Source organism: Rhinolophus ferrumequinum, chromosome 17 (assembly GCF_004115265.2).
Source record: "Rhinolophus ferrumequinum isolate MPI-CBG mRhiFer1 chromosome 17, mRhiFer1_v1.p, whole genome shotgun sequence".
Taxonomy (NCBI): domain Eukaryota; kingdom Metazoa; phylum Chordata; class Mammalia; order Chiroptera; family Rhinolophidae; genus Rhinolophus; species Rhinolophus ferrumequinum.
Window position 1 is genome coordinate 32,835,660 of NC_046300.1, and position 1,015,128 is coordinate 33,850,787.

At 39.9% G+C, this 1,015,128-nt stretch overlaps 8 protein-coding genes and 1 pseudogene across 19 annotated transcripts; 6 read left to right on the forward strand and 3 right to left on the reverse strand.

The window, feature by feature from the left end:
• The first annotated feature begins 123,233 nt into the window (after nucleotides 1–123,233).
• On the forward strand, nucleotides 123,234–170,893 carry ACP3 (acid phosphatase 3). The gene is made up of 11 exons (XM_033133079.1): nucleotides 123,234–123,423; nucleotides 135,425–135,520; nucleotides 140,537–140,623; nucleotides 141,081–141,233; nucleotides 145,518–145,616; nucleotides 148,677–148,769; nucleotides 150,416–150,548; nucleotides 155,456–155,538; nucleotides 157,769–157,872; nucleotides 159,508–159,677; nucleotides 167,283–170,893. The coding sequence occupies exons 1-11, from the start codon at nucleotides 123,304–123,306 to the stop codon at nucleotides 167,399–167,401; spliced, it is 1,257 nt and encodes a 418-aa protein (XP_032988970.1). The 5' UTR covers nucleotides 123,234–123,303; the 3' UTR covers nucleotides 167,402–170,893.
• A 26,169-nt stretch (nucleotides 170,894–197,062) lies between these two features.
• Nucleotides 197,063–302,055, forward strand: DNAJC13 (DnaJ heat shock protein family (Hsp40) member C13). 4 transcript variants are annotated; one of them, XR_004425461.1, is made up of 58 exons: nucleotides 197,187–197,331; nucleotides 218,080–218,160; nucleotides 224,398–224,473; nucleotides 225,287–225,436; nucleotides 225,917–225,958; nucleotides 228,708–228,908; nucleotides 231,140–231,346; nucleotides 231,438–231,533; nucleotides 232,430–232,521; nucleotides 236,503–236,669; nucleotides 236,776–236,855; nucleotides 236,939–237,108; nucleotides 237,557–237,656; nucleotides 239,305–239,412; nucleotides 240,631–240,786; nucleotides 241,523–241,579; nucleotides 243,584–243,705; nucleotides 245,934–246,009; nucleotides 246,549–246,644; nucleotides 247,425–247,568; nucleotides 250,228–250,242; nucleotides 250,807–250,889; nucleotides 252,270–252,423; nucleotides 255,096–255,199; nucleotides 255,758–255,917; nucleotides 257,118–257,180; nucleotides 258,326–258,427; nucleotides 259,882–259,986; nucleotides 260,749–260,951; nucleotides 262,001–262,085; nucleotides 264,786–264,940; nucleotides 265,464–265,509; nucleotides 267,373–267,527; nucleotides 268,896–269,097; nucleotides 269,220–269,335; nucleotides 269,885–269,963; nucleotides 271,386–271,521; nucleotides 273,697–273,881; nucleotides 274,320–274,394; nucleotides 275,440–275,559; nucleotides 276,450–276,629; nucleotides 277,340–277,507; nucleotides 279,601–279,714; nucleotides 281,048–281,164; nucleotides 282,540–282,717; nucleotides 284,522–284,613; nucleotides 286,327–286,426; nucleotides 287,633–287,707; nucleotides 287,931–288,043; nucleotides 288,726–288,895; nucleotides 289,054–289,096; nucleotides 289,489–289,662; nucleotides 291,072–291,251; nucleotides 291,578–291,718; nucleotides 292,900–293,043; nucleotides 295,118–295,217; nucleotides 300,167–300,275; nucleotides 301,200–301,327. XR_004425461.1 is itself a non-coding variant. In XM_033132542.1 (57 exons), exons 2-57 carry the CDS (start codon nucleotides 218,093–218,095, stop codon nucleotides 301,304–301,306), a joined length of 6,747 nt encoding a protein of 2,248 aa, XP_032988433.1. In that variant the 5' UTR covers nucleotides 197,063–197,331; nucleotides 218,080–218,092; the 3' UTR covers nucleotides 301,307–302,055. The 4 variants fall into 4 exon arrangements, 3 of the variants coding, with proteins under 3 accessions (XP_032988433.1, XP_032988435.1, XP_032988434.1); XM_033132542.1 differs by lacking the exon at nucleotides 300,167–300,275 and having other exon boundaries at nucleotides 197,063–197,331; nucleotides 301,200–302,055; XM_033132543.1 differs by lacking the exons at nucleotides 197,187–197,331; nucleotides 300,167–300,275 and adding an exon at nucleotides 197,726–197,984 and having other exon boundaries at nucleotides 301,200–301,306.
• Nucleotides 302,056–322,024: 19,969 nt separating this feature from the next.
• ACKR4 (atypical chemokine receptor 4) lies at nucleotides 322,025–351,893 on the forward strand. The gene is made up of 3 exons (XM_033132619.1): nucleotides 322,025–322,537; nucleotides 348,018–348,418; nucleotides 349,684–351,893. Exon 3 carries the CDS (start codon nucleotides 349,693–349,695, stop codon nucleotides 350,743–350,745), a length of 1,053 nt encoding a protein of 350 aa, XP_032988510.1. The 5' UTR covers nucleotides 322,025–322,537; nucleotides 348,018–348,418; nucleotides 349,684–349,692; the 3' UTR covers nucleotides 350,746–351,893.
• ACAD11 (acyl-CoA dehydrogenase family member 11) lies at nucleotides 323,064–386,964 on the reverse strand. Its single transcript, XM_033132609.1, has 20 exons — nucleotides 386,671–386,964; nucleotides 373,525–373,624; nucleotides 372,522–372,647; nucleotides 371,783–371,944; nucleotides 369,826–369,990; nucleotides 368,672–368,813; nucleotides 368,187–368,308; nucleotides 366,343–366,449; nucleotides 365,200–365,326; nucleotides 358,961–359,038; nucleotides 358,153–358,291; nucleotides 353,425–353,532; nucleotides 351,900–351,998; nucleotides 337,899–337,965; nucleotides 337,201–337,286; nucleotides 335,647–335,718; nucleotides 334,625–334,779; nucleotides 325,593–325,709; nucleotides 324,695–324,804; nucleotides 323,064–323,722 (listed from the first exon to the last, which is right to left on the reverse strand). Exons 1-20 carry the CDS (start codon nucleotides 386,817–386,819, stop codon nucleotides 323,608–323,610), a joined length of 2,346 nt encoding a protein of 781 aa, XP_032988500.1. The 5' UTR covers nucleotides 386,820–386,964; the 3' UTR covers nucleotides 323,064–323,607.
• A 271-nt stretch (nucleotides 386,965–387,235) lies between these two features.
• UBA5 (ubiquitin like modifier activating enzyme 5) lies at nucleotides 387,236–404,592 on the forward strand. 3 transcript variants are annotated; one of them, XM_033132616.1, is made up of 12 exons: nucleotides 387,236–387,752; nucleotides 392,285–392,330; nucleotides 392,441–392,530; nucleotides 395,157–395,266; nucleotides 396,113–396,199; nucleotides 396,868–396,952; nucleotides 397,704–397,808; nucleotides 397,979–398,106; nucleotides 400,359–400,494; nucleotides 401,460–401,535; nucleotides 401,683–401,789; nucleotides 402,327–403,100. In XM_033132616.1, the coding sequence occupies exons 1-12, from the start codon at nucleotides 387,592–387,594 to the stop codon at nucleotides 402,408–402,410; spliced, it is 1,215 nt and encodes a 404-aa protein (XP_032988507.1). In that variant the 5' UTR covers nucleotides 387,236–387,591; the 3' UTR covers nucleotides 402,411–403,100. The 3 variants fall into 3 exon arrangements, with proteins under 3 accessions (XP_032988507.1, XP_032988508.1, XP_032988509.1); XM_033132617.1 differs by lacking the exon at nucleotides 392,441–392,530 and having other exon boundaries at nucleotides 402,327–404,592; XM_033132618.1 differs by lacking the exons at nucleotides 387,236–387,752; nucleotides 392,285–392,330 and having other exon boundaries at nucleotides 392,441–392,525; nucleotides 402,327–404,592.
• Nucleotides 404,593–405,049: 457 nt separating this feature from the next.
• On the reverse strand, nucleotides 405,050–437,967 carry NPHP3 (nephrocystin 3). Of its 2 annotated transcripts, XM_033132607.1 has the most exons (27): nucleotides 437,557–437,967; nucleotides 435,730–435,855; nucleotides 435,026–435,176; nucleotides 433,065–433,217; nucleotides 431,876–432,009; nucleotides 430,243–430,403; nucleotides 429,676–429,832; nucleotides 427,871–427,945; nucleotides 426,260–426,433; nucleotides 424,232–424,335; nucleotides 423,162–423,276; nucleotides 422,765–422,908; nucleotides 422,221–422,318; nucleotides 421,000–421,102; nucleotides 420,503–420,585; nucleotides 418,904–419,042; nucleotides 416,159–416,323; nucleotides 415,323–415,417; nucleotides 414,712–414,834; nucleotides 413,272–413,461; nucleotides 412,872–413,113; nucleotides 411,763–411,838; nucleotides 410,446–410,573; nucleotides 409,301–409,541; nucleotides 408,155–408,280; nucleotides 407,460–407,575; nucleotides 405,050–406,854 (listed from the first exon to the last, which is right to left on the reverse strand). In XM_033132607.1, the coding sequence occupies exons 1-27, from the start codon at nucleotides 437,950–437,952 to the stop codon at nucleotides 406,674–406,676; spliced, it is 3,996 nt and encodes a 1,331-aa protein (XP_032988498.1). In that variant the 5' UTR covers nucleotides 437,953–437,967; the 3' UTR covers nucleotides 405,050–406,673. The 2 variants fall into 2 exon arrangements, with proteins under 2 accessions (XP_032988498.1, XP_032988499.1); XM_033132608.1 differs by lacking the exon at nucleotides 408,155–408,280.
• A 402-nt stretch (nucleotides 437,968–438,369) lies between these two features.
• TMEM108 (transmembrane protein 108) lies at nucleotides 438,370–909,517 on the forward strand. 5 transcript variants are annotated; one of them, XM_033132611.1, is made up of 7 exons: nucleotides 438,370–438,449; nucleotides 444,063–444,094; nucleotides 649,645–649,759; nucleotides 774,587–774,672; nucleotides 892,113–893,540; nucleotides 902,576–902,730; nucleotides 907,636–909,517. In XM_033132611.1, the coding sequence occupies exons 4-7, from the start codon at nucleotides 774,633–774,635 to the stop codon at nucleotides 907,756–907,758; spliced, it is 1,746 nt and encodes a 581-aa protein (XP_032988502.1). In that variant the 5' UTR covers nucleotides 438,370–438,449; nucleotides 444,063–444,094; nucleotides 649,645–649,759; nucleotides 774,587–774,632; the 3' UTR covers nucleotides 907,759–909,517. The 5 variants fall into 5 exon arrangements, with proteins under 5 accessions (XP_032988502.1, XP_032988501.1, XP_032988504.1 ...); XM_033132610.1 differs by lacking the exons at nucleotides 438,370–438,449; nucleotides 444,063–444,094 and adding an exon at nucleotides 642,638–642,736; XM_033132613.1 differs by lacking the exons at nucleotides 438,370–438,449; nucleotides 444,063–444,094 and adding an exon at nucleotides 642,638–642,736 and having other exon boundaries at nucleotides 774,591–774,672.
• LOC117036974 (40S ribosomal protein S13-like) lies at nucleotides 664,093–664,547 on the reverse strand (annotated as a pseudogene).
• A 2,220-nt stretch (nucleotides 909,518–911,737) lies between the features above and the next one.
• On the forward strand, nucleotides 911,738–974,248 carry BFSP2 (beaded filament structural protein 2). 2 transcript variants are annotated; one of them, XM_033132620.1, is made up of 7 exons: nucleotides 911,738–912,295; nucleotides 942,535–942,617; nucleotides 947,854–948,010; nucleotides 949,034–949,195; nucleotides 964,306–964,437; nucleotides 971,504–971,724; nucleotides 973,993–974,248. In XM_033132620.1, exons 1-7 carry the CDS (start codon nucleotides 911,807–911,809, stop codon nucleotides 973,994–973,996), a joined length of 1,248 nt encoding a protein of 415 aa, XP_032988511.1. In that variant the 5' UTR covers nucleotides 911,738–911,806; the 3' UTR covers nucleotides 973,997–974,248. The 2 variants fall into 2 exon arrangements, with proteins under 2 accessions (XP_032988511.1, XP_032988512.1); XM_033132621.1 differs by lacking the exon at nucleotides 964,306–964,437 and having other exon boundaries at nucleotides 911,760–912,295; nucleotides 973,993–974,093.
• The last annotated feature ends 40,880 nt before the right edge of the window (nucleotides 974,249–1,015,128 follow it).

Below are 1,015,128 nucleotides of genomic sequence, written 5' to 3' on the forward strand. Positions count from 1 at the left end.
TATAAGTGACTTTTAAAAAAAATTTTGCTCTTCTATTTATTTCTTATCTAGTGAACATTTATTACTTTTCTGATGAAAAGACTTGAATAAATAAACTGATGAAAATTCCACAATCCTCTAGAAAAGATAAAACTTTGTTATCTTGTTCTTTCAAAGGGTCTCTAGGAGTGTCATCCATTATTTATATCCAAGACATGTCAGTTTCAAATCTTCTAGGGGAACCAGTTTTGATAAGGAAGAGACTTAGAGCCCTGAGTATTGAGTACTGAGGTGAAAACAGGAGGTGCGGTGTTGGTAGTTTGGGAGTGAGACTGGAGGCAACCTTATAATACACCACTACCACCCACTCATATTGCCCTTTCTCAGAAACCTGTAAACCTTAAGAAGGTTTGAGAAGACCGCATGCATTCAGGTGCGCAGCGTAGTATAATGAGAAGAACGACAAGTACCAAGATCTTTCAGAATGAAAAAACAGCAACCCCTGACAGCTGTATATGTTAGCTAGCTGGCACTCGCTGGCAGACCTTGATGTTCTCTAGGTAACAATTTTGCAGAATATTAACATCAGACAAAATCACTCTGGTCCAAGACAAACAGGAGACATCTCAAGAAGACTACAAACCACAAACATATTCTCTCTCGTGGCTGAAATGAGTGACTGCAGCTTAACAATTGCAGCTGTATCCCACTCCGTTCCTCAGACCTCCTAAGGAAATGGTATTAAGATACCCAAACGTAGAATTGTCCTGCTTCCTAATGGCACTCAATCCAGAAGAGAGCCATGACTCCTTGAAGCCTTCTGCAGTTTCCAAGTCTGATCTTGTAACAAGCTTCTCCTACAAGCTTGTGTGTCCTCCGTTGTTGAAACAAATACCAATAAGCACAACTTGCTCAACCACAGGTGTGTTTCTAGTGGTCTTCAGCTGGCAAACACGAACATTCTGTTTCATCTCTTTGTTCTGCCACTTACTGGGCATGTTCTTGGGCAGGTCAGCTGTCTTTACTGAGCTTCTTTTCTCTCATTCTTAAAATGGTTATAATAAATCCTATCGCTTTTACCACTCAGGGTTTTTGCATTTTTGTTGCCAATTCCAGCAACTGATAAAAGAAAAATGCCAAGTCTTGGCTGAAAACAAATTTAAAAGCAGGGAACGGTGTGATGTAGTCTTGAAAGAGGTAATTTGGTGTGGAGCTGGCTCCAGCCTTTTGGCTCCCCCACTTGATTACTATGTGATGTCGGGCAAATCAATTAACCTCTCTGAGTGTTATCTATAGGAAAAAGATGATAATAAATTATACCTACCTTATAGAGGTTTTGTGAAGCATAAATGAGAGAATAATATGAGACTTAGTTCAATACCTGGGACGTAGTAAACAAATGTGGATGGATATATACATATATATGTTGGATCTTAAATTCATTCACCTTGGTTTTCCAGTGCCTGACACTTAGTAGACATCCAAAAATACTTTGAAAATGAGTATATGAAAGTGAATTACATTTGGAATTATTTTATTCACTGAACAGAATTTTTGAGCCCTTTCTGCATGGCATGCTATGTGTTGTAACAGTGAGTGCAGGAAGAAACCAGTTACCATCTCTTTCAGTCTAGTGAGAGAGATAGACATTAAACAAACAAATAAATAAATTATATTTACAAGCTGTAATAAATGGTAGAGCAGAGTTTCTCAACATTGGCATGACTGACATTTAGAAGAGGATAATTCTTTTTTAGGGAGCCGTCCACTGTATTGTAGGATGTTTAGCAGCATCTGTGGCCTCTACCCACTAGATGCTAGTAGCACTCCCTCTCTGAAATTGTGACAACGAAAAACATCTCCAGATATCACCACATGTCAGGGGGAGGGAGGAATTCCCCCTCCCCATTCCACTTTAAGAACCACTGTTATAAAGAAAAAAAAAAAAAGAAGTGGATTCTCTGAGACAGCTGAATAAAGGAACCAAATTGAGGATACTAGTTAAGAGGATGTCTGTTTGAGGCAAAAACACTGAAGCTGCGACCCCAAAAGCAGTCAGGATATACCTTGGTAGTAGAGGAGGAGGAGTGTTCAGGCAGGGTCAGAGCCCAGGCAAAGACCCTGAGCTTGCAGTTCTAGAGTAATTAGAAGTCTAGTGTGGCTGGAGCACAGTGTGGGAAAACGAAACAGGAAGAAAGGCCATTCACATGATCTGTAAAATTGGAGGACGTCTAGGTTACCTGATTCTGCTTTGGTTCTACACATTTGGCCAAGCATCCTCTCTCATCTTCATTTGGTCTCTGTGTTTCACCGTCTCCACAATAAAGTGAAACAAAGGGGCAGTGTGAGAAAGACTGCAAGCTCTGCATCAAAATCGAACTTCTCTTTTCCCTGAGCAAAAAGCCGAACTAAATGTATCAGTCTTATAGTTTATTTGGGCTGCTATAACAAAATACCATAAACTGGGCAGCTCATAAACAGCAGAAATTTATTTCTCAAAGTTTTGAAGACTATAAAGTCCAAGATCAAGGCACTGGAAGATTCAGTGTCTGGGTGAGAGCCCTCTTCCTTGTTCACAGATGGAGACCTTTTCCTTGTAATCTCACCTGGTAAACGAGGCTAGGGAGCTCTCTGGGGTCCCTTTCATAAGGGCACTAATCCCATTCATGAGGGCTCTGCCCTCATGACCTAATCACCTCCCAGAGGCCCCACCTCCTAATACAATCACCTTGGGGGGTTAGGGTTTCAATATATAAATTGGGGTGGGGGGGTCACAAACATTCAGACCATAGCCACCAGCCTTCCCTGCGTGAGGTGTGTTCATACAGCTGAGTTCTGGCCAATGGAATGTGAGCAGAAGTGACACGCACAACTTCCAAGCCCCACCTATGAGATATTACCATGCATGGTCTTCCTTGGTCTTAACTCTCCTCTAGCTAGCGGTCAGTGTCAAGAGTAATTATGGAAAAAACATAGTGAAGATGGCAGCTCCTCTATTAGTCTGGGTCCTTCAATGATTGCATGGAGTACATGGAGCAGACTCCCATTCACCCAACAGCCTCCTGATCAGGAATGGCCACATTGGATTGTTACATGAGACAGAGGTAAACTTCTATTGTGTAAACCCTGAATTCTGGAGATTTATTTGTTACTGAAGTTTGCATTATCCTCACAAATATAAGCAACATCTCAGGAAACAGCTCTCCCTGAATGGAGGACACACATTTCCCTTGTCCAGCCACTTAATATAGAAAAGTAAAACATCATCCAGCCTTGTCAGGCAGCTGTGGAACATTCAGGGGACAGCCAACTCCCAGACAACTCAAAAACCATAAAAGGGATAGTTTTAGCCTTAAACTTTGATGTGGAGAAAATATTGAAAATGAGCAGAAAAATTCTTTCTTCTTTTCAAAATAGCCTGTAGAGAATTTCTTGTGCAAACATGTTGGCATTGTACCCAGGCAAAGGAGAAAATTCCAGAAAAATAAAAAGTTCTGAAACCAAATAGGTATAACTAATAAACTCCAAAACCTTCTGGAAAAATACCACTACTATTACCAAATTGAAAATGAATTAATTACAAATTACAGGAAATAAAATATAATTAGAAAAGGTACATAAAAATCACCTGTATTCCTACCCTCAAAGTCTTTTATGTTATGCATCTCTCTGTTATTTTCCCTACTAGACGTTTTCACGTAAGATTTTGAATCTAAATGTCAATAGCTAGAGCTGACTTCCACTTTTCAGCAATCACACACTTAGCAATCAACCAAGCAAAATGAACAATCTTCTGTACATTTATTCAAATGCACAACTCCAAATTGATGCATAACATAAGGAGTGGAATGCAAAGAGGTTGTCCCAGGGAAGAATTGTATAAACTTAAGCCAGAATGACATGCTTTCAGCTGCAAGTAATAGAAAATTCAGCTTTCAATGGGCTGAAGATATCTAAGTGGATGTTTTTATTATTTGATAAGAAATATGGTATTAAGTGATAATAGATGTATTTAACATTGCTACACTATATATATATGTATATGTGTGTGTGTATATGTACACACACGTGCATGTGGTTATGTGTATATATGCTGAAATAAAAGTATAATGAAGCAAAATATACTACATATAATGTACTCTGATAATTTCTATTGTTTTATTTAGTTTTGATTTTTATAACTACCAGTGACAAACAACCCAATTTTTTTTTAAAGATTTTATTGGGGAAGTGGAACAGGACTTTATTGGAGAACAGTGTGTACTTCCAGTACTTTTTTCCAAGTCAAGTTGTTGTCCTTTCAGTCTTAGTTGTGGAGAGCGCAGCTCAGCTCCAGGTCCAGTTGCCGTTGCTAGTTGCAAGGGGCACAGCCCACCATCCCTTGTGGAAGTCGAACCGGCAACCTTGTGGTTGAGAGGACACGCTCCAGCCAACTGAGCCACCTGGGAGCTCAGCGGCAGCTCAGCTCAAGGTGCTGTGTACAATCTTAGTTGCAGGGGGCAGAGCCCATCATTCCTGGCAGGACTCAAGGAATTGAACTGGCAACCTTGTGGTTGAGAGCCCACTGGCCCATGTGGGAATCGAACCAGCAGCCTTCGGAGTTAGGAGCATGGAACTCTAACTTCCTGAGCCACCGGGCTGGCCCAACACAATTTTTAAGTGGGCAAAATATTTGAACAGACACCTCACAACAGAAGATAGGCAAATGACAAACAAGCACACAAAGAGATATTCATAAGACACTTGGCAGAGAATTACAAATAAAATCTACAATGAGTTATCACTAACATACACTAGAATGGCTAAAATTTAAAAGACTGACAATGCTAAGTGTTGCAGAGAAGATGGAGCAATTGGGACTCATCATTACATTGCTAATGAGAATGTAAAATGGTCTACTTTGGAAAACAGTTCTGCAGCTTTCTGTTTAGTTAAATATGCATGGACCATAAGACCTAGCTATTCATTGCATATACCCAAGAGAAATAAAAACACATTTTCTCACAGATACTTGCACATGAATATTCATAGTAGCTTTATTCACAATTCCCCCCAAAAGATGGAAACAGCCATTAGCTGTCCACTAACAAATAAATGGGTAAACAAATTGTGATACAGCCTAATAAAGGAATACTACTCAGCAACAAAAAGCAACTGTTAATACACACGATATGGATAATCCTCACAGATATTATACTGAGTGAGACATAAATCGTATATATTGTATGAATCCATTTATGTAAAATTCTATATAAATATTTTCTTAATGCCAAAAAAAAAGTAAAAAATAACAGTGGTGTCTAGTAATATGAAGGAGATGATTGATTACAAAGGGGCACAAAGCAATTTTGGGTGAAAATATTCTGTATCTTGATTATGATGGTGTTTACATGGGTATCTATATTTGTCAAAACTCATGGAACTGTACACTTAAAATGAGTAAGTTAATTAGATATACTAATTGTTAGTGACTTATCATTTGCAAAACACAACTTTATTACTCAAATTATTTAAACTCAAATAATATCAAAGGGCTTTCTGGAATTCAAATGTTTGGTATAATAATCCAGTAAGCTGTCGGGTTACTCATGATTACATTAAACATAGTGTGACTATTAAACATGAGACCAGGTACCCAAAAATTCCAGTTAGCTCAGGTCTTCAGAAGTCTGTTTTCATTTTTACTTATGTTACAACTAGTAAAGTACTTTAGTAAAAATCACTTTACTGTTTGGAGAGAACTTTCACTTGCATTTTATGTGACCCGAGCAATAGTCTAGTAAGGCATATATTTTTATTCTTCTTTTGCAGTTGAGGAACTGAGATATAGCATCACAGAGCTAGTAAATACAAGATGGACAAAAATCCACTGGAATCTGAGTCTACCAATTTCCCATTGCGTCGCTGATGGCTTTAAGAGCACTGAGTCATGGGCTCTAGAATTTCGGCTTTAATTTCCTTATTATTAGGTCACCCAAGCACCAGAAGAAACATTTATTTGCTTCCAAAAAACCGAGTTTAGTTCTATTACTAACATTCGAACCCACAGATCTATACTTTATGGAGTCAATAAGATCAAATGGAAGTCACCTGAAAATGCGGGTTTAAAAAAAGATGTCCTTTACCTAAACATTTCCATTTTTCTTCCTAAAGAGTGAAATGCTCTTTCCTCAACTGATTTGGCTAGTTAATCAAAGGAGAAGCCATCCACGGAGGGGAATCTATGACCTCTTTGTCAAGGGAAGTCAGGTTACTCAATGCCAAGAAAGGCTATTTTTATTTTCATCTGATGTTCTGCGAGATTTTTTTTTTAAAGATCAGCACCGTGGAAGTAAAAAGGAGAAACTATTTAAGAAGAGCTCCCACAAATCTCTCTCCTCTTAACAGTCTCAAACCTGACCCTATATTATCAGCAGCCAGTTACCTTGGGTAGTTAGTGTGGTTAATGAGGACAAGGCACAGGCTCTGTCCCTGGGGAGGTCACTGATGCAGCTTTGGCATGTTCTGCAGGCACATAAACCACCGTTGACACCAGCAGTCACAGTGTGGGTCCAGAAAGGTGTATCTCCCTTAACTCATGCTGCTACTGGGAACACAAGTCAGTCGCGCTCTTTGGGCAGCTAAAGGAAGGTAGGGTATTTGATTGTTCACTTTATCCTTAGAGCATGACTAGGAGGACCAGGTCTCAGGAGATAAGAAAGATGGGTCATGTTTAGTCAACAAAACACATTCACTCTAAGCTGCAAAAAAGGAAATCTTATAAACACCACTCAATTCTGTGATTCTGAACAAATCATTTTGCTTCTCTGAGCCTCACTGTCTTCATTTAGAAAATGAGGACAGTCATTCCCTACTTCACCAAGTCGTTGTGAAGTTTAAATGAGACAAGTGCGAAAGAGCTGTGGGAATGCTGGAAAGCAGTATAAGCATTCATGGTCATTCTATTCTTTATCAGAATTTACTTTTGGTTAGAGAAAATTATTTTTGTAATCAGAATCTTTGTTGATTCATTTACTAAACATTTGTTGAGTTCCTGCTGTGTGCCAGACAATGGGCTGTGTGTTGGAAATACAGAGGAAATATAATGAGATCATGATCCTCAAAGACTATATAGTCTGTGGAGTGGGGTAGGGAGTGTGAGGGTGGGAGGGCCCCAGGAAAGGGAAGGTCAGTACAGTAGGTAATGTGATGTGGCACTCAGATCCCCCTTTCGTGTCAAAGGACTTATTCCTCCAGCTGCTGGAAATACTGTCGGTCCCTTAGAGGGAATGCCTGGGATGTAGTAAGTCAGCTTGCTCAAGGTCACGCCCCCTTCCTGGGGGGTTCATATCAAATAACAAGCATATAAAGATACAGTTATCTTTCTCCAAACTGGGACATTTCTGAAGGAAAATTCTCTTCAGAATTTTCTATAGGGTTGGCTGACATTGGGACTGCATCACAGCTCACCTTCTTCCTCTGACCAATCCTGTTTGATTCCCTTCCTTTCCGCAAGTATTGATCCCAGAGAGCTCCTCAATAAACTTCCTGCAAACTGACATCCTTCTCAGAGTCTAATTCTGTGATGATTAATTGTGTCAATTTGGCTAGGCTGTGGTGCCCATTTTTTGGTCAAACATCAGTCTAAATGATGCTATGAAATTTTTTTTTTGGATGTGCTTAATACTTAAATCAGTAGACTTTGATCAAAGCAGATTACCTTCCATAATGTGGGTGGGCCTCATCCAAACAGTTGAAGGCATTAAGAGAAAAGACTGAGGTCCCCAAGGAAGAAGGAATTCTGCTTCCAGACCGCCTTAGGACTCGAGCTGCAACATCTATTCTTCCCTCGGCCCCCAGCAGACAGAAAGAAGGAAAGAAGTAGAGAGGGAGGGAAGGAGAGGGAGAGGGAGAGGAAGAGGGAGAGGGAGAGGGTGAGGGAGGAGAGGGGGAGAGGGGGGGAGAGAGAGAGGAAGATGATAGAGATAGATAGATAATAGATAGATGATAGATGGATGGATGGATGGATGGATGGATGGATGGATGGATGGATGGATGGATAGATAGATAGACAGACAGACAGAGATTGTTTCCATTTCTCTGGAGACTACTAATACAAGTTCCCAGAACTTAACTACAGTGTCAGGCACTTATGATATCGTGATCAATGATTTGAGTTAACAGTAGCGCTAGCTTCATGGGCATGTGACCTGTGCAGTCACCCAGGGTACCACACTCAGAAGGACCTGGGTTATATGATCTGCTGTCACCATCTTGAAAGTGCTGACAATTTTATCTTCAGACTTGTGTTTTGTAAGTGAAGTCCATTGGGACAGTGGAGCACATGTGTGAGTAGAAAGAGATACACGTACTATGCATGTTCAGTATTCCTTGCCACACCACTCATCTATAGTATTTGAGATGCCCTGCAACCAGCTAATCCCAGGGGACCCCAATGCATGGGAGTTCAGTGAGACTCAAAATGAGTAGAAGATTTTTCCTTCTACAACTGAGTGAGCAAGGGGAGGGAGACAGCTGAGAACCCTAAGAGGCCACACTTAAAGTTCTAACCAACACTTTTTTCAAACACAGAAAGAAAGCAACGACATTCTGACAAATACATATGACCACGAATACAACACTATTGTGTTCTTTTTTTTATTCATATTACTTCCTTGTATTAGCCACCCACTTACCGTTAAATCGATGACACATTAGGAAGGAAAATATCTCTGACAACCCATAGCTCCTTTTCCTTTCAGTCTTCCCTTCTTCATCAGTAAGCTGAAGATAGAGTGTTGGTAGAATATGTTTTTATATAGAAATGAAATTTAAATTGTTGAGTTGGTTTTGTGCATATTTTCCACTGTCTGGTAAGAACAAAATATATATGCAAATACAAGCTATGAAACATGAATTCTGTAATTTTGATGACTCTATATATGAGGGAAACGCTTTTGTATAAAACTGGCATTGCAAAATATAGAGATGAGTGGTAAAATTCATGCTCATTAACAATGTAAAATGTTATTTTTTTAACTTAAAGGTAAATTAAATAGCAAATAAATAGCAAACAAATAGACGAGTCAAGAGACAGACCATGGAAGAAAAGAAAAAGCTTTATATTGTAGTACCTTTAATGGCACTTTCCCCCCTACTTTTTGAAAAAGGGGCCCCACGTTTTTATTTTCCACTAGGCCCTGTGAATTCTGTAAACAACCCTGATTAGCAACATGTCTTACAAGTACACAGTTGGGGTTTGAGGAAAGCTTCTCAAAAGTTGAGTCCTAAAAGACTGCCAGAAATAGCTGGGAAAGTGAGTTGAGGGAAATGGAGGAAGAGGTTTTAGGCAGACGGAGCAGGATGTAGTCTGGTTTCACAGTCTAGCGACAGCATGGTTCCAACAGGAAATTAGACGTCATTTGGTATATCTGGATCTGGAGTGGGGACAGTAGGATTGGGGGACCGGACAAGAGATTAATCTGAACAACAGAAGACAGGACAAATAATGACAGTGCTGGTATACACTGTGGGTGATGCGAAGCCAATGGAGGATTTAAACCAGAACATTGCAAAAGAAGATACAACGTGGAAAGATTTTTAGTACCAGGTTTGATTTTTAAGGGTCTCCCGCCCAGAGCTCTGTGCTGCTGTTGCCCTTTGAGTCCTTTACAGTCTAATTTCCTGGCCATTTCCTTTCCTTTCAACCAAACGTTACAGTGCTTGTTGTCCAGCAGAGTGCTGTGCACCAGTTATCCATTCCAAGGGAGCAAAAGGCCAATCTTTTTTTTCTTTTTACTAGTTTCAGGTGTACAAAACAACATAATGATTAGACATTTATACCCCTCACAAAGTGATAACCCCAACAAGTCTCCCACCCATCTGACACTGTACGTAGCTACTATAATACCACTGACTACACTCCCTATTCTGTACTTTACAAATCAGACTACGCCAAACTAAAAAGTTGTTTTCACAGCAAAGGAAACCATCAACAGAATGAAAAGACATCCTGCTGAATAGAAGAAGATATTCACCAAGGATCTATCTGATAAGAGGTTAATATCCAAAATTCATAAAAAAGCTCATACAACTCAACACCAAGAAAACCCACAAACAATCCAATTAAAAACTGGACAGAGGACCTGAACAGACATTTCTTCAAAGAGGACATGCTCATATGGCTGTCACATAAACATATAAAAGGATGCTCAACATAATTATAATTTCAATTATATAATTGAAAATAAAATCTCAATTAAATACAACTACTTAGCTATTAGAATGGCTAACCTTTTATAAAAGTGACCACAGCTGTACAAAACAATGTAATAGTTTGAAATTTATCATTTATATCTCTCACACATTGTTTTGTACACCTGAAACTAATAAAAATAATTGCCTGCAAAAAAACCCAAAAAAACCCAAAAACAAAAGCCATTGAAAATTGCCACATTACCAAAAGTTAATTAAGTAAACTTTATAGACTCTGTCGGCCTATTGTATTTGGCAAAAGTAGTAAATATCTTTACTTCTTGCCTCACAGTGACTCTTGATAAGATTCTAGAATGTAATCATATATTTATTTGATTTTAAGATAAAAACATCTCAATCTGATATTACCAAACTTTTTTTCTGTAGTGGGATCTATTTGTACTGGTAACAATTGAAAATACTAGCAATTATTATATTCATTCAACTTTGATCTGATGTTCCACTTAAAGGGTTATGTGTGTGATATATGCTTATCTCCTATTTTAGTTCTTCAAAGTCACTATGAATCAATAAAGTCATGTTTTAAATTAAAAAAAAAAGTGACCATAGCAAATACTAGCAAGGATATGGAGGAACTAGAACCCTCATATACTGCTAGTGGGAATGCAAAATGCTACAACTACTTTTGTAGATAGTTTGGCAGCTTCTTAACCAGTTAAATATATACCTAACATACGATCCAGTCATTCCATACAGGATTTACATTCCCACAAACATTTATATACAAATGTTCATAGCCCCTTTATTTGCAATAGCCAAAACCTGGAAACAATTCAAATGTTCATCAACAGGCAACTAATAAACAAACTTTGTTATGTCCATGCAATGGATTACTGATCCATAAAAAAGGAATGAACCATCACTACATGTAACAACTTGGACGAATCCCAAAATAGTTATGCTGAGTGAAGGAAATCAGACATTTAAAGGAGTATAATGATCATTTATATAGACCTATAGAAAATGTAAGCAAGTTTATAGTGACAGAAAGCCGATGGTGATTGCCTGCAGACAGGGAAAAGAGAGGTGGAGGAGAGGTCGTGGGGAGTTGCCACAGGGAAAGATTACAAAGAGGCATGAGAAAACCTGGAAAGCTGTAAAATATATGTTCAGAATTTTCAGTGTGTTGATGGATTTACAATTGTGTGTGTCTATGTCAAAACTTTCCGATTGTACTACCTTTTAAATATATAAAAGTTATTCTACATCAATTATACCTCAATAAAGTGTTTTGCTTTTTTAAATCTTTGTTGTCTGCGGGTCCATTTCACTATTTTGTCCCCTTTTGTATATTTTTAAAATAGTCTAGAATAAAAAGTGAAAAAGAAACACCTTGTCTTTTTGGTACAACATTATCCGAGTCCTGGAATCAGAAGTGGCCTGGAGGTAACACTATATCCACAGTGCCCTCCTCCCCTGGGAAGGTCAACAAGATCAACCTAAGTTGCATCACTTGAGTTTTCAGGAACATGCTGGGCTTGCACAATTTTAATTTGACCCCTAAACTGACCCTCATTTATTCCTCTCTACATTTACTGTCCCCTGCATCGGGACAGAACTAAACATCTGTCACTGCTAACAGTAAACGTTTCCCTACCGAGTCTGACTCCCATGAGAACAGAGGGCAGAGAAAAGCGATGTGGAATATACATTTGATGGCTCAAGCAGTTGTTGTCTTTCTCCCAGTTAACTCTGGCTGATTTAAAGTCAGGCAAGGGCCGAAATGATCATCTGACATGATTTTTTAACCCAGCTCCAATGTTAACTAATCTACAGACTTGGGCAAGTCACTTCCCCTCCCTGTTTTCAGTTGCCTTCTCTATCATATCAGGGGTTTGGTCTCTAGACAATCTCCAAGGTCTCTTCCAGGACTGATGTTGACAACTTTTATACTTCTCTTGTCTATGCACTCATAGAATATACAGCAGGGTGAGACTCATCAAGGGTTTGACCATATGGGCACCATGCTGTGACCGACGAGATTTGGGAGGAGGAGTACACTGAGATGGATAGGTCTCATCTGGGTTATAGGGTTATAATGGCAAGTACTCGTACATTATGTTGAAGTTGGAATAAGCATCTTGGTCAAGCATGGTTTATTGAAAACGATAGGATCCTATTTGTACTTCTCAAGCAAATGGGAGATTTTCTAGAAACTTCAGGGATTTCTTAGAACTGAAATAGATGGAGCACATATAGACCTTATAAGAGGCTGAAACCAGGGGCTGTAAAATCATGAACAGTGTTATTCACCCCAGCTCCTTCACTCCTGTGCTCTCGTGCTTTCTTTCATCTATGTGATCTCTGTCTCTGTCTGTCTGTCTGTCTGTCTGTCTCTCTCTCTCACACACACACACACCCTCTCTATTCTGTCTGCACAAAGGCCTTACTCCTGCCTTTCTGCAATGCAGCATCCTGTGCTTCAATGGCATAGGGTGAGAAATGGCTCAAAGGCTCAACACGACCTCCCCCTCCAACACCCAGTACCACCTAATTAGTCTCTCATCTGAAATTCCAGATTCCCAGAATGGGACTCCAGTACAGGTTAGCACAGGTTAGGTAATTCCCTGGTACAAACAGTGGTCATGACGGAGGGTGGGGAGATGGGTCATGTGGTACTTAGAACTGCTCTCTCTGTGGCCAGGGCAAGGTGAGGCTCTTTTAGAAGGGGGCATGAAATGACTGGCGTAGAGACCTCTGATGAGGTTTGGGAGTACAACTTAATGCCCAGGGACGGGATGCAAATGTCTTTCCCTAATAACTTAAGAACAGAGTTCCTAACTTCTTGAACCTCTGGAAATTTATAGCTGAGGGGCTGAGGCCCACATAGTTGTGGCAAAGCTGGACCTAGAATTCTGGCTACTTGATTTCCAGCCCAGGGTGCTCTTTTAGGGTGAGTTCCGTCTCCTCACGTCCAGGATGGTGCTGATGTAGTAGGAGCCTAGTGCCAGGAAGGATGCTGGTTTTGGTGACTCTCCCATTAAATCATAAAAAAAGAATGAGCATTTGTGATAGATTGTGTTTTGCAAAGACGACCACAATGTTATTCCTTATCCTACATGCCCCTCTTACACTGTACCTTGATAGTCCTCCATTAAGTGGTAAGGTCTACATCCCCTCCACTTGAAACTTGGTATATCTTTGGGGCTTCCTCAACCAATAGAGCAGGAGTGATGCTGTGTAGCTTCTGAGGCTAGATCATGAAAATACCATTTGCCTCCACCATGTTCTCGTGGAATACTTGCTCTTGGAACCTAACCACCACACTTCAAGGAAGCCCAGACTAGATCACATGGAGAGGCTACAAGTTGGTGTTCCTGGTGGGAGCCCAGCTGAGGTCCCAGCCAACAGCCAGGATCAACTGTCAGACAAGTGGAGAAGCCTCCAGATAATTCCAAGCCACTGAGAACCCCCCAGAACTTGAATCTAAGGCCCCACATATCAAGGAGCCATTTCTGCTGTGCCACTGAGTTTTGGGCTCATAAATCATCTACTAGCAAAATCTTTGGGTCTGGGCCGGCCTGGTGTCTCAGGTGGTTAGAGCTCCATGCTCCTAACTCCAAAGGCTGCCGGTTCGATTCCCACATCGGCCAGTGGGCTCTCAACCACAAGGTTGCCAGTTCGATTCCTCGACTCCCACCAAGGGATGGTGGGCAGCGCCCCCTGCAACTAAAATTGAACATAGCACCTTGAGCTGAGCTGCCGCTGAGCTCCCGGATGGCTCAGTTCATTGGAGCAAGTCCTCTCAACCACAAGGTTGCTGGTTCGACTCCCACAAGGGATAGTGGGCTGCGCCCCCTGCAACTAGTAATGGCAACTGGACCTGGAGCTGAGCTGCGCCCTCCACAACTAAGACTAAAAGGACAACAACCTGACTTGGAAAAAAATCCTGGAAGTACATACTGTTCCCTAATAAAGTCCTGTTCCCCTGTCCCAATAAAATCTTTAAAAAAAAAAAAAAATCTTTGGGTCTTAGAGACAATTTTTTTCTGGTTATCTTTATCGTATTGATCATTTTAAACAGAATGCCTTCTACTGTATCACTCCTGGTTGCTTGATTTAAAACAAACAAACAAACAAACAAAGAAGACACATTCATTAAGCCCAAAGTCCTGTATCTATGGGCATTTGTTCCATCACCTGATGCAGTAACTAATTAGTATCCAGTGTGAGTCATTCTCTGATAAGACAGGATTCCCTCATGACCCATAGAAGCAGTCTAAAAGTTGCCTCAATTCCCTGTACTTCATTCCATGCTTAGAATCTTTTCAGGTATTATTAACGTTTCTCCCCAGCTATGGCAAAGCTAAGAGTTTCCGGGTGTTACCTTTTCTCAGCCCATGGGACAAGCTTCAGTATTTGTGCCAGCAACTCTGGAAGGTTTCAGTGTCCGATTCCATTTGGGTGGAGAAAGCTGAGCTCCAGTAGCTTCCCTCCTCACTCCATGCCTGACCGCCATCCTGGCAGCCATGGAACTCTTGGCTTTGGTATCCATTTGTCTTTTCCTATGCCCCCCGCTATGCCTTACTTTCATGTGCTTATTCCCCATCACTTCAGTCATGCTCTGATAATTATACATCAACAGAGCCCTTGTGTTCTTATTTGCAGAATAATACCTGATTATACCTTTAGCATGAATATTTCTCATGTGCAAGGCACTACGCTGAGCAGTAGGGATACAAAGATGAAGGAGATGGAGGGCAGGTCTTTAAGAAACTCATGATAATTATCACAGAACTGGCAACTCCTTCTCCGACCTTCTCCGATTTTGGGAAAGTTTCTGTGAAAAGGAGAAATGGCGGAGTCATAAAGACTATAAATTTGAAGTTGAGTATGAGCCCTTTTGATAGTACGAGTACCTTAAGGGTCGTCCAGTTCCACCCCCTCATTTGTCATCTCCTTTCCCCTTTCATTTACTTGTATGAGTCCTCCTCATACACACAGTAAATACAGCCTCTGGGTCTCTTTTTTGAGTCCAGTGGAGAATCCCTCTTCTCTGAATTCTCTCCAAATTCTAAGCCCACTTCCAAAGCAGTGTTTCTCACCTGGGATGTATAGGTGCCTGGTGTGTGAAGGCAGGGAGGATGGTGGGGAGCGGAGCAGTTATAAGCATAGGGAAGAAACAAGTATAGTGCAAAAATTTTTGATTTTATAATTAAAGACCATATTTTGAAAAAAAATTTAAGGTGTTTGTTTGGGTTTTTAAAAATCTGTGGGAATTGTCTTTTTGTGCAAAAATGGCCACAGTTCTTCACATTTCCCTATATCTGCATCTTTTGCAACATGACTTTGCAGCTCCTTCCATCAAGAAGTGGAGTATATCTTCTCACAGCTTGGATCTGGCCTGTTTTGATGTTTGTCCAGTTCCAAATCTAGGTCTCAAGAAGCTTTGCATATGTCTTCTCTTTCTCTCGGAACCCTACCACTACCATGTGAACAAGCCTTGGTGGGCCTTCTGGAAGACAAAAGCCCATACGGAACAGAACTCAGTTGTCCCAGATGAAAACATCCAAAACCAGCGATGATCAACTGAATGTTCACCCAACCCACAGCTGAGCATGAATGCATGCGTGAGTCCACCTGAGACCAGAAGAAACACCCAGCCAACCATAGACTTGTGAGCAAAAATATGGGCCTGTTGCTTAAAGTCACTGAGTTCTGGAGTCGCTTGTTTTGCTATAATACCTAACTGATACAAAAACTATAGAAAAATAAAACTGGACAAAATGTTCTTAGTTCGTGGAGGTTCCCAAAGCAATGGGTGAGTTAAGAGTGTCTGCATCTCTGCGAGTTGGGAAGAATGAGGTTTTGATATTCTTCCTTTTCTTTCAAAGGAAACATCAACTAAAACAGGCTGAGAGATACTGCTTTAAATTTACACAGCCTCAAGTGGCCTAAATACTATTCAAATAGAGCCTGATTAAAATGGAGTGTTCATTTACCTTTAAACTGGGTGTCTATTGTGGAAATAATTAGAAAACAAAGCTGGGTCTAGGGAAAAGGGGGGCGGAGCTTCAGGTAGACATTTATTCTCATTGCCTTTCCAACCCCACTCCTGCTTCTGGGATTGCTCCTTTTGATCATGTAGTTTAAATGGGAGTTGCCAGCTTTCTACTTTGCCTCCTTGGCATCAGTGATAGATACAGAAATGGGCACACAACCCCAACGTACCCGACAGAATCCTTCCATGAGATTTCAAAAAATTAGAACCAAAAGGAGAGGACCTCTACCTCTACTGTTGGCAGAAGTGGAGAGAGGTGAAAATGTAACAGGGCAGCTATAGTATCCAGCACACTAGAAGAAGCCTATCACGCTAAGGTAAGTAGAGATAAAAGGTGGTGATCCTCTTAGAAGCATCTGAGTTTCCAGTTTCAGTCATTTCTGGCCTTCACATGGTTTGGTGACATGACCAATAAACTCCCCTTTTCTCTTAAGCAAATTCAAGCTGCTCTCAAACACTTGCAACCAAGAGTCTGGTGATGAAATCAACAGCAGAGAACACTTTTTGCTTTCCAGTTTTAAAGAAAAAAAGTTTTCAAATGGAGAGGTGAGTTACTTGTGGCAGACACAGAGAAGCACCACTTAGATCCTCTCCAGCAGATGCAGTAAAATCCTTACAATAAAGAACTCACTGCCCAGCTAGAATGACAGTGGTTGGCTGACACCTCCAGCTGTAAGCACTCTCGTGGTCTACCTCCACTTTCTAGCCAAGGGCATGCTATTCTGAAGGCATCTCTCAGCCAATGACTGACCTTAGAAATGGTAGTCAAGGTCTTACTAAACCCCAGTTAGTGACTAAGCAAGACACATGCTAGTCGTTCCCACCCAGTAGAGACTCCTTCAGTGGACACCACCCCCAGATTCTCCATTGGGCTAGCAGAGGTTTTGCCAGTTCAGCATTACAATCTAGATTCTCTCTGTCCAATTCAGCTCGCTCTTTGCCTCTCAAAGGTGTTACTCTTCAATAATTTTTTTCTGTTTCTAACTCTGTGTCCCAACATTTTAGAAAACCCTCAATTTGGTGCTTAATAGCCTTCCTCCAGCAAATGTAAAATAATACAACCAAGACCATGAATATTTTCATAGATATATTCTTTAGAATAAGCAGAAAGAAAGGGTCCTTTCTGAAAACCATGAGCAGGTGGAGATGACAAATATCTCCTTCTTCCATCTATAGTCAAAACTCTGGTTCCCTGGCTCTGGTTCCTGTCTTTTCCCACACCGTAATTGTGTAGCTAAACCAAGACCACAAATCAGGAAAGCCCTCTTGATCCATCCTTTATACTTGTGGTATCAGTGGACTTGCCTCCAAGCCCCTGCTCTCCCCTCCTGTCACAACCCCTTCACTTGCCTCACCACCTACCCCATCTCTGGATCAGGAGATTAATTAATGAACTGTCACTCTGAAAGATGCAGACCTTGCACAGGTCTGAGCCATTTATTTTGAATGCTTCCCTTCATATCTAACCTTGAAGCTCCCAAATACATGATAGATAGCTGTAAATGAGCCTGAACCTGGTTCTTCATTTTATTTTCCACTGGTATATTTAGAAAGCGTTAGAGTGGGAAGAAAATACAGCTTGTTCACACCTTGACTTACTTAGTTGCTGGTAGGGTAATTGACCTTCAAGCTAGAATTCCTAGCAGAACTTAATATTTCGCTGACTTAATTAGCACAGAGCTTATGCACTTTGCAATCAAGAATCAAACACTTAAAAAAAAAAGAATCAAACACTTAAAGCTCTACTTATTTATTGGGAGTTTTGCAGATACAATTTCCTCAACTTTTTTCAAACTCAAAGATACAATTACTGTTTACTGATATACAATAACTATGTAAATAGACTCCAAAGATGACCACCAACATTATTCAAATCCTTTTGTTCTCTCCTTGAACTTGAGTTGGCCCTATGAGTGCTTGGAGCAATGTGGGAGAAATGATGTTCTCGAACTTTAGAGCCCAGGCTTTAAGCAAACTGGCAGCTTCTGCTTTCTTTCCAGGAACCCAGCTAAGTTTCTATGAAAACTCAAAGGCACATGGAAAAGACACAATGGCAGCCACAAGAATGAGCCATTTCAGACATTCTAGTACAGTTGAGTCCCCAGATAACTGTAGTCCCTCCCTATATCGCAAGAAGCAGAACTGCTCCATGGAGTCCAGTTAAGCTATAGAGTCATGAGAAATAACAAAATTGGTTGTTATTTCAAGCCACTAAGTTTTGTGGGTGGTTTATCACACAGCAATAGGTGAATTAAACAATGATTTTTAGATATTCTTACTTAAGAAGTAATATGAAACTGTGGGGAATGGCCACTCTCACACATTGCTGGTGGGAGTATAGATTCAGTTCATACTGAATGCAAAAACAACAAAAAGGTGTACAAATACTTTATACAAAAATGGTTAATTTGGAGGGCACTTGTGATGTAGGGAGGGGATATATATGTATGTATGTATGTGTGTGTATATATATATATATATATATATATATATATATATATCAAGAGAATATTTATTGCCAGAATACACAAGGCAATACTATATACTTGTAATTGCTTATATCCCTAAAGCATAGAAAGTCTGAAAGAGTTAACAGCATTCTTAGGCAGGATAGGATAGGCTATTCTGTGATAATAAACAACTCTAAGATTACGACAGCATAACACAGTAAAAGTTTATTTTTATCCTCACAAAAAGTGTGATGTGGGACAGGTGGCCCTCCTATGTGACACTCCTCCCAGTGGTGACTCGGAGACCTGGGTTGTTCCATCATGTAATTCAATAATGTTATGTGTGGCTTTCAGGGTCTCTGCAGCAGGGGTGAGGAGGGATGGGGAGGCATGCTCGCTCTTAATTGCTGCAGCCTAGAAATGACAACACGTCATGGTTGCTCACAGTCCACTGGCTGGAACTAGTCACATGGCCCCAACCTTAGTGAAGTCTCATTTTGGATACATTTATGCTTATTTCCAATACTTTTCACCATAATAGATAACGCTATACTGCCCGGGCATGTGACAAGCTGGAATCTTTTTATATTTATACCTCACTTTATAGTTTCAAATACATTTCACATCCATTATCTCAGTTTAAGCTACATAAAAATCTCATGTGATAAGAAAACTAGGTATCATTCTCCTCATTTTGCAAGTAGGAAAATTGAGGCCTGGAGAATCTTGACCACCAAGGTCTCATGGCTATAAAAAAAGTTGAGACTCAAAATGAACTCTGTGATGCTCTAAATCCAGTTCTCTCTTCATTAGAGACATGCCAATCAGCCTCCTGCCCCACACCGTATCTTTTAACATGGCCTTGGTATGTGTGAATAAAAGAAACTTAGTCAGAGAGTAGATAAAGATTTTAAGGAAATGAAAGAAATAGCTGTTTCAGGAATCTGGGTCAGAGTGATTTTGAAAAATGTTTGTTTCCATGTCAGTCTCCTTGAGGAGAGTATGACCTTCTAAACAGAATTGGGCCACATTCACTTCTACAGCCCAAATGTCTGGCACAGGTCTTGACCTATGTTGATCATTAGATAAATATTGAATGAATGAATGAATGAATGAATGAACGAATGCAAAGTAATGCCCTCTATATTCTCTGCCATAAAATCATAGCACTTTCGACCTTGAAGACATCTAGACTGTTGCTCCTCAATGTCGTCCCTGAAGCAGAAACATCAACACCACTGGGAACTTGTTAGAAATGAATCCCAGACCCCACTCCACACATACTGAATCAGAATCTTCATTTTAACAAGATTTCAAGATGAATCATAAGTGCTTTCAAGTTTGAGTAAATTCAAATGCACTGGTCTTGAGTCAACTCTTCCGTTGTGTAGATGGGAAGTTCTGTAGATGTTCCGAGCCCTGGGTCAAGGCAAGCTGGAAGCACAGGACCCCCTGGAAGCTCTGACCTCGTTGATCTGATGCTTCTTTATGCTATCCCCTCTTCTCAGCATAAAAGAAATGCATGATAAACAGATTTTGTTTCAATTCCATACATTTAGCGTCTGTGCAAGGTTGAGGGAGGTCAGGTGATCTTCAATGATACAATCTGACACCAATTCCAATGTGTGGGTTTTTCCCCCACACCAAACAATTCTCAGACACCAGCTGGGTATCCTACAATTCAACTCGATTCTGACACTATTCACTCAGAGATAACATCAGACATCACAGGTTAACAGCTCAGTCCCACAAAACGGCCCCCACTTTAAATGCCAATCACAAGTCCAAGTTCTTATCTGTGCTTCTGACTGACTGGCTGTCAATCAGCGGTTCCCATGAAACCCTCCTAAGGTTCAATTAATTTGCTAGAGTGGCTCACAGAACTCAGGAAACTAGTTTACTGACTAGATTACTGGTTTATTACAAAAGATATTAAAAGATACGTATCAACAGTGAGAGGAAACAATACATGGGGCAAGGTCCTGAACTAAGAAGCTCTGTTCCTGTGGAGTTTGGGGTCCTGGAGAGCTGCAGGGGAATGCATCTGGTTTACCAATGTGGGAGTTCTCCAAACCACATCCTTTTGGGGGTTTTGTGGAGGCTGCATTACATAGGCATGATTGATTGAATCACTGGCCATCAATGATAGAACCCAATCTCTAGTCCCTTTCTCCTCCCCTGAGGTGAGGAGTGGGACTGAACATTCCAACCCGCTAATCACGTGGTTGGTTCCCCAGGCAACCAGTGCCCATCCTAAAATGCTTTATAAAAATCACCTCATTAACATAACAAAAAACCCCGTTGTAGCTCTCAGCACAGGAAATCCCAAGGGTTTTAAGATCTCTATGCCAGGGAAGGACAAAAAACAAATATATATCCATTATAAATTATAATGTCACAAATGATATAATTAGTACATTATACTTGTAGAAAATTTAGAAAACATAGGAGATTGAGTGGAGTACAGAAAGCAGCACCCCAATGTTACAGGTGAATCTTCCTGTCCTCAGCAGCTTTGGCGTCCCTTTTCATCCTCCAGGATATCCTCCCCAAGGCTGGCCCTAGTTCTCCTGTCTTACTATCATTGCATGAAGTCATCAGAGCAGAGCATGTTAAGGGCAGCCCAGGCGTGTACTCCAGGAGAAGAAACTAATACTGACTCCCCTTGACATTCTCACAAAGGTGATCTCCATTAATCCATGTACTACTCAATAAAGCTGATATGTGCATTTCACAGAGAGGGTAAACTAAGCTCAAAAAAAGGTAAGTAACTTGTTTAAGTCACTCCCTAAAGGCAGAGTCTTTCATCACAAAGTCTAAGATGGCCTAAGATCAACCCTCCTAGACTGGCTCAGGTGGGAAAGTCTGCTCTGAGCTGGAGAATGCACATAGCTCTTTCCTGCATGGAAGTGTGGCTGCTCTTCACAACATCAGCTCAGGTGACTATACAAAGCAAGATCACCATGGTTCAACATTATCAGCACAGGGAGAAAGGTTGCCAGGACGCTAGTTTCTAAAAGTGCTCTGTGATGCCAGCTGCATGTATATCAAACAAGAGTTTCTAAATATTGGCTCCTCAATATTTCTGTACCTTGATACACAAAGCTGGAAAATTATTTCAAGTGAGAACACAAGAAGATCAGGGAGCTTTGTTCCTCCAAGTAGAAGTGACTCATGGTTTGTGAAGAAACATGATATGACAAATAATTACTGCTTAAATCAGAAGCTAAAAGCCATAGATTTTTAAGGCTTTCAACATCAAGAAACTGAGGACCATCCAATGTCACCCCAATAAATTTAATAAAAAAAAGAAAAAGAAAAAAACTGAGGTCCAAAGATGTACAAGGAACAAGGCCATATGGCCAGTAAGAGGCCAAGAAAGAATTAGAATCTGGGTCTAATTCTTACTTTTCCAATTCTGTGAGAATATCTTTGCAATGTTTATACCTATTTGATAGCTCTCTCCTCTTTTCTATCAGTGTTATTTTCCAGGTGATTTCTTCCATTTCTGTAACTACAAAAAACACCTATATGCTACGGACTCTAAAATCCTTATTTTCAATTCTAGTACCATTCAATTTTGATTTCACATAAAAAGTACATAACCAATAACTTATTGGACACCTCCACATGGATATCTAACCAACACTGCAGACTTCATTTTCCTAAAACTAAACTCTTCGACCACATCTCTGTACAAATTTGTTCTACCCTCAGTCTTCTCCAGTTACATAAATACACCACCCTCCATTTGGTTGCTCCATCCAAAAACTAAGTTATCTTGAATCCTCTTTTTCCCTTACACCCCACATCCAATCATTAGCATGCTCCATTCGCCATAACTCCAAAAGATGTTCCAGATAAATCCACTTCTCATCGTCACCTCTGCTTCCGTCCTTTCTTAGATTTTTTTCCTAATCAGTCTCCTTGCTTCCACTCTTGCCCCCTTCAACCCATTTCCTAACACCCAGAGTGATCCCTGGAAGCATATGTCAGGTCATGTTACTACCCTGCTTCAAAACATTCAGAGGCTTCCCAGGATATTTAGAATAAGTCCAATACCTCACGATGGCCTATAAGGCCCCATTGATCTTCCTCTCACTGCTTCTACTCCAAACTGACCTTTTCTCTGGACCTTGAATATGCCAATCTAATTCCAGATTAGGCCTTTGCTCATGTTCTTTCATTGTGCCAGGAGCTCTTCCCCAAGTATGCCGCCTCCCATCACTCTGATATACCTGTTCACGTGTGACTCCCTCAGGAAGGCCTGCCCTGACCATTCAGATGATCTCGAGTAGTTCCTCTGCTCCCTAACCATTCTCTAGCACATCTCTCTGCTTTATTTGCTTTATAGCTCTTAGCAGTACAGTTTTTAAATTGTTCACTTGTTTATTGTCTCTCTGTCCAGTGCCATGTCTCCTCCCAAAAATGTTAACTCATGAAGGTCACAAACCACTGCATTTCCTTTCTGGGAGCAGAAGTCCTTCCATAAAGGGCTTTGCAGATCAGTCTCTGTGGCAACTGCTCAACTCTGCCACCGTAGCACAAAAGCAACCATAAAAAAAATGTAAACAAATGCGCATGGCTGTGTTTCAATAAAACTTTATTTACAAAAATAGGTGGTGGGCCAGATTTCACCCATAGACCATAGTCTGCTGGCCTCTTATCTGGATAAGCACTGTCATGTAGAAGATACTCAGTAAATGTTTATCAAATGTATAAACAAATGAGAAATCTAAACAGAACACTCTCTGGTAGGAAACACTAAAAACTATAGAAGGGAAAATAAATACTCAGCAGGATAACTCTTACATACATCTGGCACTAGCTTATTATTAACAGAACCTTATTTTCTTTTATGTATTTCATATTAAAATTTAATACTTCTGTCCCTCTGAGACTTAACAAAGAGCTGAAAATATACTATATTTCCCCAAAAATAAGACCTAGCCGGACAATCAGCTCTAATGCATCTTTTGGAGCAAAAATTAATATAAGACCCAGTCATATTTTACTATAATGTAAGACCGGGTCTTATATAATAGAAGACTGGGTCTTATTTTCAAGGAAACATGGTATTTTGTATTAAGATCAAACTGATCAGTGGGAACCTAAGGTCTTGAGACACTTTTGAGACCCAACCTAAAAACCAGACTCTGCTTAGACCAGACAGGGCCTGAATATAGAAAAAAGCAGTATGTCCCAGCAGCTGATGATAAAAATGACCCATAGTTTTTAAAAAAAGATTTTTAGTGAATTACTCATCATCGAAGTTTCCCTCTGATTCTACTGCCGCCTGAACTGCATTTTTAGCCCTTCTCTACTTCAGTTTTTTTCCCAGGATATCCCTTATAATGAATAAAAATTGTGATTAAAGCACTGTAATTTGTTGTGAGGCTGCACCTGCCAAAGACAGGATGACTCAGTTAGTGAAAGAAGATACAGACACAATTGCAAACCTGATTTTGAGGGAAAAGCATCATCCGGTTTAAGAAGAGTAGATTCCCAAAGCCCTGGATGGGGAGGAAGCTAAACTTTGCCCTGGGATGGTAACTACACATTTAGGAATAACAGAGTATAAGAGCTTGTGAAAGTCCCCCTCAATAACCCAGAAAAACAAATTGATGAGTTGTGGTGCCAGGAGAACTCTTTCCGCATCTGCAAGTCCTTTGAGAGGAGAGGAATTCAGAATTCACTTTCCATAGAAACAATGACGTACATGGTGCCTACTTTTTATTAAAATAGTGCTGAGACTGAACTTTGGACACATCAAGGGTTAAGAAGGCATTTACAGGCACTTCAGCACCATTTCTAAGAACACCTGTTTCAAGAAGGAGAGGGCTTTGAGTTCTAAAAAAATGACCTCCAAATGAAAACGTGTGGGGCACAATGTGTTCAGAGGAAAGCGGAGGGGGACACACCCAGATCCTTGAAGTGGAAAACAAAGGGGGACGAAAGTTTCTCTGACTGTGGGGATTCCCGCCCCCTCCCCCAAGCCACGGAAGACACTGCAGTTAACAAAAATGTTATAAACTAAAGAAAACAGCTTAATAAACTAAAGACAAGCAACTTTCCCTCTGGCCCTTTGAGTTCTGATTTCTGCAAGAATGGGTGATGAATCAGGAAATGAGCAAAAATGTATCTGTTGCAAAGCTCTAGTCTTCCAAAAGGCTCAACTAAAACCTTTTTGTAGTACTTTAGAAAAAGCTTAAGGTTTGTCTTTTCCAGAAAGTTGCTGATGAGTGCCATCTACTGGGAATTACCCAAACTGTGTTGGGAAATTTCAGTGCACTTAGCGATGAAATTCAGGACTCGTTTTACACAATGGCCTCTTGGCATATAAAGAGAAACTGCTGGGAACCCAGGCAGCCTTTCAGGTCTACCTAGAAATCTTATTGTCTTGGTCTTTTGAATAGGTACTGGAATAAAATTAGGGGTTCCATTTCCAAGAAAAAAGATGTAAAATGAGCCCCTCAGGAAATGAAGACTCCAGATCATCTTTCTAAGGGGCATACAGCTTTGGGGTAGAATCTAATGGGCAGGAAGAACTGTCCAAGCAACTCTTCCCCTTCTTCTCACTGCCTTCAGGTAACTAGGGAGGCGGAAAGTTCAGTCATCTGAATATCATATTGCCTTCAAAATTATTTTCTCCTCTATTGACAATACAAGATCATAGATATTCAGTCTGGATCAGGTCCTCCACTTAGCAATGACTGTCACTGTCTGGCTAGCAATATACTTGTATGAGGTATGTGAAACCACAATGGCTGATCTCCCACATTCTTAGTAAAATACATTCTGGTTGGATCTGCTGATTAAAAATGCCACAGTGTTGTGAGGCAAACAAAGTATTCATCTCTGGATTTCCTCACCTCCAAGCTAGAGCATCTTGTGTCTATGTGGGACCGAAGATTTTGCACCATCACTTCTGTTTTCCTCATGAATCCTTTGTTATGTTTGGTCTCTGGGAAGTTCTTCTGAAGTAAGTAGTGATGCATGCGCGCGTGCGCGCGCGCACACACACACACACACACACACACAGTTTTCATATAAAAGGGTAGCACTAGTGTCATCCTACCAAAACCAGTGAATGGTGGAGGATGGACTTTTGCTACGAATGAGACAGTCATGACGAAAATAACATGGATTTGACTTTCCAGCTCTGCTATTACCAGTGGGATGACTTTGATCAAATCAACCTTTTAATCTTCTTTTCTCACTTGGTAAATGGGGTGCTATTGCCTTGTAAACTTGTTATGAGAATTAAAATGAGATCTTGCTTTCTAAGTTGCCTGACATATTAAGTATACTTTCTTTCTCTTTTTATAGGGCCTTTGTAGATATTAGATGTGAGAACACTTCGCAGGATGTCTCATCAGAATTCAGAGTGATTACCTTTGCTGGAAGATTTGCAGAGTCAGCTCGTAAAGTATGCATGAACTCTCTACAAACCATTTTTTTTAACCAAGAAATAAACTGCTTCACTGTAGGTGCCTATAAATAAAAAGGGAAGGTTTCCAATTGCATTTTGGGCTATGGCAAAGGTAAACATCTGCATTTCTCAAGGGAATTGCTGAAAAGATATTAAGAGAAAAACACCTATACAGTTAAATCAAAAATCCCCAAATGCCACCCTAACAAAATTAATTTGTATAAAATTGTCAAATATTTAAAAGGAAAGTTATTTTTTTTTTTTACCACAGCTTTCCTTTCCTTGATGCATAAATTACAGGCCCAAAGAACATTATCTCAAACCAGTAAAAAGGCAAAAAAAAAAAAAAAAGAAATGTTGTTGTATAGATTGGTAGTTTGGTTAGATAAATATGCGCAAATCATCTTAGCTTTTAATATCAACGTGTTAAAATTTCAATAGCAATGAAATAGTTTCATTGTTCATTCATTTATTAATTCATGAAATATTTAGCGAATACCTAACGTGAGCCAGGCAGTGTTCTAGGTATTGGGGATAAAACAGCAAATCAGACAGACAAACCATTCCTATATTCATGGAGCTTAACATTCCAGTGAGAGGAGACAGATTAAGGACCCTGTGAACAAATAAATGATATATAATTTCAGAGAACAATAAATACTACGAGAAAATGTAATAGGATAATGTAGTTCCCTAGAAATCACTAGTACTCTTAGGCTCTGCGGGAGTATTCCTTGGGCTGAAATCTGAATGACAAAAACAGAGCTATGAAAAAATTGGGGGCCAAAGCAGTCAGTCAAAGGGAATAACAAGTGCAAAGGACCTGAGGTAGGAGCCAGAGAAGCATGTTCAGGGCACAAAGAAGGTTACCAGATGATGCTCATACTGCTGGTCCATGGAACCCACTATGAATAGCCAGACACAGGGATGTAAAGTACAGCATAGGGAATATAGTCAATAATGTTGCAACAACTGTGTCTAGTGTCAGGTGGGTACTAGAATTAGAGGCGGGAGATCACTTCATAAGTTACATAAATGTCTAACCACTATGCTGTACACATGCAACTAATAAAAATATTGAATTTCAACTGTCACTGAAAATAATAAATAGATAATTCAGAAAAATAAAGAACAAAATAAACGAACGAACAAAAGAATATAGGGCCTTGTAAGTCATGGGAAAACGTTTGAATTTCCTACTAATTGAAACGGAAAGCCACATTAGCTGATGCTCTCATAACTGTAGAGCCCTTCTCAGTTACACAAAGGTCTCATAACCCTTTGGTAATTTCCCCCACCCAGTACAAAGCTGAGTACTTGGTAGATGCACTAAAAATACCTGTGTTAAATGACAAGGCTGATTATCTAGATCCTGCCTTGTGGTTTGCCTGGTGCTGGAAAAAGAAACAAAAATAATGTTGGAATGGGGTGAAACAAGTTAATGAATGGAAAGTTTATAGATGGACTTTGAATCATGTATTTACGGGTTCAAATCCTACACTAACACCTGAAAGATCCTAAGCCAAATGCTCAACTCCAAGGCTCAATTTTCTGATTTATAAAATAGGAATAATACCCTCTTCATTAGGAAGACATGAAAAGTACATGTCATAGTAAATTGTAAGTGCCTTGCAATTGTAGGTGCTCAATAAACATTTACAATCTCCTCTATTTCTCCAGCTCCAGTTGACTGTCAGCCCATGGCATTTGTATCAAAAGCATCATAACCTGCAAATTTTATAGAGCAAAGCTGATTTCCAAAGTAAGAATTCAAGGCCCGTATCTCCGTAAAGTAACTGATTATGGCCCCATATCATTTGCTGATTGCTGCCTTAAAGATAGTCAGGTCTAAGATCTAGCCCTCGTTCTATTACTAACTTGCTTGACAATCTTGGTTAAGCCCCTTGTCACCTGTGGGCCTCTGTGAAATGAAAGATTGGAGTAGATGGTCCCACCCAACCCTGGCATCTTCCAACTGATTAACCTGGAGAGAGTTCAGACTTGTCTTCCAGAAAATATGGCAGAAGACTTGTAGCTGAGATATTTGGGTGGTGAGATCCAAATTCACTGAGAAAAACAAGTGAAACCCTTGTCCGTTCATCTTGGCCAAAGAATAACCTCATCCCCTCTCTCCAATCCCATTATTCTAGGAGCTAGACCGCCAGAACTATTATCTCATCCTCACTGGACCTTTAATATTTTTAAAAGCAAGTGACATCACAGAGAAAACTCAAGTACAAGAATTAATGGAATCAAATGGATGCATGCCTCTGTTTTTTGCTGTGTTTTTTTTTCTGTCAAATAATAATGTTATAACCCTTTATTTCCAAAAATATCTTTAAGATGAAAAGAAATCTATAAAAGTGCTAATATTTTAAAGACTTGAAAGAATTTAAGGAGTATGCTTAGGATTTATATCTATTGTAGTCTTCCCCACCTCCACTCCTTCCTCATCATAGCTTGGGATTTTATGGGCTTTTATTTATCTGTCAGCTTGGTCTTGTCGTTGTTGTTGTCACAATTAAACACAATAAAAATTAAAACAACTCCAGCAGCAAATGCCTCTGACACTAGAGAATAACAAGTGTTGTGAGAGGCTTAGGCTGAAAAGGGAACTTATGTGTCTTGTCTCGAGGTGCATATTTCAGGGAAATGATTTTTCAATGAAAACTATGATATGAGCAAAGCCTATTTATTAAAAGGTCCAGTACTTCATCCCAACAGAATGTTTTCCCACGTCTTACAGAGCAGACCAGTTACTTTCAGATATGTCAACAAAGTGTCCCTTCCCTCACACCCCGCCAAAATGAAGAATCTCTGTTTAGCTTTATTATCTCGCTGCCTTAGCTGCTTCTGCTGTTTGCCTTCTTTATCCTGGTGTTTTGCAGACTCAGACTGTTGAATAAAATCGATCAAAGATCTAAGAAGCAGGTAAGGGTGACACACAGTGTGATTTCAGAAAGCTCACTGCAGTCACAGATCACACCATGTCTAAGAGATTAAATTACGTGTACCAAAGGTAGACACTAAATCCTCCAAATTCTATGTTTTTCAGATCTATGGGTCTATGGAGCAGGGAAAGGAGCAGGTGCTACTTACCCAAAACACTGGCTCTTTTAGTATCATCTCTGTTCTTTCCTGGCCAAGGGCATCCATAATTACCTCCCATAAACTGAACCTACAACCCTACCACCCTCCACACACACCCACTGCTGAAAATTGTATTGGCAATTAATTTGTCAGGAAAATGCTAGAGGATGGGAACACTGGTAATTTTATACCATAGATATTCAAATTAAACCTCTAGCCTGAGTGTTTTCAGTGTCAAATTGTAGAATAGCTGCAGAAGAAGAGAGAAACACAAACCTTCCTCCTGCTATCTCCTGACAAAAGGCGAAAAAGAGAGTGTTCCAAGTAGATGTAATAACCTTGGCTCCATCTGCAGGCTTGACTTGGGAACATTAAGAACAAAAACACACTAATTATGGGTGACGCTCCTTGTGTTCCTCTCCGAGTGAAAAGGAATGGGGTGGTTGTTTGTTCTATATTGTTCCTCGAGTGCCGAGAATCTTTTTAATGAAGAACAATAGTGTCAGGTTCGTTATCTATGATCTGTGGACGTCCGCTTTTATTCTGCACCTTATTTTCCCTGGATCACTGTGGTTTATAGACTCTTGGTCAACTGACCATCGCAAAATAAGCACAGGACAAAAAAGAATCAGCATAATACCCACTGGAAAGTCTCCCAAACTATCTTATGAAGAGAAGGAAAGTCTCTGGGACAGTCAAGCTGAATCAAAGGGGAAAGCAGAAAGCTTCAGATTCTCCTGTGGCTATAATCTCAGAGTCACTTCATTAATTCTTTTAACAGAAGAAAGTACACTAACACTGATTGCCTACTCAGGCCAAGATGTGTACATACGTATATTACATCATTTGATCTTTACATTAAATTCATCAGGAATATATTTTACAAATGCGAAAACTAAGGCATATGGGTTAAGTAGCTATGTAACTCAGCCACTGTGTGTCCTTTGTAGAATTCAACCCCAAGGCTTCCTGGGCTTTTCTTTATTCCAAATGATTCAAACTTTTGTGTCAAGAACACTCAGGGCAGGATGGGGCACTCATGGGTTAGCTGATGGAATTCTTTCAAAGCGTTTCCTAATCCTTATAGATAAATTAAATAAACAGTATCTTTTAAACATACATGCACTAATACTTTTGAATGTGCATAGATGCTGTTGGTGAAATATAAATGCACTTAGAAGTGTTACTGAACTCATAGTATCTTCTCATTATTGCATGTTTTCCATCTGCAGATACCAAAAGTACAATCTTATTACATGAATATATTATTTTTGTCATTAGGGGCTTGGATACGCAACAACCACTGCTATTCTCCACACAGCTTCTTGAACCTATTCTTTAAGATATGATGCAAACTGACCACCCCCGAGTTAAACTATGGCATCATGTGAATCACTTACATGAAAAAATGGAAGCCATTAATATCCGGTTTTAAACTCAGGAAAGCATTACTTCTCTATAGCATAAAACTATTTTGTAAATTGTGATCTAAGGACTATCTGGGACTTGATTAAAAATCATATTCCTGAGCACTATCTCAGATCTATTAAGTAAGACTCTCTGTAGAGGGGGCCCAAGAAACAGCATTTTTTGCAAGCTCCCTAGGAGATTCATTCTATCACCTATAGAGTCTAAGAACCACTAGTGAAAACTGATACCATGAAATAAATTCTGACCCAACAATACAATATTGGATCTAAATAAGACTCAAGGGACTAACATAAAAGTACATAGGATGTGAAGCCTTGAACATGGCGGTTCCTGTTTCCGGAGAACGTAGACTGTGGGTTATAGTCCATCAGTTTACATCAAGGCAAAGAAAAGGCCTTCAGTGTTTAAATCAGCAACACAGAATCGTTAATACATTGTAAGCCAAAGAGATTTTCCCCCTATTCTGAGGTGTGAGGATGCTTTGCCGAACTAGATTTGGGACACCATTTGCTCAAAACACTTTACTGACATCTGTTGGAATGTTGTCAAAGTAACAATTCCTATCTAAAGTGATTGCAAGTGAATGTCACCGCCTGGAGGTGTGCCCTGTCACTGCACAACCCAAACAACTAAATTGAGATCAACTTGAGAGGAAATCTAGGCTGGTAGATGGAACAGAAAATCCCAAGACTTTCTAAGCATGGTTGTGTGCTAAAAATTAGTCTACACCAGGAGACCACAAAATGTAAACCCAGGTAAAGCATAATCCAGGACGAAGCACTCCAGAGGGAGGCCTGGCTCAGAAAGCCAGTGTGGCCATTGCCTCTAGTCATACAGCCAGTTGTTGATGGAGGTGGATGGAGTCTGACAAGCCAAAGATAGGCCCCAGCACCAACCAGACTGAGGCAGCAGGGCAGACTCCCGCTCAGGGAATCAGACACAGGTCTTCAGAAGGTGACTCTAAGTCTCAAAGACTGAGCGAGAAGCTAAGGCTGCAGGGAGAACCAGCCAGCCTCAGGTGTGAAGACAGAAAGCTTTCAAAACCTGAGGCTGTGGCAGGATTCAACAGTCATTCAACAACCATTTATTAAATACCTACTATGAGCTAAGCATAGAATAGACTACACAGAGGAATAACTCATGATTCCTACCATCATGATCTCATAAAAGATCCAAAACAATTTTTTGTGATGAATTTAATAATTCATCAAGAAAAAGATCAATATATATTTAATGAGTGCCTACAACATGCCTGACCCTGAACTAATACAACAGAGAAGTAGAAACAGTCCTTGCCTGTAAGAGGCCTATAGAAAAAAGGAAAGAAGGAATTACTTACTATATACAGGATGTATATGCACTACCATAGAAGTTGGCACCGAAGGCTGTAGGAGCTCATAAAAGGAACACTTAACCCAGTCTTGGGGGGCCTGAGAAGGGTTCCAGGAAGAAGCAATAACTAAGGTGAGAAATGCATAAAACATAGTTTCTGCCCTGAAAGGGTTTAAGAGCACAGGGCTGAGATATCCAACACAGTAGCCACATGTGGCTATTGAGTACTTGAATAACGACCAGTACATTTATTTTAATTAATTTAAATTTTAAAACTGAAGTCATGCAATTTTTTTCCCCGTTAAACATACTTTATTGTTTCGGTAGAGTTACAATAACCCTAATCATTGCATTACATAAGATCTTACTGTTATATTGTCATGTGTGTGTACTTTTTTCTTCTAGAAAATTTGAAATTACATATGGGGCTTTCATTATATTTCTATGGATAATACTGGCCTAGACCAAAGAGATAGTTATATAATCAGAGAACTAAAGCAAAGTATTCAGTCCAATTATTGGGATAGAAGTAGATTTGCCAACCACCTGCTGTGGCCTGGAAATGGTAAGATAAAATACAGAGAAGATCCTACTGTGTTTCCCTGAAAATAAGACCTAGCTGGACCATCAGCTTTAATGTGTCTTTTGGAGCAAAAATTAATATATGACCTGGTATTATATTATATTATAAGACCGGGTATAATATAACATAATATAATATAATATAATACCCGGTCTTATATAATGTAAGACTGGGTATAAGTATAGTATAATATAAGTATAAGTATAATATAATATAATACCAGGTAATATCATATCATATCATATAATACTGGGTCTTATATTAATTTTTGCTCCAAAAGATGCATTGGAGCTGATGGTCCGCCTAGGTCTTATTTTTGGGTAAACATGGTAGATTGCAGAGAAAAGAACACAGATTAAATGCAAATTAATGCAAGCTGAGTTTATGGTACAAGCTTAGCCACTGAGGGGGTGAAATATATATTTTATATATACATACATATATATATATATATATATATATATATAGTTACATAAAAGCATCTCATAATCTGGGCAGAGACAGATCCCTGCACTGAGATAGAGTCTCTGACTGCTAAAGATGTGGATATATGAGGCTCTCTGTACTACATCAGTCAGTGTGCTTTAGGCTGCAAGTAATGAAATGTCTAACAGCGGCTTCAACTTTAAAGATTTTTACTGTTGACTCAAAAAGCCCAGAGGTAGGAGCCTATCACTGTTTCAGCAGCTGAAATGTGTCTTCAAGGATTCAGCAATTGCTGTCCTGCCTTCCACTGGATGTGGGTTTTTATCCCTAGGATTGTCATCTCAAGGTCCCAAGGCAAAAAGCAATGGGGATGGGAATAGCCAAATTCCAGAACATTTCTTTTAACTCACTGACACTCAGAGTTCTACCCCTAGCTTACTTCCAGGGAGGCAGAGAAAGGAATTACCTGGCCAAAAAGAGCCAGGAAGCCATAATACATTTACACTAATCACATGTGTTCTGTTGAGGCTGGACATATTGCTGCCAGGAATTAAATTGGGTTCCGTTAGCAAGGACTAAGGGACAGTGATTCACTGTGTCTACCACATATAACAACACTGCGATTCTTGTTTCATAATGAGATGGGTTAGGTAGACAGGAAGGTCCCTAGTGGATTAAGCAAAAGACAGCCAAATCCTGAAACTCCAGGTTCTGGAATGTTTCCTTCACTCCAGGACAAAGATATGAGAATACGCCTTGAGTTTAATAAATTATCTCAAATCCCTTCTGGCCAGACAAAGGAGCAGATCTGATAGATAGGAATGGGTTATTTCTTCAATCCCTTTAGGATGAGCAAACAGGACAAACCTAATTGACGGACTCCATTAGAAGGTGCCGGCCCCCTTCCCCAAGCAGGCAAGAGAAGGTATAAAAAGTAAGAACTTTTGCCTCAGTCACGGGGCACCCCCACCCGGGACCCCTCCTCCTCAAGAGTTCTGACCCTTTGCTTTCAATAAACTCTCCTCTTTTTAAAACTCTTTGCCTCTCCTGGGTCCGTGTTGCCATTCGTCGGTCTCACGAGACACGATCCCGGCACTCACTCACTCCAAAGTCCCCTACATCATTTGGGGACTCACAGAGACATATTCCTACATCAATAATATCTAAATACCCCATACTTTAATTCTTAGCAGGCAATTGTCTGAAAGATACTCCCTTAGCTGAAAACAAGAAGTTTTTATAACCATATATGAAGGAAAGCTCTGAAAGCTCTTGTCGAAACAAAGCAACCTGCCTGTAATTCTTTCATTCTCATTTAGGTAAAGTAGTGTCACCTCAGACCTTTACCTCCACTAAGAAGGACAAGTGTGGGATTCACAGCAACTGAGAAATTGTTTTTACTGAGAAAATTAATTGTTTTGAGAAAACTGCAAAGTGTCCAGCATTCTTGAGCCAAGAACAAGTCATTTTTTTTCCAAATTTCCCCAAATAATAAGGGCACTAAATTGAATCCTGTACACATTAATTGTTAATATAAATTTTATAGACCGATATGCTAATAAGGCGTGATAAACTAAAGACTAACGAGTGGGAAGCAACAAAAAATACCAATAATCTTGGCCACTGAAGAAAAGAAATCTCATTCTGACAGTCCCATGGAAATTAAAAAGGCACCTTCATGATCTATTGGAACACCGGTAAATCACTCACTTGAAACACCGCACCACCGAGAGAGGCCAAACAGCTCATCCTCGGCGAGAATGTGACAATCCACAGAAAGGAATGACACATTCATAAATCAAATGAAATCGAATTATGTTTAACCATTAGAAGTACATGTGGGCCTTTCATTTCAAAATGCATTTATTAGGTTTGTATTCAATTCTGGACACTGAGGTAGGTTCTGGCACCAGAGGAGCCAAGAGCACCAGGCCCTGCCTTCGATCTGTTCACAGCCTAGTCGAGAGACAAATATGAAAATGGATAAATGCCATTCATTAGGACAAAAGGTCTTTTTCTCATAAAGAGGAGGGGTTCTAGGGATGTCTCACAGAGGAGACGATGCTTTACCTGAGTTATAAAGATGGGTAGACACTTTCCAGGGAGGCAAAGAGCTAAAGGAGATTCCTGGATGAGAACACAAAAGCAGCAATTTGAGAGGCAGAATGGTGTTCAAAGAATAGGCAAACAGTTTCACCTGAATGCAACAGAGCAGGTTAGGATGGCTTTGGAAGAGAGCAGCAAGAAAAAAGCCTGGGAAGACATGGAAGGAGTTGGAGCATAACACAGTGGAGTAGCACTATATAGCTTTGAGATTGAAAAGACCTCGTTTTTTGGTACCAGTCCCTTCATTAGCAGCTATGTACGTAGTTTTAGATAAGACATTTTCATTTTCTGAGGATCAATTCTCCTCATCACCTGTAAAGTGGAAATAATCAGTACTTCCAATAGTTTGGTTGTGGATGAAATACGATGATTATAAAGGTATTCAGTAAACTGCAAAGCAGGATACTGACGGATATCTACCATTATTTTTATCGTTATACATGTGCCATTGTTAAACTGCATATACAGGCAGAGCAACCTGCATTTACATTGCCATCCAGAACAAAATGGGGCTACTGTTTCCCAGAGAATGGTGGACACTAAAGGGGCAGCAAACTAGCTTAAGTTGTGAAAACTCATCTGATAGCCGAAACAATGCTAATTAATTTAACTGCACTGTGACAGTAGTGGCAAAGAGGCGCTAAAGACACAGAGTGATTAAAGAGAGCTCTGAGCACTTAGCAGATGGGCCGATGAATGTAATTCAGTGGTGATTTTATACGAACCTTTCATGACATTGTTTCATTTCCATCTGAAACCTGTGAGTGGCTGGGTACAACCCAGTCCTTTCCCAGGGAAGCATAGGGCAGCCTTTTTACTGGAAGCAATGGTGAAATATACTGGCTAGATTTTAGCACAATTACCTCCATCTCAATTGTGTCCAGTTACCATGGAACCTGGTTACCATGGCAACTATTTACAAACTCTCCAAAAGGACCGTCTGACACACTCTGCCAGGATATGAGGTGGTGACCAAAACCAGGCCTGGCTCAGAAAAGTAAATTGGAGCTCTTAAACAGTCAATATTCCTAAATATTGAGAACTGACCTCAGTTTATTAGGCTCTGATTGCTTCCTGCATGGAGAAAGGAAGTTAGTCTATTCCATTCCACCTTTGTGAACTCGCTCATTCTAATGAATACTGATTGAAGGCCTACGGAAAGGCTAGGTACTTACGGAGTGCTATACCAGGAGTCTGCATGGCTCTAAGTTTTAGTCCACCAAGGTTTGTAACAGTTTCCTTTAGGCTCTTGTATATTCTCAGCCATCCAAGTGAGTTTCTCAACCAAAGTTAAGCTTTTTTTGGAAAGATGTAATCACTCTTTTAAAAACTTGTATCTTGAAAAATAAATGGAACTGCCTTTGTAATATTTCTGAAAGAGTGAATTGGGCTGTCAAAGTTGTCTCATAGATGGTCCAAGGAGCTCTGGTGCAGAAACTCATGAAAACAAGTCCCTAGGGGGCTAATGGGCTAATATGCATAAAGATCCGGACATCGCTTATGGGTACACTGAAAGTGGAGAAAAGACGAACCTTGCATAGCAAGGTCTAGATTTAAAGTTCTCATTTTCTCATCCATTATATGTATAACCTTGGATTTGAGTCACGTAATTTCTTGTTTGCTATTATCTAAAAATATTAAGACTCTCTTAAGGTTGTTGTGAAATGCAAATAAGTTACAGCGTATATAAAAAGTCCTTTTTAAGATCCATATGTTGTTATTTTCTCATATGCCAAACCTCCCCCTAATTCTAAAATGGTAGTGCATGACCAACACCTAGCTCAGATGTGAGGAACAGGACTGGTCAGAGAGCCAGAACCAGATGAGGCAAGGTGGAAGAAAATAAGAGGGACCATTCTGAAAAGAAAAAAAAAAAAAAAGAAATGGATTATGATCGGTATTTAGGCCAGGAAGAAGGGGACTACTGTCTTCAAACTCTTGAAGGACTATCATGTGAAAGCAGGAAGAGACTGTGAAGTTCAGAATGTGGAATTAACTGATGCAAAACAGTATAACAACATGGATAATAGTTCAGTCTCTGGAATCAGACTAAATTTGAATCATATCCCAGGTCTGCCATTCTTTCTGGATGACCTTTGGCAGATTATTTAACCTCTCTAAATTTTAGTTCTTTCACCATTATAATGGAATTTACAATACTACCTGCTTCATGGGGTAGTTATGAGAATTAAGTAAAACAAAGGATGTAAAAGGCAACAGAACCAGTGGTTCATGGAATTTTTCCATAAATATTAGCTACTTTCATTAAATAATGAAGAGATGGAGGAGGAAGAAGAGGAAGATAGACTACTGGATAGAAGACAGATTCAGCTCCATAAGAGAGAAGACTTCTCATGGATAAAGACCAGCCAACAATGGAGAAAGTATGCTGCTCCTGTCTCAGAAGCACAAGCCCTGGGATGTGCCTCAAGCCAATGGTCTTTACCCACAAAGCTTGGTCTGACGATGAAGCTGTGCCCTTTCCTTATTTGAGAGCTGGGCTGTGTCAAGCTGAGGGAGCAACTAAGGGGCAGTAGTGCCTTGGGAAAGAACGAATTCAAAACTCCCAGACCATGTTAATATATCATCAGACCAATGGGAGTTGGACAAAGAGGGAGGATCCTGGAAGGAGACCAACAATGGAGCCAACAGGGAAGAGGGAGAGAGAGAGAGCCTGGAGTTACTCCTCACCAACAAAGAGGCAGCTGCTGGTATTTTTTGTGGGTGTGCCCAAAGCTATGTGTGGGGATTGCTTGAGCAAATGAAGGCCCAACTATGGGCAGATGCCCTCTTGAAGCACTAGGTTCCCTGTCACTAAACTTTTTCCTACAGAGGCAAGATGTCATCCATCCATTAGGAAACCTAAAAATCACATTCTATCACTGGCAGAGAACTTAGGCTACATACATGACTTCTACAGCCCCTTCCAACTCTAAGCATTATACAGCTCTAAGCATATATAAGGTCCCACTCGATTATTCCCTATATGGCCGTCACCTTTCTCCCACCCCCTTCCATACATCCAGTCAACACATTTATTAAGTGTCTACTATAAAGCATACACTATAATAATTACTGTGGAAACATGGCTCCTGCCCTCAGGGAGCTTATCATCTAGAAATGCTGTTCATTAGATATATAATGTGAGCCACATTTGTAATTTTACATATTCTAGTAGCCACAGTAATGAAAGCAAAAAATAAAAAAAGGTAAACTTAATCTTAATATTTTTATTTAACCAAGCATATCCAAAATATTATTGTTTCAACATACAATCAATATTTTAAAAATTATTAGTGAGATATTTTACATTATTTTTTTGTATTAAATCCTTGAAAATCTGGTGTATATTTTACACTTACAGCACATCTTAGTTCAGATCAGCCACATTTCAAACATTCAATAGACACATATGCCTAGTACTCCTGTATTGGGCAGTATAGATGTAGTAGGGAAAACAGTTATTTTAGAAAATAAAAACTATATAGACTGACAAAGGGGGGAAGCCATGTCTTGCAGCATTAGCAATGATGTATTGGTAATCGTTAATAACTGGTGGGGGAGGAGTACATAATTTATAATATTGCTGATTTTCATGGAGCCTTAATTGAAATTTTGGGCCAAATAGGAATGACGCCTTCTTCTAGAACCATGAAATTGTTCTTCACATGCTAAAGGAATAAACTTTCCTTTCCTAGAAGGTGACCAACAAAAGGGAGTCAGAGCCATTAGATAGAATGTAGCCCTAACGGTCAGGTGACCTAGATTCTAATCCTAGAAATTTAACTACCTTAAGGAAGTCCTAACACTTGCCCATCTGTGAAATAGGGATTACAGCAATTGCTATTGTGCAATTGCTATTAAATAAGCGATGAGATGCATGAAGGGTCTTGTAAGAATCCCTACAAACATCAAGTTTGATTGACTTTTGTAAATTTCAGTCAATGAACTTTTGTTAATAATTCTATCTTCCCCACTAAGTCAGGTGAGACTGTTACTAAGGGAAGGAAGGCAGGTGGCCCCTTAAATGCCCTAAGAAAGCTCGAGGCTGTCATGTTCCTATTGGAAAGATGAGGAGCAACTGCCACCACTGAGACTGCCCAGTCTCCAAAACATGTCCAGCTATCTGGGAAAAGTAGCTTCCTGAGATCATTAAGAGACCATGGCCATTTCTACCTGTCTCTGTGGCTCTAATTATTAATGAAAAGGGCATGGTGGAACTGTCTGTAATTATCACAAAGTAATGCAACTTCCCAAATAAATATTGTCAACTAATTGCCATCAATCCTACTCCCCAGCTGTGATTAACAGACAGTTCCACAAAGGCGTCTCACACAGCGGAACTGGAACAGATGGTTCCAGGTGATCAGTGGATCTAAGTGATATGAGGACAAATGTTTATAACTACCATGACTTATCAAGTGTTCCCTTGGTCTGGCTTCAGCTACAAAGGCAGGTATATGCGGAGCTGCCTATTTAAGCGCCGAGGATTATTTTGATGCTCAAGACCGGAGCCAGACGGAAGTCCTCCAGTCAACATCTGCTCACTGATTAAACAGAACAGCTTTGTCATAACCCATACTCCAGCGTTTAGTTTTACAACATTTTGCTTTTCCTTGTTGCAATGTCTGAACTCTGCAGTTCAGGGTAATTGTTGCTGATTTTCTGACACAAGATATGGGAGGTAAATGCAACCTCCCATATGTCTGGTAAAATATCTGGAGCAGAAAGCTACATGGTACCACGACCATAAGAGGAGTGGTAGAAGGGTCTGGATGGCCAGATAAAATTCAGGATGTACATGGAACAAACGGGGAACACTTACATTAACAAATGACTTGTTTATCTGAAAAGTACATTTAACTTGGTGTCCTGTATTTTATTTTATTTTTGTTATACCTGGCAATCTTAGAGTACTTCTCAGAGTAAAGGTACAGCAGTCAGCTCATTTGTCCCACCTCAACTAATAACGCCCCCCTCCCATCCCTTGAACTAGGGGGAAAAATATTCTTGTTATGAATATTAATTTCATGCCAAAAGTTTGTACTTTGAGATAGGCTTGAGGTATCTCATTTTATTTTTCCTTTGACTTTACAAAAATAATAAAATTCTCCCTCAGTACTATAGGCCAGGATGGTCTTTGTCTTTTTTTAAGTTATTTCAAGACCCCAAGACTATTGATAACTAAAGACTGGTCTTGGCACTATACTGTTTATTATGGTCCACATTCTCTACACTTTATATACACCAGTTAGTGTTCACAACCAGCTCATAAATAATTTATTTTTTATCCCTACTTTACAGATGAATAAATCAAGTTTCATAGAAGTAGGCACTTGCCCAAGTCACACAGAGATGGGACTCAAACCCAGGTGTGATTCCAGAACCCATGCTAGGATATATCTGGCGTAAAATCAACAGAGAGGGCAGTTTGGGAAACTTCCTGCTAGGAAATAGTAAGGATCTTCTGTAAATAGGAACTACCATGTTTCCCTGAAAATAAGACCAAGCCGGACCATCAGGTCTAATGCGTCTTTTGGAGCAAAAATTGATATAAGACCTGATATAATATAATACCAGGTATTATATAAGACCAGGTATTATATTATATTGTTATGTTATATTATGTTATATGATGTTATATTATATAAGACCCGGTCTTATATTAAAATAAGATCGGGTCTTATATTAATTTTTGTTCCAAAAGACGCATTACAGCTAATGGTCTGACTAGGTCTTATTTTTGGGTAAACACTGAATGTTGCCTTCTTTGTAAGGTGCTTACCTCTTAAGAAAACAGATCTGCTGGATTATTAAAGTTATTTGCCAATTGGGCTTCATTAGTAGTAACAGGAATCTGAGAATGGTCCCAAGCTGTATTCACCTTGGGAGTTGGGCTGCTCGGACGTGTCTAAAGGGTACTAGAACACAGGGGAAAAAGGCTAGGAGGAAGGAGAATGGGGTTCAAGGACAGGAACCCAGACTCTGATGGGTGGAGGTAGCTTTGAGAAAAGCATGGCATTCCCCCTCAGACTGTCCCCTAACTTCTGTAGACTCAAGTCTGAATCATGAGGAAAGAGGGCTGCAATCAACAAGTCAGTAAACACAGGTTTTCTTGTTTATGACCTCCTTGGGCCATTAAGAGAGCATTAGTGGTGGCAGGTTCTGTGGTGACAGGACACACTGGGTTAGAATCAGTAGCTTTTGGATGAGGATGGGTATCGCTGAGACAGCAATAGCTTCATTGGGAGTGGCAGGGCATGGAAGAAATCACTACAGCAGATCAGGGAGTGACAGGAAAAGGCTAAAGGCAGATTCAGAGGAGGTGCTAAGAACACTGTGAGACCTGCACCAGGTACTTCCAGAACGCTTTAGAGGAAAACAAGATCCCACTAGGCAGGCGGGGGCAGAGGGTAGAGAGAAGAAACTGATTTGGGGTTATTTTTGGATAATAGTCTTAGTCCCTGGCTGACTCTCCCTGGAGTAATTAGGGTACGTTAAAAACAATGGGAACCTCACTCTTTTTACATAGCTTTCAAGTTCAAAAGTAGTCTTCTCCCTCAATTCTAACAAGATAATGGGAAAGAAAATGTAAGGAATAATTAGTGTGAATTGTCTCAAAATGTACATCCTAGAATGTCTATTAACATACATCTACGCTTATACAGACATGTTAAGTGTTTCTTATGTCTTTAAAAATTAGTAATTCCACAGCAAGTCTAATGTTAGGTTCCACTGAAGAGGTTATATTGTTTAACCCTGCTGAGCATTTCATGACCTTTTGTAGGACTCAATTAGTCAGAATACTTTTGTACATGTCTACTATTTTTTTCTCACACTTCTTTGAAAATCATGAATGCAGCTACAACCAGGAATTTCCCCCTTGCATTTGTTTTGTGCCTTGCAGATTACCAAGGGCCTACAGCATTATTTTGTCTCCTGATATCATATAAGCTCTGTGTGGTATACAGGGTAGTGTGAGTTGATAATAGTAGTAAGTTTTCATTTATTGAGGCCCCATTAGGGGTCAGGCACCATAAAAGTGATGAACAATAATGGTTAACATTTGCTGAGGGTTTTTTTTTTTTTACATCCCAGACACTGTTATAAGCCCTTCCTATGAATTAATTTATTCCAAGAAGCTTCTGATACAGACCACAAAGCCAGACACAGCCATGAGGTGTCCTGCTTAGTGAGGTCAAGAACCTCATTTACTGGGAAAAGGCGGAACCTAGCCATGTGCTTGCACACCTCTGTGGCACCTCCATTCACCTACGGCTACCAGAAAGATCCTGGCTGGAAGCTGACCCATAACCAGTTGGCACATGTCTGAGAGAGTTTATATGGTTGTCGGTTGACTTAACTTCAACCACAGGCATGATGGAATAGAGTCTAGCCCATGTGTTTTGAGTGGCTAAACCATTTCTTAACCCAGGGAAATAACAAAGAGAGATAGCGTCTCAGCTGGACAGGGTCTGGTCCTCTGAGGCTCAAGCCAAGAGAAAGAAATAGATCTAAGATCTTGCGCTTCATCTCATCAAGATTCTCCAAAGGGGCAGTTTATATATGGGGATTCCAAGGCCAAACAAAGTGGTGAGTTAGCACGCCAGATGTAAGGGATGAGTTGTAAGCTCGGGACTGAAGTTGTGGGGCTGGGAACTGAAGAAGCAGCTTGTATTAATCATGTTTCCTCCTCTTCTAGTTTTAAGAAGAGTTTGTGAAACATTGGTATTAATTCTCCTGTAAATGTTTGACAGAATTGTCCAGTGAAGCCATCTGGACCCAAGATGTTTTGGTGGGCATTTTTGTGAACTACTAATTTAATCTCTTTAGTTATTACAGGCCTATTCAGACATTCTGCTTCGTCTTGGTTTACTTTTGGTAGTTCGTGTCTTTCTAGAAATGTGTCGATTTTATCTAAGTTATCTAATTTATCAGCATACAACTGTACGTAGTATTCCCTTAATATCTTTTTTCTTTTTTTTCTGTAAGGTTTGTGTTAAAGACTAAATGAATGTTTGTTTGTGTCCCTCCAAAATTTGTCTGTTGAAATCCAATCCCCAATGTGATGGTATTTGGAGGTAGGTCCTTTGGTAATTAGGTGATGAGGGTAGAGACCTCATGAATGGAATTAGTAAGAGGCCAGAGAGCTAATTCATTCTTTGTTTTTGTTTGTTTGAAGTACTGTATCTTATTTAATTATTTCCCCAAAGTTAGGCTTTTCATTTATTTATTTATTTAAAATTTTGGGGGGTGACGATGATTAGCAAAATTACATAGGTTTTAAGCACACAATGTTGTAATACCTTGAGTGTTCACATGAGAATGCAAGGAATAGTTAGCTGTCTGCAACTCAGAAAAGGGCTCTCACCAGAACTCAGTTATGCTAGCACCCTGGTCTCAGACCTCCCAGCCTCTAAAACTGAGAAATAAATTTCTGTTATTGATGTCACCCAGTTTATGGTATTTTGTCATAGCATCCTGAGCTAAGACAGTAATAATGTCTCCTCTTCATTTCTGATGTTAGTAATTTGTTTTCCCTTTTTCTCCTGGTCAATCTAAAGATCTGTCAATTTTGTTGATCTTTAAAAAAAAAAACTTTTGTATTGTTGATTTTCTCTATTGTTTTCCATTTCTCAATTTCATTAATTTCTGCCCTAATCTTTATTATTTCCTTTCTTCTGATTGCTTTAGGTTTAGCTTGCTCTTTTTCCCCCAGGGACTTAATATTAAAAGATTAAGTTATTGATAGTAGATCTTTATTCTTTTCTAACACAGACATTTTACAGCTATAAAGTTTTTTCTAAGCACTACTTTAGCTGCATTCCATAATTTTGGGTATGTGTGTCTTCATTTTTATGCATCTCAAAGTACTTTTTAATTTCCCCTGTGATTTTTTTCTTTGACACATTGGTTATTTAGAAGTGTTCTTAAATTTCCACATTTGTAAATTTCCCAAACTTTTTTATGTTATTGATTTCTACTTTAATTCCATTGTGATCAAGAACATACTTTGTACAAAATTAATTTTAAAACAAATACTTTATGAAAGTTGACGGCTTTCCTGTATATCAACAATGAATAAGTGGAATTTGAAATTAAAAGCACAATCTCACATTAGTAACCCAAAAAAATGAAACATTAGGAATAAATCTAACAAAACATGCACAAGATCTGCATAAGCTATAAAACTCTGATGAACGAAATTATGAAACACTAAATAAATGGAGACATATTTCCACGTTCATGGATTGAAAGACCCAATACTGTCAAGATGACAGTTCTTCCCAACTTGATCTATAGACTCAATGCAATACCAATCAAAATTCCAGCTAGTTATTTTATGCACACTGATGAACTGATTCCAAAGTTTATATGCAGAGGCAAAAGACCCAGAATAGCCAACACAATATTGAAGGAGGAGAACAAAGGCGGAGGACCAATGCTACCCAATTTCAAAACTTATTATAAAGCTACAGTAATCAAGACAGTGTGGTAGTAGAAAAAAGAATAGACAAATAGACCAATGAAACAGAATAGAGAGCCCAGATATAGACCGCCATAAATGTAGTAAGCTAATCTTTGACAGAGCAAAGACAACACAATGGAGTAAAGACAGTCTCTTCAACAAATGGTGCTGAAAAAAACTGGACATCCACAAGCACAAAATGAATCTAGACACAGATCTTATGCTTTTTGCAAAAATTAACTTTTGCAAAAATGAATCTTAGACCTGAATGTAAAATTCAATACTATAAAACTCCTAGAAGACAACATAGAAGAAAACCTAGATGACCATGGGTATGCTGATGCCTTTTTAGATATAACACCAAAGACATAATCAACAAAAGAAATAATTGATAAGCTGAAACTTGATGAAAATTAAAAACTTCTGTTCTATAAAAAACAATATCAAGAGAATTGGAAAACAAGCCACATATTGGAAAAAAATATTTGTAAAAGACATGGCCAATAAAGGACTATTATCCAAAATATACAAAGAACTCTCAAAACTCAACAATAGGCAAAGACATTATACGGGAAATGTGGCATGCAGTATTTCCCAATTTTTTATGACCAGAGTGAATATGGAGAACTCATGTGGAAAACCCTGTTCACAAACACATAATGCTTGGCAAAGAATTGCCATTCGGCAAGCACTTATTGACTTGGCAGAGGGAAACGCCTTTAATGATTTAGTACAAAGATGTCTTAGAACTTAAAAAGGTGCAAGGGTCAGAAGCAGACCATGAATCTACTGTGAGTAGAATCAAATGCAAGTATTGTGTGAAGTGACGGAAACACCAACAGGGAACTCAGGGAGCAAGACAGAGAAATGGAAGGCAGCAAATAACGTGTGCATTTTCAAGTCAGCTATCAGAGTAGATGCCTGGAGCTCAGTCTCATTGGAAAACACTGGAGGCCACATGCCCCAAAGTTATCCTACCAGAGGGGTGAGGGAGCTAGAGTGTTTATCCACCAGCTCCCATCAGTAATTAATTTAGGACAACTCTCAGAGGATGTTAGCCCCCTAGCATTTCTAGCTTGCCTAGTGGGCACTAAAGTGGACTCTATGGCCAGAGAAAGCCCTCAGGCAAAGAAATGCAAGTGCTATTAGCTGGATGGTAAACCAGTGGGATGTGGGTGGAGTATTTAGAGCATCTTCTACAAAATAGATCATTGGCAGTTTCTAAAAATTTCAATAAAGTTCTCCTAGACCTCCTCTTCCAGAACCAAGAAAGGAGGAATGCTAATTGATTCATATATTAAATATGCATACACTTTCTGGTTTGGAATTTAAGTATGGGACAATAATCTAGTGGAGACAAAAAGGAGACAAGATTATAAAATGGAAGAACTGGACAGGGAGGGGGGAAAGGGTAGGTATTTACATGGTTAATATGTTGTGAAATAATAAGATATATATTCCCTATATTGGCTCTTATTAATATTTGCCTTTGATCCCCGCTCCTGACACAGAGCTCCTAAAACCATTGTAATTTTCTAAGTGCCAGAAGTGTCTGACTCAAAGCTCCTGAATCCCTTTTAATTTCCTGGGTGATACGAGTGTCTTTTGTTTTAATAAAGCAACTCTTAATGGGCTCCTGGAGGGAGGCTGGTCACCAGAAAGAGCAAGCCATGATTAGAAGCTTAGAACTCTCAGCCCTACCCCCCATTTTCCAGAGAGGAGAGAGGGGCTGGAAATTGAGTTAATAATCAATCATGCCTACATGATGAAACCTCCATAAAAATCCTTAAACTCTGGGGTTTGGAGAGCTTCTGAGTTGGAGAACACATTCACCTACCAGGAGGCTGGTGCACCCAACTCCACAGAAGCTCTTGTGCTCAGGACCTCCTTCCCAGACCTTGCCTTATGTATTTCTCTTTGTCTAGCTGTTCATTTGTATCCTTTGTTACCGTGTTTCCCCGAAAATAAGACCTAACCGGGAAACAAGCCTTAGCATGACTTTTCAGGATGATATCCCCTGAACATAAGCCATAATGCGTCTTTTGAAGCAAAAATTAATATAAGACCCGGTCTTATTTGGGGGGAAAACGGTATGTAATAAACCGATAAACACAAGTGTCTCCCTGAGTTCTGTGAACTGTTCTAGCAAATTATCAAACCCAAGGTGGGGTTTTGGGAATTCTGATTTATAGCTGGTTGGTCAGAAGAACAGGTGACAAGCTGGTACTTTTGATTGGCATGTGAAGTGGTGGCAATCTTGTGGTACTGAGCTCTTAACTTGTGGAATCTGATATCAACTCCAGGTAGACAGTGTCAGAACTGAATTGAGTTATAGGGCATGCAGCTAGTGTCAGAGAATTGGTTAGTGTGGGAAAAACGCACATATCTGGTGTCAGAAGTGTTATGAGTGTGAGTAGAGAAATTATAGAAGAGTTTTTCCTTATGCATATGTCTAATTCCTTTGAAGCATCCTCATATCAATGGAGGCTTACTCCCTACTTTCTAAGCCATTTAAGGGGAAATCTTACAAACAAGGTCCGACCCTACAATAAAATCTCAGCATTCAACCAGTATTACATCCACATTCTTTAGTGGATGAGTTTACCTGTTTACTTTGTGCTGCTATAACTCCACTCCCTCTCTCCACCTGATAACCACCAAATATCACAAAGAGCAGCACTGGGTTGTTTCAAACACAAGAAAATTCTAGGGATGAAATGGTGTACACAAAGGCACACCGAAACAGAACTTACCCACTTGACCCCGCATAATGTTGTAGGAGGAAGTACATGGAATTCTAGAATCATTCTGACCCTGGCCAAAGACCCCAGACATCCTTTAGTAGTATGACTCTAAATCACATAAACACCTTGAAACTCAGGATTCCTAACTGTAAAATGGAGGTAAAAACACCTGTTACAGGCTTGTTGTGAGTATTAAATGAGCTACGGGTATAAACAAGCTTCACTAACCGTATGAATGTCAGTAGTTGCTTTCTTCTGCCACTACCTTGACCTCAGCCAGTGAGGAGAGGACACACTCCCCAAGTCCGATAAGAACTGAATAATAATTTACAAAGAGTGAGAAGAAAGGGGTTTCCAATAAACTCTACGTCTATGGGGGGAAAAAAGTAAATCACACCTGTCCTGACCTTCCAACCTTTTATTATGCTTAAAAAGTGAAAAGCATGCTTCAAAGTCCACCCTCCCATTTCAGAGTGAATCATGTTGCTAATCACCAATAGTAAAAATCAAGCTCAAAGGGTGGCATGCTTGGTTATTTTTTCAGTATTTCAAAGGTGAAGCACTTAATTATGCATTCCGTAATTAGTTTGTAATTCTCACAAAAGGCACATGAAGAATGTTGATGGTGGCTCCATGCCGCGTGGAGACGGAGCAGCATATTTGATATTCAAGGGCCAGCCCATGGACGGGGTTCACTAAGTACAGCTTTGTTCCACTACAAAGAAGTCCTAAAAGCAGCACCCATCTGCACAATGATGGAGGAGGAGGAAAGCCAGGTTCTTTACATGTCAAGGTTGGCCAAGGTCATCACCTAGGGAGTGTATTGCTTAATTATATCAGTGTGGTGGTACTTTGGGTCATCTCCTGAGGTGGAGATCAGGCAGTGTGTTGCGATGAAATTTTTGGGTTAGGTGTTCTCAGAAGTAATGGGGTTTGATTGCCTCTTTGTATTGTTCATTTCTGCTAGCATTAAACAGTCCTCCCAGAACTGGTTGCCTTGGGTAACAAGCCATTACGGTGTTTCCCCGAAAATAAGACCTAGCCAGACCATCAGCTCTAATGTTTCTTTTGGAGCAAAAATTAATATAAGACCAGGTCTTATTTTACTATAAGATCGGGTAAAATATAATAGTAGGTATAATATAATACCAGATATAATACCAGGTATAATATAATATAATACCAGATATAATATAATATAGCATAAAGTAATATAATACCGGGTCTTATATTAATTTTTGCTCCAAAAGACCCATTAGAGCTGATGGTCTGGCTAGGTCTTATTTTCGGGGAAACACGATACCAAAAGCATTTCAAGTTCAAAAGACTATAGAGCATGTTGGAGGTAATCAGGACCAAGAAGCCTGCTCTCCAGGCCTAAGACCAAGAAGTGGGGATGTAATCACTGCTGTCACCAATTCATTCAGTGCATACCTGCACAGACCATGCCCCTCCAAAAGAAGAGTTGATTTTTTGTGCAAACTACCAAGTGTGACTTACATTTCAATATGGTGGGCTCTGCCTGATTACAGAAGCAGAAGGACGATTGGGTAGATTATTTGCAAAAGTTGCCCCAATTATTCCCCTCCCTGAATTCACACCTGTTTCCAGTGTGATTTTTCCTTCCATCAAACATCTATTTCCTCATTTTTTGAGTCTGAATTGTCCTCATGACTTGTCTTGGCCAAGAGAATACAGTGAAAATGACATTGTGCCAGTTTTGAGCATACACCTCAAGAAACATTGCACTCTTTTTCTTGGGACTCCACCTAGCCACCATGTGAGCCAGCCTGCTAGATAATGAGAGAATCATAGCCCGGTCACCTCCCATTGCCTCAGCCAACAGCCAGCCTAACCTCAGAAGCAGAGCCTCCTAGCTGACCAGCAGCTGACCAGAAACACGCATGAGCCCAGCTGTACCCATCCAATCCACAGAATTGTGAACTAAGCAGCTCATGGTTGCTTTAAACCACACAATGTCATGGTGGTTTGTTAAACCCGCAAAAGCTTCCTAGAGAGATGTATCTCCTATATAGTCCATTCTGGTGGCAAATGCTCTGGACAAGTTGATGCCAGAGAAACAGAAAGTAGATAGCTTCTGAAGGACAAGTGCAAATACTAGTCAAAGGTCAGTTCTAGAAAGAGAGATTCCACCTCAGAGCCATGGATATAGCCCCACCCCCTCTGACGAGACTTGGTCTGCCCACCTGAGTGAGTGTAAACACCAGCTGCTGAGTCTTGCTCTGCATCTCTGGAAATAACCCTAACTCCAGCTCTAACCCACCACCCCTTGTGGTCAATATTCCTGTTTCTTTGGCCATGTTTTACATCCAATGAGCTCTGCTTGATTCTCCGGCTCCCCTCTCAACTGCCCTGCTTTCAGGCTTCTGTCCACTCCACTGGGATGGGAACTGCTCACCCCAAGGTCACTAATAGCCTCCTAAGTCCCATGTTTTATAGCCTCATCTCCTTTTTCCTCTTATTCAACATCACTGCAGTCTTTGCCCTTGTTCTCTGTGACCTCCTTTTAAGAGAGATTATTTACTTAGGAAAGTTTCCAAAGAGCTTTATTTTAAAGAATGCTTTCATTCAAGAAAGTCTCAAGGCTTCAACATGATTATACTGAGAATTATTTCCCAGTGATAGCAGTATTTCTGACTCCAAAGAGATAGCTGCAACATAAAAAACGGTATGCTCAGTGGGAGTTTTCATGTTCTTAGCATGTTCCAAGTCAAGTCTAATTTTGTTTTTTAAAAGAGCATCATCGTATCTAAACTGATAGAAAGGAGACTCAGAAGAATAGTAGACTAGGATTCAGCAGCTCAGAACGGAGTCCCAGTTCTTCCCCTTAGCCGCAGTCCATCTTTGTAAGCTGCTCAACGTCTATGAACCATAATCTGTCATCTGTGAAATGGAAGCAATGGCCAGGCTGTGAACTTCTTGAGGGTCGAGATTCTTTTTATATTTATTGGTACCCACAGATTTTAGCACAATGCCTACAACATAGTAGGTGGTCAATAAATGTTTAAATATGTACTGACTGAATTTTGAAAGAATGAATCAAAGATCGGCAGTTTATGTACCTAAAACCATATACCCTAATGGTATCACCACCATATCCATAAATGCCTAACTCACCAGAACACAACTCTCTGTCATTTTATCCCCCCACAAATTTGTCCTTGAAGGTCATGTACACACATTTCCCCCGGATATGGTAGACAGCAATGGAGCGAAAGGTAAGCTAAGTCATTGCTCCTCAAACTTGTGTGCAACAGAATCACTTGGAGATCTTGTTTTTAAAAAGTCCACTCTCCTAGAATAAGATTTGGAAGGATTGAGTTGGGGCCCAGGAGTCTCAGTCAGTCTCTCTCTCTCTCTCTCTCTCTCTCTCTCTCTCTCTCTCTCTCTCTCTCTCTTTCTTTTTTTTTAACCAAGCTCTCCAAGTTATCTTAAGGCAGATGGTCTTTCGTCACGATTTAAGAAACGCTCCCCTCACCCTTCAAAAGCCTACATTTCATCCTGAACCTTCTCTCCGACTTGCCCTGCTGAAGTGCTCATGGATGTCATCTATATTCTGAGTGTCTTGCATTTTTAACTGTCTCAGTCCAGGCCCAAGACTTCAAATGCATCTAACTGCACTGCTGCACAGAGAGAAATGGTTTTCTGGCTTCCGCAGGTGGCTGGGTTCTGCCCCAAAATAGTAATTGAGAACTCATGGAGGCCACTTAGACAGGCTCAGTCCCCTATGAAGCTATGAGTCAGAACACCCTTTTCAGTCTTGAAAGTGATTACCAAAGCAGAACAGAGTCTTTGAAACATTGTTTTCCTCTATAACAAAGAGATGAGCATGCATCTATGTAAGTTAGGACTGTTGTTATAGAAACTACCTATTTTAAGTGAGTGATAGAGAAGCATCACATATTCTATTGAAATGAACAAGCTCTTACTAGAGTTGGGGAGGCTTATTTGTTCTAAATGCGCATCTTGGCTGACTGACTGGACATTCAGATGTGTTTCTCTCTAACCATGATTAGAGAGCCACGGCCCCTCTGGAGCTCTCCCCTTCCCTCTAGCACAGGCCTTAGGGCTCCAGGATATCCCAAACCCTTTATTTCACAGACCCTGTTTAAATGCAAGAGAAATCAAATTTACCACTACTTTTCCTGCAGCAAATGTGTTTAAAAACTATATATATATATAAATATATATATATATATATATATATATATATATATATATATATATATTTCCCCATGATTTGCATCACTTGGGTAAAAATAATCATGGACTCCTTCTTTGACCCCATCACATAAAGGAAAGAGAAAACCCTGAACCTGGCTGCAAATCAGCTCAGTGGGATCTCCAGGAGGGTACCGCCTTGTGCCTAAAATGGCTTGAGGCAAAATTTTTGATGAGGTCTCCTATCTCAGCAGGAATGTTCCCTTCATGCTCAACTTCCCCTCCTTGCACCCTGCCCTCTATTACCCTACTACTTGGAGGAACTTCTTTTGGAGAAGACACTTTGGATTGGGCTGCTTCTATCTTAGGTGTCTGCAGCAAACTTTTTCTTAAAGGGCCAGAGAGTAAATATTTTAGGCACAAGCACTCAACTCTGCCATTGTAGCAGTAGCCCACTCAGAGTGACCAGGTCCAGCTGGGAAGTAAGTAAGTCCAGCAGTGAGGAGCGGGGTTAAAGGCGAATGGGGTCAGAAGGAGAGGGGCAGGGCTTGTCTCAGGTTAGGTTCTATGGGAGGCAGACTCTGAGTTGGAGACTTGAATGCAGAAAGTTTGTTGGGCTGTGTTCTCAAGAGCAGCCCTGTGGGGAGTGAAGGAAACAAGATTGGCAAGAGAGAGAAGTTGAACTACAATGCAGTCACAACAAAAGGCCACAGTCAATCCTGCAGGGGGCGCTGGAGCTGGCAGTTCAGAGCTGTCTGGGATTGGGTCAAGTACTGGGCCTTTATGTTCTCTATCACCAACCGCTGGGTGTGGGCAGCTTCTGAGGAGACAGACTATACCTTGGGTAGGGTGGCTTTCTCCAGCTGAGAGCAGTCCCCATAGAGGGACTCTGCAGAGAGCTTTCAGCCTCCACAATTCCCAGCACCTACAGCTGTTGAGTACTTTAGTCCTGGAGGGAACAGTGTAGGCAGCACACAATAGCATCTACTACAGTGAGGTTTGGCACACCCTGGCCCATGAGCCACATGGAGCCTGCCACATGTTTTAGTAAATAAGCTTTTACTGGAACACAGCCATGCTCAGTCTCTTTCATATTGTCTATAGCTTGAATGTGTCCCACTCCTAATGATGGCTATAGATCTTAATTTAAATGCAGGAAAGGAAAGAGACCCAGATGCTAGATGTACTTTTACCACTAGCAGACGTAGTGCCAAGTCAGTGTCCCATCTCCCTGGTTTCTGTACAAATAAGGTATTGAAGGGGATCATCCCTCAGGTTCCTTTCAGCATGAACAACGGTCATCAAGAAATAAAGAGGAAAGAAGTTGCTGGCAACATTATTGGAGCTCTGCTCAATCCACACCTGATTTCTGCATGGATTTTTCAGTTACATAAGATTTAATAAATTCCTTTCTTGCTTAAGCTACTTTCAGTTCTGTTTTCTGTTACTTGTAAGCAAACACAGCCGAAATATTATTAAATCTTATATAACTGAAAAATCCATGCAGAAATCAGGTGTGGATTGAGCAGAGCTCCAATAATGTTCCCAGAAACCCTTTTTCCTCTCTATTTCTTGACTCTGCCTTCCAGATGTTGAACTCATGCTTACCATTTACATGAGAGCTAGAGACTGCAACAGCACAAAGAGCTACATTGTCTTCTATTCAAATCCAATGAGAAGAACACTTTCCTCTATCCCATATGTCTCAGCAATAGTCTAAATATATCTTATTGGCTTAATAATGAGCCTATGACCCAATTAAAATTCATCTTGAAAGTCAGAGGGCATGCAATAATTTGATTGGCTTAGGTAACAGAGAGCTGGGTCACTCTTGAGTTGAACAATGTCATTTTACCAACAAAAAGAAGAAGGTGGATCCCCCAAAGAGTTGGTAGTAAAAGTGAGATGGACAGACATTTGATGCCAAAACAAAGACAAAGAAAATCTAACTTTGTAACTTCATTAGATGCAATACGTGATATCCATGGATTGTCTTTTAAAACACATAACTTCTAATAGGCTCATTAGGTCACACAAGGTATTACTCTCATAAATACACATAAGAAGAAGCAATGATAGTAAGTTATTTTGTGTTGGTGTTTTGATCATTTCCAAAGCCTTTAACACACTCAACAGACTACATCTTGGCTTTTTGTTTGTTTGATTTTATCAGAAATCCTCCCTGTCTTAGGTACTGAAAGCAAAAACGAATCCAGAGCAGATGTAACCCAGGCTACTGCTTTGGGTTCTTTTAGAATAGAGTTACCACATTCTAATTGGGACCGTTACCTGTGATTTTGCACTCTGGACGTGGCTTTGTAGACCTTGAGAAGACCAGCTGATGAGCATGAGCCCAACTCTGCTCATTAAGGCATCAAAATGAGGAGATACAAAGGCGCGTGAGGTCTGGGGAGAAAATCAGACAGCAAATTGTCTAATTAGATTTCATAGAGTTCAGGAGAGACGATAGGATAGACTTTAAGAGAGAGATTTATAAATTAGCAGCTAGAATTCTCTGCTTGCATCCTCATACTCCCATAGCGTCTGGAGAAACTGCTCACCATGACACTAAGGGACGAAGGTGTCTGAGACCTATTAGCCTTTGCAAGCCTGAAAACAAACCCGTTGGTACACAAAGGCACAAAAGTGCAACCACATGCTGGCAACAGTGAAATCTCTCCCCTTGATTTTGCCTGTTTCTTTAGAAAAGTTTGGTGGTTACCTGATGAGTGATCTAGCAGAGTTGGCAATTAAGTGTATCAGGAACAGCAGGAATGACTTCTTGTGTAACTTATTTCAGCTTGCTTAAACGCACTGCCTGCAGTTCTGTTAGAAGGAGTGGTAGCACAAAACTTAGGAGATTCATAAAAGGGAAGGAATCTGGGCCATGTTTTGAGGTAGCATCATTAAAGTTTCAAACACACAGCAATGCAGGAAGGCTATTGTGCAGATGGCGGGTCTCATTAGTGTGGAGTTGAATTCATAGTTACCTTTACTGACCTACCACAGAGCTAAATATGCTAAGTGCCTTTCTAATGCACAAACAGTACACCAGTGTCTTATTGTCTCGTGCTGGTTATCATGCAAATTTGACTTGCCTGTTTGCAATTTATGAAGTTTTAATATTTAATTTGCTGCAATTTATTTTGCTACTGAATATCCCCCCCAGTATGTCTTTCATTAAAAAATTCAAAAGTAAAATAGGGGCAAAATTATTATGGATGCAGCTTAACTCATAAAAGTATTACAAGTTATTTTTTTGTCCTATCTGTGAAAAAGGAAAAGACAGAGGAAGATGACATACAGCCAGAACCTGCAAATTCAACACTTTGTACCACAAGTTCATGAGCAAGTTATGCAGAGGGGAAATCTCAGAGAAAGGCATTTTCTTTAAATGTGTTTTCCTTGGCTTAAAGCACAGTGGTATGTTAGCTGTAAGAAATCATTGCCCAAAGCAGAGGTCAGAAAACTATGGCCCGTGGGCCAAATTCATCCCACCGCCTATTTTTGTGAGTAAAGTTTTAATGGAACCCAGACACATTCATTCATTCAAATATTATCTATGGCTGCCTTTACATCGCACTGATGGAAATAAGTAGTTGTGGTACAAACTGTATGGCGTGCAAAGACTAAAATATTTATTATCTGGCTCTGGAAAAAACAGCAAATGACTTTCTGACCCCTGTCCAAAAGGCTAAAAGCAAATGACCTTCTTGGTTGCTTTATCTCAGCATCTGGGTTTTACCACTCTGTTGGCAAGAGCAGGCAAGGAGAGAGAGAAACTCAAGAACATGTGCATTCAGGAGAAAAATGGGCATTTCTCCTTGAGACCTTTAGCTGAGCAATCCAAGGTCACCCATCCTAGACTTTCTCAAGGCAGGAGGCTCCTCCCAATGAGTGGAAACTCCAATCAGCCCTCACAAGAGAAAAGGATGCACTAGAAAAACTTAGGAAGGAAACATATCTCAATGAACTAGTGGCTGTGATAATTAGTTAGGGGACCTTATTGTCACACGTATTTCCATTCTTAATTCCTCACAGCTGTGTGTCTTCCCTACCTCAGACAGATCAAATATTTTCCCCATTTCATATTGTCTTTTAAATCCATCTCCCAAAGAATGAATATTTGATATAGATCTATTAACAGCTATGTGCACGAAGATAAGATATGGAGCAATCTCAAAAATTTCACCTTTCCCCTCTCCACACCCAACTATTCTTCCTAACACCACGACCCAATAACCATGTGGCTATAACTTGTCGTATTAGCAATCTTCTTATTGGGGTGACTTGTGTGAGTGTGTGTGTTGCATTAGGGAATAGGGGAGAAGGGGAAAGTTAATTACCATCCCCCTAAGGGTCAGCTCTAGTTATATCTCTACCTGCCTTGGTATCATAAATTGTTCCAAAAAATAAAGGTCCAGTGGGGACTGCCACTCATTCTATGGCCATGTGAAAGATTTGTCCATGCATATAGAAGATTAAGGTCTCTAAGAAACAATGCAATAGAGAAACTGTTTAACTTTGTTTAACCCAGTATATTAGGCAGCTGTTGCCACAAGAGTGCTGTGTAACAAACAACCCCCCAAATTCCATGGCTGAGAGCAAGCCTTTATTCTAACACTCACAAGTCTGCAGGTTGACAGTGATTTGGCTGAGCTAGGCTGGGCTCATTTGGGCACCTCTCCTTCGGGCTGAGAATTGGTTGGACTTGACTTTGGGCTATGGGTTGGACTCAGGTCAGCTTCTGGAGTATTCCTTCTGGGAGCAGAATGAAGGGGCAGTAGCTACCCAGGCGAGGCTCTCGCACAAGCATAATTCAAGCCTCTGCTCATATCGTCAGGGCTTCTAACGTCAGGGCTTTGCTGGGCAAAGCAAGACATATGGCCAAACCCTAGTCAAAAGGCAGGGAAGTACATCCCACCCACTTTGAGGCCATGGCTTGAACATGGATGTATAATTCTACTACCCTCTGACAATCCATTAGCTTTCTGGTATTCCTGTCATTCCATTCTGACCCATCGATATTTCAACTACCATTCCAGCAGTTCCCAACGTTTTTTGACCACAGGGCTCTCTTTCGACTTACATCTACCAAAGTTAGTTCCATGGGATATGCGTTATGCTAATCTATACACAGTTGACTATATGCATAACTATAGAACGAGGCTTGATTTTCAAACACAGTACACACGTGACTTCACTGTAAGAAACAGTAAAAGAGGAAAGAATCTCTAAGACCCCATCATGTATGTTATCTATCCAGTGTTACAAGAAAGAATCTGAAATTGCAAGACTAGTCTCACATAGAATTTGAAAATTTTTCCAAGACTATGCCAAGAAATGACACAAATCCTTTTTGCAAATTTGTGTCCTCCTTTTGGGTTTGCAAGGCCATGTCTTTGCCTCTTGCTGCTGTTGTCAGGCAATCAGTGCCCACTCATTATAGTTGATTTACTTCAGTAATTGTCCAATTCTCCTTGTCAACAGGAGTCTCAGGAACTTGGCCTGGGAGCCTAAGCTGGTTTGTGAGTGGGAGAGATCAGCTTCTTTATCATCTGTTTGGTTTTCAGTTTCAAGGAGATCTAAGAGGTAGCATCTGGGGTGAAAATGAATTGAGAGGCAAGCAGACAATCCATGGTATCAGCTGAATTGGCTGATTAAATAGGCAGAAAACAAGATGAGGTATGAAAACAGACATCTAGGGCAGAGCAGCTGGGTCCAGGACAAAGGGAAGGAGAAGGCATCACCTACGTGGTCCTGTGGATCCTAGGAGCCTTGACCTTGCTGATGAGTGAAAAGGATCTTGGTCAGTTTGGACAAGTAGAGTCTGGGGATAGCACCAGTTAGACTTCACAAGCATTACATAGTTACTATAAGGAGTTTATTTTATATAAGCATATTCTACAACATGTTCCAGAGAACACAAGTCTTGTATTAGGCTAATGGACTTGACATAAAACAAAGTTCCATGGACAAATGAGGTTTAGAAACTCCCATTAGTTTATCATAGAGGGATTCCTTGGCAGGACTTTGCAGCAGGCCTTTATAACGATAATGTTTATTGTGAGTCTCCAAGACGAATATATAGTTTACAGCACTTTGTGAATTAATTTTGAAACCCATCTATTGAGAGCATTTTGACAAAACACACTTTAGGAAGCATGAACATAGGGACACGAATCAATTAAATTTGCTTTCTACTTACAAACTGCACAGTACCAGCGTAAAGTTATAAAAGAAAAATTTAAGTATAAAAAATTATATTGTCACCAACTTAACTGATTTACTAACCTCATCTCTATTTTTTTTCAAAATCTATAAGGGATAATATTATGAGTTAGTAGCTTTCTCTTCTGCATTTCCTCTTACTGAATTTTCCATAGTCTATCAGAAACATTTATTTCCCTTGAGAAGGTTAATCATTATTATAATAAGAGCAGGAAAAAAACAGTTAATATTCAGCTTCAGAATTCCAAAGTGGAATTTTGCAACAACACAATGGTCTATAAAAGCAAGCTTTTTCAAGAGGAAAAAAAAAAATTTCCTAAATCTCTTTAACTTCCACTAACTTACTAAGGGCCAGTCCTAAGTGAGCTAGATCATAGTTTCTTCTACACCTGTGCTTTTCAAACTTAATGTACATATAAGTCACCTGGAGATTTGTTAAAAATGCAGCTTCTGATCCATTAGGTCCAAGTGGCGCCTAAAATTCTGCATTTCTAATAAGCTTCCAGGTGGTAGTGGTGCTACAGGTCCATGGACCACACATTAAGTGAGGACACATCATAGGGAAGCTACTCCTTGCACATGTAATGGCTCACCCTAAGGCTTGCTGCCCTGGGGTGGAAAGAAGCTGTAAAGCCCCAAGTTCTTCCCTTACAACCTGAGGGATGGTGGAAGGAAGAAAGGAGGAAAAGGAAGGTAAAATTGTACCTCAATCTCCCCTACTTGGACTAGAGTCCCAGAGACTAGAGGTGTATTAGAGAGGGGTTTGAGAAAATTTCCCGAAAGGAAAGAACTGTCTGTCCAGCTTGGGTTTCCAATGATGGAATGAAAATACCCAATGTGGGCACCTTGTCTCAAACAAAATTTGATGATGAGACACGATTAAATCGAGGAAAGTTCTGTTAACTCCCAAAGCTGTCTTTGGTCCCATGGATGGCACCCAAAGCTCCCTAAAGCCCCTGAAAGTCAGTCTGGGGAGTTTCACAGAGGCAATCATATTAGGGTGTCCCAGCCAGACTTCAGGGGTACCCACAGCACAGCAAGAACCAGGACGAGAGCTAAGTTAACACAGAAACATGGTGCAATGAGAGCAGCCAGATCACCAGGGTTCAGCAGCAAACATCGACAGAATACCTTTCTGATGGAGCTTGTCGACCTTGGAATGCTCCAAGCCAGGGAGCAGCTGAACTCCGTCCCTCTGCCAGAAATCAGAGCAGTTCCAGAAAACAATATAGTGCAAGAATCCCATCCCCACCTGTCGTGCGGGGCGGCCTGCGGGGTCTCAGCTCCCGCTCCCCACATAAGAATGCAGGATATGGCAAGGCCAAACAGGAACACCACGGAGCCATAGGTAGGGGAGTCATACCATTATATTCTCGATGGTGGCTGGATTCACATGATGTGCGACCTGATGTCCACTTTTCTGCCAACCGACTGACTCCCTCCCCCGTGCAGCCGCGGCAGTTATATTAGTGGCCAATGGCTCAATGGTGACAGCTGACGGCCAACTAGCCACAGCTGATGGCCATCCAATCACAGTTGATGGCCATTTACTACCTGAGCCAGCACCTTTCCACATGAGGGCGATAGCCTGGAAAATGCACTCCTGGCTCTGTCCCCACACCACCCCACCAGCCAAGGTCAAATAAACCGCAACCCCTAATACAACCACCATGACTTTGAAGAGGCACAATGGATGGCGATAGGAAGATAGTTTATGCAAAGAAAATAAATACGTACTTATAGATAGGGTTTAAATGACTGAGTTGGTCTAAATTATTACATTGGACTAAGCATGAGGGTCTACCAGGGTGGATCAGATTAGTTAATTTGCAAATGAACTACATACTCTCTGCATGTAGAGTGTCTTCCCAGCTACAGACGTGAAGTTCCACTACAGTCCCAGGCCTGAACTTAACTGAAGCTGGGTTCAACTGGGATTTCAGACTTGGTAATTACTTCTAACAACCCTCAGCCATTGAAAGGTATTAAGTGCCTCCAACTGGTCAATTTCTTCTCATTTAAATTATCCCTCTTGTTATATGGAATTTCAAACAATTGGCCCTAACTTTAGCTCTTTTCTCTTCCTCAAGTAATTTTTCATGGATGTTCTGACACTGTGAGGAGGTGTCCTAAAAGAATATAGCTTCCCATCCCAGCATCCTTGGAATATTCAATGAGGAAGCTGCTTTCCTTGGATCCCAAATCCCATAGGAAGTGATTTGAACTCCCAAAGGGACTCACCAGAAGGATTTAAACACCCCTCCCAACCAACAGCAGATGGAGAACACTGATTACTGCAATTCTCTCTCTCTCTCTCTCTCTCTCTCTCTCTCTCTCTCTCTCTCTCTCTCTCTCTCTCTCTCTCTCTCTCTCTCTCTCTCTCTCTCTCTCTCTCTCTCTCTCTCTGATCCTGAAGTTGTAGCAAAGAGCACTGCAGGAGAGGAGGAGTTCTCATGATCTCTGTGATGTTTCCTTGGTGATAAGTGATATGTCCTTTTCTACTTTACTCCTAATCCCATCTCCATTCCCATGTGAATCACTGCCACAGGGTGCAACTGTCACTGATGGGAAAGTGTTTTGTCTTTCAAGTTGCTCAAACCAAATACACTTATGTGGGTCTTAACCTGCTGTGTCAACAACAAAATACAGGCTAGTGCTTTATGGAAAGTATTAGAGGGACATGAAACCACCTATAAAAATTAATTAAAAAGAGATGGCATTTTATACAAGAGTATAAGCAAAGACAAAATGACCTATCAGTGATAAGCAATAAAAAGCAAGAAGCTAACATAGCAGGAGAGATGGGATGTACAAAGGACGTCTACCCAACTACATCATAATTACTGTCTGGACCACGATGGGAAGGTATACGTGCCAGCCGTTAGTGGGTGGAAGATGAATCTCTTGTGTTCTTTAGTGTGCACATGCACCGTTAACTGTACCTGGTTCTCAGTACAGAATAGGGTTTCAGGAATTCTCAGTAAAATCTTTTATCATCTTCATAAAATTCTGGGTATAATCTTCCATATCCAAACAGGTACTGAGTAGATCCTACCTATTTACAGAGTCAAGATCCTGGTGCCCCAATTAAAAGAGATCAGGCAGCGTCTCTTCCCTAGCAAACTCTGCCATTGTGAGCTACCCGTGTCACCGGCATGCGGCATCAATGTTTAGTTCCTCTAAGTGAAAGATGCTTCCTGTTGCTTAAAAAAGCTGAACCCTATTCCTTTGGAACATGTTGGAACCCATCAAAGCAAAGGTAGTTTAACAAAGGTTAGATAAGTGTGTGCCTCCGCCTCGCACCAGCTCCAGTCACCCTGACACAAACAGACAGCCTCCTCACAGGCCTGCAAACAGAGCTTTTCTCCCTTGGCTCATTAAGTGTCCTCCTTGCCTGTCTAAATAGTGCTGGTCCATTAAGGCTCAGATCAAATTTCATGTCCTTCAAGAAACCTGCCTTGGCCATTCAAACCTTCATTCATCTCCCCCTTCACTGAAGTTTCTTGAGCAAGTATTGATTGTACCACAGTTGCAGTATTTAATTGTGTCCAGTTTTGTATTCCTTAATGGGTTTTTTTGTTTGATTCGTTTTTGTTTGTTTGTTTGTTTTTTAATACTAGTGCATTTTCCAACAAGAATTTGAAGATCTCACTACCAAAGGGTTTCTCAAATTAGGGATTAGGTTCCAGGTTTTTTTATGATCCTGTTATGAGATATTCTTCTTCAAAAGCCCTATTGTTTCCTGATTTTTGCCAGAGCAGTGGCCCCTAAAATGCTATAAATCAGGATAAATGCCTCAGAAGCTGATGCTCCCTGACAGCCCATCAGCTTCCTGACGGTCCCACCATCTCACTGTGACACAGCCACCCACTGCTTATCCTGCTCTGGACTCACCCCACTTGCATTTCTGACTTCAACGCCTCTCCTTCCCCCACTAGCCTGGGCATCGCCTATTTTCATGAGAGGTAAGTGCCTCTGCTTCAGACCCAGCTCTCCTCATTTGCGGCTAAGCTTCAGCTTCTCCAGGTTTGATGTGTCCCTAGCAGACACTCTTGGAGGTGCCAGCTTTTGGCTGCTGTTTTTTTAACATCCCTAATTGATAACCTTGGTTCACCTGGCCTCTATGGGCCATTCAGCAGCTCTCTGCTGTCCCCTCCTGGCAATTTGTGGCATTGTGTCAGATCTTTCAAGGAACTCAGCCGGTTGCTTTAACCCTTTAAATTCTAGTAAAATCCTGCATGACAAATGATCACTTAACATCTATCACATGAGAGACTTTTGTAAGTTTAACTACTGTTTCTTTAGCACTTAATTTCCTATCTCACATTCAGCCACTCACAATTAGCTCTAAGCCTTTATTAGATACTACTAGATCTAAAAGTCTCACTTAAAAAGCTAGTCATCTGTATCAGACTTTTTTCATATATATATGGAAATGAAAAATTTACCATACATGGGGCACTAAAATTTTAGGCAAGTCATTATACTTCTTTTTCTGATTTCCTCATCCATACAAATAACAGATAGTATATAATGGTAATTCTGAAAGATTCATTTCTGTAAGAATTGCCTGGTAAGTTTGTTAAATATTAAAATTTCTGGATCTCACCCTTAGAGACTTTTCCAAGTGGGGTCTAAAAATCTATATTTTTAACCAGCACCATGCAATTCTAATGCAAATGGTCCATGAGAAACACTAGCCTACTAGCAATCTTTTATTTCTATTTATTCTGTTTCTTGATTCAGCCAAGACCACACACTCTAAGGTTTAGAAATAGAGTACCAGCCTAACAAGGACCTCAGGTAAAAACAAACTTCAGTGAATAAGCATCTTTTATAAGCACAGTCATCATGTTTCTCTACTTGGTGTGTGTGATTGCCGTGCCCAAAATGTGCTTCACACCAGCCCCTGATGTAAGAGAGAATGTTGTAACTTAATAACTCTCTTCCATAATTTATAACACTGGACCCTGCAGCACACAGAGATGATATATACCGAGTCAGCAAATATGTTAGCACCCAGGAGACAAATAACTGCTATTTAGAGTGTGCCCTATGGTATCCTTTCGTAGGCCTGAAGACAGAAACTCGGAGAGTTGTTGTTTTTTAACTTATTTGCTTACTTAAATGAAGACTTATAAGACTAACTGGGCTCCCTAATATTGTTAAAGTAAATGCCAAAGAAAAAGATATCTCCGCCAGCTTCCACAGCTGCTGAAAACGTTACTGCATTTGCATTTTCATGTGCACTTGGATCACTGGGGTTCTTGTTAAAATGCAGGTTCTGAGTGGAGCCTAAGATACTGCATTTTTAACCAGTTTCTGGGCGATTCCAATGCCACTAGGCTGTAGACTGTATAGCAAGGCTTGCTTTAGGGTTCTGCTCTGGAGACAGGCTGCCTGCCTTGTGTTAAAAGAGAAAACCACAGACCTAAAATGGCATCTGTCATGTGGGGTGGCCTGTGGGGTCTCTGGTCCCGCTCCCCACATAAGAACACAGGACATGGTGAGGCCAAAGAGGAACACACACAGAGCCATAGATAGGGGAGTCATACCACTATATTCTTGCTGGCGCCTGGGTTGGAGACACAGGAAGCAGAAGCCACACGATCCTCAACCCGCCATCCGCTTCTCTGCCAACCAACCACACTTCAATCCTCTCTTTCTAGCTCAGCCACCATCTTCTTGCTAGCCCCCATTTTCTGCTAGCGTAGTCACAGCAGTTATATTAGTGGCCAATGGCTCACTGCTTACAGCTGACGGCCAACTAGCCACAGCTGATGGCCATTTGATCACAGTCGACGGCCATTTACTACCTGAGCCAGCACCTTTCCACGTGAGGCCGAGAGCCTGGAAACTGCACTCCTGGCTCTGTCCCCACAGCATCACTCATGCTAAAAGCTCATGATAGCAAATCTAGATTCAATACCTGATCTAACTGCAGTTCAACCTCTCCCAAACCCATACTCTTAATCAACCAGGGTGGAATTTTCTGGTCAACACCAACGAGGTGTTCTGTCACATGGGCCCTCTCCATTCCTCCTCTCCCTAAAGAAAAGGTAATCTGAGCGATAAAAATCCTTGCCATTCCCTTCCACCCAAAAGGAGATGTCCTGGTATAAAAACGATTCTTTCTTTTCTTCTGTTAATAGCTCCCTTGCCTCACCCTTTCTGCCTATGAAAACCTTCCATTTTGCACAGCCCCTCACAGGGCCCTTCTACTAGCTAGAGAGGGGGCCACTCCATTCATGAATCACTTAGCCAATTAGAACTTCACGTTTAGTCAGTTCAATTTTGTTTAACACTTGTAATCCTAGCATTCCCACTTACTAAGTACTATGTGATGCTAGGTAAATTGAACTTGAGCCTTAGATTTTTCCATGTGTAAAACAGTACCTCCCTCGAAAGGCTACTGTTGAGTATTAAAGGAAGACTGCCTGTACAACACCTGGCATGTGGAAACCTTCCACTAAATGTTCATTGTTGCTACATGACCACAGAACCTCATGGAGCATGTGTGGCAGATTGTAATGACGGTTTTCAGACATGGTTTCTATCCTTACTGGATTATCTTCTACCCTGCATCTATATTCTTCACTGCCTCTAACCTATCTTTAATTATTGATTCAATATGAGAAGGAGAAGTTGAGGTGATGGAAGAAAGATTTAAAGATACTACGCTGTTGGCTTTGAAGATGGAGGAAGGGACCATGAGCCAAGGAATGCAGCTCTAGAAGCTGGAGAAGACAAGGAGACAGATTCTTCCCTAGAGTCTCCAGAGAGAATGTGGCCCTGCCAACACCTTACCTTCACCCCAGTGAAACTGACTTTGGGCTTCCAGCCACCAGAACTGTGAGAGAATAATACAAATTATGATTTGACTGACTCTACTCTGTATTTTTCCTATTTTATTAGGGCCCCACCAAGATTGTTCCCTTTTTATTCACTCCAATAGAATGCAGATTCCCTAAGGACATGATCCAGTCGAACTGTATCTCTAGCAGCTGGAACTATGACTGGCACATAGTTGTGTAGCCGAGCCCCTTGTAACTTTAATGCCTCTAGTATTTTTGGCAGCTAGAATTAAATAATTTAATTCTTAATTAGGCCTTTCACATTTAACCACTCTTCTTGCTCAACTCCTTTTGTTCTCACAGTATAATTTTTGTGTTGCTGACGTGCTGTTTCTTTGTCAAGCAGGAGGAGATAACTTCAGGGTCTCCAGGGGAATTTGTGAGTTTGTTCTGCAGAAGGAGGGAATGTCCCCAAGGTAGCTGTGACCAGCAGCTGGTGCCCAGGATCCTGATGTGAAAAAGTGTTATCGGTGACTAAAGAAGCACAGACTTCTCTCTCAGTTCCCTGGACTGCTCCTTCCCCTTCCTCTCCTTTAAGACTCCTCTGCTTGGTCCGAAACTTTGGAGATGATCTTTGGACATAAGCCCACCATCTTTCCAGGCTACTGGCTTCCTGAATAAAACAGCTTTTCCTTTTCACTCAACACTTGTCTCTCAAGTTTTGGCTCTCAAGGGGCGCGCAGCCCAACTTGGGCTTTTATCTGTAACAGAAGGTACTCAAAAGATATTTGCTGAATAAATGAACTATAGCATCATTCTCTCTCTTTAGGAGTTGGAGTACAATCTTCTGAGTTCAACATTTATTCTTGTTTACCCAAAGCTCTACACTAGAGATGCAACTGGATTCTGAGAGGTAAAGACAGGCAAAACCACTTCCAATTAGCCGCTAACAAAACAAGAAGGAAAAGTGAGCTCTTGCTCTTCAAAGTAGCAAGTCATCGTTGGAAAAGAAGGAATGAACATTTGTTGATCACAGATGAGGGCACTGAATCTGAGCGATTCAGTAACCTGCCCAAGGTCACAGAATTAGGAACCAAAAAGTATTTACTATACCAATGATTCTCACTCTGTGCTCCCTGGACCGTCTGCAACTCATCCCCTGGGAACTTGTAGAAAGGCAAACTCTCAGACCCCACCCCAGACCCACTGAATCAAACTCTGGGGGTGGGGCTCAGGAACTGTGTTTTCACAAGCCCTCCAGGGGATTCTGTGCACACTAAAGTTTGAGAACCATGGCCCTCTACCAGGCTGCTCTCAGCATCTTCGAACCTACTCCTAGGAATCTTTAAATGGTAGTTCAGACGACCCAACAATTATACTAAAAAGTATAAACTTGCATGATGCATAAAGTTAGGAGTAAAAAGATTAGTATTTCTCATAGGAAGGAAGTTTGAGAGAAAGCCAAATTATGATAACCCTCACCCCCCACCCTCACCCCCCACCCCCTCACTCCCACATCCACTCTTCTTCCCACCCGTCCACTGACCCCTCTCGGCACAATGCCCAACAAATCCCCTGAGGCTTTCTACCAGGGTTAGAAGAAACTCATGAACTATAAGGGATGCTCTGAGGTAGAAAACTAAGGAATATTATCTTGTGAAGGGAGAGGCTGTTATTTTATAATTACTATTTTATATAAAGGGAGACAGAGGTGAAAAGTGGAATCTTAGCAATATTGAACGGGTTTGGCATGCTTAAGGACAGGAAAGGAAACAAAATTAAAAAAGAAACATAGTATCTAAGGATGACATGAAGTTTTTAAAAATACTCCTGGAGAAATAAAGGAGGTGGAAGAGGAGAGATGAAACAAGATTGGCAAAATGTTCATAACGCTTCAGACAGAGTAATGGAAGTTCATTATAATTTTCCCCACTTTTGTGTATATTTGAAAATTTTTCATAATAAAGTTTTAAAAAAGAAAAAAGAAATAGAGTCGTACTTCTGAGACAGAATATGTGAGTACTTCAACTGCTAAAGGTATCTGTTGAAACAAGGAAGAGTCCAGAAGTTTCAGGAACTTACAGTAAAACTTCTCCAAGGTTTTGATCTCAAGATATGAGATGGAGTCAGTCTCACCTGTAGTTTCCAGAATACTAGCAAGATAACCCATCGACTCTAGAAAAGGAAAATCCCCCTATTCTTACATTTAAAGGTTGTCAAGCAATATTTAAGAGAGTCATACTTATACTGAAAAATTATTCATTATGTACTAAAATTCAAATTCAACTGAGTGTCTTGTATTTTCATTTGCTAAATCTAGCAACCCTGCAAATATTCTATTATCTAACCAAAGCTTGACGTAATCATCAGAGGTTGTTCCAAGTATAGTTTCTACCTCAATTCATGTCACCTTCTTCTCTTTTCTACTCATCCTTTCTCTATCTCGCCTTTTCCTTCCCAATACATTTTCATCCCCCTTTTCTTTCCTGGTGTCTGTATTGTATGGTTAATTTTCTTCATAGCAAATCTACTTTACTCATACAAATCAATGGAACATTTTCTCAAAATGATACCAGTTGGTGATAAACTTAGGTTCAAAACAAAGTCATGTTAACATCTCACTGCTGTTGGAGTTTTCTAATTAACTGCATTTTTATCCAGTACCAGAAACCCCAATGTTGAGAAGTTAGGAAGATCAGGGAAGAAAAGTGAGGGAATAGGAAAGAGAGAGCCAGTTTGGCCCTGAATCTTCCCACCTCCCACCACAGAAAGGGATATTTTTAGTCTAGCTGTTTATACCTTTTAAAGTGAATCTAAATAATTGCTTTATTTTTTAAGACAAATTTTATTTTGCAGAAGTTTTGTGTTTTTTTAAGGCAGAAAAATCAAGGCTAAGAGATATTAATTCACGTGCTCTTTTGCTAACATTTTGTAAAATCAAAGAGTTTCACAAATGTTAGTCCTCTAACCTCATAGGTGGTAGGTAGCCTGACTTATTATCATAGATTAATAAAGAGAGAAACAAGTGCAGCATGGTTCAGAGACTAACTGGAATTCTGATGTTAGGGTTCAGTGTGGAAGAAAAGTGGGCTACGGGTATGAAGAGTACCATGTTTCCCCGAAAATAAGACCTAGCCAGACAATCAGCTCTAATGCGTCTTTTGGAGCAAAAATTCATATAAGGCCTGGTCTTATTTTACTATAAGACCGGGTAATATAATATAATATAATATAATATAATATAATACAATACAATATAATATTATAATATAATACTGGGTCTTATATTAATTTTTGCTCCAAAAGACACATTAGAGCTGATTGTCCGGCTAGGTCTTATTTTCGGGAAAACACCGTAGCACCCAGACCTCACTGGACCTCTGAAGTCACTGAGGCAGTGTGGCATCCAACACATCCAATAGGAATCTTTCATTTGCAGGTGACAGAAAACACGACAAACAAGGAATTTTGGGGATATCATGACTGAAAAGTCCAGGAGTTGTCCAGCTTCTGGCCTGACTTGCTCCACTGAAACCATGTCAGAGGGTCTTGGGGTTTTTTTTTCTCTCTATTTCTCAGCTTTAACTTCCTCTGTACTAGCAACTCTATCCTCAGAATAGATTAAACCTTATGGTTTTTAGCTGGCGAAAGAAGTTCCAGCCTTTTTATAATTTCAGGTTCAAGGCCTCCGGCGAGTAAACAAACAACAAAAAAAAGAAGCCCTTTCCCAAAAGAACCAGAAACAGTCCCTTTGAGAAGTATTGGCCATGCTGAGGTTGTGACTCCATTCCTTAACCAGTGCAATTGACTGATTGACTCAGTGCCCTGAACAAAGAATGGGCCATCCCAAAGCATAAGGCCTGAAATAGGATAAACTTCTCAAGTGATTGTTTTCTGCCTTGCGATCAATCCTTTGGATTCTGAGAGGTAACACAGTCAGTTGGCATTTCTTAGACGATTTGAGTTCTGAGCTCTCTCCTGGCTTATCTTCAGGTGAGTCGACCTATCTCCTCTGTATAAGAAGAATGTTCTATGGGCCCCCATCAGAAGAGTCTGTACCTGCAGATATCAGCTCCTGCTCCTCAGGAACAAACTCAGAAGTGAGGCAGCATGAGAATGAGAAATGAAAAGGCCAGTGACATCAAGGAATGACACATGCAAATTGTACCGTGAGTATTCTTCAATCCCAGATTCAATCCCAGATTCAATCCCAGATTGCATTGTACTGCAAGGAGCCCTGATCTAGAACTAGGTGGAGAACCAAATGGAATGAGATAAAATCCAGAGGCTATGTAAGGGATCGCAGTTATATTGATGCTATTGAGAGGTCAAGCTGAGCTATGTGACTTCAATTCTCTGAGAAAAGAACCTGTAAGTAACTTGAGGGTAACCTGTGAATGCCACAGGATTATGGCTAAAACCCACACTTTTTCTTCATCATCTTCTCAGTTTCCTTTCTACAATTTGACTCTATGATGACTAGTCATACCAAAATGTGAATCCAGTGAGTGGATATAGCAGCTGTGTATTGTTTTTAATCCTTCCAAGATCTATTCCATCTTTTTTTCTGGTAAAAGCTTTCTTTCTTTCTCTTTCTTTCTTTCTTTCTTTCTCTCTCTCTCTCTCTCTCTCTCTCTCTCTCTCTCTCTCTCTCTCTCTCTTTCTTTCTTTCTTTCTTTTTTTAAATTTTTTTAGATAACTACCCACTCCTGATCTTAGTGTGGTTTGAATGGAGCAGACCAACTCCTCAGCTTTAGAAATGGTCATATCAGAGAATTCCATGGCCATTCCCACATGACTGGTTCAGGACCAGGCCGATGAGATTTAATCACAGAAACACTAGAAAACTTCTTTTTGTCCTGGAGTGGCTAAGAGGGAAGGAGATAAACTTGGTCAAAGTGCCACCACTTGGAGAGACTTTCCCTGAGATTGATGTTAAAGGAGAAAATCAGATCCAAGAAAAGGAGAGAAAACCATTCTGGGTAATGTGACTTGGGGTCCTGGATCCAGCCATATTTCAGGCTAAATAGGAAACCCAGATTTTTCATTTAAATTGCTGTTTTTCTAAAAGCAGGTTGAGTTGGATTTCTGTTGTGTGCAACAAAAAGACACCCATCCAGGGTCACTGCTAGCCTATACTCACCTCTGTGAGAATTATCCCTGAGGGTTTAATGCTCAGCAAATCAGTGGCATATTTGTGCTTGTTGGGAAAAGGCTTCCTTTCTTTCAGGCACATGCAGTCCTAGCTAGCTTGGCTCATGGAATACAGGCTATATTTCAGCCACTACTTACCCTCTCAGCTGAGCAGATTTGCAGAATGTCTTAACTGCCTATATTTATATGGCAGCTCTGAGCCTGGTTAACATACAAAATGTTTGAACTTATTAACTCAAGTTAATCTCTTATTGACAAAGGCTTTGGTTGCGTTAGGACATGTCAGACTCACCAGGTTAGAAACAGGCAATTAGAGGATGATCATATGCAACAGCTATCAATTCACACAGTAGGTGCTCAATAAATGACTGAATCTTATCATTATAAAAAGATAAGACCAGTTGGTTATGAATACCAAGCTGGACTGAATACTAGAAATAGATTTTTTTTTTTAAAAAAAGGGGGTTGTTCTCCATCTGCTGGGTGGTACACAATACTTGGCAAAAGACAAAGGTCAGCATTTAGAATCTACCAGAATGGACCAGCAGAGCAGAGCATCTTAAAAATTGGGTGACATGTGGCAGGAAGCTTTCCCCAAAGACTGTAGTGGCTTTAAAATATGCCCACAAATTCTTTGACACTCCTTTCTTTAGAAGGTACAGTCTAATTTCCCCTTCCTTTGAGTGGGGACTGTCCTTAGTGACACCTTCTAACAAATAAAATGTGACAAAAATGATGGTTTATGACTTCAAGGAATAGATCTTTAAAAGCATGCTTTACTCTCTCTCTTGGAGCACTCATTGCAGGGGAAGCTAGCTGCCATGTCATGAGGATACTCAAGCAGTCCTATGGAGAAGTCTAGATGGCAAAGAGCTGAGGCCTCTTGCCAACAGCCAGCATTAGTTTGCCAACCATGTGAGTGAGCCACCTTGAAAGCAGGATGGCCACTGGCAGTCAAGCCTTCGTCCATTCCATCCCTTGACTAAAACGTCATGAGAAACTGAGCCGCAACCCCCTACCAAGGCTGTTCCTGAATTCCTGCCCTTCAGAAACTGTATGAGATAACAAATGTTTATTGTTGTTTTACGTCGATAAGTTTTGGGGTGATTTTTAATGCAGCAATAGATAACTAATATGCTGAAAAGAACATGGCCCCACCTACTAAGACTAGTAGTGAGAGGCAGGTAGGATTCCAGACCCAGAAGAAATGGAGCATTGAGCTAGGAACCAAGACAGGAACTCAGATATGGAAATTAGGGTAGTCAAAGCAAGAGGAACCACACTTTTGCCTGAGTCCTAGAGGCAGAACTATGAATTCAGAGGTTCTTATATTTCTCCTGACTTGAAGCCCCATTGCTGCAGCACCTGGGGCAGGACTTAGCATGAAAGTTGGGCTAGTAATTGGCCAGGCCTCCTGCAGGGGCCAACACCTGCTAGAAATGTTGGCTTCCTAGTCTGGCCCCAGGCAGACTGAGGTCCCAGGGGCTCCATTGCACCAAGATGAATTGTCCGGAGCTGCCAGACACAGGACCCAAAGGAAAAATAGAAATCACATCACATGACAGATAAGTATAATGCAACAGATGAGGGGTCAAAATCAGAGCTGGCCAGGAGTATATAATGGACACAGAAAAAATAGCAACATCTCACGATGAATACTGGAATTGAGGGAACCTGAATCAGGCAGGACCCCCAGGGGCTGGGTAGGCCAGGTTAAAGGCTCAAACTAGATCAATGGTTTTCAAATCTTAATGTGCATCAGTAGCTTTCTAAGACACAGAATACTGGGCCCCACCCCCAAGGAATTCTGATTCTAAAGTCAAAGGAGGAACCTGATAGTCTGCATTTCTAACCAGTTCCTAGGGGTTGCTGATGTTCCTGGCACACTTTAAGAAGCACTGAGCTAGATAGAAGGGCTGGAATTACGCAGGGCTTTGGGACCTAGTCCATCCCAGCAGGAAGAATGTGTAGAGGAGATATCTTTGAACAGAGAACGATTCGTGTTCCCTGAATCTAATTTGGTTAGATTTTGTCCCACCCCATGCCTCACTCATAGTTTTTAAGTTCCACCTTCTGCTCTGTGCTACACCTTTCACCATTGAAAATAAAGTAGCTGTGAAAAAATTGCTTTCACTTATTGAGGATACTCAAACAGTCCTATGGAGAAGTCTAGATAGCAAAGAGCAGAGGCCTTTTGCCAACAGCCAGCATTAGTTTGACACTATATGTCACTTACTGACACTATATTATATAATTCTGACATCACACTTAGTAAAGGGATTACTCTTATTATCCCTAATGTACAAATAAAAAGAACACAGAGAGTACAGAGGTTAGTTAACTGGCCTCAAATCATTCAGGAAGCTAGAATAAAATTTTAGACATTATCCTGTTATAATAGAGAGAGAGAGAGAGAGAAATCCTTTGTAAACAGGAAGCCCAATTTGCCCCACAGAAAGATGAAATCCATCAGGTAGCCAAGTACCATATAATGATTTTTAGCTGTCATTTCTTTTCAAAGATGGTAGAAATGGTACTTTGTTTAATAAAATCATAGATGCCATTTATTTCATTTTAAAGTAGAATATAATCAAGATTCCATTGATTTTTCTCTAAAGAACCCCGCTACATGGCAACCTTCAAAAAACACTAAATAGAAGTCAGGGGAATTCTCTATGTTGATTATTTCTTTACCATCATGTGAAAAATGACCTATTTGTGGTTTATTTACTTGCAAGTCTGACCCCAGAGACAAAGCCTGTTTAGGTCTGTTCAGCTCTGAGTTAATTAAAGTTGGATAGGAACTCTGGCAACATGGAAATGTCCACCATATTATTTATATAATCCATATGATAAATGCCACACAGCATTTAAAACTCATATATTTTAGAAAAGTTTCAGAATATTTAACATCATGTACCAAATATATATTAAATGAAAAAAATCGTTTTATAACAATTTTAAAAAATTGTGTCTTAGGCTGTCTTGGTTTGGGTTCCCATGGAAGCAGACTCTGAGTCAATAATTCAAGTTCAAGTAGCTTATTAGGCGACTACAGAACACAGTGGTAGAGCAGAAAGGAAGTGAGACGAAAGTGAAAGCAGCCAATAAAGTTTACGTTGTCATGAAAGTTGCTACTGAGAACAATCCAACTTAATCCTACTGGGAAGTCTGGAGCCAAGGAAAAATGCATCTGGGCTCAGGGTCATCCCACTGAAGGGGTAAGAAGTCTGGGGTATTTAAACTGCAACTTTTGTCAGTTTGAGGGATGCTCCCAGGCGCCATTAATTCTCGGGTACTTCCAGCTTGCTGTGAACAGACGTAGAATAGGCTGTGGCTTGGAAAAGGGGGAGTGGAGGGGAGGAATCTCAGGGAAAGAAATGCAGATGCTGACAGTTAAAATTAGGCCAGGCTGACTATTGTGACAAAGGCTGAAGGGCAAATTGGCAGAGCATCCAGATGGTCTGCTATACTCGAACACTCCAGAAACTAGAGCTCCAGGGAAAAGCTTATGTGCTATTAGTTTTTCAGATAGCACTATCCCAGGGAGCAGGGGGGAGGCGCAAGGGAGGGAGGCAGAGAAAGAAGCTTTAATCAGCGCAAAGGTGCATTTCCCAGCTGGCCATCATTTGGTGACTAGTGCGACTGATTGCTTGATCTCATAAAGCTGTCTCTTGAGACGATGTAGGAACTGCTGCCTCCCCGGACAATCTAAGGAAGGGAGGAGAAGGCATTAGCCCTCAGCTCTGTATCTCGTAGGTGAAAGGTTTTTTGCCTGGTGCATTAGCTCCTCAGCACTTCCAGATTCTGCCTGTGGGAGCACCAACTGGGTCTCACGGCCCCTTGTACCTCAAAAGCTTGTCGGAAGCCAAGAGTAGGAGATGGCATCCAGCATAGGCAGGAGGGAAGGAACTGCAGGGTGATGCCTGGGTGAGGTTGACTGAGTCCATACCTGCTTGGTTACCCCAGGGAGAAAGCTGACCAAGGGCCTCGGAAACAGTCAAGGCCGAGAAGACCTGAGATGTTGCCTAAGATTTGCTTGATACATTTTTGTTTAATAAATATTTACACATAAAACATGTACTCACATGTACAAACATAATCACATATAAAAAGATGACAGTTTAAAAAATGATAGTAGTTAGAGATCGAACCAAATTTTATCCCCTCCTATATTCTTTCATATATGTTTAAAGTTTGATACAATAAAGGTATTTTAATTTTATAATGGGTAAAGGTCATGTGGACAGTTTTAGAAAGAGAAGAAAAGTAGTAAACATTTATTTTTTAAAGTAGTAAAACAAACTGGTAAAAAAATATTAATCTGTGTTTTACTTGATGGGCATAGACAAAGTTGTCTTCTTCAACAAAGAGTTGATTCTTTGAAGAGATTATTTAGAAAAGCAGAAATAAGTTGTTTTTTAAAAAATATGCCTTATAATAAAATTAGTTTCTAAATAATTTTAAAATATATTTTGTTTATATATCTCGCATCACTCATTTATTCATTCACTCAATTAGCCAATAGTTGTTATTCGCCAAATATTTTCTGAGCCCCCACAATGGGCAAGGTACTTGCCAGTCACTGGTGATAACAAGAAGAATCAGAAAGACTTGCCACTATCTAAGGGCCCATATGGAGTGAATAAGATGGATTATGGCAGAGAAAGTTAGTACTCGCTAAGTATCCAAATGCTTTCTTACTTTTCGAGCTTCAACTGCAATGAAGTTGGGGCCTTGTGAGTAGTTCTGTTCGATGAACTGTGAGCAGAAGTGATGCATGTCACTCCTGGGCTAAGGCAGCTGTGAACTAATGTGACTCCTCCAACTGTCTCTACCCCTGGAGCAATGGCCCTAGAGGCCACATTTTGCCAGGGACATAGCTACAATAGGAACAAGGACCACCAGACCTGCAACAGACCTTGCATTAATAAGATTTAAATCTTTATCGTGGTAAGCTCCTGAGATTTCAGGGTTGTTACCCTGTACAGCCAAGATTAGCCTAATATATACACATATATCCCATTGCAATATACCGTGTAATAACATAAACAAGAGGTAAATTCAATGTGCTATGTAAACAAAGAAAAGGTGAATTAACTAAACTGGAGTTGCCATTTACACTTCCAAAACTAAATCATAATACCCACAGAGGGGCAGCTCTCCCCACAGCCTGAACTGAGTGTAAATCTTTTTCTTGCTCTGAGACCCACAAAAAAATAACAATCTTATGGGTTATTGTTATCTAGTAAAGCACACCCAGACACGTTGCCATCAAAATCCAAAGAGACTGATGTGTGGTGTCTCTCACTTTAGAAGGCATATCTTGAGGAGCTTCAGACACTGAACCCTGAAAAATTTTACAATGTCGCAGACTCTTGAAGTGTTGCTGTGTTTTTCTTCCACCCCATAAAATGCAACAGCACGGGCATAGCATCCTTGTGATATTTTCCCCCAAATTCCATAACCTCAGTCTGTCTAATCATGAGAAAACACCAGACATTGGGGTTAGGTGAAAAGGGGAAGGGATTAAGAAATACACATTAGTTGTTATACAGTAGTCATGGGGCTGTAGAGTATAGCATAAGGAATATAGTCAATAATATTATAATAACTATATATGGTGTCAGATGGGTACTAGATCTGTCGGGATGATAAATGGGAAAGGGGTTGGCGGCAGGCTGTAAAAGATTAAGGGAGTGAGAAATACAAATTGTTCTATTTCTTTAAAAAATGCCATTGGGATTTTGATGGGGATTGCATTAAATCTGTATATTGCTTTGGGTAATATGGCATTTTAACTATGTTGATTCCTCCAATCCATGAGCACGGAATGTCTTTCCATTTTTTTGTGTCTTCTTCAATTTCTTTAAAAATGTCATAGTTTTCAGTGTATAGGTCTTTCACACCCTTGGTTAAGTTTATTCCTAGGTTTATGAGGAACACATACAATTCAACAACAACAACAAAAAAAACAATCCAATTAAAAAATGGGCAGAGGACCTGAAGAGACATTTCTCCACAGAGGACATACAAATGGCCAACAGACATATAAAAAAATGCTCAACATCACTAATCATCAGAGAAATGCAAATAAAAACCACAATGAGATTATCACCTCATCCCAGTTAGAATGGCTATCATCAACAAGACAAATAATAACAAGTGTTGGAGAGGCTGTGGAGAAAAAGGAACCCTCATACACTGTTGAGGAATGCAGACTGGTGCAGCCACTATGGAAGGCAGTGTGGAGGTTCCTCTAAAAATTAGGAACAGAATTACCACATGACCCAGCAATCCCTCTCCTTGGTATCTACCCAAAAAATCTGAAAACATTTATCCATGAAGATATATGTGCTCCACTGTTCACTGAAGCTTTATTTAGGTGGCTAAGACATGGAAACAACCAAAATGTCCTTCTATAGATGAATGGATAAAGAAGTTGTGGTATACATACACAATGGAATACTATTAGGCAGTAAGAAAAGATGAAATAGTACCATTTGTGACAACATGGATGCATCTTGAGATTATTACGCTAAGCGAAATAAGTCAGACAGAAAAAGTCGAGAACCATATGATTTCACATATATGTAGTATATAAAACTGAAAACAACAAAAGAACAAAACAGACAAATGAAGAAACAAAAACTCATAGACACAGACAATAGTTTAGTGGTTACCAGAAGGTAAGGGGGGAGGAGGGTGGTAGATGAGGGTGAAGGGGATCCAATATATAGTGATGGAAAGATAACTGACTCTGGGTAGTGAACACACAATGTGATATATATACATGATGTATTACAGAATTATACACCTGAAACCTATATAACTTTATTAACAATTGTCACCCCAATAAACTTTAATTTAAAAAAAGAAATACAAATTGGTAGTTACAAAATAGTCATAGGGATGCAAAGTATAGGTAATATAATCAATAATATGGTAATAAATATATATAATGCCAGGTGGATACTGGTCAGGGAATCACTTCCTAAATTATACAAATGTCTAATCACTATGCTGTACACCTGAAACTAACATAATATTGAATGTAAACTCTAATTGAAAAATTAAAAAGGGAGGAGAAGATAAAGAAGAATAAGATGTTCAAAGTTCCAACTATCAAACAAATAAGTCTTGGGGATGTAATATACTGCATAGAAATACAGTCAATAATATTGTGATAGCGTGGTACAGTGTTAGATGGTTGCTGGACTTATCATAGTGATCACTTCTTTAGCATAGAGAATGTAAGCAATAATGTGGTAATAACTCTATATAGTGCCAGGTGGGTACTGTTGAATAACTGATGTATACCTGAAACTAATATAATACTGTATGTTAGTTATATTTTAATAAAAATCTTAAAGATGAAAGAAAACAACAAACCCCAAGTGAGGAGCATTCTACAAAATATCTTACCAGGACTTTCAAAAAGTGTTAAGATTACAACACACACACACACACACACACACAGAGAGAGAAAAGACTGAGAAACTCTCAGAGATTGAAGGAGACCAAGGAGACATTATGACTCAATACAACATGGTATCCTGGATTGAATCTTGGAACAGAAAAAAAGACATCAGTGGAAAATTGTGAAATCTGAATGAAGTCTATTGTTTGGTTAGTAGTGTTGCACCAAGGTTTGTTTCATAGTTATCAAAATATGCCATCGTTATGCAAGATATTAACATTAGGAGAAGCCAAGTGAAGGGTATATCTTTACAACTTCCTCTGAAAATTTTAAATTATTAAAAGATAAAACGTTTGAAGAAAGAAAAATAGAAAAGGTCTGGCTAATAAGATTGAATATACAGGAAAGGAGAAATAAAGGTACATATGAGAAAGTATGTGGGTGTGCATGGGTGAATTTTTGTCTGTTGGTGTATGGGTCTGTGTGTGTATGTGTTTGAGGGACATCTGGTGTGTGGAGTGTGGGTGTGTGTATATATGTCTCTGGGTGTGTGGCTGTCTCTGTGTGTGTATAGGAGGAAGGGTGAGTTTATGTGAACACATAGTTCTACTGTGGGGGAATTAATGAGCCAAGGTGCTTGCATAAACCTGGGAGTGACGTCTCCTTAAATTTTGAGCCGTAGGCACCTTGCTGGGGCCTCACCCTAGATCCACATTTTTATGAAGCTGCCAAGAGGAGCAAAGTAACACAGAGGGCACCTGGACTTGAACTGAGGACCTCTTGATTTGCAGTCAAACGCTCTACCATTGAGCTATACTCCTTGTAAAGGTAAAAGCCCTATAAACACTTATTCCACTTTTATGAGTTACATTATACTTTATAAATATTTTTGCTGCTGAGAGTCCTTCTGGATTTAAATTCATCCCAATTCCCTTCTAGCCACACCACCTACTGCTTTTCCCAGAACCTATATGCTCTTTCTCTTCCCAGCACCTAAAACTCGGGGCTGTAATCTAAGTTTAATTCTCCAGCTTTAAAAATACACAAGTGCCCATAAATCTCTGGGTGCAATGATGAATGTTTTAAGCATTATGGAACACCAACAAGTATTGGGCATGGAGGGAATCTTAACTGGGTATCCACAAATGGACTTCAGAGATTCACGTACAACTCTGAAATTATAGGCAAATGTGTGTGTGTATTGTATATTGTACACATTTTCATCAGATTTTCCAAGGGGACTATGTCCATGATGAACTGTCTCATTTTATAGTTTTTTTTAAAAAATGAGTGTTCCAAAGTTCACCTTGGAACACCTCTAATACCTATTCTCTTGAGTTCCAATCTGAGGACTTGTGTGTATATCCACGATTGAGAAGACAGGTCAAGGAAATCTTCGTCATTGCAGCCAATTCTCTCTGACAAGGCCGTGAAGCCGAGGAGTGAACAGCAGTCAGCGCTCCAGCTCACAAGCTCTCTGAGGCCCCCAGACATTAATTCCCAGACTCTCCACTCAGAGACCTTACAGAAACCTCCTATTTCAAACCTAATATACCCAGAAATAAACTTGTCATCTTCCTGCCCAAACCTGCATCTTCTCCTATGTTGCTTCCTTGTAATAATAACAGCTCCTATTTACTGGACACTTGCTATGTGGCAGGCATGGTACTAGAATTTCTACCCATAACTCCCACTGAATCATTACAAAAATCCCATAAAATAGGTATTATTATTATTATTAGCATATTCATTTGCAAGGAAGGAAACTGAGGCACAGAGTGGGCAGACAGCTGGGCGGTGGTGGGGCTAGGATCCCAGTGTAGGCTCAAGGCATAGTGCTGGGCCTAAATAGTTAACCATCTGGACAGCCTCCTCCCCATCTTTGTTGGTGACACCTCTGCGTACTCAATCATTCGGCAAAAACACTTAACACAACTGTGGGCTTCTTCCACCTCCTCTCTCCCAGTGCCGGTTAACCTCTGGGTATTGTTCATTTTTCCTTTGCTGTCACTTAGGTCCACCCTCATTCCTACACAGGCAGGGTCACCACCTCCTAAACAGCCTCTAGGCCTCCACCGCTCACATTCACACCCCCAATGGCTCCCAGAGCAGCCCGTTTTGAAAGGGAGTCTACCTGTCAGTCACCTTTAAATACCTTCAAGAAAAACTCCAAGTATCTTAGCATAACATGCGAAGTTCTTTACATCTGAATTCCTGTTGGCCTCTTGAGCTTCATCTTCTGACAGTCCCCATATCACATTTTGTGATCCAGCTACCTCCAGCTGCATCCATCCGGCTCCAGTCTCTGCTGGTGTCATTTTCTCCGCCTGGAACTCCACCACCACTCCCCACACCCCGAACTCCCCTCCACCCTCCGTCGCATGAGGTATTATTCATCTTTGAAAGCCCGATTTACTATCAGCTCCTCTCAGAAGCCTCCCTAGCCTGCCCTCCTCTAGATAGAAGTAATCGCTGCGTCTTCTGTATTCCTGAGGTGGAAAAATCCTGGTACAGCTCACATCACTCTGATGCCTTATTTTATAGGCCTATTTCCTGGTTGAGAGCACACTGAGGCCAGGGGCTGTCTTATTCACCTCTGGGCTCACATTTTACACAGTTCTGGCACATAGCAGGTGCTCAGCGTTTATGTTGTTCAAGCTGATCTAAAGACATAGCAGTGCTTATACTGTGGGCAGGAGTTAGACCTGGACAAAGGTCTGACCTCTGGCCCTGGCCTGGGTCCTGAATGAAGGCAACCCAGCTAGTAGGTTTCCTGCAAGAAAAACCCAGGGCTGCAGTAAATGGATGGGGGGCAATATAGAAATCCCTCCAACTTTAGAGCAGGAAAAGAATGCTGTTCCCTAAACTTCAGGCCAATTCATATTTACTTCTAGCAGTGTTTTGTGAATAAAGACTCTATCCCCTGACTTTCCCCAGGGCACTGCAAAGTGTGGGCATAGTCACTAAGTTGCTGGTTGGCCTTTTAGCCAAAAGGTTCTAAACTCAATATAACAGTCCTAGCACCTTGGGAGCATTGCTAAGTGGAATTTTGTCACAAAGCTTTCATCATTAGGAGAAAAGTATGAATAGCATACTGAAGTCAGTGAGAGTGTGTGCCCTGAGTTCGAATCCTGATCCTGTTCTTTGTAGCTTTTTGATGTTGAGTCAATTACTGAACATCTCCAAGTCTCAGTCTGCTCATACAAAATGGACATACTGAGACTATCTTGTAAAATTTTGACAATAAACGGAAGAGATAATTAATATAAAGAACATAGATTTGTGCCTGGCATACGAGGTCAGACAAGTAAGTTCACGAACTCATCCTAGAAAAAGTGCTACATACCTCATGGCTGAATATCACTATGGTCACCTTCGAAGTACTCCCCTTGGGAAGCTATGAACCCATGCCAGTGCCTAGTACAACCTTCAAAGCAATTTTGGAACTCTTTTTCTGGAATGGCCATCAGAGCTGTTGTATTACCCTTGATGTCCTAAATATCATCAAAATATCTTCCTTTCAATATTTCCTTTATCTTCGGGTAAAGAAAGAAGTCATATGGGGCCAGATCAGATGAGTAGGGAGGGTGTTCCAATACAGTTTTACTGGCTAAAAACTCCCTCAAGACAGTGCCATGTGAGCTGGTGCATTGTCGTGATGCAAGAGCCACGAATTGTTGGTGAAAAGTTCAGGTCTACTTTTTCATGCAGCTTTTTCAGCACTTCCAAATAGTAAACTTGGTTAACTATTTGTCCAGTTGGTACAAATTCATAATGAATAATCCCTCTGATATCAAAAAAGTTTAGCAACATCATTGCAACGAGTTCACGAACTTAATTGTCAGACCTCATATACACAAGGGACATTATTATTCAACCAGCAATGAGCTACAGAAGATAATGAAGTCAAAGTCAATCCCTTTTCTTTGGAAGCAAAAACAGGAACACACAAGGGGCACCTAGATTTGAATCAGGGACCTCTTGCTCTGCGGTCAAATGCTCTACCCCTGAGCTATAGCCCCAATGAAGCAAACTTGTTTTTATAGTCTATCTCTCTCTAAACATTCTGGTTCTAAGAACCTCCAATGACTCAGGGAGTTATAATTATAGAGAATGCTGCCTGGGAGGAGTCTGAACACTATAAGTCTTAGAAGTTATTATGAAAAAAGACAGGACTCCCGAGAATTAAGTTCTCTAAGCCAAGAAACTCTTCTTAAACTTTCCAATACCCAAAGTCTCTCCTGTCCACCATATCTCACATAAAATGAATCTCAGTTCCAGGTAAAAATCATTAGGTTTTCTGCAAATGGCAAGATTAATATAATGTGGATGATTGGATTCCTGTCATGCTGCCTTTAGCCAAGGCTTCGAGCAACTGAGATTTTCATTCTTCTTCATGACTTCAAAGAACTGACACTCAATAGATATCTGTTGCATTAAATTGATCAAGATGGCTACTAAACGATAATAGGCCGGGAGTGGGCAGGGAGCATATGGACCAAGGGACGATTCATGTCCTACGATCTTGGGCAGGACGAGGCAGGACTGAGATTTCATCACACTAGTCAGAAGAGTGCACAATGTAAACCTCATGAATTGCTTATTTCTGGAATTTTCCATGGAATAGTTTTGGCCCACATTTGACTGTAGGTAACTGAAATCACGGGAAGCAAAATTATGGATAAGGGAACTGTATAAATAGTGACTTGTATGAGATAGCTTTTCCAAGCCATAACTGTAAGATGATTTTAGTCACACAAAAACAGATGGTCAGTGAGTTGCACTCTTATGTAACATAACTTGTCTGAAAGTTGGAATATTGTCAACTCCAAAAGGTCATTTGATAAAAAGTCTCCAAACGAGAGCCTCTTAATCAATTAATTATTTATCCTGATACTACCACCAAAGATTCCTTTTTAACTTCCAATACAACCACAGTTGGATCCACCTATATTTCTTGACTTTATCATAGACATCTCTCACCCTAATAAATTGTTCAGGTGCTTCTTATGGAAATTTACATGTTTAAAAGATGCAGGAAGTCTGTTAAGAAGTCTCTCTTCTGCCGGTTTCCCAGGCCACATACATTTTTCATGTCTTTTCAAAGGATCCTAAGTTTGGGGTGGCCATTTTGTGTCTGGTTATGGTTGTTTGGGAGCCCGGGAGAGGGGAGAGACTACATACCATTCTTTTTCTCCCCTGCCTCAGGCTGGAATTGAGAGCCAAGAAGAGAATCACAGTGTGCTTTGCTCATTGTTCTTTTCTTACCCTGGACACCAGTGGAGTTGAGATTTTAGCAGTAACAGATGTACTATGCGCTTCACATCAAAGAACCGCAGCGTTGGAAGGTATTAGAGATCATTTATTCCAACCGCTTATTTTGCAAACTAAGAGACACACAGATGGAGGAAAGCTGAAGAGCCTTGCTTAAAAGTCATAGACATATCAGTAGTAGGATCAGAACCAAGGTTCCAAACTACTACCAGCTCCTTAGGGGCAAGGATCCTTTGGAAGCTCCCAGTACCCAGATAATGAAGGTGCTTGATAAATGTTTATGGGGTAAATATCAAACTGTAGTTATATATAAGTAGACTAAGCATCCTAATTTTCAGGGGATTCTCCTGGTTTTAGCACTAAATATCCTATGTCCCAGAAAATCCCTCAGAAAACCATGTTGGGGTTGGTTGGTCACCCTAGATATTACCTATTTTTTCTCATCCATCATATTTCCCAAACCTAATCCTTCACTTTTCCCTGTCATAATTTTTACTATTTCCATATAGCTCCTATATTAGTATACTTAATATTTGTCTTGAAATCAGCCTACTACTTTTTATTTAGCCTCATGCTGAGCAAAAATATCATTGAAATTATGCCAATTGTATTTCTTTCTACTGCACATCAAAGTAAATATATAACTATTAAAATATGTTAAAATCATATTTAACACATGTTGTGCTTACGGCTTGCCATGCATGGTTCTAAGCACTTTACAAATATTAATTCATTTAATCCTTAAAATAACCCAATGAGAGACAAACTGTTATCATATTTGGTTTGCAATGAGGAAACGGAGAAACAGTGAAGTTAAATAATTTACTCAAGGTCACACAGCTGGTAAATTTGTCCATGTGTCCCCAAAGTTGTCTTGAAAATACTTAGCAGTAACCACAGTATGATGGTTAATTTTATGTCAAGTTGAATGGGCCACAGAATGCCTGGACATTTGCCCAATTATCCTAAGCGTGTCTCTGAGAGTGTTTCTGGATTAGTTTAACACTTGAATCAGTAGACTGAGTAAAGCAGATGGGTCCTCCCTTTTTGTGTAGGTCTCATCCAATCTACTGAAGGCTGGAATAGAACAAAATCGCTGTGACACAGACCTCTCTTCTTGCCTGATGGCTGTGAACTGGGACATCATCTTGTCCTGCCTTCAGAATCGAATTGAAATATTAGCTCTTCCTGGGTCTCGTGTTTGCCATCTTTCAGATTGGTACTCATACCATTGGTTCTTTTGGTTCTAAGGTCTTTGGACTGAGACTGTAACTACAGATCTGCTCTTCTGGGTCTCCAGCGTGCTGACTGCAGAGCTTAGGACTTTCAGCCTCTATAATAATAAAGCTACATTTGACACTTGAACAACATGGGCTTGAACTGCGTGAGTCCACTTGTACACAAATTTTTTTACAATAAATATATAGTCGGCTCTCTGTGTCCTTGGGTTTCACATCTGTGGATTCAACCAACTGCAGATGGAAAACAGTCTTCTCAATCTGCAATTGGGAATCTGCATATGTGGAGAGCCAACTAAAGTTATATGTGGATTTTTGATTGCACGGGGTCAGTTCCATTAATCCCCATGTTGTTGAAGGGTCAACTGACATATATATACACACACATCCTATTGGTTCTGTTTCTCAGGAGAACTCTAATACACACTGCAAACTCTGGAAAGAATAGTTGGGCCTACACTGGTCTTGAAGATACTGTCCATATTTGTTAAGATTTCATATATGTCATGAGGCCCAGAATATCACCTGCCACAAAGTAGGAGTTCAGTAATGATGCTTGCACTGCTGTCATATTCCTAACTTCTGTTCCCTTCACCATTATGATGTCACACATGTGAATTTGCTCTCATTGTCAAAATATAAGCAAAAGTTAATATGTGTTTCAATTATAAGATGTGTGAGCCAAATAATCTAGCCTGAGTTGCAAAGCCTATCACTTAAAGATTTACACACGAACTATAAAAGAGAGGGGATTACAGTACAAGACATGTTGCAGAGACCTTGGAAAAATTGTAGCAATTATTCAAAATATGCTCAGCCATAGGGTTTTGGAAAGTGACTCTTCCTAATATTTTCAGATTCTATAAGACTATTTCACAATGGGAATGAATTAGAATTTAAGTTTCAGTAATTAGAAGGATTTTCTGCTTTATACTAAAATATTCTTTCTCAGTTGAATTCTTTTTCACTTTGTAACCCTCAGTCTCCTGAACTGTAAAATGGGGGATGTTGTAATTAGACAATTTAAATTCTTTCCAATCCCAACAATCTATGATTCACAAATTCAAAATTCAACTTTTAGTATGGGACTAGGTCAGAAAGTATAAGTATGACCAAAAAATGGCAGAAAAAAAGTGATTGAACTGAATGGGAGATTTCAAATAAGAGTACAACACACACACACAAAAAGGGAATATGTTATGATGGTCACAAGATTTAACATCAACCTTACTACCCTAATTTTTCCTAATTTTATTCTACACAGGACATTTTTTTCTTATAAATATCTATCCTCTATGAAAAGATGCTTAACATCACTAATCACAAGAGAACTGAAAATCAAAACCACAATAAAATATTACCTCACACCCATTAGATTAGCCACTATCAAAAGAACAAGAAATAGTGTTGGAGAGGATGCAGAGAAATGGGTCTCTGTGTACTGTTGGTAGGAATGTAAAATGGTGCAGCCATTATGGAAAACAGTATAGAGAGCTCTCAAAAAATTAAAAATTAAATTACCATGTGATTCAGCAATACCACTTCTGGTATATATTCCAAAAGAATTCATAGCAGGATCTCAAAGAGATATTTGCACACCCATGCTCACTGCAATATCATTCACCATAGCTAAGAGGTAGAAGGAAACAAACGTCCATTAACAAATGAATGAATAAAGAAAATGTGGTATCTATATAAAATGGAATGCTGTTTGCTGTTCAGCCTTTAAAAAGAAGGAAATCCTGCCATTAGCGACAAGGTAGGTGGCCTGGAGGATATTAGGCTATGTGAAACAAGCTAGACACGGTGCATAATCCCTAGAGTTCTATTTTATGAGGACTCTAAAATAGTCAAACCCATGGAACTAGAGAGTAGATGGAATAGTGGTTACCAGGGGCTGGGGGGAGGTGTCAGTCAGAAGGTACAAAATTTCAGTTACGGCAGATGAATAAACTCTGGAGCTCTACTGTCTAACAGAGGGCCCATAGTTGACAATATCGTATTGTACACTTAAAAATTTGCTAAGAGGATAGACCTTATGTTAACTGATCTTACCACAAAAGAAAGAATATGTTACTAATTAATTAACTAATTAATTAAAAATAAAGGGGGTGGGAGGATACTTTTGGAGGTGAGGTGGTAAGTTTATGGGCTTGAATGTGGTGATGGTTTCATGAGTATATACTTACTTCCAAACTCATCCAGTTGTTGTTTACATTACATATGTACACCTTTTTTTATGTCAATCATATCTCAGTAAAATGGTTTTACAAAAAAGAAAGAGAAAAGGGTAATTGTTAAGGGCTGGGGAGAGGAAGGACTTCGTGTTTCATGGATATAGAGTTTCAGTTTTGCAAGATCACGAAAGTTCTAGAGATCTGTTGCACAACAGTGTGAATATGCTTGACACTAATGAACTGTGCACTTGAAAATGATTAGGATGGTAAATTGAACGTTATGTGTTTTTTAAGCAAAATTTTAAAAAAATCTACGCTCTAATATTAGAAAGAACTTGAGTAATGAAGCAAAAACTCAAACATGTGCCTATTGTAGAATGGCAGGCATATGTTAGCGTTTATCTCACTTGATAAGCTACTCTGCAACCTCCAACAGATTTTGCCTGATTCACAGACCAAGACATTTCTTCCTCTAACTCAATAGCAAAGCCAGTGCTCCCAACAGGGCATATCACCACCTGGCATTCATTCCTCAGATGGTCACCCTGTTATTTATTTTAGGCCTTTTCACTACATTTAACAACAAAGCAAAATGAAGCTAATATCACCATCTACTTTTCTGTTCTTGGAGAAGCAGCCTCTAAATTTAGCCCTTAAGTGCTGTATTTTACTCTCAAACTCACTCTCAAACTCTCTTTCTCCCTTTCTCTCTTCCCTGTTTTCTTTTTTTTTCTCTCAAATCAGTCTAGGTTCTCCTAGGGTTCAATTTATTCTCTAAATGAAACAAAAGCCGTTTTACAAGGTACATTCAATCTACCCAGATTACAGAGTTCTAGTTTTCAGAAGTTACAGTTTCAGGTAGACAAACTTTTTTTTATGGGAAATTTTGTGCCTTAAAAATGACTGTATTACAACCATATCAGTGTGTCCCTCCAGGAATGTCTCCCTTAATTTGTTTCATGAAATAGTGTCTTTGCTGGCATACACAGCTCCTCTCTAAACTTTCCTAAAAATCAAAAAATAGCCTACCTGCCAACCCTTTGGCTAGCACGCTGAATGTGAGGTTCTAAGGAGGATAGGAGAATAATTTAATTCATAGATGTGGTGGCTTATATAAAATCCACTTAGCTGAGCTGGACCTGTATCTTTCAGAATTCCCTCCCCCGCACGGTTCGGGGTTAGGGCAGCACCCACAAGAAAGTGTGCAGGTGGAAGGGTGGAAGGGAAGTGTTCACACTAAGATGGAGGACGTTAGGGGCAGGTGCCATTGCAGTCCACTCACATCACTGATCGTGTGGACCACTTGTTGGCTTTAGACAGGCCAGGCCAACAGTTCACTTCACTTCCGGCTGGATCTTCTTCCTAGTGGCTCTGAATCCTGGGCCAGATTCAGGAGCAGCTCTGGGGTGAAATGTGCCGGCAGGTCACCCCCATCATTGAAGCAGAGGTTTGGAGGCACTGGGAGACTGATGTGGGTTCCAGATTGTCTTTACGGGTTCCAGTTTGTTCTTTCTCTCCCACACTTCACGTCCATCTTCCCTTTTGGAATGCAGGCCTCACTGACTTCAGGCCCAGCACCACACACAGTGCATATACTGCTCAACTAGCTTCCATTATTGCAGAAGGTCTCATTCCTGTAACAAATCCTTTATATCACTTATACAGTTCTGCTTCTCTGATGGAATCCTAACTAATCACTGGAGGAAATAAAACAGCAAATGACATGTAGATGCTGAAATTCTTTAATCTGACCAAATTCTACTTGGTCATGGCATTTACCTCATTGGATGACTGAAGAGGAGGGTAGTGGCACCCAGACTTAACCTCTCATTATCTCTGGAGCCTCCCTATGAGGAGAAACCAAGAAAATGGCTTCTGGCCTCCCTTGGGGGTCTCTCTTCATGATTTCACCCTTAACCTTGTCTATTCTGCTTCCTCTGTCGCCGGTACTCACCACAGTCCACCTGCTGGTTCCTGTCTATCTAGAATCACTTTGTATATGGAAGCAGACCTGTGTGTATCAGATCATAATTTCTTACTGAAAATATATAGGATTTTTTTTTTCATTTCTCATTAAGCTTTACTTAGCGGTGACGGAAAACTTCAGACCTCAGAATCTCTTTTTTATGGTATAGGTAGTAGAACACTGGACTAGCAGTCAACCCCAGCTCTGCTCAATCAGTCTGACCTTTGGGCAAGATCCTGAATCGCTTTGGATCCTCCAACCTTCACCTGCAGCAGGAAAAAACTGGAACTAATCTCTCAAGACCTCTGTCACTTCAAACATTTCATTCGAAATAGATCTTCTAAATAACACTCCAAATACCATAAGAGATGCTTCATCTTTACAGGAGCTGGAAATAAATATTTCCAGAAGCAAATATTCAGATTTTCGTACATTTTCAAAGATATGTCAAACCATAGATATAGCTGTATAAAAGTATATTCTGGAATGAAACTCAGGGTAGATTTAATGCTCAATCACTGTTATCAAATTATCTCTAATTTTTAGCGTACTTATTTATAGTTTTTGATCCTTTATTTTGATAATCTTGTTTTTAATGTATACTGCCTCAATCCTATTTGGAAGTACATGAAATATAAACTGTAAAGAAACAGTTACAATATTCTAGTAGCTCTGATGGAAAACTACTCTGGGTTAAGATTCATTTGTTATGTCACCCAGAAACAGGAAGTTAATGAATTATATTAATGTTTCTGGGAAGAATACAGCTCTCAAAGGGCTCTAATTGACTTCTAGGAGGTGGATTCAGCTTGGGGAAAAATCAACATACAGTTTTTGCTGACTTAACCAAGTTCACATGGAATGAAATAGTTTCAGTATTTGCCTTATAGGAAAATACCCTCATCTATGTGGGTCCCACACGCTACCTTAGTTAATGAATACCTAGGCCCAGGCCCCACCTTTGTGTAAGGGATCTCAGACACTAACTTTATCTAGTATCCCCAGAGCTATATGTCTCACTTTATCACTAGTTTCTATGCCCAGGGACGACAAGATCCCTGCTGCAAAACCAAACCCAGAAGCCAGAGCTCTACTCCCTATGGATAGGTGGGCCAGGACTGGCTGCCTCCCTTCCCAGCCCTCCTGGAATTACCTATGAGTTCATTTCTTGTGGATAAGGAAGGGTAATTCAGAAGGCAAAACTAAGAGCCCAAAGGCAGAGTCAAGAGACATGGAGAAGCATGATAGTAGCACTGAGCCCTAACAGGATATTGGTCACATGTGCCTTGTTGGATTTCAGAGTTGTTATGGACCAGTGGCTGCTGTGTGCTGCCTGCTTTCCCTCCTTTTGAATTAATGTGTCCATTGCAGTTATCTTATACCTGTCCCACCACAGGGGTCAGATAATCAGTATCTTCAGTTCACAAATCTTCAGATTGAGGAGGATGGTACACAAGGCGATGGATTTGAGGAACCACAATCAAGCATCCTCATTTGCACCCGGACCTCAAGATTGAGCCTGATTTCATAATGAGATGAAACTTTTGTAAGGACTTAGGAGGAATGTATTTTGCATTTGGGAGGAATGTAAGCAATGGTGGTCAGAGGACAGAATGTGCTTTAACACATGACCCCAAATGTCTTGATCACTTCTCCCATTTAAAAGTGGTCTCCTTCACTTGATCCTGACCAGGCACTCGTGACTTCTACAACCATTACGGTATTGCAGAAGTAATGCTATGACTTTTGAGGCTAGGTCAGAAAGGGACATGCAGCTCCCACCTGCTTCTCTTGGGATTCTTGCTCTTATATTCCAGCCACTAGGCTGTGAGGAAGCCCAAGCTGTCACATGGAAAGTTAATGGGTAGGTATTCAGGCCAACAGCCCCAGCTAAAGTCCAACAACAAGACGTATGACTGAACAAGTCTTTAGATTATTCCAGCCCTAGCTGTGAAGTCATCCCCAGCATTCAAATCTTCCTACCTGAGGTGCCAGACAATGCAAAACAAAGACAAACCATCTCCACTGTGTCCTTTCCAAATTACATTTCATAAGTGTAATAAATGGCAGTTGTTTTATACCATTAACTTTGAGATGGTTTATCATGCAGCAATACATAACTGTAACTACCCGTCTGTATTGCCTGTCATTGTTGTAGCTCTTAGGGTATTCTACCTCTTCAGGCTTCAACCAGGCCTGGAGATTGCAATGCCCTTGTGTCCTGTTCCTTTTGTGTCTTGCCAACCCTCCCCACCACCATCACAATGCATGAGACTAAGATCCAGACCCTGTCCCTCCCCTTACTTGCTCTGATTTTCCATGGAGAACTGCACTGCCTTATGGGTGGAACCCAAGATAGTACAAACATGATGGTGAGTAACATGATTATGACTAGGCAATAAATAAGAAAACGGAAATCATAGTCTAATAGTTGACACTTGGCAATATGGTCTGGTGAGCTGAGTCTGAGACTTCTAAAATGTTTGTTTTATTTTCATTTGTCCTGGCACCTTCATCTAGAAAGTTGTGTTACGTCCCCAGTTTCCTGTTGGTCTAACACAAGGACAAGTGACCAGTGGATGATGAGCTTCTGGCAAATATCCAGTTTCACTTGGCGGAACGCTGAGCCAGATACCATTGCTTTAGATCCCTCTCTAGGCAAACCAGGCTTCCCTGTGAGGGAGAGAGTGCAGCCAGCAGCAATACTTTCTCACACATTCAGACTTCCTAGTCATCTGCTATACATTTATTCTCAGTCTCCTTTGGGTATGAGATCTCAAGACTTCAAGAAAGTGAGAGGTTTTCCCTCCCAAAATGGCATCTGGCACACAGCCTGTCTGCCTCTGTTCCCTGCCTCATTCTGCTAGCCAGTGTCATTAGCACTCTTACTGAAAAGCCATATGTTACGTATATCCAAAATAGTTCTCAAAATAATTATACCAATGCCAATAAGAAACCTGGGGGGGAGGGCTGCAGGATTAGATGAAATACTCACTAGACTCACTAGATTGCCAGCTGATAAGGGATGTGGCAGGAACTCCTTTTCATTAGCCTGAGATCTTGAATGTCACATCCTAGAATCAGGTGACAAAGCATCTGTAGAGGGCAATGCGGCCACCCAGGCAGTGGGTAGTGAGATTAGAAAGAAAAAAAATGGAAATGGACAGATGGTGGCTCCTGCAGCCAAGAAATGATTCTTCAGTTTGACAGGGTTGGCATACAAATTTTAAATGAAACTTGGTAAAGATCAGGTTATTTTACCACAGACCAATCCCTTGGTCTCCATAAAGTCTTGAATTTTTATGTGTTTTCCTTTCACTAACATTTCTTTGCTTTCCAGAACTTCAGAAGAAGGTTAGTTAGGTAGTAGGGAGACAGAGGGAGTGGCAGATCAATGAGAATTTAAGTCCTAGATCTAAACTTTGAAATCCTAAAATATTTTCAGTTATAAAAAGATGTCCTACTTTCAGAATCCAGCTCTGCAAATAGTTTTCAGAAGCCATGAGACTCTAGAGCTTTAACTTGGCTGACAAAATTTTCATTAACCTCCTCCATATTTCATAGTGCCATCCTCTATGCTTTTCAGTCTCTAAAATTCTAAATTATTGTGAACATGTGCTTCTAGCAAATATAGTCAGAGGTCTCCTACCACCTCTAGTTTGCAATCATAAAACCAAAGGAAGAAAAATAAATAAAAAAAAGAACTTGCATAGCCTCCGGGAACCAGGACGTTTCCCAACTCTCCCCACCCTCCTTCAATAGCTCCAGCCTGTCTCCTCCCACCATGTCTCAATCTAAGGTCATAGCTCAGCTGCCAAGTGTACACAATAGGAAACATTAGCCCAATTCTATTTGTCCTATAATCATTCAAAAATCTAGTTTTTGTCAGAATAGAAAAATAAGAACAATGAAAATTTTCTGAACGCATACTATGTTCAAGGATTCTGTACAAGCCAATCATTTCAGCCACAACATGCTTATCATGAGGAGACTCTAACTCCTCCTGGCAGACTGGCACCTGGCTTCTGGCCTGATGGTCATTAGGAAGCCCTAACTCGGCTTCAGCTGGAGGCCAGAATTGTAACGTGAACCACAAATGCAAGCTACAGATATAATATTTAATTTTCTAGTAGCTACATTTAAAAAGTGAAAAGAAACATGCAGTTAACTTTCATAATATATTTTTAATCCAATATATGAAAAATACTGGGGGTGCCAAAAGAATGTATACACATTTTCAGAGATGTTATCTTAATATGTGTATACATTTTTTTGGCACCCTTTATATTATTATTTCAATATATAATCAGTATGTAAAGAATTACTGTTTTTATATTCCCTTTTTCATACTAAGCCTTCAAAACTGGGTGTGTATTTACAGAATTCGGACCAGGCCCATTTCATTCCTCAATAGCAACATACGGCTAGTATCTATCTTACTAGACAGTGCGGTGGGGTGTGGATAAGCCGGTCCTTATTTTTATGACTAAGTTATGTTCCTTTCCAAGAGAAAGTGTCTCTTTTGGGTTAGGCAACTGAAATGGGAATCCCCGTTCCCTGAAAGTAAGCTTGCCAGATAAAATATAAGACATTCAAGTGTCAAGCGGGGTCTCTGGTCCCGCCCCCACATTAGAACGCAGGATATGGCAAGGCCATAAAGGAACACCAATGGAGCCTTGGATTGGGGGTTGATACCACTATAGACTCGCTGGCGGCTGGGTTGGAGACACAGGAAGCAGGCTCCACACGATGCACAATCTGCTGTCTGCTTCTCTGCCAACCAACAAACCAACCCGCCAACGCAGCCACAGCAGTTATAGTAGTGGCTAATGGCTAACCAGTTACTGCTGATGACCACCCAGCCACAGCTGAGGGCCATCTAATAACCAAGTCAGCACCTTTCCATGTGAGGCCAAGAGCCTGGAAACTGCTCTCTGGGACTCTGTTCCCACACTCCATCCCCCATGGTCTGGCCTCACAATCTATGCGACTAGCGTCTTCCATGAGGGGCCCTGTGTCAGGAAACCAGCTCACAATAAAAAGTTTCAGTCCAATTCAAGTAATATCCCAGGGGGTGTCCCTCAATGTCCACCTACTTTCTGGGCTCAGCCAGGGTTTCTCAGGGTACCGCCAGTCCCTCCGGGCACAGCCAGACTTTCTGGGCACAGCCAGGGCTCTCAGGGTACCACCAGTCTTTCTCAGGGCAACGCCAGTCTTTCTGGGCACAGCCAGACTTCCTGGGCACAGCCAGGGTTCTCAGAGTACCGTACTGGAAAAATAGTGGCTCACAGCCAAGGTGCTTACATATTCTTGCTGGTGGCCGGGCGAGACACAGGAAGTAAACATCTGCCTACACCCCAACAAGGGGTCTTCCTGCACCACAGTCTCACTGGCAGCTGGGCAGGACACAGGAAGCAAACATCCTTCAGTTCCACTACATGGTGGTATGCTCCCAAAGAAAGAGTCAAGCAGTCCACCAAATCAGGGATGGAAGGTGTCATGCAGGGTCTCAGCCCCCATTCCACGCATAAGAACGCAGGACATGGTGAGGCCAAAGAGGAAAACCAATGGAGCCATGGGTAGGGGGTTCATACTACTATATTCTCACTGGCGGCTGGGTTGGAGACACAGGAAGCAGGAGCCACACGATCCGCAACGTGTTGTGGGCTTCTCTGCCAATCAACCAAGCCCCCAACCCAGCCATGGCAGTTCTATCACTGGCTAATGGCTAACCAGTAACAGCTGATGACCAACTAGTCACAGCTGATGGCCGTCTAATAACCGAGCCAGCACCTTTCCATGTGAGGCCGAGAGCCTGGAAACTGCTTTCTGGGACTCTGTCCCCACATCTAGTTAAATTTGAATTTCAGATAAACAATGAATAATTTTTTTAGTATAAGTACGTCCCAAGTATTGTTCTTGTTTTGTTTGTTTGTTTGTTTTTTGTTATGTTTTTTGTTTGGTTGTTTGTTTTTGATAAATCTGGCAACCCTATGTGAAAGGCATTGGTATAATTGAGTTTTTACCTAAAGGAAAGTATATAGATGGTGAGTGAACAGAGCTTTCTCTTATCAGGGCCACAATTAAGGTAATGGGAAGGAGACATGTCATCAAATCGCCAGTAGGGGTAGGAAGGACCAATGTGTATTACTCTACTTTGTTCTAGCACAGATAGGAATGTACTGGCAATCCCACCAAAAGAAAGAAGCAGGAAGTGAAGGTGGAAGGAGAAACCATGGCAGGTGAGTGAGGCAGCAGAAGATTTTGGTGCACCAGAAGTCAGAGGTAGGCCTGCTGGGAGAGCCACTGTGTCCAGGGCAAGAACCACCATTATTAAGGGTGAGATATGAAGGCACCTGCCAGAAATGTGCACAGCTGAGCAGCAGGTGGTGCTGACTCTCTGAAGCCTACACCTCTCCACCCTGTTTTCGTCTAAGCTTTGCATGAATTTTATAAAGATATCTGTATATCCTGCAAGAATATACATTTTGCAAGAGTTTGATCTTAATGTAGCATCTGCAGCTTTTCAATTTGCTATGTATCTTTTTTTGCTAATAAAATTGTCTTTCATTTTTATTTTATGTACCAAGAGCTCTGGCAATGGGTGAGGAGAGAGAAACACTAAGTTTGTTCAATTTATTAGATATTTCTTTGTGTGCTCCAAGTGAGAGGGAAGAAACATGCCCTCCCCCCAAATTCATCAAATTCCTAAAGATTCCAAAACAATAACCTGCTTAAGGCTAAGGAGCACACGGACTACTGGACTCTGGGGAAGCTGTGTGTTTCCGATTGGCTAGGTGCGTAGTACTTGTAAGGCTCAGAGTAAAGATCCAGAGTGTCTGACTCAGTAGCTCAAGGGTGGGGCTCGAGAATTTGCATTTCTAACCATTTCCCAGATGCTGCTAATACTGCTGGTCCAGGGACCACACTTTGAGAACCACTGCCTTAGATAATGAGAGAGTTTCCACGGGGATACAAATAGTACCTGTTGAGGCTTTTTGTTCTATCATTAGAGTTTCCTCAAATTGAAAACCCACAAAACATAAACTGCATGAGCAGTGGGCCAGTGGCCTCAGTTGTTGCTGCTGATCATTCAGTTGTGTGATGTGGGTTTTCACATCATGTGTCAGATGGTTTATTTGAAGCTCTGGGGGTTGGAGAAGGAAGTGTCTCAAAGGTGATCCTTTGAGAACAGGTTTCCCCAGCCACTCCCTGGTCATTTCTGCCATCTCCACCCTCTATCATCCATTGTGCTTCCTTTAATCAATCCTGAATTTCCCTAGTCTATCCCTCTGCCTCAGTCTCCAGGCAACCTAGCCTGGGTTACAGCAGTGTTACCTTCCCTAGTCAATCCTCAAGTCCATTGTCACCCAAAATTTCACTTCCAGAACAGGAAGCCTTTCATGCTCTTTTCCTGAGCATGGTGGTGAAGAGACCGACTTGGTTACCAACACTCAGTTCCCCAAGCTAAGTAGTTACTTCCTGTCCACAAAGAGAGAGCACCACCCATGTCAGTCCCTGCTAAATGAGGAATATGGAACTCTACATAAGGGCAATAACAATGAGGCTCAGTGAGATGTTCAGAACTTACAAAAGCATTTCCATTTTCTAACCTCTCCTGAGGTTATACCTTTATCTTCATGAGCCCATCTACTCTCAGTAGGCTCCTGGGAGGCCAGACTATTCTCCATTTCTCTTCAGGAATTTCGTCCCCTTAGAACTTTCTCCAAGACTTTCTGTCTACACACGTCCCTCTTCCCATACTATCCATTCAATAAAGAACACTATTCATGTAAGGAATTAATAACTAAATTAAATGGAATTATAAGGGATGCCCAAGATCAAACATAAAGAAGCCACAGAGGTTCAAAATACCTCCCCACGTTCTCCTCACCTTTGTCCCTGTTCTGTTCCAAAAAGCCCAGGTACCTTCTCTGCTCTATTATTCCCAACAGAATATTAAACCACACCAGCCATGTCATGCCGTTCTCTTACCCAGAGGAGCCACTCTTCCATGAAGATCTCTTGATGCAGAGCCCTTCATTTTGGCTAGAAAGGAAGTTCAGGGCAAATCAATAACAGTGAACCAGGAAGACAATGAGCTGCCTCCTCATCTCTAGTGGGAAACATGCCCTAGTGTAGCTTAAAAGGGGTCTTTGAGAGGCAGCATACTGACTGCAACAAAGACCCGGATTTCCACTCTGTCTCTGCTCAGCATTTTGCCCAGAGCTTTGGCTAGACAAGCCCTATCCTTGTGCCCAATTATAGAACTAAACAAATTCTTGCCAATAAATGTGTGTGGCAAATTAAATAAACCTTAAAGTGTAAGCAATTATTTCCCTCTTAGCCAGTATTCTTAGTGAGGTCCCACTTCCACATGTAATGACTAATTTCTGGAATACATTTGCTTTAGATGCAAATTTCTCCAGATATTAGAAATTGAAACTAATATTCACTTTGCATATTTGTTATCTTCTTTTGAAAAGGAAGTGACGAGGAACTCTTTCTGTGGCCTGAATTTTTTTCTTCCACATTTCATTGTTCTGATAAACTAGTATTTCTTAAACTGTGGTCAATATAATCACTTGCATCAGCAATATGTGGGATGCTCATTTAAAATGCAAATTCCAGGCCTCATCCCAAACCTACTGGTGTGAGGTGGGGACTTGCCCACGGAATCTTTTTTTTTTTCATTAAAGTTTATTGGGGTGACAATTGTTAGTAGTTACATAGATTTAAAGTGAACAATTCTGTATTACATCATCTATAAATCCCATTGTGTGTTCACCACCCAGAGTGAGTTCTCCTTCCATCACCATATTGAATCTTTATTTCTTACTTGATTCAATCTTATTTCTATTGAATCTTTATTCCTTAGGAGATTCTTATGCTCACTAAAATTTAACATCCAACATAATAAGTACAGTTTATACTTATCATACAAGTGCTATATAGGCAGTTAGGGGGTTGACAAAGCTACACCCCCTCTGGGGCCTCAGTTCCCCTGCTAGTGTAAAAACACCAACTTTATTCTAGATAGGACTCAACATGAGGTCAAAGACAACTCCTTTGTTTTTTCCTAATATGCTTTGTCTTTATCGTTTCTTCCCCACTTCCTACCTTAGCATGCATTCATTCAACACCTCTTTACTCTTTCGTGTCTTGATTCAATATTTATGTTACCATTTTCTTGTTACCATACTTATATCTTCTCTAAGCAATGGCTTCCCAACAAATACACAGATTCTGTGACATTAACTCAGCTGACCCTCCTAATCCCGCCAACCTAACTCATCTTCCAATGTAGCACCAGCAATGCTTAAAGTACTTAGAGACATAGCTCACCATTTTTCCCTAAGACCAGAAACAATTTTGTTTATTCTTTTTACAATGGCTTTGGCTGAATCAGCCTTTGTGAGTAAATCATCCTAGATCTTTATTTCTCCAATTAAATGAACATATTGCCGTTCCCCTCACAGACTTCAAATGCTAATGTCCTCCCACCTTCAAGGTAGAGATAGTTTATTAAACCTTCCTTTGTGCTGACAACATACTTTAATCACACTTCAATTATTACACGTTTCATAATGCAATATAATATGTAGTTATCTGTATATTTTCCATGCTCGATGATGAACTTCTCCTAGGCAGGAATCTGATTAATTAATTTGCTACCTGGCACATAATGGGAACTCAGTAATATTTATGTTGAACTGAACTATTCTCAAATTTTTCTGGGCACGGACATATTTCATTTGATGCTGCCCCATAAATTGTTGATTTGTTATACCACTGTTCATTGCAGGAAAAATTATTATACCTATATAATATTATATATAGTATAATACTATGTATATACTATTTATTATATGTATTATATATTATATATGAGTGCAATTAATATATGTTTTCATATGGTCAGACAGCTAATAGAATCTAGAGTAACACTGTCTAATAGAACTTTCTGTAATGATGAAATATTCTATGTCTATGCTGTCCAATATGGTAGCCACTAATTACGTAGAGTTGATGAACTCTTGAAATGTGGCTAGTGAGGCTGAGGAAGTGAATTTTTAATATTATATGATGTTCATTGATTTAAATGTAAATAGCCACATGACACCAGTGGCTACCTTGTTGGACAGCACAGGCCTAATGTATGCTATTTGAATGTTCTCATTCAGAAGACACTAATGCACCAAACTGTGCTTCCTTCACTCTAGAATAAGCCTGGCAATCTGTGTTTGCTGGACAGTGGTGTTTCAAGTGGAGAGTGGGTGAAAGTGGTCAGCTGAGGCAAGATGTATTTCATCACTGACATTCTTTAGAATTGTTGGTGCACGGTGATAATAAAAAGCAGACCAGCCTTTAGTTTTATTATTATTTTTAAACACTTTACAGGAAATGCACCCACTTATTGCCAGTATCCAGAGGAGACTGCTCCATGACTATGCGTGTTAGAGCACTATCTTCAGTCATTGTATTTCTTCTTGCTCTCATATCATATTCCAGTGAACATTTTTGACACATGATGGATAACAAAGGTTTTGCAAGTGATTATGCTGAAAGTGACTCAAAAATGGCAAAGAAGGTCATTACATTGAGTATTGAAATACAAGTTTTACATAGGGAAAACGCTCTTTGACATTGGTTTGGGCGATGAATCTTTGGATATATACCATAATCACAAGCAACAAAAGCAAAGATTACAAGTGGGACTACATCAAATTAAGCATCTGAATATCAAAATAAACTATCAATGAAATGAAAAGTCAACCAATGGAATGGGAAAAAATATTTGTAAACCATATATCAAATAGGGAGTTAATATCCAAAATATATAAAGCACTCATACAACTCAATAACAAAAAAACAAACAATCTGATTTTTTAAATGGGCAAAGGATCTAAAAAGACATTTTTCCAAAGAAAACATACAAATGGCCAACAAGTCCATGAAAAGGTGTTCAACATCATTAAACATCATTAATCATAATTGGAATTCGTCATGCAAAGCAAAACCACAATGAGATATCACCCCATATCTATTAAAATGGCTTTAATCAAAAATACAAGAGATAAAAAGTGTTGGCGAGGATGTGGAGAAAAGGAAACCCTTGTACACTGTTGGTGGTTGGTGTAAATTGATACAGCCATTATGGAAAACAGTATGAAAATTCCTCAAAACATTAATCTTACTTTTGGGTATTTATGACCCAGCAATCTTACCTTTGAGTATTTATCTGTAGGCAATGAAATCACTATCTTGTAGAGATATCTGCACTCTCATGTTCATCGTAGCATTACTCACAACAGCCAAGATAAATGGATAAAGAAAATGTGATATATATACAGAGGGTGCCAAAAAAATGTACACACATTTTAAGAAAGGAAAAAAACTGTATTAAAATTGTAATAATATATACCAATAACAAAAGATGAATACAAATCACATTTGATTTCTGCAATTACAAGAGGTGCTCAAAGTGGTTACCATCAGTGTAACTTTAATACAGTTTTTTCCTTTCTTAAAATTTGTATACATTTTTTTTGGAGATATATATATACACACACACACACACACACACACACACACATACACACACAATGGAATATTATTCAGCCACGAGAAAGAAAGAAATCCTGCCATTTGCAACAACAGGGATGAAACTTGAGGGCCAAGGTGCTTGGGAATGGGCCTTGGAAATAAAGCACCTTTTAATGTACACGTCTATTCATTGCCATAGAAAGAAACTCATTATATGTTAAAGGGGCAAAAAAGACAACTTATAAAATGGCATGTGTAATATAATCCTGAATATACACGGGTATAAATGTGTGTATATGTTATGGTAGCCACTAGCTACATAGTGTGTGTGTGTGTGTGTGTGTGTGTGTACCTGTGGTACACATGGTACATGTGTATAAATATGTGTATGTCTATACACATTTAGAGAACAAGAAATAGAATGGTAGAGAATGCAATTAAAAAGTAGAAGTGATTATGTCTATACAGTAAAATCATCAGTAATTTTATTCCTCAATTCTATAACAAATTTAATCAAATATGAAATTTCTCACAAAAAAGCAAATGAGAAAAATCATTTTTTAAAAATGTCTGCATATTCAAATTCTTCAGTTATTGGGTACAACTTGCAGGTATTACCTTATCTGGTCTCTCTCAAATTCTTCAATTTAGGTACTGGTTTTGTGTTTATTTGGCTTGGTTTGGTTTGATGTGTAGAATTCACTCTGAATATCTACTAGTGGTTTTCCTAGGCTAGTATAGGGATTCATGATCATTTTTCTCCTGAATAGCTTTTGATCATTAAAAATTTGTTTAATGACATAAGTAAAGCCATGGATTAGATGCATTTCATCTTTACATAACTGCTCTTAGATCTTTCATTTCATTTAGGATGATCTGAAACTATGGTTCTCAAACCTTTTTGGATTCAGGCACAAGGGCAGTCTCCATAGATACCTGCCTCTCCTATTTCTCTATCAGTTTTAGAAACTGGACATTTGGCCTTGCTTTCAACTAGATACCAATAAGATGAAAAGATGTTTTTTTAAAAAATTATATATCAAATTGGATTATTATTTCAGTCCCTAAATGAAAACATAGACACTGTCATAATACTAAATGTAATATAGAACTACCTAAGATAGCCAGCTTAACAAGTCTCAGGCATCATCCAGGCACCACAGAAAATGCTGATAACCTGGAGGAATGGACAGTGAAGTCAGATGCATCCTACATTGAAAATTGAGATCTATGCAAATAAAACCAGATATTTGAATTTTAAATTAGATATAAAGTGGTTTCTCCATAGAAGCAATTCTTATGCAATTAGAAGTCGGTCCTGCCTGATCAGATGGTTAGACTTGCTAAACAAAATAACCTAGACGGATCAGTGCTCTGAATGAGGCAATTCTGGACTCTTGGGTTGAGGTGCAAGCAACTCCACTAATATGCTATTACCTTGCATTGGGCAGACTAGTTGACTTCTCTGAAACTTAGCTTCCTTATTGAAAATGCTGATATTACTACTTACCCAGGTTTGCTGTGAAGATTAAATGAATGTATGTAAAAGTAGAAATATAAGGTATTGTTATACTCAACTTTTAGATTTCTTTATTTATTTTAATGGGATTTTGGAAGGGAAGACAGGTAAACAGGCATGCTCAGTCAGCCATCTTGAACGGGAAGTTTCATTCTAACATTATCAATGGCAGGTGAAAAAAATTTTCCTGTACCAAGAAGATAGCAAATGAGATGGGAGCTATCCATCTAAGATGTAAATTACCACTTGGAAGTCAGCAGACTTTTGGATCATCTGCTGATTCACCACTGCTGGTATGTTCAAAGTGAGCCTTCACACTTTAGTAAGGGACTGACAGGTGCTGGGGAGAGCAAATGGAAGGAGACGGAGGTTATCGAACAGCTTATCTTAAGGCTAAAAGTAGAAAAGAAGAAGGCTTAGGGCTCCTGAAGAGCCAGCTAAGAGAGGTTATCCAGACAAGAGACGAGGGAAACCAGGACAATAATTAATTATTCCCCTGTCTTTACCATTTGTGTTAGCCCATGTCTATTTCCCTGGGGAGATGAGCAGTAAAAACCTTCCATTATTACTGAAATAAATACAACTGAATTTAAAAGTTATAGGTTAAAAATAACCTTCATTTAATACTAAAATAAAACAACAAAAGTCTTCGTTATTCTCCAAAACAGCAAAGAGCAGACCAGCTAGTCAAGAAGAAGCCAGAGATAGGAAAAGTGTCTGCCAGCATGAAGAAAGGGATAAATAGGAAACCAGCATACTCTGTGGGAGATAAAAGAGTGTGCAAACAATCTAGATTCAAATCCAAACTGTGCCACTTCCAAGTTATGAGATCTTGGGCAGGAACTGAAATTTTCCAAGTCTTGCCTTCATCACTGACAAAAAATGCAACAACAATAATGATAACTGCTATGGGCTGAATTGTTTCCTCCCCAAAAATGTATATATTGAGTTCCTAACCCCTAGTTCCTCAGAATGTGACTGAATTTGGAGATAGACTCTTTAAAGAGATAATTAAGATTAAACAAGGTCATCGGAGTGATCCCTAAATCAATAGGACTGCTGTCTTTATGAGAAGAGGGAGAGACATCATGATGTACGTGTACAGAGAAAGGGCTGCATGAGGACACAGTAAGAAGGCAGCCAGCTGGAACCCAAGGAGAGAGGACTCAGAAGAAACCAATCCTGCAGACACTCTAGACCCAAATGGTTTTCTTTCCCTTCCTTTCCTGATTAAAAAAAGTGCTTAACCTACAAGTTAGCTATTTTGGTAGAAGAGACTCAAATCAATGAGAGAGCAGCATATCAGAGAAGTCCAACCATGACCCACTAAACTCTAGAAAATTATTGTTACAGATTCTAAATAACCTAGAAATATTAAGAAACATTAGTGCAGAGATGATTTCAGAAAAAAATATTTCTAATGTCAAAAGTTATTTATGCGTATACTAGAACTTACATGACCCTCCAAATGGTTGATTTGCTAAAGTCTGTCCAAAAAATTAAAAAGACAGAAAAGGAAAAAGAGAAAAAAAAAAAAAACATGTAGGCTATTTGTTTCTACGGATGAAAAAATCGTAACTTTTGAACTATACTAACTGGTGTGACTTAATCAACACTTTGGGAACCATGAATTTTGCAGTAAGACTCATTCCTTTTTGCAAAGATTGCTTTGTTGTCCAAGGAACTATACATTTTTTTATTCAGGAGCATTTAGAGAGTATTAACAGCTGACTAGAACTTGTGCTAAGCTCTGTGCTTATGGATTCGACATGGAAAATTTATATTTCATACTATTGCCAATCCTTGTGACTCCAAAACAGGAGCAGGTGCATCAGCTGTCCACTCTTTAGTCCTTCAAAGTAAGTGTATAGTCAAGTGTTTCGCTTCTTAATCACTGCAGCATGTTTTTAGGCTTTCAGGGAATTTTCCTCCCTTAGAGGACAGTTCCCGTGGATGACCCATAGATGGCACTGACTGGCCATAATAAAACAGTTTCTTTAAAAAACTTAAGGAAAATTTTCAAAAACACACACAAAGTAGAGATGATGTTATAATGAACCCCCACGTACCTATCACCTAATGTCAACAATTATCAACAAGTGGCAATCTTGTTTACCTACCCCCTCTCTTAAGGGAGAACAGGTTCTTGGTATCATCACAGGGAAGAATTCAAGGACACAGGGATTAAGTCTCACAAATAAAACCAAAAAAGCAGTGGATTTATTAAAGGAAAGGAAAAGAGTACACTCCCAAAATACTGGGATAGTGGGAGTGGTCAAGCCAGGAGGAGGGCAACTGCACTGAAGAACAAAGAGGCTTAGGATTTTACTAGAATGAGGACATGAAATACTCAATATTTAGAGGTGGTGTTCCCAGGTGAGTCCTTGCTAACCACTCCTTCCTGTCAGGAGGAGGGATTTTTGCTCTTATTTGGCCCTTGTCAGAACAGTCATGGAGACAAAGCGGGTGGGAACTTCTTGGCTGCCATGCTAATAATATTGTAATCTATTACAATCAGCTGTAGCTACACCTTTTCTTAAGAATAATCTCATCTCCTGCTTCCCTTGTTTCCTGCTCTTCCTCCTTCTCTTTCTCCCCTGCCCCCCATTCTTTCTGCCTATGGCACACATCCACTTACACCACCCACTGGATTATTTTGAATGAAATCTCAGACATCATATCATTTCGTTCATTTTTTTTGTAAGTATCAATAAAAGGTAAAGGTAAAATGAATACTTTGACCAGGCTGCAATCTGTCAGAATTTTTATTTTTGTTTTTGTATTTTAAACCTCTAAAGTTAAATTCACAAAGAATTTTTTTTAATTTATTTTTTTATTTAACTATAGTTGGTATACAATCTTATATTCATTATATTAGTTTCAGGTGTACAATATAGTGATTTGACATTTTTATACCTTACAATGTGATCATCCCACTAATTCTAGTAATCATCTGTCACTGTGTAAACTTATCACAATATTATTGACTATATTCCTCTTCCCCTTTCCATCTATCCCCTACCCGCTCCCTTCTGGTAACTATCCCTTTCGTCTCTTCTTTCTGTGAGTCTATTTTTGTTTTTGTTTTGCTTTGGTTTTAGATTCCACATATATGAGGTGTGATCAAAAAGTACGGTGAATGTTTAAATTAAAAAATTATTACAGTAAAAGACACATTGCCATTAATCTCCCTCAAAATAGTTCCCCTCACTTCGAACACACTTATCCCATCATTCTTGCCACTTCCTGAAGCAGTTCTAGAAGTCCTCTTTCATGAGTGTCTTTACTTCATCCTCCATCATGACAACACTCTGTGTCACACATCACTTCTGGTATGGCAATTTCTGTCATATAAAATTTCTGTCACATGACGGTGTGTCCTCATCCACCTTATTCACTGGATCTGGCATTGTGCGACTTCTGGCTCTTCCCCAAAGTCAAAATGAGCATGAAAGGAAAATGTTTTGAATCAATTCAGGACATCAAGGCAGTCACGACAGCGCAACTAAAGATACTCACAAAAAAGGACATCCAGAACTGCTTCAGAAAGTGGCAAGAACGATGGGATAAGTGTGTTCAAAGTGAAGGGGAGTATTGTGAGGGGGATTAATGGCAATGTGTCGTTTACTGTAATAATTTTTTTTATTTAAATATTCACTCTATTTTGCAATAACCATAGGTATTTGTCTTTCTCTGCCTGACTTATTTCACTTAGTAGACTTTTTTTAAGGAGTCAATCCAGACTACTGCTCCATTTCAAAGGATCTCAGTTGTTTGTTTTCTCTTTCTCACTGCACACTGCCCTGCCCCCACCCTCTTCACTCCCCTTGTTTCTCTCACCTTTACATTTGCATCCACTCTTCGGCCTCACAAGTGACCTTAAAGTAAAAACTGATTATGCTTAGGCAACTAGAACTTTGTCAGAGTTCGATTCCATCAAGTTTGTTTGTTCTTCACAATGAGGAACATTAAGAAGCAAGTCAGTTGAAAAATTGTATTTCAAACTGAAACCATGGATTTTGTTCATGGGAAGTATTCAAATGTTGTTTAAACAACAAAAATAATAATTTTCCATCGTAAGGGCTTTACTATGTACTCTCTCCATAATTAATTGGATTTTGACTCAATTTCAGGCTTACCACAAGCCCTGACCACACTTTCAGGCTGGAAAAAAAAGCAGAGGCCAGAAAACAGCAGATTTCTAAGAGCAGCCCAGTGGTGGGCAGAAATTGGATTTGGAGACCATAGGGACCTGAGCCTTCATCCCACCACTTATCACTATGTGAACTTGAACAAGTCACTCAACCTCTCTGTGCCTCAGTTTCCACCTCTGTAACACAGGAGTAATTGTCCTTGCTCAAACTAACACAGTTATAGCAAAGATGGAGGGAGATGAAAGTGAAAGTACATTTCTTTAATATTCACAAAATGCTGCACATATACATGAAGTTAGACAATGTGGCATGGTGGTTGAGAGCAGGGGTTTAGGTGTCAGACCTGAGTGTGAAACCCAGCTATGTGTGACCTTGGGCAGGCGGCTTTATCTTTCTGATCCTCAGTTTCAACATCTGAAAATTAAGATAATTATAGAAACTACATCATAAGGTGATTTAACAAAAGAACAATGCATGTAAAGTACTCAGAGTGCTTAACACATAGTAAGCAATCAATCCCTGACAGCTGTTATTACTACTCTTATTACTTTATTTCAAAGCTGAAGGACCCTAGAATCATAAAAGCCAACATGTCCTAAGAGAATCCATTAGGGCTGTTCATTCCAGTTCACATTTCTGGTTCCTGGATCGAATTCACCCCAGAGTTTCCCTAAACCTCAGCTGTCCCCTTGGATCTTGGCCTTCTCAGGATCCTTTAGACCAGGTTTCCTCTCTTTGGGAGGATGTTTTCATCAGAACTATACTTCTGGAACTAAAACAAAGGGAAACTGAGCTATGGGGCTGAAGGTCAGGGAATTCATGTCCTTTCCTCAGCCTTCTTGTGATTTCATAGATAATCTCAAGTAGTCATGTCCAAGTGTTGTTGCTTAAAGAAAATGACTGTTGCTGGTCTGCCACAGATGGTGATGAGTTATGATGCCAAAATGCAGTGATTCACTTGCTTCCTAATCGCACTCATGTAAATGTTGACCTATCCATCTCCAGGAAGGCTATCTCCTGACTGGGGCTTTCCCCAAGCAATTTGCCTCTTCACTCTTCAGTGGGAGGAATGTGGGAAGGAGCAGATGCTTTAGAATAAGTCTGCTCTTAGTTCTCAAAAAAAAAAAGAAAAAGAAAAAAAATCTGTGGAATTAGCTGGAAAGGAATTAACATCCTTCTGATCTTATTCTCTCACCTGTCATTTGAAAATCAACCTTCCACTCAGGAGTGGTATTTTATACTCCTGATGCTCTGAAAACTGGGATCTTAACAAAGAAAAGCTTGCAACAGATGTATGACTACTGCTTACATCATAGCTGAAGCACTTAGACACACAGAAACGACATTGTGTTTGGCTTGCAGATTTTCTCAGAGCAGTGGAATGAAGAAGGGTTTCTTTACAAATTTCCTGCCAAGCTCCTTATAAACAAACTTATACCAATAAATACAGCTACCTTTTTCTCTTTTGTGACAGCAGCCAAAACTATGAACCTCAGCCAGGTCCTTTGCCATTCATATAAAACCTAAAAGTGACAGGTCTAAATACTGATGAAATGTAAACAGGGAATGGAGGTAATTCGCCTATTATAAAAAGAAGAAAGACAGAAAGGAAGCCACCTCTGTCTCACCCACAGAAGCAACCCCAGGCCAGCATTTTCCAAACCTATCTGATCAAATGATATAGTACACTAATAAATTATTGTACAAAAATGAGGGGGATTCTTTGGTAAAAATAAGTTAAGGGTGATGAATGTCTAAAGTGTTTCCCAAACATATTTACTATGAACTCTATTATTCACAAATCATGTAAGAAATAGGGAAGACTTCCTTAGCTTGATACTTCATTTTTTAAATCCCATGTGTTCAAAGCATTACATTGTCCCACAAAATCAAAAATTAAACATCCAAATACAGAAAGAAGCAAATCTCTTTCAGGTGAAAGAGTCTGTGTTTTGGATATACCACTTGCTTGCTGGGTGCACCTCCTCCTGTTGTTCCTTTAAAACATATTCCCCTATACACACACACACCATCAAGAACTTGCCATACCTCTCAGCCTCAAACTCCAGTGGCCAGTAAAGGAAGTAGCCTATAACCCTGTGTTATGGGTTGAACTGTGTCCCCCAAATTCATGTGTTGGACTCCTAATTCCCAGCACTCAGAATGTGACCTAATTTGGAGATACTGCTTTTACAGAGATAATTAAGTTAAAATGAGGTCATTATGGTGGGGCCTAATCCAATACGACAGATGTCCTTACAGAAACAGGGAAATTGAGGCCCAGAGATCTCCATAGGAAAGACAATGTGAAGACATAAGGAGATGATGGTCGTCTATAAGTCAAGAAAAAAGCCTGGAACAGAGCCTTCTGTCACAATCTTCAGAAGGAACCAGGCCTGCTGACACCTTGATTATGAACTTTTAGCCTCCAGAACTGTGAGACAATGCATTTCTGTTATTTAGGCCATGCAGTTTGTAGTACTTTGTTATGGCAGCCCTAACTAATACACTATGTTTATAATCAGCTTTCACTGTATTTATTTATCTTTTTATTCATCAAATACTTATAGAAAACTTACTAATTTCCAAGACTGTTCTAAATGCCAGAAACAATGCTGAACAACTGCAAACACTTTCCCTGCCATTATAGATATTACAGTCTATTGAGGGACACAGATGTGAAATCAAATAATCATTTTAAAGTATAAAATTAAAAACTATGAAAATAACTAAAAAGAGACAATGAAGATGCTAAATTTTTCACATAGACAGGAGTCTGACCTAGTCTGGGGTGCCAACAAAGCTTCCTTAAGGAAGTGACAAATAAGCTTCGACTTAAAGGATTAGCAAGAATCATAAGGTAAAAGAAGGATGTGGAAACAGTATTCCAAACAGAGGGAGTAACATGTACGAGACAGATTTTTTAGACAAGAATAAAGATGGTCAGTACATATTACAAAGAGTTGAATACTTCAGGGGAAAAAATTACTCTAAATTCTATTCCTCTAATAAAATATTTTTCAAATATATTAACAAAATTGACAGAAAGCAAAAGAGAAATAGAAAAAAATCACCATTGCAATGACAGATTTTAATACAATTCTCTCAGTAATTGATAGATCAAGAAGACAATTCCTCTCTTTTCTGAGTACTTCATGTTAGGTGATTATTAATTTGATTTCATTTGCCTCATTCTGAAATACTTCCCAAAAGTAAATATCTCTGTATTACCAGCATCTACAAATCACCATATTAATAAATATTTGTTAAAGTTCAGATTCCAATAAATATTTGTTAAATCAATGCATGATAGAAAACAAAATTATTTTTGCTAATTTAAATACCAAGATAGTACTTTAAAAAATTGTCATTACTAGAGAGATCCAAGATGGCAGAGTAGATAAACACTGTGCCTGCTTCCCTCCATGAACACATTAAAATTACAAATAAATTGTAGCACAATCAACCTGGAGAACCACCCGAAGTCTGGCTGAACAGAAGTTTTATAACCAAGGATATGAAAAAGCAGCCACATCGAGACTGATAACAGGGTTGGAGATGTGAAACAGTCCGGCCCAAAACCTCCGTCTGGTGGTTGAGAATTAGGAGGGATATCTCAGCCACAGATGTTCCCCTTGGAGAAGTGAGAGATGCCAGCCCCACACCAGACTTCCCAGCCCAGAGTACTGGTTCCAGTAAGGGGAGTGCCCACAACATCTGGCTGTGAAAAACAATGGGGATGCTAAACATCTGGGTGGGACGGAAGGCAGTGGGAAACCCAGACATTCTCTTAAACGGCCCATGCACAGACACTCGCAGGCACTCACCTTGGGCTCCGGCGGACAGACAGTAACTCTGGGGGCATCAGAGGCATACAGGGGGCAGACTGAGGTGTGTAGTTTCCGAACAAGGGCTGGAGGGCAGTCACCATTTTCCCTGCATGGAGACCTTCTCCAGTGCAGCTGGCAAGCAGGCGCCATCTTGTTTATGTTGAGCCCACCCCCACCTGCCAAATCTGAATCTGATTGGCCTGATGAGCTCTGCTGCTCTATTCTGCTGACTCACTGAAATCCTGCCTTATCTAACTTGCCCAAGACCAGAGGCACTTTCTTCAAGAGCAGCCAACTCTGCCCACATTGCACTCTTTCTTGAAAAACAATCAGAGACCACAGGACCCAGGCAGGCAGCAGCTGGCCTTGATGTGCTCTGAGACTTTTGCTGAGTATCTCCAGGCTCAGCACTGGCACCAAATGAGTCTACACAACCTGTTAAGCACAATTCTTCCCACTCTAGTGATTCCCTGAGGCCCTGCCTCACCCTACTCGTGTACCGCATGAAGGTTTATCAGGGGCTGAACCTTAAGGGAGCCAGCAGGCCTCAGGGTGTCCTGGCTTTTTGCAGAGATACCCCAGGCCTAGTACTGGTGGCAGCTATCCTCAGTTCGCAGCATGGCCTCTCCCACATGCCTCCAGGGCATGTGCAGTGAACAACCACGGATCACTTTGTAGCTCTTACCAGATAGTCCCTGGCCAGTCACAGGCAGTGGGTGGCCTGGGCCTGCACCAGAGCCCCTCGCAAGAGGTCCCAGAACCAACATACTTGGAGGTTGGCTTCAGACTGCAGCAGAGCACCACCCAATTAGCCCCACGAGTGGCACACTCAAAAGGTGGTCTCAACAGGCACCAGAGCCCACTGGAGTGAATCCCACTTAGTGGAGTAAGCCCCACACATAGGAACCTGTAAGCTGTGGACGTGGCCAAACCCCACAGCCAATTAGCCTAAGGATCAATCTCACCCACTGATGTGCCAATAGAAACAAAGACTCTAACAGGAGAGCACACAAAAGCCATATAAGGGACACTCCTGGAGCATGTGACTAGGGAGACTGTGCCAGAGCCACACAGGGCACCTACTACATAAGGCCACTCGGCCAAGACTGAGAGACATAGCAGATCTACCTAATACTAGAAACAAACAGACAGGGAGCCAAAATAAGGAAACAAAAAAATATGTCCCAAATGAAAAAAAAAAAAAAAAAAAAACACGAAAAAACTCCAGAAAGAGAACTAAACAAAATGGAGGCAAGCATCCTACCAGAGACAGAGTTCAAAACAATGGTTATATTAGTATGCTCAAGGCACTTATATGTGTCTTGGTGTGGGCCTGTTTGGGTTCATCTTGTTTGGGATTCTGTACTTCCCAAACTTATATGTCTATTTCCTTCACCAGTTAGGAAAGTTTTCAGTCATTATTTCTTCAATTAAGTTCTCAATCCCTTGCTTTCTCATCTCCTTCTTGTACCCCTATGATTTAAATTTTGTTACACTTGATATTGTCCCAGAGGTCTTTTAAACTATCCTCATTTATTTGGATACTTTTTTCTTTTTGCTGTTCTGAGTGGGTGATTTCTGCTACTTTGTATTCCAAATCATTGATTTACTCCTCTGCTTCATCTACTCTGCTACTGATTCTTTCTAATGCATTCTTCATTTCAGTTATTGTATTCTTCATTTCTGACTGGTTTGTTTTTTTGTATGGTTTCTATGTCTTTCTTTATGCTTGGAACCCAGTATCTGTTAAGAGAAAAATGCAACATGATCAAAAGGACTCAACCACAGAAATTTAAAGTTAAAATTTAATATATTAAAGATCAAAGGAATGAAAAATAAATAATTCTTTCCATAAATGTTGAAAGGGAATTTCTAGAATATCCAGTACCTATTCAATGTACTTTTCTTAATTTTTAGAGACTTTTTTTTTATATTCAATATTATTTTATATTAGTTTCAGGTATACAGTGTAGTAGTTAGACATTTATATAATTTCTGAAGTGATCCACCCAATAAATCTAGTACCCACATGGCACTATACATAGTTATTAAAATATTATTGCCTATATTGCCTATACTGTACTTTACATACCTGTGACTATTTTGTAATTTAATAAAGGAGAAATACAGAAATATTTTTAATTCTATAATTGGGGATGGTGGAGAATGTGTGATTGTATCTGTGTGTGTCAAATAAAAAATTCAACTTCCTGCTTAATAGTAAAACATTATAAGTAGTCCTTTTAAAAGTCTGGAATGGGCTAAAAATGCTCCCATTTCACAACTGTGATTTAAAATTATGTTTAAGTATTAATAATTACAATTAGAAAAGAGAAATAAGAGGTAAAAAAGAACTGGAAAGGTACTCTTAACAAACTTATATGAACAAAAGATAAATGAATAAATAATCTAAGTAAAGAAATGTTAAAATATTATAGCCAAGACCTCAAGTGGGCCCTTGGCACTACTTGGTAATTGCACTGTAGTTTCACTGCATGTTCATTTCCCCACTATCTAGGACATGTATTTCCCAATCCCTTGCTCCTGAAACCTCTAAAACATCCTCAACCTACTTGCTTTCATTTCTTCAGAGGATGTTGCTTGTTACTTTTTACTGCAAATATAAAAGCCCTCAGAATAGAACTTGATCCTCTTCCCATTAAAATGCATGAAATGTCCATTTTCTGTCTATCCAACCATTCATTCCACTGTTTTCTGGATCCTATTTCCTCACCATATTCAAGGACTTTCCTCTATACTCTTCACTGCACCATCATACAAACTCAATATTTAAACACACAAACACAGAGGGGGAAATATCCCACATTTTCTTCCTTAACTTCACCATCTAGCTCCTCATTTTCAGGTTCTTTTCATAGAAAAATTGTTCTAAAGAGTCACTGGTGGTTGCTACTTCTACGTCCTCACCTCATACCTTCTCAATAGGTTCTGTACTTCCATTCACCCCCCGCTCCACTGACATTGCTCCTATCAGAGTCAACATGGTCTCATCTTGCCCAATCCAGTGGTCACTGCTTCTGTCCTCATCTTTCTTGTGAAAACACTCAGGACTTTCAAAACAGTTAACCACTTCCTCCTTGAAACACTCTCTTCGCCAAATTCTGACACTGCACTGCTCTGTTCCCTTCCAAGTCCTCATTACACCTTACCAGGCCCCTTCTCTTTGTCCTCTAAATGTTGGCTTGCCACAGTGTTCTGTTCTTGGTTCTTTTATTGTTACTTTTTTAAAAACAACATTATTGAGGTGCAATTTACATATCATAAAATTCATTCATTTTAAGTGTGGAGTTCAATAATTTTTAGTAAATTTACAGTTATGCCGCCATCACCACAATCCAGTTTTAAAACATTTCTCTTGCTCATTTATAGCTAATTCTGGTTTCATACCCAGAGGAAGCAACTACTAATGAACTTTACATATATATATATATATATATATATATATATATATATATATATATATATATATAGTGTGTAATCCCTTCCCCTTTAGTATGTCAGATGAGCACATGTCTTATAAGGGAGACCACTTCATGGACGGTATAAATGCTTGACCACTGCACTGTACACCTGAAACTTAAGCTGAATAATATATGTATGTCAACTATAATTTAATATAGGTAGTCACGGGACATGGAGTATAACATAGGGAATTGTAATAGATATATACGATGACAGAGGAGCAATTGATTGGGGGGGTTATCGCTTTGTGAGGGGTAAATGTCTATTCCATTTTTTGTACACCTGAAACTAATAAAAAAAAAAAAAAACCTTTCTTTCTATATATAGGTCCACTTTTCATTTTCTCTTTTGATATAGGTGATTTCATATAAGCTTGTGGCTTTATATACCGTTTCTATGTTCAGAATAACCACATTTATGCCAATGGGCCCAATCCCTCTCCCAAACTCCTGACTCACATGGCCAACAGCCATTCAACATCTCTAGTTGGATTTTTAATAGGCATTTCAAACACTTCTAAACAAGATTGTTGCTTGTTTACTCCCCACGGTACAGTAGCTAAAAGCATGGTCTGCAGCCAGATATCTAGGGTTTAAATCTTGGCTTATCACTTATTGGCTGTGTGACCTTAGGCAAGTATCTTCATCTTTTTGTGCCTTAATTTGCTCATCTATAAAACAGAGTTTAGTAATATACCTATCTCAAAGTATTATAACTAAATTATAGGCATAGAAGAATTATTCTATACCTAAAGTAATGGCAGCCATCTTGAAACTATAAATAAGGCTAATCTAAAGGAGATAAAAGGTGAAAGAAACAACCTAGGATCTTGGTGACATCCTTGAGCCCCTAAATTAACAAACTCTGGAATATTCTACCTCTGTACTACTTGTTATATGAAAATTGAAATGGTTCTTCAGTAACTCATGGCCAAAAGCATCCTGATACATGACCTCAGTAATAGCACAACCATTTATCCAATTTCTCAAGCCCAAAGTCTGGAAGTGGTACTTGATTCCTTTTTCCTTCCCATCTCATATCCAAACTCTTCAGCTCTTCCTTCCAAATATGTATTTTTCCATCCATCCACTTCTTTCCACCTCCTCTATCTCCACCCTGATCCAAGCCATCTTGCCAATGCCTTAGCCTCCTGTCTATTCTCTTTACTCCCTCTCTTGCTCCTCTGTAATCCAATCTTGACAAGTAGCCACATGATTTTTAACACTGTTGGATTTTTATCACCCCTTTGATTAAAATGTCTCATTCACGTTTCCATTGCATTTAGAATAAATCCAAACTCCACCACAGCAAAAAAGACCCTGTGTGACTTGGCACGTTCTCACCTCTCTGACCTTGTGTCCTCCCACTCTTCCCCCATTTTCACAAATCTTCAGCCACCCTGCCCTTCTTTTCATTCCTCTGATACAACTTCATTCCTGTTTCAGGGCCTTTTCACTTGCCATTCACTCTGCCTAGTCTGCTCTGCTCCAGGTGATCGCATAGCTCACATCTTCATTTCATTTAAGCTTCACCTCAAGTGTGACTTCAGAGATACCCTCCCTGACCACCCACCTAAAGTAGCCCCACCACAGAGTTTCCCATTTTATTGTATTCACAGTAGTTATCACTATGTGAAATTATCCTGTCCATTTATTCATTTACTTGTTTATCTGCCTCTCCCTACTAAAATAAAAGTTTCATAAAAAAAGAAACTTACCTGTTTTGTTCACTACAGCATTCTAAATATCTAGAAGAGTTCCAATACATGTCGGTATTCAATAAATAACTGTTTGAATCAATGTGAGGTGAGGGGCATGCAGCCCAAATCAGACCAACTAAAGTTATCCCCAGGATTTTTGAACAGGAATTGGAGAAGAACCCTTTCTCCTTGGATGAAGTTATAAACAGCCATGGTTCTAGTTTTAGTTGGGAAGGTATATAATAGTTTGAGAAATTGAAGGCACAATGGGAAGAGAAGGAGAAAAGAAGAATGAATTCGATTAACTCTAGTGGCATATTTTTTCCAAGTCCCCATTGATCTTTCCTCTTCCCTTTGTTAAATGAATCAAAAAATTCTCTTCCTTGTCTAAGATGAACTAAATTAGATTTCTGTCACTTGCCACCAAAAGAATCCTGAATACTAAAGCGGATAGCAGTCTTCAGAGAAGGTACCGAGTGCCATCCCAAAGGAAGTTTCAAATCAGATGTTCGGAGGGGAGTTCTGGTCAGGAACAAGGTATCTGCACTTAGACCCTACTCTTTATCCCATCAAGAACAAGCTAATGAGAACTGCCGTTCACTGTCTGGAATAGTAACAGCAGCAAGTTTTCTGAGCACACGTGGAAGTGTGATACTCAGATCTGCCTTCAGGACCAAACTTGCCAGTAAATTCCAAGGAGTGCAGTTAGCTAACAGTCTCCAGTTGTAATGCCTTTGGGATCTACTGCAATGTTTGAGCAGAAGCCACATTCTTCTCAGGCAGCTATCAGACAATATCTATGCATGGCAGGCTACTGAATTTCTACCCAATTCAGGATTCCTCTATTGCACCGAAGTCTCCATTTTGCATACTGAGACTTTCTCAGGGTTGCACCACAGTCGGAAGCTCTTTCTACCTAATCTTCATTGCATCCGCCTCTCTTTTCCCAGGTATTGGACTTGCATCACAGGCTGAAGGCTTTCCCTGCCTACTCCTTCTCCCTTTCCTTTTTAACAGGCATTATCCCCAATATAGAGCTTGTGCTTCTAACTGTCTTGTCATCTGCTTCCTGGAGGACGTAACCAACACTTAACCAAGTCCAGGACAAGACCAATAGCCCTCATGCTATCTGAGAACCAATATAGGGAGGAGAGAATGAGACAAAGGCAGAGCTGAGCACCATCTGCCTGGGATCATTTCCTCTTCCTCCCCTGTTGGAACTTTGTATGCATAGCCATAAATCGAATATTTGTAACTCTGGATTCCTGCATTTTTGCGTGTAACACATTCCTTTACTGCACCAATTTTCATGATGCTGGTTGTAAGTGCACAAAGCTCTTAGCATTTTTTGAAAAAGGAAAGAAGAATAATCTTTCATCAGAAGAGTATGTTCTGTCTTTTGGCGACCGCAGACTTTCCTCTTAGGAAGCTGCCTCAGACTGTTAGACGAGTGCCTTGTCCAACACAAACCCTTTCAGGTCCAGCACATCGTGGTCTGGCTTTCACCCTGATGCCATTCTGGCCTCGGTATTTGTCTCCTTAATTTCTGTTTCCAGATATCCCTATTCTACTACCCTGTAAATTTTCTATTTTCTCTTGAGGCAATGAAAAAAGAGTAAGGATTTTGAAGTTAAACAGATATGAGTTCTTATTCTTACACTGTACTTTCACGTATGTTGTGAGCATTAGAGGAGATAAGATGAGCCATGTGACTGGCAGAGTTCACACATACAGTAGGCACTCCATAATTATTAATGCCCTCACTTTCTCTCCTTCCCCTCTAAGGAACTCCTGTTTCTAACATCTAGTATTTACATTCTGACCTTGACTTCAATTAAGAATAATTACTATTCTTTACCCTTCTGTTTGAACCCTTGCACAGCTCCACCCTGCCCACCCTATCTGTCACCCACACCCTCCCATAACTATACCCATAACTGGAGTTTTTCAATTCCCCACCTGTCTCTCGGTCACAGTGTTCAATATTCATCCCCTTCAAAATAAAGAAATTGTAGAGACACCATAATGAGACAGTGGACCCAGAGGTGTGCAGGAATCAGGTTACACTGGCTTACAAAACCAATTGTTAAATTTTCAATAATTTTGCAAATTGGTTATAAAATATAGCCATTTTTAAAAATTAAACTACATAAATTTAAATAAGTGATATTAAAAACAAAGATAATAAATATTCAAAACTCATCACTTTTAAATTATTTTACTTGGATTATTATCTATGCTCTTGAGGTTGTTTACACTCATGTAAGTATAAGAAGTATGATGGAAATTCTATATAATGGTATATAATGGTATGTTCATCTCTTCCCAATTTCATGTTCAGTGACATCATGTTGGTAGCTTCAAATCAGCCATGGTGGAAGTATTTCCACCATGGAAATTGGTAAATGCTACAAATCGATTTTTTTTTCAGATCCAGTCAAACATTTACAATACATCACCCAGTGAATCCTTTTGAATACAGTCCAATAATTATTACCAAATTTACAAAAGTAGCCAAAGACACAAGATATGTTTTAAAAAGATTATTCACCCTTAAGATATCCCAATCCAACCACTTGCAGATCCCCACAATGCATTATCTTCTCTCATTCCTCCATGTCTTTTCTATTGACCTGAATAGTAGGTTAATGACTGATTAAATGAATATTCCTCCTTTTAGCAACCATAATATTTCTGTGCTTGTTTCACTGGGTTCATCACATTATAATTGTTCGTCTTCCCCCACAAGACAGTATGTTCCTTGAGGGAGGAATTGTGTCTGCTTAAATTTGATGTTCCCAGGGCCTCTTGGTTCCCAGGGCTTCTGATGTTCCCAGAGTAGATACTCAACAAATTTTTAGTCATTAGCTTGCCTATAGCAATGCTTTTCAAACATTTTTGTGAGTTATATCTATTGATATTTACAGTGTTGAAAATTAAAACTGAGAACATTTTAAAACATAAGATGCACAAGCACACATCCAACTTGCCATCAGAGCAATGATGCTTTGGAAAGCATCATTGGCCTTTGGAAAACGCCAATGAATACTCATGAGAGAATAAAAATGAAAAAGAAAATAATATCTTGGTATTGTTATAAAAATAGTTGGACCCTATGGACCCTCTGAATAGATCTCAGGGATGCCCTGCAAGTATCTCGGGACTGCCTGAAGAGTCTCAGAGATCCTAACCTACACTTTGAGAACCACTACTTTATAGCAATTCTTCACCTGAACAAACTGCTCAGAAAAAAATACTTTGACCCATTTTGGGTACAGTGGATTGATAGAGGAATGATGATTTAGGATTGAGCAGAGGAGTTATGACTCAGTGGCATCTCTGGGAAGAAATGCAGTTGGCAATCATTTGATGTGAATCATTGTTTTGTGGAATAAAAGATGGGATTTGTAAAGTCATAACATGGTACCAAGCACATTAATCAAATATATATTTTTTGATAGAACTGCTCTAAGTTAAGGTATTTTTTTATAAGTTATTGGTATTTTTGAGCAACTGATATTTGGGGATATATTTTATGACTCTTTACATTACTTTTCCATAATGCCAGTAGCAACACTAACTTTAAAATCCTTCAGCTATAAAGACTCTAGTCTTCTGTGAAACTTTTTCAGAAGGAAAAGAAATGGTCAATAAATGGAGACTCCTGTGGTTTTCCTTTGAATCATAAGACTTTTATGATTGAAACAGCCACGTGGCCTTGTAATCTGGTCCAGTCCACTTGTGTGTGTCCATTACCACAGTAATTTCCCTGAAGAGTATAGTTTCATACAGACACGTCAATTAAGCGACAACTTTGCTATCCAAACTTGGACTATAAATCGCTTTTTTTCCTTACATCTATATGATATCCCAAATTACGTCATGTTACAAAAGTGTTTGAGTTTTTCTCATGGTAAGAATAACACTGCGGTGTTCAACATTCTTTCTAACGAGCAACGTCAGGTAAAGTGTATGAACTTCAGGTTACTCAATTTCCATTTTTGTTGTCAGACTAATAAATCTACTGAGAAGATAGATTTAACCTTGATTTAGAAGGATAAAACGGGGTGAAATGGATATATTTAAGATGTTTTAGAAAACCTACTCTCAAACTCACTGTGATATAACAGAAGGTGCCCTACGGCCTACCACAAAGATTTCCCCATTAAGTATCACAAAGTGTCCCCACGTTTTCTTACAGTAGCACCCCTTTGAAGGTACTACTCAAAGTAATGCCACACTTCCAGAGGGAGGGTATATTTATCCTGAGGCATGCATTCATGTCTGTGTGTTTTTGTGTGTGTATGTAACATCATCATGGAATGTGTGCCCCATGGTAATTTAAAATATTATTTTTATTAAAATAAACACAGACATTATCACATAAAATGAAGAAGTTACATTATTTTTTCAATCAAATATGGAATTCAAGAACTGCCTCTCCTTCAGTCCACTGATTCCCCCATCTCAGTTGACAGAAACTAGCAAGAAACCTAAGGTCAGCAGCCAACAAATGGAGAAGAGGACTTCGAAAATCACAAAGCTTGGAAAGTCTCGCAATCAAGAGATAAGATTAACATGATTTTACTTATTTATAGCAAGTCATTTAAGCTGTAAAAGTGCCCTTTCTTCTGGTAACGGGATAAGCAGAAAACCAGTTTAGAGATATTAGAAAAAGATTTCAAATTGTGTTGGGAGATATTTCTTTTTTTTTTTTTAGATAAAGGAATTGACTACTAAGAATTCATTCATTCATTCAACAAATATTTATTGAGCCCGTGCTATGTGTCAGGTATTGTTCTATCTAATGGGGACACCACAGGAAACTTCTCTGCTTTCATGGAGTTTATATTCTAATGGAGGAGACAGGCAACCAACAAACAAATATATAACATGGTGTCAGGTGTGAAAACTGCTATAACAGAAATAAAACAAGGTGGTAAGATAGAGACTGCTGGGAATCTCCTAGTTGAACTGTACAGTCAAGGAAGGCCTACCGAAAAAAGTGAGTAAAAGCATTCGCCCCTTTGAGGGAAAAGTGTACCAGAGAGATGGAGCTGTAAAATGCAATGTGCTGGAAGTAGAAGCATTTGTGGTTTGTTTGAGAAACAATGAGGTCAGTCTGGCTAGAATGGAAATGAGCAGGAGAAGCGCGGTAGAAGTTGAAGAGGTAGCAGGAGCCAGATCATGCGGGGTCTCATAGGCCATGGAGGGGTCTGGGATTTTATTTTCAGCATGGTGGGAAGCCAGTGGAAGATTTTTAGTGGCCACTGGCATGATTTGATTCAAGACATTGTCAAGGACAAACTGAGGACTTTCTAAATGTGTTATTGTGTTATTCTGGGATTTTCATGATACTGTAAGAAGTTGTGGAATCTCTTTAACACAAGACAAATCAAAAGAAGGAAGAGGTAGATAGAGGTAGAAATTGGGGCTGGAGAAAAAAAAATTCTCTTCAATAGCTTAGGAATTGGCCATATTATAGGAATAGGCAGGTGAACTAGGCTATAAGTTGAATTACCTTTCAGACTTGTTCCTGGGTGATAGTTTCAGAAAGACCAGACCTTATCTCTGTTCTCCAGAGCTCCTTCTCAGTTATGAGTCATCTCTGTTCTCTCAGGTTAGTGAGTTCTGAATGTGAGAAAAACAGCTTTATTACAAGGGGAGGGTTTATGAGGGAGGCCAGTCCTGTGCAGATAATTATCATCCAAGGAGCAGCTGGAGGTCATCGTTGTTCAGTCTAACAGACAAAACTATTAGGTTCCTTTCAGTTCTCGATGACTCCATATCGTCATCCAAACCTGGCCTCATCTCACCCAAGCCTTCATTTCCTTGTAGACAAAACCAGAGAAAGTTAGATAATTTAATCTCAAAAGAAAAAAGTTGTTCTTTCCCATCTTCCAATTCTTAGGGTCATGTCTTGGAGCTGGGGTGAGGAGAATGAGGCACTCACTCCGGGCACATAATTTAAGGGGGTGACCAAAACTCCCTAATCAAGATAAATAATATTTTATACAATATTCAGGAAATAAAAGTTAATGTAAACTAATCTATCATTTAAAAAAATGTCAAAAATTTTTTCAAAGACAAGAGCAGTATTACTGATGTTTCCTTGTACGTCAAGCTCTAATAAGGCTTGACAGGGCACTGTTACTCATCTTATCTGAACTTCCTAAACTAGAATTTCTGGGAGTGAGGTCCAGGAATCTGTATCTTCTTAAGCTTTCTGGGTAATTCTTACACGTGTTAAAGTTAGAGAAGTACAGGAAAGATGATCTCTGAAGTTGTACCTTATTATGATAATATTCCAATGACATAGTCACTGGTAATATGGGGGGATGTTTATCTAAATACTAAACAATAGTCATTTTGTGCCAAAGGCAAATAGACATACACACACACACACACACACACACACACACCCCAAAACAAACAAAAACAAAAACAAAAACAACAAAGTAAAAAAATAAAATGACTGGTTGAGGGGAAGAGAATTTTTATTCTAAACCTATTTTGTACTAAATTTTGCCTCAAACCAGCTAACATTGTAACAAGGCTCTGATGCAATAATTTGCTTTATATTCATCAATCAATATTATTGACTGCCCACAGCCCACACGGCACTAAGAGTCAAATAACACAATATTGGAGATGGAGCAAGTCAATAGCCCTTCTACCTTGTGAACAACCAATATACCTATTGATGGATCTCAACTTTCAATGCTACCATATCATAGGTTTATTCCAGATGATGCTAAGTCTTTACAAAGGACTTGTGAGTTCAAGTTTCTAGAGACCAAAGAAGATTCTAAAATGGGTTTTATCTGAGTTGAGGATCTTTCAGACCCAATTTCAATGCAGATCTGCATTTCTGATCTTCTCTTCCCCTTATAATTTGATGATCAGGGTGGAAGTTAGGATACTTACTCCAACTGGAATTAAGTTTGAATTGAAGGGTACTAAACTCAAACAGCCTTTTCTGGTTCTCTCTATAAGAAGTTGTTGCTGTTGCTGTTGTTGTTCTTAGTTGGAGACAAAACGGAGCCCAGAGGAGGTAACACAGAGAAAGTCTGGGTCAGAAGTAGAATTTATCCAATAAACTACCTTATATAACCCAGCAATTCCACTTCTGGGTATTTATCCAAAGAAATCCAAAATATTAATTGGAAAAGATAAATGCATCCCTATGCTTACTGCAGTGTTATTTACAATAGCCAAGACATGGAAACAACCCAAGTGCCCATCAGTAGACGATTGGATAAAGAAGAGGTGGTACAATGGAATATTACTCAGCCATAAAAAAGAATGAAATATTACCATTTGCAACAACATGGGTGGACCTGGAAGGTATTATGCTAAGTGAAATAAATCAGACAGAGAAAGACAAATACCATATAATTTCACTTATATGTGGAATCTAAGCAAAATAAGCCAACAAACAAAACAGAAACAGACTCATAGATTCAGGGAACAAGCTGATGTTTGCCAGATGGAAGGGGGTTTGGGTAATGGGTGAAAATTATGAAGTGATTAAGAAGTGCAAATTGGTAGTTACAAAACAGTCACAGGGATGTAAAGTAAAGCATATTGTAATAAGCATGTACGGTGCCAGGTGGCTACAAGACTTATCAGGATTATCACTTCATAAATCATATAAATGTCTAACTACTGCACTGTACACCTGAAACTAATATAAAATAATTTGACTGTCAACTGTAATTGAAAAAAATTTTAATGCATTCATAAATATAAATAAATAAAATACAAAGAACAAAAAGGATGGTTCATCTATCTTAGCACAACATGACCCAGGTAGGTTATAGAACCAGAGTGATTATCAGGAAGCACTAAGGCTATAGCCAGAATAGTACCAGACATCAATCCAAGGGTGAGACGAGGAAGAAGACAGGAGAACAAGGAGCCAGGCTGATCCTCGAGAAAAATAAGACACTGAGCAGAATCAGGTATCTGCCACAATTTAAGGTATGTGGTTCAGAACGAAGCCTGTAAATGGTAAACAGGTGCTGGCACTTCCTTTCCCGGGTTACTTGGAGCACACAGCAGGGATCAGTGTGGGAACTTCATCTCTGCCGTGGGCAACCTCTCAATCTTCATCCCCCTTTCCCTGCACCCATCTCTTCAAAACCTTATCCATTAAAAACAACAGCAGAGACTGACGGGTAGAGAATGTGATGGCAAAGAGAAAGTCACAAGGTTGCTTAAATATCTAACCAGAACCACGCATGCATTCGTTCCTCACATATACTCGTATTTCCCCACACCAGAAGAAGCAAGAGCTCTCCCACACACCACATTCTAGGGCATCCTATGATCACATAACAACAGAACTCTCCTGTCACAGGTAAGCACAGTGTACCAGAGAACAGGCTGTGGGAAAAACCATTGTTCTCCCTCTGCTGGTGGGATAGAAACATCACCACAGGAGCTCTGCACAAAAATCCTGTTTTAGCGTATGACTGAGGCTGACAGGCTGGGGAAAATGGAAAGCTAAGATTCCTCAGTCCGGATTATCCTCTTTTGTAGCCTCCCTGATGAGATCATGCCTGGAGAGGCAAGGATGTGATTCACACAGAATATAAGGCTCGTGGCCAATGTTGGTGACGGACAATATAGAGTTGTAGGTTAGTTTGTTATTGTTTTTAAACTGTTTCAGGTTAGAAAAGGTGCTTTATATCCTAATTTTGAGGTTCCATAGATGAACACCAAATATCTTAAGATCTGACTAAAATTTTCAAAATAAAATTGCTCTTACTTTTCTTCAATTTAAAAGTACCTCTGTAGGCTACATGAGATTTTTAGAAAAGGGAACCATGTTTGGCTTAGGGAATAGACCCAAAATATGCCAGTACCTGCAGTTCCTTCCAAAGTTCTCTCCCTATAATTCTGGATTCCCAAAAGATTAGGAATCACTAGCCTAAGGTTTCCAAAGTCAGGGCAGATCCTCTTCCCAGGTGACAATCACAAAACAAACACTGTATCACAACCCCATCTAAAGAAAAGGTAAAAGTAAAGGTAAACTAAAAAAGAAATGTTTACTAAAGATGCTCTGTGACCTTGAACAACAGATTTGCCCTCTCGGGGCCTCAGTGTTCTAACTTAAACCCAGAAGACCGATCTCTCACATTCTGCCCAAAAATTATCTAACGAGACACAAGCCAAACCCCGCCCCAAGCTACCTGGAGATTTCATTATTTATAGGTCTGGCTCCTCCCAGTTCCTCCTCCTCTTTTAATCCTTGATTAAATAGCTTCCCCTCAATAACTTCTGCATGGGAAGCAGCACCTCCTAAACTCCTGTCTGAAACAGCTTGTCCCAGCATGAGAGCTGTCCCTCTCCCGGTGGCCAGGACAGCAAGCCTTCAGTTTAGCTTCTTGCTCCTGCTTTCCTTCTGGCTGGACCGAGGTGTGGTAGCTAAGGAGCTGAAGTTCGTGACATTGGTGAGTAGATTTTTCTCATTGCTTTTCCCTTAAAATTATTACCAGCAGGGTCTGAAAACCAAGTGCTGGTTTCATTTTACCCTCGTGTTGTCTCTGGGAGACCAAACGCAGAAAGCAAATAATCAAGTTTCGCAAGTTCCTCATAACGTGTCCTGACAAAAAGGTGTTTGGTTTGGTTATTTTTGCCCTTGCCAGTGTTATTTATTTGTCCACTTATTTTACAACTGCCTTCAATGTAGGTTCCTTTTGACAGCCATCCGAGGCCAGCTGGAGCTGTTTAGCACTAGGAACTAAACCAACTTCATTCAGTTTAATGATTATTTGTTTGCAAACCAAAAAAAACCAGTCATTTTCTGAATTAAGTAGACCTTTGGTTTATCAGGAAATTGAAAAACGTGTTTGTAAACAGTGTTTGAAGCATAAAAGTGAAACTAAATTCAAGAACTCTAGGATTACTTCCTGATATATAGATTTTGTTGACCATTAAAATCATGTCTTTCCCCACCCATGATGTGTGACAAACTATGAAAATAAGGGAGGATGCCTAATGTATGATGTTGGAGAAAGAAAATATACTGTTTTAAAAATAGATAGAAACTATGCAAACTAAAAGGGGATTTACCACTTTATATATGAGTTTTAGAATTGATCCCTCTATATCTCTTGGTTTCTGTTTGTGTCTTTGATTTTCTTTGTATCTTTTTTTTCCTTTCCTGTTTCACTCACTGTCTTTCTCTGCCTCTGACCTTCTCCTCGTCTTTCACAAGCTCTCAATCTCTTTCTCTGCCTGACATTTTTTATTTCATTGTGAAAGTATGCTGATAAATAAGTAGATTTTCTTTCTGTAAGTATATTCAAATTTTATTTTTATAACTTGAAGGGAGGTTACCTTTTACTTAAAAATTAAACATGCTCCTATTTTCTCAGCTTACTGTATTCAGAACTCCATTCCCTTCTATAGAAAAATTTCATAACCATGTATTTATGCAATCATGATTCTTAGTCCAAATCTTTACTAGGTCATGAGTCAACAATGAAAGAGAAATATATCATCAATTTATTTATAAATGATTTCACTTTTGCTGAAAAAGCTGTGTAAAATTGTGTACCGTCCATGGGAAGCTAGACTTTTAGTTATACGTCTAGGGAAATCCATGTGAGTTAGACTTTTAGTTCTGTTCATGGGTTCCTTGCAACATGTACGTTAAGCAAGTGTAGGGACTGTGCAGAAATTGCACTGCTAACTCTGTAAACCCGTGACAAGCTGGTGGAGTAGTAATCCTCTTTCAGATATTGCAGTGAACTCTCAGTTAACTGCATTTGGTAATGTCTTTCCTTCATGTTTTACTACAGCCCAGGCTAACTTCCCTTGGCTACCAAACTCTTGGGGGTTTCCTTTCTTCCTCTCCACTCTTTTAACAGCTGATTTGAGAATCCAAGTTAATTCTTCCCTAAGAAAAACCTTACAAAAGTAGCTCTCTTAGAGCTCAAAAAATATTAGCGATTATCACACAAGGCAAGTGTTAACAATTTTTCCTACCATGGCTTCTTTCCACTAATAGTAGATGAAGGGCAATTTAATACACCTTTTTTGGCCCTTACAAAACACTTCTATCCAAGGACTTGAGCCAGAAGATATCACTTTCTTCTCTTTATTGCTTATAGAGAATATCTAACCATAAATGATTCAATTATATACCCATAGAAATGTTTAGAAAATTATTAGGAGAACCAGAATAAAAGAAAGGTGCCTCCAATTGAAGTGATATATTAATGACAATAACCAATAGTTAACTGAGTGCTTACTAGGTGCCAGGCACTTTCTGAGAGTTCTATATGGGTTATGTCACGTAGTCCTCCCAACAACCCTATAAAGTAGGGTTGCCAGGAAAACACAGGATGCCCTGTTAAATTTGAATTTCAGATAAACAGCAAAAAATTTTTTAGTATACATGTGTTCCATGCAATATTTGGGCATCCTGTATTTTTGCTTAGTAAATCTGGCAACCACTCTATAAGGTTTTTGTGAAAATCTTATTATCCCTATTTTATAAAGAAATTGAGGCCCAAAGAGGTTAAGCAACTTACCCACGGTCACACAGCTGAGATTTGAACACAAGCTGTATGATCCCAGAGGCCATGTCCTTAATCGCTTAGACATATTCTGTTTCTGTTGTGTGTATATAACCCAGCACACAGAACTGAGGTCTCCACATGGAGATTTGGTGTGTTGGCTTGACTCATAATCAGCAAGTGGTTTCCTTGCATTTCCTCTGTGATCCAAAATAATAATGATAATAATAATAATAATAGTAATAATAAATCTTCCCAAGTTCTCAAAAGTTGTTCTTGGCAAAAAGAGCAGGAAAATGTCCTTGGTGTTTGTTCTTTCACATCACCTTTTAAAACAGGCTCACCGAAGTGCATCCCGTTGGAATGCTAGTTTGACGAGTTATTAACAGGCGTTGCTTGGTTAAAAAAAAAAAAAAGGGTTTCAATAGCTAGATCAAATTGAGAAATAGAATGTGCGTTAAATTGTGTTTAAAGGTCTAATAAATGCAAGACAACTGAGAGTCTTTAATATTCTAGTATGTGCTGTGGCTTTCAAGTAAACTGTGTTCCCTAAATTTTTGACTACAGAATCCACCTCTTTTTTTACAAAGTGTTCTGTAGGAAACCCTTAGAGAATTGCTGTTTTTAAATTTATAGAGAAAGAATAATAAATATGGTGAATCCCAGTGTAGCCATCAACTAGCTTCAATAATTATCACCCATGGCCAACCTGTTTCATCCATATGCCCACACACTCCTACGGGGCTTTTTAAAAGTAATCCCATATATCATTATTCCATCCATAAGTAGAGAAATGCCATTTGAAAGCATTCTCTCTCCCCTAAGTGAGGGAAAACACTAGGTCATCTCAGGTAGAGAGAAAAATTTCTTCTCATTCCACCCAGGTTTTACAAAGAAAGGGATAATGAGTCGCAAAGTATAGGTTCTCTTCATTCTTCACGGTTAACCTTGCAAAATTCTTACCTAAGTCATAGACTGTCCTTGATGAAAATAGCCTCCAAATCTTAAGCACATCATTTCCACTGGGATGGGTAACTTCCTTGTTGTGGTTAGGCAAATTCCAAATAAAGCTACATAGCTAGCCATCGTTCTTTTCCAGGGACAGCACATCTTCAGGCTTCTGCCTCACTCCCGGAGAGTAGAAAATCGGCAAGTTACTCCTCAGGCAGGCAGTCTAATAGTGTTATCGATTTTCTAATGCCATATGCTAGAAGAAAAGTTGAAAGCCATACCTAGGACACCATTAATTTCATTAATTCAAGTCCAAGCATGATTTACCACGGACAGGTCACTTAACCCAGATGAGTTTCAAGTTCCCCACATTTAAAGGGGGGGATAATGATCGTAACTGTGCTTCCTACTTCACAGAGTTGTCCTTCGGGTCAAATGGCATGATATACATGTGAACCGTGATACAAACGTAAGGTGCTGTTTGAAGGTATCAGTCCGAAGTAGAAGCTTTCCAACTTTTTGGGTAACCTCTAGATGATCCTTATTCTTTTTTAGAAATCGTGGTAAAATACAGAGAACATAAAGTTGTCCATCTTATCCATTTTAAGTGTGCAGGTCAGTGGCATTCCGTATGTTCACACTGGTGTGCTACCATTAAAACCATCCAGCTCCAGAACTCTTTTCATCTTGCAAAACTGAAACTCCACATCCATTAAACAGCAGCTCCCCATTCCTCCCTCCCTTCAGTCCCTGGAAACGAGCATTCTACTTTCTGACTATGCCTGCACTATAGACCTCAAATGCGTACAGTATTTGTCCTTTTGTTACTGATTTTTTGTAGTTAGCATAAGTACATAGAACCTCAAGATGCTAGATAATTGTGTATTATTTTTGAGCTTCTAAATGTAATAAAATATACATTTTATTATTTCCAAGTTTATAATAATACACTGAATAGTTAAGCACATGCATAACTTTAAGGGAGCAAGGAAAACATAAGGTATTAGTTACCTATACTAGAACCTTAGATAACTGTTTAACTGTGTGTACTCAACTCTTCCCCACCTATGAATTCTGACTTATTTTCCCATGGGGGTGATCCCAGTATATCCACACCGGAAGTATGGCTTGAGGAGGGAAAGAGCTGGAAGGGAGAACAGAGAGGGGATATACTACCACAGTTCAGGGAAAGCACAGTGAAGACCTGAGTTAGATCAGAAAGCAGTAGAATTAGAAAATAAAGGATGAGTTTCTTTAAAAATTTGTGAAGGCAGAATCCCGGTGGGTTGAATGTGAGTATGAAGGAAGAAAGAAAAACCAAAGTGATCCTGAGTTCTCTAATTTTCGTTGCTGGAAAGATGATGATACCATGGAGATAGGGTACATAAAAGGCATTAAACTTTTGAAATTCTTAAATAGGAATATGAGCTATAAACTCCAGAGAAATTTATAATATTCTGTACTATACAATAAACTATGTATTGTATATATGCACAGTGGTTAAGAATGCAGACTACCTGGGTTTGGATGCCAGCTCAACCCTTTACTAGCTGTGTGACTTTGGATGAGTAACTAATCCTATCTGTGCCTCAGTTTCATCATCAGTAAAATGGGGATAATAGTGCTTCATAGAGTTGTTGTGAGGCTTAATTGAGTTAATATATAGAAGTACTTATAAGTAAATGCTCCAAACACTGTAATTATTATATATATGAATATATGTATGTATATATATTTTTCTCCCACACAGTTATCCCATGTGTGTTTTTTTGTAATGTTCACATAACCAGCTAATTAAAATACCAGGGCTTTTTCTATTTATTCTTTTCATTCTCAAAAGTTTGATAAGTTTTCTTCCCAGTTTGGGGCCCCTGACCCAATAAAAATTTGAAAAAATATACATTTAAATTATTACTCAAGAGTTAAACAGAATTTATTCATTTGAACCATCGTTTGACTTCCTGATTCATTGACTTATTCGTCCTGTCCTTAATAACTTTTGGCTAGAATAGACTACTGACTGCCCTTGTATTTGCCTTCGTCTGCACTGTTCGTGTTTGAACAATACCTGTGAACACAGGCAGGAGCATCTCAAGGCCTGGAAACCTTTTTTTTTTTTTTTTTCCCACTTCTGTTAAAGTAAGAATTTCAGGGGTGGCTGGTTAGCTCAGTTGGCTAGAGCGTGGTGCTCTTAACAACAAGGTGGCCGGTTCAACCCCCATGTGAGCTACTGTGAGCTGCGCCCTCCACAACAAGATTGAAACAACTACTTGACTTGGAGCTGATGGGTCCTGGAAAAACACTTAAATAAATAAAAGTTAAAAAAAAAAAAAAGAATTTCAGTTACAGCCACTATATTGTGAGCATTCACTAGATGCCAGGCTCTTTACATTTGTATTTTGAATCCCCAAAATGACCCGGTAAGGTGTATAATATTATCTTGGCAATGCGTAAGAGTAATGGAAAAGGAGCTGGAACTTATCTGTGGTGTCCTGGGTACTAGGGACTCAAGCTGCAACTGTCGGGTGGCATACCTACAACTTGTGGGTTGTCTTAGAAAAGATGTGCCAGATAAAACTCTCTATTGGAAAACAACACTGGGTTCCTGCCTCCGCTCACTAGCAACACTCCAATGTTTCTCCTTGGCTCTGTGGCTCCCTAATCACAGGACAAGGAGCAGCAAAACTGTGTGTGAGGACCTGCGTGTTCTCCAAAGGCATTCGCCCGGCAGAGCACCGTGCCCTGAGTGTTGGTGCTGAGCCAAGTCCAGTTTGCTCACACAGGCTTCTTCCTGGTTTTCATGCCAACATGTTTAGCACATTTTCAGGGTGGTGCACTGATCAGGGAAATTATAATTGAATCAATACCTTTCCATCGGGCAGGTTGCCACTACAGGCGCTTGAAGCTTTCAAAGTCTCCTAAACTTAAAGGAATAAATGAAGTAGTCCTCTCCGTCAGTGAAATAAAAGTGGGGGAGAGATCATTGGATGTTAATAGAAATATTTCTTGAAGGAAAGGGCTATGTTTCCCTTTGCTCAACAATAGTGCTCATTTACCCCGTATTCTGCAAGCCATTGCCAGCAGGAAAGGAAGTATAGGGGGGTAGCTAAGTTAAATGCCTGAATAATATAACAACAACAAAAGAAATGGCAACAAATATAACAACAAATCTCATATACTGAGTTCATCTTGCGTGTTCATTTCTATGATGATGACTTGCTATATAGATGGGGCGCCAAAAAAATGTACACACATTTTAAGAAAGGAAAAAAAACTGTTAAAATTGTAATACTCAATATAGACCAATAACTACAGATGAATACAAGTCATGTTTGACTTCTGCATTTACAAAAGGGGCTTAAAGTTGTTACCATCAGTGTAATTTTAATACGCTTTTTTTCCTTTCTTAAATTGTGTATACTTTTGGCACCCTCTGTACACATTTCATTCTCATGATCCTCCTGCATGGGAAACAATGATTTTCTCATTTTACAAAGAAGGAAATCAAGGCGTGTAGAAGTTTAAGTTAAATTACTATCCCAAGGTCACCCAGTTAGGTGTTGACAAAGCAAGGGTTTTGAACCAAACTGTAATCAACTCAAAAACCAGAGCTTTTCTGAGATATTACACAGCTTCCACACAACGTAACACCCACTTTCACTCCTTCCCTCTCCTGCAGGCCTCTGTGCCTCCTGGGCCCTGGATAAGAGTCTCTTTAGAGTGGCCTGCCTTTCTGCTTTCTTCATGGAGTGCAGAATGTATCCCCACCCTGACTCTTTTCACAGCCAGTCTGCCTTCCTTCTTACCTCTGAAGTGGCTTATGTATACATGAGGTGTGACTAAAAAAAAACTCGGTGACTGTTTCTAAAAATGATTACAGTAAAAAACACATTGCCATTAATCCCCCTCAAAATACTCCCCCTTGCTTCAAACACACTTATCCCATGATTCTTGCCACTTTCTGAAGCAGTTCTGGAAGTCCTCTTGCGTGAGTGTCTTTAGTTGCGCTGTCATGGCTGCCTCAATGTCCTGAATCAATTCAACACGTTTACCTTTCATGGTCATTTTGACTTTGGGGAAGAGCCAGGAGTTGCACGGTGCCAGATCTGATGAATAAGATGGATGAGAACACACCATAATATGTTTATTTGACAGAAATTGCCATATTCCAGAAGCGATGTGTGACACGGAGCATTGTCATGATGGAGGGTGATTTACGACACACTTTGAAACACACCTTCTCTCAATTGTAGCTCACACCCGACTGACTGCACTGAACAAGTTGAAACTTGTCACACTGTTACTAATGTTCCACGCACTGCTTTCTGTATTGAAGATCCCTGCCTTTCCATGGGATGGCACTCGGGAGCAGCATTCACTGTATTTGTTGATCACACCTCATACTTGGCTCATTCATTTCTGCCCAAATTCTTTTGCTTTTTAATTCTTTTTACCAATGGACTTATTTCTCAGTTCTTAAGAGAAGAAAATAAAAGGCTTTTATTCATGTCACGGTTTGTCATCGAGATTTTCACAACTTGGAGTGCACCCTAATGAAATAGAGAGTGGGGCTTAATGCCAAGAGCCAAGGTCCCTTTACAGACTTCCAGAATCATCCCAAAGTTTTGTGATGTGTCTTCAATTCCAAACTTGAAAGGACAAGATAATGGTTTATTAGACTCCAATCTAGTCCAGGGCAGACTCACTTTTCTAGAAGCAAAGGCACATATGGAGGGTATCAAGGGGAAAGATAAGAGAATGAAAGAAAGGAAAGGAAAGGTGAAAAAGTGGAGCATACACAGTGTACTTTGCTGATAAGTAACGATGAAAATCAAAGCCCATTTTGAAATGAGAAGATTGGAAAGAAAGTCATCATATACCTGGAAGAACTGGACCCAATACAAGATTCATTCATTTATTAAAACAAGCACTGTGTGTGTGTGTGTGTGTGTGTGTGTGTGTGTGTGTGTATTTACTGTGTGCCAGCACTGTTTTGGGATGTAGCTGTGCTCGTGATAGCAAGGATTCTGCTTTCGAGGTGTTTATGCGGAGAGAAGCCAGATACACACACACAATAAAAAATAAGAAAATACCAGGGATAAAAATAAAACCATGTGATGAGAGAGGCAGACCTGAATTTAGCGACCAAGTGTGTGTGTGCCAGGAAAAGAAGTACAGTATTCCAAACAGAGAGGACATCGAGGCCCTCAGGCTAGAACAAACTGAGTGTATTTTACGGACCAGCAGGAGGGTAAGTACGTTTAACAAGAACGTAAGGTGAGAGCTTAGTGATGGCCAGGGCCAAGGCAGGTAGGATCTTGTGAGCCATTGTAAGGACTGGGATTTTATACAAAACGCAATAGGAAGTGACATAAGGTCTGAGCGTGAGAGAGTATTGGCCACACACGAGTTGATAATTGTTGGAGCCAGTGATGGACGGACTCCTCGAGAGGGGGGCTCATTATAAAAATCTCTACTTTTATGTCTTTACAATTTTCTGCAAAATAAATATTAATAAAATGAGGGGACATGAGGGGGTTCTAAGCAATCAAGTGACATATTCTGATTGACATTTTTTTAAAAAAACACTTGACTGCTGCAGAGAGAGGGGCTGGACTTGGTGTCCTCCAGTGTACTCCTCAGGGTCTCCATATCCTATTCAATTTGCCAAATCTGGTTGCCTGATGGAGGGGGATCCTTCATGGGGGTAGCAGACTGTGGTTCTTGTTTGTTTGTTTTTTTTTTAATGTCTCAACTGTTCTTTTTTTTTTTCACACTTACATTTTTTTCAATTACAGTTGACATTCGACATTATTTTATATTAGTTTCAGGTGTATAGCATAATGGTTAGACATATAATTTACAAAGTGAACACCCCATAAGCCTAGTACCCACCTGACACCATACATAGTTATTACGGTATTATTGACTATATTCCCTACGCTGTACTTAACATCCCTATGGCAAACCATGGTTCTTTTTTAAAAAGTTTTGTTATTTAAAACGGAGAAGTGAATGTGATGGGGGGAAAATGTGGGCTGGTAATCAGAAGAATTAGGAAGTCTGGACAGCTTCGTCAATCTGTTTGAGCCTCAGTTTCCTCATTTGTTCAGTGCAGCAATAGTACAACCTATCCTCACAGGAGGGTTGTAAGAATTAAAATAGATAGCATGGGAAAGGATTGTACAAGACCACGAAGGGCTGCACAAACATAATGTGTTGTTATTATCTTAGATGTCTTCCTATTGGAATTACCACTAGTACTGCAAATAGTCCTACTGCTAACAGTATGTTTTTAAGTTTCTAAAGGATTTTATGAGTATGATTGCTGGACTGAGAACAGAGGTTATAAATTTGGCAGAGCAGCACTTAAGAAGGTTGCCTTTCCACAAGCTTTAAGGAGCACCTAGGCAGAGTCCAAGGGCTCCAGCTGAATTGGTGAAACTAGAAACACAAGAATGCCACCAGCCTGTGTGCAAACACACACACACACACACACACACACACACAGATTTCCAGCACCAGAGGTGGGGGATGGTTTATTAAGTGTTTCTGTAGGACACTTCCTCCAAAGAGTTCACAGCATGTTTGAGTCACTGCCTCAGAAACCCTTAAAACTCACTGAAGTATAGGGGAGTACAATTATTTGTGACCTATAAGAATGGAGTAAGGAAGTTTACTCAAGTCACGTGATTATATTCTCGTACTCTGCTCTTTAAAACACACTCCTCTAAGGATTCCACACTTGTTTTTCTTTCCAGGCCACTCTGTCATTTAGTTGTATAACCTGTTTTATTTTTTAAATAATGTTTGACATTGTTTCTTACCTCACGGTTTTGTTTCTTTCTGATGCAACACGCTTACACACACACACACACACACACACACACACACACACACACACACACAGCTTCCAGTCTTAGAGGAAAATAGTAGAGTTTATAAAGAAGCCTCAGATCCCTGATCATGCACATTTAGCTGATGGGATGCTGAGTGGTGTGTTTGACCGCTGAGAAATGAGCCTCTTACACGAGGTGAAGAATGCTGACATTGGAGACACACATCCTGATTGGGACCTCTGCTCTACCATTTACACGCTGTGTGACCTTGGGCAGGTCACTTAACTTAGGCCAGTTTCCTCATTTGTGAAATGAAGATAATAACAGCTTTGTATAAGTGATGAGGGTTATAATGTATAAAAAGCACTTAGCACTGTTTCTAGGACAAAGCAAGCGTTCAAAACATGTGGAGGAAGTATTGTTGTAGTTATAGGCTGGTAGGAAACATTGCAAATTATTTTACTACAGCGTCTCTCATCTGACTTCTCTTTGACTAAATCAGTGGCTCCCAGTTGGAGGTGATTTTGCCCCCAGGGGACATCTGGCAATGTCTGGAGAACTTTCTAGTTGTCACAACTGAGGAATGCTACTGGCATCCAGTGAGCAAAGGCCAGGGATGCTGCTAAACATCCTGCAATGCACAGGAAAGCCCACCACAAGGAATTATCCAAACCAATGTCAATAGTTCTGAGGTGGAAAAACGCCGGGAACTAAACAATATGGGGTTTTTAATCTATCGAAACCATATAACAACTTTAGTGACTCAGATCTGGGAAAGTATTTTGCACATAACTATTTCAGGATCTAAAAGTCTAAAGTGTGTTTCGATTGTGGTTAGCCTCAATAATCTCTGATCACGACCAAGTCACCCTGAGTGACTAGTAACAGTAGGTGCTCATCAGAGAATAGAGAGCTTTTCTTCCCACCACGAGGGGACCATTCGTGACAGTAATTCCTTACCTAACCAAAAGTATTTAAGACCCACTGCACCGTTAGCCCTCTGTTTGCTCTAGCCTGTTCCACTGAGATTTTAATTTCTCTCCAGTTTAGGGGGCCAAAATATCAGTTTTCCTCAGAAACCAGTGTCACAACCCAAGTCTCAGACGCCTGTCTCACTGTCCTGGGATCCCATCTCAAAGATGACTAAAGTTTGAGACTGTGCCTTATTCAGTGTCTACTGAACTGTTTCTGCAGCATTTGGAAAGAGCTGCTTCCTGGGTTTCTTTTCCATGGAGCATCTTAGCCAGTCGTGTTAAGTGGAAAGTACAGGAAATCTCAGATAATGCAATTAAATATGCATGTTTAATATTCATTTATAATGCAATGAAATATGTTTGCTGACATCAGGGTAGACTTCATCTTGTACTACTTGAGTGTTTTTCTTTCCCTATCTTTTACTTATAAAATAGCTTTGTGCCTCTGATTAAAAGCATATTATAATCAGAAAGCATATTATAATCAAATACCAAGGTTTCCAAAGCCCAGGCTACTCTCCCCAAAGAGTAAAATGGGCAGTCAAAACAGCATGTACACAAATCCAGAAGTATTCCTTAAAGTATTTAGAATTCGCTTTTCTAATCCCCCCACCACAAATCCTTTACCCCTAACCTCCTAAAAACTGACAAATCATTGACTCAGAATGGTCGCAAATTCTATGTTGCATTTTATGGCACTATTTTTACTATACACAAAAATTTTAACACCATAATTACATAACCACAATTAAGGGAGGAACAATTCTCATCAGAGTTTGTCTGTAATAAAGTGATCTTACTAAGTTTTGTGTTCCTTCTTGCCCTGATATACAAACCAGTCTCCATGTGTGGATCGCCTGCCTCCTAATGTCTAATCTTCCTCTTACTTGCAATACCTGAAACACAGGGAAAGTGTTAGTGAGCTTAACCTGAGATGTACCTGGGGAGGTTTTTAAAAATCCCGATTCCCTGGGCTGCGTCCCAAATTAATTAAAACAAAATCACTAGGAGTGGATCCATCTGCAGAATTGTTTTTTAACTCCCCAAGTAATTCTATGAGCAGCCAAAGCTGAGGACCAGTGGTTTAGAAGGATATCTATTATGACGAACAGAGGCCAAAACCTGCGTGAAATGTGTAACATTACTGTCTCAATCTATTTCCAGGTGTTCAGGCATGGAGACCGAAGTCCTATTGAAACCTTTCCTAACGACCCCTTTAAGGAATCCTCGTGGCCACAGGGATTTGGCCAACTCACTCAGGTCAGTTGGATTTCCAGCTAAAGGTTGGTGATGAGTCTCAAAGGAAACTAAAATTGTGGGGTTTGCAATCTATTGAAACCATATAACTAGTTACTCAGATCTGGGAAACTATTTTGCACAATTACCTAGGATCTAAGAAGTGTGAAATGTGTGTTGATTATAGAAAGAGAGGCACTCATGGTTAGCCTAGATAATTTCTGATCATGTCCAAGTGTCAGGCGGGGTCTCAGCTCCCGCTCCCTGCACAAGAACACAGGATATGGTGAGGCCAAAAAGGAATACCAATGGATGGGTCATGGATGGGTGGTTCATACCGCTATATTCTCACTGGTGGCCAGGCGAGACACAGGAAGTAAACATCTGCCTGTACCCCAGAAAAGGGTCTTCCAGTACCACAGTCTCGCTGGCATCCAGGCGAGACACAGGAAGCAAACCTCCACCAGTTCCACTACATGGTAGTATGTTCCCAAGCAAACAGTCAAGCGGTCGATCAAATCAGGGATGGAAGGCAATTCCCTATAGTCCACAGCCATTTGCCAGGGCTGTGCATTGGCCTCTCACAACGTGTGCCCTCGCTGCAGGGTGATGGCTCCAAGTTCTTCCCAGCCTGGGGGTAAGGGATGACCTTGACCTCACCCACATCTTCCACCAAGGATTCAGCAAGCGTTTCCTCCTGGGACTACAATTCACGCACCTGGGCTGCCTCAGCAAGCACTTTCCAGCCCACGCAGCCACAATGACCTTCGCTTTCTCCAGCTATGCTGGTTGGAGAATCGTCCACATCCTCCCACCCCTCCACGGGGGTCCAACTCCTGAGAACAGCGGCTATCGGGTACTACACACAGTGTGGGGGCCACCTGTCCTCCTGCCCAAAGTCAGACACCATTCCTACCTGGCCAGGATCTTGCTCGCCGCACCAGGCATCCGAGTGGGTGGTGGCCCCAGTGTAGGATGTCCACAACTCCAGGAGCACATGGCAGCAGTGGACCACCAAAAAGCAGGCGATGCCTGCTATGGCCAACGGGGCGGTATGCCATCTTGAGGATCGAGAGGACCACCAGTTCACCCAGGGGTCACGTTTCTCCCAGGCAGATCGTGTTCCTGCTCCCTCCCGGCGCTACTACTCACAGGCTTCCCAAAACTGGGTTTTCATATGCACAAACTGCTCCACCGCCCTTCGGAGAGCTTTGGCTGGCACCATACCCTGCTTGCTGCTTCATGTGTAGTGCAGGGTCTCAGCTCCTGCTCCCAGTGGGTGGACACAGAATATGGTGAGGCCAAAAAGGAACACCAACAGAGCCATGGATAGTAGGTTCATACCACTATATTCTCACTGGCAGCTGGGTTGGAGATATGGGAAGCAGGAGCCACACGTTCCGCAATCCGCCGTCCACTTCTCTGCCAACCAACCAACCTACCTTCCAACACAGCCACGGCAGTTATATCAGTGGCCAATGGCTAACCAGCAACAGCCGATGGCCACCCAGCCAGAGCAGATGGCCATCTGATCACAGCCAATGGCCATTCAATAACAAAGCCAGCACCTTTCCACGTGAGGCCGAGAGCCTGGAAACTGCTCTCTGGGGCTCTGTCTCTACACCAAGTCACCCTTAGTGACTAGGAATTAAAGGAAAAGTATACAGAATTGCCTGTTTTGATCTTTTTTACCATGTTGGCTTTATTAAAGCATAAGAGATGTGCATGGACAACAGAAGAATACAGAAGTTTAGAGATGCTGAAGAGAACTAAGAGATACGTACAAGCCACCCCCTGAGTTTCTCAGGCTCCACCTGAGAAAGTAGAAAATCTTGTAATCAATAAACTGCATCTGCAGGGTTGGGAAACTATGAATCCTCTGAAAGTGCTGATACCAGATTTCATTTCTCGTCAACTGGATCGACTGGGATTGAGCCCTCCTTATAAGCAGTCAGCTAAACACAGGGAGCTCTACTTCCTACAGAGCACCTAAGGAGAAAGTGCACTGGGAAACAACAACAAATGTAGTCTCTGCGCCAGTGGCCCACACCCTTCACTTGTAAGAGTGAATGGCTCTTCTGCGTGGAGCCACATAGCCAGGTGCATTGCTTCTGTCCTGACCAAACCACTGTTTAAATATATTAAGAAAATGTCAGAGTGTCTAGAAGTGGCTATCTCCAAAACCAATGCGTCTTTATTTTGGCCAAACATTGGAATTATTTGAAGAGCTTTAGAAAGCGTCGATGTCTGCCTGGGAGGATCTTATGTAAGAGTAAGAGTGTGACCTGGACATTGGGATTTTTAGAAGCTTCTCAGTTGATCTGTTGACTCCAGTGTGCAGCCAAGGCTGAGAATTACTGCACTAACTCAACTACAATGTTTCAGAGAGGAGAAACCTCAGAGAGGCTGCTTGAGGCCAGCACCTTCTAGCTCTGAGGTCAGGGCTCTTCCCACCATAGCCTACCCAGCTTCTGACTTCCTGAATATGAGAAGTGTTAAAAGAATTCAGGGCTGCTTCTTAATAGCTATGGTTCTGTATAGACTCCAGTTCCCCTGCTGTGCTTTTCCATAAGACGAAAAGATTCTTCCAGACTCTGGGATCTGTACTCCTTCTGAGAGTCCCCTGACTAGCCATCAGATTCTCTTGGAGCAGTGTTTCTCAAGCTTTTAATGTGAATGAATCATTTGGGATCTTGTTAAAATGCAGATTCTAATCCAGCAGGTCTGACATGGGACATTTCAAACATACTCCCAGGTGATCCCAAAAGTGCTGGTACATGCCACTCTTGAAGTAGCAAGGTTCTAGAGCCTATGGCCAGGTACTTCCAATCTACATAATGACAAGTGATGGCTTACTAAGTTAGTGGTTCTCAAAGTGTTGTCCCTGGATGAGCAACATCACCATCACCTGGGAACTTGACAGAAATGTAGATTCTTTGGCTCCATCCATTGGGGTGGAAGCCTGGGAATCTTTGTTTTAATGAGTCCTCCAGGTGATTCTGTGCATGGTAAAGTTTGAAACCCATTGCTTTATAGGAGATGACTATTTCCTCAAAAGTCGGCTATAAGTTAGAACAACAGTTAGACCCAAAGTACCTGATTATTCAGCTACCCAGGTTATCCAGGAAACTCACAAACCTCAAAGCACACATTATTCCCTTCCAATCACCTTCCTCTGCTAGAGGTAATGGTGGCCAGGAGTAACAAGGAAATAAGCGAGTGAGATCAAGCAGAAGCCACAGCGACCACATCCCTCTGACTCCCAAAGCTCTGGCGAGGCTCTGGATTAAAGGCACACTTCAATGCATTGTTTCTCAAAGAATGGTGCTCTACCACATGGGTCTGAATCACTCAGGGAACTTGTTAAAATGCAGATTCCAGGGCTACACGCAGGATCTAATGAGTGGGAATCTCTGGGGGAAATGCTAAGGAATCTGCATCTCAAGAAGCACCCCTAAATGAATTTTGCTTTTGATGTACAGTACTTCTTGAGGTACTGCAATGCTTCTTAATGATTACTGGCCATCAGAATCTTAAGGAGCTTGTTAAAAACAGATTCCTGAGCTCACCCCCAGAGATTCTGGATCAGCAGGTGTCATGCAGTGTCTCTAGTCCTGATCCCCGCACAAGAATGCAGGATATGGTGAGGCCAAAAAGGAACACCAACGGAGCCATAGATAGGAGAGTCATACCACTATATCCTCGCTGGCCGCTGGGTTGGAGACACAGGAAGCAGGAGCCACACGATCCACAACCTGCCGTCCGCTTCTCTGCCAACCAACCTCATTTGCTAGCTGCAATCTGTGCCTCTGGAGAAGCACCACTGTGGCCTCTAGGCTCCCCCACTTACCTTTATCTGCGGATGAAGGAATGTAAGTGGACTGCTCATACGTTGTGCAGTGGGACTGTGGCCCAGTCCCCAGGGCTCCGGTTGTGGGTTCATAGTTCTTGCAGGTATAGAATAACAAACTTGGAAGGAAAGGTGAAAATATCTGTCATGTGGGGTCTCTGGTTCCACTATCTGCATAAGGACGCAGGATATGCTGAGGTCAAAAGGGAACACCAACAAAGCCATACATAGGGGGTTCATACCACTATATTCTCACTGGCAGGCTGGGTTGGAGACACAGGAAGCAGGAGCCGCACGATCCGCAACCTTCCATCGTCCGCTGTGCTGCTCTGCTCTGCTCACCAACCAACCTCCACTTACTAACTGCAGTCTGTGCTTGCTAGCTCAGCCGCAGCAGTTACATCAGTGGCCAATGACTAACTGGTTACAGCTGATGGCCAACTAGTTACAGCTGATGGCCACCTACTACCTGAGCCAGCACCTTTCCACGTGAGGCCGAGAGCCTGGAAACTGCTTTCTAGGACTCTGTCCCCACAGCAGGTCAATAGTGGGGCCCACGAACTTGGTTTCTAACATACTCCCAAGTGATGCTAATACTTCTGATCCACAGACCACACTTTGAGTAACAGGCTCTAGTCTAAAATGCATAAATAAACTGTACAAATAATAAATCATTGCTCTCAGAGGTTGGAAGTGATCTTCAGATTCATTCAGTCCAAACCTCTTATCCAGATGGTTGAATTTCTTCCACAACCCTCCCCGCCACCCCCTCTGCCCCCATCCTCCTCCCCGCACGCAAGTAGTCAGCCAACCCTTTGAACGTTCTGCCAACAAAAATGCCCACTGAATGCTCTACCACACAAGAGATGAACCATTTACTTAAACCAAATCGATCATCAACTAGTAACTATGCAAAGCTCTATGTTAAGTGCTAATGAAGATGAAAGAGTTTTCTCAGGGAGTCATGACTAAAGATTACAGCTCTCTTTTCTTGTTTTTATTTTAAAATGTGTTGTTGTGGTGGAATTATTAAAGCACACCATTGTTCGCTCTATTGTGCTCTGAGTGCTATGAGTTCGCTCTGAGTGCTATGACAAACCTATTCATTTAATGACAAGGGATGAGATGCATAGATAAGATTCACAGAACTTCCTTTCACTAATTTTTGCTTTTATTTTTTTCCCCCATAGTTGGGCATGGAGCAGCATTATGAACTTGGACAGTATATAAAGAAAAGATATGAAAAATTCTTGAATGAGTCTTATAAACATCAACAGGCAAGTTGGGGAGCTAAGGGTGGGAGCCTTGTCCCTTGGAAGAATTTAACATAATGTTGCATTTGTGAAAGTGTTTTGACTGCTTCCCAAGCAACTTCTACAAATCAGATATCTTGTCCTCTTTATACAAACATTTTGTTTCTAAAAAAAATGTAAACATGAGTAAGTTTGAAATTTTACGGACACCTATGGTAAATACTTTAGCTTGGCAACTAGTGGCAAGTAGCCACCACTTAATTGGTCACTTTTGGCAATTCAACTATGGGCATACCAGGTGGCTATGTTCCATGGCATGCTTATAATATTGTCTCTTCCGTAAGAGATCTGATGATCATGATGCTACCACATGTCAGCTAATATTTTGGTGTGGGTGTCCTACTCTTTCTCAAATATTAGCTCCACTGGAAAAACCCACAGTTCTTCTCAGTTGGATTCTGCTTTGATTTTCCCACTCTAGGTGTATGTTCGGAGCACAGATGTTGACCGGACTTTGATGAGTGCTATGACAAACCTTGCAGCCCTGTTTCCCCCGGAGGGTACCAGTGTCTGGAACCCCAGCATCCTCTGGCAGCCCATCCCGGTGCACACCGTCCCTCTTTCTGAAGATCGGGTCAGTATTCTGAGAAAAAACAACAGGAGAGTCTATTGGGCCTGGAAGGAGGAAGGCAGGCTGCTCAGCCCTTGTGGATTTGGGAATCTGAACACTGCTTGGGTTGTGAAGACTTCATTCTTCCCTAAGTAAAGCTGCAAAGGACATAGAAAGTCCACGGCCAGAGAGGAGTTGAAACAGAATTTCTCTTTGGATCTTTGTCATCCATTTTGTTTTGCCATTCTTTCAACTGTTGGCATTTTGTCGTTCTCCATCTTTACACACACACACACACACACACACACACACACACACACACACACTGTTCCCAGTGTTCTGCCTTCAATTCCTGATCTTTTAGTGCCTGACACAGGGTTCTCCTCCCTCCAGAATATCCTAAATCATCTTTATCTACAAATTACCCCACCCCCGAGAAAAATCCCCATTTCTAGGTTAGAAACAGAGAAACATTTGAGCACATAATTGATGCCCAACACTTTACATGCATCATATTTACCTCTTATCACAAACTTGAATGGACAATATTATAGTTCTCCTTTCATAGCCAAGGAAAGAAGTGTTTAAAGAAGTTAAACAAAATGGACCCCAAGCCACACAGGTGGTAAGCATCACTGCTGGGACTAGAGCCAGGAAATTCCAGAGCGATTTCCTTCCCTATAAACTAGTGGTTCTCAAACTTAGCTATATATTAGAACCACCTGACAATTTTTAAAAATCCTGATGCCCATAACAAATCCAAATTCCTAAGGGTGGGACCCAGACATCAGTATTTTTTCAATAATCTCCCTGGATGATTCCAGTGGGCAGCCACGGCTGAGGGGACCGGTACTGTAAACCAAGCTGCCTGAATGAGGCTGTTTGAGAGAAACTCTCAGATTTATTTACACTGGGTGGGACTGATCAAGAACTCTTTAACCTTTTCAGAGGGACTGCTATTTTTAAAATAGCAATCAATAAATCTAACTAATCTCCCAGGTGTAGAATTTAAGACTGTATGAAGGAAACATTTTGGGACAAGGAGTCCTTCCTAACTCCCCTGCCAGTCACCTTATACGCTTGACCATCTCATTTCTCTATGGCTGAGGCTTAGCATGACCACGGGACCTGGACTGTTGCCCAGTGACCTCTGCGGTAGGGTCCTATCCTTTTTGCCCTGCCAGTGCTGTTAGAGTTGCTGACTTCATTGCTGCATCTGGTGACTTATGTATTTTTCCCAAAGGTTGTAGAAACAGTCTGACCCTGTCAATCTCACTCTAGATAAATCTGTTCAAACCAGTTTTTCCGGTGTTTCCTGAAAAGACAGGATAATTTATTTATGCCTCTTTCCTTCACAGAATCAGGAGTGAAGTATTATGATTATCAGTGTTTTTAGGAATTTGTGAATATTTTCTTCCAAAAAAAAATTAAAAACAAAACAAAACACTTTTACCACAGCCTTTCCTACTTAGATAAAGACTGGACAGCAGCACCAAATTTAGCCAATGTAGACCAAGGTAGCTGTTTAACTCTTAATCCTGAAAGATAGTAATTAAATTAATTTAAATTTAATTAAATAACAAAGAGAATACAGGTATTATTAAAAGAGGAAGAGGAAAACAGAGAGAATGAGGGAGGGAGAGGAAGAGAGAAGCAAGTAAGACTACCTATGGGGGCCTACTCACTAAGATGAAAGCATTCTCTCTAGCACCAAATAGGACATCTAATAAAATCAATCATCAACACAAAGTTATTCTCAGAGCTGTGCTAAGTGCTGTAGAGAAATATGAGGCCAGCTTTCTTTGTTAATTTATAATCCATTTGATGAAAAAAAATGTGCATGTGTGAAATGTATAGAACACAAGATGGTGAGCAATGATTTCAAGTACAAACTGTTCATGCTGAAGGAATTCAGAGAATGAGACCTACATGGAGCTACCAAAGAGCAGTCATTCAAGTCTTCATGGAGAGCTTAAGAACTTGAACCAGACCTTGGAAGAGCGGTAGGAAAAGAGAGAAAGGCAGCCTGAAAGCATGGCAGTGAGTCAATATACAGAGTGCTTGCCCTTCTGTGTCCAGAGTTCATTTAGAAAGAATGAAAATGAGGCTGAAGACCTATGATGGGCATAGATTACAGAATCCACTTTTAATAGCCAGAAGGGATCTCGAGGTTGAAAGGCAGTGTGATGTAGAAGGAGGGCTAGATTTAAAGTTTGGAAAACCTTGGTCTGAGAGCCAACCACCACTTCAGATACTTGACCTTGAGTAACCTCCCTGCACCTCAGTTTCCTTTTCTGTAAAATGGAAACAACAGTTCCCACTTAACTTCTTTATAAGGATTTGAGAAAACCAAGTTAATTAAGAAATGGAAAGAACTTTGTAAACTGCAAAATGCTGGGCAGATGTTTAAGTATTACTCTATTTATTTTCAGCCTGACTCTTTCAATATGTAAGATGAGAAAACTAAAGTCTAGAAAGGATAAATAATTCATTCAAACCTATACCTTTAAATAAATAGTTCTGTGTTTTCTCCTTTACCAATGTTATTTCTAACTATGGAAAAATTGGAAAGCCATGCAGGGAGATTTATATGTAAAGCAGTAGATATAAAAGTATTCCTTTTTCGGTGATTATACACACCGGAAGTGGTATTTAAGGCATTTGTCTGACAGTGGCGTGGAAGGAAAAGATACTTGAACCTCTGAGAATAACTGTTGAAGCAATTCAGGAATAAGGAAATGAAGGCCTGAAATTAGATGGTAAAGGCGTTAGGGGAAGGAAAGAGAGGTAAGACAAGTGACACAGAGAATCAGAAATGACAAACAGGAAGCAACTTATTAAAAAAAAATAGTTTTCTCAGTAGCTATTAATATGCCAGGCCTTGTTCCAAATATTGACAACACAGCAGTGACAAGTGGACAAGATCATGGCTGGTTATATTTTAGTTTATAGCTTATAGGAAATAGATTATAAAGAAGTAAATGAATAAGATAATTTCAGATGGCGATGAGCTCTTTCAAGGAAATACAACGGCAATATGTTGGTGACTGGGGCAGGTGGCTGGGGCAGGTGGAAGTCAGTGAGAGGACTGTCTCAGGCAGGGAACAGTGTGCAGAGACCTCCAGCCTGTGTGGTCAGCGGACAGCACGAAGGCCCAAGTGTTACTGGAGAGCAGCGAGTAAGAAGAACTTTAGTAGGAAAGCAGGGCAGAACAGTCACTAGGCGCTGACTGTGAGTTTGGGTTTTATTCCAAGTAAGATGGAAAGCCAATGAAGGCTAGAAACCACAGAATGGCATGATCTGACCGATGCTTTAAAAAGACTAATGTTTACGAAAATAAAATAAAAAGGATTAGTGTAGCTGCTGGTAGAGAATGAATTTTGAAGGCACACAGCATGGATGCCGACTGACCATCCAGGAAGCTGTTAACAGTAGGTGAAACACAGCTTATAGTGGCGAGGACTGGCAAGGGACAATGGAGATAAAGAAAAGGCATCTGTTCTGGAAACAATTTGAAATTAGACAAGCAGAAGTGATTAGTTTAGGAAACAAGATGATCAATTTCGCTATTGGCAAAAGTAGAGAGTTTGCAAAGAAGAAACAGTTAAAAATGAAAATGCTGAGTTCAGTTTTTTACATATTAAATTTGAGGAAAAAAGAGAAACATCCAAGTAGTAATATCCACCAAGGGCTGGAAGTATAGAACTAGTCACAGAGGGAAAGTAAAAGCAACAAAATGAACTTGGGAGACACCAACCTGTAGATTATAATTAAAACTATAAAAGACCATTGAATTAAAGCTCTTTTAAGCATGATCACTTTGTCGTCATAATAGGTTTTTAAAGATGTTTTTTCTATGGCTTTAATAGTGCCCTTATTTTAACAGTCTGTGAATTTGCAAGAATTATATCAAGTGGTTAACGGATCTCTTAAGATTCTTTCCAGAATCTTTAACTCATTTCTCTGTACTCCTGATCATCTAGTACTAGAAAGGGGTAGGTAAAGAAGCAAGGTAATGGTTATCATTTCACATAGAAAACCAGGAAGTGTGACTACCAATAGCGTAGTGCGATTTAGGCAAGTTCACGAAACTAAAACACAAAGGTTTTCAGTTCTTAGTAGATATCCTACTATTTAAGACCTGCACACCACTTAATCTCTTTTCCCTCAATTTTAGAATTTCCATTTAGTCCAAAACATGTTTGAATCTTTTATCAAGGTCTCTTTGCACCTAATAAGGCTTAGAATATGGCTGCTGCTTCTTTAGCAAAGTTCTTCTGACTAACAAAGTTTTTCTGTTGTTCTCAGTTGCTATACCTGCCTTTCAAGAATTGTTCCCGTTATGAAGAACTTCTGAGTGAGACTTTGAAATCGGAGGAATTCCAGAAGAGGCTGGAGCCTTATAAGGTTAAAAAAAAATAGTGTCATTTAGTGGTATACAAGAGTGTGGGGGCCAAGACAGAGGATGAAGCTGCAGTTTCTTAAAAGTGCGGGAGGAATGTGTCTGCTGGTAGCTGGTTATGGCAATGGGTTATAATGTTTAATGAGGGTCACTCATTACCACCTGGTCCCCATTGCTGTGCTGGGACCACAGGGCAGTAAAGAAGCCCATCCCTTACAAGTCCTATACTCATGTCCCTGAGAGGAACCAAGTGAAACTGCATGGCTGGATCAGAATAAATGCAAGTCTGAAATGATCTGCCCTTTTGAGGCTGAGGTGCTGGGACTATTGTCTTCATATACAAGGGATAGTCTTTATTTTTCAGTTTATGTTTCCACGTTGTGAAATACCCCTTTTCAAGACTATAGAAAGGTAGATAGGATGCTTTGTGCTTTTAAAAATAATATTTTGAATTTGTAATACATTCACAATGGTTCAAAAATTATGTATATTTATATATATGTATTATTATATACATGTATTATTATATATGTATATATACATATATACAGAGGGTGCCAAAAATGTATACACAAAAATGTATACAATATTAAAATTGTAATATTCAATACATACTGATAACAAAAGATGAATACAAGTCATGTTTGACTTCTGCAATTACAAGAGGTGATCAAAGTGGTTGCCATCAGCATCCAAACACTTCTGATTACGGCAAACTACTGCTTGAGCAAGACCAACCAAAGTGACCACTTGTATACATTTTTTTGGCACCCCCAGTATATAAAGGAATACAGTAGAAAGTCTCTCAATGACCCCACAGCTAACTGCTGGCAGTATCTTCTTAGGTGGCCTTGAAGTTTCTTTATGCTTGTGAAAATAAATATGAATATATTCTAGTAGTTTCCCCTTTTATTACACAAAAATGCCACATTATTACCTACAGTATTCAATACAATAATATTTTGTATAGGTTTGTAGCCTAGGAGCTATAAGGGAACAGAGTTTGTCATCCCAAAATATGTCTATTTGGCATAAAGATTATTTCAGGCTGTTTTTTTTTTTAAGAAACAGCAGACATGGGAGAAGCTCTGAAAACCAAGTAGAAATTACCTTTTCCAAAAGATGTTTATATTTATAAGGGAAATCTCCATTTGTAAGGGTGTCTCCATGCTGTACCAGGAAAAGGGGGATAACCTTATTTCTAGAAATTTGTCAATGCAGACTGGCAGCAACTTAAATCTGCATAAGAACCTCCCCCTTGTTTGCTGTGCTTTCTCTGGTCACCTCCCATAACTGACACTTCCACCCCCAAAGTCTTCCTCTTCAGCTGAAGATGATATTTAAGGAGATGGCAAGTTACTCAGTTTTCCTGTGTCTCCCATGTATACAGGAGGTGTACATGTTATTAAACTTTTGTTTTTCTCCTGTTAATCTGTTTTTTATTACAGGGATGTCTTGGTCAAGAACCCAGAAGGGGAGAGGGAAAATTATTTTTCCTCCCCTACAGAGCGAGATAGGTTATACCATATAGCCTAGGTGTAGTAGGTTAAACCATCTAGGTTTGTGTAAGTACATTCTATGATGTCTGCACAATGCCAAAATCACCTAAAGACTCGTTTCTCAGAATGGATCCCCATTGTTAAGCGGCCCATGACTGTATTTTATAATAGAATTGGTAGTGGGCACCCCTGTCTCAGTCCTGGTTTTAGTCTCTTTTAAGCATGCTAGCTTTTGGATCAATTAGGTATGTTTTTATCAAGTTAATAAATTAGCTGTCTTTCTATGTTCAGGGGTGTTTGTTGTTTTTTTAACAATTCCGTTGTTTAATTTTTTGAAAGGTCTTTCTAACATTTTTAATATAATCAAGTTATTTTTCTTCTGGGATCAATTACTAAGATTAGTTATAGTCATAGATTTACTAATATTCAACCATCTTTACATTTCTAGAATCAAGTCTCTTCCTTTTAATTGCCTTGTTTGCTAATATTTTACTTAGATATTTTGCATGGCTATTCAAAGTGACATTGGACTACAGTTTTCTTTTCTGGGCAGCCTTTGTCAGTGCCAGTGTTGCATTAGTTCATAAAATTTTTTTGGAAGTTTTCTTTCTTTTTCTATGCTGCAGAACAGTTAAAATAGTATTAGAATAATTTACTCTTGGAAAGTTTAGTAGAAGTCTTCCATGAAATCACCTGGCCCTAGAGCTTTCGTATTTTTTTAATGTTTTTTGTGTTTTTTGTTTTTTTGGTGGGGAGAAACGGGATCTTTAATAATTATTTCTATTTACTTTATGGAAATCTGTTTGGGTTAATATTGGGAAATTGTATCTTCCTAGAAAATTTATCCAGCAGACAAACAATACCTTCCAAAAGGCTTCCTAGGAATTGCTGCCAATTTCATCAGGCAGATAGCTGAACAGGGAGTCTCCTTATAATGACAACCCAAGAATAATATAGAACCTAGAGAAATGTTTGTCTCCTATCCAGATTTCACACTTACAGCCAGATATGTAGTCCTGTTTCTATTGTGTTTTCCTGGGGTGCTTTAGCCTGAGACATGTTTTCCCCTCTCACCTTGGCCACTCATTTATTTGTGAATTATACTCAACTTACTTCCAAAAATAATTTTGAGGCAGTGCACTTCAATGTGATTCCAGAACAAAGCAGGAGCATGTGGCAATAAGCCAGCTATATGGTATAACTTATTACACTATTTGATGTAACAATGAGAAATGGTTCATTAGTGTTTGTAAAATTCGTTAGGTTGACATCATTATAGCCAATGTTATTACATACTTTTCCGTAAAGAATAGCAGTTCTCAACGGGGGCAAATCTGCCCCACAGGGTACATTTGGCAATGTCTGGAGACATTTTGGGTTGTCACAACTGAGGGATTAGGGATGATGCTGGCATCTAGTGGGTAGAGGCCAGGGATACAGCTAGACATCCTATAATATACAGGGCAGCCCCCCACAACAAAGAATTACCCAGCCCAAAATATCAATGATGCTGAAGTTGAGAAACCCTGGTTTAGAAAAAAATTTTTTCCTCTCTGTGTGTTTCAGGATTTTATAGAAACGTTACCAAAACTTTCCGGATACCATGGCAAGGAACTTTTCGAAATTTGGAGTAACATCTACGACCCTTTATTTTGTGAGGTAAAAGAAAAAGTATTTTAAATCAACTTGCAGTCTGACTTTATGACATGTCTATTTTGAAATAGATGAATACATTTTCTTTTGCTTTTTTTGCAGATGTATTACTTATACTTCCTTTGACATTGAAACATAATTCAAGACTTCTTAATATTAACTTGAATATTCTGACTTCTTCTCTCCATTATTTATGTTTTCACCCTTTAGAAAATTGCAAGCAAAATTGCTTTTCTTCTATGCCTTACCACTTACTTATTTTTCAGTCACTCAGGAATGCTGAGCTCCTGTCATGGATTTTGATGAAAAACACAATGTTGTATACAGGAAGAGGGGGAAAAAAATACCTGATTTCTAGATATAAAAACAAGCAAACCAACTTTAAGCAAGTCTACTGAAAGTGGTTTACATGGCAAGGATCTCTTCCTTGCTGTACAACGCATACAGAACAACCTTTGTAGTTAGATATATTAGGCCTGAGTTTTTCAAGGCATGTTGTGTGTTTCACTCACCATGCTCCACCTGCTGACCAAAAGGAGTACTCTATAATCCTGGTTTCCCAACCAGCTCACTGAATCCTGCGGCAAAAAAGAATCATGCAGACCACCCACATGACTTACATCCACTTCTGATTTTGAGGTCATCGTGAGTGTCTGGGGGGAGGCAGCAATTACTTTCATAGTCCCATCTCAATAACAGATGACAGTTTTCCCCCTCCACGTCAGAGTCCATTGACCCAAGCACTCACTATTTTCTCAATATTTTTACTTTATCATCAGCATCTGTTTCAAGAAAGAGGCATTAGCCTTTTTATAAAAGACTCTTCAATGGAGACAGGAGCCCACATTTTGATTTCACTCTTAATTTTTTTCTTTCTTCCTTACTGAAGTTTGATCTAAACTATTCCATGATGTGGTCAGGATGTCTAATTCTTTTTCACCTCTCTCTCTCTCTCTTTCTCTCTCTCTCTCTCTCTCTCTCTCTCTCTCTCTCTCTCTCTCTCTCTCTCTCTCTCTCTCTCTCCCCCCTGCCTTAGGGAATCTTAATTAACTCTTCATAGCAGGTAATAAATATTAGCACAAGGTTTCTACCTGCCCTGCGCTACAGTTTAGTCATCAATATAACGAATATTTACTAAGTGCCGACCATGGGCAAGGTGCACTCTTTCCCTAAGAGTCAGTGAACTAGAAGCTAATAGGAGTGAAGCTATATTGTTGAAGGTTTGGGAAATACATTACCTTTCCCGGCTGTCCTCTTAGGTTGCTCATTCAGCTTTTAAGGAAATATCATCCAACTCTGTCAGCTTTACCTTTCCCCCAAGTGAATAAAAAGATGTCTAAATCTTTCATAAAAGAATAAGGTGTATTCCTTGCCCTACCGCACCCTTACTATGCAAAATACGAATTGCCCTTTGACCCAGAGTTAAGCCAAAAGCTATGGACTTGGTAGGAAGGGGCAAATGAGTCTCTGTGAATTTTTGTTCTGAAAACCAATATCACTATTTATCACAAAGTAAAGTCTTCCGAGAAAGAAATGGCAGGACAAGAAAGGCCAGATCTAGTGGTTCTTGTGCAGTGAAAGACGATAAAAAGTCAACAAAGAGGGCAGTCAGAAATACAAGTATACATTTTCTTCCTTTTTCTTTGCTACAGAGTGTTCACAATTTCACTTTACCCTCCTGGGCCACCGAGGACACCATCATTAAGTTGAGAGAATTATCAGAATTGTCCCTCCTGGCCCTCTATGGAATTCACAAGCAGAAAGAGAAAGCTAGACTGCAGGGGGGTAAGTAAATTTTTAAAAATGAGGGGAGCATATTGGATTTGTGGTGGAGCAGCGTAAGTCTATGTGCTGGTCCCACGACTAATCAGCGATGTGTCCTGGACAGGTCACTGAATCACTCCAGCACCAGTTTCCATTCTGTAAAATGGGGATAATAATGATATTCATTTCGTAGGTAGTGAGGACTTAAATGAATGTACATCAAAAGGCTTAGGACAAACACTACCTGGTACATAATATACTGGCAATAAACATTATGTGTTATTATAATCATCAGTAGTACCTACTCTGGGCCTTAGTTTTCTCATCTGGCAAATGAAAGCTTTGGGCTAAAGCTAAATGATACGTCTCATCCTTTCCAGATCAAAGAGTTGAGGATTTTTGTATCTGAGCCCCATGAAAATCAAAGTCTTGTGGCCTATAGGATGAATTTTTCAAGTGGGCGGTATGACAAAGTGGCCTGTTTTCCTGAAACCCTTGGTGGTAGCTATTACGAAAGTGAATAAAAGGTATTTTGCAGGCTAATTATGGCCTGTAGATCAATATCTATTGCAATTGACCAGTTGATGACAGCTTCAATGTTTTCATTGGTGTTGAATGGTATTTATTTCTCAGCTGGATTTGGCCCTTCCTGGCAAAAGGTATAATATCATAATGAAGGTAGACTTAGGCAGGGGGATGCCACGCCCTTATAATCAGGATAGGTGGGTGGAAGAAAGAAGCCAGGACTAGGCAGGAAGGGGATAGACACTGAGGCCTCTGAGGACAGCTGGGTGGGCAGACCAAGACAGCAAAGGATGTTTCAGGTTCCAGTGTTGTTAATTTAGGCATTAAAACTAAGGCTGGAGAGCAAGAGAAGGTCCATTATGTCTGGTCGACATAACAATGAAGCAATTCTAAGCCACAGAAGATGTGCTTTTTTCGTTGTTGTTGTTTTTAATTAAAGTTTATTGGGGTGACTTAGTAAAGTTACATAGGTTTCAGCTGTACAGTTCTGTAATACATCGTCTAGATATCATGTTGTGTGTTCACCACCCAGAGTCAGTTCTCCTTGCATCACAATATATTTGACCCCGTTTACCCTCATCTACCACCCCCCGAGCCCCTTACCCTCTGGTAACCACTGAACTATTGTCTGTGTCTATGAGTTTTGCTTGTTTGTTTGTCTTATTCCTTTGTTGTTTTCAGTTTTATATCCCACACATCAGTGAAATCATATGGTTCTTGACTTTTTCTGTCTGACTTACTTTGCTTAGCATAATAAGGAGATGTCTAAAGTCATATACTCTGGACAGTTTGAGGAAAACAGTCCAGTCACGTCAGGACTCCAACCATGGCCAGACCCTATTTACCATGGGGTCAGGACAAGTTCCGTAGAACCTCAGGGGACTACATAGAGGCAAAGTATCCTGGTAGTTGGACCATACTGGGAGGACGTTTACTCAGGTCTGCATAGCTAGAGAAAGAATTCAAGACACCGGCCAGGAGAGGAGCCAATTGCAGCTACAAAAAAGAATGAGGGATGCTGGAACCAGAAGAACAGCTAAGGAGATGTGAAGTCAAAATGGTCAAGAGCAACTGCATACAAGGTGTACAAAGTAGCTTGTGGCAAATACTTTAAGAAATGGTCATTCATGATGTGATGAAGTTGCAGACCTGCTGTTACAGAAGTCTTGATTGCATGGCCCAGAGGCAGACCTGACAGAAATGTGCAAGTCCTTACTCCATGCCAAGCACATGAGCAATAAGACCCAACCTTTGGAGAAGGAAAAGCATCCAGAGAGAGTCTTAGATGGAACCTGGTATGTTGGGGGAAATTACCAGGCAGGAGACAGACTGTGTGTGAGGACAGAGCCCAGGAAGCAGCTCAATCTTATGAATTAAACAACAAAACGATGCAGAGGGTGGAAGCTGGGCCTCATTGGCTCTATAAGCACCAGACCTCATTCTTGGACAACTAGGTACCAGTAGTATGAGTCAATCCCAAGCCCCATTAAATGGTGGTGAGATTGTGGTGAGAGGACTCTTGATTTATTTCCCCCCGCCTAGTCATAATGGGCTCAGGAATTCAGCCCCTCGCTACTCAAAATGCAGTCCGAGGACCAGCAACATTACCTAGCATCTGGCTAGAAATGCAGAATCTCAGGCCCCACCCCAGACCAGCTGAATCAGAATCTGCATTTTAATAAACTCCCTAAGAACCTCAGAAAGTTTCCAAAGCCCTTCTCCAGAGGCAAGAGGTGGTGAAGAAGAGTAGGAAAAGCCAGGGAAAAGTTGAAAACAGCTTGATAATAGATGCAGAGATCTGTACCTGAACAAAACCCGGGGTTTATCCCAGCAGCTTACTCATGTTTCTTCTTTTTTTTTCACTTGGCTACTAGAGATTGTGTTTCACAGAAGTCACTTCCCCTCTCTGGGTCCCAGTTTCCCCATCTAATAAGTGTATTAAACTAGATTCTGTCTATCAGAGTCTTTCCCTGAGATGTTCTCTCAGTCTTGGACTCTAAAGGCTGGCACTTGTCTTGTTTTGTAAATGCACCTGTCCTATTTTCTGGAGGAAGTCCAGTGCTATTGATAAGCTAGGAAATTGTTTCCTGAGTGATTCCTGCCAAAGCACAAGCTCAGCCTATTGTTCAGATCTGGCTGGGCAAGAGGGACTTGTCAACTACATGCTTACTGAATGATGAAGCGGCTGGACGTGCTCCTGCAGAGAAAACGTGTATTGTCTGGGTGACAAAGAGGCACATGAAAACATCAGGACTTTGACCGGCATCTTCTCACCTTTGCCAAAACTTTTGTTCTATCAGCCAGTTTCAGGGAAGACACCCTCCTTCCCCCTCCTCCTCTCCCCACACACCAAGAAAATCCTTCTAGCTCATTTAGGAATGTATGGCTGGTCATACCCATATTAATGGAAACCTCTTCTTGCTCTAGATCAGGCTTGGCAAACTACACCCTGAAGCCCAAACCCAGCCCACTGCCTATTTTTTTTTTGTAAATAAAATGCTATTGTTACTCAGCCACACTTGTTCCTCTAGGTTGTGTCTGTGGCTGCCTTCGTGCTTCTCTACCTAAGAGTGAACAATTGTGACAGACCACATGGCCCACAAAGCCTAAAACATTTACTATCTGGCCCTTTATAGAAAAAGTTTGCCAATCCCTGCTGTAGCCCTAGAATGAAGGAAGTGAAGTTTGTATCTTCCAATCAATGACATTTTGTCTGGTTTATGCAGATTTAATAAATGATGTAACAAAGAACTCAGAAGTTAGCTTACACTGCTGTGTGGTCTAATGACTCCCAGCAAGGGTTTTGAAGTAAGACCTGCTGGGTTCAGAGAAGCTCAGCCCCTCTGCTCACAGTTGTGTAATCCTAAACAAGTTGTTGAACCTCTCTGAGCCTCAATTTCTACTCCTATAAAACATAGCTACTGGCATGCCGGAGCCTGGGAATAATCATGGTGGTTACCCTAGTTTCCCCTATGACAAGGTGGACAATCACCCCAGAACCAAGAGCTGATATCATTGTATTCCATTATCAACGCTGAAGGCTGCTGCAAAGGTACCTGTTGACGAAGGTCAAGTTGCTGATTGAAGGTGACTGCCTTGACTCCCAGAAACTTGGCCACAGAGTTGAGTACCAATGTGGCAAGAAGATCAAGCTCAAGTCCTGAAAGGGGGCTCCCTGAGAGCAACTTTCCCTGGGGCAGAGAGATGTAGACCTGTTGGAGATGTAGCATCAAGCTTCTTCCATTCCTCGTCAAGGAAGTCCCAGCATCTACAGAAAGCTGGTCACCTCCCTTGTCAATTAATTCTTTACTGTGCTTATTGGTGTACAGGCCAGTAAAGTCTCTTCTTACTATTTTATGAGCTTTTGCAGGACAGGAAACGTATCTGATTCACCTCGCAAAGTATCTGGTCCATTGTAGCTGCTCAGTGTGTTTGCTGAGTGGACCACAGAGGCAGTCTGTTAACATGAATGCCCTTCATGTATGAAAAACAAAACTAAAAACTGGTCATCCTGAAGCCAAGAGAGCATATGTATAATAGAAAGACCACTAATAAGGTATTGGTCTTTCTATTTCTAAAACCGTAAAACTGGTTTCCGGTTTTAACTTGTGCGACTTCAGGTGATGGTGATGGAAGTCCCTGAGGCGACATGTCCCTAGAACAGGACCTGGCACCACCAGGTACCCCTCGCCCTTCAGTGTCTACAAACAGGATGGAGACTCTGAGCTGTGCATCTGCTGTTCACCACCTCAGGAGAGCAAATGTGAAGGGCAGAAGCTCTCGTCTACTGAAGACACACAAAAGCTGAAGATGCTGGATGCCCAGCTCAGAGGGACACCCAGGGGAACCTGCAGAAACTGTCCCCAGAAAATCGTCCATGACGTGTCCAGACATCCAAAGATCTGCTTTCTCCCAGGGTCTCCCAAAGGTCTGACTGCCAGAGAGTGGAAGCAAGAGAGATGTACACAGAGAAGTTACATGCCATGCTGCAGGCCTGCCCCAGAGAAGAGCATTGGTTAACAACTGTCTGAAAAAAAACCATCTGAGATTCCTTCCAAGTTCCCCAGCCTCCTAACTTGAGCTTTAACAAAATCTTGGATAGTAGAGTCCTGGCGTGACAGTCCAGCTCTCCTTCTGCAGCTGTGTGAGTCCCTTAATATCTCTGGGCCTTAGTTTCCTCACTTATACATGGGGACTAGAAGTCAGGATTCAATAAAATAATGTATGTAAATCATACTACTAGCACACAGCAGATGTTCAACCAAAATTAGTTCTTTCCCTCTCTTTTTAAGTCTTGAGAATCACGGCAGAGAGAATCACTAAGTGCGAATTAACTAAAAGCTTATGAACTGAAATATGAGCCCACATTGGTTCAGCTCCATTGCTGATTTATCTTCTTTAAGGTGTCCTGGTCAGTGAAATCCTCAATCACATGGAGAGAGCGACTCAGCCATGGAACCACAGAAAACTTGTCATGTATTCTGCTGTAAGTATTTTTTGTCTCCACTCCACATTCATTTGTCCAAGTGTGTGATCTCCTTGAGGAGGGGGTTTCATCTTCTTCATCATCATTTCCCTGTTGCCCAGTAGATGGCAGACACCTGTTCAACGCTTTTGAAATTCAATACGTAATTCTAGTCCTTGAGGAACTGAAAATCTTGTGCTGACCAGAAGACGAGTAAACACATAAACACTATGCACAGCAGTATAGAAATGTCATACAGGGGTGCTTTGGTGCCTCAGAGAAGGGAAGCATTCACTTGGGGAGGAAAAGCTGAGCGTACAGGACTTGACGATGAGGTACAGGACTTAGCGATGATGTGGAAGGTAAAGCCACAGACACGATGTTTCAGGTCTCAATGACTGGAAGGAAGCTAGAGCCATTAACAGAGGTGGTCCTGGGCCAGGTGAATGTACCGATTTGACAATTGGGTTTGAAATGCCAGGGGTTATCCAAGTGAAAATCTCCAGCCGGCAAAGGGGAGAGAAGAGGGAAAGGGAAAGAGAGCCACAACTTGCAGTTAGAGATACATTTGGGTACCAAAAAAAAGAGAGAGAGATCTTGGAGAAGACTTCCATCTTGGAGCAGGAGCCAGGGAAAGAGACACTGTTGGAGAATTCCAGGGATGTAACATGCCCCAAAATGATTGTCTGTGGAATCTGGGTTGAGCAGGAAAACAGAACATAGTAAGCTGACTCACTCTTTCACCCACTGTCTCCATGACAGAGGATCTCTCAGATGTGCTTTGGCTATTGAAAGTTTTCATTCTGCAAGATGGAAGAGGTGATTAAAGGTACACGGAACTTTGTTGATTGCCAGAGTTTCTGAATGGTATAGACTAGAGAAAGAGCTTATGGAGTAATGCTTCCTGGAGAGAGGAGGGCCTGAAAAGTCAATTCTGCAAGATTTTCTAGTTTCTAATCTGGTTTCCGGTTTTAACTTGTGAGACTTCTGGCAAGTCATATATCTGTAATTCCATTTTTTTCTCTAGTAAATCGGTTCCAACTCCTTTTGAATACGTGTACACTGCAATATAGTTTAGGCAAACAAATGTTATATGTTATATACATTTTGTAGATGTGCAAGTTGAGGATTTCCTAAATTTAGATAATCAGTGACTAAACTGGGATAAAATCCAGTCCCCTACACCTTCCTGCCACTCTGGGATAAACATTTAGTAGTTATTTTTAAGCTATACACTCTAGTGCCTCAAATTGCATACTCCCTAAACATTTATAACCTCATATATTCTTCCCCAATTTAAAAATCACAGATTATTCTAATCTATACAAAAAATATAATCTAGCATTAATGTGTTCCAAAATATTTTAAAATTTAATGAATATCCGTGACACAAGCTAAAACAAAGATATTACCGGGAAAAGGCATCGGACCAAAATCAGAAGACTTGGATTAAATTAACTTTCTTCCATTTTTGGATTGTATGATATTAAGCAAGTTACTTAATTTCCCTGGGTTTGTGTCTTCATTTTTATTTTTAGTTTCAGGTGTACAAAACAACATGGTGATTAGACACTTACATCCCTCACAGAATGATACCCCCACCAAGTTTACTACCCACCTGACACTGTACATAGTTATTACAATACCAGTGGCTATATTCCCTGTGCTGTACTTTACATCCGTGACTACATGTTTTTAAAATTATATTTGTCATTCTAATGACAAACTAATATTTTATATTAGTTTCAGGTGTACAGCATAGTGGCTAGGTATTTATATAATTTATGAAGTGATCCCCCAAAAAAGTCTAGTATCCGTCTGACACTACTGACACTAGACATAGTTTTTACAATTTTATTGACGATATTTCCCACACTGTATTTCACATCCACTTGACTCTTCCATAACTACCAATTGGTACTTTTTAATCCCTTCACCTTTCTCTCCCAGTCCCCCAGACCCCCTCCCATCTAGAAACCATTAGTTTGTTTTCTGTATCTATGAGTCTATTTGTTTCTTCATCTTTTAAATAGAAATGATATGTTTGTAAACTTCACGGCCTAGCACATAGCAGATGCTCAGCGAAAATGCGTTCTTCCTTTCTCTACTTCTTAAGTCATTGGTGGTATAGGAAATTTAATTGAATCAGAAACTATCATGGTGCTATACAAGTGTTTAATACGTACGTATCGAATGTAAATCTGAAACGAGAGGTAAAAGATCAAAAATGATTTGTTTCAAATCTCCGTAGCATGACACTACTGTGAGTGGCCTACAGATGGCGCTAGACGTTTACAATGGAATCCTTCCTCCCTATGCTTCCTGCCACATAATGGAATTGTACCTTGAGAAGGGGTAAGTGTCTAAGAGGTACTTTTCAAAATTACTATCACTGGACCCCAGGTTTTGTTATGTTATTTTTGGCTCAAATATATTCTTAAAATGTTTAATTTTTAGTTAGTTACATAAATTTAAAATCATGTACATCATAAATAATTCTCTCAGTTAAAAATATTACTTTTTTCCCACTTTAACACTTTGTGTAACAATTGTATCCAAACTTGTTGTATGCATCATAACTTGTCTTCACTACTAGAGCCAATTTTGAATCTACTAAAACTGTTTACCACAATAATTTTGGCTGCTGTAGAAATAAAATTCAAATTCTCAGAGGCTCAACCCAATGGAGATTTATTTCTCACTCATCTGACAGTTCAACGCAGATGTTCCTGGCCAATTGGAGGTGACTCACGCATGGTGTTATTCACACATAGTGCTTTAGGGATCCAGGATTCTACCTTTCAATTTGCAAGAGTGCTAAGCTCACCTGCAGTCAGCTTGTAGAAAGGAACAAGAGGATGGAGAAAGCAACCTGCTTAGGAGTATAAACCGCCTCGGCCCGAAGCAGCACATCACTTCTATTTACATTCTACTGGCTAAAATTAGTCACTTGGTCCCATCAGGGTTCAAGGGATTCTGGGAAATGTAGTCAGTTCTCAGCTATAACTCTATTCTTTGGAAAGGGAATCAGATTTTGATGGACTTGATTAGTTATCTTTGCCATACCATCTTGAAATAAAAACGCTGTCACTGGAAAAATTATCCACATAATATTAGGGAAATACTTATTCACATAATATTAGGGAAGTTTTTAAAAACGTCTTATAAGTGAATATTTGTAGTTACTGCTGTTTAGATGGCTTTTTAAAGTTATATTTTAAAAGACTTGTTTATAACATCCAAAAGTGGCAATTGTGAAGTTACTTACCACCTCAAGAAAAATCACTAAATCCTTCTTGAATTTCTCTTCTGCCTCTTTGGCTAATGACTTCCACAAGTTTAGGCCAGTGGACCTTCCCCAAAATGCACTTTTTCTTTTTTTAAATAAAGTATTAAGAGAGACCTTCTTAATATGAGAGAATGTAAGGACTTGAATATACACCCACCCCGTCTTTCTGAGGTATAATTTGGATAAAATCTTTGCTATACATTCAAGCACATATTTATGTATTATTCAGTTCCACGTTTATGGCTTGGTTAAGGAGAGGTGGGATAGAGTCATTCGAGGGAAAGATCTAAAAATACTGAGAAAGGAAAAGAGAGAAAAAGAAGGAGCAAATGAAAAGAATAAAATGGAGAGAATAGAAGAAAGAAACCCCAGCGACCCCCCACTTCCTACTGAAAGGCTCATCAAATCACCTCCAACTCCTTCCACCATCGCCTTTCAGCTTCTTCTCTGATTAGGTATCCTGGTTCCCCTCTCCGATGTCCCTGGCTGTCTAACAAACCAGCTTTCACATTTCCACCCCCTGGATCTCGCCTGCTGGCCCTAATTTCCCCATTCCCACCCCTAAATTGGCTAAAACCAACTCCTTCCCATAAATCTTCCGCTAGTACCTCAGTCAATGTGTGACAGGCCAGGCAGAAGGAAATGTAGTGGCAGTTCAACAATACAGAACTGACAGAGCTCTCTCCCCCACCTTCCACCAGGAAGTACTTCGTAGAGATGTATTATCGGAATGAGACTCAGCACGAGCCATATCCCCTCACACTGCCAGGCTGCACCCCCAGCTGTCCTCTGATGAAGTTTACTGAGCTGGTTGCCTCTGTGATTCCGCAAGACTGGCCCACGGAGTGTATGATCACTAACAGCCACCAAGGTACTAAGGACATTTTGGATTAGGGTGTATGCAGAACCCTGCAGAAAGGGCAGAGCACCCTTTCTTGTGGGGGGTTGGGCGGAGGGTGCTGTGAGAATGACTTGGCCGTTACTCCCAGCTTTGAAAGGAACGGGTTTTGGGTGATAATTGCGTGTTTTGGGTACTCCAATTTCAGGCAACTCCTTTCTCTCCCATGGGCCCTGCCCCTGCTTGCCATAAACCTGGACTTGGTTTTTTCAGTGTTGCTATAAAAAGGCATCAGTGCCAAAATACAATCAGAGATAAAACTTTGATCAAAGCTCCTGGAGCTGCCATGAGCTATGCGATTGAACACATAGGATCTTTGTTCTTGAAAGACTCCCAGATTTCATTTGAGCAGAATTAAATGAGGCTGTTCTTCAAGTGTCTAAAGTGGAAGAAATTTCAAATAAAATCCCCAAACTAGGTGAGAGCAAAGAAGGGAAGAATTTAATCCTCAGCTAATGGGCAAAGGACCAACTTACCCATTAGTGCCAGCCTTCTCACAAGGAGAAGCAAAGAAATGGGATACAGTGGAACAACCTGGAGAAATCATCTGCACTGGGAAACGGGGCCTATCTTTTTACATTTCTGTTAAAATGTATTAGGTGGCAGAGCTGAAAAATAAATACCCTTTGTATCCTTTGGACCTAGAAAATTCATGTTACTTTTTAAGAAACCAAAGGCAAACTTACCAGAAAACATAGCTGTATATAATTCATATGGCAGCTCTTGAAGTGCACACATCATAGCAAATAAGTAACAGGACGAGAGCAAGATATTCAGGCACCACACATCAGAGACGAAAGCCCCGCGTGAGCAGTTTCTCTTGAAGCTCCAATGGTAAGAGATGTTAAAGGTGAAATTGATTTAAGAGAGGCAGTATGATGACACATATGAAACTGGAACAAAATTACAAATGTCCTGAATGCCCCCAAGATCAAAACTTATTGGAATGTTGAACGTGGGGCTGTTCTGAGGACAAAAGCAAGGCCCTTATAAGGCTTTGATTCTGGTATCTTCAGAAAAACTGAAGCACTTACAGGTCCTGCTGAAACTACTCACTATAGAAGAAGAAATCATGCTCAAATGACAACTCTTTAGAGTCCTGTAAATGTACCATGTGGCAGATACAAAACATCTAGAGAACAATATGCTACGTTACCATTACGACCAAAGATGAAATGGTTTCTAGAGATGGTTTCTACTGGATGCCAGAGTCTAGAGCAAGACCATTCCTTTTCTTAGTTGGTCATGGGATGACTGACACAAGACATCGATTGATATGTTTATTTGTATTATTTCTTTCCCAAGTAAATATGTGGCCTGGGGGCCATCGTCTAATTATTCTTTGTCCTCCATGTATGTTAAATTTCCTCCAGAAGTGAGCCAAATGTAAAATAGTGAATAAAGTCATAATTAGGAAGTTCAAAACCATTACTTTTTTTACAATGAATTTTAAAAAGTGTGTGTGTGTTTAATTGTAATAAAATTCATGAAGGACAGATTTTCGGGACTCCATTTTTGTTTTGGGGGTTTTATTTTAATGTAAGGAGGAAAAATATAAAGTAAAAGGATTTGACTGGCTTAAGTTAACATTTTACATTAAAAAATGTATTTAGTTTGGACTTTATTACTTCAGATGGCTCTGCTTTATCTAAGGTAAAACTTGCTAAGGAAACACCCTTGGGAAATTTAAAATTTAGTGGGGAAGTAAAGAGATACATATTACACAGAATAACAAGGGTTTATGTCTTATGACTACAGGGTTGCTGTGGGACAAGAGTTAACAGGACTTGGAGGGAAGGAGGTAGTAAGGCATATCAGGGAAGGCTTCCTGCGGGAGGTGACAACTGAACCATCTGCAATCAGTTTGAAAGGAGGTTTCTAATGGTGTGGTACAAGGTACTAGGAAGACATTTATCAAATATCCTAGCAGCTTGAAGCTGGACAGGATAAGGGAATTACTCGGCAGAAGATTCAAGGTTCGAAGAGATTCCCACAGGTTCCCTTCAAGGGGTCAATTCTAATGTGATAAAATGTCATCTCCACAAGAGCAAGGATTCTTATCTGTTGTGTTCTCTGCTATATCTGTCCTCGGCACCTAGAAGTGTCTGTGCCTGGCATGGTTTGGTGCTCGATGAATATTTGCTCAATGAGTGTATAAATTCGTTACTTTTCCTCCCTGAACCTACTCTTTCTAAACTGATAAGCAGCAATACCCAGTAGCCTGGGAGTTATGTTTGATCCCACCCTCTCCTTCATCCTCCACAGCCAATCCATCACCTCTCATCAAATCTACCTGTAATATGTTTGTATAAATCTTTTCCTCAAAACACCACTACCAACAATTCAAGACCCAAATAGAGTGAAATATAATTAAGTAGCAAAGTATGTTAATAAAAAGAAAACGTAGGGACTGGTGGTGTGCTGTAGCCAGCTCGAGAAGACCTCAAGAGTGGAATGTGTGCGTGGCTTCCCAACTCTGAGTTCAATGACTTCCTTTTGGTAGTTTGAAATTGGTCATGGTGTCATGGCTGGAGGAGTTTCACCACAGAAATCAGCATATGCCACGAATCAGAGTTCTATGGTTTGATTTTTGTTTTATTGGATCTAGTAGTTAGCACACAACTGGTTTTAGCTCACAGAAAGCTTGTTAAGAGTCTATAACATGAGGCGGTCTTCATCAAAGTAAATGCAATATTCGTACTTTAAGGAAAAAGAATGAATATGTGTTCTATACGATCTCAGAGAGTGATGCTAGGGCAGCAGGGGAAGGCAGCTGGTGTTCAGTGTTAGGAAATTTCTGGGGCTGGAAGTGTCCACTGGCCTAGGTGATCACTTGTCTTGGCAGAGATACTTATAAGGGCAGAGTGAAGTGTGGAAAGTTGTAGGGGGTTGAATGACTCCTTAGTAGGGCAACCACATTTAGCAAATAAAAGTACAGATGCCCCGATAAATTTGATTCATAGCTCTAACTGCTGAATTTTTATAATTTATTGAGGAAAAAAGGAATTAAGGACATTGACGGTGTCCTGAGAAAGCCAATACAGGAAGCAGGCTAAAACCATTAAATAAGGACATGTCCTGTAGGTGCAGAATGCCTGTCAGCCCTACTCCTTAGGGCATTTCCACCCATGAGATCCTAACCATATCTATCAGCAGTGTTTTCAGCTAGTGCTACTAGGCCCAATTAATTTCATTTTCATATCAATTAAATTAACCAGAGCCGTTGCTGGGAAATTCATGATCAGTCTAATTTCCATAGTGTGTTACTTGGCAGGAAGGTGGGGAGGCAGGTAAGGAGGAGAGGGCTACAGAGAACAAAACAAGCCTTAACTGTTAAGTATGGTGAGTACTATAATGAAGGACACAGAGGTAACTGCAAGAACAAATAGCGGAGGAGATTAGCCTGAGTCTAAGGGGTCAGAGAAGGCTTTTCAAAGGGGGTGATGCTCAAACCAAAACCGAAAGGAGAGAAGGAATCCATCAGGTGAATGGAGATAGGGAGAGAGGAGAATGTTTATAGCAAAAGGGAGACATTGTATAAAAGCCAAGAGGCTAAAGACAGCATGGGACAGTTTAGGTTTGGAAAAAGTATGTCTGGTGAGAGTGTGAAGAGGCTGGAGAGGCAGGCATTAAGTGTCTCATAGGTCAGGTTGAGAAGCTCTGGCCGTTTAAAGTTTGTAGGCAGAGCACAGATGTGACTGGCTTCTTGTTTTAGAAAGACCACTGGGCTTCAGAGGAGAGAACAGATTGGAGAGGAACGGGATTGCAGGGAGAACAGTTGAGAGGCTGCTGCAATCATCCAAGGACTAGGGTGAGTGAAGGAGAAAAGCAGACTTATTCAAAGGGGGAAAAGAGAGAGTAGACAGGACTTCAGGGTTAATGGCAAGAGGAAGAGGGTTTTGATACATATTGCCAAAATCGTTTTCACAAAAGTAGTACCAATTAATTCACACTGTCTTGAGCAGCTTTTATCTGTTCCTGGGTAATAGGACAGCTTTTCAGTCATTATCTGCACTAGACCTCTTTGCAGGAAGATACAATTGATCACTCTCTTTTCTCAAATTCTAGAACATTACTCTGTCAAACTCACAAAATTCTTTATAGTACAAAGGAGCGTACTATTTAAAAAATAAACATGAGAGAGAGAGAGAGAGAGAGAGAGACTCTCTCCCAAATCTTCTCTTTGCTCTCAGACCCCTTGTTCACTTCCTCTAGGATTGACACCTTCCCTAACCTCCTAAATGATCATATCCCAGGGCCCTGTCCTTGGTTCCCTGATTCCACATTCCCCATGAGCCAACACTACCCAGGCTCCCATGTTCAACATCTAAAGTCCTTATTTTCACATCTACATATAGAATTCTAAACCTGTTTTCTCCAGCTGCCTACTGATGGTCAATATCAGGATAATAACCTGTCTCAATCCTACGTTTGAAACAAAACTTATTATCTCCCCTACTCCAAACTCATCCTTTTAAATGTGCTTCCAGTCTCAAGCACAGCCTAGGCATCTTCTCATTCACCAAAGGTAGAACCCATGGGGTGACCTTCACCTCAACTTCTTTACCATTATATTTAGTTCATCACACAACCTGCCAATTCTACTTCAGGATTATCTCTTGAGTTCCCTCATCTGCACGCGCAGGATCACAGCTCCAGTGCTGAGCACTCAGTATCTTGTCAGGGCATTTTACTAACTTTCAATTAGGCCTCTAATGTTTCCATCATCTTATCTTTTCCCACAGTTTTGGAGTTTTTTTAAAAAAAAAAAAACACAAATTGGGCCATGTCACTCCATGTGTAATGATTGCTGATGATTTCCATTTGCCCCATGGCAACCAGACCCTCTAAAACTTGAATCTAAACTTACTTGTCTGGTCTCACCTTATCATAACCTATACCCCAGGCACATGCAACAGCTTATTATTTCCCAAACAAGTTCGTGTGCTACTCATTCTGGCTCACGGCAAAACCTTAAATACCTCAAAGATCAGCTCAAATCTTATCATTTTCTACGAACTTTCCAAACTTTTCCCCCTCTAAATAGAATACTTTGTGTTGTTGCAACTTTCTCTCTGTTTTAATGGCATATCTTTTACACCTCTATCTTACTATTTATCACATTACCTCATAATTGTCTTTGTGGTTCTCCCACTAGATAATGATCTCCTCATGAGCAGGGATCATGGAGCCCCAGAACCCAACATACAGTTGGCCTGGCATATGGTGTTCTGTGTTCACTACATGCCTAGGAAGAAATGAAGGAAGAAAAAAGAGAGGGAAAGCATATTCCATGGGACCACCATGACAACATAGCCAATAAAAATAATTGAAAATTAATTTCCAAATACAGAAAGACATTAATTTTTAAGAATCATTAATCTCCGACTTCCTCCCTCATTTCCATTTAATCCTTTCCTTCCTTCTTCAATTCTGTTTGGCTCCATCCAACTTAACATTAACTTCGCCCTCGGTACTAATGGCATCCATCCGCCAGTATCTAATTGTATTAAAATTCACCTTCTCATTATGCTAAGAGGCATCCTGACATCAGGAGAAAAGCACTGGACTAAGGGTTGGGAACCTAGGAGTTCTAGATCATTAATTCTTTCCACAAATACTTATTGAGTATGTGCTATGTGGCAGTGGCAGGTATTATTCTAAGAGCTTGGGACACATTCGTGAACACAAAAAAAAAAGACAAAGGTTCCTGCCTTCATGAAGCTTACATCCTGTTAGAGGGAGAGAGGGATGAATAATAAATAATAAACATAAAAAATAAGTACTTTGGAAGGTGAAGATCACAAGCACCAAGCTGGAAATGGATGTGGGGAGAAGGCATGTAGTTTGCACCTTTAAATAGAAAGCCCTAGACAACAAGTTAAAATATGAGCAAAGAAGGTGATGGAGTTGCCTGAGGCAGAGAGGTGTGAGAAGAGTATCCAGGCAATCATAACAATATATCAAAGACACGAAGAGGTGGGGGTGTGCGTGGCATGTCTGAGGAACAAGAAGGCCTGTGTGGCCAAGAGAGGGTAACTGAAGGGAGAAGGGTAGGAGCGGAAATCCAAGAGGTTAATGAGGCTAGGTGATGAAGAGTCTCACAAACTATCATCATCAGGGCTTTGGCTTTCATTCCAAGTGAGATGAGCATTCGTTGCAGACTTTGTTTTAAGTAGAGGAGTGCTATGATTTGATTTGAAGTCATTGGGCTGTTGTGTTAAAAACAGGTTGAAGGGAGAAAGGCTAGAAGCTAGGGAGCAAGTCAGGAGGGCATTAGAGTAATCCCGGCAAAAGACGGTGGTTCAAAACAGAGTGGTGGCAGAGAAGGGGAGAAATCATTGGTTTATGGATATAGTTTTTGATAGAACCAACAGGATTTCCTGACAGATGGGGTGTAGGGTGTGAGAGAAAGAGGAGTCAAGGCAGACTCTAAGAATTTTGGGCTGGGACACTAGATGAGATTTCCATCAAGTGAGATGGGGGAGGCTGTATGAAGCACAGATTTGGTGGTGGTAGATGGCACGGGGATTGGTAGTTCAGGTTCGGAATGCCTATTAGATGTCCGGGGGAATATGTTGAGTGTGCAGTTGGATATATGGGTCTTGAGTTTGGAGAGGATTTGAATTTGGAGGTCATTCGTGAATAGATGGCTTTTAAATCATAAGACCGATAAGATCCCATGTATTCCAACACAAATATAATTATCTGCTTAAGCTTAGCCAAATTACCTATTTTTCTCATCTCTACAATGAGAAGGTTAGGCTAAGTAAGTGGTTTTCAGCTGTGTTCCATGGAGCACTTGGGTTCTGTAGACAGAGCTGCCAGGATCAGAAAGATGTTTGCTCTCCCATTGTTTACTCCAACAAGCAAGCCCATATTTTTACAGTGAAAACCACACATACATTTAGAGATGGTACAAACTGATGTTTATTATGTATATATTATAGTGGACTAGGGTGTGTGTGTGGGGGGGTGTAACTTTTCAAATGAAATAATAAATAGCATCTCATTAAAAGCAACCCCATATATCTGCATCATGACTGGTCAGCTGCCAAAGGGATATATGTAAATAAAGGTACAGATTAGCACTAGTACACAGTTATCCTAAAAATGCTTGCCATGGTCAACATGTCCTCAAGGTTTCGTCTCTAAAAGATACCGAAAATCAAATTCAATGACTAAAAAATAATATCCCATTTCTTTTAGAACCAATTAACGATTGCAGTACAGTATTAAATTCCTTTGACCATGAGACCATGAACAATTAGTAATTTTAATTGTAGAAAAATGTATGAAGTTAGTGCTGGAAGGGGACCTTAGAAATACGTCAGTCAATTACCCTCCCTTTGCAGTGGAGGAGCTGAGGCCCAAAGGTCAAAGTCATGCTGGAACATGAACTAGGTTGTGCCCTGACTCTTAGTCCAGTGCTATTTTCACCACGTTATGCTTATTTCAAGGCTCCGTCAGAAATGCCACTGAAATTTACAATTAAGGCAGAAATCAACATGGATTGGTGAGATTTATATTTTTCTAATCCATTAATGTTACCTTACTGCTCTTCCCATCTTCCCACAGTTCTAAGGATCCTCCTTGCCATTGCCTTTTGCCTGGTGTCTGGTGTCCTAATGGTGCTGCTATTTACTCTCATCCGCCATGGGCCCTGCTGGCGGAACAACTCTTATGGGACCATCTGAACAGACATCTGAAGAAGGGCAGATATGCCAGGCCAACCTCTTGTGATGTAACATCTCTCAATGACACAGAATTCAAAGGACACTTTCACCGTGTGGGCATCACCCTGCCCACACCCTTCCTTCTGAAGCTGTCTAGAGCAGGAACTCACAGTGACCCAGGGACAGCTCCTGGACTGATGGATGAATGAACACCCAGGTTGCTCAGTTAGGTCTCCTTGTCATAGTGTAGGCTTCTCATTAGCCTAGAAAGAAGCTCTCTGCAAAGGACAGTTGTATCGTCTGGCACAGGTGTCCAGAGAGAAAGGAGAAGTCACACTCCAACCAGCCTTTTGCCTGCAAAGAGCAAAAGGTTACAGGTGTGACAAAGACATAGATTAAAGAAGACTGGATAATGGAGGGAAATTAGACTAGAAGTAGTATTATATAGGATGAGTCTTAAGAAATAAGACCCAATCAGAAGGTTTAATAAATCTTTTCTTCAGCTATTAAGTAGGTTAATACATATACACACTCCTGAAAAGAAGCTCCTATCCAATGTTTGATATCTAACAGATTTCTGTGGGTCTTTTTACTAACACACATATGTCTATATTGAAACTATATGTCTATATTGAAAATGCCTTAGAAAGAGGTATTTAATTCTCAGAAACTGTAATATCAACTACTTTAGTTTTAGCTCAGGTCATTTCCCCCACAATTTCTGTAATAGGGAATAACCAGAAAATCCATGTAACTACCCATGGTTCTTTTTTTTTTTAACTTCAACTATCAGAGCTCGATATTTTTAAAGTTCCAATTTTTAGTTTCATTTTAAAATTAAGAGATTTTACTTTGACACGGCCTCTTCATGGTCATGGATGAAATGATAATGTATTTTAATTGCTACAAATAGATCTGAACTTCTCAAGTGGTGAGGTAGATAGACAAGCACACTGAAGGATGATGACCCACTGCCTCAGTTCTGTGCTGGCTTTAGGCCAAGTTGGAACAAATTTTTTTAAATCTTAAACCTTGGTGTCATAATCTAAAAATGAAGAGTCTGGACTAGATGAACATAGAAATCATATTTAGTTCTCGTGGTCTGTGAACAATTTTTTTTTTTCCCAAGCAAGCACTTCCATGACTGGTACCATTGTAGTGAGCCTGGTATTTATTCTAAGGAATTTTATTCTGCGCTGAGCTTCCAACCATCTAGTTGGTATGAAATTCAATCTCATTCATTGGTAGTGTTCTTCACCTCCTCAGGTTCTACTAAAGGTCCCAGAATGTACCTTTGAGAAAGAGTCAGATATGGGTCCACTAGGCCGCTGTCCACACTGGTCTCCAATCAGCTTACTATCCATTCCCACGTGGTATTCTGAAGGTAGGCAGAGGACATCCGTGCCATGGTTCCCAAGGCCACACACTTGAAGTTCACCAACCTACACTTGAAGTCCAGCCCCCTACTTGGGGTGATACCTGTAAGCAGTGCTGGGATCTTTGACCAGCACAGAAAACCCCCCAGAACCTCACTCCATCTCTTAGTTTCAGGAATCTTCCTCTCTCCTTAGATCCCACAGCTTCCACTTGTAAAACTTCAAGCACTTACCTCAAACATCCTCACTTTCCACATAATTCTCATTGAGCCAAGGCTATTGCAAACAAAAGCCTGAAGAGGAGTTGTCGTCTCTTGCCTAGCAATTGCTGCTTTCTGCTGGAACACAAGAGGCATACAGGCAAAGAAATGCAATATCTGACTACATTGCCAGTTGGGGAGAAGGAAAAACATCTATAGCAGCAAGAACAGTAGACAAATTTTGGTTTCCATAAACAGCCAACCATATAAGTTTAAGGAAGCCACAATATCTTATGCTAATAAGTGACGAGACTTCAAAATACAAGTATGAACGGAACCACATGTCATGGATTTTCTCACTCATTCAACAAACATTTATGGAAGACCCACTATTTGCTAACTCCTGGTCTGGATGCTGAATTGCCCATCCCTAATGTGATTATTAAGGTATTTGGCCCCAAAAACAATCTCTCATGGGGTTGATAGAATGTAAAAGTAAAAGCTTTCACAACCTTTTCCTCATATCATCTTTTATTACTGTAAGTGGCTAAAAGGATGTCTACTTCCTGTTGGTTCTGAGAGATTTCTTTAACATCTCCCATTTCTCTTCCTTCTACCACCTTTTGATTATTGTAAAGGCAGTTCTCACTCCCAAATTAGTTGTTTCTTTTACCTTCCACAGAGCTACTCTGTTGATAAATGATGTAATTGTTTTGGCAGTATTCATGGCAGTATTCACATGTGACAAATGAAAATTCTCGAGTGACAAATGATCTATAGTGATAAAGCAGAGAGAACAAATGTACTGTAACATTTCTCAGGAAATAAGTTAATCATCCAACTTCAATAGGAGAGCATGAAAATAAATTCTCCACTAATAAAAGTGACTTTTTCAGATGGGTCAGAAAAGATCTGTCCAGTTGACATGATGAGAAATATTGTTAGAAAGAAAATTGCTAGGGTTAGGATAAGCTTTGCTCTGAAATGCATTCCCCACAACTGAACCATTAGAGAGGACTTTGAACATAATTAGAATAATGCAATAATTACCACATCAATGTAGGGACATTCCCTACCATAGAAAATATCAGCAACGGAAAGTTCAGTAGGAAAGTTCAAAGGAAGAGTTATAACTAGAATGTTCCCAGCTAGAGTGGCATTGCATAAAGAAAGTATTAAGAGAATGTGATGATAAAAAGAATAATTTGTAGCATTAGAAGAGTACAGGCATTAGAGGTAAACATTTTACTGGAAGTCGTTCAACCAAAAAACCGGTTTTTTATGTTAGAACTGGCATTTCTTCTTCCGGTCCTGTTACCTAGCCTCCCACCTTTCTGTTTTCTATCTTGTTCTAATACCGTTGGAATTGATTCTTTCTTGGTAAGTGAAATTCAAAATATTAGTTTTCTGTTTTAAAACCCTCTTTACGGAAACCCCATTTGAGCAATAATGGATGTGTGTGACATTTGGTGCTTTATACCAGAGCTGTCTAATAGAAATATAATACAAGCCACAAATGAGAGCCACATATGGAATTTTAAATTTTCTAATAGCCACATTTTAAAAAGGTAAAAATAAGGGATGAAATTAATTCTAATAATAAAATGTATTTAACTCATTGCATCCAAAACATCACTTCAACATATAATCACTAGTTTTAAAATTAGTAATGAGCTATCTTACAGTTTTTCTCACACTTATTATTTGAAATCTGATGTGTATTTTACCCTCACAGCACATCTCAATTCGGACTCGGCACACGTCTAGTCTTAATAGCCACATGTGGCTAGTGGTTACCATATTGGACAATTCTGCTGTAGACCATTAGATGACACTCTTTTGAAGCAAAGAGAATGTATTCTTTGTTATAACTTGTAAAATCCACTTGCAGGTTACTGTGAAGAAATAAAAGTCATATTTTTTATGTCTACCTCTTACTATTCTTTGCATGTGTGCTGAAATGATAAAAGATTTTTCTGAAATGTTTTATTTGTAAACCCGTCTTAACAGCAGGAGTCCATACTTCTTCCAACACCACCCTAAACTAAATGGACTAGTTTCTCGTATTAAATGTCCTGAGGAGGAATTTGACAACATGTTTAGAAAATAAGTACGGCTAGATTTTTTTGGGGGGGAGAGGGGAAAGCCTTTTCAAAGTTTTATTAATTTTTTGTTGTAAGTAATTATATTCAAAACAACAATAAATGGAGAAATAGAGATGTGTATAAAATACAAAGTAAAAGATCTTCCTACCCGCTTCCAATTATCAGAGGCAATGCTGTCAACAGGTTTTTGTTCTCCTAGTGATTAGCACGAATTTTATGAACTGTACTTACACCTTTATTTCCTGAAACTTTCACCTCTTTCACTGCTCTTATAACTCATGGTGTCCTCTTTCTTGTATTGTTTTCATTTCATCGAAGTAACTTTTTTTAAAGGATACATGAGCACTAAGCTTTCTGATTCTAACATATCCAAATATGTCTACGTTTGCCCTCCTACTTACCTATCAGTTGGCTAGATAGAGTTTTCAAGTTGAAAATCATTTCAAGTTGAAAATCATTTTCCCCCAGAATTTGAATGTAGTATTCAGTTGTCTTTTAGCATACAGGACTGCTGGTGAGAAGTTTGATATCAATCTGGTATTCCTTCCAATGTAAGTAATCGGCTGTTTGTTTATTTTATTTTATTATGTATGTATTGCTGAATCTTTTAAGATATTCTTTTTATCCTTGAAGTTCTGAAATTTTACTAGGATATATTTAGGCATGGGTATTTTTTTGTTTTCTGTCTAATCCCGTATGGTTTACATGTGTCTTCGACTCAAGAGAATTGTGTTCTGGAACTTGAATTTCCTGGGTCTATCCTCCATGCCTCAATTATTTTCCCCTCATATTTTCCAGATTTTTATCTTATTTTTCTACATTCTAAGAAATTTCACTTTCTAGAATACCAAGTTGGTGTTCAGCAAATCCATTTTTTTTTCCTAAAAATTCTTTCCTATTTATTGATTGTTCCTTTTCTATAGTGGCCTCTTCTTATGGATGCACTCTATTCTTCAATATCCTTAAAGACACTTCTTAGAATTTTTTTCAAGTTCTCCTCCACTTCTTAAATTATCTCTGTTTTCTCTGGGCTCATTTGTTTGTTTATTAATCTTGAACCTTCTTTTTCATGCTCTGGATTTTTCTCAAATTCTTGTGAATCCTAATCCACAAATGAACTTTGTGGATTAGTAGAAATGGCTAGTATTGGCTTTCCTTTTAGTCCTGTATAGCTGTTTCCCCAACAAACATCTTCTTGAATAACTGCTTTAAAATTCTCTTTTGCTAATTGCAATATCTTGGTCATCTCATGGGCAGTCGTAATTGTCTTTTCTCCTAAGTATAGCTTATATTTTTCTGTTTATTTGTATATAGAGTAATTTTGGATTGTGTCTTAGGCATTGTAAATGAGATATTGTAGAGACTCTGGGTTATGTTATGTTTCTCTAGAAAGTTTGGGGTTGTTTCTTTTAAACAGTCAGTGAAGTTGGCTAACTCAAACTGCAAACTGTCTCCCCTGCAAAAAAAAAACAGCAGCTCAAATCTCTGTGTCATGCGGGGCGTCCGGCGGGGTCTCTGGTCCCGCTCCCCACACAAGAACACAGGACATGGTGAGGCCAAAAAGGAACACCCACGGAGCCATAGGTAGGACAGTCATACCACTATACTCTCACTGGCGACTGGGTTGGAGACACAGGAACCAGGAGCAACACAATTCTCAACCCTCACGGTGCCGCTTGCAGACTCAGCCACCATCTTCTTGCTAGCTCCCCCCTTTTTTTTCTGCTAGCCTAGCCACGGCAGTTATATTAGTGGCCAATTGCTCACTGGTTACAGCTGACGGCCAACTAGCCACAGCTGATGGCCATTTGATCACAGTCGATGGCCATTTACTACCTGAGCCAGCACCTTTCTATTTGAGGCCGAGAGCCTGGAAACTGCTTTTTGGGGCTCTGTCCCCACACTCCACCCCTACAGGGTCTCACCTCACAATCTACGCGACAAGCGTCTTCCGCGAGAGGCCCTGTGCGAGGAGCCTGGAGGTGAATGCTATTTCCTGGACACAGCCAAGCTTTCTGGTCACAACCAGGGTTTCTCAGGGCACCACCAGTACTTCTGGGCACAGCCAGACTTCCTGGACTTCTTAGGGTACCACTAGTCTCCCCGGGCACAGCCAGGGTTTCTCAGGGCATCACCAGTACTTCTAGGCACAGCCAGACTTCCTGGACTTCTTAGGGTACCACTAGTCTCCCCGGGCACAGCCAGGTTTTCTCAGGGCACCACCAGTACTTCTGGGCACAGCCAGACTTCCTGGACTTCTTAGGGTACCACTAGTCTCCCCGGGCACACGAGGGCCTCTCAGGGCACTGCCACTCTCTCTGGACACAGCCAGACTTCCTGGACACAGCCAGGGCTCCCAGGGCACTGTTTGTACTGCCTCCCCAGCTCCTGCAACTCAGTGGGAGTGTAAGGAGTGTAGGTTGTGAACTCAATCACAGCTGGGTTGCCTGCAGCAACGCCCCCGGGGCCCAAAGGTTGCTCACGTTTTACTCTTTGCTTCAAGATTGGCCGGGCTTGGGGGTTGGGAGCTACATTGTCTCCACTCGCTTCCTCCGCCTCTGCCTCAGAGTCTCCACTGTGGGGCCCCGCTTCCAACAAGCAGCCCGAGCTTCCAGCGCTTCCAACCGGGACACCTGGTCCGGCACCTGGGCCATTTCATTAAGCGCATTTTCCGTGTTGAGACTCAAGGCCGTGAGGAACATCCAGCCCACACGGCCGGCTGTAGCCTTCTCCTCCTCCGGCAACCGCTCAGCCAGAGCCTTCAGGGCCCTCTCCACGCTGGCCGGAGAGCCATCCACGTCCTCCCACCCCTCCTTGGGGGTCCAACTCCTGAGAACAGTGGCCACCGGACACCACACACTGTGTGGGGGCCACACATCCTCCTGCCCAGAGTCAGACTCCATTCCTACCTGGTCGGAATCCTGCTCACCATGACAGGTGTCTGAGTTGGTGGAGGCCTCCTTATAAGATGTCCACAACCATCGGATCCTAAGGCCGCAGCAGATCATCAAAATTAAGGCAACGCCTTCCATGGCCAAGAAGGTGGTGTGCCAGCTGGAGGCTTGAGTCTCCCAGGTGGACCGCGCCTCCCGTTCCCGATGTCGCTCCTCACAGGCCTCTCGAAGCTGGGCTCTCACACGCACAAACCGCTCCACCATGCTTCGGTAGGTTTTGGCCGGCACCACACCCTGCTTACGAAACTGAGCTTTTATACATGTAAACTGCTCCAGTACATTCCGGAGAGTTTCGGCCGACACCATACCCTGCTCGCTGCGCCATTTGTCATGCGGGGTGTCGTGCGGGGTATCCTGCCGACTACGCCAAGTGTCACGCGGGGTGTCCGGCGGGGTCTCTGGTCCAGCTCCCCACATAAGAACGCAGGACATGGTGAGGCCAAAAAGGAACACCCACGGAGCCATAAGTAGGGGAGTCATACCACTATACTCTCACTGGCGGCTGGGTTGGAGACACAGGAACCAGGAGCAACACAATTCTCAACCCTCACTGTGCCGCTTGCAGGCTCAGCCACCATCTTCTTGCTAGCTCCCCCCTTTTTTTTCTGCTAGCCTAGCCACGGCAGTTATATTAGTGGCCAATTGCTCACTGGTTACAGCTGACAGCCAACTAGCCACAGCTGATGGCCATTTGATCACAGTCGATGGCCATTTACTACCTGAGCCAGCACCTTTCTATGTGAGGCCGAGAGCCTGGAAACTGCTTTTTGGGGCTCTGTCCCCACACTCTGTTAGTTCATTTAGCCTAAGTTAGGCTGCTTGGAGTTTTCCCCGTGTGTGGTTAGTTCACAGTGAGGGGCTCAGCCACAGAGTTTGTATACACAGCCTGGGGTTTCCCTCTCTAGCTTTTAATTTGGGGGAATTTACTTCTCCCTTTTACGATGTTCTCAAACTCTGTCCTCTGGCATTTCAAGCCAGTAAGACTATGGATTCCCCCACACACACACTACCTGCATTTTAGCCATCCTGTCCCCACCTTCTCCCTTGAATGGCACAGACTTGAACCTGCCCTGAGGCAAAAAGCCATAAAAAATAAAAACCACCTAGTGCTAACCCTTTCCCCAAATTCTTATTCCCCTCCAGTATCTGCCTGCTTTTGATTTCTCCCAAGTATCTTTAATTAGTTGTATTTTATAGTTTGCCCGGAATTTATAGTTGTTATCTGTGGAAGTTAGTCTGGTAGGAAATGCATAATCATTATTGGAAGCAGATACTCTCATTTGAATGGCAAGGGCTAATACGAGGTTCCGTATAAGGGTGGAAGTTATAGCATCAGGTGCCCAATAGTGCTTGTGAGCAGGGAAGTGGTATGTCAGCTAGGAACATATCAAAAAACAAAGGGACTTTACTTTTGGCTGGAGTGCGTGTTTCTGTGTATATATCTCCTGGGTGGAATGACCTTAACTTTTAAAAATTTTCCCTCCATGTCTGTGATATAAGTCCTGTGTTACCTCAACATCTGCTCTGTTTCTCCTTCAGGGCACAGCAGCCACACTAAGAGTCCTCCCTACAGAGCCTCCTCTTTCCACAGAGAGCACCCCCCCAGAGTGTACTTTGGAGACGGCCACTCTGTATACATGGAGGACGGAGTGGGATGAGCAGCTGGTAGGGAATGCATTCTTTTATTGTTACCCTGACAAGTACTCCACAGTTCCCTGATGCCATATGTGACGAGCTAAGCTCCAACCTTCTTTGTGTCTCCTTTAGAAAGAATCACGTTCTTCTCTGGTGGGTCTGACTGCAATTTCCCTGTTTTGACTTCTTCATCAGTTTTATCACATCTGCTTATCATTAAAGAATTTCTCAAAATATCTGACCTACGGATGTCACTCTCTCTGGCACTGTTATGATTTCATTCTTATGTTTAACATATTTTTATATTAGTTCAGTAAAACATTGGGAGGAAGAGAGGTGCAATAGGTCTTTTTTTTTCCCCCTAAACAGGAAACACTGAGTTTGTTTTTCTGGAAAAGTGGTCTATAATCACTACTGCCAAAGTTAAGAAAGATAATCAAACAATTAAGTGAAGGGGGTGGGGACTGACATAACACTATGTACACAATGTAACTTAATTTCACAAACATTTGCTAGGGCCTGAAGTAGGGTACCTAGTTTCCATCAAATTTCCTAAGGGAATCTTAACTCAGGAAAAAGTTAAGTCCATTATTTGACTTGGGGAGCACAGTACTGAATTACTTATAGACCTTGCCTTTACAGGGCTCACAGCTAAATAATTTCTTTAACTGGGTTTCTAATTTTCATTAGCTTATTTTATTTTTCCTTCAGAGTACCACAAGGATTTTGCCCTTCCTCTCCATAGTCACCACATTTTGTCCGTCAGCACCACATTTCTGGTCTCCCTTCCTCCCAGTTAATTTTGCACAATATTCTTAAGACTCATTTCTGACCCTTGTTTAAGAATATACATTCAGATTAGGTCCTCTATAAATACCTGTTGATTGAACCAATATTACTAACCATACTAGTTTTTGATCAATTTCAAGTTGGAGAAGATTCATAAAGCCCCACCTCAAATTAGTTACAGAGACTGTACCAGAAGTATAACTAAACCAGTAGTTCTCTAATTCCATGTGCATAAGAATCTCCTAGGATGCATGTTAATGATTCAGATTCTCTGGCCTCAGTCCCAGTAATTCTGATTCAGTAAGCCTAGAAATCTGCTTTTTTAACAGTTATCACCTGTGATTCTGCTGTAGGCAGTTCCTGACCTTGTTTTGAGAAACCCTTCTCTAACCTATGCAATAACCCTTAGGGTGAGCAGAATACTCACCTACTACTTCAGATTCATTGACTTCAACCTGAAGTCTGTGAAGTAACTTACAGGTCTAAAACTGCCTTAAGTAGGCATTGAAGATGTGTTTTCAAAAAAAAGAATCGTAGAAGAAGTTGGAAATGAGAAATGTTTTGAAATGTAGTTCTAAAAGTCTCACCTCAAGAATAGAGGAAAATAAAGAATTAAGCCCTGTTAAAATGGTGGCCTTCAGAATAGTGATGTCGCCTCAAAAACATCAGCCATTCCCAATTTGTGGTTTCTAAAATAATTCATTTTATTATTAAATGAATAGAAGTATGCTTACAGTAATCATATTTTCCAGGCCGAAACATAGGAAAAATAAACTTACAATGTAATAAGATATTTGAAACAATAACTTCCCTGAAAAATCTAAGACAAATAGTAACTTTTAGCATAACACAGAAAATTTAAAGCCAAACTTAAATATGTAACTCTTTGTTGTTATATCTTTTAAAACTATTTGTTATCACCGCTTTTTCCTATCGTCCATCCTTCTTACAAATGTTATACAAAGTAAAAGATACTTGAAATAAGTAAAAGGTATAGGGAAAAATCAAACTTGTATCTCCACGTCAATCTTTAAAAAAGTATTTTTGGGTTTTTTTCCCCTCTTTTGGCAGTGCCTTCAGATATATATCTGATCCACCTATAATTAAATTATTTTAAAATTTTATAGAAGAGAGGCCAAGTCTTTGAAACCATTTTCTTGCCAAGTACTTACTTTTGTGTTAGAAGTTACTATTCTTAGTGAAGTGACTCATGGGGAATTTTATTCAATACCATTATCCCTATGTTTGGGTTATTAACCATTAGCAAATATGGAGAACAAAAGAGAATTGAGGAGCGAAACCAAACTGCTTGGGTTCAAATCCCAGCTCTGCCACTCACTAGCCATGTGATCCTGGGCAAGTTATTTAACTCTCTATGCCTCAGTTTCTTCCTCTGTAAAATGTGAATAATAATAGTACCTATGTCAGAGGATAGTTATAGGAGTAAATAAATTAATATTTGTAAAGCACCAGGAACAGTGCCTGGCACATAGCAGACACCATGTAAGTGTTTCTTAAATAAAATATGGGATGAAAAAGGTAGGTATTTATCATTCAAAGGCCAAAATAGTTATTATTTTGAGTTTTATGAAGTTAAAAGATGTCATTTTTCATTAGCTCTTTGTATACCCTTGAAAGTGTTTGGGTTTTTTTTTTCAACTTCTTATGCCACAACTTGTAATGACAATTATTATTAAAATGATGGAAGTTTCATTTGGTGGAACAACAAGAAAACTTGGGATCTTATTACAACTGTTACTTTGATTGAGAATTTCTTTCTGAGAGAACACAATATTCTTAATAGTCTCAAAAAATCAAAACAACTAAATTTTATCACAGGTCAACTGTAATAGAATGCTTAGAAAATAAAAGTCTCTAAATGTAAAGACAAATTCCATAATGAAGCTAGCTTCAGTTCACAAATGTAAAGGTAAATATTGCAGGAAGAATAAAACGAAGCAATGTATTGGTTTTCTAAAGATTTTTCTCCTTTATGATAAAGTAGAATAATATTGAGTGTAGGTGGTAGATATCTTCCCAACTTTCCTTAGTCTCTTGCTATATCTCAATTTCTTTCTTGTAATTGTAGAAGTAAATTGCCTCTCCTATGCCTAGGTTTTATTGACCTCAATGAATTACATATAGTGTTAGGAATTATACAGTTAATTCCAAAGAAGTTTCATTGAAATGTGAAAAAGTATCCACATGGATGGAAATTTGTAAACTTGGAATGTCCTGATTTCATTAAAGCAATTGACAAAAATATGCTTGGGGTCAACAAATAAATTTGGTTATTTCATTCATTTAACAAACACTCATAAGGCACTTACCGTGCTAGTTCTGTAAGACAGATACTAATAGTGACATCATGCCCACTTTACAGATGGGGAGATGGAGGCTAAATAATCTGCCTGTAGCCACAGAGCTGGAAGGTGGCAAAGATGGGATCTGAACCCAAGCTGTCTTCTTCTAGCCATTGCACTTTAAACCACTAAATTGCACTGCCTTCCTTTGAGAAAAAGTACCTTGGTAAGATTTTCAGAAAATCACACCTCATTCTTATTTAACTTTGTTGTTGTTTTTTCTATCCAAAATGTCTCTTACTTGTGTGATGTAAATGCCAGAAGGAAAATGATTGCTGAGTTAATATGTGAGTCCCATCCAAGTGGAATATAATTTTATTTTGATAATTTCAAACTTGATGCGTCTTAATGAAAGTGAGTTTTTTTGTTTGTTTGTTTTTACTCTTTTTTCAGGAAAATAACATTCCTATTTGGCCACTTCAAAGTCATGGAAAGATCTGGGAAGTAGCTATATACTCACCAAACGTCTAATTCTCTTGATTAAATTTGACCTGCCACCATTATATAGACATGACCTAAACTTGTGGTTTTTATGTAGATGCAATAGGATGTAAAGGTGAGATTTGATACTCTTATAATATTATGAATGACATTTTGGGACTAAGATATGCAGATTAACAATCTAATCTATTGATAAAGTCATCAGATATTTGTCAATGACTCATCCCTCCTTAGCCCCACCTAGCCAAAAATTAGTGCTGAAACCTCAAACTGAATTTGCAGACCTCTCCCTGCAAAGTCACTACCAAATCATGTAATCATAACTGAATAGTATTGAAAGTCCTTCAACTTTGACACCAGAAAAAAAATAAGGACATGTTTCCAGAAAGCAGAGCACATGACAATAAAATTATTCAATCTAATAAAAACTTACTTTACCAAATTAACACAATAATTTTGTAGACCAGTGTTTTGTAGACCACAGTTAATGATCCTTTTCAGGGAAACATGCTGAAATGAAAACATTGCAGCTTGCCCCGTTAAAGACATGTTACCCTTTAGGAAGGCAAATATAGTAATGCCCATTTTACAGTGATCAAATGTGAAATAAAATGGATTGAGACAAAGAATTGCCGACATTTGATGCTGGTTCAGTGAATATGAAGAAATGATTCTATTTCTCTATTCCTCTCTCCTTTGCAAACTCCTAGATTTGCAATTCCCACACACCAATTTCAAACATTTTAATTTCATCTTCACCCTTTGGGCCATCACATTACAATTTATGGCTTAATATATCTTTTAATTGACCCTTTTTAAATTGTTATCCTATTCTATGTGTGAACTCAGAAAAATGTGGCTATAAATTTTCTAATATTCCCTAAACTAAGAAAAACTACTGTAATCACTAAAAGCTGACAGATGAACTATCTAAAACTACATGTGGCACATTATGTATTTTAAGAACCACCTAAATAATTCAAGAGTCACTGAAATTCTAAAGAGATCCATTTGCCCCTTAATGGGAGCTATATACACCAAGCAACGTTCCAAATATGCTAACTCATTTACACCTCACTATGTTCCTATGAGGGGGATACTATTCTATGTGCATTTACAGATGTGTAGGCCTGGGCACAGAGAGATTCGGTCACATGCCCTAGTCACATAGCGAACCCTGTGGGTGAACCAGATTTCAGTCATGACATTGACTTCAGAGCCTGTGCTCACCACCGTGATGCCGTAGTGCCCCTGGGTCTGTTTCCAGACCCAATCCAAGTGTTCATATACACAGAGATGGTTTCTGGTACAACTACATCATTTTAACTTGCATTTCCGTTATCCTCTCTTTAATTTTCTTCTACTCTTCCCGGGGGAGAACGTAACCTCTTAGAATCTTTGGGAACCAATTCAGGAATCAGCATTTGGGGAGGATCCTGGGGGCTAATCTGAGCTGTTGGAAAGCAGGCTGGGGGTGCCTTATTGCCATAAGTCATCTGTTAGATGATGTACTTTGGTCCCATGATGTTACTCCCTGTGGCTTTTTACTGACACCAAAATGCTATAGAAGCCTCAATATGTCAACCATTCTGAGCCCCTCTTTTATGCCTGTCAATTTGCTAATCAATGTGAAGGATACAAGCGTCATACTGAACATGGTTATCGCCCTCTGTTCTACCTATTACTGCCTAACTCACGACCCCAAAATCCCAATGTCTTAAAACAGGCATTTAATTTTGCCCGTAGTTTTATGGGTCAGGAATTCTGGAAAAGCTCAGAGAGACAGTTCACATCTGATTCAGGAGGCATCAACTAGGATGGCAAGGACTAAAGGGTCCATTTCCAAGATGGCTTCCTCACTCCAGTGTCTGGTACTTAGTGTTTCTTGGTCATCTTTTCTCTCCATATGATGTTTCATTCTCCAGGGCCTCTTCATATGGCTTAGGTTTTTCACAGCACGGTGGTCTAGGATAATTGTATTTCTTACATGGTGTCTTGTTACTATAAGGAAGGAAGCAGAAGATGGCAATTCAGTTAAGGGCCATGCATAGTATCTCTTCTAACATATTCTGTTGGTTAAGCTGTCACAGGTCCACCCAGATTCAAAGGGATGGAGAAATATTGTACCTCTTGATGGGGAGTGTCAAGGCCATATTGTGAAGAAGCATGTGGTGGTGGAAGATATTGTTGCTGCTATCTTTGGAAGATGCAGTCTGCCATACCTCAAAGAGCCTTTACTCTAAGTCAGGGGTTCATAGAAAAGAGTCCATGAATAAAATTCAGAAAGGCTTTGAACTTAGAAGAAAACAATATGTATTAATTTTCCATAATCTCTAACTAAACTTTAGTCTTTCTGTCCATTTTGAATGTAAGCACAAGCTACAATGATTATAGGAACAGGTGATTTTGCTACCAATAGAAACCACAGACATTTTTACGGCACATTCAGTTGTTATAAATACCTCAAAATATATAGTCATCACTACTTTGAAATTATAGTGGCTATCAAATCTTATACTAGATATTATTATTTACAGTGTTAATAAAGAAGCAATATATTACTCTATTGCAATTTTGTTTTTTAGCATTTTCGTAACTATATGCGTATTTTAATTTAACCAGTTTACCTTATAATCTTACATATTTTCTTTTTAAACATTTAAAAACATTATTCTGGAAAGGGGTTTATAGGTTGAACCAGAAAACCAGAGGTTCTCATGACCCAAAATAAAGTTTAAGAATTTCTACTCTGGGTGAAGACAAAACATTAAACATATAAACACAAAATAATTGGAGAAATCATATATAATGGTATAATCTAATGTTTAATGCTATAGCACAGGCTTTATGTATTACAAGATTTCTTTCTCCTAATGGTACAATTCAATTCAACACAATACATTTTTTTGATGATTTTTAACAGTTGTATACACTTATGTAATCATGACCACAAGAGGAATTAAAAAAAAAAGACCCCAAACACTGGCAGATCCTCAAGAAATTTCATAACACCTAGCATATGGAAAGTATCCTAAAAGATTCCAGAGAGAGAAAACTATGTCCTACAAAAGAACAAGGATGTGATTTCTTATTAGAATCCCTGGTGCAATAGCTTTAACTTTCTGAGAAAAATAATTATGAACTTAACATTCTATACCCAGTAAACATGTCAATCAATTGAGAGAGAAAAATAAAGTCACTTTCAGAAATGTAAAATTTCAGAAGATTTATTATCCATGTACCCTTGCAGATATTTTTCAGCCAAAAGAAGAATAAAATCCAAGAAAGGTGAAGATTTGAGATCAGAACAGTGGCTCCAAACCAGGACTAGGGTGAAATGAAGTCAGGATGACAGATTGGCATCCAGACTAGAGAGTGGCTGGTCCAGATTGGAATAAGAAGTCAGAGGGTTCTGGGAAACATATCTTCAAGAAGTATATTGCATTCCTTCTAAAATAAAATAAAGATACTTTGAAATCATAGAATAATGAACACTACTAACACAATCACAATAATGGCAATATTGATATTTTCAATTTTAGGCTTAACCAACTGACAAACCATGCAAGGATTAAAAGTATGGTTATAGAAGAGATGAAGAAAGCTCATAAAGTTGGGGGTGTGCAGATAGAAAAGTGTCAAAAGAGATAGAGAGGAGTCCTAATTTACTCATTTTATTAATAATAACTAACACTGAGTACTTACCATATACTTATCCTAATAGATAACATAAATTAATTAATCTGATTTCCCAAGATGAGGAAACTGAGGCAGAGTTCCTAACTTTCTATTATATATGGAAAGTCAAAGAGATAAAAAGATATTTTGTGACAGATCAAGACTACAAGAGATTTATGTATATTATTTCTAAACAATCATAGTATATCTACCAAAGTTATAATGTCTACCAAAGGTATAATGTATATAGCCTTAGTGATTTTTTGCAACTCTACAGGAATTAAATCACTTAAAAAAAATTTTTTTTAAATTGGGGAATATTGGGGAAACATTGTGTTTCTCCAGGGCCCATCAGCTCCAAATCATTGTCCTTCAATCTAGTTGTGGAGGGCGCAGCTCACTGACCCATGGGGAAATCGAACTGTTGTTCAGAGCTCGCACTTTAACCAACGGAGACATCTGGCTAGCCGAGGAATTATATCACTTTTAGAGCAGGTTCATGAAGAGAGAGACAAATAAGGGGAAAGGAATATAAATTTCAGAAATATGCACAAATGCGTTGAGAAAATTAATATATGATAAAGATGGCCTTTCAGTGATGAAAAGATGTGGTTAAGCAACTGGCTAGCTATTTAGAAAGAATATAACTGCACCTCTACCAAAAATAACTTTCAGATAAATCACATATGTATATTTTTAAATGAAATCTTACATAGTATACCAAAAAAACATGTAAAATTATACAGATATATGTATGCATGTGGATGGATGGATGTATAATTTTGGAATCGGAAAAGCTTTTCAAAAGCTTTTTAAAACTTAGAAGTGATAAACTATAACATTAATAAATAAAACTACATATGTATGAAAAATTAGAGCATGGAACAAAATAGTGCATTCACAATGTTGGAGACTTTTCTAAGACCATACCAAACAGAACCTCTAGGCTAGGAGTAGATGGGTGATGTCACATAATCATGCCATTTATAAAAATATATTTGTAAGGTTTTACTGCCTTTCCTTACTATACTGCTTGAGTATACTACCTATTGTATGTCAATCTAGAGAGTGCTAAGAACTTCAAAGACCCTCACCCCACGAAACTTCTTTCAAAATTCCTAATTGAAGAAGTGTCAGTATCTATAAGATCCACATGAATTTAGCAGCTTAGATCCTACAGAACTAAATCTGGAATGTTTTAGTTGCTAAAATGTTACTTTTCAGGGCCCAGAGCCTCTTAAATAGCTATTTACTGTGAGGAGGTAATTTAAGTGATATCAAAATACAGAAACTTCCAATGTTCCAACACTGTGTATATCCTTGATATATTACCCTTCGAACAGCGTAATCATTGGGATTCAAGAAGATGGGGCCCGTCCACATCCTTTCCCACATATTTGTGGTTGCCCAAAGGACTCAACCACTAGTCTGGGTATAGTGTGCCACCTAATGTTCATAAATGGTCTTTGCATGCTTGCTTTCATAGCAGTTTAAAACTATAATTCAAAATGCAAATTATGTTTTCATTTTGTGTTTCTTAGGAATAAAAGATATTGCAAATCTGGGTTCTTTTATCCACAGTCCAGTGATCTGCCTCCTTCATTCCAAACATCATATCTAGCTAAAATTCACCGTCCCTGTCCTCCTTGATATTAGCCCAGAACTTGAGCTTTTATTGATCTGCAGGAAGTTATTGAGTGAGGGGGTTATATCAGTCAAACTCTGGGGCAGCTTATTACCTCTGCATAGTCTGAAGTTCAATTAAGGTCTCCAGCTGCAGCAGCAAAAAACAAACAAACAAATAAACTTTTTCTTTATCCAGATTTCAATTCTGTGGTCAGAAATGCAGAAGAGAAGATAGAGAAAGGGTAGGCCAAGCTTTCCAATCTCATTGCTCTTTTTCTGCAACCTTCTGTCCCCCACATCTTCCCCCCATTTCCTTCGTTATCAGCATTCAGATTTCAACTAAAATGTCACTTCCTAGAGAGACTTCACTGACCGCCTGGGTTAAGTAGTCACCCTGTCCTTGCTACCCCCATCACTCTCTAGCCTATTACCCTGCTTTCATTTCTGAATAGCGCTTACCACTAACTGAAACTATTTGATTCATTTTATTTTTCAATGTGTCTATTGTCCTTCACCACCACCCCTGCCCCCTGCCAGAGGTGAGGGCCATTTTCTTGTCCACTGCTACATCCTCAAAACTTAGAATAGGAAAGGGACTGGATCCACAATATTTGTTTAAAGATTAATAGATACAATTATTCTGTCACATCAGCCATTGGCTAGCCAAGAGATTCTGTTTGGTTTCGTCTTAGAAAAGTCCTCATCATGAACGCTCATCTTAAGCACCTCTGAAACTATGGGGACCTTGGTAGTCTACAGCAGTGAGCTGGAAAGAATTTTATGAGCCACCTATCCTGGGAGTCCTCCAGAGTACTGTTTTTAATGGCTGAAGGAAAATATTTATATAAACATGTTGGATTAATAGAAAATTTGATATTCTGTGATCCGATAGGAACTTTAATGTGACCATCAGAAACTTGGAATCTGATGCCCAGATTAAGAGTTATAGGCAAGATGGAGTAAGCACACTTCACACCTTCTCTCCTACTGAATATAATTACAAAACATGGACAGAATTCATAGAAAAACTATTTGAAGACGCTGGAAAGTAAATAGCAACAAGGCTGATTGGGGGAGAACACCAGAATTTGGAATACCATCAGTCTAAATCCAAACATATCCATAACAACATAATGTACATGAACATACCTGTTTAAAATCAGGAATTGTCAGAATGTTAAAAACAAAACAAAATAAAAAAAAAAACATGACCCAACTCTATGCCATCTACAAGAAACTCAGTTCAAACATGGTGTACACAGATGAAAAATAAAAATTTCCATTCTTTTATTTTATATATATATAAACATATATATATATATATATATATATATATATATATATATATATCCTAATAGGAGAGTAAATACATATCCCACATCACATCATTCATTCATCACATATTTGTTGAAAATGTAATAGGCTTAAGACATTATGCTTCACACTTCTAGGTACTCATCATCTTAAGAGCCATATTTAAGAATGAATTATATTAGTCAGGAGACTAATTAGTTAGGTACCTGGATCAGAGACGGATAGGTAGAAAAACAAAACAAACAAAAGAAGAAAACCTACAGTCCAATACCTGAGATATATTTTGATCCAGAAAGGCAAAGTTTCCACCCATTTACTAAGATTTCCAGGCAAAGTAGTTAAGTGGAAATAAAATAGGAAGAGCAAAATCAGTTGAATAAAGGATATAATTATATCTTTTATTGGGTTGTATACCCTCCTTTTAAATAAGCGTGATTAACAAAACTAAAGCAGAATATACACTGATCAGTCCACCATTATCACCCAGAAAATAGTATTACAATTAGTGAGAAAGTTATGACAAGGTTTGGAATTTTCCCTGCTGGGATATTATATGTATTTTCTATTCTGTTTTTGGTTAAACTGATACTCTTTTCTTTAATGTAGGGTTTTTGGTTTTGGTTGGTTGTTTTTTTTTAAATCATTTCTATCCATCCCATGCTGATCCAGGGACCATCACCTGGCCTGCTGACTAGTATAATACACTCTTAAATGAGTCTTTTAAGATAATGAGTTAGTACGTAAAAATGTGCAGAACATAAAGAAACTTAGTAGATTTTTCAATACTGTTTGATGAATGAATGCATAAGTGAGTATGATACTTGTATGATGTGATATACATGCTTGCAACCCTATTGGGATCTGTAGAGTCCAGCAATATTAAGTAGGACATTGCTACAATCCTAGAATAATAATAATAGAAAACACTTTCAGAGTACTTATCACATGCCATACACTGTTCTAAGTGCTTCACAAACCTGGGAAAAAGATATAATTATCCCTACTTTTCAGATGAGGAAACTACGGCACCGAGAGGTTTAACACTTGTATAATTCACTTTCTTGAAGAGCTAGAAAATGATAAAAATGGGATTCACTTCCATGTAGTCTGCTCCAAAGTTCATGCTCTAAACGGCTACCATATTGTGGTCCAGTAGTTCTCAAAGTTGAGAGTACCTCAGAATCGTCTAGAAGGCTTGTTACAACAGATTGTTGGGCCCCATCCACAGGGGCTCTAATTCAATAGGTCTAGGTTAAAATCGTAGAATTTACTTCTCTTACAAGTTCCCATGTGATGTTGATTTGGCCTGAGGGGCATACTTTGAAAAACATTGCTAAATACATTACAGAAGGAAACAAATGGCATCTGTGGACATTTCCTCTCTCGAATCCACTCTGGCCGAACAGTTTCCTGATCCTGACCAGACATTACTCAAACTTCGATGAAAACTGTGAGAGCCTAGTGGATTTGGGTAAACAAAATTATAATTCAGTATTCCTACTCCCCACTATTTGTTCCTAAGTGTTTTCTTCTTCATGGTAATAAAGTCAATCACAGACTCAAGCATTTCCCCCCAAATAAGGTGATACCGTTGGTTGATGACCATTGGGGCTTTCTGTTGATTTCTTCCTCATTACTCACCTCTTCCAATTTTGCCTGAGGTATGCAGCAGCAACTGAAAAAAAATCACAATATTTTGAAAAAATATTTCTTGCTGTTTTACTTTGTTCAAGATTTAAAAATTGAAAATATATAAAACACAATGAAATTAAGAAACATTTCTTGTAATATCACCACCAACTGTTAATTGATTTTGATGTAGTTATTTCTACTCATTTTTCCATTCATACCTTTTAAAAAAAAATCAAAAATTTGCATAGTCTTATTAAACAACCTCAGCAAATAGTGTTTGAAAAAACTCACTGGAAATAAGGGTGAGTTGCCCTGGAGCTGCCCCATGCTGGTCTAAGATCTCTTTACACATTGCACCATTCAGGATATGCCAGAGCAAAGAGGTACAATTTCAGAAGACACTGATCTAACCCCTATGAACAAAGCCCAAGCCGCCTTAATGTGACTTTATGAATGGGGTCCTTGTTAAGAGGGCAAGATTTATGCTGATTGCATCTAGTCATGCTTTCAGCCACAAAGAATTTCTCCCGTTCTCATTCCTTATCTTATGTCACTAAACTCTGATCAAAAAGTGAAAGAAGGAACATTTAATGGACATGTGAGGGTTTCTAATAAGACATGTCTAAGATGGGGGCTATTTTATTACTTTAAACACCCCAACTGTCTTGTAGTGCCTAATTTAGCTACCTTTAGTGATTAACTTAATGGGCAAATTTCCATTTCGTTTCATAGTGACAAGTAGAAAATACAAATTTGTCTGACATGCTTGTCAAGAACCACGCTCTTCAAAGCTTTTTCACTGTTCTTGTTGTAGTTAACAAAAATTACTTTCTAGCTGTCTAACCCTGGGCAATATCTCTCATCCCAGTTTCTTCATCTGTAAAATGGGGATAATAGCATTATTTATTTCATAGCATTTGTCAAAGATTAAATGAGTTGATGCATGCAAAGCAACTAATAACGTACCTGGCACATAGTACTCAATAAATAGTGACTAATTTCTATTATTAACAATAAGAATTATATAATGTAATTCCTAACCTGTTTTCAGACAATATCTGAGAAGTACTATTAAAGTTCATAATTGTGTGATGGGTTCAGTGATGTGTAAAAACAGATGTAATGACTGCGTCAGTGGCGTGTTATAGGATACTTAAATGGAAGTTCTGTAATGAGATGTGTGAAGTGAATTAAATGAGCATGAAGAAATGTGCTTTGTTAAGGACATGGTGATGACATGCAGAATCATAGGTCACTTTCTTTTTTAGAGTATTGTTTCTAAGCCTGGTTCTACACCTTTAAAAGGCCCAGAATAACAGAGAAGGTACAAAAAGGTAATATATAATAACTCATGGGTAGTATTATGTAAGTTATATCTATTATATGTAAATAATATGTAAAAATTATATGCAAATCAAAAGGTTGATTTAAAAAATAACCTTTGATACTTTATCATGCAACTGAGCAATTGCATACCAAGGTATTTACCCAAGGAAAATGGAAAACATCTTTCCTTTCTAAGCAGTCTGGCTTATGAAGAGAATAATTGTATTGAGCAGATAACAATGTAGAACACAATGTAGGAAGAGAAGAGAGTCTGGAGCTGAACAGAGTCAGAAGTGAAGAGTTGGAAGAAAGACAATTATTTATTTTATTTACTGATTTTTATGAATTCTGCTTTTAAACCTTTACTCAGAGAGATGGACCAAGTTCTTTGTCAGGCTATTTAAAACTTCGTGATGCCAGAAAAGGGTGGAAAAGGGAGAAAACACCTCCCTTTTTTTGCAATAGAAATAGAAATGTCAGCAAAAGGTATTGGTTTGTTTTCTTGGTTCTTTTTATCAGCAAAGCCAGTGTGCTGCTATTGTTTTCTGGCCTTACAAAAAAGAAACCAAGGCTTTCACTGAACGGCTTTCTACTGCCAAATGCTGAATCACCAGTCTACCTACCTTCTAATGATCCTAGACAGTTTCTGTTCATGTCTTATATTAGGTCACAAAGAGGAAAAAGGGATAACAGAAAGCAGAATGGGACAGAAACAAAATTAGTGCTGTGAGGGCTATTTGGGCTGGTATCAAATCAGTTCCTCAGGGAAGCAGAACAGGAATTATTTATTAGCTTCCTACTACATATGTTTTGTACTTATTTCATGTGTTATCATAAAATGTAATGTTTTCTAAACTCTCCTCAACAAAATACATTCAACTATTCTCAACAAATCTTTTTTGCAATCTTCATAACTTCTCTGGGAATTTTAACTTATTGATTCTTTAAACTGTGATAATGCTACCTAACAAGTACAGTCAAGGTTTTGATGCAAAGTCGGATAAGCAGCCTTCAATCTAGAGGCTTGTTAGGGTCTTGGGGTGCTACATGGTTCACTCTGTCCACTCAACTGGCAGAACTAAAGTTCAGCTCTCACAGTTCAAGTTGCTAGAGGCTTGAGTGAGCCCTCAGGGCTAGAGATAACAATGATGTCTTGTGTCATGCAGGAGACTCTGCTCGCTGCGCCATGTGTCGTGTGGTGCGGGGTGGCCTGTGAGGTCTCCGCTCCCGCTCCCCACATAAGAACGCAGGACATGGTGAGGCCAAAAAGGAACACCCACCGGAGCCATAGGTAGGGGAGTCACACCACTATACTCTCACTGGCGGCTGGGTTGGAGACACAGGAACCAGGAGCCACACAATTCTCAACCCTCACTGCACCGCTTGCAGGCTCAGCCCCCATCTCCTTGCTAGCCCCCATTTCCTGCTAGCCTAGCCACGGCAGTTATATTAGAGGCCAATAGCTCACTGGTTACAGCTGATGGCCAACTAGCCACAGCTGATGGCCATGCAATCACAGTTGATGGCCATTTATTACCTGAGCCAGCACCTTTCTATGTGACGCCGAGAACCTGGAAACTGCTTTCTGGGGCTCTGTCCCCACATCTCGTGATAATGATTATGGCATTCTGAGCTAGAGGGAATCAAGCTTCCTTTTGGGACATTCAAGCTACTACCCCCTCCTGTCTGGTTTGTGGCACTGGATTTTCAGTCTTCCAGGAAAACAGCAATGGAATAGATGTCCCATTGGAAGATGTTTCAATGGAAGACCACAGTTACAAAGGGACAGCAGTCAGGAATGGTTGGTTGCCTTTTTCAGCCAAAGCCGCTCCAATAATCTGAAATTGTATGATGGAAATGACATTCAAGTCAATGCAGACTCTTACAAATAACATTAATCAGGGTGTTTTGTGATAAATGTTGACTGAGGAATGGACTATGTAGGAGGCCTCTAACTGTTGACAGCTGAATGCCTTTTGATCATTTTTAAATGCAAAAGCCTGCTTCAGTGAGGTGCGGGGAGTGATAAAAAGTGAAGCAAAAGGGAAAAATGTTAGAGAGAGAGAGAGAGAGAGAGAGAGAGAGAGAGAGAGAGAGAGAGAGAGAGAGGAGAGGAGACAGGAAAGAGAAGAGAGGAGAAGAGAGGGCAGAGGGGAGAGGAGAGAGAGGAGAGGGGAGAGGAGAGTGGAGGAAGGAGGGGAGAGAAGAGAAAGAAAGAGGGGGGCAAGGGAGAGAGAGAGAGGGAGAGGTGTCAACTAAACATATCTGGAGATAAACCAGTTATCCTTGTTCAACCTGTGTTTGGGTTGTCACCACCATTACCTACTCACCTGGTAATATATCTATCTGGTCAGTTGAAATATTGGGAGGTTGCTCCTACTGTTAAAATATTGAGCTGGTTTTTTGTCTTTTCCCAAGACATCTTTTACCAAATGGAAGGAGAGGGGAGGGAGTAAAGGAGTGAAACTAAAGGAAACAGCAACAGCTTCTAGGACCCGATTTCTTAATCTCCTGATACCGTGTAGACTTGGACTCTGGGTGCAAGTCAACTGATAATGTAATAAATTAACTCAGACACTAAGACACAGCGATTTTACTTATTAAAAAAAGGAAAAATATGAAAACGCCCTCTTTACTCCACCCTCTTCGACCTTATGCAGTTTAATTTCAGTTGATTTTGTATTATTTTTCAGTTTCACTTCCCCTTTGTCATTTCTTTGATTTCACTAGAAACAGGCTATTTTCTTTCCATTTCTGTTACTCCTAGTTTAGGCCACAAATGGGCTGGAACTGAGGGAGAATGAAGGAGGGCAAGTCATATTTTCTGTTATTTGAAGTTACAGATACATGATATTTTTGAGGAGATAACTTATATATAGGTCAAATTTTAATAACAAGATAATGTGGTATTATACAATTGATGTTGATAAGAATAAAACATAAGTTGTAGGCCTTCCATGTTATTTTGTGGAAATGCACTAAAAACAGTGTGAATTGCACTATTTGTCTTTCCTTCATTTAAAAATCTGTAATATAAACTTTTTAGTAGAATTATAACCATAAGTGACTCCTGAATGATCAAAGAAAGAGGAAATCATGGCTATTAGAGCTTGTAGGTTAAGTGAAGTGTGAGTGGCTTAGAGAGGAGACTCTGAAATCCAAGAGACCCGGTTTGAATACCTCTGTGGCTTTCTAGTAATAAGACATCGGGAAAGCTAAATACCTTCTCTAAAGCCTTGTGTTCCTCACCTATCAAATGGGGATAATAGTGTCTTCCTTTACAGGGTTGTGATGAAAACGAAATGAAATGATGCATTAAAGTCCATACACAGAGTAACAGTACACAAAATAATGAGATAGGATGATATATGACACATGATATGTCTTTGAAAACTGGTTCAAAATTAACCAGAATTTTACATTAACTAGAATATCTTTTCCTAGCCATTTGAGATAGTATAGAAAATCTTAATAACAAATTAGTAACTTTTTTGGGGGAAGGTGCTGAATAATGATTTACCACATTTTTCTTGAGAACTAAGGTACCATGGAGCCACAGTCTATTTGAATTCCTCACTGTATTATTCATCAGGGACATTTTGCAAAATCTGGGCTTATTCATGTTTTAGAACCAATTTGCTGACAGAGATTTAAAGTCAGGAACAAAAACTATTTAGTTTTAATATTTGTAGATATTCTTGAGTTGCCTGTTTAACATCTATAAATATAGAAATAAAAAAATAAAGACACCTTTTGGGCATGAACTATATTATGATTTTTCATGCACGTATTCAGACATGGTTGTCAAGAATAAACACTTAAACTTCCTCCCTTTTGCTACTAACAGGTAATCTACAAGTCTGTTTACCTTGTCATAGCTAGTCCAAGGAAATTCAAGCACAAGGATTATATAGAGACCCTGAGATTAATTATAGCGGCGAAAACAGTTATTGAGTACTTAGTAGGCAGGTGCTCCACATAACTTATTTTAATTCTCACTACTGTCTCTCAAGGTAAGTATCAATAGCCCTCGTTTACAGATGAGGAAACTACAGCTCAAAGGGACTTGACTGTGATCCTTTTCCTACCTTATGTTTCCTTCAAGTGCTGATGGCTAAAAAGGTCTGAATGCAGTAATTTCATTGCAGATTGGCAATCTTGTTCACTTCAAAACCCTTCATGGAAAAAAATATGTAAGGCTCTGAAGTTTTCTCAAGTGTGGTAATACTGGAAGTATCTGGATTAACTAGTAAGAACATTTGAATTGGAAAACCCTCAGCAATGTACGTATTGCAAAAAAAAAAAAAAAAAAAAAAGGCAGATTCACATTTAAGAAAAAATGCCTTCATAGCAACCTGTAGACTGGTGTTTGACCAAGTAATGAGTCACCATAATCTAGCCAAACTGACACACAAAATTAATCAGCACAACCACTAATAATTTCCTCTTCTACCTCTATATACTGCTATCTTTTTCATTGGTTGTTTCCTATTTTTTTCTCTTTAATACTTTATCAATCTGTCCCTATTTCTTCCTCTCTTTTTTACCCTAATTGTTAGCTGTAGAAAAATATTTTTCTCACATGGTTTAAAGTATTACCACGCAGTTATATTTTTTTAAATAAAATCTGTTTCTCAAGATCTATATATATACCTATATATAGATCTGTTTCTCAAGATCTATATATATATATCTATCTATATATCTATATATATAGATAGATATATATATATGGCAGCATAGGATATATATATACATATATATGGCAGTATAGGAGTTAATTTTAATAAGAGAAAAGGACACAGAAAGGCCTTTTCCTTAATCAGTTAATAGTTCAATAGTGGTTTCAAATTGTTAAATCACAGAACAGGTATTTCATTTTCCCTCTTGAACTAACTCTGAAAATATGGTCAGAACTAGGTAATTTCTTGTAATAAATGAAAGCATGTTTTTAATAATATAAAATATTATAAGTCCAAAATCCTTTATATATAAACATTATACTTTTAAAAAGATATTTTCATTACTACTAATAAAATATATTAATAATAAAATTGGAGTTTCTGGGATAGGATTAAGTGGGCAGAAGGAGCCAGGCTATGATTAAAATAAAAAATAAAAAATTGTGGAAACATATATGTGGAAACACATATGTATATATTCAAGGAATCCTTATGTCATTTTTTTTGCCAGATTTTGTCAATAATTTTAACACTGTACAATATATTAGTAAGGTATAGAGGAGCACAAAAGACTAAATATATGTGGTGAGATAAACCTTGAAAAAAACTACTGGAGACAGACATAAAACAACCACATAAGAAATTAAAATGAAGGCCAGTAGATGATTCTGTGGAAGCTTCAAGCTTGACAAATCAACTGAAAAGTATTTTCTGACATTGTATCTACACAAGACTTTCTGTAGCAGCACTGTCCAAAAGAAACATAATGGGAACCACATATAAAATTTTGCATTTTTAAAAAGAAACAAGTGAAATTGACTTTCATAATATATTTTATTTAACCAAATGTGTATCCAAAATATTATTTCAACATGTAATCAATATAAAAATTGTTACTACAATATTTTTCTTTTTTTCATATTAAATCTGGTATGTATTTCTACTTTATTTCAAATATTCAATGGGTTAGTGGCTATTGTATTGGAAACAGTTCAAATCTTGCTGAACTTTGTAGAGTTCTTAGGGATTTATTTAGGATCTGGGCATTGATATAATTATGTAGGCCAATATAACAGCAAGAAGGTGTTTAATAAACAGGTATTTGACTGTCTTGTGGGTTCCCTAAAATCTTAAATCTCCCTTTCCTTGTATATTAACTTACACCACTGATAAAAACTACTGATATCCAAAAGGTTGTGAAATATTGTAAGTATATATCACATGATTTGGAAAGGCATCTTCTGTGTTGTTCCCCTTTCCCAATCATAAATTTGATATGTGTGAACTATGAAAGTGTCAGAAAAGCTAATGTAAACTTGGATTTTGATTAAAAAGATAAGTCCAGAAAGAGAAGTTTCAGGCTCCTGCCTTGTATGTGTCACACTTAAAAAAAAAAAAAAAAAAGCAAAGGAAAAACTGATTTAACAGAAGAATAGGGAAAGAGCAAATTCTGCCCTTCCTGACTCCTGTGTTTAGTTTTAGTATTTTAGGGATATAGCAAACTTGTGCAAATCCAATTAAGGGCAACCAGGGGAATTATGTAAAGGCTTGAAACCACATCCTGTAAGCAAAAGTTGAAAGCACTAGGAATATGGCTTTTGAAGATGAGAAGCTGTGGCTGGGGTAGTTAGAGTGATAAAAGCAGAGGAGAGGGAGTGAAGTAGGATAATCAGTCATACTGACAAATACTTAAAGGGATGTCACATAGAGGAAGAAAAAGCAAAAAACCAACAAACAAAAACCGACTCATGAAAGAGAGGGCAAGTTGGCTGAATACACAAAAAGTGATTTCTAAAACTGCAAAGAAAAAAAATGTCTTGGGAGGCAAGGAATTTTCCACTATAGGGGATCGGTGGGGAGAGGGAATTCTTAAAGCCTAAGGCTCCTCCCAACTCCCAGAATCAATTTTATCTGTCCCAGATATTGAACAGAGAGGCAGCGTGGAGGTTTAATAGTTCACTGGCCTTGATGTTACAAGTCCTGTGACTAAATCTTGGCTTAACCTTTAAAAGATAGGTCACCTTGGGCAAGTCTCTTGGACCCTCTGGGTGTGCTTCTACTATAAATTAGAAATGATACACCCCCCATCTACTTCTGGGGTTATTGGAAGGCTTTGCAACCTATACGATGACACATAAACACAGGTTTCTGTTTCCAGGGCATAAGCCAAGAAAGCCTCTTAACTTAGCCCTCCTGGTTTTTTCCTTCTCCCTTTGTACTCTATTTCGGGTTTTGTCTTCCCACACCCAGCTATTCTTGGCTCCACCCCTTAGATGCACCTTATCTTACTGCTGCAGTACAGGAAAGTCTACTGTAAATGCAGTCTTTTTCTACCCTAAGGTAGGGTAAAGGGTCAGTAAAGTTTAGAAGCAAAGTCTATTAAGAACTATTGTCTACACTTTTCATCTTGCAATCACCATCTCTAAAGAACGAGCCAACCATTGCAAGGGATTCCAAAGAAATCACAATTTCAGAATTGCTCTGCAGAGTATTAAACCCCTTATCAAAAACCTTTAACCCTTATAAAATAATGGATCCATGCAGGTCACCCTATACCATCATCTTTTGAAGTTTGCGGGAAACTCACTTACTTTTGAACTGTGATCTTTAACAAAGTTCAGGTCTGTTAAGTGGAAACTAAACTTCCCTAATTAAACCTTTACCCACAGGTAACACATGATATCCCTTCTTTTTTTCTAACCTGACTCCCTCCCGCAGCTCCCATATATGTTCAGGGAGATGGTATCGAGGGCACAGACTCTGGAGTCAGATTGCATGGGTTCAAACACCAAGTCCACTGCTGTGGGCAGGGGCCTCAATTTATCTGCAAAACGAGGGTAATTCCTACTTCAGAGTTGAAGATTAAGTAAACTCCTTGACACGGGAACAGCAGACAATAAATGGGAGCTATCAGCCTTCTTTCAGGCACTGCCACCAGCAAAAAGCCGCAGGAATCTCCCAAGCTTTGATCTCGGCGACTGCCCAGACCAACCAAAATTTAAATCCTTTTCAACTGTCGTGGGAGACTCAACAGCAAATGAAACTGCTGGCTCGCAATCCAGACAAACCGGATAGAAGGCTGAGGCTTCAGATTACCTAGCGGATACCCAGTGGCACAAGAAGTCAAGGGCTAGGCGGGAGAAATACTTTAAAACAGGACGTCAGGGAATTAAGAGTGCAAAACCCGAAGCCACACCGCAACAGCCCTCAGGACTCAGAGCCACATGTCAAGGGGCGTGGCCCTCGGGGAACCTGCCGGCGGAGCGTGGCCCAGCCGGACCGCGCGCGCGCCCAGGGGCGTGTCCTTTTCAGCACGCGCTGAGGGGCGGGTCCTCCTCACGCCTGCGTGGACTCGGGATCCTACCGCCGGCCTCGCCATTCTGCGCATGTGTAACTGCTGGGGGGCGGGAGGACCGGTGGAACACGGAATTTCTGGGAAGGCCGTGAATGGGGCAGAGAGGGCGGGGAAACACATGCAAGGAGGCGGGGCAGAAGACCGAAGAATTGAAATCAGCTGACCGGGTCTCGTGACAGCCTGGGCGGGGGCGACGCAAGCGTGTTAGAGCGTGGTCGCTCTAAGCCTGAGCGAAGATGGCGGCCCCCAGAGTGAGCCTCTAAGAGGCAGAGGGAGGAGGCGGAGGCAGAGGCGGAGGGGGCGGGGAGGCCGCGCTGCCGCGGCACCAGGAAACCGAGGCAACGAAGCTACAGGGCACCGGCAGGGGAAAGGGGAAGTGGTGAGGGGGAGGAGGACGAAGTCGCCTCATCCCACTCTGGACGCAGAGCCCGTGGCGGGAGGAGCTCGGGCTGGAGCTTCTCCAGCCTCCTGCAAGGTAAACCACTCAGGGCACCAGATTCTGAGGCTCTGCCTTACCTCCTACCCTCGCCGCGGGGACTAGGGGGGCTAAGGGCAGGGAAAAGGAGGAATGGTGTCTTGGCCGCTGCAGCCTCCAGCTGCTAAGGAAAGCAGATTACCCTCCCCCCAGGCTGCTAGTCTTGTTTATCCCGTCGGACCCCTCAGCCCCCGGAACCGACTGACGTTCGTCCTGGGCTCTCCCTTGATCAGCCCCACCCCTCTCTTTGCTTTGTTTTCTGGTTTTCTACCCATCAGGGTCCCTCATTCCTTTCTGCACATCTTTACCCACACACCCCTTATTCCCCTTTGGGCTCCGCCCTCGGGATTCCCTTCCAGCCTCCTAGTCTGAGCACTCTTCCTGCTAGATGCTGGCAACTCCTGTTTCCTTGGGTCAGCAGCCCTCCCCACCCCACCACGTCCTGCAAGACTTTGACTTTCTTTGTTTCGTTTGTTAAGAAATGGGGAGCACCCACGTCGTTTCTTCTCCAGTCTCTCCCTTTCCCCAAATCCAAGTTTTCCTCTAAGGCTTTTCCTTCCTGCAAAGTATCTTATTCACGGTGGCCTTTCCTCTGCTGCTCTGATTTTGCCTCTGCGGCCTTTGGAGTGGTAAAGTAAGATTTAGAAGCTCAGGTAAGTGGTTAAACGCAGATATGATTTAGTACACTTAAGGAGAGTGCCATCCTAAATCGCCTCCTTATTGTAGGATGTTCAGTTAACCACTCTTGTCTTGATAGTTTCCTTTATCAGTGGCTTGGGGCGGGGGGAGTAAAGAAAATCTCCCCCTAAGGTGGCGATGGTCTCCCAAAGTAATGATTTCCCCTCTCTGCTTTTCCCTTTGACCCCGCCCTGATTTCCCTCAAAAAGAAGGGCCATGCTGTTGCCTTTTCTCTCAAGGGCTTTATGTTGTAGCATTATTTTGAGCCTCTTGGAGTGTAGTGTCTTCAGAAAAAAGTGAAGTTTCAGAATATTTCTTCAGGAACTGCCCCTGTGATTGTCTTTCTTACTGTATTTTCTTTATGGCTCTGATATATTTCTAGGTTTCAAAGTACTGTCTGCAGTTTGAGGAAATTGTTTGCAAGGGGTCAGGTTTTGTAGGGTGTTATTGCCAGTATTCTGAGTCTATGGGAATTTGAAACAGGACTTGCCTAAAAAGAAAAAAAAAAAAAGAAAAAGAAATTTAGAAAACTGTCAGAAATTTGGTATCCTAAAAAGACTGGATTTCAATCTTTTGATCTCTAGAAAGTGCTTTGTTTGACTTAATTTAACATAAAACATATGAACTTTGTTAACATTTTAAATGTACTATGAAACAATGTTTAAGCGGCTATGTTTCAAACTTGTGTTTTGCTTGCTATTAATATCACAATGAAATAAGATCTTGTTTAGATAATACTACATTATAGATAATACTACATTATACTACATTGTAATACTACATTATACTTCATTATAGATTGAAAATAGGAAGTGGAACATATAAGGGAGGAAAAGAGGAGTCAGGGAATTATTAAGAGACATAAATGTAAAGAAGTCGGGTTCATGGAAAATACCACTATTTGTATTCCATTGGGAAGCAATGGATATTCCTTTGTCTAAAGTGTCAGTAATAAGTGTATAGTCCAACAAATACGAAGGTTATTGGTGAAGAAGTTAGGGAATCATAGAAAGCATGAGTTATTTGTAAGTTATTCAAAAATAGAAAAAGCTGGTTGCCTAGCTGGACCGAAACAATACTGGCTTTATTAGATTTGTAGAAAGGTTGATAGTGCAGTCTGTCTCTCAGTAGATACTAAATTGTGGTTGAAATAAAAAGCATCTGTTTTAATTAGTTTGGCTCTATTCCTTAACCTGTTCTATTTACACAGATGAATTTGAGGTTTCCGTTGCACATACCTTTCATCTGCTTTTCTGATTGAAGTACTTAAAATTAGTAAGATACAGGCATACCTTGTTTTACTGCACTTTATTGCTCTTCACAGATGTCATGTGTTTTACAAATTGAAGGCAAGATTGTCCACCAGTAAAAAGTTTACTACTCACTTTACTACAATACTTACTTGAAGTGATCTGGGACCGACCGAACCCTCAGTGTCTTGGAGTTACGCCTATAGAAGCAAGACTGTGCAGCTAAACTGTAGCAAAAATTTGGTTGCTACTAATAGTTTTAGGCCTAAATTGTGACTGCAACATTTAAAAGTGGTTAAAGGGGAGTAGTTTTGAAAGAGATCCTTTAAGTCAGTGCTTCTCAACTTTATCAGACCCAATAAAGACAGCCTTTTTATTCCTATAATTTGTAACACCTCTTTTACTATCCTGAAATAGTTTATAAATAATATAACCACTGGTTTTGGCTCTGGGACAAAAGGAAGTTATGCTCCCACTATTACAGCAAAAAAGAACTGGACTGACTTCAAATTCATGACTTTTTTTGAAATCTGTTAAAGAGCTGAGGCCTCAGAGCAAACCACTGGCCCAAAATTTAAGGAGAGAAAGAATAGATAGGATAGGAGTTCACGTTCACCTTCGTTAGACACAACTGGATGCTGGTTAAGAGTTCAGCTGTTAGGCTGGTGCAAAAGAAATTGCAGTTTTTGCAATTGTTTTTAACTTTTTAAACCACAGTTACTTTTGCACCAACCTAATAGAATAGCTGACAAATTGATGAAGGCCTAGTGTACCTTCTTCCGATCTCTTTATCCACAAACCTCACGAGGTATTCCTGGAAAAGATTGGAAAAAGCCCGGGGGAGTGAGTGTCTATTGTGGTGCTGACCTAGAGGAGGGCCATAGCAGCAGAGCTTTCAGGAGGGGCAAAAAACTCTACTGTGATTCTTCCCCTGTCTCTTCTATGGAACCAAAGCCTTAACCTGTTGAGGAATGGACATCTCTGCTGGCACTGTTGGTGAGTATTCATTGAGCTGGGGGAAGACGAGAAGGGGAAAAGAATCTTCTCGTGGTGAGGACGCACTGTCCCAATATTGCAGCCAGGGGAAATAAGCTCACACCCCTGAGATGCAGGAACACAGAGTATGCCTAAGACTGAATGTTGATGAGAACTACAGAGACTGTACCCCTAACCCCCTGCCGCAAGTTAAGAAGGTTTACAAGTAACTGCAGAATACTACTAGGAGTAGAACAAAATTATGCAAAGAGGCACAGCACGAAAAATCAAACAGACATTGCTTGAGTGAGCCACCCCCACCAACGGCACAAGCTTATTGTGCAGATATTTGAAGCCTGTGGTACACTGGGAGATAATCATAGCAATAGCAAATTATAAACCCAGCCCAACTCCTAAACAGATTAACTAACTCTCTGCACTAAAGACCTAGCAAAGAAAAGGAGTGCCCATTTCCAGTCACAGAAATTATTTATCTTCTCTTCTGTCTTATACAGCATGTCTAGCTTTCAACAAAAAATTACATACAGAAGTCAAAAAACCATTCCCAAGGGAAAGAGCAACTATTCAGAACTACAGTCTGATTAACACAGATGCTATTATCTGATAGGGAATTTAAAATAACTATGATATGTTAAAGACATGAACAGAAAAGTGGACAACATGTAAGATTAGATGGGTTGTTTTGGCTGAGAGATGGGAACTAAGAAACGATCAAAAGGAAATGCTGGAAATTTCGTTACACAGTAAAGAGATGCAGAATGCCTTTGGGCTCATCAGTAGATTTGACACAACCAAGAAAGAAACCAGTGCACTTTAGATGTCAGTATGAATTACCCTACTGAAAAAAACAAAACGTTTAAAAAAGAACACAATAAGAGCTTGGGGAGAATATCAAACATTTTAATATACACATAATTGGAATCTCAGAAGAAGAGAACAGAGCAGAAGAAATATTGAAATATTTAAGGAAATAACACAGAATTTTCCAAAATTAATGTCAAACCACAGATCCAAGAAGCTTAGAGATCACTAAGCAGGATAAATACCTGCCCTCCCCAACCCAAACAAAACACACCTAGACATACTATATCCAAATTGATGTAAGCAAAGGACAGAGAGAAAATCTTGAAGGTAGCCCAAGGAAAGAGAAATATTATATACAGAGGAACAAAGATAAGAGTTACAGCAGAGAAACCATACAAGCAAGATGACAATTAAGTGACAACTTTAAAGTACTGAAAGAAAAACAGCAAAAATACCTTTCAAAAATGAAGACAAAATATACTCTCAAAAGCCAAGAGAAAGTATAATCTCTGAATTTACATGATAGGTGCATTCCTGGAAAATTACTTACACATTAAACTGAAAAATGTACTTTGTGATTTATCTGTAACATAGAATTCTGGAATTAGTTAATTATAAGTAGGTTTTTACCTATGTGAATGACCACTTGGATATTTGAAAATTGATTGAGGTCGGTTCTTCGATCAATGGGCGGTCTTGTACATTGAGGGGTATCTAGCTCCAAGGGTTTCTAATAATAGTGTCTCTTAAGGGGTAGCATCCCACCCCAAACATTACTTTAATTCTGAATTTTAATCAGTGGTTTTCAACACATTCTTCTACGTCAGCAGTGTTCACATGCTCAGCACATGGCAATTATGATTCTGAATCGTGATTCTTAATCGTAGGCGCTCCTTTGAGAATCCCTGATTGAGGGGATGTCTTTGTAATCAAGTAACTTATGCCAAACAGGGTTGTGATCATCTTTGCTAACTTAACACAGTTACCTGTGCAAAGATACATTTAAGTGTGGTTCAGTCAATACACATTTAATTTGCTAGTAGTTCTTTAAAGACGCTTTTAACTTTATTCAGTAGCCTACATATTTGAGTTTTACTTGTACTTTTATGGACTACTTATGAGGAAGAGTGATCTGTAAAACAACAAAGTTTAAAATCAGTGGGATTTTGTAGTTTTAGCACCCTAAGCTGCCCTTAGAAGTAGACCACGTTGCCTAAGCAGTGGTCACATGTTTAACACATGCGCATTGGCAATCTCTTTGTAATTGATCAGTAAGAATTTGATCTTTTGATAGGCAGATTGAAAGCAAAACCCCTAAAGCAATCTAAAATAATTATTTTAATGTTCTGATTTTGTCAAGTATAATTACATACTTGACAAAATCAGAACATTAAAATAATTGAACATAATTGGAGCATCGATAAGGTTATGAATGTAGAAGACTTTCTAAAAGTTAATAAATTTTATACTAATTATATTAAAATTAAAATTTTCATACATGCATTTAAGACATATTCCTTAGTCATTCAGTGCTATGGTTTTCTCTCTTCAAACTTCTAGTCAAGATAAGAATATACATATTTTGGATGTTTATCAAAACTTAGGATAAGTCCCCCCCTACCCCCACCTTAGAGCTTCTGGCTTTAATTTTAAAAGTGGGATTTTCCTTTTTTTATTTAACTGATAGATTTGGGAGTGTTCTGTAAACTGTTATGTAAAGGCTGACAGAGGTAGGAATAATAGGGATATTTCGAAAAGAGCCAACCTAGGAACCTAGATGTTATTGCTGTTTTGTATTGGGTGAAAAGGAAATTGTAGCAGTTTAAACTCCTGTCTTCTACCAAGTGTAAGAGAATAGTGTTTGGATATTAAAATGCTTACTGTAAAACTTTAAGTTGTATTATATGCTTAGGAAATTTTGTCCCCCACTATGCATTTACTATAGTGAGAGGAAAAACAGCTACCAGTTAAAACATGGCAATTGAAAATCTCTTTTACCATTAGGGTCTATTTAGCATAATAGAGAAAGATTGTTAAGTGCCTGTTTGTGAGCTGAAGAAGAGTTTATTGAACTAGTACATTTTGTACTTGCATAAACCAAGTTAGCTTCAGAGATAAAATGAAACAAAAATTAGGTCTAAAAAGTTTCAAGAATCTATACAAACTAAAAATATGTACATGATCAATAGCATTGATTTCACTTAACTGAATACATTTTTTGGGTTTTTATCGGGAATAATTCAAGGCATTTTTAAGTTCTGGAAGGGGAACAGTCATAATTGTGCATCTGTCTTGGAAAAACTTAACTTTTGGTACAACTTTTTGATCCGTTGCCTATTTTGTGAGAAATAAAATAAGCATACATATGATTAAAATTGGAAGAGATGGGTATCTTTTTCAATATTTGATTCATATTGAATAGAAAAGGCCAACAAAATTAACTGCTGTGATACGTATCCTTGCCCATCTCCCCATTTAGATATTATGAAGTGTTTCTTCAGATTTAGTGGTTACTTTTGAATTTCTCTTACCCTTTAATTTCATGAATATATATCCAGTTTCTAATAGGAAAGGAACAAATTTTTTTAAAAAGAATGGGGGGAGGGTGGGACCTTAGATAATTTTGCTCTGATATTAAGGTGGTGGAAGTACTTTGATGTGACAGACAATGCAAAAGTTTCAATATTATAACTTCTGGCCAATTATTTGGGGATACGATGTCAGCTGAAATTTGATATTACCACTGGATTTCTCTCTACCAGTATTTATCTCTGGAGTTACCAGATTTTTCAGTAAGAAAGCTAAGATGGGATGTACTAAAACCTTACTTTGTGATCTGTTTTATAGCTGTTTAAAGATCTCTGTATGGGAGGTTATACATATCAATTTGATGTTTATTTAGAAGGAAATGCTTTTGCCTATACTTGAGTTATAAAAACATGAAGCTAAAAGTTAAAAATTAAAAAAAAGTTTAAAGTTTATAACAGTTGTCCTCCATACACAGCACATTTTATCTAAGACAGTCTAGTTGTAGCTTTTTAATCTGGTAAAAATTAATGCTCTGTTAACCATTTATATTTTTTACCTGTTACTTGAAACTGAGCTAACCTAGTTATGTAATTCACTCAGATTTTAATCCAGTCACAGATAAAACTAGGTCTTCAAGGAGCCAGTAATAAGGGATTCTCTCCTTGGTTATTACTTGGGCTTAGCCTTTGTTTTACCAATGGTTCTCCTTCCCCTTGCATTTTCAATAGGATATTCCTGTATGAGGAAGTATTAAGTTCATAAATTCTTATATAAATATCTACTGTATTTTCAGATGTAGTTTCACAGTGTGGCAGACAAACAGTACTTTTATTGTAGGAAAGTTAGATGAGAAAATAAAGGCAGAGGCAATTTTCCCCCAACATAAAAGTTGTCAACTACAGCCATTTGAAAGAATTTTAAGCACCCATATACTCACCTCCAAGATTTCACACTAACATTTTATTATACTTGCTTTATCACATCTGTCCAACTTTCTGTCCATCTTAGTTTTTGATGCAGTTCAAGACAAACTCATGTTTTTAATTCATTGAGAGCAAAGTTAATGATGGAAGAGTTTATTCTTTCATTTTACGGACTTAAAGTAGAAAAATTAGTATCAGATCTGCCTTCAGGAAGTTTTCATGTGTGTAAAAATGAGTTCCAGTTGGTCATGCAAAATGTATGCTTTAAAGCAAATACCCTTTATTAAAGCCAATTCCTTCCTTCATTCACTAGTGTATTTTTCTGTGTATACTCATTCATTCCTGGCTAAATGAGTGCTCTGTTTGAGTACTTAACACAGGCCATTCACATACACTTAATTTTACTCTTTGTGCCAATTCTTTTGCTTTTAGCTGGGTTGTAATCTGCTTGGGTGCTTGTGGTTGGAGTCGCTTCATCCTGCCTTTTGTTCTTAGTGTCAATTTGATGCAGGCTTCTGCTCAGTGGACTCCCAAGTTCAGCAATTTCGTGTCAAAATAATGTCTGCTAAGAGATCATTCACATTTTATCCATAAATGATCTTAAATGGATTGTCAGTTTTATTGCCAGTAATAAATTAGATCACGTGAGAACATTAAATGTTGTTCGAAAGCACGAAGCGAGGGAATTCATTGAAAAAGGTGTATGTAGCCAAAATGCCCATTGCCCTAAATTTTACTTTTTAACCCTTAGTACAGTTCTTACAAAAGAACAAACTGAGAAGTTGCAAAAAAGTTCTGTTGGTGTTGTAATATTGGGATATATAGAATGAAAACAGCTGAAGCTGACTTGCAAAAAGAGGAGATACTTTCATTGTGATTTAGTTACAAGTATGTACACTTGAGTTTTTCTCATAAGAAAGAAGGGTAGGTCTTTGAGAATTTGAAGTGGGACACTATTGCAGGAATGAAGAAGATGAAATTTAAGCCATTAGTTTGAACAGATAACTTCTTGCTAATTTGAATAGCATCTCAACAACTGGCAGGATGGCAAATGCTGACGATACAGCTGCTACCAAGATCTCATCTGACAAGTTTTACATTGTTTTAGTTGGACAGTTTATTGTTAAGTATAAAAATGTGCCAAGACGTCATAAAAATGGAGTGAGGTGTGAACCTCTGGAAAAAGGTGCCTATAAATGATTATTGCTATGCCCTGTTTGATGCCCTGTTTGATGCTTGAGCTGTTTGATAATAAAAAATTCCAAAGATATTGATGGGAATTATGATTGCATAAGAGTTTTTGCCTATGAGCAACAATTTTAGAACCACTTTTAAAGTTTATTAAAGAAATACGTACAGAGAAAATATGGAATGGAGAGTAAATGATTTTTATGGGATGAAGCTCTTTTTTCCAAAAGTTTCTCAAATATAGTTGTAGGCAACAAAAATAATAGTATTTTATAGGCATAAAGTTGAAATAAGGAGAAGCTTAAGCGTTAGGTTATAGTTGACAGGATAATTTTTTTAAAATTCAACTATCATTATCTTGGCCTTTTTTTTACCCATATAATTGCATGGTTTTTGTTTGTTTTAGGTATACAAAACAGCATAGTGATTAGAAATTTATATAACTCACAAACTGATAACCCCAGTAAGTCTATTACTCATCTGACACGCTACATAGTTATTACAACATTATTGACTGTATTCCCTATGATGTACTTTATATCCCTGTGACTATTTTTTTCCTTATAGTTGACCTTCAGTATTACTTTATGTTAGTTTCAGGTGTACCACATAGTGGTTAGTTAGACATTTACATAATTTATGAAGTGATCTGTCCAATAAGTCTGGTATCTATCTGACATTACATATAATTTTTATATTATTGACTATATTCCTCATATTCTACATCTCCGTGACTATTTTAGAACTACCAATTTGTACTTTTTGTTCCCTTCAACTTTCTCACCCAGGCTCCCAACCTCTCTCCCATCTAATAATCATCAGTTTTTTTCTCTGTATCTGTGAGTCTGTTTTTGCTTTGTTCATTTATTTTATTCTTAAGAGTTTACAAATAAGTGAGATCATATGGTATTTGTCTTTCTCTGTCTGACTTATTTCACTTAGCATAATACTCTATAGGTCCATCATGTTGTCACAAATGGTAAGATTTCATTCTTTTTTATGGCAGAGTGATATTCTGTTGTGTATACTCATAGTTACCACAGTTTCTTTATGCAGTCGTCTATTGATGGACATTTCGGTTTCCATATCTTGGCTATTGTGAATAGCGCTGCAGTTCACACAGGGGTGCACATACCTTTTCGAATTAGTGTTTTGGATTTCTTTGGATAAATATCCAGGAATGGAATTGGTGGGTCATAAGGTAGTTCTGCTAATTTTTCCGGAACCTCCATACTGTTTTCCATAGTGGCTGCACCATATGCAGTCAACACCAACAGTGTACAAACGTTCCCTTTTCTCCACATCCTTGCCAACACTTGTTGTTTGTTGATTTTTGATGATAGCCATTCTGACAGGTGTGAGGTGATATCTCACTGTGGTTTTTATTTGCATTTTCTCTGATGATTAGTGATGTTGAGCTTCTTTTCATATGTCTTTTGGCCATCTGTATGTCCTGTGGAGAAATGTCTATTCAGGTCCTCTGCCCATTTTTTAATTGGATTGTTTGTTTTTTTGGTGTTGAGTTTTATGAGTTTTTTTTAATAGTGGATATTAATCCTTTATCACATGTATCATTGGCAAATACCTTCTTCTATTCAGTATTCTCCCATTGGCAAATACCTTCTCCCATTTTTGTTTTGTTGATGGTTTCCTTTGCTGTGAAAAACTTTTTAGTTTGATGTAGTCCCATTTGTTTATTTTTTCTTTTGTTTCTTTTGTTTGAGGAGATGTATCAGTAAAAATATTACTAAGGGTAATGTCTGAGAGTTTACTTACTATGTTTTCTTCTATGAGTGTTATGGTTTTGGGTCTCACATTTAAGTCTTTAATCCGTTTTGAGTTTCTTGTATATAGACTAAGGAGTCCAGTTTCATTTTTTTTTGTATGTATCTGTCCAATTTACCCAGCTCCCTTTATTGAATAGACTGTCTTTACCCCATTGTATATGCTTGCCTCCTTTGTCATAGATTAAATGACCATACAGACATGGATTTATTTCTGGGCTCTCTATTCCATTGATCTATGTGTTTGTTTTTATGCCAATACCATGCTGTTTTGATTACTATGATCTCGTAGTATGGTTTGATATCAGGGAGTATGAATCCTTCAGCTTTGTTCTTCTTTCTCAAGATTGCCATGGCTATTCAGAGTATTTTATGGTTCCATATAAATTTTAGGATTATTTCTTCTAGTTCTGTGAAAAATGCCATTGGTATTTTGATAGGGATTGCATTGAATCTATAGATTGCTTTGGATAGTATGGATATTTTAACTATGTTAATTCTTTCTAGCCACAAACATGGTATATGCTTACATTTATTTGTATTGTCTTTAATTTCTCTCTCCAGTGTCTTATAATTTTCTTAGTTCAGGTCTTTTACTTCCTTGGTTAAATTTATTTCTAGGTTTTTTTTTTGTTTTTTTTTTTTATGAAATTGTAAATGGGATTGTTTTCTTAATTTCTGATAGTTCGTTATTGGTGTATAAAATGCAACTGATTTCTGAATATTAATTTTGTATCCTGTTACTTTACTAAATTTATTTATCAGTTCTAGTAGTTTTTTGGTGGAATCTTTGGGATTCTCTGTATATGAGGTGTGATAAAAAATGCAGTGAATGTTTAAATTTAAAAAGATTATTACAGTAAAAGACATTGTCATTAATCCCTCTCAAAATACTCCCCCATGCTTCAAACACACTTATCCCATCATTCTTGCCACTTTCTGAAGCAGTTCTGGAAGTCCTCTTTTGTGAGTGTCTTTAGTTGTGCGATGGTGGCTGCCTCGATGTCCTGAATCATTTTGACATTGGGGAAGAGCCAGAAGTCTCACAGGGCCAGATCCAGTGAATAAGGTGCATGAGGATACACCGTAATGTTTTTATTTGACAGAAATTACCGTATACCAGAAATGATGTGTGACACGGAACATTGTCTTGATGGTGGATGATTTACGGCATACTTTAAAACACACCTTCTCTCAACTGTAGCTCACACCTGACTGACTGCACTGAACAAGTTGAAACTTGTCAACACTGTTGCTAAGGTTTGATGTATCATTTCTAAAGTTGAAGATCCCTGCTTTTCTGTTGGATGGCACTCAGCAGCAGCATTCACCGTATTTTGTGATCACAACAGAAAGACTCCATGTCACATATCACTTCTCGTACAGCAATTTCTGTCAAATAGAAACATTACCGTATATCCTCATCCACCTTATTCACTGGATCTGGCACCGTGTGACTTCTGGTCTTTCCAAAGTCAAAATGACCATGAACAGTAAATGTTTTACATTGATTTAGGACATTGAGGCAGCCACAACAGCATAACTAAAGACTCATGCAAGAGGACTTCCAGAACTGCTTCAGAGAGTGGCAAGAACCATGGGATAAGTGTGTTCGAAGTGAAGGGGAGTATTTTGAGGGGGATTAATGGCAGTGTGTCTTTTACTGTAATAATTATTTAACCATTCAATGTATTGTTTGATCACACCTCGTATAGTATCATGTCTTCTGCAAGTAATGACAGTTTTACTTCTTCCTTTCTAATTCGGGTGCCTTTTATTTCTTATTCCTGTTTGATTGCTGTGGTTAGGACTTCCATGGCTAGGAGTATGTTCAATAAAAGTGGTGAAAGTGGACATCTTTCTCTGTTCCTGATCTTAAGGGGAATCCTTTTAGATTTTCCCTGTTTAGTATGATGTTATCCGTGGGTTTGTCATATATGATTGTTACTATGTTGAGATGTATTCCCTCTATTCCCATTTTGCTGAGAGCTTTTATCATAAATGAATGCTGGATTTTGTCAAATGCCTTTTCTGCATTTATTGATTTGATAATACGATTTTTGTTTTCATTTTGTTTATATGGCATATCATGTTAATTGATTTGCAGATAGTAAACCAACCTTGCATACCAGGAATAAATCTCACTCGATCGTGGTGTATGATTATTTTAAATTTATTGCTGAATTCAGTTTGCTAATATTTTGTTGAGGATGTTTGCATCTGTGTTCTTGGATATTGGCCTGTAGTTTTCTTTTTTTGTAATTTTTTTGTTTGTTTTGGAGTTAGAGTAATGGTGGCCTCATGGAATGAGCTTGGTAGCCTCCCCTTTTCTTGAATTTTTTGGAATAGTTTGAGAAGAATAGATGTTAATTCTTTTTCAATGTTTGGTAAAATTCACCTGTGAAGCTATTTTGTCCAGGACTTTTGTCTGTTGGGAGCTTGTTGATTACTGAGTTGATTTCTGTAGTAGTAATTGTTCTGTTTAGATTTTCTGTTTTTGGAAGGTTGTATGATTCTAGGAATTTATCCATTTCTTCCAGATTGTCCAATTTGTTAGTGTATAATTGCTCGTAGTATTTTCTTAATTTTTTTTGTATTTCCGTGGTGTTCATTGTCACTTCTTTTTTATTTGTTTGATTCCTTTCTTTCTTGATGAATCTGGTTAAAAGTTTATCAATTTTATTTATCTTTTCAACGAACCATCTCTTGGTGTCATTGATCTTTTGCACTGTTTTTTAGCCTCTGTTTTATTTATTTCCACTGTGATCTTTATTATTTCTTTCCTTCTACTCAATTTGGGTTTTGTTTGCTCTTCTTTTTTCCAATTCCCTTAGATATAAAGTTAGATTGTCTATTTCAGATTTTTCTTGTTTCTTGAAGTATGCCTGCGTTGCTATGAATTTCCCTCGTAGGACTGCTTTCACTGTGTCCCATAAATTTTGGGTCATTGTGTGATCATTTTTGTCTGAAGGTATCTTTTGAATTCTTCCTAGATCTCATTGTATACCCGTTCATTATTCAGTAGCATGTTATTTAGGCTCTGTGTGTTTGTGTTTTCAGTTTTTTTCTTGTAGTTGATTGCTAGTTTCATACTGTTGTGGTTATGGTCAGAGAAGACACTGGTCAGAGAAGATTGATATGATTTCAATCTTCTTAAATTTATTGAGACTTGTTTTGTGGCCTAACATGTGGTCTATCTTGGAAAATGGTCTATGTGCACTTGAAAAGAATGTATATTCTGCTTTGGGGTGAAGTGCTCTAAAAATACCAATTAAGTCCATCTGGTCTAGTGTGTCATTTAAGGCTGCTGTTCCTTGTTTTTTTTTAATCTGGAAGATCTGTCCTTGGGTGTCAGAAGGGTGTTAAAGTCCCCTACTATAATTGTGTTACTGTCGATCTCTCCCTTTATATCAGTCAGTATTTGTTTTATATATTTAGGTGCTCATATATTGGAGTATAGATGTTTATTAGGGTTATGTCCTCTTGTTGGATTGATTCCTTTATCATTATGTAATGTCCTTCTTTGTTTTTTATTTATAGTCTTCATTTTAAAATCTGTTTTGTCTGATAATAAGTTTGCTATCCCAGTTTTTTGTTTGTTTCCATTTGTGTAGATATATCTTATTTTTCATCCCTTTACTTTCAGTCTGTGTGTGTCTTTTGATCTGAGGTGGGTCTCTTGTAGACAACGTATGAGTACCTATGGGTCTTGTTTTCTTATCCATTTAGCTACTTTATGTCTTTTGATTGGAGCATTTAATCCATTTACATTTAAAATGATTATTAATAGCTATATAGTTATTTCCATTTTCTTCATATTTTTAATTTTCTTTTGTTTCTTTTCCCCCTTCTTGTTCTTAAAGAAGTCCTTTTAACGTATCATGGAATATTGGCTTGGTAGTAATGAATTCCTTTGGCTTTTTCTTGTCTGGGGAGCTCTTTATCTCTCCTTTGATTTTAAATGATAGCCTTGCTGGGTAGAGTAGTCTCGGATGTAGGTCTTTGTTTTTCATCACTTTGAATATTTCCTGCCAGTCCTTTCTGGCCTGCAAAGTTTCTGCTGAGAAATCAGCTGATAGTCATATTGGAGCTCCCTTGTAAGTTGCTTACCCTTGTAAGTAACTAGTTGTCTTTCTCTTGCTGCTTTTAGGATTCTCTTTGTCTTTAACCTTTGGCACTTTAGTTATAGTGTGTCTTGGTGTGGGCCTATTTGGGTTCGTCTTGTGTAGGGCTCTCTGTGCTTCTTGGGCTTGAATATCCGTTTCCTATGCCAGGTTAGGGAAGTTTTCCATCATCATTTCTTCAGATAGGTTTTCAATTCCTTGCTCCCTCTCTTCTCCTTCTGGTCCTCCTATGATGTGAATGTTATTATACTTGATGTCCCAGAGGTCCCTTAAATTATGTTCTTTTTTGTTTTCTTGCCTGATGTTATATATATTTTTCTTTTAAATATGTTTTAGGAAAGATAAATTATAAATAATAAAATAATACCCTCATGTACTCCACCCAGAAATATGACATATTGGTATAGTTATTTTTGAATGAACAGGTAAAAACTATGAATACTGATTAAATCAATAGAACACTGTACTTTTGAAGATAGATACATTGACTAAGGTAGATACATTTTGAAGGTGATATATACATTGACTAGTACAAGGATTGAAATTAATAGATAAAAGACTTAAAAAGGATCAAGTAGTTTAATAATAATAACTTTCCCCCCAAAATGCCTTATGATGTACAGGGGGCTGTAAGTAATTTTGAAAATGAAAGAGGTCTTAGAAATACTCAAAACAACTATTGCATGTCTGGGGTAGTGTATTTAAAGTAGTGTAATGATTGTTATGATTGCAGTTAGTAGTTTTGAGTGCTTATTGATAGTACCTTTGAGACAGGTACTATCATTCTTATTTTGTAGATGAACTGTGATTCCAGGAAGAAACTTGTGTTCCAAGTCATAAATAAATGGCAGTTATTACTAGTCTGTCTTTGGCCATAAGTAATGCTTTTAAAATTCACCACCCTTACCTTGGTGATAGATTGAATATTAAAACTACTTCAGTGTATATATTAATGTAGTTTCTCGTGCTAGTTGTTAATTAACTTTAGTGTGTGGAATAGCAGCTCTGGTATCTATACTACAGGGAGGTGTTCCAAGTCAGCCTTGCACATTGAATTATCACTTGACCACTACACTTGGCAGACCCTTCGATTTGCCTTCTTTCATTTTCCAGTGGTTCTCTTGAAGTTGTTCTCTCCCTTTGAATACACAGTATGAATATTCTGTTTGTTTTGAACACTTTGTTTAAAAACGTTTTAAAGCTTGTCTATTGATAGAAATATTTTGACAGTTTATTTTTCAGATGGTAGAGTTTTTCACTATTGGAGCCTTCATTTTTCTTTATTTTCTTTTGCCCTGTGTTGCATTATGATAATTTGTTTCACTGCTTGAAATTGCGTGTTTCAGAGTTGTCTCCAACAAGTGCCTAGTCATATTTCCAGGTGAAGATAAATAATTGGAATTAGTTCTAAATTTATCTAGGAATGTGCTGTCAAATGATAAATCTGTAATTATGTGGTCAGAATGCATTTATCTTAATTTCCTAAATTTGAGGGGTGGTATTATAGTTTAGGTTAAGAATGTGGAGTGTGGAGTTAAGCAGGTTATAAGCCTGGTCCAACCACTTGCAAGCTGTGTGACCTTGGAGAAGTGATTTAATTTAATTTCTCTAACTCATTTTTCTTGTCAGTCAAGTGGAGATAATCATACGTATATCATGGTGTTGTTATGGGGAGAGAATGAGATAAATGTGTGGTAGAGGCCTGGCATAATAATTAATGTGATGAGTATTCAATAAAAACTAGTTGATTTTAGGACATGTCATAAATATTTTGGTTAGGGTCACCTAGCCTTCTCAGTTTTATCGTAACCTTTACTGAGGGTTCAAAATGGAAAAGCATTCTCTTGATTTCCATTTTGAGTCTCCGCAGACACTGATAATAGCATTGAATCATCCATTTATGTCTGGGGTTGACTGCTACTTAGGCAGTATGTCCTCCCTCTCTTAACCTCTCAGATATACCCCTCCCTAAATATAGCATGGCTGAAAGCAAGCTTTTCAGGTAGAGGAGTATTTTTTGCCATAAAGCGCACTTCCATTTACTAGCCTTTTTATAGTGGTTATTATTCAGGATTGGATGCAGAATATTCTGCAGTATCACTTGTTTCCTAAAATCGTAGAGCCAGTTAACAGGTGTGCCGTAGATTTTGGCCGTAGGAATCTCTACTGACTTCCAGAGAAGTGAAGTACTTTTTAAGTCCTACATTGTATTTTTCTGTCAGCATTGTAATCTGCAGCAGGAATACAGTATTTCTTCTAACAGGCCAGGTAGGTTGTCAGTAGTTTGTGTGGTTTTTTTAATTTTGAAAATTTTATTTTATCGTGATGACAGCACTTAACATGAAACCTACCCTCTTAACAGATTTTTAAGTGTACAATACAGTATTGTTAGATACATGCACAGTGCTGTACAGCAGTTGTCTAGAATTTATTCATCTTGCTTATTCCTCATTTCCGCCTCACCCCAGTCTTTGGCAGCCACCATTCTATTCTCTGCTTCTATGAGTTTGACTGGTTTAGATAATTCATATAAAGTGGAATCAGGCAGTGTTTGTCCTTCTATGGTAGCTTATTTCACTTAGCATAATGCTGGCAAGTTTCACCCATGTTGTTGCCTATTGCAGGATTTACTTTTTAAAGGCTGAATAATACATATATATATATAATACATTCATATATATATATATATGTATATATATATAACTTTTTCTTTATCCATTCATCCCTTTGTGGACATTTAGGTTTTTTCCACATCTTGGCTGTTAGGAATAATACTGCAGTGAATATGGGAGTGAGTGCTATCTCTTTGAGATCCTAATTTCAGTTCCTTTGGATACCCAGAAATTTGATTGCTGGATAATATAGTCGTTCTATTTCTAGTTTTTCAAGGAACTTTAATACTGTTTTCCATAGCAGCTGCACCATTTTGCATCCCCACCAACAGTGTACAAGGGTTCCAATTTCTCTACCTCCTCACCAAAACTTGCTGTCTTTTGTTACAGACAAAAGACATCCTAAGAGGTGTGAGGTGGCATCACCCTTTTGAGTTTTATTTCCTTGATAGTGACATTGAACATCTTTTCATATACATTTTGGCCAATTTGTATGTTTTCTAGTTGCTTAATTTTATATCGATTTGTTACATCATCTCTCTCTCCTTTTATGTATTCTAACCTAAGAACTCTGGAATCTGCTGCTTTTATCAGCCCCACGTTGATGGGTCCCCAAAAAGTTGTAGATAAGCTTTCTTGATGTAAAATTTATTTTAACTTTCCTGCTAAAAGATTTGTTTGAATTACATATTCCCTCAAATCAGTGATACCTGTGAGATCATTCTTTAGGGTATTTTTTATTCTTAAATTTGCTTCGTTGTTGTGAGATTATTTGCTTCTCTCCGCCTCCTCCCCCCGCCCCAGCCCCTCTGGATTTATTGGCATCTCTTTATTCCTTCTGAGTCATACCCTAAGTTCTTTGTGGATGTCATTTAAAAATCTGTATTATTTTTCTCTCTCTTTCATTTTAAAGTTCCTTAATGATATAGCCAGTCTTCACTCACATGTTTTTTCCTTGTCCGTTTTCCCAAGATAGGCCTGTGGTACAGTCAGTCATTCCAATATCTTAAATTATGGACTAGAAATCCAGACTCCACTCTTCAATACCAGCCATTCACTATCTCTGTCCTTTTTTCTTTTTGAAGTGTTCCAATCTCCAGTTATAGTATACAAAGGAAAAAATATTTGTAGACCTATATTTTTGACTTTTGGGGCACATTCTCAGAGATCCTAAGTTTCATTTTAGCAATATCATTTACTACAAATAATTTCAAAGGCAGGAATAATATTTGCTGGTTTAATACCTCTTGGTTGATTCTCTGTATCATCACAGATACACAATCCAGAAAAAAAAAACACAAAACAAAACAGCACACCAACTGACAGGACTATATTTAGCTGTCTCCATACATACTCCGAGGAAGATGTCAGTTGACTGTAAAGAGGAATTTCCTTTCTGGTGAACAATAAAGCTTTCTTTAAATGTGCTATTACTTGTGATTCTCTTACAATTCCTCAGAGCTCGAACTGATGCTTTTCTGGAAAGTTTGACAAAACCTTATTTTGGGAGAACCTCTTAGAACGTCAGGTTTGAAGTGGCCATGGGCTTGCTGCATTTTATTTATTCATTCACACACTTACTGAACACCTGTTTTGTGTCAGGTACTCTTGTAGGTTCTGGGGACAGACACACACACTATGTCTGTATATATACATCTATATCATCTATGTATCTACTTATCTATCTATCTATCTAGATAGCTTAACAGACAAAAACACCTTTCTGGGTATTCTGGTAGGATTATAAAAAATTGCACTTTAAACTATAAAAGGTGCCATGGAGGAAAAAAGAGGAGGTGTCATAATAGAGAGTATGGAATGAGGCGGGTGGTTATAATTTGAAACAAGATAGGGTAGACCTTATTTTAAAGGTGATATTTGAACAGAGATTCGAAGGAGGTGAAGGTGTGAGCTATATAGATACGTAGAGGAAGAGTGCTCTTCATAAAGTACAGAGGTCCTTACTAATGTGCTCATACAAAAACAAGTAGGAATGAAGAAAGCAATTTCAAAACAGGTGTCTTTAAAATTGTTTTTGCCACTCAGGTATATATGCAAGAGAAATGAAAACATATTCATGCAAAACGAATATTCAGAGAAGCGTGATTGATAATAGCCAAAAGATAGAAGCAACACACATGTCCATCAACTGATGGATGGATAAACAAAATGTCATATTATATATACAGTAGAAGGAAACTAATCCATGCCACAGCGTGGATAATCTGAAAATGTTATGCTAAGTGCAAGAAGCCAGTCACAAAGACCACATCTTCTATGATTCCTGTTACATGAGATGTCCAAAATAGGTCAGTCGATAGTGACAAAAAGTAGCCTGGTGGTTGCCAGGTGCTGGGAGAGAAGGGGAATGGGGAGTGACTGCTGGCAGGCTTTCTTTTTGGGGTGATAAAAGTGTTCTAAAAATAGCAGTGTTGGTTGTAGAACTCTGAACAACCCCTGAATTGTACACTTTAAAGTGGTGAAATTTATGGTGTGTGAACTGTCTCAAAAAGCTGTTACAAAAATATTTTTTAAATAAAATGATTTTATTCTAATTATGAAAAGAATACTTGCTTATTAAAAAAAATTAGACCAGTGTATAAAGATTTTAAAAAAAAAGAAAGGTTAAGTGAATCACAATTCCAACCATTCAGTTTGCATTATTGACACTTTGGTATGTATCTTAAAATATTTTTTAGAGTACAGTTCTAATTATTGAGGGTAGGAAGAAATAGCCAAGTCACAAAAGAAGAAACAAATGACCATATTCATTTTAAACTTTTATTCAGTATGAAACAAATGTAGTATCTTCAAAATTGATCGTCCATCTTTCCTTAGTAGCCAGTTCAAACAATTTATCCTGTAAACTTAGCTAAATTTAAATTTTTTAATGAAATAAATGGATTCTGGATTTAATACATTTCAGGATTATAGTCAACAAACTAACCTTAAAGTACTACATAGAACATGGCTCCTCTGCATGAGGCCGCTAGGAAGCTCACACCAGGTGTGAGTCATCACACAAGTTGGTCGGTCCTGAACTGGTCTATATCCTATTTAAGCAGAGGAGTTCACTAACCAAACTGCCACAAACGTTTCTAAGCACATACTCTCCATTTCTGCAGTTCTCGTTGTAGGTATACAATGGAATACCATGTAGCCTTAAAAATCATATTCTCAGAATATTTAATTCCATGGGAAAAGGTTCATGTTCTGTGAAAACGGGTTAAGTTGTACAAATGACAATCTCAATTTTTTTTTTTTAAAAAAAAAACAACAAAAACCTTTTTTTCCTAAATAGAAGAATGGAGGCTAGAATGATTATCTTTGAATGTGAGGGTGAAAGATTATTTATGAACATTTTAGATTTTTTACCATGGACATACTGTAATTTTTAAGTTAAGTCTTATTTACAATAGGTTCCCTTTAAAGTGACAGTGACAGCAAAATGGCTGGCACTTAGCAACTCAGCAACAACCTTTGCATGTTGGTTTAACACTTGGTGAACATTTTCGGGTGCCTATTATCTGCCAAGGCATTGTTTGGCAATGTGAGATTTAAAGATTCATTTACTTTAACATTTCTTATTAGATTCTCTTAACTTGGGCTGCTAACAGAGGGCAGTTCTTGCCCTCAGGAACCCCCCCGTTCAGTGGAGGAGAGCAGGCAGTCACAATATGGTGGCTGTGACAGATAGGCAAATGGACATCCCCAGTCTTTGAAAACCTTATGGTCTTGTAGAAGAAATTGTGCCTTAAGATCACTACCATATGGCAGACTCTGAAAGTCTGGGGTGGGAGATTCAGGAAAAACTCTAAGGATGACATTGTACTAAGTTCACCCATATTTTTCTCTTCTAGGTTTCAGCACAAAATGAACATAATTAGGGAAAATAAGGATTTGGCCTGTTTCTACACAACAAAACATTCATGGAGGGGAAAGTAAGTATTTCTGTTGGTTTTATTTTCCTGTGCTTCTATAAAGTGTCATTTTAAACATTACTCCATCAATGTGTTGAGTAGAGCCCCACAACTCAGTAATAACCATTCAGCCCGTCTGCTCTGAAAAGCACATGTGCATATTTTAAATGCAAATGCTGCATTTAGAATAAATTGTTCTTTTTTTCTTTTGACACTTCTGGCTTTCTGTGTCAGTGCTGGGATGGAGTTTGGTAAGAATTAAGAGTAACAATTACAAGTAAACCAGTTATCCACCCTCTTGGATGCTATCCATTAATGATGAGGTTGTGCAGTTGGAGCAGAGTAGAGTGTTAACGCCACAACTGAATCGCCCAGAGACCAGCCCGTGCGTGATCCACGCATTCTCCTCATACCCATTTGACTGTCAGAGGAAACAGGCCAATAGTGCATTTTGTAATCTTTCTTTAGGCTTGTAATGAAGCTTAAAAATTGGGCTTGACCTTTTCTTTTCCTTGGGAGGGGCTAGTGACATTTTTTAGTAGTTTGCCTAATCAGACCATGGTGTAGATGCTTGTTTCTTTTTTATAAAATGGATGGTAATTCCTGACCCTCAAATTGCTGGAAAGATTAAATGACGTGATAATAGAATGTGTGAGGGTTTTTAAACTATGCCTCAATACGTTGAGTATTCAATGAATGGCACCTGTTGAGCACTAAAAAAATGTTTAGTCTCTGGTCCTTTTGAATAGTAATAAGTAGCATGAGTGTGCCACACTTTGACAAATAGGTGACCGCTTCAGATGAGGCCTCAGGTAGATAAAACATGACCTGGGCACAAAGCCAATAACTAGTTTTTATTCTTTTCATTTTTTAGGTAATATTGTGGTAGCTTCTTAGAATGGTGCAGTATCTGAATTCTGTAGTATTTCTAGTTTGCAGTGGCAAACTGACTATATTTTTGAAAGATTTGAGTGTTTAATTTTCTTTCCTTTTAGTTTAGTAGCTCAATTGTATGAGCTCCTAAATTAACATAATTGTTACCCTTGTAGAATACTTGTAATGAAATTTTTTCTTCAGTTAATTTCATTGAGCTAAGTTAGAGAGAAAACTAGCGTATCCAGGGTACTATGAGTCTCTCTAGTTCTTTGAAGCAGCCTTAAAAAACTTGTATATTTAAGTGATTCTTTCTCCTCAAGCGGTTGATTGCTCTGATCATCATAATATAACTTGTTTTTAATATAATTATAGCATTCATTCCAAAGAACAAACTTACTGTAATACTTTTTGCTTTGTGAGCTTGTCAGTAATTGTGATCATCTGGAAAATTTTTTTAATGTTCTTAGAAAGTAGTGACTAAGACAGTCCTTTTTTCTTTTTTGTAATAATTTGGAGAAGAATTATTTCTGTGCTCTCAGCACAATTCCTTGCTTCCATCATTCATACCTTGGAACTTTTTGTTTTTATAATAGCTTTTGTAAGATATAATTTACATAACATAAAATTCATCCTTTTAAAGGGTACAATTTAGTGGTTTTTATTATACTGTAGAGTTGTGAACCATATTGTAAAGTTCTCAGAAGACTTTCATAACCACCTAAAAAAATCTCTAAAATATTAGCAATTACTTCCCTTTCCCCCTCTCCCCAGCATCTGGCAGTTACTAATCTACTTTCTGTCTCTAGATTTCTTTATTTAGGACATCTCATATAAATGGAATCATACATGATATGGCCTTTTGTGACTGACTTCTTTAACTTAGCATGTTTTCAAGATTCATCCTTGTTGTAGCCTGTATCAGTGCTTCATTTCTTTTTATTGCCAGATGATCTATTGTATGGATAAACCACATTTTGTTTATCCATTCACCACTTGATGGACATTTGTATTTTTCCACATCTTTACTATTATGAATAATGCTGCTATAAATATTCATGTACAAGTTTTTGGGTAAAGGTATACTTCAAATCTCTTGGGTATACGTGGGAGTGGAATTGATGTTATATGGAGTTATGTAGTGTTACAAGGTAAATCTGTGTTTCACTTTTTGAGGAAGAGCCAAACTATTTTCCAAAGTGGCTGCATCATTTTACAGTCCTACCATCAGTATATGAGGATTCCCCTTTCTCCACATCCTTACCAATACTTGTTATTGTCTCTCTTAATTTTAACCATCCTACTGGGTATGAAGTGGTACCTTGTAGTTTTGATTTGCATTTCCCTTATGACTAAGATGTTGAGTATTTTTTGATGTGCTTCTTGGCCATTTGTGTATTTTTCATGAAATGTCTATTCAAATCATTTACCCATTGGGTTATTTGTCTTTTTATTGTTGAGATGTAAGAGTTCTTGATATAGTCTAGATACAAGTCCCTTATCAGATAGATGATTTGCATATATATTCTCCTATTCTGTGGGTTGTCTTTAACTTTCTTGATGGTATCCTTTGAAGCACAGTTATAAATTTTGATAAAATCCAATTTATCTATTTTTTTTCTTATCTAAGAAGCCATTACCTAATCTAAGGTCTCAAAGATTTACTCCTATGTGTTCTTCTAAGAGGTTTTTTTATAGGTTTGATTTTGGGTTAATTTTTGTATATAGTATGAATTAGGCATCCTGCTTCATTCTTTTGCATGTGGATATCCAGTTGTCCCAGCACTATTTATTGAAAAGATTATTCTTTCTCCATTGAGTTGTTTTGACATCCTCGTCAAAAAGCAGTTGACTATAAATATAAGTGTAAAAGTTTATTCCTGAATTCTCAATCTATTCCATTGACCTCTATGCCTGGCCTTATGCTAGTACCATACTGTCTTGATTACTATAGCTTTGTACTGTTAGGAAGTTTGAGGTTCCAGCTTTGTTCATTTTCAAGGTTAGTTTGGCTGTCCTTGGTCTCTTGCGTTTTCATATGAATTTTAGAGTCAGCTAGTCAGTTTTACAAAAAAGGCAACTGGGATTTTGATAGCGATTGCATTGACACTGTAGATTAATTAGGGGAATATTATCACCATAACAACATTAATTCTTCTGATCCATGAACATGGGATGTCTTTCCATTTATTTAGATCTTTTAAAATTTCTTTCAACAGTGTTTTTGTTGTTTTCACAAATACACACCTTGAAGCTTTTAACTTCTTAAAGGTCCTACATTTTCCAGATAGTGATTGTTATTTCATTAGGTCATGCCGTTAAGTAGCACAGAAACTTTTATTATACTTAACCTATTTTATGTGGCCAATTCTAATCTAAATTTAAAGTATTTCTTATCAGTCCTAATGTAAAAAATAAATGGCCAGTGTTAAAAATTTTCTGTTGTTTCAGAGTTGCTAATTGAACCCCTCTTTCTAGAAACAGGTCTGTATACGACAAATTTTGCATGGAATTTTGGGAACTTAGGGCTTCAATTTTAAGAGGCTCCATATCCATATATGAGTATATATATTTTATATATATATATATATACACACACACACACACACACACATACGTAAGTATAATATATATATATTCACTATACACATGCACACGCACACACAACCAAACAAAATGTATGCACATTTTAAGAAAGGAAAAAACTTTAGTAAAATTACGCGGATGGTAGCCACTTTGAGCACCTCTTGTAATTGCAGAAGTCAAACATGACTTGTATTCATCTTTTGTTACCAGTATATATTGAATATTATAATTTTAATATAGTTTTTTCCTTTCTTAAAATTTGTATACATTTTTTAGCACCGTGTGTGTGTGTATTCCTAATCCAACCCCAACATTTCAGTAATATTTTATTGGTAGTGTGGAAGTAAAGATGAATAAATATTTTTCTTTCTTTTAATATGCCTAAATTAAGATAACTCCTCTAGATATTTCCCTTGTTAACAAAAGTAATTTCAAGCCTAAAGAAAGGTTTAAAGAGTTCATTTGAGCCAAGGTTTGGGGCCAGTCTTGAAAGCGAAATCTCAAAGGATTGAGAAATGCTCTAGGGAGTGAGTACCTGTTTTGCAGTTTATTTTATACATTAGAATCAAAAGAGAAGATATAAGAAAGGTTCCATGAAATTCATTGATGGTAAATTAGGGAGGTGGGAGAAAGTAAAGCGGGGAAATTTCTAGGACTGGATAAAAAGTAAAATGGAGAGATACATACTTCTTTTGCATTGATGGCTGCAGGATAGTTAATATTTAACATCCATAGTTTACAGAGGTGTGCAGGTAAAAGATAATAAAGAGGAGTGTTGGGGATGTTTTGCTGGGTACCAGGGATGTTTATCTTTGAAGGTCTGGAAAAAAGATCATTTTAACATTTTCACTATGTTATTCTAGATGCACAAAAACAATGGAACGGGCTCGCTTAAGGTAGAGGTTAATCAGTCATATAGGCCTTAGGCTGTGACTTCCTATCATAACCTGCCCAGTTAGGAATTGTTTATGATCAAAACATCGCTTATGGTTACTTTCAGTTGTTGAGCTTCTCAGGCTCGCCAGCATAGCCCCTTTTTTGTTCATACCCTTGAGGATATTCATATCACCCATTTTATTTTACCTTTGTAATAGTTTTCATGGGTCTCACTTTGCAGCCACTACTTGTGCACTTAGTAATTCAGGTCTGTTCACCATCAACATAGACGCTGAGCTGGCAAAGTAGCCTTTGTTTTATGCCTGCCGTTTCCCACTTGTAAAGCACATAATTAAATTGTTTATTATGGAAGGGGGAGTAAATTTCGGGGTACAAAGTACTTTTCTTTCACAAAGGAGCAGTTTCCTTTTTGGCCTAAGCAAGCCATTTCCGATAGGAAGGAAGAGACATGCGTTTCAGTTAAAGCAGCAGTGCAGATTCATTGTGGAAAACTTCAGAGTAATGTTGAAAACACAGGTTCTTAATTTTTTCTGGGTGGAAATTATAAGTAAAATCTGTCTGTGAATCACTTTAATATTTTCATACGTTTATTGTAGCAAGTGCTCTGAATTTAAGAGTAGTGTTTTAGTATTTGAACAGGATTTTAACTTCAGTACGTTGGGATGTGTGGTGATCAATCTATGAGATTCAGTGGCAGATGCCCACATTCATAGACAGTCTGCCTAATGCCTAGTTAGAGGGAATTGAGAGAAGAGTGGAGGGAAAATGAAACTTGTGAATTTTTGAGACCTTTCTTGTAAGTAGGAACAGAATTCTTCCAGAGAAGAGTTAATCTTCTCTTTAGCTGCCTGGCGTTTACACACCTCACCACCTCTGATAACCCTAGGAGTCCTGAGTGACTTTGGTTTTTCCCCCCTCATTGCTTTATTGACCCTAGCTCTTGACCTTGCCAGCTTCTAAACCTTAGATAAGTCTATATTGAATTCTTTTTGTTTTTTCTTTGTGTAACTCTTAGTGATTATTATCAGGGATTTTTATCTGGGATTATTATCTAGTGATTATTATGTGGGATTTGAACATCTTTTACCCAGAAGTGCAAATAGTATCACATCTGCTTTATAGAAATTTTATATTTTATACACAATATTGTATTAAAAGCCAGCTCCAGCAGCAAAGGTAGTCTTTTCAACACATGATGCTGGAACACTTGGATATTACATGCAAATTTTTCTAATGCAATTTCACTTTTATCATTATGAATTCTTCTCTCTTCTAAAGGATTACTGATGCCCAAATGTTTTTTCTCCTTGAGATGTTACTTTAAGTGAAGGAAGCGAAGTGAGAAGTGAAAATTGCTTGTCTGTGGTATAGACTTCCTACTTCCATAAAATTGCAACACTTAAAAATGTAATAGGTAATAGTTGCTTAAGTAGAAATGGTTAAGATTCCAGAATATGGCTCTGACTGACCAGTTGCAGGTCATAGCTGTTCCTTCCTTTGTATCATGGTTTTGTTAAAAGGATATTTTGAAAGAATTAGTAGTGCGCAGTGTCTTTTTCTTTTTAATAGAAACTTTCCTTTTAGAGTCTTGGGATCCTCACGTAGTGCTTTGCTAACTCCGTGCACATTAATAACACAGGATTGCTTGTATAGATCATACTTTTCTACTTAAGGATCTTACTAGTTCACAGTCAAATGAATGGTGGGTGGGTTTTAATGCCAATAACATTTCAGAGCATTAAAAAAAAGTGAGAATATAAAACTAAGCTACATTTAGTCACTATTAATCAACTAACACATTTCTATTTACTGAAATTCCTTTTGTGTTGATATCATATATATTTTCTTACAAAATGTTTCTTTCATTTAAGACTAAATTTAAGTACTTGTTTTCCTTTGTAGGTATAAGCGTGTCTTTTCAGTTGGAACCCATGCGATTACTACATATAATCCCAATACTTTAGAAGTAACAAATCAGGTAATCAAGTTAGATGTTAGGTGTTTGTTTGAACATCATTTGAATTTTAAAAGCCAGGATATGACCCGTAATGCCCTGGCCTGAAATCAGTACTTTAGGTTCGAAATATCAAATCTGAGAGAGATTGATATACTTACATAATTCTCAGTGCTTGGACTAAAAATAAATAAAGGGGGGGGTGGTAAGAAAATGTGCTTACTTCTTGGCTCTAAATGGTATAAGCTTTTGATATATTAGTGTAGATTGTAGCCATCTGTTTTGTGTCAAGTTGGTAAATTAGTTCTTTATAATTTTAAAGGCTGTGTTACTGTAGTGCAGGCATACATAAATAACAAGTGCAATCTCAAGTATAATGGTTGGAACATACTTGTCATTGAAGTAGGATTACTGATTATAAAGTCAAGACTAATCTGAATATGGATAAGTAAACATTTATATACTAGTTTATTTTAATTGTAAATTGAGCATGTTTTACAGATTCGGTTTGTTTTTTTTTTAACAGATTTTCAGGTAATCATAAAATTTTATTTCCCAATTCGTTTCACTTCTGTGTGTTTTAATTGCTTTGGATTAATGTCATTAATCATTAAAATTGGAATACAGATAGGATTTTTTTTTATCATTGTCTCTCATGACTGAAAACCTTTAAAATTGTTATAGAAGTATTGTAAGACATAACTTCTATTAGACCTCAGTATTATTTTGTAAAATTTTTCTCATTTAATCAGTGATTGTGAAATTAAAGTAGTGGAAGTAATTGTTGCATTTCATTATATTATAGCACCAGTTGAAAGAATTCCTTTCTTTTGTTAGTGGCCTTATGGAGACATTTGCAGCATTAGCCCTGTTGGAAAAGGACAAGGAACAGAGTTCAACCTCACGTTTCGTAAAGGCAGTGGAAAAAAATCAGAAACTTTAAAATTTTCTACAGAGCACAGAACAGAACTTCTTACAGAAGCATTGGTAAGAACAGTTCCATGTTAATAAACTAAATTTCCTTCTTCTCTTTTAAATGAAACAGTTTTTTAAAGTATAGGTATTAACGTTCAGAGCCTTTGTTCCCACTATGCTTGTTTTTTCCTTAATGACCTTTAACTTGACACTGTGAAACTTGTACTTACCTCTAACTGAAAGACTGGAAAATCCTGTGTATTTGATAGTTTTTAGTCTTTTTAAGTGTATTTACAGAACAAAGCAGTTACATGTTTAATTTATCTTGTTTTTCAATAAAATTCCAGAATTTTAAAACAGAAAAATAGAATTTTAAAGTAGAAAAATAGAAATACTTTCTATTAAATATCCTTAAACTATAACTTTGATCATATTTTTTAGATATCAAGGTTACCAAGTTGGGATTTTACTTGCTTTGAGTAGAAAGGACAGCTCTCTGATTTTGCCCTGCAAGTCTTATTGCCATTAACTGTAGTTGTTTTTTTCTTTCAGAGATTTAGAACTGATTTTTCAGAAGGAAAAATCACAGGAAGGGCAAGTATTTAACGTTTATTAATATCTATTTTTATTTGTTCAAATGTTGCCTTTTATTGTAAAAAATCATTCCATGATCTGTGTGTTCCTTTTCTGACAAAGCTAAAGGGAATAAAGGAAGCATAACTTTAAGTCTCCTGAGACTGCGTCATAGATGAATGTAGTTTAACAGGAAACGCAGATATGAGGAATTAGATTTATGACTGTTAATGCTGATAGTTGGGAAAAGTCTTCAGAGAACTATGGAGCATTAAAAACAAGGCTGTCACTGTTCAGGTGTCTTTATTCAGTATTCTAAACAGCAGCAGTAAACATTGCACTGCTGATAAGACTTGTTGGAACATGCAGTAGTTGTTTGGTGTAGGAGTGTCCTATTGCAGGAATATTAAAGTTGTAAGATTTGGGTGGATCAAAACTGTCTTACTCTATCTTCCTGCACTGGATCTTGCACTGGATCCTATTGCAGGAATATTAAAGTTGTAAGGTTTGGGTGGATTGAAACTGTCTTACTATATGTTCTTGCACTGGATCTGGCTAGTAATGAAGTTTCGCATAGTGTACTGACAGCTTTGAGGAAGTCATGGTTACTTAGTTAGAATCTTCTTAACTTTCCCAAGGCTTTTTCTACTCATGTTGCAGCAGCATTTAAATGAAATTAGAGATTTCTAGGGTGGGGAACTGGCAATTTACTGAGTGTATGCTTTTTTCATTCCCTTGAAACACTGAGGTTTTTTTTCCATGAAAAGGTATGCTGTTACGATTGGGGGATTGGAGAGGGCAGAATAATGCCTAAACTCATAGCACTGTTCAGAAATCTGGCTTCTGGCAAAAGGCAGGACTGAATTCTGATGTGCTGGCAGTACCATTCCCTTGTCATTTTCAAGCTCTCATCCTTTCTGTGGATGTTCTACTGCTTATTTCAGCATCCCAGAAGCCTTACTGACTTAACTCAGGCAATTGGCTGGGTGTCCAGGAACCATTTAAAATAGTTTAATGGCATTTGGTGAGCTGCTTGTTTCTTGTTGCTGTTAAGCCACAGACAAATTTCTATAAATCATAATTTGGTATGCTTATTTTAATTTATGTTACAAGGTGAGTTTTCTGTATATCTCATCTGTTTGGAAAACAACTGCTTTACAGATTTTGTTTATAAGCTTCCCTTTGTATCAGTTAAACAGTTTAACACTTTTCAAAACTTTTGGTGGAAGCAGTATCTCTAGAAGATTTCTTGAAGGACCGTCTACCTGATTCTATATCTGAAATAAGTGGCATCTCCTTCACCCCCAGATGCCGTGCTGGCTAAACAACACTCTTATATTCATTGAATTTGGCCCACAGACCTTCAAAATTGCCCCTAGATGTCCTCTAAATCAGAGTCTCTGAAGTCTCTTTCTTGGCCTCCACAATCCTGAGAGATAATGATGTGTTGCCATTGGGCATATCTCATTTTGACAGTTGATTATCTGCTGGGAGGAATGGAGAATATCCTGCAGAGTTGGTTGGGGGCATGTAAATAGGCATAGTTTAGAAAAGCCGTGTTTTGTGGCTTCCCTTCTACCCACACTCTTGGAGAGGTGTGGTGCTGCCCCATCCTTTAGTTCCAAATCCAGGCTCTAAATACATCCTTTTGTCTTTCTGCAGAATTCCGTTTATGGAACTATAGGGTGTATGATGCCATCAATCCATAATGCGGTGGGACTTGATGGTGATGTGATTCTGTGAACCTCATAGCTGGGTTTAGTGTTGGGATATTAGTGGAGTTGTTTATGATTTAATGCCTTACTCTCTTTAATGAACACCCACAAGAGAATTTCTCTCTCATTTCAGTATTAGAAATAGTTGTAGTCTTGAGCCACCAATTTATTTTTACCTTAGGAGTCATGTAACTGACCATGTTTTCCTCTTCATATTGATGGGTAGGAAACTTCGTGGACTTTTGGGTGGGCAAAGAGATATTCATTTCATGTCTGACACTTAGTTATCCTTGTGTTCTCTTTGCTTATTTTAAATTATTTTTTTCTGTATCATATAATTTTGTTTAGCTGCCTCAAGTAAACCCTTTTTTGTTTTTATTAAGAATTTAGAACTGAGTAGTAAATGAGTGTTGACAATTCTAATCATTCCTGATATTAGGTACTTTAATTTACAAAAGAATGTTATGGTCTAAATAGAATTTTATTTGCTAATGAGATCTCAAGATAATTTTTCATTGGTATGATTAGAAAAGCCTAATGTCAGACTGAGGCTTCAGCTTTTTTGTGTCTGTAGAAATAAAATCTATATTAATATACTGAACTAGCTAGCTTAGGTTGTTTAAATTGAATACTGTAACTTCCCCGAAATGTGACTTAGCTTTTTCTGGATCTAACTTAATTAAAAGAATCTATCAAGAAAAGTTGAAATCTTTTTTTCCAGTAACTCTTTCAGAATAACGTTTCTATTGAGTATTTCCTTTGTTTTTCTTTTTATAGATTTGCATAAGAGTAACTTAAAATTGTTTTACAAAATATTGTAACCCAAAACTTTGTTAATTTAAAAAGGATATATTATCTTCAGAGTGAACACTCTTAATTAAATAAGCAAAAACCTCCAAATAGCTAAAATTAATGTTTTTAACCATTTGGATAGTAACTCTAAATATTTATAGTATTGTTTAGATTTTTCGTTGTTTCAGCAGAGACTGGTACATTAAATGTAACATTATGGCATGTGTATATATGAACCTAAAATTAATATTTTTTTTCTCTAGAGATATAACTGCTATAAGCATCACTGGAGTGATACCAGAAAACCTGTCATTTTGGAAGTAACTCCTGGAGGCTTTGATCAAATTAACCCTGCAACTAACAGAGTCCTCTGTTCCTATGACTATAGAAATATTGAAGGCTTTGTAGATCTCTCTGATTATCAGGGAGGGTTTTGTATACTTTATGGAGGATTTAGTAGATTGGTAAGTACTGTTTTTAAAAAGTCATTTAAAAAGGAACATGACCATTTGAAGGAAAGCAGGGTTTTTATACTTTATTTTGAAATTTCATGTGAGTCCTTTGGGAGGAAGTATGGTATTAAGAGTTCAGGCTTTGGTATCAAAGAGCTTGAATCCCAATTTGCAGCTCTTTAAAATGAGGAGAGTCATAGGTTGTTTGTTGTTGTGTTTTGAGGATCAGGTGAGATTATATACAAAGTTTGGCACAGTGTATGGCTTAGTGTTCAATAAATAGTAGTTAGAATTGTTCATTATTATTAATGTCTTACCTGACATTTTGTAAGCTTCCTTTGAAAAAGTAATTTAAAATCTCTTATTTTTATAATCATCTTTCCTTTGCCCAGCTATTTATAATCTGAAATCTGAGTATTCATCGAAACTCCAACTTTGGGATTCATTGCATGTTTTAGTCTTGAAATTCTGAATTACATGTAAATTGTAGGTTATAACAGAAGCCATTTAAGATGCTGAGACCCTGGTTGTTAATCTGAGCTGTAGATGATGACGTGTTTTGTTTTATTTTAAATAAGAAACATCCTGCCTTAATGAAACTCCACATCTCAAAGATGAACAGTAAAGAGAGAGTGTGCTCATGGAGGGGCTTAGTTGAGCTTTCTCTTGAGAATTTTAATTCCTGTAGCTACCTTAATGGCCTGGGTATACTACTCCAAGACTCAGTGTTCGGTACACAGTTATCCTTCCTAGGGTAGCAGAGCCAGGGCAAGCCTGGAACTTTTATTAGGTTGGTGCAAAAGTAATTGTGGTTTTTGCAATTATTTTTAACCTTTCAAACCGCAATTACTTTAGCACCAACCTAATAAATACATAACAGGCTAGAGGGTATCAAAGGGGAAGTAGAAAGAATGAAAGGGAAGGCAAACAATCTGATTTGCAAAATGTGTTAGCTCTTCAGAGCTTACAGGCCTCTTTCCATCCTAGATTTCACTCTTTATCCAGGTGATGGGTATCATCCTACTGTCCCTCATCTAGGAACACACATGTAGATGTGTTACGACCTCTGAATCTAGACCTAAAGATGAAGGCCCAAAAAGGAAGTTAGTTCCCTCTCCCATGCTAAAGCAACCTGAAGCCTGCTGTGCTCATGCTGTCCAAAGGCGTGTCTCTTCCCTGGACATGGGAAGTTTGTAATCATTCACCCCTTGGTGGAGAACATACCTAATTATAGGAATATGGCCTTGTACATCTTAACAGGATAACTGTGTCACAGTTATCACTCATAGATACAGATAACTGTGACACACATAACTGTATCACTCAAGCCTTGAATTATGCATATGGTAAATATTAGGGATGAGAATTCTGATACTCCTCAGTTGCCAACATATTTTATTGCTTAATGGCATTAAGCAGTGTTAATCATCTAATTTCTAAGCATATTCTCTGCCTTTTAAGACACTGGCTAAAATGAGTCAACTCACTACAAATGTAATAGCATGACAGATTCATTCAACAAATCTTATCTGCTGCCATCTACATCCATAGCAACTGTGATAAGCTGCTGGAAATAAAATCAGGTTTTAAAACATGATCTGATCCAGTATTTCTCAGTAGGGGAGCTATTGGCATTCTGGGCAGTAGGGGAGCTATTGGTTTCTCAGTAGGGGAGCTATTGTGTGTGTGGGACTCTCATACCCTTTGCAGGACAGTTACTGCTTCTGGTCTCCAGGCACCAGATGCAAGTAGCAATCAATACCTTATTCTTAACCGTTGGAAATACACTCCTGGGGATTGGTTTGTAGTATCCATGGACCAATGACTTGTAAACATTTAAACATTCTTTAGGGTAATCTTTCAAGAAAGCCCATTATATGAAAACAGATTAAATTATAGCTACCTTAGTTGATATTGGAATTCTGCCCGTAGAGTACCCACCACCCCTGCTGGACTTGGCTGGGGTCTCTTGGGACCCCTTAGAAAGCCTCAGAGTGCTGTTTTTCATATGGTGATGAGAACCATGGTATAACTTCCATTCCGTGAGTTATTTGCAAGACTCCATATCTCAAGATTGTGTGATTTTAATTCAGTAATATTGTTTCTATCACAACACATTGCTTATTTACCTCTGGTAAGATCTATTTTTGAATTGCTACTTTAATCTCTTCCCTCTAAGTTGATTCAATATGGTTACATATTAGTTATTTCAACCCTGACTTTAAATTTCAAAATTTCTGCAGCATTTATTTGCATCAGAGCAAAGAGAAGAAATTATCAAAAGTGCAATAGATCATGCTGGCAACTACATAGGTATTTCATTGCGGATCAGAAAAGAACCTTTAGAATTTGAGCAATATTTGAATCTCCGTTTTGGAAAATACAGCACTGATGAATCCATCACATCTTTAGCAGAATTTATAGTCCAAAAAATATCTCCAAGACATTCGGTAAGACCCATGTGTTTAAAAAAAAAAATTTGTTCATCTGATTTTGACATTTTTCTTTAATAACTTTTTAATGTCTCAATTTTGTTTGAAGGAACCTGTAAAAAGAGTTCTAGCTCTTACAGAAACATGTTTGGTAGAACGTGATCCAGCAACCTATAATATTGCAACATTGAAACCTTTAGGAGAAGTAAGTTTCATTAAAATGAGATTTCTTTCCATTGACAAATTTCTATTTTAATATTTTTTTCATGCTTAAAGAATGAGAAATAGGAAGAATATGTATTCTTCACATTATTGTATTTATCTTTAGAACAATGAATATTTCAAAATTTATTTTCCAAGTATACAATGAATGGAACTTTTTATTCAGTAGTTGTGTATGAATAAAAAGGTGTGATCAAAAAATGTGGTGAATGTTTAAATTAAAAAATTTTATTACAATAAAAGACACATTGCCATTAATCCCTCTCAAAATGCTCCCCCTTGCTTCGAACACAGTTATCCCATCATTCTTGCCACTTTCTGAAGCAGTTCTGGAAGTCCTCTTTAGTGAGTCTTTAGTTGCACTGTCGTGGCTGCCTTGCTGTCCTGAATAAACTCAAAATGTTTACCTTTCATGGTCATTTTGACTTTGGGGAGGAGCCAAAAGTCACACAGTGCCAGATCCGGTAAATAAGGCAGATGAGGACACACTGTAATGTTTTTATTTGACAGAAATTGTACCAGAAGTGATGTTTTACATGGAATGTTGTCATGATGGAGGATGAAATCCCATGCCCATTTCATGTTAATGCATTGTTCGTGATCCATGATTTACAGTATACTTTAAAGCACACCTTCTCAACCGTAGCTCACTTCCGACTGACTGCATCGAACAAGCTGAAACTTGTCACACATTGTTACTAAGGTTTGATTCTCCTCTTCCTGTAGTGAAAATCCCTGCCTGTCCGTTGGATAGCACTCGGCAGCAGCATTCACCATATTTTTTGATCATGCTTAATAAAAGTGATAACATGTGGTTTTTCTAACGAGATGCCGTAAAACTAAACATCTTTTGTTGAACTTGTTTTTTGTTTTCATTAGGTATTTGCATTGGTTTGTGACTCGGAAAATCCACAACTTTTTACCATTGAATTTATAAAAGGGCAAATACGGAAATATTCTTCAACAGAAAGGTATTTTTTTTAGTTCATTAAGCTTTCGAGATCTTAGTATGTGAAAGGCAAAGTGCTCCATCAAAGAGGAAAAACAAAGATTTATAATCCAGAACTTTAAATTATGTCATTTAGGAAAAGACAACAATGTCAACTACAATTTTATGTATATATTTATATGTATAATTTTATATATAAAAAATTTATATATAAAATTTATTTATATAAAATTTATTTATATATATACAGTTACAAGAAGCGGAGTACAGCATTAGGAATAGAGATCGTGGAAATGCAATGACTGTGTGCGATGTCAGAGGGATAGTGGATGGGGGGAGGAGGGTTGTCACTGTGTGAGGGATATAAATGATAAATGTCTAACTATTACATTGTTTTGTGCACCTGAAACTAATAAAAACAAAATAGTCAAACATAAATAAATAAAATAAAATGACCATTCAGTTTTCAAATTCCTAAAGAGAATAAAAATGGTGACTTGATCTTAAACAAAATGATGGAAATAAAGTGTATTTTTGAAACTAGCTTTTAAAGAATATTTTACAATAGTACCTACTACTTTTATTGTTAAATTGTTTAGATAACAGCAGCAAGTTACATTAATATAAATACTACACTCAAAGTTAGATTTCTGTAAGTTAGTATTGTTAGGCTAGTTGCTGATTTTCCAGTGAATTATGCATATTTTTATATTGCTGTAACTTGGCTGTTGATTTGAAAACCCGTGAGATGTTATAGCTCATAAACTCCTCCTGTAAAGTATACACACTTATTGTGCTCTCCTACTGTGAATGACTGGATCTCCCTTTATATACTAAGCAGTGTTTACATTCCAGGCAGTTCTTTAAGTAAATAGATGAATACTGAATCTGTTTTTAAAAGTTAGTTGAAATAGTTCTTGTACATTTTGCCATTGTCTGTAATGCAGCCCTATGGAAATATTTTCACTTCCTGTAGTTTGACCAGTAACTGTTTCTTACCTTAGAAAGCTTTTGATCTAAGGTCAACAAAAATAGCATCTTAAGCAAAAGGTTATATTTTTTTCCTGTCCTGAATTCAAGGAAGAGAACTTCTGAAAAAATAGTGCAGGTGTTCTAATCAGAGGAAGAATCTCAGTGCTTACAGTTTGTCATGTTTATTATGTAGATGTATGTACGAACATATTATATTGTTTAATGGTAACACTAGGAAGTAGGTGCCATTACTACCAATAAAACATTCAGAAAGTAAAGCAATTTCTTTGTGACTTTTGATTAGGAAAAGATTTCTTAGACATAATACCAAAAGCATAATTCATAAAAGAAAAAAATTGATTGTTGTTTAGACTTTGTCAAAATTTAAAATTTTGCCCATTATGAAAAGGAAAAGACGAGCCACAGACACAGAGAAAATATTTGGAAAACATAGCTGATAAAGGGCTTGGATAATAAATAAGCCAATAATAAATAAGCAAAAGATTCAAATAGACACCTCATCAGAGAAGATATGAATGGTAAATAAACACATGAAAAAATGAGTCATTAGGGAAAAGACAATTAAAACTACTACATATCCACTAAAATGGGTAACATCAAAAAGACTAATAGTGCAAGATGTTGGTAGGGATGTGGAGAAACTGGAACTCTCATACATTGCTGGTGAGAATGTAAAATAATAAAACTGCTTTGAAAAACAGTTTGGCAATTTTGTAAAAGATTAAACATATGTGACATAGCAGGTTCTCTCCTAAGTATCTACCCAAGAGAAATGAAAAAAACATGCCCAAACAGACTCGTCTGTGAATGTTCATAATCACATTACTCATAATAGCCCAAATTAGGAACAATGCACATATACATCACCTGGTGAATGGATAGACAAAAATGCTCTGCATCCATACAATGGAATACTCCTCAGTGACAAAAAGGACTGGAGTTTAAAAACATGAAATAAGCAGGACACGTAAGGCTGCGTATTAATGATTTTGTTTCAGTAAAGTTTTTCTTAATAGACTTTGTATTTTAGAGCAGTTTTAGGTTCACAGCAATACTGAGCGGAAGGTACAGAGATTTCTCATATACTTTCTACTCCCTACCTCCCACCTCCCACTTACATAGCCTTCCCCATTATCTGCATCCCCACCAGAGTGTACATTTGTTATAATGGGTGAACCTATAGGTTTGGACAAACGTATAATGACATATGTTCATCATTATAGTATCATACAGAATAGTGTCACTGCCTGAAAATCCTTTGTGCTCTGCCAGTTCACCCCTTCCTCTCCCTGTAAACCTTGGCAACCACTGATCTTTTTACTGTCTCTGCAATTTTGCCTTTTTCCAGTGTCATAGTTGGAATTATACAGTTTGTAGCCTTTCCGTACTTGCTTCTTTCACTTAGTTACACGCATTCAAGTTTTCCTCCATGTCTTTTCATAGCCCACTAGCTTCTTTCTTTTCAGCACTGAATAATGTGCCATAGTCTGGATGTACTATGGTTTATTTATCTGTTCAACTACTGAGGGACATCTTGGTTGCTTCCGAGTTTTGACAATTATGAATAATAAAGCTCCTGTAAACATCAGTGTATGGGTTTTGTGTGGCCATAAGTTTTCAGTGCTTTTGGGTGAAAACAAAGGACTATGATCAGTGGATCATACAATAAGAGGATGTTGAGTATTGTAAGAAGCTGCCTAACTGTCTTCCAAACGTGGCTGTGCCTTTTTGCGTTCCCAAAAAAGGGACGCAAAAAGTGAAGGCGAGTTCCTGTTGCTCCACATCCTAGTCAGCATTTGGCGATGTCGTTTTTCCCGACTTTGGCCATTCTAATAGCTGTGTAGTGATATCTCATCTGTTGATTTAATTTGCATTTCCCTGATGTATGATGTAGAGCAAGGGTGTCCAAACTTTTTTCAACGTTTTCACCAAGGGCCATATACGGTAGAATACACAAATAGCCGGGCCACTTACTCGAGGTGAAGTACGTGTTGCCTCACCTGGTTTATTTAAGTAAACTAAATATATTTTTGGAATTTGCTGCGGGCCAATTAAAAATGAATTATGGGCCGTAGTTGGCCCGCGGGCCTCAGTTTGGACACCCCTGATGTAGAGCATCTTTTCATATGTTTACTTGTCACCAATATCATTGGTGAGGTCTCTGTTAAGAACTTCGTTTAGATCCTTTTTTAATTGGGTTTTTCTTACTGTTGAATTTTAAGAGTCCCTTGTATATTTTGGATAATAGACCTTTATCACATATGCCTTTTTCCCCCAGCCTGTGGCTTGTATTTTCATCTCTTTTTACTTTATTTTATTTTATTTTTAAGATTTTATTGGGGAATGTTGGGGGACATTGTGTTTCTCTAGGGCCCATCAGTTCCAAGTCGTTGTCCTTCAATCTAGTTATGGACAGCGCAGCTCACGGACCCATGTGGGGATCGAACCGGCAACCCTGTTGTTCAGAGCTCACGTTTTAACCAACTGAGCCATCAGGCCTCCTTGTCTCTTCATCTCTTGATGAAGTTTCTTGAAAAAGCAAAACTATAGAGAAAGAAAGCAGATAGTGGTTCCCTGGGGCTGGGGAGTTTTTTGCAAGTGGGTACAAGGAAGCTTTTTGGGGTGTACCAAAACTGGATTTTGGTGGTGATTTCATAGCTGTATAAATTTACTAAAAATTATCAAACTACATTTTAGTTAGGTGAATGTTGTGATTTGTTAGTTATACCTCAATAAAGCTGTTAAAAAGTAACCTTAAAGAAATAACAGAAAAACATTAAAGCTGCAATCCTTAAGTAACTTGTACAAAGTATGTGACCGCAAAGTGAAGAGGCTAATGATATTGGAACTCTAGGCTCTCTCCTGAAGTCACTGTTCTTTTGTGCTTCCCCTCTAACCCAAAGTACCCCACTCCCAGCAGGTTACCTGCTAAAGGGCCTATGTTACATTCTGAATCAAAATTCCCCTTAATTGTCAGTGATAAAACCTTTTTATTTTTAACCTTGCTTAGAGATTCCTTATTAGCAAGTTTGCTGGATGGAGTAAGAGCCTCTGGTAATAGAGATGTTTGTGTAAAAATGACGTCAACCCATAAAGGTCAGCGATGGGGGTTACTCAGCATGCCTGTTGATGAGGAAGTAGAGAGCCTTCACCTCAGATTCCTGGCTACACCTCCAAGTAAGTTTTTATTTAAATGTAACTACATTTCAACCATCTACTTAATAATTTAATAACTAGGAATGCAAATCTCTAAATCTTTTTGAATCTTTTCATCTCCTTACAGATGGCAACTTTGCAGATGCTGTATTCAGGTTCAATGCTAATATTTCGTATAGCGGAGTTTTGCATGCAGTAACGCAGGATGTAAGATAAGTTGTATCATAATTTGTTCATTGTCATTAACTGTTGGTATAGAACCTTTTTTGAAATAATCCTTTTTCACCTAGGGTCTCTTCTCAGAAAACAAAGAAAAACTGATCAATAATGCCATAACGGCCTTGTTGTCCCAAGAGGGAGATGTTGTTGCTTCAAATGCAGAACTTGAGAGTCAGTTCCAGGCTGTGAGGAGGCTTGTGGCTTCCAAAGCTGGTTTTCTAGCCTTTACTCAGCTTCCAAAGTAAGTTGTCTTCTGAAACATAACTTCTTTTAGAGAATTTGAGCAATTCAATTTGACAAATAATCAACAATTCACCTCTTTGTAGCTGACTAAACCTGATATCTTTTATATGGTAATACAGTCGTTTTTATACATGAGAAATAAAAAAGGAAGGTGAGTGAAACTGAAGGGGATATTGGTATCATACCCGAAATATTACTGATTCTCTTTTTGGTGAATTTGAATGGGAAATTACATGCCTTTTAGTTTTAATTAATCTTAAGAAAATCTTTCCCCTCAAAGAAAAAAATTATTATGAAAACTGATACATTCCAGGGATGGAATTCAAAATATATAATTACTGTAGTAATTCAATGGAAACTTAAGATGACTTACATTGTATTTTAATAATAAAATAATAGATTAGTGCTCTGATATGCTATTATCTGCTTGTTTTTTGTTCCACAAGGTTTCGGGAGCGTCTAGGAGTGAAGGTAGTAAAAGCACTCAAGAGGAACAACAATGGAGTAATCCACGCAGCTGTTGATATGCTCTGTGCCCTCATGTGTGTAAGTAGTGGTTTTGTAAGGAAACCGGTTTTTCTTAAGTTGACGACTGATTTCTGTTTCCACAAACACAAATTTTCATTTTACCAATGAAATTCAATGGTTCTGTATTTCCTAAATTGCTCTCATAGCCATTTGTTTATTCAAATAAACTTTTGCTTAGCATATCCTGTAAACTAGGCACTCTGTGCTATGTACTAGAAATACAAAGATATTAAACCAAAGTTCTGTCCTCCTTAAAACCTGGTAAGATAGGCATATGTATGCAATATAAAGTCACAGGGACCATGGAATCCCTAGAAAGCAGCACTTAATTTTGGTTTTGCGGTAAGGAGAAGACGTTATACTTGATCTGAATCTTGAAGGACAGGGAAGTATTTTCCAGCTGCAAGGCAGCTCTCCTGGGAGAGGGAATAGCATATACAAAGGCATGTTTGGGAAGCCGCAAATAATTGTGGCTGGATAATCAGGTATATATTTGGGGGTACATGGGATTAAGAGTTACCGCTAGATATCTGTGCAGAGATAGTCATAAGAAGCCTTTTATATCGGACAAAAGAGCTAGATTTTTATCTTTTAGTGAGGAGAAGTGAAAGAATTTTCAACGGAAGCAGTCAGGTCTGAATTTTAGAAAGGTCATGGTTAGTATGTAGAGAGTAGATTACAGGTAAAGTCAGAGGCAGGTAGACCATATTATCATATAAGGATTCCAAGGTGTAGGATAGGGCCTAAAGAAGGCACTTTTAAAAGCTGTGTGAGAGGTAAAAATCTAACTTGGTGATAACTGGTATGGGGGGAGAAGCAATTGCTCAGTATAACTTTGAAATTTCTCATTTACTTAATTTTGTATATAGTATATGATACTTTATTTCTTATATAAAGTGTTTTAGGCAAGCTTAGTAGTATAGAATAAACATAAACAATCACATGTATATAACCTTGCATTTATTCCCCAAAGTGAATTTTATTGTCTTTACTACTCCAAATAAATCCGTTAAAAGAATTAGTGGGGTAACTAGAACATAAAATACCAATATTGTGAAGCAAACACATTGAACTCTCATTACCTATCAGGTTTTGGCTATATGTTTCACATGAATTATCTCATGTAGGCTTCGTAATAGTTCAGTGAGACCAAGTACATACTGTTATTCCCACTTTATAGCAGGCAGAGGAAAATGAGACAGAGAGTTAAAGTAACTTAAACTTGCCCGAAGTCAGCTGCAGTCAGTAGTAGAATTAAGATTGTATCTTTAATTCTGTCATTCTAGGATCCTTTTATACTCTGTTATCCCAATAGTCAAAAGAGAATCACCTTGAGACAAAGAAGTATTTGCTGTGAATTTTAGTACTTGCTTTTTAATGCTAAGTTTTGTTTCAAATTTAAATTATAAAATTGGGGAGTGTGAATGGGTATTACTTACCTTTTAAGAAGATCTGTGACTTTCGAGGGAGTACCATTGTGCAGTACTATCCACAGTAACTTGCTGGACAAGTTATAAAATCTCTTCAGACCCACGGGAAGTCATCACTTCTGCCTTTTTGTCTTACCCATTTTTTTTTCTGTTTAATAAATACTGTTTATAAATGACTTTTCTGCGATGCCAGCACATGGGAATGCTCATAAATTATCACTGTTTTTAACCAATAGCCCATGCATGATGACTATGACTTAAGACAAGAACAGCTAAACAAAGCCTCTCTTCTCTCTTCCAAGAAGTTTCTGGAAAACTTACTGGAGAAATTTAATTCCCATGTGGTAAGTGATAATTAATTTTGTCTAAATGAGAGACAGCATACGTTACTGAAAAGTATTCCAGAACTGCGACTGTTCAGTTTTTCTTTTTTTAAATTGTAGCCCCCAACTTTGGTCAGTATTGGTCACAGTTCATCTTGCTCACTAATAATAAAATATTCTGTTTTAAGATTGTATCCAGTCATCTGGGAAAGGTGGGTTGCAAAGCCTTTACATTTTTATAATGATATTCTAGATGTTTTTTCCCATCTTTCTTTAAAATATCATTATTAAATAAGCTCTTTTAAAGAAAGGCAAGCCTAAAATTTGTTCTTCAGTCACTTGTTAACAATTATGGAAATGGGCACCTATAACATCTTTGAAGGAGCGTGGGCTACTGTATTTTACCATGTATAATATGGTATAATCCCGCGTATAATGTGCACCCACATTTTTGGCCCAAACTTTCAGAGGAAAAAAATCTTTTGTTTTAATTTTTTAATTCAAATTTTTATTTGTTTTACGTCTAGGTAATTGTGTTTTGTATTATAAAGGAATTTTACCATTTATTTTTTAACATATTATGGTACAAGAAATTTTATGTAACAAATAATTACAATACAGAAGAACAGATAGAATGTACAAGAAATTTTATGTACTGGTAACAAATTTCGATATTGACGCATCGTAGAGGACCAAGAACGTTTTGTCATAGCAAGTTCCTTGTAAGTTCAACAAAACCGATGATCTTATTCCAGGGTATTATTTTGCATATGGATATCGTTATTGATTTCTAGAGTTAGGCTTTTAACTCATAAGCACAAATTAAAGAATTGAAAACATTTGTGTAGATACGGAATTAGTGCTATGCATTTATAATGCGCATCCTTATTTTTCCCTGACAAATGTGGGCAACACAGTGCGCATTATACACGGCAAAATAGCAGAGTAATGGCCAGAGTTTGAAGTGTTGTCAGAGATTGCTTTTCATACAGGTAAACATTAACTTTAGTTGTCCGTATTTGAGGAGTCTTTGTTATCCTCTTGAAATTTGATCTTGAATTTTTGAGCTATGGTAAGTAATGGATTTACTACATTTAGTAAAACAAGTACTACTTCAGACTTTGAACCTCTTGTTGAGAAATTAAATGTTCACTCCTAACATATAGAATAACAGCAACACGTTGCTATGTTCGTGAAGCGCTCTGTCCTAAGTCGAGGCGATATGTTGCTTTGTTTCAGGATCATGGGACTGGCGCCCTAGTTATTAGCTCACTCTTGGACTTCCTTACTTTTGCCCTCTGTGCTCCATATAGTGAGACAACAGAAGGGCAGCAGTTTGATATGCTCTTAGAAATGGTAGCATCCAATGGAAGAACACTCTTTAAACTCTTTCAGGTGAGATCTTGTATTTTTCTTGTCGGATAACAGCTAATCTAAAAGAACCACTTTTTGAGTCAGTTTGTTTTTAAAATAATACATGTGTGCTTCTATAGTAATGTTGATAAATAAATACAGCCTAGTATATTATCATATTAGAACCTTTAATGCCACAGGCTTCTTGTTATTTCATATAGTGCTCTGTTGATGGCTTTTGTTTTAACTCCGTTACCCATCTTTTCCATCTTAGAAGTGGTGAAAAACTCATTTTTTTCTGTGGTAGGCACAAAGTTTTCTTCTCTTTGTAGATTCTCAGATAGTAAGATGAGCTTTAGCAGGGCTGTTCATAAACAATTGAAAACATTTGTCATTTCATATGATACTGTGGTATTTTATGTATATGTTTGTATGTATGTGTTATTTTAATTTTGTTTTTATATTATAAATACCAATTTCTATTTTAATATTTAGTATTTACAATTTAAATATGTGTAATTATAATTCAAATAAATACATACTGTTATTGAAATGTCAGCTATTTCCTATTAATGTAAACTCTTTGTTTCAAGTATCTGTAAGGCTGTACATTATAAGAATACCTAAAATTTTTAACCAAACTGATCTGACTTTGAGATGCATCTTTTACTAATATTATGGCTTATACCTTTATAAAAGTACGTATCTTACTTGGAGCAAAAACCGAATATGTTGGAATAAAATTATTCTGTGACACGTTTTTCCCCCTATTTTAAAGCATCCTTCCATGGCAATTGTAAAGGGAGCTGGATTGGTTATGAAGGCAATAATAGAGGTAAGAGAACAATTTTGAAATTTTAAACTTAGTTGAATGTTGATTGGCTATTTTACTTGAAGCTGACAAAATTACCTTTAAATTTTTATGGGAAATATGAAGTTTTTCTGTGTAAGGAAGTAATTTTAAATTTTTATTCAGAAATTAGTTTTAAATGAGTTGCAGAAACAATTCTCAATAATAAACTTAAGAGTTTCAATTCTTAAGTGGGTTTAGAGCAAATAAATCTTTCTCTTCCTACAGTATATGTTTTATTGAAAAAGAATTAAAAATTAGAATTCTCTCACTCTTTTTTTAGAGAGTTGGTGGTGATGGTATTGAAATCTTTAGGTACTCAGGTTACATAGAAATCTGTCAATAGAGTTAGTTTATAGCAAAGTGGTATCAAATAGGAATGGTACCAAAAATTAGTTCCTCATGCTACAGTGCATCTGTAATTAACCTGTAAGAGATCAGGACATGATATTGTCAGATATTGTTTCTCTAAGATAGTTGCTCTAACCTTATATGTTTTTTAGAAGTTGTGATCATGGCTGTGAATGTCAACTTGAGTACTGGATATTTACAATGACATCAGTCAAAATGACTTGTGAATTCTTGTATTCTTTTGTAGTAATTTGGATAAAATGTAAGAGTGCCCCTTTTATCAGAAAACTCAGCAATTGTAGCTTATGAATATAACATGTAGCTAAATAATAAGCATAGAATTAGCATACTCTTAAGTAGCTGTTAAAAAATTACATATAGGTATTAAGCTGGTGGAACATTGAGAGTTTATTTGTTTTTTTATTGTGTATATACAATTAAAGGCTAATTTTCGCTCTCTAGCTAATGGGTTCTATGCTCATGTTAGCTTCCAAAGTAAGTACCACATCTCTCATTTACAGAGCTCGCAGTAGCCAAGGACAGTTAGGATCAAGAGACCAAACAAAAGTATTCCTGACCCTGCTCCACCACTGTATTGCCATTCATTCAGAAATATTTATTGAGTGCCAGGTATAACCAAAATGTCGACTTTTGGCTTCAGTACAAGCCACATGTCAGATTCATAGCCAGTGACAAGAGCTGATGTCTGTGTAAGGAAGACTTTATTTATTTACACTGAAATCCTGGCAAGTATCTTAAAATATGTTTTTCTGATTGTAAAAGCAGTATATGATCTTTGAAGAAACATTGGGGTGTTCAGAAAAAATACAAGGAATAAATAAAAATAAATCACCTGTATTTTTACCATCCAGAGATAACTGCTATTAGCATTTTGGTAAATTTCTTCTCAGACTGTTCTAATGATGATATGTACATATACATACCGTGTATATATTTGTATATATACTACATATTTATTTGTCCAAATGCTATATGTACATATTCATACTGTGTGTATATTTGTATACATACTACATATTCAGTCGTATTACATACTTGTACTTTTTTCAGTAACAAGCATTTTTACTTTTTGACAGATTGTCTTAAATATCACATTGCTTGCTTAATTTATAGTTCTATGATGACCTTTTATAGGACAGATGTGCTGTCTGTCCTATCTGCCAAAGTGAGTCCATATAAGTAAAATCAGAATAAAAAGAACTACCCCTATATCACACCACTCTTTAAAAAAATAAAGAATTGTGTTTACCACGAAAATTAAATTAATATATCATTCATAAAAAAGTAAGGCAGGTTTGCAGATAACTTTGGTAGAAATTCCTGGTTTCCCTGTGTCCCTGCTCCCTTTTGTTGGCTGATATATACTCAGGGTATGAATACAATTTTAATAAGCAAAGCATAAATCATAAGATAAATTTGTCGGTAAACATTTAAACCTCATTCCCAAGGCAAATAAAATTTTTGAAATTGTTCTTTTGGGAAAATTGAAATTGCATTTTTAATTTTTATTGTATGCTGAATAATTATTTTATCTAGAGATGTAAAATTAGTTTTACCAAATTAGGATAGCTGGCTTTAGGTTGCTGCTTTAGGGATCATCTTACCCTTTTTCCAAAGGAAGGTGACAAGGAAATTGCTACCAAAATGCAGGAGCTTGCCCTAAGTGAAGGTGCCTTACCTCGACACTTGCATACTGCGATGTTTACAATAAGCTCAGATCAAAGGATGCTTACAAATAGGTAGGTTTAAATTTAATTTGCTATAAATTAACTTGCTACTTAGAGAATGGATTCAGCTATTATGTAAAACAAACTGAATAAATGTTTGGATTACACCGATGTTTCGTTTTCTTTTGATTTACCTCGTTCTCCTTTTCCTTTCCTTATAGAAAGATTGTGCACAAATGATCATTGTCCCTGCCCCTGGATAACTTGGGAGGAAAAACACATAGCTGTACTTTAATTCTTTTCCCCCACTATTCTGTTATCAGTCTTCACACCCATAGTCATGGGATGAGAACATGGAAAAGAGTGCCTAGAAGCTTATGGAACTAGAACTATATGTCCAGGCTTTTTCTCCTTGTACTTCCATCTGACCATCCTGCATGCAGATGACCCCATGTGAAAAACCTTACATAATCAATTCTTAAATATCTTTGGTCAGTTAATACTCTAAGAATAAAGAAAACCTTAATAACCCAATCATTCTAACCTAGGCATGTCCTAAATTTCTTGTAGTTAAATAACTTTCCCTTTGGAAAATTATTTTTTTATAATAATTATTCAAATATGAGGAAACACATAAGTCTATTCGTTTACTCCAGACTATGTGAATTCCAGCACTTTTAAACTTGCTTCATGATTCCCAATATGTGGCCCTTTCAGATATCCTTAGCATACCTTATGAGTCATGACTTATATTAGTAAAAAATATGTATCATAAATATTTTATGTTCTTTTTGACTTTTTAAATAATAAATTGCTGACTTACGTTTTCTTTGTGATACTATAAATGCCCTTTATTGCCTACGTCCAGTTATCGGATGTCTTAGTATGCTGTCTTGCCAGTAGTTTTCTGCTGTTTATGCTATTACAAGAAACTATCTGCATCTGTCTCTTGTAAATGTTAGCCACAAAAGTAGTCTTTTATGTTACCTGAGAGGACAAAAAGATTTAAAAGGACAGTTACTTTCTTGGTAAACTGCCTTATTAGCAGTGCTAGACGTCATCTTTCATTCCAATAGATTATTTGATGTCTTGTTCCATTAAACCCTCATGTTAGATATTTTCTTGTGTTCCTCTTTATTGTTAATCAGTTACATTTCCTACTGTGATCAATCACAATATTGAAAAGCTGTCAAATTATAATAGAAATACCACTTTTCATTTGCACTGCTCTTTCACAAATTGCTATTATAAAATGTTATCTCTTTTACCCCTTTTTAGGAATCATTGCCTACTAAATTCCAATGAAGGAAATTACAAGTGTAATTACTTGATATATTAGCTTTCAAATAGGCCAGGAATGAACCGTTTTAGTAGAGTGTGTGTGTGTGTGTGTGTGTGTGTGTGTGTGTGTGTGTGTGTGACAGAACATAGTATAATTTGGATTTTCCTATTAAACTTTTTTCTTTGGGGAATGTAACATGTATAAGTTCGCATAACTAGGTGATTATTTGGTTATTTCCCTCTCAGGTTTCATGGCCATTCTTATAGCAAATGGCAAGTGAATCTCTACTAAAGCACAGAATGGTCAGCGGTGAATAAAGTACTATATTCCCTGCTCGTTAGGAGCTTCCAGCCTAGGAGATGAATGTCATCATGAAGATTAAGATTAATAAATTACTAAATCATAGATTCGACATGGATATGGATTTTCACTTTGAACCAAAATACGCTTTTAACTCAAAAGTGGGATCAGTAGAATAATTTGCTCTAAGTGCTTTAAGTCTTTATCCAAACTCCAAAACTGAAAATATTTTCCATCTCTGACCTCACCAAAAATGTTATATTAGAACATAGTTGTTGACTTTTGTTACGTTCAGAATTCCAGAGAATGCCAGAATGCTAGGATCACTATGTCAGGACTTGTTATACAAACTAATTGTATCATCAAGTCTAATTTTCTTGTTTAATCAGTATATCAAGACTTGTACAAACTAATTGCCTAAAGTCTAATTTCCCCCCGCATCTTTAGGGGTAGAAACGAACTTCTTTATGTTCAGATCCATCGAAAATTAGTTCACCAGGAAAGCATTTTAATTTGGAGAAAATTCTAAAATGTTAGCAATATTTGAATTACTATTTCATGCATCTCTCCAAATTAAAATACTAATTTTTAGTATTTCACATCAGGATGACTTTTTTACTATAGTCTTATTTCTTGTGTGATATTTTGTTTTTAAAAATTCCTTTCTGTTCTAGCTGAAATAAAGCAGCAAACCTTTTTCAACGTCTGCTTTTTTCAGACAGCTAAGTAGACATTTAGTGGGACTCTGGACAGCTGATAATGCAACTGCATCCAACTTGTTGAAACGCATTTTGGTAAGTCAGTTGAATAATGGGAAAGATTTATATATTCTTGCCCAATAAAATTTCATTGATACATTATTTATACTGTTAAAAAGTTTTTTTTTTAAGTTTGTCTGTTTTTAGTTTAACTTTTTTTTTTTTAATTTATTGGGGTGACAATTGTTAGTAAAATTACATAGATTTCAGGTGTACAATTCTGTATCACATCATCTATAAATTACATTGTGTGTTCACCACCCAGAGTCAGTTCTCCTTCCATCACCGTATATTTGATCCCCCTTACCCTCCTCATCTCTCACTCCCCACCCCCCTTACCCTCTGGTAACCACTAAACTATTGTCTGTCTTGTCTGTGAGGTTTTTTGTTTGTTTATTTGTTTGTTTTGTTTGTTTTTAGTTTAAAAGATACTTTTCGTAGGAGTTGTCATCTAATAAATGCTAACCTCAGTAACTAAATTGTAGTATTTATTTGGATTTTGAAGGTTAAGTTTTCTTTTGTGCATTTGTTTTGAAAATGGATTTTTATGTCTTGTTTTTGTGTGTTGTTTTCAGCCACCAGGCTTGCTGGCATACTTGGACAGCTCAGATCCAGTTCCTGAGAAGGATGCTGATCGGATGCATGTTAGAGATAACGTGAAAATAGCAATGGTAAATATGATTGTCCTAAGTATCTTTTCAGGATGAAAGAGTACTTTCTTCTGAAACACACTAAAAGTTTTAGAAATGAATCAAGAATGCATTGAATAGTAATATTTAAAAAACATGTATTATTAACAGCTTTATTGAGATAAAATTTACATCCCAAAAAACTCACGTGTTTTAAGTGTACAAGTCAATAATTTTTAGTATGATTAGAGTTGTGCACCTAGCACTACAATCTAATTTTATGAGTAGTAATAATATTGTATGTTTTGTTTCTTTAACTTGACCTATTGGCACATTCTGGAATATTTTTTTTTTTAATTTCAAATATGTGATATTTTGTACATAATATGTAATTGATAAATGTCAATGAAAGGGGCCAACACTGAAAAAAATTAAATTAGGTTGGACTTTTTTCTTACAAAGCTATCTTAATTATTAAAGTTGGGCTGTCTTCGAGAAAATTATATGACATCTTTCAAGATAATACTGTCTTGTATGTATTCCTTTTCTGTCCTCACCCCATTTCTCTTGTCTGCACCCACCTCCCAATTGCATTTTGCCACCCCTCTGAAAGGAATTGTCTTGAAAACTAAGTAGTAAGGTTAATATTTCTTGAACAAAAAGTATAATTTATTGTAGAAATTTTCACCTTTTTTTAAACTGATCCCTAAAAATCCAGTATTAATTTAATCATGTAAAAGAAATAGTGCAACTCAGCTTTACTTAGATTTTTAAAATAAATTTGCAAACAGGACTGTAATGGATTTCAATATTATTTTACAGGATCAGTATGGAAAGTTTAATAAAGTTCCAGAGTGGCAAAGATTAGCTGGAAAAGCTGCTAAAGAAGTTGAAAAATTTGCCAAAGAAAAAGTGGATCTTGTGTTGATGCATTGGAGGGATAGAATGGGTATTTCTCAAAAAGAGGTAAAAATAAAATCTGCTTCCAAACTTCTAGCACTTCTATATATCCTAGGTTTACTTTAGCTATTGCTATTCACAGAGATAGATGATAGTCAGATATTTCTGACTAAATACCTGAAGAAATGTTGCCTAATTCTGATTTATAGTTTTACATAAATTTTTCTTAATTCATAGTTTTATGAATCAACAATTAGGGGTGATGTTATTTCATATGAAATTTAATATAAAATTCTACTCTTAATTTTCTTCCATAACTTCCCATTTCCATGCTTTTCTTAAATTCATACGTATTCATTTCCTTCCTTCTCTGAAATTTGTTTTGTAGCTATAAAAATAAAGGTGATCTTCTTGTTTAGCTTTTTAATTCAGAGCCAGCCAGACAAGGGTTTAGGAAATAAGATTCACATTTTTAAATTAAATTTACTGTGTGTACTTAAAATTTTCAGTATTAGCTGCTCAAATTAGTGTCAGATCTAAAACAGTTTGTCTCATTTTTCAGCATGTAGTGTGTGCTAAAGAATCTAATTCAGTAATGTACGTTCTTCTATTTAAGATGGAATCTGCAGTGGTTAAGGATGGTTTAAGGTGTCCTTTGAAAGTTAACTTGATCTCATGGTTTTTGTTGACCACACTTACTTACATTCTTTCCCTTTAACCATCTCTTTATTTATGGTACCTTTTTCCTTATTCAAGAAAAATAATAAAATATCTTTCTAAAACAAGTTTCTTATGAATTTCCAGAATATCTAAACATAAGGCGTCAGGTGCAATAGGACAAATATTAGAGTCTTGTGTGAGACTAAAATAAAGTTCTTTAGAACTTGAGCATAATGGGTTAATGCTAATTCGTATGAGTGACGTATACAGTATAAAGAATCATTAGACAAGCTTTCAAATGGCTAGGAAAGAAAAGAGAGGAGTACTGAAATTAGAATTGAACCTGGTTTCATCGCTCATTAATCCATATAGCAAATATGGGTTTTCAGAACCTTATTTTTCTCTTTCATGAAATTAGAATAACAAGACCTCCCTTCTCTATCCTATAAGGTTGCTTTGATGTGCAAGCAAGATGATTATAAAAGCACTATCATGTCTGGTCATGATGATGTTGTTATGGCATTTGAACAGTTTTAAATCTACAGATACGATATGAATGATTTTCACAGTTATTGAAAATTATAAGCTCCTGGTGTCAGGTGGTTAAAACCATTTTGAAAATAATAGTTGTTTCAAACTATAGGATATAATTATACTGAAAATAACTTTTTGGCATCAGATCTCATACATCACATCTGTCCAGCGTAAGCTTGAACACAAAGCAATTTTAGCTAGAAATGTAGATAGCATCTGTTATTTAAAGACAACAATTCAGAAGGAAGAGAATGTATTTTGACTTTCAATGTTTTATTGGTCTGTTGGTTTCATTTATGTGGGGTGTTAACTAAAGTGTTGAGCAAATAATGATGCTAAATAGATACATACTGGTCAAAAAATTATTTGGGTAGCAAACTGTTTCTTCTGGGTACTCTTTTTAAGCTTTTTTTTTTTAATGAAACAGTAGATAATCTTTGTGACTATTTTGTTCGTGGAAATATTAACAAAATATGGATCTTTTGCTTTAGCTGAAGTCTGAAAATTAACCGTTGTCAAGATTAACTGGCTAGTCTTTGAAATAAACTGCATTTCTTATATAATCAGAATGTTTATGAGGTCAATTCCATATGTAGCTAATGTTTTCTGTTGGATTAATAACCTTTGGCTAATGTACAAAAATGCTTTTTGCTTATTTGTGTTATTTTCTGTTTAGGCCTTTGTTTGGCCACTTAGGGCTTCTAGACTAAGTCTAAAAATCAGCTCAGTTTACAGAGAGCTGGTTGTCCTTTTTCTGTATAGCATTTACACTTTCATTACTCCCAGCTTTTTGTCCTGAGGGGAGGGAAAATTGAAGAAAGTACTTCTTAATTAGAGATTTCAAGGAAAGGTTTGTCATTAATACTGCATTTTTTATTTGTTTTATAAACTTCATTCACCATTCACTTCACCTTACACTAGTTTTCATACCATAGTACACAGAATTAAAATTTGTAAGAAACATTTCTTTATATAACCAATAAGTTTTATATTTCAAACAGCATTTACATTTAAAATGTGCTACTCACTTTACCTTTATTCTCTTTATATCATCAAGTCTGTTTTCTTGCTTAATTTTATATAATTTGGCACTTCTTTAATGAAATGACACTTTCATGTTTTAATCTATAGTTTTCCACTTTTGTTTCTATCACATTAATGATTAGAATTTTCATGTCTGAAATATCTACAGGTTTTACTTACAGCAGAGATTTTTAACCTCTAGTCTGTGTATAGACTTCAAGAAATCTTTAAAATCTTCACCGCAGTTGTAAGCCTTACTTATATGTGTTTCTCTGGAATAGGGGCCATAGCATTGAATTCTCAAATGGGTTTATAACTGCCTAAAATTTAGGTCATAAACTTAGGGAAGCAAATGGACCTTTTTCTGTTTTAAACATGATTTATAATATATTGGTGACATCCTAGTTGAATCTGTATAATAGGTGTAATTTAGCAGTTATAGACTCACTCTCTTATTTTTATTTTCTTTAAAAATTTTTTATTTTTTCCTTTTTACAATTAAATTCAGGACAGAAACAATATGGTGAGTTTAAGTTCTTGCTACATGTGTGAAATTCATTAAACTGCCTGGCATGTGAAGTCATCTTTGATATTCTTTGTCTAATAAAGTCAAGTCTCACTTCACATGTGTTTGAATGTAGATACTCATTTCTTGTCCATTAGCTATTTCAATTTATACTTGCTCTTTTTGGCTTTGGTAGCAGTTTAATAACCTGTAATCTTTTGATTTATTATTTTCCCATGACTTTTATATTAACTGCATGTAAATGTTTAAAACAAGTCACTGTTTTGACTGTTATAAATTGTGTAAGTCATCCCTATAAACTTTAACAAAGTTTGGTGTTGAAACAATAACTTTAGGCTACGTGGAAAATATTTTAGCAACACTATAGATATATGCTGACAAAGTATTATATTGTGATATAGTTTAACCTATATTCATATTTTATAGATTTTGTTTTATTAGTTTTGTTTCTGCCAAAATTTGATGAAGGAAATGTTTCTCATCACCTATAAAGTGGTGATCTTCTGACTGAGCCTATTTGGTAGCCCCAGATTCAGCACTATGAAGTTTTTTGTTTTCCAGACTATAAATCAAAAGCCAGTAGTTCTTCGAAAGAGAAGACAGAGAATAAAAATAGAAGCAAATTGGGACCTCTTCTATTATAGGTAAACTTTAAGCCTCTTTTCCAACATAGATTAAATTTGGCATTACCATAAGAGGAATTCTAACAGATTTTTGTTGCTGTTTTGTTGTTGGAACTAATGCTTCATGCTATAGGAGGTATTTTATACTATCAAGGTCAAGAATGGTATCTGCTAGGATTGGTATAATTAGTAGTAGTGATGCTTCAATAAAATTAAAGCCTTTTGTATAGAGTGTTGGTTGTCTGAGGAGCCAAAGTTACTTTTAAAATTTTATTAAGGCTTGTAAATGGTTACCTTAAAACACTTTATTATGGCTTAGAAATAACTGTGTTATAACTTCTTTAAGCATTGTTGCCAATAGAGTCTTAAAAGAGATGAATGATGGAAACATAAGGAAACTCGTGGGAAATGGATATCTGTATTAGCTTACCGCATAGACTTTTCCAGCTTTTGTAGTAACGGTAACCCCTTTTTCTCCCTATTTATTACTCCCCAACACACACATAGAAGGACTTTAAAACAAACATTTTGGGGAGTGTGTAAAACTTTTTTGAAATAACTCACAGTGCTCACTCTAGAAGCTGACCTATTGATTATACCTTAGCTAACAAAGGACGATATGTGCTTTGAAAACTTGGCCATAGTACTTTTAAAGTACGTAGTATGCATATAGTATGGCCTTAAGAATATGGCCTTAAGAATAGTCCTCAGGAATACCTCAATTGTGTTGTCCCCCCAAAACTCCCTTGGAACTCTGATGTCAGATTCTAGGAGGATTACAGACTGAAAGTGAATGGCTGTGATGCCCATCCATCCCCAGTTCAGACTTTTGTCCAAATTCATTATAATCGCTAAATTATGCCAGGAATACAAGGAAGATATTTTGAAAATAACATTCAGAGCTTGGCAGCTTAGCAATATTCTTTCTTGGGTAGTTTGTAAGATTCTAATCTAGAATGTTGCTCATGCACCAAACCACACACCCAATAATCTAGAAATTCTTACCTCCCCAACCTGAAATTTCATATCTGATTATAATTATTTTCTGGTTCGAATTTACATTAGCAGTAAATATTGAAATTGAAATGTCAGTTCTTTATTTTGAAATTCACAAAGGTTTGTCTCATACTTTGGGTTAATTTTCCCCCAACATTTTATTATGAAAACTTTCAAACATACAGAAAAGGTGAAAGAATTTTATAGTGAATACCTTTATATATATCACGAAAATTAACATTTTACTATACTTACTTTACAGAGGTTTTAAATTCTTTATTTATACTTGTTCAAGTTTATCGATTCCACTGTTTTCTTGCTTATTACAAGATGTAGTAAAGGATATTTGTAGAATTTTTAATAATGTTTATTCCTTCTTACTATTTTCCAATTATGTATGTTTAGGTTTGGTCAGGACCATGCTAGGTCAAACCTAATTTGGAATTTCAAAACACGAGAAGAACTGAGAGATAGTCTTGAATCTGAAATGAGAGCATTTAATATTGATAGAGAGCTTGGTAGTGCTAATGTGATCTCCTGGAATCACCATGAATTTGAGGTAAAGTTTAATATTTGTATATTAGTTTTTTTAACAGGCATGTATTATTTTTGGAACTTAAAAAAATTATCGTTATATAACATATATCTTTACCTTTCCCTTATAATTTTATGGAGGAAACTGTGGACAACTTTCATCTTTGCATGAGACAAAAATAAAATAGTAATTTTGTTAAGTCACTCGGCTTTGTAGCTAAGAATCATGTAACATTTTTAATAAATTTGATTCTGGGCATTCCAGATCTGTTCTTTGCTTATTATTTTCCCTTTAAATTCTTTCTCCATGGAAACAGCCTGTTTTCCTTGATCCTTGTAGCTTGTTTTTTTTTTTTTTTTTGGTAATTTGGTTCTGAACGTGACCTTATTTTGCTGTTCTATTGAAATATTGATATGAAGAATGACAAAACAAGAACAAGAAACATGGTGGTAATAGACATTAGTAATTTTGTGTGCCTGTGTATAATTCAAACTCTTATTACAGTTGTAGATTTGAACATACTCATGACCCTGCAGCTTTGTTCTTTAACCCAACTACATTTCCAATACATGTAATGATTTACTCATTTCTTCCTCCTTGAAAGACTTTCTTTACTTTGATTTTGGGAGTCTATTTTCTCCTGGGTTTTCTCCTCCTTCACTGGCCTCTCCTCATTTGCCCATTTTTCCTTATTCCCCCAACTGCTAATAAATGTTGGTTAGCCCTAAAGAATCAGTTCTTGGACCTATTTTCATTTATAATTATTGCCTCAGTGATCTCGTCATGGCTTTAAATGTTTTTAATTTACTGGTGGCTTCATTATTTTTATCTCCTTCTTAGACTTTCCTTCCTAGACTTCATACTTTTATCATATAATTGGATATCTGATAAGCATCTAGAACTTAGCTTTAAAAGTATGCTCATTATCCCCCCAAACCTACTTCTCTTGCAGTCTTTCTGATCTTGGATAATGGATCCGCATTATTTTCTGGTCAAAACTCCTAAAATCATTTCTCCTATACTCCAAATCCAGTTTGCCAGCAAAAATATTGAATGCACCTTCATAATTTATCTGAAACCCAACCCTCTTCTCTCTGTGTGATTGTAGTAATCTCTGCTTCCACCTTTACCTCCTTACAGTTCGTTATCAACATAGCAGCAGTATAATCTTGTTAAAATGTAAGTAGATCATGTCACTTCTCTGTTCAGAGCCTTCTGTTGCTCCTGTGGCTTCCCGTCTCATTTAGTAAAAGCCTGGGTCCTTAAAATGTCTTACAAGACAGGATCTGTGTACCCGCTAACCCCAAACATTGTTTCTTTGATCTTCCACTCACCCTCTCACTCTTGCTCCAGCCACACTGGCTTCCCTGAAAACACCAAATTCATGTTCTTAACTCAGCGTCTTTCTATTTGCTAGAGAAACTATTTCCCTCTGCCTAGAACACTTTCCCTGGATAGCCTCATAACTTTTCTCATCTCCTTCAGGTCTTTATCTGAATGTCATCATCTGACTGGGCCTTCCCTGGCCTCCCTATTTAAAAATACACACACGCACACGTGCACACACATTCTGTCCCCTTTCTCTGCTTTATTTCACTCTATAGCACTTACTGTCATACATATTTTACACCCAACTATCATACATATTTTACTTTTTTATCAGCTACTCCTGTAAGGACAGAAATCTTTGTTTATTGTTGTATCCCTAATGACTAGAACACTGCATGGCACACAGAGTATGTATTTAACAAATGGAATTTGAATGAGTTTGAAAGCTCAGAATTTATAGAAAGAAAGTGAAAAGGGTATACATTATATAATTGATTGTATGTAGTTAATATTTTTAGAAGTCAGTTATTTTAGGCTTTGGAAGAAGAATTTTGATAATCTGGTCAAGGAATTCCTTTTTACAATTGCTTGCAAGTCTTGACGTGAGATAAGCAGCCTCACTGAGCAGTACAAGGGTCATGGTGCTGCCTCAGCTTCTGATCACGGGCTACTGTTCGTGTATCACCTCCAGTTTGTTGCCTGGGGGAATTTGACATACACAGATGAATACTATGTAAAAATACACCATAAAATGTAGTTGATGAGTTGGGAGATGAGGGAAGACCTTAAGTAGTTTGTGTGAGTTGGGCAAACTGTGTGGTGCAGGACTCAGTCACGGCAAGCCAAGAAGGGAATGAAGCAGAACATCCCTTAAACATATATCTGTCCCTTAAGCCTTCATGGACACCAAATAGTCCCGTGAGTTTTTATCAACAAGTTTTACATTCATAAAAGTGGTGTGTAATGTCCTGAGACGGCCGGATGGCTGAGTTGGTTAGAGCGTGAGCTCTGAACAACAGGGTTGACAGTTCAATTCCCACATGGCCCAGTGAGCTGCGCCCTCCACAACTAGATTGAAGGACAACAACTTGGAGCTGATGGGCCCTGGAGAAACACACTGTTCCCCAATAAAATTTATGGGGGAAAAAAGCACAAAAAACTGGTATGTAAATATGACTCTTAACAGCTAACTGAAATAGTTGCATTGATAATAATGACTTACCAGATATTTTAAGAAATGATGGATTTTTTTTCTGAATTTAAAGTCTGCCTTATCAAGAAAAGAAAAAAGCTCTGAACAGAAGTGATTATGTGGAAATTGCCAAAAATCTATCATAAATTAAAATAATTTGCTTTCATTAATACAGGTTAAATATGAGTGCCTGGCAGAGGAAATCAAAATAGGAGACTATTACCTGAGATTACTGTTGGAGGAAGATGAGAATGAAGAAAGTGGATCAATTAAGAGATCGTAAGCTACTCTTCATATCTTGTTACAGTAGTCCCCCCTTATGTGCAGTTTCCCTCTCTGTGGTTTCAGTTACTTTGGGTCAACTGCAGTCTGCATATATTAAATGGAAAATTCCAGAAATAATTCATAAGTTTTTAGTTGGGTACCATTTTGAGTAGCATGATGAAATCTTGTGATGTGCTTCCCTCCTTTCCGCGAATCATCCCTGTGTCCTGCACATCCACACTGTAGATGCAGCCTGCCCATTATTCACTTAGTAGCCATCTCTGATCAGATCCGTTATCAGATATTTTGAGAAACCATGTTCATGTAACTTTATTATAGTATAATTGTTCTATTTTATTATTAGCTATTTGTTAATCTTACTGTGCCTAAACTTTATCGTAGATATGTATGTATAGGAAAAAACAGTATATATAGGATTTGTTACTAACTTGTTTTCAGGCATCCACTGGGGGTCTTGGGACATATTCCCCAAGGATGGGGGTTTGGAACTACTGTAAATTTGTTTTCACTGTTAGTTTCATGGCTAACCCTGCTGTGAATTTTTTAACTTAGGTATGAATTTTTCAATGAGCTGTATCATCGTTTCCTGCTCACTCCAAAAGTAAACATGAAGTGTTTATGTTTACAAGCCCTTGCTATTGTTTATGGCAGATGTCATGAAGAAATAGGACCTTTTACAGATACGAGATATATCATTGGAATGTTAGAGAGGGTAAGGATATCATTTAAGGAAACTATTTGCTAGTGTCATTGGGATACATGTTAAATTTTTAAAACTACTACATTTAAATGGTTTGATCACATTGTTACCATAACTTCATGAGTTTTATTTAAGTATAATATAAGTTAAATGAATAGGAAAATGACTAATGGGTTAGTATCTGTCCATGTCAGTTTATGTTTTTCAGTTGCTGCTTTTGAATGACTTTAGTGACCTATTTGCCAATTTTTAAGTGTGGATGAGATGGACAAGTGTATAAAAGAAATAGTGATTTTTAGAGTTGTATGTACTTTTGGTTTTCTATTTTGGAAAAGTTTTAAATAATGCTAGCTTATAAATTTCAAATGAGTGAAGATAAAACTTTTTAGCACTGCAATGATAACCAAAAAAAAGGAACCTTGAATTGGTATAATTTTGGAATTTGTCATTTAACACTTGAGCATGGTAGGTAGAAAGAACAAATTGATCAGTTTATCCATTGTGTAGCTCAAATTTGAGTGTTACCTACTTGTTGCAGTGTATATACTTCATTCCTTTATTTGTGTTTATATTCCTCATTTAACAATTTAAATTTCAGTGAACTGCCTTAGAACCATTTCACTGATTTTGAAAAAAGGCCATCAGTGCTTGTTATAATCATCTCAGCTGTCAATCATGCTTTGTAGATTAGAAAACTGATTCTGAATAAGGTCACACAACATACCTAGAAAATAACATTAACCGGGTAAAAATCTTTATTGTTTGCTGTTGCACATATTGCAATATTGAATTTAATTCACTGTTATCCTAATGAACCTGAGTACTTGTGACATAGCATTTCCTATCTTGTTTTTGTTCATCATTATGTGATTTATGTGAAACAAGATAATCAATTCTTTAGAATATTTACTTAATTCAAAAGTGTTATTTGGATTGATTTATTGTAATTTTTACATATATTCTTAAAGCTGTATATTAAAGTAATGTTTATGACTTAAAATATCTATCTTTCTAAGGAGATTAGACGAGTTATATAAAATTGCAGAGAATAAGACATTGAGGAATTGTAGTAATTGACAGTCTTCTGATTTTCTTAATGTTTAAAAGATGACATTATTTCTTATTGGCAGTTGATTGATTTTGTTCAGTGATGATAATATTTTAATTTGTGTTTCTGTTAACTCCTGACAAACTTCTCATTTATTTCAATAGTGCACAGATAAACTTGAACGAGATAGGTTGATCCTCTTCCTTAACAAGTTAATCCTTAATAAGGTACAGTATTTTTTAATAAATATGTTATTTCTAAGTCAGTCACATGAGTATGTAACAAAAAGATAAATCATTACAGTGTGAGTTAATTATCCAGATATGATTCTTTTCTTCTCTTTTTAGATCAGAAAGCTCTGTCAGCTCTCAACTCCTAGAAATAAAAAGTTTTGCCAGATGTTCCCTATATATTCTGACTTTATATTATTGATACTGATTAAATTAATGATAAAATTCTAAGTGAAGAATAATGAGGGGTGAAGTTGTTAGCTGAGTTTTCTTTAGGGAATCTTTAGGATTAGATTTTAAATATAATAAAATGCTTGACATAAAATGAAAAGTTTTTAATACATCAGTGTATATTCAGATGATGTGTATTTATCACTGTACATTTTAATTTATCAATATACATTTTTAAGTAATTTGAAGACATGAAGGGTCACTGTAGCTCTTCACATTTTCTTTTTTAAGACATTTTAATAGGTTTGTGCTGGTTTCTAATAAGAATAGTTGTAATACGTGTAACAGTAATTCACAATTACATGATTTTGGAATGAAGTTCGCAGGTATTTTATTAAATTTTTGATAATGACACTAATTTGCTTAGTTTTATTCTCTTTCAGTAAATAATGAAAATGTTTTGAAATGAAGTATAATTAACGAGTCCTAAGAAAATTTAATTTAAATTGTAATCTCTTCTAACTTCTAAGAAGTTACCAGTTTTAAGTTTACAAAAACATACTAGAACATAAAAAAGTTTTTTAATGTATCAGATTTTATTTCTGATTATAGAATAATTTGTTTATTAACAAAAAGATCTTGGAAAATGCAGGCTAATTGTAGAACTAGACAGTTTACATGGATATTATTCCTTCCAGGCTTTAATTTGTTTCCCTATTTTTATTTTGTTTTGTTTTGCACTGAATATATGTATGTCAAAAATTCTTTATGTGATCTCTTTGTAATACAGCTGTGCTGTTCTTATCTGAATTCATGTTGTTTGAACACAAAATCATGAAAATGTTAAGACCAGTTGTGTGTTAATTTTTCCAAAGAGATTTCAAATATTCTATTCTTTGTGAGAATTTAAGGTACTAGTATCTATTGGAGAGAAAGATTTTAGATTATGCAGACATGTTTTTGTCTTCTAGAAAAATGTTAAGGATCTCATGGATTCAAATGGGGTTCGAATCCTCGTGGACTTGCTAACCCTTGCACATCTCCATGTGAGCCGAGCTACAGTTCCACTGCAGGTACCCATGCTTATTTAGATTTTACAAGGTTAACATTCTTGGAGTATAATTTTAGGATCAAAGGAATGATAAAAATCTAGAAATATGTCAATATTTGTGGCCATGAATGTATTTCTCTAACAATTATGATAGTACCAGTGCCTGGGACATTGAGTCACAGCAAAAAGGTAGACTAACTGTCAGAACAATCCAAAATGGACAGTGATGATCCCGTTTTCTTTTTCGAATGTCTCTTGCTGTCTTTTAGAGTAACTGCATCTCTTTAGGAATTACACTGTATTTTGTCAGTTATGTAACTAGAACGTTTAGCATTGACAATCAGTGAGAATATATGGGGACTTTAATTGAAACCAGCCATTAAGAGGACAGAGCTGCTAGTCTCTGCTAAAAGACCTCTTTTTTTCCTGAAACCTAACTTACAGAAGAGATCTATGTTTAGCTCATTGGTGATTTCATTGTTTTTTATTTTGGTGTTATGTTTTATTTTTGTTTAATCTGGTATGAGGAGATGTATCATGTTACATTTTGGCTGAAGTGTGAACAAAAGTACTGTTTGAATATTTAGAGTATGGCATTTTCTATTATCAGGTATGAATAATAGTAATTGTAATTTTTGTATAGCATCACGGTGTGTCAGGTACTGTTCCAGTACACATAATATGTTAACTCTTTAAATCCCCCAACAGCCCTCCCATTTTACAGATGAGGAAATTAAGGAACAGAGAGGCTAAGTATATTGCCCAAGGTCACCTAATAAGGAACAGAGACAAAGCTAGAACCCAGAAGTCTATGCTCTTAACTACTGTGCTATCCTTCTCTATATGAGTGACTGAAAGCTTATAGTTATGAGAACATTTAAAAACTATGTTTTAATAACATACACTAATTACATAAAAATTCTATTTTAGATTTTCATAAACATTTATATATGAAATTATAAGAATTATCTTTGTTGAGGGTAATAGATTGAAACCAAGTGTGTAAAAGCACTAGAAACTTGCCTGTTGGCAGTTTAACTCTTAAGATTATTGAAATTTTTAGTTGGGATGAGCTTTTCCCTTAAAAGAAGAATTTTACTATTTTGAGCATTGTGTTTTAAGGTTAATGGTATATGTTTATTTTATAGCTATTTGCAATATTCTTTGCTATTAAAATTTTCCTGCCCTGAGTACTTATTAATGATCGTTAGAAATGTGCAATGTGCCTTTGAATTTAGCTTAGATTGCCAGGTGAATGTAGGTACCCATTTACTTCAAATGCGTATTAATAAGGAAGTCCCTTTTCTGGACTATTACGTTAGGCATCTAATCCTTAACTCTTAAAATAAGGTCTCTTAAAATTTTAGGTTAATTGCTAACGGAAGAAAACGCAAGAAATTAGTACTGTGGAACTTTTTATGACATCTCTCTGCTTAAATTTCTGTCTTGAAAAATAACAGTCTTTTTAAAACTTAGAGCAATGTAATCGAAGCTGCTCCAGATATGAAAAGAGAGAGTGAAAAGGAATGGTACTTTGGCAACGCAGACAAAGAAAGGAGTGGCCCATATGGATTTCATGAGGTATGTGTCTTAAACTTGTCATGAAAGTCTTGGCCTTTCTTATGCCCCCCACTGCTTATGATACATAGACATGTTGGAATATTTTAAAACTGTGATTTGAATTACTGTCACCAGCTCCAAGGGCTCTGCCATTCCATTTCCATGTGACAGATTAGATGGCTTGCATTTCTAGAGAAACACAAACACACAGGCACACGCTCACGTCTTCAAATCGTATCGTTAAAAGCAGTTGTTATATAGGCAACACTCAGGTTTTTAATGAATTTTATATAACAATCGCTACCTTAATAATTATGTCAAACTATAATGCTTTTGTACGGTATGAAGAGGAAAGTTTCAATATGCACCCTGAAATTCATTAAAAATTGCTTGTACAGTTCAAAGGCAATTTCTGTCTTAACATCTGCTGACGTTTGATCCTGCCTTCCCTTCCTCAGCCTCCCAGGCTCAATCGCAATTTAGCCAAACATACTTTTATAGAAGACCAAGCCTTCTGTTTGTATAATTTTGCCATTTTACACTCCACCTACTGTTTTTATTTTTTCCAGTATTTCTTATATTCTGCAGGTGGACCAGCTAAATGGTTGTTTTCTTATATTAGTTGCCAGATTTGGGTTCCTGAAGGCCTGTCAACAGAAGTTTGTTGTTCTGTAATAGTGAACTTCAACATGTTTATTTCATAGTTTGTATTTACTATAAATAGAAAACATTAGCAAACCTTTTCATTTTACTCTGTAATAATGATGCCTTGCTTTCATTTAGATGCAAGAATTGTGGACCAAAGGAACGTTAAATGCAAAAACGAGATGCTGGGCTCAAGGCATGGATGGATGGCGACCACTTCAGGCAATACCCCAGCTTAAGTGGTGTCTGTTAGCCAGTGGACAGTCTGTATTAAATGAAACTGACCTTGCTACCCTTATACTGAACATGTTGATCACAATGTGTGGATATTTTCCAAGCAGGTAAAATGTAATTGAACAGTTCCATGGATAACAGGGAGGGACTCTTAAGCATCTTGTTCTCCCCACTTGTGTGGATGCTTCCTCGGTGATGGCATGGGATCCCTCTGGTGATTTACAGCAGAGGTGTTCCATTTGTGGCCTTGGAGGAATGCTGCTTTGAATTTTGGTACTTTCTGAAATAGAAAGAAAGAATTTTCAAGTTATATTGATAAAGTAGCTAAAAAGCAGCTTTCTCTGAGAGAGTTCAACTAATGTTACAGAATGAAGACTTACTAAGTACATTCTAGCAACAATAACAGTTGCCATTCATGTGAATCAGGTATGAACTTCTGATATAAACGTACTACAGTTTGTAGATGGTGAGTGCCAGCTCCTAGTCTGTCAGATTAGCCACTTCTGGTGTAAGAACATGAGTCTAGGCCTACATCTTGCCCCAAGATATGGTGAGAATTTGTTATTCAGTGATAATAGCAATTATGACCCTTAAATGGAACTTTTCATGTCAAATAGTGTATACATCATTTTGTTTTATTACTATACTAAAGATATTTTGTGATAGAAACTATTCAGAACCTGTTAATTTTGTAACGTGAGGCTTTCATGGTTCCATTTCTCTTGAAAATTCAGATTAGATTTAAAACCATATAATTAGCATTTAGAAGTAATGTATATCTAAAATTAAGGCTATACTTGGAAAATACTGCGAGTAGTTAAGGTTTAAATTTATGTGACAAAATTTCATATACCCTTTGGGGGGAAATACCCACTGACAGTGTTGGGCAGCACCAAGTTTAATCAATTAAATAATAAATAAGAGTCTTGGCTCTTCTAGGATACTGTTTTTCAAGAAAATCTTATGGAAGGAAACGAAGTCATATTAAGCAGCCAAATAGATTTAAACCATAATACCTAATCATGTTCCCAGCTGTGTGAGAATTTAGCCTTCATTAACAAAAAAGGAAGGTAACATGCCTGGTAGAATATCATATGCTCTGAACATACAATTTTAATAAATGTATTAAAAGCTGACCTTAGAAAATGTTTTTTAGGGATCAAGACAATGCCATCATTCGGCCTTTACCCAGAGTGAAAAGATTGCTGTCAGACAGTGCTTGCCTTCCTCATATTATTCAGGTGAGTACTTTTATGTTACCAAATTAGGAACAATATTTTGAGAATCATTTTTCTTAATTTTACTACAAGCCCCAGGCTTTGTTTTATTGTAGTCTATTCCATTTTCAAAAAGCCTGAACCCTAAATACATTTATTTCACTTACTCCTAATTGACTTGATATTCTGAATATGCTGTGGAAGATCGTGTATTTAAGAAGCTAAACATGGGAAGCCTCCAGACTCCAGAATTATTCTCAGAAGGTTTTATTTCTTATCTATTCTTACAATCACACCACTGCAATAACGGAAAGGTACTCTAGTTTATGGTGCAGGCTGATGTGGTTGGGACTTCTGGGAAGCACGCCAGCAGGCCACAGATGTGGCGTGGCGCGTTATGTCTTATGAGATACAGCTGTCTCATCAGCTTGCCTCAGAGTTGGACTCTTCTCAGTTATGTTTTCATGGATAGCGACTGATCCAAAGCACTGAGCTGGAGTTATGTAGGACATACTAAAGTAGCTTTTCTTGTTTTCTCATTATTCTGCTCTTTGGGAATTAAGCTACCTAAATTCCAGATGAGCATTCAACCCAAATAAGTCAGGGCCCAAAGATTTCCAGTCATTGTTTTTGTCCTGTCTATTGGTGATTGTGTTCTCAAATCCATTCTTTAATATTAATCACACATGGTGTGACTTCAAAGTATATGCCAGTAACTTGTGCCATTTGTGTCTCAGTTGTACATTGGTGTGAAAAGGGAGGGGAGAGTTAGTTTGTATATTTTTACATTCACCAATATGTAAGTGCCTGTGTAAATCATTGATAAGAAGACTGAATATAGTGACAGTGCCCTGTCAACTGTTTTCCCTCCCAACTTCTGTTACGTAAGCATACCTGCACCAAAATTGGTACGCTTTTTCTACTGTGGACGTTTCTATTCAGATGCTTAAATGAAAGTGCCCTACAGTTATTGTTTCTTATAACCCATCACCACCCCAGCTTAGAGGACTGGGGGCTGCGTATGGGAGGTGGTGCAAGGAGAGGGATTTATTTGCTATTTTGTACCCTCTCGGCATATAGATAAAGGACTGTGCCTGGAGAATCTACCTCTCCCGAACATTTTTCCAAGACCCATGAAACTGAAGGAAAGAAGTAAATGCAAACGCTGTTGAATTTCAGAACAGGAAGGGATTACTGAAAAACAAATTTTAAGAGCTGTGGTCAACATAACGTGAAGTTTTGGGGAGGGGAAGATCTAGTGTAACCAAAATTTTTAGTAATATCTAAACAATTAAAATGATTCAAGAGAAAAATTTTATAAATCTAGCTGCTTTTAACAATATATGCCTCCTACATATTTTTAATGCTGAGTTCAAAAAATACGTTTGAGAAGCTGTTTTATTTTTCCTTAATCTTAACTTAATTTTCTGTATTTTGGGAGACCTTAATCTTGCTAAGCACAGACAGGCAGTAATAGTTTTCAGGAACATTACTTGTAATGGTTGGTACAGATTTCTGGACTTCATTTGACTTTAAGAGCAATCACGTTTTATTATTTGGCATAGCTTCCGAATTTTTAGAATAGTCTTAAGATGCAAGTGAGATACTAGTGAATGTCCTAGGTCTTCTGGTACAGTCACAATTTCAAATATTTTGGGGCTTTGTCTGCTAACTCCCATATTTTTGTTAAAGTGATGTCAAGTCTTGAATTACAACCACCTTTAACACTAGGGAAAATCCTGTGTTACCATATCTCAATTTTTCCTTTGTAAAATATGTCATAGTACTAACCAATTAATCTAAATACCTGGTTGAACAGATAAGACCCTAAAACAGAGAAATTTAAAATATTTACTTAAGACATAGTAGCTATTCAGTCTCATATCTGAATCTAGAACTTTGACCCCCTAATCTGAGATAGTACTTTCTCTTGTTACTATAATTTTTTTTTTTTGTACGAGTAGCTCTGGACCCCCAATTCGGGATTCTTTGGAAGTAATTGTTTACAGAAAATTGAAATGCCACTTTTTATTAAGATAGAACTTACTAAATTTCTTTATCAAGTGTTTAGTTATAGCAGTAGTGTATGATTTTTTTTTTTTTTTAGCCCAGATTGATTACTGTAGTCCCAGATATTCCCTTCAGTATTGTAGCTCATATTTCTGGAGACTACATCTTTTGGTACTTTTTGGTAATAAAAGTCCTGCTGGTATTCAATTACCCTCTTGCCTTCTACCTACCCTTGTAGAGCTATTATTTAGTGCTGTTTTACTGATAGTGTTCTCTGCTCTGCTCCTTGAGTTCTCAAATACTCTTTGGGGGATGTTTCACATCCACTCAGCTGAATTGAAAATAACCCAAAGCATAGCTGCTTTTCTTTTTTCTTTCGTCATTAAAAAGGAGTCCATTCAGGAAGATTTCTGCACAAGAAACAATTTTACCTCCAATCATGACAGAACATCTTCAGGCATGTCTGGGTGTTCTCTGAATAAATTATTATCAATTCTCAGTATTTTACTATATCTGCATTAAATGTAAAATGAATCGTTTTTCAAATCTTTTTACAGTCTGGTAGATAAGCTTACTAAATTCCATGGAGTTTTATTTTGTAACTTACTACATATAAGAAACTATAACCTCAGCACAGGAAATACATAAACCTAAAATGAATGATGATATTGCAAGTTTTTTACAACCCAATAACAAAAACTTCTCTTTTTTTAGCTACTGCTGACGTTTGACCCCATCCTTGTTGAGAAGGTTGCTATTTTGTTATCCCATATCATGCAAGATAACCCACAGTTACCTCGTCTTTATCTTAGTGGAGTATTTTTCTTCATTATGATGTATACAGGTTCCAATGTGCTTCCTGTTGCTCGGTAAGAACTCTAATGATAATCTGTTTTAAATTATTATTTGAATTATACATGGACAGATTGATTTTTTTTTGTGTGTGAGTACCACACTACTTTTATTAAATTTTTAATTGTAAAAGTAATTTATAAGTCTGAAAATTTGGGAATTAGAAGAATAGGGGGAAAAATGACTCAGTATTACATCACTTTACCACGTCTAACGTAAGAATTGTATCTAGTATTTCAATGTACATATTTAATGTAATCATATATTCATACTGTATGTGCAATTATACATTTTACTTGTTTTCTTGTAATTAGATAATTGTTCACATTATTATATAACCTTAATATGATCATAATTTTAAAATCTTTCTAATTAAGTTTTTGCCTTAATTAGAAATTAAACATTTTGGGGATATGGATTTACAAGTTGCCTTTTATCGCTTTTATTTATATGTAAATACCTCATATGTATAAAACTAAGGTTACTAAATCTCAATCAGCTCTTATATCTAATAAGTAATTTAATTTTTTTTTTTTCTAGATTTTTGAAGTACACACATACCAAACAGGCTTTCAAGTCAGAGGAGGTAAGCCAGGTGAATCCTCTGAATGTATAATTTAACACTGGGTAAGCCGTCGTGGCAACAAAGTTTCCTGCACTGTGTATGTTTACTAGATTATAAGCACTTGAGGGCAGGTGTTGTTTTATTCATTTTTTTACATTTCCTTGCAATACCTTTAGCATAGGAAGTCTAAGCCTATATTTTTTAAATGAAAAGAAATGTTGCCCATTAGACTTAATGTTGAAATTGAAGATGTAAATTATAAACCTGATATCACTGTGAATATAACTTGTTTTCTTTGTGTAAAATTTGGATTTGTAATTTTCATAAATAATTCATTATATACCTGAGTCTCATATAGTCAGCTTACATTCATTAAGACCTCAACTTTGTTTTTGTTCAGATCCCAAGGTGGCAGAAGCTACTTTTTTGAAGCTACTTTTTAGGTGTTCCTAAGTGTTGCTATTTTACTGAGGAGGAAAATTAGGAATCAAGAAAAAGATGAGATTTATCAAGGTAGATTTGACACCTTGAAACTTTATGCCTACAGTTGCAGAGATATTTATTGTCAACACATAACTGAAGGGTGTTTCAAATTTTGTTAGGCTTTTCATGGAGCACTGGTTTTCAGATTTTATTGAGAGCGGAAGAATAAATCAGAACTACACCACTGTTTAGGAGACTAACCAAGGAATATACCACTTTGATAGTAGACGCTAGACCATCTGCATGTTATCTAGAGAAGCCAGTGAAGTCTGAGAAAGTAATCTATCTAATAATGTTAATGCTGTGATGCCCATGGCAGTGTAATTTTCACAGCTTTATACAAATAAAAAAAAGTTTTTAAAAAATTGTCTCTAATGCTACCACTTAATGTAGCTTTAGGCATTTTTGACATTCTTTTTCCCCCTGTTTTTTCTATGTAGCTATGCATGTAATCTTTTTTCAAATTTTATAATATGAGAAACATATATGTCATTTCACCTAACAATATTTTGAATAATTACAGCAAAGCAGTGTTTGTGTATAGCGGAACTCTGGGTGCAGGAGTTACCAAATAATAGTATCCTAAAGAATAGAACAAACAATTCTTCACCCAAAAGTTTAACAGATAGTGAATTTATGACTTTTATTAGCAGAAAGCCTGAAAATACTCATTGTTGTATTTTTCTTTGCACTGGTAAAAGCACGTCTGGGTTTTTTCCATCTTTTTGTCATATCCTAGAGAAATAGAATATCCTTAATTTGCCTAGGAGGAAATAAGAAAAGTATTTATAGTCTTTAGGATTTTATTTCCATCAGGTAAAGAAATGAGTTTAAAAATTTAGTATGATTAAATGTGATCATTACCCTGACTCCCTTTGACTAGCCAGAGAATATGACGTTCTTAATATAGTTGATTTTAATTACCTTGAATAGGAATTCTCCATCTAAATTCTAGCCACACTGCATGAGGACAGACTCTTTAAGATCTTGATTTTCTGGACTTACTTGTTTTTGAAAACAGAAGCAGGTACAGGTGGGAACTGCAGCCAACAGTGTAACACAGAATAATTAATGTAAATCTTTGCCACATCTTTCTTGTGTTGTCCAGTCCTGTTGTACATGGTCCAAGGCCAGTCATCCTAAATAATGTTGGCAGCACCTGACACCTGCGGCGGCTAAGGCTGCTGCAGGGCTAGAGGCTGTTACTTCCACTGTTGAGCTCATGCCAAGACCCTGAGTTTATACCATGCACCTCACATTTTGCTATATTTCTATCTAAATTTCCAAAGCATATAAGCAATTTGTACCAGTTCTCTTTCTTAGTGTTTATTAACCATAATTTTATCAGAAAATTGAAAGATAGCTTTAGTATTTCTGACTACATTTTGTTTTGGTTTAAAGACAAAAGGACAAGATATTTTTCAAAGAAGTATCCTTGGGCACATCCTACCAGAAGCTATGGTTTGTTACTTAGAAAATTATGAGCCTGAAAAGTTTTCCGAGATTTTCCTTGGAGAATTTGACACTCCGGAAGCCATCTGGAGCAGTGAAATGAGGTAAACAGTCAGTTGATACCCAGAATCTGTGCCTCTTGCTATCTGGTTTGACTCTTGTTAAAAGAACTGCTTTCACTAGTTGCGTAATCTCTAAAGCTACAGTAGTTACTGGTGCCAAATCAAGTGACAACAAGTGGCAAGGCCGTAAGCATTTTTCTATTCTAACATGGTTTGACAAAACTGCTGTGATTGAATGAGCTTTATGTAAGGGGAGAGTTTTTATTTTTTTTTGTTTTTTTTTAATTTTACCACTGGTGCTTTTTAAATCAATTTGTAGAACTGGTAAAATTTGGGGCAGTGAATACGTTTGTATGGAATATATAGGGATAAAATCAAGACACACCTCCTGGGTATTTGGAAATAGAACTGTATTCCACTAATTTAAAACTATGCCTACATACAATGGATCAGACGAGAGATACTCAAAATCATTTTAGAAGGAGAGCTGTATAGCCAGCACATTTTGACCTTAATCTGGAGGTTAGCATTCCGAAAGAATGTCCTGATTAGGAGAGGAACGCCATAGGAAAAGCCTGTGGAGACCAAGAAAAAGGAGAAGCCCAGAAATAGATAGATGTCAGTGTCCAGACAGGCTCTTTTCAGGAAAGGCTTGGTACTTCATAGTCCCAGTGTCAAGCCTACCTCCTTGTGGAGAAGCCCTCAATCCTCAGCTGGGTGGCAGGTTATCTTAGTTACTCACTCTCGTTTGGCTGATTTCACACTCACAGTGCCACCTGCTGGTTATCATTTGGCTTCTCTGCTAGGTATAGGCTTGGCATGTGCTGGTCACCAATTTGAATGTATTCTGTATGACAGTCATATTTTTCACTGGGAACAAATATATAGGAATAAATTCACAACACAGTTTTTCTGTGTAATATTTTTCTATTGAGATTGATTAATGAGACCCCATCTAAAAGATGTAGCTCTCTGAGTACTGATCAAATCCAGTTTCTGCTTAACTGAGGGCCAGATTCCAGATTGTGGGAAGTTAACTAAAATAAACACCATGCAGTGAGTTTCTTTGGGGTGGGAGCTAATTTGAGTTCCCGGCTATGCTGTTGTGCAGGCAGATTTCACACCATTTAACTATCTCATGAGTGGTTTTTCAATAGGAAGGACTAGTAATATCAGCCTTTTTCTTGATGGTCTTTGTAGATAGGTATCACGAATAAATTTATATCCATTGAGAGTTTTTATACAATACGTTTAGAATACCCTGTGTAACATTCTTGCGAGCTCTTATTGGAGACCAGTAATTGAGTTACTCTAAAGAAGATCCATGTAATTATCTTGCATGATTACTTGTCTTGACCTTTTCTTTAAAATTAATCTCTTCTAATGCTTGGAGAGCTTTTATAATTGTAGGCGCCTCATGATAGAGAAGATTGCCACCCATCTTGCTGATTTCACACCTCGTCTTCAGAGTAACACGAGAGCACTTTATCAGTATTGTCCTATCCCGGTTATCAACTATCCACAACTAGAAAATGAATTATTTTGTAATATTTATTACCTCAAACAACTTTGTGATACACTCCGGTTCCCAGATTGGCCAATTAAAGACCCGGTAAGTCAGCAGATTAATTTGTGCCTTCTTAAATTATAAAAATAGCACAAGGTTATAACTTAAAAATTATATTGTGAAATAATTTTATTTTAATAGATACAAATTTTAATCCTGTTTTTAAGGTTAAACTTCTAAAAGACACTCTTGATGCTTGGAAGAAGGAAGTAGAAAAGAAGCCACCTACGATGTCAATAGATGATGCTTATGAAGTGCTCAATCTCCCTCAAGGACAAGGGCCGTGAGTGATTTTCAGTATTATCTTCCCCTTGCCTCTTGCAGTTGATGTCATACGTGGGGAAGAGATTTGATAGCAGCATGCTTAGGACACTAAATGATAGATGCTTAGGAAAGACTGCAGATTCACTCTATCAGTAAAGTTTTATAGTAGAATAGGTATGTTAGCGAAAAATAGTTTCAAAGATATTTTCTTAAGTATAGACTGAATTTGTACATTTTCAGCAAGACTGATAGTTAAAATAACTTAGAATTATAAAGTTCAAAGGGGTATTCTAAAAAACTAGTTTTTAAAAAGTTCTTCAAACCTCAAATATGATTTTGTAATTGGAAGTGAATGATAACCTTGCATAGGGAAAATTTAGGTTTTATCTTTTATATGTAAAGATAACGTAGAAAGAATAATCTTACTTAAGTCTAACTGGATTTAATTTGGTACCTATTATATGATCATGTACAATAAAAGAAGGTTCTTAAAACATCATTTTAGATGATTATAAATATTTTTTTTTTTTTTACCTTACTGTGTTCATACAATTTTCCTATTTAACAGGCATGATGAGAGCAAGATTAGAAAAGCTTACTTCAGACTTGCACAAAAGTACCATCCTGATAAGAATCCAGAAGGCAGGGTATGTAATGCCTTTGGAATCAGGGCTTTTGGGTTGACTTCCTTTTGCTCTTTTACTATTTTAGAAAGAGAAAAGATATACTAATCCTCTGTGCCAGTATCTGCCTCATAATATATGCCCAGTGTGTGTTTAATTAACTTATAGCCCATGTGCCCATGTTTTTTGCATGAATGGTCCTCCCTCAGTATATCAAAAGGACTGCCATTGTTACTAGTAACTTAGGGATTTTATTCTCTCTCCTTACCCATGTCTGTTTGAGAGTTAACTCTAATGAGCAATTGTATGAATAATTGAAAGTTAGAAATGTGGTTGAATTTAATTCATTTGTAGGTGATACCATTGCCATCAAGATTGCTTTGGGTAATTTATTTTTTTCTAATTATATCCAACTTCACATTACTCTAACTGAAAAAGTAGAAATTTTGGTTCAGACTTAAAGTCATCTGCTGCCAGCATTCCCAGTCCTGCCTCTTCCAGTTTCCTACTGGAAAATACCAGTGGGAATTCATAAAAGATGAAATGAAATAAGAACCGTTAAAACTAGGATTAATACTCAATTGCTAGAAACTTGGAGTAATTTCCACTGATTTCAAGTTCAGTATTGTTTTTAGAGACAGACAATATTCCTGAATGGGAAGAAAATATTGAAAAGATGCTGCTTTTATATGTTGAAGACATTTTAAATCAGAAGCCTACGATACTTTTGAGAAATATTTAGCAATTCAGTTTCATCTGGGAGAGAAAACAATCAAGATAGAAAGAAATTTTGAAATCACCATATCATAACACTCCATAAAGCTATAACAGTAAAATAATATGATACTGGCACAAAAATCAACATATAGACCAAGGAGCATAATATAGGGTAGTAGTTTATGAGCACGGATTTAGGAATCATATCTGGGTGTCTTAGCTCTATCACCAATTAACTTTGTGACCTTAGGGAAGTAATTTAACATCATCTAAAAAAATGAGAATAATGGTTAACACCTCACATTCTGTTTTGAGGATTAAATGAAATAATGTATGCAAAGCACTTAGTACAGTGCCTGCTACAGTACTCAATAACTGTAAATAAATAAATGTAACTCAATAAACAGTAGGTCATGTAATTATTTTTATAGCAACTTAGAAACTGTCTCTAGTGTGTATGAGTTTAATATAATATTTATGGTATAAACCAGTAAAGAAGAAATTTCCAGTAAATGGTGTTGAGATCATTGTATAGCTATTTGGGGGAAAAAGTTTCACCTTAAAAGTATAGCAGCTAGATGACAGTTGGAATGAATTCTTCAATGTAAAAAAGCAAAACAAAATAATAGCTGAAGAAGTTATTGATAAAATATAAACCATTCGTGTTCTGTTTTAAGTTGTGATTTCAAATCTTCCAAATTAAAAGTTAATTATCTTCGGTTACTACAGGATATGTTTGAAAAAGTAAATAAAGCATATGAATTTTTATGTACCAAATCAGCAAAAATAGTGGATGGACCAGATCCAGAGAATATAATTTTAATTTTGAAAACACAGAGTATCCTCTTCAACCGTCATAAAGAAGGTAAAGCATGTGTTCTCAAATTTTAATTTCTGCCATGTTACTTGTTTCTACCTCATACTTGAATAGATTTATAATTATTATTGCAAACTCTTGGAATCACATTTTAAATACAGCAAAAGAGTAGTTTTCCATAGGAAAGCCCAAAATGTTGTTGGTTTTATTCCTCCCACTTCTTAGCTGTGTTTTCAATGTTTTGCATTTCCACCAAGGTTTCATTATTCCTTCCTGAAGGACATTTCCATTCCTTGGAGCGTCTTGATTAGTTTTTGTGTTTAGCCATTTAGCAGCAAACATATTAAATGAGATCTAAAATGTTTCTGGAATCTAAGGATCATTTAATGTTCTTAAATCACATATGGAAAGACTGGGCCTATCATGACTCCAAAAGTCTGTGAAGGTTGAAAATGCCATGAGTGTTCTGGTCTTTAAAAAGCAATAGAAATTTTTGAAATGATCATATACTTCTCTTCACACCCCCTTTTTCCTAAGGTAGCTCTCAAAATCCTCAGTTTGAAAAATACTGTTATAGATGAAATAGTTGTGATTGCAGTGTGCTGGGTTATTGGGAATTTCTAGCATGTTTGCAGGACCATTTGCAGTAGACCTAACAGTAGCAGCCAAAAAGCTGGGCGTATGTTGAAAACTTTTAAGACTTTGTGGTGGGGAGTTAGGTTCAATACGGCTGGTGTCCATTGGCTTGGGAACTGAACTTGGCTTACCACACGAAGTGGGAGTTCATTTGCTCAGTAGAACGATGTTGGGAGAAAAAGAAGAGAGGACAGTGGGGATCTGAGATAAGCAGGAGGACTGCTGGGTAATTGAAAACAAGTGGAGTTGCAATTTAAGTACGAATTGGAGGGGACAGCAAGGGAATCTAGCAGTTGGGTTATTAGAGAGTAATGATTGATGGATTCACTTTTGCATATGAATCGACCACAACACATTTGGAAGTAGTTAGTTATATGGCATTTATTACTAATCAGAAAGAGTTTAAAGACATCCTTCAAACTATCGGGGTTTTTTTAATGACTGATAACAGTACTAGCCACAAGGTGCAGCTGTGGCTCACCATTGGTTTGATGTCAAGGTCAGAGTGTTTTTTCAAGCTGCTTCTTCCACTTTTCCCAGGGCGGTTTATACCCAGTGAGTCCTGGGGTAGGGACCTGATCTGATAGGACTCAAACTTAATTCACTTTTCTTTCTTACCACCTGTATATGTATGTGTTAGGACTACTGGGACCAATTTCAAGGGGCTTTTTATTTCTTAAGCCATTTTAGAAATGAGTTAATTTAAAGCAGATTATTGGTCGTCCTCAAAAGGCAAAATCTTTATGCTGATTTCAAGTGGGATTATAGAGTTAATTATAAAATCACAGCCAATTAATTTGCATATTCCTGCCTTACATATTAGTGTTAAAAAGGAGAAAAAGAACAGAGCAATTTGGTACCTCTACATTTCAGCTTTCGCTTTTAAATTTACTTATCAAAGCATGGAGCTAGCCAATTACAGTTCATATTTCTGTTTTGTATTTCTAGTAACAAATTATATTCACTGTTTTCAAATGTTTATTTTACGATAACTGGTGAAATAGGAAGAAAATATACTTGTTTATTCAGAAAGTAGGATATAAAATATTCACTCATTTAAATCAAATGTCTCTCATTATCTCTTCTTTACAAAAGGTATGAATATCATGATTGTTAATACACTCTGGTGCCTTGGCTATGGCTTGCTGTCTATGATCAGGTGAAAAGTTACAAAGATCACACAGACATCATAGAAAGTAAATATTCTGCAAAGGATCAAAACCACTACATATTAAGTTCAGTTAATCTACCAGAAAATACTCTTTTATTAGTGGAAACATTTTAGAGAAATCAACCAAGCAAATTTGCTAGAAAAGAAAAGATCCAAGGGATTTATACTTGATTTCTTTTTATAAGCTATTAGGTTGGTGCAAAAGTAATGGAGGTGTTTGCAGTTTTTAACCTTTTAAACCACAATTACTTTTGCACCAACCTAATAGAATTAGGAGGCATTTAAGATGTTGAATATTTTATCATTTTTCAAAGGCAACATAGTTGAACATAGTATCAAAATTAACTTAAAACCTTGGCATGATCAGTTTTTGTTTTGTTTGTTGTTTTCCCAACACTTCCCTTTGGTTATTTCAGATTTACAGCCTTATAAATATGCAGGATACCCCATGCTGATTAGGACTATAACAATGGAAACTTCAGATGACTTCCTTTTCTCAAAAGAATCACCATTGTTGCCTGCTGCCGTAGAGCTGGCTTTCCATACTGTCAACTGCTCAGCCCTCAATGCTGAAGAGCTCAGAAGGGAGAATGGAATTGAGGTAATAGGGAATGACCTTTGTTCTTATCAGGAAGCTAGTTTAGGCACATTGTGTGACTCTTGGCAATGAAGAATTCAACAAGTACAAATTCAGTTGATATAATTTAATTTATTCCAACAGACAACAACGATATATTCCCTATATTCTGGTACCAAAATTAAAGATAGAAGTGGAGCTTTATTTCATAATGTGAATTGATGAGTATTGCATTAAAAATTGGTAAACTTAATATTGTTTACAAAGTAGTCTATTGGGAGTACTTAAAAAAAACTTCCAGGAATCCTTTGTTTACTTGTTTATTTAACAAATGTTAATTAAGCAAACATTCACTTACCACGTATTTGACATTAAAAGTTACTAAATTTTATTCCTACCAGAAAAGGCTTTTCAGACATCAAGTCAGAATGGAGACATAATGGCTGACTTCTTTCCCTGCAGGTATTACAAGAGGCATTTAGTCGCTGTGTGTCTGTCTTGAATCGTTCTAGTAAACCAAGTGACATGTCCGTGCAGGTGAGGCTGAAACATATGGTTGTAAGAAAATTACACTAGACACGTAGCTCAGACTTTAACATCTATGAGAACCACTTGGAGAGCTCATTAAAACATGGTTTGATGAACTCACTTCCCCATACCCGGCCCACAGAGTTTCTGATTCAGTGGGTCTGGGGTGGGGACCCGAGAATATGCTTTTTTTATCAAATTCCCAGGTGATACTGATGGTTTGTGTATCACTTTTAAGAACCACTGCACTAAATCACTTGTGATCTATTGAATTCATTTTTTTTAAAAATAGAGAATAATATAATGAACCCTTATGTCCCTGTTACCCAGTTTTAAATATTTGCCATTTTGCCATTCTTGTTTCACTTATCTTCCATGCCCTTCCCTAATTTCCTTCTCTGCCTCCCTCCACCATCCCTCGTGTTTTAATTGGCTTATTTTCTGCTATGGTTATAGTAGTTAAATTCTTTGATCGAAAATCCATCAGAAATTCATTAAGATCATTGTAGAATGCATCTTTTTATGTAGCCCTTTGTTTATGCCAGCAAAATTTAGAATATAAAACAATTGAGTACAGGTTTTTTGAGTTTCATCGTCTATTTTAAAGTGCAATACAGAAATAGAATTCTGACTCCACACTGTTAATAAGCTGGACAAAAATACTTTAATCCAGAGGTCAGCGAACTTTTTTTTATAAAGGGCCAGAGAGTAAATATTTGAGGTTTTCAGGCTATGTACAGTCTCTACTACATATTTTTGTGTTGTTTTGTTTTTTTTTTTACAACTCTTGAAAAATGTAAAAACCATTCTTAGCTCCCTGGTCATATAAAGACAGGCCACGATCAATTTGGCCCAAGTGCCATGGTGTGCCAACCTTGCGTCCATAGGAAATCTTAACCAGAAATACTAGTGATTTAATAGAAATGCTGTTTCATTTTGGAGCATCATTTATACCGGTAAGCATTATTCACGAATCGCTGCTGATTTGATTCCTGCTGTCTTCAGTAAGCAATGCACAGGTGACTCTTCTTTTGCTCTGTCGTGTTGTCTGCAGGTCTGTGGACACGTAAGCAAATGCTATAGTGTCGCCGCTCAGTTCGAAGAATGCCGAGAGAAGATCACGGAGATGCCTGGTATCATCAAGGACCTCTGTCGGGTGCTGTACTTCGGCAAGGTAGGGTTCATCTTCACAGCTTTCTGGAGGGAGTCTGCGATTGCTTTTCTTATCAAGTATCCCGTCTCCGATTTACAAATAAGTGGTTTTCCCCAGATTATTTTTAAGTAAATTATTTGGGTCTCTAAAAGCATTTTTCATAGATGCCTTGCTATAAATGAAGAATTTTGTTTCTAAGCTGGCCCATAAAGAATGAGACTAGTGACATATCTAAAGGGAAGTGCGTCTCATCTGAACATTGGAAGAAAGGCAGGGAAGGAAGAGAGAAGATGACTAAATAAATCTAAATACATAAAACCTGAAACAGTCAGGCCTCGTGGGGAAGGCTGTAGGATCTGAGAGCTTACTGTTTGAAGAGAGATTTCTCAGATAACTGGGCAGAGTGAGAGTTGTATTGGAATAGAACAGGATTGGGGTGCTAATCCTGGACTAAGGTATCTAGAAGAAATAAGACATGATGAAAATATTCCTCAACTATATTTACTTGTGTCCGTAGAAGTATTTGGTAAGAATGCAAACTCGGATACAAAGAAGTGAATAGGTACACCTGCACTAAAGATACTGATGAACTTAAGTTCACTGGCATGTGAGTTGCTACTAATGCCTTGTCACTGTTTTTAAAAATTAAAAATTCAAGAAGTGAAATGAAGAAAACTATTCCCAAGTCTTTGAACACTAGCCTCAAAGATAGTAATTCTGTATTTTGTCAGAGTCACTTTTAATTTTAAGCTTAAGGATATAGGATTCAGATTTAAATTGGAAATGAAAATATAAGAGGAGGTAAACATTTTGCACGGTAAGGTAACCAGCTCGACATACATTCACGTCCAGTTTCTCTTGGGAGTTTATTTTTAACCCTGTAACTAATGCCATCATTCTTATTCTCTCAGAGTATTCCACGGGTGGCCGCACTTGGCGTAGAATGTGTGAGTTCTTTTGCTGTGGATTTCTGGCTACAGACACACCTGTTTCAGGCTGGAATTTTGTGGCATCTGCTTGGTTATCTGTTTAATTATGACTACACACTAGAAGAGAGTGGCATTCAGAAAAGTGAAGAAACAAACCAGCAGGTAACTTGAACACTGCTTTAATATTAAATTTGAACCCTAACCATAGGTTAATGCGAAGCAAACCTCCAGCTATCCAGAGCCCCCAAAGCATAAACTGTTTTTCAAAATAAGTTTATTTCTCTTTAAGCCCCTAAACAGTTTTTAGGCATTTCTGCTGGAAGAATTCAAGGCAAGGGAGTTTGCAGTAGCATATACTAGGCATAACTTAATCTTTTCTTGATTACTCAGAGTCACCTTTATGATTGAGAAATTACCCTTTTGTAGCCCAGGGAAATACAGTGATGCTGTTGGGGCTAACTGTTGAGTACTCACCTGATTTTTACAGATACTTCTTCTCCTTTCCTATTCACTGTCATTCATTACTTACATTGTTAGTATGTGCCTTTAGCAGTCAAATCCACCTGCCTCTCCCCTGACCTCCCTACACACGCGAGCGCACACACACTCCCAAATGTGCTTCTTCCAGTTATCTACAAGATATTTTATTGGTATAAGTGAGTACGTAGATTCTGATGGTCTTTCGTATGAATAAAAGAATAAGCTCTAGTTCATAAACTCTCTTACTTCAGTGTTGGGGACTCGTGTGCCTTTGTTTGTTTGCGCTCTGCTTCTTAAATATATTCCAGACAGTTTGATTTCATAAAGGTATTGTTATCTGTGTAAGATAACAGATCTAGTTTAATGTCTTGATTTTTTTTTTTTTTAAACAGGAAGTAGCCAACAGCCTTGCAAAACTGAGTGTCCATGCTCTCAGTCGTCTTGGGGGGTATCTGCCTGAAGAACAAGCAACCCCAGAAAATCCTACCATAAGGAAAAGTTTAGCTGGCATGCTGACACCCTATGTTGCTAGAAAACTTTCTGTGGTTAGCGCTACTGAGGTATGTGCTTCAGAGGGAGCCTGGCTTTTGATGAATATTTCAGGATCCTTTATATAATACAGAAACACAGCAATCAATGTTGATTGCTGTAGGAAACCTGAAAATTGAAAATGTTCACATGCTTGTTCTCCACCAAAAAGTTCAGTTTATTGTTCAGATTGTTCAGTAAGTTCAGATTGATGCTCATGGTACCATCTCTGCAAGTCCAGTCTTTCTGTAAGAGTAAATTACCTTCATGTTTCTCAGTTGTGGAGCCTGCCATAATTCTTACCAACCTTGGGTCACGAAGGGGCGGGACAGGACAGTGAAGTTGGGATGGTGTTTCACAATGGCAGAGGACTGGGCGTCAGGAGACCCAGAGTCTATGTTCAGCTGATTCTTATAAACTATAATTGACCTAGACTTAGGGTTGAAATCCTAAAAGTAAATTCATGCACATACACACATACGCATTCATGACAAAAGTAAGTATGACCCTGGCAGATCTCCCAGCCTCTCTCTGTGGCCTCTTTCGTGAAGATCACTGACAAACAATAGAAGAATGTAACATTAGAGAGTTAACCTGTAGAAATCTGTTAACTAGAATACCATGAAGCCTTAAATTGTAAAGGTGTATTTAAAGACATGAAAAGATGTTTAAAATGTTTCAAGTGAAAAGGTTAAATTCCATTTTTGGCATTAAAAAACCGAAAGGGTGACTAGATCTATACCAGTGTGTTAACTGTATTTATTTTTGAATGGCAGAATTTTAGGCTATTTTTATATTATTCTGTGTTCTGTAATGATTTTCTATAATACTTTTGTAAGGAAAAAGGCCTTACGGTTCCAAATGTATTTTTAGAATTTATAAACAGTTTATGTGCTTTTTAATCCAATCTGATTGAGTGTTTTTTAGTGTAGAACATTGCTTTTTAGTGCCCCTGAATAAAGCGGAAGAACTTTGGATGTCACTCTTGATCTTCATTCTTTTTCTGGACTTTTGTATTTACCAATGTGGTGGGTTTTGCTGACTGAAAACATTCTTTCTAGAAATACCTTGTTTCCCTGAAAATAAGATCCGGTTTTATATTAAGATTTGCTCCAAAAGACGCATCAGGGCTTATGTTCAGGGAATGTCATCCTAAAGAATCATGCTGGGGCTTATTTCCCGGTTAGGTCTTATTTTCGGGGAAACACGGTACTAGCAAGTTTTTGATTAACTATTGCAGAAAAAAAAAAGGAAAGAAAGAAAAGGAAAAAAGTAGCATTTCTAAATCTTGGCTTGAACACCATCTGGATTTAATAAAATGGTTATTTTAAACTGCCAGTTCTCAAAGTTTTAGTTTTCCTGATGATATAATTTTTCAGTCATTTTAGTTAACTAGTAAATGTTTTGAAAAGTTGGATATCTTTGTATAAGATGGAGGTAATAACCCTCTGCTTTCCCCCTGTCGCAGAGCTCTGTAAATGTAAAATGTAAAAAATTTTTACTAAAACATGTAGAAGAGAGTCAGATGCCTACGTGTATATACATTGACGATCGAGGAGCGCTAAACAAAGGGAAAGCACACTGGATAGCTCAGCAGTCACAAGCTATGTCTGCAGAACTACTTCATGCAGCTTTGACCCAGGGCTTGGCCAAGAAAACCTGAACTGATTCTCTGCCCCCAAATTTTATTTCCCTTTCTAGGCGTAGGCTTCATAAAGTCTTAGAATTTGGTTTCAAATAATATGTATATAAAGGCAGTATGGTATGATTCTTCTTAAGCTTATATTTACAGAGTACTTATTAAATGCTTTAACACAAAATGTCTTGTATAATTTTCACCAAAGCGGAGCCAATGTTAAGAATGTGAAGTCAGGCTAAAATTTGAATCCTAATTTCACCACTTAGGGGTTGTGAGACTGGGGCAAATAATGTGATAGCTCTTAGCCTTGATTTTTCTCAGCTGCAAAATGGATATTAACAAACTTGTTAGAATTATTGAGATCCTTATTATTGAGATCTATTATACTTAAGGCATCTATTTCTAAGTGTAATAGACAATTTTAATAAATGATAACTTCAGTATTTTTTTTTTGGTAAATGTTACAAAATGTATTCTGTCTCCTAGATTTTGAAGATGCTTAACAGCAACACAGAGAACCCCTATTTGATATGGAACAATTCTACAAGGGCAGAACTACTTGAATTTCTTGAATCCCAACAGGAAAACATGGTTAAAAAAGTATGTTATTGTTTTGCCGATTTCTTGTGTAACTTCCTCAAATTTCTTGGGTAACTTACTCTGTCTGGAAATTAACTTAGTATTGACAAAATAGAAACCCCATTCTTTCTCCATTTGAATAACAAGCCTATAGCTTTTTGTCACCTAACATTTGGCCCACTTAAGAGCAGTGTTCTGACTGTATTTAGTAACACAGAATTTTTTTGTTGTTTTTGTTACCACTTACATGTAGCTCTTTTCTATTATAAACAGTTTTTGTACCCAGGAGCCTTGTTTTAATTGTTTTCTTTAGCCTCTTTTCCCAAGTAAATCAAAATTGCTTTTTGGTATCCAAATGGAATAATTTCTCCTATGCTGCTACCGTTCAATAGAGAAGCTATTAAGCCATTAAAAAAAAAAAAAAGACAGTAGGATGGGAGATAAGGAGAAGGCCTAGATAATATATACACTAGATAGTTGAATCGTGGCGGTTTAGAAGATAATGCTGGCGGGTTTGGAATTTATTAAAGTGTTACCATCACAGTTATGTCCTGAATTATACAAAATTTGTTTTTGAGCTCATTTTGTGGTAGTCATTCAGAACTCCTTGTAGATAAAAGTTTTGAGAATTGCAGAGCTAGGGAGAACAGGTCTCACATTTCTTTACATCTGTTCTTTTACCAGAAGAGACATACAACATCTCTTTCTTTAGCATTTTATAACTTATTATTTACTTTTGCTTATTTCAGTCCAACCTAAATTCTGTGTGATATCAACCTAAATCTTCACTGAGATTATTTTTCTCCCATTCTTATTTTCTGTCTTTTTCCTTTTCCGTAAGTGGAAACTCTTCTTGATTTGTTAACCTATATAATACTACTCTTTTTTAAAAAAAATTCAGAGACCCTGTTTTCCAGCACTTTCATTTAACATTACTCTTTAAAACCAGTCCAAATATGTTCATTTCTTGGCTCTATCATCCCATATCAGACTGGGTCAAATATCTCAGTAGAGTGAAAAGAGCCACATGTCATTTGCTTTATGGAAATAAGCTCTAAGATACTTCATTGGCTGACGTCAGTGATTTTGTTTTGAAATTTTAAAATGAGTTACAATATTAATCTTTGAACTAGAAAATAACTCTGTGCCCATTCTAGAGTCCATCTTACTGGTTATAAACATAGTTGCAGTGAGTGCTGTATGTGTATACCACACATTTTCCTCTCTGGAAAATGAATAAGTCTTTGAAGTTATTTATCTGTTAAGTTATTAAGCTGAATATGGATAGATTTATAAACCAGACACTAATGATTCTGATTCATATCTAACAGTCTGTTTTCTTTTTTTTTTAAAGGGTGATTGTGACAAAACTTATGGATCAGAATTTGTCTATAGTGATCATGCCAAAGAACTTATTGTAGGTGAGATTTTTGTTAGGGTGTATAATGAAGTCCCTACTTTCCAGCTAGAGGTAAGCTCTCTACTTTTAGTTTTATCTGATACTTTTGCTCATTTTGTTATTGAAAGCTACCAGTATATTTGCACTGTATACATTGAAATAATACCTGTTCTCTGCGAAATGCTTTATACTAACCTGGGTATGTGATGAGGTGACCACTGATAACTTATGAGCCTCATTATTTGGAATGTTGAGGAATTTAATTTTGTGGGTTCATGAATAAGAAGTTCTTCCTGGCACAGCTATTCCTTATACAGTGGTACCTCAGTTTTTGAATGTTTCCATTGACGAACATTTTGGTTTACGAACACCGTAAATTTTATGGATCTATGGTATCATTAGATAGTAAAATTCATGCTAAATTTGCAGTTTTAGGGGTTGATTTTAAAGGTCCAGAATGGATTAATCTATTTTGCATTACTTTCAATGGGGAAACCGTGCCTTGGTTTTCGAATGCTTCAGAACTCAAATGGTCTTCTGGAACGGATTACGTTCTAAAACCGAGGTATCACTGTATTGTGCAAAATGGTACCCCACTGTGTCGTGTACATGTGCCTTCAGTTACTAGTTTCTTATGGAAGTGCAAAGTCATTTACACACTCAACTCCATTATGTAGAATATCATATTACCAGACAGAAGTCCTCCTTTGGCCAATTATTAGAAGAATATGAGAAAATACAAGTGGAGAAAAAAGAGATTTTTTTCAAAGATGATTGGGCTCATACCAGCTCATTTCTGTGATGATCCCGAATCACTTCCAGAAGCAAATGAGGAGCTTCTTTTTCTTCTTAGTGCTTGGGGATCATGTAGAAATTTTTGTTGTAGTGTTTTTGGGGAGCAGTTGAAGAGGTGTAGGTTTGTTTTAGAGTTTGCTCTTGGAAAAAAAGGAATTTACTATACCATAAAGTACATTATTTATCACAGAACAATACATATAAATAGCTGTTAAGCAGAATGAGTTCAGTGAATTGTCAAGTCTCTTTCAAAACTGTCCTTTGAGTTTATATTCTAAATATATATAACTTTTAAATATGAAAATATAACCAAATTGTTGCAGTTACGTATCATAGCATCAATTACTTTCACTGGTAAAGGGAAGAGATGCTCTAATCTCAGAATTGTTCTACTGAAGTACTGATGAGAGTATATCAGATCTCTAATGTATTGGGACAGAAAATGTTGAGAAACAGTTTATAAGCAACTGGATTTTGTCTCCACACTGCTTAGTCAATCCATAGGCATATTCATGTGTATGTATAATTTAATCACTTTCATAGCTTGAAGTTTTTTTTGAAGTTTTGTGTTTTGTTTTTTAGCTATGGAGTTTTTGTTACAGGTTATTTCTGAGGGCAAACTTGTATTTAAACATTTCTCCACTCATTTTAGGTTCCAAAAGCGTTTGCTGCAAGTCTCTTGGATTACATAGGCTCCCAGGCCCAGTACCTCCACACATTCATGGCTATCACACATGCTGCAAAAGTGCAGTCGGAGCAACACGGAGACCGCTTGCCACGAGTGGAAATGGCTTTGGAGGCTCTGAGAAATGTCATAAAATATAATCCAGGTGTGTGAATATACCCTTAATTAGTAAGCTCCTTACAATAAAAGGGCTTTAAAAATTCCATTTCTTATTTTTACAAGGATAACTCAGGGAAAATTACTTAGTTATAATGCTGTATCCATATAACATTAAGAGGAATTGACCCCATAATATTTTTCCCTATAAATAGTAGGTTGGAAAGAGAGGTCAAGGTATCATGTTTATAAAAGTCTCAGTGAGTTGAAAAGGCGAATAAATTGATAGTATAAAATTTCAAATTGATGACATAAGTTGATACATCAAATATAAGTGCTTAAATTAGATTTATTTATTAGGTGATCTAATTTTTGCCTCTTCCGGTTCCTGACAATGCCATGTGTATAGGGCTACTCATATTTTTGAAAAATTGCCTGAAATTTTTGGTGTATAAAATTTGAAATAATAAAAAGGTAAGAATTTTCATTCTTAAGCATCTTTAAGAGGTCATTTTCAAAAACATTATCATTCTTGCCTGACTCGAGGGAGATGGATACGTGAAAATCAGAACACTTCTTCCAATTCTAGCTTTGATAACAAATATGGAATATACAACCTAAAACAATACAAATTCAATTTAACTTTTCATGTTATCTTTCAGGTATTTTTTTGCTCTTTTCACTATATATTACAGTATTATTAAAATTCTGACCTTTTTGTTAATGCCAACAAATTATTCAAATAAAACAACAGTAATTAAATGTTGTTAGAAAAATTAGTCATTTCCAAGGTCTACATTAGGATGTTAATTAAAAGCAGTATTATAAAATCCAAAGAAAACTTCATTTTTTATTGTTTGGAGTTGGCGTACTAGAATCTTACTAGTTATGTATTACGTACAAATAAATTGCAGCAAAGCAGGCTGTTGATTTGTAACTTAAAAAAATTGAGGAAGGGCTTACACAGAAATTTCATTTTGATAGCATTTATAAAGTTCATGTATCAGGATCACATACATGCTCACTTGTAATTTAGAAATATGGTTTATATGTCACTGATGTATTTATGATAATTCTTACCTGTTAAGAAATGGTTTGAAAATGAATTTAAAACCAACCTATTTATAGATGTTTTCAGATTCTTTTAAATTGTGGGGTTGTATGAATTACGCTATGGGGCCTCAAAAGATTGCAAATTACACTGTATTACTACCATATAGCAAAAGGAAAAATGCACTGAACAACACCTTAATGTTTAATGTTTTTGTTTTGTTAACAACAGAATAGTAGTAAATATAGGGCTGGGGGTTTGAGGTGCATAGGAATGGATGGAAATACCATTTAGTGTCATGTATTTTCACAAGGAGCCCCTTAATATGCACATCAGTTGTTTGTAATGTAGTCCTCAAGTGGCATAGTTCTAAGTCAGTCTTAGTTAAAAGCCAGATGATGGCACATTCTCCCAAAGTATAATTAGGCTTAGGGGGTTAGCTCTAAGGTCTAGAGATAAAGAGTGTTATAAAATTACTTACCACTTTATACTTTACACCTTTTGTTTTTGAGTTGCATTTGGATTGTGTATTTGATAAATTTCTTGTTTTTATCCTGAGGCTAGGGGTGGGCCTGGAAATGGAAGCAAACATAAGAAACTCGCTAGTAGCTTACTTTTTGCCTCTTAAGACCTACTTCCGCTTAGAGATACTCCACTCACCTCACATCTCTAGTGTTGAGAAAAGGGTATCACAGAGATTTATGATTGATAGTCAATAAAAATGTGTATTGGTTTTCGGAAGACTTGTAATTTAGGACATCTCTTAGAAATAAAAAGGAAACATTTTGTTCTTATTCTCTAGGCTCTGAAAGTGAATGCATTGGGCACTTTAAATTAATATTTTCTCTTCTACGAGTCCATGGAGCTGGTCAAGTGCAGCAGTTGGCTTTGGAGGTAAAAGAATGTTGTAGTAAAGCATGTTACCTTTCCTACTACTTATTGTATGTGGGTTGAGCTCGATTAACATCTGTAGTTGAATGGAAGTTTATATGTGGATTTTTTCATTTTGTTTATTAGACAAGTGAATATTTTCTAACTTTGAATTAATGTACTCATTTTAAGAGCAAATGTTACACAGTGTTGTTCAAGGTCATTTCCTCTGTGATTATTGTCTGTTATGCATTAGAACTTGGGATGCATTGTACATTGCATGTGGTTTGGTTAAGAAACGGGTTTTACTCAGGAAGCTTGGAAGCCACAGATCAACAAGTAAGAGTCAGGGTTTCCCTGATCTCTGTGTCCCCACAAAGAGAGATTTGAGACCAGGGGACTCTTCTGGCTACACATTGTGAATCTGTGTTCCAGAACAAGGACCCTGCCCCTGTTCTCAGTAGCTCTCCCTTCTTATGGGTCTAGTACAAATCAGCCTTTGCAGTGAGGGTTACTGACAGACAGCTGGGGTACTGTGCCGTTTACAGGAGCTGTCTAGGAAAGCCAGTTACCCAAAACCTATAGGCCTTAGAGGTCCAAGAGAAGTTGGAGGCTCCTCCTTCAGGAGAATGAAACCCCTGGTTTCTTGGGAAGCTGTTTTGGGTGAATCCTTTTCCTTTGGGAGAAGCAGGAAGGTCCTGGTCACTGGGGCTTGTTGTCCAGCAACCCAGAGTGAGCTCCCAGAATCATTTCTCAGATGATCCTGCTCATCGTAACACTGAATTTATTATAAAGACCACATCCAACCCTGCACTAGCAGGTGAATGAGTGGTTTTTGAATGATTTGTGTAACATGTTCTTAGATTGCATTTTGGTCTAAAAGAGATTTTTAATAATAAAAGTTAAAATGGTCAAAAAGCTTAACAAGCATGCTCTTTTAATTGAAAAGCATGCTTCTCTACTTAATTTCTTTAAGTACCTTGTAACTTTTAAAATAAACATTAATAAGAGTTAGACTTGAGAGGTCATCCTCTTTGAAAGAAAAACATGCCTATTTCTTTTCTTTTTTTTTTTTTTTTTTTTTTTTTAGTATACAAGCAAGATTTAGTAGTGATACATTTTCAGGGAAGAGAACGGGCCTAGCTAAGGTGGCAGAGAGGCCTGGCGAGGTAGAGGTAGAGGCCTGCCGAGGTGGGGGAGAACGGGGACAGAGAGAGAGAACATACCTATTTCTGTATAGTGGAAATAGAAACCCAGTTTGTTGTGCTGAACCCTGAAGACATTTACTTTCTCCCTCTAAAAACAAAGTCCCAGTAGTGAGGATCACTATCTTCCTAACCACTCCCACCCCAAATCTGTAACTGGAAAACGGTACACCACAGTTCTGCAGTGTGTAGGATTGAAGGCTTAGAAGCCTCAAGGTTGTGAATTGGTGCTAACGTAACTTGTTTGATCATTGTTACATTAATACTTAATTCTTACCTCTAAATTAATAGGAAACTTCTAGGTATAATATATACATGAGCGTACTTTTTTATTATTTCTCAAAAGATCAACTAATAAAACCAATCTTTTAAAATTAAACTCTTCTCTAAAAAGTAAATATTTTGTCCTTCAAACATTTTTGTCTCACTTTTGTGAATTCTTGAATTATTTAGGTCTGACTAATGTGACTTAATTTGATTTAGGTCTGAAATTATTTTCAAAACTCTTAATATCCTGTTGATTAATTTTCAGGTTGTGAACATAGTGACATCGAACCAAGATTGTGTCAACAATATTGCTGAATCAATGGTTTTGTCCAATTTATTGGCTCTTCTACATTCATTGCCATCAAGTACGTATATTCACAAATGGAATTTTAGAAACCATAGAATGGCCAACCAACCCATTGAAGGGGTAGTTGTCTAGATGACACAAACCTCTGACGTAAAGTTATTCATGCTTAGTTTTGGAATGTTTTAAGTGATATTCTTTATATTAGATTTGTCTTCTTAATTATGTTTTACATAAATTGATAGAAGTATTTTGCATTTCCCATATCAAAAATTGAAAGTCAGAGGTGAGAGAGGTCCAAATGCAAAGGAAAGTAACCTAGAATTTTCAGTTTGCTGAGTGTAAATTACACAGGATTAATTGAAGATTGACTAATATTCTATGGTTTATAAAAAAGAATAATTGGTCTTGGATGATAGAAAAAAGACTGAAGATAAAAATTGCCTTGTGTTTAGCTTAAGAGTTCAATTCTGCATTGTCATTTACTGATCTGATGCTGAAAGTCTGTTGCCACCAAGATAAGATCAGTTTCAAACAATATGCCAGCCTGATTACTTACACACAGCCTGCACTAACAGACAGGGCTGTGCTCCTCTCAGGAGGTGCCTTCTGAAGATTTGTTCTCCTGTGTGTTAACCTAGCCCAGTGCGGTTACAGGTCTTTGGTGGTGTTTCAGTCTCAGCCTAATACTTAGCAGCCTCCGTGCTTTTTGCCATCTCTTTACTTCTTTGCTCACCTGTCTGTCATTGCCATTTGACTTTAGAGGAGTCAAGTCCAGTAGCCAGTGTACTTTGATGGCAAGGACCAGGAGGTACACAGACTGTGTCCAGAAGGATGCTGTTAGGTCTTAGATTGGAACAGTGGCTTGGAGCTGCTACTTCCTGCTCATTTCTCTAAGATAGTAGCGCCAGATGCAAATCTTAGGTGCCTGATCAGTGTCCCCACCTGTCAGGAAGATTTTATGCAGTGAGCAATGAGGTAGGAAGAGGGTGTAGTGTAGTACTTAACAAGTGTGGACGTTGGAGTCAGACCTCTATATAAAACCCAGCTCTGCCACTCACTGGGTGTGAACCCTTGGGCTGATTAACTGGTCTCATCTTCCTCACTCCCAACAAGACCCTGATAATGTCTGTCTCCCTGGTCATTGTGAAGATGGAAGTGTGATACCCCGTTTAGAGCACCTAGTTCCCTGCCTCGCACAGAGTTGGTGCCCAGTATATGTAAGCTTGCTGATGATGCATTCCTTGAACTGGTTTTTCCTCTGCAGGTCGTCAGCTTGTTCTGGAAACTCTTTATGCTTTGACATCAAGTACAAAAATAATCAAAGAAGCAATGGCAAAAGGTAATGTATGAAGTGCTTTCTCATCTAGTCATGTTCAATAATGATGAAGCTCATTTTGAGCTGCTTTGTACAGTCTGATAAACTAGAAAATGCTTTGAAAGGCCTCCAGGTTTTTTAAAAATCTTAATTGCCTTGAGTTGAAATAAGGTGAAAATGAATTCTGATTAGAAAAGTTATGTTCTTTATGTATAGTATGAACACTAATTCTCTTTTTCCTTCATAGGAGCTTTGATTTATTTACTGGATATGTTCTGCAATTCAACACATCCCCAGGTTCGAGCCCAAACAGCGGAACTTTTTGCTAAAATGACAGCAGATAAACTAATAGGTCCAAAGGTAAGCATGAACTCGGTTCTTAGAAAGAAATTAATTATTAAAGCTCTGTTACTTTGATGCTGATTTCATGATTCACCAGAATCTGAGGAGGTGAGAATAAGGAAATAACATGATGTGAAAGTTGGAAGATTAACATACCTGAAATTGTTTCTATGTATTACTAGTTTGTAAAAAATGATAGTTGGGGAAGCCTGCGCTGGAATTGAGAAGTCTTAAGAGAGTGCTTGGATTATGGTTATACATTGTTTGTGCCCCTTGAAGAAAGAACAGAAGTATATTTTGGTTCTGGCAGAGGATAGTTAGGTTCGGCTTTCACACTGGGGATTGGCCTGTGGAGGTAGCTGTGGAGGAGACGGTGAGCCACCTCTGTGTGGTGAGGCTGTGCCACCCTAGGGAGGACGAAGGAGGCCATACAGGAGGATTTCTTAAATTTGAAGCAGAGAACGGAGATGAACCTGGATAGGTAATTAGGAGCAGATCATAGCGGGGCTTGTTAAAGTTACCTTTGCATAAACCAAGGTTTATTTGTTCGCCCATTCCGGAACTTCTGGATAATAGTTATGGCCCATATCAGCCGTAACACAAATTACAACAATAGTCTATCTTAGAGAAATGTAAACAAACCAAATATTGACATGTCTACAATAGGTTTTTTTTTTCTTTCTCAAACCTCCTCATATAGGTTCGACTTACGTTAATGAAATTTCTACCAAGTGTTTTCATGGATGCCATGAGAGATAACCCTGAAGCTGCTGTACATATTTTTGAAGGAACTCATGAAAATCCTGAGTTAATTTGGAATGATAGTTCCAGAGATAAAGTGTCCACAACAGTTAGAGAAATGATGCTAGAGTAAGTAAAGACACGTAGTAACTGATGGCCTTCAGGTAAAGTCACCTGGAAGAGCAAACGTTTTTCACTGTCATGTCTGTAAGACTTATCTGAAGGTTAATGAAAGTGTACCTTGTGACTGAAGTTTTAAATCCCCCTCCACTTTTCTCTCCCCCAAGGCACTTTAAAAATCAGCGAGACAACCCTGATGTAAACTGGAAGGTAAATATACTTTTATTCAGAGGAAGAAATTTTACATTTTACCTTATTATTTGTCAATTTTTTTTTGAGGGGTGGGGGTATTTTTTTAAATTCCTGCTAAGTCAGTTTAATGCCAACCTGTTAGATACTTTGTCATTAATACACTAAGATCTTCCCCAGGAAAATAAGGTTTTAAATATAAAAGTTGGAATATTCACTCTTAAAGTAAGTGACTTTTCTTCATTTTATTAAGAGACCATAGAACTTAGAATAATTATGATATGATTATGTTAATGACTGTTTAAGAACTAGTTAATTTCATGAACATGTCTTTACATAACAGAGTACATTTCTTGCTCGATCTACAATTAATGATGATTAAGTGACTTGACTATGTCTTTCTCTATTTAAAGTTGCCTGAAGATTTTACTGTGGTGTTTGGAGAAGCAGAGGGTGAAGTTGCTGTTGGAGGAGTTTTCTTGAGAATTTTTATTGCACAACCAACTTGGGTTCTAAGAAAACCTAGAGAATTTCTTATTGCACTACTAGAAAAATTAACTGAGCTCCTGGAGAAGAACAATCCTCATGTAAGCTTCAGCCATCAGCACGACATTTCAAGTCGTTTCATAAATACACTTGCTAGTGTTTCTGTTAAAACACCATCCTCATTGATTACATGTTAAGAATTGACTACCTCTTTCAGTATAGCACGCACATTTAAATTCAAGTATGCCCATTCATCTTTTCTTTTGGCACGTTCAGAAGTGAAACTCCTTAATAAAATGGTTATTTCTGAAGCACAGTTGAGAAGATGGTATTTCTAACAGTTGTAGAAGCTCGGAAAGAATGGTGCTGCCCCCCCATTTCAGTGATTTTTAAGGAGAAATCTCAGTAGAAGTGTGTTCTGCTAGGGTATGTTCTTCACACAGCTTTCCATACATGGCAGGGATGCCGCTAGGTATAGAAATTGACAGGAGAGTAGGAACTACAAGGGTGAGCTCTGTAGCTGTTCTCCAAGGACTGCCAGGAAAGCAGGATTGAAAAAGTAGCCTTGATCTTGGTTTGGTGAGTAGAAACCCTGATAGTATATAAGACTTTGTTATTTGAACCCTGGGGTTGAAAATAACTGAGGTACATGATTGTGGTTGAATTGTTGAACAACAGGCTGGCTATAGAGACAGGTTAAGAGCCCAGGCTACCTTGTGAGGTGGTCCTGGACCCCAGTCCCGGCTCCACCACTGACCAGCCTTGTGACCTTGAGCGGTACCTTGTGACTCTGCCTCAGTTACCTCATTTTTGTATGATCACAGCACCTGCCTCTAAGGCTGAGATTTTAATGAGCTTTGACATATGTGGAGTACTTTGCATAATGTCTGGCACATGTCAAGTGCTTAGAAATTATTAGTTACTATTATTGGTTTAGCAAAACTTGAGAAAAATATTAATATGGAAATAATTTACATATGTCTCTTTCCCTAGTCACGTTTTCTCTTTACTAGGATTTTTACTACATATAGTGTGTTTAAATAATGAAATCCTCAAAGTAGAAACTTGGAAAGGGAAAAATACATTACATTTTCCTTCTATGTCACTGTTCTTTTGGGGCACATCCCAATTTCCATATTTATTCAAGGTGCATTATGTTATGGATATATATATATATGTCACAGGTCTTTGCAATCCATTGTGCCCGATACAAAGTGCATTATGGTGGCCAGATATGTTAAATAGTAGGATTTTTAATAGAGCTGGGGAAAACATTTCACTAGTTCTGCATTCTCCTGAATTATTGGTATTCTTAAGATACCACATTTTTACAGTCCTCTGAATTCATGCCTTTTATCAAGGTGGGGAAGTTCTCACAGGATTTGTGAATCAGTTTTCAAGTATCAGTGCTTAGAATTTGGGATCCTAGATTTGACCACCAGGTAATTGCCAAAGATACTTAGGCCTTCGTCAGTGTTTTGTAGTTTTTTGTTTGTTTTATACCCTCTAGGGAGAGACTCTGGAAACTTTGACGACAGCAACAGTGTGTCTCTTCAGTGCGCAGCCTCAGCTGGCTGACCAGGTCCCACCATTGGGTCATCTTCCCAAAGTTATCCAGGCGATGAATCATCGGAACAATGCCATTCCTAAGAGTGCCATTCGGGTTATCCATGCCCTGTCTGACAATGAGGTACTGGTGAATCCACTTAGTAGATGATAGCTCTAGAACGTATCGGTGCTCCCTCTTCCTGACTAATGTACATTGTAGTATAAATCCCTTCCCTAATGTGTGTGCGCCTTTCTGTCTGTGAACCACATGGTACCACATGAACCACATGGTACTGGAACATTTCGTAAACCAGTTTCAATGATGTAATTACTGGGAGGCTGAGTTTGACTCAGTTCATTACTACACTTGAACTGAATGTAGGTTTTTCATATATTTTATTATGATATTTACCGTGCTATATAAAATATTGCTACTCTACAAGTAACCTTCTCTTTTTGGGCACTTAGCTGTGTGTTCGAGCTATGGCATCTTTAGAGACCATTGGTCCACTGATGAATGGAATGAAAAAGCGACCAGATATTGTTGGTCTGGCCTGTGAAGCAATTAATCGAATGTTTCAGAAGGAGCAGAGTGACTTAGTAGCACAAGTAAGTGACTTTTCTAGATTCAGCACTATTTTAGGAAAGCAAATACATCAGACAAATAGATTTTCACTTGCTTAGGATAGCTTTGTTTCCCTAACTTAGGTTTGGCAGAGAGGTGATGTTTGAGTTTGTGCTTAAATGATTTTATATTTTATACACACACATACAGGCACAGGTGTGTTTATACACACAGAGAAACGGGGGCCAGCTGTGCTTTTGTGATGTTTCAATTTCCGTTTAAAATTTTGGTTACGTACTGAGCATTTATCCTTAGCTTGCTTTGTACAATTTGCTTCATCATCCTCTTTGGAAAGATTCATTCTGCTTATTCTTTCCTTGTTTCCTAAGTCATGTATAAAAAACATATCAAGATATTTATTACCCTTTTCAGAAACTACCCACCTAATAAAAATAAGACATGGTGGTTACCAATGTAGAATACCAATGTAGACACTGAAGGGACGAAATACATAGTGTAAATTTAAACATTGTGACAGTGATCTTTCTAAAATATAACTCTTAAATATAACGGGGTCACTCTTTATCTTAAAAACCCTGCAGTGATTTCTCATTGCTTGTCAGATGACAAGTGACACGAGACTTCCTTAGCATGAAATGAGGTCCTGCATGTTTATTACCTGGCCCTCCTGTTCTCCCAACCCCTTTTCCTCTCAGGTCTCCTCTCCCACCCATCCCAGCCCTCACTTAGGCAGGTTAGAAGTACTGGGTACATCTCCAGGAGGTCAGTGGATGCTCTGATGTTCAAAGTTACAGTTGGCTCGGGGTTGTTGTATTGGAAAGACCATGAGCTAGTTCTACCACTTGATGGCTCTGTGACCTCAGGCATGCTACTTAACTTTACAATGCTGGTTCCTCGTCTGTAAAATAACGTTATGAGTACCTCACAAGGTTGTTAGGAGAATATCTGTTAAAAGGCACACTCACTAAATGTTCATTACCTCCACCTCCTGTTCTCGTTGAGTTTCAGAGTGGGCGTTGTAAGTTGTGATACCAGAGTATTAAATAAGAATGTCATCATCATTTTGTTAAATCTGCACGTGCCGTTAAAAGAAAGCAGGTTGCCCCCTCCTAGGTATGGCCTGGGGGTAAAATTATATTTTCAGTGGATGGTTCACATTTTTTTTCCATCTATGTATACATGCTTACTTAATATTGTCTTCTAGGCCCTGAAAACAGATTTGGTCCCGTACCTCTTAAAACTACTTGAAGGCATTGGCCTTGAAAATCTGGACAGCCCAGCAGCCACTAAGGCGCAGATTGTTAAAGCGCTCAAGGCAATGACTCGAAGCCTGCAGCATGGAGAACAGGTGAGTCCGCCCGGGTTAACTGTCTGCCGATCATAGCGAGGTGTTCTCAAAGCCAGGGGTCTCGCCGTGGGCGATCCATGCATCTCTGCTCAGCTGCCACGTACAGATGTGGTTTTGCTGGCTGTAACTGCAGCAGATCACAAGACCAAGGATGGACTAGCATAGCTGCCTTATAACCAGTGGAAAAACACAGTTTCTTCTCCTTTCTTCAGTCGCACTTACAGTGTTGGTTTCCATTTTGTTGTGACTTATATATTAATGTGTTTCAGCTACATGCATATGTTGATTTCAAGCCAGTTTGGTAATTGAATTTTCCTCTTTGGTTTCATTCTTTATGTTGCTTTTGAGAAGTTCCTCATGGAGTGTTAATGTATAGCCCTATCTACTAATACTCTCTTTAATTGAGGTGAAATTTACATAACATAAAATTAATCTTTGAGAGTAAAGAATTAATTGGTATGTAGTGCATTAAGAACGTTATATAAGCACCACCATATCTAGTTCTCAAGAGGAAACTACACATTAAGCAGTTACTCCCTTTTTCTCCCTATCCCCAGCCTCTGGCAGCCACCACTCTATTTTCTGTGAATTCTATTTTGGATATTTCATATAAATGGAATCATGCAATATGTGACCTTTTGTATCTGGCTCCTGTCATTTAGCATGTTTTCAAGGTTCCTCCATGTTATAGCCTGTACGGGTATCAGGGCCGAATAATACTCCATTACGTGTATATGCCACAGTTTGTTTATCCATTCATCTATTGATGGGTATTTGGATTGTTTCTACTTACTAATGCTCTTTTACAGGTTTAAATTGACTTAAAGTTTTCCTTTAGTAAATATACTCACTGTGTATGTGTGTTCCAACTAAAGGAACATTTTTATACCATTGTCCATTCTATAAGTACCACCATTTGAACAATTTAAAGTGATACTGAAGAAGAGAGACAGCATGTGTTGCTTCAGTCATTAACTACAGGTTTATGTAGCTTTTTTGTTGTTTTTGCCTATGAGTATTCTGAATGCCACGCACAGCCACTCCTGTGGACCACGTGCAGGCAGTTGTCTTCTCTTTCACCTACCTCAGGGTTCCTGCTGATGAAATTAGCAGTAACCCAACGGGAGGGAGGAAGGGTGGTAGTTCCCAAATAGGACCTCCTCCACCTCCTCACAGCCAATCACTTGCACTGTGGCTTCTTTTCCACGGTTGGGACAAGGAGTCTCTGGGAGTCATGTGGCACCCATGTGTATCTCTACTTGAACGCTTACCACTAAATTATCTGGCACTGTCTCTTCTATTAGACTGTAGGCCCTTCAGAGACAGACTGTCTTTCCCATGTTTGTGTCTACTGTGTGTGTGTGCCACACGTGCGGTTCTCAGTAAATATTTGATATGAACATTGATACACAAAAGATATTCTCTAAGTTAGAATTTCCTAAGCTTTAAAATCTATGTCACACAGAAAGAAATACGTCTTTCATCTTAGTCCAGGACATTTACACACACACATTATTTACAGATGTGTGTATACATATATCACAGAACAATATCCATTTTATATGTGATACTCTGCTGTTTTCTATTAAATTAATCTAACTTATTTTTTCACTCATGTTGATCACAACCCTGTTAATTGATTCCATACACTTCTAACAGGTCCCAACCCATAATTTGAAAGACTGCTGTAAGTTTTTACTCGAGTTTGCAGCATCTTCTCGCCATACGCCTTCCTTAGGAGTACTGCCTGAGCCCACACCACACTGTTAGCCAGTTGTTACTATCACAAGAAAATCTCCCCGCCCAAATTACATACAAGGCAGTAAATTGTAGTTTCAAATAATAAGAGTCCAAGTTTAGAGGGAAGACTGTTGGGGACTGTTTAGGTCTGGTTTAATGAAGTGGACCTGGTATGGGGTGTTTGATGAATGCTAGGTCTCATTCCATCATTGGATTGCTCCTCAGCTGGTCTTCTTCCTTTTGTCTTGGAAGTTTGCCTTTTCTCTTTAGTTCCATCTTCCAACACCTCGTCCTTAATTTATTTATGTTCAGAGAGTTTGCTTTACTTCCCTAGGTGAATGAAATCCTCTCTCGTTCTTCAGTCTGGAGTGCCTTCAAAGATCAGAAACATGATTTGTTTATTTCTGACTCACAAACAGCAGGATACCTCACAGGTAAACCACATTTAACTGCTTGCCCTAAGAAGCCACTTGGGCCTCCCTTTTGTCCTGACTAGACTGAAAATATGAATAGCACTTGAAGGGTTTTGCTAGGGTACTAGCTACCTGTCCTGAGGCGCTGTGGGCATGCTGGAGACCTAGTTTTAGCCCTGGACGCATGTGAACGGCTGTTGTGTTGAATGTGTGCTGACTGAAGCATGGACTCTGCTCAGTTGTGATGCCATGAATCAGGGCTGTCGTAGCTTATATTTGGATCATGGCTGGAGTCAAATGTTTCTCTTGAACATGTAAAAATAGTGGAGCAATGCCTACTCAGAAATAACAGCATCAGAAACTTGATAGTATCATTTAATTTCCATTAAAATAGGAGGTTGAACTTCCAAATATGTATGTAAAATATTTTTCTTTTAAGTTTCCAGTGGGTAATCTGTAGTTTTGCTAAATATTTAGGGATTGTCCTCTCATAGGAGGAAATATGTGGGTACCATAAAGAAAAAGATGTTTTACTGTTTAAGGATCAAAAGATAGTATAATTTTGAAGCTCAGGACATTTGTCCATTTGACACACTAATTGTATAATAATTTTAGAATACTAATTTTCACATTGGTTTCTGTTTAAAAAGAAAGCCCAGGATTCTATTGCTATATGCTAAAGATGAAATAATAGTCTCTGGTGTAAAAGTTTTCAGTTGAACTTAACCTTAAAAATATGAGATGGTTCTTGCCGTCTGCCTGAAATTGATAGTTGACCCTTGAACAACACGGATTTTAACTGTGTGGGTCCACTTACATGTGAATTTTTCCAGTTGATCCGCATAGCTCAAACCCATATTCAAGGGTCAACGCCAAGGTTGGGAACTCAAGTATGAGGAGGGCCGACTGTAGTTACAAGCAGATTTTCGACTGCATGGTTGGTCGGTGCACTTAACTCCCACATTGTTCACGGGCCAACTGTATATTAAAACTGTCAGCTTTACATCCTCCTCTAACCGGAGATGATGTAGGTAAATTGAGAGGAAAACATTAATACCATGTTTCTCATACCCGTGTAATTGTTTTAATAATCCTGATTGCTAGTATAGAGGTTTATAAGTCATGAAGACTAAGTCATGAAAAATTTAAAATTAGGGACTTTGGAGAAAGTTTTGTTTGGTTTTAATTTTAGACTCAGTTGTGACACTAGTTTTTCCTTCACTGTGACCACTTTAATATTAGTCCACTAAAATTTTTAATCAAAGCCCTAAAATGTATAAACCTGGTGCTTGGGCTGGGTCCCGTGTGTTCATTGAGAGCATAGTGCCATGTTTCCCCTCTAATTTTCATCCCTGTCCTATGATTTCTATGGAGAGAAAACCTAGAATATGGACTTAGGCTATTTATTATCTGTTTCAAATTTGCAGCAAAGCTGTAGCTTTTCTAAGTAGAAGTATGTTCTTCTAGGCACACTAAAAACTTGACCTCTTTAAATTTTTCCCAAAACTATCCATAATACCACATTTTTGTGGCATTACATTTGTTACTTTGGAAGGATGTCATGATTGGAAAAATCGGCCTTATTTTTCCCTTTCTATGAGTAAACTTACATAAAAATTGGCCCTGAAGAATAGTAAAAATGTAGATTATAAGCTTCCCTACTGGAAAGCCTCTTCTGATCCTTTTTGTTTTCCACTGTATTGAGCAGTCATTGACTTAACTTGAGGGAATAAAAGACTGTAGGTGGTCCTTGACTTACTGACAGGCTGTGCGCCAACAGATCTGTGGTTAGAATATGGGAGAGACAGGGATTTATCTTCAGAGACCTAGACTTCCTTTAGAAATCATTTTGGTCCTCACCTCCATCCAAATTCCCTATTAACTGTAGAAAAATACAGGGAGTGAAGATTCCTGTCTGGGCCTTTCCTTTTCCTTGGATCCCTGGGGCGGCCTCTTAAATGAGGGTTTTGAGAAGCAGTTGTGATGCCTTGTAAGGGATGGAAGAGAACTAGGAAGAAAAAAGGCTGGAATTTACAAATTTCCTCACATTCTTGGGCCTGGTCAAGGGGTGGCGAGTTTCATACAAAGCCAGTCAAGGGGTGTGGTGGTGGTGGTATGAACCTCAGCCTGGCAAGGGCCTGGCCGTTCTGAAGGCCGTTACTGAAGCCTGCCGCCATGTTAACATGGGACAGCTTGGACTAGCTCCGAGCTGTGTTGGCCCCGAAATTGTCCAATTCTTAACACACCATCAGTCAGGGATGTTCTTTTGTTGGGATGTTAGTTGTTTGAGAAGATTTTTCCATCAGCTCTGTTCTGTCCTGTTTAGGATTAACTCTGAAGAGTTAGTCTTGCCATTTGGGTTGATGTGTACTTACTGTTTGGGTTGCCAGGTGTTTTTGTGTGTATTTAAGCTTTTCCATTGATGTATTGTATGTCATGTGTTTGATAAAAGGGGCATCTACTTCTAATAATGGTAAAATCGCTTTATGTGGAACTACGTGGAATGTATACAATGTTGTGCTGAATTGGAATGTTAGATTTACCCTTACCTCCCCTCAATCTTGAGAAGGTTCATATTGTACCTAGCCCCTCTCTAATCAATTTGCAAATGAAATAAGGTTCTGTGAGAACACACATACTAGCCCTTTCTTCTAACTGATACCTTTGGGTGAGTTTCCCCAAAAATAAGACCTAGCCAGACAATCGGCTCTAATGCAACTTTGGAGCAAAAATTAATATAAGACCCGATCTAAGACGGTCTAAGACCGGGTCTTATATTAATTTTTGCTCCAAAAGACCCAGTAGAGCCGATTGTCCAGCTAGGTCTTATTTTCAGGGAAACACGGTAAGTGGATTTTGTTTAGGATGTGGGGAACAATAAAGGAAAGTTAATTACTATTTCAAAATAAGATGAGAATGACCATAAACACATTCATGATTTTCCTCTCTCTGGCTGCTGAGCAAATGCCATTCAGTCATATGTTCAGGATTTGGGGTAAAATAAAAAATGTCCAAGGATTACTCAGTGCTGATAAATTGAGATGAGACTGTGCGGCTGGCTCTCTAGCCTGGAATATTGTTTCGTTTTATGGTAATGCTTATCTAAAAGTGCCTCTGTGATTTTACCCGGAAGGCAGATAACGATGATTGTTCGTTGTCTAGGGCCCTGGGTTATTTAGTCATTTATTAGGTTCTGGAAGAGCTTGATGCTGACAAGTTCAAGGTCCTGTTAAAATAATTTCAGCAGTGAAAATCTTCAGATTAAGTTATCTAGAAAATCAGTAGAGAAAGAAGGAACAGGGACAGGAAGAGAAGCTGGTGAAAATGACGGTGCTTTTAGGAGCTAGAATGGGAGGTGAAAACTATACATTATTTATTTAATTAGAGGCACGTGGAGTAGTTAACTTGGTTTCCTAAAGTCATTGAAGGGAGAGAGGGTGCAATTCTTGGGCCTGTCCTCAAACCAGTCCCTTAGTTCTTTGCAGAGTTCGTTTTTATTACATTTTGCTTTTCTTTTTACTCCTGTCCCAGACTACACAGTTACGAGCGACGTTAGAAAAGATTCCCTGAGGTCACTGTCAGTTTATTGTAGGACGTTGGCTGCTAAGGCAGGGCTTCCTTTTTCTGTTTTCCCCGCTGAAAATCCCATGTTCATTTTCAGCCCGGGTTCCTTCCTCTACTCCATCATGGCGGCCAATTCCGTTTTGTGGTATTCCTTGTTAATTTTCCATCTTTTCTCATTCCTTTTAAGTCTGACACAGCTTTGCAAGCTGTTGACATATGCCGCGTTTCTGGCAACCCCTATTCCTTCCTCCTACCGTTCTCTGGAGAACATAGCTGTTCTATCCCATCCCGATAACCAGACTGTACCTTCTGGCCTCTAAAACCAGACATGTCCTCAAGGGGAGGCCATCTCAGACTTCATTACAGAAATATCCAGGGATTGATTTGTCTTTTCTAAAGACGCAAGTGATAGGGCTAGAATATTCTGGATAATCCTTCAAGACCCACTATTTCATAATTTAGATTTTAGTCCAGAAGTACCCAAACTTCCTCATTTCACAGTGCCCTTAATATCTTAGTGATTTTGTTTTTCATGTACCTCTAGGCAAAAAGCAATACCTAATAGTTAAGTTTATTAAGTAGTCATGCCCAACTTAAAAGTGGTTTGTATGGTATCCAGTAGATATCTTTGTGTTTCTCAAATTTCAAATGTCCAGCAATGCCCCTGTGAATTTGTGCTGAGGTGCCTCAGCACACAGTTTGAGAACTGCAGCCTTAGTCCATTTCCTGTATGTAACATTCATAATTGGGGCGCATAATCTACTTCTTTGATGTGAACCAAGTTAAGCCCACAATCAGAAGTGCTCAGGAACTATACCAGCGTGGAGTGTTTGGGGGTTTATCCTAAGGGTTACGTCTTTGGTGAGATTTGCTCGATCATTCCCTAGTAATCTTGCTGCTGCCTCAGGTTCAAAGAGTAATAGGTTGGTGGGAAGTGATGTAACAGGCGGGTGCCATGGCTCTGAACCACCATGTCAGAAGGGGTATGTTGACCAGATGGTCTTCCTCCTGAGCCGTCTGTGGAAGACCTGGCGTCCTGATTGGTGGAAGGCAGGAGTTGATAGATGCAGGCTCATGGGGCCTTAAAAAGGAAAAATCTTTTTTTCTAAGTTTTCTGGTTTCATGGTTTCGAGTGCCTGGGCACACTCTGGCATGTGACTGCTCGTGCAGGCTGAGCGGTCTCTGGTCGTGTAACCACACACTAGGTGCACGGAGTCTGCTCAGCGGTACAAGCCATGTCATATCCTCGATACAGAAGCCTATGAGGTGAAAAACAAGATGATCTGAATTGTGCCCCTTTTGTCCTCCATCAGTTCCTGTCGTGCCTCAGCCTTCATCAAACTGCTCTGTGGTTGGCATTGCCTCACAACTTCCCGTGCTGCTTATATTTCTCTTTTTCCCCTCAGGTGTCTCTCCTTCCCTTCTAACTGGCAGCAGTCCCCTTCACCTCAGGAGCGGGCTTTAGATCCGCTCTGCCAGGCAGCTTGCTAACTTCTGTGTAGCTCTCTGAAGCAGGTAGAGAACCATTTTGCTAAATGCATGCCGCTTCCACTGCCTTTCCAGTCCTGACCCTTCAATGTTCCGTAGCTGTTTGCCTTGTTTTCTACAATTTCAGCTAAAAATATTGCTCAGTATGCAGTATGACGCTCTAGTGTCTCTTGCAAGTACTCTGTACAGTTTGTGCAGTGATTCTGAGATGTAATTAAATGTCTCTGCTGTGTTTAAGGTAAACTAGACTAGGGGCTAAAGCCACTATGTGCTCATAGGACACATCTTGCTAAATGCTGGCATTAAGCATTTTCATGCAATAGAAACTTAGACTCAAAGAAGACATAAAATGAAAATATTGATAACCTTGTCCCACAGCATTCTTATTTTGACCTATGACGAGTCCAAAGCCTTCCTTTTCTTTCTGAGATCTTGGTGTAGCAACCCTTGTTCATTTGGTGTTACTTGTTAAAATAGCATTTCTTTGCACCAGATGAAAATAGGTTAACTTGATGAATAGAAGTATTTTTGTTGGCAATTTCATCAAGTATAACTTTTGGAGGGGCTGACAGCATAGAATTTCTTTCCCCTGTTTATCCTCCCCCCCCTTTTTTTTAAATTTTGACATAGCTATCCTCCAGTGCCTAGGATTTTCTGAAAGTTTAAACTTCCCAGATGTGAGAAGGGAAACTGTTTCCGTATTTCCACAGCAGTGTTACTGTCCAGCATAAATTTTGAAATCGTTTTTAACTTTGTCATATAGTAAAGGCAAGCCGTGAAAATGGTGTTAATGTAGGTGTTTGTTAAGATTTAGTTGTACATTTAGATAAGTCCAATAGATGGTCAGTTTCTTGCAGTGGGGTACTTGATGAGGTTCTGACATTTTTATGGTCACTGTTTTCACATGACTCTGCTCTTTAGAAGATGCGTGTTTTCCTCTGTCTCCTGCAGGACCTGGAGTTGCTGGCTACCTTACTGCAGGGACATCCTCGTCAGTCATGTCTAATCTGCCACCTCCTGTAGACCACGAGGCAGGAGACCTTGGCTATCAGACGTGAAACATTTGTGAGAGACAGTGAACGCTGAAAGGCCAGCAGGTGCCCGGTCCACATTCCTCCAGCTGATACGTTGAAACAAACTCTAACTGCCTTTCTCCTGGTTTCATGACAGTGTTATTCCTTTTTCTATAAATATATTTTTATTTAAGAAAAAAGTCAGTGATTCTAATTGTATCACGTTATAAGAAAGCACTCTGTGGATCAACCTAAGTGGGTACACAAGAATTTTTTTTCTTGATGTATGTAAGCACATTTTGTTCCTTTATATCTGTTTACAAGACTGTGAATCAAAAAGACAAAACTCCTTCCTAGTTTTTATAATGTTTTTTTGAATTAGCGTGAACTACATACAGTATACAGAAATTGGGCTACGTCACTTGTCCGTGGAAAAGGGTGTTTCTCTCCTGCATCGAGCCTCCGTGGCTGTCCTCTTCCCACGTCGGACACTATTAGCTTCTGTCCCTGCATCTGTTCACTGGTGTCCTGTCCTCGGCCATTAACCTCCCGAGAGTTCACAGTACACATCGGTACGTATAACTGGCTTTACCAAATTAAATGAAAAGGAGCTTGTGCAAAAAATTTTGAAAACGGATGTCAAGATGTTATGTAAGAGATTAGTGTAATTGTGAAATGTTCTATACATTATCAAATATATAAAGCTTTCTATATTGAATGTACATTATACAGATCATTCATATGTGTACATAAAATTTTAAAAATAAAGGGAATTGACTGCTTTGTTAATGAGATATATTTGTTCTCGTTTAATTTTTTTCCCTTGAAGACTCATATATCTTTATTTCTAAGACAGATGTAGTGGTGGTCAACACAGATTATTACCTCACTTTCACTCCTCACCTCATACAGGCAGCTGCACTGACATAGCTCATCATTCTTAACTCCAGTAATATATCGGCCACATCTAAATTTCCTAAAGCAGATAGCATCTCATTTATTTACCATATGGTAATCAGGAATGAGCCAAGTTGTTAATAAATAATGTGTGTGACATTAATTCCAATATTTTTAAGGGGAGAGAGATTTAAAGAGAGGATATTTCAGATAGCACAGATCTCAGCACATGGTTTTCAAGTGTGATCACAAACTGCAAGGAAATACATGTGAAATAGATACAAAAACTGATTAAAGAGAAAAATACTCAAGCCGTCAAGTTGCTTTTGAAAGCAAGAACGAAGTTTATTCCATAGTTGGTGTGTAGGAAGAGCTAGAATGGAGACATTCCTGTCATAAATTGCTAGTTTAAAAATTTCCATCCGTTTTATCTCTCAAAGATTATCGAGTAACACACCCATGTAAGTATCTTAATAGAGAACTGTGGTTTTAGTTTCTAGACTTTGTCATAAAAGTATGTTCACTAGAAGAGATTATAACAGCCAACTTGAAGTGGGTGTTTAAGAGAGCATAAATCAATACTGGAATATATTTCCTTTAAATACTAAGAGAACGTGGGTATTGTGAATATTTATATTTAAAGGCCTATTTAAGCTAATCTATAGTCATTGATGTTTGAATACCAGTAATAGCTAATCTTTATTGAATATTTACTGTATGCCAAGTATCATATAAAGTGTAATTTAATCCTCAGAGCATATCTATGGGTTTGATAATGATATAATTCCCATCTTCCAGGTAAAGAACATCAGGCTTAGAGAGGCAAAGCAACTTACCAAAAGTCATACAAATAGTAAGTAACAGAGTAAGAAATCAAAACTATTTTTACTTGATACCAAACTCTGTGTTCTGAGCCACTATCCTAAGACGGCAGTGATCTCAAGCCGGCGTATATGCCTGGGGAAACTGCGGGGTTTGTTTTTAAATATTTTTATTGTAAACTCAAACACAGATACAGAACATCTCCCTGAGCAGATTAGTGTAATGCGACATAACAAGGCAAATCACCCTTGAGGCTACCCCCCAGGTTGAGAACTTGGCCAGCTTTCCTGGAAGCCCCTCCAGGGACCCCCGTCAAAAGCACAGCCCTTCCCTCCCTCCAAAAGTGACCACGTGTCCGACACTTCCTCGTGTTCCTTCAGAATTCGTCACCCAAGTGTGCCTCCCTAGACACTAGAGTTTGGTCTTACTCCTTTTCTTTTTTAAATATGCCTTTGAGTTTTTCAGTCTTCTGTCTCCCCTTCCATCCCTTTCCTTTCCCTGCAATTTGTCTGTTGAAGGCTCCAAGGTCATTTGATGGTTTCCCTCGTAGTCTAGAAGTTGCTGCTCACACACCCTCCTGGTGCAGTGCAGCTTGTTCTCTTGGTCTAGAAGCCTGGTCAGACTCAGGTTCCTTCCCTTTGGCAAGACGAGAGGGGATCTGGGTTCTTCTGTTGGGAGGCACATCACGTCTATTGCAGGTGATGTTAACAGCAATGGAAGCTGCGTGTGTCTGGATCCATTCGAAAAGTGGGAGTTACAAATTGCTGCTCTTCTGAGGCTCTTTCACTTATTATAGTAACTGTAATACTTCTAAGTGTGCCCCTGAGTAACAAATAGCAGATAAAGAAACGCTTCCCTTTATCTGCTATTTGTTACCTAGTGGCACATTTCATGTAGGAAAGGCAATATAAAGGCTTAATTCATTCCCTTATCAGCTTACTTCCTGTCATCCTCTGAAAGTGACCAGTTTGCTTTATTGTTTTATTAGCACCACTATCGTAGTGTTTTTTAGTATCATAGATTTAAACATATTTGATGTGTTGCAGTCAGTAGCAATTACAGTTGATCCTTGAACATGAATTTGAACTGTTCCAGTCCATTTTACATGAATTTTTTTCAATAAATGGGGAATTTTTTCGAGATCTGTGACAATTTGAAAAAGCTCGCAAACCACGTAGCCTAGAAATATTGAAAATAATCGAGAAAAACATGTCATGAATGCATAAACTTATGTAGCTATTAGTCTTTTATTTACTACCATAAAATATCCACAAATCTATTTTAAAATGTTAAAATTTATCAAAACTTACACACATAAGCAGAGTGTACATGGAGCCACTTGTAGTCCAGAGAAATGTAAACAAACAAAGATGCAGCATTAAATCATAACTGCATGTTATTAACTATAGTACATACTGTACTGTAATAATTTCATAGCCTCCTCTGTTGCTATTGCTGTGAGTTCGTGTTGCGAGGATCCGCTTAAAATGCTGTAGGGCACTAATCTCCACGTGAGAAGTTCATCTCTCCAGGAAATCGCCTATCACAGTGAAAAGTGATCTTGGATTCTCACGTGATTTTTGTGTTTAGTGCAATACCGTTAACCTTGAGTAACACCAGGGGACCCATAGGAAGTGCCACTAGTGAGCTGGAAGTGCTCCCAAAAAGCAGAGAAAGGTCACAACCTCGTAAGAAAAGTTGAATTGCTTGATACGTACTGGAGATTGAGATGTGCAGCTGTGGTTGCCCATCATTTCAAGATAAATGAATCCACCATAAGGGCAATTGTGAAGAAAGAAAAGGAAATTCGTGAAGCTGTCCCTGCAGCTATTTCAGAAGACACAAAAATTGTGAAATACTTTTTTATCTTGTATTGAAAATGCAGCTTTTATGTGGGTGCAGGATTGCTATAAGGAAAGCATACCTATAGACTCTAATATGATTAGAGAAAAATCGAAGTCATTATATGACAACTTAAAGCAAAAGGAAGGTGAAGGATCTAAAGCTGGAGAATTTAATGCCAGCAAAGGATGGTTTGATAATTTTAGAAAGTGGTTTGACTTAGAAAATGTCCCGATAACAGGGGAAGCAGCTTCCGCCAACAAAGAGACAACATACAAGTTACCAGATGCCATTAAAAAAATCATTGAGGAGGGGCAGCTGGTTAGCTCGGCTGGTTAGAGCTCGGTGCTCCTAACAACAAGGTTGCCGGTTCGGTCCCCATATGGGCCACTGTGAGCTGCACCCTCTACAACTAGATTAAAACAACTACTTGACTTGGAGCTGATGGGTCCCGGAAAAACACAAATAAAAGTTTAAATGAAGACAAAAGTGCCCTCTTCTGGGAGGAAAAAAAATACCACAAAGGACATTTACCAGTAAAGCAGAGGAGCAAGCACCAGGATTTAAGGCCAGAATGTATAGACTATTCTGTTGTTTTGTGCAAATGCAGTCGGGTTTATGATGAACTGCCCTTATCTGTAAAGCTGCTGACCCCCGAATCTTGAAGAGGAAAGGTAAACACCAGCTGCCAGTCTTTTGTACAACAAGGCTTGGACAATGACAACCCTTCTTCTAGATTGGTTCCATTGATGCTTTGTCCCTGCAGTCAGAAGTACCTTGCCAGTAGACTGCCTTTTAAAGTTCTTTTGATTTGGGACAATGCCCCTGGTCACCCAGAACCCCAGGAGTGCAGCACCAAAGGCGTTGAAGTGGTCTCCTTGCCCCCAAACCATGTCTGTAAGTCAGCCTCTAGATCGGGGGTGATAAGGACCCTTAGGCTCATCACACAGGGTACTCTATGGGAACGACTGTCAGTGCTCTGGAAGAGAACCCCAACAGAGAAAACATCATGGGAGCCTAGAAGGCTTACACCATCGAAGATGCCATCATTGTTACAGAAAAGGCCGTGAAAGCCATCAAGCCCCAAACAGTACATCCTGCTGGAGAAACACTGTCCAGATGTGCATGACTTCACAGGACTGACAACAGAGCCAATCAGGGAAATCATGAAAGAGATTGTGAATAGGGCAAAAAAGGTGGGGCGTGAAGGGTTTCAAGATACGGGTATTGGAGACAGTCAGAGTTAATAGACACTGCACCAGAAGCGTTAACAGCAGACCACTTGATCCAGGTGAGTGCTTCTGAACCAGTACCAGAAGATGAAGAAGAAGATGTAGAAGAAATAGTGCCAGAAAACACAGTGTCATTTGACAATGTGGCAGAAGGGTTCCGATTATTCAAGACTTTTTGACTTCTTTTATGGCATGGACCGTTCTATGATATGGGCACTGAAACGAAAACAGATGTAGAAGAAGGGATGATACTGTTTGGAAACATTTTTAGAGAAATGCGAAAGCTAAAAAGTCAGACAAAATTACAATGTATCTTCGTAAAGTTACACCGAGCCTGCCTGTCCCCCCTCCACTTCCACCTCTTCTGCCTCTGCAACCCGAGAGCAAGCCCGACTTCTCAGCCTCTTCAACGTGAAGACGACAAGGATGAAAAGCTTTATGGTGATCCACTTCCACTTAACGGGCAGCAAATAATCATGTCATAAGGTTACTAACGTATCTGTTGTGTATGCATGGGACTTCTTGTGAAAATCTAATAACTGTATGACGTATGAGACATTTTTGTGTCGTCATCATCACCTAAGTATTCATCATGTAGAACATCGTGAGCAAGACTTGTGTGGAAGTGGATAGCCTGCCCTGACATTGGCATAGGTGAGCGATGCTTCATATAAAACTTATAATGGTAGTTTTACTGTTTCATAACTTTGCTTTCAAAGAATTACATTACCATACAGTGTGCTCCTCTCTCTCTAATTGGAGAAACTGCATATCAGCCTATCGTCAGAGGTAAGTGGTTTTAAAAAAAATAAGAGTGTTCCCAATACTGTATTATGAATGCTACTGTGTGTCATAAAAATGTTATAACGATTCATTTTAGTGGATAGGCTAAACTACCATGAAGCAACCCTATCAGTTACACGAGGCTACCATAAAGCAGTCATCGCTGCTGCTTCGTTATCTACACATGAATCATGGAACCTGTCAGTAACTATGAATTTGTTTTTCACATTATCTTTTCATTTTCGATGTCTAGTGTTAAAAACACCTATGACATCTACAGTGTTTTGTGTCATGTAAAACAGTGTTGATGTAGGTACTGACAGATTCATTCTGTAACCAGATGATGTAAACTCACGCTGTTGACACAGTACTGTATTGTACTGCATTTTCTCATGATTGTCTCAATAATCTTTTGCTTACTCTATTTTAAAAATACAGTATATGATACATTTAATATACAAAATATATGTCAATCGACTCTTTATGTTATTGGTGAGACTTCTAGTCAACAGACGGCTATTAGTAAAGCTTTTGAGGAGTCAAAAGTTACACTTGGACCTTTGTGTGTGTGGGTGGGGGGGCAGTGGTGGTTGGCACTCCAAACCTCTGGGTTATTCGTGGGTCAGCTGTATCTTTATAGAAATTAAAAATGTTCCTTCTTTGGTCAATGGAAGCTTCTTCACTCTCGTCTTTGAATCTTTTTTATTTATTTTAAAAAATTATTTAATGTGGTAAAATACACATAAAATTTACTGCCTAAAACATTTTTGAGTATACAGTTCAGTGGTATTAAATACATTCATATTGTACAACCATCGCCATCCATCTCCAGAATGTTTCATTTTTGTAAAACAAGCTATACCCGTTAAACAATTCCCACCCCCACCTCCCTTTCCTCAGCTCCTGGCAACCACCGTTCTACTCTGTCTCTGTGATTTTGATTAAGTATCTCATGCAAGTGGAAATGTACAGTATTTATCATTTTGTGTCTGGTTTATTTCACTTAGCATAATGTCTTCAGCGTTCATGTTGTAGCATGTGTCAGAAATTCCTTTTTCATGCTGAATAGTATTCTCTTGTATGAATATGCCACATTTTTTATCCATTCATTCGTCAATAGACATGTAGGTTCCTGTGTCTTAGCTTCTGTGAATAATGCTACTGTGAACAATCGTCTCATTTAAAAATGGGCAAAGGACTTGAAGAGACATTTCTCCAAGGTGCTCAGTCACTAACCATTGGAGAAATGCAAATCAAAACTACAGTGAGACACCACCTGACACCCCGTAGGATGGCTTCTGTCAAAAAACAGAAAATACATGAGGAGGTTGTGGAGAAATTGGAAGCCTTGTGAACTGTTGGTGGGAATGGAAAGGAAACTAGTGTAACGGCCTGGAAAACACTATCACGGTTCTTCAAAAAAATTAAAAATAGAATTATCATATGATCCAGCAGTTCTACTTCTGGGTATATACTCAAAAGAATTGAAAGTGGTCTCAAAGCAATATTTAAACGCTGAGTTTTAATTTGGGTGGGGGGTGTGTGAAGCCTTGACCTGAGATTTATGTATGTGGCAATTTGCCTCTGTCCTGAAATACAAAAGTGAGGCAACATGAGCAGGGTGACAGGGAAGTAAATACAGGACACCTGGCAGGGTGGGGTTGCCTGGTATGGTTGGTGTGGAGGAGTTCAAGGAGAGAGAACCCAGCCTGAGACCCAGGGAGGGGTCAGTTGGGCAGTGTCCTGAGTGCCAGGTTGAGGCATTGGCGTCCAGGCCTCCTTGTGGTTCAGGAATGAGATCTGTGTTGTAAAATAGACAGCATTGGGGTGTGACCAGTTTGGTGTGTTTTGTTATGAGGGTTGTCACAGGTGGCAAAACTCAAGAGACCGATCATACACAGCCCATCTGAGGAGCAGTGCAGGGAACAAACACTGGGAGCGGGCCAGAGACCCTGCTGGGACCTTCTCTGTACTCTGAGGATTCTCCCTTCTAGTCAGCTCAGGAATCCCTTTCCGCCTAGAAATTGTGTGACCCCTTTCCTGATGCTTAAATGGCCCCATTATATGAGGAAATGCCTTTCTATATTCATATGTACGCTTTAATAGGATTCTGGCAAGAGCAGTTTGAAAAAAAACATTGCAGATAAACTCAGTCTGTGCGTGGAATTCGCCTACTTGAGTTTTAGGGGCGCACAGTGTCCCACGTGATAGAAGCACTTCCCCTTTAGTGCTCAGGGCAGTGTGAGCAGGGGATGCAGAGATCCCTGTGGGCGTGTTGCCTTATCTGTAAAATAAGGCTGAGAATTCTTAACCCTCCTTTCACAGAGCTGCTGTGAGGATTAAATATGACTGTGGAAGGACTTTGGGAACCGTGAGGTGTCGCAGTGGTGGGACGCTGTTGGAGTCAGCAATTACCAACAGCAAGTTTTCTCATCGTCTTTATGTTTGGGATCAGGGACAGGGTGACATAAATTCCAAGGACCTTTCAGATACATAAAAGGGGTTTGTGAATTTTTTTATTGGTTTTCAAAAGTAGTCCTCTTGCTATGGAATCTGTAACTAAAAAGGAATTGCCTCGGCTCCCAACAGAGATGCCATGATCTTCAGACGACAAGGTCCTCTGTTCCCCACACACGGAAACATCTTTTCCCTTGAGTTGCTGCCTGGTTACCAAGAGGCACAACCCAGAGAATGACTCCAATTGGCTTCCTGCTTGAGGGGGATGCCTGACAACTGAGTTGAATGAAGAGTTCCGACCCCAAACTAAAACAGACGGTTTACACAGTCAAACCAGTCTCGTAAAGTGACGTGGAATTTCCAATCGGAAGTCAGACAATTAGAAAAAGCCAGAGAATACAGAATTCCTTGGGAAGCTGATTTCTAAGCGTGCTGAGGATAACTGCAACCAGCGTCCAGCTCCCATTCCCACAGGAAGAGACCAGGGCTCCCACCATGGCCTGCAGAGGTCCGGCAGGTGGATGTGTGGAGGGAAGGCTCGCCCAGGCCTGTCAGAGGGCAGCCTGCGCTCGGCTCCACTGGGACCTGCGGGACGGGTGGTCACAGTGCCACGTGCTGCCATGTCCAAGAGAAGAGGAAATCTGGATTTCCATGTGAAATCAGATTTTAACAATTGGCAACCCATTCAAAGTTTTTAAAACCTAGTGAACCTTACAGAAGGTACCTATGGATCAGATTTACTGCCTCAGGGAAAAGAATCTGAAGTTCAGTCCCCTTGAAATGAGATAGAAATGAGTGGTTACAAGGAATTGGATGAATGTGCTTTCTGTCTAATGAGTTAACTGTTAAATCAGTTGTTTTTAATGACGGAACTCCTTTTGCAGGATGGGTAGTTTCACCATTAGGTTCACTCATGCTGCTTTTATGAGGGAAGGGAGGAGGACGGGGCTTCAGAGAAGCTTGTTATGGACTGAATGTCCGCCCCCCGCCCCAAATTCATTTATTGAAGCCCTAACTCCCAATGTATGTGGAGGTGGGGTCTTTGGCAGGTAAATAGGGTTATGAGGTCATGAGAGTGTGGTCCTCATGATGGGATTAGTGCCCTTAGAAGAAGAGATGGCAGCGAGTTGGCCCTCTCCTTGTGTGCACCCAAGATGGCAGCTGCCTACAAGCCAAGAAGAGATTCCTCAGCATGCACTTGACCTTGCCAAAACCTTCATCTCAAGCTTCCCAGCCTCCAGAACTGAGAAAATGTTCGGTTGAAGCCCCCCAATTCAGTCTGTGGTATTTTGTTACAGCAGCCTGAGCTGGCTGGAGGACCAGTAGCTGAAGCAACTGGATAGTTTGCTCTTAGATTAGCAGGACAAGAGCTGATCGGGCCCCGAGCCACCTGACCATGGAGTGGACTTGGTATAAGCTCCTTCAGAAACACCTGGCAGCCTGTCCTGAAGCTGGGGCAGCAAGCCCCCAAGGCTGGTCTACAGCATACACCAAAACTTGGAATGGGCACTGGATTAGAAGTAGGTAACCGCTGGCTTCTGGCTCCCGTGTGTTTCTGGTTTTGTTAGTCTTTTTAAAGTATGTGTGAAATTCTGGGTATCCAAGTTATATCGGAATCGCTGTTGGATGCTCAAAGACCTAGGTGTTGGTACTAACCACTCCTTCCTCATTCACATCAACCCCAAGTGGTTGTGTGGACTTGGAGTTGAATTCTATGTCTCACTTGTGGTCTTGTGTCACCCAGTCTTGTTTAAACGGAGCAAGAGATAGGCAGCTCGTTGTCCTGGAGCCAGCATGGGCTCTGGACTTGGCCGTCCAGGCTGCAGTCCTGGCCCTCAATGTGTGACCTTTCACCTTTAAATATGGGGGTCATTAACTCCTCCCTCACAGTGGTGTTCTGTGGATCCGAGATAATGGATGCAGACACCTGACAGAGCGCCAGCCTCCTGGACTGTGTGAGGTGGTGTCGGGAGAAAACCCTGGCTTCCTAGGCAGACTCTTTCCTACTTAGGTTTCTGACCTTGGACATTGATTTCTTTTACAAAATGCCTGGGTTGGGCTGGTCAGGAAATAACGTGTTATTTCACTGTTAAGAACGTGGTGAAAGGTAATATGAGCCTTCTATGTAAAAATGTACAAACGCCCATATTTTTAAAAATATGAGATAACTCAGTCCCATTCTAATCCAACGTAAAAACCCCAGAGCCAGGTCATTTCTAAGAATTATGATACTGTTTCCCAAAAATAACTGGGCTTATCATGAAATAGACTGTCTCTCCTCCATGCTAGTGGAAGCATCCCGGAATGTAACCTGTTCATTAACGCTTTCCTGTTGCTACTTTTTACATGTGTTGTTTGATGTGTTATTTAGCATTTGGAGCAAAGAACTTCACATCTGGATTACTGGCCATCTAACTTCCAAGTTCAGCGCTGGCTTTCTGTGAGCTCCAGGGCCCCGTGAATGCAGGGGGTAGGGTGGCCGTTTTTAAAAAGCTTGTTTTTCCATCAAGTTTACAAAAGAAGATTGTGTACATTTCCATCGTTTTTACAAAGCCCCAGTTTAGGGAAATAGCTATGTAAGAAAAGAGAAAAGCCCCTGAACTGTTAATGAAAGTTTTAGTTATATATATAAATAAGAATTAATGCTTATGCTTACATTGTTTAACATTGAAAAGCTATAGGGTTTATATAACAAGGTTATGCAGTTACTGCGTGTAAAGAGCTTTCAGTTACTCTCCGATGACTGTATATATAACATTGTGTGTCTGTAAGTAACATTTGCCTCACATCCTGGCGCCTGCCAAGTATGGCACGCAGTGTCTGTGAGCAGAAAAAGAGGAACCCCATGGCCTTAATATCTTTATTTCCGGGAAAAGTTTATGAAGATGTGGCTTGAATTAGTGAAGGAATGAGTCATTTGTCTTCAAAAAGAAAGGTCACATGAAAGTAATTCTACAAATATTTAATTGTGCTCAGTGAAGTTGCTTCAATTAGAACTTAAGTTCAAAACCTACTCTCACACTATAATATTGTACAGGACTGAAAACAGCCCTCTGTGTACATCTATCTGGTTTCCTAGCATTCTAAGACAGGAAATGGAGCAGATTTCCTGGCTTTACATGTAAGAGTTGGCCAGAGACTATCTTGTCAGCCCTAAAATGATCAAGATGTGAATTCATCTTTTTGAATCTCTTGAGAGCAGAAAACTTGATCAGTTGCTATAGAGATGGATGAGACACCACACCCTCCCTGTGACTGGGACTTTCCTAAAGCAGCTTAGCTTCAAGTCAGACCATAGATTGAAGGCTGATAAGTGTATACCTCGGAGAGTAGAAGCTTGAAAGGGGCCAAAACAGAAAAGGGGATGGATAAAGGCCATTTGGAAAAAAACAGACAATGAAGGAAGAAGAAAACATCGGAAAAGAAGGCTATCACTAATTTCAGCAGAGATAACCACTGCATTCACAAAACAATAGGATGCCATTTAAAAAATATTTTTTCACAGAATTAAAACCAACAGTGACAAATTTAAAAGAATAGCAGAAATGAAAAACAATGGAAGGCATTGAGAAATAAAGCTGAAAAATTTCCGGAAGAAGAATAAAAAGATAGAGATGGAAAAACAGGAAATGAAAGTTAAATGAGAGCCAGGAGGCCCATTATCCAAAAAACCTAGATCCAAAATGAGATACTAGTTTTGAAATGGAGGTATTCTGGACTAAACATTTGTGTGCCCCCATATGTTAACATCCCGACGTCTAAGATGATGCTCTTGGACGCGGGGCCTTCGGAAGTGGTTAAGCCATGAGGGTGAAGCCCTCACGTGTGGGATTGGTGCTCTTGCCAAAGGGACCCCAGAGAGCTCTTTCTGCCACGTAAGGATACCGTGAGAAAGCAGCATATGGAAACCAGAAATGGTCCTGGACAGATACTGAATCTGCCGGTGCCTTGATCTTGGACTTCAGCTTCCAGAACTTTGAAAAATAAATGTTTGTTAATCCACCTAGTTTATGTAATTTATTACAGCAGCCCACGCTGAATAAATGGGTGGAGGACAAAATGGAAATTTCAAAAACTTGCCCCCAAAGGAACAGTATGCCACTGAGTGCCCAACCCAATGGGTGAAAATAAATTCTTACAAATGTATGGCCTTGAGAAATTTTACAATATGGAATCAAGAAGTTCCGACAAACTTCCAGGGTGCGGCAGGAGAAAGGGAGGACACTTCCTAGAAAGGAAGAAGAATCAGAGTAGCACTGGATGTCTCAGTGACACTGACAGAGGACCAGGGGCTGATGCCTTCACAAGCCTAAGGAGCAATGATTCCCCAGCCCAGGACTCTCAATCCAGCCAAACTATCAACTGAGGGAGGGGACAAAATTGACATTTTCAAACACAGGGTCTCAGATTTATCTCCCTCCCATGGGTGTTTTGTAAGAAAATCCCTGAGGCTGTTCTCCTAAAGCAGGGTAGCCGAGAAAGGAAGGTGGGAGGCTCCAAATGGTGGTGAAGGGATCCTACAGTGAGACGACGGCTTGCTGTCGACTTACAGCACAACCAGACCAGACCGAAGCAGGTCAGAGGCTCTGTGAACCAATTCTTCGGGAAGATGAAATTGATAGTCAACCTATGTGTTTGAATATGCTGAGAGGAACATGGACGTGCCTGAGGGAAGCGTTTAGAAGAGTCAGACAGCAACATAATCATAGGACGTGTGAATGCGAAGGTAAGGTTCTGAGTGGTACTTACGTCGTGATCATGCCAATCTGATTATATTGAGAGAATGAAAAAACAGGATGCGTATGAAAGAGTGTAAGTTTGGGAGGAGAAGATGAAAGACAACTGAATCTTCTAAATTAAGAAAAATGAATAATGGCTAAAACAAACAAAATCAACGAGAAGCAATAGACTCTTTATGGATAGTAATATTATCAAGGTCAAATTTCCCAAGTGTGATCGTTGTATTATGGGTAAGTGACATGATGTCTGCAATTAACTCAAATAGTACAGAGAGAGAGAGAGAGAGAGAGAGAGAGAACGAGAGAGAACGAGAGAGGATGAACGAATGTGAATCTAAGGGTATGCAAGTATTCATTGTATTGTTCATGTAACTTTTCTGAAGGTTTGAAATTTTTTCAAACTGACAGCTGGAAGCTGAGTAGCAGTGTGACGGCCTTCCTTAGAAGTAGACAGCCGTGCTTATTCAAAGTGTGTAAGTGATTGCTAAGGGGAATGGGAAATTAGCATGTTGGAGGGGTGGGGAGGAGGAACCACTGATGTTTGTCACAACTGACTTTGAACAGTGATTTGATTGTGAAACTCGGACATGTACACATTTGATTAAAAATGAAAACTAAATTAAAAAAAAATCAATACCTATTAAGGGGAAATCAAAAATCAGTAAAGCCAAAACTTTAAAAAAATCAGTTTTTGTACATGGAAACCATGTATGGGAACTATGATAGAAAAAAAATAGTTTCCACAACAAAAACCCCCGTAAAATATTTAGAAATAACCTGAACATGGAACGTAATATTTCTATGAAGACTGGCCCTCTACTGAGAGGCATAAAGGAGTTCTTGAGAGGAATTACATGTCTTGTTCCTGGGTCGGATGATTCGATATTACAGAGGTGTCAGTGGTCCTTCAAGTAAGTTCAGTGCAATCTCAATCAAAACTGCAACAAAATGATGGCTCATTTGTGAGAATACTATAAAAATATGGGAAAGAATGGATCAGGCATTGCCCAGCCAGGTTTTAAAGTATATTTAAAAAGTGTGGTATAGGCACTGTAAACAAAAGGCCAACAGAACCAAACAGTCTTAAAAAATCAGTCCAAGTATGTGATGTATAGCATGTGATGAAAATGGCCTTCCCACTAAGCACGTGTGTGTATATTCGGGTGAGAGAGAAAAAATGGATTCAGCAAGCAACCGGCTAGCCGTTCTATAGATCCCACCTTCTATAGGAAAGGATCTGCACAGGGGTCCACACCCCATTTTCTTACACTGCATATATCCCAGCTACATCAAAGGTTTAAAATGAAAAATAAATATAAAATCACTAAATCAAACTGAGTGAATCTTCTAATCTAGCCAAGTTGCCATGCCAGAGCCGTGAGCATTTCTTTTACCACTTTTAATTAATTGTCTTTTGTTGCTTCTACATCTTAAGTATCTGTAGAATCTGTCTCTAGTCTCTCTCCTGTTGTGTAGGCTCTATGTGTCTTTCTTGGATCAGTGCAACAGGATCCTACTTCTAACATGATCTGAAGCCCATCCATTTTCCATGGAATAATCTATTATAAAACCCATACAGGACCCTTTCAATCCATGTTTCATCAGCAATGAGGACCTTCTCACTGCTGTCAGGACCCCGAAGTCCAGTGCCTCGTCTTGGACTGCGAGACCCGTCGTGATCTGGCCGCGTCTCTCTCTGGCACTGTCTCTTCTGCTCTCTTAGTATCATTCCAAAAATAGTGAACTTCTCTCGGTTTCTAGAACTTGCCAACATTCTCACCCCCAGACCTTCACACATACTGTTCTATCCAGAACATTTTTCTCTCCTCCTCATAACTCTTTGTTTTCAGGTCTGGGAGCCTTCCGTGACTCCCTGGTGGTGTTTAACTGTCTGTTTCCACCCAGGAAGTAAACTTCGTGAATGCAGAAATGACGTCTGTCTTGACCATCTGTAAGCCCCCCAGAATTTAGCATTACATCTAGAACATAGTAGGCACTATTGAATGAATTAAATTGTGCCTGTGTAAGTCAGTTCTTCATGATTAAAAAGAGCCCAAATTCACATGGCGCAAAACGGATGATAACAGCAAACAGCAACATTTACCAACTGTCATTAATAAAACCGGGGCTGTGTCTGAGTGAGCGCCCTACCAGCCAGTTTCCAAATTACACATTCCTGCCGCAGGCCAGTTTCCTCTGACTTCTAAGTATTTTCAACCAAAGTCCGCTTCTCAAAATCTGACCCACTGAGGTTTGGGGCTGGTACTAGAAGTCCCAAATGAGGAGAAATCCCACCTATTATCTTGCTTCCTGCTTCTAGATTCTTCAGTTGAAGTTGCTTCCGCCTCATCTTGCACACTGTCCTCGAGTTTCTACAGTGGAAATGGGATCTTAAAAGAGAAATTTTGAGAATATTTTCATTTGTTTGCCTATGTAAGTACCAGTTTATGTTTTCAAGGTTGTGTGGTTGACAAATATGCTGCCCTATCTAGTACGACTGGGTGGGGTTTTTAGGTTGAGTGAGTTGTCAGATGGACGAAAGACGCCTGAGTTGAAGGACATGGGTGGGGGCTCTTCACACGTGCAGCCCCCTCGGGCCCTCAGTAGGACCTGTTGGATTGCCCTTGTCTCGGCTATAAAATGAATCTAGTGTCCTTTCAATTCCAGTTGGCCTAATGCTGTGTTGCTGAGACTAGCTTTAAATAAGAAATCCTTGACTTAATACACTTTAAAGAATCATGAGCTAGCAAAGCTAACACTGCATATCAGGCAGGAACTACGTTGTCCCTCAGCATTCATCCCCCAATTCAGGTCAAATGTTACAGCTTCTGTGAGTGGCTGTTTCCGCCTCTCTTTTGGATGTTTATTGTCTCAAACTTTGCCAGCAAGAAAAAAAAAAAAAGGGTTAAAAATAAAAATATCATTAACTTAGTATGTGAGGCTCACAACATACTATGTTTTTGCCTGTGAAATTATTTACTCCTTGGGATTTAGTCCAGTGTCTTGAAGGGTTGGAAGGAGACTTCTTGTAGAAAAGGTTTCAATTGGATTTAGAATTTGAAACTACCTTCAACCAAAGGAGGAGGGTAAACTGCCAGGTTCCATAGGTCTGTGTTGCTCGGGCCTGACAAGCAGCAGCCACGAACACGGTGAGAGCAGGCGATAGAAGGAAGCTCGTTTACTTCTCAGCATTCCCGGGAAGGGAGCTTTCTCTTCTAGACGTGGACCATGTGTAGATGAGAAGGCCACCCCTCCAGCCTGGGGCATGGCTTAGCCCCTTATACTGGCTTCATTTAGCATCTTAGAGGCCGAGGTTGGCGTTCTGATGGACGAAACGGAATGAAATGCAGCAAGTAAGCCATTTGGGGACCATTTCCCCTGAAGCCAAAAACCTCATCACATACAATTTTGGGAGAGAATAATTGATGATCACAGTTTTGAATTGTATAAAAAAATGTTTCCAGTTTCCATGACAAGATTGTTATTAATTCCTACCAAGCTGGAAGGACTGTGGCTCATAAATCAACTGTGTAACCTTAAGAGACCGAGTTTATACTCTTCTATTCCTATGTATTAGAGCCAACCTTTTGTTCCATTCGGAAACCCTAACCATCCTGAACAAATACCAGTTATCTCTCAAATAATCGTTAGGAATTGGTCATACCACAGGATCCTTGGTAAACTAGAAATGCTTAGCAATTCCTTGTTGAGTGTTTATTTTTTTTCTTTTTCTCTTAAATAGAAAATGTGCTGAAATTAACTTTTTCCCTTTACTAGACAAAAACATGAAAGATACAAAATCACTACCTTCCCTTCGTTCCGTAGTGGACGGTTGTTTTTGGCTGCTCAGTATCCATTCTCCATTTCTAATAATGCCCCAAGTCCTTTTCCACAGTGAGTGATTTCGGTGGGAAGGTAGCCTGGTGACCTCTCGAACGGCAGAAGCTAAAGGGACACTGCTGTGCTGTCCAATCCAGTAGTCACTGACCACCTATGACTACTGAGTACATGAAATGTATCTAAGACACTGAGTTTTAATTTAATTTTAGTGAACTTATTTAAATTTAAACACTGATGTTCAGTTCAGTTTTTGAAAACTTCTAAGTATGTTTGGAACAATTTGAGTATGTGAATCTAATTTTTCAACTCAATTTTATGAAATCCACCTACAGTTAACTTTTTATAGTTCACGTATTTCCATTGAAAATTCAGCTTCCAAATTAAGATGTGTTATAAATGTAAAATAGACCCTGGATTTTGGGGGGAAAGCGTAAAATATCTTATTGGTAATTTGTTGTATTGGTTACATGTTGAAATGATAATATTTGGCTAGATGACGTTAAATAAAATACATTGTAACGATTCCATTTCTTTTTACTTTCTTTAACGTGGCACTAGCAATGTAACATCACACACGTGGCTTGCATTACATTTCTCTTCCCCTTCAGGCTGGGGCAGACCTGTAACCTGAGCGTGGCCACCTGAATGCTCCTCAGAGCCCAGCAAGCAAGGCAAGGACAGAACCAGTGGACAAGTCAGAGGGAGGTGAGCCGCTGCAGGGCCACTGCCCACCCCACCCCAGCCCCGCCCCCTCAGGGGGCCTAAGTCTCCCACTTCCACACCCCCCTGAGTCCCTTTTCCTCACATTAGCCATCTCTTCCTGATGTTTGCAGTCAAACAGCCTAACAGACCTGATCAGGATTTGTCAGGAAGTGAGTCTCTACCGGCCCCCCAGTTTACCCGAATCCCTGGTACATCTTGTTGCCGCTGACGTCACAACCCTGGGGCTGGGACAGCGGAGTCTATGTCAGCTCCTTGGGGATTCTGATGCTGAGCCAGGGTTGAGAAGCTCGGCTTAAGGTCTTTTATGCATCGGCAGGGCGAGTTAGTAAACATAGCCTATGCCAGCACACCTCTGATAGAGGTTCAACACACTTCCTGGGATCCCCGCCCTCCAGCTGGAGGATTACCATTCACCCGGTCAACTAATATTTATTCCTATTCTCGGCATTGTCCTAGATGCTAAGGAAATGGCAGTGAACAAAACAGACAAAAACCCCTCTCTGCTAGACATACTTTTTAGTGGGGGAAGGGGTTTAAGAAGCCCCATAAAAAAGAAACAGAGTATGTTACATGGTGAAAGTGCTAAGGAGAAAACCAAACCAGGGAGGGTGTAAGGTCTGAATGTGTGTGTAGATGGGGTGGTCACAGAAGGAGCCCTAGGAGGTCCTGTTTGCAGGGGAGGAGCAAGGCTTCCGAGCATGGGGTCGGGGCAGAGCTTTCCGGGCAAACAGAGAAGCAGGTGCAGAGACCCCGAGGCAGGACTTTGGCCTTGAAGTTGCCGGGAAGTCCCTTCATTCGCCCCACCACCCCTGACTTGTGAGGCCGAAGGCTGCTCAGAACTTCTGGATGCTGCCCGTGGTCACGGAGGGGCAGTGGGCAGGGCCGGGGCTTCTGGGGCCGGGCAAGCTGTGTGCGGGACTCAGGGAAGCTGTTGCTTAACGACATCCCCTACCTTGTGTGATTTGCGGGGCCGTGTCGAAATTGGAATCCACTCTTGTCAGTTGAAGGGATCTCACGAGGATTTGCAGCAGGAGTAAGTAGCTCCTAGACCACATACCACTTGTGGCCAGAGGGCTGCCTGACTTACCCAACATAGTCCTTGCAGAGGGGCAATGTCAGCCTCGCACGGGCGGCACTCGGCATGTTTGCAAGCAGCTGACCAGGAGCTGGGGACTTGAGTCCCCAGGGCACCTCGAATCCTGGCCTGCATGTGAGGATTGGACTTGAGGCCCACGTCTGTCTGTGCCTATGGACAGATAAGCCTGTTAACAGTTGGGTTTTGATTTTTTTAAAATGCATTCAAGTAATCAAAAGTCAAATGAGAGTTTCCTAATTTCCCAGGAGTAGGTGGAGAGCTTTCCCTTCTGCTCAGTGAGGGAAGTTTTTAATCAATAGTCCCAGCATGCTAAGCGAGGAAATCCAGGGAGGCTCTTCTTGCATATTTTTACCCCATAAGAGTGCCCTATTTTAACAGAAAACAGTACTTTTTCTAATTGGAAAAAAAGCATCTGAGGTATTGGCAGAACAACAGAAGGTCTGTGTGGCTGGTGTGGAGTAAAGAAAAAGAACGGTCGAAATTAGTGTCAGACAGGTAAGGGTGGTGGGGAGAGGAGGCATCTGCAGTGTCCACTTTCAACCATTTAGAGTGAAACATGGCTCTTCACGAGGGTGGTGTCAGCCCGCAACCCAGCAGGTGCAGGGGTACAGGACGGGCCCCTGGAGAGCCGTGTGCACACCCTGCTCTCTGTCTGGCTGAGATCTTAACTGGGGCTTATTTTCGGGGCAGATCTTATTTTCGGGGAAACACGGTATATTCAGTGACCAGTGCTATGAAAAAAAGAAGGGCAGATAGCAGTGGAGAAGGACAAAGTGTGTGGTTCTAGTTTAGAACAAGTGGTCAAGAAAGGACCCTTTGAGAAGGAGACTTTTGTGCAGGCTTCTGGAAATCTCAGGGTAGATCTTTCCAGGCAGGGAAAACAGGGACAACCAGATTCAGAGGCCTGGCCGTGGTTGTTGAGCCAGTAGCCAGGAGGCCATGATGAAGGGAGTGAGCAGGGGTGGTGCACTCAGAGGTGTCAGGGGACAAGCTCAGAAGGAACTGTCTGCCAAGGCAAGGCCTGTGGATTCTAGTCTGATGAGGTGAAAAGCCCCTGCAACATGTTGACAGGGTCGTGCTGGCTGCGGGGAGAGACTAGAAGCCCTGATGGGAGACCAGCCCAGTCATCCAGGCAAAAGGAGAAATACACGCCCTAAACCCTGGCTGGAAGGGCTAACAGTAGGCCCACAGATCGCTCTGCACCCCTTTACTCCTTGGGGGTGGGAGCATCAAGTGCCCATGAAAGAGGAAAGCTGTGCTAAGGCTACCCAGCTTCATTGAAACAGGGCATTTGTCCATAGAAGACATATTCTTAAATAAAGGCTATAAAGTGAAATGTATTTAAGGCTGTCACTAATTGAAATGCCTTCAGAAGCCTGGATAAGAAGTACCTCTCTTCTTAACTTCCCAGAAACTGCTGCTGCTGAATTCAAGACTAGGGACTGTGGTGTTTGCAAGCCTTCTGCAGCGCATCTGTCAAAGTGCCTGCATGCAGCTTTTGGACTCGGTGGCTTCTCACCCACTTCAGTTTTCTTGGACGAAATCCGAGCGGGCCTATGACACGTACGTGGACCACAACTGTGTGAAGCGCTGGGGTGATGTGTGCCTTGGGGGGCAGCCTTTGTAAATAGCACAGGTTGCTGAGGAAATCAGCTCCTCCACGAGCAGCTGAACTTCCCCTTGTGTGTTCCCCCAGGTTAAAATGTCAGCTGCCAAAGAGGTTCCCCCTGGAAAAGCACTGCCACGCCGTCCACGATGGCTTTGTGGGCAGCCTCATGGTGACTTCCCTGCCAGACAATGCTCCCTGCTGCTGACCACATGCAAATCTTGGAGACTTCCCACCAGGTAAAGCACTGACTGGTGAGTTCTTGCCTTCTTCCCGCCATGTGGGGTATTACAAAGGGCAACTTCTTCCTTTCAAACCATGTGGTTCCAGATGCACAGCAAACCTGGCTGCCTGTCCCAGGTGGACTGCTGCACCGTGATGCCAGGTGACAACCTGAGGAGACCCCAGAAATGGCTGGGAGGCTCCCATGCTTAGTCCATTCACTCACTGCGATTGAGGCAAGGGTTCCCCGAGCTTACTTTATCCTTTGGAGACTGGACTCTTCCCTTTGAAAACAACCCTTACTATTCTTTACAGCATTTTATCTGAATAAATTAAGGGTAAGGAAGAGAAGTGAATATGGACCACAGGGAGTGACTGTGTATATGACAGACATAGATAAAAATAGATTAATTGAAACAACTTAACCACCAGCTTAGCCCATTTTCCTCAAAGAGAAAACAATGATCACAAAACCGTAAGTACAAGATATAACCTTTAATTCTAATTGTTCAGAAACAATCCTGATTTAAGTCACAACTTTTAAAACTAGTAATAAGGTTAACTAGCTTGGGTTGTAAGATTTTATCCAGTTTAAGGATACCTTATACAGTACATTATTGTGGTTCACGGATATCAAGGTGCTTCTTCAATATGGCTTCAGTGACTGTTATAAGAAACCCTCGGTAAGTAAGAGTCCTTTAGGTTTAAAAGTTAATTCCCACATGTAGAAAGAAAAATGAGGTGTAGAGAGAGGTTAAGGCTCAAAGGAAAAATGTTTAAGAGGCCCACATGATACATAAGGAATCAGAACCCAGGTCTTTGTCAAATGTCTGCTCCCACCCCCATGCTAAGACAACATTTAAACAGTGATTGAAATAATCTCAGGACATCAGTACACTGATGTGATGTGTATGCTTTCTAATAAAACAATTTTGTCATTTTTAGAAATAAAAATGCTTTCATTTGAAGACTGAAAAATTCACCAGTTACTATTCCAATGGCATCCACACTAAAAAGGTAACCAGAAACAGGTAAAATTAATTTTAATATATTTTATTCACGATATCCAAATTTTATTTCAACATGTAATCAATATTTAAGAAGTATTAATAAAAATATTTACTATTTTTCCATACTATCAAAATTTGGTGTATATTTTATACCTTATTTCTTAATTCAGATGCTAACTTTTCATTCAAAATACTTGCTCTGTATTTAGATTTCATAAAATTTACATTTGAAAAAGTCAATTCACATAACCAAGTTAGTTGAAACATACCTAAAAGATTTCCAGTAACTGAGTTGAGAATCAATGTTAATTAAAATTTTTAAAAATTAAAAATTCAGTTCCTCAGTTGCACTAGCCACAATTCAAGTGCTCAAGAGTCACACGTGGCCCATGGCTCTATACTGAACCAGCTGCTTTAAAGAGCCGCAGGAGTCAGCTCTTAACACAGGGTGTTGCTTTAACAGGACAGCAGTTAGAGCAGACGTCTTTAATCTCTTCTCAAAATTAAATAACTTTCTTGTACCTTAAACTGTCTCATCAACATATTATAAATTATTGAAATTTTTCTTAATTATATTTCGTCATAATATGCCATATTTTGTAGTAAAACTGCATTCAAATATTATGTATAAATGCTTCCTGTTGAATTATAAACTTATATGAAGCATCTTTCTCCAAAGTAAACATTACTACAAAATATTAAACCAACTCCTAAGACCAATGTTAAAAAGGAGAGCCCATTATATTTATTTACAAAGTAATGAGGAAATATTCGTTGAATATTTATTTAAATGGAACAATTCATGACAAAGTGAAAATATTTTTATACCTATGCTTTAGCTCTCATTTACTTCATTATCTCTTTACTAATTGAGTATTTAAAAAATACAAAACACTTAGGTATTAGACTGAATGACAACAGTCTAACACCTTGAAATTATAAAACCTACTGATCAAAATAGATGCTCAAATCTTTACTGAAAGTAATTAAGTCCTGTGGTTAAACTGCTGCAAAAATAGAAAGATTCAAATGCTGGAGCCCATGAAGTTTGTCTAAAGCTGAGCCGGTGCCGCCTCCTTACACCTTGGCCCTCAAGCTTCCGGCTTGGTCCCGCAGCTCCAATGCTGCAATTGCCGACAGGTGGACTTCGTCAGGCCCATCTGCTAAGCGCAGGGTTCGCGTCAAGGCGTACCTGGATAAACGGAAGGAACGGGGATGGCAGGAGTCACCAGAGCGGAACAGATACTTTAATGTCAGTCACTCTGATTCTAAGCCCAAACTATTAATTTTTGCAGTCTCACCAAAGCAGTGATAAGAAAAAGAGCAGAGGGAAAATTAAAGAAAGAAGCCCCCAGACTTCTGAAATGTCACTTTAAAGTTCTCACCTTGGGAACTGTACTTTCAAAGGGCACAGTGCAGTGGGCTTAGTCTCAGCCTTGATTAGCTACAGGTTACTAGAAGTTGCTACAACTATAGGGGATCTCTTAGGTAAGCCATAAGCAGTGAAGTATAAATATATAATACTTCTATATTTATAAATATACAGTATAGATATGTAGTTCTTTCTTAAAGTTAGAAATGGACGAGGGGAAAGGGATGTGATAGAGAAAGTGGCCCTGTGACTGTGGGGATGGACAATGGAGAGTATTCCTTCTCGACTCCCAGCAAACAGAATCTGGACATGAGCCGGTCACTGGTGTGCCCTGCTCACACGGGCCGAGGCCCCCTGTGGACGTGGTAAGCAGTCCTCGGTTTACATACTTAAGCCTGGCCCTGGGCTCCCTTTGGCCATCTCTGCCCCCTCCTTTCCTTCCTAGTGCAGGGTGAACATCCCATGCTATTTCTTCTACCCAGTAACCCCAGGGTAAAAGCTTACATAATTGACTGAGACACTAGTTGTAATCGTAAAAGCAACTATTAATTCATACTGAGCTGTATGTTAAAGTACCTGTATTACAGTTGACCTTTGAACAGTGAGGAGGGTAGGTCGCCGATGTTCAGTGTAGCTGAAAATCCCCAAATAACAAGTCCATTATCTAGCATTCAATTATACTTTAAACTAGGTTAGTATCTTTGTTTTCTTCTTAAACAGTGTCACGGCATCTGTAGATGTTTAACTCCAAGCCTATCAAAACTAGATGGTCATTAAATGACATCTACTCACATGTTAGCCAGCGGGTAGTCCTGGGAAACACCTGCACCTCCACACACTTGGATGGCCCGGTCAATAATTTTGCAGGCGGCCCGAGGGGCAGCCACTTTAATCATTGCAATCTACAAAAGCAAGACACAAAAAGAATGTACCTTTCTTCAACAATACGCATTGTGACAGAGTCTGATATAGTCTGTATTTTCTTTGTGAAATGGAATGAGGGAACTTTCCCACATGCATCACCACTTAAACAGGATCTTTGATGAAAGACAATAAGGATCCGCTGTGATGCAGCGAACGGCCATATTTCAGTCAATACAGACCTTTTGGAAAGAGATAGCTCTTCCAAATCACATTTTATTTATTTCTAACTTGCTTTGTTTCCAAAAGAATTTCAGGCAGCCAATAAATTACTTTCATCACCTTAAGGCTCATAAAAAGAGTTCAAGAGTCTTCACTAATCAGTTTTCTCTTAGCAATGTTATTAGCGTTTAGAATTAAATGATCACGTTCTTATTCCACACAAGTCAGAAGCATAAGAAGGCAGGGGACAAGAGGCACCTTTTATGTGTCAACACAGTGCTATGCATTCTATATCATCTTGGTCACTCTTTACTAGAACCCTACGCCATAGGCAGAAAGCTTAGATACTTGGCCTAGTGTCACAAGGCTAGCAGAAAGTGACATACTGAGTACAATTCCAGGTCTGTATGAAGTCTAGGATTTCCCTAATCCCTGTGGCTACATCTCAAGAAAACTAGTAGGTGCCATACATTTATAATCTTTAAACCAAAACCATACAGAAGCTTCCAATATTCCCAGTGCCATCAAGGCACCAGTGGGACCTGAAATGCCCAATGGGTGGAGAAACCAGAACAGGCTTGGCCAATGGTGGTCCTAGGAACCTCACCTCCTTCTTAGCGCCACTGCTGCCCAGAGTGTCAATTTTGTGGGCGGCTCTCAGGGTCAACAAGCGGATCTCTTCAATGGCAATGCGACTTTCAGCAATCCAGTGAGCCACAACTTCCTGTAGGGGAGCAAAGGACAGCAAAACAGGAAATAAGCTGGGGCTGATAGCACGTGTAACACAGCCTTAGGCCAAGGACTGTTCCCAAGCCTTACTCGACATGTTTTTAAGTGGAAGAGTTAATGCGTTCGATACAACTTCTTTAATAGTTGTAACACCTGATTTATTTCACCTTTAGTGAGTTTGGTAGTTTGTGACTTTTGAGGACTCAGTCCATTTCATCTAAGTTGTTAAATTTATGTGCTGTGCACGCATGCCTGAGTGTGAGGGTCCCAAGGCCCAGATCTGCAGTGGAGGAGATTCCATTTCAGCCTTAGCTCCAGGCCCATTCTCCAATCGAGCTTTTCCTGGAGAGCTCTGCATTGTGGTTTACAGGGTATCTGCACGGATTAAGAAAATGGTACTTCCAATGACTTCTACTTCCAGGAAAATGGAGTAAGAGATGTACTTTCCCCTTTCATCTTGCTAAGTACAGTTAAAAACCTGGGCATTATCTGTATAATAAACCTAAGAAGACTCTGAATGTTGGAGAAAAGAAGGCAGACCTGCTAGGGACTTCCGGACTAAAAGAATAACTTGGTGGCGATTTCTCTGGGTTTGCTTTTTGCCTCACATATCCCAGACCTGGAGCTGAACAAGACAGCAACCTGGAAATGCCTATGAGCACAAACAAGAATCAAACAAAAATGTGTCCCACCAAAGCCTCCTCTGTTTAGCTGAAGGATTGGGTAGGGGAAGCCTAGCAAGACAGAAAACCTTAATACAATAACAACTCTACCCAAGCCAAACGCAGAAAAAACTACGGCCCTGCCCCTACTCATGCCTGTAGATTTCCACTCTCATCAGTGTTATAATGAGAAACCTCAGCACCCCTGCCAGGGAGGTATCAGAGAAGCCAAACGAGGAGCTAGACTAGCAACAAGCTCAATGCCACCTGTGGTGTCAGTGGAGACCACATGGGGAGCCTGGACTCCTCTCCTCAGTGTCAGTGGAAGCTGAGAAGGAACCTGGACTTCTACATCTGCCCGGCAGTAATGAGATGGTAGAACCCCATCTTCTAACAGAGTGGTGTCTCAGAAAGCCAGCTAAAATAGAAGGTTTATATAGGCTAATATCCCTAATAACATAGATGCAAAAATCCTCCAGAAAATATTGGCAAACCAAATTCAGCAATATGCTGAAAAGATCATACACCATGTTCAAGTGAGATTTATTCCTGGCATACAAGGTTGATTCAATATCCACAAATCAATTAACCAGATACACCACATAAATAAAATGAAGGATAAAAAAATACATGATTGTATCAATAGATGCAGAAAGAACATTTGACAAAATCTAACATTCACGTTAAAAATTCAGCAAAGTGGGGATACAGGGACCATACCTCAACATAATAAAGGCCATATATGGCAAACCCACATATAACATCATACTCAATCATGAAAAGCTGAAAGCTTTTTCTTTAAGATCAGGAACAAGACAAAGATGTCCACTTTTTACCACAGTTGTTCAATATAGCATTGGACGTCCTAGTCACAGCAATCAGAAAAGAAAGAGAAATAAAAGGTATCCAAATTGGAAAGGAAGAAGTAAAATTGTTATTTGCAGATGACTTGATACTATATAGAGAGAACCCAAAAGATTCCACTAAAAAACTATTAGAACTAATAAATGAATTCAGTAAAGTAGCAGGATACAAATTTAATATTCAGAAATCAGTTGCATTTTTATACAACAATAACAAACTATTAGAAAGAGAAATTAAGAAAACAATCCCATTTACAACTGCATCAAAAAGAATAAAATACCTAGGAATAAATTTAATGAAGGAGGTAAAAGACCTGTACTTGGAAAGCTACTGTGTTTCCCAGAAAATAAGACCTAGCTGGACAATCAGCTCTAATGCGTCCTTTGGAGCAAAAATTAATATAAGACCCAGTCTTATATATAATATATTACAGTAAAATAAGACCCGGTCTTATATTAATTTTTGCTCCAAAAGACTCATTAGAGCTGATTGTCTGGCTAGGTCTTATTTTCGGGGAAACACACAGTATAAGACACTGAAGAAAGACATTGAAGACACAAATAAATGGAATCATACTGTGCTCATGAACAGGAGGTATTAACGTCGTTAAATGTCCAGAATACCCGAAGAAATCTACAGTACAATCCCTATTAAAATACCAATGGCATTTTCCACAGAACTAGAATAATCCTAAAATTTTTATGAACCACAAAAGATTCTGAATACCAAAGCAATCTTGAGAAAGTTGGAGGTATCATGCTACCTGATATCAAACTATACTACAAGATCATAGTAATCAAAACAGCATACTACTGGATAAAAACAGACACATAGATCAATGGAACAGAATAGAGAGCCCAGAAATAAACCCATGCTTATATGGTCATTTAATCTACAACAAAGGAGGCAAGAATATACAGTAGGGTAAAGACAGTCTCTTCAATAAAATGGTGTTAGGGAAACTGGATACATGCAAAAAAAAAATGAATTAGACCACCTTCTAATACCATATACAAAAATAAACTCAAAATGGATTTAAAGACTTAAATGTAAAACCTGAAACCATAAAACTCTTGGAAGAAAATATAGGCAATAAACTCTCTGACATTGGTCTAGCAGTAATTTTTTGGATATGTTCCCTATGGCAAAGACAACAAAAACAAAAATAAACAATGGGACTACATCAAACTAAAAAGCTTTTGCACCAAAAAGGAAACCAATAAAACAAAAAGGCAACCTGCTGAATGGGAGAAGATATTTGCAAATGACTTATCTGATACTGGGTTATTATCCAAAATATATAAAGAACTCATACAGCTTGACATCAAAACAAGAAACCATTTGATTAAAAAATGGGCAAAGGACCAGAATAGACATTTCTCCAAAAAGGGCATACAGATGTCCAACAGACACATGAGAAAGATGTTCAGCACCACTAATCGTCAGGGAAATGCAAATTAAAACCACAATAAGATATCAACCTCACACCTGTCAGAATGTCTATCAATAAATCAACAAACAATGAGTGTTGATGAGGACGTGGAGAAATGAGACCCCTCGTGCACTCTTGGCGGGATTGCAAATTAGTGCAGCCAGTATGGAAAACAGTATAGAGGTTCCTCAAAAAATTAAAAAGAACTATCTTATGACCCAGCAATTCCACTTCTGGGTATTTATCCAAAGGAATTCAAAATACTACTTGGAAAAAATAAATGCATCCATATGTTCATTGCTGCATTGTTTACAATAGTCAAGACACAGATGCAATCTTAATGTCCATCAATGGATGAATGGATAAAGCAGATGTGAGATATATGTGTGTGTGACACACACATACACACACGAATATTACTCGGCCACAAAAAAGAATGAAATTTTACTGTTTGCAACAACATGGTCAAACCTAGAGGCTAGTATTATGCTAAGGGAAATAGGTCAGACAGAAAAAGACAAATACTGTATGATTTCACTTGTATGTGGAATCTAAAAAACAAAATAAAACAAACAGACTCATAGATACAGAGAACAAACTGATGGTTGCCAGATGGGAGGGGGTTTAAGTGAAAAAGGTGAAGGGATTAAGAAGTACAAATTGGTAGTTACAAAATAGTCACTGGGATATAAAGTACAGCTTAGGGAATATAGTCAGTAATATTGTAATAACTAGGTATGGTACCAAGTAGGTACTAGACTAATTAGAGAGATCACTTTGTAAATTATGTAATTGTCTAAGCACTATGCTGCACACCTGAAACTAATGTAATGTTAAATGTGAAGTCAAATTAAAATAAAATAGTAAAAAATAATCATTTTAAAAGACAGTATTACCCTAATACCAAAACCAGATAAAGACGGTACAAAAAAGGAAAAAAAAAAAAAAAAAACTACTGACCAATATCCCTCATGAATACAAATGAAAAAATCCTTAACAAAATATTAGCAAGTAGAATTCGGTAATGCATAAAAGGAATTACACACCATAGAAAAGTAGGGTTTATTCCAAGGATGCAAAACTGATTCAGTATTTGAAAATCAATCACTGTACTCCACTATATTAGCAGGCTAAAGAAGAAATATCACATGGCTATATAAATCAATGCAGAAAAATAATTTGACAAAACTCAACACTCACTCATTCATCACAAAAGGTCTCAAAAAACTAGTAATAGAGGGGAACTCACCTTGACAAAGAACATCTACAAAAACCTACAGCTAACATTATTATACTTGATATTCCCCTAAGATTGGGAACAAGGCGAAGAGGTCCACTCTCACCACTCTTATTCCATATAGTGCAGAAATTCTGGATAGTACAATGAGGCATTAAAAGGAAATAAAATGTATACATATCTAAAAGGAAGAAATAAAACTGTCCCTTATTTGCAGATGACATAATTGTCTACATAAACCCCAATCTAAAAAGAAAACTCCTAAAACTAGTAAGTGAGTTCAGCAAGGTCACAGGATACAAGATAAACACACAAAAATCAATTATATTTCTATATACTAGCAATGAACACATGGACACTGAAATGAAAAGCACAATATAAGTTATAATCACTCAAAAAATGGAAATACTTTTATGTAAATATAACAAAACATGTATAGGACTTGTACATTGAAAGCTACATATCGAATATAAAAACAAATCAAAGAAAAGCCGAATAAATGGAGAGACATACCGTGTTCATGGATTAGAAAATACAACATAGTAAAGATGTCAGTTCTTTCCAAGCTGATACATTGGTTGAATACAATTCCTATAAAAATCCCGGCAGGATTTTTTCCCCCACAGATATCAACAAGATTATTCTAAAATTTATATGAAAAGGCCAAGGAATAGAATAGCTGAAACAATTTTGAAAGAGAAGAATAGAGTGAAATGAATCAGTCATCATGATTTCAAGATTAATTATGTAACTATAGTAATCAAAATTGTGTGGTATTGGCAGAAAGAACAGAGAACCCAGAAATAGACACACACAAATATGCCTGAGTGATTTTTGAGAAAGGCATGAAAATGATTCAACTAAGGAAGGATAGCCTTTCCAATAAATAGCACTGAAGCATTTGGATATCCATAGGCAAAGAAATAAACCTTGACCTAATTCCTTATACAAAAATTAACTCCAAATAGATTACAGACTCAAATGTAAAACTTTCAGAAAATTATTATAGGAGACAATCTTCAGGATCTAGAGCTATGCAAAGCATTCTTAGACTTGACATTAAAAACATGATCCATAAAAGGAAAATTGACAAATTAAAGCTTGTCAAAATGAAATACATTTGCTCTGTGAAAAACCCTGTTAAGAGAATGAAAAGGTAAGCCACAGCATGGGAGAAAATATTTGCAAATCACATATTTGGCAAAGGATATTATCTAGGATATATGAGAAACTCTCAAAACTCAACAGTAAAAACACAATCCAGGTAGAACATGAGCATAAGACATGAACTGAAGAGGACACATGAAAAGATGTTCAACATGTTTAGCCATTAGGAAAATATAAATTACAACCACAATGAGATACCACAATAAACCTAGCAGATGGCGAAAATGAAAAAAAAATAGTAACAACACCATATGCTTGTGGGGATGTGGAGAAATGATCACTCATACACGGCTGGTGCAATGAACAGTATAGCCATTCTGGAAAAGAGTTTGGTGGTTTCTTAAAAAACTAAACATGCAAGTACCATATGAACCCCACAACTGCATTCTTGGGCATTCAACCCAGAGAAATAAGGACTCGTGTTGACATAGAAACCTATACATGAACGTTTATAGCAGCTTTATTTGTAACAACTACAAACTGGAAACAACCCACATATCCCTCGATAGGTGAATAGTTCAACTGTGCTAATCCATAGCAAGGAATACTGCTCAGCAATAAAAAGGAATCAACTATTAAATACACATAACCTGGATGAATCTCCAAAGAATTATGCTGAGAATTAAACCAATCCCCAAAGTTTACATACTGTATGTACCATTCTTGATATGACGAAACCACAAAAATGAACAGATTACATGTCATGAGGGATTAATGAGGAGGTAGGGGTGCGAGTGAGGTAGGTGTGCCTACAGAAGGACAACAGGAGGGATCCTTGTGGTGATGCAAACGTTCTGTATCTTGACAATGACAACATCCTGGTTCTGATATTGTATTACAATTTGGCAAGATGTTACTACTGGGGGAAACTGGGTAAAGGGTACAAGGGATTGTTCTGTATCATTTCTTATATATGCATATGAATCTACAATGATCTCAGATGAAAAAGATTGGTACTTGCTTCTCATTGGCTTAGTGAATATAGTCTCTGAGTTTTCTCCATTGTTCAGAACTTGGAAGGGAACGGGGGGTGTGGGAGATGGGGGTATAAAATGGAAGAATATAGAGACCAAACCCACCATAAATCTTACAAGCAACCAAGCATTTAGAATTCAACATTGATACTCAGGAGACATGGCAAATGCTTCCAGATAGCTGTACCTACATTTTTTTTGGTTCTCAGTTCTAACCACAGGACTGGTGTTTGTAATGGAGAATAATACTTGTTAAGATAAATTTGACCAGTAGACAATTACAGTGTTCTGATTTGAGCGCCATTAACCTTCCAATTTTATTCTTGGTCATGTTTGTTCTAGCACACTTCTTCAACAGGGGCTATTGGATCGGTTTCCCTACCACAGTAATGTTCAGTATGATGGCCGCTAACCACACATGGCTACTGAGCATGTGAAATGTGCCTAGTCTGAATTGAGATGCACTATATATGTATTATAATGTATTAATACGTCCTATAACTGAAATATACACCCAATTTAGAAGAATCAGTATTAAAAAAAGAATGTAAAATACCTTATTAAATTTTTTTATATTGATTTCATGTTGAAATGATAACATCTTGGAAATACTGGGTTAAATAAAGGATTGTTAAAATAAATTTCATCTATTTCTTTTTACTTTTTAAAAATGTAAATTTTAGAAAAATTTAAATTGCATTATGACTCACAATGCCCTAGAGGTTGAAATAAGACTCTGAGTTAACAACTTCAAACAAGCCACCAGTGGTCAGTGAGTATCTTTTTGATGGCTGTAAAACTGGGTGATTATAACTTCATGAATATACCCAAAATGCATTTACTTCTTAGCTTTAGAATAAAGCAGTGTTTTCAGCTGGGTCTCTACAGATCCTAGATTTGCTGAAAAGCATTATAAAGGTAGAAACTGAGTGCTCTAAGGAATTGCCAGATTATTTATTAAGACAGAATTTTGATATAGAACTTTCAGCGTTAGCACCTGAAATATTTGGAAGGCAGCTGGACGGAGTCTCCAAATTCAGGGGAAAGGAATGTTACTTTCACAAGTTGGAAAAACAAAAAACCAAAAAATGCTGGCCCAGGTTTTTGTTTAGGACATGCTCACACACACATCTCTTTTACTTCTGCCAGATCATCTTTGTGACAAATGCAAGAAGTTTCCAGTGAAGGGAGTCATATTTTTGAAAAGCCCAGGCTTATTCTGCTTGATACCTTAACTTTAAAAAGCAGGAGGAATATTTCCTCTGTTACAGTATTAAAACATCGCTCATGAAAGCAGCACTTGAGCAGCGTGCTTTTGTGTGTTCCAGGTACCTGTCTGTCTACCTGTCTGTGTCCTCCCTTCACCCTTTTCCAGGGTTGGGATGCAACCTTGAAAAGAGAAAAGTGTAATGAGACATAGTTGATGCCATGAGTGACTCTGTAGCTCCTACTCCAGCAGCAGCGTAGAGTGTATCATAGCCCCAGAGTTCACACCTTCTTACCGGCTCCCACAGTGCCCATCCGACAGCTGGGCCCTTGCCCTCACCATGTACTAAAGGGCTTTCTACGAATTATTCCTAGGTGTGTGCCAGAAAACAAGCTGTATTTTTCCACAAAGACAATGTTACAACTACATCATAGATATGCTAAATAATATTTCACAAAAAGCAAACATAGCCTATAGAAATCTAAGGTAAAAAATATACTGCAAAATTTTATACTTCACAAGGCGAGCGATGCACTAAAATATACCTGTCCAGCAAACAAATTTTATCACCGTATGACCTCACACTACTAACATGTTAGCAATTGTAAGTATTGAATATTTAAAATTAATTTTTCTTGTCTTCTTAGAAGTTAGAAGGGCTTTGGGGGGGATGATTTGAATATCCTACTTCTCTTAAGAGTTTTCGTAGGAAGTCTGAATGATAGCTTCTTCTCTCTTGATAAATATTCTCTCATTTTGATTATGTTGCCTCTGTGTAATTACATTGTTTATTGTGCTTTGTAAACTACAGACTCAGTAGTACATAATTTATAGATGAGAATTTTCAAGATCACAAACATCCTGCCAAATGCTGGTTCCATCTCTACTTGCATTTCTCCAATGACAGGGAACTTACTTCCTCCTGAAACCGTCCATTCCATTTTCATATCTCTCTCCTTTCACTGAGTTTTAGGCTGTTTTCCTATATCTTTACACTTATCTATCCAAATTCCTTCCATAAAGCCAAAAACCAAAGCAAATCCTTCTTTCTTATGACAGCCCTCTCACATCCACCAAGAGTGCTAATGTACCAGGTTGTCTATGGAATAAGAGTCTGAGAAAGTTAAAGGAATTGTCCACACTCTGTGTGCTGAGGTGTTGGAGCACTTTAGGAGTTATTTCATCTTTCACAAAGATGAATATCTCTCATCAGATTATATTTAAATACAGACAGAAATATACTTTGTGGGAAAGAATCACCTTGTTTATATAGAGGAAATCTGTCTCTGACCAAGTAATGCTGTTTTGGTTCAAGGTCAGTGTCGTGCGTTGGGATACAATAAATGGAAATAAATCATCATCCTTACATGTGAATACAGCTTTTTCTTAAAGGCCACCCTCTGTGCTGCCCGTGTACACATGATCTGCAAAGCGCGTTCCGCCAAACCCACTATTCGCATACAGTGATGGATTCTGCCAGGTCCTAAGCGGCCCTGGGCAATTTCAAATCCCCTTCCTTCACCTGGGAGAAAGAAAAGAGAACATGAAAATGGCCACATCTCCTTTATTTTGTGATGTACACAAATCCTGAGAAAATGATGAGCTACCCTCAATAAAAATGTCATTCTGGTAGGAAAAAAGTTCTATATTTAGGTTCATTATACATTTATGGAACTTGTGCTTTCGGTGTTTTTTAAACCACCATCATTAAACATTTCAGTCAACTTGAAGAACTACCTCTTGCGTACCTACTAGGCATCGGCTATTTATTAGTGCTGCCACAGTTACAAAGGTAGATTAGACGTAGTCCCTACACTAGGAGTTTCCGAGTAGAACCAAGAAGCAGGGATAAGGAAGCCAGAGATAAAGGACATGGAGAAGGACAAAGAGAGGCCAAGGGACAGACTGAAACTGTCCAGCATCGGGACTTGAGTGGATGGGATGAAGAACACAAAACGGAGGTGCCATTTGAGATGTTCTCTGAAGGTTGGGTAGGATTCCAGTAAGTAAGAGGGTGGTTTCATTCCAGGTATCCGGTGTTCAAAGTTACTTATGCTTCTAATGTGTATATAAGACCAGAATTCAGAAAGTACTGAGGTTTTCTTAAAACAGGTAGAGGCTGAGGATCATGTTTTAGGAAACATGTGTTGCTCTGAATTGTATAATTTTTGTAGTTAGCTGTTTTCAATTGATGTGATATAAAACCACAGTCAAACATTTTACATTAGTCCATGTAAGAAAATCCACAAAATGGGAAAATGTTCCCTTGTAAATGGAATAAGAGGGGAAAGTATCTAAATTAAGGTAGACTTCGTATCTTTCCCATATTTAGGCCTGCAAATATTTTAATACAAAATATTAGAGAATCATTTTTGCAAACTTATCTCACCTAGTATTAAATTGGAGGCAGGAACTCGCACTTGATTAAAATGGATCTCAAAATGTCCTCCATGGAAATGATCTATCAAATAGAAAATAAGATTTTAAAGAGCAAAATGAGTTGACCAAAATATAGTCACATAATTAATCTGCTGAGGAAAAAGTAGGATTTAAAAGCCTCACGTCACAGACATGCCTAGGTAGATCTGAACCCTGAACCATAGCCCAGAAAACTCATCCACTGTTTCTTACTGTGGAAGCAATTCTCGACAATGCAAAGAATCTGCTCAAAGGGACAGAGCAGGCTCAGCATTAGAGATAAAGCAGAGACTCGATCTTCAGGTACGTTTGCTCCCTGTCTAGGCTTGTTCACTGTGTGTTAGCCTCTTGAAAATGCCGGCATTTGACTGAAACTGGGAACACATTCACACTTGTCTTTACAGCACCCCTGCTCCCCACCAAGTTCTGGAGACAATCTCAGGCTAACTCCACACCCTTTTCCTGGCAGAATAGACATTAATAATCAACCTTCTCCACACTGTTTCTTTGGCCTTGGGCATAGGGAGTTGGAGAGGTGCTGGTAACTGTGTCATACTGAGAATTCAAACATAGGCTCTGCAGTGGAGGGCATTTGCAGCCATCCTCTGTTAGAAACCCATTAAGGGTCTTGGTCCGCAACCCAGCGTCCCATGCACAATTTGCTCCAGTGAGCTTGTTCACCCCATCTCGCCAATGCTTAACCTGTGAGTACATTCTATAGTTGCATCCTACAGAGGGTGATGATGTCAAATGTTGTATAAAACTGCAAGTCTTACATCTACTACTTGAACTTTTTCATTAGCCATATTCAGCAATAAAGAGAAAGCCATAGTCACCACAGAACCTGAAGTTCAATAAATGTTTTCACCATGCTATCTACTTTACTTCTTTACATGTTTGTAGTTATTGCCTGACTCCTCCCACCAGCACGAAAGCTCAATGAGGACAGAGATTTTAGTCTATTGTTGTTACTAATGTATTCTAAGCACTGAGAACAGTGCTCAGCACTCAATAAATACTTGCTGAGTGAATAACCTGAGCAGCAAGGAAACAGTGGACATGAGCTTGAGGTGGGTGGCAGGAAATGAAAGCATCCTTGCTTTTTAGAAATTCCACCAAAGGACAGAGGAAGGAAAAGTTTTGCATTCAAATCAGTCAGAACTCACTGATTATTAATAGCTCCTACAGGCTGATTAAGAAAGCTAAACTTGAAGACTACAGTGAATTTTACTGTGAATTACCCAGATTTAATTTTTCTATGTATATTTCGTTAATCCATTCTCCTGGATGACAGAGGGCCGACTGGCAGTCAGAGTTGCTGTTCCTCGAATACAATCTGCCCTTTCCCAAAAGTAAACAGAATGAGGTAGAACGCTGTACCACCTTTTTTTATTTGCTGTGTTTATCTCAACTCCACTGGCATTTATACTAAGACGACGTCTCATACACTAGGATGCTATCTATTTCCGCCGGTATGACCGCCCCTTCTAGTCTTCCTGCGTGGTCATGCTGGTTGCGTGCTTACCCATGTAGCCAAACACTGACAGGGGCCTGATGACTTCTACTCCAGGTGTGCTGATAGGAACAAGAATCATACTGTGCTGTTTGTGTCTGGTCAAAAGAAAAACAGCCGTTAGGAGAAGTCTGCTAAGTGGAAAAGTAAAACACATGGTAGGCAGAGGCACAGCTGCCATTTTGTTGTTGCTGAGGTCACGTAATCATGGGAGCACTGATGTCTGGAGCGGGGTATAAAAAACATACATCAAGGAAACAACGGACGTGAGCACAGTGGGAGGCGGACTGTGATCCGGAACAAAAACAAGGATTTGAAAATAAGTAAAAGGTATGTGACTGAGGCTTCTCATTGCTCAACAGTGGGAACTGATATACAATAATAAACATTTTTCAAATGACTGCTTTGATCTAAACATCAACTATTTATAGACAGTTCTGAAAAAATTTTCTATGTCTTATAATCTGATCCAAAAAACTGAGGATTCAGCAACTTTTTTATACAGGAAATTCCACAGTGAAGAATGTACAGCAACACTCTCTAAAATGTTTCCTAAAATATTTTAGCAAAATAACTGTGAAATACAAATATGCGACATTTAATACTATTATGATTTGTGAGTCCAAACAGTATATCTGAAGTAAATTAAGTGGATAGAAAGACTGACTCTTATTCATACATAGATTTCTCAATCATAATTGTTTTATTACCTGCTTGCAGAGGTATTTTCAGTTCTTCCCAAAACAATTGCAATTTTGCACTTTGGATTACCAGCTCCTAAAACCAAGGGGAAAATGAGCAGAATACATCATAAAAGGAAATTTTCAGTTTGACATTGTATCCTAAAAGTTCTAATCCTTCCAAGTTTATCTCTGGCAAAAAACAAATAGGAAAAAGAACAACCTTGATTTATTTTTCAAAAAATGCTTTATGTACAAAACTACATCAATCAAGAAAAATGACTAGGCAAGGCCAAGAATGGACTCCATCAATAAAAACTGCTGCACAAAAGAGAACCAGATGTCGGAGAAGCCATGAAACAGTTAGAACCCTTAAGACAAAATGACAGCTCTCCCATTCATATCATTTCAGATGTCAGCATGCGGGAAAAGTTGTGAACTTCTTCTAGCATATTTCCTCCTGTTTAAACTCATATTTTCTGACACATGGACAAGAAGATATTAAAACTCATGCTATTTATTCCTCAACCAGTGGCTGAGAAAAACCTAATTTTCCCAGCAGTGGAGTTGGGTGAGGGTGAGTCTATTTGAGGACCTCAGTACCTATCCCAGACTGTATCGTTGTCCTAGCTATACTACAAAGCAGCTGACGATGGTTTACTTGGAACTATCCCCATATATAAGGCTCCAATTTCAACTTCATTCAGTAAGCCTAGGTTCGCATTTATTTATTAATTAACGGTTAGAAATTTGAAAAATATAGCTATGCTCATTTTAATGCAAACTTTTATTATAGTCCAGAAGTCTATGGCAATTCCCCAAAGGGGTCTTCTTGAAAAAAAGTACATTTCATTTTCAGCAGTAAGTCTAAGAACCTGGTCCCTCAAGGACATTATACCATTTAACTGGCTTTCTAAGTATAAGGCCATAAACAACTGGGTAAGACTAAGTTCAACACATCTATATAAAGTCTGAAACAAATTCTCAGATTCTTTTTTTCTAACTTCTTATAAAAAGTGGTGTCAAAAACTTTGAAATATGAAGATTCAACGAGAAATGTTAGGAATTATGTCAGATAGTTGAAGAATGCCATAAAATCCCAAGCCTTAAAAGGATAAACTCCATGGAATATATTAAAGGACCAGGCAGGGGACGTAGTCAGTAATGTACAGACTGGGAAATCGATGAGACAAATAATTCAGTTTCTTAAACAATGGATTTGCAACAAAGAGAGAGAGAGAGGGAGCTTGCAGATTTAAAAAGATTTCAAAAACTTATCAATCAACAGCAACTTTGAGACCTTATTTGGATCCTAATGCAATCAAACACGTTAAAATATTAATGATAATAAGAAACAATTAGATATGTGAATACTTACTGGATATGTAATGATATTAAGTAATTTTAGGTGTGCTAATGGTGGTGTAGTTACATTTGAAAACAGTGCTTATTGTGATATATACTAAAATATCTGAAGGAAATGACATGATGTCTGGGATTTTTTCAAAATAATATGAGAAGACGAAGCAATGGGAGTAGGGCCAAAGCAAGAATGATCATGAGTTGAACACTGGTAAGTCTCAAAACTATTCAGAGTATTCCTAGGACATCTAAATGTGTAGCAGAGATATGGAGAAATACGGGTGGTATACTGAAATGTCTGGGTACAGCTCACAAAACAGTGAACGTGAGGAGTAGAGGAGAGCAGGGCCTAGAGGAAAGATACCTTCAACTCTTTAGATTGAGAGGGGATTGGGAAGAGGACGTAGTGAAGAAGCAGTGCTTGAAGAAAAGATGATTAGGCAAGAAACAGAGAGCAAGGCAAGCAGAGGTAAAGAAACAACTGAGAGGATAGAATTGAAGAGTAAAGTCAGAAAGAAGGGTCTACTTTAAACTCTAGCACTTACATTTGAAATTTTGAAACTCCATACAGTTGAATCTCTGCTCTACAGAACAAACAAATGAAAAAGAATGCACAACTATAGTTCTTGAGGTATTTTCAGTCTATCTGAGGAGACACCAAATAAACAGAGAAAACTGTACAACAGAAACAATCTAGAAATTGCTAGAGTTCAGTGGAAACAGACTTGATAGCTTTTCTAAAACCAACTTGGAGACATTCAAGATGGTAGAAATATGTGTTTGTCTCCCATTGCTCCTAAGATCCCATTAATATAAAAATATAAAGGTACAATGAAGGCATAACCATAACAGAAAAGGAAGTAGAAAAGGTGAGGCATAGGACTGAGTGTGTTTGTGGTCACCAACAGATGAGAGAGTTCAAGAAATATCTGGGAAACAGAGGCAAGTTAACCAATGAAATGGACAGAAAAGTCAGATTCTAGAAAATGACATAAGTTGCTGCAAAGGGAGATGGTTCTGGCCCCAGAATCAGAAGGTGTGACTGAGAAGTGAGGCTACAAAAGGGAGATTAACCCAAGATTTGTAAGTGGACAAATGTACCAGCTTCCACTCTCACAGGCAGGTATCTGACAGCCTGAGGAGAAAAATATATATAGTGTGTTATAAAAAACCTGAACAAAGTCATTTTGAGACTTGGAAACAAGCTTCCCATCAGGGGGCTCTAAAGTGAGTCCCAGCTCTGTTCCGCCAACTTTCCCTACAGAATTCCTATTCAGGAGAGAAACATGGCTGGAAAAGAACTGTGTTAATAAGGAAGAAAACGTCAACCAGCTACCCTTCCTTTTCTCTTAAGTCTGAACAGAAAACCAAGAATCTGTAGTATGGGAAGTCAGCTTGCAGCATTAAAGAGAAGGACCGATCAAAATAAACTGTACAATGGACCACAGAGGAACAAAATAAAACAAGAAACAGAGAGAACCTAAAACAAAACAAAACTGAGCTAAAACAAATAACAAAAGCTCTAGTTAATATAATCTGAGAGATCCAAATGTACGGCAACCATAAAACCAGAAAAGGATGCTATGAAACAGGGATAACCGCAGAACAATAAAAACGCAAAAATTAACCTATGATTGCTAAAACCAAGTTTAATAGGAGGGCTAAAAATCAAATCAGGAAAATTTCCATCAGCAGAAGAAAAAGTCAGAGACTGAAAACAGGAGAGCAAAGATAGAGACGCTTAGAGAAAAAACATAAAATCCAACATCAGAATAAAAGGAGTTCAATTGAAAGAAAATGGTCTAATAAAGAGAAAAATAAAGGGAAGAATTGATCAGGAAACTTGTAGAAGAAAATTTTCTAAAACTGATGAAGTTTTTCTAAAACTGTCTTCAGATTAAAAGGGCTATTGACTGGTAAGAAGAATATCTTCAGATATGTGTTTATGACACTTCAAAACATCAACAATAAAGGGAAAATCCTAAGGAATTTTTTTTTTAAAACGTCACCTACAAAGTAATGAGGATTAGACTTGCATCACACTAAAGATTCTGAGAGGTGTCCAGAAAAGAAAGAAATATAATCACAGGTACGATATAGAGGTATGTGTAAGGGAGAGGAGATATAATATGATAAAAGCAAATGTTGCAATAAAAGACAAATGGCAATTAAAACTCCAGAAAAATAATTTTTAAATGTACAAATGAACCATGATTCAAATATAAAACCAACTACAAGATGGCATAAATTTTCTAACAGAGTGTTAGAAAAGCTATTCTAATTGATTGTGATGCTAGAAACACTCAGAATGGCCAAAGGTGATATTACACTACGTATATCAGTTAGAGAAGGACAGGAAACCTAACACACTATTTAGACCAGCATACGGACAATATTAACATCGTCCTAAAGGTGAGTGCTGTCTGTTGGTTTTCAGTTTAGAATCATCCTGTGGTCAACATGGTTGTGACTGCAAGGCAGACCATAAATGTCATCGCCAAAGTAGAAGCTGTGGCTGATATAAGGTATATAAGGTACAACATGGAAGGAAGGGATCAAAGGTGGAGAAAGGAGTAAGAGCACTCATATTCTTACGTTATACAATGAAGAGATTCTGGCCAATGAGGATGCGGAGGAAAGATTAAGAGATCATTTAATGTTTAAAAATTAAAAATTTGAAACAAAATACATGCATTAATTAGGAAAGGGCAGAGTTATAAATGAGTGAAATTGTCATTATTCAAATTGGGAGTCAATGGATAGTGTCTAAAATGAATAAACTGGGAGAGAGAACAAAAGCATTTTACATAAAATTGTAGCAGAAAGCAGAAAACTAAAAACAGAAAACTGTCAGAATTTTCTCTAGGGTATGGTATTGGGGTCTGCAGGGATGAGAAACAGTATGCTCTTAGATATTTCCTGATTTGCTACCATTCCTAATTTAATAATAAAATGTAACATTTTAAATAATAATAACATTTTTAAAAAAACTAGCCTACCACCTACGCTGTATACCTGAAATATAAAGTAATATTGAATGTCAAAAGTAAATAAATAAATTTTAAAAAAACCTAGCCTACCATCTTGTAAACAAATCAGTAGATCTCAATTAGGAGTAGGAGAGAGACTTGCTGAGTAAACTCACTGTTGTTTTTTTCCTCCTTCCTAATCTCCTTTTAACTTGAACATTTAATCTGCCGGTTACAGAGGAGCAATTTCCTGCATAGGGTGGGGCATTTCCCCACTTTGGCGTGATAACACACATAACTCCAGAAATCTTACATGCACACTCTGCCTTATGAAACACCTAAACTGATTTTAAAAATTTCATCTGGGAAAGGGAGGGAAGGGGAAGAAGGTAGTGTGCATAAAATGGGTGACTGTTCATCCTCAGGCTGGTAGGGGAGTAAGGAAACACCTTAAACTGCTTTGATTTAGATCTTGAATCAGACGACTGCTTTCCAAAGCCACCAGACTTGTAAGAACATGCAATTATATATACATACATATGTATGATTTTATCTGTGACTAGGAGGTAAGGGAGAAGCCTTTTAACTAACTTAGGACAAGTTTAACTAACTTAGAACTAAGTTTAACTAGCTGAGAAGCCTTTTAACTAAAAAAGAACATTAAGTTGGCCATTAGATCCACACTGTAATCAGATAAATATCTTAGGCAAAATTGTCTCTCCTATGTTTTCCCCAAATATATGACATAATGTCTATATTATGAATGAGATAAAGAACAAAACCATTTTCCCTACCCTTCTGGGCTTTTGCAACAGACTCTTATTACTAAATCCAATTGTTTCAAATAAAATTAAAGAAGAAAGTTATGATATTAAAAAGATGTGAGTCTGTTTTTCATTAAAAGAAAAAACACAAGCATTTTCATAAATACAAGAGAAATGTATGGTGCTAATAGGTAAAAAATGAATCCTACTAATCTGAGGATCAACCCAAAGAACACTAGGACTATTCAAATGGCAGATAATAATACTTACATTTCATTGTGGATATTATCTGAAATTCCGTACCTGAAAATGCTAGGTTGGTGGGATTTTTTTTTTTTTACCCTTGATGGGCCATGGCTGTGCAATAATATATAATAATGCTTTGATTCTTAGAAATTATAGAGAAATAACTTATTCTAGAGAGGTTCACTTTTAATTTTTCAATTGGTTATTTTTCTACTTGAGGGTTTTGAGATTTCAGTTGTAGGAAACCTGAAGGGTCAGGCCACTTGCTCCATATAACTCATTGTCTCCATGGTGAACCTATTTCTAAACATCAGATTAGGACAGAATGGCATGATTTGGAGTTAATTTTCATTAGACATCTTTTCTTTCTCAATTTCTATCCTGGTAATCAAGAACACTTTGGATAAATCTTTTAAGGTTTCATGGATCTTAATCCTAGATAACTAGAAATAGAATCATTCAGAAGTAAAATCTTTACAATTTCCTTAAGCCCTAGTCAAAAGCCCTATATTTCTAATTCTCAAAATTCTTTTCTCTAATATTTCCCAATAACATTTCTTGCCTTGCTCTTTCTGTCATGAAAATTTGTTGCCACAGCTTATGTAAATGCCCAATAGATTTCTAAAACCTCAAAATTGGCTGTCCTTCTGGGGTCACTAAGTAGAGGAAGTATGGGTGGATACTTAGGTTGTAGATTTTGACATATTTTGATTTAACCTTGATGTTTCAGAAAATGGGAAAAACCCCTCACAAACATATCATCTCAGCTACAAGTAGAATTTGGCAGGTACAGCAGCTGAAATATTCTTTTAAAGAGAGTTTTGCTCTTTTATATTATTTTAGTTAATGGACAGGATACCGAACGTCATAAATGAAATATATTAGAGGAAATCTGAATAGACCAGAAAGCATTTATATACATCTGCTGTGACACAGACCTTCGTGAATGAAAACAGATGGCATAGATAAAATAACTCTGTTTTTAATCCAGACTCTGGTATTTCAAGACTATTCAAGTGCCAGGTTAGTCTGGGTGAAAATGACATTTCCCTGATATTTGCTGATGAATTTTAATTTATTAGACTCTTACAAACCACATGGTTATCTAATAAAATCATCATTCTCTTACACAAAGAAAGATGACAAGTGGAGAAAAAACATGACTGATGGGTATGGATATGGTCTATAACAATAAAGTGAGGTAAGTAACTATATAATACGAGCACAGTTCGCCATCCACAAAGTCTCAAGGCTATTTTTTCTACCAACATTGAATTTCTGAAGTGAAAAATTTCATTTGGTCTTAGCTTTACAACTAATACTTAGGTGTAATTCAAATTTACAAAAACAATTATGAGTTAAGTATGATTTTTCAATGAAATTTCCACTTGATAAAAATGATGTTTATCATACAATCATACAGTTAAAAAAAATACCCCACCAATCTCACCCACTGACATTCAATCCTACTCTACTCCTATGAAGGTTTAAATCTAATAAGTATCCAATAAATGTTACATGCTGCTACTACTGTTGCTGTTGTTGTTACAGAAAATGGCTGGGTCAACGTCAATTCCAAATAGATCAGAATTGAAATTTCTTTTTACTTTAAATAAGCCATAAAAGACTAGAAGAAAAGATAATTTCATATTTAAGAAATCTCTGGATGGGAAAGAAATTTTAAACCTTAAAAATGATAAATGAAATCAAAAGAAAAAGATCAATTGGTTTGTCTACATAAAACTATTATATATTGAAAAACAAAATTAAAAAGCAAAAAAAAGTGGAGAAATATTTCACACATGTCTGGGAAGGACAGGGAGGAGTACTGAATCTGTTACAAGTCATTTAGAAAGCAAAGTAGTAGTCAAATAACACATTCTATTGGCAAGGGACTAGGGAAATAAGACACTTCTATACATTATTGGTGGGAGTACAAAGTAATACCATCCATATGGAGGACAATTTGGCAATATACAGCAAAGTTATAGATTCATTTACTCTTTGATCTATTAACTCAACTTCTGGGATTTAGTCTACAGATAGAGCTATTCCTGAATAAAATGACAGACACACAAGATTGTGCATTGCCGTACTAATGTTTGTACTTGCAAAGAATTGGGCATAATCCAATATCCACCAATAGGAGACTATTTAAATATACTGTGGTATGTCCATATAATGGAACCCTTCCAAAAAAAAAAAAAAAGGAAGCCTTCTATGCACATATCTGAAAGAACTTGAAGATTATTCTACAGTGTGAATAGTAACAATGCTATCTTCTGTGTAAAAAAAAAAAAAGGATATTTATACAGAGATAGTCACATTCTCCAATACTTATCAGTAAGATTAGATTAAGTTTAGTTTCCCACAATATCTACAAATAGGCTCTCTGTAACATTATTTACAATAGCAAAACATTGGAAACATTCTAAAAGTCCTGCAATAGTTGAATAGGGCAAATTATGATAATCCACAAATAATAACTAAGATGTATGAGAGATGATATACATCCAACAAAGTGGAAGTAGTCTAAGACTGAAGATCTGGATCCAAAATTCCAGCTCCACTGCTAAACTTACAAGTCTGTGGAGGATAAGCTCCTTAAACACTGACTGATCAATCAATCAATTGATTCATTTATGTATTTAATTCTTATTGAGTAAGCTGGTACTATGGGTAAGGCACGAAGTTAATGCTGAGGATATAGTAGGATACAAGATTGCTATAAAAGATAGAATGTTTTAATAAGTACTAACAAGAGAGTGAGATAGTGCTATTGGAGTAAAGAGTATATATATCTGATCTAATGTAGAAGGGTTAAGAATTAAGTTATGTTAAGGTCAGACCTGACTCTGAATCCTAAATAGGAGTTAGGGAGCTAAAGTGAAGTGGGAGGAGTCGTCTAGATAAAAGTGATAGCAAGAGCAAAGGCCCACAAATCAGTATTGTGTATACAGGCCATATTGATGGATTGAAGAGACTATGCATTTGCTAATTGTGGAGGCTGCAGTTATAGACTACTCATAAAAGAAGTATGGCATCAACTTCTGGTCAAGATAGTGGACTAGATAAATGCTGTTGCTCACTTCCTCCCACAACCACATCAAAATTACAACTAAATATAGAACCATCATGCTTGAGAACTAACTTAAGACTAGCTGAACAGAACTTGTGTAACCAAGTATATAAAAAAGAAGCCACGTCAAAACTGGTACTAAGGGTGAAGATACGAAATGGGCTGGTCCCACACCCACGTGTGGTGGTTGAGAACCGGGAGGGACATTTCTGCTGTAGAGGTCCCCCCCTGGGGAGTGAGGGATCCCAGTCCCACACCAGGCTCCCCAACCTGGAGCACCAGTGTCAGGAACATGAGTCCCACAACATCTGGCTGTGAAAATCAATGAGGACCCCGTTGGGGTGAGACGGAGGTCTGCTGTAGACCCAGGCATTCTCTTTCTTATTCTCTTGCTGTCTTCCTCTGTATGTCTATGACTTTTTGTAGTTTTGTGTTTGGGTTCCTTTCTCTTTATTTCTTGTATATCTCTTATAGATTTTCAGTTTGCAGATAAAAACAATCAGAAAACAAGAAAATGGCAATAACTACATACCCATCAATAATTAGTTTAAATGTAGATGGATTAATGCTCCAACCAAAAGACAGAGTGGCTGAATGGAGAAGAAACAAGACCCTTACATATGCTGCCTACAAGAGATCCCCTTCAGATCGAAAGACACAGACTGAAAATAAAGGGATGGGAAAAAGATATTTCATGCAAATGGAAATTTTAAAAAGCTGGGCTAGCAATACTTATACCTGACAAAAAAAGACTTCAAATCAAAGGCTATAACAAGAGACAAAGAAGGACATTTCATAATGATAAAAAGGGATCAATCCAACAAGAGGATATAACCTTTGTAAATATTTATGTACCCAAATATATAAAGCAGATATTGATGAATATAAAGAGAGAGATTGACAGTAATACAGTGATAGTAGAGGACTTTCATGACCCATTGACATCAATGGATAGATCAACCAGACGGAAAATCAACAAGGAAAGAACAGCCTTAAATGATACATTGGACCTGATAGATTTAATTGATATTTTTGGACTATTTCATCGCAAAGCAGCAGAATACACATTCTTTTCAAGTGCCTATGGACATTTTCCAGACTAGACCAGATGTTACAGAACAAGTCTCAATAAGTTTAAGAAAACTGAAATCATATCGAGCATCTTCTCTGACCACAATAGTATAAAACTAGAAATCAATTACAAGAAAAACACTGAAAAATATACAAACACATGGAAGCTAAAGAACATGCTACTAAACAATGAGTCAGAGCAATTGCTTGGAGAAAAAAATGGCATGGGTCTGAAATAACTTCTGCGGGTAAAAACTGAGCCTAGCCTTGCATGAATATATAATAAGGAAACTATTATGCAAATTTGAGGAGAGTCTAGTTCAAATAGACCACAAAGGCTAACTCTGCATAAATTTCTTTAATTTTCATTTGTTTGGAAATGTGGGAAACATAAGCAACCTACTCAGACATAGGATAGGATGCTGGTCTTTGAAGAAAAAGGTTACAAGAAGGCAAGAGAGTTTCAAGTCATGGGGAAAGGCATACTCTGGGATCAAGGACAGAGGAGTACAGTGAAGCCAAGTTTAAGTAAAATATTAACGTGGCATAAAACAATTAACTCTGTATATGCCTAATGATTACTTAAAATTTAGTCTTTGATAATTTAGTCTTCAAAAAGATAACTTTCTGGGCTAAAATAATTTGTTTTCTTTTGCAGACAAAATAGCTTTAGAGCATTTCTCCACACACTGGCTATAAGTGCTTGTTAGCTGCCTTGGTGCTCTCGGTGAATTCTTTCGGGTAGCAGTCAGTTCCTCAGCTACAGGTACTTTTTGATTGCCTTTGGTGGAGTGGAAACTAAAAACTCGGCAGTTGTTGAAACAAGATGGAATTCTTTCAGGTTTGTATCCTAGGACACTTAAGAACTTGGGTTTGATTTCACAAAATGGTTATACGTGAAATAAAAGATCAAGTGCTTGCAAGGTTAAATTTCAGGAAAGCCCTCTTGGAAGCAGGACAAAGGCGGGGTATAAAACGAAAACAAAAGTAGCCTGAGTCAGAGAGGTCATTTGATTTTACTCTGCACTCAAGACTGGTCCTCTCTGCCCACTGAAACAGGTTGGTTTTTTTCTTTCTTTTCTCATTCTGACTTGGATATGATTTTTTTAGAAAAAGCCCAGAGACTTTGTGTATTTACTTTAGAGGGAGTCTTGATGCATAAAAGTCTAAATGTTTACACGTGCAAAAAAAGAGCTATTTGAAAACTGCTATATACTTCAACCTTAAAAAATCTGAATATAACAAGAAGAAACTCTATTATTTAAATACCATGACCTGGTTGTAAAATCTTAATGAGAAAATAGGTTTTGTTATAGCATTTTTTTGCTTTATGTGTTTTACAAATACTAATTTTTTTGTTCTTGTAATAATTACAAAGACATCTAAATGTGTTTCTATGTCACTGCCAGAGGATCATTTCTGCAAATTATTTCCATTCCTTCTCTTACTTGTGTACATTTTTAGTAATTCTTATTTTAAAGTATCCTTCCTTAGTATCTTATATTATTCCTTATCCTCAGGTTCAAGATTTCTGTGATCAAAGAAAAGGAAAGAACTAAGTTCATATTGTGTCAATAATTAATGCATAAGAAAATGAAAACTGGAGTAATCTTCCAGATTGGAACTTTTCAAATAATCCTAAGAATAAAAGGAGTCATTTTAAATTATCCGCACCTGGTTTTTATATAATGAAAGTATTGATAGTTCTTTTATGTGGTTATCTTTCCCCAGGGGACCTTCTTCACTTTGCTTTACTCATCCAAAAAGGGTTAGCAAGTATAAAAATATTCTCTTAAAAATGTACCGTAAGTTGGCACACTATTCTGAAAATAATATTTTCATTAATGATTCTATAAAAATATTTGAGATTCTTCCAAGGACAAAAATAACCAAAGGGGGATAGGAAGACTAAGGAAAAAGCAAAACAAACTCAGTACTATAATAAAAACCTTGACAGTCATTATTAAATAAATTTTAAAACTTTTGAATTCTGTGTAAGCTTATCTTACTACTACAGGATATTTTCATATTTTAAAAACTATTTTTACAAAAAAAGTCTACTTTTATTTAGAGTTTAAAGATTAAGAAAATGCCAATTCCTGCACACAGGCTTTAAAAAAAAAAAAAAAGGATGAAAAACTAGTCTTGGGTATATTCTCCAATGTGACTTCCATTAAAGGGTTTCAAAGAGTGGCAGATTCAGGCTTGTGTATGTTGTGACAACAATCTCTTCTCTAGTAAAGGAACAAAACATATGCTAGATAAAAAGTGTTTCTTTTTAAGCAATATTAAAATGAATAACCTGTATTCTTTTTGCCATTTAGATTACAGCCATGGCTTTGGAACACAACCAGTCAACAGATTATTATTATGAGGAAAATGAAATAAACAGCACTCATGACTACAGTCAGTATGAACTGATCTGCATAAAAGAGGAGGTCAGAAATTTTGCAAAAGTTTTCCTGCCTGCCTTCTTCACAATAGCTTTCATTATTGGACTTGCAGGCAACTCCATAGTAGTGGTGATTTATGCCTATTACAAGAAGCAGAGAACCAAAACAGATGTGTACATCCTGAATTTGGCGGTGGCGGATTTACTCCTTCTGTTCACTCTGCCTTTTTGGGCAGTTAATGCAGTTCATGGGTGGGTTTTAGGGGAAATCATGTGCAAGGTCACTTCAGCCTTGTACACAGTCAATTTTGTCTCTGGAATGCAGTTTCTGGCTTGCATCAGCATAGACAGATATTGGGCAGTAACTAAAGCCCCAAGCCATTCAGGAGTGGAAAAGCCATGCCGGATCGTCTGTTTCTGCGTCTGGATGGCTGCCATCTTGCTGAGTATACCTCAGCTGGTGTTTTATACAGTAAGTCACACGGATAGGTGCATTCCCATCTTTCCATACCACCTGGGAACATCAATGAAAGCATCGATTCAGATGCTGGAAATCTGCATTGGATTTGTGATACCCTTTCTTATTATGGGAATCTGCTACTTTATCACGGCAAGGACGCTCATCAAGATGCCAAATGTTAAAAAATCTCGACCCCTCAAAGTTCTGCTCACCGTGGTGATAGTTTTCATTGTCACTCAGCTGCCTTATAACATTGTCAGGTTCTGCCAAGCGATAGACGTCATCTACTCCCTGATCACCGACTGCGACATGAGCAAACGCATGGATGTTGCCATCCAAATCACAGAGAGCATTGCCCTCTTCCACAGCTGCCTAAACCCAGTCCTGTATGTTTTTATGGGATCCTCTTTTAAAAACTACATTATGAAAGTTGCCAAGAAATATGGGTCCTGGAGAAGACAACGACAAAATGTGGAGGAGTTTCCTTTTGATTCTGAAGGTCCTACAGAGCCAACCAGTACATTCAGCATTTAAATGTAAAACTGCCCTGTCTTGCTTCAATATACAAGAAGGATGCTGCTGCTTCAGCTAAAACAGCTGCGTTACTCTGAAACTCAAATCTGAAACACTGAGGTGGCAATTTAGAGAAGAGGTTGGGGTTAAGAGGGGGAGGGAGGTAGAAGCCAAGAAAAAGAGGAAACAAAATAATCAGTGCATAGAACATGAAAATTAAAATGAAAAATATTGGAAAATAGCAGTAACAAGCATAAGTAATAAAAGCTTATAAGTTAAGGCCATCTAAAACATTAATGAAGAGGCTTATATTAAGGGGCATTTGTAATTATTTTAAATTATCTAAATTTTAATATAAGAATGATTTCTCTGCATAAATTTAGTAGTTGAATAGTTGAATTTTATAGTTGAATAACTATATGGCAAAATTTATTCTAGCTTTCTTTACCTGTTTCTTAATTTGTAGTGATTCCATAAAACTCCAGAAAGAATAACAATTAACAACAGAAAATACATAAAGAGCTTTTCTAGCCCTTTTAATACATTCCTGGTAATTTCTAAACACATAATGTGCTTTCATATGTCAACTTTCTTTAGTAATAAACTGGTGTCTTAGATTTATCATGTATACTCTAGAAGCAATCTTTCAGATAATCGTATTTATCTAGGTTCCAATTTTTATAACTTTCTAAAGGGTCCATCCATTTGTGTGAGTCTATTACTGCAGGTTGACTAAACAATGTATTTTTCTATGTATACAGATTTTTATTTTTCACTTAAACATTTGTATTTTTAAGCAATGAAAATATGTACCCAATAATTTTTAATAACATGTATAGCTTCTCACTTTAAAAATAATTATACATAAATTACTAGAGTCCATGTTGTATGTTCCTATTAAAATTTAATTTTGATAGAAATGACAATGGTCAAAAATATTGTGTACTAATATGAATTTGATCTTTCACAAACTATAAAAGAAAAAGTCATTTTCTACTCTTAAAATAAACATCAAGACATGTTATTTTAAATTACTTTTCTTTTTGTCAACTATTTCTAAATCTGAAGATGCCTTCAAAGGCAGAATTTAAAAAACTGTGATCGTGAAACTAATAACTATGTGTCATATTATTCTAGCACAGCATCTAGTACAAAGGCTCAATCTGAATACTCACCACTACTCCACCATTTCTTGCCATTAATTACATAGCTATCTCCATCTCGTTGGATGCTACATTCAATATTTGTGGCATCACTGGACGCTACATCGGGCTCTATAAATAAGCAGAGGCTGAATTTACATGAAGGCAGATATTATCAGTTTATAAGAGACTAAGATAAGGAAATGTGAACTCTTTGAGGACAGAGAGAGCTTCTTTGTCTTTTTCATTTCCTATCTTTCCCCCATTCCACTCTGGTTCTCCCATAGCCTACACATAGTAGGTATTCAAAAACTGTTCATTGGAAGAATGAATGAAGTATTTAGAACATTGGGGATCAGCAATCTGAATTGTATTCTTGGCTTCCCCATTGATACAAGACTTGGGATACAACTCAATCCTTTCTCTAGTCATCAAAAGTAGATTAAAAATATTATTCTTCCCACAATGGAAATCTGTACTAAATATCTGCAAACCAGGGCTCACCATCATATAGTTTACTATCTTAAACAGTTTCTAGCTGTGCCTGGCAAATTCCATCAGGAATGCTTTCACTGATTTATTTTGCATTCTGTAAAGCCTGCTCAATACTTAATGTCTTCAGAAAGTTTTCCATGGGACACTCTTACACGACTGCTTTAGTGTATGGCATTTCAGAATTTATAGGCTAGCTCTCAATCATAGTAATCTGCACTTGTTAATATGCTGCTTTTTAAAATGGGTCCTTCAGCTATTTCATGTGTTCTATTTGTAAAACTATGGACTCAGTTATTTTTGAAAGGAAGCTGTGTACTCTACTTATTTTGTAATCTCAAATTAGTGCTTTGTAGATAATGCATCATATTGCAGGTGTTCAATAAATGCCTCTTATCGATTTAAATGGAGATCAGTTCTATTACTATAAATGTATGCAGTGTTATAGAAGACAATAAAATCTGGCCAAAATTATGGCCAAATGAAATTGAGTTTAATTCTAAACTCAATTATGAAATGATGACTTTGTCCTTTGAAGAGTTTTTAATTACTGTTTCCTATGTACAAATGGTACCAAATCCATTTTTATTAACATGCTCCTACTTTTATTTCCCCACATAAGTATAATTTGAGCTATACTACCGGCATTGGTGCAAGTTCTATTTTTCTGGGTTCATGCAGAGTTAAGTATTTTATAGTTATCAATATAAAATTATCCCAAAGATGAATATTTCATACATAAGAACAAAAAAGATCTTAAATGTCCACAGATGGCAATCCTAGAAATGCAAGTCAAAAGATTGTGAAACTAGGTTTACTCTACTAATGCCCAAAGTAGGCTACCAGCAAATATCATCTGGTGTCCTCTCAAAAGGGAGGACAGTTTTGTTTTGCACTTTAAATAATGCCAAACTTTAAAACTGGGCTCCAAACAAACATAGTCACATTTCTGGCCATGGGCAAATTTACCTGACACACAGAACCACATCCCACATTTCTTCAGCTTATCCACAAGAACTCTGGGATGACTGATTTTGCACAAGGGAAAACAGTGATTTGCTTTTACCTGTCATGCAGAAGCAAGAGGCAATGCTCCCTTGAAGAAGAGGCTCAAGCCACTGCTGCTTCTGCTTTTCATTTCCATACAGGTGCAGCAACTCCATGTTCCCTGTGTCTATACATAATAAAAGCATTTGTTTCAAATTTAAAAATTTACCAACATGAAGTTCAAACTTTATGTAGATAATATAGACATGCATCTTTTTTAAAGCAAATGCTTGCTAACAAAAATATTCTGAAGCATAATGGTAAATATGATTTACAATGATGATGGGCCATAAATAGTTACAAGTACATGGCATTCAGTGCATATTTATTCAACTTGTTCTGAATCACAGACACTTTTCCGTTTCATCTCTGAATCATGGCCCTCATGAAGTCTGACTCAATCAGGACTGAGGAAAACAATTTACTGGCCTAACCTTTGCGTGCTGTCTTACAAATGTGTTCTCCTAGGAGTGATTGCAATGCTACTGGAAAACATTATTCTACTAAGACTCCACTTCTTTAAACACACCTGTGCCTTCTAACTTCCACATGTTTGCTTGGGCCATGCCTTCTCTCAAGTGAAATTCTACCCATCATTCCTAAGTAACTTCCTGTTTCTGAGCCACCTCCATTGTGAAAAATCTCTGATTACCCAATAAATATCTCCTTCCTCTGAACTCACATAGTAATTATTGTATCTTTGCCTCTAACGTTGCTGTTGCTTTTGTGCATCCCGTACCATCTAGAAAAGTACTAAGTCCTATCTCTAGAATGCTAAACACAGAATCTCTGCTTTGGGTAGAAAATGACATTAGATAACTTCAAAGACCCTCTCTAACCCTTAGAGGGCACGTTCAGTACACAATAACACTGTAGTATCACTCTCAGGTAGAAAAGAATGCTTTGTGTCTGCCATAGAGCAAACTGTTCTAGATGCCTTCCTCTGATTTTCAGTCCTATCAAATTTCTAAAAATAATATCTAAAACCTTTCCCATGAATACTGATTACTTATAAGATTTTGAGGAAGAATTTTTCAGTATCACCTCTTTCAATGACTTTAAGGATAGTCACGAAATACCTGTGAAAACTGAGTTAAGTCTAAATCTCTCAAAATATGTTGGTACTCCGGTGGGCCTGGTGGCTCAGGCGGTTGGAGCTCTGTGCTCCTAACACCGAAGGCTGGCGGTTCGATTCCTACATGGGCCAGTGGGCTCTCAACCACAAGGCTGCCATTTCAATTCCTCAAGTCCCGCAAGGGATGGTGGGCTCTGCCCCCTGCAACTAAGATTGAACACAGCACCTTGAGCTGAGCTGCCACTGAGCTCCCGGATAGCTCAGTTGGTTGGAGCACGGGCTCTCAACCACAAGGTTGCCGGTTTGACTCCCAGAGGGATGGTGGGCTGCGCCCCCTGCTCCTAACAACAGCAACTGGAGCTGGAGCTGAATTGCACCCTCCAAAACTAAGATTGAAAAGGACAACAACTTGATTTGGAAAAAGTCCTGGAAGGACACACTGTTTCCCAAAAAATGTCCTGTTAAAAAAAAAATCGAAATATGTTGATACTCTGTTGAGACACTCCTAACAAAGTTATATTAAAATGCACAAAATTCTTAGTAGATTAACACAAGCTTAAAATTCCTTTTGACTGAGGAAGAAAATGAGACCTGAGTTGGAATTAATGAAGGTCATTATTTTCTTTGCTTGTTTTAAATTCAGTGTTTGTTCTAGTTCAAATGAGGTAAATATTGAATACCAACTTTTCAAAAATTACCAGTTTTTTCCAAGAAGCTGGCAAAACAAAGCTATCATTTATGGGTTGGGGAAAAGAACCTAAATTACTTCTACAAAAAAATTCTTCCCCCAAAATCAGCTCAATGGCCCCCAAATTTTCCAGTAATAGCTTTAGAATTAAAATTGCTATTTTCTAGTGGTTCCTGCCTAGCTCAGTCGGTAAAGCTCATGAGATTCTTAAAATTGCTATTTTCAACATTCCACTGTACAATATTGTATGACTTATTGGAGGGCAAAAAAAAAAAAAAAAGACAAATTGGAAGATGATATGTTTCCCAGAAGCTTTTATAACTATTTCGGAAATAACCTGGGTTGCTGGAGTAGAAATTCATCTTTTATACTTAAGAAACCTCTCAAAGTATTTAATTGGCATCAATTCCCCTTTTTCATCTGCTTCGGAAATGCTCCAAAACACAATGCCAACAGAGCCTTCCTGAAGAAATCTCTACTACAAAAAGAACACAAATGCCTAGTGTTTTACTTACGGTTTTACACATCTTGTTTGGTGAGGAGAGTTGTTGATCAGACTTTTATCAAAGAAAATATATTTTCCTGGCCAATTTTTAAATTTCAGCAGTTGGTAATATCATTTAGATAGTACAACTGATAGACTCATGAAATTTTAATACTAAAAAAAGTCTACAACCATCTAGTGAAAAGTGAGTTCACAGGTCAAATGGAGAAATAGTGGCAGAGCTGTATGTGCAAAGCAGGTCTTCTATAGCATTATTTTTCATATTATGACCCATTAGTGCTCATGAAATCAATTTAATAAAATATGCGTATGGCTAGCAATGTCTAATAAAATAAAATAGATCAAAATAGAGTATATTAGATTAGACTCAGTGGAAAATATCTAAATGCACTGCATGTAGAAAGGGAAACTATTGTTGCATGAAGCCTTTTTTCAGTAATATAAACCTCTCACCCCATCCATCCCTCGATGAACATGCACATACAACTACATATGCCACATATTGGGTCACAATATAAAATATATTTCTTACTATGAGTAGCAATAAAAAAGTTATAAACAAAAAACTACCAGTTTTCTCTCCATAAAATTATGTCACCTACGTAGCGTGATGTAATAGCTTTACATGAGTGAGATGAAATCTGTAGAAACTCTGTGAATAGATTTCTTTACTTTTACAATAGCCTCATTATTAGATTAAAATGGAGTATAGCAGTAATGTGATAAATCAGTGCTTTGAAGACGGAAAACCACGTCAGCGACAAGTTCAACCATCATCAGAAGTCTGCGAACTATCTCAATAGTTCCAAAGAAATGAGCGTCAAAGTCCAGTGAGGAAACACTGCTATGCAACCACATTGTGTTTTCTCTCCAACATCTGATACACCTCTTTGTGGCAGCCCCATCCTTAACTCTTTTTGGCAGAGCTTTAGAACCAGGGCCAGACAATAAGCACAAAAGGCAATGCTGAGGCCGAACTTCTGCGGGAACACTATAGGATATCATACCATAATCCTTCTATTACAAGCCAAGTGCTAGTTCTTGGCTGACAGCATCAGAATAATCAGAGTAACTTGGTTAAAAAACAATACAAAAGACATTCCTAGGGTCTACCCTAGACCTACTGAATGTCCAGGATGGAATCTGTGAATCTGGATTTTTTTTTTTTTTTTTTTTTGAAGTTCCTGAGGTGGTTCCTCTGCAACTCCAGGTTTGAAAACACCTTCTACAGACTACATTCCAAGTTTATCCCTTCCATATTACCTTTTTAAAGAAAAGTTGGCCTCCTTCCCTCATCCTTCCAATTTTTTGTGCCCTAGTCCTTAGGGGCATTCTTCACTTCTCCGGTTATAACCCACATCCAATCAGGAAATCCTCTTGGCTCTGCCTTCAAAATATATTTAGAATCTTTCCACTTCTCACCCCTTCCACTGCTAGTACCCTAGAACAAATCACCATCATCTTTCACCAGGATTATTACAATAGACTCCCTGCTTCCCTCCTTCCCTGCTTTTGTTAATTCTCAACACAGCGGCCAAAGTGATCCTTTGCAGTTACATCTTAACACTCCCCTGCTCAAATCCCCAATGGCTTCCCAGTGTACTGTTATAAGCCATTATTTGTATTATAAGGCCCAACAAATAAGGTCCTTTCCTCTCTGATATCTTCTGGTCTTCTCCCAGCCATCTGCCTTCCTTCGCTATTCCTGAAATACACCAGTCACACTAGTGCCTTAGGGCCTGTGCATTTTCTGTTCCCCTTTCTATGAAAACTTTTCCCCAGATATCAGCACAGCTAACTCTCTCACTCTCTTTAATTCTTTATCAAATGTCATCTTCTAAATAAGATCATTCTATTTTAGATTGTAATCCATATTCCTTGTCCCTCAGCATTCCAGAGCTCCTCTCCCCTTTTTTTTCCTCCAACGCACTTTTCTTTTTCAAACTTACTATATAATTTACTTATTTACTATATTATTTATTTTTGTCTCCCTCCATTAAAGTATCAGCACCACGAGGGCAGGAATCTTTGTATATTTTATTCTTTGATATATCCCAAATTATCTAGAACAGTGCTTGGCACATAGTAATCAATAAATAATTGGTGAATAAATGGCGAAATAATGAGGCTAAGCAAAAGATTTGGCATTCTCTATCCATTCCAACTAGCCATAGACATATCCAATACCCAGTCAAAAACCTGCAATCCTTATCCTGCTAATCCCTTTGTGGCAGCTTTTATTCACAAATACTCTTCATGTAATGATGTTTAACAAAAGAGTAATCCATTGAGAACATTATATTCATTTTTTAAAAAATTTAACTCAAAGTAACTGAAAAGTAAAATTATAGACAAATTTATAAATCAAGGACTTTATGTAAAAAAATAACAACAACAAAAAACTTCCTTGTCAAAACAGAGAAATTTTAAACACTGCTCAAAATATATGAGAACATCTATTTTTAAATAATGTAGTAACCTGGTGCTTGGCAGTTGAAGACATCTGGAGCAAAAAAGCATTTCCCTGTTTCCTCAGCAATCAAGGCATAGTCCACCTGGTTGAGACCACTTATAGCTGGCAAAAATAGGTTCCACAGGCCCTCTGCTTTGGCCATTTCCTGTCAAGGTGATTAACACGCCAGAGTGATTATAATTTACCATGACCTAAAATAGTTTATTTTTAAAAGATACTGGTATTTATGCTTTTTGAAATTTAAAAACACTTATGAAGTTATTTATTTCATTGTATCCTAGAGTGCAAAAACAAGTAGTTACTAATTCACCATAAAACAGTTTCTTAACTGTTAAAGAAATGACTTTTCCTCCAAGCTTCGTTAGATTTGACTGAAAAACTAAATTTGCTTACTTTAGTACTTCTTACTGAATCATGGATGGCTATTACAAAACCTCCCATGCTTAAGTATAATTAATGCCAAATATATTATTTTGTGCATTTCAATTTCTAACATGTGTTGCTATTAGAATTTGAAAACATGAAATGTGGATTAAGCCCTGCCTTGACTTCAGTTTCAATTTAGTGACAGATGGTAGCAAGCAGTGTTGATCATATTTTTTTCTTTGAACAGCTATAAGAGGCTGTCTTTATTACAAACCATATACAAAACACTATATAACCTAATTTGTATATTAGATTCTATTTTTAATACTTTTTTAAAAAGTTATTAATAGAATTATCCTCTTCATATATAACAACAGCAGCAACAACTAAGTTCTCTAAAGAAACCTGCATGTACATTTTATGTTAAAGGTTTTCTTATTTTTCTTACCTTGAGCTTATCAATCACTAAAGGTTTTTTCCACTTGTTCTCTGAATTTTCATTTTGAACATAGAACTCAATTACCTCCTTAACGTAATAAAAAGAAAAAAGTTTATTAGCTGAAGTTAATACAAAGTAAATAATACCATAAACTGTTAATATCCAAAGTAAATATATTTAGGTGAAGAAGTTTTTTCAGCTGCTATTAAATCAATAATATTTCTTTCTAAAACCAGAAACAGAAGTATAAAAATTCTAGAGGCTTGTTGCTCACAAAATTATACAGCCTCAATATTAGATATGATCTTAAGATGATTAACCATAGAGCTGGGAGGACTATGGGTGGAGCTGCCCCCCCCCCTTGTTAACTCTAGCCCTGACTTCCTGTTAAACTTTGTGGTAACTTCCAGGGCAGCGATGCTAATAAATAGAGAAGCCATCTTGGAATCGGAGCGTTTTGCACATGGGCAGCTGGTTGGAACACTCGCTGGCAAGTGTGCGTTCACACACTCCTTGGTGGCTTTGTTTCTTTTTCTTTTCTGGAATAAACCGCTCTTTTGGTGGACTACCTGGAGAATTATTTGGCCAGTCGACAGATGATAGACTTCTAAAATCTTATATCAAGATTTGAGACTTTCATTTTCAGCTTTATGGCACACTAGATGGTCATAGAAACCCCTTCCAGGGTAGTACAAATAAAAACGTCAGGTAAAATATTAAAAATAATTTAAAACATGCATTTAGTAATGCATAGGTATGATGGAAGGAAAATAAGGAAATCCCTCTGAGGCCAGGAGTAAAAAACCTGACTCTTCAGGTGTAAAACAAGCACTGGAGCAGAGTTTGTCTGGGGCTGTAGGCTGGTCCAGGTTGGCCTAGGCCTTAGTTTTTAACGAGCCACATGGGGGGGAGGGGGTGTCAGGAGACAGCCAAATGCCCCAAATGGCAGGATCAGAGACTACCTCTTCCCTTCACCAAAGTCAGGATGCTTAATGGGAAAAACCTAAGTGGAAAAACAAAAAAAACAAAAACCAGCCCTCAGAGGTAGACCATGGGGATGTAGCCCATATATAGGATGGAATAGAAGAAAAGAAACATTTCTAACTTGAATCCTGTCTTTACCCAAGTTCAGGATCTGAATTCAGGGACCTGTGGGTCCCTAAAATCTCAAGCCAAAAACTAAATTTGCAGTGTTCCTGGTGACAGTGCCTGAAAGCACCTGGCACAGCAAAAGCAAATCCTCTCTGGAGGAAAGAGTTGTAAACAAAGCCTTTAATAATCCCAGCAGATTAAATTCTACTTCAAAGAACATGAGTTCAAAATGAAAAAGTACTGAACAGTTAAGGAAACAAGCCACCATTAGCAAGAATTAGCAAAAACAATAGTTCAACAAAACAGAATTACACTTCGCAAAAACTACAGATAGAACAATGATCTGATACAGAATATATTTCTCTCTGAAAGGTTTCAATAATAAAAGAAGGAATGAAAAATATGACAAAGGATTTTCAAAATGGGCCAAATTTGAAAAAGAACTGATTGCAACTTGAAGAATGGGGGGAACCCATAGTAATTCAACTTAAAAGCTCAGTGGCAGTGGTTCTTAAACTTTGGTGGGTTTCTGAATCACTTGGGGAAGTTGGTAAAAACAGAGCCCAGATCCTATCCTACTTCAATAAACCTGGGCGCCTGTATTCTTCATTAGCTCTCTAGGCAGTTGTGACATACTCCAAATTTTGAAAACCACTGCTATATGTGGATGGTTGAAAAATAAGATTAGTTACAGATGAAAAAAAAAATTGAAAAAAAGGACCGGAAGAAATTACTTTCTTGAATGAGGCACAGACATTCAAAAGAAGGAAAATAGGAGTGGTTAAGGGTTATGACGAATACAGCGAGAAGTTCTCACATAAGTCTAACTGGAGCCCTAGATGAAAAGAATGGAGAGAGAGGGAATGTTAGAAAAAAACTATAAGAAGTTTCAGAACTGATAAAAGATATCAATCCTCAAATTCAGAAAGCACAATGAAGCCAGAGTATAGTCAAACTGCAGAACATCAAAAAAAAAAAAAAAAAAAAAAGAAAGAAAAAAAAAGAAAAAAGAAAAGCTCTTGAAGGAGGAAGGGGAGGGAGGAAGGCAGATTACTGATAAACAATCAAAATTGAGAGCTGACTTCCCAAAGCAACAAATAATCCAGAAATCAGTGGGATAATATCTTCAATTGCTGAGAGAAAATGACTGTCAACCAAGAAGTATATAACAAATAACACATAGTTTCAAGAATTAGGGCGAAATAAAGGCATTAGAAAGAGACATAGAGACATAGAGATAGAGATGATAAAGATAGACATAGACAGACAGATATACAGACAGATAGGCAAAGATATGAATAGAAATCATTACTTCCCTCTCCTTGGTAAAAAGAGGAAAAGGAAAAAAGATAGAAGTTTACTACCAGATTCTCATTAAAAGAACCCGATCCTAGAAGAAACATCTGAGTTGCAAGAAGGAATACAAAATAAAATGATAAATACATGGGTAATAGCCACATAAAACAGTAACAGTAATCTCTAATTTGTACAAGTAAAAGAATCAAGATGAACTAAAAAATTGGATTATAATAGCATTCTCCAATATTTTGCTATCATAGCATCTCTGTACCTATTTTTTTTTTCTACACGTAGGCTAGTAGAGTTACTGGATTAAAGGCTATTAACATTGCCAAAACTCCATATAATATTATTTTCTATAATTGTTCCACCAACTTACAGTCATATAAGTAATATACTGTTACTTTTATTGAAGCATGGCTAGCTAGTCTAGAGTACTGCTGCATTTAGTGGAAACTTCAAGAAGACAAAGGACAACTCTTTCAAAGGCACCAGGATGAATAGCATTTGCTATTTCTGTCAGCAAGTCAGTTACATAGGAAGATTTCCTGTTTAGGATTGTTTATTATTTCCATCCATCATATTGCCATGAAAATAGTCAATGCTATTGTGTTTGGTAAGAAATATATTATGCAATACCTTTATAAATTCCTCATCTCTGGCTACTTCTCTATGACACTACAGTCTGAGAAATTAAATTACGTCAGTGTTTATATAATTATTTAAAAACTTGTATTACTTAATACTTCCTGTTCTAAACTATTAAGAGATTTAGTAGTTAATCTTTCTTTTGTTCTTAAAGTATGAAAAAGAGTTTACTGGTGAAAGAAGTAAGCAGAAAATATGTTTGATGCCTGATCAATTCTCCCAAAATATCACCTTTAACATTCATTGCTTGAGATACTTCTTTGGAGTATGCTGGTTCAGAATCTTAAATCTGAGCCTACAAGTAATTTTGCTATACAAAGTTTTTTACTTTAAACTTAAGTCCGTTAGAAACAACAGTTGTTCTCTAGTACATTAATAGACTCAGCAGGAAAACATGACTAATTTTACTATTATGTAAAAATTCTATTCTCAGTAATATATCATGTTGCTAGTTCCTATTTTACATGCTATTTTCTGGACTCCTATCCATTTTAAATAAGAATTGCCTTTTAACAATTTCATAGATAATGGGTTTTTATGTTCTAACTTCACAATATTCAAGGAGTTTCAAAAGGTCAATAGAATACTTTAAATGAAACTTATTGTTTCCTGTTATAGAAAACTGGAAAAATATGTAAAAGTATTAAGAAAAAAAATCATCAAGAGTCTTACTAGCTAAACTTATGTACCATGAAAATGTAGGTGTACTATGTGATATGATCTTGTTTGCCAGACATAACTTTTCATTTTTGTAAACTTAGTTATAATAATTGAGAGAATTTATAGGCTGCCCCTCTTTCATTCTGAAAAAGCTAATTACTTTTCTCCCAATATCATTTCAAATGCGTATGTTCACAGACAGTGATTAGTGTTGTTCAGAATCATTCTACAGGATAAAACATTTTTACAGATGTTGGTACAAGTTCTTAAAGGAAGCAAAAACTCATTAGATGTGAATATATTCCAAATTTGAAAGATCTACAAAGACAAAATGATTGTGGCTTTCCTTGCCACAGAAAATAATGACAATTCTCCCTTTAAAACAATAAGACTGCTTTTTTACTTACCATAAAGCATTTTCTTTCACTGCAAATTCTTTGTAAATATTTTAATAGTTGCATGATATTGAGTTCAATAGATGTATCACAATTCAACTTGTGATACTTCTCTTTTGTGCTGTATGTTTTCCTTGATTGCCCATTCACATTTACGAATGAAAGAGCAAGGCTAAATGGTTTCTCTGCTAATTCTCTAATCTCTTTTAAATAATGGGCTGGTTGCAAACACTAACATGTCATTTTAAGGATTCATTTTAAGGTGAGCAGGTAGGAATCAGGTCTGCTGATAGGCCAGCTGGGATCTACACCAAATCCCCACCCCCCACCACCAGAAAAAAAAAGCCAAAACATGGAAGACTCTACTGTAGAGTACTACCCTCATGGTGAAGCCCTGGCCGCTCTGAAACAGATCATTTGCTTCTTTAGAGTACTCTTGCAGCTTTGTGACTAGGGCAAACAGCACTGCTACCCAAGAGTGTTACAGACCAATCCAAGCAGCCCATCTACAAGTTAATTCTTCAATCAAACATCTTGATTGAACATCTACCCCTTCTCACTCTTGCTCTCAATACCAGCCAATTACAGGGGAGTCCATTATTAAAAAAAAAAAAAAAATGAATGGTTAACACCTGCATTACAGACTTCTCTTATTTCAAAATTCTTTTGAGATATGGCTTGCTCTGTTAAGGTTTACTCTTTGGTATGAACCAGTAGCTTTCCAAATCCAGTTTGCATTCTCTTTTCAAAACCTTTAATCCTCTGATGTGTCTCCCTCCTGTTTATGTGCTTTTACCAATTTATTCCATTAAAAAAGTAATTCTTATTGTTAATTCAATAGGATTTTATTTGAGGTTGGACAGGCAAATGCTTCCATCTTTAATCAGAAGTGTTGCATTTTTTTAATACCCCAAATTACAGAATTTTAGAAATCAAAATTATATATATATACTAACTAGAACAGAAAGTCTCCAAAGTGATACTTTAAGCACTGAACACACATAAGAAATGACTATTTTGGAAGGAATTTCCTCATATTTAAGTAGTATTTTCTTTAAAAAAAAAAAAAAAAACACTATACCCTAATCTGTGAGCAAAGTTAGTCTTAGGCCAGATCTTTGCTAAAAAGAGATCATTATTCATATAACACAAGCAATAATACTAATCACCCTATAAACACATATCAACTCTGAACATTTTTGTTGAAAGAATTTTGGTCTTTTTCAGTTTCCTATTTCATTTTGCCAGTCTAGCTCTAGACCTCTCAGAATCTGGAAGATTAAAATGGGAATTTATTGTATATCTAGTCATATCTATAAACATTATAGATGAAGAAACTGAGACTCTGAGAGATAGTTATTTGCCCAAGACCATGTAACTTGTGACACGAATGGGCTAGAATCAAACCCTTACAATTTCTACAACAGTGTTCTACCCAAATGCCTTACATACTTTCATAATAGCTCTTATCTTTTCTTCACAGCATTTAGCATCTTATTTAATGTCTTTGTTTCATGCTAAAGTATAAGCTCTGGGGAGTACAAGCGCTAACATGTTCTTTCTTTTACTTTCAACGGCTCTCCAGGTGCCTAAACCATTATTAGGTACCTGATAATTTGTTAACTGAATTAATGAATGTACCATGTTATATCTCTACCCTCAGGGAATTAATTGAAACTTAATACCTCAAAATAGTAGCTTGTGGGGAGAGAGGTGGTAGTATCTGTGAGCTGCGTGAAATGATATGCAAAAATTTCTGGGTATGCCCCTCTTGTTTTCTCTACAGTTATTTTAATTCTCAAAGGGGTGCATTGGAAAAAAAAAAAAGGCTGAAAGTCACTGTCTTAGGGAAAGGTCCTGAAATTAGTGTTTTACTTTAATACACTTAGGATCACAACTTTACAAACAAAGTTCACTTCCTTTGACTTAATTTTAATTCCACAGATTTATCTGTGGCATTCCCTTGGCATATATTAAAAGCTTGGAATGTTTCAGGATCAAGTTCTGTAGCAGCTCAGTGCTAAGGTGAGGAGGGGCATCTAGTTAAGGATCAACTGGAACGATAAGACATCATGGTCCCCCTCGAAGCGGAGATGACAAGTAATTCACCAATCGTGCTCGAGCACAAATACATTCTGTTCATACGATACTTACCTTTTCAGCTGGAAGGATGTGCTGCTTCATGAAATGCTTCACCTGAGTAAGAACTTCCTGGCCTCTCTTGCTCTGTGCAAACAACTGTCGGGTAGTGTCAACGTGTGGTTGTGCAGTTCGCAAAGTTCTTTGTAAGAAAAAATGTTATGAAGATATCCAAAATCATTATTATATATTTCTGAATACAATGTGAAGTCTTCCCTAGATCCCCAAAAATAGTCCTCAGAAGGAGTTGCCATGTTTTGGAATTTTTAAGTGTTTCCTATTATGGGGTAAATGTGGAATCACTTTATTTTGAACATCAAATTTTAATGCTTAAAGCACTGTTTGGAGAAAATGTAAGCCTGGCATGATTGCAATCAATGAGAGTTTTGAATCTTTATTGAAGTCACCTGTCAGAATTTCTTAAAAAGGAACCAAAGAAATTGAACACAAATTTAATAATTACTCTTAGTACATGCCTCACAAATACAATTGCTGGATATCATTATAAACAAGACTTCTAAAGAGTAACACCATCGGTTGTTATGTGTTGGAGATCACATATACCCATCGATAAAAAGAATTGTAAAACACAGCTGTCCTGATGTTATGATATAGGTATCTGTGGCTTTGGAGAATCTCCAGAGACAGTATCATCCACACATTCAGTAAGTGGTACATATCACACCACTGAGATGGGAGTGTGGTTGGTAAAGCGTATTACATGCCTCAAAAGGTGCTCCACTGATGGAGATGTGGATTTCAAAGATGGGTACGAAATGTCTGAATAAAATATCATGATATAATGGTGGAAAAGAGCAATATTTCTAAATTTAATAAATCACCTTATATAATTTATAACTTTAAGTGGGTATATGTAAGTAACAAATATTAGAAGAAAACATTTGAGAGTTTTATCTATATCCTTAAAAGTTTATACACTCAAGTTATTGAAATACTTTTAATTATAAATATGGGTAATTTTTATATTTGAAGTCAGTTTATTTTCAGGCAGATAAGAGATTTACCAAACTACTGTGATTGGCAGCAGCAATTCTGGTGTAAGAAATAAAAACAATCCCTATCCCCCTAAAGTTTATAACCTTCACATACTTAATAAAGGCTCTAATTTGAGTCAACCAAGGAATCTATTTTGCTTACCTTTTTGAGAGTTGCAGTCCAGTTTCTGCCAGAGGTTGCACAACATTGGCAAACAGAAAGCTATTCTCAGATACATTATTTCCCAGAAGATATCTACTGTATACTCCCTGTAAGTAAATTAACATGGAGCAGTTAAAATTCATTGAAAACTCTTTAGTCTTTCCATTTTCCCAGTTTATGTGAGTCACTAAACTCACAAGGTACCAAGATATAAATCAGATAATCAATTCTATTAATTTACAAGAAGGAAGAATCATACACCCCAGCTAAAGAGTCATACTGGTATCATCTAGTAAACACACTCTCATCCTAACAGAATTGTAACTGGGAATCAAACTGAACTTGAAACTGAGCTCAGCAGTTACCAAAGATACCAAATTGGCAAGTTATATCACCTCTGAAGATCACTGCTCTCCCTTCATAGTGGGGAAAAATCTAAAGAAACCAAAACAAAATAAACTATAAAACCAAAAAGAAAGCAACGAGATGACCTCTAAGAATATTTTATCTCATCTTTGAACCCGTAGTTCAAGTGAACCCGTAGTTTCCTTTGAACAGTGTTAGCTGAATGCTAACCAGTTTTTCCTGTTTACTTCTCCATGTTCTGTGCTTCCAACGTAATACTTTCTCCTCTCCCCTGCCTCCCCACCAAAACACAATCAACTGAATTTCATTAGTTTATTTCTTTATACAATTCTTTATGTAATAAAACACTAATAGTCTTTCAATTATTTCCAATTTCACATTTCTAGTTAGAATAGAATGTTTATGATCATCTCTAAGGTTACTTACTACTATATAAGTTTATAACATATATATTAATTTCAATCATAACCCATGTTAAACTTTGATTTGAAATGAAAATCCAGTGAAATTTAAATTCAAAGCCTATCTGGTATCTGATTTGAGGAAACTGATGGATATAGAAACATACCATAAACACTATTTTGAGAAACCCATCCAATCAAGTTGATTAACTAATATGATTAACATGACTGTAAAATACAGGAGGAGATATAACACAACTATTTCCTAGAAGTCATTTCAGTTGTTCGTGAATACCATGAAGTCTGGGGACAGAGAAAAATAACCACAATTTTCCTTAATCTTTTTTCCATTCTTGTTTGTTTCTGAAATTTCCTATTTACCTGTTCTTTCTCCAAACCCTAGCCCCTTGCCACTGATGAAGTATATGAATTTCTTAAATAAGAATCCAAGATTCAAAGTACATGGAAACTAAATTAGTATAATAAAGAATGCATCCGTTTGAAGTGTAATTTTTTTAAAAACTGAATTTGTTCTCAATTTCCTCTCAAAATTAATCACATAAATGTGACATTATTAGAAAATGAAAAAATTTACTCATCTACATATTCACTCAAAAACATATTAAAAGGCTACTATATGCTAGGTACTACACTAGGGTTTGGGAAGTTCAAAGATAATTCTTTCCTCATCACCAGACCTGGTTAATAAATGGTTTTATAGTCTGAAGCAGACATTATTATAAAATTTTAGCTCTTTCTTAAATTGGAGATTCAGGAAATAGCCAATTCTCACATGCTTTTTTCTTTTTGTCATTATGTCTTTCTCTCTTCTGACCTCCATCTTTTAAGTTTATTATACCAAACAGTGATGATCCATTTTGCTACTCAACCTTTTTCCTTGCCAAATTCCTATTCTGTAAGTTTTGGATTTATATTTTACCGATGTATGGTATTTGTCATTATGAGAAGCCAAATGAGCTAAGGATAAAGAATACAAAACTTCTAAAAGATCAGAAAACATTGTCAACCGTACGTTCATAAATAATGATGAAACACATGTTAAAAACAATTAATTACCTGTAGTATCCCAGCGATTTTAAAATACGAAAGGGCAAGAAAGAAATTCCAGTTCGGAAGAATGGGAGTAATTCCCCTGCAACGGCTATATATTGATATTAGCTCTTCCATTGATGGTATCCCTATAAAAACAGCACATATTATAAACTTTGATAAAAATCTCATGGTGAATATTTAAAAATGTCATAAGATTGTATATGTACAGAAAACTAAATATCATAACCATTAGTCCACGTAAAAAAACATGTTCTAAATGTTGATTTCCAAAAGAACACTATATACAAAGGATTACATTTTGTCATAAATCACTAAAAGTGGAATGCTTTAATTCAGAAAAGTCAATAAAGAATAAAATGATTTAGAAACATTTTAAAAAGCAAATAAAAGCTATCTGAAATTGTAATATAATCATATTTTTAAATTATGAGGAACAATAAAGTTAATATTATATTAATAGCAATTTAGGCAACATTAAGTTTTCATACCTACGTCTTCTTGAAAATGAGAACTTTGATTTATAAATGGAACTGTCCTTGGCCAAAAGTAGAATAGAGAGAGATGTGCTAAGTCTGACAAAGGATGACCAATGGTTGAAAGCTCCCAATCCAGTACAGCTATAACTCGAGACTATAATTAAAAATAAAAAGGTTTGAACATATTAAATTGAAAACAACTAAAATGAGGAAATAAATGAAATAGAATACACCAAAATCACATTTTTCTATCAAAAGCAAAGCTAAGGCCATAGTTTGCGGTCTTTATCCACAGCAGTACATCTCATGTATGAGTATCAACTACTTTATTATGTAGAGCCACGTCCTCTGATTCCATTACTGGCCATCAGTTCTCCAGCATTGTATTTTACACAGCCTTAGTATATCTCTACTAAAGAGCAGACGCAAAACAAGTTGAAATCTCCCAACTGGGCATAACTGTGGTAAAGAAATTCTAATGATTACTGATTATAATTTATGAATCTAGGCTCTGCCGTATATAATTACGAGTTTGCTTTGGTGATGCATCTTATTACATTATTATTATGAGCTTCCTCATTGCCACCAAACTCCTCTAATCCTCGGCCTCATTGTCAGTGCTCAGTGGAGGAGGGTTATAGTTTTGATTTGTTTGTACTCTTTAGAAAGATTACACTGTGTACATTAAATAGAGCAGATTACGTTAATCTCATGCAATTCTTTCCAGGCCTCAAAAGAGGAACTCTGTCCTTTCTGAGCTTGTAATAATCAAATTAAAAATTCTTCATGAGATAGGAAAGAGAATTGAAAGTGAAAATGAACCAGAAGAAAGAACATGAACATGAATAAGCTAAGTATTTTCAGTCAATGAAAAACGTCTTTGAAAACAGCAACATGCTTATAAATCCCCAAATCCTAGTTGAGCAGTAAATCACATATCACTCGGGATTAGACCCACCCTTAAATGTAGGCAGATGCCTGTGCTAGAAAATTTGCAGGATTCATTGCGAAAAGTTTTGTGTGGTGAAGACAGCCCTGAATTTAGGGGAAGAGTGGGGATGGGTTGGGCTCCTTCAGCACTCTCAAGGGAACATTTTGTGTTCCAAATTAGTGCTTGTGTCCCAAAGCAGATCTACTTAACTTATTGTAAACATGGCTTACAGTACCTGTGTAGGGTGGAACACTATGTTATCCAGTTTGAAATCTCCATGAATCAAATTTTCTTCATTGTCATTATCTGGCAAGTTTTTCATTAGCCAATTAGATAGCTGGTTCATGGCAGGGATGTCCTGATGAGCTGCAGCTTGATACTGCTTTGTCCAGGTTGATACCTAGAGATACGTGAGAAAAATAATAGAGCTGAAAATGGAATGTAAGATCCAGTAATTCCAAAATTAAAACAAAATTCTACTATATCAAATTTGGTTTTATTCCTAACTGCTCAAGAGGAATGCCTATAAGTGATACTCACATCACCCTAAAACCCTCTTATCTAAAATGTAAACATTTGAATCTCTCTTCCATCTAGCTCCACTTTATTTACATAGATTTTTATCTGTCTCCCTTTATCACTCAGACACACACACACACACACACACACACACACACACACACACACACAATACTAGTCTAGGAATCAAGAGATGTGTGTTCTAGTCTTTATTTGGTGATTATTTTGTGGAAGAAGAAAAAGAAGGCACACAAATACACACATGTATGTACAAATAAGCATTAAAAAGTTTCTGGAAGGATCACAAGAAACAATCCCTTGAAAAGGGAATGTTGGGGCTAGAAAAAGAGGGACATTTTCACTTTTCATTTGAATACCCATTCTTATTACCCACAGAATCTTCTAAATACCAGGGGTGCCAAAAAAAAATGTATACACATGACTTGTATTTATCTTTTGTTATCGGAATATATTGAGTATTACAATTTTAATACAGTTGTCGCTTTCTTAAAATGTGTATACATTTTTTGGCACCCTCTGTATATTATAGGTATGAGGAGTGCAAAGACTTTTTATTGTTCTTAGAATCGAATGCAAACAAATCACCTTATTCTCAAAGTCCTCCATCATTTGAGACCATATCATTTATCTGCTTATATCTATCTTTCTCCCCACTCCCCAAGGTATCTCTGTTCAATTCAGTTCAGTAAAGAGCTTCTTCTTTGTAATCATACAGACCTGGGTTTAAATGATGTCTAAGCCATTTACTTGTGTATCACTTGATACCTACAAGCCTCAGTTTCCTCAGCTGCAAAACGGGAGTAATAATACCTATGTCTTATGGCTGTTACAAAGATTAAAGAACAGTAGGTCAGCAAGTCATCTAGCATGGGAATTGGTATACAGTGAGTACTCTCTTTAAGTCCTAGTTCCTTTCTGTCTCCCCTCAACCCCCTCAAACAGACATATGCACAAAGGGAAACAGCCTCATACATACCTAGTCTTGCTGTTCCTTTGATTTGAAATGTTCACCATCTCTTCCCTACCACTCTAGAGTTTATCCTTCTTTAAATATACAATGTAAGATACTTCTCTCCCAGAAAGATTTACCCACTTAAACAAGGGCATACTGAATCTACCCTCTGAATGGAACAGCTCTCATGATGAGTACCAAACAATTTACTACTAGATTACATACTCTTTTATATCATTTTCAAATTTCATATTTTCAAGTTTCATATAAATGAGACTCATGTATAGGTCTCTCAAAATTGACCATAATTTCCTTTGGAAGAACTTATTTCTATTTTCTTGATATTTAACACAGTACCTACCACATATTAAACACACAGTCATGCTTAATAAATATCTGTTAACCTATCTTAAAAAGGGAAAATTGTATAGAAAATATGTTGCTAAATTAAATGAAGAGGCTAAAATAGCTTTAAATTTGTATTCATATACATGCCGTCAGTTACAGAAGCTTTTGCTGAACAAAACCTGATCTAAAGATATAAATTATTTTATGCTTAAAAGAAGTCAATGTGAAGGCTGATATTAAAAGTTACAGCCAAGTTTCAGAAAAATACAAAATAATAGGTTTTAATTTTGACTAGTCATATATATTATTTCTAAAAACTTGAGAAAAGAATCCTTTTATGTGGATGCATTACCTGTCTTTTGCAGTACCCAGCACCTATACCATATCCTTCCAACTGCAATGAGTGTATATTCAAGGAATGCAATTGAGCCAAGGTTTCTATCATGGCCACATATATGGCTGAGCGTTCTGCTGGGCTAACTCCAGGAATTGTGAAATCACGAAAGATTCGACCCTATGGAAGCAATTACAACAGATAATTTAAAACAAATCTTATCTTAATTCTTTGCTGTGTCATCATCCCCCACTGCCTACAAAAGATCAGAATAACAGTTTTGCAATCAAAACCAATTCTTTGCAGAACATGCTAGAAAAACATACATGGAACACGTTTAATGTAAGAGTATATATGCCAAAGAGAAATACAATATATAACAAGATGAACTTAAAGGACAAAAATTACTCTCAAGTTATATTTTACAAAAAACGTAAAAGAATTTGAATTTATTGTTCTTAATGGATTTTCTATTTGGAGTAATTTTCGCCTTACCGACAGGACAGTTTGGGTATTGCCATTACATATAGCTCTTTACTGACACCTAGAGGAAAATTTAAGAACAAGTTAATATGCCCTAAGTATTAATTTGTTCCTAGTCTATTTTATCACCACATTGGGCGTGGTCTCAAATTAAAACTAAAGTTTAAACCCTTGCAAAGCAAACTAATTATCTAAAATTTTGACTAATAAATGATCATTTATTAACATTAATTTCAAAATTAAAAATAAAAGCAACAAAGTAAGATTAATTTACCTGCACATGTTCCATCACATAAAATTCTGTTCCAATAACAGAAGCATTGCTGCAGTACAATAAAGGCTTGGGAACAGGGAATCCAATTGAAGACAAAGCTTTCTGGACTTTAAATTCTCTATCAATCTAAATAGGATGATAGATTAGTAACAATCAGAAACAGAAATTTAATAACTACTTATAAGCTAACATTAAGGCTAGAATTCAATTTTAAAACAGTACCAACAAACAACTCAGAGGATAATAATTTCCTTATTATTTTCCTTAAATGTAGTCTTAGTGCAATTATTATAATTTAAATTAGGCCAGCACTAAAAAATAACTAGGCTAAAAGGCAAGGAGCATTCAGGGGGCTTAATCTTGGCTCTGCTAATATGAAGGCAACAGTTCCTTGAACACAGTATTTCACAGATATCATCATAAAACATCTCTTTGTTTCCAACAGTTCCCTGATCACTGGTTCACTCTTTCTCACATAATAATGTGCTTTTAAAAACATAATTAAAGGGGTGGCCCGGTGGCTCAGGTGGTTGAAGTGCTGTGCTCCTAATGCTGAGGTTGCCGGTTAGATTCCCAGTGAGCTGCGCCCTCCACAACTAGACTGAAAACAACGGCTTGAATTGGAGTGAGGGGGCGGGGGAAGGAGGAAAAAAACATAATTTCAATACATAACCAAAGTACAAAACATTTATAAATGAGTAGCACTGAAAGTATTCAGTGGATGACTATATTTCTAGCCAGTTGTACAGGAATGAAATCCACAAAAGGACTGATTGTTGCTCAAGATTAATAATAGCCTAAAGATAGATCTCAGCCTCAAGTCCTGTCTCAAAACAAAAAGGGGGATACAATTCAAGTGAAATTTTTATCTAAGAATTACAATGCATTTTATATTATTTAATAATAATGAGAAGACTTTTAAAAGCAATTTAAATTGTTTTTGTGGGTATAAAATGCATTTCTTTGTCAACAAAGAATGTATCATTACAGGTGCATACCATACCTGATGTGCTTTAGGAAGAAGTGGACCAGGTGGTTTCTTCCTGAGTACATATTCTTGAAAGCCCTTCTGGAGATAAAAGGTTGGGTTGGACTGTCCTGATCTAGATAAGAATAGAGAAATGGTCAATTACAAAGATTATTTACCTTCTTCCCAAAATCCTCCTGAAATGACAGAAGAAACACAAAATGAAAATAAATCCATTTCAATGTTGGAAGGCTGAGAGCAGTGCTACCAGCATCTCAGAACATGAGTTTTTGGATGATATAAAGCAGATGACAATGAATACTGGAACAGCTGGGTTAGTGTCCCCTCATCTAGCATTGGAGAGAGAACCCTCATATGTATCACCAAGGTTACCATCGAGTACAGCTCTGTACAATGGGTATCTGATAAGCAAGGTGCTAGAGTGGACATCTGAGCCAGTGCAACAGTACCCAGGTAATTCACAGACACTGAGGCACTGACTTTCTCCACCAGGTGAACAGAAATTCTCACATAGACTAAGGAAATATACTCCAGCTAAGAAAACTATCCAATCTATACCTTCATTTACAATAGGAGCAGTGTAGAACTACCCAGCTTTAAAACAATCCAACATAGCATGAAAGAGAGGTCTTAAACTAAACAAGCAGAAGAATCAATGCCTGAGGTAACAGGTAATAGGGGAAAGTGAAAAAATTTCTTTTTCGAAGTTTCTCCCCAGGCCTCCAGCCTCCATCAGCTAAGAACAAGAGTTCAGACTGAATGCAGCAGCAGTTGCAGTGTCTACATGTTTCTCCTGCAAGCCAGACCCACCCTCCTCAGAAATCAGATCAAAGAGCACTGATCTTGGTATCATCTAATCCTGTGTGGGTGCCTTTTGGCATAAGAAAGTGGAGATCATTGCCAATGGTCAGGAAATGGGACCATCTCAAGCTCTGTTGTCTATCTTGACATGGTACAATGAACCTTAAAAAAACATTTCTTTATGCTAAACATCTGATTGGATGCTTTCTTGATAATGTAGTCATATATGAAGCACTGGCCTTTCATAATGGTAAATGACCCAGGTGAAATATAAAGGGAAAACTAAAAACTTACCATTGAAGTTACCATAGGACCCAGCAACTCCACTCCTAGGTAAATATCCAAGAGAACTAAAAACATGTTCACACAAAAACTTGTACAAGAATGTTCATAGCAGCACTAGTCACAACTGCCCAAAAATGGAAACAACCAAAATATCCACCAACAAATGAATAAAATGTGGTATAGCCATACAATGGAATATGACTCAGCCAAAAAAGGAATGAAGTTCTGATGCATGCTACCACATGGCTGTGATACGGGAGAGCCCCCTCACTATAAAAACGTTAAGTCCTTTCCCTAGCGTCTCCATAGCCCCTGGTTGTAATCATTTTTCAAATCAGTTTCTTCATCAAAAACAGTAGATTGTTTTCAACCTGAATCGTAGAAATCTCCTACTCCCTGCTTTAGATAATTACCCTAAAGCTTGTGATTTATGCTTATTGATTATCGTCATTGTAGCACAGCATTCTTTCCAGGCCTAGCTCCCGGGTGAACAATAACTGAATGATCGGTTAAACCAGAAGAAAGGCGAGGCTCCATGAAGCTGAACAAGTTTTCATCACGCAGTCACCCTGTGTCAGTGGCTTTGAATCTTGCTTCTTGGACCAACACTTTTAACTCTATTAACTAAAATCTATCTCTCCTCATCTAGGGGCTGTTAGGATACAAGTGATGCCCCACCAAGACTTCCAGTACCTCCCGACCACCGAGGTCAACATGTTCCTCCAGGCGGATCTCAAGACCCCTTCCCCTCATCGAAGATCAGACAGGGCAAGAGTCCCGTGAATCCCCAGTAGGTAGGGACAATGGCCACATTCAGCAGGGAGCAGATACAGAAGAAGAGATCGCCTATTCCTCAGCTTCCCATAGAGACTTATGGGGAATCATGTCTCTCAAGGGGGACATAAGGCAGACAGTTCCCTAAGGAACTGAGGAGAGACAGGAATTGGGTCTCTGAGATGCCTGGATATGTCAGATAACATTCCTGCACGTCCAACATAGCCTACGGGAAATAACCGCCCAAAAGACCTCCCCTCTCCGCCCAAACTTTCCTTTGTTTACCTTAACCATTAGCCATTGTCAATCACAAGTATCAATCAAACAGCCCCACAATTAGAGAAGAATAGCCCATTCTAGAAGAGAAGGAAACAAAACCTCCAAGTCCTCGCCAGTCAGTGCCTTTTGAGCCACTCCTCTGTGCTCAGGCCTGTTCCTATCTGTTTGGAGTGTACTTTCACTTTTAATAAACTGCTCTTTCACCGCTGTATTTCTGGTGTCTCTTTCAATTCTTTGCTTGAGGCACCAAGAACCTGGACACTATGCTGAGAAGGGTCTGTTCTCCGGTAACAGATGGACTTTGAAAACATTATGTTAATTGAGAAAAGCCTCTCACAAAAAGGCACATATTATATGATTCCATTTCTATGAAATACCCAGAAAATATATAAACCCATAGCGACAGAAAGTAGATTAGTCGCTTCTAGTGGATGGGAGGAGGGGGGAATTGAAAGGTAAGGGTTTCTTTTTGGGGTGATAGAAATGTTCTGGAATTAGATATTGATGATGGCTGTACAACTTTGTGAATATACTAAGAAAAAACCCACTAAATTGTGCACTTAATTAAAATTTTGAATTTTATGTATCATGAATTTTATCTTAAAAACAAAAAACAAAAACCCACCAAACTAGAAGCTTCTCCCCTGAGTATGTATCTACCATGGTTCTAACAAAGACAAAAAAAAAAAAAAAAGTCCCCCTTGGGAAGATCACCACCAACACTGTGAACAGAGCCTGGCCAAATGTAATCACTCCAAGCATCAGGCCTTCATATAATGTGGAACCCAGTGATGGTATCAATACAGTAAGAATCATTAATAAGCCACACTGATGGTAATAACTATTGTTTAGGACTTGACAAGACATCTGGTGCTGTGTGAATCTATAACCAAAGAGATGGTACTTTGGATTTGTCCAATCTTAATTAACAAAGACGGAATCTTTGCATTAAGTGTGTGGTTAGGGACACTCACTCGGTTGGAGAAGACTTTGACTAGTCAAGCTCACCAGCCCCCCACAGACCACCCTCAGCACTGGTTCACTTAGAGGTGTACAACGACAGGAAGTGCAGTATGCCAGCAGGGCAGCATCGATTTTTCTCAGCAGAATCCTTACAGTAATCCATGCAGCAGACTATGGTTTACTCTATGACCCCGTGTCCCTTTGGTGACAGCTCAGGTTTGAAGAAATGAGACCACAGTGGGTGAGTATGGGTACCACCCTGGCTTAGCAACCTCTTGCTCCACAGGAGCCATTATCTCTAGTAGCAGCCCTCTGGGCACAGCTTCCAGTGTTCTAGCAAGGGATATACCCAGCTGCAAAACCTCACTGTGCCTGGGGAAACCCAAAGTATCCCACAAGATACAGTTCATTCACAGGACTTCTGGTTCAGATGGAGTTTATCAATTATGTATTATTTTTACCATGAGTAGTATTGCCTGGAAACCCACCTGACATGTTACCTTCACTAAGTTTCCAGAACAGAGTTAGAAAGCTAACTTAACTTGTCCGTAGAAAACGAGAAAAGGTTTTGTAACCCTTTCCTCACATCATCCTACATACGACTCGGATCCATGACATCATACTCATGGGTGGCTCTGCATCTCCAAGCTTCAGAAACTTAGACATTCCTACAGGATTTTTTCAACAGCAAGGAATTGAAAAAAAGTATCAGTCTTGTTAAGGGTGTTACTTCTGTTTGCAGCTATGTAGGTAGCTATCTTGTCCCTTGTCCAGAGATAATTTGAAAATACTCAGGATTTGCTGCTGTTTGATATCACACTTTTTCCTTTCAAAGTCATCACTGGTAGAGTCATGACTATTTTGATCAAGTGTAACACAGCAGTTCATACCAAGCTGACGTAGACCTTCGCCATCTGTTCTGACAATCAGCTTTGTGTGCTCATTAGGGTTTATGAATCCCTCGTGCAGCCTATGGATTTGCACAAATTGAAGTAACTTTTGATGTTGATGCCAATAGCATCTCAAATGTATTTGCTGTAGATAAGAGATCAAGAAAAAAGATTAAAATACTAATGTGATGGTGTTTGAGCATGGAAACATTGAGTATACGGTCCAAGAGGCTTAAAAGTACAAAGCTGGAGATGAGAAGCAGAGGCAAAACATCCCCTAAGAACTTGCTTGGGTCTGATGTATTCAACGATAAGGTCACAGTGTCAGATGAGACACATCAAAGCAGAATCAAAGATGAAGTCAAACAATGCGATGGAATCAGCAAGCGGCTGGTCAAGAATCAGATAACTGAAAAGGAAGAATTTAACAGCAGCAGAAAGAGCTGGAGAAGATCTGAAACTCCACCATTATCCTAGTGTACCAGAGGGCAGGCCCCCTGCTAAGTGCTTTATTGGGGGCTCCCTGGGAATGGTGGCTCACTCCTCCAGAAATGCCTCTTCTGGAACCATGACCCCAGAAATAGACCAAACTGACCAAAACACAACATAGCACAGTCCACAGGTTCATGAAGTTTGACGGACCCTAATTTGTAGGAAGTCAGTTCAGTAACAGTTTCTAAAGATCATATTTGAGCTGCTATTTAATGTTACTGGACATTTTGAATACTTGAATATATATAGGGAAAGAGAATAATAATAATACAAGTTCACTTTATCAATATGATAAGTGGAAAGTGCTATTTATGTCAGAGAATAAAGCTATTTTTTAAATGGCATTATTTGAAAATTTAAAAAGTGAGCCCAGAGCACTTAGTGTAAGATTGCCAGGCCCCCATTCCCAAACTCTACTCCTTTCTATTTCCCATCACTTACAACACTGCTCTCTTGACACCACCTGGATTGGTCTCATTATGCTCTTTATCCCTGTTTATATCATCAACAAAAGAAGTCCCAAATTCCCACGTCACCACCACTTGTCTACTGCGTTTTAATTCCCATAAGGCTCTGCATAGTCCCTATTTTGTCATGTTCTCCCACACTGCCCACTAGCCCCCAACTCCTGACACCTTTCCATTGTGTGCCCTGGAATTCATTTTCTTCCAGTAGCATAATCACACACAACTTTGATCTCTTCTCTGAATGGAACCGTCATCTCCTTGCTCTAACTCAAACCAGAATGTTCCATGAGGACCCTGTTTCCTTTGTAGGCCTCTTAACTGTAGATGTGGTTTCCCCACATCCCTCAGCCAGTGGGCCTGGAGGTGGACTCTGTGTTCTTCCTGGTACTCACTGCCACTTCCAGACTTTTTGCCCTCCCTCTGGTCTAAAGCCCACTCCCACAGCTTTGAATCTGTCATGAGACTAGGGCCCTCTACCCTTTCTCGTTGCACTCACCTACTAACTCTTAGGTCACTTCCTCTCATGGCCAAGGGATTCATTGCCAAAGGATTCACTATTACTCTTATTGACACTGCTCCTGTCCTAATTAACGATTTCAAAATCCGCACAGATGATCATTCCAACACTCAGGCCTGTCAGTTCCTAGAATTCTTCTCCTTCAGTGATATTTCCCTTTCTACTACCTCGTCACTCATTCTAATGGACACACCCTACACCTTATAAATATCAACAATTCAAGCACTACATAATCCTCCTTTTTAAGCATTTATAGCTCTGACCACAATCTATCTTTCCAATCACTCCCACCAGTACCTCAATTCCAACAATCCTTCAATCCTGGGACCTATCAGTTATTGATCATATTACCTTTTCACCACCCATCAGCTCTCCCTTTTCCCCACCGTGTCCTTCTTTACCTAGCTTAAATTTGATGGTCAATTACTTAACCACTCCCTTGAATACATCTTTAATATACTAGACCTTTCTCACTTCATGTTATTTGCTTGGATTCTCCCATCCTGATTAAATGCAACTCTTTGCCTGCACTCATATAACTGAATGTAGCTGGAGAAAGAAACAGCCATGATTATTGTTAGGTCCCGTAGAAACAGATCCTGAGAGAAAGATTCATGTGCAAATGACTTATTAAGGAAACACTTGGGAAACCAGTAAGAAATCGGGAGAAGCAGGTCAACAAAGGGGAGAAAGCCGAGCAAGAGTACGATATGAGACGAAGTCCCTTCGAGGGTAGCTTCAGCCTGACCTCATGGTGGGGAGAGGACTCTGCCGTGTAGGTTACACCTGAGAGTTGTCTTACCTCCACAGCAAGGATGATGAGGATTTCATACTCCTGAACCCAACAGTCATTAGTTAAGGGCCATTTTGAGCAGTACAATATTCAGGACAAAGGAGGCTCCACTAGGCCACAGGCAGTACAAAAAAGAGCCACAGGTGCTGGTTATTAGAAGCAAAAGCCATCAAACAAGAGCATACATGGAAACAGTAAAAAAGAATCCAAAAGAATCTGGGCAAAGTATCAATAATATCTACTAAAATAACTATTCTTGCTTCCAATTTACCGTGAACCTCAAAATGAACCCTGACAATCATAATGTATTTCCTTAGCTTGTTTATTCTCCCATGCTCATGGATGATTATTTCACAATTTCTCCTCTCTCTTCAAACTTTCTCCTCCATCTTTACTCTCCGCTCATTCTAGCTTCCTATTTCACTGAGAAACTAAAGCAATTAGATGAGAACTCCTACAGGGTTACAGTACCATGTCTACTGCACACAAGCATCTGTACCCATATACACTGTCTTCTCTGCAGAGTCTGTAGAAGAATGTTCACATTTCTAAGGACAATCCCTTCTCTTGTGAATTAGATCCCAGCCTACTCTTGTCTGCTCAAGGATTCATCCCAGCCTCCCTCCTGCTCAATTTTTTCTCTCTCTTCTAGATCACTGCCAGCAGCATACAAATATATTTTTTAAAGATTTCTCTTCACCCCACGTCCCCCTCTACTTAAAACATTTATATTCCCCTTTGTAGAAAAACTCGAGAGTTGTTTACATTCCCTGCTCCAATTCTTCCATTTTTTCTTAAACCCATTTCAATCCAGCATTCATTCCTATCTTTCCACTGAAACTACTTCTTCAAGCTCACTAATACTGTTATGGTATTACACCATGATTTTCCCCCTACCTCTCCGAACACTCTTTCTTAGATTCTTTTGTAGGTTCCTCCTTAATTCTTCAGCTCCTTAATATTGGGGTGCCTGAGACTAAGTTTCTAGACCTCTTCTTTCTTTATGTAGACTCATTTTCTAGGTAAGCTGTGATCTCATGGCTTTAAATACCTTCTCTATGTCAATGACTCCCATGTGTACATACCTAGTCCAGACCTCTGCCCGGACCGCCAGACTCATATAATGAACTGTTTACTGTACATGTCCTCTTGGATATCTAAAAAGCACCCTGAAACTTAACATTCCAAAACTGAGTTCTGGTATTCCCCCTCAAATCTGCTTCTCTACAGTCATCTCCATTTTACTTTACGGCAACTCCGTTTTTCCAGTTACCAAGACAAAAACGGGATACTATTAGGTTGGTGTAAAAGTAATTGCGGTTTAAAAGGTTAAAAATAATTGCAAAATCCACAATTATTTTTGAACCAACCTAATATTTGTCTCTGCTTTTTCTTTCATACCCTACATCTATCATTCAGTAAATCCTTCCAAATAAATCCAGAATATGACCACTTGGCACCTATTCCGCACTACCATCCTGGCCTACGCCACTAATATCTCTCTATTGGATCATTGCAATACACTCCAAACTGGTCTCCTTGACTTTGCCCTCTTTAGTAAAACACAACAGACAAACAGATTGTTTAAAAACACAAATCATGTTCTTCCTCTGCCCCCAAACCCTAATTTCCTCCCATCTCCACTCAAAGTAAAGGCCAAAGTCCTTATAATGGCTGACAGGACCACGGCCCTTGCTTCCACTACACTGGGTACACTGGGTTGTACTCCCTCAACACACTGGGCACACTTCCCCACTAAACGCAAGAACAGCCTTTATCTTGCTGTTCTCTCTGCCTAGAACGCTCTTCCCCCAGAGAGCCGTATGGTTCACGTCCTCGTCTTCTTCAAGTCTTTGCTGACTGCCACCTTCTCAGCGACGCCTTCCTGCTTCTACCCCCCAAACATTTCCTGTTCTCCTTTACTTCTCTCCTAATACATATCGCCTTCACTAAAATATTTAGAAAGTGATTTTAGTTGTTTGTTTTGTCTAAATAGAATGAAAGTTCCAAGAAGGCAAGAATTTTTGTTATCTCCCCAGTGGATGGAGCAATCAATGCCAGGTACAGATAAGGCACTTAGCAATTAATACAAATCAGTTTGTATTGTATTAAGCTATACAATGGTTTCATTATTGTTTAACTAAATATTTTATATTTCCAATGATTCAACTTTTGCAAATTCAAAAAATAAATTTTGTATAAAAGGAATATTTACAAAATGTGTAAAGCAGAAAGAATAACACAACAAATACCAGTGTCCTCACTACTCAGTTTAAGAGGGAATTTTCCGTATCTCTGAAGCCCTCTATGTCCCCCTCCCTTCAGAGTAACTACTGTCTTAATTTTTTAATTTATCATTCCCTAAAAGTTTATGTCCCTAAACAATCACTGCTTATTTGTCCACTTTTTGATTCTGTATGTTGTGCATAGCTGCAGTTGAATCATTTCCGCGGCTGTATGGAATTCTACCGTGTGAATATACCATAATTTATTCATCCCTTCTACTACTGATGAACATTGTATCATTCCTGTACTTTTGCTATTACAAACAGTGCAAGTGAACATCTTAATAGGTTTTCTCCTGACACCCTACTCCAAGAATTTCTCAGGAGCATACACCTAGGAATAGACTTTCTGTGTCATGGGGCATGTATATCTTTCCATCTTCATGTTTACATGATCATGCCAAATTGTTTTCCAAAGTAGTTACGTTAATTCACATCCTCACCAACTGTGAGTATGAATCTCTGTTACTCCGGATCCTGACCCACGTTTGAAACTGTCAGACTATATTTTTCCAGGCAGTATGGAGGTATGAAATAGTACCTCATTGTTTTAATTTGCATTTCCCTGATTACTACAGTGCAATGACATTGAGCATCTTTAAGTCTTTTGACCATTTATCTGTTGGGCTATTGTAGTTTTTTAATATATTTGGATAGTAATTAATCTTTTACCCATTTATATACACTGCAAACATTTTCTTTTTTAGGTTTCACTTTCTAAGGAGTCTTTTGCTGAAAATTTATCAATCACTTCCTTTATGGTTTGTGCTTTGGTCTTTTTAAAAGATTTTTCTACTCTACTCCAAAGTCACAAAGATCATCTCTGTTTTCCAAATGTTTACAGTTTTGCCTTAACACTAAAATCTGTAATTCACCAGGGACTTTCAAAGAAAAGGGTCTAATTTTAACTTTTTTATACAGATAATTATTCCCGTATAATTTATTGACGTCTTCCCCTATACACACTGATTCTCAATGCCAACATTGTCGTATGCGGTCTGACAATTAAGTTCGCGAACTTATTGCAATGATGTTGCTAACCTTTTTTGATATCAGAGGGATTATTCATTATGAATTTGTACCAACTGGACAAACAGTTAACCAAGTTTACTATTTGGCAGTGCTGAAAAGGCTGCATGAAAAAGTCAGACGACCTGAACTTTTCACCAATTCATGGCTCTTGCATCACAATGCACCAGCTCACATGGCACTGTCTGTGAGGGAGTTTTTAGCCAGTAAACAAAAAACTCTATCGGAACACCCTCCCTACTCACTTGATCTGGCCCCCCAATGATTTCTTTCTTTACCCAAAGATAAAGGTAATATGAAAAGGAAGACATTTTGATGACATTGAGGACATCAAGGGTAATATGACGACAGCTCTGATGTCCATTCCAGAAAGAGTTCCAAAATTGCTTTGAAGGGTGGACTAGGCGCTGGCGTCAGTGCATAGCTTCCCAAGGGGAGTACTTGGAAGGTGACCATAGTGATATTCAGCAATGAGGTATGTAGCACTTTTTCTAGGATGAGTTCGCAAACTTAACTGTCCGACCTCATACATCAAAATTCTATGTGTGAGTTTTTTTGTGGACTCTATTATTTTATTGGCCTATTTCTGTACTAATACCATGCCTTCTTAATTCAAGCCTCGTATTTTGTTCCTCTTCAGGAGTGTTTTTGCTATCCTTAGCCCTTTGATTTTGAACACAAAAATTTAGGAGTAATTTTTCAAATTACAGAAAAAAGTAGGGCTTTTGATTGCCACTGCACTGAATCAATACATTAGTTGGAAAAAAACAAAGATAAATTTACTATTGAATTTTCCTATTAATGAACATTGGCATCTCTCAATTTCTTTCTTTTTAAGATCTTAATAAAATTTTATAATTTTCTCTACAAAGGTCTCACACATTTTATTAGATTAATATTTAAGCATTTTGATGCTCTTATTGATTATATCTTTTTGAAGATTACATTTTAATTGTTGCTAAAGTACAGAAATGGAATTGATTTTTACATACTGAACTTGGACAAACTTTATTATTTTCTGTAGATCATTTGTTGTTTAATCCATGAATCAGTTAGTTTCTAGACATGTGTTTGACAGCTGTCTTTCTTCAGTTATTTCTAAACTTTTGGCATTTATATTCTGATTTTTTTTTGTAAGATTGACACTTTAGGATTTTTGAAAAACTTCCTTTGAAGCCTAACCTGTCTTCAATTTTCATTAACTTTTTCATGTGTCCTGGAAATAAATGTGTATTTTCTGTGGGATAGCTCCATACATAGACAGAGGCACACTTCAGAGATACTGCGTGTTTGGTTCCAAACCACTATAATAAAGCATGTATAGCAATAAAGTGAGTCGTAATCTTTTTGCTGGTGTAAGGTGATGAGTCAGAAGAGTTGATAAGAATGAATCTGGAGACTAGCAAGAATAGGTTTAAAGATTAACCACTTAAGCTCTAAGTCCCGGGCTAACACTACACCTGTGGACTGACAAACACCAGGACAATTTTCAGAGAAAGCAAACCTCAACAACAGTTCTCAGAAGGCGCCAGGCAAAATTGTAAACAATTGCAAGATGACTAGTCCCCTGCATAATGCATAGACAAACATAAAACCCCAGCTAAACAGCAACCCGCTGCAGCTGTCCCTATCAGATTCTGCCCTGGCTCCTTTTTGCCAGTATTTCTCTTTCAAACAGAAACCCCTGGCAGCTGTCTTCTTCAGACACTGCCATGGACATTCTCTCTCTCTGCCCAACCTCCAATAAAACTTTCTTTGCTTTCCTACTTTTCTGAGTCTTGTGAATTTTTTTACCTTCTGCCAACGACCGAGGGTTAATTCTATGCCAGTGCAGAAGGTCTTACTTTCAATTTGTAATAAACACAACACCTGCAAAGCACTAAGCGCAGTCAAACGAAGTATGTCTATACTATTTATGCCACAACCAATTCCATTTATCAAGCACAATCCTAGTTTATTTAACATTCAAGTTAATTCAGTGTGGGGACAGAGCCCCAAAAAGCAGTTTCCAGGCTCTCGGCCTCACATAGAAAGGTGCTGGCTCAGGTAGTAAATGGCCATCGACTGTGATCAAATGGCCATCAGCTGTGGCTAGTTGGCCGTCAGCTGTAACCAGTGAGCCATTGGCCACTAATATAACTGCCGTGGCTACGCTAGCAGCAAATGGGGGCTAGCAAGAAGATGGTGGCTGAGTCTGCAAGCGGCGCAGTGAGGGTTGAGAATTGTGTTGCTCCTGGTTCCTGTGTCTCCAACCCAGCCGCCAGTGAGAGTATAGTGGTATGACTCCCCTACTTATGGCTCCGTGAGTGTTCCTTTTTGGCCTCACCATGTCCTGCGTTCTTGTGTGGGGAGCGGGACCAGAGACCCCACCTGAGACCCTGCAGGCCGCCCCACATGACATTCAGAATTATCTTTCAGTTAGATAATTCTCCAACAACTCTAGGAGATAAATATTATCTCCGTTTTGCCACAGGAGGACTCAATGCTCAAAAGAGTTAAATAACTTGTCCAGATTCGTACAGCAAGTAGAACAGTTGAAATCTAAACTTTGACCTGTTTTAGTTTGTTTGTAACATAGGACTTCTAAGGCTAGAAACCTGTTATTTTTAAGTCCACCTTCTCCTTTGTCCTCCAATATCTTTGAGACCAGGTGCCTTTTAATTCTACACCTCAAAACTCTCTCTAATCCATCTCCTTTACTACCGAAATCAGGAATATAAATGCCAGTAATAAATGCCACTGGTATGTGGTTCTGTTGCAATGTTTTAAGTCCTTTCAACTATATTATTTCATTTAATTATCAGGATTACTCAGAACGGTCATGTATTCATTACAGATTAGGAAACTAATTACCAAAGAGTTTATGTAATGTATTTAAATTCCCAGTCAGTATGTGGCAGATCTAATTTTCTGGAAGCCAGGATTGTTTCTATAGCTCTGTGTTTATGAAAATACTACTTTTAGAATAAACTTAACTTATAAACTTGTATTTTGTTATAAAACATCAGACTAGAGCCAGATTCAAGGTGGGGAACAGTAAGTTCAGGATCATCGCCCAGTTCCCTCACTTCAAAAAGAACTAAAGCCCAAAGTGGTGCTGTGATTTGCTAAGTGGAAAATCTAGTATGAGAATTCACATCTCCCAGGTGGTGCCCTTAACAGCCTCCGAGGCTATGATCAATTATAAAGGCATTACATTACATATGCCTCTCAGAAAAACAAAACAAAACACACACACAAAACTAACGGTTCTAGAACAAAAGTTGAGAAAAAGCCTCTTTATATCCCACAGATCTTCCAACCTTAATTGCCTCAGTGAATCCTCGAGGTGCATAACAGAATCCTTTACTAAACATTCCTTCTCAGAATTGGTCTCGTTACTGTTAATCGCTTTCATTATTGCCCACCAGTTGGAAATACTCAGAATGCAATGCAGGGGACAGGTGATGACAGCTCCCGCCTGCAGAGGGCGTCATTACAGGAAAGGAAATCGTGGTGGGGTACTTTGGGAACCCACGCAGGGCCAAAGGAGGGAAAGCACTATGCACAGAGATTTGTTTCTACTGGAGAAGGCCGGCGTCGGTACCTGTACTGGGTAACAATCAGCTTGGCCTCGGGTTCGGCCTCAAAGCCGGGCAAGTGCTCCTTTAGGTAGGCCTCCAGGGCCCTGTAGTCGAACTTGTGTTGGGGTAGCACCTCGGCCGCTCCGGGCTCGCTGGAGGCACGGTTCTCCATGATTGCCTCCGCAAGCCCCAGAAACCAGGAATCCACGGACAATTTTTGCGTGGGAAGAGCTATATTATAGCCAGTGGGCGAGGCCGGGAGCGAGGCCCGCAGGCCTATAGAGGCGGGCCCCGTGGCTCCAGCCAATGACACAACGTTAGGCGCCGTTGCTGAACCTGAACCAGTAGAAGCCAGTGATTTAGGCTGCCGCTGGCTAATGCCCGGAGGGCCTCTGTATGTTCGGATTTCACATTTTGGTCAGCTTTCTGAGCTGGCGACCTCAGTTTCAGACAACAAAGTCACGTTACTCGCTACCGGCAAATAAGAAAGAACGCATGGGCCTTTCAACCTCTAAATTGAATGCACCGGCAGGCGGAAGCGTCCTGTTCAGAAAAGGGCCCGTCAGGATCTCGAGCCCAAGAGTAAAAGATCCTGGTGTTTCAGCGGTTGGAAAGGCGACGTCGTAGGGCCGCGGACGGGGGACATTTAGGCCCCGCTGGTTATGGTCTCTTAGGACCCAGAAGAAAAAAGCTGAAAGGGGCGGGTGTTTTGTTAGGGGGAGAGATGACTGCAACCGGAAGCCGTACGGTGGAAGGCCCGCAGGAGTGGCGGCGACGTGTCGGTCTGTGAGGCGCAGGGAGCACTTCCCCAGGGTGCTGGGCTGGGAGGGCCGCCGCTAAGTGCCTCCTTATATACCCCCCCGGGGCCCAGTACACCTAGCAGCGTGGGGCGGCGGCGACGGCGAAGACCCGGGCTGGGAGCTTTGGCGGCCGGGGTCCCAGCCATGGCCGAGTCTGTGGAGCGGCTGCAGCAGCGGGTTCGGGAGCTGGAGCGGGAGTTGGCCCGGGAGAGAAGTCGGCGGGCCCCGGGGGGCAGCGACGGAGGAGTAGGCCGGTCCCGCATCGAGAAGATGAGCCCCGAGGTGGTGGACTCCAACCCGTACAGGTGACTAGCGTCGTGGGTCGGAGGCGTGTGATGGGGGCGAGGTCACGGTCTCCCTGTGGTCAGGAGTGAGTGCTCCCCTCCCGTCCAGTCCACACAGCCCCCCATTTCCTTTTTCTTGTTCTGGGGGTCCTGTTCCCAAACGCGGCAAGGCCAGGTCTTAGTACTGGTCAGAAAATGTTCTTTCTCTTAAAAAATAAAATAAAATAAAACCAAAACAAAACAAGTGAATCAGCCATATGGTGCTACACCTGTGCGTGCTGAGGACACGTACGTATCCAGTTTACTACTTCCCCTAACTCGTAATGTACCCGGCTCTGCATAAAACTGATGGTAACAGCTTTCAGAAGATGACATCAGATGTAATACCCGCTAAGCATAAACTTCGAGTTTCAGAAAGGCTTCTTAATGTTCCTCAAATTGGGGGCTTGGCGGGGAGAGCTGCATTAGCACTAAAGCCATTCGACTTTATCAGTTCTGTCCCCTTCTCTCCTTTCTTGGTTTTATAATAAGGTTTGTTCATTCAGCAGGTCGAACATAGCCCAGTGGTTAAGGTTCTGACTCTAGGATCAAATTGATTGGATTCAAATCTCTTAGTAGCTGAGTAACCTTGGGCGAGTTCTAAACCTATGGGCTTCAGTTTCTCACTTGTAAAATGGGGGTAATAGTACTATCTCCGTCAGAGTTGTGATGATTGAAAATGTCAGTGTATATAAAATTCTTAGACTAGCTATTGTACATACTAAGCTTTGTATAAGACTATTGCTCAGTGCAGATACTAACATTAACTGAGCTTCCACTACCTGCTAAGTACTTTTTAGGCATTGTCACTCGTGCATTTTCCTCCTTACACAACCCTAGGAGATAGCTACTGTTATATTATTTTACCCCCATTTTATAGGTGAGAAAATTGAGGCTTAGAGAGCTTCTGTGACTTAACCTCAGGTAACGGAGCTAGTAATAGGTAATAAGACCTGGACTGGCATTAGGTTTGTTTTATCCAAAGTTCACATGGAACTGTCTCCCCAGTAAAAACAAATAAACCACTAATTAGTGTGGCTAAACAATTGGATAGTTTTAAAGTAGGTGAAACAGGAAATATGTTATTGTTGCTCTTTCCCTTTAAATAGCAGGAGAGTCTGGATTTAAAAAAAGGTTTTATTTATTTATGACATATAAAGCCTCAGAGGGAGTTTTAGAGTGCACGTATACAGTTGTTTACCAGCCTGAAATGCAGACCAGTATTTAGGCAAAACGATGTTAATTATATTTATAATGGAAAAACCTGACAAATTCTGATTGTTTCATAATTACAGAAGAGTTCCTTTTAACCAAAATCAACGGAAGTCATCCCAGATTCTTGCTTTTCCCTCATTCATCAGGGCTAATTCGTTAGCAAGTTGTCTTAATTCTTTCTTTTTTCTTTCAATTTTATTGAGATACAACTGACAAGTGTGCATGTATTTTAACTGTGTTGCCAAATATGAAGGGTTAATGATACAAAATTTTTAGAGTTTAAATAAGCATGATGTAGTGACAGAGTCCCAGAGAGCAGTTTCCAGGCTCTCGGCCTCACCTGGAAAGGTGCTGGCTCCGGTGGTGGTTGGCGATCAGCTGTGGCCAGTTGGCCAATTAACCACTGATATAACTGTTGTGGCTAGGCTGGTTGATTGGCTGGCAGAGAAGCGGCCGGCGGATTGTGGCTCCTGCTTCCTGTGTCTCCAACCCAGCCGCCAGCGAGAATATAGTGGTGTGACTCCCCTATTTATGGCTCCATTGGTGTTCCTTTTTGGCCTCACCATATCCTTCTGCCTTCTTGTGGGGGGAGCGGGAGCTAGCTGAGACGCCCGCATGACACATGAACTGACATCTCTAATCAGAATGAGTTGAAAGTATTCCATTTGGCATCCTTAAAGATTTTGTAATTTTACAAATGAAAATTAAAAAAATTTTCATCCAAGAATGAAAAAGAAAGGGATGTGGATCATATATATTTAGAATCATATTTCAGACATTTTAATGTGAGACAGTCCCTTGACGTTCTAATCACAAACTTTCAGAACTCTAAACATTTAGTATTTTCTATCTGATTTGTACCTTTATTAAAACTGCTACATAGGAGATTGCAGTTGTCTCCCAAAGCTCTTCAGTAGTACATGGAAAATTGATAAAGGTCAGCCTTAATATTTTGAAATATTTTTCCGTCAGCAAAAAGTGAGCACCTTTTCATCTCAGCCCTCCTGGATGATATTATCTACTACTTAATTGAATTTTTATTTTGCGTGGACACTGGGGATACAAAGTAGACATGGTCACTTCCCTGCAGAGATTACTAGATGAGTGTGAGATAGAAAGGTAAACATGGGATTGCAATATGAGTGGTAAGAATTATGATAAAGTACAGAGTTATTGAAAAATATAAGAGGGGTTTGTAGGCGTTCAACATCATTTTAATTGCATGAAGTGATACAAAGAAAAATAAAACCTCTGATCCTCAAAGACCTTTTGCTTTAGTTGGGAGACTCAATGGTTGTGGAATAATGATTAAACAACAGAAGTAACCATAAAATTATGTGTTATAGAATATAATTATAAGCATGTGGAGAAAATGGAGAGGGGAGCAAAGGCTTTAAAATTAGAAAAACTGGTCTTAAATACTAGCTTAAAAACCCAGCTCTGAATTCTTCTTTGTTATGTAGCTGACTGGGGTAAGTTAATTAATCTGAATATTTTTCTTCATTTGTAAAAGGGGTTGTAATACATTCTTCTCAGGGTTATTTATAAAGATTAAAGAGAGCATCAAGCCAAACATAGCAGATCGGTCACAGGCATTTATTATCACTGTCTACTCAATCCCACCAAAATGACCGTAAAGGAATTTTTTTTTCTTGGAGGGGGCTCGGATATTGGGGAACAGTGTGTTTCTCTAGGGCCTATGAGCTCCAGGTAGTTGTCCTTCAATCTAGTTTGTGGAGGGTGCAGCTCACTGGCCCATGTGGGAATCGAACTGGCAACCCTGCCATTCAGAGCTTGTGCTCTAACCAACTGAGCTGTCCAGCTGCCCCAACTGTAAAGGAATTTTTAAAAAGGAATAACCCCCACGGAAAAAATAGAGGGCTTCTATTAATAATGGGGATGGGTGGATCCTATACTTGAACATTATAGTAACACAATTTTAGAAACTAGAAAAGGAATGGATGACAGATCCAAAGAAGTCGACTCTTAAGCCTGCAAACCAGTTTATACCACAGAATTCCCCAGAGGCTCAGGAATAGGCAGAGGCACTTCTAGAAGGGCTTAGGGTAGGGATTAAAAAGATATGGTTGAAAATCTGTTGAAACAGAGCCCAGGTTTTCTACTCCACTTTATGTAGCTGAGCTAATGCCTCTTCCCTACCAGGAGAAAAGACTAGACATTTACACATTGGAGAGAGTAAAATAGAGGGTTTCCATTAATTGAAGTAGTCTTTGTACCTGAAGTAAGGGAATTAACTGCTCACATACTGAATGCTAGGACTCTGAGCCTTGCTCTTCCACTTAACACCCCACAACTGACAGCCATAAATGCCTTTCAGGCTGGAAGTTGAAAGATTCTTCTCTAGGGAATCTGATAGACCAAAGAAGACTGAAAGACAATGGCATTTTGGGTTTCGACATTTTGGTAACCCTCCAGATTATCCTGCATTGAAGCCCAAAATCAAACAAATATCACCCACATCCTTGCCTTTATTAGTGTCTGCCTCTTAAATATGAGCAGAACAAAGGATGAGAGAAGCTCCTAACATGAAATGAAAGAAACAAAAAAATAGTAACTTGAATAGACTATGTAAGGGGGACACATCCCCAACATTATCATTATCCCCAGATAAGAGATGATATTTTGTAAGTGAAACAGAACAAGGTGCTACAAAAAAAATAGTCATTTAGATTATTAAAAACAATTCTTGAAAATGAAGAACAAAAATGAAAATCTCAATAGAAAAGTTGGAAAGTAAAGTTGAAAGAAATCCAGAGAACAGAGCAGAAAATTAAAACGATGGAAAATAGGAGAAAGAAAATAAAGGACCAGTCCAAGTAGTCCACCTTCCAAAATAATAGGAGTTCCAGAAAGATAGCCCAGAAAAAAACAAGAAAATCATCAAATTCTTCAAGAAAATTTTCCAGAACTGAAAAACGTGTTTCCAATTTGTAAGGGTCTGCCAAGTACTCAGCCCAATGGATGAGAATAGATTCACGGTAAGGTACATCATAAAATTTCAGAAGCTAAAAGACACTAGAGCTATATCAGAAATTTTGGGGGAAAATTATTTCCAATTAAAAAATAATCTTGTTGCACGGTTTGCACCTGGGGGGCTTTTCAAGTATCAGTGTCTTAAAAGCTGCCCTGGTAGTTCAGTTTCCTCTGGTAAAGGCCAGCTGAAAGATTTCTCTTTTAAAGGATTAGTAATGATTGATTTTTGGTGTTTATTTTCTGTGATGTAGGTTTACCTATTAAAAGATTGTAAGCTTTAAAACTTTTTTTTTTTCTGTTTTAAGCCGCCTGATGGCATTGAAACGAATGGGAATTGTAAGCGACTATGAGGTATGATAAACTTTTCCAAGTTTTTGAAGATGATTTCAGTAAATGAAAATAATTTCTGATGACATTTTTGACGAGTTATTAACCAAGACATATAATTTTGCATTTCACAGAAAATCCGTACCTTTGCTGTAGCAATAGTAGGTGTTGGTGGAGTTGGTAGTGTGACTGCTGAAATGCTGACAAGATGTGGCATTGGTAAGGTAAAAACATTTCTCTTTGCCTATCATATAGGGAACTACTCACCTCTGGAGTAAACCAGGTAAATCAGGATTTTTATTATTATTAGTGGTTTATTGATTTGTGGTGTATTTATTCATATTGTTCTTTCTACCTGAGAAGGTTAAGACATAACTCCACCAAAATGGAAGCTGATAATATTGCTAATATAAGAAGGACTACCTAATTGTTCAGGAACTTTTTTGTTTGGGTAATATATAAACCATTTGGACTTTAATGCTTGAAACTGAACTGGCGAGTGCTCCAGATTTTTTTAAACCCATACATTTTTCACTTTTTTTCTAAAATTGGTTTAGATTGTGGGAAGGAAGGAGAAATAACCTTATACCAGAAATCAGGCTACCAATCTTAGATTTATAAAGCTGAAATCCATGATATTATATAATGGTTGAATACATAAGCTTTCCACAATTACATACCCTTTGTCATTTTGGTAAAGCATACATTTTCTCATAAAGGTTATCAATGCTTTTTAATATGTTGGTCCACTCTGTGCCCCCAAATTCTTAAAAGAAAGTGGTTTCAAAGTAGGCACTCATTTCCCAATATAGAAAAGACAACACAAAAATACCAAAAATGTTTATTAACATTTTAAAGTCTGTCAAGAAGTTTACAAAAGCCAGCCGACCGTTGCTTATGTAAGTACCCTGGCTGATTGATCAAGGATCGGAAAGATCCTGGAGATCCATGGTTCTCAGATGTGAGTGTGCTTCAGCATCACTTGGGAGACAACCCCAGTGGTATTGATTTGGTAGGTTTCAGGTGGACCTAAGAATTTGAATTTCTTACAAGTTCCCAGGTAATTCTGATGTGGTTCCAGGCATGACACTTGAAGAACCTCTGGATCCTTGCGACTCACAGTCTGGTCCCAGAAGTAGTAGCAGAACTGCCTGGGAGCTTCAGGCAGATTCTGATTCAGTAGGTTCCACGCCAGACCTGTTCAATCAAAATCGTATTTTAACTACATCCCCAGATGATTCATATGCATATTAAACGTGGAGAAGTGCTTCTATATTTGTAATAAGCTCCAGGTGATGCTGATGCTGCTGGCCCAGGCCACATTTTGAGTAGCAGGGATCTAGAACAGTGATTATCAAATACTGCTGTAATTGGAATTTCCTGGGACGTTAAAAAACAATTCTGATGTCTAGACTGCACTTCATAATAGGTTAATCAGAATCTCTGGGGATGGGACCCAGACATGTTATATTTTTTTAAACTCCCCCAAGTGATTCCAATGTGCACTCCAGGTTGTAAGCTAAGGATCTGCATAGGTAAGGTTCAGAACTTGCTTCAATATGTAAAACAGATCAACAAGAAGCTAAGTCATGGGGTTATGTAGGGAAGTGGAGGATTGGAGACCCAGAGCCCACTTCTTATCCCTGAAAGTTTCTGGAATCCACAGCGCACCCTGGATCACCAGATTTAGATCAGCTGCTTTATTTTACAGATGAAGATGCAGGCCTAAAAAATGAAAGTGACTTATCTGTGACGAGAGCTAATTAGTGGCAGAGTTACAAATCACACCTCCTTGTTCCCAAATTTAGGATTTCCTACAACTTACTCATAAACCAGCTTTGAGGCTGAAACTCACCCTTAATACTTGGCCTGATCTAATAAATATTGTTGAATGAGCATAAATAAACCATATTTTGGAGAATCTAGGGTTGGAAAATTATCATAGGGGACATAAGTGTTATTAATACCTTTCTTAGCAAGATACTAAGGGTTACCTAGGTGTTGTTTTTATGGAATGGGTTAATTTTTTAAAGTTTATGTATTGAGAAGAAGAAATTCCAATGTTTGTTTTTATTGTTAAATTTAGTGGCTGAGAATTGTATTACAGAGTCACAGAATCTTAGATTAAGGAAAGGACCTTGGAAATCCTTGGGTCCAACTTTTCTTACTGATAAGAAATGGAATCTTTTGGCCATTTTAAAGTATGTGCGTGTGTAGGTGACAAACACTGTCATGCCTAAATATATATAGCTGGAAACAATAATTAACTGATGAGATAGTAATTCTATTTGGAATAATGTTTTAGCCATGGCATGGGTATATACAGTGTCATATTCACAAATGGAGCCATGCTGTACTATAATTTTAAGTTATGGCACTTATTTTTATCTTATTTAAAAATTCCATTTATCTAATGGGTTCTTGGCTCTTAGCAAAAAATTGGAATGAAGTAGGATTTTGGCAGAATTGAAAAGAAATTGGTATGAAGTACTATAAACGTTAATTTCTCAGCGAATCATTTAGAGAGGCAGTACAGCGTGTGGTTAGGACACAGATGCTGGATTGAGAGTGCCTGGATATGAATCCCATTTCTACTACAAATTAGTTGAGTGGCTTTTGGGCAAATGCCCTAGTTGTCACATTTCTAAAATGAGGATAATAGTATCTATATACTTATTTCATATGCACATTAAATGAGTTAATATATGGCACCCATTGTTTCAAAGTTCACTAATATTACTGTCAGACTGTCAGACTGTTAAACCCATCAAATGTAAAGCCCACTAGTTTATTCTTTGTTAGTTTTTGTTTGGTATGTTTTTCATCAGAATACCACTATTTTCATTTTAGTTGCTACTCTTTGACTATGACAAGGTGGAACTGGCCAATATGAATAGACTTTTCTTCCAACCTCATCAAGCAGGATTAAGTAAAGTTAAAGCAGCAGAACATACTTTGAGGTAAATGGAATAGCAATCATAACTATATTTAGTGAAATCTTACTCTGTGTATTTGGTATGAGTTAATGTGTAAATGGACCTGAATTTTTCTCTATAAAAATGCAGATTTCACTTATACAAAGAATTGCCTTACCTCCTGGATCTGCGTTGGTACCCTTTTTCTGTGTAGGACTAAATAGTAAAAATTTAGGCTTTGAGGGCCATATGGTCTCTGCTGAAATCGCTCAACTAAGAAGTTTTAGTGTAATAGCAGCCATAGGCAATATAAATGATATAAAAATGAATGAACATGGCCGTGCTCCAATAAAACTTTATTTATGGAAGTTGAAATTAAAATTTCATATATTTTTCACGTCATGAAATACTGTTGATCTTTTGATTTTTTTTTTTTTCTTGCAACCATTTAAAAATGTAGAAACTATTCTGAGCTTGTAGACCTTACAAAAACAGGTGGCAGGTCAGTTTTGGCCAAAGGGTCATAGTTGGCCAACCCTTACTCGAGGAAGTTTCCTATGGGCCCAAACGTACTTACACTGAATTGAATAAGGAACCAAGAAGCTCTTTTGTCAGGCTGAGCTGTTGCTAACAGGTGCTAAAGGCTTAATTCCCAGCACCTAGATTGTAGGAACATTTTTATAAGCCTTCTGACAATCTACGTTTTGTACCTAATCATTGAACCTAGTCCTTGAAGTGGGACAAAAGAGGTAGAAGAGGACTTTGGGTTTTCTTTGAATAGCTTGAATTTCATTTCTTTAATCTCTGTTAAATGATCTTTAGTTCTTTTTCCTGCTTTCTCCTACGAGTCCTACTAGTAGTTTTTGTAATCATTTCCTTTTTCTCTCTTAGGAACATTAATCCTGATGTTCTTTTTGAAGTCCACAACTATAATATAACTACAGTAGAAAACTTTCAACATTTCATGGATAGAATAAGGTAAATTTTTATTTATGAATATTTTGCACAATATCCAGCTCAGTTAAACAAGTATTATTAGAAAATGTACTGATGATGAATTCAATGAGTTGATAGAATGATACATATTTTTGTTTTTCAAATACTTAAATTTTTGTGTAATTTTTATGTACTAGGAACTCAATAAAAGTGTATATTGTCCAAAAAAAAAATAGTAACAACAAAATAAAAACAAAAAGTCCCCATTATTATAATAGTATAATAAGGAATCCTCAATTACATGTTCTGTGTTTTAGAATATGTTTCTGTCTGTAAATGGTTTTCTGCAGACTCTTAGAACACCACTGAAATACTGAATTGTATTCAATTAACTTTTTTTGCATTTGTAGTGAAACATGAAAAAAAGTGTGTGAAAGCTTATAGGTAAATGGAAACTTTTGTGAATACACTTTATACTTCTTACATCCTTATATTAATACATGTTGTGTAAGAAGTACTGCAATATCATTGATATTATAATAGTTATGCAATACTCGATATACACTGGATCTTTAATATTAAATATGTACTATGTCATAATTATACTTAAACATTACAGAAAGAATAAATGTGACCTAACAAATAAAGTATAATTAGAATGTATTTTGTGTCTTGATTTTTTTCAAATAAAATTTATTTTCTTTGCCTAGTAATGGTGGATTAGAAGAGGGAAAACCTGTTGACCTAGTTCTTAGCTGTGTGGACAATTTTGAAGCTCGAATGACAATAAATACAGTGAGTATTCCTATTGTATAAAATGTAATACTCATGAATTGATCCACTTTCCTGTATATTCCATCAGTATATGTTCCCATACTAAAATAGTTTAAACCCTTTTATAATGTTTTATTTTAATGTTCTCTTCGCCTACTTTTGAAATGTATTCTAATGGCTATGAGATCTGTCTAGACTTGCTATTGTGGCGTATGTTTAGTATCCTATTTTCTCTTATGACAATAGAGGAAACTAAAATAGATACTTGTGATGTTCAATTTTTAAAATAAATTATTATCTTATAATACTCTTATTCTTGGTCAGCATTGGTTTTAACTTTTGTTACTTTATTTTTAAGTAAATGTATAAATACATATAAATTGCATATAAACATGTTTTTTCAAAAATAAAACTGAATTCTTTTTCTCCTAAATTACTGTTCTCAACTTTTCAAATGACTGTTTGCATTTTTTTGTTGCTAAATTATTTAGAAAAACGAAGTTTTACATTAATAAGAAATCCAGTAAACTGTGGTTCAATTTAATTAAATAGATATTTATTGACTGTTTACCTGTCAGTTTTCTTTTTAAATAGAGAGTGGCAATTGCCAAGGAATTCCATTATTTACAGCTTTCCTGTTTTATTCTAAAAACTAATTTTTAAAAACCCATGGTAATCCATTTAGTTAAACCCGTTTTTCATGAAAAGAAGTTATGGTAAATGACTTCTTGCTCTTTTGTTCTTTCTTGTGTTTTCACCTATTTCTACTAAGGCTTGTAATGAACTTGGACAAACATGGATGGAGTCTGGGGTCAGTGAAAATGCAGTTTCGGGGCACATACAGCTCATAATTCCGGGAGAATCTGCTTGTTTTGCGGTATGCGATTCATTTTGGGTTATATTTCACTGTTAAGTACTAGAGTTCGTAGGGGCATTGAAAATGTATTACAATTCAAAGAAAAAACAAACTTTGTATGTGGGAATGCTATTTGGAACATACACTTTTTTCCCTTTCTTTGAAATTTCCTTTTATGTTTTTTCATGTAGTGTGCTCCACCACTTGTAGTTGCTGCAAATATTGATGAAAAGACTCTGAAACGAGAAGGTGTTTGTGCAGCCAGTCTTCCTACCACTATGGGAGTGGTTGCTGGGATCTTGGTACAAAATGTGTTAAAGTGAGTGAGGGCTAATTTTCTGAATGTCTTGTTTGCTTTTGATGAAAATATATTTCATGAAGTATTTCAAATGTTGGAATTACCAGATAAGAATTTAATTTTTTAAAAATTTAGTTTGAAATATACATATATGTTTTACTTTATGTATTATGTATAATATATGTGTACTTTTTATTTATATGTAAGTATATCTTATAAGATTTAATTTAAATGTACAGACGCTTGAACATTGTAGGGGTTAGGAGTGCCAACCCCCATGCAGTCAAAAATCCACGTACAACTTTTGACTCCCCAGAAACTTAACTAGTTGTCCCTTGGTGTCTGCTGGGGATTGATTCCAGGACCACTCTCCACCCCTCTGCAGATACCAAAATCCATGGATGCTCAAGTCCCTTATATAAAATGATGTAGAACAAAGCATACAGTAAGCCCTCTACATCCACAGATTCCCAGGGATACGGAGGGTCAGCTGTGTATTTATTGAAAAAAATCCACACATATGTGGACCCCGCACAGTTCAAGCCTGTGTTGTTCAAGGATCAACTGTAAATTAATATTACATGTGTTAATACACATACATGTTTGTGTTACTCTCTGCATTTGGAATAGCTCTTGTTAAGTGACACAAATGGTACTGATGTAGTTATATATGACTCATTAACCAAATGATATAAATCTGCAGGTTTGACCAAAGATTGGAGACTTAGGCATAAATGCACTCGTTTCCACTATCTTGATTTCAACTCTTATTTTACTAAAAATAATACGAATGTGATTAAACATTAACCAGGGTAATATCTCTGCTATCCCAAAACAGATACCCAACGACCGTACCATCTAATCTATAGCTAAAAAGGACGAAGATTTTTTTGCAGCTAAGATTAATATCAAAGAGTTTTTGAACCAGCCCTCACTTTATTAAAAGCAGAATCTCTTTAGGTAGGCCAGTTTTTTTCCTCACTTTATAACTTTAATAAGCTTAATTGTTTCCTAAGTCTCCAATATAATAAGAATAAATTGTAACATAGAAAGGCACTCTGATATCAGAAGTGCCCACTACCAGCAAAGAAATTGTAAAACGCATACATAGGAACTCTCAAGGCGACTGTCCAGAGCTATATCATGTAAGAGCAGATAGCCTGTACAGACTTCAGTAGGTCCTGTCTAAACAAAACATAGTATGATACGGAAAGGCAGGGTGGGGGGGGGGGGGTATTATGGCTATAAAATAATTCTTTTATGGATGTAAGAGAATATTTAGCTAGCCCTCTACTGGTGGAAATTTAGGCACCTTAGATTTTTTTGCTACTATTAATGCTGCAAACATCTTGCCGTATATCTTTGTATATTAGATTTTTGTACAGTGTGAATTTTTAAGAATGGAATTTCTGGGTTTATGCAATATTTATTTTGACAGATTTTACTAAATTTCTCTTTCAAAAGGATTGTACATGTCCCTCACTGTGTAGGAGTATCTGGTTCACCCAGACCTTTGATGACATTGGGTATCATTAAATTCTTTCATCTTTGTCAATATAAAGGTGAAAAGTGGGTATCTCATTTAATTTTCAATTATTTGTGGTAATTTGAGCACTTAAATTTTTCTGTGAAATGTTTGCTCATATCTTTTGCTCAGTTTTTTGTCTTGTATATTAAGAACATTCACTTGAAAGTATTTTTCCTTTTATTGTTTATCTTATGTACATTATTTTCCCTCTATAAGCTTCTAAAAGGAATCAGATTTGACTGAGAAAGCACAGGGAACTTGACTGCATGCTGAAAATGCTCTATATTTTGATTTGGTAGTGAATACTTTTGTAAAATTTTATTGAGCTGTCCATTTAAGACTAAATTTTATAGTAAGTTATATATAAAAACTTAAAAAAATTAGCAGTTAGATTGAGTACCATAGCTCAGGGATTTTTAAGATATTCTTCTCCCACATTTTAACCTCTCTAAAATCAGATGCTTCTTAAGGTTGTTGACATACCATAGTTTAATTGGCAGCATTTTATCTTTATTAGAGGTTTAAAAAAATAATAGTTTTATGGTTGATGAAATGGAGTAATCTTTTCATTCCTGCATTCATTCAACAAATATCTACTGTAAGCAAGGCCCTATAAACAAGATAAAAAATTTGTTTTCTGGGTTGCTTGTTACAAAAATGACTGCCTATTTCAAACTCATTTTTTGAAAATCCAATTATTTTCTTGTAATACTTTTCTTTTATTTAAGTCTGATTTGTTTTCCAGGTTTCTGTTAAATTTTGGTACTGTTAGTTTTTACCTTGGATACAATGCAATGCAGGATTTTTTTCCTACTATGTCCATGAAGCCTAATCCTCAGTGTGATGACAAAAATTGCAGAAAGAAGCAGGAAGATTATAAGGTATATGTCAACCTGTCAAAATGTATGAGAGATCATATTGCATAGATAATAACTTAAAAAAGAAGAAACAATTATTTAGATTTGGAATACAAGATAATTGGATTCTGTATTCTTTTTTTGTTTGTTTGTTTTTTATAAATGTCCACTACATGTTTTTTTGTTTTTGTGTTTATTGGGAAAGGGGAACAGGACTTTATTGGGGGAACAGTGTGTACTTCCAGGCCTTTTTTTTCCCCAAGTCAAGTTGTTGTCCTTTCAATCTTACTTGTGGAGGGTGCCGTTCAGCTTCAAGTTGTTGTCCTTTCAGTCTTAGTTGTGGAGGGCGTAGCTCAGTTCCAGGTCCAGTTGCCGTTTTCTAGTTGCAGGGGGCACAGTCCACCATCCTTTGTGGGAGTCGAACCGGCAACCTTGTGGTTGAGAGGATACATTCCATCCAACTGAGCCATCAGGGAGCTCAGCAGCAGCTCAGCTCAAGGTGCCGTGTTCAGTTCAATTTTCTAGTTGCAGGGGTCGCTGCCCACCATCCCTTGCGGGACTCGAGGAATTGAACTGGCAACCTTGTTTGTTGAGAGCCTGCGCTCCAACCAACTGAGCCATTCGGGAGGCAGCTCAGCTCAAGGTGCCGTGTTCAATCTTAGTTGCAGGGGTCGGAGCCCACCATCCCTTGCTGGACTCAAGGAGTTGAACCGGCAACTTTGTGGTTGAGAGCCCACTGGCCCATATGGGAATCGAACCGGCAGCCTTCGGAGTTAGGAGCATGGAGCTCTAACCACCTGAGCCACCGGGCCGGCCCCGGATTCTGTATTCTTAAAACTTTAATTTATTCACCATGCTTCAAAAATGAAAATTCTGTTCAAAGTCTTTTTTTGCTTTTAGTAGCATAAGACGCCTGCCAGAATTTTTGATTAATGCTTCAGAGAACTGAGAATGAGTAAAAACACTTTGATTCTGTTTGATTTTTACAGAAAAAGGTAGCAGCACTGCCCAAACAGGAGGTTGTTCAAGAAGAGGAAGAGATAATACATGAAGACAATGAGTGGGGTAGGAATTCTTTCAAAAATGAAATGGCAGCATGAAGCAAACTCTTTTATGGGAGGGAATCTAATTATAATTAAGATGATAAAAATTTTGAATAAGTATTGCTTAAGTTCTTTAAAAACTGTTATAAGATCAAATTTAACTCTACAGGTATTGAGTTGGTATCTGAGGTTTCAGAAGAGGAACTGAAAAATTCTTCAGGTCCAGTTCCTGACTTACCTGAAGGAATTACAGTGGCATACACAATTCCCAAAAAGGTACATCTAAAATCTGATTTACCAGAAGTAAATATCTTATAAGAGAAAATGTTTATCTTCTTTCATCTTCATCCTGTTTTTTAATGCCAATGCAGTATTTCTTGACACTGTAGGCATTAAGATTTGTGAAAGAGAGAGGTTTTTTGTGCTAATATAGAAATATGCACAGCACATTCAAACTTTTTGAAAACATAGACATAAAATAGTTTTTTGTTACTCATTAATGGATCAAGTAAAATAGATTTTGATTAAATGAAAATAAATCATCTTTGTATATTGGTAGTTTTAGCCACAATACCATTTAAAAGTAGTTCAGTAGATATCTCAACAATATTGAAATTATTGCCTTATAAATCAAAAGATTGGTGGGGAAAGTATAGGACTTTGTCTCTCCTAAAAATTAGAAGGCATAGTTATTAAAGAGAATTCACTTTGTAAACTTATTGAACATGGTTAAAGCTTACTCCTTATATATTCCTAAGCATCAAGAATTTTATATGGTTAATTTTTTGCTGCGTTTTCCTCATTTATTGATAGCAAGAAGATTCTGTGCCTGAGGTAACAGTGGAAGATTCTGGTGAAAGCTTGGAAGACCTCATGGCCAAGATGAAGAATATGTAGATAATGGACTGGCCTATGTTTTATTTTCTGTGTTTAAGCCTATTTCCTTACAATTAAAAAAAATCATTTTAAAACTGACAAAACTTAGGGCCACATCAACCGATGTATAATCTTTGCTGAATTGTTACACTTTTTGAAAATACTGTTACTGTTTCTTGTGCCCTGCCAACCCTCAATTAGATCAATAACTCCTAAAATTCATGTTTTATTCTAGGAAGGAAATTTCAAAGGATTATTTTAGGCACTTATAAATCTTATTGAAAACTTAGTTATTGAAATATCTTGGCTTTTTCGGGAAGGGTGGAAAGAAAGGACCAATTTGATGCCATACATATTCCTTCCTTCCAGTCATCCTGTGCGGTCTGTTGCCTGAGCTTCATTGCCGTGGACAATGAAGCAGTTCATGGTCATGAAATGTAGGGAAAGGAACAAGAGGTCCAAGCTGCTGATGAGAGCCAGCAGGCATCTACTCACTGTTTGGAATTGCTCTCTACGAGGAAACTGCCCACTACTACTATAGTGGCCAACAATGAATTTAAAATAGTTAACCTTATAACATAAAAACATCCACTCAAATGTTTCCTGGTTACAAACTGAAATGTAGTCATTGGAAAAGTTTGTAAACCTGTGAATTACGTATTCGAAATAAGACAAAGGCAATAAAAGGAAGCTTTTTTCATGGATAGACAAGTAGAAGTACTTTCAGGAAGTAGAAATTATATTTCTGCACTGACCAAGAAAAAGAAATCATTGCTTGTGGGAATATGTACCTTGAGTCACTGTACTTTACTTTGGAGACAGGGATAAATTTAGGCTAAGATTATCTAGATTATACCCACATATGGGGTACTTTCTGAATACTTTTTCATTTAAATTTGATTTCCTAGGTGATTATTTATTGGCAAGGGTTTGCCCTGGATAATGGGCATAAAGGAGGCCTGGACTGCTTCTGAAATGATTGACACGTACAGATTCACTGGAAGAGCATCATTTCCCTGATCATGACCATGAAATTGTAAAGTGATAAACTGGTTTTCTCTGGAGTTGCATACAAATAATGAAGGCTTAGAGAGCCTTGGCCGAAAGAAATTCCCAATGGTTTGGAGAACATGCATGTGTAACTATTATATTATCTATAGGCTCTTATGCTAATCTCCTAGTTTGATTTCTTGGCTTTGAAGATATGAATGTCTAAGTTGTATCTCTAGAGGGAAAATGTTAGTAAAAAATTAAAAAGTACATTCCCTACTTGTAAAATAAAGTTCTGAAAACTAATTTCAGAAAGCCCCCAAGTATCTATTATGTTCAATATATATAGTTTTGAGATTCTAGGGTCATGTTGTTGATTCTTATGTTTAGAGTGATGTCAGGAAAGTACAGTATAGTTTTTCTAGCCTTGAAACTTATTTATTTTCCCTTGGTAGGTCCTTTGTTGTATTTTAAAAATTTAGTGTATCCATCTATAAAATACCTTCTCTAGTTACTACATGTTTTTGAATTTCAAAAAAGAAATGCAGTCTTCCTAAATCCCATTCCTTTGGAATCTTTGGTACCCTAATTTAGTAAGGCTTTAATTATAAGGTAAAACTTTTATAGTTTGAGAAAGTATAATAGCTAGAACGCATCTGTTAAAGACCTTTTTTCTGCTCTTAACTTGGCACTGCACACTGCTAGTATTTTAACCTACACCAAACCTTATCTAATTTTTTGGTCTTGTATCTTCCATTAGAAATAGTTATTGGATTATTTTATCTGGAAATAAATCTGGTAACAGGTATCTTTTGCAACCTCTCTTGACAGTCTTATTGCCATGAAAATTTGTATATGTAGGCAGCTGATTATGTGAAATTAATGATCACTGAATTTTACATGACTAAAACACTTAGTGCTTGACCAGATTTATAAACACTTACTGTTTCTAATGTGAAAGATGGAAACACTCTCAAAATTGCCTTAGTACAAAGGCTGTTAAGTTCTAGTAAAACAATATATTCAACTTTAATGCCTTCCCTCATTATTAATGGAAAGTTAATTTGTGGTACTACTTAAATGATTTATGTAGTAAAGGAAATTTGTATTATTGGTTTCTTCACATAAGAATACTCCCTGAATACCTACAAACACACTGATCAACACAGAAAGGTAACAACCATTTAAGAATATTTATTAAGGAAGCTTTGACCGCCCCACTCAATTTCATTTAAAAAAAAAATTTCTCTTTGTAAAGTATTAATGAATAAAAATTAAAACTACCATAATTTGGATACTAGAATTCAGTTTTATAATTGAGTTTCTGAAAGCTACCTTTTTCATTGTGAATGGGTATATTAATGTGAACATAATATTCCTATTTGAGAACCTCAAATACACAAATATCTGTTGCAGCTATTTTATCTTTAAGTAGGCATTCTGCATGAAACATTTGAGTTGTTAGTACAATAAGTAGTAAGATCAAAAGTTTTAAAAATTAATATTTAGACTTAAATCTTTTGAAATATATAGTCATCCCCCAAATGTACTTAGTGAATTTTTACCTTGAATAGTTTTACCTTGAATAGTGAAAGTTCCTTGAATAATATTAATAACTTGAAAAATACTACGTTTCCACTTTTTATATGTTTTCCAGTCTGAATTTTATAGGAACAAAGAATAAATGGACATTATTATTTTGCTAAGTTTTCCTTTTTTCAGGGATCTTCTAGTATGTTAAACTCAGATTATTTCCTAAAGCAATTTTTAATGCATTTCAACTTAATATATTACATATAATGTATTAAATTACTTATACCACTAAATAAGCAAATTTTGAACTCTAATGGCTTAATTCTAAAATCAGTGGTATATTTGTAAATTTAATTACTTTGTGCCTTTCACAGCTGGCAAACCCAGAAAGATGGGTTGTGGTCATATTCTACTTTTTTCCCTCTTGAACATCTCCCAAAAGGGGGAAGAAGGATATTCATTTTCTAAAATCCTACTGAATTACGTCACCCTTGTAGTGCATTAAGGTTACATATTGCTTCTCAAACTTACGTGCATCCGAATCACCTGAGGATCTAGATAAACAGCAGATTCTGATTCAGTGGGTCTGAGGAGAGGCTCAGGAGTCTGGATTTTTAGTAAGCTCCCAGGTGCTGGTTCATGGACCACCCTGTAAGTAGCCGGGCCTTAAGAAACATTACCCAAAATCCTATACAGTCACCGAAGCTCAAGTTGAGCAAACTACTCAGCAAGTAGTGACAACAGTCCTTTTTGTAATGTTCAATGTATTTCTTAATTATGTAAATACAATCTTCTTGTATAAACTGGAGTGGGAAAAAGAGAACTTGAAATTGCACTTTTTGTTTTAAAACTAAGATATGGTTATTATCTTTCATATTTACAATTAATACATGTTGGAATCTTACAAGTATGAAAATTGAAGATTTTTATTATATATAAATACATATGGTACAAAACAATATCCAAACTGTGGCAATATTTATAAAAAATACTTAATTTTCAGTATAAAACGGCAGAGTAATTTGAGTTTGAGATAAATGATGAAGAGATAGATTTAGTCCACTTAAGAAAGAAGAGAGGAGAATGTCATGTCCATATTTTGGGTAAGGTCAAAGAATGCCATCGAGCTTGATGTGTTAATACATTAATGACTTCAGATTATACAGGTACATACTACACAGTAAAATAATGTATTATACAATGTAGAGAGCACGGAAAGCAGAGGGCTTGGCCCATTCTGCTCAAAGAAAAGATAGAATAAAAAGAATGTAGGAGTCAGAGATTCCTGTTACAAGTTCATTTTACAGAAGAGAAGTCATACTTTTCATAAACTTTATCCCTTTATTCCTTGCAACTTTTCTTTGAGGTAGAAAATTGGACCAGACTAATGCTGAAAAGCTAGACAAGGAACGAGGAGGCTAAAGCAGCTTTTGAGAGATGAAAAGAATCATGGAATTTTTGAACTTAACTGCTCTGCCAGCTCTTGTTGAAATAGAAACCAATCTATTCTTCATGTCTAAGATTCTAATGTGTTTATATCCTTGGATCCCATACAATACAGAAATTAATAATGTTAACTAAAACTGACATAATCACAATTCAAACTTCAATGTAGTCTAGTACAATTTCATACACATATCAAGTAAATTACAAAGTAAAAACAAAATTTCTTAAAAACATAAGTTTTAAATTCTAATGTTTCAAATGTTTCTTAATTATTTTATCCTAAGGTGCATTTGCAATGAATTGTAATTGCTGCTACTACCTTTGTCCTTGATGAAGGAAAACATTAGGAGAATGGGTTGTTTTCAAACTAAATGTGTCTCCACTTGATGAGTGTCGAGAAGGAGCTTTTCCACCCAAAAGTGACGTTTCTGCTTCTTTTATTTCCATCGCCCTTTTGTATAGTTCAGCAGCTTTTTCAAAATCCCCTTCTTCATAGCTTTCAGAGAAGAAAAATTCTTAAAATGAGAATGTAACCTCTTAACAATTTTAAATGACCTTATAGGATACAAAAAACACAAGTTGTGAATAATTGCTCATTTTTCCCAGTGCATTCTGACAAACCAGAAAAACAATACCCCAGCTCTTGTCCTTTCTATTTGTACTGCTAAAGAACAGTTCGGTGTCTCGTATGAACACCATTAAAAACATGTAATGGACGCAATGAAATTGCTAAGGGAAGGCAGGTATTCTCTACATCCTGAGTTGAACAAACACAAAGCAAGAGTCAACATGAACTTAATGGTGAATTAGCTCTGAGGACGGTAAATCACCCCTATTGCCCTCCAGTCAGTTGGCTGCAAATGTAAACCATCCTTCACTGTCAGTCATCATACACTCCTCTACAAAATAGATTGTGCAGCCTTCATTTCACGTCTAGAGACTACTACTGTATTTCCTGAAGGAAATCAACCAAAAACAACCCCGCCCCCCAAGAGAAAACATCAGCAATCAGTATGTTTTGCTATCCCATGACGAGTCAAAGTAAAGGTGTTCTAACATAGAGTTTGGCTATATAAGTTGAGGAAAGGGAAAACTTCTTACCTAAGCACAGCTAAATTTTTTAATGTTTCTCCAACTCGAGGATGCATCCGACCCAGGCTGTCTTCATAAATCTTTAATGCTCTTTCATATAATGGCAAGGCTTCAATGTGTCTTTTCTTATTAAAAAAAAGTAATAACACTTGAACATATTGGGTTTCTGAAATTACTATTAATGTATTTTATTTAGACTTAGCTGACCAACTTGGGTAAGCATTTTAAAAATGTCAATATCCTCCCACAAGATGTGCATAAACAGATTAATTCATGAATAATCACAATGGGAAAAGCAGTATAATAGTCAGAAACCTGTTTTACACCTGGCTTGGTAACCATGGACCTCAATCCAACTATACAAGCACAAACCTGGTTAGTGCCCAGTGGGTACCACATCTGTTTCTCACCCATCACAGGCAAATGTCGCAGCTTAAAGACAGTATTAGACGTAGAAATAGATGTAGGGAGTCTCTAGAATTTAAAAAACTAAGCGTATGCAATGAACTAAACAGTGTTTTACACTAAGAGGAAGGGGCTATTACAAATATAACTTCAATAATTTCTCAAGTACTAAAGGAAGCATTAGTAGCTAATCTTAAATTCCCTGTAATTATTTTTATTGTGCTACATCTAATTCATATTTATCTTATTTCATACCTTAAAACCACTCACTTATAAAGAGCTGAAGTGTGGGCACTCACCATTTGGCTATAGAGAACAGCTAAGTTTACCAAGGCAGTGGCTACACTGGGATGCTTTGGGCCAAAGGATTTCTGCCGGATTTCCACAGCCAGCTCATACAAAGGTACAGCTTTGTCAAGTTTCCCCTAAAATACAAAAGTGTAATCTAACAAAAATATTATAGCAATCAATACTATCTCATCAGCACCTTTTCCACAAATAAAATTTTGTATTAAAAAGTAGTTCTGAGGAAAAAAATTCAGAAGCATTTCATCCCAGTTTAATGATTAAGTTTATAGATAACTGAAATCTAACAATATGTAAGTAAAGCTACATTGAATAGAAAAACATTTTCTTTGATAATTTAGGAAGCCCTTCAGGATCACCCATTCATTATTGCACATTGTTTCTGGTGAAGTAAAACCATGCCAGTTAAAGTATGTTGGCTACTATACATAATTCAGAGTTGGCATCAGAATAAAAGCTTGTTTTCCACCAAATCCCTTCCAGACTTTTCCAATTATTTCTTTTTTACTTGCTGGGGAGAAACAGCAACATTGAAGTCTTCTTACTAAAACACACCTTCAGCGCCAGGATGACCAGGAAAGGGTCCCACCAAGTCCAGAGACAGTCTACATAGCTCTGCTAACTGCACTAAGTGAAAGCAAACTTCTCTGGCTTTTTTTTTTTTTTTTAGATCTATTAAAGTTCTAAACAACGCTCTGGCTAGAACCCTATGGTAAAGAAGGTTACATTTAATTGAAGGCAAAGAAAAGAGTGAAATTAAAATGCTCATTTAATCAACTACAAAAACTCCTTCAGCCCTGACAATCGGATGACACTATATTTATGGTAATTTAACAGCAAACAACACTGGTTGAATTTCAGAACTTCTGAAATGTATACAAGAAAAAACTGAATTAGAATGCTGAGGAATGCATGTGTATTTAGAATGTATGTTAACAAAACCAAACCAAAATCCTAATTTAGTTAAGTCTGAAATAATATTTTTATTCTACTTAGCTATTGGTTAAAAAACAGAATCATGATTTAAAAGCTCATAGAAAATAATCTATCCATCAGAAGACAAATGATTGTTGCTCATAGCAATTATGGTTTAACTGGTATACTAGAAAACACATGTAAGCACGCCAAGGATTACTTACCATTTTCTTATATAAGATTGCAAGATGTTTCACTGTATAAGCCAAAGAAGGGTGATCGGGAGCTAAGGCTCGTCTCCGAATGTCTAAAGCTCGTTCATACAGTTCTTCTGCTTTATCATACTGTTTCTTTTCATTGCATAGAGCCGCCAGGTTATTCAAAGACTGGGCACAGTCAGGGTGATCGGGTCCTAGAACTCGCTCCCTCATTTCTAAGGAACGCTTCAGAAACTGGTCAGCTGTTCTATGGACAAAAGCCCAAAATGGTTTAAACAGTTTATTCTCTAAAAGTCAGACTCCCTAGCCCTAGGTAGGTGGAGAACTGAGGCAATTTTATTCTCAAATCCAAGATGGTTAAAATGAAGGATTCAGCTCAGAATTCTTTCTCTCCCTCTTCCCCCACTTCCCTTCCTGCTTTTCTCCAAAAAGTAAATTAAAAATGCTTTCTTGATAGTGGAAGGGCCTAAAGTATCTGCATGATTGCCTCAATTCTCCATTTCACTTCTAAAAAACAAACCCATGAATATTTTCCAAAACAAACTTTTTATACCTTTAAAATTATTAGACCTAACTCATAAGATTTTGGTATTCACTCTCTCTCTTTGGGGTTAGTGCTAAACAATTTTAAATAAAAGGGCCTTTTGTGAAGTAGACTAAACACTTGTTACATTTTTTTGATATCCAAAGTATAAAATTTGTTATATTTTTCTGATATCCAAAGAAGCCCCCAAACACTTCTTTTTTAGAAAGTATAAATATTAATGTCATTTTAAGTCTTTTGTGGCCAATTAAACTGAAGAATAAAACTAGCACCCATCTACCTTCTTTTCTTGATTCTCCCTTCGTCCCGACTTTCTTTTCCTGGGAGGCCTCATGTACAATACCTACACAAACTCACTTTCATAAACATATAAAACATACGAGGAAAGCTGCAGAATAACTTTTTAGTTACTAAAAAAAGGTGAATGGAAACAGTAGGAAAAAAATGCCACGGTCTTTGTTAAGTGTGACTATGTTCATTATGTATCGTACATGAAATGTGGTTTCTACCAATTTCTTCTAGCCTGACTCGACAGAAATGTGAAACAGCCTTGCATCTAAGAGACAAAATGGGTACTTGTTTTCATTATTAACAGCATGGTACTCACTCCAAATTATTCTGAAGATAGTAGAGAACACCCAGTTCATTGAGGGTCCGAGCATTGTCAGGTGTGTCCTTGCCTAAAGTAAGCTCTTCTAACTGTAGGGCCCGTTTCCGCAAAAGGGCAAATCCATACTGGAGCAAACACAAAATTCACAGCCATCACTAAGTAAGTGCCATCTCTGATCCTGAAACAATATACTGGGGTCCTAAAAAATCCTTTCCCCTTTTGTTCCCTTTAAGATAGACTTCAATTATTTTAAGTATCCCACTGAATTAATCTAATGGTTACTGAAAATGACTATATTTCCACATGGCATCACATCCCAAAATTCATTCAAAACTACCCTGAAAATGATTGTGACATATTTTAGCACACTGAACTGAATCCCAACGTGCTTCAAAATGATCAGGAAACAGAATTAACTTGCACGTATTTACCAACCTCATTGGTATCTTAACCTCAGATATTTAAATTGTACATAGCACTTGCAACTTAGTAGACAAATAAGTCTTGAAGATCGAATGCACAGTATTATGAATATAGACTACAATATTGCCTTATAATCATCAAACTTCATAAGAGACTAGATTTTGATGATTCCCACCACAAAAAACAAATGATAATTACGTGACGTGATAGAGGTGCTATCTCACTCCAATGGCAATCATACTAAAATATATAAATATATAAAAGTACAACAGGTCAACATGTTGTACACCTTAAATGTACAGTTATATGTCAAATACATTTCAATAAAAATTGTACATAGCATTTTATGTCAAAACAAACGTGCTATATTTAAATCTTGTCAGCAGCTTAAAAATATGAAAATAATTTTTTTGTGTGCTGAAGGATAAGAATTTCTTTGCATTTGATTCTAACATAAAATGTTAACTAAATTACTTTAATTCCCTTTTCCAACCATTTAAAGAAAAGAACTGAAGCAGCTTTAAAGTCCATCTTCCAAAGTCTAACCTTCAAATGCACTTTATAGTTCTACTTTTCAAAAATTAAAAAAAAAACTTTCCCAGATTTATTGAGATATAATCGACATATAACATTGTGTAAGATTAAGGTGTACACATGATGATTTGATCTACATATATACTGCAAAATGATTACCACAATATATAGTTACACTTTTTAAGCGTCTACTAAGTTGTACCTCTTAGTAATACCAATATTTAAACAATTATAAATACATAAGAATATTTTAATCATTACTTTTCTAAAAGTCACTTTAAAATCTGTATTAAGGTATTCAAAGATGCTTTTTGCCTCTTTGGTTTCAAATACAACACAAAAGAAGTCTCACATTACCAAGTTGCCTTTTCTCCTTGTAGCTTTCTGACGAATTTTAAAAGATTTTTTCCTAAAATGTTCAGCTTGTTCGTATCTTAAAAAAAAAAAAAAGTAAAGTCACACAAAGGAAATGTCCAACGTATCATAGGTCAGGGAGATAAAAGCACTCCTTACCTAGTGTAAAGCCTTTTTTGGCTATTAAAAACAGTATTATTTCTAGAAGTGATAGTGATATGGAATTAAAAGTCTTTCACAAAACCCTTCATAAAACAAAATCTAATAATACAAATCTAGTCCATCAAGGAGTTGACATTTAACAGATTTTTACCTGATTTAACTCACTTTGAATCTCTAAAGGACAACCTAATTAAATGAGTCTAAAATTTTTGTTTACTGTATCACCTTCTAAAAAGGCTAATTTTTTGTGAACTATAAATGTGAGATTCATACAAATGTGTGTGAAACTATACTTCTAGAAGTTAAAAGAAAAAACTCCAATATGTATCACTATGATTCAAAAGAAATGATTTCTGATACAGAAAAAGATGCCATCCGGTGGATGCCTAATAGATGACAGATACTTTTTATTATACCAGGGACCAGCAAACTTTCTCTTTAAAGGGTTAGACAGTAAATATTTCAGGCTTTGTGGGCTATGTAGTCTCTGTCACAACTGCAGAATGAACTCTTCTGCTAAAGCAAGGAAGCAACCATAGACAGTATGCAAATGAAAAAATGCAGCTCTGTTCCAATAAAACCTTGTTTACAAAATAGGGGGCCATCTGGACTTGGCCTGCAGGCGATCGTTTGCAGCCCCATGTTAGTAATGCACTCAATATTACAACGCTAATCAGTGACGGAGCCCGGATTCCAACGTGATTATGTGACTCCAAAGTCTATGCTCTGTCTTCCATGTATTTTCAGATAGAGCTGAAAAATTCAGACAGTTCCAATTTTGTTTACCCCATGAAGACCCAGACCAAGAACGAGTGTTTCAACATGGTGCATTCAAAAGAATATAAGATAAGGAAAGGGTACACAGCCACAAAAAATGCCTACCACATGAGTACAATTAAGAACTGTAACTCCCCATTATAAAATCAGGGGATCAGTGATCTAAATCTTACTTATTTTGTTTCTGGTACAAAGTTGCAAGGGCCTCAAGTTCACGAGCAATATGTGGATGGTCTGCACCATAGGCATTTTCGGAGATTTCCAAAGCCTGTTTATACAGTTGTTCTGCATTGCCAAACTTCTTCCACTGCACGTACACACTTGCCAATTGGTGGAGGGACTGAGCTACTCGTGGGTGATCTGGATCTAAAGCCGTTTCTCGAATTTCTAGAGACCTCTGCAAAGGCACCACCGCCTGGGGAGAAAAAGATTAAAGGCCCATTAAAGTGAGTGAAAGGATGTTAAGATCTATCATCTGATCAGCATAGCAAAAGAAAGCTGCGTGAACTCCTGGGACAGAGAGCAGAGTAAACAAGAAAACCCACACTGGCTCTGACTCCCTGCTGAGGTTACCTGACTGAGCAGGCCTAGGTCTTTGAGAAAGCGTCCCAGAGTTTCATAGAGATCTGCTAAGCAAATCATGCTCTCCTCGCCCTCGCAGTTCTTCTCATACTGCTTCAGTGAATCAAAGTATTCTGCTGCCATCGCACTTTTGTCTTTGCCGACAAACTGCCAGTAGCTCAGCAACTCAGCAAAGTGTCCTCTGTTCGAACAAATAACAGCAGTCAATGAAAAACAAACTTTAAAACCCACGATCGAGTGAAAGTGCCAGATTTCAGACCAGAACTCATAGGGACAATGTATTAGCAGGCGAGTAGAGTGTAGTGAGGTGAGACTGTACAGTTGGACTGTCATCTGAGGCCAGCGCTGCCCAGCTGTGCAACGCCTGGAAACTGGAAGCTGGCCGGCTGACCGCTTACATACCAACATCCTCATCTGCAAAACAGAGGCAACGACACTATTTGCAGCGGGCGTTACTATATGGAGATTGCAGCACACAGCAGCTACTCCATAGTGTTGGCTGTTTCTATTAATACTACAGTTGCTCATCGATGGACATCTCTCAGAATCATTTTTAGACACCTCCTGATATGCAGTCAACTGCTGAGTTCACCCAACACACAATATTAAAGGATGGGAATTAGAAAAGAAGAAACTGATGAAACATAGGCAAACTGTCCTAGGATATCTACTTTGTATTTGCATCGAACAATTGAAAAAGAAAAGTAAGCTTATTCATCTGTAGATGATATTAATTAGGAGGGGAGAGCTGGTAAACTAAAGAATGAATCTGATTTCAAAGGAATCATGAAAAACTGGAATGGGGATCAGACATAAGTTACGAGGTGCAACAAAGAAATTTGAGCGAGTTCACTCAGGAGCAAAAAACAAATTACACAGCTGTTATGAGACTGTCTGAATTTCTACGTGAGACAGAAAAACCCCTTCACGAGGCTTACTAGGTCAGCAGCTTGGCTCTTAAGAAAGTGTGGTTCTGACACTGGCAAATTCAAACATACCAGAAAGGACAAACAATATATTTATGAAAAAGGTTAATCCTTTCTTTAACTCAACGCCAGTCAGGTTCTCTGTAGAGACCAGTCTGGTTTGAAGACTACGCTGAGACATCTGAAGGCCTTGACACTTAGTTATCATCTCTCTGGGTGATACAGATTTAAACCTGCTTAAATGCAGGTTGAAGATATAAAGCTATCTCAAGATCATTCCAGCTCTAATTTTATGAAGCAGTCATACTCTATCTTTTTACTTTTCTTCTAAGATCTCATGGCAATGTGCAAACTGTCTTAAATTTCTCCCTCACTGTTTTCGATTTCAGGTAGCATTGAAACTGTACTAATTTCTAAGTTAAAAATGCTGTTTTTCTTTGTTATGCTGAACAACTGTTTAAATCTGTTTTTCTGGGGTAAAGTGTTCTACAAATATGTTTCTTACCTTTTATAAAGGTTTTGAGACACAAGGAGATTGAGAAGGCAATCATGCAACTTTTGTTTACTTCCCTGCTGCTGAAAAAGCCATGGGAGTTCATCTGCACTTCTCCAAGTCACTGGGTCCTGACTAGTAAAAGAGAAAGGACAACACTTAATAGTAGTACATTCCTGCGATAAGACGGCTTCAGAGGGCTTTAATATCGAAATCAGAAACTTGTAACGATGAAAAAAATAAAGTGATATTCAGGGCCACCAACCAAACTTTAAAGGTGTTTTCCTAAAACCAAACTATTAACAAAAAAACAAAACCCTCAATGCACCCAAATATACACACACAGATACACACACACACACACATTTTTTCAACTACTTAACTGGAATAAAATAAGAGTAATAAAATGATCCTGCACTGATTTTACTTAAGTTTAAATCTTCAGGATAGTAAAAGACTTACACCATCTTTTGTTCTTTTGACATTAACAGAATAGAAGGAGGATTTAATTTTTCTTTGTAAAAATTAAAGTTTTATACATTAAGTTTTAAGCTAAGAAAGAGAAATAAGGACAAAGAGGTAGAGTGTGTAGCAGAAGTTACAAAAGAATATGGTTATAATACCTTAGCTGCATGGTGAAATAGTTGATTAGTTTTTGCCTATGTGAAGAAATAATGGTGGCATCTTCCATGTACTCCAGTCTCACTGTTTCCCAAGCCTAGGGAGAAAAAAAATACTACAGTCTATTTTCTGTAAGTAACTGTACATCTAACAATACATTTGTAAAAAGGAATTTACAATTATTTCAATTTCATAGTTGTATAATAGAAATGGCATTAGAATGTTTTAAAATTCAGGATGTATTTATGTGATAAACTGATATAAGAATAAAAATTCCTGTACTAATATTTTAAGAACTCAAAGCACAATTTAATTCAAACTATTAATTAATACATGAAAAATCTCAGAAATGTAACTGTTGAGTTATGTTGTACAACTGAAACTAATATAATATTGTATGTCAATTATACATCAGTTAAAAAAAATCTCAGAAATGTGGGTTGAAAAAGTACTGAAAAGAGTAAATTATATTTAAGCAATAAACAATAAAGGAGAAAGATAAGCCTGTGAAATTACAAACATTTCACACCCATAAATATATATAACTATACCAGCAATTCAATTAAACACAAAATTGGAAAAAATATTTTTTCTCGTCCAGAAAGAAACCACTTCTTAAAGTCATAGCCATCTGATAAAGGTACTACATAAGACTATTAGCCAAAATGCACATCTAACCTAAAATCATTGCAAAAAATTTTGTAATGTCAAATTTCAGATTTCAATTTTCTCTTGTAATTGAAACATTTAACATAATATGGCATAATGCAGCATAATATAGCATGCAATGATATGCTGACATTTATAAGTTAAAAAAGCTTATTAAAATAACATTTACCTGTAGATGCTGAAACTTGAGCAAGCCGCAACCATAAGTCAACAAACACATTTTGTGTAAACTGTGAATAAGGGAGGTCAGGACAGCCCAGGACATCTCAGGATAGAGTTCCATCAGTTCTGACTCACTCACACCATTGTGACTAACATTGACGAGGCAGAGAATCTAGGTACAAAAACGAATGAACAATGATCATCAAGTGCCTCTATCGGTAACTAACAGCTATTAAAATTTCCATAATACTTTTAAGAGTATTGACTTCTTATTCAAATTTATAATTCAAATGATTTAATAAACCAAGAAACAGACTTTTTAGAATAAAACACACTTCCCAAAAGACACTAAGCAAGAATAATACACAGTGAAAAAAAATAAAGGAAACGTTATTTAAAATGGAGTCGGGAAGCCCTGAAGGGGAGCATCTCATGCACGTACCGCTACTGCCGCCTGCATAACCAGTGGAAGAAGGAAGAATTATTTTGACAAGGGAGGATATTAATCACATGGGATTTGCATCTCCTGCTTTTAAGAAAAAGGAGGAAGATCACTCCTTGCCCCAATAATGCACTAACCACTGCTTGTAACCAATGAGAAACTGCCACAACCTAGAACTCTTGTTCTTTTCCAGTGAACTTTTGTTCAAAACCACTCTCCCCAATTTCCTCCTAAAACCTAATAAAAGAATTCCCTCTCTTTTGTCATCTGGTTTTGTCATAGTTTGCTGGTCCCCAATTGCAATTCCGTTATTCTCGAATAAACCCATTTTGCTAACAAAATGTTTTATTTTTAAGGTTGACAATAGTGTATATGAAATCCAGCATGCCAAAGCTAACATACATACAGACAAAAGTTGAGTGAAAATTAAAATTGCAGGAAATGTACTATTAAAACTAATGACAAAGTTCCAATACTGGGAACATGGTGGAAGAAAACAGCCTTCCTACTACAAATGCCTGTTAATATCAGACAACATATCGTGTTTCCCCGAAAATAAGACCTTACTGGAAAATAAGCACTAGCATGATTTTTCAGGATGCTCGTAATGTAAAATAAGCCCGAATGCGTCTTTTGGAGCAAAAATTAATATAAGACCTGGTCTTATTTTTCGGGAAATACGGTAGGGCTTATTTTATTCCTCGATGGATGAAAAATGTAAAGGGGAACAAGAGGTACAAACTTTCAGCTATAAAATGAATAGCCCTGGGAACGCAGTGTACAGCATATGGAATATAGTCAATGATATTGCGATAACTTGGTGACAAATGGTTACTAGACTTAGTGAGGTAATCACATCATAAGGTATAAAAATGTTGCATCACTGTGTTGTACACCGGCAACGAATATACTACTGTATCCTAACTATACTAAAAAATTAAAACAATAAAATAAAATGTTATTTTAACTATAGAGTTCTGAGAAACAAGTCTTAACGAAAGATATAAAAGACCTTTATAGGCAAGAAGATAAAATGTTAGTGAAAAAATAACTAAAGAAGATGACTAAATAAATGGAGAGCTATTTAGTTTTCCATAAAGAAGAAGATTTATATGATAATCTTCCCCAACTTAATCTCTAGATTCAATTCCAAAAATTCTAAAATGAGTTTTCACGGAACCTGCCAAGCCAATTCTAAAAATACACATGGGAAATTAGCCAACACAATTGTGAAGAATAATATTAAGAGGGGGATTGCCCAACCAAATACTAAAGTTTACTTTAAACTTCTAATAGTTAAGACACTGTGGTATTGGCAAAGAATAGGCAAAATTGGAACAAAAGAGCCTAGAAACAGACTCATGTGTACATATACTATTTTCCCTGAAAATAAGACCTAGCCAGACCATCAGCTATAATGTATCTTTTGGAGCAAAAACTAATATAACACCCAGTATTATATTATATTATATTACATAAGACCCGGTCTTATGTTATATTAAAATAAGACCGGATTTTATATTAATTTTTGCTCCAAAAGACGCATTAGAGCTGATGGTCTGGCTAGATCTTATTTTCAGGGAAACACAGTATATGAGCTTGATACTTGAACAAGATGGCATTCCATATTAGTAGAAAAGATGTACTATTTAGTAAAACATAATACAAGATTAAAAAGTAGATTCATCCCTTACACAATAAACAAAAATAAATCAATATGTAAAAGACTTACACGTGAAGAACAAAACTGTCAAATACTTTGAAGGGGAAACATATATATGAGAACACTTTTATGATAGCAAAGAATTTTAAAAATAAGATACAAGGCATAAACCATAAAAGAAACGATTGATAAATCTGACTTCATCAAAATAAAACTTTGTATAATGAATGACACCATAAAGTTAAAAGATAAGAAACAAACAGGAAAAAGACATTTATTTGCAAACTCTGTAACAAAGGATTTGTACTCAGTTTGCAGGACATTTAAGAATGCCTATGGATCAATAACAAAAAGACAAACAATTCAGTTAAAAAATGTTTAAAGCACTTGAACAAGGAATTCACAGAAGAGGAAACAAGAATAGCCAATAAACATGAAAAGATGAACAGTCTCAGTGATAAGGAGGAAAATGCAAATTTTCTGAGATATCACTTCTGGCCAGAAGCACACTATGGTAGCACACATTCCTATATGCTTGAAATATATTTAAGCACAAATTTACAAAAATTTGCTCTTTACTTCAATTACAACACACAAATACAAATAAGGGAAGATAGGCCTCATTTTATAAATTTATTACACTTTACCTGTTTCATTAGCTCTTTATCCATATCATTTGCCATGGACTCCTGGATAGATTGCAGAACAAGTCTATATAAAGAAACAGTATCTTGACACTGGAAACACTGATGAAGGATTTTATCTAAATTGCCTGCTCTCCCAGCACTGTTAGAATTGAGAACAGATTTAATTTGTAACAGACTGCCAACATCTGTGAAAAATTTAGGGTAGATTAAAAACTATGTGGACTCCACATTTTATACTGCAATTGACAATAACAATTTAATTAAACCATGATACAGGGAAATGGTAGTTTTATGGGGCTGCTAGAGTCATCAAGTTTATTTTAGTGTACCATTTAGTTCAATTCAATAAATAAATGTTGGGACTTACTACATGTCAAACAATTACGACACATTATATTATAGAATATGAAAATGGGTAAGACATAGTTCTTGTCATCTATAAGCATGCCAATTATATACAGGACGCAGGAAAATAATTAGAAACAAATAGTATTAGTTAGCCATGCAAATTAAACTTTTTTAGAGTTTAATTTAGAGTTTTTAGAGACAATTTGGAAAACATCAGTCTAAAAAAAATCAATAAATAGGGGAGTTTGTTTTAAAATATTACACAATATTTACCAGTAGTTTCTTTTTAAAATATAAAGATATGTAAAGAAGAGAAAACGAAACAAAACCAAAAAAAATGGTCCATAGTCCTTCTTAAATAGATAATTTCAATACACATTATGAAATGTACAGAAAGTGACTCACACTCTTGACTCGTACTTATGCAACCTACTGAGGTTCCCAGGGGCCAGATTCGCTGCACAAACCAGGGAACAGTGAGAAAAAATAGTGGGAATATCGCAGGCAATTCAAAGTTTTAGAAGATTTTTTTCCATGTCAAATTTGGTGCTTAAGATGTGACTGGAATTAAGAGACAAGAGTACTAGATTCAGTGTCTAGGATATGAGTTGTGCTAGGATTACTATCTATTGTGATGAATACCAAAAAATATATTAATCTTTTTTACCTCTGGTTTCGAACAAAGTGGGCTGAGGCAGTACTGAAGAAGAGTAGTAAAACTTTCTAATGCTTATCTAAAAGCAAACTACTAATGGATATCTAAAAGAGAAGAATCTATTTTAAGATGAAAGATTTATCAGGATTTGAGATCAGAGACAACTGAAAATTCCTACCTACATACCTACCTACTGATACTCAGGGACACTGGAAATAACATTTTTAGGCATCAGTTGACGCCTCACTTTCCCAAAGCTAGGGGCTTCAGGCAGGTGACACTGAGCACTCACGGGTGGTCCCCAAATGAGGGCAAAGATGGCCTTTTTTTGCAACCCCAGTAGGGTAAAAGTAAATACCCAAATACCCAAAGAAAATTACACAAATATATTGGACAAATTCTGATACTTCACAGGCTATCAATCATCAGTCATAAGTCACGTTCTCATAGGATGTTAGTATGGCTGTTAGAACAAACAGAATCTGAGTGGCCCAAGAGCTTGTCATAATGATCGGTTCTCCATTTCACATGGTGAGGAAGCAGTCTGCAACAAACACAAAACATGCAGACGGTCATGAAAAATAACCACCACTTACCGTGCAATCATTTTGCCGAAAAGAGTGACATAAAGGGCGTTACAGGTTGTAGCAGAACGACAGTGTCGTTCTAGCTTCTTCTCCTGCACCAGTTACCAAAAAACAAAACAAAATTACAAAACCACCCTGGAATTAAGCAGTCTTTACTACCGAGCCATCAAGTATCCCCGCAGAAATGACATGGTTCCTGCCATCTCATCAGCAGCATTACAGCCAGGTGGGGGTGGGCTGCAGGTAAGGTCGACGTGCAAATACCGTTTTGCTTTTAAATACCTGCTTGATGCACTATAGTAAAGTAAACCTTAAGACCAAAATCTTTTTTATTGCTTCTTCTATATTTGTTATTAGTTTAAGACCAAATGCAGTTAAAATTACTAAACTCCAATTTTCCTTATAACCACAGAGATCTCCTATATTGAATTTTAAGTCTCATATAAGGTTTTTTATAGGAAAGCTGATAGAGAGTATAAAATAGCAGCACAACTAAAAATACTTACCTGTTCTTTATTCAATTTAATGTCTACAGAGTGGCATTCTGCAATTATAATAGATTTTGCATCTTTCGGATTTAAAGGATCAAGATGAAGTGTAGGCCATAACCTTTTATTTAAAGAAAAGAAAAATGAAATTCTCTTCTAATAATACCACAAAAGCTGTAATCTACCCACAACACAGGTAAAAATCCATTGTAAGAATTAATTTTTTATACTACTTTTATAAAATAAGCAGAACTAATCTCTGGTAATCCTATTAAGTAACATTATGTCATTCAGTCTAATGTGTATCATTACTTTCAATTAATGATACAGCAATGAGTCATAACAAATGCTGTTATAGAATAAACAGCATATACATTAGATAGTGAAGTGGTAACATATTTCTAGTTCTTTTTTATACTATCAGTAAAACTAAACATAGGTATTAGAGCCTATGAGGAATAATACAAGACAGTCTTTGTCCACAAATTACTTCTAATCCAATTGAAATTTAATCACTGCATTCTCAGTGGTGTGGTGTTTTTTGGGCTGTGTGTGTGAGTGTGTGTGTGTGTGTGTGTGTTGGTGTGTGTTAAAAAAAACACATTCTTTTTATGTATTAAGCACAAATATACACACATATCTACTTATATGCATGAACTGATATATGTGTGGTATTAAATTTCTTGGTGGGGAGGTGATTAGCAAGAAATTATTAAAAAAGCTTTTTGGGGGGCAAAAATAGGTTGAGAAACACAGCCCCACAGAATTCAGCCATTACGTCCCTTTTTTGAGGACTGTTAAGTGAGCTTGCATTTCAGGATAATAAGTGTCTGGTCTATTATTCCTACTATAGCCCTTTCCCTATATTCCTCACCCATAAATTTAACGGCCTAGAGACATCACTACTCGGAGTTATAACTGACAACTCAAACTAACCATCTCTGAAAACAAACCTGCCCATGCTTTGTGCTTCCCATTTAGTTCAGGGATCCACAATTTACTTAATTTCTCAACTCAGATACTTGGGAGTCATCCCAGCCTTTACTTCCCTCACGGCCCAAATTTAACCTCCCACCAAATCTCACAGATTGCACCTTTTTCCTGATTTTGTCCCCCCTCCCCATCCTCACTGCCACTTTTGCAAAAAATATGAAAAACACAAACACATATCAAAAACCTTTCCTTGTCTGTATTTAAAACATTTTATGTAATCTGAAAGAACTAAAGTTAGCATCGTACCTCCATGCTGGAGGGCATGTTTCTACATTCACAGAAACAATTACTCTTACATTCACTGGCAGTGGATCTATCAGCCATTTCATGTGTTTTTCAACTTGCTTAAAAATATAAAAACAAAATTCAATCTATTAATTCAAAATATTTCAAAAACAACCCAATAATATCTCCCCAAGCACAATGAAACTTCTCATTGTTTCTCATTACTATTAAGGGTAAAAGCTCATTTTTGGATAACTTATCTCAGAATATTAAAAGAACAAGTGGCAAAAGACTATTGTTGCTGATCTGAATTCTGGACACTTAAGGAAGTGGCCAGGCTCTAAAAATAAGTCAAAATGAACAATCTTTGCTAATTGGGAAAATTTAGTTGGTCTTTCCCAATAAGATACTAGTGTCTATTGGCATAGTTTATTTTTTTATCCACATGCTTCCTCCCTAGAAATTAAGCAGAAATAAACATATAAATTAAATGCCTGATATAATTCTTACTGATATATTTGTCTCTTTCTGAACGTCTCAGTAGGTAACCAAGGGAAAACAGTACCTGAACTTGATCTATAGAATCAATAATGATGATGACGCTGCCTTGATGACGGGCAGAGAGTTTTTCTAGCCAACGAGGAAATTCCTCTAAGAGCTTAGCAGGATCCAGTGTCAGAGCAGAGACCGACCATGAGTGCTGCATCAACTGCAAGATGAGAACACAGGCAATTTAAAGTAGTTACACTTGACCACAGCTGGTGAGAAATATTTCTATCTCTGTAAGTTAAACCAAAATTGAGTCACCAAGAGGACCCAATTGCACGAATATTTTTTAACCTTATGCAAAAACCAAAACAAATGGGTAATATTGAAAACGGGTTGATCATCAGGTATGTAGCGCTAACAACTTCTGAATCTAAATAAAAATTCTGATAATCCAAAAAGATCGCATACTTTACCTTTAGAGTAAGTCGTTTAATAATCAAGGAAGACTCTGAGCTGGTTGACATGGGCCTCCCCACAAAATGAGAAAGAATTAGTGTGTTAGGGGAATTCTTCTGTTGTAACTGAATCCTGAAAGAAAAAGACCTTTCACAAGACTGATAAAGCTCCTTGACTGTCAACAAAAAAGAATTCACAGTGCATTAAGCCCTAAATGCTACTGTCAACAATCACATGGCCAATTTTGAATAAATATAGGACGTTCCCATTTTTACTCCAGTCTTAGACCCTTTTAAATAAACTTAAAAAAACTATAGATGTATTTTAATTACAAACTGATATTAACTAATGTCAACCAAAATAGTACATTTGAGGTTAAAGAATTACTAAAATGAGCATTAACCTCTAATTACAAATATATTAGAGGAAAAATAACTTTCTTTGTTAAATATAAAAATAGTACTTTCCAACATAACTTTAAATAAAAGGGCAACAAAGAAAGATGTACTAATTCTTCAATGTAAATAATAATTATGAATGAAATAAAATATTCTTCATACTTATTTTTAAATTGATGAACTAAAATGAAACTAAAAGAATTTATTAGCTTATATGAACCTTAGTCCATAATTTGAAGGACTAGTTTGCATTCATAATAAAGGTTATTCTTTATTTTGATACTCTTTACGACTTATTTCACTCTGTCTTTGTCTTGTTTCAAATATATAAAACTCTTAAGATGAAGCTAGTAATTGAAAATGAAGAAGGCACATCCTCTCTAGAATTCACCTGATTCCATGTCCCACTGACCACTCCCTTACAAAGCAGTCCCGCAGCTCTGACCTACATAATTCACATACACAATCACAAACACTCACATTTCCTACTCCTTTCTTATTCTGTATCTTCTCTCTAACATCCCAATTGTATACAGTTCAGGGCATGAATCTATTTTTCATTCCATTTTGCTTTTTTAATTTTTAGTACAGATTATGCAGGAAGGTAGACATGCAATACTACACTTTGTTGAATGGATTTAGCAATTCAAATGTCACAACGATAACAATTTCATTGCACTGCATCATACCATTTTGATAAAAGAAGGGACTTTCCAGAACCTGGTCCTCCAGACACCAGGAGGGGAGGAATCGGTGCCGGTGCTGTCACTAGGTCATTAAGGCGCTGGTAATACTAGAAACAAAAACAACTTTAAACTGAGAGGAAGCACAGGCATCTTAGAATACTAAGCACAGTCAACTTCTGATTATCCTCTGAAATCACTGGAGAAAAGCAGTATGAGGAAATGAAATATGTTTTTAGTCAACAGCACTCTCATAATTGCTTATTTTTATGGCTGGTTAAATATGCCCAAAGTAGTAAACTGCAAATGGGCCCCAATTTCTTCTACACATAGTATAGCTGTAAATGATGAATGAGGGATAACACTTAATATTCCTACAAGGTTTTACAACATTCAGGTGTTTTGCAGAATGCTGCAAGGAGGCCACTAACCCTGTGGCCCCAAACCACAGGAAGTACCACAGAAGGCCTTGAGGGTACCCACAGGCACCTCGATCTCCTAGTCCAAACACCTGTCCTGGAGACCACCTCAGTTTCCTGGGATTCCTGAGAATAGGTCCAAACAATAGCAGCTTTGGTCTAAGGCCTTGGAGTCTCCCAACCTGCTGCAGAGAATCAGGTTAGGACAGGCCACCTGAGATCTTTCTGAAATTGAGGGAGCTCTAGGCAAAGTCCAAGAACCATATTTCCCAGGCCTTCGCCAGACACTAAAAACTGGTTCAGAGCTGAAAAGCACACGTTCAGAAAACCAAAATATCTCAGTACTTACTAAGGAGATTCCAAAGTTATCTTGGGGTTGAGATGTTTATTAAGTGTACCAGTGGTCCAAATGACAGCTGATAAGGAATTCCAAGAATTTGTATTAAGTAGTTTGTGGCTGGCTTTAGGGTAGAAGAAATTTCCAGCAACTACAATAAATGATTATGTGATATAGTTTTTCAATCAATTTTTCTGTTTGTCAAATCTAAATACAGAATATATTCTCCAGGAACTCAAATAATACTGATAGCAATGGTGCTTCTAAAGAAGCAAAGGCTTTTCTGCCTTATGACATTGCAAATCCAAACAATTTAGTTCATGGTCCCACATAAAGCCCATTTATAGACCCACTGTTCCCAAATTAAGACCCTTCTTATATTAGAAAACAGGATTTGGTGCCAGAAGACCTTGATACAAATCCCAGTCTGCAACCTATTTTCCGTGTGCTCTTAGGCAAACCTAATCCGAACCTTAGGTTCTTCAGTTATAAAATAACGGTAAGAATATCTCCCTTATAAAATAATAATGGTTTAACATTTATCATGTGCCAGGTGCTTTACATGCATTATCTGGTTTAATCCACCCAACAACCATGTGAGGTAGGTACTATTAGTTATTCTCATTTTACAGAAAAGAAAGTCAAATCCATAGTCAGGAAATGGTGAAACCACAACATAAATATAATATATAGTCTCAATCATAAAAGTCTTATAAAAATACAGCTGTTAGCAACAGCCACGGTAATATTCTTTAAAATATTATCTTACGTTAATTTTAAAAAGCACTCCAAATTTTTTGAACTTGGACACAGATTCTTTGTACATTTCAAATTCTGTTAGGTTTTTTCTTTTAGATATTCAAGGATGCTGAAGGAGTGATCTGCCTATTGAATTAACTACGTGCTTTGTTTACCAAATGTTTGATATGTTGATTCCTCTAAAAATTGGAAGAATAGATAGCTTTACTATTTTTATTAAATTTCCTAGATATACTAATCTTCGTCTGGTAAATTTCAGATGGTAGCATAACGAACACACGGTGGATAAATCCTAACCTGTAACTAAAAAGGTTTGATGTTCATAAGGATATCTGAATCTCACATATCTTTCATATAATACATACATACCTAAGCACATGTCCCAACATGGATAATCAAGCCACGAGCGCAGACACTAACACAAATATTAACCTTGACTATATTTAGGTGAAAACGCAATCATAATACAGCCTTTCAGTGGCGACTGATCTTTGTTGGAACAATACTCCAAACGCTTACTTTCTCGAATCCCAACTCATGGGCTGAATTTGAAGCCTGTTGAAAAGCTTCCATTTGCTCTTGTTCATCATGTATGTCCCAGAGAACATCACCAAAGTCGTCTTCTTCTGGAATAGAATCTTCGCTGCCCAAATCCTTACTCTCCAGATCTGTGGTTTCAAAGCCTAAAATGTCCTGAACACAAGAGCAAGCACATGAAAATGAATGAAGAACGCAAAGATCTCATAGCAGCGTTAGCACACAGGCCTAAGGTGAGATTCACCTTTGAGGAGGGCAAGTCCAAAACCAGGACCCAGGTACAGCACCCAGAAAAATAAATTTATAACCATAAAAATAAGCTCTAACTTAAAAATAAAGAAAAAAAATAAAGAAATATTAATAAAAACAAAGACCTCTCTCTTTTATTAAAAATAAAGTTAGAGGGGTATTTGACTCTCATGGGCTCTGTTTTCTGAAAAATGTTACACAATATCTTTGGTTATAGCTGGCTGGTGAATAATGTTAACGAATGTGCAAATGTCTAAGAAATATGCTGCTTTACATTTTTTTAAGAATGTAATTACTAAGATGGGGTTCTTGATATCAAATATCTCTGCTGTAATAACTAGTCTTCATATTATATCACTGAAAATACATTATCCTTCAAGTGGTAAAGATGGTAAATATGTCCAGTTTTCACTTGCTGTGATTTATTCTGCTCAATTCATTTCATTTATCTTGGTCTTGAAGTTTATAAGGTTGTTGAGAAAATCAAAATTGATAATGTCAATCTTTATACTGAAGAATAATACAGAATGTGTTGCCAGAAGTCATATTATGCTTTGAGGCTCACTCTTTTTTTCTGATAACAAATCTCCGTCCTTATAACGCAAGTTAAATTTTAAAAAGTAATCTAATCCCTTATTTCTCAAGTAGGGTGTGTAGTACCTGGGGGAGGTGTCAGCAGATATGGCCAACCACAGGCTACACATGATCCATCTTCCTCTTGTGCCCATTTTATTTGAAGATGGAGGTTATTTTTCTTTTTATTATCATTACTGGCATTTTTTTGCTGATACATGATTTTAAATGATTTTCTATATTAAAAATGTACACAGGTATATTATCAAGCAGCTTATGTAACACACATAAATGTTCAAGATAATACTTGAGACATCATGGAAACTCTTAGCTCCAGACACCTCTATGATCTGTGACCACAGACCCCTAAAGGTGTGTTTTCACCCCTCTCTGCTGTTAGGAATAATGTAGTGGAAAATGAGAAGGATTTTTTTTTAATATACAAAAATTCAAGGTGCACCAGAATCTGAGGAGACTCCCTATTGAATACAATGGACATTTTCCCTCAAATTCTTTTTAACTAGCACTTCCGTAATCCAGTTTACTCTTAACAGGTATTAAAGCATCAAATAGCTTTGAGAGACAGATGAGAGATAAAGATACATGGCACTAGTAATGGCACAATGATATCACAGGATGAACTCCCAACAGAACAGTGACACTGGGTATTATTTTCAGAAAACAAACAAGTGATTTTCTCTGGAAAATCCAATTTCACGGAAAACAGTCTTAAATATTTTAGATGAAATCTTACAGGGAATGCATATTTACCTGTTTAATAATCTTTTCCACATAAATATAAGTTTTATATACTCCTTCTGCGGGATCTCCTGAGTGATCAATGATCTGGGAGAAAAAAGAAGTTTAACAACAAGAAAAAAACCAATAATAACAGGAAGAGGTGGTGGTGGTGGCAAACACTTTTATAGTGCTTACGTGTCATGAACTGTTCTAAGTACTTTCCATGTATTAGCTCATTTGTCTTTAGAACAACTCTATGAGGGGAAAACTATGATTATCTGCATTTCACAGAAGAGGAAATTGAGGCAAGTTAAGTAACTTGTCTAGGGTCACACAAGGGATTTAGTGTGAACAATGTTGCAATAAAACAAAAAGCACACTTTTTTTGCTTATGTGTCCAAGTTTTATCTTACGTATTTCCGTCCCTCTCAATACATATAATCCTCAAAAAATAATCAAAATCAATTCTTATGCCAGTAAAGTTATAATTCTACAAAACAAAAATGCAAAATGGTATTTGGCTATGTAAAACAGTAGTCTTTTGAACTTGATGAAAGAACATGTGTATTAATAATAAATGATTACTATTTTAAGATTAGAATAAGGAAATGGTTTAAAAAACATATCAAGTGAACTGACTTGGAAGTTTAGCCTACATTTACACTTATAATCATGGTACAGGAATCTTATTTTAATCCCACTTTTATAAAATAAATTCATTCTTCTAGTGTACTAATGTTTAAAAGCAATATTTTTAGAATAAATAGAATAGAGATAAGAATGATGAATTAATATCTTGTCTCATGGGACCTAGTGAACTAAGCTGATAATAAAAAAGTTAAAAGAAAGAATGAAATGGTTCTGGAGAGTAACTATAATAAAAATGCACTTTTTTGGCTTAAGCTCTTCAGTATGTTATGCTGGTCTCAACCTATCTTTTCAATACTAAATGATGTAAAGAAAAATGCTCATATTCACATGTGATCTTATTTTCTGGCTGGGCACAGAGAAATAAAACTTTCAAAAAAATTCTGGAGTTGTTTTCTATTGTATTCTTAACATTAACTATAAACATTTATCAAGTTATCTCAGTGTGTAGTCATGCAAAGCCTGTATCTCCATTCTAAAATACATTTCACCATGAATCTAGGGATGATCAAATCTCTTTTTTCCACTCATCGTTAGTTTTTTACTTTTCCCAGTACTCTTAGAAAAGGTTACTATAAAAAGGCTCTTTTCTTACACTAATCCTTGGTCAACAATAGATAGAAAAGAAAAAACAAAAAAAGAAAAAAAGCACAGAAAACAATCTTCCTTGTCCACTCACGGGTCATATTTTTTAGTTATATACTGCTACTTATGCCTCTCTTTCTCTCATAGTCTACAACTAATCTGTTAGGAAATCAGTAGGCTCTACTACCAAAATTTATCCAGAATCCTGCCATTCTTATCACTTCCTCTATATCACCTGGTCTAAGCCACCTGTATTTCTCACCTGGACGACTGCAACTCTTTCATACCCCGATACCCTCCAAACCAGTCAATTCTCAACACAGCAACCTAAGAGATCCCTCTCAGAATAACATTTCTTTTTCTACTTCAAGTCCTCCAATGACTTCCCATCTCAATTGAAGTAAAACAAAACAAAACAAAAACTAGGGCCTTAAAATGGTCTCTAAGGTTGTACACAATCAGCTTACCTCCCCTCATTCACTCTGCTCCCACTGGCTTCCTTCTTCTCCCCAAACAGCCAGACTCACTCCCACCTCATGGTCTTTGCTCTAACAAGGATATTCTCTGTCAGGCATGTTCTTAAAGAATGCTATGAATTTTACCTTGGCTTTGTTGGTCTTGTTCAGGTTAGAAATTTGATCAATCAGTTGTTGGACAGAGTCGGAACTGACTTTCCCATCCTCCAAACGATGATAAATTAATCGTGGTTTGCCTTCAGGGTTTTTCAGAAAAGCTTCTTCACAGTCTTCCAACAAAAGCCTAGATTGGAAATCAGTATTTCTTTTACTACATTGCATGGTGGCAGCAGTTAGTCAATCAACTTAAGGGTCAATAATGGGGGCTTACTGCAATGACAAGTGGCCAGAAAAGGCCCAGCTGCAGAACAAGTGAAGCTTTCCAAAAATGGATGTTTGTATAGCTCTGCTCCAGCTTAGTATTAAAATATAATATGTTCACTAGCAGACAATGAGAGTAGGTACAATAAATTGTGCATTAAATTAAAATTTAAAGCATATACAGAACTTAAAATTTTTAAATCTAATATTAAAAAATGCTCAAAAATACTGTTAAATATGACTCAAAATAATGGATCAGACTCATGAGACTGCAAATAAATGGAAAAGTTACAAGCTTAACTCCTATAGTACATTACAGAATTTTCAGCTTACCTTGGTAAAGTTAAATGAATGAATAAGATAACTAATGAGCTCTTCTCAATTTCCCATTTTCTTACAGTGAGGTATTGGTTTTCAGTATCTATTGGAAAATATACAGCATGGAAAAAATATCCCATTGTCTCACACATTCTTTTAAGTTTGGGTGAATAGTCCTGAAAACAAATGAAAACATATAAAAGCACAGTTTATTTAACTAAAGATCTAGTCAGTTTCATACTACTTAAAATAAAAAAGTATGCTTTAGAACAGGCTATGTTGAATATTTTCTGATTTAAAATTTAAAAATATATATAATCACATTTTAAAGATAATGTTTAAGAGAAAAGGCAAGTTTCTCTATAAAACGAAAATAACAGTAGCTTAGCAACTTGGCTGTTTCCTAGCTCAGAAAATGATTTATCACATAATAGAACCTGAAACAATGGGAGAAAAAAATTAGGCTGTTTGCTTTGGTATTTGTTTATTTTTATTATTACAAATGATTTTTGTTTTATTGTTATAAAGAGTGAAAATATAAATCCATTTGTCTGTACAGGAAAAAATGTCCACCATGATATATTAGAACACTAAACAAACAGATATAAAATAAAAATATGTTGGTCTACAACAAATTAAGTTATGATGCCTATTATTATGCAATAAATTAGTAATTCCCTCAATCTGTGTTTGGAATAACTTATATTCAATTAGTGAGGGAAAGCTTTGGTTTTCAAAATATCTTATCCTTGTGATGTGACCAAAATTTAGTCACACCAAAAAGGAAAGCTAACTGAACTTATTAATCAACAATCTAGAGGATGTTAACATAGCAGGTTTAACATGTGACATGCAGATTTATTTAAAATTCAGTTAGAACAGACAGACAGTGGTCAGAAAACGTTTTCTATAAAGGGCCAGATGGCAAATATTTTCACAAATTAATAATAGCTTAACAACTTGGTTGTTTTGGCAGAGGTCTTTGTGGTCCATTTAGTCTCTGTCACAATTTATTCTGCCGTGGTAGTGCAAAGTAGCCACAGACAATACGTCAATGAATGAGCGTGGCTGTGTTCCCATAAAACTTTATTTATAGCACTAATATTGAATTTCATATAATTTTCACATGTCAAACAATATTGTTCTTCATTTCATTTCTTTCAATCATTTAAAAATGTAAACGCCAATCTTAGCTCCGGGTCATACAGAAACAGGCTGCTGGCCAGATTTGGAACATAGGCTGCAGCTTGCCAACCTCTGCCTCAGATGAACCCCAATGGCTGCCTTAAAAAATTAAAAACCATAACAGGGATTAAATTTTATTATAACCTGAAACATTCAAGGATAGAACTGTCAAATGTTAACGAAAGCAGGCACTATCAGTTAAGGTCTTAAACATTGTGGAGAATGTGTACTAAAGCAATCAAAGGCACAAAGCTCCAAGATCTTAATTTAAAAATACGGATAATACTGGCTCTTAAGAAAAGCCCAAAATGCTTCCTGTTCTTTAAGACATATATAATCCAGTAGGTGGTTTATTACTAGGAGGTAATAAATTACTTGGTTTACATGTATTAGAATCAGAACTAGAACACGATGTCAACTTGTATTTTAAATCAGTGAATACTGAATTTATAAATATCCTTACCTTCAGGAAAAGATCCATTTCAGGTTGGGTTTCATCTGTATAAATGAGGTAACATCTGACAGTGTTACTCCACAGAGAATGTGAAAATAAGGGAGTGACTTGTAATAAACTAGCTACAGCAATATCCCAATCATCTGAAAATAAAATTTCTCGTAAGTTCATGAAAAAAATTACCAGAAAACATTTGACAAGATGAATTTAAGAAAATCTGAAAAAAACACAACAAGCATCGTAGACTGGAATCTGATCTCACTTGTTAATATTGACATAGCTTCTAGAATGACATGTTAGAAGGCAATCAGCTCTCTAACGTCAAACTCTATTCTGGGTTTTGGAGCAATCAATGTCACCAGTGGTCTTTGCTGGGGTACCAGTGGTTTCAATCAAATGTCACGGAACTCTGCCACATGGGCTGTTCAGTTAGTTTGCTACTTGAGAAGAGCCTACATTCCCAGGCTGGCCCACGGTTTTACCTACCTATTATTCTTGAAATAATATTGAGTCAAAAAGAAAGTTCAAGAATGGCATAAAACGAAAAGTAACCATATGCTATTTAGAGAGAATGAACATTTCATTAGACATATTTGGCTAATTCAAAAGGCATAATTTAAAAGATGATTTTCATTTTGCTAGTAGATAAATAATTGTATAGTTTTAAGAAAAAACTGTGGAACTACTTATAAAATCTCAGATCTGTGATCTGGTATCGAAATTCCAAACAAATCTTAGAGCTGTTTTGTACACCAAATTATATAAAAATAATGAAAATATCCTTTTGACTAAGAATGCTATATTATATAACTGAGGTTTTGTATTCTACTCTGCAACCTGCTCTAACCTTCAACACCATCAACGATGTTTTAGGGAAAGATTAAAAACTCCTGTTTCTCAGTTAGTCTACACTAAACTTGCACTGCTCAACTAAAACACCTAAGAATTCAGACCAGAAGCTCAGTTATTAGAACCTGATTGGCCATTCTGGCTGGGGAGCACCATGTGATTCTGATGTGAATATGTAACTTCATCAGTCCTGGTCAGTGACAGCACCAGTACATGATGGTTGGATAATGGAAGATACCGGCATACAAATCTCATGCTCTGCTGATGCTAGTTCTCCCAGCACAAGGTCATATAGTACATGAAGAGTCACTACCATTAGCCAAGGTAATTGGCAAATGGCGTGTGTTACCTCTGTTGACATTTGCAAAGGGTCCTTCCACATCTATAGAGCTATGGGCGAACTCAGGGCCCCTGAAGGACTGCTGTAGCTGGATCATACTCCCTAGGGAAGGCTCACTTCCCAAGGCCCCGCCAGTCCAATATTCACACTGGGTTCCAGCAGCTGTTAATGCAAGAGATTTTATCTTGTGAAAACCAAATTACTGAATGTTCAAAAACTTATCATGTATACTGAATAGGATTTCTAACTTAAAAAAATACTACAATATTATAATACAACAAACAGTCAAACTTAAATGATTTTGGAAATACTTTGCCATCAACTTCTGGCCAGTTCTAAGATGCAGGTTAACATAATTCTGTTTGTCATCTCGAAGAGGGAATTGAAAAGAGAAAGATAAAAAGAAATTAAGAATACAATAACCAAAGGAATTAAAATAACAGAGAGAAGTTAAAAACATCCCCACTCAAAAGTTCTAAAAAACATTTCTAACTATATGGTTTAGGTATCAATATAAAATTTTATGGAAAGAATTTCAAAGGAATACTATTGCTAGCACATCAGTAATTAATATTGGTAATTCATTAGGCTGTAAGCTAAGGATGCAAAGAGTACATCCTCTTTAACCTCCCAGAGCAACAAAATTAATGTCTGAATCAGTAAGTACTTAGGAACTTACTGATTTTTTATATAAATTATATTTGCCAGAATATCTACATGCCATACTTGACTAACTAACTATAAGTAAAATGATAGTTGGGCTAAATCTCTGACAAAACTGAGATGATTATTCGAAGGTCTTTGAATCTCAAATGAGTGATATTCTCTCTGGCAGTCCTTCTTCATGTGTAAATCAAAATATGAAGAAAGACCTCACAGAAAATATTAACTTATTTTTATTAACTTGCCAAGACAATTACAATAGTTTTGAAACACATTTTAACATATGTCAATACTGAAATAACCACTAGGATTAATGTTGGGGCATAAAAGCATTTTCGCCATTCTAAGCCAATAAGAATCACTTCATTTTATTTCTCAAAAGTTAGTAATAAAAGTCCTAGGCTGCTGGTCAGATTGCAGTGGTATTAAAATGCAAATTAAGAGGGAACTGTCAGTGGCCATATTTCACTCCAAAATGTATCAGTTTTTAAGAATATAATTCAATTTTTTATAAATGGGAGAGTGACCGCATTTTCCCACCACACTTAAAATACAATCTTTTCCAGTAGCGGTCACACTTTATTCATATTTTCTTGGAACATGGTGGACCCTTTCATGCTATGATTCCATTTATGATTCCATTCCATGCTATGATTTTATTTCTAGAAAAAAAACATTTTATATGTTTAATTATAAAAGCTTTTTGAGTAGTTCACAAAACGGCATTGGAAACTACTCTACGAAATATTATGCAGGCATTCTGATAGTTGCAAAGAATACATTGTTATGTGGAAAAATAATGTGAGACTATTAACTGTCTTCCAATTTCCATTTTACCCTTTTTCCTTTAGTAACAGAATCCCAAACTTTAGGTGGATACATGGCTTTTCTGCTAGTGATTATTACACTGTCCAATCTTTCTAGGTGTCATTCGGCCACTGGGATTTGAGTAGGTGTGATCAGTATATCTTTCAAATTGTGTTTTCAAGAAAAGAAATGTATTCCTTTCCCTCTTCCCTTGGCTAAAATGTAGATGTATGGTGGGACCTGGAGGAGCTGTCTTAGACCAGAGAGAGAAAAGCTATGGGTTACGGTTGGCAGAGCAGCAAGACACAAGGAACCTCCGCCCCTGACAACATCATGGACTTCTTGGAAAAGAGCTGTCATAACTGCTGAGAAAGAGAGAAAGCGCAACTCTATTTGTAATGGCCATTACTTTATAAGGAAAAGAATTCAAAGTGTGCTCTACAATATCATTATACCTATACTGGAAGCTCGAAATATTATAAAAAAGGAAATAAATTTACCAGTAACATCTGTACAGTTGTCGTCTGAATCAGACTCCCCAGGATCAAATACTTGGATCCCCTGAGCCTGTAGCCTTTGAAGTTTGCTCTCCAACTCTCGCTTGGCCCTCAATAAGTCCTGAATTTCATTTTCCTTGGTCTCCCTAAAAATCTTTGAAAGAATTTAAATTTTGAAACTTTTTCTATAATAAAAAAGTTGTATCACCAACTTTAAAGGGAAAAATCTTTCATTCATAAAACCAATATTCATTGAGTCCTTGATCTCCTCTTTTGTAGGATGAATAATCTGAGTAACTCTGTTTCACTGTTATGTATCTGGAACCCTCTGGAATTCCGGCAGAATGAGTGTCTGTGGGGCTGTCTTGTGAACTGCATAAGGTTTAGCAAATCTGTCCCCCTTTCACTAACTGCCAATAATGCCCTCTCATACAAAACATTCCCCAATATTTCCAAATGCCTTCCCCCACATAGAAACACTCCATTTTTAAAAAATCCTTATTAAAATGTTCACTTTTACACCTTTTCTTTGAAATTATCTCAAGTTTACCAGGTTCAACTCAAAAATGTAAAAAGTGCTCTACTCCTTGTAACTTTGATGATTCCTACATCACTTACTTCTATTTATTCATCACAGCATTATATGAACTTTGAAAATATACTGTTTTTAGACTGCATCACTTTGGGGGTGAAAATGTAAGGAGTACCTTGAATTGCCTTTTAACTTTATCTCTGTCATGTTCAAACGTAGCTGCTCTCTCCATTGCTTGGTATTTGGCTTCTAAAGCACTTTCCTTTTCCCGAAGTATCTTCTGGTAAGTTTTTTGAAGTGCCTGGAATAATTTACCTTGTCATTTCTAATAAAAATGGTATGCTTCCCAAATTTTAAAATATCCCACATACATATCACATACCTTAGAATTTTAACAATTTACTTACTATTTTATCAGTTATCAAGAACCGCATGTTGCCATTTTGTTCAAATACAACAGGAAAATGCAAAAATGCTTGAACTATATAAAGGAAGACACTTCAACATTAAGTTCTCAATGGAAATTAGTACTTTTTCTCTACTGCACCAGTTCTTAATCTTCCTTACACTGCACTTCTCTCAGCTTTACGCTTACAATTTGTAAGCTTAATTTGAAAGATCATTAATTCAGGGAGACGGTGCACTCCTTGCTTCCATGTCTTAGTCATCTTGTTATCCACAGGCCTCCTCCAGTTAATGTCTGACTGACTAGATTAAATAAATACTGAAGAATTTTTTGAACGCCTAGATATGTGAGAAAGGAACCAAAAGGATTACATAAGGAATCAGGCTTGGTAACAGGAGGAACCTGAGACCGGCATTTGTCAACCTTTACTGTACTTCTGCCCTGGTTGGTCCAGATTTCTTTTCTACCCCCATCTCAGTCATTTCCAATGTGCAGTGTCCATGGGACAGTGGCTTGGGCACATTAAATCAGACATCTGAAATGCATAAGTCCGTTTTATACAGGCAAGTGCATTAAGACTGCCCAATAGGAAACCATTACGACCACAGATAGAACTGCTGATAAGTATGTCTTCCCAGATGATAGTGCCAATAATACAACTAATGGAGTGGGGGGCTGGGGAGGGTTGACAAGAATGCCTAGTCTAGAAGGAAAAAGGCTTCTTCCTGTAGAGAAATCACGCTGAAGTATTTATTCAGTTCTACTGCGATCAGCCCAGGAACATTTGCGCTGTCTAGCAATCTCTTCCATAGTAAAGAAAAAGAGGAAACAAACCACAACCCTCAGAGGGGTCCAAAACCAACGACACAGAGTCTTACAACATTGCTCACAGAAAAGCAACCTTTTGCTTTATTTTAATGAGTTAAAATAGATCTACTACAGGGAGGGCAAGCAATAATTTTTTTGTTTAGTAAATTAACCAAATGGATTAAGGGAATTTGACTACACCTCAAGCAGTTAAGATGGTGAAAATCAGGGGTTTCTAGAAAAATTGACTTTAGCATCATTAAAACCCAAGAGCTATGAGAGCTATGGAACTTCGCAAAGAAACCAAGACATGTGTCCCACCTTGGAGGTATCTAAAATTTGAGGAAGGTGGGGAGTTGCAAACTCCTAGGAAGAATTTGATCAGTTGCTTCAACAGACGTCACCAAAATCTTTTGTGTGTACGTGCCGTGTGAGCCTACTGCCCTGGAGTCCCTGGAGATTGGCATTTGCTGCTTCAGGGTACTTTCAGGCTAATTGCTTCAAGGTGTCCGAATGAATGAATCAGAAATAGAACAGGGGCGGCCTTAGTTAAGGAATCAGTTTAGATCCCTAGAGAATGTACCCTCAAATTAGAATGAAAAAGAGTTTCTGCTCGACTTTCAAATTTGGTTTGGAGAGGAGACAGTATGGACGAGGGACGGGGTCAGGCATCCAGAGTCCAGCGTGGCAGTGTCGCCAAGCGGCTACGAAACCATAGGCAGGACGCCCGGGGCCTCAGTGTCCCGGGTGCAGCGGCCACCCTCGGTGCGCGCCAGGGCTGGGATTTACCTGCAGCTCGGCCCGCAGCCGCTTGTTCTCCGTGTCCAGCTTGGCCTCGCGGCGGCCCATGGACAGCAACTCCTGGTTCTTGCTGACCCGGAAGATCTCGTACTCTTTCTTCAGCCGCTCGTACTCGGCCACCGCGTACTCCAGCTCCGGCACCGACGAGCCGGTGGACTTGAAGCTGGCCCCCAGCAGCCCGCCGCCGCCGGCCCCGCGGGGCAGCGACCCGGGCCCGGCCCCTGCAGCCGCAGCTCCCGTGCCCCGGCGGAACGAGCTGCGCAGCAGGCGAGCCTTGGGCTTCACCTCCACCGGGATCTCACAGGCCTCTCCGCCGCCTGCCCCGTACGTGTCCTCGATTACCTCCCCGCCCGCGGGGCTCACGAGCGACGATGCGGTCCCCATGGCGCCGACAGCCGCCCGGACCCCGGGTCCAGGACAGGGCGGGATGGAGCGAGGGGGCGGGTCCCGGTGAGCGGTAAGGGGCGGGGCAAGTGAGATGGGGCGGGGCATAGAGACGGGGCGGGGCAGGACGGTAGTGCGAGGAGGGCGGGGCGAGCGGCGCGGGATATATAAGGCAGCCGCGCGGAACCACTGCTGTTCTACCTGCGAGCGCGCGTTCAGCTGTCCCGATCCGCTCGAGGCTCCCTGACTGATGCGTGCCTCACAGTGAGCCCGGGCCTGGGCTCCCAGTTGCTCTGCCACCGCTGCTGCTGTTTCTGTCCAATCTCTCTGAAGGCAGTTGGGAAATCTGAGGAATTTATTGAGCGTCTGCTATGTGCCTCTCACTACGTGTCTGTCAGTATGCAAGTAATTGGAATGACCAGCAGGACATTGTGCCAGCCAAGATAAAGCTTTTAGGCTTTACAGCCTGAGACCACTAGGAACAATCCTTAGACGAGGTGAGGATTTTTATTTTTTTAACTTCTTGGTACAACAGACACTGGAGACTGCATATCAGAGAAACGGGGGCATCTCACAAAATAAAGGGATAGAGTATTACAGTATTTGGGGGAGTGGCAGTGTTTAGGTGATATGAAAAATGAAAAGAGCTGGGGGAACTGTTTTAGACTTTAAAGTTAGGGAAAGTGTAGGATTGGCATCTTCTCTCTTACCCTATCTTGTGTTCTTGCCCCTCTACCTGCTAACTCTGGCTGCTAATCTCTCCAAATCTGGAGCCCTGGGAGAAACAGCTGGAAAGGCTTCTATTTGACACTGCTGTGAGCTGGATGTTGGTGCTCTTTGGACTTGGGAAACGGTTAAAGCTAGCCCCTTTTCTCTTAGTTTTTCTCTTAAATAGTTCTTCAGAGACCCCTCTTCTCATAACTGGGAATCTTTAATCTTTAATTCTCCTGACCTGAGCTAGTACAGCTTTATCCCAGCTGTTAGTCACTCCTTCCTCAGCTGTAAGGAATCCAGTGATAGTATAAGCTTCCTCTCTGCTGATATTTCTTCATTCCTCTAAGGTACCCCTTGAACAGACCCAAGGTAATCCATGCTTGTTTACTTCCCCAGGGGCCTACATCTGATCCACAGGTGTTACAGGTCAGGTTTCCTGGGACGCAGACTCTAAGATGCAAGATGTTTATTAAGGAGTGCCCTTGAGGTCAACACCTATGGAAAGGAAGGGAAAGATGCAAGATGGGGCAGAGAGAGAAGTTGAGCTTTTTTGCAGTCTTAATGGAGGTCTCAGTTAATCGACAGGAGTTCTGAAGCTGAGATGGCCCTGTAGAGTTGTCCTAAACTGGGGTGTGAGGGGATGTGTTTTATATCCCCATACCAGCCAGTTATCAGCTCCCTTCAGCCAAAACAATCCCTGTGGGCACTGACAGTTGAGGGCTATCTGCTGGAATCACTCCAATGGCTGGAGGAACAAGTCTTTCAGTTATCACACCTACCACAATATGAAATACAATCTCCTTCCCAAAGAACTCTGGGGATGCAGGTCAGTTCTAACTCCCTCCATCAAAATAGCTAGTCATCCTATCTCTTACCCTTTAGATTTTCTTCAGGAGGGAATCAGACACCAGGCCATTGTGTTCTTCAAGCTCCAGGAGACGCATATTAGGGTCTTCAGCTGGGATAAAGGGAAACATTCCCATTATCACAATACCGCAAGAATCTCTGCCTTTTAAAGTCCTTTCCAGTCTCCAGCTTCCAATTCTTGTGTCCTCCACGTGGATCTGTGGTGTAAGGATCATTCCACTAGGTTGCTGACCACCTCCTTTGAAAAATTCTGCGTCTTAGTCTTGTACCCCCTTTGGAATGTGGCTCAGCTGAAGACTTCCATTCTTCTGCTTGCATAATAAAAAGCCATCATCCATTCCCTCCAAACCAATAACAAACTACACTAACTTCCCATAGTTTGTGAAGTAATTCAGATTATGCAACCTTAGACTGAGTGCCCTAAAGCACTGAATCTCTTTTTCCCCCAACCTTTCATATATCCAGAAACATCTGTCTACCCACTTCCACCCTAGTCAGGCTGATTTTCATCTCCTCAAACCAATGCGGTGTCTCTTTCCTTTCACTACTCTCTGCTTAACCCTCACTTCTTTCAAAGTCTAGCTTCTTTCTCGAAGGATATGGATAATCATACCTTTCAAGAGTTTATCACACCAACAATTTCATTTCAACAGCCCTCATCTACTATATGCTCAGCACGGTACCTGTTTTCCTGACCTTGTTCTTTATTAATTGTGATTATAGTCTACCAATCTTGCTTTTTTGGTAACTGTTATTGTTGTTGTTATTATGCTATTTGCTGCTTAGGTTCATCACCAGAAACCCTATTGAGCTCCTGCTGAAACTATAATGTTGTGCAAATGACTGATGGCCCAAAGAGAGGCAAGTGTGACCCAAGTTCTCAAAAAGCATATGAGTTGTCACTGTCTTCCTTAATCTTTAAATAATTTTGCAGATGCCCCCAAATACAAATGCAGGTTTGATGAGATCATGGAGACTTCCCCCTGTATAGAAATTACTGACTGCGTTTCTCATCAAGGATGATATGTATAAATTCAAGGATAATATGTATAAATGCATACTGACCTTGGATGACTATTAGTTAATGCCTAAGTGACCTATCAGAGTGGGTGAGCCCAGAGATGAGCAGATATAGGGTACTACCAGATACTCAATATAATAGTGTGTTTGGTTTTCAACATATTTCTTAATCCTGAAACAGCACAGAATTTTATAATTTGCAACCTCATAATTTGTTTCCCTTCTTTATGCTGAATATAACTCACAGACCTCAGTCTGTATTTTGAAAAGAGTAACTTTGAATATAGAAATATGGTGTGGAATAAAGTCTCTGGCAGGCATCTTACAGCTGATTTCAGATGGCTACACATTTCTTAACACTCCTCCCATTGAAAGGCGGGGTTTATGGAGAACAGCTACATAATTTGTGGGACCCAGTGTAAAATGAAAATGTGCCCTTGTTCAAAAACTATAAAGAATTTTAAGATGGCAACAGTAAAGCGTTAAACCAAGCAAGGGGCCCTTTTGAGTTCAGGGACCTGTGTAGCTGCACTTGGGGTTCTTCAAGTTGTTGCACACCCATGACTCCAGTCTGTTTGTGACTTCCCCCTTTGAATTTGTTCGGGCTCTGTGACTGCTTTGACCAGTAAACTATGGCAGAAATGACATTATGCCAGATTCTGAGCCCAGGTCTTGAGAGAATGGCGGCTTTCACTTCTTGTGTCTTATAATACTCTGTGGGAGCCTTGAGCACCGTGTAAGGAGACCTACCACCCCACTGAGTGTACAGACTGGAGAGGTTCTGTGTCGGCATTCCAGGCCACAGTCCCAGTTGCACCCAGCCTTCTAGCCAAGGCACATGAAGTGAAGCCATCTGGGACTCTTCAGACCAGCCTGTCTGCTAGCTTTTTACAGCTAAGTGACTTATACCTAAGTTGACGCCACAGGGAGAACAGAAGAATCCCCCAGCCAACCTCTGCCCAAATTAGTGACCCACAAAATCACGAGATAGAATAAAATTGTTGTTGGCTTCAGCCAGTGAATTGGGGGGTAATGTCTTCTCACAGCTGGAACAAGAGACAAATTTCCTCACATTTGGTCAACGTAGCTTGTAAAATTAACAAACAATGCTGCCATCTTTTTTTTTTTTTTTAAATGTGGTTTGTGGAATAAATATCATTTGTGTAGGTTAGTGTGTGTTTGGTTCTCAGACTATGAATCTCAGAATCACTTGGGACAGTTGTTAAAAATTTCTGAGAAGAAAAATTTCTGAGAAGTTTAATTTCTGAGACAGGAGTTTGCAAAGTTGCATGTTTAGCTAACTCTCAGGTGGTACTTATGTAATTTAAGATCTTAGAACTACCGAGCTTGCAAAAAAAAAAAAAATTGGCTAGAGATTATGTCATTCCTTGCCACTCAAAGTTTGGTTCCCAGGTAGCAGTAGTAGCATCACTTTGAAGCTTGTTAGGAATAGATTCTCAGGTGCCATTACCGACCTACTGGATCATGACGTGCAGATTAAAAAGATCCCCAGGTAATTTGAATATACCTTCAAATTCGAGAAACACTGGTGTAGAACAAAGATTCTTCACCTTGGTTGCACATTATAATTCCTTGGGGGAACTTAAAATACTGCTTGCTGCCTTAGACCAATTAGATCAGAGTTTCCAGGGGTGGAGATCTGGTCATCGTTGTTTTTTAATCGCTCCTCAGAGGATTTTAATCAATAGTCAAGGGGGAAAACCAATGATTTCATCCTCTGCTGTTTCATTTTTGCCAACATGTGTGGAATCCCTCTTGATAACCATCTTAGAATATATTTGTGCGCGTCCAGATTGCTATTTAAGCTTTCTTTCATCACAGTTCATCATAGTGAGCACATATGTGATTTCCACCCCCCCATTTTGATAGCATTGTGCCTCAATTTTAGAGATAGACATGGCATCACAAATGACCAAAATATCACTGAGAAAATTTATCACCTTGAGATAAATGACCTATCTCATTGGAAATGCTACATGGAGTAACACATAGTCTTCGAAGAGAAAGGAGTTTTACAGAAGGAAGGGATTCTAATTCTCATTAAAATTGCCAACCTTATGCCAGGCTGTTTAGTTTTGCTCAGTTCTACCAAGTGAACGCGATTCCTAAAGTCCCCTGCCACAAAGTCTGATTTCAGGAATTAAGTAAATTAACAATGGGAAACATCTAATCTGATTGAGCATCTGTAATTTAAATTTTCAACCATTAGGGGGCAGTATAAGTCCGGAAAAATTAATTTGGCTGGTAATTTGTGTGTATATACAAAGGGTGCCAAAAGCACGTATACACATTTTAAGAAAGGAAAAAACTGCATTAAAATTATAATACGATGAATGACGCTAGCATTCATTTGATTAATGCTACCTTTTGAGCAAACATCATACTACATATTGCTACCGTAATTCAATTCAACTTCGAAAAGTAATACATAGGTAACGTTTCTTAAAATGTATACCTTTTTTTGGCACCCCCGGTATATAAAATAATCATCTTTCTAATTTGAGGATAAAGACTATAAAGAATACAGTTCAGGTGTTGTTGTTTTCAGTGGTGATCACCTACGTTGCCTTGCTTACTAGTTACCATCACAAGTAATAACATGACTCTGGCAGTTAGTCATGAAACAGACAAGAACAGGGGTCTGCAAACTTTTACTCTAAAGGACCAGATAGTAAACATTTTACTCTTGTGGGCCATATGGTCTCAGTGTCAACTACTCAACTCTGCCATTATAGCACAAAAACAGCCATAGAGAACACATAAATGAAGGGGCATGTCTGCATTCTAATTAAACTTTATTTACAAAAACAGGTAGTGGGGCAAATTTGGCCGAGGGCTATAGTTTGCTGACCCCTCAACCAGAGGTATAGTTTTTGAACATGGATAATTTTCAGAAGTACCTGGGAGCTTGTTAAATATTTAGAGTCTTGGGCCCCACATCAAATCTACTGAGTCAAGGTATCTGTGGATGGGGCCCAGGCATCTGAATTTTTGAAAATCCCCACGTGATTCTGCAGCAAATACTAATTTAGTAATCATTATGCCAAAATAAAGCTAACTGCCCCTTTTAGGGAACTACAGGTCCTCTTTGGCCTATTACCATATTTTCAGTGTCTGAATAACTAGTCATGGTATAAAAGATGTAAGGTAAAGCTTGGGCTCAGATTTTCTCTACAGGTACTCTCAAAGCGCATCAGTGAAAGTCTCATTCCTACGTAGTAAATGTTGGTCTTAAGCCACTGGTTTGGGGGTTGTTTTGTACAGCAGCATGTCGTAGCCTTTGCTGACTGGTAGAGGGGCACACTGAGTTAGTTTGAACAGAGAAGGGGAAGAGATTGAAGAAAATGGTAAAAAGAAAAGAAGAATTTTAAGAGATGGTGGAATATTGTGCAATATCTCCCTAAAATATCCCGTATCTTCAATAAATTTACAGTTTCACAAAACATGCTGTGATTGGATTTTTTATTCTTTTTTTTTTTTTTTTGCAGAAATTGGTGAAAGGAAGGAGTTTAATGTGTAGGTGAGTACAAGGGTGAAACAAGTGGGGAAGGAATTGGGGTGAGAATATTTTAAATTTGGAGTGTCCATTCCTCGTGAAGTGTGTTCTCTAAAGACGGGGTTGCCCTGGGCTGTTGCACCTTGCACTAAGCAAATATGTGGATACATAGAAACCATGCTGTATAAGAGCTGCAATGGGTTTTGTTAAGAATACGATAGCATATATATTTCCTTGTGGTCTTAAAACATACTGCATATTTCAGACATTTGCGTAACAAATAAAGCAGTTTTAATTTTCTGCAGCAGAAGTGGCCTCTGGGATGCAAAAAGCCATTGATTTCTGACTTGCTGAGGAACGTCCTTTTGCTTCTCAAGTTCAGAGCTGTTCTCTCTCCTCCTGCCACTCCCACTCACATTTATCTGTGAAGTTGAATATAACCTTAATTTTTCTCTATGGAACCACCCACTTCAAGTCTGGTAGCCAATGCCCACTCAGACTGTCACTACTGACTGTCACTTCTTCCCCACACTCCTGACCCACATGGCAGGGAGCAGGCAAGGAGCCAGATTTCATCAGCTCCCACAGAGGAGAAATGAAGTCTTCTTCCCTACTGTACACATTTGAGAAAGGATGTGCCTCTTTCTGACTTAAGTCAGACACTGAGGAGAAAGTTAGCTGAGAGCGGTAGTTAAGGAAAAAAATTATGTACATATATGTGTCACTTCCCAAGTTATCAATGGATAAAAATAGCAGGTTTTAACTTTCGGAGTTTAAAACATAGGAGAATTTTTTTTAGATAAGATTTATTCATAATTATAAAATTTTACTAATTTTTATCATAACAATAATAGGAGTTTTTATATTGAAGTTATAGCCATAAACTATAAATGAGTTGTGTTCCAATGACGAATTTAATAATCAAGTTATAGCCTTAAACTATAAATGAGTTGTGTTCCAATGACTAATTTAATAATCTGGTATTTAGTGTTTGATGCATATTTTCTCAAGAAACAATGTTAGATAAGGTGGTTATTGTTTCAATTCAGCACACAGAATGCTATTTAATGCCAAGTGCAGAATAGAAACAATTGAAACACCATTGTACTATGTATTCTATGAGCCATGCTTTTAGCATATTAACTCAGATTATTTAGGAACACATCCATCCTTGAGTTGTGAAATCTTAGCTATCATCCCTGCTCATGTTTGTGGCCTACTAGATACCATGAAGAAGATACCTACAGAAGGAAATAATAGAGTAGAAAAGAAAAATGAAATACAGTAGCAAAGATCAACAAAACTAAGGCTTGGTTTTTTGAAAAGATAAAAATCAACAAACCTTTAGCTAGACTAAGAAAAAAATAAGACTCAAGATAATGTATGCAAAAAGTTCTTTAACATTGGGCTTGCCAGTGATTTTTATGGATATTATAGTAAAAGCACAAGCAACAAGAGTAAAACAAGTGGGGTTACATCAAATTAAAAAGCTTCTGTATAGCAAAAAAACACCTAGTTTACTAACCAACAAACGAACAAAAAAAAACCCAACAAACTGAAAAGACAACCTATGGAATGGGATAAAATATTTGAAAATCATATATCTAATAAGGGGTTAGCATCCAAAAAACAGAGGGTGCCAAAAAAAACTATGCACATTTTAAGAAAGGAAAACTATTAAAATTGTAATACTCAATATATACCAATAACAAAAGATGAATACCAGTCACGTTTGACTTCTGCAATTACAAAACATGCTCAGTGTTTATCATCAGCATCCAGACACTTCTGATTACGGCAAACTGCTGCTTGAGCAACGTTGACCAAAGTGTCCACTTGTATACATTTTTTTGGCACCCCAGGTATATAAGGAATTTGTACAACTCAATAGCAAATAGTCAAATAATCCAATTAAAAATGGGCAAAGGACCTGAGTAGACATTTTTCCAAAGAAGACATAAAAATGGCCAGCAGGTGCATGAAAAGGTGTTCAACATCACTGATTACCAGGGAAATGCAAATCAGCACCACAATGAGATAGCACCTCACACCTGTCAGAATGGTTCTTATCAAAAACACAAGGGATAACAGGTGCTAGTGAAGGGGTGGAGGAAAGGGAACTCTTTTGCTCCACTGTTGGTGGGAAGGTAAACTGGTATAGCCATTATGGAAAACAGTATGGAGGTTCCTCAAAAAATTAAAAATAGAACTACCATATCATCCAACAATCTCACTTCTGGGTATAGAAGGAAATCCTGCCATTTGTGATAACATGGATGGACCAAACATTATGCTACGTGAAATAAGCCAGACACAGACAGACAAATGCTTCATGCTTTCATTTACATGTAGATTCTTTACCCATCCGAACAACCAAAACAGAACAAAAAACAGGCAATTCTAAGTGTCGTAAGGACAGAGATTTGGAGCAACTGGAACTCTCCTACATGTCGGAGAATAAATTGACATAAGCATTTTGGAAAATGGTTGGGTAGTATCTCTTAAAGCTGCATATCCCAGCTATTCTAGTCCTAGGCATAAACCTTACAGAAATGCATACATATGTTTTACCAAAAAACATGTACAAGAATGTGAAGAGTAGCATTATTTATAACTATGGACCAGCAGTACAATGGACATGTGGTGGAATAGTCACAATGGAATAATACACAGTAATGAAAATGCACAAATGGCTTCACCAGCCAACACAAGGTTACATTTTGCAAATGTTGAGCTCAAGAAGCCGGCACAAAATTGTGAGTTCATGTTCCATGATGTCCTTTATAGCATGTTCCAAAGCAGGCAAAAGTAATTTATGATAGAGGGCAGAGTAGCAGTTTCCTTCAGCAAGAGAGAGACTGGTAGCTTCTAGGGCACTGGTAGTGTTCTATGATCTGTTCTTTGATCTGGGAGGTCGTAACATGAGTTTTTCACTTTATAAAAATTAACTGATAATCATTTCACAATTATTTGTAAATCAAACCATCATTTTAAAACTTACATAGTGATGTATAGCAATTATTTCTCAGTAAAACTGGAACAAAATGAAACTGATATTTACACTTACGATTTGTGCCCTTTTCTGTATGTCTACTCTATTTTAATAAGAAAAATTTCCTTTAAAAAGAAGAAAAGAGAAAAAGAGGACACCTATAGCCACAGGTCAAATATGGGCACATTTTAGTGGTCTGACACAAATGATCCAGCAGGGAAGGCACCTGGAGGGGAGGCAGGGGACAAGTTATTGTATAGTTTCCATTGCTTGGATTCTAGCAAGATTTTGTGCAAGTTATTTGACTGCTTTTACTTCAGTTTCTTCATTTGAAAATGGAGATACTAGTAATTCTCTTCACAACAATTGTAGATGGCCAAATGAGTAATCTAGAAGTGTTAGAATTCATTATATTTTGTTCCTCAGGGATCCAGAAAACACTTTACTTAAGTTAGCTAAATTTTCTTTTCTAAGTAACTTAGTAGGGTGACCCTAAAGAAAATTTGACAAACCTGACAGATACATGTATTTCATTCTTCAAAGACTGTTTTGATCGCCTGCTGAGACTCAGCCTCCCTGTGACCTAGAAAACATGGGCATATGTTTATCCTTAAGCACACATCACCACTGTCCTAAAATTGGTGTCTTGACTTCTCTTGTGGCTGTTCCATTTCGAACCAAATCAAACCATTCCACAAAGATGGTCTGTTATTAGGTTGATGCAAAATTATTTCAGTTTAAAAGGTTAAAAATAATTGCAAAAATCACAATTACTTTTGCACTAACCTAATAGATTCTGAGGTCATAAAGCAGAAAATTCCAGACTACTTAGCAGCATCTGAGTTGTCTTCCATATGTCAGTTTTTCAGATGACAACAGACTCATAAATCAAATTGAAACAAACCAAAACAAAACACAATTCACAAAAATGCTACTCTGAAAATGGAGGAAAAGGTTATTTTTCACAGTGCAAAAAAACAACTAGAATGGAGTATGATTTTAGTCATGACAAAGCATTAGTTGGTAGCACAAAATTGCAGGGCATAGCAAATAGGGAACAGTTTGCTTAATCACTTTTCATTACCTATGATTAACATTTTCTCCACTCCTGTTGTACTCAAGGAGTCTCTGCAAAACTGTCTTCAGCTTTTCTTCCAGTGTGTTTGGGATTTGAGTGGTCCCATCTTCATCCGTGAGGTCAGCTGCTGTCTTTGTACAAGTGACATTTAAATCCACCCTCCTACCCTTGAACTTCTCCCCTCTGTCCAGTTTTTGCATTGCCTTTTGTCAAGCGTGCTTTTTCCATGGGATGCTCATTTGTAATTCAAATCGTACCTGGTTGAAAGCCTATTTTCAAATCTTTCCACAGAGAAGGTAGCCATAGTCTTTCTCACACCATTTAATCTTCAAATCAGGCAGTTAGAATTGTGACTGACCAATAGGGTCTCATCACTTTCACAAAGCCAGTTTATGCAAATTTAAATGATTCTCAATCACTAGGAAGTTTTCAGATATTCAGGTCCACTGCCCTTGTCTCACCTTACGCCTTTTACATGTTAATTTTGATCCCTGGTGGTTACCTATAATTTCCCTTTATAGCTTAGAAATACTACTAAGAAGCGTCAGATTCACTTAAAAACTGTCTTGCTCTTTCTCTTGTATGTACTATTTATTACTTAAGATTGTTCATTCTTTCTTTAGAGGATTTTACTTATATATTTTTAAATTTTTATTTATTTTTTTCAGTTACAGTTGACAATCGACATTATCTTATATTAGTTTCAAGTGTACAGCACAGTGGTTGGACATTTATATAATTTACAAAGCGAGCCCCCCCGTTAGTCTATACCCACCTGGCACTACACATAGTTATTGCAGTATTATTGACTATATTCCTTATGCTGTACTTTGTATCCCCTTGACTATTTTGTCATCAATTTGTACTTAATCCCTTCACCTTTGTCACCCAACCTCCAAACCCCCCTCCCATGTGGCAACCATCAGTTTATTCTCTGTATCTATGAGTCTGTTTGTTTTGTTTTTTCATTTATTTTGTTCTTTAGATTCCGCATATAAGTGAGATCATATGGTATTTGTCTTTCTCTCTCTGACTCGTATTTCTCTTAGCATAACACCTTCCAGGTCCACCCATGTTGTAGCAAATGGGAAGATTTTATTCGTTTTTTTATGTCCGAGGAATATTCTGGGATTTTAGATTTTCATGCCATCTTTTTCATCTCTGCAGGTTTAGAGCCACAACAATATTGCCTGGAATGTTGTAGCTATGTTTTCACCATATTACATTCTTCAGCAGTGATCCTTTCCAGTTAATTTCTGAGACTTTCCAAAGCTTTGGCGTAGTGGAAGGAAAAAAAGGAGGCAGTGAGACACAACAGGGTTTGAGTCTCAGCTCTGTCATTTTCTGGGAGTATGATTTTTTGGCAAGTTACTTTACCTCTCTGAACCTACCTTTTTTTCTATTAGGCTTTCCGCCCCCCTTAATAGTAAAATAGAGTTGGTAATCTGTGCCTCATAGATTCGCTATAAGAATTAATTTTGGTATTACAGTGGTTACTGAGCTTTACCTGGCATGACCCCTTGCTCAGTCAGTGGTAGCTCCTTTCTCCCTCACCTCCAATACCACCACCCCAACCCCTCGATAAATAGAACCAGTTTTCTGAAGGAGTTACAGGGTTGATTCAGACTGAAGTAGGTTCTGACATGATATGCATTGTTAATAAAAATCAACAAACATATAGCTGCCACTTCCATGCAGTTCACTTATAGGGAAACCTCAGCTATGTGAACTACCACCCAAAAACCTTACATGAGAGAGAAGAACAATGTCTGTAAAAGTCCTTGCACTTTCCATGGCCAACACTCCCCTAACTCACAGGAGAGGATCTAAGGTCTCCATGAAGATCCTATGCACTATTATGTTGGATATTGGCTTTCACATTGACAGCAGATTAGAAAAGATGGACAAGGTAGGAACAGTGTAGTAGTGAAAACAGCATCTGTGGCCTGAAGTCATGAGGGAAGCGGGGAAACTACAAAGATTGGATGGGAGAATTAAACATTCTAGTGGATATGTATAGTGGTATCTCAGTGGCATTTTAGCTTATATTTCCCTAATCCTCAATAATGGGTAACACTTTTTTTTTATGTATTTATTGGCCATTGGTATAGTTTCCTTTGTGAAGTATCTGCTGTGTTTGCCTATTTTCAACCATTTCTCCTCTTTCCTCTCCTCCTCCTCCTCCTCCTCCTCCTTATTTTGTAGTAATTCATTGTATGTTCTGGATATGTCTTTTGTTAGACATGTTTGTGAATAATTTTTGCCTCTGTGGTTTGCCTATTCTTTTTCTTTTATCTTTTTTTTAATTACAGATTATTGGGGTGACAATTGTTAGTAAAGTTACATAGATTTCAGGTGTACAATTCTGTAATACCTCATCTATGTATATCACATTGTGTGTTCACCACCCAGAGTCAGTTCTCCTTCCATCACCATATATTTGATCCCTTTTACCTTCTTCTTCTATCCCTCTTCCCCCCTTACCCCCTGGTAACCACAAACTATTCTTCGATAGATGATTGGATAAAGAAGATGTGGTACATATACACAATAGAATATTATTCTGCCATAAGAAAAGATGAAATAGTGCCACTTGCGACAACATGGATGGATCTTCAGATTATAATGCTAAGTGAAATAAGTCAAAAAGAAAAAGTCAAGAACCATATGATTTCACTGATATGTGGTATATAAAACTGAAAACAACAAAGGACCAAGCCTCTTCTTTTTCTTAATGTTGTTGCTTGATGAGCACAATTTTAAATTTTGACACAATCAAATTTATCAAAATGTTCTTCTATCGTTATCACCTTCTACATCCTGCCTAAAAAAATCTTTGCCCGCTCTCAGGTTATGAAAATAATCTGCTTTGTTTTCTCTGAAAGGCTTTATGCTTTTACTTTTATGTTAAATGTTAACATACTTGAGGTCACACTGTGTATGGAGCTGTGTAATTTACTCCTCCCTCTATTTCATCACGCTTTTCATATTTCATTTAAAATATTTCATGAATAATATTAGGAATGGTATAACTTTCTGTGCTATGGATGTGCCATGATTTATTTAACTATTTCTTTATTTTGGAACATTTAGGTTCTCTCTTTTTTCTCTTACAAATAACATGAGCAATGAAAATGATTTGTTTTCATATATACAGAGGGTGCCAAAAAAGAAGACACATTTTAAGAAAGGAAAAAAAATTGTATTAAAATTGTAATGCTCAATGTGAGGCTGGACAATTAAGTTCACAAACTTGTTGCAATGAAGTTGCTAACCTGTTTTTGATATCAGAGGGATTATTCATTATGAATCTATACCAACTAATAAACAGTTAAACAAGTTTACTATCTGGAAGTGCTGAAAAGGCTGCATGAAAAAGTTAGATGACCTGAACTTTTTGCCAACAATTCATGGCTCTTGCATCACGACAATGCACCAGCTCACAGGGCACTGTCTGTGAGGAAGTTTTTAGCCAGGAAACAAATAACTGTGTTGAAACACCCTCCCTACTCACCTGATCTGGTCCCCAGTGACTTCTTTCTTTACCTGTAGATAAAGGAAATACTGAAAGGAAGACATTTTGATGACATTCAGGACATTAAAGGTAATACGACGACAGCTCTAATGGCCATTCCAGAAAAAGAGTTCCCAAATTGCTTTGAAGGGTGGACTAGGGCTGGCATCGGTGCATAGCTCCCCAACGGGAGTACTTCAAAGTGATATTCAGCAATGAGGTCTGTAGCACTTTTTCTAGGATAAGTTCACAAACTTAATTGTCAGGCCTCATATGTACTGATAATAAAAGATGAATACAAGCCATGTTTATACATTTTTTTGGCACCCCTGGTATGTGCATTTTGGATTATTTCTTAGAAGGGGAATTACTGGGATCATCTTTAGAACGCTTAATAAACATTATATTCCTAAATTGCTTTCCAGAAAAGAATGCAACATCTTAAATTCCCACTAGCAGCATATAAGAATAGCTATCTCATAATATCCTCTCATTGTGTACTAGTCCTCTGTAACTTTTTTCCTTTGACATATTACGATATTTCTGTATCTTGTAGTGTTAGTTTGTATTTCCTTTGTTATTATTGAGTTTGCCCTTTTAAAATAGATTTATTAAACTTATTTTCCTCTTTTTTGAATAGCCAATTGATATGCCCAGTTGATACTCATTTGCCCATGACTTATCTATGGGGGTCCTACCTTTATTTCCTATCAGTTTGTTCCAGAAATTTATATACTGAAGATATTAGTCTTGTTTTATACTCATATTATTGTCAGTGTTTGCTTGTGATCTTTGCTTATGATTTTTGATATTGCTAGTGGTTCTAGTCAAAATTTTTATCAGTGCTATGAAGATATTTAGAAATATACTAATTATGAAATTTCAGAGGTGGGGGGAAATAGTAGCGGTGAGCTAAGCAAAATGGCTTTCACAGGGGTGGTAGAGTGGGGATTTTCATCTTTGACCGGCTCAGAGATACTATGTATTCATGAATAGGTTTCATGTTTATCCTCTGCCTGATTCCCCATGTATAAAATATAGATAACATTATATACCGAGGGATAAATACTGAAAATTTATGGGACTTCTGGATGATAGTATAGGATAATTAAATGCAAAATATTATGCCTATAAGCTATTTTAGCTTACATGTTGTATGCTTGGGACAGACCCATTTTCTTTCTTTTCATATATTTTTTGGAAATAAAAATGTAATACAAATGCATGTATTATTTCATTTTAAAGATAAATGTAAATTTAATATACTTAAGATAAACAATTCCCTGAAAGAAAAGGTAGGTCATTGGAATCAGATTCAATTGCCATTGTATGTGCTACCCTAGGAAACTGAGGAAGAAAGAAGTCTCAATTAATGAGGAGGATGCATTCTAAAGACACCTTTTACTATCAGACAAACACAGCTGTGCTTTCTGAAACCATACTGCAGGCAGCTGCTACCATTGGTGGTTAATACCAGAATTCAGTAATCTTCCTTACGGACCCGGAACACCTTGCTTATATCAAATTGCCTCCTTTAGATTATAATATCATAGACTCATAGTTGTAGACCTGGGAGATTGGAAGACTCTCTTGTCTAGTTTTATTGTTGTGATCACCGAGGCCCAAAGATTTTTCAGTATTTTCTCAGAAATTAGTATGTCCTAAATACAAATGCTAGGGCCCAGACCAAATTTGAAATCTCCTGCCTCCTATGCTGGAATTTTTCTGCAGTGCTACACTGAGTAAAGGAAATTAGTTAGTAAGTAAATTTTAAAAAGCACACCTACCTCAGAATGAAAAACAGGATTCTTCAGAATTTGTACTTTTTAGCATAAAATGCATTAGTCCAAGAGCCAACATGCTTTCTTGTTTGAAAGCAATGACTTTATTGTGTTTCCAGTATAACAGGAAACAACAAATCACCAAACTCTAGCAAGTGGAAAATTATGTGTTTAAAAAAGGGACAAATGATGACACTTACAGTTTGTCATTTGCTTCTAGAGAGTGGATCCTTCTTTACAAGGCTTTCTACCAGATGTCAGAAGGCAAAACTTGCGGCAGTGTTTTCTATTTGCTCCTTAAGAAAAAACATATACATCTGAAAACCTCTTTTAAATTTACTTCAAAGGTAAAATCTGCTGCAACGACTCTTCAGCTTATTTGTGAAAAATGGGTTGTCATTTCATTTTAGAATAAGGTAAACAAAACCATAGAAGGCGCTGCTCAGAACTGCCAGAGATGTATATAGCTTTTAAATCAGAAGGGAAGCTCCCAGCTGCATTTTAAGCCAGTGCTTTGTTACGGCAAACTAAGTAAGTCGCCGGCCGAAATGATGAATTGAAGGGAAAAAAGCCATTCTAATGTTAGAGTGATAAACATATTATCTGTACTCCTGTTAACTAGTGCAGAGCATGACGAATGGGACATATCCACTGACCTTTGTGGAATAAATTCCTTTCTGTAGGCTGTGTGGAAAGCTTGTTATTATCTAGATTTATCTTAAGTTATACAGACTGTTGTTTGGACAAAATATAGTTGTAGTAATTATCAATATAAAAGGACCCAATAAATGCTATTAATTTTGTCACTTTCCCTGAAAACATGTTTGATCCACACATAAGTGTCCATATAGACACACTGGAAAATAAAGGAATCTGGAGCTTTTTGAGAATCTTTCTGAAAATGAGTCAAGGACGAAGATATCAAATACAAGATTTTTAAAGCAAAGTCAACATGTTTAACTCAGTGAGCCTAGCTTTGCTAAGTTACCCATTTATTTTCCATCACACTCTCCTACTGAACATTAAAATATTCTACTTAGACTCTCACAGAATAAGCTTCAGTGCCATACTGTCACTTATTTACATTCTATTGAATTAAGTGTCTATTGTTTGTTTCTTTTGAAAACTTGGACCAATGACTATTTTTGCAGCTGATACAAATGAGGTGGTATAGGCTTTTAGCTATGAGCCCATTTTAAAGGTGACCAGGCTTCGCTGTGAAGGGAGAGTATCTACAAGTTCCTTAGCAGATTGCAAGAGTGAATGGCAGAGTGTGTGACATCTACACAAAAGTTTCTGGCACCTGGTCCTAAGGTCCTTCTACAACCTCATGCTAAGGATGAGTTCCATCTATAGAAGTACTACGTAGGCAAAGGCAAAGTTTGGTGTTTTCATTTGGTCACATTTTTCTTACTAAAAGTGCAAATAGAGATGTTAAATAACTAAACCTACCAATCACTTCTTTTTTGGGGAGTTAAGTCAGCGGGAAACCTATTATAGTTTCCCCCTTTCTAGGTCAAGAGAGAACTATTCCAACAGCACTGAGGGGATTTTGAAGTACATATCACAACTCCCCAAAAAGAATTATAAAACCAGAAATATGATTGCTTAACTAATAATGAGAATGAAGAAATGCAGACTCTATTCTACAATTCTAATGCTTTGTCAGTGTTTTGATATTCACTTGACGTGTCTTAGTTTAACAGAGTGTATACCGCAGAGGTCTTTTTGGCAATATGCTTGCTGTAGGATGCTTAAAGAAGAGAAGAGGTTGGCTGCGTCAAGAGCAGCGTCAGGGTTCTTGCTGGTACAGAGCAGTAGAGTGGAAGGAGGCCACATATGTTCTACAGGGATAAAGACAATCCCAGCAATGCTGAAATAATGTGACCTCTCCTGGTAATTACTTTGCACATTTTGCCCCCTGAACAGGGCTTCTTGTTAAATTTGGAAAGACAAAATTTCCAATCATGAGACTGTTTAACAATTTAACTAAAACTCCAGTGAGAAATAGAAACACAGCCAGGATAACGATGATCATCCAGAGTGATGACTGTCACCCAGTTTCCTGTTGATTATGTCTATTTATGTTGAAATTTAGACTGTATTATACTCCTTGAAATTCAGCCACCAGGAAAGACCACTCCATTGGAACCATCTCTAATTACTTCCAGAACATTAATCAGTGACCAAGTTAACATTTATTCACAGCAAACTATTAATTGATATTTTCTACAGGGTTATGTTTTGAGCTTCTGCATTATAATTATCATGAGTGATATAAATGGAAATCTTTATTTGGGATGGAAAGGAAGATGTATTAATCAGCATCTTGTTTGTTCTGTAGTTATTTCCTTCTTTCAGTCCGTGGTATTTTTGCATATGTGTCTAAAGGAAAGCCAAACCCTCCGCAACTCTTCTAAAATCCATCAACAATTTAGTTTGTCCGTGTATTAATTGTTCCATTTCAGACTAATGTTTTATTTAACCAAGGTTATTACTCTCAATGGATATGACCCTGAGCAATTTGTTTAACCATTTTAACCTTTAGTATTTTGTCAGAATTATAAAAAGTGGGAACAGAAATATAGTCTGCTTTACAAAGTTGTAGTGGGTGGTAGGAGATAATATCCACAAAGTGCTCGCCTAGGGCTGGCACACAGTAAGCACTTAATATTTGAGTTATGTTAGTATTATTAATGCTGCATTAAAACTGTGACGATATGTGTAGGTGATCAGAAATAGGAAGACAAACTCAGATGGCCCCTGAATCTTTCTGGCTTCCATCTCTGTGCCATTCATTTATTTATTTAGTTTTTAACAATGCTTGGCTGGCTTGTCATTTTCTGAGAGCTCACGTCCAGGGGTGAGGAAAAAAAAAAAGACCCTCACCTTGTACTCGTGGAACTTAGGGAGAATACTAATAGTAATAAAAGCAAATTGTGTGAATCAATGTAAAATTGCCACTGTGAGAAGAGTTTGTGGGAGAGATTCCCAGCATAAAGAGAACCCAGAAAGAAGGGAGACTTAACCTGTCAGTCAGGTCAGGAAAGACTCTCCTGGATAGTTTGAGCTAAAGTCTGAAAGGATGAGATGGAATTCTTCAATGCAAAGGCCCTTTGGCAAGACAGAATTTAGTGAGTGCAAAGGACTTGAAAGGAGGATGCAAAGGCCAAAACAGATTGCTGAGGGGCAGCATGGAGCTGGAAGAGGCTGGGAGGTAGGTGGGCAGGAGCCAGAGCCTTCTGGGCTTAGGAGACTGTGTTAAGGAGTTCCCCCTGTATCACAAAAGCAGTGAGAAGTCTTTACAGGGTTTTGACCAGCAGTATCACAGGATCAGATCTGCGTTTTGCAAAGATGCCCAGTCTGGCTGCAGGTAGAGAAATAGGGGACAAACATGGTTCAAGGGATATTCATTAGGAGGCTACTTCTAACTCCACACAAACAGTGAGAGAGGCTTGAACTAGCATGGTGGGGGAGATTGGAGAGAGGGGTGATCAGATTAAAGAAGTACTGGATATGGAGGGTGGGGAGAAGGGGAACAGGGATGAGACCTAGCTTTCTGAGCTAGGAGTCTGGAAGAATGAGCATGTATTTGCTGAAGTAGGGAGCAATAAAAGGTGAAAACCTGGTTTTCAGGAAACGATCATGATGTTTTGTTTCTGATGTGTTGAGTTTGAAGTTTATCTGAGGGCCCTGAGAGGAGATGTCAAGTAAGGTTTAAGTACTGGAGTCGATCCAGAGTTTTCCTCCACTCTGGGCTACCACTGTTTCTGACCTTATGGGAAACATTTTAATTCCCCTAACAAACTTTTAGCAGGAACCTACCTTGGATTTAGATCTTGGAGCTGCGTTCTCTGGCCCTGGCCTGCCCTAAATTTCTTCTTTGCAGTTCCACTGGCCCCTCTGAGTTCTGTTGTAAGAGGACTCTCCACTCCTCCCCACGCAGCACTTCTCTGAGCTTCAGCTGGCTGATGCATTGTTTCCTTTACTCTTCCTTGAGCTATAGGTGGATGTGACTCCTAGGGTCACTTCTTTCCCTCCTTTCACGCCTGTCTGAACCATATTTACCATCAAGCTCTTAGGTCTGCTTCTATTTATCCCTTTACCTGTGGGTGTGAGCCTAATCATTCAAGGGGACTTTGACGGTGACCCCCTATCCTAAGGGCCCTATCACTTCCCTGTTGTTTCTCAGCTGCCTCCCGACTTCTTGTTTCCTTCTATTTCAGCTGGAGCCACTTACCATGTTTCCCCGAAAATAAGACCTAGCTGGACCATCAGCTCTAATGCGTTTTTTGGAACAAAAATTAATATAAGACTCAGTCTTATTATACTATAGGACCGGGTCTTTAATATAATATGATATAATATAATATACCAGGTCTTATATTAATTTTTGCTCCAGAAGACGCAGTAGAGCTGAAGGTCCAGCTAGGTCTTATTTTCGGGGAAACATGATATTAAACCTCGTGGTAAATTCCGGTTTCTTGTCAGGAATTTCTGTAGTTCTCAGCTTATGGGTAAAACGGAAAATATTGACAGGTCTTGCGCTTGCTTATACGAGTATAACCAAATTCTGTTTGATGACTTGTCCCTAAGGTAGCTATGTTGAAGTGAATTTCTAGAACACTGTAACTTCAATTTTAGAACAGAAAAAATATTTGACAAATACGTCATACTGACAGATCATGCTTTCCCAAAAGAGGAGGATCATTTTTAGCACTAAAATGGTGTTTTTTAATGATTGATTGATTCACTCATTTACTGATTCATTTATTTGACAAACATTTTCTGGGCTCCTTCTCATGGGCTGAACTAGATGGAAGAATTCCTTCTACTTCTTTCACTTAGAAATTGACCAGGGAAATTTTTGCTGTCCAGTTAACACAGGGAAAATAAATGGTGCAGATGCTGCTGGCAGCAGCAGAGTTAATTAATTTGGACCCGATCTTTTAAAAACTTAATTTAAAAAGGAAAAAAAACACCCTCAATTTGCTTTCTAGAAACACTTCACTGATTTATTTCTCAACATCCCACTCCTGATACATTAAAAATCCTGACCGAAATATTTAAAAACCCGTAAGCTTCATTCACAATTCTGTGTGGATCTACCTTGTCATAAGATTTTTGTTTTTTTGGGCTGCAGAGATAAGTTGGCTCTCTGTTTCATTGTTTAGTTATCCTAGATATAACTGCCTATGACATATAATTTAATTTACCTGCATTTTATCTCAAATGTATCTGCAATAATACAATGAGATATTTATCAGTGTTTTCCAACTATCATGCTGTGAATTATATAAGATATGGGGAGCATGATTTTCGGTTTGATATATGAGGAAACTGAGACACAGAGCCATGAAATGTCTATCGGAAATCATCCAATGTCTGTAGCTGCAGAAAATAATAAATTCTCTGGTAGGAAATAAAATGGTATAAGTGGAAACAGTACCTCCAATCGACATCTCTCAACTCTTCCCATATAATACATTTTCTTCATTTTGAATTTCCTTCACACACTAAAATCATGTCATTCTCATAGAACTTATTTTTTGTTCAAATTTTTATTATAATCATTTGAATTATTTTTCATCTATCCATGTGTTGTTTTTATCATAGACTGTGGCTGTCCATAGAGAGCAAGGGCCACAACTTTTATTTACTTATTTATTTTATCTCCTTAGTGTGTAGGGTACGGACATAACTGTATAATTAGGGGTCAGTGGATGTTTAGCTAGTTGTAGCTCTATTTTCTACCTTGTATTGTTTTAAGAGAAAAGTTTCTAACATAACTCTGTTGATCTGTGGTCAGTGAAGTAACCCAGGCCCAGAAAGGTTCTTTGGCTGAGTGTGTGGGCAGACACTAGAAAGAGAAGGAAAAAATATTTTAGGCAGAGCATTTGAAAAACTTGCCTGGTTTAGCCAGTGTGTCAGACCTTAATGCTGGTCTTCTGATTTCAGACTCCACACTTTGTCTGTTTATTTACTCCTTAAAAGCATAGACTGGGCATTTTAGATACTGGGTCAAATTCCCTCTAGCTCTGGGAATGTATATTGTATATAGAAAGACAATGTATACACAATGTATATTGTGTATATTTCCTAACATTAAAGTCAGGAAATAATTCTTATCCAGCTAAAATGCTTTTATAGTAGTTCGTATAAGGTCAGACAATTAAGTTCGAGAACTCGTGCTACAAAAACTCGTGCTACTCGTGCTAGAAAAAGTGCTACATACCTCTTTGCTGACTATCACTACGGTCACCTTAAAAGTACTCGCCTTGGGAAACTGTGCACCAATGCCAGTGCCTAGTCCACCCTTCAAAGCAATTTTGGAACTCTTTTTCTGGAATAGCCATCAGAGCTGTCGTTGTATTACGCTTGATGTCCTGAATGTCATCAAAATGTCTTCCTTTCAAAAAAAAAAATGTCTTCCTTTCAATATTTCCTTTATCTTCGGGTAAAGAAAGAAGTCACTGGGGGTCAGATCAGGTGAGTAGGTAAATCATCTTAAATGAATGTTAAGTGACCCTGGGATAGGCAAAAAATTTGTAAAGAGGATACAAATAGCATTTATCATGAAAACTGAGGTTGGTAAATTAGACTTCATTAAAATAAAAAATTTTGTTCATCAAAAAACACTGAAGAAAGTGAAAATGCAAGCCACAGATTAGGAGAAAATTATTTGGCATACATATATCTGACAAGGGATTTATACTTAGAATACATAAAGAACTCCTACAAATCAATAATAAAGACAAATCAACCAATTAAAAATGGACAAAGACCTTGAACAGACACTTCACGAAGAGTATATCCAAATGACCAATAAATGTATGAAAAAGTTCTCAACATAATTTTTCACCAGAGAAATATAAATTAAAACCAGAACGAGATTGCACGGCACATGTAACAGAATGACTAAGATGAAAAGGTTGTCCAATACCAAGTATTGAGAGGCCATGGAGTAATTGAAATTGTCATACATTGGTGGTAGGTATGTAAATTGATACAGAACCACTTTGGACAGCTAAATATAAACCTACCGTATGACCCAAGGACCCCATTCCTGAGTTAAAAAAAGAAAGATTATATGTTCACCAAGGACATGTACAAGAATGTCCATAGTAGCTATATTCATAGGAGAAAGAAAACTGGGGACAGCCCTATATCTATCAACAAGGGAATCAATTAATAAATATATATGCATATAATGTAACACAGCACTGCAATAAAAGAATGAACTCCAACTATGCACAACAGCATGAATGAATCTCATAGACATATATGGAACAAGAGAAGCCAAACACAGAAGGGTGCATTCATACTCTGTATTTCCATTTATGTAATATCCCCAAACACACAAAACTAATAGAGGTAGAAATCAGAATAGTGATGACCTCTGCAGGAGACTGTTGGCTGACGAGGGGCAAGGGGGACCTTCTGTGTATTGAAAATGTTCTAATTCTTAATCTGGGTGGCGTTACACTGGTGCAAATGAATCTAAGAAATTGTCAATCTGTATATTTATAATGTGTGCACTTTGTTGTATGTATGTTACACCTCAATTTAAAAACAGCATATCTTACCAGAGGGGAAGGGGGCAGGGGGAAGGCAAAGTGAGTAAAGGAGGCCAAATATATGGTAATGGAAGGAAACTAGACTTCGGAGAGTGAGCACGCAATAGAGTACACAGATGTTGAAATATAATGTTATACACCTTAAATTTATATAATGTTATTAACCAGGGTTACCCCAAGAAAGTTAATAAAAAATAAAAAGAGCATATCTTCGTGTCTAGGCATTTATCACACAAAGATTTCTGTGTAAGTATTTATAGCAGCTTTAGTCGTCATAACCCCAAACTGGAAATTACCCATAAGTAAATCAACATTTGAATGGCTAAACAAACTATGGTATATCTGGACAACGGACTATTACTTAACAATAAAACGAACTGAACAACTGATACATGCAACAACATGGATGAACCTCAAAATCATTATACTGAGTGAAAGAAGCCACACACAAAATATTCCAATTACATAAAATCCTAGAAAATGCAGGCAAATTTATAGTGACAGAAAGCAGATCAGTGATTGGTCATCTGGGGTCCAGAATAGAGGGAGGCATTGACTGAAAAGGGGCGTGAGAAAACCTTGAGAGGTGAAGGAAATGTTCTGTATCTTGTTTGTGTCAGTGGTTTCCCAGGTGTATACATACGAGTAAGACAAAATACATCAAATTGTATCATTTGAAGGGATGCAGTTTATTGTTCATAAATTACACTTCAATGAAGTTGACAAAAAATAATATATGTCAAATTATGAATATTCAGTGCCTGGGGCGTGACCAAAAAGGTCTAGAGGGCACTGGTTAAATCAACTTCAGTTTGCTTCCTAGGACTCCACACCCCAAATAATATTAAAGCTAACCTAAGCAGGACGTGTGTAAGCGGGAGGGACGTCCCACCCACTTCACGATATGGAGGCAAATGGAGGACACGAGTGGGGAGCGGAAAGCAAAAATGGGTGTAGAAGAGACATCACACCAGTTATTTGAACTGGAGGGAATTTCATGTAAAGAATTGTTAATTACATAACTTAAAAAATGAAAAGAAAACACTGAGGTATCAGGGATGTAGCAATTGCAGGATGCAATTGCAACCCCTAGATTTGGGGGGAAATAGCTGGGAGAGGTCAGAATTTTTAAAATTTGGAAACTCGGAGGATGGTCCTGGTAGCTGGGACCCAGACTTCTGCAGAGGCTCAGGCTGGCTGGTACAGGTGTCTCTGAGGCTAGTTTTACAAATGTCAGAGAAACTACAAACTGTATTCAGCTGCTGCTATAGGAAGAACCTGCTAATTCTGGGGTGAAGAGGCATTCTGGGGTGACGCTTAGAGGAACGGGAAGCAAACAGGAAAAAACACATCCTTTCTCCTTCTGTCAGCCTTGCAGTCTCCCTCTAGTGTCCCTGATTGGCATTGCCGGAAAACACAAAATACGATTTGCAGAGCCCATGATCCAGCACCATAAGGCATAGTAAAGAAGCTGGTGGGGGTGGAGGACAGTTTGCAGTTGAGATTAGGCCTCAAATTATTTTGTGTTTAAATCTTGTCTTTGCCACCTACTTGTTGTGTGACCTTGGACAATTTACTGAACCTCTCTGAGCCTCAGTTCCACATCAGTAAAATGAAGGTAATATTCCCTTATTAGGCTGTGGTAGTAAGTGTTCTATAAATAGACTCTAATATTTAATGTATTTGTGTGTGTAGTACTAGTACCCTGCTCATTCTCTCCTCTAAATCACTTCCAGCATCTGGTGATTTACCTGGTCCTTGGGATACCTCGGCTCAGAGGTGCGTCACCAGGTCTGTACCCACCAGTCCCCTCATGAAAAGTCTCCTAATAGTTAGAGATTCCGGAAACTAAGGTGTGGCAGAGTTGGATTGTGGTCCATCGTGTATTACTTGGATTTCAATTCTGGGGAGGAAGAAGTAGCTGGCCCCTTATCCATTTCTGTCCTGTTTCCAGGAGGACACTCCTGGGAGACAAAGAAAACAAGTGATCCTGTGTAATCTCCTTATAAACATGCTGATAGTTGCCCTCCAGATACATAAGCTAATGGCATTGAGTAGATGGAGAGTTGCCATCTATGGAATACTTTCAGCAGGAATTACCTTGGATTAGGATTGCTTGTGGAAAACGAATTTAGGGTCTATGGATTTATGAAGCATGGCTTCCTGGAGGATTTAAGCCATATAATGATCTGGATATAAAATGAAGATGATTCATAACCTAAAATCTCCCTGCAGTGTGAGGTAACACACAAATCTCTTTGGAAACCCCATCATTGCTCTGGGCCAGAGAGTTCATATCTGATGCAGGAAGAAAGAACCCGGAGAGCCATGCTCCAGGTCCTGGACTTCTCTTTGATTCATCAGGGCATCTTAATTATGTGTATCCTTAAAATTATTAGTGAAGCTTGTTAACTGAGTAACAGTGAAACTCAAATTAACAGAATTGTTGGTGTGGTTCAGTCGTGCTTTATCAGTGAGCAAAGTATTACTGAGCCCTAAATACAAGGAACTCTAGAAGCTTTTAACAATGTGTATCAGAAACATTGGATTTTTCATTCACTTAATAAAATCCGTGCTCTGGAGTCTAACTCATGTGTTTCTCTGGCTATTGTACCTTCCCTTCTCTAAAAGAGTAAAGGTGAAATGAGTACTCAAGTTCCTTTAGAAAATAAGGGTTCTGGTCCTGGTAGCTTCTGCCATAAATGGACTGTGTGACCTTGGTTAGAACCCTTAACCTCTCTGAACCTCTGATTTCTTATCTGCCTAATGGGGGGAGGAGTGACCAACTCCCTCATGGAGTTGCCATGAAAATCAAGCAAAAATATAGGAAAATGCTAAATAAACTGTATAAAAGTACAAATTCAAATTTCTACTAGAGGTATCATCCTTTCTGTGTGTCTACAGCTATACGTTCAAATATAATATCTCTGATTTAAAGCAGCACTTGCCATCTCTTTCAGTGATTTTACTAATACTTGCTTAAATATGTAGGAAAAGAGTTTGAATTCTCTTACTTTTACTAAAACTTACAAATCTCCAATTCATCTGTTTTCTAAAAAAGTATTTTATCAAACTAGATTTTACATAAAGTAAAACACACAGATCTTAAGTATGCAATTCAATCAGTTCTGACAAATGTATACACATGCATAACCTATACTTCTATCAAGATATAGAACATTTCCAACACCCCACAAAGATCCCATGTGCCCCCTTCTAGTCCATCACACCCTTCTGAAACAACCATTGTTCTGATTTCTATTGCTTTATGTTAGTTTTGCCTGTTCTAGAACTCCATACTTTCTTGTGTTTGGCTCCTTTCATTCAGCATAATGTGTTTGAAATTTAGCGATCTTGTTGTGGATATAAGTAGTACATTCTTTTATTTTTTTTTCTGTCTAGGATTCCATTGTATGAATATACCATAATTTATTTATCCATACTCCTGTTGATGGCTATTTGGGTTGTTTCTGTTTTTTTTGCTGTTAAGAATAAGGCTACATTTTGTACACGACTTTGTATAGGCACAAGTTTCAATTTTGGGGTTTAAATACCTAGGAGTGGATTTGCTGGGTTACAATGTAGACGCATGTTTAACCTTGTAAGAACCTGCGCGTTTCCCAAAGTATTATGAGAATTCCAGTTTTTCCATATCCTTGCCAACATTTGGTATTGTCAGGCTTTTATCATTACGATCATGGGTGTGTCATGGAGTCTCCGGTTCTTTTTTCAAGTTTTCATGGATTCTTAAACTTGTATCTATGGAACCCCCTTGGGGTATGTTCATGAACTTATATGCAAAAATGTGTGCCTGCTTACATGTTCTTGAGCACAGAGTCTCTAAATTCCAACTTCTTAAAGCAGCCCCTCATTCCCTCAAATGTTAACAGTTATAGGAAAAGCAGTCTCTAAAGATATGATTTTTTGTTCAGTCTGATGGGGTAGGCTGTAATTAGCTAGCAGCAATAAACTATGTTCTCACATCTTAAAGATTTTGTTTTATTAGAACATGCGGTTAAATATAACACAAATTCTTACTAGCTCTTAATGTCTTAAAATACCATTTGGCCCAGATTTTTAAAATGCTCTCATGTATCTACAGTCCTTTCTATAAATGAAAATCATGTCCTCTGGCCCTGTGCTATTAGGGAAGGAAATTTACATTCCTGATTTGATTAAGGAAAAATTAGTCATGGAGACTCACAATGAATATCTTTTGGTTTGGTCCACCTGAAGCCTGAGCAAACAAAACAGGCAGGGCAAACTGACACAGACATTCAGCGTGTTCTGTAAAGCCCGGTTTATGTTGCAATTAGCCTCCCTCATCATTGTATTCCTTTAGGAATTTGCTGCTTAGTTTGTTGTTTATTTTCATGTGCATAATATCGTAAAGGTTTTCAAAGCACCATTTGTGTGTGTGTGTGTGTGTGTGTGTGTGTGTGTGTGTAAAACTTAAAAAGCCAATGAGCTTCAGAAGAGATAGTTTTCTTTTTGCAAACCCCTCACGTTCACTTTTAGAATTCACACTGAATGAATTCAGGGACTGAAGACAGAATTAAGAAATGTTTGCTCATTCTGTGGATGTCCCGTTTATGCCCAATTCAAAGCATGCCATTAATTTGCAATGGTCATTTCCAGTATAATTAAAACAGAGCCAGCTTCTAGCATTTATCTTTGTGAATGCCTTTTTTTAGGAGTCTGGGTTTGAATAGCAGTGACATAAAATTATGTGTTGGCCAATCTACACTGCATCCAATGCATTGCTTGAATGAGATTCAGTAGGATGACACTTCTTTCCAGACTATTGTAGTCCTAGAGGCATTAGTGTATTATTTCACTAATGGTCATTTGATATGACTAGGGGAGCAATGGAATAGGGAGAAAGTTCTGATAGGCTTTTATTTTTGTTTTGTAACAGATTTATTGAGATACAATTCACATTCTATACAGTTCACCCATTTAAAAGTGTACAATTCAGTGGTTTTCAGTATGTTCACGGAGCTGTGCCAACTATCACCATAATTAATTTCAGAACATTTTAACATCCCAACAGAAACACTTTACCCTATAACAGTCAGTCACTTCCCACCCCATTTCCCCTCAGCTTTCCCCGCCCTTGATGCCATGATTCTACTTTCTGTATCTATGGATTGTTATGGATTTGCTTATTCTGGACATTTCACATTAGTGAAATCATACAATCTGTAGTCTTTTATGACTGTCTTCTTTCTAGTAGTGTAATATTTTTGAGGTTCATCTGTATTGTAACATGTATCTTCACGTCCTTCCTTGTTGGAGAATGTTTTATTGAGTGGGTATGCCACATTTGATTTATCCAGTCATCATTGATGGATGTTTGGACTGTTTCCACTTTTTAGCTATGGGGAATAAGGCTGCTGTGAACATTTATGTACAACTTTTTGCATAGACATATGTTTTCAATTCTTTTACTATATACCTAGGAGTGGAATTGCTGGGTCATATGGGAAATCTATGTTCAACCATTTGAGTAGCTGCTAAAATATTTTCCAAAGCAGCTGCACCATTTTACATTCCCACCAGCAGTGTATCAGGGTTCCAATTTCTCTACATCCTGGCCAACACTTGCTATTGTCACTCATTTTTATTATAGCCATTCTAATGTGTGTGTGAAGTGATATCTCGTTGTGGTTTTGAGTTGCATTTTCCTGAGAGTTAATAATGCCGAGCGTCTTTTCATGTGCTTCTGGGCCATTTGTACATCTTTTTTGGTGAAATGTCTATTCAGGTTGTTTGCTCACTTTTTACTTGGATTGTATTCTTATTATCGTGTTGTTAAAGTTTTGATACGCTTTTGAGTAACAGCATGAAATGGGGGAAAATGGTAATATGGGAATTTCCAAAGTGATAACAATATACATGTTGATTGAGATGCTTAGAAGCACATAACTTGAGAGCTGGAAGGCCCCATAAAGATGCCCAAAGCGAAGCCCTCTTTTTACAGATGAGGAAGCAAATTATTGTAAAGATTAGATGATTTCCTCAGAAGCAACAGACAGGAGGTTAAGGAACAGGGACTCAAACCCAAGTGTTTTTATGCAGAATTTGCCACTGTTGCTGATGTACTCCATTGCTTGGAACTGCGAAAGGATGCTCTGTGCTGCCAAGAATTCTTAGATCTTTGGGTGCCTCTTGTTCTTTAAAGATGAGCACAACATTGATATTTATTGCTGTGGATCATATCAGGTTTCTGTTTAGGGCAGGACTGATGGATAATGAGTTAGAGCAATGCTTCTCAGACTTGAATATGCATCAGAATTCCCTGGAGAGCTTGTGAGAACACAATTGTGTCTAACATACATAATGAGTCATATCATGTAAATATATATTTTAAATCATGATGCATGATGCACAAGTACCATTGACAAAGGTTAAATAATGTATAGCATTTATTACCTGACCCAAAATAAACATTTACTGAGTGGAAATTGAAAAACATCGTTTAGTGTGTAATCTTACAACCATGGGCCCCACCCCCAGGATTTCTGATTTAGTAGATCTGAGGAAGGACCCAATAATTTGCATTTCTAACAAGTTCCCAGGTGTTAATGATGCCTGCTGGTCCAAGAACCACACAATGAGAAGCATGGCACCAGAGGAAAGAAAACATTTCAGTGCTTGGGGCACGGATAATGTGGTGGAGCAGGCCTCAATTATGATACAATGCTATATACGAGTGAAAAAACTTTCCAGATGTCCTCCATTTAAATCTTTTTCAGTGTGTACGTTGGAACACGTGACTTAATTTTCTTATGCTGGCTTGAAAGGGAGATAGTAACAAAATGCCGGTCCTTTTGGTATCCCTGAAAACAAATTGCAGCCCTTTATAGCATCCAAACACTAGATAGATATATATATAAACAAACAAGCGAATTTATATTTATAGATGAAAACATTTGACAAGGACATTTGGCTTTTTACGTAGAATGGTTGCTTGTTCTAAAACAAGGCAGCAAGAAAATATCATTCTGATGCATCTGGAAAGCCAATCAAATTCCTCTGGAAGAGCTAAGACATGGCCAGGGTGCTTAGAGTATATAACACTGATCCTTGTACACCAGATGTGCTCTGTAAATACTTGTTGAATGGATGAATGCCTTACCTGCTGTGGGCTTTACTTTGGCTCAGTCATGAAAACTTTCATGTTGAAGAATGTGGCTGGTGCATTTTAGCTATATTTTCCTTTCTTTCTTCTTCTTCTTTTTTTTTTTTTAGCTATACTTTTCAAACTTCCTTATCAAGATGAGAGCCATATGCATTTCATTACTTCTTTCTGAATCCTTGTACATCTTTTTTTTTCCTGGAAGTTCTGAACCAATATCTGGGCTTAAACATTAAGTCTTAGGAGGTCAAATATGTTTTAAAAAATGAATAGTACACATCTGACACAAATTATGCTACTCAATTATTCCTGAATTCTAAGAGAATTCTAAGAGGAAGCATTTAGAAGTTAATGAATCAGCCTAGATAAAGTATGTTTTAAGTCTTTTGTCTTGCTCTCTTGGTTGAATCTAGTTTAAGAAGTAAGAAAATTTTTGTGCGTAACCTTAGAAAAGGTATTAATAATAATAATAATAATAAAAATAATAATAAAATAGATCCAAGGTTGAATTATCTACATAAAAACTTGGAAAATTCTCATGATGTAAGACACCAAGGCCATATTTCCAGAGCCAGTGTGCAAATTATATTCCTTTTTACCATTTTCTAAAATGATGGACTGTATAGGCAGCCAACCAGTTTACCGTTAATGTCCACCTAGATAGAAACTGCATTTCCCAGCCTTCCTTGCTATTAGATGTGGCCATGCGACTATATTCTGGCTATGGGATATAAGCAACAGTGATGTGTGTGGTTTCTGGATCACACCTTAGAAAAGGAAGATCTTTGCAACCACTATCACTTTCCTCCACTGCTGGCTGGAAGATGACCCATCTACAAATGAAAGCTATATGTTGAAAATGTACCTCTGGAATGCTACGTAGGAAATAAATGTCTGTCTTATTTGAGCCCCTATATTTTAGGTTCTCTGTGTTATAGAAGCTTAGTTTCTACACTGACTAATACATGTATTATCTTATTCAATCCTTATAATTATCATGTAAGGTATTTGTTGGTATCCATCCCCATTTTTAGATGAAGAAACTGATTAAGAGCTTAATTTGCTCAAGCAAGTGGGAAAACTGGAATTGAAGTCCACATCATCTGTAGCCAAGTCTAATTCTTTTCTCCAAATGGATTCTTTTCACAAGAAAATGAAAAATTTTCTAGTCTAAAAAGTAAACAGTCATGGAAAGACATGATTAAAAGTTCATACAATCAAGTAGGGATAGTTTGAACTGGTCTTGTTCATCAAACCTTGTCTATTAGAACTTGGGGGCTTCTTTGAAGATTGAAACTAGAAGAATTAAAGTTAATAAAAGAAGAATTGTTCTATTTTTACGTAGAAAGTCAATTCAGAGGAATCACTACCCCAAGAAGTGAAGTCTTAAAGTATAAATTGGCTGATGTTGGTTTAGGTCATTCATTCACAATAGGCTCAGATTTGGGAAGTTTTGTGGCTGTTCCGGTACATCCTTAACTTGTAATTTTAGTTTTTTTAAGAGGAACTCTGCCTTCCCACAAAGTTCCCCTTTGGGCCTCTTTCTGCCAGAAAGCTCAGATGGACTGGCTGGCACAGCATGACATTCCTTAAATTCTCACGCTGGTGCTAGCACAGCACACCAAGCTGTGAGCAGCTATGCTGCCAACAACTTCAGTGAGAAAGAAGCAGACCATATGCTAAGATGTGACCTCTGTAAATGTCCTTAAATTCACAGTGATGAACAAGCAGGTGCTTAATAACCATATTTTTAAAATTATGTCACAGTTTGGGTTTTGGAAGATCATCAATTTATCCTGTATCCATAGCCAGAAGACTGCAGATTATCTTTGAATTGGTTGCTCTTGGAAGTTTTCTTATGTAAAGACCCTCAGAATGAGAAAGAGTGGCATAAATTTGTTCTGTCTTTGAGAGGAGCTGCACTTCCCTATGTGTGGTCTCAGGTTACCTGCCCCCTTTTTCTTCCAACAATTGTGTTTTGGTACAAGTTACACCACTGCCTCCCCACTCCAGCCCCGCCCTCCCTTTCCCTCTTACCCTGCTTCTTTCTATTTATACTAGAGGAAGGAATGTCCCTCCTTTCCAACATCAAAGCCTAGACTCCTTCCCTACCTTCTTTTTCTGGGGTATTGCTCCATCAGCTGTCCTTCTTGACTGACTCCTCAATCTTTCCATCTGCTGATCTCTGTCCTTTCTTAACACACACACACACCACCACCCTTGTGGCGGTTTTATGTGTTAGCTTGGGTTAGCTGAACTATATTTCCAAGAATTCCCTTTCTTGTATATTTCTAGTTATTTTGGCCACAAAGGAGATTCTTGTGGGAGATTTGGAGGGTGGAAGTGAAACGGCAGCCATTTTGTAGGTCGCAGCAGTGCTACTCATCTGCTCCCTCACCTGGTTGCTATGAGACAGCCCCCTCCCGCCTCCCCATCTGCAACTGCTCTACCCTCCCTGAACCCCCCTCAGTGCTCCCATTCCCAGGCCATGGGTATGTATTCAACTCCAGTTCTGCAAGGTACCCACACCACTAGGGTCAGAGGCAGTGAGAACTGACACAGGTTTCAGTCCATCCTAGTGGAGTCCAGCTCACGTTTATGGATTCCAGACTGCTCTGGATCTCACTTTACATCCATCTTCCCTTCTATTTACTCTCTGGACTTCATGCTCTAGCAAAGACAACAAGCCTCACAGAGACTGCTTCACCAGCTCCCATAATTCCGTAAGGTCAACCCCCCCGCCACTCCCACCCAGAACAAGTAGACATTTCATGAATGTCTGTTGATTCTCTATGTAGTTCTGCCTCTCTTCTATTCCCTAAAAGTTAAGGACCCATCTCCTTTCAGCAAAAAATCTCTATTGCACAAAGCATTCTTTAAGTTGAGAAATTGCCACTCCTCCAAATTCCACTGAGATATGAGCAGTGGGACATGATTTCCAATGAAATGTGCATAGTCCACTCTCTGTTTTTGTTTTTAATATGCCTGGAAAACTAAGCTAATTATCTTTTGGTTGTTGGCAACTTCTCAATAAGAGATCTGTAAAATGTAATACTATCACAAGGCATTTGGCTACATCAAGAAGAGAGAAATTATATAAGAAGAATAAACATTTTTCCTCCACTGGGGCAGGAAAAGGGTGAGGAGAAGAAAACTACATTAGCTTAAAATGCTCTTTTCTCATGAGAGCATTCAGCAACAATGATGTTGGTTTATACCAGTTAACATTGGGTTCCCAGAGACTCTGCAATTCTGTTTCAGTGCAGCCTTTCTCCAACAGCTCAAAGCTTGGCTTCATCCCAGAACCATTTTGTAGCCCAGTGTGACTCCCCAGTTGAGCTCTAAAGAGAAGAGGCTCTCAAAGTAGGTTTTTCATCTTTCATAATGTTTTTAGAATTTTTGTGCAAAGATGTCTAGAGGTCTTCACATACTAGAGTCTTCAAATAATATACTTTCTAGTTAGTTGTTCTAAAAAAATATAACCAGGCATTGGAATATGAATATGAGATCCTATAAAATCGTAAAGTAAAATTACATTTTTCTTTGGTTATTCTAAGTTGGATGCGATCCACAGTGATTTATCTTTCAGAATAAGGCAACATGGTTAGAAGGTACTCAGTTTACAGTAAGGCAGCTAGGGGGGAGAGGTTTAATCCTAGCATCTACTATTATTTAAATAGGATCTATATATTTTGGAGGCATTGAGAATTGGTGCAGAGGTGGCAAATACATGACTGACCAGACTGCACTCACCTGCCTTAGCCCCACTGAGCCCAAATGCATCGTCACAATCCTTTTTTGTTGTTGTTGTAATTGTATTTTTATTAGTTGTTAATCTCTTACTGTGCCTAATTTATAAATTAAACTATCATAGGTATGTATGTATAGGAAAAAACATAGTATATATAGCTTTTGGTACTGTCTGTGATTTCAGGTATCTACTTGGCGTCACAATCCTTTTTAACACATTCGGCTACATGGGGAGAAACCTGGAATCTGGAGTCAGGACAGAACTGGATTGGAATATGCGCTATTGTGCTTACTACAGACATGGCCTTGGTCAGGCTACTAATCTCTAAGCCTTAGTGTTAGTAAAAGAGGGTAACACAGTAGGTCCTCACTTAATATAATTCATAGGTCCTGCTGCTTGAAGTGCAATGATGTGTAATGAAACCAATCTTACCATAGGCTAATTGATATAAATAAGAGTTACATCCTAGGGCATCTCATCCACATTATAACCGAATGACTGAAGAAATAACATTGTTTGAGGAACCATTGTAATAGTACTTATTTCACAGAGCCCTGATGAGCTTAAGTCAGAGAGTGCCTGAGTATTCCTTAGCACAGCGTCTGGCACAAAGATCTCCATAATGCTGACTATTCTTCTTCTTCCTCTTATTATTAATAGCTATTAGGAATGGACAATGGATGAAATGATTCTAGTGCCGCCCTTCCTCTGTAGTGCTTAGATCATGTCTGCACAGAGTCGTTATTTGTTAGGTTTCGAAGGTGCTTATCTAATCTGGCTCTAGCCCTTTGGGCATGACAACACATTTGAGTGACTACACAGTCACCTATCCAGTTAGGTGACAACTTTCTCTCCACAAGCCCAGCTTTCCCTGCAACCTCTAATCTCCTGAAACGGTGGTGTTTCAGACGTAGGAGGATCTGCTGTTAATGTTGGCTGCCACATCCTCTCAACATTTAGAGGGCCAAGCCTAGAATTGAGTCTTACTCAACGTACTGCCTGCTCTCATCTCTCACTAGAGTTTAAAGATATTAGAGGCAAGACTCGTTATGCCATCAGCTTACAAAACATCTCTTCATCCCATCTGTTTCCCTACATCTACACGCTTCCCCACCTCTCATTCAACACACCATCATCTCTGGCCTGGATTTCTGAGATAGCTTTCTACAAGGGTTCTCTCCTCCCACTTTTGCTTCCCTCCCAACCAGTTTTTATCTTGGCCAGTTTGATATTTTAAAAATGCAATCCTGACCCTGATCCTTCCTCAAAATTCTTCCCAGGCTCTTGTAATACAGTGTACAATCAAGAACCAGGCCTCCATGGGGTGGTATGGATTTGCCTCTGTTTCTGTCTCCATCCCCATCTCATGCCCTTCTCTCTACGTCATAGCTATACTGGCATCTTACAGATCCTCCAATGAGCCAACCTCTTTCCTTTCTCGGGGCCTTTTCACATTGTGTTCCTTTTGCCTGGAATGCTACGACCCCAAACTCTTAATCTGCTTGACTCTGATTCCCTCTTAGGTTTCAGTTCAACTGTTCCTTCCTCAGAGAACTCTTCACTCATTCCCACTCCCTGATATATGTTATTCCCCCACTTGTTATGTTCTCTACACTACTAGTATTTTTCCTTCACAGAGCTTGCACAACTTTTAATTCTACACATAACTCTACACTTACTTGTTCCATATTTCTTTCCCCTTTCTATACTGTGTGATGCTTGTGAGTTTAATCACTCTCCTAACTCAGGAAAAATCTTCAGCAAGTTGTGTAGGTTCACAAGTGTAAGAGTATCCTTGCCCTTCCTTACCATCACACCACCATGGTAGGTTATGAGGGTTCCACCTTCCTTCTGGGGGGGTGCTTCCTGTGTCCTAGTATTTTGCCATGGGGTGCCTGTTTTGTATGGGGTAAGTTAAATAAGGAGTGAACTAAGTCCAGGGACAGGAAAGTGTTACTTGAGCTGGTGGGTTGCTCAGAATATTTTTCAGAGTAGGGTGAAATTTCTTTAACAAACTGCAACATTTTAGTGGCTTGACGCAATAAAAATTAACTTCTGTTCACACAGTGCAAATGTTTCTGGTCAGAGTTAGACCAGAAACCCAGTGACTCTTCCAAGCAAGGACTCAGGGACCCAGGCTCCTTCCATATTTTGGCTCTGCCACCCTCTAGGTCCTTAGAGCTCATCATTTATATCTGGCAGAACAGGAAAGAGGGAGCATGGAGGATTGCATTGGAAGTGTTTATGGACAGGATAGGAAGTGGTATATATCACTTCCTCCCACATCCTCCCACATTCCATTGGATAGAACTCAATGGTTCATGATATGGTTTCATTTCTAACTGCACAGGAGGCTGAGAAATAGAGTCTAACTGTGTGCTCAAGAAGAAGAGGCATGCATGGAGTTTGGATGCTTGGGGAAAGGATGGTTGGTATAGGCGCAGGTGTGGGTAAAGGATTGTGTTAGCAGATGCACCCTTGGCTACCATCTGGTTCCTGGGTGCACACAAATTGTCTTCACTAGGGTTCTTGGTAGAGATACAGCTTGTACTTTTTCATGGCCCCTTCCGGTGCGGATTATTCCCTCCTCTCCCCACTCACCTGTAGGGGAGTTCCCTTGCCTTCTGTCTCTTTCCCTCTTTTCAGCTCAAAGGAATCTTTTTTGATCTAGTGGAGTTTCTGTGTGGGGTGAAGACTTGTTCATGTTCGCATTTTGCCTATGTCTAATGTCATTTCTATTTCCTTAAAATATAGGAAGTCTGCTTTTATTCTCTGCTTGCTGCTTCTTACTTCTCTCACCTGAGGCAATGAACACAGCCTAGCTACTTGAGTGGGAGCAGGAAAAGAAAACAGTGAACTGTTGGGAGAAATAACATCATTAATATTTCAAAACCATTGTCCCATAACAAATAGAAGCTCAGTGAGGGTAGAGACCATGTCTCTAGGTTCACTAGAATCTAGAATCTAGCAAATGGACGCATTAATATTTATTCAGTAAATAAGTGCATGAATAAGTCCACGAATGGTATCAGAAGCAGCATTCCTCACAGGTAACCTCTTGCATCCTGATTTTTTACACCTTCCCAGGCTTTGCTTCCCAAGAGGGTATGAGCAGTGCTCTTCTGGCAGGGAGACCAGACAGAGCTGTAGTTATTGTGCTCTGGGCTTTGCAGGTTTGATATATTGTCATATACTTTTACACACACACACACACACACACACACACACACACACACACACAAACACATGGAGAGAAAAATAATTCAAGAAAACAGGACAATAATAAAAGGGAGTGGAATGAAAACACCCCGTGCCTGGCACATAGGAGCCCTATAAATGTTTATTGAATGAGAGAAAAGAAGAAATGCCCAGTTTGCCCCATTCAGGCACTGAAATGGGCAATTCATAAACCTGCATTGAATTCCAACATTTTTTGGGAAAGTTTATTAAAGAGAGATATGTTGTAGCCTCATCATAATGTCACGCTTGTCCTTAAGCAATAGACTAGGTTTGTTTTTCTGGGTGGTCTCTCTGACTCTCAAGGACTGTGTGAGTTCTGTAGAACGCTGGCGGAGAATTAACTGCCGTGACAGAGAGAGGCAGGATCAGGAGGCACTGACATGGTTCCCATCCAGCATTGAGAAGGAAGGCGATGTGGCTTAAGATGGGTTCTTTCTCACTGGTTCTTCCTGCTGATTTTTCGGGAGGTGGTGGGGGACCGAATTTAACGACAAGCTTGGGTTTTGTTTTGTTTTTTGTTTGCTTGTTTGGTTGGTTTAAACCTCTCCTCAACTTTTGTGGCAGACGCCAGAGGTTGGCATTCTCAACTCACATCAGATCTCCTTCTTCGTGGCCTATGTCTATTATATAGGCTGAAAAACAAAAAGACTCCATTCCCAACCTCTCTTGCAGCCATAGGCCATATGACACGATTCTGGGCAAGGAGATGTTACCCCTATCCTTTTTCTCCTTTTTTTTTTTTTTTCCCTACCTTGACTGCACAAGATGGCAGTAGCTGTAGCAGCCATTTTGTGCCATTTTGGGGGAGAGGTAAGAGACCCACAGAGAAGTTGGCTCTCATTGCTAAGCCACGGAAGCCACGCTAACAGACACCGATCTCCAGACTTTCTCTTATGTTGGGAAGAGTAAAACCCTCTTTGTTTAAGGCACTAAAATGAAGGACTCTGTCACTTGCAGCCCAAAGTGTTCCATACTTGTGGCTCTTCTTTCTTTTCCTTTTTCCAAATAAAAATACATGAACCATCTATATTTTAAAAAACATGGAAAATTTTCCACAAAATATTAAAATAATATTTTAAAATATGGAACTGCAGAATTGGCCAAATCATTTCAATAAAAAGAACAAAGACTTATTTCAAAACTAAGTATTTATAAAGTCTTTACAAACTAAGAGTGTGTGACTGGCAAAAAGATAGGCACATAGTTCAGTGGCACACAATACACAGTTCAGAAAAGATGGAATGGCAAAATATTCATCACTGCAGAGTTTTCCACACAGAGGGATTATCCAACAACCCAAATTACCTCTTTTACTTAGAGATTCAAATTAGCACAATCCCAGTGGCTTAGTCTGAGATAAATTGTAATCATAACAAATATGTTTAAAAGTAACTTCTATGTTAGTCTTTCCTTGACTAGCCAGCACTTCTCTAATTTCAGGTTTTCCTGCTAGCTCTCTCTTATCTCCCTGGAATTTTAGGAAAGACCTTTTGCCCCTCAGGTGAGCCAGTCCTGGCACTGTCAATTCACAGCATCACCTATGCCACCTCTAGCCTGGAGCAGGGACAAGGATCGTTCTTTCCAGGACTCCCACTTCTCTGTTCCTGCCTTTACTCATTTTCTCTCCCAGACATGTCGTCCATTCTCTTCCCTCAGTTGTCTTTGGCTCCACAGTTTCCTTCTTTCTCATTCCTTTCCTTAAACTCTGAGTCAGATTGTGTCACTCCCTTGCTTAAAACCTTCACTGATTTCCCTTTCCATGAGGTCTGTTCCTTCAACACAACAGATGTCTTGGGGCCTCTGTTCTTGCTGCTCATCTGCCAGGAGCTCTCTGTCCCCACATCTTGGCCTCCCCCTGTCAGGACATTTTGGTCTCCAGCCAAATATCTTCTCCTCAAGCCGGCCTTCCTGACTATTCTACCTCTCTACCCTGCATCACTTCACCCGGTTTTAAAAATTTCTTCAAAGCTTTATCAGTCTCCAATTATCTTGTTCATTATTTTGTATACTTTGTCTAAACTTCGTGAGAGCAAGGACCTCATCTGCTAAAAGATGACATTTGCCTTTGGTTTATTAGAAAATGAGTTAACTTGAGGAGAAAGGTCCACAAGTCAGGTGGTCCTCTTTCTCCAGAAGAGTCCAGGTTATTTCCGTGTCAATGATAACAGCATTCCTTTCATTCTCAAAAGTATGGCCTTTGGAGCAAGAATACCTTCCTCTGGGTCCTTGCCTTGGGTCCTAAGTGATAAGAATTATCTTTGTGTGGTCTGTGCTCTTTGTAACCATGCCTGCCTGACACGAGGATGGCCTCAACCTCAATACACATTTGATGTAAAGCAGGGAATGGATATGGGGTAAACAATCTGTGAATGAAAGCCACATCAGTTAATATAAAATTACTTCTCTGCTACAAAGATATGTTTAACTCTTTTTAGTAATTGTAGAGTATTCCAGCATATGGATGACTGATATTTTATTTAACTAATCCCTTATTGATGAGCATTTCAATTCTTTCCATTTTCCCCTGCTATCTATGTTGTGACAGTGAACATTCTTATATGTTTATTTTTGTATTTATGTAAAAAATTTCATCAGGATAAATTTCCACAAGTAAAACTGCTGGGTTGAACTGTATGTATATTTGCAATGCTGACGATTATAGTCCAAGACAAATTTAAGCAGGAAATTAATGTAACAATCATCTTCCATTGAAGCAAGCGTTTCAGTTTCAATATCACACTAACACACTTTTATTTTACACATACATACAAATCTGTCCTTTATAAGGAAGAATCTTTAGATATTCAAACTATATAATTATCTTTTGCATTCCAGCTTTCATTTAATGATTTCTAATGAATGCATATGGAGTGAATTCATGGATCGTTAACAGTAATATGCCTTCTGTGTTAATTTTAGGCTATTTAATGGTCACAGATGGATCCCTAATTTACTTTTTTTTTTTTTTTTTTTTTTTTTTAGACAGGAGCCCCACTGTCCACAAACATAAGGATATAGTTATATGCTCAGTGTTTGGGTTTCACTTTGAATCGTACACTAAAATCACAGTATATTAGAGCTGTAAGGGCTCTTATACATCTGTAACCAGAGTGCCCCAATTTATAGTTTGGGATGAGAAGAAGGCACCACTCAGGTGGGGTCCCAAAGTTGAACAGGTGAACCCTGAGATGCTCAGTGAACAGGAAATACAGTCACCTTCCCAAGGAGCCCCTTCCCCTGAGAAGCCCATGGCCATCCTGGTCATTCCATTTCAACTTCTGGAGTCCCAACTCTAATGTGTTCCATCAAGGCCAGGGGACCCCGCCGCCCCACAGAGGCTGGTGGCTTCACAAGAAGCTGCTAGTGTAGACCCTTGCTTGGGCCCCTGCTCTTCTTTAAAGGGCCAGAGAGGAGATCCCCATCCCGCAGGGGGAAAGCTCAGCCAGGGGTGAGCTTGGGCTCCCATCATTATAACTCTTCATATTCATTCCCACAGCCACGTGCTTCTCCAGGACTCGAACCTGCTGCTTGGTTCTTGGTTGGGTCCAGTCCCCGTGTGCAACGACTTATAAGTATAATTCATTTTTGTAAATTGATCTTGTATACTGTGACTTTTCTAATTTATGTATTAGTTCTACTAGTTGTTTAGTACATTCTTGAAAATATTTTATGCATATTGTCTTGTTGACTGTGGATAAAGATAGTTTTCCGTCTTCCTTTCAAACTTTATTCCCTTTAGTCGTGTTTCTTGCTTTAAAGCATGACTAGGATGCTCAGGGCAATGTTTAGTATAAGTGGTGAGAGTAGACATCCCTGCCTTGCTCCCAATCTTAGGGTGAAAGAAAATATTCAGTATTTCACCATTAGGGAAAACATCAGTTGCATGTTTTTTCATTGACGCCTTTTGTCAGAAGGAGGAAACTCCTTTCTATTCCTGCTTTGATGAGAGTTTTCTTAAAACAGCTTTATTGTGGTATAGTGATATACAAAAAACTGCGCCTGTTTGTACAATTTGATGACTTTGAACATACATATAAACCAGTGAAACCATAATTAAGGTAAAAACATATCCGTCACCTCCAAAAGTTATCATATATCATGCATGTACATTGAATTTTGTCAAATGCCTTTTCTGTGCCTATTGAAAAACATCACTAGCAAAGGGCCATGAATTTTATGGACCAATAATAGTCCACCTTCTGAGGTAAGGTGAAAGGCCTTACTGCCTAAGCAAAATTAACATGTTTTATAAACTGACAAAGAAGAGAAAATGGTTGTTGGGGTGGCAATGAACAGTGATGGTCATAATAAACCCTTTCAACTCAATTTTGGAATTTTGTGAAGTTTATATTCCAAGTAAATTAACAGAATAACTTGCTACATTTGACATCTTGTTTTACCTATACATCTTGCTCGTGGCAGTCTTCTTAACATACAGATATGACCATGCTACAACTTTGCTCAGAAAATTTGCTGGCTACCTATTACTGCAAAACAAATCTCATAGCACAGCATCCAGTATCTTTCTAGAGTTGGCTGCATGTTGTCTTTTTGGTAGTAGCCTTCACTGCACCCCTTTCTGCCTTTGTCAAACCATATTTGCCCTTCCTCTGACATGCTATGCATTCCTGGGTCCTCCTTATATACTCCACGATCCACTCATCTTTCAAGACCCAGCTCAAAGGTCACCTCTTCCATGATGCCATCCACAATATTTCCAGTTGCAATTAATCTTTATTATCTCTGTGCTCTATTGTACCTATAATGCTTTCTTGTAGGATATTTAGTGGCAAATGTGTTTGGATTCTGTTTTCCTTAACTATGTGTCCCTACATTGGCTCACACCGGGATGGCAGACATACAGCCCAGATGCCACAAGTCCTCATTTGTGTCCCCATGGAAGAGGTTACTAAATAATTACTGCACGATTTTCCACTAAGCCTAAAGTTACTTCAAGACACCTCCAGACATTAATTAGTTACTAATAACTGCTCCCAGCAGTTATTACCAGTTGATTAAATGAAATCTGCATTCCATCTCTAGCTATATTTATGACTTTGTTCGTAATAAAAGCTTAATGCTTTGGTTAGGTGAAGTGAATTTCAGTGCCCAGACTCCATGGGTGGCTTCCACCAAGAACTAGATTTATTTGGGAGCGGGTAGAAGGCTAGAGGATTGTAGTGGGTTATAATGCTATAGAATTATGGCACGTGGAGGAGCTGACCACACGGAAGAATTCTGTTAGTAAGTGACAAGCTCCTGCAGAAGGGAGGCCATGCTGTCAGACCCGTTGTATCTCCTCCTCAAGAAACCCACCAGGCAGCCTTGTTATTTTCTTGGTTTAGAATCCAAGAGTCAGATAAAGGTCTACAGTTGTGTCTAAGTCCATGCCCTAGGAATCTCATGGGGCAAGGGGAGGTGGAACAGCGTTTCCAAATGTCACACTCCATTTCATTACTGTGGGGCAAACTTTCATTAGTCAAGACAGCACGTTTTCCCCTGGGAACAGTAGGTGTCTACACCAAATAGGACTCTTTAAACCATATAGACATGTCTGACTAATGTTTAAAAGTTAGTTTGGGAAATGACAGCGTCATCAGGGGTTTCTTTGAGGGTAGGGTCAGTTTCAAATGTTTGTTTCTAAGGATGTACTGTTGAATACAATGGCTGTTAGTCACTTTGGGTTATATAAATTTAAATTAATCAAACTTAAGTATAATTAAAATGTCAGTTCCTCATTCACACTAGCCACATTTTAAGTGCTCAACTAGGCACACGTGGCTAGTGGCTACCACACTGAACAGAGCAGGTATAGAACATTTCTATCATCACAAAAAGTTCTAGTGGATGGCATTGTTGTAAGACGTCCTGTAGAAGACTTGAGCTCCTTTGCATGGCAGTATAGGGTTTTTGTAGAACTTTTGGCTTGCATGCACCAAATATTCTTCTTTGGTATTAGTGTTATGTATATCATGTACCTATTTTATTTATGTTTCTTTCATCCACATAAATGCTTTTCTCTTCCAAAGCCTTTCTGTTTAATGTCTCATTTGACAAAAATATCAAGGAAGTAGTCATTCCCCATAGTTAGAGACCTGTGTGGTAAGCAAGATTCTAGTATTTATCTTCCATTGTTTCTTTATGGTTAATATTTTCTCCGATCTCTGCGTTCCTTTTTGCAAACCTCTGCCTGCTACATCGGCTATGTCCAGAATGGTTGTTTGAATTTAAATTACCTACCATTTTGCCTTCCTAAGGAAGATGTAGTGAATTCAATCACTAAAGGAAGGGACTATTGGGAAATAATGTGCTATAAGGCTCCTATCTATTCTGTGACATTTTCATTCTTGCCTCCTTTCCCACATTAAATAAAAGCTATTATAGGGAGATGCATTAAAAATAGACCACACAAATCAATGTGGCTAAAGCTTCCATATTAGTTTTAAATGAGCCTTATTCAAGATGACTTTAATCTTGGTTATGGTGGCTATTCAATATAACGTTCATTCTTTGTTACAACTCAAAGCCATATGTTCACTTCATTTGTTCCTATGAAGATCAGATTAAATTTTTTTTTAAACATTTTAAGTAAGGTGAAATAAAATGGATTGTGGCATAGGAAACAAAATCTAATCCTTATTTCTATCCCTATGGTTCCACAGATTATCATCACTCTTTATAATTTCCTGCTCAGGCACCTCTTTGAATAAGGTCTGAGTTGGCTACTCAGTATTCATATATTCTTTTTATCCACAGGATGCTAAAGCTAAAAACTTGGTACATATTTGGAAAAAATAAGCCAAAACTTCATTGTTGTCACGACGAACCTTCAGATGCAGCGGTAGTGGGGTGGTTAGTTACACTGACTGTTCGAATCCTGGCTCCGTCCCTCCTGGCTGTGTGGACCACAAAAATTACTTAATATTGTACTTCAGCTTCTTCATCTCGAAGATGAGTTTGATTTTCAAACCTGCATCATTGGATTTTCCATGAGGTTTAATAATAGCCCTTAAAGCAGTGTCATTATTTTTCACTTGGGTTTCAAATATAAAAATCATTTTTCTATGACTTCAAACTTTTAAAAAGGAAATGCAGTTCCTGTGGCCTGAATGATTGTGTTCTCCCAATGCCTGATGGGATTGTGTTAGGAGGTATGACCTTCAGAAGGCGATTAGGTTATGAATGAGACCAATGCCCTTATGAAAGAGATCCCAGAGACAGCGCCTTTGTCCCACCCACCACGTGGGGACACGGCCAAAAGTCAGCAGTCTGCACCCCAAAGGAGGGCTTCAATCAGAACCTGACCATGCTGCACCTTGGTCATGGACTTCCAGCCCCCAGAACTTTGAGAAATAAATTTCTGTTGTTCATAAGCTACGCACTCTGTGGTACTTTGTGAGAACAGCCCGCACAGACTAAGACAGCAATTTATGTACAGTGACATGCACAGATCTTACGAAGTATACAGTTTGATGAATTTTAACATTGCCTCTGCCATCTAACGCACTGTCAAGATAATATAGGAGATTTCTAGTCCCTACTAAGTTCCCTTAGCTCCTTCTCAATACATCCCTGCTACCCCTTCCCACCCCACCACATGCGCAGCAATCACTCTCTTGATTTTATCTCTGTAGCTTATGTTTTGTCTGTTCTAGGATTTCATCTGAATGGAATCATAGAGTGTGTATTCTTTTGTATCATGCTTTGCCCATTTGTTATGAATTTTAATGAAATGTTGCACCTTCTTCTATAGTGTCACTTCCATTCACGTTTTATTAGGTTGGTGCAAAAGTAGTTGCGGTCTTTTGTAATTGTTTTTAACCTGTGAAACCGCAATTACTTTTGGGCCACCCCAATATGTGGAACACCTCTCCTTACCACAGGGTGGAGAATCATGGGTAGAGAGGTTTAATTTTAAAAGTCTAAGAGAATGGTGTGGTGTTTTGGAAATGGCTTTGTAATTCCTAGCTGCATGACTTTTGGCAAATTACTTAAACTCTTTGAACCTCACTTATCACTTAAAGATGACTATTGTAAGATTTACCTCCCATGAATTTTTATTAGAATAAGATGGAATAATGTATGTGAAGTACCCACTACTTATGAGCACTAAAAATTGTCAGTCCCTTCCCCTTTGACGCTAGTAAGTGTCACAGCAGTAACCAGCCAGTCATTTTGGCCATTTATGTGACAAGTCACATACCCATCGATGGCACTGAATATGTCACTCTGTGTTAAATTGCTAAGTAGGCTCTAAATGGTTGTTCTCTTATATAATTATAACTTTTTCTATTTGTCTCCACCTTTGTAACTTATAGATCATTGTGTCCATGTGTTATCTCATTTCATCTTTATTGCATCCCTTACGGAAAACAGCTGATATTGCTTTTATTTTACAGACAAGGAAACCAAGACTCAATGTGGTCAAGTAACTTGTCTAGAATTATACAAATAGTTAGGAGACTTTAAAACCAGAGCTCTGGCACTAAAGCTTGCACTTTTCATGGGGTGATGCCGGGTTCCCTTGGCTAGAGATGACTGACCTTACCCTCAAGTCTTGCTGCCATTACTCTGCACCCAGGAGCTGACCAGGCCCAGGTACACATTCTCTAAAGCTCTCCACATGGCTTCTGCCTTCAGCACAGGTGATGCTTGGCTATGAATTGACTATGGTCTTTTATTAGTTCATTCATTCATCAACAGGTATAATTTGTTCTGGCCATTTGTGTGACTACCATGTGCCAGAAATTATTCTGGGCCCTGGAAATTCAGCAACATGCAAAAGAGACTCCAAAAAATCCCTTCTGTAATGAAACTTACATTCTAAATGTGGAAGATGGACAATAAGTGACTGATTGTTTACTTATTTACTCATTTAGTGGTTGGGGGGTGGGTAATAACTTCTTTGAAGAAAATTGAAATAGTGAAGAGGAACCTGGAGGGCCAGGGCGTAGGATTTGTTGTTCTCAACAGAGTGGTGAGGGAAAGCCTTGCTGCTAAGATGAAGGAGGTGGAGAATGAGCTGCACAGATAAGGGACGGGATTGGGGGTGAAAGGTGTTCCTGCCAAAGGGAAGAGCAAGTCCAGAAGCACTAAGGCAGGCGGGTGCTTGGCATCTTCTAGGAACAGCCCAGAAGCCAGCGAGCCTGGAGCAGAGTGATCCAAGGGGAGAGGGATAAGAGAGGAGAAATAAGGGGGCCAACTGTGGCAGACCTTTTTTGTCATTTTATGGATTTGGGCTTTTACTGCAAGTGACATGCAAAGCCATTAGAGGATTCAGGGCAGAGGAAGCACACGATTTGACTTATATTCCTAACGGATCATTCTGGATTCTGGAGAAAGAACAGATCATAGGAAGGCAAAGGTGGAAGCAGGTAGACCAGTTAGGAGGCTGTTGCAATAATCTAGCTGAGAAATGACGTAGTGGTAAAGGTCACGAGAAGTTGTTAGATTCTGGGTGTGATTTGAGGCCAGAGCCAACAGGATTTGCTGATGGAAGGGCTGTGGGTTGTGAAAGTGAGGTCAAGAGGATGTCAAGGTTTCTGTCCTGAGCCAGTAGAAGGAGAGAATTTCTATCACCTGGGATGAAGAAGGCAGGAAGAGGAACAGGTTTGGGAAGGAACATCAGGAGTCCATTTTTGGGATAAGTTGAACTTGAAATGCCTGTTAAACTTCAAATGATATTGGATAGCAAATGGATATACGAGTCTAGAGTTTACGGACAAGGTCTGGGCTATGGACACAAATTTGGAAGTTGTCAGAAAGGAGGGGAGATTAAAAGCTAGAGGCCAGATGAGTACTTTGAGGGTGTGCGAGTGCAGAGAGAAAAGAGAAATGCAGTTAGAGATTTTTTGGAACTGGTGAAAACATGAGTTAAAATGAAAACTGTCTCTCAATTACAGAAAGGTTATCGGAGAGGCTTTTGTCACTTATTACTGTTTAATATTTTCATGACATTTCTCACTTATTCCTTTTCCTTATGAAGGAGCGTCTTACTAATTTTATCTTTAGGATGAAAACCAGCTCTGCAGACCACTTGTTTCGGATCCCTCTCAGATTAATGGGCCCTGACATGACTATTGGTCTCTTTGAAACTGCTCTCCCCTCTTTTCAATTCTTCAGGAATTAAGAGGAAGCCAAGTAGGCACAAAAACAAATATATCTTCTGTGGGCTCAAGGGCCTTGTCAATACGAGGAATGGAGTTTTAGTTCAAAAAGTTCCATTTTCCTCTAAGAAGTAAAGATTAGAAACATTTCAACTGCTTTCATCTTACAGAGAAACAAAATCCTCTTTTGTAGAAATGTGGATCGGCAGAAATAATCTTCCTACTTCCCTAGATGTTATTATGTAACTTCAGATTGTTTGAAGAAATCACTCTGAGAGTAATCTAAAGATGAATGGGAGATGACATATCTGAAAAGAGTTTGTTCCTATGTTACTATGGCCGCATAACGAATTACCCTAAACTTAGTGGGATACAGTGGATATTTATCATACTCTCGAATTCTATGGGAAACACATTCGGACAGGACACAGCAGGGGTTGCCTATCCTGTACCATGAGGTCTGGGGCATCAAATAGAAGCTGGGACTCTGGGAGCAGGAATCATTGGACAGCTCCTGCAATCAACTAGCAGTTGCTACTAGGTGCCACTTGGGGCCACAGTTCCTTTCCACATGGGCTTCTCTATGCAGTCTCTCTGCATGGGCTAGTTGGGGCTGATTTGCAGCATGGTGGCTGGGTTCCAAGGGTGAGTTTCCTAGGAGAGAGAGCCAGGTGGACACTGTCTCTTTTGTCTGACTTAACCTGAGAACTCACACAGCATCACTTATGCTGTACTGTGTCAGTAGGGGCAGTCTTGAACTCACCCAGGTTTAGTGGAAGGAAGGTAGGTCCTACCTCTCAGGGTGAGGAGTGTCAATCACATTGTAAGAGGAGCATATGGGATAAGATACATACATTGGTGCACATCTTTGGGAAAATACAATCTGCCAAAGGTTTAGTGACTACCAGGAGCCTAAGCTATTAGATTCAAAGAGTTTTGGCTTCACAGAAGTAAACACCTCTGTGAAGAGATTGGAGATGGAGGTAAGAACTTTCATCACTGGTTTTAAGAATGTTTTGTTCCTCTTTTCTTCCTGTTTTCCTGAGTATAAAAAATGTTGCTTCAGGAAGAGGTCTGCCTGTATCTGTACCTCAGGTTCACAGTCTCATTAGGGTAGTATTTGTACAGTTTGCTGGATGACAAGCTTCTCAGAAGGGCACAGGGAAGTGACATATGGTGGAATTGCAAACAATTACTGAAGACTCCTGGGAGTTTACAGGCATAACCCATAGGAGATAAGAGAGAAGCTTTCCTCTGAGGCTGTTCCCCTCCCTGACAAGAAACCAATGAATTCCCTAACCCACCCTATGCTTAATTTCCACCAATTTCCCTTCAGACATGTGCGAAGAGAATCAGGCTAAATTATACCCTTTAACTGTGTAGATTGAGGTCTAGGGGGAAAGCTCTTATCTTCCCCACATACAAAGTCAGTGTCGTGGACCTATTTTTAGAAGAGATTGGTGGCTAGGTCCAGGTTACAGGATAGACTAAAAACATTCACAACCTCTAGATAAAGACTGAGAGGGAAATGACTAAAATCCTTGGTGTTATAAAGGCTCAGGGTAAAGTGATTGCAAATATATGGACCACATTTGGGGAGTTATTTGGGATGATTTCAAATTCCCAAACAATGCGTATGCTATGGGAGCTAACATCAGAGTGATATTTTCTGGGTTTGTCCATATCACAGTCCAATCAACAGAAATTCTAGGCTCCTTATTAGCACTCCTGAGCAAGGTGACACAAAACGGGAAGAAAGCTTTTTAAAAAATAAGTGCCTGGGTCATGAAATATTAGAATTGACCTCAAATTTTAATACAGTTTAGATGGATCAGATTTTTGCAATTTTCAAAGTATAAAACAGCTGAGACTGATCTTTATCGATTAGTTCTATTTTAACTGGCCTTTGACTATTGGAATCTTAGGATGTTGGACTATCAAGTTCCTATAGATGTTGGGTTTTGGCTGCATGGGAGCTGCAGGAGCAGAGGCATCCAAGTGATGCTATGAGCATATGGAGGGTCCGGGGTGGCTTGTAAAGGCTGGGAAGTGTTTGGCGGTCAAGGGAAACTGAGGGAATCAAGAATAGAGAAGTTAGTTTCCCTAACTTCCTGGGTACTTTCATGAAGGCACTGTGGAAAGGATTTGGAGAGAAGGTAGGTAGGAGGAGGAGGTTGGGTTTGGGATGAAGAAGCCCAGGTCGGTTCTTAGATAAGTTTGGGAAGGAAAAGATGACCTGGGTGGGGCGTGGGGGACTTACAATTTGGTTTCTGGGAGATAATACAAAATTTGGGTAATTCAAATGTTCAAAAAGAATTATAATAATAATTTATGTAGTAGAGTAAATCTCTTCCTTATGTGGTAGAGACTTAATACTCATCCTATCCCATTTGCCTTTCTCCCTGGCCCGTGGGAGGTTACTCTTGTTCACTCATCTTCCATTTGATTAGGGCCATGGAACTAGTCTGGCCCCTGGGATGTGGAGAGAAGTGACATGTGAACTGAAGTATTTAATTACTGCTGTAAAACCCTCCAGTTTTCTCTTTCCTCTGCCATCAGAACCTCAAATGCTGCAGATGATGGAGACTTCACTAATCTGGGTCCTGGAGTGAGGGCAACGTGGGTTACAGACGAGTAGCCACTCATAGCCCCACCAATGCACAACAGGCATATTGTATAAGCAAGAAATAATTGTGTTAAGCTACTGAGATTTGGGGGTGATTACCTCATCATAACCCCGTGTATCCTGAATGACAACTCAGATGTGCAAATAGGGTAACGTTATTTTCTGTAACTTATTTTGCTGTCGAGTCTGCACCTCACTGGAGGCTGACAATGGGACTTAAATATGCCAATTGATAATAGTCACGTGCTCAAGCTTTCAGGAATTTTTTCCCTGCCAACACGGTATCTAGGCACGGGGCTAGTTCCTGTCCTTGTGGCAGAAGGGAGGACAGGTGTGTTTATGCTCTTCCTAGCCCTGGATACCCTGCTGACTTCAGCTACAGAAGTCAGGCTGGGACTTTATGGCTAGGACTTCTGCTGACTCTGTCCTATCTGGCTGGGTTTTCTAGGCCCTGCACATCCCCTGATCTCAGGTGGTGGCTGAGTCCCATCCAGGAGCCTTGCCCAGGATGCCCGCCCCTGGCCCAGCCTCTACTATAAAGTTACCTTTCCATGGCAGCACCTTGCATGCTTGATAGTCTCTGTACTTTTCGTTCCCCCCATTGACCTATAGCCATGCCCAAATCACTTTTGTATTGCTTCCTTTCTGGTGTAGATTTCTATTCGTTCACTGTCTGTTCCCACTGCCTGATCTAAGAATCAGAGAGACAGGCGTGCTGGGCCTTTATTGGAACCAGACACTCTCCTGCACTCTCCCCTCTCTCTCAGGGGAGGGAATGACCTCCAGGTAGGGAATGACCTGCCCTTTCTGTCTGGTGGGACCTTCCTCTAAGTCATTTCCTCTCTTGTGCATTTGTAGACTTCTTTGTCCTAAGTGGCCCTGCCTCCTCCCCCAAGGCATTCAGACTATGACTTGGCCAAATCATTTTGAACATGATTTGTGGGAGAATAAAACAAAAACTCAGGTTCACGTTTTCAAGGTAATACCTTAGCATTTATAAAGTACTTGCTCCTCAGAAATTCTGCCTACTCGCCTTATATTGTTGTCATTTGCTGACATACTTGGTTGAGAGTCCAGCAGCCTTCAGTGTGTGGTGAGCCCTTGGAGGGATGTGGACAGCCCTGGTGTCGACTGTTGTGGTTCCTTCCCATTGGTGGATTGACCCAGGGAGCTCCTTCCACTGTGTGGAACACTGTATATAAAATATTTATCTGCAGCAAAATAACCTCCAATTCCCATGGAAACCCTATGGGAAACACAATCCTGTCTTTTATTAGGTTGGTGCAAAAGTAATTGTGGTCTAAAAGGAAAATAATTGCAAAAACCACAATTACTTTTGCACCAACCTAATACGTCTGCCAGCTGCCTTGTTTTCCTAAAGACCATATCTTAATTTCCTTTAGGGTCTTACACAGTCGTGGCTTATTTCAAGACTGGCAAGGAACAAATGACTAAAGGCAAATACTTGAATTTTTTTAACTTTCTTCTTGTGACATCTTTTGTCTGCACGTTGAAGACTTAGGTGAATGTTGTCTTACTAAGAGAAATTCTCATTTTTATACAAAGTATCTTGTCTAATTTTGTACCTCTGCTATGGGATGGCCCCACAAATTTGAGATCCGTAGATCACTTTAAGATGAACCCCAGAGAGTCTTGATGATTTTAAACCTTGAGAATGGTTTGACCTGGAGGCTCATAGTTGCTCTTTATGGAAAATAATGATTGCTCAAGAGCTTTTCAATACTTTTTATAGTTTGCTGCTGAATATATTTAGCTATGCATGATATTGTATTTGTTGAGCTCATGATATTCTGTCTTTCATCTCCCCACCAAACAATCGAATCATGCTTTGGGAGTATGCCATCTGTCTTTCTTATGCTCAGCTGCTGAAACTTTGTGCTAGACAGAGCTGCTACATTTCTCTTCTTCAGTGGCAGGGACAATACAGAGGAAATTCTACCCCCTCTTTCGTTAACACGATGATGTTAGGAGCATGTTCATGAATAGATGTATGGCATTTTTGACAAAAGATACACTTCTAAAAGTTGCCTTGAAAGTACATCTCTCTATTCCAAACCCTATGACCTTATTTATTTGATTGGACAGCTTTTGTGCATTACTTAAAAATGTATCAGGCCCACCACTTACTTGAGCTATTTTTGTGGGAACTCGTTCCTACAGATTTTAATCTTCTTCATACAGGAGCAGTTAGACTGCGACTTACTATTGGCTCGTTCCATGTACCTCTAGTTTCTTGCCCTATGGCTTCTCTGATATCACACATGGGATACTGCTTTGTACTTACAGATATGCAACCCAGAAGTTTACATGAGCCACCCTTGACCATTGGGAGAGAGGACTAGCCGGATGAATGCTTCCCTTTTTGTCTCCTGGGTGGACGCTTCTGAGATACAAGGAGCCTTATGTAAGGATCCTTGAAAGGTCCTGGTGCATCAAGTAATGGCTGCTTGTAGGAATGGCCAACTCAATAATACGTTCTTGTGTCAGCTTTGTCTTCTTGTTTTGCTTCCCCTGTCTTGTAGTTTTGCTCCCTAGCAACCATATTTCAAAATAACTTACCTGCATAGAGGTTTTTGCCTCCGTTCTGCTTTGAGGGGAACCGAGGCCAAGACAGTATTCCTCTTTATAAAATAGGAGCTAGTGTTTTCTCTTGTTTCTTATCCTTTTTCATTAAAGCCTACCAACAGAGCCAAACTTACAGAGAAGTGTTTCTGAGTTTGGTAAGTGTGTGAGTGCATGCACGTGTGTATGTTGGAGTATGTAACTCCATTCCAAAAGCAGCTATAGTAATTATTTTGTTATCTACATAAGGAGATAGACAAATGAATTATCCAAAAATTATTTATATTTGATATTAAGATGCACCCACTCCCCTATTTACTGATAGTCAAAACTCATCTTTTTTACTCCAGGTTTTAAGTTCCTCCAATTTGATACTTCTTTTATAACCTAGGATCCTGTGGTATAATGGTTGGAAAGAGGTCTTGGAGGATCTACAAAGCAGATAAACTGACTTAACTGTAAGAGTTAAATTGAAATTATTTGCTGCTTGGGATAATTCACATTTTATTCCCATCTATTAATATGAATAAGTAAGGATTTATTGCATTGATAATGATATAATATGACTTCTTTTTATTTGAAATTGGAAACCTGTCTAATTAGTTGTTCCTAAAGGATATATTGTCAAAATGGCTATCATGAGAGTGGTCCATATAATTTAGGGGGTTAGAAGAACACCTTCTTAGGTAAAGCTGGGCCCCCTCCAAATTCTAGAGCCTCACGATCATGAAGGGGGAATCCTGATGACCATTTCCGTAATCAGTGTCTTGAAAAGGAATTTGTTCCCCTGCTGTGATATTGTGGTTTATAATAAATACATATTTGGCCTTCATCCCAATTCCTAGCACAGAGCTCCTAAAACCCTTAGAATGTCCTAAGTAAAGAAAGAGAAAGCTATCTTATGTTAATGATGTGACATTTGGAAAGCCCCTAAGTAACCTAAGGATGGGGACTGGTTTCCAGGGAAACCAACCTTGTGATCAGTCCCACTACCCCCACCCTCTAGGGAGGGGAGAAGGACTGGAGATTAAATTCAATCACCATGGCCGTCGATTTAATCAATCATGCCTATGAGCGAGGTCTCCATAAAAACCCAAAAGGATGGGGTTCACAGAGCTTCTGGGTTGGTGAACACATGGAAGTCTTGGGAGAGTGGTGCAGAGAAAGCATGGAAGCTCCAAGCCCCTTCCCACATACCTTGCCCTATGTACTTCTTCATCTGGCTGTTCATCTGTACCCTTTATAATATCCTGTATAATACACTGGTAAAAGTAAGCAGTATGTTTCTCTGAGTTCTGTGAGCTGATCTGTCAGATTCCTTGAACTCGAGTTGGGGGTGGTAGGAACCTGATCAGTGGGTCAGAAGCACAAGTGACAGCCTGGATTTGCAATTAGCCTCTGAAGTGGGGGGAGTGGGGTGCAGTTTTATGGGACTGAACCCTTAACCTGTAGGAACTGATGCTATCTCCAGGTATACAGTGTCAGAATTGAATTAAATTATAGCGATATGGAGAATTGCTTGGTGGTGTTGGAAAAAAAATACTCATTGAACCTGCTCAAGAAGATGGAATCCTCTCAAAAATCTCAAAGGAATAGGCATGTAATAAGAGAGTTTTGGAATAGGAGATCCCTCAAATTTTGTCATCTACTAGGAATGCTGAAATTGGGGTTCTATTCACTTGAGAGCATGCCTGAAATGATTTTTATCCTATTATTTCTCCTTTCTCAGTAAGCAGTAGGTACACTGTAGTTCTGGTTTCTCTTTCCTTTTGCCAGGACAAGCAAAAATTAAAGAAAATCTGGAATCACCCCTTTTCTTGCGGTTGCATAGTTGTAGTTAGTCATAATGGGATTCCTTCAATCTCCTGTTCAACTTTGATCATTTTATTTCCTTTGGTGAATCGTAAGCAATCATGTTTGCAAACATGTACCCTTTTGAGATCTTTCAATACTATACCAGTTAGATAAAGAATTGTATAAGCTGATTGTATTAATTAGGACTATTTTGGTTGCAAATAACAGAAAGCCAAGTAACAGTCGTGGAAGTAAGGATGCTGTGACGTGTCACTGATCTCCAGGGCAGGAATGGGGCTTACGTACCAATGTCCGGCAGCCTCTCTCTTCGTCTTTTGCCTCTTCATGTCTTTAGTTTTCCACCTCATTTCTCTCCTCCTCACTTTTTTCACTGGCTTGCTCTGCTTACATGGAAAGAAAACTTGGCTGTTCACTGGACCTTACCTGAGCTTTTCATTTATAGTTTCAGTCACCTGGAAAGAGATGGACTCTCCTCATTTTCAGTTACCAAACCCCTGGCAAAGGACTCTAAGTGGTGCCGTTTGGATCACATGCCCACTCTGGAACCAATCTGCCGGCCAGGACAAGTTCTGGGAGGTGACTGGCCCAGATATTTTCCCCAGGACCAGCTAACTGGCCAGGACACATTTTGTACAAGACAATTGATTCAGAAACCGTGTTGGTAGAGAAGGGAAAAAGACGGGGAAGAGGTTATTTCCAAAAGAAAGTAGGGGAGGGATAAAGGTGGCTCTATGTAGTTAGAGCACTAATTGTTCATTACTCTGATCTGAAGGAATTGGACCCCTTATAGTCAGTAAGGTACATTTCACACAAAAATACCAAATCTCTTTGGAGCTGGGAAAATTAAATGGTTCCTTTAGAGAAAAATAGAGGTGTTTTTAAAATACATAGTTTCTGATTATGACATGGATGAAGATGATATAACAATTCAATATAAACATCTAGTGTTATTAAAACCGTGTAAATATTGCAATGTTGATGGAATACTGGAATGAAGTGAAAATGAAAATATTGGAATGCAATGAAATATTCTTCCAGCTACTGAAATCCTCCTTCAATAAAATATGTATTTAGCTTTATTTGTTGTTAATGTGCAAATAATAAGTGATGAGGTAGGTTAGCTCTAGAGGTATTTTGCTTGGTTTGCTGTTTCTCTTTGCCACTTCCTAGCTGTAAAGCCTAGGAAATATTACTTAACCTCCCTATGTCTCAGATTACTTATTTGTAAAATAAGGATATAACTGTGGCCTTTTCATAGATTGTGATGAGTATAAAATTAGTCACTACGTGCAAAGTGCTTAGAACAGAGCTTGGCATGTAGTCAGCCTTCAACAACTATTAGCTGTCATTATTAATACTCTTTGGTCATGATTACTTTCTTCAAGAGTATAAATGAATGACACAAATGGACTTCCTTGCATACCTTTTTGAATTTCATTGAAATGATCACTTAACATGGGTCTTTGCAAAAAGTGCAGAAAAATATGAACAGAGTAGAGGTCACTGGTCATACTTTGAGGACCTGAGAGACAGTCTGGCCTAGTAGCCATTAAAACTTTTCACAAATGTTCCATTTCATAGATTCCAGCTCCCTCTTCTTCTGGGCACATGGTAGGATTTTATTTTCTACCGACTGGAAGTTAAGTGTAGCCATGTGACTTGCTTTGGCAATGCTTTGTAATCTTTCTGGGGAAAAAAACTTTATAGAGTCATGGTGTTTTGCCACATTTTTTTCCCTTCTCCCATGACAACTGGCAAATTCTAAGATAAGGGCTTCTCCATTAACCTAAATCTCTGATTGACAATTCACAGTGGGTATGCAGTATGAACAACAGAAAATTTTTGTTGGTTTATACAACTGAGGTTTTGCCATTTTTGATTCCAGGGGAACTGACATCCTTTAAAATAAGGGCTCTGAAAATAAGGGTATCTTCAGGCATTAGGTCTGGCTGAGCTGGTTCTTCTTTGGCTATATTTCATTCAGGAATGAACATCTGCATAATTAGGATATCAGTTTCAAAGAGCATCACATTATTAAGAGCAAATGTTTTAATGCAGGACAAAACACATTTTGTGCAACGATGCTGTTATTATTTCAAAACTCTGGCATCAGTGAAAATTTATATTAAAGTAATCAATTTGCAGCCCAGCCTCACAGAAGCAGAGTTCATTTTTAAGGCTGCCGTCTCTGTTTGATAAGGCCCATGCACCCATCATTCCAACACTCCCAAACACCAGTTTCATTGTTCTGTCTACTTTTAACTATCCATCTTATCTTTCTCCTTTTCTACTTTAATTTACAAAAGATCTGATTTTCTCTATCTAGAAATTCTTTCAAGTTAAGGAATTTGGTATTTCTTTAAATTAGCTTCAGGTGTACAAAACAATGTAATAGACATTTACACCCCTCACAAAGTGATAACTCCCACCCCAATCTACTACCTCTCTGACATGGTAGACAGCTGTTACAGTTCCATTGATTCTATTCCCTATGCTGTGCTCCACATCCTGTGAATACACACACACACACACACACACACACACACACACACACACACACACACGTAATTTATTTGGCCCTTTAAAATAGTATTTCTGTTATTCCTGGGCGAGAAATAAGTATACAGTTGTATAAAGGACCTGTTTCAAACTTGTGGAGATTTCATTGTACTGAGGCCAGAGTTTTACTGAAGCATTTCTTCCACATCCAACTGTCCAACAAAATCTTTTTTGTTTTTCTCCAGAAATGTCTCTTAAATTCACTCACATTTTGTGCCCCTTGGGCAGTACCATAGGTCAGGTTTTCCACATCTCTGGCTCATAAATTGCAAGCTTCCCAACTGGTTTTCCTGGCACTGTTCTCTCATCTACCATCAAATTTGCCATTGTAGAAATCAAATCCTGGAAGCTCGTTATCTACCCAAGGATACAATGAATGCTTTAGCATTTAGAGTCCCTCCTCCATTGTGTATTTTCCCTCCACCTCCTATATTCTAGTACTCACAATTCTCCAAGGACAGCTTTGTACCATTTGTTGAAAATGTCATAGCTTTTCATGCCCTGAGGCTCTGACTATATTGATTTCCCCGATCTAAAAATTACATTTTCTTCTATCCTGTATTGGTTTGCTAGAGCTACCATAACCGAGTACCACAGACTGGGGGGCTTCAACAGTAAAGATTTATTTTCTCATAGTTGTGGAGGCTGGAACTCCAAGACCAAGGTATCAGCAGGTTTGACTTCCTCTGAAGTCTCTCTCCTAGCCTAGTAGCCAGCCACCTTCTCCTTGCTTTGTCCTCACATGGTTATTCCTCTGTGTGTCCTTGGTGTCTGTTTGTGTGACCAAGTCTCCTCTTATGAAGAAACTAGTCTGATTGGATTAGGACCCACATAGTGGCCTCTTTTAATTTAATCATCTCTTTAAAGACCCTACCCAAATGTAGTCACATTTTGAGGTATTAGGGGTTAAGGCTTCAACATAGGAATTTTCGAAGGGACACAATTTACACGAAGCATACCATGTTCTTCAACTATTTATCCTTCAAAATCCAGTTTTCTGGGAAATGTTCCCAAGATCCTCTACTTACTACGGTAACTCCTTGATGGAGTAACTCCTTACCTCAATTATCACACTAACTGTATGGTATTATAATAATTGATGTCATAGGTGGGCAAACTTTTTCTCGAAGGGTCAGGTATAAATATTTTAGGCTTTGCAGGCCAGTCTCTGTCACAAATACTCAACTCTGCCATTGTATTCAAGGGAGTTCAGAGGTCTTTATATGCCCAGGTACTAGTCTGTGGGGGCATCTCAAGCCCTCAGTATGAGAATTTGTCTTCGATTTACTTTGAGTTTATGGCTAGTGAACTTTAAGAAACCATCTTATTTTGCTATGTATTCATTCATTTCTCATAAAAATCTAGTGCAGCCTGCAGAGCAACAGCACACATAAGTTTTACCCCCAAGTGCCATTGGCCTCCTATGTCATGGTCTAGGTAACTTCCCTAGCTGTGGGATCCAGAGCACATCATTTAATTTCCTGGGGAACAAATTCCTAATTTTTAAAATAAACAGTTGGATAGAAAGCATTTTCAATGGAGGAGCAATTGGATTTTGCTCAACTCACAGTTACAGGATGATTCTTCCATTTGTGCGACTGTCCTGCATGTTGCAGGATGCTTAAAATCTCTGACCTCTGACCCATAGCACTCCTTGTCTTTCTGACTCCAAATATCCCCAGCTATTTCCAAGCAATCTGAGTTGTTGACACTTTGCATAATCTGTCACGTCTCTTCCAATTCTAGAATTCTATGGCTCTTGTAATTTTTTTTGACGGTTGAATATATGGCAAATACCTCTTTATCTGAAATCTAAGCTAATCAGAAAGCACAGGTAATCCGTTTTTGTTTTGTATATGTTTGGAGAGTGGATATTGTGTATTCTGACTTTATTTTTGTATTTTGAGAAGAAGACAAATGACAGGTAAATAACTTGTGTTAATTCTGAAACATTGCTTATACTGGGTTACTTCAGATTTAACCCAGTCTCTAATTCTCCTGCAACTTCCAAAGTGGTAGTCACAGCTCCATGTGGCTGTTTCAATCTACACTCAAATTAGTTCAAATGAAATAAAATTAAACACTCAGCATCTCAGTTGCAGTCACCACATTTTGCTACACATATGGCTGCAGTGGTGCCGAGTGGCTACCATATTAGACAGCACAGGTATAGGACACCTCCTTCCGCATAGAAAGTTCTGACAGAAAGTTCTAACTGTCCTAGTCTCAGCAGTTATAGCTGATTCAATCTATGTCATGAAACATTTTATTTTATTTAGCTCATTTTTAATACTGAGAATGTCATTATATTCTAATTATTTAGCAACCCAAACATGAAAACCTTTTTCCCACCATTCAGGAAGGCTGAAATTTCACTGCAATTAGTAAAATATGCACGTGGCAATTAAAGTATTTTAAAGATTTGTGTGGATGATTCCACTCTAGAAGAACTGGCAGCCCAGATTTTTATATATGGAGGTCTAGTAAGACCTACTTCTCTGGTTCCAAGAGCCTTGCAAATGTAGGCATTTCCACAGTCATTGCTTCCTTTTTGTGTATGTTTGGAGTCGTTAAAGACGAAAATAGTCTTGGCCCAAGTTTTTTGATTGTATGAGTTCACTTGCTGAAGAAGCCTTGTTTGCTGCCTGAGGTCAGGATTAGAGTTTATGTCTGGAGGGGCCTCTCTCGCTTGTTTTTCCCTCCTAGAACCTCACATGCCTGTATACTGTGCCAGAGGCAGGACTAGCGCTTAAAATCACAGAGGACACGAGGCAAGTGTGAGATCACAGGTAGGTTGATGAGTCCCTCATGACCACATGTGCTATGTTTTAATTAGTAGAGCTTTTCTTATTGCGATGACTGTATTTTAATTGCCCATGGGGCATCCTTGCTTCCTAGATGAAGGCTCACAGAGTCCCTCAGATGCCCAAGAATGATTCATTGCTACTTATCCAAAAGCTCCAGATGGCTTCCTGCTATACAGCTTTAACTCAGTTTACAATTATAGGTAAGAAACCTATAGTGAGAGGCCAATCTGGTTGTCAGGCCCTTTTGCCAATCTCTAACTGTGAGAATCCATTCCTCTTCAGATAGCCCTTTTAAATGGGTAAATAATCTCTCGTACGTGTATAGTGATCATAGCTGGCACTGATGGGATGCTTACATTGTACCAGGCAGTGGGTTAAGATCTCCACGTGTATATTTCACTTATTCCTCCCAACTGGATGAGGAGGGTTCTATTATCAGCCTTAGTCTCAGACATGTTAAGTAACCTACTGAAGGTCACACAGCTAGGAAGGTGTAGGGCTGTGATTTGATTTGAGAGTGTACAGATGTGTACACACACGATTCTATTAAATGCTTGATGTACTTTTCTATTCCATCTTCTTTACAATCCTATGAGGTATAAAAAGACCCTAAATAAGGCCAAAGAAACAGCCAGAGACCCCAACACCAGAGAAATTAAATTTCAAAGCTCCTGACCTTCTTGTCTTCAGATAAGCACATGTCCCTAATATGGTATGACAGCTCAGCATATGGAGTGAACATAAATGTCAGAGGAAAGGACGGAGAAGCATAGTCTCTGATGGGAAGCAAGAATCTGCCCTGATGACAGACTCCTGCCAATTCAGCTCCTCTCTTGGTCAAGAGTAGTAGAGGGAGCATTTTGTCAATCTGTTGAGATTTTGCTTCCCGGCAATTGTCTTCAGTTTGGTTCAAATAAACTCTTCTAAATTAAAAACAAAACAAGACAAAAAAAAAAAGAGGGGTAGAGACTTGGGTAACTCAGAAATGGGATAGTTATTCTAAAGCTATATTTGAGGCAAAGGTGGATGAAGACTTTCAGGGAAACCTACCCAGAGGATTTGGTCTTCTAAAGCCAGGAGGTATAGAGGGGCTGGGATCTGAGGCAGTTCAACATGTTTCAGAATCTGCCCTTTAGACTCCTCCACTAGCAGGATGGCTCCTCTAATGTATCCATTCCTTCAAGGAGGCCCACATCTGCTTCATACCACCAATTGACTTATTCTTCCCCTATTTCCAATTCCAAATAATGAGAGAAGGAACCTGATTGGCTCAGCGAACATCCATCATTTTTGTTTGGGCAGAATCCCCAACCCCCAGGAGGACCTTCCTGAACAGGTGGCCCTTCTGTTTTCAGACAGCTTCCTTTTGCAACCTTCTCCCTCCAGGTATTCAGTGGTTATTCTATATTCAGCTGCCATGATAAGATTTTCCAGTTTTGGAGGGAGAAAAGACCCAACAGTTTTTCACCAAAATTTTTGATGCTAGATATATTTTTACAAAGACACAGAGTATAATGTTCTTGCCACAATGAAAGCAAACACGTATCATAGAGGATCTAAAATTCAGAATGCAATACAGTCATTGTTATTGTATTGGAATTGTCTGTTTATGAGTCTGTCCTCCACTAAATATTGAGCTTCTGAGGAGGGATGGAGTGCATATCTTATTCTTTTCTGCCTCATAGAGTGGCTGATGTGTCGTATACACTGAGCACAGGTTTGTTGAACGAATAAATAATGGCATCATCTAACACTAGCTGGTCATGTCTGGGCATCATATTTATTTTGTCTGCGGGCCATACTATAGAAAACTCATTGTTGACATAATCCGAAGGTAAAAGTCAGACTGGGACATGAGATGCCTAAGGGTATCTACGAGAGAAAAGGGGAATACTGAGTGGGTTTGAATTCACACTCTTATGGAGATGGATTTGATTCCCTTCATTCCTGTGGAAGCTTGGGAAGGCTCAGTGCTTTCCTGTCAGCAAATGGGGAGGAGAGCCTACCTTGGAATGCCAGAGTACAATTATAATAATAATTGAGAAGGAGTCAAAATACACTGGTGGGTTCCCTTGGCAAGAATGAGCTATCTTTTAAAAAATACACTGGTGGTAAGGCATGGTCTTTCTCTATCTGGGGTCTAAGATACCTGGGGGTGGATAGAGTGAGGGAGAGCTGTGGGAATGGTCACCCATTAGGAGCATATTCACCCCAAGTGGCATCTTGACAATAGGTTATTTAAAGTTTTTGTGTTTACGACTATGATGAGAAAGCACTGGAGCAGGTGAATTACAGAGAAAGTTCTTAAAAGGTGGTACCACCTCAGCCCCCCAGTTTAGACCTGGGCTTCACTTTTGACTGGGGTGAGTGTGCAGAATTATCCAACTGTTGGAAGTTCTGGTTCGTAAATGTCAGGAAGGAATTTAAAACTAGCACATTTACTTTTTGACTTTCCTATCTTCAAATATTATTTCTTTTTTTAATTTTATTAAATTTATTGGTGTGACATTGGTTAATAAAATTATGTAGGTTTTAAGTGTACAATTCTATAATACGTTGCCTGTATATTGCATTGTGTGTTCACCACTATAGTCAAATCTCCTTCTGTCACCATATATTTTACCCCCTTTACCTTTTCCTACCCCCATCCCCATACCCTTTCCCCTCTGGTAACTAATGTACTATTGTCTGTGCCTATTAGTAGGCACTATTGTCTGTGCTTTCAGTTTTATATCCCTCATATCAGTGAAATTACACGGTTCTTGACTTTTTCCATCTTATTTCATTTAGCATGATTTTCTCAAGATCCATTCATGTTGTCGCAAATGGCAGTATTTCATCTTATGGCTGAGTAGTATCCAATTGTGAATACCACCTCACATCTGTTAGAATGGTTATCATCAACAAGATGAGTAGTAACAAGTGTTGGAGAGGCTGTGGAGAAAAAGGAACCCTCGTACACTGCTGGTGGGAATGTAAATTTGTACAGCCACTAAGGAAAACAATATGAAGGTTCCTGAAAAAATTAAGAATAGAATTACTATGTGATCCAGCATTTCCTCTTCTGGGTACCTACCCAAAAAAATCTGGAAACATTTATCCGTAAAGCTATATGTACCCCTATGTTCACTACAACATTATTCATGGTGGCCAAGACATGGAAATAACCAAAGATAGATGATTGGATAAAGAAGATGTGGTACATATACTTGTACACAACGGAATACTACAGCCATAACAAATAATACCATTTCTTAATTGAAACTCTGAGAAGATATTTTTGAACACTTCCCCTCACAGGAACTATATTATCCACCATTCTCTCCCCACCCCCCATTAAAAAAATGAGGTACAGTTTTTGTTTCAAAGAAAGCATTTTTGGTTTATTCTTGTCATCCTTACATTTCTCATGTATAGGTAAAGATTTCAATGCAGTTATCTGTAAATATAGAAACTTCTGCCTACCTAGTCTACTTTTTCAGGTTTTTGTCCACTGTCATTTCTATTTTTCCTTTGTATCCCAGAGGGAAAAAGAAAAGAACACTTTCAAAATGATTGCAACTTTGATTCAAAATTTTAATGAGGAATATAACTCTTGGTATTTCTCAAGACATATGATTCTGGCTTCAGTTTTGTTTTTTTCAAGATGCCAGCATAACAACATCATACCAACAAAATATGAGTATTTTGGTACTTAAAGGTTCTAAGATATATGGGATGCCAGAATGCCAAAGACAGCTTTTGCAATCAATTCTCAAATGTCATTTCCTTAAAGAATCCTCTTTCCTCACTCCTCAATGTAGATTACATCTCTGTTATAATCCAGAGGTCTGCAAACTGTGGCCCTTGAGCCAAATCCAGCCAGCTTCCTGTTTTTGTAAATAAAGTTTTATTAGAACGCAGCCACATCTGTTCATATACATATTGTCTCTGGCAGTTTTTGCAATACAATGTCAAGGTTGCAACAGGGATTTCAACAGAGATTTTATGGCCCACAAGCTTAAGATATTTACTCTTTTATCTTTAATTAGAGCCGTTTGCCAATCATTGGCTGTCTATAACTTTCCTTCAAAACCCTAATACAATTTGTAATGATATATGATTATTTATTAATGTTAATCTCACACTGTTTTTCAAGCTCCATAAATGTAAAAACCATGTTTGTTATCCTCAGTATTACATTCCTAGAACTTAGAATAGTGTTGGCACATAGCAGTTACTTAATAAATGCTTGTTAAATAAATAATTAGATGACGATTTGGGAGAAAATACTGTCTCTAGCATAAATTCACATTTCTGTTTAAACTTATGAGATATAATGGTGAAGGGTAAAAGGGATAATGCACAAAGTGCTCAGCATAATGTCTAGAACATGAAATATGCCGAATAAATGATAGCTCTTTAATAAGAGCTTAATAGGTCCTTCAAATCTCCTTTTAAAATCCTATAGAGCCTTTGCCACCAAGGGACAGCCTTATAAAGGCACAAAAATATTAGGAAATGCATTCATTCTAGGGCACTCTTGTTTAAAAAAAAGTATTAAATGGGCACTCCATGCCTGGTAATGCCATTTTCTTTTATTTCATGGCTTCTGAGTTTTACCACTCTGCCAGTTTTCTGTAAGCTCTTTCAATGATGTGTCTTCTCGAAAAGAGGATCAGTGGAGAAGCCAGCAGCCTTACCAAAGATAGTGTCAATTCTTCCTTCGTTTGCTTGTTACCTGGGCTGTACATTGGAATTGTCTGGGGAGCTGCTGAAAATACTGATGTCTGGGCTCCATCCCCACAGGTTCTGGTTCATTGGTCCAGTGTGGTGCTTTTAAAGCTTCCTGGGTGACTCTAATATTCAGCCAGCAGGGAGACTATGTTTTATCAGTTAAGAGGTATTCAATGAGTATTTGTTCTAAGACTGAATATACAAACAGATAATGGCTAGACCACATATAAGAAAAGATCTCTGACCCACAACCTCTGCAGTAACTGACCTAGAAGGATCAGGATTCAGTCAATAACTGCCACCTTGCCTATTTTTTTACCCCCCCTCCCACTCAGGACCAACCAGAGAAAGTCAAACATACTTCCCAAACAAATCAGATAGGATGCACTGTTGCTATTTAGCCCACTCTAACATCGCCATGCTGTCAACCTCCAAACAGGGTATACCTGAAGTCTTCTCTCTCTCTTTTTCTTTTTACTATAAAGCTTTCCTATCCCCCTGCTTGTGTTTGAGTTTCTGCCTAATGCAAGTGATGGTGGCTGACTCCCTTGCTCCGCCAAACTCTGAATAAATAGCCTCTCTTTGTTCTCTTTTGACTGGTCTTCATTTATTTTCACAGTGCTATTGTTCTTGTTATTGTAACTGGTATTGCACATATAAATAACATAGTTTGGCTTGTCTTATAACCAGGAGACTCATATAGCAGAATCCCCCTGGGATTAGCCTAGGTAAAAACAGGAATACATATAAGGATTCAAGGGTGCCTCAGACAACCTAAGGGGCAGGCAGGGGCCAGTTGGATCTCAGAAACCCAGGAATGGAAGGCTGTTGGGAACCAGGAAATTTTCCTGCTCTGTCTCTTGTCCCATTTTTCTCTGTGCATCTGCTTAATTCTTTCTTCTTGGTCCAGACCACCTGTCTCTATTTTCCAGTCCACATGGCGGAATAGCCACTGCCAACAACTCTCTGGTTTGCATCTCCTCAATGAACGACAGAAGAGCTAGACCAATTGGAATCTCTTTCCCCTTCCACATTCCCAAGGAAAGACCTCACTGACCCATGTGGTGGAGATTCTTTTCCTGCAGCCCCACTATAACCATGTTGATTGCTGGGAGTTTAGTTCCCACTTGTAAACAGGGAAGGGCGGCTGAGGGGAACACTTTAGCAATACAGCCTTAATAATAGAAAAGCAGTTTCATTTCAATGCTAGACTTTACTAAACCCTTTGTTCAGCTGTTTTCCAGCTCCCTAGTGATTTCAGTCTCCTTTGGTAAGGCTTACCTTGTACCACTTGCACCAGCAGCTCCACCCTCAGGCATCTTAAGGTCATTTGAATATTTTAAGGAAAATTGTCCTTGAGACCATGGTGCCTCAGGGACCCTTATGGGTGTGTCGCTACTTTGTAAGCTTATATGCCTATAGAAGTGTGCCAGCTATGTCCATGACCCTACCATCTTCCATTAGAAGTACACTTCACCCATTATTTGACAAGGGATATTCATACCCAAACAACTGTTAGACCTGTTTGTCCTTTCAGAGAGCTTTATGTCCTTGGATCTTCTTGCCCAGCCAACCTAGGGTTTGGAGAACTGTTTGGAGCACCCCAACTTCTCACTGTACCTATCTCCACTCATCCAAAATGATGCTATTCTCCTTCACTTGCCCCTCCCTCCATGAATCCACAGGGATGCAGAGTCAGCAGGGAGGGATTAGGGAGTAAAAGAATTTCTGGAAGTAGCCATCTACTTCTAATCAACTCAGGCACTAAATTCTGGGCAACACAAGGAGGCAATTAAGCATAAGTGTATGTCATTTGCTTTGTAGGAAAATATAGATTGCAGAGCCTAGAGTGTTTGCGACACCATTCAAGCCAAAACTAGGGCATACGGTGCTGCTCCCATCAAATCACATACCATAAGTATAGAGGAGCCCTGTAGGATTAAGTCAGAATTGATACTTTCAAAGGGAGCTTGGAGAAAAGTACTGCCTCAAATGTTCCAGCCACTATAACCATAGAGCTCTGCACTGAGTCTTGATATCAAAGATTTATTGAAGACCTGACACATTTGCCATTATGCAAATAACGTATTCTTACTTTTGTCAACTGTGAAGTTCAATTAGCATTTTATTATGTGAAGTCAAACAGGCGCCTACTCCTTAAACTCCTAGCTTTAAACAAGCAGCAACATTGTCAGTCTGTTTTGATGTCTGCTTATCACTAAGCAGAAAGAACAAGAACAAAGACATCCGGGAGTTTTGCATTGGTTATGTAACTGCAGAGTTCATAGTCTCTGTTCTTTTCAAGGTCTTGGGGACTATCTGATCTGACATTTCCAAAGCCAGATATTTGAGGACATCTTGTGAAAGATCATCTCTCCCGTTCATTTCTCCCCCCTGCTCCTGAAATACTTTAGGAGTATTTTAGTGCATCTGAAAAGGATTCATTAGGCTCTGAGAAGCAGAGTGCATTGTGACCCAGCTTAAACGGATGAATTTCCACTCCTCTGCTTACTCATACAGGCTTAGCAAGACACAGATGTTTTTGAGCCTCAATTTTATTGTCAGTCGAATGGCAATGTATGAGGTGTGATCAACAAGACAGTGAACGTTTAAATAAAAAACCATTATTACAGTAAAAGACACATTACCATTAATCCTCATAATACTCCCCCTCGCTTCGAACACACTTATCCTATGATTCTTGCCACTTTCTGAAGCAGTTCCGGAAGTCCTCTTTCGTGAGTATCTTTCGTTGTGCCGTCGTGGCTGCCTCGATGTCCGGAATCAACTCAAAACATTTATCCTTCATGACAACATGGAGCATTGTCATGATGGAGGATGATTTACAACACACTTTAAAACACACCTTCTCTCAATTGTAGCTCACACCCGACTGACTGCACCGAACAAGTTGAAACTTGTCACACACTGTTACTAAATTTCAACACTCCGCTTCCTGTATTGAAGATCCTTGCCTTTCTGTTGGATGGCACTTGGCAGCAGCATTCACCATATTTGATCACAATGGAAAGGCTCCATGTTACACGTTGCTCCTGGTATGGCAATTTCTGTCAAATAAAAACATTACAGTGTGTCTTCATCCACATTATTCACTGGATCTGGCACCATGCGACTTCTGGCTCTTCCTCAAAGTCAAAATGACCATGAAAGGAAAACATTTTGAATCAATTCAGGACATCGAGGCAGCCAAGATGGTGCAACTAAAGGCACTCACAAAAGAGGACTTCCAGAACTGCTTCAGAAAGTGGCAAGAACCATGGGATAAGTGTATTTGAAGTGAGGGGGAGTATTTTGAGGGGGGATTAATGGCAATGTGTCTTTTACTGTCATGAATTTTTTTAATTTAAACATTCACCATATTGTCTGGTCACACCTCATATGTTCTGCCCACCTCATAGGGAATCAAATGCAAATCAAAAGAGATCCTGATACGGAAGTCCTAAAATCATTTATTAAGCACCTACTCTATGCCATGTACTCTACCAGGGCCTAGGCATGTGATGATGGAGCAAAGGTAGACATAGTTTCTTCCCATATGGGTTTACTTGAGTCTAGTGGGAAAATTAGATACCGAGTTTTAAAGTGCTGCTGATTACATTTACAAGCAAATGTAAACTTTAACTGTGACAAATGTCTCAAGACAGAGGTATATGGTGCTATGAGAGGCTATGTTAGGGAGATGTGATCTAGGTTGGAGGTCAGAGAAGCGATCCCTGCTATAGTGATAATGGAGCTATAATCTGAAGGGAAAATAGGAGACAACTAAGGGAAAAGATAGAGGAGAGCATTCCAGACATGTAATGGCAACAGCATGTACAAAGGCACCATAAAGAAGACATGTAGTGTATCCAACGGACTGAAAAGTCATGGGAAAAGACCACTGGCACCTTGCCCTTCCACCATTATAATTAAGGGTGCACATTGCATACACAGAGGGAAAAATAAAAGCAACTTTGCATCATGGGATGATCACAAAAATCAGAAATCCTAATCTTCAAAATAAAGCCTTGAGCCCCTAAAATTAAAAACAACTTTATCACTGACTTTTATAACTTTGATGTCTTTAGATATATAATTATCCTTGCAGATATGATAATCCAGGGAGGAACTTTTCTTTGTTTGATTTTTGAGCAATGAGAATAATAACCAGACTGATTGCAACTTCATAGTATTTTTCTTTAAATACCCACTTGATCCTTTATTCAGGGTGTCCCATTCTTCTGAAGGTTGGATTCTCTTGCAAACATTGCAAGGAACATTTCTTATTGCTTGAATCTCCATTTGGGTTTTCCCTTGACAGTGCTATGTGGCTGGGATTGCCTGAATTGAAGCTAGAGGGAGTTAGTAGGGGCTAGCTCAGCAAGAGTCCTACAGGCCATGTTCAGATGTCTTGTCTTTACCTTGAAACCAAGGGACAAGCCATCAGGGGTGGTGGGAATATTACTCTGCCTATACAATCAAGAGTGCATGAAACATGCACAGAGTCAGTACAAGTGGACAAGCTAGGAGGCCACTGTAGCACCGAGTTGAGAGAAGATAGAGATTTTTCCTAGGGGGTGATGATGGTGGTGGCACAGAGAGAAGAGAATGGAATTGAAAGATATTTAGGCAGTAAAATGAACAGGACTTGATTCTGGCCTGAGAACCCTTGGATGGTGAAGCGATACCCTGAATAGGGAAGCATTGGAAGAGGGACAGGTTTACGGTCTTGTAAAGTCCCATATGCACGTAAAGTATGATTCTCATTTTCCAGGGATTGAGGAATTCCTCAGATGAAGGTGCTGTTACACTCCATTCTAAACCACATGGCACTTCTACCACATCCCCAAATCTCAGTGTGCAATCCATTAAACCCTCTGGTGAAATGCACAGAATTCATTCCTTTGCCAAAGCCACTATTATATCTCCTTGGGGAACTCATTTAAATGTGTATATTCCCCAGGGCCAGGACAGATGAGGCATTAAGCCAGAGTCCTCCTTTATTAAAAACCCCTTATGTTTACATGGCATTTAAAAATTCATAAGGTGATTTGTCACAGTGCTTCTGAAAGCGTGATGTCTAGAAGGCAGTATCAGCATCACCTGGGAGCTAGTTACAAGTGCAGACGCTCAGACTTTCTGAATCAAGCTTGGTGTGTACATGTTTGGGTTCGGTGGGGTCCGCAATCTGTGTTTTGACAATCTCTCCAGGTGACGGTGATACAGACTCCAGGTTGAGACACACCGCTCGTCATACAACAGCTCGTCCTTGCGTAACAACAGTTGTGGAAGATGAAGATCGTTATCCCTGTTTCACTGAGGAAGAACTGAGGCTCTGAGAGGTTACGTGACCTGCTTCAACACGCAGATGGTGGTAGTGAACGTAGAAATCCAGTCCGTGGATCTTCTAAATCTATATTTAATCCCTATCACAGCCTTCCTAATTGAAATGAGTGCAAGGATCTTGAGGGAGCAGATGTGTACTTTTTTATGGGGATTGAGGCTGAGAAGGTGGGTTTAGAAGCGATGGAAGGATGTCCTACTTTACATCAAATAATACATCACCAGATTATATTCTTCTGCCTACGGAGAGCCTCAGAGGTGGGGTCAGTGGTATGCTGGAACTGGCTGGTATCAGGTCGTGAGAGTCAATAACACATGTCTCTCCCAAATTCTGTGCTCTGGCATGACATGCTGGTTGGGTTCAAATAAACCAGGATGGGAGTATTTACACCACAGAAAATGGCAGACACTGCAAATCAAGGCTGTTTACCCTCACGCCCAGTAGTTGTTAACTATTTCCATCACACCCCGGGATGGGTCTGGATGGATCTCAGAGACAAAGTACCATAAAACAGGGAAGGAGTTGATAGAGACACGGGCCAAGATAAAGTGCTGTTGATTATGAACTCGATGTTTCTCCTACAGATTAGTATAACTGGCAACAAATAAACCAATCTTAAAATCACATGCTTCTAACTGAGCTAACCAAGTCAAGATGGGAAAAGCTTACTGAATACCCTTATGTCTGAGACAAAAGAACAGACATTTTTAAACATGGGTCTCTAGTTTTCACTAAATATAAAACGCGACATGGACAGGATTTTCATAATAAAGAGCACTTCTTCAGGCCTTTTCCCTGGCATCAGCTTGAAGTCGCTCTTAAGAACTCTTGAACAAAATGATAGCAGGTGCCATCAGCATGACCTGCAGAATCTGGAAAGAAATGAGCTTTGCTAAGATCAGGTTTAGGTTACATTTCAGTTAGAGTTCAAGTTGAATAAAAAATCTAAGAATTTTTCTAAAAACCCGAGAGAAACTAATTACATTGAAACTGATTCATTCTGAGAGGCTTGTTTAAAATGGAACCTATCTTAGCGAAAATTTGAATATATTCTGCTATGGAAACCAAGAACGAAGACGTATGACCCTGGGGTTTTTAACTCATAGTATCATAGAATTCGGCTACTGCAACCAATTATAGGAATCATCTAGAATCCTTCTAGCCCGCTGAGCCTCAGCCTGGGTTATACATTAGAATAACTTAATAGGGGAGCTATTAAAAACACCGACTCTTAGGTTGCACGCCAGACCGGTTAAATTGGAGTCTCTGGGAGTGGGACTCAGGCCTTATGTTAAAGCCTCGCAGAAGGTTCTAATGCACAGCTAAGGTTAAGAACCTCAGTTCTGGAACAAAGATAGAAACCACACCACCACCACCCCCTTATTTTACAGATAAGAGGCTTAAAGTCCACATTGCTTTACTGACTATCCCAGAACCATTCAGCTAGTTGCTAGCTGGTGTATCACTAATTGGTTAACAATTATAGAACACTGTGCTCGGTAGTGCTGTGGTGAGTGCCATGGAATTTAGAAAAAAGACCAGTGTGGTGGACTATGGATCTTGGTGTTCATAACTCTTACAAGCATTTCATCCGGGTGAAATCATTTCAAATCAGTAGTGACTTCAGGTCGCCATTTTACCACACACCCCCTCCCACCCCAGGCTTTTCCCATCCTCTTGTTAATATTACTCTACTAGCACACTGGAATTTGTTTTCCTAGCATGTATCACAGTTTGTAATTGTATAGTTGTTTATGAGATTATTGTATGAATGTAGAGTCCCCCACCAGTCTGTAAGTTCCGTGAAGGCGAGGATTGTATCTGGGTTTTTTCACTATTCATTCATTCATTCATTTATTCAACAAATATTTACTTAGTGTCTAGTCTGGGTCAGGCTCTGTTCTGAGAACTAGAATATTGCCTGGAACATAATAGTCACTCAGTAAATGTTTCTGTCAGTGATAAAAAGGCAGGAGAGAAATAGTGCATGGAAGCATAAAGAGGCAGCCTTAGAGGTATAGCTCTCTGAGTGGTCCCCAGACGAGCAACGTCAGCACCATCCGGGAGTCTTTTAGAAACACAAATTCTTGGGCCCCACTCCAGACCTATTGAGTTAGAAACTCTAGGGGTGGGCTCAGAAATCTGTTTTTACAAGCACCCCAGGTGATTCTGATGAATGCAAAGGTTTGCACCACTGCAGTAGAGAAGTTGGAGAAATTGGGAGCTGGTGACATACAGTTAACAAATGCCACCTTTGGTCCTCCCACCAGGTGTCTTTTTGCCCATCACTCTTTAAGAAATCGCCAGGACTTGCAGTGATGACTCAGATTTTGATCCCCCAGAATAGCTCTTCCATCAAGCTGTGGCCTGGACCTTTGAAGAAAATGAGAATGTAAGGTAGATGGGGCTGAATATCCTTTTTCAATGAGTTGGCTATGTTATAACCTCATAAATTAGGGACGGGAGTATTGGCCGGTTATCATGTTTGATGCCACTTTGTTCTGCTGCACTCGCCTTGCCAACTCCAGCCGTCAGCAACTCCCATTTGTTTTTGCTTCTCCCTTGCTCAGATGGCCAAAAATTTTTGAAGAAATTCACGTAGCCTTGCTCTTTGATCCAATCCCAGATAACACAGTGCAGCTTTTTGTCCCCTCATCCTCACTCCTGACCATCCACTAGTGGTACAGTTGGTTTTCACTTTTCTCACCGCCAATCCCACTCTGACCTCTCTCACTCTCAGTGGTGACCTTGCCACTCCTCGTAGAAAGTCAAGGAGGCCAACACAGTCTCTCAGCTTTCCTCTCTCTACTTTCTGCATCTTCACTTGCTCCTTCTTTCCTCATATTTAATTTACAAATGATTTACCAGGAACCTTTTATATACCAGGCACTGTGCAGTCCATAATCCTGCTCTCAGGGTGCATTCAGGGAAGTCTAATAATAAACATGCAAGCACTTACTAAACATTTGGAAGCAAATACATATATGATAGATGAGATAGGATAATTATAAATTGTGATAAGAGCCATAAAGAAAATTAACCAGGTCCAAAAAGAGAGACTCACAGAATGAGGAAGGTAACCTGTTTCTTCTCAGGGTTTTCCTCTTTCTGCACATTGTGATTCCAGCCTGGTCTGCTACCTCCGATTTGATTATTGTCATTTCTCTCTCTGTCTCTCTCGCTACAAATACTTTCCTTCTGCCTACAACTAGAATTCTCTCTCCGTTGTAAAATGTGTCTTCAAAATTCTGGGATTGTTTTACAACTGGTTTTTGTTTCCACCTCTGTGTTGAAATTGGACCTTCCGTTGAACTGGTCACTAAAGTCTAAACCCAGTGACCAGGGCTTCCTTGTAGGACCATCCATGTCCCTGCTGATTTGAAACCATTCCTTCCTTGGGCTTTGTGACGTGGAGCCGACCTTGTTCTTGAACCTTTCCAAATGTGCTTTTTCCCTTGTCTTTCTCCCTTCTACACACTTGTTGTGAAATCAATTCTTATTTTCCCAGCCAGAATCGACCAGACCTTCCCCTGATATCTTATAGCTCTCTCCTTAACCAGTGGCAGCATTTACTGCCCATGTAAATCTCATTCTCCTTTCTGGGGTTACAAAACATCGAAGGGCAAGAAATGTGAATTAAACACTCTGATTCTATCACAAGGCTTTGCGATGGAGACACTCAGTAAATATTTGGAATGGATTGCTGTTAACAATGGTGGTTAGTGAATATTCTTAAATAATATCTTAGACTATTTGTTAATTGATTTGTGCATTTCATGGATTTAAAGGCCTGGACACTTGGAATTAGATATTTCAACTGGGGAATAAATGGAGTCTTATTCTATAACTAAAAGCCACGCCCATCTGCAGCCCTGGTACCCAGGAACAGGACCTTAGTAAAGGCTGCCATAGCAACACACAGCATTGCTTTATCTTAGTAGTTATAAACTAACCTTTTAAAACATATGACTGTAAAGAGTTACGTTATTTTTGTTAGGTATATAAATCACATTTTTGCTTTGAACCACCCCCACCCGCCCACCATTGACTTTCTGGAATACATCCCCATGTTCACTCTGATATTTCTTCCTCCCAACAAGCAGAGGTGCCTTGCTGGACCACACCTAACATGTTAATAGATGTATCTTTGCACAGTAAGATGCTACATTATGTGCTATGGACGCATGAGTGTTGTCAGGGTTTGCAGGAGGAGAGAACTTGTTCAGAAGGTGTTATGGCAAAGCAACTAGAGAGCAGCATATTTAGGGAATGTTGGATTCAGCTAGACCAGGACTGAGATGATGGCCTTCCAGGTGACATGAAGGATATGGGCCAGGGTAGTAGGCAGGAATAAGCATCTTAAGCCTGAGCATCCTTTTACATCAGGATATTAACATACACGTTTTCACTTAATCTTATTAATAGCCCAATAAAGTTAATATTATCCTTATTTTGAGGTGAGAAACTGGAGGTTCAAATAGATTTAGTGTTTCAGGGAAGCTTTGATGAAAACTACAGAAGCTTTTGTGAACTCACCACCACTGGCACCAGGTTTGTACATAATTTTTGAACTCTACTGAGTTTCACTTGAGTATATGAAGACCCAACCACAATCAATAAGAACTGGACAGAGACAGCAATTCTATTGTGTGGTTTTTTTTTAAGAAAAAAAATTTCAAAATGTTTATAATTTTCCAAGTCCCATCCACAAATACTATTCCTCTTTCTTTCTAATCAAGTAGTAGCATGGTGGATGCAGATATGGGGCGTAAATGGATAACACAGTCCACCCTCCATATCCATGGGTTCTGCAACCACGGATTCAACCAACTGCAAATCAAAAACAGTCTTGGGTATTCATGAATGCAGGGGACTGACTGTATTCACTGTTCTGTGCCATTTTATAGTATAAGGGACTGGAGGATCACATTTTGGTATCTGGGGGGTCCTGGAACCAATCCCCCATGAGGACTACTGTACATTATGAGTAAAACCAACTTTCAAGCATTGTCCAGCAAAGTTATTTTTATCATATCTTTTAATATTTCAAAATAGACCATGATTGGACCTCAACAATCCCAAATTCTACAGATAGAGGAAAAGAGATATTCTTTACTATCTCCATGATTACCCATGTTTATAAGGGGTCTATTGTTTGAAGGCCTATTTGTTTAACAGAGTCATCCAAACTCAGTGAGCTGAGTGGAACAGGGTTATAGGAAAGCCTTCACATATACAAAGGTCTGACAATTAAGTTCGTAAACTTGTTGCAACGATGTTGCTAACCTTTTTTGATATCAGGGGGATTATTCATTATGAAGTTGTACCAACTGGACAAACAGTTAAACAAGTTTACTATTGGGAAGTGCTGAAAAGGCTGTGTGAAAAACTTAGACGACCTGAACTTTTTGCCAACAATTCATGGCTCTTTCTTGCATCACGACAATGCACCAGCTCACAGGGTATTGTCTGTGAGGGAGTTTTTAGCCAGTAAACAAATAACTGTATTGGAACACCCTCCCTACTCACCTGATCTGGCCCCCAATGACTTCTTTCTTTACCTGAAGATAAAGGAAATATTGAAAGGAAGACATTTTGATGACATTCAGGACTCAAGGGCAGTAGAATGACAGCTCTGATGGCCATTCCAGAAAAAGAGTTCCAAATTATTTTGAAGGGTGGACTAGGCACTGGCATTGGTGCATAGCTTCCCAAAGGTGACTGTAGTGATACTCAGCAATGAGGTATGTAGACTTTTTCTAGGATAAGTTTGAGAACTTAATTGTCTGACCTTCATGTATATATATTAGCTATTCTACTTCCTTGGCCTTTCCACATAAAATTTAAAATCTGTTTGCATATATCTACAAAAATCATCCTGCTGGGATTTAGATTGGTATTAGTCAAATCTTACAGATAGTTTTGGGGAAATTGGCATCTTTACTATTTTATTGTCTCCATTTATTTAGATCCTCTTTAAGTTCATCAGCATTTTTTTAATTTTCAACATACAGATCCTGTGCATGTCTTGTTATATTTCTATTTTCTGAGTTATTGTAAGTGGTATTTTTTAAATTTTAGTTTCTAATTGTACACTGTTAGTATATAGAAATGTAATTGATTTTTTTGCACATGTTGACTCTGTATCCTGCAACCTTGATCATTCATTCACTAGTTCTAAGGACTTTTTATGGATTCCTTCTATAAAGACAATAGTATCTGCTAATATGGAGAATTTTAGTTCTTCCTTTCTAACCTCTGTGACTTTTATTTCATTTATTTATTTACTTGTTTGTTTGTTTATTTATTTATTTTTTCTTATTGTGCTGGCTAAGATTTCCAGCACAATGCCAAATAGAAGTGATGAGAGTGAACACCTTTGCCTTGATCCCAATAAGGAGAAACCATTCCATCTTAATTATAATGTTAGTTGTCGGCTTTGTAGGTGATTTTATCAAGTTCAGGAAATACCCTTCTATTCCCAGTTTCTTGGTATGTTTTTACATGAATGTACGTTATATTTTGTCAAATGTTTTGCTGCCTTTGTTAATATAATCATGTAGTTTTTCTTTTCTTTATTCTTAATACGGTAGAGTACATCAATTCGTTGATTTTCAAATATTAAATCAGCCCTGCATTCTCATGATAAGCCCCATTTGGTCTTAGTGTAGTATTCTTTTATATTTTACTGGATTCAGTTAGCTAATATTAGGTTGGTGTGAAAGTCATTGCGGTTTAAAAGGGTAAAAATAATTGCAAAAACAGCAATTACTTTTGCACCAACCTAATACTTTCCTTAAGATTTTTGTGTCTATGTTCATTGGGGATATTACTTGCTCGCCTTCCCTCCCCCCACTCTCAGAGAGTCTTTTCTCTGGTTTTGGTATCAGGTTAATATAAGCCTTATAAAATGAATTGGGAAGTATATCCTCTTCTGTTTTCTGGATGAGATAATGTAGAATGGCTGTTATGCTTTTGTAAAATATTTGATAGAATTTATTACTGAAACCATCTATGCCTAGAGATTTATTTTTCCAAAGGTTAAATTTTTTAAAATTATTATATTGTAAAGTTGACGTATTTTCCTTTTAATATGCAGTTCTATGAATTTTAAAAACATATACTTGTTCTTTTTAAAGAATGTTTTAAAATACAAATTCAATTTATTTCTTTAATAAATATAAGGTTCTTCAGGTTATTTATTTCATCTTGGATGAGTTTTGGTAGTTTGTGGGTTTTGAGGAATTAATCCATTTGATTTAGGTTGTTGAATTTTTGTGCAAAGAGTTAATAGTATTTTCTTATCCTTTTAATGTGGTGTCTGTAATGATGTCCCCTCCTTCATTCCTGAATTATCTTAGTTTTCCTTCATCTGAGAATCTCTCCATTTTACCTTTATTTCTGAAGGATCTTTTTACTTGATATAGAATTCTATGTTGACTGTTCTTTTCTTTCAGCACTTTAAAACTATTGTGCTTCTTCCTCCCTGCTTCTGTGGTTTCTGATGAAAAATCCACTGTGCCGTGCTTTGAATCATTGTTCCCCTATAAGTAATGTGTCATTTTTCTCTGACTGCATTCAAGTGTTTTATTGGATTTTAGTTTCCAGTATTCTAATTTTTGCTTATCTAGGCATAGATTTCTTTGGGTTTTTCCTATCTGGGGTTATCTGTTATCTTAGCTTGTTGAATCTAGTTTTATGACTTTTGACAAACTTGGAAAATATTCAGCTATCATTTATTTAAATATTTTTTCAGCATCATACTCTTTTCTCCTCCTCTTTTAGGACATGACTGTTAGACATTTCCTTTTTTGTTTCTCCTTCAAGCCCCCAAAGCTCTGTTTGTTTTCTTTTTTCTAACTCTTTTTTTTTATTAGTTTCAAGTATACAAAACAAATAGTGATTAGACATTTACACACTTCACAAAGTGATAAATAACCCCAACAAGTCTACTATATACAAGTCTACTGTATATAGCTATTACAATACCATTGACTATATTCCCCCTGCTGTACTTTACATACCATGACTATATATATAGATAGATAGATATCTAGATATCTATCTATCTATATATATAATTATAGTTGACATTCAATACTATTTTATATTAGTTTCAGGTGTACATAGTGGTTAGGCAATTTATGAAGTGATCCCCCCAATAAGTCTAGTACCCATCTGACACTATACGTGGTTTTTACAACATTATTGACTATATTCCCCATACTGTGTTTCACAAATCCTGTGACTATTTTATAACTATCAAGTTTTAAAATATATTTCTCTCTGTTATATAGATTGAATAATTCCTATTGATTATCTGCAAGGTTACTGACTCTTACCTCTGTCTGGTATTGAGTCGGTCCCATGAGGTTTTTGTTGTTGTTGTTTTTATTGTTATTGTGTTTCTTAATTACAGAATTTCTTCTAATTTGGTTCTTCTATCTCTTTTTTGTTGTTGATACTTTCTTTTTTGTTTTGAGAGTGTTAACAATTTTTTCAAACATTTTTATTACATCTGATTTAAATTTGTAAGACAATTCAACCATCTGTGTCATCTTATCATTGATGTCTGATGCATGTTGAGTTTTTGAGGTTCTTTGTATGTGAAGTAATTTTGAATTATATCCTGGACGCTTTCACTTTCAGTGTTAGAAGACTCTGGGTCTTGTTTAAATCCCATGGACCATATGGAGATTATTGTCTTAGCAGCCCTTTGACCTTGTTAAGTTTTAGGCTGTAAGTTCCATTCCACCTTCTATGGGCTATAGTTGTAATATCACCTTTGTTTCCAAAGACTTTGCAGTGTCGTTTGGATCTATTTTGTGCGTGTGCCACTCAATGCTCAGTTTGGGATCCATGCACAAGCCCCTCTTAACTCAGTTCTCAAAATCTCTGATGTGCTAATAACGACCCGACCTGGAACACACAGGTCAGGGTGAGCCTAGGAGTTCATAAGCAGATTTATGGGGTTGCTTTCTGAGCTCCTTTCTTTTCACTGTTTCCTAGATACTTTCTGGTTCCCTAGGACTCCCCTTTTCAGTCCCCTAGCTAGAACAGCCACTTCTCTGATTATGATGCTGTGTTGAAAGGATGAAAGAGAAGAGAAATATAGGGGTTTGGCCTGCCCTGTTGGAACTGCAGTTCCACTGAACTGAGAGGAAGGTTCCCCTCCCTCAGAATGTTACTTCCTATAGATTTCCTTTATTGCCACACACCTGCCACTGGATTGCTGGGGACTGGGGAAAGAGAAAACAAAAGGGAAAAAAATAACTTAGAGAATTTGCCCTACTCTCTCTGAGGTTTAGGAGATATCTCTTTTGCTCCTTGCCCCAAATTAGAGGGATCCTCATGGATCTCTCTCTGTTTGCATCACACTGCTTACGTTTGTGTTTCAGGCTGCATCGGTTTCAGGCCAGAGGATAGTTGAGGGGGAAAATAGTAAACTCACCACCAATTTAGTATTATCGTGAATTTTGGTATTCTTTCTCAATCCGCCTTACTTTACAAACTCCAAATACCTGTACCATATTGTCTAAGTTTTATTGTTGAACTCAGTGGAAGAGAAAGGTTGGCATATGTTTACTTTATCTTACCTGGAATCAGAACTCTGGGAATGTGTTTTTGTTACCCAGAATCGTTTTCTCCCTGGTAACAGCCCCTTGATTTTCCTTTGGGAAACAATCTCCTTCCACTTTTGACCCAGGTATTTATTTCCAGAAGAGTTGGTCCTACTTTATGACTCAGGGTAGAGCACGTGATTCAGATAAAAAACAATCCACTCAACATAGGTTCCTGGCCAAACTGGTTTTGTATTGGACATAAGACCCACTCAGAGCCTAAGAGATGGGACAACATTTCTGCTGAAATTTAGAGGAACAGTACCAGTTCTTCCCCCTTTAGATTTAAACCTGGAAACCTTTAACCCCAGGAACTTCTGGTAGCTATTTTGGGATCACAGGAAAGAGGGTTCCCAGGAATGTCATCAACACCAAGGATTTAAAGGATGCAGAGTGGAGTGAAGGAGAGAGAGAAACCACTTGCTGGTATCATCACTGGTGCTTTGGATCAAATGTTATCACTTTATCAGGACTACTATTTCCTCACATATTAAAAAAATGCTCATTAGTTATATCCTGTACTCCCCTTTGGATGTTTACCTTGACCTTTTACTGATGGACCTAGGCAATCTTGCTAATTTCTAATTATAAAAACAACACATTTTACTGCAGAAAATTGGAACATGCAGAAGGAATAAAGAAAAAAATAAAAACTAGCCATATTTCTACCACCTGGATATGATCACTCTTAACTTTTTGTATTTTTCCTTCCAACTAAGTAAAATATGAAGATATTTACACAAAATTTGGATAATTTTGTACACATGGCTCTAAGCGTGTAGGCGTGAATCAGGCAGGTCTAAGTTTGTCTTGTCTCTGCTACTTAATAGGTTGATGGTCTTGGCACACCTCCCTGACCTTTTCCAGGTCTCCAGTTCTTCATTTGAAAGTGAGTGAAAATAACATCTGCCTCAATGGATTTTTTTAAATATTGAATGAGAAATGTGTAGCAAGTGCTTATACATATGGCATACGGGCATTTAGCAACTACTGGCCAATAATAGAGAGAAATAGTAATCAAAAAAGCCAATCAGTTGATGAGATGTCCTAGAACTGGGGCCCATATTAAAAGGGGATGAGAGACTCCACACCTAAAAGGGAGAGATAGCAAAGGATATGGAGACATATTTAATCTGCTATGGTCTTAATAAAACTTTATATTCAAAACAGGTGGCAGATTTGATCCATGGACCATACTTTGCCTGCTATTCCAGAAGATTGTATAAGCCAAAAGTATAAACAAATTCAAGGAGAGGTGGAAGGCTCTAAAGTTAGGACACACCGAACTTCTGAGGGCCAAGAAAGTAACTGTCGTTTCCATAGCACCCCCATTCCTATGGATGCGACAATTAGAAAGGGCGGGATGGATTAAACATGGGCTGGTCCTTATGAGAAATCTATTTGACTAGAGCTTGAAGAGATGAGTGGTTTGATGGCTCAATCTTTCCAGCACTCACAGCTAGAAACCCCACACCGGCTTACCCAGTGAAGGTACTCACTGTGATTTTGTTGCGTAGAAGAGGTCTCCAAACTGTGGGACCCATCCTGGCCCCAAGGTAGTTGAAAGAAGCCTTTTTTGTCAGGAGTTTGGGTAGTGATTATAGTTCTTTGATTGTCTAACTCACAGCCATCCCTCTTCTTCCTCACTGACATGGCCCTGAGTTTGTTCAGATACCAAGGCACCATATATCAAACCCAGGGCTTGCATTATGATTGGCCCAGGCAACTGTGGTCATCCCATTCCCTTTTCCAGTGATGGGCTTAGTTGTGGTCATGTGAACCATTTGATAGAAGAAGAATTTAGCTGGGAAGTTTTTGGAAAAGATTTTTCTCTCAGATTAAAAAAAAATGGACATACAAGAAGTTGTTTTATTCTTTCCTACTTTCAGAACTATTATGTGAGGGTGTGATTTGTGGACTACTGCAGCTTCCTTGCAACCATGAGGGAAACTGAAGAGAAGTTCAGCCAGAGTCCTGATATTGGTGAGCGACTAGGCAACCTTAGGACAGCCTACTTCCAGACTCTGTATATGAGAATACTAATTAACCCCTATTGTTTAAGCCACTTTTTGTTGGACATTTTGTTACTTGGAGCCAAAAGCATCATAACTGATGTAATGACCTTGTATGTTTTGTTGACCACAATCAAATAGTGCAGTGCTTGGCATATGGCTAGGAGCTCAATAATTGTTTATTGGATTAGTAAATGACATCACTGTGCAGTCTTACTGCTGAGTCTGCTCCATGTCTTGTTTCTAGTGACAAGGTACCAGGTAGGTCCCAGGAGGCTACCTGAGTCCTTGCCTGGGTAACCTGCCTGGAGTTGCAATCACTTGTCCATTGGGTCTGGTCTTTTCTAGCTCTTGCCAGTTCCTTCAGGGTTGGTCATATGCCCATGGGCAGCAGGGCCTCCAAGCTCTGCCCATATTGTGAAAGGATGGCCTGCTTTCGTATCTTCTGTTATTGAGTCCCTTCTGGAGAGGAACTATGTGTTACTCTCTACTGAACTTCCCAGCCATAGACCACCTATCTAGATTACCAAATGTAGTCTTTTTGTTTGTTTTTTTTTGTATATTCTCGTATCTCTTGAGACTGTATTTCATATGCCTGCCTGGAGCACTGTCTCCCACCTACCACCACCATCTCTTGTATCTTATCCATTATACAAGTGCCTGCAGCTCCTAAAAAGTGTGACATGTTCCCATCACTCAGATACCCCCTGGTCTGCTCAGCTCTGTTCTATCACAGCCTTCCTGAGCCATGGAGGAAGCCATATACTCCTTCTGGTATAATTAGAAGTCATTTCTGTCATCATCTGACAGCGTTTGGTCAGATGTTAATGAGCAATGACAGCAATTGCTTCTTCTGCAGGCTAGGAAGCTTCATCCATGACTGTGAAATGCCAAGCAGAGAAGCTGAGGTGAAAGAAGAACAAGAAAATTCTCCTCTGCTCATTGTTTACTTCTAGTATTAAAGAAAGAGTCCAAGGCTGTTTGATGTCACTGTACAAGGGCATTTCATCCTCATTGTTTATAAAAATCAAAGAAAGTAAACTTATTTTAAATCTTACTAAGATTATTAAGAATTAGAAATGGTGGAAATTTTTAGTAAATTATAGAATTACATGAGCAGCCAAAAATGAAACCTACCAAAATGTCCATCATCAATAGAATGGTAATTCAGCTGTGGTATATTTATACAACAGAATGCCGTGTCAGTGGGAATGAACGATTTACAACCACATAGATGAATTTCAAAACATAATACTAAGTTAAAGTTAGATGCATACATACAGTATGATTCTACTTATTATTTACTCAAAAACAAACAAACTAATATGTGATATTAAGAGTCAGGACAGTGGTTACCCTGGTGGGAGTGGGGGGCTGTGACCAGAATGGAACATGAGCTTTTAGAGATTCTGATCATGTTCTATTTTTTGATCAGGGAGCTGATTACATGAAGGTGTTCAGTTTGAAACAATTCAATGAGCTGTCCACATATGATAGGAGCACTTTTTAAAAATACATGTCATACTTCAATAATAAGTTAAAAAATTATTACATGGCCATGGAAACAAGTCCTGGATCAGAAAGCAAGCAGAGATTGATGGAATTCTAGTGCCAAACATGATGTCCCTTATTTTATAGAAGAGAAGGCTGAGTGCTCAGGAAGTCTAGTGAATCATCTAAAGTCCTATCAATGAGCCGTGCCCAGCTGAACATGGTGCCCCTGTCTAATTGTAGCCCGAGGCTTTTTCATTGAATGGGCATAATTGTGGCCAAAAATCTATGTAGTAATCAGTTCACTTGGGTTATCTTTATTACTTCTTTTTGGATTTCTTTGAGATCAGGTTTGGGGAAATGTTTAGGCATATTTAATACTAACAGATACTTCTGTTGCTTAACAGAGGTATGTATAAATATGAGAGAGAGAGAGAGAGAGAGAGAGAGAGAGAGAGAGAGAGAATGGCACAGATGATGGGGGCCGGCAGTTGCACAGGGACCCACACTCAGAAGAGGCCCAGGCTTGGTTTAATGCTCTGCTGTTGCCATCTTGAAATTCTTACTAATTTTTAAACAACGGGCCCAGCATTTTCATTTCTGTAGTGGTTCTCACAGATTATGTAGCCAGTCCTGGAGATAAATGTTGCTTTGTGTAATACAGGTGATGTTCAGGTCAAGTATTTGTATTCAAAATCTATTTTAAATGAACTAGGGAAATTTGATATTTAAGGGTAAATCCTACATAACAACAAATCAGTTTTTTTTCCCATCTGTACCATAATTTATTTTAAACTTCAGAGAAAAGTTGTAGTACCTCATTTCAGTTGTTTTACAGAAATAAATGAAGTTCAACAAGTCTTTCACTTACAATTCAATTTCATGTTTGCGTTACGAGTCAATACAACACAATTTAATTCTGTTATTTGTAATGAAAAAAAGTACAATCTGATATTTTAGAAAAATATTTCTATCTATACCACAGACATATTGGGAAGGTCTTTACTATTTAAAATCATACAAATAAAAAAGAAAAGCATTTTCTCCCATTCAGAAATAAGCAATAGATAAGAGCAAACAATTCCAAAAGAGTAGTAGTATCTAATAAAATATACAAACATTTCAACTCATTAATAGTCAAATTAATGCAATTTAAATGAGATCATTTTTTTCTCTCAAATTAATTAGATTCACACACACCCCATATCAGTTTATAGCCAGATAGATGATATAAAACTCTTTTACAACAAATCAGTTCTATATAAAGAATAATCCTCTAATTTACTTATTTTACCGCTAAATATCTGTACCACCCGTTAACTTAAAATAGACCAAATGGAAAGTAAAATAATAAATATGAATCTTGGAATATTCTAATTTAAAAGCTGGAAAGAGGTCTTTTAAATAACTTGATTCATCCCTTTTATTTCCAAGTGGAGAAAATGAGGTGTAAAGAAGGGAGTGATTTGCAAAGAAATTGAGTCAACACCGTAAGTGGAAGTCAATGAAAATTGATCACTGCAGTGCAATATTTGAAGACTCAGTGATATTTGGGAATTTCTGTCACGATTTGTGGAGCACTTCTTTTTCCATGCCAGAAAAAGCCTCTTAAGCAGGCCAAAATAATAAAAACTGCTTTCTACAGCATCATTTTATGGAGAGAAAATATACAAGCAAATTAATTACATTTTGTATAAAATAATTATCTTAATGTAGCATCTGCCATATGGAATGTTCGTTGGGAAACAGAAATAGCTGTCAGAATGGCTCTGCCTCAAATAATTGGTTAGCATCAACTTGACCCAACTCGGCGTCTGCCCATGCAGGTCCCAGTGCCCAGCAAAAACCCTGGCATCTGTCTGAGGCCCTGGGCTTGCATGTCTGCTACCTCTGTTTGGCTACACTGAACAGATTTAGGTGGCTGGGTCATGGCTGTGTTCTGCTTTAGATCAATGACATTTCTGGTCCCTGATGATGGCATTAAAGTTTTTAAGTAGCTAGGATGGGGCCAGGAGTTCTGCTACCTCTTCTCAGGGAGTCCGCAGCTTGGCTAGGGAGGCAGGAAGGTGCAACTCTGTGAAGTTACACTGAGTGCAACAGTACAGCTATGCAAAGGGTAGTGGGATGGTGGGGCTACTTGGTGGAGCCTCACAGCAGAGTGGGGAGCAGAGACATGTTTCCTGAGTCCAAAGAATGAGAGGAAGTTAGGCTGATGAAGGGCCCAGAGAGGGATGGCATGGCAGGGGAAGCAAAGAACTCCAGGGAAGAGTGTGAGCAAAGCCATGAATGGTTTTGAACAGGGAAGTGAGTAGTGGTTCAGAAAAATGACTATGGCAGCAGTATGCACAATGGATGTTGAAGGGTAAGATGACGGCAAGTAGTGGTCCAGGTAAGCAAAGATGAGTCTGAGCTATGAGTGTCACTTACTCCTTGTCAGAGAAGGTATCTGAAAACAAGTAGGGAGGTGAACTCATTAGGACCTGATCACCTATGAGGGTGGAGGGTAAGGAAAACGACAGAGAGGCTTCGTTTTGTAGCCAAGGTGATGCAAACCCAGTGGTGTCATCAGCTGACACAGGCACTGCAGGAGGAGGAGTGGATTTAAAGGGAAGGATGATGAATTCTTGGAGACACTGAGTTTGAGGTGCCTATGGAACATCTAGATGGATAACTTTCACCGTTTCAAACAGAAACATTTGACTCTCTTCTTAAAGTCTGAATATGTGTATGTGATCATTGGATAAATGAGTTCAAAGGTCATGTGTGCATATAAGGTGCAGTGTCACCCATCTTCATTTAAAGCGAACGTGCATATCATTAGGTGTTCATTTTTTTGCTGTTCATGAATTCTTGTAAGTATTCATCTTTAAACCATGTCTAACGAGGAAGATAAAATGAATGCAATGTTGAATGTCAAGTATATCTCAATTAAAAAATGAAATAAATAAAGAGGAAGAAATTAAGAAAGTTAAATACTATACTTTTATTGCCAAAAGGAGCCATAATCATCACATTTTATATGAAGCAATTGGTGCTCAGTGATTCTCTCTCGTTCCCCCAGCTATTAAGACTCCAGCCTGGTACTTTGTTTCCCACCCCATGCTGCCTCATTAAGGTATCGAAGAAGGATGCAATTCACCTGTCTAAAGTGTGTCACAGTGTGTTTCCCACCCCAACCTCCCATTTTAAAGGAGAGCTTTGAAAAATCCCTTATGTTGTCAATGTGTACAGTAGAAATCTGTTCAAATAATAGAAACCACAGGCTGTTTCTTTCTAAAATGATTATAAATGTATAAGAAAATATTTGCATGGTGGGACAAATTTCAATGTCCTGGAACCTTTCTTCTTCTATCCTTTCTTCTGGTGGAGAGGGCAACTTGAATCATAATGTAGAATCAAAGCAATGCTGCAAGAAGTCATTAATATCGGCAAGAGAGAGCTTGGTCTGTGTTTTTGCTGCTCCACTCTGAAGAATTTAAAGCCTTGGGCAATGAGATTTGTCAGCGTGGCAACCATGGAGAGGCGTAGGTGCCTTGAGCCAAGAACAGTGGGAAAAGGAGAAGGGAGGGAATTCAAAGGGGGGGGGGGGAGCTTCCAGACCCATGTGAGGAGACCTTAGTACAAAGGGCAATGGTAAAACCATTTGTGACACCCTCTCTGCTCTGAGTGTGTTCCAGATTTGCCTTGAGTAAGGCTGGGCTCTTTCTGGCGAAGGACTGTGCTTGCCCACCTCCCTATGGAATGCAGCGGGGTTCCATTTGCTTTTATGACACATTGGTAAGGGCCGTGATGGATGAGGATCTTGAGCCCTTGGTTAGGAACACATGATAATACAATAAAAATTACACACTGTCACTTATTTGCCATCTACTACATGTGCCGAACACCGTCCTAGGTATATAGCTTGACCAGGAGTCTCATAGTCAGAACGGTGGTGACAAGATCAGAATCCAGGTCACCAGGCTGCCATTTCAGAGCCCTTTCCACTGTATTATGTTGCGCAGCGTATATAATCTAGTATGGAGGGGTGTGTTTACACATTGAGATGGAAAGGCGGTCAACTCCAAAGAATGAATCTTAGCTAAACGGTGGGATTTTAGGCATGTGATAAGAGCGGAATTTTGTCTAGCTTTCTGAAAATAGTGCCAGATTGGAAGGCTGCCCTGCCCAGGTTAAGGATATGCTGTAGAATGTGGTTGTTGGGAAAGTTCAAGATAACAAGTGGTCAAGAGCCTGGTACAGTGCCAGGCACACAATGGTGGTTAATAAATGAACCATACGAGTTCTAGAGGCGCCTGTCCTACTGCATATTTGAAGCCCTCCTCCCCTACTGCCCCACCTCAAGAAAGCCATTAATCATGGCACTTACCACCATTTGATAGCCTTTGGAGAGCTCATTTTCCTTGAGAGTCCTGGGGGTGCTCTGGGTTTGGAGACCCACAAAAGGGATTTGTGGTAGGTTCTGCCAAGACCAGTAGGTTCACCAGGTACGTCCTGGACAACCTTGCTCAATACTAAGCTTCTATTTTTCAGTAGCGATGCTTCCACCCAGGGCTGGAGCCGAGAGTTTGCTTCCAGATGCAACTTTTCAATCCCAGACCATAGATGGGGCAGGTTTTCTGACCCCTGGCATTGTGCAAGGACCGATTCTGGCTGCCTGCTTTTGTCCGTGGACTTATTCTGCTTCCTGTCCTGGCATTAAAAACCTCTGCCCCTAAGGTGTATCTAAGACTCAACATCCTGAGGGCTTCATAGCTTCAACCTCAACTTATTGCATGATCTAAAGTCTCCTTCTGTGCTTTGGGCCTCTGGGAATTTTCTTGTCAGCACAAGTGTTAAAGAGAATCCTTATTAAGCTTTGAGGATTTACGCCATCTACTGAATGGCGCCAGACCCACTGGAAGCTCTGGTAACCAATCCTGGACTTGTTTGAAACCAGACTTCCTTATATCAGAGACAGGAAAAGAAAGAATTTACTACTCTGCCTCATGGACCTACCAGAGACCCAGGCTCAGAATCTGGCCTTCTTGGTACACATCATTTTTGCCATAACCAAGTTCTTTCCATTTCTGCTTGGACAGACATGTTAAATCACACCCTAATGAGGTGATGTGGCTCTCCCTTCCTAGTAAACAATGAATCCAGCTTTGTTTTGGACCATATTCGGTGGTCTTCATTTCCTACTGTCCACCACATATCTATTTTTAATTTAAAAATATATATTAGCAGCCTTTCTGTGTATTTGGAGCAGGGTTGGTTTACACATTTGCTAATTCTGCCCCCTTGTCTAGACATCCAGGTGATCTCTGCAGAATTTACAATGTTGGCTCACATTTTATTAACACCACAAAGGTCCGCAAGGTCAGAGAGCTAGGAACAAAAGTAAACAAGAAAGGAGAGAGTTCCAAAGGTGTCTTTTTCGTGCTGTAGAAAAAACATGAGAAGCTGCCCCAGCCAAGGGCACAGTTTGCTCTTCAACCGAAGTCACGGAGGCAGAAGGGCCACTTTCTGTGTAGTCAGGAGTCTGGGTTCTCACCATCAGCAGCCATATGGGTTTGGGAACTTTCGTCAGGTAGAGAACTCGCTGATCTGGAAAAAGATTTTCAAAGGACAGCCCAAAATATTTCTTTAAACTTATGGAAAACTGGTAGTGACCTTCTTCATGTGCCAGCTGCTGACAAGCATTTCTGTTTAAAGATATAGCAGGTGGAAAACAGTAGAGTGTTTCAAGGAACATTTCTGTGCCTGAGGGTTGCTGTTCCAGGGATCACTTGAAAGAAAAGTCACCCTCAGAGTCACAAACTCAGCACAGAATGTAAGGAATTGCAGCTGAATTCTGATGGAGGCAATCTGGGAAGGTGACTTAGGACATGTGTATTGGGAGTCGGATGGGAGTTGGATCTGTTCCAATCAAGGACTCAACATTTACTCCCTGGGTAATCTTGACCCCTCTGTACCTCAGTTTTCAAATCTATAAAATAGAGATAAAAATTGTACCCACCTATAGAGCAATGTGAGATTAAGGTTATCAAATGCAGAAACGGATTTAGCACAGTGACATATATGGTAGGCATGACATACATTTAGCTATTATTATCATATGAAGGGTCCAACGATTAAGTTTGCGAACTTTCCACCACGTAAGTGCCCAGTGGGAAGTTCGCGAACTTAATTGTCTGATCTTTTCCTACTTAACAGGATGTTAAAATCTCAGTTTGTTTAGCTGAGCCTCTGAACTGAAAGCAGTAGGGGTCAAGTATTCCCACAATCCAGTGTGAGGCACTAAATCAGCTAGACTCTGTTGCAAAGGGGGTGGCCAGAGCCTGGTTCTGCCAGAGTCAGGGAGGTTGAAGATTATGTGGCAGAGAATAGGTATTTTTTCTCGACAGAGTTGTTGGAGAACTGTGGACTTTTCACTTCCCAGAGAATAGAGGTAACTTCTGTATTCCTTTACGTCAAGCAGGGAGAACGTGTGAAGCAGACTACCCAGAGCTTGGCCGGCATCTCCTAGAATTTAGGGATGTGAGGGAAGATCCCCGACACACATCTGGAAGAATCCAGATGAAAGACTGTTGCTAAAGGGACTAGAGCAGAAAAATAGAGTGGCATAGGAAAGGAGGTTACTTTGGGGGGCAGGGGGTCCGCAAAGATCTGGACTCCTTGGAAGGGATCCTGCTATGAGCTGTCTTGAAAAGAACACTTCCCAAGACAGCATCCATCCTGGGGTGAAATGACCTGGGCAGAAAGAGCCGGAAGGGGTACTGCCAGAGACTGGGGGAGAGAGGGGGAGTCACCACACCAGGAAATCGCAACTGAAGGCTGTATGTGTGTGTGTGTGTGTGTGTGTGTGTGTGTGTGTTGGAAGTGGGAAGGGTATATCTCAAAAAATGTCCCAGAGGAAAACAAGAATTAGCATTTGGACATGGATCCCACCAGGGGGCATCCATGCCAGATTACAGTTGTACCTTTTTAAGAAAAGAAACATCTTTTTCCTTTTTCCCCCCAGCTTTATCTCACTCCCTAGGGAACCCTGAAGCTGAACTGTGAGTGGGAGTAGGAAGAGTAGGTAAAGAAAGTGTGGAAATAATGATGAAGACAACCTTACTCCATCTTCCTTCCACACTGCAGGATTTCAAACCTGCGTGAGGCCTCATGGAAGAGGAATTTTTAATTAGATGACAGTTTGAAGTCAGCAAAGTGGGTTTGCAGAGGCAGATGTGAAAGATAGCACTAGTTTTCAGTCCTTGCCCCTTACCAAGTTCAATGGTTTCAGGTCAGTTTTCCTAGAAACAGAGCCTGAGACAGGTATTCAGAATTTATTGAGAAAATGCTCTCAGGAGAAACCTATAGGATGGAGTGAATGTAATACAGAATTGTACACCTGAAATCTATGTAATTTTACTAACAATTGTCATCCCAATAAATTAAAAAATAAATAAATAAAAATTAATCTTTGAAAGAGGTTAAAAAAAAAAAAGGATAGGGCGGAGGAAGAAGTTAAGCAGAAGTGAGGTTTCAGGTACAGTCTAACCTTGGCCTGATCCATAGGGTCTGAGGACCATAACTAATACCACAAGATGTCCCATCTTGAGGGGAGGGGGCTGACCTTAGTCAATTGGGGGAAGCTGGGGAGGTAACCTCCTAGATGACTTGGCTCCTGTCAGCCAAGGGCAATACTTCCAAGAACAGAGCAAGCTTTGAACTATTTACAGCCAATATTCAAACGCGCTGAGAGATGGACGCTCCAGCCCAGGAAAAGGGACCTAGGTGAGCACCCACAGTGACCACTATAACACCTTGTTCCAAAGCCTGTTCCATGTAGTCTTTTCAGGCACGCCGCCAGTCTCCTAAAATGTTCTTATGTGCAGCTGATAGCTACATTAGATTCTTAGCCTTGAAAAATGCTCTGTCTATGAAATACATTGAGGCAGAGCAAGTATCTCTACCCGCTTTGTACCACTACATTGGGCCTGACTTACAGCACCCTTTGTTTTGGAATTCAGTGTTTTGATTGCAATAATAATAATGCAACATAGCATACAAGTATTTTTTATTTCCTCGGAGTAAGAAACTATGTAAACTAAAGTCTCGTGCACCCCTAACATTTGAGGTGTCCAATGCAAGACCACATCTGAATATTCATTTTCCTTGAAGTTCCATGCTGGAATGAGATGGCAGTGGAGAATGGCCCAATAACCTATGGCCCACTTACCCTGTTCTGGGAGGGACCTTGTGCACAAGTGTATTATTCAGCTTGGGCTGCCATAACAAAATAGCACTGGCTGGGTGGCTTAAACATCAGAAAACTATTTTCTCGTAGTTTGGAGGCTTGAAGTCCCAGATCAAGGTGCTGGGTGATTCAGTTTTTGGTGAGTTTCCTTCCTGGCTAGCAGATGGCTGCCTTCTTGCTGCATCTTCACATATCCTTTCCTCTGTGGCCTGTGGAGACAGGAAGCTCACTTGTCTCTTTCTCTTCTGCTAAGGACACCGGTCCTACTGGACCTCACTTAATCTTTACTACCCCTTAAAGGCCCTATCTCCAAATGCAGTCATAATGGGGGTTAAAGCTTCAACATCTGAAGTTGAAGGGAACACAATTCAGTTAATAACACAAATTTATGGACACCCCAGCCTGGACACATAAGCTCTATCTGTATAACCTGCCAACATTCGTTTTTTGCCCCCCCTCAGGCTTTGGGGTGCTTACATTAGCAACAGGGTCTACTCTCAGAAAGATTAACCCAGAGGAAAAGCCTGTAGCCTAGGAAATGGGCTACAGTCATTTGGATAGGGATTTTCAAGGTCCCTGAATTGGTCAGCGCTGTCCAATGCAATGATGAAAATATTCTATACTTGGGCTATTCAACATGGTACTCACTAGCCACTTGTGGCTATTGAGTACTCAAAATGTGGTTAGTGTGACCAAGGAACTGAATTTTAAATTTTATTTAATTTTAATTACTACTAGCATTTGGCTAGTAGCAACCATATTGTTCAGTGCAGATCTAGAAGTTGGGGAGCAGGCTCAAAGCAAGCATGTCCACTGACCCCACAGACTCCTTGTCCTGAGCAGAGGTAGCAGATTGTATTTTCCAAATATGGCCAAACTTACCTATTTATCCCATCCCAAACACTCATCTTACAATGGGATTGACATACCTCTCTATCAAGAGGTAGGGTCCGTGTTCTCCCTAGTCAGGGGACTGTGACTGCCTGAACCAAGGAAGTATGGTGAAAATGATATGTGACTTCTAAAACTAAGTTACAAAAAACGACACAGCTTCTGGTTTTTGCCTAGCCCTTGTGCTACCCTACCGCTACCGCCACCCCCTGCCACACATACTCGTTCTTTCACACACACTTAGAACTTTTGCTTTTGGAACTATGGAAAGAAATGAAGACCCCTCCTGATGAAAACAAGCAAAGACTATTTAATTCAGAGCTTGTGTAGTAAAGGAGTCAGCCAGCACCACTTGTTTTACAGAGATCCAAAGTCAGGCAGAGCATGGGAATGCTATACAGTGGGGCAAAGAGAAGGCTTCTTCGGGTGTGCCCTGATTGGAAGCATGGGGGGGCTGTAAGCAGGCCAACCGCAAGCGGGGCATCCTATGTGATTGGTTAGGTGAGCATATTTGGTTTTCTCTGGTTAGTCCTCAGTTGGAAGTAGGGGCACAAATTAGGGAAGCTCTCAATTATTGATGAAGTCCTGCCCTTTTAAGCTTATTGTGGCAGAGCTTGGGGTTGGCTTCCTGAGCTGCTTGCTGCAGACTGTAAGTCAGAGTTCTATTTTCATATATGGTCTAGCTGTTGTCCATTTGTATATACTCAGTCTCTCAGAACCCAGTCTCCATCTTATGAGGAAGCTTCCCATGTGGAGATGATCTAAGCTCCTCTCATAGCAGCCAAAACCCACTTGTCAGCTCTGTGAGTGACCCCCTCTTGGAAGTATAACATATCCTCCAGTCCAAGTCAAGCCAGCAGATATCTGATGGCGACACCATGAGGGACCCTGAACCAGAACCACCCAGGGAAGCTACGCTCAAATTCACAACCCACAGAAACCATGAATGATGTAAACGATTATTCATTTTAAGCCACTCTGTTTTTGTGGTGATTTTTCATGGCCGCATTAGGTAACTAATAGAGGAGAGGGTGCAGCAGAAAAGGGGCCCTCCCAGAACCCTGAAAGCCGTGGGCCGGGAACAGTCGCCCTTTTGCCTGCATCTGAGGGAAGTGCTGACGAAAGGATATCAATGTTGTTTCTTTCAGTGCCTTGGTATTTCCTAGGGAAGGATGGGCTTATTTATACAAAAGAGGAACTTGGAGGACTGGTCAGGTATTTGAGATTAGGAAATTTTTTTTTTTTATAAAAGCTGTAAAAGAGCCCTTTATCCAATGTACACAAACAACAATATAATGAGACCATTTATTCGCTTGATTGTGTAAACACACAAAAATGTACACCTTTTTGGAATAGTCACAGTGGAAGATCTGCTGAAAGCCAATGATGCTGTCTGTCACTTTGCAAAAAATGCCTAAGAAACTTGTCTTTCAGAATTGCCCACGAAGCTGGATTATGAGCTTCCCGCAAAACGGGACTCATCACTCACACTGAAAACTTGGTTTGTGACCCCAGACAGCATTTCTCAGCATGATAACCCAACCTACTCAGCAGACTTTGCTCTGAGTGGCTTAGAACTGTTTCTAAAACTCACGTCTCCCCTCGGAGACTACATGCTGTCAGAGTTATCTTTCTAAAACACATCTCTGATCATGTGCTTCACTGGCCCTCAGTTGCATAGAGATTTAAGCCCCAACTTCTCAGCCAGATTTTTAAAACTTTCTACAATATGTATGCATCACCCACCTAGCTTTCCAGTTCTATCATCCCATAACACAAGAAGCCCTCTCTACTTACCGATGGTGGTACCATTTACTGAGCTCCTACTGCCTGCCCACTCTGTGCTAAGAGCTTTACATCATCTCTCATTTTATCCTTCTATGATTTTGTTAGGTAAATGCTATCTTTATGGTATAGAAAACAACAAAATAGTGATCACTCACACTTTGTGTATAGCCCTTACAATGTGCTAAGCCACTGTCCAGTAGAAATATAATATGAGCCATATGGGTAATTTTAAATTTTCAAATCGCCACATTAAAAAAGTAAAAAGAAACAGGTGAACTTGATTTTCATAAAATATTTCATCAGTGAGTATGTAATTAATATAAAAACTTAATATATTTCATATTTTTTGTATATGTATTAAGTCTTTGAAATCCACTGTATATTTTACACCTACAGCCTATCTCAATTTGGATACTAAATTTTCATTGGAAATAGTTGAACTATACTTAGATTTCATAAAAAGTACAGTGAAAAAAGGAGATTCGCATACCCAAGTTGTTCCAAACATACTTAAATGATTTCTGATACCTGAATCAAGTACCAAAAAAATCATTCTTTTTCTATTCTTTACCATATTGACAAAACCAATTCAATTTAAAAATGTTAATTTAAATCAATTAAAATGAAAGAAAATTAAAAATTTAGTTTCTCAGTTGCACTAACCACGTTCCAGGTGCTCCATGGCCACATGTGGTTAGTGGATGCCATGTTGGAACTTTACTATTTTAATACAAACATAGGAGGTAGGTGCTGTTATTATCTTCACTTTACTGATAAAGAAATAGAGGCACAGAGAGGTAGTAATGTGCACTAGTACACACAGCTAATAAGCTGAAGCTCAGAATGGCTGGTTTGCCAAACATGACTTAGCTAATAAAGGTTCAAGTCAGGATTCAAATTCAGGATTATTTATATCCAAAACCGAAGTTTTTGTCCACTGTGCTTAGTCTGCTCTACATATTTAGTTCTGTACTCTTCTCCTAAAATCCTTACTTTCTTGTTTCTGGTCCTTTTCGTCAGACCATACCCTCTGTCTGCAATGCCTTACAAGGTCCATTTCCAGTGTCATTCATTCAGTCATGCAGTCATTCAGTCTCACTTTTTCAACACATATTGCCAGCCACTTTTCAAATATCTCCTATGTAGGATAGAGTAATGATCAAGACAGATGTAAGCCCTGCCCTCCCAGAGTGCATAGAATGGCATTTCTGAAACATTGGTCTCAGGACCCTGTCACACTCTAAAACTTATTGAGGACCCCAAAGGGCTTTTGATTTTTGTGGGTTATAACTGTCAATATTTATTGTATTAGAAATTAAAACTAGGGATTTAAAAAAGTATTTGTTCATTTAAAAACAACATAATGAACCTATTGTACGTAAGCATAAATAATATATAACTATGAAAACAGATCTATACTTTTTTTTATATTCATAGTTATGTTTTATTTCAAGGAAAGGATACAGATTAAAATCTGCCAATGGGAGAGGTGCGTAGGGTCTGGAGGGTTCCAAACACATAGCTGCTGTTGTCCCTGCCCAGGATGTCAGGATGTATTACCCTCCCAGCACCAATGTGTGACAGTATGCAGAGTCAGGCTCTGAGACCTGTATTTTTCAAAACAAAAATAGTAAAGAGTGGCCTAGTTTTATAATTTTGCTAATCTCTTTAATCTGTGATTTAGTAAAAGACAACTAGATTCTCATCTCCGCTTCTGTCTTTAATCTGTTGCAATATGTTGTTTTGGTTGAAGTATATAAGGAAAAATCTGGCCTTACCCAGATACGTAATTGAAAAACAGGAGTATCTTAAATGCCTTTTCAGATAATTATGGAAATTCTTCTTTGCTACTATACCAAAAATCAACGAGTGGCGATTTCTTAAAGGGTAGTTACAATGTGGAATCTGAAACCAATATGGTAAATACATGAAATAAACTTTTCATTTATTAAAATGACATTAAAATTTAGACTGTCTTGTATTTTCAATAGATCTTACATGTGATTTTATAACAACATGCATTGTTCATTTGGAAACATTGATTCACTGAGTTACATTACTCTTTCAAATGTTGATACATTTCATTATACAATATATAAAAATCACATTCATTAATACAGCACTCATCACATCAGAAAAGTCTTTCAGTATTTGGGAAGCTGTCAAGCTTGTGGTGACAAATATAATTTTTCCAAAACGCTAATTTTCATTTGAATGCTTGAACTTTGCCACTGGCAACATGTACTGTAAGTTGTTTTAACTGTTCATTTTTGAGAAAATGTCTGCCAAACACTCTGGTCTAAATAACCATGGTTTAACTGTCTTGTTATTCTTTCAAGTAAAAATGGTGCTCCATGAAAAAAGCATCTAGCTCAGTTCATAACCCAAACAATCATGCAAGTGCTTTTCCTTCCGTGTGCAATCGAAGTGCTTTATGCATACTTCATTTGTCATGTGGAATATTAAACAGACGTGGCAAGGGTTGCGATTTAATAAAATTGGTTGTTCTTGCTGCTTAATCAAAGACATTCTTAAGTAAAACTAGCATTTTCCCCCCATGAGTGGATGGTGAACAATACAATGACTAATGGTACAGTTGTTGCCAGCAGCTTGAACTTTGCTCACCACTGCTTTTGTACCATCAGTACAAATGTCAATATCATGAAAAAATTCAGTAACGTTAGTGTTATCATGGAAATCATTTTGACCTTGTGAACCTGGTGAAATGGCCTCAGAATCCCAGGGGTCTGAGGGCCACACTTTGGAGATCTGTGTTCTAGAAGGAAAGATAATTACACAAGTGCCTCAGTAAACTGGCCAATTCCAGCGGGTCAAGGAGGGCTCATGGATATATAAGATTAGACCATAAATACTTGCGTCAGTGACCCAGGTGAATGAAGGGCAAGGTAAGGGAGGGTCAGGCAGAGGCAGTAGTGTGTGCGAAAGCTGGAAGAGAGAGAGAGGCTGGGGCAACTACAGGAAGTTCATTTGGCTAGAACTTGAAAGATCGCAGGGAGAGTAGTAAACGAGAAGGCCTGAGAGTTGGGCAAGGCCAGCCCGTGAACAGCCTTGCATATGCCGGAGGACATCACATCACCTCTGTTTACTCCTCAGAATGTTGAACTGGAATCTAATCTTGAGGAGACAACCAGACAAATCAAATTTAAGGTACATTGTGCCAAACAACCTGCCTGGACTCTTACCAAATGTCACGGTATTGAAAGACAGAAAAAGGCTAGGGAATTGTTCTAAACTAAAGGAGACTAAAGAGACATGACAACTAAAAGCATTACATAATCCTTGATTAGATCTTAGATAAAAAAACAAAAAAACTAACAATACCATAAAGGACATTATTGAGACAATTAGGGAAATCTGAGTACAGACTGTATATTAGATAATATTGTGTCAAGGTTAAATTTTCTGACTGTGATCATTGTATTGTGGTTATGTAGCAAATTTTCTTTGTTCTAAGGGTATTTAGGGGTGAAGTATTACGATGTCTGTGAGTAATTTAATTCTCAAATGACTCATCAGAAACTGTTTGTATGTGTACAGAGAAAGAAAGAGATATGAGCAATGTAGCAGAATGCTGATGATTGAGTCTAGGTGTAGGGTATGTGGGCATTCATTTTACTATTCTTGTAAGTTTTAATAGGTCTGAAAAATTTTCAAACGAAAATGTTGGAATATAAGGAGTTAAAGCTTTATTCTAGAACCAGTGGAATCTGCAGAAAGATGTTAAACAAAGGGAATAACGTAATTAGGACTCTTAGGTTACAAGGGATCAAAACCCAATTTGAATAAGAAACGTACTGACTCGTGATCAAATATGAGGGGTAATGCTAGTTTCCAAATTTCAGAATCCAGATCTCCTCATGCCCTACCACTCCACCTCCAAACCTTTCTGTCCCTCCTGTTTCTCTGTGACACTTGGCCTCATTCTTTCCAACTACAGACAGGCTTCCTCTGCCAGGAAACAGGGCCTTAGGCTAGTGTGAGTTTATTTCCCTATTGGCACAAAATCCCCTCCCCCCACCTGTTTGAGGTCGACTAATCCCCAGGAAAGCATTCTGACTGGTCCTATGGGGACCACAGGATTACCCCTTTAACCAATCACTGACACCACGGATGTGAATGACGATAATTGGTCCCCCCTGGTCCTATACTTGCCCCTGTGAATCAGTTCGTCCTCTTAGAACCAGATGCCCAGACAGGATTAGATTTCCAAGAGATTGATTGGGGGAAATGTCAGTAAAGGATAAACTGGAAGGGAGCAGGCATAGTCAGGGAGAGCGAGCCTTTAGACTGTGGTGCAGGCCTGAGGCCTATGAGGAGAGAAGGAAGGACAGACTATATAGGAAGAGCCTCTGGCCACAGCACAGTTCTAAGAAAGTCTCCACCAAGCTAAGAGAAAGTTCCCAAGAAAAGATTGTCCATTGGAAAAGTAGTACAGTGGCAGGAATATCCCAGCTCTGTATCCCTCGCATGCTTACTCATTGTCTGGGATCACTCAATAGGATCATATCAAGCGTGATCTTGATATGAACACCAACGTGGATCCCAGGGTGCAACAGCTGGCGCCTGTCAGTCACCTATGCCCCGCCCCCACGTCCCCAGTAGGTTCTTTAGAAGGTCGTCTGAACTGTACACCTCATGGTTGCCACGTCCTGTTGGTCAGAAACCAAATGGGAAGAATGGAGGGAGAGGCACTGGGCAGAAAAAGGATAAAAGCAGTAGTTGTTTCATTGTATTTCTCCAAGAGAAAAAGAATCCTGCCTTTTCTTTGATTGTCAGCCCTCAGTGCTTTAAATCTTTATTTCCTTGCACAGTAGTGGATGTGTAATAATTACATTTAGATTCTGGACATGATTGCCAAAAAAGGGGTGTAAACCAGGTTTTATATAATAACAGTGTGATCTGATTCAGTCTAGCTGGAGTACAAAAAACGAGGCATGAAACACATTTTATGCAACAACAGTGATCTGACTCAGTCTAGCTGGAGTGCTTCCTTTGAGGATAAAAACACACATTTGATGTGTAAAATCTAGTGTGTTAAAAAATAATTTGCTTGTCTTATTACTCTAACTTTCTGTGTTTTCTAATTAAACTTCAGGATGCCTGTGAGGGTTCTTGTGTCTTATGTCATAGTTGTGTCAGTTTGTGGCAGAACTAGAAATAGAAACTAAGTTTCCGCCGTGTCCAGACCTTGTTCCTGGCCTCAGTCACATGGCACAGATAATGAGGGCTGGGACACACACAGGCTAGATTGTCACCCCTAGATGGATAAGATGTTGAGATGAAACACCTGAGTTTGGTTCAGAATAGAAGAACTATTAAAATGAAATGGGTGGGACAGCTGCAAAGGAAAGCAGGATGATGAGTCCTCAAAAAATGACTTCATCTTTAGCTCTATATGTATACCTACTGGCCTACTTGCCAGATTTGCCCACCACCACATGTCTTTGTGGTATTCCCATGCTGCCCCTTCTCTGTGCCGGGAGTCCTGGTGCTGGCATAGTTTCTGGGCAGCCAGAGGCAACAGCACAGTTCTCCTAGCTCCACACCTCACCTGCTCCACTGTGACTACTTCCCCAAGGCTCTGGGTCAAGACCAGAGAGGAGAGAAATTACCTGTCTTTCCCATTCCAAGGACTGTCAGATTTTCTCCCTCAAGCTTTTTTGTATCCCAGAACTATTAACAGGAGTAACAATGGTTCTCTTTAGGGAAAAATCCTTAACCCTCTCACCAGGGAGAGATTTTGTTCTCCTGGCCCCAAGAAAGTGAGAGAAAGTCAGTTCAATCTTCGCCTATCTCCCGTAGTGTGATTTCCTTCCTTCTGATCCAGGATTTTCAGAGTGACAGATCTCCATAAATATAAATAGGTCAACTTGATCTGACCTAAAATTAAAAAACAAAAACTTGTTGGGACAAAGAACCACTCTTTGTGCTAGAGTCAGCCTCAGGCTGCTCATTTGGGAACACTGAGGATAGAGGGAGACAAAAATTGTAAAATTGGGTTCTGCACAGTGTCCAAATGACAACCTCCTTGCCAGTCTCTACTCCTTTAAATTCACTAGATTGAAGAATGCCCTCTGACTTGAAAGCCAAGCTTCAGTCAAAATAACTGGCTATGTGTACTGTTATTTTCCCAATAGATATGTTTGCCAAATGATGGAGAGGATTAGCGTTCAGATTCATGGCTATTTATTTTGTTCTGAATTATGCAGACAAGTGCTCGTAATCATGAAGACCCTGGAGGGTGTTGTGTATTCAGTCCCACTATTAGCAAATTATGGGTGGTCTATATGTGGTGAGTCTAGCAGTTAAATGTGTCCCACTCTAAAACTGCATCTTGTCGACGGCACCAATGGAAATGAACAAATACACAGCTACTTCATTAAACTCAAATGTTATTTATGACATCGTTAGTATAAACAAGGTTATTGTTAGAATTGTATCCCCCTGTGGTTGTACTTTCCTGTAAAAGTCCACCCAGCATCTAATACCTTTTGAGCTAATCCTGCCATGACATGTTTGTTTGAAAGTAAGGAAAAGAAACTTTAATTATGGGAATGAACCCTGTTGGGAATGGAGAGAACTCTATGCCCCTTCAGCTACCCACGGTATCTTTTATTTCTTCCCCCAGTGCTCCCCTCCTCTCTGAACTCTCCTGATTCCAAGTATTTATGAGAGCCTGGGATCCATTATTTCCTTGGTACAGACTAGAATTATGTGCTCTGAGAATATTTGCGCAGCAGGGGAAGAAGGAGAGCTGGAGGAGCACACGAGAAATGCTAATAAACAGTCGGATGGAGGTAAAAGTGTTCCACAGAAATGAACGTGGTAATACAAAGGAGAAGCCTGTACAATAGTGTTGACAAGTCACAGAGCCTAATTTAATTTAAAAGATATTAGGTTCATTGCCAAAGTAGCCACAGGTCTACATTGTGCTGGTGTATATACATGTGTAATATACATACACTCAAGTGAAAAAGAATAAGTGGTAAATGGTTAGCTTTTTCTGGGTCAAATATAATTTCTGATTAAACTCTTGCTGAGCTCTCCAACAAGTTATGCTTGGGAAAGAAGCACCGTGATTTGGAGTTTGGTTGAGTTTAAAAATGTGATTTTAAGATTCATTTATATTTAGAAATGTTGTATTGTTATTTCCCTTTTCTGATTTCAAATACAGTAGCAACCATGAACCAGAACTAATGTATAAGTAACAATGAAGTTATAAAAATAAAGTCTTCTTGTTAAGAAGCAGGGAAATTCCCGTATCTTTGAAAAGAACATAAGTAATTTCAGAGTGATAGAGTAAAATCTCTTCTTAATAGCTAAATCAATTGCCAAAATCCTGAGATGAAAGTTTTCTTGAGATAAAGAACGAGCCTTTGAAATACCTGTCCTAGTTTTTTATCTTTTAGAAGTCCAATCACCCATTCCTATGTCTGGGAAATGTCCTCCCCCATAATCTACACAATGGCCGGGCCATGGTTGATTAGATGGGGACACCGGATCCAAACAGGAATTTGGAACTAGACTGAGGGAAAACAACATTAACGATGCTGAAACTGGAAATGTGTCAACGCAGAGGCCATTTAGCAGTGGCTGCTAACCATGTGGAATACAAAACAGAAAAAGCTGGAAAACAGAATGGGAGAGAATATGGGGGTCTTCCCCAGAACATTCTAAAGTAGTCTCAGGTTCCTGAAAGCCAGTTACATGTTTGCCTTTGGGTTCCATGATAGCTCGTACTATCTTTATAATAAACTCTCCTTTCAGTTAAAATCGAATCCAAGGAGCTTCTGTTATTTCCAACTAAGAAAAGCCCTAGATAATACCTATGGAAATGCACTTTCATAATTGTTTACTTAAACCTAAAACCATTCCTGTTTTAAATGTTAAGTTCCAACAAGCCTGAAATGAGCATTACTATTAATTTTGATGTTTTAAGAAGATGGTAGAAATTAAAAAAAAACACATTTTGTTATTTATATTCAGTATGTTCCTCTTCAAACAATAAAATAACAAGTTTGTTGAAAATAAAGAAGAAAACTTTTTACTTTTCCTTAGAGACTGATTGATGATGCAGGACATATACTTTTAGGAAAATTTCATATTTATGAGTCTTTCTTAACATCCCAAGGTAGACCTGGCTAATTCTGTATTTGTGTAGCAAAGCATATTGCTATGTCTCGATCATAAATGTATTGTAATGCATAGCAATCAGTTACCATTCAGTGCAATCCATTGCAGCTTTAGTCTGTGCCAGACATTGGAGATATGTGGTTGGAAAGGATACAAGTCCTCAAAGGAAGGCCAACAGGTACAGCACCATGTCCAGTGGGACTTGCCCTCTTGCCTTGATGTGCCTACACATTGAGGGGGAACCAGGACCACCTCCACGGGAATTGTAAGAGGCAGCAAGGTCAATCGGTGACTCTTAGCCCTTCATGTAAATGCAGCCTATAAAAGCCTATAAAGATAGTTAAGAAAACAAGCATGACTTCTTTGAAGGTAATTCATAGGCATAGAGACCTTTATGGTGATTCCCCCTCACTCCCCGCTACGGAGAAAAGGGAGATATTAATACCTATTGCCTCCCTTTAAGATGAGTTGGAGCTGTGGGCTAGCAGGAGTACAAGCTATGTGTCCCCTGGACTCTAACAGGCATGGAGACTGCTCTAAGTCTCATTTGGAGGCTGCTGGAGGAAATAGCGATGTCCTTATGAAAGAGAGATGGTCGTTCTAGGAATGGCCCACACTGGCAGAGTTTGGGAGAGCAAGGGTGGGCCCAGCAGCCTCTGCAGAAAGGTAGCCACACTGGAGTCATTGTGAAAGGATCTGGTTTGAGAGGGCTGACCCTCAGGGTGAGGGAACCCTGAGGGAGTTCTGATGGGAGGCAGAAGCTGAGGAGTGAAGAGCTTTGCAGGACAGTGAAGGTCTAGGTAGTGGGCTCATCCCCACAAAGATCTCTCAAGAATTGAGCATTGTGCCCCATGAAAGAGCCAGGATTCAGGTGTGAGCATTCAATAGGCAAACAAGAGCTACAAAGAGCACCAGTTACATAACTAGGTCTTTGCCCCTTTTCTTAGCCCTCTCCCTGAGCCCAGTCTCGGAGGCACCACAAACAGAAACTGAGAATTGGATGAAAGATGGAAATGCTGATACTGAATTGGACTGCATTTTTTAACATCTGAAAGCAAGACTGTTCTAGAATACCTGAAGATATTATAAAACAATGAGATATGCCCCAGATGTTACCAGTAAGAAAGGAGATCTGCTGGTGTTTGACAGCATTAGGGGGAGAAAACAAAGCGAAGATTAACTCATTCAGCAGACCAGTCGCACAAGTAAACAGATAATTATAAAAGAATGGCGTCAGCGTCCATACACAGACGAGTACGGGTGCCATGGGGAAAACCACGGGGCACCTGACCGAGTCTCAGGGAAGCAGGGAACGCTTCCCACAATCCGTGAGTTCAAATAGGAAGTAGGAGTTTTCCAGTAAAATGAGTGAAAGATTGGAGGGAAAGGGCGGCTGGGCAAAAGGAGGGACAGGTGCAAATTTCTAGAAACATGAGAAACCGTGGCCTATTGGGGACATTACAATTCAGTATATTCTGAGTGTAAATTCTGATCAGGGAGTAGTACCAAGTCATGAAATATATAGTAATGAGTCTGAATGTAATCTTGGAGTTTACAGGAATCCCTTAAGTAGCACTTTTTAAGCAGGGAAATAGTACTGTGAATGGCGATTCTAGCTGCTGTGTTCTGAGACACCTGGAGTTGGGCAGCCCTGTTAAGGAGCGATAACAATAATCAAGGTGAGGGATGCTGGTCGTTCAAACTAGACCTAAGGTAATGGCAGTTAGAATGGAGAGAAGGCAACAGATACCAGAGCTCTTCAAGAATACCACCTAAAAGTCTTGGTTGTCGACCAAATGAGGAGGTGAGTAGAAGGAAGAACTGAGGCTGTGTGCTTACGTGTTTCCAGCTTGGCCGACCAGATTCATTTCATCATTTAGTCTTTTTCCCCCCCCCCCAGCACTTCCAAAAGGCCAACCACTCTTAAGAGTGTTGGATATAGATTTTGTAGTAACTGGCAAGATAACTGGATTGGATAGGAAACTGAAAAAGTGAATATAGACAGCTCTTTTTAATAATTTGGTGGTTGTGAGAGGCAGGAGAGAGAGGACAGGAAATAGAGAGAGGTGAAAGTTGGAAACAAGCTTTAGTTTTTTTAAGGAAAAAGATGACCACACTAGTGAGGTCTGGCTTGCAGACGGGGTGTCTATTAATGGTAAGGGGAAGTTTATGAAGAATTAATCAAGCAAATATTTTTTAAAAATTTAGGGCCATTGTGTATTTTGAATATCTGGCTATTTAAGGGTCCAGAGTTTTCTGAAATGCTAGGGTTGTCTTTCATTCAGATTCAAACTGGGACTATTACATTTACTTCTGATTGTTGCCTCTGAAATTACTTTCTCTGTGTAACTAGAACAAAATGGCGTAAAGGAAAGACTACATGGACAGTAGAGAGAGAGAGAGAGAGAGACAGAGAGAGAGAGAGAGAGAGAGAGAGAGAGAGGGAGAGAGAGAGAGAGGCTATGTGCCACTTCATGAGTTAGGTGGGGGTAATTTATCACATAAGAAGTTTGTCAGTGGGTGTCCCATTTGCTTCAACCTGGGGAAATTTCTCAAGGTGTTACAGATTGCTTTGTTGTCTTGATTAATTGAAATGCTCACAAGTGCATAAATTGGGTATTTGAAAAGAAGACATCATACCATCTAGCTGAAAAAAAGAGAGAAAGACCATAACTATACCATACAAGGAAAATAAATCAATGTAGGGAACGCATTTGGGGCAATGGCTTCAACACTTGATTGCATGAAATGGCAAAAATGAGCCACAAATTCCCAGACCAATTTTTTTCTATTATTCTACTGTGTAGGCCAACTGAGTGAAGTTCAACTTTTATACAGCTGTACCTGAGGACTCTGGCTGCCTAGGCAGCAAAATTGGAGTGGGTCAAAACATTTCACATCAGTTCCCCACAAATCCCCAGAACTGAATATATCCAAGAAAATATAAGCTTTGTGTCTCTATATGTACACAAACCCATACCCCCAAACTATTATTCAAATAAACATTGTATAGAGTTTTATGGGGGTGTTTATGAGGTAGTATGTGAATGAAAATTAAATATGCACATGTTTTTGTTCTATGAACCCTAAATGTGATTAAATAATCAAGCCTTTGCTTCTTGAGCCATGATGTTATGCTTCTGTTTTTCTGCTCTATGAGGCTTATATTTTGAATTGCCAACCTGTGAGAGGAAATTTTCAATGTAGAGAATGTTTGCTTCTAGATATAGTGGGATTTTCATGAGGAAGATAATTGCAGAACAAAAGAGAAGATGAGGCTTGGGATGTTATTGGCAGGAAAAAACAGTGCATCTAGAGACAGAGTTGAGTGGTGGATAAATGTTCATGGGTGATGGCAGGCTTGGACAATAACAACATCAGAAAGACAAATAATAACATCAGAAATACTTCTTGGACATTACCTTGTAAAAGACTGAATTGAGATAGAATATTTATTATTTGATCTCCAACTTCAAGTGATCTATATTTCTCTTCTAGGGCATACATATATGTGTAGTTTGTAATGTGATTTCTGAAAGTGATTGAGATACAACCTCCCAACCCCGCCCCCTTCCCTTAGTGATCCATGAATAACATGGGCTGTGAATCTTAGAATGACTTCACCAAGTAATGACATGTCAACTTTAACTTGGGTTTTTATGGCAGATTTTATGGAGAAGAAAAGAATAACTGTGTTTATTAATGTGACAGTGACTAGAATTATTGTCTGTGTATCTTGAAACGCAAATACTGCCACCACTTTAACATATGTATATTTTGTCGCTGATTCTTTGTCTTCATATGATAAGGGTTATTCATCTTTATAATTTATTCAGGTTCAGGTAAATCCAGAGGGTGTGCTACAGTATCCAGCCTGAGTATAATCTCAGTCTAGGGCCACTGGATACCAGGTCAAAGCAGGATTTATCACAGGATCCAGTCTATTTTTGAATGTTGTGTTAAACGTGTGTGTGTGTGTGTGGAAAGTGGAAAGGAAATAGAAAAAGAAGGAAGGAAGAAACTGATATTTAATGTTTAGTGAGTGCAACCAAATTGTCCTCAGAGTCAACTGATGGATTGCCACTTGTGAGAGGAAAACAAGAGATTGTCCCTGTGTATCTAGAAGGTTTACAAACACCCAAAATACCACTCACAGTTATCCAGTAGTCATCTCAAGATGATAACTGTGCAAAATGATTGTATATTTTCGAGCAGAAATTACTTCCCTTGTATACCCTCTTTTAGAGACAGATGGGGGTGAACAGAAAGGAGCATTTTACAAAGGAGAGTCAGAGGCCAGCATTGTCAGGGCACGTGGAAGCACCATCCAAGAATAAGAACAGGCAGATCATAAAGGCTTTTTTGAAGAGAGGAGTTCTTGGCTAACTATCCCTGAATTGTGCTGCTTCCAGAGCAAGATTACGCTCCCAATGAGTTTGGTAAACATGCAGATATGCCACCCAGCTCCTTCAGTGTCTGCCTCCAGTGCAGAGAGCTGCCAGTCCAGGGTCTTGATCCTCTCAGGGCAGGCCATACTCAGAGACCAAGTGAGGCAAGAGTGCAAAGGCCTCAATATCTTGACCCAACTTTGGACAACTCTGATGGGTAGGACTTGTTCCAAGCTCCCTGCTAGGTGGGCCAAAGCTTTGCCAGGTCTGTCTCATAGTTTACTTCTTCCTTTGTCCCATCCTGCTTCCTCCCCCTTCCATCCACAGATTTGATCTCTAAGAAATAGAGTCACATCAAATTGCCTCAGTATCGGCTTCCAGAAAACCCATCCTGCAACAATGAATAGTAGTGTGTCAAATTACTTTAGTGAAGAGACACCACTCAGAATGTCTCAACACTCAAGACACATGTTATTTACAACACCTCTAAAATAATACCTTTGGCCTAATTTCATGCTCACAAGTGAATTGTGTCCTATTTGATTCCCAGATGGTTGGCTTAAAAAGAAAGAATACACTGGTCAGGCCATCTTAAGCATCTAGTTCACCTGACAGTTGTAGTTTTCATTAGAAATGAGTAAATTCATCTTTTGCTAGACTCAGTCTCTGCAAACCTTATTAATATGAGTCTGTTCCTGACACATAGGCTCATTCTCAGAATGTCCACGAAATCAATGCCCTGAACCTATAAGATTTGGGACCAAAATCTGACCATGGCAAGATCAATGTTATAGTAGTGCACATCTCTTATGTTGTCTGTCCAGCATCCCATCATCTGAGCAACGACTCTGCCTTCCATTCTTTAGGAGACTTTTGGCTCTTTCAGTCATGACAACCACCACCTCAGGGGTAGACTTGTGGCCTAGGCTGGACTGAGGAAGTTCCCTCTTCTGGGAATTTGAATCTCCCGTGGAGATGTGCGCGGTCAGTGGGAGCTGAGTCATAGGATGTCAGTGCTCGAGAGATTGTCCTTGAATTACTGATGCTGAATTTCTCAAAACTGTCGTAGTTCCTACACTTCCAAACCTTGTTTGTTCAACTCTCTCTTCAATTTGTAAATGACTCTAGCAGTCTTCCAATAAATGCCTTTTATCTTCTCAAGTCAGTCAGTGTATTAGTCAGGTCTAACTGGGAAAACGGAAACTACTTAAGCATTTTGGAACCAGACACAAGGGGACTGTTCAATGGTGATAGAAGACATGTGACGCCAACCCCAAACTGAGAAACAGCTTAGAAATTAGCAGGAAGGTACTCTTACCCTTAGGCTGGAGGCACCAAGAGAGAAGGTGATGTTATCAGAACCCAAAGGCCAGGGTTACCTGAAGAAGGTAGAACCTCAGTAGACCTGTCTAGCATGAGCTGCAGTAATGAAGGAGATCCCGCTGCAGTAGGAGAAGCTCCTGGAGATGGAACAGAAGGGGAGAATTACCCTGGCTTCTCCCTTACTGCTGCCCTCCAAATCCCCACTAGCACCTCTCATTAGCCAAAGCCTACTTACCCAGGAGCCTGGGAAATGAAGCCTACCTCGTCAGCCCAGCTGCAAAGCAGAATCCAGGACCAGCACTGTCAGGACACATTTCAGTCACTTCCCCTGGAAAACCTCAAACTGATATAGTCACTTGGGAGATCTTCAGGGGCAGGCAGCCTGTATTCCTTAGAGATAATTTCTATCATGAATTGTACACCTTATTGGAATGGTAATCATATGAACCAAGCACTGTGTCAGGCACTGTTTACATTCACTCTTACAGAGCAGATCTACGAGGCGTAATCAAACAATATGGTGAATGCTTAAATAAAAAAATATATTACAGTAAAAGACACATTGCCATTAACCCCCCTCACTTCAAAGGCACTTATCCCATCATTCTTGCCACTTTCTGAAGCACTTCTGGAAGTCCTCTTTTGTGTCTTTAGTTGCACTGTCATGAATGCCTCGATGTCCTGAATCATTTTGACTTTGGGGAAGAGCCACAAGTCACATGGTGCCAGATCCGGTGAATAAGGTGGATGAGGACACATCATAATGTTTTCATTTGACAGAAATTGCTGTATACCAGAAGCGATGTGTGACATGGAGCGTTATCAGGATGATTTATGGCACACTTTAAAACACATCTTCTCTCAACCATAGCTCACACCCAAATGACTGCACTGAACAAGTTGAAACTTGTCACACACTGTTATTAAGGTTCGATGCGCTGCTTCCCGTATTGAAGATCCCTGCCTTTCTGTTGGCTGGCACTTGGCAGCAGCATTCACAATATTTGTTGATCACAATGGAAAAGCTCAGTGTCAAACATCACTACTGGTATACGGCAATTTCTGTCAAATAAAAATATTACAGTGTGTCCTTATCTATCTTATTCACTAGATCTGGCACCGTGTGACTTCTGGCTCTTCCCCGAAGTCAAAATGGCCATGAAAGGTAAACATTTTTAATGAATTCAGGACATCAAGGCAGCCATGACAGCGCAACTAAAGACATTCACGAAAGAGGACTTCCGGGAACTGCTTCAGAAAGTAGCAAGAATGATGAAATAAGTGTGTTTGAAGAGAGAGGAAGTATTTTAAGAGGGATTGATGGCAATGTGTCTTTTACTGTAATATATTTTTTTATTTAAACATTCACTATATTTTTTTGATCACGCCTTATATGTGCTATATATGTGAATATATTATCTATCTATCTATATATATGTGAATATATGTGCTTATATGTGAATAAGGTAGAAAACCTAGTTAATTGAGTTCTAGGAAATGGAGAATGAAGAACCAATTGTCAAAACCTCAAGGAGTGTTTTTGCTTATTGTATTTTATAGGGAAAAAACAAATTTGGAAAGTTACTGAATAAAAACTCAGTTTTCTAATAGTGTGTTTTTATTTATTTATTTTTAAATGTCAGTTGCTCTGCACAAATCCATCCAGAAAATGAAAAGAATTGGATTCCTATTTTCATTGTTGTTGTTTTACTTCTAATGCATGTTTCCTTTGTGTTTTCATGAAAAGGGGCTATTTCACTGTAGGGTATGCATTTACTTATTTTTATAAATACTCAGCAGAAAAATTATACCTTTTATGGAAAAAAATATTTTTAGCAGGTGTTCCAAAGGAAGTTGCTTACAATGTTGTCTCCTTGGCATGTTGGCATAATAATTATATGATTTTTAAAATTGCTAAGATTATAGATTTTCAATTTCATTCTTGCTTATGGAAAATTACAAAGGAAAACAGATACTTTAAAAAGAAAAACAAGCCTACCCATCATTTTGGATTTGTGGAGAAAACTATTAGAGTAAATCATTTAATAGTAATAGGGATTTAAAATGTGCTCTAAAGGAAACTATTCAAATATCAACTTTGTTTGATTCAAAGCTGTCTCTAAAGTGTAAATACTTTAAGGGTACTATGGTGTGACACCCAGACTCCATTGAGAACTAAATAAACATGATTTGTTACTGGTAATTTATAAGTAGTGTTAAGATACAGCTTGGACACAATGATAAAAATTACCTAATGGCCAGCCCAGTCAAAATGGTAGTAATTTAGTTTGCACCTAAAACCTTCCAACACTCAGTGACCTCCACACACACCAGATTTACAATTTTACCAAAAGAAAGTCTGAGAAGAATTCATTTCAAGTTTCAGAGGTGTCTGCCCCTTCCAGTTTCCAGACATAGGATTATGGAAAAGGGAGCAAATAAAGATTGACTTGACAATACATAGGATTAGGGCCTTTCTTAAAGGTTGTGGAGATACTTCTGGCTGCAAATAAAAGTTAGGAAAGGTTGCATGTCTGTAAATACTCTTAAGACTAAATTCAGACCCCAAAGAGAAAATATCCCAGTAGTTTATCAAGTCAGTCACAAAGGTCCATTTTCCAAAGTAAAGGACTACAAGAGCTAAGTTTCAGGAAGGTAAAGATGCTAAGATACATCCTAATTCCTCCCTCCTATCTCTTACAATATTGCTATCATTCCTTTTTATCTGTATGTTATAATCAGTCAATACATGGTTACTGTTATTACTTCAAACAGTTATCTATTAGATCAACTAAAAATAAGAAAAATAAAATAGGCTATTTTACCTTCATTTATTCCTTCTCTGATGTTCTTTCTTTATGTAGATCTCAGTTTCTGACTCATATCATTTTTCTTCTCTCTGAAGAATTTTTTAAAAAACATTTTAACATTTCTTGCAGGGTGGGTGATTTGGCAATGAATTCCCAGTTTTTCTTTGTCTGAGTCTTTATTACTTCTTTGCTTTTGAAGGATAATTTCACTGGTTATAGAATCCTAGACTGATGATTTTTTTCTTTTAACACTTTAAATTTTCCATTCCACATTTTCTTTGTATAGTTTCTCACAAGAAGTCCACTATAAATCTTATACTTGTTTATCTATATGTAAGGTGTTTTCCCAACTTGGCTTCTTCAAAGATTTTTTGTTTTCTGCAAATTGAATATAATATGCCTAGGAGTGAATTTTTTTTTTTGGGGGGGGTGGATATTCTGTGTGGTGTTCTCTGAGCTTTCTAGAGTTGAGGTTTAGTGTCTGTCATTAATTTTGGAAACTTTCCAGCCATTTATCATTTCAATATTTCTTCTGTTCCATTTTCTCTTTCTTTCCTTTTAGATATTCCAATTATGCGTATGTTACAGCTTTTGAAATTGTCCCAGAGTTTGTGGTATCATGCTCCATTTTTTCATTCTTTTTTCTCTTTGCATTACAATTTGCAAAGTTTCTATTGCCATGTCTTCAAGCTTAATGACTCTTGCCTTGGCGGTATCCAGTCTGCTGATGAGCCCATCCAAAGGCATTCTTCCTTTCTGTCACAGTGTTTTTGATTTCTAGCATTTCGTTTGGATTCTTTTTTAGAGTTCCCATCTCTCTGTTTACCTTACTCATCCGTTTTTGTGTGTTGTCAGCTTTTCCCATTAGAGCCCTTAACATATTAGTCATAGTTATTTTATATTCCCTACCTGATAATTCCAAAATATGTGTCACATCTGGGTCTGGTTCTGATGCTTGTCTTGTCTCTTCAGGCTCTGTTTTTCTTCCTTCCTTTCTTTTTTTTTTCTTTTTCTTTTTTCTCCTTGCCTTTTAGCACGCCTTGTATTTATTGTTGTTGTTGCTGAAAGCTTGATATAATACATCAAATAATAGGAACTGAGATAAAGAGACCTTTAGTTTAAGATTTTGTTAATCTGGCTAGGTGTTGAGCTATGCTTAGTGCTTGTTGTAGCCGTATGTCCTGGAGGTTTCAAATTCCATTAGTGTCCTTGTTTTTGTCTCCACTGTTGTCTTGGGATTCTCTAAGAACCCCTTCTTAAATAGAGTTTGTACCTTGCAGCTCTGTGAGCTATAATCCACTGTTATTTTCCTGGAACCCTGTTGATGTTCCAGTATGGGAGAGGGGATGTATTTTATAATCTTATGATTAAATCTCAGTCTTTTAGTGGGCCTGTGTCACTGGGCTGTGACCCTCACAAGTGTTTCTTAGCTTTCCCCCCTTTTAGGTGAGACAGGAATGCTATAAGGTGCTTTAAGTGTATAATTGCCCTTCCTCTTGGATGAGATAGGGCTCTGATAAAATCTTTTCCCAAGGAGAGTAGTTCTTTGTTATGGAGAATTATTTGGGTGTACTTCAAAACAGTTACTTTTCCCTTCCCCCTGCTAGAGACACAGGGGATTTTCCTTGGCCCCACCATGAGAACCTGAGGGGGTTCCTGGTGGTAAAACCCACAAAAATGTGGAGACTGCCTAAGACCATACTACACAGGTGTTACTCACTTTCATTCTACTCCACATTCAGCCTCTAGCAATTCATCAAAATGACCAGTTAAGTGTTCCTACCAGTTCATGGCTTTAGGAGCTGGGGCTCCAGGTAAGCTGTTCTCAGCCTGTGATTCTCTGTATCTGCCTATCTCCAAATTTCAGTGTGGCTGGGTGCCTTGCAACTTCAGTTCTCTGATGGGTACAAGAAAAGTCTGTACCCAAAATTGATTTTCAGTTTCCTGAGCTTTTTTCTTATAAGGATGAGACAACTTCCAAGTCTTTATATGTCAGAGCTAAAACTGGAAACTCTATCTATGATTATTTCTTTCTAAGTATATGTTTAAAGTACAATTGAAGCTCACTTCCTTCTTTCCAGTCCCTTCCTTTTTGCAGGGGGATAGTTATCATCCAGAATCATTGTCCAGGGTTAATCATTATCCAAAGTGGGGTTTCTTCTATCTACCCATCCATGCCTTTAGACTTTTACTGCATAGGTATTCTCTATGAACTGTTACATCAGTTATCTTTTGATTTGTATCGGAACGTGGTGGCTTAAAACAACAAATGTTATTCTTCACAATTTTATAGGTCAGCTAGGCAGTTCTTTCTGGGCTAGGGACTGTATCTCTACTTGGCTTCACAGATATGCCTGGCATTTGCCTCAGTGTCAGCTGTGGACAAGAATGATTTGGTCAAGTATCTTTCATCATCCAACAGAATCCCTGGGATCATTCACATTGCTGTGGTCACGATTTCCAAGAGCAACAAGAGAGGGCAAACTGTGATGCCCAAACACTTTTCAAGTCTCTGCTTTTGTCAAGTTAGCTATTATCCTATTAGCCCAAGCAAGTCACACAGCTTAGTCAGTGTGGGAGGCAGATGGATGCAGAAGAGGAATTATTGTATTAATTTTAGCAAACAACTCCCTTCAGTATACTACAGTATTGCTTTCTGTTTTTAAAATGTTACATAAATGGCAGCATAAATCCATTTCTTTTTGCAGTGTGCCTTTGTCACTCAAAACTCTTTTTGTGAACTCATAGACACAGACAACGGTTTAGTGGTTACCAGAGAGTAAGGGGGGAAGGAGGATTGTAGAAGAGGGTAAAGGGAGTCAAATATGTGGTGAGGGAGGGAGAACTGACTCTGGGTGGTGAGCACACAATGTGAGATATAGATGCTGTATTATAGAATTGAACACCTGAAATCTATGTAATTTTACTAACAATTGTCACCCCAATAAACTTAAAAAAAAACCAAAAAACTTTTTGTGCTTTAACCTTATTAGTATGTTGAACCAGAAATTTCTTTTTTTTCTGAGAGGCTGATCTGTGCATTGTAGAATGTTTAACAGCATTCCTAGTTTCTACTCACTTGATGCCTCTAGCAAGCCTCTAGGAGTGACAACCAAAAATGCCTGCAGACATTGCCAAATGTCACTTGAGGGGTGAGAGATGGGGCAAAATTGCACTTGGTGAGAATCACTGCAGTCTAAAGGTATATATCTAGAGGTTGAAACTGCCAGGTCACTGGGCAGGTACATCTTCCAATTTACTAGGTACATTTATGTTCCCTGCACACTCATGTGTTGAAACCTAATCCCCAATGTGATGGTATTTGGAGGTGGGGCTTTTGGAAGGTGATTAGGTCATGAGGGTAGAGTCCGCATGAATGGGATTAGTGCCTTTTGAAAAGAGACTCCAGAGAACTTCCTCACCCCTTTTTGCCATGTGAGAACACAGCAAGAAGACAGCCATTTATAAATCAGGAAAGGGGCTCCCACGAGACCCTGAATCTGCCAGGACCTTCATCATGGACTTCCTGGCCTCCAGAATTGTGAGAAATATATGTTTGTTCTTTAAGCCACCCAATCTGTGGTATTTTTGTTATAGCAGCCCAAGCAGACTAACACACTAGATCCTACCAAACTGCTTTCCAAAGGACTATGATGTTTCACACTCCTAGAATCAGGGTGTGAGAGTTCATGATTATAGCCTTGCCATTACTTTATTTTACCAGATTTTTAAACTTTTATAAATTTGATGGGTATGAAATTGCTTCTTATTCTTCTTATTGTTGTTTATTTTGCATTCCCTGAATTCATAATGAAGTTAAACTTCTTTACTTATTGGCAATTCAAGCTTTGCCCCATGAATAGGCTTTTTTTTTTAATCCTTTTCCGCTTTTCTATTAGATTGCTTTTAATTATTAGTTTACAGTTCTTGATATATTATGCGTGCAAATTGTCTTTTTAATTATGTGCACTGCAAATGTTTCCTCTCTGCCTTTGGCTTAACAAAGTCAAATTGATCAATATATCTACTCTCCTCCTGAGCACTTTATTTCTTTTTATTTATTTATTTTAAGATTTTTATTAAAATATAGCTAACATACAATGTTATATTAGTTTCAGGTGTACACAATAGTTATTCAACACTTATATACCTAAAGAAGTGATCACTGAAAGTCCAGCAACCATCTGACACTGTACCATGCTGTCATAATATTATTGACTATATTCCTCATGCTGTATATTACATCCCCATGACTTATTTGTTTTATACCTGGAAATTTGAACCTCTTCACCTTCCCTGCCTTTTTAAAATTTTCAATTACCATTGAGATTCTATATTATTTTATATTTATTTCAGTTGTACGGCATAGTGGTTAGATATTTATATAATTTAAGAAGCAATCTCTGTGACTAATCTAGTACTCACCTGGCACTGTACATAGTTATTACTATTTCATTGACTATATTCCCTATGCTTTACTCTACATCCCCATGACTATTTTGTAACTACCAATTTGTACTTCTTAACGCCTTCACCTTTTTCACCCTGCTCCCAAACCCCCTTCCCATTTATCACAGCAACAAATCTAGTAGCCATCTGACACCATACATAGTTATTACAATATTATTGACTATATTTCTTATGCTATACCCACATCCTCATGACTACTACTGTGTAACAACCAATTTGTACTTCTTATTCCCTTCCCCTTTTCACCCATCCCTCCAATGTCCCTCCCATCTGGCAACCATCAAAATATTCTCTGTATCTGTGAGTTTGTTTCTGAGTTATTTGTTTGTTTATTTTGTTATTTAGATTTCATATATAAGTGAAATCACATTGCATCTGTCTTTCACTGTCTGACATACTCCTCTCAACACAGTACCTCCCGGTCCATCCAGGCTGCCACAGGTGGAAAGAACACATTCCCTTCCACGGCCAAGCAATATTCTATTGTATATATGTACCTCCTACTCTTTATTCATTCATCCATAGACGGACACTGAAGCTGCCTCCACATTTCGGCCATTGTAAACAATGCTGCAATGAACATATGGATGCATTTATCCCCTCAAAGTAGTGTTTTGGGTTTCTTCTGATAAATACCCAGAAGTGGGATCACTGGATACTTCTTTGTCTCTTATTATAACCTTTGTTTTAAAGTCTATTTTGTCTGATATAAGTATTGCTTTGCAAAAAAAAAAAACACAAAGCAATTTTTTTTATTTGTTTCCGTTTTCATTTACATGACATATTTTTTTCCCATTCCTTTACTTTCAGTCTGTGTGTCTTTCAATCTGAAGTCTCTGTAGGCAGCATATGTAAGTGTCTTGTTTTCTTATCCATTCCCTATATTTTGATTGGAGCATTTAATTCATTTACATTGTTGATAGATATGTAGATAGAGGCCCCTTAAACTATCTTCATTTTTTTTAGATTCTTTTTGCTGTTCTGATTGGGTATTTTCTGCTACCTTACTTTCTAAATCATCGATTTGATCCTCTGCTTCATCTAATCTAGTATTGTTTTCCTCTATGTATTCTTCATTTCAGTTATTATATTCTTTATTTCTGACTGATTCTATTTTATGTTTTCTATCTCCATTTTTATATTTTCTATCTCTTTGTTGAATTTATCACTGAGATCCTTGAGCATCCTTATAACCAGTGTTTGGAACTCTGCATCTGGTGGATTGCTTGTCTCCATTTTATTTAGTTCTTTTTTTGGAGCTTTGTTCTGTTTCTTTTATTCAGGACATGTTTCTTTGTCTCTCCATTTTGGCTGCCTCACTATTTTTGTTCTATATATTAAGTAGGGCTGCTATGCCTCCCAGTCTTAGTAGAGTGGCCTTATGTAGTATGTGTGCTCTGGGGCTCAATGGCACAGTCTTCCTGGTTACCTAAGCCAAGTACTCCCAATTTGTCCCTTGTGTGGGTTGTGTGTGCCCTTCTGTTGGAACTGAGCCTTGGTTGCTTTTTGTGTGTCAATGGCAGGGATCGATTCTCAGGCTGATTGGTTGTGAAGACTGCCCGTGACTACAATGAAGGAGCTGTTGTGCAGGGGCTGACATTCTGGATCAGGATTTGCTTTAGCAGGGCTCTGGTGCCTGCCTTGTATGCCCTTTGGTTGTTGTTGCCCCTGGAGACAGCCGGTGATGCTATGGCTGGGTCTGAAGCTGCTTACCAGGTGTGCCAGCCCCAAGGCCTCATGGGAGGGGCCCCCCACAGTCCAAGTTCAGCCACAGCCTGTGTCCTACCTGGGGCCATCTCGCATAAGCCACAAAGCAATCCACCAGTGGCTGCCACCCATGCTGGGCTTGAAGGTACCTTGAGAGGCCAAGCTGCAATCCAAGGCCAGCTGTCGCTAGTGCCGGGCTTAGGGCTGCTCATCCAGGGGTATGGGACACACTGAAGCCAGATGCTCCATGTTTGGGTTTTGTGAACTTTTGAGAGATTTTAGGAAAGTCTACAGCATGAGCCAAGACAGGCCATTTATACAGAAAAGCAATTAGAAGCAGCTTGGGTGTGCCCAAAAATTGGATGGGGTGGGGTCTCTGGGAATCAGGGTGATGGAAAGGTTGTTAGCGAGGTGGATGGAGACTCAGATATGGCAGTTGCCTGTGTCTGCATGCTGGGAAAGGGTAGGGCTCAACAAAGAAACAATGGATTATGCCAGCTCCTCCCATCTGGGAAAAAGCTGCCCTTCTAGACCTTGCCCTAAAGACAGGTCCTCCCCATATGTCCCTGTCGCCTTTTGAGCTGCTGTCCCAGCACTGGAGCTCAGAGTGACTGAGACTATCAGCAAGTAAGTCCATGTATAGGCCCTTTAAAAGGAGCACCTGGGACTACAATCACCCTAGTCTCACTCAGCCATAATTTCTGCTGGTTTTCACAGCCAGAAGTTATGGGGACTTCTCTCCCTGGAACTGAAACCCTAGGATGGGAAGCCTGGTGTGGGGCTGAGACCCCTCACTCCTCCAGGGGGGGACCTCCACAGTGGAGATATCCCTCTTGATTTTTTTAAAAAAGTAACTTCTTTATTTTTTATGAATTATTATTTATTTGTTTGTTTGTTTGTTTTTATTGGGGAATATTGGGAAACAGTGTGTTTCTCCAAGGCCCATCAGCTCCAAGTCATTGTCCTTCAATCTAGTTGTGGAGGGCACAGCTCAGTGTTCAATCTTAGTTGCAGGGCACAGTCCACCATCCCCTATGGGAATTGAAACGGCAACCTTGTTGTTGAGAGCTCGCACTCTAACCAACTGAGCCATCCGGCTGCCACTCCCCCTTGATTTTTAATGGTCACATGCAGGTGTATGACCAGCCCATTCTCCATCTCTGCCCCTCCTGCCAGTCTCAAGTTGTCTTCTTCTGTATGTCCTTAGTTGTAGGGCTTCAGTTCAGCTAGACTTCCGGCAATCCTCAGTGATGGTTGTTTTGTAGTTTAGCTGTAATTTTGATATGATCATGAGAGGAGCTGAGCTCAGTGTTTATCCACTCTGCTATCTTTTTTTTGTGTGTGTGTAAAACAAATATTTAATCTTTATTATTTGATTAACATATAACTTGATATATCCGGCACAAATTTTTTTTATCTTTTTTCCCAAACTTCTCTAATTGCAATTCCATATATCTCATTTATTGGGAACTCCATTTTTTCTAGCTGCTCAAACTTAACAACTGGGAATTATGATTGAATTTTTTTCCTCACGCACTAACTGTAATGCATGTCTACTGTTGGCTTGACTTCCAATATACCTACTATGCTATCTTGACTGGATCTCCCCTCCTGAATACTTTAGAATCTCTTAATTCTAATCTGCAATGTCATTGAGGTCCTATATTTTAGCTGAATTTTTATTTTAATCTACATTATTTTACCAGTCAATACTTACTTAGATTTACTCAAATGTCTACCAGTATCTTTGCTCTCCATGTCTTTTTGAATTCTACTCCCCCCTCTTTTTTAATATCCTTTAAAAGAACTTTGAGCAAGGACTTTTCACCCTTAGTATTAAGTGCTAGTTAACTTGAATACAGAATCCCAGCTTAACAATTATTTTCTTTCTTCTCTGAGAAATCTGATGTTAGTCTACTTGTTCCTTTGTAGGTAATTTCTTTTCTTCTGATGATTGTTTTTAAGAACTTCGTTGTCTTCAGTATTCTACAGTTTTACTATGATGGGTCTAGGTATCATTTATTTATATTTATATTTTAAACTTACCCTTCTTCAGATATAATAGGCTTCCTTATTCTGAGAACTTGGGTTTTTCTTCTATTATAAAAAGAATTTCTTCAATAATTTTCCTTAAAAATTAGAAGATTGCCAAAAGTACCTATGAAAGGAAATCTGGCAAAGACTACATTATACTGTCACATGAGTTGGGGACTTGAGCATTGAAAATATGACCTCACAGCCAGTGGAAACTCAGGAAAGTGGTATCACCTGGAAGGTAGCATTGACTTATAATGCCAGGTATGAATGGGGCCAAAATGTGGAGAAAAACACCATGGTAAAAGGCATTAATTGAGAGAGAGAGAGAGAATATGCATGTGTGTAAGTGTGTGTGTGTGTTTGGTTTCTGGAAGAGAGAACAGTCAACACTCTCAAAACAGCAGACAGGAGAAATAAGATAAGGCTTATAAATATCTGTTAGCTTTGGCAACTAGATTTATCTACTCTTGCATGAATAGTTGGATGAGATAGATAAGATCTCTTTCTCCTCTGAAATTATTTGATTCTAATGCTTCTGCATATCACTGTCTTTTTGATTCATGTCCTAGAACTGTTCTCTGTTTTATACTGTTCTCTGCCTAAGGGAAAACAAGAATTTCACTGTTTATGTTCTGAAGACAGTGATCAGCTTGATATTCTTGATCCCAATTCAGATACCATATTAGTATATGTGTTCCTATACTTCCTTCCCATCAGCCCTTGCAAAATGACTGAATACATAAGTAAATAGATTATTCCCCAGTTTAACCAATATTTGTGTATTAGTGGTAGTGTTTTTCTGAATAAGGGATCTGAACATGACAGATATTAACTCTTTATCTACAGACCCACTCTATAGCAGTAACTAACACTTATCTAACACTGCATGAGCCAGTCTCTGCTCTAAGTACTTTACAAATATTAGATAATTTAATCCTCACAGCACACCTTGAGAAGGATACTGTTATTATCTGCATTTTGCAAATGAGAATGCAGACTGAAAAGCCATAGATTGATTTACATGGCCAAAGTTCAAGCATTTCGAATGTCAATGTTATTGCAGGTTGGATTCTGCAGAAAGCAGATCCAGAAGTGGAGTTTAGTGTGCAGAAAGTTTAATAAGAAGTACTCTCGGGACAAATAGCTGTAGAAGGGAAGAGAAGAAAGCAGCACTGGTCAGACAGAGAACTTGAACAGAACGCAGTCTTTGCATAGGCTTTGTCAGCACCCTGGGTTGCTCTGAAGCTGAGGTTGCCCTTCAGAGTGATGCCAAGGAGTATGAGGGGGCCAAGACACTCACATTGACCAGTCATCAGAGAAAGGCTGCCCTTGGAAAAGGAGGCATGACCTTTGTGAAGTGGTTCTCTAGCCGAAGACATTTTCCAGAGAAGGATGGCATCCTTAACTCCTGGGAGAATAAGTGTCTCCGTCCTGAAGGAGGAACTGGGTAGCGCGTCCTACATCCATGACATGTGTACCTGGGAATCATTCAAGAATCTTAAAATGCAGATACTGATTCAGTGGGTCTGGGCTGGGCCTGAGAGTCTGCATCTCTAACAGGCTCCCCGGTGATGCCAATGCTGCTGCTTTGTGACAGCAAGGTCCTACTCACATTGCTTCAATGCAGCAAAGTTAAGACTAGAACCTAGGCTGTCTGGTTATGCGTTTGTGGTCTTACCTCCCTGCTGCACTGCCGCTGAAAGAAACTCTCGACTAATTTTAATTCTGAAGAACTAACTCGACATACTATTCCAGACTGACTAGATTTAAAGCATTTTTCGGTCTCCTGTCCTACAGGAGACACAATGGACATGCTAAGCTAAGCATTTGTTTATTGCTTCAGTTTATCACTGCCGGCTTTCATAGTGATTTTTTTCATCCAGGAAATTCTTTTCAGCTAGACTGACAGGTTTCTCCCCACCCCCCACCCTGACCTTTAAGCAAGTGTATCAAACATGAGAATAACCCTAGCTACTTAGTATTCATAATTTGCAGTACACATTGACTATTATTATTTTTATCATAAAATTGCCATTTTTCTATTTAAAGAGTTTTTTTTATATTCTTAGTTTTGAATTTATTGTATATTAGAATGAATTTTATTCCCCCAAAGGAACCTATCTTTAATTTTGTGATGAAAACCAGTAAGAGAATTGGATTTGACATCCAGCTTCATTTATACTGTATTTTTTAGAAGCACCTCTATTCTATAAACCTATATTAAGAATTTTCCAGGTTACAATATCCTGTTAATTACATGATGATACTTTCCTCACCATGTACTCTCCACAAGCACAGAGAGAAGAAGATAAAATGCTATGCAGTTTTATAATGTCCACACAAAGGACAAATATGAGAATCAGTAACATATGTGTGTCTACCCTTATAAATTCTTATAAAATGATGACTTAATTATTTTACTTTTCATCCTTTTTAAAGAAGTATGTGATAAGAATATATGTGTGTGTGTGTGTGTGTGTGTGTGTATCTGTAGAATCCTGTGTAGAGATTTGGTAGCAGAAAAGTGGAAAAGAGAAATGACCTCCTTGAGGATACTTACTGGATTGTAGGAAATAAAATCTTGAACTGGGCAACATTCTGTTTAAAAAACCTCTTCTAGCTCAGTCTGTTCTCCAGGCAACAAAAGTCTGTGTTGAAAAACAAAAACAAAAAAACCCGATAAGTTAAGGTTTCAAAGTTTTCTTCATTCAGGAGATTCACAATGGAAAGTCATTTGTTCGAGTGCTCCAGTTAATAATGGTGACTGAGAATTTGGGTTAGCTGACAGAGTACTTCTGCTTCTAGAATGATGGTTCTCAAAGTGTGGTCCCGGGACCAGCAGCATCAGCATTACCTTCACCTGGAAAACCTGTTAGCAATGTGAATTTCTTTCTCCATGCTAGATCTACTGAATCGGAAACTGGGGCAGGGGGCGGGGAAGGACGAGGCAGCAATCTTTTTCACAAGCCTTCCATGTCATTTTGGAGCCCACAAACGTTTGAGAACCGCTGTGGTTATAAAACTTTAAATCTGTTTAGAACTGCTTCTGTTCCAGAACGTTTTTCAGTACACATATACGAGTATAGACAGACATGTGAGCACTCAAAATATTTAAAACATCAGTCTGAAGGAACTCTTTTTAGCTAGACTGACAGATTTCTGCTCACCCCCCGCCCCGACCTTTAAGCAATTTAGTTGATACCCTTTAAGCAAGGACACTGTTTCCCTGAAAATAAGACCTAGCCGGACCATCAGCTCTAATGCATCTTTTGGAGCAAAAATTAATGTAAGACCCGTTCTTATTTTAATATAAGATCGGGTATAACATAACATAACATAACATAACATAACATAACATAACATAACATAACATAACATAACAACACCAGGTCTTATGTAATACAATATAAGACCCAGTATTACATTAATTTTTGCTCCAAAAGGCACATTAGAGCTGATGGTCCAGCTAGGTCTTATTTTCGGGGAAACACAGTATCAACTAAAACAGTTGTATCAGAAGCAAATTCCTTACGCCAGAGGATTGGGTTAAAACGGTCTCTAAAGTTCTTTGTAATGCCCTTTTCTATGCCTAAACTATAAAAGTTCCAAGTTACATGAGCAGCCTCAGCAGTAAAGATGCTACCATTGAATTTCATTTCAAGCAATACCTGGAAGAACAGTCAGCAGCAGGAGACATCTTTCAGGAGAAAAAAGATGTCTTTATTCTTTAAATAGAGTAGAAAATGACTCCCATCGGTCTGTTGAAAGCAGCTTTCCTTGTGAGGTAGAGCTGTAGTTTGCAGTGCTCACTCCTCTCTTCCTGCTGCTTGGGGAGAAGGTCAAGGAAGGTAAGAGCTGGGAACAGGAGAGGAAATACTGTATTTTGTTCCTGACTTTTCTTCCTTTTGCTAGTTGATATTGGGAAGAAAGCTGTAAGATCAGGAAGCACTGGTTGAGAAGAAAAAAACTAGACCCTCATTTTCAAAACTGTAGAAGAGATAATCTAGTGTAATCATAGCCAATAGCTAAGAGAGAAGTTAGACAGTTCTTAGAGCATACTTATCCAAAATCTTATCCTAAAAATAACTGAGTATATATATGATAGTCAGTTAAAAAAGAAAAAAAAAGTATGTATAGTAAGATCTGGAGACAAATGCAAAGTTGGATTAAGGTTTCATTTACATATTAAGATAATGTAACCAGAGGTATATGGATGTTTTAAAAATGATTTTTCAATTAACATTTATTGACTGTCCTCTATTAAGTACCGAAATATAAAATCTATATTTAAATATCTTATTTAAATATAGGGTTTTTTGAGCAATTTCATTTATTTGTTCTCACAATTATATATTTTTACAACTAAAATGAATGGGGGATTCACTCATTAATGGTTTATAGCTACCAATTATATGTTTCCAAAACATGATCTCATTTAATCCTCTGAGGTTTGCACCTTTTAATCTTCGTTTTGTATGTGAAAAAACTGTTGTCTAGGAATTTACTTAAGTTCACCCATCAAGTAAATATCTGATCCCTGATCTGTCTGACTCCAAACCCTGCTCTTAATCTCTGCACTCACTGGCCTCCATCAATTAATGATAACCATGATTTAAGACTGGTGGGTTGATCATGCAATCAGCATATACTTTGTCCCCTTGAGATCTTGTATTCTAATTGCAAATCTAGTTCTTTGACGGGGTGAATATATCTTTTTAAAGTTGACTCTTTTTCATATTCAGAAATCAAGTCAGTTAGGAAAAAGAAGAATGAAAAAAAACCAAAGTAAGTTTTAAAATTTATTTTTTAAAATTAAGTTAGTTTGTAACTAATTGAGACAAATTTTATTATTCATATAAATCACCCATTTCAAGTGTATATTTCAATGATTTTAAAAATAAATTTCCAAGTTGTGCAACCATCATCATAAATCAGTTTTAAAACATTTCTATTACCCCAATAAGACCCCTCGTGCTTATTTACTTTTAACTGTCCTCACTACCCACCCCACCCAGGCAACCAATAATTTGCTTTCAGTCTTTGTAGATTTGCCCTTTCTGGAAATTTCATATAAATGGAACCATACAACATGTGGTCTCTTATATCTGGCTTCTTTCACTTAACATAATGTTTTTAGGTTTCATTCATATCATGGCATGTATCAGTAGTCCATTTCTTTTCATTATCGAGTATTATTCCATTGTGTGAATATACATATTTTATTTATCCATTCACTGGTTGATGGATATTTAGGTTGCTTTTAGTATTTGGCTATTATTAATAATTTTGCTAAGATTATTCCTGTGCAAGTCTTTGCGTGGATATGCATTTTCAATTTTCTTGGGAAGATACCTAAGAGTAGAATTGTTGGGTCATATGGTAAATTCAGTTAGCTTAAGAAAAGGCCAAATTGTTTTTCAAAGTGGCTGCATTATTTACATTCACACCAGCAATATCTGAGGGCTCTTTTTTTTTAAATCTTCACCAACATTTGTTATTGTGTTTTATATTATCACCATTCCAGAGGATGTGAGTGGTATGTCATTGTGGCTTAAATTCGCATTTCCCTAATAACTAATGATGTTGAGTATCTTTTATGTGCTTACTAGCTATTGGTATATCTTCTTTGGTGTCTATTCAAATCATTTACCCATTTTTAAATTAGATTGTTTGTCTTTTTATTATTGAAGTATAAGAGTTCTTTGTTTATTTCAAACTTACGTAAATTACTTAGTCCTCAACCCATGAATGAGTCCTAAATCTCAATGAATTTTAGAAAGTATATAGTATCCCAACCTCTGTATATCTCAAGAACATTGAAGCCACACTTTATCATTTCTATGGTGATCACTAGATTCAGTAGAATTGAAGTCAAAGATATCTACAAACGCCCTATATTTTCTGTGAGGTATTTTTTTCTCACAGCTAAAATTAGTGAACACAGACTGCCTTTTAAAACAAGCCTATTGTTAGCACATTGTAGTGGTTTTAAAACACGGTGTCCAATGTTTCAACACTCCTCCCATGGAGAGATGGGGTCTGTCTCTCCTCCCCGTGATTCTGCATTGGCTTGTAAGTGCTTTGATGAATAGAGTACAGTGGAAGTGATTTTATGTTACTTCCAAGCCTAGGTCATAAAAGGCCATGCATGTTCTGCCTCGTTTGTTGGAATACTTACTCTTGAAGCCCTGAACTGCCATGTAAAATGTCCATCTGTTCTGAAGCTGCTACTATCCTGTGAGGAAGCCCAACCATATGAAGACATAGTGTGTAGGCATTCCAATTGACAGTCCCAACCAAGCTACCATATATGTGAGTGAAGAAGCATCCAGATGATTCCAAGCCTCCAGCCAGGCAGATATTCCCAGCTGAGGTCCAAGACTTCATGGAGCATGGAGAAGAAAGAGACAAGTCATTCCCATTGAGTCAAGTCTGAATTCCTCACCCACAGAAGCTATGAATATAACAACACAGTGGTTGCTTTACGCCACTACATGGAAGCTTATTGTTCATCCAGTGCTCTTGTAACCACAACAGATCGAAACCCCCTCCAGATTACTCAAAGTAAAGTTAATAATAAGGATCTTCTCATGAACTTGAAGGACAGTAGAAAACAGTGAGAAGCTGCAGTCTCCACGTCTCAGGGAGCTCTCCCTGTTCTCAACTGCACACCTGCTACATTCCCCTGTTATGGCAGATGGAATTCCTTGGTGTACTCATGAGAGAGTCATATGCGACCCAATGGTTTCCCCACCCTCGCCTCTAGCTACATCATCACTTTCTAGCTTTATGTCCCACTATAAACTGATGGTCAATTTCATGACTCTTGATTCAAATTCTCAAGTGAGAGGTCTAGACTAGTCTAGCCAAATCCCATCTGAGTTTCTGATTTAGTAGGTCTGGGGCAGGCCCTGAGAATGTACATTTCTGACAATTTACCAGGTGATGCTGCTCCTGGTCCAGGGACCGCACTTTGAGGTCCATTGCTCACTGCAGATGTCCTTGAGATCCGGTGCTAATCTGGGGCCAGGACTTAGAACCCACAAATTTCTGTCTCATTATGATGTAGACTCACATTTCTAAAGGACTGGAATTTCCCTCTGCTTGTACATTATGTGGATGTCAAGGACCATAGATCGGTAGTTTACCTGATATGGGTGGATGAGTGGCCAGGCTGCGTGAATGTCTCATAGTAACAAGAAATAGTTGCCATAGTGATTCTGTCTTACTCTAGAGGTATATTTGTACAGGACTTGGGACTGGAATTGAAAATGGAATGAATCACTTGTTAACCAAAATGAGTAATCACAATGGTCTCTTCAGATCTGGCTACACTGCTGAGGGCTTATGAGCCAGACACCATGATCAGCACTGAGGATACAGAAATGTCACTTCCTGTTTATCGCCATCACATCAGCGTGTTTGTTCCTTCTTGGTCCTCACTGCATTTTGTAATTATCTGATTTTTTTTCTTATTTATGTGTTTCCTGGCTCCACTACTGGATTATAAATTCCACAAAGACTTGGATTAAGTGTGCTGTGTTTATAATTTTATACTATGATTGAATAAGTGAATGTATGATGAGAAGGATACATCCTTGCCCTCAAAGAACTCATAGTCTGGTAGATATGATTACATTACAATGTAATAAGTGGTTTAATAGCTGAATATTGAAAGAGCTGTAGGATGCAGAAGAAGAAAGTGATTCTGCACCAGTGGAGTCAGAGGAGGTTTCGCTGAGAAGAGGATATTTCAGATGGGGGCTTGCAAGGGATAAATAGGAGTTTAGAAAGTAGACAGGGGTGTTGTGGGCTGACATTCAAGATAGACGAAGCATTGTTTGTCAAAGCATGGCTCTATGATATAACATAGCATGTGGGAGTAATTGATATGATTGGGACATAGGGATGGTTTGACATGAGTCTGGAAAAGTATACTGGGACCAGAGTGTCAGGTTCCTGGGATGTTATGCCATGGATTTGAACTTCACCCCACATTAATGGGGAGGCAGTAGAGGCATGAGAGTGATGTCATTAGAATACAGAAAGAAGTCCCTGATGGTCAGTAGAAAGGGAGAGGGGTGACTGTCTAATTGGTCTAAAAGGTAAGTTAAAAGAGGGTTACAGATGAGGTCCTAGACAAAATCATAACCCTGGAAGTCAGAAGAAGGGGACAGATTTGGGAGGTATTTACAAAGCAAAATCAATGAAACCTGGTAACAGATAGAGTATGATGGGTTTGTGTGAGGGCAGAGTGAGGATTTATTTTGTATAAAACTTACTATGTACCACATAAGTATCTGTTAAATACTATTTGAAGTACTTTACAGGCATTAATTCATTTAATTTTAGCAGCCCTTTGAGGTAGGTACTACTATTGGCACAATTGTACAGGTAGGGAAATCTAGGTGCAAAGATGTTAAGTAACTTGCTCAATGTCACACAGTTAAGAGGTCGAGCCAGGATTTGAACACAGAGAGTCTGGCTCCAGGTTCATGCTCCTAAATGCTAAATGAGCAAATCTCACAAAGACAAGGTATCTAAGAGCCACTGCAAGTGCATAAAAGGGATAAGTTCAGTTCCTGAAAACCTTGAATGATTTTGTTTTTCCTTTGTCTTTCCAAACACTAAGAAAATACCCTCCTCTTTCCAATACTTTTGATTTCAATGACTTTTTGAATGGAATCAAATGGGCAGATGCCAAAGGACAGAGTTGGAGCTTGGTAGCCCCACGGATGGTGGTAGTTGAGTTCCACAGAAAGAACACAACTCAATGAGTCTGAGGAAAGACCCAGTTGTGCTTCGGATGAATGAGGCCTCTAATAATAAACAAAGCCTGTAAACACCATCTTCTTTGCTTGCCAAAAATCTAAACATATTCGGTGAGTTGTTGTTTTCCTGTAGTTCTTAGGAAAATCTTCTTACGTAAAATACAATATAGCTTACGCATGTTCCATGTCCATATTCAAAGGGACATGCTTTCAGATCTACATGCTTATTGGAAGGGAAAAGACAACTTCCTAGGGAATAACCTAAAAATGACTTTTCCATTCTTTCGCCAACATATTCTCCTTCAAACCTTGTCCAAATTCTCTAAACCAGGAGCCCAGGCTGTGGTCATAGCCCAGTGGGTTGGAAGAAAAGTTACCAGGAAGTGCAAGAGTTAGGAGAAATGGTTCTGAGACCCATTTAGATGCTGGCAAGCAAGTAATCATTGAGGAAATGTTTGAGTCCTTGCTGTGTGCCTTTAGTGTCCTGGCCCCCTGATAGAACCTGCATTTTAGTGCATTCTCAGTTTTGTGATGTTGGCAGAATTTTACAAGTCTGTGAATAGAAATTATGTATCAGCACTTCCAAGAACTACTTATAGTGTCACCACTATGTTGGATAATTTAAAGTGGAAATCTCTAATTATCTTATATAAATATACATGCATTAGTTAAAAATTATAGTTTATTAATGAGAGTAAAACAAAATTTCGCAAAGTGTCCATTGATGACACTTTGAGCAGCTGAGCACCAACTGCAATGTTCTCTCTGTAGAGTGGAGTCATTTTAGCCTTGATCATGTTCAAGGGGGATGACTTGACTTTGTAAAACCTGAATTTGCTGATTTAATTGACAAGGGATTATGAAAATATTTCAGCCACCTTTTGCTAATGACTGTTCTTTTTCATGCTCAACGTAATTGAGAAATAACTACTTGTTTTTTCCATTTCAAATTTGTTTTGTATTGTTGTGAGGGAGGGCTATTGCCTTATCATTGGTTATTTTTCTACGTGGATATCAAGGGCAATACAGGAAGTTAAGAAATGGAAAATGGAATGAAAATGAAGGAAAAAAAGGAAAAATGAATATTAATTTTTTTTTAGTGGTGACAAAATACACATCCTATAAAATTTGCCATGCATCCATTGTAAGCTTACAGTTCAGTGGTATTAAGTACACTTACGTTGTTGTACGGCCATCACCATCATCCATCTTCAGAACTTTAATTTTCCAACTTATGAACAACAATAACCATGTCGCATATGCATAGTTATCCATCCATTTATATTAAAAGGATCCTCGGGGGAGACTGTAAATCATTCACCAGCCTCCCTATATTAGAAAGCCCCACCATCCCTATCTGGCATTCTGACACAGAGCAGGCAGGTTGTAAATTTCAATGAACGTAGAACTGAATGAATTCTCATCACTATCTCCATCTGTTCTCTACTGGAAAAGTGTGGATGATGCCAATAGTTCAATAGTATTTGGTCCTAAAGCAGGGCTCCTTAATCTTTAGAATTCGTAATGCTCGGGTATAACCCTCAGTGATAGGTGACAGGGTTTGTCACCTTCAGATGACATTCAACTTTGGGTCTTGTGTTAAGGGTCTTGAGCACTTGTTTACATGCTCCCTTTGATCCGTGACCCATAGAAATAGAAATGTCAGAAACATGAAGAGATTGTGTTTCTTTCTCTCTGCCTGGGGTTTTTGCTATTTTGAGCCACACCTGGCTCAGCTTCATTTGTCAGTAACGCCAGGTTTTAAAAGTGGCCTCTGTATTCCTACGGCAGTAACTCAGCCTTCTCATTTCCAGATAAATGGAGATGTGAGAAATCAATGAGAATAATTATCATCATCCAATGTATTGAGCACACATTTGTGCCAGATTCTGTGATAATGTGTCTTCCATGTGTCATTTCAAATAACCACCCAGATCACCCCAGATAAGAGTGAGGTTTCCATTTACAACAGTTATGTATCTGCCTGTGCTATAGATGCCACCTCACTTAATCCTTCAAGCCACTTTGTTCTATGCCCCATTTCACTAATGAAGAGGCTGAGGTTCAAAGAGGTTAGAAATTTTTGCTGGTTACTTAATTATATGCAACAAAGCTGGAATTCAAATTCAGGCCTGTCTGACTCCTAAGTCTGTGTTGTTTCTCTCAACTCTCTTTAGATTTCCCCTTTGAGTCACCTGAATTTGATTCCTCTTTTACAGCTGGTCTTTTGCAGGCTTCTCTTATGTTTTTATACATCTTGGCTTTCTTGCCATCCATTAGTCATGAAGATGGTGAATCAGATATTCAGAGTTCTAGGGTTTTAGGGAGGAATCAGATAAAGAATTTGCTTCTGAGAGAAACAGTCTTCTCAAAGTTTATGGCTACTTAAAAAAACTGTAATTACACAAGGTCTTACATCAAGACCAGGTACTGGCCAAATGAACTTGAACATATAAATTGACCTTCATTAACCATTAACCATTTGAGAAGAGACAGGGAAGCCTGGCAACAAGAAAGATTAACACCTCAAACTCTCCCTGAAGTACTCATTCATCTTAAATGAATAAACGGAGACCAGGCATGACATAGCTATGGTTGTTTTATCATATTAAAAAATCAATATCAATTTTCAGTAGCTGTTTTTTTTTGCTAGCTCTTATTGTTGAGGTTTTAATAGACTTCACCAAAATAATTCCATAATCTTTTTCTTGCTTCGCCCACCTCCATTACAAAAGTAATGCATTTTCATTGTCGAAAAATTGGAAAACATAGAAGAGCAAAAGAAGAAAATGAAAAATGCCCCTTTGTTGACCTGCGTGCTTGATGTCACAGGAGAAAAAAAACCTTTGACTCCCTGTTCCATTATAAAATGTCCTGCATGTTAGCTTCCTCCTTCTGGTTCGAGTGTCACATATAGATTTCCAAAAATTGAAACCAAAAATGAACTCTTGTTAAATGAAAGACTGAATATACGTGTGAATTTACTTGTCTTAGGAAAGTTAAGACCTCTTGATAGTTTGCAACTAGTTTCTGGTTTGTGATTTTGTTTCTCTATATCTTAAGGATAATTAACCACAGAAAAAAATTAGTAAGTCTCTTGTTGAAATTTATTTGTATTCATGTTTGAAAGTTGATTTTGAAATCACATTGAATTTTATAGACTGGAAAGTGTCTATTATTGGCTCATTTGAAAAATATACATTTTTCTTCCCGGTAGCATGGAGCTACCTCTATAGAATGTTTTCGGTTATTTACAGGCTTGAACATGCTGTGTCTTTGGGACAATGAGATGGCATACATGAAAGCACCCAGAATAGTCTTGCACCTAATAGGTGCTCAGTACATATCAATAATGTGCACATCACATCCAAACATTGCTTATGCTGCTGGCGAATTTCCTCTTGTGTTGTTGTGGCTAAAAAGACTTAAGTAGGAATCACAGCTCTTCCCCTCTCTCTGTCCATTGTGTGTTTCAAAAATTGTGCTGCTTTGCAGGGCTCCTAAGGGCAGACCGCATATGTCTTTTAAACAGTAGATTAAGAGGGAATCCTTTAATAAGGAGAAAACTATTAAGCTGTGAGGATTGTTCAAGACGTAAACTTACAAGAATAATTGTAAGAATAATCAGTGTATTTACTCATGTGTTTTTGTCTGCCTGAAGGCCATTCATGAATTTTCAGGTGGCTCCACCTTTATACTCCATACCACTGTATTCCCAACAGGTGAAAATAAGCAAATAAAAATGATCTCTGTTCATTGCTCTATCCCCAGAGCTTAAAACTGGGCCTAGCATGGTGGTCACACAATTACCACCTCTTCCCATTCTCCTACCCCTCTTTCCAGTCTTTCTTTCACCACCATGGTCACCTTTGATTTGTTCTCCTTCACCCCTGTCCTAGTCTGTCCGTCTGTCCGAACTGCTGTATTAAATACCTAAGACTGGGTGACTTATAAGCAACAGAAATTTATTTCTCACTGTTCTAGAGTCTGCAAAGTCCCGGATTAAGGCATTGTCAGGCTTGGTGTCTGGTGAGAACCCACTTCCTGGTTCCTAGACAACCACCTCTTTGCTGGTGGTGAAAGGGACAAGAGAACCCTCTGGGGTCTCTTATATGAGCACTAAGAGTGTTCCATCTTTTCCCAAAGGTCCCACTTCCAAATACCATCACATTGGGGATTGTGTTTCAACACATGAATTTTGGGGGAACACAAATATTTAGTACGTAGTATCTAGTAAATTGGAAGATGCATCTACCCAGTGACCTGAGAAGGCCTGGAAGGGAAAGAATATGTCCTATTCAAGGCACTAGAAGAAGCTCAGTATGCCAGAGCTTCGATTACATAAATCAGCCTGAACCCAGAAATGGGACTGCACCTAAGGCTAGGTCAGATCGTGGGAGGCCTTGTAAAACGTGTGGTGACATTGAGACTTTGTCCAAAGATCAAGGAGAAGCCGCTGAAAAGTCATACTGAGCAACCCTCAAATAACACAGCTATTGAAGTAGAAAAATCACATTTTGGGGAGAAATGATGGAGGCTGTTGATGTTGCAAAAAAATACGTGACTAGACAGTGAACTACTAAGGACCCTACATTTTATTTCACCAACAATGAAACTTGTTTCATTGATTGTATCGTAATTTTATCATAATATCATTATGTTATCATAATCAATATTTTTATTCTATGTATTAGGGTTCTGCAGAGAAACAGAAGCAATAGGATGTATTTATATGGAGACAGAGATTTATTATGAAGGATTGGCTTGCATGGTTACGGAGGCTGAGAAGTTCCAGAATCTGCGGTCTATAAACTGCAGACCCAGGGGAGCTAGTGGTGTAATTCAGTCTGACTGCAGAGGTCTGAGAACCAGGGAAGAGGATGATGTAGATCCCAGCCCAGGGGCAGGAGATGAGGTGTCCCAGCTCCCTCAGTGAGGCAGGAAAAAGGGAGAAATTCCTCCTTCCTCTACTTTTTGTTCTCTTAAAGCCCTCACCTAAGGGCGGATGCCCAGCCACGTTGGGAAGGGCAATCTGCTTTACCGAGTCCACCGATTCGAATGCTAATCTCATCCTAAAACACCCTCACAGACACATCCAGGAACAAGTGTAACCTGGTGACCTGTGGTCCACGTAAGTTGACATATAAAATAAACCATCATGCTCTACAAGGAATTTATGTAGAAAAGTGACGAGAAAGTATAGTTTATATCATTGCAATAATTATTTTGCATTGTAATAAAATCAATATCTTAAAAAGTCCTATTAAATTACTTCTTGAACAACTTTCGTAGAGTGTAAGTATTCATAGTTGGAATAGATATGTTACTACTCAACAATATTCCACTTATAGTGTTTTTTTAATGTGAGATTTGATGTTCTCCATTTTAAGCATATAAATTAAGAGACTTTAAATATATGTGTATAATTTAAATATAAATTTTAAAACTTTAAAAACACTTCTTGCTTTACAGAAAAAAACATTTCTTCAATCAAAAAATTTCTCATGCTTTCATGATTAATCAATTTTGAAGAGGAGGGTAGCAGAGAACCTTTAGGGGTTAACTGAAGATTAGTGAAAAATTAAGACATTGCTAAGTGATAACAATGAGGGAAAACTAATTTTGTTTCTCATTTTTTTAACTATGCACAACTTTTCAGGAAAACATCTATTCTATAAAAAGGGAAACATGTTCCCTGGGTGTTTATAAATGTTGTTTTTAATAAACTGTCAATAATATCCTCACTGAAGACCTTATAGCAACATGGTTTCCAATGACAGGCAAAGATGTTAAAATGCTTGCACTCATATTCCATCATGTTATAACATGTCCCTTTCTTGGTTTTGCTTGTCCTCTAAGGTGAAATGACCTTATCTTCCTCTCATGCTCTGCCCGAGGTGAATCAGTTCATGAGTCTCCAGAATTTGAGAAGGGCTTTTTGCCCTTTACCATGGTTGTCTTGTAACTTCCCTCTTTGATAGGTTCAAAAATTTTATAGATTATCCAGTGTTTTTTTCTCTCTCATTGTTGAGGCAGGAATGACACTTTTTGGCAGCTTTCTCTGTCCTAAGAGGAGATGGAGTCTCTGTGGCTCATGTTAATATATTTTGGTATCACAACCAGTGATACATTCAATACATGTAACCAAAACAATTTCCCCAAAACAATACTCATTCTGATATTTTCAGTCTATGTATTCTATTCTTGTCCCTTGATTTACTATATGCTGTTCTATGTCAATAAAAAAGGTGGTGGCATCCCCCTTCACTGATCTCACAATCTACTGCTGGGGTCAGGAAGTACAGTTGGACAGACACTCGTCTGCTATGGGAGGCAAATGTATAAATGCATCATTACAATATAATGTGTTAATTTCTACATTACTGTACCTATATGTGATACATACTACATGAATAGGATTCTTATTTGAACGTAACAGAACCCAACACTGACAAACTTAAACAGTAAAATAATTTACTAGGGTATCACTCAACTCACAGATTCAACAGGAAGATGGAAGTACTAGCTTCAGAAATGTGGAGGATCCAGGAGAGGTGGGCTGGCTGAGAACACAGCCAACGTCACAAGGTAACAGCCAACGTCACAGTCACATCCAATGTCACATAGTAACAGTCAACGTTACATAGTAACAGCCAACGTCACATAGTAACAGTCAACGTTACATAGTAACAGCCAACGTCACATAGTAACAGTCAATGTTACATAGTAACAGCCAACGTCACATGGTAACATGCCGATTGGGACACTGTCACTGGCAAAGCTTGCCCATCCAACTGTTGGACTTCTGCCACTCCCATTGTCGCCACTACAAATGAGTTCTCCACAGTCCCTACCTCTTTGTGTCAGGCTATAAAGAGTTAAAGTCCTCACATATCAGGTGGCTAAATCTAGGTCTCATGCCTGTCGCCTTCACCTTCTAGGGCTGGGGAGGGGGAACACCTACCTAAATCCCATGGGTTTCCATGTGGGAATAATTTCCCTCAAAATGAAAAGGTGGCCAAGAAATGTTCACCACCCTATAATCATACTATATACTTCTAAGAAAATTCCTTGATTTCCATTGCTTTAAGCATCATTTATATATGTTTGACTTCTGAATTCATAGCTTTAGCCCAAAGTTTTTCCCTGAGCTCCAGGCCTGGAATATACAACTACTCAGCTGACGTCTCCTTGCTGTCTCAGAAGCTCCTCCATGGATGACTTCAGGACCTTCCACACAAAACTCTCACGTTCAGTATCCCCGCGACTAGCACTTCCATCCACCTATTCACAAGAGCCAGGAACCTTGAAATCATTCTTGGAATTCTTTCTTCTCTCACCACATATCTAATTCATCACCAGATCATATGGATTTTTATCTCTCAAGTGTCCCTGGAATCTACCTACCTCTCTCCATCTTCACCATCACCTTTCTCATCCAACCTACCAGACTCTCACCAGCTATCAGCCTACCCAGCCACCTGCACCTTTCTGCCCCTCTCTTCAATGTTCTCCACATAAGTCTTCTTAAAAAAGAAAAAAAATCTGACCATGTCATTCTCATTGCATAAAATCATTCAATGGCTTATAAGAACTCCTGATTGGAATCAGAGAAACTTTTTCTATATGGAGAATTTATTTCAGATTCCATTATGTATTTCCAACCAGAGGCGTGTCATACCATCTAGGATATGACAGTTTGGCTGGCTGCAGTTTGAGGATGCTTTTTCAGTGGCTTTTGTAAAGGATAGAGTGGGAGATTCTCCCAGAACAGAGAATCAGTGATCGCCAATGTATTTAATACCCCTATGGAATTAAAATGACTTTGCTCATGATAAACCTGTTTCAAAAATTACCCATAAGTATGGATTTAATATTTTTATTCTCAGAGCTGTCTATACTCATTTATAAGCTCCCTGGAGTCAGGCACTGTCTATTTCACTCAGGCAGTCGGTAGGGATGCAGTCAGTTAGCAAAACGCAGGGGAGGGAAGGCATTCTGAGGAGAGAAAGGTGATTTGGCGGTGTAGATGTGTGCTGAATAGAAGTCTCCAGTCACACAAACCCTTCAAAAGTTCCTCGTGGTGCTTTTATACTATGTCAACTTAATGGAGCTGGAATTTCATTTCCCTAAATTCCCTTTCCTGTTATGGCTCTGGGTTAGGGTTGGCCACAAGAGAAATTTGCATCAGATTTGGAAGTGAAGCAGCAAGGTCAGTGTAGGTCGCCCTGTACCACTGCAGCTTGCACACATTGTCACTGATCTGCTGCCTCACCTCGTTGGCGTGGGCTCACAGCCAGCTCTGCAGCCCTTCCAGCTCCACGTTCAGCTTCTATAAGTCCCCAGCCAGGTGCACATGCAGCAACATGGCAAAGAGCACCAGCATTTCCTGCAGATTGCTGCATCCTCAGGGCTGGAGGTGGTGAGAGAGAGATGTGGATTCCAGTCTGTCCTTCTCTCCTGCTTCACATCCAGTTTTCTCCCCTGCTGTTGGCCCCAGTGACCTGCACATACTTCAGGCCCACCATCAGATGCGGATGCAGCAAGCCTTTCGTAGACTTCTCACCAGATCCCACAGTCGTGTAGGTCCACATTCCTACAAGGAATTCCTTATTCCATGTCATTAATAGTGGTTCTGCCTCCCTGGTTGGTTTCCTACATAACATTGTGCTAGGACCCTTTTAGAGGATCCACTTTACTGGATGATCCTACCCAGGAGCAAGCTGCCATTTCATTGCCCTCAGTTCCAAAGGTGAGGCCTTGTGGAAAAAGTAGAGAGCAGTTGTAGTTAAGAGCATGGTCTCAAATATCAAGAAGATCCAGGTTTCAATCCAAGATCAGTTACTTCCTGGCACACTTGGGCCTGTTCCTTAACTTCTCTGAGGCTTAGTTCACTCATTTGTAAAACAGACACAATAAAACCTGTCTCACAAGCTTGTTGTAAAATTTAAATGAACCCAAGATACACTAAGCATTTAGCTTTATGAGGGCCACAGAGTAAATAAATAAATTCTAACTATTAAAGCAGAAACACATCAACATAATCATTTTTCTATCCAGGAGTAAAAAGATATCTTTTGTTGGGTAGTGACTTAAAAAGCTTAGCCAAATCCTCCACAACTATGTCTCTAAAGAAATCCTTATGTCGCTAAAATCACATAAAGGTCAAATAACTTTTTCCCGGCCTTCATTATCATTTAAGAACATCTCTATGAAGAAACCCTGTGGAGAGGGAGACGGGGAGCAGAGGAGGTAAAGAGCTAAAGAAACTGTTTTCAGTTGGCAACAAATGTGGGTGATGAAATGGAACCCAAAGTGCTGGGAGTGTAAGGTTGCCATCCCCGACACAATTTCTTATCCTGTCACATGCCAGATGAGGCTGAGGAATCACTCTTCGTGAAAGATAAATGCCTCTGAGCTATTTGATTTGTTGAGGTCAATGGAGGGAATTTTCTCCAGGCTTGCATGGTTTTGTTCGGTTGGTTGGCTGGTTGTTGTTGTGTTTGTTTGTTGGCTCTTGTCTTGTAGAGTGCTTTATCCAAGCTGCTGTTTGCTTGTTAAAGGTATAAGGAGGAATGGATGTTTCCATGTGGGACACACCAACCTAACCCTCAGAGGTTCTCATTAGTATCCGGAGAAAGCTGCTCCGTGACAATGCATTGCCCTGACATTTGGTTGAAGGACATTTGTGGCTCTGCAGAATGCCCAAGGGTGCTGTTGTGCGACAGAGAGCTGAAGCTCAGTGGTTTTCTTCAGACAGTGGGAGAAAAGGGGATTTCAGGCCAAGTTTAGGCTTAGGTACAAACCAATTAAAAAGTGACCATGAGGAAGAGAGGATGGAATCCTAATCAAGGTGACTCTGAAAGGTTCAACTTTTTTATTGTGTCCCGATGTGGCTAGTTCTCTAGAAGAAAATGACATTTCATAGTTTCAATATCGTGAAATTTTGTCAAATACTCATGCTCATTTTTATGGATGAAGGAAGCCATTTTTAATAGTATATTTTAATGATGGAATTAAATAATCGTTCTGACTCCAAAATTCAATAGCCGTAGGTTATCATAAGAAAGATGATAAAATATTCATTTCTTTGTAATTAGCCTGACTTAGAGGTAAAATGAGAAAAAGGCCTGTAGCTTTGAAGTACTGGTTTGAGAAGGATGCTTTCTATAAAAGTGGGAGAGTAAATGACACTGTATTTAATAAAGACCAGAAGGTCATAAAACGTGGCTACTTTGCAAATCTGCTGTACAAGTTTCAATTTTTCTGCAAGCAAATATTGCCAATTTGTGCCCACACTGTTTAATCACATATTTTATTACTATCTCATGTTTATTTTAGTTTTCACATAGCCTGAAGTTCAAAGGCAGAAATTCTTTGAAACCTAGCCTCTCCTCCCACTTTGTGCAAAAATTATGGGGAATTGAGAATTATGCTCGGTTGTTTACATCCACTATAATGTTTCTGAATATGACTCTGAGTCATGAACCCCTTTGAGAATTTGATGAATGAGATGGGTACCATCTCTAAAAGAAAACCTCCACACATTTGCAGACTTACACTAAATTTGCACATAATACCCAGGGGTTCATGGACCCCCTCAGAGCACATGTTTGGACTCCAGCAAGAGAACAATTGTTTCAAAAAGTGTATGGTTATTTCCAACTTGGAGTAGATACAGGGAGTTGAGTGGAGATTCAAGATGAGGGATAAATCAAATGACTTCTTGGTTTTTCTAGATTTAAATATTCATAGGTTGATTTTAAAATTAATTTCCAGACTACTAAACACAGCCATATCCAAATACAATTTTAAATGAATCATTTCTCAGTACCATAACTCTGAAGGGCAAATTGGTGATATGTATCACCAATGTTTATAGATTTTAACAGTCATTTCAATTTAAAAATATCTATCCTAAGAAAATATTCAGAGGTATAGATGAAGATCTATGTCCAAGGAAGTATATTGAAATGTTATTTATATTATTTATGATAATAAGAATTTGGAAGCAACTTCAATGTTTAAGGGGAGAAAAGTGATGAGCAGTTGAAATGAATTGTGCCCATGTAATAAATTATTTGCACATATCAAAAATTATGTTTTGATAAAATATTTAATAGCGTGGGCCAGCAAGAGTAAATGAATTGCCTCAGCTGTGGTCGGAATGCAATCTGATGCGATCTGTTAAAAATTTAAATGCATATGCATTTTGACCCACAAATGCTTCTTCTGGACATCTGTTCTATGGAAATGAAAGCACAAATACATAGCATCTATACAAGGATGTTTATTGCAGCATTATTTTAGAGGCAAAAAGTAAAAAAAGGAAACAAGTGATTGCCCATCAGTAGGAAAATAGTTGAATAAATTGTAAAACATTGCAGTATAAAATGTTATGCAGCTATTAGAGAGTTATTGTTGAGAAAATGCAAGATTCAGAAGTATGTGTATGTTCCAATTTTTGCAAAATAAGGACAAAACCTCTCTATATGTATATGTGTATATACATACATTATGAATATGTATGTACATTATGTGCAGTTATTTGTTTACGAATACGTGAGCATAAAGAATAATATGAAAGCATATACAGTTAGTTGTTAACATGGGTAACTGTTTCTATAAAGAGATAACATAGATTGAGAGAGGAGGACATGGGAGAGGAAAAGTTAAACCAACACAAAAATTGCATTTAAAAAAAAAGTATGTATGATATGGTGACACATGGAATTTATGTAAAATTATATGTGATTGTTTACATGTATAAATATTTCAAAAGAAAAAAATGATGAACAGAACAAGTGAAGTGAACAGAACTATTTCAGTGCAGCCAACATGTTGTAGTGTGGCCATAAAGAACAGCGTAATATGACACTGGAAATGGAAAATCAGGGTGGACTGTCAGCCCAATATGAGGGGGGATGGAAAAGGATACACTTTCACCATCAGATAAATCAAAATGAGTTAAGTAATCCCAAAGAACCAGCTCCTGCAGCCCATAAAAAAGTGAACAGGGAATTACCAGTAGAAAAAAATGAAAGTGAAAAATAATAAAAACCACCACTGTGAAGCACATTTGTTAGAAGCCTGCTTCACGACTCTTGTTAAACTCAATGGCAGAGAGAAGCCCTGAAGAGAAGCAGAGGACTTGAACTAGATCTTTCACAGGCTGATCTCTAAGTTACATTCAAGCCTTGAAAGTCCATTATTATAGAATGCGATGGGGATGGTCTAATTTTTAGGATTCACACAATTATAGAATTTTGGAACTGGATGAGTCTTGGAGGGTTTCCTAGTAGTGGATCAAACAGGTTTTTAATTTACACCTTTGTATTGTGATAAAATGTATATAACATAAATTTATCATTTAACTATTTTTAAGTGTGCACTTCAGTGGAATGAAATATGTTCACATTATTGTGACAAACATTTTTTTTTAAAGGCCCCCTTGGAGGAAACTGGTGAAGGTAAATAAGACCTCTTTGTATTATCTTTGCAACTTCCTATAAATTTATAACTATTTCAAAGTTTAAAGTTTTGTTGTTGTTGTTGTTTAGTGGGGTCCCTGTGTGTGCTTCAGGAGCTTCCTTGCAGGTACAGAAGAGGCAGCATGAGCAAAATTCCAGGTGTAGCCTCTACTACCTACCTTCACTCAGAGCAGTTCCACTTCATCTCTTTTGCATGTTGTGCTTCTACATGAAATTTCTGAAATTTCATATTAAGAAACAGTTCCATCATAAAAACTAGGTTTGAAAACTACTGATTCTACTCCATTATTTTACTGATGAAGAGAGATTAATTTAGTTTTCCAAGATTGCTAAGCTAATGATTGGCAGTGCCAGGACAGTCTGGTTTCCCTTACACTATACTACACTGCACTATATTCCTCCAATGAAATATGAAGATTTTTATTTCTGTTCCTGGCTCTGCCATCATTTATTACAACTTAAAACGAGCATTTTCACATCCCAACACAGGTAATGTATGCATTTTAGACAGGGAGGAAACGGTAGTTGGGAAAACATCTAGAGACTCATAAACCTAGGATTTCGAATTCCACACCTCCAAGTTTGTAACCTCGATCAGGTAGATGTGTATGCATATGCCTTAGTCTCCTGAAAGGATATGCAGTGAAAGATAAAGTAAGTGACCTGAGGCTCAGAGAAATTTAAGAGAAAAACATATGAATGCCTGCTTCTCAATTTATTGAGCAAACATTTATTGAGTATCTAAGTACCAGGAATCATGACAGACCCTTGAGGATGCGATGGTAAACAAAACAAGACATGGCCTTTGCTCTCATGAGCTCACTACCTGGGGGGTTGAAATATACAGTTGTTAATCTAATAATCAAGCTAATGAATAGATATTTCAGCTGAGTTAGAGGAAAAAAAGAATGAAACCTGGTACAGTGAGGATGTATAACAGAAAATGATCTAAAGACGGTCAGAGCAAGCTTCCCTGAAGAAGTCATGTTTGAGCTGATCCACAGGGTAAGTAAGAGTTAACTGGATGTGTTTGTGGAAAGCTTATTATAAATTGTAAATAAGATTACAATTTAATTGTTCTGTAGGGAGGCTTTATTGAAAAGATCGCTTTTGTAGAGAAGGGAGTATTGTTTAGGGTCAGAAAATATACTCCCTTCCTACTGTCATCACTTAACCATCTCCCTCTCGCTTCACCATAGCAGACATCACCAATCAATTGCAGCAGTCTCGTCTGGTAAGTCCTGATACACCTCAATAGAGGTTCCAGGCAGCCTTTGCCCATCAGTCAGATTTGATACTTGAAATGTATTTGCCATCTTGGGTATGGTAAAAAAAGAAAGCTCTCTGGCCTCAAATTTAGAAATCCTGAGTTGTAGTTGCATGAATTTAATGACATAAAGCAACATTTGGGCAGTTCACTTCAGTCCTTGTGATGGTTAATTTTATGTGTCAACTTGACTGGGCTGAGATGCCCAAATGGCTGGTAAACTATTATTTTGGGGCGTGTCTGTGATGGCGTCTCTCATAGAGATTAGTATTTGAATGTATAGACTCAGTAAGGAGGATAACCTTCACCAACCTGGGCAGGCATCATCCAATCCACCTAAAGCCTGAATGGAACAGGAAGGGCGAATTCACTCTCTATGTGTGAGCTGAGACATCCATCTTGAACATCGCAGTTCCTGGTTCTTGGACTCAGACTGGGACTTATGCCATCACCCTGATTCTCAGGGGGTAGGACTCGAGTTGAATTACATCACCAACTTTCCTGATTCTTCAGCTTGCAGATAGCAGATTGTAGGACTTTTAGGCTTCCATAACCATGTGAGATAATTCCTATAAGTATATATGGATATATCATATTGGTTCTATTTCTTTGGAGAACCCCGACTAGTACAGTCCCCAAAGTAGTCAATAAATCCTGCTGCCCCATCCTATAAAGCACATGGGAGAGTCTATGGGCTGAGGCCTCTTGGTATTCCAACCTTCAATTCATGGATAGGAGAGTCAGCCCAGAAAATATGTCCTTGAGCAGTACCAGAACTTGGGAATTTGCCTGGGATTCCAAAAGTATTTTGCTGAGACCTGCAAAATGAAAACTAAAAAGAATGCAAGTACCACAGGCATTAAATTTCAAGCCAGAAGGGCTGCTATTAAAACTTTACAGAGATATCGAATGCACATAACTTAAGATGTGTGGGCACGCCTGCCTTGTCAGGGCACAGAGCCATGGCAGTGTTCTCTGAACAGTAAAGAACCGATTATTCCATACACTCTGGGTGATTTGAAACATGGCTGCTTTCTAGAAGTTCTGTTTATTTTGGGCTTAGAAATGCATATTAATACCATTTTTATAATTTTCCCCCTAACGCCTCCATTCTATAAGAATGTGTAATTGCCAGCTGAAGTTTTGCCGATCATGATACTCCAGCAACTGGCAAAGGATTACTGAATTTCAGAAGACTTTTTTCTTTGTAAAAATTTTTATCTCAACACATGGTAATATCGTTAACACTGGCTTATGTTAAACAATTGAAAAAGGTATTTTGCACATCCCATGCTCTGTTTAGAGTCCCCACCTGGTGCCCTATCACCTTAATACCTTTGTTACCATCAGCAGAGTCCTGGTCCATGGGTTCTAGAGTCAACCTGTCTTCACTTTGTCTAGTCGAAGAGACAGACACTGGATGCAGGATGTAATTTTCATACTTTTCACTTCTATCATCTTATGATGGGCAGTTGGCATTATGCTAATAATAATGATTATCTTTAGCATTTGATTACATATCTTACCCAGCTACACATTCTTTGACTGCAGTCTTTCGTATCAGTGCCAAGTTGTATAAGAGCTACAGAGGAGATTTCAATTTAATTAGTAGAAAGGATGTAATCTTAATTCTACTCTGTGTGTTGGCAAAGGAGTCAAAATGGCACGAGTAACTCTGGATGTTGGCACAGTCTAATGTACTCCAAAGAAAAGTAAAGGCTGTCTGTTGTTTATTGTATTTTCATCTTCCTCTCCTCCCTCAAGCTCTCAGTTTGGGAGTTTTTAGAGGGGGTGCACAGGCAAAAGTTATATAGTGGTGCTCGTCAGTGATGGGATGTGAATATAATATCCCTTTGGGTGCACATATCAAGAGTGCTGAGGCAGAGAGGTCGAGTTACTCCTGTGGCCTAAATACTTGGGAAGCTATGTGTGCGTGCGTGCGTGTGTGTGTGTGTGTGTGTGTCTGTGTGTCTGGTATGTGGTGTTCCATGATTTGGTGACTCCTGCTCCCTGCTTTATCTGTCATGTCTTTGCCATTTTATTGTCATTCCCCTACAGAGTTTTCTGTTTTGTTTATTGCTATCCCTTCTGCTGACTGCTGATCAAACCTTAGGGAAGTGCAAAACATGCACTCCTGGGGTGTTCTCAACTTCTTGTGATAAAGTATCGAAATGCAAGACTTGTGCGATAGAAACCCCAGACCTGTGAGGGGCAGTCCTCCCAAGCCCACACAAATGTCTTTTATAAAGTCTCCCACTTCCCATACATTTCAAGTTTGGAATATATAAAGATCCCTGGAGAGGAACAGCCACAGCCATAGCTCCCCAGGCTCTACAGGAAACTATTCTGCCCCCTGTTGGGACTACATGGTATCTCCAGGACTTCCTTTGGGTGGTTTTAGAAAGTATAGCTTTAACGAAGAAGCAAAATAGTTTTAATATTTGAGTAATTTAGATAATACGCTACTATGATGCTCTAACAGTCTCTTGCTTCCATACCTATTTATAAAGCCAACTGCATGACTTGGGGATGCATCCCTTCCCTCTCTGGGTCTCAGACTCTACTATTAAATGGACTTGAACCACATCAGTGGTTTTCACTCAAGAGCCATGTTGGAAGTCAAAGGCAGGTTCCATTACTCCACTGTCTGCATGAGCAGCTCAGTTTTTATTTGCTTTATGTTCTAAGATTCTACATAAGATTTAAATTGAGAGAAGGGGACAGAGGAAAGAGAGAGAGAGGAATGAAGAACAAGATAGAGGAGGAGAGGAGGTGAGGGAGAAGTGAGAGGTGGAGGAGGAAACAGAAGAAGAAGAGAAATGGTTCTGTGGCTTATGGTTGTTTGAAAAAACAACTGAACTACATGATTGTAAATATTTTTCCAGCTCCTTTTTTGAGTCAAAGAATCTAGATTTATCCATGAGATGTAAGGAGACCTGTAATATTTGATTACTCAATCACAAATTCACATATATTAGCAGACAGTTATGACAAAAGGAGAGACTGTAGCTCCTAAAGGGTGTCTATCTTATAACTTGACAGAAATTGGTAAGAAGTGTGAATGGTGTTACCATTCAGTGAAATTAATCACCTATCTTCTAGGACTTTCTCTATCTCCTTTGACCTTACTGATTGCTTTCTTCCCTCTTGCTTTCCTGAGCCCCTGACCCTTACCCAAAGATTTCAAAGGAAATATGAAGGAACTCCAGCCACATGGGGTACCATACAAGCAGGTACGGATACAAGGATGCAATGGAGAATAAAACCGTATTTTCCCATGTCCTGGTAACCAGTCTCCAAGAGATGGGTTAGCTGAGAAACCACTTGACAGGGTGGAATCCCCTCAAGAGTTCTTCCTCCAGGCTTCTTTCCTAAAGTCTCCTTGCATTCTGACATGGACCCTCTAAATCTCCGCGGCCCACCCTACAGCACATGCGGAGGTGGGATACTCCAGCCCATACCACTATTTGCAGAATTACTACTGACGCCTCACCTGACCTACACCTCATACCTGTGCCTCATTTCCCAACTCTCCTGCCACCAACATTTCTACCATTTTGGCCTTTCTCTTGCCCTAAAGTGTTATGCATATTTTTGTCTCTCTCACCTTCACCTCTAAGTGCCACCTTGTCTCTCTCTATTATAGGAATGCAAATGTAGACTCTTTCAGATATTGCGTTTTGCAACTTGATCTAACATTCAGGAAACCTCTGCCGAGTCGCTGAGCCCATGACTGCATACTGACCCACCTCTGTCCATGTGGTCCTCACTAATGGGATTTGCCAAATGTCTAAATATTGGTATCAAAGCTACTACTATTGATTTGGGTCCAATTTATGTCATATACTGCATATAACTAGGATAATACATAAATTACGATCCATGTTTTCAATTCACCTTGTAAAGTATTTAACTAGTAGAGTTAGTATGGCTTATATGAAAGAACATGGACTTTGGCGTCAGATAGAACTGAATTCCCATCATAGCTCTACCATGATTTACAGTTGCAACATCTGCACAAAGTTGATGATAAAATAGCATTATCTACATCACAGGAGTTTTGTGAGTGAAGTGAAATTAGGCACATCGTACACTAAGCATAATACCTAGCACACCATGAGTGGCCAATAAATAGTAGCCATTATTATTTATATTGTTGTTGTTGCAAATGTTGTTGGTTGCCTACCCCCAATCCATTGCTCCCTTCATTCTTGCTGGCAGTTCCCTCATTTTATTGCTCTCTTCCTGGACAATGCCAATGATAGGTTTCAGGTGGGTGGCTGATCCAGTTCTGGCCAACAACACATGGAGGGAGGGAGTTCTATGGAGAACAGTAGAAAAGATTTGATCAAGAGATTTGCTTGGTAGGAGCACCCCTGTTTCCTCAGTTGGATGTTGTGGTGTTTGGATGTGACAACTGGGACAAGTCAGGGGAAACAAGTGATAAATTCCCCTCCTTCCCTTTTACTGTTCCACACAACTGAAGGAGTAAGTGGAACTAGGCCTGGCTCTGTGCGACAGGGCAGCTATGATTAGCTAGCTCTCTCCTGTGTTGAAGAGTCATCATCTGTAGATGACTGTATGCAGTGAGCCAGAAAGTAGTAAGATCCCAGGATTTGATTTTAAGTTTGGAGAAAGTAGGAGATCGCTCTTCAGCCTGGCGTCTCAGTCTTGCGCTCCAGTGGCTGTAGCGGGGCTCCACTCGGGATCATGGCCGTGGGCACCAATAAACCAGGTAGAACTTTGATCCTTAATAGTGCTCCCTCAGACGTGTAGCTCTGTGAGCAAAGGTGTTTCGGGACCGTGGCCATAACACCAGCAGGATAACACCGAATCCCCTGTCTCCTTCTAATCAGCCTACGCATCATCTATTTACTCAGCCTTGTGAGGGACATGCCGTGTGCTATACAGCTGTGGAGTTCCATGTAGCTGAAGCTGAACCCTCTGTTCCAGCCTTTAATTTAAACACATTCGTGAGTGTGTGTGTGTGTGTGTGTGTGTGTGTGTGTAAATACTAAAAAATGCAGCTCCTGTTTCTTTGCATTCTCTCAGGGCTAAATGTATTTTAAACTCTTTCCTAATGATTTAGAGTCATCTATGACCCAGCTCTGTTACCCTCATGTGGCTGTCTGCAGCCTCTCGCGTTGCCTTTCATTCGCTGAGCCCTGAGAAGGTAGAGAGCTCGCTGTGTATGCTCGCGAGGGCTCAGAAGGCTCTGCCCGGTGGGGGCTGGAGCTCAGTGCAAGGAGCATTGGACCAGGACTCAGGGCACATCTGCTTGTCTATAAATTTAGAATTTCTTGCTGGGGGACATACGGAGCTTGTCAGAAGGCAGGAGCTGGATGAAATAGGGTGGTGGTGGGTCATTGGAATCTCGTAATGGTAGGGGTTCAGGGAACCAGGAGGAAAACTTCCATGTGTGGAGGCAGCCAAGGAAAGCCCTAGAAGGGCTGAGTAGGACAGGAGTGTGTGATCCTCTGAGACCAGGTTGCTAGGGTTGGAGAGTCAAAAGAGGAGTGGGAGAAGGTGCCAGGCTTCCTAATGTTTCTTCTCCTTATGTTCCCTTTCTTCCCTCCTCCCTGCTGGAACCTTCTGACAGGTGAACTTTGAGACTCTTCCCAGCCCTGGGGCCCAGTTCCTACCCCCATCTTCTGACCTGCACCCACCTTCTTGACACTCACCCCACTCCTCATCTCTGATCTCTTGGGTTCTTCTGCAGAGCTGGGTGGGCACATCTGGGTCCAAGCCTGCCAGATGTAAGGCTGCTGAATACTGCTAGGTTATATACAAGATAAGTACTTTAAGATTTCACACAAGAGAGCTATTACTCTATAAACTTTAAAGAAGAGGAAGCTAAGTCCGTAAAGCAATAAGAAAAAAATCCCCTTACTTGTTGGTAAACTGACATAGAAACCTCTCCATTCTATGAATCAAAAATATTGTTTTTAAAACTGCATGTCACAACACCATTAAGACTTTATGAAGTCAATTATTAAGTTCAACCAGCAATTTTACAATATCATAAAATAAACTCAACTAGAAAATATCAGGTGCACCACACCTAGTAAGAAACAGTATTGTTGAACGAAAAGTTTGATTCAGTGAAATGTATTCAAAGATATGGACATATAAACAAGGAAGCAAGGTTAAATGTTCTTTTTACCGTAGGTAGTGGGCAAAACATTTGAGAACTACTGAATTCTAACAATTGCACCTGGAAGTCAACTTGGGACCATGTACGGGCCTCCCTTTGGTCCTGGGGGGAATGTCTGAAGTGTCTCGGTAAATGTTCCCTCTTGGTAGAACTTATTGCTGCGTGAGGGCCAAGGTCAGTCTCGGGCTCATGAGTGGAGTCCTCCACTTCCTCCAGTAAAATACTGACTATGAATTGGGATATTTTTACAAGTCAGTTTGGGACTGGAAGGAGGCCTCTCCCTCACATGAGTAAATGGAATAACTGGAGAAATAGCCTTCCTTTGGGCGGATCTACCTGTATCATCCTCCACTTCTGTAAATGTGCCTATGGGCTATGAGTGTGGCTTCTGTTGGTCTCAGGAGGGTCATCCGCTCTTCATCTGTCTCTAATCTGGACTGTGTCACAGCTTCATTCAAAGACAATGGCCTCGAGACTTCTCTCATGTATGCTGATGGCTAGTGTCGTTGAATTTGGTGGGGAAAAAAAAACACACCCAAACAGCCAGAAATATCTGTCATATTTTCAGCATGAAAGATGTTCCACCACCTGATGGTTAGTTTGTACCATCTCTTCAGCCACCAGTCCTACATTTTCTTTTGTTCCTTCATTCTTCTCCATCTTCACACCCAGGCTAAACATACATACTTACTGAGAATCATAGATATAACTTCTGGACTTGGGTAGATCTGTGTCTCCTAGGCTGCTGGTTTCCCATCCCAGGTCCAACACACACCACTGCCCAGACCCTAATGGCATTCAGGCTCTAAAGCTGACTTACAGAAGCCATTCGGGAAAGCATGGGGCGTCTTTACTGGCTCCACACAGTGAACATTTAGAATATTTTATATGCTCCAAAATCCAATATAAATTTTACTCTGACTAGTAAGCTTATTGATTTTTACTGTGCAAGTTGCCCTGGTATTAAACCTTTTGGTGCCAAATCATTGAATTCTGAGATGTATGTTAAGAGTGGATTGATGTTTGCCATAAATGAAGGCCTACTTGTAAGCCTTCTTCAGCTTTTGACATGCAAGTCAGAGATTACTTTAGTTTTTGTTAATATGTTTTGATAGGAGACACGGCCAGTGAAAATGCAAGCTGGCAAACTCAGAAGTGGGGGAGACCAAACCACACATTGATCCAGGTTACCAGGGGAAAATTCAGGAAACAACCACCAGTGTGAGTGTCATGGTTAATTGCTGTAGGTGATAAGACCTGGTTTGCAGGATTTTGCAGGCGGCATGTACACAGGCCAGAGTACATTTCAGGTGCTTAGTAGCTGAGAGTTATTGGTATTTTTATTTCCTTTCATTATTCTCATCGCCCTTGACCAGGCATACTTCAGGGGAATGGTTTTTGTTATGAGGGAATTATGAGCATGGGTGGTTCAGACCAAAAATCTCACCCCTTTAAGGACTAAATAGCCCAACCTGTGCTTCCTCCTGTTGGGTCATCAATGCCATTGTGTAAAAGCATTTACAGTGCATGTTACCTCAAGAAGAAGAAATGGTGTTGAAAATGGGACTCAGATATTTAAGACCTCCCCGCTCCACCCCCACCCACAAAGTCCTGAGGGACTCAAATTCTCTGGGGGACTTTCCGCAAATTTACTGTTTCAGAGCTCAGGCTTGTATCTCAGTGAACTGATGGCATTTCGGCAGCTTCCCCTGGAGCCAAGTCTTCTTATAGTCTTTTCAGTAAAACACTCCAGCAGCAATCTTATTTAGTCCTCTCTTTCCGTACTCACACTTCTTAAAAGAATGATTTCTACGTTCACCACTTTTAGCTCCTCACCTCCTGTGTTAGTCAGGGCACAGGCTAAGGAAGCTTCTGTGACACAGCAATCCAAAAGTCTAGTAGCTTCCATAATTTAGAATTTCTTTGTTGTCGTGTAACACTCCAGAGGTAGGTAGTCCGGCCTTGTCGAGCAGCTGTGGTCTATTCAGGAATTCAGGTTCCCTTTCTCCGGTGGCTCCACCGTGCTCAGGAGGGTTGTCTTCACCTGAGTGACAGGACAAGGATTTGACCCGAGCAGCTGGGAGAACGGAGCTGCCATGAGCTGAAACGGAAAGACGCCAGGAGGGGCAGGTTTAGGGGGCAGAGATGAGGCGCTCACTTTTAGTCACGTTAAGTTTGCACGTCCAAGTGGAACTATAAGTAGGTAGTTGGATAAACAGATGGGGAGACCAGAGGAGGGGTCCAGACTGTAGGTTCTAGACATGATTTGAGGAGTCAGCAGTCAGGGACCTTGATGAAATCAACAAGGGACTGAGTGTGTGTAAAAAAACAAAGAAAAGGATTAAGGGCTGAGCCCTGGGTCCCTCAGAAATGTGGAGGTTGGGAACATGACGAAGAATCAGCCAGCAAATGAAATGGAGCAACTAGTAAGATCGTGGTTTCCTTGCAGCCAAGAGAAGAACACATGTCAAGGACGGGTGAGATCAACTCCTCAAATGTTGCTTGTGAGTCAGGTAATATGAGAACTGAGATAGGATGATTGGATTTAGCTTCAAGTGGCGGGCAACGCATCTGCAGAGCAGAAGTAAAACCAAGCAGTAAGAAGGGCTCCTGTTTTATTGATTCATTTATTTTTTTCATTCATTAATTCAGAAAATATTGAAGACATACAATGTGTCTTACATTCAGGACATATGCCTTTAGGAAGATAACCAAAAAAGATTGTTCATAAATTGAGCTGTGTGTCAGATTCAATTCTGTGAATAGCACTGTTTCTCTCCAAAGATCCCCTCTACTCGCCCCTTCACAATCAGTTCCTTGCATTTATTGGACATATCGGCTGCCCTGGTGACCAGCCTGTGGCAAAAATGGTCACCCCATAAGAAGAAGACCCCAGAGATAAATGCTAGGATAAAATAACCAGAAAAGACACAAATTAATAAAGAGATCTGGCTAAGTGTTGAGTAGGGAAGATGCACAAAACTCTGGGAGTAACCGGGCTGCGGTGAAAGTCCTCTCGGGTTTCATTGGTTAGAGACTGCCAAGAGGAGTTCACTGCAATCAGAGTGCACACAAGCATTCCCTCCTGGGAATTCATCTTAATGAAGTGGAACGATGGCGTAAATTAGCCGGCTCAGCTTTGAAATCACTACATGTGCTTGTATTTGTATGAAAACGAACTGTCTTATCTGAACACATCTCAGCATGTGGAAGTTAAGCCTGCAGCCAGTAGGATGGCAGGGGAATGATAACAACCCAGCCATTACAATCGACTGGAGAAAACTCAAGAGATAAAAAAGGAGTAGGTGTAATCACCTAGCTGTAGTAGACGGGCCATTCTGAGGCAAACAGGTTACCACCACTAAGGGGACGGAAGCTGCCGGTGCTGGTAAAAGCTTAGACACTAGCTGTGTGACCTCCGATACAACGGGTTTCCTTTCTGGACCTTGTGCAGTAAAATGAGTGAGTTGGAAAAGATGACTTTTGAGATCTCTTCCACCTCTGTCATTTCAAAATGAAAGTCTCCCAAACGTGCAAAAAGATTCACTTTGTTGATAATTAGGAAGCCCCACGGGTAGTTTTGACCTGGGTGTGTACATTACTAAGGTGTCAATGATTGTATCCTTGTAAGAAGCCACGGGCGTACACAACTTGACAGATTCGGAGTCCTAATAATGTGGGGTGTTTCTTGCCTTTAACCTACATGCTCAGAAGGATGTGTCCCCTGTCTGCCTGGCCAGGGCAACACAGTGGGATGGCTGTTGCTAGGAAGTGAACATCCTGTTCCTCAGCACAAGCAAAGACGACAACAGCTGTGTGGGACCCGCCCTGTCAGGCAGAGACCTGACAACAATGACGTCCCAATGTGTGCCAGCCTACAGCTTCCTTTTCCCGCTGGGATTTCTTGCACAACCTTCCATATTAATTCTTGGCCTGCTTTAGGGGTGAATGTTGTTGGACTTCTGTGCTGGGCTCCGTGTCCGTTGTCTGAACTGCGTACCACACGGTAGACTCATTGTTGTTTAATAAAGGTTATTAGAATTCACACAAAGCCACTCCAGCACATCATTCTACAGTGGAAACTGAGAGATCCTATAGAACATATTATCTTGAAACATAAATTAGTATATATATACATATCTCTTCCTACATGACAGTCACAGCCTGTTAATTTATGTCCTATCTAAGGGGAGGAGGTAAAGAATCTGTCACGTGAGGGTGTAGATCTCAGACCCCCTGGAGGGGATTTCCCCTCCATGATATATTTCATAATGATATATGAGCTTCCCGTTTCTATAAACAAGTATGTATGCCTCTAAAGGAATGATAATTGCACGTAGTGATGGTGAACTATGCGCTGAGAGTTTTGCATATAGTATATTCATTCACCCCATAAAAAGAATGAGGTAGATAGTTTTATTGTCCCCAATATCCAGATGAAGAAACTGAGGCAGAGAGGCATTAAATGTATTTCCTGGGGTCATGTATCTAGTGTGATTCAGAGCCAAGTTTCAAACCCTGGCAGCCAGACACCACTGTCCCCACTGAGAACTGTGTTGCCGTAGACTCCTGTTTGTTTGTGCACACATGTGTATTAACTGTGGTGCACAGACCTAGGCTAATGGGGGCGAAGCTGAAGCTTCTAGCTAGTCAGTCATTTTCTGCAGCGTGGACTCTGATCTCAGGATGCCCAGCCACAGAGCACGCCGAGAACTGCCAGGGAGAAGTCAGTGAGTTGGGACTAAGCTCCCGGACCTTGGATCACAGTGAAAGAGCTCAGGGGCTTTTGGAAAGGGGTGGGTCACAGCATCTGGACAGTAACAGGAAGTCTGAGTGAAGCGAGAGCAGGATTTCTGGATGCAGAATCTAGCCCAAGGAAGGCAAAAAGGATTCACCTGACAGGAGTGTCAGCCAAGCCCTCTGGCCCCCACCCCACCCTCCATGTACACCTAGAACCTAAGCAGTATTTCATTTTATACCTTGTCAGTATTTATCAACCTTTCAAAACTTTGAAAATATGATGTATGAAAACTATTAATATCTGATTTTAATTTGCACGTTTTTGCTAATGAGATTGTTCCTATATTGACAATTGATGTGTCATTAGACATTTTTTGTGTTTTTCTCTTGTGAATTGTCCAGTAATAAATATATCAGGCCACACATATTCTTTGATAGCAAATGACAGAAACCCAACAAACTTGAAGACTTATTGGATCTTATAACTGGGAAGCCTAGGGGTGCACCTAATTTTAGTCTAGATCCAGGAACTCAAACTGTATGATTATGAAACCATCTCAATCTCTCTCTCTCCCTCTTGCTCCCTCTCTCTCTCTCTGTCACTCCCTCTCTCTCTCCCTCCCCCGCCTCCCTCCCTCTTTCTTTCTCTCTCCCAAGCATGGTCTGTAGCAGCAGGCTCTCCCCCATGCAGCAAAGATGACTCTAGGCTTACATTGTCCTCACAGCTAGTGATTCCAGCAAAAAAGGGGGAGGAGAGATACCTTTTATTTTATAGCATATGCACCAACTTATAGCACCTGCAAAATTTGACTCATTGGGAACAGGCCAACCCCTTGAACTAATCAGTGTGTTTAAAGGGTGAGGTAATTTGATTGGTCACAGGCTAATTCTTGAGGTTAGGAAGGTAGAACCATGCTATTGACAGTCCCATCAGGTAGTAAAGGGTGTTTTCCCAAAGGAAAATTATGCAAAAGACAAGGAAAGGATACTAGACTAGCAAAACAAAAGATGACCACTAAAATACTCTTTTCCATTTTAAAAATGTTCAGCTTTTTATTGATTCGGAAGAGCTCCTTATATATTAAGAATATTAATCTTTGATCTGTCATACACAAACTGTGTATGTTATTTCAATTTGTCACTTGTCATTTCCCTTTGTTTATGTGTAATTTTTTTCCCTTACAGTCATTTAAAACTTATACATAAGCCGCCACAGTTCAGTGAGATATGCTAAAGCTTTAGTGCCGTACCTTCCTCAATGAGATTTTTCAGGCATCCATTAATTTCCCCATTTGTAAAGTAGGTAACAATAGTACTACAAGGTTACAGAGTTATGTAGCAGAATGTCCTTATTTTTTTGGAAGTGCATACTTAAGTATCAGGAAGTCTATGGCTTATTTTAAATTGGTTCATCTAAAAAAAAAATTGAAGGATGAGAGCGAGATGGGTAGGGGTAATAGTGTAAAATGCTACTGTTAAATCTAGGTGGTGAGTAAATGGATGATCAGTATATTAATATTTCTACTTTTTCTTATTTGAAAATTTTCCTATTTAACAAGTTATAGAAGAGAATGAGACGAGGGTGCACTGGGTAGTCATGGAGCATAAGAGTTCTTTACTGCACCTGTCCTCCTGTCTATTAGTGCCACTGGTGGTCTGTCCCCATGACCAGGCTGGGGTTTGGGTTCCCAGAGGAAGCTATGGAGAGCACGTTGCAGGTATTGCCTCTGCTCGAGCTGTTGCTGCTGAAAGTGGATTTGCGGGGGTGTGGGTGCCATGGAGAGCTGTCAGTGTCCATGAAGCCCTACTTCCGGCTAATCCCCGGAAGCTGTGCAAGGCGGTGGCCATGCTACCTGGTGACCTGGCCTGGACTTTGATTTCTACAGCTTCTTGTGGGAGCTGGAGTCACATTTTGCACGTCTTATATTTTGTTCATAACATTTAGGTCGAATAAGAGCTAGCTTTTTATTAAAGGGGGGAATAAAACTTTAATAGAGCTTGCTAACATAGATTCAGAAAAATATGTGAACTCCTTGACAGGCTTAGCTTTGTTCAAAAGGAATATGAAAACCTGGAGTCATCTTTGAAGAATAGTAACCTAGGGAAAGAGTCATCAGAAACCCAGAGGCTGAAGGAAACTGAAAAGTTTCTTCATTCAAGTCCGTGAATGAAGAAAGCTCTGAATGCACAGAACAAGAGTAGTTGGTGGCTGAAATTATAAGAACAGCTAACTCACTAGAAGATGAATTAAGAGTATCATATCACAAGCAGCTTTTCCATCAGAATATCGGGCCGACAGCCAATCCCCATGTGTTCCCTCACTATCAGGGGGGGCTTCATGTTGAAAACAGAGCTGTCCTCTCCCCTCCGCTTGGGTCTTACATGTGCTACATTCACTCAGATCTTCGTCCAATCTGAATTCATTATTGCCAGTGGATCCAAGGAGACAATTTCTGCTAGAAGGATCCTTTTCTCCTCTTTCTCCCTCTCTTCCTCTACATTCCCCACCCTGCCACCACCTTCACATCTTGAAATAGAAGTGGATTTATTCCAGACTAATTCAAACTTCGAGCAAAATATTCCAAAACCATACTGACAATTTCCAGTACCGCACTGAAAAACTTGGCGCCTCCTTTTGTCTTTCTGAAAAAAGTAGTTTTGGAATGATTTCTCTTTCATTATTGGTTAAAAGAACTATTACTTAAGAGACTCTACTTTTGCTCAAATTGAACTTGATGGGACAGTGATTCTCAATGTTTTGAAAATAATATTTATATACCAACTTATGAGTAATATTTTCATTTATTTTATCCCTTACTATAAAGACTATATTTTAATTTTAAATACCATTATTATAACTTCAACAGTAATAGGAATAATATATGGGTAGTTCAGATATAGGTGTGGTTTTAAACTGCAAAAGCAGGGTTTTTTTTTGCCCAGAGATATGTTGACTCTAGTTATAAAGCAAATGTCAATGTTAATTTTTATCTAAATAAAAAGTGATTAGTTATTCATCACAAAGATATATCTGCACTCCCATGTTCACTGCAGCATTATTACAAGATCCAAAATATAGAAACAACCTAAATGTCATCAGTGGATGAATGAATAAACAAAATGTGATGCATATAGAATGGGAAACCAAGATGTAGTATATATATACAATGGAATATTATTCAGCTCTTCCAAAAGAAGGAAATCTTGCCATTTGTAACAACATGAATGAACCTGGAAAACATTATACTAAGTAAAATAAGCCAGGCAAAGCAGGACAAATACTGCATGATTCCACTTCTATGAGGTGTCTTAAAATAGTCAGACTCCTAGAAACAGGAAGTAGGAAGGTGGTTGTCTGGGGCTGGAGGGAGGGTGCAATGGGGAGATGATGGTCAACAGGTCGAGTTTCGGTTACGCGAGATGAATACATCCTTGAGATCTGCTCTACAACATTATGACATGTGCAAAGCCAGATGAAAATGGAATTACTGAGTCCTTTTTCACTCTGGTGTTATTTTCATGAAGGCCAAAGGCTTCAACATCTTATGCCTCCTTTCCAAAAAGGTAAAGGATGCTTGGGGGAAAATGTATTCAAGATGGCGAGTTCCCACACCACTCCTAACTCCCGCATATATTTCTTGAGACATTTTTTAATTTTCTCAGATAAGAAGGGAAATGAATTGGGGCCAGTAACAGTTGCTGACCTTCAAGTGGTGTTCTCTGTAGACATTTACATTTAGCATCTGTCAACTAAGGGCCTTAACAGTCCTTCCTGCCAGCAGTCCGCTGGGTTATGGTCCATGAAAGCTTTGACCTGTTTGAGAAGGCTGTTGAGGAGAAATGACACAAAGGCACACGTGGGTCAGCAATCTGGGGGCTTTACAGAGGCGCCCATCATGCATCTGACATTGTGTGTAGGAATTTTAGCCTTTTTGCTATCGTTCCACAGATGATAGCCATCTCTATGTCTGTGCATATTCCTTTGATGTGAATTAAAAGTCTAAAATGAAATCCACTTTCTTTTGTACTTACTGTTCTGATGCTGCCACTGCAGCTGGTGCTGCAAAAAAAAAAAAAAGTATGTTACACAGATTCATTTTTAATAATTTTCTGAGAAGCGAGGTCAAAGCAGCTTTCCTGGGCAGTTCCTTCAGAGCCTATCTGGGGCCTAATTTATCTATCTCGGATGGTGCCAGGAATGCAGAGCCCGCTCCATCCAGTTTCGTAGAGTGAATGATTGTCCCCATTCCATATCTGTAACAGGCATAGATCCCTATCTGTCAAAAGTGGTTTGGATGCCATTCCACAGAAAGACAGTTTATCTCAACGGTCAGACACCCCAGCCTTTTTTTTCTTCTATCCCAACCAACACCTTCCTCTAATCCTGAGACACGTCATGGTGTAGTGGAGATATCATAAACTGTTAAGTCGGCAAATTGGAATTTGAATCTTGAAGTTGCCACCTATTAGCTGTAGGTGCTTAGGAGAATTACTTAATTTTTCTGAACTTCCCTTTTTCATCATAAAATAGAGTTGCTGGGAGAAAGAAGTGACAGACTGTACAGCGTACAGGTGGTAGGGACTTCATAAATTATGTTTTCTCCCTGCTCGCCAGCACGAATTTAAGAGGTGCTGAGTGACAATGTCAGAAGTGGAGGTCGATAGAAGTGGTAGAACAAACAATAAACCTGGCTGGTATAATTTACACATGAATTCATTTCATCATTCATTCACTCAATACACATTGATTGAGTGTTATCTTGGTATCGTCCTGAGAGGTGGGAATTAGACATGAGCAAAACTTGGGCACTGATACCCCAAGTCCAGCCCCCACCCTGGAGAAGGTGAAGGGCATATGCTTCTCAGCCATCCAGCTCAGAGGTGTAATTGCTGAGCAAATTCAAAGCCAAAAATACGACTGAGGTCCCGAAGCTATCTGTGCTGGTCAGCACCCTCAGAGCCAGCCCTGCCCAGGCCCTTCTGTCTCCTGGTGACAACACAGGACCACTGTTTTGCTGACTGACAGACATCGGGTTCCTAAGACGAAAGCAGCATAATACTACCCGGGCTGTTTGAGTGGAGCAGGGCAATGGCTGAGACTTCCTTCTCTTTTGCACTTCTCTTTTCAAAAGCTATTGAGAGCAGATAAGATGACCTCAGTCTAAAGCTAGAAGACCTGCTGGGCCTACATGAAATATGTTTCTCTTTGTTGGCAGGCTGGGACTCGGTAGGGGGAGGTGTATGTGTGGTGCGTGCTTTCGCCTGTGACACAGCAAATGTTTACTTTGAATGAACTCACAGAAAAAATGAATGTGCCCTTTTACTCTGGTAAAAGGGTAATTTATACATTCTTTCAGCTGTCTTTGAGAGTCAGAATATTTGTTTCAAACGAATTGAAATGTAAGTAGAAGTAAATAATATCATGAGTTGGTTTATAAAGGAAAAGCTTTCAGGATAAGGATAGCAGTTTTTGAATGCTTAATTATTTACTCATTGCTTGTTTTTCATCATTAATTTCCGTGATCCTTAATATTACTGTATGAAGTTGGTATGACAATCTTTATTTTGCATATAGGTAAAACTTAGATTTGAGAGGTAAATATACTTCATCCAAGATCACACAGCTAGTAAATGGCAGGCAAACCCAGGTCTGCCTGACTCTGAAGTTCAAAACCTATGCAGTCTTTTCTGCCATGGCACCAGATCGATATAATATGAATAACACGTGTGTGATATATGTGATATGACTTATAATATGGGCATGTACCAAGTGCTGCAGAAACCCCACCATGGGAACAAATCATTCTAAGGAGGTCATAAAATGCTTCACAAGACAATTGTCTCATTTTAGAGTCAAGAAAATGAAGCAGTGAAACTCAAGGAAGTTGTGACTTGCCTAAGGTGGCAAAGTGGCAAAGTTAAAATGGAACCAAATGCTTAAACAGTGCTTTCTCTACAAATAAGAGCATGCTATCTTATTATGCCCAAAGTGTTTGGGCACCCCAGCAGCTATAAACAATTTATAGGGCAAGCAAAAATTAAAAGACCAAAGTTTAGTGGTGCGGGGAGGAAACTGGTCCCCACGTCATTTGGTTTGCCCAAGACTGGTTACTCCCGAGTGGAAGTTCTCCTGCCTTGGATCAGGTGTCGAGTTAGAAGCTGAATATGGCTGTGATATTCAAAAAAGAGTTCATCTGTTTCCAACTCCGAGACCGGGGTGAGAAAGTGTGAGGAGCAGGTGGAATGGCAGCATGGGCGATGCGATGGTGGAGAGGTGATAGACTAGTTGCTATATGCTCAGATAGGTGCTCTCTGCACCATCTGACGCATCTTGTGTTGTAGTTATCTACTAACTCATGACAAAATTACCCCCAAATTTACTTGTATCAAAACCATTCTTTAATGATCATGGATTCTGTGGGTTAAGAATTCACACAAGGCAGGGAGGGCTCATCTCTGTTCCATGATGTCTGAAGCCTTAGCTGAGATAACTCAAAAGGCTCGTGGCTGGCTGGATACCTCTTTCTCCACATGACCTCTCCATGTGCTATCTTGGGCTTCCTCATAGCCTGGCATTCTCAGGGTAAGGAACTTCTTATATGGCAGGTCAGGACTCCAAAAGACCAAGGCAGAAGCTACCAGTCCTTTTAAAATCTAGTCCCAGATCACATTTGCCATAATCTATTTGTCACACTGTCATGGGTCAGCCCAGATTCAAGGCGGAGAGTCAGTAGACCCCAGGCTTCCATGGAAGGAATGTCAAAGAATTTAGAGCTCTCTTTAGTCTAGTCCATTGTGTCGTGAGAAGGGAACATGAAGAAGACTATCTCTGCCTTATTCGCTGTCCTGGAAAAAAACCTAGGCTTGGCCAATCCAGCAAGAGAAAATAATAGGAACACAAGGACCTCCTAAGTCAAGGAATTTCGGAAAGCCCAAAGCGATTACAAGGTGGAAAAGGAAACCAGACCAGTTGTGTCTTTGAGGGAGTATAATATAGCAGAGAGAGGACTGGTTTGAAAGTCAAGATAGCTATGACTTATGATGTGTTTGGGGACAGGTCCACTCAGAGCCACTCAGAGTTTCCATGTTTGTGCAAAGAGGATATGATGATTCTGCCTGCCTTGTGGGGAGTGGTTGTAAAGTTTAGATGAGATGGTGTCTGATATTGAGCCCCTGAAACAACCCTTAAAATTAGAATGCATGTGAAAACTATTTATTAGAGACTGTTATCAGTAAAAGCCAGCAGGGAAGTGGGAAATTGAGACAGGTAAGGGAAGGAGGCCAAATAATGGTGAGATACCAAGTCACAGCTCACGGAGAGTAATTTCGGCTGAATCCCATGGAGTTTTTCTGAAGGAGAGCATAGGAATCAACACACAGGAAGGAGTGAGGGGGCTGGGAAATTTATACCCCTATAGCTTTACACTCCCACACCTGTGTATCCTTAGGTAAAGGCTTCCCTCGGGGGATATAAATTCCCAAACATTTCCAGATCCCCCAGTGCCCCCCCAAAGTGGGCTCTGCAGCCTGAGGACCGCCCTCCAACAAAAGGATACAGTTTTAGGGACTAAAAGCAATGTCAGAAGCCAGTGACCAAGAAAATGGTAAAGGGATTGGAAAGGATATGAGAAAAGCACTGCAGCAAAATTACAGGTGGTGTAGCGATACCACTGAATGTGGTATGTGGGTCATGGTAGCCCCTCAAGAAGAAGTAATAATTTTTGTTTCTTCTGATGTTATATGGGAGGAAAGGACACTGGTCGATAAGGTAAAATACAATCTCCCTCAAACCCAGAGCTCCTTCTAGCTTTGTTAGCGTCCACAGGCCCTATTAGCTCTCTGTGTGTCATGTGCTTCACGTCACTGTCTGACTGAAGGGAAAGCTACCTTTCACAATTCAAAGCCAGGGGTACAAGAATAGCCTTTCCTTGATTCATTTCCTCTACCAACCGCCTCTGCTTGTCAGTGGATTGTGTCAGCCACGCTGGTGCTACTGGAGCCCAAATTGCTTCTGTAGTTCAATCCTCACCCTTAGACAGGGGAGATCATGTGATCTCTCACTGGAATCCCTGGGATTCTCTTCGATGGCACTCACTGCCCACCATTTATTTTTGTCATCAGTGTTTCAATAACTTAAAGCCAGCGTATTCAAACAATTTGAGTCCCCTTTACTTTTTGAAGCGCCTTCAGAGTCTTGGCCCTAACTTACCTGGCAGAGAAACTCCCTAAGCATGGCTGCTACTTCTGCTTCTCAGCCTTAACCAGGATAAATCTCTAAGTCCTCCCTGTCCCATGGGGTTCATAAAGGATGGTTTATGGGGTTGGATTGCATTCCCCCCAAAATACATGTTGAAGGCCTAACTCTCCATAATGTAACCTTATTTGGAAAGACAGCCTTACAGAGGTAATCAAGTTAATATGAGGTCATTAGGGTGGGCCCTAATCCAGTATAATTGGTGTCCTTATAAAAAGGGGAAATTTGGACACAGAGACAGACATGCACAGAGGGAGAAACACAAGGAGGAATCCAGGTGAATGACAAGGGAGAGATTGAAGTGAAGCATCTGCAGGCCAAGGAACTCCAAGTGTTGCTGAGAACCACCAGAAGCTAGAAGGAAACAAGGAAGTATTATCCTCTAGAGCTGTCAGAGAGGGCATGCCCCTGCCAAATCCTTGATTTCAGACTTCTAGCCTCCAGAAGTGTAAGAGAATAAATTTCTGTTGTTTAAAGCTACTCAATTTATGTAACTTAGTTACAGCAGCCCTGGCAACCTAATACAGCTGGGATCGCCGATACCTCTTGAGAACGGACTGAAAGATCTTTGTAAGCTGCCTCCCCATCTCCAGACCTCAGCATCTTCATCTGGAAAATGTGGAGAATGTGTTTAACAGCTGTCCAAATTCTATTTTTCAGAGATGTCTGCAACAATACTTCTCATTAAGATGAGGTCTGTGTGCTCCCTGCTTAAATATTGGTCATTCAATTGTATTGAATAGAATGAGGCAAAAGTGGCATTGCATGACTTCTGAGGCTAGGATGTAAAAGCTCCCATCTTATGGGCTGGGACACTTGCTGTGAGGCCCTGAGCCCCCACGTAAGCAGCCTGACTCTCCTGCGGCTGTCATGCTGGGAGGAAGCCCAGGCCATGTGGGGAGGCCACAAGTAGGTACTCCAGTCGATGGCCCCCGCTGAGGTCCCAGCAGACAGTTGGCGTCCTCACCAGACATGTGAGTGAGGATGGCCCCAGATTACTCTAGCTCTCACCCAGGAGGCCTCCTCCAGCCATAGAGTCTTCCCAACAGACTCCAGACAGCCTCAAGCAAAAGAAAAAAAAAAAAAAAAGCTATCTCCACTGTGTTCTTTCTGAATTCCTGAACCATAGAATCCAGGAATATAATAGAATGGTTATTGTTTTATGCCACTAAGTCTGGGAATAAATAGTTAAGCAGAAATAATAACGGGGCCACCAACTCTATAAAGTCTTTGCCAGACCTTATTGCTCAGACTCTGAGAACTGGTCTGGAATATTCTGAGTAGAGCATGAAGAGACTCTGGGAAGACTGGGCCTGCTCGTAAAGAGTTGTGAGGGCCCTGGGACAGGCCCTGTTCTCCGGCTATTCACCTCTCCTCTTGCCAGAGTTAAGGATCTAATACTAAAATAACTGCAGGTTTTTGGGACACCTCTAATTAAATCTTAAATCTTATATAAACCTAATTAAAAGTTGGTGTGACCCTGCTTTTCACAAGCATTTCCAAGCATCTCGGCCCAAATTCCATTCAATCCACAAGTCAGCAGTGACTTTCTTTATGGTTGGGCTTTCTCTATGCTCACTTCCTGTTTCCTTCTAACCACTGCCATTTCACTCATTTGAGATCAAATTCATTCTTTAGCACAATTATCGTATGTCAATTATGTATAACTATTGTGTAGGATTTGAGAGCCTCGAGAAGGTATACAGAGATCAATCAGCCACGGATCTTGCTCTTAAAGGAATTTATATTGGAATGAGAGAGTTAGGACATATCCAAAGAACTCCCATTCAAGGCAGGAGGTGGTATGTGTCATACAAGGAAGCAGGCAAAGTGCTGAGAATGTGATGCAGAGAGAAGTCACTTCCTAGTGTGCTGGGCCAGTTATTATTACATTGGTGCAAAAGTCATTGCGGTTTTTGCAGTTATTTTTAGTCTTTTAAACCGCAATGACTTTTGCACCAACCTAATACGTTATTGTCTCTCAGCTCCAAACTTGCCCTTCCATACTCTGCTTTTTGATGCTGAGGCTGGGATTCTGCAAAATACATTTCCACTTTTTCAGCTGCCCGGTCAGGCTCTGCCAATAGGGGTCATTAGAGGAAGCCTGCAAGGCTGGAGAAGAAAGGGATTTGCTTCCCCCGTTTGCTTTCTAGTCCCGTGAGCATCGCTCCAGCAATACTTCTTCACCCGGCAGCAGCAGCACTTTGGCAAATGGCCGTTCACTCCTGTATCAGCAGCTGAGTCCAGTTTGCAGTCTCTGAACAGTACCATACAACCGGCCTCATGGTCACCTCTCAGAGGTACCAGTACCAGCCTGCTTGCGCCCACTCCTCAGAGGTCTGGATCCCAGGCCCACAGGACCCTCCTCTAAAGTCTCTTTTTAATAATTTTAACAATTCCCAGCCCTTCCCTTTCCCCCAGTCCTAGGGGTGTTAGCTGCCTCCAGCAATTGCTACTTTCTTGAAACCTTAGTGTTTCCGTTTTTACCCTTTCAGTTACCTGGTTAACAATCTTTATATTAAATTACCTCTGTTCAGAAAAACTGGTGTGATGCTGGTGAGGATGTGAAATTGGAAATCTTGTGTATTGTTGGTGAGAATATAAAATAGTGCAGCCGCTAAGGAAGATAGTATGGCAGTTCCTCAAAAAATTAAAAATAGAATTACCATATGATCCAGCAATTCCACTTCTGGGTGTAAATCTAAAAGAATTGAAAGCAGGGTCTCAAGGAGATATATGTACAGCCATTTTCATAACCGTATTATTCACACTAACCAAGGGGGTGGAAGCAACCCACGTGTCCACCGATTTAAGAATGGATAAACAAAAAGTGGTATATACATACAACGGAGTGTTATTCAGTCTTAAAAAGGAAGGAAATTCTGACATTTGCCTCAACGTGCATAAACCATAAGGACATTATGCTATGAAATAAGTTAGTCACAAAAGACAAATACTGCGTGATTCCGCTTATGCGAGGTATGTAGAATAATCACACTCACAGAAACAGAAAGTAGAATGGTGGTTCCCAGGGGCTGGGGGGGATGGGAAAATAGGAGTTGTTGATTCGTGGGTATAGATTTCAGTTTTGTGAGATGAAAATATTCTGGAGATTGGTTGCACAACGCTGTGAATGTACTTAACACTACTGTACACTTAACAATGTTTAAGATGGTAAGGTTTATGTTATAAGTATTTTACCACAATTTTAAAAAAAACAAAACCAACAACTGGTATTATTTCTGTCTCCTGAGCAGACCTTGAATCATGAGGCGATTAAAGAAACTTTTGTATTAGTCATGGGGCAGGTGTGAGAAGGGAGTGACTAACCAAAGGAACAAACAACTCAGATCCTAGTGGCTTCCCACAGTAAAAGTGAATTAATAAAGGTGACCTTGCTCCCGGGGTCATTCAGGAACTCAGGCTCCTTCCATCATGTGAGCTCACCATCTTCAATACGGGTCTCTAAGGTACGTCGAGAACTGCTCCGAGAGTTAATGGCCAGGGTAGTCAGACAGTTTGCCAGATTTTCCATTGGCTAGTATTTAGCCACACGATTCAAATTTAACTACAAGGGAAGCCAGGAAGTTAGTTTTCCAGACATCACAGGAGGAAGATTAAATGAACTGGATGAATACACAGCATTGTCACTACCACAGCTTTACAGAGGGAATGATATTTGGGCTGAGCCTTGAAAGTAGAGTCTTATCTTCATCTCTGTATTTCTTGCCTTTATCAAACGTTCTAGCACAGAGTAGATTCTCGATAAGTATTTATTGGATAGAGAGATGGATGAATAAATAGAAACGCAGCTTTCTATAACTATCGAACCACATGTGGGCTACAAAGAGAGAATCAGTCTATTCTATTTCTAGAAGAACTATTTATTGCCTGACGTCTCCATTTGGGCTCTGAGAACATAAGACAATGCTGATTGTCATCACTCAGTAGATTTTTCTCTCCTTTCCCCATGAGAAACAGACTCAGAGAAGTTGGTGAGTAGCTTGCTTCCACGGCTCAGTGATGGAGGATGAGCGAAGCATCGTAATGCCAAATTGGAACATAGTCCGGCAGGCGATCTGGAGTCCACACGTGAAGTACCTTGATCCTCAGTCAGCGTGACTCCTTGGTCCCCTTAATTTCTGACACACGTGCTGGGTATGTGGAGAATAAATCATGCCCATCTTGAGATATGCCTAGCTTATATCTGTGAGCCTGTGAAAGCCTGTGCACCTATGAAGGCATTTGTTCTTTTCTCTTTTTGGCTTATTTGAGGAGATATTAATAAATATAAAGCCAGTAAAAGCAAAATGGTTGTAATTAATGCTAATAAAGAGAAGAACCAGATTGCTGAGTACATCTGTTCAATCTGGCTTTTTGAGTCGTTGGCAGGGGTTTTATTATTGGTAAGTGGAAGATAGAGAATGCAGGGCCATTACCCATTTCTAACTCGTTTCCACGTGGATAATAATGACACAGTTTCTGTCCTCAGACCTTGGGTAGCTGCCCAGTAGGCTTTGTGCAACAATGTGATCAAGTGTGATCTGTCTGAGAAAATTGTTCTTTATGTTCTGTACTGCAAGTCCAAGTACTTGGAGCCTGTTTTGGTTATCTACTGCTATGTAACAAGCTTGCTAAACTTGGGGACTTAGGCGTAAACAAGCATTTTGCTGCGCTCAAAGATTCTGTCGGTCAGGAATTCAGCAGGGCTCAGTAGAAATGCTGAGCTCTTCTCCATGATGTTTAATTCTTTGTCTTTGTTCATCAGATCATTTTCCATTGAATTCTAGGGGGAATCTAAGGGGGGCACTCCATGCCCTGGGAATTAGGAGGAGGAATCAGGAAGACAGAGGACGTAAGCCCAGGGATCAGTGTAAATCAGCAAAATAAAATATGCACTGTGCTGAAATGTTTCACGAAGGGAACAATATTGGGCATCAAGTTCTAACATTTGATGGAAGTAGACTATTGATCACCCTTATGGGCCCAGGAGTTAGTAATGGCTGGGAGGGGACACGAGGGAGGCTTCTAGGCTTCTAAAAATGCTACTTGTTGATCTCAGTTGTAGTTCTATGGCTGTGTTCTGTGAAATTCCATCCACCTCTCACTTATGATTTGTACACTTTTCTGTATGTATTTTATACTTTAAAAGTTCACCAAATATTCCAATCCAGAGCATTTAGATAGATAGACAGACAGATAGATAGATAGATAGATAGATAGATAGATAGATAGATAGATAGCCTTTCTTTAAATAATTATTTAGGAGAATTTGGACATTTTACCTGACTAATGACCAAGATAAAAATGAGAAATTTTTTTTTAAAAAAAGATGATTTCAGTGGTAGGGAGAGTTCTCAACTCTATGCCTGGGGGAAAATTGTGACAATGAACCTCAAAGTGGTTGACATTTGATTCAGGGGAGCACTTAAATATGGATTCTTCTCAATTTTCCTAGGTTTTTTTGAACTCTCTGTTCTATGCAGAGGGGTGCACCTGGGATGCTTCTGGAACTCCAAATAAACTATTGGACTCGTTCTTGTTCTAATCAGTCATAGCATCATTTCCAATCTGCTCCTGGAGGTGCTTTCACACAATCCATTTCTGTGGTTCCTTTGATCTGTCAAAAGCCTTCAGGACTCTAAAAAGGCCATTTGAAAAGCAAGGGAGGAAGATGTACAAATAGCTCGGGAGAGAGAGACCACATGCCTTTTTAAAAAAAGTCCAACAAGTTGAAAATTACAGCTAGTCTTTTGAAACGCTTTTCCAGGCAGGATTTGGTGACTAAGAGAGAGGTATTTGAAGAAGATGGTTTGATTTCCCACTGTGAGACACTCTAAGAGAAATAAAGACGTTTTTATACCTCATTCTGACATTCTCTACCTCACCTATTATCCCTAGTTGAACAAAGTCCCTTTTACAAAGTCCCCAAGTACAGAAGCTAATTGCAGTCGTTCCTCCACACTTTCTTTCATTATTGAAACTTAGGGCAGCACAGTATGCTTATTATATTGGTAATCAAACAGCAGTTGGTCTGCTTTACAGACAGAAGATCTACTCTTTCATACTCAAAGTCATTCACATTATTCAGTAAGATGTCTCACCCTAATTCTCGCAGCTCATCTTTCGTGCCTCTGCCTTTAAGATTTATATTGGGTAGATATTATATTAGTTAGGCGTAACAACTACCCCCCACCCCCGCCAATTATTTATTTTGCTCATGAATCTGAAATTTGGGCAGAGCTGGGCAGGGATGGCTCATCAGCTGGAGCAATGACGGGAGGCTGAATGATACACTTCCATGATGCCCCACTCACATGACAGGCAAGTTGATGCCGGCTGTCAGGTTGGAATTCAGCCAGAGTTGTAGGTCAAGGGATTCAGATCCTCTCTACAAGCTGCTTTGGACCTTGCTCTTTAATTTCCAAGAGATAGTGTCCCACGAGAACAAGATAAAAGTGCATGACATTTTTATGATCTAGCCTCGGAAATTGTAATATCAGTTCTGCCATACTCTACTGGTTGAGGTAGTCAAAAGAATAGCTATGTCCGATTGAAGAGGAGGAGACATAGATCCAATCTCATGATGAAGGAATGCCAAGATTCTAAAAGAGCCTTGGGAGGTGGGAGATATTATTGTGGCCATCTTTGGAAAATACCGTGTGCCACATATGTTGAAATGGGGGCTAACCCAGAGAAGTGACAAAGTGCTCATCAAACAAACGTATGTATGTGTGAATAGGTGTGCGATACACAGGTGGAGAAGAGCCTCTCGTGCCCTTTCCTCATATGTTCATGAGAGAATTTCCATGTCAATCTTCAGAAGGAGGAAGTATCAAAGGACTCCTTCTGATTTCTCTATAATCCCTCATCCTTTCCTCCCCAAGGAATAAAGTGTGGCTAATTTCCAGGTCCATTGCATTGATGCTCAGACTGGGCAGAGATTTTCTCCCTTAAAGGAAAGCCTGATGCCAAATATGTACAATAGGTACTTGGAGCTTGTGCTTTTTGTCTTCGAGTGGAAAGGAAACCGAGCAGAGCCTGGGTCACCAGGCTCATTCTCTTCCAAATTCTCTATCTGTATCTGGATGGGTAAGTTGGGATTCTGCAGATCCTTAGATCAGAACAGGCAAGGGAGGGAAGAGGATTTGCCATGTTCTTTATCCAACCTTATGAGTAATAAAGCAGATGTTGTTCAACGCTTCATTAGGCTCCTTGCTGTTACTTATCAATGGACTAACAACCCAGATGACATAGGGTGTGATTAGCCTCCTTCAGCTTCCAAAATATATATAACTAAAGTTCAATCTATGGCTCAAAATTAGTCACTCACTTAAAAGCAATAGAGTTTGGAATAGGCTACAAGACAAAGATTGTATTGTCGAGCTGCTTTTGAAGAGGCAGGAGTTCACCTTAGGTAGAAGATTAAAGGGTTAACCTGGAGCTCTTGAGGAAATTGGTCAGTGTGAGACTTTCTCCTGGCCCCATCCCATCTATTGGCAAGGAGACCCTGGACCCTGCAGGCTGCTGCCACCCTTTCCCCAAACCCTAACATGTTGCCTGAGCTACATGTCTGGTGTGCTAGCCCCACCTGTTATTGGGCTGTATGTTCTCCTGCTCCACACTCTAGGATTAAAGCACCCAGGAATTCAGCCTTGCTCTCTGGCTTCCTTTGACCGGGGACATTTGGGCATCGAAGATTTTTCCAACTTCTCCCACTGAGGCTATGGCTCTTGGAGGAAGCCGACTTTCTACCCAGTTGGCATCCACTCATTCATTCAGTCTGTCATTATTATGTGATGAGTGCCAACTGTGCCAGGAATTGTGCTAGACACTCGATATAGGATTGTGAATAAAACAGACTTAGTCCTTGGCTTCATAAAGCTTAAAAATCTAATAGAGGAAGCAGACAATAAACCATAAACAGATTAAAAAAAACAACCCTGAATACTATATAATTACAAATTGTGGCCAGTGCTTTGAAAGAACTAAACAGGCTGCAGAGAAATAGGGTCAGGGGGAAGCATCAGCTTAAATAGGCCCAGCACCTTGTCTTACTCCAACTAGCTTTTCTTGTGGGGCTACCTTCCTAGTTTGTCTGTGCCCTACACTGAATAGTAACAACAACGGTAGCACTACGGCTACTACTAGCAATCCTTAACACTTATATAGCACGGACTATGTCCCAGGCATTTTTATAAGTTATTTTCGTATGTTAACTCATTTAACACGGGGTTGGCTAATGGCCCAGATTGCACCAGAATTGAAGTTCTGCTATTACCCATTTCTGTCAAACTCCGTGCATTACCATCTTGTTCCTCTCCCCTCATCACACACACACAGAACCCCCTTCCTCCTCGTCAGCTTCTCCCTGCAACCTGAGAGCTTTCTCAGTGAAGCGTGGAGCAGCATATCTGTTCAATCCATAGTTGTAATGGCTCTTCTTGGGGCGCCGCTTCTGCGCTGGTGTGTATCATCCTGTACCATTTCCCCACTCCCTGTTGCTTTCTCCTTGCTCGGTGGTCCCAGAATAGTGCACAGATGCAGCGCTGATCCACCCTCGCAGGGAGCCAATCCCATCAATGTCCAGCTAGAAAGGAAGATAACTACTGCAAAGATATGGGAAATAAAGTTGGGCCTGGACATTTGAAAATCACACAGGAGAGGTAAGCTTGGGCAGACTGGTTTTCTAACATATTTTTAGAAGCTGAACCCTTTTTTAAATGAAATACTATTTGGAGATTCCAGTAGATGAGACAGAAAGTGTGATTGGGAGACCCATGGTCTAGGTCTACCATTCTCATCCTTAGGTGATCCAAGTCAGTGACATAGAACTTTATGGCTCTGTAGAACACAATGTTCAAACACTGCATTTAGCCATAAGCAGCACTTATGAGTACTTGAGTAGAGGATTAACATTGTTGAAGCGTATTTTAGGAAATGAATTTGGCAGTAATATACAGAAGTAATTGAGTAAAAATGGAGTCGAAGAGACTCTAACAGATTGTTGCTGATCTCCTGATTTGAGGTGACAATAATTTCTTATCTCTGTATTGTATGTTCTGATAATCAGAAATGTATTGTGTTTACTGTCTCCTTCCGCCCGACAATACTGCCAGGTGATTTGCAAGAGGACTATCATTATCTTCATTTTATATTTGAGGAAGTCTCATTCATAAGGACCATATGAAAATATGGAAACTGAGAAACATAGTTCTCTGTCTGTAAGACAAGATCCTTCTTTTAACTCTGAGGCAATAGCTTTCAAGTGCGGACCCGAAGGAATGGAACACAGGACAGATATATTTCAACAGGGAAAGGAGAAGAATTGAACAAGAGCAATATTTCCCAAAATGTGTTCTTGAGGTGTTTATAGGTATATTCGTGGGTGTTATTTGGAGACATTGGACCCATCTTCAAATGAGGTTGGGGAACATGGGGTTCAGCTTATGTTTTTAAACTATTGTGCTCTTCAGAGATTTAACAAGTGTGCGTTAGCTCTCTCTAAGTGGGGCATACAACACAGAATCCCCCACATTTTCCTTTACATGGGACTTTGTCTTTAGGGGCATCTCATAGAATTTAATAAGGTTCTAGGAAATGAATTTTGAGAAACAGTGGTCTAGACCAGGGGTTGACAAACGTTTTTATAAAGGTCCCAACAGTAAATCTTTTAGGCTTTGCAGACCACATGGTCTCTGTCCCAACTACTTAGCTCCGCCATTGTAGCAGAAAGGCAGCCATTGGCAACAGGCAAACTAGTGGGAGTGGCTGTGTTCCATGAAGGGTTCTGAAATTTGAATTTCATACAGTTTTCACGCGTCATGAAATATTGTTTTTCTTTTGATTGTTTCCCACTGTTTAAAAGTGTAAAATCTATCCTTAGCTCTCGGGCTACACAAAACAGCCATGAGGCTGGATTCTAGAGCGTAGGGCAAAACATCGGAAGGACTGGCCACAGGATGGGAGGATGTATGAAGAGATACGCATGAAGTCAGAGACAACTATGGTTTGGGAAGGAGCAGGGATGGTGGTGAAGGCCGCTCAGAATTCTGCCTGGGGCTTGGCCCTGTTGTAAAGTATGGGTCTCTGAGAACTCCATTTCATCTCAGCTCCTTGTTTACCCTGAGCCATTTACCTGTGTCATCAACATCTAGGACAAAGTCACCGCGTAACTCTCAGTCAAAATCAATGACCCAAACAATAGTAGCAAGATGACTTATTGACTCTCTTGTCTGAAGAAATTTTGTTAGCCCTTGATTGCCATCTTGCTCCTTGGTGAACCCCAATTTCTCCTGAATTCACTTCTTTTGGCCCTCTCCTAAGGATCTCCGGATAATCACACAGTTAAATGGCACTCATTTGTCTCAAGGCAATGTTTGTTAGCCATACTTTCCATTCCTTTCAACGTAACAATTGCAAAACCCCAGAGATACCTGAATCGACAACTTTTACTCTCTCATTATTTTCTCACCCATGCCTCATTTGCCAAAGTACAGGCTGAACAGGATTGAGGATGGGAAAGGCAGAGAAACATTTTACCACCTTACCTCTCCCAAACTCACTTCAAGCCACAGGCAGTTTAAATATTATTCTCCTCAAAAGTTCAGTAGGCATTGGTCCTTTTAAAAATATATTTTCTTATTGCAAAGCAACAAATGTTCATGGCAAAGACTTTCAAAGAGACGGGGTGGGGAGAAGGGGGGGAGAGAGGGAGAGAGAGAGAGAGAGAGAAAGAGAGAGAGAAGAAAAGCCACCTTAATCCACCACCCACATATAACAGCAGCTGGTGTGTTGTTCTTTATCTTCAGGGTTTTTAATGCACATTTAATATTTTTAAAAAGAGTCTATCGTGTACATTTTGCTTTAAAATATTTTTTTTTTCACGAACGGTAGCAATTTTCCAATGATGTGTTATATGCATTTTGGCCTAAATTGGTACTTCTCAAAGTTTCTTGCACAGATTATATTTTTATGGGCAGGTAAAACACAGCTGGAGAAAATGGGAGGGAGGTTATGGTCAAAATACATTTGGGAAATGGGAAATGCTAGGTTAAATTCAGTGAAACAGGCTTGTTTATCTCAGGGCTTCCAAGCATCTTTAATATGTCGGAGGGTGTTACAAACCCTCAGGATGAGAACTAGAATCATAGTATTCCTCAAATTGTTGAACTATAAAACTCTTTTCTAAGAATCTCATATTTTGTTCCCTCATACTCTGGGTGATACTGGCCAAAATCATTAGGAGTCAAAATTGAATCCTCTCATTTCTCATGGATATTTCAGGCATAGTTTTTCATTCCTAAAGATCTTTATAGAGTTTGTTGCAAATAAATTACTCGGAAAAAAAATGTAACTGTACTTTCCTGTAGTTACTCTTCATATTATTTTGCCTTCTCAATATAATACAATAGATATTATTTAACTTTAAGGAAAACCAGAGGTAATATATTATTGGTTAAGAATAGATAGTCTACTGGGGAAAAATAGCAATGTGAATATTTTTATTAAAGTTCTTTTTTTTTTTTGCTTTATTTGTTTTTTATTAAGACTTTTTTGGTCACAGCAAAGCTGAGAGGAAAAGATTTCCCATAGACTCCCTGCCCCCACCCGTGCACAGCACCCCCCATTATCAACATTCCCCACCACAGTGGTACATTTGTCACAACTGATGGACCTACATTGATACATTATAATCACTGAAGTCAGGTTTTTCAGTTTTTTTCAACAAAGCTTCCTTAACGTTTTAGCTCTTTTCAGCCAAGGCCTGTTCTGTGTAGCCTTAATGTCCACAGAAGTCCACAGTCAGAGTATTCTATCCATATGATGAATTCCAGTCTGAAACTTACCATTGACTCCTTGCTGGTGTATAGCAACCCATGGTGCCACAGAGTTTTGTTTTCCTATTGTCTAGAACTGCCTCAAATCCTAGCTTCACAGGTATATACTTGGAGTTATTTTTATATAGTGTCATGAGATCTTCTTTGGGCAAAATGGCAGACAGGCCAAACTTCAGAAGGCTAGCCTTTCCCAGCCTCCATCTGAAGTACTTCTTCCACGTCAAAAGTAGTCAAAGCTGATTAGCTCAGGGGAGAGAATCTGACCCTCAGAGAGCCCACCAACACGAGATAGCGATCGTCTGAGGCACTCAGATTTGGAGAGCCGGACTGGAACTCAGAGAGCCAGGCACTTGATTATAAGAGTGCTCCCACAGCCAAATGGAGATAGAATGAGTAGCAAAGTCAGCCAACCAGGTGCATACGAAGGCAAAGAAACAGGAACTCATTTTTGGAGTCTCTTTGAGACCTAAATGGCCTGCAGGGCACCAACCCAAGAGTCTCTATTGTTACATCACCATGAGGCTTGGCTGTGCAGTTTTTCCTGAGTGAGTCTGGCCACCAGGTTAAGGTTCTTGTTTTGCTAGTTTCTCCAGGTATTTTCACAGTGAACTCACCTTGAACAATAATGAGTATGACTGTTCCTTACAATAAGAAGAGCCCAGCTCACACAGCTGGAAAACACAACTGGGAAAATAGCCACTGCTTTTCTGTTTAATGCTGTCTTAATAAAACATCTGCCCCGATTGCCCAGGAGAGAAAGGAGATACCGCCTGTTCTCTACATCTTGTCAGCTGGAAGTATCTCAAACTTTATTCTAGAGCTTCAGATCTTTAGCCTAAGGATTGCAGTAGGTAAGACAGCATGCCTGTGAATTCTCTGATAGTGTATGTAAAAATTTTTGCCTATGTACATTTTTCTGGGGTGAGGTGCCATTCACAACTTTCTTTAGATCTTCAAAGGTGTCTATAATTCAAAAATGGTTGCAGATAGAAAGAAAATCTATGGCTGTTTGTTTTTGATCCCTGAGCTTTTTCTATAGATCAAACATCTTGACTCTCTATATTAAGGTATTAGGATTCTTGTAATTTCTCTGACTCTACTCTGCATAACTTTTATTTTCCTGGGATCTCTCCCAGTTTGACATTACTACTTTTATCTTGGGAGGGGGAAAAAAAAACTGGAGAGTGTCTCTGTTTGATGCATAAATAAATAGTACTGAAAAAGTGTACAAAGTCAAAATCTCATTTTACATTGCAAAGTGACATCTTTTCCTGGCCACATAGCGTCTCATGCTGAACGTTTCAAGTTGTAAGTACATCCACCTATAAAACCATCTGTATCTCTGTGCTTGTTCTGCCTCCTCTTTGCTCTCTTTCTCACTCATCAAATCTAATTCCAAATTCCAGGGAATGGAGGAAGAAAAGGGGAGAGCTAGTGAAGTCACTTTGATAATGAATAAAATAATGCAAATCCTTGAAAATGCAGAAAACACACACACACACACACACACACACACACACACACACACAACAAAAAACAAAACCCAGCAGAAACTAAAAAATAAATCTGTCTCATGATAGTGGTGAAATCTACCCATAAGGAGAAAGAAGAGAGCCAGTGAAGTCAGTTTTTCAAATGAATACAAGAATGAAAATCCTTGAAAATGCCCCAAACACAAAAGCTGAATAGTGAAAGAGTGTCATGAATGTGTTAAATCTATCCATAAAAGTAGACCTTTTTAATTGAAATTATTATTTTTTTGGCCTTGAAATAATGATTCCATGTCCTGAGACAGCAAAGCAGACTAAGTAGGTTATGACCTCAATTTAATGAAAAGTGAAACATGGAATCAGTGTTGCCCATGGATACTCAGTAGATGGCAGCCCTGCATGATCAGGGACTGAGTGTGTCTCTCTCAGGCCGATGGTCAGATCAATGACCCATGCACTTTTCATGTTTGGTGTCTATTAGCAGAAGGTCAGATAGTAATGGAGGAAGTGATTTGATATGGATGGTCACCTAAAAGGAAAAGGGCACACACGAGAGCTCGTGGTCTCTCAGCTGGTCCTTGCTGAATAGTCTGAAAATGCATACCCTTGGACAGCTTTCAAGTGATGGCTTCCAACAATTACTTTTATTTCCCTCCTTTTAGATCAAGGACAGTGAGAGTTTTCCGTTTTTAAATGATTTCCATTTTCTAATTCTTGCCTATGAACTTTTGTTTGAAAAACACAATCACTTTGTTTAGAGAACAGGAGTAAATAGACATGTTCAAGGAGAATTTTAAAACTAGGTAATGGTGTGACTTCAAAATGCACACGCATACAACAGTGGATTTGTTGTTAAATTCTCTTGACAATATACAGGGCAAAAATAATCTTGTCAAGGATCCCAAAATATATTATTTCCTTTTTTTCATTCTTAAAAAAATTTTTTTTAATGTAACAAACATACATAAAATATTATTGTTAGGTGATACTCCATTGTGAGGCTATACCACAGTTTGTTTATCCATTTTCCTGTTAATGGACATTGGGTGGTTTCCACAAAGGCTATTACAAAGAATGCTGCGGTGAATATTCTGATACAAGCCTTCTGGTGCACATGAGCATGCAAATCCGGAGGGTATATACCTGGTAATGGAATTGCTGGATCATTAAGGTACGTGTATCTTCAGCCTTATTAAACACTGCCAAACTTTTTCCAAAGAGGTTATACGATGCTTAGGCTTTTCCATTTTTAATTATTATAATGGTGTTCCCAAGTCATGTGGTTAGGACTGCACCTGGTCTTCCTGGCAAGAATAGGTTGGTAAATAGGTTTGGGAACAATTCTGTTTGCCAACTCGTGTTTTCCATGATTAAATTGCCCCCAGTGATATACTACTTCAGACACTATTTTTCTTGCTTTGGCCCTGATACTATAGTTATTTTTTCTAAATCAACCTTTGACCTGTATCAATACAGCTATATGCAAGTTGGGGTTAGGGGACCCAGAAGAAAGCCACTCTCAGGGAAATAATTTGCATAGCACATCATTTCCCTTAGGCTTAAAGCATCTATACTAAAGCTTCTGTGATGTGTAGTACAATCTGGTTTTTTTTTTAATTCTTTTTTTAAGGCTATCTAAGTGATGCCAATGTAACAGAATGACTTACCGTGCTTAAATGCCAAACTGAGATTTTAAATACCAGTGTTTTCTTCTTTGAAGTTGGATCCCTCCAGGATATTATGAGGATACAAGCATCTTCACAGCAGTCTGTCACCTTGTGGCTCCAGAAATTGAAAGCTCATCATGTTCGTGGATCAGCACCATTTCTACTTATTAATATTTTTAGTGTCTGCCTATAAATCAGGCACAAAGTGAAGGGCTTTTAAAAATAGCCTTCTGCATCTCTTTAGGCTCGATATACTCTGCTAAAAGGAATTGTTGAAATCAGCAGCTTCCTCCTTTTCCTTCCCACTTTCTGGCATCTCCTTGGATATAGGATGCACCTGAGTTTGATCCAGGTCCATCAGGGAATCCAAAGATTTATCATTACTGGCCTTTGCTTCTGAAAAACTCTTATGGTAATCATCATCTTATTCTTTCATCCAAGGAGAGGCTACAATAACTCAAAATTAGGAGCCAGATATGTGGCTTGTGACTAAGCTTTGTTTCAGCTTACCTCAGCACTGTGCAACAAAGAGATCCCACATTAAATGAAGTAAATCATTTGTATACTCAAAGTGAAGTCAAAGATGGTCCGGTCAACAACATTTGTGACAGTTGTATATTATCAAGGGTTTGGAGGAATACATAGACACCAATCTATTTTGCAAGTTTGTTGTTTTATATTTATATAAAATAAATGATACTATCCCTGGCTTTAGGGAAATTGAAATACAATTCAGGAGATTATACATACAAGGAAATCACTAGCGAGCAAGTACTGGGATATACAGCCCAGTAAAACACGACTGTAGGTATTCAGAGAAGAATTAAGTCCACAAAATCAGGGACTGGAATGAGGACTGGAATAGGATTTGAAGGAACTTGGACAGGTAGGGAAAGAGCAGGGTTGGGGAAAGCACCCATAAAATGTGACAATGGCATGTGGAATGGCAGAGAGGCTGGACGGATATGGCCTGATTGTATTTGGGAGCTATGAGAAATGATGCTGGCTACCTAGTTCGGAGACCCATCCATGGAGGGTTTTACATGACAGGTGGAGAAGTGGCAAGGTAGGGCCACTGAGTATTCTTAAACATGACAGAATAATGATGGGAGTGACTTCTAGAAAGATGAGCCCATTGGGATTAATATCAGGGGATGGACAGGTGAGGGAAAATATTCTGGCTTCATTGAAAGAAAACTAATTAACGTATACTGCCACATGCAGTTGAGCATATGGTATATCATAATATAAATGGTACCCAATAGAGCTATGCATGTACAACATGAACGATATTTTGTTTGGGGACGGATAACACTGGGAGAATAAAGTCATCTCATCTTCCATGGATATCACAGTATTCAAGTTTTATAAAATGCCCCCCAAGTCAACAAAACTATGTATGTGCATTTGAACTTCAACTATATACACACTACCATTAACATCTCATTTCTTTTTTTATTTCTACACAAGCACTTGTACAAGACTCTTCATAGAAGCAGTACTCATAATAGCCCAAGACAAAACAGAAGCCCATACTCAGGTAAATGGATAACGAACTGGATGGAGTTCATCTATATAATGGAATAGTACTCTGCAATAAAAAGGAGTAAATGACTGATACATGCAACAACCTGCATATATTTTACAGACATTGTGCTGACCAAAAGAAGCCACACAAAAAGGGTACACATTGTATGATTTTGTTCAGATAGAAGGAAAATGCATGCTAATCAATAAAAATGGAAAGCAGATCAGAAGTTACCTAGAGCCCAGGGATAAAAGTGCATAAGAAAACGTTGAGGAGTGATGGAAAAGTTCTTTATTGTGATTGTGATGGTTTCAGGAGTGTATCTGTTAAAAACTCATTGAATTGTGTACTCTAAATATGTGCAGTTTACTGTACATAAGTTATAACACTATAAATTCCATTAGAGAAGCTAAAATTCCAAATATTTTCTTTCAGAAATTATATTATTAAACTTGGGTGATTAATTAGTTGTGACTTCTTAGTTTTAAATACTTCAATGTATTTTTTTTTTTTATTTTTTAGTTTCAGGTGTACAAAGCAATGTGATAGTTTGACATTTACACCCCTCACAAAGCGATAACCCCCCAAGCTGACATGGTATATAGCTGTTACAATACCATTGACTCTATTCCCTATGCTGTACTCCACATCCTGTGACTATATACATTAAATTATAGTCGACATTCATTATTTTCAGTTTCAGGTGTACAGTGCAGTGGTCTGGCATCTACACCGTCTGTGAAGTGATCCCCCTGATAAGTCCAGTGTCCATCTGGCACCCTACATAATCTTTACAAGATTATTGATTATATTCCCCAAACTGTATTTCATATCCTTGTGTCTATATTGCCACTACTGACGTGTACTTTCTAATCCCTTCACCTTCTCCCCGCATCCCCACACCCCTCCCATCTAGCAACCATCAGGTTCCCCCCCCATATCTCTGAGTCTATTTCTGTTTTGTTTGTTTGTTTATTCTGTTCTTTAGATTCCACATATGAGTGAGATCATATGGTATTTGTCCTTCTCCATCTGACTTATTGCACTTAGCATAATATTCTCAAGGTCCATCCATGTTGTTGCAAATGGTAAAATTGCATTCTTTTTTATGGCCGAGTAATACTCCATTGTATAAATGTACCAGTTTCTTTATCCAATCATTTATCAATGGGAATTTTGGTTATTTCTATATCTTGGCTATTGTGAATAGTGCTACAATAAACATAGAGGTGCATATATTTTTTTTTTGAAATTAGTGTTTTGAATTTCTTTGGATAGATATCCAGGAGTGGAATTGCTGGGTCATAATAAGGTAGTTCCATTTTCAATTTTTTGAGGTACCTCCATACTGTTTTCTATAGTGGCTGCACCAATCTGCAATCCCACCAACAGGGCACAAGGGTTCCCTTTTCTCTGCATCCTTGCCAGCACTTGTCGTTTGTTGATTTATTGATGCTAGCTAGCTATTCTGACCAGAGTGAGGTGGTATCTCATTCTGGTTTTTATTTGCCTTTCTCTAATGATTAGTGACGTTGAGCATTTTTTCATGTGTCTGTTGGCCATCTGTACTCATGTCTTCTTTAGAGAAATATCTATTATTAGAGTTGAGTTGTTAATTAGTTGTGACTTCTTAGTTTAAATTTTTCATTGAATTTTTAAAAGATTTCAGTATTCTAATTCTCACCCATAACAACTTTTGCTTGAAAATGCAGTCTAATTTTTTTAGAAAACAAGAGAAAATAGATATTAGTATGAATCAGGGAATCAAAAGCAATTGAATTATAAGAATTAAAAATTGTTTTCCTACTCACATTACCTGATTTTGTATTTTAAAATTAAATATATTCAGAAATCTTTTAAGAAGGTATGTTATTACTTTATCTGATCTTTTCTTGACATCATAGAGAATTCAGATTAAATCAACAAGCTAGATCATTTCCCCAGCTAGTTTTCCTATTAGGTACTTGCTGAGTTGGCAGAAAAATCCATCATGATTTAGCTCCAGCAAATGAAATGACAGCTTGTGACACACTTGTCACAGGAACTAGGGAAGCTGAAGAATGACAGGATAACTTTAAAGGGCCTACTTCACATGGCTTGGTAACAGCTTTCCTTCTTTATGATAATCTTTTCTTTCCTCCACTGGAGGATGAGCCAATTATAGTCATAGCTCAACAGGAAGGGGCTCTTACACCTTCGATCGTAAAGATATTAATCACCATTCTGCCAGTGAGTCTCTGTGGTTTGGTCATATCAGTTATTAATTTGTGGAGTTTGTCATTTCTTACTGGAATACCGGATGTGCAGATCGGTGTACAGTAGAATAAAGGAGGAGGATGGTGGCTGAAAAAGGGGGCTGTCACTTCACCATTACGAATACGTCAGACCCTTGCTTGAAAAAAAAATTGCAGCTTGGATAAGTTTCACTTATACATTTAGCTGGTACCATGCAGGACTTGAGCCTTAAACCTTTCATATATACTATTTGTAGTGTCCATTATAATGCATTTAGAGCAGTACTTCTCAACCTTGGCTGCCTGAGGAGCTTTTTAAAGATGTCAAGGTTGGGCCCTACCCCCAGAGATTCTGACTTAATTGGTCTGGGAGGAGGCCCAGGCAAAGGTATTTTTAAAAAGCACTCCAGGTGTTTTAAATGTGCTTACAGTCAAGATGGAGCACTACTGATTTAGAGGCAGGACGGTACTTTTGAAGTGCTCCACATAAATGCAATATATAGAATTTTTTTATAGTCCACATTAATTCAAAAAGACTTTGAAATGGGTTCCAAAATATATACATCCCCAAAAAATTTTCAACTCTGAAAATTATAACTAAATGGAAATTAAAACAAGAGTGAGGTCCTATTTTCCCCTACCCACAAGAATTTAAAAGATTAATGATATCCAGTGTTGATGAAAGTAGGTGTAAATGGTAATGCTGATACAATAGAAAAAGAGTGAAAATTGGTGCCAGTTTCCTGGAGAGCAATTTAGGAACATCAATATTTTCAAGTCTTGTATCAATTGGTCTAGCAATTTCACTGCTAGGAATTTACGTGCAAAATTTCACCAAGATGTAGGTTTAGGAATATTCATTGCAATTTTTGTTGTTGTTGTTGTTGTCATAGTGAAAAAGTGGAGACAAACAAAGTGTTCATTATTTATGGGACCAGCTTGGTAAATTTTGATACATTAGTAAGATGGAATACTATGGAGATATTTAAAAGAAGTGCTTCTTGTATATATGCTGATACCAAAAGATCTCCAAAATATATTATTAGGGGCAAAATAAAAGGGTTCAGAAAATTATGTAGAGTATGATCTTTTGTGTAAATGTATATCAATGTAATTTTAAATAAATGCTCACAGATGCATATTTTTTTCTTAAAAGGAAATGTGGTTATCTTTGGGAAAATGAACTTTAAGGAAAATGCATAAATTTTTTCTTTCTTTAGAATCTTTCTGCACAGTTTGAGTTTTCTAACCAATTACATATATTGATAATTTCATATATGTGTACACATATTACATATAACTGGAGTTATCTTGGTGATAGATTAATGTTCCATTTTTTCTTTAATATAAACCTTTTAAAGTGAAGGAACGAGGAATAAGGATTTTTTAAAAAGTAGAAAAATTGGAGGCAAGCATGAGTAAGACCTTACAGGTCTTAGGCTCTACATGACTGTGGCTGTTGGGCCACACTTTTGGCCTAATGTCGCTAACAGACAAAATATAAGGGAGACATCACCAAACCAATTACATAATTCATGATGTCTGTAAGAATAAAAATACACCTGTAGGGGAAGCCCAGCAATTCATGAGACTTGAGTGCAATTTTTAGACAGACTTTCAAAAAGAGAATGTGCTGTATGACACAGGGAAAAGCATCCTTAACAGTTAGCTTTGTAAAGGTTGGATATTTTGATCCATTTTGTAGAAGACAAAACAATAAGCGAAGCTCAGTTACTGGCCCTTTCTGCTGAGATAGTGTTCTTAGCTACAACAAATGATTCCTCTTCGGTTTCTCTTGCTACTGATCACACACATCACAGATCCATCGGCAACGCTGAGCTGCGGTGCCAGACTGCCCTTAATGACCCCAGGAGCCAGACACTTTCACTGCCATGCTCCTCCCCCAAAAACAGATTTCCTTTGTTCTCTTACACACCAATCTCCTGCGTGGCGTTTTATTGGTGGATCCAAGATCATGTGACTATGCTGCAGCTGCAAAGAAACTTGGGAAAACAGGACAGGTCACATAATATAGTATGTTTCCTCCAGTGAGAGGGCAGGGTATTCACATGATGCAAGTTGGCCAGAAAAAGGACAAACTTCCACTAACGTTGCAAAGCAGATCTAGGATAAGGGTCCAACGCCACTTAGTACGTTCTTCATGCTTTGCATTATACCTCTAGCTTTGTTATCTGAAAGTTATGCTTACACGTTTTCTTAACTCTAATACCTTTCTCAGCTCCAACACAGACCAGACAAACATGTAAACTCATGAGCTAAATATAACCTTCTTCCTATGATGCTGACAGGCCTTTAAACAAATAAAAACTGAAATGAAAATTCAATGCATAATAAAACCTGGGAACAGCTCAAATACCTTTCACCTGGGGAATGGATAAATGAACAATGGTACAATACGCAGTGGTATTCAAGAATGAGCTATTGATACATGCATCAACATAGAAGAACCTCAAAAATATTATTCTAAGTAAAATAAGCCACACTCCAGAGGCTGCCTCCTGTAGGATTCCATTTATATGACATTCTCCGAGGGGCAAACCTAGAAGCGCAGAAGACAGACCGGTGGTGTGGAGAGCTGAGGATGGGGAGCAGGCTTGACTCCACAGGGGCATAGGAGAACTTGGGGGCTGACAGAACTGTTCCATGTCTTTATTGTTGTCGTGGTTACATGTCAAAACTCTCAGAACTGTGTACCCAAAATGGTACATTTTACTGCATGTAAATTATACCTTAATTTTTTAAGTGTGTGTTTGGGGGAGTCAATGAATAATGCCTGCATTCATGTTGTCAACAAATGTTTACTGATCACCTACTATATGCCAGACACTCTTAACTGACCATGTGTTTAAGCAAACTAATCGCAATGTATATAATGCACTGGAAATCATCTGAATTACTCTACCAATTCCTTAAACTTGATTTACAGCCAAAACAATGCACGGAGGATTTTGGCAGTGATGGGAAATGGTGGCAAGTAGTTTCTTTAATCCATAACTGACAAATTACTGAAGTCTTGTGTGAAGACATATTGCAGCCAATGTATTTGACACCCCCTGAGCACCAATTTAGAAAAGCATTTTTAGGTGATAATTGGCTGTGTGAAACTTACATTTTGGTGCAAGAAAGCCTAGAATTTCTGGTGGAAAGAACTGGGGAAGGAGAAAGGTGAGGGAGGTTAGGGCATCCTGATGTAGTGAGGTGGAGAAAGCAGACCACTGAATCAGGAGGACTAGAGATCTTGCCAGCCCTACTCCTAAGTAGGCCAAGGTCACTTTGGCTTTCTGTACTTAGTTTTCTTATCCATAAAATGAATGAATTGAGAAGGTGGGAAAAGCTCTGATTGCACAATGCAGAATTCTACTACTGACCACCTGTGTTACCTTGGACCAGCCCTCTGGCCTCTCTGGGCTTTAGTTCCTTACTAAATGGGAGTTTTAATGGTGTACAACATGTTAATACCACTGAACTGTACACTTAAAAATAGTTATAGTGGTAACTTTTATGTTATATATATTTTATTACAATAAATATATTTTTAACTTAAAAAAAGATTTAGACAAAATGACCTGTTTGGTAATGTAGTTTCATTTTCCCTCTTACTCTTGGGGTAAAATCCAAATTCTTTAACACAGCCACCCATAGGGTAGACAGGCCCCAGGCAAATATTATTTTGTGGGGTCCCTGTCTATAGAAACACCCCAAATCAGCTTGTCAGCACCATTCTGGCAGTCCAATTTCATGTGATGCCCACAAAAAAATATCGTACCTGCCGGCAGGAGTGATCTGCTTGCCAGACTGCCATTCTGGAACCAGGGCCTGGCCCAGGGGCCTCGAGAGAACCCCATAGTATGAGTCCTAGGGCATCTGGTTGTCCGCACACATGGGACAGAAGATGAAGAACACTCTGAAGAGAGAAACAGAGAGTCTATGCAGGTCCCAGTCTCAGCTCTGTCCCACCCAAATGGCCACCCAAATGGCACTGTCATACCCAACTCATCCCAAACACCAGAGGAGGTCTTAGAAAAATTCGAAGAAGGCCCTCCAAAGCACAGGCCCCCTGAGACATAGTCCCAAGCTGGGGGCAGGGGAATGGGGGTAGGAGTGGGGGTGTTTTAGGAATGTGTCCATGCCTAAGGGTGGTACTTAATTTGGTTTATAAATTGTCTGATCTGTCTCAAATGTGCCAAGGTGTCTCTCATCCTTGGCCTATGACACAAACATATAGTTTCTCTACTCAGAACACAGGTTTCTCCCCCTGCTCCAACGCTCATTATCCCATTTACTTAATTAATCCCTATTCACCTGGTAGGTCTTAGAAAGCAGTTCCTCTGAGAAGTCTATTCTGATCCCTGGATCTGGCTTAGTGACCCTGATGGGCTATGTTTTAAAGGTGCATCTAGGATCTTAGAATCTGTTTTCTCTGTTTCTTTCCCAAATCGATTCACCAGAATACTAAAAATAAAAGATAACAAAGTCCCTCAGGAGAAGAATACAAATTCTAAATATGCTTCCTTCTGTCTAGAGGCTGGAGAGGAATGGAGTCACTCTGCATTGAGTTCTGAGGGGAGAAGCCTGTATCCAGAAGAGGGAAGGTTGATATAGACCCTGCCCAAGCTATTTCACGCTTGTTCCTTGGGTCTTGTATAGCTTTCTCTCACTCACTCCCCCATCCATCCATCCATTCATCCATCTGTCATTCAGTAATTCAACAAACATTTATGGCTCCCTACTATGTTCATGGCACTAACGTAGATCTGGGTGTGGGGGAGACTCAACTGAGATATAGTTCCTTCAAGATGCTCAGAGTATATGGGACATAACCCACTCTGGGATGTCGTTAATGATGTTGTGCCAGGGACCCTTGGAGAATCCTGCAGATGTGTCTGGGGGCTTTCCTGACAGTTTGTAAAGTGAGTATGTCATTTATGAGCACATGCATTCAGAAAACTGTTGTTAGGAGACCATAATGCTTGAAGGGTTAGGCCATGCCATTGTGCTGAGAACGGACGGAAGCATGAAGCATGGGATATTCTGCCTTCTTACGTTAGATCTCAAGACTGTTTCTATATGTGCTACTTTGTGGCATTTCCTATAAGAGAACAGAAACCCAAATGAGAGGCAAAGAATTATACCGTGTTTCACTGAAAGTAAGACCTAGCTGGACAATCAGCTTTAATGTGTCTTTTAGAGCAAAAATTAATATAAGACCTGGTCTTATTTTACTATAATATAAGACCAGGTCTTTAATATAATACAATATAGTATAAGACCGGCTCTTATATTAATTTTTGCTGCAAAAGACACATTAGAGCTGATTGTCCGGCTAGGTCTTATTTTTGGGGAAACAGGGTAATAGGAGGTCTTCACTGTCAAGCACTGTGAATGTACAAGACACTTAAAGAAGTAATGACAAGGTCATATCTCCAGGATTTGACCACAGAAAAACCTCTTAACGTGCCTCTCCAAAGACAGAGGGTTGAGGAGGAAGTGGGGTAGCCTCTAATATCTACTCTACCCTTTGAAACAGCTCCACAGTTAAAGGAGAGAAATCTCACCCACAGAGGTGCTGAAAAATCAGAGTAGATGATTCCTGAAAGGATTTTCTGAAAAACCTTCTGACTAATGCCTAGCTCTATAATTGATTCTGGACTGGTAAAGAAGTTTCTCCTCATATTTGTTCCACATTTCCCTAAAAGAAGAGTTTTAAAGCATTTGTTCCTTGACTGATGTCTCTACCTCTGTCCGCATGTAAAACAACCAAGAAAGATTCACAGGCTGCCCGGGGTTTTCTCAGTGCCTCTGCCTGGGAAGGAACTATTTTGAGTCCATTACCCCTTTTAGAATGGGATGAAAGCTATGGGCCTCCTCGCCAGAAAAATGCACGGAAGCCTATTGACTCAAAATTTTCCACACAATTTCAGTGGATTCAGAGACCTACTTGAAACCTATCCACGTGCCCTAGGAGGTCTGTGCTCCAGGAAATATAAAAAATCGAATGTGTTGAAAAAAGAGCTTCCTCTTTAGCCTCATTGATTGATGAGTCTCCAGAAATATCGGACAGTGGTTCTCAGGCAAGAGGTTTGTGGGGAAGTTCCAAGAGAGGAGTGAACTCAGTTACTATAGAAATGGGCACAATGGCAGCATCTAACTCTGTGACACTGACACTGTTCTTTCTGGGGAGGGTCACCAGACAAAATACAGGATACCTAGTTAAATTTCAATTTCAGATAAACAACAAATAAATGTTTAGGATCAGGATGTCCCATACAATATTTGGGATATCGTCTCAGTCTGTTCAGGCTCTTCTCACAGAATACCATAGACTGGGTGGCGTAAACAACAGATATTTATTTCTCACAGTTCTGGAGGCTGCAAAGTACAAGATTCAGTGTCTGGTGTTATATCTGCCTGTGCCTTAGCCCTGACTGACAGATGTGTCCCAAAACTCACAGTTATTAGGAATGCCTAAATTACGATGCCCAGGAAGGGATTTATCAAAGCTGGAGCATGTGTGAGTAAATGAAGAGGATTATTATTCACTACTGGTCCTGAATTCCATCACAGGCCATATTTCTTTTCTTTTTTTTTAAATTTAATTTTCAATTATAATTGACACACAATATTATATTAGTTTCAGGTATACAACCTAGTGATTAGACATTTATATACCTTATGAAGAGACCACCCTGATAAGTCTAGTTCCCACATGGCACCATACATGGTTATTGTATGGACGTGGTACTTCATATTTCCATGACTATTTTTATAACTGGCAATTTGTACTTAATCCCTTTCACCTTTTCCACAGGCCATATTTCAAGGTGAAGTCGACCACATGAAGTCTAAAGGTCTTAGATTGCTCATCTGATTTTAGGGGTTAGAACTGCTTTACGGGAGTGACGTCATAGGAATGGCGGCAGCAGGGCGCACTATCTGAGTTCTCCTCCAGATCTTGTTGCAAACGGGAACTATAACCCATCGAGGAAATTTTCGCTCACCACACAATATAGTGGAGAGATTCGTGGATTGCTTGAAGCTAAGAAATTCTTGGGGATAAGCTAACTGGACGGAGCAAGGAGAGGAGGAGGAGAAGCGGCGTGGGAGCGCCCGGCCGGCAGCGGCGGGAGAGCCCAGCCCCCAGCGGAGCTTCAGCTGGCGGGGGCGAAAACCGAAAACCACGGAGCCGGGCAGGCGCGGGATCCCAGGCGGAGCGGAGAGCGCAGAGACCGGGGGTAGGCCCTTTCCCTGCTCCCACGGCTGATTTCTCCCGCCGGGAAGGCGGCGCGCCCTGCGGCGGACGGGGGGCGCAGTCTCCATACCTGGGCCCCTCCCCCCGCCCTGCCCTCCCAATCCTACCCCGCCCTTCCAGAGGCTGGGACTGGAAACCGTGGTGCAGCCCCGCTGTGCCGGGCGCGCAGAGCGCAGAGACCGGGAGGCGGGCGCTTTCCCTGCGTCCCGCGGCTGATTTCTCCCGCCGGGAAGGCGGTGCGCCCTGCGGCGGACGGAGGGCGCAGTCTCCATACCTGGGCCCCTCCCCCCGCCCTGCCCTCCCAATCTTACCCCGCCCTTCCAGAGACTTAAACCGGCCCCTGAACTGAGAAGTGGTATCTAACGCTCACGCTTTGGGAAGCCTGACGGGCAGCCCTGACCCAGGCAGACTGGGCAGTGTGCGTGATTTTGGCTGCGCTAGGAGAGAAGAGACGCCTCCACCCCCAGCCACCACCTTTTCTGGCCTGCGGGAAGAGGGCGACGCACGGCTGGGCTGGGAGAGTGAAGACCCCTCCATCTCCAGCCCCCACCCTTCCTGGCTTGCCTAGGGTGGGGTGGGTGCAGCGGCCGAGACACACCCGGAGATCAGCAGTGAGGCAGGCGCAGCTCTGGGCTTTCAGCAGATCAGAAATCTTCTGCCCGCACTCACACACACACACTGAAGAGGTGCCTTAAGACTCAAGAGTTTTGGTCACATATCTGGTGGTGCCACTCTCAGTGTGCATTTGTGCAGGCAAGGGCAGAAACTGCACTGATATTGTAAAAACTATCATCCAGACCCCTCAGGCCCACGCTTTTAAGTCTGCAGTCCCAAAGTCTCTCTGGGCACCAGGTGACCGGCTCTGCCTGCGCAATAAGCAGGGGGCTCCTTGGTACAGCAGAGAACAACCTGGACATTGCTTGGTGGGCTTAGGCCGAGACTGTCGCTGCTTTTTGTATTGCTTTGTTTTGTCTTGTTTTGCTTTGTCTTTATATCTTTGATATCTTTGCCTCTGTCGAGTGGGGTTATCAGGTGGTTTTTGCATGTGAACGTATTTGATATTTTTCTTTGTTGTTGTTGTTGTTGTTGTGCTTGGTGATTTGCTTTGTTCTGAAACTGCCCTGCCAGGGCCCAGCTTGTGAGGCACGGTCAGCAGATCAGAAATCTCCCGCCCGCACCCATACACACACACTGAAGGAGTGCCCTAGGACTCACGAGCTCTGGACAAAGGACTGGTGGTGCTCCTCTCGGTGTGCATACGTGCGGACAAGGGCAGAAGCTGCACTGACTTTGTGGAGACTATCATCCAGACCCCTCAGGCCCACGCTTTTAAGTCTGCAGTCCCAAAGTCTCTCTGAGCACCAGGTGAACGGCTCTGCCTGCGCAATAAGCAGGGGGCTCTTTGGTACAGCAGAGGACAACCTGGTCATTGCTTGATGGGCTCAGGCCGAGACGGTCGCTGCTTTTTGTTTTGCTTTGTTTTGCTTTGCTTGGTTTTGTTTTGCTTTATCTTGTATCTTTGATATCTTTGCCTGTGTTGAGCGGGGGTTATCGGCTGTTTTTTTTTTTTTTTTTTTTTTTTTTTTTTTTTTTTTTTTCTTTTCTTCTTCTTTGCTGTTGTCGTTGCTGCTGTGCTTGGTGATTTGCCTTGTTCTGGGACTTCCCTGCCGGGGCCCAGCTTGGGTGGCACGGGACTCGGCATATCTGGGGGCCAACTCCAGACCAAATCGGAGTGCAGCCGGGGTTGACCTACAGGTCACATACCTAGAGGGGGTTCTCGGCAGGCTCTGGAGCCCATAGAGGCCAAATCACATTGGGGTGGTCAACCCTCACGCAGCAGAGTGCCCTGCGGGGGGCAGAGCCAAGTCTCACGGCAGGTCAGCCCAGGAGTTGACCCCACCTGCTCATTAGCGGGAAGCAATTAAAGATCTTCTTGAACGGGACAGTGTACACAACACAAGACTCACCTTTGGAGCACACGCAGAGGAGGACGACGTGGTGCGAGTCAAATATAAAGGACACATACTACACAAGATAACCTAGCAAGAACTAAGAACTCTAGGGGATCTACCTAATATATCAAAATAAACACAGTCAGCCAGAATGGGGAAACAAAGATACACGTCCCAAATAAAAGAACAGAAGAAGCTTCCACAACTGGAACCAAATGAAGCAGACGTAACCAACCTCTCAGAGACTGAGTTCAGAACACTGGTGATAAGAATGTTTAAGGAGCTTAGAGAAGACATAAAGAAGGATGTAGAAATCATAACAAACGAGCTTAGAGAAAACATAAAGAAGGATGTAGAAATCATAACGAAAAACCAGTTGGAACTAAAGAACACAATTACCGAAATTAAGAACTCACTTGAAGGAATTACCAGCAGGCTAGATGAAGCAGAGGATCGAATCAGCGACTTAGAAGACAAGGTAGCAGAGATCACCCAAACGGAACAACAAAAAGAAAAAAGAATAAAAAACAATGAAGATGGCCTAAGAGACCTCTGGGATAACATCAAGCGCAACAACATGCGCATCATAGGAATACCAGAAGGTGAAGAGAGCAAGCAAGGGATTGAGAACATATTTGAAGTAATAATGTCTGAAAACTTCCCCAACCTGATGAAGGAAACCAACATACAAGTCCAGGAAGTGCAGAGAGTTCCAACCAGGATTAACCCAAACAGGTCCACACCAAGACACATTATAGTTAAAATGGCAAAGCTTAAAGACAAAGAGAGAATCCTAAAAGCAGCAAGAGAAAGACGGAGGGTTACATACAAGGGAACTCCCATAAGACTATCAAATGATTTTTCTACAGAAACATTGAAGGCCAGGAGGGAGTGGCAGGAGATACTTAAAGTGATGGAAAACAAAGGCCTACAACCTAGATTGCTTTATCCAGCAAGGCTATCATTTAAAGTTGATGGAGAGATAAAGAGCTTTCCAGAAAAAAATAAGCTAAAGGAATTTATTACCACCAAGCCAGCATTGCAAGAAATACTAAAAGGTCTTCTGTAAATAGGAGAAAGATCAAAACAACCTAACTACAAATTTAAAAATGGCAATATCTATGTACCTATCAATAATCACTTTAAATGTAAATGGATTAAATGCTCCAATCAAAAGACATAGGGTGGCTGACTGGATAAGACAGCAAGACCCTTGTATATGCTGTATACAAGAGACTCACCTCAGAACAAAAGACACACACAGGCTGAAAGTGAAGGGTTGGAGTAAGATATTTCATGCAAATGGAAACGAGAAAAAAGCTGGAGTTGCAATACTTATTTCTGACAAAATAGACTTTAAAATGAAGAACATACTAAAAGATAAAGATGGGCACTATATAATAATAAAGGGATCGATCCGACAAGAGGACATAACCCTAGTAAACATCTATGCACCCAACATAGGAGCACCTAAATATATAAAACAGGTACTGACTGACATAAAGGCAGAGATCAACAGTAACACTATTATAGTCGGGGACTTCAACACACCTCTGACCACAAGGGACAGGTCTTCCAGACAGAAAATCAATATGGAAACAACAGCCTTAAATGATACATTGGACCACTTGGATTTAATCGATATTTTCAGAACATTTCACCCCAATGCTGCAAAATACACCTTCTTCTCAAGCGCACATGGAACATTTTCCAAGATAGATCATATGTTAGGCCACAAAACAAGTCTTGATAAATTTAAGAAAATTGAAATCATACCAATTGTCTTCTCTGATCACAATGCTATGAAATTAGAAATGAACTACAGGAAAAAAACGGGAAGACACACCAATTCATGGAGGCTGAATAACTTATTACTAAATAATGAATGGGTCAAGCAGGAGATCAAGGAAGAAATCAAAAGATATTTCGAGATAAATGAAAATGAAAACACGACGACCCAAAATCTTTGGGATGCCGCGAAAGCAGTCCTAAGAGGGAAATTCATAGCTTTGCAGGCCTACCTAAAGAAACAAGAAACATCACTAATCAACAGTTTATCTTCACATTTAAGGGATCTGGAAAAAGAACAGCAAAATAAGCCCAAAGGGAACACAAGGAAGGAGATAATAAAGATCAGAGCAGAATTAAATGAAATAGAAACCAGAAAAACAATACAAAAGATCAATGAATCCAAGAGTTGGTTCTTAGAGAAGATAAACAAAATCGACAAACCATTAGCCAGACTCATTAAAAAAAAGAGAGAGAGGACCCAAATTAATAAAATCAGAAACGAAAGAGGAGAAGTGACAACGGACACTGCAGAAATACAAAGAGTTTTAAGAAGTTACTATGAGCAACTATATGCCAACAAATTTGACAATTTGGAAGAAATGGACAATTTTCTAGAGGCGTACAACCTTCCAAGGCTAACTCAAGAAGAAACAGAAAACCTGAATAGACTGATTACCACCACGGAAATTGAATCAGTAATCAACAGTCTCCCAACAAACAAAAGCCCTGGACCAGATGGCTTTACAGGTGAATTTTACAAAGCGTTCAAAAAAGAATTATCACCAATTCTCCTCAAGCTCTTCCAAAAAATCCAGAAGGAGGGAAGACTCCCAAACACTTTTTACGAAGCCACTATCACCCTGATCCCAAAATTAGACAAAGACACCACAAAAAAAGAAAACTACAGGCCGATATCTTTAATGAACATAGATGCAAAAATCCTCAACAAAATATTAGCAAACAGAATTCAGCAATACATTAAAAAGATCATTCACCACGATCAAGTGGGATTCATTCCTGGTATGCAGGGGTGGTTCAACATCCGCAAATCTATTAATGTGATACACCACATTAACAAAATGAAAAATAAAAATCACATGATCATATCAATAGACGCAGAAAAAGCATTTGATAAAATTCAACAGCCATTTATGATAAAAACCCTTAAGAAAGTGGGAATAGAGGGATCTTATCTCAACATAATAAAGGCCATATATGACAAACCCACAGCTAACATCATACTCAATGGGGAAAAGCTAAAACCATTCCCCCTAAGATCAGGAACAAGGCAAGGATGCCCATTATCTCCGCTTCTATTCAACATAGTTCTGGAAGTTCTTGCCACAGCAATCAGACAAGAAAAAGAAATAAAAGGCATCCAGATTGGTAAGGAGGAAGTAAAGTTATCATTGTATGCAGATGATATGATACTATATATAGAGAACCCTAAAGACTCCACCAAGAAGCTATTAGAGCTGATAGATGAATTTAGTAAAGTGGCAGGATACAAAATTAATATTCAGAAATCAGTTGCATTTGTATATACCAATAATAAAACATCAGAAGGAGAAATTAAAAAAACAATCCCATTTACAATCGCTCCAAAGACTATAAAATACCTGGGAATAAATTTAACCAAAGAAGTAAAAGATCTATACTCAGAAAATTATAAGACACTGATGAAAGGAATGAAGGAAGATATAAATAGATGGAAACACATATCATGTTCATGGATAGGAAGAATTAATATAATTAAAATGTCCATACTGCCTAAGGCAATATACATATTCAATGCAATTCCTATCAAACTGCCAACGTCGTTTTTCACAGAAATAGAACATATAATCCTAAAATTTATATGGGACCATAAAAGACCCCGAATAGCAAAGGCAATCTTGAGAAATAAGAACAAAGTGGGAGGTATAACAATACCTGACTTCAAATTATACTACAAGGCTACAGTAATCAAAACAGCATGGTACTGGCATAAAAACAGACACATAGATCAATGGAACAGAATAGAGAGTCCAGAAATAAATCCACGCCTATATGGCCATTTAATCTACGACAATGGAAGCAAGAATGTACGATGGAGTAACGACAGTCTATTCAATAAATGGTGCTGGGAAACCTGGACAGACACATGCAAAAAAATGAAGTTGGACCACCTCCTTACACCATATACAAAAATAAATTCAAAATGGCTTAAAGACTTAAATGTAAGGTCTGAAACCATAAAATACCTAGAAGAAAATATAGGAAGAAACTTCTCAGACATTACCCGGAGTAAGATTTTTACTGATATACACCCTCGCGCGAGGGAACTAAGAGAAAGAATAAACATGTGGGATTATATCAAACTAAAAAGTTTTTTCACAGCAAAGGAAACCATCAATAAAACAAGAAGGGATCCTACTGAATGGGAAAAGATATTTGCCAGTGATATATCTGATAAGGGATTAATATCACAAATCTATGGAAAACTTACTCAACCCAACTCCAAAAAAACAAACGATCCAATTAAAAAATGGGCAGAGGACTTGAAGAGACATTTTTCTGAAAAGGACATTCAGATGGCAAACAGACATATGAAGAAATGCTCAACCTCACTAACCATCAGAGAAATGCAAATAAAAACCACAATGAGATACCACCTCACCCCAGTCAGAATGGCTATCATCAATAAATCAACAAACAACAAGTGCTGGCGCGGATGTGGAGAAAAGGGAACGCTTGTGCACTGTTGGTGGGATTGCAGACTGGTGCAGCCGCTATGGAAAACAGTATGGAGGTATCTCAAAATTCTGAAAATGGAACTACCTTATGATCCAGTAATTCCACTCCTAGGTATCTATCCGGAGAAATCCAGAACTTCAATTCAAAAATCTCTATGCACTCCTATGTTTATTGCAGCACTATACACAATAGCTAAGACATGGAAACAACCAAAATGCCCATCGGTAGATGATTGGATTAAGAAACTGTGGTACATTTATACAATGGAGTATTATGCAGCCATAAGGAAGAAAGAAATCTTACCATTTGCAACAACATGGATGGATCTAGAGAACATTATGTTAAGTGAAATAAGTCAGACAGAGAAAGATAAGTTCCATATGATCTCACTTATTTGCGGATTCTAAAGAAAAGAATAAGTGAATGAACTAATCAGAAACTGGGAGACAATGAGGAAAAACTGAGGGTTGCTAGATGGGCGGGGGGAGTGGGGGGTGGGGGGGAGGGTGAGGGGATTGGAGGGCAGTCGGTGACCACAGGATGGCCACGGGGTTTGAAAATTAATCTGGGGAACGTAATTTGGTGGTTACCAGAGCGTAAGGGGGTTGGGGGGTGGGGGATGAGGGTGAGGGGGATCAAATGTACGGTGATGGAAGGGGAGCTGTCTCTGGGTGGTGAACACACAGTGTGATTTATGGATGATGTGATTCAGAACTGCACAACTGAAATCTATGTAATTCTACTAACAATTGTCACCCCAATAAATTAAAAAAAAAAAAAAAAAATGTTCTTCCAATAAATGTGAACTCGAGTGTCATATTAAATAGGACACTGAATATATGATGGAAAAATATGTTGAATGTTTAAATAAAAACAAACTTATTACAATAAAAAAAAAAAAAAAAAAAAAAAAAAAAAAAAAAAAAAGAACTGCTTTACAAGGCAAAACTCCAGGAGTATTTACCATATTCTTTTACCAAAGGCTGCAGTAGGGGATGTGTGATAGGTAAGCATTCCTACCTTCTGTGAACCACAAAAAGCTAACAATTCCTGGTTTTATCATTCATCTACTTGACAAAATATATTTTGAGTATCTTTATTTTCCTTCCATCATTCTCAGGGATTATGAGTACTACAAATTACACCCACTGAATAAAGTAGTATAATACTTCCTTCATGGATCTCCTTAAGCTCAAGTCTCAAAGGCCTCTCTGCATTCCAGGATTTCAGAATTGGGTGATCAACCTACGTATCTGTACTGCTCCTGATGCTAGAGGCTTCGATTGTCCCATTTCTTAGCTTTAACCATTCTGAAATGAAAAATGCTCTCCCCTTCTTTCATTGGGCCTTATAAGGCAGCTTTCAGTCTGGTGGAACTCTTGCTTTCCATCAACTTTTCCTAGGGCCATTGTAGTTTTCTCTAATTTTAGTAACCAGTAACAAAGTTTTATTGGAAAAAAAAAATGTATATTTCTTTTGCGTGCTAGTCAACAATGGGCTCACAATCAACAATGGGCTGATCATAGTGTCACATTGGATTGACATCCTGAATGATGTTACTCCTTTGGTCCCAAAACTCACAGTTATCACATAACCAATCATAGAGAGCAATTCTTTTGTACATAGATTTGGAAGAATTTATTAATGACTTTTTCTTATATTTTGTTTGAGTTTGTCATATAATGACACAGTGCAGTGATTCTAAAGTGTGGTCCTTAGGCAGTGTCACCTAGGAGCTTGTTAAAAGACCTTCACCCCAGACCTACTGAATGAGTCTCTAGGGGTGAGCCCTAATAATTTTGTTTTTATTTTGTCAGCTCTCCAGGTGGTTCTGATGTACACTCAAGCTCGAGACCCACTGATGTAGTGTTTTGAAAGTAAATGAGATGTGATGATAGAAAAATTCGTGGGAAAGGCAATTTCTAGTTAGAATTAGGAAAATTGCACTGTAAAGGAATGGAATATCATGAGTCTCTTCTATTGCTTTCTTACTTGTTAGGATTTACAACTATTGACACAATCACTGGTAATGTGTACAAGATATCAGTTGCTCATATGTGAAGCAGCACTATCTAGGTTTAATGATCGTGTTAAAATTAGCAAGGGGAAAGGAAGACATATGAGAATGGAAAAAAGAATTGAGAGGAATTTAAATATTTATATATGCACGGATTAGCAGAGAGAACATGGAGCCCAGAAAGGAAAAGAATCAGAAAGGAATATTAGTTTCTTAGTCTATAGAATTTTTAGAATATTTATAGAATTAATACAGAACTATTAGAATATTAGTCTATACCTGACGAACGGGTAAAGGCAATTCACCAGTTCAGAGCAGAATCAGCAGAGATTCTGAAGTAAAGGGAATGTTCCGAGAATGAGAACAAATGATTACTGAATACCTACTCTACAACCAGGCATTGTTCCCGGGGCCATTGTTCTTGTTCCAATGAAGGACCATATAGAAATGGTCCCTGCCCTCACAGAACTTAGTCTAGTGGGGGTCATGAATCACTGAATAGCCGATTGTAACACAGTGTGATAGACGCCATGTTAGGGGACGTGCAAGGTCGCTATGGGAGCTCAGAGGAGCTGTGCTGACCCCAAACTTGGGAGATGGGACTCTTGATAATGGCTATCATGATATTTAGAGCAGAAAGACAATGTAGGAGCAAACTAAAGGGAATTAGTAAAGTATTTCTCTGAAGCTCATTTCTAATGATCTTTCTGAGGTGGGAAACATTGGTCTCAGTTTGAGGTTTTAATAAGAAATGTATATGTTGAGGACATGTGGCAGAGGGGAGACATCTTGGTCTATGGAAATCAAAATCCTTGGCAAAAGCAGAGGACTGGGTCCAGAGCCCTCTGTGAAACCATTTCTAAGGTTTGGAAGCACAGGCAATTATAACATTGGGGAGAGGGTTCAAGCGAAGAGAAAATGAATCTTTTTTTTTTTTTTTTTTTTTTGTCTTTGAACACAGAAAACGACTATTCTCCCCAATGGGAGAATAGGGCGTTAGCTACTCCGAGATCCTCTCAGGATAGATTATTGCCATAAGAGCTCCTCTGCATAAATAGCTATAAGAATATATGAGGGCCATATTCTTGGGTCCCTTGTTAGGAAATTTTGTCAGAGGACTGATGCTGATATAGCAGGAGATGTCCGATGGAATTTCATGGGAAGCCCAGTACAAAAAAGAAAGAAAATAAAGGGGGGATAGAAAGTCTGGAATTATTTTTTTTAATTTTATTAAATATATTGGGGTGATATTGATTAATAAAATTAATTTTATTTCTATGTTTTGGTTGTTTAACTTTTTATTTATTTACTGAACAATCCATTTTAAAGCAGGTAACATTTACTGAAGGCTTACTGTGTGTCAGGCTTTCAGTTTGTCTGAAACCTGTAACTTTAAGTGTAATTGGCCAATAAATTCATAATTGGTTGTTTATGTCAAGAGAGATAAGAAACGAGAAAGAATATGGCCACTTGTAATTCGTGTCAGGTCCAGCTATTTCATTAAGTTATTTTAAGTCAGGCAAAGTCATGAGGCCTATAATTGAGGTTAAAAATTGTTAAAGATTTTAACAAAAACAATCCTTGGGATTACCTTTTTTCAGGTCTCTTCTGAACCCCTTTACATGAATAGGCAGCAGCTGCATATTTGTATATAGACTGTAGAAATCACCCATTTGAGTCAGCAGATTCTGCATCTCTCAGTCCTGATGGTTTGCCCACATTGATTTTGTTCAGTCTTGCAAAGTATCCTGAGTACATGGTCACTGTTACAATCAAGTAGTTCTAACTAGTCCATCTGTGTGGATATCGTAGGAAAGGAAGTCTCCATATTATTCTTTCAGTATCTTAAATTGCAGCAATAATTCTACCTATGAAATATGCCCCTTTCCATTCTTGAGCAAATTCTTTGTCCCACCAAGATCAAAGGATTCCACTTCTTCTTTGAGTGACTTTCTCCTTCGACATGTTAAAATAATCTCTTTTTATTGGTTTTAGGGACCTTTGCAAGGTGCTCTTCAAAGTGTCTTTGTTATAGTTATTATTCTCCTCATTTATAATTGATTGGGTTGCATTATTTTCTTCACGTAAAACTCCCTTACCACTTTTGGGGAATTGCCTTCCCTTTTCTCTGATAATTTATATGGCTTTAACAGTTCTCTTTTTAGCTCCTACCTCTAACACTTGTTACTTTCGTTTCTTGATATGTGTATTTTATGGATAGCCAACAACAACAAAAAGTTATATAGGCTTTTCTTGTGTGTTATTGACTTTTTAAAGTCCTTCCTTTCAGTCGTCTCCTACATGGGGCCTGTAGTTACCACATTTCCCTTTTCAAAAATCTAGAGTGTGCGGGATGGGTTTCTTGGTTTTCCCCTGTCCCACGAGGATGGAGAATTTAATTATGTTATTAATTTTTGCTTAATGGTTCACCCACAGCAATCTCTTGGATCCATTTCTGATCCTGTTTAAGATGGAAGTTCCCTCTATTTCTCTTCCTGTCTATTGAGAAAGCCATCCTCAATTTATTAACACGCAGCCCACTGCCCACCTCCATCCCATCTCCCGTCCTGATTGAGCAGTTAGTTACTTCGTGTTTGGATAATTAAAGCCTTCCCTTGTTATTATCTGGACACATTTTTTTTCAGCTTTCCCACTGTCATTTAACATTTTCTGTCTCATCTTTTCACTGGGGTAATCTACAATACACATTTTTCTGTATGGAGCAGTTTTAACATGGATTGTTTTTACAACTGAAAAGTTTTTATGTCAAAAGTTGTAACACACATCTATCCTGTGAAGTTTATTCAACACGTATTCTTTGAGTGCCTGTTAGGTACCAGTTGTAGACACCAGATAAGCAGGAACCAGGATCTAATTTATATTCTAGTGAGGGGAGGGGTAGGGAGACAACAAAGAAATAATTTGTCAAATGTTAATAAGAGCTAAGAAGAAAAGAACATGAAGGATGATAGTTTAGAGCAGCCTTTCTCGAGCAGGTCTCCCAAAGGATTAAGCTCTCATGCCCTAAGGTACCATTTACAGATGATGAATTAACTTCTCTCCTATACAGCTAGAATGATACCAGTTGTGTACCATCCTTGGGAGATGGGAGAAAATAGTCACTGAAATCATTTTCTGTGGTGCTTCATACTCTCGTGGAACCCTGGTCGAGAGAGTCTGGGTTAGACAGGAACAGAGTAGGAGGGAGCGCTGCTTTGAGTCACTGGACCTGGGAAGTTCTCTTTGTCAAGAAGTCCTCTGAGCAGAAACCTCAGTTAGGTGTGTGAGGGAGGGCCCTGCAGATGCAAGGTGGGCATGAGGCACAGTGTTCCGGCCAGAGACAAGAGCAGGCTTAGTATATTTGAGGAACAGTTAAGAAGGCTAATGTGGCTGGAGCTGAGTTATCGAGAGATGAGAGGTCGGGATAAAATCAGAGAAGTAACTGGTGAGGGTGGAGATGGTGTGATGAGTCATGCCAGAGACATTTCAGCTCAAGTCAATTCAACAGAGATTTACTGAGCTCCCACTGTATGTCATGACCTGGGGGTTTCAAAGATGAATGAATCATGGTCTCTGTCCTCATGCAACTTACAATATAGAGTATATCACTTCATTTGACTTAGACTAAGTAAATATAGTGTGATAAATGCTACACCTTCACAATAAGCACATGGGTGGCCGTAGGTTGAGATCCCCCAGAAGCAGAGCCTGAGCCAAGCACTCAGGTGCTAGCGATCTGTAAAGGAAGTGCTCCTAGGAGGAACTCATGAGAGCCAAGCAAAGGTGGGGCTTCAAACAACAGACTCAGCCTGATCTGTGGGGATGTCTGGAGTGTAAATTACACCACAGAGTTTGTCGCACTTTGAGGCAAAGAGCTGAGGGTTTGTACATTTACACCTGCTAGTCATTGACTAGGGGCTGCCCAACAGGGTGGTGTCACTCTCAGGCACTTTCAGTTCTACATAGGTGAGGTGGCTCCAGTGTCAAACGTAATCCCCTGAAGAATATAGTGGAGAGTGGAGGCTGGGGATGCGTGCACAGAGCCCGAGAAAGGGATCTAAGGGGATCTTGATGGGGCACCAACAGTGTCCACCCCAGGGCCAGCAAAGCTTCTTAGACTAGAGGGTAGGACTTGAAGCAGAGGCAGAGGACAGTAAGCTTCCTCTTGGTGGAAACCATGCCTGATGCTTGACTCTGTGTCCTCAGCACCTGGTCTAGTTCTGACCGACCACAGACAATCCCAGAGGTGTTTCTGAGTGGGAATGAATGCATTCATGAAAGCCATCCCAGGCCCAGGAATTACTTTTAAGAAGTTTGAGGACTCATTTGCTGGAAGACACATGCCCCAGTAGTACCTCTTCATAGAGGATGCTAAGCCCTTCTGCATAGGAACGGCGAGGTGATAGGAACAGTGCTCTGAATTCTGGGAAACATAACATTAAATGGTATATTAACTTGAGTGTGAACAATTGAGAAGTAATGCATCTGAGGGACAAACAGTTCAAAGTACTTAGAGTATGATGTGCTTTATTAAAATTTACAAAAAAAAAACAGTGCAAATAATTTTTTTCGTTAATTTTCAAGAAAATATTTAGTGGGTCAGCAGCTAGTTTTTGTGACTTGGTGTTGAACTGAGAGGGACATTTCATCATAGAGAACTTGCTTAAATGTAGTTACAAATTAGCATGGATGAGTGGCACTGGGAGGTAGAGCTCTAAATCAGAGCTGTGTCAGGCACCAGGACGGGGCAGGAGGCTTCCCCCCTGAGTGCCACTTCTCAGTGGTTAAGGTGGGAAACCAGTAACACTGTGTGGATAAGGAGTCTGGGGCCACATCCAGGTTCAGGAGAGTACTATTAATAATAGATTAATACTAGTTAATCTTTCTTTCTTTTGTGATTGATTGATTGATTGATTGATATTTTTAATTAAAGTTTAGTGGGGTGACAATGGTTAGTAAAGCTAATAGGTTTCAGGTGTATAATTCTGTAATGCATCATCTATGTATCACATTGTGTGTTCACCACCCAGAGTCAGTTCTCCTTCCATTACCATATATTTGATCCCATTTATCCTCATCTCCCACCTCACGCCTTCTCCCCCCTTACCCTCTGGTAACCACTAAATTATTGTCTGTGTCCATGAGTTTTTGTTTCTTTGTTTGTTTGTCTTGCTCCTGTTGCTTTCAGTTTTATATTCCACATATCAGTGAAATCATATGGTTCTTGACTTTTTCTGTCTGACTTATTTCGCTTAGCATGATAATCTCAAGTTCCATCCATGTTGTCACAAATGGCACTATTTCATCTTTTCTTATGGCAGAATCGTATTCCATTGTGTATATATACCACATCATCTTCATCCAATTATCTATTGAAGGACACTTTGGTTGTTTCCACATTTATTTAGCAGTTACTACATGCCAAACATTGCTTAAGCGTTTTATATTATTTAATTAGTTCATCAGCAACTGTAAGAGACAGGTATTTCTATTGTCGTTATTTCCATTTTACAGATGAGAAAACTTTCCAGTCATTTATCCAGTACAATCATTTATTCCAAGGGCCACATTGTCCAGGTTTATGCAACTGGTAAGTGGAGGAGCTGGGATTTGGTCCTAGATTCTATTCATATTAATAATCACTAGAATAGTGTTGAATGCCATTATTGATTAGAGGACAGAGGAATGGCATATCGCATATTTGCCATCCTCAAATTCTGGTCTTTCCCTCACCTTTCAATTATCCTCCTTTTCCTTTCACAGCCAGTAAAACTAAACTACTTTCTCTTCCCTAATGTTCCATGCTCTTGTGCTTTTTGTATGGGCTGTTGCTAGGCCTGGATGGAACACCCTCCCTCTAGGACTTTGTTGGTTGTTAACTCTTACTAGTTTTGGGGAATTCAGTTCAGACATCACTTCTTGCAGAAAGCCTTCCCTGATTTCGTCAATCAGAAATGGTGCTCCTTCTTTGTGCTTTCTTATAGTGGTGTGTGCACCAGTTGTAGTATAACACTTTATTTTGAATTGTGATGGCTTACTTAACTTAAAATGAGCCAAAAGACAGAACCCATGTAGTGTTTTATTGAATGAATGAGACCAGATTCCTCACCTATCTCTGCTCCAAACTACTTGTGTTGTCTTCTATAAGTTACCCTCACAGGAGTTTGACCACATGGAATTTCTAGCTCTGCTATCTTTTTCCTATATCAGTTTAGAACTTCCAAACATATTATTCTGTAAGAATTTTGCCTGTTTATGTTTTCTAGTATATGCATACAATATGGTATTTCCTTCTATAAACTATACTCTCTCCTTTGTGGCTAAGCTTGCTAAGTGTGATATTTCCATCTGAAAAATCAAATTGTTGGAAGGGGTACATGGGGGCTTTGACTGTATTAATGTTTTATATCTTAAGTTAGCGGAGGTATAGAGGGGCATATAACATTGTTATATACACACGTTAAAATCTGAAATATTTTTAAATATAAAACTATTTACATTTTTATAGATAATATAAATATAGATATATCTTTAAAATGTCCAGTGTGTCAGGCTAAATCTGTACATAGTTACACTAAATGGGGGGAAAAGGTACCAGTTATTAAAACACAGATACATGGATATAAGATGTTACCCTGGTTGGGTTTATATGACAGATGGAGACAGGAATCTTGGGTAATCTGTGGGTCTTCATGAATGAAATCAATTAAGTTTAGGGAAACTATTTATTGCTAGAGAGATAAAAACATAATTAGCAATGATAAATCAGCCTATAGGGGTTCTAATTATAATGGAGAAAGATGGGTGGATTTCTGGAGATGTGGAAGTTTATATCTTATCTCTTTCTTTTCTTTTCAATTACACCTAAATCTCTTGCTAAGCAATTTCTGGGGGGGTAATGAGTGGGGGGAATTGCTTAAGCTAACTCATGATTTTTGTCAGATACTAACATATCCATTTCCTGAGATAGAATAACCAGGTTATATGTGAGGCAAGCAGGCTGAGAAACAGAAAGTGAATGCCAGCCTAGATGTTCTTTTTTCAAATGCTGATCCTCAAGCAAGAATCTCTTTGTTTCCTGTTACCTCTTTTTAGAATGATGAAACTCTCAAAGAGAAAAAGATTTTTTTTTTCTAGTTAAAGATTTAAATTACTCATGCTAGTTAAATATCAGTGAAACTGTCCTTATTTTACCCAGCAGATAAAGCTACAAGTTTATAAGGTGAGAAAAATTTCTTCCCCATTTGAATGCTGTGAAATATATTTTTAAAAGTGTCAAAGCAGGAGAGGAGCTAGTTTGCAGGCTCACACTTCAGGCTTCCATATTTCTAATGTGGCAAATAAAGTCATTTTCGAACAAGGTGGCTATCGTTGGCGGAGTGTTCTGAGGGGACCTCACTAATTCATTTAAAAACTAGGTCATACTCCACTACAGCAAATACAACTCCATAGAAAATTCTGAGCAACAATAGCTTTCCAAGATCCAGACACTTGATCACTTCATTTCACAAAATAACAGAATTTGGTAAAACCCCAGTAAAGAAAATTGAGACTTTCTTCAAATTCTTTAAGATCTACTCACCTCTTTTATTTAGTTACCATGGCAAACTAAACTAATAGCACAACTATTTTACATATATACTTATAGTATGTAGAAGTTCTGTATCAGGAACTTAGACTCAAATTTAACCAGTATTGGTTTCCAGATTGTTACAGGAGAGCTACTAGAGGAGGTTTGGGGAAGGGGCAGACTGAGAATCCGCATTTTAGCAAATACTCCAGGTGATTCTGTTGCACACTTTGGGAAAAGCCTCAGAGAATAACTCCGAGTAATGCTCAAATAGAAATTGGCATTTAGTTAAGAAGTGCATAAAACAAGTGAAGATATCACCAGAGATTTGATCCATTTGGTGTGATGAGCAAAAGGTAATAGGTTCTTTTTGAAATATTTACTTAATCAACTGGAATTAAACCTAGTCATGGACTTGGCTTTTCAATTTGTTCCACTGAATAGTCTTTGGAGTATTTATTACTTATGAATTATTTTTGGCCTTTCTTTCTTTTTAAAAATCTATTCTCATAAATTATGTGGCCACTTTCCTCTGTTTTCAGAGTCTTTATGTCATCAGTGATTTGTGTTGCAGAGCTTACTTTTCCTTGTTAAAGAATGAGTCCATCGATCTAGCAGTTTATGCTGGTGTTCTCAAGCATGGCTGCCTACACATCACTTGTAGAAGTTTTTCAGCCTAAAGTTGCCCAGGTTCCACTCCTCACCCAGATCTGAATCTCTAGGCACAGGACCCCAAAATCTCTTTCCTTAAAAGCTTTACTGTGCAGCCAGGTGTGAGAACCACTGGTTTAATGATAGCAAAAGAAACTTTCTTTGAGACTTTCAAACATATTTTTCTTGACTAGATATTTCATTACTCCTGCTCTAGCCAGAACCATTGTTGTGCTAGTGTCCCTGAAACTCTGAATTTTGGGCTATGCCATTTCTGATAGAGATATGACGAACAGTGTCTGAAACTGTTAAGCAGGCTTCACTCTGGGGCCGGTAAGGCAGAGAGGCCCAAGACATATTGATAGAGGTGAATTTTTCTCTAAGTGGCAGTTTGATCACCTTGATAAATAGTGAGAGAAAAGTGCTTGAAGCTGTGTCACATGACCTGATCTGAAGAGCTAGGGAAAGAAAGTTTTGGAGCATTTAGCACTTAGACCTTTGAATCACTTTGGTACACCACTGAGATAACAAGAGCTTGACTATGCTGAACAACAAAGTTTCTAGCTGGCCAGCCTAAAAGTGCTTAGGTTGAGGTCAAGTTTGAGAGATGGCAGAGGCACTGCGCTTCCTGACTTCCAGACTCTGGAATTACTGACAGAAGGATATCTGGACAATTTTTAAAATCTCTATGATAGGTTATTTTACAAACTCTCTAGCTTATACCTGAATTGTCCAAGATACTGAGACCATTAGCGCTCTGCATGTTTTTCCTATATGCTTGCTTCCTCCTGGGTTTGCGTGTGTAGATTGTAAATTTCCAGAAAGCGGAAACCATGTTGTTCTCTGGCCAAGTGTATAGCACAGTGCCCCCCAGACACTCATACCCCATACTTTAGGATGACCATGTGTCTAGGAGGAGCGTGCAGGCCCCACTTCTATTTTCCACACTCAACCATTAAATTGGCACAGGTTTCTGCCCCATAGATTCAAAGTGGGTAACGTGGGAATTAAACACACGTTCCCTCATCTGGTGTCCAAACTATGAGCGTCACCAGGACACCCCATGTTTAGTCATTCACTGGAATGCTTTGCATTAATGGAGGAAGGAAAAGAAAAGGTCTCGAAACTTGTAGATAACAGGGAGCAAGAGTTATAACCATCGTTTTCTGACAGGTGCCCTTAAAATCTTGCTGCTCAGAGCGTGGTTCTCAGACCAGGAGAATCATCATCACCTGGTCTTGTTAGAAAGGCAGAATCTCTGGTCCCCATTCTAAACTTACTGGATCAGATTCAGCCTTTTAACAAGACAGCTAGATAAATCCTATTCATATTTAGAATTTGAGATATCAATTCATCAATCGAGCGCCACTAAGCCCCCGAAAACAGAGACTCAGTCCTTTGTGCCTGCCTCGCACCCGCTCCATTCGGTAGCAACCGAACCTCCAGGGACATCGGAGAGGGTGCTGCCGAGGGCAATTTGATGATTGGTTGGTCCGGCCACGTGACCAGCGCTGGTCCTTCGGCGCTACCGGATTGGCTCTCGCGGACGCTGACGGACAGGGCCGGGGCGGGCTAAAGCCTGGTCGGAGGGGCGCGAGCGGGGGCGTGAAGGCGTGAGAGCGCGAGTGCGCGTGCGGGTGCGGCGAGGCTTTCTCCCGAGCCGTCGGAGGGAGCCGGAGCGCTTCTCCCGAGGTAAGCGCTGCGGGGTGGACCCCCACCTCTCCACGGCCAGGTGCTAGCGGTCGGGCTGGGGCGGGCTGGGCGGGCCAGGGGAGGTCTGGGGTCCGCCTGCTCCGGGAGCCCTGCTTCGGGTAGGATGCAGACCTGGGCTCAGCCATCCCCACTCGGTGCCTCGGTTTCTCTTCTCCTGCCCTCTAATGCTCCTCCCCATCATCCTCACCCCGGAGACGGGTCCGCCCGTGGGGAGTTGCCCACCTGGCAGCCCCTTCTCCGCCTTTGTTTCCCGCCCGGAGGGATGCTGGTACCGGCCCCCTACCCAGGTAAAGGATGAGGGTGGTGGGACTGGGGTGTCACGGGCATCGGTTGGGGGCTGCGGCCAGGGTGAAGGTGGCTTTAATGCAGTGGGACCTGTCACATGTGAGAACGAAGGAAAAAAATGTAGTGTCACTTTGGCCAAGCCGAGGGACTCGAACTAATCCAGTGGCGGCGAGAGAAGCCAAATTCCTAACGCAGCTGTGCTGGCAGGGGTGGGGGACAGGACGGGTGGACAGAGCCCAAGTGCTGCCCCACAAAAGGCTTCTCTGGACCTGCACGCGAGCTCTCTCACTCGAGTTGCACCGAAATCTAAGGCTTTCAGTCTGCCGAAGGAATCCAGAGATTCGTTAAGAGGCGGAAAAAAATTTTTTTTTTTTTTAAGCAGTTGGGTTCTGGTAGAACAGGTCTAAATGAGAGGTTACAACAAGGAATTACAGATACAATGAAACTGATGACTGGTAAATTGCGAAGAGGGAAATGCCTGCAGTGAACTGCAGACCAGACCATCACACGGTTATTCTTCAAGAAGACAGGGTTTTTTAAGGGAAGGGGGTGGTAGTCTCTGTAAACTAAGGTTTTTCTGGGCCTGCCCAAGCGAGTAATTACTTATTTTCAGCATGTTAATGGGCTGTAGGGAGAAAGGAAGGCAGGGTGTAAATTACACCTATTCAGACCTCCTTAATTCTTTGAAAAGTGCGCGTTTATAGAAGACCATTTGGGTACCAAAAGCCATTTGGGTGTGTGTTGGGGCAGAAGGTTTGTCTTTTTTTAAGTCATACTTTAAAACGGGAGGATGTGTGTAAAGCATCCCCTGCCTCTCCCTCCTTCTTTTTTCCCCAGACCGGCAGTAACAAGAACATACTATGCGTTTTATAATGAAATATAAAAAGTCCCTTCGATTTTCTACTGGTTAAGTAATTTATTTGAGACATCTGGTAGTCTACTCAGTAAGAAATGGTTCAGCTGTCAGCTGTAAGAAGATTTTACTGTATTCTGGAGTTTCACTGTAGTCCACTTAGTACTTTTTCTGGTATGAGATGGACAAGACTCTCTTTATCTGATTCCTTGGAGACATCCTGATACTGTTTCAAAGCCCGTTTATTGCTCTTACCTTCCCGTTACAAAGTTTTGTTTCTTTAGGAAACAATGTTCATACATCTAAGACACACCTCATGCCTGTGAAATGTCTAGACTTGTGAAATGTCTACACTTGCTGAGAAATTAATTTACTTGTCAAGTTAAAACAAACGGAAGAGGGGGTATTTAAATTTTTTAGGAGGGGATCAGAACTAACATTTATCAGCTGTAGCAAATCAACTTTTGGTGATTTTTCTGAGGTGGATGAAAGTAAAAGTTGAAGTTGCTACAAATCTTGTTGGGAATATAGCAAATGACCCCAGTAAAGTGAAGTATATAGTGTCAACTGATAGTTTGGAACATAAAGCAAATTAATGGGAATAATTTAAAAATTTGTCAGGGATTTGTTTTTTTAGCTGATATGCGATGGTGGGGAAGGAATTCTGAATGAGAGGTAGGTGGTATAGTTTGAAAGGTCTATACTTTCATATTTTTCTCAAATGTCAGTTTTTAAAATATAAACTACACAAATGGCATGACAATGTTTATGTTTAGCCTGTGGAAGGGAGTCGGGGGTTTTGAAAAGGTTGAGAAACACTTATTTGGTTACACAGGGAAAACAGGAAGATTGACAGGCTTAGTTCATTTTGAAGGAAGCAACATGCCTCAGTGACCTACAGGACAAGGTTTTATTCTCTGATTGAATAAAAGCCCACTAGTGTTGCTTTCAAAGCAACAACAGAATCACTTCCTTTCTGTCCCCTGGGTCAGGGACAGAGAGGATAGAGAGTGAATGAGAGAGATTAGAGTCCGACCTGCATGCCTAAGCAGTAGTGTCCTTTGAGCAGGATCTGTGTCACATTGTGTAAATATAAGAGCCTGCACGTTGAGAAGGGTCTGAGCACCTTCCCTGGGATGCCTGCTGTAAGATAGAGCTGGATAGCATTGCCACAGGTGGGCCACGGGTGAGATCATCTGATACAGAAGCACTGAGGGGAAAGGAGAACCAGGAAATGTTTAATTCAGTGAGGCTCTGCTGCTTGCCTTTAGAGCCTTAAGGAGGCATTTCCAGGCAGAGCTGCCTCATTTATTTGCTAACCTGGCTAAGCGTTCATTATGTGGCTTCCAGAAGACCTGCCCTTCGTGAATGAGTCTCCTGTAGAGGTTCTGTGGCTCAGGTTATAAGCATGAGTTATGCTTGTAATGTGTTCTAGAAAAGAAAGGCTCACAAAGACACAAATCTAGGCTGCTGTTCTTTTAGGTCCTTGTCTTATGTCACCCATGGGCTTCTAGAAAACAAGTTGTGCCCTCCCTACCAGTAGATGGCACTGCTGCCTCTGGGAATTCCTGGAGCAGATGAAATGTGGAGCTGGCAGACCAGCAGTGTGTTGCCTCTAGTCTAGATTTGAAAGGCTGTGTTAGCTCTTAGAGATTCCCCCCAAAAAGAAAAAAACGTTCTGAAAGCCAGAACTGTTTATATGTGTGTTATTGGCGATTGAGGAATGAGTGTGATTACTTTGCTTGTTGTATGTCCTAGGAGAGAAGGCAGAGGGTAAAGGGACAAGCACAGGTTTTAAAAGCACATAGCAGACATGTTGGTGACTTGAATGAGGTTGAAATCATGATTCAATTAAAATTCCCAACAACTTCATCGTTACTAATTCTTTGCATATAAAACTCGTCTACTCACTGCACAGATGGCACTATGGAAATATACACATGACTTTTAAACCTGATCAATATCCAGTAATTACAAGCTCTGAAGATAGTAGTAGGTCAAAGTTATTCTGAATTAGTGTCTTGAAATACTTGTTAGGAATTTTTAAGTTTTAGATTTTCTTAGCTAATGTTCTTTCACGATTGTATTCACAATCCACATCTTGAACTTTGGTTTTATTGACCGTATTTGCCGGGGTTCAGTCATCCGTTCCCCCCCTTCTGAAGTATAGTTATTCTTTGAAATTGGTCTTGGAGATGAATTTTGTAGCCATGATATCGGAGGGGGGTGGATGTTGTTGCCAGTGAGGTTACAGCACACACAAGGGCCTCAGCTTTGACCCCGTCTGAGGTACAAGCACGGTTGCCACATGTCGTCACCCCAGTCACCTTCTTCCCCATGCAGCTCCCATGCTATAGCTTAGCTCATCCGTGGTTTATTTCTGTCTCTCCAACTGATCTGATGAGCTGGTTTTTACTACCAATGCCTAATCCTAAAACCCTGCTGGTGCTAGGTGGCAGTAGTCACAACAGGCTGTTCACATTACCTCATTATGTGACCTCAAGTAAATCTCCTTGTCTTTTTGAACCTCAGTTTTCTCACCTGGTGACTGGGATTGGTGAGGTGGCACGTGTCTTTTAAAATTCCTTCTAAGTCTAAAATTCTATGGTCAAGTGACTCTCATAAGGCATTTCTGAAGCCTCTGAAAAGTTCTCATTTAGAAGGTATTTTCATACTGTGAGCCTAGGACAAAAAGAAATCTCACTAATATTTCTTCTCAGAAATGATCATGCATTGTCTTAGAATCCTAACAATTCAGAGTTGGAAGAGATCCTAGAGATGGCTTAACTCAACCTTCTTATTTTATAGACAGGGACTTTGAACTCAGAGCTGAGGACTTGACCAAGCTAACAGAGCTGGTTAATGGCAGAGGATTAGTTAGAGAACTAGGACCCAAGCTCAGACTCATCTCAGTCTTCCCTTCTCCAATGCTGCCTTTCTTCACCTGCTGTCAGTACACAGAATATGCTGTGTGTACAGCGCTGGAGCCAAGAAAATTGAGTAATTCCTTAATGTAGTATTTTAAAGCCACAGCATGAATAGTGTTAAGTTTGGGCAGAAATCCAAGGCCAGGCTTCTCTTTGTAGCTCATTCTTTTCTTCACTGACTGATTTTGAGCAAGATTCTTTGCTGTGCATGTTTAGGTTGTTAAAACTTTTTTGCATGGAAATTCCTGTAAGGAAAAACGTCCATTGTCCGAGAAGAGTCATTTCCCAATCAGATGTTCTTAAATTGGGCCCATGGACTCTGAGGGCTGTATGGATGGAAGAGTATTTCCACATAATTGACTTGCTTTGTAATCGTATACATACAGAGGGTGCCCCCAAAAATGTATACACATTTTAAGAAAGGAAAAAACTGAATTCATGTTACACTGATGGTAACCACTTTGAGTACCTCTTGTAACTGCAGAAGTCAAACATGACTTGTATTCATCTTTTGTTATTGGTATATATTGAGTATTACAATTTTAATACAGTTTTTTCCTTTCTTAAAACGTCTGTACATTTTTTTTTTTGGCATTCTCTGTCTTTTCTCTATATATTTAATACATTATTCTGAGAAGAAGGTCCTTCAACAGATTGCCAAAGTGGTCCATGGCACAAAAATGAGGTAAAAATTCTGTAGTAGGTAGTGGACAATCACCAGAATAGGAGAATTTTTGAGGACCTAATGAAACTATGGTGGAAGAGGGTTTGCAAGTGGAGTACAGAAGTAAACCTATACAAGTTCTTAGAACATTTTACCTGTATTAAAATGCTTAAAATTGCTCACTGAATAAAGATGCTAATAATAGCGTTTTGCCCATCTTAAATTGGTAATGGCTATGCAAGTTTTGATTTCATGATCATTTCTTGCTCAATAAGTACTTCCTCCTAATTTGACCAAAACACTTGCAAATTCACGTTGCTTTATTAAAGGTGACATGCATACTAAGAGGCTCCCTTCTTCCCCAGTTCGATTTGATTTCCAGATAAGTCAGTGCCCTTCTGACTCATGACGTAGAGTATTTGACTCCTGTCTTTCACTTCTGAGGCCGTAACATTTTACTTTCTTCTGTAAGCTTCTAGGACTCACCGTGATCTCAGGGATGCAAAACAATTTACATGCCAGAGTTAAAAAATCTTGAGGTTCCTTTATTTGTTCCCCAGGGTTTACCACAGAAACCACTGCTGTTCCTTCGCTAATTACTTTTATTTCCTTTTTTTATTCTAACCCCAGGTTCTCTCTTTTTCTAATTGTTCCCAGATAGGGGTGTCTCAGAGTATGTATATATTGAAAATAAAAATTCTTGGTTTTTCCAGAAGGTATATAGAAGTTAATTTGTGTTCAGTTCACATTTTGGACAAGCGAGGCATAACTTTGGAGATCACTACAGTTTGAAAGACATCTGCTTGAAAATCTCTTGATGTCTGTCCTGTGACACCTTGCCAACGTTTGATACCATGGTGACTCACACTGGTGAATGCCACCTTCTGGTACCTTTTTGGGTATGGGCCAGAGTAGTGTTTGTTCTTGATTTAGCAGAAGAATACAAATTACACTTTTTTCTTCAGAAGGTTGTTGTCGATTGAATTTATGTAATAACAGAAAAAAGTCAAATTTATGAATTCTGATCGCAGCACACTGAGTTATTGTGAGATTTGGGAGGCATCATTGATTTCTCTGAGTTTGCTTCCTTGTCTGGAAAATAGGAGGAGAGAGCAGTGACCACTGAAATTTTTTTCCAGTTCCAAAATCCTGTGATTATGAAATTCTACTTGGTACCCAGACTAAACATGTCCTAAACATCCTGGCTAGTTGGGAAATTCTTTTATAATCAAAGTCAATAATAATTCTTTATATCTGCAAATCCCTTTTGTGGTTTACAAAAATATTCTCTAATTCTTTATCTCCTTTCTACTTAAAATGGGTCCAGAGAACAGTATTGGTATCATCTGGGAGTTGTTAGAAATGCAGAACCTCAGGCCTCCCCCAGAAACTTCTGAGTCAGAATCTGTGTTTTATCAAGATGCCCAGGTGCTATGTGTGCACATGACAGTCTGAAAAGTTCTGCTTTGTCTCATTTTTGAGTCTCACATTGACCCCTGGGTCAGTGAGGGAAGCAGGTTATTTTACAGATAAAGAAGCCAGGAAACAAAGACACAGAGTTGTTAAGTAACTAATCAAGGTTACTGTGCTTCTTCTCACCCAGAACTCTGTACTTGAATCCTAATGTTACTTTTTGGGATTGGGCTGGAGTCAGGATTGTATGATAGAGACTAACTATCAGGTAGGTAGATGCCCAGCAGCCCACGGTCTTAGTTGTAGTTGTGTGGCTGAGTTCTAGCCAACAGAATGTGAGTGGATGTGGTAAAGTGTTGGGATGCACTTCTAGGGAAGAAAACAGAAAGAGACAGAATGCCCACTGAGTTCCTCCATGCTTTTTTATATTCCTAGCAGGCTGGAATGGAGAGGACCCCCTAGGGCAAGCTTGGAAATTATATTTTAAAGATGGCAGGACTTTTGTCAGCCTGTGTGCCTGCATCACTGATCAGGGAGGGCCACTCCACTGACTGGCCTGTTCACCTGTCCAGTATGTCTACAGGAGCCAGAAATAAACTGGTAGTAAGCTTGACCATTGTATGTGTTTGGGTCCATGTGTTCAGCACTTACCCTCCTCTTAACAAATTCGCTTGAGCACTGGCTTGGGACTTGAAGTTACAGATCTGTTGGTGTAATGCATTCATTCACTTTTCATCTTTGGCAGCTGGTGATCGATCAGCTGTGGTCCAACATGCAGAAGTGAGTGGTGAAAAGCAGCAGAGCTGATGGGTCATGAGGATGTAAGTGTGTTTGAAGGCTCTCACACCCTCTTCTCCAGGGTAAGTCAAAGGCCTTCTCTGCCATTGTTTCTCTTGTTTTTTACTAAGTCGTAGAGCCTGTTGTCTCGACAGCCTCTTGGAGTCAGTGCAATGGGGGGCGGGGGAAGGTTCTCAAGACTTTTATTGATTTAATTCAGAGGCGCCATGAAAATCAGAAATTACGAAGATACAACCATGATCAGGGTGATGGGATGGAATCTGTGTGTGGAAATATCTCAACACAAGAATGTTTTTTATTAGTTTCAGGTGTACCAAACAACATAGTGATTACACATTTATGTACCTTACAAAACAGCACAGGAATGTTTAATGAGCTAGTGTGGGATGTGATTTACCTCTGTGTGTGGAGGGGAGGGGTTGTTGGGCTTCCCCGAAATATACTGTACAGAAGGGAATTAGGCCTGACTGCTGCTTGTCTGTATATCATATTGTTAGCTCTGCTGGCACGTATTCTGCTCTCCCAGCATCCTCCTCCATGGATCACTTTGCTTGACTTTTCCTTCATTAATCACTTTTTTTCCGGAGGGGAAACAGCCTGCCAAAGACTCGATGGTTCCCAGTTTGGTAGATAATAGCGCTAGCAAAGCACAGGGTCTGCGCATTGCGTTGTATTTCATCCAATGTCACTGGAAGTCACATGTCCTTTTACTCCTTTTCTATTTGCAGTCCCTAGGGCAGTGGGTAGGGGCACTGGGAAAATTATAACCATAGCTGGCTTTGCATTTTCATTTGTGCTGAAGATTTTTGAGGCCAGAAGAAGACCTTCACTGTGTGGTATGCCCTTCTCAGAGTCTATGTGCAGGTCCAGAAAGGTGGGGTGGAAAGGACGTCACATCCTTTCTGAGCTCTCCAGCTTCTGGACCCTCAACTAAAACCCAACTCCCTTAAGGAGAAAACTATAATTAATACAAATCTAAGTAGAGATAAGGATGGTTGAGAAAGAGGCACAGGGTGATAAAAAGTGCTCAGCTGAAAAACTGGATGGAGGGTTTTAAGCAACTTCGTTCAGTACTGTGAAGCCCTTGCCAGATGATATCCCATTGCCCAGACTCAGACAGAGGGCACCCAGCAAGGCCGAGGTCCTTCCGTGCTTCATATGGCTCAGTAATGAGTACAATTTACTGAATAAAATGGACAATTAGGGGCCGTAGCTCTCTGGAGACTCCCATAAGGGTACACCACTACTGCTCTGGTGCGTAGAGGTAAGCAAAGCAGAGAAAAGGCAGCTGCAGGGCACATTAACAAATGAAGAGTCCAGGTGAGCAGCCAGATACAGACTGTCGCTCAGTGCCTGGTGGTTGTAATGAAAGGACCTGGTTTTTGCTAGGTTTTCTCATTTTCCTTTATGGCTCCCACATACAGTCCTCCCTCGGTACCCACAGAAGACTGGTTCTAGGACCCCTCAGATCCCAGAATCCCAGGATGCTCAAGCACCTTATATAAAGTGGGGTAGTATTTGCGTACAGGCTAAACAGGTTATGCCTATGCATCACTTCATTCATTTGGAATCGTGTAGTGCTTGGTGTGTGGAGAATTCAAATTTTGCTTTTTGGAACTTTCTGGTTTTTTCTTTTTTTCAAATATTTTCAATCCACGGTGGGTTGAATCTGAGGATGGGAAACCCACATATTTGAAACCTGTGGCTATGGAGAGCCGACTGTAGCTTCTATTTTAAAAGGGAACTAAAAAGTATAGCATGCCAGAAATTGTACTCAGCTGGCCTGTTCTGCGTAAATACTGTACAAGGATCAAATTATAGAAGGAGCTACTCATTAACTATTGATTAAGGGGCCAAAGAAAGTAACGCCAGTGATGCCAGAGAATCAAGGGCTTCCGTCATCAGCACTATTGACATTCTGAGCCAGGTGGCATTCTTTGTCGTGGGGGCTGCCCTGTGCATTGTAGCATGTTTGGACTCGACCCACTAGCTGCCAGTAATGCTCCCCCCACAATCATGACAATCAAAAATGTCTCCAGACATTGCCAGATGTCCCGTGAGGGGAAACATTGCCCCTGGTTGAGAACCAATACTGGAGGAACACAGTGATTTAATCTTGCTCTGAGTTTCTCTGGGACTGTATTTTAATCATTTATTCTCCTTTTGCTATGGCTTCCCTACCTGTAAAATAGATGCAGCATGAATAACCCAATAGCCTAAAGAAATGATATACACAGTACTGTGTGACTACTTGGGAACTCTTTAAATGCTAAGAAATAGTACCTGTCTCCCCCAATTTCCAGGACCCGAGGATCACTCTTGATCCTTGTGAAGGCACTAACTGAGGAGCAGTGGGGTTTGAAGAGGGCCACAGGCGAGCTGTGGGACATGATGAACAGGAACTGCATTCTGATTTCATCTGAAGGCTCCATGTTCTAACTCACGGTGACAGTATATTCGGGTTGAAGGCTTTCTTTTCCCAAGTGAAGACATGGGAGAGTGGAGGAGAAAGAAAGAAGGCTATTCAGAAGAGCAGTCAAGGAAATTACTTTTGATGGGGTGATCTTTTAATGTGTTGAAGGGGTGGTCTTTTAATGTTACAGTGACTCATGTAGAATTAGACCAAAGGACATAAAGAAGTAACCCCCGAAAGAAAAATATCCTCCCAGATGACTACTGATCCTAGAATAGATTTTGCAAGTAATACAATAAAGACCAGAGAATGTTTGGAGAAATCTGCTTTTATTCTAGAACTTGCACATTTGTTTCTCCTCTTGTTTGAGAATATGAAAGGGGTATCTTCAACATATGCCCTTTGAATGATTAAATAAAATGTTTTAATATGACATGTGTTCTTTTGATACTCTTCTAGTAGTCTGTGTTGGAATGGTGGAAGGGGTCATAACCTTGACCTGGACCTGAAGTATTCCGTTACTTTACTAGAAAGCCACATTCTGACTCTTAAGATAGGGCCAGTGCAGGGATTAGATGTAAACTGTCCTGGCAGGTTTGAGTTTAGCCTGGCTGAGTTTCTGGTCCCTATAATTATTAGACACACTCACAAAATTTACAACACATGCGCTCTATCTAATATGTGGAGAAGCCATCTTAGACAACCTTGTCCATTTACATTCTGTCACATATTTATAGTTGTAGGCTTGAAGCAAAACTTGTAAGCATATTTGAGAAGGATTCTGTGTACCTTGAAGAAAGAGGCACTTCAGTGTAGCAGAGAGGTGCCCAGTGAAAGAAGCTCCACTTTGATGGAGGTAGGCTGGTGTTTGAATGTTGAAGTTTTTATTCTAGTGCTACTCAAAGTGTGGTCCTGGCCCATCAGCATGAGAATCACCCAAATACTTGTCCAAAATGTACAGTCCTACTGAATCAGAATCTCTGGGAGTTGGCCTAATAATCTGTGTTTTAACAAGACCTTCAGGTTATTCTAATGGACAGTGCAAGTTGAGAAGCACTGCTCTTATGGTTTCTGATGTAGTGGCATCTTAATGAGTTGTATTTGAGGAAGGCAGGCTACTGAGAGAGTATTGTATTTTTCCAGGTGGTCAGAAGCTGTGTGAGATTTTTCTGGGATGACCTCTTAGATCATTTTCCCAAACCGTGGTCTAAACCTTTTCCTGCACTGTCTAATATAGTCGCCACTAGCCACATGGATCTATTTTTATTTAAATTAATTAAAATTAAACAGAATTTGAAATTTAGTTCTCCGTGGGCACTAGCCACATTTCAAGTGCTCTGTAGCCACGTGTGGTTAGTGGCTGCCATATTGGATAGCACAGGCCCAGAGCATGTTCATAGTCAGAGGAAGTCCTGTTGAACAGCACTGCTGTAGTCTGTAAGGACCTTGTTTTGTGGAAACCCACATTTGAATGATAATGTGCCCTTGTTATAACAGGACCTCCACTCATTTAAAACGGACTTGCATTTTGGACTTCTCCATCCTGGGGATCCTTTCAGTCTGTGAGTGTATCTTGCTGAACCTTTTACCTTGCTGTGACATATGTCTGTTACACAAAGTGCCATGGGCCTGTCTCTCTGACACAATCGAGTGTACTGCCTCTAAAATATTTGCCCTTTGATCCAAGGCTGCCAAGCTGTCTCTTTCCATTTTGTGTCTCCATGCCCTGATCCTCGGTGTAAAGCCTGTGTCCAGGATGTCTCTCTTGATACTGCCTACAACTTAACAAGGAGTCTGGGAAGGGTGGCCAGAGAATTTTCACCTCCCTTTCTTCCAAGTCCCCGTGTGGCATGAAAAAAAGTGTTTCATAAGAGGATATTAATTCACAGGCTTAAAACCTCTGAGAAATTATCCCCCGAGGAATTAGTCTCTAAAGCAAATTTTCCAACAGACATATTATAGCACAAATGTAGTAATTAAGCCTGTTAGCAACATGGAAGAATTTTCAGTTGATATTATGTATTACGATCACCAATATTAGTTGCTCAGAAACTGTCATAATTAGAACAGATGAAAAGATGTGGGAAAAAAGGCACAGTTTTTAAAAGATGTAATTTAAATCTAACTGAGCCCAAGGTTGTTTTGCGTGGTAGAGAGAATGAGAATAAGGAGGTTCTGTGCCATGAGTCTTACTGTTGGAGGTGAGGGGGCGGGGGTCAACAGGGCCTGCGACTGAGCCTGGGACAGCCTTTACTCAACTCCTTCACTTCTGATGGGGGCATCGCTTGTTCTCTTACTGCCCTCCTCTCTTCAGTGTGCCTTTCTTTCCTGCTTTTGTCTGCCCTGAATGTTGGCAGGGGCTCAGTATTTCTCCAGGGAGGTGCAGTTGGCATTTTGATAGAATGATTTGTCATGTGTGGAACTTTCCTGTCCGTTACAGGATGTTCAGCATCCCTGGTCACTAAATGCCCATATTACTCTAACCAAGTCATGAGGCAACCGATGCGTCGGTCCGTATTTTCAAATACCTGTGATTGAGAATCACTGGTCGCTAGAAAACTGAGTGGTGTCTTTTTTTGGAGGGAGAACTAATTAGAGTTGGGGAAGATGCCGGTGTGTTGAGGGGCTGGCTCGTTACTAGCTGATATGACCTGACCTTTTCCAAGTGCTGGAACTGCTTTGGGAGCCAATTTTATTCTATAGGGACCAGAAGAATCAGGTTTTGCCAATGCAAAACTTGGCTCCTGAGCCTTGAAATCAACCCAGAAGTCACAGGGGAATCTGTCAGTGCCACAGAGGGTAGAAAGACTGTTAAGGCTCCTATAGGGGGCTGGGTTTTCATTTGTGACTCACTATGACTAAACCTTTTATGCCTACTTGAAAGTAAATTGTGGTCTACATGTGGCAGTGATCTGCCAGGAGAAAAAAATACAACAAAGGCAATTTAAAGGCATGCTAAGGGAGACAGACTTTGCCAGCCATTTCCTTTCTTTCTCTGTGATTGCAAATATTGGCAAAGTAGTCCCTAAATTTGTGAGGTTATGTGCAGGCTCTTAGATGGATGATCAAAGATTGTTTTATGGTTAGTAAAGAGAAAAGGAACACTCTCAGACATCTTGCTATGGGGCCCACCTAAATATCTGTGACCATAAGAACAGAAACTCATTCAAGTCACCTTAAGAAATGGAAGGCTTAAGTAAGGATGCATGAGAAAATAGAGAAAACAGAATGTCAGACATGTGGCAAGTTGGGAAGAATCCAGGGGCCTTTCAGGAGCCATAGTCTGGTCAGACGTCATGGAGGCAGGAGTAATTCAGGACCAGGAAGATTGTTCCTGCTCTGTGGCAGCTCCAGGATGTGTCTGCACTAATAGTGGTTGGTCAATTCACATGGCTCAGCTTCTCCACTTTGGCTTCTCTCCTCATGTCCTCCTTCCTCCTTCCCGTTTTGTCCCTACTACCTAACTGATGATCTGTGTGCAGACCAAGAAGGAAAGGAATATGATAGTCCTGTACTGTCTCCCTACTGGTCTTATACCAGCCAGTCTTAGGGATACTGATGCCTTCTCTTTGTCCAAACAACTGTGACCTACGGTTGCTTGCTTTAGTAAGGACGGTAGTCCTGGCAGTTTCTCTAGAAGGATCAATGATGTGGTACACACTGATAGAACATGAGACCTCTCTAGCATGAGGACCTGAATTCTTAACTCCTGGAATTAATACAAGGAGTATTTATGGGTTATGTGTATAATAAAGAATTGGAAGATTATTTGCAAAGCCTACATGTTCAGTAGTAGTTGTGGAAAAGCCTGAACCTATTCTTTTGAGAATACTGGCTACATCCCAGTGCAGAATGGTGGGGAAATTGCTGGGCTAGATGATTGGGAAATGAGGAGTTGTATTTTTTGTATGGAGATCTTATATTTTGCATTTGTCAAATGTGATTCTCTCAGCCACAGGAATAATGGCTAGGTAGCTGTCTAAATGTTGAAAGACATTTTGACATCTCTGACAAGCATTGTTCAATAACTGGGGTTATAAGATTCCAGTTCTGACAAAGGAATGTAACTTGGCTTATTACTCCAAAAATAAATTCCACATAGATGTTCTCAGTTGGCAGGTTACTGCCTTACAGAGTAGACTTAAAAATGTTTTGTGTTGTAGTGTGTTTTGTGCATTTATCCCTGATCTTGGAGAATTAGAGTCATTTGAACCGATGATTGAGGGTGACTTTACGAAGAAATGCATTCTCATATTGCGGAAGGCTGTCCGTATTTATGATTCTGTGTCAGGGTAAGAGCAATGTCCCAGCTCCATGGACCTGCACTGCTGTGAGTGGTGTGACCTGTGGCAGCACAAGCAGCCCCTCCATTCACTGAATTCATTTAAGGCTCTCGTACTTTGCAAGTGGGTGGAGCATGGTGATGCCATACACAGATAATCAGTATGTCCTTAGATGCAGTTTCTGTTGAAAGAGGCCAAAGAGGAGTTCAGCAGGGCTTCTGCAACTGCTGGTTGGGGACAGAATGTAGTCTGTTACTGAAGGGGATCAGCTTTCTCACCCGGCTGCTCACTGCAGGGGTGAAAAGAGAGGAGATGAATCATTTGTTCCAGTTTTGCTTCTGACCCTGTGAAGATCTTATCTCTTCTATTGACTTTTTTTTTTCCATAGGAAGGAGAAAAGAAAAATAGACAATTGTACCCAATTAGTTTTAACATATATTTGTGTTTCTTCTGAACGGGCCGATTTGTACATATATAGATCACCACATATTGCCAGATTAAAATCTTCAATTTTAATTTTAAAGAAGTACTAATCTTACAGCATAAACTAAAGATAAAATAATTCAAATTTGTGCACATGAATTTTTTTTTTTTTTACAAAAATAAAACAAAATTGTGTTTGTTCTCATGGAATCAGGAATTAATTTGCAGCCTCTCCATGAAGATTCTGGAGTAACAATAAAGACATCTGCTCTCCCCAGCGTGGAAAGAGATTCTGAAGGGCGGCTGAGAGCCCAAGATCCTGCGTCCTGGGAGTTTGTCCCTCGGCAGTCCACTCCCTGTGAGGCTCCTGGGGGGTCATGGTGGGCGCAGATACTTCAGGGCAGACCTGAAGCCTCCAGCCTTGGCAAGCTGCCCTGGCCTTCCCCTGAGCCACAGGAAGGGCTGATCAGTCCTTTTCAGCCATTTCCCTCCCAAGCCCATCACTGAATGTTGACCTTCACCTTTCCAAGCAGTGAAGCTGTGGCTAATATAATATCCTCAAAAGTGACCCATTCCTTATCAGCATGAGCCTTTAAAGGAGGCTTTGTGGACAAAGAAGAGGGCAGACAGGCGTGTGCTTCCGTTAGCTCTCACAAGTTCTCTTTTCTATTGGGAAGAACATCTATTGGATCATTTCTGAATTTAAAAATGATTGACATTAGTAAAATATTTGCTAAGCATTAAACAGTAGGACATTAGTTAGAGACTCCCAAACTTAGAAAATAACGTTTTTACTTCAAGAGACCAAAATCCCATGTGAGAATACCATGTTTCCCCGAAACTAAGACCTAACTGGAAAATAAGCCCTCGCATGATTTGTTCAGGATGACATTTCCTGAACATAAACCGTAATGCTTCTTTTGGAGCAAAAATTAATATATGACCTGGTCTTAATTTTTAGGGAAACATGGTAGTACTTGATTTTAACTTTTTGTTCCTTTTGGTGTTTCTCCAAATGCCTTTCCATCTTTTCCTTCCTTCCATTAACCCTGTTACCTTGTTTAGATCCTTTAGTCTCTTTGTTCCCTTTCTTACATCTTATTTCCAAAGTTCTGTGGTTTCTAGCTGACTGTAGGGCAAGGTGTTTCTTAACTAGGTATAAAGTCTGGCCACAGTCTGACTCCAACTTTCTTTCTACTTTTTTTCTACTCTTTCTATGCACAGACTTCTGCTTACTCAAACTACTCTTTGGTCCCATTCTCTCCACATAGAATGCCCTTTTTCTCTTCTCATTTGTAATATGTTTTGGTAACCATTTGATTTGGTAGCATTGACAGACCTTTGGCCTAGTTGTGAGATCTGCATTTTCATCCTGTCTCTATTCATTTTTAGAAATGGAACTTTGGGTAAAATATTTAATTTCTCTTAGCCTCAATTTTCTTATTTGTAGGATGGGATTCATAATACCCACCTCTATAGGATGCTTGTGTGCATGGCACTTGGGGGGCTTTCCCACCGTGTTCTCTGTTTTGCCTGTCCATCATAGAGTTCTGCATGTGGGCTCATGATATGTGCTTGCTGATGACGTTCCTGCACATCAGAGCTGCAGAACTGGTCTGTATCACAGTCCCTGATTAGCCGTCCTCCGCCTGCCACTTCCATATCTTCTCCAACTATATCTTTCTTGGATAAGACCCCAGAAACCCTAACCATATCCGTAAGCACCTAAAGATACATTCTCCTCCCTCCACCTGTGATTATGAAAATTATATTCATGAGTACTCATGGTGTCCTGGTATATCTGCACACGTCCGAAACTGACAGCAATTTCAGGGCCACTCTAGACAACCTTGAGCACCAGTTCATTTTCTTAGCGTTTGTTTCCTCTCACGTATAGTGAGATTTATCATGGAGAGCAAATGCTATGATTCTAACTGTCATTATAAGGTATACGCAGACATACTTGTCTAAAACAGAGTTTTCCAAGACCCAACCAACAAGGCTTTTTATTCTAAACCTCATTTAATAAGATGCATGGGATTTCTTGGACAAACCCTTTTGCGTTCATTTAAGCAGACTCTGTCCGATATTGATTCTCAATTATAACATGTTTAGCATGAATAAACCTGCCAGTGTTCTCAAACAATGGTCATGCTCTCCTGTCAGCTCTACCCCTCTGCACCGGAGTAGCTGCAAGCATATCAGTGCTGCTTTTGTTTACTCTGTTTAAATTGTGGTTTGCTACCTCTTGCTCAGATTATTTAAGCCATAGGTTAGATCTATAAATTTCGGTTTCTTAAAAGTTTCACTCCTTCTGCCCCTTCTCACTCTCTTCCTCCCTTTTCTCCATTTTCCATATTGTCTCATGCACAAAATACTGCTTTTAGTTCTTTTTCTACTCAAGGTAAGAGTAACTTAAATGTTTGTCTTCCTTTTCTGGTTTGATCTATTGTTTTTTTAGTTTTTAACATGGGCTCTGATTTCACATATACATGTCGTTCTCATTGAATTAATTTTGTGTCTTTTCTTGCTCATGAGTTTATTGGTGAGAGACATAAATACAACTGCTTGGATTCTTTATGCATTCTTTGGTTATTTATGTATATTGCTAATTGATCCCTTACTAGTCAGCTAAATTTTGTGGTTTGTCTTTTTTTACCTTAGGCTTTTGAAAGAAATACAGAAGGTGCCAAAAGCAAGTATACACATTTTAAGAAAGAAAAAAAACTGTATGAAATTGTAAGGCAATATATACCGATAACAAAAGATGAATACAAGTCATGTGTATACGTTTTTTTGGCACCCCCAGTATATACAAAGACATGAGAGTATTTGTGGCATAAAAGGATCCATCTCATTATATTGCTCTTCTCAGATCTCTCTTTTGGAGAAGAGTTAAGATAGATTTTTTTTTTTTGCTTATACTCAGATTATCTAGTATAACTTCCTTGATTGGAGAGATGTTATAGGCAGGCAGCAGGAGCCTCCCCGCCTTTTCCCTTTCCCTCCAGGAGCACTGATGGAGGGGTGCCAGTGTCTGAGTGTTTGGGGGTGGAGGAAAAGGAGGGTGCGGCAATACACTGTGAGACTAGGTTGCACTCACGTGCTTGTTAACCCTTCTGAAGGGGAAACACCAGGACTCAGCCATATGTGCTTCCTCACCGAATTATTCATAGTTGGAGGAAGCAAAAAATGCAGCTTCTGATCAAGTTGGATTTTTAAAAGAACTGTTGATTTTGAGGTGTTTTTTTGTTTTGTTGGGGTTTTCTTTTTTTTCAGTTTTTTTTATTATTATGGGAACCAGGATAAGAAACGCAAATGGAAGGAGAGATGTACAGCAGCTCTAATACATGGCTGTTTTGTTAACTGGTGTTAGGTCAGATATTCTACTGCTTCTTCATTTTTAAATAATCCTCTCAATTTCCTGCCTGTGCTGTGGGCTGATGAGAACTTTTCTTTTGCTCCTGGAAGCTCTCCCCTGTTCCCTCAGAATTTAGGAAGAAGAGCTGCTGGGATCGGGTCCTGCCTAGGAAGGACTGGCAGCCCCTCTGCGGGTTTGCTCCAGAGGAAGGAAACAGGGCTCACCTCTTGCTTCTTCAAGCCACACCTTGCTTGACCCTCAGAATCCCTGCCACAGTCAGTTGTGCTCCCTCTGCCACATCGTGTCTGTCTGAAGTTCCCTTTCTGTCTTTTGTTTGGCTGCAGGGCAGGCCGAGGAGTGCTGTGGCTGCTGTCGTGCCTACCAGCCCTCTTCCCCAGGGTGGGAAAGATGGGAGAGGAATGCTCCTGAGGGGTGAGAGGCACAAAATAGGTGTGACGAGCAAGGCCCTAGTTCCAGTTCTGCTCCAAGCCTCCCTGTTTACCTAACGTGGCTTCTTTGGTGTTATAGTTTGAGGCCACATGGAGGTCTGGGAGACTGTTACTTACTGGGTGTTTTTCCTCAATGACATATTATTGCTCTCCACAATCAGACAGTGAGGTCTCCACAGGCGTGGTCCAGGCCATGAGCTTCTCTTGGATTCTTTGCTTTGCCTGCACTGTGGGAAGCACATGGCAGGAGTGCAGAATATGAGGCTTTCAATGCCTTCATTTTTTTTTTTTTTTTTTGGTAACCTATCTTACTAATTCCCTTTACCTTGACTTACTTACCATTCCTGTATTTTTTATTAAATAACCACTTGCTTGGTTCTCCCTAGAGTAGCATATTTTTTTTTTCTGGATAGGTCCAAATTCTGCATGCCTCGGAAGCATTCTGCAGTAGGATTGGTTTGACCATATCTGACTTTATCTGTTGAGCTGAATCTTACCTTTTCCTCTCTTGTAACCTGAGAAGAGCCTGCAGTCTCAGGAACATGATCCCCACTTTTGACATGAAGGGCTTCCTTTCCCCTTACCTACCAGGAGATAGAAGAGGCTTAGGTTCCTTTCCATCAGGTCTCGCATTTACTGCCTGTGTGGCTGCAGAGGAGTCACTACAGCCGTCTTACGTCTGAGTGTACTCGTGCTGCTGAGAGTCGTCCCAACCCCTCTTACTCAGGTCACTCACTCTGTTACTTGGGTTCTGCATCGCACTGGTGGAGTCATTGCTTTCATTAAAGTTGTTCTATTCCTTTGTCCTAGTTGTTTAAGGCAGTTTTATTTTTTTCTAACCAGACCCATTTCTTTGAAGGGCAGGGACAAGACCTAATTCTTGTGTATCCTTGGCCACCCTTTTTCTCCCTGTAGACCAAGCATACGACTTCATTCAAATTAGGTGATCCATAAATGTTTTAACCTAATTCCACCCAAGCATTTATAGAATTCAATGGGAAGAAATGTTTTTAATGCATTAGCATTTAAGCACACCCTAGAGGTCATCTCGTTTACTACCTCATATTTTTTATCAATTTATTGATTCAATTATTTCTTCATTCATCCCTCCCTCCCTCTATTTTGTACCAGGAACTATGTAAGGAGCAGAGGATCTCAGGTAAATATAGACATGGAGCTTATTGTCAAATGGAGAGCATAGACGTTGAACAAATAATTAAAAGTCTGATGAAAGCTGTAAGTACCAGGAGCTACAGAAGAAGCCCACGATGGGGGCTGCTGTAGGATCCAAGGAAGCTTTTGTGAGGACGTGATGTTTAAGCTGAGGATTGTCAACCAGAGAAGGGAAGTGACTTGTCCAAGACCAGTCAGTAGGTCATGTGTAGCAGAGCTTGACCTGTAACCCAGATTTCTACCCTGCCCTGGGTTCAGTCCTCTGAATTTCCTAAGAATGCTGTGAAAACACTTATTGTTAGAGTACTTTGAAATCTACTGAACTTATTGGGTCACACAGCTTCGCTGTTACATGAATAGCTTACATTTTGATAATGTACTTTCTACTTATAGTTCGGTAATAAGGAAGCCTTATATACTTGTTCCTTCTTTGTTACTTAGGAAGCAGTATACTATGTTTTAATACCTTACCTCCTTCTGGGGTAGTTATTGGCTCCCCTTCTATTAGCTTCTCTCAGTCCTGTGATGGTTTAAGTCCTTCATAAGCTTTAAGTTTTGTTCAATTTCCCCTGACTCGTTAGGATTTTATTTTAAACTCTATCCCATAGGGAGATAAAAATTAAAGACCCAGGATTTATAGGACTTCAGAGTGGCCAAAAGATAAGTGATGAGCAAGTAAGAACTTTAATAAAAAATTTAAAATTTCAGAATAAAAATTTTAAAATCTCAGAATAAAATTAAGAGGCTCTCTGAAATGAGCCCTGAGGGTAGCGAATGGAAAAGGATATTTTTGCCATTTCCCTAATTTCTTCAGACCTCTTTACATATGTGAGTTCAGCCAGAGATGCCAGGTGGCAGAAACTAAACACAGCTCCTCTTTACATGTTACTCACCAATTATTCATGTAATATGCATGGGAAGAAGAGCAAGGCAGTGGGGATGGAGTCCTCAAAAAGGGAGATGTTAGAAGGGAGCCTGCTTGACCTGTGGATATAGTAGGTATTTCACACTTTTACAGATGGTCTTATGATAGAGAAATATTTTATCCTATATTAGTTTGCAGAAAAGCATAACAAATACAGGAAATGTGATGTATGCAAAGTCATACATTAGATCAATGAATTCTTGAACTCTGTAAAACTGCCTGCAAAATGTTTACATTTAAGGGCATTTTTCTGGGTGGTTCTGGTTTCATCAGATTCTCAAAGAGGTTTCCAATCACAGAAAGGTTAAGAGTAATGGTTCTAGCAGCAAATACTGACTTCAAAAAGTTTAGAGTGATAGACTCTGTCCGTATGTGACATGGAAATCAGAAACCGTTAAAAAATTGCTGTTTTATAATATAACAAAAGCTTATGCATAATGAAAATCACTATAAACAAGATTCAAAGATGTGACTAACTGAAAAATATTTAGAACGTGTTTATTGTTACTATCCCTAACATGCAAGGAAACATATTGGCGGTAATGATAGAGTTCAACATTATGATGTTGGCAAGAGCAAAGACCTTTGGAGCACTAAGATTGGTTGGATCTGTGTTATAAACTTTCTGGAGGGCAGTTTGGCAACATACATAAACATGTAAAATGTTCTTACACTTTGACCCAGCAATTCGGCTTCTAGAATTTGGAGAAGGCAATTGTATAGCTGTTACGAAATGCCCGTTGCAGGTTTGCGTTTGTTAAGAAAAAATTAGAAAAAAACTATCCATTAGTATGAGACTTGTTACTAAATAATGGTACATGCCTACCATAGAATACTACAGAGCCATATAAAAATGATACAGTTCTTTATATTTTTATATTTAAATAATTTATATTTATATAAATTATATTTATATAAATTGTATTTATATTGTATTTATATAAATTACATTTATATTACATTTATATTACATTTATATACATATTTATATTTATTAAATTATATTTATCAAATTATATTTATATAAATTTTTTATATTTACATAATTTATATTTATATTTAAATAATGGTACATGCCTCCCATAGAATACTACATAGCCATATAAAAATGACACAATTCTTTATATTATTATGGAAAGATTTCCTGACATATTAGTAAGTTCAATTAGTAAGTTAGAACAATTCTGATATACAGAACAATATAAATAAAATGAGCCCATTTATATAAAATTGTTGTAAATGTGTGTATGTATGTGAACGTACAAGGAATGTTCAGGAAAATCTTAGCAGTGTTTTTTTCCCAAGTGTTTTTTGTTTTTGTTTTTTCTAGTTAAACAATGATTTTATTGCTTAAGTACATAGACAGATTTATGCCGCCAGGGCAGAGGCGGTGGATGGCACATATTTCCAATTGAAGCGGGAAGGACTCATTTGGTTTTTGATAACGAGCCAGCCAGTGAATACAGCTCTCGATTAAAATCAAATGGAATTTAGCATCCTTATCCTTTCTGTTCCTCTCAAGATGCTTTCCAACAGCAGCATTCTTAATTAAATGGGAGAAATCCTGAGGAAGATCAGGAGCAAGTCCTTTGGACTTCAGAAGTCTCACGATTGAATAGCTTCTTACAAAATGTACTTGTGCCACACCATGCGAGTCTCTCAGAGTCACAGCTGTTTGTGGGCGAGCCTGCCCCTTCTTAGTCAGTTTGTAGATCTGCCCCATCACGGTGGCAGACCTCAGCTTCAGCCCGTTGCGGGGATGCTCGGAGGTAGGGCAGAGCCGACTGGGACAGGCCCTTCCTGGGAGCACGCATGCAACCCATGATGGTGGTGGACAGGCAGCGAAAGAGTCCAAGTGGCTTTTGTGTTGGTATTTAATCATGTAGTTTGGATGTTTGGGCAGCGAGCACGTCTCATTCTTAAAAATCATAGCATTATTTAAAGCATCTTTGGCCCTACTTGACCAAGTGTTTGCAATATCATCTAAATACGGCAAGACGTTAAATGGGTGGAAAGAACTGGACATTGTTTTTATAGACCACCTATTAAAGTTCATCTGTATATACATTATGAGACTAGTTGATAGGAATACAGAGGAGTGTCTTTGTTTCCTAAGAGCTTAAAGTCTAGAATAATTCCAAGGCGATATTGTATCAAGTAGGTGTGCAATTCTGTGGTGGGGAATGTGTAAGTACTTGCCTAAGGGAGCTTTGATGATGGCATGTGTATTCAAATGTATCATTTTTATCTTGAGAGTTTCCCCAAATATGAAAGGAAAATCAATGAGTGCTTCACATTGAAGAGAGTTATTTTGGCACAATTTCATGGACTTCCAGAGCCATTTAGCTGAGTGTTACTATCAGTTTGGGCATTTATTTTTAAAAGGAACTAGCAATTTCTTGCATTGGCAATTCATTAGGTATCCTAGGTCTCCTAAACCTGCAATTTAAATCTGTTAGCGTGGACACTGCGTCTCCATGGCAGTGCTGGGAAGTCAGAATGCATTTTCTAGGAGAAAAGGTCATTTATTAGCTTTGGAAATAAAATTAGTGCTTAGTCATTCCTTGGTCCAGTTTTTCTTTTTCTGATGTGGATGTTTTCCTCTGGCATCACCGTGTTATTTTTTGACATTGGTAAATCATAACCTGTTGATCCAATGCACAAAAAATAGCCTGAAACCTTTTTAGAGTTTTCGATAATTTTATTAATTTCCCCTAACATCTCATTATTTAAAATGGTCTTAATTTTCCGTAGGCTTAGGGAATAAAACTATCTGCATGCAGCTAATGGATATTCTTTGAGGCCAGAAGACTATAATCTCAGGGTAGGTTTAAAGGAAGTTGGTTAGTGAGCTTAAATCTTTAATATATTCTGCCGTCCATACTCTTTAGTTTTATAAGACTTTGTGCTAAGAGAAATATTTGGAAACATATTCTAACTCAGGGCATATATACAACCTTAGATATTTGAAGTCAATCTTACATGAAATTTACTTTCACAGGATTAAGTTTGATTCCATCTAATATCTGGTGATATTTAATGTCAATTCATTTCTATGAAGATTTATCAAGCCCCTGTGGATGCAGGAGAAAGATTGGAGAGGACACCTTTGAGGACTTATGCCACTGCCCAGTGAGTCCTTAAGGACTCACTGGAGGTCACAGGTTTAGAATGAGAGCATTCAGTGGAGTTGTATTTTCTCTCTCTGAGCCTGTATGTGAATGAGTGGAGTGATGAAGTCACCACATTGTGGTTTTGCCACATGAGAATGGGAGGGGCTTTAGGGATCCTCCCTTCCCACCCAGGAAGGGAGTGGTTATGACCGTTGGATGTGGAATTTAAACTGGTTAAGGTGAGGCCAATCATGAGAAGGCTGAGGAAAAGTGAAAAGGGGTAGGATCTATGGCTCGCACTGGGGTCACTGAAGTTGGTCTCACTCAAGTTGGGGTACCAGAGGCAGGGAACGGACCGAGATGGTGGTGGTTAGACAGTAACATGGAGGAATTTCAGTTAAGAACTGGTGTGTGACCTTGGAGTTAAGGTGGAAAACCAGGACTGAGAAGCCAAAGTGTTGGAAGGATATCTGCGTGGATACTGAATTCACGTAGACTCGAAAGTGATGGAGCCTGGAACCCAGATCTTCCCAGAATGAGAGGGCGTGGATGGTACAGTCTGTTTTTGTGTGATGCAAAGCTCAGAGTTTTGCAAAAGAGGAAAAGAGGGACAATGGACTGGATGTAGTAAAGAGAAACAATAAGGACACCCACCCCACCTGTAAGCCCTGTGGTTCAAGGAATGTGGGAGGAAACAGCTGCCCCTCGAGCGGCCTGGGGTGGGAGTGTAGTGTTTTCAGGGAACAGCCAGGTTATGGCTAGGGAAGGAAGATGGAGCGTCAGACAGGAGGCCGAGGATATGGGGGATCTTGCTAATGGCGGCCTGTGAGTTCACAGAGCACAAGAAAAGGGCTTCCGGTACTGGGGAGGGATGGGAGATGGGGTCAAGAAAAAGAAAGAAAGAGGCCGCGTATCCATAAAAGTTGGAAGAATGAGAAAGACCCAGGCTTCTTGTCATATGTGTTGTTAACAGGGATGAAAGGTGTGATAGAATTAGTCCTGATATTCCCACGGCGGTGATCCTAGGGAGTGGTATGGAGGGTAGGCAGCGTGGATATCAGCACCTCCAGGCTTCTGGCTCTCCCGACAGTCTCATGCTCCAGGGGTAGTCTTACCCTGAGTGCCGAGGCTCCCTTTTAACCCCAGCCAGAGGAGGGGCTTACCTGCACGCACTCAGAGCTCATCCTTTCCCTGCCTAGGGAAGTGTAAAGAGCAGTAGAGGGTCATGGAAGGCTCTTCTGCTTTATTCAACTGTGTGAATCACTTCACGTATTTGATGCATCCATCCCCTTTGTGCCACATTTCTGCTGGTTGCTTTGTGCCTGATGAAACTTTTTGTTTCTTCCCCCTTATCCATCTGGACAGATGGAAGCTGCAATGTAGACAGAGTGGGCAGAGTGTCTGCGGGCAGAGTGTCTGTGATGTGTGATCTAGGACTCTGCTCCTTTACGATACTGTCTGCAGGAAGGCATTTGGTCTAAAATCAGGGAGCACTTCTACTAACCTAAAAGGCTTCTCGGCAATCCAAAAGAGATTTCATAGTGTTAGCCAAAAGAAACTAAACGTGTGAGCTGACCTTTAAGTGATCTATTTTGGGATATTTAACTCTGTGAGCACCAGATTTAAAATTCAAAATGAACTCCTTGATAAGTTCATATTGTTTCCCTGTGGGCAGATGCTAGTGTCTTTATTCTCTATGGCACAGTCTGTTGAGCCCTACACACACTCGTATAAAGAGATCCAAAAAAGATTTGCCGAAAGGACCTAATTCTAACGCCTTTCTGGAATCCTGCTACCTTTACAAGGATGTCACACAGAAATGACATTTCATGGAACATTCGAGTTGTTTTAACATTTCACTTCTAAAGGCCTACTTTGTGTGTGAGGGGACTTCTCAGATATGAATCATAACTTTCAAAACAAAGGGAAAGAACAAATGTGAACATAAAGGTTAGAGAAGGAAACTTTTTTTTTTCTTGTGGAAAATTACAGCATGTGGTGGAGATGGACTGAAGCGGGGGCAGACAGCATTGATGCAATCATGATTTTAAAGGCAGTCCTTCCTTACAAAGAAATCTATCCTACAGATCACTTACACATCATGTAAATAATGGACGGCCCGCGTTGATTTTCCCGGCCTTTTGTTTCCCATCTTTCCCTTGACACTTTCTCACATCCACCTGTAGTCAAATCGTGAGATAGCAAAGCTAAATCGGATCCCTGCCAGGCTGTAAACTTTTAGAAGGCAGGACCGGCCTTTTATGTCTTACACAGTGACATTGGGGAAATGATCTCACCCTTTGGGACGTCCTGGATGCCAAAGCCACAATGCTGTGATCCTTGAATATAAATGTATTCAGTGTATATTTGTTGAATGAATTAACTTGTGGTCATTGTATATCTTTTTCAGTACCATGTACTTTCTAATTCTGTGGGTGCTAGTAACCTGAATGCTTAGGTGTGTATAAGGATAGGTACAAATATACACCTGTACAGGTGTACACACACACCCACACATACACAGTACTTGGATATACTGAGAGACACCCTGACTCCTAGCTAACATACTTTCAATTAGTCAGAATGTCGCATTTCCCAGAATGTTGCTGTGGTTAAGGGCAGTAAGTTTACTGTAAATTTAATTGTATTTTGCCAGTTTTTTAATCTTTTGCTTCATAGAGGAAATCAAAATCAGACAGCTCAGGAAAGGGAATGTGGTATCTTCTTTGATGGCTTAAGTCTAATCTCTCTACCTGTGACCTAGACGTTTTTAAGCTTTAGTTCATACAGAAGAAACCCATTTTTTCCTTTATGTTCCAGAAATAAGTTTTTTTTTTCCTGAAAAAAAAAAGGGGGCCTCAGCATAGGGTGCATATTCCTTAATTAAGAGCTTCTGTTAGGTATTTAATTGATAGCTCCTCAGTCTTATTTCTAACACGTTGTTTTATTCATAACTGACCAATTTTTTAAATAAGAGGTGTTTTTGTGCTTTTGGCGTTCACGTGGTTATGAGTATTTGTACTAGGAGTACAAATAGTACAAAGAGTATAGCATTCTAGGAATAAAAATATAATTTTAAAGTGGAAATTGCAATGCCAGCATGTGCTAATTTCTACATAGTTCAGCTGCTTTCAAAGCTTAAAGTGGGTGGGATCACACATCTGAATTTTCAACATAACTATAGGGTTATTGCTTGACAATTTTGGTTCTGTAAACAAGGAAATAGACTGTTCTGGAGAGTTTTCTGTAGTGGGTAAACATATTCTGTAAGTTAAGTGTAAGGATTCAAAATAACTATAATAGCTATGAAAAGCTACTCATTTTTGCTTCATTAGTGTGGTTTCTGTGAGTTTTTCCTGTGATCATAATTCTTCACAAGTACTTATACTCCAATTACCTTACTGTGTTTGGCAGCCCAAGCATGGCATTCCTCACTGTATTTTCTTTGATTTACTTACCTTTTCTGTTAAGTAAGGACTTTCCTGGAGCTTGAAATTTAATTGTTATTGTACAGTGATAGCCACCAACTTATTTCTTGTTTCCATCTGTAGGAGCCCCGTTAAAGTTATGTGTGGCCGATTACAGGATGATCCCTTCAATCTGTTCTGTATTACCACATTATTTCTAATGTCTGTCTCATTTATTTTACACCACATCTTGTTCTAGAGAGGATTTCGAGTGGTTTACAATGATGCACAAAATACAACAAGTTAAATTTTAAGAGTCAAAGTGAAAGAAAAAAAAAGGTAGGGTAATAAAAATTGAACCTTGAATGAAGCTTAGAACGTTGAAGGTTATGGGGACTGATATTCTTGCTTTTTGAGAGGACACATGCCATGTTTCCCAGAAAATAAGACCGGGTCTTATATTAAGGTTTGCTCCAAAAGACGCATTAGGGTTTATGTTCCGGGGATGTCATCCTGAAACATCATGCTAGGGCTTATTTTCCAGGAAACATGTCATATGGCTTTGGGCTTTATAGCAGCCATTTTGAAGGTATCTTTAAAAAGAACTAATTTATTATACATAGAAGAGTAGTTTCAATGTATATGTAGGCTGTGAAGGATAAAATGTATACCCGCTGCTTGGCTTAAAAAAATACAACATTACAACTTCCCTTGACGCTCCGGAAGTGCTCTTCTCTGGTGGTACTCCCCTCCTGTCTCCTCAGTAGATGTGACTAGTGTCCTAAACTTTGCCGTTCCACCTAACTGTTTAAGTTTTACCATCTATTTACATATTCTTAAGGAAAAGACGAAACCATAATGTCTGTGTTTCTCTGTGACCTTTGCTTCTTGTGCTCAGCCTTGTTTGACATTCCTTCACGTTGAAGTTTGTACCATAGTTCATTCATTTTCACTTCTGTGACGGTGTACTGTTTGTTTATTCCCTTACGAACTCCAGTACCATCAGCGTTCCTTTTTATGTCTCTTGGTTCATGTCTCCCTTTTGTATGTCTTTCATAGGTACACACATGTGAGACTTTTTCTAGGTTATATAATTATCAAATGTTGTGTCATAGGGTCTGTGAATACTCAGCTTTACTAGATAATGCCAAATTGCTTTCCCAAGTGCTTATACCATTTAGCACCAGCACTCGTGTAATGGGAGCTCTTGCATTCCGTATGGACATACTTGGTATTGTCTGACTGTTTAATATTTGCTCATTTGGTAGATGATTGCTGCATTCTTTATAAAAGTAGTATAAATTAACCAGCAGAAAATTTCCTGCTCATCTGCTCTACCAGACCTTCCTCAAGGTCTCCTGGAAGCTGAAACTGGACCTAGGGTTTTGAGTAGCTTATTTGCTTATTTCTGTGACAAGTACTGGAGAGTGGAGTGGGAGTGCCTGGAACAAGCAGTTGACCATAAATAGACAGAAGGACATAAAGAGAAAGGGGGTAAAAGGAACAGAAAAACTGCAGAAACAAAATTAATAAAAAATTAAGCTAGTCTGCCGTTAACGTTTATGTCCTATAACCTTCCACTTTAAATTGTTCCCTTAGGTTTTTTCCTAGAATCTAGAATCAGTATGTCAGAGCTAATTACTTTTTTGATATTCTGCTCTATCTCCATTTAACTGATGACCACAAGACAGTTTTCCAGGTTGAGATATAGGGGGCCTTGGCAGTAGGTGGAGCCTAAATTGCCTAATCCCTACAAAGTGGAGGGCCTTATCCTTTTTCTGCACTGCCTTTCCAGGACTACCTGGAATCTGGCTCAAGTCAGAAACAGAGATCCAGATCTAGGGGGAAGCTGATGGAAGGAATAGAAATCAAGATCCAGGCCAAGAAATCAGAATCAGGTCGCCACACCAAAGCAGGGAATGGCAGCATTCAGAGCTGGGACGGCCAGGAGCATTGCCTTGGTTCTGCATTTACGAAAGTCTTGCCCACCCAGGCACATAGATCCACGGTGGGGAGACCGGGACTTGGGGCTGGACTCCTGTGCTTCCTCATGCTCTGGCTGGCTGGGCTGAATTGCTGAGCTGAGTGAGGGTCTAAGGTTAGATTAATCGAGGGTTGGGGAAGTCCAGGAAAACTTAAAGCCATAGTTCTAAGATTGTCACTCTCTGAGAAGCCACGGAATTACTCATGATCTTTTCGATTTTTAATTATTGATAGTGACTCAATAATGGAAGTGAATAATCAACTGAAACATAAATACAATTTAGCAGGAAGTAATTAGAAATTTGAAATATGGTGAGCTGGAGGAGTTTTAAGATTAGAATTTATTCAGTTGGAATAATTTCACTAAAGAAGACTAAATTTTCATTTACCAAGTGTGAAATGTTTCCCCTCTCTACACACACATACACACATACATTATATTTTATCACACTTGGGTCTTGTAGAAAAAACCAACAAGGAGCTGATAGTTTTCACAGACACGAAAAGGTATTCATTTATCCAACAAATAGATTTTTAAATTTTATTTTGTGTGTAGCTCTCTGCTCAAAGCTGTGTGTATGTATGGGAAGGGTAGGATGCTTTCAGAATCTTTCAGTTAAATTGGGAAGAGAAGATAAACTTGAAAAATGTTATGGAAATATTTTAGTTATGTAATGGTCACAGACACAAGCAGTGCCACAGTGGTATGTATTTAGATCCTAGAAATATGGCACAGAGCTGTGACTTAAGGGAACGAGATCCTTAATAGCTGTATTTTACCAAATCATTTGTTTCCCCCAGATTTGTTCCGTGTGTGTGAAGAAGGAGCCTTTAAGCCTGCTCAGGTGGCATAGAATGCTCAGTGCATACCGCATTTTCTGAGCCTTTGCCCAGACAATGGGCTTTCCAAATGCTGAGTCGTCTAGACCCCCCCAGTGATTCTTTGGAGGTTATTGGAGATGCTCACCATTATCTTTACTTTCCAGGTAAGGAACAGCAGGGTCAGAAGGGCCTAATAGTCGTTCTGTGATGAGAAGGGCCCCAGCAAAGTATCCTTCTGAAGTAGATGGCAGACGGGACAGGCCCACAGCTTGAAAGGAGAGGAGTACTTGTCTGCAGCTGGCATCTTGCTCACCTGCCGGGACCGAGGTGCTGAGTGTACCTTCTCTTCAAGGCCCCACCAGAAGCAGAGAGAAGCCTCTGAGGGCAGGCATAGGTGCTTCTCTGCCAGGCCAGATGTGTTACCCCAGCGCATGGAGTGTGAGACCTGAGTTTTGCACACAGGTGTGTTCTGCTGTATGCCAAGGCTGTGAGTAATGAGAAGTAGACTCTCTCCACATACTCTACCTGTTGTCATCTCATTCAAGAGAGTTGGTTGATAAACTAGTGCTCTGTAGGCTACCGTGAGCTGCCCTGGTTCTCTTTATATCAAGAAAAGGCCCGGAGGAAAGCCCACATTTGAGACTGTTCAACCATGTTCTTGAGAACTGTGGCAACCACCTATAGAAGATGGTCTTATAGTACCCACTGTCAGCTGCCCGCTCCCATCCATAATCATTTCCCGTTGTAGATAGAGTAAGTAGGAATTCGCAGCTGAAGGCAAAGGGATGGCGAATTTCAGAGTCTTGGTTTGTGATTAATTTCTAGGGGCTTCTAAAGAACTAGTTTATGTGAACTGTGGTGCTGAAACTAAGAAATCATTCGCATCTTTGTCTTACCTGCTTCAGGCAAATGCCTCCAAGGGCGTTTGTGGATCACCTTTGATATTTGAAAGTAACTTCAGGGAAAGAAGCCTTTGTTTAATTCTTGCTCCTTCCTCAAGGTCTAGCTCAAATCCTTTTGCCCTATAATCCTTCCCTAAGCACTTTACTCAAAATAAGGGTTTTATATATCTTCCCATAGCTCTTTGTACATATCTCATATGACCACATATGTGGTTATTCACATGTCTGTCTTTTCCTCCATTAAATTTTAAGATTTTTAAGGACAGATTCCATATATTGATTTTTTTTACACTCAGAAGCTAGCAATAGGCACTCAGAGCTGTCTGCTGATGGACAAAAATCTATGCAGAGGAAAGCCAGGATAGTTCAGTATTGTCATTGGGAAGCACTAGCATTCCTGCACATAATGTTCAGGTGTTTTTCTGAGGTTTTGTAAAAATACTAGGACATAATGCTTATTTATGGGAATGTGAGTTTTTTTTCCAGGGAGATTTTAAGTCAAGTTTCATCAGCTACGAAACAGAACTCGCCATGTTCTTTTTAGCTCCTTCAAGTTTCTCCGGGTTCTTTTCTGTGGTAGGCAGAGTCATCTGATGAATGGAGCATGGACTTTAAAGCTGGCCAGTTGGGCGATGGCTCCATCTGTCCCTGCACCCGTTTCCCCAGCTGTAAGGTGGAGAGGATCACAGTTCCCTTGCAATTCCAAGACAAGGGTTGGCACATGTAGTTAGGCTTTGTCACTGCTCATGCCTTCGTCCATACCTTTATTTTTCATCTGATGTTTCACTGGAAGGTGATTATGCCGTTCTGTCCAGCCATTCTCTATACTGGTGTTTGTGGAGTATAGCTCTGTACCACTTTTCCTGTAGCTCAGTACTTCCTTATCACCTCCAGAATAAAAGTCAAATTTCTTAACATAGCACTACAGGCTCGGACTCTTGATTCATGCTTCAGCACTGTTATCTTTCTTCCTGCATGTCATTGGATTCCTCTAGGAAGCAGACACTCATGTGGAATTAGAAACGCAAGCGATTTATTCAGGGGAAATGTCAGTGAAATATATTAGGGACTATCTTCCTTGTGCTATGCTCCACCTCCTGTGACATACATATATGTATAATATGTATATATATTTTTTGTCTTATAGTTGACATACAATATTTTTCTACTTCAGCTTCAGTTGTACAGCGCATTGGTTATGCTTTGTACACCTAAAACTAATACAAAATAAAAATAATGTAAAAAAGACATTAGGAAAAGGGAGGAGGAGTAGTCAGGGAAAGCTTTAGATTGTGATGTTGATCTGACCCCCGTTAAATAGAAAGGGGACAGGAAGGACAATTGGGTAGGAAAAGCCTCAGACTTCAGTGCAGCTCTGAGAAAGTCTTGTGCCGCCACCAGGGAGCTTTGACACACAACTTACTTACCGAAGCGTCCCTACTGGTGAGGACTGGTGAGCCTTGCACTGCCATTAGGGCTGCCTGAGAAGAGCGTGGCCTCAGCTTGAAAGCTGAGGCAGATCCTAAAGATCCCCACAGCTAGGAGCTGTGACACATTCTCTATTGAAAATAAATTTGAGCAGCACACCTCATGACCACTGCAGTCTGCTCTGTATTATCTTTTCTGCCATGCCAAGTTCCTTTAACATTCAACAGATATTTGAGTGCCCACTTTGTGCCAATAACCAAGCAGTCTAATCAAGGTCATAGATGGTGGTCAAATATTCTCATTGGTAGTTGCATAAGTACCAACTGCCCTGAGTGCTCTGAAGGGAAGGAAGATCATTCTATGGGAGTGGGTGACAAAAGAACCTGAATTCCTTGACCTCATCACGCAGTTGCTTGCCTTTCTATTTTTGTATGTGTTGTCCTTCTGCCATAACATCTTTCCCCTGCTTCTTTGCTTGGCCAACATCCTTCAGTAAAAATACCCACAGAAACGTATATAGGGTGGTCAAATGTCCCATTTATCTTGGACAGTTCTAGTTGATTCTTTCTTTTCCAGTGTAATTATTACTATTGCCCTCTCTCAATGCTCAAAATGTCCCAGTTTGGACAGTATTTTATATGGTCACTTATTTGCCAAGAATTTGGACTATTTTAAGCATTTTATACAAGATACTAATTTAATGATCACTGTTTTTTTGGAACAGTAACAGTAGTTGACCCTTGAACAATACGTGCTGACCCCCCTGCACAGTCGAAAATTCACGTATGACTTTTGATTCCCCCAAAATAGCCTAATGTTGACAGGAACTATAACATAGGTAGTTGATTGACACATATTTCTGTGTTATTTGTATTATATACTGTATTCGTACAAGAAGTAAGCTAGAGAAAAGAAAATGTTATTCAGAAAATCATAAGGAAAATAACATTTATAGTATTTATTGAAAAAAATGTGCATGTAAGTGGACCCACACAATTCAAACCCATGTTGTTCAAGGGTCATCTGTACCTTTTACCCATTTTACAGTGTGAAAAGTGAGACACAGAGAGGTTAAATAACTTGATCAAGGTCACAGAGCCAGTGGTGCTGGGATTTGAACCCAGGCAGTCTGCCCCTGAGCCTGTGTCCCCCAATGACCAGGCTGTTTGGCCCCTTACAAGGCTTTGTTTGGGAAGGCCGCCTCCAGTGCCCTGCTCCACCGCTCAGCCCGGCTCGGGGTTTCCTGTTGATGCTCTCATACCCTCTATGTGCCTGTTATTAGGTAGCACATTCCGAGGGCACTGGAGATTCCCTCACTCCTCACTCCCCCTCCGCGCCAGCACCTCGCACGTACTGAGAGCTCAGTAAATCTGTGGAATGAGTGGATGGAGGAGATGAGGGAGTCGTTGGTGTGTCCACATGGACTGTTAAGCTGGAACAGGCCCTCAGGTGAGTACTTTTGCTCCTTTTTAGATGTTTTCCCCCTTAGCCAGACCTTCAGATGTTACTTAGCTTCTCCCCCTGGCTTACTACTGTCCCCAGACCTACCCAATAATGAGAACTGTAGACAAAAAAGGGACATCTCTGAAAGAAGTGTATTCTATAGTTCTTTGTTTTCTTTAATTCTCCTTGTGGTGTCACATTCATTGGGCAATTTATATTTCTTTTCATGTCTCTGAAGTAATGTTTTATTTTTAGATAGTTTTAACCCAGAGGGCGTTCCAAAGATAATATTTCTGGGTTTGTTAAAAGGAATATATAATTAAAACACACACACACACACACATTTTGTAGTTTGCTAAAGGACTTTCAAAGGGATAGGACAGTTGGGTGATTGGGAGATGACGGTGTTTTTCTCACCTTGACTTTATTGCTTTCCCTTCTCTCCTGCCATCGAGCAAGTCCTAAGGTAATGTAAAAAGGTGTCATATGATAATTCTAAAAACTTCATGGTCCCTTTGTGTTCATAGCTAAGACCTTCCTAGATAAAGAAAATGTCTTAAGATATGGAAGATGAAGCTCTTGACATGGCATAGGGAGCAGATAAAAGGCATTGAAGAAGTTACTCTTCAACCAGGAAGCTTTCAGTCATCTGTACAATGCATACCCCAGTATCACGGAGGATAAGATTTTATTTTTGATCATTAAATTTTAAAAATTTTGTAGGATTAAAAAAAAATTATTAGGAATTTTTACCTGATAAATACCAAAGAGAACAGTATCATGAGCCACATGTACCCAGCGTCAGCCTTCATCCGCCGTCTACCAGCCTTCTAACCAGACTTGCCTGCATGAGTCATGAAGGCTAGGCTCTCTGGTCAATTGGTTTCCATTTAGTTAAGCCTCCTTTTACTCTCACCGAACAAACATCAATCTGTTAGACCTATTCCAGCCACTCTTCCTTTCTTTCCCTGCTCCAGAGAAGAAAGGGCCTTACGTCATGTTTTGAAGCAGGTTTTCCTTTTGGTGAAATTATCTCACCCTGAAATGGTATAGATATCTAGAAGCTTTCAAAAGACACAGCATCGTAGAACAAGGGAGGCAGAGGGAGGCAATTCCTGCTGGAACGATGAAGGCATCAGAGCTGGTCTTTGAAGTGTTATTAGTTTTGGGTGGATGGTGAAAGAAGAAATAATTGCATTTTTTTTATTATAATGACAACAACAGTTAACATTGTCAGTATGCTTACTGCATACCAGGCACTGTTCCAAGCACTTTACATATATCACCTTGTGAATTCTCAAAGCAACCGCGTGAGGTGCAGGGACTGTGTTACAGATAAGGAACCTGAGGCAGAAGGGAATTAATTCACCCAAAGACACACAGCAGGGGAGATAGACATTCAGACCATCATGGGTTCAGAGTGGGAGTGAAGGTCATGGAGACCAACTACTTTGAAGGAAGCCATAGCAACAGGGTGAAGGGGCTTTTCCAGGATGCCCCTAGTGAGTGGCAGGGCTGAGGCCTTGATCCAGGAACTCGGACTTGGGCCTGCTGTGTTTCCCTTGTCCCTGGTAGCCGTCTCCACGGCCGGAAGCGCCTCAGGAGGCCTCGTGATATCAGTTCCCTACCGTTCTTTCAGCTTTTGTTAGGACTGACTCCTACTATTTCTTCCTCCCACAAACATTTCTTGCTTAATTTTTTTAAACTTGGCAAACTATTGAACTTTGCAAACATATGGAGAATACAGCCTGTTCAAGACATGTTGCAAAGTCTGTGGAGTCGGGACCAGAATCTCCTGCTTCCTTATATGAAATTGTAAATATAAAATGTTTTCATTTCTTTTTTGCATTTCCTCCACCTTATAGCCACAAAAAGTAATTGATGTCTGAAAGATAATTTCTTTCTCTGCCACCAAAGGCATTGCCCACTGTGGTGCTATTCATTTTCTTATTTTACTTTTCTAATGGAAAAAGGCTCTCTATACAAAGCAAAAATTCAGTGTGAAAGGAACATTGAAACACATCATTGATTCTCAGTTCAGAGGCTGCAAAGAAAGATGGGAATATGATTGAGTTATAAGGGTTTCACTTTTCCCTTTTTATATTTAATGCATGTCCCTGTATATACTCATGGGTTTTTATCTATTCACTATATGTAACAGTCAATTATAGTAATTATTTTTTTACCAAATTTGGCCACTGGAATTTTCTTTAATCTGCTTCCTGTGTCTTTTTGCCACAGCTCCATTAGTCTTTGAGTCTTTTCTTGCTTTCTGTGGCAAGAAATGAGAAGTCAAGTTGTATGTTTTTGATAGATATTTTTTGTAATAATTTTATTTCTTTATGGAAGAATAGGAGTGGTTTAGATGATATGGATTTGAGAACTCTAAAAAAGATTGAAAGCATTAGTGAGATCAACATACTGTTTCTGATTAAAAATAAAAGTATTTCAGCCTTCAAGAGTAATATTTTTAGAGTGGAGCCTTATTTTGGAAATGGAATTTATAAGTTTTCTAAATCAAGTGTTTCTATTTTTTACTAATTTTCTTTTTTCCAACTCTTCCACTCATTTCTCTTTGATCACTGTGTCACATTTTATTTTATTTTTTTTTTCTTTATTATTTATTTTTTAATTTATTGGGGTGACAATTGTTAGTAGAATTACATAGATTTCAGTTGTGCAATTCTGTATCACATCATCCATAAATCACACTGTGTGTTCACCACCCAGAGTCAGCTCCCCTTCCATCACCGTACATTTGATCCCCCTCACCCTCATCCCCCACCCCCCAACCCCCTTACGCTCTGGTAACCACCAAATTACGTTCCCCAGATTAATTTTCAAACCCCGTGGCCATCCTGTGGTCACCAACTGCCCTCCAATCCCCTCACCCTCCCCCCCACCCCCCACTCCCCCCGCCCATCTAGCAACCCTCAGTTTTTCCTCATTGTCTCCCAAACAGTTTCTGATTAGTTCCTTCACTTATTCTTTTCTTTAGAATCCGCAAATAAGTGAGATCATATGGAACTTATCTTTCTCTGTCTGACTTATTTCACTTAACTAATGTTCTCTAGATCCATCCATGTTGTTGCAAATGGTAAGATTTCTTTCTTCCTTATGGCTGCATAATACTCCATTGTATAAATGTACCACAGTTTCTTAATCCAGTCATCTACCGATGGGCATTTTGGTTGTTTCCATGTCTTAGCTATTGTGTATAGTGCTGCAATAAACATAGGAGTGCATAGAGATTTTTGAATTGAAGTTCTGGATTTCTCCGGATAGATACCTAGGAGTGGAATTACTGGATCATAAGGTAGTTCCATTTTCAGAATTTTGAGATACCTCCATACTGTTTTCCATAGCGGCTGCACCAGTCTGCAATCCCACCAACAGTGCACAAGCGTTCCCTTTTCTCCACATCCGCGCCAGCACTTGTTGTTTGTTGATTTATTGATGATAGCCATTCTGACTGGGGTGAGGTGGTATCTCATTGTGGTTTTTATTTGCATTTCTCTGATGGTTAGCGAGGTTGAGCATTTCTTCATATGTCTGTTTGCCATCTGTATGTCCTTTTCAGAAAAATGTCTCTTCAAGTCCTCTGCCCATTTTTTAATTGGATCGTTTGTTTTTTTGGAGTTGGGTTGAGTAAGTTTTCCATAGATTTGTGATATTAATCCCTTATCAGATATATCACTGGCAAATATCTTTTCCCATTCAGTAGGATCCCTTCTTGTTTTATTGATGGTTTCCTTTGCTGTGAAAAAACTTTTTAGTTTGATATAATCCCACATGTTTATTCTTTCTCTTAGTTCCCTCGCGCGAGGGTGTATATCAGTAAAAATCTTACTCCGGGTAATGTCTGAGAAGTTTCTTCCTATATTTTCTTCTAGGTATTTTATGGTTTCAGACCTTACATTTAAGTCTTTAAGCCATTTTGAATTTATTTTTGTGTATGGTGTAAGGAGGTGGTCCAACTTCATTTTTTTGCATGTGTCTGTCCAGGTTTCCCAGCACCATTTATTGAATAGACTGTCATTACTCCATCGTACATTCTTGCTTCCATTGTCGTAGATTAAATGGCCATATAGGTGTGGATTTATTTCTGGACTCTCTATTCTGTTCCATTGATCTATGTGTCTGTTTTTATGCCAGTACCATGCTGTTTTGATTACTGTAGCCTTGTAGTATAATTTGAAGTCAGGTATTGTTATACCTCCCACTTTGTTCTTATTTCTCAAGATTGCCTTTGCTCTTCGGGGTCTTTTATGGTCCCATATAAATTTTAGGATTATATGTTCTATTTCTGTGAAAAACGACGTTGGCAGTTTGATAGGAATTGCATTGAATATGTATATTGCCTTAGGCAGTATGGACATTTTAACTATATTGATTCTTCCTATCCATGAACATGATATGTGTTTCCATCTATTTATATCTTCCTTCATTCCTTTCATCAGTGTCTTATAATTTTCTGAGTATAGATCTTTTACTTCTTTGGTTAAATTTATTCCCAGGTATTTTATAGTCTTTGGAGCGATTGTAAATGGGATTGTTTTTTTAATTTCTCCTTCTGATGTTTTATTATTGGTATATACAAATGCAACTGATTTCTGAATATTAATTTTGTATCCTGCCACTTTACTAAATTCATCTATCAGCTCTAATAGCTTCTTGGTGGAGTCTTTAGGGTTCTCTATATATAGTATCATATCATCTGCATACAATGATAACTTTACTTCCTCCTTACCAATCTGGATGCCTTTTATTTCTTTTTCTTGTCTGATTGCTGTGGCAAGAACTTCCAGAACTATGTTGAATAGAAGCGGAGATAATGGGCATCCTTGCCTTGTTCCTGATCTTAGGGGGAATGGTTTTAGCTTTTCCCCATTGAGTATGATGTTAGCTGTGGGTTTGTCATATATGGCCTTTATTATGTTGAGATAAGATCCCTCTATTCCCACTTTCTTAAGGGTTTTTATCATAAATGGCTGTTGGATTTTATCAAATGATTTTTCTGCATCTATTGATATGATCATGTGATTTTTATTTTTCATTTTGTTAATGTGGTGTATCACATTAATAGATTTGCGGATGTTGAACCACCCCTGCATACCAGGGATGAATCCCACTTGATCGTGGTGAATGATCTTTTTAATGTATTGCTGAATTCTGTTTGCTAATATTTTGTTGAGGATTTTTGCATCTATGTTCATTAAAGATATCGGCCTGTAGTTTTCTTTTTTTGTGGTGTCTTTGTCTAATTTTGGGATCAGGGTGATAGTGGCTTCGTAAAAAGTGTTTGGGAGTCTTCCCTCCTTCTGGATTTTTTGGAAGAGCTTGAGGAGAATTGGTGATAATTCTTTTTTGAACGCTTTGTAAAATTCACCTGTAAAGCCATCTGGTCCAGGGCTTTTGTTTGTTGGGAGACTGTTGATTACTGATTCAATTTCCGTGGTGGTAATCAGTCTATTCAGGTTTTCTGTTTCTTCTTGAGTTAGCCTTGGAAGGTTGTACGCCTCTAGAAAATTGTCCATTTCTTCCAAATTGTCAAATTTGTTGGCATATAGTTGCTCATAGTAACTTCTTAAGACTCTTTGTATTTCTGCAGTGTCCGTTGTCACTTCTCCTCTTTCGTTTCTGATTTTATTAATTTGGGTCCTCTCTCTCTTTTTTTTAATGAGTCTGGCTAATGGTTTGTCGATTTTGTTTATCTTCTCTAAGAACCAACTCTTGGATTCATTGATCTTTTGTATTGTTTTTCTGGTTTCTATTTTATTTATTTCTGCTCTGATCTTTATTATCTCCTTCCTTGTGTTCCCTTTGGGCTTATTTTGCTGTTCTTTTTCCAGATCCCTTAAATGTGAAGATAAACTGTTGATTAGTGATGTTTCTTGTTTCTTTAGGTAGGCCTGCAAAGCTATGAATTTCCCTCTTAGGACTGCTTTCGCGGCATCCCATAGATTTTGGGTCGTCGTGTTTTCATTTTCATTTATCTCGAAATATCTTTTGATTTCTTCCTTGATCTCCTGCTTGACCCATTCATTATTTAGTAATAAGTTATTCAGCCTCCATGAATTGGTGTGTCTTCCCGTTTTTTTCCTGTAGTTCATTTCTAATTTCATAGCATTGTGATCAGAGAAGACAATTGGTATGATTTCAATTTTCTTAAATTTATCAAGACTTGTTTTGTGGCCTAACATATGATCTATCTTGGAAAATGTTCCATGTGCGCTTGAGAAGAAGGTGTATTTTGCAGCATTGGGGTGAAATGTTCTGAAAATACCGATTAAATCCAAGTGGTCCAATGTATCATTTAAGGCTGTTGTTTCCATATTGATTTTCTGTCTGGAAGACCTGTCCCTTGTGGTCAGAGGTGTGTTGAAGTCCCCGACTATAATAGTGTTACTGTTGATCTCTGCCTTTATGTCAGTCAGTACCTGTTTTATATATTTAGGTGCTCCTATGTTGGGTGCATAGATGTTTACTAGGGTTATGTCCTCTTGTCGGATCGATCCCTTTATTATTATATAGTGCCCATCTTTATCTTTTAGTATGTTCTTCATTTTAAAGTCTATTTTGTCAGAAATAAGTATTGCAACTCCAGCTTTTTTCTCGTTTCCATTTGCATGAAATATCTTACTCCAACCCTTCACTTTCAGCCTGTGTGTGTCTTTTGTTCTGAGGTGAGTCTCTTGTATACAGCATATACAAGGGTCTTGCTGTCTTATCCAGTCAGCCACCCTATGTCTTTTGATTGGAGCATTTAATCCGTTTACATTTAAAGTGATTATTGATAGGTACATAGATATTGCCATTTTTAAATTTGTAGTTAGGTTGTTTTGATCTTTCTTCTATTTACAGAAGACCTTTTAGTATTTCTTGCAATGCTGGCTTGGTGGTAATAAATTCCTTTAGCTTATTTTTTTCTGGAAAGGTCTTTATCTCTCCATCAACTTTAAATGATAGCCTTGCTGGATAAAGCAATCTAGGTTGTAGGCCTTTGTTTTCCATCACTTTAAGTATCTCCTGCCACTCCCTCCTGGCCTTCAATGTTTCTGTAGAAAAATCATTTGATAGTCTTATGGGAGTTCCCTTGTATGTAACCCTCCGTCTTTCTCTTGCTGCTTTTAGGATTCTCTCTTTGTCTTTAAGCTTTGCCATTTTAACTATAATGTGTCTTGGTGTGGACCTGTTTGGGTTAATCCTGGTTGGAACTCTCTGCACTTCCTGGACTTGTATGTTGGTTTCCTTCATCAGGTTGGGGAAGTTTTCAGACATTATTACTTCAAATATGTTCTCAATCCCTTGCTTGCTCTCTTCACCTTCTGGTATTCCTATGATGCGCATGTTGTTGCGCTTGATGTTATCCCAGAGGTCTCTTAGGCCATCTTCATTGTTTTTTATTCTTTTTTCTTTTTGTTGTTCCGTTTGGGTGATCTCTGCTACCTTGTCTTCTAAGTCGCTGATTCGATCCTCTGCTTCATCTAGCCTGCTGGTAATTCCTTCAAGTGAGTTCTTAATTTCGGTAATTGTGTTCTTTAGTTCCAACTGGTTTTTCGTTATGATTTCTACATCCTTCTTTATGTTTTCTCTAAGCTCGTTTGTTATGATTTCTACATCCTTCTTTATGTCTTCTCTAAGCTCCTTAAACATTCTTATCACCAGTGTTCTGAACTCTGTCTCTGAGAGGTTGGTTACGTCTGCTTCATTTGGTTCCAGTTGTGGAAACTTCTTCTGTTCTTTTATTTGGGACGTGTATCTTTGTTTCCCCATTCTGGCTGACTGTGTTTATTTTGATATATTAGGTAGATCCCCTAGAGTTCTTAGTTCTTGCTAGGTTATCTTATGTAGTATGTGTCCTTTATATTTGACTCGCACCACGTCGTCCTCCTCTGCGTGTGCTCCAAAGGTGAGTCTTGTGTTGTGTACACTGTCCCGTTCAAGAAGATCTTTAATTGCTTCCCGCTAATGAGCAAGTGGGGTCAACTCCTGGGCTGACCTGCCGTGAGACTTGGCTCTGCCCCCCGCAGGGCACTCTGCTGCGTGAGGGTTGACCACCCCAATGTGATTTGGCCTCTATGGGCTCCAGAGCCTGCCGAGAACCCCCTCTAGGTGTGTGACCTGCAGGTCAAACCCGGCTGCACTCCGATTTGGTCTGGAGTTGGCCCCCAGATATGCCGAGTCCCGTGCCACCCAAGCTGGGCCCCGGCAGGGAAGTCCCAGAACAAGGCAAATCACCAAGCACAGCAGCAACGACAACAGCAAAGAGGAAAAAAAAAAAAAAAAAAAAACAGCCGGTAACCCCCGCTCGACACAGGCAAAGATATCAAAGATACAAGACAAAGCAAAACAAAACCAAGCAAAGCAAAACAAAGCAAAACAAAAAGCAGCGACCGTCTCGGCCTGAGCCCACCAAGCAATGACCAGGTTGTCCTCTGCTGTACCAAAGAGCCCCCTGCTTATTGCGCAGGCAGAGCCGGTCACCTGGTGCTCAGAGAGACTTTGGGACTGCAGACTTAAAAGCGTGGGCCTGAGGGATCTGGATGATAGTCTCCACAAAGTCAGTGCAGCTTCTGCCCTTGTCCGCACGTATGCACACCGAGAGGAGCACCACCAGTCCTTTGTCCAGAGCTCGTGAGTCCTAGGGCACTCCTTCAGTGTGTGTGTATGGGTGCGGGCGGGAGATTTCTGATCTGCTGAAAGCCCAGAGCTGCGCCTGCCTCACTGCTGATCTCCGGGTGTGTCTCGGCAGCTGCACCCACCCCACCCTAGGCAAGCCAGGAAGGGTGGGGGCTGGAGATGGAGGGGTCTTCACTCTCCCAGCCCAGCCGTGCGTCGCCCTCTTCCCGCAGGCCAGAAAAGGTGGTGGCTGGGGGTGGAGGCGTCTCTTCTCTCCTAGCGCAGCCAAAATCACGCACACTGCCCAGACTGCCTGGGTCAGGGCTGCCCGTCAGGCTTCCCAAAGCGTGAGCCTTAGATACCACTTCTCGGTTCAGGGGCCGGTTTAAGTCTCTGGAAGGGCGGGGTAGGATTGGGAGAGCAGGGAGGGGGGGAGGGGCCCAGGTATGGAGACTGCGCCCCCCGACCGCCGCAGGGCGCGCCGCCTTCCCGGCGGGAGAAATCAGCCGCGGGAGCAGGGAAAGAGCCTACCCCGGTCTCTGCGCTCTCCGCTCCGCCCGGGATCCCGTGCTTGCCCGGCTCCGTGGTCCTCGGTCCTCGCCCCCGCCAGCTGAGGCTCCGCTGGGGGCTGGGCTCCCCCGCCGTTGCAGGCCGAGCGCTCCCACGCCGCTTCTCCTCCTCCTCTCCTCGCTCCGTCCAGTTAGCTCACCCCCAAGAATTTCTTAGCTTCAAGCAATCCACGAATCCTCCCACTACACTGTGCGGTGAGCGAAAATTTCCTCGATGGGTCACAGTTCCCGTTTGCAACAAGATCCAGAGGAGAACTCAGAAAGTGCGCCCTGCTGCCGCCATTCCCATGACGTCACTCTATTTTTTTTTTTTTAAAGAGAGAACACACAATTGCTTACCAAGGAAATTTCATGAAAGAAAATATAAAGAATTCTCAGGTACTGGTCCAGAGAGAGGTGAAAAGGATTGCCTCCTCAAATGTTTGCTGTTGTCTGTGGCCTTGTCTGCTCCCTGTGTTTGAGGCTCCTACCTCACCTTTGAGCCCCTCTAGACTGTTTAGTGCTGGCTAGAGGTCAAAGCCTCTTCCTTCAGAGCCAGCTATGCCTGGAGTCACATTTTATCTCTCATTTAATTTCTTGAGCATTCAAGGTTTTTGTTTGTTTGTTTATTTGTTTTCAATCTGTAAAGTAAAGCAAAACCACCCTTGTAAGTTGGAGGTGAGGATTAAATGACAAATTCTACACAGTATAAATACAGAGCCTGAGCATAGCAAAGGTTCAGTAGTAGTTGAACCTCTACTTTCTGTTATACTTATTTATACTTGCAGGGTATGTACCTGCCTCCTTTCTCTAGACTTTCTTGTTGTCAGATATAACACAACTACAAAAATATAAAATAATTACAACTTAGTGAACTATTATAAGAGCATTCTTTCAAACATCATCCATGTGAGACAGGTCTTGTTTCCTTTTGTTGGACGAAGTACACTCTTGCACCGCCAGAAGTCGGACACGGGAATGAGAGATGACTTTTTATTTAGCTAAATTAAGTTGGCCCAAATCCAGCGAAGACCTTGTTAGTAGAAGAGAGAGCTCTTTGACGAGGAAAAGTATTGTTTGGGCATTGCTGTGGATTAGCCATACAATGCCACATCCCTCTTCTGTGGCTATGGAAAGACTGGCCCGCTTGACACTTTTTAAATCACAAAATGACTTGGAAAAATACAGATGTTGAGAAACCCTTGTATTCACCCTAGAAATCTTGAACTCCCACTTGTAAAAGGAAATTCAGAATGCCCGGAATCCCTGAGGAGGGACAGTGAATGTGACGATCTTGATTGGTCACTTGCACTCCGTGTGGGTCACCAGCAGTCAGCCGCGGTCCTACCTGACTCACCCTGTCCTCCCTCTTCCCTGTGACCCCCCCCTCATTACACTCTTTGGCTGTGACTCTGCTTTGTAGCTCCTTGACCTCCCCTCTCTCCCGTTCCCTGGGCTGGAGAGAAGCCTTGCTGAGTTCTGAACACTGCCTCTAGACGTTCCCTCATACCTTACCATCCCACACTGACTCATCTTTCTAGTTCTGCCTGGTTTGGATCTGATAACCCTGCAGGATAAATCTTCTGGAAACTGTCTTCTTATAACCTTCTAACCACGGGAAGTGACAGCTTACTCTGTTGCCCAGCTGTGGTCTGGGAACTCAGACAATGGCTTCCACTGGCTTGGGGTTAACTAAGGGAATGTCTTTTCTTTCTCTTCTTATTTGCTTGGGTTGGTTGGTTTGTTTTTATACTGGCCCTTAAAAAATGTCATGAAGCTGTGGCATAATGACAATTAGCTCTTGACATTGCTTTTTGGAACCAGATGAGGAACGCGTCTGTCATAAAGACTATTTTTGTGCCAGGCCCACACGTCCACCACATTGCACCTGTCTTGGACTCCCTGACGTTGCTGGTTAGCTGGCTCTGGGCTTTGTCTCTCTAACAAGACTAGATATCTTGAGAGTAAGGACCATGGCCACCTTCCTTCTTGACCTGAGCGCTTAGTGTTGTCATCCATTTGCCACGTGTGGTGGCAGTCAGAGGAGAGCCTGGGGTTTGCCGTCTTTTGCCTCCCCGTCGTCTAGCAGATCGAGTCATTGCCTGTTGTGTCATTAGAGTCAAGGCCCAACTATCTGGTGCCTTGGAGAAATACAGTTAAATGCCACTTAACGACGGGAATATGTCCTGAGAAATTCATCATCAGGCAACGTGGTCGTTGTGTGTACATCAGGAGTGTCCTGATAGTATAGCCGACTGCACACCTGGCTCTGTAGTTCAGCCTGTTGCCCCAAGGCTGCAGTCCTGCACAGCATGTAGTACCATACAGAACAACATGAGCTTAAATCAAGCACAAGAGAAAATGATGCAATCAAGAGATGCAGTGAACACAAGATGTGTGCGGCTGCTGCCAGTATGACACAGCATACTGTTTGACAGCAGACTTTTTTTTTTGAGTAGCAAAGCGTAGGCCACTGTGCGTTCCCCTCCGAACTAATTCCAATCCACCTGTATAGATCCATGTTAGCAGAAATTAGAAGAAATTTTGCATGATTCACAGTGCCAAGCAGTACATTCACACTGTATCCAAATGTTTGACTTGGAACAAATATTGACATTAATAACTTTTTAAGGACATTTCCTATCGATAATAGAGATTTCAATAGCTGCTTACTAGATTGATTTCAAGAGCCATGATAGCCCTTGACGTTGCTGTTTGGGACCAGTGAGGAAAGCTTACTCTGCCATTACGATTGGCTGTGCCATGGCCATGGATTGCATGCGCAGCCATCCAAGGGGTGCAGCCCCAGTCAGCATGCACCTCGAGGCATGGGAGGGTCGCCCTCAGGGTGAGGTATTTGCCAGTTTATGTTTTATGTCTTTTCAATAATTTTAACTCACTCCATTTTGAGTTTTTTACTAAAAATAGATTTTAGTGTTTTGTTCTTTTCAAGAAAATGCATATGAATCTTATATTTTTGCTGTGATTAATTCATTTTTGATAGCTTTTGTTTCCCTTGATCTAAATGTGCCTCATATACACCTATGGTGCTCTACGGTCAGGTAAGTTTGGTGACACTAATACAGGTTTTCACTTCATGTGTGTAGTGACTCAGTAGGCAGTGAACTTGTAAGTAAGGAGAGGAGAGGTTTGGGAGCTGCAGGGAGGCTGGCTTAATGACTGTCTACCTTCCTTAATCCCAGATTTGTACCAGACCATGCGGTTCAGAGGAGCAAGCTAGCTCTCATTTCCTGGCTCTTAGGGGAAATGCTAATGTCCTGGTTGGAAATCTTGTTCATTCATAAGCTGACCTGCTGAAGTAGGTCTGACTGTATTGAATAGACTGAAAATGGATTTGTTGGCTGGCTGTGTACCAGCATTTGGTAAAGATCTCAAGTTCAAACACATGTCAGTTTAGCATGTGTTCAACATGTAGAATTAATTTCTGAACCAAACTACACAAAAATGAAAGGCTCAAGTAATGGAATTTAAAGGAAAGTTCATACTCTGCCAGCTTTATAGTTCATACTCTACCAACTGATAAGCAGCAGATTAAAATGAGACCAGCAAAGATGAAGAACATGGTGGTGATGGGAGAAGGTCTTGCAGGCATGTTACTAAAACTCTAGAGAGCTTGTGGCAACTGTCTAATTACAAAATGAAACATTCACTGACAGAGGCAGGAAGAGAGAAGAGGGGAGGGGAGAGGAGGAGAGGAGAAATCACTACTTTTAGAACATGTAAATTCTCACCCTGGGATCTGTAATCCTGCCCATTGAAAAAAAAAACAAAACACGAAACAAAATTTACAAACTTCCCTAAAGTCCTTCGTATAAAACACTGGGAGCCAGGCAAAAGGTTGTCAGTGAGCATTTATGAACTTCCTAGCATCTCAAGACAGTGACATGATTCTTACTGCTTGATAAATATAACAATTCCTCAGGACAGTCTTTTTCCCCGACTTAATTTTAAAAGGCAGTATCACAAAGCTGCTGTTTTGTTGGGGTCCAGTACACAGGGGCTTGAGGTTCATGTGTCACTGACTCTCCTCCCCATCTCAGCTCAGGATGACTTTGGGGCAAAGCCATCAATATGCATCAATAAGTCATTCCCACCATTATGAAAACATTTTATATTCATATATTGTCACATAAAGCTTGGGCAGTCAATGCACTACCTTTCTTTTGTTGATTCTGCAAGAAATTTCAGAGTTTCCTTGTAAGAGAGAGACAAGGCAATCTTCCATGGAGTGAGCATCCAGAGAAATCCATTGGTTAACAGTTTGGAGTTTTTCTTTCCAGTACAATTTACACGCATACAGGGATTTATTTTATAAAATTGGGATCATACTGTACATTTTCATGTGTCGTATAACTTACCATGTCATTAAATATTAGAGATCATGAATTTTTAAGGACTGAATAGTATTCTATTGTATGGATATACCAGAATTTGTTTATTAATGTCCCCCTTTCGTTAAATGAATGTTATCTATTTTTTATTTGTGTAAAACAATGATGGTCATCCTTGCACATTAGATTAATGTTTGTGAATTTTTTAGGATAAATTAACATAAGTAAAGTTATTGGTAAAATATCTACATTTTCAATAAACATCTCCAGAATGTTCCAAAAAGCTGCCTCCAGTTTATATTTCCTCTAGGACTGAGACTGTTTGTTTCAACGTGCTCCGCCAATACTGTGTTACTGTTAAAAAAGTATTTTGCAGATTCATAGATAAAAATATGGTATATTACTTTAATTTGCTTTTCTTTGATTACCCAAGGAATTAAATTTCTCCATGCATTTGTGGACTTGTATTTATTATTGTTTGGGTTTATTCTGCACTCTAGAAAGTGATCCTTTTTGCAGATTGCCTCCCCCAGTGAGCATGAGTGATGGGGCAATCATAGTTTATAACTAACTGCAAACCCAGGTGGAGGACAGCCATTCTTATGTACTTGCTGGTTAGATCAATGGCTTTTATGTCCAGTAATGCACACCTGTCATAACTTTCTTTCTTTTTTTTTTTAATTTATTAGGGTGACAATTGTTAGTAAAATTACATAGATTTCAGGTGTACAATTCTGTATCACATCATCTATAAATCCCATTGTGTGTTCACCACCCACAGTCAGTTCTCCTTCCATCACCACATATTTGATCCCCCTTACCCTCATCTCCCATCCCCCTACCCCCCTTACCCTCTGGTAACCACTAAACTATTGTCTGTCTTGTCTATGAGGTTTTTTTTTTCTTAGACGTTTATCATTTATATCCCTCACACTGTGGACCCCACTCCCCCCATCCACTATCTCTCTGACCTGTCATAACTTTCTGTTCCTTATTCTTTCCCTGACATGTATCGATTATGCTACATAATATGGTTTAGTAAGTCATTGAGAAAACTATATGATGGGTGGAAATTTTTTTTTATCATAGATTCACAAATTCATTAGGATCATACTTTAAAACTTTGCATATTTTGTTAAATACTGTTCTCTACTTATTCACCAGCGACGTGTTCAAATTTGGGGGCCTGAGGAAGACTGTGACAGGTCAAGTTCATTTTTGTGCCCTTCGGCAAAGCCTCATCAAACTAGGCTGGAAGAAGCAGTAGAGAGAGAGGACTAGGTTGTCTGAAGACTTGGTTTTGAATCCTGGCCCTTTGAGTGACCTTAGCCAAACCAAACCTATCTGAGCCCTAGATTCTCCATCTGTAAAATGGGAATAATAATCACAGTTTTACTTACCATAAAAGTGTTAATAAAAAATAAAGGATGCATGTAATACTTATGAAAACACTTTGTAAATTTTTATAAAGTATAGACATGTAAGGTATTACTGTATAATTTATCCCTTTTATTTCCTTAACGAATTCAAATTCATGAACTGAATAGTGATTAATATTGACTACTTAGTACGGGGCCTTCCGGTTTACAAGCCCCAAAGTCTTACAAAGCTTGGCTCATACCCAAAAGAGCACATACTCTTCTACAAAAACACTAATAAAGAGATACTTGTCTCATTTGACAAACATCTACAAACCATCATGGTAGCATAAGAACAAGAATGTATCATACTCCACAACTAAGACTGAAAGGAGAACAACTCTAAGCTAAATGGCACCCTCCACAATTAAGATTGAAAGGACAACAACTTGACTTGGAAAAAAAGTCCTGGAAGTACACGCTGTTCCCCAATAAAGTGCTGTTCCCTTTCCCCTAATTAAAAAAAAAAAAAGAATGTATCATACTTGTATTCTGGGGGACATTCTTTTGCTAAGTTTCACTGGTCAGTCCCTGTCTAATAAAATACTGAGTCTATAATGTACGGTGACTTCAGCAGTCCTTGGAGCTTCACAATTGCAAGGCATGCCTTGGGAGGAAGCTTGCAGCTTTTTCCTCTCATACCAAACTGAGTCTCTTCTCTGATAACTGTTGAAATGGAATGGAGGATAGTCAGGAGGAAACAGTCTATCACTTCAGCCTTGAATTTATAAACAATTAAGTGATGCAAATAAATCGATTTCATTTCAAATCCAGGCTAATAAGGAACCAGCTCTGAAAAAGGCAGCAGATTTCTAGGACATTCTTCCACATTGATTAGTTGGAGTACCCAGAGTGCGGTGAAACATCTCCATTGTTTCCTGAACTCCAGGCTCTAGGAATTGCAGCTGATGGTATCCTTTAGCCTCTTTCCCCCAACCGATAGTTAAGAATTTTCTTTCTATCAAATTTTAAATTTATAATTTTATTGAGTTATACAATTTGAGATATATCAAAATGTTATCATCGTTTTTTAGAATTTTAGAAGTTTTGAAATAGCATTTGCTCATAATTCTACAACTGTAAAACAGTGGCCATTATTATTTTAATTTATTTTTATAAAGGCATGGTTTCACAAAGTGTAATCATAGATTCTGTTCCGTATTGTAACTTAAATTTGTTTTTTTTTCACTTAACATTAAATCTTAAAGTGCTTTCCTAATTCACAGGTTCGTCTTGATAATGGTAATTATCAGGATAATGTTAGCATCCAAAGCATTTTCCATCAAATGATCGTAACTACCTAACCATTCTTTGTCGGAGGACATGTCCATCGCTTCTTTTCTGTAGTATTCATTGAAGCTATATTTATATTATAATACATCCATTCATAGAAGCATCAAATATTTAAAAGTGGAAAGGGGGAATTACGTAGAAGGAAACAGCACAAAGCTGGGAATTACCTAGAAGGAAACCACACAGGTCTAAAAATGTTGACTTAGACATATCTGGAAAGGTTACTCTGTCATATCAGTGGCTTGGGAGGAACAACATAATTTTACTTTTAATGTTTTATGGTTGTAGGTAAGGATTTGAAAGGTTAGAATGAAGTCCCACGGGAGGTGGGGAGCTGGAACCTTGAGCACTTGGTAGAGCGAATATAATCTTCCTCCTGCTCGGCCAGGAGAACAGTAAGAAAGCTTGTCCCTCACACTCTAGGTGGGCAAAGGTTGGAGGCAGAAAACCTTCTGAGCCTGGTTATCTGTCTTTATTATGTGTGAGATCTTGGCCAAGCCACTTTACTTCTCTGGATGAGTTCCATCTTATCTCAAAATAGAGTCAGATCAGATGTCTCAGGGCCTTAACCACATTCTCTAATTCTGTGAGTTATAAACATTGTTTCTGCGCAACACTGCTCTGAGTGGCCTGGCCTGGAATCATGGGAAACAGAGAGGGCTTCCGGGATGGAGGAAACTTAATTCCGATGGAGGCAGGAATTTCCCAGAACAGATGGATAGGTGGCCCAATGCAACTTGCTTTACAAGGTGTTTGTGTTTCCTGGCATTTCATGATGACTGTTAAAACACCGTATCTTTCTAATTGGAGATCTTGTGAGTAGAGATACTTCACTTCACTGAAAACTCAAGTGGTGGATGGCCGTGACTCCTTTTCTGCTGGTTTCATTTTATCCTGCTGAGAAGTCAATCCTTGGCCGTCCATGAACCTGCCATTTGCATTTAGAACAAGAGTTGATGTGTGAAGCAGGCACCTGGGTAGCTAAGAAGGTCTTAGAAGCTTGAGTTGTTACATCATAGACCAGCTATTGTATTGTAGCCCAGTTTTCCAGTTCAGTCCTTGTTTCCAAAGTAAACTTCTCTCATGAAGTGAAAATATACAGATCTGTGTTTCTTAACCCTCTCATAACCCCTTTCCCTCCTGATTAGCCTCAGAGTCAATCATTCTTTCTCCCCTTCCTCCTCACACTCATGTGTACACACACACACACACACACACACACACACACACACACACACACGAGATGCTGGTGGTCAGGTTGATAACCCTTGGTACAAACTGAAAGAATACTAGATTCATTTCAGGGCAACTCAGTTATAGTCTCAGGTCAACCACTTATTAGCTCTGTGACCTTGGATAATTTATCAAACCCCTTTGTAAATATTCTTTCCATTCAACTGCAGTGCTTTTACTTGGCGGTAAGCTGCACTGAAGAAGGTAGACTGTCTGCGGTTATCCCAAAGGATGAAGATCTAGTCTTCTTAACCTCGTCCGCAGTATCTTCCTGGAGCACATGAGGCAGTGCTATTTATATTCCCTCTTGAGGATGCAGTGGGTGGAATTTTTCAGTGCGCCTACTAGGAGATGAGCGAGACTCTCAGCACGTCTTTACTGATGAGCGGCACCATCTTTCTTGTATCTTTAGATCATATATGAATGAGCCTCACCTTATCCCAACTCAAAATTCCGATGGCTTTGCCTCACCCACAAACCATGCTCCATGTCCCATGATGTGTCAAAACAGACAATAGTTGGTAAAGAACAGTGCAAATTCTGAAAGCCTGCTTGTTGTACCACCATTTGTTCTCTCAATTCTGTCACTGTGCAGTTCTCTGTAGATTATATTTCTCAGATTCTAGAAGACCAAATGTTTTCAAATAATTTGGTGTACAGCCGAGTACCATGAGTTAGTTGACACTGGATAAATGACTAGTGATGAGAGAACAGAGGTTTGCAAATATGACAGCCAAGAAACTAGGGCAAAGTTTGACTTACCTTGAGTGATTGGCCCCCGGGAGAAATGTCTAGGAGTCCTGGAGGGGGAGATGCTGTTTGTCTGTGTTTGTACTGCAGGTACCTTCGCCCTTCTTTTCTCCTCGGTCAGCCCCCCTGCATGTTAGAAACATTGTGTTATAGCTGGAGGAGGGAGGGATAAAACTTGGTTAAATTGGCCATTCCAATGTTTTTGATGTTATGTAGAGGCCATACAGTGGGTCATTGTGGGAGCAAGATACAGCCTTTGATCCGTGTCCAGAATGCAATGTGTTTAGAAAAGCAATCACTCTAGGTTAATAGCTCTGTATCTGTAGTGTTTGGTATTTAAAGAATCAATTTAAACATCTTTTATTCAAAGAAAAATCTTGACAATGTACTGTGGTTAATGCATTTCAAGTATACTTCATATTTCAGGAGTAGACAAAAAGTAAAAGAAGTAGATTTCTCATGGTTTACTTCTGATGGTGAAAACATAACCATTTTTTAATGTCCTAATGTTCTTCCCGTGGTGGTTCCAGAATGCACTTATTGTGGCTCTGTGCTGTAAGTATAGGTACAAAGGAGTTGTTGGTAATAGCCCAATCTGGGAGCTTTTACGAAGCCTGTGAGTTGATTTTTAGTTGCAGGCTCTTTATGTATTCATAATCCCTACCCCTCAATCTATCAATTGTGAAAGAATTAGAAAAATAACATTGGTGCCATTTGAAAGGATAAAATTAGAAAACACTGTATAACTTCATTAAATAGAGTCTGTTTTTTTCACAAATAAAATGGCATGATATCTTCATCATAAGAGCTAAATGAACTAATAAATGCATGCGAAGCCACTTTATAAATTATAAACTGCCTTATAAATTTATTGTAAAATGAAAATACCCTTTCATCTCCAGTTTTGGTTGCTTTGCCTTTCTGTCTGTCTAGTAGTCATATATGCTTATAGGTTGGCACTGAAAAGGTTGCTTTAAAATTACTTATTATTTTATTAATATCTACTCTATTTGCAATTACCATCTAATTGAATGTTAGATTTCTTTGTAGAATTCACGTGTGGTTTGGTATCATTTAGTAATTATCCAGAGAGACAGCAATGTGGTTTACTGTTACCTTTCCGGACTGGCTCTGTGAGTAAAGGGAGATATGCCTCATCATATCCATTACTGTACACGGATGCTGCAGTGACCTCCTCCCAGCAGTGGACTGCCAGATGTAGGGATGTGCACTTCAGGTTTCTTACCTCAGCCTTCTGGTTTCGGTTTGATTCAATCTGCGAAAGACGAAGTAAATCAAGGACAGAGAAGGGCTGCTTTGTGAAGATGAATTGAAAAAATTAGAATTCTTCAGCCTGGATAGGTACTCGTCAATAGGATACATGATCAAAATCAATAAAATGGTGAAGAGTTAGGATTTGTTCAGTACCCCCAAAGGAGTACTCTTTAAAGCTTGAAATAAGCATTAGGACTTAGAGTCCACTATCCATTTCGTCAAATCTGAAACCTGGAAACAATTTTTTTCCAGTATTTTTCTGGTTAGAGAAGCACTGTGTTAATTGTAGGAAATGTAGAAAATACAATTGAGCACAGTAAAGAAAATAAAAAACCTGCAACCCCACGTCATAGACATCATTGCTGCTGATCATAACCATAATCACTGAGAATAGCCTTTCAAGTTTTGTTTTGTGTGTGTTTCTATCCAGATCGGTACCTAGTTGGGTGTATAACTTTTGATTTTAAACATTGAAATCGGACTGTTTGTATTACCTAAATTAACATTTCATTGTCACATGCACACATGTGAAATATCCATTATTTAGATGAACCATAACTTGTTTCCAATTTGTAGACATTTTAGGTTGTCTCCAGTGTTTGCTCTTCGATGTAGTAGGGCAATGGAAAGACCCTTGTATGTAAAAAAACAAAAAACAAAAAAACAAACAAACAAAAACCAAACAGAAGTTTTCTAGTTCTTTGATTATGGACAGTGCCTAAAAGTGGAATAGCTGGGTCAAAGGTACCTATAAGTTTTAAGAATTTTTGAGACATACCGCCGTGTTGTCGTCCAGCAGTGTGCATTAAGAGCTCCCATCGTCAAACCACGTCACCATTGTCTTACTGGCTAAATTACGCAGGCCTCACTCTCCCGGCTTTAGTTAACACCTCATCATTTCTTCACTGGTTTACTTCAACAGCCTCTAGCGTTGACTCTCTCCAAAGCATTCTCCACTTTTTTCAACATGATCTTTCTCAAGCAGGAATCTTATCACATCAGTGGCTCCTCTGTAGTCCTTATAGGAACCCACATTTCCTAGCATGTATGCAGCGCTCATGAGCATTTGAGCAGTCCCGACCTCTCCAGCATCATCTGTAGACATTTGCCCCCGTAGGGTCTGGATTTCAGGCTTCTTAAACTTCTGGTCTGAGGCATGCTTTTTTAATGACAAATATTGGTTAAAGTAGGGAGACGTGAAAATGAGCCATCTTAAAATTTTGTTTCAACTTTAGACACATGCCTGTCTTTTGATGTAGGGCAAGGCCTTTCCCTTGAATGTGGCTCCACTCATCAGAGTCCATCATCGTTTTTCTTGTGTAACCACACCCAAATCTCAGCCCTGCCTCTTACTCTGTGCCCTTGGACAAATCAGGTCCTCACTTTTCCCATCTATCTAATGGAGGAAGTCATAACTTTTAAATGATCCATAAAAACCACGAAGAGCTGGTGGGCACACAGTATGCCTTCAATATATGATCCCAGTTGCTGTTGCGATTGTGATAGTAAAGAACTCATAAAAGTGATCCTATAAAGAGTACAATCACCGAAGGATTAATAAAAATGCTTTTATAAATAGTATATCCTTGCTGCACACTCATGGCAAAGAATTCAAAGAGGAAGTGCTAGCTGGGTAGCTATTTGAATCTGCAATCTACCATTTACCAGCTGCAACATTCTGGGCTATTTTCTTAACATCTCTTCATCTTGATTTCTCTACCAGTAAAATGGAGATGATGACAATGCAAGACTCAGGGTTATTATGGATACTAAATTATAGGATGCATATAAAGTATGGCCCTTGGAAGATAACTGCTTAATAAATGTTACCTATCTCTGACAGTTAGAAGCTACAGACTTGGTATGCAAAATAGAGCTTTATTTGTCTATAACTGAATTCTTCTCACCTCTTGAGACTCCATTTCCTTCATTGTCAGAAAATGAAATCTTGCCAATTTGTGGTCAATTCTGGAACTTTCAGACTTTTTCCTTCAATCTCTAGTTTAAGTAAATACTCAGTTGACTTGAGATTCTTTCCTTCTATTTTGCTTCTCCCTTAAGATAGGTTCTGGAGATTATGTGTTACTTTGATAATCTGTGACACTCGCACTCAGATGTAGGGGTCTCAGTGGTCTTTGTCTCTGCTGAGTTTATAGCTGAAAGTTATTCCCCTTCTGCTTCCTGGGCTCTGGACACTGTGGAACCTCTGGTTCCCTGGAGCCTGGTTCATCTGCTTTAGCTCTGATACTTTTGGGGAAATTCTTGGTGTTCTCCGGCACCTCACTGGAGAGCCCAGAGCCTGTAAGGTGGCCCCCTCGACTTCCATGCTCACTCTGTACTGGCAGGTTCTCCCATCTCTCTGGACCCTGCTGGGTGCTGAGCTTCTCTGAGCATCTGAACTTACCTAGGGATCCTGTCGATTTATCCCTACCCACCTGGGCTTGGCTCAGAGTGCAGAGTGGGAGAGAAGGGCTCTCTTTCCTTCTCAGAAACCCACAACCGCATGTAACTCTCATTGTTGCGTTAGTTTTCTAGTGCTGCCACAGCAAATCACTGGACAGTTAGCAGCTCAAACCACCACAAGTTTATTATCTCACAGTTCTGTAGGCTACATGTCCAGGTCGACTTGTCTGGCTTCTGATCACATTTCACAAGGCCGAAATCAAGGTCCACTTCAAGCTTACCAGGGTGTTGACAGTTTCTTGCCTTTGTAGGATTGAGAGCCCCAATTTCTTGCTGGCTGTCAGCTAGAGGTTGTTCTCAGCATCTAGAGGCCACCCACATTTCTTGGCCCTTGGCTCCTTTCTTCCGTCTTCAAAGCCAGGTGTGGTAGATTGAGTCTTCCTCACCTTTTAAATCTCTCTGACCTCCCATTCTGTCCCATCTTTCCTGCCTCCCCTTTTCCATGCACCTCTCTGACTCCTCTCCTTTTCAGGACTTGTGATCACATTGGGTCCACCCAGATAATCTCTGTCTTAAGGTGAGCTAATAAGTAACCTTAATTTCATCTGCAGAGCCCCTCTCAGTAGTGCTAGCTTAGGGGGTGATAGTGGTGAATTGAGTAGCCAGGGAACAGGAAACGGGGGGGGGGGGGTTAACATCTTAAGAATTCTGGCTGTAACATTCTTACCCCAAACCTCCTTTGACTTTCTCTCCTCCACAGTGGAGGGATAAAGTGGCGGGACATGTGTTCCTTAAAAACCGTTGCTTATCCTAGGACCTCAGCTTTTGATACCCAAGAAATACTCAAAAATGCCAAACTATTTTCTCAACCATGGGCCTCAAGATGCTCTGGGCATCGAGAACTATAATCGACGTCTTTCTCCGTTGTATCATGTGTACCAAATGGACAGTGCATACACAAAGCCCTCCATGTCTCTTCGGGTGGTGGTTAAAGGGTAAAAAACCTAAGGCATACCAGTTAGGTTAAACATTTATTGACAATTCTGTAGATAGTGTCATGGGAGATTCTGACCTCAAAAGAATTTATAACCTAGAAGGGGTTTCATTTAAATAAAGACTCAAAATAAATGCAGAATGTGCAAAGACCTTAGGAAAACACATAGTGCTGTCAGAACCCAGAGGAGGAAGCTGGAACCTCCAATTGAGAGGTGAAGCTTTTTAAAACATAATAAAGCAAAAGTCGTGTACAGGCCGTCCTTGAAGACGTAGGTAGTGGTTGAGAAAGAATTTTACAATTTACAATCTACAAAGCATTTTTCTATACTGGATTTTCTCGACTACTACATTTAGTAGTCGGTTCCTTTTTGCAGCAGGGGTTATAGCATGTGTGCTACAGCTATGGGAGCTAAGGCTGAGAGACTTGCTCATATCAGATTCCAGTCTTGGAGACAGAACCCAGTTTCATCAGCTCTAGATCATGTGCTGTTTCGGTCTACCACATTAAGATGAGCAGAAGAGGATGGGGTAAAACAACGCGGAGAGAACTGCATAAGCAACGGCAGTGAGCTTGGCTAGGGGAGTGTGAACGGTAGCTGGTCTCCCGTAGCCTCCTGTGCTCCCCACCGCCTGGTGTGAATACACAGTTGTGTGGTCCCCTCCCAAACTGGAGAGGGCTGGAAAAAATGATGTGTGAGTCCAAGGCTCAGTCAAACAGATGTCGTAGCTTGCAGCTGGCCTTCCTGTCTCTCGCTCGGAGGGGAAGCAGCTGCCATGTCCTAAGAGACAAGCATCCCTTTGGGGAGGTTCACGTGGCAAGGCCATCTTGGCAGCAGATCTTCCTGTCCCAGTCAGGCCTTCAGAATGCAGCCGTGGACAACGTCATGACTGCGGCCCGAAGGATGACCCTGAGCTAGAACCATCCAGTTAAGCTGCTCTCAGATTCCTGACCCACAGAAACTATGTGAGACGTTTATTATTGTTTTAAGCAGCTACGGTTTAGGCTAACTTATTTCACAGTCGTAGATAACTAATACAGCATTGGGTTTTAGAAGAGTGAGTAATCAATCTTAGTTAAACGATGTTGAACAGATTGTAAAAAAAAAAATTGCCCTGGAGTCTAGGAACCTTATTTTTTATTCTGTAAGCATGAAAGAGACACTGAAGGGCTTTGAACAACAGAGTGCTTGGAAAAATAGACTATTGGAGAGAGAGTCTCTTGCATATGGAGTATTTACAGATTAACTGAATTCCATGCCATTTGGGCCTGGAAAGCCATCATTAAGGGATTAAACACCCGCCAAATACATCTGTCTCATCTTTTTTTGAGTCTGAAAATTTTAAAACCTGTGTCTCTCTTTTTGCAACCCCAGGAATCACATTTTCTTTTTATTTTTATATTTCTAATTAGCAGAGCACTTCATAGTTCCAGCATTCCTACAAGGCTACCATGAGCCCCTGGAAGACGAAATGGCTTGTCTGAAGAGTGTGCTAGAGGCAAATCTGTGGGTTACCACCAGGAGGAAGTATGCATGGTGTATAAGCATGTAATAATTAGATTTCAGCCAAACATAAGCATAGGAAAGAGTGTGCAGTGAGAAAACTCTGATCTGAAGCCTCTATTCTCTGACCTTCTGGGTGGAGTCAAATTATGAAAGGGATTTAATTGCCAGCAAAACCTTGACATCAACTCAGTCGTTGGATTAGGAAAGAGTGATTGCTTGTGATTCATTCACCAGGATACCTAGGAAGAATCAGGTGACACCTCCTGCATCTTTGAGACCTTTAGGGCTTCAAAGTCCTCTACCTAAACCTTGTCAGTGAAGAGCTACGGCCTCTAAGCTACAACCTTCTCGGGAGAGTGATACAGATGGAATGAATGCTTTCCTTTTAAGTGAAGTGAAACCCAGGTTTAGAAGAAGTGGCCTAAAGTAACTCCACATCTTAGGATTTTGCTTGAACATTATAAGGGCTGATAGATCTTCTATGGAAATTTTGTCTCTGAAGATGACCTTTCTGTATAATGGGTGCAGTTGGTCTTGCTGGTGATCTCAGAGACATCACCCCTGGTTAGTTCTGCTTGAATCTCAGAGGCCTAATGATACAGTGGAAAGAACAGTAGACTGGAGAGTCTGGAGATGAAAGTGCGAGTTTTCACTGTGCCACTGCCTGGCTGTGTGATCTTGGGCACATATTGAATGCCCCTGGGCCTTAATTTCCTTGCCCACAAAATGATGGATTAGGTGATTCCCAATTCCCAAGGTTCATTCTAACTACAACCTTCCATGGCTTGTGATTCCTTTTATGGAATCTCTCCATCAAAATTGAGGTACCATGTACCTCTGGGGAGAGTTTAGACTGATAAGCCTGACTCTATTTCTAAAGGGACTAGGACAAATATAACCAAAAATGTTCCTTGGAAACGTTATGCACTGTTATTAGACACAGCGCATATTAATTTGCTTAGTTTTCTGTGTAACATGACTATTCCTTTGAAGTTATAAAGTTACTTCATTTCTAAAACTCACAAAGGTTATGATGGGAAGAATGAGAAAGGCTGCCTGCCACTGTATGAGTTAATGATAGATAAGTAAGCAAGTGAGTCTGTGCCATAGATATGGTGCGGTGTGTTTTATATTCTGTTTAATAATTGCAATTTTAATCAAGTATTATGATTTATAGAATGTTCTTAACACCTTGCAGGAGGTACACCCTCCTGCCTACTATTAGACTAATCTTAGTGTTGGTGCAACATTAATATGTGAAAGGATGTTTGGGAATTGCGATGTGTAGCTGCTACAGATTTTCTTTTCAGGATTGGTAACTGGAGGCAGGGACCCTTGCAGAACCTTACAGGATAACTGAAATCCACCATTAATCACAAATCCTGTATTTGAGCTTCCACTGTATTTGCAACTCTTCTTCACCAAGCCTGATTATTTTGCCTTTTTTTTTTTTTTTTTTCCTTTCTCCTTTTCCCACCTATCCATCCCTCAGACGAATGGTGAAAATGCAGTCAACTGAGCAAGGAGAGAATCCTATTTACTCCAATAGGTTATTTTTTTTTTCCTTTTTCTCTGTTCCTTCTGAGAGGATTACATCCTCGATTGCTTTCTGTCCACAAATCCTCCAATGCCGTTTGATCAGCACGTTTGTGACATTTCTGGTCAGATCAAGATTTGGCCTTACCTCTGATGGTCTGAGCACGTGTGAGCAGAGGGGTGCTGGGATTCTTATACTACGTCAGACCTTCTCAAACCTCGCACTTGAAACAGATCCAAACTCCTGAGCCTACTGAAGCAGAACTCCATCTCCTAAGGCTGTGGTTCTTAAACTTGAGTGTGCATCAGAATTTCCTGGAGGGCTCGCCAAAATCCCGTTGTTGTGCCCAAGCCCCAGAGTGTCTGATTCAGGAAATACGACATAAAGCCCAATAATCTGCATGTCTAACCAGTTCCCAGGTGATGTGGATGCTGCTGGCCCAGGCACAACATTTGGAGAACCACTGTCCTAAGGCTTCTCCCAACCTGGAGGGATTTGAAAATCAGGCATCTGTCCCTCTGGGGTTTCTCGATTCTGTCACTCCCCTGAGCCAGCTCGGCTCAGACCCACTGCCCTTTGGGTCTGGGGATCGTACTAAAACCCTGTCCTTCAGATTCACAACGTCCCAGACAACTGAAGCTGTGTCTGAATTCTGGGATGTGCAACCAACTTGAATTTCTGAACACAATATAAAACCAGAGATTTAGGGCAGAATGTGTGACTTCCTGTGACCTAAGGAACATTGTCATTTAATCTTGAAGATAACCCTGTGAGGTAGGGAGTATTTTCACTTTTTTCTATGAGGAATGGAAACTCAAAAAGTTTAACTTAGTTGCTCAGGAAATAAATGACTACGGATATTTGAACGCAGGACTCTGGCTTCAGTCCCTGGGTTTTCTTCACATACGTCTCTTTCTCCTGGGTTCCATTTTAGGGGTTCTCACCACCCTCCTTCCTCAGTTTTGTGTAGCCGAAATCGTAACAACTCTCTTTAATTAAGGTTTGAATTATGACTTACATATACAGAAGTGTGTGTTTGTTTATATATGAATAAACATACACACATGCTCCTTTGCTTCATTTTTATGATTTTTCATGTTCTTATCATAGTATGTAATATGCATTTTTGTAAGTTGCCCTAAAGCAGTTTAGGAACAAGGCAAGGAATACATAATACCTCCAAATATAGTGAACATGTGCACACACATTAGTCACCCGTTCACAAGCTGGCTCTCCCGCCTTTCCTCACATTAAGTCTAAGACAATTGTCTCTGTGTAGCCATAGACTTGTACTCGTTTTCAGCCACGCCCTTGATTGCCATTAGTAAATGCAGTTGACACGACCTCTGTTGCCCTGTCCTCCTCCCATTCTCCCCAGCTCTCCTCCATAAATGAGATGAGGGCATCCTTTAGTTCTGGCAGAAGACAGTTGGCAGTCTGGAATGACACATTCCCTCTGTTGGAAAACAAGATCAAGCCCCAAGGGCTTCAAGAGTGTGTCTGTGGTGAGTTTACATACTTTGTCCGCCTTAATATCAATGTAGTATTTCCCCCCCCCTTTCCTAAAGAAAACAGCTCTTTTTCCACTGGGAGGGGGAAAACAAACAAAAATTCTGTCATCTGCTGTTGAAGGTGCGAGTGAAACGAGCTGGATTGCAGGAGGAATGGCGATAAGAAGGGGGGACAAGGTGGTCATAGGTGCCCCCAGGAACAAAGTGACTCTGGGAAAATATAAAATCACTCTTTTTGTTTTTGAAGTTTGCGTATGGAAGTGGGCGTGGGAAAGGTTGCACCTTGTGCGTTATTATGAAGTGGTGGAAAGAGGGTTATTTGAAATCTGAAAGAAAATTGTAACAGCAGATGTGGATGGGTGGCTCATAATACTTGGTGAACAGGGAGGTGTTAGAGGTATGTGCACATGCGTGCATACACTTTGGTTCAGCTGTGTGTGATTTTCTGCAGTCACCTAGTGTTTCTCAGGGATGAAATTGCTCACAGGCAAACATAAAATATGCACTCTGTTCATATTGTTGCCTAATACATCAATGGCACTGAAACAAATTTGTGTTTTCAAAACAAGCATTATAGCAGAACCTACTTTACAAGTCAATTCTCAGAGGATTCCCCTTTCCCTTGTTTTTAGAACACTTGATTGCCGTCTGTAAGATGAGAGGGCATATGAGGATGGCTCTTTTATATATATTTCCTACCTCTTACAAAATTTTAGGTAATAGTAAAAGAAACATAAAGCAATGAGTCAAGTCCCCCTTCCAACCACACAAAACAAGCGTTAAATTTCTTTTTAGGCCACATAAAAATGTCCTATGTACCCACATGATCTTGTCAAGATGACATGGCCTCACCCCTTATCACCCCAACCCTACCTTTGAGCTGAACTAAGTGGGGCTGTCACTGCTGAATGTATGTTGCTCATTTTCTCCCTGATTATTTTCCTTGACTGATAGTTGAAGTAGCTCTGTGTTGTTTAGTGAAGTATATATGTATACTCATTTGTTGCAGATATACTCGTATATATCAGCGTAGTTCCCAGGGTCTCAGCTGATTTCAGGATACGTTAAATCTTGCAGGCAGAGTATTTGTGATGGTTAATTCTGGGGTTCTCTGGGTGTTTTACCTTTTCAGGTTTACCTTGGGAGAGAAGGGAAAACCCACACGGAGAACGAAGTAGCTCCACGTCGTTGAACCTACATTTGCAGGCAAGCCATGTCTAGGAAAAGCAGTCAAACTGCTGTCCTTGGAAGGAGCACCTGGTTATTTTCAACAGGTTGAATCTCTGTCTTCCAATTAGATACGGAAGCTGGATTCTCCTGTGTGCATTCAAATAACAGAGAGATGAACACTGCATCACTGATACAATTGCTGGGGTAGTACATGCTTATACACATGTAGGAAATTTTTTTTTTAATTTAGATGAATAGGAGTAAACTATAAGGTCATAGAATTTAGGGCTGGAAGGAAATGTGGAGAGAGAGGATATTTTGTCCCATGCTTCATCTTACAACATGGAATCAAGCCTACAAAGCAGTGCAAGCAGCCAGGAGGTCCTGACTGGTTATAAATGAGCCAGGATAAACACTAGGGTTCCTACATAGCTGTTCTCTTGGCACCATACTATTGGTTTTTGTAATTCAGTGAGTTCTGACCACTTACTTAAGAATCTAGGCAACCCTCATTTTGCTTCTCCTGCTCCCTGAGCTCCGGCATTTGTCTCACCTGCTTGATTTGATTCCCAGGCCTGCCACTCCCATTTTATTTTATCTTTAAAGCAGACAAAAATGAGGGTCACTTGTATATAGGCCATAATTACCACTAGTTACTGTATGTCTGTAGTACACATCCTTTCTTACCTCCAGGGATACAAATATGAGTAAGAATAATCCTGGTAAAAGGAAAACAAAAATGCTAGCCTGCTTCGAATGGAGGCCCATTTTTCAGCAGTTTTGTTTTATCTGGTCAGTGAACTCCTCAGATGTATTATTGGAGATGTGAGGACCTGGGGAAAAAAACACCCCACAAGATTTCACGAAAAAAATAAATGTTTAACTCCTCAAGATAGTTTTTTAAAACAAAATTGGAAAAATATGTATTATGAAAAATGTTTACCACGAAATATAATCTTTAAGATACAAAGTATTCATATACCCTTATGTGGCCCTTAACCCTTTAAAATGATTTCTGAAAACCATGTAATTGGAGAGCCTTAAGGTGAACGACGGTTTACAGTGTCAATTTAGTACACTCCCCACACCCCAAGAACAAGGTGAAAAATAATAATATTAACATTCACTGAGCACTTACTTGAGGCCAGTACTAGTCTGCGTGGGAAAATGTCATCTTTACTACTCCATTTGATGGAGGGGGGGAAACTCAGGACGTGGCTTTACTTGCCTAATTCTACACAGTTAATAAGTTGAGGAGTTGGGATCAAATCGAGGCTGTCTGCTTTCAGGCTTACACTCCTAGTGGAAAGGAAGGGAGGAGCTAGATGCGCTGACTTGGTCCTGCCTCCCTCACTTATGAGGCAATTCAGGGCATCCCTGCAAGCAGCTTTGCTATTCATGAAAGGGGAACAAAAAGAATACCTGATTTTCTTTTCTCACAGATGCTTTGTGATAATCTAAGAAAATAGGGGAGGAAAGCATTGTGTTTGATGGTTTCTCTATGACTCAGGGACCATAACAGATGGAGTTCACATAGCATCACTAGTCTTTGCGGTCCCTGCTTATTGTGAGTGTACAATTCTCAAACTCACTGTTGACTCCAGAGTCACTGCCATTTTCAGAAGATGGATTAGCTGCCATCTGTTCCCACTTGTGCATTTTTCTTGTCTCTATTTCCTGTCTTGTTCAACTGATTTCACTGGGGTCAGGAGATTATTTTTAAAGCAGTACATGTTATTTGTAGACAATTTGGGCAAAGGGTTTGAAAAGCTAGTTTACAAGGAGGAAACACAAAGGGCCATCAAGTGTTGGAAAAGATGCTCCAAGTCACTATGGTAATAATGAGAGAAACGCAAATTTAATCAATAATGATATGTATAGCAGTTTAGAGAGCTCATTTATGCCAGGTGTTTCTGGGGCTGTGGGGGCATGCATTGCAAATAGGAGTATAGGACCTACCATTCTGGGGCGCCATTTGCCACACTTACTCAAATTAGGGCCATTCATATGCCCATGACCTAGCAGGTAAACCCTCGGGAATATATGAAAATATCTTTGTTTTACATATATATATACATAGACACACACACACGTATACATGCATGTATATATGTACATATATAAATATAAAACACATCAGAATAAGACATAAATGGATATTCGCGCAGGGTTATTGTGGTGACAAGAGGGAGTTGGAGGTAACCTGGGTATCCTTCATGAGGAGAGTCCTTAGTTCACATTTGATGAATGAGCATAAAGGAGTACTATTACATCTGTTAGAAGCCATTGATCAGATGAACATTTATCAATAAGGATGGAGCCTTTAAATGGAATCATTCTTTCCAAAAAGAGGGGAAAGAGAACATCCAAATTTTTGGAGGTGATTTAATTAAGCATCTACATTAAGTTTTATGTTTGCAGAATACTTTTCAGTTGCCTCTCATTTATTCTTACAAGACTGGCCACTGCTACCCCCAATGTACATCTCAGATTTGCTAAGAAATAAAAATTTGGAACAACAGGTAATTTGCCTTGGACATTGCCCCCCAACCATGTTTTTCACCAGTAGAGGAGCAGATGCAGATAAAACTTACTTGACATCTGAAAAGCAGCTGTCTCAGAACCTAATTACGTCCCTGTGAAATCACAGTGAGGCTGAGAGCCGTGAAACATGGGTGGTTCCCACCCAAGGTTCTGCTTCTCGTGGATATAATAGATCGGGAGCCAGAGGTTGTCAGGGGTGTTTAAAAAAGCCTTGTTGTATACTGCAGCCGTGTGGCATGGAGACATCTCCACAGGCCAAGAGTGGGAGGGTTGGGCTCAATGCTGGCTCTGTCCTTTTCTAACAGCGTGGCCTTGATCACGTCAGTAACCTCTTGTAAAGTGAAGACATCTGCCTGCCTTGTCTCACAGGTGGTTGTATCCAATGGGTAGCACTGATGATTCTTTGCAGTTTCTAGAGTGCTTTGGAAGTATTCTAGCTCCAGTCACCAAGGTCCGATGATCCTACACAGGTTGGAGAAAGTGTGTGCACATCTGCTTTTCCTGAGTCTTGATTGTCAGGTGTATCTTTCTCAGGCTCCTCTGTTTGGACAAGCTATTGGAGTATATTCCAGAATACCAGATAAGAGGGAAAAGGAAAAAATAACATAGAAAAGGAAAGGAAGAAAGGGCAGGCACTCCCCCTCCACCCACTTTCCTGCTCCATTCAGCACACTGATTTCATTCAGCAACTCTTTTCTGCTCTGTATGGAAAGACGGAGCCTCTTACCATAACAATCATGAACACTGGAATATAAACACACATTTCAAAATATATTCTGATGTACTTGGCTACCCCATCTGACAGAGCCCTGGATGTCTCTTTAGCAATGCCATCCATTTGTACTCCATTGATTCATGGTCCTTAATAATTTCTTCCGAGTAAATCTGAAGTTTACTTTGTTTTATCTATGAAGAAAGGAGCCACAGAGCAGATGAATGAATAGTGTAAATAAGTTTGCTAGGAAACATATTAACCTTCTTGAGATGCATCTAACTATGTACTGATTATGAATGATTTTAGTCATTAAGCAGTCCTAAGGGGATTTCTACTTGGTAATATTTTATTAACATTTAATTTTAAGTACTCTAATAAAACTCTGCTTCTTTAAAGCTTGTCCGTAACTCAATATTGCCACACATATTTTCCTTGCATCAGTGTGAATTTGTTGTAAGGTATGATTGTAATTAATTATATGCCCCTACATCCTTTGGATACCATCTGGTATAATTACATCCTTTGAACAAGACTTTCAATTTTCCCTTGGTTTCTTAAGATAAAATGTCTTGACACTTAAAAGGCATCACTAAGGTTTGGATGCCAAGAAGAGTTGCCTATAAGAAGCCAACTAGGGAGGTAGGTAATTACTTATCTCCACTGTGACTAAATTCCAGTCCAAGATATAGTTCACCTTCTTCTCCTAAAAACCTTGTTAGATTTCTATATTGCGTAAAGAAACCTTTATTCATAAAACAACTTCTGCACTTTGCTTGACCTTTAGTGAACATTGAGTAAATACTTAATGAATGAAGGTGTGAGAGTACATACATCTTTGGGGTTTTCCTTTGTGTTTCATATAAACTGTCTTTTAATATCAAGCATTCTGTATTATAACATGAACTCTGCAGGAGGATTGTATTGAAAGCACCACCTGTGTTCATCCCATCCATCCATCTGCCCATCTTTCAAATATTTGGGGGAAGCCTATTATGGAACCAGCCTGGCACAGAGAAGAGACAAAGTCCTTGCCCCGTGCATGTCATATTTAGTGTATAAGCCATTCAACTTTTAGTAGAAAGATTGATACAGCCTTTTGCCTCTAACTACACTCAAAGTTGCTGTGTGCTTTGTCCAAATCCTGTCCCAGGCATCCTCCTGTGGTTATTTGTGCCTGATCGGGCCACTAGTTACAACAAGGCAGGTGCTATATATAGAGCAGATCCCTGCTTTATGTTCATGTCTCATATTTCTCACTTTATGCTACAATTGTGTGACATCTAGGGACTCTCCAGTAGTATGGATCCACAGCTAAGTCAATAAAGTAGCTTTGTACTAAACACAATAGCTAACATTTTTGAGCATTTGCTCTGTCTATGCCAGACTCTTTACTAAGAACATTTTATACATTCTCTCATTTAATCCTCAGAGTATCCACGAAGTGAGTGTTATTTCCATCTTACAGATAAGGAAACTGAGTCACACAGGAATATGTTTGCACAAAATCATTTCACAAAGGCTAACTCTTGCTCTTTATAATAGTGAGGCCATTTTGGCATCCCATTTTTTTTCAAATTGTTTCCATATGTTACCTGACTTGATCTGACACATCCATCTCCACTCGTTCACATGGACGAAGTGAGACAAGAGAGAGTGAGCGTCTGCTTTTGATGGCTCCACAGGTTAAGGACTGTACAGTACTGGAACCCAGGGCTTCTGAATCCCACGACTCTTCCTCCAGAAATATCCTGCCTTCTTTCTCTTCATCCGACCAGTAGATCTCTACTGAAGGCTCAGGCCTCAGTCATAACGGGAGATTTGGGTTCTTGGTGATGTGAAGCAGTTATTGGAAGAGCATTATAAATGTAACACTCCGTTTAGTCTAGGATCCTAGAGTATTCCAAATAAGCTCCAATTCCCAAGTTTTTCCCTGCCCCTTTGTTGGATTAATATCTGGAATCTGTCCTTAGTGGCTCTAGAATAAAACGCCAGTTCTTTGACCAAAGAATCAGTACTAATTGGGAAATAAATCACATAGTTTGCTATAATTAGAAGGGAAAACTCCCACAAATATGCTTGCCATTTTGAGTCATTCTTTCATCCTTTATAGGACATTTTCAGGGTCTCAGAGAAGCTCTGCTGTCTATGAAGGTGCTCCTACAAGCATCTTGTTTTACATATGAGGAAAATGGAGAGAGTACTTCTTTTGACAGGAAACTTCACTTCTTGTTACTGAAAACCGTCACAACAGTCATTATGTCTGGCGTTCAGAGATTTCCTGGAGTAAGGAGAACAATAGACAGTTAAAATGGCAATATCAAGAGAATTCTGGGGTTTTATAATGAATACCAGGGGAAATTTTTCCTCTGGAGTTTGTAAGAAAAAAGTAGGAATATTTGGGAGGCTGGAAATAATGAGGAAATGAACTTTAATGCTTTTAAAAATGGACTGTTCTTTCTACTCTTTGGGAGTTGAAAAAAATAATAATCTTATACCATGGCTCCTATTTTCCTGTTACTGAATTGAAAACAACTAAGGAAATTTCTCTGCAGCTGTCCCTCTCTGCATTTTAAGTAATCCCTCCCGAAAGACACTTTGTAGCTTTCTTTTTTTTTTTATTTGATTAAACATCATTAACAGTTCTTGGACCCAGTTTATTATGTCTTAATTTTCATATATGTGCAGGGCTTCTGAGGCTTTTATGATTTCTAATTTAGCAGCATTAGTTATTTATCTGCTTCCTCCACCTCCCCCAAAAAAGGAGTCAAGAATTACGCAGAGATGTTTATTTTGGCTTATTTTCTGTGTATTACAAAGTGTGTATTCCCAGTTTTTTTATCTTAATTTATATAGTTTTAATATGATTTTTTAATTCCTAATAAATTTTAATATTTTTGCCATGTCTAACCCATTAAAAGTACAAGTTTTGTAAACAATTTACGTGAACTGCTGCTTCCACTTCTGCAGTTTCTCACTTACCACAAGAGCTGTGGATGATGTGAGAGACTCCTGTATTAGTTACATGGTATACCTGAATAGTGAAAATAACATGGTGGCTTAATTTAAAAAAAAAAAAAAAAAAAAACGAATAATATGAGAGCAATTATGAGACATTAACATGTTTTTAAAAATTGAGTAAGACTTTGTTTTAAAATTAATCAACATTTTAAAAAGCTGTAATGTGAAAATAAGTCTTTCTCCCTATATTCTGATTCCTAAATATCTTTCTTTAAAGTAACCATTAAGTTTCTGCAAATCCTTGCAGAAATGATTTAATATTCTATTCATCTACAAATACACACATACAGACATACATATGTGCAGATAACACGCATCTATACTCATATATGTATTTGTAGAAGCATATGGATTCTGTTGGGTAATACACATTTCTTAGCAATATATCTTGAATATATGCCCAAATCAGTACATATAGGTCTACCTCATTTTACTGGTTATGTACTCGTAGTATTCCATTGTGTTTGCATGCCTTAATTTAACTTACCTTCTATTTATCAACATTTGGGTTATTTTCAGATTTATCCTGTTGTAAACAATGCTGCAATAAACATCCTTAAACATACTTTTACATTTTTTGGTAAATATATTTGTAAAATACATGCAAAGCAGGGGAATTACTAGTGAAAGTGTATGTATTTTTAGTGTCACTACATAGTATCAAATTGTCCTCCAAAATTACTGCACCAAATTAGACTTCTACAAACAGTATATAAGAATACTGTGTCAGCATTGAATATATCAGCATTGAATGTGACAAAAATTTTAGTTTGCGTGTATAATAGGTGAAAACAGCATCTTATTTTGATTTACATTTTTAGTTATTCCTGTGTCCATGGTTCTTTTCAGTAAATGCTTACTGAGCACTTACTGTGTGTCATCATTAAAATAGGATCTGGGGACCAAAAATTGTCCTTGTTGAGTCATGGGCGTGAATAATAAGCCTCTTTTTAAAAGAAATCGAAAGGTTGAAAGCATAGAAAAATGGATCTTTGGCTCCCTGCTGGCAGGAGGTCGTCCCATAAAGGATGGAAAGTGTCCACCAACGTGGACTTTAGGTGCCATTCATGGTCTAAATCGGCAGCTCTTCCCTCTGCATCAGTGACTTCGCTTTCCCCGTGGAAGGCAGTAACTTTTGTTTTTCTCCCGGACCTGCCTTGATTATCTTGTCGGTTGTTTTTAGGAGCCAGCTCCTCTGTTGGTCTCCGTTCTGAAAGGCCCAGGAAAACATGGAATCCTATCAGCAGAACAGCCCAGGGGCTGCAGAAACTCAGTTTATTCATTGGTCAAGCTCCTCCACTCTATGGGTTTTCAGACAAAGTGTTTCATTTAGGGCACCCAGATTATATTATAGACACTTCGAGTATTTCTTTAGAATTCATTGAGGAGAGAAAAAATATGGATAGGAGCATTAGTCGTTTGGGACCAGATAGGTTCCCGACACCAAAATTACCTAAATGAGTCAGTACAATCTGTCAGTTAAAATATCTGGTTGCTAGTCCATTAAATAAATCAATGGGAGGGTCCTAAATACCCAACATAATGGATAGATAAACCTGATTTTTCTCAATGGAGGCAAATATAATGATAATTTGACTCTTCTTCTAGGTGAGGGTGAGCTATGATAGCTGAGGTTCTCTAAGAATTGAAATTTTCCTGGAGTTACCCAGAGTTATCCCCTTAGAGCTGTCCACCCTTGGGCCATTGCCTTGAGCCTGTGGACACTTTTTTTTTTTTTTTACCTTGGAGCAAGAGGAGGCTCGAGTTTGCCCTATAGCTTTGCATGTTCCAGGCCAGTGCCCAGGTAGGCTGACTTGGCAGCTGCCCTTTCCACAGCCAGCCAGCCGGCCAACCAGCCCAAGCATGTTTTAAAAAATAAAGAGAAGAAAGCTAAGCCCCTTTAGAGGGCCTGGAACATGTTAGTAGTTGCTAGGCACGTTTAAAGTAATTCACTGTCCTTGCCAAACATCTGCCATGCAAATAAGGAACTGTCAGGGAAAGACAGTGAGATGGTGGTGCATGTTGGTTGCCATAGGAATGTTTCCCTATTAGAACAAGACCACAGAGTGAAGAGAACAAGACAGCCACATCTGTGGTTCTTGCTGCTTGGCAATGGGAACCCAGAGTGGGCGGTGGAGAGGGGGTGAACCATGGGAAGAAGGAGCGAAACCCAAGGTTGTCCAGGTGTAAGGGTGTGAAAGGTTTAAGGACAGTGCAATCTCTGAAGGGAGGATGAGGCTTAGCAGATGAGACCCTAGATGCCCTGGAAACTAACGGTTTATGAAGGTAAAGAGAAAGAATAGATTAACTCAGGAGAAGAAAGAATAGATTAACTCAGGAAAAGGACATGATGAACTCTTACGGTATTCTGAAGACTTGAGATTTGTTGGAGAAATTACAATCCAGAATTAAGTCAGGGAGAACTCCAGTTAGACTCTGGATTAAAACCCAGGTTTAAATTAGATGCAAATTGAAAATTGTGAAATTTAGTGGAAAAATATATCTTGAAGGTAGGTATTTTTTATTGATATAAATATTAAGCTAGAGTATGTCTTTATAATTCATTAAAAAAAGGTAGTGATTAAAGATTTGTTAATGAATTATGCTGCTGTATTTATCGAGTTCTGTTTTTATAGGAAAAAGAACACAGTTGACTGAATTGTGTGCTGCTGGTATCAAACTTTAAAGAGATCCTCTGAGATGGGCTTATTGCCCCATTAATAAGCACCTTACACATCTGGTGGCAGCTTCCAGAATGAAAGCTCAGGGCCCAAGCAGAAATAAGCAGCTTTTAGAAAATGTTAAACCTTGAATGTGCTACTTCTCTATTATTAATCGATTACCCAGCTCTTAAAATGGAGGTGACAGCTAATCCTTGCCTCTCTGGAGTGGTGTAAGCATGGCTGCTGCTCTTACTGAATATAGTTTCTGGAGGTGGTATGAGATCCCAAGGTGCCTGTGATGGTAATGACGGGCTTTGTTTGTCTTTCAGTAGTGATTTAGGTCAAGGATTTTTCTAACTTTCAGGTTACAATCTTCAGAAGAACTTTCTTTGATAAAGTTTTACTTGTACATACAAAGTATATATGATTTTATCATTTGCCATATATTTGATTCATGCTCAGAGGATATTTAAAGTAGTTTCTTCTTTAGAATATATACGTATAAATATTGGGACTATATATAATTGTTTCTTTACTTTTTATGTGGTTTCTTTTCTGGATCATGTAAAAGAAGACTAACAGAATGTGATACTTATTCTCAAATATTTGAAGTTTAGTGATGTGTCAATACAAAGCATGCCACACACCCGGCTAAGGAGTCACTGTGTGCTATCTCAGGACTCACTCCCTTGCTCAGTTTCTTCGGTCTGGAACTTCAGTGTCTTTTTCACTTTAGAAATGATGCTGGTTGATTGTCACAAATTAACTAATCTGAGCCAATTTGTAGACCAAATGCCAAATTTTAATTTATTGGGAGATTATAATTTAAAAAGCCTATGTTTGGACTTTTCAGATGGTGTAACCTTGCCCTGGTTTGATTTTGATAAAGAAGCCAAAGTATATACCGGCTATAATGTTCTTTTAAAAAAAAGGTATTCCTATGTAGACCTCTAGAATCTAGAGTGATCTGTCCAATAAAAATGTAATGTGAACCTCAAATATGAGCCTTAAATGTCATTTTAAATTTTCTAGTAGCCACTTAAAAGATTAGAAGGAAATAGATGAAATTAATTTTAATATATTCAACCCAATATATCCAAAATTACCATTTTAACAGCAGTTAATATAACTGATTATTGAGATTTTACATTCGTTTTCATGTTGACTTGAAATCCAGTATACATATTACACTTACAGCACATCTCAGTTCGGACACTAAGTTTTCACAGAAAACATCTGTATGTAGATTAAAATTTACAGTTGAAAAAGTGGATTTATATACCCAAGTTGTTCCAGACATGCATATCAGTTTTTAAACAACTGAATGTCAATGTCTAAATTTTAATTTAATTAAAGTTAAATAAACTTTGGAGTTTAAAATAAAGTTCAGTTCCTCAGTCACACTAGCCACATTTCAAGCACTTAGTAACCAGATATGGCTGGTAGTGTCTACCATATTGGACAGCACAGAGAGGACCGCTTTTCTCTAGCTTCTTTCCTTCACTTCCATATCTGAGTACCTCAAATTGGGAGACCTGGCTGAGAAATCTAATGGAGAGAGAATCTCGCTCTATAAGCATGGAATTGCAGACAAAGAATTTAAACTCTTAAAAGGAAATTTCCATTCAAGCTATATTAGATCCTGCCTGGCAAAGAGTTATCTATCTGGTTGACCGTACTATCTCCACCCTTGCTCCCAAACCCACCCCTCATTGTCTTCCCAACAGATAAGAACATGCCAACATTGACCGTTTGCCTCCCTTAGTCTCCTCTGGCTCTATACTCAGGCTGGCTCATTTCCATTACATCAGTGCATTTCCTGGTTATAAGGCCCGCTTTTATCTTTCTCATTGTTTCATATTCCACATTTGGTTTAATTTCTGTTTTACTAGTGAAGGATTCAAATGTTCAAATTCCAGTTTAGTTCTTAATTAAGGTCATCTATATCAAGGTCAGTGTGGTTGATTTATGTTCATTTGAATAAGAAAAATTTCCTCCAGATTTCTAGAGTTGGCTGGGACATCGCTTCTCGGCCTTTTGGCTAAGATCAAGTGTAGAGTTGGCTGGGACAAGAAACCTCACTCTCCCCTTTACGTATGGAAGTATTCTTTTTCTTTTTTTGGGGGGGTGAGGGCAAATCGGGTTTCTTCAATATAGTCAGTCACCTGTATTGGTCCGAACTGTTAACTTCAAAGAACTTCTCTTTCCCCTAGACAGGAGGAATTAAAAAATCGATGGGTAGGCAGGTGGGCTCCTACATAATGACTTGGAAGGTAAAGATTCCCCTTAGCCTTGTCAGAATTTTTTGCTCTGAACCTTGCTTGGTTCTGAAACTTATTTAGCATATAGCATAATAGTGACACCATTCCCAAAAGGTTATACAGCACAGAAGTTCATTTGTTCCAGTTGGGTCCTTGCCACTTTTGAGGGACATCATTGATGACAGTGTTGAAATTCACCCTCGATGTTCTGGAATATATGAAGCTAAAAACAGAGGCTTTCCAGGTCTAGAGAATGGTGTATTATCCAAGACAGTAACAAGTTCTCTCTTGGCAAAAAGTCTAACTTGGAAAGTAGGAAATATTCAATCTGTTGAATCATTTTAAATTAATCTGAATAGAAATGCATACCATTCCCCTTCCTTTATTATTACCGTGTTTCCCCGAAAATAAGACCTAACTGGAAAATAAGCCCTAGCATGATTTTTCAGGGTGACATCCCCTGAACATAAGCCCTAATGCGTCTTTTGGAGCAAATCTTAATATAAGATCTGGTCTTATTTTTGGGGAAACACGGTATAAGAATTAAATCATTTTAAATAGGGCTTTGTAGAATCCGTATCAGTGACAGCTGGAAAATCTTGGATGCAAATCTTTAGTCTAATAATCAGCTGTAAGGGGTGTGACATAAGGAAAGCCACTGAATTGCTCTGGGCCTTACGTCTTACCTGTCAAGTGAGAATGTTACGCCAGGTGGTCTTGAGGCGCCTCTCAGTCCTCACGTGTTTTGATCATCTAGTCTAATCCCAGTTTCTGGGATTATGTGTGTGTATATATATATATATATATATACACACACACATTTATATTTAGGCTAATTTAATTCTGTAACCATTCTGCAAGATAGGTAGGTATTATTTCCTTTTTACAGATCAATAAAAGTGCTCAGCAAAGTTATTTAGCTTGCCTATAGTAAGTGAGCAGGGATTTTATTTGGCTTTAAAATCTGATTCCTTTCCACTAACATCCAATAGCAGGTGACAATAGGTAGACCTCAGTGATACCATTTTGGTTCCACTGAATTTGAGGACCCCTGATCTCATGCTGGTGATACCAACATAAATAGCTCCAAAAGAAAGGTAGATACAGTAATGGAGAAAATTTCATTTATAAGCAGAGGTTGTTAACCTGCATCTCAGAGATCTTTTGAAGATAGCCAAAGCAAAAACATAAAGGATTTTTTTTTTTGGCAAATAATTGGCTTATAAATATACCCATTAATCTGCATCATTGATCAGTGGCAAAAGGTGCAATGAATCCTAAATCAAATTTAACTTTCAGAAGTGGTGCTTGCCACTTTTCAAGTGAAATGCAGTGCCATCATCTTGGTTTTTAAGAAACCATGTTGTTCTCAGTCTTTTATTTTTGGGGTACATGAAAAGAAACATTCAACATTTGAATTTCAATGTCCTGCCCATAGATATGGAAATTGTTCCAGTTATCTAATGCTACACAACAAACTTACTGTCTTATATCAATAACCACACTTAATTTTGCTCACAAATATGCAATTTGGGCAGGCTCAGTGGTACCAGTTCATCTCTGCTCCACTCAGCATCAGCTAGGAGGCTGGGGACTATCGTCATCTGAAGCTCACTCACTCACATGCCTGGAGCCTGGGCTGGGAAGATGAACAGCTGGGCTCCTTCGACATCTCTGTTTCTTTGTGGTCTCTTCAGCATGACAACTTCAGGGTCGTCAGACTTCTATGCCAGCTCAGTGCTCTCAAAGCACATGACCCAAGAGAGAGAAAGGCAGGCAGGAACCTTATCTTTTATGACCCACCCTAGGAAATCACACAGCATCCCTACCCTGAATTCTGTTTATTGAAGCAGTTACAAAGGCCATTCAGGTTCAATGGGAGTGGAAATAGATTCCATCTCTTGGGAAAGTTTCTGGAAGAGCATGTGGAACTGAAAATATTGCAGTGGCCATTTTTGGAAAATACAGTTTGCTACACAGATAAGCCAGGCTATGGGTTGTATGCTGGTGCCCAAGATACATCTTTGGGCATTTCTCTTCCACCCACGGGAACATAGTGACATGCAAATGAAATATAATCTATTCCCTTATAATGTAACCCACCATAATTTCCATTCTTCATAAAATTAAGTCATCTGTAAATTTTTGGCACTCTACCATTTCAAACAAATTAGTTGTAAGACACTCGTGGATTAGGCTAATGAGGGAGATAGTTGAGACTCTCCCTAATTTTCCATCGTTGTTGAGCTGATGCCTGTTTAATATTCCTTAATTGTCATCATACTGCTGCTTTTCTACCTTATATGCAGAGGTAAACAGATGAATATTTATGTAAACAGCTAAGCATAGAAACCTTTCCATTTGAAACCAAAAAGTAAAGATAATTGCACTTAAAATTGAATGTTTCCTGGAGGGGTTTGTTCTAACATTTTATAGCAGCTGCAACCTCCTCTTTTGGAAATGAAATTATTATTCAAGACATGTTTCCAAGTTTACAAAATTAGTATCTTCTCTCCAGCTCTACTTTAAAATGTGGGAATCCTGTGACGTGGCATACAACACTTACGTACTTTTTAATAAAAAACTAAAATATCTCATCCATATAAAAGAGAATATAAAATTTATAGATACATTTTAAAGAATTAAAAACATGAATACTCGTGTACACACCATCCAAGTTAAGAAGTAAACCATCCACTTCCCTACCCCCTATAGTTTAGTTTCCATTTTTATTTCTTTGGTTGTGAGTTTTTTGAAATACATTTTTTTAAAACTTCTAAATATATGGGAATTTTATAGTTATTTTTTTAAAATACATTTCTAATATTTAATTGCATTATAGTAAAAGAATCTTTTGAAATTTATTGAGGCCATCATTATAGTTTAGTCAGTTTTCATTAATTGTTTAATGAATCACTAATAATTGCACTCAATATTCCATATATGTTCTATATATTATTAAAAAGCTTATGACTTATGTTATTTAAATCTTCTCTATTCTTACTGATTTTTTATCTGCTCAGGCTGTCAATTACTGGTAGATTTGTATTGCAATTTTTCCCTTTGGTGATGAGTTTGCCCATTTTTTTCTATTTACCATGTCAGTTTTTGCTTTGCATATTTTGAAGTAATATAAGTACATACAGATTTATAATTCTTATATATGTGTGAGTATCTTGTTCCATATTTTAGGCGTGTCTTTTACAAGCAACATATAGATAGATTTTTGTTTATTCAGTCTAAAAATATTTATCTTTAATTGGAAAGTTGGGTCCTTTTGCATTTATCGTGATTCATGATATATTTAAATTTATTTCTATAACTGTTTTATGTACTTTTATCTATTAATGTTGTCTATTTTTCACCCTTCTTATCATCTTTTGAATTGATAATTTCTTTTTTTTTTTCCCTTTCCAATTTTCCCCCTACTTCTTTGGAAGTTACATGCTTTATGTCTATTTCGTTAATAGTCGTTCTTGCTATTTTAACAGGCATACTTCAAAAACTTTTTATTTAATGAGTATGTTACCACTCACGCACCAAGATTCAGACTTACCTCTCCTCAGCTTCCCTATTTTTCCTCCACAAATTACACATTTTTTCTTACAGTTTTAAATGTTTGCTTAGTTTTGCCCATCTATTTACCAGTATTTTCCCTCTTTGACACTTAATTCCATTTTTGGGTTTCCATCCGCAGTCATTTTCCTTCTTTCTGAATTATGTCCTTCAGAATTTCTTTTAATGAGTCTTTTTTTCAATAGCAACCTCCGTACTACATGTCAGTGATACAGAGATGAATAAGATACCCTCCCATAAAATATGCATATAATCGCAGTAGAAACTAAGTACAAAATTAGAGATCAGGACCAAGTGTTGAGAGCACAGAGAGGAGAGGCTCCGTGTAAGGAATGTGGAAAGGCGTCTTAGGAAAGACCATGTGTGAGATATGAAGTCATGGAGGGCTAGGGGTGTGTTCATGGAACATTCATCAGCTCCCTGAGCTGGAGCTTAGGCACTGGTTGGTGCCAGATGGAGCTAGAGAGGTTAGCTGGGTAGTGGTGGGTTGTGAAGAGCCTCAAATGCCAAACTGAAGGCAATAGAGAGTTGGGGGAGGTTTAAAGCAGTGGAGTGATATGATTAGATGCATTATTTAGGAGTGAAATGTGTGACTGGCATGGAGGGCCGTGAACTGCAATAATCACCTGGGAGGAAGCTGTGTAACTAAGTCAAGGAAAAGCAATAGTGCTGGAGGGATGACGTTTAAAAAGATATTGACAAAGTAAATCTTAATAGCAGATTTAAAGCAGAGAGGATTGAAGGGTGTACTCTACGGGCTCTAATTTAGAGGACTGGCAAGAGAGAGCACAGGTGTGGTGAACATGTCTGGGGTAGAGGTGAGGTGCCATTGGGAAAGAGGATGTGTTTAGTTTGTAACCATTTGACGTGTTTTTAGGACAAATAGGCGGTTGTTTTTAGAAGAATCAGTATTTAAGATATTAGGGAAATCTCTGCTGAGAAATCAGCAGTGTTTTCTGATTATATCTAGCTCTTCTGGTCCTTGACTGTTTTTCCTTCTTTTGCTTTCTGAGTTAGAATATAGGTTTTTCCTTCAGGATACAAAGGTTCTATTTTCAGTAAGGCATAAAATATAATTTATTAATAGTTGGATTTCAGTGACACTTCAGGTCAGGAATTTGAAATGTAGAACTGTCTTCACTGCTCTGCGCAAAATTATTGTTACTGAGTAGCAATATTGCCCTTGGCTAGTGGGACCTCTTGTTTTGGGTCTATTTTTATCTTAGCACCGTTCACAAGATGGCAGATGTGACCCAGAGTGTCTTAAGAGCATCTGGTCAGACAGGAGAGAAAGGAGAGAAGGAAGACAGAAGCAGAGCAAGGGAAGAGGGGAGGGGAAGAAATCCTCTGTTTAATTAAAAAAGTATTTGCAGGGCTTATGCTTCCTACCTGCTGTTTTTAGCTAGCAAGATCAGATTCTCGCCTGGAGATCGATGCCTGGCCTGTAAGCCCAGATGAAAGCTTTCTTTTGGATGTGTGAGTCATCATGGTGATTCAATGACTTATTCGTCACTCACATGTAATAATTGCAGTAGTCACTGCTGAGAGGAGCTTCTCCCTCCCAAGGTGTGAAGTAGCGTTGACAGCAGGTGTGATGTGTCAGCCTGAAACCTAAGCAGCAACGCTTCTGCGTGGTGCCATCTTAGAGTGCCCTGGACTCAGGCAGGCAGAGGGTCCCATCACACCCAGGCATTTCTTGACAAAGGAAGGAGCTGGCCGGGAAGTTTTGGGGGAAAAAAATGTAATATAAAATGTTTTCTTTGGGGATCTGTACTCTGTCTGGCAGCATCATGATCTGAAATAACTCCTAGCCTTTTTCTGTTGATGGTGTGGCTGACCCATGAGATCCTGCTCTGTGGATCTGCTGCTGTTAAAATAGCTGATCTTTTAGAAGTGACTCAGTAGGAAAGGTGTCAAGTAAAAGTTAATCATTTCATCCTGGCCAAAAAAAAATATATAGAATTTGAGTCGTTAAATTACCGAATGAGTCCTATAATTTTTGTTGTCAGAATTACAATTATGACAAGAAAATATGTTTCCATGTCTGCATAGAGACAGATTTGTCTCTATTAGCACCTGCCTTTGGATGACATTGTAGGGCAGAAAATGCGGGATGGTCGGTGACATATGTGAGCGCATATGAACAGTGTTGGGGATTTTATACCTAAATTACCTCATTCAATTGATTGTGCAGATACGGAAACTCAGAGAAGCTCAGAGAGTAAGGAAACTTTCCGTGGCTACTAAGCAGGTACATGATGGCCACAGTTCAAACCCAGGTATAATTGGTGGCAAAATTCATCCCACAGTGCCTCCATGCTTGTTTCCATATTTTTTTTTCCTCATTTAAGAGAACTAATGTGGTTCCTGTGATGAATTAGACTCATGCAGGTGTTTTCCCTTGATCAGAGACACCATCCTTCTATGCCTGCCCCAGGTTTCAGCCTGCTATCCCCAGATGCTGTCTTCAAGTATTATGGGGGGCTGGCGCGGGAGAGAGAGAGAGAGAGAGAGAGAGAGAGAGAGAGAGAGAGAGAGAGACCTGAAAAAGGGACTCACTCCAGTGTGCAACAGGCAGCTGTAGCGCATTCTTTGCTTTGTACTCTGTCTTGGCTATTTTGTCAGTGTTGTCTCTAAACTGTTAAAATTTCTGGCTGTGCTTCTCACAAGGACAGATTACGTAAGATTCTGAGCAGTAAAGATGTCAGCTGTATAAATACAGGGATTTGTTCCTTATTTTTCCTAGCGATTTAAAATTGACTAAATGCCAAGGATGAGCCAAATCTCAAGCCATCAGGAAAGACAGGAACATATCAAGGCTGTCCTGGTAGCAAGTTTCCGTGGCACCAACCCGAAGCAGCTTCTGCATTCTCCCAAGCTAGGAGAAAACAACGTTTCATTCACACGGCATGAAATACTCTGTTGTCTCCAAGAGAAGTTATCACTTGCTTGAACAAGCAGTATTTCCTACAAGAGGACAGGCATGGGTATAGCCTTTTATTATGGAACAAAGCTGTGTTATAAAGATGAAAATGTTAATACTTAATAGTTTTGGATGGCAACTGGAACTGGAGCATATATCTATGTCATGGTCATTTTCCCTGGGAATTTTAGGTACCTAATCAAAAGACTGGAGGGTTTTTTTTAGCATAGCTTGTCACTTATAAAGCACATAAAATAAAGAGCTAGAACCAGAAGTCAGTAGTTATGAAAAAGTGAAACAGAAGGTAAGAGGATTACTTAAGCAATGACTAGGTTGTCGTTCATGGGACAGGTGAGATCCGCTCTCCAGTGTAGAGTTTCTCACCTGTTTGAGAACACAAGGAGTGACTTCCTGAAGAACCCCTATTATTCTCTCTTTCTTCAAAAGAAATCTCAGGAGAAAAGAGTAAAATGAAGGGAACAGGGAGGATAAATGTAGGACAAAGATTGAGGACGATCTTTATATGTATCTGGTACAGGTAGTCCAAACTTACCTGATCAGTTTTTGTTCATTAATTTTATGCCACCTTTTTGCAGGTAAATGAATTTTGGCAAAGCCACAGGAGCTATTTGTACTGACTTCTGCTGATTTTCGACTAACTTTTTAGAAGGTTATGCTCTTAAACTGCTCAGAGGCTTTGGTTTTCCCATTTGTGTAACAAAGGAAGCAGTGTAGATGGTCTGTAATGTATGATTACGTCCCCACAGTGGGGGGGTATCAATGAGTTTTGGTTATCATTTGATGTGCTAGACACAAAGTGACTAGAAGAAAATCAGCCAAGGACAAGTAGCAAGTAGCTCATTAGAGCTCTGTCTGGTCTCTGCTGAGCATGCATCACCTTCCAGACCACCAGAAATAAGGGGGATCTTAGCCAGACTCTCTTTGGTCGTTTTCTTCTCTGGATTTCCCTACTAAATTTCTGGTTGGTCTGCATTTTTGTATTTGTCCCAACAAGTATCAACGCTCCGTGATGTTGGCTTTTCCTGATGGTTTGCCACTGAGATCGCTATTGTTTCTGACAGTGCCCAGGCAGGAATGTTGCTATGTTCTGCTCCAAATAAAATCAGCCCCCTGCAACAGGGGTAGCAGAACTGCCAGTTCCCACAGGCTTCTCCATCTGCTGAGGCTGAGGTAGAATTTCCAGGTAATGGCACTGAGGTAGAAGGGGCAAGGGATGGGAACAGTCCTGGCTAAAATGTCACAGACTCCAGCGATGTTTATTGAGATCCAGCAGGTTGTCTTGACTAAATCCTCAATTTGTTGCATGCCTTGGGTCAATTTCTAGAATCTTTAAATGGTTGTTTTGTTTTTATTTTTTTATTGAGCTCTAATTGACATACAGCATTGTATTAGTTTCAAGTATACAATATAATGATTTGATACAAGTATATATTGCAAAATTATCACCACAACAAATTTAATTAACATGTATCACCACACAGTTACAATTTTTTCTTGTGATGAGAACTTTTAATACTGACTCTTTGCTACTTTCAAATATACAATACAGTATTATTAACTATAGTCACCATGCTGTACAGTACATCCCCAGGACTTACTAAACTTGTAACTGGAAATTTGTACCTTTTTTACCTCCTTGACAGATGTCATCCATTTCCCCACCACCACCACCCCACCCCTTCTACCTACTGCCTCTGGTAACCACAGATATGTTTCCTGTATCTATGAGTGGTTTTTCTTAGATTCGACATATGAACGATCGTACAGTATTCGTCTTTCTCTGTCTGACTTATTTCACTTAGTGTAATGCCCTTAAGGTCCGTCCATGTTGTCACAAATGGCAAGATTTCCTTCTTTATGATGGCTGAATAATATTCCTGTGTGTGTATATATACATGTGTGTATGTGTGTGTGTGTGCGTGCCACATTTTCTTCATTCATTCATTGACGGATGCTTCGGTTGATTCTATGTCTTGGCTACTGTAAATAGTCCTGCACTGAACATGGGGGTGCAGGTATCTTTTTGAGATAATAATTTTGTTTTCTTCAGATAAATACCCAGAAGTGGAATTACTGGATTGTATGATAGTTCTATTCTTAATTTTTTGAAGAACCTCCATACTCTTTTCCATAGTGGCTGCATCAGTTTATATCCCCACCAACAGTGCACAAGGGTTCCCTTTCTCCACATCCTTGCCAGCATTTGTTATTTCTTTTGATAATAGCCATTCTGACAGGTCTGAGGTGATATCGCATTGTGGTTTTGATTTGCATTTTCCTGATGATTGGTGAGGTTGAGCACCTTTTTTATATTTTCTTTGTATTTGAGTGTGTATATATATATAGTATTCGTATATATGTGTATTTGTATATTTTCTTTGGAAAAATGTCTATTCAGATCCTCTTGTCCACTTTTTCATTGGATTGTTTGTTATTTTGCTATTGAGTTGTATGTGTTCATTATATATTTTGGATATTATTCCCTTATCAAATACATGATTTGCAAATATTTTCTCCCATTTGGTAGGTTGCCTTTTCATTTTGTTGATGGTTTCTTTTGCCATGCAGAAGCTTTTTAGTTTGATATAGTTCCACTTGTTTATTTTGCTTTTGTTGTCTTTGCCTTTGGTGTCAAATCCAAAAAAAATCATTGCCAAGACTGATGTCTAGGGGCTTACCCCTGTGTTTTGTTCTAGGAGTTTTATGGTGTCAGGTCTCACATTGAACTCTTTAATCCATTTTGAGTTTTTTTTGTATATGGTATAAGACAGTAACCCAGTTTCATTCTCTTGCATGTGGCGCTCCAGTTTTCCCAACATTATTTATTGAAGAGACTTTTCTTTCCCCACTGTTCTTTTCTTGGCTCCTTTGTTATGAATTAATTGATAATATAGGCATGGGTATTTCTGGATTCTCTAGTCTCTTTCTCATTGATATATTTCTTTTTATACCAATACCATACTGTTTTGATTACTGTAGCTTTGTAATATAGTTTGAAATTAGAAAGTGTGATGCCTCCAGCTTTATTATTCTTTTCTCAAGATTGCTTTGACTATTCAGGGTCTTTTGTGGTTTCATACAGATTTTAGATTGTTCAATTTCTGTGCAAAATGCCATTGGAATTTTGATAGGAATTGCATTGCATCTGTAAATTGCTTTGGGTAGTACGGGCATTTGAACAATATTCTTCCAATCCATGGGTATGGACTATCTTTTCATTTATTTGTGTATTCTTCAATGTCACATTTTTCAGTGTACAGGTCTTTCACCTCCTTGGTTAAATTTATTCCTACCATGTTTCCCCGAACATAAGACCTAGCCAGACCATCAGCTCTAATGCATCTTTTGGAGCAAAAATTAATATAAGACCCAGTCTTATTTTAATATAAGATCAGGTATAATATAATAATACAATATTGTATAATATAATACCAGTCTTATTTTAATATAATGTAAGACCGGGTCTTATATACTATACTATACTATACTATAATACAATATAATATATTATAATACCGGGTCTTATATTAATTTTTGCTCCAAGAGACGCATTAGAGCTGATGGTCCAGCTAGGTCTTATTTTCGGGTAAACACGGTAGGTATTTTTTGATGCAATTCTAAATGGGATTACTTTTTATTTCTCTTTATGATTAGTGTACAGAAATGCAAATTAGTGTATAGATTTTTGTGTGTTGATTTTGTATCCTACAACTTTACTGAATTTGTTTATTAGCTCTAACAGGTTTTTGATGGACACGTTAGGGATTTCTATATATAATGTCATCTATAAATAGAAACAGTTTTAGTTCTTTCTTCCTGATTGGAATATCTTTTATTTCTTTTTCTTGGCTAATTGCTCTGGCTAGGACTTCCAATACTATGTTGAATAAAAATGGTGAGAGTGGGCATCCTTGTCTTATTCCTGATCATAGAGGAAAAGTTTTCAGCTTTTCACCAGTGAGTATGATGTTAGCTGTCGGTTTGTTGTATAGGGCCTTTGTGATGTTGATGTATGTTCCCTCTATACCCACTTTGTTGAGAGTTTTGATCATGAATGAATGTTGAATTTGTCAAATGCTTTTCTGCAACTATTGAGATGATCATATGATTTTGATCCTTCATTTTGTTAATGTGGTGTGTCACGCTGATTGATATGTGGATGTTGAACCATCCTTGCATCCCTGGACTTAATCCCACTTGATCATGGTTTATGATCCTTTAAAAGCATTGTTGAATTTGGTTTGCTATTGCTAATATTTTGTTGATGATTTTTGCATCTGTGTTCATCAAAAATATTGAAAAACATATCAAAAGACATTATCCTGCAAATGGTAGAATATTTGTGAATTTTGTAATTCAGTGGCTAGGTTGATTAGAAAAAATATTATTATTCTTTTATTATGGTTAGCTGGGAAATTTTGTACCTTAATAACTGACAAGTTTACAAGTTTTTTTGTTTTTGAGATAGAATGCTGAGCAGGATATGATTAAGGGATGGTAAAGAGTCTTTTAAAAGCATCCTCATAAAATAGAAATTAAGTACAAAATTGATTCCTGTGATGTAAATCTATTCCTTTCATTTATCCCCTTCCATTTTCTATACTACTTAAGAATTCTTTTTAACTCTTTTCACATGTATGCTGGGAAATACATCATTGCAAACATGATTTTTATTACATTATCTATTTTATTACATTATCTATTTATGTGAGCCATAATCACATTTGAGTGATGGAAACACATCACAGTACCAGGAGACAAAAAATTCAAATGAAATCTGAGAATGGGATAGCAACTTGCCAAAATTTATTTATTTCATGTTCTACAACTATATATTGTGCTAGTAAAGGTTTTTAATATTTTCGTAAGTCCCTCCTCATCCCCCCCAAAAAAAAATGTCTGCATGTGCTATCTTGAGCTCCACCTCAGTAGTGAAATGGGCTGTACATGCCACAGTAGATTGGGAGAGAGGCACTGTCTGTAGGGGTTCACTCAAAGGATCCACCTTAACCAATCATAGGGGATGCTGTTTAAATTGTTTGGAATTTAAATTAGTTAAAATAAAGGTTAAAATCATACCATCGAAAGGGGAAAAGTTGATGTCTAGGAGAACCTTGAGGCCAGGTGGTCTGAGCTGATGAGCGAAACAAGTACAGCCCTCTCCAATGGTCAGGATCGTCCCAAAGCTGTGGTAACCGGGAGGACTTTTGTGGTTGAAACAGGCCCCACAGCCAGTGACTAGGATATTGGGAGCAGAGCGCATTCCCTGGAAAGCTGAGTCTGCTGAGTGTCAGAGGTAGAGGATGAAGACCTGAATTATATGGTTGAACTGGAACTCACTTAGGAATCTAGAGCTAAAGCTCATTTGTGAGGACTGGGCAAGTCTGACACGGTTGGTAAGAAAAAATGGCAATGAGGTAGGCACGTGGGTGCCCTGGAGTCCACTCTAGTCACTTTACATACACCTGGGCAAGAGCAGCACACCTCAGACCCTACCTGTCCAGGCGATGGACAGCTAACTAATCTGGACTGAGCCTGTTGGTAAAAGGCCTCAGAGCCTATAGCTGGGCTGAGGGTGGGAGGCAGGTATTACCCTATGTGGTTGTTTTTCAATGCCAAGGGGATACCATTGTCTTCATTCATAGTAAGAATTGAATAATTACTGCTGGTGCTACTAAGGGTGACACTAAAACCACAAGGCCCAAATAATATAAGGACAAAATAGTCCCTCTTGTTTTCATGATTATTATTGCTGGTAATAATAACAATTTTAAGAAAGGAACCCCAAGCTAGTTGGATATGACCCTGGAATGGAAGTCAAGAGTTAGTGCTTGGCTCATTAAGATACAGAAAAAAGAAAATCATGAAATTGAAATGAATCTTAATTTTACACTTAATTTTATTCTGGATACTGCTGGGCAGGGTTTTCCAACTGTGGTACAATGAATATTTTAAACCAGATAATTCTTTGTTATGGGGGAAGGTAAGCTGTCCTGTGCAATATAAGATGTTTAGCAGCATCTCTGATCTCTACCCATTAGATGCCAGTAGCACCCCACTTACTCAGTTGGCCAACCTAAAATGTCTCCAGACGTTGCCAAATGTCGCCTGGAGGCAAAATTGTCCCCAGTTGAGATTCATTGCTGAAGGGTACAAAAGAAGCCTGTGTAAGACATGACTCTGTTCTCAAGGAAGTCACAGTCCAGTTGGGTGGACACATCTACTATACATGGATAATGTAATAAAAATCATGTTTGCAATGGTGTATTTCCCAGCATACATGTGAAAAGAGTTAAAAACAGAGGAAAGGCTGACATGAGGAAAGATGCTGAAGAAGAGCCAGGAATAGAAGTGGTATTTACAGATGGACAGCATTTAACAGGTGAGGGGAGGTGGGGAGGACAGCTCAGCTAGCAGAGCAAGCCAGAGTGTTTTGTCAGGGGACTGTGAGAACAACGCCCTCCTCAGAGTGGGGGCATGTGTTGGGAGGTAGAGATCTGGGCCAGGGAGCTGCCCTGAAGCAGAATCCCATACCCCATATTTCTCTGCTCCCTAAAAATCACATCCTAGGCGTGAAGTTAGTTCTAGGAAATGGGCTTTACATGTTTTAATGAGATTCTATTCTATTCTTCCCCTTTCCTCTTGTGATTAAATATGAAAATAAAATACCTGCAAATACTTTTAACAACCCATGCCCCTTCATTAGGAATTCTACCTCATAAGGTTATTAGTAAAGTATAATTGTAGCTGACATTTATTAAGTTGTCACCACGTTCCAGGCACTGTCCTAAATGCTTTACATATGTCAAATCATTTATTTTCATATGTCAAGTCATTTATTTACATATGTCAAGTCATTTATTTTCTCAACAGCCCTAGTTCATTTTCTTGATTTTACATAAGAGGAAACTGAGGCATGGAGAAGTTATGCAAGGTTATGCAACTACCCTGTTTCCCTGAAAATAAGACTTAGCCGGACAACCAGCTCTAATGCATCTTTTGGAGCAAAAATTAATATAAGACCCGGTATTATATTATATTATATTATATTATATTATATTATATTATATTATATTGAAGACCCTGTCTTATATTATAGTAAAATAAGACCAGGTCTTATATTAATTTTTGCTCCAAAAGATGCACTAGAACTGATTGTCTGGCTAGGTCTTATTTTTGAGGAAACACGATAATAAGTGGCATATACAGGATTTGAATACAGATGATCTGGCTCCAGAGTCTGTGCTTTTAACCCATACTATACCCCTTCTCTGTAGCCATGCTGATAAACTGTCATATGTGACAAAGATAGCAAAAAACTACATAATAAAAAGAAACAAGTGTGTGGCACTGAAAGAGGTACTAGTTCATACCCAGAGCCTCTGGTCTCTTGGAAATCCAAAACTGTTTCTGAGGCAGGGGCTTGTTTTCTGGGAGTTCATATTCAGGGGTGAATTTAAAGAAACTCAGTATTTGGAATTAATATCACAAAATACTGGGATATGTTAAAAGTACTAGAAACTTGCTTTGGTTTGAATCTTTCTCAATAGGATCTTTTGAATTGGTCTCATTTCCAGATTTTGTGAGCTAATATAGTCAATTCATACTTCTCATGATATTAAATTTAAAGTACATTGTATTCATCTAGACCTGTTAAAAATAAGAATGCCTGGTGTTTATAAAGTGCATTTTCAGATGCATTATTTATTTTTGTCCTCAACAGCCCCAGAAGCAAAACTGCTTTTGAAGCAGAAGAGTTTGCATTCATCTTTACATTCCTTTACCTTTTATTATTGTCTGGTATAGTAAAAGAAACGTCATGATCATTTTCCAGATGAAGAAACGGGTAGAGAGAGATGAATCCATGTACCCAAGGATGCAGAAGCAGGATGTAGGCGGGAAATTCCCTTCGGCCCCTGGACAGATCCTAAATATGCTGCACTGTACTGGGGAGGGAGGCACTGTACTGGGAGCAGAGCCTCCGTGTTCTGCCCCCAGTCTGGTGGCCTGCAGTGCTCCCTCTCCTCTCCTCTCCTCTCCCCTCCCCTCCCCTCTCCTGTCTTCTCCTCTCCTGTGATGTACCAAGTTATGAACATCCCATGAGAGCGGGGAAGTCTCACCTCTTACCAGTAAGTTAGATACTGGACAAGTTCCTTGACCTCTCTGGAGCCTCACTTTTCTCACCTGTAAAATGGAGCCAGTATGACCTGTTGAGAAGATTTTATTCAAACAAACTCAATTAATGACCATTTCAATGTTGTCTGCTCTCAGTCTGACCTAAGACTCACCTGTTTTGAGAAATCTTTGATCAAAACCTTTCTCTGATTAGAAGCTACTCTGCTATGAATGCTTGAGTGAATCATTTGGTGCTGGATTAAAGTTGAAGACATCAATATGAATTCATGTTTATTTAATGTGTATGGAAATATAGATATCTATGTAGACATAGCTTAATTTACATGCATATATTTTCTAGCTGGGTCCCCTGAGAGGACCTAGAAACAGTAACACTCCTATACAGCTATGCGCATACTATGTTTCCCCGAAAATAAGACCTAGCCAGACAATCAGCTCTAATGCGTCTTTTGAAGCAAAAATTAATATAAGACCCGGTCTTATTTTGCTATAAGACCGGGTATAATACAATGTAATATAATATAATTAATATATTATAATACTGAGTCTTATATTAATTTTTGCTCCAAAAGACGCATTAGAGCTGATTGTCCGACTTATTTTCGGGGAAACACAGTACCTGGTACCCAGATCTCAGTTTCTAAATACGGGCATACCTCATTTTATTGTGCTGAGCTTAAATCCAGTGGCCAAAGCTGGACAAATTTTAGCAACAAAATAAATCAGTATAGTATTGTTTCATCCAAAGAAGAAAAATATCAATGATACCATACTAATATAAATAAATGGGGACAAGGGATAAATAGTTCTTACCGAAGAATTCCATTTATTAGATATAGAATCTAATAGAAAATCATCATTAGATTACCTCAGTAAATTGCTATAGGTAAGCTCTACCAATGAATACTGAAATTAGGGCAAAACTTTGAGAAATGTGCATAGATTCCAAGTATCTCCCGAACTACTCATTACTGTGATGGTTTTAACATATGTCAACAAATTCTTTGAGACTTCTCCTCCAGTAAGTGAAGCTTAATTTCTCTCCCCTTGAGAGTACGTTGGACTTAGTGACTCACTTCTTTTTTTCTTTTTTTTAAATTTATTGGGGTGACAATTGTTAGTGAAATTACATAGATTTCAGGTGTACAATTCTGTATTACATCATCTATAAATCCCATTGAATTCTATAAATCCTATAAATTCACCACCCAGAGTCAGTTCTCCTTCCATCACCAAATATTTGATCCCCCTTACCCTCATCTCCCACCCCTCACCCCCCTTACCCTCTGGTAACCACTAAACTATTGTCTGTGTGACTCACTTCTAATGAATAAAGAATGGAAAAGAGAACATGAGTAATTTTACAGTGGAGAAACCTGGCAGCCACCACCTTAATAAATGCAGGTGAGCAACACCAATAATAAATCATGCTGATACCATGGACAACCTGAGATGATGTGATGAGAAAAATACTTCACCTCTGTGGTATTCTTCCCCAAAATCCACAACCCCCAAACAAGGGGGAATTCTACAAAAGGCCTGACCAGTACTCTTGGAAAAAGCATCAAGGTCATGAAAGAGTGAAGAGAAGACCAGGACACTGGGATGGATTGAAGGCGATAACTAAATGCAACATGGGGTCTTGGATTTGGAGCCAGGAACAGAAAAGGGGTACAGGAGAGGAATAATTATCCTTTATCATCTTAAGATCTCTGGCTGGGCTTAAGAATCACACTGACATAAGACTATTCACAGGAAAGAAACATGCAAGTTTTGTTAAATTTTTGTATGTGTATGGCCTGAAGAAGTGACCAAACCAGAAAGCTTTTAGACCTTTTAGACAAAGAAATGACAGATTTGTGAAGAAATGACAAGACAAAGGGATTTGGGCTGGGGATAGTAAATTGTGGGAAGTGACTAGGAGAGAGAGGTGTTGATAGGAAAACTAGTAGAAGATAATGGTTATTTTAGTAAGTTGTTTGTACACACCATTTCTGCATCAATTTCCAATCTCTGGTGATACAGATGTTCTTCTCTTCCTGGTATATAGGGAGGGCAGCTTTCTCATGGGAAATTTTGTGGACTGTTTTTAGGTAGAAAAGGGGAGGTTGGAGAGCCCTTCCTTCATCTGCCGTTTCTCAAGTACCCTCAGCTTAAAATTAATCAGCGCCAAAGTGGTGAATTTTGGAGTGGCATGTTCTGAACTCCTTCGAGGACATTAGTGAAAAAAACGTGGAAATTCAAATGAAGTAGTAATTTAGTTAATAACATTGTCTCGATGTTAATTTTTATAGTTATACCATGGTTATGTAAGATGTTAGCACTGGGGGGAGCTGGGTGAACAGTATACAGGAATGCAATACTATATTTGCAACTCTGTAAATCTAAAATGATTTCAAAATAAATTTTAAACCTTTTCCGCATTTTTCTTGCTTTGCATTTTTTTCAGCACTTGCATTTATAGACTCCACAAGGCCACAAGGCATTTTCCCCGAAAATAAGACCTAACTGGAAAATAAGCCCTAGCATGATTTTTCAGGATGACATCCCCTGAACATAAGCCCTAATGCGTCTTTTGGAGCAAAAATTAATATAAGACCCGGTCTTATTTTCAGGGAAATATGGTACTTCCATCTTAATTAGGAATTAATGCTCTTTTAAACATGTATGCTGCAACAGTTATTATATAAATATTACCAAAAAAATTAACTTTTTAGAACCTCCTTGGTTCCAAATATAATTTTCTTAAAATAGATTCTTTTTAAATGAATGGATAAACAAATGAACAGAAATTGAGAAAACTGGAAAATTATTGAAGTATACCTGGTAAGTATCTAGTACATGCAAATTTGTTAGTTTTGTGTTTTTAAGGTATTTCTCAACTATGCCTTCCCCTGAAGGTGAGTTAGGCTCTTTAGTAGATGATTTTTAAGCAAACAGGGCACCATTTTCTCAATTATGTTCATATGGTAAACGATAGAACCTCTCAAGGGCTGGGTCTTGGAATGATATGAACCATAGTTTATATGTATTATGTTACTACAGATAAAAATAGGATCTAACATTTGCCTGTGTGCTCCTAATTTTAATAATATTCAGGGTTTTTAAGCTAGCAAAAGCCATTACACCGCCTGTTTGAATTCCTAGCCAAATGTTTTCTGAGGTTATAAAGCTCAACCTCATATGCTATAATTAAATTGTCCTGGTGGGATGTACATTACCTGAAAGATTATGGCCACTACTTTATTTTTCAGGGAATCCTTAAAAGCAATAATTAAAGTCTGTATAATAGCTGTTTTTCTTAAAGCAGTTTGCAAATGCATAGGATAACTTAGGAAACAGAGAGCCGGGTTTTGTTGAGCTTGTAGTATTGTGTTATTGTTTCTAGAGGCACTAATTTTTAAAAATTATCTTCCATGAGGATACTGCATGTATCATATGATTAAATTTTTAATTAAATGATGTTAACACCAGAAAAAGTCCTGAGGTTTCATTTGTAGGTCTTCTATGCACTCAAAATATAAATCTACAATTATTAACAGGACTCCATCACAGCATTTCTTATATTCCTGATTAAGACAGTTCAAGAGAGTTCTTCAGCTTTCAAATGTACTGGTAAGGTTAACAAATTCATGTCAGCCAGCTTTCATGATAAGAGAAGAAAAATGTCCAAATCGGTCAAATTAGACTTCACTATCTGATACTGCTACGGAGAGGAATGACCAACAGGAAGATGGGTTTTAGGTCTTGCTTTGCCTTCAGCCCCTATAGGCCCTCAGATAAAACAGTTCACCTGTCTTAACCTTGGTTTCTTTACCTGAAAAGTGAGAGGAGTTAGGACACATGATCTTTAAAGTCCCTTTTACATCAAGAACATGACTGACTGATAGTTTTGCTTTTTTGTATTTTAACCAGTGTTCTTTTATACCCCCCCAAAAAAGAGTTATTCAGTAGTTATGAAATGTCTCTAATAGTTTCTAAAGTGGGATGGGGTCAGGGGGCATTATCTAATGGGAAAGGTGGTCTAACGGCACAGATCGTCATCATTCCAGCAGTTACCAAGATGGCGGCGGGAGGCGACAGCCCAAGAACACTCCCACCTTCTGCTCTAAAGCCCTTTAATGCCCCTCCCCCATGCTTTTAAAATAAAGCCAAACACTTTCACTTGGCTGACACAACCTTCCCTAATTTGGCCCCAGTTTACCTCTCTTGACCTCAGTATCCCAACCCAACTGTATCGATAGTGAATTTCTCTCCATTTCTTTCACTTGCCATGTCCTCTCTCTTCCTGGTCTGTCTACCTGATACTCCCAGAATGTTTTCTCCTGCTGCTTCACCTCTTGTATTGCATCAGTATTTCTTCCAGGAAGTCTTTCCTGAATCCACTCTGGATCTGGGTAAGAGTACATACCGTAGGTAAGTGCTTCTTTAGCTTTGATCCTCCTCTATCATTAGCACATGGCATGCTGTATTTTATGTGACTGCTAATTTTTTGTTGTCCTCTTGGGACTGTAAGCCTGAGGTCAGTGAACACTTTTATCTTGTCCGCATGCCTAGCACCTAACAAGATGCTCAATAAACACTTGTTGAATGATTGATGAATGAATGAATGAATGAATGAGCAATATTAAAGCTGAACTATATCAAGGAGACTTTCCAAAATCCACTCCAGAGATGTTCAGTGGGAAAAGCACCATGGAAATCAAATTACAATCCACCTTTGAAGCATAAATGTCCTTTGTAGGGTTGTTGTATGACTTATATTCCAATAAGAGTCTAAGAGAAACTTAGGGGGTTGGAGAATGATCATTGACATTAAACCCAGGATTTTAAGCATTGGAAATAAATAACAGTAACAAAGAGCCTATTGCATTGCAATAAAACTAGTCTTATAGTTTGAACTAATTTAATGAAATATTTGAGTGACAGATACTACTGCCTTTTGTGTTTATGTTTGAATAGCAATGGAGCAATTATGTAGTACTTCCTAAACATTTTTAATTGCAGATTGTCATTAAATTGTCATTTTGTGGTATCTTCTTACTTTACCTGGAAGTTTATTTGTTCAGGCATTCTATGGCATCTCAGTATCTTAGGTGCCTCACATCAGTTGTCTCTTTTAGTGCTGAGTGGCAGAGTAGAACAAGGGGCTTGGTAAGAGAATGGGGAGTTGAATGTCACGGTAGATGCCAAACAGAGCAGACCAGATGCTATCGTATGCATCTCCAGTTGACCTGCACAAATAAAGTAATAACATATTTATTTGGTTTTTGGAGACTTCTATTGACCAAAACGTCTGATTTCTCAACTCCATGGACAAGCTTTGTCAGGTGAGTGAGTAGTTCCAAGATGCCAGTAGAACATTCATTTTAGTCTCAAGTTACATTTCAGATACAAGAGGTAGAAGAAGGTACTTAGTTTACTTCACCATTCACAGTGCCTTTGAAGAACAGCATTGGTTGCTAAGGAACAACAGTGTTATGTTCTCATGCAAACAGTTGGTTTGCTGGGAATTCACATTATTGTTTCAGTCAGGCACTCTCCCCCAGAAGGAAGGAGGCAATATCTCTTTTTTGTTTCCCCATGTAATGGCAACATACGGACTTTGGTTCACTTCATCTATTTTGGTGAAGAGGTACCTCAGGTGAATTTTCATAGGGGCAGAAGAGAAGCTAGGGTGGTACACCTGCTCTCCATTGAATACTGCTTTGATTCTGGAAAGATAGAATAACAAGAGGACATCACCTTTACAGTTGTTTTAGAAATTGCCACCCCCTGGTTGGGTAATGTCTTTGTCACATGGCTCCTCTATATGTCCCCTGGGTTACGAGGGTCATGATTTCTAGGCAAAGAATTTTAATGGCTTACTTTGGAGGAATGGGAATTTAACTTTTAGAAACTGGGAAGGCTGGAAACTTTCAGGAATTTCCAGACTCAGATCACCTGGAAAAACACTTTTAAGCTCTTTCCTGAAATGCCCTTATCTAAGCCTTTTTATAGAGAATCCAAATTATTTCACTATAAAGTACTTGGGAACACTGCAAGCATTTCAGTAGCTCTTAAAATATGTGCAGTATAGCAGTTAAGGGTGACTTAATTAAAAAACAACTGACAATATCATTAAGCTGGTGAGCAAAATAGAACTAATTTCAGACGAGACCTACTTCTAGGCTGCAAAGAGCTTTGATTTAGTATTTGGACTTGCTTCCTTTTGTACTCATGACAGAATTTAATAATGATGGAGGTTGATTGTTTACTGTGTACTTAAATAGTAGATGGAATTTCAGAAGAAATAAAAACTAACCAAAGTAAATCAACTTTGATTCGTGCAGAATCAAGTAGACAGCTTCTCGTGTCAGATACCATTCTAAACAAGATGTCCCAACTAGACATAAAATTACACTCAGAAAATCCAGATTCCATCTGGGCTCCATCATAAACTACGTGATCTAGGCAATTCTCTTGAATTTCTCTGGAGCAGGTGGATTCCAAAGTCCCTTCCAGCCCTAAAATTTCATTGTATGTTAATATCTGAGCTCAACTGGCTCAAGTAGAAGCATCTGGTAAAATCCAAAGGAAAGTAGTGACATTGAGTACCTACCATGTATTAAGCATGTTTTAAGTGCTTTTTGTATTATCTCCTTTAGTTCCCCCAACTCTAGAAAGTAAGTACCGTTATTATCCTACCGTTACAAATAAAGAAATTGAGAAAAGTTAAGTAGCATGTCCTGGGGGTTCAGTCTGTAGTTATATTAAGGCAAATTAGACAAGCTATTGAAGAACTGCTTTCCTCATTATCACCTGTGCTTTTTATTCAGACTCTGGTGCTAGTCAAGCACTTGGTTTTTGAATCTTCCAGTCTTGCCCTGTATGCAGGAGCACTGCATCCATTCCAGTGCTTTCAGAAGGAATTTTTGTCTATGGTGATCTATGGAAGTGTCATTATCATGGCAAAGTAACTTTTAGTGAATTCACAAAGAGAGGAACTTTCAGTGCTGAAACAAAGGCAAATGGAAGTCTGAGCAAATCTCTGGAGGCTGATGTAAGAATGATGCATTGCCAGTGGTATGTGGTGTGATTTAATGTGATGAAAAAGGGAAGCACATGATGTCAAGTCTCATACCTGTGAAGCATTGTACCTGTAAAGGCCGGTGACATCTGGAGAACATCTCCAAATGGAGCAGCCTGAAGTTCTCCCTAATAATAAAGTAGTTGATTTCATTTACCTGGTTGGCATCTTTCTCCTGAGATGCTCAAAGCATAGCCTTAGTGTTCAGAAATTAATGATTCAATAGGTGTTTTACAAGTCAACCAAGGTACAGATATATTGCCATTTTTGGTTCTCAGGTAGCTGAGATGCTGTGGAGAATGCAAAGAACTATATGACAGTATGTTCCCAGGAAACACATAATTTAGTCAGATATGAGACGAGTAATGTCAGGTAACGTGTTTAATGAATAGTACAAATAAATAGCAAATTGGAATGTACTGCAAATTATGAGTGCACAGATTGTACCTCAATAGCTTTTTAATGAAAAGTTTAGGATTTAGAGTTCCAAAAACTATTTGACTTATTGTTTATGTAATTTAAGCCAGTCACTTAATCTTTCTGAGCTTTGGTTATTTCATTTGTAAAATAGGATGCTGATAGAACCCAAACTGTAAGGGCAGAGTAGAAATCAAATGAGAAAATGAGTGTAAAAGAGCTTTGCCAAGTTCTTAGGTAACGTTGTCATTTGAGATAGCAATTAATAATGTTCAACAGAAATGTTCAGCTCGGCGCCTTTTACCAGACATATGGTAGAATTGTATAGCCTTGCCCCCTTTTGAAGTTAGGTGTGGCCCTGTAACTTACTCTGGCCAATGAAATGTGAGCCCAAGTGGACACTGGTCACTTCCAAGGGGAAGCTTTCACAGCTTGCGTGTGATTCACTACTTTCTTCTTTGCTCTGTCACTGGAAGCCTCGTTGGACCTTAATCGACATGCAGTCCCTTGAGTGGCCGTGATGAGTAAAGACCCTGGCCAACCAGTGCTGAGTAGAGAGCATAAGCAAGAAATAAATTTCTGTCATGTTCAAGTAATAAACTTTGAGGTTGTTTGTTACTGCAGCATAATCTCCTAGCACACTGTGATTAGAATGTGTATCGTTCATCCTTAATATTACTTGAGTACCTATATACAGGTTCTAGGTATGTTATGTTGGTACTGTCTGCTGTATATTGGAGTTGTTCATATTTTTACTAACTTCATTTTCTCAAAAAAGATGTCAGTCTCAAACCAGTCATGTCTTTTTTCTTCATCTTTCCTGTCAGGTATTTAGGTACCTACAGAACAAGAACAGAACTGGGCTTTACTGTCTACTTCTATTTTTTTAAAATCAGCTTAAGTGAAGGGAAAAGTCAAGACGAGATCTCTCTTTGATTATAACAGTGTTTGGAAGATGGTTGAAAAATAGCAAGACACAAGTTACCTTTATTGTATGCAATAAATATCATGTATTTATTTCTTTAAAAAAAAATTAGTCTATAGTTACTACAACAAAATAACACCTGACTTATTTTAGGCGAAGTAACCTCTTACTCGGGTTTTAAATTCTCACTCTCCTTGACATACTTTTCCACTTAGTGAAAGAAGATTGGACCCATTTTAGATCATTATGCCCACGAGCCTACACTTCAGAGCCACGCCAGGAATGGCATTTTGAATGAGTAGTTTTAAAAACTTCAGGATGACATATCCTCTTGGATGGTGCCTACGACAAAACTGTTTTTTTGTTGAACATTTTTCTTACTACCTTTTCTCTTACTACCTTGAGGTACCTAGGTAGTAAGCATCCTGGAGAGTAGTCACTGACCCCGAGGATCTGAGCCATCGATTAGCATGAAGATTCAAATGTACCCCATGAATGTAGCTTTCTGTAGGTGTATGTGAGTCAGGTGAATGAGGCCCCGTCTTTGCTCCTGCATGAACGATTAGCCCATCCCTGGGCAGTGCAAGTCTGTTGGAAGGCTGGTTGGTGACAGCCCTGGAGGGAGTGACTTGGGCCTTTTGACTATTTGGTCTCTTTAGACTGAACGGACTAACCCATTTTTTGAGCAAATCCTACATTCCCTATGCCAGGTACTGGGTACTGGTGTAGTCACTTTCAAATGGGTTATCTCCTTTAATCCTTTTCACAATACTATTAGTCTTGTCAACTCCCTTTATAGATTAAAACAAAAAAACAAACAAACAAAAACCCGGAGGTGAGTTCCGCCCTCCACATTTATCTCTGTTGTACCTCATACGTCTTAGAGATTGGTTAGATGAGAGGTAGGTTGGCCTAAGGAAGCAAACTTTGTATTTTTTTTTTTAACATCACAAAAGTGACACGTTTTTTCACAGATAATTAAAAAATGCTGAAGAGTCAATAGGAGAGAAATTGCCCATAATTCAACTATGATTGGTAAACCATTGTTGATACTTTGGCAAGCCATCTCCTTCCTATGCCCAAGGGTATCCTGGGAGGAAATGTGACAGCACTGTCCCTCTTCCAGCAATACTTGGGAACGGAGTGTCTCACGAGAATGGAGTGTCTCACGAATGAGGGACAGGAGAATTGTTTCAGTAAATAGGCAGTTGTGAGAGATGCTATCACAGAGCTAGTGTCGCTGGTGATTGTCTCCTGTTGACCTTTCCCACACTGGCGGATGTCAGCCAGTTGCTAATCAAGGCTGTGAAGAGTTGGCTAACACAGCAGAGTAGAGCTCAGCCTGCAGATATGTTAACCAAGCTGTGGCCACCGCCAGCCTTTCCCTTACAGGCGTAGTGTTACAGCCATGCTGTATCTTTTGGAGCATGCGATGAATCACCTGGAAAAGGACAGCAAAAATGCAGCCTTGCCATGTACAAAGGGAGAACATTGATTTCTCCCCGGATTGCATTCATTTTCTCTGCAGATCTTCTCTTGTCTCATCCTGCTGTTTCTGATAGATTGTCTTCTATGATTTTCTTCTGTTTAAACCAGGCAGTGAGGTGTTCCACATGTCACTTATCATACCAGTTGACAGTGATGAGTAGGAACTTGTCACCGTGACATATTTTGTGGTTATTCACCTGTAAATTAGTGTTTATCTTAGTTTTCTTAATTAAGTTAGGTGAATCCCCACAGCCCATTTTCCTGGAATTTAGATGTTCTAATGCACTTATGCACCTGTGCAATTCTCTCAGTTCTCCTTGGCTGCATTTATCGATGCTCCAAAATGACTATTTTCCTCCATCTGCTCAAGGGGATCCAACCCTTCGAGTGCTTAATCTTTGAGCATTCTTGTATCTTACTTGGCATCTTTCTGGTATAATTCTTTCCAAGAGTAGAACCACAAGTTCACCTTCAGTGTTAAGAAGCCCACAGGGATGATGACGAACAATGGTGATGAACAACTTACGTAGCTCTAACTCCAGGCCAGACACTGTTCCACATGTTCTTGATAACGTACTTAAAACTCTCTCAGCAACCCTGTGGGTGAATGCTATTGTTATCTCCATTTTACAGAGGAGAAAACTGAGTCACAGAGAGGTGAAATAATTAACCCAAGGTCACAAGGCTCTAAGTAGCAGAGCTGGGTGGGATTCAGACTCAGGCAGTGTGTCTCTAGGGCCTCTTTCCTTTAACTATACCCTTTCGTTCTGCTTCCACTTTTCCATTTTTTCTGAATTCTTCCTCAATCTATGTGAGGTCTCTTTCTGTTTTGTTCTATTTTATTTAAGAAGATCCAGCCAAGACATAGAGAATATAATGGTTTTTCTCCTGCTATCACTGCAGGTAAGAATGAATGCATGTTGAGAAGCATGGGGAGAGGCAGGAATCAGAAAATTCCTGAGTCCTGGTCACCTTCTTTGTTGACAGCTGTCAAGAACTGCAATGGTCTCCCATGATGTGCTTGTGAGGCAGGCAGGGGGCTTGCCTATGGCCCACGGCACCTCAGGTGGGCCACTCAGCCTCAGGCTAAAGTAACAGGGTGTAACGTGCATGGAAGGCACAGTGCTGACTGGGGTCAGGAGTTCCCAGCACTCCATGAGCATGGCATCTGTCACCTGAGCCCCTAAATGGCCACCTACCTGGCCTTCCTGCTTGTATCCAGTCCCCTGAAAGCTATTTTCTAGGTAAAAGCCAATACGATCTTTTAAAAATGAAAATTATATCTTGTCACGTCCTTGTTTAAAATCCTCCAGTGACTTTTCAATTTTGGCCCACGGTCCCCACCCAAGTCTGCATAGCCCTGCAGGATCTGGTCCCTACCTCCATCTTGGGTGTCGTTCCGTACAGTCTTGCCTTTTTGACAACCACACTGACTTTTTCCTTTTCTAACACTCAAAGTACCTGCCAACATTGGCACTTGTGTGCCAATTAGAACCTTATTGACTCTGATTAGATGTAGTCATTAACTTGCTTCAATATTTTGTCTTTAACTACCGTGGATTAGAAACTGAACCTAAAAGGCAAGGGGAACTGTGAGAGGCAGAGAAAAGAACACGATACCAGACAGCCTAACGTAAGCAGACCAAGATGAAGAATGGGCTGACTACACAGTCATAACAGTGACCCTGATTCCTAAAGTGGGGGTCAGGTCACATTTTATCCCTTTTTTGTTCAGTAGTGGGTCTGGCTTCTAGAGCCATCAGTGTTCTCCATTAGGCTCCCTGTCCACCACACAAGACAGACCCTAAGGACGGCAGGATGTGGTCCACGGGAAGCAGGGCAATACCCTGCAGAATCGCCAGGTCTGCCAAAGCAGTGTTCGTGAGCCCTGGGCTTCGTTAACACACTGCTCCAACCACCTGACGTCAACTGACTCATCAGGTTGTAAGAGGAGTTGGGAATAGAAATGATTTCCCTGGGGGATCCCGGCTGTATAATAGCTATCATTTGTATGCAGTTAAATGATTTGCAGAGTAGCACAGCTCAGAGCTCCCAGCTGCATTCTGTCTATTTCTGGAAGTGTATGAAACAGTGTGCTGGGAATATGATTTCCGAAAGGTAATGTGAGCACTGTGGTAACATCTGGGGCTAGGGGATTCTCCCACGCCATCTAGATTTTGGATGGAGGTCTGCATCCAGGGAACCTAGGTGCAATGGCTGTTGCCTGCTTTCCAATCGCATGCCTGTTAGTTCTCCCCTGTTTCTTCCTGCCAAAGTCTTGAGCCTCTTGGCTGCCATGCCCAGAGAGTGTCAAGGGAAGGAGTTAGACATTAATATTCATGAGAGAAAGAGACTAAGAAGACAGAGGTCATGGCACCCTTTTTCCGAGATGGGCTGCTGGCTTCTTGCCTTGCTTTCAGTTTTCCTCCCACCCTCCTCTTAGAGTAAATTGACATATTAAGTGGCCATTATCTTCTCCATCCGGGAGGGGGGGAGAGGCAGGACAGCGTGGAAAGCAGCAGCCAAGAAGGTGAGGAAATGACATGTGATCGTAGGTTGGCAGCGTTTCCCAGCCCAGCTTATACCAGTGATGGGGAGCTTGCCCCAAATTCCTCATACACTCCAGGAGTTAAGGAGAGCAGAGAACTACAAGTTGTTTCCGGTGTCAGGGTCGACAGTGGAGGGGTAGGGGAAGAAGAGGCTGCTCCTGTTTGCCCGAGCTAGGGCGTCAGGGACGCTGCCCTGGGGTAAGTCATTCAGGAGCTCACACTGCCGCCCCGACCCCCCAAATCTTTCAGATTAATCATATTAAAAGGAGTGACCGCTGGAGCCTTGAAGGCTGTGAGAGAGGGAGGATATTTCAGATCTTGGCCTTCCTGAGGGGCGGGAGGGAGGATGCTAAGTGGCCTGAGTCCGGGAGTCTTCAGAGAATGTGCCACCTACTCTCACCTTTCTCCTCCCTCTGAGTTAGGTCACCATTGGCCACCTGGTTTCCAAAGCTCAGGCTGCTGCCGAAGGTCCCAGTTTGTCCCACACCAGGGACTTGCTGTCTGACAGCTGTGTGTTTCAGTCTCAAGTTCTTGGTTTTCAGTTTTCTCACTATTCCAGACTAGGATTTTGCCTGTTTCTAGTTACCCTTACCTAGGTTTCATCTTGTAACTTCCGATCAGAGATGCACAGTTTCACTGTCTCTTCCTACCACTCCTTTTTCCTCTCCTTGCATTAGAGTTGGTCTCTTAAATCAGATTGATTTATAGAGCAGCCATCACAACCGTCTTTCTGTGACCACCTTTGCATGAACTATATTTGGTGCCTTTTTCTACTGCATGGCAAGAAGAGTTTTATTAATCTCAGCAGACAAGACCAAGTGTCAAGTCACAGCAACGGCAGTGGGAGCCAGGATTTCTCCCTGACTTGACCTGACACCATGAAGTTTTTTGGCTCCTCTAAAGGCTAGTTCTGCAAGTCATGGTACACACCAATGATTTAACCTGGTCCTTAACCCCGCCAGTCTCATGAGCCATACATGGATAGCCTAACACCTTGAACAAGTGGGGAGTCCCTGAGCTGAACAGTGAAGACCCAGTAGGCTGTCTTTGGTGAGAATGAATGAAAAGCTTTGTCTTGTTGTTTAAGAGGCCAATGAGAGGTGGTGTCATATAGTACGAAAAACACTGAACTTGTAGTGAGAGTCCTGGGTTTGGGAGCATCCTCACTCTGCCAACTTATTGGCCACATGATGTGTTCAAGACCTGATATTGTTCAGGTGTCGATGCTGACTCTGCATCGGGCACCATGCTTGGCATTGCTGATACAGTTGTGAAGGGAGGTTTTGCAGCTGTGGGTGACGACCCTGGCTATGTTAGGGGTTCTTGTGAGAGTCCCTTCTTTTGTTAACTTTAAGTGTTCACAATACGAGTATTATTTGTACTGAAAACCAAATTAGTAGCAAATGTATTTTAAAGTCCATATGGGAGAGCATTAATGTATTCAAGCAGGGTTCCATATTGAAAAAGGTACGTAGCAGTATAGATGGGGAATGCACATTCTCCTGTGGGAAAAGATTTATTTATGCCTTAATACCCATACAATAGCAAAATGTAAAAACACTATTGCCACTGATATGATGGATGTATGGTGTTTATTAAAAATAAATTTAATGAAACGCTACTTGATTGTCTTAAAAGCCATTTTTCTGTGTTCTCATCGAATACCTGGGGAGACTGCAGGCTTATAAAGAACAACTTCTATTTGCATAACATTTTTCCATATCACTCTTAAAAGGGTCAAAAGCAGCAGAACAGAGTGGCTTGAAGGGATTAATTGAGGACAGTGTTCAGGTCACCCTTTCATGGAGATGAAGAGGCCTTGTGAGGGCTTCTTTGCTCATTTGGAGTGTGAAAGACAGCCCTTGGGACTCCGGAGAGAAGAAATAATACCAAAAAGGAGAGTAGACCTGGCAGACTTAGATGCAGTACACATTGGATGATTCACAGGAACTGAGAAAAGCATTTTAAAATTATTAGCTGTAAAAAAAGAGTTTACAAATCAATAAAAACACAATGTGCCGTTAAAAACTCGTCATGACATATTGGTAAGTGAAAAAATACAGATTATATAGACTGGTACATATAATATTACTTTTTGGAAAAACAAGTATTCACAGGTGTCTAGAATATTAGCCATGGTTATCATTGTATGATATGGTTCTGGGCTTATCTTTAGACTTTTCTATATTTTCCAAGCTTTCTACAGGAAGTATGAATTTCTTTTATACTCAGAAAAACAATGATTATAAACAACACCCTAAACTATTATCTATGTAGGGAAAGGACTGTGTGCTGTTCACTGTTTTACCCCGAGTATCTGGACTGTACCTTAGAATGACCTGAGAGCTTGTGAACTATGCAAGCTTTCTGAGCCTTACCCATAGAGATGCTGATGCAGCTGGACTGGTAGGAGACGAGACTGCCAAGGAAAGTTGAAGCAGATGCTAGACTACGTCATACTGAGGAGGATTATCAAACCCATCATTTCCCATACAAACTCCAGGTTCATTGCAGCACGGGGCAAACCTGTCCCCCAATTGAAAAGTACCCCTTTAAACTTCCCTCCATCGTGGCTCCCGTAGTTGCTCTTCCTGCGAAGGATTATCTAGTTCAGTTTCCCCTGAGATGCCTTTTGGGCTCCTGGGACTTGGAAAAGGCAATTATCTATCAAATACCAGATGGCTGTGTAGATTAGCCCCGTTGAGTAAAAACACAGTGATGCGAACAAAAGACGTGATTAGCTGGTTGAATAAAAACAGGCCATCTTCGTGCAGATGTACTGGAGACAGGGGCGGGTTCGATAGTGGCATTTTGTTTTCTTGGGTTCATTAACAATGCATTCATTATTTCAGTACTACTCTGATGTTTACAGTGGGGAGACTTGGAGAGAGGGCATTCTCATTTTTGTTAAAATAACATTTTCCTTAAAATTTCATAGTAAGAGATGACAATGTTATTTTCCATCCACTTGTAAAGACTGGTAATGAGTGCTTCCTGGGATTTTTTTTTTTTTTTTTAAGAATTTCAAACAGCATTTTTAACTCCATTATTTAACTCCATTTTTAACTCCATGTATGGAGTTAAAACTAATTAGTTAAAAAGTAATTAGTTAAAAACTAATATTCACAATGTCCACCTCTGCAATATACACAACTATGTTATATAGAAAAGAAAAAGACAAGTTGAAGCCACCCAAATGTTTTAGGCCACCGTTCCATTTCTGCATAGTTAAACAAACAAATTGAAAGTTTCTAAGCTGCTGCCTATTGAAATCCTTGCTATCGACTCCAGGTTCTCCTGGCTCTAGATTAACTATGGTATATAGTGGGGAGAGGAAAGAGCACAAATAATTTTAAGTATGGCTAAACCAAAATTAGTCACCATATGGTACCATAATCGTCGACATATTTATTCAAAATGTATTCAATATTCAGAAACACATTAACATTCTAAAGCATCGTCTAAAAGCATAAATAATTTAGCTTTTGATAGTGCATAAGCAGCTAATCATCGTTTTGCTTCCTCAACAAAGAAATGGTCAAAATATTAAAATCACAGAGTTTTAAAAAATCAACATCTATTAAAATAAACTGTTAGATTTTTGTGTGTGTGGAGAAAGAGAGATGTCCCCAAGATGTGATGAGAGATATTATCTATTCATTAATATGTATATATTTCCAATAATAGATACATTCAAAGATATAGATGTTCGTGCTGAATTATCATTTTATTTTTTGACAAATGCATTATCTGTGTGTGTCTTTTGGGCATGGTTAATCTTCAGATTGATTTGTCCACCCCAGATAATAAATAGTTAAACCTCATATCACCCTGGCCCATGTTCATAACCTATAGGCAAGTGATAAAAATTAGGCAAATAAAAGGAGTGGAGGTTATTAGTAAGTTGCAGCTCTGTGAGGTGAGTGGGTTATCAGTTGATATTTTTTTTGTTGTTATTTTACCTGTTATGAGCCTGAGGTCATTTGCTCTGGCTTTCTCCTGTCTCTGACATTTGATAATTCACCACCAGATAGATGGCGATGGTGATAGTTGGCTTTTCATTAATCTGTGCCTCCACGTTGTAGTTTGTTCACACTTACTAGTTACATGAAAGAATTTAGCAAAGCTATGAACAGACAAATGTGATGTACTTTTAGAGAGTAACAATTTTACTTGATGTTGGGGACAAAATAATGTAAATAAGTTTTGTTTACATTAAATATTAAAATTATTTTTATATTAAAGTGATATGTACATACTATGAACTATAAAGCAAAATGTGTATGATTTTTAAAGACAAAAATAGGAGACTTCAGGGAAATTTCCTGCATAGAGAGGCGACTTTCCACTTTCCACTATACCCTGAGACTCCAGAAAGTGGGATTAGGGTTGGGAGGAGTGTATATTCACTCTTATTTTCTATTAGATGTTCTTCTGTGAAAAGATTGATAAGCACTGCATGGGGAAACAAGAAAAACAGCATAAAATTTGGTTAAATAGATGTCCATTTAGTTATGAAGGGACTCTATTCAATTCCACTTTTTCTGAAAAAGCCTAAATCTTAAATGAAAGCATAAATCAGTAACTATCCTGTTTATGATGACTCAACATTTAGAGAATAGTTTAAAGAAAATCAAATAGCTAGATTCTCACAATTTCCTGATAGAGAACCATTAGTTTCCTTACTTACCTATTTTAATGGCTCATTTACCACTGGGTGTCAAAAGTTCCCATGACTTAGGCAAAACCTGGAATCTTGCTGCTAAAGATTCTCTACAGACTTTGATGATGGTGATGATGATGATGAAAGTCGATACCTACACAGTGTTTACTGTGTGCCAGGCACTGCTCTAAATGCTTTGCGTTTAAGTCCCACAACAACTCTATGAGATACAGGTATCCCCATTTTTCCATTTTACAGATGAGAAAACTGAGACATAGAGAGTTCAGCAATTTTCCAAGGGCATATGGCTTAGAAATGGCAGAACCAAGAATGGACCCTGGGCGATCTGGCTCTAGGGTCCTGCTTTACCTTTTCCTGCTTCTCATCGTAGAAAATGATTAAATATTTACTGTTTAGAGGGTTAGAATCCATGAAGTTGTTGAAAGTGCTGTTGCAGAACTGCTTGCCTCATGTGAACAGCACTAACAAATAAGGATCCGGTAGCATTAGCACCCAGATACAAGGGGTGCTTCCAGAGAGGATCATTCGGGTAACAAGGAAAATAAAATGAAGCCCTGAAACAGAATTGGTTAGTTACTTTCATTAGGATTGTGCTATCAACATCCTGTGTGGAATAAAGGATGTTGTATGGTACCATTGGGCAGTTCTGTCCAGAAAAAAACAGCACTCTCCAAAAAGCACTCAATTTATTCTTTACTTGGAGACATTTATTTGGCATGCTTGGCAGGATTCCACAGGTTCTGAAAACAATTTTCCAATTATTTTCAGATAAAGGCAATCTGTGTTAGATAAAGTGCAGGCTTGAAAATTATCTTCGATCTAGTATTGACACAGGAAGCTAGGTAACCATAGGAAGTGGATGGTGCCAAGGGTCAGTACAGGTATAGAGGAGTCTCATCTGTGATCAGTTGTCCTATCCCAATAAAGAAGAACCCAAGTGGCCTTACGTATGCCCATCACTCCGTATTTCTTTATCATAAGAAAGGAGAGAACCCTTCTGCTCCTAGCAACCACTCAGGGACTACATTGCTCCTGATGACTGCTCTGAACTTGGAAAGCATGTGTGCATGTGTCTGTTTGATTTTACTCTAGTTGACAGCTTCCTTCCTTTGTTTCTATTTTGCCTTTTAAAAGCAAAATCTGCATTGTTTCCAAATACCTAATGCTTAGGGTCACTTCTCCATCACTAAAATTACCCCTCCCACAGCCTGGACTCAGAGATTGTCCTCTTATGAAGAGACCCCATTGCAAAGAGAAACATTTTCATGCACATTTAAGTGGAACATATAAAGGTTTTCAAGGAGTGATTTTGCTCCAAGAAAATTAAGCTTTTAGCAGACTAAATCCAGATGCAAAAATTTCAGTTAAACAGAAGAGAGGAGATTATTCATGATTATATATTAATCTTGGACTTTGGTAATTGGAACACAGATTAACTGGCTAGCCAACTTAAAGCAGTTCTAAATCCACTCTTGGGAAGTTCCGTTATCAAGTAGCTTGACAGTAATCAAAATTAAACTTCAGCTTTTATGCTTTAGGCTCTTAAATTTTGCAGATGGTTGATATTGAGACAGAATCTAAATATTCAGAAGTATTTTTGCCCAGAGCATTGAGTCAAAGATATTTTTAGCCACAATGAGCCTGTGGCAATAGCCTTTGACTCTGAACCCCAAATCTTCCCAACCTAGTACTCCACCTAACAGAGCTCACACCCTATCTAGGCAACCCCACTTGGCTTGATCTTCCACCAGCCTGCCATTTATCTGCCAACTGTGTCAAGCTCCAGTCGTTTCTGCATGCACTTGACCACTGGCTTTTAATTCCAATTTTAATGGAAGCAGAGTCCTTTCTTCCCATTGGTAGATTGATGAACCAGGCTGCATTGAGGGCAGGGAAGATTAACTTTTTTCTTCAGGACTGATAGTCCTAAGCAGAATATAAAAGATTAAATTTTGCTTTTATCTAGGAAAATACATAGATTTGATTTCTCTCCAGTGAACTTCTCTAAGCTTCAGAGTGAGTTTTCAGGGCTCCTAAAAAGAGCTGCTGGGGATCATCTTTTGGAGGGGAAAGCCTGAGATTCCAATATGGATTTATCGCTGGGTACATTGACAATTAGCAGACCATGAAAAGGGAATCCTAGGAATCCCGAGTCATAGGTGGTGGTATACTGCGGTCATGTTGTGGTTTTTATGTCTGCTTGTTTGAAGATCCATGATAAGGCACTTTCTTTCCATGTTTAAATAGTCTTGTAGCCTTAAACACACTGCCTTATGCCTTCATTTGCCTGTGTGTGCTGGAGAAAGTGCTTCAGCCAGCAAACCTCATTCTTCCCTTGTCCCAGGAGCAGAAAGGCCAGCTAGCGGTGTGCTGAATATACCTGTCCTTTCAATGAAGCCTTCTGGAGTCCAGGGAAGACACCTCTTGTGTCATAGCACCCAGACAAAATATGTCTTAATAAGATGGTGTTTCTGTAAGAGGTGCGCCTGACACGGTTTTGTCCTCTCTGCACCAGCATCCTCACTGTGCTGTCCAGTCCACACATTTCTATATAGCAATAGCAGATGTTCATCTTTGGCAGGAGATAGTGGAGACTTTATGAAAATAACAAAAGTATGACTGTGTTTCCCCAAAAATAAGACCTAGCTGGACCATCAGCTCTAATGCGTCTTTTGGAGCAAAATTAATATAAGACCTGGTATTGTATTGTATTGTATTGTATTGTATTGTATTGTATTGTATTGTATTGTATTGTATTGTATTATATTATATTATACCCGGTCTTATAGTAAAGTAAGACTGGGTCTTATATTAATTTTTGCTCCAAAGACACATTAGAGCTGATGGTCCAGCTAGGTCTTATTTTTGGGGAAACAGGGTAGTTGGGAGTGTTGGACTGCTCACTCTGGAATGATAAGTAAGTAAATCTATAAATGAAAACAAATAAATGTATTTTGTCACAGATATTAAGCCCTCCTCCCCTTAATGTCTTGTCTCATTGTAGCACATCATTCTTAAGGCACAGCAGACTTATGGCTCCAGTGTAGGAGACTGGCAAGATAGTGGACTTGAAAGGAAGCCCTGCAGAGTCAGAAGGCCTGTTATCCTTTATCTGCTCCTTAGGTGTAGAGAAGGCAAGCCTGGAGGGCCCAGCTCACAGGGTCTCCTACCGTGTGGAGAATGTTGAAGTCAGGAAGAAGGATGAGATGATGGAAGAGAAATAAACGAACAGTCTGCCTCTGTCCTAGCCAGAGTAAAGATGGAAGGAAGGAGAATGGAAAAAGGGAGGGAGACAGAAGTGGGCACAAGAGGGGCATCACTAGAGGTGTTCCTGTTTAACCATTTCATGTTCAGTGCCATGCAGACTTGTCCTGTTTCATGCCCGGGCACTATGTATTTATGCAGTAGCCTAATCCCAACTCCTTGTGGCCTCCTGAGCCTGCAGTAGAGCCTGCTAAAGGGAGAATTGGTAAGCTCTTCCTTGACATTCTGGCAGTGTCTGTGTTCCCCTTCCTGTCTACAGAGCCAAAGATCCTACCGGCTGACCCCTCAGCATTGGTCAGAGGGCAGACCTTCAGTGAGTGCTCAGTGATTCCTCCAGCTATAAGGAAACTCACCCAATAAAGAGCCGTGCCTCCACTGCCTTTGGCAGATGAACTGAGGCCCTTTCTAATCTGTCAAAGAATGCAGTCTCTACAACAGAATTGACATCCTTCTTGGGCTGAAGGATCAAGAGTAATAACCCACCTTTTTTGTTTCATTTTGGTATTGTTTTCTCTGGAGCCAACACTGTTCACTTCACTGGGAACTGTTAACTAACATGGTTAATTATTAGATACTATTTGTGATCCATTCATGGCACATTCCTGAATCTTACTTTCAAAATATTGGAGGTAAGAGTTGGTCAACTTCCCTCAAGCCATTTGATTTGGTGACTATTGTTCTGTTCCTACAGTGAACACAGCTTGTAATTTATTCCTTACTGTCCCAGCTCTGAACCATCCCTGCAAAGCCATGTCATGTAAAATGATTTTAAAAGGCATAGCATCAAGCACTGAGCTGGAGTCATTCTTTAATACTTTAAAAAGGCTTAGGAATCAAAACCCACTTAAAACTTAGTCTGTCCTCTTTGTAAGGAGAAACAGAAATGTCAGTCAAGAGCATATTGTGACAAATCTATGGAAATGTGTCCTCCATTGATTTGTGCTGTTATCCCTGGAAAGGGCTTATAAGGAAATAAGTCTTCCCAGGCCAAATTTCCTTTTGATAAAACCTTGGCAAAAGCTTTTCTAATCCTAGGTTTCAAGTTTTTAAGAACAGGTTGCTGGATAATGCATGTTTTGAGGACATGATATTTTAAATATCATCACATTGCTTCCAGACAACTGAAGGTTTAACATGCAAATTACTATATCTCTCTCTCTCTCTCTCTCTCTCTCTCTCTCTCTCTCTCTCTCTCTCTCTCTCTGTCACTATATTAAATCAGTTGGTCATATCAGAAAACCAGACCTTGGGCAAGTCTCTGGGCTGTGTTCTCACATTGTAATAAAAAGGAATAGAACTGTTTTATTTTAACCATTTCATACTTAAATCATTCTTCCATTGAATGGGAAAGAATTTTTCCTTTCTAGTATAGTTGGCATACCATATTATATTAGTGTCAGGTGTACAATGTAGTGATTCAACATTTATATACCTTGTCAAGTGATCACCAGGATAAGTCTAGGAACCATTTTGACACCATAAATGATCACTATATCATCCATGATCTACGTTACATCCCGTGGCTTATTTATTTTATAACTGGATGTTTGTATTTCTTAATTCCCTTCACCTTTTGAGATCACATGTTTATGTGTGCCCTGAACTTGTAGATAACATAGTTTACCTCCGAGAGCCTAGAAAAATATTTGCATATATACAAGGACTATTCTCTTAACTTTTGTTTTATATGCTAATATATGTAAACAGAAGGAGAGTTTTAAAAAGATTTAAATCTTTTTTGACTAAATATTAAGTCCACACACCTAACCCCAGTTTTCATCATCACCCCAGGACTACCAACTCCAGTGTTGGAGTTGGAAGTAATCAATTAAGTTCGTGAACTCATCCTAGAAAAAGTGCTACCTACCTCATTGCTGAATACCACTGCCGTCACCTTCAATGTAGTCCCCTTGGGAAGCTAATGCCAGTGCCTAGTCCACCCTTCAAAGCAATTTGGGAACTCTTTTTCTGGAATGGCCATCAGAGCTGTCATTGTATTATCCTTGATGTCCTGAATGTCATCAAAATGTCTTCCTTTCAATATTTCCTTTATCTTCGGGTAAAGAAAGAAGTCATTGGGGGCCAGATCGGGTGAGTAGGGAGGGTGTTCCAATACAGTTATTTGTTTACTGGCTAAAAACTCCCTCACAGACAGTGCCGTGTCAGCTGGTGCATTGTCATGATGCAAGAGCCATGAATTATTGGAGAAAAGTTCAAGTCGTCTATCTTTTTCATGCAGCCTTTTCAGCACTTCCAAATAGCAAACTTGGTTAACTGTCCAGTCTGTACAAATTCATAACGAATAATCCCTCTGATATCAAAAAAGGTTAGCAACATCGTTTTGACTCTTGATTTGGACTGACAGAACTTCTTTGGTCATGGAGAAGTGGCTGACTTCCATTGTGCACTTTGACACTGTGTTTCAGGGTCATATTGATACACTCATGTTTCATGACCAGTGATAACACAGCCCAAAACATCGCCTTGCCTCTCCAAAAGGTATTAGCAAACTTCGACTCTCCTTTGCTTTTGTTCATTGGTGAGCTCCTTCGGGACCATTTTTGTACACACCTTTCTCATGCCAAGATTTTCAGTTAAGATTTTCCTAACTGTTTTTCTATTGATGTGTACTTGGTCTGCTGTGTTTCTCATAGTCAGGTGATGATTTTGGCGCACAATTCGACAAATTTTTGCGATATTTTTTTCAGTTCTGCTCATTACTAGCCACCCTGACCTCTCTTCATCAGTGATGCGTTCTCTCTCCTCAAAAAATGGTTAATCCATTTGTACACTGCCATAAACTTGGACTAACATGTCCCAAATTTCACTTCAACTCTTGCTAAATTTAACAAGAAATTTAGTGTTTGTTCGTTGGCCAAATTCAAGCTCAGACATTCTCACAGCAGCACACAAAAACATGCAATACAATAATGAATGCCACTCAGCAAGACACCACCACACATCAACACGAACACAACTGTGAGACACTGATATACCAAGGTTCTGAAACCTTATAGAGTTGTTTGTACACTGCTGCCAATGTAAGCACACGGTGGCAAGTTCGTGACCTTAATTGTCAGATCTCATTACTAAACTGACAAAGCATTAGAATTTTAGAATGGTGTTACCTGGAGCTACTGCAGAGTTCAGAAGTGGGAGGAGGAATTCTGGGCCTGAGTCTCCCAAGGTGCTCACTAACTCATTACCATAAGTAGTCGTCTTGAATGTGATCTAACAGGACAGCATGGCTTTCCCAGCAATTTTCTGTCCACATCCAGGGGAGTGTCCTTCTAGTTTACTTTGAGCTTTACATATATCAGGGGGCTAGTCTCCAGAAAAGGAAAAAGACAGGAGCAAATAATCAGTACACTTCGAAAATACATATTTGATACCTCATGTGCCACTTCTTCCTCAGAGCCGTTAAAGGCTGTCTTTTAGACTGACTTCTCTGTTTCTAACCTGCTAACATGACAGCCATAGCTAGTCCTTTCCTCCATTCTCAATTCTCAGACCCCACTAAGATTGAAGCTAATTTGTCACATTGACGCTGAGGAATATAATTATCCAAAGCTGAATTAAAAAGGGAATTTATACAGAACAAAACCAATAAGCCAAGCAGCCTTGACATTTAATTTTCTTGGAAACCTTTCCCATTGAACCACGAAAGTCTGCACACTACACATTTGCAAAATGAAAAGTGGTATTGTAGGAGGGCAAACTCATATAAACGATGAGTGAATAATTTGAAAGAGAATGGATGTTACAGATGGTCCTTTCTCCTTCCTTTGTCCTCCCCCACCCTACCCTGAAATGGCATTTGTGCGTTCCAGCTTTGAGAGGCAGTCCTATTTATTTTATTCATCCTTTTATCGTAGATATGGAGGATTTGGGGAATAAAAGGGAAGAATTTTTAGTTATGTTTTTTACCATCATTTCCAGCTTTGTACTATTAAGAATATTGCTTCTTGGCTCTAAAGCTCAGAGGCTGAATAAGCAGTGTCCGTCTACCAAGAGTTACCTCAAAATCCCAATGTGAATTTAAGATTAGTTCAAGACTTTGGCTCCTTAAGGTGGGCTGAACATATAAAAGAAACCATGTTTCAGGATCCATTTAGCTTTCTGTTTTAGAATAGATAATATTAGTTGCTTCAACAAAAAGTCAAAATCTCAGTGTTTTGACATGATAAGTTTGTTTATCACTCATATCCTGATTTATTGTTGGCAAGAGGTGAGATAGAAGGGTCCTATTCCACATATTTATTTTAGTCATTTATTCAGGGACCTAGAATTTCTCCATAATGTAAGTCTGCATCTTCTCAGATTCAGCATCCCTCCACTGGATTTTCTGTATCTACCTGGCAGGGAAATGAGGACGAGAGTAGAGAATCAGCAGGATAGAGAGATGTGGATCTGTATGTAGGCCCTTGACTAGACCTCAGTCACATGACCCCTCTTAACTTCAGGGAAACTCTGTGGCCTGCAGAAGGAAGAAACGAGTTTGGTGAATACACAGAGTTAACTCTGCCTTGGTTCCCGTTCCTCTTGCTACCCATACCTTTGTTTGGAGTCCTAGTCCTGGGATAGTTTACCTGTGATGACACCAAGGCATTCACTTTGACTTATCTGGTGGTTAGGCACATATCTGTTGGATCCTTTTTTATTCCATTTGCTTTTCTCTGGAAGGAGATGACTTTTACACATGGAATAGGACTTTTCTGCTATCGGGTAAACATGTATAAATATAGGCCCTGCTTGAATCACCATATTTTTTAAGTGGAATTCTACAGGGGGTTGATGCTGACTATTCAACATATACACATGAGAAGTAAGAGGAGATCTCATCTATTTATTATATTGAGAAAAGCTTTAAATGATTGTTCCTCTCTACCAAGTGGTTCCTTTGTGGGGAGGAAGAGACCAAATGATCAAAAGAAAAACAAAACCGGAGAGATTTCAGCTTAAACGATAACAGAAGGAATAAAGCATTACCAAGATATCTAGTAACAGAAGGTTACTTGACACAAATTGAGACACAGTATCCTAGAGAGATTCATTTTTGCCCCTTAACCTTATTCCAAAATCCGGGGTCTCAGGAATTCGCAACTCAGGTTGGTCCTTGATCAAGAAGCAATCCTGACATATGAAGGACTTTTTAGATGTGGCCAAAAGAGAAACACACTGTCAAGGAGCTGATAGGAGGCAAAGATTGGCCCATACAATCCAAAGTTTAGTGACTCCTTGAGCAGAGCATGCTGAATGCATAGATTTGTATTTTATTGGGCATGCTAGTATTTCACAGGGGAAATTTCTACCCATGGACATTTAGGGCCCATAAAATGCGGTTCTATATGCTTTTTCTCGGAATCCTATCCCCAAGAAGGATGTAGAAAATGAAGTACTGCTTTCCTATTGATTATAGCACTGGCTTCATATGCCAGCAAAAGGCCAGCATTGAAAGAAACATCCCATCTCCATGGCAACAGAAATCACAACTTTTAACTTGATACCACATGAAAAATTTTTTTCTCTGGCCTTAAAGATTGCAATTTTGTGGATGTGGGTGTAACCTTTGGCAATAGAATTGTGTCAGAGCACCTGGACCAAGGGGCTAATATCCAGGATGTAGGCCTTTAGGACTTTTAATATGTCAAGCCTGATTTTATTTACATCAGGGCAAGAAGTGATACTTAAGCCATGTAAGATATTTTCCTACTGAGGAACAATGACCTTTTTTTTAATTCCAGAGGTATCTCAAGGGTAGAAGAATAGGAAATTTCATTTGTTGAACTACCCTGAATATTACAAGACCCCCAAAAATAGGGTGAGGGAGGAGCTAATTAAATTAATCTCTGTTGGACGTTACTACCTTCTGTTCTTGCTAAGTCCTCCTTCTGCTGTTATTAAGCTTCTTAAGATAGTGGAGACACTATCCTGTAAGAGACACCGAATCATCCTGGTCTAGAAAACTGAGCTTGTCTAGAAACTGAGCTTGTCTAGAAGCTTGTGGAGAAATCACCTGCCATGTCTGTTTGAAAACCTTAAGTGACAGTAAATCTGATCAGCCAGATAGCTCCAGTAAAGAGGCAAGGGGAGTCTGGGTACAAGAAACTTGACATTTACTAATCACGTGCTCTGTGCCAGGCACTGTGCTGGCTGCTTACTCTTCAGCGCCTGTAGTGTGTGCCATCTTCCTGCTCTCGTGAAGAAAGAGGAACACTGGCCCATGTTGGGTGTCATTAGCAGCTGTCAGTTCTACATGAGGTTCTAAACTCAGGGTTCAACACATTCTGTAGCCGTTGGTGCCACACGTATTATGATTCTATCAGATGTTGACAGAGCTGGTATTTCAATTAAAAAGCGGTTCCTTGCAAAGAAAAAAAATGTAATAATGTCAGTCTGGTTCATTTTTATTCTTAGTGATCAAAATATCAAATCTTTTTTTCATTTACAATATTTGGAGGATATGACAGAATATGTTTTTGAGTAGTACCATTGTAAATAGAGTTTGAGGGTTGGGGTGGGGATACCACAAGCAACACAGCTATTGTTGTTTTAAGAGAAATGGGGGGGAGACAAAATCAGAGAACGGAATCAGTTTTAACAAAGCACAGTCCCCTACGTAGCCTTAATAACTAGGTTTTAAATTCATCTAAGTTTTCTCTCCCACTATTTCCTAACTTTGTTTAGCGAGCAAACTTTCCTCTGTCAGGATGAAATAGACCTCTTTGTAGTTTTGAGAAACGTTTTTAAAAGTCGCTGTATCTGTCAAAGTAGGCTGATTCATGCTGCGGCAGCAAACAACCACAAAACATCAGTAGATGACAATCACAAGTTTGTTTCTCACTCATGCTACCTTGCCAACAAGGATGGGCTACAGCTCTGCCTACTATCTTCTTTGCTCCGAGACCTAGGCTGATGGAGCCTCTCTCTGGAAGACTGCCAGTGTTGTGGTGGAAGGAAAAGAGAATACTCTCTTGTTAATTAAGTACTGGCTGTTAAAGCTTCAGTCCAGAATCGACATGCATCACTCCTGCTCACGTTTCATTAGCCAAACAGATCATCACCATGCGTGGGCAAGGAAGGAAGTCCTTCTCGTCCTAGACTTAATTTTAATTAAGTACCTTAGATTTCTTGGGAGCGAGCCACACTTTTGGTTACTTTTTCCTGCGCCATTTTTATCCACCTGGGGACCATCTTAAGGCATTTAGAGTTTTTTGTTAAGGTGATGAAGTCCACACCTTTAATTCGGTTCTTTTCCTGAGATTTAATTAGCCTTCATTGTTCGAAGGTCTCCTCAGTTTTTTCTGTGACAGTTTGGGTTGTAAAAAAGTTGCCTCTTCTAATCCTGTAAGACTTGGAATGTCTGGACTCTTAGTCATTTTCATTTCTGCTTACAAAAGTGTTCGTTTCTTAAATCATCTCTTGCTCGTGGCACCTTGTCAAATGCAGCCAACAGAAATCAAAGGATGCTGTGCGTTTCATTTTTCACCCTCTTCACCTAAAGCAACAAGCTCATTAGGTACATTATGTGTATTCTACATTGTCACAGCTGACAGTTGTAGCAAATGTTTTCCTACTGCAAAATGGCCTGCCATTCTTCCAGGCTCCACTAAGAGTTTCCGCACAGGACCATTGCCTGGCTCCAAGCCAGTGCCTTACATTGCAGGGCATTTTATTGTTACAGGAGCTATTCCTGATGCCAATTATTACTGTATTAGTCAGGATATGCAAGGTTATGCTATAGTAACAAAAGACCTCCAGTTCTAAGGAACTTAAAACTCTATGCCCATCAGAGATCAATGTTTGTCTTTTCTCCTCCAAGAAAGGGCATGGATATTTTTTAATAATACAGTCAACTATAATTATTGATTCAAAATGTCATTTAGCTCATAAAATCTGACTTTGCTCCATCTTTATATACTTCTATTAATTCATGCATTCAGCAGATATTTGTTGATTACCCACTGTGTGCTAGACGCTGTTCTTAGGCCCTAGGGAAATAGCAGAGAACAACACAGACAAGAACCCGGCTCTCACATCAGCCCATCTTTCTAGCTCATTGACTCTGCTTTAACAAAAGTGCTTGTTTGAAAGTTTAACAAAAGCATGTTACTGTTCCTTCCTCACCCAGGAAGCCGTCTTGATCAAGGTCCACAGAAGAGATGATATTTAAATCAATCTTTGAAAAGTGAGCAGAGTTTGGATAGGCAAAGAAAGGGTAAAGTAGCCAACAGCATTCTAGGTGGTGGGATCAGAAAGGAATGGAGTCATGAAAGCATAGTCCCCACTCAGGGAATTGCCCCTGGATGAGCATGGAGAACACAGGATACTCTCTGGAGTGGTTAAACTTAAAAGGAAGCATCATCCCCTGAGGGATCTTAATTTTAGGTTTTTGTCTCAGACCTTTGTCCTGTGATCACCTGTGATAGGCTTTGTGAAACAGGAGCTTCATGAGCCAGCTATTCTACCCAACCTCCTGCTTCCAGCTGGTGATGATTCATACTTCATACCCTTGTCATTGCCCAGCGGGGAGGGAGCCACTGAAGAATTTACAGTGCAGTGGTATGGGATGAGATCTGAGTTGTAGAAACTGAGAGATGGAAGTCAGGAGATCAGCAGTTCTCTACCAGAACTCTCAACTGTCTACCAGAACTTGGGTCCTGCTGTGAATGAACTGATTAGTGAAACTGCCCTGTTATTTTCAACATTACTATTGATGCACCCAGGCTGCTTGTCTGCTTGTTGCTCACATGCCAGAGTGACCCAGCTTCTTAAGCCCAGCCTTTATAATCAGATTTGTTTCCCCAGTGCCACCCCCTATCCCACCCTATCCAGCTTCTTCCTCTTTCCAATTGGATATTTTGCTGAGATCTGTGCATGTCCCACGGCCAAGGATGCCCAGGCTTGACAAATTGAAGAACCAATGCTTGCAGATAAGAGGAAGAGTTAGGAAGCCATTTCAGTATCAAAGGCACGATACATTGAGATTTGTTACCTGATAAGATGTAAAGGGTGAGAAATTCAGCTTGGGTTATTGAGAGAGTAAGTCCATTACCAGATAGAGAACTCAAGGTGGTGTTCTTATTAATCTTATTTTGAACACATTGAGTTTGAGGTTTGAGCAGTATTTCTCTGAGGAATTGTCAGGCAGGCAGATGGAATCCTCAGAGGCGTAACTAAAATGTGGGAGTTTGAAGGGATTGTGCGGAGAGAAAGTTTGGAACAAGAAAGGAAATAGGGGAGGCCAGAATAGTCAGGAATGCCCGCACTTAACTAGCAAAGGAAGAGGAGACAGAGTAATGAACTCTAAGAGGAGTATGGAGAAAAGGGAAATGAACCAGGCAAGGGGAAGGCCATAGAAGCTTAGAGTCTATTTTTATTTATATCTACAGGTAGAATTGAGCCCTCAGTGCACAATGACACAGACTTTACATCTCCATAGATTGACTTCTACTCTGTGTCATATGGCAATGTGTTGAAATAATTTTTGCTATATACCATGTTTCCCTGCAAGTAAGACCTAACTGGAAAATAAGCCCTAGCATGATTTTTCAGGGTGACATCCCCTGAACATAAGTCCTAATGTGTCTTTTGGAGCAAAAATTAATATAAGACCCGGTGTGATACAGTAAAACACAGTATCTCTTGAACTGGGTATTCCTAACAGGGGCAATTTTGCCCCAAGGATATGGAACTTGGTTCTTGGGGAGGAAGGGGAGGTATTTTGGCTCAAGTCTTAGATATTGCCATAGTTTGTGACCTTCCAAAACTTAATCCTCTCCAACAAATCTTATTTCTTGGTATATAATTTCTCTCACTGGGTTTTCATGGGTATCATACGAACAGCACTGACATTTAGTTCATGGAAGAAACAAAGGATATGCAGAGCTACAAAACTATGAGAAATTGATATGAATGTAATTGGAGTACTTTTAATCCACACCTCAATCTCAGAGTTACATAGCTTTGCTTATTCCTATTGGGTGCGTTGTGCATATTGTTGGTGCTTAATGTGCAGTGCTTTTGTGTGTAATTTAGGCCTTCAGAATTAAATAAAAATAGTTTACATTTTATTATTCTACAAAAATTATCCAACCCATCAGTAATTACATCATATATGTGGAGAAAACTACCAACAATACCTAGCAGAGAGCTAAGTTAAAAATTACTCACATAAGGCAGTTAAGTTTACTAAAAATAACCTGTAATAAATTAATTTAGTTTTCTCAATTATTTTGCTTTTGAGGGAAAAATAAACCGTTTTGAATATTTATTAAATTTGATTATATTGCTATTATATAATTATATAAATTACTAATTTGCATATTCAATTTCATATGTTATAGTTTATATAAGTGAATTGTATTAGGTTACTCAGTAAATACATTTATATAGCTAAGTTTAAATGTTAATAACTTTTTAACTTTTAACTTTCTCAATGTTTATTTAGTCATTCTTAACCCTGCATTAAATCAAAATAGTAAGCTTTGTACTTACTGTTTTTGCATAAAATAGAGATATACATACACCACATGAACAAACATATCTATGGTATTAACATTTCATGGGGGGATCATTTAGGGGGGAAAAATGTCCAAAAAGTCTTCTAAAGGGGGAAGTATGAAAAAGTTGAGAAATAATGCTCTGTACTATTGTGTCATTCATAGAAGTTTGGTCTTAGTTTCAATATTGAGAGTTAATCTCCTCTATTTCCTCCTTGAGTGTTTCTTTCTAGATTTTTTTACCTGTAATTTGAATTGGCTGCCACCAGATGATAGCTCTGGTCTCAGTGGTCCAACCAAATAGACTTAGCTGTGTAGTTAACATGGGCAATAGGTAGGTAGTGGACTTATGGCAAGGTTAATGCTTCTTTTCACTTCTACCAAAATAGAACTCAGTTAAAAAAAAAAAAAAAAAATATATATATATATATATATATATATATATATATATAAAATACCGTTATACCATTATATACCATTATATATATATATATATATATATATATATATATATATATATATATATACACCATTTCATGTCCTTCTTTTTTTGAGTGGACAAAATACTGACAGCTGTTTTGAGTAGGGATTCCATGGAGCTTGATCTCACCTTGTAGCCTCTGAGTTTGGAACCTACTAATAGTGTATTAGACTGCTAATCAAAATGGAAACGAGTTAACAAGCTAATTACAAAACAAGTACAGTGTCCCTTTCCAGAATATATAGTTTCAAATTATGATGATGGCCATGTAGAGGTACTCCTTTCCTAAAATAATTTAGCACACATACCATAAACTTATGCATTTTCATAATCCTCTTTTGACCCGGCCATTTCCTCCTCCAGCTGTGGTGTCTGTCCATGGGTCCAACACCACCCTGTCCCCGGTGGGAGAAGAGTGCAGATGCTCCACCTCATATCTGAAATTTAGTCCTCCCTGCCTCAACAGCTGCTGCCATAGCCTTTCGTGGTTGAAGGGGAAATGGAAAGAAGCTGGAGCCCAGGAAGCAATGCCCACCCAATCTGCTCTTACTGAAACCACTTCCCAGGGTCAGAAATAATAGATAAGGTTTCTGCATTACATACTCGTTTTTCTTTTCTTTTGTTGTTTTTTTTCCCCCCACACACATTTTCCCAAGCCCTTATAACTGTGCTGTCTCATATGGTAGCCACTAGCTACATGCGGCTATTTAAACTTCAACTTCAGTTCTCCAGTTACACTAGCCACATTTTAAATGCTCGGTAGCCACCTGTAGCTAGTGGCTAGTGTAAGAGACAATACAACTTATGGAACATTTCTAGCATCACAGAAAATTCTGTTTGAATTTTCCTATATCAGTTTTGTAGGCTCATTCATGCACTTATGTAATCAGTATACTGAACACCTACTGTGTGCCAGATCATATTCTAAGCAGTGAGGGTACAGCAGCAGACAAGAACAAAATTTCTCCCTTCCCAGAATTCGTATTTTAATTTAGAAAGCCTGTAGCCAAATGTCAGTGTGGATCAATAGCTTGAGAAGAGACAGACAGCACTGGAAAACAGATATCCAATTTCTTTTTAAAATCCGGATCCATCTCCAATTTGACTTATTTGAGGTATAGATCAATTTTCTTTAACTTTATACCTCTGAATTTTAGATTTCTGATGTGGGTTGATTTTCAAGGTACAAATGACTTACACATTTGATTTACCTTTAAGTATTGGCTGTTGTTGTTAAGTCTTTCAGGTTTTGGATGAGAGTTTTATTTGAAAGTAGTTGTTCTAGGATTTAATCATTTAAATCAATTCTGGCTCCCTGTGTTCAGAATTTTAATTCAATGGAAGGTCTAGATCTTATCGGTTGTGTATAACCACAGAAGAGACAAATACACTACAATTATTTTGTTGGTTTTCCTACCACAAAGCCCATGTTTTAATACAATCTCTTCATATGGCATTACTGTTACAGCATTAATATTACTAGTCCAAAAAGTTGAATAATGGAAATGGGTGGTATTTCTAAATTTGCCGTTAGAAGTCAGACATACCCTGCTAATAATGCACTCAGCAAGATCCATGAATGCTAACACCAACAATCCATTTGAGCTAATGAACTGTAACCATTTTCCCCACTGATGAATCAATGAATTATAGTACGTTACAGTTGAAAGAGACCTTGGGATGGCTCTTTCTGCTCCAACTCCTTCTTTCCTTATTTATTGGTTCTTTGAAGATGACAATGATTGCTCCTTTGAAAATGACAGTTGTAAACTCCTGCCATAACATAATAAATGTGTTCAGAAATTCACCGCAAAGCAGGGGTTCTCAAACGTTAATGTGCATCCTGGAGGATTTATTGAAGCACACATGGCTGGACCCCACCCCCAGAGTTTCTGATTCACTGGATCCCTGATGGAGCCTGATAATTTGCATTTCTAACAAGTTCCTGTGTGCTTGGTAGTCTGAGGACCACTTTTTAAAAAAAATAAATAAAGTTTATGGGGGTGACAATTGTTAGTAAAGTTACATAGATTTCAGGTGTACAATTCTGTAAAACATCATCTATATATCACATCGTGTGTTCACCACCCAGAGTCAGTTCTTGAAGACCACATTTTGAGGACCACTGGTGTGACCCATGGGGTTACATTACTGTGAAGTTATTGAAATGATGAGAGAGAGCCCACAGAGTTAGCCAGCCTGGAGATCTGAGGGTCTAGCTATCTGATCCAGAGCTGTCCAGCGTAAACTTGGGTTTGGCACCACCTAACGCTGTGTAAACTTCAGTGGGAATGACTCAGGGTCCTATAGCTGTCTGGGACTTCCAGGACAGTGACATTCCAGCCATCTCATGGTTCGTAGGCATTTATTTTGTTCTGATCTGGGAAGATTGAACCTTGGGAACCCTGCCTGCATCCCTGTGCTTCCCAGCTGCTGCTTCCCATGTCTGTCCTCAGGATCCTCCATGTCCTTCCCTCCCCCAGAAGATGAGAACTTTGGCCTGACCCTGTTTGAGAAGGTGGAGACCCAGTCGCACTGTATCCAAAAATGTATTGCTTAGGAATTTTAAAGCAATCAGTGGTAGCTTTTCTGTTGTTTAGTGTACTCATCCTCAAACTCCTGTCTCACCATCCTCACTCGGCATCATTGAACTTTTCTACCTTTACCTTCTTCTTGAAATCCTCCTTAACCTTGAAAGTTGAGAGAAGATTCTATCTCCTTTAAAATCCTTGTCTTGTTACTCTGTAGGAGACATCATTTTTCCTTCCTCTGAAGCGATAGGAATATCATTTTATTCTCAAAACATCCTTGCACCATAGCTGTGATGCCTGTTTTATAGGTAGGGATGCTGAGACTCAAGAATAGTGACACATTCTCTAATTTGTTTTAATTTTCTATAATATACTGTAATGATTTGTCTAATGCAACTGGTAGGGAGAGAACTGGCTACTGAGTGATTTTTTGACATGATGTCCTCTTCCCCTGTTAAACTGCAGGCTCCTTGAGGGCAGAAATCATGTCACATTTGCTTTTATTCCCAGCCCCTGTTGCTAACACAGTGCTTGTCACGTGCTGGCACTCATATTTTCCAAAGAAATGGATCTCCAGGCTCACTGCTGCTTGTACTATATCTTCCTGCCCTGCTTCTCTCTGTGCTGTTGGCTGTGGTCCCCCAAAGGGAAGAGGGCCCTTTAAGTGTGGCCTCTCCCCACTGCTGCCACTCAGAATTTGCAGCCCCAGCTACTTGCTGTTCCCTATGAGTGCAGTCTTCAGGAAAAGGAGCATCACACCACGTTGGCAACAAGTGATTTAGAGATTGTGGTGGTTTCAGCTTTATGCCAGGCTCCTAGTCTGCATGTGGCTTCCATACAGGGTTCACTGAACCTCAATCTCTTTACCTTTCAGATGTTAGCTCCTTCATCTTGGGCATCCCTGTGAAGCAAGTAGCAGGGAAAAGTCAGAGGTTTACCAAAGAGAGCTCACACAGAATTCATGTTGTTTAAAAACTTGAATTGCATGAGAGGCTGTAGAGCTAAATATTTAAGAAATACTGAATCACTCATTTTCTGTTTGAATATAACTTGCAAATGTGGTTTCATTTATCATCCCACGTCCTCCATATCTCATAAAACTGCCAGGAATGAGAACAAGTGAAACTAGCCTCACTGTATCTCTAGTTCTCTCTTACGCAGGGCTGGAGATCCCTGCTTCTCGACCATTGCACATTAGAATCCCGTGGGAGTCTGATTTAATTGGTCTAATATGTTCTTCCAGGGTTCTAATGTGTAGTCAGGGTTAAGAACTGCTGGATTAGTTCTTGGTTTCCATCCCTGGTTTATCAGGAGAACCATCTTGGGCTCCTTTTCAAATTGCCTCATCTAAGTACCTGGGAATTAGAATTCCTGAGAGAATGACCTAAGAATCTATTTTAAAAATAGATTCTGGGGGCAGCCAGATGGCTCAGTTGGTTAGAGCGCGAGCGCTTAACAACAAGGTTGCCGGTTCAATTCCCACCTGGGATAGTGGGCTGCTCCCCGTGCAACTAAAGATTGAAAATAGGGACTTGGAGCTGAGCTGCGCTCTCCACAACTAGATTGAAGGACAACGACTTGACGCTGATGGGCCCTGGAGAAACACACTGTTCCTCAATGTTCCCCAATAAAATTAAAAAAAAAAAAGATTCTGACCATCAGCTGTTTTGGGGAACACTAATCTTGGCATTTCTGGTATTTCTTCTAGCCCTTCTGTCATCAAAGCAAGGTAGAATTATCAGGATAGTTAAATGAGCTACTACGGCCCTCACAGGTGAGGTCAAATGTATTACATCATTCATGCTTCCTGGAGCAAGGCATAAAGTTGAGAATCAACAGCAATGCTTGGGTCCCATGGCTTACCAGCTTCCTGAGTTTACCTGCACTGGTCTTACCTGTGACCTTAGTCCATATTCTTCGGGTGATAGATGAACCTGTTTTATGTTAGTCTACCCTACTCCTGCTCACATAGTTTTTCATTTCATTGTAATTTTTATCCCAGCTGTACATTCAACATACTTTACCTATCTTGTGGCATCGCTTGGCATAAATTACATACATATTTTGAAAGATTAAACCCGAACCACAGATTAAAACTGTCTTCATACCAGCTCAAGAATTACAGCCTTTAGGTGGATGAAGTGGGATGAGAATGACTAAGGAAGGGGAATCGAAAAAAAGAGTTTGAAGTCTAAATTAAAATTTAGTAATGACTATGAGAATTGAGACTAATTTCTCATACTGGAATTATTGCCTGCGTTGCCTGTTCAAAGCATCCATCGTGGGTTTAAATGTTCCTTCCACATGTAAAACATTCTGATAAGAGTTTTATCAACTTGCCGTGACCTTGCCTCCCTTTCCATTGTAAAAACTTGACACATCTTTCAAAAGAAATGCCCGCTACCCAAAGGAAATACACATATTTTTAGGTCCCCAAATTCAATTTCTGAAGATGTTTTTCAGACACTACAAAAGAAAAATGAGTTTGCTGTGGACAAGAAATAATCTTTTTCATAAGCAGTGCAGTCAAAATGATAGAACCTGCTCCTTTAGTATTTGCCATGGCTACAATATCATTTAATTCCTTGACCTCAGTGTTCGGTCTTCAATAACAAACCAGAAAAGGGGAAGCGTGGTGTGTATTCTTCACCGTGCCCAAGCACCTTTCTGTCTCCCCAGATGAGATAAATGGTCTTCATACACCTGAATGCCGGAAGGAGGTCTGTGCCATTCTAATAGGCCTCCAGCTCCTGATCCTGTTTTTACTCAGTTACTGGCTTCAGAGGCTGTGGACAGCAGGACACCCTCCCCCAACAAACGCAAATAAACTCCAGCTGGTCTGCAGGGACACTCACTCAGGCAGCTCTGGAGCAGAATCCACATTCCAGGCCTACCTCGGAGATACTGCAGGTTCGTTCCAAACCACCACCATGAAGCGAGCATCACAGTAAAATGAGTCTTAATCTTTTTGCTGGTGGAATATCTTGCCTTCAATTTTTTTAAAAAGATGCAACATCTGTGAAGCACAATATAGTGAAATGCAATAAAACGAGGTACGCTGGTGGTCGATTCCCTTTTGTAGGCTTTTCCTTAGCAGGAGCTGAACCATTTTAGCCCTTGTGTTCGGAATTCAGTGTCTCTGTAAATCTGACACCTCCAGCGTTTTATTTTTCAGAGATGTAAATACGAAGGGGACAAGAGGCAAGGAGCTCTTCTGAAGGTGTTTTTTATCCTCTAAAGTTTACTGAATAAGAGCCTGGAGCCCTGGGCTACTGGAGGACTAGGTGAAGGAAGCCCTTCACCTCTCCTCCCGCCCCCTGCCCAGGAGTAGATCTGCCCTGCTTCCTCTGTCAGTAGGGTTCTCTCCACAGGTGGACACGGTGCTCCTCAGTTTGCCAGAACAGTGCTCGTGCAGGTTCTGCATCAGGAAAGCCTTGTCAATCGGAAATCACACAGTCCTATTTCTTTTCGCGTGTGGTCTTTGCCCACATGAGTGAATTGATAGTATACTTCAGTAGGAAGATTCTATGTCTGGCTTCTCTTGAAATTTTAGGGAAAACATTTTTGAGAGGATGTTCAGTTTCTTTAAGAAAAAAACAAAAATAAAAAAAGACCTATTTTGCTGCTGACATTTGGCTGGAGCCAAAGAGCACTGTTCCCTTATTCTTCCTAGTTCAGCAGAGCCCCAATGCTTCCTACAAACAAAATGACAGTCAGTATAACTGTGCTCACACTGTTGATGATTGCTTCGGAGGAAAGGGAAATACTTCTTGCACAAAAGTGAGAAAATTGGGAAGGTCGGCTGTAAGAGCCACAAGTGTCAAGAAAAATGAAAGAGAATATCTATTTTCTTTTTATGGAAGTGAAGGATATTCCTGTGTTTAATATGTAAAACATCTGTATCAAAAGAATTTGACTGTGAAAAGTCCATTATAACCCAAACCCAGCCCTACGGAGACGTGCAACTGTTTGCGACTTGCGGCACAAGTGAGCCTGAGAAGCCTTCACTTTGCCTTCCGGAAATAATCCACCACTCATGATGCTCACGCCCTGGGATGACTTGCTGAATATCAATTGGTTCCTTCTGTTTACTCAGTCCTCTTTATCCCCAAATAACCAAAAATGGCATGTCTGTACACCATTAGCTTGGCAAAAAAGGAGACACACATACAATATACCAAGTACCCAGTAGGGGCTTTACTTCATTTAGTTCTCTCAGCAGTCCTCTGATTTAGGTGTCAGCCCCATGTCTACGTGATCTGTCTAATGATCTTTTATCAGACGTCAGTAGCAGAAAAGATTTGTATTTCTAAACAAAATAAAAAATGTTCTTCCATTTATGCAGCCAGAAAAAAGTAAAATGATGCTAGCTGTCCTTTTTGCCTTTATTTTCAGGAAGCTCCAAGGGAAATGTCCCTTCGCATCTGATGGTAAAATTAATCCCCACTTTCTTCCACATAATTTTGGATCCCCTGTCTGAAGTCATTAATGTACTTTGATATGTTAATAATTCTATTGTACAAGGTGCATCTAGTAGTAAGCCTCAATAGATCCTTTTTAAGGAAGAGAAAGGTATAAATTATAAAAACCTTAAAGTTAAATTTATACCCCTAAGTATAATTTCTAAATCCAATTTAAATGAAACACTGGATTTAACAAAAGGGGCTTTTGGGGGGAGTAGCCCAAAAGCCTTTCGTTCATGTCTAGCTTAAGAGAAACAAAGTTAAGAGACAGTTGGTGAGCTCTGGCTTGATGAGTCATTACCATGTCTTCTGCTCTTTAGAAATAGTTGCTAATTCGCCCTGAGCACTTACTGTGTGCCAGGCACTGGGGCAAGTGCTTTGTAGGCATTGTCTCAGTTTTTGCAGCAAGCGTATTAAGTACCGTTCTTAACCCTTTTACAAATAAGGAATCCAAAGATCAGAGAAGTCAAGAAACTGTCTCGAGGTCTTGCAATGTGATCTTGAGCAAAGTCCTTGACTTCTTGGTGTCTGTGTCCCCACCTGTAAAATGAAGGAGACTGCTCCTTTCCAAACTTCTCAGGCCTGCGATGTTAGTTAATGACGTCAACTCTCCCATTCCCCTCCCGCCTCATTATTTTCCTGGAGGGCACCCTAAGGGATGTTGGCCACCAGGTGAACCAGATCTTCCCTTGTCCTAGGGAGATGTAGAGCCATTGTTCTGTTTTGATCAAGTTCTACTATTGGCCTGGATTGTTGGTCATCTTCATTTCTGCTTCACAAGATATTTTAAAGCTCAACTCAATTACAGTTGGTTCTCATTATTCGTGGTTGTTCTATATAGTTGTTTTGAGTACTTAGTGAATACTGAACCATTGCTCCTAGGGGAAATGCAAGCTTAGTTTAGGTTCCTATGAGCCTCTGGTCACATTTTTGTCAACTGATCAATATTTAACGTTGTTTTATATGTTTCTCTTTAAAGATACCTCATTTAATATGTATTGTTGATTCATTAACTTTGAACTCCAGGCCAGCTGCACTGTGACTCATGCCCGCACAAAGCTTATCAAAGACATATATTTTGGCTGTAAGGCCCATCACAGCCTTCTTGCACTTGGGAACACTAGACAGCACTTCAGCACTATGCTTACGGGCCATTTCAAACAGATAGCAAGGGAAAAAAGCCGCAAAAATGCTGAAAACATGGCATTGAGGAACGTGGAGAAAGGACACTTGTTCCCAGTATGAGAGCTGAAACAGGAAGACAGATTGTTGCCTTGTTTGACCTCAGGTGGGGACATGGCCCCGTGGGCAACTCAAATGTTACACTACTTCACACATGTCTGCAAGATTGCTAAAGCATCATGAGTACTGATTTGGGGGTTACAAATAAGTTTTGAGGACATTAACTCTTTGCTTGTTATAAGTTGAACATTTTTTTCCAGTTTTTCATTTGTATTTTTACTTAATTTTTATTTTTCACTGTGTAATTTTTTATGTAATAGAGTTTATCTTTTTCTTTATTGCTTCAAATTTTTATTCACAGTTAGCAAAGCTTCTCTACTTCCGAGTAATAGAAGAATACACCCATGTTTTCTTCTAGTACTTGTATGCTCTACTTTTTTTACATTTAAATGTCTTGTCCATTTGGAGCTTAATGCTGATATGTAGTATTTAGAGTGAGCACAGTTATCTTTTTTCATATTACTCTGCCATTCTCTCAGTATTTATTTAAAAGTTCATTGTTTTGCCCACTGATTGGGTATGCTGCCTGTATCATATCCTAAGCTTCCATATAAAATTGGATCTATTCATGCGTCAATATCAAATTGTTTTCATTATGGAGGATTTAGAGTGTGTTTTAATGTCTGGGAGGGCTGGTAGCTCTTTCACCCTCTAACCCCACCTTGTTGGGAGATTTTTTGGTTTTATTTTCCAGGGCATTTCTGGCTATTCTTCCTTATTCTCTATGAACTTGTCATTTCAAGTCAGTTTGCATATCAAATATCAGAGCTTTTTGTTTGGCTCTTTATTACTTTTTCCTTGCTACATGGACATTTCTAATTGGGACATTTTCAGTGGTCTATGAAAGAGAAATTTCCTCCTGAGTCAATGGAATGGATTTAACTATCCCATTTAAGCCAATGGGAGAGGTAGAATTCCATTAGGCTTGCTGTCTTTAAGGAATGAGTTGTTTGGGTTACTTGCGCCCCTTGTTTCTTCTGAGCTAATAATCAATGAAGTCCCCACCTGTGCCACTGTCTCTGCATGTTTGGTTAAATGTTTTCATCATTCGCTTTTATTCAGCCTGTTGGCTGTAAAACTCCGTGCTTTCTTCAGATTTCATTAGAAAAATTAGTTGTTATCTTTGGAGCTCCTAAATTATGAGGGACCAGATACATTTGTTTCCTACTATACAGTTAAAAATAGGCTTTTGATGGAATCTCATGGTGGCTTACCATCCACCCAAAGCAGCACAATTGACTCAAGTGACTCAGCCGTTATTGCAGCAGGGAGTTCTCTTAGTTCACAAAATGAATATACAAAACTCAGTCATTTTCATATAGAGGCAATTAGAAAATATAATGGAAAACAAATTCCCTCACAGTGGCAAAAAATACAAAACTCCATAGAAGGACCTAAATAAAGATGAGTTTGAAGTAAGTACTAGGCCGTACGGTACTTGTAGTCGGGATAGCCCTGTGTAACTCATGATCCCAGTATCTCAGATTTATGGGCTCACTTGTTTCTTGGTATGTGAATAAACCGCTCTAGTCCATGCTTTGTGGCCAGTCTGACCATTTTTCAAAAATCTCTAAGCACTTCCAGAGATGATTGAGGGGCATATGTTCCTCTTGATCAATGTAGACTACAGCTATTTCTCTGCTCTCCTGTACTTGATCATTCATTCATTCATTCATTCATTCATTCATTCATTCGTTCGTTTATTCTCTGTACACTTATTGAGTACTTAGCATAGCCTGAGTACTTATGGCTTCGGCGGTTCCTCTGTTCCTGGGCACCCTTGACTTGAGACACTGTGCCTGCTCTTTCATTGCCCAGCTGAGCACCCGCAGTACAAGGCTGGTTTGTGTAAGACTTTTGCTGAGGTTTTCAGGATACTTGTGGTGGCTAAGTATTGTGGAGGAGAAGGAAGACAGATGTATGTAAGTACAAACAGCATAAAAAAGCAATGAAAAATTAAATATTACACATCTTAAAGTTTACGGGTCATCCCCTGTGGAGAATTTCTCACTTTATCCTTTATTCTTAGCTCTCACCTGCTGCTGTCTTTTGGAGTTTCCTCTTTCTGTTTCTCAACATTTCTTATTTATCATCTCAGCCTCTCTGATTTCTGGATCACTTAAGCCCTCTTAGCCTTTGGGAACTCAAACCTGTTATTTTATAATGGAGACTAATTTAACTATCTTTCTCCCCATCTTACTCATCCAGATGCTACTGGGCGGGAGGGAGTCTTCCGTTTTCCTAAGCAAAGAAATCATTGAGCTACTATCCCACCCCCCCAACCCCAAAAAAGGGTATTTCTCACCCTCTGAAAAGAGTTTTTCTTATCTCTAGAGCTACAATCTAAAACATTTATTTTCCTCCTCACCACATTTGTATTTGGAAGAGATCACGTCTCTCCCAAATTAATAAAACAAGTAGAAGATAATTCCAACTACAATCCCAATGATTATTTTTCTGGAATTTGATAAAATGAACTCAAAATTAATTTGGGGGAATAAACAAGCTCAAAGAACAAGACAGACCTTAAAAAGAAAAGTAAAAATGAAGGACTAAGTCTACCAAGAATAATTTAAGCAACACTTATTGTTATAGTGGAAGCAAACAGAGAAGTAAAACACAATACAAAGTCCAGAAACAGATCTAAAGGAAATAAAAAATACCAGAAGAAAATACAGTCAATTATTTGTGTCATCGTGGACTAAGGAAGGCCTTTCTAACCATGGTAATGTGTGTGTGTGTGTGTGTGTGTGTGTGTGTGTGTATGTGTGCACACTCGTATGTATCATTCTTACAAAAAAAAGACAAAAAAAACCCAGCATGCTTTACAACATGAATGAACCGTGAAAACATGCTAAGTGAAAGAGCCAGACACAAAAAACCATGTATTGTATGATTCTATTTTTGTGAAATGTACAGAATAGGCAACTCCATAGATTAGTAGTTGCCAGGGACTGGGGAGAAGGGAAAGTGGGAAATGGCTGCTAGTGAACCTGGGAGTTTCTTTTCAGAGTGATGAAAATATTCTGGAATTAGGTACTGGTGATGGTTGCCCAACTTTCCAATACATTTACAACCACTCAATTATATATTTTAAAGGCTGAATTTTATGATACATGAATTATAGCTCAAAAAAAAAAAAGATAAATCAGTTCCACTTTGAGTATCATGAGGAAAAAAAAACCCAGCATGCCAGTAGAGAATGGTTAAAGAATATGTTCAAGAATAAAGTATTCAGTGACACCTGTTAAAGATGGTAGGGCAGACTTTATTCTGGACCATCTAGAGATAGGGACCCCTGCAGTGGGATTTTACAGTGGGGGAGAGAAATTGGGCTTAAATCCTAATACAGCAATGGCAAGTGAGAATTTAGCAAGGGCCAGGGTTGGAGGTCATTGGATGGAGTATTACTATGAAGAAACAGCAGGGGGTACTGGCTAACCTGACCTCTCAGGGTTCTTCCTGAACACAGGCCCAGGAGAACCATCTCCTGCGGGTGGTGGAGGATGAGGGACCTGATTAGATAGTGAGGGTAGAGGGTTCTAGTTAAATGACTTAGCAGGGTTCTTGCTAAAACTAGGTTTTACAGGGAAGTGCACGGAAGGACCCAGGAAGAAGGTTCAGAACTCTGATAAAAAATCTTTGTCAAATGTAAATTTAAAATGTTTTAAAGACAAATGATTAATAAACATATAAAATATAAAAGCAATGAGATGGAATATTTGCCCTGTTTTACTTGGCAAAGGTGGAAAGAAATTATAAATATCCATCATTGGGTAGGTTGTAGTCTATATACTGGTATTGATGAAGGTCGATTTGGCAATATACCGTAACGGGGGTGCCAAAACAATGTATACACGTGACTTGTATTCATCTTTTGTTGGTATATATTGAGTATCACAATTTCAATACAATCTTTTCCTTTCTTAAAATGTGGATAATTCTTTTGGCACCCTCTGTATTTTAAAAGCCATAAATTGTGTCCTTGTGATTCCATTTCTAGGAATTGATCTTAAAGACTGTGTGCCATTGAAAAGAAAGTAGCAAAGTAATAGTCACAACACAGGGAGATGTTTCTGCTGCTAGGGAGAAAAATTAGAATGTGTAATACATAAAATGAGACAGACCCATAGAAGTGCACACATGAAAGGCCGGGGGCAGGTAATTTGTGTTTTCTTGTATATTCTTATCTGTATTTTCAGTTTTGCTATATTTTCCAAATATTCTGTACTAGACGTATCTTATAATCAGAAACTAATAGAAAAGTTGTTTAATATAATATAATTCCAATGTGGTGAAGTTTTGGGGGTTGTTTGGTGACATAGTAGTGGAAATGAGATTAGAAATTTATTTTTCCTGTTTCAAAACTAAAGACTCAAGGGAGATTAATTGAAAGCCCTCAAAAGTCCCAAAGCCAGATTCTTACTCTCTATCTAGTTACAAGTATAAGTTTCTTTCAGTGGTGTGCATAGTTTCAGGATTATCAATTGATTAATTGTAAGTTGTATAACATAGACTGTTGTAAATGAAACTGTGGTGTATCCATTCCAAGAATTTTCCCCTTTAGAATCGGGTATTTTAGGCTTTACAACCAGGATTCTGCTGAGTGGAGTTCCTTCTGATTATGGACTCGAATTACGTTCCCCAGATGTAACAATTTTTTTCTCCCAATTTCCTAGACAGAATCATGAATAAACTGGAGGACAAGAAGGACCAGATGATACCATGAAGAGAAGTTTACAGGCCCTCTATTGCCAACTGTTAAGTAAGTTGATATTTATATTTCTTCTTTCCTAGAATATACCAATGTCATTGTTTTTCCAGTGCCAAAAACTTACACACTTTCTGGGGGAAGACCAGGGTTTGGTCAATGAGACTGGACAGTAAATTTTCCCTCTGCTTTGTCTAGGTACTTAAAATATCAAGCATTAAGTTATTCTATTGCCATGGGTATCAGCTGTAATGTAGACTCTTATAATAATTCTAAATGTTTATGTTAATCATGGTTAATTCAAGAATGAGTGTCAAAAACATTATTGCTCTTGTTTTTGTGGCAGAATAAAGGATGTTCCTGTGTGACCCTCTGTAGAGTTCATTCATGTGGAGAGGGAATTGTAGGCTGTGTTTTGTGGATTTTGTCACATACAACCTGTAACCATTTAGTGTTTACACAGCCTTTGGCTTAGAATGTTTTGCATAGTTATGCACGTTCTTAAATAATGAATGGTAAAAATATGGTTTCTTTACATTCGGTGGTAGAATGAAGAGTGTTTCATTATGACTTTCTGCATGTTGCTTATGTGTTTTGAGGATTTGCCACAAAGTGCCGGTGGCCGCTTAGTTAAGCCTGTATCGCCTTTGGGACTGGAATCGTTAATGAACGAATGTAAAAACCAATGCCAGTGGGTGAGTTTGATGTCAGATTGACTCGCTTGGGACAACAGGCATTGCCCGCTGCCAGTCAAACAAAAGCCATTGAGTTAGGAAAACTTGAAGTCCATTGTGTTTGTCTGGTTCTTGCTGAGGTAAGTAGAGGACCTGTCTTTTCTAGGCTGAGTGGCTCCTTATTAGCTTTTGCCAAGAAAATAACATGAAAAGAGATTGAGATGCAAATCAGTTGGCCCTTAGAATGTAGCAATTCAGGTTATATTGCACCCTCAGTGCAAAGCACTTTATCTATAGACAGCATTCTGGTTGTTATTTCAATTGACTCATTTCTGCTACTGAATTCTAATCCCAGAAACACAGACCATGTCAGCCTGTTTTCAGCCTAGTGGAACTTCGCCAAGAGTTACAGGGATTCTCTCATGTTCTTCTTCTATGTATTCTATAGGACTGTGGATTTGTTGTGGCCTTTTTTTTTTTTTTAAATGATAAGCTTGCTTGTTAGAGAAAAGGCTTTACAGATTGAAGAAGCAATGTCATCAAGGAATGATTAACTCTAGCTTGATGGGTGAGGGGATATTTGAAGGATAAATAAACTTACACACACATACGTACATACTCTCTCAAGAAGGGGAGGCAGGCTTTGCAGGCAGAAGAAACAAGAAATGAAAAAGAGCATAGTGGATTTGGGAGGCAGCAAAAAGTTCAAGTTCACCGATGCTGATTATATGCCCCTAAGTTTGCATAATATTAGGTTGGTGCAAAAGGAATTGCGGTTTAAAAGGTTAAAAATAATTGCAAAAACCGCAATTACTTTTGCACCAAGCTAATATTGTAAGGTCAAATATTATTTGAAAGGCATCAGGTAAGTATATTCTATGGTTCAGAGCCAAGTCTTATGCTATAACAAGAGTCCTCCTTCCCAGTGGAGCATATGTGAAAGCTGAAGGGGTTTTCCTCAAAGATTGTCTGAATAGCTGCAGAAATCTACTTGGTCTTGACACTTTCATTGCAAGTTTGCCTAGAAATGCAGGCAGCCTGAGTAGACAGTTTCCTGCTGGTTAGGAGGAAGGCAGATAGTGGCCTTTGATAAACCATCCTGATGACTAACTACCCGAGTGTGGGCCGGGGGCCAGCTTTGTAGAGCTGGGAGGGTGGAGCTCTTGGGCACCAGGTCAATTAGTCTGACTCCAAAGCATGGTGTTTCACAAGTTCACTGAGATGAAGGTGCTGTTATTTATAGCATTTTAACTTCTCATAAGAGCAATTGGATACATAGGAAAAGCACAGATAACTTAAACTCTGACATGCCTACACACGCATACACACAAAATAGCTCGTGTATGTCATTGGACCCCTAATTACTGAGTCCTGCCTGGGTTAACATTGTCCACACACAGAATGTTTTTTTCAGGGTCTAAAATAGGCTTGAGAACTACAGATTCAATATGAAGTTAATATGTTACTTCACGTAATTCAGCAAACTAATGTTTTGAATTTGGGGGAGAAAGCGTGATACAGAGTGTTCTGGTTATCTTTTGTTGCGTAACAAACCATATCAAAACTTTGCAGCTGAAAGCTACAACAGTCATTTAGTTTGCTCACGAATCAATTTGAGCAGGGGTTGGCAGAGACTCTGCTCCAGTGTCTGGGATCCAGGCTGGAATGACTCTAACAGTTGGAGGCTGGAACAGCTGGGACGTGCCCCACATCTTTTTTCCCTGAGGCCATTTCACAGGACAAAGTGGGGCTTCCCGCAGCATCATAGCCTCAGGGTTGTCAGACTTGTTACCTAGCAGCTCTTGGCTACGAGGCCAGGGCAAAACCTCCAAGGCTTCTTATGAATTAGGCTTAGAAGTCCCAGAATAATACTTCAGCTCCATTGCATTAGCCAAGGAAGTTCCGAAGTCCAACCCTGATTTAAGGGGAGAGGGATTGGACTCCTCCTCTCAAAGGGCAGAATAGTAAGAACTTGTGGTCATCTTTAGTCTACCACAGAGAGTATGTTTAATAATAAAAAAGAAAACAAACCAACCAAGCACTTACTTACTAGTGGACATGAGCCAGTCCATGAGACATTGTAATCATCAGAGAAGCTACACCCTCTTAAGTGCCTACTGTGTTCACAGATGTCTGCTGATCCGTTTAGCTGCATTATCTCATTCATTTCAGAGGTACATGCTTCAAGGTGAAGAACTCGCCCGTGGTGACCAGGCAGTGAGTGATAGAATTGGAATTCACACCCAGCTCTCTGACCTCTTTGTTCATGCCTGCTTTTTCATCCTGCCTGACACCACCACACGTAGGAAAAATCAGCAGTGTGTTCGCTTTGCTGTCCCTATGTCTAGACACAGGTGGTTCTAACCTGTGACCAGTAAAGTGTGCATCTTATTAGTGATGTCAGGTGAGGCTAAAAAAAAAAAAAAAAAAAAATCCAAGCTCCCTGTGAATCATTGCCACAGTTATTGGGGCTTGTGTGTGCCTGATAGGGGCTGAGGGATGCAATCTTTGGCAGGCAGGGCAATTGAAGTTTTAATATTTTATTTTTATCGTAACTGACTGTCTCTGCCTTTGTTCTATTGCTGGGCTCCATTCCACAGTGCAGTACTGAGTGTCTCATCCTGCCAGCTTTAGCCCTTTTGGAAGGTTTAACACACTTTATATCATACCTTGGAACAACCAGAAGCTTGAGGATGAGGGTGGTGGTGGAAACCTCCATGGTTATCTAAAAACCAAATGCTGCGTTCGTTTTTCTTTTTTAGACCTAAGTAAGAAAGTAGATGTGAAGCTAACGCTAAGAGTACCTGGGTTTCTGAGCTGCAGACCAGTGTTCAAACCCTAGCCCTACCACTTACTAGGTGGCTCACATTCGGTAAGTTACTTAACCTCCATGTGCCTCATATGTAAAGTGGGATATTACCACCCACTACATAAGATGGTACTGAGTGAGATATCATGGCGTATAGAAGACCTACAGTAAATGCCATTTCTCTCATTGAGCCTTCTGTCTGTAAGCAAGGGGTGCAACCTAACCAGGAACTCTACTATAATTAAATTCGCACGGGACTTTTTAGTTCACCAAACATCTTCATAGAATTTGATCCTCACACCTTACAAGGCAAGTGCAACATTAATTATCATTGATCCCATTCTACAGAAAAGGGAGTTGACATGATCAAGGCTGCCTTTCCCAGGCCATGTAACAAATTTTTTTCACAAAAGTAATAATGGAAAGTAAGGGGCCTCATCACATGACACTGCAGGGAAGGCGCTGAGTCCCAAGTTAGCAGATTTGGTCTTTGCCCCTGGGTACTGTGTGCTGGAAATTGGTTGTGTTACTTTGTTGTTAAGGAGACTAAGCCAGTTATTAATGAGCTTATGAAAACAAGAAGTTTCTATATACCAATATCCATTCCAATCAAGGTTGTTTGGATACTTACTCAGATAAAGGAGTGGGTAGGTATAGTAAGTTAAGTGTTTGCTCTACACCCAGGCGTTTGTATTTCTTACTTAAATTGAGCTCTGTATTATTGTTGGTACATCTCACTTGCTTTCCCATCCTCTGCATATACTGGACTTTGTTGACCACACAAAATAACCCTTTGCTCAACCCAAAGAACTGTCCATAGGCTCCTATCTTACTCAGAAGGAGGAAGAGAAAGAGAACTCCTGGTGTGGATTTGGGCCCTTAACCTGTAGAATTTAGAAGGAAAAAGATACCATGTTTTCTGCTCTCTTTACTAAGGGCATAGGGAATTGTGTCCTGGTCTCAGACTTGAATTATATGTGTGTGTGCACTCACGCACACATACTCTAAAATCCATATTACCCACCTTTCTAGACTTTTCCCGGAGTAGTGGGAAGCTAATTGAGTGTGGAGTTCCTTTCTGATGGGATGATCTGTTTCTCATCTGATCTCCGGGACTGAGCAGAAGCCCCTAAAAATACTGTAAGATGAGAAAACTGCCTTTGGTGCCTTTTCAGCTCTAACTGCCCCTCTCACCAGCCAGCTATCCAGTGACTTTATCCTTCTCTCCAGTCACGTCTTAAACTAGAAATATCCATGTAAGTAATATCTCCCACAAGGATGAGTATTTTCCCTCTCTTGTTCCTTCATGCTTATTTTTACCCCATAGTAGACCCAAAGTCCCCACCATGGTACCTACCCACGCGAGTCGTTCCACAGTGGTCTGTGATGAGAAGTTCTCATGTGTTCCATTAAGATGTAAAGCAATCTGACTAAGGTGTGCTTCATCGGTGAAGGAGAGTTCAGGAGCCTCTCCATAATGCAAGGATATTTGCGTTTTTTAAAGAAATCAATTTTACCTTCTTAAGGCAAATGCTATTCTGGTATCATTTTAAACGGTATTAAATATAGCGGTTTAGACAGGTAAGCTTCCCAAGGCCTCTCTATTTGTCTGCATCTCCTTGAGTGAGGGGTCTGGAATCTTCCGATCATTTCTGTCTCGGGCTCATTCCTTTCCTCTTTGGCCAGCTAAAACCAGGAATGATCTGATGCCTTATCTGTGCCCTGTCATCATCACCATCCACCCAGATTTCCAGCCCTGAACACCTGAAGTCATCCTTGGCTTGTTCTTGGCCCCACCCTGGGTGCCTGTGGATACCAGCTCCCATGGACTCGAACGTGTTGTGAATCCATTCACTTCTCTGCATCCCCACTGTCTCTTCTGAGTGACGGACTTCTTGTGGTCTTGCCTAGGCCCTTTTAATACTCCCTGTTTGTTGCCCTATTATTCTTAGGCCCCTCTTTCTAATTCATCCTCGTATTACTGCAGAAGTAGCTGTCTGTCATCTGCAGATAACCTTTCAGTGGCTTTGCAGTACTAAGCATAGCAGTTCTCATAGTGCGGTCCAAGAACCTCTGGGGATCCCTGAGACCTTTTCAAGAAGACTGTGAAGCTCTCCCTTTTCCAACTACATATTTTTATGAAGCTAGATTTTCTTCATACATCATACTTCAACTGTTTCATAACAGATTGAATGCAGGAGCTGACATGAGAGCCAGCTAGTTTTCTTTCATAACCAGATATTAAAAAGATTTACAAAAAGGTAAAACAATGGCACCTTTCTCACTAATTTTTTTGTTTAAAAAAATAGTGGTTATTTGATCTTTAAAAATGTTATTTGTTAGCATGTAATGAGTTCATTATATATAATGAATTAATATTTTTTGTTTCCCAGCTTCAATTTTTAATATAGTAAATATGAGTAGATATAACCCATATAAACAAAGGCTCTTTGTGGTCCTCAGTAATTTTAAGAGTACAAAAGGGTCATGAGAACAAAATGTTTCAGAACTACTCACCCTATAGGATGAAAACTAAATTCCTTAGGTTAGCAGTCAAGACTGGATAAACACCATGTGTCCTGGTCTCACACTACCGTTTCCGCCTCATCTCTCACCACTTCTCTCTTTCATGCCCCCCACTCCACACACACCCCACTTTGCTCGGTGGATGCCCACAGTGTGCTCCAGCCACCACAATTGACATTTCATACCCCACAAAATATGTAGCTTGCGTATGCATTTACTTGTTTTCCTGTCTTCTAGCTCCTTGAGCATGGGGACTCTATTTCACTCATTCCGCTATCTCCACTCTAATCTAGAGCTTGAAGCATGGTAGGCCTCAATATAGGCTTAATGTAATTACCATGTTTCATCAAATCTAAGAGTTCATTAATTGTAGGATATGTTATTATTTTATAAACCACTGAAAAAGAAAAACATGGCTGCTTAAACTATAAAAGTATCACACACCATCAATTACATGTTACAGTGTGGAAATACGTGTATGGGTAAAATGAAGAATTATTAGGGTGGATTATGGCTAATTGGGTTACATAGTCCCTGGGTTTCTGCCACTACGTTCTCCTTTAGGACCAAGTCTCAGCAAATGCATCTGGATTCCAGCTCCCACCCTAGGGAGGCCCAGTGTGACAAAGGAACTTCCCTTTGGAAGCTGGAGAGAGATCAAAGTAGCTGGGTTGTCACTAACTGAAGTTGGCTCATGTATTCTGTCTTCATGGTTTGTTTCTCCTGATAAGTGAGAGGAAAATTTCCCTGAGGTAAAGGGGAAAGAATTGATATAAATCGTAACTGACATGGTTTTTAGGCCCAAACAAGTGTTAACTCTAGAAATGTAGGTTCTTTTAGATGTTACAGGCATTCATAAAGATTTTGCATTGTGTGTGGGTGTGAAACGAAGGATCTTTATTTCCTCCTCCTCTTCTGCCATTGAAGGTGTCTTCCCTTGCCTTGTACGCTGCCTGGTCATAACCTCCACGGAGCGAGACGGTGTGGCAGCCATGGTTAAGGTCTACGATTCTGGATTAAGATCGCTTGGGTGCCAATCCTGGCTTACCACAAATTCTTTTCCATGTGATCATTACCGCTTTCCATAGAAAACATTCTAATTGAGCAGGCCTCCACTGCTGAAAAGCTGTGGGACTGTCTGTCACCACCCCTTGCAAACTTATCACTTCTGAGTCTATTAAGACTCTGCTCCTGAGGAAATAAAGGATCATGTTCCATTTAGTAGCAGAGAGCAGTTCATCAGCCTTTAGTTCTCTCGCAAGAACCCCCAGTGGCTATAAGAATGGTATTGACACGTTGTTCTTCAGTCAGCATTATGGAGATGGAGGCATCCATTTTATTGACACTGTAATTCAGTATTTTAGACTGGATTACTCTGATTGGCTTTCGTCAATGTTTCTCAAACCTACCGGCACATTAAATTCTCTAGGGGAGTTTTTAACAAATCCCCTTTCCTGGCCAGACCCCACCCTAGATCAGTTAAATCAGAATGAGGGTGGAAAGTGTGGAGCCTGGGCATCAGGTAATTCTAATTTGCAACCAGAGTTGAGAATCACTGGCTTAAGAGCAGTGGTTTTAAAGTTAATCTTCCAACGGAATCACCTGGAAGGCTTGTTTAGACACAGATTGCTGGGCCCTACCCCCAGAGTTTCTGATTCAGTAGACATGGGATGGGCACAATCATTTGCATTTCTAAATTTCCAGTGATGCTAAAGCTTTAGTCCAGGGATCACACTTTGGGAATCACTGTCTTAAACTTATGAAGGACTATTTTGAAGCAAGAGGTGCTTTCAGCTTCCCTGAATCACTTGAGCTGCCTGGTGGTAAAGTGGATCTTGGAACAAAACCAGGGTGAGTTAGGAAGAGGAGAGATTTCAGAGAAGGAATCAGCAGAATCACATTGTTGTAGGGTTAGGAACTGTTAGAACTTGGGGTTTCGTGTTACTCTTCAAGATACACTGGAAGTTTTTATTCTGTTTTAAGATGAGAAGGACACAAGGAATGGACTAGCCAGAGTTAAAAAGCAAAGGAAAACACAAGAATGGACCTTGGCTCTGTTCACTGCAGTGGGCTCATTTTAGAACTTGATTTTATAAGACTGTGTCTTCCTCAACTTATGCTGGATAATTCTTTTGCAAATCAAGAATTTGAGGCTGGGTTATTTTTTCATTAAGAAAATATTCTCTAGGGAGAACAGGTTTCTTTGATTCTGAAGGATAAGTCATTCACACAGAAAAATTGAGGAAGTAACACTTTCAAATGTGACAGTAACCTAAGGTGTTTAGGCCTACTGGGTCCTTAAAGGTGTCGTGTTGATTTATTATAACATCTTATACATTTTAAATTGTAATTTTTTAATTTGCATAAGTCAACAACTCTTATGCTGACTAAACAAACCTTAACAAGACTTTCATATTGTAAGCAGTCCAGTGAAGATTGAGAAATAAAATATTTTAAAGAAACTCTATTTTGTGACTTTCAGGTACATTCCACTATATGGCTGGCAGGAATGAAGGTGAAGGAAGTCATGCTCACACTCAGGAAAGCTATTGACTAATGCAAATTTAAATGTTAAGTCTTAATGATCAAATTCAAATTTCTATATGAAAGTGCTTTTGCTAAAACATGTGGTGGTAGAGAGCATAGAATTTGGATTTTAAGGATGCACTTTGAGCTCTTTTTTCTTCTCTTAGTAGTTATGTGACTTTGCACAGAGTACTTAACCTCCCAGAGCTGCCTCATTTTCCTTAACTACAGTACATAGATGATGAGTATAATATCAACCTTGAGGATTGCTGTAAAAGATAAGTGAGAAGGGTATAAAAACATCTCATAAGTTGGAAAATGCCTTTTAAACATGGGTTGTTGTTTCACTACTGTCCTTACTTAAGTAACTTAATTATTTCTTTTGTTGTTAAAATGTATTATGGTTTGCAAATCCGGCTTTAAAATTAAAAAAAAAAAAGAAAAGAAATATGAAAGTCTAGCATGTCCTCACCCAGATTCTAATTCAGTAGAACCCTCATTAATGCACATAAACCTCATCAAAGGGGGCTATTCTAACAGGGGTGTTTCTAGCTTAGTAGGATCTCGTAAAATTCTGCAAGATTGTTCTGCATAAGAGTAGTTTGTACAAAATTTTTTAAATGAAGAAGGATTTTTTTTTGGCAACTGCATGTTGGCTTTCTAATAAAACTTGTCTGAAAGTTGTCTGAAACATTTAGTCATTGCCTTTACAAATAGGGTGGACATCGGATTCTTCAGGCTAGAATCCAAGAAGCTCCCAAAACCTAAGACACATTGCCTTTTCAGTGTCTTCTTTTACATCGCCCTCTTCTATTCACCCATCCCCCTTTCCTTCCTTTGCGTCGTTTCCATCAGCAGGCTCTCTCTCTTTTCTTTGCTCTTCCCCCTCGGAAGATTTTGAGCCTTTTTCTTCCAAGAGATAAATCCTTCATCTGCTGCATATGTTCAAACAGTTCCTCACAAGTGAATCCCTTGCCTTTGTTTTGGCTGCACCAGAGTATCACTCAGGGTAGTCTGAGCTACGGCCAGTCTCGTTACTCATTTCCCTCTGAGCATCTTCATCAGTTTCTCCATCTGTAAAATGTATTCATTTCCTGTGGTTGCCATAACAAATCGTCACAAACTCGATGGTTTAAAACAACAGAATTTGTTTTCTCTCACAGTTCTGGAGACCAGATATCTAAAATCAAGGTGTCTGCAGTGCCACAATCCCTCCAAACGCTACAAGGGAGAATCCTTTCTTGACTCTTCCATTCTGGTGGCTTCAAGATGTTCCCTGGCTTGTGGCTGCATCACTCCAAACTCTGCTTCTGTCTTCACATGGCCTTCCCCTCTTTTCCCTGTTTCTCTCCTCTGTGTGTCTCTTATAAGGACACTTGTCATTGGATTTAGGGCTCACCTGGATAATCCAGCATGATCTCATCTCATGATCTTTAACTTAATTACATCTGCAAGGGCACACACTCTTCAAATGAGGTCACATTTGTAGGTCTCAGGGTTAGGATGTAGACATAACTTTTGAGGGACCACCATTCAACTGACTATAGCATGATATTTCTGTGCTTCATAGAGTGGCCAATATAAGTATATCCAGCACTTAGCACAGTGCCCAGTTCAGAATAGGTGCTCAGTAAGTGGTGGTATGGGTCAAGAAGTGAGTAGGAGATGAAGAAATGGAACTACTGAGTTTATACAGCTTTTCAGAGAAGTTTTACGAGAAAGTGAGGGCAAAAGAGGGCTGTAGCTGGTGGTGAACAGAGGACTGAAAATTTCAAAACACAGCGATTTGAGCTGGTATAAAAGTTCCCAGGAAGGGTTTGCAGACACTGAGTCCTGTGGGGCTGTGGGCCTCAGAGGATGGGAGGTCCCCCTGATGATGAGCCCCCACAGCAGGAACAGCTGTCAAAGTGATTTCTGTGCCCATATGCAGTTGGTGCACAGGGTGTGCTTCCTGACCGTGCCAGTGAGTGCCTGTGCTGGGTACGTAATTGTGCCATGTTTGATAAAAAGAGGCCAGAATGAGATTTATTTCCCTGAACTGTGATCAGTGAGTCTGGTTACCACTAGCATAAGCGCTTTAATGAGTTCCCTGACATGTTCTCTCAAAGTCAGGCACCTGTCTCCCTGCGGGGCAGAGCCCAGGCTCCAGGCTCCAGGCTCCAGTTATAGGGTCTGCTCATTATAAGGGGCTCAAGAGAGAGCCCGGAGCCCTCTGGGATGCAAAGATACTAGTTTACTTTGAAGTCCCCCTGTTCCATGAGGAAATGAGAGTGTGACCACTTTCCCCAAAAGGCAAATAAGAAAAGGTCAAGGAGTCACCCGGATGGGGGAGCCAGTATCGTTCCCCAAATACCTGCTGGGTCATTACCCAGCATCCCTGGTTCAGCAGGAGATGAGTGAGAAGGGAGGGTCGGAAGCTCTAGAGTGGGGCACTTGAGCAGAGCTGGTAATTATGACGAGTCCGGCTGCTGGCCTGGAGGTCATTAGGAGGCACGGACAGCCCCCCGAGTTTGGGAAGTGCCAGCTTGGGAGGAAGCCTGAGTGGCTGGGCAGCTTCCTTGTCTGAATGCGTGGGATCGCATGTAGGCAGCTCTCAGCTTGGCATAGGAGAAGCCCTGAGGGTGGAAAAAGGAGGCTCAGACAAATATGGTCTTATTATGTCATTGGTATGTTATTGTTATTTTGACCAGTGCTAAGTGCAAACTAATTGAGCTAAAAAATAAAACATAATACTTATTTAAATAGCTTAGCTATAGAAATTCCACATGGGAAAAGCATCTCATATTTCACCCAAAAGTCAGTCTGCTATTGTCAGGACATTCCATTTCTATTTTGGTGAGTGTCTTCAGTCGGGCTCCCTGGAAGCGGACCTTGAGCCCTGGGACAAAGAGTCCTAAGAAGCGAGGTGTTAGGACGCGGTCCCGGGAAAACCACAGGAGCATGGCGTGGGCCTGGGAAGGGGAGACCCAGCAAGGACGCAGCGTCAAGCAGAGCCCCACAGAGGCTGACCTGGGCTTCGTCTCTCTCGTGAGCTCTGGTAAGAGTACAGGTCACACCTTGAATTGTGCCCATCACAGGTGACAGAGCCGAAGTGTCGTATTTCTGGATCTTTGGGTCACTAAACGTGCCAAGCACTTTACATTAGTGACTGTGCAGTATCATGTTGAATACATTTGACACAGGTAAAGCATTTGGAGCAGTGGCGTAAGTGTTGGCTTGCTACTGTCATCACATCTTCGTCTTCCCCGACTCCTCCCATGGCTCTGGACTTAAAGTAAAACCTCATCTCTCCTTGTCCTCATTCTCATGGATCACATTACAAATACGAACGGTTGCGTCTCCCTCCTTTCTCCTCCTAATTCTCATTCTTTGAGAACCAGTCTGGAGTTCTGTCTGAGGGCGGGAGGTGGCCAGTGAAGGGCTGATCATGAAGCCATTTGTCATGTGGTCCCTTGGTTAGAGACGTAATTGGAATCTCACCCCCCTCCCAGATGTGGTCCCATGGCCTTCTTTTGTGCATTATTAAACTGTAGTGATAAATGAGTGTGACCAGATATTTTATTCTTTCCCTGGAGATCTTATAGATGTGATCTCATTGGAACTGTTTTTCCATAGGTGGAACTTTGGCAGTCGTTCCCAATCTGAGAATCTAGATTTCCCCAATCAATGGACACTTCAAAAATACAAAGTTCTGAAAATTAGAAAATTATTTATGGACTTCTGAGGGAGTTACAATATAATTATAACGGTCTCTGAGCAGTCACTGTGCAGGACATCTCTTTGTTCTTGTGAGGAAGCTGGTCCAAGTTTTAGAGAAGAACATTGTGTGTGTGCACCAGGGAATTTAGAAGCTTATCCTGTGATGCTGTGTGAGGATGAGTTGGCTAAAAGTCAAATAATTTCATTTTCTTGAAAAAAAAAACAAAAGAGGCATCGGATTGCTAAAGTTTAAAAGAGATTAGAGGTCAGGATATTTTGATTTGCTTCCTCTCTCTTTCATTTTCCAGGGCAGGACTTTTATTCCTTAGAATGTATGGAAGTCATAAAATCATACACTTTCAGAGCTAAAAGGAAGATCCTTTAGTAATCACCACCCATTTAACAGATGAAGAAACTGATGCCATCCTCAGAGAATAAGAGACTTGTTCAAGATCCGAGCCTGGTTGATGTGATAGCAGAGGCTCACACTGATTTCCTTTTCCTTCCTCAAGTATTCGAACGTGTTTCTTGCATGAGGTCTTTGACCTTGAGGCATTCCCTTCTGAGCGGGTGGGGCTGCTCTCTGTGTCCAGAACACAGACCAGTGACCTCCCAGCAGCTCCTCACCACCCAGTCCCTCTCCATCACACTGGCCTAGTTTAAGTTCTACAAAGCACACAAAGTTCTCTGATGTTTTCCTTTGCTCTTTATTTTTTATCATCTTCATCTCCTTTGGAACGCCAGCTAAGAGCCAACAAGCTGTATTCCCAGCCTAGAACAGTGCCCGGCATGTGGAAGACCCTCCCCCCCAAAAAAACATGGTGTAAATGTGGAATGAACTGGACAGAGGAACAATGGGAAGGTTTCTTGGTTGGTCCTATTGTCAGGTGACACTCCGTGTAGAGAGTATTGGAATTGTGGTCTAGATCAGCAGAGTCTGATAAACATGGAACGTAAGCCACAATTTTAGAATTTTTAGTAGCCATATTAGAGAAAATGAAATAGGTGAAATTAATTTTAATTATTTAACCCAATATATCCCAGACATTATCATTTCATCTTGTAATCAATATTTAAAAAATTGTTAGTGAGGTATTTTGCTTTTTTTTTCATACCAGGTCTTTGAAATCCTGTGTATAATTTGCACTTATAAAGCGCATCTCAATTTGGACACTGAATTTTCGTCAGAAATACTTGATTGGCATTTAGAGTTCACAAAATTTACAGTCGAAAAATTAGATTCACATACTTAAATTTTTTCTAATAATTCAGTTTGTTACCTGTTTTTAAATTTAAATTAGTTAAAATTAAGTAAAATTTTAACATTGAGTTCCTCAGTCACGCTAGCAACATTTCAAGTGCTCACACCACACGGGGCTAGTACTGTACAGGTCTATACTGGTGGCACCAGACTGTGGTTTTGAAGTTCCCCTGTCTTTCCTGCCCTGCATCAGCCCTGCGGTATGGAGCCTGGTGTATGGGGCCCGTAGAGACAGAACACAGGGCCTTATGCTGATAACTGCCTGAGTCTCTCACCCAATTTCTTGGCCATCATGTTAAGAGACAGGAGTCGGTGAATCCTCTTAAGACTTTGAGAGTCAAGTTGTTCCATTCTGGTTTGTTTTAGAAGCAGGACAAGGTCGGGATTCTCTCACGTGTGGTCCAGGCTTGAACACAAACCATGGTGCACACATCGGTGCTTCTCTCGAAACAGGTGACATCAGGCTCACGGAACCCCCAGGGATTGGAAAACACAGAGAGAATTACATGGAGCAGAGGGCCTGACCCCAGAGCAGCCCTGCTCGCTCAGGTGGCTGCAATGAGTGAGTGCGTGTCACGCACGTGTCCTATGGAGGCACCAAGAGTTTCTCTGTACAGGAAGGCTTTTTTCCTCAGATCCTCTGCAAGGCCCTGACCTAAGGAGCATCGCTCCTCGGAAGAGTGTTTTAAGCTCCTCACCCCTTCTGTGTGCCGTCCCATCCTTATTCTGCTTTGGCCCTGGCCTGCCAGTACTGCATCTCCCGCAGGTACCAGGGGGCACACATGTTGTTTCGCACAGTTTTCCTCTACTTTTCCAGGAGGTCTACATAGTGTGCTGTGAGCTAATTCTACCAGCAACTCCAAAGGAGACTATTTCATGGTGTGTACATCACTTGGGAGAAGAACAAGGGTCAGTGTTATACTCTGAAACATCGGATGTCACAGGCTTCTGTCATGGCTCTAAGTTAATTACCAAGTGACAGTTCTTGCCTGCTAAGAACATTAGCAGAGTCACTCTGATTGAGATATCCAGGGTGCAGATGCCCAACATAGCCAAGGTGCCTGACGAGGAGACAAAGCTAAAGTTTGTCATGGGGAAAACGGTCTCAAATAAATTCCTAAATCACAAACAATTTGCAAGCAGAGCTCTTCTCATATGAACAAGCTATCGAGAATGAAATCCTTAGGAGACATCCCTACTTTAAATCCCTCTCGACAAGCCCTGGGTAGACCATGTGATATACACTTCTGTTTTCACTATCTTTCAATTGACTTTTATAAGGAACCTACTATGTGCCGGGCCTTTTGCTAGGCACTGGGAATGAAAAGACATGAGTCCTTCCCTCTAAGAGCTCCCAGGCTAGTGGAGAGAAAGGCTTCACACAGAGAACCAGAGTACAAATGTGGTTCATCGTAATCCTTTATCAGACAGTGCGCCTGCTACATGTATGGCTCTGTGAAAAATTCTAGCGGTACAAAGAGATATAAAGCATAATCTCTGCTCTCTGGGAGCTTATAGTATAATCATGAAGACAGGTACAGAAGAGGAAAAGAATACCATATATTATAGGATGTAGTAAGAAGCCTCATGTTCTTAAATCCAATAATCCAATAATAAGTAATGAAGATGACTTTTGATCCAACTTCTGATTCCTCTTTGTACGTTTTAATTGGTTCCAAACTAGAAGAAAGGCAGTGATTAGTCCCCATAACCAGCACTATAACCAAAGGAGACTGACGAAAATAAGCCTATTATACTTCATCTGAAGTGTTTTCCCTTCTAAAATGCCATTTAGTCATCCTGACAACACAGCGGCATTTTCATCACCATAGTACCATTAAGGAACTGGAAACCCAGGTAAGCCAAGTGTTGTGCCTTCCCTCCTTGGAGCCAGGTCTTCTTGCTCCAAGCCCCGTGTCTTTTCCAGAATCCCACAGCCTCCCATATTTTACCTGTCACTGTGCTTCTGTTTGGAAAACGGTGTGACCCACTCAGAATAGTTGTGCCATCTGATTTTGTGTTTCTCCTTGTAGTTTTTTTCAACTTTAGTCAGTGAACTCCTCCAGCCTTTCCCTTGCAATATGCCTCATCTTGTTTTAGCAGCTTTGGTGGTTGGTCTTTTTGTCCTCCCCACCCTCCACCCCCTGCGTCTGTTTAAAGAAATAAAACAAACAGTAGCAGGCTAGAGGTTTTGGCTCCCAAGTCAGATATTGGCTGGGGAGTATTTGGGAAAAGAAATATTGCAACCCATTAAGGCGATGGGCCATTCCTTTCATAAGCCGATGAATCTGTAGTTCACTTAGCCTCATTATTTTTTAGCTAGCAAGCTCTGGTTATGCCATCCTTATGGCTATATTTTTAGAAGTCTTAGATTATTATAGCAACTGTGAAAAAAGGATGGGAAAAGAAATCTGGCTCCCAGTATACATCCTGCTTGTTTCTTGAATCAAATTTGTCTTCATCTAGCCCTCAAAGGATGCTGTACCCACCCCTGCTGCTGATTGAAAGCTGCTACCCTTGTGTGGTTGCTGACGAGGCAATCAGATGATGAGAGATGTTTCAGGAGGCTGGCGGCCCTCCTCCTCATCCAGTTGTTTATTCTGGGTACCAGCTAGGAGGGTAGAGGCCAGATAAGAAGCGTGGATAACTGACATCTCCTTCACCATGCCAAGTGAAACATTAACAATTTGTGTTGAGTCTGATATTCTCGTCATGGCACTTAAGCCTTGTTCAAGCTGATGTGACAAGAGGAGGAAACAGTAATAGGACAGCCCCACTGTGCATTGGAGGAATTCGGGAAGTAAAGAAATATGGCAAACTGTTGGGCTGTATCAGTGCAGCACAGGACAGGGAACGTTAGCCCTGAAACTGTTTCTCACCCACTATGGTTAGTTATAAAAAAGCTTTGAAGGAGTTGTCGAGGAAAGGGGAATACTCTGAGCGTGAAGGATGTACACTGAGATTACACTGCCACCTTCTGGGTCCTCGAGCAGCTCTCCCTACCCTACATGCCTCACTGTTCTCTCTGAGGGTTCACCTGCGGTCTCCTCCCCAGCCGCGCCTCCACCTTCTGCCTTTGTTTCTCCCCTGGCACTCCAAGTTCCCGTGGGCCTTAGAACCTTGCCATACATCTGTCTCAGGATTGCCTACTGAGCACCCATCAGTGTCTTCCCTTAGGGAACTGGATTTTATTTTCCGTAAGTCTTCAGCACTGAGGGCCTGCCCTCAACAGACCGGTCGCCCAGGGCTGTGATAGGGAAGCCGACTTGGCCTGGAGTCTTTGGGGTTTGCCTGAGCTCTCGTTACCTGTGCAGATGAGGACGGGAGTTATGACACATCCCACTGGACTTCCCAAGTCGTCGACAGCAGCCCCATTTGTCTCCGGTTAGTGTTCTCCAGCTCCTCCTCCTGCCCGGTCTTGGTTCTTCTTTCACGTCATCGCTGGTTCTTTGCTGAGGGGCCACTATGCTTTCCTGCCCAGCCTGTCCAACATAGCTCATTTTCCTTCAATATTTACAGTATGTCAAGAGAAAGAAAAGCAAGATATGGTCATGGGACCAGTGGAAAAAATCTGTTCTGCTTTCTATTTTATTTTCCCAGGAGGATGATCGAGTCCAGTGAAGGAATCCAAAAGAGAGTGATAAAAATATTTTGAAGAAGCCTTGGATCCCAGAGTAACACAAAATGAAGACATGCAGATAAAGGAGTACAAGGAATTAGAAAGGGGTCATAGCTGTGTCCAGAGTTATTATAAAGATAAGAGGAAATGAGATCAGGATGGTGGAAGGCCAGGGAAAGAGATGAGAAAGAGGAAGAAAAATGGGAGACAGAAAATTAGAGTCGAGAGGATGGAGAATTTTTGTAAGCCACCCCTAATCCTATAACTAGAGATCAAAATGCTGTGGATAGTTTTAAGTCATTATATTTTATTTGTCATCCAATACAATTTCTGTAATAGAGTAAAAGTCCCCAAAAGCCCAGGATATGGTAGTCTGCATATCCCAGTGGTTTGGCAGATATCTTGCAAAATCCAGTGGTTTCACCATTGAGGCTGCCTGCTAACTGCACGAGTGGACTATTGGGGTGAATTTCAGCAGGGGGTTAGGGTAGTAAGTCTATCAAAAGCCAAAGATATCCTAAGAAATAGGAAGAAGATAAAAGCCTAAATAACAAAGTTTGTTAAATTTGCTGAGTCAAAACACTTCAGTACAATGGATCTGCCCATTGTGCTGAATTATTTACATTAGAAAAAAAAGGTAGAAGCAAGGAAGCAACCAGACTTTAGTGATGAGTTTTCTAGTCCAATGGAGACTCCTACAATAGTGACATCAACTACTGAGTCTTAGTTGTTGCCATGGCTACTTAGATGCCTCTGGGATAACCCTGATCAGCCTTATCCTCTAATTGGTGACACTTCAGAGGCCTATACATCTAATGAGGTACCCAGCTACAGGAAGCAGCATCATTGTAAATTAACTTTTATAGTTAAATTTTCTTCACATTAAGAAATAAAGAGCTTTTAAAATCTTTGAACAATATGGTAATTTAAGTGATTATCATGCATACAGTAGAAAACTTTTTAATAAGAAAAGGAAAAAAATTTGTGTATGAAAAATATAGTAGTTATATGTATTTTTTCAAGTTTTATTGTGATATAATTGACATATAACATTGTGGAAGACATGTGTGTATGTTTAAGACATACAACGTGTTTATTTGATACTCTTATAGTATATTGCAAAATGATGACCACCGTAGCATTAGTTAACACCTACATCATGTCACATAATTACCTTTTCTTTTTTTGGTCTGTGTGGTAGCAACATTCAAGTGTATACTACAATATTATTAACTATAATCACCATGCTGTACATTAGATCCCCAGAACTGATTTATCTTATAACTGGAAGTTTGTACTCTTTGACCCTTATCTCTCCTCTCCCATGGTTACCAACATCTTAGTCTCTATGAGTTCAACTTTTGGATTCCACATATAAGTGATATCATACAGATTTGTCTTTATCTGTCTGACTTATTTCACTTGGTAATGCCCTAAAGGTCCATCCTTGTTGTCGCAAATGGCAAGATGTCCTTTTTTATGGCTGAATATTATTCCGCTGTGTGTGTGTCATCTTTGATGACATGATGAATGTATGTGTTATCCATTCATCTGTCAATGGGCACTTAGGTTGTTTCCATACTTTGGCTATTGCTAATAATGCTGCAATGAACATGGGAGTGTAGATATCCCTTTGAGAGCCTATTTTAATTTTTCTTTGGATATATAACCTAGAAGTGGGATTGCTGGACCGTGTGCTATTTGTGTTTTTAATTTTTTGAGGAACCATCATACTATTTTCCATAGTGGCTGTACCAGTTTATCTTCTCACCAATGCCTAAGGGTTCCTTTTCTCCACATCCTCTCCCAACATTTGTTATCTCTTGTCTTTTCAGTGATAGTCATTCTGACAGGCATGAGGTGATATCTCATTATAGTTTCGATTTGCATTTCCCCGATGTTTAGTAATGTTGAGCACCTTGTCAAGTACCTGTTGGCCTGTATGGCTTTTTTGGGAAAATGTCTATTCACTTCCTTTGCCCTACCTATTTATTTATTTATTTATTTATTTATTTATTTATTTATTTATTTATTTGCTATTGGATTGTCTAAATTCTTTATATATTTTGGATATGAACCCCTTATCAGATATATGATTTGCAAATATTTTCTCCTGTTATACAGGTTGCTCTTTCATTTTGTTGATGGCTTCATTTGCTGCACAGGAGCTTTTCAATTTGTTGTAGTTCCACTTGTTTATTTTTGCTTTTGTTGCCTTTCAGTGTCAACTCCAAAAAAAAGTAATTGCCAAGAGTGATATCAAGGAGCCTTTCCCTATATTTTCTTGTAGGGGTTTTATGGTTTCAGGTCTTGTATTCAAGTCTTTAATCCATTCTGAGTTTATTTTTGTGTGTGGTAAGATAGAGGTTACATGTATTTTTAAGCTTCAAAAATTATGCTTTCTTGGGATGTCAGCAGTGTAACATCCATTAATCTAGAACTGTAATGCTGTATCTTAGTTCTGGATAGGACTATGCTGAATTATAGATTTCTAATGCACTGTATTCTCAATATTAACAAGTGAGGACTATGCTGAATTATAGATTTCTAATGCACTGTATTCTCAATATTAACAAGTCTATTTGTGCAGTTGGCAGAGACAGAATCAATAGTTAATCTAGAGGATTTTGCAGAATATTTGCAAATCATCAAATGCCAGACAGCTGGGATTTTCAGACACAATGCTTTGGGCGACTTTTACTCTATTATAAAAGTTGTACTGAATACCAAGCATGATGATTGAAAACATTATCGTGATCTCTAACTGTAGGAGTGGAGTGACTTTTAAAAATTCTCAATTCTCTAAATTGTCTCCTGTTTTTCTTCCTCTTTTCTCCTTCATCTCTCAAAGCAGAATTCTTTGGCATTGAGCCACTTGCATGGTCCTACATTGTATCACTGAAACAAGAATCTCTTAGATTTTGTTTGTTTGTTTGACTCCCTTTGAGGTCTAGTCTTTCATTTGTATAGTCCTGCTGGTATGTCTGGTGGGTTGGTAAACTCCCCTAGGACCTCCGTCAGTCCATAGCCAGCCACTCTGTAACCCAAATGGGCACTAGATGGGATTAATAGACAAAGATATGCACTCATTTTATTCATTCAACAAATACTTGATGACTACTGTATTCTAAGCACTGTATTAGATCCTGGATGTATCCCTTAAAAAGCAAACAAACAAAAATCTTAAAAATCTTAAACTCCCCAAGAAAGATAACTAAAAATTATCCTTTTGCAAAAAAATTTCAGGGACCTCATTAAGCACTTACTATGAAGGCACTGCAGAGCATATAATGTATAAAGACAGGATTTCTTGTCTTTAAAAGAATTTCATACCACAAACAGATATTCATTGCTTCAGTTGGTATAGGACATCTGCTCTAACAAGCAACCCCAAGGCCACAATGGCTTAACATAACAAAGGTTTGTTTCTCACTCACACAAAGTCCCCAAGTAGATGTTTCTGGTTGGGTGACTTTTCTCAAGATATCAGAAACCCTGGCTTCTTCCATCTTATGATCCCATTGTCTTCAATGCTGGCCTCCAAGACCGTCACAGAAGGGGGATAAATTTTGGATGCTTATGCTCCTCTGCCTAGATTTCATCCCATTAGCTAGATCTAACCATATGGCCCCACCTAGAGACAAGGGGACTGGGAAATGTCTGTGGTTGTGCAGCCACTTCCCAGGAACAGATATACATGATGGGAGTGAAACATGAATCTTGGATAGTCAACTCATCATGTCTATATTCTTGGCTCTAAGCTTAAAGCTCTAGGTGGAAGGATAACTAATGAAGCAAGTCAGCCCATCAAGCATTCAGTTCTTCTGACAGCTTGTAGTACAGAGTAAAATAAAAGCAATAGGAATGATTCTTATTAGGTTGGTGCAAGAGTAATTGTGGTTTAAAATGTCAAAAATAATTGCAAAAACTGCAATTACTTTTGCACCAACCTAATAGAAATAACCAGTTCTAAACACTGTTGCTATGGAACTCCTACAGCATTGTTTCACTAATAGTTTTCTGTTACAGAGTTCTGCTGTCATCACTGCTGTTATCACCACCTCTGTTGATGAGAGTACCTTTGAAATAAATGAATGACCGAAACCACATTAATTTCAAGTTTTCATAGACTTACAGATGTAAATATTTCTGTTCATAGATTGAGAAGGATGAAAGGAAGGTAAAACATGATCCATTTTAACTCCCTGCTATAGTAGTATTAAAAGAGCTGATAACATCTGAGTATGTGAGGTGAATGAAAACAGGGCCATCATCTAAGGTTATTCAAGTTGTGAACTCCTAGGTGCACCATTCATATTGTAGCTTTGTTAATGGTGTCCTCCTGGAATTTGGTGGCTCTTCTATAGAAGACTGAATGGAAATTTTAACAGTGAAATCGTTAGGGAGAAGTAGTGTTTTAAATACAGTTTATGATGCCATAACTAAGCTCACAATGGGACCCAGCAGAGAACTTTCCTTTTAGATTTTTCTAATATAAGTTCTAAGCAAGTTTTTCTTTAACCTTTGTATAAGGAAGTATTGTTTCCTATGCAGATATTTCATATTTCTTTAGGAAAATGGAGAGTAAAATCAAGAGGAAGAGAGTTAAGAGTGTAATGAAAGGTAAAGAAACAAAAGATGGAAGAGTCAGAGAGCTATGGCGTTTTAAGAATTAGATGAGAAGATGGGTGAGATCTCTGTGGATCTCTGATCACTTACCTGTAAAATGGAAGGTAAAATGGGAGGCTTAGACTGGAGGTCTCTGGCATCCATTCCTGTGTACAGTGTTCAAAGAAACATAGAATATAGAGCAACCTGTTGCAGAAGTTTCTATTTTATCCAAGAAATGTTACATAAAACAAGATGAGTAGTTCTGTGGCAGAAACATCTGAGAATCAGAAAAGCTGGATTCCAATACTGCTCTTGATGTTGATTATTTCACATTTCTGAGCCTCAGTTTACCCATTTCTAAGGAGTCTGTTTATCCAACTATAAAAGGAACATTAAAAAAAGAACATCAAGTAGTTTTATAAGGTTGTTCCGACTCTTAATCTTTGATTCTAGATTTTAAAAAAGGATGAATGTTTTTGCCCTAAAACAAAGAAAAAGTTCCTGAGTGCCATTAGGCCTCCACATTGGAGTTAGATAGCATGGGAAAAGCTCACCAAAGAAAAAACAAGTATAAGGGCATTATGTGGTCTTTTCAGTTAGTCCATCCCAGGTGTTACTGCTTATTAAACATATATTACACTCGTTATGTATGATCAGATGTTTATAGAAAACTGAAACACATGTCAGCTTTGTGATAGGCTTTTTGAATTCTAAATCTGTGGGGAGATTTGTTTTGCCAGTACTTAATTTAATTTCACCTGGTTTCATTGTTTACCAAGCTTCCCTTGATTGGCTGATAGTCATCTTCAAAAATGTGGGTATTTTTAATACTTGAAATTTGCTAAAAGAATAGGTTTTCAATGTTCTCACCACCAAAAAAAGGTAACTATGTGAGATGACGAATAGGTTAATTAGCTTTATTATGGTAATCATTTCACAATATATACACATATGAAAACATCACGGTGTACACCTCAATATATATAATTTTTGTTTGTCTCTAATATCTCACTAAAGCTGGAGGGGAAAACCGGAAACAAATGTGTTCTGAGCATTTCCTGTGCATATTGGACTATTGTAGCCATTGTGAGTACAGGCATGCCTCATATTATTGTGTTTCACTTTATTGTGCTTCACAGATGTTGCATTTTTTACAAACAGTTGGCTGTCCACCAGCAAAAGGATTATGACTCAGTTTATTGCAATAATCACTTTATTACAGTGATCTGGAACCGAACCTACAATACCTCTGAGGTATGCCTGTATTAAAGAAAATAAAGAAAACAGATAATAGGCCTGATCTCGCAGCGCTTCTCATTAATTCCAATAAGTGTGGAAAGTAGGTAATTTAAAAAACTAAATTGCAGACCTGGCTGCAGCCTCGTTGGGGATCCTGAACACATCGTGTAAAGGAACACAAGTCATACTCCTATAAAGGAATGTATAAAAGGTATTTATTAAATGTTTGTAGGTTGAATGAATGTGCCTAGGAAAAATCCACCTCCAACAAAGGCAACCGATAAAGCAACCTCTCAGTCACTACTATGGCTGTTAGTGGAGAAAAATAGTAATAACAGTAGTCTCCCTGAAGAATTTCTAACCATAGGCCTGCTCTCTTATGGTTGGGACTTTGAATCCATATTCATGTGCCGTATGGGCAACTCCAAGAAGACATATAAATAAAAATAATTCCAGTGGGCAGCCCCTTGTGGGGGGCAGCCAAAACAAATGGAAATTCTCCTGGTAGGGTAGCATCCTCAACCAAGGGGCCTCCGGATACCTACAGATTAACTTCAGCCAAATATGAGAGCTCACTGAAAGTTTACCAAATACATAAGAAAATAAGCTGTGATAGCAGGAGTCAGCAAAAGAAGAGGGAGAGAAAGGAATGAGAAGAGCAGGGAGAGAGAGGGAGTTATTTATTTAGACTGCTAAGCACTTTAGATATTGCAGTTATCAGATAGTGAATATGAACTACTGGTTTTCATTCTTGTAATCTATTGATGTTTAATAAATTACCCCAGAACTCAGTGGCATAGGAAACAATTCGCTGTGCTTATGGGCTCGGTGGGTCAGGCTCTCAGCGTGCAGGGGGAATGGTTTGTGTCTTCCCCGTGTTGTCTGGGGCCTCAGCTGGGTGACTCAAGGCTGGAGTGACTCAGTACCTGGCTGCTGCAATGCTCTGAAGGCTCATTCACTCATATTTCTGGTGGTTCTTGCTGGCTGTGATTGAGACCTTAGCTGGAGTTATCAGCCAGAAAATCCAAACATGGCCTCTCCGTGTGGCCTGGGCCTCCTCCCAGCATGGAGGCTCATTCCCAAGGCGTCTGCAGAGAGAGCTAGGCAGAAGCTGTGTCACCTTTCCTAACTTCGCCTCAGAGTCCCGCAACATGACTTCCACAACATTCTATTTGTCAAGGAAATTACAAAGGCCTGACCAGTTCTGAGGGAAAGGAAAATAGACTTCACTTCTTGATGAGGGTTAGCAAGGTTCTGAGAGGGAATGTGGAACTAGATATATTGTTGCAGCCATTTTAGAAAAAGATAATCTGTCATAAAAATGTAAAAATACTTGAACAAATAAAAAATGGAAATCGCACATGGGGATCATAAGATAATCAACTATTAAGATTGACCAGTTAGATTTGAAAAAAGCAGAATGAGCTAGAACTTACAAAGTTAAAAAAGAATGTGTAATCACGAGAATTTGAAACTTGGTGGATAGATTAAATATCTTGTTTTTTTTATTATTATTAGTTTTAGGTGTACAAAACAATGTAATAGACATTTATACCCCTCACAAAGTGATAACCCCCCTCTCCCAATCTACTGCCCCTCTGACATCGTATATAGCTGTTACAATTCCGTTAACTCTATTCTCTATGCTGTACTCCACATCCTGTGACTATATATATACTGTGTTTCCCCAAAAATAAGTCCTAGCCAGACAATCAGCTCTAATGTGTCTTTTGGAGCAAAAATTAGTATAAGAATCAGTCTTATTTTTCTATAATATAAGACCGGGTCTTTATAATATAATAAATATAATATAATATAATGCTGGGTCTTATATTAATTTTTGCTCCAAAAGACGCAATAGAGTTGATTGTCCTGTAGGTCTTGTTTTTGGGGAAATACAGTATATTAAATTATAGTTGACATTCATTATTATTCAGCTTCAGCTTCAGGTATACTCTGCAGAAAATATCTTTTTAAAAGAATTAATGTACTGGAACACAGAGCTTAAGAAATTGCCTGGAATATATTATGGAGAAATAAGATAAAAAATTTGAAAGAGTCAATGTGACGTGGAAGATAGTATGGAAAGGACGAACACAAGTATAATGGGGGTTTCAAGAAGGAGAGAACAGAGACAATTAGGGAGAAGAAATATTTGAGAACATAATAGCTCAGAATATTTTCTAGGATTTATGAAAGATATGAATATTCAGATTCTGGGAGTATTGTGAGTCTGAAGAAAAAAACAAATAAAAAGAACTCCACATCTGAATATACAAACACTGAGATTGCAGATAAAGGGATGGTCATAAAAGCAGCCAGAAGAAAAGGTTACTTATAAGGGAATAACAGGTAAACCGACAGTTGATTTGTCAACAGTCATCACGGCATCCAGGAGACAGTGAAATAGTTATCTTCAAAATGCTAATAGTTGATAACTATCAACTTAGAATTATGGATCCAATGAAACTAACTTTAAAGTATAGCAGCAACATAAAGACATTTGCAGATTTTAATAGAGCATTTCACAGATGCACCTTCATTTTACAGAACTTCTAAAAGATGTGCTTTAGAAAGAAGAAAACTTTTCTCGGAAGGTCTTAAATATAAGAAAGAACAGACATCAAAGAAATTGGCAAACAATTTTCTATATTAAACAATATAATGTCTAATTTGTAGGGTTAAAGAAAAACAAACAAAACTTAATAAATAGACGGACAACAATAGCATTTAAGTTAGGAGGAGTTGAACAGAATCAAAGTCTTCCTTCTAGTGTGAGAGGAAGGAAAATGTATCAATTAACTTAGACATTGTCAAATAGGCATGGCAAAATTTTAAGGGAACTATTAAAAGCACAGAAATAACTTCCAAACAAGTACAGCACAAAAATTATTGGAATAAGAAAAAAAATACACTCCCAAGGAGGGCAATAAAGAGGAAGGAATGGGCGTGGAGAAAGTTGGGACCATGTAGAAATAAATACAAGTATCAGTAAGCACAGTAAATGTCAGTGGACTAAATGAACCAGTTAAGTGCTTCACAACTCACTTTGAGAGATTACTACACACTTAGTGCAAAAGCCGGAAAAGGATAATATGAGACAGGAAAATTACTGGCTCAATCTTACCCATAAACATAACTGTAAAGTCATGGCTTGGTGGGAGGGCTGGCGATCATGAAAGCTGCAAAGGACACAGTGCCTGCACCTGTCACTCAGCTTTCAGAATGCCTGCTAGGACACAGCCTGCTAGGTTGGTTGGATGGGGTCTTTATTGATAGCAACTCATTTGAGGCTGTCACTTAATATTTATTACCTAAGGCTGCTACATGGTGCCTATGTTGTATAACAGCACCTCTTTTACGACCCAAGATGTCACAGTCTGATGAGTAACGAGGTGCTTGTGGGAGTTACTGAAGGATCAACTGTAGACTCAACCAATCCAAGAGTTGTAAGAGATGAGGCGCCATCATAAAGAATTTATCAAAGTGATTCGTCTGTGTTGCTCTGGACAGATTACATTCTCATTCTGTCTCTGAAAGTTTACAACCGATCTCTGAGTAGTTACAAATGTATTATTAATAATCCTTAGCAAAGCAATATATATTTTTGCATGCCTTAAGCGTTGCTCATATCCAGAAATTTGCAACAGTGGGACCTGACCTCATCATATCAGTGCCTCTTAAAATTTGACCCTCCCGAAACAAAACCTAAAGCAATATTCTGTTTCTCCCTTTGAATGCAGCAGATCTACCTGTCCTCTTTTCAGTGATATCTGAAAGCTTGAGTTGGCACATTAGGTTAAAGTTAAAAGCTTAGATTTGCCCCTCCTACTTCCACTCTGTGAGCTGTGACTGAGTAAAGGGCAAATGGAATGGGGTGAAAGTGCCTCATGGGATTGGGTCGTGTATCTGACGTGGACAGAGTAGATGTGGCCTCCTTGTAAACTTTGGCCAATTCTTGGTGATGAGGGAGACAATTGCAGGGACTTTTCTTCCAGGCAACGATCTACTTACTGATTGCATAGCACTGAGGTATGCATGTGGGGAGGAAGTCAGAGGTTTCTTATCCCTTGGTTTAGTCTTCAGTGTCAGGCTGTCCTGGTGGGTAGCTGTTTAATAGATGGTAATATAACAGGTCCACTAATTCTTCCCATTCATCAGTGAGGTCTTCTTGATACTTAACACATTACTGGTAGTTAGTCAAAGTTTTATATAAATCAGTGTTGTCATCTTTCTAACTTTGTTCTTTAATAAACTTGGTCCGATTAATTCCCTTTGCTTCTGTAGCCTATGGTGCAATATCATCCTTTCCTTTTTGATACTTGTGTTTTTATGATAAAGAAGTGTTTTTAGTGTTCTGGAACTTTCCTGATGGACTTATGGAAGAATCTTTTACTTTCATTCACATGAATACTTGAGGAACTACCAGAGGAAGCCACAGAGCAGTGGACAAGTGCATGAGTTCTGGACTTGCCACCCTCTTTGCGTCAGATGTGTATTGCCTACAGAGTGCATGACACAGCGCTTTCGTGTATTTATTTAAGAGGTAGGTAGTAATATCCCCATTGTGCAAATGAGAGAACTGAGGCTCGGTGAGGTTAAAGCATGAATCCAGAGTTGAATTAGCTGCAAATAAATAACAAAATTAGAATTTTAATTGCTGAATTCTGACTTCAAGCCCTCCAGCTATTTCACATTAGCAATTTGGGGAAATAATGGGTTACCAAAAAGGAAATAATAGGTTTTGTTGCAATAAGAGGAAAAAGAGTATCTTTGAGTCCTGATACAGTACCAAGTGAGGACAGCTTAGTACAGGGAGCAAAGAACGTTTTCCAGTACCTAGAAAGTGGGTGTAATTCTTATGCATGGGACAGGCCTTGGGAAAATAGGCCTGGCGGATCAGTCCTTTGAATGGCCCAAACCATCAAAGAGGGAATTCCTGAATTGGCACAGAGCAGATGGATGCCCACAGCGGACTCACCAGGGTTCAGATAGGTGAATACCTTAGGGAGACAAAGCCCAGAGCCAAGGGAAATAAGATTGATTTTGTGGGGACAAGAGCTGATTGAGACTCTCATCGGACGTGGACGCATCTGCGCCACCTCACCAACTCCTATCTACCTTAAGCTAGGTGTTAAGTGTCTTTGCTCAGCACCTAGATGGGTTGAGGAACCTGCATTCAGTAAAGTTCTTTCTTGCTTGCAAAGCTACTCACTTGTGATTGTTTTAGACTTGCTTTTCATTTTTACCAAAAATATTAGGAATCTTCACTGTGCTGAGCATTATTCTTGATGGTGAATGAGATAAATAAGATCTCTGCCTCCTGGAGCTTACAGGCTAGTTGGGCAACCTAGATAATAAGGAAATTTTAAAAAACATCAGAAAGAATCCTGCTATGCAGAAATCTACCAAGGTTATTGTAATAGCATGTGACTGGGTAGCTAGTTTGATTGAGTGGACAATAAAGGCATCTTGAGTTGCCAAATGCAAGGGAGTTTGCAGAACTAGGTGAAAAAGGTGAAGGGATTAAGAAGTACAAATTGGCAGTTACAAAATAGACATGAGGATGTAAAATACCGCACAGACAATATAGTCAGTAATACTGTAATAACTGTGTATGGTGTCGGGTGAGTACTCGACTTACCGCTTCATGGATTATATGGCTGTCTAGCCACTTTGCTTTACGCCTGAAACTAATGTAGTATTGAATGTCAACTGTAATAGAAAAATAAAGCATCTTGGAATAGATGACATTATGCTAAAATCTGAATGAAAAGAAGAAGTATGCCCTGCCAAGGTGAACAAAAAAGAACATCCGACATCGAAGGACCAAGGGAGCAAAGGCCTTGAGGTGGAACATGCTCATAATTGCTGAGAAACAGCAAGAGGGCCAATCGTAGCTGGAGTGCAGTAAGAGAGAGTCCCAGGGGAATGAGATAGGTGTATGGGGGGCAGACAAGTGCGAGAAGTTTGGGTTTGAAGTGCCATGGGGAGCCATTAGAGAAGTCTAAATAGAGAAATAACATGGTATACTTTATGTTTTGAAAAAAACGGCTGGTTGCTTTGTGGAGAATTGATCGTAGGGGTTCAGGAGTGGAGGGCCAGTGACCAGTTAGGAGGTGATTATAGTAATCAGACAAGGATAGTGACAGCTTAGACTAGGGCGGTAGTCATGGAGATGAGGAAATACAGAGTCAGCACACATCTTGGAGGTAGATGGAAGGGACTTGCTCAGGGCTAAATGATAGAGAGTGAAGGAGTCAATGTTTAATCAACCCCAGCAGGCAACAGGATAAAAGATGTCCTAACCAGGTAGATTTTAGGTCCAAATTTCCCCGTTAATTTTTCCAGCTGCTTAGCCACGATTGAGTTTATAAAGAAAGGCATAAGTGAGACTTTGCTGAGCTCGGTGCTGGTGGCAATATCACACCATCTCTAGATCCTGGGATAGTTTGACCAAATGGACAGCGAGGAACCCCAGGAAAGAACTGGGCGCTCTCTTTGGAAGTGGTAGCTGTTTCATTCATTCATTCATCAACTATTTAGTATCTGCTAGATGTAGCTAAGTGCTATGGATATTTTAAAAAATGAGTTAGAGCTACCTAGGAAGCTTGCAGTCTTGTGTTCCTGGGGGAATCTTCACAGCCTACCTAAAAGATACATCTTTCGATGGAGATCTTTGTGGATACCACGTCACTTAATGTTTGTAATAACACAGCAGCCCTTTGATTTCTGAGTTGGCTGTGGTCTTTCTACGGCAGGAACAATTTAAACCTCTTCCTTAATGCATTTCTGAAAAGAATGCTGGCATCTCCACTCTTCCTAGCTGCGAATCAGTGATTGTTCTCTTCTTGCTCTCACTTACCTCTTCTCACCCAGTAGGTGAGACAGTCCTGAGACTTCGTAGTATACAATGGCAGAAAACACATTCCTCTTTTCCAGAGTAATATAAAGGGTGCCTAGAGTGCTCTACTTTTCCCTCTCACAAGATCCAAGCTGCATTAATTTAGCATTGAGTATTTCCATTTTGAGAAGCTGATAATTCCAATAAATGCTGATGGAGGTTTGAAGCCCAGATATGTTAAGGAAGTCCTAAGTCAGGAAGTCATAACAACTTTCTTCCATTGTCCTCAGATAAAATTAGCTGCAGGATAGGTTTCCTATGGTGTTATAGCGCCTCCTTCAGGCAAGCAGAAGCATTGCTAGCTTGGGTTTTAATAAACTCCCGTCAGCACAGTGCCCCAGTGGTGTGGAGAAACTTGACTTCGTGGTTCAGTGTGAGACATGCCCTCTTCCTCTCCTGTCGCAGATTCTAGCTCTAGCTTTGGATATGCCTGGTCTTAAAGTTACACACATCTGAGGGCAAGTATCACTAACAGACATCTTTGTTTCGTTAGTTTATCCCTGCCCTTTGTAACTACAGTAAACAGTACTCACCATTCAGATCAGGTCCCAGGTTAATATCCAGCATCCTCTCAGCATAGCCTCAAGTACTCATCTTTGGAATTCCGCAGCTGTTACCTTGATGTGTTAAAATGAGAAAGTGTCTTATCTGTGGACTAAATTCCCTCTGGTATATTTTCAAATGTCTTAAAATATTCACTTAAAATCTCAGACTTAATGCAGTTTTCCTGGGCTCAGTGGATCGTATCTGTTCTATATAGTGTCATATATTATTTAAATGCATTTATTATAAAATAGGACATGCATAGCTTTTCAGATTGCCAAAGAGGTTGCCCTCTGGGCAGATTTTTCTATGAACTGCATTACTCATGATTTCCTCCTCCTTCCCACTTTCATTTATAGAGCATCCTAATACCAGGCGTTACCATAGTAACATGGAAAGATTGTTCAAACAAAAATGGGAGAAAGAGAGACAGCACTGAGCTTTCCTCTTCACCGCTTTAGGTTTCTGTGAGCTCTTCAACCAAGAGAGAGGGTCTGGAGAACGGAGGGAGCCCTATCCCCAAAATTATTGACAGTCATTGGAGAGGAGAGTGTTGTAATATTTGTGGATTCTGATAACTCAGTTCATCATGTATTTCGTAAGCACCCACTGTATGTCATATCCCATTGGCTGCTGGGGATGCAAGCAGGAGAAGATAAGGTCGCTACCTTTGAAGAACTTGTAGCCTAGTGATCATGCCCCTGCCACACAAAAGCGTTATTTCGCAAAAATCTTGATCAACAGTCCAAATAGAATTCCTGTATTCCCAGGCATCATTTTTTTCAAATCTCTTGAGAATGGGCTCTTGGTTTATGATTATCAACCAAATATTTGTCCCGAATGCTCTGCTAATGGAATGAAATAAGATCCTCCATTTCAATACTTAAACAAGCCTTCCATGTTTTGGGGGAGCTCTCAGCTTCTGAAAGAGATCCTAGGTGATGGTTTATGAAAGTTTGCAAACCGATTGCTTTGTTCCCTTACAAAGATCCTGACCTGTTGAGAATACCCCAGGTGAGGTGGAGAGCACAGATGTTACAAGAACTCCAGACAGTGGTGAACTGGAAATGTTGTAGTTTCTTGGAGGCAAATAATCAAAATACTATGATGGTAAATTAGAGGGAATACATTAGAGTGACAAGTGAGAAATTAGTTGAATTCCATCTTCTGCATAAGTAAGTAGGTAGCAAGGAGCATTTATGTCATCTGAAGCTAAATTATTGCTTGAGTGTGGACTACCTTTGAAAGCTCTATCAGTTCTTCTAGTATGCTACATATGGTACTGTTTACTACATTACTGTTCTATCCTAATTATGGTTAAAGTAAATCATTTCAGTGCTTGGCGCATCTGACATACAAGTATAATAGTGAAATTTCTTCATGGATCTGAAGTGTCCTGGTTCATAGATGAGCTCACAATTATTCTGAGTTATTAAAAGATAAACATTAAGGAGTAGTCACTGATAATAACAGATAGCTGATTTATTGGTTTAAATGAGTAGTAATCTTGTGTGTTCCTCCCTCAAAGGATTTCTGCATAATAGTTTCTTTCACTTAAATTAAAAAATGACTCAATGCCACATCGTATTTCAGTGGTGAATAAGAAAACGCCAAACCAAAATAGGATGTTCTAAATTCTTAAAATTTGACTTTCCACAAATCCCTGAATATTGTATCCTTACTGTTTGACTCATTGGAAGGGTGAAAAGAAGCTCTCAGGGTGATAATACTCAAGAGATTCTAAGGATCCTGAAAAGCCAAATTCACTGGTTTGACTTTAAATTCCAGCCTCTGGAAGGATGGACTTATAAACAATCACGTGGCCCAAAGTTAGCAACAGAAGTGAGAAGGGCGCAGAAAATCCAGAGATTGTGTAATCAAAGCTCGCGGGCAGCATTTGGGCAAAGTAGAGAAGTCAGTCTGTCATGCTGTCCTTCTCCAGACCCCTCAGTCACAGCTAGAGGGTGAGGCGTGGGAGATCTGCTGCAGAAGTTATAGTCAATGTAGAACTGATTGATTTCTTCCTCTCAAGCCTGAGACAAACTATGTCAGAGAAGTTACTTGGAGTGGTCAGTATCTCATCCTACAAAGAGAATAGTTGGTGAGTTATGGAGTATTGGAGATCTGGAGGTGAAAATGCTTCGAATTTAGATACTGGACTTTAGAGACGTACATGACAGTATTGATTCACCCAAAGAAGGCTATTTTTTAGGTTGGGCTCCCCATTGGTAATAGGTAACTTCAGCCTCCATGTTCTCTTGTCCAGATGGCACATGAGCAAGAACCTCATTTGTAGCTGCTTGTGGTTAGAGAGTCATTCTTTGAACTTGGAACTGTGACTTTCTCAGCAGGAAGCCAGCTAGTTTGGGATTGAACTTATGTCCATAGGAAACAACACCATTTTCTAACAAAGATAATATCATTTCCTCTGCTAGTCACCACTACATTCTGTCCCTTTCTGCTTTGGGTACAAATGTATCACAAAAAGAAGCATTGATGTTCTGAGCACATGCCCTGGCTTTTGAAACAGTACATGCTATATAGGTCTAGATTTGTTTGGAGAAAAAGATGAGACGGTGAATGTGCAAGTTACTTACCACAAACAGAACTAGACTTAATGGTTATCTGTAAAACAGGCAATGGGGAAGTCACCTGCCTTAGAGGGTTGCTGAGGGGACTAAAAAGTAACCCAGGTGTGTCCATCAGGAAAACAGTACAGGAAGCAGGAATCACTCTAGATAGTTAAAGCAGAAAGGGATTGCATGTGAGGAAATAAGTGCTTACAAAACCATTGGAGAGGCTGGGACAGTAAAAGTCAGGGACTTCAGGTCCAAGGACACACCACCGTAGCAGCATTGCAGAGGACAGGGACTGCCCCTGCCTGACCCCAGGAGCCACTATGGCAACCACCACAGTCGTCGTTCTAAGCACCAACAAAGCAGGGACCAGGATACTGAAACCCTGCATAGAGCTGCCTCACTGCTTCTTCTTTGGAAGAGGAGCTGACCGGCCAGCAGCTGTAGAAGCAGGACAACAGCCTCTCACTCGCTTCTGCCTTTCCGATCTGCCGCAAGCATGCGGTACAGAACACTGCTACACACAGGAGCTAGGGAACATGACTTTAAGCTTTTCAACCTCTCCAGCTAGAAAGGTGGAATGGAGGTTGGAAAAAATCAAGTCACATTATGTACTGCAACAGGCAAGTACTTAACACAGTGCCTGCTAAAGTCCAGTTAGTTATACTTCTGTTGGTTTTGATATGTAGATGTAAGGTAGTACTTTTAACCCTGATATCTCAGCTCTCGTTTCCAAGAGCTTTTTGACACGTGGATTTTTAATGGCGCCCAGAGACCCAGAAGGACTGAGAGGTTGCTCTCCCCCAAGGCTTAATGTTGGCGCTACTGGCTTGGGAGGCTCTCTTGATTTGGCCAAGACTGCTGCCCAAGCTGTCAGGGCACACATGATGACCAGGATGCTCATGGAACGTACAGCTTTCCTTGGGGATACCCCTCACCAGCAGGTAAAGTCAAGATCCTCAGTTAGCGGTTCCAGAGGAGAAGCAGTTTGGTACATACCCTATAGAATTGTGCTGTCCAATACGACAGCCATTAATTAACACATGTGATCATTTAAATTAAATAAAATGTAATTAAATTTACAATGGTAGTAGCCACATGTAACGAGTGGCCCACCTATTGGACAGTGCAGATATAAAATATTTACATCATTGCAGCAAGTTCTGTTGGGCAGCACTGCTAAAGCATCTCTTCGCATGTGAATCAGAACTTGCAGGCATCTCTCTCAACTCCATGCAACGTTTGCAAGTTTCCTGGAATATTAATGGCATAGAGTATTAGTCTAGGGCTCAGTCCTCTCCCAGTCTGCTCTTGCAGTCTTAGGTCTTTTCTGTGGCACCTCCCTCCCCCAAAATTGTCTTTTGTGTTTGGTAAGAAAAACCAGGAGTATGATGGTGACTGTTTCATACCTCACTGACCAGTTGACCATTAATCAAAGGTTGGGTCTCCTTGGATGGACCCGTTTGGCATAAATCCACTAGGAATCATCACATCCAGACATAGGCAATGCACGATTCTTTGATTATGTGTTCTTTTTTTAAAATTTTTATTGTTTACTGTGGTGACATTGATTAATAAAATTATATAGGTTTCAAGTGTACAATTCTATAGTACATCATCTATATATTATTGCATTGTGTGTTCACCACCCAGAGTCAATGTCGCTTCCATCACCATATATTTGACCCCCTTTACCCTCTTCTACTACCCCTCCCCCTTTATCTTCTGGTAACCAGTAAACTGTTGTCTGTGTAGATGATTTTTTATTCGTTTGTCTTACTCGTTTGTTGCTTTCAGTTTTATATCCCACATATGACTGAAGTCATATTGTTCTCAACTTTTTCTGTCTGATTTATGAGTATTTCGCTTAGCATGATAATCTCAAGATCCATCAATGTTGTCGCAAAAGGCAGTATTTCATCTTTTCTTATGGCAGAATAGTATTCCATTGTCCATATGTACCACATCTTCTTTATCCAATCATCTATCAAAGGACACTTCGGTTCTTTCCATGTCTTGGCCACTGTGAATAAAGCTGCAGTGAACATAGAAGTACATATATCTTTACAGATAAATGTTTTCAGTTTTTTGGAGTGGATACCAAGAAGAGGGATTGCTAGGTCATATGGTAATTCTATTCTTAATTTTTTGAGGCCTTCATACTACTTTCTTTTTTAAAAAAAATTTATTTATTTATTTATTTTTAATTTATTGGGGTGACAATTGTTAGTAAAATTACATAGATTTCAGATGTACAATTCTGTATTACATCATCTATAAATCCCACTACTTTCCATAGTGGCTGTACCAATTTATATTCCCACCCACAGTGTATAAGGGTTCCTTTTTTTCCACAACCTCTCCAATACTTAGTACTTGTCTTGTTGATAACAGCCATTCCAACAGGTGTGAGGTGATAGCTCATTGTGGTTTTGATTTGCATTTCCCTAATAGCTAGTGATGTTGAGCATTTTTTCATATATCTGTTGGCCGTTTGTATGTCTTCTTGGGAGAAGTGTCTGTTCTTTTTTTTTTTACCTTACTCACTCCAGACAGCTGCTTCTTCCTGCCTCTAACATTCTGTATGTCTCCGAGGTTTGATGTTCTACCTTGAAGCTTGGAAATGATTCATTTAAAAAGTTGTCCTTGAGCTCTCAACATGTTGACAGACAGAACACACGTTTGGGTTACATGTGCTCACTGTAGCCTGCACGGCAGTGAAGCGCTCACTTGCAGATGAAACATACCTCTCCTCATATCACTTGCTGAGGATACAGTGCCATGATTCTGAGCCCTGTGTGAGGGATCCTTTGTGAACCATTGTTTCTAGCATTCATTCCCCACCTACAAACTTTCTCTCTCCACCTTCTGTCCTTGGCAAGCACAGCTGCCATGGCAGAATATCCCAAGTTTGGACAGCCAAGTATCCAGGTGGAGTGGAGAGATGTCTACTGGTGGTTGAGCTTCTGCAAAAAGCCTGAGTGAGACCATTGAAAATGAATGGAATATTCATGCTATTTTCTCCTCCAGGTTCTATAATTCTTTTATATCAAGGCAAATGACAAGGAAGCTACATACTTTATTTTTTCGCTCTCCATAGACATACCTTCACCAACCTAGAATTTAACATTCTTTTGGCTTTCCTTGAAAGTGGCTGTATATAGAAGTTTCCTGTACTTTTTGTTTAAAAAAGAGTATCAAAAACACAACGTGTTCTGTTGTTCAGTGCCTCTTATATAAAGACCTGTGAGATAAATGCCTCTTATAATTCAATACTAGGGTAAAAATCTTTACTGACAAACATATATGCTACCTCTTTCAGATGGTGAGAGTTGTGTAATCTATTAAAATCTCCTTTTGCCTTGGCTCAAAGGAAACTCTTAAAAAATATTTCGTTCACTTGCAGTAGTTTCTCTCGCCTAGATTTTTTTGGTATATTGATTCCCCACTCAGCCTTATCATCGCTTGTTCTTTTTATGCTTCACTATATTTAAGAATTTTGGGTTTTTATTGTTGTTTTGTTGTAGTAATTGTGTTCTTAAAAACCTCTTAAAAAGTGATAGTAACCACTTTGAGCACCTCTTGTAACTGCAGAAGTCAAATGTGACTTGTACTTATCTTTTTTATTGGTATATATTGAGTATTACAATTTTAATACAGTTTTTTCCTTTCTTAAAATATGCGCACATTTTTTTTGGCATCGTGTGTGTGTGTGTGTGTGTGTGTGTGTGTGTGTGTGTGTTTTAAATCTCCGCAGGTGATTTTGTTGTGCTCTCCTCATTAAAGCCATTGACGTAACTCAGTGAATGAGTGGTGTGATTAAAAACAAAAAACCTGGAAATGAAGCAGTCAATGGATTGAGTTATAGTTGGCCCACGTGCTATGGAGGGTCAAGAAAGTAGTACAAGTGCTTAAAGAATGTACAACGTAAAGGGATACAGTTTCTGTGAAGTTGTCATTCCAGGGAAGTTGGCTTTTCATTCATTTGTTCATTCTGGCATATATGTAAGTGCCGACCATGGGTCTGCCAGGTGCTATCTCAGTGGTTAGCACTGAGATAGGACTTATGTGCTGAGTGTAAACAAGGAGAGAAGACGGACTCCCAAGTCGTTATTTGCTCCAATTCAAAGCTAGAAAACATATTGCAAACGTTTTTGCCTAAATCTAAAGCATGAATCCAGAGTGCTATGGATATTCAGTGTACCTAATGTGATATAATATAATGAGAGGAAGGCTTTCTCTTTTGTTATAAATGGTAATCGTATAAATGGTGGCAGCAGAGGAAACCCCCTACATTTTTCCTGTTATAAAGCTTTACATTATTTTCCAAACAGCTTATTCATTTTGTCTCAGAGTCCGAAGAGCAGATAACCTAAAGTTTCCGAAGAGAGGCCATGAAGAATGGAATAATATGATAAACAGAGATTTGGAAAGCTACGAGATAATGCACATTCTGGAAAATGTCCTGATTTCCTGATGACCTTTCCAAGCATTGTCTTTTCTGGGATCAGATGTGGGAGCCAACTAACTACTGGGCCTCACACAGTAAATGTCTGCCAGGAAATCCATTACTTGCATTATGGTCAATGGGAGCCACCACCCAGCGGTTTTCACACTAAGTACAAGTGCATTGTTTGATGTCCTCCTGGTCTGTGAGCTGGCAGACACCAACTAGCATCATGTGCCATCTTTGCTTTTTCCTCCCCTTTTCTACCCAGCCCTTTGTAATTAGGAAAATTATATAAATCAATTTGTTCTGGATCTTGAACTCATATAAATATGTTAGCCAGTTCTGGGGGGGGGTGCGTGGAGGGGGAGGGAGAAAGGGAAGATGGGACAAAGGGATGAACGGAAACCTCCACAAGCATTGGCACAGTGAGAATACTTTGTTCGTGGAGGAGGGTGAGTTTCCTCTTGCAATACATTCAATTGCTTCGGTGGCTAATGATTTAATACCTAACAGAGACTTAATCCGGAGGAGATACTTGAACAAATGAATTCTTCAAAGAGCACTGAGGTGACTGGCTCCAGGAGCTGCTAGAGATTAAATGGCTTCAGCGGGATGTGTCCCCATAGAGGAAGAGCGTCAGGGAACCTGGTGCTTTTTTCTCGGCCCTGCTGCCTGACTCCCTCCCGTGTTCCAGCCCCTGATGGTCTTGTTTCCAGTGAGTTATTGATCATTTATCGAGTCGTTTGTAGTTCACTGCTCACAATGATGGGAACTTGTTGGTTACCATGTAGGGTGATTAGGCAGGGCCTTCAGCAGTAAATCTGAGTCTACTGTTAATTACAGAGCCTTAGGTCATAGATCTCTAAGCTGCTTGTCACCTATAAACTACTTCTCTATGATTTCCAAGGATCCCTGTTGATAGCTAGGAGGAGAAGTTTTCCATTGTACCACACCCCTCCGGAGCTTCAAGGACCTTTATGTCGATATTCCCACCGTAAACCCTCAGTGAGTGTTGAAAATAGTATCTGCCTCCTCTTCAAAGAAATGAGCTAGAGTCAAGGGAAGAGATGCTAATTAAGATCAATTCCAAATTTTATGAAACATAAACCTCATTTTTCTTGAGTGTTTCAACTTGATAGGTATCCTATCCCTCTTCCTCAGAAGACTTAGTTTTGAAGGCATTCTTTGAGATTCTAGAAAATCAAATATCAGAGAATTTGCAGCTTGCCTTTTATCCCACCCCCTGACTTCGGCCTCCCTGGTCCTCTGTACCATATTCTGCTGTATTTTATCCCGTAACACTGGTCACCTTCTAAAATATACTATAATTTAGTTATCTTTATGATCAAACTTCCTCCACAAATTTAAGATCCTACATGGACCTTGAAACCTCTTTAGTGCCTTGGTGTAGAGATACTGAGAGTAAAACCCTGAGAGTTTGTGATTCACCCAAGGTCACACAGTTAGTTTGCAGAGGCAGGTATAAAACTCGAACCCCAATCTTCCTCTCAAGCCTGTATCCTTTCCACCCCTCCCTCCTGCTTTTGGCTGATGGAACTGGGTAGAGACTGGAGGTTCCTGGCCCTGACCCATCCATAAGAAGGGACTTTCGGAGTCCTGCCAGAAGTTGGCAGGTATCATGAACATCTTCTACCAAGAAGACCTTGGTCATCAAATGTGGCTTTTGTTTCTTGGTCATATTAGCCAATTTCTGCTGCCAGGATTTTCTCCCTACTTGAAGAATGCCCCCCATACATACACACAATTGTCCAGCCGCCCAAATCAATGCACAGCTCTGTCAGAAAAAGGTCATAACCTTAGCCCCAGGTTGTGGTGCAGCTTGGGCAGGGGGATTGCCGATGGAATTACTGAGGTGCTGAAGCTTTCTTCTGCGCCATCTGCTTGATACAACCACTATTTTGACTTTTGACCCATTCCGGGATACTGTTTTCTGTGACTCTTTGGTTCTTACCACTCCTAGTTACTACAGATGATCACACAACCCAGCTCTGGACCCCAAAACCATACCCTGACACCTGGCCAGTCTTGCCTTACCCTTTCCCCTACCCCATACCACCCTCACCATCCCCAAGGGGCCAAAATGGAGAATTGTAGAAACCAGGTGAAATTGAGCTACTAACTGAGAGGCAGGGTCTGGAGTTCTATCGTAGAAAGAGAAGAACTGGGGTCAGGAAAAGGACCAGGAAATAGGCAGGACTTGACAGCCCCCCGCCCCCCCAGAAGCAAATTGTCCAGGGGCTGAATCAACAACATCATTAGAAAATATTAATTTTTTACCCATTGACTACTATTTTCAAATCCTCTCACAAGGCCCACAAACTTCCCTATTACAGGGTTGTCATTTCCCAATAGCAATACTTCAATTCAGCAGTTCAATAGTGATTGCTTGGAAACAATTTCTTACATAGTGTTAAATCTCTAGAGAAAAATATAGAAGGTCTTACTGCCCATTAGATACAGAGACAGACAGACAGAGAGCGAGCGCAGGAATTGACAGTGTGGTTTAGTTGGAGTCACAGGAACGCCTAGCTAGTGTGTGAGTTCAGAAAGTGTCTCTTTGGTAGGGAGAGAGTGATTAACACACCAGGTGCTCCTCTGGCTCCCCTGGGAGTGAAAGGAGACAAAGCTTGAAGGCTGCCTTTATAGAAATCACAAGGCAACCCCACCTAGAAGCAAGCCAAGCTCGTTTGTATCACTTCATCCCTCTCTGGCCTACGAGCCCAGTCTTATTCCTGCCTTCTTGCATTCATTCATCCGAGTCCCTTCTGTGCGTCAGGCTGTGTACTAGGTATGCACTGAGGAGGCAAAGATGAGTTCTACATGACCTCTGTCTTTGAAGACCTCAGATGCTCGGTAAAGGTGTAAGTGGGTAAGCAAATAACCATCAGTTATTTGCAAAATTAGTGCATCATAATAAACATACATGGACATTAGGAGCTCTTAACTGTGCTTCAGGAGCTCAAGCAGGCCTCTGGGACGGGTTACCATCTGAGTTTGGTCTCTCCCAGTCTCCTGTAAGGCTGTCGGATTCCCAGGTTCTCATCACTAAGGCCAACTAGGTTATTCCCTCCCCTAGGACTTTTTCTGTCTTTTTTTTTTTTCTTTATTACACATCCGATTTCTGTGGTCTAACACGTAGGGCATTGGAGGAACATAGTGGGCCCTCTGCCTCTAACTCAGTCTTGTAAGGATGCCATACATGTTTTTGCCAAAGTGGGGTTTATTGTAATATCTGAAAAAAGACTTCTGAGAACTGCACTGACGTGCAGGGACTTCTGTAGACCTTACTCTCAGTACTGCCTAGAATTATCCAACTTTAGAGCTGAACTGACCTTCCAAATAACTCATCCTCTTTACAGTTGATGGGCATCAAAGGTAGGGAGGCAAAGGGACTACCCAGAGGCACACAGCTAAGCACAAGCAGAACCGAGTCTAGGACCAGGCCATGGTTTTGTACTTGTCGTGGTACCTTGCTGGTCCCTCCAAGGAATACACATCTGTCAGCATAGTGGGGTGAATAGGAACAAGCTTTACACTCAAAGAGGGGGTGAAGTGTGTGAGATGTAACTGAATCATAGAGCTGGAAGGGACCCTAGAGATCATCTCAGCCATCCCCTCATTTTCCTGATGAAGAAAGAGAAGCTAGAGAAGGTGAACTTTGTCTTCTCAACCAGGGGAGATGCTGCCTTTTAAGGGGGATTTGGAAATGTGTGTGATCATTTTTGGTTGTCACAGTGACAAGGGAGTGATACTGGCATTTAATGGGCAGGTGCCAGCGGTGCCTAACATATTGAAATGAGTGGAATAGTCCTGCCCAGTGAGGACTCATCCGGCCTCAGGTGGAAGCCTCACACTGAGAGCCACGAGATTAATGTGACTTTGCTAAAAGCAAAAGAACTAGTTAGAAGTGAAGAGGGGACTAGGCTCTGTGGTGGTTTACAGAGCAGTAGTCCATCATTCTGTGTGTGTTTGGGGTGAGTCACACACCTCTCTGAGAATAGATTTAAAACCTTCTTTTCCTGGACACTTTCATGTACTTACAAATTTTGCACCTAACTTTAGTGGGATTACGAGTCTCTTTAAGCTCATCCATAATATCTGGCCTAGAAAGTTAATATCTCTGGTCTACAAAGATATACAGGTAGAAGAAATTAAGTATGTATATATTTTCTATAGATAAAAGAGTGTCTACCTAATGGATTGAATAATAAATGTGTCCTTTTTTTCCCATCAAATGGGCACAGTGCTATCCAGACTACTCGATCGTCTTTCTTTTGTTCATTCATCAGAAGCCATGGACTTTATCCATCACTTGAAAATTATAGTTAATATTTCCTAGTGAAAGCCATGTGAACACTAACTCTGCTTCCAGCACCTTCCTTCCTTTTCTTGCCCCCACATTAAGAAATGCTGGGAACAGGGCGGAGGTGGGAGTGGGAACTTACTTCAAAGCTGTAAAGACTCTCTTCTGAAATAATGTGTGTCCTGGCTGAGTGTTAAAAGGACTGTAGGTTTTAATTACTAGTCAAGCTGTAAGTCAGACATTGTATTTTAAACCTTTTCTAAGTGGATAATTTCTGACTCATGAGATCAGTTACGTGGCAAAATGTGCCATTTTAGGATGCTCCCTTCCTTCCATTTGCAACAGGTAGTGAATTATCAGTGTTCTGTGGTACTTTTTTGGAGAGGAGGACAGGGGAAGGCAGGAGGGGAGGGAGGAGGAGGAGGAAGGATGGATAGCTTGCTGCCGCTCTGTGAGAAAGGATTTAGCTCAGGTGTTAAAGAAGGGCCAACAGGCATTTGGAATGGCAAGTGCTTTGTCCACATCTCCTTTACCCCTGACAGAACCCTTCGGGGCTGATTTCCTTGTTTATTTTACTAATGAAGCAACTGTGCCTCAGAAAGATTAAATAACTTTTTCACAGTCAAGTCACATTTCAAACCCAGCCCTGTATGACTGACTCCTCAGCCAAGTTCTCCCCACCCCGGTGCCTCCCAAACACCCAGCTAGTTTGTGTGAATCAGTGAACGCAGTTAGTGATGCTTTCAAACAGCCAAAATTATCTATGCAGCACACACCTCCATATCTTCACATTACAGCAGCCTCCCCAGCTCGAAGACCTTTCTCACGTTACCCTGGGTCCTTCCAGGGGGCCAAGGACAAAGCTGCTAACTTTCATTTAGCTTTTTCAATGGTCTATGTTTCCATCAAGGCCATACGGAATCCAGTCAACACATGTCATGGGCTTCCTTCCCTCTTTTTCTTACCTTGGAACCTTTCCTTCTGATGGGAGAGACCAAGGCCACTGCTAAAGGCACAGTGCTGAGAATGGCAGCCCCTGAGATCGGCCCAGACTTGGCTTAGACAAATCAAAAGGGCATCTGCATCTGCTTTCCAAAGGCAACTCTCACTTAGCTAGTGGCTTTGTTCTGTCCCCCAAAGTTCTTTATTGCTTGCCTTGGAGATTTGTTTCTGCCTGAGTTCAGCCAACTACAGTATGTCCTGAAGGGCAGGAGTCCTTTCCCACTGCCGCCTGTTGGGGAGTTGTCATTATTGCTGGATCAATTAACTCCCTTCCCACTGTGATAATACTTAGCCATTCCCTCAGTCGGCTAGGATCTTATTCCTGAATACCTTGTGTCTAGAAGGTGATCTTTCTGAAGGTGATAGACCTTTGTTTGTACCATTTGTCAACCAGAGAGTAAGACAGCTCCCACCTTCCTTCATGGCTATGATTTTCCCACCCCTGACCCACTTCCAACAGAGCTGATTGAAGGAGCTTACCTCTGATCAGAGTCTCTGAGTGAAATTCCACTGGCTCTCGGGCGGAGCACTCACAGCTTCTCCTGTTCTGAACCTGTTGAGAAATATCTCATCAAATGGAACTGGTGAGCTATAACTCTTTTTCATTTGCTTCCCTAACTCTCATCCTGTTACACCTGAAACCATTGGTTCCAGGCTGGTGCTTGATTTTCCTACTTCCATCAGTAAGAACCACAAAATAGTCAAACTTTAAAAATAGTCTTCGAATTCCAATGCCAAGTATAAAACCCAAAGGCTGTTAAGAGACTCATCACTTGAGGATTTTCATGCTGGTATTAGGTCTTTTAAAGGAGAAATGGAAAGAGCACTAAGCTAGGAATCAGAAGACCAAAGGTTTAGTTCAGATTCAACACCTAACTCCCCACATGTCTCAAGTTACTTTCTCATCCAGTTTTCCCAACTGTAAAAAAAAAAACTTTTACACAATAATATTGTTTAAAGCTATACTGTCCAATAGAAATATAATAGGAGCTACATAAGTAATTTTTAAATTTTCTGGTAGCTACATTAAAAATAGGAAAAAGAAACAGGTGAAATTAGTTTTCATAATATATTTTATTTAACCTAATATATTCAAAATAATATTATTTCAGCATGTAATCAAATATATCATATTGTTTTCCATACTAAGTTTTTGAAATCCAGTGTGTATTTTATACTAACAGTGCATCTCAGTTCAGACTAAAAATGTTTCAAATGTTTATTGTGGCTACTTGTGGTGAATGGCTATTATATTGGACAATGCGGTTTTCTAAAGTCTTTCCTGGCTATTGATTTTGTAATCTGTCACAAATCTTACTGGAAATTTTTGAAGTCAGATGCGGAAGTCATAATTTTTAGTATTTTACTATGTAATACAACATTTATCGTATAAAATACCCCTGGGGGGGTGCTGGAGTAGCACTCCATGATCAAACAAATATTTCTATAGCAAAAAGTGTGACAACTCACAGTAAGTGAGATAAAGACAATAAATAGCATCATGTCGGCTAAACTTGCTGCCAAGTGTGTTAAATAAAAAACTGTCCGTTTCCATGGGGTTTTACCTTTAGAAATTACAGATAAAGGATGGTGGATCTGCACCACGGTAATGGTGTGTGCTTAGGTTCAGTATTTACTTAGTTGTTTTATTTATCAAAAATTATCCCAGCACTGATATGGCAATGCAGTTGCCCATTTGCCAGCCATGGACATGGCATGCTGGCTTCTCCCTTATTTGGAATCTCAGTGGTGACAGCTGTGTCCAGCAAGCTTAAAAGGTGACCCGTGGGGCTTACATTTAGGATTGCCAGATAAAATAGTGGATACTTAGTTAAATTTGAATTTCAGATAAACGTCAAACAATTTTTCAGTGTTAGAATGTCCCACATAATGTTTGAATTTTGGATAAAGTTTATCTGAAATTCAGATCCTTATGCACCAACTCGGGTCGGTTAAACGCTGGACCGCTAAGGCAATGGGAGGGAAGACTTTCTCTCTCATCTGGCATCACTTTGCTCAGATAAAACATACAGAGTAGCCTGAATGGTTAGGGAGACTTGAAGTCTGGGTGTTTCAATTGCAGAATCAGAATTTTAGAAAAATTAAGAATGACAAAGAATTTCGTTCCAAGTGTGGTGCTTGCAATCCGCGTGGCCTAGGTCATTGCAAGAGAAGCTTGGAGGAGCCAAACGCTAATCAGACAGAACTTCTGAATTGACGGTCTTAAAGCTTTTAAGCCTTAAAGCTTAAAGCCTTTGGAACATCTGTTTCTGGCTTGTGTCAGGCTGCCATCCCCTTTACCCTTTTTATTAAAAAAAAAAAAAATTCTTCTGAAAAATTACAAGAACATTACAATGAACTTCTGTACCCTACATGATTTAGCAACAGTTAACTTTTGCCACAAAAGTTAACTTTTGTCATATGCCACAAACTAATCATGCAGCCCCTGATTTGGGGGCTTCTTAATCTCCACCAAGGATTCAAGAAAGAAAATCTGGGAGGATGAATTAGGAATGATCTCTGTATTTTTAAGATGAGGGGTGGGCAGTGGTAGACGTTTATTGAGAGCATAACCCCCCTCAGAAATTGAGGTGCCAAAGGAAGTGCTGCTTTAAGAAGCACCTGGCTCCGCCAAGTGTGGGGCTGGGGAGGCTGGAAACCTGTATCAGAAGTGGCCTTCGGCCCTTCTATGCAGCATCATTCCCAGGGCTCCCTGCCGAGTTGGGACACTGAAGTCTGAGACAGTCAGCAGAAGCAGGTGGCAAATTTGACAGACTAAGAAGATGGCATGGTATCCACTCATTCAGTGGGTGTACTCAGGGTACCGTTAGTGACATCCTTTCCAGTGACTTGTGAAAATGCTGCATCAGCAGCGATGGCCTGACTGAGGAGCAGTTCCAGACTAAAGGAGACTAACGTGACATGCCAAGTAAATGTTCTGCATGAGCTTGGATTGAACCCTGGATCAAGAGAAAAAACAAAAACGTTGCTATAAAGGACGTTATTGAGACAACAGTGAAATTCGAATGAATGTAAGTCATTTTTAGACGGTAGTTTTGTCATTGTTAAAATTCCTGATCATAATTGCACTGTGGATATATAAGAGAATGCCTTTGTTTCCTAGTTTTTAAGGATGAAGTTTATTTTTATAGTTTCAAATAGTTCAGGGAAAAAACAGTGCTGTCTCTCACATGTGCACAGAAATGTGGCAAAAGTTAACTGTGGGTAAATCAATGTGAAGGGTACAGAAGTTCATCATACGATTCTCGTAACTCTTCAGTAAGAATTTTTTAATATAAAGGGAGAAAAGGATGGTAGCCTGACACAATCCACTGTTCCAAAGGGATGATAAGCACGGGGGACAGTGAGGGTCCCTGCCCCCCAAATCAGCAGGTGCCTGCATTAGAGGAGCTTTAGGTCTGCCTGCCCTTTGACTTCACTTTCAGTTTAGCGGTAGTGTGGTGTAGTGTTAAGATGCCACACTCACACACACTCAGCCCTGGTGTCCAGTCAGGTGCTGCAGTGCCCTCGCTGTTTAACCTTGCTGAGCCTCAGTTTCCTAACCTGGAAAATGGGGGTCCTATACCTTCCCTCACAGCTTTGCTGCTAGGATTGGAAGTGATATTTGCAAAGCACCTGGCTGAGTATCTGGCATATGATAGGTACTCCCCAAAAATTAAACATATTTTTGTTGCCGCAGAAAGACCATGGCTTGCTGGCTCCATGGTCTTTAATTTTTGTCGGGAACAGAAAGCATCAGTCTGTCCCCAAGTCTGTGGACCTGAGACTCAGCCTCTGCCCTACTTGAAATCCTCTAATTGCAAACCCCTCTGGAAAGCCTATTCATTTAACTGCTCTGAGCAGTGTTTCCAGGCATGATTGGTTTCCTCACGGGCAGAAATCACTCGGAGACAACCACACTGCAAGCCCTTTCTAGAATGCTTTTGAAAACCTTTTCTTCCCCAGCTGCCACACAGCATGGGAAGCGAGATCAGGTTATCAGCATGAAGGTTTGAAAAGGATGAAATTAACTCTGGACCTTAACCTTGAGACAAATGACCTCACAAAACATGGGAGGTGAAAGTTTAAAAAGAAAAAACGTCGGTGGCTGTGAGTGAATGGCAACGACCCTGAACTAGAAATCAAAGACAGGGATTAGAATGCTGGCTCTGCCGTTTACTAGCTCGAGGTTTAAAAGCAAGCCACTCTGAGCCGATCGCTTTATTCGTGAGATGGGGATGCTGCTTCATTTAGTTGTTGAGTTAATCCAATCGGTGAGTTAATCCAATGAGATCAAGTATGTGGGGGCTCTTGGTGGACTGGAAAGGGCTGTATAACAAAGCCTTGCGCAAAATGTGGTTGAGCACGGATGGCTTGGGGACACAGTGATATTGTATCTCAGGCCTCACCCCAGACCTAATAAGTCAGAATTTACATTGTAATAACCTTGCCACGGCATTCTTACACACAGGAAAGTGTGACACGCTGACGTCAAAACACCACCCTCAAGTTGATTCTTAAGGTGGTGCTTTTAAAGAAACCTAAGGGGCTTACTGAAAACTAGACCTTCGAATAGCCTGATGAGCACTCAGAACCACTGGGGCCATTTGATTTTCAGTGTTTGGCCTGGAAAGTCTGTCTTTCAGGGCTCTGGCCCACCAGCATAGTCTCTGAGGAACATGAAAGGCGCACTGGGTTCTCCAACACAGCTTTGCCTCAGCACATGTCTAAGCTTATGGAGCGAGTCCTCTGTGCCACCCCGCCATCATCCTGTAGGTCATCTCTCAGTTTGGGGACACCTGTTACTCCCAAGTCCTGCCTTTGGCCTGGAGACCACCATATCCATCATGAGACCATCCTGTGTGCTAGGGAACAAATATAGGACTTAACCCAAGGTCAGCTGCAACTAGGAATTTTGGGACGGATTGTCCAGCCTCCCTTTGCTGCCAGAGGTGGAAGGTGGTAATGATCCCAAATGACCTCTGCTCACCCTGGTGGTGCATTAAAGGAAAGACCCAGAGGCAGATCCTGACTCCACAGTTCTCTTCATTTGCTTTACTTTGCGCCAAGGCTTGGCTAACCCAGAGAGAGCCTTCAAGGGCAGGAGCTGCAGGATCTTTGTCATGGTTCTCGGCACTTAGCTGGGCATGGTAAATGGTGCCCAATGGATGACTTTCATGAAGACTAGAGCACAATGTTTTATACATATTAGGTGCTCAATAAATAGCTGTTGGTTGATTGACTAGGCCAGGGCAACTTTCCTGTTAGTTGCCTCTAGGCACAGAGCCCGGAACCTGTGAGCCCTTCAAGGGCTTGTGAAGATGTTTCAGACCTGAAGATCAACAAAATTAATGACTCCAAAATACAGAAATAAAACTGCAAAGTAAACATTAAATATGTAACTAGCTAGCTGTAATATAATATGTCAGCTAGTCAAGTGCAACTGGACTCTTAGAATTCTGTATAAATTATATTAAATTGTGGGGTGTGGGAACATCTTCACGTGTTAAATGTGGCCTGGATAGAGCCTCCAGAAGTTAGCGTCTGGGGCCTAAGAAGGACTTAAAAAGGACATAGCAGTCAGGTGATGTCATCCCCTATCCTTCCCCTGCTGTGTTTCTGAAGGAACTGAGGCAGGCTCAAAGGTAAGACCCCAAGACAGTGGCAAAAAAATGGCACAGCAAAAATCAGGGAAGCCAAGCTGTCTGAAAAATTATAGGTTTTTCACCCTGTCCCTGGATAATTTTCCTAGTATATTTTTGTTCCGTCTTTTGTAAGGAGAGAATTTTCTGCTGCTTGTCTTACTGTCCTAGCACTGATTCATGGCATGCTTTTCATCTTGTGGATTTCTATTTATTTCTCTAATCATAGGCTGTGGAGTTTGGGATGGGCTGAGTGTCGGGGGAATGTGGGAATCAAATTTTCATCAGTCTTTCCCATTTCCCTATTCCTCTCAAGAAAATACTTTTGTTCTAAATTTCCATTAAGTTTCTCATCTTGGTAATGTACAGAACTAAGTGGAAAATGTGCCTTTCCTCTGAGAGGCCCAATTTAACAAACGTTGCTGCAGACAGGAATAAAGGGATCTATATCCTACATTAGCTTTTGCTGCGTACCCCACCCCAAACCACCCCCTCCAAAAAAAAAACAAAAAAAAAAACTTTAGTGGCTTAAAATAACCATCACATATTTAGCTCACAATTCTGTGGGTCAGCTGTGCGGGCTGGACTTAACCTGGGTGGTTCTTCTAGTTTTAGCTGGACTCACTCATGCCTTTGTGCTCAGATGCCAGGTGATTGGAGGGCTGGCTGATCCGGGATGGCCTCATTTGGGGCTGCTCATCTCAGCTTCACATGGTCTCCCAAGCTCCAGCAGGCTAGCTCAGGCTTGTTCACTTGGAGGCTGAGCAGAGGTCCAAGAGAACCCACAGAAAAAGACTTGTTCTCTTGAAGTCCACCCTCAGAGCTGGCACAGTGTTGCTTCCACCTCATTCTGTTAGCCAAAGCAAGTCACACAGGTTAGAGAGACGGGGAAATAAACTTCACCTCTTAATGGGGAAGAGCTCCAAAGGCATGTGCCAGGGGTGTAAATACCATGAAGCAAAGAACCGCAGCCATTTTTTGCAATCTACAAGAGTCACAACAAAAGAAATATAGCCCTGAGTGAAATCGGTAGGTAAGGTTTAAACTGCCAGGGCAAAAGAGAAGATGGGGTCAGAGGCATCACATATTTAAATGCAGTCAGACCAAAGCAGTAGAGAGTCCAAGGAAGGAGAGCCAGAGCCTGAACATTCCACTAGAATTTGCAAAATTGGTTTTGTTGGGGAATGAATGATCACTTTAGGAAAGGTGTGTGGGGTGTGGTTTTTTCCAAACAGCTATCCTTCAAGACTATTCAGAGACATAGCATCAGATAAAAATTAACCTTGTAATAGACACCATAGACAACTGGAAACAATCCCAGCTGACAGAGCATCTTTCTCTGTGCACTGTAACTAAGGACAGAGAGGTCTCGGTGAAAAAGTGTTATGTCACATGGCTACGAAAGTGGCACTTCCGTGCTTCTGCACACTGGGTGGTAATGGAGAAGGATTCTGTGGTGAGCAACAGAGGGCTGGTGCAGGGTAACTGTGCTCCTGGCCCTGGCTCTGCCTCTAACCAGCTCTGTAACATTGTCCGAGTCACCTTCCTTCTCAGCTTGGGTTACCTTCTCTACCAAATAGGAGAGTGTGTTTGATTATCTCTATGGTTCCTTCCTATAGAAGAATTGGGGTAATTGGGCTGAATACTTAACACATAATGGCTTATCCCAAAAGTCAATACAGAGGCAAAGAGTATTTTTTAGACCATTTTAATCCTGGGCTGTAGTAGAGTTTTCCTGGGCATCGGCCTCTCTGCCAAATCCAATTTGCTTCTTTTCTTTGAGATAAAAAAAGTAATTACGCAAATAAGAATCACAAGGGACGATACACAGATTTAGAAGGCTCTTTCTCTCCCCAGTTTTCCCAGTGGCATTTTAGGTTACACAGTGTTCCCTGTTGGAGGCCAGAGATTCTGTTCCCCGCACCACCCCCCTAGCACATCAGCGTTTCTTAACAGTCGTCTTGTTACTTATGTCCTTGCATAAACTCTTCTTATCTGACAGGCTTAGAAAACTTTCTTTGACTTGGCATTTTAATTCTCTGATGAATTGGATCACCAAGAAGTCTTCAGATGGGACCAAGGAAGGACCTCCTGTCCTGGCACATATTAAACGGCATACCCTTGTTCCGCTGTTGTGCGTTTCTGTTTGCCCTTTGGAATTTCATTTTTCTTTCTCTCCTGGTTGTGAAGAATGTGTTTACTTTCCCCATCTCCAGCCAGCCTTTTTATAAAGTGTGAAGTTCATTGCAGTGTGACTTACAATAGTGAAAAGTGGTGAAAACCTAAACGCCCGTAGGGGGAGGAATGGTTTAATACAAAAGGGCACAGCTATTCGATGGAATACAATGCAGCCTTTAAAGGAGCAAGGTTCATTGGTATTAACATGGAATATTTTCCAAAAGATATTGATAAATGTAAAAATACCAGGACAGAGTGTCTAATATGGTATCATTTATGGAAAGGTTAACTTAAGTGATGTATTTCAGTGTAGGTATAGATGTGTGTGAGCCAGGCAAGATTGCTCAGGAAGGACACATACGCAGGTGACAGTAGTTTTCTCAGGGCAGCAAAGTAGATGGGAGTAGGGAGAATATTGAGAATTTTTGCCTTACCTTTATTAGTTAGATTTCTAACATTAAGAATATGATCATTTATTGATTTATTTTTTAATTAAAGTTTATTGGGGTGATAATTGTTAGTAAAGTTACATAGGTTTCAGGTGTACAGCTCTGTAATAGGTCATATCTATATATCACATTGTGTGTTCACCACCCAGAATCAAAAAAATAATAATAAAAGAATATGATCATTTATTTATGCAATTTAAAAATGTTTTTAAACACAAGATTTTTGTAAAGAGTTAGGTGGCGATGGTTTATATTCACCTCTGGATATAAGAAAATAAACAAAGGTAGGAAAAAATTGCTTAGTCTTTCTTGGTTTCATAACCCAGCACTTTGTGCATGGAGGTGTAATCTTTCTGACCCACCAGTGTGAAGGAAAATAACACAACAAGGGTTTCAGGAAAGAAACCTGTATATTCCAACCTGGACAAGAACCATCTGAAAATGTCTGCATTTCAGGTTTTAATTACTCCATCATTTCAGTTTTGTTCTCAGAGCTAATTCCGAGAAGTGATAGCTTTTCTTAAATACTGTGCAATTTAATTACAGTTAACTCCTTACAATGTAATTATAGGTGAGTACTATTTCTTCAGAATCTGAGCAACCAGAAAGCTTATTACATAATCAACAGCTTTCCTCTCTACTCTGCTTTTTGAAAATGAGACAAATAAGAGACTGGAAGCAGGGAACTCTTCCAAAAACACCTTTCAGATTCTGTCATAGGGTCAGTCCAGATGACGCTTAATTTCTTACACTTCCAGCAATTATAGTACCATATGCTGGTAACTGATGTTCGTTACAATGACAGTGAGATACTGCAAGTTCCTAATGCAACTTTTGACATTTCAAGTAAAGTTAAAATTACGGGTGATGTCTGGTGTTGCTTCCTGTGACCTTGAAAATTATAACCTATAGTGCCTGTCAAGTACCTAGAAAACTTAGCAATAACATCTGCAAATGGAAGGATGTAGAAGGAAAGACCTCTGCAGAGTGTTTGCAGATATAGGACTAGCCATGGGCCTGTTGGCTACCGTACTGGACAGCATGATTCTAGAACATTCTAAGAAAGAGCCTTCTTGGCCATGATGCTGTTAGGGACTACATGGTGCTCAAGGGTCAGAGGTGGGGCTGGCTCACCCTCCAGCCAGCCATGTCTTTCTCATCCTCTCACTGGGTCTCCTGTGTTAAGTCCTCAGCTCCCAGACAGCCGGACGAGGCCGCATCCAATCTTCCGCAGAGCATGCCGTGTCCCTCCCAGCTCTGTTGCCCTGTTCTTCTGGCCACATCCCCAGTCTCTGTCAGCGGGTTGGGTTCGTGCTCAACTTTGCAGAGTTAGCTCTTTCCTCTCCTTTCCCACTCCCTGTGCTCTCCTGGTTCCCAACACTTCCCAGCGTCCTATCAGTGTCCGCACAGAAAGGACCATTTGTTCTGGGGTCCACATGGTTTAGGCCTTCTGCCTTGATGTCATTTCCCTCCTTCTCTCAGGCAAACTGGTTTCTAAGTGCTAGCAGCAGATTCTCTTTGTTCTTTCAGTTTCCCCTTAAATTGCTGCCTTCGCTAGGTGATGGCTGACGTTCCTACTTCACCGCCTTCTCCTGGGGCAGGTGTTACTGCCTTCAGCTCCAGCAGCCTGGAAGTTCACATTCGGTTCCAGTGGCTACTGAGACCAGTAACTGGCCAGATGTTTTGAGTTCAAGTTTTCAAAAAATGACTTTTGTATCTTCTTCCCAAATTATTTTTCTGAATTGCTGCCTTCGCTGTTCAGACAATCCCAGATTAATGCCAAGTGGTGTCCTCTCCAAAAACAATTCTAATCATAACACGCAAGTAAAGACGTGGTTACTCCTACAGTCATCATTCCCCAAGCATTCAGTCACAAGTATGAAGGAACACAGTACAGTAGGCTTTCATTAAGTATTTGTTGAATGAATATATGAAATAGCAAATCTAAAGACAAACCTCCAGAGCAGAACCCCATAACATTTCACTAAACCCGTTCTGTGTAATCTTTTTTTTTTAATATAGAGATACATATATCTTTTTTTTTTACTTTTTTTTTTTTTTTTAAATGAGGAACAGTGTGTTTTTCCAGGGCCTATCAGCTCCAAGTCGTTGTCCTTCAATCTAGTTGTGGAGGGCGCAGCTCAGCTCCAAGTCCAGTTGCCATTTTCAATCTTAGTTGCAGGGGGCGCAGCCCACCATCCCATGTGGGAATTGAACCGGCAACCTTGTTGTTGAGAGCTCGCGCTCTAACCAACTGAGCCATCCGGCCACCCCTCCAGAAACTCAGAGGCAGCTCATTGTCTTCAATCTACTTGTGGAGGGCACAGCTCACTGGCCCATGTGGGAATCGAACCTGCAACCCTGTTGTTCAGAGCTTGCACTCTAACCAACTGAGCCATCAGGCCACCCCCTCCCCCGTTCTGTGTAATCTGAATTGGATGATATAAAAAGTGTTCAAAACGCTCTCTCACTGAGCCACACAGGCCCCTAGAAATAGGGTAAGCACATAGTTTATTATCCAAAACCCGACACTTGTGAGCGTGAAAGAGAATGTTCTTAAAAATTATTCCAGAATAATAGGCTTAAATTGGGACTATCCCAAGCAAACCGAAATGAATGGTCACCTTATCCTGTGACCAACTTGGTGGTGGTTAGTTTCAAGAGCTTGCCACATACAGCCAATATCCTCTTTCTGGCTCACTTCTCTGTTGATATTCCAGGTAAGGGACCACAACAGTGATTTTATATCCTCTTTCTGAAGCACCACCCTTCCCTTCTCCAAAAAGACAGTCAATCTTTTTAAAAATTCAGTGTCAGAAATAGGAAACTAATATCGTTTTTCTGGATGTGTCATCCCTGGTAGCTCCCCCGAGTCACTAAAGTACTGCGTTCTATGCAACACTCAAACAAAACCCCACATACTCAGATTCCTCTCGAACACTCTCCCTTACACCCCTCACAGGTCTTGGTTTCCCTTCAACCAAGCCATCATCCCTCTCAGTGCCCTCCTCCAGACCAGCCATGGCCCTGCAAGTCCCTGGCTGACCCAGTTCACCAGTCATTTAACAGGCATGCCAGCCGTTCTCCTCCAAGACCGGTTGGTTCTGATTCTAGAAGTGGCAGTTCACCGTGTTGCTGGGAAGCAGTGTCGCTGGGATTCCGGTTATCTACTGCTGTGTAACAAACCACCCTAAAACTTGGCAGCTTCAAGCAACAACGTTTCTGTTCTCTCTCATAGTTTAATAGGTCAGGAAGTGAAGGGCAGGGCTCAAGTGGGTGGTTCTTCTTCTCCATGTGTCATTACCTGAGAACGCACGGTGGTATTTGGTTGACAGGTTGGTCTGGAGGGTGGAAGACGACTTTGCTCAGGTATCTGAGCCTGGACAGCTGGAGGGCTGAGCTCAGATTGGCCCTGATTGTCCACGGGAGCACCACCACCACCACCCCCAACGGCCTCTCCTACATAGGAGTCTCAGGGCAGTGGGTTGTCTTTACATGGCAGCTCAGGACTCCCAGAGAAACGGTCCCAAGACAGCCAGGCAGAAGCTGCGAAGCTTCTTGTGACCTACCCTTGGGAAGTCCCAGGAGTCACGTAAATTACATTCTATTGGCCAAGCAAGTCACTAAGGCAGACCAAGATTTAAGGTGAATTATTAAAAATAAGAGAATTAGACTCCACCTTTCACTGGGAGGAATGGCAGAGAATGTGTGGTCCTCTTTAATTTACCACACCTGACTTTTTAACAGTCCTGAAAGGGACTTGCAGATGTGATCCACATGTTCCTACCTGTATCAGCCTAGGGCTACAAGACGACAGCAGCAAGAGGAACAAAGCAGTAGTGAAACCTCTGGCCTTTGGCAGCTGAGCTGTCCTGAGCATGCCTGTGTAGTAAGTCCTCAATGTCATCAGTAGGTTCTGTGACTTGAAACGAAACCGTGTATAATGAAACCAATTTTACCATAGGCTAATTGATACAAACAGGAGTTAACTTCCTACAGCATCTCACCAACGTTGTAACTGGACGAAACAACGTTATTCAAGGACCGTGAACACATGGGTAGATCTTGTCGCTAGATCCCCACTGCCTTAGTAACTGAAAAAGCTTTCAACAGGAAAGCAGGAAACAGACCAAACGTGAGATGGATTAGATTTTCTTCATCTAGACTCTGTTATCTGCTTTTCTGATCTTGTGTTTCTCTTAGATTTTCATCCACCGATACCCACATTTGAGTATTCTCTATTTTTCCAGTTCCAACATTAAATCCTTTGCACCTCATTGTTTTAAAAGTGGGCAGGGAAGCTGGACAAGTGAGAGGTTCCGATCCTGCAAAGTCTTGCCTCACTGCTACTGGAATTGAGAGTGTGGCTGTCAAGAAGGTTCCTGGTATTTCTAATAATTCACCTTCTCCAGACAGTTTTATGTAGTGAGGCTTAGGAGAGAATGAGCAGGTCACTGATAGAGAATATGGACTAAAATTACCCCAAAATTACCTTATTTTTAAAGCCTTTTTTATAAATAGATCAAGGCTGAGTATATCTATGGGTGTGAGTGACCTTAGTCAGTGATTCCATTAACCCAGTAAAAACTGTTTAAACAAAGCATCATGGAGTTTTCAAGTATATAATACTTGAATCTCACACTCCCTGGACAAGCTACTGACAAATGTGATTTTATTGCATCCCTTCCCTGCAAAGCTGCATGGAGGTTAATAAAGTTACTTCTAGCCAATTCACTTGGATTGGTAGAGTGTTTTTATTTGCTCCTTTCCGTGAGATTGCTTTTCGTCTTCAGGAGAAGATAGACTGACTTTATGATGTATCGTTGATAGCAGATTACAATAAAATGACTGCTGTGAGAGAGGGTATGCTGATCAGATTTCAAAACAACATCCCGGTCAAAGATACACTTATTGCCTAAAAGAGATAGATGCTGACTATAGATGGTTTAATTGTAAATTTTGACCTTGGGCTAAATGAAACCCAAAGAATTTTAGTTAGGGCTTCTCTCAGATCAGGAAGCCAAGTAGACTGTATATCAAAAAGTGCAGATCAATAATTTGTTCAATTTTGTTAGGCACAGATAATCACTTAGGTTCCCCAGCAAACAAATTCAGGAGAGCTGAATGGAGAATTTCGCTGCTGTGGCGTAAAAGTCAGAGGAGCGCTTAATGTTCCCATCATCCCTCGCTCCCTGGGGAGCCTCAGGCTTGGTTCAGGATGATGGACCTGGAGACCCGGAGATGGGAACAATTTAAGTTACATTTTAATCAGGCCCCAGGAGGGAAAGGGGAATTATCTGAAATCGTTAATAGAAAAATAGCAATTGTTTCTTGCTCTAATAATCATTGGTACACCTCATGCCTAAACAACTGGATAAATCAGCAGCTGTGCCCCTCACAATCTAACATGTATGTGGGGAAGCTGCGTGAAGGGTTGGACCTCTCTCCCTAAACTGATTTTTCCTAGTGCTTCCAAAATTGTGCTGTAATAGATTAGCAGCACACTGATGCACTTAATTGAGCAAAACTCCACGGCATCCTGTGTTTTCTAAGGTGGATATATCAGAGTTCCTCGTAGAGAGAATGTTTTCTAAACTCTACCAGTGAGGAGTGCATTTGCAGCAACCCTGTCCCCTGTGGTCGTGGTTATTCCTTTTTATTGGGGGAAATCACACAGCTTTCTACCTGTATTACGACTTATCCCTGGAGGGGAGGCACTAAGTGCTGACTTACAGTGGAGCTGCGGGTGCTGAGATGACAGTAATAAGGATCCCTAACACTTCAGGATGCTCAGCCCTCTGCTAAATGCTTTACATATGTTAACTCATTTAATTGTCGCAAAAAAAAACCTAAGAGGTGCTGAAATGTTTACATGTGAAATCTGGGATTTACATCCCAATTATGGAGCACAGAGCCTATGGGGTGTGGCAGGAGCAGGGTTGGCCATAATTGAATGGTTCTTGGGGCTTGATGATGAGATATGGGGTTCATTGTTTTATCCTGTGCATGGTCCATAGATTGGAAAGTTCTCCATAATAAAAAGCAAAGCAAAATCTATGAGGTAGATACTATTATTTTCTCTTTCTTGTAGTAGGAAACCTTGCCCAAGATCACACGACTCCAGAGGGTATGCATCCAGCCACTGCATCTGTGGTTCAGGGTGCAGCAGTGAATAGCACTTGGGGTGCTGCATGCAGGACATTTTAAATTGTGGATGGAAGTGCAGCAGTTCTCCACATCCGTCAGATACCATCTGAACAACTAGCTCAAATTCACAATTTCCACATTAGATTGTACTATACTCCTATCATCCTATCATATCTCTGTGAGGCTGGCTTTCCAGCACTTGTGATAAAAAGCAAGTACCAAGCGACAATGGATGTGGAACAAGAACTAAGGGTACTTGTATTTAGTCTCATTCTGATGTTCGGAAGTTGTGCAGGCCCCACAGGTACACACATCCCATTAGAAAGGAATTGCGGTATTAAAGAATAAAGTTGAAATTTTTTCTTTTAATGTATGTGTACTTCTTTTCAGATGGCTGCTAAGTTGTTAGGACATAAGTCTACTTCTTAAGTTTTGGGGCCTAACTAAATGCCCTGTGACTCAAAGTTTTGGGAATCCCTGCACTGTACTACACCGCCTGTGATGTAGAAGCTCAAACATGGAGCACGTGAGTGTCCCCTACGCTAGCTCAGCCTCGTCAATAAAAGCAAGACAGCTTCATTCACTTACCTATTCAACCAACACTTATTAAACACCTCCTATTTGCCAGGTGCTGTGCTAGACACAGGGATACAGCAGTGAGCAAGACACACAAAATCCCTGCCCGGGTGGGACTTGTGTGCTGATCGCGGAAACGAAATAATCAGAATTAACAAACAATAAACATGCGTTATATTAGATTGTGTTAAGTGCTAAAAGAGGACAGAAGTAGGCCAGGGAGGTAGGAAATGTGGTAGGGCAGGGAGGTGGTGAAATTTAGGCAAGCTGGCCAGGGATGGCCTCACTAAGATGACGGCTGTTTGGTAAAGACCTGAAAGAGCTAAGAGGACTATCAGCCACTTAGTTAACTCTTTTTTTCCTTTAATTAAAATTTATTGAGGTGACAATTGTTAGTAAAGTTACATAGGTTTCAGGTGTACAATTCTGTAATACATCACCTATATATCGCATTGTGTGTTCACCACCCAGTCAGTTCTCCTTCCATCACCATGCATTTGACCCCTTTTACCCTCATCTACCATCCCCCTCCCCCTACCTCTAAATGAAAAAATAATTTAGAAGCAGAGCCCTGGAGTTAAGTTGTACAACAAATAGAAAAGGAATGAGGACTAGCCTACATCAGATAAATAATGAGATAGCAAAAGAAAACCAGGATATAACTTTTCTTCTCTGTGGACTACCTGACTTCACTGTTTTCAGTGGAACCCGAACTTGGAGGGTGAGGGAACAAAGGTAATACATAATCACACCAGCTCAGTACTTCCTATGCCTTAATTACAATGGGAAATGAAGAAGGGCCTGGAGATTTTATGCAAAGGAGGTCATGTTATCGTGATTTGCGATGCGAAATGGCACTAGCTAAAATGCTTCGATGTTTTAAATGGGATCGACACTATACTAACACCAGCTGCTCATATAATAACAATGTTTTGCTTTTGTATAGAGATGCTTTATGAGGAGAGGAGGAGAGGGCCATGAGGGGAATTTTTTTTAATTAAACAATGAGTAATATACAGAAGTCAATCCCAAAAATGTTAATAGCAGTTAGAGCCATCAGTCAAACAGTAGGTTGTTTTCCTTGTGGTACTCTTTAAAAACCTTGTAAATGGAATTATCAGAATTTTTTAAAAGTTTAAATCACTGCCACTGCATTTTTTTGTGGGACAGCTGCAACCCTCATGGAGCTGCAGAATTTCTCTAAACTTCATCCAGGAGAAAATCGTACAATCATCAATTATAAGCCCTCTGCATGTCCTGTGTTCCTCAGCTTGCCCTCGCTTCTGTGTCCTTAATGAAGCCATCAAACTCAGAGGGCAGGGTTCCTGAAGGGATCTGGAGCCATTTCAGCTCCTCTGCTTTTCATCTTGGCCGTTCTCAACTCTGGACTCTTGGCAAATTATAATCCCAGATTATCTCCCTACCGCCTTCTCCCCTTCCCGGAAAGCTTGGAGTTGATCCCCCTGTAAATCATCGCTTGTTAAAAACCATTTTGCAGAGCAGGATCTGCAACCATTCCCAGTCCTGACGGCCCATCTGAGGCCTCCCAGGGGCTCCGTAACAACAGAAGCCTGGATTTAGTACATTTGGAATGAGGCCCACGAATTTGTATGTTTAACAAGTGCCTCAGATGACTCTGTTAGAAAACGCTGCACGGGAGTCTTGAAGGGTTGAGTAGAAGTTCACCAGGTTAGCAAAGGGAAAAAGAAAATTCTTTTACACATGGACATAAAGCACCATGTTTACAAGTAGGGATGAGGGAGTGTGTGTGGCAAGTTCAAGGAAGGGCAGGTTTTCACACTGCTCCTAACAAGAGTTCGGGTGGGAGGAAGCCATTTTATAAATATCAGGGCTCTTACTAAGAATTCTTCTAATGAACGTTTCTTTGCTAAGCTCCCCTCCAGTCCTGCTGCCTCAGCCACACCAGGTGGTGGGTTTCCTGCCCAGTCCTCATTAGGCCCAGCGCCAGGGTCTGGGTTGGTGTCCAGCTTTCCTTTGATCCCACCATGGCGACCTCTTGTTTGTTCTTTGCTTTGGCACTGATTGTTGTACAAGAGAAACGACATAGCTGGAACTTGGAACTCGGCTGCTGATAAAATGCATCAGGCAGGAGCAACCCACCATAAGTGCTCAGCAATTGGCAGTGAGTTTGTGTGGTTTTTAGCCTGCCCACCCTGGGAAACCTGGAGACACTTTTCATCATCAAGTTTTTTTCAAGCATTTCTCCCATACTCTCAAGCACCAAGATCCTCTCCTCTTCTTCTCAGATAGACAGATGCCCTCGCCACAATTCCCCCATTGTAGAATTCTGAATTTATTATCAACTTGATCAAACAAAGCTTTGTGGAGAGCTCTAGACTTGAGATAGGAAACACTTGGCTTCCAGTTCTGTTTCATATGTTTAACGTAAGCTGAATAACCTGGCCAAATGAGACAGTCTCTGCGTCTCAGTTTCCCTTTCTATAAAATTAGTATAATAGCATGCTTGACTTCCTGCAGCCAGGAACAGTGGATGAGATATTATGTGAATGGAGAAATGGGATATATACTCCAAATGTGGTATTGTTTCTTAAGAACAGTAGGGAACAGAACTTTGCATAATCTAACCTTGCAAGACAAGTTGCTTTTTCTGAGACATAAATAAGAATTTATTTACCGTGTTTCCCCGAAAATAAGATCTAGCCGGACAATTAGCTCTAATGCTTCTTTTGGAGCAAAAATTAATATAAGACCCAGTCTTATTTTACTATAATATAAGACCCGCTCTTATATTATGTTCGATAAGACCCGGTCTTATATTATAGTAAAATAAGACTGGGTCTTATATTAATTTTTGCTCCAAAAGAAACATTAGAGCTGATTGTTCAGCTAGGTTTTATTCTCAGAGAAACATGGTATCAGTAGACACCTTTCAGGAAATGTTAACCCTCATTGAAAGCGTTTACATCTAGACTGTCTGCCATTCATCAAATGATCTGGCCCCCAGCTTGCTTCAACGCTGCATCCACAGGTGGAGTCAGTCTTGCCTTCCTTTAGATTCCCATTGAAGTTAACAGTTCCTTCCATGAATGCCTTTACCATACTCCTCAAAGGCAGAAACCTTCTTTGTATTTGTCCCCAAGCCTAACACAGGACCTGGCACTTACTAAGCTCTTAGCCAACGTTCGCTATTAAAGAATGAGTTTGGATACTATCCAGCATTGGATTAGATGCACTTCAGGCCAAAGATTAACACAATACACATTCCTGAATTGGAATGAATTTTTAAGGATTCATCTTGCCAACTTCCTGCCCTTCTCCAGAGCCAACTTTTAAGCACCTAACAAATAAGGGCCCCTTATTTTTAGTTCCTTCCTGAGGAGGACATTGAGTGGTTTTGCTGGCTAACTCATCACGCGTGAGTGTTCTTTGTGCAGTTGAAGTCCATTTCCTCTTTCTCCACTTAAACGGAATGGAAGTAAAACATGCCCACATCTTGTATAGAAAAGTTTTTTTACATAATTGAAGACTCTTCTTACAGAGTCTGAGCTAGTTTGGGTTGGAAGAAGGACAGTCATCTCAATTAGAGTACAAGAGACGAGCTAAGAAATTGTCGGCTTGAATTTCAGAATTGCTTCCAGCAGCAGCTGGTAACATAGTAATCAGCCTCAGGACCCTGAGAGGAGTTCTGCAGATTGGAAAACTGCCATCCTTTTGCCAAAGCTAGACCAGGCCAGTCTGCAGAAGATCTCGGACTTGTTATGTCTGAATATTAATTTTCTATTCTCTGAAGTGGTTAGTCTCTTGTGCCTTTTTCTGATGTGATTTGAGTGAATTGAACATACTAGAAGTGCTTTTTGGATAATGTAAGCATTTGTATTTCTTCTCTTTGTAAAACCTTTTGCATCTTCAGGCAGAAGGAAAGTGATAGTATAAACATACGGAAGGAAATTTTGTTGTCCAGTAAAAATCTCCCAACCCTAGAGCCATTTTGAGCTGATAGAAACATGGCTCCAAAATTCTTTGAACTTATCAGAAAAATGTGCTAATCAAAGTGAAACTACCATTTTTGTGTTACTTGTTTTGCTTTCCAAAAAAATTCCAATGTAGAGTTGAGAAGCCAAAGAAAACTATAAAACCACAAAAACACACAGTGTTGTGTCACAGAGCCATCACCCCGTGATGACTCGTCTCATGATGTTTTCTCTACTTCCTTCAAATATTATTATTTCTGGAAAATTTAATTTAAATTCTGGTACGAGGGTTATTTCTGGAGATGGGGGAGGGGGTTTGCCTCCTACGAAAATTTTCTTATCTGCAAAAGGATAGAATCAATTTACTTCCCAAGTAGCAATATTGTCATGTGTTTTTATTGGTTTGCTTGATTATTTTTTAACCTTATCTCACTACTGATAGAAACTAATGAAAACTAAATGCACATCAGCTTTTATTAAATGGCCACTACGGAGATGGCGAAGTTCAGGAAATGGTAGGCCAGCACATTCTCTCTAACAATGTTGGCTGATACACAATTGGGGTAATTTCAGATTTATGAGATTTCAAGCATCCATATGTCCTTACTGTTTCCTGAAGAATTGTTTTGAAAGAAATGAATGTATGTGTCATTTCAGTCTAATGACAGCAGAACTGAATAGTGCTCCTTGTTTCAAATCAGATTTTATCGATGCTGGGGCATAACTGTGGGCAAAACCATTTGGACTATGTCAAGTTAATTAAAGGCTGTGTTTTCAGCTACTCTCCACTGTGTAGTTCTATAACAACAACAACAAATAAAAATACGGGGAAATGATGAATTTAGATTAAAACTTGGGCTGCTAAGGTTTTATATTGTTAGCATATATGTCATAAATACTTTTCTCATGTTTGTTTCATAACAAAAACAAGGTTGAAGATTGGTATAAGTTATCCAAAATTTTTGATGCAGAAATGAGACAGAGTTTGCCCTAAGCCTGAGAATCACAGCCTTTGAGATCCGGAAGGAGCCTTTGAGAGCAGCTCCTTTAGAAGGAGGGATGAAAAAGTGGACAAAACAGAGCTTGCTCATCATTGTCCAGCCATGTGACCTTAGGTCCATTAGGTCACCCCTGGGCCCACAGTTTCCATTTACCTTATCTGTAAATGGAAATGGTGGTAATATTTGCCTACCTGGAAAGTCGTGAGCATGAAATGTAATCTGAAAGCATTACGTGAGCTATAAATAGAAAGCCCAATGTCAGTGTCAGTTGTTATTATTATCTAGCAAACCCCCTCACTTTTCCAATTAAGAACAGAAATGTCCAGTGACTTGCCCAAGAGCATTCTTTGGCAAAACCAGGCCTGGAATCCAGATGTCCTAACATCCAGTCCGGGTTCTTCCTATCTCTGAGAGACACAGAGATCCAGGAGAGAGATAATGAGTGCCACGCTAGGGCCACCACTGGCTGCTGGGCAACTTGGTTACACTACCTTGCCTCATCCCCTACCGAGGAATAAATCATTCCTGTAGGCCAGAAGCAATGCTGCTGGGTCAGCAATGCCAGCATTGCAGCTGGGCCCACTAAAGAAGCTGAAAGCTCATGTGGTGTGGTACATGTTCACCACGGCCTCCCGAAGGAAACCAAACATTGTGTAGCCAACAAAGGGCAATGGGGCTGGCTAGAGGGGAACAACCTCTCCTACTAAAATGAAAGAACAAGGCAGAGCATTTTAAGACTGAGAAGGGCTCTGGTCCAAACTGGCTATTTCTCCAAAATTCTCCCTTGTCTAATTTTCATTCCTGCTGCTCCAAGCATGTCTAATGTTTCAGTATGTGTCCACCCGTAACACTCTGGTTCAAACATTAACAAAAGTCCTTTTTTTCCCTTGATTTTGTCTTAGTCATGTTTAAGTTTTCAAAAGACTTTTACTACATAGTAAAGGCAAGCAAAAAACAAACTAAGCCAAAGTAATAGAAGAAACTTTAACGCTATCAAATCAGTGAAGTTGGGATTTAAATCTCCGAGTATCTGCCCCCAAAGCCCTTACTTTTTTTCAGTCCATTACATGTAAAATAACCATTACATCATTAAAACAGGAATTACACAGAAGGTATGGTGCTTAGAATTCTCATGGGATTTATATTTACACACAAAGTACACAAAAAAATCGGATGCACAAAGAGATCCTCTTTCTTTCTGCCTGTGTTTCCAAAACTCAAAATACCAAGTAGCCAGGCTAACCAAGAAGTATCACGTAAGTATTTGGCTAAAAAAAAAAAAAAAAAAAGAATTAATCAAAAACTATAATCTAACAGTTTCATTGAACTTTATGTTTGTCCAGGTCTCTGTCCCACTCCACGTGGGAAGATGGACAGGTGGGAGGGGAAACCTGCCTGAGCCAAGGCTACTGATGTGGCAAGGGCCGGTGGAGCAGGCCAGGGGGTTTTGGGGGACACTAGAAGACAGTGGAGCCAAGAGCTGGCACAGAAAGGTCAGGAGCAAACATGGGGTGAGTGTCAGGATGACTACCAGAAAAATGGTTTGAAAGAAAGTATGTCTAACTGATTCAAAGGTATAGAATCCAAGCAAACAGCTTTCTCGTTGGGTGGTAGGAAGAATAGAGTTTATAAACCAGTGAGAATGATGGACCTCTGGTGATTTCAGCTGTCCCCACTTTTGGGGGGGCCTAGTCTTTAGATATCCAAGCAAGACAATAGAACAAGGCCCAAGTCTGAGTTGAAACCGTCAGATCCTCTTGGTCTCTGAAGGAGGTCAAAACAGTATCAGGCTCAGTTGTTTTTTCTTAAATGCATAGAGATGCACGAATATTAATGCTCACTAGGCTTCTAGCTCACTCAGATTTAATTTAGAGTGCTTCATCTGTGTCCCTGCATCATTGCCAGGATAGATGTGTGCGTGGCTCAGGCATACTTCTCTTTGCCTGATACAGATGTCAGGGTATTGGGCCATGCTGGAACAATGCCAGTGTGTTTATTAGTGACAAGAGATCGCCAGGCTCCCTTCCCCCGATTGGGATTTGCATTGCTGTAGTCAAAACGCCAGTCCCAGCTCAGAAGAGGGAAAGATTTTGAGAGAGATATAGGAAGACAGAAGAACTAGGGTGACTGATGGTGGAGAAGGAAATAGGAAGTGACCAAAAGGTAGAGGAAAGACGGGAAGCTTTGGGTCACTCGTTTCTATCACTAAAATGATCTAGGTGATTGGATTCCCACACATGTCTAGGATTCACATTGTGGGTGGGGAGACATTAAACATGCAGAATCCTGGGCCCCACCCCCGAGCTACTACTTCTTAAAAACCCAAGAACCTGTATATTTTTTTATTTTGTATTAGTTTCAGATATACGCATAGTGGTTAGACATTTAAATAATTTACAAAATGACCCCCCCCCATAAGTCTAGTACCCACCTGGTACCATACCTAGTTATTACAATATTATTGACAATATTCCCTATGTTGTGTTTACGTCCCCATGACTGTTTTGTAACTGCCAATTTGTACTTCTTAATCCCTTCACCTTTTTCACCCATCCCTCAATCCCCCTCCCATCTGATAACCATCAGTTTGTTCTCTGTATCTATCAGTATGGGTCTATTTCTGTTCCATTTGTTCATTTATTTTGGTCTTTAAATTCTACATATAAGTAAGATCATATGGTATTTGTCTTTCTCTGTCTGACTTATTTCACTTAGCATAATACCCTCCATGTCCATCCATGTCATTGCAAATGGTAAGATTTTATTCTTTTTTGTGGCTGCATAATATTCCATTGTATATGTATATGTGCCACATCTTCTTTATCCAGTCGTCTATTGATGGGCACTTGGGTTGTTTCCATATCTTGGCTATTGTATGTAGTGCTACAATGAAGATAGGGGTACATATATATTTTCGAAGTACTGTTTTGGATTTCTTCGGATAAATACCCACAAGTAGAATTGCTGGGTCATAAGGTAGTTTTCTATTTTTAAGTTTTTAAGGAACCTTCATACCCTTTTCCATAGTGGCTGAACCAATTTACAGTCCCACTGACAGTGCCGGAGGGTTCCTTTTTCTCCACATCCTCACCAACACTTGTTTGTTGCTAGCCATTCTGACAGGTGTGAGGTGATATCTCATTGTGGTTTTAATTTGCATTTCTCCAATGATTAGATATTGAGTATCTTCATATGACTACTGGCCATCTACATGTTCTCTTTAGAGAAATGTCTGTTCAGGTCCTCTGCCCATTTTTTAATTGGATTGTTTGGGTTTTTTTGGTTTTTTGTTGGTTTTGGGGTTTTGGTGTTTGTTGTTTGTTTGTTTGGTATTAAGTTGAATGGTTTCTTTATAAATTTTGGATGTTAACCTCTTCTCAGATGAATCATTGGCAAATATTTTCTCCCATTCAGTAGGTTGTCTATTTATTTTGTTATTGGTTAATTTCCTTTGCTGTGCAAAAACCTTTTAGTTTGATATAAAAGGTTTTTTTTCTTTTGTTTCCCTTGCCCAGGGAGATAGATCAGAAAAAAATATTACTAAGAGCAATGTCAGAGAGTTTACTGCCTAAGTTTTCTTCTAGGAATTTTATGGTTTCAGGTCTTACACTTAAGTCTTTAATCTCTGTTGAGTTTATTCTTGTATATGGCGTGAGATAGTGGTCTGGTTTCATTTTTTTGCACATACCTGTCCAGTTTTCCCAGCACCATTTATTGAATAGACTGTCTTTATCATATTGTATATTCTCACCTCCTTTGTCATAGATTAATTGACCATATAGACGTGGGTTTATTTCTGGGCGCTCTGTTCTGTTCCATTGATCTACGTGTCTCTTTTTATGCCAGTACAATGCTGGGGTTTTTTTTTTGTTGTTTGTTTGTTTAAAAACATTTTTTATTAGTTTCAGGTGCACAAAGCAATGTAATAGTTAGACATTTATCATTTATATCCCTCACACAGTGACAACCCTCCTCCCTCCATCCACTACCCCTCTGACATCGCACACAGCCATTACATTTCCACTGTCTCTATTCCTAACGCTGTACTCCACTTCTTGTAACTATATGTATATATGAAATTGCAGTTGACATTCATTATTGTTCAGTTAATTACTACAGCCTTGTAGTAGTTTGATATCAGATAGCATGATACCTTCAACTTTGTTCCTCTTAAGATTGCTGCTGCTATTCGGGGTCTTTTGTGGTTCCATATAAATTTTAGGATTATTTGTTCTAGTTCTGTGAAAAATGCCATTGGCATTTGATAGGGATTGCATTGAATCTATGGATTGCTTTGGGTAGTATGGACATTTAAATGACGTTAATTCTTCCTATCGAGACCTGTATATTTTTAAACTCCTCAGGAGTAGTCTCTGAGCCAGCCTTGAGAGCCACTGGCTGAGGACATCCCTAAGGTTTCTTTCTAGCCTTGACAATATTTGCTTATAAAAAAGGAGAAAAAATGGGGAGTTGATGTGAACACAGAGGGCAGGACTGCTATGTCCATGTTGTTTTATCCTGAGGAGGAAAGCTGCCCTCCTGGTCAAGGCTGATGAGATATCAAGATCAGACAAGGAGAGGGAGGGATGCTTGGATGGTTGTTTATTTCTTTTGTCAGAGTTATTTCACTAACTGTAGACAAGTCTCTGACAAATGAGGGTATTTTATCCTTACCGCTTCTTAAATGCTTTGATCTCTTTGTCCATCTAACCTGCCAAGATGCTGTGAGTCCCACCCTCCCCTGACAGACCACACAATAGTGAATCAGAGAGTAGGTAGAAAGGAAGTGTCAGCCCCCTAACTTTAGTCCTTTCTCCACCCCAGCTCCTAGATGCTGAAACCGCTCTTTTCCCATATATTTCCTTCTTTGGGGAAATTCTTGTGAGTAGGTTTCTGTTAACTCTGGGTAGAGCAGACAACTCTTCCAGTTCTGCCAGAAGGACCAGGTGCCTCCTTCTAACCAGAGGCCCAAGAAAAATGTTCCCTCCCACTGCCCCTCACCCAGCCTTGTCAAAACTTCCTTAAAACTTAACAAAACCTATGTAAAGTGCCTGGAAAACAGAAGCTCCTCTCAATCCCAACACAGCTATAGTCCCTTACTGAATTATCATATTCCTATTTTCCATTGAGTATTTATGACTTTCATGGGACCTTTTCTATTATAAGCATTTTCCTTATCATTAATGATCTTTGTAAAAGCTGCAAAATTCTCTATCTAGAAAAGGCACCACTTTGTTTATCAAATCCTTACATAGTGATTCCCACACGCTAGGTACATAAATATTATAATATATATTAATTCGTTTCCTCATCATAATGTTTTGTAAGCTCATTTCACACTTGTAACAACTCTATTAGGCTGATGTTGTATAGATGAGGAAATCGAGGCTCCGAGGTTAGACAACCTGCCTAAGATCACACAATCCGTGAGCAGCAGAGAAGGCACGTGCTCTTCTGTGCTTGTAGCCACTCTGCAGTGCTGACATGTTGTTTAACTCCCTTTCTACTGCGTCAACATTTAGGCTGCTTGTAGTTTTTTAGAATCATAACTAACTACACAGAACATCTCGTTGCTCGTGGCTTTTTCAGATTGTTTGTTTAGGTTTCCAAGAGAGCTGCCTGCCCCATTTCATTTTGCACCAACAGACAGAGATGGAGGTGCTACACAGATTTTCGCTGGGGAAATCTGAACTGTGGGGAGAAAGGACACTTTTTGTGAGGTTGTTAGTGCTTGATTCATGGCCAGTGTAGTCAAAGAATAAGGGAAATTATAAAGTTGGGAGCTTAGCGAAGGTGAAGGCTTCACATGTTTGACGATGCTCTGCAGCCTGCCATGCTCAGTGCCTCCTGGGTGAGCTGGTAGCCGTAAAGCCACTCTTTATTTCAGTGGGGGAAATAAGATCAGAGTTTCTCTTCAGTGGCAAATAGATTAACCAACCAGTTGGTGAGTTTAGTCTTTCTCCTTTGATCGGGATGTTTGGCATCCTGTAGACAGAAGCTGATTTGGAGGTCAAGCCCATGTCTCCAGAATTTCTGTATAGGTGGAGATGGGGTGGGCAGTCTTTTGGATTGGAGAGTTAAGGGAACTTCTCTTGAAGTTATGTTTGCATAGCAAGCACGGATTTTCCCTTCTGCAGTACACTTGTTTAGAGGATGGCCGGGGGTGCAAGAGCTCATGAACCTCATGCCCCCTCCATCCCTTAGTCCACCACTGCGCCGGTCCAGTCATGCTTAAGGTTTTTGGATGACGTTGTCCAAAACCATCAGAAATCTTAGTGAATCACAGGGCACCTCTCTGCTTTTCTCATTTATGACAAAGGCCTGCTATTCTTCTTTGCCTCGGATGATACCATAAATAGCAAAAACGGAATTTGGTTGCTGTTCCCCCAGGCTAACGTACATCTTCAACCTGACACACATACATATACACACACACACACTTCTGGACCATCCCAATATTAATTTAACAATCATACATCTGTTCCCTATTCTCCACAATTATAAATGTAATTATCATATATCATTAGCACATTGTTCAGTGGTCTTCCTGTCACACAGAAGTGATAAATCTGGAAAACAGAAATGAGAAAAGGTAGACTGTCAGGGTGAGAAGAAAATAGGAATAGCTGATATTTTGCCCCAAGTTTCCGGAAAATTGCAATGAGCCAGTGAGCCCTGAGTGAAGTGTGTTCATGACATAGTTAGAATCCATCCACTGCCTCACAGGTGCTTGCCTTCCCTTGCTCCAGAGCTCACTGTATCATTTATCACATCATTGAAAGTTTCCAAAGTGTTTGTTCAAAAGATAAAGAATGTTTTTTTTGTTGGGGAGCAGCAAAGGGGAGGAAGTGGATCTTGACCACATTTTAACAACATAAAATAAATACCTAAGTAAATAAGACCTGAAAGAGTGATTAGTGTCCAGGGGCTGAATGCAGCATGCCTGATGGTGTTGCCTGGCAACCTACTGCCAGTCCTGGAGCAACGGAGTTTGAGGCTAAGAGAAAAATTGGGGATGTGTTCAGAAGAGCAAATTTAATACCTCTATTCATGTTTGCTGACTGTGGATACAATTAGATAAGGGACTCTGTTTTAAAATGTACCCAGGATTTGTTTTAATCAGGTATGGTAAGACACACAGAGAAAAGACTGCCATGAATTGAGAAGTTTATACTCACAGACCCCTAGAAACAGGAGATGTGGCATGCCACACAGGGCCACACGGGAGCAGCAGGGTCGGTCAGGACCAGAGGGAGCAAGGGGAAGTGTGGCTTACGGTCTTTATTGAGGTTTTCATAGAAAGGAATGAGCAAGACAGGGTAATCAGGGTAGACAGGTTTAGGATTGGCTGGTTTAAATAATTTTAGTGGGCTTTGGCCAATAAGGGTGGTTCCTAGTGCCTGGTACCTGGCTCTGGGATGATTTGGGCAGAGGGATAGTGTCCCATACTGCTAGGGTCTGATAAAAAGAGGTGAATGGGAGTATGGACTCAGGATTTGCTGGTCTGCATATCAAAGGGAGGCTCACAGGAAAATTTACTCTAAGAATTAGCTAACCCTGGGAGAGGCAGTCCTTCCTCAGGTCTACAAAGCCCCGGATACCAGAGCATAAGAATACAGAAAATAGGAAATATAGTTAATAGAGATCCCAATACACACACACACACACACACACACACACACACACACACACACACACAAGCAAAGGGTCTACTGTCTGTTTTGTGATATAAGAGGCATCAGTGTTTTAGGGGCTGGTTTTCCCAGAGCACATAAGGACCCTTAAAGAGTAACATTAGAAAGCTCTCCCATTCCCTGTCCTTTGATGCCCAGCTATATTGTGAGCAAGCATACATTTGGTCTTAATGCCACACAAGGAGACTCAAGAAAAGCCATCCTTCTTTCAAGAACTGCATGTAGGACCCAAAGAACATTGAAGAATTTTATGCAGCAGCAGCAGCATGTAGTCCACAAGACTCAAGCTTGAAAGGACAGCTCCAAGCAGTGCAGAACCTATATCTGGTCATTTGGAATGTCTCAACAGAGAAAGGAGGAAAATGCAAGTTCCCCAGGTCACCTGACAGGCTTAACCAGAGTTCAGGCATGAACTCTGTCATTTTCTGTCGCGCGCAGTGAGCCCTGCTAGACAGCATTATGTGGGAAGACTGCATTAGGCCATTGTTGAATGAGCTTCAGTAACGAGGATAAACATTTGCAGAGTCTTTTGTGTTTGTAAAATGGTGTACAAGCACCGGCTGGCTCACTTGTTAATTACTTTGGGGGATTCTTAACAACGCATATTTAGAAGGGAAAAAACGAAGGTTTGGATGGGATTGGGGGAAAGACAAGTCGTAGAAAAGCATGTGGTGCAGTCATTTTCAGTACCTGCAAGGCTGTCCTCACTGACCATCATGTCCCTTGCATTTGGTTCCACATTCCTCATATTCAAAGCCCAGCACAAATACGCACACACTGGGCAAAACCATGTTTCATGCCTTACATTATCTACTCTTCCTCATTGACCTTTCGTGTCCTGATTTCCACATAACATGGCCACAACTCAGGAAGCACTCTGTGAGAGTACCTGCCCACCCCCAATGGGGCAGGAGGCCTGGCTCCCTGCCCTGCCTCTGCTGTGAGGGATGACCCGGAAACTGCACTGCATCTCTGGGCCTCAGTGTCCTTGGCTGTAGAATGGCTGAGGAAGGGAGGTGCACAGGGAACAGTAAGGTCCTTACATCTTACACCCAATGAATCGATGACCTTGCCGCTTTGTCTGAAGCTGGAACGTGTGATTTCAGCTGTCTCTCTGCTTATTATCTCACTAAAAACTGAAACTGACATCCTTGGTACCACAAGTGCGTACATGCATGTACACACATGTGTACACACACACAAGCTAGCAGACTCCAGTCCTTGGTGGACTGGAGACAAATTCTATAGCCACTCATTAGAAATGTAAAATTTTATAAATCTTCTGAATTTTTATTCTAACGCACATTTAATATTAAGGTGTTTTTACTTTAATCTTAATCTTCAAGTAATATTGACCGTCTGGGTCAGCATTATCCTGTGACATTGGATGTCCTTGGAGCATCCCCACACATGTGTCATGCCTGCTCTTGGGTGTGCGAAGAACAGTGTGAAGCCTGAAGCCTCAGCTCTTCTTACTGCACTCCTTGGTGGACCCTCAAGTCTGAAAAGAGGTTGTAGAGGGACCAGTGGACCCCATTCCCCTCTGCCCTGTATTTTTGTCACCTCTTGACAAGTTCTGCTAGTAGAGGCTGAAACAGTCCAAGAAATATGATAAGAACTAGAGGCCTGTGTGATAGTGAAACTGTTCTATGGGAAGGTTTTCCATGCATAATCATCTTCAATTTTACAATATAACTCTAATTGTAGAAATAGATATTCTGTTCCTACAGGAGTGGCAAATATCTCAAGAATAATCATTGTACATATTTATACATTATTTAGAGTTGTCATTGTGAAAAACAACTCTTTTCTTTGATGCCTTCCTAAACATTTCACGATGTGTAGAAAATTAGTGTAATTCAATAAGTTGCTGAGTCGTATACCATGTTTCCCCAAAAACAAGACCTAACCGGACAATGAGCTCTAATGCGTCTTTTGGAGCAAAAATTAATATAAGACCAGGTCTTATTTTACTATAAGAACTTATTTTACTATACCCAGTCTTATTTTGCTTATTTTACTATAAGACCCGGTCTTATACAATAATACTGGGTCTTATAATATAAAATAATAATAATAATATAATATAATATAACACTGGGTCTTATATTAATTTTTGCTCCAAAAGGCACATTAGAGCTGATTATCTAGCTAGGTCTTATTTTCAGGGAAACACAGTAGTTCTGAAAATAACTGCCTAATGTCCCTCTCCTAAAATCAGGAGACTTAAGCACTGAAGGAATCTGGTTATTGTTTGTTAATTATTTATTCATTCATTATGCAGTCTTAATGAAACATGAAAGCCTGCCTTAATCGTTAAAAAAAACCGCATACACCCCTATGAATTCTGATAATTTACTAACCCAACATTGATTTATGAAGGTCAAATCCCGTGGAATTATGTGCTAGTTAACTTTGAAAAACTTGACTGCTGTCTTAATGAAATACTAAGGAAATCCAATTGTAACTGATTACTTTGTTGTAGTTTTTTTTTAATCTACTGGAAATTCAAATGGTTGTATAGTGATGTGGATGCTGTTTCCTGTCTGCCAAAGTAGGAAATTGCAGTATCTTTCTATTAGTGTAGTTTCTGGCTTTATAACTATCCTTGACGCAGGGCTTTACTTTTCCCATGTCTTGCTACATAAGCCAAGATAGGCATGTGGTAGCTATTAATTCCAATACATCCCCTGATATGAGATCCAGCTTCATCAAGCCATGCTAACATGTTTCTGACATCCTATGGATCTGAGCCCAAACCTGCAAAACGGGGATAATTATTAACTTCATTGGCTGTCATGATGATCAAATAGAATAATGTAAGAAAAAGAACCCCCCTAACGCCTGTCTGGTACAATTCTTGGCCTGGCTCAATTCTTGACCTTTCCTTATATATGTCATAAAAGGGCTGCGGTCACCTCACCCCAAAACAGTAGTTGACATCCTGATTCGGCCATAATCATGCAAGAATGGTCTGACAGAGTGGAAGCCTTACATATTTACGTTTTCCTTCTGAATTTGGCTGTACTGAGTTTTTTTAAAGAGCTTTATTGAAGTATAAATTATATACCATAAAATTCGCCCCTTGCAGGTATATAGTTGTGTGATTTTCATAAATGTATGGGCTTCTGTACCCATCACCCAGTACGGTCATAGAACATTTCCATCACTCCAAAACATTTCCTCTGCCCATTTGCAGCACCTCACTGTTCACCTTCAGCCCTAGGCAACCACTGAGGTGCTTTCTGTCTCTATAAATTTACCTTTTCTAGACATTCACATAAATGGAAAGGCACAATTTGTATAGTCGTTTGTATCTGGCTTCTTCATTATGCATAATGTTTTTGAGGTTCATCCATGTTGCAGCATTGTATTGGGGTTCACCTGGAAAAATAGAACTATTAATAATAGGATATTTGTAGATATATAAAAAGAGATTATGAGGGATTGACTCATGTGATTACAAAGGCTGATAAGTCCCAGGGTCTGCAAGCTGGAGACCCAGGAAAGCAGGATATAGTTCCAGTAAAAATCTGCAGGCCTGAAAACCAGGAGTGCCAATGTCTGAGGACAGGGGAAGAGGGCTGTCCCAGGTCAATTAGCAAATTTGCCCTCCATCTGCTTTTTTGTTCTATTCGGGCCCTCAAAGGATTGGATGATGCCCATGCCAAACTGGTGAAGATAATCTTCTTTGCTTAGTCTGCTAATCTCTTCTGGGGACAACCTCACACTGACATGCCCAGAAATAATGTTTTACCAGCTATCTGGGCATCCTTTACCTCAGTTAAGTGGACACATAAAATGAACCATCACAAGCATGTATCAGTATTTCATTCCTTTTAATTGCTGACTAGTATTTCATTGTATGGGTATGCCACGTTTTGTTTATCCATTTATTAGTTGCTGGAAATTTGAATTGTGTTCAGTTTGGGGCTAGTCATAATAACTCATGCTATGAACGTTCATGTACATGTCTCTGTGTGGACACACTTGTATGTTTTCATTTCTCTCGGGCAGATTCCTAGGAGTGAAATTACAGGGTTTTTGTAAGTTTGCAGTTAAATCTTTAAAACTGCCGAATTGTTTTCCAAAGTGGCTCTATCATTTTACATTCCAGCTAGCAATATGTGACTATTCCAGTTTCTCCACATCATCACCAATGCTTGTATTGTACTTTTTGTTATAGCTGTGTTAGTGAATATGAAGTGATATTGATTGTGGTTCTAATTTGCATATTCCTAATAACTAATAATATTGAGCATCTTTTCATATAATATATTTTGCCGTGTATAATGCACACTTTTTTGCCCAAATTTGTGAGGGAAAAATAAGGATGCGCATTATACATGGGTAGTACTAATTCCATACCTGCATAAATGTTTTTAGTTTTTTATTTATGCTTATGAATTAAAAGTGTAACTCTAGAAATCAATAACGATATGTATATGCAAAATAATACCATGGAATACAATAATCGGTTTTGTTGAACTTAGACGAACTTGCAACGAACAAGAGTTCTTGGCCTTCTATGATGCGTACATATCGTAGATTTGTTACTGGTACATAAAACTTCTTGAACCTTGCATCTGCTCTTGTGTTTTGTAATTATTTGTTACATAAGATATATCATACTATAATATGTTAAAAAATAAATGCTAAAATTTCTTTATAATATGAAAAATAGGTATCTAAATGTAAACAAAAATTAAAATTTGAATTAAAAAATTAAAAGGAAAAATTTTTTCCCTGAAAGTGTGGGCCAAAAATGTGGGTGCGCGTTATACACAGCAAAATACGGTATTTATTGCCATATAATAAGTCACATGCCTTCTTTGGTGAAATGTCTGTTCAGATCTTTTGCCTATTTTTAAATTGGATTGTTTTCTTACTATTGAATTGTAAGAGTTCTTTATATATTCTAGGCGCAAGTCTTTATCAAATCTGTATAATGCAAATATTTTCTCCTGTGGCTTATATTTATATTTTTGTCTATGGCTTATATTTTCATTTTCTTAATAGTATCTTTTTAAGCACAATTTTTTTTTAATTTTGATGGATTACACATTTGATGTCATTTTTGAGAACTGTCTGACCAAACCAGAGTCACAAAGATTTTTCTCCTATGTTTTCTTCTAGAAATCTTACAGTTTAAGTCTAATATTTAGGTTTGTGTGTCATGTTAATTTTTATGTATAGTGTGAGATAGGATCTAATTTAATTATTTTTGCATGTGGCTGTCCAGTTGTCCCAGCATCATTTGTTGGAAGTACTGTTTCCCCTCCCCCATTGAATTATCCTGATACTGTTATCAAAAATCAATTGACCAGAAATATAAGGACTTACATCTGGACTCTCATTTCTGTTCCAGTGATCTATATGCCTTTCCTTACACCAGTACCACTTTGTCTTAATTTCTGTGGCTTTATAGTAAGTTTTGAAATCAGGAAGTAATAAGTCCTCCAGCATTGTTCTTTTTCATCATTATTTTGGCTAGTCTAGGTCTTTTGCATTTTAATATAAATTTTGGGTGCAGCTTGTTAATTTCTACTAAAAAGCTTACTAAGATTTTGATAGGAATCGTGTCAAAATCATAGGTCAATTTTGGGAGAATTGACATCTCAACATAATAGAGTGACTTTTTAAATCAGCTTTTTATTTGTAAAAATTTCAAACTTACAGTTGTAAGAATAGTACAAAGAGCACACATATACCCATTATTCATATTCACTGAATGTTAACATTTTGCCCACTTGCTTTATCATTTTGTGTGTGTGTGTATGTAATTATCTCTAAATTATGTGAAAATACATTGCCTGTATCATGCCCCTTGCCCTTACATACTTCAGTGTGCATTTCCTAAGAATGACATTTTGTTATATAACCACGGTACAGTGACCACCTTCACTAGATTTAACATTATTACAACTCTTTCCTCGGATCATTAATCATCCATATTCCAGTTTCACCAAGTGAAATACACTTCGTAGCATATTTTCCTCCTGAACATGATCCAAACTAGAGTCACATTAATTCAGAACACTTCCTCAGCCTTTCTTTGCCTTTTATAACATTGACAGTTTTGAAAATACATTTTTCAAGAAACATCAGAAGATTTCAGGAAATACATAGACTTACAGTTTGGAAAATAATTTAAAAGTCATTTTAAGATAAATGTTCTCTGCTTTTCCTTTGTCTGTTATTTCCGCCTGCTTCTATTCATGTTGTGCTCTCCAAGTCAGAATGCTACTTAGGTGATGGCATGTGCTTCTCCAGGCAACACATCTGGAGGCACACAGGGTCGGTCTGCCCCTCACTGATGATCGTTTTCACCACCCCACCATGGCAGTGTTCAGTTTTTCCACTATGTAGCTACCATTGTCCCCTTCCATTTAGTAAGTGCTCTGACTTTTCTTTTTGAACCAGTGTTTTAGATTTTTCTCAGCATCCCTGGCAGGGAGAGGAACGACTCCTGTACTTGCAACACAACAAGTAATTGCTACCCCCTGTGAAGGTAGCATTGATAATGGAATTAAAACCTGAAGATCTTTTTAATGTGTATTTAAGGCTTTTCCCTGATGCATGGATGATTAGAATTAGAGAAAGCTGCTACCGAGTGGATGACAGTTTTCTTATCCACTGTAATCTAATACAAGATTAACTCCTTTCCACTGTTCTATTAATATCTCCAGTCAAAGACTTCCCTGATTTGATCCCTGCCATGCTTGTTCATGAATAAATGGATGGAGCTGTGTTCCTGTAGGAATTTTTAAGTTTTTTTTCCTAGTCCATCAAATCAAACTAAAAGATCAGCTTACAAGAAATGACTCAGACTTTATTGGAAAGAGTAATACTTGGAGAAAAAAAAATATTTTTAATAGCTTGGGAAAATTAAAAGGATGAGAACAAATCCAAAGCATGGGCCACTTCTCATCACGATCTTGGCATCCAGTTAATAGGAGAGGATGACAGCTTTGTTATTAAATTATGTAGATGCTAATTGAAGCATAACCAAATAGGATCAGTTGCCTTCAAAAGCACTTTCAGATTATTAGCTGTGATGTCAGTGATGGAACGCAGTTTCTAGACCCATTGCCAATGCTCAGACTGAAACTTCCCCTAGGAACACGCACGCTTTGGGAAGACGTGGCTGTATAGCTGGTCTTCATGGCAAACATTCATTCTCCAAGTCCCTTTTGTGTCTGAAGATGTAAGTGTTCCCCTGTCATATATCACAGCCAGGGTCATGAGAGAGCTGTAACCTACGCACTGAAGCCATTTCTCCACCTTGTCCCACAGAGGTCTAAGGCTGGTGGGGATCTGCTGGTGCTCTGATGCATAGGATCTATCCTGGTGATTAGTGGACGGAGGCGACTTTGCCTAAACATCGACGGGGTGACGTTGGGTAGCATCAGTTTAGGATTTGAAATGGCCCAGTCCATAGAAATGGCCCAGCCCAACCCCCAAAGCTTATGACTATTGATACATCTCTCTGAGAGAAATTACAATGACACTAAAAACCTGGATAGCCCTTTGCCCTTTCAAAGTACTCTTGGAAATATCTCCTTGGAGGCAATGTGGCTATAATGACTTGGTTTAAATCTCGTCATCACTATCTCCTGACTGTGGAATCCTAAAGCTGTTTCACCTCCTTGTGTCTCAGTGGAGATAATAGTGGATCTGTAATACGAAGATAATAGAGAAACCCTACTCTTAAGTTGTGAGAACTAAATGAGGTAATATTGATCAAGTACTTAGAACAATGCCTGACACACAAGAAATGTATAATGCAAGTATTGTCGTCATCCTAATATCCTACTGAAAAAGGGAAAGCCATAGATTAATATCCTATTTTGATGAATGAAGTAGAAACCAGCAGTTCGATGATTTGCCTATCGTCACACAATAATTGATGGAGGACCTAAGACAGAAGGAAGCCACTCTGAGCCTTTGAGTCCTGCTTTAGTCCCTAGGGCAGGTCCCTCCTCCCTCCAGTCTTTGGAGTATTTCATCACGTTAAATGGTTTTGAAGTAGAGAAGGCCTTGAGGACCCCACCTGGATATATGGAACAGACAATGTCCCCATAGAAAGCCCCCAATCCCTCCAGAGCTTGGATCTATGGTACCGTGTTTCCCCGAAAATAAGACCTAGCCGGACAATCAGCTCTAATGTGTCTTTTGGAGCAAAAACTAATGTAAGACCCAGTCTTAATTAAATAAGATCAGGTATAGTATAATATAATATAATATAATATAATATAATATAATATAATATAATATAATATAATTTTAAAGACTGGGTCTTATTTTACTATAATACTGGGTATAATATAATATAATACTGGGTCTTATATTAATTTTTGCTCCAAAAGACGCATTAGAGCTGATTGTCCAGCTAGGTCTTATTTTTGGGGAAACACGGTAGCTGCCATAGATTCCCTGAGGAGCTAGTCAAATGGGGGCAGGAACAACACGACCCCCACAGCCCCTGCCCCTTCCGCACTCCCAGATAACTACGCAGGAAATCTCACTGGTGTGCTAGCTCCGCCAAGCCCAACAGCCACAATGGCAGCAGCGAATAAAAAGTTAGGTCTCCTTCAGAAATAAAGACCAAGGAAGTGTCTGAGAGATGGCTTTTATAACTTCAGATCTTTAGGGAATGAAAATTAAATTTGACCCAGCTTTGATTTGACAGTGGACACCACAGAAGCACTTGTTGGCAAAATTACCTTCGTTTTTGTTACACATTAACATTAAAAGAGAAAAAGTAGAATACATAATTGCGTGAACACTAGTATCATCAACACTAGTGATAAAGAGAAATAAAAAGCATACAGACATACTCTGCAGCTGTAATTTGCACATTCTCAAAGTAGACTCCTTACTGCTAAGATCCAGGGACAACTTAAAGCCCTGAAGCCTTTCCTGAAACATGCACAAAGGACAAAAAAGAGGGGCTAATAAAAAGACAAACATTGCTTCCACTCATCAACTGTTCTGGAGTCCCTGTTTCGTTAGGTATTTCATTAATTACCAAAGCAGGAAGGCTAAAAGGAAACATACATATGAGGGCGGGGGGAGAAAAGGATTTAAAAAATAAAAAGAATTATGATCCTCACATTCTTTAAAAAAAAAAAAAAAAAAGAAAAAGATTGGAAGACCTGTACCGAAGCGTTTAGTGATTCCCTTTGGATGGTGAGACTGTGGCCGTTCAGTTTGATTCTTCTTTCTATAGGGATCCTCCATATTAATAAGAATGTATTTTACAATGGAAATTGAGGAAAGCCCATTGTTTAAATCAATACCCACTGGGTACCAGTTGTAAAGGCACGCATTGCAGAACCCACGTCTCTAAGCATCATCACGTAGGGAGCTGTGTGGTCACTGGGTTAGTTTTCATCCTGGTGAGACAGTGCTGAGCTATCAGTTGCACATCACTCTGTGTGCTACTTAACTAAAGATGTCTGAACTTTAGGAACTGAAAACCTTGCCATTACAATTGGGGGTGGGGAAGAGGAGGGTATAAAAACATGTGCGGATATATCTTCTTTGTGCACAAAGAGATGTGACCAAACCCTGTATCTTACCAATACCTCTGGAAAGTGTTGAGAATGAGCCAAGTGTCAAGATTCCTCTTCTTACTCAAACAGGGCCCAACTGGCAGGGTCCCCAGGGAGCTCAGTCAAACCTGAGGTGTGGGTATACTTGGCCCTCAATTAGTGTGTTTCCCCGAAAATAAGACCTACCTGGAAAATAAGCCCTAGCATGATTTTTCAGGATGCTTATGATATAAAATAAGCCCTAATGCGTCTTTTGGAGCAAAACTTAATATAAGACCTGGTCTTATTTTCGGGGAAACACGGTAACAGTATTGCGAGACCAAGTGCGATGATGCCAAATCAAAAGCCAGAACACCATCCAAGTGAGTTGGTGTAGAAAGAGCAGGAAAAGCTGGATGCCGAGCCAGAAGACAGAGCCCAAGGAGCTAAAGCCCCCAGAGATCAAGTTGTGGGTAGGAGAAAGTTCCCTATGTGGGAAGAGGGGATCTCCCGCTGTCTCTTTCAGCATAGAAAAGGAGTAGGATGCCACTGAAAATGCCAGTGTGGCTGGGATGGGATGATGCGTAAACCCTTTTGAGCTTGTCGGAATAAGGATTCATTCAAGTATGAACTGCAGCTAGCTATATTATTGGAAGTGATTGAAAAGCATTCCAGGTTCCTGGACTGACAAACATTCTGGGTTTTTACAGCTCTCTCCCTGCCCATCTAAATCTGACGATAGAGAAATTGAAAGGGATTTGTATCTCCAAGGAATACCTATGTTGCTGGTACCATATTACTATGATGACTTTTTTTTAATGTATACCATTCTCTTGATACAAAATGCTTGACAGGCTCTCAATAAAAATGCTAAGCCTCATTGTCTTGGCGGAGGAAGCCATATCATTACCTGAAAGGGAGGAAACAGAAGATTTTTGCCAAATATTGAATATCTTGGCAGGTATCAAAAATATGATTTTTATACGAAATGAGATTCTCCAAATTGTGGGTAATGCATTTACAGATTGCCCAGATGGCTTAGTGAATAAAGGATTGGAAACTAAGCAGAATAGAAATCTAAAGAGCATTCACAAATAGTAATTGCTTATAACTTTTAATGTCTGCTTGGATAGAGAGATTATTTGGTGTGGATGCCCCAAATCACAACTGAAAAGGCTTTTTCCAACATAGTTCAATCCAGCAGATATGAATGGAGTGCTGCCATCTTGGTGCCAGACACTGTTCTAGGCGATGGGAATACAGATGCAAAGAAAACGACCAAGTGCCTGCCCTCGTGGAGCTGACATTGTAGCAGGGAAAGGCTGAGAAACAGGAGCACATAAGCAAAATATATGGAATGGTAGATGGAGGATGTATGCAATGAAGAAATCTAAAGCCAGAAAGGACGGTGCTTCGGCTTGGAAAGGGGAGAAATGCAGCCAGTGGCCCTAGTTCCAGAATAGAAATGGTTTCCAGAGTGGGAGGCAGGAGGCTCCTACAAGTCACTTCCCTCTCTGCATAGCCATTTCCCCATCTATCAAGTGAAGGAAATAGACCGTGTGGTCTTTGTCACAGACAAGCTCTACGGCTCTGGTCGATGGTGGAGCTTTGATATATGACACAAGGGAAATTAAGAAACAGATTGGATTTCAAACTTAGAAAGTGATTCACCAAGTAGTGTTCCTATAAGTTAAAAGTGCCAGAAATACAAAGCCAAAGATTGCCCAGAGGGAGACCTCTGCTTTGGGGTGACTGCTCCCAGAAGTCACCACACTGATGCTTTCTACTGAGCAATGGAAAATAATGTGGGAGGAAAAAAACGGATATAACTGGTTTACGTTTTGAGGGTATTACAGACTTTTATAATTGCCTCTTTAACATTTTTTTCTTAGAATTCACCACGTGCTGGGCCCTGTCATTTTTCAAGCCCATTATATAGATTAGGAAATTGGGAAATAAAGACTAAGGAACTTGCTCAAATTCAGATTTATATAGTTTCAGTTCAAGGATTTAACCCCAAATCTCTGATACCACAATCTGTAATCTTTGCAGCTGAACACATTTCTATAAGTGCCTCATTCTTTACCCTAAAAATCTTTCCCAGATGTAGATGCACTCAACAAAATTCAGAATGTGGGGACACTATACAGGACAAATTACCCAGTTTCTTCGGCAAATAAATGGCAAGAAAAAGAGAGTGAGTGGAAAAATAACCTATAAGTTAAAAGTGATTTAAGAAACAAGTGATTTCAATGTTTGGACCTTATTTGGATCCTGATTCAAACAAACTGTTTGAAATCAATATATGGAACACATTCAGGAATTTGAACTCTAACGTAATATTTGAAAATATTAAAGAATTATTTTTATTCTTGTAAGTGTGATAATATTGTGGCTATGTTTTTCAAAAGAGTTATTTTAGAGGTACTACGTACTTACATACATAGTACTCGCCAGAAGAAATGATACGCCGTCTGGGATTATCCTTAGAATAATGCATTGGAGGGAGTATAAATAGACAAAATTGGCTATGTGTTGATCGCCATTGTAGCAGGGTAATGGGGGTTGTTACGCTAGTCTTTCCAGTTTTGTATATGCTTAAAATCTCCCACAATAAAAAGTAAAACCAAACCAAACCAAACCAAACCCCCTCGCCAGGCTGAATGTGGAGCTGGTTGCACTGACCACCTGCCACTTTCCACCTGCCCGTCTCCTCCATTAGACTAGAGGCAAGCACCAAGTCTGATGGTCAAAGCGCACATGCACCTCCTGGTGCCGCCTTGGTTTATAGAGCTGGCCTAGACGTTGGACTTCTTGCCTATGGTAGACTCTCCTCTGCCGGGTCTGCAGCTTTTATGCAACCAGCCCCACAGACCATCTCACCCAAGGAGACCAGGAGGCAATGTGATATAATGAAAAGAAGGTGCTCTTGGGTATTAGACTGTCCTTCGTTGGAAGTTGGGCCTCACCTTTTAGTAGCTGCATAATCTTGAGTGAAGCCCGGTTTCTTGCTGAGCTTTGAGGAGCTGTGGTGATCAAAGAGAATAGCAAAAACATAATGGAATAACATAAACCCTAACGATCCCTCCCAAGAATCTGGGCTCCCAAATGTACAAGTGAGCTAAGACCCAGCAATGATTCAGGGGAAGAAGTGGTCTCTGTAGGGGGAGTGACTTACATTTTTCTAGGTCATCTCTATCTCTCCTACTGGACTGTGCTCCCTGAGAAAAGGAAGCATACCGTTTCCCCGAAAATAAGACCTAGGCAGACAGTCAGCTCTAATGTGTCTTTTGGAGCAAAAATTAATATAAGACCCGGTCTTATATAATATAATATGATATAATATGATGTAATATAATATAATATAATATAATATAATATAATAATATAATATCGGGTCTTATACCATGTTTCCCCGAAAATAAGACCTAGCCCGATAATCAGCTCTAATGCGTCCTTTGGAGCAAAAATTAATATAAGACCGGGTATTAGATCAGATTAGATTAGATTAGATTAGACCCAGTCTTATAGTAAAATAAGACCGGGTCTTATGTTAACTTTTGCTCCAAAAGACACGTTAGAGCTCATTGTTCGGCTAGGTCTTATTTTGGGGGAAACACGGTACCTTGTGCTTCTTTGTGTTCCCAGAATAGCAAGGTGGGAAGAAGATGGCCTTCGGGTCCGAGAGTCCTGGGTTCAAATTCTGTTTCTATTGCTTATCCACCATGGAGCCTTTGACAAATGTTTTAGCCTGCTTATCTGTGAAACAGCAGTTATAATGTCCACTAAAAGGATTTAATAAATCAAAAGATTCAGATCCCAGCTCATAGTTGGAACTCAGGACGGGTTAGTTTCCCACCACCCTCAGGTGCTTTCTTGTTTGGTGAATAAGTGACTATAACTAGATGTTTCTCTGGAAAGTAGGTGCCTCAGAAGCAGGGTCCGGTTGCACAGGTTTTTCACTGCACGAGGACACCTGTGTGGACTCCTCAAGCTGAGTGTGGGACTGTTTGTCCAAAGGAAGAGCACCGTTGTCTACTTTGTGCAAAAGTGCTGAATGGGCTCTCAATGTCCCTACTCAGGAGAAAAATGCCACTCACCCAGAGAAAGGAATTTGTTTTATAATAAATGACTCAGACTAATGTTAAGAGTCAAGAGGAAAAATAACCCCAATTAATATTGTCAAAGCACTTGGCCTTCTTTGAAGCAAACCACCTTTTTCTGACCATGTTAACACTTCTTCTGGGTTGATTCAAGTCCGTAATCTGAGCATCAAGGTTCTGATGAGGACAGAAGCGTGACTATGCCAGCTATCCAAGAGAGCTGTCTGAGTAAGGCACTCTGGGCCTGGCTTCATGTTAGACTTGACTTCCCTCTGGCCACCCTCAGGTCACAGCCCTGCACTCCCAGCTTCTTACTGATATTGAGTGAATTTGAAATAGTGACCTGAGTCCTCCTGGCAGAGTCCGTGGTCAGAAAGGCCCGAGAGCTGTTGCTTCCTCTGAAATGTTCGAAGAGGTGACGCCTCCCCAGAGTGGCGTCCAGGTCAATGTGGACGGGGTTAAACCTTTACGTCTTCTTTGCCCCATCATAGTCTTGCTACTTCATCTTAGAAGTTCAAGGCCACAGAGGCTCAGGGGCAGGGATCCCACCCTTTTGAAAGGAAAGAGCAGAGGCAAGGCCTACTTCTGTGGATGTGTTTGGGGTGGAGAGCACAATGATTGTAAAGTCTGTCAGGAGAAGCAAAGACAAGAGAAGAGCCAAGAAAGTTTTGAAAAGAAGAGCAGCAAAGTTCAGTGCAGGAAGAAGGGAAGGCTAGAGGGAGGAGGTAGGCGTAACAAGTGTACAGAGTGGAATACGTACATAAACTAATTTTTCCAAGTACCATTTGTTGAAAACTCCCTCTTTTTCTTTTTTTCCCCAGTACCACTTTTATCATAGATGAATTTTTTTTTTTTTTTTTATCTTTTGGGGGTTTTCTGTTTAGTTCCATTAATCTATTGCTGATCTCGTGCCAGTGTTTCACGTTGGTGCTAGTCGTCCAAGGGGGATGCGGAACTCCATTCAGAACTGAGGTTAGATGTGTGTTTTGCCTAACAGGGAACTCATTGTCATTTTACATCTTAGATCCCAATATCATAAGGTTAGAAGGAACTGTTTCAGGCAGTAGTGTAGACCTCATGGGGGATTAATCATTTGTGCCTGAGTGTAAGATCACGCCGTGAAGTCCTAACCACAGGAAGTAATGGGATGTTGAAAAAACTCTAAGCCTGTCACCTGTAATTAAATATCTGGAAGAGGTCAATGGAAGTCCCTAAAATTTGGTCAGTTTTTCCTTTTTCTACAGTTAACACAGCCACATGAGCTCTCACTCACCTGCTTGCTGTCTGGAGTCCGCCGCTGTCTGGTTCCGCGGGTATATTCCGTCTCTGTCACCCTGGGAGAAGCAGAGGGACTCTGATTGTTTCTACCCAAGCAGAGCGAGCGCAATGTAATAAGACATTTCCAGGCAGGTAGCAGAGCTGGATTTTTCCTAATCTCATCCCACCCTCGCTCATCTCCTGCTGTCAGACCAGCATACGGCTACAGGGTCAGTCTACCCTCACTCAGAGAGCAGTCGTTGGAAGAAACCAGAACGTTTTTTAGTTTCACAGTCCAAGTTTGTGGCGGGGTAGATATATTGTAGGATTGAACCCAGAACAACCCCTTCTGAACCTCCTATGCCACGGGTTCCCCAAATAAGAGTGGGTAGGAGGAAGGGATAAAGGAGGAAGATGGTTAGAGGTCATTGTTCACTCCTCCCTTTTTAGCCTCCCTGTGTTAAACCCATACCTCTGTTTTAATCCTTATCACATTGTGGGGTGTTTGTTTATTTATCTGTGTGTCTGACTTCCCTCCACCCCAACCCATGAGCTGCCTAAGAATGTCAGGACTCTGTAACCATTTTTATAATCTGGGGTGATGACTGGCGTATAGTAGGTGGGAAATCAGTATTTGAGAAATTATTAAGTGAATGAATCTCAGACTGTGTATGACAACATTAGTGTTTTGTGAAAACCCCCATTGTATTCAGTGCAACCATATTGTACATGTGGTATGTGCAAGGGGGAAGGAAAGTGTTTCCTTATAAAAAAATAAAATAAAAAGAACAGTAATACTTTCACTACTGCCTCATGCATTGGAACATTTTCCAGGTCTGTGTCACTAAAATCAGAGAAGGAATCTGAGAAATGAGGTTAGAGCTCTTTGCTGAGAAAGGTCACTGTTGTTCTCGAAGCAGGTGACACATTACAACATGAGTTCATTGAGCCCCTGACAGCGTGGCGGTGACTGGCAGGGCTTTGCTGGGTCTTGCCTCTGGAGACAGGATCTTGAGACCTCACAGAAAAGCTCCAGTGAAAACAGGAAAATCCTGGAAGTGACAGAAGTCCAACTTCCAATTGCTCCTTCACCCTGCAGGTTCAACTCCAAGCAGCTTTGCTAATCACATAGGAAAGTCTTTTGGGAAAGATTTTACTTATGCTTTCCTTCGTTTGGTTAGCCTCATCTTTATTTATTGTTTTCTTGGAAGGCAAAGAAAAAGCTCAAACAATTCTTATCACAGCTCGCAGGCACACAAAGTGAAGGCCTACGGCCTTCCATTCAGCCTTCACCCAAAACTGCTCTCGCAGGCGGCATCCATCCCAGAACCATCCTGGGAGTGTATGTTTAATTGCTAATTAAACATGCTCCAGGCTGTCATCAGGAGTCCATGGGAGAAGGCATTCGGGCAGTGTGCAGTTACATCCTCTCCGCATAGAGAGAAACAGGACTGAAAACCCCCACCCCCACCCCATACCAAGTAACGTGATGCTGGGTACATACCATATGGGTTCTCTATGGAACCAATTTCCCGCCTTTTCATCCTTTCACCTGGCAGTTTTGCTCTGGAAAAGAAACTCTCACTATAGTCCGAGGAGAAAAAGGAGCATTGAAAATGCTATAAATACCTCCAGCTGTTTACCTACCCGCAAATGTGCTGGTTACACACAGTTCTTTTCATGAAGACAATTTTTTAAAAATCAGTAAGTTGCCTTTTAGATAAGCTTTCTCTTGGCCAGCATTGCTTCCCATGCAGAAGCCTGTGGTGCAGTGGCCCTGTTTGTGTGAGTCTGTGTTGCTATGGAGAGTAGCTTTGGCCAGGAGATTCCATGGGGTAGGCAGAGAGGTGGGAGGAAGCTCTCTTCTAAAACTAAAGACAGACAGAGACAGACGAAGAGAGAACATGTTTTATTTGATATATGGGTTATAGTTAGTTTTCTTGGGAAAGTCCTTTCCCAGAATGACAGGGGAAAACCTTGTATCTGGTTTTAGAGGACAGTGTCTGATTTGATAAAATATATCCCGTTGGTTTTTTTCTTTTACTTTGTTGTTGTTGCTGCTGTTGTTGCAGTTGCTGCTGCTGGTGGTGGTGGTAGAATATTTGCTTTGTTTTGTTTCTTTTGCTAAAATAAAACACTGTGTCTTCCAAATATATTCAGCGCTTTCTAGAGAATGGAGTTTGCTTTGTCGCCTTACTAAGATTCTAACTCATGCTTTCTGTGCTGCCCAGGTCACACCTGTTTTTTCAATGTGTTCAAATCTATTAAAACTAATGAACAAATAACTTTAAAACAAACCATATCAGGCTGAAGGAAGAAAAGGGTCCCTTAAAAGTATATTTGGGATTCACTTCAAAATAAAACATTAGAGGTGAATGTAGACAACATAACATACCAGGAAAGGGGCATAAGAGGGACCCCTAAAAAATAGTTATATAATGTCTGGAATAAGAGGGACCCCTAAACAATAGTTATATAATGTCTGGAATTTACCTCAAGCATTGGGGGAGAGGAGGGAAGAGGACGGGGATTTTGATGAGACAGGGCTGCCAGGAGTTGGTAATTGTTGGTACATGAAAGGTCATAGTGCTGTTCTGCCTATTTGTATACAGGTTTATATAAGTCTGCAATAAAAAGCCCTTAGATATGGAAGAAAACACAGTAGATCTCAAAGGCTGCAGGCTACTAAGATATTTTGCTAAAAGGAAGATATTGACTGTTAGTGTGGTCACTTTATTTGGGGATGCTCACTGACTTCAAAGGTCTCCTTGGTAATGAAAAAGAAAATGCTGGAATAAAGAAACTCCTGGTTATGGATTTGATCCAGACTTAATAGGTCTCTTCCACCGCTGATTATTTTATGGGGCAATTTACCATCCTAATGAAACATTCCTCTGATGGACCATTCTAATAGAGGCAGAGAAACTAGACAAATGACCGTTCCCTAAAACCAACAGCAAAATATCCAGTGCAGACTACAGTGTGGATTGAACAGCCAAAATATTGCCTTTCTTCATCTGTCAGGACCCTCTGGGGAGCAGAAGGCATATGGAATCTGCCCTTAGCTACTGTATCAGTTCCATTTAGAGATTGCAAGCTACAAATCCATGCCCCCCCCTTCACCCCCGCCTTCAAGGACTCATATTGATTATCATTTCTTTCTCTCTGATATCCCCAGAAGCCCCCTGTGTTCTGTGATGCACGTACTCCCCTGGAGACAAACCTAATTAACTCTCAAGAATCAGAGGAAACAATCTTATTAATATTTGTCAAGGGAATTCTAGTGATGGAGGATGGGAAGTCTCAAGAACCGAAAGACCAGACCAGAAGTCAATTTGTGTCAAAAAAGCATGCTAAAACTTAAAATTCAATTTCCTGGCTGGCGCTTTGAATCATGATCTGCCTGGATGAGTCAGGATCCTTAGAGGGGGCTGAGATACCCAATTTGCCAGTAGAATAGCCACTCTTTGTATCGGGCAGGGCAGTGTGTGAGAGAGGAAAATGGTTTCTCCATTGAATCATCTCTTCTCTTAGAGATTTGAAGAAGCTGCTGATTTAGCCTAGGCTGGAGATCACACTGGCAGTAGTTCTGTTGAAGGGGGATGCTGACTACATGGAAAAGTCTCTTTATGACTCTTGCTATAGTCATGACAAAAATTGACAAGAGAGGACTTCTTGGAATCCAGGCACCGAACGCTAATTGACATACCCATTCCCACCGACTCTAGAGGATGGTTAACATGCTCACCAAACAGGGAAAACTGGAAAAGTTGGTATGCGTGGCAGGAGACATCCATAGTGAAGCACAGAGACCAGAGCTCTCCATCTCAACCTGCACTCGCTAGAGGCAGGTAGATGAACTGGTGTTAGAACAAGAGCCTTCTTATGCTATGATAGTCAGCCTTACTGGGAAGTGCTCAGAGGCCCAAGCTTAAATTTAGAGCCAGATTCTGGCATATTTCAAGATTTTCCAAGGATGGAGGAGGGCAGGGGAAACCCTCTGCATCTTAAAGCCCTTCTATCTTAGCCATTAGTCAGATTGAGTCTTCTCTCTATCCTTTAAGCTGATTAGTCACACTGCACAGTGTCTTCCTGTAACCAAGGAACCATTAGGAAAGTGGGTGACCATTAGTGTCCCTTTGCACCTACTTCAGGCAGATAAATTGAGGGAGAAAGAGAAGAAAGGCTTATTTCCTGTAGCGCTCCAAGTATCGGACGGATCGTGCATGTCGTAGAATCAAACCACCTCCTCAGTCCCTGACTAATCCATCAAGACCCCATCGGAGGCAGGATTTGAATGATGTATATGCCATGACGTCAGGGCCCTCAGGAGCTCTGCGTGAGTGCAGCGCCTCTCCTCACAGGGTGAGCTTCTCTTCTCAGACAGCCTCTGCTTCTGTGATGAAATTCTAGCTCTGTACTGTCCAGGATGGTAGCCAATGGCCACATGTGGCTATAAATTTTCATTTTGATTAACAACTCAGCACCGCAGTAATACTCGCTACATTCAAGTGCAAAATAGCCGCAGACAACACAGATACAGAACGTTTTCATTATCGCTGAGAGTGCTTGTAGAGAGCACTGCTCTATTCCACGGGTCAGCAAATTATGTACGGCTCGTGGGCCAAATTTAGCCCACCTCCCATGACTGTAGATTAAGTGATATTGGAAGACATCTATGCCCATTCTTATATGTATTATCTATGGCTGCTTTCACTCTATAGAGGCAGGATTGAGTAGTTTGCAACAGAGACCATCTGGCCCACAAAGTCCAAGATATTTACTACCTGGACCTTCACAGAAAATGTTTTACCAACCCTGCTCTATATACCTTTAAGCAGAAAAATGTATATGGCTAAATATAAAATTTTACACACAATTTTAGGAAATACGTGAACCCCTGTACTTCCATCCATATAAACCAAGTTCGATTACAAGCTTCTTGCTAGTTTCATTTTTCTAGAATCTTCAGACCCCAATTTCATACTACTGAAATCTACAAATGCTAGATTTTTATGATTTCAAAAAATTAAAAATGTCTTTAAAAAGTAATACCACTACAGAGTTTCGGCATACAACATCACTGTGCACTGGCATACAACATCACTGATATTCTTTGCGTTTCACTGATAAGCCCACCATCATTTAAAAATCAGGCCATTGTCTCTATTTAATATAAACCCCTTTCCTATTTCTAACTCTTCCTCTGAGAGTCTGGATTCAGTGACTTTTTGTTAGGCTCACTACCTAAACCATCTATTATCTACAGAAAATTGTCAGAATCCTAACTATGTCCCACCTTTTCTGATTCTTGAGGTCTTTATGACTAAAATACCTTCATTTAACCTTCTCCTTCTGCTGGCTGTTCTGTTCACACTCACATATGCACACATCCTGCTGTCACAGTTAGTGCACTGCCACCTTTAGGTGCTACAGCACGTCCGCGCAGTTTTTGTTGAGTTACATATCTGTTAAAAGAAGTTATCTGCACACGTGTGCATGCATGCATGTGCGCACACACACACACACACACACACACACACACACACACACACACCTACACTTACCTAGACCTTCTCTGAGTTTACTTTAAGTACCTGATTTAATTAGCCAAGAGGACAAATGTCATCTGAAGCCATGGGGTGGGGTGGGGCACACTAGGGGCAGAAGATGACAGTTGATGCAGCGTATCTCAAAATCACCCCCTTTAGCTCCCAGAGTCTCTAACAGTGACACACAGCTGCAGGTGACATTGTCTACACACTGGTCTTTCCAGGTCCAAAAAGCTCAAGTCTTGCTACATCACAACCTTTCATATGAACAACTGACATCACCATCCAGAAAGAACATAATCCAAAGTCTTTGTGCTTCTATTTAAGGGACATTTGACAAATATTAGACATTCAGCATCAGCAAGACATGAACATCTTCATTCATTCAATCTGTCATTCATTCTTTTTTTTTATTAAATTTATCAAGTACCTGCTATTTATAGGAACTGTTCTAGATGTTGAAAATATGCCAGTGGGGTGGGAGGGGTGGCGGTAGGTGTTTGTGGTGCTTACATTCCACTGGAGGATACTGAAAATAACCTAATAAAAAAATTAGACATGTGATATGAACTGAGATATAGTGTTAAGTGTTGTGGAAAAAAATTAAGTAGGGTTGGGGATACAAGGTGATGGGCGAGCACTTTCATACGTGAGATGGTCACAGAAGGCCTCTCAGAGGGCGTTGCAGCAGAGACCAGCATCAGTGAGTCAGTGTGGCTGGAGCAGAGTGAGGGCGGGAGAATGGGAAGAAATGAAGCTGATGGCCAGGAAGACTTGGGCTTTTGCTCTAGGTAGGCTTGGAAGTCCTAGATGGTTTTGAGCAGAGAAATAACATGTTAACGTGTTTAGTATTATCTTTCTTTGAATGATGTTTTTGCCCCCATTTGTAAGCCTTCTGAGAAATACCATTATCTCTCAGTCTACTGCAGACTCTGATTTAATGCTCCTTTTATCTGGTCGTGCAGGCCCTGAGGTAGGTCTGAGGACCTTACTCCCAAATCCATTTGCCCTCACTTCCTGTCAGTCCACCTTTTACTCTAGCTGTTGCTGCAGGAATCAGCCACATGGAGAAATAACTGGACCGTGCCTGCATCAGCCAGCTCCACATCTTTCTCATCTGCTCCCGACTTCTCTGCCACTGCCATGTGGGGTGACTGTGAGGACACTTGGCCCTTTTGTTGCATGCACACTCCTGACAAGTGAGCAGGGTAACATCCCAAGAGGCAGGCACCGTTTGACGGATGGGGGACAGAGCCAGTGGATAGATTCCCCCTCTCCTGCCTTTTCAAAAGACAGTGAGATACATTCTGCACAGCTTCTCCAAGGATCCCCAACAAGATTGAGCCCCAATTGCCCACAGTGGCAGTCAGCTCAATAACACAATCTTAGATGTTCTTTCTCTCCTTCATTTTTCATTCTTTTCTGACTCCTGCACCTGCTGCCTGAAATCAGTCGGCACAATCAACTACCTACAATTAAGCCATGTCTCAGACTGCTTTTTGGGGAACTATGGTTAAAATACCCGCTCTCCTTTCACTTTCCTTACTCTGCTCCTGCCCCTTCATTCAAAAAACAAAACAAAACAATAAAAAAGCCACATAATCTTAGAGTCCAATAGACCTTTAAGAGCACATTCATTTCAGCTCCTTTTGGTTACAGATAAGGAAACAAAGATCCAAACAAACTAATATGCCTCTGCTATAACTTATTTCTTGTGGAAAAGATAAGAGCAAGTAGAAAATCAGAAACATGTAAGGGACAAGAGAGCTTGGCAAACAGTTCCAAAGTCAAGAATAAGACTTTCCTTAACAAAGAAAAAAGAGAACTAACCTTTGGCATGGCATAAAAGGAATCAACGCCTAGGAGTTGAAATGGAGAAGTAACTGCACAATTTTGTAGTAAGTAAATCATGTGTTTAAGGATATTCAACGTTTTGGGTCAACTGCATCGTTCTGGACAGTTTAGCTTCTCAGTAAGCCAATCCGTGTATTTTCATTGAACATCTGTCCTAACAGAGTTCTATGCTGCTGCTTTGGGAGAGTCACAGCACATTCTGAGATCGCTCCCAGCAGGCTGGGGATCAGGATATTGAATTTCCAATTATACTTTGGCCATTAATTAACTCTGTGAACTTGAGCAAGTCATTTTCTTTCTCTGGACTGTAAGTCAGGTCCTTCTTTACAAAATGACTATTAGTCTCATCAAGTCATAGAATGTTGATTTATGAAGTAGCTTCGGAGCTCATCCTCATTTTGCAGGTCCAAAAAATAAAAAGAAGTGAGTTTCTAAAAGTCAGTGAGTTAGAATCAAACCAGGCAATGTAACCCTGGTCCTCAATCTATGGGTGGGTTTTGAAATTCTTCCCACCCATGAAATCAAGTAATCCCGTGATCAAAGTAGAAGACAGTATTTCTTCCCTGAAGGATTCTATAGTCAAATTGAGGAGACACTTGACACATATAAATAGTTATTATAAGACAACAAATGAGATCCAATAAGCAGAACAATTTCCTCTTCTTTGGCCATTCTGAGAAGCAAGTTGTCAGAAAAATCAGTGAGATTTGAGCCCAGCTGTGAAAAAAAATGGGTGGATGGAAAAGATCATTATGAATATAGGAAAGTAGCGAGAGCGAAGTCCTAGACATGGCATCCCCTAGGAGGACATTGACCGGATCTGTCCAGCTGGAGTAGATGGATGAGGTAGGATTGGTGATTTATGGTCCTGGGAGAGAAGGAATTCTGGGTGTCTCTATTCCCTGGGGCTAATCAGAAGCTATATATAGTGACTTGTTATTTAAGTCTGTAACAGAGGAAGGTAGAATGTGGACACTATGACCAAGATCTCTTATGGGAATTAGAGTTAAATCTGCTAATTTCTGATTTGTCCTCAAGCAGTTTTATCTTTAAACGGCATTTTAAGCATGACTGATACACAGTGTCCCTGACACCAGAGATAGTTATAAAATTCAATTGGTAGAATAATGAAGAACAATGGACTTTTTTTTTCCATTGGCAATACTTTGAAACAGACTGTTTAAATAAGTACAATTGTTTAGAAACAGAAGTGGATGAGGCCCACCCAGTTTGATAAATTTCCTGTTTTAAGTGGATTGGTGGAAAGGTGAGGGAGAGATTCAAAATTTCATGTTTGGCATGGATAGTTAGAGGAATGTAATTATGGCAGAAAAATAGCAGTATAATATACTTTAAGAAACAAAGAAACAAGTAAGGAAACATTAAAACAACAAACAAAATAGAAATCATAAAACAGGATGAGAGACGTCGACCAAACAACATTTATGTCAATAAATGTAAATAAAGTCCCCTATAGTTTTGCGCTTTATATTTAGGTCTATGACCCATTTTGAGTTAATATTTCTGAAAATGTGACATCTGTGTCTAGATTTATTTTTTGCATATGGATATCCAGTTGTTCCAGCACCATTTGTGGAACTAAAAAATAATCCTTTCTCCATTAAATTATCTTTGTTCTCTTTTCAAAGATAAATTAACTATTTGTGAGGGCCAATTTCTGGACTCTAACCAGTTTGTCTTTCACCAATACCATACTATCTTGATTACTATAGCTTTGTAGTAAGTCTTTTAAATCAGGCAATGTCAGTCCTTTGGCTTCTTCAGTATTGTGGTGGCTATTGTCTTTTGTCTTCCCATATAAACTTGAGAATCAGTTTGTCAATATCCACAAAACAACTTGCTCTGGGGTTGTGTTAAATCTATAGATCAGGTTGGGAAGAACTGACACTGTAACAATCGAGTCTTTTTATCCATAAACATGGACTATCTCTCTATTTATTTAGATCCTCTTGGATTTCTTTCATCACAGTTTTGCAGTACCCCTTAGGTATAAATCATGTACATATTTTGTTAGACTTATACCTAAGTATTTCTTTTGGGAGGGGGTGCTAATATATAAATAGTGTTGTGTTTTTAATTTCAAATTCCAATTGTTCATTGCTGGCATATGGAAAAATAATTGACTTTTATATATTAACCTTGCTTATTAATTAGTTCCAGCATTTTTTATTTTTGTCATATTTTTTGGTTTTTTGTCAGTTGTTTGGGATTTTCTGCATTGACAATCATGGTCTCTGCAAACAGACAGTTTTGTTTCTTTCTTCCCAATCTATCCACTTTTCTTTATTTTCTTGCCTTATTGCGTTAGTTAAGCCTTCCAGTACAGTGTTGAATAGAAGCAGTGAGAGGGAACGTCCTTGCCTGCTTCCCAATCTGTAAATTGAACCTCAATAAAATAAGTTAATAAAACTAATAGCTCTGTATACCAGCAGTGAACATCTAGAACATATAATGTAAGAAAAAACTATTTCCTAATTAAAACACACCAAAAAAAAGCCTAATTTATCCAAATGGCCAACACATAAACTATCAGACTTCACTAAGGGGCATAAAAGAAGATTTGAGTGAATGGAGAGAAACATCAGTTTCTATCTCGAGGGAAGATTTAATATTGCAAAGATTTCCCAAGTTAATTTATAGCCTTAATGAAATCCAAATCTAAATTCTAATAATTTTTTATTAATCTATAGAAAACAGTCTGAAATTCATCTGGAAGTATAAATATGCAAGAGTAGTATAGACATTTTTGAAAAATAAGAGTAATGAGAAGGGATTTAAGAGAAATGAGGAGGGATTTTTCTCTGCAAGAACCAAAACATACTAAAAATGTGTTTAAAAATACTAATTAAAATCCTATGTGCAGGTATTAAAAAACGGACAAATTAAAGAAATAGACTAGAAAACCCAGAAACAGTCTTTAGTATATTTAAGAATTTAAAATATAACAAAGGTAGTAGTCCAGAAGCTGGGGAGAGGATAATTCAACAAATGGTATTGAAAGAAATAATTGAGTATTAGGAAAAAGTAAGTTAGACCTTCAGCACATACATTACATGGAAGTACATTACAAATGAATTCAATTGGTTTTCTTCGTCAGGTTCCCCAGGAAACAGACCTCAGGAGTGTCTGTCTGCACTGGAGGAGATTCAGTGCTGAGGCAGTGTGGTAGTCTGGCAGAGCAGAGGCAGGCAGACCGCCATATGCAATTAACAGAGAGCCTAGTCCACTCCAAGGGCAGCTGTGGAGCGGGGGTGGCCCTTCAGAGTTGTCCCAGATTGAAACAAGGGCCTTTGTACCCTGACATCAACCAGGTGTTGGATGTGGGTTCACCCTGGAGAGGCGTAATCTTGGGCGATGTGGCTTCCTTTGACCAAGGGAAATTCTGGCACAGAGATTCAGCGGTGAGCCATCTGGAACAGAAATTCAGCACTCCCAGTTTAGAGGAGTGCGGCCTCTGTTTTGAAAAGGGAACTTGAGTGGCACACAACAACATACACTACATAGTTAAATGCAAAAGATGACATTATAAAAAGAAATAGAGGAAACCATTCATAAATAGTCACAAAAATGGAATTGAGAAGGACTTTTCCTTTGGTGTGGTATTTTCCAAATCAGATTAAAAGAGTTGTAAAACAGCCGTGGTGACAATTGGTTTTATCAAGGTGGAGCGTGTAAGTGGGAAGAGAAAGCCTTGGAAAAAGCCACCAGCATCACAATAGTTCAAGTGTGACCTCCCTTGCCTGCAAGGCTCGACATCTGAAGGACTGGCTTTTCCTTCCAGGGCTGCTTCTCTCAAAAACCCTGAAAAAATAGAGCATGTCAGCCTTGGTTTGTGCCCTAAACTAGTTGTTCCTATGAGACCCTCAGGATTACTTCACATTTGTGTCTGTGGGGAGGGCCGATTTTCAATTACCCAGAGTTCCCTGCTTCTTTGAAACTCAACATGCTTGTAAGAATGCCTGGTCTTCAGGGAATATTCTTCCACTGGCTCCGACCTCTCCTTCAATTGCACCTCCCTGGGTGTCCTTACCCCAGCTTTGCGTACCTGTTTTAGAAAGTCAAGGCCGTAGGAGCTGCTGAATTTCCAGCATGGTGAGCTTTTTCCAGACATGCCCTCTCCATGTCCCATGTTCTCCTTTGTTACTTTGTTCTAAACCCCTAGGAAGGCTGGTGGGTGGTGAGAGACTATGACGTTGTAGGAAGGAAGAAGACACCCTCAGGTGTCTTCTGAACCTCAGGGTTCAAAATAATTAGAAAACAGCAGCCACAGTATTTGTACCAGACACTGTGAGAAGCACTTTCATATATCATCTCACCAAAGCCTCATAAGTCTCCCTTTTACAGATGAAGGAAAGTGAGGCTCAGTGATCAGGTTGTCCAGGATCGCACAGCTGAGAGCGCCCACCTGAGCCACCTCGAGGTGAATTACGATCTGTGTGATTCCAAAGACCTCACTCCTTCTCCCGCCTCCAGTTCCTCTGGGGCTCTGTTCAGTGAGACAGGCTGTGGGGACCGCAGGTGGGACACTTAGTGTGTAATTATGAGATCAGTGATTCTCAGTCTTGGCTTCACGTGAGGTTCCTCTGGGGAGTTTTTAAAAATCCCATTGGTTCCAGTGAGAAGCCAGGTTGAGAGCTACTTATTAGATGCACAGAGAATATGCCCTGGGATACAAAGGTAGTGCCATTGCAAAAGCTAATGTTACCTCCTTCCTAAGCTTTGAGAGTGCATCCTGGGACTACTTTGAGCATTTTATTTACAACGTTATTTTCAAATTAGCCTAACAGAGATGGTAACTAAACAAAACCACAGAACACAACAGGTTCAATTGGCTTAGAAACTTTAGGTGCTGACATGCATCCTCATGTGTGGTTCGGAGTCGTAGTTCTGAACGGAATTAGGAAACCTAGGTTTAGTTTTCACTCGGCCACTTACCACCTAGGTGGTCTTGATCTTGAAATTTCTCCTTAAACTGGAGGAAACCAACTAGATTTTGGAACAGCAGAATGACATGCTGAGGGTGAGGTCTAACCTCTTTCCAGAAAACTGGCAAGCTACAGATAAAGTTGTTGGTCAAGGGATACCACTGCCTTCACCCATCCATCCCAACCCCCTGAAGTGGAAGACATGGAGAGCAGTCTGAGGCATATTTGGGCTTAGGAGTTAGGAGAGCCTGTGTTTTGTAAGGGTTCCTTAAACAGAAGCATATCTATTGTTAGTTCTTCCAAAATGAGGATGTAAGGTCCAAGCCTACCAGAGCAGTGACATAACAAGAATCTGGTGTGACTCCAGATAACATCAAGATCCTGTCCATTAGGGAGCTGGAAGCCAGGAAGACACATGCCAAAGGTTGCTGTACCTGCCTCTGCCCTGTGCAGTCTTCTCATCTCTGACTGAATCAATTAGGACCTTAATCTAACTTGAAGTGGGCATGTGGGGTGGGCCCCAACTCTCTCCCCCTCATGCTTCTAGACTGACAGAGTAGTAGTAGATTTGAGACTTGAATTGGGAGGAAGGTGATACAGTGGAAAAAAATAATCACTTCTTACACACATGGAGGAGGCTTAGGAGCCCGCCAAGAACCTTGTTGTCTTCTCCAGTTGCTATGTTGAGGCTGTCACTTTCGGAAAAAGAACAGTGTTGTTTCTTGCCTAGTATCCAATTTAATTGTATAGCCCGTTTCCCAAACTTTCCTTCACAAGCACTTAGGCAGGCACGTGATTTCTCACAGATTCTGTTCCTTGACATTCTGGAGAAGCATCGATGTGCTTGTGTCCTTTAAGGTTGCTTAGCAATGAGACCACAGGAGGCAGGGTGAGCAGCATGGAATTTCACAGGTGGCTCTTGCTTCTCCCCGTTGCGTTTATTTCCACCCTCTGTTTCGGCTCATTTTCTTGTTCTCATTTCTCTGTAATTGATCGTAATTTTTATGTTACAAGACTCATGTTCGTGCCCATCCTGTTGTAAACCACCATGGTTCACAACATGCTTTTTGAAAGCATGAAAGGCATACATCAGAAACAAATGACGTACATCAGTTTGGACCCGCACGTCTGTGGTGGGAGCATGGCATAGACTGCATCAGGTGTGTGCCAGTAAAGCTCTGAGCTGGGGACGCAGCTGGAGATTCAGACTCATTCTCCGGTCTGGTCACCTAAGAAATCTGGTCAGGCGTCTGACAGAGTCCTGCCGTGGCGGAGGAGCCCGGAAGGATGAGCTGGCATCCAGAACATCACGTCACTAAGCCTCATCTGCAGGGGCCCTTTGCCAGGAAGCTTGTTTACTACAATGAGTTGGACAGAACAGAAATATTAAGGTTTTGATATTGGATTCTAGCAGCACATTTGTGAAACAGTGTAGGGTTTGAAAGAATAGGGGCTTGGGGTTAGACAGACCTGGGTCTGAATCTCAGGCAGAAGAGACAAAAGTTCCATGACCAAGAGAGATGGACCACAGCGTGGCATGGTGCTTTCCCTGCCACACCAACGTGCACCCACGCCTCACTAGATCCCTGCAACCTCCACCCCCAAGTGGAACCTGGCAAGCCCAGCTCCGAGAGGGTTTTAAGGAGACAAGCAGCCTCCTTAACTATAGCAGGAGCTTGGCAGATCTTACTTTAAATGCCATATAACCATTTTTTATACAGATATAAATTTCTAATTTTGCTTTCTCCTTTACACATTCTTTTGGCATATGTGCTAAGCACATGTTTTTTAAAACCTAGTTATAGTTCAATTTTGATTTTCTTAGTTTAAAATGATCAACACATCACATTCTTATGCATAATTCATTATGTAAACCATAAGATCTTTTTCAAGCTCACAGGAGGGAGGGTAAGTGTGAAGATACCATTTTGTGGGTCATACCAAGTTAGGACCTGCAGGAATTCCATAGCTAGACCTATTTCCATCCAGTTAATTTCCAGTGCATAGATATTCAGCAGAAAGTATCTGACTATCACTACACGGCATTTGGAAATGGTTGCAGAGAAAAAGAATGCTACAATATCCTCCTTCAAGGCAGTTATTTTTTCTTGACCTCCTAAAGTTTAAAAGTAGGCGTGTGTTTAGGCACCGAGCTACATCTGGGTTTATGCTGTTAGGAAAACGTCAGTTCACATTAACATCTCTGAGGTCAGGACGCATCTTACAGTCTCTGTCAGCCAGACAGCACTCGTGACATGGTTACCATTGTCCAGGCCTGGGCCGATGTCGGTTGTAGATTTCCATCTCATCATCTCTCCATCTGAGGCAAATGCATCAATGGTACTGTGCATATTTAACTGCTGTTTAAAAAGTCTCACAAAGATTCACTGTGCCTCTGCGTCGAAACAGAAAGTTGTGGTGTATGCAGAGGGCACAAAAAAAACAGAGCAGCAGGGAAGAAATTTGATATTTGTGGAACAAATGTTCATCATTGTAAGAATGGTCTCCATTCCACATTCCGAAGCAACAACCAAGTTCTGAATGGGACTAAAGGAGAGAAGACACTCACAAAGCAGTTGAAACTGGGTTGTGTTTTGTTGCCGAGATGCTTAGACAAGGATTGGCAGTTACACACCCTGTGAAGTAAGTGAAGGATATATGAAAAAAGTGTCTAGATAGTCTAAAGGAGCTCTTTCAAAGGAGCTCTTTCAATAAGTATAGGACAAAAATTGAAAATGTAAGAAAACATTGTGTCATAGTTGAATTGGCAGTATTTTCTCTCTCTCTCACTGGTGTGTAAAGCTATATAGTATGTTGCTTCTTACGTTTGATGAAATATGGTACTTAAAATAGATGAACCAGAATTTCCTTAGATAACTATTATATCTATTGCCCAGTTGTTAGCATGAGAAAATTTATAAAATTCACCCTCAGAGTCCTAAGTCGGGCCACAGCTGATCTATATCTTCAGATGGTTTTGCCATGAACAACAACGATTTCGTGGCATCCTAGGATGAGGACCTGTAAAGGGGTCTTGGGGATTCCACAGTCTTATAAGATGGAGATGGTGAAGCCCAGAATCCAAAAGCCTCCATTCGGTCACTGGACATTTACTTAATCAAATGGACCATGAGAATGTAAAACATGGACGCGCTTTTCCCAATGCTCAAAGTGGATACTTTGGGCACAGAGAGGAGTAGAGGGGAAGGAGAGGAGAAGCCAGAAAGGGAGGACATTTCAGAGTGGGCACCTGTTCATTCAGCCTTTAGCAGTGTTTAGTTTCCTCCAGGGCACCTTCCACACAATAGCCTCTCACCTTTCCCTCCCCCCGCACCCCCATCTTTTTCCTTTGCTTTGGTCCACTCCTCTCCTCTCTTCCCATCCCTCTTCTAGGTGAATGATTCATTGGGATGGGGAAGGGAATGGGGCGTGTAGGTAGAAAGTAGCACGAACAGTAGGCCTTGAAAAAAATAATTTAGAAACTTAATTGGAACCTCCCCGTCTCAAATCCTGCCACATACTTGATCAGGAATTGGCAAAACTATAATCTGCTGCCTCTTTTTGTAAATAAAGTTTTATTAAAACACAGCCACACCCATTCGTTGACATCTTGTCTATGTCGGCTTTCACACTGCAATGGCAGACCTGAGTAACTGTAACCGAGACCATATCCTCAAAGTTTAAAATGCTTACTCTGTAGCCCTTACAAAAAAAAGGTCGCTGACTCCTGGTCTAGTTAAGTGCTTCTCCAATATTCTGCAGAATTCTAGTTCTGCAAAATGTTAAATAGGTGTTACTGCGTAGAAAAGGATTGTTGAGTCAAATAACTTTGGAAACCCTGCTTTTTAATCACGGAACCTTTTAGAGCCTTTAATAAGTTAACATGCATTATGAATTTCTGAGAGGTAGCTGAAGCATGCAGCATTTTCCCAAGTTTCTTCGGGAACCCTTTCCTTACAGAGCACCTGATGGGTCTAGATGGGTCTTCAAGAACACACTTCAGGAAATGACTATTTAACAATATCCAAGTTATATTATTAAGTAAGTAAAGCAAGGTGTGCTCAGTATAAAAAGTAAGAGGGGAGAAAAAATGTAGTTAAGTATTTGCTTGTAAATGTTTCTACTATCTCCTGAAAGGTCCTTAAGGAACTGGTAACACCACTCACCGTCAGGTGAGTTGAAACTGAGAGGGAGATTTTCACTGTATTTATTTTCTGCATTTTGACTTTTGGATCGTGCCAATAAACTTTATTACCTAAACAATCAATTAATCTGTCAATCAGCATAATTAAATTTTAAAACAAAAATGTAAAATGGTAAACCACTTTGGAAAACAGTTTGGCAGTTTTCAACAAACTCAAATATATGCTTAGCATATGTGCCAGCAGTTTTACTCCTAGGTATTTACCCAAGAGAAATGAAAACATATGTCCATGCAAAGACTTGTAAACAAATATTTGTAGCAGCTTTATTCATAAAAGTCCTAAACGAGAAACAACCCAAATGTTTATCATCTGATGAATTAATTAATATACCAACTGGAGCATATCCATGTAATGGAATACTACTCAGCAATAAAAAAGGAACACTAATAAAACTTGTCCATGTCAAGCTGAGGAGGTGAGAACAAACATGAAGAACAAGGGGAACCTTGGCAGTCTGGCCACATTACCACAGGGCTCTCTGCTCAACGACAACTCCCTGGACGGGAGAGAGGGAACAGTATTACTTTGTGGGTCCCCCTAGCATAGACAATGCTTAGCTCAGATAACACACCCAGTAAATGTGCGCTGAATGAATTAAATGAGTGAGAGGGGAACGATTTGTCAAACGTTTAGCCAACAGGATTTGGTGCCTTCAACCATCGCTGTATATGACTGGGTGAGAGGGAATATTTTAAACTTAAATTTGAAATTGCCTTTTTCAAGGAGCTTCCAGGCGAACGGAAAGATGGGAGAAAATACACAATGACAAAAAGGAAAGTCTTACATACTATCATTTGGTGTGGCATTCATGATTAGGGTGACCGGAACCAGGAAGGGGTACCCCATGGGAGGCTACCCAGAAGTAGTGACTCCTTGAAAGGGTGTTAAACGAGATGGAAGAAATGTGATAGAGTAAAATACTTGCAAGCATTATAGATGTTTAATAAATGTGTGTTCTTATTCTGAACCTTAGCACACTGTAAAGTGTGCCAGAGTTTCCCACCCATGGATAAACTTATCTTTTCAGAATTTGCCAGAACTTTCTCTGCCAATGTACATTTTATTACCCGTGGAGGGGAATGAGGTAATAGCAGCCATTTCCATGGCGGAGATCGTGATGCCAGTTACCTGGGAAACACAATGCCACACTCAGCCCTCAGTAAAGGTTTACTGAATACGTGAATGAAGACATGAGTAAGTGGTGGAATGGTAGTAAGAGCACTCAGGTTCCTTCTCTTCCAGGAAGCCTTCCTAGGTTCCTCCAGCTTTCATGGGTTCCCTGTCAAGTTGTTTCTGTAGGCAGAAAGAACAGGACTGTGGGGAGGTGGGGGGGGGGAAGGAAAGAGAAAGTGTGAAAAACAAAGGAATAAATAGATGAGACCATTCTTAAGAAGAGGTGAACCTACAGCTAATCGTAATAGATTATAATACTATTTGCATTGAGGGCGGGGAAAATCTCCACCCCCGGTGTCACCATGACAGTAATGACAAGGGCCAAGTAAAAACAAAGGGAATCCCACCTCCCCAGGGGAAGGAGTGGTCAGCGGGGACCCACCCTGAGAATGCCTGCGACACCACCCCTGACTATTTCACATCCTCATTCAAATAAAATGCTTCCTTATCCTTCTGTGCAGTTGCCCTTTATCCTGGCCTGCCCATGCCCGTTATTTTGGGAGTGTACTCTTTTTTTTTTTTTAATTAGTTTCAGGTGTATAAAACACTGTGATAGACATTTGTCATTTATATCCCTCACACTGTGTCAAACCCTCCCCCATCCACTACCCCTCTGACATCACACACATCCATTACATTTCCACTGTCTCTATCCCTAATGCTGTACTCCACTTCTTGTAACTATATATATGTGTGTGTGTGTGTGTGTGTGTGTGAATATATATATATATATATATATATATATATATATATATATATATATATATATATAAAATTGTAGTTGACGTTCATTATTGTTCAGCTTCAGGTGTACAGTGCAGTGATCAGGCATCTACATCATCCCTGAGGTGGTCTCCCTAACGAGACAAGTGTCCATCGGATACCCTACAGAATCTTTACAATGTTGTTGATTACATTCCCCAAATTGATTTTTGTAACCCTGTGGCCATCTTGTGGTTACTGCCTGTGCTTTCTAATCCCCTCACCTTCCCCCTTACCCCCATCCCCCCCCATCTAGCAACACTCAGTTTTTCCTCTATGTCTCTTGAGACTGTTTCTGATTAGTTCATTCATTTATTCTTTTCTTTAGATTCGACATATAAGTGAGATCATGTGGTACTTATCTTTCTCTGTCTGACTTATTTCACTTAACATAATGTTCTCTAGGTCCATCCATATTGTTGCAAATGGTAAGATTTCATTGTTCTTTATGGCTGCATATACTCCATTGTATAAATGTACCACAGTTTCTTAATCCAGTCATCTACCAATGGGCTTTTCGGTTGTTTCCATGTCTTGGCTATTGTGTATAGTGCTGCAATAAACAGTGGGGTGCATAAATTTTTTCGAATTAGAGTTTTGGATTTCTCCGGATAGATACCTAGCAGTGGAATTGCTGGGTCATAAGGTAGTTCCATTTTCAGTTTTTTGAGATACCTCCATACTGGTTTCCATAGTGGCTGCGCCAATCTGCAATCCCACCAACAGTGCATGAGGGTTCCCTTTTCTCCACAACCTCTCCAGCACTTGTTGTTTGTTGATTTATTGACGATAGCCATTTTGACTGGGGTGAGGTGGTATCTCATTGTGGTTTTTATTTGCATTTCTCTGATGGTTAGTGAGGTTGAGCATTTCTTCATATGTCTGTTTGCCATCTGTATGTCCTCTTTAGAAAAATGTCTCTTCATGTCCTCTGCCCATTTTTTAATTGGATCGTTTGTTTTTTTGGAGTTGAGTTGAGTGAGTTTTTTAATAAATTTTGGATATTAACCCTTTATTGAATATATCATTGGCAAATATGTTCTCCTATTCAGTAGGATCCCTTTTTGTTTTATTGATGGTTTCCTTTGCTGTGAAAAAACTTTTTAGTTTGATATAATCCCACATGTTCATTTTTTCTCTTACTTCCCTTGCCCAAGGGGATATATCAGTAAAAATCTTACTCCGGGTAATGTCTGTAAAGTTTCTTCCAATATTTTCTTCTAGGAATTTTATGGTTTCAGATCTTACATTTTAGTCTTTAATCCATTTTGAATTTGTTCTCTTCTATGGTGTAAGGAGGTGGTCCACCTTCATTTTTTTGCATGTGTCTGTCCGGGTTTCCCAGCACCATTTATTGAATAGACTGTCTTTACCCCACCATAAATTCTTGCTTCCATTGTCATATATTAAATGACCATATAGGCATGGATTTATTTCTGGGTTCTCTATTCTGTTCCATTGATCTATGTGTCTGTTTTTATGCCAGTACCATGCTGTTTTGATTTCTTTTTCTTTACACTAATAAATCTACTGCGTGCTTGGCTTGTTCATGTGGCTTTTTCGTACGTCCTGGAATGCCTTCCTGCGACCATACAAGAACCCCCCCGTTCTCCCCGAACTCCCGTTCTCTGGTAATAAAGTGGCTGCACATAAAATCTGACCCATCCGACATAGTCCTGAATTACAGACCACTTTCCATTGTTCTCTCCTTGTTCTTCATGTTTGTTCTCATCTGCTCAGCTTGACATGGACAAGTTTTATTAGTGTTCCTCCAGAAAGCTACCTCCAATTCCATGTTGAATCATTCAGATACCTAAATCCATAGATTTGTACCCCAAAAGAGAATAATAAAGGGGTGAAGGCTGGGTACCATTATAATTATATAGAACATGGATTAAGATTTATTTTCTACCTCTTAGGGTTTTGTGAAGATTGAGTAAGATGATATATAAAAATTACTTAGTTGAGTGCCTGGCACATAGTAGGTGCTCAATAAGTGGAAATTTAGAATTAGTGAAAGTATCAGTACTGGAGAGAAAGAGGGACTAGGGGAGACGAAAGTTTTAATTCCAAGCACACACAGCCTAGAGGGCTGCGTTTCAGAATTCAATTGTGAAATCTAACTCACGCCCAACACCTAAATTATACCTTGGAGTGTGAGCATCCTGCCTTGAAATGGGAAATTAAGCAATTTCACAAGGCTGTACAGCTGTGTTGCCTGAGCCGTTTTGTCTCGGGCAAACTGGAACAGGCAGTGAACCTTTGGCAACTGAGGAGAGCAGTGCCAGACAGCCTGGGATGGGCGAGAATACCAAGCAGCCTTGCAAGATGCCGAGAGAGAAGCTGCAGGGGCTCAGGAGCAGGCAAGTGGGTGTGCCAGAGAGAGCAGACAGCCATCTCTGACGTCAGCCCCTCCACCTCGGCCTCTGTGATGCCCACCCCCCTCCTCTCAGACACTGCCACTGTCCCTTCTGGCCACCTCCTTTCTCCTTGGGCAAGCTCTTTTATGAAACTCTTGCTTCAGATTGTCGGCAAGCCCCAGAGGATGTCAGGTGAAAAGCCCCAATGCTCTTTTTAGGTAAGTGACTCTCAGGCATGATCAGGCCAGGACTTTGTATCTTTTTCTTCTCCGTCTGCCTTTTGAGAATTTGAAGCTAAGGGTAGACAGATGCTGGTGTGCTCAGGTCAGGTACCTCAGCCTCTCTGGGCAGGTCCCAGCATTCTCTAGGGGTTCCTCGGGAGTCCCAAAGATCCTGTTATGCTCGCTGAGGAGCCTGCTGGACCAGACCCCTTGGAGTATGAGCATCCTGCCTTTGGGAAATTAAGCAATTTCACAAGGCTGTACAGCTCTGTTGCCTGAGCCGTTTTGTCCCAGGCAAACTGGAACAGGCAGTGAACCTTTGACAGCTGTGGGTCTGTGGGCTCTGGGGGAATCATTTTTATTGGGTTTATAGGAGACATCATGGGCTTCTCTAGGGCATGCCGAGGCCCTTCCTGGGGATGTCCTGTCGGCTGTCTACCAACAGTGGTCCACCTGGTTGTCTTACTTCCTTACGACTGGCATCAAAACCTCCCGAGGGCATACACCTTGAACCAGGAAGCCAGGGACTCATCTCTGTAAAACCCAAATCTTGGCAGATACTCTCACACAACCCTTTAGAAGCTTGAGACGAAATGAAGGCCAATCTGCTTATATACTAGAAATAGCAATGGAACCTGCAGTGGTGGGCGCAATTGTGGAAAAGGTCTTGGGAGGGATATGTAGGAAGTGGGTTCCATCTCAGCCTTCTCCTGCCTCATTTGTCACGTGAGATGTATGTTCATTTGAACCAGTTGATCACTGACAAGCAACGTAAAAATGAGAAATATATACACATGCACACACACACACACGCACACACACACACACACACACACACACACTGTCACATCACAGGACGCACCGCTTTCTTTTATTGTGTGGGACAGAGCCCGGAGAGCAGTTTCCAGGCTCTCGACCTCACATGGAAAGGTGCTGGCTCGGGTAGTAGATGGTCGTCAGCTGTGACTAGTTGGCCATCGGCTGTAACCAATTGGCCATTAGCCACTAATATAACTTACCGTGGCTACGCTAGGGAGTTGGTTGGTTGACAGAGAAGCAGACGGTGGATTGCGGCTAGCAAGTGGGGTTAGCAAGCGCGGATGGCGCATTGTGGATCGTGTGGATCCTACTTCCTGTGTCTCGCCCGGCGACCAGCAAGACTGTGGTGCAGGAAGACCCCTCATTGGGGTGCTGGTAGCTGTTTGCTTTTGTGTGTCAACCAGCTGCCATTCAAGAATATAGTGGTATGAACCCCCTATCCATGGCTCCGTTGGTGTCCCTTTTTGGCCTCACCATATCCTGTGTTCTTGTGCGGGGAGCGGGACCAGAAACCCTGCATTACATATTGACATTGTCTTCAAAGAAATAAACATCTATAATTTTGTGGTAAGCATTCAGCTGCAAATAACTTAAATGTATGGAATTATTTAAGTATTCTTTCATGCTCACATTTTTTCAGAAAACATCATGCTCCTAGTGTGAGTCAGACAGTGAACTAAGTTCTGGGGCTCTGGATGTTCAGGAAGCCCACAGCCCCAGGGCAGTGACCTAAATGTAATAGAAACTAAAACCATAGTTACCCCATGTTGAATGCCTGGCACTGTGCAAGGCCTGTATGCCTCTTAGTCTCATATTCCCATCCCTGAAAGCACCCTAAAGCCAGGAGTTATTATCCTTATTGTACAGCTGTGGAAGACAAAATTTAACTAATATACCTGAGGACCCACAACTAGAAAGTTACAGAGCCCACTGACCCCAGGTGCCTGCCTTCCAACCAAGCCCTTGACTGAAGCGCTCTGTGGGGAGATGGGCCGCAATGTGGATGGGAATAGTGCCCTGGGAGCACTGCACAGGGAGCCCAGTTTCTGTCCAGAGAGGTGAGGGACCTTGACCTTCTCGAGACAAGTGACAGTTCAGGTTGGGTTTTAGAGATCGGTATACCATCACCTAGCAGGAAAGGGGTATGGGCAGAAATTTTGAATGAGGATGGTTGGGGCCATGCCCAACACCTTACGTGGCCCCCCTGTGTAAATGACAGGGCAGTCTAGCCATGTGGTAAGGATGAGCTTTGATTTTCAAGCTGCTGCTTCCTTGATCAAGAAATTTGTAATTGTTTATATTATCACATGGGTGGCATTTACCCTGACCCCTCACTTGGAATTTGAACAGTTTAAAACACCATGTGTTCAGGCTGTCAGTCTCCCTGACCATTTCACCTCCAAACTCCACACTTTGCCTCTGTGAATATTAAAAAGATGACACTCAGAGGATTATAGGTAGACATAGAAATAGTCATGGACATTTTTTTCCCCTGTCTCTTTCTCTAAGTAGGATCCAGAACATATCTGTGACTGCATGATCTCACACAGGGTGCCCGGAACGTGGCCTGCAAATCTCCCTTCAGCTAAATCCCCTTCGGAACCTGCCTCTGTGGGTGGTCCTCACGCGGTCCCTGTCATCTCACCTCTGGGGAACAAGTTTTTTTGAACTTGGAATAGCTTTAAGCTTACAGAAAAGTCGCAAAGGTATAACAGAGTTCTTAAATATCCTGCACCTCGTTTCCTCTGTTACTAACATCTTACATTTCTGTGGCCCATTTGTCATGATTAATGAACCAATATTGATATATTATTAACCGAATACTTTATTCAGGTTGTCTTCCTTTTCCCTAATGCCCTTTTTCTGTTCCAGGATCACAACCAAGATACCACATTGCATTTAATTGCCATGTCTCCTTAGTCACCTTTTGGCTGTGACAATTTCTCAGACTTTCCTTGTGTTTGATGACCTTGACAACTATGAGGAGTATTGGTCAGATATTTCCTAGAATGTCCCTCAGTTGGGTTTTTTACGTGTCTTTCTTATGATTAGACTGGTATTATAAGTAAAGTTCTGTTTTCATATCAAGTGTACCTACCATCACCATGACTTTATCACTGTCGAGGTTAAGCTTGACCACCTGGCTGAGACAGTGTTTGTCAGGTTTAGTACCGTAAAGCATGGACCAGTTTTATACAAGCCTTTTCCTTTTAGTTTGGGAGAAGACAGGGCAGTCTGGACTAGTGAGTGCATTTGTGTTCTTTCCCATGATGTCAGCGAGATGTTCCCTGAATATTAAGGATACTGTTATTTTATTAGAAACTGAGGTGACCTTTTCATCCATCTAATTCCGACTCTCATTTTTATTTGTTTGGGGAAAATCTTCAAGAGAACATCTTTGGTGTGTGGGATTGTGCCCCTGTCATAACTGATTTTCTTCCCAAATCAGAAGATGACAGCTTCTTCAAGGAAATGGTCATGTCTTCAGTATGCAGGCACCATATACTATACGGACAGTGCCAAAAAAATGTATACACATTTTAAGAAAGGAAAAAACTAGTAAGATTCTAATACTCAATATATACCAATAACAAAAGATGAGTACAAGTCACATTTGATTTCTGCAATTACAAGAGGTGCCCAAAGTGGTTACCATCAGCGTCCAGACGCTTCTGATTACGGCGAACTACTGCTTGAGCAACATTGACCAAAGTGTCCACTTGTATACATTTTTTGGCACCCCCGGCATGCATATAGTGTACATATATACATCTGGAGGTCATGTCTTCAATATGCGGGCACCATATACTAGCCTCCAGCCTATTCCCTGTATCCGCCCGGCCCCACAAAGTGCATGTACGCCAGGAAGCTTCGTGGCACTTCTAATATGCATTTGTTCCTTTCTTCCTCTGCGGGAATTTGAAGACCAGAGAACTCATGATGCTGTAGAAAGAGCTCAGAATTGAGATATTTCCCTTTCCTGGAGTCTGGGTAGGAGCGGTGGACAGTGAAGGAAGCAACAGCGAAATCAGCCTGTTGAGCTGCAGCACTAAGAAAGCCTGATGTTGAAATCCAGAATGGTCACTGAAAGAGCTTTGATGTCACTTCTCCGTAGGTGGTATTCCAGTTACTGTTGCTGCTTAACCAACCACCCCCAAACTTAGAGGCCTAGGACGGTAATAATCATTATCTCATAAACCTGTAGTTTGGGCAGGGATCACTTGTCTCCGCTCCACCGAGTCTCAGCTGGGGTAGCTTGACGGGGGCTGGAACGTTCATCTTCATGGTAGCTCACGCTCACGGCTGGCGAGTTGGTGCTGGCTGTAGTCTGGAAGTTCCAGGAGGACTGAAGGCCCAGGACCTTGGTTCCTCTCTACATGGGCCCCTCCATAGGCCACTCAGCCTTCCTCACAGCTTGGTGCTGGCTTCTGAGAGCAAGCACCCAAAAGTAAGAACTAGGAAGAAGCTGTACCGCCTTCGGACCTGGCCTCAGAGTCACATAGCGTCACTTCAGCCATGGTCGTAAACCCACCCAGCCACTGGGAGGGAACAGAGAGCTCACTTTTCGTTAGGAGTTTCATTTTTGAATTGTGGTCATCACAGCTGTTACAATTGTTATGTCCTTGCCTGTCCTCATAAAGCATTCCTCTGCTCAGGTAGGACATTTTCTTGCATCAAAAATCTCTCAGTCCCCAGGGTCTCAAGCAGCCAGGGTCAGAAACTCAGGTTTAAATCCTGATACAGCTACATGGTACCTATTTTGACCATAGACAAATGACTTAATCATATGTGAACATGGATATGATGGGAAGCCTTGGGCTTTAAATTCGTCATCCTTGCCTGTTTCCTGCTCCTAGAAGATCTAGTGTGTATGTGAGTGTATGTGAGTGTGTGTGTGTGTGTGTGTGTGTGTGTGACTGTGTGTTCGCATGTACATGTGTTTTTGTTAGGAGGCTGTGATCTGTCGGCCTCCCAGAGCAGCGGCACAAGGTAAATGCATGCTGGCTGGAGGCCATGGGTGTGTCGGGGGCAGCCAGGCCCCACCTCGCATAGATTGCTTGTTTGCAGTGTTTTAGAGAAATTATACTCTGGGAAATAATTCCCAGTGGAACCATGAATCTCATCAGTTCGACTGTTGAATCAGTAATCTCCAGACATTTCTGGAAACCACCAGGTGATAGCCCCAGGTAGCTGTAAGCACCAAGCAGAACTATCTGTCCCTGCGCCCTGTGATCAGAGCTGTGTCCCAGGCCTTGATGGGAGGGAAAATTTGGAATGTGGCAGAGAGCAGCAGTAAAGATTTGCACCCCAAACAGGCATGAGTACCCCTTAAGAGCAATTGCCCAGCTCACTCTGAAGTCAGTGATGCATATTCATTTCTCAATAAGGGAAACCATGCTCCAAGTAATGAGTTTGTGTTTGATCTTTAAAACACTGAAGTTCAGAGGATGGAGCACACTAGACTGCTGGGGCCACAGTGAGAGGAAGAGAGCACAGTGAGTTTGGAGCATCCGTGGGATTGGAGGGGCAGGGAGCTGGTCTGGGGCCCGCCTGGCCCTAACCCTGGTGTATAGCTGGTGTGGGCCAGGACCAGTCATTCCACTTTGTTTGGCCTCAGCCTTCTCATCCATAAAGTGAAGGAGTTAGATACCAGAGAGTCCCCTCCGATTAAAAGATAATAATCTTGAAATTTAGAAAAGCCTGTTTCTGGCAAAACTGTATGTTATTGCTCATGTAGAAAACAGATTTCCTGACGGTCAGACTTGGTATGCTGTGGATACTCTTTTCTTTTGTTAGTGAAACCTCAGATGCAGAAGCTAAATTTCCAAGCGTTGCAGTTATCTGCTGCGAAACAAACCACCCCAACAGTGGCTTAAAACAACAACAGTTATTTTGGTCATGAATGTTGGTGTTGACCGGGCTCAGCTAGTTTGCTCCCACTTGGGGTCTCTGGTGTGGTTGCAAACCAACAGTGGTTGGGCTGGGTCATCTCCTAGGCTTCTCCTAGGCTTCTCATGGCTGACGCCTGGCTGGGGCTGGAACAGCGGGGCTCCTCAGGCTTTCCTCCCATTCTCCACGTTCCCTCCACACCCTCCCAACTCCAGGGAGCTGGAGTTCTTACATGTGGCTATTGACCCCCCAAGAGAAACCTGTGGAAGCTGTGAAACCTTTCCTACCCTGGCCTTGTTGTCACTTCTGCTTCATTTTGTTCATTGAGGAGGTCACAAAGGCAAACCTAGTTTCAACGGGAGGGGAAGCAGACTCCACCTCTTGGTGGGAGGAGTGTCAGAGAACTTGCACATGTGATTTTGTAATCACCACACCAAGCATCCAGAATAGCTGAGCTGCCCTCTTGCTTAGTGACGGGATGGCTCAAAAGATTTCTCAGACTCCTGTGACTCTGTCACAAGGTTCAGAGGCAATGGAGAAGATATCTGGCAGTAGGAACCTAGTTCAATGGGGAGGGAAGCTCTACATAGAAGAGGAAGATATTTTAAATTACAAGGAAAATGAGATAGAACTCTATATATATGTGTAAGGGAAAAATGTACCCATGTAACACATATGTCTTGTCCATGTGTATAAGCAATTGTAAGAGAAAAATTTTACCATTGATTTGATTAAGCAATGGTGTGCATGAGATGCCAGATCGGGCAAGGGGGGAGCATGAACGCAGGGGTTTCCAGTCCTTATATGGTACTACTACAAGTTCTTTCCCCCAGTCACTTGCAAAATAAAGCTAATTGGCTGGATTGTTAAAAAACAAAACAAAACTCCAAACGTGCCATAGAGAGCTCTGAAATGTAGATAGGAGAAAACAGGTACGACGGAAGAAAAGTCAAAAGACCAATAATAGAAAATCAGTCCCCAAAAGATTGTATATCATTGCTTTTGATTGCACAGAGCAGTGTGCGGGGTAGGCAGTGAGAGAAAGTGGTTGAGAGTACAGACTCTGGAGCCTGGCTGCCAGATTCTAATCACAGCTCACCATCCCCTAGCTGTGTGAGAGCAGGCCGGTTCCTGTACCTCTCTGTGCTTTTCCTCAACTGCAACAGGGAGCTAATGGTAGTACGTGCCTCGTCAGGGTGTAATGAGGATTGCTTCAAGGCAGGCTTAGCCCTGGGAGCAGCACATGGGACGCAGGAAGCACTCAGTATGGATTAGCCGTTTCTCTCTGCACCGATTCCCTCCTTGCCTTTGCCAGATGCAGATATCATGCCCAATATGGACTGGGTGCAGCCAGCCAAATAAACAGAAGGAGGTCCTTTTCTTCCCCTGGGTCCTGGGAACATGTATGCATTGGAATTCTAGGTAGGAGGAGGCCTTCATGGACACCTGGGCTCCCATCAATCTTTAGGTTTCCACCCCACACACACGCTTGTCCTTATTCCAACATGCTTTAAAAATCAGTTTCACGTTTAAAGCACATCAAGCTACATTTTAGTTTTAAGTCTCCCTTGTATATTTGGAATTAGAACCTCCAGAGGCCGTTATGCAAATCAATGCAAATGACATGCAAAGAAGCAGTAGCCCCAGATTGTGGGGAGCGATTGAACAGGCCAGCACAAAAGGCCTTGAATGAAAATTTGCATCTGTTAGGGGATTGAAGGCCTTGCACAGCTATTGTGACAGTGTTCTACCCTTTGCATTCAGTCGTTAACCTTTTGTACCTAGGAGGAGAGGTAAACTCTTGTCTGATTTCCATAATGAAGGTGACAGTAGAGGTTAAGGTTGTTTGGGCAGTGCAATATTATAGCATTTTTGTGAAGCAAATGAAAAGTTGCTTTGAAATAATAGCTGTGATCCAGGCTGTGTCCCCAACCAGCTGTGTATTCTTGGGCAAGTCACTTTACTCCTTCCGTTGCTCCCTCTGCGAAATGAGGGCATTGGATTAACTTACCCTAGGGCCCCTCTCACAGTAACAGCTAAATGTCTTCCCCTAGGTGGAAGCCCTTTGCAGCCCAGATGGCAGTATCCATTCCTTGTAGCAAAGGTTTACTCTGAAGTCAAAAGAAGAAATGGCTCAGAGGCAACTTAACAGTTCTAGAGAGAAAAATAACTCTAGGGGTGCAAAGGCAAACATATTTACTTACTGCAAGACCAGTTCCCAGCTGGGAGGATTTTAGCCCCTGAAATGCGCCTGGTGGGAAAGTCAAGGGAATGTCTTTCCCTGAGTGTTGTAAAGACCAGGACGCATTAACCCCTCTGCCTCCGCTCCCACCCCAGGCCTTTCACGGGGGTCCATTGGGGTCACTCTGAAAACTGTGCGCTGTCCTTGATGCCGCTGCCAAAAGACTGTGGCATGAGTCCTTGGTCTCTGGCCTCTAATTACACCCAGGGCGCCTGGTGCTCCACGTCAGGAGTCCTCTGGGCCCATAATTTTAACGCCAGCTGTTGCAGCAGCCACCAGTGGGTGCAGGTGTACCCAGACAGCCCCTCTCTGACTCAGGCACATGGGCCTCATGCAGGAGTGAGTGGGTGCAGTGGAACCAGCACCCGTGGCCCGTGGGGGTGGGAGCTGCTGGGGAAGGACGTGCTCCTCTCACGCTCACAATCTGAGGTGCAATCTACTCAAGCTCCTCAGAGCTTCCCAGCGAATTTGAGTTGCCCACCCTGTTCAGCTCATAATTTGCCCTTGAATTGATGTTCCCTGTTTCACTCATTTCAGACCCCATGGCTGTCCCCTGACATCACTTCCCAAAATAAACTACCCGCACACAAGCCCCGGTCTCCACCTCTCCTTTTTCAGGGGGTCTCTAGCATAAGACACTTAATTCGAGCTGCCATAACACAGGACCACAGACTGGGGCGCTTAAACCACAAAAACCTGGTTCTCACCGTGCTGGAGGCGAGCAGTCCAAGATCAAGGTGCTGACTGCGTCAGTGTCTGATGAGACCTCCCTTCCTGACGTGCCAGCGGCCCCCTCTCACCTTGTCCTCACGGCCTTTCCTCTGCACCACTGTTCCTGATGTTTCTGTGTGTCCTAATCACTCACCCCTTCTTCTGAGGACACCAGGCAGATTGGATTAGGACCCACCCTCATGACTTCCTTTTACCTTAATTTTTTAAAGGCCCATCTCAAATGCAGTCACATTCTGAGGCGCTGGGAGTTAGGGCTTCAACATAGGGATTTGGAGGGAACACAGTGCAGTTCATAGCACTTATATTGAACCAAGGCATTCAGGAGCCACGCCGAGGCTTATCAGGGAATGACCCTCAAAACATCAGAGGTCTCCATAGCAGCGCTAAGAGTAGACCGTCCCTGTGATATTAAACTGCAGAGGAGGCGCCGAATAACCTGGAACTGGTCAGAGCATAGCAGCACATTGTTTCTTCTGTGGATGCAGCTCCCGTCCTCTTCTTCCTCCTGCTGTGTCACTGGAGACGGCTGACCAGGAAAAGCATGCATTTCGGATACAGCCCTGTTTTCATATACTTCTGCTCCTGGAGGACTTGAGACATGTTACTTCCTCTCCCTGAGCCTCAGTTTCCTGCCCCAGTGAGTGGTTGTGAGGACTAAATCGAGCACGGACGACTGCGCAGGAAGAGGTGCTCAGTAAACAGTGTTTAGGATACTTGTGAAGACGTGGACTCGACCACGAATGAAAGTTTAGAAAAAAACAGGTTGCTTAGGGCAAATTGTTGGTCCTAGAGATAATGGGTGCTACGGTCTCTGTAGGGTCTCCCATCCCTCAGCCTCCCCCTACCCACTCATTTTAAAGTGCCAGGTGAGACAGACAGTGGTCCACTCCAAGACCCCATCCCACACCTAAGTCAGAGGTGGCCCCACAAGTGATCCTGGGCCTTGTTTCAAAGGCATGCCAGGAGATGGCCTCACCTCTCCGCTTCCTGGAAGCTCACCGAACCCCGCCTTCCCGGCAGCAGCTCTGCTGACCATCCAAAACTCCCGGGAATCAGCACCAGGGCCCCAGCTTTGGCCGTCCGTCCTGCTGGAGTGTGGTGGGGGAGGGACGCTCCGAGAGAGTGACCAGAGAGAGACGGATCTGCGCTGCCATGGCTGGCCGGATAGCAGGGCAGAGGGACGGGCATGAGATGGCCGGGAGGGGGCTGGCGTGAACAAGCAGGAGTTCACATGTCAGAATCGGGCCTGACAGTCTGCCAGGCTGCTCTGCAGCTGTACAGACCAGCCTTTTCCAGGCCCTGTGTGGTGCAGGGGTGGCCAGTCTTCCAGTCTATAATCTGAAGAGCTCCTATGTCTCACATTTATGTCACGTATTATTTTTACAGATAGGCATATACTGTTGGGATTAATAAAATACACATGTATTTGGAAGTGTTTTTAAATTTGTAAGGTTTTGTCCTTATGCCTTTTCTCTATGAACTAAAAGCACACACTCTGACTATTATGCAAAATCCATGACTTTCTTCTAATACTCACAAGGGCTCCTCCTGCTCAAAAATTCTGGGCATCACCAGTGATGTCCCACAGAGAGTTCAGCCACGTGAGCGCCGCAGGAAAAGCAGTTAACAGGACAACCATAAAACCAGCTGGCCTTTATGGAACACGTCCTCCCTTCCAGGCTCTATGCTAAGTGTTTTACGGGCACCTGATCTGGTCACCCTCCTGTGGACCCCTGCTCCCTTCTGCCTGTCATTCTCCAATGATACTGAAGCGTCTCTGCCTTGTTTTGGGATCGTATGTGGATTTGTGTGAGCCCATCCAGGGCCAGAGACTGCCCTGTTCATTTTTTGTGTCCTCCAAGGTCGAAGAGAGGGTAGACCCTCCTTAATTGCTTGTTGAGTGGGCCTGAATGAACAGAGGTCTGTGTGTACTATTGTCTGGTTCGTAAATGGAACACTGAGAAAAGGCATGGCATTGGGTCAGCTCCACCCACCTCCGCCTTCCTCGTTTGACTCAGGGTGGCTCACAGAGCTGCCACCTTCCCTGTGGTCAAGCTGGCCTTGATCACTGCCTGGCTGCAGATGGCCAGGAGTCACTCAGAGGCCACAGGCTATCATCCCACTCCCAGGCCCAGCCTGTTCTGAGAAGCTGCCTTGGTGGCGGGCATTCGGGAAACGATGGGCCTGGCCAGTCTAGCTGGCTGTGCTTCCCCTGGGGCTGGGTTCTCTTCCTGACAGTGCGAGGTGGCACCGACCTCACAGACCCGCCCAGGTCCACAGTTCTGTGTCTGACGAGTGTCAGGGCCGCAGTGTGGACCTCAGGAATGTTCCTGATGTTTACCTTGAGTCCCGGCACCATATAGGTGTACGGATCAGGAAGGCGCAGGCTCGAAGCAGCTCCCTGGGAATTTTACCTCTTCTCTCTGTCTCCCTCTCAAGGCTTCCTCCTGATCTTGGCACTGACCGAAGCACTGGTATTTGCTGCCCAGGACCCATCTCCCAGGGAATCTCTTCAGGTCCTCCCTTCAGGCACCACCCCAGGCACCATGGTGACAGTACCCCTCGGCTCTACCAGATACACACCAGTGGCTGCTGCCCCCACCTCTGTGGTGACACTGACCCCCCATCTCGATGGACCCTCCACACAGACCGAAGCCCCCACAGCCACGATGACATCCCATCCAGATGGACACCCTCCTGCAAACACCGTTTCTGCCATTATGGCAACAGCAACCACCCCCCATGCTGAAGGCCCCCTGACCACAGGGCCCCTTCCTGCTGCCATGGCAACCACATCCTCTCATTCAGAGGGCCGCCCCTTGGGGGAGGCTGGGCCCACCGTCCTGCTGACAAAGCCAACTGGCGCCGCCAGCCACCCCGCCACAGCACCCACCCGGGCAACCATGCGCAGAACCCCCAGGCCCCCAGGCTCTTCCCGAAAGGGGGCCAGTAGTGCATCACGTCTTACCCTGCCTGCACTCAGTGGCCACTCTGGAAGGAAGGAAGGCCAGCGAGGAAGAAATCAGAGCTCCACACATCTGGGGCAGCAGCAGCCCCTAGGGAAAATCTTTCAGATCTACAAAGGCAACTTCACAGGGTCCGTGGCGCCTGAGCCCTCCACCCTCACCCCCAGGAACCCACTCTGGGGTTTCTCCTCCTCGCCACAGACCCAGACAGTGGCCACAACCACGGCGCCCAGCAGGACCTCATGGGCACCACTCACCACCCCCCCGGTGCCCGCAGAGGACAAGCCAGGCCTTCGCAGAGCAGACCAGGGGGGTGGTCCTACCTTCACCAGCCAAGGAGGGGAGCCAGATGCCATAGCAGCCTCAGGTGCCCCTGCCAGTCCACAACCTGCCCCAGTGCCTTCTCAGCGCCCCCGTGGTGACCCCCAGGACAGCCCCAGCCACAGTGACTCCTGGCTCACTGTCACCCCTGGAACCAACAGACCTTTGTCTGCCAGCTCTGGGGTCTTCACGGCTGCCACAGCGCCCACCCAGGCTGCCTTCAATGCCAGTGTCTCAGCCCCTTCCGAGGGGCTTCCTCAGGGAACATCCTCAACCCCACGGGCCCCAGCCCACGCCCCCGGGGTCTCAGAAAGCACTGTTTCCCAAGCCGAGGAGGAGGCTGTGGCCACCCCCACCATGACCCACCGGGTGCCTAGTCCGCTGTCCACAGTGGTGTCCACGGCCACAGGAAACTTCCTCAACCGCCTGGTCCCTGCCGGGACCTGGAAGCCTGGAACAGCAGGGAACATCTCCCATGTGGCCGAAGGGGACAAACCCCAGCACAGAGCCACCATCTGCCTGAGCAAGATGGACATCGCCTGGGTGATCCTGGCCATCAGCGTGCCCATCTCCTCCTGCTGTAAGTGCCTCGCCCTCTGCCCACTCCTCCCTCCCTTCTTCCTCTCCCTCTACCACATCAACTTGTCCATCCCCAGAATTCCTTTGCCCCCACAGTTGGGCAGTCACCACCACGTGGGCTGCAGAACTTCTCAGAACCCCAGGAAACAAAGTAGCAGGACGAGAATCGTAGGGGATCCCTGCCCCTGGTCCTTGGCTCTGCCAGGCCACAGCTCAGACGCCCCCTGGTCATAAAGGCACAGCTCCCACGGGGGAGAACCTTGCAGGTAGACCAGTTTAACCCTGCATTTTGCAGATAGAAAGACCAAGCTGGAGAGGGGACATGGCTCACCCAAGACCCCAGAGTTGGAGAGGCAGGCCTGGGATGAGACCTCAGACACCTGTCTGCCAGCCCAGAGCTCTTGTCGTGACACCATCCTGACCCGCTCACCCTCGGGGGTAGCCCGCTAAGGCCTAGCGTGGCATGGCACCAAGACAGCATAGGTGAAAGCTGTCACACCAAATTTACAGCCTCCACGTGGCAGAGTCCTCACCCTCCTCTCCTACTTCACTTCCATCTTCCTTCCTGTCTTTCCTCCCCTCCCTCAGCTCTTCTCCTCCTCCTTTCTCTCTCTATTCTGCCAAGGAAGGAGAGATGAAGCTTGGATCTCGCGGGAAGTTCTGTTAGCCTTGGCAGACACATATTCTTGTAGCTAAATCGAGGCTTGAGAGCTACCTGTGAATTTAGCTTTGCTCTCCCTCTACTCGCGGTTGTATATGTTCCTGGCGGGTGTGAGCTGGGTGACCTCAGCGCTGGCTTTTGCTTCCACTGACGTTGGTGGAGAAAGGCTCTCCCCAGGCCACCAGCACCTCCTTGCTGCTGCCTGTCACTCCTTTAACGAGGGGTTGGGAGGCTTTCTCCCTGGTGTCTCCATGAAGAACGTGATACAATTGCTCAGGAACTTAGGGCTTCCATTATGTCTTCCCCATGTACTGATCCTAGATGCTAAGAGTCTCTCTGATAACCTCACAGGAATCCTCACTAATCTCAGCCCCACCCCGCCCCAGCATGGTCACCCCGCCTTCCTCTGAATCCTTTCAGGGGTAAGAAACCCCCCATGCTCCTTGCTCATTGGACAGCTCAGGTTGTTAATTACCCAGCTCCATTGGAGCCTGACATTTGCCTCCTTGTAATTTCCACTCTATGGTCCTAAGCCATGCCATCGAAAACTACACAAAACCAGTCATTTCAACCCCTGAAATGCTTGAAATGGCTCTCAAGGCCAGTCTTCTCTTTTTCCAAGTGGCTCATCCCTGCTTCTTCAAGTCTCCTCACAGGACCACCCGGCCCTGGCCCTATGACTCCCACCCCCGCCATCTGCTCTACTGGATGGCCCCCCAGCTTATCCTCACTCCCCTAGAAGGGACTGCAGAGCATTCCGCATGCCGGGCCATGCAGAGGAGAACAGATGGTGGTGGTTCCTTTGTTCTGGACACTGTGGCCCCATTTAGGTTATCCACACGGGCACCAACTCTGTGCGTTGCACTGACTGCCACGTCACAGCATGGGCTCACCCTGATCTCTACAGGAGCAAAGTACAGGAACTTTCCACAGAGGAGGCTGTTCAGCCAAATCCCCCAGCCTTTGCTCATGCCTGGGTCGTTTGAACATGAGTACAGGAGGTGTATGCTTTTAACCTGATTTCTGCTTGGTAGTGAACGCCGACAAGATCTTATTAATCTAGATTCTGGATTCTTTCCAGGAGCCACCTCTCCCAGCCTTTGTCTCCTACTAGTTGATAAGCAAAGCCAACTTTCCACGTCACGGGTGGGTAGCCTACCTCTCCTCAAGACCCAAAGCAGTACAAGTGAAAATATTTGCAGGTCGCGTATTTCATTGTTCCATTAAGCAGTTTTCTCTCATGGAAACACACATGCATTCTTAAAACTGTGATTTGCCCACTTCTGAAACAGAAGAATGATAATGAGAAAATATTGCACTACTAGCCAATAAATTATTAATAATCGTCATATTAGAGAAGTAACCGCATTAGAGACAGCTTTCTAATTTTCCATTCTTTACAAGTGTCTAGAGGCTACAGATTACAAAGTGAGTTCCCATTTTAATCATTTCACCCTTAAAACAGGTTAGCCAGAGGAGTAAAATAAAGGCAGAAACAAACACACTGCACAAGGAACACACCTTACAGGTGGAAAGTAAGTCACCAGGTGAAGTGACTTGCCTGGGGCCCCAATCACACATGAACCAGCCCAGATCTGGTGGTAGAATCTGTTTGTCTGATTTAACACAGTATTTCCTGAGTGCCCGTTGTGTGCCAGGCACTAGGGAATCAGAGATGTGTGATGGCTCCCCTCCTGGCTCCCAGAGCCCCCGCCCCACCTGGGCTTCCTCTTTGCCTGGACTGGCCAGCCCAGAGTAGATGTAGCCTTTGTCCCCACAGGCCACACCCACCTGGGTTTTGCAATTCTAAAAAGCCTTTCCGGCCCTGTCGCTATGTATGAGTTTGAGATTAGATCAGATCTCACTGCCAAGCCAGAAAACCCATGGGCTGCCCAAGCGATTCATAATAATGTCAGGCGAGACAGAAGCAAGGAAACAGCCTGGACCTGCCCCTCAGGAACGCTTCCCACACTGACAGGAGCCTGCAGGTACTGGGGATAGAACATACCGCTTTGTAAAGGATGATGCAAACCTTTGTTCAACGCGGACTCTTGTAGCCCCTTGGCACCACAGACCTTACTTCCTTTGGCATCTGTCTGCATTTCCACCATCCGCACAGAAAAACGAATGTAGCCAAGAACTGTTTGGGGCCGGCTCCATTTCGGCCTCACTCACCTAGGTTCCTGCCTCAGCCCTGGCTGCCTCCTCCTCGTACAGCTCCCTGTCCTTGGTCATGGCCCGGACTCCTGGGGGACCGTCGTTAGTCCTGTGAGGTCCCGGATGAGAGCGACATTAAGATAGAAGAATACTTGTACAACTTCAGAATGCTGTGCTTTCAAAGCACAGATGAATGAGTAGGCAGACTGCTTTCACAGCCCAACCCCACTCTGGTCTAAGGGCCCCTAGCTCAGACCTTCCCAGTGGCAACATTTATCCTAAAACTTGCTCTACTGCCCTCCCAGAAAGTTCTCGTCCTTTGCCGGATTGCCAAGTAGTTCAGGCAGTCTGGGTGGTAACAAAGTACATGCACAGATTTCCTCACACCGGGCTTTTCAGACCAGCCATGGCCCTGGCCCTGCCTGTCTCCATCTACCAGGAGCCCGACTTCAGATGGCCAGGACTGCTGAGCAGATGGGTGATTCCCCTGCTCTGGCAGACGCAGGGGATGGTCGTTGCAAATCTCAGGGCTGCCCACAGAGAGATGTCATCCATTCCACCTGCCCTTCCAGATCGTGAGCCCCTCCCAATGGTTGAAGGGTATCTGTGCCAGGACTAAGAAATGCTTTGTTTCCTGAGCTATGCCAGAGACAGCCACACATGGTTTCAGATGAGAACCAAAATCGATTGGATCCAGGCCACATTTGGCTGGGGCAGAGGAGACGAGCAGCTCCTGAGCTGGTCTCTGCTGCCACCATCAGGACACATGGAGCCCGCCACCTCTTACGAGAAGCCCCTATCAGGGCCTGGCACCGAATTGATCCTCGCTCACCACTGTCAGTGCCCTGGGTTCCCATCAGGACGTCAGTTTTGTGTCTCCACTAGGCACTCTGGCCTGTTTTGCATATGCCACATCCATTCTTGAGAATGTCTTCACCCAGACTCCCTGGAAAAAGATAGGGGCTTTATGGGAGATGACAACAAGAAACAAGGCCAGCTGATGTTTTTTGTCACCAATCCAAGTCGAGCCTGGCCGAAGCAGAGAAGCAGAGTAGCTCCTCTCGCTGACCTTGGATGTCTGAGGGGCCATGTGCACCTTGCCCCAGTCTAGCTTCCTTCCAGATGTACAGTAAATGTCACTGGAGTATCAATACTGGAGTAACAGTATTCAAAGAGATACCATGTCCTTGGGCCAACAAGGTTCTTGGCTGTGTTAGTTTTTCTGCGAATGGTAGTCAAATTTGAATTTATATATGTACCTTTTGCTCACAGTCCCAGAATGACTTTGTAATTATTATATAAGAAAACCTGGGTCAGAATTACTCTTTCCAATGAAAAGAATGGAAGAAATTGAGACGAGAAGGAAGTGTGACTAAGAGGCTTGTCTCCCTGGGGCTCAGGAACTAGTCAAAGAAGGTGGGGGAGAGGGAACAGCCTCAGGGAAAGGCAGGGTTGTCCAGGGGGTGTCACCTCAGCTGGACCAGAGTGTCATGCCCACGCTCACGCACCTCTTTTCTGTGCTTCCCAACTAGCGCCCCCTGGTGGGAACTTCCTTGGGCTTCCTCAGGCGTATTCCCACCAGCCAGGACGGGGAGCCAGACAGTAAAGCCCCCCGACCTGGTTCCCCAGGGTCCATAGCCTCGTGTCCAGGCTGGCCTCCTTCCAGACCCAGAGGCATCCCTGGGCTTTCTCCCTCAACCGCCAAGGAGAGAAATGATTGCCTACAGCCTGGCTCACCCCTCAGGTGGGCACTGCTAGAGCCGTTCTTCCCTGGAAGGTCTCAGGTTTCTCATGTACAAAAGGAAGAGGCCTCACTGAACTATGTCAGAGCTCCCTGTCCTCTCATTTCCCAACTTTAAAACCTGCATGAATCACTAGAGAGGAAGCCTGGTGTGATAGGAAGACTTGGCTTGGGGATCAAACACAGACCTGGATGTCATCCCAGCTCTCCCACTTGTAGCCTGTGGGACTTGGACAAGTTACTTACTCAGTGGTCCAGTGTCTTCTCACCTGTAAAAATAGGGCCAGTGACCATTGTTTTAGTCTGGGACCTTCGGTAGGCAGACACTGACATGGGATTAGGCCTGCAAGAGATTTGTTGGGGAAACACCTGTGACATGTCAAGGAAGGGACTGAATTAGGCAGGGAGAGCCTCAGAGTGGAATATGGATCTGGCATCCGTGAAAGGAGAGGGAACAGCGCGGACTGGATAGGAAGAGTCTTGGACTGCAGCACAGTTTTAAGAAGGTTTCTGACAGGCCAGTGGGAGTCCTCAGGCCATTTGAGGAGCCCCCTGTCCTGCAGGAACAGGCCTGAACTAGTACGGCTGCTACAGCCAGTCCCACCTGAGAGCAGCCCGGGAAGCACGGCCTCAGCACATACATGGTGGTGTGGGCAGCAGGCGGCAGCTGGGTCTGTCCCTGAGCTGTACCTGCAGCGGGACATCTGAGCGGAGCATTTTCACAGCTGCAGCACCCCCCACACCCAAAGACTTACTGTGAAAATCAGAGATGATGCCTATAAGGTCCTATCACACTGTCTGCCATCGAGAAGGTGCTCAGTAAGTGGCAGTGGTGATTGTTATTTAGGTCGTTGTTAGGATTTGCCGTGTGTTCTCCAACAGGCCACAGAGAGAGCGCTTTTCGCAGGTGTTTGAAAAGGTTGACTCCTCAGGGAACATGTAGGATTGTATTTCCATTTCCTGTCACCATGAGTACCATCCCTGGAATCATCCCCCTCCCAGAAATGTTAACACAGTACCCAAGGCTCTACCTTAAAATCAGTGACCTTCCGCCTTCCTGTCCCACATCTGACAAGCCACGGACAATTCCCCGTGGACATCCCTGGGAAGCCAAGAGAACTTGCTTAGTTCTCACTCCAGTTTTACAACTTGGGGAAACAGGAAGCCCACTGACCTCCTCTAGTCTTGACAGCTGTTGCCTTTGAAGAAACAGCAGTTGAAGCTTTGACTAAATCGGAAAGGGGGTGGCTAACACCTTGTGTTTGCACAGAGCTGTGTAGTGTACAAAGTGCTTCCACGTGCCTGAGGTACGTTCCCTCCGTGTTCAGGACACTGTGGGACAGCAGGCACCAACCTGAGGGTCACAGAGACTTGGGGTCAGGTAACTAGCTCAGTGAGCAGGATCAATTGGGTTAACTTCTGTGAGCTTCTGGTGCCGTTTCTGTAAATGGGAAGAGTAACGGTGCCTTTCTCAGACAGTTACTTTGTGGGTTAAACCAGACTGTAAAGGTCTAGGTCAGTGCTGGGAATATATGAGTCTGAATTGTACTGTTCTTGCTTAGAGGAAAGGTCAGACCACAGAAATAATGAAAATTGTAAACCCCAGGTGGAGCCTTGGCCTTGAGCCACCCAATAGCCATGCAGCCCAGTTTTTCTTTCTGCATCTCTCTTGTGGAAGATGCTGGGAGAACAAGAAGAAAACTCTCCTCCATTAAGTACCTATTGGGTGTCAGGTACTGCACTAGGCATTTTGCATGAACTATCTCTTTAACTAATTACAACACTGTGAGGTCTATAGTAACCAGCTGGGTGAAGTGATTTATCTAGCGAACACGTGGCAGAGCCAGATTTGAACCCGGGTCTTTTGGACTCCAAGCCCACGCTTTTTCTATAGCCAGGTGCACTTCTAGTATGCCAGTGAAATGCCACTTGAGAGGCACTGGGAACTCCTGAGAGAAATATAACCAGGCCCAGAGCACTAACAACACGCGAGGGGAGAAAACTGGGAACAAGTCCCTGTTCCCATCCCCAGGCCATCCTGCCACCGTGCCAGCCCTTCCCACAGGCAGGACCCTGGTCCTGTGTCCTAACCAGGCCCAGGCTCCAGAGCCAGGGCAGAGTGGCCTTAGAGGGAGTCCTGGACTGGGCGTGGGGGAGCCAGGGGAACTAGACTCTGCACCCTGTGCCAGCCCAGGTTAGCAGCATGGTTTCACTGCAGCTTAACCCTTTCATTGTGGCTGCTGTTTTACCAGCTTGAATTCCCCCAGGCTATTTCACTGTCCTGGTTCCAGGAGCAGGGTAGCGGGCTGGTGAAAATATGGACACCAGAAACAGGGAGACAAGACCTGGGGTCTTGTCCCAGCCCTGCCACTCATAGCCCTGTGACCTGTGGCAAGTCAGCTAGCAGCTCCCCCACCCCCACCCCCATTCCTCCTTCAACCAGTGGAAGAAAGGGGAAGGAGGGAGGGAAGGAGGAAGGAAGGAAGACTCACAAAATTTAAACACGTCTATGCCAGCCAAATTCCTCCTAGCTCAGAAATTTCCTTTATATTTTTTTTAAAAATTTTAAAGGGGACCTGGTAGAATGGTGAGCAAATTAGAAATCTTTTTGCTCAAAGCAGATTGGATGAAATGGAAACTTGCCAGATCTCTTGTCCAGAGGCCTTCTCAAGCTGAGATGCCGGCAATGCCAGCAGCTGGGAAGAGAGCTCCAGAATTCCTCTGTCAGGGAATTCCTCCCACAGAAGTCTGAGGTGTGGGCCCTGAGGTCTCAGCTTGTGTGTGTGCCAGCTTTTGCCCCTACCCACATCCTTGCATGCAAAGTTCTCTCTGGTGCTGGCCAAACCTCAGGCCGCTGTGGACAGAGCTGGCCCTCTGCTGCCCCCTGGTGGCCATTGTCATCATGGTGCCAGTCTCTGTGGACAGCTCAGCCTGGGGTCCCCTCTCCTTAGCACAGATGGTTGGCACCTCCAGGATGCTGGGCGCAGCCCTGCCCACCCCTGGCCTGGAGTTTCAGCTATAGGCTCTCGTGGTGGCGAGCCTGGGCAGGAGCTGCCCAGTTTTCATTTACTGGCTTCTCCCCAAGAGGGCGCTTGTCACCCTTATCATTGTATCACCCGTTCCACTGTGAGCCTGCACAGGCCATCCCACCTCTGCGACCTTAAAGCCTTCCCTGCCAGCATGCCCAAGCCACTCTGTCCACGCAAGTTCATCAGCATCCAAACATACTCCTTCCTGCCTGGGACCCCAGAATCTGAGATTGAAAGGACAGGGTCACGTGGTAAGCTGTGCAGAGCCTTGACCAGGCCCATCCGTGGCCTGATTAGTCTTTGGCATGTCCTTGTGAGGCAGAATCATGGGCGGTTAACAGCACAGACTTTGGAGTCCAGATGCCTGGGTTTGCTCTTGGGCAGATCACTTCACCTCTCTGAGCCTGTCTGTAATGTGGGAACCCCAATAGTACTGAGCTCGTGGAGTCAAGTAGAGGATGAAATGAATTCATGTTTATAAAGTGTTTGGAACCCTGCCTGGCACATAAATGCTATATAACTGTTAACAGCTTTTAATTTATTTTTTTTTATGCTGATGATAATGGTGATGCCAGGGCAGCCGTTATACCAGGTCCCAGACCTCTGCCCGGTGATTCTGCAGGAATCACGGACTCGTTTTGTCAAGTTCACTGGGCCCTGCACCTCTTCCTGCCAGCCTCCCGCTCCTCTGGCCAACAGTGCATCCCGGAGCACACATGCCATTCTGTGCAACCAAGCTCTGGGGAGCCCTCCCATTGAAAGAGCAAGGCCTTTTCTTGGAGCAGACGCCAGTAGTAACACTGCAGCCTCCACAGAGGACTGAAATGACACCCAAGTCTCTTGCCCCTAAGGCCTATGGAGGCAGCCTCAATACATGGCTCTGGCCTCACCTCTTACCTCACTCCACTCCAGCCATGTTTCTCTTTTCTCACACATATCAAGCGTGTCCCCACCTCAGCCTCTTTGCACATGCTGTTTTCTCTGCCTGGAACACCCTGCCCCCATTTTGCACATGGCTAGCTCCTTCCCCACCTTCTTTTCTCAGCTCTAAAGTCACCTCCTCAGGGAAGCCTTTCGTGATGACTCTAAAGCACTCTCTCCTTCAACTCATTTCTGTTGTTTCACTTCACCCAGTTTCATTTTTTTTAACGGTTATCACTATCTAGATTTACCTTATTATTCATTTTGTTTATTGTAAGTTGTCTGACTCCCTTTACACCCCTCCTTACACACACTAGGAAGGAAGCTTATGAAAGCAGGGCAGCTTTGTCTTTTTTTCTCTCCCTATCTCCCCAGCACCTGGCACAAAGTAGGCACTCAGCATATATAGATATTTGTTGAACGGACAAACGAATTAATGAATGGGGTAAGTGGCCTCTGTCACTTGGCAGTGCTGGCTCCGTGCCTGTCGCCTGCCTCCCCCTCCCTAACTTGGACCCCTTCCACAGCCGTCTTGCTGACCGTGTGCTGCCTGCGGAGGAAGAAGAAGACAGCCAACCCGGAGAACAACCTGAGCTACTGGAACAATGCCATCACCATGGACTACTTCAACAAGCATGCAGTGGAGTTACCCAGGGAGATCCAGTCCCTTGAAACCTCTGAGGTAATGAGCCCAAAACCAGGGGGTGCCCCCTGGAAGTGCTGGCCCCGCGGCCCCGGAAAAGTGCCGGCTCCAAAGAGAGGCACGGGGCATCTGCTCATTTCTTAGCTCCTTACCCCTCACAGTGTGGGCCACGGACCAGCAGCAGTAGCACAAGGAGGCTGCAGACCCCGCCCAGCCCTGCTGAATCAGGGTCTCCAGTTTAGCAAGAAGCCCCAGGGGCTTCATGCACATGTGAAAGGTTTGGAAACACTGTTCTTGAGACATTGGGTTTCTGAGAACAAGTCAGCAAATATTCATTGAGGACCCGTTTTGTGACAGACACTCTCTGGGGCCTGTGAAGATGAGAGCTTGCTCTCAACGGGCCCAGGTTCCAAGATGTGGTTTCGGTACGGACCCCACGCATCATTTAAAACCAAAACAAATGAGGGGAGATGCAAGAAGAGTCACAGAGAGCTGTGGTAACCAGGAGAGGAAAGCCTTCGCAGTGGAGATGCTAGGAAGAATGCGTGGATTTCGACTGGTATTCCAGTAAGACGTGGTCTGAGGAGAGGTGGAGATGTGTGTGAGGTGTGGCACTGAAGGAAGTGTTTGCCTGGAACACCTGGCTGGCCCGTGAGACAGCTGGGCTTTGGCTTCAGAGTCTGTGCCCTGAAGGTGGGCAGAGGCCAGGGTGCGACAGGAAAGGTAGATGGATTCGGCATGCCCTGGAATGGGGTTGAACGGACTTTAGTCTCGGGCAGCAGAGGGTCACTGAAAGTGTTGAGTTTTGTGTAACCTAGTTTCAGAAAGATGGTGCCGATGGCCTGGTGATGACACTCTATACGTGATCAATGAATGGAAGGGAAGGAAAGGAAGGGTGATGTAATGGATGGGTGAGTGGACGGGAGGACAGGCAGAAAGACAGACTAGAAACAAGGAGGTCAACTAGGATGCACTTGACAGGGCCCTGGAGAAAGATGGCGGACATGCAGGGAAAGGCAGTGACAGCCGAGAAGACTTGTTCTGGAGGAACACGCCCCTCTACTCCCACGGGCCCCGCCCACAGCAGCCAGGGTGAGCTTTGATAGACATAAATGTGGTCACATCACTCCCGTCACTCAGAAGGCTTCAGTAGCTTCCTGTTGCTCCGAAGGTAATGTTCAGAGTTTTCTGCAGGGCCTGCGAGGTGGGCCTGGCTCCAGCTCCTTCCCCGCCTCCCATCATGCCCCGCTCCTCCCATTTGCTAAGCTCTGGACACACTGGGTTTCTTCTCATCCTTTACCAAGTTATCTCACTGCAGGGCTGTGCACGAGCTGCCCCTCTCTCAGAACGTCTTCCGTCCCTCCCTAGCTCCCCCTTCACTTGTCTCCTACCCACCATTCAGGCCCAGTCTCCCATCACTTCCTCAGAGAGGCTTTCCCTCACTTGCCAGGTTGGGTTCAGCTCTCCTATCGCGTGGCCTCAGCTCCTTACGCGTTTCCATCGTGGCACTTATCAAAGTTGTAAGTATGTAGCTGCTGGTCTGATACTAGTTTAATATCTCTCACCCCCGCTAGCCTAACCAGTTGCCTCCACATTGCTAAGCCCAGGGGTCAGTTCTGAGCACTCCTGTTACTCGATCTACCAGCAGCATTTATCAGCACAGTCAGTCACTTCCTCCTCAGATGTTTCTTCACTGGCCTCTGGGGCCCCGTCCTGTCCTGGTTCTCACCCCCTCCAGCAGCTCCTTCTCAATCTCCATCATTGGTTCCCAGTTCTCTCCTGACCACGGGCACTGGAGTGACCAGTCTCACTCCTCCCACTGCTTCTCTTCTCTTCCTGCTGCGTTCCATGGCTTGATGACTATCTCTGCACTGTTGACGACCAGTTTCTCTCTCCGGCTTTCACACCTCCCCCGAACTCCAGACTCATACACCCAGCTGTACACATTGTCTAATGGGCATCTCAAAGTCAACATGCCCACGACTGAGCTTGACCCCTCCTCCCGACCCAAAAGCTCACCTGCTGCTTTTCGTTATGTAGATGGCACAGCCGGCTGCCTTTTCCTCTGCACACCCCACATCCATTCTGTCGGCAGATCCCATTGGTTCTTCCTACACAGCCGTACTTCTCATCACCTGCACTGCTATCCCCCTCATCCAGGCTGCCCATCGTCGCTCAAATCATGGGTGGCTTCAGTAGCTTCTGAAGATAGGATTTCCCATTGCCGTCTTGCCTACTGCAGTCTGTCCTCCACACAGTAGACAGATGGTCTTTTCCAGGCAGCACCTCATGTCAGCCATGGCTCCCCACCCTCAAATGGCTCTTCTTCACACTTTGAACAAAACCTAGATTCCTCCTACCAGACCCTTCAGGGGCTGGCCTCTGCCCCTCTCCCTGACCCTTCCTGCCAGACTTCCCGTTGATCAAATACTCAAGCCACACCGACCTTTTTGTTCTTCATCACAGTTGGCTTATCTCCACCTTAGAGCTTTGCTCTTGTGCCTGAAACACTCTGCTCCTGGCTACTTCCAGTCCTCACGTCCTTCAGGTCTGTGTTCCACTCTCGCCTCCTCAAGGAGGCCTTCCCTGGCTGCTCTATACAGATTAGAAGCCCCCCTCCAGCCCCAGTTCTTTATTCCCTTCCCTGCTTTATTTTTCTTCAGAGCACGTCTCACCACCTGATACTGCATCACTCTCTCTGTTGACTGGCTTGTTGTCTGTCTGCCCTGCTAGAATGGAAGCTGCCTGCGGGCAGGAGACTGGTTTGTTCTACCTGGAACCGGGCCCAGCCCTGGGTAAATGTTTGTCACATGAATGAACCAAAACTTTTATTCACGATTTACCCATCACCCAGCCCAAAGCCCAATACACAGTGGACACTCAATAAAAAATTTTAACTGCAGGACAAACAGAGAGAAAGGCTTCGTGAAGGTACTGGCCATTAGCATGGTCAGTGTACATTTCAAATAGCGAAAGTGTACCTGAGAACTGTTACAGTGAGTGAAAAATGGGTGACTTGGCAAAGGGGCTGGCCCCACTTTGAGTGTGGGCTGCGAACTCCTGGACTCTAAATTTCTCACATTCTCTTTATAAATCAATAAATGAAAACCAAAGCTGAAGGACAGTGCTTGTGAGCATATCATAGAAAGGGCCAGTTAGTTGTCTGGCCCAGAGTACGAGGGCCACCATGGAACACAAGCCAGAGGCTCCTGGAAGGAGGCCGCCCCCACCAGCCATGAGCTCAGGATCCGGCGGTTACAGCAGAACCAGCAGCACAGAGCTCAGTTTGGCTTCAGAGTGGATTGTATCAGTTTCCCTCCCAGCAGGTCTACTCTCCTCATTGTGCTTTATTTAGAGTAATGCTGCAGTTTGTTCCAACTCTCTGGGCGCACATGTGCACTGCAGACCACCCATAGAGTGATCATATGGTCACAGGGCACATTCCACTGTATTCCACAGCCGCGGGACCTGCACTCACGTGCCAACTTTGGAGGCTGCCAAGTGCTTTGCCTAAGCAGGTTTGTCTGGTGCTCTACTCCCTTTCTGGGTTGATGAAAGCAGCAAGACATAAGTCTGGACCGTGGAGGCAAAATTGTGATGCCCAAAAGGTGCTTGGAAACTTTTCCTGGCTTGCTTTTCTTTTTCCCTCTTCTTTCCTCTCCTCCTCCTTTTTTTCTTCTTTCTTACCTGAGTTGTTTCCTAAATAACTTTTTCTTTTTTATGCAAAGTCCTCACATGGTTCATCCTACGTCAACACAGTGAGAACTAAAATAACAAGCCAGATCTCAGCCTCCAAAGTGCCACCCACAGCTCAACCCAAAAGTCCAGTAGAGAAGGAGGATTTCCGTCCCCTCACTGACACGCCCCGTGTATCTGAATTGCAGAATTGGCCCCATGTCTACCCTTCAGCTGGGCACGCAGTGAATTCCAAAACATTGAAGGATATTCTTGTCTTCTGAGAGAACATTTTTACCAGCATAGGGCCTTTTTCCTTTCTCTCCTCGTTGTCTATAAAGCAGTATGATCTTCTCAAAAATTTCATATGCTTTGCTTAAAAACAAACTTCAGAGAATTCCTTGTGGTTTCTTAAAGACCTCCAAGCAGGTCTGGCTTAAGCCAGTTCTACCTCGGCCTGTGGATGAGCCTTTGCCCTGAAATCGCCTGCAGGTTCTGAGACTCCAGTTGTTTAGATATGGAACAAGCTATGCCTTTTTCTCTCCTACATTGACACCTGAGCCTGAGTCTGAGTACGGCCGGTGAGTGGTCCACCGATGCTTGCAGTGCTCGGTAGTTGAAGCCACAGCCATTGAGATGCTATGAGCCGTGGGTTGCTCATTTCTAGGCTTTTCCACTCCTGGAGCTGTGTAGACCGACTGAATTATTCACTTACCACCTATTGTGCAGTCCCACAGAGATTCAGATCCATTCACCTCAGCACATCTACAAGAAATGGGGCAAGGATTCAGGAGGGGAGGAATTAGCCCTTGAAGGCTCTGACAGGTGGGTCGTGGCAGGAGAGGAAAGAAAGAGGTGGGCAGATGTAGGGTGTGTTCAGGGAGGAAAAGCAGCAAGGTCTCACAGAGGTCTGTGAGAGAGGCAGGAAGCAGAGTCTGGGGCCCAAGTGGACCAGGGTTTGCCCATTCTCGCAGTGAGCCGTGCACTGGGTGTATGGCCAACAGGGACGTTGACAAGGAGAGCAATATCATTTCCAGCAATCTGAGGTGGGGGTGATTCAGGAAGCAGGGAATCTTTTTTAGAAGCTGCTCTAAAAATCTAAAGAAGAGCCGAGCGGGCTCTGTACCTCAGCATTGGCAGTGAGGATGATGAAAAATGTTTACCAAGCAATCTCAGTGAAATTCAATGTCCCCATGGGTACATTTCTTTAAGAATGGCCGCCTCTAGAACCCTCCCTGCTCACACCATCTCCTCCCTGTCTCGCCCCAGGACCAGCTCTCGGAGCCCCGCTCCCCAGCCAATGGCGACTACAGACACACTGGGATGGTCCTGGTTAACCCCTTCTGCCAAGAAACACTGTTTGTGGGACCCGATCAGGTATCAGAGATCTAAGTGCGGCAGCCCTCGCTTTGCCATTCCCTACCTTTCGTCTCTAAATTACAAATATACAAATATATATTACGAATATAATCTTTGTGTAGCCCTGACTTAATGAGAAACATTTTCGGCTTTTTTTTTTCCCTAAGAATTGTCAACATCTTTTTTATAAGTGTGGTTTAAAAACAAAAACTTTACAGAACGATCCGTGGCTTTATAAAATAAAGGTGTTTCTAAGCAAAGCCGTTGCATTGATTGCTTCTCTTAATCACTGTCCTTGAGCACTTGTGGGTCTCAGCCGCCCTCGGCAGGTCAGGGAAGAGACTGACTGTGGAAGCGGAGAGTTCAATGGTCATGAGCCTGGCCCTTCGCGTGCTTCTTAAAGCTCTGGTTCCTCTTGATTCCATCTGACCCCCTGCCTTCCCCCTCCTATGCACACCCGTGAAGGGCCACCTGGGGGGAAGAGGTGACAGACTCATGCACTAAAGCAGGACAGGGGACATGTCATCACCGCAGCGGATGAGTGCCCTGGAGCCTCACCATGGCACCACTGGCTGTGAAGCGCGAGGCCAGCCGAGCAGACGCAGGCAGGGGCAGCAGCCCTCCGGGATCCTCGGAGTCCATCAGGCATCCTAAGGCCACAGCCCTGTACCATCACACGACAGGGACCTTCCGCTGTGCTGACAGGACTGCCTTTCCCTCGTGAAAAACGGCTCCCCTCTGAGCACATGCCTGCATCCTCTCCAACACCCACATCTGCAGTCAACGCTCGTCTCGTGCCTTTGTCTGGAGAGGGTTTAGATGCGGATCCCAGCCTGGAGCTTGAGAATGCTTGTCCTTCTTTAAGGGTCACATGCGTATTGAGATTCAGCTTCGTTTTCTCAAGAGGCCATCGGACTATGCCCTCGAGGAGCACGTTTCTGTAAGAAGCCTTGAAGTGTAGAGCTGTCATTTCCTAAGTCGTCGTCCTGTCATCTTAAAAAAACGAGATTTCCAACGTGATCGTTTGGGAGAGGAATCATTACATCACTCCCTCCTTGGCCTTGCAGACCCATGTGGGGGTCATCTGATGGACTCGCCACCCAGCTTTCACTTCCAGTCCTCCTGTACTGCTCCCGACGGTGGGCAGCTTCCTACACCCACACTGCATCCAGCTTGGCCAACGGTCAGACCCTCAGAAATGAGAGAGGGCCTTCCAGAAATGTCTGTTTCTCCATTTTTTTTCCTAGTAGATAGTGGCTGGGACAAAAGATAACTGCTTTGACACTTCCTTTCTCTAAAAGAAAAATAGTTTGATAGTATATTTTGAATATAGATGTTCTTATAGTCAGATTGGGAATTGAATTTGAATGTTGATTCATACGTTTGTGTTGTTGCTGTGGTCTTTTATCATGACTTTTCCTTTCTCCCTACATTTTCCTTTTTAAAAAAAAAAAGATGGCCTTCAAAAATGTGTGCTCTCAATGCTGTATGACCGTACTTAACATGAGTTCAGTGGTTGTCTCTCTTCCAAGACTTTTCAACCCACAAAGAAGCAGGTTCAATGTTGTTCTGAAATTAATTTTCTAGTGTGCTGTTGTCTGACCTTTTAACCTGATCATAATATTTCTGTTAGCTGCTGCATTTACTGTATTAATATGTGTGTGTCTATATAGAAAGCTGTTTGTAAAGTAAAATTTATATATAATATATGTAATCAAAGATACATATGTTATATATACATATGTGGATGTATGACTTATTTTTCCTTATAGACAGAATTCAGCTACTATGTATATATAAATAAACTTATTTTATTAGCCAGAGGACTAAGTTGCTAAGACATTTTGTATTCTTCTCATTTTAAAATAGCTTTTAAGTCTTCCTTTAGTACTAATACCACCTAACATCCATCTGTATTGTTTAATCTATTTTAACAGTAAATTGGGTTTTATAAAAATGATGAGCTAATAGGATTAGCAATTTATTATTTGATAAGCTAAAACCTTTAAAACATGTTTGTGATTTCTCCAAATGAGAATCATCTCGCTTCAGGTCTTCGGAGACACTGGTATCAATTAGGGTACATCCCCTTCTTATCCTCCCCCACCCCAAAGCTCGGGTCTTTATTGGAAATATCTTTGGGTCAGAGAAATCTGAAGTTAACCCGGCCACTGAGTGTTACCATTCTGTACTAAATAATAGTACCTAAACCTTTGCAAACAACTTAGATGCTTGAACCCTTCATTTAGCCTTGGACGATACATCCTGCAATTCACGAGAGTGCAGCTCCTCGGGACTCAGTATTAGGTGGTTGTTATAACACAGTCTCATGGGCACCCTGGTCCCTTCAGGGGGCACCAGAGGTGGTGTTCACAGTAAGAATACCACATCTAAATAAACAAGGGACACAGCCGGCCTTTACTTGAGCAAGATAGTTCCTTAATCTTTTACTCATTTAACCAACATTGATATTTATAAAGTACCTTCTGTGTCATCTCAAAAAGACAAACTAGAAGAAGAAGGAAGAAGAGCCATGGTGTCCTAATCAACAAGGAAGAGCACATAGAATATTCCAGTAGGCGACCAGGGTGCTTACCTCTTCCTGTGTCGCCTTGGGTAAGTACCCTGCGCTCTGGGTGGTAGGAGACAGAGGTTGTCCTACATGAGTCACTGGACCAGGAGTCAGAAGAGGCCTCATCCAAGCTCTGCTACTTTCTGAACATGGAACGTTGGGCAAGTCATAGCCAGTCACAGGACATGGGATGACATTTCTGGAGTTGTGCGGTATGCAGCCCAAATGACAGTACATGTCAACCCTGTACCTAAGGGTGGAAGTGAGAACCCAGTGAAAGAAAACCTGGAAGTCATACACAGCCCTGGAAAGGATTCAACACACTGATGCCCTCCCCTTCTCACTGGAGGTGGATTTCCACATTGCAGGATCTGGGATAATACCCAGTCCCTGGGTTTTGGTTACTTGATTTCTCTAGGGTAAGCCTCAAGTGCAGTGGTTTTTAGGTCCATCTTGTCATCCCTGGGGCTGAAGAAGTGACTGGGGTGGGACCATGACAACACACCTTAGTGGGTTCTGAAGATAGGAATTAAAAACAACAGTGTTATCGATTCCCAACTGGGAGTACCCATAAAGAGCTTACTGGAAAACCTTCTCTTTTTGTTACTTAATAGTTTTCTGGCAGATGGAGAAACAGATGTATAGGAAACGGCTAGAGCATAATAGGTGCCCAACAGATATGGGACCTACATTTGCCCAATGTCCCTTGTCTAATGCATTAATGAGTTAAGAGCCCAGGCCAGTGAGTAGGAAGGACGGTTCAGAGAGGTGCAACCATGTGGCCAAAATCTGGCAGCTGATGAAAGCAGTTTTTGAGGGAAGAAAGATGCTAAGAAGGGACATGAAGCTGCTCCCAGGACTGAGGGAGGGTAAAGGAAGCAAGAGGCTTGGTTTGTTCCTCTTGAGACTCTGGGGCTGCCTCCTGCCATGGCTGGCTCACGTCTGTTTCCATCCTCTATTACCTGTCTAGACATGTGTGCACATTCACACACACCACATGTAGAAGGATGTAGAAAGCCCTAAGATTGGCCCGGGAATACCTGGATTGATTGAGTCCTGGCTCAGCCATCCACTACACTTGTAATCTGAACCTCAGTTTATTCCTCTGTGCAATGGGGGTGCTTGATACTTGCCTTGCCCTCTCTTAGAACAAGTGATACTTGTTCACTTACCTCTCTTAGGTAGTGAAATACACAAATCCAGATGAGCCACCCCTACAGCCTGCACTGATTCAGCCTCCCCCACCCCCAGCAGAAAAATCTGGGTGGTCAGGCACATGACCCTGCAGAGAATACACGAGGCCCTCTCTGCACGCAGCCCTGGACAGGGCTGGTTCTCTTTCAGCTCAGTGAATGATGGAAACTCATGGAAAAACAGCAGACAAAGCAGCCCTGGGGAGAGGGGAGCTTCCAGAGAGGCCTGTGACTGGGCCACAGGGACACTGGGGCTGGAAAGCAAAAGCCACTGGACTCTGTAAACCCACTAGGCACAGCAGAGGCAGAAGGGGTGATGAGCTCAAGGAGAGTGGTGGTGGGTGCGCCCACCGGTGCCAGCTCCAGCATGTCCCTGCAGAGGCGCAGGGCATCCTTCAAGGGAATACAGTCACCGTCTTCCCTGGATAGCCCCCCGGGCTCCAGGACCAATGCCATGGGTGGGCTTGTCCGAGCACCCAGGGTCTATGTAGGAATGGCGCCCAGTGGGTACCCAGGTGGACTGGGTGCCCGCGTGACCCGCCGAGCCCTGGGCATCAGCAGTTTCTTCCTGCAGGGGCTGCAGAGCTCCAGCCTGGCCACAGCGCCTGCTCCAGTCCCGGAGAGGGACCCCAGTGCCATTGAAGACCTGGGGGGCTGCCTGGTGGAATACATGGCCAAGGTGCATGCCCTTGAGCAAGTCAGCCAGGAGCTGGAGGCACAACTGCGGACGCACCTGGAGAGCAGGGCCGAGCGCTCGGAGGGCTGGGGAGCGCTCAGGGCCTCCTGGGCCAGCAGCTGCCAGCAGGTGAGTGCCAGTGCCCGTGCCCAAGGGCTTTGCAGAGGCTCCGGGAGGGGATGCCGACTGCTGCCTTTTGCTCCATCTCTGGGAGGTCATTATCAGAGAACAAGCAGGCTGAGGCCGGTGGCAAGGGGCAAGTGGTCTGAGGCCAAAGAAACTGACCATAACCTCCTCCACTTCCATGCCAAAAATACTAATGGCAATAATAACGGCAATAAGTGCGGTGTCCTAGGGGCCCGCCCCACACGAGTCCCTCTGCGAGCACTGTCTCCTTTGATGTTCACAGCAGTGCTATGCGGTGGCTCATTCACTGATGGCGCTTTTCAGATTAGAAAACGGGGGCCCAAAAAAAAAAGGTTCTTTGGCCAAGATCGTGCAGCTAGTAGGGTAATGGAGCTGAGATTTGAACCTGAATTTTTCTGCCTCCAAAGCTTGCTTTGGTCCCATTACCTCGGGCTGCCTCTGTTACTTTTGCGTTAAGAAAGGGTTTTTACAGCCGCCATCGAATGGAATACCATCACGTGGGTGTAGCATTAAAAATAATGAATACGTGGAGCTGTGTTCCTATATCTATAACTGCACTGTCCAATAGAAATAGATAATTTACAAGTTTCTATTACCCACAGTAAAAAAAAAGAAGTAAAAAGAAACAGGTGACATTATATCTTATTTAACTCAATGTATTTTAAATGTTATTTCAACATGTAATCAATATAAAAAATATTAATGAAATAATTTACCTTCTGATGGAATTTGCTGCAATGATAGAAATGTCTAATAGCCACACTGTCCGGTGTGGCTGCCACTAGCCTCCGATGGCTACTGGGCACTTGAAATGTGAGTAATGAGACTGAGGAATTGAAATGTTTATCGTATTTCATTTTTGTTATATGTGGCTATATTATTAGATAGGGCAGGACACAGAGATTTCATCTTTTCCTCTTAGTCAGGAGCTGCTCTCCAGGGTGATTTCTGCAGAGTGAGTGCCCAGCTCATCCATCATATCTGGTCTGCAGGCTGTGGGTCTAACGCTGGGACTCCAGCCAGCATTGCACAACTCATCTGTCTCTTTGTGGGTGGCTGCCTTCTCTTCTCCCTGCCTCCACCAAATGCTGCCCTTGGGATCCCTTGGAGCTAAATCAGCCTCTCAGCCAGCCAGGAACTGCCAGCTCAGACCCCTTGCTCCCTGGGTCCCAGCATGCAGCCCCCCGAGATGAGGTCACAAACCTTCATTTGTGAGAGGTTGGGTGATGCTGAGCAGACACACTAAAGGGCTCCCCATTTGCCCCTCCTGCCTTTTATTTCATCCCAGAATGCTTCTCCTTCACTGTCAGTCAGTGACTGACTGACAACACAGTACACACAACACACAACACTGTCCTCTCTGCTTTGCCCTGGAGCTGGCATCCAGCTGGGCTGTGAGGGAGATCCATCTCAGAGCACGCCCGGGGCCTTAAAGTCTTCAAATCTCAGGTAGCTGTTCCTCCAAGATTCACCCCAACAGTCCTGATTCCAAATATTTGTGTCCTATAAAACACCAGAATGTCCCTAGATATGCCAATATCTCAGCATCTACAGGATAATTTCTTGCACTCAATGTCACACAGACTTTTCATAAGACAGGCGTCCCAATTTCTAGGTCAAAGAGTATGGCCAAGAAATGAGTCCATATGCAACAGACACTGACTTGGTCTGACTCCAGCTAGCCACAGGAGCTTGGACAATTTACCCAACTTCTCTGATCCTCAGTTTCTTTAACGGTGAAATGGGAGTAACAATGCCGTGGATATTCCCGCAGATCCGTAGATAATAAGTTGCATGGTTGCTGTCTGCAGGTAGACTACAGACCAGAACACTATACAGGGAAACCAGTGCAGCCACAGTGCACTGTTTCAATACTCTTCAGGGTCCCCTGTTCTCCATGCGTTGGGGTGGCCCGTCTATGGGAAAGGAGGTGCCTCGTTCACTTCCCTCCCGTTGGCCAGGACATAGCACATCAGTCCAGCGGTTGGGAGGAGGGGTAACCCAGAAGCTGGTGGACCACACAGTGCCCCAAAGGGTGTGGCAGGGCCCCCAGGCACCTATGAGGGTTTGCACTCGCCCCTTGAGAATCCCTGCGCCTGACAGAGTACGAGATTAAATAACAAAATTACCATGACAGGACTAGAGAAAAACCATGGAAGATGGGATAAAAGCTTTTAAAGGCTCTTTTGTTCTCTGCTTTTTGCACAAGGTGCTCTGCCTTTTTATTTTACACTGGGACCTACAAATAATATAGCCAGTCCTGGGGAGGGCTAATGCATGTGAAGCTCCTTTTCCATTGCAAACGTCTCCCTCCTCTGTGTTAGAACCTCTCAGCCATTTCTCCTGCTAAGCAGTGAACAGAGACAGGAAAATTCCCAGGTGGTGACCACGGAGGGCCCAGCACCTCCCCGTCGCCCAGACAGAGATGGCCCGTCCCCTCTCCAGCTCTGCTGAGTGCTCCTGACTTGTCTTGCCACGTGAATGATGCAGATAGTAACTTCTGGTGACAGCAGGCCCTTTCATCCTCAAACAGGCCAAACACAAGACTGAAATTAGACAGCTTCTTACTTCAGAACTGCAGATAGAAAGAAGTGGGGACAAAGGAGGTAGAGTACAGAGGCTGCATCTCACAGCTGTGAGCAGACGCCGGGACCAGCACATGCCGCCTGGGGAAGAAAGGGGACCGTGGAGGCTTAGCTTTCCACCGAAATCAGTGGCCTCTATGGGAGAAAACAGCAGCTGACACCTTTGACAGCAAAGGCTGTCAGCTGGAGGAAAGGAGAACTCAAAATTACTGAAAGGCAAGAGGATTAGAATTTTAAAAGGGCCTGATTTAAAATGAGACTGCCGCTTACAGTCCCTTTTCTGTCCATACTCTGGGGACCTGCCTATTGAGGGAAACAGCTGGAAATAAGCAATCTAGATTAGGGCCAGGTTTCTCTCCCCTTAGGACCTATGGTCCTAGCAGAATTTTTCATTTTTGTTTTTAAAGAAATAAGAACTAATCCCTCCCCACTAAATAAAAAGAAAGGCAACAGGGTCGTTGTTCACATTTCACAACCTAGTGTCCCTGAAAGGAGTGGGGATGGGAGGGGGGGGTCAAACTGGGGGAGAAAGAACCATGAGCTATTTTAGAATCTGCAAAAGCCTGAGTACATTTATCCAAGATAAAACCACTCCATCTATGTTTTAAGAAATACAATTCATTTGGTCAGAGCAGGCCAGTGAGGTAGTCACTCTGTTAGGCAAGCTATAAGGTACACTAAAGTATCATTAGACATGTAACTATGCAGAGAAAATATGTTCAGGAGAATTCCTTTTAGGGAGGCTGATACTGTGTTTCCCCAAAAATAAGACCTAGCTGGACAATCAGCTCTAATGCGTCTTTTGGAGCAAAAATTAATATAAGACCCAGTCTTATTTTACTATAATATAAGACCCGATCTTATACAATAGAATATAAGACCGGGTCTTATATTAATTTTTGCTCCAAAAGACGCATTAGAGCTGATTGTCCAACTAGATCTTATTTTCAGGGAAACAGCGTATATAAGACTAGAAGAGATATTTTGATGGAGCAGGGAGGGGAAGGAGGCGTAAGTCTTCTCCCAAGGGTTATGGTCAAGTAATATAGGTGGTCAATAAACTGCTTTCTAAGAAGGGTGGTTTCTGATTTCCTGGGGGCTCTTGTTTTACTACATAGAGTATCTGGGAAAGAGCAGAATTGCTAAAGAACATAGGGGAGAGACTGAACCCTGTCACTTGGGCCTCTTTCTGTGCCCTTGCAAAACACTGAGCTCAGCCACTCTTAAATCTCAAGATTTCTTAAAGTGTGTGGTCCATGTTGAAGAATGGAGGACAGAGGAGTCTAGATGACGAAAAATGCGGGGGGGTGTTGCAAAGACAGGAGGGTTTCTTTGCTTTGTTTTGTTTTGTTTAGTTTCAGGTGTACAAAACAACGTAATAGTTAGACATTTCACCCCTCACAAAGTGATAACCCCCCTCCCCCAATCTATTGCCCCTCTGACATTGTATATATCTATTATAATTCCATTGACTCTATTCCCTATGCTGTACTCCATATCCCATGACTATATACATTAAATTATAGTTGACATACAATGTTATTCAGCTTCAGCTTCAGGTGTACAGTGCAGTGGTCAGGCATCTACACCGTCCATGAAGTGGTCTCCCTAAAAAGACATGTGCTCATCTGACACTCTACAAGATCTTTACAACATTATTGATTATAGTCCCCAAACTGTCTTTCATATCCCCATGGCAATACTGTAGTTGAAATTTATGCAAAGACAGGAGATTTTGAAGCCAGAGAGCCCTGAGGTCAAACTCAGGCCCTGTGTGACCTTGAGTTCTTCGTTGATCTCTCTACATCTCCATTTCTCATCTATATAATGAGGATGTTTGGAGACTTTCTTGACATGATAAAATATCTCAAAGGAGAAAACACTAGTATTCTTCCTACAGAAATTAAAAAGAAAAGGATGTCCACCATTTCTACTACTATGTAACATTGGTCAGACACAATATTCAATGTGATTAGACAACAGAAAGCAACTGGAGGTGTTAAGAAATGGAAAGAGGGAAAATGTTGGTCTTTCTGGAAGGCTCAAGAGGATCCACATGAAAACTGTACAACAAACAATGAGGTAATTTTAGTAAAGTAGCAGGTTATAAAGTAACATTACCATATATATAAATAGCATACATACAAACAACAAAAAAGATATAAGGGAAGAGAAAATCTCATTTATAATAGCAAAAAATGAAATGCCTCTTAATAAACTTAACAAGAAATGTCCAAAATCTCTATGAGAAACAATAAAAACCCTCCTTAAAAGACGCAAATGCAAAAAAATATCACGTCCTTGAATATAAGGACTCAATAGCATAAAGATGTCAGTTCTAAATTAATTTATAAACTTAATGTAATCTAATTTTTGAAATACCAAGTTTTTTAGAACTGGATGGGTTTATTATAAATTTTATTTGTAGGAACAAAAAGGCAAGAATACCCAAAAAGAAAAACTGGGGGGGAACGGGGGAGGGGAGAAAAGCAAGGGAAGCAGCAGCTTTCCCAGACACTAAAACATACTAGCAAGTCTCGATCATTAAAGCTGTTTCATATTGGCATATAAAAGATGGGAACACCAATGGAACAGAACAGAAAATTCAAAAGTAGGCCGTACTATATGCGGAAATTTAGTATTGCTAAAGGCAGCATTTGAAAACCAATGGAGGAAAGAATGGACTTCTTAATAAATGGTATTCAGACAAATGGACAGTCAGAAGGAAAATAATAAAATTGGATCCATCCCTTACTGTACCCTGGGATCAATTCCAAATGTATCATATATTCAAATATTAAAAAGGAAACCATATCAGAAGAAAGCACAGATGAATTTCTTTATAGCCTTGGTGTGGGAAATTTTTCCTTGATATAATTTAAAATCTAAAATCAATAAAAGAAAAAAATTGATAAATTTGATTACCAGAAATTTTTAAATTTTGCAGTTTTGCATTGCAGAATAATGCCATAAGCAAATATAAATGACAACCTAGAAAAAAAAAAAAAAGCATTTGCAGCTTAGAATATAAAAGGCTAATATCCCTATTCTATAAACAGCATTTAAAATTTGAGGTTTAAAAAATAGCCAGTAACACTCTTATTTTTATATAGACTAGAAATATGAATGGACAGTTGACATAAAAAATAAATGAAAATGGTTTTTAGCCATATAAAAGGATGCTCAACTTCACTCATAATAAGAGAAATTTAAAAAAAAAAAAAAAAAAAAACTACCTTAGGTACCATTTTCAACTATCAGATTGGCAAAACTCCTAAAGTATGTCAATCTATTTTGTTGATGAAGCTCTAGGAAAACAGACAAATTCATACAGTTCTGATGGGAGTAGAAAATGTTACAACCTTTTTGGAGTAAAATTTGGCAAAATCTAGACAAATTATACATGCATTTATGTATATGAAATTTGATCCAGCAATCCCGCTTCCAGGAATCTCTCCCAACAACACATTGAGAAAAAAAATGAATGAGTAGTATGCATAAAGCTGTTTATTTCAATCTTAAAAAAAAGAAGAAATAATAGAAAAAGACTGGAAACAACCCAAATACCTACAATCTGGGACTAGTTGAATAAGCAATGATACATTTACAGAAGAAATGAAGAATAGCTCTATATGGAGAGAATGTGACTGTCCTTCTACCCGTTTATCTAAAATAAAGGGAGGGATATGAACATAAACATACACATTTGCTCGTAATTAAAAAAAATAGAATGAAAAAATAAACCACAGTGTTTTTAAATGATCACTTGTAGGAGAAGAGAGGGAATAGGGTAGAGAGAAAAGTAAGACACTAGAATGTTTAAAATTTATCTTGTGATGTGAAGATGATTTTGGAACCATGCAACTATTTTATAGGATTACAAAACAAATTTTATCCTAAAAATCAAAAGGAAAAAGGAAACAAATGAATCCAACTATGTATCAAATTAATAGCATAATCACAGAGAGAAGAACTACTCCAAGTGACCTTTTAAACCACAGTAATTTGACTGCATATCCTTGTGGAGATACAGAGGAGTACTGCAAAATGAATCTTAAATAAGTTTTAGTAATCACCTTGTTGGTGGTAGTGTTGGTATTGTCATTCTGACACTGGGTGTGTGTGTGTGTGTGTGTGTGTGTGTGTGTGTGTGTGTGTGTCCTGGGATAAAGCAAGAGTGTGTCATTGAGAACTGAGATTTAGTATAGGTGAAAGGAGATGCATTGTTTAAGTCTGATAAAGTTTAGTGACAATTCTTTTCTAAATCTGAATTGGAATTATCGATATAAACTCATGATGTGTGTGATCAAAAAATAAATATATAGCTCTGGGTAGTGAAAAGACCTAGAAATAATAGCCAACCCGGTGACAATGGGCATTTTTGGCCCAGATTTGTTTTCTACCTTCTTTCACTAAAAGAAACAGAGGCTCCTAAGAGAAATGCTAAATTCAGGCTTGGGGGCAGGAAATGGACAAGATGAGTCTGAAATATCTTGCCATACCAAAACTAAGGAAGTTATAAAGAACTAGAGTCATGACAAAACACGTAGGAGCCGATTTGAATGAGATCCCACTAACCAAAGATGGTTAAGTATCAGTAAGAATAGTAACTGCAACGGATTGAAACACACCAAATATGCTTACATCTATGAGTTCAGTATAATGCAAAGAAAAAAAATCCCTATTTAGTTACCTTTGGAGTCTGCTGGGTAACCAACTCATTATTTTGAAAACTGATAAATAATGAGAGAGAAACAGGCATTTTGTTCTGCTTTTCCTATAACACCTGTACGTACATCATAGTAAGAAAGGAAAGTGTCTTTTATAGATATATTCCAGCTAAAAATATATAATAATATAATTATTATTAATTTTATTTATATTTATAATTGATATTAATTATTAAATAAAATATCACCATCTTGCAACCATAATAAAATAATCGACCTAGGTAATAATGATCATCAAATGGCCACTAATATCACAAAAACAGAGACCAGCGGGCATTATGCACCTGCTTGTGAAATACATGACACTACCTATGAAGTAGTCTTTAAAAAAAAAAAAAAACTGAATGCGATTAAATCTCAAGATAAAAGTACTTATTTCCAGGAAATACTGAGGTCAGTTGAGCACATTAATTGACAACACAGGGATGAAATCAGCAAAATCCGGACTGCGGGGAAACTAGGGGACTAAAAAGACCCAATTTTGTCAACAAGCAAAAATTACAAAGGAAAAAAGAGAGGCGGAAACCTGTAAATTGAAAGGGGTTAAATTGACACATTGACCCTTTAAAATGGACTTTATTTGAACCATTATTCAAACAAACTGTTAAAAAATAGGTTAGACACTTAAGAAAAGATGAACTGGTTATTTGATGATATCGAGGAATTGTTACTAATTTTTAGATGTAGTAATGGTGGTGAAGTTATGTGTTTTTGTAAAGCATCTTTATAACTTAGCAGTGTCTACTGAAATGTTTAAAAAAGAAGTAATATGATATCTGGGATTTGTTCAAAATAATTTGAGCAGAGTTGAAAATTGAGGAGATATAGGTGAGGGTATATGGGAGTCCCTTATACCATTCTCTCTTTTGGTATATGTTTCAAATTTTCCTAACAAAAACAAAGATAGAATATCTACCTCACAAGGCAGTTCCATTAGTTACGTACGATGAAATCATGTATGTAAATTGCTGGGTGCATAACCAATGCCCAATTAAAGTTTGTGGAATAAACTTAAAGATTCAGACATTAAATGAGTAGTAACATACACAACAGTGTTTACATACATGCATTCATGAGTTGTTCAACTCACACATGCTACAGGAGTATAGGAAGGGAGTAAGTTGTCGACTAATCCTGAGCAAGGACCAGGAAGTGAAGCCTAAATACGGGACACAAAGAACATGCTAGAAGATGGCCCTTTCGCCCAGGTCCAACATGGACAAAGGTTGGGAATCAAGACCAAGCATGACCATCTGCAAAGCAGTCTGTGCATGGGGCAGACTTCCCAATTGTCAAAGAGAAATTTTGCAATGGACACCTGTTAAAATTGGCAAAACAGATTTTATTCAGGCTACTGCAGTAAGAGAATGAGGCTTCAGTATAGAACTGAGCTCAGCTCCACAGAATCAAAAGGCAGGAGGCTTTTCAAATACTGGGGCGTGGTTAAAAAAAAACACACACAAAAAAATCAACATAGTACTGAAGGAGGTTAAGAGAGGGGGGTGCTTTATGTGATTAGGCCATCTGTGTTTGCTAATTGGTGCTTATCCACAGTTCTCATATCTTTATGACAGGAGTACACAGCAGCTAGACGCCCACCAAAGTCGGCATCATACCCTCCCACAGAAACGGGGAGATAGGGGAGCTATCTCCACAGATGTTTGCATTTCACAGTCAGGGGAGCCCTTGAGAAAACATTCTGGCTTACAAGAGATTTATATCTCAAAGGGGCAGAGAAAGGATTTACAATTCCAAGTCTCCTAAAGCAAAAGGGGAAGTCTACGAAAAGGGAAGTCAAGGGCATCTCGTCAGGTTTGGGCTGCAACGAACAGTCAATTCTTTTGGCAGCTTGAGCTTTTATCAGGCAGGCATTTTCAGGGCCTGGGACTATCCTAGGGACATGATCTGGGGCTGATAGAAGCCACACACTAGAGTTAGTGTGGCGGGCGCTGGACGACATCATTTATGCCAAGACGTTTGAAGTTCTCACCACCAAGTGCCAATCTCTTCCCAGGTCCCTGCCCCTGCTCTGTTCTGAGAGCCTGGCACAGAGTGAGTATGCCACAGCACACCAAAGATGGCCAACACATGGTTGGGCAGAAAGAGCTGAATACAGAACCAGGATCAGGTTTCAAATTGGAACCCTGACTTTCGGGGCAGAGAGCTTTAAAATCCCAAACCAGAAGTGAAATACTGGAAACAACCTGAAGTTCCAATATAGCTAAATAGCGCAGCTGACTTCTTGGCAGCTGCGAGGAGAGAACAAGGAAGCTCGTTATATACTGATGTGGAACTAGCACCAATATTTTGAGTAAAAAGACAGACTGCAAAATCCTGTCTATACAATACTATTTGTGTTTAAAAAAAAAATGTGGGAAGGCAGACTCTGGAAACATTCACAAGGAGTGGTAGCAATGGATGCTTCTAGTGAGAGGGTTAGGTGAGGAGGGATAAGGGTAGGATAGGAGTGGGCTTACTTTTGGGCTGTATACCTTGTTGCACTGTTAGGATGTTTCACCTTTAAAAAAAAATTGAAGTAATAAAACTCATGTCAGCAGCTTATTACTTGTGGGGGAGGGGGACAGGGCAGGCGTTGGGGTTCCAGCCAGGTCCAGGGCAAGTGAAGTCGTCACAGCCTCACAAAAGCAACAAAACCCTTCTGCTGACATGTCTGGTAGGAGAGGAAAAGATGCATCTCAACAGCCTCCTGTCCAAACAAAAACTCCACAAAATTAAACGTCTATATAGAAGAGCAGTTGGAAAGACCTAATGGGTCACACTCTCCAGAAGAACTAAATTAAAGCTTAATCTAGGCAGGGTGCAAGTGCCAGGGACAGATGTGGTGGCTCTTTACGGGGAATTATTGAATGATTGGCTGAACCTAGCAGAACGTTATACAGGTCCCCCCCCACGACCCCCCCCCCCCCCGGCGGGCTCCCCAGAGGGTTTATGCTGATCCACTGAAGTTGAGAACTCAATTTAGGAAAGTAAAACCTAGTTTATCGTCTGTCTGACTGGGGAAAAGCACACAAAAACTCATTTATCTCTGGCTGTAAACGAGCTAGTAGCGTGGACTGTCACGAATGCATTATTCAGCAGAAATGAGACGTGATTTCAGCTGTTATCAGTAGGTAATGAAAAGCAGTGCACAGGGAGTGGAACACCATTATAAAACTGATCTGCTATTAGAAAACGCTTGTAATGTTTACTGATTTATTTCAAGGACCAATGAATAACCATTGAAATAAGTCTTAGGGGAAATACTACAATATGGAGAAAGACATGAATTTAGAAAGGACCCCCGCCCCCTTCAGCAGACCCAGGGCAAAGTTATACAGGAGTTAAAGTGCCGTGCCGGAAGGCTAACTGCCCACACCTGCCGGCACACCGCCAGCACCTGGGCCCTCCCCTCACTCACTCCTCCCGCACTGCTCCCTCTGGCCCAGGCTGCCCAGAGCAGGTCGTCAGGGCACCGTCCCTGCCTGTAATGGTGCCATTTCTTCATTGTCTTCAGTCCCACGCCTCCAGGTAAGAGCCGGTTCCTCAAGGCTGCTCTCAGCCAACTCTGAGAAGGAAGGTTATCTATAAATGAATTTATTATTACGTGGGGTGTGTTTCTTAACTTCCCGGAGCCTCGGTTTGTTTAGCTACATAATGAAGGTCAAAATGGCTTTCTCATGGGTCATGGGTCCTTGTGAGGAGTAAACGAGGCAAGGAAGTGAAGCTCCTGGGGCATCTCGGGAGTTCACTGACTGTGCACCCCTGCCCTTTCCCCTAAGGAACACTGCCTGCGAAGTGCATTGCTCCCAGCAGTATTTCAGACCGCCTGCTGGGGCCTGGGAGCCAGGGACCCCCAGGGTGGAGTCTGCACCCCCAAAGCCAGCCCTGCCCAGCACTAACTCCAGTTAGGCAGCCCTGGGCAGGCTCCTGAATTCCTGGATTGTTTGCCCACATTTCAGCCACCCCCTGGAGGGGCACAAACACTCTGGGGGTTCTACAGGTTCCCCTCCAGTGTCTTCTAACAAAATCATATACTTGGATAAGACTCATAAAGATAAAACTGTCCACACATTCACTGTGAACTGCAGGACTCAGATGTAAGTTTTAACAGGAAATTTCACTCATTGTCTCATTTGATCCTCTCAACAATATCTGTGTCACCCAAGAAAATGGGGTTATGCCCAGTGTATTAGGCCGCTTGGGCTGCCACAACAACGTAGCACAGCCTGGGTGGCTTGAACAACAGAAATTTATGTCTCACAGTCCTGGAAGCTGGAAGTCTGAGATCAAGGTGTCAGCAGGGCTGTTTCTGCTGAGGACTGTCTTTTGGGCTTATAAATGGCTGTCTTCACATCTTCTTTCTTCCCTCTTCACATCTGTATCCAAATTTCATCTTCTTACAAGGACTCCAGTCAGATTGGATTAGGGCCACCTTTGTGGCATCATTTTCACTGAATTACCCCTTTAAAGGCCCTATCTCCAAATACAGTCACATCCTGAGGTATTGGGGATTAGGACTTCAACATGTTAATTTGAAGGGGACACAATTCAGCCCACAACACCCATTTTATAGACTGAGAGACTGAAGCCCACCAAAATTAAGTTCCTTATTGAGTTAGTGTCTCAGCCGGCACCAATTCGGTATTGTGTCTACCCCCAAAACATTACTAACAGCCTCCTGGTAGACTATTTATAAGACCAGCGTCAGTCCCGTCTCAAACCCCAGACCCCAACGTGTAAATGGGTCTGCATATACTTTGCCCACTGTTTGATAAGATAGAGTCATAGTCAGCAAGAGCCATTGTCTGTGAGGAGTTTAAACTCTGGGATGTGCCTGCTTTGTCTCCTCTGCCTCTTTTAATTTGGAGGAAACTGTCAGAAACAGTCATTGGTCCTTACCCAAGCACGCTCTCTCACTGGAACTTACAGTGATTCATCAGGCTGGGCGGCTTCCAGCCTGTCAGGCCGCTCAGAGTTGGGACTTGAAAGTTTAATAGCTTTGCTGCAGCCCCCCTTGGGATTTCTTTTTTTCTTTTTTTTCTTTTTCCCTCTCAGTGATTTCAACGCTCAGAAAAATGTGCTGAGCTGTCGGCCCTCGAGGCAGAATGTCTTTATCTGAGCAGGGTTAAGTGGACATCCTCATGGGTGAGAGGCGGCCTCCCCCTAAAACGCGAGCCTACAGCAGTGCATGCCACAGACTTCTGGGCGGGATCCGTGTCCCCTAGAGGGTGATCACCTCCCACCACCACCTAGTTCCATGGGCTATTTGAAGAGCTTAGAGTTCATTGTAGGAAGAGAGAGGCCACACCCCGTGGGGGGTCTTCCAATGCCAATCTCCTTGGATCCTGGATGTGTGGGTGAGACGTGCACCTGTTAAAGCCAGGCAGACCACCAAGAGCACACTGATAGGTGAGCAAAATCAGGTTGGGAGAAACACTAGTTGGGAGGGGCTCGTCATGAGGTCTGGGCTCGTGCCGGGTGATTTGGGAAAACGTTGAAGAACAAGGACTTGTTCTGCATTTGATGCTGTCAGGAATTGCGGCCATTTAATGACTGAGTATCTTCTAAGTTTTATCCGGGGGACAGAAAAAATGACGCAGACACAGAGCTATCATTAATAAACAGCAGTCACTCGTCGCTTTGCTAGGTGGACAAGGAATGTTGGTATTTTTGTGGTTGCAGAGTGTCCTCGCCTCTCTGTTCAGACACAATCACGGTGTGTCTCTCTGTCTCTTCCCACCAGGATCACAGAGTGACCCTGTCTGGTTACTGCTGATCCTCTCTGAACGTTTGTGTGCAGGTTGAGTACTATGGTCTATCTGTTAGCAGCCGGCTGCCGGCTGTCAGGGCCATGATTTTATTTCCTCATGTCCAGACTGGGCCTCCTCAGCCTCCTGAAGCTCAGTGGTGGAAGGGAAGGCTGTGGAGACAGAGCTGGCATGTGAAAGGCCTCCTCCTCACACAGAGCTTTGCACGACACTCCAGGCCAAGGGCTGAGGCATGGTTTCTTGCACTGTGCTGTGACTTTAGGAGGCTGGGCCCACTCTGTGCCTCTGAAATGCTGAGCAGGAAGAGTCTCTGGGCCCACACTCCTGCCTGTCTCCTCCCTGTCTCCCCCCAGGCATCTCGGAAGTCATGCCCCTAAGCTGTGAGAGAGAGCAGGGGGGTGGCTCAGACAAAACCCACCTATACCCTTTATCCACTTTATCCTGGATGAAATCCAGGCCCAGCTGTATCCTAACCAGAAGTGACGCCCTGGCCCAGGACTGACCTCTAAGAGTGAGTTTCCTTGTCTTTAAGTTGAGTCAGAATGATCCCTATTTCCCAGGATGATTGTGACGACTCAGAGAAACAATGCGGTGAACTAGAAAGTCAGCTTCAGGAAGGCAGGAACTTACCCTATTTCCCTGAAAATAAGACCTAACCGGACCATCAGCTCTAATGCATCTTTTGGAGAAAAATTTAATATAAGACATGATATTATGTTATATTATATTTATTATATTACATTACATTACATTATATTACATTACATTATAAAGACCCGGTCTTATAGTAAAATAAGACTGGGTCTTATATTAATTTTTGCTCCAAAAGAAACATTAGAGCTAATGGTCCGGCTAGGTCTTATTTGGGGGGAAACACGGTAGATGTCAGCAGGGTTGGTTCCTTCTGTAGGCTCTGAGGCAGAACCTGTTTCATGCCTCCTTTCTACCTCCTGGTGGTGGCTGGCCACCCTTGCCAGTCCTGGGCTTGTTGATACATTGCTCCAATCTGCCTTCATTCCCCCTGTGTGTCTGCATCCAAATTTCCCTCTTAAAAGGACACCAGTCACATTGGACTAGGACCCACCCTAACTTGATATCATCTTAACTTGATTATATCTACAAAGACCTTATTTCTAAATAAGGTCACATTCACAGGTATTCACTGGGGGGTTAGGACTACAATGTATCTTTTGGGTGGTACACAATTCAACCCATAACAGTAGCTAATTTTTTTTTCACATTATAGTCCTGATTTCCAACATTTTGTCATAGGTCCTCAAATCTCATTGTAAAAGGTTCCTCCTGTAATACCAATATTCCTTCACCTAATCCAGTTCACCTTCCCTTCCTTTTTCACTTGAAATCAGATACCAAATCCTATCAAAACACATGGAGTTTGGGGTTCAGAAAGGAAAGCCATGGTACAGAGAGCCTGAGAGAATACTAGTCACACAGTAGAAACACAGTAACTGTCACTAAGTGGCTGCGTTACCTTGGACAAGTTACTCCACCTCTTTCAACTTCAGTTTCCTCAACTGTTAAGAGAAAGGATTGGATCAAACTGACATCTCCCTGCAGACACATAGGGAATAGGCCAGATTCCCATTCATGACTCTGGCAAGCAGGAGGTCACTTCACCATTTCTCTCCACAGACATGAAAAGACCAGGTGCCGCTGCCTCCATGTCAGTCCTCACTAGGCTGCCACCTGCCTGTGTGCCCTGCGGCAGTTCCCGTTCACTTGGAGGCTCTTGTCTATAAAATGAGAGGGTAGAATTCTCTGATGCCCGAGTCTCAGGCCATGACCTTTCTGTCACTGCTACTCATTATCTCTGAGCAGTACATGGAGCCTAAAGAGAAGAAACAGCTGTCCAGTGAGCCCAGGTCCCTGATCCTTTGTGGCTCAGCTGGTTGGCTGGCTGCCACTGGCCGTGTTCAGCAGTGCGGCCACCTCCTTCATTCCCGAGAGTCAGTTGGTGGCACGTACCCCAACATTGAGGAAGCAGCAATTTTATTAACCTGCGCCCCCAACACACACACACACACGCACACGCACGCACGCACGCACTGCCAGAATAATATCCCAGGTCTTACCAAATGAAGGGACTGAAGGGAGGAATTGGCTAGATTGGGGAGGGAGGGGGCAGAGTGGAGGGTTAGTAAGAGAGAGAACAAAGCCCACACCTGATCCAAGGTCACAAACATCCAGATTAAATTGAACCAACAGACACCTGCAGTTTCCAACTTGGACCAGCCCCGAGCTTCGAGTCTGACCTGAAGCTTGCGCGGGTGTAAGTGAATCTTCTTTCCCGTCCGCCACGCACGGTCGTCATGGCCATCTGAGCACCCACTGCAGCCATTCTGAGCCTCCATGTAACACTGAGGATCCCCATGAGCAGAGGTGTGGTCTGACCCCTCCTGAACCTGACACCCAGCACAGTGCTAGGCACAGAGGGAGGGACAGTGTATGGCAGTGATTAATGGTACAAGCTATAGAATCCAGAAGAACTGAATTCAAATTCTGGCTCTGCCGTGGACCAACCTTGTGACCTAAAACAAATTTCTTAACCTCTCTGAATTTCAATGTTCTTATCTATGAGATGACGATAATAATATTTACTCCACAGGCTTGTCAAATAATTCACTTAGAGCTCTTAGCATACCCTGTTTCCCTGAAAATAAGACCTAGCCCAACAATCAGCTCTAATGCGTCTTTTGGAGCAAAAATTAATACAAGATTCGGTATTATATTATCATATTATATTATATTATATTATATTATATTATATTATATTATATTCCCGGTCTTATAGTAAAATAAGACCGGGTCTTATATTAATTTTTGCTCCAAAAGACACACTAGAGCTGATTGTCCGGCTAGGTCTTATTTTCGGGGACACATGGTACCTGGTCATGGTAAGCACTCAATAACCTGTGGTAGCAATTTCTGTGATGGTTTGTAGTAGAAAACGGAAATAACTACTTGGATAGCATGGCCCTCCTGCTGCCATCTGTCCAGCCAGCTCCTCAGCACCCCAGGGAGAAGGAATTAGCATTTACACACAGGCAATAGGGGAGGCGCCCTTGGTATCTCGGAAGTATTCCATTTTGTGACAGAAATCCAAGAGTGGCCTCCAGGCCAAATTGGAGTGGCCAGGGAAGGCCCGAGCTGCTGCCTCTGACCTAGTTCTCTTGGCAAGTGGTATCACCTTCTTGCTGCTCTGGGAACTGTCTTACACACCTAGTCACCCAGCTGCAAAATGTTATTTGTGTCAAGTTCTGGATGACTATCATTATCCCTTCACTGCAAAGCCACCCTGACCCTGAGAGGCCAGCCACGCGATTCACGCCACCCTGCAGTCACTGCATTCATGTCGGAATTTCCACAACAGCTCCCACTTCCCGAGATTAGAAATCAACCATAAATTTCACTTTGCCCTGAGGCTTTGCATGTAGTCGCCAGCAATTCCGTTCTTATTCTCTCCTGCTTCCGTCTGTGATGGCAGAAACCACCGCCCTCCTATTCTCTTTCAGTTGCATTTTCTGTGGCTTTGGGCTTTAGATCAGGGCCTGAGTTTGGAGTCAGAGGTCCCGACTCCCGCCCAGACTCAGCTCACCAGATTCTTTGCACAGATCCCTAATCTCTCCCTTCACTACTTTTTCTGCAAAAGGAGGGAGACAATTATGCCTGCCATCATGGCCCTGACCCTGTTAAAATTTAAAGAAGAATAACGTGACTGGGAAAAGGCTTTGTGAGTGCCAGAGATTAGGCTGCAGCTCCTGGGTCTGTGGGTGTAATTAACATCACAAGTAAGCAGTGATGTTGGCATTCATTGGCCCTGCCTCCATCCTCACCCGCAGTGTCCACAGTGCAACATTTGTCATGGTAGCTGTGAAGGGGCTGGCACAGAATTCAGGTTTATTATGTTCATTCATCGGGCATTGAATGTGGGTCTACTCTTCACCAGGTACGATGGGAATTCAAATATTCAAAGCAAAATTCTCAAACTCTAGGATCTTGAGGTCTCAGAAGGCTGATGAGTAAATAAACCCACATGTTGTTGAGTGCCTGCTCTGGGCCAAACAGTGCTGGGCGTGTGATGGGTGTCAAGTATATTGTACAGGACGGACTCATGAGGTATAGTTATAGAAGTAGCTTTGGTGTGAAAGGGACCTCTTCTAAAGTCGCTTGCAACCTGATTGGGGGATGTACATACTGTCCCCTGCCTCTGGATACAAACATGGATGGTCTCATGATTTTCCTGCTCACTTGTAGATAACTGAAAATTTCACGCAATTCAAGTCACAAAACATCGTTTTAATTCAGTAAATAGGATGTCTAGTCAATATATTGTTTAATACATCAACGCTCATTTTCTCCCCTGCCCCCAGGTAGGGCCCAACACCTGGGGAGGGGAGGTCAGCTTTGGCTCTTTCTTGCTTCCCTCCCAGCCTCACTCCCACGGCTGTTTCTAAGGCGGCCAAAGTGTAAACAGGAGGAAAGCAGGGCTGGAAAGCTCTTCCTTGACAGAGACTGTTGTAAGTTGGCTTCACAGCATCTGGGTCTGGCTAGAATTTATACAGATTCTTCCTCATGGGGGCACACTTTCCTCAGTTCCTCTGAGACTCCCCTGCTGGACCAACTGCAAGGACAAGCCCCCCCTTCAGCTGATGCCCCACTAGCATCCCGTCACCCTCACTGGACACGACCCCAGAAATAAGCCCAGAACAACATGCCTATCGCAGGTCCCGCCTCTGCTCCCCAGCATGCATGCACCTTTGGGCCACCGTCAGAGGCGTGCAGCGACTTCCCCGTCTCAGCTCAGGCAATTTCACATTCTGTTACACATACATTTATAATAATCATCTTACGACCATGGGAAGAATGTTTCCTTGTCCCCACTCTACAAATAGGGAGACTTTTAGAGCATCACACACCCCCAAGTGACAAAGACAGGGTTTGAAGCCCACTCTCTCCAGTCAAACCCCATTGTCTTTCCATGAGTCCATGCTGTTGGACTGTAAAAGGCAAAGGACCCGCTCTGGGGCCTGGGACAAGCCATCACACCTCTTTTGCTTTGGTTCTTCATCTTCCCTGATCTCTGAGAGCCCATTGCCTTCTAAAACTGAAATGAAATTTCCAAGTTGAGGTTTCCTGGAAGCAGGTGGCAGAGAATTCTGCAGAGGTCTCACCCTGCAGTGTGACAGGCAGCCCAGCAGCTTAGCTCTCCACCTCCTGCCCTAATGCCCTCCGTTTCATATGGGCATGTACCTGAAGCAAGTACGGGGAGAGAGAAACACCATTTAAATAGTGCTGGCATTCTGCTTCCTCCATGAGGATGTGCCCTGTTCTGAGCATGAGATGGAAGGCACCACTTTGCTTCCTCTTCAGGCGGCTCACTTCCCATGTGCCTCTCATGATGAGAGGATTATGCCGTGCTGAGCATGATGCTGGTGTTTCAAGAGAGGAACTTTCCAGAGAATGTGACTCCTGATTTAAGTCAACTCTCTAATCTGAAGAAAAATCCCGGCCGTGCTAGACTTATTATTGATCATGGGTCTCCAAGATAGTGCCCTTCTCAGGGACTTCTGAGCATAATCTTGTCTATGCAATTGCAATGTAACACCTTTGCTTTCACACCATGGATCGGACTCCAGTGCATAGCAGCTCGCAGGACCCAGCATGTCCTCTGCTGGGTCTCCCTGGATCCTCACAGCCTCCCTCTGCAATGAGTAGAACAGGTGTTATTACCCCCTTTTACAGATGGGGAAACTGAGACTCCGAGACGAGAACTACCCGGAACCAGGACGGGAACCTCGGTTTCCCACTCCAAGTCTAATACTTTGAGTCCTGCACCCCCTTTCTTGTGGATGTTCACACAGGACTGAGTGAGTGTTTATCTGCCCTTCCCTAATCTCTCCCTACCAGCACCCCATCCCCAGACATAGAGCCCCACCCCACTTACCTACTCCCCGGCCAACCTGGGGGTGGGGCATGTGGTGGCATCTCAGGCAAAGAAAGAGTGAGGATTCTTCTGTAATTCTTCCAATAGAGTATCACCCACATCCACCCTGTCAATTAAAGGGCCAATCCATTCTGTTCCATCATAATAAATTGAAGTTATGTGTCCACATAACAGAGAATGGTTTGTTCCCTTCATGAAATTAGCCTGGTTTGAAGACCTAGGCTCAGGGGTAAAGCATATCTATTCCCTTATTGCTCTTAAGTGTCCCTTTAGTTCCAGTGGAGATGAACAAAACTCACATTTATTCATTTATTGAGCACTTAATATGTGCCAGAATTTGTTCTTAGATTTTTTTTTACATATCTTATCTCAGTTTCCTTATCACAACAACCCTATGAGACCAATAATTTCATGACCCCTTTTTTAAAAATGAGGAAACTGAGGCACAGGCCAGTTAAATAACTTTTCCATGGTCATACAGCTAAAAAGTGATAGAGAGAAGACTTTCACCTTGGATAGTCTGATCCAGAGGTTGTGTGCCCAGCTCCACTCTAGACAGACTAAGGCTTGAGGCAGACTGACCCCAGAGGGTTTCTGGGATGAAGAGCACGAGGCTAAAAAGAACTCGTCTTAGATGGACCCTAAGAAACAGAGCCCAAGTCTAGGATTCTTTAACAGGTGACATGTTATAGAGGTGCTCCCAGGGAAAACCTGTGAGGGAGGAACGAGCAAAGGAACATCTCAGGCCAACGTCAGCTTCAGCCTGACCCCGAGGTAGACCTCAGGTGAATAAGTTCCACCTCAGAGTTGTCCCAACCACAGACAAGGGAGCTGGCTTTCACATGCCTACATCTTTCAGTCATTCCCAAAGGACTAGTCAGGGAGAGCCATAAAGTAGGCTCTGGTAGTCTAAGGGCACTGCTCCACAAAGAATCCAAATGCTGACTGGGGGAAAAGGAAAAGCACGCGGAATCTCAGGTCACACAAACACACACACACACACACACACACACACACACACACACACACACACACAGAGACACAAATTCAAGGGGATCTGGCTGAGCATTGATAGTGTCTGCTCCGGCAGCCACACCTGAAATAGGAAAGAAGAGCTTGTCATTTGGTTTAAGCTTCCACAGGTCCCCAGCGAGTCTGACATTGGCAAGTGCCCAGGAAACACCTCGTCAGAGGGAAGTTGGGGATAACTTTTTCTGCCACGCCACCACCTTCAGGTAAACACAGGCGCAGCTAAGAGAGTGTGAAACAAATGTGACCATGTCCACACAACCAACCCACACCTCTGCAGCCACCTGCCTCACCCACTCTCACCTTGTTGTTCACTATTCCTCCCAAAGGTTTGCCAGTGTTCTTCCAGGGGCTTCTGGATGGATTTCGCAACGTTATGTCACTTTTGGCTCTTTAAACATATATCGTTTATTCATGTAATAAACATCTATTCAGAGATTACTATGTAATCTATGTAATCCTGGTACTATCGAGATAAAGCTGCCCCATGTTACAAGAGGAGACACTGAGCTAAGTAATGTTAGAATCACGAGTCAAGCATGGTGGTGAGGCAAGATGGTTGCGTGTGGGTTTTGCCGCCATGCCCTGGAGAGGTAGCATTGTAAAAAAAAAATCATTAAAGGCTGACATTATTCTGTAGGCCTGAGGATGCTCGGTTGGGAAATAAAACAACAGTTTGGCTGTCTGCCCTTAGCTCCTGACAATGAGAGGCACCTATATCATAATTCTTAGCAGAAAGGACCAATAATTCACACAGCCATCAGGAGAGACGTTTAGTAATTAAACTGGTTTTTTTTGTCTTCCCTTTTGACCTTAGAAAATAAAACATCTGTGATTATGAGAGAGAGTGAGTGTGAAAAAGAAACTGTCCATAATTGATACAGCAAGAAATAGAGCTTTATTATTTAACATTATCAAGGCAGCCAATAAATAAAGCAAAGAGGGAGAGGGAGTGTGAGTAAGCTAAATCTTCATCTGTTGGCCAGAAGGTCAATACACCATGTCTGTGGCTGATAAGTCAAGCAATCAAGAAATTTGTAGAAACACAGGGCAAGCTCTGGACAAAAAGCTGAAAATACTGGGGACTCGGATTAGCTAGGGCCGAGGCAAGTGTAGGGCAGGGAAACGCTTTTCTTTACCAGCATTTCTTTTTAGTATTGTTTAATTTTTTTCAATCAAGTGCATGTATTGTTTTGAGGATCTTTAAATTAAAATACAGGAAGTACAAAATAGAGCGTGGACTAGTGAAATATTTACAGATGAAATGATAGGTACGTAATAATCTCAGAGACAGGAGTAGAGGTCAGTGGGAGTAGACATTTTTTTAATTAGCCATGACATGTTCATTGTTGAAGTGGAGAGACGGGGTGGGGGTGGGGGGTCGTCATTCTAGTTTTTCTCTACCTTTCTGTGTATTTTTAGATAGTTGGAATTTTCTATAATAAGAAGTTTGGGGATTTTTTTGTTTATTTATGGTTTTGGTTTTGTTTTTAAGGAAAGAAAAAGCACAGCCATGAAGTAGATTTCGCTGGGCCACTTAGTACTGTGGCACATTACATGAACTCTCTGGGTCTCAGCTTCTTCATCTCTAATAGAAATGGCTAATATGCACCCATTTTGTCTGACCATTCTCACTGGGCCTAGGGATTAAATGAGAGCGTGACTATGAAGTGCTGATCATGGCATAAAACATAGTAAGTGTTTTTAAAACGTTTGGGTCTGATTTGTTTGGTTTCTTCTACTTGGGGTTTTATAAAGTTTAGCTCTAAATTTTGAGTTCTGCTTCTCAGGCATCTTATACTTAGTTCTACACATCTGATTATGTTTTGCCTTATATGTTTGTGTGAATTTGCTGTCCCCAGCTAGCTTGCTTTGTCTGCTCAGTTCACTAATATTTATTGAGCACCTATGTGCCAAGCTCTGAGCTGGGTGCTAAGGAGGCAGAGATTAGAGATTGCCCCTGGGGACACATAGCTCAGTGATGGGGAAAGACAGAAAAAGATCAGAATAAATTCCAGCATGACAACTGCAATGGTAGAGATATACTCACAGGACAAATGGGTAGTACAGTGTGGCCTGAGCTGGGTTTTGAAGGATGGATAGGAGTTTACCAGGCAAAGAAGGAAAACATGGAGGCTGGGTGGCATGGTTTGGTCACGACATGAAGAGGTAGCAGCATGAGTCAAGATCTGGAAGCTGGAAAGACCTGAGTCTGTTCAGAAAAAATAATTCAGTTTGGAGCAGGGGAGTGATGAAGACATAGGACTAGAGTGAAGAGCAAGGCCCAAATGGTGAGGGTTTATTCACGAGTACACCCCTGAATAAAATGCAAGTTCAAATTTGTATCTTAGTAAGTTCTTTCCAGTAGAAAGGGAAATGGGAGTTTGCTGCAAATCTGAGAGAGAGATCACAGAGGAAGATCAGCTGGCTGCCCAAGCAGAATCTCCCAGGGTCACTATATCTTGCTGTGCCTGGTGCTCAAAACTCAGATTTTGTGAGGGCATCTGTAGAGAATTGGGCCTGACAGGCTGGCTCACGACAAACCCTTCTGGCATATACACCCCGGACGACGTGCTAATAGACTGGTGGTTAAACCTCTCTAGTGTCCAGCACTGGCGCCTGCTGTTCTCAGCCCACCCTCCTATTCTAAGGTAGCTGGAGGCAGGATGCTATATGAGCCCAGAACCAGCACGGGGAAGCATGGAGAGGCTTCCCGGGAAGGTGAGGCCTACGAATGTCCTCATCAGGGCAGAGGGCACCTTCTAGGGACCAGGGTACTCCTGATTGCCCAAGAACAGTGGACAACCCCACCCAACGGTTCTGGCTTCTCACTCCATGCTCAACGGACTCCTTCTAGGAACACATTCTTTCTTCAGCCAAAGCGCAGCTTGAGCATGAGGTCAAGGATTACGTGCGGTACAGACTCAGCGGTGTCCGCTGCCCTGGCCTTCCGAAGTGAGACCCAACCTCAGCCCTCAGGTGTGCCTGCTTCTCCCTGGGCTCCCGGTGCTGTGATGAGGGGGACGGGGGTGCTGAAGGTCATCTCAGGTTGGAACAGGTAGGAACCTGAGGGTAGGAACCAGATCTTCCCTGCGTTGGCTGTCCATGAAGAGGCAGCTCTACTGCTGGGCTCGTTACACCTGCCACCTACTACTATATCAGGCACTGCGCCAGGGATGGAACAACAAGCGAGACAGAAAGGCAGTGCCTGACCTCAAGGAGTTTATATTCTGGTGGCAGATACAGAGATATTACCTCATACGCCAACAAATAAAAAATGATAATAATTATAAGCCATGATAAGTGTTTTCAAGAAAGCTAACAAGGCAGAGAGGGGCAGAGTAAAGGGAGCTTCAAACTTAGGTAAGGTGATCAGGGTGAAAGCACAGGGGAGCAGTGGTGCAGGCAGAGGAGTAGCACATGTGAAGGCCTGAGGCAGGAGGACGACGGGGACGTGGTCCAGAAAGACCAGAGGCCGGCCTGGCGGGAGCCTGGTGAGTACTGGGGAGATTGACAAGCATGCAGGGCCATGAAGGCCACTGTCAGAGTCTGGGTTTTATTCTAAGGATAAGAAACACCTCTAAGAAGGTTTGAATTTAATCTAATCAGAGTGACATGATCTGATTTGAAGAGTGTAAGGAGATCACTATGGAAACAGGATGAAGAACAGGTTGGAAGAGAGAAGAACAGAGCAGGGATTAGGAGGAGGTGGCAGGGGTATCGGAGAGATGATGGTGACGTGAACCAGGGTTCTATCAGTGGAGATGTAGGGAGGTCGATGGATTTGAGATACATTGTGAGGGTAGAATTGACTAGACTTGGTGTTGGATTAAATGTGGGAGATGAGAGAAAGTGAGCTATCAAGACTCCCTGGTTTCTGGGTAAATGTTGGTGCTATTTACTGACATGGAGAAGATTGGGGCAGGGGAGGAAAGACTTGAGGGCAAAAATCTACAATTCCCATTTTGGGTCACGTTACGTTTGAGATGTCTGAGAAGCATCCAAGTGGAGAAAACGTCAAGGAGAGTAGTATGCAAGCCTGGAGTCGAGAGGAAAGTTCTGTGCTAGAAATATACACATAGAAGTCATCAGCGCATATATTTAAATCCATGCGAATGGAGAAAATCACACAGGGATGAAAAGTCCCCAAGCCCAATCCTGAGAAACTCTAGCATGTCGATGTCAGATAAGGGAGAAAGGCTTAATGAAGGAGGTCAATGAAAATGGTCAGTGAGGTCGGAGGAAGAGCAGGAAAGACTGGTGTCATGGAAGCCAGGAGAGGGTATGTCTTCTGTGACAAATGCAGCTGGCAGGTCAAGATGAGCACAGAGAAGCCCCTGTTGGCTTGGTAACATGGTGGTCTTCACCATCTGGGTAGAGATGCAGTATCTGTGCGGTACTGGGGTCAGATAATGACTTCTTGTTCATGTATTGCTAGAAGCAAGTCATGCTGAGAATTTGTCCTAATCTTAAAAGTCACGTAAATGTGAGAAGGGCTTCCAGGGACTCCTGCATTGTGCCACTGCACCAGCTGAGTCTAATTTCCCAGGGGCCCAGTCTTAACCACCTCCTCCTATGCCCGCAGCTCTAGCTGCTGAAATGCCAATGTCTTTAACTCCAAATGCAGTATTCATTGTACCCTTGGGCCCAAACGATAACACTTTTTAAAATGCTGCTTGTCCTTGCCCTTTTTAAACACAGTGACGGTCAAATCCCTCACCTGCCACCACCAGCTGCATTTATTTTAATAACTACATCCACAGTGAGGACGGCAGTCAGAAGGGATGAAATCCTCATCATCATAGTACCAGTGACCAGGGCTTCAAAATGACTGTGGACAGAAAACACTGAAAGAAGAAAAAACCAAGCCTCTAGAAGGAAATCTTCATTCAACTGTCTGTGCAGTGGAGCGGGAACAGGGCCCGACTGCACACACCCGTCAGATTCATTTGACAACCGTTGAACAATGCCTCTGTACTAAGACAAATAACAACAGTCATCAAGGCTTCCATCCATGGAATACTTACTCTGCGCCAGGCAGTCGGCCAAGTGCTTTTCATGCAGTAGCTCATTTAATTCTTACAACTACTTTAAGAGGGTGGAGAGTATTATTATCCTCATTTTATGGATGAGGAAACCAAATCTTAGAGTTGCTCAAGTAGCTGGCCCAAGATGGTGAGTGGAAGAGCGAGGGTCAAGAATAAGGGAACACTGTCCTTGCCTCCTGAGTGTGGTAAGATATAGACACATGCCTCAGGGGTGGGAGTGACCCACACACTGGAATAATCCAAGGAGGGAGGAAGAGAATCAGCATAGGCCCTACCGTCATCCAGTAGTTCAGGCTAAAAACCTAGAGGTCATTCTCGATTCCTTTCCTTCATTCTCTCCATGACTGCTTCATCACCAAAAAACATCTGTTCCATCCCCAAAAGATATCTTAAACCTGTCTGCTTCTCTCTACCACCCCTACGACCACCCTGGTCCAAGCCACCACCATCTCCCCGGAACCCACTTGCTGGGCCCTCAGCATCCCTTCCTGTATCCCACAACCCTCTCTTCCCGCTGGAGTCAGGGAATCCACTTACCACATAGGTCACACCTGTGCCTGTTCAAAACCTTTTAATGGCTTCCTAGTAAACCCCACCTCCTTTCCTTTCCCTCCATGCTCTGGTCTTTGCCTACCTTTCTGACTGCCTCTCCCACAATAGCTGCTGATTCCCCTACAAGCAGCACAAAGCCTGGCGCAGAGGAAAACCATAATCAGATGGTTTTCTGATTATGAAGAAATGAAGGCAAGACTGAGTGAGTGGATGAATAAAAAAGCTCCCCAGAGGAAGCCATGTTTGAATGAGCATTAAAGTGGGGTAGGGTGTCTCAGGGGGTAGGACTGGAGTGTGAGGTGGTAAAACCAGGTGTTCTAGATACAGGCGATGACACGGGCCAGGACACGGCAGAGCTCCAGGAGCAGCCTGGGAGATGCCATGAACAGGACTGGAAGTAAGTCAGTGTGATGCAGGGTTCTCCAAGTCCAGTATGCCCTCTAAGCCTTGTTAAAGGTCGTTAAAACAGATTGTTGGGCTCCACCTCCAGAGATTCTGACCCAGCCATCTAAAGGAAGATCTGAGACTTTGCATTGCTGACAAGTTTTCAAGTGGTGCCGCTGCTGCTGCTCCAGGGAGCACACTTTGAGAACCACTGGTACGAGGTGTGCTAAGGGAGCCGTTACGTGGAGGTGCAGGGGAAGACAGCTCCAGGAAAGTGAACTGAGGCAGCTGCATGCCACACCTAGCGCACTTTGAGCAGTGCTCAGGCCCTCCCTTTCCCCTTCGCACCCATCCCTCTCAGAATAAACCCCAAGCCGACATGACCTTGGGCTGCCCGTTCTCCTGTACTCAAGCCTGCTGTTCTCCTCAGCTGCATTTTACGCGCTGAAGAAGTCTCTTGTTTCTCGCTCCAGTAAAAGTTTGGTAACCCTTTAAAAATGCTGCTGAGGAGATAGGCCCTGAGTCCTCTCCCCTCAAGACCACCTAATGTCACATAGCAATTCATACTAATGCTGCTGTGACAAACTGTCTCTATTTAACAAGAGACCTGGCATGAAGTCATGTCACCTTGGGGGTAGGGGTTCTGGCTCTGTTTGGACATAAGGACAGAGAGGAGGAGAGGACTTCCTCTGCTGGCCTTCCCAGCATGCCGTGTGCTAACTGCCAGCCAGCCTGCCTGCCCGCCCACCCACGGTTTGGTTTGGTTTGATTTTGTTAGCATTTTCATAGCCAGCAGGGAAGATAACTCTTTATCTTCATGATGAAGCCCAAATAGAAACCAAGAGTCCTGAGTCCTATGTTACAAGAAAAAGATAGAAAATCATGCTCCACAACAGTCTCTCTTGATTCAGATGTGCCTTTAGTTTCCAAAGCTGAGGACAAAAACATGCGCACTTTCGAGTCATGTTGACTTGGTTTGACATTCTGGCTCTGCCACTTTCCAGTTGTGTGGTTTGGGGCAACTTACTTAATCTCTCTGAGCCTCAGCATTCTCATCTGTAAAATGGGTGTGTTGATAATCAGCGTCAGAGGGCTGCCAGGAGCACTTAGTGAAGTCATGAGGGTTAAGTATTTAGTAGAGTGCAGGGCCGTCAGTGACTGTCTAACAATCTGCTCTCCGTGAATAAAACAGTATTTGCCAATTGCCCTGGTGCAAATACTCTCACCATGGCTGATATCAAGCTAACAACCTGATGTCACTGAATGAAGGGTTGAGCACACCATTATACAGTGTTTCCACCATCCAGATACTATAGAAACCCCCTCAAGAGCCGAGCTAACAGTCACACAGGGTAAACCAATCAGGAAGCAATGTTTATGACTTTTGTATTTGGGGCATTTATTACCTGTGTCTTTTAGTATAATTTACTTGTAAGTTCACATAATTAAAATTTTCATGATGGCTGTGTTTAACAACCAGCTCACAAAACTCCTGGGATATTTAATAGTCTGCTCTCACAAGCTATTACCAGCCAGTTCTAGCACATGGGCTGGGTACATCTGTAGACAGTCAGTCAATACGACTTCCCTTACCTCTTCCTTTCCTATCTTCGGCCCCAGAGAGGATTTCATGACAATTTTCCAGGTAGAAACAAAGATGTTCCCTGGTCCACTGTAGGCTCCAAGTGTTACTTTTGGCCTTGGCCACCACCCCATTCTTCAGCCTGTGCTGAATCTCAGCCAAGGTCCAGCCCTTGTCATGCCACCTGACTGGCTCTTTCCTACCACTCACTCCAGAGCCACCACTCACACCAGAGAGAACATAGCCTCTGCCGGGCTGAAGCGCCTGCAGGAGAACAGTGAAGTGCTCTCTGTGGCTATATTGTGGACTGGCAGGTTATTTCAGGATCCCGTTCATGAAAGAAGTGGGGAAACCTGGCCTGCCAACTGCACTTTGGCAAGTCAGGGCCTATAATTAGCTTCTGCTTAAAGCTTGAATAAACCCCTGGTTGTTACTAAACAACAGTAAAGCAGGTAGGCTCCAGCTTCCCTGAGCCTAGTGCTGCACGAGCAGCCTAGGACAGGCATTTGGACAGAAGTGTCCTGTCTGCTGGGCAACTTCCAAATTATCTCAGATGGTGCTGCTATTCTCAACCCCAAATGAGAATGGAGGAGCAAGGACACTGAGCAGCCAGCCTCTCCCCTGGACTCACCTTCAGCAGTCTGCATTTCCTACCTGACTCCTTCACAGATTGCTCGGGCAGCCCCTTATTTATGGAGCTTGCAATCCACTGGGGAAATGTTTCAAATTCACACATGCAGTACTAAATGCTGCAAGGAAGTGTATCCAAATGCTGGTGGTGTTTATACTGGACAGCAGGACATGGGGTGAATGCATTTTTCAGCCATCTATCTGCTTTTCCAGAATTGTATGACTCTAAACATGGCACACATAGATTCCACACACACTCCAGAGTGTTTTGTCTTATTTTGTACTTTTTCTGTCCATCCCCTGGGTCTAAGTTTAAAAAGCGAAACCAAAACCAAGCTATGCCAAGTGAAGCATTTAAGCTTCACGGTCCCTCACTCACACCCCTTTGCATTAGTCATGTTTTTGTACTTTTTCTTAAAGACAGTCTCCCAGATTCTATAAGCTCCATGCCCACATCTGCCTGCATATGTCCCTACGTGGCCACCTAGTCTAAAGCTCTTTGGAAGTCATCTTCTCCACCATGGTAGTTTCTGAGCCCACAATTTGCTACGATTCGGGGTCCTGTGCTGGGTAGAATATATGCCCTGGGCATCATTGTGAAAAACTGAGCAGTGCCATTGCCTCGAGCTTCAGATTCATCATCTGGGAAATGGCGTCTGTGAGAGTCGCACACTGGAAGGGCTCCTGAACATGGGGCTGCAGCGTGTAGGGGAGGATGAAGACAGAGGTCAACAAGAGCAGCCAAAGCCAGTCCTCAGGGAAGCCTCATGTCGCCAGAGCCCTTTGGATGAACTAGAGTCAACAACATTCACTGTATCTTCGTATTTTCTGTATTCTTTTTTTATTAGTTTCCAGTGTACAAAACAATGTAATGGTTGGCATCTGGGGCCTCCCTGACAGGGAGACTGCCCCTGTGGGGCTGGCTAATCCTAGAGAGAGTAAACCACTGGCCTGTGAGCACACCTTTGACATGCAAACCAGCCAATCCTGAGTGCATGACCCCACCTGCCTTCCCTCTCTGGCTCTTACATTCTTGGTGGAATCTTCCTCTCCCCTAATCACCCCAGGAATGGGTGCCAGACAACTAGGGACCACCCCTGTAACCTTTGAAACTGCATATGTGTGTGTGTGTGTGTGTGTATATATATACACACACACACACACATATATGCAGTTTCAAAGGTTAAGGAGAGAACCACACACCCCCAGCCCCACCTGTGGGGGACTCAGAAGGGTTTACGGAGCCAACTTTGAAAAACCACTCTTCAAGGCTCCATGAAACCCCTGAACTGTACGTACAATGTTTATGTTCACATGTATATTTTGATTGGAGGTGGATGAACTTCTAGAGCTGCACTGTCCAATGTAGTAGTCACTGGCGCCATGTGGCAATTTAAATTTAAATTAGGTTTAAATAACATTACGTTTTCAGTTCCTTGGTGACTCTTGCCGCAGTTGCAGTGTTGCGGGGCCACCTGTGGCTACCACGTTGGACAGTGTAGATATAGAACAGTTCCATCATCACAGAACATTCTCTTGGGCAGCAATGATCTAGAGATTTCATCAGCTTTTCAAAAGCATCAGTGACCCAGAAAATGTTCAGAGCCACAAAGTCAAGCAGGTGCAACTTCATTTAAGGAGCCAGAAACTTCTCGGGGGGGTTGAAAGCTCCTCATAACAACGGAGGCTATGAACAAGTATGCCTTTGAGTGATCTTTACGCTCCAAAAACCCAACTCTAAAAACTCTTAAAAGACACCCAGACTATATGCTTTATTGTTTATCTTCTCCCTCCTTTTTACAGAGGAACACTTGAATTGTAAAAATATCTGCTGTAAGAAAGATGCTTGCTTCTTGTTGTCCAGAGCCCTGTAACCAGCGCAAGTCAGGGCAGGAAGTAGGGACGACATTCCAGTGACCTTGTTTCCTTTGCTGTGTGATTATTGCAGGTGGGCGAGGCAGTCCTGGAAAATGCCCGGCTCATGCTGCAGACAGAGAATATCCAGGCGGACGCAGATGACTTTAAAGAGAGGTAACACTTTGCCGGGGAAGGGACAGTCCCTCCCCACCCCCAGACTCCTGTCCTGGAGACTGCAGCATTCACCTCCAGCCGCTCAGAAAGCTGGGGTGGGGTAACAGAGGCCCTGGGAAAATCCAGAGCCAAGATCACCTGGCCCAAACCCTCCTTGTAGACACAAACTAAACTCCAAGGGCTCAGAGATTTTGCCCGGGGTTACTTGGTTTACAACAGGGGTTCTCAAATCTAGTGTGGTTCAGAATCACTGGGTGGGGGGAGGACTTGTAGAAAGCACAGGTTGTTCTGCCCCACCCTCAGAGGTTTTGACTCAAGGTCTGGAGAGGGGCCTAAACTTTGCATTTCTAACAAGTTCCTGATGATGCTGGTCCTCCTGGGACCACGCTTGGAGAGCTACTGGTTTAGAGCAACGCTTCTCAGTTGCACGGCTGCATGTTAGAATGACCTAGGCACATAAAAATGCCAGCACACAGCCCCACGTACGAGTTAAACCAGAGTCCCTGGGAGTGGGGCCCAGACCTCAGCATCTGTAAAGCTCACCAGTCTTGAGAGCCATCTCTTTCACATTTAGTAGTGTTTCCTAAAATATGACATCTACATTGCTGATGAAGATTATTGTAACTGTATAAGGATGAACATTTTATTTTTAATAGTTATGTATTTATTTTTATAGTCACCTTCTATTTATGTCCCATGAACTGTTTTTCCCTATAGTACTATCATTTATAGTAGCAAATGAAAATTTATTCACTATAAAGAGCTTTTAAAGTTTATGGATTTAAGAATTATTTTTTAAGTAGATAAATTTAAGGAAAAATATAAAGTAAATGATGCGGGAGATAAGTATTCAGGGAAAAATCATGAAGGCAACTGAGGTTTGGGAAATGCTGAGTCTAATAGAGAAGTGAAACGAAGGAGACCCTTTTCAGGACGAACACAGTGGTTTTGAGAATATTCTGTGGGGCAGATGTCCCGGGTACTGGGCAACTGGAGGGGTGATGGGATTGTTATTTAGGGGAACATGTTCCTAAATTAGGAAAGACAAAGAGGAAAGATACATATAGTTGGGAGTCTTTGGGAAAGATCATTTTCCCACTGTCATTACTGTCTTCCCACTGTCTTTCTTGTCGTAGGATAAGAATGTATTGTGTTGAAAAGGAGAATCTCTACCCTCTCCTCAGACCCTGAGTCATTTCCTTTGCTCTAAGACCAAGCTTCGCCATCTGCTAACAGGATCTCCATTAGTGGCCACTCTGGAGTCAAGGAGACTCTCCACCAGGCAGGGTTGCTCTCTTGCCCAGCACTGTGCTAGCCACGGTCACAGTAGCACAAAGAAATGACACTATCATCCAGCCACTGACAGCTTACTGCATAATTAAAGATAGATTCCAACGGACATGAAACCATTTGTACGAAATGTAAGGGAGAATTTAAATGTGAAATTAAGGCAGGACCTGACTACAGTTTCTTTCATTCATTCATTCCTGTATTCGCTTACGCATTCATTCATTCATACATGCCTTCATCCAGCCAGTCAACAGAGTAGAATGTAAACTCACTGAAAGCTTGATCTACTTTGTTCCCCATTGTTTCACCAGGACCTATAACAGCACCAGGGACAAAAATAGATGCTCAACAAATATTTGTGGAATAAATGAATTCAACAAATGTTTGACTGTTTGCCAGGCCCTTTGCCAGGTGCAGGAATGAAGTGAACCAGACCTCAAAGAGCTCACAGTTTAGTGGCAAAGACAGGAGTGAACAGACAATAGCTTTACAGAGCAGTTGTACCATCACTGAGATGATCACATATGAAGTGGGGACATTTAGTCTGGCCAGGAAGACTTGACAAAAGATGCCTGATTTGAGCCCTAAACTCTTGTAGGAGTTGACCCGACAAATAAAGGAGGCATGGCTTTCCAGGCAGAGGGGGCAGTATGTGCAAAGGCAGGAGGACATGAGAAAGCATGGTGCATTAGGGAATTCCCAGTAGCTTGTTGTAACTGGGGCATGTGGAGTGAATGAAGGAGAGCGACCGATGCAGCTTGAAAAGCAGGGAGAGACCAAATCCTGCAGGACCATGTCAGCCATACCAAAGAGCTTAGAGATTGTCTGAGAGCAGAGGAATTTCAATAAAAGGATTTGAGTAGGGTCATCATTTTGAGTAGGGACCAAATTTTAGCTTTAAAGGAAGCTTTGTGTTGGTGGAGAGAAAAAGTGGGGCAAATGAGCGAGAAACAGTGGGACTGAACCCGTGGAGGGGCAGAGTCTGTATCGAGACCATGGTTGGAAAGTAAGGTGCTATTAGATTACTGAAGGGCTAGAGGATGACACTTCAGGTGTCTGAGCAGAGGAGAGACTAGATGTGGTTAAGGATGTCACTCTCTTGGCCTGGGAAGACAACAGGAGTCTGTTATAGTTCATAGTCTGCCTGGAGTGGTAGCAATGGGTGAACATGAGGATGAGTCGAAGAAATAATCAGCAGGATTTGACAATTGTCTACATATACAGCCTGAAAAGAGAAAGCAAAGGTAAGTTCCAGGTTTAAAACTTGGGTAATTGAGAAGACTGGCAGTTCTACTGACAAATAAAAAAAAAAAAATGGGGAAAGAAAGCTTGTCTAAAATTCAGGGGTAAATAATGAATTTAGTTTTGAGCAAGCTGTATTGAGCTGATCGTGGCGACACCAAGCAGAAAGGATGGGATGCCATTGAAGAAGTTGGGCCAGAGTGGCTTGCAGGTCAAGACGAGACAGTCGGTGTCATGAGCACAGAAATGCTCACTGAAGACTTCAAAATGGAGGGGGCAGGAGACAAAGTGTCGCAAGAGAAAGCCAAAAGCTTCAGAACAGCCTTGAGGATTTCACAGATATGTTTCAAATCCTTCGAGGACTTCCAACAAAATGGTCTGTAGGACACCTAAGACCGCCCATAATGCCGAATGGACCATATCCTGGATGGGACCAGTCTCCCTGGAATGGTGAGCAAAACAGAACTTCAGAGGCTCAAGGGGGACTCTTCCAACTTGGATCAACAGGGACCAACCCCAGTCATATCGGTGGATTTTCATTTCAGCTGGAAGGACAGGACTTGTTTCCCAAAGAACTAAATGTGAATAAGAATACAATCCTTCATAAAGAATACATTTGGATGAAAAGTTAATCCAACAGAGAAGAGTACAGAAAGATGCTTCAGAAACCATCTCCCGAGTGCTGATTCAAAGGTACAGGTCCAACTCTGAGGGAAGTCTCTGGTGGTATGTCAGAGGACTCTGTCCTTAGTTCCTTCATGTACTATTTTTAACTGCAAGGTACATGAAAGCAGAAGAAAAATGACAGAAGACACAAAGGCAGGAGGGGAAGAGTAGAAGGACAGAGTCAGGATTCAAAATGATCCCAACACATTGGAACAATGGGCCAGTGAAACTGAAAGAGGATAAATATGAATTCCTACTTTGGGGTTCAAATACCAGGTGCACCCAGAGAGGGCAGGGAAATTGGGTTTAAAGCCACTCTTGTGAAAAATGTCAGCAGTTCCAGTTTACAGGAGACCCAGATTAGTCAGCAGCAAATACAGCTGGTCGAAGTCAAATAAGCAAACATACAAACAAACAAAAACCCGCAAAGCAAATCCTAGGGTTCATGATGAATAAAAGGGCCTAGACAAAGGAGCAGACAGTCCCATGGGACTCTGAACTGATCAGGCAACAAACATCTGGAGTTTTGCATTCCATTCTCTGTATCACATCTTAAGAAGCACATAAGACCAATTAGAGCGTTTTTAATCATTCCACGGTATATCTGAAGCCTGGAGCTGGATGCTGAGAATAGAAAGATGAAAAGGTCATAGTCCCTGCCCTCAATGATGAGGGATGCGGAAACCAATTTATACGAACAATAGAGGAAGGAACTGGGGATATGTAACTTGAGAAACAAAAGGCTTGGAGGGGTGGGGGTGGGCAGAGTGGAATGAGAACTTGACATAAGAGACAGTCTTAATTATTTGTAGGACTGCCAGAAGGAAGGATTAGACCAACTTGGGGCGTTCAGACTTTTATAGGAATGGAAGTTGATGCTCTTGAAGAAAGAAATTTGCAATAATTAGAGCTATCCAGAAATGGAATGGTGGCCTTGAGAGGTAATGCGTTCCCCATCACTGGAAGTATTCGAGCAGAGGCTGCATGATCACCTATCAAGAATGCCATCAAGGGATTGTCACTGGGTAGGAGTTTGAATAGTTGAATGCTAAAGTCCCTTAAAATTCTAAGACCCTAAGATGCTGTCTATAATGAGAGGTGAGAGATTTCTCTCTTCTGTGGCTAGATGAAGGTAAACTGAAATTGGGCTGATGGATGCCACTGGATGGAAGGCCACGGAAGGAAAGGAGTGGCACAGCAAGGAGACTGGCCAAGATGTTGGGTAGTTTTAAGAAAGAAGGCTCTGTTGCAAACTAGAGAGTCAAAGAACTCAGAATGTCACAAGTTTCAGACTTGTGTCAGTGTGCATGCACACACGTATGCATGTGTGTTATTGCATCAGCTGTATTTCACACAAGGATATTTAAAATATAAATCCAGCTTTCCCATTTCTCCTGAAGAGAACTGGCATACCCCTTCCCACACAGCAGTAAAGGGGAGGAGCTGAGCTGCAGCGCCCCTGCAGGTGAAGTCTGAGCTGTCACATGTGCTTCAATCCCCACCTCTCCCTGCAGCCCCGACCTGGCCTTGTCCGTCATCTACATTAGCAGCGTGGCCTCTGGAGGCATTTGGGTTGGCAGCATCGGTCCTGAAATTTCACTTGGGCTCTTTGGAGACAGAAACCATGTTCTTCATTTGGGAATCACCAGCACATAGCCTGATACTTGACAGATTCTCAGTAATGTTTGTTAAAGGATCCTCAGATGAAAAGGACGACACATCAGAATACTGATGACAATGCCAGATTCCCTTACCTGGGTCTGAACTCCTGGAGAAAGTTTCCCTAGACCTCTGTGCTTTCGGAGCCCCCTGAAGCTGGCACCCGATTAAGCCAGGTTATAAGAAGTTGGGTGTAATCTTTTTCATTTTAATAAATCAACATGTAATAATTGCATTAACAGTGCCCTTGAAGCTGCTGAAACAGTAACATTTAACATTCATTGTCTAGCACCCAATTGGCCTCTTGGTCGCATTGATAATCTGATTCTTGTTTCTTTTGGGTTGCCCAGCTGTGCTGATTAAGTTCTTTTATCTGCAGATATGAAAATGAGCAGCCATTTCGAAAGGCGGCAGAAGAGGAAATTAATTCTCTAAATAAAGTCATCGATGAAGCTAATTTGATAAAAATAGATCTGGAGAGTCAAATAGAAAGCCTGAAAGAAGAACTTGGCTTTCTGTCAAAAAGCTATGAAGAGGTAGGTGGGAGCTTGGGTGACACTGGGTTGACTGCAAGATAGGAGACCCTCTGCTGTCAGGCCGAGCTTCAAAACATAGGTGATGGTAGCTCATCTCGGCCTCTCCACGATATCACTTGCTCTGCAGGGAAAATGCCAGTGAAATGCTTTCAGTCCTTGTAGTGAGTCAGCCCTTGTAGGGAGTCTCAAACTCAAATGGCTTCACGACCAGGCTGGGATGTGAACATGGAGGTAGCAGGTCCAAGCAATAGTGAGTGATGACCCTTGTGTGCAACTGCAGCGAGCATCTAAGACCTCAAGACGTTTCATCTCAGATCTTTGTTTTCAACACTGTATAGAGTAAACAAAATAACTCTGAGGGTAGAGCCAGGCTGTGGTTTACACATACTCATCAATGGGATTAGATGAGATTATTGAGTGTCAGGACTAAGGGGACACCCCGCCAGGGGGATAGGGTCCAGTTTCCCGCAGAACTGCAGATTGTAAACCACTGTCTGATCCAAGATCTAAAGTGCTTACAGTTGAAAAAGTCAACACCCACTTAACAATGCTCCTGTCAGGAAGTTCCTTCTTTTCTCCAAACTGAAGCTAACCAGGAACCAGTTAAGCCCACTTCCTCCTGTTCTGAGTGCTGGAGTTGTTCGCCATTCTCCAGCTGTAACTCTTTAGAGACTCCAAAGTTATCTTTAAATCTCTTCCAGCCTACTCTGACTTTATGAAACTCGTAAATTTCATCTTGCTGTTGTAGCTGACTCTGTTCGTGTTACTTATCAATTTTGATTGTTGCTTTGGGCCTGGGCCTGTGAAGACCAGCATGGGTAATGCATCCTGGGAAAAGAGATCATGGTGCCCATGCTGGAAAGAGGAGCAGGGACTTTGCCAGTCTCTGCGAAGCCCCATGTTTGGCAATAGCAGGATGAGAAACGGAAGTATTGCCCACAGAACTGGGCTTCTGCTGCCTAGAATTCCATGTGTTTTCTTTTCCCGTGGAACTCACCCGAGGTGTCTGTTGTCGTTTTTCAGGACGTGAAAGTGCTGTATAAACAGTTGGCAGTGTCTGAGCTGGAACAAGTGGATGTTCCCATCGGCACTAGTCTGGACGACATCCTTGAGACTATCAGAATTCACTGGGAGAGAGATGTCGCAAAGAACCGGGTGGAAACAGGAGCTTTGCTCCAAGTCAAGGTGAGAGGTAGGACCCACGTCCTCCACTCTGCCCGGTGCAGAAGGAGGCCACGCAAAGGGGAGAAGCAGTAAACTCGCAAAAGGAAGAGATGCAGCTGTTTCAGTCTCATGAGACGTAAATGAAATGCAAATTCAAAGAATAGCTTTTTGTTTACCTGTCTAAAAATCAGAAAATGTTTACAATGGTAATACTAATAATGCCAACAAATATGGGGAGAAGGAGGTTCTCGCCTATGTTATTGGGGAGCACTAGTATAGTCCCTTTGTAAAGGAGTTGGTGATATGCATCAAGAGTCTTAAAATGCCTCTACTTACCTACCAGTTGAATAATCTGAACACCATGCTAAAGAAATCATTGAAAAATACAAGCAAAGTTTACATCTAAGTATATTCACTGATACAGTCCTTATAAGAGTGAAAAGGTTTGGAGTGGGGGGGAACACATTAATGTTTAACAATAGGAGAAAGACTAACCTAACCATGCAATGAAAGATCAGGCCGTGATAAGAAAAGATATTTATGAAGCGTTTATAGCAACATGGGGAAATGCTCGTGCAATCAGGTAAAACGGGGAGCGGAGGGGAGAGAGTACAGAATGGTATATACGGGGGGCCAACAAACTTTTTCTGTAAAGGACAAGATAGTAAATAGTTACGCTTCTGGTCCAAGTGGTTTCTGTTGCGATACTCATGTCTGCCACTGTCGTGTGAAAGCTGCCACGGACACTAGGTAACAAACGAGCATGGCTGTGTTTCAATAAATCTGTTTGTGCAGAAACAGGAGATGGGCTGGATTTGGCCTGCGGGCTGCAGTTTGCCAAGCCCGGTGCGTACAGTAGGGTAAAGCATTCAAACAAAGAAGTTAGGCCTCAAGAAAACACTAGGACAAAAACACTAAAATGTTTATCGTGTTAGCAGTGATTGTGAGTGATGGACCTATATTTGACACTTTGAAATGTTTTTCTTGTTTTTGAGTATTTAAGTTTTCCTTGAGTAGTATGAGTTCTATTCGTGGAGGAAAAGAATTTTTATCAAACTTCATAAACAATAAAAGAGTTAAATAGAAATAGAATGGTTTGTTCTTCCCTTCTCCATCCGCCACCCATGTTTGATGCTGGAATTTTGAGGCAGAGGATGAAAAGAGCAGAAGAGGAAGGAAAGCGTGAAGGAAGTGTACAAAATAAGGTAGCTGTTTGAGACGAGGCAAGAGGGCTGCTCCTGCATCCTCGGTTACCGCTGAGTGGTTCTCAATCCTGGCTGCACAGCAGAATTATTTCAGAGCATTTTCAAACATGCCCACACCCAGGCCCCAGCCAAGACCAATTAAATCAGGAGGAGAGGGCCTTTGTGGATTTCTAAGCTCTCTGGGTGATTCTAATACACAACCGGGGTTGACAACCAGGAGAGTTTACAAAAGCTTCCAAAAGAAAACCAGGGGAACCTTTTCTGTTCTTTCTTTTCCAAGCCCCAACTCCATCCCCTGCCTCCCAAGTATCAACAGAAACCTGCCTAGCAGGGTCTTCCTCAGTTCAGGATCCCCCAATGTTCTCCAGCCCAGAAAACATCTTTCACTCCCCCACTCCCCCACCGCCTACCCCCTTGCAACAGCTTCCTTTCTTTCTAACCTACAATTCCTTGGGCCAGGTCACAACAAACACTTTTTATGGCACATAGTGCCTAGAAGTCCCCAAAAGGTAGCCCCCCACTCCAACCTAGTGAGAGGTGGAACAACGCAGAAGGAAGGTGAAACCAAACCATAGATTTGATTTTGGTCCATTGCTGCTTTTATAGTAGAATCATGATTATTTATAATTAATGACCCTAGAAACCATCCAATCCCACTCCCTCACTTTACAGGAGAAAGAATGGAGACTCAGAAAGGGCAGTGGTCCTGAGGTCACATGGCAGGTTGATATGTAGCACTGTCATTTAGCTCTCCCAACGCTTGGTCCAGGGACTTCTACCTCTGCATCAGACTGTCATTTCTCCTTGGCTCTGCTCCCAAAGTGAAATCTTGTTGGCCCAGCAGTGTGCAACCTTGCTTCTGTCTCAACACTCCTGGGGTGTACACCACACCGTAGGGATTATTTCTTTGGAAAAGGGGGGAGGGGCATTATAATTAGCAGGAATAAATCCTAAATGGTGTGAAAAAGAAAGAAAACCTGGTCATCATTATTCACCCTTCACCCTCTTGAGAATCATCACCAGCCCAACAATAACTCAAACATTAATTCTGAGCAGACTCATTAATGTCTTTTTAATAGAGTAATCTGAAAGCTACCTCTCAGAGAAAACAGACAGTACTTGTTTGAGTTTGGCCAATGCTGCCTGGGTCTCTTGAAGAGAGGCGAGGCTCAGAAAATATTTGCAGAATGAGTGAATTCCTCTGCTCATCAACAGATCAGAACTGAGAGCCTGAAGTCCTCCAATAAATAGTTTTGTCAGCTGCAGTCATGCCCTCGGGGGCTGACATTTGCCCATTCTGAGCACCTCTTTTCAGTTTCTTGGTGGCAAAGCATAAATGTAAAATGGCTTAGCACACACTGCTTTCAAATGCTTTTGCAGAGAGAATACAAACATGTATTTAGTTACCTTTTAGTTACCTTTTCAGGAGGTTGAAAATTAATAGACTGATTAATTTATGTCTTTGTTTAGGTTCCCCCAGAAACTGATCCTGAGACAAATATTGAAGTGGAGGGGTTTTATTTGGAAGTTGGGGTGGAGGGGAACACCAAAATACCAGTAAAGGAGGTGCAGAGAAGGGAATCAACAAAGAATATGTTATCCAACCAGCTACCACTGTAGGAGACTAGAGCGAGTGTACCCCACCGGGGTCCTGGGAAACAGTACAAGATACAAAAGAGGGGAAGTCAAGAAAGCTGGGGTAATATTACCATCTCCCATCAGTCCTCTGCCATCTGGTAGCAGAGGGACATTTCAAAGACTTCAGAGAAAGCTCTTAGGCACGGTGCAGAATCTGAGAGTGAAAAGGAGGCTGGGGAGAATTGACATGTTAAGGCCTGAGGGATAAAGGTGGATGTCATCAGCATCTGCTACCTTTCATCTGCCAAATCTTCTTGTTTTTTGTTTTTTTTTATTGAGGTAAAATTGGTATATGACATTATATAAGTTTCAGGTTTAAAATGTTATAATTTGACATCTGTATACAATACAAACTGATCACCATCAAAAGTCTAGTTACTTTCCATCACCACACACTAGACCTCTTCACTCATATTTGCCCACCCCCTAATCCCCTTCCTTTCTGGTAACTACCAATCTGTTCTCTGTAGCTATGAGATTGGTTTTGTGTATTTGCGTAGGTTTGTTTTGTTTTTTGTACTTTTTGGTTCCATATAAGTGAAACCATATGGTATTTGTCTTTCTGTGTCTGACTTATTTCACTTAGCATAATACTTGGACCCTCTAGGTTCAATCCATGTTGTCCCAAATGGCAAGATTTCATTCTTTTTATGGCTGAGTAATATTCCATTTTATATGTGTACCAAATCTTCTTTATCCTTTTGTCTGTCAATGAACACTTAGGTTGTTTCCATATCTTGGCTATTGTAAACAGTGCTGCAATGAACATATGGATGCATGTATTTTTTCAAATTAGTGTTTTTGTATTCTTCGGATAAATACTCAGAAGTGGAAGGGCTGGATCATGGTAGCTTTAGTCTTAATTTTTTGAGGAACTGTTTGCCATAAATCTTTTTATTTTTAATTAGTAAAAGTTTATAAAGAGGTTCTGGTTAGGTTCTCTCCAGCCAATGTTATGGACATCAGGAACCTCCGTGGTCCAGGGTTTGGAGCTCTCGAGTTGTGTGATTCAATGTTTGGGAGGATCAGGCTGGTCCAGAGAATGTCTGGAAGGTCTTAAAGTCTGGCCCTTTCTTTTCTGTTTGTCTTGGTTACCCAACTCAGGGTATTTGGGAAGCTTCAGGAACCTCAGTAGATGCTATCCTACTCTCCAGACCTCCTGGTTAGAATGGAATCCATTCTTCAATCTCCAACCACCAGACTTTAAAAAGGTCGCCTTGAGGAAAACTGCAGGGTCACTCTCATTCACCTGTTTCCTAGATTCATGTGCTGAGGTGTTTCCATTCTGTAGCGTGACAAAGTCCCGGATGCAAGCATGTTCTACCCTGACCTTAACCAAATTAAGATCTCTCACTGCTCTTCTTCCATAAAACTTTTGTGGAACTTACAGGTACACGGGAATCACCCCTTCAGTCATTGCTTAAAGACCTAAAATTCAAAAATGAAACAGATAACCCAGTGAAGGGTTGATGAGCCTTTCGGCATCTTTTCTACTGGTCCAATTCTCACAGCAGCCTCAAAAGCAGGAACTATTGTTATTGGAGGGAGAGAGGAAGGAAGGGGATGAAAAAAGAGGCGAGTTTCTGGTTTCTCAGCAGTCAGGCTACTTCCACTAATTTTTTTCTGTCACAGATGCAACCATTTCAAAGGTCCTTTATCATCAACAGGAAAATGATGTTCTGGATGGCCAAAATGACACTTTCAAGAATATTACGCAGTTACTGCCTTTCATGTCAGTGTCAGTCCATTATGATAAATATAATCAAATGTTCCTTCCAACTGACCTTTTCCTTACAATGTGGGATCCTCCTGGAAACAGGGCCACCCTGCAAGCGAAGGGATTCCCAAGTTTCTGAACAAAGCTGCCTAGGAATCAAAAGATTGACCTTTCCCACTTCATTTTGCCCACTGGCGGGATTGAAAGCCCTCCCGCTAAGGTAACAAGGTATATTCATTTTCTATTGCTTTGTAACCAGTGACTGCAAACTTAGTGACTTAAAACAACATCCCCTGATTATCTCACAGTTTCCGTGGTCAGGAATCCAGGGTCTCTCTAGGCTGCAATCACGGTATCAGCCAGGCTGCATTCTCATCTTCTGAGTTCATTCAGTTTGTTGGCACAATTCAGTTCCTTGCAGTTACAGGCCTGAGGCCCTCAGCTCCGAGAGCCTGACACTCTCCATAGGCAGCTCACAGCACGGCTGTATGCTCCTCTGAGGCCAGCAGAAAAGCTCCACCCGTTTAAAGCTTTAATCCAATTAAGTCAGCCCTACCCAGGATATTCTCCCTTTTGATCAACTCATAATTAACTGATTTGGGACCTTAATTACACCTACAAAATCCCGTCACCCTTGTCATATAATGTAACCTAATCAGGCGCATAACACCTGGAGGCAGAGATCCTAGCGGTCACCTCAGATTCCTGCCCACTATACCAGGCCACCCACTACAGCAGCAGAGAACTACGGAAGACTGCAACCCTCACACCTCCTGCCATCTCGCCTCTTCTGCCAGATGGACAGCTCTGCTTTCAACCTGCCTCCTCCAGGGAAGTCCAGGTCCTCTCTGCCTTGTCCAATCTCTTAGCCTAGACACTGAGAGAGACCTTTGTTCCCTTGCTCTAAGCCTGGCCCGCAGTCAGCTTCCAGCAAGGAAGGTTCTGTTTTGCCTTCTTAACCTCCTCCCTAGGGTCTTCCTTCCTTCCCCGGGAAGGACTCCACACCCTCATGCCCAAAAGCTCATCTCTGTCCCTCATTCACTGCAGCTGGATGATTTGTGCAACAACCAAAGGCTTATTCAATTACCAGGACAAACTAGTGTGGTGGGGTGGGAGGTACAGACGAGAGAGAGCTCAGCACCCTTTTAATAGTCCCTTGGGGCCAGGAAGTCCATAACATAGATGGCTCCCCTGCTATCTGCTCTGACCACAGATCAGACCACTTACCTCGGATCCGTGTAAGGTGGTTGTGGTCAGGAACTTTATCTGAGCTGTAACCATCAGGCCTTCAGCAATCAGGATAACTGCTTGTGGAGACAGTTAAGAATGAAGAGAGGTGAACAGATTGAAATGAATTGTGAGGTTTTTGGTTATTGATAGTCTTCGAACTGCAAGAGACATTAGAGACTAACGAGAGCAGTGCCCTCTAATAGACATTTCTGCAATGATGGAAATGTTCTATAATCAGTGCAGCAATCCAATATGATAGCTGCTGGCCACGTGTGGCTATTGAATGTTTGCAAGGTATCTGGTACAACTGTGAAACTACATTTTTTAAATTTAATTTTTATTAATTTTTAATTAAAAAACTATGTGTGGCTAGTGGCTACCGTCTTGGACAGCATATGTCTAGCTCTCCCTAGAGGAGACTAGAAATCTTGGATAACATGTCCCCCTGTCATCCATATTCACCAACAAATACTAGCCCTGGAAGGGCAAACATGTTATATAGGCAGTTGCTGTGTCTGTGCCTTTTCTTTGTTTGCTTTTACCAAGAACAATCAATATTTTCTAGGATATATAAAATTGGATTAAAATGGATTTGGGCAATTCCACTGAGGTCACTGCTCCAGGCTACAAAATGGCCACATGTGACATTGCCATGACAATAGCTGCCATGACAGCTAACTGGGAGAGCTCCTCTCAGGGAGAAGAGAGAGTGGAATCCCTGAGAGCATCTGTAATGATGAGCTGGCTATAAGTCCCAGTGGCTCTTCAGTGAATAAGCCATGGTTTATTTGGTGTGCTCACAGCCAGCACTGAAGGGGAGTCACCCAGCATCTCTGTATGTAGCTCACAGTATGTCACAGAGTGAGCTTTGCAGAAGAGCTCCAGCTTGCTTTTATTTCTTTTTTCATTTACTTTTATTTTATTTAAGTATTTTTAACGTATAATACCTTCACTAGGTTTAAAATTCAAACTGCACAAAATGATATATAGTGAAAAATCATCCAACTCATGTCCCAGCTACCCAGTTCTTTTCTATGGGGTCAATCGATATTATCCCTTTCTTATGTGTTATTTCAGAGACATTTTATACATATACGAGTACAAGGACATATGTATATACGTAGTTGCTCTCTCTCTCTTTATACAAATCATAGTATTCAGAACATACTGCTTTTTAGCTGTACCCAGGGCACAGCAAACTATGGCCCACAAGCCAACTCTGCCTCACTGCCTGTTGTTTGCAAGTTTTATTGGAACCCAGCCATGCTCAGCCGCATTTGCACTACACCAGCAAAGCTGAATTGTTTCAACAGAGACCATATGGCCTGCTAAGCCTAAAATATTTGCTCTCTGGCCCTTTATAGGAAAAGTTGCTAACAGATATCCCAGGATATATTTAACCTGTGCCCTTCTGGTGATTATTTAGGTGGCTTCTAGTCTTTTTGCTATTATAAAGAAGACTAGTCACTAATTTTGTATGTCCCTCATTTCCCAATATAGAAATATATCTGTTGGATAAATTCATAGACATGGAATTGCTGGGTCAAAAATTATGTGCATTGGTAATCTTGATAAATATTGCCAAATTACCCTCTATCAAGGTTGTTAAAATTTACATTCTCACAGTAAATGTTTCCCACATCCTCACCGATACTTAACTTCTCACACTTTGTGATCTTTGCCAATATTATAGGTTTTAAAAAAATGGTTTTTCAGTGGTTTTATTTTGCATTTCTCATACTATAAGGAACATGGTGGCACATCTTTATATGTGCTGAATTTCGTCCCTATTTGCTTTTGTACATACTATGCGATCATATCTTTTGCCCAGTTTTATTAGGTCTTGGACTTTTTATTATTGCTGTATAGTGGCTCTTCATACTTTCAAGAAGTCAGTCCTCTCTCTATGATATACATTGCAAATATTAACAATTGTCACCCCAATAAACTTTAATTTTAAAAAAATTGCAAACATGTTCCCAGCTTGTCACTTATCCTTTTACTTAATTTACAGTAGTTCCAACTAGCTTTCGAAATATATTGGTAGCCAATAAGGAAGGGTCATCATAGGAAAGAGGTAGGCCAGTATTTCGTTCCTAGCTGTATGCCGCAGAAGTGTATCCCAGCTGGTGTGACTGCGGGGGCAGAGTAGCCGGGATCAGAGTAGTTGTTAAAAGGGAAAATGAAGAGACTGTCTCATTGAGGAAGGTACTGCCTATTCTTTGCCCAGCCATTACCCTACCCAGCACAACCATACACATTGTAGAGGGCACTCCCAGGCCCTCATCTTCTGTATTGTGTTTTCAAACTTACAACTGGTCAACAGCCAATATGTGAGTGACTGTGTATGCAGAGGATTACCCAACACTGCATCCTCTTCCTTGCACTCTACCAAGGAATCTTCACTCAGACTCCATTTGTCAAGCACAAACCAGGTTCCGAGTCCTGCTCTTGGTTCTATGAACACAGAGTCCCTGGCTTCAAAGAATGCCTGTCCCTCACCCCCCCGATTCCACCCGTCTCAGCACTATCTTAGGAATTTCTTAACAATGGCTCTTTCTCATAAAAAGTACAGGGACCTTACTTCTAAAATAAGAAATTTGAAAAGATGAAACAACCTAAATCTCTGAGAAATTAAGGTGGTACGATTTGTATTCAACACTTAGTAGTCTCCTGGAAGGGACAAAGCAGAAAAGTCCCTTCTTCTTAGGAATGGGATGATCTCAACAAACCAGAGCAAAAATACTCTTATTTAGACTTTTCCAATAATGACTTAACAAAGAAAAATACACGTTTCTCTTCCGTGCGACGCTCATCGCTGAGCCTCTTTTGCTGCTCTCATCAGCAGGGCACACTTCCTTCTGACCCAGGGGCCAGAAGTCCACAGAGCCATGTGCTCCTCTGTGTCTCCTTTGGCAGCTTCCAGCGAAGCTGGGCATTGGTCCTATACCCCAAAGAGAGTTTCAAGAGCCAGACAGTTCTTGTGTAAATTCAAGGAGAATCTTGGCTTAGCCGAGCCAGGCTAGCTCCTCTGCCAATGCTGAAGTTTCACTGAATGAGACGTGCACTTCTTTTTGATTCCCACTAAGGAAAACCCAAGCCATGTCTCTGGTGAAGACTGGATGGCATCCAGCCTTCTCCCAAATAAAACCTACGTCTGGCTGGGGTAGGTCAGGGTGTATGCGCTGCCTATCAAGAGCTATCCTTAGCTAAATAACATTTATATGACACTGCATGACTCTAAGTGCCTTAAAATTGTTATAATAATGATAGCTAATCCTCCTAATGAAAAGGAGATGTGATTTAATTCTATTCCTGGTACATCCTCCTCTTCTTTAGTGCCCAGCTTGTGCCTGGCACACATTGTAGACCTTAAATAAACATGTTGAGCATGTCATGGGTGTACAATGCCACGTTAGGTCCCCAGAGGGGACAAAAGGGTGACTAAGAAGTTGTGTCTGCACAGAGGGTACCCACAATCTAGTGTGGAGGGTGGCTTGGGTGGAGGTGGGAGGCAATGGATAGAAAGACCATCTTCTACAAGGCAGAATGGAATGTGCAATGAAAACAGTGACAACAAAGATTTATGGAGCACTTACCAAGTGCTAGCCGGTGTTCGAAGTACTTGACAGGCGTGTTTTCATTTCATCTTCCCAACATGAGATAGTATTGTGATTTTAGCCATTTTACAGAGGAGAAAATTGAGACACAGAGAGGTTAAGTAACTTATCCAAGATCACACAGTTAGAAAGTGGCAGAGCTAAGATTCAAACCGCATGTTCTTACTGTTGATGAAAGAACATCCAAACCTATAGAAAAAATGTGTAAGAGTTTATTTGAGCCAAACTGAGGACAGGCCCGAGAACAAGATCTCAGCAGACTGAGAAAATGCTCTGGAAAAACAGCAGTTTTGCGGTTATTTTTATGCATTTGGTATCAGAGAGGGAAGTAAGGAAGATTACATGGAATCCACTGGTCTTAGATTAAAGGAGTGGAGAGAAAGCAAAGCAGGGAAATCTCTATGATTGGATAAATAGTAAACCAGAGAGATGCATACTTCTTTTACATTGGAGTGTACAGGACAGCTGACATTTAACATTTACAGTAAGTAGGGATGGTATATGGCAACAAGATCACGTGCTCCCTTGAGGGTGGTCATGCCTCTGAGGGGGTCTAGAAAAGAGGATTACTCTGGCATTTCAAAGGTGTGTTGACCTAAATACACAAGGAAAATGGACAGGGCTTAAGGCAAAAATTAACTTTTTCCTAAGGAAGTTTTATATGCCTGGATGTGACTACCCACTATGACCTGCTCAGTTAGGAATTCATGATCAGATCACCCTGTGAGGTTACTGTCAGTCACCAAGCTTGTCAGATGTACTACGTAGCCACTCTTTCATTCTCATTACTCCAGAATCAACACTGCTAGGCTGACCTGGACAGATGGCATGGAGTCGGTGAGCCGTGATTCATTTCCTTTTTTTAAGAATGAGCAAGTACCATCTTGTGGAACGTGAAGTTGGGAGGCCTGTGTCTGGAGGGGTTAAAGGGTTATGCTAGGCGTCTGTCAGGATCTTTCCAAACCAAGGTTCCGTGCCCTCCCTGCAGGATACGATTCCCCTGTGACACAAGATCTGGAACCCCAGAGTCCCTTGCTTGCCCTGTCGCCATGACAGTGAACATAGAGAGGTGAGGATGACCCTAGGAGGTCTAAGACACGTAAGAGCAAGGCAGCTAGCTGTGCTCTGAAGCAGAGGGATGTTCTTATCAAGCTGTTGTTTACCAGCTGCAAACACCAGAGAGCTCCAGGGACTTGCTGAAACCTGAGCAGCAACTGCTCGGAGAAAGGCAGAAGGCACACATTTCCACGCCTGCATACTCATCTAGGATACATGTTCTAAGAACACACCTGCGTCATCACTATCCATACTGTCTCCTCCTAAGCGCTCACCCTCCCCTCACACTACAGAGTGGCTTTTCTTCCAGTTCCAGGTCGTTGCCAGGATGCTTTGCTTTTGGGAATGGCGGAGCTAATCAGCAACCTGTGTTGGGTCGGGTTTGGAGCTGTTGCTTTTCCTCTCTACTTGGAGATTCTCAAATACTTCATTCTGACTTAAGCATGCTGCTTTTCTTCTCTCACATCCATCCTTCATGTGCAGTCACGTGCAAATTTAAAATTTTTTCAATTTGAACATTTTTACCATATTTCAAAGTGTCCACATACCCTCCTGCCCCAGAAATATAGATGGAGTGTGACCATGGGCAGCTCAGCTTCTGCACAGTGGAGCTGAGATTTCAAGCTGGTTTGAAAGCCTGGAGACCAATATATTTGAATCTCATTGTACCTTGTGGCAACTGCACTGAGCAACAAAACACATTCCTGCCTTCCTAGCTTCAGGGTCTAAGATCACACACCTACTGTTTGGTCTGTGAGGAGAAATCTGGAGGCACTGGGTTGAAATGGAAACAGAAATGGAGTTATTAATATAACCAGAAAGCATAAATCTAAAAAGCCATTGGAGAAGAACACGTAATACTTTCAGATGAGTTAAAACAATTAACTGTTCCCAAATGAAAGGCAAATGTATGGAAAGCTGGTTTGAGAAGGTATTAGACCTAATGATCAAATGGAATGATCAGATTAATTTCTCTTTCAATCTTAATTAAACTGTCCGAAAGTTTCTGTTTGGTGCTGGTAGGTCATTAACACTTCTCTTATACTTACTAATCTCACCTTTCAATAAAGAAAAAAACCGCTTTAGGACTCAGGAACTTGGCAGGCAACGCTTCCTAGCATATAATAACATTGGCTTGTTTTAATTTTATTAATTTTTCAGTTATCTTCTATCTGTGGCCATTGACACAGTTCTGTCGGTTTCTGTAGTCATTTAGAAATTTGCTTCCATAGATCAGGTATCACATGGGTGTCTTAAATGCAGATTCCTGGGCCCCACTCAGATCTCTGGAATCAGGACCTACATTTTCAGGAGGTCTCCCAGATGATGCAGGTGCATGTTATGATTTGAGAACTTATATATAGTTTTCATCCTAAACACGTGTATTTACAAAGAAAAATAGTTTGAATTAGTATTCAGATACGTGAAAAACCATGCCGGTTGTCCAAGAATGTTTGGGAAACCCGTGGCGAGGGCGTGTTACTAGTGAAACTAAGACAAGGGGCTTCATCCCTCCAGCGACCAGTATGTACCACTGAACCACTGAATACAAGCCGCCCATTGCCTGGCTTGAGGAGAGGGCAGACCATATGGGAGACTGTGGCTATAGCCTCAGCCAGAGCGTCACTCCAGAGCCGCCCACCACGGCTTTGAAACACTCCCTCCGTTGGGCGTGGCCTCCACTCAAGCCTGGCTCTTACCCGTGTTGTCCTGGCAATGTTTCACAGCTGCGCTCTGGGGACAAATGTAGGCATACGTGTTTAACACGCCAGTCAAGTTCACAATACCACGTGAAGGTAACGTAGAAGATTCTGCTGATGTTTTCTTTATGTAATTTTAGAAAGAACATCAATTTGAAGATAAAACACTTATTTTGCTTTTCCATTTGCACTGGTAACTTCAGTGTGACTTGCTACGTCTTGCAAAACCTGCCCACCGTTTTCGTAATTCCATCATCAACAAGAGTGTCCCCAAATTAGGCTACTCCTGTAGTCTTATTTGCTTGCTTATTAATACCTGATTAAGCAAAAAGTCACTTACATCAGTGATGAATGAGGAGAGCTCTGTTAAGAATTTTGGTTAATATTTTAGGTGACTTTAATGAGCTCATTCATCCATAATGTAACTTCTTTGCAAATCAGTTAATAGTTGTCAAATATTGGAAGACTATTCCCTCCCATTTCTGTGCCATTCACAATGCAACAGTTACAGACACGACCCACTTTTACGTTTAATCTGCAGTATTAACATCCTCTGCATCCCTTTCTTAAGTCTAGATAATCAACAAAACAGTAATTCAAGCCCAGATGTATAGTGTTGGCCAATTTCCCTGGTGTCAATACTCTGACCGTGGCTGATTTTCAAACTACGAACTTGATGTAAATGAGCGCAAAGTTGGAAAGAGATACAGAGAACACACTATTTATTCCCACCATCGATGTAAATAACCTCAGTAGCATAGATAATGATAAAATGTAAGTAATTAGCAAGTGATGTGTTCTGAGTATTTATTACCATTTTCAATATAATTTCTTTAACTGTAAGTTGACCATGATTTAATTTTTAATGAGGGTTGTGTTCAACAACCAGCTTACAAAATTCCTGAAAATTGAACGCTCAGCTCCAATGAGCTGTCAGAAGCCGGCTCTGGCTGATGGCTGTCCCTGGTCACTCTGTAGCTGTTGCCTGACTCCATTTGTCTGTCAGGACACCCCCTCTCTAGCCTCCCTCCTACCCACTCATCCACACAGCCCATCTGGCCAGGCCCCACCCACAAAGAGAGGAGGAAAAATGAGGCTGCTGATCACAGGGGGACTCAACAAACAATGAGGATATTTTAGAGTGACCCACCTTCACTTTGGGGAAGACAACTCCAATTTCAGGGTCTTAAGCAGATAGACTGGTGGCAGCAGCGGCGTTTAATTCTGGTTAAGAGCACAGCTCTGGAGTCTGCTTCGGGGCTCGAGTCCCAGCTCTGCCCCTCTTAGGCCACACAATTTTGAGTAAATAACCCAATCTCTCTGTGCCTCAGTTTCCTCATGTAAACTGGGAGTAATAATGAGACTTCCTTCATAGGGCTGAAAAGACTAAATGAGATCGTGGACGTAAAGCTGCTAACCGAGTGCTTGGCACAGAGTTAGTGCTTGACAATATTAGTTATCATTAGTTGTAGTCAACTCATAGTGGCTTTTATAAATTCATTTATTGGCTAATATTACTTTTTATATATAGAAAATATATACAGCTAATATTTTCATGCTTGTAATGTTCTGAAAGCTTCTACATGCATAACCTGATAGTGACCCAGGGGGTAATCATATGATTGTCATTCTTCACTTATTGTCATCTGCATTCTGTGGGCAGGGACTGGGACTCAGAGAGGCTGAATGAGGGCCAAGGGACACACAGCCATGGGCCAACCGGTCAGAGCTGGACCCATGGCTTCTGTTCTCCTTCTGCTGATCCCAGGCCTTTAATGGGCATTTCTGTTGAGCTCTTCACAGCCCTCAAACAGCAAGAACTGGAAGAACTAGTACTGAGATGTGAGCCTTTTGACGTGGGGTTTCTTAGCCAACCAATTATTGGACTATTTTTGCATAATTTTATAAAGAATTAGTCATATGTAGTAAAAAATGGTCAATCCAGAAATCCGGTAACCTAGGAGACAAAGCAGTTTTTTCCTCCTGCATCACTGGCTTGGAGACATCCATTGCATTGGAGATAAACGAAACTGATCTCTCATTTTTACCCTTTTCCCCAGAAATGAGAGGAGTAACAATGACCTGTTCCCCTGAATGAATGGAGAGGAATCAGAATATGTCCATCGTGCTCAAGAAGAAAGTTCAAAACACAGACCTTCCCCTTGATAGTTACAATTGTGACCAGACGTGTTTTTACAAGGAAACAGGGACTATCAGATCAAGTTGGCTAATTCCTTATTTGAGGAAGGTATAGGGCAACTGAAACTGTCTCACAGTGCTGGAAGGGGTTACAAATTCTCTGAAGGGCAATTTGGCCACATTCATCTAAATTACAAATGCCTACCCTTTTGATTCAGCAGTTCCACTGTAGTAATTCACCCCCCAGAGATACTCCTATGTACAGAAAATGAGGAATGTAGGGTATTCTTTGCACCATTGTTTGTAACAGAAAAAGACTGGAAGCAACCTAAGTGTCCATTCATTGGAGGCTTCTAAATAATTACTTTCAAACAAGGCAGTACTATGCAGCCATTAAAAAATGTAATTGATTATATACATACTAATATAGAAGCATTTCTAAGATATATTAAGTACGAAAGCCAAAGGGGATGATCATACATATTTATTTATAAACATACAAAATATTCTGGAAGGAGGTATAAGAAACTGGAAACTGGAGAACTGGGTAATTAGGGCACAAAAAGAAAAAGACTATATATACTTTCTGCCATACAGTCTTTAGACAATCTTTTGAATTGTATTCTATTTGCATGCATTATATGTTCGAACTAAATAAATGTTTGTATACAAGCTAGTGTAGGCGCCTCTAGAAAAAGAACGGTTTTAAATCTAACAGCTGTTTCCTCTGAGTTGGCCACGGTGGAGTGTCATTAGAAAGGGTGAGAGGGAAGAACGGGTCAGGTTCTCCACTCATCCTGCTCACCCAAGACCTGACTCTCAACAGCAACAGGCAGAGGTGGCCCACATTGCCCAGACCCAGGAAGAGAAGCTGGTCGCAGCCCTCAGGATGGAGTTACACAATACTTCGGGCCAAGTCCAGAGCCTCCAGGCTGAGACGGAATCCTTGCGGGCTCTGGTGAGTGGGCCACGAAGAGCCCTGGCATTTCTTGTGACAATTCTAACTCTCAACTACCAACTTGTAGTTATAGGGGTCATAATTTGCAAGGGATTCCCACCTCACCTCAAAGGAGTTTTGAGTCCAGAAAGGATCATCTGATACCAAATCATAAGGGTAGTTAGTAGTCACGATGAGTGCCGGGCTGAGATAACCTTCACCAGGGTGCTGCCATGAATGTTGGCCGCTAATACCTACAAATGCCCCTTCTCACTGCCTCTCTGCCCTCAGCCAAGCAGAAGCCACCTGCCCCAGGAGGTTAGGCACGCCCTCCTTCTCTGCCAATGACTGACTCACAGGGACACTTAACAGCCCACCCCACTTGCTTCAAAGTGGAACCAGTTCTGAGGTGGAATTCACACTCTTGAACACTCCCTGGGACCAGTCTGGAGTCAGACCCCAGCTGAGAGCACTTCCTGGCTTAGCGCTCTCCCCTGCCTTATTCTGCTTTCCTTGCTCCCTCTTTTCTGAGAGCAACCCCTTAATGACTTACGTGTACCAGGATCCCTGCTGACGGGTTCTGCTTCTGAGGAACCCAACCTAAGATACAGTAAGCTCCCCAGATTCATGTGGTTTGTGGGCAGATCTCTTATATCATTAATTATTATTATTATTAATTAAAATAATTATTGATAACACAGTAATCTGCCCTCTGCTCTCTGGTATGGACTGAAGTTCTGGTAGGGTGTTAAGCACAGCTCCCTCCAGGGGGCCATGTGTACTGAGTCAAACCACCGGTGTGTTGTACATACCAGAGTGCAGGAGGGGCTGGCCCATGGAATCCTGTGTAGCTGAGGTACTCTGGAGTCCACGGAAGCCCAAGAAGCTCTTCTCTCCCATCAGCCTTAAGTCCTGAGGCTGTTCAGATACCAGGTGCCCTTTCTTCCACTGCTCCCCACACACCTGCATCTCAGTGCTGCCACCCAAATCAACTCCATCAGCGAACCACCAGCCCTACCGCCCCTGCAACCAAAACCTGCCCTGAAGTTGGCTCAGGTATTCGTTCTAGTCGGTTCCCCTCAGAAACAGCTTTCTCTGCCTATTGCCAAGATCATCCCATCACCCCTAGTTCCCTTCTTTCATGCGTCTTCAGTTCACTTGGGTCCATTGTCCTCTGGCCAGCTAGGTCACACAGTGCCCAGTCAGCTCAGGGAAGCGCCTCGGTCTTGCCGTAACATGACATGCATCTTGTTGCTCTACTTCTGTCCCACTCATTCTCTGGTGGGATCTGGGTCAGAGCAAGGGGATGTGAGTAAAGGTTCTGAGGTGAGAAAAATCGGGAAACTACAGCCTAAAGCAATGCTACTTTAAAAAGAATGTCCGAAAGACATTGCATTATGTATTCAGAGTTATGTGAAGTTTATGCTAATCAGTTTTATTCAACTGTCATAACCCTTGATAAACATCCTAATGTGAAGGGTACTGCCTCTTGCCCCTGTTGTTTTAGGCACAGTTAAGGGGCTGCCATTTCATCCCCAGATGTCCTTGTGGATGCCCAAATTCCCACTCTTCTGGTGACAGAAAGTTCCAGGCAAAAGGTTAGGGACCTCTCCTCAAGCCCACGTCATCAAAAAACAGCCTGGATGAATTGCACCTAAGTGGCCAGTGGCCCCATCACTCAGCACACATTCCATAGATATATTGGGTGCCTACTATGTGCAGAACCCTCCTTTAGATGCAGGGATGCAAACATGCATTGAACGGTCCCTGTCCTCTAAAAACCCATAACCTGATTGGTAAAGAAAACCTGTGCACTAATGTCTGAACAAAGCAGAGGGGTCCTGTGTTCCCCCAAGTAGCTGCTCCCAACAGTCTTCATTCTCAGCAAGCCCCCAGCCCATCCTTATCTCTGTCCTTCAGCAGATGCTGTCACCTGGACCATTCTGCAAATGGGATTAAGGTGCCCCAACATGAGGCACCTCTGGCTTCCGTTTCCCATCTCAAAATATCTCTGAAGCTTCATCCACAGCTTCCTCCCTTCAATAGATTCCACCTGGGCCCTGTTCCACTATCTGAACATTCCTCTGTCTACTGTCCCCTATCTTCTGCATTTTCAGTGTCCCTACCCCCTGGGATTGCCTGGATTTGGCCTAAAACAGAAAGCCTTCCTTTGCCAGACCTTCCAGCACCACCCAACTTGGGCTTCACATTAACGTCCAGAACTCATGTTTTGCTTTCCTACCCTTGAGTCCTTGTATGTGCCCTTCCTATGGCTAGAAGGAGACCTCTCCCTTCAAGTCTGCCCTTCTCTACCTGCTTTTTTCCTCACACCCTTGACACAGGTGAGGTGGAAGACACTGAAGTGCTACTCCCACTGCAAAGCCTCAATCCCGACTCCCACAGCTGGAGTGATCGCTCCCACCCGTCACCCACTGACATTCAGAGCTCTGTGGTTCATGTGCTTATATCAGCTCATCCACCGAACTGAACTCCTTGAGAGCAGAGACCATGTCTAATTAGTTTTACGTCCCCAAAGCACTTGGTACAGTGCTCAAAACATAATTTCTTCCAAGTGATGCCAATGGAAATAAGACCGTGATCATATGCATTCTCTCATCAGATCGTCAGAGGAACATTGAAAAGTGGGGTGGAGTGTGACTGCCATCCCATTTTGCAGAAGAGAAAACTGTGGCTCAGAGATTTGCCCGTTAACACAAGTAATCAGTAGAGGAGCCGAGCCCTTCTGGCTCTATTTCTCTCCTAGAGTAGCTATCCTGTGGAATTGGGGGTTAGCACTCAGGCTCTGGAATTGAATCCTGGATCCTCTGCGCACTAGCTGTGTTGACCTCTCTATGATCCAGTTTTCTCACTTAGAAAGGGAAGATCATTTGGGTTATATCTGTTATGTTAGCGGCTTACGACAACAGCCACTTGTTTACTCATTTAGCAATTTAGGCAGAGTTCAGCAGAGATAACGCTTCTGTGCTCCATGGGGCATCTGCTGGGGCTGGAACATCCAAGAATGGCCTCTTCCACTCACATGTCTGGTGCCTCAGCTCTGCATCTTTTTCTCTCTCCATGAGGCCTTTCCATGTAGCTAACTTTGCCTTTCTCGTGTCATGGGATTCTTACATAGTTAGACCTGTGACATGGCGTCTGGCTTCCCTCAGCGTGTGAGCACAGAAGCTCACGGGCCTGAGCGTCTCTTAGACAAGCACGCTGCTGGTAAAAGCAGTCACAAGACCAGTCCAAATCAACAGAAATGGAAATAAACTCCACTTCTTGATGGGGCCATGGCAAGGTCACATAGAAGAAGAGCATGTGGGATGAAGGTAATTGTTGCAGCTGTCTTTGGAAATGTGATCTACCCCTGGACCATAATAGGATTTGCCTCATAAAGTCATTGGGATGATTAATCAGATCATGTCAACCCTTAGCACAGTGCCTGGCACAGAGTGAGCAGTCAATCAATGGTATCTATTATTAATTATCACTATAAAATTATTATTATAACCACTAGTATAATAACCCTGAGTTGGCATCATCTTGCCACCTGACTTAAGCCCAAGAGTCCTAACTTCTGAAACAAATGGAAAAAGAACTCACACTCTAGCAGTAGTGGCATGCTGGCCATGCCCAGGACCCAGGATGGGCCGCCTCTGTCCCCTCCTGGCTCTAGTAGATTACAGCTCTGGTCACTGGGCCTTGCAGCCAAGGTTAGGAGCACAGACAAAGCTAGAATAGGTAGTACACCCTCCTATAGCTTTCAAACATGGCAGAGTTCATCCAGTCACCCCGTTATCCTGAATCAGAGCAGACTGTGTGTGCACAAGTCCCCGCCCCACATACACACACACAAAGTATATATGAGCCTGAGGAAGCTGAGCTGATGAGACTTTCAGCCCCCTTTTCCAACAAGGCATCATTTATGTTGGTAGTCAGGCACCAACAAAGGTGCTTAAGGCCTCCTGACCTCTGTGTTCAGTCAATTCAAATCAGGAATGGAATCCGAGACCATTCCTGGAAATCACAGAAGGTCACTATTTTACTTTCTGGAGGGTTTACAATTCAAGGATGTCCCTTCAAAGCTCCAGAGATTGGGGAATAGATGTGCTGCTGCGATCTTGGTTTGCTTGCTGGTGGTATGTCGCTGAGTGGGATGAGGCTAGGAGACCTGTAGCAGTGGCCTGATCAGAGTCACTCAAGCTCAAGCATCTCTGTGACAACCAGGCCAGAATGTCAGGGACTTAGGTGGGGAAGCTGGGCTTGGAGTCTAAGTAAGGGTCAGATGGAAGAGACATAGGACCTCTGATGGGCGTTCCTATAAACCCATCTTGAGCAGTGGGTCCTAAGTCATCAGAGAAAAACCCAGGGCCACATGGAGGAGTCACCTATGAACATGGAGCAAAACCTGTAAACAGATGATCTAACTGTGATTCCATGAAATGTTTTTCCAAATCACAGGTGTTACAGGTCCAGTGTCAACAAGCACCACTCACAAGCCAAGCAAGTTCCCTGATAAACAAAGGGAGAAAACCCAGGGAGTTGGCACAACGATTCTCAAAATCCAGGTGGCCATTTTTGTATCTTCACTGCCATAGAAGGGATTTCTGATCCCACCAGCAAAATAATAACCTTAGACCAAATACTGATCTGGATTTATTGTCTATTGATCACAGTTTGCCACCTGTAATTGTACCTAGGATGGGAACCTGACTCCACATCCTTATATCCTATGGAATTAAGAAGATTTAAATAAGATAATATGGTGACTCCTGCTTAATAACAGCCATGATTCAAGATGGCGTACTATCCAAGAATTTTCCATTTCAGCCAATGGTCGAAAGAATATGAAAAATCTCCTCCCAGGGGGCAGGGTACAGAAATTTGTTTTATCAAGGTTTGACTCAATCCAATTTAGAAAGATATTTATGTGTTTCTTATGTGTTACATAAAAAGCCATATTCTAAATTATAGGTGCACCATAATTACAACTGTTTAAAAATGCTCGACAGATGCACACAGTTTTTTGAAGGTATTTATTGGTCAGCCCTGCAGTTTGCAGGGCGTGGGATATGGGAAGATGAGAAGAAAGTTTCCAGCAAATGGGGAGACAGATAGATAGGGCAATAAGTGTGGCCATAATACAAGTGCTATCATCCTGGACAACCTATACACACAAGCACCTACTGTGTGCCAGGCCCTGTCTTATCACTGGAGTTACAGAGACTTGGTTCCTGCTCTCAAAGAGCTCACCATCTGGTAGAGGAGACATGCCCCTAAGAAGTTTAGCACGCTATGATAAGTTCAAGGGTATGCATGTGTTTGGGCTGCCATAGAAAACTAGAGGAGGGGACCCGAACCCAGCCTGTTAGTGTGAGGGGCAAGAGAGTGTCAAAGAAGACTGTCTGTGGTGGGGATGACCCCTGAGCTTGGACTTGGGGTTGAGTAGGAGTGAGCCAGGTGAGGATGCTGGCAGGAATGGAGGAGGATAGTGCAGGTGCCGGAAACAGCATGAACACAACGTAGTCAGACTAGAGGTGTTGCTGGCAGGAATGGAGGAGGACAGTGCAGGTGCCGGAAACAGCATGAACACAACGTAGTCAGACTAGAGGTGTTGCTGGCAGGAATGGAGGAGGACAGTGCAGGTGCCGGAAACAGCATGAACACAACGTAGTCAGACTAGAGGTGTTGCTGGCAGGAATGGAGGAGGACAAGTGCAGGTGCCGGAAACAGCATGAACACAACGTAGTCAGACTAGATGTGTTGAGTGTAGTTGTGGCGGTGGGGGGCGAAGACAGAAAGATGCTGGGCTAATTGTGTGTGCCATGTTAGGGGTCCTGGGAGCTGGCGGTGGGGTTAAAGCAGAGGAGATACAGGCCCAGATTTGGACTTTTGACAGAGCACCATGGCTGCTGTGTGGGGAATGCAGGACAAGAAGGAACTAGAGGCAAGAGATGAGCTAAGAGGCCACTGAGGTTACCAAGGTGAGAGGTGGAGATAAGCATTGATCCTGGGCATTGGTGACTGCAGAAGACAGGACACAAATGTGAAGATTTTTCAGAATGTACAAGAGGCAGGGCACAGTGATGATTGAGTCTGGGAGGGAAGCAAGAAGATCAGGGACATGTCCTTCCCCAGTTTCTAGCTCACGTGATTTCACCAGCTGAAGCACAGAATAGGAGAGACCAACAGGTCCAGGGGGAAGCCAACAGCTCCATTTTGGACGCCTTGATTTCAGGTGCCCTGGACTATCTATATTTTTAGGAAGAAGTTCAGTAGTGGGTCGGTGCTCGAGGGAGAGGTCTGTGCTGGAAGTATCAATGCAGGGGTCAGTAGCAGATAGATGACTAAAATCATGTGTGGTAGAGACCAGCTAACACAGGCCCAGGAGGCACAGCTCATAGAGAAACAGGCTCAGGATGGGGCAGTGGGGAACCAGCACTGAATGGGGAAGCCAGAGGAAGAGCAATGAGGCAAAATGTGCTACTATAACACTAAAGGAAAAAATGCTGTGTATATAAAGGCCAGAGACATTCACTGTAACTATGGTAATCCGGGAAAGAGGATGGTGAAGACAGCATTTTAGCTGAATGACGGATGGGGGTTTCGGCAGGGGAAGGAAAAGCCTTCCCCTCCCCCTCCCAGTGGGTGAGAAATCATGAGAAATAAGGCCCAGAAGCAGTTTAGAGAGCAAGATTCCTTTGAAGAAACACCTGCAAATTGCCTGTCACGAGTAGCTCTCAATTTTTCTCTCTGTCTCTCTCTCATTTTTCTCTCTCATTTTCTCACTCATCCCTCATATCTCCCTCCACCTCCCCTCCTCCCGACCTTCCTCCCCCTTCCACGCCCCCCCCACACACATATCCATCCTCCACCTCCCATCAGAAGGATCAGGGAATTAGGCTCAACAGGAGTCTGGCCCCCTGAGGAGGATTATTATATCCACGGAAGCCTGTCAAAGTCATTGTCCTGGCAGAGATGGACAGGCCAGGCCAATGCCAGCCCTCTCACTGCTCTGCACACCTCCCTCTTCAAGGGCCCTGCCTGTCGGCCTTGGGTTGGGACCATGTTCCCTCTTTTGTAGAAACGAGGCCTGGAGCATACCTTGCAGGACGCCACGCACTGGCATGACCTGGAGCTGCAGAACCTGGGCACGGTGGTCCGCAGGCTGGAGGCGGAGCTCAGGGAGATGCGAGGGGAGGCCGAGCAGCAGCTGCAAGCGCGGGAGCATCTGCTGGCGCTCAAGTGCCAGCTGCAGAGGGACGTGGCGTCCTATCATGCCCTGCTGGACAGGGAGGAGAGCAGGTCAGTCTCTTTGCTTCTTTAATTATGAAAGGAATACAACTCATGGGGTTAAAAATAATTGTTTTTCAAACGCTATAGAAGTAATTAAGATAAAAAAAATCACCCCCCAAACACACACACACACACACACACACACACACACACACACCTACACCTCCACTCCTACAACCTGTGTCCTTCCAGGGTTTTTCTATTCATATATGCACACATCTATAGACAACAACTTGATTTGGGAAAAAAAAAATCCTGGAAGCACACACTGTTCCCCAATAAAGTCCTGTTCCCCTTCCCCAATAAAATCTAAAAAAAAAAAAAAAAAGATATATATTATATGTGTATGCATGTATACATATAGGTGTGTACATCTGTATTAATCATATATACAGATATACACATGCACACATACATAGACATACCTAAGTGTGTTCACACATACCTAGTACAGCAGGTCCTCGAATAACATCATTTCATTCAACATTGTTTTGTTATAATGTTGACGAGCTGCTGTAGGTCTTCACTCTTGCTTATATCAATGAGCCTATGGTAAACTGGTTTCATTATATGTTGTTTCACTGCAGTTCCAAGAACCTACTGACAAAGTCCCGTGGGGACTTACTGTACACACATGGTATCTCTTGGGACTGCTTTCAACTACATGTAATAGAGCCTCATTGATGGCACTGGAATCCAATGCACCTGAAAATTTAATATGCACCCAAAACCTGAGCATTTCTTTAAAAAGCAGATTCTGCTTCAGCAGGGTGGGGGCTGGGGCTGAGAATCTTCACTTCTAACAAAACGCTTAGGCGATGCCTGTACTGCTGACCCACAGACCACACTTTAAGCAGCATGGGTAAAAACGGTGTTTATTTAAGAGTTCCGGAAATAAGGTGGTCTAGGCTGCTCAACGATTTCATTCAAGTCCCACGTTCTTTTCATCTTCCTGATATACCATCCTTGACATACTAGGTTTTTGTCTTCATCTGTGTCACCCACAGCTGCCAAATGCCTACCAAAGCTCCAGACATCATATCGTCATTCATGACAAGAAGAAGGGGGAGGGAAGAGAGGGGAGCAAAAAGGCCTTTTCCTGCTATAACGCTCTTCTTTTTTAGTCAGTGAAGGAAAAATGTTTTGAGAAGGCCTCCAATGGGCTTTCCCTTATATTTCATTGACGAGAATCTGCTCATACGACCATACCTATCTGCAAGGGATGCTGGGAATGAAACTATTTAGCTTTTCCAGCCTCCACAGTGGAGAGAGGCAAGGGATAGGGATGGCATATATCCGCCTTTGTGTGTATATGTGTGTATGCATGTGTATATATGCACATATATACATACATGTATATATGCAGTCTTTTTTAATGAGTAAGAATTCTAGGAGCATATGCGTGAGTCTTAGGGCTTAGCTTTCTCGCCAGCTCTTTAAGGAAATCCAAGCTTTTATTTTATCATATTTCCATACCTTCATATCTCCCTCCAAGGTCCCTTCTGTGACATACGTTGAATAAGGAATAACATATGAACTCTAAGAGACAGCTTAGCGATTATATAGTCCAACCCCCATGATTCCAGAGAGAATACAAAAGGCCCAGAGCAGAAAAGGAATTGTCTGTGATCACCCGGGAGGTGGAGGCAGAGCTGGGACTGGAGCCCACTTCTCCTGGCTCTCTCCAATGCCCTCTGTTACATCTCTTTCTTCAGCAGACAGGAGAACCACAGGGAAGTGGCCTAACTGTCCCTCTTTTCAAGAGGAAAATGTGTCATCCAGTTCCTTTCCAACTGCCTTTTTACTGGATTGATTTCTGTTGATTATAAAAGCTAGATGTTCTTAACAAAGCTAAGTTTTTCAGATGCCTATGAACATCTGAAAAAATGCACAAAACAATTTTAAACAAATACAAAAAGTAGTGAGTTAGGCTGAATTTTCTTCAAGAATGTAAGAATTACCATTTCGTGAATGCCAGCTAGGTGCCAGCACAGTCTTAAGTTCTTCATTACTGTCATTTCCGTTTAAATCCGGCCAGGACTGCATCATTTTCCCCATTTTACAGACAAGAAACAAAGCCTCAGAGAGTTTAAGTCATTTGCCCAAGGTCACACAGCTGATAACCATGGAACAGGGATTCAACACTCAACCTGTCTTGTTCCAAAGGCCAACTTTCCATGAGACACCTGCTTTTCCTGTTATCTTATTGTGACATCTTTACTAATTTTCATCATCCATGGCTTCTGTCATTCAAATGCTTTTGTTTATTTGTTTCAGCTGATGGAGAAATGTCCTCTTATCATGAAGAAAATGCTGTCTTCCTCACCGAGTGACCAATGAAGTTCCTTGAGGAGTTTCCCCCTAACCCCCATTCACCCCCACCCACCCTAAGCTGGATTCCCTGGTTGATTCAGCTGGAGCTGAAAAGCTTCCTGGAAGTGGAGAGGGTCCTTCTGCCTTAAATTTAAGTAGCCTGTAGCTTGAGCAACCTCCCTTGTCTCTCTCCAAATAAATGCTTTGTGTGCAGCTTCCAGTCTGTCCACCGTGTTCAACTAACTATCAGGTGGAGACGAATATCCCTTTACCTGCCTGGCCTTTGCTCACAGAGCCATTCTTGAAGGCCTCTGGAAGGTTTCCTGACATGACACCATCTGCCTCACCCTCCAAGGGTCAGCTGCTCTTGAATTTACCAACTCTTGCTGTTTGGGCAAGAGCTGTGCTCATGGCATTCAAGCTTGTCACAATTTGGAGCAAAAACAACACTCTTGCTAGAGAGGGGATTGGCGTGGTGCTTTATTGCATGTAATATAATTACAGACATCAAAAAGCATTCAGACCTCTTTAATGTACTCTGCATGGGTATTTATGTGCAGACACACACATTTCACTACTATTGGCAGAGTACCTCTCAATCAGTTTAAAGGGAACTTCAGTTTGTGGGGGATTAATTAGGTTGTGGTGGCTTACCTCACTTGCAGCCTCAGAATTTTCTTCCAGGGTCAGGGCCTGGGCCAGCCAACTATAGTTTCTGCATCTGCCGCCTACCCAGGCAAGACCCCTGAATTCTGATTAAAACTGAAACCACCACCTGTGTCTTAGCACAGACTCTCAGTGCCTCCAAAACCACACCAAAAAAAGCCCAACCTCAATTTCTTCTTTCCACAAGCATCTGTCAGTCCACCTGTCACACAAAATTACAGACCAAAATATCCAAGCTGAGTCTCTGTCCTCATATAGTGCTAATCCAGACAGGGAGATGTTTCCACGGTGGGCACATTCAGAGACTCCTTCCCCCCAATACCTGGGATTCCAAATAGCAAGGCCAACGTAAACAAAAGAAATCTTATTTACCCTTAAGAAAGTGTTAAAAAGAAGCAAGGTAAGAAATGGGGTCTCCTGCTTGAAACTGCTCCAAATGGCTTTTCTGTTTGGCTTCCACGATCAAAGGAATTGTATTAATAATTCATATTGGCAGGACAGCTATTTACAGTTTGAACAACATCTTCACATAATGCCATGTGTTGTTTGAGGCACAGAAATAGGCAAGGTAGCATCTGATGCTACACTTCAGCAAAACACCAATCCCTCCGTAGCTGCCCACTCGGGGGGGTGCCCATAATTAACCACCGGGTACAAGGAGCTCTCTGGAAGTCACGTGAGTGGCTCTCCAACTACTTTGGATGTACCGTACACTGAGGTCTGTTTGTTTTCTTTCTTACTTGTTACGATTAACTTTTTGCAGCCCAGCCAAGACCAAAATCCCTAACCTAAACATAATGAGAAGGCCCCCAAAGGTCAGCCATGCAGAGGAGGTACTTCTGTGTCTGAATGGCCATGTATTTTCCAGAACCTGGAAGCTGTTTCAGCCATTGGAAGAAGGGGAGAAGGGATTTGCTCCTACTCCTGAGTTTCCACCAGGCCACACACTGGGCTGGGCTGCACACACCAGTCTCCTTTGCTCTGTAATCTCAAAGAGCAGCTGCCATAAATCATTACCTTAACCATCCTTTGTCAGGGAGAGCCAAGGCTGGCTGGTGCTTCCAGTTCTCAGCACGAGTTTCTTGCTGTTTCTAATGAGCCTTCATTAACAGGTAAGAAAAGGCCCTGACTTCACCAGGGTCTTATTTAACTCAGGTTTCGTCTCCCAAGACCCAGTGCGATTACCCTGGCAGCCGTCCACTGACAGGTGGCAGGGGAGGCGGCTGCTGGGTAGGAGTCAAGGACTGAGCATTCGTTCTGGAGCAGACCAGAGCCCTTCCGATGGACTCTTCCGAAAGCACAGGCGAGATCTATTTCCAGACCAGGTAACAACACTGGCCTCTGGCCTATTCCTAGAGCACAGTTTAAACTGCCAACGAGATTGGCTTTCAGACCAAGGTCCTTAAGTCTTACCCGCATTATGTTTTGTAACACTTTTGAGCACCTCCTGGTGCCCAGACATTTTGTTGGGCTTGGGGATTCCAGCAGAAAAAGAAGACACCGTTTCTGCCCTGGTGGGTTTACAATTTCATGGAGGTTGTCTACGTGTGCGCATAAAAGTAGAAACAAAGCAAAGCAGGCGGGGCAGCACATCAGTTTGTATGGTCCCTTCATATAATTCAGTTTATCACAGAAGGCATGAAAATAGGCATCTAGATCTGATCTCTGTTGATTTTGAGTTAAGGTGGTTCAGTAAGAGTCATTAAATACCATGCTGGCCTCTGATTATCTAAGTAGCCTGCAGATACTCTATTTTTTACAGATTTATTGAGGTATAACTGACGTATGGCACTGAGTGAGTTTAAGGTAGACAAACAGCATAAGGGTTTGACGTATATATATCATGAGCTGATTACTACAGAAATTTAACATCAGTCGTTTCACATAGATACAAAAAAATGTTTTTCCTTGTAGTGAGAACTCTTAGGATCCTCTATCTTAACAACTTTCCCAAATACCATACAGCAGTGTCAACTATAGTCAGCACGTTGTACATTACATACCTGGTACTAATTTATCTTATAACCAGACCTTTTGATCACTTTCATCCAATTCCCCTCCCCTCACCCACTCCCACCCATGCTTCTGGTAACCAAAACTCTGGTCTCTTTTTCTATGAGTTTGGGTTTTGTTTTTTGTTTGTTTGTTTGTTTTTAATATTCCACTGTCTGACTAAGTTCACTTAGCATAAGGCCCTCAAGGTCCATCCATGAATCCATGTTGTCTCAAATGGCAGGATTTCCTTCTTTTATGGCTGAGCAATATTCCAGTGTGTGTGTGTGTGTGTGTGTGTGTGTGTGTGTGTAACATACCACAACTTTTTTATTCATTCATCTGTTGGTGGGCACTAAGTAGGTTAACATGTCTTGACTATTGTAAATAATGCTGCTTCATGCTGCTGTGAACATGGGGATGAAGATATCTCTTTAACACAATGTTTTCGTTTCCTTGGAATATAGTTCCAGAAGTGGAATAGCTGGATAATGTGGTAGTTCTATTTTTAATTTTTTGAGAAAATTCATACTGTTTGCCATAGTGGTTGTACCAGTTCACAATCTCCCCAACAGTGCACAAGGGTTCCCTTCCTTTTTTTCCACATCCTCGCCAGCATTTGTTATCTCCTGTCTTTATGGTGCTAGCCATTCTTACAGATGTGAGGTGATATCTCATTGTGGTTTGATTTATAGTCGCCTGATGATTAGTGATGTGGAACACCTTTTCTTGTACTTTTTAGCCATTCGCATATCTTCTTTGGAAAAATGTCTATTCAGCTCCTTTGCCTGTTTTTTAATGGGATTACAGTTGACCCTTGAATAACTCAGGGGTTAGGTGTACCAATCTTCTCTGCTGTGCAACCAAAAATCCTTGTGTAAACTTTGACTCCCCCAAATCTCAACTACAGTTGGCCCTTGGTGTCTGCAAGGGGTTGGTTTCAGGACCCCCTCAAATACCAAAATTTATAGATGCTCAAGTCCCTTGTAGAAAATGGTGTAGAACAATGCATACAGTCAGTCCTTTGCATCTTTGTTATTCCCAACCACAGATAGAAAATTTCTTGAAATTGAGAAACTTGAAGATAGGGAGGGCCAACTCTATTTGTTGGAAAAAAAATATGCATGTAAGTGGACCCACGCAGTTCAAACCCGTGTTGTTCAAGGGTCAACTGTGTTTGTTTTAGTTTTAGTTTTTATTTTTTGCTTTTGAGGCATGTGAGTTCTTTGTATAATTTGGATGTTAACACTTTATCAAATATATGGTTTGCAGATACCCTTTCCCATTCTTTTCATTTTGTTAATTGTTTCTTTTGCTGTGCAGAAACGTTTTAGTTTGGTGTGGTCCCCCTTTATTTTTTATTTTGTTGCTTGTGCTTTAGGTGTCATATCCAAGAAAAATTATTACCAAGACCCAATGAGGAGCTTTTTCTCCTATTCTTTCTTCTAGAAGGTTCATAGTTTTCTGCTTTACATTTAAGTTTTTAATCCATTTTGAATTCATTTTTGTGAGTGGTGTAAGATAGGGGTCTCGTTTGATTGATTCCTTTACATGTGCATATCCAATTTTCCCAGCACCATTTATTGAAAAGACTGTTTTTTCCATTGCATAGTCTCGGCTCCCTTGTCAAATATTAGTTTGCCATATAAGAATAGGGTTATGTCTGGGCTCTCTATTGTACCATTGATCTATGTGTCTGTTTTTTATGCCAGTACCATACTGTTTTGATTACTATAGCTTTATAATATAGCTTGAAATCATAAAGTGGGATGCCTCTTGCTTTGTTCTTCTTTCTTAATATTGCTTTGGCTATTTGGGATCTTTTGTGGTTCCACATAGATTTTAGAATTGTTTTTCTACTTCTGTAAAAAATGCCATTGAAATCTTGATAGGGATTGCTTTGAATCTACAAATTGCTTTGGGTAGTATGGGCATTTTAACAATATTAATTCTTCCAATCCATGAACACATGATACCTTTCCATTTATTTGTGTCTTCTTCAGTTTCTTTCATCAATGTCTTGTAGTTTTCAGTGAAGAGCTCTTACACCTCCTTGGTTAAATTTACTCCCAAATATTTTATTATTTTTGAGATTATTGTGCCACAGATATTCTTTCATATACCCTTCTCTTTTTTGTTTTGAGAACTGACAAAAGAGGACGGCGCCTCTTTGGGGGCAATTCTAGCATCTTATCTAGGATTGCTGTACTCAGTAAATAAAAAATACAGGATGCCCAGGTAAATTTGAATTTAGGTAGACAACAAATAACTTTTTAGTAGAAGTATGTCCCATGTATTACATGTATTACATGGGACATACTTCTACTAAAAAGTTATCTGACAACCTTAAGCATGTCAGAGAGAAACACTCCATACTTTATATTCCCCATATAGTTATCTGACCTCAGGTGATACATGAAAGTTGTCCAGCATTTCTAGCTTGAATACCCTAACACACAAGAAGGGGAGGAGTAACCCAGGCCATCTCCTTGCCCAGTCTTGATTGGAAACTTGGTCTCCTGACACAACAGCACTGCAAGTCCAATCATGTTCAAGAAATGAATCTGCTAGCTGAGTGAAGTAATAAAGCAAACTATTTTTTCAACTGAAGCAACTGGCTTAATTGGATCATATAGACTGGTAAATTTGAACAATAGATTAAGCAGGAACCAAAATAGATCTCTGCATAGATGTGCTGTGCTGCAGAGGCAACAGAAATCCCAATTTTCCCTGTCATGCTGGAGAGGAAATACTCCATTTTCTCCCACTCCTCTGGAGAGTGAAAAGTAATTCACATCACAGGAGTCAAGCTTTCAGTGTAATTCCGGGATTGGATACAACCACCATGTTACATTTAAAGAGAAGGGGCTTTGCAAAGTGGCTGCGCAACAAACTACTAAATTTCTTTGGAGAAATCATAGATACATTGTTATTGTTGTTGTTGTTTTTCCTGCCACTAAAGATCTTGCTGATGGCCTGGACAGAAAAAAAATGTACAAACGAGGTTCACAATTTTAAACTACAAAGCCTACTTGGCAAACCTGAATAGATAATTAAGATAAGTTGTCGCCACCTCCCTTTATGATAATTAGTGGTGCTATGGGTGCTTTCCGAGGAAAAACAGAAGGGCAGGAAGGCAGGAATCAATAGATCAGGTTCAACACCTCATCATTTAGCTACTGGTAACAAAGAGAAAAGAGGCAAGAGAAACATGTAGGGTAATAAACGGCCCTGGCGAAGTAAAATGGCAGCGTTACAAATTATTTTGAGCATTCAGTCTTAGCAGTTCACCTGTGTAACCATCATGCTCAGTAATGGAAAACTGTCTCCAAGATTAAATCCTCTTTCTCAATAAACATTTATGCAGGTTCTATTACATCTCAATACAGTGCTAGGTGCCAAGGATATGGAGTACAAAATGTGGACCTGGCTTTAAATAATCTAGATCAGCACTGTCCAATAGAATTAGAATGATAGCCTCATACGTAATTTAAAATTTTCTAATAGCCACATTTTTAAAAGGGGAAAAAATAGGTGAAACTAATTTTAGTCTCAATGTATCTAAAATCCTACCATTTTAGCATGTAATCAATATTTTTAAATTATTAATGAGATATGTTACATCTTTTTTGTTACTAAGTCTTCTAATTGGCTTATACTTTACCCTTATAGTACGTCTCAATTTGGATACTAAATTTTCATCAGAAGTACTTGATTAGTATTTAGATTTCATGAAACTTAGAGTTGAAAAGGTAGAGTCACAAACCCAAGTTGTTCCAAATATGCTCAAAAGTTTTCCAATAACTGAATTGAGGACTAAAAAATTGTTTCCCTTTGATGTTTACATCTGTATTGACAAAACTGACTCGTCTTTCTTAGAAGTTTATTTGACTCTGAAGCAAAGCATATCAGTTTTAAAACCACACCTGTCCAAGTTAAGTAAATCCACTAACTCTTGTGTCCACTCAATATTGTTATCATGTTTAAAGAGGTATTACATAAATTGAAAATGAACTCTAAATTTATAAGTATAAAAAAATGCTTTTCATAAATTTTTATAAATTTTACAGGATAAATATTCTATAGTGCTTCAATTTTAAATTTAAAATTTTAATTAAAGTTAAATCACATTTAAAATTCAGTTCCTCAGTCAGACTAGCCAAATTTCAAGAGCTCAATAGCCACATGTGCCTAGTGGCTGCCCTATTGGACAGCGTGAACAAAAGTTGAGTAGAGGTGATTGGGAAGTACAAAAGGCTTAACCAGCTTGTAAAAGCAATTGAGGTTGTATTTGCAAGCTTATTTGTGAGGCATCCTGCTTTCACCTCCCCAGAAATGTCTAAAATGCTTGTAAGGCAGATATCCTGGAGTATTCTAGGCTGGTACGTATAGAGTGGCTGCCATTCCAACAGTCTTACAGGCCTTCTACTTGGCTCAAGTAATCTTCCTACTCTACTACACTGCTTCTCATAACCAGCTCTTTTGGAAGGAGTTCCTCTAGCAGAACTCTTGAGCCTCTGGAACATAAGTCTTTTGTTTTATGTCACATCCCTCTCCTTTCCTTACTCTTCTAACTATACAAGCCCTGGAAGGGGTAAGCTGAATAAAAATTGGCCCACATCTCATACCCCACTCACTCAGTTGAACCATTCTGCCAGTTTCTTCTCTCCCTCATGGTGATTTCCTCTCCAAGCGCGCATAGCCTCTCCCTCAATATAGCTTCATCAGGACCCACCCCCAACTATTTCAGTCAGTTCCTCAGACAGAAATGAACCCCATCTCAGGGCTGAATTCCTGTTCCTTCCTCAGCCTCATGCAAATCAAGGCAGTGACCAGACATTTGTTTCAATGTCCCCAAATATTCCCTGAAGTCCTAAACTATTAGGTTGGTGCAAGAGTAATTGAGGTTTTGGCAATTTTATTTTATTTTATTTTATTTTGACCTTTTAAACTGTAATTACTTTTGCACCAACCTAGTATCAGTAGCAGTTAGGGAGCTAATCGCCCCAAAGTACAAGAGAAACCTCTAGGGGGCAGTGTTGTGCAACTCCATGGGCTTGCCTGCCGGTCTCAGCTGGACCCAGCCTACATACCCTATTACATACTATGTTCATGGAACTTAGGGTATCCACGAACCTTAATTGGATCATATAGACTGGTAACTTTGAACGATAGATTTAGCAGGAACCAATGATAACAAAATGATAACATAGGGTAATTATCATACCCTAATGATAATTAGGGTATCATTAATTATAAGATGCACAATTCCTGTATGTAACACTAAAAAGGATAAAACCACTCCAAATGCAAGTCTACGAGGAAACCCCAGTTAAAGCTGCAACACAGACAAAGGCCTCCGTAGAGGGGTAAACGACAAATGAGAATACATTAGTACAAGTTTTTGCTAACTGAAAGAAATCCAAAAAGGATTTTCTCTTTTATGAAAAAAGCTGTTACTGTATTAATGTAAGTCTTTCATAAAAGGGAAGTGACATAATGCAAACTTTCAGAAAGTGGGGGTACTCTTTATGCCATTTTAGCTTGCGAAAGTTTTCACAGGAGTGCTCTAATTTCAGATAGCAGAGGAAACCTGCATACAGAAAGGAGATAGCAAGAAAGGGACATGCAGAGTGGAACAGCAAGGGAAGTTGCATATCTCAACTTTTCCACTGGGTGGAGGGAGGGAAACTGTTTTCCCTGATCATTTGAGCCCCAAGTTAGTTCTCATGCACGCTGTGGTACCAATTGTGTAGTCAAAAAAAAACTTCAGAGAATTTCATTTAAGGTTGTCACATATTATTGAGTTCCCTGACAGAGGCAAAGCCCAAATCTTACATAATTTGGGGCCATCTTTAAGAAAATGAATGTGAAATATTTTATTCTTGCAAATTTTACAAAACATAGGATCACATGGAGCTGTAAGTAGGACCCCTTGCAGGGCCTTGGAAGAGTGACACAAGCTTTAGTTTATTGGCTTCTGGTAAATCTATCTCTGCCCACAAGTAACTGGCAAAAACAAACAAATCCTCTATGAACAAATTCAATTTTAATCCAACTGGACAGCGACAACACACCATCAATTGTTATATCCTTCCTGACTTCAGAGATGTGAAACAATGTGCTTCTTAAAATCAATAAAATATGGTACTTTAAAAAGGAAAATGGTGATGTAAATTTTGGCCCCAGTTTAACTGAAACACTTTGACTGTTGTGAAAAAGTCTGAGGCCACTCTAACTTTTTCCTCTACTGCTTCCTCCCAGAGACCTAAATATTTTTCATTTTTCAAGTTCTTAAATAAATTAGAACATAAATATACTTTGATTGCTACCATTCTTACTCATTTTTCAATTACATGACATCCCCGTCTGCCTGAAAATTCTCTTCTTTCACTTCAAGGCAACTTTTTTGTATTATATCTGAGTATTTTTCTGTTCTATTTGTTAGAGTCTACTACAAAGTTATCAAAGGATAACTTTCCATGTCTATCATCTCCTCTCTAGTTTTTAAAATCTTTTTCTTTCTTTTTCTATATTCATTGCGATTATCTATCTCAAGCCTCTCCAGCAAAATTTTACTTCTGGCCATGGCTACTCATAACTATATTGAGTTTATTTATTACATATCTAATAGTATTAATTTGTCTTTAATTGTGCAATATCCTCTTCAACCCATTCTGTTGTCTTAGCTTCTCATCTCATAGAACTTATTATATTAGATTAATATTCTACATGTTTATTTTCTTATAGTGCAAAGCACTTACGGAAAATATGCCCCTGTTTGAGGGTGGTATTCATCTATACTGGTATCTTTGTTTGCCTTTTGTATTCTAATCATTTATTCAACATATATTTGAGTACCTACTACTACTGCAAGACAATGCTTAGGTCTCTGGTAATACCACAAAACAAAGTCTTTACTTTCATTGTGCTTACGTTGTTGTGCGTGCTTGTATGTGTACACAGTGTATGTGGGTTTGCAGTGATGTGTTTATATAATCACTACGTCATTTCTTGACATTTTACTGATAGTTAAACTCGCCTATGCTACCCAGATCTTTCATTTCTCTAATAAAGTGAGATTGGATTTTCCTTGACGTTTATTGTTTTCACATTATCTGGAACCAGTTTGAATTTCCTTCAGGGCTTCAGATTAAATTATCCATGTTGATTTTAATCCACTTTTCTGTAGCCTGAAGATAGAATTGTTATGATTAAATTTATGGACTTCAACCTTACAAATGGGGATTCAGTTGGTTGTCATAACAAACTTTTCTTTGTAAATTTAATTTCTAATTGCAAATTATATAACTACATTTTCAAAAAGATAAAAAAGAATAAAGTCAATTATATATGATTCTATTGGAAAACAATGTTTATGACTCTGTTTGAGTAACCGGACTATTCCCTAAAAATGAAAAGGCTGAGGCACCATTAGAAAAAGCCCATGATTTCTATAGTAACCTGTAAGTACATTCATATGACTGAAAAATTTTTATTGATTGTTTAGAAGCAAACTACTAAGCTTTTTCTAAGTTACATGAAAATGAGCAATCCTGAAGGTGTTCCATATCTTAGTTGTGTTTCATGACAAAACTAACCATTTTTTAATGTCCATGTTCAAGTGTAATTTCATTTGTGTCCAAACTGGAAATATGGCCTCTACCTTCTCCTTTGTCTTCCTCTCGGTCATGGATCATGTTGGTTTCTCGGGTGGAATGGAAAGGAATGGTGTCAAGTATCAGAAATAAAAATTTTCCTCTCTTGGTTGTGTCTAAAATCAAAGGGAAAGAAACAGGACCTTTAGCAAATTCAATAAAGACAAAATTGCCTCAGGCATCCACAAAGAAATTTTTCAAAGGGAGTTACATACAGACTCTCAAAAGAACCAAGTACAAAAGGATAACACCAGTTTGGACTAAAGAACACTCCTGCATGCAAGCAAAAAAAAAAAAAAAAAAAAAAAATGTATCTCTGAGAGTCCTGGTGGCCAGGACAAGAAGAAAAATAAAATAGGTGTCATACTTCTTTTTGCCTCATAAATGAGTATTTTCCAAACTATTGGAAGACTCAAAATTTCTTCCCATCTTTGAACTCTGAAAGGACAATTTTAACGTGGATCTTTATGGATAGGATCATGAAAGGTAGAATAGACAACATTCTCAGTAATCATTTTAACAAATAATTAAGGAGAGATCTACTTACAACTATTCCTTCTATGATCCCAGATATGAAGACAATAAAGCAAGACATAGTTTTATACAGTCAATGCCACAAAAGGAATCCGCAAGACTCCTGTCTAGATTAATGAATCCATTGTGTAACTTTCTTCTCACTCAGTGTTCTATTTTCCACTGTCCTGCCTTTGTACATTTTCTCTGATTCTGTTTCTCTCTTGGGGACGTAAGCATCATCTGTTACAAGCCATTGTTCAACAAAGCATTTGACAACCAACACAGAATGAGTAACCTGTTGTCAGAGGCAGGTCCTGGTGAAAGCAGGAAGCAGAAACCCTTTTTCCTTTAATGCTCTCTCATCTCTCCACGGCCTGCAGATCCCTCAACCTCTGCAGGTCCTCACTGCTGTCTGGGCTTACAGCTTCCTACTACCATGTCCTATTCAATCTCAACTTTTCAAATATTGCCACAGCTTTAAGATTACCTCCTCATTTCTTTTCTATCAACATTTCTCTTTCTTGAGGACTGAGTGTAGCATCAAGAGGAAATTATGTTGATCAACCCAGGTTCAATCAGAGAAGTGGAACCACAATGAACTCTGGGATAAGGGATTTGGAATTAGACCTTGAGCAATGATGGGAGGAGCTGGGAAGTGGCATTTGGTAGGAAAGAAGGAGTGAGATCAAAGAGTCCCCAATGTGTCAATCTGAGATGTACATCTGCTGTTGAAGTGGAAAGCAAAGGGGAAGCTGGTAGACGAATCTATAAGAAGCTGTTGCCTGTGTTGACTGTGGGTCTACAGCCAGGCATCTGGTGACAGGCCTGGGGCTGCTACTGATCAAGGTCAGCACTTGGATAGAAGAGCTGGTCTCGGTACAGGAAGAGCCAGAACAAGCTGGACCTGCGGCACCTCTTCATCTGTCACTGCACTTAACCATGATGACGTTCTGAGAGTAATAGCTGCTGCTTCTCTTCCATCTCCCAAATTTTATACAAGTTCCTCTTTTGGCCAACTCTAACCTGAAACCATACAGGAAAGGGGATTCTGGAAATGTAGTTTCTTGGTGAACCAAGTTAACAATAGAACAACTCAGCAGAGTATGTTTCAATAAATGCACACTGAATTACAAATGCCTGTGAACGTTTCTGTGAAAGTTCTGTGAACATTTCTGTGAACGTAGAAAGTTTCTGTGAACTCTTCTCTGAAGGGTATTTTCCAGGGAAGAAGAAGCTTCTTAATTCAAAGGGGTCTCAGGCACATGCGGGCCAATGAGGAATATATTGAGAGGAGATAAGATAGTTTCCTGTTGTCCTCGTTACTTACTGCAGGCCTTTGCAACTTTTCCACCAACAAACCCCTAATTATAGAGGGCAGTAAATGTAGACTCAAGAGGACTCGGCTCATAGCCCAAAAGAGTCTACCACAAACTCATAATTTCTTTGAAGTATTCTATTTTATCTTCATTATTCCTGCAAATCTTACGTCTTACTCTGCAACACATATATGCTTGTTTTAATGTTGAAATAAATTTTAAGCTGCTTGCTGGATACATTTCTTAACTTTTTCTCCCCTAACCATTCAGTTGCATGTAAGAAGATGCACCCATTTATCCCATGGCTTCAAAATCCCCAACCTCACCACCATGGGTCCCCTGGAAAATGTATACCCAAGACTAAGAAACATGGACTTTCTCTGATGCTCAATCAATCAGCCGCTCCCCTGCTTCAGACGTTCAAAGGCTCCTGACCATTCTCAGGATTAAGTCCAGCTTTCCTAACCCAGTATTCAAGACTCCATGATCTGGGTTCCTACCTCTCCTCCTCATTTTCTATCACTCGTCACCCACTCCTGCCTCCGGAAGTCTACCTTCCAGCACACTCCTGTGGGTCCCTAACCACCCTGTGCTCTTGCTGCTTCCACATCTTTCCTCTGTTTCCTTTCCCCTGCCCTACTTCTTTGCCTAAATACCCAACTCACATGCCTGTCACATCCCTAAAGCATCCCCACCCTTTGTCTTTATTTGTACCATGAGTGCCACCCGTTCCACTCTGTAGGACCTGTCAGTATTCTGTCTGGGTTCCCAGGTGGCCTGTGAGCTCCTCATTGGCAGACACTGTCAGAAGCTTACCCAACAGCCATTCCGCTCTTCGTATTTGCTAATAGAAAACCACACTGAATTTGGAGAAATCATAATTAGGCTAAACCAATCATGGCGGCCCTCCTGTCTTCTGCCAGTGAGTGATACAAGGTTGGGTGCATGACTCAATTCTGGTCATTAGAACACATTCTAATGACACCAGAGACACCAGAAAGCTTACTCTCCTCTCTCTCTCAGCCACGTGAGGACATGGCAAGAGGGTGGCCATTTGCAAACCAGGAAGAGAGTTCTCAGCAGAAGGCAACCATGGGAGCCTTGATCTTGGACTTCCAGCCTCCAGAGCTACCAGAAAATAAATGTCTGTTGTTAAAGCCCCCAAGTTTATAGTATTTTATTATAGCATCTCAAGTTGCTAATTGATACAAACTTAAATAGCTAAGACTTACTGAATGCTTATCAAATGCTAAGTATTTTTGAAGCACCAACTCCTCTAATATTCACAACTTTCCAGTGAAGTTGGTCCAATTGCAATCATATCCATTGTACAGATAAGTAATCTGAGGCACGGGCAGGCTAAGCAAATCCCCCAAATCAAGGATAAGTATGATAAGTAGCAGAGCTGGGATTTGAACAGAGGTTGTCTGGCTCCTGAGTCCACACTTTCAATCTCTGTATTCTACTGCTCCTTAGTGGCTAGCCTATGTCTTATTCATCGTAAAATTCTCAAAGGCCAGCACGGTGCATGACCCATGTGAAGGCATTTATTGAACACTGATGTGCTCGACATCTGCCGCCCTTCGCCAGCAATCATCTCATTTCACCCTCTCAACCAGCCTATCAGCAGCGTGGCTGATCGTCCTGGTTTGTCCGGGGCTCAGGGGGTTCCTGGGTGGCAGGACTTTCTATTTAAAACTGGGGCAAGTAGGTCACCCGACCTGTTAGGTCAGTTAACAGCTGCACTATGGCTTTGATTGGCTCTAGGCACTTTTTCTTTCAAGGGCTCCTCCCACCATAATAGATTTTTGTTGGCCCTAAAAAAATTCATTTAATGACATGAGAAAAAAAAGTAAAATATTTTCTTCAACTCTAAATGTTCATTTTTTTTCCTTATGATTTGAAAAGAAATCAAAACATTTTAGTGGACACCTGAAAATATCATGTGCCCCAGTCATTATGCCCACGTGGCTCCTAGGCCAAATGGAGGCTTTGGCCCTGGGTCATAATCTATCATTATCCCCATTTCACAGAGAGTTTAAATAATTGCCCAATAATCATACACGTAGAAAATGATGGAGCCAGGATTTGAACTCATGCTAACTCCAGACCCTGTGCTCTTAAGTGCTGTATCAATGTTTTCAAACATTTTTGATGGTGACCCACAATAAGAAATAAATTTTATAGCACAGTACAGTGTGTGCATACATGTATGTGTACACATATATCTGAACCAAAAGTTGCATGTAACAATATTTACCCTTCCAACACATCATCGGAGTTGATGTTTTCTATTCTATTTTATTTGGCCCTATTTCTTAAATGCCAATTGTAGCCCAACAGAGAGTTCATGACCCAGCAATATATTGTGACTCATAGCTTGACAACCACGGCACTCCGCTCTAATACCATTTAATAAATATTTGTTGAATGAATGGCTTGGGTGTAGGGACAGGATAAGGACATCACCCAACATAAACATATTCAGCCAAATAACTATCAATGTCATCTGTCTCTTTGAAAACTGAAATAACATGGAAAGGAAACGTTAGTTTAGACAGATGATGCCAGTGGTTGAATGAAAATTTTAAAATATCAGCTTCCTAGAAAGAATGTGGTATGAGCTTTGATTTTTATATTGTGTTGTCTGAAATAAGTCTTAACATTGCATCCTTCTTCAGCAGTTCTTAAGACAGGGCATGAAAACGTGAGTTAGAAAACCCACGAAACCGGGAGCTAAAATGAAACCACTCGATCTTTAAGGTCTGTGTATGCCTAGTTCCTCCTTGATTAATCAAACATGAACCTTTCGCTGGGTTTCCTTAACTATATACTAGGGGAAAATGTGAATCTTAAGCTGGCTAGGTAGATAAATAATGGTTACTAAACTAGTCCCAAAATGCGGATCAGGCAATGTAAATATGCTATTGGGCTGATTTAAAAATCACTCTGAAGCCTGTAGGACTTCTGAACCCCCAAACAAAGATGCTAATACATAATTAGATCTTCTCTACTGACACTGAGAGGCTGGCTTTCCTGTCCTTCTACATTTGGGGACTAGTCTTGATAATGAAAACTTCATTCATTAGGACCCTCTGATAGCCAGCTGTACACTTGCTGCCCAAACGGGCACTGGCACCAAATAGCACTTGGTCAATGATGGGGCATCGAAGCCTGCATGAAGGAAGGAAGGAATGTTGGCGTGATCTCGAATTAAGGAAGTTCAGACCAAGAAGCTCTAAAACCCAAGCTCGCAGAATGAGGCTTAGAAAAGGAGAGGAAGCAAGAAGAGAGGAAGGGCAAAAAACAGTTGAGGACATAGGGTCATGGTATAGAGGGAGGGACTCTGAACTGGCACCTAGAGGGCATAGGTTCTGTCAATCTTGGTGCCTAACTTGCTGTATAATTTTGATAATGGCCTTCACTCTTCTGAACCTCAGTTTCCTCAACTGTAAATCGAGGTGTCTCCACCCAGTGACATTTAAGTTTCCTTTCAGCCCCCAAATTTTAAAATTCCTATGTCTGAACAACTCAGTGTACTGAATGCAACAGTTATGGGTGAAAGGCAGAGAGGAGAGCCTCTTGGAAATTATGACATCAGAAAGGGGTCCTCATACCCTAAGAGGTTGGGACCTATACCCCCATCTTCACTGTATGGCACTGCTTTCCTAAGGCTGGGTTTAGGAATTCCAGTTCCTGCACCAATTTTCCAGATAACCTGGGAGAAGCCCTGGCACACCCTGCACTTCCCTTATGTTCCTAACTATAACTGCCAGGCATTGTGCAAAAATTTTTATGTGCATGATCTCACTTTGTCCTCACAGCAGCTTGTGAAGTAAGGACTATACTTTATCATGCTGCAGATGGATAGAGGAGACTCAGGGAGGTTAAATGGCCCACCGTCAGTCATTCAGCTGGGACGTGGTGTACCTGCCTCCAGTTTTCATGTTCTTTCTACAGCACAAGGCTGCACAAATCTCCAGGTTTGCAAGAAATAAGTTCCCTCCCACCCCACCCACTTACAGGCATATCAGGAGGGTTAAAGATATATCCCATTAGATATTTTATTTCTTCATAATTTATAGCACACTTACTTCTAAAAATGGATCTAAGGCACATATTAAAACACAAACTATAGGAAAGTTTTTTTAAAATAAAAAATAATATAAATGCACACATACACACGAATGCAGGTTTTTAAATGATAAAAACTGAATAACGTCTGTAGTCTACTTAACAGTAATGTACCAATGTCAATTTCCAGCTTTCTTGTACTATAGCTATAGAAGATGTCTCCTTTGGGGAATAGTACACAAGACTTTTTGTACTGTTGTTGCAACTTCCTGTGAGTCTAAATCATTTCAATGAAAAGTTTTTAAAATAGATAGAGGATAGATAGATAGATAGATAGATAGATAGATAGATAGATAGATAGATGATAGATAGAAGGGAGGCCGAAAATAATTTAGATAAGAAATGTGTACCAGGAACCGGGGATGGCATGTCAAGGACTACTAGCCCTTCACCTCAAATCTATTTCCTCTTCTCCCTGCGCTCACAGCTAGACTGTATTTCCCAGTCTACTTTGGAGTTAAGAATGGCCATGTGACCAAATGCAGCCAACAGAATTTGAGAAATGAATGGGCGTGGTCTGCTGAAACCTCCCAAATGCCTTGTGCAATGCTTTCCCTGTATTAACTGAATACAGATGATGGCTAGATTCTGAAGCTTGGTAGAGCTACAACGTGGGAGAAGCTTGAATGTGGGGAGAGCTTTCCTTTCCACACTGGACGGTTACTTAAGCAAGAAATAAATTTCTATTAGTTCAAACCATGTACTCTTCATGTCTCCCCCTTTATACTCTTAAAAGAATTAAGGACTCAAAAAGTTCTGTTTATGTAGGCTGTATCCAGTGATACTGTATTAGAAATTAAAACTGAAAATATTTAGAATATCTATTAATTCCTTTAAGAAGAATAAACTTGTTACATGTTGACATAAATATTTTTATAAAAATCGCTATATTTTCTAAAATAAAAAATTTTACATCATTATAAATCTCTTTAAGTCTGACTTAAAATTGAAGACAGGCTTGTTTCTCATGTGTGTTTCTGCATTTATTCTGTGAGATAAATTGTTGTGGTTTAAATATGCGGAAAAAAATCCTGTCTCACACATAATTGGAAAAGGAGAAGTATTTTAATGGGTTTTTTCAGAGACTTGTAGATATTCTTTGTTTGTAGATACGGTTGTCCCAATCTACAAGTATCTACAAGATATGGTAGTTATGTTCCAAGACCCTGAAACCACAGATGGTACCAAACCCTTTATATACTATGTTTTTTTCCCTATACATACATACCTGTGGTAAAGTTTAATTTATAAATTAGGCACAGTAAAAGATTAACAATAACTAATAATAAAATAGAACAACAATTATAACAATATACATAGTATAATAAAAATTATGTGAATATAACCTCTTTCTCTCTGATAACCAATCTGATAACCCAGTGGCTACTAAGTGACTAACAGGGGTGAGTAGAATATACAGTATGGATACGCTGGACAAAGGGATGACTCACATCCCAGGTAGAATGGAGCCGGGCAGTGTGAGATTTCATCACCTTATTCAGAATGGTGTGCAATTTAAAATTTATGAATCGTTTATTTCTGGAATTTTTCGTTTAATATTTTTGAATTGTGGTTGACAGCAGGTAACTGAAATTCATGGGAAGCGAAACTGCAGATAAGGGGGAACGATTCTATATCTAAAGTCTATCAGTGATAGTTTCTTAAAGGTTAATTGCAATGTGAAATCTGAAACCGTATCAAATGAACTTTTCATATTCTGTTAAATTAAAATCTATTGGTTTATCTTGTGCTCTGAATGAATCTTTTACCCATGCCTGATTTTGTAACATCATCCATTGATCATTTGAAAAATAGTGCTTCACTGAGCTATGCAGATCTTCCAAATGTTGCTCGTCTTATTACACAATATTTTAAAACACACGCTTGTTAATATCACCACCAATATTATCAGAAAAGTCTTCAAGTATTGGAAAAGTGTAAAGTTCATAGTGCCAGATACTAGTTTTCCAAAATTCTAATTTTCACTTTAAAGCTTGAGTGTTATCACTGGCAAGAAATACTATCATTTGTTTTCCTTAAAGTAACAGGCTCACTTCATTCTAGGAAATATCTGCCCAATACCCAAGCCTAATTATGATAGTCTGTCAGTCATCCTTTCAAGGAAAACTGATGTTCCATGGAAAAAAGCATCTAGTTCATTCAGCTCACAACTCAAGTGCATAAGTGTTTTTCCCCAAGACAACAGTCATGCCTTATAAGCATTTCCCATTCTGTCATACGGAGTAGTAAAAAGATGGACATTCAGGGGCAGCAGTTTAATAACAGTAGTAACTTTTACTGCTTTCCAAGGACAGTTCTTAAGTGAAACTGGCATTTCTTTTTCGACAAGTGCATGATGATAAAGAATCGAATGACCACGAAGAAGCACAAGACAGTGGGTGACACTGTCTTGATTCATCTTGAGGTGTCACCATTGCTTTTGCACCATTAGTGCAAATATAAACACAGTGGAAAAGGCAAATAAAGTCTTCATATTATTATGAGAAGAATTTTGACCTCATGAATTCCCTTAAGCTGTTGCAGAAGCACTCCACTCCCCCAGAGTTCCTCGGACTATATTTTGAGAACCACTCAGGAAAGGCTGGGCTGCCTTAAACTCACGCATTTTCTTTTCTCTCTTTCTCATTACTTGTCTCAGCTTAATCATTGGCTGGCCCTGTGAGAAATAGATTCAAGGATACCACATTTGACTTTCTTTGATATCTTCAGAAGAAAGACTGAAAATATAAGCTAGAAATATAACCATGATCTTTCTCTTTCTCTGATGACCTGGTCTATAAAAGTATACATTTTGATATATTTTAGTCATATTTTCATGAAGTTTTCTCTTTTTTTCTTTCCTTTTGTTTCTTACTTTCTGCCATTTTTAAATGTTCTGTTATTAGTAATAACAGGGCTGCTCCCAAATTATCAGGATTTCTGAATTTCATAACAGAAATTCCAGCAGTCCCAAAGGTTTCTGGGGAATTCTTGCCCTGAAAGGGAAAGGAATTTTTCTTCTCTGGGAAAGATGCCTAATTATTTATATCTGATTAAAATGGCCATGTGAAGCAAGGTCACAAAATCAACAGTGATAATAGGAGCCCCACAGTTGGGAATTCCAGACCTTCTCTTATTCCTCTCAACTGCACTCCCCCCCAACTTGGAGAGATTTCATTTTATCATTTTTCTGCTCTTTTCCTACTCTCAGCTTTCAAACTCCTTTCTGAGGCCCCAGCCTGACCCCTGAATTTGATTATCCCTCCTTCTTAGTTAAACTGATGATGGAAATCTCACAAGATTCTATTACTTAATCCTCTGGTATTTATCTAAGTTTTACTATACTGTTCTTAGTGTTTAGTTATTCTTGTTGGTTTGGGAATTTAACTTGGACCTGTGGTATTTGTTACTCTTCATTTCATAGGCTGCCAGTTTTCCTGAATGATTTTAAAATTAAAAGCTTTCGGTGACTCCTCACATTTGCACCTTGTGGAGGACACTTTCCACAGTGTCAAGGTGACTCACTTCACGCCCTCCTGAGAACTGCCTCACCCACCTTCAGGAATGAGACCTGGCAGCCATTTTGTCATCAGTGACCATAGCTGATTGGGCCAAGGGGGGACATCTGACTCAAGATGGTCAGTCAGATTTTTATCTCCCAAGAATGGGGAACTAGGCCTAAAATAGATGAGTCAGTTTCTGCTGGTTGCTTGACTCAAAGATAGACCAGATCAGGAGCTGTGGGTGGGCAGAGAAATCTAGAAGGCTGGCCTACTGAGAGGAAGGTAGAAAGCAGACATGCAGAAAGGAGGAGAGACAGAGACCTCAAAGCTTTGGAGAGTCAGATGAAATCTCTCCTTTGATTCCCAAAGACTCTTTCCTGCTCCTGGTCCCAGGCTTTGGGAGACCCTGTTCCCTGTGGGTTCCAGGAAAGCCCGTGTACACTCCAGAAAACTCCCCATTTTTATTTAAACTAGCTCCAGTTTGACTAAAACCTACATTAGCCCTCCTATTCCCCAGGTATCCTTCAGGACGAGGTACAAGTGTCCCCTACTCTGGGAAGACTTCACTGACTCTTTCAGGCGGAGCAGCCATTTCCTCCTATGTATTCCTATGTTACCACATTCCCCCTGTACTACCAGTCACGGTCTTATCGCTGCCCTTGGGCCCAGGAGCATTATCTATTTTCTCATCTGACTTGAGCCCTCCCAGGACAATGACAGTGTCCCATTCAAACCCCTTCTCTTATGCTTAAAACAGCACCTGGTACCTCGTAGAAGTTAAATAGATTTTTTGAATGAATGAATCAGGGAGACAGTGAATCAACGATTGGGGAAATCACTTGACAATTTATTAGTCAATCATTCTCATTCAACACTGCAAGTTTGAAATTTTTTTAGCTGCTTATGAGACTTAGAACATCAGCACCATGAGAATAGGTACTTGTCCTGTCAATGTGGCCTCAGCACCCAACACAGCTCCCAGCAGAGCAGACAATAAATGTTTGTTGAATGAATGAGTCAATTGGTATTCAAGGAAAAAGAAGTAGAGGGTGTTTGTGCTGCCAAAAATCTAACTCTTAACCTCCTGTAAGTCCTTGCCCATGCATGGTAATTTTCTAAATAGTATTCACAATTTATGCCCTATTATTTGCATTCTTTTCTAAAGAAAACCTACAGAAGAAAATGAAGTGCTCATTCAGAGTTATAGACCCCTGGTTTGCCCTATTACTGAATTCCTGAGCAAAGCAGATGGTCCCCCTGAAGTTCTACTATTTGTTCTTCCTCTTCATCATCTCAGGAAAATGTTAATTTCTCTGATAGTAACTCACCTTTCCTGCTGAGGAGGGTCTCTCTCTCTCTCTCTCTCTCTCTCTCTCTCTCTCTCTCTCTCTCTCTCTCTCTCTCTCTCTCTCTCTCTCTCCCCCACACACACACACTTCCTCCTTCTGATGAGTCTAGGCCCTGAAATCCCTTTCCCCACTTCTCACCATCCATTCTGCCCAGGAGACCCTGGTAAATTCTTTCCTTGTCGCTGGCTGAGGTAGGAGAAAGAATGGTGATTTATTAGTTCCCATAATAGATGTTTACTGAGGGTTCACTGTGTGTCTCGCATATTCAGGAGTTACTGGAAATAAAGACTGACATGCCACAGCCCCTGTCCTCAAATGACTTAGTTTTATAGAGAAAATAGATATTTAATTCCCATGGAATTAAAACAGCACCCTCCCCCACAGATGTGGTTAAATGGGATTTTAAAGAGATCTCTCAAGTACTTATGAATCTATTCACAGATTTCGATAAATTTAGACAAACCTAGGTTGCTTCTAATAACATGGTATATATATATATATCTATGTTAGTTTGCTAGGGCTGCCATAACAAAATAACATGGACTGGGTGGCTTAGGCCTCAGAAATTTATTTTGTCACAATTCTGGAGCCTGGAAGTCCAAGATCAAACTGTCAGCAGATTTGGTTTCTTTTGAGTCCTCTCTCCTTGGCTTGCAGGTGGCTGCCTTCTGTATCTTGATATGGTCTTTCCTCTGTGAGCAAGCACTCCTGTTGTCACTTTGTGTATCCAAGTTTCCTCTTCTTATGAGGACACCAGTCGGAATGGATTAGGGCCCACCCTATGGCCTCATTTCAACGTAATCACTTCTTCAAAAGGCCCCATCTCTAACTACATTTTGGGGCACATTTTGGGAGTTAGGACTTCAACATATAAATTTTATGGGCACAAAGTCTGGATGCAGACTTCCTCGTTGATCAACTTACTAGCTGAGTGACTGGGCAATCTGTTTAACCTTTCTGTACTTTAGTTTCCTTATCTGGGAAATGAGGTTAATAATAGCACTTATCTCACAAACCTGTTTTGAGAATTAAATATTTGTAAAGTACTTAGAACAGTAGCTGGCCCGTAGCACTATATGAGTGGTAAATAAATAGATTTGTGAGCATCCAGATGAGTCTCCCAGTGAAAATGAAGTTTGTGGTAGATGCCATTATTGGATCCGATTTTATCCTCTGCCGTGGAACTGCAATTCCTCCACAAATGGTGGAGTTTGCTTCTTGGTCCCTTCACTTCGGGCTTGCCCACGTGACTTTCTCTGGCCAGTGGGATTTTAGCAGATGTAAAATCAGTAGAGATGTGAAATGCCCCCTTGTGTTTCTCTCATTATCTGAGAACATGCTGGAACTAGCCTACTGACCATACGGACCAGCCACCCACACTGACCCACACACACCTAAGTGAGAACCAGTGCTTACTGCATATGTACTGAGACTTTGAGATTGTTTGTTACCCAGTAATAACTCATAGAATGTTGACTGACACAATTTCATCACATGAGGAAACGTTCCCAATAAATCATTAAAGGGTAGCGCAAGCAGATAAAAAAACAATTTATGCAGTAAAATCCTATTTTTATTGTAAATAATAAATATATATGTATTTGTGTGTGCGTGTGCATGTACGTGTGTGTGCATTGTGTGTATCTGTGCGTGTATGGGTATGTGTGTGTATCTCTGAAAAAATACAGGCCAAAATGTTAATCAGGGGTAATCACTGGATTGGTAGCGATTTTTAATTTTTGCATTTTTTTTCCTATGCTTCAAATCAGCTAAATGACCATGTTTTGATTTTGTACTGAGATTGTGAAATGTTGTTTGGGAAGATACCTAGGTGGGTGGATAGAGGAATCGCAGCTGAGTGGATAGAAGCAGCCCCTCCATGGTGCCTTTTCTCACATCCTACCTTTGGCCCAGATTCTTTTGTGGTGACCAAGCACACACTACAGTAGGTTGGAGGTCACATAGAATGCCTGTGATTATAGGATTTTGGAAAATGACTGGTATGGTAGCCTTTCAAGGTGACTCAACTTGTTAAGATTTTGGGGGGCCCTCTGAATGGTTCCTGTAGGGCTTGGCACCTCATCTTTAAATGCATTTTGGAACATTCCGTGTCAGTGCTGAAAATTAGAGGTTCACATGTAGTTTAAGAGCAAAACAAGAGAGGGCCTGAGAAACAAGCTTGAAATATCTGCACTGCTTGCAGGGATGACTTCATTTTAGGCTGCACTGTCCCACACCACTGTGTGAGCCTCCTCCCCCAGGGCAATTAGGACTGGTAGACGGAAGCTAAGGGGATGGGGCACAGCCTTCCTAGTCAGAGTAATATAAGCTGTGCAGTCCTGAAGCCTTGGCTCCATCTCACTCTGCATTCAGAATCTTCACTGGCAGCAAAAGTGGCTTCCAGGCCTTGGTAGGAGAGGCTGTTGCTATTTCTTTTTCTTTCTTTTTTTTAATCAACTTTGTTGAGGTATAATTTATAGACAATACAATCCATTCGTTTTAAATGTACAGTTCAATGAGTTTTGACAAATGTATACGTATTTGTAACCACCACCACAATCAAGATACAGAACTTTTCCATCACCCTGAAAGATTCCTGCAGGTCCTTTTGCAATTGATTCCAAACTCCCTTCCCAGCCCCAGGCAACCATGGATGTGCTTCCTGACTATAAATTCAGTTTGCCTTTTCTAGAATATTATGTAAATAAAATCATAGAACATGAACCCTTTTGTACCTGGCTTCTTTTGCTCAATATAATGTTTTTGAGACTCATCCAAAATATTGGAGTGTTTATCAATAGTTCATTCCTTTTTATTGTTTAATAGTAATCCATTGTATGAATGAACCACAGTTTCTTTATCCATTCACATTTTGATGGACATTTAAGTGGTTTCTAGTTTGGGGGTATTATGAATAAAGTTGTTCTTTTTTAAATTTAAACTGTAGTAAATCAATAGCTGTTATTAACTAGCTACTGAATAAACAATTTTCCCTGAGGCTTGCTTTTGCACTAAGAAAAAAATCTGTCATCAAACAAGTTCATAGTTCATTCATTCATTCAACCAATCACCCATTCAATTAGCCATTTATTCAATAAACATTCACCCATCATCTACTATTACAACCAGTAATAATTTAGTAATGTTGATTATTGAGTGTTTCATAAATGGTAAGGTCACCATGCTTAGAATGTTATTGGGATTATCTCATTCATTTCTCACAACAGTCCTGTGAGGTAGCTCTTAACTGGTTTCAGATTTAGGTATTCTTTTTCTTTCTTTTTTTTTTTTTTAATATGTTCATTTGCAGACCTTATTTTCTTATTTTATTTTTTTTAAGGAGAGCTCAGCTCACAGGGCCCATACGGGGATCGAACCAGCAACCTTGATGCTACCAGCACCATGCTCTAACCAACTGAGCTAACCGGCCACCTCGAGCTTTAGGTATTTCTTAAGCCACAAAGTTCTATGCAAATAAAATTGCATTTTTTTCCAAACAAAAGAATATTCTATACAAGTTAGGTTTTTTATTTATTTATTGGCCTTCCCTCTCACTTGCGCCACTTGCTGTGTATTGATGAGGTTTTCTTACATGACTTCTTTAATCAAGACAAAATGGTCTCTGACATTGCTCAGGATTTTATTGGGGTTGAAGCAGTGCCTGGGTAACACTGAGAGGAAGACACTGCCCTTCCAACATGCCTGGTGTCAGAGGTAGATTGATATTCACTCCAGGCACACACTGAATACTTCATCTTCCAGACCTACGATTGAGCCAAGGTGCTACCTAAGTCAAATAAATAAGTAAAGCACTGGCAATCCAAGGGCAGTTCTGTCCTTATTTGGCACATGGAAATATAGTTAACTTTCTCTGAGTTCCTACTGAATGCTAACACTCACCAGGAACTCCAGAAAAAGAAAGGAAAAAAGAAGAAGCAGAGAAAGGCTGTCTTGACTCTCGAAGAGTTTAATTAGTATGAGAGCCAAGGATAAGCAGAAGAATAGTTATCAAGAAAGCATAAATAAGGGGAGAAAACTAACATTTCTTGAGCTTCCACCAGGTGCCAAAGAATGTGCTAGCTCAGTGGTTGTCAAACTTGGCTGGTCATTTAGAATCACCTAGAGGGCTTGTTAAAACATAGATTGCTCGGTCCCACCCCTAGAGTTTCTGAGTCGGTAGGTCCGGAGTAGAGCTCAAGAATTGACACTGTTAACATCCAGGTGATGCTGATGCTCACGGTCCAGGAAACATACTTTGAGATCCATTCAAAGTCAGTCATGTGTGCTAGACATACATGTATTATCTCATTTAAACACCCCAAGAACACTATGAAGGAGAGCTCATCTCCATATTGTACGCAAGGAAAGTAGAAATCAGAGAGCTTTCAGAACTTGCCCTGAGTCCACAGCTAGTGAATGGCAAAGCCACACTATGAATTTAGGTCTGTCTCACTCCAAAACCTGTGGTTTTCCCACAATTTCGAACTTTCCCCGAACACTTCCTGGAAAAGTAGACCTAGAATATTATCTGAGCTGGTCAATGTTGTCAAAATCTCCAGGGTTGGGAATAAACAGGCATGGTGACATCATTTAGGATCATACACTATTAAAATAATAGGATGGTTAACTGAATGGTTTGGAAAGGATCCAAGATGTAGGAATCAATGGTCTTGACCAAAACTACCCGATTCTTTAACTCTATCTCAGAATGCAAGGAACTCCTAGGAGACCCACCACCTCTGCTTCCTCCTTTCATAATGAGAGCCTGGTTACAAGTCAGATTTTCATCTGACTATCCTTCCCATAAGCCTCCTGCTGCATTAATTCAACATGAGCAATAATTCTATAAAAAATGCATAAAAGCAAAGACTTCACAGTTAAGTAGGTTTTCTCATGTGAACAAAGGAATTCTATCTTCCTGTTGAATTTTTGTTGTCGAAAAGATGTTAATTCAAACACAAATTCTGCATTTAAGAAATGAGAGAGGAGATATCACTGTAGACTTTTAAAAAATTAAATTTTAAATTTACGAATAACTTTGTGCCAATACATTTGACAACTTAGATGAAGTACACGAATTCCTGGAAAGACATAAACTATCAAAGATCACTGAAGAACTAATAGGTGACCTGTATATCTATTAAATAAATTGAATGTATAGTTTAAAGCCTTTCTACAAAGAAAACTCCAAGTCCAGGTGACTTTACAAGTGAATTCTACCAAAGATGAATGAAAGGAAGAAATAATGCCAGTTCTATACAAATTCTTTTGGAAATTGAAGTTATCCCACGTAACTGTTTGAGGCTAAAAGTACATTGAAATTAAGACTTTAGTTCAAGTTGAGACCAAAGACTGCACTATTAAGGGGAAAAAATATCGCAATTTTGATAATGCTAGACAGGATGGAATCCTGAGTCTCTAGCAGCTCCAGGAAGTAAGCACGTTTCATCTGTGTCCCTGTTTTGCAGTTAAGGAAATAGGGTAAGGAAATAGGTTAGGGAAAGCTCAACCTAGATACCTCTCCTCTGATGGTAGGGAAGGAAGAGATAGGAGGACACTGAAAAGAAACGATTTCACGGTTTCCCGGTGAATGAGGTGAGAAAAAGTTTAGTCACCAGAGGATGTTAAAGTGAATCCTTAGAGAAGGGCTCCAGAGATGGCAATTCACATCACGGAAACGTTATTTAAAATTTTTTATTATAGAGAATTTCAAAGTTATCTAAAAGGAGATAGACTATAATGAAGCTCATACTCCTTACCCAGCCCCAACCAACAACCATCAACCAGTCTACGCATCCAGACCACAACCACTTCCTTCAACACATTATTTTGAAGTAAATCCCACCCATGAAATCATTTTGCCCATAAATATTTCAGTATGTATCTTTAAAACGGATCCCTCAACCTCAGCTTAGTGGGCCAAATAATTCTTTGTTGTGAGGAGTTTGTCCTGAGCATTGCAGGATGTTTAGCAACATCCCTGGGCTCTTCACACTAGAGGCTAGTAATACCCCTCCCCCAAGGTGGGACAACCAAAAATGTCTCCAGACATTGCCCAATGTCTCCTCAGGGCAAAAATCAAAACTGAGAACTACCGCTCTAAAGGATGAAAACTCTTAAAACATAATTATGATACTATTATCACATATTTTAAAAAGCAATAATTATTTCTTAATGTAGTCAAATACCCAGTCAGTGTTAAAATTTCATAAATGTTACAAGTGGATTTTTTTTCCAATAGCTTTTGTAAAATAAAGTTTTAAATAAGCTTCATTACTGTGACTGATTGGTATGTCTTTTAGATCTCTTTTAATCTATAAGTTTCCCTTCATTCTATTGTGTTTTGTTTTTTTTTAAGAAAAAAGGTCATTTGAACTATCGAGTTTTCCACAATCTGGATTTTGCTGATTACATGTCCATATTGAAGTTTAACATTTTCTCTGTCCTCTCTATTTCCTGTAAATTGGTAGTTAGATCTAGAAGGTTAATTAAATTCAGACTCAAATTTTTGGCAAGAGTACTTCGTTATGATGTAGTGTTCTTCCATCAGGGGCACCTGATATAAACATCCATTGATAATCAATGCCATTCTAATTCTATCATTCTTTCTTTCTCCATTTATTAACTGAATTCTTTTATAAAGGCAAATTTCCCCTGATGAGCAATTTCTTTAGTTAGTAATGGCTGCCTCCAAGACTGGGATAAATGAGATTCTGAAGACTTTTCCAAACTCAGTGGAAAGAATGGCAGGATTAATTACTTTTTTAAATTCAATTTATTTAAATAAACAAAAACAGTTCACCCATTTCTCCTACCTGCTACACCCCTCTTGTACTCACACACACACACACACACACACACACACACACACACACGGTGCCCAAAAAATGTATACATATTTTAAGAAAGGAAAAAACCTATTAAAATTGTAGTACTCAGTATATAGCGATAACAGAAGATGAACACAAGTCACGTTTGACTTCTGCAATTACAAGAGGTGCTCAAAGTGGTTACCATCCGCATCCAGACACTTCTGATTACAGCAAACTGCTGCTTGAGCAATGTTGACCAAAGTGTTAACATCTCTTAAAATGTGTATACATTTTTTTGGTACCCCCAGTATATATACTATACTATATATATATACTATATATATAATATATATATATATATTTAAATTCCAAATATGAGACATCATGTGATATTTGTCTTTGTCTGTCTGACTTATCTGACTTAGCATAATGCCTTTGAGGTTGTTGCAAATGGCAAGATGTTATTCTTTTTGTGGCTAAATAATATTCGTGTGTGTGTGTGTGTGTGTGTGTGTGTGTGTGTGTGTGTCACAATTTCCTTATCCATTTATCCATCAATGGACACTCAGTTTGTAAATAACGCTGCAATAGACTGAAGGTGCATACATGTTTTAAAATTAGTCTTTTCATTTTCTTCAGATAAAACCCCAGATGTGAAATTGCTGGATCATACGGTAGTTCTATTTTTACTTTTTTTAGTAACTTCCATAATGTTTTCCATAGTCACTGCACCGATATACATTCCCACTGACAGTGCACAAGGATACCCTTTCCCCACATCCTCACTAACACTTGTTATTCCTAATCTTTTGACAATAGCTCTTCTAACATGTGTGAGGTGATATCTCATTGTGATTTTTATTTACACTTCCCTGATGATTAGTGATGTTGAGCACCTTTTCATGTACATGTTGGCCATCTGTATGTCTTCTTCAGAAAAATGTCTGTTCAGATTCCTCTGTCTATTTTTAATCAGATTGTTGGGACTTTTGCTGCTGAGCTATATGAGTTATTTATGTACTTTGGATAGTGTAGCCCTTTATCAGATATATGCTTTGCAAATATTTTCTCCCATTCAGTAGGTTGCCTTTTCATTTTGTTGATGGTTTCCTTTGCTGTACAGAAGCTTTTTAGTTTGATGTAGTCCCACTTGTTTATTTTTGCTTTTGTTGCTTTTACTTTTGGCATCAGATTCAAAAAATTGTTGACAAGATTTATATCAAGGAATTCACCTCCTGTGTTTTCTCTTAGAAGTTTTATGGTTTCAGGTCTTACATTCAAGACTTTAATCCATTTTAAGTTAATTTTTGTGTATGGTGTAAGATAGAGGTACAGTTTCATTCTTTTGCATGTGTCTGTCCAATTTTTCCAACACCATTTATTGAAGAGACTCCTTTCCCCACTGTATATTCTTGACTCCTTTTTAATAAATTAATTGACCATATATGGGTGGGTTTATTTCTGGGCTCGCGTTTTATTCCTTTGATCCATGTGTCTATTTATCCCAATACCATACTGCTTTAATTACTGTAGCTTTGTAATAGAGTTTGAAATCAGGGAGCATAATGCTTCCAGCTTTGCTCTTCTTTCTCAAGATTGTTTTGGATTTTCAGAGTCTTCTATGATTTCATTCAAGTTTTATGTTTTTTGTTCTATTTCTGTGAAAAATGTCATTGGAATTTTGATAGGGATTTCATTGTATCTGTAGATAGCTTTGGGTAGTATGGACATTTTAACAATATTAATTCTTCTAATCCATGTGCATGGAATCTCTTTCTATTTATTTGTGTCTTCTTTAATTTCTTTCATTAATGTCTTGTAGTTTTCAGTGTACAGATCTTTCACCTCCTTGGTTAAATTAATTCCTGGGTATTGTATTCTTTTCTTTTTTTTCTTTTTTTTTCTTTTTTGTTTTTATATTTTATTCTTTTTGATGCAATTGTAAATGGGCTTGTTTTCCTAATTTCTCAATTCTCTTTCTGAGATGAAAATTCACTATTAGTGGATGGAAATTCAACAGATAATTCATATTGACTTTTTATCCTGAAACTTGGCTGAATTAGTTTATTAGTTCTAACAGTTTTTGATGAAGTCTTTAGGGTTTTCTATATAATATATCATATCATCTGCAAATAGTGACAGTTTTACTTCCTTCTAGGATTAATTACTGATGTCTTATGGTGGGACAGTGGTAGTAATTTCTATCCATAATCTAATTTACTCCTCTCTTTTTGAAATGAAGCCTCAGGAGAAAGAAATAAGATCATTAAGTGTGGGTTAGGGACAGAGTGTTGAATGTGATGATGGAGTCGGGCAGGCTCAGGATCAAAGTGCTTATTCTTCTTTTTTGTTTTTAATGGTAGTTCCCAGTGTTTACAATATGCAAAAAAAATGACACTCTTGGATACTGTTTTTGAACATGGGAGTTGGCACAATATATGTAATAAAAACCTTAAAAGTTTTCACACCTAGGAATTCTACTGCCAGAGTTTATCCCAGGGATGTGCAGGGAGACTTAGCAAAGGTTGTTCACGGCAAGTCTGTAGAAATAAAACATTGGAAACAACCTAAGGGTTTGCCTATAGGGGATTAGCTAAACACAGTATGCTATCCATTGATGACTTCGCAGTCGTTTGAATATTATAGAATACAAATGGGCACGAAAGATGTTCGTGACATATTATTGAGTGTAAAAAAGCAAGTCTGACGTAGTACGAGGTCTGACAATTAAGTTCGCCAACTTGTTGCAACAATGTTGCTAACCTTTTTTGATAGCAGAGGAATTATTCATTAGGAATTTGTACCAACTGGACAAATAGTTAACCAAATTTACCATTTGGAAGTGTTGAAAAGGCTGTGTGAAAAAGTTAGACGACCTGAATTTTTTGCCAACAATTCATGGCTCTTGCATCACGACAATGCACCAGCTCATACGGCACTGTCTGTGAGGGAGTTTTTAGCCAGTAAACAGATAATGATATTGGACCACCTCCTCACTCACCTGATCTGGCCCCCAATGACTTCTTTCTTTACCCGAAGATAAAGGAAATATTGAAAAGAAGACATTTTGATGACATTCAGGACTTCAATGGTAATACAATGACAGCTCTGGTGGCCATTTCAGAAAGAGTTCCAAAATTGCTTTGAAGGGCGGACTAGGCGCTAGCATCAGTGCGTAGCTTCCCAAGGGGAGTACTTGGAAGGTGATCATAGTGATATTCAGCAATGAGGTATGTAGCACTTGTTCTAGGATGAGTTCGCAAACTTAATTTTCAGAATTTCATATGTTCAGTAAATCTCATTTTCAATTTTTTCTAAAAGGAGTTTATGCAATATAAATATATACATGGGGGAAAAGGTCACAGTAAGTATGCCAAAATATTAACAATTCATATTAAAGTTTTAACATTACCAGATGGTAAAATTAAGAGTAATTTATATCTTCTTCCTTTTGCTTATAAGCATTTTCAAAATTTCCTATATTATTCATATTTTTTTAAAGGACAAATGTTTTAATAACAAGTACTTTTCATTAGGGTTGCCAGATAAAACACACCATGGGACATAATTATACTAAAATATTATTCATTGTTTATCTGAAATTGAAATTTATTTGGGTGTCCCATATTTTTATTTGCTAAATCTGGCAAGCCTACTTTAAAGGAAAAGGAATCAAAGGAGAGATCAGGGTGCTGGACCCTGATGTGCTGGCCTCTTTGAGGACAGGAGAGAAATGGATTGTCCCAAGTCTTTTAAACCAGGATATAGGAGTTTGGTGGACTAAGAAAGGAAGATCAATTTGAGATCCACACAGTCCTTACCTCAAATCTGGACTCTGCCATCACCACCACCACCACCATTCCTGTCCCCTTGGTCCCTGGGTGCTCCATCATCTGGATGTCCTGGGGCAAGTTACTTGTCTTCCCCTGAACCTCAGTAATCGTGCCTTGCAAAGATCAAATGAGAGCATGTGCGTAAAAGCACTTTGTAAATGGCAAACTGCCAAGCAGCGTGTTATTATCATGTTAGTAAATTATACACAGAAGGACATGTTGAATAGCAACAAAACGTTGCTGCAGACCACTGCAGAATCGTTTCTTGCAGCAGCTTTTTGATGGCTCTCTGAGGTCAAAACAACTCAAGGTTTAGTCACTCCATGACGGAGCCCATGTATTAACATCCATCTAAATTGTTCTGACGATCCTATTTATGGATGCACTGATCATTAAATATTGTTGGAACGCTTTGCCTGCCACAAGTCGGTTGTTAAATTGCTTGGCGAGCGTCGTGTGATGAGTAGCTTGGAGGAAGCCCGTGTGGTGTACGAGTTTGGCAGCTCGTAACTCCAGGCCTTCACCTTATCCTCACACACTGGTCTCGGTCACCTTGGAAACTGCCCTATTCTAGATGCAGAGCACAGAATGCCCTGGCTGACATGGAATTAATCAGCAGCCGCCTTCTCTGCTGGCCTCTGTTACTGAAAAACTGCCAGTGCCTCTCAAGCCACTTTATGGGGATCCATGTGAGGTTTCAAGGATCTTCCTGGGAAAATTAACACAGGAGGTCTGGGGGTTATTTTAAAAATGAAAAAACAAAATGAGAGGGGAAGAAATTAAAGAGGAAAGGAGGGGAGGAAGAAGAAAAAGATCAGAAGGGGAAAAAAATGAGATTATTATCCTATTTTAAAGATAGGGAAAACTGAGGCCCAGAGGCCCAAGGTCACATAACCAGTAAATATCAGAGCTGGATTTCAAATCCAAGAGAAATAAAATCCCTGAAGGAGAAAAAAATTCCCCCAAAAGGATTAAATTTTTCAATATCCAGAACAGTTCCTCATGCGAAGCAGGCATTCTGGAAACAGTGCCACAAAAATGCAATTAGTTAGTGAGGTGGAATGGCACAGAGGAGAGACACAGCGAGAAGCAGCCATCTGCGAGCCAGGAAGAGGGTCCTCACCAACAACCTAATAACCCTGATTTTGCACTTCCCAGCCTCCTGAACTGTGAGAAATAAGTCTGTTGGTGAAGCTACCCAGTCTGTGGTATTTTAGTATCGCAGGCTAAGACGTATGGTAATTCTATGTTTCACTTACTAGGTAACTGCCAAACTCTTTCCCCCGGTGGCTGCACCATTTTCTAGTCCCACCATCAGTGTCTGAGGAAAGAAGACCAGTGTGGAGCCCCAGCATCCCCCGCCTGAATCTCAGCTCTGACACAGACTTAACTGAGTGACCTCCTTACATAACCTCTCTGGGTTTGTTTCTCATTGGTAGAATGGAGAGACTAGAGCTGAGAGAGGATTACACAGATGACACATGAAAAGCTTCTAACACACAGAGCTCAGTAAATGTCAGTGGTTTCCTGGTTGATGTGGAGAGAATCACAAAATCTCGGTGTGGGAGGGACACTAACAGGTTCAACAAATGATTGAATTTTCTGGATTATTATAGCAGGATTCCATATCATGTGTCCTAACCAAATGTCCTCATCACTGCTCACTGTAGGGTAATGAGGGCCAGAACTAACTACACTGGACATTGGGGTGGCATTTCTGAAGTATGTTCTTGGAAACTTGACTTTCACAGGGTATAAATGAGTGGTATCAAGGGGAAAAAGACTCTGAGGTCAAATAACTTTGGGAAACATTAGATTAAATAACACCGAAGCAGGTTTCTCTTCTGCAGGACTTCTCAGAGCGTTGAGCAGTCAGCCCTGTTGCGCACTTGAAATCTCCAGTGAGGAAGGGAGTCTGCAGCATTTCCTAAACCTCTCTGTCGTGGGAGACCTTCCTCAACTGGGGAAGATCTAAGGAAAGATCAGGATCTGGGACAGACCAAAAGCCTTAGAAATTTCCAGACACATAAGAGAAGGGGCTGGGCATTGTTGCAGAAGACCTGACCTCTAAAGCTCACAGGTAATGCAAATGAATTCTACCCTTCTGTTGTCACTTCCCAGAATGGTGAATAATTCCATCGCAGATGGTGACCAGATGAAATGACTCTCGCTTCACATGCAAGCTTACCCTGAATCTTTTATTCCCAGAGGCATTGAGGAAAGTGAAGCCTTTCCTGAACTCTTTTAACTAACGTGAAGAAAACAGTCCCAGTATGACCCCAAGACAGGAACCACTGGTGCCAATGAATCTTTATTAAGCACCTATATGTGACAGGTGCTTATGGTTCAATCGAGAGCAGAGCCAAGTGCACACAAACGCATAGGGCTGGCATTAATCCTAGCCCACCCTGGGACCACCACCAGCTCCTCCAGACTGCCTGCTCAGCTGGAGTTTGGGAAACTGAACAATGTCTGCAATGTAAGGAATCTGATCCACCCAACCCTTATGAACCCTGTCAGAAGGCTACAGCTGCGGTTGAGGCCCTCGGGAAGATTTACTCAAGTATAAAGTTAGACATGGATTTGTTTTTCATCAACACACATGAAGGGAACAGGCACTGGAGATAGCAGAAGAAAGTCTGGCCGAGAACTCTGTGGGTGGGCAAGATGGACCTTTGCCTAGAAAGCCAGAGCCCTGGATGCAGAAACTGTGGCGTGGAATGCAGCTCAGTCCTTTGCATGCCCCTGAGTCTGAGCTATTTTGGTGGGGCCTGGAGGTGGGGGACCAAGAATATTGAGGAAGAGAGGCAGCCTTCTGTGGTGGACTGGGGGTCAGCCGCCTTGGCTTTACCTCTGACAGGCTGGGTGACCTCACCAGGTCATTTCCCCATTCTGACCTCAGCTTCCTTGTAAGTAAAAAATGAGATGGTTGTTTTCGGTCTGTTGATTGGGAATACCTTTTTTATTGTAGTAAAATTCATGTAACATAAATTTGTCATTACTGACATTTAGTACATTCACAAAGCTGTGCAACCATTACCACTGTCTAGTTCCAGGACGTTTTCATCACCCCTAAAAGAAGCCACATACCCATTAAGTAATCACTCCCCATGACCCTCTCCCCGCAGCCCCTGCCAACCACTAATCTGCTTTCTGTCAATATGGATTTGCCTAGTCTGAATATTTCATGGAAACAAAATCATACAATTATGTGAACGTTTGTGACCGGGTTCTTTCACTTAGCATAATATTTTCAAGGTTCATCGACGTGTCAGTACTTCACTCTGTTTTATGGATAAATAATATTCCGTTGTAGAGATATACCACTTTTATCCATTCATCAGTTGATGGACATTTGGGTTGTTTCCACCTTTTTGGCTATTGTAAATAGCCAAACATTCTATGAACATTTGTGTCCAAGCATCTGTTTGAGTATCTGTTTTCAATTCCTGGATGTAGATATCCAGGAGTAGAACTGCTGGGTGATACGGTCTTATGGATGGAACATTTGTGTCCTACCAAAATTCATATGTTGAAGCCCTACCTGCCAATGTGATGGCATTGGAGGTGGGACCTGTCAGCAGCAATTAGGTTTACATGAGGTCATGGGGGTGGGGCCCCATGACGGGATTAATGCCCTTATAAGAAGAACAGACCAGGGCTCTCATCCTCCTCCCACCCATGTGAGGACACAGTGAGAGGCAGGAAACCAGGAAGAGGGTCCTCACCAAGAACCTAAACCCTGATCTTTTCCTTCTCAGCCTCCAGAACTGTGAGAAATAAGTCTGTTGCTTAAGCCACCCAATCTATGGTATTTTGTTAGAGCAGTCTGAGCAGACGAAGACGTATGGTAGTTCTATGCTTAACTTATTGAGAAATCACCGAACTATTATCCCCAGTGACTGCACTGTTTTCCATCCCCACCATCAATGTTTGAGGATTCCATCCTCACCAACGTGGGATTTCTTTCCTTTTTTTTTTTTTTTTTAAGCAGGGAGGGCATTTAGTAATAAAACCTTTTCTTCTAAGGAAATATTTCTTGGAATCCCACTATAATAAAACAGATTAAAGAGAAACAGCTGAGGTGGGGATGAGAGGATTCCGGAAGAACCCCCTAAGGTTCTATGAAACAGTTTGAAAGCCATGTGCTCCAGATGGGTTTGTTAGAATCTTTCTGGCTTGGAATCTAAAGATCCTATGTTGACCACCTTCCGAGGTGCATTCTGGTCTATGGAGGTGTGACTTGGGGCGGACTCTCCCCATCTCTCGCCCACGTTTCTAGGGAAGGCCTGAGGTTACAGTGGTCTTCAAGATGTGGTATGGGACCCATCTAAGGAAGAATCATCTGGTTCTTGTTGAAATAAAAATTCTGGAAAATTTTTGGAAATTCTGGAAAAGAAAAAGGAAAATTCCTATAAAATGGGAATCTTTTGTGGAGAAACCCTGGAACTTGCATTTTTAAAACACTTTCCAGATGATTTTGATGCCCCCAAACGTGAGAACCACTGAACTGGAAGGGACTGAGAGGTGACGAATAGGAGAGTAAATGCCTAAGGTTGATGAAGCCAAAGAGCCACCATCTTACTGAACTCTTTTCAGCTTCCTCCTCTACTCTTTAAGTGGGAAGGAGGATTGGCTTTTGCTTTGGGATCCAAGTGACAACTGGGGTCACCCTAAGGTCATATTGACACTACCTCCTGCCCACAGGACTATAAAGTTCCAAAAGATAAGGACACTTTTACGATTCTTGGGAGCTGCACAGCATTTCCAAGTACTGCTGTTATTTTATTTATTTTTTTAACTGATGGTTATTCTGGTTACTTTTTTGAAATTTGAAAATATAGCAAATCAGTCATAAAGCAATGACTGTTTATGTGAATTTTCACAGCATTAAGCAATGCCTTCTTTGTGCTGAGAATCAACGTTATTTACTTTGGGAATCTTTCCCAGATTTCTGTTAACTCATTACACAGTTTCTCCTCCGAGCCTGTGACTCAGTGAATTTTTTCCCCCAGCTGGGGCAGGCAACAAGGAAAACTGTCATATATAGATGCAGACTAGTGTGCTGACTCATAAGGATCATCAAAGACCCCCTATTTTCCACTTATGCACCCAGAGCAGGAGCCCTCTTTTCAGGTATGCTGGGACTCACTGAAGAATGAGTAGTTCTCTACCTGTTTTGGTTCTCCATTGCTATGTAACAAATTTTGCCAAAATGTAGTCACTTAACACAACAACCATTTTATTATTAGTTTTTACCATTCTTTGGATTGACTGAGCCCACCTAAACAGTCCTGCTCCAGGTGATGGTGGTTAGGGCTGCAGCCATCTGGGTTCTCAACTGAGCTGAAGAGTCCAAGCTGGGTCACTCCCATGGCTGGTAGTTGTTGCTGGCTGTCAGCTGGGAGCTTCTCTGGGGCTACTGGCTGAAATGTCTACACATGGCGTCTTCATGTGCCACAATATGAAAGCTGGGCTAGGAGAGGGAGTAACCTCAGAGTAAATGTTCTGAGAGGGAGGAACTGGTTCATAGCACTGATTTGGGATTAAACCCTAGCTCTAAGGCCTTAGATAAATTACTTAATCTCTTGGAACCTAAGCTTCTTTATCCACCAAATGAAGATAATGTCTTCCTTATCACACTAATGTGAAGAGGAAATGAGATACTAGTATATGTAAAGCCCTTCACACAGGGCTCCATAAACAGGACTGGATTATGATCAGACACACTGACACCTAATCCTGATCGTCTGTGCTGGATCTCTCCATTCTTTCTCCCAGGCCCATACACATTTCTGAGTTGTCACCCCTGGCTTGAAGAAAAGAAGGTTTTCCTCTTTAATGGGATCCTGCAGGATAGATGCAGAAATCAGACACTATGACATGATTGCTTGGAATTTAGCTTAAAGGGGAATAAACATCTTAGGTATTCAAAGATATCTGTAGAAAGATGTTTTTTGCAACAGTGTGAATAGCATGTTATCAATGGCATGTTATCAGCCTAAATGTCTATCAATAGGGGGTGGGATATGATACATCCGTATTCTACTGGATATTAGTTGCTTTTAGGGTACCTAGCATCTGATCATCTTTCTTCTTAGGGGGAAATTCTAAGATAGGAAAGAGGCATCTCTGCTTTCCACTACAGAAGCAGACATGCCCACTCCCTGCTCCCTGGAAGGTATAGTATGTGAGCTGAGTGTCATCAATGAGATGCTCCTACCTGAGGCTTTGCCCACAGAGGCACAAAGACAGTTAGTGATTTTCCAGATTGCCATGTCGGCAGCGGAGCCTAGATGCCAGTGGTATACAGGTAAGTGTCTGGTGGAGCAGAGCCACCTCAGTGACCTGGACTACTCACCTTGGAACTATTTTGTTTGAGAAAAATAAACTCAAATAAACGCAAATAAATTCATTAAATTGCTGTAAATGGGGCGCTCTCTTTGTTACAACAGCTTAGCTTAGCTTACCCTAATTATAGAGATTTTAGAATATGGTCACAAATTCTTTGACACTCCTGTACTGAGAAGTACAGTCTTTGTCCCCTCCCCTTGAATTGGGGCAGGCTTGTAACTACTTTGGTCAATGGATCAATGGAGCACTGAGCTACCTTGTAAGAAGTCAGGCTACACAGAGGCTACCACCCTGAGGAAACCCTAGCCGCACAGAGAGGCCATGTATGGGCACTCTGGCCAAGTGTCAAGTCATCCCAGCCCAATCTCCAAACACGTAAATGAAGAAGCCTCCCGATGATTCCATTACTGCATCCCCCTGCACAGCTTTTCACCTCACTCCTACTTTGAGTTTTCCCAGCTGAGATTCCAGACATTGTGGCATCGTCTCTACTGGGCAGTTGGAATTCCTGACCCAGAGAATTTATGAGCAGATTAAAGTGGTGGTTTTATTCCACTAAGTTTTGTGGCTTGTTCCACTGCAATAGCTAACGGCACACTAAACTAATATATCATAGGTTCTTTAGGCTATCCAATAACCTTCCCAAAAATTCCCTTTTGCTGATTGCGTTAACCAGAGATGGTTTTTATTGTTGCCATCAAGAATCTTGGTTGGTAGATACACAATGACACACTATGCAACCCTTAAATTGAGGTAGCTCTATCTATATTAACTGTCACCGAAAGATGTTCGTAATGTAGTTTTAAGTGAAGATGGCAGATTATAAAATTGTAGGTACAGAGTTGTTCCGTTTTTGTAAAATAAAATTATTTTTGCATAGAATAAATTCTAGGATGTTATGTACTAAAATTATAGGTATTTCGGTTTTGGAATGACAGTGTTTTTTTCTTGTGCTTTCCTGTATTTTCTAATTTTTAAAATAATGAATGTCTTTATACAGTTGCTTGCATAGTTTTTAAAACAAGCCAGGAATTTGAGGGTGCCAGGAATATCGCTCCACCTCTGGGGATTTCTGTACATTCCCCAATGAGAGATCCCAAAGCACAAATTTTAGGGACTATTATAGCCCCTATTAGGGACTATAGTAGCCCCTGAAAATTTCTCCCCTTTCTATAAGCATATTCCGTTCCTCACATCTGAAAGTAGAGTTTATTTCTTCTTTCCTTAAATCTGGTCTGTTCTTGTGACAGCTTTGGCCAGTGGAATGCAGCCTAAGATGTTTGAGCCGTAGGACGACTGGAACCTTCTGTTTCCTTCTTCTTACATGCTTGTTATTGGGGTGGTCCCTCTCAGCACTGTCCCAGCCATGTGGAGAGGTCACATGGAGGAGAACCAACACTCTCCTTGGCAGCCTCCGCTGAGCTCCTAGCCAACAGCCAGCACCAACTGCCAGCCATATGAATAAGTCCTGTGGGATTCGAGACTAGTTGAACCTCAGATGATTGCAGCTCCAACCAACAACATGTGGGGCTGAACCACCACCCAGCTGAGCCCTTTTACTCACAGACTCATGGGAGGTACTAAATGGTGGTTGTTTTCAACCACTAGGTTTTAGGGTAATATGGTAGCCAGCTTCCAAGATGGCTCCAGTGATCCCTACCTCCTATATTCACAGCCTCTTATCATCCCTTTGCTCATTGTACCAGGGCTGATCTGTGTGATTAACAGAATACAGAAGAAGTGACACATGGTATGCTACTTCTAAGATACGGTTATAAAAGACAGGATTTATGTCATGATCCCTCTCTCAGAGATCTCTTCATGTTGTGTGCAGCCCCATGGACAGAAGTCCACAGAGGATGACCAACTTGTCACCAGGTTGCTCAGGGCTTTCCTGGTTTCAGACTAAAAGCCTCACATCGTGAGAACCCCATCAGTCCCGGGCTAACCAGGATGGTCACCCTACACCCCCATGGTAAGGAACTGAGGCCTCTGGACAACAGTGAGCAAGAAACTGAAGACTCCTACCAACTGCCACGTGAAGGAGCCATCTTGGAAGCCAATCCTCAAACCCAGTCAAGCCGTGAGATGATGGCAAACCCAGCTCACAGCTTGACTGCAACCTCTTGAAAGACCCTGAGTTAGACCACCCGGGTAAGTTGATCCCAGATTCCTAACTCCCAGAAACCATGTGAGATACTAAATGTTTGTTATTTTAGCAACTAAATTTGGGGTAATTTGTTAAACCACAATTTGGTAACTTATACAAGTGGTTTGGTACGCCCTAACACATAACAGAAAGAGGGAATATTAACAGATCATGTTCTCCACTCTGTTTTAAGTAGCTGTGATGATCTTTCTGTTTGGGGATTTCTTTTCCTTTCCTGAAAATCAACGTGAGGGAATTTTGCTTGTAGAGTTCCTGAAGAGCAGTGCCGGGCCAGTGAGCTCATTTCAACTCTAATTGTTTTCCAAGCTTTAACAATAAATCTCTTGGGCTCACAATGTCCTCCCACTTCTCCATTTCCAAATGCTCTGAGGCTGCTCTGATTTCCCTGAAGGCCAGAGGTGTTTACCTGGGCTGCGTAAACAGTCTTCTCTGCTAGAAAGTATCCCCTGGACTCTGGCAAAATGGATATCTGGGTGCAGAGAGAAGTGCATGGGGGTGCATGGCCTGTAGGGCATGCTGATGGTTTGGGGGGTGATGGGGGGGTCTGGGGATCTTGGCGTAAAATCTTTTCTAACCAGGCAGCAAGGTATTTGAGATTTCACCTTTCCAGTGTGATTAATTCGCCTGGGAGGAAATATTTATTCACCAGCACCTTCTCCTGTGTGAGTTTATTAAAAACATTCTTCCCTGCCCAGGGTAGCATAAGAGCACTTAATCCAGGGAAGTACAAGAGGCAAGTGGGACCCTGCAAAGCTGACCTTGGCTCTACCTCCTAATGTTGTGTTAGACTGACTTTG

Coding starts and splice junctions, on each gene's coding strand:
- BFSP2 (XM_033132620.1), top strand. CDS start 911,807: ATGAGCTCAAGGAGAGTGGTGGTGGGTGCGCCCACCGGTGCCAGCTCC. Junction 912,296..942,534: donor GGGCCAGCAGCTGCCAGCAG/GTGAGTGCCAGT, acceptor TGATTATTGCAG/GTGGGCGAGGCAGTCCTGGA. Junction 949,196..964,305: donor GAGCTTTGCTCCAAGTCAAG/GTGAGAGGTAGG, acceptor GACTCTCAACAG/CAACAGGCAGAGGTGGCCCA.
- UBA5 (XM_033132616.1), top strand. CDS start 387,592: ATGGCCGAGTCTGTGGAGCGGCTGCAGCAGCGGGTTCGGGAGCTGGAG. Junction 387,753..392,284: donor GTGGACTCCAACCCGTACAG/GTGACTAGCGTC, acceptor TTCTGTTTTAAG/CCGCCTGATGGCATTGAAAC. Junction 400,495..401,459: donor AGAAGCAGGAAGATTATAAG/GTATATGTCAAC, acceptor TGATTTTTACAG/AAAAAGGTAGCAGCACTGCC.
- ACP3 (XM_033133079.1), top strand. CDS start 123,304: ATGAGAGCTGTCCCTCTCCCGGTGGCCAGGACAGCAAGCCTTCAGTTT. Junction 123,424..135,424: donor AGCTGAAGTTCGTGACATTG/GTGAGTAGATTT, acceptor ATCTATTTCCAG/GTGTTCAGGCATGGAGACCG. Junction 150,549..155,455: donor GAAAGCTAGACTGCAGGGGG/GTAAGTAAATTT, acceptor ATCTTCTTTAAG/GTGTCCTGGTCAGTGAAATC.
- NPHP3 (XM_033132607.1), bottom strand. CDS start 437,952: ATGGGGACCGCATCGTCGCTCGTGAGCCCCGCGGGCGGGGAGGTAATC. Junction 427,946..429,675: donor ACAAGACCAACAAAGCCAAG/GTAAAATTCATA, acceptor TTTTTCTCCCAG/ATCATTGATCACTCAGGAGA. Junction 422,909..423,161: donor TTAAACGACTTACTCTAAAG/GTAAAGTATGCG, acceptor CTCATCTTGCAG/TTGATGCAGCACTCATGGTC.
- DNAJC13 (XM_033132542.1), top strand. CDS start 218,093: ATGAACATAATTAGGGAAAATAAGGATTTGGCCTGTTTCTACACAACA. Junction 240,787..241,522: donor CACTCTTTAAACTCTTTCAG/GTGAGATCTTGT, acceptor CCTATTTTAAAG/CATCCTTCCATGGCAATTGT. Junction 282,718..284,521: donor TGTCATAAAATATAATCCAG/GTGTGTGAATAT, acceptor CTTATTCTCTAG/GCTCTGAAAGTGAATGCATT.
- ACKR4 (XM_033132619.1), top strand. CDS start 349,693: ATGGCTTTGGAACACAACCAGTCAACAGATTATTATTATGAGGAAAAT.
- ACAD11 (XM_033132609.1), bottom strand. CDS start 386,819: ATGGAGAACCGTGCCTCCAGCGAGCCCGGAGCGGCCGAGGTGCTACCC. Junction 366,450..368,186: donor AAATCGCTGGGATACTACAG/GTAATTAATTGT, acceptor ATTTACTTACAG/GGAGTATACAGTAGATATCT. Junction 324,805..325,592: donor GCAGTGGCGCTAAGAAGGAG/GTGAGGTTCCTA, acceptor TTGCTTTTGTAG/ATTGCAATGATTAAAGTGGC.
- TMEM108 (XM_033132611.1), top strand. CDS start 774,633: ATGAAGAGAAGTTTACAGGCCCTCTATTGCCAACTGTTAA. Junction 774,673..892,112: donor CCTCTATTGCCAACTGTTAA/GTAAGTTGATAT, acceptor CTCCCTCTCAAG/GCTTCCTCCTGATCTTGGCA. Junction 902,731..907,635: donor AGTCCCTTGAAACCTCTGAG/GTAATGAGCCCA, acceptor GTCTCGCCCCAG/GACCAGCTCTCGGAGCCCCG.